Source organism: Musca autumnalis, unplaced genomic scaffold (genome assembly GCF_047663935.1).
Source record: "Musca autumnalis isolate F117 unplaced genomic scaffold, ASM4766393v1 scaffold_2, whole genome shotgun sequence".
NCBI lineage: Eukaryota > Metazoa > Arthropoda > Insecta > Diptera > Muscidae > Musca > Musca autumnalis.
Genome location: NW_027411755.1, coordinates 9,852,031 through 11,005,463, shown reverse-complemented (window position 1 = coordinate 11,005,463; position 1,153,433 = coordinate 9,852,031). Strand labels below are relative to the sequence as shown.

Here is a 1,153,433-nt window from a genome sequence, read left to right as displayed (position 1 = left end):
CAAAATAAACGTGGATTTTTAAATGAATATTTTCCCAAGACCATCAGCAAAATAAACGTGGATTTTTAAATGAATATTTCCCAAGACCATCAGCAAAATAAACGTGGATTTTTAAATGAATATTTTCCCAAGACCATCAGCAAAATAAACGTGGATTTTTAAATGAATATTTTCCCAAGACCATCAGCAAAATAAACGTGGATTTTTAAATGAATATTTTCCCAAGACCATCAGCAAAATAAACGTGGATTTTTAAATGAATATTTTCCCAAGACCATCAGCAAAATAAACGTGGATTTTTAAATGAATATTTTCCCAAGACCATCAGCAAAATAAACGTGGATTTTTAAATGAATATTTTCCCAAGACCATCAGCAAAATAAACGTGGATTTTTAAATGAATATTTTCCCAAGACCATCAGCAAAATAAACGTGGATTTTTAAATGAATATTTTCCCAAGACCATCAGCAAAATAAACGTGGATTTTTAAATGAATATTTTCCCAAGACCATCAGCAAAATAAACGTGGATTTTTAAATGAATATTTTCCCAAGACCATCAGCAAAATAAACGTGGATTTTTAAATGAATATTTTCCCAAGACCATCAGCAAAATAAACGTGGATTTTTAAATGAATATTTTCCCAAGACCATCAGCAAAATAAACGTGGATTTTTAAATGAATATTTTCCCAAGACCATCAGCAAAATAAACGTGGATTTTTAAATGAATATTTTCCCAAGACCATCAGCAAAATAAACGTGGATTTTTAAATGAATATTTTCCCAAGACCATCAGCAAAATAAACGTGGATTTTTAAATGAATATTTTCCCAAGACCATCAGCAAAATAAACGTGGATTTTTAAAACAATATTTTCCCAAGACCATCAGCAAAATAAACGTGGATTTTTAAATGAATATTTTCCCAAGACCATCAGCAAAATAAACGTGGATTTTTAAATGAATATTTTCCCAAGACCATCAGCAAAATAAACGTGGATTTTTAAAACAATATTTTCCCAAGACCATCAGCAAAATAAACGTGGATTTTTAAAACAATATTTCCCAAGACCATCAGCAAAATAAACGTGGATTTTTAAATGAATATTTTCCCAAGACCATCAGCAAAATAAACGTGGATTTTTAAAAGAATATTTTCCCAAGACCAACCGCAAAATAAACGTGGATTTTTAAAAGAATATTTTCCCAAGACCATCAGCAAAATAAACGTGGATTTTTAAAAGAATATTTTCCCAAGACCATCAGCAAAATAAACGTGGATTTTTAAAAGAATATTTTCCCAAGACCATCAGCAAAATAAACGTGGATTTTTAAAAGAATATTTTCCCAAGACCATCAGCAAAATAAACGTGGATTTTTAAAAGAATATTTTTCCAAGACAATCAGCAAAATAAACGTGGATTTTTAAAAGAATATTTTCCCAAGACCATCAGCAGAATAAACGTGGATTTTTAAAAGAATATTTTCCCAAGACCATCAGCAATATAAACGTGGATTTTTAAATGAATATTTTCCCAAGACCATCAGCAAAATAAACGTGGATTTTTAAAAGAATATTTTCCCAAGACCATCAGCAAAATAAACCTGGATTTTTAAAAGAATATTTTTCAAGGAACATCAACTAAATAATCGTGGATTTTTTAAAGAATATTTTTCAAGGAACATCAACTAAATAATCGTGGATTTTTTAACGAATATTTTCCAAAGACGTTTAAACAAATAATCGCACATTTTTCAACGAATATTTTCCAAAGACATTTAAACAAATAATCGCACATTTTTTAACGAATATTTTCCAAAGATAACGTGGATTTTTTAACGAATATTTTCCAAAGACGTTTAAACAAATAATCGCACATTTTTTAACGAATATTTTCCAAAGATAACGTGGATTTTTTAACGAATATTTTCCAAAGACGTTTAAACAAATAATCGCACATTTTTCAACGAATATTTTCCAAAGACATTTAAACAAATAATCGCACATTTTTTAACGAATATTTTCCAAAGACTATCAACCGAATAATCGTGGATTTTTTTATATAATTTTTAATACAATCCAATCAATGGATTGTCCCTTCTAAAACCTTCCTGGAAAATATCTAAAGTCAAAAATATGTATATTCTCTTTCGTTTGCCTAGTTGTATGTTATGTTTATAGTATTTAACATTTAACACAACTATTTGTGGTTATTCTTTATCTTATTATATTTAATACAATGTGTTTTATTTTTCATTCAAATACAATATGCAAATTTGTAGTTTTTATGCAACGATGTATTTTTTGCACAAATCAAAATATTTACAGAGCAGAATATTTTATGCACATTTGTGTTGCATACTTCTTGTGGTCGAACGAACAATATAAAACTATTGTCTATTTTATGGCGTTTCTTGGAATATACAGGCAAAAAATAATTCATTACATTTATGTATATTGAAATCAATCAACCGCAATATTTATCGAGTTCAATATATTTTGTGCAAATATTTGTGAATTGCAAATAATAGGGGGCACGTAGGTAGAGTATTGTTAAACAGGGTTGGCCAGTTCCATTAAATAGAGTTAATTGTTGGATCTATTTATTTTTAATGATATAATACAATAATATTTAAAATTTAAAAAATAAAACATTTACTCTTTACGTAGGCTGATGATTATGGCGAGCATTAACATAGTTGTAGCCTACATTTAGGATGAATCAGTTTATTGCTTGCTCGAAGTTGTTCACCAAGCAAACAATTATGAGAAAATTGATCAAAAATATTAAAATATTACATGTTCAATAATTATTAATTAGCCCTTTGCAGAGACATGTCATTACGGCAACCATTAATATAGTTGTTGCCTACTTTTAGGATGATTAAGCTTGTTGTTTTAACTGTATACCTAAAGAATTGACCACAAATATTAAATAATAATCCTTGAACAATTTTCTCGTTTAGAGTTAAGCTTGATGATCGAATTTTTTTTGATCATCAAGGAAAGCTAATGACTCGAACCCACACAGTCACCAAATTACGTGACCTGGTTTCGCTGTTAGTTGAGCAGCTCTTCAGACGTATCGACTGTGGGATGGCTTCTCTGTCCTAGAACTTTTGGTTTTTCAAATGCAAATGTGTTTTTTTTCCTTTAAAATTTCAATAATTAAAACTTAACCGTTAACGAAGACATGTCATTATGGGACACATTAAATTAGATGTTGCCTACTTTTAGGATGTATCAGTTATTGTTTTTATTGCATACCCAAAACCTTAATTTTAAAAGCATAATTCTTTATATTTAATAAAAAATATCTTTGAAATTAAAGAATATCTTGCTTACATTTTTCAAAATATCCCAATTTTCTTTCATTAAGAAAAATTTCGTTGCCAGAAAGGGTTGGGCAATGCAGGTGAAAATTTGAACTATTACAACATTTCTTGGCTATTTTTAGGATGCATTTATTGATCTTGTCATTTCATTCCCAAAACTTTGATGACCACTACAAAACCCTTCGAATTGCTGATGAAATTAAAGAATTTCGCCCATATTTGTTTTCCTTTAAGAAATATTTCCTTTAATTTTTTTTCCTATAAATTATGTATTCTGTTTTGGTAGCGATTTTTGTTATCTTGTCTGACTTTTTGGTTTTAAACACGTGTCAAATATCACACGTAGCGTGAATGCAAACACGCATAACTTGTTATCTCAAGGGAAGCATAATGGAAAAAATTATAAAATTTTTTCTTTATAAAAAATGTTGAATATATTATAAGGCTTGTGTTAATGTATTATAATCATACACAGAGAGAGAGAGAGTTAAATTACAATAAAATGATGTGGTTGTATTCACAAATCTCTCTTTTTGCTCTTATCATATAAATAGCATCAATGATATGTATGTCTGTCTATATGTAAGTATGTTGTTTTTTTTTTTTCTCATTACAGAATTGTTAAATAATTCCAAAGAATTTTGTAAAGGAACTTGTGGCTTTAATTACATACATTTCATTTTTTCTTTTTTTTCTTTTAATCGACAATGTTATTATATTTCCCATTACAATCGTTCTCCGGATAAAGCGATTTAATTTTTTAATACGAATAAATAAAAAATATTATAATTGGTTATACAATGAACATTAACAAAATGATGAGCAAATGAATTGTTGGGGCGTATTAGTAGTGTCGTATATAATACGCATCATATAACTGCAAAAAGTCCAGTTGTAATATAATATTTTCATTAAAGTCAATAATATCGGTTGCGAAAATAAAAAATATTTATAGGCAGGCAGGGCTGTTTTAGGGCCGCTTCTCTACATCCAGTCTAGAGGCGGTGATATTTTGCGATTGTACATATTTTAGAAGAAGTTTAGAATTTACGGCATTGAACATCGCGCAGAGCATATAAAGGGTTAGAAAATTATTTGAAGTGATTTTACTTAGCTTTTTGGTGACAAATTTATGAGAAGTGGTCTGACCGAAGCAGTGATCAACAAAGGCTTTCCAGTGGTGGCCCTTGGGCGTCTCAGCATCCCGGATCATATAAAGGGTAAGAAAATCATCAGAAGCGATTTTTAACTTAGCTTTTTGGTAAGAAGTTTATGTTGTCGATCCATGTATGAGGAGTGGTCTGACAGAAGAGGTCGTCAACAAAGACTTTCTCGTTAAAAAAAACCGGTTTCAGGCTGTAATTATTAGTGCATTATTTCACCACTGTATCCCGGAATGCCTGATATACGTTCTATTGGTCTGTGGCGGGATAGAGAATGGCCATGGATCTGTTCCATTTTCCAAATCCACATCCCCCACATGTCAATATCGATGAAATGCAAAGTATGTATGGAATGGGTGTATTTCCCAGGCTGCTCCGGTCTTAGCCGCCACCAGGACTATTGCAATAGAAGTAATGTTGCTGCACGGAAACTTAAAGGCAATGCTTTAGCATTACGGATGAATTGTCAGTTGAATATTTACAAGCATGCTCAATCTAACATTGGCCACTTGTGTCAGAAGCCTGGAAAGTTCACAGGGCAATTCCGCTACTGAAGCCAAGCAAGGACTCCAGCAGAGTCCTTAGTAGATACATAGAAGTCTTGCTTCGTCTACAGAAGACCTCAAGATGTCTTCTGTCGTCCATAGAAGACTGTTACAAGTCTGCTGGCGTCCATAGAAGACATCAAGAGGTCTTCTGTAGTCCGTAGAAGACCTCAAGAGGCCTTCTGTCGTCCATAGAAGGCTTCTACAAGTCTTCTGGCGTCCATTGGAGACATCAAGAGGCCTTCTGTAGTCTATATAAGACCTCCAGAAGTTCTATGTCGCACATACATAGAAGACCCCAAGAAGCCTTTGTCGCCCCAGAAGGCTTCTTCAAGTCTTCTGGTGTCTATAGAAGACATCTTGAAGTTCTCTGTCTCACATAGAAGACCTCAAGATGTCTTCTGCCGTCCATAGAAGATTTCTACAAGTCTTCTGGCGTCCATAGAAGACATCAAGAGGTCTTCTGTTGTCCGTAGAAGACCTCAAGAGGCCTTCTGTCGTCCATACAAGGCTTCTACAAGACCTCCAGAAGTTCTCTGTCGCACATAGCACTCGCCAAAAGGTCTTCCATCGTCCGTAGAAGACCTCAAGAGGCCTTCTTTCGTCCATAGAAGGCTTCTACAAGTCTTCTGGCGTCCACAGAAGACATCAAGAGGCCTTCTGTAGCCCATAGAAGAACTCAAGAGGCCTACTGTAGCCCATAGAAGTCCTCAAGAGGCCATAGAAGTCTTCTACAAGTCTTCTGGCGTCCATTGGAGACCTAAAGAGATCTTCTGTAGTAGATGGAAGTTCACAGGGCAATCCCGCTACTGAAGCCAAGCAAGGACTCCAGCAAAGTCCTTAGTAGATACCTAGAAGTCTTGCTTCGTCTACAAAAGACCTCAAGATGTCTTCTGTCGTCCATAGAAGACTTCTACAAGTCTGCTGGCGTCCATAGAAGACATCAAGAGATCTTCTGTAGCCCATAGAAGTCCTCAAGAGGCCTTCTGTCGTCCATAGAAGGCTTCTACAAGTCTTCTGGCGTCCATTGGAGACATCAAGAGGCCTTCTGTAGCCCATAGAAGGCCTCAAGAGGCTTTCTGTCTTCCATAGAAGGCTTCTACAAGTCTTCGGGAGTCCATTGGAGACATCAAGAGGCCCTCTGTAGTCTATATAAGACCTCTAGAAGTTCTATGTCGCACATAGAATACCCCAAGAAGTCTTTTGTCATCCCCAGAAGGCTTCTTCAAGTCTTCTGGCGTCTATAGAAGACATCTTGAGGTCTTCTGTAGCCCATAGAAGACCTCAAGATGTCTTCTGTCGTCCATAGAAGGCTTCTACAAGTCTTCTGGCGTCCACAGAAGACATCAAGAGGCCTTCTGTATTCTATATAAGACCTCCAGAAGTTCTATGTCGCACAAAGAAGACATCAAGAAGTCTTTTGTCGCCCCAGAAGGCTCCTTCAAGTCTTCTGGCGTCTATAGAAGACATCTTGAAGTTGTCTGTCCCACATAGAAGACCTCAAGGGGTCTTTCATCGTTCATAGAAGACTTCTACAAGTTTTCTGGCGTCCACAAAAGACCACAAGAGGTATTCTGTAGTAGATAGAAGGCCTCTAGAAGTTCTCTGTCGCACATAGCAGTCCCCAAAAGGTCTTCCATCGTCCATAGAAGACCTCAAGTGGTCTTCTTTAGCCCACGGAGGTGAAACGTAAAGGCCTATTTCCCTCCTGTCGCCTGTAGTGAGAATACTGAAGGCACCTCTCCTCCGCCAGATAAGTTGTTTCCCACAGATAAGTTGTTTTTCCTCGTTGTCGTTCGTAGAAGCACTCCGGAAGTCATCGTCGTCTATAGAAGATCTCAAGAGGTGTTGTATCGTCCATAAAAGACCTCTGGAAGTGTTTCTTCGTCTATTTCTATAGGTGGTCTGTCATCCGTGTAAGACCTCAAGAAACCTTCTGCCATCTATCGTCCATAGAACATCTCAAGAAATCTTCTTTACACCTAGGAGACCTCGAGAAGTCTTCTCTCGTCCTCTTTCGTCTTCTCTCGTCATCTCGTCTACAGAAGGCCTCAAGATGACTTTCCTCAAGAGGTTTTCCATTGACCATAGATGACCTGAAGAGGTCTTCTGTCGTCCATGGAAAACCTCAAAAGATCTTCGGTCATCCATATAACACTACAAGAGAACTTCTGTCATCCCTAGTCTGTTTTATAGAAGACCTCAAGAGTTTTTAGATAGCACACAGAAGACCTCAGGAGGACTTCCGTCGTCCCTAGAAGACCTCAAGGGGTCTTCTTTCGTCGATGTCTTCCTCGTTTATAGAAGACCTCAAGAGGATTTCCCTCGTCCATAGATGACCTGAAGAGGTCTTCTGTTATCCATAGAAGACTTCAAGAGTTTTTGGTCTCTCACAGAAGACCTCAAGACCCCTTCTGCCCCCCCTTGAAGACCTGAAGATGTTTTCTATCGTCTATAGAAGACTTATAGAGGTCTTCTGTCGTCAATGGAAAACCTCAAGAGATCTTCTCTCATCCATAGAACACCTCCAGAGATGTTCTGTCATCCCTAGGCGAGCTCGACAGGGCTTCCCTCGTCTAAAGAAGTCCCCTAGAGGTATTTTGTCGTCCACAGAAGACCACAAGAGGTTTTCTGTCGTCCATAGCAGACATAAAGAAGTCTTCTGGCATCCATAGAAGTCCTCTAGAAGTCTTCCTTCGCCTATAGAAGATCTCAAGAAGTCTTTCTTCGCCTATAGAAGACCTCAAGAAGTCTTCCGTCTTCTATAGAAGACCTCGATGTGTCTGTTGTATATAGAAGACCCCAAAAGGTATTCTTCTGTCTGTAAAAGGCTTTAAGAGGACTTTTTCTGTCTATTCTGTTCTGTTCTGTTCTGTCTATCTGCTTCGGCCCATAAAAGGTTTTGTTCTATCTATAGAAAGCCTCTAGAAGTTGATTTGATGGTTGAAAAATATTCTTTAAAAAATTGTCGTTAGTGGAGACGCCCTTATAGTCGTCTATAAAGACGCCCATGCAAAATATCCTTTAAAATTCGTAGTTTCCATAATCGTGGTCAATGTCGTTGTTTTAGTCTGCCTTAGACCTTCTCCCATTCCAAGTAATAAATAAGATATTAAATATAATTCTCATATTGTCTCTGATGAAAATTTAATATCACTAACAAAAAATACTACATAAGCCATAAATATTACAATTCCTGCCTTAAAAGTATACACTGTGGGATAATTAAAGAAGTTTCAAAGTGTACATGTTACACACACACATACATACGTCTTCTTGCCAAAAGACATAATCACCTTTGATAAATGATCATTTAACAAACCTTCATCATTGTCACCACATCAATTGTAGACAGCAGACAGCAAAAAAGAAATGGCCTTAGACATGTTGTTTTCTGTTTACCCAACTAAAATTTGTTTTTGTTTTGTGAAAAAAAAGAAAAGAGAAAAAATTCTCTGCTCTCCAGTAGATATGTCATTTAGTATAAACAAAATTAAGTAAACACCTATGATATAGTATATTCATATATGTATGTATTTACATGTGTATATCCTTAGGACGCAAAAAGACCAGCAGAAAAAAACGAGCTACATATGTATGTCTGTACGTGGACCGGAGATATAAAGAGCACGGAAGGTGGATAACAATTCTTGGTAGCTCATAAACAACAAGGGAAGCAGCTGTAACAACAACAACAATAACAAACGAAGAACAACTTTGTTGACAATAACAAGACCAATGACAACGCTTGGTAGACATACGAAAAACTACCGTATAGGCCAGCAGCAGGACACGTTGGCAACAGTGTTGCGACATAAATAAATAATAAACGTGGATTTTAAAGAATATTTTTTCAATCATCCTGAGGCCAATAAATGTGGATTTTTAAAGAATATTTTTTCAACCATCCTGAGGCCAATAAATGTGGATTTTTAAAAAATATTTTTTCAATAAACGTCGATTTTTTAAAAAATATTTTTTCAATTAACGTGGATTTTTTAAAAAATATTTTTTTTAATAAACGTGGATTTTTTAAAAAAATATTTTTTTAATAAACGTGGATTTTTTAAAAAAAATATTTTTTTAATAAACGTGGATGTTTTAAAAATATTTTTTTTAAAAAACGTGGATGGATCTTTTAAAAATATTTTTTTAATAAACGTGGATGTTTTAAAAATATTTTTTTTCATAAACGTGGATGTTTTAAAAATATTTTTTTAATAAACGTGGATGTTTAATAGATGATGCCAATAAATGTGGATTTTTAAAGAATATTTTTAGAACCATCCTGAGGCCAATAAAAGTGAGTTTTTAAAAAATATTTTTTCAATAAACGTCGATTTTTTAAAAAATACTTTTTCAATTAACGTAGATTTTTTAAAAAATATTTTTTCAATAAACGTGGATTTTTAAAAAATATTTTTTCAATAAACGTGGATTGTTTAAATTTTTTTTTCAATAAACATGGATTTTTTACAAATATTTTTTCAATAAACGTGTATTTTTTAAAAAAATATTTTTTCAATAAACGTGGATTTTTTTAAAAAATATTTTTTTAATAAACGTGGATTTAAAAAAATATTTTTTAATAAACCTGGATGTTTTAAAAATATTTTTTTAATAAACGTGGATGTTTAAAAATATTTTTTTAATAAACGTGGATTTTTTAAAAAAAATATTTTTTAATAAACGTGGATGTTTTAAAAATATTTTTTAATAAACTTGGATCTTTTAAAAATATTTTTTTAATAAACGTGGATGTTTTAAAAATATTTTTTTAATAAACGTGGATGTTTTAGAAATATTTTTTTAATAAACGTGGATTTTTTAAAAAATATTTTTTTAATAAACGTGGATTTTTAAAAAATATTTTTTAATAAACGTGGATGTTATAAAAATATTTTTTAATAAACTTGGATTTTTTAAAAAATATTTTTTAATAAACTTGGATTTTTTAAAAAATATTGTTTTAATAAACTTGGATTTTTTAAAAAATATTTTTTTAATAAACTTGGATTTTTTAAAAAATATTTTTTTAATAAACTTGGATTTTTTAAAAAATATTTTTTTAATAAACTTGGATTTTTTAAAAAATATTTTTTTAATAAACGTGGATGTTTAATGGATGAGGCAAATAAATGTGAATTTTTAAAGAATATTTTTTCAACCATCCTGAGGCCAATAAACGTAAGTTTTTAAAAAATATTTTTTCAATAAACGTCGAGTTTTTAAAAAATATTTTTTCAATTAACGTGGATTTTTTAAAAAATATTCTTTTCAATAAACGTGGATTGTTTAAAAATATTCTTTTCAATAAACGTGGATTGTTTAAAAATATTTTTCAATAAACGTGGATTTTTTTAAAAAAAAAAATTTTTTTTCAATAAACGTGGATTTTTGCAAAAAAAAAATATTTTTCAATAAACGTGGATTTAAAAAAAAAATATTACAACAAAAAATATTTTATCAATAAACGTGGATTTTTTAAAAAATATTTTTTTAATAAACGTGGATGTTTTAAAAATATTTTTTTTAATAAACGTGGATGTTTTAAAAATATTTTTTTTAATAAACGTGGATGTTTTAAAAATATTTTTTTTAATAAACGTGGAAGTTTTAAATTTTTTTCCAAAACTACGAAAAACTACCATATAGGCCAGCAAGACACGTTGGCAACAGTGTAGCGAAATAAATAAATAATAAACGTGGATTTTTAAAGAAATCTTTCCAAACATCCTGAGGCCATTAAATGTGGATTTTTAAAGAATATTTTTTCAATCATCCTAAGGCCAATAAATGTGGATTTTTAAAGAATATTTTTTCAACCACCCTGAGGCCAATAAATGTGGATTTTTAAAGAATATTTTTTCAATCATCAACCACTGTGTTGTGTTGTTTACTTTCAGGGGCAAGATATGCAAACTCATAGTTTAAAAACAACTTCGCTAGACAACTATATTAAGCCAGGCCAGTAGGGAAGATTATAAAACGTAAAAACATGGAACCAGCCATTGACTATAAACGTGGTTGGCTTTAGTGACATTTTTTATTATTGTTTATTATTTGACATAAAGAGAGAGACATACAGTAACTCACAACGAGCTAGATGAAACGTGCAAATTTTTTACAACCTTTTATACATAGTTTATAAGCACTGGAATATAAGCCAAGTGCACTCTTTCGTTAACTTTTCTTTGTAATCCATTTGACGTAACCTTCATCTCAAATTCTGACAAAAGAACATTTTTGTATTTTTCGTTTTTGTTTTTTGCAAAAAGGAAAATCAATTTCTAGCTTAAAGTTCAAAGAAACCATCATTATTGTTGTTTACTTTGCCTGAAAGTATGCTTTAATTAAATTCTATTTGATAGTGCTGCTGGAACTTTTAGAGCCATTAGATGTTCTTGGAAGTAATCGATAAACAGAACTTGTTATCTTGAAGGTTGTGTTAACAAAAACAAAAAGAAATTTAAAATTAATTTAGTAAAAATAATTGGAAAAATAATCCTCAAGAATACACGGTTAAATGCACCCCACAACATAGTCATAATTTTATAACCCATAATTAGAGAGTATTGGTCGTTCATAACTATTCCCCTCCTAAACCCCATCAACATTTACACATCAACATTCACAAAATGTTTGTTGTTTTCATTGTTATCGTTTTCGCTTTAATGTAATTAAAACATTTTGTGATATTTGATAGGGTTTATCTCTTAAAACAAATCACGTTAGCGGTTGGATGTCTGCTTTTACATAACACCGACCATTTTATGGTTGCTCTAACCCGGAGGGCCCCGCTGTAGTTGTTGCTTATCACAGCGCAAACCACACTGTTGTTCATCGCAACAACACACTCACGAGAACAACAAAACAATGCCATGGTTGATGTATTTAAAAGTTGATGATACAACCACAACAACATAATGCTTAATTATTATTATAAGAGCTATTGTTATTGTTGTTGTGGATTTGCTAACATTATGATGAGAGATAGGGAGGCAACAGGACATTTAAATACGCACTACACACCATTATCCATTCCAATCAGCCAACCTCAAGATCTCAACTCAAAACATTTTCCCCTACTAATCATCAAGTGAATAACGGTTGATTACAAGAGTATTTATGATAGTGCCTCTGAGAGGGTACTTCTAACAGCTTAAAATGAAATTTAATTAAAGATATCATGTCATTATAATCTGATATCTCAAGTTGGATCTTAAGGCCAACAAGAAGAACAACAAAGAAGTGTTACAAAGTAAAGTCAATAGATTGGCAGGGGGAAGATAAGAATGTTCAATCAATAACGAACAAATTTTGAAGAATAATTAGAGGAAAAAAACGGGATTTTTATAGAGACAAAGGACAAAAAATGCAATTTTTTAAAATAACAAATTAAACCTGGAATTTAAAAAAACATTTTTCTACAAACGTGAATTTGTAAAACAATAATTTCTTCAATAAACGTGAATTTTTGAAAAATATTTTTTTCAATAAACGTGGATTTTTTTTTTAAATATTTTTAAATAAACGTAAATTTTTTATAAAAATATTTTTTCAATATAAGTGGATTTTTTAAAAAACATTTTTTTCAATAAACGTCGATTTTTTATAAATATTTATTCAATAAACGTGGGTTTTTTTCAAAAATATTTTTTTAAAAAACGTGTTTTTTTTTAAATATTTTTTTTTAATAAACGTGGATGTTTAAAAATATTTTTTATTAAACGTGCATTTTTTAAATAAATTTTTAAATAAACGTGCATGTTTTAAATATATGTTTTCAATAAACGTGGATTTCTTAAAAAATATTTTTTCAATAAACGTGGATTTTTTAAAAAATATTTTTTCAATGAACGTGGATTTTTTAAAACATATTTTTTCAATAAACGTGGATTTTTTAAAAAATATTTTTTCAATAAACGGGGATTTTTTAAAAAATATTTTTTCAATAAACGTGGATTTTTTCCAAATTATTTTTTCAATAAACGTGGATTTTTTAAAAAATATTTTTTCAATAAAAGTGGATATTTTAAAAAATAGTTTTTCAATAAAAGTGGATTTTTTAAAAAATATTTTTTTCAATAAAAGTGGATTTTTTCCAAATTATTTTTTCAATATACGTGGATTTTTTAAAAAATATTTTTTCAAAATTCAACAAACGTGGATTTAAAAAAAACGTAGACTTTTGAAAAAATATTTTTTCAAAATTAGAAAAACGTGAATTTTTTTAAAAATTAAGAAAACGTGGATTTTTTAAAAAATATTTTTTCAAAATTAAAAAAAGTGATTTTTTAAAAAATATTTTTTTAAATTAAACAAACGTGGGTTTTTTAAAGAATTATTTTTTTTTTTCGAAATGCTACAAATGTGGATATTTTTAAAAAAATATTTTTTTTTTATAAAAAAATATTTTTTTTTCAAAATTCAAGAAACGTGGATTTAAAAAAATATTTTTTTTCAAAATTGTACAAAAGTGAATTTTTTTAAAAAAATATTTTTTCAAAATTCAACAACGTGGTTTTTGTAAAAAAATATTTTTTCAAAGATCAACAAACATGGATTTAATTTTTTTTTCAAAATTCAAAAAACGTGGATTTAAAAAAAATTTTCAAAATTCAACGAACGTGTTTTTTAAAAAATATTTTTTCAAAATTCTACAAAATTAGATTTTTTTAAAAATATTTTTTTAACAACTACAAACGTGGATTTTTTAAAAAATATTTTTTCAAAATTCTACAAACGTGGTTTTTTAAAAAAATATTATTTCAAAGTACAACAAAGGTGGATTGTTTTTTAAAAAATATTTTTTTAACAACTACGTGGATTTTTTAAAAAATAATTTTTCAAAATTCTACAAACGTGGATTTCTAAAAAAATGTTATTTCAAAGTACAACAAAGGTGGACTGTTTTTTAAAAAATATTTTTTTAACAACTACGTGGATTTTTTAAAAAATATTTTTTTAACAACTACGTGGATTTTTTAAAAAATAATTTTTCAAAATTCTACAAACGTGGATTTCTAAAAAAATATTATTTCAAAGTACAACAAAGGTGGATTGTTTTTTAAAAAATATTTTTTCAAAATTCAACAAACGTCGATTTTTTAATTATTTTTCAAAAAACAACAAACGTGGACTTTAAACTTCTTTAAGAGGTCTTCCATCTTTTGAACATTCAGTAGGTCTTATTTGATTGCCCTTCACGATTATCACCCACCCCGTTCTCCCTTTACAAATTTTAATTGTTTAAGTGGCAAACTTTCACAAATCTTGTGACAACTAGAAAAGAAAGAAGATTGTCAAAAAAGGAGACAATGCAAAAAAAAGGATTTTATGTCAAATCTCTATCACATCACATGTCTGTCACTAGGAAGTCGAGAAAATATGACATTTTGTGGGGTTGTCGGAATGCAAAAAGCATTTAGGTTTTGGAAGTTTGGGATTCTATTAAATTCCAACAAGAAAAGAAGAAATAATAAATTATCAAAAGAGGGAACCCATTTCAATCAAAATTCTGTCACAAGAACTTTGAGGATGAATTTCTGTAGTTCTCCTTTGTCATCATTGGCTGGGTGGGCGTTGCTCATTTTTTGGTCATATGTTTGAGGCTTCTGTTAGTTTTTCTGCAGATTTTTGTTATTTAAACAATGATTTTGAGTCGAATGTTTTTCATGCCATCCGTTGTTCTATTGTTGCAAAAAAACCTAGGGACAGCAACAACAACAATTGAGGGAACGACCACCACAGAGGAAAAAAGCACAGCAAACCATTCAACCTTTTGTTTGAATTGTTGTTTGTTTGTCAATGGTAGGTCGGGTCGGTCGGTTGGTTGGTTGGTTAAAACTGAGGTAAAAAGCAGCAACAACACAGAAAATGTATATCAAACACATTTTATTTATTTGTTAAGTTAAAAAAATAAATACTAACAAAAACAACAATCGAGGGAACAATGTCACAGAAAAGGGTAGCATGGCAATGAAGTGATAAAATTTAAAAAACTATTTTCCACAAGAATAGCAAAAGAGAAAAAGGGAGAACTCTCATACCAAGGCATGTAGTTCTATTATATTGTTTGCTGATTAATGTGAGACCTTCTGTTTATCGCCTGGCCCGAACACAGTATCGACAATAATACGACACCAATTGCATAGACATTTTACATGTCTGAAATACTGGGGAAATTTTGCCATGCTGTAATGGAGGGGTTTGTCTATTGCTGAAAGGGCGATGTGCAAACTCAAGAACTTCAAGGCAGCAACTATCCACAATCTTCTGTAGCTGGAGGTAAATTCTCTGGAGTTTTTTGTTCTATTTTATTTTTCATCCCAAAATATTGTCGCCCTTTATCTTTTACTTTTTATTTATTTTTCATTTGATGAGACAACAGGAAAACGGAAAAAAGGTCACTTCCACATTACAAACGTGCTGTAGACCTTTCTCTCTGCTGATGTATGTGACATAGTATGTCATCACAAACATACTCACTTAAATACATATGTATATGAATGAAAATGGTTTTCTACATGACTGACTTAAAATGTTCTACTGGCTGACTGGCATTAATAAAAAAGCTTCAATACTTCAGCATCAGCTTCCCATTATAATGCAAGGAGGCAGGCGAGGCGGGAAGAGTGCGAGGAATCATCATAACGAATAATTTCATTTAAAAATTAATGGAAAAACAGTAACAAATAGAAACGGACAGGCAACAACAACAAACTGACAAGTGCCGTTAATGGGGTGTCATATGGCAATTGATGCGAACCAGAAGATATGGGTACGTGGGACGTGATGGTTTCATTAACAGATGACAGGACTTGATTTAGGAGAAGCTAGCTTAACAAGACTTGGATCAAGTGACAATAATTTCAAAATAGATGAGATTTATAAGAAAATGTAAAGAAGTTTTTGTAAAGAAAATTTTCAGTGTAAGTCAACTCTGATAGATTTTCTATAGAAAAATTTTCAGTGTTAACCAACACCGAGGAATTTTCTATAGAAAATGTTTCAGTGTTAACCAACACTGAGGAATTTTCTATAGAAAAATTTTCAGTGTTAACCAACACTGAGGAATTTTCTATAGTGTTGTTCAATACCCAGCACTGAGGAATTTTCTATAGAATGTTTTTCAGTGTTAACCACCACTGAGGAATTTTCTATAGAAAATGTTTCAGTGTTAACCAACACCGAGGAATTTTCTATAGAAAATTTTTCAGTGTTAACCAACACTGAGGAATTTTCTATAGAAAATTTTTCAGTGTTAACCAACACTGAGGAATTTTCTATAGATTTTTTAAAAAATATTTTTTCAATAAACGTGGATTTTTTAAAAAATATTTTTTCAATAAACGTGGATTTTTTAAAAAATATTTTTTCAATAAACGTGGATTTTTTAAAAAATATTTTTTCAATAAACGTGGATTTTTTAAAAAATATTTTTTCAATAAACGTGGATTTTTTAAAAAATATTTTTTCAGTAAACGTGGATTTTTTAAAAAATATTTTTTCAATAAACGTGGATTTTTTAAAAAATATTTTTTCAATAAACGTGGATTTTTTAAAAAATATTTTTTCAATAAACGTGGATTTTTTAAAAAATATTTTTTCAATAAACGTGGATTTTTTAAAAAATATTTTTTCAATAAACGTGGATTTTTTAAAAAATATTTTTTCAATAAACGTGGATTTTTTAAAAAATATTTTTTCAATAAACGTGGATTTTTTAAAAAATATTTTTTCAATAAACGTGGATTTTTTAAAAAATATTTTTTCAATAAACGTGGATTTTTTAAAAAATATTTTTTCAATAAACGTGGATTTTTTAAAAAATATTTTTTCAATAAACGTGGATTTTTTAAAAAATATTTTTTCAATAAACGTGGATTTTTTAAAAAATATTTTTTCAATAAACGTGGATTTTTTAAAAAATATTTTTTCAATAAACGTGGATTTTTTAAAAAATATTTTTTCAATAAACGTGGATTTTTTAAAAAATATTTTTTCAATAAACGTGGATTTTTTAAAAAATATTTTTTCAATAAACGTGGATTTTTTAAAAAATATTTTTTCAATAAACGTGGATTTTTTAAAAAATATTTTTTCAATAAACGTGGATTTTTTAAAAAATATTTTTTCAATAAACGTGGATTTTTTAAAAAATATTTTTTCAATAAACGTGGATTTTTTAAAAAATATTTTTTCAATAAACGTGGATTTTTTAAAAAATATTTTTTCAATAAACGTGGATTTTTTAAAAAATATTTTTTCAATAAACGTGGATTTTTTAAAAAATATTTTTTCAATAAACGTGGATTTTTTAAAAAATATTTTTTCAATAAACGTGGATTTTTTAAAAAATATTTTTTCAATAAACGTGGATTTTTTAAAAAATATTTTTTCAATAAACGTGGATTTTTTAAAAAATATTTTTTCAATAAACGTGGATTTTTTAAAAAATATTTTTTCAATAAACGTGGATTTTTTAAAAAATATTTTTTCAATAAACGTGGATTTTTTAAAAAATATTTTTTCAATAAACGTGGATTTTTTAAAAAATATTTTTTCAATAAACGTGGATTTTTTAAAAAATATTTTTTCAATAAACGTGGATTTTTTAAAAAATATTTTTTCAATAAACGTGGATTTTTTAAAAAATATTTTTTCAATAAACGTGGATTTTTTAAAAAATATTTTTTCAATAAACGTGGATTTTTTAAAAAATATTTTTTCAATAAACGTGGATTTTTTAAAAAATATTTTTTCAATAAACGTGGATTTTTTAAAAAATATTTTTTCAATAAACGTGGATTTTTTAAAAAATATTTTTTCAATAAACGTGGATTTTTTAAAAAATATTTTTTCAATAAACGTGGATTTTTTAAAAAATATTTTTTCAATAAACGTGGATTTTTTAAAAAATATTTTTTCAATAAACGTGGATTTTTTAAAAAATATTTTTTCAATAAACGTGGATTTTTTAAAAAATATTTTTTCAATAAACGTGGATTTTTTAAAAAATATTTTTTCAATAAACGTGGATTTTTTAAAAAATATTTTTTCAATAAACGTGGATTTTTTAAAAAATATTTTTTCAATAAACGTGGATTTTTTAAAAAATATTTTTTCAATAAACGTGGATTTTTTAAAAAATATTTTTTCAATAAACGTGGATTTTTTAAAAAATATTTTTTCAATAAACGTGGATTTTTTAAAAAATATTTTTTCAATAAACGTGGATTTTTTAAAAAATATTTTTTCAATAAACGTGGATTTTTTAAAAAATATTTTTTCAATAAACGTGGATTTTTTAAAAAATATTTTTTCAATAAACGTGGATTTTTTAAAAAATATTTTTTCAATAAACGTTGATTTTTTAAAAAATATTTTTTCAATAAACGTGGATTTTTTAAAAAATATTTTTTACTTTAATGACAAGTACCTCTGCTTCCATTTGGCGTATTAAAGGCATTTAAAAAGCTAATCAAGAAGACCAGCAAAGTTATCAATCAGTACCGAGTAGATTTCGACAGTAGTCAAATATAAAATTAAATATTAATTATTTTGGTTCAATTCGCCTTAAGTCATTCGGTATAAAAGCCATATAGGTGAAAACTTTAGTATCTCCCTAAAAGAAATGTTTACGACTGAAAAAATTATGCACAGGGGTAGTGAAGTAGGGTATCACATAGTCGTCCCCGTCCCGACTATAGCCTTTGCTCACTTTTTTTCAAAACCAACACTGAAAATTTTCTGTAGAAAATTCCTCTACAGTGTTGGGGCAACACTGTAATTTTTCTATAGAAAATTGCTATGCAGTGTTGGGTCAACACTGAAAATTTTCTATATAAAATTACACTGCAGTGTTGGGTCAACACTGAAAATTTTCTATAGAAAATTCCTCTACAGGGTTTGGGCAACTCTGAAAATTTTCTATAGAAAATTGTACACAGTGTTCGATCAACACTGAAATTTTTCTATAGAAAATTCACTGCCGTGTTGGGTCAACAATTCAAAAAAAAAAAAAAACACATAGTTTCTATAGAAAATTCTGCAGTGTTGCTTAACATTAAATTTTTTTATATTAACTTCCTCACCTAAAGTAGTGGTAGCTACCCTATCGTAGCTATGTCTAAGGTAATCTTCTCCTTAGTAGTTATCCTCCTCATGATACCACGAATTCTGTTGTTTGAATAGTACTCAGTATAAATATTGTATACTTTTCCGCACAATTACAAATGGAAATGGGCAATTATTTTTATAGTCATGTTCCCTTTCCTTATACAAATTATTACGAAAATGTTTCAATTATTCTGTTAAGCAAACCAACAGGCAACACATGCTGAGGTTTGGTCATTAAGTGTGTAAAGATTTTCAATGCAACATTGACTGTCTGCCTGCCCGGCAGCATGCCCATCTTCCAGTTACCTACCCACCAGGCAAGAGTAATCTGACTTACTTTTGGCTTAACTGCCTTGTAATTTGCAACTTAAATTGCGGTGTTTATTGTTCCTTAAGGAACAATACAAAAATGCATTTTTGTCCTGATTCCCGCCTCTCCTTGGGCTTGGGCTGAATGATTTATATTGTATTATTTATTTTCTTCTTAATGTTGGAGGAATATTACTTTTTGTTTTTTTGCTTATTTTACTTATAAATTTACACTTGGGTTACTTTGTTGTGTACAGCTGCTGCTACTCCTTCTTCTTCGTTGTTGTATAATGCAAATATAAATAAAAATATCTGAAACTTTTATTTCCCCAGCAACAATAATAACCTTTCTTTTAATAATGAGAAAAGAGAAAAACACTACAAAAGTCAGTTTTATTGCATACTTTCAGTTGTGGTATTTTACTTATTGAAGTTATATTGCATACCTTTTGGAGCATTTAACAATTTGTTTTTTTTTTTTTAATTTTAGGAATATAGCAATAAAATATACATTACAACACTGCAAATGAATTTTCTATAGAAATTTTTCAGTGTTGACTCTACACTGCAGAGTAATTTTCTATAGAAAATGTTCTGTGTTGACCCAACACTGCACAAGAATTTTCTATAGAAAATTTGCAGTGTTGACCCAACACTGCACAGGAATTTTCTATAGAAAATTTGCAGTGTTGACCCAACACGGCAGAGTAATTATCTATAGAAAATTTTCAGTGTTGACCCAACACGGCAGAGTAATTATCTATAGAAAATTTTCAGTGTTGACCCAACACTGCAGAGGAATTTTCTATAGAAATTTTTTCGGTGTTGACCCACCACTGTGTGGAATTTTCTATAGAAAATTTTTCTGTGTTGGCCCAACTCTGTGTGGAATTTTCTATAGAAAAATTTTCGGTGTTGACCCAACACTGTGTGGAATTTTCTATAGAAAAATTTTCGGTGTTGACCCACCACTGTGTGGAATTTTCTCCAGAAAATTTTTCGGTGATGACCCAACACTGTGTGGAATTTTCTATAGAATATTTGTCGGTGTTGACCCAACACTGCAGAATTTTCTTTAAAATCCACGCCTATTAAAAATAATTTTTCAAATTTGTTAAAAAAAAATCTTCAAAAATCCACGCCTATTAAAATTTTTTTTAAAATTTGTTAAAAAAAATCTTTAAAAATTCACGCCTATTTTTTTTTTAATATTTTAAAAATAATCTTTAAAAATCCACGCCTATTTTTTTTTTTAATATTTTAAAAATAATCTTTAAAAATCCACGCCTATTTTTTTTTAAATTTGTTGAAAAAATCTTTAAAAATCCACACCTATTAATTTTTTTTTTTTAAATTTGTTAAAAAATTCTTTAAAAATCCACGCCTATTAAAATTTTTTTTAAAATTTGTTAAAAAAATCTTTAAAAATCCACGCCTATTTTTTTTTTAAATTTGTTAAAAAATTCTTTAAAAATCCACGCCTATTAAAAATAATTTTTAAAATTTGTTAAAAAATTCTTTAAAAATCCACGCCTATTAAAAATAATTTTTAAAATTTGTTAAAAAATTCTTTAAAAATCCACGCCTATTAAAAATAATTTTTAAAATTTGTTAAAAAATTCTTTAACACGTTCGCGGACGCAAGCAAATTCAGAGAGGTGAAAAAAATGACACCCAATTATTTTCGAAATTAGTTTTTTTGTTTTTATTTATTAATTATTGATTATAATTATTATTTTTTATTTATTATAGAATGTGTCTTGTTGAAATAAATCGTATTATGTATATTAATCAACAAAACTTAAGATTGTATACAAGTAAATTAACAAAAATTGGCTGACAATGTGAATGCTATAGCATTCACGTCATTTTGCATCGGAATGCTATAGCATTCACGTCCGCGAACGTGTTAAAAATCCACGCCTATTAAAAATAATTTTTAAAATTTGTTAAAAAATTCTTTAAAAGTCCACGCCTATTAAAAATAATTTTTAAAATTTGTTAAAAAATTCTTTAAAAATCCACGCCTATTAAAAATAATTTTTAAAATTTGTTAAAAAATTCTTTAAAAATCCACGCCTATTAAAAATAATTTTTAAAATTTGTTAAAAAATTCTTTAAAAATCCACGCCTATTAAAAATAATTTTTAAAATTTGTTAAAAAATTCTTTAAAAATCCACGCCTATTAAAAATAATTTTTAAAATTTGTTAAAAAATTCTTTAAAAATCCACGCCTATTAAAAATAATTTTTAAAATTTGTTAAAAAATTCTTTAAAAATCCACGCCTATTAAAAATAATTTTTAAAATTTGTTAAAAAATTCTTTAAAAATCCACGCCTATTAAAAATAATTTTTAAAATTTGTTAAAAAATTCTTTAAAAATCCACGCCTATTAAAAATAATTTTTAAAATTTGTTAAAAAATTCTTTAAAAATCCACGCCTATTAAAAATAATTTTTAAAATTTGTTAAAAAATTCTTTAAAAATCCACGCCTATTAAAATAATTTTTAAAATTTGTTAAAAAATTCTTTAAAAATCCACGCCTATTAAAATAATTTTTAAAATTTGTTAAAAAATTCTTTAAAAATCCACGCCTATTAAAAATAATTTTTAAAATTTGTTAAAAAATTCTTTAAAAATCCACGCCTATTAAAAATAATTTTTAAAATTTGTTAAAAAATTCTTTAAAAATCCACGCCTATTAAAAATAATTTTTAAAATTTGTTAAAAAATTCTTTAAAAATCCACGCCTATTAAAATAATTTTTAAAATTTGTTAAAAAATTCTTTAAAAATCCACGCCTATTAAAAATAATTTTTAAAATTTGTTAAAAAATTCTTTAAAAATCCACGCCTATTAAAAATAATTTTTAAAATTTGTTAAAAAATTCTTTAAAAATCCACGCCTATTAAAAATAATTTTTAAAATTTGTTAAAAAATTCTTTAAAAATCCACGCCTATTAAAAATAATTTTTAAAATTTGTTAAAAAATTCTTTAAAAATCCACGCCTATTAAAAATAATTTTTAAAATTTGTTAAAAAATTCTTTAAAAATCCACGCCTATTAAAAATAATTTTTAAAATTTGTTAAAAAATTCTTTAAAAATCCACGCCTATTAAAAATAATTTTTAAAATTTGTTAAAAAATTCTTTAAAAATCCACGCCTATTAAAACTAATTTTTAAAATTTGTTAAAAAATTCTTTAAAAATCCACGCCTATTAAAAATAATTTTTAAAATTTGTTAAAAAATTCTTTAAAAATCCACGCCTATTAAAAGGGTATTATAAGTTTGTTTTGGTAAAAATTCATGTAACACCGCGAAATATTCGTCGGAGACCCCCAATATGGTATACCAATCTTCATATCTCGACGAGATAAAGCGATTTTGAGATGTGTGTCCGTCCGTCCGTCTGTCCATTATGAATTGTAAACACGCTCCAGGCCACAATTATGGACCGATCGTCACGAAATTTTGTATGGAGGTCGGGTTCAGATCAGAATAGATCCCTATTCTTTTTGGTGATGATCGTGAAATATTTAGCGGGTGCAATGGACCAAAAACATAATATTTATCTAATTTTGTAGCGGCTCTGTAGGTCTCAATAATAGTCCAATCAACGCGTAATTTTAAATAAGGTAAGAGTATATCACAATGGAGAAGCTTGTAATTTGAGATGGCGATCGGATAATATTTAGAGGGTTAAATGGACCAAAACTTTTGTTACAGCCTAATATATTCCGTTATTTGTTTGTAGTGTAATAATTTTTAAAATTTTTTAAAAAATTCTTTAAAAATCCACGCCTATTAAAAATAATTTTTAAAATTTGTTAAAAAATTCTTTAAAAATCCACGCCTATTAAAAATAATTTTTAAAATTTGTTAAAAAATTCTTTAAAAATCCACGCCTATTAAAAATAATTTTTAAAATTTGTTAAAAAATTCTTTAAAAATCCACGCCTATTAAAAATAATTTTTAAAATTTGTTAAAAAATTCTTTAAAAATCCACGCCTATTAAAAATAATTTTTAAAATTTGTTAAAAAATTCTTTAAAAATCCACGCCTATTAAAAATAATTTTTAAAATTTGTTAAAAAATTCTTTAAAAATCCACGCCTATTAAAAATAATTTTTAAAATTTGTTAAAAAATTCTTTAAAAATCCACGCCTATTAAAAATAATTTTTAAAATTTGTTAAAAAATTCTTTAAAAATCCACGCCTATTAAAAATAATTTTTAAAATTTGTTAAAAAATTCTTTAAAAATCCACGCCTATTAAAAATAATTTTTAAAATTTGTTAAAAAATTCTTTAAAAATCCACGCCTATTAAAAATAATTTTTAAAATTTGTTAAAAAATTCTTTAAAAATCCACGCCTATTAAAAATAATTTTTAAAATTTGTTAAAAAATTCTTTAAAAATCCACGCCTATTAAAAATAATTTTTAAAATTTGTTAAAAAATTCTTTAAAAATCCACGCCTATTAAAAATAATTTTTAAAATTTGTTAAAAAATTCTTTAAAAATCCACGCCTATTAAAAATAATTTTTAAAATTTGTTAAAAAATTCTTTAAAAATCCACGCCTATTAAAAATAATTTTTAAAATTTGTTAAAAAATTCTTTAAAAATCCACGCCTATTAAAAATAATTTTTAAAATTTGTTAAAAAATTCTTTAAAAATCCACGCCTATTAAAAATAATTTTTAAAATTTGTTAAAAAATTCTTTAAAAATCCACGCCTATTAAAAATAATTTTTAAAATTTGTTAAAAAATTCTTTAAAAATCCACGCCTATTAAAAATAATTTTTAAAATTTGTTAAAAAATTCTTTAAAAATCCACGCCTATTAAAAATAATTTTTAAAATTTGTTAAAAAATTCTTTAAAAATCCACGCCTATTAAAAATAATTTTTAAAATTTGTTAAAAAATTCTTTAAAAATCCACGCCTATTAAAAATAATTTTTAAAATTTGTTAAAAAATTCTTTAAAAATCCACGCCTATTAAAAATAATTTTTAAAATTTGTTAAAAAATTCTTTAAAAATCCACGCCTATTAAAAATAATTTTTAAAATTTGTTAAAAAATTCTTTAAAAATCCACGCCTATTAAAAATAATTTTTAAAATTTGTTAAAAAATTCTTTAAAAATCCACGCCTATTAAAAATAATTTTTAAAATTTGTTAAAAAATTCTTTAAAAATCCACGCCTATTAAAAATAATTTTTAAAATTTGTTAAAAAATTCTTTAAAAATCCACGCCTATTAAAAATAATTTTTAAAATTTGTTAAAAAATTCTTTAAAAATCCACGCCTATTAAAAATAATTTTTAAAATTTGTTAAAAAATTCTTTAAAAATCCACGCCTATTAAAAATAATTTTTAAAATTTGTTAAAAAATTCTTTAAAAATCCACGCCTATTAAAAATAATTTTTAAAATTTGTTAAAAAATTCTTTAAAAATCCACGCCTATTAAAAATAATTTTTAAAATTTGTTAAAAAATTCTTTAAAAATCCACGCCTATTAAAAATAATTTTTAAAATTTGTTAAAAAATTCTTTAAAAATCCACGCCTATTAAAAATAATTTTTAAAATTTGTTAAAAAATTCTTTAAAAATCCACGCCTATTAAAAATAATTTTTAAAATTTGTTAAAAAATTCTTTAAAAATCCACGCCTATTAAAAATAATTTTTAAAATTTGTTAAAAAATTCTTTAAAAATCCACGCCTATTAAAAATAATTTTTAAAATTTGTTAAAAAATTCTTTAAAAATCCACGCCTATTAAAAATAATTTTTAAAATTTGTTAAAAAATTCTTTAAAAATCCACGCCTATTAAAAATAATTTTTAAAATTTGTTAAAAAATTCTTTAAAAATCCACGCCTATTAAAAATAATTTTTAAAATTTGTTAAAACAGTTCTTTAAAAATCCACGCCTATTAAAAATAATTTTTAAATTTTTTTAAAAAGTTCTTTAAAAATCCACGCCTATTAAAAATAATTTTTAAATTTTTTTTAAAAAATTCTTTAAAAATCCACGCCTATTAAAAATAATTTTTAAAATTTATTAAAAAATTCTTTAAAAATCCACTACTATTAAAAATAATTTTTAAAATTTGTTAAAAAATTCTTTAAAAATCCACGCCTATTAAAAATAATTTTTAAAATTTTTTAAAAAATTCTTTAAAAATCCACGCCTATTAAAAATAAATTTTAAATTTTTTTAAAAAATTCTTTAAAAATCCACTACTATTAAAAATAATTTTTAAAATTTGTTAAAAAATTCTTTAAAAATCCAAGCCTATTAAAAATAATTTTTAAAATTTGTTAAAAAATTCTTTAAAAATCCACGCCTATTAAAAATAATTTTTAAAATTTGTTAAAAAATTCTTTAAAAATCCACGCCTATTAAAAATAATTTTTAAAATTTGTTAAAAAATTCTTTAAAAATCCACGCCTATTAAAAATAATTTTTAAAATTTGTTAAAAAATTCTTTAAAAATCCACGCCTATTAAAAATAATATTTAAAATTTGTTAAAAAATTCTTTAAAAATCCACGCCTATTAAAAATAATTTTTAAAATTTGTTAAAAAATTCTTTAAAAATCCACGCCTATTAAAAATAATTTTTAAAATTTGTTAAAAAATTCTTTAAAAATCCACGCCTATTAAAAATAATTTTTAAAATTTGTTAAAAAATTCTTTAAAAATCCACGCCTATTAAAAATAATTTTTAAAATTTGTTAAAAAATTCTTTAAAAATCCACGCCTATTAAAAATAATTTTTAAAATTTGTTAAAAAATTCTTTAAAAATCCACGCCTATTAAAAATAATTTTTAAAATTTGTTAAAAAATTCTTTAAAAATCCACGCCTATTAAAAATAATTTTAAAAATTTGTTTAAAAATTCTTTAAAAATCCACGCCTATTAAAAATAATTTTTAAAATTTGTTAAAAAATTCTTTAATAATCCACGCCTATTAAAAATAATTTTTAAAATTTGTTAAAAAATTCTTTAAAAATCCACGCCTATTAAAAATAATTTTTAAAATTTGTTAAAAAAATCTTTAAAAATCCACGCCTATTAAAAAAGATTTTAACCTTTATAAAAACTCTTTAAAAATCCACTCCTTTAAAAAAGTGTTTTAAATTTGTTAAAAAATTGTATAAAAATCCACGCCTATTAAAAAAGTTGTTTTTTTTTAATTCTTAAAAAATCCACGGCTACTAAAAATAATTTTAATAATAATTCCTTAAAAATCAACGCCTATTAAAAATAATTTAAAAAAAAATTAAAAAATACACGGCTGTTAAAAAAGTTAAAAACACTTTTAAGTGTTTTTGTTGCTTTTAACTTTCTTTAAAAATTAACTTTTTTTGAAAAATTCTTTAAAAGTCTACGCCTATTAAAAAAAGTTTTTAACATTTAACATTTTTTTAAAAAATTCTTTAAAAATTCAAGCCTATTAAAAATAATTTTTTACATTTTTTAAAAAATTCTTAAAAAATCCACGTCTATGAAATAAAATTTTTATTTTTTTTTTAATTGTTCCAAAATCCACGCCTTTAAAAAAATCGAAATCGACGACTAATTTTTAAAAAATTTATTTCAAAATTCACGCCTATTTTATTAAAAATTATTTCAAAATCCACGCCTTTTTTTAAAAAAAATTATTCCAAATTAATTTTTTGATTTTTTAAAAAATATTTTTTACTTAATTTTTTTAAATTCTTAAAAACCCACTCTTATTAAAAATATACAAAAAACTAAAAAATGTTCAGTGTTGTTTGAAATTTTCTATAGAAAATCTTCAGTTGTGACCCAACACAGTGCACACAAAATATTCAGTGCTAACCAACACTACGGAAATTTGCAATGTTCACCAACTCTGCTGGAATTTTCTATAGACAATTTTAGTACCCTTTTTTTGTTTCTTTCCCATAGTTATTGTATTTTCCTTAATTACTGCATTCATCCAATTAGTTTTGTGTCCATGTTTCTATTTTACTCCTCCTTAAAATCCCTTGTCCTCTAATCAAATCTAATAACTTAAGTTTGTTCATGACCTACCTTCCTTTGGATCAACAACAATAGGGAACAATAGAATACAAAACAAACAAATTATGAGTGAAGTGGATGTGTGTGTGTGTGTGTGTGTGTGAAAGTTTACATACGTTCCTGTTTGTAGATGATTAATTAATTGTCATCATCAATAGATCAAATCACAAACATTTATATTACGATTTAAAGGACATCAACACTTATAATGTACTCCCTCTATTCCCTCTCTCTGCCGCCGTGTTCCTACAAAGTTTGCTCCTTACAAACAAAGACAAAGCAGCACTTCAATGTTATCAATTACAAAAGCAATACACAGAAATGTGGCATTGTTGCGTATGAGAGATGACCCAAGGGGCAAAAGTTGCACACAATACCCTGTGGGTGGTAAGAGGGGGAGATAGAGTGCTAGTGATGGCTGTTATGGGATGATGTGTGTATATTGAAATAATAATATTTATTAATTGTTATAATGAGTGCAACGGCATGGCTGCCTGACATGCAAGCCAAGTCAATTGAAAGAATAACAAAATTGTATAGCATATGTTAAGGGGCAAATTGCTAGAGTAACCAACCCTTTGTACATAAATGATTACAAAAATTCCTAGAAAAAAACTGCAACACAAAACTCGGGCAAACAAAGACAAAAGAGTCATTGTCTTCGTTAATATCAGTACAGTACATAGCGCAATTTTCATCATTCCACGAGAGGCCAGAGAGAGAGAGTGAGAGTTCAAAAGCCAGAATGATTGATGTGTTAACTGGGCTTGTTAATAAGGTACGTGTGTTACATAAATGCATATGTATGTACGTATGTTTGTAGCTGCTGCTATTGTAACTACTAATGAATGACAATTAGCTTGACAAATGAGTTGAAACAACAATCAAGGATATGTGTGGTGGTTGGGTGATAAGGATGAAGTTTTCATTATTATCGGTTTGCTGGTGATAGGATAGGTAGGTAGTTGAATGGAAAGAGCCTGCCATAGTTTAAACAAGTCGCAAGAAATTTGTAAACAAAATGTTACATATTGTTTGTATCTTCTTGGTTAAACACACACACATGCCATCATTGTTTCTAATTGAATGTTTTGCATCATGATTGATACATACGAAAACGGTGTGCATACTTTGTGGCGCATGCATATGAATTGAAGGTAAACAAATGCATATTTGTGGGGGTACTTTGTGAGGTAAATTTTGAAGTATAACTAAATTATAAGGGGGAACAGTTTCTTTAATATGAGACACCTTTAAGGGATCGGATACGTTTCCTGGCTTTGGCAAAGAATGTTCTAGAACGGGCATATGGAAAAAGTCTCTAGATCGCCAAAAATCCAAGGTAATGAACAAGTTACCAAAATCGTGGCAACAGAATTGTAGCTAATAGATGAGAATGTCTATATGGTTGTTTTTTTCTAATACATAATAAAAAATTAACTTTGATTAATTGTCATTTCAATTCGAGTGAATTAAAAAAGTAAAAAAAAACAAATAATTTACAGTGTTTGATTTATAAATAAACATAAATTTATAAAAAAGTAGAAAAAAATTCTCTCAGCCTCAATAAGTATATTCTTCTTTATGATCGGAACTCTCAAAAAAGCGCTTGCCGTTTATAGCCATTTAATTGTGTCACAATTTTTAATTTAAATACAAGCGTTTTATTTGAGAGATCCCATCATACAGAAGAGGAATATAGTACATTAGAGTGACCCAAAAAGACAAAATTTCTTTTTTTAGATTTCCTACCCCCTACATTCTTTCCATTTGATCCAAACACCTTATACATTAACTTTTATGGCGATCGGTTAACGTTAACCCCTGCCAACCTACGTTGGCCCTTGTTCCCATAGTAATTTGTATGGGGTCAAAGGCGAATTTTCACCAAAATTGTCTAAATGCCACAACTACAAATCCCATCGAAATGGGTCTAAAGAAAATTTTGTAGAGAAATTTCACTGCCATAACATTTTCTTCATTTCGATAGAACTTGCCGCTTCCAAACAAAATTTGTTTGTGAATAATTTGTTAGTGAATAACATTTTTTATTCATGTATTGTCATCCAAATCGGAATAGTGTGTAAAGTTTTAGTTCGATTGGTCAACTGCAACTGTTTTAAAAATACTGTTAAATAAAACACTGTAAAACAGAAAACACTTTCATTTTCCATTTCATTAAAATATCAATCCCCCCAACACATTGTTGAAAATATAGTTTATAAAGTAGATTTTTTGAAATAAAAAAAATCTATGCCCCGAGTGAGGCTCGAACTCACGACCTTAAGATTATGAGACTTACGCGCTGCCTACTGCGCCATCGAGGCTATGTCCGGGTGTTCCCAAAAGACTTTTATCAATGCAGGGCCAATAACCAAACGGTATATGCGAAGTATTGTCATTGAAATGCAAACATTTGGTGCATTTTTTATATAAAAATACTTTGAATTAAAAAAGAACATTATAAGGATCTAAATTTTTTAAAGTAATATTTTTGACAAATAATTTTAATACGACGTTGATAATAAATGTCAAAACCATATAAGTCCAAAGCGACAAAAAACATTAATGAAATTCCAAGGCGTATTTATATAAGGTAGGTGACAATCAGCTGTATTCTTACTTTTTCTGTTAATTTAGTTTTCATAATGTAATAGGGTCTACTCATGAAATTTGAAACTTCGAAATTTGTTACCATAATATACTGCTTTACATCCTAAACGTGTAATAAAAATTACCTACGAGAGTTCTGAATGCATTATATTTACATTTTGATTCAAATCTGTTCTATTTTAGAGGATTTTTCAAATGTATTAATGTTTTCTTGAAAAAAATTTGGAACGACCTTCTTATTCAATATTTTCTTTGACAATTAATTTTCAATAACAGCAATGTTGTTTTTGAAAATTTGTAGTTGTTGTAATTCATGCATATATCTTATATAGATTTGCCTTGCGGAATTCTTATCGCCTTCAAATCCATGAAGTATATCTGCATTGTAAATTTTATCCCAGGTATTTTTATTTTATTCACTTAAGAACAAAAAAATAGAATAAAGAAAAAAGAAATTCGCACAAAAAAAGAATTGCCCCGAGTGAGGCTCGAAATCACGACCTTAAGATTATGAGACTTACGCGCTGCCTACTGCGCCATCGAGGCTATGAGAAGGACATTTTCAACACGTTTATGGAGCTTTGTTCTGAAAACAAAAGGACTTTTTATGAGAAAGTGTATAATAAGACCTTGGAATACATAGTCCGGACCCATAGCTTGAAACCCAAATTCCTATATTTGGATTATCCCGTTTAAAAACATACATATTTGAAGAATTTTTGGAAACACACAAAAAACTTATGTGACGAAAACCATTGTTGAAATTTCAGATCAAAAGTTCAAATTCTTATCGTTTTCACATCCATGCAGAATATCTACATCGGCAAAATTCTTCCCATGGATTTTTATGACAAGCTCTTGCGAATTTTCCACTAAGATTCTATTGTTTTATTGTTCTTTAGAAAAAAAAAGAATTCGCAAAAAAGAACTTGCCCCGAGTGAGGCTCGAACTCACGACCTTAAGATTATGAGACTTACGCGCTGCCTACTGCGCCATCGAGGCCTTGGCGCAACAAAATTAAATTGGCTTTAGAAACATGGTGTTGTTACCAGGGACGTACGCAGGATTTCATTTTTGGGTGGTCTTGGACTTTTTTTGCTCAGTACAATCACTGGAATCAGAAACGCAAAGGGCTCAATAAGGTGTTTTTTTTCTTCCATACAAATCGCCCCGGCCTAATATATAAACTTTATAGGGTGGCAAATAAATATTTCAATGCATTACAAACGGAAAAGAACAGGAAAGGATAATAAGTTTGTCTTAACAGTCGGAAAATGCAGTCTTCACAATGAAGCAGCGGACAACGGATTGAGGCTGATAGCTACAGAATATTCCTCGCAACTGTTCCAATTGCTTAACGAAAATACTAATCGTTCCGATACATATGTATTTGCATAGTGGCACAGTATTGCCCACTCCATGCAAACAGCCGCAAAATCCATACTTTGATACCAGAGACCTCTACCAAGGAACCCATAGTATGACAAGGAGTGTCGTCCTGCTACCGAAGAGAAAAATGCGATGTACTCACGAGATAGTTATCTGGGGAAAAGGAGGGAGGAGAAACGACTTTTCCGCAGAAAAAAGAGAGAAATGGAAAAGCGGGAGTGTGAAAAAATGGAGATGGCTCCTGAACATGAATGAAATTCTACCAAAGAGATATTGTACCCAGGTCATAGAAAGATTCATTTTCCCAGAAGATGGTATTGATTTTATACCACCCAGCCAAGTTTAGTTAAAACGGCAATAAATCGACTGAAGAATTATAAGGCCGTAAGAAGCAATGGCTTATCAGCCAAACCAAAATTTTGATTAAATGTGAAAAAAGTTTTTATAGGAAAGAGAATTTGGTTCTTGTAGCCAGCTCTGTCCATAGATCGAAGTTCTACTAAACGCCGATCATTTACTAATTACATATGTGATTCCAGAAGAATGTCGGACTAGAAAAAAAATCATTATTCCAAACTAATTAATAAAAAAAACCATAATTTTGAGAGTTGCTTCACATTGGATACACAATCGAAAAAAAAAACAAGTAAAAAAGCATCAGTCGGCTTTGCCGACAGAGATATACCATCAGCCTGTGCAAATTGAAACACTTTTTTTCACAATAAACTTATGTATTTAGGGGGTTTCAAAATTTTGGTCTCGTATGAACCGACAAAAATGTTGATTAGGATTAAAGTTCAAAAATTTTGCTGAAAAGGTACTTAAAGGAATGGACCGACATAGACCATGGGGGTGCCATAGGGGGTTTTTACACCCTTCGGGCTGTTTTCTCAAGAAGTATGGACTTGCCCCTGAAACAACTTTTACCATCGTAATTGAGGCAGCGAATGTAAGTTGCTTCAACAGAAATCAAAGTGATTCAATAGCAGGTCTTAAAGTGAACTTATCCAAAATTTTGTGTGGGAGGTACGGGATGGAGTGGACAAATATAGTCCATATTCGAACCTGATCTATATCTGGTAGATATTATGAGAATGTGTAAAGTATGGACCAAATCGGTCACTCCCATCAAGACTAATCGTGCCCACAATTTTTCCGAATATTTTTGAACTTTTGTGGCGTAGGTACCTGAAGGAGTGGGCCGATATGGCTTATCTACGAACTTAAACTAAGTTTGGAAACAATATTACGAAGGCCAAATTTTGGCCGGAACCGGCATTTTCGTTCGAGATTATCTTGCGCTTCCACCCATAAACATGGTGTCATTGGGTTTGTTTTTCAACTTTCAGGCTATTTTTTCAGGAAGTATGGACTTGCCCCTGAGGAAACTTGTACCTTCGTATAGGGGACAGTGAATACAAGATGGTACAACAAAAACCAAGGCGATTCGAGAGCAGGTCCTAAACTGAACTTTTCCGAAATTTTGTGTGGGAGGTACTCGAAGGAGTTTACCGATTGGAACCTCATCTGAGTCTGGTAGAAATTTCATAATGTGCAAAGTTTGGACCAAATCGGTTACTCCCTTCAAGAGTTATCGTACGCACAAATTTTCCGAACATTTTCGAACTTCTGTGGGGGAGGTACCGGAAGGAGTGGACCGATGTAATCCGTCTTTGAACTTGAACTAAGTTTGGACAAAATGTTACGAAAGCCAAATTTTGGACCGAATCGGCATATCCGTTCGAGAGTTATCTTGCGCTGCAACCACTACACACGGTGTCATAGGGTTTTTTGTAACTTTCAGGCTATTTTCTCAGGAAGTATGGACTTGCCCCTAATGAAATTTACAGCGTCGTATAGAGGACAGCGAATACAACTTGCGTAAACAAAAATCAAAGCGATTCGAGACCAGGTCCTAAACTGAACTTTTCCGAAATTTTGTGTGGGAGGTACCCGAAGGAGTGGACCGATTGAGTCCATATTGGAACCTAATCTAAGTTTGGTAGAAAGTACACGATGTGCAAAGTATGGACCAAATCGGTTATTCCCTACAAGAGTTATCGTGCGCAGAAGTTTTGGAACAATTTTTGAACATTTGTGGGGGAGGTACCTGAAGGAGTGGACCTATATGGCCCATCTTCGAACTTAAACCGAATCTGGACAAAATATTTCGATACCCAAAATTTGAACCGAATCGATTAATCCGTTCGAGAGTTATCGTGCGCACCAGCCAGCCAGACAGACCGACAGACAGACAGACGGACGGACATTGCTAGATCTACTCAAAATTGTCTGAAACGGATATCGTACAAACATACTTGGGGTCTAAAACCATTATTTCGATGAGGCACATTTTTGGTCGTATCAAAGTGTAAATACCCTCTTTAGCCTAAAGACTGAGGGTATAAAAATGTTTCTACCCTCAGCCTTTAGGATAAAGAGGATATATACAATTTGATACGACCAAAAATTTACCCCATCGAAATAATGGGCTTAGACCTCAAGAATGTTGGACGAAATCTGTTTCAGACAATTTGGAATCGATTTATCAATGCCGTCCGTCCGCCTGTCTATCAGGCTGGCTGGTGCGCACAATAACTCTCGAATGAAGCAACCGATCCGGTCCAAAATTTGGCATTTGTAATATTTTGTCTGAAATTAGTTTAAGTTAGAAGATGGGCCATATTGGTCCACACCTTCCGGTACCTCCCCCACAAAAGTTTAATAATGTTCGCTAAAATGGTACGCACGATAAATCTCGAAGGGAGTAACCGAATTGGTTATGACTTTGCATATGGTAATATTACTTTCAGGCATATATCGGGTTCGGGTTTTTTCGGGGGCGAATCCATACTTGCTCCAAGAACCTTAGGCGGCACCAATTAAAATGGCAAATTCGCAAGATAGCTCTCGCAGGGAGTATTATTTCAACTAGTCATGTATCAGCTTGGAATATGGACTATATCGGTCCCCCCTTAGGTACCTCCCACAAAATTTTGGAAAAAGTGCAGTTAACAGATAATCTCGGATCGCTTTGAAACTTTTTCCAAAAGGTTCTTCTTGCGGACCCTGTTCTTCTTGCGGACCCGGCAGCAAATCCATACTTCCTGAAAAATTTACTCAAAAACTGAAAAAAACGCTCTAGACGTAAAAAGTATTGTGTTTGCATCTATTTTTTAGGTTCGAGCCTGAGGGTATATCTCTTTCGGCACAGCTGACTGATACTTTCTTACTTGTTATCTTTGCTATTACACATATGTTAAGGATATACATGGCTCTGCCTGACTGACACTGTTTTACTTATTTATTAATTTAAATTTGCTAATACAAAAATATTATTGCCCCGAGTGAGGCTCGAACTCACGACCTTAAGATTATGAGACTTACGCGCTGCCTACTGCGCCATCGAGGCTATGCCGCGGATTTTTTCAAAATGTTAGAACAGCTACAAGGCAAGGATTTTTGTGAACTTTTATAGTGCCAGCTTGAGAGAGATTATAAGATATTCAGATTTTGAGCCGTAGTTAACATTTTTGGATTATACAATTCAATGAGGCTCAAACTTTGTGAAAAGTGTGAATTTAAGTAAAAATTTTGTAATAACAAGTATGAACGGAGATAAGGTCGGCCGGGCCGAACTTTTTATACGTTCCACAACAAACTGTATTGAATTATATTGGAACAATTAGTTTCATTTCGTTTATGAAAGTATGTACCGAAAATCAGGAGGTAATGCTTGTTCTATGGGGGCTATATGAAGGCGTGGACCTATACCGACAAATTTCAGGTGGAAAGTTTGATACCCTCTATGAAGACCAAATACCTAATTTCACCCATTTCGTTTGTATATTGAGGCTAAAAACTTGAAAATACCAAAAATCGGGAGGTATCGTTCTAAGGGGACTATATGAAAACGTTGACCTATACCGAAAGATTTCAGGTGGAAAGTTGTATACCCGCAACGAAGACTAAATACCATATTTCAGCCATTTCAGTGGGATATTGAGGCTAAATCCTTCAAAATATCAAACATCGGGAGATACCATTCTAAGGGGGCTATATGAAGACGTGGACTTATACCGACAATTTTCAGGTGAAAAATTGTATAAAAAGAATAAATAACAACTTTCAGCCATTTCGGTGGTATATTAAGTCTAAAACCTTCAAAATACCGAAAATCGGGAGGTAGCGTTCTGGGGGGCTATATCAAAACGTGGACCGATATAGCCTATTTTCAACACCAACAATCCAACATTTTATGCTGATCAAGAATATATGTATATACTTTATAGTACTTTATGTTACAAACGGATGACAAATTTAATTTATTTAATTTTAATATGGAGGGTATAATATTATGGTGGAGGTTATACAAATAAATAAGTCATAAAAATAGGGGGTGCGATAGGGATCTGGGTATAAACACCACCCAATTAATTGCTCCGTCTGTTGACCTTATGAAACTTATGTGCTGTATACTGCTTCATCGAAGCTATGCTATAAGCTTTCTTTTCGAACAAATTCAGGATTGGTCTGAAGACCAACGAATTTTATATTTTTGGGGATCATTTATGTTTTCTAAATTTTCTCTAGTTGGAAGTAGAACGACGAACCTATGATTACAGAATGTTTTTATTTTATATTTAACGACTATCAAAAATTCTATGCCCCGAGTGAGGCTCGAACTCACGACCTTAAGATTATGAGACTTACGCGCTGCCTACTGCGCCATCGAGGCTATGACCAAAATGTTTTCAGAACGTTTGAGGAGCTGTGTTTTAATAAAGAAAGGACTTTAAAAAAGTTCAAATATTACCCTTAAATACATTGACAGACCCCAGATTTGGAACCACTAATACCTATATTTGGATTATCCCGTTTAGAAACATATCTGAAGAATTTTTGGAAATAAATTCTACATTAATCTACACAAAAAAAATGTTGCCCCGAGTGAGGCTCGAACTCACGACCTTAAGATTATGAGACTTACGCGCTGCCTACTGCGCCATCGAGGCTATAGTTAAGCCACGTCAAAATATTCTAAATAAATATGAGGAGATTGTAGATGTTTAGAATTTTTAACGTTGATTTAGGCCTTGCATACGGGATTCTTAAGACATTTTTCCACAATTGGTTATGGGATACATAGATGGCCAAGGCAAAGGGTGAAAATATTACAATATTTTCACTTTAATTTTATATCGCTAAACCACCACCATTGATGCGTATAATAAATGTTGCTTACAGTTATCAATTATACGCTGCCCAAAATAATAATAAGTATACGCTATGATGTCCCTCAACAAATTCAACCTTTTATTTATTACATATGTAGAGAATTGTCAAAGCTACAACATTTTCTCTAGCACCATTTCTATAATATTTGCTGTTTTAAAGCTGAAGCCTGAAAACATAAAAAAAAACCTAAAAATGTGACCGTTGACCTCGATTTATTTAAAAATCCCTCTGTGATTTGTTTAATTTTGGATTTTTCTCATCTATGAACATTGTTGTTTCAGAACTCGCAAAAGTTTCCCAGGTTTAGGCATTTTTCACTTATAGTTAGTTAAGCCGTAAAGTTAGATACCTAAACGTATCGAAATTCTCAACATTTCTATCTCTAATGGATATGCCTTCCTTCCTTTTCCATAGAAACTTTAAAATTAATTCCCCACTTTTCAGTTTGTATGACAAATGTATGTACATCATCGAGAAGTTGCATACTAATCATTTTCAAAAAAATCCCAACCTGCAGCTTCTAATGACCTCTTAAATTCATCGTCTAACCAAACTTTAAATTGCAAAAGTCATCAGCATTATTGTGATGGGGATGACTTGCCACAAAAACCCCAAATGGTCATTGGAAAAAATCACAAAAACGTAGTCTACCATTGCAGTTTTTAATTGATACCTTGAAAGCCAAGCATTTCTATCTCTCGGTGTATGAATGTACATATGTATGTGTCAGTGTGTGTATGTGCAAATACATAAGTAGTTGTAATGGTACTTTGACCGTCAATTTTAACAAGCATTGCAATTTGTAGACCTCAAAACAGACCACTGAAAAATAATTTACATTTTTCCGAATAAAACAGAGGCATAGAGCAATAACAACAAAAGCATCAACAAATCTGAATAACAACAACAGCATCAGAAAACATCAAGAGAGAGATCGAGAGGCAGCAGCGGCAGAGTGAATCTAAACATTTGTGAAATGACCACCATTTACCATCATCATTTGAAAAACATGATGAAAATTCTAACCAAAACTATTCGATGTAAAATTTGCCACACAAATGTTTGCATGAGGTTAAACACAAATGCATTCGTACACACATACAAACAGAGAAATCTGACATGCCTAAATGTAGGCTACACGTTTTTTTCATACACTTTGTGTTTTTCTTCTGTTTCACACTCACTACTCTCGCTCTTCGGGATGTTGTGGCCTCTACAAGGCTGTTTTAAAGTTTTTTGAGGCAAAAAAAGTCGAGTGGATTTTTATGAACATTTTTTTAATAATTTCGTTTCGTTTTTACCATTCATATCTAGAGCTTGAACTAGAAACAATAGCTCTTGCCTTGTCCATTAGACGTAGTTGTGCGAGTGTATGTGTGTTCTTTTAAGTGCGAACATCTATGAAATTTATGACAATAGGTTAAATTTCTCACGTGCCAGTTTTTGATACGTTGAGGTTTTAGCCTACTTTTCTATTGTAGACGAAACATTCACAATGCAGACTAAAGAGGGAGAGGGTGGGGGGAGAGTGAGAAACATCTGAACTATATTTTAATTAAAATGTTTTAATTGTTGGCAACAAAAGTTCACATGTACTTTTATGTTTTTTTTGTGGCCATGCGTGCGTATGAGTTATCTGATATTTTTGTTTCAAAAGACTTGGTGGCGTATGAATGACTTTAATTATTTTGGTTAACCAGACGAATGAGTCATGAGGTCTTCTAATGGATAGAAGAGCATAGGAGGCCAGCTAGGACATCCATGAACCATGAAAAAAATATTCTTTAAAAAATCCACGTTTATTGCTGTGATGAGCCATGCAAAAATATTCTTTAAAAAATCCACGTTTATTGCTGTGATGAGCCATGCAAAAATATTCTTTAAAAAATCCACGTTTATTGCTGTGATGAGCCATGCAAAAATATTCTTTAAAAAATCCACGTTTATTGCTGTGATGAGCCATGCAAAAATATTCTTTAAAAAATCCACGTTTATTGCTGTGATGAGCCATGCAAAAATATTCTTTAAAAAATCCACGTTTATTGCTGTGATGAGCCATGCAAAAATATTCTTTAAAAAATCCACGTTTATTGCTGTGATGAGCCATGCAAAAATATTCTTTAAAAAATCCACGTTTATTGCTGTGATGAGCCATGCAAAAATATTCTTTAAAAAATCCACGTTTATTGCTGTGATGAGCCATGCAAAAATATTCTTTAAAAAATCCACGTTTATTGCTGTGATGAGCCATGCAAAAATATTCTTTAAAAAATCCACGTTTATTGCTGTGATGAGCCATGCAAAAATATTCTTTAAAAAATCCACGTTTATTGCTGTGATGAGCCATGCAAAAATATTCTTTAAAAAATCCACGTTTATTGCTGTGATGAGCCATGCAAAAATATTCTTTAAAAAATCCACGTTTATTGCTGTGATGAGCCATGCAAAAATATTCTTTAAAAAATCCACGTTTATTGCTGTGATGAGCCATGCAAAAATATTCTTTAAAAAATCCACGTTTATTGCTGTGATGAGCCATGCACAAATATTCTTTAAAAAATCCACGTTTATTGCTGTGATGAGCCATGCAAAAATATTCTTTAAAAAATCCACGTTTATTGCTGTGATTGTCCATGCAAAAATATTCTTTAAAAAATCCACGTTTATTGCTGTGATGAGCCATGCAAAAATATTCTTTAAAAAATCCACGTTTATTGCTGTGATGAGCCATGCAAAAATATTCTTTAAAAAATCCACGTTTATTGCTGTGATGAGCCATGCAAAAATATTCTTTAAAGAATCCGCGTTTATTGCAGTGTTGAGCCATGAAAAAATATTCTTTAAAAAATCCACGTTTATTGCTGTGTTGAGCCATGAAAAAATATTCTTTAAAAAATCCACGTTTATTGCTGTGTTGAGCCATGAAAAAATATTCTTTAAAAAAATCCACGTTTATTGCTGTGTTGAGCCATGAAAAAATATTCTTTAAAAAATCCACGTTTATTACTGTGTTGAGCCATGAAAAAATATTCTTTAAAAAAATCCACGTTTATTGCTGTGTTGAGCCATGAAAAAATATTCTTTAAAAAAATCCACGTTTATTGCTGTGTTGAGCCATGAAAAAATATTCTTTAAAAAAATCCACGTTTATTGCTGTGTTGAGCCATGAAAAAATATTCTTTAAAAAATCCACGTTTATTGCTGTGATGAGCCATGCAAAAATATTCTTTAAAAAATCCGCGTTTATTGCAGTGTTGAGCCATGAAAAAATATTCTTTAAAAAATCCACGTTTATTGCTGTGATGAGCCATGCAAAAATATTCTTTAAAAAATCCACGTTTATTGCTGTGATGAGCCATGCAAAAATATTCTTTAAAAAATCCGCGTTTATTGCAGTGTTGAGCCATGAAAAAATATTCTTTAAAAAATCCACGTTTATTGCTGTGTTGAGCCATGAAAAAATATTCTTTAAAAAATCCACGTTTATTGCTGTGTTGAGCCATGAAAAAATATTCTTTAAAAAATCCACGTTTATTGCTGTGTTGAGCCATGAAAAAATATTCTTTAAAAAAATCCACGTTTATTGCTGTGTTGAGCCATGAAAAAATATTCTTTAAAAAAATCCACGTTTATTGCTGTGTTGAGCCATGAAAAAATATTCTTTAAAAAATCCACGTTTATTGCTGTGATGAGCCATGCAAAAATATTCTTTAAAAAATCCGCGTTTATTGCAGTGTTGAGCCATGAAAAAATATTCTTTAAAAAATCCACGTTTATTGCTGTGATGAGCCATGCAAAAATATTCTTTAAAAAATCCGCGTTTATTGCAGTGTTGAGCCATGAAAAAATATTCTTTAAAAAATCCACGTTTATTGCTGTGATGAGCCATGCAAAAATATTCTTTAAAAAATCCACGTTTATTGCTGTGATGAGCCATGCAAAAATATTCTTTAAAAAATCCACGTTTATTGCTGTGTTGAGCCATGAAAAAATATTCTTTAAAAAATCCACGTTTATTGCTGTGTTGAGCCATGAAAAAATATTCTTTAAAAAAATCCACGTTTATTGCTGTGTTGAGCCATGAAAAAATATTCTTTAAAAAAATCCACGTTTATTGCTGTGTTGAGCCATGAAAAAATATTCTTTAAAAAATCCACGTTTATTGCTGTGATGAGCCATGAAAAAATATTCTTTAAAAAATCCACGTTTATTTCTGTGATGAGCCATGAAAAAATATTCTTTAAAAAATCCACGTTTATTGCAGAGATGAGCCATGAAAAAAATATTCTTTAAAAAATCCACGTTTATATCAGAGATGAGACATGAAAAAATTCTTTGAAAAAAAATTCTTTAAAAAATCCACGTTTATTGCTGTGTTGAGCCATGAAAAAAATTCTTTAAAAATTCACGTTTATTGCAGTGATGAGCCATGAAAAAATATTCTTTAAAAAATCCACGTTTATTGCAGTGATGAGCCATGAAAAAATATTCTTTAAAAAATCCACGTTTATTGCAGTGATGAGCCATGAACAAATATTCTTTAAAAAATCCACGTTTATTGCAGTGATGAGCCATGAAAAAATATTCTTTAAAAAAATCCACGTTTATTGCAGTGTTGAACCATGGAAAAATATTCTTTAAAAAATCCACGTTTATTGCAGTGTTGAGCCATGGAAAAATATTCTTTAAAAAATCCACGTTTATTGCTGTGTTGAGCCATGAAAAAATATTCTTTAAAAAAATCCACGTTTATTGCTGTGTTGAGCCATGAAAAAATATTTATTAAAAAATCCACGTTTATTGCTGTGTTGAGCCATGAAAAAATATTCTTAAAAAATCCACGTTTATTGCTGTGTTGAGCCATGAAAAAATATTCTTTAAAAAAATCCACGTTAATTGCTGTGTTGAGCCATGAAAAAATATTCTTTAAAAAATCCACGTTTATTGCAGAGATGAGCCATGAAAAAGTATTCTTTAAAAAATCCACGTTTATTGCTGTGTTGAGCCATGAAAAAATATTTATTAAAAAATCCACGTTTATTGCTGTGTTGAGCCATGAAAAAATATTCTTTAAAAATCCACGTTTATTGCTGTGTTGAGCCATGAAAAATATTCTTTAAAAAATCCACGTTTATTGCTGTGTTGAGCCATGAAATATATTTATTAAAAAATCCACGTTTATTGCTGTGTTGAGCCATGAAAAATATTCTTTAAAAAATCCACGTTTATTGCTGTGTTGAGCCATGAAAAATATTTATTAAAAAATCCACGTTTATTGCTGTGCTGAGCCATGAAAAAATATTCTTTAAAAAATCCACGTTTATTGCTGTGTTGAGCCATGAAAAAATATTCTTTAAAAAAATCCACGTTTATTGCTGTGTTGAGCCATGAAAAAATATTCTTTAAAAAATCCACGTTTATTGCTGTGTTGAGCCATGAGAAATATTCTTTAAAAAATTCACGTTTATTGTTGTGATGGTGTTGGAAAAAAATATTCTTTAAAAATCCACGTTTATTGTTGTGATGGTGTTGGAAAAAATATCATATTTATATTTGCATAGAAACAGAATTGAGCCCCAGGTGTCATGGCCAACAATTGACAGTATATTAAAATCAGTTCATAAAAATTCCTGTCAGACATCTGCTCTGAAATATATTTTGTCAATTTGCAACTCTTTTTTTTCTTCCCTGAGAACATAATTAAAATATCCAATTGTGACACATGTGTATGCGTGCGGATGTGCATGGCTACGTATGAGTAATTTATTACATATCCTCAACATCATCATAAGCCGCCTGACTGCCTAGGCAGCATACCTTGCTTGAACATAAATTAATATCAATCATACGTCCACACCCGTACATGTATCTATCTTCATGCCATTATCGTAACTAAAACTTTAGTGGAGACTTGGCAGACCCTACCCCTTCATGGCTATATCAAACACCAAAATTACACTAATCATGCTACTAAAATTGCAACTGCATGTCATCAACCACAGAACTGCAAAAGAAACATGTGCTGCCAAGCGACTAACCAAACAACCAGCCGGACAGGCAGACCATCCAACCACTAAAATGTAATACACGTTTTAAAAATGAAAACGAGAAATGGGAAAAACATTTTTACGTTGAAATTTTTATGAATGTAATTTTTGTTGTTGTTTTTTCTACTTCATTTCCTCTCCTCCACCCCTTCATCACGCCATGTAAACGTTGTCGTTTTAGTGGAATTTTGTTTTACTGGTCTATGGAGAATGAAAACTGCAATCTTTTTTCGCCATTAACTACCAGCCGTAATGTGAACAAGGATGTAAGCGAGATTGTATGCATACGTGAGTTGGGAAGTGAGTGAGTGTGTGTGTGTGAGTGAGTGACTACTGGTATGCTCCCAGCAAGCATTTTCTATCGCCCATTACCCGAAGCAGTCACTCCCGGGCGATAGAAACACACATCCGCGATATCGCATTCTAATTGATGTAGGCACACCGTACGGGAAGAAATGAACCACGCATTCGTTTCCTCATATAAATATCGCCATCGTGACTCTCGACTCTGGACTAAAGCGATTTTTTCAAAGACAACGCATGAGACACATTTATGAGGAAACGAGTGCGTGGTTCATTTCTTCCCGAACGGTGTGCCTACATCAATTAGAATGCGATATCGCGGATGTGTGTTTCTATCGCCCGGGAGTGACTGCTTTGGGTAATGGGCGATAGAAAATGCTTGTTGGATATAGTACTAGTAATAAATAAATAAATAAATAAATAAATAAATAAATAAATAAATAAATAAATAAATAAATAAATAAATAAATAAATAAATAAATAAATAAATAAATAAATAAATAAATAAATAAATAAATAAATAAATAAATAAATAAATAAATAAATAAATAAATAAATAAATAAATAAATAAATAAATAAATAAATAAATAAATAAATAAATAAATAAATAAATAAATAAATAAATAAATAAATAAATAAATAAATAAATAAATAAATAAATAAATAAATAAATAAATAAATAAATAAATAAATAAATAAATAAATAAATAAATAAATAAATAAATAAATAAATAAATAAATAAATAAATAAATAAATAAATAAATAAATAAATAAATAAATAAATAAATAAATAAATAAATAAATAAATAAATAAATAAATAAATAAATAAATAAATAAATAAATAAATAAATAAATAAATAAATAAATAAATAAATAAATAAATAAATAAATAAATAAATAAATAAATAAATAAATAAATAAATAAATAAATAAATAAATAAATAAATAAATAAATAAATAAATAAATAAATAAATAAATAAATAAATAAATAAATAAATAAATAAATAAATAAATAAATAAATAAATAAATAAATAAATAAATAAATAAATAAATAAATAAATAAATAAATAAATAAATAAATAAATAAATAAATAAATAAACAAATAAACAAATAAATAAATAAATAAATAAATAAATAAATAAATAAATAAATAAATAAATATATAAATATATAAATATATAAATATATAAATAAATAAATAAATAAATAAATAAATAAATATATAAATATATAAATAAATAAATAAATAAATAAATAAATAAATAAATAAATAAATATATAAATATATAAATAAATAAATAAATAAATAAATAAATAAATAAATAAATAAATAAATAAATAAATAAATAAATAAATAAATAAATAAATAAATAAATAAAAAAAAGTCAAATTAAATTTTAGTAATTTTAGTATACATACACCACTATTATATTATGATTATTTCTGTAAACTTATTTGTTTTAATCTTCTCTGTCGAATGAGTGTAATAAGTACTGTTGGCACTTTTGACTTTTTGGATTTTTTTGGATTTTTTGTTTTTTTCTTATATTCAAATTCACTCTATGATAAAGAAAATGAAATTTATTTTTTCTTATCTAAATATCACTCACATTATACACAATATATATTATTATTTGTCTGCTTATTGTCAGTCACAATCATATAGTCACTGCACTTTTCTACTTTTCAATTTATTAATGATTAAATATTAAATTATTAATTATATTTTTGAAATTTCACTTTCCCGTACCTTTCGCACTTGAAATATTAAACTGAATGATATTTTTCTTGTTGTTGGTCTTTTCAAATACTTGGAATAGCTGTAAAACTCTCACCGTATCTCTCTCACGAGAAGATATAGTAAAACAATGTAAATTGTTCGTGTAAACAATCAAATGCAGAATTTTCATCTTCTTCTGTGACACTAGGTAGTTCTTGCAGATCGATCTAATTTGAACAGTAATACATTTGTTATTGTAAAATGATAAAGTATCGCTCTTTTATAGAAAAGAAGTTCAGAATGCGATAACTTTTGGTAGAGGAAGTGAGTAACTCACTTCCAAATGCTAGCTGGGCTTGACAACATTATGAAAACAAGTAATAAAACACATAGTCTCACACAGCCATGCAACATATTTACTCATCCCCATAAAACCACAACTGAAAAGCATTTCAATGGAATCCATGTTATGTAAGTGTAAGTGTGAGGATTATGTGAGTGTGAGGATGTGTGTGTGTGTGTCTGCTCGCATATGGCCAAAGATTCAATGTATACATATATTGTGCATATTTTCACATAATCACAACAACAACAACTAAATACTAAAATAACCGCTACTACAACATCATCAACATCACCAACACTTCCACCAAAACCCCCCCAACAATTCCTTTTTACCCTTTTTGTTGTAAACAACAAGAACAACAACAGCACAACAACTATTACGACATTCTCTAAATAAACTGCGCTTTGAATTTGGGGGAGGGGGGCGAGGAGGGTGTGAGTGTTTTATTCATAAGCGTTCACTTCACTTCATATTGACATTTATGATGGTGATGACAACGTCGATGGAAAAACATTGACTGTAATGTCAATGCATTTTTGTTGTTGTTGGTTTTTATTGCTCTATACCCCGGTGCTAATATTTGTATAAATTTTGTAGATTTTTCTTGTTGAATTTTGTGCAAACAGGAAACATTTGGTGTCTGCACATTTCACCAATTTAATAAAAATAATCCTTGACAAAATAATATTTACATTTTTTTGGCATTTATGGTATGTCTTATTTCTATTCATATAAGTCCTCATATGATCCTCCATCTTTTCATAGAAAACTTTTTATGGTGTTCTATACGTAGAAGGCCTTACATTTTCAAGCATTAATCCATAGAAGACTTCATAATGTCTTCGATTCACAGAATAAGGGGACCTTCTGGCCTTCTGTGAGATCTTCTGATCTACTGTAAGAAGGCCTACTTGTATTCTTTAAGAAGGCCCTCTGGCTGAAATTTTGACTGTGGGTTGCTGTCGGTGTGTAGGGGTGAGATAAGGCTGGGTTTTTGGAAATTCGACCTAGAAGGGTACGAAAAGTACTAAAAGGTACTAAATATGGTACCCTTTGTATTAGGCAAACGGGAAGAGCTAGAAGAGCTGAAATTTGGAATGAGAGTAACTGATGGAGAGTTAGAAAGATGTACCAAAGGGTTTTTGGAAATTCGACCTATAAGTGTACGAAAAGTTACTAAATTTGGTACCAATTGTATATTTTGAGTGGATATAGCTACAATCTTCATATTTGGTATGGGAATCAAGGTTGGGAAGTGGTGTTGATATAAGGAAATGATTTTGGAAGTTCGTACTTATGTGCACGAGTAGTACTAAATGGTACTAAATTTGGTACAATTTGGATTTAGGCGAACGGATAGAGCTGAAAACCTGAAATTTTGAATTTAGATTACCATTGAAGTGTACGTTTGAGATATGGGGGTAGTTTTGGAAATTCGTACTTATGTGTACGAAAAGTACTAAATGGTACCAAATTTGGTACAATTTGGATTTAGATAGACATGGAAACCTGAAATTTGGAATTAAGATAACTGATGGAGTGAAGGATTGAGGTAGTTTTGGAAATTCTTACTTATGGGTACGAAAAGTAGTAAACGAAAAGTAGTAACAGTACAGATTTGGGTGAACGGATAGAGTTGGAATCCTGAAATTTGGAATTTAATTAAAATTGGAGTGAAGGATTGAGTTAGTCTTGGAAATTCGTACTTATGGGTGCGAAAAGTACTAAATGGTACTAAAGTTGGTACAATTTATATTTGGGTGAACGGATAGAGTTGGAATCCTGAAATTTCGAATTAAGGTTACTGATGGAGTGTAGGATTCAAGAAGTTTTGGAAATTCGTACTTATGGGTACGATAAGTACTAAATTTGGTACAATTTGAATTTTGGGAAACGAATAGAGCTGGAATCCTGAAATTTTGAATTAAGATTACTAATGGAGTGTAGGATTGAGGTAGTTTTGGAAATTCATACTTATGGGTACGGAAAGTACTAAATGTACTAAATTTGGTACAATTTATATTTGGGTGAACGGATACAGCTGGAATCCTGAAATTTCGAGTTAAGGTTATTGTTGGAGTGTAGGATTCAAGAAGTTTTGGAAATTCGTACTTATGGGTACGATAAGTACTAAATTTGGTACAATTTGAATTTTGGGAAACGAATTGAGCTGGAATCCTGAAATTTGGAATTAAGATTACTAATGGAGTGTAGGATTGAGGTAGTTTTGGAAATTCATACTTATGGGTACGGAAAGTACTAAATGTACTAAATTTGGTACAATTTATATTTGGGTGAACGGATACAGCTGGAATCCTGAAATTTCGAGTTAAGGTTATTGTTGGAGTGTAGGATTCAAGAAGTTTTGGAAATTCGTACTTATGGGTACGATAAGTACTAAATTTGGTACAATTTGAATTTTGGGAAACGAATAGAGCTGGAATCCTGAAATTTGGAATTAAGATTACTGTTGGACTGTAGGATTGACTTAGTCTTGGAAATTCGTACCTATGGGTACGGAAAGTACTAAATATGGTACAATTTAAATTTAGGTGGACGAATAGAGCTGGAATTCTGAAATTTGGAATTAAGATTACTTATGGAGTGGAGGAGGTAGTTTCGGAAATTCGTACTTATGGGTACGGAAAGTATTAAATGGTACTAAATTTGGTACAATTTATATTTGAATGAACGAATAGGGCTGGAACCCTGACATTACGAGTTAAGGTTACTGTTATAGTGTGGGATTGAGGAAGTTTTGAAAATTCGTACTTATGGGTATGAAAAGTAATAAATGGTACTAAATTTTGAATTTAGATTACCATTGAAGTGTACGTTTGAGATATGGGGGTAGTTTTGGAAATTCGTACTTATGTGTACGAAAAGTACTAAATGGTACCAAATTTGGTACAATTTGGATTTAGATAGACATGGAAACCTGAAATTTGGAATTAAGATAACTGATGGAGTGAAGGATTGAGGTAGTTTTGGAAATTCTTACTTATGGGTACGAAAAGTAGTTAACGAAAAGTATTAACAGTACAGATTTGGGTGGACGGATAGAGGTGGAATCCTGAAATTCGCAATTACTGTTGGAGATAGTTATTGAAATTCGTATTTTCATACGAAAAATATTAATGGTATTATGAATAGAGGCGGAATTCCGATATTTGGTATTATAGCCGCTGTTGGTGTGTAGGGTTGAAATATGGATGTGGATATTCGTACAATAAGTGTACAAAAATTACTAAATGTCACAGAATTTGGTCCAAATTGTTATTGTGTAAAGGGGTAGAGTGGAAATTGTATTAATGGTATTATGAATAGAGTTGGAATTCGGATATTTGGTATTATAGCCGCTGTTGGTGTATAGGGTTGAGATATGGATGTGGTTGTGGATATACGTACAATAAGTGTACGAAAATTACTAAATGGCACAGAGATAGAGAGGAAGTTTTGGAAATTCGTACTAATGTATACGAAAAATACTAAAGCGCGGTTGGTATATAGTTTTGGATAAAAGGAAGTAATTTTTGAAACTTATAAATACTTATGTACTAAATGCTATTCAATTTGACGTTGGGTGTAGCAATGAAGATGGAATTATATCATTTGTGCGTGAAAAATACAAAATTGCAATAAATTTGGTATTGGGCTAAGGAATAGAAGTGAAATTCTGATATATTATTGATTTGTCAGGTTCATTGTTAGAAGTGGTCGTACAATAAGTGTACTAGAAGTATTAAATAATACTAAATATTGAAGCACTGGTATTGGGTGAATCGATAAATGAAATTTGTTATGAGGATAACTGTTGAGATTGGATCAGAATGTTTATTTAAATCCGCTTTTAAATGTAAGAAAGGTTTCTACATGTAATACTATTGATATTGGGTAAACAAGTGGAGCTAAAATTGTAACATAAGGTCCTGGATTTTAAAAATTGTACTGAATAATGTACTATTGTTTTTAGGTAAACACGCATTCGGTTTCTAAATAATGTACTGAAATCAAAAAGTCAAACGTACCTTTTCAACAAAATTGTTTTTATCTTTGTTGTCTATTCTAAACGTTATAGTAAGTTCATTTGAAAAGGAAGATCTATGCGGCTAATGTTTTACAAGAAGGTTTTTACATACTGAGAAAAAAAAGGCCTAAAATAAAATGTCGCAAAAATTAACTGTTATATAGGGTAGCATCTTTTAAATAATGGTTTTCTACATTTTGATATCACAAATTCCAAAATTCGGTTGGAAAATATGGATCAAATTTTGAAAATACCCATACCCTTCTAATAAAACATGGACTAGAATTTAACATGTAGGCCGCTGTTGAAGTGTAGAGGTCTTTTTTTGAAATTCGAACAAAACGTGTACGAGCAGTACTTGAAAGAAATTAAATATCAATTCAAATAGATATTAGTACATAAAAATGTTCAGTATTCACCATATTAAATATTGTTTATTTGTAGTTTATTCCTTTTCCGCATACGAAGTAGCGGGCATTTTGCTAGTTTTCTTCTATAAGAACAAGAAGATTTTCTGCCCTTCAATAAAATACAGTTTGCTCTTTTTTTGGTCTTCTATACAAAGAACTTCTAGTCTTCTATAAGAATACCTTTTGGTCTTCTATAAGAAAACCTTCAGGTCGTGTATAAGAATACCTTCTGGTCTTCTATAAGAAGACCTTGTGGTCTCCTATAAGAATACCTTCTGCTTTCTATAAGAAGACCTTGTGGTCTTCTGTAAGGAGACCTTGTGGTCCTCTATAAGAAGACCTTGTGGTCTTCTGTAAGGAGACCTTGTGGTCGTCTGTAAGAAGACCTTGTGGTCTTCTATAACAAGACCTTGTGGTCTTCTTTAAGAAGGCCTTTTGGTCTTCTATAATAAGACCTTCTAGTCTTCTATAGGAAGACCTTCTGGTCTTCTATAGGAAGGCCTTCTGGTCTTCTATAGGAAGACCTTCTGGTCTTCTATAGGAAGACCTTCTGGTCTTCTATAGGAAGACCTTCTGGTCTTCTATAGGAAGACGTTCTGGTCTTTTATAGGAGGACCTTCTGGTCTTCTATAGGAAGACCTTCTGGTCTTCTATAGGAAGACCTTCTGGTCTTCTATAGGAAGACCTTCTGGTCTTCTATAGGAAGACCTTCTGGTCTTCTATAGGAAGACCTTCTGGTCTTCTGGTCTTCTATAGGAAGACCTTCTGGTCTTCTATAGGAAGACGTTCTGGTCTTATATGGGAAGACCTTCTGGTCTTCTATAGGAAGACCTTCTGATCTTCTATAGGAAGACCTTTCGTGTTCTATAAGAAGACCTTTGGTCTTCTATAAGAAGACCTTTGGTCTTCAATAGGAAGACCCTGTGGTCTTTCATAAGAACGACTTTTTGGTCTTCTATAGGTAGACCTTTTGGTCCTCTATAAGAAGACCTTTTGGTAATTTTTAAGAAGACTTTTTGGTCCTCTATAGGAAGACCTTTTGGTCTTCCATAAGAAAACATTTTGGTCTTCCATAAAAAGACCTTTTGGTCTTCCATAAGAAGACCTTTTGGTCTTCTATAAGAATACGTTCTGATTTTCTATAAGAAGACGTTCTGGTCTTCTATAAGAAGACCTTGTGGTCTTCTATAAGGAGACCTTCTGCACTTCCGTAAAAAGAGCTTGTGGTCTTCTATAAAAAATCTTTGTGGTCTTCCATGAGAAGATATTTTGGTGCTCTAATAGGAAGACCTTTGGTCTTCCATAAAAAGACCTTTTGGTTCTCTATAAAAATACATTTTGGTCTCCCATAGGAAGACCTTTTGGTTTTCCATAAGAAGACATTTTGGTCTTCCATAAGAAGACCTTTTGGTCTTCTATAAGAAGACCTTTTGGCCTTTTATAAGAATACCTTCTAGTCTTCTATAAGAAGACCTTTGTTCTTCTATAAGAAGACCTTTGGTCTTCTATAAGAAGACCTTTGGTCTTCAATAGGAAGACCTTGTGGCCTTCTATAAGACCTTGTGGTCTTTCATAAGAACGACTGTTTGGTCTTCTATAGGTAGACCTTTGGTCCTCTATAAGAAGACCTTTTGGTCATTTTTAAGAAGACTTTTTGGTCCTCTATAGGAAGACCAAAAGGTCTTCCATAAAAAGACCTTTTGGTCTTCCATAAGAAGACCTTTTGGTCTTCTATAAGAATACGTTCTGGTCTTCTATAAGAAGACCTTGTGGTCTTCTATAAGAACTCCTTGTGGTCTTCCATAAGAAGACATTTTGGTCTTCTATAAGAAGACCTTTTGGTCTTCCATAAGAAGACCTTTTGGTCTTCCATAAGAAGACCTTTTGCTCCTCTATAAGAAGACCTTTTGGTCTTCCATAAGAAGACCTTTTGGTCTTCCATAAGAAGACCTTTTGGTCTTCCATAAGAAGACCTTTTGGTCTTCCATAAGAAGACCTTTTGGTCTTCCATAAGAAGACCTTTTGGTCTTCCATAAGAAGACCTTTTGGTCTTCCATAAGAAGACCTTTTGGTCTTCCATAAGAAGACCTTTTGGTCTTCCATAAGAAGACCTTTTGGTCTTCCATAAGAAGACCTTTTGGTCTTCCATAAGAAGACCTTTTGGTCTTCTATAAGAAGACATTTTGGTCTTCTATAACACTGTGTGTAATTTTTTGAGCCATGGTTTATTAACCATATTCTGACACCGCAGCGTGATAAAAAACCAAAAGTAAGAAGATACGTGTCCCGGCGTTTTTCCCTATCACTTCAACTTTCGCGGTTATGGGCCCCCCAAGGCCTGAGGCTTTGATGTCAAAAGGGATCATTTTGTCAGGCACATATCTTCTTAAGCACAAAAATTTGGGTTTACTCGTAGAAGAAGAGTTGTAGCTCTCGTCTTAAAGAACAATAATTACGAAAACATAAAATTCATTCAACCTCACCTTCAAGGTCAAAATCGTCAAGGTCAAATTTCACATTTAATTTTTTCTCGGATTTTAGTCTGCAGATATCAAACCAATAAAAATTGAAGCAAACAACCAACTAGAAAAAGGCAGCTTAAACATACGAACTCTGTAGAAACGGTTCTTAATGGTCAAAATAGAAAATCAAATTCGATTTTGATCTTCTTTTCTCGGTTCCTGCTCCATAGATTCTAAAGCGTTCAAAATTCAAGAAAGCAATGGACCGCAATAATTTAGCAAAGATATCAGCAAACAACTTTCTGGAACATACGAAGTTTCTATGAACGGTTCTTAAATGTGAAAATAGCCAAAAACTTTCGAAAATATTCGATTTTTATACTTTTTTCTCTGATTTCGGTCCACAGATACCGAACCGCCCAAAAATTAAGGATACAGTCAACTACAAAAATGTAGCTAGGATTTCAATAAACAAATTTCTAGAACATAAAAAGATTCTAGGGACGTTCGCGACAAAGCTAAACCCTCAATAATCCGTAATAAAAGTTCTTCTTTTTACATATTTGGTCTTGTTTGATCCGTCTGCACGTTGAAAAGCTGGAATATGAGCGCATTTTCTAATCCCGCGACTGTTATACAAGATCACCCTTGAATCTTTTTCTACATTAATTTAAGAGTCATCTTCGTTTGCTTTCTGATAGTCTTCAAGTTGTGTTTTAATCATTTATTATTTTTATTAGACAAACCGATTGGCTGTGATAAGTCTCCTCCAAAGATGGTCGTGGTCGTTCTTTTGAATTACAAATTATCGGCATTCTCCTGCATTTAAATGTAAGGGGAATGAAAAAATCAATGCCCCGAGTGAGGCTCGAACTCACGACCTTAAGATTATGAGACTTACGCGCTGCCTACTGCGCCATCGAGGCTATGCCGCAGCATGCATTTGTGTTAGTGGAACCATATCGATTAAATTTAAAAAAATTAAAATAAAATTAAGAACCTTAGAAAGTGTCTTCAAAATTACAAATACGCCAATTTACATTTGTTTAGCATACCTTCAAGAATTATGACATTCTGATAAGAGAAAAGGATCGAGAAAGGTATATTAATCAACTTAATTTTGAACTATATTTTTTAATTAAGTTATGCTACATGGGATTATATTGTCAAAAAGCTACTGCCCCGAGTGAGGCTCGAACTCACGACCTTAAGATTATGAGACTTACGCGCTGCCTACTGCGCCATCGAGGCTATGTTTTGGCCATTTTTTCTTACAAAAATGAAAGTTGGCGAAAAAAATTGATGTAAGTTAAGAAGATTCTTATTACCGAATATGCATTCTGCTGCTTAGATCTGATTTCGCTTCTTATAGTCAGTCATGGTATTAGAATGGATTATTATTGACTTCAAACGACCTCTAAATATAATTCAATTTCACTAATGGTTTGTTCCAGTACTGCAAGAATATACTAATTTTTTTTACTATATTTTCAATAACATAAAGGAAAAAATCGTATCGTAGTTAAAAATAGTAGCTTCTTGCAGGTTCTGGAACAGAGCATAAAAAACAAATACCTATTTTTTAATGAAAATTCAAAGTCGACGAATTTGTATTCCTAGACTAGGAAAACATATACATATGTATGTATATTGTAAAATTATAAATATGGAGTATATAATCTGACTACCACTCAAAAAATTATACTATAAGGTTCAGTTTATGGGTATTTTACACGATATGTTTTGTTACATAAGGGTTATCACTTTTTATATATGAAATGTATATTCAAATTGACAACACATATTTAAAATATGTATGTATGTACATATAGTATGTGTGTTCGTTTAATCAAAATTTGTACAACTTGTTACTGGATGTTGTTCGTTTACTTTACAGTACAATGCAAAAGAACTTAGTCGATTACAAGAAGTTACTGGACTTGTACAAATTGTTGAGTAAACGAACACACCTAGTGTAAAGTACCCATTACGGAAATCGTTTTTGCGTATGGTTTGTTTTATCCATAACATCATCGTCCTTAGAACTATTGGTTGTAGTTATTGTTCTCAATTTTTGTTTTTAATTTTGTATGTATGTACACACAAAAAACTACTGCCCCGAGTGAGGCTCGAACTCACGACCTTAAGATTATGAGACTTACGCGCTGCCTACTGCGCCATCGAGGCTATGGTCGTATAGGAACAAGTTATGTTTGAGATCCTCCGAATCTGACATTTCAGAAAATATCTCGAACAATCCATGCAATTCCATCATTTTGAATGCATTTTGAAAATGAATTATATGTTGGAAAGCTCAAAAGGGGGATAATTTTATGTGACCTTTCGATACCATAATTATGCAAAGAATTAATAAATCTTAAAGCTGTCCACCAAAAATAATTATCCACGAGAGTTATGAATGAGAACACGGGGAATTAGGTAGTAGTACGATAGTATTATTTTATAGAACGTTTTAGTATTAGTAGAATATTTTCTTATTGTCAAAATTTAATATTGAACGTTGCACAAGACAGGATCATTCAATATTCTTTCATTACAAAAACTCATTGCCCCGAGTGAGGCTCGAACTCACGACCTTAAGATTATGAGACTTACGCGCTGCCTACTGCGCCATCGAGGCTATGGTGAGCCAGATTTTTAAGATGTCATATTAACTTGTGAGAAACATAAATATTCATCCCACTGGAGAAGACCCTTAAAGGTAGTTTAGACTAGCTATCAATGTCATATGAAACGAAATAAAAACATTCCATATCTACCCACGCAGAGTGGTGGCACTTACATGGGAAGGTGTGACAAAAATACTTGTAAATGCTATATCGAACTGAAATTGTTATCAATGGGTCGTAGTGGCCTAAAAACACTCTACGTAAAATATTGGGGTCCTCGGTCCAAAATTTCGCGTGGTTCCCATGAAACGAATCATCTTGAATTTAAGTATTTTACTGTTACCAATATATTGTTCAACCAAATTTGCTGTAATCCGGTACCAGGAGTTATTATTGCATTGTAAGCATCCCCACGAAAAATTGTCAGTATTGGTAGGGTAAGTGCACCTAATGTCGGCATGTACCAGTAGTCGGCACCTTTTGAATTTGAACTCAAATAACTAAAAATTAAGAAAACAAAATAGGAAAATAATCTTAAAAATTCTTCAACAATATTGTCAGCTAACTTTATATAAAATTTCATTGAGCTAGGACCAATTATTATATCGAAATTTAAGTTTTTGTCAGTGAGTGTTTTTCACCACAACCGAAAATGCATGTTTCTTAAGAAAAAAATTGTGGAGATGTTAACCTTATAAGCTCTGTAATTATTTTAAAATGAAGAAATTTTCCACAACATTTTTGTTATATAGGTAGAGAACAGTTAAAAGAACACTTCAGAAAAAGAAATTTTTAAAAAATATTTATAATTGTGCAATTTTTGCTGATGCCGACTTTAGGGACAAAAAAATATAAAATTTGCCTGAAGTCGGCATGGGGTTATAAACATTGATTTTTATCGATTACTTTTAGCTAAAAATTATAAAAAATACTAAAGAAATACTTTAAAGGCTAATTAATAAAAAAATAGTTTCAATTTGAAAGGAACTTTAGCGATTTTAAGCAATATTAGCCATGATTTGAAGTACGTACGTTGTGGGGTGCCGACAACTGGGTAATAGATGCCGACTACTGGTACGAACTAATTTATTTAAACAATATGTTTAAATTCCCTTATTTTTTTGAAGTAAAATCAATAGAAATGTATACAAATAAACTAGAAATGTATAAATAACTAATGCTTAAGCTATAGTTCTTTCAAATATTTAAGAAAAAATGTAAAGTATGAATTTTTTCTTTATTTAAATATAACATGCCGACTACTGGATCATATCATGCCGACTATTGGGAAATGGTGCCGACTACTGGTGAAAAAACAGTATTTTACTAATATTGCAATTTTCGCATATTGAATAGAAATAATTAAAAAGGTTGTTTATATAATTTTAAACTACACAAAATTACGAATCATAACTTAAATTCAATTTAATTGATTTGACATTTAGACTCGGAAGGACATAATAATGAAGATAACAAAATCCTTAAAGTGCCGACTATTGGTGCACTTGCCCTACATGATTTATATATCGATTTATTTGGGCAGATGTCAACCAAATATTCTAAACGACTATGTTCTCATAATGATCTCAGACTTCAGAACACCATCTTATAAAGAAATGTCATATCGGTCCACTTTTGACCACAGACTGATATATTTAATTGGGATATTGTGTCCCGTAAATTGCCATAAAAATTTGAAAATTCACAGGGAAATTCAGATTGCTTTAGATTGTCTTCTCTCCTGCGAATGTAAATTTTCAGAAAACCAATTCAAGATTTTTTTTTCTTATTTTCTCCCTTCAAAAACATCTTGCCCCGAGTGAGGCTCGAACTCACGACCTTAAGATTATGAGACTTACGCGCTGCCTACTGCGCCATCGAGGCTATAATTTTTTGCGGATTTCAGAATCATGGCGTACCTGTAATGAAAAAAATAGAAATAGAACATTAGATAAATACATATGTATGTACGTACGTATTGGGGTCAGTGATGGAAAAATATTTTAAACTTTGTACAATTTAGTACCAACCATTTTTAGGAAGTACTAAAAATTGAGAAATATTAAATAATGGCTACCCAGCAAACCAAATGTCGGATGTCCGGCACGTCTGAACTATTTCGAAAGCAAAATCATTCAGATTTCGTTCCGATTTCTAAACGATTTTTCGGAGAAGAAATAGTTCAGATTTTTACCGATATCGTAGCGAATGTCGGAATTAAATGTCCCTTCCGAATTTCCCCAATGATTTTCTTCAGATTTCGTTCGGAAATCGGACCGAAATCGATCCGATTTCCCCACACATTTCGTTCCAAAATTATGTCATACAACTTTCGTTAAGATATCGTTACGATTTCGGATCCGACATCGGACGTAGCGTCCGAATTTTGTTCCGATTTCGTTAGGATTGGTTTGCTGGCTAAATATTAGTAAAATATGTATGTGACTTTTTTAAAGTCTGGATGACCCTCCTGATAACACACAAAGCGAGTGTTCAATTTCGTCCAAACTTTTACCTACTATTTCTATAGAATCGTGGATCAAACTTACATTAATACCATGACGGAAATCGAGGTCTTAGTGTATATCGCTCCGTTTCTTCTGGTAACACACAGAGAACATTCAAAAAACTTTAATGTAAATGCATTTTTTCATATAAATTTACCTACTTTATTCAACAATTTGGATTTAGCTGTCAATCTTTTAAGTGCAAATTCAGTTTTTATTTCCAATAATTCAAAAAGTTTAACTTTTTAACATTTCTATACAAATTGCTCTTTTAACAATAATGGGTTTAAATGGAAATTGTATATAAAAGCCAATAATATTTATAAAGAATTACATATTTTCATGAAAACATATTTTTATTTCGATCTCGCTCAGTTTATGCGGCCATAACAACGTTTCTACGAATTTTAATCTCCTAGTTCTCTAGAAATTCTGGTGCATATATTATGTGGGTTTCCGTATTATGGCGCACACAAAATATGGAGGGTATAACTAAATTTGTCATTCCGTTTTTAACATATCGAAATATTCGTCGAGGACCCTATAAAGTATATGTATGTATATGTTTGATCAGCATAAAATTAAGTCGTTATAACCATGTCCGTCTGCCTGGTGAAATAAAGATACACCTCGCAATTTTAAAGACAGAGCTTTGAAATTTGGTATAGGAATTTTTATCTCCAGGATTTTTGGTATTGAAAATGAATGAATGAAATCCCACCGAAATGGCTAAAATTAGATATTTAGTCTTCGTTGGGGGTATAATACTTTCCACCTGACATTTGTCGGTTTAAGTCCACGGCGTCATATAGCCTCCAAAGAGCATTACCTCCCGATTTTCGATATTTTAAAGGTTGTGGACTCAATATTCCACCGAAATGACTGAAATTTGGTATTTGGTCTTCATTGGGGTATACAACTTTCCATGTCTTCATACAGCACCTTTAGAACGGCACCTCTCGATTTTTAGTATTTTAAAGGTTGTGGACTCAATATCCCACCAAAATGACTGAAATTGGGTATTTAGTTTTCCGTGAGGGTATAAAATGTTCCAGAAGAGAATAATAAGTATAGGTCGTCGTCTTCATACCTCCCGATTTTCGGTATTTTGAAGATTTTGGCTGCACTATCCCACCCGAAATGTGGTATTTGGTATTCGTTGCGGGTATATAACTTTCCACAAGAAATTTATCGGTATATGCCCACGTCTATTGCCCAATTTTATGTATTTCGAGGGTATTTTTGTCAAATCTTCGAACCAAGATTATAAACGGGACAGGATCAGTGTTGCCGAATTTGACGATTTATCGTAATTTTTACGATTTTTTTGGCCCAAAATTGAAAAATGACGATTTTATGGTCCAAATTGACGATTTTTCACGTAAACCAGAATTGCGTGAAATAAAAGACGATAATTATATTTGAAGATTTTGGCTCCACTATCCCACCCGAAATTGCTGAAATGTGGTATTTGGTATTCGTTGGAGGTATACAACTTTCCACAATAAATTTATCGGTATATGCACACGTCTATTGCCCCGGTATTGCCCAATTTTATGTATTTCGAGGATTTTTTGTCAAATCTTCGAACCGAGATTATAAACGGGACAGGATCAGTGTTGCCGAATTTGACGATTTATCGTCATTTTTACGATTTTTTTGGCCCAAAATTGAAAAATGACGATTTGACGATTTTATGGTCCAAATTGACGATTTTTCACATAAACCAGAATTGCGTGAAATAAAAGACGATAACTTCCTACTAATGCCCTCTTTAAGGGGTGAGTCAGTTTTGAATGACAGTTTTAATCAATTTCCGACTGCCCAACTACCAAAATGTACGTGTAGCGACAAACATAGACGGTCACAGTGTCAAGCAAGCGATATTTGAGCTATAAGCTGTCGTTTAAACTGGCAAAGAGTACCCAGCTTTACCTTGCTGCATTACTGCAAACTCGATAACCATAAGTAAAACTATCATCTTCTGAATGCTGTTTTTAAGTGAGATTGGGTTAGATTTATAGCTGTGGGTTGTGTATTTTATGTTCTCAGTCTCATTGACAAAACTATTAGCGAAAATATCGCATTATACGGTAACCAAACCTAGTTTTGGGCCATGTTGACGATTTTTGGCGATTTTTCAATTTTTTTTGACGATTTTATGATTTTTTTTACGATTTCCGATCAAAAACTATCGGCAACGCTGGACAGGATACATATTGGTCGTATTCACTACAATACAGTTCGTGATGTAGGGTAGAAAAAGTTTGGCACGCCCGAACTTCATGCGGTTCTTGCTTCTTTAATGGCAAAAGAGTGAAACTGTTTAGTTCTAGAACAAAGCTATTATTGTCTCCATCTTGTTAAAAGTAAGACCCAAATTTGCCTAACGATCAATAATCTTAACTTTACTGAGCATGTTTTTCGAAGAAAATATGTATGTAAAATTGAGCGGTACTCAATACCTACCTACATCAAAATTTTTAAAATTAATTAAAAAATACTCCAAAAGACCTTCAAAATGTCAAAAATTAAGGGCATAATTGTCGTTTTAGACAAAGTGACGAAAATTACACTGTGCCACAAACAATATGCAGGGGTTCTGATGCACCAATTCGGTTTTGTTGGAGTTCATGGAAGACGAAAATACCTATGCACATTGTTATTAACGGCAGAAAATCGACTATAATCGATTTTTCTTTTGAACCTTCATTTTGAAGCTATCAGAAAACTGTAAAACCGCCAAAATCAACAAAAAGTAGTAAACACTATCATTGGAAACTGACTGTCAACGTACTTTTAGCACAATTTTCTGGCAAATGAAAACTTTTGCTTTTGTTTTATTCAGTTAGACTTTGCTATTAACGAAACAGAACGCGATGATTGTCAGTTTTGTTGGTCAGTGTGTACTAGGGCTTAAAATCTATGGGCAAAATCGAACACAAAATAATCGATTATGCAATTTTTTCTCCAGTCAAAAGTCGACTTCGGCTTTTAGACTTTTGACTGCAAATAGTCGATTAATCGAAAGTCGACTTACCTATCCCTATTATTAATATTGAGACCCTACATAAGCTTTGTTCCTTTACTTTTTTAATGGTAAGGGTGGTAAAAGAGAAAAGTGTCAAAATTGCTCTCTCATGAACATTTTTACCAGAAGAGTAAAGGAACGGAAAAATGGTAGATGTGGCAGCAATGTCAAAAAGAAGCATAAAAAAATCAATTTTCGTCTTTTATTTCACAGTTTTTAATTTAGTTTTGTCAGCGTTCGACTTTTTCTTCTGTTTTTCGTCCAGATTCGTCGTTAATCGTCAAACCAAAGTCGAAAAATCAGTTCTGCCATTTTTACCTGCAGAAAATTTGCTGGTAGCCCATGTATAGAAGAGAAAACCATTTTCGCTCTCTCTCCACTCTCACTCTCTTAAAAATTGCTTCCAGTTTTGCCACTTTTCGGGGTTAAGGAACGCTTTGCAGGTTAAAAATGGTAACAAATGGGAAAAACGGTAACCTCAGGTAAGTAAAGGCTATAGCTGTGTATAATTTTTAAGTAGGTTTGTTCCATTTTATTCAAGAAAAGTTCGGAAAGCTAAACATTTCAATTGATGTAATAAAAAACAATGATTTAATTTTGATTTGTATTTGAAACCCTTTCAAAATTTTGTAAAATCCAGATTTGTAAGATTTCTACTTGAGGGTATGAATTACTTTCTTATCCCTGAATTATTAATTTACATTTTGCCCAAAAGAATGCCATCACTGAAAGTGTTGACAAAACGTATTAAAAATTTCTATCACGCCTCTACACATACATAGCATACCTATTTATGTACATACATATGTTCATAATTAAAGATCACATGTTTTTAATAGCCTACAACAAAATGTTATACAAAATGCCTATCCATATCTCGTCTATTCTTGATGTTCATTAGCAGAAATCTAAAAATAACCCTGAACTAAATGCGACGACTACGACGACCACCACCACCTGTAAATGGACGCTAGCAAAAGGGAAGAGAACCAAAATTTAAAAAAGAAACAACGAACGAATGAAATGAGCAAAAGATAACAAAAACACAAAGCAAACAGCAAGTCAAAATGAAGAAAGCCACAAACAACACAAACGTAGCGGCGGCGAATAACCCAAGGAATTAGAATTAGTGCTGCCGCTGATTCTACTCAATGTAAGCAGTCGTTGGCGCCGCAGTAGCTGTGGCGCAGCAGCGATTTAACCAAGCAAATACAAATTGTTCGGCAAAAGTTTGCACACTGTGTTTTGTTTTTGGGGGGAGACCTAACACAAGGAAAATCATCAATTGTGACGACGCCGGCAGAGTGCCTCGATGGCGCAGTAGGCAGCGCGTAAGTCTCATAATCTTAAGGTCGTGAGTTCGAGCCTCACTCGGGGCATGATTGTTTTTTTTTTGTTTTAATAATTTACTTTAATTTTTAAAAGATAATCAAATGGTTATTTGAAGTATAAAAGTAATATTTAAAAAATCCACTTGAGAAACGGTTCATTAAATTCTAAAAACTCAGATTTTTTAAAGAATATTTTTAAAGCCATCAAGCCCGAATATTTTATTGAACAATCTTTCAAGATTTTCTTTAGGTTAAAAAGTAAAAAAAGTTTAAGTTTACATTATACCGTTATTTGTTTATTATTGTGTGATATATTAATATAGATTAATGAATTTTTGAACTCAGTTGTAATAATTAAATAAAAAATATTGTAAAAATATTTTTTTAAAAATTCAAAGCTTTATTGCCTCACGAAAAAATTATTTTTGTTTTAATCCAAGGCTCCCTGAAAAAATATTTTAATAAAATCCAAGCATAAATGGATCTATTGACCTGATGATGGTGGTAAAAATATTCTTTAAAAATCCACGTTTGTTGGTCTGATGATGGTGGTAAAAATATTCTTTAAAAATCCACGTTTGTTGGTCTGATGATGGTGGTAAAAATATTCTTTAACAAGTAAAAAAGTATCAGTCGGCTTTGCCGACAGAGATATACCCTCAGCCTGTGCAAATTGAAACACTTTTTTCACAAAAAAGTTATGTATTTAGGGGTTTCAAAGTTTTGGTCGTATGAACCGACAAAAATGTTGATTAGGATTAAAGTTCAAAAATGTTGCTGAAAAGGTACTTAAAGGAATGGACCGACATAGACCATGGGTGTGCAATAGAGGGTTTTTACACCCTTCGAGCTGTTTTCTCAAGAAGTATGGTCTTGCCCCTTAAACAACTTTTACCATCGTAATTGAGGCAGCAAATGTAAGTTGCTTCAACAAAAATCAAAGTGATTCAATAGCAGGTCTTAAAGTGAACTTATCCAAAATTTTGTGTGGGATGTACGGGATGGAGTGGAAAAATATAGTCCATATTTGAACCTGATCTATATCTGGTAGATATTATGAGAATGTGTAAAGTATGGACCAAATCGGTCACTCCCATCAAGAGTTATGGTGCGCACAATTTTTCCGAATATTTTTGAGCTTTTGTGGGGTATGTACCTGAAGGAGTGGACTTATATGGCTTATATACGAACTTAAACTAAGTTTGGAAACAATATTACGAAGGCCAAATTTTGGCCGGAATCGGCATTTCCGTTCGAGAATTATCTTGCGCTTTTTTCAACTTTCAGGCTATTTTTTCAGGAAGTATGTACTTGCCCCTGAGGAAACTTGTACCTTCGTATAGGGGACAGTGAATACAAGATGTTACAACAAAAACCAAGGCGATTCGAGAGCAGGTCCTAAACTGAACTTTTCCGAAATTTTGTGTAGGAGGTACTCGAAGGAGTTTACCGATTGAGTCCATATTGGAACCTCGTCTAAGTCTGGTAGAAATTTCATAATGTGCAAAGTATGGACCAAATCGGTTACTTCCTTCAAGAGTTATTGTACGCACAAATTTTCCGAACATTTTCGAACTTTTGTGGGGGAGGTACCGGAAGGAGTGGACCGATATAATCCATCTTTGAACTTGAACTAAGTTTGGACAAAATATTTCGATACCCAAAATTTGAACCGAATCGATTGATCCGTTCGAGAGTTATCGTGCGCACCAGCCAGCCAGACAGACCGACAGACAGACAGACGGACGGACATTGCTAGATCTACTCAAAATTGTCTGAAACGGATATCGTACAAACATACTTGGGGTCTAAAACCATTATTTCTATGAGGCACATGTTTGGTCGTATCAAAGTGTAAATACCCTCTTTAGCCTAAAGGCTGAGGGTATAAAAATCCACGTTTGTTGGTCTGATGATGGTGGTAAAAATATTCTTTAAAAATCCACGTTTGTTGGTCTGATGATGGTGGTAAAAATATTCTTTAAAAATCCACGTTTGTTGGTCTGATGATGGTGGTAAAAATATTCTTTAAAAATCCACGTTTGTTGGTCTGATGATGGTGGTAAAAATATTCTTTAAAAATCCACGTTTGTTGGTCTGATGATGGTGGTAAAAATATTCTTTAAAAATCCACGTTTGTTGGTCTGATGATGGTGGTAAAAATATTCTTTAAAAATCCACGTTTGTTGGTCTGATGATGGTGGTAAAAATATTCTTTAAAAATCCACGTTTGTTGGTCTGATGATGGTGGTAAAAATATTCTTTAAAAATCCACGTTTGTTGGTCTGATGATGGTGGTAAAAATATTCTTTAAAAATCCACGTTTGTTGGTCTGATGATGGTGGTAAAAATATTCTTTAAAAATCCACGTTTGTTGGTCTGATGATGGTGGTAAAAATATTCTTTAACAAGTAAATAAGTATCAGTCGGCTTTGCCGACAGAGATATACCCTCAGCCTGTGCAAATTGAAACACGTTTTTCACAAAAAAATTATGTATTTAGGGGGTTTCAAAATTTTGGTCGTATGAACCGACAAAAATGTTAATTAAGATTAAAGTTCAAAAATTTTGCCGAAAAGGTACTTAAAGGAATGGACCGACATAGACCATGGGGGTGACATAGGGGGTTTTTACACCCTTCGGGCTGTTTTCTCAAGAAGTATGGACTTGCCCCTGAAACAACTTTTACCATCGTAATTGAAGCAGCGAATGTAAGTTGCTTCAACAAAAATCAAAGTGATTCAATAGTAGGTCTTAAAGTGAACTTATCCAAAATTTTGTGTGGGATGTACGGGACGGAGTGGACAAATATAGTCCATATTCGAACCTGATCTATATCTGGTAGATATTATGAGAATATGTAAAGTATGGACCAAATCGGTCACTCCCATTAAGAGTTATCGTGCGCACAATTTTTCCGAATATTTTTGAACTTTTGTGGGGTAGGTACCTGAAGGAGAGGACCGATATGGCTTATCTACGAACTTAAACTAAGTTTGGAAACAATATTACGAAGGCCAAATTTTGGCCGGAATCGGAATATCCGTTCGAGAATTATCTTGCGCTTCCACCCATAAACATGGTGTCATAGGGTTTGTTTTTCAACTTTCATACTATTTTTTCAGGAAGTATGGACTTGCCCCTGAGGAAACTTGTACCTTCGTATAGGAGACAGCGAATACAAGATGTTACAACAAAAGCCAAGGCGATTCGAGAGCAGGTCCTAAACTGAACTTTTCCGAAATTTTGTGTGGGAGGTACTCGAAGGAGTTTACCGATTGCGTCCATATTGGAACCTCATCTAAGTCTGGTAGAAATTTCATAATGTGCAAAGTATGGACCAAATCGGTTATTCCCTTCAAGAGTTGTCGTACGCACAAATTTTCCGAACATTTTCGAACTTTTGTGGGGGAGGTACCGGAAGGAGTGGACGGATATAATCCATCTTTGAACTTGAACTAAGTTTGGACAAAATATTACGAAAGCCAAATTTTAGACCGAATCGGCAGATCCGTTCGAGAGTTATCTTGCGCTCCAACCGCTACACACGGTGTCATAGGTTTTTTTGTAACTTTCAGACTATTTTCTCAGGAAGTATGGACTTGCCCCTAATGAAACTTACAGCGTCGTATAGAGGACAGCGAATACAACTTGCGTAAACAAAAATCAAAGCGATTCGAGACCAGGTCCTAAACTGAACTTTTCCGAAATTTTGTGTGGGAGGTACCTGAAGGAGTGGACCGATTGAGTCCATATTGGAACCTCATCTAAGTTTGGTAGAAATTACACGATGTGTAAAGTATGGACCTAATCGGTTATTCCCTACAAGAGTTATCGTGCGCACAAGTTTTGCGACAATTTTTGAACATTTGTGGGGGAGGTACCTGAAGGAGTGGACCTATATGGCCCATCTTCGAACTTAAATCGAATCTGGACAAAATATGTCGATACCCAAAATTTGAACCGAATCGATGGATCCGTTCGAGAGTTATCGTGCGCACCAGCCAGACAGACGGACAGACAGACAGACGGACAGACAGACAGACGGACGGACATTGCTAGATCTACTCAAAATTGTCTGAAACGGATATCGTACGAACATACTTGGGGTCTAAAACCATTATTTCTATGAGGCACATTTTTGGTCGTATCAAAGTGTAAATACCCTCTTTAGCCTAAAGGCTGAGGGTATAAAAATATTCTTTAAAAAATCCACGTTTATTGGGTTGATGGTGTGAGAAAAAATATTCTTTAAAAAATCCACGTTTATTGGGTTGATGGTGTGAGAAAAAATATTCTTTAAAAAATCCACGTTTATTGGGCTGATGGTGTGTGAAAAAACATTCTTTAAAAAATCCACGTTTATTGGGTTGATGGTGTGTGAAAAAATATTCTTTAAAAATCCACGTTTGTTGGTCTGTTGACCCTTGAAAAAATATTCTTTAAAAATCCACGTTTGTTGGTCTGTTGACCCTTGAAAAAATATTCTTTAAAAATCCACGTTTGTTGGTCTGTTGACCCTTGAAAAAATATTCTTTAAAAATCCACGTTTGTTGGTCTGTTGACCCTTGAAAAAATATTATTTAAAAATCCACGTTTCTTGGTCTGTTGGCCCTTGGAAAATATTCTTTATAAAATCCACGTTTGTTGGTTTGTTGGCCCTTAAAAAATAGTCTTTAAAAAATCCACGTTTGTTGGTCTGTTGGCCATTGAAAAAATATTCATTAAAAAATCCACGTTTGTTGGTCTGTTGGCCCTTGAAAAAATATTCTTTAAACAATCCACGTTTGTTGGTCTGTTGGCCATTGAAAAAATATTCTTTAAAAAATCCACGTTTGTTGGTCTATTGGCCTTTTAAAAAATATTCTTTAAAAAATCCATGTTTACTGGTCTGTTTGCCCTTGAAAAAAATATTCTTTAAAAAATCCACGATTGTTGGTCTGTTGGCCATTGAAAAAATATTCTTTAAAAAATCCACGTTTGTTGGTGTGTTGGCCATTGAAAAAATATTTCTTAAAAATCCACGTTTGTTGGTCTGTTGGCCATTGAAAAAATATTCATTAAAAAATCCACGTTTGTTGGTCTGTTGGCCATTGAAAAAATATTCATTAAAAAATCCACGTTTGTTGGTCTGTTGGCCATTGAAAAAATATTCTTTAAAAAATCCACGTTTGTTGGTCTATTGGCCTTTTAAAAAATATTCTTTAAAAAATCCATGTTTACTGGTCTGTTTGCCCTTGAAAAAAATATTCTTTAAAAAATCCACGATTGTTGGTCTGTTGGCCATTGAAAAAATATTCTTTAAAAAATCCACGTTTGTTGGTGTGTTGGCCATTGAAAAAATATTTCTTAAAAATCCACGTTTGTTGGTCTGATGGCCCTTGAAAAAATACTCTTTAAAAAATCCACGTTTGTTGGTCTGTTGGCCCTTGAAAAAATACTCTTTAAAAAATCCACGTTTGTTGGTCTGTTGGCCCTTGAAAAAATACTCTTTAAAAAATCCACGTTTGTTGGCCTGTTGCCATTGAAAAAATATTCTTTAAAAAATCCACGTTTGTTGGTCTGTTGGCCATTGAAAAACATTCTTTAAAAAATCCACGTTTGTTGGTCTGTTGGCCATTTAAATAATATTCTTTAAAAAATCCAGGTTTGTTGTTCTGTTGGCTATTGAAAAAATATTCTTTAAAAAATCCAGGTTTTTTGGTCTGTTGGCCATTGAAAAAACATTCATTAAAAAATCCAAGTTTGTTGGTCTGTTGACCATTGAACAAATATTTTTTAAAAAATCCAAGTTTGTTGGTCTGATGGCCCTTTAAAAAAATATTTTTTTAAAAAAATCATGGTTTGTTAGTTTGCTGGCACTTGAAAAAAATGTTCGTTAAGAAATCCACATTTGTTGGTTTGTTGGTCCCAGTTTGTTTGTCTGTTGGCTCTTGAAAAAAATTTTTTGGCCCTTGAAAAATATTCTTTAAAAAATTGACGTTTGTTGGTCTGCTGGCCCTTGAAAAATATTCTTTAAAAAATCCACGATTTATGGTCTGGCAGTCCTTGTTAAAACATTCTTTAAAAGATCTACTTTTGTTGACCCACTGACACGAAAAATATTTTTTTAATTTTTTGAATTTGATTTTATAAATTTGAATTTCTTAAGCATTTAAAATACACATTTTAGATTTCATTTTGTCCTCCAGACAAAAAGCGCTCCACTTAAATCTTATGTAAATATTATGGCATAAAATATACCTCATTTTACTCTACCTAAAAGTAGACAACAATTTTCATTATATAACATAAACTGTAGCAGTAGCAGCAATAGTGCTATCTAACGTCCCAAAGTATACTTTAAAATATTTTCAAACATCCCTGCGTCCCTCCTTTATTCATTCACTTCACTCAGCATGTCAATGCATTGTTTATGAAAACACACAGTTTAATTTAGTGTTCGTTCTTTTAATGAGAGACACGTTTTCTTAGACACGCGAATCTACTCACAATTCACTAAAGATGTTGCACACAACCAAACACAACAGCTGTAGCAACGCCCTGAAGTATGCTCCAGTGTTAAGTTCACCAAACACACATTACGCTTGCAAATGCGTAGACATTTAAAACTAAAACTTTTCACAGCCATAAATATTAGTAGTGTGCATTTTGGCGGATAACGAAGCGGGGTTGGCGGAGATATAAAGGTGACCCTTTTCGAGTTGTTGTTTATACATTTTTAAATAATGTCTCTTTTGAAACTTGTGTTTACAACACTCGCGGAACATAAATTTTGTGAATAAGCGACGGGCTACGGATGGGGAGAGAAACAGAAAGCACAGAAGAAAACTTGCTCTAATACAAAATACATTGGATCCTTGGTTTGTCAATTCAAGTCAATTTGTCTTTTCCCTTCCACAACAGCTATAAATTATTGACAGTTGTTGTGACGACGTCGAGTATATAATGGTAATTTAGTGAAGCTCGGTTAGATGATTACACCAATGGTTGGGGTATGAAGGCAGAGTTTGGAATTTAAATCAAAAGTTGAATTTAAAACTGAATATTTTTGGTAGAGACAATTTTTGACTTGGATATTTAAAAAAATATATATATTTTTTAACAATCACCAAGGTGCGAACATTCTAAAAAATATTTTTTTATGAATTACCAAGCGTGGATATTTTAGAAAATATTTTGTCATGAATTAGCAAAGCGTGGATATTTTAGAAAATATTTTTTCATGAATTACCAAAGCGTGGATATTTTAGAAAATATTTTTTCATGAATTACCAAAGCGTGGATATTTTAGAAAATATTTTTCCATGAATTACCAAGGGGTGGATATTTTCCATATTGTTGAAAAAATTAAAAAATATTTGTTCAAGAATTTAAAAAAAATGTCAGAAATATTTCTTCAAGGATTTTAAAAAAATGTTCAAGAAATTAAAAAATATAAATATTTTTTTTTTTAAGAATTAATATATTAAGAATTTACAAAAAAGTTAGAAAAATATTTTTTCGAGAATTAAAAAAAAAAATTAAAGAATATTATTTCTAGAATTAAAAAATAACTTTTTTTTAATAAACACCGTGGCGTGGATATTTTAAAGAATATTTTATTAGAAGAAAAAAAATCAAAAAAAATTTTACTAAGAATCTCCCAAAAATATTTTTTTTAAAAACCCAAGCTTTGGTGACTTTTAAAAACAAAATTTAATTCTTGAAATAATATTCTTTAAATTGCCCACGAACTGGTGATTCATAATAAAATATTTTTTAATTTTTTAATTCTTGAAAAGATAAATAACAAAAATATAAGAATCACCAAGTTGGATATTTTAAAGAATATCTTTTAAGAATTGAAAAAATAAAAAAAATTTAAGAGTCACCAAGGGGCGACCTGCCTTAACGCCCAAGGACATAACACCCAAAATTCGCCTCACCAAGTTGTGGATATTTCAAAGAATATTTTTTTCAATAATTAAAAAAAAATAAGAATTTTTTTTTAAATATTTTTTATGAAAATATTAAAAAAAAAATATTTTTTAATAATAAAAAAATATTTTTTTTTAAATATTGAAATAAATATTTTTAACAAAACATTGAATTTTTTTTAAGAAAATATTTAAAAAAGATATTTTTTAAGAAAATATAAGCATATTTTAAAGAATTTTTTTTTTAAATTAAAAAAAATATATATATATTTTTTTAAATTTACATATATAAATATTTTTTGAAAAAGAAATTTTTCAAGGCGTAGATTTTTAAAAGAATATGTTTTCAAGAAGAAATTTTTCAAGCCGTGGATATTTATAAGAATATTTTTCTTGAATTAACAAGGCGAGGATATTTATAAGAATATTTTTTTCATTAATTACCAAGGCGAGGATATTTATAAGAACATTTTTTCATGAATTACAAAGGCGTGGATATTTATAAGAATATTTTTTCATGAATTACCAAGGCGAGGATATTTAAATGAATATTTGTTTATGAATTACCAAGGCGAGGATATTTATAAGAATATTTTTTTCATTAATTACCAAGGCGAGGATATTTATAAGAACATTTTTTCATGAATTACCAAGGCGAGGATATTTAAATAAATATTTTTTTATGAATTACCAAGGCGAGGATATTTATAAGAATATTTTTTTCATTAATTACCAAGGCGAGGATATTTATAAGAACATTTTTTCATGAATGACAAAGGCGTGGATGTTTATATTAAAATTTTTCATGAATTACAAAGGCGTGGATATTTATATGAATATTTTTTCATGAATTACCAAGGCGAGGAAATTAGAATATTTTTTCAAGAAGAAATTTTTTAAGGCGTGGATATTTATATGAATATTTTTTTCATGAATTACCAAGGCGAGGATATTTATAAGAATATTTTTCATGAACTACCAAGGCGAGTATATTTATAAGAATATTTTTTCAAGAAGAAATTTTTCAAGGCGTGGATATTTATAAGAATATTTTTTCAAGAAGAAATTTTTCAAGGCGTGGATATTTATATGAATATTTTTTCATGAATTACCAAGGCGAGGATATTTATAAGAATTTTTTTTCATGAATTACCTAGGCGAGGATATTTATAAGATTTTTTCATTTATTACCAAGGCGAGGATATTTATAAGAAAATTTTTTTCCTAATTACCAAGGCGAGGATATTTATAAGAACATTTTTTCATGAATTACAAAGGCGTGGATATTTATAAGAATATTTTTTCATGAATTACCAAGGCGAGGATATTTAAATTAATATTTTTTCATGAATTACCAAGCCGAGGATATTTATAAGAATATTTTTTTCATTAATTACCAAGGCGAGGATATTTATATGAATATTTTTTTCATGAATTACCAAGGCGAGGATATTTATAAGAATATTTTTTCAAGAAGAAATTTTTTAAGGCGTGAATATTTATATGAATATTTTTTCATGAATTACCAAGGCGAGGATATTTATAAGAATATTTTTCATGAATTACCAAGGCGAGGATATTTATAAGAATATTTTTTCATTAATTACCAAGGCGAGGATATTTATATGAATATTTTTTCATGAATTACCAAGGCGAGGATATTTATATGAATATTTTTTTCATTAATTACCAAGGCGTGGATATTTATATGAATATTTTTTCATGAATTACCAAGGCGAGGATATTTATAAGAATATTTTTCATGAATTACCAAGGCGAGGATATTTATAAGAATATTTTTCATGAATTACCAAGGCGAGGATATTTATAAGAATATTTTTTTCATTAATTACCAAGGCGAGGATATTTATAAGAACATTTGTTCATGAATTACCAAGGCGTGGATATTTATAAGAATATTTTTTCAAGAAGAAATTTTTCAAGGCGTGGATATTTATATGAATATTTTTTCATGAATTACCAAGGCGAGGATATTTATAAGAATATTTTTTTCATTAATTGCCAAGGCGTGGATATTTATATGAATATTTTTTCATGAATTACCAAGGCGAGGATATTTATAAGAATATTTTTTCAAGAAGAAATTTTTCAAGGCGTGGATATTTATATGAATATTTTTTCATGAATTACCAAGGCGAGGATATTTATAAGCATATTTTTTTCATTAATTACCAAGGCGTGGATATTTATAACAATATTTTTTTCATTAATTACCAAGGCGAGGATATTTATAAGAACATTTGTTCATGAATTACCAAGGCGTGGATATTTATAACAATATTTTTTTCATTAATTACCAAGGCGAGGATATTTATAAGAACATTTGTTCATGAATTACCAAGGCGTGGATATTTATAAGAATATTTTTTCAAGGAGAAATTTTTCAAGGCGTGGATATTTATATGAATATTTTTTCATGAATTACCAAGGCGAGGATATTTATAAGAATATTTTTTCAAGGAGAAATTTTTCAAGGCGTGGATATTTATATGAATATTTTTTCATGAATTACCAAGGCGAGGATATTTATAAGAATATTTTTTTCATTAATTACCAAGGCGTGGATATTTATAAGAATATTTTTTCATGAATTACCAAGGCGAGGATATTTATAAGAATATTTTTTCATGAATTACCAAGGCGAGGATATTTATAAGAATATTTTTTCATGAATTACCAAGGCGAGGATATTTATAAGAATATTTTTTCAAGAAGAAATTTTGCAAGGCGTGGATATTTATATGAATATTTTTTCATGAATTACCAAGGCGAGGATATTTATATGAATATTTTTTCATGAATTACCAAGGCGAGGATATTTATAAGAATATTTTTTCATGAATTACCAAGGCGAGGATATTTATAAGAATATTTTTTCATGAATTACCAAGGCGTGGATATTTATATGAATATTTTTTCATGAATTACCAAGGCGAGGATATTTATAAGAATATTTTTTTTCATTAATTACCAAGGCGAGGATATTTATAAGAATATTTTTCATGAATTACCAAGGCGAGGATATTTATATGAATATTTTTTCATGAATTACCAAGGCGAGGATATTTATAAGAATATTTTTCATGAATTACCAAGGCGAGGATATTTATAAGAATATTTTTTCATTAATTACCAAGGCGTGGATATTTATATGAATATTTTTTCATGAATTACCAAGGCGAGGATATTTATAAGAATATTTTTCATGAATTACCAAGGCGTGGATATTTATATGAATATTTTTTCATGAATTACCAAGGCGAGGATATTTATAAGAATATTTTTCATGAATTACCAAGGCGAGGATATTTATAAGAATATTTTTTTCATTAATTACCAAGGCGTGGATATTTATATGAATATTTTTTCATGAATTACCAAGGCGAGGATGTTTATAAGAATATTTTTCATGAATTACCAAGGCAAGGATATTTATAAGAATATTTTTTCAAGAAGAAATTTTTCAAGGCGTGGATATTTATATGAATATTTTTTCATGAATTACCAAGGCGAGGATATTTATAAGAATATTTTTTTCATTAATTACCAAGCCGTGGATATTTATATGAATATTTTTTCATGAAATACCAAGGCTAGGATATTTATAAGAATATTTTTTCATGAATTACCAAGACGGGGATATTCAAAAAAAAAAAAAAAAATAATAAATATTTAAAAACAAAATTAGAAATATTTTTTAAAAAAATATTTAAAAACTATTTTTTTAAGAAAATATTGAAACAAATATTTTTAAGAAAATATTGAAACAAATATTTTTAAGAAAATATTGAAACAAATATTTTTAAGAAAATATTGAAACAAATATTTTTAAGAAAAAATTGATTTTTTTAAGAAAATGTTTAAACAAATATTTGTAAGAAAATATTTAAACAAATATTTGTAAGAAAATATTAAAAAAAATATTTTTAAGAAAATATTTAAACAAGCTGTGAATGCTCGTTTAAGAACCACCAATGTTTAAAGACTAAAATATATATTTTCCTAAAACTATGCAGTAAATATTCCTATGACTTAAATTATGCAAACATTTTATAACACTTTAAAAACTTTTGTTTTCCAAGGTTATCCATAATTTGCCTTGTAAATTTAATTGATGTGCACATACTACGGAAACTGAGTTAATATTAATTGCTATATAGTTTTTATATTGATTCACTATAAATTTCAACGCTCTATAATAACCATTTTGGTAATTTATTTAAATTACAGAAAAAAACCCTTTCCTTTTGCAAAGGCATTTCCAAATACAACAAAATTGCATTCAATCCATCAATAGAGAAATGGATGATGGCGCAGCAGCAGCAGCGTGACCAACAAATGGCTTTGACTTATCAGAAAATTAATGGATTATGGTGTTCAAATAAATGATGATGAAATTGAAACGATTCTGTTAAATATTCGACCAAAGAAACAAAAAATAAAACCAAACCTGGATTTATGTGAATGTCACAAAATAATATGCTGGTCATTATTCGCAGAATCAAATATATAAATAGAGTAGTAGCAAGAAATTCACTAGAAAAAAAGACAAACGTCAAGAACTTTGTTTTTTATTTAACTCGCAACAAATTTTGCAATTAAATTAAAGGCTAAAAAACTTTTCCTTGTTGAGATTACAGTAAATTTTTATTACATTTTCCTCGCAGAACAGCTAAAGAGGTCACAAATGCCCAGCGCCCATCCGCTAGGCTGTCATGAAAAATCCTCCAAAAGATACACATCAACAGCAAATGACCAATCTCCCAACCAACCAACAACCCCCAACCAGCCAACGTCCATGGCCTGGCCAACACTTTTTGCAAATTAACATAGTTGCCTGCAACAGCCAAGTAAAGAAGTACTGCCAAGAAAAAAGCACACATTCACACACAAACTTTGTTCTTGTTCTTCTTCTACTACTTTTGAGTATTTGAATATTATAATTAAACCTCAAGAAAAAAAATATAAAATAAACGGAAGCAATTTGCAAGAGTAAAAATAAACAACAACAACGACAGCAACTACCATAAAAACAGCGGCAATATTAAATTAACTTTAAATTGTTTATGTTGTCGTTGTTATAATCCTAAAAATAGGCAACACGTTTTCAAGTGTTTCTTGTTTTCTTGCTTAGGGGTTAAGCCCCAAAAGTGGACACTTGTGACAGCATTAATTAGAAGGAAAATATTATGTAGTTGGGTTTATTGTTTCTGGTCACAAATGTGAGGCATACTTTGAGGAACAAAGTTAAATCAGGGATGTCCGAAAGGTAGGAATGATCAGTAATATATCAAGCCATAACCATTAATGTGTGTTTTATGAAATAAAAGGGCACTATTAGTCATGTTGTTAGCGCATTGACCTCTACCAAAGCTTGGGAAACCTTCTGTGTGTTGTGTCTTTTTGGTGAGAGTCTTCACTAACTAGTTTTGGCCAGTAGGGGGCATTTCTTGATAATCTAAATGACGTTCAAGGTTTCATGTTTTTGATAAGTTTCAACTTGGAAAAGCTTGGAAAAGTAGCATTCTGTGTGCTGAGTCTTTTTGGTGAGAGTCTCCACTAACTAGTTTTGGCCAGTAGGGGGCGTTTCTTGGTAAACTAAATGACGGTCTAGGTTTCATGTTCATGATTAGTTTTAACATGGCAAAGTCCAGTATTTAACATCGATCCTTCTCCATCTGAAGTGAAAGACAAGGGCGTCTCCAAGAACCTACTATACATGTCATCATGTTTTGTCAACGATTGATACTCTTGACCTCCATCGTAAGAATTCTGTTTATCGAATAAACAATTACTACATGCATGTGTTAAAAATACACTTTGAAAATGATATGAATTTATTAAATTGTCCACTTTAAAGCTCTTCTCAATTTCTTTTCTTCCTTCCGTTCCGTTATCGTTTATTATTTAATCTTTATGATTTCAATTTCGCTATCAATTGACAGAGCTTTCGTGTCAATTTTAATTTACATCAAATAAGAATGGAATTAGTCGACAAAACCTCTAGAATCTACTGCAGCTTAGCAGTTGCATGTGACCTAATGCACCCTCAATTGCAAAAAGGTAATATTAGGCGCAGTTGCATGAAAAATAGAAATTTAAATTTAACAAATGTCATGAGTGTGGATATTGAAAAAAGATCAACAAACACAAATATTTTTCATGAATTACCAAGGCGTGGACATTTTAAAAAATATTTTTTCATGAATTACCAAGGTGTAGATATTTTAAAAGAATATTTTTTCATGAATTACCAAGGCGTGGATATTTTAAAAAATATTTTTTCATGAATTACCAAGGCGTGGATATTTAAAAAAATATTTTTTCATGAATTACCAAGGAGTGGATATTTAAAAAAATTATTTTTTCATGAATTAGCAAGGCGTGGATATTTTAAAAAATATTTTTTCATGAATTACCAAGGCGTGGATATTTTAAAAAATATTTTTTCATGAATTACCAAGGCGTGGATTTTAGAAAATACTTTTTCATGAATTACCAAGGCGTGGATATTTTAAAAAATATTTTTTCATGAATTACCAAGGCGTGGATATTTTAAAAAATATTTTTTCATGAATTACCAAGGCGTGGATATTTTAAAAAAATATTTTTTTTATAAATTACCAAGCCGTGGATATTTTAAAAAATATTTTTTCATGAATTACCAAGGTGTAGATATTTTAAAAGAATATTTTTTCATGAATTAGCAATGCGTGGATATTTTAAAAAATATTTTTTCATGAATTACCAAGGCGTGGATATTTTAAAAAATATTTTTTCATGAATTACCAAGGCGTGGATTTTAGAAAATACTTTTTCATGAATTACCAAGGCGTGGATATTTTAAAAAATATTTTTTCATGAATTACCAAGGCGTGGATATTTTAAAAAAATATTTTTTCATGAATTACCAAGGCGTGGATATTTTAAAAAAATATTTTTTCATGAATTACCAAGGCGTGGATATTTTAAAAAATATTTTTTTTTTATAAATTACCAAGCCGTGGATATTTTAAAAAATATTTTTTCATGAATTACCAAGGCGTGGATATTTAAAAAAAATATTTTTTCATGAATTACCAAGGCGTGGATATTTTAAAAAAATATTTTTTTTATAAATTACCAAGCCGTGGATATTTTAAAAAATATTTTTTTCATAAATCACCAAGGCGTGTATATTTTAAACATATTTTTCATGAATTACTAAGGCATGGATATTTTAAAAATATTTTTTCACGATTACCAAGGCGTGGATATTTTAAAAAATATTTTTTGATGAATTACCAAGGCCTGGATATTTTAAAAATTATTTTTTCATGAATTACCCAGGCCTAAATATTTTAAAAAATATTTTGTCATGAATTACCAAGGCTTGGATATTTTAAAAAATAGTTTTTCAAGAATTACCAAGGCCTAAATATTTAAAAAATATTTTTTCATGAATTACCAAGTCGTGGATATTTAAAAAAATATTTTTTCATGAATTACCAAGGCGTGGATATTTTAAAAAATATTTTTCATGAATTATCAAGGCATGGATATTTTAAAAAATATTTATTTATGAATTACCAAGGCGTGGACATTTTAAAAAATATTTTTTCATGAATTACCAAGGCGTGGATATTTTAAAAAATATTTTTTCATGAATTATCAAGGCGTGGATATTTTAAAAAATATTTTTCCATGAATTACCAAGGCGTGGATATTTTAAAAAATATTTTTTCATGAATTATCAAGGCGTGGATATTTTAACAAATATTTTTTCATGAATTACCAAGGCGTGGATATTTTAACAAATATTTTTTCATGAATTACCAAGGCGTGGATATTTTAAAAAATATTTTTTCATGAATTACCAAGGCGTGGATATTTTAAAAAATATTTTTTCATGAATTACCAAGGCGTGGATATTTTAAAAAATATTTTTTCATGAATTACCAAGGCGTGGATATTTTAAAAAATATTTTTTTTTTATAAATTACCAAGCCGTGGATATTTTAAAAAATATTTTTTCATGAATTACCAAGGCGTGGATATTTAAAAAAAATATTTTTTCATGAATTACCAAGGCGTGGATATTTTAAAAAAATATTTTTTTTATAAATTACCAAGCCGTGGATATTTTAAAAAATATGTTTTCGAGAATTACCAAGGCGTGGATATTTTAAAAAATATTTTTTCGTGAATTACCAAGGCATGGATATTTTAAAAAATATTTTTTCATGAATTAGTAAAGCGTGGATATTTTAACAAATATTTTTTCATGAATTGGCAAGGCGTGGATATTTTAAAAAATATTTTTTCATGAATTACCACGGCGTGGATATTTTAAAAAATATTTTTTCATGAATTACCACGGCGTGGATATTTTAAAAAATATTTTTTCATGAATTACCAAGTCGTGGATATTTAAAAAATTATTTTTTCATGATTTACCAAGGCGTGGATATTTTAAAAAATATTTTTGCATGAATTACCAAGGCGTGGATATTTTAAAAAATATTTTTTCATGAATTACCAAGGCGTGGATATTTAAAAAAAATATTTTTTCATGATTTACCAAGGCGTGGATATTTTAAAAAATATTTTTGCATGAATTACCAAGGCGTGGATATTTAAAAAAAATATTTTTTCACGATTTACCAAGGCGTGGATATTTTAAAAAATATTTTTTACAAGAATTACCAGGGCGTGGATATTTTAATAAATATTTTTTCGAAAATCACCACGAGTGAACATTTTAAAAATTTTTAAAAATACATTGTGACCCAACTCTATACTGGCATCAATTAACAACAGACTCCTAAATGTATACCTTAATTTTTTTTAAATTGTAAAGTAAAGAAGTAAAGAAGTGTAAAATACTTTAAAAAAGCTGAACTGTACTGCTTGCTGAGTAATTTATTCCTCCAGCTCATAATAAAAATTAATGATTCTCCGGTTTTTTTACAATCCCTCTTGCATACTTTTCATGCGTTCGTTTTTCCTGTGGATCTTTCATTTGACCGTACTTTTTCTTTAAATATTAATATTTGCCATTTATGTGCGTTTCTTCTTATTATGTTTCATAAATTATAGCCAAAGTCCAAAGGCAAGTGCTGCTGCCATGGCACAGTCAGCATTCATTGGCTATAGACCAGCAAATTGTCGTCAGGCCTAAAAGTATGCAATGGAGCATTTTTAATATGAGAGAGTATACATGTAGCCATAAATATACTTTTCATAAATACACATAAATTTTGTTAAACAAACAAATGGCAGCGTGGCATACAAAACTCACGCACTCAAATGCACACAAACACACATATAGAAATTCGCACACATACATAGACACAATGTTCTCTATAAGCCTTTAAATAAAGCCAACCAAGAAAAAGGAAGTGAATATGAATATGTTGGAGAAACGCCACGGAAAAAAACCAACAAGAATAAAACGCAAAAATTGCCACATTAAATGCAGACAGTTTTATAAGCCTCCTACAACAACAACTTGTGCAAAGGAGGAGGTCAACTAAAAGAAAAAACCAGAGTCTGCAGAGAATCCAGTAACAAAAAAAAAAAAACATAACCTTTTTCGTTTTTTTTTTTGCTGAAGTGGCACAACCGGCTCAGTGGCCATTGTCGCCTACCTACCTGTCTCCACCATTCTATACTATGTTGGCAAATTTAACGACAGTTTACAGGCTCACGGTTACAAGGAAACGTTTAGATTAACATACAACATCAAGGCAGCAAGCAGCATTGTTAGCAAATTCGAACACATTTTCAACTACAGCCTCCTACATACATAGGCACACAGACAGCCAGTCTCTCGCACCTGACATACAGCATTTCACCTTCGTGAGCAAGGTGAATTGAACAGCATACTTTTGAAAAATGAAATAGGAAAGGATGATAAAAAGTTTGCGGAGGTTTGAATTGAAATCGATCCATAAATCAATAAATGATTTTAAGTATTCTTTAAAAATCCACGTTTATTGTTCTGATGATGGTTGAAAAAATATTCTTTAAAAATCCACGGTTATTGTTCTGATGATGGTTGAAAAAATATTCTTTAAAAATCCACGTTTATTGTTCTGATGATGGTTGAAAAAATATTCTTTAAAAATCCACGGTTATTGTTCTGATGATGGTTGAAAAAATATTCTTTAAAAATCCACGTTTATTGTTCTGATGATGGTTGAAAAAATATTCTTTAAAAATCCACGTTTATTGTTCTGATGATGGTTGAAAAAATATTCTTTAAAAATCCACGTTTATTGTTCTGATGATGGTTGAAAAAATATTCTTCAAAAATCCTCGTTTATTATTCTGATGAGGGTTGAAAAATATTCTTTAAAAATCCACGTTTATTGTTCTGATGATGGTTGAAAAAATATTCTTTAAAAATCCACGTTTATTGTTCTGATGATGGTTGAAAAAAAATATTCTTTAAAAATCCACGTTTATTGTTCTGATGACGGTTGAAAAAATATTCTTTAAAAATCCACGTTTGTTGTTCTGATGATGGTTGAAAAAATATTCTTTAAAAATCCACTTTTACTGTTCTGATGATGGTTGAAAAAATATTCTTTAAAAATCCACGTTTATTGTTCAGATGATGGTTGAAAAAATATTCTTTAAAAATCCACGTTTATTGTACTGATGATGGTTGAAAAAATATTCTTTAAAAATCCACGTTTATTGTTCTGATGATGGTTGAGAAAATATTCCTTAAAAATCCACGTTTATTGTTCTGATGATGGTTGAGAAAATATTCCTTAAAAATCCACGTTTATTGTTCTGATGATGGTTGAAAAAATATTCTTTAAAAATCCACGTTTATTGTTCTGATGATGGTTGAAAAAATATTTTTTAAAAATCCAAGTTTATTGTTCTGATGAGGGTTGAAAAAATATTCTTTAAAAATCCACGTTTATTGTTCTGATGATGGTTGAAAAAATATTCTTTAAAAATCCACGTTTATTGTTCAGATGATGGTTGAAAAAATATTCTTTAAAAATCCACGTTTATTGTTCTGATGATGGTTGAAAAAATATTCTTTAAAAATCCACGTTTATTGTTCTGATGATGGTTGCAAAAAATATTCTTTAAAAATCCACGTTTATTGTTCTGATGATGGTTGAAAAAATATTCTTTAAAAAACCACGTTTATTGTTGTGATGATGGTTGAAAAAATATTCTTTAAAATCCACGTTTATTGTTCTGATGATGGTTGAAAAAATATTCTTTAAAAATCCACGTTTATTGTGCTGATGATGGTTGAAAAGGTATTCTTTAAAAATCCACGTTTATTGTTCTGATGATGGTGGAAAAAATATTTTTTAAAAATCTTCGTTTATTGTTCAGATGATGGTGGAAAAAATATTCTTTAAAAATCCACGTTTATTGTTCTGATGATGGTGGAAAAAATATTCTTTAAAAATCCACGTTTATTGTTCTGATGATGGTGGAAAAAATATTCTTTAAAAATCCACGTTTATTGTTCTGATGATGGTTGAAAAAATATTCTTTAAAAATCCACGTTTATTGTTCTGATGATGGTTGAAAAAATATTCTTTAAAAATCCACGTTTATTGTTCTGATGATGGTTGCAAAAAATATTCTTTAAAAATCCACGTTTATTGTTCTGATGATGGTTGAAAAAATATTCTTTAAAAAACCACGTTTATTGTTGTGATGATGGTTGAAAAAATATTCTTTAAAATCCACGTTTATTGTTCTGATGATGGTTGAAAAAATATTCTTTAAAAATCCACGTTTATTGTTCTGATGATGGTTGAAAAAATATTCTTTAAAAATCCACGTTTATTGTTGTTTTGATGGTTGAAAAAATATTCTTTAAAAATCCACGTTTATTGTTGTTTTGATGGTTGAAAAAATATTCTTTAAAAATCCACGTTTATTGTTGTTTTGATGGTTGAAAAAATATTCTTTAAAAATCCACGTTTATTGTTCTGATGATGGTTGAAAAAATATTCTTTAAAAATCCACGTTTATTGCTCTGATGATGGTTGAAAAAATATTCTTTAAAAATCCACGTTATTGTTGTGATGATGGTTGAAAAAATATTCTTTAAAAATCCACGTTTATTGTTCTGATGATGGTTGAAAAAAATATTCTTTAAAAAATCCACGTTTATTGCTCTGATGATGGTTGAAAAAATATTCTTTAAAAATCCACGTTTATTGCTCTGATGATGGTTGAAAAAATATTCTTTAAAAATCCACGTTTATTGTTGTTTTGATGGTTGAAAAAATATTCTTTAAAAATCCACGTTTATTGTTGTTTTGATGGTTGAAAAAATATTCTTTAAAAATCCACGTTTATTGTTGTTTTGATGGTTGAAAAAATATTCTTTAAAAATCCACGTTTATTGTTCTGATGAGGGTTGAAAAAATATTCTTTAAAAATCCACGTTTATTGCTCTGATGATGGTTGAAAAAATATTCTTTAAAAATCCACGTTTATTGTTGTTTTGATGGTTGAAAAAATATTCTTTAAAAATCCACGTTTATTGTTCTGATGAGGGTTGAAAAAATATTCTTTAAAAATCCACGTTTATTGCTCTGATGATGGTTGAAAAAATATTCTTTAAAAATCCACGTTTATTGTTCTGATAAGGGTTGAAAAAATATTCTTTAAAAATCCACGTTTATTGTTTTGATGATGGTTGAAAAAATATTCTTTAAAAATCCACGTTTATTGTTCTGATGATGGTTGAAAAAATATTCTTTAAAAATCCACGTTTATTGTTCTGATGATGGTTGAAAAAATATTCTTTAAAAATCCACGTTTATTGTTGTGATGAGGGTTGAAAAAATATTCTTTAAAAATCCACGTTTATTGTTCTAATGATGGTTGAAAAACTATTCTTTAAGAATCCACGTTTATTGTTGTGATGATGGTTGAAAAAATATTCTTTAAAAATCCACGTTTATTGTTCTGATGATGGTTGAAGAAATATTCTTTAAAAATCCACGTTTATTGTTCTGATGATGGTAGAAAAAAATATTCTTTAAAAATCCACGTTTATGGTTCTATGATGGTTAAAAAAATATTCTTTAAAAATCCTCGTTTATTGTTCTGATGATGGTTGAAAAAATATTCTTTAAAAATCCAAGTTTATTGTTCTGATGATGGTTGAAAAAATATTCTTTAAAAATCCACGTTTATTGTTCTGATGATGGTTGAAAAAAAATATTCTTTAAAAATCCACGTTTATTGTTCTGATAATGGTTGAAAAAATATTCTTTAAAAATCCACGTTTATTGTTCTGATGATTGTTTGAAAAAAATATTCTTTAAAAATCCACGTTTATTGTTCTGATAATGGTTGAAAAAATATTCTTTAAAAATCCAGGTTTTTTGTTCTGATGATGGTTGAAAAAATATTCTTTAAAAATCCACGTTTATTGTTCTGATGATGGTTGAAAAAATATTCTTTAAAAATCCACGTTTATTGTTCTGATGATGGTTGAAAAAATATTCTTTAAAAATCCACGTTTATTGTTCTGATGATGGTTGAAAAAATATTCTTTAAAAATCCACGTTTATTGTTCTGATGATGGTTGAAAAAATATTCTTTAAAAATCCACGTTTATTGTTCTGATGATGGTTGAAAAAATATTCTTTAAAAATCCACGTTTATTGTTCTGATGATGGTTGAAAAAATATTCTTTAAAAATCCACGTTTATTGTTCTGATGATGGTTGAAAAAATATTCTTTAAAAATCCACGTTTATTGTTCTGATGATGGTTGAAAAAATATTCTTTAAAAATCCACGTTTATTGTTCTGATGATGGTTGAAAAAATATTCTTTAAAAATCCACGTTTATTGTTCTGATGATGGTTGAAAAAATATTCTTTAAAAATCCACGTTTATTGGTCTGATGAAGCACGAAAAATAAAAGTGGATTTTTAAGGAATTTTTTGTTAGACTTCTCGGCCACTAAATGTGAATTTTGAAAGAGTATTTTTAGCAGGACTTTTAGGCCACTCAACGTGGCCTGTTAGGCCACTAAACGTGCATTTTTATAGAATATTTTTTTCAGGACTTCTAGGCCACTAGACGCGGATTTAAAAAAAAGGTTTTTGCAGGACTTCAAGGCCACTAAACGTGGATTTAAAAAAATAGTTTTTGCAGAACTTCTTTGTTAATTACTATTCACAGTTCCCCAGGCTGTTTGAAATCATTACTGAAGTAAGTAATTTCTGTACTCCCACACCTTGTTTCCGCATTCATAGGTAGAACACATAAAGATTAACTATTCTGCAGCCCATAGCCGCCATACATTTGCAATGAATCCCACCGTTCATTTGTAACGCTAAATTCGACAGACTTTCGAATCATTTTTTTTGTCCTATGCCTTCGTTATTGAACATTTTTTGTTGGAAATCAGCTTTTAAAAATGATTTATCGTTTTACGACCAAACAGAAAGGTGGATGCAGGATAACAGGAAAGACATTTGGTTTTTGTTTGGACTTTTGAATAACTATCGCCACATTACATTAGGGATGGTGGAGGGGTGGTTAGGGAGGGATATTTGTTTTTGTTGTCGCATAACGACATTGCACTGCTATCATGAATTGCATTTTCTCCAAATGATTTATTTTTGTTGCTGTACACGTTTTTTGCCTCTTCTCGCTGCCATCTATAGACACATGGTTCGAAATGCCAAAGATTACTTGACTTTTTTAAAATAGGAGAAATGTTATGGATATTTGTAGGATGAAAATTTTTCCATGAGGGGGTTTCGGGGTTTTCTGAGAAAGTGTTATACCCTTAAAAAACCTTATGGCTTTAGAAGAAGCTTTTAGTCTCATGAGATGCCTTCCTTAAAAAATGTATTCATTGGTTAGTGATTTAATAGTTGTTTCTTCCCCTACCTATCATACTACCCTCGAATTCCAATGTACTTTGTTTACGTTTATATCTCGCTGAACTTTTTTATTATTAAATAAGACGAACAAAAAAAAATCAAAAAGCTCAAAAACTAATTAAGTCGTTATATAGAATTACTACAAAAAATTGACTCAACAAGAGTGCTGCAAAAAAGTTTTAATGAATGAAAGAAATTCAATGAAAGAATGAATGAATGGGGAAAAATGGACAGTCAGGTTGACAATGCAGCGCGAGAGAGAGCAACAGCATACTGCGGTATTTATCTTTTATTGCATTTATATTATTGTTGTTGCAATTGAAGCCCATAGACAAAGATGTGAATGGATGATACCGATGACGATGACTTTCATTCATTCTGGGAGGAGATAGGCCTGATAATGTGCTGCCGATTGCTCGGTATTCGAGTGTCTGTGTAGTGGGCACTTCATGTTTATTCATTAAGTCTTTAGCCCGCTACAAACTGAAGCAAATTGACGTCAGGTTCATTGAGATCATCAACGAACAACATCATCATTATCACCACTTCCATTATCGACACCATCAGCGTCATTTTATTGACACCTTAGCTGGTTGTCGGCGTGAGTGCATTAACTTTAAACACTCCCAACTAAAAGAAGCAGCATCGCACCATGCAAAGTGACATTGCAAAATAATGATAAATTAATTGAATGAAAATCAAAAAATATGTTAAAAACTTGAAAAAAATTTAAAAATAAAATTGAAGATTTTCTTGCTGTTTCTTTCTGTCTCAACAAATGATTTAAAAAAAAAATTGGTTTTAGATTTTTGGCTATTTGTGGTGAAAAATTGTGTCAGTCATGGTGACGTCATAAAGGACGGATAGAAGTGAATTTTCTTGCGGACAATTATGGATTTTATTTTGGGATAATTAAAATTGCATACCATGAAACGGCCCCGACCAGTTTTAACATTGAGAAGCACAGGCCTTATCTTGGTCCCTCTTTCATCTCAAATAGACACTGACCTCCCCGAGGAAAGTGCGCTAACATGTGTAAAGCGTTCAACCATAAGAACGATCAAAACTTGGTTTAGGTGTCGGGTTAGTAAGCCATCCCTATACAAAAGAAACATCCTGTTAAAAAAAAGAAAAACACTCTAACGTTGACAATCCCCGAAAACGTTTTAAGGACCATCAATGGCGAATCTGTACCTTTAATGTTCAGACTCTTTATAGAAAAGGTGTAGTTTAGATTAGGCAGATCTATTTGCAAAGTACAAAGCATAAATTACTGTCAAACACGATGGATTGAGAAAGACATCACAACAACAGACAAAGAAGACAGTTTGGTATAGTTAGTTGGTGGACTTGCTGCAATTCAGGTACAAGTTAAATCCTTCAACATCAGTCTTATCTGTGCCCATGATATCACCGAAGACAAGCCCAAAATATATGACCGATGCCCTGGCGCCAAGACATTAAAATTATTCGAGGCGATTCTAATGACAAAAAAATGGGAACTAGAATATCTTTGGTCCAACAGCCGGGAAAAACAGTCTAACCAATGCAAAATCTTCCAACGGAATTAGGGTGATAGAATTCGCAGACCAGATTTAAGAATCTCACATTCTTAATGTGACCTTGCACTGACTCAACTCCCTCGAAAATGGCTATGATATGAAATCTCCTAAAGTGTTGAACACTACAGAGCCGTCAAAGAAGAAAAACAGCTTCCAGCCTCTAATGCATCGAGAAAACCTCTTCGAGAAGCACACAAAAGAGATTTTTCCCAGAATCATTTGGCAGAGAGCGACATAGTGAGCTTGAAGCTTAAAAAGTTGAAGCCACATTCCGCAAATTCCGGAAAGTGCAGAAGAGGAAAATCTGAGGAGACTGACAAAAAACCTTCATCGACCGACTAGCCGAGAACACATTTTGCGCGGAGCTCGAAGACTCCACTACGAGTATAAGATGAGATTGCCACAACTCGCCAGATCCAATAAATGACGTGTCCTGACAACCCGACATTTTCCTTGATTCAGATCATCTTCCTATCAGACCCAAGAGTTAGTAGGTGAGCATAACCGGATTGCTAGATCACTTAAAGCAATGCACCATTCGTACAGGGACGAAGGGTGATAGAACGGCTGTTGCTTTCACAGGCGTCACAATGACAAATTCAAAGAGGTGGGCATGTTTTTTAACCGGCAGCTTATCGAACACAAGAGAGTGATAGGGCGAAGAGGATAGTGAAGAGAAGTCCTCGGTCGCCCATAGAAGACCTCTAGTAGTCTTCTGTCATCCGATTTCCCTCCTCTCTGTTTACTACTCCTACTCCAAGAGAAGCTGTTTGCCAGTTGCCCAACATCAGCATAAATTTTAGAAAATGCAGTCTGCTGTCGTCCTTAGAAGACCTCAAAAGGTCTTTTGTCGTCTATGAAAGACCTCAAGAGGTCTTCTGTCATTCGTGTAAGACCGGAAAGGTCTTCTGTCGTATATGGAAGACTTTAAGAGGCCTCTGTCGTCCAAGAAAGAACTGAAGAGGTTTTCTTATGTCGATAGAAGACCTCAAGAGGTCTTCTGTCATTCATGTAAGACCTGAAATGTCTTCTGTCATCTATAGATGAATTCAAGAGATATTTCGTCATCTATAAAAGGCCTAAGAAGGTCTTTTGTCATCCATAGAAGATCTGAAAAAGACTTCTACGTCCCAAAGAAGACCTTATGATGTGTTCTTTCCTTCATAAAATACCTCAAGAGATCGTATATAGAATACCTCAAGAGGTGTTCTGTCGACTATATAAGGCAAAAAAAAGGGATTCAGTCGTCTATAGAAAAACCTCAAGGGGTCTGTAGTATTATATAGAAGACTTCGAGAGGGTTTTCGTCGTCTTTAGAAGACCTCAAGAGGTCTTTTGCCGTCCATAGAAGACCTCAAGAAGCCTTCTGCGTTACATAGAAGACCTCATAATGTGTTCTTTCCTTAATAAATTACCTCAAGAGATCGTATATAGAATACCTCAAGAGGTGTTCTATCGACTATATAAGGCCAAAAAAAGGTATTCAGTCTTCTATAGAAAAACCACAAGGAGTCTGTAGTATATAGAAGACTTCGAGAGGTTTTTCGTCGTCTCTAAGAGACCTCTAGCGGTCTTTTTTCTTCCATAGAAGATCTCAAAAGGTCTTCTGTTGCCTATATTAGGCTCAAAACATCTTCTGCCGTCTATTGAATAACGTCAATGGGTCTATTGTATATAGAAGACTTTAAGAGGTCTTCCGTCGTCTATAGAAGACCTAAAGATGTCTTCTGTCGTCCATAGAAGACTTCACGAGATCTTCGGTCGTCCATAAAAGACCTCAAGATGTCCTTCAGGGTCTTCTGTTAACTATATAGAGAACAAAAGATCTTCTGCAGTCTATTGAAAAATGGGTCTTTCGTAAGAGAAGAAGTTTCCGTCCTCTATAGAAGATATAAAGAAGGGCTTTCTCGCCCTTGGAAGACCTCAAAAAGGTCTTTTGTCGCCCATAGAAAGCTTCAAGCTCGACTATAGAAAGAAATAAATACCTCAATGGGTCTTCTGTCTATAAAGACTTTAAGGGGTTTTCTTTTGCCTATTGATGACCATAAGAAATCTTCTTTTGTCCATAGAAAGTTTTCTTCTGTTTAGGAAAAACTCAAGAAGTCTTCTGTTGTCTATAGAAGCGCTAAAAAGGTCTGCCTATAAAAGACCTCGCCAATAATTTGTTTATAAAAGATCTCAAAAGGGTATTCGATCTATAGAAGACAAAGTGGGGTCAGTTTAACTTCTACCATTCTGAAATGGCACACCTTTCAGACGACATAGATACTGTAACGTATACATATGATTGATTGTAGATCTCGGGTTTTATCGTCGATGACATTGATAGGTTAAATGTCTACATAGCTAACATAGTATAGGTTTACAGGTCCATCTGAGAAATGTGAAAATGTTCCACCAAACACATGGACGCCTAAAATGAGACTCCCCCTGAAAACATTGGTCGATGGTGTCCTGATTGCGATACTAACTAACCCAAGGGGTGTAACGTTCGACAGCATGTTTAAGTTGTTCGTGCAAGCCATTGATATTTGTGGCGATATCAGAAGTAGGAATAATGTCGTCAAGTCTTTGACCGGCAGCACTTGGATTTCTGACAAAGAAACCTAGTTGATCTCTTACAAAGCAATAGGTCGGTCTGTGATATGTGGCGCTACGCATTGAACAAATTTTCAGACCTGCCAGAATGCCTCTTCATGACACAAATGGACCATTTTCATGAGGAGACAAAGGTTTTATTGGTGAATCAGCATAACAACATGTTGTTGCTGCAGTACCTTATTGAGTGTTACCGCCGTGAGCATCCGTGTCATAATATAGTGGACAGGCTTACCCCACCCAGGAACGTCACGAGAGATATCTTCATGATCTAGAGAGAGAGAGAGTGGTAAAATCGAGAATCTCTCCCCCCTCAGCCTTTAGGCTAGAAAGGGTATATACACTTTGATACAACCAAGAATGTGCCTCGTCGAAATAACGGTTTTAGACCCCAAATATGTTTGGACAAAATTCGTTTCAGACAATTTGGAGTCGATTTATTCATGTCCGTCCGCCTATCTGGCTGTTGCGCACGATAACTCTCGAACGGATCAACCGATTCGAAGCAAATTTTGGGTATGGTAATATTTTGTCCAAAGTTAGTTTAAGTTCGAAGGTACCTCCCCACAAAAGTTCAAAATTTTTCTGTAAAATTGTGTGAACGCTGGCTCATATTATTCCTTCCAGATATACATATATCGGGTTCGAATAAGGACTATTTCGGTCCACTCCTTCGGGCACCTCCCACACAAAATTCGGAGAAAGTAAAGTTTAAGTGCTCATCTCGGATCGTTCTGAAATTTTGTTCAGTAGGTTGTCCTTGCGGCTCTCTTTACGACGGTACAATTGTTTTCGTGTGCAAGTCCATACTTCCTGAGATATTAGCCTAAAAGCTTCAAGAAACCCTGACGGCACTAACCAAAATGAAAAATCCGCAAGATAATTTTCGCAGGGAGTTGGAATATTGCTTAAATCGCTCCACTCCTTCGGGAGCCTCCCTAGGGAAAAGTGAAGTTTAAGATCTCCTCTGGCATCGTTTTGATTCTTTTTTTCTGTAGGTTGTTCTAGCGGCCTCATTTACAACGTACACTTTTTTCTGCACTAAGTCAATACTTCCTGACATAATGGCCCAAAAGCTCCTGCCGGCACATTCTAACATGGCTATTGTTCAAGATAACTCTAAAACTGATTTAATATTTCGAGTCCTTTATGAGGAGGAATTTGGTTACTAAAAATGTTTGGTATATGTCAATAAGTTGGCATAGCCCCACTCAAACTCTTGATTCAAAATCCATATATTTTATATACGGCACAATTATTGTGTTTGGGTTTCTTTTTTTTTTGGTCAGCGGCTGAGGGTAAATTTCCGTCAGCACAGTTGACTGATACTTTCTTACTTGTTGAAGAAACCTTCGTAGATTTTTTAAAAAATATTTTTGATGGATTTTTTAAAGAACAATTCTGAAGAAACTTCTGACCATTATTCGTGTTTTTTTAAAGAATATTTTTGAAGAAACCTCTGATAATTCGTGGATTTTTTAAAGAATATTTTTGAAGAAACCTCTGACCATTATTCGTGGATTTTTTAAAGAAGAAACCTCTGACCATTATTCGTGGTTTTTTTAAAGAATATTTTTGAAGAAACCTCTGATAATTCGTGAATTTTTTTAAGAATATTTTTGAAGAAACCTCTGACCATTATTCGTGGATTTTTTAAAGAATATTTTTGAAGAAACCTCTGGTCATTATTCGTGGATTTTTAAAGAATATTTTTGAAGAAACCTCTGATAATTCGTGGATTTTTTAAAGAATATTTTTGAAGAAACCTCTGATAATTCGTGGATTTTTTTAAGAATATTTTTGAAGAAACCTCTGACCATTATTCGTGGATTTTTTAAAGAAGAAACCTCTGACCATTATTCGTGGTTTTTTTAAAGAATATTTTTGAAGAAACCTCTGATAATTCGTGGATTTTTTAAAGAATATTTTTGAAGAAACCTCTGACCATTATTCGTGGATTTTTTAAAGAAGAAACCTCTGACCATTATTCGTGGTTTTTTTAAAGAATATTTTTGAAGAAACCTCTGATAATTCGTGGATTTTTTTAAGAATATTTTTGAAGAAACCTCTGACCATTATTCGTGGATTTTTTAAAGAATATTTTTGAAGAAACCTCTGGTCATTATTCGTGGATTTTTAAAGAATATTTTTGAAGAAACCTCTGATAATTCGTGGATTTTTTAAAGAATATTTTTGAAGAAACCTCTGATAATTCGTGGATTTTTTAAAGAATATTTTTGAAGAAACCTCTGACCATTATTCGTGGATTTTTTAAAGAATATTTTTGAAGAAACCTCTGATAATTCGTGGATTTTTTTAAAGAATATTTTTGAAGAAACCTCTGATAATTCGTGGATTTTTTAAAGAATATTTTTGAAGAAACCTCTGATAATTCGTGGATTTTTTAAAGAATATTTTTGAAGAAACCTGACCATTATTCGTGGATTTTTTAAAGAATATTTTTGAAGAAACCTGACCATTATTCGTGGATTTTTTTAAGAATATTTTTGAAGAAACCTCTGACCATTATTCGTGGATTTTTTAAAGAATATTTTTGAAGAAACCTCTGACCATTATTCGTGGATTTTTTAAAGAATATTTTTGAAGAAACCTCTGATAATTCGTGGATTTTTTAAAGAATATTTTTGAAGAAACCTCTGATAATTCGTGGATTTTTTAAAGAATATTTTTGAAGAAACCTCTGATAATTCGTGGTTGTTTTTTAAAGAATATTTTTGAAGAAACCTCCGATAATTCGTGGATTTTTTAAAGAATATTTTTGAAGAAACCTCTGATAATTCGTGGATTTTTTTAAAGAATATTTTTGAAGAAACCTCTGATAATTCGTGGATTTTTTAAAGAATATTTTTGAAGAAACCTCTGATAATTCGTGGTTTTTTTTAAAGAATATTTTTGAAGAAACCTCTGATAATTCGTGGATTTTTTTAAAGAATATTTTTGAAGAAACCTCTGATAATTCGTGGATTTTTTAAAGAATATTTTTGAAGAAACCTCTGATAATTCGTGGATTTTTTAAAGAATATTTTTGAAGAAACCTCTGATAATTCGTGGATTTTTTAAAGAATATTTTTGAAGAAACCTCTGATAATTCGTGGATTTTTTAAAGAATATTTTTGAAGAAACCTCTGATAATTCGTGGATTTTTTAAAGAATATTTTTGAAGAAACCTCTGATAATTCGTGGATTTTTTAAAGAATATTTTTGAAGAAACCTCTGATAATTCGTGGATTTTTTAAAGAATATTTTTGAAGAAACCTCTGATAATTCGTGGATTTTTTAAAGAATATTTCTGAAGAAACCTCTGACCATTATTCGTGGATTTTTAAAGAATATTTTTGAAGAAACCTCTGACCATTATTCGTGGATTTTTAAAAGAATATTTTTGAAGAAACCTCTGACTATTATTCGTGGATTTTTTAAAGAATATTTTTGAAGAAACCTCTGACCATTATTCGTGGATTTTTATAGAATATTTTTGAAGAAACCTCTGACCATTATTCGTGGATTTTTAAAAGAATATTTTTCAAGAAACCTCTGACCATTATTCGTGGATTTTTTAAAGAATATTTTTGAAGAATCCTCTGACCATTATTCGTGGATTTTTTAAAGAATATTTTTGAAGAATCCTCTGACCATTATTCGTGGATTTTTTAAAGAATATTTTTGAAGAAACCTCTGACCATTATTCGTGGATTTTTTAAAGAATATTTTTGAAGAAACCTCTGACCATTATTCGTGGTTTTTTTAAAGAATATTTTTGAAGAAACCTCTGACCATTATTCGTGGATTTTTTAAAGAATATTTTTGAAGAATCCTCTGACCATTATTCGTGGATTTTTTAAATATTTTTGAAGAAAACTTAGACCACTGTTCGTGGATTTTTTAAAGAATATTTTTGAAGAATCCTCTGACCATTATTCGTGGATTTTTTAAAGAATATTTTTGAAGAATCCTCTGACCATTATTCGTGGATTTTTTAAAGAATATTTTTGAAGAATCCTCTGACCATTATTCGTGGATTTTTTAAAGAATATTTTTGAAGAATCCTCTGACCATTATTCGTAGATTTTTTAAAGAATATTTTTGAAGAATCCTCTGACCATTATTCGTGGATTTTTTAAAGAATATTTTTGAAGAATCCTCTGACCATTATTCGTGGATTTTTTAAAGAATATTTTTGAAGAATCCTCTGACCATTATTCGTGGATTTTTTAAAGAATATTTTTGAAGAATCCTCTGACCATTATTCGTGGATTTTTTAAAGAATATTTTTGAAGAATCCTCTGACCATTATTCGTGGATTTTTTAAAGAATATTTTTGAAGAATCCTCTGACCATTATTCGTGGATTTTTTAAAGAGTATTTTTGAAGAATCCTCTGACCATTATTCGTGGATTTTTTAAAGAATATTTTTGAAGAATCCTCTGACCATTATTCGTGGATTTTTTAAAGAATATTTTTGAAGAATCCTCTGACCATTATTCGTGGATTTTTTAAAGAATATTTTTGAAGAATCCTCTGACCATTATTCGTGGATTTTTTAAAGAATATTTTTGAAGAAACCTCTGATAATTCGTGGATTTTTTAAAGAATATTTTTGAAGAAACCTCTGATAATTCGTGGATTTTTTAAAGAATATTTTGGAAGAAACCTCTGATAATTCGTGGCTTTTTTAAAGAATATTTTTGAAGAAACCTCTGATAATTCGTGGATTTTTTAAAGAATATTTTTGAAGAAACCTCTGATAATTCGTAGATTTTTTAAAGAATATTTTTGAAGAAACCTCTGATAATTCGTGGATTTTTTAAAGAATATTTTTGAAGAAACCTCTGACCATTATTCGTTGATTTTTTAAAGAATATTTTTGAAGAAACCTCTGACCATTATTCGTGGATTTTTTAAAGAATATTTCTGAAGAAACCTCTGACCATTATTCGTGGATTTTTAAAGAATATTTTTGAAGAAACCTCTGACCATTATCGTGGATTTTTTTAAGAATATTTTTGAAGAAACCTCTGACCATTATTCGTGGATTTTTTAAAGAATATTTTTGAAGAAAACTTAGACCACTATTCGTGGATTTTTTAAAGAATATTTTTGAAGAATCCTCTGACCATTATTCGTGGATTTTTTAAAGAATATTTTTGAAGAATCCTCTGACCATTATTCGTGGATTTTTTAAAGAATATTTTTGAAGAATCCTCTGACCATTATTCGTGGATTTTTTAAAGAATATTTTTGAAGAATCCTCTGACCATTATCGTGGATTTTTTTAAGAATATTTTTGAAGAAACCTCTGACCATTATTCGTGGATTTTTTAAAGAATATTTTTGAAGAAAACTTAGACCACTATTCGTGGATTTTTTAAAGAATATTTTTGAAGAATCCTCTGACCATTATTCGTGGATTTTTTAAAGAATATTTTTGAAGAAACCTCTGACCATTATCGTGGATTTTTTTAAGAATATTTTTGAAGAAACCTCTGACCATTATTCGTGGATTTTTTAAAGAATATTTTTGAAGAAAACTTAGACCACTATTCGTGGATTTTTTAAAGAATATTTTTGAAGAATCCTCTGACCATTATTCGTGGATTTTTTAAAGAATATTTTTGAAGAATCCTCTGACCATTATTCGTGGATTTTTTAAAGAATATTTTTGAAGAATCCTCTGACCATTATTCGTGGATTTTTTAAAGAATATTTTTGAAGAATCCTCTGACCATTATCGTGGATTTTTTTAAGAATATTTTTGAAGAAACCTCTGACCATTATTCGTGGATTTTTTAAAGAATATTTTTGAAGAAAACTTAGACCACTGTTCGTGGATTTTTTAAAGAATATTTTTGAAGAATCCTCTGACCATTATTCGTGGATTTTTTAAAGAATATTTTTGAAGAAACCTGTGACCATTATCGTGGATTTTTTTAAGAATATTTTTGAAGAAACCTCTGACTATTATTCGTGGATTTTTTAAAGAATATTTTTGAAGAATCCTCTGACCATTATCGTGGATTTATTTAAGAATATTTTTGAAGAAACCTCTGACCATTATTCGTGGATTTTTTAAAGAATATTTTTGAAGAAACCTCTGACCATTATCGTGGATTTTTTTAAGAATATTTTTGAAGAAACCTCTGACCATTATTCGTGGATTTTTTAAAGAATATTTTTGAAGAAACCTCTGACCATTATCGTGGATTTTTTTAAGAATATTTTTGAAGAAACCTCTGACCATTATTCGTGGATTTTTTAAAGAATATTTTTGAAGAAACCTCTGACCATTATCGTGGATTTTTTTAAGAATATTTTTGAAGAAACCTCTGACCATTATTCGAGGATTTTTTAAAGAATATTTTTGAAGAAAACTTAGACCACTATTCGTGGATTTTTTAAAGAATATTTTTGAAGAATCCTCTGACCATTATTCGTGGATTTTTTAAAGAATATTTTTGAAGAATCCTCTGACCATTATTCGTGGATTTTTTAAAGAATATTTTTGAAGAATCCTCTGACCATTATTCGTGGATTTTTTAAAGAATATTTTTGAAGAAACCTCTGACCATTATCGTGGATTTTTTTAAGAATATTTTTGAAGAAACCTCTGACCATTATTCGTGGATTTTTTAAAGAATATTTTTGAAGAAAACTTAGACCACTATTCGTGGATTTTTAAAAGAATATTTTTGAAGAAACCTCTGACTATTATTCGTGGATTTTTTAAAGAATATTTTTGAAGAAACCTCTGACCATTATTCGTGGATTTTTTAAAGAATATTTTTGAAGAAACCTCTGATAATTCGTGGATTTTTTAAAGAATATTTTTGAAGAAACCTCTGATAATTCGTGGATTTTTTAAAGAATATTTTTGAAGAAACCTCTGATAATTCGTGGATTTTTTAAAGAATATTTTTGAAGAAACCTCTGATAATTCGTGGATTTTTTAAAGAATATTTTTGAAGAAACCTCTGATAATTCGTGGATTTTTTAAAGAATATTTTTGAAGAAACCTCTGATAATTCGTGGATTTTTTAAAGAATATTTTTGAAGAAACCTCTGATAATTCGTGGATTTTTTAAAGAATATTTTTGAAGAAACCTCTGATAATTCGTGGATTTTTTAAAGAATATTTTTGAAGAAACCTCTGATAATTCGTGGATTTTTTAAAGAATATTTTTGAAGAAACCTCTGATAATTCGTGGATTTTTTAAAGAATATTTTTGAAGAAACCTCTGATAATTCGTGGATTTTTTAAAGAATATTTTTGATGAAACCTCTGATAATTCGTGGATTTTTTGTTAAATATTGGAGTCCTTTACAAAATTTTATTTGGGAAACCGGCTTCACTTTTGTTTTGTTTTTAAAACATTCAGACCTAATAATATTACGCTTTAATATTTTATTTCAACAATTTCTACTTATTAGTGGAGAAAATACCATTGTTTGCCTAGGGTAGAGCTGGAAAGGCTATGACTTCCTCTACAAACCATCAAAATCACATCACTTGGTTAGATTTCCAACGAATTTGAGATTATTAAAGAGTTAAGATCTTTTGGTGCACATAACCAGGCTTAATGAAAAGCAAGTTCATTTAGCATACTTTCAGGGAAAACTTGTAAAAGAAATGAAGTTGTTTTAGTTGTATAAAGAACTTTTTCTTTTATGTTTTCAACATCAAAGCACCCCAAATTTTTTGAAATAGATTTCATTGTAAAATTCAACCCAGCCGCCCCCTAAATGCAACATAATAATAACTCAATACTTTTTTATGAGAACCCATAATATACTTTGCTCTTTTGTTTCTAAAAAAATTATACTGATTTTGTTTTGCTGCTCGTGCTGCTTTGTTGTTGTTGTTGCACAGAAATACTTATTCCGACCCAGTTGTTAATTTTAATTAGAATCCATGTCGTCGTCATGTTAAGCTGTATTTTTTTTCTTAATCTTCTTTCATTGCATTTGGCTCTGAGAACGCACCCTTCCGTTTATTCTGCACTGCAGCTTGGCATGGCTTTATGGATGCATGGGATGGTATGGTTCAGTTGTAGCATTCTTACAAATCAACACTTCCCCTAGAAGACGACTATAAATTCTATTCCATTTTGTTGTCTTCATCTTTGTCATGTTGTAACTTTCCTCAACGAACATTTCCTTAGATCATGATGAGAATGATGAATATTTAATACAGACACACACAGAGGGAACAAGCACGGTCGGATAACTAAGAGAAATCACAAATGAAATGATAATCACGCCATATCTAAAGGAAAAAAAATAAACTAAAATTCATAGCAAAGTGAAAAAAAAAAAACAACAAGGACTATTATAAATTCAGCCAGAGAAGCTAAAGAAGCCGTAGAAGGAATCATGGCTTATAAACAATAATATCTGTATGTGTCTAGGTGGATGGTTGATAGGCATATAACTCAGCATGCTGTTAAAGCTTCATGCCTTTCATTCTCCTTTGGCTTAGAAGTCATGGCAAAGAAATAAAATCATTTAAATAACAACAAACAGAGCGAGAAAATCCGCATCACTACATGTGTGAGTATCATGATACATATATACATACTTATCTATGTTTGTACGTGTGTTGGTATTTCCACATCCATATTTAATTGGTGTGTTATTTCAACACACGTGTCATAGCCATAAAGCTTAGAAATTGTTAGAGTGTATGCGTGAGAACTCAAAACCGTGTGAATGAGTAACAACTTGGCATAACTATATTAGTAATAGTTACTCAAGATGGCGAAGATTTCTTTTTAAATTAACAAAGAATTTGCCTTAAGGGAATGTATATATTTATTTTTAAATTGTTGCCTACATTTAGGGATAAATGTAATTAATTAATGAACAGGGCATACTTCAAAGCTTTTATGTATTATTGATATTGAGAAATGGAATTGAAAAATATTCTTTAAAAAATAAACGACTGTTGGGCAGAAGATGCTTGAAAAATATTCTTTAAAAAATAAACGACTGTTGGGCAGAAGATGCTTGAAAAATATTCTTTGAGAAATCCACGATTATTGGGCTAAAGACCTTTGAAAAATATTCTTTAAAAAATCCACGATTATTGGGCTAAAGACCTTTGAAAAATATTATCTAAAAAATCCACGATAATTGAGCTAAAGACCCTTGAAATGGTCCTTGAAAAATATTCTTTAAAAAATCCACGATTATTGGCCTAATGGTCCTTGAAAAATATTCTTTAAAAAATCCACGATTATTGGCCTAATGGTCCTTGAAAAATATTCTTTAAAAAATCCACGATTATTGGCCTAATGGTCCTCGAAAAATATTCTTTAAAAAATCCACGATTATTGGGCTAAAGACCCTTGAAAAATATTCTTTAAAAAATCCACGATTATTGGCTTAATGGTCCTTGAAAAATATTCTTTAAAAAATCCACGATTATTGGCCTAATGGTCCTTGAACAAGTAGAAAAGAGTCAGTCGGCTTTGCCGACAGATATATACCCTCAGCCAATGTGAAGTGAAACTTTCACCTACGGACAGATCGAATGTATTTAAGGTTTCTTCAGAATTTTGTGGCCCTTTTGCGACATTTGAACTTGCCGACAAAAATGTGGATTGGTAGTTAACTGCACTAAGACACAAATGTTGAACCTTTGTGGAGGAGGTACCTTTAGGGAGGACCGATATGGGCCATTTTAGAAGTTAAATTAAATTTTGACAAAATATTAAGTGATATCGTCCTAGAAGTTGTGGACCGGTATTGCCCCATGAAACTAAGTTTGGATATAATATGACGAAGACCAAATGTTGAACCAAATCGGTTGAACAGTTCGAGAGTTATAGGGATTTTTGTAACCTTTCGGGCTGTTTTCCTAAGAAATATGGACATGCCCCTGAAAAAAACTTTTACCATCGTAATGGAGGAAGCGAATGCAAATCGCTTCAACAAAAATGAAAGTGAACTTATCCGAAATTGTGTATGAGAGGTAGCAGAAGGAGTAGACAAATATAGTCCATATTCGAACCTGATCTGTATCTGGTAGATATATTAGGATGTGCAAAGTATGGATTACATCGGTCACTCCCCTTAAGAGTTATCGTGCGCACAATTTTTCCGAACATTTTTGAAATTTGCGGGGGAGGTACCTGAAGGAGTGGACCGATATGGCTTATCTTCGAACTTAAACTATGTTTGGACACAATATTACGGAGGCCAAAATTTGGACCGAATCGGCACATCCGTTCGAGAGTTATCTTGCGCTCCATCCACTACATACGGTGTTATAAGGGCTTTTTGCATCTTTCAGGCTATTTTCTCAAGAAGAATGGACTTGCCCCTGATGAAACTTGTATCGCCGTATGGTGGGCAACGAATACAAGTTGTTGCAACAAAAATCAAAGCGATTCGAGAGCAGGTCCTAATCTGAACTTATCAGAAATTTTGTGTGGGAGGTACCCGAAGGAGTGGACCGATTGAGTCCATTTTGGAATTTCATCTAAGTTTAGTAGAAATTTCACGATGTGCAAAGTATGGATCAAATCGGTTACTTCCTTCAAGAGTTATCGTGCGCTCAAATTTTCCGAACATTTTCGAACTTTTGTGGGGGAGGTACCGGAAGGAGTGGATCGATATAGCCCATCTTCGAACTTAAACTAAGTTTGGACAAAATATTACGAAAGCCAAATTTTGGACCGAATCGGCAGATCCGTTCGAGAGTTATCTTGCGCTCCAACCACTAACACGGTGTCATAGGGTTTTTTGTAACTTTCAGGCCCATTTTCTCAGGAAGTATGGACTTGCCCCTAATGAAACTTACAGCGTCGTATAAAGGACAGCGAATACAACTTGCGTAAACAAAAATCAAAGCGATTCGAGACCAGGTCCTAAACTGAACTTTTCCGAAATTTTGTGTGGGAGGTACACGAAGGAGTGGACCTATTGAGTCCATATTGGAAACTCATCTAAGTTTGGTAGAAATTACACGATGTGCAAAGTATGGACCAAATCGGTTATTCCCTACAAGAATTATCGTGCGCACAAGTTTTGCGACAATTTTTGAACATTTGTGGGGGAGGTACCTGAAGGAGTGGACCTATATGGCCCATCTTCGAACTTAAATCGAATCTGGACAAAATATTTCGATACCCAAAATTTGAACCGAATCGATTGATCCGTTCGAGAGTTATCGTGCGCACCAGCCAGCCAGACAGACAGACAGACGGACAGACAGACAGACGGACGGACATTGCTAGATCTACTCAAAATTGTCTGAAACGGATATCGTACAAACATACTTGGGGTCTAAAACCATTATTTCGATGAGGCACATTTTTGGTCGTATCAAAGTGTAAATACCCTCTTTAGCCTAAAGGCTGAGGGTATAAAAATATTCTTTAAAAAATCCACGATTATTGGCCTAATGGTCCTTGAAAAATATGTTTTAAAAAATCCACGATTATTGGCCTAATGGTCCTTGAAAAATATGTTTTAAAAAATCCACGATTATTGGCCTAATGGTCCTTGAAAAATATGTTTTAAAAAATCCACGATTATTGGCCTAATGGTCCTTGAAAAATATGTTTTAAAAAATCCACGATTATTGGCCTAATGGTCCTTGAAAAATATATTTTAAAAAAATCCACGATTATTGGCCTAATGGTCCTTGAAAAATATGTTTTAAAAAATCCACGATTATTGGCCTAATGGTCGTTGAAAAATATTCTTTAAAAAATCCACGATTATTGGCCTAATGGTCCTTGAAAAATATGTTTTAAAAAATCCACGATTATTGGCCTAATGGTCCTTGAAAAATATGTTTTAAAAAATCCACGATTATTGGCCTAATGGTCCTTGAAAAATATGTTTTAAAAAATCCACGATTATTGGCCTAATGGTCCTTGAAAAATATATTTTAAAAAAATCCACGATTATTGGCCTAATGGTCCTTGAAAAATATGTTTTAAAAAATCCACGATTATTGGCCTAATGGTCCTTGAAAAATATGTTTTAAAAAATCCACGATTATTGGCCTAATGGTCCTTGAAAAATATATTTTAAAAAAATCCACGATTATTGGCCTAATGGTCCTTGAAAAATATGTTTTAAAAAATCCACGATTATTGGCCTAATGGTCCTTGAAAAATATGTTTTAAAAAATCCACGATTATTGGCCTAATGGTCCTTGAAAAATATGTTTTAAAAAATCCACGATTATTGGCCTAATGGTCCTTGAAAAATATATTTTAAAAAAATCCACGATTATTGGCCTAATGGTCCTTGAAAAATATGTTTTAAAAAATCCACGATTATTGGCCTAATGGTCCTTGAAAAATATGTTTTAAAAAATCCACGATTATTGGCCTAATGGTCCTTGAAAAATATATTTTAAAAAAATCCACGATTATTGGCCTAATGGTCCTTGAAAAATATGTTTTAAAAAATCCACGATTATTGGCCTAATGGTCCTTGAAAAATATATTTTAAAAAAATCCACGATTATTGGCCTAATGGTCCTTGAAAAATATTCTTTAAAAAATCCACGATTATTGGCCTAATGGTCCTTGAAAAATATGTTTTAAAAAATCCACGATTATTGGCCTAATGGTCCTTGAAAAATATGTTTTAAAAAATCCACGATTATTGGCCTAATGGTCCTTGAAAAATATATTTTAAAAAAATCCACGATTATTAGCCTAATGGTTCTTGAAAAATATTCTTTAAAAAATCCACGATTATTGGCCTAATGGTCCTTGAAAAATATGTTTTAAAAAATCCACGATTATTGGCCTAATGGTCCTTGAAAAATATATTTTAAAAAAATCCACGATTATTGGCCTAATGGTCCTTGAAAAATATGTTTTAAAAAATCCACGATTATTGGCCTAATGGTCCTTGAAAAATATGTTTTAAAAAATCCACGATTATTGGCCTAATGGTCCTTGAAAAATATGTTTTAAAAAATCCACGATTATTGGCCTAATGGTCCTTGAAAAATATGTTTTAAAAAATCCACGATTATTGGCCTAATGGTCCTTGAAAAATATGTTTTAAAAAATCCACGATTATTGGCCTAATGGTCCTTGAAAAATATGTTTTAAAAAATCCACGATTATTGGCCTAATGGTCCTTGAAAAATATGTTTTAAAAAATCCACGATTATTGGCCTAATGGTCCTTGAAAAATATGTTTTAAAAAATCCACGATTATTGGCCTAATGGTCCTTGAAAAATATGTTTTAAAAAATCCACGATTATTGGCCTAATGGTCCTTGAAAAATATGTTTTAAAAAATCCACGATTATTGGCCTAATGGTCCTTGAAAAATATGTATTAAAAAATCCACGATTATTGGCCTAATGGTCCTTGAAAAATATGTTTTACAAAATTCACGATTATTGGCCTAATGGTAATTGAAAAATATATTTTAAAAAAATCCACGATTATTGGCCTAATGGTAATTGAAAAATATGTTTTAAAAAATCCACGATTATTGGCCTAATGGTCCTTGAAAAATATGTTTAAAAATCCACGATTATTGGCCTAATGGTCCTTGAAAAATATGTTTTAAAAAATCCACGATTATTGGCCTAATGGTCCTTGAAAAACATGTTTTAAAAAATCCACGATTATTGGCCTAATGGTCCTTGAAAAATATGTTTTAAAAAATCCACGATTATTGGCCTAATGGTCCTTGAAAAATATGTTTTAAAAAATCCACGATTATTGGCCTAATGGTCCTTGAAAAATATGTTTTAAAAAATCCACGATTATTGGCCTAATGGTCCTTGAAAAATATGTATTAAAAAATCCACGATTATTGGCCTAATGGTCCTTGAAAAATATGTTTTACAAAATTCACGATTATTGGCCTAATGGTAATTGAAAAATATGTTTAAAAATCCACGATTATTGGCCTAATGGTAATTGAAAAATATGTTTTAAAAAATCCACGATTATTGGCCTAATGGTCCTTGAAAAATATGTTTAAAAATCCACGATTATTGGCCTAATGGTCCTTGAAAAATATGTTTTAAAAAATCCACGATTATTGGCCTAATGGTCCTTGAAAAACATGTTTTAAAAAATCCACGATTATTGGCCTAATGGTCCTTGAAAAATATGTTTTAAAAAATCCACGATTATTGGCCTAATGGTCCTTGAAAAATATGTTTTAAAAAATCCACGATTATTGGCCTAATGGTCCTTGAAAAATATGTTTTAAAAAATCCACGGTTATTGGCCTAATGGTCCTTGAAAAATATGTTTTAAAAAATCCACGATTATTGGCCTAATACTCCTTGAAAAATATGTTTTAAAAAATCCACGATAATTGGCCTAATACTCCTTGAAAAATATGTTTTAAAAAATTCACGATTATTGGCCTAATACTCCTTGAAAAATATGTTTTAAAAAATCCACGATGATTGGCCTAATACTCCTTGAAAAATATGTTTTAAAAAATCCACGATTATTGGCCTAATACTCCTTGAAAAATATGTTTTAAAAAATCCACGATTATTGGCCTAATACTCCTTGAAAAATATGTTTTAAAAAAATCCACGATTATTGGCCTAATGGTCCTTGAAAAATATGTTTTAAAAAATCCACGATTATTGGCCTAATGGTCCTTGAAAAATATGTTTTAAAAAATCCACGATTATTGGCTTAATGGTCCTTGAAAAATATGTTTTAAAAAGTCCACGATTATTGGCCTAATGGTCCTTGAGAAATATGTTTTAAAAAATCCACGATTATTGGCTTAAAGGTCCTTGAAAAATATTTTTTAAAAAATTCACTGGGCTAAAAGTCCTTGAAAAAATCTTTAAAAATCCACCATTATTGGGATAAAGACCCTTGAAAATATTATTTAAAAAACGCGATTATTGGGTTGAAGGCTCCTGAAAATTATTCTTTAAATAATCCACGATTATTGGGCCGAATTCCCTGAAAAAATATTTTTTAAAAAATTCACGATTATTGGGCTGAAGGTCCCTGAAAAATATTGTTTAAAAAATCCACGATTATTGGGCAGAATTTCCTGAAAAAATATTTTTTAAAAAGTCCACGATTATTGGGTTGAAGGCCCCTGACAATTATTCTACTTGATGTAGACGTAGATTTATATTCTGTCATGTTCACTCCGTTAAATTACAATATATAATCCTTTTAATAAGTATGATGCTCCCTAATTGCATTTAATTAATAAATTTTCATAACTCAATGGTTCTTTAAATAATACAATTGAATCCATATTAAAATAAAATCAAAGCAATTTTCAAACTTTCCGCTCCAATAAAGGAACCTGTCCTAAGAAAAAAGGATTAAAAGAATATTATTGTATCATAAATTTGAGAAAAAAACTCTACAATTGACTAACATCAAAGCATATCTTAAGGGGCAATTAATTAACAGCTCTCAAAGGTAGCAGAAACAAAGCCAAAAAGAACATGTGAATCAAAGGAACAGTAAAAAGGATGTTAGTCTTACAAAAAGTTGATGTCTTTCTAAAAGACAATTTTCAGCGTAAAAACTCTTAAATTTAAATTTGAATGTTGATGTGCCTGTGTGTATGTTAAATATTCAAAGATAGATTTTGAACCAGACCGTGACATACATTGAAAAGATTATTTTCGTTTTTCTTTCGACAACTCAGTAAGAACCCTTCGTAAGAAGGTGGAGAAAAATATGAATAACTTTTTCGTGGTAGCTACAAAATGTTTGAGACAAAGTAAACTGGCTTTGTAAAAGGGTTATACAAAGCCAAAAGCATGCTTCTGGGGATTCTTGGAAACTTGAAAGAAAGGTAGATCGACTTGTTTCTTATTTCGTTTCTACTTAAGTTCTAAAAGCCATACATTAAGAAGATTAAATTTGTGAATTGCCGGGAATGAAGGGAGGCACCACTAAACATAAATTAACATAATTTCCTGGAAAATCAAAGTCATCCATTTCGCCTTCTAATTTTCAAAATCCATGGCATATTGTTGGGGAGGAGGTATTAATATATTTTGTGTTTACTTTACAGTGATGGCTTATCAACACGCTTATATTTAGCATACATTAGGGAGGCCATATGTAAACTTGTGGTATAACATAATTGCCTGTTTCCGTCTCCCAAAGGGCTTATGGAAATTACTTTAATGGAAACCCTCATCAAATTGCGGATTTCCTCTCACATTACAAGCATCGCTTGGCTTCTTTAGTTTCAATGTGTGTAGATTTTCAATTCTTGCCACATCATAAAATATATTGGCAAAATATTGTTTGCAAATCATTCAAAATTGAATCAGTGACCTTGTTTCGTTTTGCTACGTTGTTGCGAAGTATGATGGGGGGGGTGTGGCGAAAAACAATACTGAGAGGTTTCTAATCAAATCATTTCGAAAACACAAACAAGTGTTGCCTATATTGAGGCGTTCTTTCTATTATTGCTGCATATAACGGAAGTCAAACATTTAAATTGAAATACCAATGCTCAAAACCAATTGAAATTCTGGCAACACATTCACACACGCATATTAGAAATAAGCAAAGAGCAGGAAATTCGAGGGGGAGTTTATGAATGAAAGGGAAAATGACTGAAAATGTTTTTTTAGAAACTCTAAACAAGAATTTTAGTTCTGCATACAAATATGATTTCAAAACTATGTCGTTTTCCCAGAATATTATTATTGATATATGTATGGTCGTTTGTATTTGTAGAGCGATATAGTGAATTGATTTATGTAGAACTTTGCAATAGAATATTCAAACGCATGCATATGTATGAATGTAAACACGTGTATTTAATCTCAGTGAAAACAAAACAACAGGATATCGACTGAAATGCAATAAAACTATACAAAAACGTGTATTTAGTATTGACATTACGAGAATCGTAATCGATAAATGAATGACTCACGAATTCAAAGTAGATAAGTGAATACATCAAAGTGGATAGCTTAATTCAATAACATGGAAAATTATTCACAAATGTGGAACATTTTACTAACGGGGATAATTTTTATTCGCCAATGACCAATATGAAAAATTTTATTCAATCTGACGTAGGGGATGAAAGATACCTAGGAACGGTCCTGACCGGCTTTAACATGGCAAAGCCCAGGATTTGTCTTGGTCCCTCTTTCATCTCAAGTGGACACTGACCTCCCCGTGGTGTCACCTGGGGTAGCTGCCTTTAACACCCGTTAATGGTAGTGAGCTAACATGTGCCGCGCGTTAACCCATAAGAACATTAAAAACTTGAGTTTGGGCTTCGGGTTAGTAAACCTTCCCTAGAAAAAAGCAGCCTATGAAAAAACGAAAGAAAAGAAAAACAAACCCCTCTAAAGCTGACGACCCCCGCAAACGTTTTAAGGACCATGATCTGCGAATCTGAACCAATGTTCGCACACTTTATAGAGCAGTTTACGCATTGGCATATGTACTTGAAAAGTGCAAAGCCGACATTACTGCCATGCAGGAAATACGATGGATTGGGAAAAACGTCACAACAACACCTAAAGGTGACGCACTGTATTGTAGCTGCCATGACACAAAGCATGAGTTTGTTGCTGTTTTGTAGTTGGTCGGAGGTTAAAACATCTGGTCTCCAGGTTCACCTCAGTAAATGAAAGACTTGCAACAATACGGATAAAAGCATAGCTCTTCAACATTAGCTTTATCTGCGCTCATGCTCCCACTGAAGAAAAGGACGAACAGACCAAAGATATATTTTACGAGCGCTTAGAAGAAACATATGACCGTTGTCCTGCCCATGACATTAAAATTATTCTAGTCGATTTTACTGCCAAAGTTGGAAAGGAAAATATCTTTGGCCCAACAGTCGGAAAATTCAGTCTCCACAATGAAACATCTGATAATGGCATGAGGCTGATAGACTTTGCAGCTGCAAGAAACATGGTAGTTAGCAGTACAAGATTTAAGCATCTCGATATTCATAAGGGCACTTGGCTGTCGTCAGATCAAAAAACAAAAAATCAAATTGATCACGTTGTGATAGATGGAAAACATTCATCGAGCGTGTTGGATGTACGATCGTTCCGAGGTGCAAACATAGACTCGGACCATTACCTAGTTGCAGCAAAGGTACGCACCCGGTTAAACGTAGCAAACAAAGTACGAACAGGCACAACACGAAAGTTAGATATCGGTAAGCTGCAGTCACAACAGATAGCCACAGCACATTCCACTCATCTAGCCCAATTGCTTAATCAAAGCACTCCTCATCCCGATAACATATCAGCGCAATGGCAAAGTATTGCCCACTCCATGCAAACAGCCGCAAAGTCCATACTTGGACATCAGAGACCTCCACCAAGGAATCCATGGTATGATCAGGAGTGTCCTGCTGCTACAGAAGAGAAAAATGTGGCATATAGGGCTACTTTACAATCAGTAGCAACGCGTAGCGCACGAGAGAGATATCGGGAAAAAAGGAGAGAGGAGAAATGTCTTTTCCGCAGGAAAAAGAGAGAGAGGAACAAGCGGGAGTGTGAAAAAAATCGAGATGTACAGGAACCAGAATGAAGTCCGAAAATTCTACCAAAGAGTGAAACATCAAACTGATGGCTTTGGAACTGGCTCATCCTCCTGTAGAGAACAGCAAGGTAATCTGGTAACTGATACAGATAGTGTGCTAAGGATATGGAAAGAGCATTTTTCCTCTTTTGGTATCCAATAGTAGCAAAGTCGACGAAGATACCACAGATCCAATCCCAGAAGATGGTATTGAATGTATACCACCTGGCCAAGATGAGATATTTACCCTGCGGCAAATCCTGGAGAAGACCCAAGAGATGCAGATCGACACCAACCACCTTTTTGTCGATTATAAAGCAGCCTTCGACAGCCCGCTACGTCTAAAGGTATTCAAGCAATGTCTGAATTTGGTATCCCCGCAAAGCTCATTCGGCTTTGTAAAATGACTCTAACGGACACAAGATCTTCAGTTAAAATAGTAAAGAACATCTCCGAAGAGTTTTGTACCAAAAGTGGTTTCAGGCATGGAGACAGCCTTTCGTGTGATCTTTTTAACATCCTGCTAGAAAAGGTTATACGAGAGGCAAACGGGAAAAGAATTGGCACAATCTACACCAATAGCCACATGTTACTTGCTTATGCTGATGATATAGACATCATGGGACGATCAGTAAAATAAGTAACCGATACCTTTATGAAGGTCGAAGGAGAATCTGCTAAAGTGGGTCTGGCGAGAAGACCAAGCTGATGGTGTAGACGCGCAATGCGTCCATTGAGATCGGACCAACTGTTGAAGTTGGTTCCTATAATTTTGAGGTAGTAAAAGACTTCGTATACCTCGGCACCGCCGTAAACACAACAATCGACATCAGTTGTGAAATAAAAAGAAGAATTGTATTGGTCAACAGATGTTACTTTGGCTTAAGTAAGCACTTTAAAAACAAAGCCACAACTCGTCAAACAAAAATAACGCTTTACGAAACACTGATACTACCCGTGCTGATGTATGGTTCCGAAGCCTGGGTACTTGCGCAAGCAGATAAGGCAGTGCTTGGCGTGTTTGAGAGAAAAATTCTTCGAAAGATCTACGGACCGATCTGCGTTGACGGTGAACATCGACGTCGTATGAACCACGAGCTGTATCTGCTATACAACGACATCACTATAGTTGTTTATATTATTAACCACGCGACTGTTTTTTCACAAATGGAAACAAATTGTCCATCAATTTATCCTTCTATACAAAAATATTATCCATAAACGATGAATATTTTCTCCACAAACATGGAAGAATTCCATTCCTTAACGTGGATACTTTCATTACCCACCAAGGTGGATAACATATCCACTTACATATGTATGCACGTGCATGATTGTATGTACAAAAGTGGATAATTTTAAGCAACAACTTGCAAAACTTTATCCACCAATTTTATTATTTTTTACTAGCAAATGCCCGCTACCTCGTATGCGGAAAGGGAATAAAATATAAATAAACAATATTTCACCACGGAAATTTTATCTCATACCTTTTAAAAAATAACGCAAGGTTCTAGCTTCAGTGGTTTCGCCAGGAACCCGGATAGGTCCGTAACATTTTCGGTATTCAAAATGGCCATAGAAATCGACGTTTTCTATATCCCCAATATCCCAGATTTGTTATAAAAATATAACAAATCAATATTGTCAAATTTTCTTTAAATTTTTATCTTGAATTCTCAGACGATATTAAAGCTTAATTAAAAAAAAAAAAAAAAAAACAATTAAAATCGTTCAGCCGGGCCGAACTTTTTATACCCTCCACCATAAAATATTCTGAACTAAAAGGGAATAATTATTTTCTATCCTGTCCACAACATTAGGCGTAGATATTTTGTGACCACTGATACCGAAATAAGGTAAAAAAGCATAAAAAATTTTATTCAATCGGTCGGGAACTTTATATGGGGCTATATGAAAGTGTGGACTTGTGTTTTTGGTGGAGAAGTTTTGTGATCACTGGGAACCTCAAACATCGAATTGCAAATAATTGGGTCAAAAATTTTAGTTAAAATCCAAAAAATCTAAAATTGGAGGCACCGTTATATTGGGGCTATACCAAAACCAGGACCTATGTTGACAAATTACAAAGGGGAGGGGGGGGGGGGGGGGGGGGGGGCTATACAATAACATGCACCTATGTTGATAGTTTTCGGTGGAGATGCTGTGTGACCACTGGGAACCTCTAATGTCGACTTACAAATAGTTCGGTCGAAAATTGTAGCTATAATCTTCAAGATACCGAAATTCGGGAGGTACAGTTACATGGAGACTATACCAAAACATGGACCTATATTAGCAGTTTTCGGTGGAGATGTTGTGTGACCACTGGGAACCTCAAACGTCAAATTACAGGTAGATCGGTCGCAAAATGTAGCTACAATCCTTAAAATACCGAAAATCGGGAGGTCCCGTTATATGGGGGCAGTTCCAAAACTTGAACCTATGTTTACAGTTTTTGGAGGAGATATTATGTGACTACTGGGAAACTCAAATATTAATTTACAGGTAGTTCGGTCAAAAATTGTAGCTAAAATCCCCAAAATACAGAAAATCGGTATGTACCGTTATATGGGCGGCTATACCAAAACATGGACCTATGTTGACAGTTTTCAGTGGAGATGTTTTGTGATCACTAGGAACATCAACTGTCAAATTACAGGTAGTTCGGTTAAAAATTGTAGCTAAAATCCCCTAAATACCGAAAATCGGGAGGTACCTTTATATGGGGGCTATACCAAAAAGTGTTCCGATATAGCTCATCTTCGAACTGCCTATGGAAAAAATGCACTCGGGTGCAAAAATATAGCGCTCTAGCTCAATTATTGCGAACGCTAGAGTGATTACAACAGACGGACAATGGTAGATCGTATATTAGGCCGGGGCGATTTGTATGGAAAGAAAAAAGTAATAGTGGGCGCCTGGAGTTTCTGATTCTTGGGATTGTACTGAGCAAAAAAGTCAACTCGACCATATGTCTACGGTGAAAATCGAGCCCCCGGATTTTGATTTGAAAATTTTTTAAGGATATTTTGGCCACACCATATCTTAGAAATTTGACCTATCCTGAAAATTTCCTTTTGCGTTCTTAGTACACTCGCCAAGGGCTTCCATCTCCAAAAGGAAAATTCCACCCACTGACTTTGAGTCAAATTTTGTAGCACAGTGTAATTTATCGATATTTTCCGAAAAATGTGCACATTCCAATGCTTTTGCTGTGTACTAGAGAGTTCTTAATTATTGTCTTGGCTACAATTTTTGTCTTTGTGTTGGATGGAAAATCTCCGTGGTTTGGCGGTTACATACATATATGCCAAAATATCCTAAAAACCTTGAAAAAAAAAACTTCAAGTCAAAATCCGGGAGTTCGATTTTCACCGTAGACATATGGTCTAGTGGACTTTTTTGCTTAGTACAATCCCAACAATCAGAAAATCCAGGCGCCCGTGGTGGTGTTCAAATCGCCCCACCCTAATATATATATATAATTTATATGGTCGCAAATGATTAGTTCGATGTGTTACAGACAGAAAAACAAACTCCATAATATGGTGGAGGGTATAAAAATTCCATTTATTATAACGGATATTTAAGATTTGGAGTATTTTGAAGATTTTGTTCACATTCCTGCTCTATCCGTTAACTCAAATTCAATTTGTACTAAATTTAGTAAAATTTTTTACGTTTTGTACACTTATTGTTCGAATTTCCAAAAAAAAACCTTTGGTACATCTTTGTTACTCTTTATCAGGAACATCATTCTGAATTTCAGGATTCCAGCTCTATCCGTTCTCTAAAAATTCAAATTGTACTGAATTTAGTACTTTTCGTAAACCTATGGTTCGAATTTCCAAAAACCCTTTGATAAATCTTTGTTACTCTTTATCTGTGACCCTCATTCGAAATTTCAGGATTCCTTCCTTATCCTTGCACACTCAAATTCAATTAGTACTAAATTTAGTGCTATTTAGTACTTTGTGTACACTTATGGTTCGAATTTCCAAAAACCCTTTGGTAAATCTTTGTTACCCTGCGTCAGTGACCATAGTTCCAAATTTCGGGATTCCAGCTATATCCGTTCTCTCAAATTCAAATTGTACTAAATTTAGTACCATTTAGTACTTTTCGCAATCTTATGGTTCGAATTTGACGAAACCTTTGGTACATCTTTGTTACTCTTCATCAGTGATCCTCATTTCAAATTTCAGGATTCCAACTTTATCGTTTACCAAAATCCTTATTGTACTAAATTTAGTATCATTTTGTACTTTTTGTAAACTTATGGTTCGAATTTTCAAAAACCCTTTGGTACATCTTTGTTACTTTTCATCGATGACCCTCATTCTAAATTTCAGGATTCCAGCTCTATCCATTTACCAAAATCTAAATTGCACTAAATTTAGTATCACTTAGTACACATAAGTACAAATTTCCAAACCTCCATATCTCAATTCTACACTCCAACAATAATCTGAATTTCAAATTTCAGGATTCCACTTCTATTCGTTCACCCAAATCCAAACTGTACCAAATTTAGTTACATTAAATACTTTTCGTACACATACATTGGTACGAATATCCAAAAAATACCTCAATCCTACACTATAACAGTAATCAGAATTCCAAATTTTTGAATTCCAGCTCTATTTGTTCATAATATACAAAATACGTTCAAAATATACAATTGGTACTAAATGTTGTAACTTTTAGTACTCTTCGTAAACCTAAAGGTTGGATTTTCAAAAACCATTTGGTACATCTTTATAACTCCACATCTGTGACCCTCATTACGTTTGCATACACACCAACAACAACCACATTCAAAATTTCAGGTTTCTAGCTTCAGCCGTTTCGCCTGGGCGTTGATGAATCTGTTAGTCACTCAACTCACGGTTTTTTTATATATATAGATTATCCACTTTACTAACTTACTTATACACCGGTTACACTTAACCGGATTAACCCAGTGGGTTTGCATTTCAAATATCAATTCCATAGCGCAAACGTCAAATAAATCCTCTCGAAGTGAGTTAACCCGGCAAAAAACTCTAGTGTAACCGTACTATTAGTTGGTCCTCTACAGACCATTTGTTCTATAAGCCGAACAATATTTTTATTTCAAAGCCGATTGTGGTTTGGAGAAATAGCAAATTCAGTCTTGGCTTGGAATTCCTTTGAACGTATAGGCCTATCGAAGGCTGCTTAAAAATCGATGTCGATCTACAGCTCTTGGGTATTTTCCTTTTTTAACTGAGGACCGGCTATCAGTTAAAGTCATTTTACAAAGCCGAATAAGCTTTGCGGGAATACAGAATTCAGACATTGCTTGAAATACCTTTGGACGTAGGGGACTGACGAAGGCTGCCTTATAACAGACAAAAATATGATAGGAGTCGATCTGAATCTCTTGGGTCTTCTCCAGGATTGCGTAAATATCTGGTTAATGGTGGATTTGCAAGGTCTAAAGTCGCTTGCGTATGGCCCAATTATTTCATCGATCACAGGCATTACACGTTCACACAATATTCCGGACACTATTGTGAATGCAATATGGAACGAATTTATGCACCTATATGTTGGGCACACAGTCTTATCTCCTTTTTGTTTTGTGAACGGGTTGAGTGGATACGTGTTTCTGCTGCTGTATGGTGCTACTAGTTGATGCATACATCGTATCAGCGTGGCGACTCCAGTCTTGAGCAGCTCGGCTCCTGTGGCATAATTATTCTTCAGCCAGTTTTTTGCTGTCCTGGCCGGGCGGAATACACTCAAAACCATATTCTGGAATTGGATCTGTGGTATATTCATTGCCTTCGTTGGTATTGGATACAAACAGTTTCAAAAATGTTTTTTTCATATCCCGAGCACACTACCTGAATCTGTTACCAGATTACTTTGCTCGGCACTACAGGAGAATGTGCCGGTACCAAAGCCATCAGTTTTATGTTTCACCTTTGTTTTTTAATTTTTTTATAATTTTCTGATTTCATTCTGGCTACTGTACATCTTAATTTTTGAACACTCACGCTTTTCCATTTTTTTCTTTTTCCTGTGGAAATGGCTTTTCTCCTTTTCCGAAACTTCTATCTCTCTCTTTTGCTACGCGTAGCTACTGATTATAGTGTTGCCCTATATGCCGCATTTTCTATTCGGTAGAAGCACGACTCTCTGGCTCATACCATGGGTTCATTGGTGGAGGTTTCTGGTATCCTAGTATGAAGTTTGCTGCTGTTTGCATGTAGTCAGCAAAACTTATATGTTATCGGGCCGAAAAAATATTATATATTCGGCCTTAAAAATATTCATATAAAATTCACTATTATTGTCCTGAAAGGAGTTGACAAATATTCTAAAAATATGCGCAATCGATTGTCTAAATTGTCTTAAAATATTTTTAAGATACCACGATTGTTGGTTTGAAAGGTCTTGAAGAAATATTCTTATAATATCCAACAAAGTTGATCTGAAGGCTTGGAATAAATATTCTTAAAATATCCAAGATTGTTGGTCGGAAAGGCCTTGAAAATATATTCTTCAAAAATTTCACGATTGTTGATCTGGAAGGCCTTGAAATATCCACCAAAGTTGGTCTGAAAGGCCTTGAGGAAATATTTTTAATAAATCCACGATTTTTGGTCTAAATGACCATAAAGAAATGTTCTTAAAATATCCACGATTGGTGGTCGGAAAGGCTTAACCCGGCGTTTACAAATGCCAGTATTGGCAAGACAATAGCAAAAATACAAACCTTTTCCACAAATCCATTCCATATAAATCCATATAAATTTTTAAATATGTATAGAGAAAAGTATGAATGTATTGGTGAAAATGGTTTGTAACTGTGCTATTGTCTTGCTCAAATATCTTCAAATGCTGATCTGAAAGGCCTTGATAAAATATTCTTAAAAACTCCACAATTGTTGGTTTGAAAAAAAAAACTTGAAAAAACATTGTTAAAATATCCACGATTGTTAGTCTGAAATGGCTTCTAAAAAATATTCTTAAAAAATGCACTTTTGTTGTTCTAAAAGACCTTGAATAAATATTCTTAAAATGCCTTGAACAAATATTCTTAAAAATATCCACTTTTGTTGGCCTGAAAGGCCTTTAAAATATTCTTAAAAATTCCAATATATTTTGTCTGAAAGGCAATAAAGAAATATTCTTAAAATATCCACGATTGGTGGTCGGAAAGCCTTGAAGAAATATTTTCAAAATATCCTCAATTGTTGATCTGAAAGGCCTTGATAAAATATTCTTAAAAACTCCACAATTGCTGGTTTGAAAAAACTTGAATAAATATTCTTAAAAATATTCACTTTTGTTGGTCTGAAAGGCCTTGTAAAAATATTCTTAAAACATCCACGATTATTGGACTGAAAGGCCTTTAAAAATATTCTTAAAAATTCAACCACATTTGGTCTGAAAGACCATAAAGAAATATTCTTAAAATATCCTCAATTGTTGATCTGAAAGGCCTTGATAAAATATTCGTATTCTTAAAAACCTTCAAAAAACATTCTTAAAATATCCACGATTGTTGGTCTGAAGTGGGTTGTAAAAATATTCTTAAAAAATCCACATTTGTTGGTCTGAAAGGCCTTGTAAAAATATTCGTAAAATACCCACCAAAGTTGATCTGAAGGACTTGAATAATTATTCTTAAAATATCCAATATTGTTGCTTTTAAAAGCCTTGAAAAATATTCTTAAAAATGTAAGCACAAACTATTTTTATATAATTCTAAACCGATCGATATCCACTGTGACGTATCAGTGTTGTCGTAAGTCATACGCATTGACTGAGAAACTCGAGTCAACGTTAACGTATAAGTACTGCCATAATTCATACGCCTTGACAAGATCGACAAGTGTTGGTCGAAGTCCTCGCGCTTTAAGGGTTATTCGTGGGAAATATATTTTTTCTGATTGATCCCTATTGGCTGAAAGAAATTTTTATTTTGCGAAATATATTATCCGTCATACCTTCTCCTAACACACTTTACCACCTACTTTATCTCCCAAGATGGAGAGGAATGGGGGAGGTATGTTATCATTAGATATCGGATTTTGCATATTTTTCAAAAATTAAAATGGTAAAATTTTGATATTCTTACGTGATTTTGAATAAATTTTGCCACATTTAAAACAATTTTATTATATTTTATGCAAATATGACAAGAATATATATAAAATCAACCAAACATTTTAAAATTTTTCTTTTTGAAATTTTGAAAAATATGCAAAATCCGATGTCTAGTTATCATTAAGCAGTTGGGTCAGTTGAGTGGAATATGCTGTAGCTATCTGTTGTGATTGCAGCTTACCAATGTCCAACTTCCGTGCTGTAGCTGTTCGCATTTTATTTGTTACGTTAAATCGGGTATGTACCCTTGTTGCAACAAGGTGGTGGTCCGTTTGTTTGTTTCTCGGTCCGATCGTTCATCCAACACACTCGATAGTTTGTAGGACTTCTGCATCATATGGACAATATGGGGAACCATATCAATACCTATGTTTTGTGCTCTATCCACAAAATTAAAAATTCCTCTCATAAGAAACTTGGACTTTTATAGGACACATACCGTCGAACTGTTGGTCAAAGACCCAAGCAGCAGATCTATTGCATTTCCTAAGCCTTTCCATCGCCTAAGAACATATTTTTAGTTCTTTATTTGAGAACTGAAGAATCGATAGCATTTCTAAAGATTGAGTCTTAATTACTAACAGTTGAGTCTGTCTCTTCAAGTACGTGGCATTTTTGTACACTGGCAGACAAATTTCTGTGAGCCTCTGTCTTATTTTGACGTGAAAGCAAACTAAATTGATTTTTTCAAAGTTAAGAAAGGCATTCGTTTCCCTCTCTCTCTGTAAATCCACCAATATTGAGGACTATTTACAAAGCTCTGTGATATCATTTGAGGTTCAACTCTGCAATGGAGCTACTGCCTCCAGCAAAGGAAAGACCTGAGGTAAGCAGGAACACGTCAATAAACAAATTAGGTGTATCTGCTCTATTTTGTATTTAAACTATTTTCTATAAATGGAGTCAAGTAAGAAAGAGTTCAATGACTGACCTACAGTAACTGTTGAAAGATTAGAATATGTTAAGACCGGAAGTATGTACAGTTTTGTAGAGAAACTACAGTAACTGTTGAAAGATTAGGATATTTCAAGGCCGGAAGTATGTACAGTTTTGTAGACAAACTGTGAATTTTATTATTGGATAAAAAAGTAGATCATTTGTAAAGTAGAAAATCGAACAATTCATTTAAGAAAAAATATAAATAAAATAACTTCCCTTCCAGCCGTGGAAGATGCACCTCATCTTCGCAGCGTGTTCATTTTTTCGTTTCGTTGTTTCTTTGGTTACAATTTGTGATGAGACCCAGAGTCCGTCTCATCAGTATCATAGGACCTTGTGGGACAGTCAGACAAGAATATAAGAAGATTTGGACCATCTATTAATTACGTTGTTGATGCCCTACCTACGCAGCAGCGGTCGCACGCCGGTTGCCCAACTATGTTACAGCTATCACAGATGCACTGGTTTTCCGTCGTCTGATGACACAGTGCTATGACAGAAACTAAGAAACGGAAAAACTAAATCGCCGCGTGATGTTGTTTCTCCACGGCTGGAACGAAAACATATTGATTAATATACACACTGCACACATAATGTGTAAATTAAGACCACCATACATAAAGTTAGACCAAGAGAGGGGCGAATAAAAAAGTGAAACCGCTTTCGCTCGAAATACACAGCTTTAGAAATAATTCTTTCTACCTCACAAATGACCTTCATAAAACAAAAAAGTACAGTTTTTACAAAACGGTACATACTCCCGGCCTTAAAAGATCCTAATATTTTAACAGTTGCTTCACTACAAATATATCGGACTCTATTTACAGAAAATATTTTACATACAAAACTAAACAAATTGAAACGGAGTAAGTTTTCTCAATGGTCTCATTCTCTTGGGAAGAAATTTGACACTCATTGGGACCATGGCCTTCACTTGATGCAAAAAGGAGACATAGTGACAAAACGGTACATACTCCCGGCCTTAGAAGATCCTAATATTTTAACAGTTGATTCACTACAAATATATCGCACTCTATTTACAGAAAATATTTTACATGCAAAACTAAATAACTTAAAACGGGATAAGTTGTCTCAATGGTCTCATTCTCTTTGGAAGGAATTTGATACTCATTGGGACCATGGCCTTCATTTGACGCAAAAAGGAGACATAGTGCAATTAGATTAAAAATGCCCCAAGAGCTAGCACTTAAAAAACGGCATAATCTCTCGTCCTTTATCATTGTTAATGTTTAGGATATTATTTCCTTTATAAGAACTGAAAATGTCAGTTTGCCTCAACACTTTAGGGGCCCATTTTCTTTCCGCTTTGCTAATAATGCAACAACTTCTACATGGAAGGGAAGTTATTGGGGTTATTAGTATAGCGGAAAGGAAATGGACCACTAGAGTCTTACCAAAGAGTTCTAAAACAGACTTTTCCAGAATTAAGAAGCATTTTAGATGTTGGATTTGAAAATTGAAGCAAGATAATGATCCTATCATATACTTGAATGCGCCAAAACGTGTGAAGAAATGTGGAGGCTTTGAATTGACCGAATGGACATAAATTTTATCCAAAATTCATGGTGAACGTATTTAGTTGCATATATATAGATAGCAGTAAAGTGTCGTTATATTTTGACTGGATCTTCAGTCAAGTATTAATAAGTTAAATAAAGATGAATGGATGCCGTGTAGTGTAGTTGTTACGCGATAGCTTTTTATCTTATTTTGTTAAGCCAAAATCAGGCTTCAGTCTCTTCAACATGTAATTATTATGTTATTCCCATTTTGGATTGTTTGAGTGGAGTATTATTATGTATTATGTTATTCCACAATGACAATTTTAGAAATTTCATTAAAAAAACTGCATATTTAAATTTTCTCCTAAATGTATACTTCTCAAATGGCAACTTTGATAGTTGACCCTTAATGTATGCCCTGATTTTTGTTTCTTTTTATATTTTTTTCTTTTAAACACACAATTTTCTTAACGTCAAATATGAAAACGTGCTAACGTTTGTTCTTATTGCTTCTTCATGCATCGTTTTTACTCGTGTGATGTGAGGACAACATACTGCAAGTAACACATAAATAATACATATTCACAGAAAAATACAAAAAAACTATGTAAAGCGTGTTTTAGTTTTGACAACACAATTTAAACTATGCATAAAATACGAAACAAGCAAAAAACGAAAACTTTCGTTTAACACAAGATTAAAAAACTTTCGTTTTTTTACTAAATGACAGTGTAAGTGAACGAGCACAACACACGCGTACAGAGACAATCGTTTTTTACACACTGATTTTTTTTACTGTTCATCAACTTGTAACTCAATTCTGGTGAGAAGAAAATACAACACACAAGTAAACCGAAAAAAATATGAGCATCAAAATATTATTCACATTTGGCGTCACATTTTTTGAAAATTGAACAAACCTTGGTCCAGAAAATTACTGTGACAATAACAAATTCATATTATTTGTCAATAGTTATTGCCTAGTTTTAGGCTATAAATTTGTAGCTCAATATTCGCTTTGGCACCTATCTACTTTTGCTTTGCTGTTTAATGGGAAAAAGTTTCTTATTTTTGGGTCTTTGACAACTATACAATTTAAAGTATCTTGCCTACATCTAGGCTGAAGTTTTCCACGTTACTAATTGTCAATAACTGGTGAGAAAGCAAACAAAACATTTTTCATGTATGGCGACATATTTTTAGAAAAACTAACAAACCTTGGGAAATACTTTAGAAGTAACAAATTGTAATTACATTTAAATAAGCATTGCCTATTTTTAGGCTATAAATTTATTGCTAAATATCATCCTTCTCTCGCCTCTCCTTTTGTCTTCGATAATGAGTCACAGGAAATTATTTTTATGCCATTTTCAATTTCGGAGTTTTAAGCTTCAACCTTTATTGCCCGCATCTAGGCTGAAGTGTTTACTCCATTACTAATTGTTGATAACCCATTACCATTTGCTTACTTATTGGCCTCCAAAGGTATTATAATAAGAACAATTATGACAACCAAATATATGCAATATTGTTGTATTTTGTATTGCATACTTTTAGTTGCCCAACAATAACAGATTTTGTTGGTGCTGTTATTTTGTTTGTTTTGAATCACAGCGAAGGAGAGAGGAAATGAAAGAAGGCTAAACTTTGTCACCATTACAAAAAATAACAACAAGAAAAATACTTTTCTCAACTACTGCAATGACAACAAGAGCAACAATAACATATCATATTTTTACAACAGCACAATTTCTATTTTTTTTTTATTTTTCTTTTGCATTTTTCAACAACAATGACAATAACAATAGTCAGAGAGTGAGTCTTTCTTTCTAAGGTCAAGTATCATTCAAAACTAGTCCCCAAGTATATTTGTATTGCTGCCTGTGTGTGTTGTCTATCTATGGTTTGAAAATGTTAGAAAACTGTAGAAGGGATACAGCAACAACAAAACGACAAAAAATATATACAACAATTATTGCTGAGAAGAAAACTAAGAAAAAATAATAAAACGTGTTTGAATACTAATCTTTTTTTGCTTTATTTCGAAATAAAATATTTAAACTAAATACAAATAAAAACTATCACATACTTTTAGGATGGACAAAATGTTATAAAATAATAATGCAGAGTTTTAGGAGTGGACACAAGAGTTGAAATGCTAATAAAATATAAAGTAGAAAAAGATAAAAAGCATCAAAAGAGCTCAAGAAGGAAAAAAATAACTCAAGAAATAACATCAGTAGTTCTAATGGGTTTTAGTTTGTTAAAGTGGTTTAGGAGGGAGCAGTTACTGCTATAATATTCCGTTGGTCCAATTAAAAAAATGTGTTTGGTTTGTCAAAAATTACTGCATTAGAGAGAAACGAAAACAAGTAAAATGAATCAGTCAGCATTGCCGTCAGCTAAGTAGCCTCAGCATACGACTGTACAAGAAAAACAGTTCTCAATTGTAAAAGTAAATGGCATTTTCGTACTTGAGGTCTTCCTCAAGAGATTTTCTGTCGCCCATAGAATACCACAATAGGTCCTCTGGGCCCGCGGAATAACTCAAGAGTTGTTCTGTCGTCCATTGAAGACATCAAGAAGTCTTTTGTCGTCCATAGAAGACCTTTCGTTCGCAGTAGACTTGAAGATGTCTTTTGTCGTTCGTACTAAACCTCAAGAGGTCTTCTGCCCTTCATAGAAGACCTCAAGAGGTCTTTTGTCATTCATAGAAGACGTCTAAAAGTCTTCTTTCATCCATAGAAGACCACAAAAGGTGTTCTGTCATACGTAGAAGTCTTCTGTTGTCAATAGAAGACCTCTAGAAGTCTTCTGTTGTCAACAGAAGGCCTCAACAGGTCTATAAGTTTCCTGTTGTCCGTAGAAGACCTCAAAAGGTCCTATTTCATCCATAGAAGACCTGGAAATGCCTTCTGACTTTTAGGAGTCATCTATTGTCCATAGAAGACTTCAAAATGTCTTCTGTCGGTCATAGAAAAATCCAAAAGGTCTTCTGACGTCTATAGAAAACCTCAAGAGGTGTTCTGTGGTCCATAGAAGACATCAAGAGGTCTACTGTCATCCATACAAGAGCTCAAGAGCCTTTCTGGGTACCAAACCTCAAGAGGTCTTCTGCCCTTCATAGAAGACCTCAAGAGGTCTTTTGTCATTCATAGAAGACGTCTAAAAGTCTTCTTTCATCCATAGAAGACCACAAAAGGTGTTCTGTCATACGTAGAAGTCTTCTGTTGTCAATAGAAGACCTCTAGAAGTCTTCTGTTGTCAACAGAAGGCCTCAACAGGTCTATAAGTTTCCTGTTGTCCGTAGAAGACCTCAAAAGGTCCTATTTCATCCATAGAAGACCTGGAAATGCCTTCTGACTTTTAGGAGTCATCTATTGTCCATAGAAGACTTCAAAATGTCTTCTGTCGGTCATAGAAAAATCCAAAAGGTCTTCTGACGTCTATAGAAAACCTCAAGAGGTGTTCTGTGGTCCATAGAAGACATCAAGAGGTCTACTGTCATCCATACAAGAGCTCAAGAGCCTTTCTGGGTACTAAACCTCAAGAGGTCTTCTGCCCTTCATAGAAGACCTCAAGAGGTCTTTTGTCATTCATAGAAGACGTCTAAAAGTCTTCTTTCATCCATAGAAGACCACAAAAGGTGTTCTGTCATACGTAGAAGTCTTCTGTTGTCAATAGAAGACCTCTAGAAGTCTTCTGTTGTCAACAGAAGGCCTCAACAGGTCTATAAGTTTCCTGTTGTCCGTAGAAGACCTCAAAAGGTCCTATTTCATCCATAGAAGACCTGGAAATGCCTTCTGACTTTTAGGAGTCATCTATTGTCCATAGAAGACTTCAAAATGTCTTCTGTCGGTCATAGAAAAATCCAAAAGGTCTTCTGACGTCTATAGAAAACCTCAAGAGGTGTTCTGTGGTCCATAGAAGACATCAAGAGGTCTACTGTCATCCATACAAGAGCTCAAGAGCCTTTCTGGGTACTAAACCTCAAGAGGTCTTCTGCCCTTCATAGAAGACCTCAAGAGGTCTTTTGTCATTCATAGAAGACGTCTAAAAGTCTTCTTTCATCCACTGAAGACCACAAAAGGTGTTCTGTCATACGTAGAAGTCTTCTGTTGTCAATAGAAGACCTCTAGAAGTCTTCTGTTGTCAACAGAAGGCCTCAACAGGTCTATAAGTTTCCTGTTGTCCGTAGAAGACCTCAAAAGGTCCTATTTCATCCATAGAAGACCTGGAAATGCCTTTTGACTTTTAGGAGTCATCTATTGTCCATAGAAGACTTCAAAATGTCTTCTGTCGGTCAAAGAAAAATCCAAAAGGTCTTCTGACGTCTATAGAAAACCTCAAGAGGTGTTCTGTGGTCCATAGAAGACATCAAGAGGTCTACTGTCATCCATACAAGAGCTCAAGAGCCTTTCTGGGTACTAAACCTCAAGAGGTCTTCTGCCCTTCATAGAAGACCTCAAGAAGTCTTTTGTCATTCATAGAAGACGTCTAAAAGTCTTCTTTCATCCATAGAAGACCACAAAAGGTGTTCTGTCATACGCAGAAGTCTTCTGTTGTCAATAGAAGACCTCTAGAAGTCTTCTGTTGTCAACAGAAGGCCTCAACAGGTCTATAAGTTTCCTGTTGTCCGTAGAAGACCTCAAAAGGTCCTATTTCATCCATAGAAGACCTGGAAATGCCTTCTGACTTTTAGGAGTCATCTATTGTCCATAGAAGACTTCAAAATGTCTTCTGTCGGTCATAGAAAAATCCAAAAGGTCTTCTGACGTCTATAGAAAACCTCAAGAGGTGTTCTGTGGTCCATAGAAGACATCAAGAGGTCTACTGTCATCCATACAAGAGCTCAAGAGCCTTTCTGGGTCTTTTGTGGTCCATAGAAGACATGTCGTTTGTAGTAGACGTAAAGAGGTCCATTGTCGTTCGTACTAAACCTTAAGAGGTCTTCTGCCTTTCATAGAAGGCCTATTAAGGTCTCATTTCCATAGAAAAATTCAAGAGGTCAAAAGGCCTTTAGTCATTTGTCTGACTTCTATAGAAGTCTTCTTCTATAGAGGTCTCCTGACCTCGATAGAAGTCTTCAAGAGGTCTTCTGACGTCCATAAAAGACTTCAAGAGGTCTACTGTCATCCATACAATAGCTCAAGAGCCTTTCTGGGTCTTTTTTCGTCCATAGAAGACCTGTCGTTCGTAGTAGACCTGAAAAGGTCTATTGTCGTTCGTACTAAACCTCAAGAGGTCTTCAGTCTTTCATAGAAGACCTCTAAAAGCCTTCATTCGTCCATAGAAGACCACAAAAGGTGTTCTGTCATACGTAGAAGACCTCAAGTTGTCTTCTGCCATGCATAGCGGACCTCTAGAAGTCTTCTGTTGTCAACAGGTCTAGAAGTTTTCTTTAGTCCATAGAAGACATTAAAAAGATCCTATGTCATCCATAGAAGACCTGAAAAAGCCTTCTGTCGTCAATATAACACCTTTAGAAGTCTTCTATTGTCCATAGAAGACTTCAAAATATCTTCTGTCGTTCATAGAATACACCAAGGGGCCTTCTGTCGTCTATGGAAGACCTCAAGGGGTCTTCTGAAGTCCATAAAATACCTCAAGGGGTATTCTAACATCCATAAAAGACTTCTGCTGTCCATAGTGGAACTTTAAAAGTCTTCTTTCGTCCCTAAAAGATCTCAAGACATCTTCTGTCGTCTATAGAAGACTTTATGAGGGCTTCTGTCGTCCACAGAAGACCTCAAAAAGTCTTCGATTATCTATAGAAGGCTTAAAGAGGTCTCCGGTCGTCCATAGAAGACCTATTGAGGTCTGCTGTCCACAGAAAAATTCAAAAGGTCTTCTGTCGTCCATAAAAGACCTCAAAAGGCCTTTTGTCGTTCAGAGAAGACCTAATGAGGTCTTCTGACTTTTATAGAAGTCTTCAAGAGGACGCATGACGTCCATAACGTCTGCAAGAGGTCTTCTGACGTTCATAGAAGTCCTCATGAGGTCTTTCGTATTCCTAGAAGACTTCAAGAGGTATTCTGTTGTCCATAAAAGACCTCAAGAAGTTTTCTGTAGGTCTTGAACGACCCCAAAAGGTCTTCTGTTCCATGGAAGAACTCAAGAGGTCGTCTTTCGTCCGTGGAAGACATCAATAAGTCTTTTAACGTCCGCAGAAGATCTCAAGGAGTCTTCTAATGAGCATAGAAGACCTCAAGAGGTCTCCTGTCGTCCATAGAAAACCTCAAGAGGTCTTCTGTCGTCCATAGAAGACCTCAAGAGGTCATCTGTTGTCCTCTCGACCTCCACAAGTCTTCTGTCATCCATAGAAGCAAATCGTGCAGGGAGATTTCCCTCCCCTCGCCAGTAATGAAGATTTTAAAGGCACTACTCCTCCCCAAGAGAAACTGGTTCCAAGTTGCCCTTAAAAGGTCTTCTTTCGACTATAGAAGACCTTAAAAGGTTTTCTGTAGTCCGTAGAAGCTTTCACGAGATCTTCCGTCGCCTGAAGAAGGCCTCAAGAGGTCTTCCGTCGTCTATAGAAGACCTCAAGAGCTTTTCTGTCGTCTATAGAAAATCTCAAGATGACTCCTGTCGTTTTCAAGAGGACTTCTGTCGCCTATAGAATGCATCAAGAGGTTTTCCGTCGCCTATAGAAGGCTCCAAGGGGTCTTCCGTCGTCTATAAGAGACCTGAAGAGGTCTATTGTAGTTCGTACTAAACCTCAAGAGGTCTTCTGCCTTTCATAGAAGACCTCTAGAAGTCTTCTGACCTCAACAGGTCTAGAAGTTTTCCTTAGTCCATAGAAGACCTTAAAAAGGTCCTATGCCATTCATAGAAGACCTGAAAAAGCCTTCTGTCGTCAATATAACACCTTTTGAAGTATTCTATGGAAGGTCTTCTGAGGTTTATAGAAGACACCAAGAGGTCTTCTGACGTCCATAGAATACCTCAAGGGGTATTCTAACATACATAAAAGACCTCTGCCGTCCATAGTGGACCTTTAAAAGTCTTCTTTCGTCCCTGAAAGATCTCAAAGCATATTCTGTCATCTATAGAAGACTTTAAGAGGGCTTCTGTCGTCCATAGAAGACCTCAAAAAGTCTTCTATTATCTGTAGAAGGCTTAAAGAGGTCTTATGTCGTCCATAGAAGACCTATTGAGGTCTTGAGGACATCCATAGAAGTCCTCATGAGGTCTTCCGTATTCCTAGAAGACTTCAAGCGGTATTATGCTCTCCATAAAATACCTCAAGAAGTCTTCTGTAGCTCATGAAAGACCCCCAAAGGTCTTCTGTCGTCCATGATAGAACTCAAGAGGTATTCTTTCGTCTATGGAAGACATCAATAAGTCTTTTAATGTCTGCTAAAGATCTCAAGGAGTGTTCTCGCGACCACAGAAGACCTCAAGGATTCTTCTAAATTCGGTAGTCGTCTATAGAAGACCTCAAGAGGTCATCTGTTGTCCACAGAAGACCTCTCGAAGTCTTCTGTCATCCATAGAAGCAAATCGTACAGGGAGATTTTCCTCCCCTCGGAAGTAATGACGATTTTTAAGGCACTACTCCTCCCCAAGAGAAACTGGTTCCAAGTTGCCCTCAAGAGGTCTTCTTTCGTCCATAGAAGACCTTAAAAGGTTTTCTGTCGTCCGTAGAAGTCCTCAAGAGATCTTCCGTCGCCTATAGAAGGCCTTAAGAGGTCTTCCGTCGTCTATAGAAGACCTCAAGAGCTTTTTTGTCGTCTATAGAAAATCTCAAGATGACTTCTGTCGTTTTCAAGAGGTCTTCTGTCGTCTATAGAACGCATCAAGAGGTTTTCCGTCGCCTGTAGAAGGCTCCAGGAGGTCTTCCGTCGTCTATAAGAGACCTGAAGAGGTATATTGTCGTTCGTACTAAACCTCAAGAGGTCTTCTGCCTTTCATAGAGGACCTCTAAAAGCCTTCTTTAGTCCATAGAAGACCACAAAAGGTGTTCTGTCATACATAGAAGACCTCAAGGTGTCTTCTGCCATGCATAGAGGACCTCTAGAAGTCTTCTGTTGTCAATAGAAGACCTCAACAGGTCTAGAAGTTCTCGTTAGTCCATAGAAGACCTTAAAAAGGTCCTATGCCATCCATAGAAGACCTGGAAAAGCCTTCTGTCGTCAATATAACACCTTTTGAAGTCTTCTATGGACAAGCCAAGACACCAAGAGGTCTTCTGTCGTCTATGGAAGACCTCAAGAGTTCTTCTGACGTCCATAGAATACCTCAAGGGGTATTCTAACATCTATAAAAGACCTCTGTCGTCCATAGTGGAGCTTTGAAAGTCTTCTTTCTTCCCTGAAAGATCTCAAGGCATCTTCTGGCGTCAATAGAAGACCTCAAAAAATCTTCTATTATCTATCCATAACGTTTTCAACAGGTCTTCTGACGTCCATAGAAGTCCTCATGAGGCCTTTCGTATTCCTAGAAGACTTCAAGAGGTATTCTGTTGTCCATAAAAGACCTCATGAAGTCTTCTGTAGCTCATGAAAGACCCCAAAAGGTCTTCTGTCGCCCATGGAAGAACTCAAGAGGTTTACTTTCGTCCATTGAAGACATTAAGAAGTATTTTAACGTCCGCAGAAGATCTCAAGGAGTGTTCTGGCGCCCACAGAAGACCTCAATGAGTCTTCTAAAGTCCATAGAAGACCTCAAGAGGTCTCCTGTCGTCCATAGAAGCCTCAAGAGGTCTTCTGTCGTCCATAGAAGACCTAAAGAGGTTTTCGTCGTCCATAGAAGACCTCAAGAGGTCTTTCGTCATCCAAAGAATACCTCAAGAGGTCATCTGTTGTCCATAGAAGACCTCTCGAAGTCTTCTGTCATCCATAGAATCAAATAGTACAGGGAGATTTCCGTCCCCTCGCCAGTAATTAAGATTTTAAATGCACTACTCCTCCCCAAGATAAACTGGTTCCAAGTGGCCCTCAAAAGGTTTTCTGTCGTCCGTAGAAGCCCATAGAAGAACTTTGGAAGTATTCTATCGTCAATAGAAGACATCGCCAAGTTGTCTTCCGGCTATAGAAGACCTCGGCAAGATCCCTAAATGAAACTTACAAGTCGAGGACTGAACCAGAACAGGCCATGTGAATGAACATTTATTGTGGCTCCTGACATATCAAAGACTTGCGATACAGCCAGCTACGACAGCTGTTCGAGGATATATTGAAACATTGCTGCCATGTTGAAATCTTGAATAACTAGCTATGTGTGTGGACGCCAGTCGTGTGTGAAATTCAGAAAAAAGAAGTCGAAGACCCGTAAAGTGTTCCAGGGAATTATCCCTGGTGGGCTGATGTCTTCGGAACTGTTTAACCTCTACGTTTATGAAATTTCACAGCCTACAGATGGCATAGATATCGTACTGCTTACGGATGATTGAACTATCATGACGTAGGCTTTCATCGTCTATGATATATTATATATCGTCACCATAAATGCCCGAAGACGTATCCCACATGAACATCGAAATTCGTTTTTTGATGGAATCCGATACATAAAGCTAAAATACACGCTTTGGCAAAATTTCAAGCTTCTACGTTCAAAAAAATAACGATCCTATTCAAGAAATGGCATTTCGGAAAATGGGATAACATTGCAGATTTTGTTGTAATGGAGGATCCCAAAATAAAGCGCTTCAGTGGTTTTGGTTTCACTACTTATTCCCATTCGTACATGATTGATAATACTCCAATTATTCGCCCTTATAAGATTGATATCCTATAAAACAGGTTTTCATTTTATAAGGCTTTTTGCTTGTCCTGTAAAGTTTTGGATTTGTGGGTTACGTCTTCGGGCATTTATGGTGACGATATGTAGGTTAAATATCTACAGTTCTTCCATCTGAGGAATAAGAAAATGTCCAAGAAAATATCTGCTACCACACTGTTCACCACCTGGACGGCTGTCATGAGGTTCTTCTTGAACATATTGGTCGATGGTGTCTGATGGATTTAGACCACCAATTACACCAATATATTAGGTGTAACGTTCAACAGCATGTTTATGTCGCCTGTATGGTCCTCAAGTCGCTGCCCAGCAGCAGTTGTTGACTTCTTATTAAGCAATCGGCCGGTCAGTGACTGACTATGTCCCGATAATGTGGTATAAAGATTTTAACGCTGCGCAGTGGACGAATATTGAAACCTGGCAATCGGAGGACTGCAACAGATTGCCTCATCATGACACTAGTTGACCAACCAAGTACAACAAGATATTGTCGGTGCAGTATCTGCTTGGGTGTTATCGCCGTGATCATCGCTCTACAATCTTGTGGACAGGCTTCCCCCACCCAAGTACGTCAGGATAATAACCTAGATGTAGAGCTCGAAAGTTGCTAGTGAAGTTATCGCAATGCGGATGATGCAGCCGCCTCAATTTGCACTAGGGCCGAAAAGACCTGCCTTGCATTTGAATTGGGACCGCACGACACTCGGCATGTCTCCTGTCTCTTCATCGACGCCGCCAGTTCAGGCTGCAGAATTTTCTCAAGAATCGACTAAACATTTAGACACATCGTAGGTCGTATTCGCCTAAAGGCTGAAGGTATAATTTCGGGGTACAACTTATAAGAAGAAGACAATATCAAGACTTTGTGGCACTTAAAATAGTACAGAAGTTCGTCAACAAAAACAATAGAGGCACCTAAGAAAGTTGAGATTCCCCATAAGGGATCTTAATTGCTAGGTAAACTTCAAAGTTCTTCGCATATGTTCCAAACATTCCAGAGGAGAGAAGAGGGACTTCTCTCATATCTATTGTTTTGTTCCAGAACCTGCATCTTTCCAAAACTATTTTTGAAATTTTGAAAATTTCATGCTTTATCAATTTGTCAAATAATTCAAAAATAGTAGTTTCTTGCAGATTCTGACCAGAGTATATGAGTGCACTCCGATTCAAGTTAACTCAATAATAGTGACCTACTTATAATCGACTCAGAACGCAATGTCGTAAGACACCACTTCTAGGGACGTTTTACCAGGGTCTTTAGAAATCATTATTTGTTGCTCTGTTGCGCCTTCAAAAAATACTTGAATCCTTACTACCGGAGTCTTTGTTACCTAATTTTATTTATTTATCTAAATTAACCTTGACAACAGCTGCCAAATTTCGAATAACATGTTGCATACTTTTAGGTTGCATTTACAATATAGCTGTTTGACATTGTGCTGTTCTTCTTCTTCGTATTCTTGTCAAAATGAAAATACACATGCATTAGTTTAATTACTTGGATATGACATTTACAAACAGACATGCATATTCACGTATATATGTATGTATGGGTACGAGTATATCGTCCATAATGTTGTACCCTGACAGTTGCTAAACACGTTGTTCAAAAGACGGCTTGTCTCAATCCATTGTCAAAAATCTCTTAACTAAATAGTGAGAATAAATATTTACACATTGTACTAAATATTCATGGGCATGTAAATTTGCATTTGTATGTGTGTGTACGTGTGTGTGTATGCGTGTTATGTTCTCTTTAAATATTTTTGGCATAACCTTGTCGAATGTTATTACAATTTCCTGCACCTGCTGGTTGCTGCTGCTGGCAGTGTTGCTTGTTTCCATTAAAATAGATCTTTAATCTAAAATTTTCCGACAAACCGACCGACTATCAACAAAACTAGTCGGAGGAAACACATTGAACGCTGCTGCTGCAAACTATGGAACATGGCATTATAGATTTTACCTTGTATTTATTGAGGATACATGCATGCTTTTAATGTGTATGTAGTAATGTGTGTGTGTGAATGTATGCGTGTTTGCCTGTTTGCATATCCGCATATTAGCCAAAAATATTTATTTACAGCAACCAAATGTTGCATACAACTGGTAGGTAGGTACTCTTCTTCTTCTTTCACAATATAATATTGGCTTTTAAAGTATTTAACCTAAATTCAATGCACAGCAATCGCATGGTTGCTTGTGCCGAAGCTTTGTTGGTAAGTGGATTAAAATGGATAGAGAGGTCCAACAAAAGAATGCCAGAATGTTGTATCTTAATTTGGAATACAATAACAATTGAAAATGTAACAACTTGTTCAATTATTAAAGTTATGGACTCCTTAGCATATGCTATGGTAATAATGTAAATATGTTTGTAAAAGTATGCTACAAGTTTCAATTGAATATGTTCATATATTTTGAATCACAGCAATAAACGTGGGTTTTTTAAAGTATATTTTTCAGCGACCATCACAGCAGTAAACGTGGATTTTTTAAAGAATATTTTTAAAGGACCATCACAGCAATAAACGTGGATTTTTTAAAGAATATTTTTCATCCACCATCACAGCAATAAACGTGAATTTTTTAAAGAATATTTTTCATCCACCATCACAGCAATAAACGTGGATTTTTAAAGAATATTTTTCATCCACCATCACAGCAATAAACGTGGATTTTTTAAAGAATATTTTTTCATCCACCATCACAGCAATAAACGTGGATTTTTTAAAGAATATTTTTAATCCACCATCACAGCAATAAACGTGGATTTTTTAAAGAATATTTTTCATCCACCATCACAGCAATAAACGTGGATTTTTTAAAGAATATTTTTCATCCACCATCACAGCAATAAACGTGGATTTTTAAAGAATATTTTTCATCCACCATCACAGCAATAAACGTGGATTTTTTAAAGAATATTTTTTCATCCACCATCACAGCAATAAACGTGGATTTTTTAAAGAATATTTTTCATCCACCATCACAGCAATAAACGTGGATTTTTTAAAGAATATTTTTTCATCCACCATCACAGCAATAAACGTGGATTTTTTAAAGAATATTTTTCATCCACCATCACAGCAATAAACGTGGATTTTTTAAAGAATATTTTTCATCCACCATCACAGCAATAAACGTGGATTTTTAAAGAATATTTTTCATCCACCATCACAGCAATAAACGTGGATTTTTTAAAGAATATTTTTTCATCCACCATCACAGCAATAAACGTGGATTTTTTAAAGAATATTTTTCATCCACCATCACAGCAATAAACGTGGATTTTTTAAAGAATATTTTTCAATTAACATCTAAGCAATAAACGTGGATTTTTTAAAGAATATTTTTCAATTAACATCTAAGCAATAAACGTGGATTTTTTAAAGAATATTTTTCAAGGACCATCACTGCAGTAAACGTGGATTTTTTACAGATTATTTTTCAACGACCATCACAGCAGTAAACGTGGATTTTTTACAGAATATTTTTCAACGACCATCACAGCAGTAAACGTGGATTTTTTACAGAATATTTTTCAACGACCATCACAGCAGTAAACGTGGATTTTTTACAGAATATTTTTCAACGACCATCACAGCAGTAAACGTGGATTTTTTACAGAATATTTTTCAACGACCATCACAGCAGTAAACGTGGATTTTTTACAGAATATTTTTCAACGACCATCACAGCAGTAAACGTGGATTTTTTACAGAATATTTTTCAACGACCATCACAGCAGTAAACGTGGATTTTTTACAGAATATTTTTCAACGACCATCACAGCAGTAAACGTGGATTTTTTACAGAATATTTTTCAACGACCCCCCTTTTCCCCGTTTCAACCTACATGGCTTTCTTTTTAATATAACGCCATATTTCTCACATTTTATTGCATACTTTTGAGGGCAATATTCATTCATATGTATATGAAATTATAATTAAACAATTAAATTTTTCCATTGTGGTATGGATTTCTTGGAATAAATTAATTGAAGTATTGTGTGAAAAACCGAACTATCAGTTTTAATGCAAGAAAAAACGACAGAATAATGAGAATAAATATATGATCACAAAAAATTTTATCTGAATGAAAAAAAAAAATAAATTCTATGAAGAGTTCTTTAAATAGCGAAGAAGCAGACTTTATAAAACCTCAAAAAAAAGAAAAATTCAAAGAATATCGCAGTGCAGTTAATGTAATTTATTTTATTTATTTATTCACATTTATATTTATAAGTAAATTACAAATATAAGGAGATAGCTCTGAGGCCTTAAGCTATAATGTAATTTAATTTTTCATGAATACATTTGAAATTAGTTTCATATTTTTCCAATATAAAAAATCCTTTTTCCCCAAGTAAGTAATTTCAGCGAAATTCCAATTCACCCTGAAAAGGTCACATATTTGCATATGCTTTTAATTAAATGGCAAAAAGTTTCTCGTTGTAATTTATGCATTTATGGGTTTTTATATTGTATTGTATAGCATAGTTATAGGCATTAAAGTTAATGCAATTACATTTCAAAATTTCTCTGAATTACTTTCGTACAAATGTAACAATGTAATCCTAGAAGAGATTTGTATACACATTTTATGGATGGTGGCTTTAGGAAAAATGAAGTCATACACCAAATAAAATGAGTTGCATACTTTTAGGAAACAATTATACATATATGTATGCTAAAGCATATGCTAGGGATTCGTTGCAGGGAAATATTTTTGGAATACTAATAATTATAATCTAAATAGATTTTTTTTAAAAATTCAAAACAATGATACAGAATTCAAGGCGTAGCACGGAGGCATGATTTTCGCAATAGGGTTTCTTTTAAAAGACCAATAGGAATTTTTATTGAAAGCCGTTGGGTGTACGTATAAGAGACCAATGAATATTCTTATAAAAATTAATATGTGGTCTAATAGAAGACAAATAAGTTTTTCAAAAGAACATCAATACATTTTCTCTCAGAAAGCCAACAGATTTTCGCTTAGTCTCTGCATAGAGTACCATTCATTCTTTTCATAGAAGACCAAAGGATTTCTCATCAGGGGCCATCTGTTATTCTAACAGAAACCAAATAGCTCTTCTCATAGAAGCCGAAATATTTTCTCATAAATAATAAGATTTCTCATAGAAAACCCAATAGGTTGTCTGACACAAGCCCAATAGGTGTTCTTATAGGAGAATATTGGACTTCTAATGAAAGATCAATAACTCTTGCAATAGATTTTCCCATATACTTCTTCTCATTGATAACCAATATGTCTTTGCACAAACGAACAATAGGTATTCCCATTGGACCAATAATAGGTCGTATCATTAAGCCCAGTATGTCTTCTCACAAAAGATGAATGGGACTTCTCACAGAACATCAATAGGTCTTTGTATATAGGTCAATAGAAGGCCAATAGGTATTCTTACAGAAGAACAATAGTTATTAACATAGACGACAAAAATGATAGGTAAAAGGTCATAAAAAGTAGACAACCAAAATGTCTTAACATACAAGAAGAATGCATCTTCTTATAGAAAATCAATAGATCTTCCCAATGAAGTGGTACAAGTCTACCTATTGTCGAGACCTATAGTTCTACCCATAGTAAAGTCAATCTTATTAAAGACTAATGCCTATTCTCATAAAAGACAAATTGGTCCAATAGAACATCATTATGAATTTTTCTTCTCACAAGCATTTCTTTTCACACAAGAGACCACTAGCTTCTCATACAGTCTTCCCAGAGAAGCAAAAAACAATATGTCTATTCACAAATAACTTCTGATAGAAGTCCAATTGGTCTTCTTCTCAAGGAAAACCAAGATCTTTTTATAGAATACACACAGTTTTTTCTTAGAAGACCCAAAGATCTTCCCTTAGACATCTAATAAGTCTTCCTTAGAAGGACAATAGCTATACTCATAGACTTTCATAAAGATATTCTCAGAAAGGCTAATATACTACTCGTAAAAGATCATTTCCTATTTTTGAAGATTTTCAATACATATAGATTTCCAGTTGAACTTTTTTTTTGGTTTAATTCATTTTAAAAATATATTTTTAATTTTTGCTATTTATTATTTTATTTGTTACTAGCAAAGTGCCCGCAACTTCGTATGCGGAAAGGATATAAAAAATATAAACAATATATAATATGGAAATTGCAAACACTGAAAATGTTGGTGCACTAATACCAATTTTAATCAATATTAATTTTAGTACTGTAAGTACCCCTTTAGTTCGATTCTCAAAAAGGTCAACCGTATCTCACCCTTACGCATTAACAGCGAGATCAACGTTGTACACAAATACTCACTTTTACTCCAAAAAATACAGATTCCAGCACTGTCCCTACACCCAAAAACAAACTGAGTATCATTAAGTACTTTAAGTATAAAATCATTACAGTAATCGTAATTCTAAATATCAAGATTCCAGCTGTATCCGTTAGTCCAATTCCTAATTGTACCAAATATATTATTATTTGGCACTCTTCATATCCACAAGTAAGATTTTCCAAAACTACCTCAATCCTTCACTTTAACAGTAATCTTAATTCAAAATTTCAGGATTCCAGCTCTATCCGTTAAACCAAATCCAAATTGGAACAATTTAGAACTTTCGTACCCATTAGTACGAATTTTTAAAACATCCTCAATGGAACAGGGATGCAATAATTATAATTTCAAATTGCAGGATTCCACCGCTATCCGTTCACCTAAATCCAAAAAGTACCAAATTTAGTGCTTTTCGTACCCATAAGTACGATTTTTCAAAACTACCTGAATCCTACTTTTCGACTGTAATCGTAATTCCAATTTTCAAGATTCCAGCTCTATTAATTCACCCAAATCCAAGTTGTAGCAAATTTAGTACCATTTAGTACTTTTCATATCCATAAGTACGAATTTCCAAAACTACCTTAATCCTACACTCCAACAGCAATCTCAATTCCACATTTCAGGATTCCAGCTTTATCTTTTCACCCAAATCCCCATTGCACCAAATTGAGTACCATTTAGTACCTTTCGTACACTCATAGTTTCCAAAAACCCTTTAGTACATCTCTCTTACTCTATCCATTCACCCAAATCCAAACTGTACTAAATTTAGTACTATTTATTACTTTTCGTACCCATAAGTACGAATTTCCAAAGCTTCCACAATCCTAAACTCCACCACTAATCTCAATTCCAAATTTCGAGATTCCAGCTCTATCCGTTTACCCAAATCCCCATTGCAACAAATTTAGTACCATTTAGTACTTTTCGTACACTAATAGTTTCCAAAAACCCTTTAGAATATCTCTCTCACTCTATCCATTCACCCAAATCCAAACTGTTATAAATTTAGTACCATTTAGTACTTTTCGTACCCATAAGTATGAATTTCCAAAACTTCCACAATCCTAAACCCCACCAGTAATATCAATTCCAAATTTGGAGATTCCAGCTCTATCCGTTTACCCAAATCTCCATTGCACCAAATTTAGTACCATTTAGTACTTTCATACACATAAGTACGAATTTCCAAACTTCCCCAATCCTTCACTCCAACAGAAATCTCAATTCCACATTTAAGTATTCCCGCTCTATCCGTTCACCCAAATCCCCATTGTGCCAAATTTAGTACCATTTAGTACTTTTCGTACACTCACAGTTTCCAAAAACCCTTTAGTACATGTCTCTTACTCTTCATCAGTGACCCTCAGTCCAAATTTGAGGAATCGAGGTCTATCCGTTCACCCAAATCCAAACTGTACTAAATTTAGTAACATTTAGTACTTTTCGAACCCATAAGTACGAATTTCCAAAACTTCCACAATCCTAAACTCCACCAGTAATCTCAATTCCAAGTTTCGAGATTCCAGCTCTATCCGTTCACCGAAATCCCCATTGTACCAAATTTAGTACCATTTAGTACTTTTCATACACATAAGTACGAATTTTTAAACTTCCCCAATCATACACTCCAACAGTAATCTCAATTCCAAATTTCAGGATTCCAGCTCTATCCGTTCACCCAAATCGCTATTGTACCAAATTTAGTACCATTTAGTACTCTTCTTACACATAAGTACGAATTTACAAAACTACCCTCATCTCTCAATTCTACACTTTAATAGTAATCTTAATTCCAAATTTCAGGTTTCCAGCTCTATCCGTGCACCCAAATCCAAATTGTACCAAATTTAGTACCATTTAGTACTTTTCGTTCCCATAAGTACGAATTTTCAAAACTACCTCAATCCTACACTCCACCAGTAATCTCAATTCCACATTTCGAGATCCCAGCTCTATCCGTTCACCAAATCCCCATTGTACCAAATTTAGTACCATTTAGTACTTTTCGTACACATTAGTATGAATTTTCCAAACCATCTCCTTTTTGAAGCACCACTTCTTAACCTTGATTTCCATACCAAATTCCATGATTCTAGCTATATCCGTTCAAAATATACAATTTGTACTAAATTTTTGTAAATTTTAGTACTTTTCGTACACTTATAGGTCGAATTTCCAAAAACCCTTTGGCACATCTTTCTAACTCTCAATCAGTTACCTTCATTCCAAATTACAGAATTCTAGCTCTTCCCGTTTGCCTAATTCAAAGGGTACCATATTTAGTACCTTTTAGTACTTTTCGTACCCTTCTAGGTCGAATTTCCAAAAACCCAGCCTTATCTCACGCCTACACACCAACAGCAACCCACACCCAAAATTTCAAGATTCTAGCTTCAGCGGTTTCGTCTGGGCGATGATATGTCAGTCACTCAGTCACTCACTCACTCACTCACTCACTGAGCTCTTTTATATATATAGATTTATATTTACTTTAACAAATCCAAGTGAATATTGTTTTTTAATTTAAATTTTTAAAAGCCGCGTTAATTTTTTTAATCCAGCATGACAATTTTTTGAAAAAATATTATTGAGAGACTATTAAGGGCGTGGCTTTTTTAAAATATATTACTGAGTGACTATTAAAAGCGTGGATTTTTTAATAAAAATTTCTTGAGCGACTATCAAGGCCGTGGAAATTTAAAGAAAATTCTTGAGTGACTACTAAGGTCGTGGATTATTTAAAAAAAAATCGTGAGTGACTATCAAGGGCGTGTGTTTTTTCAAAAATATTATTGAGTGACTATTAAGGGTGTGGATATTTTCAAAAAAAAAAAAAAAAAATATTATTAAGTGACTATTAAGGTCGTGGATATTTTAAAAGTATTTGTAAATGACCATTAAGGTCGTGGGTTAGGTTAGGTTAGGTTAGGTTGAAAAGAGGGGCGAATATAAGAATCGCCACATGCCCGTATGGGGCATACACTTAAGCCAGTATAGGCCTGTTGTGCGCTCTAATTTCGGAAGCCTAAGGGGAATAAATTTTTTATTGCTTAATTTATTAAAAGAAAATAAATTTATCAGTTAAGAAATTCTGTGCCATTCACATAATCTCTTAAGTTTTTGAACTCGCTTGCCCTAATTTGGTGGAGTTCTGGTATAGTGTTATTTCCTAGAAATTGGTTTCTTAGCGTCGCGAAGGCTGGGCAATGACAGAGATAGTGTTCCAACGTTTCGTCGTCCTCTCCGCATGCTCTGCATTCGCTGCTTTCTGTACAACCGATTTTGTGCAGGTGTGCTTGTAGCCCTAGGTGTCCTGTAAGGATGCCTGTCAGTCTACTAATGTCTTTTTTACTCATTTGAAGGAGTTCCTTTGTTTTATCCTCGTCTGGGTTTCCCCAGAGGATTTTTGTATTTTTCCCTTTCTCTTCAGTATTCCAGAGGGATGTATGGGCGTTTTCTGCCCATGCTTTTAACTCTAGACGCGCCGCTTTTAAAGGCTTAGCATTATCTAGGCTTATCGTAGCTAGCTCTCTGGCTTGCCTTGCCAAGAAGTTGGCTATCTCGTTACCCCTAATCCCTTTATGTCCTGGTACCCATATAATGTTAACAGAACCATGGTGGGAGTAGTCGTTGATTGATTTTTTACACTGCAGGACAGTTTTTGATTTCACCGTCTTGCTTGTTATTGCTTTAATTGGTGTTTTACTGTCCGTTAGGATGTTTACAGTGATTGGCCTTGTGTTAGCTTTAAACCAGTTCAGACACTCTGTGATCGCTCGGATTTCGGCCTGTAGGATCGTATTATGATCCGGCAGTCGAAGGGAGATTCTAGTTTCCTGGTCTTCGATATATAGACCCAGACCCGTTCTCCCCCCTAGAACGTCCCCATCTGTGAAACCACAGCTTCCTGTTGGCATCCGTTCCAGGGTTCCATCGATCTACATGTCCCTGTCTGGTATTAAAATTTCACACAAGGCGGATTCAATTGTTTCAGGTATACGGTCTGATACAATATGATCTATTGACTCACCCGTTGTAACCTGTAATATGCTTTGGTGGTATGTTTGGTGGTCTCTTACGATCCACTCGCTCATCGACTTAAGTCTTACAGCTGCGATGGCTGCCTCATACCTTACCTGAATTTCTATTGGGTGGACAAATAAAATTGTCTCTAAAGCCCTAGTTGGTGTAGTCCTCATTGCCCCGCTAATACTTAAGCAGCACGTTCTTCGGACTTTTTGCAGTAGTTTTACGTTGCATTTCTTGTCCGTAGCTGTCCACCATACCACAGAAGCGTAAGTTAGAATCGGTCTAATTACGCTTCTGTATAACCAGTGTGTCATCCTAGGATTGAAACACCATTTTGAGCCTATAGCTCTTCTGCAGGTTGACCAACATCTGTGGGCTTTATTAGCCCTTTCCTGAATATGGTCTCTCCATTTAAGTTTCCTGTCTAGAATTACTCCCAGGTACTTAATTGTTGGAGAAATGTTTATCATCTTATCTAGGAAAACGGGTTCTTCGTAAGCTCCTATTTTCGTTTTCCTAGTGAATAGACATAATTCTGTTTTTTTTCCGGGTTGACATTTAGACCTCTCGGTCTAGCCCAGTTGTATGCTTCTCCTTCTAAGGAGTATTATAACGTCGTCTGCATAGCAGATGGGTTCAAATCCTTCGTCGGTTAAGATCCTTAGTAGACTATTTATGGTGGTAACCCATAGGAGAGGTGATAGTATTCCTCCCTGTGGCGTCCCCTGACCAACTTTGTCTCTTTTTGTTACGTCTTGTAGCGCGCAGCTTATCCATCTGTTCCTTAGCATGTGGTCTATCCAGTGCCTCAAGGCCCGGTTTACCTGAAACTCGTCTAAGGAGTGGATTAGCGTTTCGGTGCTGACGTTGTTGAACGCTCCTTCGATGTCGATGTAAACTGCGATACAACTTCATCTCGAAGGTTCTCTCTATGTGGTGTACTACCTCATGTAATGCGGTTTCCACTGATCTACCTTTTACGTATGCATGTTGTTTGTACTTGAGCATATCGTTAGGGATGTTACTCTTTATCATGGTGTCGACCGTCCGTTCCATTGTTTTTAGTAAGAATGAAGTTAAACTTATCGGACGATAAGATTTTGGTATTGCATAACTTGACTTGCCGGGCTTGGGAATGAATACTACCCTTGCCTCTTGCCAGGCCAATGGAGTATACGCAAAGTTTAAGCAAGCATTGAAAATCTCGACCAGATTAGACGAAATATAGTCCACTTCCCTTTGAAGTAAGGCTGGGAAAATCTTGTCTGGTCCCGCTGCTTTGTATGGTGAGAAGATCATTATTGCTTCTTTAATCATCAAGTTGTTGATTTTTGGCGCTTCTTCTGATGCATAAGCTATCTCCATCGGTGACACTGTGTGTGCCGTAGTACTCGACGGGAAGTGCGTTCTCATCAGAAGGCTAAGAGTTTCCTCGGTTGTTTCCATCTTTTTACCCGTCTCATCAACCATAAGCTCGGGTTGTGAGTGAGTTTTAGATAGAAACTTTTTAATTTTAGAGACGTCATTCACGCTATCTACCTGTTCACAAAAAAGCTTCCAGGAGTTCCGTTTGGCGTTTCTTGTCATTTGTTGTATTCTTTTAGTTTTGTTTGGTAGTTGTCCCAGAATACAGCTGCTTTTTTACGTTTTTCCCTATTGTAAAGTCTTCGGACCTCTTTGCCTTTGTTACGAATTTCCCCTGTCATCCAGGGTTTTTCGTAGGCAGATTTCCTTACTAGAGCCTCTGTTAGTTTATTGACATTTCTGTCTATATCTTCTTTGCTTAGGCAAACCTCAACTTCTTGCCCTAGTCTATCTTTAACTTGTTTTCCGAACAAGCCCAATTAGTTTTGGATTTATTTCGGAAAGTTACCGGATTCGGCGGTGGCCTTGATATTTTAAGCCTAATGTACCTATGGTCAGAGAAAGAGTGTTCCACTCATGTACCTCGTTTATTAGATTTTCTGAACATATTGTTACATCTAATACTTCCTCCCTAACTCTGTTAACAAAGGTTGGTGTATTTCCTATGTTAAGGGTTATCAGGTCGTTAGTCGTGGGTTATTAAACAAATTATTGAGTGACTACTAAGGTCATGGATTTTTTAAATAAATATTATTGAGTGACTGTTAAGGGCGTGGGGTTTTGAAACAATTTTAATCAGTGACTACTAAGGGCGTGGATTCTTTAAAAAATACTATTGAGTGACTATTAAAGGGCGCGGATTTTTTAAAAAATATTACTGAGTGATTATTAAGGGTGTGGCTTTTTTAAAAAAATATTATTGTGTGACTATTAAGGCCTTGGGTTTAAAAAAGTTCTTGAGAGAATATCAGGGCCTTGGATTTAAAAAAATCATAAGAGATTATCAGGGCCATGGGTTTAAAAAAAAATCTTAAGAGAATATCAGGGCCTTGGATTTAAAAAAATCTTAAGAGAATATCAGGGCCTTGGATTTAAAAAAATCTTAAGAGTATATCAGGGCCTTGGATTAAAAAAAAAAACATCGCAGGTTCTTAAAAAAATGAGTGACAACAAACGCCGTGATTTTTTTTAAATGGATTTGTAAAATATCAGGGCCTTTAGAGAATCTTAGGGCCTTGTATTTAAAAAAATCTTGAGAGAATATCAGGGCCTGGATTTAAAAAAAATCTTGAGAGAATATCAGGGTCTTGGATTTGGACAAAAATCCTTTAGAGAATATCAGGGCTTTGGATTTAAAAAATCATTACAGAATATCAGGGCCTTGGATTTAAAAAAATCTTGAGATAATATCAGGGCCTTGGATTAAAAAAAATCGATTGACTATATACACCGCAGATTTTTAAAAAATGTTTAAGTGACAACCAACGCCACGCCGTAGGTTTTTAAATATTTTTTTTTTAAATCAGAGCCTTGGATTTAAAAAAAAAATCTTGAGAGAACCTCAGGGAGAATATCAGGGGGCCTATTCTGTAACTTTTTTAAAACCTTACTCATTGTTCATTTTACAACAATTTAATTTGCTTGTATTATTGTGGTTACAAAAACAATAGAAATTTAAACAATATCGAAAAACAAATTTTGAAAGAATTTCAGGGCCTTGGATTTAAAAAAATTACAATTGACTATCAACTTTGAATTAAAAAAATCATGAGGCACTATCAAGAGCCCGATTTTAAAACAAAAAAGTTGTCGTCACGTAGTAGCACAGACAAATCAAAAAAAAAAAATCAAAATTTCAACAATAGCAGTTTCTTGCAGGATCTGCAACAGAGCAATAGCAACTGAAACCTATGACCTTTTTAAATTGCCTATATTTAGGGGTCTGGTTTAGATGAAAAACATAAATCATCAAACTGTGCATTGCCCATATTTAAAGGATTTAAATATTTCCGTCGTAAATGAGGCAGCGGATGCAAGTTGCTTCAACAAAAATCAAAGTGATTCGAGAGCAGGTCTTAAAGTGAATTTATCCGAAATTTTGTGTGGGAGGTACCCGAAGGAGTGGACAAATATAGTCCATATTCGAACCTGATCTATATATGGTAGATATATTAGGATTTGTAAAGTATGGACCAAATCGGTCACTTCCATTAAGAGTTATCGTGCACATAATTTGTCCGAACACTTTTGAACTTTTGTGGGGGAGGTACCTGAAGGAGTGTACCGATATGGCTTATCTTCGAACTTAAAATAAGTTTGCACAAAATATTACGAAGGCCACATTTTGGACCGAATCGGCAGATCCGTTCGAGAGTTATCTTGCGCTCCAATAACTACACAAGGTGTCATAGGTTTTTTTTTTGTAACTTGCAGGCTATTTTCTCAGGAAGTATGGACTTTCCCCTGATGAAACTTGTACCCTCGTATGGGGGGCAGTGAGTACAAGTTGCTACAACAAAAATCAAAGCGATTCGAGAGCAGGTCCCAAACTGAACTTTTCCGAAATTTGGTGTGGGGGTACCCTAAGGAGTAAACCGATTGAGTCCATATTGGAACCTCATGTGCAAAGTATGGACCAAATCGGTTACTTCCTTCAAGAGTTATCGTGAGCACAAATTTTCCGAACTTTTGTAAGGGAGGTACCAGAAGGAGTAGACCGATATAACCCATCTTCGAACTTAAACTAAGTTTGAACAAAATATTAGGAAAGCCAAATTTTGGAATGAATCGGTTGATCCGTTCGAGAGTTATAGTGCGCTCCATCAGCCAGACAGACAGACAGACGGACAGACAGACGGACATTGCTCAATCGACTCCAAATTGTCTGGAACGGATTTCGTCCAAACATACTTGGGGTCTAAACCATTATTTCGATGAGGCACATTTTGCCCGTATGAAAGTGTATATACCCTCGTTAGCATAAATGCTGAGGATATAAAAACACGTTAAAATATTTTAAAAAATACACGTAAAAAACATTTAAAAAAAACATATGACAAATATTTAAAAAATTCACGTTAAAAACGTTTTAAAAAATCCACGTTAAAATATTTTTAAAAAATTCACTTTAAAATATTTTTAAAAAATCCACGTTAAAATATTTTAAAAAATCCACATTAAAAATATTTTAAAAACCACACGTTAAAAACATTTAAAAAATCCACGTTAAAATATTTTAAAAAATCTACGTTAAAAATATTTAGAAAAAAATCAACGTTACAATATAATTTGGTTTAAAAAATCTACGTTAAAATATTTAAAAAAAAAAAACATCTAAAATATATGTATAAAAATATCTTAAATATTCGCAGTTAAAAATATTTTAAAAAAATCTACGTTAAAAATATCTTCTTTTTAATCCATGTTAAGATTGTAAAGAGATCCACGTTGAATACAAATTGAAAAAATACTTTATGTTTTTTTAGTGTTAAAAATCTACGTTGAAAAAATAATTTAAAGGATCCACGTTGAAAATAAATTTTAAAAGATCCACGTTAAAAATATTTCTTTGAACATTTGTGGGGTTTTATTGGTATAGATGTTACAATTTTATTTCGATATTTTTTACAATCCGCTTTTTTTCTATAAAACCCATGTTTGATGTTCAGTAGACAAACATATTTTAAAACATTCACGTTTGATTTTTAGTTAAAAAATATTGCTTATAAAAATTGAAAAAAAAAATAATTATTTTAAAAATTGAAGTTTAATATATTCACTTAAAAATATATTTTTTTATCCTCGTTGATAAAATGTTGACTTAAAAATCCACGTTTAATGTTCACTTGAAAACAATACACGTTAAAAACATTTTATTTAAAACATCCACGTTTGAAGTTCAGTAGGAAAAATGTTTTTTTTTTTTTAATCCTCGTCAAAAAATATTTTATTTAAAAAAATACACGTTTAAAGTTTAATACATATAATATTTAAAAAAACCTGATTAAAAGATTTTATTTAAAAAATCGATGTGTTATGTTCAATTAAAAATATTTTGTTTTAAAACAAAAAAATATATTTGTTTTAATGTTCTGTTGAAAAAATTTATATTTTTTTTAATTTCTCGTTAAAAAAATACCTAATATATATTTTAGAATACACATTTAATGATAAATACTTAGAAGATATTTTTTAAAAGACCTACTTCTCATAACAAATATTTTGCTAAAAAAGTCATGTCTGATGAAAAATATTTTTAATTCCACCTTTGATGAAAAATATTGACAATTAAAAAATATATGTTTAATATCAAAAATATTGTCAATTTAAAAAATTCCACGTTTGTTTTTTTTTTTTTGATTTTTACAAAATATTTTTTTTTTAATTTTTTTTCTTCAAATGAACATTAGACGTGGATTTTTTAAATAATAGAAAAATTGATAAAATCATTGTAAAATAGTTGTTTAAAAAAATTACGTTTGATGAAGCAATATTGAAAAATATTTGAAAAAATTAAAAATTGAAACATTATTGAAAAATATTAAAACCACTTTTGATAAAACAATATTTATTTTTTTTGTCCAGGTTTAATATAAAATGTTTTTTCAATATTTACATCAAAAGTGGGTTTAATATTTTTTTTAATAATGTTTCAATTTTTAATGTTTTAAATATTTTTCAATATTGTTTCATTAAATGTAAACTTTTTAAACAACTATAATGCAATATTTTTATCAATCGGGGATTTTTTTAAATTGACAATATTTTTAAAAAATTCAAGTTTGATGAAAAAATTTTGGAAAAACTATTACTTAAAAACGCCTAATGTTCATTTTAACAAAAAAGAAATTGAAAAAAAAATATTTTGTAAAAAACCATTATTGGAACCTCTAAATTTTTTTTAAGTTCCGCGTTTAGTGTTGTCTTCTTGTAATGGACTTATAAATGGCCAAGATAACCAATAGCTGATCTCCTCATAGAAAAAACTTAATGTGGCCTTCGATTAGAATAATAAAACACTATAGGCCTTATCATTGCCAACATGTTTCCCCCCAATTCAACTCCCTGTACACATTGCATTGTCAGCATAGATTTCCACTTAATTTAGCATTTTAAGCCGTTATGCAAATTATTAACCTTTGTCACAGCATACACGAAGCGAAGTCGATAGGGGAGAGAATTCCCTTTAACCAAAGAATTGTAATAATTTTTGTTTTTTTTTTTTGTCACAGAGTGGAAAAATGCAATCCCACAGATATCCATTTAAACGCCTACACCAAACATGGCAGCAGCATAACGAACCCACACACTAGGTTTGTTCACTGAAAGATACACTTTGAAGAAAAAAGTACACGCGCCAATTTTGCACACACACAGACGTTGAAAACTTACATAAACACACTCTCTGTATGTTTGTGTTTTTATACACATGAAGGATATGCAGGATTAAAAATGTGGTACAAAAACATAGCACAGCAGCAACAATATTTGCAACACCAAATCCTTTTTGGCTGATAATGATAATAAAAATAATACGTTGAGAGTACATTTATGTAATGGATAATACCTGCTAGCCCCCCCTCCCTCCGCGTTCTCTTTCTATTCCACTCATGCCCATAGAAATGCTATTAAAGCTTAATTTGTGTTTATTTAATGCAAAAAGATAAGAACACAAATGGTTTCACTTTTCCCTCCCCATCGGCTATCTCCGTGTCAGGTCCTTGTTTGTCTTTTACATATTTAATAATAGGTGCCAAAAAAAGTAATCCGCATGCATCCAAGATACTCTAACTTTCACTTGATTGCTAAACACTCAGCCTGGACTTGATCCATGCAAGGATATCGGTATGTCTCTGTGTGTGTGTCCGTTCACATATGCATTGGATAACAGCTTTTTAAGTATCATAAATTTTTTAACACATTGCAAATGTAATTGTTATTGGACAGGGTGTGGTTATATATATGAGCAACAATAACGACAACAACTAAAAATACCCTGAGATTTGGAATAGTGACAAAGATAACCATAGGTGGAGGGAGAGAAGGAGAGAGAGTGAGAGCAAGGAGGGAAGGATGACCAGCAGTAGCATACACCACTCTGTTGATGTTGAAATATTATAAGGTGTAGTTGGGTTATTTTAATAATAACGCTTTTGGCAATGCATACCTTTAGGCGCCGACATTATCATTACCATAGTCGTCATCATCATTAAAATTATTGAAATAATACAATAGTGGGGAGGAGTAAAGAGAGTGAGAAACATATTATTATATTTGGTTGGGGAAAACAACATATGGATAAATTATTATTTTTATTTTAGAAAAAGAGGAGTATACTTTTAGGGGTTCCAAAAATATTTAAGTCTATATTACGACACATTTAGTTTCAATGAGGAGAAGGACTATTTGAGCTCTATGAGCTCTATCTATATGAAGACCTACATGTATGCCTTCCCTGATCTTCTCTGTGAAGACTCTTTGGTTTCTATGGGACTGGCTATACAAGTTAAATTATTTAAAGATTTTTAGACAGACATCCGTAAAAAAAATCTTAAAATCCACGCTCTTAACAGAGCTTTGAAAATAAATTCTTCAAAAATCCACGCTCTTAATAGAGGCTCGAAAAAAATTCTTAAAAAATCCACGCTCTTAACAGAGCTTCGAAAAAAATTCTTAAAAAATGCACGCTCTTAATAGAGCCTCGAAAAACATTATTAAAAAATCCACGCTCTTAATAGAGCCTCGAAAAAAATTCTTAAAAAATCCACGCCCATAATAGAGCCTCGAAAAAATTTCTTAAAAAATCCAAGCTCTTAATAGAGCCTCGAAAAAAATTCTTAAAAAATCCAAGCTCTTAATAGAGCCTCGAAAAATTCTTAAATTATCCAAGCTCTTAATAGAGCCTCGAAAAACATTTTTAAAAAATCCGCGCCCTTAATAGAGCCTCGAAAAAAAAAATCCTTAAAAAATCCGCGCTCTTAATAGAGCCTCGAAAAAATTCTTAAAAAATCCACGCTCTTAATAGAGCCTCGAAAAAAATTCTTAAAAAATCAACGCTATTAATTGAGCCTCGAAAAAAATTCTTAAAAAAATCCACGCTCTTAATAGAGCTTCGAAAAAAAATTCTTAAAAAATCCACGCTCTTAATAGAGCTTCGAAAAAAAATTCTTAAAAAATCCACGTTATTAATAGAGCTTCGAAAAAAAATCTTAAAAAATCCACGCCCTTAATAGAGCCTCGAAAAAAATTCTTAAAAAATCCACGCCCTAAATAGAGCCTCAAAAAAATTCTTAAAAAATCCACGCCCTTAACAGAGCCTCGAAAAAAATTCTTGAAAAATCCACGATCTTAATAGAGCCTCGAAAAAAATTCTTAAAAAATCCACGCTCTTAATAGAGCCTCGAAAAAATTCTTAAAAAATCCACGCCCTTAATAGAGCCTCGAAAAAAATTCTTAAAAAATCCTCGCCCTTAATAGAGCCTCGAAAAAAATTCTTAAAAAACCCACGTCCTTAATAGAGCCTCGAAAAAAATTCTTAAAAAATCCTCGCCCTTAATAGAGCCTCGAAAAAAATTCTTAAAAAACCCACGCCCTTAATAGAGCCTCGAAAAAAATTCTTGAAAAATCCACGCCCTTAATAGAGCCTCGAAAAAAAGTCTTGAAAAATCCACGCCCTTAATAGAGCCTCGAAAAAAATTCTTGAAAAATCCACGCCCTTAATAGAGCCTCGAAAAAATTCTTGAAAAATCCACGCCCTTTATAGAGCCTCGAAAAAAATTCTTAAAAAACCCACGCTCTTAATAGTGCCTAGAAAAAAATCTTAAAAAATCCACGCCCTTAATAGAGCCTCGAAAAAAATTCTTAAAAAATCCTCGCCCTTAATAGAGCCTCGAAAAAAAATTCTTAAAAACCCACGCCCTTAATAGAGCCTCGAAAAAAATTCTTGAAAAATCCACGCCCTTAATAGAGCCTCGAAAAAATTCTTGAAAAATCCACGCCCTTTATAGAGCCTCGAAAAAAATTCTTAAAAATCCAAGCTTTTAATAGAGCTTCGAAAAGAAATTCTTAAAAAATCCACGCTCTTAATAGAGCTTCGAAAAAAAAAAAATTCTTAAAAAATCCACGCTCTTAATAGAGCTTCCAAAAAAATTCTTAAAAAATACACGTTATTAATAGAGCTTCGAAAAAAAATTCTTAAAAAATCCACACACTTAATAGAGCTTCAAAAAAAATTCGTAAAAAAGCCACGCTCTTAATAGAGCCTCGAAAAAAATTCTTAAAAAATCCACGCTCATAATAGGCCCTCGAAAAAAATTCTTAAAAAACCCACACTCTCAATAGGCCCTCGAAAAAAATTCTTAAAAAATCCACACTCTTAAGAGACCCTCGAAAAAAGAATTCTTAAAAACTCCACGCTCCTAAAAGGACCTCGGGAAAAAAATCGTTAAAAAATGGAAGCCTTAAATAAAAAACAAAAAATCTTAAAAAGTCCACGCTCTTACGCTTTTTATGGGCCCTCGAAAATTCTAAAAAAATCCACGCTCTTAAATTCTTAAAAAAATCCACACATTTTAAATAGACCTCGAAAAAAATTCTTAAAAATCCACACGTTAAATATACCACGAAAAAAAATCTTTAAAATCCACGCCTTCAAAAGAGCCTCTAAAAATTCTTACAAATCCACGCCTTCAATACAGCCTAGAAAAAATTCTTAAAAATCCACGCCTTAAATAGAGGCTTGATTTTTTTTTAAATCCACGCCTTAAAAAGACCTTCGAAAAAAAACAAATTCTTAAAAAATCCATGTTTTAAATAGGCCCTCGAAAAAATTCTTAAAAAATCCACGCTCTTAATAGAGCCTCGAAAACAAATTCTTAAAAAATCCATGTTTTAAATAGACCCTCGAAAAAATTCTTAAAAAATCCACGCTCTTAATAGAGCTTCGAAAAAAAATTCTTAAAAAATCCACGATCTTAATAGAGCTTCGAAAAAAAATTCTTAAAAAATCCACGATCTTAATAGAGCTTCGAAAAAAAATTCTTAAAAAATCCACGCTCTTAATAGAGTCTCGAAAAAAAATTCTTAAAAAATCCACGCTCTTAATAGAACCTCGAAAAAATTCTTAAAAAATCCACGCTCTTAATAGAGCCTCGAAAAAAGTCTTAAAAAATCCACGCTTTTAATAGTCCCTCGAAAAATATTCTTAAAAAAACCAAGCTGTCAATAGGCCTTCGAAAAAAAATTTCAAAAAATCCACGCTCTTAAAAGGGACCTCGAGAACAAATCTTAACAACTGCAAGCCTTAAATAAGCCTTCAAAAAATCGTAAAAAATCCGCGCTCGAAAAAATTCTTAAGAAATCCACAATTTTAATGAGCCCCCGAAAATTCTTAAACAATTCTCGAAAAACAAAAAAATCTTAAAAAGCCCAATTCTAAAAAAATCCGTGCTTTCCACGTCTTATATTATTGGGCTCTATTAAAAGCCCATCTATCTACAATATGAACACCTATATGAATACCTTCCCTAAAAATACCCATTGATCGTCTCGCCTTGTATCAGACGGCCCGTCCACTTGGCTATCGAAGTTAAATTGTTTAAAGATTAAGCCTTTTATATATGTATTTTATTACTCTCCTAAAACTATCACAAAATCTGTTGCATATTTATGGGAGTACTTCATGGGAATATTTATATAACACATCAACTATAATTTCACAATATGAAATCACTGCAAATCTGTTTAGTTTTCAACTACACAAAAATAAAGCCCTGGTATTTTCCCTCTCACTCTTCGTCCCCAGGATGGGATTTTTTTTGTAACGAAAATATGACCGACTTTAGTATTTTTTATTTCCACAGGGAATTGATTGATTCAAGGCCGGCATGGGAATGGTGATGATGGTGTATTGCAGGAAAATAGAGAAAAATATTTATTAGAAAAATTGTTATTACCATTCATTCTATGGATATGAATGACATTGGGGAGAATATATAAATTGATTACAAATAAGTAACATAATTTTATATGCAGCCAAAGTGAATGAGTGAGCCCCCTCCCCACAACAGTAAATAAATAAGCTGGGATATTGAAACTGATGGGAATATTTGCAGTGTTGATTAACGGATTTTGAATTATTCAATTCAAAGGTTATAAAATCATTTTCAGAATTTTTACGAATTGAACAGAGATAATCATTGTCGTCAAATTTAAATTCCATATGAATTGTTAAATAAATATTGTAGCATATTTCTGGAAAAGGACAATTATTATCTGTTTGTTGTTGGTTTGGCATTTCCAGCGAACAAGTCGTTAAATATATTAACACTAAGCTCATAGTAATTAAAGAAATAACAGTAAAATTATCGTCACATTGAAAATAATCCTTTCATTTAAATTGTAATTAAAAAATTCCAAGAAATATGCTACAAATATTTTGTATTTAATGTTTTAATCGGTGGAATTATAATAAAACATGTTTTAATAGATAGAATATGGGTTTTCATACTTGCCGGACGAAGAGCGAGGTTAACTGTTAAATGTTACACGAGTTAATGTGGGAGGGACCAGACATACCTGAAAGGGAGAGATAGAAGACACATGAATTATGTATATTTATGTAAAGTGTTTCTATTTTTATATAAACATATCTTAAAAAATAAAATAGGACTATAAGCGAATATTTTAAGAGGATTTTTTAAAATATTTTTGGCGCACCAAAAATGTGGATTTTTTAAATATTTTTTTTTTAATATTTTAAGGACAATCAAAACGTGGATTTTTTAAAAATTTTAAGGACCATCAAAATTAACACTGAAAAAAACCCTTAAAAAATCCACGTCCTAAATAGAGCCTCGAAAAAAAATTCTTAAAAAATCCACGTATTAAATAGAGCCTCGAAAAGACTCTTAACAAAATCCACACCTTTATTCTTAAAAAACCACGTTAAATAGAGCCTCGAAAAAAATTCTTTAAAAATCCACGCCTTAAATAGAGCCACGAAAAAAATTCTTAAAAAATCCTAGCCTTAAATACAGCCACGAAAAAAATTCTTTAAAAATCCACGCCTTAAATAGAGCCACGAAAAAAATTTTTAAAAAATCCTAGCCTTAAATAGTGCCTCGAAAATAATTCTTAAAAAATCCACGCCTTAAGTAGAGCCTGAAAAAAATTCTTAAACAAATCCACGCCTTAAGTAGAGCCTGAAAATAATTCTTAAAAAATCCACGCCTTAAATAGTGCCTCGAAAATAATTCTTAAAAAATCCACGCCTTAAGTAGAGCCTGAAAGAATTCTTAAACAAATCCACGCCTTAAGTAGAGCCTGAAAATAATTCTTAAAAAATCCACGCCTTAAATAGTGCCTCGAAAATAATTCTTAAAAAATCCACGCCTTAAATAGTGCCTCGAAAATAATTCTTAAAAAATCCACGGCTTAAATAGTGCCTCGAAAATAATTCTTAAAAAATCCACGCCTTAAATAGTGCCACGAAAAAAATTCTTAAAAAATCCACGCCTTAAATAGAGCCACGAAAAAAAATTCTTAAAAAATCTACGCCTTAAATAGAGCCACGAAAAAAATTCTTGAAAAATCCACGCCTTAAATAGAGCCACGAAAAAAATTCTTAAAAAATCCACGCCTTAAATAGAGCACGAAAAAAAATCTTAAAAAATCCACGCCTTAAATAGAGCCACGAAAAAAATTCTTAAAAAAATCACGCCTTAAATAGAGCCTCAAAAAAATTCTTAAAAAAATCCACGCCTTAAATAGAGCCTCAAAAAATTCTTAAAAAAATCCACGCCTTAAATAAAGCCTCAAAAAAATTCTTAAAAAAATCCACGCCTTAAATAGAGCCACGAAAAAAAATTCTTAAAAAATCCACGCCTTAAACAGCACCTCGAAAAAAATTCTTAAAAAATCCATGCCTTATATAGAGCCTGGAAAAAATTCTTAAAAAACCACGCCTTAAACAGAACATCGAAAAAAAAATTCTTAAAAAATCCATGCCTTAAATACTGCCTGGAAAAAAATTCTTAAAAAAATCCATGCCTCAAATAGATCATAGAAAAAAATCTTAAAAAAATCCACGCCTTAATAGAGCCAGGAAAAATTTTTAAAAAACCACGCCTTTAATAGAGCCAGAAAAAAATTTTAAAAAAATCCACGCCTTGAATACAGCCAGAAACAAATTTTAAAAAATCCACGCCTTTAATAGAGCCAGAAAAAAATTCTTAAAAAAATCTACGCTTTAAATGGAGTCTGGAAAAAAATTCTTAAAAAAGTCCAATAGAACCCTGAAAATTATTTTTAAAAATCGCCGTCTTAAGTAGTGCCTTGAAAATTATTCTTAAAAATCCACGGACTTGAAAAATTTTTTTAAAAAACACGCCTTTATATCACAATAATACTATAATACTATTTTCCAGTTTTATAATAATTTTATTCGTTTCACCTCAAAGAATGTTTCAAATTCCCTTTAAGCTACTACCTAAAAGTATGCACCAAAATTAAAATTTATTCTCTTTCCACATTTCGATTACACCATAGATTTATTGAATTTAATTTAAAATAAAATTCTCGCTTCACATTGAATTTTATTTTCCCAGCACTCCAGACCTTTGCCGAATATTTCTCACTTTTCGTTATTTCTCTCCTTAAAAAAGGAGAAAATGAACCACACGAAAGGAAGCATTGCATCAATCTTAAATAACAAAAACTACGGCGATTGGGTGCTTTATTTTAGTGCCAAGAAATAAACTAAAGCTTTACATCTTTTTTTCGTTCGGTTACTTATGCGAATGAAGGAAGGTGGCATAACTGAACTTGTGTTTTCAAAAGGAACACATTTTCTCGTTACTTTTGCACATACAGAGACAGACGTTGGGTGTAAAGAAAGAATGAACACGAAAATACATTAAGTCTGTTGTACTCCATTCTCAGCGTCCTCCACAAAAGTATCTTACAAATTGCCGTATACACTCGCATGAGTTTTATTGGTTGGCAGTGGCTCACTGCCTTAGTTAAAGTTGGTGAATCCACTTGGCAGAGGACAAGGCAAGGCGGTAGTAATGTCAGTAGTAACTGTAAGTGAAAGTTTATAGAATGTTACACATGTGTATACGAGTACAAATGCATACACACAGTAGTAGAGAAATGGTTACAACCAAAAAAAGTTTTCTTCTTTTTTTTTTTTTTGAAACATACTTTTAGGCATTCTAACAAAACAGCATCCAACACATATGACCTCAAATAGAATCAAATAGTTTCTCATGAAAGGAAAAAGGCCAGTTGTAATTTTTCGTTGCTGTACTTCCCTCTTTTTCTCTTTCGTTTAGCAAAATTTTACTTTTTATGTTAGGATTTTTTTTGTTTTTTTTTTTCTTCTTCTAAGGGAATGAAAAGTTTTTGCTACGGCATGTTATGTCAGCTACCCGCATATTTTGGCTACACATATTTTTTTGTTTTAGTTTGTCTTCTTTTTGTTTCACCCGACTGAAAGATATTCTAGGGGTGAAGAACAAAATATGTGACCCATTCATTCCTGCAAAGAATTGGTAAATTTCATATGCAAATAAGCCCGACCTCTGGAATGGAAGACCGACCTGGTGGATGGAGGGAGGTAGGGAAATTGGCAAAATATGCATGATATGCTGTTAAAAACAGTTTTGATGATGACAACCTTGTGGAAAATGTGTTGGAAAATATCAATAAATGTTTTACTAAATTCGTTAGATATTTAGATTTTCTTGCTTTGTTTTTGTAATGCTGTTGTTGTTTTTACATGCCAGCAGAATTGTGTGTGTATTTTGTTTTTCCTTTTGTATCTGCAATGAATTACCAAATAAATGTTATCGCATCGATGACATGTGTAGTTGGGTGACAATTTAGGAAATCGACAATCAAATAAGTTTTAGGATCTGTATTGAAGCTTCTATTTCTGACAAAATGATCAAAAAGAAATATGCACTGAAAAATATTTTCTGTAAATAATATGCTCAGTAATATATCAGTGAAAAATTTTTCTGTTGAATCTTAAAAAAGCGACGCCTTAAATAGAGCTCCGAAAAAAATAGAGCTACGAAAACGCTCTGAAAAGACCATCGAAAAAATCTTAAAAAATCCACGCCTTAAATAGAGGCTTGAAAACAAATCTTAAAAAATCCACGCCTTAAATAGAGGCTTGAAAACAAATCTTAAAAAATCCACGCCTTAAATAGAGGCTTGAAAACAAATCTTAAAAAATCCACGCCTTAAATAGAGGCTTGAAAACAAATCTTAAAAAATCCACGCCTTAAATAGAGGCTTGAAAACAAATCTTAAAAAATCCACGCCTTAAATAGAGGCTTGAAAACAAATCTTAAAAAATCCACGCCTTTAATAGAGGCTTGAAAACAAATCTTAAAAAATCCACGCCTTAAATAGAGGCTTGAAAACAAATCTTAAAAAATCCACGCCTTAAATAGAGGCTTAAAAACAAATCTTAAAAAATCCACGCCTTAAATAGAGGCTTGAAAACAAATCTTAAAAAATCCACGCCTTAAATAGAGGCTTGAAAACAAATCTTAAAAAATCCACGCCTTAAATAGAGGCTTAAAAACAAATCTTAAAAAATCCACGCCTTAAATAGAGGCTTGAAAACAAATCTTAAAAAATCCACGCCTTTAATAGAGGCTTGAAAACAAATCTTAAAAAATCCACGCCTTAAATAGAGGCTTGAAAACAAATCTTAAAAAATCCACGCCTTAAATAGAGGCTTGAAAACAAATCTTAAAAAATCCACGCCTTAAATAGAGGCTTGAAAACAAATCTTAAAAAATCCACGCCTTAAATAGAGGCTTGAAAACAAATCTTAAAAAATCCACGCCTTAAATAGAGGCTTGAAAACAAATCTTAAAAAATCCACGCCTTAAATAGAGGCTTGAAAACAAATCTTAAAAAATCCACGCCTTAAATAGAGGCTTGAAAACAAATCTTAAAAAATCCACGCCTTAAATAGAGGCTTGAAAACAAATCTTAAAAAATCCACGCCTTAAATAGAGGCTTGAAAACAAATCTTAAAAAATCCACGCCTTAAATAGAGGCTTGAAAACAAATCTTAAAAAATCCACTCCTAGACAAAATTTTAAAAACGCCACACCTTAAAAAGTGCCACGAAAAAAATTTTAGAAAGCCAAGCCTTAAATAGAACCTCGAAAAAAATTCTTAAAAAATTAACGCCTTAAATAGACCGTCGAAAAAAATCTTAAAAAATCAATGCCTGAAATAGACCCTAGAAAAATAATATTAAAAAATCCACGCCTTAATTAGACCCACAAAAAAATTTTTAAAAAATCCACGCTTTAAATAGAGCCTTGAAAAAATCTTAAAAGATCCACGCCTTAATTACCCCTTCGAAAAAAAAAATTAAAAAAATCAAGCCTTAAATAAACCCTTACCCTTGAAAAAAATTCTTAAAAAATCCAAGCCTTAAATATATTCTCGAAAAAAAGTTCTTAAATAGACCATTGAAAAAAATTCTTAAAAAATCCACGCCTTTAATAGACCATTGAAAATAAAATTCTTAAAAAATCCAAGCCTTAAATAAACCCTCAAAAAAAGTTCTTAAATAGACCATTGAAAAAATTCTTAAAAATCCACACCTTTAATAGACCCTTGAAAAAAATTCTTAAAGAATCTACGCCTTAAACGGACCAATAAAAAAAATCTGCAAAAAATCCACGCCTTAAATGGAACAAAAACATTCTTCAAAAAATCCACGCCTTAAATAGAACCTTGAAAAATCTTAAAAAATCCACGCCTTAAATAGACCCTTGAAAAAAATTCTTAAAAAATCCACGACCCCTACGATGGTATTCTATCCTGTAAAAAACCCCTACGGTGGTATTATATGGAATAAAAGACGCCTTAATATATTCTTAAGGAGATCCCCTAAGGCGTCTTCTATTCTGAAGGAGACCCCTTAAGACGTCTTCTATTATGTGTGAGAAGTGTTCTATTCTGTAGGAGATTCCTTCAGAAGTGATCACTTATCCCCAACTTTTTCCATTGCAAAATTGTGTGTTTTGCACACTTTTCCAATGAAGACATAAATCCCCTGAAATGTCCAATTGTCCACAATTGTTAAATTCAAATTGCCGAATATATTTTACAATTTATGTAGATGTTTTTTTTTGTATTTATTTAAACTGTATAAGCTTCAAATACTATCTTTGGCAGAGGGAGTCATAAATATTTATCTGGCTGTCGCGGGGGGATTTTTTAGACATATCTGGGTTTTACAAATTGCTCACTTGTATGCTGGGCGATGATTCAGATAGTACAATTTTATTCATGTTACTGCCTTTTTTTGTGCTGCAAGGAAGTTCTTTTTTGCCATGGTCACCCCCACATTAGTGCGCTGTGTGTCCTTTCAGCAAATTTATATGTTTGCCTAGTAAAGCAATTTCCGTTTTTGTGCAGCAGCAGAAACTCTCTGCACAGAAGAAAAAAATTGCCATTATTAACAGTCATAAAAAGTATAAACCGGCATTTACACAAGTGACCGCCACTATCATCATCAGCGGAGCAGTAGTCGTCGACATTTTGGTCAAAATGTAAAAACAAAAACAATATTATTTTAAGCAGTGAATAACTGTGTCGCCACAAGACGACCACTTCGATACACTGTTTGTTGGTCGGTGGTGGTTGAATTGTTGAAAACCAACCGACCTCAGTTGCAAAAAAACGAAATCTAAAATAAAATATCCGACGCCAAGTAAAAACTGATATAAATTGTGGACATTTTTTGTTGCTATTGTTGTTATTAAAACCTGAAGTGGGCAAAGCATTTGCAAGACAAAATTGTTAACATACTTTTAGGCCACCGCATATGACGAGTGTGTGGTAACGCCCACCCAGCCTCAATGTATGCTAAAACTTTCCAAATGAAATGTAGAAAAAAGCCCCATAGACGAGTAGTTTTATTGCTGTTTGGTATGCGGGCGAGTTGAAAGTTGCCGAGTTAAATAAATTTCAAATTAAATGTTTGTTGTTTTTTGTTCATTCTCAAACAATATAAATTCCAACTAATGATGTGTAACATAACCAACAAAAAGATGAGAACAAAAACTTAAATTGCTCACATAAGACATTTCTCTCTACATCCACAAAAAAAAAACTAAATTCAAATAAAATTGCCACACTCACTGCTGCGAAGTGGAGAAAAACTTAAATGCCACAACTATAATTCTCACATCCTAAAAGTATGCAATGTTGTGCGATTTGCCTTTAACGAGGATACATTTATTTGAATTATTGCTAGTGAGTGAATTACGACGACAATGGCTGAGGCGAGGAGGTGTAGAACGGCAACGACGACAAATGTATTTCAAGAAAATTGCAACGAAAGAGAAAACGTGGCGTGATAAAGTTTTCTTTTTTTGCTTCATTGCTAGAGGAGGAATATGTAAAATTGCTGAATTTTTAATTTTTATTTGAACATTCAAATGCAAGGATATTTATTATCAACTAGAGTTTTTTTTGGATATTTTTCTGTTTGGTAATTGTGGGTGATGAAGTGGCCTTAAAGTATGCTTCATTTATCACAATGTGGTAATAAGATTTGCTAACATTTTTGTAGTGACACATCACTAAGAATATTTTCTATAAATATTTTTTTTAGTGATATATCACTGAGATTTTTTTCTATAATGTTTTTTTCAGTGATCTATCACTTTTTTTCGAAAGAAATTTTTTTTCAGTGAGGATATTATTTTTCACTGAGGATATTATTTTTCACTGAGGATATTGTCTATGCAAAATTTCTTTTCAGCGATATATTACCGAGTACATTTTCTATAGAAAACCATGTCAGTGATATGTCACTGAGAATGTAGTGAAATAAAAAAAAATTAAATGTAAAATTGGATAATAGTACGCACTTTTAAGTATGAATTGCACAGTCGACGATTTGTAACTTGTGCTCAATAGTATATTTAAGGCGTGGATTTTTTAAGAGTTTTTTTCAATGGTCTTTTTAAGGCGTGGATTTTTTAAGAATTTTTTTCAATGCTCTTTTTAAGGCGTGGATTTTTTAAGAATTTTTTTCAATGGTCTTTTTAAGGCGTGGATTTTTTAAGAATTTTTTTCAACGCTCTTTTTAAGGCGTGGATTTTTTAAGAATTTTTTTCAACGCTCTTTTTAAGGCGTGGATTTTTTAAGAATTTTTTTCAATGGTCTTTTTAAGGCGTGGATTTTTTAAGAATTTTTTTCAATGGTCTTTTTAAGGCGTGGATTTTTTAAGAATTTTTTTCAATGGTCTTTTTAAGGCGTGGATTTTTTAAGAATTTTTTTCAATGGTCTTTTTAAGGCGTGGATTTTTTAAGAATTTTTTTCAATGGTCTTTTTAAGGCGTGGATTTTTTAAGAATTTTTTTCCAATGGTCTATTTAAGGCGTGGAGTTTTTAAGAATTTTTTTCAATGGTCTATTTAAGGCGTGAATTTTTTAAGAATTTTTTTTCGAGGGTCTATTTAAGGCGTGGATTTTTTAAGAATTTTTTCAATGGTCTATTTAAGGCGTGGATTTTTTAAGAATTTTTTTCAATGGTCTATTTAAGGCGTGGATTTTTTAAGAATTTTTTCCAGTGGTCTATTTAAGGCGTGGATTTTTTAAGAATTTTTTTCAATGGTCTATTTAAGGCGTGGATTTTTTAAGAATCTTTTTCAATGGTCTATTTAAGGCGTGGATTTTTTAAGAATCTTTTTCAATGGTCTATTTAAGGCGTGGATTTTTTAAGAATCTTTTTCAATGGTCTATTTAAGGCGTGGATTTTTTAAGAATCTTTTTCAATGGTCTATTTAAGGCGTGGATTTTTTAAGAATCTTTTTCAATGGTCTATTTAAGGCGTGGATTTTTTAAGAATTTTTTTCGAGGGTCTATTTAAGGCGTGGATTTTTTAAGAATTTTTTTCGAGGGTCTATTTAAGGCGTGGATTTTTTAAGAATTTTTTTCGAGGGTCTATTTAAGGCGTGGATTTTTTTAAGAATTTTTTTCGAGGGTCTATTTAAGGCGTGGATTTTTTAAGAATTTTTTCCAAGGGTCTATTTAAGGCGTGGATTTTTTAAGAATTTTTTCCAAGGGTCTATTTAAGGCGTGGATTTTTTAAGAATTTTTTCCAAGGGTCTATTTAAGGCGTGGATTTTTTAAGAATTTTTTCCAAGGGTCTATTTAAGGCGTGGATTTTTTAAGAATTTTTTCCAAGGGTCTATTTAAGGCGTGGATTTTTTAAGAATTTTTTCCAAGGGTCTATTTAAGGCGTGGATTTTTTAAGAATTTTTTCCAAGGGTCTATTTAAGGCTTGGATTTTTTAAGAATTTTTTCCAAGGGTCTATTTAAGGCGTGGATTTTTTAAGAATTTTTTCCAAGGGTCTATTTAAGGCGTGGATTTTTTAAGAATTTTTTCCAAGGGTCTATTTAAGGCGTGGATTTTTTAAGAATTTTTTCCAAGGGTCTATTTAAGGCGTGGATTTTTTAAGAATTTTTTCCAAGGGTCTATTTAAGGCGTGGATTTTTTAAGAATTTTTTCCAAGGGTCTATTTAAGGCGTGGATTTTTTAAGAATTTTTTCCAAGGGTCTATTTAAGGCGTGGATTTTTTAAGAATTTTTTCCAAGGGTCTATTTAAGGCGTGGATTTTTTAAGAATTTTTTCCAAGGGTCTATTTAAGGCGTGGATTTTTTAAGAATTTTTTCCAAGGGTCTATTTAAGGCGTGGATTTTTTAAGAATTTTTTCCAAGGGTCTATTTAAGGCGTGGATTTTTTAAGAATTTTTTCCAAGGGTCTATTTAAGGCGTGGATTTTTTAAGAATTTTTTCCAAGGGTCTATTTAAGGCGTGGATTTTGTAAGAATTTTTTTCAAGGGTCTAATTAAGGCATGGATTTTTTAAGAATTTTTTTTTCAAGGGTCTATTTAAGGCGTGGATTTTTTAAGAATTTTTCAAGGGTCAATTTAAGACGTGGATTTTTAAATAATTTTTTTTAAGGGTATATTTAAGGCAGTGATTTTGTTAAGAATTTTTTCAAGGGTCTATTTAAGGCGGAGATTTTTTAAGAAATTTTTTTCAAGGGTCTATTTAAGACGTTGTTCAGTAATATATCACCGACAAGATCCACCGTAGTGTCTGCAATAGTATAGAAGGCCATCACAAACCTAAGAAAAACAAGCCATTAGTAGGTTTAGCATTTTTTAACGTCTTTCTAATGCCATACCTAAAAAAATAATAGCTTTCAATATTTATTGAAACACCATAAAATCGTATTTGGCCGTTGGCCCAAAGATTATCTGTGTTATTGCAGATAATACGTAAATCATTAAAATTACATGAGATAACAGAAGAGCCAAAAAACAGCTTGCATAATATCGAACTAAATGTAACGAAATTACAATTTTGCCTACTTTTAGGCATTCGGCAATATTTTTTATTTTGTTTTGACTTGGGTAAATTGTTATTCAATGGCCGATGATGATTCTTTGTTATTGAAGTTGGGCCAAATTTGCCAAAAAATGTTAATGGAAATTCATTTGTCTTAACAAAATCCTTTGCGCTCAAAAAGAAATCTTTCTCTCCTTTAATCTCATTTATCTTGCTTTGAGTCTTTTTCTGGCTTTGGCCAAAGATTGACATGCCTCAATCAATCGAATATCAAAAGAACAATTTGAACCTGTTTAATCACTTAACTTCTCTCAAACTCTCTGAAGTCTGTGTTAAGACCAAAGAACTATTCCATGCTACCATATATCCTTCCTTCTATCAGCTGAGGAAAGCAGGGGAAGGAAGCTTGATAGCTAATTTTTCCTAAAGGCAAAATTCGATGACTTTTCATTAGCCTTGTTTGTGTTGTTGTTTGTTTGTACTATCCTATGACCCCATAAGTCATCCATGACAGAAGAGAAAGAATCATTGAGAGATTTATTCAAAAGCCTTTTAACCACAAAGATGAAAAAAAGCAAACGAATGATATTCTACTTAACAAAACAATAAACCCCTAAATGTAGGCAATAGATTTGTGTGTGTATGAAAATTTCCCAGAAAAGGGGATATTAAATGTTTGTGCTGCTACACTTTTCGAGTGACTCATGATAATGTTGACAAACACATACAAACTACCACAAATGTTGTATTGGACTTGGCATGAGTTAGATGCCTAAAACTATGCACTGCCTTTTTGTTTGCTTGCAATTATGTTTTGATTTGTTCTCTGCAACCAACAATAATAATTGCCTAAGGGATTAAACATTCAAACAGGATATTGGCTTTTGAAGAGTTTTTCTTTCACATTTTAACACATTTAAAACAATGTGTTTTTATTAGCCTACATTTAGGCTGCTATGTTGCTAATTATGCCAAAACAATACCATTATTACATTGTTATAAATCGTAATCATCCTTGTCACTTAATGAAGGGAAATATTTAATTTGACTGCAGTAAAATCCATTCGTCATGGCATACTTTTAGGATTTATTACTACTGACCCTCATGTTCTTGATAAATATTCATAGAAAAAATCTATTACTGCCGGTGCTGCTGGTGCCACTCTTGTCATCATATTTCATTTCATGTTATTATTTTCATTCCACTTTCTCTCTCTTTCTCACCCAAAGCTGCTCAGCCAGCAGTTTATTTTATTCCGAAATGTTGCAAAGACACACACACACACAAAATTCGTTTCTTTGTTGCATATCTTTGGGTACTCATTTATTTTTGCGCTAATTTGTCTAAAGGTCTAACAAATTACTTAAGAGCAACAACAGTTGGCTGTCTGTCAGTGGTTGTCGTCGTATTGCTTTCCTCTGTTTCCACTGACTACAATTCGCTGATTCGTTGCATTCCGAAATGAAAAAGGGCTTCTTTAATTAAGGTCTTTTAATGCAGCTTTTCTGTTGCATATTTTTGGGGTGTTCAGCTGTTTCTTTTTTTCCACTCTGTTTTATTTTTTGATTTCTTTTTGTTTGAAATTTCTATGAAAACTGTATACGTTTTTCTTTGGGCGGAAAGAAATTAATTTCAAGCACCTGTGCGTTCATTCTTTCCCCTTTTGTCCAAAGAGGCAACAAAGTTCAGTTAAAAAGAAGATTTTATTTAATGACTTTGTTAAGCTCTTCTCCGTCGGTAGTAAATTTATGATTTTCCAACCACTTAATGAGAAATAAAATGTTATTTAAATTTATGTCAATACAATTTCAGGAAATAAACCGCATTATGCCACTCTCTTCATTCCTGGAAAATTCGCTCATAAATACGTGAAATAATTCTTTATTAAATACAATTCCTCCACGCTCATTCTCCATTAGCATAAGAAGATCACAGTGGCAAGAATTCAGGGAATAAAAAATTAAAGAATCAGAATCAACATTTTCAGGGATATGATGGTTTACCAGGTAACCAGGTATGCGAACATTGTCGCTCTCAAATATATTGTCAATCATTCTTGGGAAAGCGGCAAACTGAAGTTTGTGGGGAAAGACCAAGTTCCTCAACTGACAAAGGTGTCAGAGTCTGTCAGAAGTAGGGGGTAGCAACGCATGCTCGTAGTCTTTGGTCGCCACCAGAGGAGGTATTAACTTCCATGGGAAAGGGGATGAGGAGAGAAAAAAAATTCTGAGCTGACTATGGTGTCTGTGTCAGTCAGAGTTTAGGAAAGCTCTTTGGTTACCAAAACAAGACTTTGTAGGTGAAGAGATGATAAGCCTTCCAACAGGAGGATCAAGGAGAAATCCACTGGAGGTCGGAATTCTTAAATTTCAGAGAAGGTACACCTACGGAGGTCGTATATTTTACAGAAGACCATTACAGAGGTCTTCTATTCTATAGAAGACCCCTACGGAGGTCTTCTATTATATAGAAGACCCCTACGGAGGTCTTCTTTTCTATGGATGACCCCACGGAAGTCTTCTATTCTATAGAAGACCCCTACGGAGATCTTCTACTCTATAGAAGACCCCTACGGAGGTCTTCTATTCTATAGAAAACCCCTACGGAGGTCTTCTATTCTATAGAAGACCCCTACGGAGGTCTTCTATTCTATAGAAGACCCCTACGGATGTCTTCTATTCTGTAAAAGACCCCTACGGATGACTTCTAATCTATGTAAGACCCCTACGGATGCCTTCTATTTAAAATAAAGATTCTAAAGAAGACCCCTACGGAGGTCTTCCATTCTATAGAAGACCCCTACGGAGGTCTTCCATTCTATAGAAGACCCCTACGGAGGCCTTCCATGCTATAGAAGACCCCTACGGAGGTCTTTTAATCTATAGAACACCCCTACGGAGGTCTTCTATTCTCTTGAAGACCCCTACGGAGGTTTTCTATTCTATAGAAGACCCCTACGAAGGTCTTCTATTCTATAGAAGATCCCTACGGAGGTATTCTATTCTATAGAAGACCCCTACGGAGGTCTCCTATTCTATAAAAGACCCCTACGGATGTCTCCTATTCTATAGAAGACCCCTACGGAGGTCTTCTATTCTATAGAAGACCCCTACGGAGATCTTCTATTCTATAGATGACCCCTACGGAGGTCTTCTGTCTATAGAAGACCACTACGGAGGTCTCCTCTTCTATAGAAGACCCCTACGGAGGTCTTCTATTCTATAGAAGACCCCTACAGAGGTCTTCTATTCTATAGAAGACCCCTACAGAGGTCTTCTATTCTATAGAAGACCCCTACGGAGGTCTTCCATTTTATAGAAGACCCCTACGGAGGTCTTCTATTCGATAGAAGACCAATACGGATGTCTTCTATTCTATAGAAGACCCCTACGGAGGTCTCCTATTCTATAAAAGACCCCTACGGAGGTCTCCTATTCTATAGAAGACCCCAACGGAAGTCTCCTATTCTATAGAAGACCCCTACGGAGGTCTTCTATTCTATAGAAGACCCCTACGGAGGTCTTCTATTCTATAAAAGACCTCTACGGAGGTCTCCTATTCTATAGAAGACCCCAACGGAAGTCTCCTATTCTATAGAAGACCCCTACGGAGGTCTTCTATTCTCTTGAAGACCCCTACGGAGGTTTTCTATTCTATAGAAGACCCCTACGGAGGTCTTTTAATCTATAGAACACCCCTACGGAGGTCTTCTATTCTCTTGAAGACCCCTACGGAAGTTTTCTATTCTATAGAAGACCCCTACGAAGGTCTTCTATTCTATAGAAGATCCCTACGGAGGTATTCTATTCTATAGAAGACCCCTACGGAGGTCTCCTATTCTATAAAAGACCCCTACGGATGTCTCCTATTCTATAGAAGACCCCTACGGAGGTCTTCTATTCTATAGAAGACCCCTACGGAGATCTTCTATTCTATAGATGACCCCTACGGAGGTCTTCTGTCTATAGAAGACCCCTACGGAGGTCTTCTATTCTATAGAAGACCCCTACAGAGGTCTTCTATTCTATAGAAGACCCCTACAGAGGTCTTCTATTCTATAGAAGACCCCTACGGAGGTCTTCCATTTTATAGAAGACCCCTACGGAGGTCTTCTATTCGATAGAAGACCAATACGGATGTCTTCTATTCTATAGAAGACCCCTACGGAGGTCTCCTATTCTATAAAAGACCCCTACGGAGGTCTCCTATTCTATAGAAGACCCCAACGGAAGTCTCCTATTCTATAGAAGACCCCTACGGAGGTCTTCTATTCTATAGAAGACCCCTACGGAGGTCTTCTATTCTATAAAAGACCTCTACGGAGGTCTCCTATTCTATAGAAGACCCCAACGGAAGTCTCCTATTCTATAGAAGACCCCTACGGAGGTCTTCTATTCTCTTGAAGACCCCTACGGAGGTTTTCTATTCTATAGAAGACCCCTACGGAGGTCTTCTATTCTCTTGAAGACCCATGCGGAGGTTTTCTATTCTATAGAAGACCCCTACGAAGGTCTTCTATTCTATAGAAGATCCCTACGGAGGTATTCTATTCTATAGAAGACCCCTACGGAGGTCTCCTATTCTATAAAAGACCCCTACGGATGTCTCCTATTCTATAGAAGACCCCTACGGAGGTCTTCTATTCTATAGAAGACCCCTACGGAGATCTTCTATTCTATAGATGACCCCTACGGAGGTCTTCTGTCTATAGAAGACCCCTACGGAGGTCTCCTCTTCTATAGAAGACCCCTACGGAGGTCTTCTATTCTATAGAAGACCCCTACAGAGGTCTTCTATTCTATAGAAGACCCCTACGGAGGTCTTCCATTTTATAGAAGACCCCTACGGAGGTCTTCTATTCTATAGAATACCCCTACGGAGGTCTTCTATTCTATAGAATACCCCTACGGAGGTCCTCTATTCTATAGAAGACCCCTACGGAGGTCTCCTATTCTATAGAAGATCCCTACGGAGGTCTGCTATTCTAAGGAAGACCCCTACGGATGTCTTCTATTCTATAGAAGACCCCTACGGATGTCTTCTATTCTATAGAAGACCCCTACGGAGGTCTTCTATTCTATAGAAGACCCCTACGGAGGTCTCCTATTCTATGGAAGACCCCTACGGAGGCCTTCTATTCTATAGAAGACCCCTACGGAAGTCTTCTTTTCTGTAGAAGACCCCCACGGAAGTCTTCTAGAAGACCCTATGTACTAGGGAGGCCCACTATTCTATAGAAGACCTTTACGGAGGTCTTCTTTTCTTTAGAATACCCCCACGGAAGTCTTCTAGAATACCCTATGGACTAGGGAGGCCCACTATTCTATAGAAGACCCCTACGGAGGTCTTCTATTCTATAGGAAACCCCTACGGAGGTCTTCTATTCTATAACAGACCCCTACGGAGGTCTTCTATTCTATAGAAGACCCATACAGAGTTCTTCTATTCTATAGAAGACCCCTACGGAGGTTTTCTATTTTATAGAAGACCCCTACAGAGGTCTTCTATTTTATAAAAGGCCCCTACGAAGGTCTTCTATTTTATAGAAGTCACCTACGGAGGTCTCCTATTCTAAAGAAGACCCCAGCGGAGGTCTTCTATTCTATAGAAGACCCCTACGGAGGTCTTCTTTTCTGTAGAAGACCCCCACGGAAGTCTTCTAGAAGACCCTATGTACTAGGGAGGCCCACTATTCTATAGAAGACCCTTACGTAGGTCCTCTTTTCTTTAGAATACCCCCACGGAAGTCTTCTAGAAGACCCTATGGACTAGGGAGGCCCACTATTCTATAGAAGACCCCTACGGAGGTCTTCTATTCTATAGGAAACCCCTACGGAGGTCTTCTATTCTATAGAAGACCTCTACGGAGGTCTTCTATTCCATAGAAGACCCCTACGGAGGTCTTCTATTCTATAGAAGACCCCTACGGAGGTCTCCTGTTCTATAGAAGACCCCTACGGAGGTCTCCTGTTTTATAGAAGACCACTACGGAGGTCTTCCATTCTATAGAAGACCACTACGGAGGTCTTCCATTCTATAGAAGACCCATACGGAGGTCTTCCATTCTGAAGAAGACCACTACGGAGGTCTTCCATTCTATAGAAGACCCCTACGGAGGTCTTCCATTCTGAAGAAGACCACTACGGAGGTCTTCCATTCTATAGAAGACACCTACGGAGGTCTTCCATTCTATAGAAGACCCCTACGGAGGTCTTCTATTCTATAGAAGACCCCTACGGAGGTTTTCTATTTTATAGAAGACCCCTACAGAGGTCTGCTATTCTATAGAGACCCCTACGGAGGTCTCCTGTTCTATAGAAGACCCCTACGGAGGTCTCCTGTTTTATAGAAGACCACTACGGAGGTCTCCTGTTTTATGGAAGACCCCTACGGAGATCTTCTATTCTATAGAGGACCCCTACGGAGATCTTCTATTCTATAGAGGACTCCTACGGAGGTCTTCTATTCTATAGAAGACCCCTACGGAGGTTTTCTATTCTAAAGAAAACCCCTACGGAGGTCTTCTATTCTACAGAAGACCTCTACGGAGGTCTCCTGTTCTATAGAAGACCCCTACGGAGGTCTTCTATTCTATAGGAGACCCCTACGGAGGTCTCCTATTCTATAGAAGACCCCTACGGAGGTCTCATATTCTATAGAAGACCCCTACGGCGGTCTCCTATTCTATAGAAGACCCCTACGGCGGTCTCCTATTCTATAGAAGACCCCTACGGAGGTCTCCTATTCTATAGAAGGCCCCTACGGAGGTTTCCTATTCTATAGAAGACCCCTAGAAGACCACTATGAATGTTCTATATTCTATTAGAGAACCCTAATGCGGAGGTCTCCTATTCTATAGAACACCCCTATGGACGTCTCCCATTCTATAGAAGACCCCTACGCAGGTCTTCTTTTCTATAGAATACCCCTTCCCCCGTTCGTGACTGTTCTGTATATTCTATGAAGACTCCTACGGAGGTCTTCTATTTTATAGAAGACACGTACGGAGGTCTTCTATAGACCCTAAAAGGTCTTCTGTCTACTATAGACGACCTTAAGGCATATTGTGTCTCCTAGAGAAGGCATTAGAAGTTCTTGTTTACAATGGAACACCTCAGATGGTCTTCTGTCCTTTATAGACGACCTTTTACGGTCTTCTGCCTACTATAGACGATATTAACGGTTTCCTGTCCACTATAGAAGACCTTAAAAGGTCCTCTGTGTAGTAAAGAGGAAATTAAATAGTCTTCTGTCCGCTATAGAACACCTTAGAAGGTCTGCCGTCTCCAATAGAAGTCTTTAAAAGGTCCTCTGTTTACCATAACAGGCCTTAAAAGGTATTTTGTCTACTATAGAAGGTCTTCTGTCTACTAGGGAAGAGCTTAGGAGGTCTTCTGTCTACTAGAGAAGACTTCCAAAGGTCTTATGTGTACTAAAGAAGACCTTAAATAGTATTTTATCCGCTGCAGAACACCTTAGAAGGTCTTCTGTCAGCAATTGAAGATCTTAAAAAGTCTTCTGTGTACTATGGAAGACCTAAAAAGTTCTTTTGGCTACTATAAACAACCTTAAAAAGTCGTCTGTATACCACAGAAGACCTTAAAAAGTTTTCAGTCTTCAAAAGAGGACCTTAGAAGGTCTTTCATCTACTACAGAAGACCTTAGAAGGTATGCTGTTATGCTACTATAGAAGACCTTAATATATCTTCTGTTTAATATAGAAGACTACAAAATGTCTTCTATCTACTATAGACAGCCTTAAAAGGTCTTCTGTCTACTATAGAAGACCTTAAAAGGTCTTTTGTTTACTATATATGACGTTTAAAAGTCCTCTTTACACTATAGGCGACCTTAAAATGTCTTTTAGAAGACCATAAAAGGTCACCTGTCTACTATGGAAGACCTTAAAAATCAGGAAGTTCAGGATAACAAGGACTACTTCTGGTAAAAATTTCAACCCTATTCGAGAGATGCATCTAAACTCAATATAAAATAATTGCCCCATATTTTTACATATCGTTATTTTTTTCATAATGTTGTGAACAGCTGTGTTTAACTCAGATTGGGGTCGGTTATATCATACCTTCAGGCAACCACAGCGTTCATTACCCTTTGGACAAGAAGAAGAAGAAGAAGTTTGTAACTACTAATTTGCCTAAAAGTATACCCCACATTTTGTAACAAGCATTGTTTATGAAATAAATATTTTATGGTTGGCTGACACATTTTATTCGCTTGAAATAATTACAGGCGGTATTTCAAAAGAGCTTATGGAGAGTTTTATTTTAGCCCCCAACCTCCCGCAACCCTCATATACAAAATCCCATAAGAATTGCTTTATTAATAAAGCTTAAAAGGGGAACTCCTTAAGGAAATCTTGCGGAAGCATATGGCATTATAAATGCTACAACTACATGTGTGTGAGTGTGCATGTGACATTTGGAGTGTGTGTTGTGTGTATATGTGAGTGCACAGAAATCTCTGTATTAAACGATTTAATGGCTTAGAAATGTAAGCCAATGTTTACAAGCCAAAAAGGCAGAGGCATTCAAAGAAACCAAAATACCCAAACAAAAACGAAGTTAAAGGCGAAGAAGAAAAAGAATGTAAGTGAAATTGATACAAAAATACACGCCAAATAGAACAACAATGACATACTCAACATCGGAGTCAAACACACACACCCGTGGCCAATGTGGATGGGCCCACACTCTCAACCAAGAGACAAACCATGTTCAAATACAAGCTGTTGTATTTGAGCTGATGTACGTGGTGCTACAACTCTGAAGAAACGGAAACGGAAATTGGCATGTGTGCGGAAATAGTATTATAACTGGGCGGCGTAACTGTTAGGCGAACAAACATTGATGCGTTACGAATCACAGAAACGCCCGAAAAAAACACACCCAACCAGACGTAGAAAACACTACAACATTATCTACAAAGTGTAAACACTGCAGCAATCCGCACTTCTTCTTCTATGTTTCGGAGAGACAGCCATGATGCCACAACGGTTTTGGGGTTCGGTAAAGGTAGATGTTTCTTGAAAATTCATACTTCTTGCCACCCACCCTCCATTTCATGTTACGTTTCGAAGCAGCTATGCCACACTTGAGTATTTTACAAGGCCGATAGGAAACAAAACAAACAACAGAAGCAGAGCAGCACCTCCAACAGCATTAGCATTGCTGGCATCGCTATCATCAACAATACCACCAGCAGCAGAAGCATCACCACCAAAGAATAAAGGATTTGTAATGATTTTTTGTTCTCCTTGCGTTTTTTGTCGATGTTGTCCTCGTCCTATGGCTGAATGTGAACACCAACCACTGTCTTCGTTGTCATGGCTGTTGTGCTATGCCGTGTTCTTTTTTTGGGTGACAAAACGAAGTGTCGGTGTCTGTAAAATGGATGACATTGCTTAGTGTTTGTATTTGGCCTAAATTGATCACAGTTCTTTACTCATTCACTGGTATTATTTTGGAGTGGTGGGTGGAAGGAAGGATGGAGACGTGGGGAAGAAGCCTATATCAAGTGTGGTGTTCGATGGAGGTGGCCATGTAACTGCAACATAGATTTGTTGGCTGTTGTTGATTTGTTTTTTTTTTTCTCCATATTTGTGGCTTACATCTTCTTTATTCCGCCACCTACTATTTTTTCTGCTTGTTTGCATGGCATCAATGAAAATCGTAGAGAGGAGGGAAGTAGTCGTTTTTCTTTCTCCATTTTGGGGTGTGAAAATTGAAAAAGTTTTTGACAGTTTTTGGCGTAAACATAAAATACGGCATTCTTGCTGCTGCATTGAAGTGGAATTCAAGTGTTTTCATTTCGAGATTATACACCCGCCGCTCACGTAGGATATTGCAGAATACCAATGAAAGTGTATACGAGGAAATTTGTATTTTTGGCGCTTTGACTATTTGGTTTTTTCGTAAATATTTCCTTGAAGATTTATGACATTTTAATGTTTTTTTTTTTAATTTTATGGAAATTTTGTTATTTTATAAAAAGGATAATATTAATTTAGGATTGTTTTGCTCCTAAAAGTAGGCAATGGTTTGGAGGGAAACAATATAACTTGAAATAGGAAATATTTTGTTTAAATTAAATTCATAAAATTTTTAAAGTAAACAATGAAATCAGTTGAGATAATAAACCACTAACTTTCATAACTATTGGAGGCGTGGATTTTTTAAGAAGAGGTGGTTGAAAAAAATTCCTAGAAAAAACTTCTTACAAAATACACGCCTCAAATAGGTGGTTGAAAAAATGCATAAAAAGTCCACGCCTTGAATAGGTGGTTGAAAAAATGCATAAAAAGTCCACGCCTTGAATAGGTGGTTGAAAAAAACTCTCAAAACATCCACGCCTTGAATTGGTGCTTGAAAAAATTTCTTAAAAAATCCACGACTTGAATAGTTGGTTAAAAAAATCTTAAAAAATCCACGACTTGAATTGCAGCTTGAAAAAATTCGTAAAAAATCCACGACTTGAATTGGTGCTTGAGAAAAATTCTTAAAAAATCCACGACTTGAATTGTTGCTTGAAAAAAATTCTTAAAAAATCCACGACTTGAATTGGTGCTTGAGAAAAATTCTTAAAAAATCCACGACTTGAATTTGTGCTTGAAAAAAATTCTTAAAAAATCCACGCCTTGAATTGGTGCTTGAAAAAATTCTTGAAAAAAATCTTACAAAACCCACGCCTTGAATTGGTGCTTGAAAAAAAAATCTTAAAAAACCCACGCCTTGAATTGGTGCTTGAAACAAATTCTCAAAAAATCCACGCCTTGAATTGGTGCTTGAAAAAAATTCTTAAAAAATCCACGCCTTGAATTGGTGCTTGAAAAAAATTCTTAAAAAATCCACGCTTTGAATTGGTGCTTGAAAAAAATTATTAAAAAATCAACGCCTTGAATTGGTGCTTGAAAAAAATTCTTAAAAAATCCACGCCTTGAATTGGTGCTTGAAAAAAATTCTTAAAAAATCCAAACCTTGAATTGGTGCTTGAAAAAAATTCTTAAAAAATCCACGCCTTGAATTGGTGCTTGAAAAAAATTCTTAAAAAATCCACGCCTTGAATTGGTGCTTGAAAAAAATTCTTAAAAAATCCAAACCTTGAATTGGTGCTTGAAAAAAATTCTTAAAAAATCCACGCCTTGAATTGGTGCTTGAAAAAAATTCTTAAAAAATCCACGCCTTGAATAGTTGCTTGAAAAAAATTCTTAAAAAATCCACGCCTTGGATAGGTGCTTGAAAAAAATCTTAAAAGATCCACGCCTTGAAATGGTGCTTCAAAAAAATTCTTAAAAAATCCACGCCTTGAAATGGTGCTTGAAAAAAAATCCACGCCTTAAATAGGTGCTTGAAAAAAATTCTTAAAAAATCCACGCCTTGAATAGGTGCTTGAAAAAAAATTCTTAAAAAATCCACGCCTTGAATAGGTGCTTGAAAAAAAATTCTTAAAAAATCCACGCCTTGAATAGGTGCTTGAAAAAAAATTCTTAAAAAATCCACGCCTTGAATAGGTGCTTGAAAAAAAATTCTTAAAAAATCCACGCCTTGAATAGGTGCTTGAAAAAAAATTCTTAAAAAATCCACGCCTTGAATAGGTGCTTGAAAAAAAAATTCTTTAAAAATTTACGCCTTGAATAGGGGCTTGAAAAAAATTCTTAAAAAATCCAAGCCTTGAATTGGTGCTTGAAGAAAATTCTTAAAAAATCCACGCCTTGAATAGTTGCTTGAAAAAAATTCTTAAAAAATCCACGCCTTGAATAGTTGCTTGAAAAAAATTCTTAAAAAATCCACGCCTTGGATAGGTGCTTGAAAAAAATCTTAAAAGATCCACGCCTTGAAATGGTGCTTCAAAAAAATTCTTAAAAAATCCGCGCCTTGAAATGGTGCTTGAAAAAAATCTTAAAAAATCCACGCCTTGAAATGGTGCTTCAAAAAAATTCTTAAAAAATCCACGCCTTGAAATGGTGCTTGAAAAAAATCTTAAAAAATCCACGCCTTGAAATGGTGCTTCAAAAAAATTCTTAAAAAATCCACGCCTTGAAATGGTGCTTGAAAAAAATTCTTAAAAAATCCACGCCTTGAATTGGTGCTTGAAAAAATTCTTAAAAAAATCCACGCCTTGGATAGGTGCTTGAAAAAAATTCTTAAAAAATCCACGCCTTGAATTGGTGCTTGAAAAAAATTCTTAAAAAAACCACGCCTTGATTTTTGATTTGATTTTTCAAGCACCTATTCATGGCGTGGATTTTTTAAGATTTTTTTTAACACCAATTCAAGCACCTATTCAAGGCATGGATTTTTTAAGAATTTTTTTCAAGCCCCTATTCAAGGCATGGATTTTTTAAGAATTTTTTCAAGCACTTCTTCAAAGCGTGGATTTTTTAAGAATTTTTTTCAAGCCCCTATTCAAGGCGTGGATTTTTTAAGAATTTTTTTCAAGCCCCTATTCAAGGCGTAAATTTTTAAAGAATTTTTTTTCAAGCACCTATTCAAGGCGTGGATTTTTTAAGAATTTTTTTTCAAGCACCTATTCAAGGCGTGGATTTTTTAAGAATTTTTTTTTCAAGCACCTATTCAAGGCGTGGATTTTTTAAGAATTTTTTTTCAAGCACCTATTCAAGGCGTGGATTTTTTAAGAATTTTTTTCAAGCACCTATTCAAGGCGTGGATTTTTTAAGACTTTTTTTCAAGCACCTATTCAAGGCGTGGATTTTTTAAGAATTTTTTTCAAGCACCTATTCAAGGCGTGGATTTTTTTAAGAATTTTTTTCAAGCACCTATTCAAGGCGTGGATTTTTTTAAGAATTTTTTCAAGCACCTATTCAAGGCGTGGATTTTTTTAAGAATTTTTTCAAGCACCTATTCAAGGCGTGGATTTTTTTAAGAATTTTTTTCAAGCACCTATTCAAGGCGTGGATTTTTTTAAGAATTTTTTTCAAGCACCTATTAAAGGCGTGGATTTTTTAAGAATTTTTTTCAAGCACCTATTCAAGGCGTGGATTTTTTAAGAATTTTTTTCAAGCACCTATTCAAGGCGTGGATTTTTTAAGATTTTTTTTCAAGCACCTATTCAAGGCGTGGATTTTTTAAGAATTTTTTTCAAGCACCTATTCAAGGCGTGGATTTTTTAAGAATTTTTTTCAAGCACCTATTCAAGGCGTGGATTTTTTAAGAATTTTTTTCAAGCACCTATTCAAGGCGTGGATTTTTTAAGAATTTTTTTCAAGCACCTATTCAAGGCGTGGATTTTTTAAGAATTTTTTTCAACCACCTATTCAAGGCGTGGATTTTTTAAGAATTTTTTTCAAGCACCTATTCAAGGCGTGGATTTTTTAAGAATTTTTTTCAAGCACATATTCAAGACGTGGATTTTTTAAGAATTTTTTTCAAGCACCTATTCAAGACGTGGATTTTTTAAGAATTTTTTTCAAGCACCTATTAAAGGCGTGGATTTTTTAAGAATTTTTTTCAAGCACCTATTAAAGGCGTGGATTTTTTAAGAATTTTTTTCAAGCACCTATTCAAGGCGTGGATTTTTTAAGAATTTTTTTCAACCACCTATTCAAGGCGTGGATTTTTTAAGAATTTTTTTCAAGCACCTATTCAAGGCGTGGATTTTTTAAGAATTTTTTTGAAGCACCTATTCAAGGCGTGGATTTTTTAAGAATTTTTTTCAAGCACCTATTCAAGGCGTGGATTTTTTTAGAATTTTTTTTAAGCACCTATTCAAGGCGTGGATTTTTTAAGAATTTTTTTTCAACCACCTATTCAAGGCGTGGATTTTTTAAGAATTTTTTTTCAATCACCTATTCAAGGCGTGGATTTTTTAAGAATTTTTTTCAAGCACCTATTCAAGGCGTGGATTTTTTTAAGAATTTTTTTCAAGCACCTATTCAAGGCGTGGATTTTTTAAGAATTTTTTTCAAGCACCTATTCAAGGCGTGGATTTTTTAAGAATTTTTTTCAAGCACCTATTCAAGGCGTGGATTTTTTAAGAATTTTTTTTCAAGCAATTATTCAAGGCGTGGATTTTTTTAAGAATTTTTTTCAAGTACCTACTCAAGGCGTAGATTTTTTTAAGAATTTTTTTCAAGCACCTATTCAAGGCGTGGATTTTTTTAAGATTTTTTTTTCAAGCACCTATTCAAGGCGTGGATTTTTTAAGAATTTTTTTCAAGCACCTTTTCAAGTCGTGGATTTTTTTAAGAATTTTTTTCAAGTACCTACTCAAGGCGTAGATTTTTTTAAGAATTTTTTTCAAGCACCTATTCAAGGCGTGGATTTTTTTAAGATTTTTTTTTCAAGCACCTATTCAAGGCGTGGATTTTTTAAGAATTTTTTTCAAGCACCTTTTCAAGTCGTGGATTTTTTTAAGAATTTTTTTCAAGTACCTACTCAAGGCGTAGATTTTTTTTTAAGAATTTTTTTCAAGCACCTATTCAAGGCGTGGATTTTTTTAAGATTTTTTTTTCAAGCACCTATTTAAGGCATGGATTTTTTAAGATTTTTTTTCAAGCACCTATTTAAGGCGTGGATTTTTTAAGAATTTCTTTCAAGCACCTATTCAAGGCGTGGATTTTTTTAAGAATTTCTTTCAAGCACCTATTCAAGGCGTGGATTTTTTAAGAATTTCTTTCAAGCACCTATTCAAGGCGTGGATTTTTTTAAAATTTTTTTTTCAAGCACCTATTTAAGGCGTGGATTTTTTAAGAATTTTTTCACTCAGTATTATTTTGATTTATTAAATTTTCTGCCTCCTAAAATACCACTATAAATACATATTTTCAATATCATCCTAAAATTATGCCACAAAAATTAATTTTTATTTTATTTAATTTTCCATAGACTTCAAAAATTTTTTATTACAAAGGCGTTGAGCTTTTAAAATCGCTTAATTTGCCTTTTCATCCTAAAAGGATGCCACAAAAAATATATTTATGAAAATGCTCTGAAAAATATGCAAAGTCTCACGCTAATTCCATTATTCATTTAATTGTAATCATTTTGCATGTTTTCTTTTTTTTTGCTTTTGTAATTTTAAAATGCTTTAGCCCACATGTTTGGTTTTGTTAATCCAACATTCCGCCATGATAATGATGATGATGCTCTTAAATCATCATCGATACAAAATTGAACATGACTGGTCGATGATGTCTGTTTGGAGGCGGCAGACGTCGACCGACCACCACAGCCATCAAAGCAGATAATAAAATGGAATAATCTGGAAAAACGAATTGCATTGTTAACATTTACATACCATTAGGGAAATTGATTTCTAACAGCATGGCAGTGCAAAGCGAAAATAAAGAAGAAAAAACCAAATGGAATGGAATATAACAAAGCACAGGATACCATTCATGGCAATAGATTTAAATGTAATTGTGAGTGTTTGTTTGATGTTTTACACTTTTCGATGACTGCATTCACAGCAATTTTGCGAAAAAAATAGGATTTCTTGCAACAGTAGCAGTGGTCTTAGAATCCTCGTGATATTCAATAAATAGCGAATAAGGTTTTTTCCCAAATTGCTGAACTATGATTTGTGTTCAATGAAAGAGACGTTTTTTTGCTCTGCCCTCTCTATCTTTCTGTACGGCTGGGTATTTTGTTATAAAAAAGTTAACTGTAAGTAATCTGAAATGTAAGCCGACCATGATTGATTGCCAGACATTTCCGTTGCAATGATGTTGTATTAATTTTCATTTTAGCCCTTTAAACGGAAGGTCGGTAGGAGAAGAAAGTGAACAAAAAAAAAAATCAGCAAACCACCGAGACCATTTTTTTTTTGTTCATGTGTTTTATGCCTCCCACACATACATATATAAGTAAGTATGTGTATGTAGGCGTTGCTAAATGTATTAGAGGATATTGCATTTTTCCGCTTGGTGTTAGTTTTGTCGATATATTTCCTTTCCATTGGTTTTTAATGGAATATGACGAGTTTTTTTGCTTCAAGAAATTTTAATTAAATTTCAATTGAGGAAATCACCATAAATTTGTTGTATACTTTTAGGTATGGTATTTATTATGGCATATTTTTAAGAGGAACATTTCAGAGAAGTTTTGATGGCTGAAATAACACAGGAAATATAGCCTACCTTACTCTAAGGGGGATTTTTGCAACCGTTGAAAATATGACTTTGTCTCGAACCGAGGAAACCAGTGTGCAATCCACCAAGCGTGGATTTAAAAAAATATTTTTAACAATAAACCAAACTTGGATTTTTTTTAATATTTTGTAAAACTGTGTCAAGGGTGGATTTTTTTAACAAATATTTTTCAATAATACACCAAGCGTGGATTTTTTTTTTTTAAAAAGTTGTTTTCAATTGCGTGGATTTAAAAAAGAAAACATTTTTCAATAATCCATTAAGCGTGGATTTTTTAAAAAAATATTTTTCAATAATCCATTAAGCGTGGATTTTTTAAAAAAATACTTTTCAATAATCCATTAAGCGTGGATTTTTTAAAAAAATATTTTTCAATAATCCATTAAGCGTGGATTTTTTAAAAAAATATTTTTCAATAATCCATTAAGCGTGGATTTTTTAAAAAAATATTTTTCAATAATCCATTAAGCGTGGATTTTTTAAAAAAATATTTTTCAATAATCCATTAAGCGTGGATTTTTTAAAAAAATATTTTTCAATAATCCATTAAGCGTGGATTTTTTAAAAAAATATTTTTCAATAATCCATTAAGCGTGGATTTTTTAAAAAAATATTTTTCAATAATCCATTAAGCGTGGATTTTTTAAAAAAATATTTTTCAATAATCCATTAAGCGTGGATTTTTTAAAAAAATATTTTTCAATAATCCATTAAGCGTGGATTTTTTAAAAAAATTTTTTCAATAGTCCATTAAGCGTGGATTTTTTAAAAATATATTTTTCAATAACCCATTAAGCGTGGATTTTTTAAAAAAAATATTTTTCAATAATCCATTAAGCGTGGATTTTTTAAAAATATTTTTTTCAATAATCCATTAAGCGTGGATTTTTTAAAAATATTTTTTTCAATAATCCATTAAGCGTGGATTTTTTAAAAATATTTTTTTCAATAATCCATTAAGCGTGGATTTTTTAAAAATATTTTTTTCAATAATCCATTAAGCGTGGATTTTTTAAAAATATTTTTTTCAATAATCCATTAAGCGTGGATTTTTTAAAAATATTTTTTTCAATAATCCATTAAGCGTGAATTTTTTAAAAATATTTTTTTCAATAATCCATTAAGCGTGAATTTTTTAAAAATATTTTTTTCAATAATCCATTAAGCGTGGATTTTTTAAAAATATTTTTTCAATAATCCATTAAGCGTGGATTTTTTAAAAATATTTTTTTCAATAATCCATTAAGCGTGGATTTTTTAAAAATATTTTTTTCAATAATCCATTAAGCGTGGATTTTTTAAAAATATTTTTTTCAATAATCCATTAAGCGTGGATTTTTTAAAAATATTTTTTTCAATAATCCATTAAGCGTGGATTTTTAAAAAATATTTTTTTTAATAATCCATTAAGCGTGGATTTTTTAAAAATATTTTTTTCAATAATCCATTAAGCGTGGATTTTTTAAAAATATTTTTTTCAATAATCCATTAAGCGTGGATTTTTTAAAAATATTTTTTTCAATAATCCATTAAGCGTGGATTTTTTAAAAATATTTTTTTCAATAATCCATTAAGCGTGGATTTTTTAAAAATATTTTTTTCAATAATCCATTAAGCGTGGATTTTTTAAAAATATTTTTTTCAATAATCCATTAAGCGTGGATTTTTTAAAAATATTTTTTTCAATAATCCATTAAGCGTGGATTTTTTAAAAATATTTTTTTCAATAATCCATTAAGCGTGGATTTTTTAAAAATATTTTTTTCAATAATCCATTAAGCGTGGATTTTTTAAAAATATTTTTTTCAATAATCCATTAAGCGTGGATTTTTTAAAAATATTTTTTTCAATAATCCATTAAGCGTGGATTTTTTAAAAATATTTTTTTCAATAATCCATTAAGCGTGGATTTTTTAAAAATATTTTTTTCAATAATCCATTAAGCGTGGATTTTTTAAAAATATTTTTTTCAATAATCCATTAAGCGTGGATTTTTTAAAAATATTTTTTTCAATAATCCATTAAGCGTGGATTTTTTAAAAATATTTTTTTCAATAATCCATTAAGCGTGGATTTTTTAAAAATATTTTTTTCAATAATCCATTAAGCGTGGATTTTTTAAAAATATTTTTTTCAATAATCCATTAAGCGTGGATTTTTTAAAAATATTTTTTTCAATAATCCATTAAGCGTGGATTTTTTAAAAATATTTTTTTCAATAATCCATTAAGCGTGGATTTTTTAAAAATATTTTTTTCAATAATCCATTAAGCGTGGATTTTTTAAAAATATTTTTTTCAATAATCCATTAAGCGTGGATTTTTTAAAAATATTTTTTTCAATAATCCATTAAGCGTGGATTTTTTAAAAATATTTTTTTCAATAATCCATTAAGCGTGGATTTTTTAAAAATATTTTTTTCAATAATCCATTAAGCGTGGATTTTTTAAAAATATTTTTTTCAATAATCCATTAAGCGTGGATTTTTTAAAAATATTTTTTTCAATAATCCATTAAGCGTGGATTTTTTAAAAATATTTTTTTCAATAATCCATTAAGCGTGGATTTTTTAAAAATATTTTTTTCAATAATCCATTAAGCGTGGATTTTTTAAAAATATTTTTTTCAATAATCCATTAAGCGTGGATTTTTTAAAAATATTTTTTTCAATAATCCATTAAGCGTGGATTTTTTAAAAATATTTTTTTCAATAATCCATTAAGCGTGGATTTTTTAAAAATATTTTTTTCAATAATCCATTAAGCGTGGATTTTTTAAAAATATTTTTTTCAATAATCCATTAAGCGTGGATTTTTTAAAAATATTTTTTTCAATAATCCATTAAGCGTGGATTTTTTAAAAATATTTTTTTCAATAATCCATTAAGCGTGGATTTTTTAAAAATATTTTTTTCAATAATCCATTAAGCGTGGATTTTTTAAAAATATTTTTTTCAATAATCCATTAAGCGTGGATTTTTTAAAAATATTTTTTTCAATAATCCATTAAGCGTGGATTTTTTAAAAATATTTTTTTCAATAATCCATTAAGCGTGGATTTTTTAAAAATATTTTTTTCAATAATCCATTAAGCGTGGATTTTTTAAAAATATTTTTTCAATAATCCATTAAGCGTGGATTTTTTAAAAATATTTTTTCAATAATCCATTAAGCGTGGATTTTTTAAAAATATTTTTTTCAATAATCCATTAAGCGTGGATTTTTTAAAAATATTTTTTTCAATAATCCATTAAGCGTGGATTTTTTAAAAATATTTTTTTCAATAATCCATTAAGCGTGGATTTTTTAAAAATATTTTTTTCAATAATCCATTAAGCGTGGATTTTTTAAAAATATTTTTTTCAATAATCCATTAAGCGTGGATTTTTTAAAAATATTTTTTTCAATAATCCATTAAGCGTGGATTTTTTAAAAATATTTTTTTCAATAATCCATTAAGCGTGGATTTTTTAAAAAAAATATTTTTCAATAATCCATTAAGCGTGGATTTTTTAAAAAAATATTTTTCAATAATCCATTAAGCGTGGATTTTTTAAAAAAATATTTTTCAATAATCCATTAAGCGTGGATTTTTTAAAAAAATATTTTTCAATAATCCATTAAGCGTGGATTTTTTAAAAAAATATTTTTCAATAATCCATTAAGCGTGGATTTTTTAAAAAAATATTTTTCAATAATCCATTAAGCGTGGATTTTTTAAAAAAATATTTTTCAATAATCCATTAAGCGTGGATTTTTTAAAAAAATATTTTTCAATAATCCATTAAGCGTGGATTTTTTAAAAAAATATTTTTCAATAATCCATTAAGCGTGGATTTTTTAAAAAAATATTTTTCAATAATCCATTAAGCGTGGATTTTTTAAAAAAATATTTTTCAATAATCCATTAAGCGTGGATTTTTTAAAAAAATATTTTTCAATAATCCATTAAGCGTGGATTTTTTAAAAAAATATTTTTCAATAATCCATTAAGCGTGGATTTTTTAAAAAAATATTTTTCAATAATCCATTAAGCGTGGATTTTTTAAAAAAATATTTTTCAATAATCCATTAAGCGTGGATTTTTTAAACAAATATTTTTCAATAATCCATTAAGCGTGGATTTTTTAAAAAAATATTTTTCAATAATCCATTAAGCGTGGATTTTTTAAAAAAATATTTTTCAATAATCCATTAAGCGTGGATTTTTTAAAAAAATATTTTTCAATAATCCATTAAGCGTGGATTTTTTAAAAAAATATTTTTCAATAATCCATTAAGCGTGGATTTTTTAAAAAAATATTTTTCAATAATCCATTAAGCGTGGATTTTTTAAAAAAATATTTTTCAATAATCCATTAAGCGTGGATTTTTTAAAAAAATATTTTTCAATAATCCATTAAGCGTGGATTTTTTAAAAAAATATTTTTCAATAATCCATTAAGCGTGGATTTTTTAAAAAAATATTTTTCAATAATCCATTAAGCGTGGATTTTTTAAAAAAATATTTTTCAATAATCCATTAAGCGTGGATTTTTTAAAAAAATATTTTTCAATAATCCATTAAGCGTGGATTTTTTAAAAAAATATTTTTCAATAATCCATTAAGCGTGGATTTTTTAACAAAATATTTTTCAATAATCCATTAAGCGTGGATTTTTAACAAAATATTTTTCAATAATCCATTAAGCGTGGATTTTTTAACAAAATATTTTTCAATAATCCATTAAGCGTGGATTTTTTAACAAAATATTTTTCAATAATCCATTAAGCGTGGATTTTTTAACAAAATATTTTTCAATAATCCATTATGCGTGGATTTTTTAAAAAATTATTTTTCAATAATCCATTAAGCGTGGATTTTTTAAAAAATTATTTTTCAATAATCCATTAAGCGTGGATTTTTTAAAAAAATATTTTTCAATAATCCATTAAGCGTGGATTTTTTAAAAAAATATTTTTCAATAATCCATTAAGCGTGGATTTTTTAAAAAAATATTTTTCAATAATCCATTAAGCGTGGATTTTTTAAAAAAATATTTTTCAATAATCCATTATGCGTGGATTTTTTAAAAAAATATTTTTCAATAATCCATTATGCGTGGATTTTTTAAAAAAATATTTTTCAATAATCCATTATGCGTGGATTTTTTAAAAAAATATTTTTCAATAATCCAACAGTGTTTACCTATCTATTGGATCTATACATAGGACATGTAGGTCCACCACTCCTATTACTGCAAAGTTAATTGTTTTTTACCTTTATAAGATTCAATATTTAGTTTTGGTGGAAAACAAACAAACAAAATAAAAAATAGATTCAATGAGTTGAAAATAAATTTTACAACCATGAATACAGCATTGCATCTATCCAGAAGTTTCATGGCCATACGTCACATTAGGAATTCATTTTAAATGCGTTTCATTTCCAGTATATATGTATATATGTTTGTATTGTAAAATTTGATTTTGATTACCAATAATTGTTGTGGTTTTTTGATACATTTACAATTATATTTTATGGTTGCTGAAGGTTAAACTAATTACAATTTTAGTGGTTGGATGGTAATGATTTTTGGGAGAAAAATCATCAAGCGTTCAATGACCTTCAAATGTCATTTAAGAGACCAAAATACCATAAATTGGAAACGTTATTCCATCAAATTTTTGCTATGGACTCTGAAACTCAGTAGCTAAGCCGTAAACCGTAAGTTTTTATACCCTTATTAAGATAAGTTATAATCTTTTAATCGGTTTACCTAAATCACGCCAAGAAAAGGATATATAGGTTCTCATCAATTCACATTCATCAAAGTACCCGTTAAGGACAGAAGAGCTGTACCGTAAAACGCCACCTACTGGACACTGGTGACACAACTGAAATTAGCAATGTTCTCAACCACTTTATGGCACGATCAATCCATGGGAAAATCTCCGTCATCCCCCAGTCTCCTAAAAGCAAACAACACTGCATCTCACACGTTATGTTGCAGTTCAGCGTCTCGAGTCCTAGAAACATGGATTTTTTAAAGAATATTTTTTCATGGCTCATCACAGCAATTTCCTCCCCAAAGCCTACATATATCCACCGATTCCAATATTTCCTTTAATTCTTCCTTAATAAATGGTTTATTATTTTCTCTTTCCTTCACCTTTCAGCCAATGACAATTAGTGCCAACTCGACTTCATTGAAAATTATTTTCAATATTTCCACATTTGTTCAATTAAATAATTCAATAATCTCTTCTTCTGCATGAATGAATTTAAATTTCTTTAAATAGATTATCACAAGGCCTTAGGGCCAGTATACAATGTTCCTTTAAATTGTTCTCCTCCTCCTACACCCCCAAATAAAAACCAATTAAACCACAAACATGAAATTCCTAACGAAGTTCTTTGGTTTAGTCGGTTTTAATTGCTTTAAAATATTGCCTAAATAACAAATTGTTATTATCTTTAGAAGGCTATGGAACGGAAGTAAACCTCTTCGCCCGCAGGGGATAAATTATTCCAAACATCAACAACAATTTAAGATGTAAAAAACCCCAAAACTAAATTTCTGTTGATGACACTTCCCCCTCTTTTTGCACCCTGGGAAATGTGTCACCAAAACTGAAATCTACAAAACAAAACTTCTCCGAGAATTTCCAGAAACGGAAACAGGAAATGATGCACACAACCACAGAGAACAAGTAGAACTACTTCCACTGCTGCAACTACAAGAGCAGTAATTGTTGGTTGGGTTTTTTTGTTCGGGTTTAAAAATATAAGAAACATATTTTCCACTTTAGTTTTGGAGTACAACATCCTTCGGTTTTAAGATAAAGGACAAACATGCAGGCAGCAGCAGCCTGGCAGTCAACCACCCAGCCAGTCAGGCTATGTGGTATTTTTATTTCCCTGCTCAAGTAGAGAAGGCCACAACACACACACACTCACACATATCCCCGAGTAAGCAAAATAATTCTTCTTCCGCCAAGGCAGAAAGGGAAGGGAGAGCCGGGGAGACAAAGGAAATTGTGAATCAAAATGAATAACTCATCCAATGGATGCTTGATGGGGCAAATAAAAACGGGTTAAACATTGAAATGGAAATTTATTTATTTTGTCCTGAATAAAAACAACAGCAACAACAATGAAGAAAAACAACACAGAAATCGCTGTTCCCTGCATTGGGCTATGAAAATATTCGTAGAGAAAGGTCAGGATTGTTTGGTTGACACATTCACCCACCATATGTGCGGATGGGTGGGTGTGTGTGTGGGAATATTTCAACATAGTTGTTCTTTCTTCCCTCCACCCTGCATTGAACTGTCATTCTCGCTTAATTGACATATGGAGCGACAATTTGAATCTCAAAGAGTGATGGAGGGAGATTTGTTTGCTGTTTTGCTGCCAACGAGGTGTTGTTTGCGAGTGTGGAAATTCTAGCAGTCGTCTGTCAGCCAACCAGCAAAGTGGCAAGTCACAGTGTCCCACTGTCATCATGTGATGGCTTAAATGTACATGAGAAATATCTCATGTGGGACATTAATCGAATCGTGGGTTGTCTGTTTATAGAAAACTGTGCAATAATTATCGCTGATAAAAGGGGGAATAAAACCCACACATATTAAAGCATACTTTTCAGCGTTGTTGGTTAATATTTTATTTGAAAGAATATCTTAAGGACCATTAGGATTTTTTAAAGAATATTTTTCCACACAACATCATTCAAATAAACATGGATTTTTTAAAGAACATTTGTCCATAAACTTCAGCCAAATAAGCGTGGATTTTTTAAGGAATATTTTTCCAGACAATATCAGCCAAACAAACGTGGATTTTTAAAGAATAATTTCGCACACAACATCAGTCAAACAAACGTGGATTTTTAAAGAATTTTTTCGCACACAACATCAGTCAAACAAACGTGGATTTTTAAAGAATTTTTACGCACACAACATCAGTCAAACAAACGTGGATTTTTAAAGAATTTTTTCGCACACAACATCAGTCAAACAAACGTGGATTTTTAAAGAATTTTTACGCACACAACATCAGTCAAACAAACGTGGATTTTTAAAGAATTTTTTCGCACACAACATCAGTCAAACAAACGTGGATTTTTAAAGAATTTTTACGCACACAACATCAGTCAAACAAACGTGGATTTTTAAAGAATTTTTTCGCACACAACATCAGTCAAACAAACGTGGATTTTTAAAGAATTTTTACGCACACAACATCAGTCAAACAAACGTGGATTTTTTAAAGAATATTTTTCAACACAACATCAGTCAAACAAACGTGGATTTTTTAAACAATATTTTTCCACACAACATCAGTCAGACAAACGTGGATTTTTTAAACAATATTTTTCCACACAACATCAGTCAAACAAACTTGGATTTTTTAAAGAATATTTTTCCACACATCAGTCAAACAAACGTGGATTTTTTAAACAATATTTTTCCACACAACATCAGTCAAACAAACGTGGATTTTTTAAACAATATTTTTCCACACAACATCAGTCAAACAAACGTGGATTTTTTAAACAATATTTTTCCACACAACATCAGTCAAACAAACGTGGATTTTTTAAACAATATTTTTCCACACAACATCAGTCAAACAAACGTGGATTTTTTAAAGAATATTTTTCCACGCACATCAGTCAAACAAACGTGGATTTCTTAAGGAAATTTTTTCAACGACCATCAGTCAAATAAACGTGGATTTTTTAAAGAATATTTTTCCACTCACATCAGTCAAACAAAAGTGGATTTCTTAAGGAATTTTTTTCAACGACAATCAGTCAAACAAACGTGGATTTCTTAAGGAATATTTTTTCAACGACCATCAATCAAACAAACGTGGATTTCTTAAGGAATATTTTTTCAACGACCATCAGTCAAACAAACGTGGATTTCTTAAGGAATATTTTTTCAACGACCATCAGTCAAACAAACGTGGATTTCTTAAGGAATATTTTTTCAACGACCATCAGTCAAACAAACGTGGTTTTCTTAAGGAATATTTTTTCAGCGACCATCAGTCAAACAAACGTGGATTTCTTAAACAATATTTTTCCAGACAACATCAGTCAAACAAACGCGGATCTTTTAAACAATATTTTTCCACACAACATCAGTCAAACAAGCGTGGATTTTTTAAACAATATTTTTCCACACAACATCAGTCAAACAAACGTGGTTTTTTTAAAGAATATTTTTCCACACAACATCAGTCAAACAAACGTGGATTTTCTTAAAGAATATTTTTCCACACAACATCAGTCAAACAAACGTGGATTTTTTAAAGAATATTTTTCCACACAACATCAGTCAAACAAACGTGGATTTTTTAAAGAATATTTTTCCACACAACATCACTCAAACAAACGTGGATTTTTTTAACAATATTTTTCCACACAACATCAGTCAAACAAACGTGGATTTTTAAAGAAGATTTTGCCACTCAGCATCAGTTAAACAAACGTGGATTTTTAAAGAAGATTTTGCCACTCAGCATCTGTCAAACAAACGTGGATTTTTAAAGAATATTTTTCCACACAACATCAGTCAAACAAATGTGGATTTTTTAAACAATATTTTTCCACTCAACATCAGTCAAACAAACGTGGATTTTTAAAGAATATTTTTCCACCCAACATCAGTCAAACAAACGTGGATTTCTTAAGGAATATTTTTCCACACAACATCAGTCAAACAAATGTGGATTTTTTAAACAATATTTTTCCACTCAACATCAGTCAAACAAACGTGGATTTTTAAAGAATATTTTTCCACCCAACATCAGTCAAACAAACGTGGATTTCTTAAGGAATATTTTTCCACCCAACATCAGTCAAACAAACGTGGATTTCTTAAGGAATATTTTTCCACCCAACATCAGTCAAACAAACGTGGATTTCTTAAGGAATATTTTTCCACCCAACATCAGTCAAACAAACGTGGATTTCTTAAGGAATATTTTTCCACCCAACATCAGTCAAACAAACGTGGATTTCTTAAGGAATATTTTTCCACCCAACATCAGACAAACAAACGTGGATTTCTTAAGGAATATTTTTCCACCCAACATCAGTCAAACAAACGTGGATTTCTTAAGGAATATTTTTCCACCCAACATCAGTCAAACAAACGTGGATTTCTTAAGGAATATTTTTCCACCCAACATCAGTCAAACAAACGTGGATTTCTTAAGGAATATTTTTCCACCCAACATCAGTCAAACAAACGTGGATTTCTTAAGGAATATTTTTCCACCCAACATCAGTCAAACAAACGTGGATTTCTTAAGGAATATTTTTCCACCCAACATCAGTCAAACAAACGTGGATTTCTTAAGGAATATTTTTCCACCCAACATCAGTCAAACAAACGTGGATTTCTTAAGGAATATTTTTCCACCCAACATCAGTCAAACAAACGTGGATTTCTTAAGGAATATTTTTCCACCCAACATCAGTCAAACAAACGTGGATTTCTTAAGGAATATTTTTCCACCCAACATCAGTCAAACAAACGTGGATTTCTTAAGGAATATTTTTCCACCCAACATCAGTCAAACAAACGTGGATTTCTTAAGGAATATTTTTCCACCCAACATCAGTCAAACAAACGTGGATTTCTTAAGGAATATTTTTCCACCCAACATCAGTCAAACAAACGTGGATTTCTTAAGGAATATTTTTCCACCCAACATCAGTCAAACAAACGTGGATTTCTTAAGGAATATTTTTCCACCCAACATCTGTCAAACAAACGTGGATTTCTTAAGGAATATTTTTCCACCCAACATCTGTCAAACAAACGTGGATTTCTTAAGGAATATTTTTCCACCCAACATCTGTCAAACAAACGTGGATTTCTTAAGGAATATTTTTCCACCCAACATCAGTCAAACAAACGTGGATTTCTTAAGGAATATTTTTCCACCCAACATCAGTCAAACAAACGTGGATTTCTTAAGGAATATTTTTCCACCCAACATCTGTCAAACAAACGTGGATTTCTTAAGGAATATTTTTCCACCCAACATCAGTCAAACAAACGTGGATTTCTTAAGGAATATTTTTCCACCCAACATCAGTCAAACAAACGTGGATTTCTTAAGGAATATTTTTCCACCCAACATCAGTCAAACAAACGTGGATTTCTTAAGGAATATTTTTCCACCCAACATCAGTCAAACAAACGTGGATTTCTTAAGGAATATTTTTCCACCCAACATCAGTCAAACAAACGTGGATTTCTTAAGGAATATTTTTCCACCCAACATCTGTCAAACAAACGTGGATCTCTTAAGGAATATTTTTCCACCCAACATCTGTCAAACAAACGTGGATTTCTTAAGGAATATTTTTCCACCCAACATCAGTCAAACAAACGTGGATTTCTTAAGGAATATTTTTCCACCCAACATCAGTCAAACAAACGTGGATTTCTTAAGGAATATTTTTCCACCCAACATCAGTCAAACAAACGTGGATTTCTTAAGGAATATTTTTCCACCCAACATCTGTCAAACAAACGTGGATTTCTTAAGGAATATTTTTCCACCCAACATCAGTCAAACAAACGTGCATTTCTTAAGGAATATTTTTCCACCCAACATCAGTCAAACAAACGTGGATTTCTTAAGGAATATTTTTCCACCCAACATCAGTCAAACAAACGTGGATTTCTTAAGGAATATTTTTCCACCCAACATCAGTCAAACAAACGTGGATTTCTTAAGGAATATTTTTCCACCCAACATCAGTCAAACAGACGTGGATTTCTTAAGGAATATTTTTCCACCCAACATCTGTCAAACAAACGTGGATTTCTTAAGGAATATTTTTCCACCCAACATCAGTCAAACAAACGTGGATTTCTTAAGGAATATTTTTCCACCCAACATCAGTCAAACAAACGTGGATTTCTTAAGGAATATTTTTCCACCCAACATCAGTCAAACAGACGTGGATTTCTTAAGGAATATTTTTCCACCCAACATCTGTCAAACAAACGTGGATTTCTTAAGGAATATTTTTCCACCCAACATCAGTCAAACAAACGTGGATTTCTTAAGGAATATTTTTCCACCCAACATCAGTCAAACAAACGTGGATTTCTTAAGGAATATTTTTCCACCCAACATCAGTCAAACAGACGTGGATTTCTTAAGGAATATTTTTCCACCCAACATCTGTCAAACAAACGTGGATTTCTTAAGGAATATTTTTCCACCCAACATCAGTCAAACAAACGTGGATTTCTTAAGGAATATTTTTCCACCCAACATCAGTCAAACAAACGTGGATTTTTTAAAGAATATTTTTCCACACAACATCAGTCAAACAAACGTGGATTTTTAAAGAAAATTTTTCCACACAACAGCATTCAAACAAACGTGGATTTTTTTAAAGAACATTTTTCCACTCAACTTCAGTCAAACAAACGTGGATTTTTTAAAGAATATTTTTCCACACAACATCAGTCAAACAAACGTGGATTTTTAAAGAAAATTTTTCCACACAACAGCATTCAAACAAACGTGGATTTTTTTAAAGAACATTTTTCCACTCAACTTCAGTCAAACAAACGTGGATTTTTTAAAGAATATTTTTCCACACAACATCAGTCAAACAAACGTGGATTTTTTAAAGAATATTTTTCCATACAACATCAGTCAAACAAACATCAATTTTTAAAGAATATTTTTTCAGTGATTATCAGTCAAACAAACGCGGATTTTTTAAAGAATATTTTTTCAGTGATTATCAGTCAAACAAACGCGGATTTTTTAAAGAATATTTTTTCAGTGATTATCAGTCAAACAAACGCGGATTTTTTAAAGAATATTTTTACAGGTCTCATCAGTCAAACAAACGTGCAATTTTAAAGAATATTTTTTCAGTGATTATCAGTCAAAAAATCGTGCAATTTTAAAGAATATTTTTTCAGTGATTATCAGTCAAACAAACTTGGTTTTTTGAAGAAAATTTTTGTTAAAAATGTCTCCTTCTAGTTTTATTTAATTGGCACTTTATTTCCCGTCCTTGTATTTATTGAAGCATTCCCTCCCACACATGTACATGTGTATCTATTTTTACCTGACAACGTTTAATCTAAACAGCTAACCTCGTTTGTTGTTGCTATTAATACCTCTTCACTTTAATTACATTTAATTGCCTATAATTAGGCGTTATTGATTAAATAATAATTTTTATAGCATAACCCCAAAGGATGATAATGCCAAAATATATTTTATGGCAAAAATGCAGGCGTTCATGTATTTTAATAGGTATTAGGAATAACGTGTGGTATTTATGCGGTTAATCACATTCATATCCTCAAGGGTGTATTTGTTTAGGCTCAAGTGAGGTTATAGGAAATTAATTAAGGCAAGAATTAGAGGAAATTAGCTAAAGCAATTTATAGATAAATGGATGAATTTAATGTTAAGCAATTTTTGAGGAATTAAGTGTGTCGAACTAATGGGCTGTGAAGTTGTTGATAGTGTAACAGAAGAGAAACACTCTTTAACAAATAGTGCATACATTTAGGCTTCCTTGAAAATTAAAATAAATACATAATTTTCCCCAATTTCTTACAAAAAACACTACATGCTTTTTGTTGTTCGTGTATACAATGTCCCGGACGAACATGTGTTATTTGTTGCAAAAACAACATATTTTACTCTAGCATACCCTTAGGCATTCAATGACAAAGCGCATTTCAGTGTAATGCGATGTAAACAACTCAGTGGTGGAACAACCCCTCCAGGCTGTCAGAAAAAAATTATAGTTTCTCGTAGAGGTGGTAGATAAGTAGCTGCTACTACTACCACCACCACCAGCCGACTTGAAGTGCAAGGTGCTAATAACCTTAATAAAGGTAATGTAAAGCATTACAAATTATTTAGCAAATAAGGCAATTTAGAGGTCACATTTCCAAGCAGAATTAAAGAAGAAGAAAAATAAAATAATAACAGCATCATTTTAATCTCTGCTGTTTCCACAGACCGAATTTTTGCTACACGAAGTGAAAAAATTCAGAAAAAATATGTATGAACGAATGAACCACAAATGCTAACCAACATAAAAATCATAATGGCGACGATGATGTTGATGGCCAATGCTACTGCTAAGAGAATTACAAAACGAAACTAAACAACATAATCGCCAACCATTAGTAACTACAGTACGGATGTTTCTTTTTCGAGCAAAAAAGTGGAGCACACTAAAGTAGAAATAAAAAAACATAAAATGTTGTATAAATTTTAAGCACTGGCATTTCAGGTAGATTCAGCAGAACTGAAACCAACGTTACTTTGTTTTTTTCCAGCTAAATTTGCAATAAGCTTTTCGTCGCAATGTTTTTCACCCCACACAAATGTGGAATTTGTTTTGCAACATTTTTTCAGACAGCAGCAAAGGGACAGGAAAATAACTCAATTTAATCTCTAAAGCACTTCTCTTTGTGTTGTGTGTTTTCACGATTCTTTATGGGGAAAAACATGGATAATCTCTTTAACTTTAAACTACTTTAATAAATAATATTTAAAAAAGAAAATAAAGAAATTCTAGGAAGAAAGGAAATCGGATAAGGGTAAATATTCTTTAAAAATTCACGTTTGTTTGACTGATGATCCATTAAAAAATATTCTTTAGAAATTCGCGTTTGTTTGAAAAAATTTTCTTTAAAAATCCACGTTTGTGATACTGATGATCCGTGAAAAAATATTCTTTAAAAGTCCACGTTTGTGTTACTGATGATCCCTGAAAAGTATTCTTTAAAAATCCACGTTTGTTTGACTGATGACCCCTGAAAATATTGTTTAAAATCCAATTTTTTTTTTTGACTTATGATCCCTGAAAAATATTCTTTAAAAGTCCACGTTTGTGTTACTGATGATCCCTGAAAATATTGTTTAAAATCCACTTTTTTTTGACTTATGATCCCTGAAAAATATTCTTTAAAAGTCCACGTTTGTGTTACTGATGATCCCTGAAAAGTATTCTTTAAAAATCCACGTTTGTTTGACTGATGACCCCTGAAAATATTGTTTAAAATCCACTTTTTTTTTAATTATGATCCCTGAAAAATATTCTTTAAAAATCCACGTTTGTTTGACTGATGATTTCTGAAAAATATTCTTTAAAAATCCAATTTGTTTGACTGATAATCACTGAAAAAATATTCCTTAAAATCCACGTTTGTTTGACTGATGATTCCTGAAAAATATTATTTAAAAATCCACATTTGTTTGACTGATGATTCCTGAAAAATATTCTTTAAAAATCCACGTTTGTTTGACTGATGATTTCTGAAAAATATTCTTTAAAAATCCAATTTGTTTGACTGATAATCACTGAAAAAATATTCCTTAAAATCCACGTTTGTTTGACTGATGATTCCTGAAAAATATTTTTTAAAAATCCACATTTGTTTGACTGATGATTCCTGAAAAATATTCTTTAAAAATCCACGTTTGTTTGACTGATGATTCCTGAAAAATATTCTTTAAAAATCCACGTTTGGTTGACTGATGGTCCCTAAAAAAATATTCTTTAAAAAACCATATTTGTTTGACTGATGATCCCAGAAAAATATTCTTTACAAAAAAAAAACCAAGTTTGTATAACTGATGGTACATACAAAAACATTCTATAAAAATCCACGTTTGTTTGACTGATGATTCATGACTGATGTTGCTTGAAAAATATTTTTTATAATCCACGTTTGTTTGACTGATGTTGCTTGAAAAGATATTCTTTAAAAATCCACGTTTGTTTGACTAATGTTGCTTGAAAAATATTTTTTATAATCCACGTTTGTTTGACTGATGTTGCTTGAAAAATATTCTTTTATAATCCAGATGGTCGATGACTGATGTTGCTTGAAAAATATTCTTTTATAATCCAGATGGTCGATGACTGATGTTTCTTGAAAAAAAAATTCCTTTATAATCCACGTTTGTTTGACTGATGTTTCTTGAAAAAATATTCCTTAATAATCCACGTTTGTTTGACTGATGTTTCTTGAAAAAATATTCCTTAATAATCCACGTTTGTTTGACTGATGTTTCTTGAAAAAAATATTCCTTTATAATCACTTTTGTTTGACTAATGTTGTGTGGAAAAATATTGTTTAAAAAATCCACGTTTGTTTGACTGATCTAGCTTGAAAAGATATTCTTTAAAAAATCCACGTTTGTTCGACTGATGTTGCTTGAAAAGATATTGTTTACAAAATCCACGTTTGTTTGACTGATGTTGCTTGAAAAGATATTGTTTAAAAAATCCACGTTTGTTTGACTGGTGTTGCTTGAAAAGATATTGTTTAAAAAATCCACGTTTGTTTGACTGATGTTGCTTAAAAAGATATTGTTTAGAAAATCCACGTTTGTTTGACTGATGTTGCTTGAAAAGATATTCTTTAAAAAATCCACGTTTGTTTGACTGATGTTGCTTGAAAAGATATTGTTTAAAAAATCCACATTTGTTTGACTGATGTTTCTTGAAAAAATATTGTTTAAAAAATCCACGTTTGTTTGACTGATGTTGCTTGAAAAGATATTGTTTAAAAAATCCACGTTTGTTTGACTGATGTTTCTTGAAAAAATATTGTTTAAAAAATCCACGTTTGTTTGACTGATGTTGCTTGAAAAGATATTGTTTAAAAAATCCTAGTTTGCTTGAATGATGTTGCTTGAAAAAATATTGTTTAAAAATCCACGTTTGTTTGACTGATGTTGCTTGAAAAAATATTGTTTAAAAAATCCACGTTTGTTTGACTGATGTTGCTTGAAAAAATATTGTTTAAAAAATCCACGTTTGTTTGACTGATGTTGCTTGAAAAAATATTGTTTAAAAAATCCACGTTTGTTTGACTGATGTTGCTTGAAAAAATATTGTTTAAAAAATCCACGTTTGTTTGACTGATGTTGCTTGAAAAAATATTGTTTTAAAAATCCACGTTTGTTTGACTGATGTTGTGTGGAAAAATATTGTTTAAAAAATCCACGTTTGTTTGACTGATGTTGCTTGAAAAAATATTGTTTAAAAAATCCACGTTTGTTTGACTGATGTTGTGTGGAAAAATATTGTTTAAAAAATCCACGTTTGTTTGACTGATGCTGCTTGAAAAAATATTGTTTAAAAAATCCACGTTTGTTTGACTGATGTTGTGTGGAAAAATATTGTTTAAAAAATCCACGTTTGTTTGACTGATGTTGCTTGAAAAATATTGTTTAAAAAATTCACGTTTGTTTGACTGATGTGGCTTGAAAAATATTGTTTAAAAAATCCACGTTTGTTTGACTGATGTTGCTTGAAAAATATTGTTTAAAAAATCCACGTTTGTTTGACTGATGTTGCTTGAAAAATATTGTTTAAAAAATTCACGTTTGTTTGACTGATGTGGCTTGAAAAATATTGTTTAAAAAATCCACGTTTGTTTGACTGATGTTGCTTGAAAAATATTGTTTAAAAAATCCACGTTTGTTTGACTGATGTTGCTTGAAAAATATTGTTTAAAAAATCCACGTTTGTTTGACTGATGTTGCTTGAAAAAATATTCTTTAAAAAATCCACGTTTGTTTGACTGATGTTGCTTGAAAAAATATTGTTTAAAAAATCCACGTTTGTTTGACTGATGTGACTTGAAAAAATATTGCTTAAAAGATCCACGTTTGTTTGACTGATGTAGTTTGAAAAAATATTGTTTAAAAAATCCACGTTTGTTTAACTGATGTTGTGAGGAAAAAATATTCTTTAAAAAATCCACGTTTGTTTAACTGATGTTGTGAGAAAAAAATATTATTTAAAAAATCCACGTTTGTTTGACTGATGTTGCTTGAAAAAATTGTTTAAAAAATCCACGTTTGTTTGACTGATGTTGCTTGAAAAAATATTGTTTAAAAAATCCACGTTTGTTTGACTGATGTTGCTTGAAAAAATATCGTTTAAAAAATCCACGTTTGTTTGACTGATGTTGCTTGAAAAAATATTGTTTAAAAAATCCACGTTTGTTTGACTGATGTTGCTTGAAAAATATTGTTTAAAAAATCCAAGTTAGTTTGACTGATGTTGCTTGAAAAATATTGTTTAAAAAATCCACGTTTGTTTGAATGATGTTGCTTGAAAAAATATTGTTTAAAAAATCCACGTTTGTTTGACTGATGTTGCTTGAAAAATATTGTTTAAAAAATTCACGTTTGTTTGACTGATGTGGCTTGAAAAATATTGTTTAAAAAATCCACGTTTGTTTAACTGATGTTGTGAGGAAAAAATATTCTTTAAAAAATCCACGTTTGTTTGACTGATGTTGCTTGAAAAAATTGTTTAAAAAATCCACGTTTGTTTGACTGATGTTGCTTGAAAAAATATTGTTTAAAAAATCCACGTTTGTTTGACTGATGTTGCTTGAAAAAATATCGTTTAAAAAATCCACGTTTGTTTGACTGATGTTGCTTGAAAAAATATTGTTTAAAAAATCCACGTTTGTTTGACTGATGTTGCTTGAAAAATATTGTTTAAAAAATCCAAGTTAGTTTGACTGATGTTGCTTGAAAAATATTGTTTAAAAAATCCACGTTTGTTTGAATGATGTTGCTTGAAAAAATATTGTTTAAAAAATCCACGTTTGTTTGACTGATGTTGCTTGAAAAATATTGTTTAAAAAATCCACGTTTGTTTGACTGATGTTGCTTGAAAAATATTGTTTAAAAAATCCACGTTTGTTTGACTGATGTTGCTTGAAAAATATTGTTTAAAAAATCCACGTTTGTTTGACTGATGTTGCTTGAAAAAATATTGTTTAAAAATCCAGGTGTGTTTGACAGATGTTGCTTGAAAAAATATTGTTTAAAAATCCACATTTGTTGGACTGGTGGTTTTAATTGCGCGTTTGGGGCTTCAAGAATTATTCTTCCCTACAAATTAAATCGTGCAGTATTTTACTTTATTTTTAAACAACTGCTGAGTGAAATTAATGAATCGAATCATTTCCTCTCCATGCCCTCATTGAGATGCTGCAAAATATTAACAATAATTAATCATCAATGATGTTTACTCAATTTTCAAATTGAATTTCAAAAAATAAACCGTATGCATGTCCTCAATTTCCCAAGGCTTATCCATATTTCCAGGCTTTAATTTATTCCTACAACAACAAGAACAAAAAAAAAAACACAGCAAGGCTTTATAACAGATAGCCTACCTCATGGGCAATACATCACGTATTGCCAGGCAAATGAAATTGATTTCGCATAATTTACAACTGGAAATGGTACCAAGAGTCGGGGAGCAGTTAACGGTTGGCTCAGTCACTCACTCACACACACACATACAGTCGCCCACTTTGATTCTGTGACTGAGTGATGGTTGTTTTATCATCACCATCATCATCCTTCGTTTATTTGTGCAGCTTGTCGTCATGATGGCTGATGGGCTGACTATAGTTTTTTTGTTGCTGCTTTTTATCTCCAAATAAGAGCAATCAAGTAAAATAAATATAAGCCAACCTAAAAGTATGCTTTGGAATAATTTAATGCAACAGCAAAGAACACTTGGTGTGATCATAAATTTACAATTAAGTTACGCCGCTGTCGCCTAAAAGTTTACTTTACTTTACATTTTTGTCCTTTATCTTTGCCAGCAAACACCAAGAATTGTAACGTATTATCATCAAGGTGGATGGATGAATTCCTCTATACAATCAAATTACCATCTCCCGGTTTCTTAATACCAAGTCAAGGCAAGGACCACCAATGACAAAAGGCATCATATTTCGTCCTTTGCAAATACAAAAAGAAAGAAAAAAAAAGAAGCAAAAAGACAAACAAATTGCGATCTGATGGCCTCAATTGAGAGATTTATACTGGCTGCAGGATTTCATGGAAATTCTGTTTCAAAGTACGCCGTAAATTATGCTAAATTCGAGACCAAAGAATAAAAGTCCTGCCTGTCTTTAGTGGTTCTTAAAAGTTCTGTTGGGAAATTCGAATAAAGAGGACATTTTATTAGTTTCACAAAGAAAGCAAAAACACAATCGGGGATTCATAAGTGGTTGGTTGGTTGTCGTCAAAATTGGATATTATTATATGGTTTTAGGAATCACAGTTTGAGATTTAGACAACATTTTATTATGCCGTAATCGTCCATGGCTAGAAAAAAGGCAGGTAGAAGGCGCACTTTTCAAAGAATATTTTTTAACTACCAACAGATTAATAATAATACTCCTCAAGCCAATTAACGTGGATTTTTAAAGAATATTTTTACCACCATCATCAGACCAACAAACGTGGATTTTTAAAGAATATTTTTTCCGCCATCATCAGACCAAAAAACGTGGATTTTTAAAGAATATTTTTTCAACCATCCTAAGGCCAATAAACGTGGATTTTTAAAGAATATTTTTTCAACCATCCTAAGGCCAATAAACGTGGATTTTTAAAGATTTTTTTCCACTATCATCAGACCAACAAACGTGGATTTTTAAAGAATATTTTTTCAGCCATCCTGAGGCCAATAAATGTGGATTTTTAAAGAATATTTTTACCAGCATCATCACAACAAGAAACGTGGATTTTTAAAGAATATTTTTCAACCATCCTGAGGCCAATAAACGTGGATTTTTAAAGAATATTTTTTCAACCATCCTGAGGCCAATAAACGTGGATTTTTAAAGAATATTTTTTCAACCATCCTGAGGCCAATAAACGTGGATTTTTAAAGAATATTTTTTCAACCATCCTGAGGCCAATAAACGTGGATTTTTAAAGAATATTTTTTCAACCATCCTGAGGCCAATAAACGTGGATTTTTAAAGAATATTTTTTCAACCATCATCAGACCAACAAACGTGGATTTTTAAAGAATATTTTTTCAACCATCATCAGACCAACAAACGTGGATTTTTAAAGAATATTTTTTCAACCATCATCAGACCAACAAACGTGGATTTTTAAAGAATATTTTTTCAACCATCATCAGACCAACAAACGTGGATTTTTAAAGAATATTTTTTCAACCATCATCAGACCAACAAACGTGGATTTTTAAAGAATATTTTTTCAACCATCCTGAGGCCAATAAACGTGGATTTTTAAAGAATATTTTTTCAACCATCCTAAGGCCAATAAACGTGGATTTTTAAAGAATATTTTTTCAACCATCCTAAGGCCAATAAACGTGGATTTTTAAAGAATATTTTTTCAACCATCCTAAGGCCAATAAACGTGGATTTTTAAAGAATATTTTTTCAACCATCCTAAGGCCAATAAACGTGGATTTTTAAAGAATATTTTTTCAACCATCCTAAGGCCAATAAACGTGGATTTTTAAAGAATATTTTTTCAACCATCCTAAGGCCAATAAACGTGGATTTTTAAGGAATATTTTTTCAACCATCCTATGGCCAATAAACGTGGATTTTTAAAGAATATATTTTCAACCATCCTAAGGCCAATAAACGTGGATTTTTAAAGAATATTTTTTCAACCATCCTAAGGCCAATAAACGTGGATTTTTAAAGAATATTTTTTCAACCATCCTAAGGCCAATAAACGTGGATTTTTAAAGAATATTTTTTCAACCATCCTAAGGCCAATAAACGTGGATTTTTAAAGAATATTTTTTCAACCATCCTAAGGCCAATAAACGTGGATTTTTAAAGAATATTTTTTCAACCATCCTAAGGCCAATAAACGTGGATTTTTAAAGAATATTTTTTCAACCATCCTAAGGCCAATAAACGTGGATTTTTAAAGAATATTTTTTCAACCATCCTAAGGCCAATAAACGTGGATTTTTAAAGAATATTTTTTCAACCATCCTAAGGCCAATAAACGTGGATTTTTAAAGAATATTTTTTCAACCATCCTAAGGCCAATAAACGTGGATTTTTAAAGAATATTTTTTCAACCATCCTAAGGCCAATAAACGTGGATTTTTAAAGAATATTTTTTCAACCATCCTAAGGCCAATAAACGTGGATTTTTAAAGAATATTTTTTCAACCATCCTAAGGCCAATAAACGTGGATTTTTAAAGAATATTTTTTCAACCATCCTAAGGCCAATAAACGTGGATTTTTAAAGAATATTTTTTCAACCATCCTAAGGCCAATAAACGTGGATTTTTAAAGAATATTTTTTCAACCATCCTGAGGACAATAAACGTGGATTTTTAAAGAATATTTTTTCAACCATCCTGAGGACAATAAACGTGGATTTTTAAAGAATATTTTTTCAACCATCCTGAGGCCAATAAACGTGGATTTTTAAAGAATATTTTTTCAACCATCCTAAGGCCAATAAACGTGGATTTTTAAAGAATATTTTTTCAACCATCCTGAGGCCAATAAACGTGGATTTTTAAAGAATATTTTTTCAACCATCCTGAGGCCAATAAACGTGGATTTTTAAAGAATATTTTTTCAACCATCCTGAGGCCAATAAACGTGGATTTTTAAAGAATATTTTTTCAACCATCCTGAGGCCAATAAACGTGGATTTTTAAAGAATATTTTTTCAACCATCCTAAGGCCAATAAACGTGGATTTTTAAAGAATATTTTTTCAACCATCCTAAGGCCAATAAACGTGGGTTTTTAAAGAATATTTTTTCAACCATCCTAAGGCCAATAAATGTGGATTTTTAAAGAATATTTTTTCAGCCATCCTGAGGCCAATAAACGTGGATTTTTAAAGAATATTTTTTCAACCATCATTGGCCTTAGGACGTGGATTTTTAAAGAATATTTTTTCAGCCATCCTGAGTCCAATAAATGTGGATATTTAAAGAATATTTTTTCAACATGGATTTTTAAAGAATATTTTTTCAGCTATCCTGAGGCCAATAAATGTGGATTTTTAAAGAATATTTTTTCAGCCATCCTGAGGCCAATAAACGTGGATTTTTAAAGAATATTTTTTTCAGCCATCCTGAGGCCAATAAACGTGGATTTTTAAAGACTATTTTTTTCAACCATCCTGAGGCCAATAAACGTGGATTTTTAAAGAATATTTTTTCAACTATCCTGAGGCCAATAAACGTGGATTTTTAAAGAATATTTTTTCAAGAAATTTTTTTTTCAAGGCTCATCACGACGTGGATTTTTTAAAGAAAATTTTTTTTCAAGGCTCATCACGACTTGGATTTTTTAAAGAAAAATTTTTTCAAGGCTCATCACGACGTGGTTTTTTTAAAGAAAATTTTTTTTCAAGGCTCATCACGACGTTGTTTTTTTAAAGAAAATTTTTTTCAAGGCTCATCACGACGTTGATTTTTTAAAGAAAATTTTTTTCAAGGCTCATCACGACGTGGATTTTTTAAAGAAATTTTTTCCAAGGCTCACGACGTGGATTTTTTAAAGAAAATATTTTTTAAGGCTCAATACGACGTTGATTTTTCAAAGAAAATATTTTTCAAGGCTCATCACGACGTGGATTTTTTAAATCAATTTTTTTCCAAGGCTCACGACTTGGATTTTTTAAAGCAATTTTTTTCCAAGGCTCACGACGTGGATTTTTTAAAGACATTTTTTTCCAAGGCTCACGACGTGTATTTTTTAAAGAAATTTTTCCAAGGCTCACGACGTGGATTTTTTAAAGAAAATATTTTTCAAGGGTCGTGATGACGTGGATTTTTAAAGAAAATATTTTTCAAGGCTCATCACGACGTGGATTTTTAAAGAAAATATTTTTCAAGGCTCATCACGACGTGGATTTGTTAAAGAAATTTTTTTCCAAGGCACACGACGTGGATTTTTTAAAGAAAATATTTTTCAAGGCTCATCACGACGTGGATTTTTTAAAGAATTTTTTTTCCAAGGCTCACGACGTGGATTTTTTAAAGAATTTTTTCCAAGGCTCACGACGTGGATTTTTTAAAGAATTTTTTTTCCAAGGCTCACGACGTGGATTTTTTAAAGAACTTTTTCTTCCAAGGCTCACGAAGTGGATTTTTTAAAGAATTTTTTTTCCAAGGCTCACGACGTGGATTTTTTAAAGAAAATATTTTCAAGGCTCACCACGACGTGGATTTTTTAAAGAAAATATTTTCAAGGCTCACCACGACGTGGATTTTTTAAAGAAAATATTTTCAAGGCTCACCACGACGTGGATTTTTTAAAGAAAATATTTTCCAAGGCTCACGACGTGGATTTTTTAAAGAAAATATTTTCCAAGGCTCACGACCTGGATTTTTTAAAGAAACTTTTTTCCAAGGCTCAAGACGTGGATTTTTTAAAGAAAATATTTTCAAGGCTCATCACGACGTGGATTTTTTAAAGAATTTTTTTTCCAAGGCTCACGACGTGTATTTTTTAAAGAAATTTTTCCAAGGCTCACGACTTGGATTTTTTAAAGCAATTTTTTTCCAAGGCTCACGACGTGGATTTTTTAAAGCAATTTTTTTCCAAGGCTCACGACGTGGATTTTTTAAAGACATTTTTTTCCAAGGCTCACGACGTGTATTTTTAAAGAAATTTTTCCAAGGCTCACGACGTGGATTTTTTAAAGAAAATATTTTTCTAGGGTCGTGATGACGTGGATTTTTAAAGAAAATATTTTTCAAGGCTCATCACGACGTGGATTTTTAAAGAAAATATTTTTCAAGGCTCATCACGACGTGGATTTGTTAAAGAAATTTTTTTCCAAGGCACACGACGTGGATTTTTTAAAGAAAATATTTTTCAAGGCTCATCACGACGTGGATTTTTTAAAGAATTTTTTTTCCAAGGCTCACGACGTGGATTTTTTAAAGAATTTTTTTCCAAGGCTCACGACGTGGATTTTTTAAAGAATTTTTTTTCCAAGGCTCACGACGTGGATTTTTTAAAGAACTTTTTCTTCCAAGGCTCACGAAGTGGATTTTTTAAAGAATTTTTTTTCCAAGGCTCACGACGTGGATTTTTTAAAGAAAATATTTTCAAGGCTCACCACGACGTGGATTTTTTAAAGAAAATATTTTCAAGGCTCACCACGACGTGGATTTTTTAAAGAAAATATTTTCAAGGCTCACCACGACGTGGATTTTTTAAAGAAAATATTTTCCAAGGCTCACGACGTGGATTTTTTAAAGAAATTTTTTCCAAGGCTCACGACCTGGATTTTTTAAAGAAACTTTTTTCCAAGGCTCACGACGTGGATTTTTTAAAGAAAATATTTTCAAGGCTCATCACGACGTGGATTTTTTAAAGAAATTTTTTTCCAAGGCTCATCACGACGTGGATTTTTAAAGAAATTTTTTTCCAAGGCTCACGACGTGGATTTTTTAAAGAAATTTTTTTCCAAGGCTCACGACGCACAATGGTTCAGGAATCGATTTTCCTGGCCAAAAATCAAAATTTTATTTTGTCAAAGATATTTAATTTCTATATGGGATTCAATAGTAAACATATTGAAACTAAGGATACCAAAAAATTAGGCCCAAATATTGGAAGGTGTGGGCGTGGCGTGCCCCTAAAGACGAGCATTTTCCCCATTTTTGGGAAATACGTCATTTTTGCAAATTTTTGGAGAAATACGAAGCTATTTCTCTTAAACTATAACAGTTATTGTGTTCATTGTTTTTTTATAAGGTAGGTAGGATTGTGGCCTTTAAAAATCGTTTTAGTAAATTACCGTAGCGTTTATACAGCATGATCTATTTTATTTTTCCTCGGGTACTAAATTTTATGAAATTCCAAATTTAGTGGACTAGAACTTTTGTAGAACAACATGGAACAAAGTTCTGTTTTCACAGAAAGATGCCCAAAAGTCTCCTCTTCCAGCCTGTATATACTTTTGTAGCCGTCCCGTTCCGTCCGTTTAACACTTTTTTCAATTTATTGAAATTACATGGGTAAACATGTGTGTTTTTCTATACTGTTTCCATATGAATTACAGTTTTTTGACACAAATTACAACTTTTTTGAGTATATGAGTTTTAATACGAGTTATATAAGTTTTATTAAAACCCAAGGAGAATTATTTTAATTTTTAAAAAAAAATTAAATTTTTTGGTAAAATTTTTTTTTAAACATTTTTGAAAAAAAATTTTTTCGACATTTTTTCGATTTTTTTAGTTTTTTTTGGTAATTATTTTGTTTATTTGTTGGTGTTTGACCATCTTTAATACATAATAAGATATAAAAACCACAAAAACACACATATTTTGATGAAAAATAGTTAAAAAACTCAAAAGTTTAACTTTGACCTTGAATTTCTCTGCAACTACCAGACCGAACGTGACCGCTTATAATCCGTCTGAAAGCTGATTGTGTTATCTGTCTAATAAAAAAAGAACTATGAACATATCTCTATCCGTTCAAAAGTTACAGAATTTCGACCAGGAAAAAACGATTCTGAACCACTGTGCGACGTGGATTTTTTAAAGAATTTTTTTTTCCAAGGCTCACGACGTGGATTTTTTAAAGAAATTTTTTTCCAAGGCTCACGACGTGGATTTTTTAAAGAATTTTTTCCAAGGCTCACGACGTGTATTTTTAAAAGAAATTTTTCCAAGGCTCACGACGTGGATTTTTTAAAGAATTTTTTCCAAGGCTCATCACGACGGATTTTTTTAAAGACACATTTTTCAAGGATCATCACGGCGTGGATTTTTTAAAGAATTTTTTCCAAGGCTCATCACGACGGATTTTTTTAAAGACACATTTTTCAAGGATCATCACGGCGTGGATTTTTTAAAGGCAACTTTTTCAAGGATCTTCACGACGTGGATTTTTTTAAAGACAAATTTTTCAAGGCTCATCACGACGTGGATTTTTTTGAAAATCACGGCATGTATTTTTTACATACAATTTTTTCAAGGCTCACCACGACGTGGCTTTTTTAAAGAAGATTTTTCAAAGGCTCACCAACGAGGATTTTTAAATGTTTTTTCAAAGCTGTTATTTTTACATTCTACATTAAATCGCCTGAACAGCTGTTAAATGCTATCAATTGTATTGCCTATATTTAGGCGAGTAATTTAAAATTTCCAAATGACCTATTAAACACGATTGAATCTAAAACTCCCATCCAAATATTTTTTGTTCCCTCTCATCGCACATCAATACATTCATCAGGACACGAACACCCTTTTCCTTTCATTTTTTGCGCCACGTTAATTTCTTTTAATAGGTGCTAAAATGTTTATAAGCCGCTTATGTTAATATTTCAACACATACATATGTTTGATATACATTATGGAATTTCTTCGGTTGTTGTTGTTGTTGTTCCTATTTTTATTTTCCTCCCTTCATTAAAGCTACCACAAAAAAAAAACCGTGAGAAAAGCCATTAGAAATTTGCCAAAAAATAAAGCTTAAACAAACACTCTCAAAAAGTTTTGCCTACTTTTAGGCAGTGTTTCTATTAAATGCCTCTAAGAGAGGCAGAGAGTTTTTTGTTTGAGTTCTGCCATGGCACTTAATCATTGGTATGGGTTAAGATGTTTTGCCTTGAAATAGGCAACGCAGAAAAACAACAACAACAAACCGCGGTGATGCTGGTGAAAAAGAAGAAATAAAACAGTGCAAAAAATTGTATAAAGTTTTTTGGAAACGGCGTTGTGTGTTAAATTTGTGGTGGTTTGTTAGAAACCAACGAGAAAAATAGCACCAAATATCTTTATTATGGCTGACATTTTGTTTTTCTTTCATTGCTGTTGGCTTTTATTATTGTTTTTGACATATTTATGACATTATGGAAATAAAAGAGAGAAGACATTCCATATGGTTTTTTCTTTATTTATTTTTTGTTTTCCTTTTTTTTAAGACGAATTCAAAATAAATAAATCGAAACCTAGTTACATTCATGTGTTTTTGGTTTTCATTTGATTTAGAAAAGCAAAACTAAACCCAAGAAAATTTCAATATTATGGCACGTGTCCCTTTACTAAAATTTTACAAAAAAAATTGACAGTTAAACTTTTGCTTTTCCATACAATATCCTTTTATTGTTTCTTTAAACTTTAAACATATGTCCGTCTGTTGGCCTGTCTTTCAAAGAAAGATAATTCAATTACAGAAAAACGAAAAAAAAATAAATAACATTTCGTGTTGCACACACACAACCATGCCGAAAAGTTGATGTCAAAACAATTCCACGAACTGTTATCCTGCTAAAGTTTTTTTCGCCACAAAAAAATAAGTTTGCTTTATGGGTGTTTGAATTTAAGATAACTTGACATTTTAAAGAAGAACAAAAAAATTTGACCACAACTTCTTTTAATTACCTTAAAGTTGTATTTGTAATACATTTTTAATATAAAATAATTAAAAGCAGCTTCAAGGACCGGCAAATCAATGAAATGTGATTTTTAAAGAATATTTTTCAAGGACCATCACAACAATAAACCTGGATTTTTTAAAGAATATTTTTCAAGTACCTCCAGCAAAATAAACGTGGATTTTTTAAAGAATATTTTTCAAGTACCTCCAGCAAAATAAACGTGGATTTTTTAAAGAATATTTTTCAAGTACCTCCAGCAAAATAAACGTGGATTTTTTAAAGAATATTTTTCAAGTACCTCCAGCAAAATAAACGTGGATTTTTTAAAGAATATTTTTCAAGTACCTCCAGCGAAATAAACGTGGATTTTTTAAAGAATATTTTTCAAGTACCTCCAGCAAAATAAACGTGGATTTTTTAAACAATATTTTTCAAGTATCTCCAGCAAAATAAACGTGGATTTTTTAAACAATATTTTTCAAGTACCTCCAGCAAAATAAACGTGGATTTTTTAAACAATATTTTTCAAGTACCTCCAGCAAAATAAACGTGGATTTTTTAAAGAATATTTTTCAAGTACCTCCAGCAAAATAAACGTGGATTTTTTAAACAATATTTTTCAAGTACCTCCAGCAAAATAAACGTGGATTTTTTAAAGAATATTTTTCAAGTACCTCCAGCAAAATAAACGTGGATTTTTTAAAGAATATTTTTCAAGTACCTCCAGCGAAATAAACGTGGATTTTTTAAAGAATATTTTTCAAGTACCTCCAGCAAAATAAACGTGGATTTTTTAAAGAATATTTTTCAAGTACCTCCAGCAAAATAAACGTGGATTTTTTAAAGAATATTTTTCAAGTACCTCCAGCGAAATAAACGTGGATTTTTTAAAGAATATTTTTCAAGTACCTCCAGAAAAATAAACGTGGATTTTTTAAAGAATATTTTTTAAGTACCTCCAGCAAAATAAACGTGGATTTTTTAAACAATATTTTTCAAGTACCTCCAGCAAAATAAACGTGGATTTTTTAAACAATATTTTTCAAGTACCTCCAGCAAAATAAACGTGGATTTTTTAAAGAATATTTTTCAAGTACCTCCAGCAAAATAAACGTGGATTTTTTAAACAATATTTTTCAAGTACCTCCAGCAAAATAAACGTGGATTTTTTAAAGAATATTTTTCAAGTACCTCCAGCAAAATAAACGTGGATTTTTTAAAGAATATTTTTCAAGTACCTCCAGCGAAATAAACGTGGATTTTTTAAAGAATATTTTTCAAGTACCTCCAGCAAAATAAACGTGGATTTTTTAAACAATATTTTTCAAGTATCTCCAGCAAAATAAACGTGGATTTTTTAAACAATATTTTTCAAGTACCTCCAGCAAAATAAACGTGGATTTTTTAAACAATATTTTTCAAGTACCTCCAGCAAAATAAACGTGGATTTTTTAAAGAATATTTTTCAAGTACCTCCAGCAAAATAAACGTGGATTTTTTAAACAATATTTTTCAAGTACCTCCAGCAAAATAAACGTGGATTTTTTAAAGAATATTTTTCAAGTACCTCCAGCAAAATAAACGTGGATTTTTTAAAGAATATTTTTCAAGTACCTCCAGCAAAATAAACGTGGATTTTTTAAACAATATTTTTCAAGTACCTCCAGCAAAATAAACGTGGATTTTTTAAACAATATTTTTCAAGTACCTCCAGCAAAATAAACGTGGATTTTTTAAAGAATATTTTTCAAGTACCTCCAGCAAAATAAACGTGGATTTTTTAAACAATATTTTTCAAGTACCTCCAGCAAAATAAACGTGGATTTTTTAAACAATATTTTTCAAGTACCTCCAGCAAAATAAACGTGGATTTTTTAAACAATATTTTTCAAGTACCTCCAGCAAAATAAACGTGGATTTTTTAAACAATATTTTTCAAGTACCTCCAGCAAAATAAACGTGGATTTTTTAAAGAATATTTTTCAAGTACCTCCAGCAAAATAAACGTGGATTTTTTAAAAAATATTTTTCAAGTACCTCCAGCAAAATAAACGTGGATTTTTTAAACAATATTTTTCAAGTACCTCCAGCAAAATAAACGTGGATTTTTTAAACAATATTTTTCAAGTACCTCCAGCAAAATAAACGTGGATTTTTTAAACAATATTTTTCAAGTACCTCCAGCAAAATAAACGTGGATTTTTTAAACAATATTTTTCAAGTACCTCCAGCAAAATAAACGTGGATTTTTTAAAGAATATTTTTCAAGTACCTCCAGCAAAATAAACGTGGATTTTTTAAAAAATATTTTTCAAGTACCTCCAGCAAAATAAACGTAGATTTTTTAAAGAATATTTTTCAAGTACCTTCAGCAAATTAAACGTGGATTTTTTAAAGAATATTTTTCAAGTACCTCCAGCAAATTAAACGTGGATTTTTTAAAGAATATTTTTCAAGTACCTCCAGCAATTTAAACGTGGATTTTTTAAACAATATTTTTCAAGTACCTCCAGCAAAATAAACGTGGATTTTTTAAAGAATATTTTTCAAGTACCTCCAGCAAAATAAACGTGGATTTTTTAAAGAATATTTTTCAAGTACCTCCAGCAAAATAAACGTGGATTTTTTAAAGATTATTTTTCAAGTACCTCCAGCAAAATAAACGTAGATTTTTTAAAGAATATTTTTCAAGTACCTTCAGCAAATTAAACGTGGATTTTTTAAAGAATATTTTTCAAGTACCTCCAGCAAATTAAACGTGGATTTTTTAAAGAATATTTTTCAAGTACCTCCAGCAAAATAAACGTGGATTTTTTAAACAATATTTTTCAAGTACCTCCAGCAAAATAAACGTGGATTTTTTAAACAATATTTTTCAAGTACCTCCAGCAAAATAAACGTGGATTTTTTAAAGAATATTTTTCAAGTACCTCCAGCAAAATAAACGTGGATTTTTTAAAAAATATTTTTCAAGTACCTCCAGCAAAATAAACGTGGATTTTTTAAAAAATATTTTTCAAGTACCTCCAGCAAAATAAACGTAGATTTTTTAAAGAATATTTTTCAAGTACCTTCAGCAAATTAAACGTGGATTTTTTAAAGAATATTTTTCAAGTACCTCCAGCAAATTAAACGTGGATTTTTTAAAGAATATTTTTCAAGTACCTCCAGCAATTTAAACGTGGATTTTTTAAACAATATTTTTCAAGTACCTCCAGCAAAATAAACGTGGATTTTTTAAAGAATATTTTTCAAGTACCTCCAGCAAAATAAACGTGGATTTTTTAAAGAATATTTTTCAAGTACCTCCAGCAAAATAAACGTGGATTTTTTAAAGATTATTTTTCAAGTACCTCCAGCAAAATAAACGTAGATTTTTTAAAGAATATTTTTCAAGTACCTTCAGCAAATTAAACGTGGATTTTTTAAAGAATATTTTTCAAGTACCTCCAGCAAATTAAACGTGGATTTTTTAAAGAATATTTTTCAAGTACCTCCAGCAATTTAAACGTGGATTTTTTAAACAATATTTTTCAAGTACCTCCAGGAAAATAAACGTGGATTTTTTAAAGAATATTTTTCAAGTACCTCCAGCAAAATAAACGTGGATTTTTTAAAGAATATTTTTCAAGTACCTCCAGCAAAATAAACGTGGATTTTTTAAAGATTATTTTTCAAGTACCTCCAGCAAAATAAACGTAGATTTTTTAAAGAATATTTTTCAAGTACCTTCAGCAAATTAAACGTGGATTTTTTAAAGAATATTTTTCAAGTACCTCCAGCAAATTAAACGTGGATTTTTTAAAGAATATTTTTCAAGTACCTCCAGCAAAATAAGCGTGGATTTTTTAAAGAATATTTTTCAAGTACCTCCAGCAAAATAAGCGTGGATTTTTTAAAGAATATTTTTCAAGTACCTCCAGCAAAATAAGCGTGGATTTTTTAAAGATTATTTTTCAAGTACCTCCAGCAAAATAAACGTAGATTTTTTAAAGAATATTTTTCAAGTACCTTCAGCAAATTAAACGTGGATTTTTTAAAGAATATTTTTCAAGTACCTCCAGCAAAATAAACGTAGATTTTTTAAAGAATATTTTTCAAGTACCTTCAGCAAATTAAACGTGGATTTTTTAAAGAATATTTTTCAAGTACCTCCAGCAAATTAAACGTGGATTTTTTAAAGAATATTTTTCAAGGACCAGTGGAGCAATAAACGTGGATTTTTTAAAGAATATTTTTCAAGGACCAGTGGAGCAATAAACGTGGATTTTTTAAAGAATATTTTTCAAGTACCTCCAGCAAAATAAACGTGGATTTTTTAAAGAATATTTTTCAAGTACCTCCAGCAAAATAAACGTGGATTTTTTAAAGAATATTTTTCAAGTACCTCCAGCAAAATAAACGTGGATTTTTTAAAGAATATTTTTCAAGTACCTCCAGCAAAATAAACGTGGATTTTTTAAAGAATATTTTTCAAGTACCTCCAGCAAAATAAACGTGGATTTTTTAAAGAATATTTTTCAAGTACCTCCAGCAAAATAAACGTGGATTTTTTAAAGAATATTTTTCAAGTACCTCCAGCAAAATAAACGTGGATTTTTTAAAGAATATTTTTCAAGGACCAGTGGAGCAATAAACGTGGATTTTTTAAAGAATATTTTTCAAGTACCTCCAGCAAAATAAACGTGGATTTTTTAAAGAATATTTTTCAAGTACCTCCAGCAAAATAAACGTGGATTTTTTAAAGAATATTTTTCAAGTACCTCCAGCAAAATAAACGTGGATTTTTTAAAGAATATTTTTCAAGTACCTCCAGCAAAATAAGCGTGGATTTTTTAAAGAATATTTTTCAAGTACCTCCAGCAAAATAAGCGTGGATTTTTTAAAGAATATTTTTCAAGTACCTCCAGCAAAATAAGCGTGGATTTTTTAAAGAATATTTTTCAAGTACCTCCAGCAAAATAAACGTGGATTTTTTAAAGAATATTTTTCAAGTACCTCCAGCAAAATAAACGTGGATTTTTTAAAGAATATTTTTCAAGTACCTCCAGCAAAATAAACGTGGATTTTTTAAAGAATATTTTTCAAGTACTTTCACCAAAATAAACGTGGATTTTTTAAAGAATATTTTTCAAGTACTTTCACCAAAATAAACGTGGATTTTTTAAAGAATATTTTTCAAGTACCTCCAGCAAAATAAACGTGGATTTTTTAAAGAATATTTTTCAAGTACCTCCAGCAAAATAAACGTGGATTTTTTAAAGAATATTTTTCAAGTACCTCCAGCAAAATAAACGTGGATTTTTTAAAGAATATTTTTCAAGTACCTCCAGCAAAATAAACGTGGATTTTTTAAAGAATATTTTTCAAGTACCTCCAGCAAAATAAACGTGGATTTTTTAAAGAATATTTTTCAAGTACCTCCAGCAAAATAAACGTGGATTTTTTAAAGAATATTTTTCAAGTACCTCCAGCAAAATAAACGTGGATTTTTTAAAGAATATTTTTCAAGTACCTCCAGCAAAATAAACGTGGATTTTTTAAAGAATATTTTTCAAGTACCTCCAGCAAAATAAACGTGGATTTTTTAAAGAATATTTTTCAAGTACCTCCAGCAAAATAAACGTGGATTTTTTAAACAATATTTTTCAAGTATCTCCAGCAAAATAAACGTGGATTTTTTAAACAATATTTTTCAAGTACCTCCAGCAAAATAAACGTGGATTTTTTAAACAATATTTTTCAAGTACCTCCAGCAAAATAAACGTGGATTTTTTAAAGAATATTTTTCAAGTACCTCCAGCAAAATAAACGTGGATTTTTTAAACAATATTTTTCAAGTACCTCCAGCAAAATAAACGTGGATTTTTTAAAGAATATTTTTCAAGTACCTCCAGCAAAATAAACGTGGATTTTTTAAAGAATATTTTTCAAGTACCTCCAGCAAAATAAACGTGGATTTTTTAAACAATATTTTTCAAGTACCGCAAGCAAAATAAACGTGGATTTTTTAAACAATATTTTTCAAGTACCTCCAGCAAAATAAACGTGGATTTTTTAAAGAATATTTTTCAAGTACCTCCAGCAAAATAAACGTGGATTTTTTAAACAATATTTTTCAAGTACCTCCAGCAAAATAAACGTGGATTTTTTAAACAATATTTTTCAAGTACCTCCAGCAAAATAAACGTGGATTTTTTAAACAATATTTTTCAAGTACCTCCAGCAAAATAAACGTGGATTTTTTAAACAATATTTTTCAAGTACCTCCAGCAAAATAAACGTGGATTTTTTAAAGAATATTTTTCAAGTACCTCCAGCAAAATAAACGTGGATTTTTTAAACAATATTTTTCAAGTACCTCCAGCAAAATAAACGTGGATTTTTTAAACAATATTTTTCAAGTACCTCCAGCAAAATAAACGTGGATTTTTTAAACAATATTTTTCAAGTACCTCCAGCAAAATAAACGTGGATTTTTTAAAGAATATTTTTCAAGTACCTCCAGCAAAATAAACGTGGATTTTTTAAAAAATATTTTTCAAGTACCTCCAGCAAAATAAACGTAGATTTTTTAAAGAATATTTTTCAAGTACCTTCAGCAAATTAAACGTGGATTTTTTAAAGAATATTTTTCAAGTACCTCCAGCAAATTAAACGTGGATTTTTTAAAGAATATTTTTCAAGTACCTCCAGCAATTTAAACGTGGATTTTTTAAACAATATTTTTCAAGTACCTCCAGCAAAATAAACGTGGATTTTTTAAAGAATATTTTTCAAGTACCTCCAGCAAAATAAACGTGGATTTTTTAAAGAATATTTTTCAAGTACCTCCAGCAAAATAAACGTGGATTTTTTAAAGATTATTTTTCAAGTACCTCCAGCAAAATAAACGTAGATTTTTTAAAGAATATTTTTCAAGTACCTTCAGCAAATTAAACGTGGATTTTTTAAAGAATATTTTTCAAGTACCTCCAGCAAATTAAACGTGGATTTTTTAAAGAATATTTTTCAAGTACCTCCAGCAAAATAAACGTGGATTTTTTAAACAATATTTTTCAAGTACCTCCAGCAAAATAAACGTGGATTTTTTAAACAATATTTTTCAAGTACCTCCAGCAAAATAAACGTGGATTTTTTAAACAATATTTTTCAAGTACCTCCAGCAAAATAAACGTGGATTTTTTAAAGAATATTTTTCAAGTACCTCCAGCAAAATAAACGTGGATTTTTTAAAAAATATTTTTCAAGTACCTCCAGCAAAATAAACGTAGATTTTTTAAAGAATATTTTTCAAGTACCTTCAGCAAATTAAACGTGGATTTTTTAAAGAATATTTTTCAAGTACCTCCAGCAAATTAAACGTGGATTTTTTAAAGAATATTTTTCAAGTACCTCCAGCAATTTAAACGTGGATTTTTTAAACAATATTTTTCAAGTACCTCCAGCAAAATAAACGTGGATTTTTTAAAGAATATTTTTCAAGTACCTCCAGCAAAATAAACGTGGATTTTTTAAAGAATATTTTTCAAGTACCTCCAGCAAAATAAACGTGGATTTTTTAAAGATTATTTTTCAAGTACCTCCAGCAAAATAAACGTAGATTTTTTAAAGAATATTTTTCAAGTACCTTCAGCAAATTAAACGTGGATTTTTTAAAGAATATTTTTCAAGTACCTCCAGCAAATTAAACGTGGATTTTTTAAAGAATATTTTTCAAGTACCTCCAGCAATTTAAACGTGGATTTTTTAAACAATATTTTTCAAGTACCTCCAGGAAAATAAACGTGGATTTTTTAAAGAATATTTTTCAAGTACCTCCAGCAAAATAAACGTGGATTTTTTAAAGAATATTTTTCAAGTACCTCCAGCAAAATAAACGTGGATTTTTTAAAGATTATTTTTCAAGTACCTCCAGCAAAATAAACGTAGATTTTTTAAAGAATATTTTTCAAGTACCTTCAGCAAATTAAACGTGGATTTTTTAAAGAATATTTTTCAAGTACCTCCAGCAAATTAAACGTGGATTTTTTAAAGAATATTTTTCAAGTACCTCCAGCAAAATAAGCGTGGATTTTTTAAAGAATATTTTTCAAGTACCTCCAGCAAAATAAGCGTGGATTTTTTAAAGAATATTTTTCAAGTACCTCCAGCAAAATAAGCGTGGATTTTTTAAAGATTATTTTTCAAGTACCTCCAGCAAAATAAACGTAGATTTTTTAAAGAATATTTTTCAAGTACCTTCAGCAAATTAAACGTGGATTTTTTAAAGAATATTTTTCAAGTACCTCCAGCAAATTAAACGTGGATTTTTTAAAGAATATTTTTCAAGGACCAGTGGAGCAATAAACGTGGATTTTTTAAAGAATATTTTTCAAGTACCTCCAGCAAAATAAACGTGGATTTTTTAAAGAATATTTTTCAAGTACCTCCAGCAAAATAAACGTGGATTTTTTTAAAGAATATTTTTCAAGTACCTCCAGCAAAATAAACGTGGATTTTTTAAAGAATATTTTTCAAGTACCTCCAGCAAAATAAACGTGGATTTTTTAAAGAATATTTTTCAAGTACCTCCAGCAAAATAAACGTGGATTTTTTAAAGAATATTTTTCAAGTACCTCCAGCAAAATAAACGTGGATTTTTTAAAGAATATTTTTCAAGGACCAGTGGAGCAATAAACGTGGATTTTTTAAAGAATATTTTTCAAGTACCTCCAGCAAAATAAACGTGGATTTTTTAAAGAATATTTTTCAAGTACCTCCAGCAAAATAAACGTGGATTTTTTAAAGAATATTTTTCAAGTACCTCCAGCAAAATAAACGTGGATTTTTTAAAGAATATTTTTCAAGTACCTCCAGCAAAATAAGCGTGGATTTTTTAAAGAATATTTTTCAAGTACCTCCAGCAAAATAAGCGTGGATTTTTTAAAGAATATTTTTCAAGTACCTCCAGCAAAATAAGCGTGGATTTTTTAAAGAATATTTTTCAAGTACCTCCAGCAAAATAAACGTGGATTTTTTAAAGAATATTTTTCAAGTACCTCCAGCAAAATAAACGTGGATTTTTTAAAGAATATTTTTCAAGTACCTCCAGCAAAATAAACGTGGATTTTTTAAAGAATATTTTTCAAGTACTTTCACCAAAATAAACGTGGATTTTTTAAAGAATATTTTTCAAGTACTTTCACCAAAATAAACGTGGATTTTTTAAAGAATATTTTTCAAGTACCTCCAGCAAAATAAACGTGGATTTTTTAAAGAATATTTTTCAAGTACCTCCAGCAAAATAAACGTGGATTTTTTAAAGAATATTTTTCAAATACCTCCAGCAAAATAAACGTGGATTTTTTAAAGAATATTTTTCAAGTACCTCCAGCAAAATAAACGTGGATTTTTTAAAGAATATTTTTCAAGTACCTCCAGCAAAATAAACGTGGATTTTTTAAAGAATATTTTTCAAGTACCTCCAGCAAAATAAACGTGGATTTTTTAAAGAATATTTTTCAAGTACCTCCAGCAAAATAAACGTGGATTTTTTAAAGAATATTTTTCAAGTACCTCCAGCAAAATAAACGTGGATTTTTTAAAGAATATTTTTCAAGTACCTCCAGCAAAATAAACGTGGATTTTTTAAAGAATATTTTTCAAGTACCTCCAGCAAAATAAACGTGGATTTTTTAAAGAATATTTTTCAAGTACCCCCAGCAACATAAACCAGCGAAGTAACCGTATATTTTTAGTGAATATTTGTCAAGGACCATCAGCGAAGTAACCGTATATTTTTAGTGAATATTTGTCAAGTACCTTAAGCAAAATAAACGTGGATTTTTTGAAGAATGTTTTTCAAGGATCAGTGGAGCAATAAATGTAGATTTTTCAATAATATATTTTATGCATTTTTTCTCTTTGTAAAATTAATAAAAAATGTCACAATGCCCTGCATTTGAGGGATATAATTCAAGTTCTAAATAACAAAAAACAAGATTTGCTTATTTTTTTTTTCTTTTCGTCATAGTAAGCAGCTTCAAGGCTTTATGTTCATAACACAAAACTATTTTGTATGGGACGACTCTATGGATATTGTTTGAACATAAAACATTCTACGATAGCCCTGGTACTTTATACACACACTACAATACATCCAAACTTGGTAAAAAACATGTTGAAGAGATGACAACGACAGCAACAACAGGAATAGCATAGACTACAACAACAAAATCATTGCATTTCGCTGTTTCACTAAAATAACTCAATTGTTTGACTTGTCACAAAAAATCAGCTTATATTCATTTTTTAAATATCAGTTTTTGTCCAGCAGAACGGAGCAGAGCAGAGCAGAGCATAGCTCTTAGGCGTAGTGCGGTGAAGATATACTGTGGCACATATTTTGGCACAAGTCCAGTCAGGGACAGTGCACACGGAAGAATACAAAAAAACAAAAAAGCTAACAAACCGCCAAGGAATAAATCTGATTCTTTTTACGGAATAAAACAGACATTATTTAAAATTACAAAGATTTTCAACTGCCTTGGGTTTTTAGTGTTTTTTTCGCAGACTGAAAAATTTGTTATTTTAAAATTTCTTACATGCTGTGTGTAGTTATTTCTTGCAATGGAATTTAGCTTATTTTTGTTATATTAAAATAAGATTTAACCAAGGCAAGTGCCAAGTTATTTTGCATATTTCTATTTTTAATATTAAACTGAGAAAGAAATGTTTAGAACCGCACAAGGGAAATATTTAAAATATGATTATTATATTCTAGAAGAAAGTCATAACGAATGTGTGATGCATACTTTTAGGGAGTACGAAAAAGATTTCAAATCATATGCTTGGAAGCCATTTAGTTTAATATGGGCTAATATTTTGGTTATTAGTAAGCTTAAATTATCTGCACCATCTTCCAGAAGAAACTCATAATAAATGTGTGGTGCATACTTTCAGGTGGTGACAAAAAATCAAATCATTTGTTGGAAGCCCATTACTTTAATTTGCCTTTAATTTCGGTAACTTAAAAATATTACTATTACCATACAAAAGAAATTCGCAGTGAATGTGTGTGTTGCATACTTTTAGGCAGCAAGAACAAATTTTCAAATCATATGTTGTTATGGAGCCATTTCCAACAATTTGCCCTTGAGTTCTCGATGCCAGTTAGCTGGATGTTAGTCTTGAATAAAATCGAAAACAATCAACCCTAACCCCATTTATCTCTCTTTAGACATTTTCACCAATTTCTGGTTTCTCTGAATTCCTTTAACGAATTTAAAAAAATGCACAGCAGCGTGAAATTGCTGTTGTGACCTACCATTTTTTTTTATTTTATTTTTTAATTAAACACATTAAAAACGTATAAATTGTATGCTTCATTGAATAATTACGTATAGCATATTTTCAGTAGCTCGGAGGAAAATGAGATTTTGTTTATTGGCATGTGAAATATTATTGGCCGGCAAAGTGAAAAGCAAAATACACATTAACAACAACAAAAAATCAATAAACATAAAACAATATTTACATTAACATCCATTATGTGTTTTTAAATATTAAATATGTTAAAAAAAATAATGTTGTTCAAAACGCGTGTCCTTTATTAGGTGGCTGGCTGGCAAAATGAAAAGTTAACGCCCATTATAGTTGGCCTAATAAATTCTCTGTGACTTGTAATCGAATATTTTTGTTTTAAGCCATTAATTTAAGCAATATTTTTTCGGTCATTAGCTCTGGCAAAAAGAGGACATAGAAGGAAGAGAGCAAGAAGGAGAAAAAAATAAAAAAACAAACCCATTTAAAAATCAAATTTTATCTTCTGCTGGCAAAGGCGTTGCTAAAATTAATTTAATTATAAATGATAATCAACGACAAAGTGGGGTTTTATCTGTTTGTAGGTTAAGTGTTAGGCACTTGAACAGGTGCTATTGGCCAAAAAGGATGCTCAAGATGCTCTTTCACAGATATAAAAATATAAATTTTATTTTTCTTGCCATTAAAATGTGAAAAAGGGGTAAGAGATTAAATGGCTAATTTTTAATTAATTTAAAACTGAGAAAGAAAAAGATTATAGAATCACAAAAAGTGTTAAATCATCAGTATTTTCATAAAGAAGTAAGTCATAATGCATGTATGGTGCATACTTTTTGGCAGAATTTCAAATCACATGTTTGAATGTAATTTTATTAATTTTCCCTTGGAAGTTTACGTTTTTAAGAATTTTTTTCGAGGCTCTATACAAGGCGTTGATTTTTTAAACATTTTTTTCGAGGCTCTATACAAGGCGTGGATTTTTTAAACATTTTTTTCGAGGCTCTATACAAGGCGTGGATTTTTTAAACATTTTTTTCGAGGCTCTATACAAGGCGTGGATTTTTTAAACATTTTTTTCGAGGCTCTATACAAGGCGTGGATTTTTTAAACATTTTTTTCGAGGCTCTATACAAGGCGTGGATTTTTTAAACATTTTTTTCGAGGCTCTATACAAGGCGTGGATTTTTTAAACATTTTTTTCGAGGCTCTATACAAGGCGTGGATTTTTTAAACATTTTTTTCGAGGCTCTATACAAGGCGTGGATTTTTTTAAACATTTTTTTCGAGGCTCTATACAAGGCCTTGATTTTTTAAACATTTTTTTCGAGGCTCTATACAAGGCCTTGATTTTTTAAACATTTTTTCGAGACTCTATACAAGGCGTGGATTTTTTAAACATTTTTTTCGAGACTCTATACAAGGCGAGGATTTTTTAAACATTTTTTTCGAGACTCTATACAAGGCGTGGATTTTTTAAACATTTTTTTCGAGGCTCTATACAAGGCGTGGATTTTTTAAACATTTTTTTCGAGGCTCTATACAAGGCGTGGATTTTTTAAACATTTTTTTCGAGGCTCTATACAAGGCGTGGATTTTTTAAACATTTTTTTCGAGGCTCTATACAAGGCGTGGATTTTTTAAACATTTTTTTCGAGGCTCTATACAAGGCGTGGATTTTTTAAACATTTTTTTCGAGGCTCTATACAAGGCGTGGATTTTTTAAACATTTTTTTCGAGGCTCTATACAAGGCGTGGATTTTTTAAACATTTTTTTCGAGGCTCTATACAAGGCGTGGATTTTTTAAACATTTTTTTCGAGGCTCTATACAAGGCGTGGATTTTTTAAACATTTTTTTCGAGGCTCTATACAAGGCGTGGATTTTTTAAACATTTTTTTCGAGGCTCTATACAAGGCGTGGATTTTTTAAACATTTTTTTCGAGGCTCTATACAAGGCGTGGATTTTTTAAACATTTTTTTCGAGGCTCTATACAAGGCGTGGATTTTTTAAACATTTTTTTCGAGGCTCTATACAAGGCGTGGATTTTTTAAACATTTTTTTCGAGGCTCTATACAAGGCGTGGATTTTTTAAACATTTTTTTCGAGGCTCTATACAAGGCGTGGATTTTTTAAACATTTTTTTCGAGGCTCTATACAAGGCGTGGATTTTTTAAACATTTTTTTCGAGGCTCTATACAAGGCGTGGATTTTTTAAACATTTTTTTCGAGGCTCTATACAAGGCGTGGATTTTTTAAACATTTTTTTCGAGGCTCTATACAAGGCGTGGATTTTTTAAACATTTTTTTCGAGGCTCTATACAAGGCGTGGATTTTTTAAACATTTTTTTCGAGGCTCTATACAAGGCGTGGATTTTTTAAGAATATTTTTTCGAGGCTCTATACAAGGCGTGGATTTTTTAAACATTTTTTTCGAGGCGCTATACAAGGCGTGGATTTTTTAAACATTTTTTTCGAGGCTCTATACAAGGCGTGGATTTTTTAAACATTTTTTTCGAGGCTCTATACAAGGCGTGGATTTTTTAAACATTTTTTTCGAGGCTCTATACAAGGCGTGGATTTTTTAAACATTTTTTTCGAGGCTCTATACAAGGCGTGGATTTTTTAAACATTTTTTTCGAGGCTCTATACAAGGCGTGGATTTTTTAAACATTTTTTTCGAGGCTCTATACAAGGCGTGGATTTTTTAAACATTTTTTTCGAGGCTCTATACAAGGCGTGGATTTTTTAAACATTTTTTTCGAGGCTCTATACAAGGCGTGGATTTTTTAAGAATTTTTTTCCAGGCTCTATACAAGGCGTGGATTTTTTAAGAATTTTTTAAGAGGCTCTATACAAGGCGTGGATTTTTTAAGAATTTTTTAAGAGGCTCTATACAAGGCGTGTATTTTTGAAAAAATTTTTAAGAGGCTCTATACAAGGCGTGGATTTTTTAAGAATTTTTTTCCAGGCTCTATACAAGGCGTGGATTTTTTAAGAATTTTTTAAGAGGCTCTATACAAGGCGTGGATTTTTTAAGAATTTTTTAAGAGGCTCTATACAAGGCGTGGATTTTTTAAGAATTTTTACGAGGCTCTATACATGGCGTGGATTTTATAAGAATTTTTTAAGAGGCTCTATACAAGGCGTGGATTTTTTAAGAATTTTTTAAGAGGCTCTATACAAGGCGTGGATTTTTTAAGAATTTTTTAAGAGGCTCTATACAAGGCGTGGATTTTTTAAGAATTTTTTAAGAGGCTCTATACAAGGCGTGGATTTTTTAAGAATTTTTTTAGAGGCTCTATACAAGGCGTGGATTTTTTAAGAATTTTTTAAGAGGCTCTATACATGGCGTGGATTTTTTAAGATTTTTTTCCAGACTCTATACAAGGCGTGGATTTTTAAGAATTTTTTACAAGGCTCCATACAAAGCTTGGATTTTTTAAGAATTTTTTTCCAGGCTCTATACAAGGCGTGGATTTTTTAAGAATTTTTTTCCAGGCTCTATACAAGGCGTGGATTTTTTAAGAATTTTTTTCCAGGCTCTATACAAGGAGTGGATTTTTTAAGAATTTTTTTCCAGGCTCTATACAAGGCGTGGATTTTTTAAGAATTTTTTTCCAGGCTCTATACAAGGCGTGGATTTTTTAAGAATTTTTTAAGAGGCTCTATACAAGGCGTGGATTTTTTAAGAGGCTCTATACAAGGCGTGGATTTTTTAAGAATTTTTTAAGAGGCTCTATACAAGGCGTGTATTTTTGAAGAATTTTTTAAGAGGCTCTATACAAGGCGTGGATTTTTTAAGAATTTTTTAAGAGGCTCTATACAAGGCGTGGATTTTTTAAGAATTTTTTAAGAGGCTCTATACAAGGCGTGGATTTTTTAAGAATTTTTTAAGAGGCTCTATACAAGGCGTGGATTTTTTAAGAATTTTTTAAGAGGCTCTATACAAGGCGTGGATTTTTTAAGAATTGTTTAAGAGGCTCTATACAAGGCGTGGATTTTTTAAGAATTTTTTAAGAGGCTCTATACAAGGCGTGGATTTTTTAAGAATTTTTAAGAGGCTCTATACAAGGCGTTGATTTTTTAAGAATTTTTTAAGAGGCTCTATACAAGGCGTGGATTTTTTAAGAATTTTTTAAGAGGCTCTATACATGGCGTGGATTTTTTAAGATTTTTTTCCAGACTCTATACAAGAGGCTCTATACAAGGCGTGGATTTTTTAAGAATTTTTTAAGAGGCTCTATACAAGGCGTGGATTTTTTAAGAATTTTTTAAGAGGCTCTATACAAGGCGTGGATTTTTTAAGAATTTTTAAGAGGCTCTATACAAGGCGTGGATTTTTTAAGAATTTTTTAAGAGGCTCTATACAAGGCGTGGATTTTTTAAGAATTTTTTAAGAGGCTCTATACATGGCGTGGATTTTTTAAGAATTTTTTAAGAGGCTCTATACAAGGCGTGGATTTTTTAAGAATTTTTTAAGAGGCTCTATACATGGCGTGGATTTTTTAAGATTTTTTTCCAGACTCTATACAAGGCGTGGATTTTTAAGAATTTTTTACGAGGCTCCATACAAAGCTTGGATTTTTTAAGAATTTTTTTCCAGGCTCTATACAAGGCGTGGATTTTTTAAGAATTTTTTTCCAGGCTCTATACAAGGCTCTATACAAGGCGTGGATTTTTTAAGAATTTTTTAAGAGGCTCTATACAAGGCGTGGATTTTTTAAGAATTTTTTAAGAGGCTCTATACAAGGCGTGGATTTTTTAAGAATTTTTACGAGGCTCTATACATGGCGTGGATTTTATAAGAATTTTTTAAGAGGCTCTATACAAGGCGTGGATTTTTTAAGAATTTTTTAAGAGGCTCTATACAAGGCGTGGATTTTTTAAGAATTTTTTAAGAGGCTCTATACAAGGCGTGGATTTTTTAAGAATTTTTTAAGAGGCTCTATACAAGGCGTGGATTTTTTAAGAATTTTTTTAGAGGCTCTATACAAGGCGTGGATTTTTTAATAATTTTTTAAGAGGCTCTATACATGGCGTGGATTTTTTAAGATTTTTTTCCAGACTCTATACAAGGCGTGGATTTTTAAGAATTTTTTACAAGGCTCCATACAAAGCTTGGATTTTTTAAGAATTTTTTTCCAGGCTCTATACAAGGCGTGGATTTTTTAAGAATTTTTTTCCAGGCTCTATACAAGGCGTGGATTTTTTAAGAATTTTTTTCCAGGCTCTATACAAGGAGTGGATTTTTTAAGAATTTTTTTCCAGGCTCTATACAAGGCGTGGATTTTTTAAGAATTTTTTTCCAGGCTCTATACAAGGCGTGGATTTTTTAAGAATTTTTTAAGAGGCTCTATACAAGGCGTGGATTTTTTAAGAGGCTCTATACAAGGCGTGGATTTTTTAAGAATTTTTTAAGAGGCTCTATACAAGGCGTGTATTTTTGAAGAATTTTTTAAGAGGCTCTATACAAGGCGTGGATTTTTTAAGAATTTTTTAAGAGGCTCTATACAAGGCGTGGATTTTTTAAGAATTTTTTAAGAGGCTCTATACAAGGCGTGGATTTTTTAAGAATTTTTTAAGAGGCTCTATACAAGGCGTGGATTTTTTAAGAATTTTTTAAGAGGCTCTATACAAGGCGTGGATTTTTTAAGAATTGTTTAAGAGGCTCTATACAAGGCGTGGATTTTTTAAGAATTTTTTAAGAGGCTCTATACAAGGCGTGGATTTTTTAAGAATTTTTAAGAGGCTCTATACAAGGCGTTGATTTTTTAAGAATTTTTTAAGAGGCTCTATACAAGGCGTGGATTTTTTAAGAATTTTTTAAGAGGCTCTATACATGGCGTGGATTTTTTAAGATTTTTTTCCAGACTCTATACAAGAGGCTCTATACAAGGCGTGGATTTTTTAAGAATTTTTTAAGAGGCTCTATACAAGGCGTGGATTTTTTAAGAATTTTTTAAGAGGCTCTATACAAGGCGTGGATTTTTTAAGAATTTTTAAGAGGCTCTATACAAGGCGTGGATTTTTTAAGAATTTTTTAAGAGGCTCTATACAAGGCGTGGATTTTTTAAGAATTTTTTAAGAGGCTCTATACATGGCGTGGATTTTTTAAGAATTTTTTAAGAGGCTCTATACAAGGCGTGGATTTTTTAAGAATTTTTTAAGAGGCTCTATACATGGCGTGGATTTTTTAAGATTTTTTTCCAGACTCTATACAAGGCGTGGATTTTTAAGAATTTTTTACGAGGCTCCATACAAAGCTTGGATTTTTTAAGAATTTTTTTCCAGGCTCTATACAAGGCGTGGATTTTTTAAGAATTTTTTTCCAGGCTCTATACAAGGCGTGGATTTTTTAAGAATTTTTTTCCAGGCTCTATACAAGGCGTGGATTTTTTAAGAATTTTTTTCCAGGCTCTATACAAGGCGTGGATTTTTTAAGAATTTTTTTCCAGGCTCTATACAAGGCGTGGATTTTTTAAGAATTTTTTTCCAGGCTCTATACAAGGCGTGGATTTTTTAAGAATTTTTTTCCAGTCTCTATACAAGGCGTGGATTTTTTAAGAATTTTTTTCCAGGCTCTATACAAGGCGTGGATTTTTTAAGAATTTTTTTCCAGGCTCTATACAAGGCGTGGATTTTTTAAGAATTTTTTTCCAGGCTCTATACAAGGCGTGGATTTTTTAAGAATTTTTTTCCAGGCTCTATACAAGGCGTGGATTTTTTAAGAATTTTTTTCCAGGCTCTATACAAGGCGTGGATTTTTTAAGAATTTTTTAAGAGGCTCTATACAAGGCGTGGATTTTTTAAGAATTTTTTAAGAGGCTCTATACAAGGCGTGTATTTTTGAAAAAATTTTTAAGAGGCTCTATACAAGGCGTGGATTTTTTAAGAATTTTTTTCCAGGCTCTATACAAGGCGTGGATTTTTTAAGAATTTTTTAAGAGGCTCTATACAAGGCGTGGATTTTTTAAGAATTTTTTAAGAGGCTCTATACAAGGCGTGGATTTTTTAAGAATTTTTACGAGGCTCTATACATGGCGTGGATTTTTTAAGAATTTTTTAAGAGGCTCTATACAAGGCGTGGATTTTTTAAGAATTTTTTAAGAGGCTCTATACAAGGCGTGGATTTTTTAAGAATTTTTTAAGAGGCTCTATACAAGGCGTGGATTTTTTAAGAATTTTTTAAGAGGCTCTATACAAGGCGTGGATTTTTTAAGAATTTTTTTAGAGGCTCTATACAAGGCGTGGATTTTTTAAGAATTTTTTAAGAGGCTCTATACATGGCGTGGATTTTTTAAGATTTTTTTCCAGACTCTATACAAGGCGTGGATTTTTAAGAATTTTTTACGAGGCTCCATACAAAGCTTGGATTTTTTAAGAATTTTTTTCCAGGCTCTATACAAGGCGTGGATTTTTTAAGAATTTTTTTCCAGGCTCTATACAAGGCGTGGATTTTTTAAGAATTTTTTTCCAGGCTCTATACAAGGAGTGGATTTTTTAAGAATTTTTTTCCAGGCTCTATACAAGGCGTGGATTTTTTAAGAATTTTTTTCCAGGCTCTATACAAGGCGTGGATTTTTTAAGAATTTTTTAAGAGGCTCTATACAAGGCGTGGATTTTTTAAGAGGCTCTATACAAGGCGTGGATTTTTTAAGAATTTTTTAAGAGGCTCTATACAAGGCGTGTATTTTTGAAGAATTTTTTAAGAGGCTCTATACAAGGCGTGGATTTTTTAAGAATTTTTTAAGAGGCTCTATACAAGGCGTGGATTTTTTAAGAATTTTTTAAGAGGCTCTATACAAGGCGTGGATTTTTTAAGAATTTTTTAAGAGGCTCTATACAAGGCGTGGATTTTTTAAGAATTTTTTAAGAGGCTCTATACAAGGCGTGGATTTTTTAAGAATTTTTTAAGAGGCTCTATACAAGGCGTGGATTTTTTAAGAATTTTTTAAGAGGCTCTATACAAGGCGTGGATTTTTTAAGAATTTTTAAGAGGCTCTATACAAGGCGTGGATTTTTTAAGAGGCTCTATACAAGGCGTGGATTTTTTAAGAATTTTTTAAGAGGCTCTATACATGGCGTGGATTTTTTAAGATTTTTTTCCAGACTCTATACAAGGCGTGGATTTTTAAGAATTTTTTACGAGGCTCCATACAAAGCTTGGATTTTTTAAGAATTTTTTTCCAGGCTCTATACAAGGCGTGGATTTTTTAAGAATTTTTTTCCAGGCTCTATACAAGGCGTGGATTTTTTAAGAATTTTTTTCCAGGCTCTATACAAGGCGTGGATTTTTTAAGAATTTTTTTCCAGGCTCTATACAAGGCGTGGATTTTTTAAGAATTTTTTTCCAGGCTCTATACAAGGCGTGGATTTTTTAAGAATTTTTTTCCAGGCTCTATACAAGGCGTGGATTTTTTAAGAATTTTTTTCCAGGCTCTATACAAGGCGTGGATTTTTTAAGAATTTTTTTCCAGGCTCTATACAAGGCGTGGATTTTTTAAGAATTTTTTTCCAGGCTCTATACAAGGCGTGGATTTTTTAAGAATTTTTTTCCAGGCTCTATACAAGGCGTGGATTTTTTAAGAATTTTTTTCCAGGCTCTATACAAGGCGTGGATTTTTTAAGAATTTTTTTCCAGGCTCTATACAAGGCGTGGATTTTTTAAGAATTTTTTTCAAGGCTCTATACAAGGCGTGGATTTTTTAAGAATTTTTTTCCAGGCTCTATACAAGGCGTGGATTTTTTAAGAATTTTTTTCCAGGCTCTATACAAGGCGTGGATTTTTTAAGAATTTTTTTCCAGGCTCTATACAAGGCGTGGATTTTTTAAGAATTTTTTTCCAGGCTCTATACAAGGCGTGGATTTTTTAAGAATTTTTTTCCAGGCTCTATACAAGGCGTGGATTTTTTAAGAATTTTTTTCCAGGCTCTATACAAGGCGTGGATTTTTTAAGAATTTTTTTCCAGGCTCTATACAAGGCGTGGATTTTTTAAGAATTTTTTCCAGGCTCTATACAAGGCGTGGATTTTTTAAGAATTTTTTTCGAGGCTCTATACAAGGCGTGGATTTTTTAAGAATTTTTTTCGAGGCTCTATACAAGGCGTGGATTTTTTAAGAATTTTTTTCGAGGCTCTATACAAGGCGTGGATTTTTTAAGAATTTTTTTCGAGGCTCTATACAAGGCGTGGATTTTTTAAGAATTTTTTTCGAGGCTCTATACAAGGCGTGGATTTTTTAAGAATTTTTTTCGAGGCTCTATACAAGGCGTGGATTTTTTAAGAATTTTTTTCGAGGCTCTATACAAGGCGTGGATTTTTTAAGAATTTTTTTCGAGGCTCTATACAAGGCGTGGATTTTTTAAGAATTTTTTTCGAGGCTCTATACAAGGCGTGGATTTTTTAAGAATTTTTTTCGAGGCTCTATACAAGGCGTGGATTTTCTAAGAATTTTTTTCGAGGCTCTATACAAGGCGTGGATTTTTTAAGAATTTTTTTCGAGGCTCTATACAAGGCGTGGATTTTTTAAGAATTTTTTTCGAGGCTCTATACAAGGCGTGGATTTTTTAAGAATTTTTTTCGAGGCTCTATACAAGGCGTGGATTTTTTAAGAATTTTTTTCGAGGCTCTATACAAGGCGTGGATTTTTTAAGAATTTTTTTCGAGGCTCTATACAAGGCGTGGATTTTTTAAGAATTTTTTTCGAGGCTCTATACAAGGCGTGGATTTTTTAAGAATTTTTTTCGAGGCTCTATACAAGGCGTGGATTTTTTAAGAATTTTTTTCGAGGCTCTATACAAGGCGTGGATTTTTTAAGAATTTTTTTCGAGGCTCTATACAAGGCGTGGATTTTTTAAGAATTTTTTTCGAGGGTCCATAGAGGGCATGAATTCCCTAAGAAAGCCAAGCACCTATTCAAGACGTGGATTTTTTAAGAATTGTTTTCCAAGCTCCTCTAAAAGACCGTCGATAATATATTTATATTATTTTATACAATTTTTGGAGATATTGTACACATTTTTTACTTAAAAAATATTTCTATATTGCCTACTTCAAAGGTGGCAACATTTTTTTTATTTTGTAACTAAAATCTCATACATTTTTTATGATACATTTAAAAATTTATTACTTTCTGTTATGAATATTTGATCATTGGACAAAGGTCAACACAGAATGCCAACACACAAAAATTGATTTGCAAAAATTCAATTTCTAATCCTTACCTAAAAGTATGCAATAAAGTTATGTAGCCCTTAAGAGAAAACACCTTGATATAGGCAATAAATAAAAGTGAATGGGACATTGAAAAGTAATGTTTGCGAATCAATAGATGCCATTGAAGTAAATAGTTTATAAAAATAATAAAAATAATTTCTTAATTTTGTTATCCCACATTGGGAATCTGACCACATTTTGTGAGGAAATTGAACAAAATTTGTTTATGTAAATTCAAAAGTATTTTGTCAGGTATGTAATGGGCTGTCAATTGTCAAATAGAGACATTTAGACATGTTTATGTTTTGATTTCTTCTGAAGCAAATAAAGCTACATTTATATATTGTTGAACAAGGGAGCGAGGAAGAGAGAGGGAGAGACAGAGACAGCTTGAAGAATCTGTTGTCTTCACAATGTATTCAAAATGAATATTAAAAATCAATCTCATATAAATACTGTCAAGGCTTTGTTGGACATCATTATTGCCATAACTTGCAGATATCTACGTAGTAAATTGACAATACTTTTGAATTTCAATAACATGTGTTTCTGTGTACATTTGCATAACACATAAGAGGCTTACACTCGGTACACGTGAAATAGGACATAAGTACGAGCTTAATGCTGAATATGAAAAGTCATTGAAGTTAATGAAATGATTTTATATAAGCTCTAGAGAAAATACAAACAAATTCTAGATATTAATAGGCTACTAAATACAGATTTATAAATTTTCTTCTGCAGTTTCTTTAGGCTAGAATTATAATTTATTTTCTGAGAAAAGATAAAAAGAAACAATGACAATAATTAATTGATTTGTGTGTTGTCTATTTGTAGGAAATCATTAATTTAAGTATAAACTTAACATGAGCAATGCACTGTAGGTAATTTGGCCTGTTTTTGAGGCAAAAATTAATAGCGGTGGACTTATGGGTTTTTTATACATCGGCTTTTTATACATGGGCTTTTATACATATGCTTTATATGCAAAAGTAAGATAAAACAAAGAATTACGAATTATTACGGCTATAATTAACAAAAATGTTGACAACAGCACGTCTGCACAGCTTTTCAACACATGGTGCATATTTCTTTAAAGAAAATGACTTTTTAGTTCAAATCGGATGTTTTTTGTGGTTCTAAAAACTCGCACCTTGGAAATTATGTAGTTGATTCAGGACCCTTTGCTGAAGATATATCCTCTGGCAGAATTTCAGACAAAGTTGGACAATTTTGTAAAAGTCTATAATATAAAACTATAATTTTGTAAAAAAAATCTTAGGATGTACCCTATGTGACGTTTTGAAATAATTTTCTTATTTCTTAAAACAGAAAGTACACACCGCCGTCATTCCACTGAATATCATATATATGTATTTGATTAATACCAAATTCTTACAAATTGCGATTAAATTCTGCTATGAGTTTTAATTTTTTTTTTTAAATTTTTCTACCCTCAGCATTTATGCTAACGAGGGTATATACACTTTCATACAGGTAAAATGTGCCTCATTGAAATAATGGTTTTAGACCCCAAGTATATTTGGACGAAATGTGTTTCAGACCATTTGGATTTGATTTAGCCATGTCCGTCCGCCTGTCTGTCTGTCTGGGTGGCTGGAGCGCACGATAACTCTCGAATGGATCAATCGACTGGGCCCAAAATTTGGCTTTCGTAATATTTTGTCTAAACTTGGTTTAAGTTCGAAGGTCCACTCCTTCCGGTACCTCCCCCACAAAAGTTCGAAAATGTTCGAAAAATTTGTGCGCACCATAACTCTTGAAGGGAGAAACCGATTTGATCAAAACTTTGCATATCGTGAAATTTCTGCTAGACTTAGATAAGGTTCCAATATGGACTCAATCGGTCCACTCCTTCGGGTACCTTCCACACAAAATTTCCGAAAAGTTCAGTATAGGACCTGCTCACGAATCGCTTTGTTGTAGCAACTTGTATTCGCTGCCCCCCATATAACGGTATAAGTTTCATCAGGGGCAAGTCCATACTTCCTGAGAAAATAACCTGAAAGGTACAAAAAAAGCCCTATGACACTGTGTGTAGTGGTTGGAGCGGTCCACAATTTGGTCTTCGTAATATTTTGTGCAAACTTAGTTTAATAGAACGGACATGATCAAGAGTAACATCCCTAACGATATGCTCAAGTGCAAACAACATGCATACGTAAAAGGTAGATCAGTGGAAACAGCATTACATGAGGTAGTACACCACATAGAGAGAACCTTCGAGATGAAGTTGTATCGCAGTTTACATCGACATCGAAGGAGCGTTCAACAACGTCAACACCGAAACGCTAATCCACTTCTTAGACGAGTTTCAGGTAAACCGGGCCTTGAGACACTGTATAGACCACATGCTAAGGAATAGATGGATAAGCTGCGCGGTACAAGACGTAACAAAAAGAGACAAAGTTGGTCAGGGGACGCCACAGGGAGGAATACTATCACCTCTCCTATTGGTTACCACCATAAATAGTCTACTAAGGATCTTAACCGACGAAGGATTTGAACCCATCTGCTATGCAGACGACGTTATAACACTTCTTAGGGGAAGGAATCCAAATATACTCTGTAGAAGGGCCGAAACGGCTCTAAAAATAGCATACAACTGGGCTAGACCGAGAGGTCTAAATGTCAACCCGGAAAAAAAACAGAATTATGTCTATTCACTAGGAAAACGAATATAGGAGCTTACGAAGAACCCGTTTTCCTAGATAAGATGATAAACATTTCTCCAACAATTAAGTACCTGGGAGTAATTCTAGACAGGAAACTTAAATGGAGAGACCATATTCAGGAAAGGGCTAATAAAGCCCACAGATGTTGGTCAACCTGCAGAAGAGCTATAGTCTCAAAATGGGGTATCAATCCCAGGATGACACACTGGTTATACAGAAGCGTAATTAGACCGATTCTAACTTACGCTTCTGTGGTATGGTGGACAGCTACGGACAAGAAATGCAACGTAAAAGTACTGCAAAAAAGTCCAAAGAACGTGCTGCTTAAGTATTAGCGGGGAAATGAGGACTACACCAACTAGGGCTTTAGAGACAATTTTATTTGTCCACCCAATAGAAATTCAGGTAAGGTATGAGGCAGCCATCGCAGCTATAAGACTTAAGTCGATGAGCGAGTGGATCGTAAGAGACCACCAAACATACCACCAAAGCATACTACAGGTTACAACGGGTGAGTCAATAGGTCATATTGTATCAGACCGTATACCTGAAACAATTGAATCCGCCTTGTGTGAAATTTTAATACCAGACAGGGACATGTGGATCGATGAAACCCTGGAACGGATGCCAACTGGAAGCTGTGGTTTCACAAATGGGGCCGTTCTGGGGGGGGAGAACGGGTCTGGGTCTATATATCGAAGACCAGGAAACTAGAATCTCCCTTCGACTGCCGGATCATAACACGATCCTACAGGCCGAAATCCGAGCGATCACAGAGTGTCTGAACTGGTTTAAAGCTAACACAAGGCCAATCACTGTAAACATCCTAACGGGCAGAAAAGCAGCAATTAAAGCAATAAAAAGAAAGACGGTGAAATCAAAAACTGTCCTGCAGTGTAAAAAATCAATCAACGACTACTCCCACCATGGTTCTGTTAACATTATGTGGGTACCAGGACATAAAGGGATAAGGGGTAACGAGATAGCGAACTCCTTGGCAGGGCAAGCCAGAGAGCAAGCTACGATAAGCCTAGATAATGCTAAGCCTTTAAAAGCGGCGCTTCTAGAGTTAAAAGCATGGGTAGAAAACGCCCATACATCCCTCTGGAATACTGAAGAGAAAGGGAAAAATACAAAAATCCTCTGGGGAAACCCAGACGAGGATAAAACAAAGGAACTCCTTCAATTGAGTAAAAAGGACATTAGTAGACTGACAGGCATCCTTACAGGACACCTAGGGCTACAAGCACACCTGCACAAAATCGGTTGTGCAGAAAGCAGCGAATGCAGAGCATGCGGAGAGGACGACGAAACGTTGGAACACTATCTCTGTCATTGCCCAGCCTTCGCGACGCTAAGAAACCAATTTCTAGGAAATAACACTATACCAGAACTCCACCAAATTAGGGCAAGCGAGTTCAAAAACTTAAGAGATTATGTCAATGGCACAGAATTTCTTAACTGATAAATTTATTTTCTTTTAATAAATTAAGCAATAAAAAATTTATTCCCCTTAGGCTTCCGAAATTAGAGCGCACAACAGCCCTATACAGGCTTAAGTGTATGCCCCATACGGGCATGTGGCGATTCTTATATTCGCCCCTCTTTTCAACCTAACCTAACCTAGTTTAAGTTCGAAGATAAGCCATATCGGTCCACTCCTTCAACAAAAGTTCAAAAATGTTCGGAAAAATTGTGCGCACGATAACTCACTCCCACCTATTTGGTCCATACTTAACACATTCTAATATATCTACCAAATATAGATCAGGGTCGAATATGGACTATATTTGTTCACTCCTTCGGGTACCTCCCACACAAAATTTTGGATAAATTCACTTTAAGGCCTGCTCTCGAATCACTTTGATTTTTGTTAAAGCAACTTGCATTCGCTGTCTCAATTACGGCAGTAAAAGTTTCTTCAGGGGTTTTTATTTACAGGTAGAATTTAGGAGTTATATAAATAATGAAAAAACGCCGAGACACGTGTCTTCTGTTTCTTGGTATTTTATCAAGCTGCGGCGTCAGAATATGGTAAATTTTTCAATTTCGGAAATTCAGGTGTTCAATTGGTGTTCTTGTCATAAAGAACCTAACTGTAGTTACATATTTCCGTAAAGATATTTTGCTGTCCAATCGTAGATCTTATCACAAAGAATTTCTGAAGGCCGATAGTGGTTTTCTTTATAGAGAACTAGTGATGAGCAATAGTGAGGATGTCTATCAGAAAATTCCACCACCCAATCGCGGGTATGTAAACGACAAATTCTGTCTCCCAATCGTGCTACTAATTTTGGAGTCCAATCGTTTGCCTTCTTTTATAGAAATTCTGGTTTCCTATCGTGGTTCTTCTCATAAATGAATCAGGATCAAGGAAAACTCTGGCAATTAGTCTTTAATTCTTTTAAAATGAAATTCTGGCGCCCTAACCAAGGTCTATACACGTATACATTCTTTTATACTCTCAGTCTTTAGTCAAAATGTGTCTCATCGAAATAATGGTTTTAGGGCCAAAGTGTGTTTGGAAGTAATCTGCTTCAGAAAACATAAAGTCGACTTAGCTATGTTCGATCAATCGATTCGGTCTAAAATTTGGCCTTCGTGATATTTTGTACAAATTTTGATCAACATCGAAGATGGACAATATCGATATTTCGGTAACCTTCCACAGAGTATTTCAAAAATTTTCAAAGAAGTGCAGTTTAAGACCTCTAAGGATAATTAGTAAATATACCTGGGTAAGCTTAAGACCTCAGTCATGGCTTTACTTCCTTTATGCTAATAATTTAGTTATAAGTAACAATATGAAATACATAAATTAATAAATAAAAAGGCCTCTATGGAAACGCTTTGCTTTTTTGCAACAAGTGTTCTCGGGGCCCTATTACTACAGTACTACAATTTTTTTCAGGGGCAAGTCCATACTTCCAGAGAATATGTCCCGAAAGTTGAAAAGAACACCTACGGCCATCATGTGTAGTGGCTGGTGCGCACGACAACTTTCGAATGGATACTGCGTTGGTCCAAACTTTGTTTATCGCAATATTTCAGCGAGCCTTATATAAAGTTCGAAGATGGTGATTTTCGGTTTGCTCCTTCTGGTATTTTTCCCGCAAATTTCAAGAATTTCAGCTAAAGTGGTATGTGCGAATTTTCTTGAACGTAGCAACAGATTTGGTCTAAAATTTGGATTTAGTAATATTTTGTCCAAACTTAGTTTTAGCTCGAAAATGGACCATACTGGGTACCTCCCTCACAGACCTTCGAACTGAATTGACTGGTGGGCGCAATATCTTTTAAAAGGAATTGACTCCCAAAAAAAAGATCTTCTTCCAAAATGAACTATGTGGGTCCGGTCCATTCCTCAGATAAAATCTGTCCGTTTTTTGTAAAGTTCATACGTCCGAAAATGGCTACACAATTCTAAAAATCTCCTAATATATAGCTTTGGGTTAAAGGAGTTTGGTTGTGTAGCCACTAGTCGTTCTATCCATAGATGAAAGTTTCAGTTCACACAAGCTCAGGGTATATTCCTGTCCGCAAAGCCGACTGATACTTGTTGAGATTTTTTTATTTCGTTTGTCGTCACACAATCCTTTGCCGAAGAAGGAAAAATGAATATTTCTAGAAAAGTGCATCCATTGAAAGTTCTTTCCAAAATAGAATTCAAAGAGTAATCGACAGAAAAATCCTTTTTTGTACAATAGACTAATTTGTAGCAAGATACCACTTTCAAATAATCTCAACGGATGACACTGCGGTGGAACAGAAATTATATCATAAAAAATGGTTGATATAGTTTTTTTTTTGCAAATTTCAAAAATAATACAAATAAACGTCTTTTTCTGAACCCAGTAACACTTACAGTCAGCCTAAAATTACGATTAAATGCTTAAACAACACCTTAAAACTTAACAACAACTTTGCAGAAAATTGCTCAAAAAACCTAAATTGTTCATTATATGTATTTATACTTTCAAATATGTTGGACAATAATACCAATGTAGTTAAATAGTTCTCTGTAATACTTCTTGTAAATATTTTACATATTTCTTAAAAAAATTTAAAACAGTTTAAAATTTTTACTCAAAAATTAAAAAAAAAATGTGTAACATAAGCAAATAGCCCCCTGGCTACGTCGGTGCCTTCTGGTACCTCTCCCACAATAGTTCGAACACACTTGCTAAAATGGTACACGCGATTTATGATAAACGTTTGCAACCGATTTGGTCCAAACGTTGTATCTGTAAATATTGTCGAAAATTAGTTTATGTTCAAATTTGGGCCCTATCTGTCCAATCCTTGTGGTACCACCCACACAAATGTTCAACATTTTTGTGTGGTTAAGGGTCTGTTCGAGGATCCTTTGGACATTTTTACCGAAGGTTTTCCTAGTGGCCCTGTGTACAGCGATATTATGTTTTTCGTAGGGTAGTGTGATAAAAAAGTCCTATCTGTCGTTATCCCCTGCAATTTTGGAGCTTTAATCCTATCCATACTTTTGTCGGTTCATACGCCCAAAATTTTGAAAACCCCCCTAAATACACTGAGGGTATACTCTGTCGGCAAAGCCTACTGATACTTTTTCACTTGTTTATTTTGTCTTCGAAATTTTGATTTTAGCTTCGAATTATACCGCGAGTTTTGAATATTTTTGAAAACAAATTGCACATCCATAGAATTTGACATGTTTTTTCTTTGAATCAAATTAGAAAAGTCGCGTTATTAAAAGTGCAAAAATCTTCGTTTTTTTCAAGAAAAACCTTGTGAAATGCCTTCTTCCGTAGAAAACGACATTGTGAAAGGTTTTCTTAGATAAAAGACGATCTTTAGAAAACGACATTGTGAAAGGTCTTCTTAGATAAAAGAGATCTTTAAAAAAATCCTCTACAATAAAAGAAAACCTTCTATGGAATAAGACCTCTCACAAGGTCAGTTATGGAAGAAGACATTTAGTAAGGTCTTTTATGTTAATAGGTCTATTACAAAGTCTTCTATAGATCCTTTGCTAGGTCTTCTAGGGAAGAAGACACTTTTTACAGTCTTGAAGAGAAGAAAGACTTTTATAAGGTCTTCTTGGAAAGAAAGCCTTGCTTGCAAGGTCTTCTTATAGAAAACCTTCACGATGCTCTTGAATCAAATTTAAATGGTAGGTGTTTACACCTGGGAAGTTTTTTGGATTCTGAAACTACAAAGTTCATAGATGAGAAAAATCAAAAACCAAAAAAAAAAAATCTGCGGACAGCTTTTTAAATAAATAGCGATTCAAGTTACCATTTTAAAAGGGCTTTTAGGTTTTCACGATTTAGCTTGGAAACTGCAAGTCCTATCGAAATGGGACAAGGTCGTCTTCCCTGGAAGAAGTCCTTTCAGCCGGACGTCTTCCATAGAAGATCGTCTTCTACTTAAGAAAACCTTTAGCAAGGTCGACTTCTATGGAAGAAGAGCATTTGTAAGGTCTTCTATAAAAGAGCGGTCGTCTTCTATGGAAGAAGACCCTTAACAAGGTCGTCATCTATGGAAAGACGACATTTATAAGATCTTCAAGCGAAGAAGACCTTTCAGATGGTCGTCTTCTACGGAAAAAGTCCTTAAACAAAGTATTTTATGGACAATTACATTTTAGAAAGTCTTCTATAGAAGAGAACCTTTTAGAAATTCTTTTATTGAAGAAGACCTTTTATAAGATCTTCTTTGGAAGGGGACCTTTCAAACGGATGTCTCCTATAAAAAAACATCATTTTACAAGAAGAAAATTTGGGGTAGTAGTCCTTTCACAAGGTCGTTTTCAACGGATGAAGACATTTCACAATGTCTTTTATGGAAGAGGAACATTAATAAGGCTTTATAAGGTTCCCTAGGAGAAGACCTTGTAAAAAGGTATTCTTCCCTAGGAGACATTAAAAGGAGTCTTCTTCCCTAAAGGAAGAAGTGCTTTCACAAGGTTGTCTTCAATGGATGAAGACATTTTATAATATCTTTAAATGGAAGAACATTAATAAGGCTTTATAAGGTTCCCTAGAAGAAAACCTTGTAAAATGTATTATTGCCTAGAAGACATTAAAAAGAGTTTTCTTCCCTTGAAGGCGCCTCTAAAGGGTCTTCTTTTATAGAAGACTTTCTAATGGTCTTAGACCTTTCACGAGGTGTTTTCTACAAAACAAGACATTTTACAAAGTCTTTTATGAAAGAAGTCCTTTTATAAGGCTTCTTCATAAGGCACGGTGCTCTTGGATCAAATTTAAATGAAAGGTGCTTACACTTGGGAAGTTTAGCGGATTCTGAAACTACAATGTTCATAGATGGGAAAAATCAAAAAATAAAAAAATCGCCGGATCGCTTTTTAAATAAATCGCGATTCAAGTTGACATTTTTAAGGATTTTTTAGGATTTCACGATTTTGCTTGGAAACCGCAAGTCCTATCGAAATATGACTAAAGAAAATGTTGTGGCTATGAAAATTCTCTACAAGATTGACTTTTACGATGTCTTCGTAGTTTTTTCCATTATTGAGATATAGAAGTTTAAATTATGGAAATGGATTGGCTGTATCGCCTTCTTATATTACAATGTTATACACAGTGCACTTTAACTAACTTTAAATGAAAACCGCTTACAGAGGGGAAGTTTTTGCAGATTCTGAAACAGCAATGTTTATAGATGAGAAAAATCCAGAAACAATTAAAAATCGCTGGATGGATTTTTAATTCTTTAATACGACCGCTCTTTTATAGAAGACCTTACAAATGATTGCTAAAGGTCTTCTGTCGTAGAAGACGACCTTGTAAAAGGCCATCTTCTATAGAAGACGTCCGGCTGAAAGGTCTTTTTCTCTGGAAGGCCTTTCAAAAGGTCTTCTTCCATGGAAGACGACTGTGCAAAAATGGAAGAAGACCTGCCAAAGAGAATTACCTTGTGAAAGGTATTATTTCATTGAAGGCTTGTAAAAGGCCTACTTCCGTAGAAGATGACCTTGTGAAAGACCTTCTTCCATAGAATAATACTTTGTAAAATCTTATTAACGGCTTTCTTCCAAAGAAGACTTTGCAAAGGGGTCTGAAACGTTGAAGTTAAAATTATATTGCTCTCTTTCGAGAACTTTTCCATATTGTTGAACTGCTTCTGCAATGTTATTTTAGATTTTTCTGGTAAAATTAGTAGAATGAAAACTAGTTATACATACAAGCATATGTTCCCATAACATGGCCTGAGATTCGAATAGCAGACCTTCTGAGTGCAAGGAGGACGTGCTAACCATTGCGCCATGGTGACCCCCTAGTTATAGCTTACAAAAATAATAGTTACAAATTGTGATAATCATACTGCAAAATGTATCCTTTACCGCCTTTGCAGCCTTTGTTTTTTCGGCAAATGTAGTAGAAATGTATTTCTGCATTTTTCAATAATTCTGAAAAAATCAAAATAAATTGTTTATGGTTGTATTTAAGGCGGTGATAATATAACTGAATATCAATTAATTTTTCTCTTTCGAAAGCTGATTAATCAGAAAATTGTTGAAATTTCTTGTTGGCGAATATTTAAAAAGTCGGTGCAGCCGTTACTATGAAATTATTTTTTAAGTAGGTTTTTTGTTTTCTTTCGGCTCATTTCTACCTTCCAGAGAACTCCTTGTGATATGTATTCATTCACAGAAAACCATGTAAAAAGAAGTCTTCCCTAAAAGACATTGTGAAAGGTTTTCCTCCCTTTCATAGAAGTCCTTGTGAAAGGATTTTCTCCCTACAAGACCTTGTAAAGAATATTTTTTCATCTTCCATAGAAGACTTTAGCAGAGATCTTTGTTCATGGAAGACTTTGTGAAAGGTTTTGTTTGGTAAAAGACCTTGTAAAAGTTAATTTTTCTGTAAAAGACCTTTTGAAAGGTCTTCTTCCATAGAGAACGTTGTTTGTCGGCTATAGAGGACCATGTGAAAGGTTTTTGTTTTCCATAGAAGAAAATCTTCTTCTTTAATAGAAGATTTTGTGCGATGCCTTCTTTTAAAGAAAAAACCGCTTGAGCAAATGCACATGATTTTGTCATAATTCAATGTGTGGTGCATACTTTTAGGCAGCAAGTAACCAAATATACTTATACCATCTGTCATATTTTAATAATTGTTACCTTTATTTTAATTGCTACCTTAATCTAAATTACTTCTTATCCCCCACCTCATGTATTTCACTAAAATAAACTACTCTGAGGTTAACTCCCACCTCTCTCAAAGAACATATTTACCTAATACCACACTTACCAACCTTAAGCCGATACTTACAAACCTAATTATAACTTTGAATGTTCAATAACTCGACGGCCACAATCCAATGGAAATTAGGTGAGCAAATGCCGGCCTATCAGGTTGCAGAAAACCCTTACTGGCTGCTGCCCGGCTGGCTGGCTGGCAAACTACTAATCTTCTTAGGAAGTAATGATAATGTGTAGATTTTAGCACCCATCAAGGTGGACAAGAAGATCCCATGTTGAGAAACAAATGAAGAAGAAAGACAGAACAGAACACCATATGGTACAAAAGAGTTACCCGATTACAAGCTAATTAAAAACAACAACGTGTAAAATATTGCAGGCAACGTTGACATGCCAGCCATTTTTCCTACCTTCATTCTTATGGTTCATTATGGTCTTAGAGAGAGCCCAAAAAAACGGAGTGCCTTACACCATTTGCTGGCTGGTCAGCAGCAGCAGCTACCATCAAAAACAATGACAACAACAATTTGCACTTAACACTTTATGGCTCACTTGGCACAACGACTGGGCATGCAAATGTGGTGTGTAGTGCATAAAGGTGTCCTGTAATAGGCCGGACTGTTTACCTGTACCGTTGTAGTGCCCAAAAATGTTCAGCACAACAGTTATTGGACTTATGCAGTCCGCAAATTATTTTTTGCATGCCATGGCACAGCAAAAAAGGATATGAGGTTTCTGCTCTTTGTTTCATTCACCACAAGCAAAGGGACAAAACAAGAAGCAAACCTCCAACCTGTGCCTGTTGTTTGATGACGTCTGTCTATTTGTATTGTAGTTGTTGGTCCTCCCTTACCTCCTCAATCACTTGTATCGGAGGAACTCATTTCAAAATTAAAAACCTACACCACCAGGTAGAAAGAACCACCACTGCAGCACGTAAGCCAATATCTTTCAGTTTTTGAGTTGGGTTTCGATAAAAGAGCCACGTTTTTCGTTTTTTTTTTTGTTTTTTTTTTGCACCAAACCATCAGCGTGTGTTATGTTTCGAATCAAATGCTTTAAAATTCTCATGTGTGTGTTTTATTGCCACAAAACGAAAACCAACAATAACAAAAACAATTATATAAAACCAAAATGCATAAAATATTTTTTTCGAATTAAAAATTTCATTCTAACAAAATGAGTCATGCGAGTTTTATTTTGGCTTAAATAAAATAAATAAAGGGTAACATAATTAGGCAAGATGAGGAATGCAAATTTAAAGATATGCAGACAGTTCGACTATGTTCAACTAAGGTATACTTTGCCCCATATGGAAATCGCTCAGATGAGGTCTGTCAACGGAAATGGCGTTGGAAATACTGCTCGACAAGCGCTTCGCTGGGATTCTCAGGGAAGAGGCCGACATGTCGAAACACCAGCTAAAATGTGAGAAGGTCGCTCTCGCTCTATGAAAATATCGAGGTCTCCCAGTTATTTATTTATTTCTTTACAGCTGTTTATCGCTCTTTTCCTAATGCACCCTTTGCCCAGTTCTTGGAAAAGATACTTATCTCGAAAACTTAAAAACTCTTTTGAAAGCATTACTACATGCTAGTTTCCTCTCTCTCTCTCACCGGTTCAAAACTGTTTCGTTGGTTGCATGTTTGTGGTTTTGAGTACCACAGGATATTTTAATAGGATTTCCTCTTTATGAAGGAAAGCACAACAAAATTTCCAAAGAATTTCAAATTTTGCTGCCATGGGGAACATGTCATTAGCATGAAAGCAAAAATTGACCAAGTCAATTTTAATAATTGCTCTGTTAACGAATATTTCTGTAAGAATTTACTCTAAGCTAAATAATTATTCAAAATCTCTAGACGAAGTTTGAACACTACATTATGTATCATGAAAAAAAAAATATTGTTACCTTCAAAGTGGAATGGGAATCGCTCAATTCTTACCTGAAATGAAAAAAAGAGAAAATTTCAATGAAAAACAAGTTATTTAAGATATAAGTCAGGCAATCGACATTTTATACATTTTTTTAAAGAAAAATAAATTTAAATAATTGAATTTATCCACAAAGTGTGGATGAAATATACAATTTATCCACAAGGCGGGGATAAAATATTCAATTTATCCCCAAGGTTTTCATAACACATACAATTTATCTACAAGGCGTGGATAAATAAGTCCACTTTTAGTGGTCTAATTGTGTTTGAAAAATATTCTCTAAAAAAATCCAAGTTTATTGGTCCGATGGTGTTTGAAAAATGTTCTCCAAAAAATCCAAGTTTATTGGTCCGATGGTGTTTGAAAAATGTTCTCCAAAAAATCCAAGTTTATTGGTCCGATGGTGTTTGAAAAATGTTCTCCAAAAAATCCAAGTTTATTGGTCTGATGGCGTTGGAAAAAATATTCTTTAAAAAATCCACGTTTATTCTTCTGATGCCCAATAAAAAATATTCTTTAAAAAATCCACGTTTATTCTTCTGATGCCCAATAAAAAATATTCTTTAAAAAATCCACGTTTATTCTTCTGATGCCCAATAAAAAATATTCTTTAAAAAATCCACGTTTATTCTTCTGATGCCCAATAAAAAATATTCTTTAAAAAATCCACGTTTATTGGTCTGATGGTGTTTGAAAAATATTCTTTAAAAAATCCACGTTTATTGGTCTGATGGTGTTTGAAAAATATTCTTTAAAAGATCCACGTTTATTCTTCTGATGTCCAATAAAAAAATATTCTTTAAAAGATCCACGTTTATTGGTCTGATGAGGCGTGGATAACGTGGATAATATTATATTTTATATAATTTATCCACAAGGCGTGGATAAAGTGTATAATTTATCCACAAGGCGTGGATAAAGTATATAATTTATCCACAAAGCGTGGATAAAGTATATATGTTATCCACAAGGCATGGATAAAGTATATAATTTATCCACAAAGCGTGGATAAAGTATATATGTTATCCACAAGGCATGGATAAAGTATATAATTTATCCACAAAGCGTGGATAAAGTATATATGTTATCCACAAGGCGTGGATAAAGTATATAATTTATCCACAAGGCGTGGATATAGTATATAATTTATCCGCAAGGCGTGGATAAAGTATATAATTTATCCACAAGGCGTGGATAAAGTATATAATTTATCCGCAAGGCGTGGATAAAGTATATAATTTATCCACAAGGCGTGGATAAAGTATATAATTTATCCACAAGGCGTGGATAAAGTTTATAATTTATCCACAAGGGGTGGATAAAGTTTATAATTTATCCACAAGACGTGGATAACGTTTATAATTTATCCCCAAGGCGTGGATAAAGTTTATAATTTATCCACAAGGCGTGGATAAAGTGTATAATTTATCCACAAGGCGTGGATAAAGTATATAATTTATCCACAAGGCGTGGATAAAGTTTATAATTTATCCACAAGGCGTGGATAAAGTATATAATTTATCCACAAGGCGTGGATAAAGTTTATAATTTATCCACAAGGCGTGGATAAAGTGTATAATTTATCCACAAGGCGTGGAAAAAGTTTATAATTTATCCACAAGGCGTGGATAAAGTGTATAATTTATCCACAAGGCGTGGATAAAGTTTATAATTTATCACAAGGCGTGAATAAAGTTTATAATTTATCCACAAGGCGTGGATAAAGTGTATAATTTATCCACAAGGCGTGGATAAAGTTTATAATTTATCACAAGGCGTGATTAAAGTTTATAATTTATCCACAAGGCGTGTATAAAGTGTATAATTTATCCACAAGGCGTGGATAAACTTTATAATTTATCCACAAGGCGTGGATAAACTTTATAATTTATCACAAGGCGTGGATAAAGTGTATAATTTATCTACAAGGCGTGGATAAAGTATATAATTTATCCACAAGGCGTGGATAAAGTATATAATTTATCCACAAGGCGTGGATAAAGTATATAATTTATCCACAAGGCGTGGATAAAGTATATAATTTATCCACAAGGCGTGGATAAAGTATATAATTTATCCACAAGGCGTGGATAAAGTATATAATTTATCCACAAGGCGTGGATAAAGTATATAATTTATGCACAAGGCGTGGATAAAGTTTATAATTTATCACAAGGCGTGAATAAAGTTTATAATTTATCCACAAGGCGTGGATAAAGTGTATAATTTATCCACAAGACGTGGATAAAGTTTATAATTTATCACAAGGCGTGAATAAAGTTTATAATATATCCACAAGGCGTGGATAAAGTGTATAATTTATCCACAAGGCGTGGATAAACTTTATAATTTATCACAAGGCGTGAATAAAGTGTATAATTTATCCACAAGGCGTGGATAAAGTATATAATTTATCCACAAGGCGTGGATAAAGTATATAATTTATCCACAAGGCGTGGATAAAGTATATAATTTATCCACAAGGCGTGGATAAATAGTATATTTTATCCACAAAGCGTGGATAAATAGTATATTTTATCCACAAGGCGTGGATAAATAGTATATTTTATCCACAAGGCGTGGATAAATAGTATATTTTATCCACAAGGCGTGGATAAATAGTATATTTTATCCACAAGGCGTGGATAAATAGTATATTTTATCCACAAGGCGTGGATAAATAGTATATTTTATCCACAAGGCGTGGATAAATAGTATATTTTATCCACAAGGCGTGGATAAATAGTATATTTTATCCACAAGGCGTGGATAAATAGTATATTTTATCCACAAGGCGTGGATAAATAGTATATTTTATCCACAAGGCGTGGATAAATAGTATATTTTATCCACAAGGCGTGGATAAATAGTATATTTTATCCACAAGGCGTGGATAAATAGTATATTTTATCCACAAGGCGTGGATAAATAGTATATTTTATCCACAAGGCGTGGATAAATAGTATATTTTATCCACAAGGCGTGGATAAATAGTATATTTTATCCACAAGGCGTGGATAAATATTATATTTTATCCACAAGGCGTGGATAAATATTATATTTTATCCACAAGGCGTGGATAAATAGTATATTTTATCCACAAGGCGTGGATAAATATTATATTTTATCCACAAGGCGTGGATAAATATTGTATTTTATCCACAAGGCGTGGATAAATATTGTATTTTATCCACAAGGCGTGGATAAATATTGTATTTTATCCACAAGGCGTGGATAAATAGTATATTTTATCCACAAGGCGTGGATAAATAGTATATTTTATCCACAAGGCGTGGATAAATATTATATTATATCCACAAGGCGTGGATAAATATTACATTTTATCCACAAGGCGTGGATAAATATTATATTTTATCCACAAGGCGTGGATAAATAATATATTTTATCCACAAGGCGTGGATAAATATTATATTTTATCCACAAGGCGTGGATAAATATTGTATTTTATCCACAAGGCGTGGATAAATATTGTATTTTATCCACAAGGCGTGGATAAATATTGTATTTTATCCACAAGGCGTGGATAAATATTATATTTTATCCACAAGGCGTGGATAAATATTATATTTTATCCACAAGGCGTGGATAAATATTATATTTTATCCACAAGGCGTGGATAAATATTATATTTTATCCACAAGGCGTGGATAAATATTATATTTTATCCACAAGGCGTGGATAAATATTATATTTTATCCACAAGGCGTGGATAAATATTATATTTTATCCACAAGGCGTGGATAAATATTATATTTTATCCACAAGGCGTGGATAAATATTATATTTTATCCACAAGGCGTGGATAAATATTATATTTTATCCACAAGGCGTGGATAAATATTATATTTTATCCACAAGGCGTGGATAAATATTATATTTTATCCACAAGGCGTGGATAAATATTATATTTTATCCACAAGGCGTGGATAAATATTATATTTTATCCACAAGGCGTGGATAAATATTATATTTTATCCACAAGGCGTGGATAAATATTATATTTTATCCACAAGGCGTGGATAAATATTATATTTTATCCACAAGGCGTGGATAAATATTATATTTTATCCACAAGGCGTGGATAAATATTATATTTTATCCACAAGGCGTGGATAAATATTATATTTTATCCACAAGGCGTGGATAAATATTATATTTTATCCACAAGGCGTGGATAAATATTATATTTTATCCACAAGGCGTGGATAAATATTATATTTTATCCACAAGGCGTGGATAAATATTATATTTTATCCACAAGGCGTGGATAAATATTATATTTTATCCACAAGGCGTGGATAAATATTATATTTTATCCACAAGGCGTGGATAAATATTATATTTTATCCACAAGGCGTGGATAAATATTATATTTTATCCACAAGGCGTGGATAAATATTATATTTTATCCACAAGGCGTGGATAAATATTATATTTTATCCACAAGGCGTGGATAAATATTATATTTTATCCACAAGGCGTGGATAAATATTATATTTTATCCACAAGGCGTGGATAAATATTATATTTTATCCACAAGGCGTGGATAAATATTATATTTTATCCACAAGGCGTGGATAAATATTATATTTTATCCACAAGGCGTGGATAAATATTATATTTTATCCACAAGGCGTGGATAAATATTATATTTTATCCACAAGGCGTGGATAAATATTATATTTTATCCACAAGGCGTGGATAAATATTATATTTTATCCACAAGGCGTGGATAAATATTATATTTTATCCACAAGGCGTGGATAAATATTATATTTTATCCACAAGGCGTGGATAAATATTATATTTTATCCACAAGGCGTGGATAAATATTATATTTTATCCACAAGGCGTGGATAAATATTATATTTTATCCACAAGGCGTGGATAAATATTATATTTTATCCACAAGGCGTGGATAAATATTATATTTTGATAAATATTATACTTTATCCACAAGGCGTGGATAAATATTATATTTTATCCACAAGGCGTGGATAAATATTATATTTTATCCACAAGGCGTGGATAAATATTATATTTTATCCACAAGGCGTGGATAAATATTATATTTTATCCACAAGGCGTGGATAAATATTATATTTTATCCACAAGGCGTGGATAAATATTATATTTTATCCACAAGGCGTGGATAAATATTATATTTTATCCACAAGGCGTGGATAAATATTATATTTTATCCACAAGGCGTGGATAAATATTATATTTTATCCACAAGGCGTGGATAAATATTATATTTTATCCACAAGGCGTGGATAAATATTATATTTTATCCACAAGGCGTGGATAAATATTATATTTTATCCACAAGGCGTGGATAAATATTATATTTTATCCACAAGGCGTGGATAAATATTATATTTTATCCACAAGGCGTGGATAAATATTATATTTTATCCACAAGGCGTGGATAAATATTATATTTTATCCACAAGGCGTGGATAAATATTATATTTTATCCACAAGGCGTGGATAAATATTATATTTTATCCACAAGGCGTGGATAAATATTATATTTTGATAAATATTATATTTTATCCACAAGGCGTGGATAAATATTATATTTTATCCACAAGGCGTGGATAAATATTATATTTTATCCACAAGGCGTGGATAAATATTATATTTTATCCACAAGGCGTGGATAAATATTATATTTTATCCACAAGGCGTGGATAAATATTATATTTTATCCACAAGGCGTGGATAAATATTATATTTTATCCACAAGGCGTGGATAAATATTATATTTTGATAAATATTATATTTTATCCACAAGGCGTGGATAAATATTATATTTTATCCACAAGGCGTGGATAAATATTATATTTTATCCACAAGGCGTGGATAAATATTATATTTTGATAAATATTATATTTTATCCACAAGGCGTGGATAAATATTATATTTTATCCACAAGGCGTGGATAAATATTATATTTTATCCACAAGGCGTGGATAAATATTATATTTTATCCACAAGGCGTGGATAAATATTATATTTTATCCACAAGGCGTGGATAAATATTATATTTTATCCACAAGGCGTGGATAAATATTATATTTTATCCACAAGGCGTGGATAAATATTATATTTTATCCACAAGGCGTGGATAAATATTATATTTTATCCACAAGGCGTGGATAAATATTATATTTTATCCACAAGGCGTGGATAAATATTATATTTTATCCACAAGGCGTGGATAAATATTATATCTTATCCACAAGGCGTGGATAAATATTATATTTTATCCACAAGGCGTGGATAAATATTATATTTTATCCACAAGGCGTGGATAAATATTATATTTTATCCACAAGGCGTGGATAAATATTATATTTTATCCACAAGGCGTGGATAAATATTTTATCCACAAGGCGTGGATAAATATTATATTTTATCCACAAGGCGTGGATAAATATTATATTTTATCCACAAGGCGTGGATAAATATTATATTTTATCCACAAGGCGTGGATAAATATTTTATCCACAAGGCGTGGATAAATATTATATTTTATCCACAAGGCGTGGATAAATATTATATTTTATCCACAAGGCGTGGATAAATATTTTATCCACAAGGCGTGGATAAATATTATATTTTATCCACAAGGCGTGGATAAATATTATATTTTGATAAATATTATATTTTATCCACAAGGCGTGGATAAATATTATATTTTATCCACAAGGCGTGGATAAATATTATATTTTATCCACAAGGCGTGGATAAATATTATATTTTGATAAATATTATATATTATCCACAAGGCGTGGATAAATATTATATTTTGATAAATATTATATTTTATCCACAAGGCGTGGATAAATATTATATTTTATCCACAAGGCGTGGATAAATATTATATTTTGATAAATATTATATTTTATCCACAAGGCGTGGATAAATATTATATTTTATCCACAAGGCGTGGATAAATATTATATTTTATCCACAAGGCGTGGATAAATATTATATTTTATCCACAAGGCGTGGATAAATATTATATTTTATCCACAAGGCGTGGATAAATATTTTATCCACAAGGCGTGGATAAATATTATATTTTATCCACAAGGCGTGGATAAATATTATATGTTGATAAATATTATATTTTATCCACAAGGCGTGGATAAATATTATATTTTATCCACAAGGCGTGGATAAATATTATATTTTATCCACAAGGCGTGGATAAATATTATATTTTATCCACAAGGCGTGGATAAATATTATATTTTATCCACAAGGCGTGGATAAATATTTTATCCACAAGGCGTGGATAAATATTATATTTTATCCACAAGGCGTGGATAAATATTATATTTTGATAAATATTATATTTTATCCACAAGGCGTGGATAAATATTATATTTTATCCACAAGGCGTGGATAAATATTATATTTTATCCACAAGGCGTGGATAAATATTATATTTTATCCACAAGGCGTGGATAAATATTATATTTTATCCACAAGGCGTGGATAAATATTATATTTTATCCACAAGGCGTGGATAAATATTATATTTTATCCACAAGGCGAGGATAAATATTATATTTTATCCACAAGGCGTGGATAAATACTATATTTTATCCACAAGGCGTGGATAAATATTATATTTTATTCACAAGGCGTGGATAAATATTATATTTTATCCACAAGGCGTGGATAAATATTATACTTTATCCACAAGGCGTGGATAAATATTATATTTTATCCACAAGGCGTGGATAAATATTATATTTTATCCACAAGGCGTGGATAAATATTATATTTTATCCACAAGGCGTGGATAAATATTATATTTTATCCACAAAGCGTGGATAAATATTATATTTTATCCACAAGGCATGGATAAATAGTATATTTTATCCACAAGGCGTGGATAAATAGTATATTTTATCCACAAGGCGTGGATAAATATTATATTTTATCCACAAGGCGTGGATAAATATTATATTTTATCCACAAGGCGTGGATAAATATTATATTTTATCCACAAGGCGTGGATAAATATTATATTTTATCCACAAGGCGTGGATAAATATTATATTTTATCCACAAGGCATGGATAAATATTATATTTTATCCACAAGGCGTGGATAAATATTATATTTTATCCACAAGGCGTGGATAAATATTATATTTTATCCACAAGGCATGGATAAATATTATATTTTATCCACAAGGCGTGGATAAATATTATATTTTATCCACAAGGCATGGATAAATATTATATTTTATCCACAAGGCATGGATAAATATTATATTTTATCCACAAGTTGTGGATAAATATTATATTTTATCCACAAGGCGTGGATAAATATTATATTTTATCCACAAGGGGTGGATAAATATTATATTTTATCCACAAGGCGTGGATAAATATTATATTTTATCCACAAGGCGTGGATAAATATTATATTTTATCCACAAGGCGTGGATAAATATTATATTTTATCTACAAAGCGTGGATAAATATTATATTTTATCCACAAGGCGTGGATAAATATTATAATTTATCCACAAGGCGTGGATAAATATTATATTTTATCTACAAAGCGTGGATAAATATTATATTTTATCCACAAGGCGTGGATAAATATTATATTTTATCCACAAGGCGTGGATAAATATTATATTTTATCCACAAGGCGTGGATAAATATTATAATTTATCCACAAGGAGTGGATAAATGTTATATTTTATATCATATTTTATCCACAAGGCGTGGATAAATATTATATTTTATCCACAAGGCGTGGATAAATATTATATTTTATCCACAAGGCGTGGATAAATATTATATTTTATCCACAAGGCGTGGATAAATATTATATTTTATCCACAGGGCGTGGATAAATATTATTTTTTATCCACAAGGCGTGGATAAATATTATATTTTATCCACAAGGCGTGGATAAATATTATATTTTATCCACAAGGCGTGGATAAATATTATATTTTAATCACAAGGCGTGGATAAATATTAAATTTTATCCACAAGGCATGGATAAATATTATATTTCATCCGCAAGACGTGGATAAAGAATATAATTTATCCACAAGGCGTGGATAAGTATTATATGTTATCCACAAGGCGTGGATAAATATTATATTTTATCCACAAGGCGTGGATAAATATTATATTTTATCCACAAGGCGTGGATAAATATTATATTTTATCTACAAAGCGTGGATAAAGTATATAATTTATCCACAAGGCGTGGATAAATATTATATTTTATCCACAAGGTGTAGATAAATATTATATTTTATCCACAAGGCATGGATAAATATTATATTTTATCCACAAGGCATGGATAAATATTATATTTTATCCACAAGGCATGGATAAATATTATATTTTATCCACAAGGCATGGATAAATATTATATTTTATCCACAAGGCATGGATAAATATTATATTTTATCCGCAAGACGTGGATAAAGAATAAAATTTATCCACAAGGCGTGGATAAGTATTATATTTTATCCACGAGGCATGGATAAATATTATATTTTATCCACGAGGCGTAAATAAAGTATATAATTTATCCACACAGCGTGGATAAAGCATGTACTTCACCTAAAAAGCGTGGATAAAGTATATAACTTATCCACAAAGCGTGGATAAAGAATATAATTTATCCACAAAGCGTGAATAAAGTATATAATTTATCCACACAACGTGGATAAAGGATGTAATTCATCCACAAAGCGTGGATAAAGTATATATTTTATCCACAAGGCGTGGATAAATATTATATTTTATCCACGAGGCGTAAATAAAGTATATAATTTATCCACACAACGTGGATAAAGGATGTAATTCATCCACAAAGCGTGGATAAAGTATATAATTTATCCACAAAGCGTGGATAAAGTATATAATTTATCCAGGAAGCGTGGATAAAGTATACAATTTATCCTCAAAATTTGGATAAAGTATACAATTTATCCTCAAAATGTGGATACATAATTATTAATTTTCTATTCAAAACTTTTAGAACAACACCAAAAAAATTTTGATAAATTCAATCGATTTTGTCATTGAAAATCCATTAGTGCAAATCATGGGTGAAGGTAACAAAATTTCACTCGTCTTGTGAGTGTAACTGCAGAGACATGCTTCCCCTCCCACTCTCATCCCACCCAACATTAGACAGCCAGCTTGAAACCACTGTCAAACGTCCAAACCATCCGACTAGAACAGTTTATCACGCTTCCAACGGAAATCTGGCTGAAAGATTTAATTAAAACTTTTTCTTCTATGGACTGAGAAATATTTTTGTATGCAAGAATGCGATAAAATGAGACGGGCAAAAGAGAGGAAATAAAATTAAGAAGAAAATAAAACCAAAAGGAACGACAACAACAACACAACTTAGCTAAAATGAAATAAAATTAAAAGAAACATGGACGATTACCCAAAACAAATTGATGTTTGATGAATATGTAGAAAAAAGTTGCGGAGGAGGTGGGTTTTGGAAAATGGATACCTTCAAATGATGGGTGGGGGGGGGGGGGGGCATAAGGAGCCGAAAGTTATGTAGCACCAAGTAAACGTCAATAAAATGAGTCATTAGCAGTATTTTTGGAGTAATCAAATCCAATGGAATTTTTGCAAAAGTTTATGTGAGGAAGTGAAAAAGAGACAAAGCTTTGCTGTGAACCAATCTACCCACCCACCCATACACCCCATCATCTTCGTCGTCATCATCATCATCTGCGACTAGTCATTGTCAAACACGCTAGACTTGGCAAAAGTCAAATGTTATTTGCAACAATTAAACAAATACATTTTTAAATTAAATTACGTTGATTGTCACAAATATTTCATAACATCAGCTGGTGGTGAGAGAATCGTTAGACAGACAGAAGACATTTGGAAGAGAATTTATGCAACTTTCATTTTTATGGATCGAAAGGGAAGCAAATATTTAATTTAAGTATTTTTAGGCATTTGCACGTGAAAAATTGCAGGAGGAAATTTGATTATGAGAACCTTGAAATTGCGATATAAATTGTGAGGGAATGTGCAGGACGGATCAATCGTCCTCATCTGAAAAATCAACACATGTCGCCTATGAAGCCTTGACCCTATTTCCCTCTCACTCTTCCTTATTCACTTTCATTTTTCAAATCCATTGATTTATTTTTTCTAGATGCACTTAACCTTTGACATTTTGAACAATGACACAATCAAAGTAAATTAATAAACTAGCAAAGCGATTATGCTTCAACATTTTTTAATTAACTAAATAATTTGAATTTATTGCTTAATTAATTAATACTTTTTTTTTGAATACAAAGAAATTAATTTTTCACACATTCATTTGGTCGCGTGAAATATTGACAACATTGCCACGCACAACACACACATATATACATTTGTAACACCACAGGCTTGCGTGAAAGGATATTACAAAAAATATGTTAACAATAAATGGAAAACATATTACAACAAAAACAACAACAATAGCAGCAACATAATTGAATTCGATTAAAATTCCCAATGGAATTGCCCTATGGCATCCTTTATCAACTACAGATCAACGTGTATGTATGTACATACATACATACATATTGACATATATGCATGTGAGGGTATTGTCAACATTTTTGTGTCCCAAAAAAAAGTTCGTTAGCCGACAAAAATGTCATATTATGTAACTGATAGATGTCAGAAAAACATACTTACCGGACATGTTTGCTGTCCGGTCAAAGAGGGCCTAGGAGGCTATTGGTAGATGAAATGAAGCGGAAACATTTTCTCAACAAACATACATAACTACATGGTGACAAACATAAGGAAAAAACCTCAACACAATGGGGATTTTTTTAAAGAATATTTTTTCCAAAGCAAATCAATCAATAAACGTGAATTTGTTAAAGAATATTTTTCCGAGCCCGTGGACTCTTTAAAGAATATTTTTTCCGAGCATCATCGGACCAATAAACGTGGATTTTTTAAAGAACATTTTTCAGACGCAGTGGATTTTTTAAAGAACATTTTTCAGACGCAGTGGATTTTTTAAAGAATATTTTTCCGTGGCGGTAGATTTTTAAAGAATATTTTTCCGAGGCCGTTGATTTTTTAAAGAATATTTTTCCGAGTACGTGGATTTTTTAAAGAATATATTTCAAAGAATATTTTTCGTTAGACGTGATTTTTTAAAGAATACTTTTCCGAGGCCGTGGATTGTTTAAATAATATTTTTCGAAGGTCGTGAATTTTTTAAGAAATAGTTTTCCGAGGCCATCGATTTTTTAAAAAAATATTTTTCAGAGGCCATGAATTTTTTAAAGAATATTTTCCGAGGTTCATCGGACAATTAAACGTGAATTTTTTTAAGAATATTTTTCCGAGGACGCGGATTTTTTAAAGAATATTTTTCCGAAGCCTTGGATTTTTTATAGAATATTTTTCCTAGGCTGTGTATTTTTTAAAAAACATTTTCCCGAGGTAGTGGATTTTTAAAGAATATTTTTCCGAAGCCGTAGATTCCTTAAGGAATATTTTTCCGCGGCCGTTGATTTTTTAAAGAATATTTTTCCGAGGCCGAGGATTTTTTAAAGAATATTTTTCCGAGCATCATCGGAACAATAAACGTGGATTTTTAAAGAATATTTTTCAGAGGCCGTGGATTTTTTTAAAGAATATTTTCCCGAGCATCATCAGAACAATAAACGTGGATTTTTAAAGAATATTTTTCAGAGGCCGTGGATTTTTTAAAGAATATTTTTCCAAGCATCATCGGAACAATAAACGTGGATTTTTAAAGAATATTTTTCAGAGGCCGTGGATTTTTTAAAGAATATTTTTCTGAGGCAATAGGACTTTTTAAGAATATTTTTCCGAGGCCTTAAATTTGTTAAAGAATATTTTTCCGAGCATCATCGGACCAATAAACGCGAAGTTTTTAAAGAATATTTTTCCGAGCATCATCGGACAAATAAATGTGGATTTTTTAAAGAATATTTTTCCGAGCATCATCGGAGCAATAAACGTGGATTTAAAAAAAAAAAAAATTCTGAGCATCATCACAGCAATACGTGTGGATTTTTAAAGAATATTTTCCGAGCATCATCACAGCAATACGTGTGGATTTTTTAAAGAATATTTCTCCGAACATCGTCGGACCAATAAACGTGGATTTTTTAAGAATATTTTTCCGAGCATCATCGGAGCATTAAACGTGGATTTTTAAAGAATATTTTTTTTGAACATCATCGCACCAATAAACCTGAATTTTTAAAGAATATTTTTCCGAGGCTGTGGATTTTTTAAAGAATATTTTTCCGAGACCGTTGATTTTTTAAAGAATATTTTTCCTAGGCCTTAAATTTTTTAAAGATATTTTAAAGAATATTTTTCCGAGGCCTTAAATTTTTTAAAGGCGTTTTAAAGAATATTTCTCCGAGCATCATGGTACCAATAAACGTGGATTCTTTAAAGAATATTTTTCCGAGGCCGTGGATTTTTTAAAGAATATTTTTCCGAGCATCATCGGACCAATAAATGTGGAATCCAAGGCCGTGGATTTTTTAAAGAATATTTTTCCGAGCATCATCGGACTAATAAACGTGGATTCTTTAAAGAATATTTTTCCGAGCATCATCTGACCAATAAAAGTGGATTTTTAAGGAATATTTTGCCGAGGCCGTGGATTCTTTAAAGAATATTTTTCCGAGGCTGTGGATTTTTTTAAAGAATATTTTTCCGAGCATCATCTGACCAATAAAAGTGGATTTTTAAGGAATATTTTGCCGAGGCCGTGGATTCTTTAAAGAATATTTTTCCGAGGCTGTGGATTTTTTTAAAGAATATTTTTCCGAAGCCGTAGATCCCTTAAATAATATTTTTCTGAGGCCGTGGATTTTTAAGGAATATTTTTCCGAGGCTGTAGACTTTTTGAAAAATATTTTTCCGAGGCAGAGAATATTATTCCGAGGCTGTCGATTTTTTAAAGAATATTTTTCCAAAGCCGTGGATTTTTTATAGAATATTTTTCCTAGGCTGTGGATCTTTTAAAGAATATTTTTCCGAGGCCGTGGATTTTTTAAAGAATATTTTTCCGAGCATCACCGGACCAATAAACGTGGATTCTATAAAGAATATTTTTCCGAGCATCATCTGACCAATAAAAGTGGATTTTTTAAGGAATATTTATCCGAGGCCGTGGATTTTTTAAAGAATATTTGTCCGAGCATCATTGGACCAATAAACGTGGATTCTTTAAAGAATATTTTTCCGAGCATCATTGGACCAATAAACGTGGATTCTTTAAAGAAAATTTTTCCGAGCCCGTGGATTTTTAAAGAATATTTTTTCGAGCATCACCGGACCAATAAACGTGGATTCTTTAAAGAATATTTTTCCGAGCATCATCTGACCAATAAAAGTGGATTTTTTAAGGAATATTTATCCGAGGCCGTGGATTTTTTGAAAAATATTTTTCCGAGGCAGTGGATCTTTAGAGAATATATTTCCGAAGCCGTAGATTCCTTAAATAATATTTTTCCGAAGCCGTGGATTTTTTATAGAATATTTTTCCTAGGCTGTGTTTTTTTAAATATTTTTCCGCGGTCGTTGATTTTTAAATAATATTTGTCCGAGGCCGTGGATTTTTTAAAGAATATTTTTCCGCGGTCGTTGATTATTTGAAGAATATTTGCCGAGCATAATCGGACCAATAAACGTGGATTCTTTAAAGAAAATTTTTTCGAACATTATCGGACCAATAAACGTGGATTTTTTAAAGAATATTTTTCTGAGCATCATCACAGCAATAAACGTGGATTTTTTAAAGAATATTTTTCTGAGCATCATCACAGCAATAAACGTGGATTTTTTAAAGAATATTTTTCCGAGCATCATCGGGCCAATAAACGTGGATTTTTAAAAGAATATTTTTCCGAGCATCATCGGACCCATAAACGTGGATTTTTTAAAGAATATTTTTCCGAGCATCATCGGACCAATAAACGTGGATTTTTTAAAGAATATTTTTCCGAGCATCATCGGACCAATAAACGTGGATTTTTTAAAGAATATTTTTCCGAACATCATCGGATTAATAAACGTGAATTTTTAAAGAATATTTTTCAGAGGCCGTGGATTTTTTAAAGATATTTTTTCCGAGGCCTTGGATTTTTTAAAGATATTTTTTCCGAGGCCTTGGATTTTTTAAAGAATATTTTTCACAGGTCATTGATTTTTTTAAAGAATATTTTTCCGAGCATCATCGGACCATTAAACGTGGATTTTTTAAAGAATATTTTTCCGAGGCCGTGGATTTTTTAAAGAATATTTTCCCGAGACCGTGGATTTTTTAAAGAATATTTTTCCGAGGCCGTGGATTTTTTAAAGAATTTTTTCCCGAGGCCGTGGATTTTTTAAAGAATATTTTTCCGAGGCCGTGGATTTTTTAAAGAATATTTTTCCTAGGCTGTGGATTTTTTAAAGAATATTTTCCCGAGACCGTGGATTTTTTAAAGAATATTTTTCCGAGACCGTGGATTTTTTAAAGAATATTTTTCCGAGGATGTGAATTTTTAAAGAATATTTTTCCGAAGCCGTGGATTTTTTATAGAATATTTTTCCTAGGCTGTGGATTTTTTAAAGAATATTTTTCCGCGGCCGTTGATTTTTTAAAGAAAATTTTTCCGAGGCCGTGGATTTTTTAAAGAATATTTTTCCTAGGCTGTGGATTTTTTAAAGAATATTTTCCCGAGGTCGGTGATTTTTTATAGAATATTTTTCCTAGGCTGGATTTTTTAAAGGATATATTTTTCGAGCATCATCGGACCACGTGGATTTTTAAAGAATATTTTTCTAGCGTCATCGGGCCAATAAAAACGGATTCTTTAAAGAAAATTTTTCCGAGGCCGTGGATTCTTTAAAGAAAAATTTTCCGAGGCCGTGGATTTTTTAAAGAATATTTTTCCGAGACCGTGAATTTTTTAAAGAATATTTTTCCGAGGCCCTGGATTTTTTAAAGAATAATTTTCCGAGCATCATCGGACCAAAAAACGTGGATCTTTTAAATAACATTTTTCCGAGGCCGTGGATTTTTTTTCCGATACTGTGGATTTTTTAAAGAATATTTTTCCGAGCATCATCACAGCAATAAACGTGGATTTTTTTAAAGAATATTTTTCCGAGCATCATCGAACCAATAAACGTGGATTCTTTAAAGAATATTTTTCCGAGCATCATCGCACCAATAAACGTGGATTCTTTAAAGAATATTTTTCCGAGCATCATCGGACCAATAAACGTGGACTTTTTAAAGAATATTTTTCGAGCGTCATCACAGCAATAAACGTGGATTTTTTAAAGAATATTTTTCCGAGCATCATCGGACCAATAAACGTGGATTTTTTAAAGAATATTTTTCCGAGCATCATCGGACCAATAAACGTGGATTTTTTAAAGAATATTTTTCCGAGCATCATCGGACCAATAAACGTGGATTTTTTAAAGAATATTTTTCCGAGCATCATCGGACCAATAAACGTGGATTTTTTAAAGAATATTTTTCCGAGCATCATCGGACCAATAAACGTGGATTTTTTAAAGAATATTTTTCCGAGCATCATCGGACCAATAAACGTGGATTTTTAAAGAATAATTTTCCGAGCATCATCGGACCAATAAAAGTGGATTTTTAAAGAATATTTTTCTGAGCATCATCTGACCAATAAAAGTGGATTTTTAAAGAATATTTTTCTGAGCATCATCTGACCAATAAAAGTGGATTTTTAAAGAATATTTTTCTGAGCATCATCTGACCAATAAAAGGGGATTTTTTAAAGAATATTTTTCCGAGCATCATCGGACCAATAAACGTGGATTTTAAAGAATATTTTCCCAGCATCATCGGACCAATAAACGTGGATTTTAAAGAATATTTTCCCAGCATCATCGGACCAATAAACTTGGATTTTTTAAAGAATATTTTTCCGAGCATCATCGGACCAATAAACGTGGATTTTTTAAAGAATATTTTTCCGAGCATCATCGGACCAATAAACGTGGATTTTTTAAAGAATATTTTTCCGAGCATCATCGGACCAATAAACGTGGATTTTTTAAAGAATATTTTTCCGAGCATCATCGGACCAATAAACGTGGATTTTTTAAAGAATATTTTTCCGAGCATCATCGGACCAATAAACGTGGATTTTAAAGAATATTTTCCCAGCATCATCGGACCAATAAACGTGGATTTTTTAAAGAATATTTTTCCGAGCATCATCGGACCAATAAACGTGGATTTTAAAGAATATTTTCCCAGCATCATCGGACCAATAAACGTGGATTTTAAAGAATATTTTCCCAGCATCATCGGACCAATAAACGTGGATTTTTTAAAGAATATTTTTCCGAGCATCATCGGACCAATAAACGTGGATTTTTTAAAGAATATTTTTCCGAGCATCATCGGACCAATAAACGTGGATTTTTTAAAGAATATTTTTCCGAGCATCATCGGACCAATAAACGTGGATTTTTTAAAGAATATTTTTCCGAGCATCATCGGACCAATAAACGTGGATTTTTTAAAGAATATTTTTCCGAGCATCATCGGACCAATAAACGTGGATTTTTTAAAGAATATTTTTCCGAGCATCATCGGACCAATAAACGTGGATTTTAAAGAATATTTTCCCAGCATCATCGGACCAATAAACGTGGATTTTTTAAAGAATATTTTTCCGAGCATCATCGGACCAATAAACGTGGATTTTAAAGAATATTTTCCCAGCATCATCGGACCAATAAACGTGGATTTTAAAGAATATTTTCCCAGCATCATCGGACCAATAAACGTGGATTTTTTAAAGAATATTTTTCCGAGCATCATCGGACCAATAAACATGGATTTTTTAAAGAATATTTTTCCGAGCATCATCGGACCAATAAACGTGGATTTTTTAAAGAATATTTTTCCGAGCATCATCGGACCAATAAACGTGGATTTTTTAAAGAATATTTTTCCGAGCATCATCGGACCAATAAACGTGGATTTTTTAAAGAATATTTTTCCGAGCATCATCGGACCAATAAACGTGGATTTTTTAAAGAATATTTTTCCGAGCATCATCGGACCAATAAACGTGGATTTTAAAGAATATTTTCCTAGCATCATCGGACCAATAAACGTGGATTTTTTAAAGAATATTTTTCCGAGCATCATCGGACCAATAAACGTGGATTTTAAAGAATATTTTCCCAGCATCATCGGACCAATAAACGTGGATTTTAAAGAATATTTTCCCAGCATCATCGGACCAATAAACGTGGATTTTTTAAAGAATATTTTTCCGAGCATCATCGGACCAATAAACGTGGATTTTTTAAAGAATATTTTTCCGAGCATCATCGGACCAATAAACGTGGATTTTTTAAAGAATATTTTTCCGAGCATCATCGGACCAATAAACGTGGATTTTTTAAAGAATATTTTTCCGAGCATCATCGGACCAATAAACGTGGATTTTTTAAAGAATATTTTTCCGAGCATCATCGGACCAATAAACGTGGATTTTTTAAAGAATATTTTTCCGAGCATCATCGGACCAATAAACGTGGATTTTTTAAAGAATATTTTTCCGAGCATCATCGGACCAATAAACGTGGATTTTTTAAAGAATATTTTTCCGAGCATCATCGGACCAATAAACGTGGATTTTTTAAAGAATATTTTTCCGAGCATCATCGGACCAATAAACGTGGATTTTTTAAAGAATATTTTTCCGAGCATCATCGGACCAATAAACGTGGATTTTTTAAAGAATATTTTTCCGAGCATCATCGGACCAATAAACGTGGATTTTTTAAAGAATATTTTTCCGAGCATCATCGGACCAATAAACGTGGATTTTTTAAAGAATATTTTTCCGAGCATCATCGGACCAATAAACGTGGATTTTTTAAAGAATATTTTTCCGAGCATCATCGGACCAATAAACGTGGATTTTTTAAAGAATATTTTTCCGAGCATCATCGGACCAATAAACGTGGATTTTTTAAAGAATATTTTTCCGAGCATCATCGGACCAATAAACGTGGATTTTAAAGAATATTTTCCCAGCATCATCGGACCAATAAACGTGGATTTTTTAAAGAATATTTTTCCGAGCATCATCGGACCAATAAACGTGGATTTTAAAGAATATTTTCCCAGCATCATCGGACCAATAAACGTGGATTTTAAAGAATATTTTCCCAGCATCATCGGACCAATAAACGTGGATTTTTTAAAGAATATTTTTCCGAGCATCATCGGACCAATAAACGTGGATTTTTTAAAGAATATTTTTCCGAGCATCATCGGACCAATAAACGTGGATTTTTTAAAGAATATTTTTCCGAGCATCATCGGACCAATAAACGTGGATTTTTTAAAGAATATTTTTCCGAGCATCATCGGACCAATAAACGTGGATTTTTTAAAGAATATTTTTCCGAGCATCATCGGACCAATAAACGTGGATTTTTTAAAGAATATTTTTCCGAGCATCATCGGACCAATAAACGTGGATTTTTTAAAGAATATTTTTCCGAGCATCATCGGACCAATAAACGTGGATTTTTAAAGAATATTTTTCCGAGCATCATCGGACCAATAAACGTGGATTTTAAAGAATATTTTCCCAGCATCATCGGACCAATAAACGTGGATTTTTTAAAGAATATTTTTCCGAGCATCATCGGACCAATAAACGTGGATTTTTTAAAGAATATTTTTCCGAGCATCATCGGACCAATAAACGTGGATTTTTTAAAGAATATTTTTCCGAGCATCATCGGACCAATAAACGTGGATTTTTTAAAGAATATTTTTCCGAGCATCATCGGACCAATAAACGTGGATTTTTTAAAGAATATTTTTCCGAGCATCATCGGACCAATAAACGTGGATTTTTTAAAGAATATTTTTCCGAGCATCATCGGACCAATAAACGTGGATTTTAAAGAATATTTTCCCAGCATCATCGGACCAATAAACGTGGATTTTAAAGAATATTTTCCCAGCATCATCGGACCAATAAACTTGGATTTTTTAAAGAATATTTTTCCGAGCATCATCGGACCAATAAACGTGGATTTTTTAAAGAATATTTTTCCGAGCATCATCGGACCAATAAACGTGGATTTTTTAAAGAATATTTTTCCGAGCATCATCGGACCAATAAACGTGGATTTTTTAAAGAATATTTTTCCGAGCATCATCGGACCAATAAACGTGGATTTTTTAAAGAATATTTTTCCGAGCATCATCGGACCAATAAACGTGGATTTTAAAGAATATTTTCCCAGCATCATCGGACCAATAAACGTGGATTTTTTAAAGAATATTTTTCCGAGCATCATCGGACCAATAAACGTGGATTTTAAAGAATATTTTCCCAGCATCATCGGACCAATAAACGTGGATTTTTTAAAGAATATTTTTCCGAGCATCATCGGAAAGAATATTTTTTCGAGGCCGTGGATTTTTTAAAGAATATTTTTCCGAGCATCATCGGAAAGAATATTTTTTCGAGGCCGTGGATTTTTTAAAGAATATTTTCCCGACAATAATCGGACCAATAAACATGGATTTTTTAAAGAATATTTTTCCGAGACCGTAAATTCTTTAAAGAATATTTTTCCGAGGCCGTGGATTATTTTTAAAGAATATTTTCCCGACAATAATCGGACCAATAAACATGGATTTTTTAAAGAATTTTTTTACAAAGCCATGGAATTTTTAAAGAATATTTTTCCGAGGCCATAGAACTTTTAAAGAATATTTTTCCGAGACCGTGGAGTTTTCAAGGAATATTTTTCCGAGGTCGTGGAGTTTCCAAAGAATATTTTTCTTATGCCGTGGATTGTTTAAATAACATTTTTTCGAAACCCTGATTTTTTTTAGGAAATATTTTTCCGAGGCCTTAAATTTTTTAAATTTTAAATTTAAATTTTATCGGACCAATAAACGTGGATTTTTAAAGAATATTTTCCGAGCATCATCGGACCAGTAAACGTGGATTTTTTAAAGAATATTTTTCCGAACATCTTGGGACCAATAAACGTGGATTTTTTAAATAATATTTTTCTGATCATCATCATCGGACCAATAAACGTGAATTTTAAAAAAAAAAATTTTCCTAGCATCATCGGACAAACAAACGCCGCAATAAACGTAGATTTTTTAAAGACCTTCTATACTTATTTTATATTAAAGTAATCATCCTCCATTTAATTGATGGCCTACATGGAGTTTCAGCATGGCATGATTGATTTGACAGGATACATTGTTTTTCCGTTAGTTTTTGATTGAAATATCCTAATAGATATTCTTTATTTATTTGCATTGTCTATCATTCCTCTGATTTCTTACATTCCCATGTGTCAAAGTAATAATGGTCCCTCAAAGAGTATCCCACTCCACATCCCTCCACCCCATAAACACCATTCACCAATACCTTTTTTGGAAATCTATGTCACTTTTATTTCAACCATCAATATTACCGACAATCATCAACAATAGCCAGCCATCCAACAATGGCAAATGTTTTAATTAATCTTATTAACGAAATAACAACAAAAACAACACAAAACCATTTATAATCAAATCTATAAAAATTAATTCCGAATGCTGCAAAAGCGGGAGACTTGCGTGTGTCGAACGTAGAACAGAAGCTGTTGAGTGGCGTCGGTAATAAAAAATTAATAAATTTAGTAGCCGTCCGTAACCCATCAACAAATTTGGGTGACAAATTGTAGAAATCACCGAAGGAGAAGGAGACACACTAAAAACAAAATATATTCCAGCTAAATTTCCGTAACATGGTGGTACATGCATTGATACATACATTTGCATGTAATGTATTTTTTTGAAATAAGTGTAGGAAATAGAAATTACTCATGGAAATTTTGTTTACAACAATACCTAGTTAACGTGAATATGGAGAGATTTGTTTTAATTGTTATGTTAATTGAATACTGGTGATGGTCAGAGCAGTGATTGACCTCTAGTTCAAGTGAGATTATGCGGGCATTAATGGAAATTGTGATTTTTCTCTAAATATTCGAATGATGTGTAAACTTAATTAACTTTACACATTTCAATAAACGAATGTTTGTTCTAGAAGACCAAAGTAGAAAAGACTTCAAAACGTCTAGGTTGTTCCTGCGTTACTCAAATCCCCAACAAATCAAATCTCCCTCACATGTGCTTTCCTTCGAAGTGTATCTTAAAGCTAGTAGTTCATGTAACTCTCAATGATTCATAATCGTTTTATGGCCAACATTTGGCTTAGAATTGAAATTTTGGAATCTTAGTGAGAATAGAGCAACCACCATTTGATCCGAACGCAAAGAAAGAGCGTGCAAGAGACAGGGCAATTGTTTTGATTTGTTTTTGTTTTGTAGCCTGCGTGCATACAATCTTACTAACTAACACACTGTAATAAATTGTCAATGTTTTGAATACATTCACATTTGTGGCTTCGCTATTCTTGGTCGGCACTGGTCTAGATTAGGCCTGTGCACACCAATACATAATTTTTTTTTGTGGTTGTGTTTGTCTGAAAAATTGTACATCCCCCCACAAAAGTTCGAAAATGTTCAGAAAATTTGTGCGCACGATAACTCTTGAAGGGAGCAAACGATTTGGTCCATACTTTGCAAATCGTGAAATATCTACCAGACTTAGATGAGGTTCCAATATGGGCTCAGTCGGTCCCCTCCCTCGGGTACCTCCCACACAAAATTTCGGATATATTCAATTGCCCAATTGCTTAATCAAAGCACTCCTCATCCCTATAACATATCAGCGCAATGGCAAAGTATTGCCCACTCCATGCAAACAGCCGCAAAATCCATACTTGGATACCAGAGACCTCCACCAAGGAATCCATGGCATGATCAGGAGTGTCGTGCTGCTACAGAAGAGAAAAATGCGGCATATAGGGCTACTTTACAATCCGTAGCAACGCGTAGCACACGAGAGAGATATCGGGAAAAAGGAGGGAGAAGAAACGTCTTCTCCACAGGAAAAAGAGAGAGATGGAAAAGCGGGAGTGTGAAAAAATCGAGATGTACAGGAGCCAGAATGAAGTCCGAAAATTCTACCAAAGAGTGAAGCATCAAACTGATTGCTTTGGTACGGGCACCTCCTCCTGTAGAGACCAGCAAGGTAATTTTATAACTGATACAGATAGTGTGCTCAGGATATGGAAGAGAGCACCTATTGGTATCCAGCGAAGACGACGAAGATACCACAGACCCAATCCCAGAAGATGGTATTGAATGTATACCTCCCAGCCATGATGAGGTAAAGACAGCAATAAATCGGCTGAAGAATAATAAGGCAGCAGGAGCCGATGGCTTACCAGCCCAGCTGTTCATAACCGGAGGCGACACGCTGATAAGGCGTATTCATCAGCAAGTTAGCACCATCTGGCAGGAAGAACGAGTACCCGACGATTGGAACCTGAGTATCCTGTGCCCAGTCCTCAAGAATGGAGATAAGACTGTATGCTCTAACTATAGGGACATAAGTACACTCCCTATTGCCTACAAGATCGTGTCACGGATATTGTGCGAACGACTAACGTCTACGGCTTTAGACCTGGCAAGTTCACCATTGAGCAGATATTTACCCTGCGGCAAATCCTGAAGAAGACCCAAGAGATGCAGATCGACACCTACCACCTTTTTGTCGATTATAAAGCAGCCTTCGACAGCCCGCTGCGATCAAAGGTATTCCATGTCTGAAGTTTGTATACCCGCAAAGCTCATCCAGCTTTATAAAATGACTAACTCACACGAGGTCCTCAGTTAAAATAGGAAAGAGCCTCTCCGAAGAGTTTAGTACCAAAAGAGGTTTCAGACAAGGAGACAGCCTTTCGTGTGACCTCTTCAACATCCTGCTGGAAAAGGTTATTCGAGAGGCAAATGTCAAAAGAAGTGACACAATCTACATCAATAGCCACATGTTACTTGCTTATGCTGATGATATAGACATCATGGGACGATCAGTAAAAGAAGTAACCGATACCTTTATGAAGGTCGAAGGAGAATCTGCTAAAGTGGGTCTGACGGTAAACGGTGAGAAGACAAAGTTAATGGTGTAGACGCGCAATGCGTCCGTTGAGCTCGGACTGCTGAAGTTGGTTCCTATAATTTTGAGGTAGTAAAAAACTTCGTCTACCTCGGCACCTTCGTAAACACAACAAACGACATCAGTTGTGAAATAAAAGAAGAATTATATTGGCCAACAGATGGTACTTTGCTTTAAGTAAGCAGTTTAAAAGGAAAACCACATCTAGTCAAACAAAAATAACGCTCTACAAAACACTGATACTACCCGTGCTGATGTATGGCTCCGCCTGGGTACTTATACCCTCAAATAACATTTTCCACCTGAAATTTGTCGGTATAGGTCCACGTCTTCATATAGCCCCCATAGAACGGTACCTCCGGATTTCTGGTATTTTGAAGGTTGTGATCTCAATATCCCTCTGAAATGGCTGAAATTTCGTATTAACTCTTCCTTGGGGGTAAACAACTTTCCACCTAAAATTTGTCGGTTTAGGTTCTGACCACCATATGGCCCCCATAGAGCGATACCTCTCGATTTTCGGTATTTTGAAAGTTGTAGCCTCAATATCCCACCGAAATAACTGAAATTTGGTATTAGGTCTTCCTTGGGGGTATACAACTTTCCACCTAAAATTTCTCGATATAGGTCCACGTCTTTATATAGCCCAAATAGAACGGTAACTCCGGATTTCTGGTATTTTGAAGGTTGTGGCCTCAATATCCCTCCGAATGGGTGAAATTTGGTATTAAGTTTTCCTTGGGGTTTTACAATTTTCCACCTGAAATTTGTCGGTATAGGTCCAAGTCTTCATATAGGCCCATAGTGCGGCACCACCCGATTTCCGGTATTTTGAAGGTGGTGGACTAAACAACTTTCCACTTAAAATTTGTCGGTTTAGGTTCATTTCTCTATTTTATTGACTTGTCTGAAAAGAATTTTAAACCGAAAAATTTTACATACAAACATTTTTGTACCTATTATTGAAATATTTGTTGCATTTTGCATAATTTTGCATATGTGATATGTTTTGATTGGAATTTAATCAGAAGCCAAAAATGTGCCCAGTCCCAAAATCTGACATGAATCGGACCAAAAATAGGGGTTGCATAAAATTCCACTGTCTAATCATTAAAGCAGGAAACACATCCAACGTTTGGGTAAAGTTTTTTGTCGTTTTGGCCGTTTTTACACTGTTCTGCATGTTGCCGAAAAATTCAAATTCATTGGAAATATGTGCCGGCAAACATATCAACGCTGGACTTTGGTGTCTCCGTCGCCCTGATGTTGTTGTTTTTTCTCAACGCCCAACACAAAACTTTACTCAAACGTTGGATGTGTTTTCAGCTTAACAAAAAGGTCCAAGGTGACTTCCTTGGGGAACACGGGATGGAACGTTGAATGATTTTGAGTGACAGCCTTCAAATAAGACTGACTGAGATCTCTTATGTAAATATTATGAAATCCACAACAACAAATTCTGATTGAAACCTATGCGTTCAAGTTTATAAAGAAAGTAGTATTCTATGGGCCATTATTATATGAGTTCTTTTACTATCTGATGGATTTGAAAACGCAAAATAAACAAATTTAGAAGCATTAAAAATATAATTTTTACATTGAAAGTTATTGTCAAGAAGCTTCTCGTTGAAATTCAATCATCACTTTTAACTTTATGTTAACCGGAAATCTATAAATCTGTTCGATAAATCTAAACTATAACAAAAGAAGACAGAAAGGCAAAAACCCCCCTTTTAATACTTCTGACCAGAATTGAATCAGGTTGGTAACAGTTGAAAGAACACTCAGAAACCCGTGCTGGTATGAACTAAGTATTGGTTGAACTTTGTGAGCAATGATATCGATAACTAGTTTCTCGAATAACTTTGCTATTTCTCTATCATTTGAAACATCTGCTAAGCTACCCGATTTATATAAAGAGATTTTTTCCAAATAGAAGGAAAGCGGCAGAATTTGAGAGAATAATTAAAGATTAATGTTAAAGGGATAGATAATATTTCCGAACAATATTTTAATATTATGCTAGGAACACCATATGGACCAGGACTTCTTATTGCTTTTAAGTGGATTTTAAAATATGGCACAACTACATTATCAAACTGAGGAATATCATATGGATAGGAGCTATTGATTGCGTAATTGTCATTTGAATAAACTGATACAAAGAAATTAGCATAACATTGAGCGATTTCACTATCAGAAGTATATTCTTCATTATTTACTTTTAATATATGGGGTTTAGAAGAAGATTTCCTTTTAAGATTTACAAATTCATAAAATGATTTAGGATTTGATTTAAAATTATCTTTGACTTTATTGATATAATCTTTATACAATTACGAGACTCAATAGTATACTTAGACCTAGCTGGTATAATCAACTGCGGAACCAGATTTCTTTCGAAGGAGCCTAGTTTTATATTTTTTAATGGATAACAGCGCAGATGTAATCCAAGGAGGGTTATTACAGTTTTTAATTTTTGTTGTACACATTTTAATATACATTTGTTTAAGATGTGATAACATTTTTTCAATGCAGATTCAAAATCTGCTCGATTCATACAATGGCAGACGGAAGACCAATTTACGGAAGATAAGAGCATCCCAGCAAAATGATCGATGACAAATTATGAGTTGAATCATGGGTGCAAGTGATCTGGCATGTCATCTTTTTGTCATTTTCACTCATGATTTTTTTATGAGCATGACCCCCAAAAGATGACGTTCTTTCTTGAATCCTAAGCATGTAATTTTAACCAATGAGTTGACATGTACTTTTTCATCAATGCTTTGGCATTAAATTTTCATGTCTTGTTTGGAAAATGAAAAATGCTGTATTTAAATATCATTTTCATGACAAGAAAATTCTTTATTAATTCAAACGAATACATGAAATAATTACAACTAATTTATCAGCAAAAACTTTTATAAATATTGCAATTTTTCACCGTCACTTTACCGCAACAGAGTTTACTTCCTCCGCTCTCCGGATTTTGATTTTATTTCATCTTGCAAAATGTTTTTCTATTATCTTCCCACCACCAGTTCAGATTTCGACATGGACTCCAGCTGCACTCCTTCACGAATTTCTTGTTCGTGAATTACTTTGAATTTTATAACAAAATTTTGGAAATTTATGCTCTTTCATTTCGGGAAGAAATGATACCGCTACGTAGGGATCTACAAATCAATTTGCTTTTTAGGGATCTCTAGAGAATCATATGTAACGCAAGGAGAAGGGGGGCTTTTTAAGGAAAATATCATTTATGCGTAAAGGTCTTAGTACAGGAGCTGCCGCGCCTTGCTTGCTTCTGATAAAATAATAAAATTTTTGTTATGTCAGAAATGAAGCTGGGAACAAGACAAGCATGCGAGGTTGCTTATGTACCCAGGCCTTTATTAATTTATATTTAAGTTAAAACATTTTCTTTCCAGAAGTCGTTACTTCTTTCTTTTAGAACAGATAAGGGAATTTTTATAATACCAAAGAGTGCAGACCGATTCTATTGTTAGCTCGATAATTGGGACTTCCTTTTTATTGCAGTGAAGAAGGTTTGGCATTGTTCGCCAAGAGGTAAGGCAGAGAAGACTAGTTTCAATCCTCGCCACAGGATCTCATCAGTTCTCTTGTTTCTTGTTTGTGGATATTCTCCACCGAAGTTATTTTTCAACCCCCCAAATGTGCACCTCTATATGGGGGCTATACCAAAACATTGACCTATATTGACAATTTGTCGCCTGATGAATTCTTAGGCACTCAGAACTATAAATCCTAATATTCTGACCCTCACATGGGAGCTACATTGAAACATTGACCTAACTTTATTATTTTTGCCAAATAATAACCAATAATTGAACATATTGGAAGATTTCAGCTTAATCAAATATGAAATGTAGACAAAACCGTTTAAACACGTCATATTCTTTATAGTACCCATTTATGAGGGCTTCGAAAATACCTCTTCAATCCCATAATATGCACCGAAACTGTGTTCCGTTATATTGATTGAGGCGCAAACATTCGAAAAATATTCCCTGAATTAATCTCGGTTTTTTTGCGATGTCACCCCGCTGTGCAGCGCCTTTTTGTCGGGCCAAAACGTGGAATCGATGTATCAACCGTACGGCGCACACTGATCAAAACCATTGATCTAGCGGCGCGAAATTGAAAGAATCAAACTATAAAACTGCGAAATGTTTTCCATTGTATCGACTGTGCCGACTAAAATTATGTTTTTTATTTTTTGTTGGTGTGAATGTTCACTCAGTTATTCTCCATCAAATGCGAGAAATTTAGCTGCATCAGATTTTAAGAAAAGTTAAGAAGTATCAATCGGCTTTGCCGACAGAGATATGCCCTCATTAAAACTTTTGTATTCGGACAGATCGAATGTATTTAGGGTCTTTTCAGAATTTTGTAGGCCTTTTTGAACATTTAAACTTACAGACAAAAATGTGGATTAGGATTAAAGTTTAAAAGTGTTGCGGAGGAGGTACTTGAAGGATGAACCGACATAGTCCATTATGAAAGTGGATCTCATTTTGGAAGTCATATCTTTTCGATAGATATCGCACCCACTAGTCATTTCAGCGGGTCATCGTATAACATTTCGACCAATATGCCAGGAAGCATGAACTTGTCCACGGAAAACATAATATCGCTGTACACAGGACCACAACGAATAGCATCGGTTCAAAATGATCTTCGAACATACCCTAAACTGCACTTAAACAAAAATGTTGAAATGTTTTGCAGGGGAGGTACCTTAAGGAGAGGACCAATACGGGTTAGTTAGAAGTTAAACTAAATTTGGACAAAATATAAGAAGATCCACAGTTTGGACCAAATTGGTTACCCCGTTCAAGAGAGTGTATCGTGCATACATTTTATTGATTTTTTTTTTAATTTTGGGGGGAAGTTCTGAACGTTGTGTACCGGTATTGCCCATCTTAGAACTGAAACTAAGTTTGGACAAAATATAAGGAAGGTCAAATTTCGGACCAAATCGGTTGACCAGTTCGAGTGCTATAGTGCTCTGCAGCCACTACACATGTTGCCATAGGGATTTTTACAACTTTTGGGTTATTTTCTCAAGAAGTATGGACGTGCCCCTGAAAACCGGGTGCCATCCTAAAGGGGGTTAGTGAATGCAAGTTGATTCAACAAAAATCAAAAGGATTCGAGAGCAGGTCTTAAAGTGAATTTATCCGAAATTTTGTGTGGGAGGTACCCGAAGAAGTGGATAAATATAGTCCATATTCGAACCTGATCTAGATCTGGTTGATATATCAGGATGTGTAAATTATGGACCAAATCGATCACTCCCATGTGCGCACAATTTTTCCGAAAATTTTTGAACTTTTGTGGTGGGGGGTACCTGAAGGAGTGGACCGATATGGCTTATCTTCGAAATTAAACTAAATTTGAAGAAAATATTACGAAGGCCACATTTTGGACCGAATCGGCTGATCCGTTCGAGAGTTATCTTGCGATCCAACCACTACACACCGTGTCATAGGGGTTTTTGTACCTTTCAGACTATTTTCTCAGGAAGTATGGGCAAGATGAAACTTATAGCGTGTCTGGGGGCAGTGAATGCAAGTTGCTGCAACAAAAATCAAAGCTATACAAATGCAGGTCCTAAACTGAACTCTTCCGAAATTTTGTGTGGGAGGTACCCGAAAAAGTGGACAGATTGACTCCATATTGGAACCTCATCTAAGTCTGATGGAAATTTCACGATGTACAAAGTATGGACCAAATCGGTTACTACCTCAAAAGTTATTTTCCGAACATTTTCGAACTTTTGTGGTGGAGGTACCGGAAGGAGTGGACCGATATAAACCATTTTCGAACTTAAACGAAGTTTGGATAAAATATTGCGAGATCCAAATTTTGATCCAAATCGGTTGATCTGTTTGGAGTTATCATGCGCTCGAGCCAGACAGACGGACGAACTGGGATAAATCGACTTCAAATTTGTCAAAACATATGAGGTATTGTCAAAACATTATTTCGATGAGGTAAATTTTTATCGGGTACAATATACAATACAAATTACAGTAGATTTCAATACCATATAACCAATTTTTTGAGTGGTCGGGCCCCCTGGGCACACCCCCTGCATACGTCCCTGGAGCATATCATGACTCCCAAAATTAGATCCATTTCCAAGATGGACTGTGTCGGTTTATTCGTTCGTGTACCTTCTCCGCAAAAGTTTAACACTTTTGGCTTTAATAAATACTAAGTCCACGTTGAGGTTCGTGTTGAAAAGGTCCAACACTTCTGATAATGTTTTTTGTGCAGTTAGAGGCTAAGGGAATTTTTCTGTCGTCAAAGAAAATCAATGTTGGCGTATGTATATTCCCCAGAGGCGAATGATCCCCCTTCTACCCTACAGACTAACACTTGGAATCAAAATCACATGGACTACTTTACAGTTGGTAGTACAAAGTTTGAAATAAATATTATGATATTCGAAATTGGCACCATATCGGTTACCCTATTCGAGATTTATCTTCCGCACCAGCCATAATATTATCGCCGAAAGTAAAAACTTCCTTAAAAAAGTAATAGTCATAAAGCAGTTACAGAGAGCACATGGACCACCAAAACAATCCCAGAACAGCCCTTATGTGAACGAATATTTTTTTCGGTCTTTTATGGTAGACGAAGTTGGCCAATTTAGTCCATCTTGGGTTTGGGCCGAATACTCAGGAAATGCAAAAATTAATGTTGTTAAAATCAAGATTTTAATTGCAAGATAGTCACGCTAACTGATGCACAACCTCTTACATGCCAACTTTTCTTAGACAATTGGCAGATGTTGGTAAATAACAACTATAAAATTTTATTACTCAAAGTAGAATTTGTCTTCCCCAACCACTGACCAAACTGATGAATGTCAATCAAATCTTTTAAAAGTTCTCAAAAAACAGTCCACCTTCCAACCACTACATGCTCTGCCAGGCTCCTGTAAAACGTCGCCTGATATAGCCCATTATCAATCAAGAAAATGTCTGTCAATTAAGCACTTTTTCAAAAATGTTCCTCCTCCCTCTGTCATTCTCCTAAATTATAATGTGATTACTAACAGAAGGTAAAGATGACAACGAAATACGCAAAAATGTGTATAACTTTGTGTCTGTGTGTGTGCGTGGGAAAAGCAGACACACTATTTTTGAAAATGTAAATAAAAAGAAGAAATAAAAATGCGTTCAATAAGTAGTGCCATTGTGTGTGTTGGTAAAATTATCACACTATGAGCTTCCTCCCAACCAACATTTGGCTTGTGAGATTTCCTGGTGTTGCTTCCTTCCATTCCCTACCACTGCTCCTCTTGGTCTCTCTTCTAACATTTTTAGTTTTTAATGCAAACCATAGATAGCTTCCATCGTCGTTGTGCTTGCCGTTAGTATTCTTAGGGACAACATATTGGCCCTGACATTTAAACTCAACGGCAATCAATGTCAAATTTTTAGTTCAGTTTTAGTTACAGATGCCACCTTTTTGTGCCTCCTACTTCTTCTGCAGGGGATTTGAGGTTACAGGAAAACTTGACAAAACAGATGACTTTTTTTTGTTTAATTTAATTAAAAAAATTGTTGAGAAAAAATATCCTGTTTCGCTACCAAGGCTGAGAAAAGGAAAAGTTTTTAAACAAATTCTTAGCTACTGACCTTTTAATGAGCAAAATGTTGTTCCTTTTTCTTTTTTGCTTCTGGGTTGCTTTGTCAGGTTCCTTTGTAGGATATTTACTTGTGGCTGCTACTCCTTGTTTTTGGTTTTTAGTTTAAATTTTCATTTTTTTCTTGAGCACTTTTTTGTGGTTATACTTTTTCTCTTTTGAGCTTTTTTGTTGTTAATGGCCAGCTTCTATTGCTTGCTTGCTACGGATAACTTATTTTAGCCAATAAAAAATCACTAACATTATTTCACTTAATCGATTCGTTTTGGAAACAAGTTGCAGAGGGGTAGCGGCAACCCAATACAGTTACCAAAATACGGGCTAGCTGGAAGGCTAAAACTTGATTTCAAACACTTGGTTTCTGGTCACAAACAACGAAAACGACGAAACGGCAAAACGAACAAATGTTTCCCTTTTTGGTATTTGCTTTGGCAAACGGCAACGGTTCGGCTCGGTTCTACTGCTACTAACCCAAACTAACAACTGCTGGCTGGCTGGCTTGGCTTTCAAAAAGAAACAAACGATTATCAAACAACAACTGCAACAACACCACCAATCAAGACCAGGAACGACAGGACAACAAGGCAAGACAAAGTTGAAGAACAAAGCTTTCAACAACTAAAACTCCTCTAGGATTTGTTAATAATTTTTTGTTATTTTTTCAATTTTCAATTTTAATTTCTTTAAAGGCTTGGCTAGCATCTGGGCATCCCGACTTCATAACATCCCGACTTCAAACGAACGAACGAGCCAAACAAAAGTCTGCAGCACAAAACATAAAATTTCACTTTCAATTAGCAGGACTTGTGCTGCTTCTTCTTCTTCTGGTTAGTGGGGACTTTAGATTTTTTTCGATTTTCTTGGTTGTTTTCAATTTCTTTTACTTTTTGCTTGTTTTCGTTTCTTTTGTTTAAACAACAACAACAAAAAACATTCAAAATAAAGATTTATAAAATTTTGATAGATTTTCTTGCGTTTCTTTTTCATAAAACAATTCTCAAAATCACATATCCTGCCAAGACAAATATCCTTTCCACGGGATCCACATCAATTCAGCTGGGATCTTCTTTTTCTTTTGCTTCTTTGGCTTGCCTAGCTCGGACCTTTCTTGCACTTGACTTTGCTTATTTTTCTCTGCTTTGGGATGAGGATTTTTTTTTATATTTTTTCCAGAATTATTTTGAATTTTTTTACAACGTTTTAACGTTCTAACGCGTTCCGCGTATTGCACCCAACTGAGCTAAAGACAGCTCATAAAATTTGCTTCAACGACTCCGAGTCAAGCCAAGCACAGGCACAGGCATTCAACCATAAAAACCATAGAAGAACGAAAAACACAGAGCAAGAACACAAACTCTCATCGTCCAAATGAATGCAAGAACACTCTCGCAGATACAAACACACACACTCACAGCTTGCGGCACATGAGACCAACATAAATGGGGCCCGTACAGAAGAACAAAAAGTTCGGCTTACGTTTTTTTTCTTTCTATCACAACAAAAGGTTTGTTCGTTCGTTCGTTTCACGTTACTTGCAGTTACCGTTGTGTAGTTCATCTCGTCAGAGTTGCAGAGTGCCACACGTGATAGCCGCGGAGTCAAGTGAGTGAGCATAACAGTTTCCACTTTGTGAGAGAGGGAAAGAAAGCTTTCCTTTCATCATATGCTCGTGCTTGTGGTGTTGGTAAAATGCCGGTGTTTTTTTTTTTACTCAGAGTCATCCACACAGAGCAAAAGAGCCCGAGAAAGTTGTGTTGCAAATTACTCCCCCAACACTCGGAGAGTGTTGCAAATTTACGTAAAAACTTATTTAGGCCGGTCAGGTACAATGTTTAATAGAGCGGGTCGTATGTATGAAGTTATAAAGGGGTTTATTATATTTTTTATAAGAAAATGTTTCGGAAAAAATATTTTCTGAGAGAAGAATAGTTTTTTCTTGCGGAATATGAAAAAATGTTGAGGAAACAAACAGTTTTTGGAAGAACATGTTCTGTGAGAGATTGTTGCGGAAACAATTTTTCTATAAGAGCATGAAGCAAAATATTCTATGAAAAACTTTTGGGGGAAAAATATTTTCTATTATGAAATATTGCAGAAGAAATTGTGGAGAAAAAAATTTTCTATGAAACATTGCTACGAAAAAGAAATGTTGCGAAAAAACTATTCTCTATTGGAAAACATGTTGCAGAAACATTTTCTATGAAAAAATCATGGGAACATGTTGCGCATCAAAAGTTTTGTTGCGCTTGAAATATGAGGCAAATATTTTTTATAAGAAAATGTGGCGAAAAAAATATTTTCTGAGAGAAAAATAGTTTTTTTCGGTAAACTCTGGCGGAATATGAAACAATGTTGAGGAAACAAACAGATTTTGGAAGAACATGTTCTGTGAGAGATTGTTGCGGAAACAATTTTTCTATAAGAACATGAAGCAAAATATTCTTTGAAAAACTTTTGGGGAAAAAATATTTTCTATCTATGAAATATTGCAGAATAAATGTTTTCCATGAAAAAATGTTGAGGAATTTTTTTAATAATGTTGCAGAAATTGTGGCGTAAAATATTTTCTATGAAAAAATGAGGCTGAAAAAATTGCTATGAAAAAAATATTTTCTATTGGAAAACATGTTGCAGAAACATTTTCTATGAAAAAATCTTGGGAAAATGTTGTGCATCAAAAGTTTTGTAGAAAACAATTGTGGATACAACAGAAAATGTTGCTGTTGAAATATGTTTTCCAGCAGCAAATGTTGAGAAAAATATTTCAATAAAAAAATGTGGCGGAAAAAATATTTTCTGGGAGAAAAATAGTTTTTTTTTTTTCGAGAAACTCCTGCGGAATATGAAAAAATGTTGAGGAAACAAACAGTCTTGTGGAAGAACATGTTCTGTGAGAGATTGTTGCGGAAACAATTTTTGTATAAGAACATGAAGCAAAATATTCTATGAAAAACTTTTGGGGGAAAAATATTTTCTATCTATGAAATATTGCAGAATAAATGTTTTCCATGAAAAAATGTTGAGGAATTTTTTTTAATAATGTTGCAGAAATTGTGGCGTAAGATATTTTCTATAAAAAAATGAGGCTGAAAAAAATGCTATAAAAAAATGTTGCGAAAAAAACTATGCTTTATTGGAAAACATGTTGCAGAAACATTTTCTATGAAAAAATCTTGGGAAAATGTTGCGCTACAAAAGTTTTGTAGAAAACTATTGCGGATACAACAGAAAATATTGCGGTTGACATATATTTTCCAGCAAATGTTGAGGAAGATATTTTTTATAAGAAAATGTGGCGGTAAAAATATTTTCTGAGAGAAAAATAGTTTTTTTTCGGGATACTCTTGCGGAATATGAGAAAATGTTGAGGAAACAAACAGATTTTGGAAGAACATGTTCTGTGACAGATTGTTGCGGCAACAATTTTTCTATAAGAACATAAAGCAAAATATTCTATGAAAAACTTTTGGGGGGGAAAATATTTTCTATTATGAAATATTGCAGAATAAATATTTTCCATGAAGAAATGTTGAGGAATTTTTTTAATAATGTTGCAGAATTGTGGGGTAAAATATTTTCTATGAAAAAATGTTGCCAAAAAAATTCCTATGAAAAAAATGTTGCAAAAATATATTTTCTATTGGAAAACATGTTGCAGCAACATTTTCTATGAAAAAATCTTGGGATAGTGTTGCGCATCAAAAGTTTTGTAGAAAACAATTGTGGATACAACAGATTGTTGCGGAAACAATTTTTCCACAAGAACATGAAGCAAAATATTCTATGAAAAACTTTTGGGGGAATAATATTTTCTATTATGAAATATTGCAGAATAAATATTTACCATGAAGAAATGTTGAGGTATTTTTTTAATAATGTTGCAGAAATTGTGTGGTAAAATATTTCTATGAAAAAATGTTTCTGAAAAAATTGCTATAAAAAAAATGTTGCGAAAAAAAATATTTTCTATTGCAAAATGTTTGCGAAAAAATATTTTCTATTTGACACTCTTAAGGAAAAATGCTTCCAAAGATGTTGCGAGAATTTTTTTAAAAAAAAATTTCCATTTTCCATTTGAAAATATTGACAAAAACTTTTTTTGAGACAATGTTGCGGAAATAATACAATATTATTATTAATATGAAATAATTGGGGAAATATTTACTACTACGAATGATTTTTTTTTCTGTGAAAATGTTGCGCATAAAAATTTTTGTTGGAAAATATAGTTGATGTAAACTTTTCTTCAGAAAATGTTGCAGTTGAAATAAGTATTCCACAAATGTTTGCGGGCAAATATTTGGGAAAATATATTTCCTATGTGACACTGTTATGGAAAAACTTTTATTTATTGGAAATATTGCGAAAAAATTTCTTTGAGAAAGTGTTATAAAAATAATATTCTATGGGAACATTTTCTTCAGAAAAATGTGCGGAAAAACGACCTTCTTTGAAAACAGTTGAGGTTTAAATATTTTCTATTAATAAAAATATTGTCGGAAAAATATTTCCGTTTTTCTATTTTCATTGCGAAATGTTGCGAAAAAACTATTTTCTTTGAATAACATTTCCTTTGAAAAATGTTGCGGGTAAAATATTTCTATGAAGACATGTTGTGGTAAAATAATTTTTATGAGAACATGGGAAAATATTTGGGAAATATATTTCCTATGTGACACTGCTAAGGAAAAATTTTTATCTAATGGAATATTGCGAAAAAATTTTTTTTTTTGAGAAAGTGTTACACAAAATAATCAATGGGAATAGTTTCTTCAAAAAAAATTTGCGGAAAATATTTTCTTTGAAAATTGTTGAGGGTTAAACATTTGCTATGGATGAATGTTGGCTAAAAATAATTTCTATGAGAACATGTTGTTTCCCAAAAATGTTTATAGAAAATATTTTACTAATATTTCCGCAACATTTTTAAAATAATATTTTTTCAGCAACATTTCGCAATGAAAAAAATTTTCTCAGGAAATTTTTACAACATTTTTCAATAAAAAAATATTTTTGCAATATTTTCTCAAAAATGTTCTCACAGAAAATAATACATTCGCAACATGTTCTCATAGAAATTATTTTTTGCCAACATTCATTCATAGCAAATATTTAACCCTCAACACTTTCGCAACATGTTCTCATAGAAATTATTTTTAGCCAACATTTATTCATAGAAAATATTTAACCCTCAACATTTTTCAAAGAAAATAGGTTTTCCGCAAAATTTTCTGAAGAAAATGTTGCCAAATGTTTCACTCGCAACATGTTCTCATAAAAATTTTTTTTCCCAAACATGTTTTCATAGAAAATATTTTACTAATATTTCCGTAACATTTTTAAACGACTATTTTTTCCGCAACATTTCGCAATGAAAATATTTTCTCAGGAAATTTTTACAACATTTTTCAATAAAAAAATATTTATGCAATATTTTCTCAAAAATGTTCTCACAGAAAATTTTAGCCAACATTCATTCATAGCAAATACTTAACCCTCAACACTTTCGCAACATGTTCTCATAGAAATTATTTTTAGCCAACATTCATTCATAGCAAATATTTAACCCTCACCACTTTTCAAAGAAAATATTTTTCCGCAATTTTTTTTGAGGAAAATATTCCCATTGACTATTTTTTATAACACTTTCTCAAAAAAAATTTTTTTTTCGCAATATTTCCAATAGATAAAAATTTTCCTTAACAGTGTCACGTAGGAAATATATTTCCCAAATATTTTCCATTGGATTTTATCTATATATATAAAAATGGTGTAAAAAATGTATAGTAATTCATAAAATGAGAACGACTAGGCCGATTTCTGTAAAATTTTTTGTCAGTTATTCGCATTTTCGAGGAGAAGGTCTTTACGGAAGAAAATTTTGGAAAATCCCTCTGGAAAAGTCGGAAAATTGGAAAAATCGAAAATTGAGTTTTTGTATGAAATTTTATTCCTTAATAGCGAGACGAAGTTCGCCGGGTCCGCTAGTTTTCTTATAAAAAAATTGTCATAGAAAACATTCCACGCGCAAGATTTTTTATTTTCGTTGAAAATATTTCACCAGGATTGAAGGTATTTCTCCCACAACATGTTCTCATACAAATTATTTTACCCCAACATGTCTTCATAGAAATATTTTACCCGCAACATTTTTCAAAGGAAATATTATTCAATGAAAATAGTTCTTCCGCAACATTTTGCAATTAAAAAAAGGAAAAACGGAAATATTTTTCCGAAAATATTGCGAATGAATTATTTTCTGTGAGAATATTTTTGAGAAAATATTGTCGTTTAAAAATTTTGTGGAAATATTAGTAAAATATTTTCTATGAAAACATGTTGGGGAAAATAATTTTTATGAGAACATGTTGCGGGTGAAACATTTGGCAACATTTTCTTCAGAAAATTTTGCGGAAACAATATTTTCTTTGAAAAATGTTGAGGGTTAAATATGTTCTATGAATAAATGCTGGCTAAAAATAATTTCTATGGGAACATGTTGCGAAAGTGATGAGGGTTAAATATTTCTATGAAGACATGTTGGGGTAAAATAATTTCTATGAGAACATGTTGCGAATGAATTATTTTCTGTGAGAACATTATTGAGAAAATATTGCAAAAATAATTTTCTATTGAAAAATGTTGTGAAAAATTTCCTGGGAAAATGTTTTCATTGCGAAATGTTGCGGAAAAAATAGTCTTTTAAAAATGTTGCGGAAATATTAGTAAAATATTTTCTATTAAAAAATGTTGGGGAAAAATTATTTTTATGAGAACATGTTGCGGGTGAAACATTTGAGAACATTATCTTCAGAAAATTTCGCAGAAAAAATATTTTCTTTGAAACATCTTGAGGGTCAAATATTTGTTATGAATAAATGTTGGCTAAAAATAATTTCTATGAGAACATGTTGCGAAAGTGTTGAGGGTTAAATACTTGCTATGAATGAATGTTGGCTAAAAATAATTTCTATGAGAACATGTTGCGAAAGTGTTAAGGGTTAAATATGTGCTATGAATGAATGTTGGCTAAAAATAATTTCTATGAAAACATGTTGCGAATGAATTATTTTCTGTGAGAAAATTTTTGAGAAAATATTGCAAAAATAATTTTTTATTGAAAAATGTTGTGAAGAATTTCCTAAGAAAATGTTTTCAATGCGAAATTTTGCGGAAAAAAATAGTCTTTTAAAAATGTTGCGGAAATATTAGTAAAATATTTTCTATGAAAACATGTTGGGGAAAAATAATTTTTATGAGAACATGTGTCGGGTAAAACATTTGGAAACATTTTCTTCAGAAAATTTTACGGAAAAAATATTTTCTTTGAAAAATCTTGAGGGTAAAATATTAGCTATGAATAAATGTTGGCTAAAAATAATTTTTATGAGAACATGTTGCGTGTGAAACATTTGGGAACATTTTCTTGTAAAAATTTCCTGAGAAAATGTTTTCATTGTGAAATGTTGCGGAAAAAATAGTCTTTTAAAAATTTTGCGGAAATATTAGTAAAATATTATCTATGAAAACATGTTGGGGAAAAATAATTTTTATGAGAACATGTTGCGGGTAAAACATTTGAAAACATTTTCTTCAGAAAATTTTGCGGAAAAAATATTTTCTTTGAAAAATGTTGATGGTTAAATATTTTCTATGAATAAATGTTGGCTAAAAATAATTTCTATGAGAACATGTTGCGAAAGTGCTGAGGGTTAAATATTTGCTATGAATGAATGTTGGCTAAAAATAATTTCTATGAGAACATGTTGCAAATAAATTATTTTCTGTAAGAACATTTTCAGAAAATATTGCAAAAATAATTTTTTATTGAAAAATGTTGTACAAATTTCCTGAGAAAATGTTTTCATTGCGAAATGTTGCGGAAAAAATAGTCTTTTAAATATGTTGCGGAAATATTAGTAAAATATTTTCTATGAAAACATGTTGGGCAAAAATAATTTTTATGAGAACATGTTGCGAATGAAACATTTGGGAACATTTTCTTCAGAAAATTTTGCGGAAAAAATATTTTCTTTGAATACTGTTCTCACAGAAAATAATTCATTCGCAACATGTTCTCATAGAAATTATTTTTAGCCAAAATTACTTTTATGAGAACATGTTGCGGGTGAAACACTTGGGAACATTTTCTTCAGAAAATTTTGCGGAAAAAATATTTTCTTTGAAAAATGTTGAGGGTTAAATATTTTTTTTTTTTTAATAAATGTTGGCTAAAAATATTTTCTATGAGAACATGTTGCGAATGATTTATTTTCTGTGAAAACTGTGTTACAATTTTCTGAGAAAATGTTTTCATTGCGAAATGTTGCGGAAAAAATTGACTTTTAAAAATGTTGCGGAAATATTAGTAAAATATTTTCTATGAATAAATGTTGGCTACAAATAATTTCTATGAGAACATGAGCGAATGAATTATTTTCTGTGAGAAAATGTGGAGGAAACAATAAATAACATGTGCTGGGTGAAATATTAGGGGTGTCTTTTTACTTCAAAATGTTGCTGAAACATTTTTTCAGCAACTTTTCCTTTACACAACTGTCAAAATCTGCAACACTAGTAATAATTATTACTAACTACCACTTAAAAAGACACAGATATTTTCTATTAAACAAATCTTATGGGCAAAAATTTATGTGGAGAAAAATTCAACGTTTTATTCTCATGCGAATTTCTCGCTTGTATTAGGAGCATTCCAAAAGCAATGACAATGAAAGTGAAGAATCTGAAATTTACAATTATGTAAAGTCTACATATAATTTTCACACACTTCTTCTTCAGATAATAACTACATTGGCACGAGAGCCTAAAATAGCACCAAAACGTTGAGCATATTCAAACTCTTTTTTAAATAGACAGAACCAAAAATAACATATCTAAAATAACTCAAGCGTTAACCATATCATAGATTGTCCACTATAATATTTTTGGTGATTACTATGTACTACATACATATTTTGTTTAATTGTTTTGTTTATATTTTTCTGGTGAAATGTTACGCTTAATGGCAATGTGAATTTCGTGGATTTGTACCGTAGATTTTGATAACAGTGATTTCTCAAAAAACCACAACAAAATAATTTTGAAGTAATTCAACAGCATGTGTGGAACATTTTACAGAACGAAATCTGATGAGTTCCAAACACCCGATACATAAAAATACTATTTCCCACGAACATCAGCAAAGGGACAAAGAATCTTTTTTTTCATTTTTTTAAAAATATTTTTTCCAGCAATAAACGTGGATTTTTTAAAGAATATTTTTTCATGGCTCATCACAGCAATAAACGTGGATTTTTTAAAGAATATTTTTTCATGGCTCATCACAGCAATAAACGTGGATTTTTTAAAGAATATTTTTTGCAATGATCATCACAGCAATAAACTTGGATTTTTTAAAGAATAATTTTTCATGGCTCATCAAAGCAATAAACGTGGATTTTTTAAAGAATATTTTTTCATCGCTCCTCATGACAGCAATAAACGTGGATTTTTTAAAGAATATATTTCATGGCTCCTCATCGCAGCAATAAACGTGGATTTTATAAAGAATATTTTCTCATGGCTCTTCACAGCAATAAACGTGGATTTTATAAAGAATATTTTCTCATGGCTCTTCACAGCAATAAACGTGGATTTTTTAAAGCATATTTTTCGTGGACCATTTTTTTATAATTTCTAAAGAAGATGTCTAAAGATTTGCACTACTTTATTTTCCAACTGTGTGGTGTTGCCGATTTCCATCGGCAATGAGTAGGCCACCTCATTAAATATGCATTGTTGACCTTTGTGAGAACATGTCGTTCGCTAGCTGGATTCTCATGGTTCTCCCAATAATTTTTTATATCTGTTCTCTGAGAAATTCTTGCTAGCAAAAACAAGAACAACAATTACATTTGAGGTAGTCGTAGCCGAAATGGTGCCTGTGACGTAAAAATTTACCAATACACAAGCACTAAATTCACATGCACACACACATACAGGCTGGGGGTATAGCAGGAAACACTACTTGGCCTGCCAGAGTTGTTCTATGCAATTTTTCTTTTAAAAATTCAATGAAAAGCTTTGTCCAGCATACGGCAAAAGCAAGAGCCAAAGCTTTATTTGCTTTTGTGTGCTAAAGAAAATATGCATAAATTCGGGGAGCTTTTTAAAAAATGGGTGTAGTGCTGTCGCCGCTTTAGAAAGAAGAAAATCAATGATGGAGGAAAATGGGCTTTTGAAAGTTCATGCTGGATGGATGGCTCGTCGTCAGACAGTCAAGTGTTTTAACTGTGCGATAACCTTGTAGCAAAGATGGAACAACAACAAATGGCAAGGCAGCGGCCACTACCTCTTCGCAATGTAGCAACAAAAACAACAACAACAACAAAGATATCCTGTATTTACAAAATGTTTGACGAAGTGTAAAGAGAACAAGAGCATTGAGGACAACAACAACAGCAGCAACAATAACAACAACACCAACAATACCAATAGCAAGCTTTATGTTATTCTGACAAGATAACCATTGTTTGTGTGTGTGTGTGCATGTGTGTTGAATTGTTTACATGGGAGCATCAACATCAAAATACCAACAGCACCACCAACTTTAGAGGAGAGTGGCGAGAGCAGCATGTCCTGGGTTGGGGGAGGTGCAGCAGGAGATGCTGACTAAAAAAGGATGCTGGTAGCTTTTCATTGTTGTGTTTGTTTTGTTATTGTTTTCCATAGTCTTGTCCTAATGAAGGTCAGATTGAACAACAACAAAAACAATAAAAGCCCAACAAAAACAACAATGGCCAGGAAGACAACATAAAAAGTGGCATGGCATGAATTTCAAGCGACAGCCACGATTTTTATTAGGTAAGGTTATGTTTCTTTGGCACCGAGGCGGAGTGTGTTTGGGTGTGGGTATGTGTCTGTGTGTGGTGGCATGGTTCCCCCCTCACAAACTAATGCTAAATGGGAAAGTAAACGATTCGCAAAACTACGTGAGTGCGTAAAACAGGGAAAGTGCAATACAAACACACACAAACATACAAAGGCTTCGGTGTATGGGTGTGCGGTTGATGGAAAGGATGCTCTGTATTATTGTATTTATACTTATGTACTAGTCTGTTGTTTAAATCCGCACAAACAAACGCAAAAAACGATGAAGGCTCTCAGAGGTGTGCAGCATTATGTCTTGTTTACTTGAAAGGTAACTAACTGAACAACAGCAACACACACGCACGCACATAAAAAACGCTCACGACCACAATTATTATTTGTTAACGAATGAATGCCAAAATACAACCTTGACAACAATCAAACGCCGCCATACAGGGTCTCTGTTACATCGTCACGTAAAGGATAACCAGGTGATAGGGGTGATACAGACTAGAAAAAGACAAGACTCACCACCCCACACCACGCAATGATTAACAATGGCTTTGGATTTAAAGTAATTGGACAAATAAAACAACAATTGAGGTTTAAGATATGTACATTTGAATGGAAAAAAATTCTTAAAAAATCCACGCATTTTATAGGCACTCGAAAAAAATTCTTAAAAAATCCACGCCTTCTATAGGCACTCGAAAAAAAATTCTTAAAAAATCCACGCCTTTTATAGGCACTCGAAAAAAATTCTTAAAAATTCACGCCTTTTATAGGCACTCGAAAAAAATTCTTAAAAAATCCACGCCATTTATAGGCACTCGAAAAAAATTCTTAAAAAATCCACGCCATTTATAGGCACTCGAAAAAAATTCTTAAAAAAATCCACGCCTTTTATAGACACTCGAAAAAAATTCTTAAAAAATCCACGCCATTTATAGGCACTCGAAAAAAATTCTTAAAAAATCCACGCCTTTTATAGGCACTCGAAAAAAATTCTTAAAAAATCCACGCCATTTATAGGCACTCGAAAAAAATTCTTAAAAAATCCACGCCTTTTATAGGCACTCGAAAAAAATTCTTAAAAAATCCACGCCATTTATAGGCTCTCGAAAAAAAATTCTTAAAAAATCCACGCCATTTATAGGCACTCGAAAAAAATTCTTAAAAAATCCACGCCATTTATAGGCACTCGAAAAAAATTCTTAAAAAATCCACGCTTTTAAAAGGCACTCGCAAAAAAATTCTTAAAAAATCCACGCCTTTTATAGGCACTCGAAACAAATTCTTAAAAATCCACGAAATTTATAGGCACTCGAAATAAAATTCTTAAAAAATCCACGCCTTTTATAGGCACTCGAAATAAAATTCTTAAAAAATCCACGCCTTTTATAGGCACTCGAAATAAGATTCTTAAAAAATCCACGCCTTTAATAGGCACTCGAAATAAAATTCTTAAAAAATCCACGCCAAAATTCTTAACAAATCCACGCCTTTTATATGCACTCGAAAAAAATTCTTACAAAATCCACGCCTTTTATAGGCACTCGAAAAAAAATTCTTAAAAAATCCACGCTTTTAAAGGCACACGCAAAAAAATTCTTAAAAAATCCACGCCTTTTATAGGCACTCGAAACAAATTCTTAAAAATCCACGAAATTTATAGGCACTCGAAATAAAATTCTTAAAAATCCACGAAATTTATAGGCACTCGAAATAAAATTCTTAAAAAATCCACGCCTTTTATAGGCACTCGAAACAAATTCTTAAAAATCCACGAAATTTATAGGCACTCGAAATAAAATTCTTAAAAAATCCACGGCTTTCATAGGCACTCGAAAAAAATTCTTAAAAATCCACGAAATTTATAGGCACTCGAAATAAAATTCTTAAAAAATCCACGCTTTTTATAGGCACTCGAAAAAAATTCTTTAAAAATCCACACCTTTTATAGGCACTCGAAATAAAATTCTTAAAAAATCCACGCCTTTTATAGGCACTCGAAAAAAAAATTCTTAAAAAATCCACGCTTTTTATAGGCAATCGAAAAAAAATCTTAAAAAATCCACGCCTTTTATAGGCAATCGAAAAAAATTCTTAAAAATCCACGAAATTTATAGGCACTCGAAATAAAATTCTTAAAAAATCCACGCTTTTTATAGGCACTCGAAAAAAATTCTTTAAAAATCCACGCCTTTTATAGGCACTCGAAAAAATTCTTAAAAAATCCACGCCTTTCATAGGCACTCGAAAAAAATTCTTAAAAATCCACGAAATTTATAGGCACTCGAAATAAAATTCTTAAAAAATCCACGCTTTTTATAGGCACTCGAAAAAAAATTCTTTAAAAATCCACGCCATTTATAGGCACTCGAAAAAAATTCTTAAAAAATCCACGCCTTTTATAGGCACTCGAAAAAAATTCTTAAAAAATCCACGCCATTTATAGGCTCTCGAAAAAAATTCTTAAAAAATCCACGCCATTTATAGGCACTCGAAAAAAATTCTTAAAAAATCCACGCCATTTATAGGCACTCGAAAAAAATTCTTAAAAAATCCAAGCTTTTAAAAGGCACTCGCAAAAAAATTCTTAAAAAATCCACGCCTTTTATAGGCACTCGAAACAAATTCTTAAAAATCCACGAAATTTATAGGCACTCGAAATAAAATTCTTAAAAAATCCACGCCTTTCATAGGCACTCGAAAAAAATTCTTAAAAAATCCACGCCATTTATAGGCACTCGAAAAAAATTCTTAAAAAATCCACGCCATTTATAGGCACTCGAAAAAAATTCTTAAAAAATCCAAGCTTTTAAAAGGCACTCGCAAAAAAATTCTTAAAAAATCCACGCCTTTTATAGGCACTCGAAAAAAATTCTTAAAAAATCCAAGCCTTTTATAGACACTCGAAAGAAATTCTTAAAAAATCCACGCCTTTTATAGGCACTCGAAAAAAATTCTTAAAAAATCCACGCCTTTTATAGACACTCGAAAGAAATTCTTAAAAAATCCACGCCTTTTATAGACACTTGAAAAAATTCTTAAAAAATCCACGCCATTTATAGGCACTCGAAAAAAATTCTTAAAAAATCCACGCCTTCTATAGGCACTCGAAAAAAATTCTTTAAAAATCCACGCCTTTTATAGGCACTCGAAAAAATTCTTAAAAAATCCACGCCTTTCATAGGCACTCGAAAAAAATTCTTAAAAATCCACGAAATTTATAGGCACTCGAAATAAAATTCTTAAAAAATCCACGCTTTTTATAGGCACTCGAAAAAAAATTCTTTAAAAATCCACGCCATTTATAGGCACTCGAAAAAAATTCTTAAAAAATCCACGCCTTTTATAGGCACTCGAAAAAAAATTCTTAAAAAATCCACGCCATTTATAGGCTCTCGAAAAAAATTCTTAAAAAATCCACGCCATTTATAGGCACTCGAAAAAAATTCTTAAAAAATCCACGCCATTTATAGGCACTCGAAAAAAATTCTTAAAAAATCCAAGCTTTTAAAAGGCACTCGCAAAAAAATTCTTAAAAAATCCACGCCTTTTATAGGCACTCGAAACAAATTCTTAAAAATCCACGAAATTTATAGGCACTCGAAATAAAATTCTTAAAAAATCCACGCCTTTCATAGGCACTCGAAAAAAATTCTTAAAAAATCCACGCCATTTATAGGCACTCGAAAAAAATTCTTAAAAAATCCACGCCATTTATAGGCACTCGAAAAAAATTCTTAAAAAATCCAAGCTTTTAAAAGGCACTCGCAAAAAAATTCTTAAAAAATCCACGCCTTTTATAGGCACTCGAAAAAAATTCTTAAAAAATCCAAGCCTTTTATAGACACTCGAAAGAAATTCTTAAAAAATCCACGCCTTTTATAGGCACTCGAAAAAAATTCTTAAAAAATCCACGCCTTTTATAGACACTCGAAAGAAATTCTTAAAAAATCCACGCCTTTTATAGACACTTGAAAAAATTCTTAAAAAATCCACGCCATTTATAGGCACTCGAAAAAAATTCTTAAAAAATCCACGCCTTCTATAGGCACTCGAAAAAAATTCTTAAAAAATCCACGCCTTTTATAGGCACTCGAAAAAAATTCTTAAAAAATCCACGCATTTATAGGCACTCGAAAAAAATTCTTAAAAACTCCACGCCTTCTATAGGCACTCGAAAAAAATTCTTAAAAAATCCACGCCATTTATAGGCACTCGAACAAAATTCTTAAAAAATCCACGCTTTTAAAAGGCACTCGAAAAAAAATTCTTAAAAAATCCACGCCTTTTATAGGCACTCGAAACAAATTCTTAAAAATCCACGAAATTTATAGGCACTCGAAATAAAATTCTTAAAAAATCCACGCCTTTTATAGGCACTCGAAACAAATTCTTAAAAATCCACGAAATTTATAGGCACTCGAAATAAAATTCTTAAAAAATCCACGCCTTTTATAGGCACTCGAAACAAATTCTTAAAAATCCACGAAATTTATAGGCACTCGAAATAAAATTCTTAAAAAATCCACGCCTTTTATAGGCACTCGAAACAAATTCTTAAAAATCCACGAAATTTATAGGCACTCGAAATAAAATTCTTAAAAAATCCACGCCTTTTATAGGCACTCGAAACAAATTCTTAAAAATCCACGAAATTTATAGGCACTCGAAATAAAATTCTTAAAAAATCCACGCCTTTTATAGGCACTCGAAACAAATTCTTAAAAATCCACGCCTTTTATAGGCACTCGAAATAAAATTCTTAAAAAATCCACGCCTTTTATAGGCACTCGAAATAAGATTCTTAAAAAATCCACGCCTTTTATAGGCACTCGAAATAAAATTCTTAAAAAATCCACGCCAAAATTCTTAACAAATCCACGCCTTTTATAGGCACTCGAAAAAAAATTCTTAAAAAATCCACGCCTTTTATAGGCACTCGAAAAAAATTCTTAAAAATCCACGAAATTTATAGGCACTCGAAATAAAATTCTTAAAAAATCCACGGCTTTCATAGGCACTCGAAAAAAATTCTTAAAAATCCACGAAATTTATAGGCACTCGAAATAAAATTCTTAAAAAATCCACGCTTTTTATAGGAACTCGAAAAAAATTCTTTAAAAATCCACGCCTTTTATAGGCACTCGAAAAAAATTCTTAAAAAATCCACGCCTTTTATAGGCACTCGAAAAAAATTCTTTAAAAATCCACACCTTTTATAGGCACTCGAAATAAAATTCTTAAAAAATCCACGCCTTTTATAGGCACTCGAAAAAAATTCTTAAAAATCCACGCTTTTTATAGGCACTCGAAAAAAATTCTTAAAAAATCCACGCCTTTCATAGGCACTCGAAAAAAATTCTTAAAAATCCACGAAATTTATAGGCACTCGAAATAAAATTCTTAAAAAATCCACGCTTTTTATAGGCACTCGCAAAAAAAATTCTTAAAAAATCCACGCCATTTATAGGCACTCGAAAAAAATTCTTAAAAAATCCACGCCTTTTATAGGCACTCGAAAAAAATTCTTAAAAAATCCACGCCATTTATAGGCTCTCGAAAAAAATTCTTAAAAAATCCACGCCATTTATAGGCACTAGAAAAAAATTCTTAAAAAATCCACGCCATTTATAGGCACTCGAAAAAAATTCTTAAAAAATCCAAGCTTTTAAAAGGCACTCGCAAAAAAAATTCTTAAAAAATCCACGCTTTTAAAAGGCACTCGCAAAAAAATTCTTAAAAAATCCACGCCTTTTATAGGCACTCGAAACAAATTCTTAAAAATCCACGAAATTTATAGGCACTCGAAATAAAATTCTTAAAAAATCCACGCCTTTTATAGGCACTCGAAACAAATTCTTAAAAATCCACGAAATTTATAGGCACTCGAAATAAAATTCTTAAAAAATCCACGGCTTTCATAGGCACTCGAAAAAAATTCTTAAAAATCCACGAAATTTATAGGCACTCGAAATAAAATTCTTAAAAAATCCACGGCTTTCATAGGCACTCGAAAAAAATTCTTAAAAATCCACGAAATTTATAGGCACTCGAAATAAAATTCTTAAAAAATCCACGCTTTTTATAGGCACTCGAAAAAAATTCTTTAAAAATCCACGCCTTTTATAGGCACTCGAAAAAAATTCTTAAAAAATCCACGCCTTTTATAGGCACTCGAAAAAAATTCTTTAAAAATCCACACCTTTTATAGGCACTCGAAATAAAATTCTTAAAAAATCCACGCCTTTTATAGGCACTCGAAAAAAAATTCTTAAAAAATCCACGCTTTTTATAGGCACTCGAAAAAAATTCTTAAAAAATCCACGCCTTTTATAGGCAATCGAAAAAAATTCTTAAAAATCCACGAAATTTATAGACACTCGAAATAAAATTCTTAAAAAATCCACGCTTTTTATAGGCACTCGAAAAAAATTCTTTAAAAATCCACGCCTTTTATAGGCACTTGAAACAAATTCTTAAAAATCCACGCCATTTATAGGCTCTCGAAAAAAAATCTTAAAAAATCCACGCCATTTATAGGCACTCGAAAAAAATTCTTAAAAAATCCACGCCATTTATAGGCACTCGAAAAAAATTCTTAAAAAATCCAAGCTTTTAAAAGGCACTCGCAAAAAAATTCTTAAAAAATCCACGCCTTTTATAGGCACTTGAAACAAATTCTTAAAAATCCACGAAATTTATAGGCACTCGAAATAAAATTCTTAAAAAATCCACGCTTTTTATAGGCACTCGAAAAAAATTCTTTAAAAATCCACGCCTTTTATAGGCACTCGAAAAAAAATCTTAAAAAATCCACGCCTTTTATAGGCACTCGAAACAAATTCTTAAAAAACCACGAAATTTTTAGGCACACGAAATAAAATTCTTAAGAAATCCACGCCTTTCATAGGCACTCGAAAAAAATTCTTAAAAATCCACGAAATTTATAGGCACTCGAAATAAAATTCTTAAAAAATCCACGCCTTTTATAGGCACTCGAAACAAATTCTTAAAAATCCACGAAATTTATAGGCACTCGAAATAAAATTCTTAAAAAATCCACGCCTTTTATAGGCACTCGAAAAAAAATTCTTAAAAAATCCACGCTTTTTATAGGCACTCGAAAAAAATTCTTAAAAAATCCACGCCTTTTATAGGCAATCGAAAAAAATTCTTAAAAATCCACGAAATTTATAGGCACTCGAAATAAAATTCTTAAAAAATCCACGCTTTTTATAGGCACTCGAAAAAAATTCTTTAAAAATCCACGCCTTTTATAGGCACTCGAAAAAAATTCTTAAAAAATCCACGCCTTTCATAGGCACTCGAAAAAAATTCTTAAAAATCCACGAAATTTATAGGCACTCGAAATAAAATTCTTAAAAAATCCACGCTTTTTATAGGCACTCGAAAAAAAATTCTTTAAAAATCCACGCCATTTATAGGCACTCGAAAAAAATTCTTAAAAAATCCACGCCTTTTATAGGCACTCGAAAAAAAATTCTTAAAAAATCCACGCCATTTATAGGCTCTCGAAAAAAAATCTTAAAAAATCCACGCCATTTATAGGCACTCGAAAAAAATTCTTAAAAAATCCACGCCTTTTATAGGCACTCGAAAAAAATTCTTAAAAAATCCACGCCATTTATAGGCTCTCGAAAAAAATTCTTAAAAAATCCACGCCATTTATAGGCACTAGAAAAAAATTCTTAAAAAATCCACGCCATTTATAGGCACTCGAAAAAAATTCTTAAAAAATCCAAGCTTTTAAAAGGCACTCGCAAAAAAAATTCTTAAAAAATCCACGCTTTTAAAAGGCACTCGCAAAAAAATTCTTAAAAAATCCACGCCTTTTATAGGCACTCGAAACAAATTCTTAAAAATCCACGAAATTTATAGGCACTCGAAATAAAATTCTTAAAAAATCCACGCCTTTTATAGGCACTCGAAACAAATTCTTAAAAATCCACGAAATTTATAGGCACTCGAAATAAAATTCTTAAAAAATCCACGGCTTTCATAGGCACTCGAAAAAAATTCTTAAAAATCCACGAAATTTATAGGCACTCGAAATAAAATTCTTAAAAAATCCACGGCTTTCATAGGCACTCGAAAAAAATTCTTAAAAATCCACGAAATTTATAGGCACTCGAAATAAAATTCTTAAAAAATCCACGCTTTTTATAGGCACTCGAAAAAAATTCTTTAAAAATCCACGCCTTTTATAGGCACTCGAAAAAAATTCTTAAAAAATCCACGCCTTTTATAGGCACTCGAAAAAAATTCTTTAAAAATCCACACCTTTTATAGGCACTCGAAATAAAATTCTTAAAAAATCCACGCCTTTTATAGGCAATCGAAAAAAATTCTTAAAAATCCACGAAATTTATAGACACTCGAAATAAAATTCTTAAAAAATCCACGCTTTTTATAGGCACTCGAAAAAAATTCTTTAAAAATCCACGCCTTTTATAGGCACTTGAAACAAATTCTTAAAAATCCACGCCATTTATAGGCTCTCGAAAAAAAATCTTAAAAAATCCACGCCATTTATAGGCACTCGAAAAAAATTCTTAAAAAATCCACGCCATTTATAGGCACTCGAAAAAAATTCTTAAAAAATCCAAGCTTTTAAAAGGCACTCGCAAAAAAATTCTTAAAAAATCCACGCCTTTTATAGGCACTTGAAACAAATTCTTAAAAATCCACGAAATTTATAGGCACTCGAAATAAAATTCTTAAAAAATCCACGCTTTTTATAGGCACTCGAAAAAAATTCTTTAAAAATCCACGCCTTTTATAGGCACTCGAAAAAAAATCTTAAAAAATCCACGCCTTTTATAGGCACTCGAAACAAATTCTTAAAAAACCACGAAATTTTTAGGCACACGAAATAAAATTCTTAAGAAATCCACGCCTTTCATAGGCACTCGAAAAAAATTCTTAAAAATCCACGAAATTTATAGGCACTCGAAATAAAATTCTTAAAAAATCCACGCCTTTTATAGGCACTCGAAACAAATTCTTAAAAATCCACGAAATTTATAGGCACTCGAAATAAAATTCTTAAAAAATCCACGCCTTTTATAGGCACTCGAAAAAAAATTCTTAAAAAATCCACGCTTTTTATAGGCACTCGAAAAAAATTCTTAAAAAATCCACGCCTTTTATAGGCAATCGAAAAAAATTCTTAAAAATCCACGAAATTTATAGGCACTCGAAATAAAATTCTTAAAAAATCCACGCTTTTTATAGGCACTCGAAAAAAATTCTTTAAAAATCCACGCCTTTTATAGGCACTCGAAAAAAATTCTTAAAAAATCCACGCCTTTCATAGGCACTCGAAAAAAATTCTTAAAAATCCACGAAATTTATAGGCACTCGAAATAAAATTCTTAAAAAATCCACGCTTTTTATAGGCACTCGAAAAAAAATTCTTTAAAAATCCACGCCATTTATAGGCACTCGAAAAAAATTCTTAAAAAATCCACGCCTTTTATAGGCACTCGAAAAAAAATTCTTAAAAAATCCACGCCATTTATAGGCTCTCGAAAAAAAATCTTAAAAAATCCACGCCATTTATAGGCACTCGAAAAAAATTCTTAAAAAATCCACGCCATTTATAGGCACTCGAAAAAAATTCTTAAAAAATCCAAGCTTTTAAAAGGCACTCGCAAAAAAATTCTTAAAAAATCCACGCCTTTTATAGGCACTTGAAACAAATTCTTAAAAATCCACGAAATTTATAGGCACTCGAAATAAAATTCTTAAAAAATCCACGCTTTTTATAGGCACTCGAAAAAAATTCTTTAAAAATCCACGCCTTTTATAGGCACTCGAAAAAAATTCTTAAAAAATCCACGCCTTTTATAGGCACTCGAAACAAATTCTTAAAAATCCACGAAATTTTTAGGCACTCGAAATAAAATTCTTAAGAAATCCACGCCTTTCATAGGCACTCGAAAAAAATTCTTAAAAATCCACGAAATTTATAGGCACTCGAAATAAAATTCTTAAAAAATCCACGCCTTTTATAGGCACTCGAAACAAATTCTTAAAAATCCACGAAATTTATAGGCACTCGAAATAAAATTCTTAAAAAATCCACGCCTTTTATAGGCACTCGAAAAAAATTCTTAAAAATCCACGAAATTTATAGGCACTCGAAATAAAATTCTTAAAAAATCCACGGCTTTCATAGGCACTCGAAAAAAATTCTTTAAAAATCCACGCCTTTTATAGGCACTCGAAAAAAATTCTTAAAAAATCCACGCCTTTTATAGGCACTCGAAACAAATTCTTAAAAATACACGAAATTTATAGGCACTCGAAATGAAATTCTTAAAAAATCCACGAAATTTATAGGCACTCGAAATAAAATTCTTAAAAAATCCACGCCTTTTATAGGCACTCGAAATAAAATTCTTAAAAAATCCACGCCTTTTATAGGCACTCGAAATAAGATTCTTAAAAAATCCACGCCTTTTATAGGCACTCGAAATAAAATTCTTAAAAAATCCACGCCAAAATTCTTAACAAATCCACGCCTTTTATATGCACTCGAAAAAAATTCTTACAAAATCCACGCCTTTTATAGGCACTCGAAAAAAAATTCTTAAAAAATCCACGCTTTTAAAAGGCACTCGCAAAAATATTCTTAAAAAATCCACGCCTTTTATAGGCACTCGAAACAAATTCTTAAAAATCCACGAAATTTATAGGCACTCGAAATAAAATTCTTAAAAAATCCACGCTTTTTATAGGCACTCGAAAAAAATTCTTTAAAAATCCACGCCTTTTATAGGCACTCGAAAAAAATTCTTTAAAAATCCACGCCTTTTATAGGCACTCGAAAAAAATTCTTAAAAAATCCACGGCTTTCATAGGCACTCGAAAAAAATTCTTAAAAATCCACGAAATTTATAGGCACTCGAAATAAAATTCTTAAAAAATCCACGCTTTTTATAGGCACTCGAAAAAAATTCTTTAAAAATCCACGCCTTTTATAGGCACTCGAAAAAAATTCTTAAAAAATCCACGCCTTTTATAGGCACTCGAAAAAAATTCTTTAAAAATCCACACCTTTTATAGGCACTCGAAATAAAATTCTTAAAAAATCCACGCCTTTTATAGGCACTCGAAAAAAAATTCTTAAAAAATCCACGCTTTTTATAGGCACTCGAAAAAAATTCTTAAAAAATCCACGCCTTTTATAGGCAATCGAAAAAAATTCTTTAAAAATCCACGCCTTTTATAGGCACTCGAAAAAAATTCTTAAAAAATCCACGCCTTTCATAGGCACTCGAAAAAAATTCTTAAAAATCCACGAAATTTATAGGCACTCGAAATAAAATTCTTAAAAAATCCACGCTTTTTATAGGCACTCGAAAAAAATTCTTAAAAAATCCACGCCTTTTATAGGCACTCGAAAAAAATTCTTAAAAAATTCACGCCTTTTATAGGCACTCGAAAAAAATTCTTAAAAAATTCACTCCTTTTATAGGCACTCGAAAAAAATTCTTAAAAAATCCACGTCTTTTATAGGCACTCGAAAAAAATTCTTAAAAAATCCACGCCTTTTATAGGCACTCGAAAAAAATTCTTAAAAAATCCACGCCTTTTATAGGCACTCGAAAAAAATTCTTAAAAAATCCACGCCTTTTATAGGCACTCGAAAAAAATTCTTAAAAAATCCACGCCTTTTATAGGCACTCGAAAAAAATTCTTAAAAAATCCACGCCTTTAATAGGCACTCGAAAAAAAATTCTTAAAAAATCCACGCCTTTAATAGGCACTCGAAAAAAAATTCTTAAAAAATCCACGCCTTTAATAGGCACTCGAAAAAAAATTCTTAAAAAATCCACGCCTTTAATAGGCACTCGAAAAAAAATTCTTAAAAAATCCACACCTTTCTTAGGCACTCGAAAAAAAATTCTTAAAAAATCCACGCCTTTCTTAGGCACTCGAAAAAAAATTCTTAAAAAATCCACGCCTTTTATAGGCACTCGAAAAAAATTCTTAAAAAATCCACGCCTTTTATAGGCACTCGAAAAAAATTCTTAAAAAATCCACGCCTTTTATAGGCACTCGAAAAAAAATTCTTAAAAAATGCACGCCTTTTATAGGCACTCGAAAAAAATTCTTAAAAAATCCACGCCTTTTATAGGCACTCGAAAAAATTCTTAAAAAATCCACGCCTTTTATAGGCACTCGAAAAAAAATTCTTAAAAAATCCTCGCCTTTAATAGGCACTCGAAAAAAAATTCTTAAAAAATCCACGCCTTTCATAGGCACTCGAAAAAAATTCTTAAAAATCCACGAAATTTATAGGCACTCGAAATAAAATTCTTAAAAAATCCACGCCTTTTATAGGCACTCGAAACAAATTCTTAAAAATCCACGAAATTTATAGGCACTCGAAATAAAATTCTTAAAAAATCCACGCCTTTTATAGGCACTCGAAAAAAATTCTTAAAAATCCACGAAATTTATAGGCACTCGAAATAAGATTCTTAAAAAATCCACGCCTTTTATAGGCACTCGAAATAAAATTCTTAAAAAATCCACGCCAAAATTCTTAACAAATCCACGCCTTTTATATGCACTCGAAAAAAATTCTTACAAAATCCACGCCTTTTATAGGCACTCGAAAAAAAATTCTTAAAAAATCCACGCTTTTAAAAGGCACTCGCAAAAATATTCTTAAAAAATCCACGCCTTTTATAGGCACTCGAAACAAATTCTTAAAAATCCACGAAATTTATAGGCACTCGAAATAAAATTCTTAAAAAATCCACGCTTTTTATAGGCACTCGAAAAAAATTCTTTAAAAATCCACGCCTTTTATAGGCACTCGAAAAAAATTCTTTAAAAATCCACGCCTTTTATAGGCACTCGAAAAAAATTCTTAAAAAATCCACGGCTTTCATAGGCACTCGAAAAAAATTCTTAAAAATCCACGAAATTTATAGGCACTCGAAATAAAATTCTTAAAAAATCCACGCTTTTTATAGGCACTCGAAAAAAATTCTTTAAAAATCCACGCCTTTTATAGGCACTCGAAAAAAATTCTTAAAAAATCCACGCCTTTTATAGGCACTCGAAAAAAATTCTTTAAAAATCCACACCTTTTATAGGCACTCGAAATAAAATTCTTAAAAAATCCACGCCTTTTATAGGCACTCGAAAAAAAATTCTTAAAAAATCCACGCTTTTTATAGGCACTCGAAAAAAATTCTTAAAAAATCCACGCCTTTTATAGGCAATCGAAAAAAATTCTTTAAAAATCCACGCCTTTTATAGGCACTCGAAAAAAATTCTTAAAAAATCCACGCCTTTCATAGGCACTCGAAAAAAATTCTTAAAAATCCACGAAATTTATAGGCACTCGAAATAAAATTCTTAAAAAATCCACGCTTTTTATAGGCACTCGAAAAAAATTCTTAAAAAATCCACGCCTTTTATAGGCACTCGAAAAAAATTCTTAAAAAATTCACGCCTTTTATAGGCACTCGAAAAAAATTCTTAAAAAATTCACTCCTTTTATAGGCACTCGAAAAAAATTCTTAAAAAATCCACGTCTTTTATAGGCACTCGAAAAAAATTCTTAAAAAATCCACGCCTTTTATAGGCACTCGAAAAAAATTCTTAAAAAATCCACGCCTTTTATAGGCACTCGAAAAAAATTCTTAAAAAATCCACGCCTTTTATAGGCACTCGAAAAAAATTCTTAAAAAATCCACGCCTTTTATAGGCACTCGAAAAAAATTCTTAAAAAATCCACGCCTTTAATAGGCACTCGAAAAAAAATTCTTAAAAAATCCACGCCTTTAATAGGCACTCGAAAAAAAATTCTTAAAAAATCCACGCCTTTAATAGGCACTCGAAAAAAAATTCTTAAAAAATCCACGCCTTTAATAGGCACTCGAAAAAAAATTCTTAAAAAATCCACACCTTTCTTAGGCACTCGAAAAAAAATTCTTAAAAAATCCACGCCTTTCTTAGGCACTCGAAAAAAAATTCTTAAAAAATCCACGCCTTTTATAGGCACTCGAAAAAAATTCTTAAAAAATCCACGCCTTTTATAGGCACTCGAAAAAAATTCTTAAAAAATCCACGCCTTTTATAGGCACTCGAAAAAAAATTCTTAAAAAATGCACGCCTTTTATAGGCACTCGAAAAAAATTCTTAAAAAATCCACGCCTTTTATAGGCACTCGAAAAAATTCTTAAAAAATCCACGCCTTTTATAGGCACTCGAAAAAAAATTCTTAAAAAATCCTCGCCTTTAATAGGCACTCGAAAAAAAATTCTTAAAAAATCCACGCCTTTCATAGGCACTCGAAAAAAATTCTTAAAAATCCACGAAATTTATAGGCACTCGAAATAAAATTCTTAAAAAATCCACGCCTTTTATAGGCACTCGAAACAAATTCTTAAAAATCCACGAAATTTATAGGCACTCGAAATAAAATTCTTAAAAAATCCACGCCTTTTATAGGCACTCGAAAAAAATTCTTAAAAATCCACGAAATTTATAGGCACTCGAAATAAAATTCTTAAAAAATCCACGGCTTTCATAGGCACTCGAAAAAAATTCTTTAAAAATCCACGCCTTTTATAGGCACTCGAAAAAAATTCTTAAAAAATCCACGCCTTTTATAGGCACTCGAAACAAATTCTTAAAAATCCACGAAATTTATAGGCACTCGAAATAAAATTCTTAAAAAATCCACGAAATTTATAGGCACTCGAAATAAAATTCTTAAAAAATCCACGCCTTTTATAGGCACTCGAAATAAAATTCTTAAAAAATCCACGCCTTTTATAGGCACTCGAAATAAGATTCTTAAAAAATCCACGCCTTTTATAGGCACTCGAAATAAAATTCTTAAAAAATCCACGCCAAAATTCTTAACAAATCCACGCCTTTTATATGCACTCGAAAAAAATTCTTACAAAATCCACGCCTTTTATAGGCACTCGAAAAAAAATTCTTAAAAAATCCACGCTTTTAAAAGGCACTCGCAAAAATATTCTTAAAAAATCCACGCCTTTTATAGGCACTCGAAACAAATTCTTAAAAATCCACGAAATTTATAGGCACTCGAAATAAAATTCTTAAAAAATCCACGCTTTTTATAGGCACTCGAAAAAAATTCTTTAAAAATCCACGCCTTTTATAGGCACTCGAAAAAAATTCTTAAAAAATCCACGGCTTTCATAGGCACTCGAAAAAAATTCTTAAAAATCCACGAAATTTATAAGGCACTCGAAATAAAATTCTTAAAAAATCCACGCTTTTTATAGGCACTCGAAAAAAATTCTTTAAAAATCCACGCCTTTTATAGGCACTCGAAAAAAATTCTTAAAAAATCCACGCCTTTTATAGGCACTCGAAAAAAATTCTTTAAAAATCCACACCTTTTATAGGCAATCGAAAAAAATTCTTTAAAAATCCACGCCTTTTATAGGCACTCGAAAAAAATTCTTAAAAAATCCACGCCTTTCATAGGCACTCGAAAAAAATTCTTAAAAATCCACGAAATTTATAGGCACTCGAAATAAAATTCTTAAAAAATCCACGCTTTTTATAGGCACTCGAAAAAAATTCTTAAAAAATCCACGCCTTTTATAGGCACTCGAAAAAAATTCTTAAAAAATTCACGCCTTTTATAGGCACTCGAAAAAAATTCTTAAAAATCCACGAAATTTATAAGGCACTCGAAATAAAATTCTTAAAAAATCCACGCTTTTTATAGGCACTCGAAAAAAATTCTTTAAAAATCCACGCCTTTTATAGGCACTCGAAAAAAATTCTTAAAAAATCCACGCCTTTTATAGGCACTCGAAAAAAATTCTTTAAAAATCCACACCTTTTATAGGCAATCGAAAAAAATTCTTTAAAAATCCACGCCTTTTATAGGCACTCGAAAAAAATTCTTAAAAAATCCACGCCTTTCATAGGCACTCGAAAAAAATTCTTAAAAATCCACGAAATTTATAGGCACTCGAAATAAAATTCTTAAAAAATCCACGCTTTTTATAGGCACTCGAAAAAAATTCTTAAAAAATCCACGCCTTTTATAGGCACTCGAAAAAAATTCTTAAAAAATTCACGCCTTTTATAGGCACTCGAAAAAAATTCTTAAAAAATTCACTCCTTTTATAGGCACTCGAAAAAAATTCTTAAAAAATCCACGTCTTTTATAGGCACTCGAAAAAAATTCTTAAAAAATCCACGCCTTTTATAGGCACTCGAAAAAAATTCTTAAAAAATCCACGCCTTTTATAGGCACTCGAAAAAAATTCTTAAAAAATCCACGTCTTTTATAGGCACTCGAAAAAAATTCTTAAAAAATCCACGCCTTTTATAGGCACTCGAAAAAAATTCTTAAAAAATCCACGCCTTTTATAGGCACTCGAAAAAAATTCTTAAAAAATCCACGCCTTTTATAGGCACTCGAAAAAAATTCTTAAAAAATCCACGCCTTTTATAGGCACTCGAAAAAAATTCTTAAAAAATCCACGCCTTTAATAGGCACTCGAAAAAAAATTCTTAAAAAATCCACGCCTTTAATAGGCACTCGAAAAAAAATTCTTAAAAAATCCACGCCTTTAATAGGCACTCGAAAAAAAATTCTTAAAAAATCCACGCCTTTAATAGGCACTCGAAAAAAAATTCTTAAAAAATCCACACCTTTCTTAGGCACTCGAAAAAAAATTCTTAAAAAATCCACGCCTTTCTTAGGCACTCGAAAAAAAATTCTTAAAAAATCCACGCCTTTTATAGGCACTCGAAAAAAATTCTTAAAAAATCCACGCCTTTTATAGGCACTCGAAAAAAATTCTTAAAAAAATCCACGCCTTTTATAGGCACTCGAAAAAAAATTCTTAAAAAATGCACGCCTTTTATAGGCACTCGAAAAAAATTCTTAAAAAATCCACGCCTTTTATAGGCACTCGAAAAAATTCTTAAAAAATCCACGCCTTTTATAGGCACTCGAAAAAAAATTCTTAAAAAATCCTCGCCTTTAATAGGCACTCGAAAAAAAAATTCTTAAAAAATCCATGTCTTTAATAGGTACTCGAAAAAAATTCTTAAAAAATCCACGCCTTGTATAGAGCCTCGAAAAAAATTCTTAAAAAATCCACGCCTTGTATAGAGCCTCGAAAAAAATTCTTAAAAAATCCACGCCTTGTATAGAGCCTCGAAAAAAAATCTTAAAAAATCCACGCCTTGTATAGAGCCTCGAAAAAAATTCTTAAAAAATCCACGCCTTGTATAGAGCCTCGAAAAAAAATTCTTAAAAAATCCACGCCTTGTATAGAGCCTCGAAAAAAATTCTTAAAAAATCCACGCCTTGTATAGAGCCTCGAAAAAAATTCTTAAAAAATCCACGCCTCGTATAGAGCCTCGAAAAAATTCTTAAAAAATCCACGCCTTGTATAGAGCCTCGAAAAAAATTCTTAAAAAATCCACGTCTTGTATAGAGCCTCGAAAAAATTCTTAAAAAATCCACGCCTTGTATAGAGCCTCGAAAAAAATTCTTAAAAAATCCACGCCTTGTATAGAGCCTCGAAAAAAATTCTTAAAAAATCCAAGCCTTGTATAGAGCCTCGAAAAAAATTCTTAAAAAATCCACGCCTTGTATAGGCACTCGAAACAAATTCTTAAAAAATCCACGCCTTTTATAGGCACTCGAAACAAATTCTTAAAAAAACCACGCCTTTTATAGGCACTCGAAAAAAATTCTTAAAAAATCCACGCCTTTAATAGGCACTCGAAAAAAAAATCTTAAAAAATCCACGCCTTTTATAGGCACTCGAAAAAAATTCTTAAAAAATCCACGCCTTGTATAGAGCCTCGAAAAAAAAATCTTAAAAAATCCACGCCTTGTATAGAGCCTCGAAAAAAATTCTTAAAAAATCCACGCCTTGTATAGAGCCTCGAAAAAAACTTTAAAAATCCACTCTTTATATAGAGCCTCGAAAAAAATTCCTAAAAAATCCACGCCTTGTATAGAGCCTCGAAAAAAATTCTTAAAAAATCCACGCCTTGTATAGAGCCTCGAAAAAAATTCTTAAAAAATCCACGCCTTGTATAGAGCCTCGAAAAAAATTCTTAAAAAATCCACGCCTTGTATAGAGTCTCGAAAAAAATTCTTAAAAAATCCACGCCTTGTATAGAGCCTCGAAAAAAATTCTTAAAAAATCCACGCCTTGTATAGAGCCTCGAAAAAAATTCTTAAAAAATCCACGCCTTGTATAGAGCCTCGAAAAAAATTCTTAAAAAATCCACGCCTTGTATAGAGCCTCGAAAAAAATTCTTAAAAAATCCACGCCTTGTATAGAGCCTCGAAAAAAATTCTTAAAAAATCCACGCCTTGTATAGAGCCTCGAAAAAAATTCTTAAAAAATCCACGCCTTGTATAGAGCCTCGAAAAAAATTCTTAAAAAATCCACGCCTTGTATAGAGCCTCGAAAAAAATTCTTAAAAAATCCACGCCTTGTATAGAGCCTCGAAAAAAAATTCTTAAAAAATCCACGCCTTGTATAGAGCCTCGAAAAAAATTCTTAAAAAATCCACGCCTTGTATAGAGCCTCGAAAAAAATTCTTAAAAAATCCACGCCTTGTATAGAGCCCCGAAAAAAATTCTTAAAAAATCCACGCCTTATATAGAGCCTCGAAAAAAATTCTTAAAAAATCTACGCCTTGTAAAGAGCCTCGAAAAAAATTCTTAAAAAATCCACGCCTTGTATAGACCCAGCAAACCATTCGTACCGACATCGTAACGAAATCGGAACAAAATTCGGACGATACGTCCGATGACTGATCCGAAATCGTAACGATATCTTAACGAAAGTTGTATGAAGTGGTTGACATAATTTCGGAACGAAATGTCGGAGCGACATCGTATCGATTTCGATCCGATTTCGTAACGAAATCTGAAGAAAATCCTTGGGAAATTCGGAAAGGAAATTTCTTTCCGACATTCGTTCCGAAATCGGAACGAAATCGGTACAAAATCTGAACTATTTCCGCTCCGAAAAATCGTTTAGAAATCGGAACGAAAACTGAACGACGTTGCTTCCGAAATTGTTCAGACGTGTCGGACATCCGACATTTGGTTTGCTGGGGAGCCTCGAAAAAAATTCTTAAAAAATCCACGCCTTGTATAGAGCCTCGAAAAAAATTTTAAAAAAATCCACGCCTTGTATAGAGTCTCGAAAAAAATTCGTAAGAAATCCACGCCTTGTATAGAGCCTCGAAAAAAATTCTTAAAAAATCCAGAGCCTTGTAGAGAGCCTCGAAAAAAAGTTTTAAAAAATCCATATTGATTTTTTAAAAAAAAATGCCTTGGATAAATATAAAATAAAAATTTATCTTTTTTATTGTTTATCTCATATTGAACTTTTTAATAGTCCTCCCAACAACCTTTACCTTTCACCGAGGGCTCATTGTCTCACTCTCGCTATGCACAAAGTCAACTTATACAAATAGTCAATTATTGTTGATGTCCTTTGGGCTCATTGTCGCTCTTTTTGTTGTTGCATGGCATCGTTCTCCTTTTTTTAAACGTGCTGCTAACAAGAGAAGTGTAACTGTTAATGGTTGAGAATTTTTCAAGTGCAGCCGTTGCTATTTTTGTTCCATCATCAGTATGGTGGTTGGAAAGTTCGGAGGTTGCAGTCGTCTGTTCATTTAATTTTAGGTTGAAACTACTGCTGTTTCGTTCGTTCAGCGTTATTACTTTTACAAATTGTCTGTCACATGTTACGCCATGACGACTACTACTATCAGTAGAGAAGTGGCCTTCAGGAGGAAACCAAAAAAAAAAAAAAAATAGGCGACATTCTTCCCACGCTGGTGGAAAACGGTAGTCTGTCTTGGCAAAAAATTTAACTATATTTTGTTGACTTTTCTCACCAAAAAACAAATACAATTAAAAAAATAATAGTCAGTTGTTTTTTTGTATTTGCTCAGGATGCAGACGTCGACAGACGTTTTAAGGTGACAAAAAAAACTGGAAGTGCAAAAACTTTGACAATTACTCGCAGCATTTAAAATGCAAAACATCAGACCTTACAATTATTCTTGTTTGCAATAAAACACAAGTTGGCTTTAACTAAATAACTGTCAAAGTTAAACATCAGTTCCAAGGATGTTTTGGTTAGAACAGAAAATTTAAACGGCCTTAGCTTAGCTTTTTAAACTTTAACAGGATGAAGGTTAATTAGTATGAAGGATGGTAATGTGAGCAACAAGTTATTTTACAAATACTTTTTAAAGAGCAGAGGCCAATAATGACAATTCTTTTCAGAAAAGACGTTTCCAGGATTTTTCTAGGGATATTTTTCAAGGACCAACACACCTACAATATCCATGTACAATTTTCTTATATTTTCAATTGAAATCATTTTAACCCCAAGCATTACCACAAACATAAATACTCATGCATAGCTTGTTATGTACATGTATATGTGTATGTGCGGAAACCACATTATCATCCGAGTCTGTGTATATTCATCTAAATTCCCAAGAGGACAATTCATAGTAACACAAACCCCATTAATTTTAATGATCGATTATAGAATTAACTCAAGCGCATGATGAAACATGCACTGTACACAAAACATATGTATGCATATTGTAATTCACTGTTTATTGACACTTTGATGATGACAAATATATTGCCAATCCCACGGGGTGAAAGTATCTGCATGCAAATAGCACTTCTACCACCTTCCAAATAACTCTTCTACAAAATACTGTTAATTGAATTTGTATAGACTATAAGAAGCTGGAGGCGATACAAATAAAATGTGTGCGTAAGGAAAAGCATTTGAATGGTGAAAATGATTAAGTCATTTTCTTCACAATGTTCTTACACAAATTTTTGAACAAAGTGATTGAGAATTATTTCGTTATTATATGGACAGATGTACACTTTTTTAAATTAAACTCAGAAGCTTGGATTTTAACAATGCAAAGACCTATACAAAGCGTGGATTTGTAAGATTTTTTTGTTGTTTTTTTCAGCCATCTGTATAAGGATTTTTGGATTTTTAAAAAAAAATTCTATGAATTTTTTCGAGGCTCTTTGCAAGGCGTGGAGTTCTACGAATTTTTTCGAGACTCTCTGCAAGGTGTGGATTTTTTAAGAATTTTTTTCGGGGCTCTCAGCAAGGCTTGGAGCTTTTTAAGAATTTTTTTCGAGGCTATTTGCATGGCTTGGAGTTTTTTAAGAATTTTTTTCGAGCCTCTCTGCATGGCGTGGAATTTTAAAGATTTTTTTGAGGCACTCTGCAAGGCGTGTAGTTTTTTAGAATTTTTTTCGAGGCTCTATACAAGGCGTGGATTTTTTAAGAACTGTTTTCGAGGCTCTATACAAGGCGTGGATTTTTTAAGAATATTTTTTCGAGGCTCTATACAAGGCGTGGATTTTTTAAGAATATTTTTTCGAGGCTCTATACAAGGCGTGGAGTTTTTAAGAATTTTTTTCGAGGCTCTATACAAGGCGTGGATTTTTTAAGAACTGTTTTCGAGGCTCTATACAAGGCGTGGATTTTTTAAGAATATTTTTTCGAGGCTCTATACAAGGCGTGGATTTTTTAAGAATATTTTTTCAAGGCTCTATACAAGGCGTGGATTTTTTAAGAATATTTTTTCGAGGCTCTATACAAGGCGTGGATTTTTTAAGAATATTTTTTCGAGGCTCTATACAAGGCGTGGATTTTTTAAGAATATTTTTTCGAGGCTCTATACAAGGCGTGGATTTTTTAAGAATATTTTTTCGAGACTCTATACAAGGCGTGGATTTTTTAAGAATTGTTTTCGAGGCTCTATACAAGGCGTGGATTTTTTAAGAATTGTTTTCGAGGCTCTATACAAGGCGTGGTTTTTTTAACAATTGATTTCGAGGCTCTATACAAGGCGTGGATTTTTTAAGAATTGTTTTCGAGGCTCTATACAAGGCGTGGTTTTTTTAACAATTGATTTCGAGCCTCTATACAAGGCGTGGATGTTTTAAGAATTTTTTTCGAGCCTCTATACAAGGCGTGGATTTTTTAAGAATTTTTTTCGAGCCTCTATACAAGGCGTGGATTTTTTAAGAATTTTTTTCGAGCCTCTATACAAGGCGTGGATTTTTTAAGAATTTTTTTCGAGCCCCTATACAAGGCGTGGATGTTTTAAGAATTTTTTTCGAGCCTCTATACAAGGCGTGGATTTTTTAAGAATTTTTTTCGAGCCTCTATACAAGGCGTGGATTTTTTAAGAATTTTTTTCGAGCCCCTATACAAGGCGTGGATGTTTTAAGAATTTTTTTCGAGCCTCTATACAAGGCGTGGATTTTTTAAGAATTTTTTTCGAGCCTCTATACAAGGCGTGGATTTTTTAAGAATTTTTTTTCGAGGCTCTATACAAGGCGTGAATTTTTTAAAAATGTTTTCGAGGCTCTATACAAGGCGTGAATTTTTTAAAAATGTTTTCGAGGCTCTACACAAAGCGTGGATTTTTTAAGATTTTTTCGAAGCCTTATACAAGGCGTGGATTTTTTAAGAAATTTTTTCCAGGCTCTCTGCAAGGCGTGGATTTTTTAAGAAATTTTTTCCAGGCTCTCTGCAAGGCGTGGAGTTTTTAAGAATTGTTTTCGAGGCTCTATACAAGGCGTGGATTTTTTAAGAAATTTTTTCCAGGCTCTCTGCAAGGCGTGGATTTTTTAAGAATTGTTTTCGAGGCTCTATACAAGGCGTGGAGTTTTTAAGAATTTTTTTCGACGATCTATACAAGGCGTGGATTTTTTAAGAATTTTTTTCGACGATCTATACAAGGCGTGGATTTTTTAAGAATTTTTTTCGACGATCTATACAAGGCGTGGATTTTTTAAGAATTTTTTTCGACGATCTATACAAGGCGTGGATTTTTTAAGATTTTTTTTCGAGGCTCTATACAAAGCGTGGATTTTTTAGGATTTTTTTTCGAGGCTCTATACAAAGCGTGGATTTTTTAAGATTTTTTTTCGAGGCTCTCTGCAAGTCGTTGAGTTTTTAAGAATTTATTTCGTGGCTCTCTGCAAGGCGTGGATTTTTTAAGAACTTATTTCGTAGCTCTATACAAGGCGTGGATTTTTTAAGATTTTTTTTTCGAGGCTCTATACATGGCGTGGATTTTTTAAGAACTTATTTCGTAGCTCTATACAAGGCGTGGATTTTTTAAGATTTTTTTTTTCGAGGCTCTATACAAGGCGTGGATTTTTTAAGATTTTTTTTCGAGGCTCTATACAAGGCGTGGATTTTTTAAGAATTTTTTTCAAAGCTCTATACAAGGCGTGGATTTTTTAAGAATTTTTTTCGAGGCTCTATACAAGGCGTGGATTTTTTAAGAATTTTTTTCGAGGCTCTATACAAGGCGTGGATTTTTTAAGAATTTTTTTCGAGGCTCTATACAAGGCGTGGATTTTTTAAGAATTTTTTTCGAGGCTCTATACAAGGCGTGGATTTTTTAAGATTTTTTTTCGAGGCTCTATACAAGGCGTGGATTTTTTAAGATTTTTTTTCGAGGCTCTATATAAGGCGTGGATTTTTTAAGAATTTTTTTCGAGCCTCTATACAAGGCGTGGATTTTTTAAGAATTTTTTTCGAGCCTCTATACAAGGCGTGGATTTTTTAAGAATTTTTTTCGAGCCTCTATACAAGGCGTGGATTTTTTAAGAATTTTTTTCGAGCCTCTATACAAGGCGTGGATTTTTTAAGAATTTTTTTCGAGCCTCTATACAAGGCGTGGATTTTTTAAGAATTTTTTCGAGCCTCTATACAAGGCGTGGATTTTTTAAGAATTTTTTTCGAGCCTCTATACAAGGCGTGGATTTTTTAAGAATTTTTTTCGAGCCTCTATACAAGGCGTGGATTTTTTAAGAATTTTTTTCGAGCCTCTATACAAGGCGTGGATTTTTTAAGAATTTTTTTCGAGGCTCTATACAAGGCGTGGATTTTTTAAGAATTTTTTTCGAGCCTCTATACAAGGCGTGGATTTTTTAAGAATTTTTTTCGAGCCTCTATACAAGGCGTGGATTTTTTAAGAATTTTTTTCGAGCCTCTATACAAGGCGTGGATTTTTTAAGAATTTTTTTCGAGCCTCTATACAAGGCGTGGATTTTTTAAGAATTTTTTTCGAGCCTCTATACAAGGCGTGGATTTTTTAAGAATTTTTTTCGAGCCTCTATACAAGGCGTGGATTTTTTAAGAATTTTTTTCGAGCCTCTATACAAGGCGTGGATTTTTTAAGATTTTTTTTCGAGCCTCTATACAAGGCGTGGATTTTTTAAGAATTTTTTTCGAGCCTCTATACAAGGCGTGGATTTTTTAAGAATTTTTTTCGAGCCTCTATACAAGGCGTGGATTTTTTAAGAATTTTTTTCGAGCCTCTATACAAGGCGTGGATTTTTTAAGAATTTTTTTCGAGCCTCTATACAAGGCGTGGATTTTTTAAGAATTTTTTTCGAGCCTCTATACAAGGCGTGGATTTTTTAAGAATTTTTTTCGAGCCTCTATACAAGGCGTGGATTTTTTAAGAATTTTTTTCGAGCCTCTATACAAGGCGTGGATTTTTTAAGAATTTTTTTCGAGCCTCTATACAAGGCGTGGATTTTTTAAGAATTTTTTTCGAGCCTCTATACAAGGCGTGGATTTTTTAAGAATTTTTTTCGAGAGTCCATACAAGGCGTGGATTTTTTAAGAATTTTTTTCGAGCCTCTATACAAGGCGTGGATTTTTTAAGAATTTTTTTCGAGCCTCTATACAAGGCGTGGATTTTTTAAGATTTTTTTTCGAGCCTCTATACAAGGCGTGGATTTTTTAAGAATTTTTTTCGAGCCTCTATACAAGGCGTGGATTTTTTAAGAATTTTTTTCGAGCCTCTATACAAGGCGTGGATTTTTTAAGAATTTTTTTCGGGGGCCTATACAAGGCGTGGATTTTTTAAGAATTTTTTTCGAGCCTCTATACAAGGCGTGGATTTTTTAAGAATTTTTTTCGAGCCTCTATACAAGGCGTGGATTTTTTAAGAATTTTTTTCGAGCCTCTATACAAGGCGTGGATTTTTTAAGAATTGTTTTCGAGGCTCTATACAAGGCGTGGATTTTTTAAGAATTTTTTTTGAGGCTCTCTGCAAGGCGTGGGGTTTTTAAGAACTTTTTCGAGGCTCTCTGCAAGGCGTGGAGTTTTTAAGAATTTTTTTCGAGGCTCTCTGCAAGGCGTGGAGTTTTTAAGAATTTTTTTCGAGGCTCTCTGCAAGGCATGGAGTTTTTAAGAATTTTTTTCGATGCTCTCTGCAAGGCGTGGAGTTTTTAAGAATTTTTTTTTCGAGGCTGTCTGCAAGTCGTGGAGTTTTTAAGAATTTTTTTCGAGGCTCTCTGCAAGGCGTGGATTTTTTAAGAATTGTTTTCGAGGCTCTATACAAGGCGTGGATTTTTTAAGAATTTTTTTCGAGACTCTCTGCAAGGCGTGGATTTTTTAAGAATTTTTTTCGAGCCTCTATACAAGGCGTGGATTTTTTAAGAATTTTTTTCGAGCCTCTATACAAGGCGTGGATTTTTTAAGAATTTTTTTCGAGCCTCTATACAAGGCGTGGATTTTTTAAGAATTTTTCGAGCCTCTATACAAGGCGTGGATTTTTTAAGAATTTTTTTCGAGCCTCTATACAAGGCGTGGATTTTTTAAGAATTTTTTTCGAGCCTCTATACAAGGCGTGGATTTTTTAAGAATTTTTTTCGAGCCTCTATACAAGGCGTGGATTTTTTAAGAATTTTTTTCGAGCCTCTATACAAGGCGTGGATTTTTTAAGAATTTTTTTCGAGCCTCTATACAAGGCGTGGATTTTTTAAGAATTTTTTTCGAGCCTCTATACAAGGCGTGGATTTTTTAAGAATTTTTTTCGAGCCTCTATACAAGGCGTGGATTTTTTAAGAATTTTTTTCGAGCCTCTATACAAGGCGTGGATTTTTTAAGAATTTTTTTCGAGCCTCTATACAAGGCGTGGATTTTTTAAGAATTTTTTTCGAGCCTCTATACAAGGCGTGGATTTTTTAAGAATTTTTTTCGAGCCTCTATACAAGGCGTGGATTTTTTAAGAATTTTTTTCGAGCCTCTATACAAGGCGTGGATTTTTTAAGAATTTTTTTCGAGCCTCTATACAAGGCGTGGATTTTTTAAGAATTTTTTTCGAGCCTCTATACAAGGCGTGGATTTTTTAAGAATTTTTTTCGAGCCTCTATACAAGGCGTGGATTTTTTAAGAATTTTTTTCGAGCCTCTATACAAGGCGTGGATTTTTTAAGAATTTTTTTCGACCCTCTATACATGGCGTGGATTTTTTAAGAATTTTTTTCGAGCCTCTATACAAGGCGTGGATTTTTTAAGAATTTTTTTCGAGCCTCTATACAAGGCGTGGATTTTTTAAGAATTTTTTTCGACCCTCTATACAAGGCGTGGATTTTTTAAGAATTTTTTTCGAGCCTCTATACAAGGCGTGGATTTTTTAAGAATTTTTTTCGAGCCTCTCTGCAAGGCGTGGAATTTTTAAGAAATTTTTCGAGGCTTTCTGCGAGGCGTGGCATTTTTTCGAGGCTTTCTGCAAGGTGTGGAATTTTTTCGAGGCTCTCTGCAAGGTGTAGAGGTTTTAGAATTTGTTTCGGCCATCTATTCAATGCGTGTATTTCTTAACAAACTTTGTGGAGTCCTTTGTTATTTATTGAACATAGTCTCTTTTCTAATTCAACGGACTTTGCGTACTAGCAAATGTTTGTCATGGTATTCTGCACTTTCACTATTCTTGTGCACTCTTACAGAGAAATTTATCAAGCGTAAAACCTCTCAAAAGACCACACTACTAGGCACACACACCGACAAATACTCTTATGTGCATGAAGTACTTGGAAATGTGTGTTAAACGAACACTTTAATAGATTGTGAATGCATATCAACACATTAAGTAATTTATTTAAACTGAATGGGAAAAACAATGCATTGAAATGTAACAGCCAAGTACAATGACAAAAACGATAAGTTCAGGAGATTCATTATTTTTTAAATATTATATTATTAAAAAAAAATAAATAAATATGAATGTCAGGTCATGTATGTATCTACAAATGACATTAATTAACATTACAAATGAGTTAATATGACATTTGACAGCTAGCAGGTTAATGTCATTATGAAAGGAAGAAGGGTGAAGCATATGTGGTTAGCCTAGCTTAAAACCATATTTTATGCGACAAATGAAATTTAGTTTTTAATTTTTTTTCCTCTGTCTCATCACTAAAACTGGGCGAAAATACCCCAGAGCGGACGTAAATAGCATCGCACCAGCTGCACAAGTTAGATTGTCTTAATAACAATAGTATGTATGTAGTTATTTCAAATTGACCCCGAAAACATTGAACTCTACCGATGTATATTTCTATGTGAAAATAATAATCAGGTGATGTGTGGTGATTGGTTGGTGGGAATAAAGATTTCTGCCTTAAAAGTGGAATGCATAAATTGCTAAATTAATGCTAAGATCTAAGAATCTCATGAAATTGAATATTTATGATGCTGATCATAAGATAAACGATGGCATTTAATTAATATCAATCATACGCCAATATAGATTGTAGAGATTTAAAACCATTGATATGGGGTAGCGTATGATTGATTTTAATTAAATTTTAAATGATGAGAAGGCTAGGCAAGACAATGCTGTACGCGTGGAATATTGTATTTATTGATGTGGTAATAACATTTTTCTGTTTGTAGCTGAACATACGATAAACGTCCAATGGCTTTGATCTTCTCCTGAGATTCAAATGTGTGGTTTTTGAGCGGCTTTTTCAAGGTTATATTTAAAGGGTGAACTGTTTAATATTTCTTTCGAGTGACTTTTCAAGGCTTAGCCTTTTTCAGAAACTGTTTAGATGTTCTATTTTCGAAGAAATGTATTCCAAGGCGTGGATTTTTTAAGAATTTTTCAAGGCGTGAATTTTTTAAGAAAATTTTTAAGGCGTTGATTTTTTAAGAATTTTTTCAAGGCGTGGATTTTTTAAGAATTTTTTCAAGGCCTGGATTTTTAAAGAATTTTTTCAAGGCCTGGATTTTTGAAGAATTTTTTCAAGGCCTGGATTTTTAAAGAATTTTTTTCAATTTTTTCAAGGCGTGGATTTTTTTAAGAATTTTTTTCAAGGCGTGGATTTTTTAAGAATTTTATCAAGGCGTGGATTTTTTAAGAATTTTTCCAAGGCATGGATTTTTTAAGAATTTTTTCAAGGCGTGGATTTTTTAAGAATTTTTTCAAGGCGTGGATTTTTTAAGAATTTTTTCAAGGCGTGCATTTTTTAAGAATTTTTCAAGGCGTGGATTTTTTAAGAATTTTTTCAAGGCGTGGGTTTTTTAAGAATTTTTTCAAGGCCTGGATTTTTAAAGAATTTTTTCAAGGCCTGGATTTTTGAAGAATTTTTTCAAGGCCTGGATTTTTAAAGAATTTTTTTCAATTTTTTCAAGGCGTGGATTTTTTTAAGAATTTTTTTCAAGGCGTGGATTTTTTAAGAATTTTTTCAAGGCGTGGATTTTTTAAGAATTTTTCCAAGGCGTGGATTTTTTAAGAATTTTTTCAAGGCGTGGATTTTTTAAGAATTTTTTCAAGGCGTGGATTTTTTAAGAATTTTTTCAAGGCGTGGATTTTTTAAGAATTTTTCAAGGCGTGGATTTTTTAAGAATTTTTTCAAGGCGTGGATTTTTTAAGAATTTTTTCAAGGCGTGGATTTTTTAAGAATTTTTTCAAGGCGTGGATTTTTTAAGAATTTTTTCAGGGCGTGGATTTTTTAAGAATTTTTTTCAAGGCGTGGATTTTTTAAGAATTTTTTCAAGGCGTGGATTTTTTAAGAATTTTTTCAGGGCGTGGATTTTTTAAGAATTTTTTCAAGGCGTGGATTTTTTAAGAATTTTTTCAGGGCGTGGATTTTTTAAGAATTTTTTCAAGGCGTGGATTTTTTAAGAATTTTTTCAAGGCGTGGATTTTTTAAGAATTTTTTCAAGGCGTGGATTTTTTAAGAATTTTTTCAAGGCGTGGATTTTTTAAGAATTTTTTCAAGGCGTGGATTTTTTAAGAATTTTTTCAGGGCGTGGATTTTTTAAGAATTTTTTCAAGGCGTGGATTTTTTAAGAATTTTTTCAGGGCGTGGATTTTTTAAGAATTTTTTCAAGGCGTGGATTTTTTAAGAATTTTTTCAAGGCGTGGATTTTTTAAGAATTTTTTCAAGGCGTGGATTTTTTAAGAATTTTTTCAAGGCGTGGATTTTTTAAGAATTTTTTCAAGGCGTGGATTTTTTAAGAATTTTTTCAAGGCGTGGATTTTTTAAGAATTTTTTCAAGGCGTGGATTTTTTAAGAATTTTTTCAAGGCGTGGATTTTTTAAGAATTTTTTCAAGGCGTGGATTTTTTAAGAATTTTTCAAGGCGTGGATTTTTTAAGAATTTTTTCAAGGCGTGGATTTTTTAAGAAGTTTTTCAAGGCGTGGATTTTTTAAGAAGTTTTTCAAGGCGTGGATTTTTTAAGAAGTTTTTCAAGGCGTGGATTTTTTAAGAAGTTTTTCAAGGCGTGGATTTTTTAAGAAGTTTTTCAAGGCGTGGATTTTTTAAGAAGTTTTTCAAGGCGTGGATTTTTTAAGAAGTTTTTCAAGGCGTGGATTTTTTAAGAAGTTTTTCAAGGCGTGGATTTTTTAAGAAGTTTTTCAAGGCGTGGATTTTTTAAGAAGTTTTTCAAGGCGTGGATTTTTTAAGAAGTTTTTCAAGGCGTGGATTTTTTAAGAAGTTTTTCAAGGCGTGGATTTTTTAAGAAGTTTTTCAAGGCGTGGATTTTTTAAGAAGTTTTTCAAGGCGTGGATTTTTTAAGAAGTTTTTCAAGGCGTGGATTTTTTAAGAAGTTTTTCAAGACGTGGATTTTTAAGAAGTTTTTCAAGGCGTGGATTTTTTAAGAAGTTTTTCAAGGCGTGGATTTTTTAAGAAGTTTTTCAAGGCGTGGATTTTTTAAGAAGTTTTTCAAGGCGTGGATTTTTTAACAAGTTTTTCAAAGCGTGGATTTTTTAAGGAGTTTTTCAAGGCGTGGATTTTTTAAGATGTTTTTCAAGGCGTGGATTTTTTAAGAAGTTTTTCAAAGCGTGGATTTTTTAAGATGTTTTTCAAGGCGTGGATTTTTTAAGAAGTTTTTCAAGGCGTGGATTTTTTAAGATGTTTTTCAAGGCGTGGATTTTTTAAGAAGTTTTTCAAGGCGTGGATTTTTTAAGATGTTTTTCAAGGCGTGGATTTTTTAAGAAGTTTTTCAAGGCGTGGATTTTTTAAGATGTTTTTCAAGGCGTGGATTTTTTAAGAAGTTTTTCAAGGCGTGGATTTTTTAAGATGTTTTTCAAGGCGTGGATTTTTTAAGAAGTTTTTAAAGGCGTGGATTTTTTAAGAAGTTTTTCAAGGCGTGGATTTTTTAAGAAGTTTTTCAAGGCGTGGATTTTTTAAGAAGTTTTTCAAGGCGTGGATTTTTTAAGAAGTTTTTCAAGGCGTGGATTTTTTAAGAATTTTTTCAAGGCGTGGATTTTTTAAGAATTTTTTCAAGGCGTGGATTTTTTAAGAATTTTTTCAAGGCGTGGATTTTTTAAGAATTTTTTCAAGGCGTGGATTTTTTAAGAGTTTTTTCAAGGCGTGGATTTTTTAAGAATTTTTCAAGGCGTGGATTTTTTAAGAATTTTTTCAAGGCGTGGATTTTTTAAGAATTTTTTCAAGGCGTGGATTTTTTAATCATTTTTTCAAGGCGTGGATTTTTTAAGAATTTTTTCAAGGCGTGGATTTTTTAAGAATTTTTTCAAGGCGTGGATTTTTTAAGAATTTTTTCAAGGCGTGGATTTTTTAATCATTTTTTCAAGGCGTGGATTTTTTAATCGTTTTTTCAAGGCGTGGATTTTTTAATCATTTTTTCAAGGCGTGGATTTTTTAAGAATTTTTTCAAGGCGTGGATTTTTTAAGAATTTTTTCAAGGCGTGGATTTTTTAAGAATTTTTTCAAGGCGTGGATTTTTTAAGAATTTTTTCAAGGCGTGGATTTTTTAATCATTTTTTCAAGGCGTGGATTTTTTAAGATCTTTTTCAAGGCGTGGATATTTTTAGAATTTTTCAAGGCGTGGATATTTTTAGAATTTTTCAAGGCGTGGATATTTTTAGAATTTTTCAAGGCGTGGATATTTTTAGAATTTTTCAAGGCGTGGATATTTTTAGAATTTTTCAAGGCGTGGATATTTTTAGAATTTTTCCGTGTTTGTAAAAATATCCTTAACCATTGTTTTGTATTGAAATTGCCACCACCGATATACATATTTTGCTTGTTGTTGTTGATACCGATTGCATGTGTGAAGTTGTGTTGTAATCTCTAAATCTCGTGCCATCCATCCATAAGGGAAAAAAGTTTGATTGACGCACGCACTTTTTACATGAACAAACGTGTGTTTTTTTTTAATTGAAAACAAATTTGGTTTTATTGGCTCACTTTATTTAATTGCCTTTCAACATCAAAAAAAGAAACTATGAAACGAAAATAAAATAAATTACAAATTAGCCATCTGTATGTCTCAATTAAATAGGTTGACCACATAGAACACCTACCACAGGGGCAGCAAACAAACAAACAGAAACAACAACAAAAAAACAAACACACACACACACTCTCACATAACCTATGAACATAACGAGTAGTAGCAGCAGCATCATTGGCAATGACTTCGTTGTCACCATGTCATCATTTTTATAACCAGCAACAACAACAACAGCATTCATTGATGGACATAGACATTTGTCCCTCTTCCCTCCCCTCTCCCTTAGATTTGGAAAAGTGTTGGCTTACAATGCGCTACACAATAAATAATAAATGTTATGACAAATTGACCTTTAATGCGTGTAGTTGAGTAGTTGAGTGGTAGCACAAGCAGCAGCTACTTTACACTTGACAAGTCTACTTGATTGCCGTCGTCCACTTTGTTGTTGTCCACTTTTATTTATCGGTTCGCAGAAAATGTCACATTTGCTATTGAAGTGCAAGAAACCAATGTAGCAGCCGCAGCAGCATCAACGTGAAAGTTGTGGTGGTGTCGGTGTCATTGAGAACTTTCCCCCGTAAATAGAGGAAAAAAACACACACATACACGCCATGCTCCAATAAGACAAAAATTTGTCTACATGATGGTCATCGTCTCTATGACACCCATAAATCTTAATTATGATCACAATACACCATGATTGGTAAAATGAAACTCTATTTGAGAGAAAAAAAAGGAGGTGGACAGAGGCGTAGTTCGGAAAAATAAAAAATCCACGTTTATTGCTGTGATGAGCCATGAAAAAAATATTCTTTAGAAAATCCACGCTTATTGCTGTGATGAGCCATGAAAAAATATTCTTTAAAAAATCCACGTTTATTGCTGTGATGAGCCCTGAAAAAATATTCTTTAAAAAATCCACATTTATTGCTGTGATGAGCCATGAAAAAATATTCTTTAAAAAATCCACGTTTATTGCTGTGATGGTCGATGAAAAAATATTCTTTAAAAAATCCACGTTTATTGCTGTGATGAGCCATGAAAAAATATTATTTAAAAAATCCACGTTTATTGCTGTGAGGCATGAAAAAATATTCTTTAAAAAATCCACGTTTATTGCTGTGATGAGGCATGAAAAAATATTCTTTAAAAAATCCACGTTTATTGCTGTGATGGTCGATGAAAAAATATTCTTTAAAAAATCCACGTTTATTGCTGTGATGAGCCATGAAAAAATATTCTTTAAAAAATCCACGTTTATTGGGCTGATGGTAAATGAAAAAGAAAAGATATGCTTTACAACGTCTCTGACCAAACCCTTTTAATGAAAAATTTTCCATCAATAATTCCAACAAACCTCATCAAAATAACCTCTTCAAACTAAATCAATTAAGGGGAAATTTATTTAAAATACCTCTATAAATATTTTTTGTAATTTTTGGCAACTTAAAATTACATTTTAATTGAGTCACAAACATTTGTTCAGTACTACAAAAATATACACCAAAAAAAGCTATGAAAAAAAAACCAACAGATAAATAAATCATGCAAAGAATCGATTTCTAGCAACAATGGATGGGGTTCAATAAAAAATGTACAAATAACAAGCTAATAGCTGACTCTGTTTTTTTAAGCTTTGTATATTAACTCATGTGTTTTATGGGCAATTAGTTGATGATGGACCCTCTAGAACCCTTAATTTTACAAACAATTAACTTTTGTTTAATTTTTTGGTTTTTTTAACATAATGCAATGGCTTATAATTGTGTTTGGGTTGAGTGGTGACAATTTAATGGAATAATAGAAATAATATGATATACATACAGCTCAATAACAAAAATATTAAAATTTATTTAATGATTATTAGTTGAAATTATGAATGCATTCACCCATGTTTTAGCCAAATTTTTGAAATGAATTAGCTGCAATTGAGCAAAACCACCACATAGCCACCACAAATATTAATACTTAAAATATTACTTTTCTCCTACCATTAAAAAGTTCCCGCACCAACGGAATACGATTTTCCCATTGTAATTATTTCCATTAAATTTGTCATCACGACAGAAAAACGTTTTTTATTGAAATTGAATATAATCATGGACTATTCTACATAATTTTCCCCAAATCACGACATTTTATGCATTTATCTCAATTTAAATCAGTCCCGATCAGACAGTATACTCAGCGATCCCACTGAGTTGTCGTTGCATTTGTTTTTCTCCCTCATGTACACTATGCGTGAACAAAAACAAGCAAAAAACAACAACGTTTTGTTTGTGTTCCTATGATCGGCGGTGATTTAAATGAATCAGTTGAGACATTAATAAATATGTGTTTATTAAGGACATTAATTATTAGGATTTCACCGGAAATTTATTTCGCAAACTAAAACCGCAATTTATTGTCATCACCTATTCCTAAAATATTTATAGGTTTCCGGTTTAATCTATTAAATTTTTCTTCGTTTACTATGATATTATCTGCTTTTTGTACCTTGCTTATTCAGTAGAGCGTATACGTCATGACAACACTTATACGCTTTGAAGTACCATTATTATTTATGCTAACGAGGGTATATACACTTTCATACGGGCAAAATGTGCGTCATCGAAATAATGGTTTTAGGCCCCAAGTATGTTTGGACGAAATACTTTTCAGACAATGTCCGTCTGTCTGTCTGGCTGGCTGATGCACACGATAACTTTCGAACGGATGAACCGATTCGGTCCAAAATTTGGCTTTCGTAATAGTTTGTCCAAACTTAGTTTAAGTTCGAAGATGGGTTATAATATCGGTCTACTCCTTCCGGTGCCTCCCCCACAAAAGTTCGAAAATGTTCGGAAAATTTGTGCGCACCATAACTCGTGAAGGGACTAACCGCTTTGGTCCATACTTTGCACATCGTGAAATTTCTACCAGACTTAGATGAGGTTCCAATATGGACTCAATCTGTCCACTTCTTCGGGTACCTCCCACACAAAATTTCGGAAAAATTTAGTTTAGGACCTGCTCTTGAATTGCTTTGATTTTTGTGGTAACAACTTACATTTACCGGCCCCCTTACGACAGTACAAGTTTCATCAGGGACAAGTCCATACTTCCAGAGAAAGTAGCCTGAAAGGTGCAAAAAACCCCTATGACACTGTGTGTATTAGTTGGAGCGCAAGATAACTCTCGAACGGACCTGTCGATTCGGTCCAAAATTTGGAATTTGTAATATTTTGTCCAAACTCAGTTTAAATTCGAAGATATGCCATATCGGTTCACTTCTTTAGTTTCCTTCCCCACAAAAGTTCCAAACTTTTCACAAAAATGATAAACACGATAACCCTAGAAGAGAGTATCCGAGTTGGTCCGTACTTTGAACATCATAATATTACTATGAGACATATATCAGGTTCGAATATGGACTATATATGCCACCTCCTTCGGGTACCTACACATAAAATTTCGAAAAAAAAACAGTATAAGGTCTTCTCTTGAATCACTTTGATCCTTGTTGTAACAACTTGTATTCGCTGCTTCTTCAGGGGCAGGTCCATACCCCATAGCCCCAAAGCTTTAATAACCCGTATAGCACCATGTATAGTGGCTGAATGAAACGCACAATAACTCTCGAACGGATCAGCCGATTCGGTTCAAAATTTGTCTTTCGTAATATTTTTCCAAACTTAAGTTCGAAGATGGACACTATCGTTGCGCAACTTCCGGTCTATTGAAAGAATTAACTTTGGATCTCCTAATATTTTTTCCAAATGTAGTTTTACTTCAGAAATAGTCCATATCGGTCTTCACCCGCAAAAGTTCAATATTTTTGTTTAAGTGCAGTTTAGGATCTGTTCGAAGATCCTTTGGAAATGTATACCGGCATAGTGGTCCAAAAGCTCTAACTTATACGGTGACCAACTGATTTGACTGGGCACAATATCTATCGAAAGGGCATGTCTCCCAAAATAAGTTGCACATCCAAAATGGACTATGTCGGTCCATTACATTAAGTACATCCACCGCAACACTTAGATCTTCAAACCAATTATATTTTTTGTAAGGCCATGTTTATATTATAGCCTTTTGCAGGGTTAACCTTCTTAATGAGGATTTATTTGACGTGTACGCAAAGGAATTGGCATTTGAAACCCAGTGGGTTTGTTAAATCCTGTTATATATAAACGTACTATAAGTTCATCTGCGTAGGGTATTAGATTTGATATTGTCAGTAAATGAAAGTTTCAATTCACACAGGCTGAGGGTATATCCCTTCGACTGATACTTTTTTACTTGAATCGAATTTCTACTCCACGATTGTAATTTTATATATAATTTCAAGACCTTGGCTTATATTTTATTATAGCCTTCATAAGTTATTTTTTATATAAATATTAGAGGATTTATCAAGACGTTTCCTGAACTTTTGTGTTCATGTTTGTCTTAGCCTTGGACTATATTTGCAGATTTTTTTGATACGTTTTTTGTACTTCTACTACTAGTTTTTCTATATAAATATATTTTTAAGACAACAGGACTTCATTCACACCTCGTCGTATACGTCGTGACAATACTTATACGGACTGAAGTCCGTGTTTTTAAACACATTACCAGACCATAGCAAATTAATGATTTATCTTCTTCTTCTTTATTTGCTAATTCGATTTTCGAATGTAAGCGACCATACAATACAATACATATCGAGGTACATTTCATTTACTTATTTATATACATATTAAATTTGATATTATTTAGTACTATATATTTATAAATTATTAACAATTATCTCAAAAGTGTTTCTATTTCTTGCCGCATTTAGAAGGTTTGCCGAATTATTATATTTTGTCCATTCTTCTATGTTCTTTAGCCAGGTCATCTCTTTTCGGCCTCTGGTACGCCGACCTTCAACTGTTGCTTTCAGGATTTTTTGTAATAATCTATATTTTACATTTCTCATGATGTGTCCCAGATATGAGGTTTTTCGTTTTTTGATTGTAGCTATGAGTTCTCTTCTTTGATTCATTCTTGTCAATACTTCGGCATTTGTCACGTGCGCAGTCCATGGTATTTTTAAAACTCTGCGGTAGACCCACATTTCGAAGGCTTCCAATCGTCGTATATCAGCAGCTTTAATAGTCCACGTCTCCACGGCATACAGTAGAACTGACCAGATGTAGCATTTTATAAACCTTGCTTTTGTTTCGATGTTTATATCATGATTGACAAGGATTTTCTTATATTTAAAAAATGCATCTCTTGCCATCTCTATCCGACATCGTATTTCCTTCGAGCAATCCCATTGGTCATTAATAAGTACACCCAGGTATTTGAAGGTATGTACTCTCTCGACATATGCATTATTTATTTTTAATTTAGCTTCATTATGTTGATTTTTCTTACTAACAATCATTAGCTTTGTTTTGTTAGTATTAATTTTTAGTCCATATGATTCGCTACATAAGGTGAGTTGGGTTACTAATTTTTGGAGTCCTAATATACTATCAGCGATTATAGTAGTATCATCTGCATATCTAATGTTGTTTATAAAGGTGCCGTTTATTTGTATTCCTTCCCGGATATTTGTAGTGGATTCTTGGAAAATTCTCTCTGAGTATATATTAAATAGGAGTGGAGATAAAATACATCCTTGTCTGACTCCTCTCGATATTGATATCTCATCTGTCAGACTTCCACTGACATTTATCTGTGCAGTTTGCTGCCAGTATAAGTTTCTAATGCACCGGATTTCTTTATCATCAATTCCGATAGACACAAGTATTTCCATTAACTTATCGTGTTGCACTGTGTCAAACGCTTTCTCATAATCTATGAAGCACAAGAAAATGTCCTTGTGAACATCTCGGCATTTTTGTATTAGGACCTGGACACAAAGTAGAGCTTCTCTCGTCCCCATCCCTTCCTTAAAGCCAAATTGATTTGATCCCATAGCTTGTTCGCATTTTTGATATATTCTTTTGTGAATAATTCGTAGAAATATTTTTAGGGAGTGGCTCATTAAACTGATTAGGCGGTAGTCGCTACACTGTTTGGCGTGACTTTTTTTAGGAATCGCTATAAACGTTGATTTTAGCCAGTCTTGTGGGTAAAAGCCTGTATTGTATATGTGGTTCATCAAACTTGTCAAGAGATCAATGTTATTTTCGTCAATCATTTTTAGCAATTCAGCGGGAATTTCGTCTGGTCCCGTTGCTTTCCTATTTTTCAGTGATGTTATAGCACTTTCAACCTCCATCTTCGTAATACTTGATCCAGTCAACGGTTCTGGTGTTTGGTCATTAAAACATGTTCTGTTATTATCAGTAAATAGATGTTGGATATACTCCTTCCAAATTACTTTCTTCTCTGATTCTTCAAACACTGCTTCATTTTTGTTGTTGTAAAGAATTGGCGAAATTGTTCTGCGATATATTCCTGCTGTCTCTTTCAGTTTTTTGTGCAAATTAAAATCGTCGTGCAAGCTTTGCAATTTTTCTATTTCCTGGCATTGGTTATTTAAATGTTTATTTTTTGCAGCTCGAATCTGTATTTGAATTTCTCGGTTCAATTCCCAATACATTTCATAGTTCGAGTTTTTATATTGCCGTCTTTCGTTTAATAGTTCCTGAATTTCAGTTGTCATCCAGTCTTTTGTTTTTGGTCTTACGAAATTTCCCAGCGTATTTTTTCCGATGTTATGTATAGTATTTTTGATTTTATCCCATATATTTTCCACATTTTCCCTATGGATGTCACTTAGTTCCGAATTAATAAGACTTTTTACATGTACTTTAGTGGCTGGATCGTCAAGTTTGCCAAGGTCAAGTTTTCGATGTTGTTTTTTCTTCAGCGGAGCCCTAATTTTGATGTATATATTGGCCATAAGGAGATTGTGGTCAGATGGTACGTCTGCTCCTGGATATGTAGATACTTTCGATACTGAAGTGGAGTAACGTTTGTTAACCAGAATGAAATCGATTTGGTTTCTTATTATGTTTCCAATGCTATCCTGGGGGGATTTCCAGGTGTAGAGTCTTCTAGCTGGTAGACAGAACATCGTGTTTGTTATCTTCATCTGGTATTCTTGGCAGAACTGTATGAGTCTGTCACCTTTCTCATTTCTTTCTCCCAATCCATATTGTCCAGTAACTCCTGTTACTGCCTCTTTTCCTACTTTAGCGTTAAAGTCGCCTTGGATGATGGTTATTTCATGTTGTTTTGTCAGGTGTAGTAATTCTTCGATTTCACTGTAGAACGCCTCTATTTCTTCATTGCTTTTGTCCGACGTTGGAGCATAAACTTGAATAACATTGATGTTGAGAGGTTTCGCTTCAATTTTTATCATCATTGTTCTATCGGATTTTGATACAAATCCTAAAACATTTTTAGCTATGCGGTCTGTTACAATTATTCCAACCCCATTCCTATGCGTTTTGTTGAGATTGCCTGAGTAAAACATTTTCGAGTTTTGCGATATAAATTCTCCGCAATCTGGCCACCACGTTTCGCTTATACCAAGTATATCAATGTGAAGTCTATTCATTTCGTTTAGAGTATTAGCTAGTTTTCCAGCTTCGTAAAGACTGCGTACATTCCATGTACCGATGTTAAGTTTTGATTTTGTTTTACCTCCGGGGATTCTTAGCACCCTTGTGATGCCGGAGACTAAGGGCCGTTTGTTTTTGTTTGTATTCATGATTGTATGGTTTTCTAGGGATAGTACTTCAGTGGTTTCCCGTTGCCTTCTGAAGGGTTTAGAATTTTCCTTTTCTGTATTCAGCCGCTCCTCCTGGAGTTCAGACGCTGTTTGTTGCCGCTCAATATGAGACAGACGCCGCTTTGATGTGATCAGTTCATTCGCCGCAGTTGTAGATAACACGCACCGTTGACTTCCCACGTTGTGGATTGTTCTTAGCTTCAGCGTTCACCATCGACCTTACCGACATGGGTGGCCCTACCAGTAGCTACGCTACCGCCGGTATCGCTCTTAGGATCTTCACGCTTACTAGACCTCCCCATCGCGCTTGAGATGACAATCCATCGAGGAGGTAATGATTTATACATAAATAAAAACAAAATCTAATCCATTAAATATTTGAAGATGTGGGAGCAGCGTTTTCCTGTAGATAAACACTTCTTTTTTATTTTAGAAAGCAAAGCTTTTAGGTAAATTTTTGAAGTCACAGTTCAGAAATTATTGTAGACTAGCAAAGTGCCCGCTACTTCGTATGCGGAAAGGATATAAAAACAAATAAACAATATATAATATGAAAATGGCGAACACTGAAAATTTTATTGTACTTATACCAATTTTAATCAATATTTATTGTTATTTTAGTACTGTTCGTACCGCTTTGTTCGATTTTCAAAAAGATCAGCCGTATCTCACCCTTACATGTTAACAGCTAGACCAACATTGTACACCAGTACTCACACAAAATCCAAAAAATGCAGATTCCAGCACTGTTCCTACTTTTTTTCCAAAACTACCTCAATCCTTCACTTCACCAGTAACCTAAATTCCAAAAAACAGGATTCCAGCGCCATCGCTGTACTCAAATTGTACCATTTGGTATATTTCGTGGCCATAAGTACGAATTTCAAAAACTACCTCCATGTCTCAATCCTACACTCCAATCTTAGTCTTACCAAATTCCAGGATTCCAGCTCTATCCGTTTCCCCAAATACCCACTGTACCAAATTTAGTATAATTTAATAATTATAATTAATATAATTAAATTTCTACTCTCCACCTGCAGCCTTAATTCAAAATTTCAGGATTCCAGCTCTATCCGCTCAACCTAAATCCAAATTGTACAAAATTTAGTACCATTTTGTACCTGTCGTACCCATAAGTACGAATTTTCAAAACTACTTCCGTTCTACTCTCCAACAGTAGCCTTAGTTCACAATTTCAGGATTCCAGGTCTATCGGTTCAACTTAAATCCAAATTGTACAAAATTTTGTACCATTTAGTACTTTTCGTACCCATAAGTACGAAATTTCAAAACTACTTCCATTCTACCCTCCAACTGTAGCATTAATTAAAAATTCCAGGATTCCAGCTCTATCCGTTCCCCCAAATACCCACTGTACCAAATTTAGTATCATTTAGTAAAACTACTACCGTTCTGCTCTCCACCTGCAGCCTTAATTCAAAATTTCAGGATTCCAGCTCTATCCGCTCAACCTAAATCCAAATTGTATAAAATTTAGTACCATTTTGTACCTGTCGTACCCATGAGTACGAATTTTCAAAACTACTTCCATTCTAATCTCTAACAGCAACCTTAATTCAAATTTCAGGATTCCAGCTCTATCCGTTCGCCCAACATCGTAATTGTACCAAATTTAGTATCATTTAGTACTTTTCGTACCCATAAGTATGAAATTTCAAAACTACTTCCATTCTACCCTCCAACTGTAGCATTAATTCAAAATTTCAGTATTCCAGCTCTATCCATTCAACCTAAATCCAAATTGTACCAAATTTAGAACTTTTCGTACCCATAAGTACGAATTTTAAAAACTACATCCATTTTACACTCCAACAGTAGCCTTAGTTCCAAATTTCAGAATTCCAGCTCTATCCGTTCGCCCAAATCATAATTGTACCAAATTTAGTACCATTTAGTACTTTTCGTACCCATAAGTACGAAATTTCAAAACTACTTCCATTCTACCCTCCAACTGCAGCAATTATTCAAAATTTCAGTATTCCAGCTCTATCCGTTCAACCTAAATCCAAATTGTACCAAATTTAGTATCATTTGGTACTTTTCGTACCCATAAGTACGAATTTTCAAAACAACTTCCGTTCTACTTTCCAACAGTAGCCTTAGTTCAGGATTCCAGCTCCATCCGTTCGCCCAAATCGTAATTATTCCAAATTTAGTACCATTTAGTACTTTTCGTACCCATAAGTACGAATTTTCAAAACTACTTCCATTCTACCCTCCAACTGTAGCACTAATTCAAAATGTCAGTATTCCAGCTCTATCCGTTCAACCTAAATCCAAATTGTACCAAATTTAGTACCATTTAGTACTTTTTGTACCCATAAGTACGAATTTTAAAAACTACATCCATTTTACTCTCCAACAGTAGCCTTAGTTCCAAATTTCAGGATTCCAGCTCTATCCGTTCGCCCAAATCCTAATTGTACCAAATTTAGTACTTTTCGTACCCATAAGTACGAATTTTCAAAACTACTTCCATTTTACTCTCCAACAGTAGCCTTAGTTCAAAATTTCAGAATTCCAACTCTATCCGTTCGTCCAAATCATAAGTGTACCAAATTTAGTACAATTTAGTACATTTCGTACCCATAAGTACTAATTTTCAAAAATATGTGCATTCTACTATCCAATAGTAGCCTTAATTTAAAATTTCAGGATTCCAGCTCTATCCGTTCGCAAAAATCATAATTGTACCAAATTTAGTACCATTTAGTACTTTTCGTACACATGTGTACAATTTTCCTAAGCCACCTCCTTATGTCAACCGTACCTTTTAACCTTGATTCTCACACCAAATTTCAACCTTTAACCTTTATCCGTTCACAAAATACAAATTGGCACCAAATTTAGTACACTTTAGTACTTTTCGTAAACTTATAGTTCGAATTTCTAAAAACCTTTTAGCACATCTTTCCTACACTCCATTAGTGACCTTCATTCCAAATTTCAAAGTTCTAGCTCTATCCGGTTCGCCAAATACAAACGGTACCATATTTAGTACCTTTTAGTACTTTTCGTACCCTTCCAGTTCGAATTTCCAAAAACCCAGCCTTATCTGACCCCTTCGGACCAAGAGTGATCCACACCCAAAATTTCAGGATTCTAGCTTCAGTCGTTTCGTCTGGGCGTTGATGAATCATTAAGTCAGTCAGTCAGTCAATCACTTTACTCTTTTATTAATATAGATATCGGTTACAGTTTTTGTTGCATAGTTGTCTTTAAGAAACTGCATAACTTTCTGCTGTATTATTTACATATGGCGTGTTATTTGAATGTTTCCCTAGGTACTATTTTTAAAACACTGGAAGAGATACTTTACTTTAGATAGCTACAGATAGATAGCTAAGAGTACCCTCAGACCTTATATACTTTTTTCACATGTCCCGACTCATTCCGTGCCGAGTTGTTTTTTTTTTTCACGTTTTTTTCTCCCATCGGACGCCTCCCCAGGTGGTGGATAGGGGAACACTCATCAGTATGGTGGGTACCGCAAAAATATAATATGCAGGCGAACCAAAAAAAGTGAAATGGCAGTGTCTGTTCACATATTGGGCGATTGCAAACAGCGCCTGTACTCCAGTGGAGCGGCTGAATATGGAGACGAAAAACTCTAAACCCTTTAGAAGGAACGTGAAACCACTGAAGTGATATCCCATGAAAATCATACAATGCTTCAATACATTTATAAGTTGTTGCATTAAGAAGAAGAAGACTCGTATGTTCTACTAAAAATATATTGAAAAGTTTCGGAAAATACGGGTTTCAACTCTACAACTGGTGTAACCCCATATAAAATATCAACTCGATCTTTGAAGGGACCTTCAACTGCAGTTAGGCGAAAAGTGTTGTAATGAAGGTACCGGAATGAAAAAATACAAAGTACAAAATTTTAACGAAATCGCTTACTTTAATCGAGTGTTACCCCTGGTTTTTGTAAAAATTGTTATTCTTCTCACACGAATTGTCAAATTTTATAGATCAATTTTCTCGCCTTGGCGAAAATGAAGAGTGCTGTTTTGTAAATGAGGAATTCTTAACTCTATATTTAACTCATCTACGAAAAATTAAGTCTGTATGTCATCTGTGGCCTCAGCTATGGATGCATAAATTATTACGAATATAGACGAACGAACAAAAATAAGTTACAAAAACAAAGGGTTAATGTAATAACCAGTAAGACAGATAGACGGAAGTCAGGCCATTGCTAGATCAATTGTATGAAACGGATATGATCATAACATGTATATGTGGTTTCAGAACAATTTTTTCGATGAAGCTCTCAAGTCTGTTCGTCATAATGTCGAGAATATGATACACAATTTTCTCATATCAATGAGTGTATCCCGATCCATATTTGTTCTGTGATATGGACCGAGTCCGAATGGCTTGTATTAAGACAACATTCATACAGAATTTCAACATGGCTGAAGTACTCAGGAAATATCGATTACATTACGTTGAGGCGTATTTTGCCATATTTGGCGTATTTTATTGCCTGGTGTACATGCCTACCAATACACCACGGTGATACTCAATAAAAACCAAAAACTCTTATAGAATATATGGTAACTAACAGAATAGGACCTCTTTGCTTTACCACCCTCTAAGTATGCCATAATCTGTAAGTCACATAATTTAGGAATTACTCTTACCTTATAAATACCTTGCATCCATTCTGAAAAAAAAAGAAAAAATGAAACAAATAATTAGATAGTAGCAAATAAAAACACACATACAATCAACTCTTATAAAATACCACTAAGCATTCATTTACATCAGATTTTTTAATTGAAGGTCATGTTTTGACGTTTGAAATTGACAAAAACCCACAACTATTAAAGGTGGACACATCCAATCACTGGATGACAGCTTTAACGTTACCAAAAAGAGAAAATTCCAACAGAGACCATCACAACGAGTGACCAGAGACTCCACAAAATTTCGTGGAGGACAAGAAGTCAAGCGTTAAATAAATAAAAATAAAAAGAACTTCATATGCAACCTCCCCCATTTTTATTTGTCCAAACCCAACTGTTTTGGTTATTCATAAAATGGGCCAACGATTTTTTCCACAGCAACGAAGAAGCATTATATGCATATGGTATGAGGACGTGAAGTGAAACATACATATGTAAATATAGATATACTTGCATACATATGTATGTATCATGAATTATTTTATGGGAATATGCATAGCACTGGCTTAGATCAGTGCCGAACAGCCATTTGTCGCTGGTTACGAAGTTTTTTGGCAATTCACACACATACGATCCGAACGCATAAAAAGAGCGTGCAAGAGAGAGCAAATGTTTCGATTTCTCTTTGTTTTGTAGCTTGCGTGCATACAATCTTACTAACACGCTGTCATAAATTGCTAATGTTTTGAATACATTCACATTTGTGGCTTCGCTCTTCTTGGTCGGCACTGGCGAAGATTCTTCCTCTGCTGAGATGCATAAGGCAGGTTTGATCCTTAACTTCAAGCGATCTGACCGTTAAATGAGTCTTAATGAAAATAAATGGTCGATTATAGATAGCAATTATCGTTGAGTGGCATTGACAGTTGCCAAAATTACTTTATGTATGGCAATTTTCAACTGAAGTTGCGAATTTGAGTTGACGAAACGGCTATTTTTTAGCAACCAACTATTTTCAGTTGCAGTGAACATTTTCGAAGAAACAAGAAGTAAGAACGGAAAATAAATAATTGCTGATCCTTTGCATCCTTAATTATGCATCAAAAATATGGTGAAAATAACGACAAAACAACCGTTTGAAATATTAATTGATAAATTGAGTGAAAATCCAATGAGCACATGTGTTCCATCTATACAGGGAATTTCGTTTTTGAATAAAAATTATTTTAAAACAATTTTCGTGGATTGTTTGCTTGATTCACTCTCTTTATTGCGGATGATGCTCTGCTATCAATTTCTACTAATTCAGAAAGCACTGAGGTTGATGTCAGAGTCCAAGTTGCTCAAGAGGAATGAACGAAATTTATTAAATTTTTGTTCTGTTTAGCTTCTAGTCTTGAGAAGCCATATTGTCATCTAGTATTGCTTGATAATTTAGTAGTGCATAGTCGCTTATATTAGTAGCATTAAATATATTTTACAGAGGTGTATGTTTAGCTGTTAACTTTAAATTTAAAGATCAATCACAATAGGAAATATAAAAAGTTATAAAATCACAATGACAGATGTACAAAATCTTAAAAGTGTTACTATTGAAATATAGATGGCGTTGAAACTGTAATTATTAACATGTTGATCGCTTTAGTCCCCCCCCCCCCCTCAGATGCTGAAAGCGTCCCGATGAAGCATCAGAAATAAAATATTGTGGACACTGCTACGGCAAATTGTATCAGGAATAATGGATTGTTGAATCTACTAGGGTAAGCTGCATCTTTGTAATTGAGTTGTTGGATCTGCTGGGTAAACTGTATGAGGATGATGAGTTGTTTAATTTTGCTCAGGTATAAGGTTGTTGAATCTGCTAAAACTGCAATGATGGTGTGAAGATGGCGTTATAGTAGTTTTGTTGCATGTCAAAACCATGTTGAAGATTTTCTTCGGAACCTCCCCCTGGAGTAAAACTGCATTGCTGTGGAAGTGAACGGCATGATTTGGTGGATCCAGAAATTATGTTTATTCACACTCTGTAGATACTGATGATGCAGTATTATAGGTTTGATGTACTTTAGAAGCATTGATGTTGATATGTAGTGTTCAAATTGTTCTACAAGAATGAACCGTCCACAGGAATGGCCATCTGTATAGGTTGTCTGCGAAGCAAGACGATTACGAAGATTGTGTGCTTTCCCAAATTACGTGCCTCTTGGTTTTGTTTTTGTAGTCCTCGGCAGTTGATGGTAGAAAGTGGTCGTGTTACATGGCCACTGAGTTGGGCGTCAATAAAACAAAACAATTTTCGTGGATTGTTTGCTTGATTCACGCTCTGTATTGCGGATGATGCTCTGCTATCAGTTTCAACTACTTCAGGAAGCACTGAGGTTGATGTACAGAGTTCAAGTTGCTCAAGAGGAATGAACTGTCATCTATTTTGGCCCCACGTTGCGTCGCCAGTTATAAAAGACGATGCCGAGATTGATTGGTTGAATCACTCTGTGTATTGCGGATGATGCTCTGCTATCAATTTCAACTACTTATGGAAGCACTGAGGTTGATGTACAGAGTTCAAGTTGCTCAAAAGGCATGAACTACATATCTCCTCACGTTGCGTCGCCCGTAATAAAAGACGATACCGAGATTGTTTGGTTGAATCACTCTGTGTATTGCGGATGATGATCTGCTGTCAATTTCAACTAATTCAGGAAGCACAGAGGTTGATGTACAGAGCTCAGGTTGATCAAAAGAAATAATGAATTTATTGAATTTTCGTTCTGTTTAGCTTCTTTTCTTGAGAAGCAATATTGTCATCTAGTATTGCTTGATAAATTTAGTAGTACATAGTTGCTTATATTAGTAGTATTAAATATATTTTACAGAGGTGTATTTTTAGCTGTTAACTTTAAATTTAATGATCAATCACAATACGAAATATGAAAAGTTATAAAATCACAATGATAAATGTACAAAAGTGTTACTATTAAAATATAGATGACGTTGAAACTGTAATTATTAAAATGTTGAGTGCTTCAGTCTCCCCCTCTGATGCTGAAAGCGTCCCGATGAAGCATCAGAAATAAAATGTTGTGGAAACTCTACGGCTAATTGTATCAGGAATAATGGATTGTTGAATCTACTAGGGTTAGCTGCATCTGTGTAATTGGGTTGTTGGATCTGCTGCGTAAACTGTATGAGGATGATAAGTTGTTGAATTTTGCTCAGATATCAGGCTGTTGAATCTGCAAAAACTGCAATGAAGGTGTGAAGATGGCGTTATAGTAGTTTTGTTGCATGTCAAAACCATGTTGTAGATTTTCTTCGGAACCTTCCCCTGGAGTAAGACTGTACTAGTATTGTTGTTGAAGTGAACGGCATGATTTGGTGGATCCAGAAATTATGTTTATTTACACTCTGGAGATACTTATTCTATATGGCCATCTGTATAGGTCGTCTGTGAAACAAGACGATTACGAAGAGTGTGTGCTTCCACAAATTATTAAAGTTATAAAATCACAATGACAAATGTACAAAAGTGTTACTATTAAAATATAGATGGCGTTGAAACTGTAATTATTAAAAAGTTGATTGCTTCTGACTCTCCCTCTGATGCTGAAAGCGTCCTGATGAAGCATCAGAAATAAAATGTTGTGGAAACTGACCTCCTCGTGGTGTCACCTGGGGAACTGCCTTTAACACCCGTTAAAGGTAGTGAGCTAACATGTGCCGCGCCATGCCATGACGAAAGCATGAGTTTGGTTGCGGATTCGTAGTTAGTCGAAGACTAAAACATCTGGTATTCAGCTTCACCCCAGTGAATGAAAGACTTGTTGCAATTCGAATAAAAGCTAAATTCTTCAACATCAGCTTTATTTGCGCTCATGCTCCCACTGAAGAAAAAGACGAACAGACCAAAGATATATTTTACGAGCGCTTAGAAGAAACATATGACCGTTGCCCTGTCCATGACATTAAAATCATTCTAGGCGATTTTAAGGCCAAAATTGGAAAGGAGAATATCTTTGGCCCAGCAGTCGGGAAATTCAGTCTCCACAGTGAAACATCTGACAATGGTATGAGGCTGATAGACTTTGCAGCTGAAAAAAACATGGTAGTTAGCACTACCAGATTTAATCATCTCGATATTCATAAGGGCACCTGGCTGTCCCCAGATCAAAGAACAAGTAATCAAATTGATCATGTTGTGATAGATGGAAGACATTCATCCAGCGTGTTGGATGTACGATCGTTCCGAGGCCCAAACATTGATTCGGACCACTACCTTGTTGCAGCAAAGGTACGTACCCGTATAAACGTTGCAAATAAAGCACGAACAGACACAACGCGGAAGTTGGACATCAATAGGCTGCAAACACAACATATAGCCACAGCATATTCCACCAACTAGCCCAATTGCTTAATCAAAGCACTCCTTGTCCCGATAACATAACAATACAATGGCAAAATATTGCCCACTCCATGCAAACAGCCGCAAAATCCATACTTGGATTCCAGAGACCTCCACAAAGGAATTCATGGTATGACCAGGAGTGTCGTGCTGCTACCGAAGATAAAAATGCGGCATATAGAGCTACTTTACAATCAGTAGCAACGCGTAGCGCACGAGAGAGATACAGGGAGAAAAGGTGAGAGGAGAAACGTCTTTTCCGCCGAAAAAAAAGAGAGATGGAAAAGCGGGAGTGTGAAAAAATCGAGATGTACAGGAGCCAGAATGAAGTCCGATAATTCTACCAAAGAGTCAAGCATCAAATTGATGGCTTTGGTACAGGCACATCCTCCTGTAGAGACCAGCAAAGTAATTTGGTAACTGATACAGATAGTGTACTCAGGATATGGAAAGAACATTTTTCAAAACTGTTGGTATCCAATAGCAGCGAAGACGACGAAGATACCACAGTCCCAATCGCAGAAGATGGTATTGAATGTATACCGCCCAGCCAAGATGAGGTACAGACAGCAATAAATCGGCTGAAGAATAATAAGGCAGCAGGAGCCGATGGCTTACCAGCCGAGCTGTTTAAAACCGGATGCGACTTGCTGATAAGGTGTATGCATTAGCTAGTTAGCACCATCTGGCAGGAAGAACGAGTACCCAACGATTGGAACCTGAGTATCCTGTGTCCCGTCCACAAGAAGGGAGATAAGACTGTATGCTCCAACTATAGGGGCATAAGTCTTCTCCCTATTGCCTATAAGATAGTGTCAGGGATATTGTGCGAACGACTAAAGCCAAATGTCAACGAAATAATTGGACCATACCAATGTGGCTTTAGACCTGGCAAGTCCACCATTGACCAGATATTTACCCTGCGGCAAATCCTTGAAAAGACCCAAGAGATGCAGATCGACATATTTCACCTTTTTGTCGATTATAAAGCAGCATTCGACAGTCCCCTCCGATCAAAGGTATTTCACGCAATGTCTGAATTTGGTATCCCCGCAAAGCTCATCCGGCTTTGTAAGATGACTTTAACTGATACTAGGTCCTCAGTTAAAATTGGAAAGAACCTCTCCGAAGAATTTTGTACCAAAAGAGGTTTCAGACAAGGAGACAGCCTTTCGTGTGACCTGTTCAACATTTTGCTGGAAAAGGTAATACGAGATGCAAATGTCAAAAGAAATGGCACAATTTACACCAATAGCCACATGTTACTTGCCTATGCTGATGACATAGACATCATGGGACGATCAGTAAAGGAAGTAACTGATACCTTTAGGAAGGTCGAAGCAGAATCTGCGAAAGTGGGTCTGGCGGTAAACGGCGAAAAGACCAAATTGATGGTGTCGACGCGCAAAGCGTCCATAGAGCTCGGACCAACCGTAGAAGTTGGTACCTACAATTTTGAGGTAGTTAAAGACTTCGTCTACCTCGGCACTGCCATAAACACAACAAACAACATCAGTTGTGAAATAAGAAGAAGAATTGTATTGGCCAACAGATGCTACTATGGATTAAGTAAGCAATTTAAAAACAAAGCCACATCTCGTCAAACAAAAATAACACTATACAAAACGCTGATACTACCCGTGCTAATGTATGGCTCCGAAGCATGGGTACTTGCGCAAGCAGATAAGGCAGTGCTTGGTGTGTTTGAGAGGAAAATTCTTCGAAAGATCTACGGGCCGATTTGCGTTGACGGTGAATATCGACGTCGTATGAACCACGAGCTATATAAGCTATACAAAGACATGCATATAGTTAAACGTATCGAGATGCAACGATTGCGTTGGCTAGGCCATATCATGAGAATGAGCGATGATGAACCCGCTAAAAAGGCGTATGAATACATGCCACATGGCGGTGCACGCAGAATCGGCAGGCCTAAGCTTCGATGGAGCAAACAAGTGGATGAAGAAATGGAAAGGCGCGGTATTCCAAAAAGTCAAGCGAAAAACAGAGAGGAATGGAGATCTTTTCTTAGTTCGGTCTATAGAACAAATGTTCTGTAATGGGCCAACTAAGTAAGTAAGTAAGTAAAATTGCTACTATTGAAATATAGATGGCGTTGAAACTGTAATTATTAAAATGTTGATTGCTTCAGTCTCCCCTCTGACGCTGAAAGCGTCCCCATGAAGCATCAAAAATAAAATGTTGTGGAAATTGCTACGGCAAATTGTATCAGGAACAATGGATTGTTGAATCTTCTAGGGTAAGCTGTATCTGTAATTAAATTATTAGATCTGCTGGGTAAACTGTATGAGGATGATGAGTTGTTGAATTTTGCTTAGGTGTCAGGTTGTTGAATCTGCTAAAACTGCAAGGATGGTGTGATGGTGTGTTATAGTAGTTTTATTGCATGTCAAAACCATGTTGTAGATTTTCTTCGGAACCTCCCCCTGGAATAAGACTGTACGAGTATTGTTGTTGAAGTGAACGGCATGATTTGGTGGATCCAGAAATTATGTTTATTCACACTCTGTAGATACTTATATATGGCCATCTGTATAGGTCGTCTGTGAAACAAGACGATTACGAAGATTGTGTGCTTCCACAAATTATTAAAGTTATAAAATCACAATGACAAATGTACAAAAGTGTTACTATTAAAATATAGATGGCGTTGAAACTGTAATTATTAAAAAGTTGATTGCTTCTGACTCTCCCTCTGATGCTGAAAGCGTCCTGATGAAGCATCAGAAATAAAAAGTTGTGGAAACTGACCTCCCCGCGGTGTCACCTGGAGAACTGCCTTTAACACCCGTTAAAGGTAGTGAGCTAACATGTGCCGCGTCACAACAACACCTAAAGGTGACGCACCATGCCATGACGTAAAGCATGAGTTTGGTTGCGAATTCTTAGTTAGTCGGATACTAAAACATATGGTATCCAGCTTCACCCCAGTGAATGAAAGACTTCCTGCAATTCTCAACATTAGCTTTATTTGAGCTCATGCTCCCACTGAAGAAAAGGACGAACAGACCAAATATATATTATACGAGCGCTTAGAAGAAACATATGACCGTTGCCCTGCCCATGACATTAAAATCATTCTAGGCGATTTTAATGCCAAAATTGGAAAGGAGAATATGTTTGGCCCAACATTCGGTAAATTCAGTTTCCACAGTGAAACATCTGACAATGGTATGAGGCTGATAGACTTTGCAGCTGCAAAAAACATGGTAGTTAGCAGTACCAGATTTAATCATCTCGATATTCATAAGGGCACCTGGCTGTCTCCAGATCAAAGAACAAGTAATTAAATTGATCATATTGTGATAGATGGAAGACATTCATCGAGCGTGTTGGATGTACGATCGTTCCGAGGCGCAAACATTGATTCGGACCACTACCTTGTTGCAGCAAAGGTACGTACCCGTCTAAACGTTGCAAATAAAGCACGAACAGACACAACGCGGAAGTTGGACATCGATAGGCTGCAAACACAACAGATAGCCACAGCATATTCCACTCAACTAGCGTAGCGCACGAGAGAGACATCGGGAGAAAAGGAGAGAAGAGAAACGTATTTTCCGCAAGAAAAAGAGCGAAATGGAAAAGCGGGAGTGTGAAAAAATTGAGATGTACAGGAGCCAGAATGAAGTCCGAAAATCCTACCAAAGAGTGAAACATCAAACAGATGGCTTTGGTACAGGCACATCCTCCTGTAGAGACCAGCAAGGTAATCTGTTAACAGATACAGATAGCGTGCTCAGGATATGGAAGGAACATTTCTCCGATCTGCTGGTATCCAATAGTAACGAAGACGATGATACCACAGATCCAATCCCAGAAGATAGTATAGAATGTATACCACCCGTCCAAGATGAGGTAAAAACAGCAATCAAGCAGCAGGAGCATATGGCTTACCAGCCGAGCTGTTTAAAACCGACTCGCTAATAAGGTGTATGCATCAGCTAGTACCATCTGGCAGGAAGAACCCGTACCCGACGACTGGAACCTGAGCATCCTGTGTCCTGTCCACAAGAAAGGAGATAAGACTGTATGCTCCAACTATAGGGGCATAAGTCTTCTCCCTATTGCCTATAAGATCGTGTCAGGGATATTGTGCGAACGACTAAAGCCAATGGCCAACGAAATAATTGGACCATACCAATGTGGCTTTAGACCTGGCAAGTCCACCATTGACCAGATATTTACCCTGCGGCAAATTCTGGAGAAGACCCAAGAGATGCAGATCGATTATAAAGCAGCATTCACACAGTCCCCTCCGATCAAAGGTATTCCATGCAATGTCTGAATTTGGTATCCCCGCAAAGCTCATCCGGCTTTGTATGATGACTTTAACTGATACTAGGTCCACAGTTAAAATTGGAAAGAACCTCTCCGAACAGTTCAGTAACAAAAGAGGTTTCAGACAAGGAGACAGCATTTCGTGTGGCCTATTCAACATTTTGCTGGAAAAGGTAATACGAGATGCAAATGTCAAAAGAAATGGCACAATTTACACCAATAGCCACATGTTACTTGCCTATGCTGATGACATAGACATCATGGGACGATCAGAAAAGGAAGTAACTGATATCTTTAGGAAGGTCGAAGCAGAATCTGCGAAAGTGGGTCTGGCGGTAAACGGCGAAAAGACCAAATGGATGGTGTCGACGCGCAAATCGTCCATAGAGCTCGGACCAACTGTGGAAGTTGGTACCTACAATTTTGAGGTAGTTAAAGACTTCGTCTACCTCGGCACTGCCATAAACACAACAAACAACATCAGTTGTGAAATAAAAAGAAGAACTGTATTAGCCAACAGATGCTACTATGGTTTAAGTAAGCAATTTAAAAACAAAGCCACATCTCGTCAAACAAAAATAACACTTTACAAAACACTGATACTACCCGTGCTAATGTATGTTTCCGAATCATGGGTACTTGCTCAAGCAGATAAGGCAGAGCTTAGTGTGTTCGAGAGAAAAATTCTTCGAAAGATCTACGGGCCAATCTCTGTTGACGGCGAATATCGGCGTCGTATGAACAACGAGCTGTATCAACTATACAATGACATCAGTGTAGTTGAACGAATCGAGGTACAACGATTGCGATGGATAGGCCATGTTATAAGAATGAGCGATAATGAACCCGCTAAAAAGGCGTATAAATACGGGCCGCATGGAGGTTCTCGCAGATCTGGAAGGCCAAAGCTTCGTTGGAGCGAACAAGGGAAACGAGATATCAGAAAGCTACATATCCCAGATTGGGAAAATGCAGCAGCGAACAAAGAGGATTGGAGATTTCTTCTTAGTTCGGCTTATGGAACAAATGCTCTGTAAAAGGCCAGCTAAGTAACTAAGTATGTAAGTAGACCTATACTTATATATACCAAAATGAATGTCTCGACGAGCTCAGTCGATCTGGCTATGTGTGTCCTTCCGTCCTAGGGGTTGATGCGGGTCCTGGACTGGAAGAAGTCTATTGATTTTGGTGATGGTCGGATCATATTCAGGGGTCGGAATAGTCAAAAAACTTCTATAGAGAAAAAGACAAGGTTTTTTATGCTAATATCGCCGCTTCAATAATGGGTATATTAAAAGCAAAACCTGACAATGAAAGTAGAAAATATTAACCGTTCTAACGATGTAAAGTTGGTTGTGGTAGGTGGTCAAACAACGAAGATACCAAAAGCAAAGCCTGACTATGAAAGTAGAAAATCACATCTTTATAAGTATGCATAGCATGTTGGCGTAGGTGGCCAAACAACGGAGATATCGCAATAGTCAGTAATACATCCCATTTTTCAATTTCCTTGAAATCATGCTACAGGTCGCAATTTTGATCGGATCGTCAGCAAATTTTGGGTCTCGGAGGGGAAGAAGACTACTGATTTTTGTGATGGCCGGATAATATTCAGGGATAGGAATGGGCAAAAAATTATGTGGGGAATATTCAACGTTTTATTCATTTGCGAATATCTCCGTTTCTAGTAGGCGTATTCCAAAAAAAAGCCCGTCAATGGAAAAATATAAGATTTCCTTTACATTGTTGCAAAGTAGGTGGCCAAATAACGGAGATATCGCAAAAGTCGGTTTTGCATCCCATTTTTAAATTTATTGTAATCACTCTACAGGTCGCAATTATGGTAGTCACGAAATTTTGGTGGTTAATAGGGCTCCCAGAGAGGAAGAAGCATATTTCAGTTGGTATAAAAACCAGATAAGTGAACAAATTTAAAATAAATGTTTACTAGTGAAAAGCTTATGCACAGTAGTAGTGTAGCCTTCGCTCACTTGTTTTATATTAATATATTTTTAAGGCAGCTTGGTTTAATATTCGTAGACTTCGATCCTAAAATGTTGTGTATATTTCTGTATCTGTTATCTTTTTTATTCAAACCTATACTCTACAAGGATTTGATATTCGTGATTCTAAAATCAATTGTTATTTCTAGACTTTTACTTTGTCAAGTCTTTTTATTTCAAACAAAAAATTAAGGTTGAATTTTTTAGAATTATTTAGGAACATTTCAAGACCAAGATTCTTTTGCAGAATTTCAAGCACAATTTGTAATCCTAAGGGATATGGTACATAATCCAGATTTTTTTGTAGACAAATTTCATATCAACAATGTCTATAACTCAGAAACAGCTTATGTACACCTCAGCGTATAAGTGTTGACAATACTTATAAGCACTGAAGTTCATGTTCTTTAAAAATAACACCAGACCATGACAAATTAGTGTTCTATTCATAATTAAAAACAAAATCAAAGCAAGTGTGTGCATGGCGACATCCTGTAGACATGTTTTTAGAAAGCAACATTTTTTTAAGAACAGTTTTAAAGTCAGAGCTCGGAAATCCCACTCACTCAATAAAAACCAAAAAAACTTAAGAAATATATGGTTACTAGCAGAATAGGACCTCTTTGCTTAGACCTCTAAGTACGCCATAATCTGTAAGTCACATAATTTAGGAATTACACTTACCTTATAAATACCTTGTATCCATTCTGAAAAAAACAAGAAGAAAGGAAACAAATAATTAGATAGTACCAAATATAATCTGCCAAATTTATAAACACACATACAAACAACTCTTATAAGATACCACTAAGCATTCAATTACATCAGTTTTTTAATTGAAGGTCATGTTTTGGCGTTTGAAATTGACAAAAACCCACAACTATTAAAGGTGGACACATCCAATCACTGGATGACAGCTTTAACGTTACCAAAATTTAACATCACCATCACAACGAGAGACAATTCCAACAGAGACTCTACAAAATTTCGTGGAGGACAAGAAATCAAGCGGTAAATGAAAAAACAACTCCATATGCAATCTCCATCATTTTTTTTTTCAATCCCAACTGTTTTGGTTATTCATCAAATGGGCCAACGATTTTTCCACAACAAAGAAAAAGCATTATATGCATATGGTATAAGGACGTGAAGTGAAACACACATACATATGGAAATATAGATATACCTGCATACATATCGTCGGTGTCATGCTTAAGTGTTCCATACGCCATTTGCCCGTTTTGAGATAATCGCATTTTAATGTTTTGCGTCACAGCTGTGTGGAGCTGACTAAAGCGAATATTTATATTTTTGACTTGAAATATTAATAATAGTATATAGAACAGAAATTCAGAAAGAGCATACCGGAAAACACTAGAAACCACCTTTATCTCAAAAAGTCAAAAATGGCGTATGGAACACTTAAGCATGACATCGACGATATGTATGTATCTTGAATTCTTTTATGGGAATATGCATAGCATTGGCGTAGATCAGTGCCGAACAGCCACTTGTCGCTGGTTACGAAGTGTTTTTTGGCAATTCACACACATACGACCCAAACGCATAGAGAGAGCGTGCAAGAGAGTACAAATGTTATGATTTGCTTTTATTTTGTAGCTTGCGTGCATACAATCTTACTAACACGCTGTCATAAATTGCTAATGTTTTGAATACATTCACATTTGTGGCTTCGCTCTTCTTGGTCGGCACTGGCGTAGATTCTTCCTCTGCTGAGATGTATAAGGCAGATTTGGTCCTTAACTTCGAGCGATCTGGCCTTTATGAAAATAAGGGGCAGATTATCGATAGCAATTATCGTTGAGTGGCATTGGCAGTTGCCAAACTTACTTTATGTATGGCAACTTTCAACTAAAGTTGCGAATCTCATCTATTTTTCAACAACCACCTATTTTCAGTTGCAGTGGACATTTTCAAAAAAAAAGAAGTAAAATCGAAAGGAAAATAAAAATTTTCTTAACAATCGTTGATTGATTGCATTCTTAATTAATTTTGTGTATGAAAAATATAGTGAACATAACTCCAAAACAACAGTATGAAATATTATTTGACAAAATTGAGTGTAAATCCAATGAGCACATGTGTTCCATCTATACAGGGAATTTCGTTTTAGAACAAAAAAGATTTTAAAACAAACAATTTTCGTGGATTGTTTGGTTGATTCATCCTTTGTATTGCACTGAGGTCGATGTACAGAGTTCAAGTTGCTCAAGAGGAATGAACCAAATTTATTGAATTTCCGTTCTGTTTAGCTTCTATTCTTGAGAAGCGATATTGACATCTAGTATTGCTTGATAAATTCAGTAGTACATAGTTGCTTATATTAGTAGTATTAAATATATTTTACAGCGGTGTATGTTTAGCTGTTAACTTTAAATTTAAATATCAATCACAATAGGAAATATGAAAAGTTATAAAATCACAATGATAAATGTACAAAAGCTTAAGTGTTACTATTCAAAAATATAGATGACGTTGAAACTGTAATTATTAAAATGTTGATTGCTTCAGTCCCCCCCTCTGATGCTAAAAGCATCCCGATGAAACATCAGAAATAAAATCTTGTGGAAACTGCTACGGCAAATTGTATCAGGAATAATGGATTGTTGAATCTACTAGGGTTAGCTGCATCTGTGTAATTGAGTTGTTGGATCTGCTGGGTAAACTGTATGAGGATGATGAGTTGTTGAATTTTGCTCACGTATAAGGCTGTTGAATCTGCTAAAACTGCAATGATGGTGTTAAGATGGCGTTATAGTAGTTTTGTTGCATGTCAAAACCATGTTGTAGATTTTCTTCGGAACCTCCCCCTGGAATAAAACTGCATTGTTGTTGAAGTGAACGGCATGATTTGATGGATCCAGAATTTATATTTATTCACACTCTGTAGATACTGATGATGCACTATTATCGGTTTCATGTACTTCAGAAGCATGGAAGTTGATATGTAGTGTTCAAATTGTTCTACAAGAATGAACCGTCGTATTATATGGCCATCTGTATGGGTTGTCTGTGAAGCATGACGATTACGAAGATTGTGTGCTTCCACAAATTACGAGCCTTTTGGTTTTGTTGATGTAGTCCTCGGCAGTTGATGGTAGAAAGTGGTCGTGTTACATGGCCACTGAGTTGGGCGCCAATAAAACAAAACAACACTCTCTGTATTGCGAATGATGATCTGCTATCAGTCTCAACTACTTAAGGAAGCACTGAGGTTGATGTACAGAGTTCAAATTGCTCAAGAGGAATGAACAATCTCCTTATATCGTGCAACGTTGCGTCGCCAGTAATGAAAGACGATGCCGAGATTGTTTGGTTAATTCACTCTCTTTATTGCGGATGATGCTCTGCTATCAGTTACAACTACTTCAGGAAGCACTGAGGTTTATGTACAGAGTTCAAGTTAATCAAGAGGAATGAACTAAATTTATTGAATTTTCGATCTGTTTAGCTTATATTCTTTAGAAGCGATATTGTCATCTAGTATTGCTTGATAAATTTAGTAGTACGTAGTTGCTTATATTAGCAGTATTAAATATATTTTACTGAGGTGTAGTTTTAGCTGTTAACTTTAAACTTAAAGATCAATCACAATAGGAAATATGAAAAGTTATAAAATCAAATAAACAATGATAAATGTAAAAAAATGTTACTGTTAAAATATAGATGGCGTTGAAACTATAATTATTAAAATGTTGATTGCTTCAGTCTCCCCCTCTGATGCTGAAAGAGTCTCGATGAAGTATCAGAAATAAAATGTTGTGGAAACTGCTACGGCAAATTGTATCAGGAATAATGGATTGTTGAATCTACTAGGGTAAGCTGCATCTGTGTAATTGAATTGTTGGATCTGCTGGGTAAACTGTATGAGGATAATGAGTTGTTGAATTATGCTCAGGTATCAGGTTGTTGAATCTGCTAAAATTGCAATGATGGTGTGAAGATGGCGATATAGTAGTTTTGTGTCATGTTAAAACTCTCTGTATTGCGGATGATGCTCTGCTATCAGTTTAGACTACTTCAGGAAGCACTGAGGTTGATGTACAAAGTTTAAGTTGATCAAGAGGAATGAACGAAATTTATTGAATTTTCGTTCTGTTTAGCTTCTATTCTTGAGAAGCGATATTGTCATCTAGTATTGCTTGATAAATTTAGAAGTACATAGTTGCTTATATTAGTAGTATTAAATATATTTTACAGTGGTGTATGTTTAGCTGTTAACTTTAAATTTAAAGATCAATCACGATAGGAAATATGAAAAGTTATAAAATCACAATGAAAAATGTAAAAAAGCTTAAAAGTGTTACTATTGAAATATAGATGGCTTTGAAACTGTAATTATTAAAATGTTCATTGCTCCAGTCTCCTCCTCTGATGCTGAAAGCGTCCCGACAAAGCATCAGAAATAAAATGTTGTGGTAACTGCTACGGAAAAGTGTATCAGGAATAGTGGATTGCTGAATTTACTAGGGCAAGCTGCAAGCCATTATGCAAACAACTATAGAGGGAAGAAGACCGAGAGGCAGAAAAGGAACATCGTGGATAAGAAACATCCAAGAATGGACGAGTCTACAAGACGAAAGAAGCCTCCTAAATGCCGCAAAGAATATATAATCTATAATATAATAAATCATATATATATGCATATTGAATTGTTAACAATGTAAAACATAATTGTATGATCGCTAACACCCGAATACGGGTTGGCAAATAAAGAAGAAGAGGAAGCTGCATCTGTGTAATTGAGTTGTTGGATCTACTGGGTAAACTGTATGAAGATGATGAGTTGTTGAATTTTGCTCAGGTATCAGGTTGTTGAATCTGCTAAAACTGCAATGATGGTGTGAAGATGGCGTTATAGTAGTTTTGTTGCATGTCAAAACCATATTGTAGATTTTCTTCGTAACCTCCCCATGGAGTAAAACTGCATTGCCATCTGTATAGGTTGTCTGTGAAGCAAGATAATTACGAAGATTGTGTGCTTTCACAAATTATGAGCCTTTTGGTTTTGTGGTCCTCGGCAGTTGATGTTAGAAAGTGGTCGTGTTACATGGCCACTGAGTTGGGCGCCAATAAAACAAAACAATTTTCGTGGATTGTTTGCTTGATTCACTCTCTGTATTGGGGATGATGCTCTGCTATCAGTTTCAACTACTTAAAAAAGCACTGAGTTTCATGTACAGAGTTCAAATTGCTCATGAGGAATGAACTGTCATCTAATTTGGCCCCACGTTCTATCGCCAGAAATGAAAGACGATGGCGATATTGTTGATTCACTCGCTGTATTGCGAATGATGCTCTGCTATCAGTTTCAACTACTTCAGGAAGCACTGAGGTTGATGTACAGAGTTCATTACGAGCATTTGGTTTTGTAGTTGATGGTAGAAAGTGGTCGTGTTACATGGCCACTGAGTTGGTCGCCAATAAAAGCAAACAATTTTCGTGGATTGTTTGCTTGATTCACTCTCTGTATTGCGGATGATGCTCTGCTATCCGTTTCAACTACTTAAGGAAGCACTGAGGTTTATGTACAGAGTTCAAATTGCTCAAGAGGAATGAACTGTCATCTAATTTGGCCCCACGTTGCGTCGCCAGTAATGAAAGACGATGCCGAGATTGTTTGCTTGAATCACTCTCTGTATTGCGGATGATGCTCTGCTATCAGTTTCAACTACTTCAGGAAGCACTGAGGATTATGTACCGAGTTCAAGTTGATCAAGAGGAATGAACGAAATTTATTGAATTTTCGTTCTGTTTAGCTTCTATTCTTGAGAAGCGATATTGTCATCTAGTATTGCTTGATAAATTTAATAGTACATAGTTGCTTATATTAGTAGTATTAAATATATTTTACAGAGGTGTGGTTTTAGCTGTTAACTTTAAATTTAAAGATCAATCACAATAGGAAATATGAAAAGTTATAAAATCACAATGACAAATGTACAAAAGCTTAGAAGTGTTACTATTGAAATATAGATGGCGTTGAAACTGTAATTATTAAAATGTTGATTGCTTCAATTTTTATTTTGTCTTTTTCCTCCTACGTCAACTTCGAAACGATCCAATTTTGGCACAATTTGTTGTCTATCAATTGGACAACTTCCTTCAATACCTTCGACTATGTAGATTAGGCCATGCAATTGTAATCTTTGCCATGGGACTATTGGAAACTTCTCTCCGCGAAAAATATCAACGCAGCGCACTGTTTTAAAAGTCATCGTCTAGTTCCACAATGTAAACTACGGCATCCTCTGGGAATCGAAAATACGCTTTTAACATAAAATTATTTACAGATTCTACAGATATTTCCAACATGAGCATCAACTTACAGTACAGATGGCAAATCCAATGATTCGACTTGTCCCTCAAATTTCTTCCAATAGATGTCATGTTCTGTACATTTTCTTCATCATCAAGAAATAATTCCACTGAACTTATCATTTTAAAATAGTGTTTTTGACGAATTGTGTTTTTTGGATTGAATATAGAATTCACAAGTTTGAAAAAAAGACTGATCGATAACAAAGACGTACAATGGTAAAGATTGGACATCATTCACAATGGAGTTCAATTTAAATATTCAAGCATAGAGTGCGTTTATGTATAACAGACAATTAACAGAAACAAAAGCGTGCACCAATGTGAACTATGTTAAATATAACATAATTCATGTCACAATATTGTAACTTCACATTATGTTAGACCACCAGTACCATCTGCCGATGTATAGTAGCAATGGAAATGTCCTATCTTGTTATGTTATACATCTTTGTCGATAACACGTCACGGTGCGCCTTAACCAAATTTAAATGGAAGGAGCTTACACCTGGGAAGTTTTTGCGGATTCTGAAACTGCAATGTTCATAGATGAGAAAAATCAAAAAGCTAAAAAAACGTCGGAGGGCTTTTTAAATAAATCGCGGTCAAAGTTCACACTTTTAGGGGATTTTTATGTTTTAACGATTTTGATTAAAAACCGCAAATCTTATGGAAATGGGACTAAGGAAAATGTTGTTGCAGTGAAAATTCTGTACAAGATTGACCTTCATGACATTTTCGTAAGTTTTACCGTTTTTGAGATATAGAAGTTCAAATTGGGACAATGCACTGACTGTATCGCCTCCTTACAAAACAATGCCATGACTACAATTTCCAAACTTAAACTTATATATCTCAAAATAGGTACAACCTAGAAAAAAATTACAAAGATTAATCTTGTAGAGAATTTTCACAGTTATAAAATTTTCTCCCATTTCGAGAAGACTTGCCGTTTCCAAGCAAAATCGTGAAAACCTAACAAAAAAACCTAAAAATGTGACCTAAACTTCAATATCTCAAAAATGGTAAAACCTATGTACAAGTTCCAATACGGTCGAAAGGACTTGTAGGGGCTCAAATTCTACAGAGTAGATTTTGAACCGAAATTATTGTTGCACAAAGACGAACAACAATATTACCTTTAGCAAACTACAAAAAGCACAACAAGTATTCTGACGATACTTACGTTTTGTTGTCTGTAAACAATAGAAAACACTGCACTGAATTACAATTCAATCAAATTGACGCTGTCGGTCAATAAATATATGTATTATTTATTTAAATAAATATATTTAAAAAAAAAACAATTCAAATGATCTGACGATCAGCACTTTTCTACGTGAAGAAGAAGAGTTTTATTTATTGGTGATGGGACCTCATCGATTACAAAGACTTATCGAGGTTGATGAGGTCCATATCGATACCGTCATCGAGGGGGTTGGGTGGATTCCCAACAACCTACGAACACATCATAATGGTCAATCCTCTAGAGAATTTTTACAGCTACAATATTTTCTTTAGCCTCATTTCGTAGGACCTACCTTTTCCAAGCAACATTTCGTCTCAGTGGCGCTGGCAATCGACAACGCAACTCAAGTTTAGTGGCAATGCATAATCGACCCCTTAATTTTAAATTATTATAAGTGTTAAATAATATTGTAAAATTTTAAATTCACGATGATGTATAAGTTTTGACGTAACGTATACGTACTGACCACCATTTTAAAGAGTTAATTGTTAATTTAAATATTATAAAATATTTACACCACCAGTAGTAGTTGCTCTTCATAAAAAAACTTTATAAACTCAATGCCGATCTCTCCAGTGAGACAATAAAAAATGCAACAGCTTGACTTAAAAAAAACTACAATAGAATACTTTATGAAGTACGACTGTCTTTTGTTGGTTGGCCTTAAAAACAATATTTTCTCAATACACAGAAGACATCCTCAATACAGAAAAAAGAACTATCCGAACACATGCCTCCTCCTCGTACGCACACAGCAGCATACAAGTGTAATGCTTAACCGCACATAAAGACAAGCAAATGAATGGCCAAAATGAACATAAATATGTTGGAATGCATGCATGTTCGAACATATATGTATGTGTATATAGATGATGATATTCAAGGGTCCAATAGCCAGCCACCATTCGCAAACAAATGGACATTTAAAGACCGGCAAGCATGGAGAGGAGTAAGATGGAAGCTATATAAGACACACACACGTATTCTGGTATACATTAACAAAACCACATTTTAAACTATAATTCTTTTTTGTTGCTTTTCTCGGATAGTTTTATATAATGCATTCACTTTCCCACGTTCATGTGGGGGAAAAGGACGATTAAGTCTATGCTACGAGTTTATTCAGGCGTTATATAGAAAACTATTGTTGTTTACTATCGTCAAAGATAGTCGTCCGTCTGTCGTTTCTGTACTACAGATGTTTGATGATATTGGATCTGTTGTGTTCCCCCACCCTAGTTGGGCCTTGCTTTGTTGTTGCATTACTCCCATTTCGTAAACATGCCACCACTTATGCATTCAATCTTGTGGTTGATAGTTCTGTTGGTTTGGAAATTTTAATTTAAAAGGAATAAATAAAGGAAAAGAGGTTGGTAAAGAAATGATTTAGGAAACTCTAAAATCATAGAATTGTAAAGGCCCTATGCTCTCCAAGGAGTTAATTGGAAATAAAGAAGAATAAGAAATTCATAGAATAAAACAAAATTTAAATATGCATTCACAGGTGCGTATTAGTGTTGTCGGGATGTATACGCTCCCATTGACGATAACTATTCTACAACGCTTTGAAAATTCCGATTTAAAAATCGTGTACATTTCATTTTAAAACAGTCTATACAGCGAATAATAATTTTTATTAGAAATCAACAATTTGTAGAATTAAAGGTATATGTGATATCTTCCCAAACTTATCATACGCCCGCACGCACGTCCTTCTTGTATATTTTTTCTACATTAACCACGGTTGTGGACACATGTTGGACAATTTACAACATTTTACTTACACACACAAACTCCGACACATAGTTTGGATTTAAGAATTCGTATGAGAGCTCTTGAGAGCTAATGCTATTAATTATTTTCTACAAATTAAAGACATTCAACATTTTTTGGAACAGAATACCATTCTAATATTGGTAAAGAGAACAAACTGACACAAATCTTGACCACTCATATGTTTACATTTTGGTCGTTTCAAATATTCCGTATTAACCTAATTTAAATGATAGGAGATTTTAATGAATTGTTTTGTGTATGAAGTGAGTTTCCAATGCTAATGGATAGTGTGACGAATAAATGTTGTCATAAAGTATACGTTGAGGTTTACCAAATTATATTCAAGACTTGGATTCTTTGATAAGCACTGTAAAAATAGGTTGAAGAAAGTCGTAAAGAAGCCTTGAAGTATTATAATTTTGGATTATTAATATTAATTTATTTATTCTAAATAAGCTATGGCAATGAAACATTTCTTAGTGCACTTTAATCTGGTATTTCAAAAAGGATCCTTGCATGAACGAACTAATAGCCAATAAAAAGTGTACGAAAGCCCCTTAGGGACTCAGTGGTGATTTTTAGGCAAATTATAGGTAAACCCATGAACAAAATATTTTTATTGACGAATTATTTTGGGTGAAATGAATTTCAAATGCTTAGGAAAAGCGTGTCGTGTAAGAGTTGTTATAAAGTATACGCTACACGGTGCGCCTTAACTAATTTTAAATGGAAGATGCTTACACCTGGGAAGTTTTTGCAGATTCTGAAACTACAATGCTCATAGATGAGAAATATCAAGAAACAAAAAAAATCGCCGGAGGGATTTTCAAATAAATCGCGATTTAAGTTCACATTTTTAGGGGTTCTTTAGGTTTTCACGATTTTGCTTGGAAATCGCGAGTCCAATGTAAACGGGCCTAAAGAAAATGTTGTAGCTGTGAAAATTCTCCACAAGATTGACCTTAATGATATTTTCGTAGGTTTTACCGTTTTTGAGATATAGAAGTTCAAATTGAGACAATGCACTGACTGTATCGCCTCCTTATAAAACATTATCATGCTCAGTGCGCCTTAACTAATTTTTGATGAAAACCGCAAGTCGTATCGAAGTGAGTCTAAAGAAAATTTTGTAGCTGTGAAAATTCTCTACAAGACTGACCTTTAGGTTTTTTCGTAGGTTTTACCATTTTTGGGATATAGAGGTTCAGTTCAAATTTTTAGGTTTTTATCTTAAGTCTTCAAGATTTTGGTTGGAAACCGCAAGTCATATCAATATGGGACTAAAGAAAATGTTGAAGCTGTGAAAATTCTCTACAAGATTGTATGATTTATTTTTTCCTAGGTTGTACCGTTTTCAAGATATATAAGTTTAATTTGGAAAATTGCAGTAATGACATTGTTTTATAAGGAGGCGATACAGTCAGTGCATTGTCTCAATTTGAACTTCTATATCTCAAAAACGGTAAAACCTACGAAAATATCATAGAGGTCAATCTTGTGGAGAATTTGCACAGCTATAACATTTTCTTTAGGCCCAATTACATAGGACTCGCGGCTTCCACGCAAAATCGTGAAAACCTAAAGAACCCCTGAAAATGTGAACTTAAATCGCGATTTATTTGAAAATCCCTCCGTCGATTTTTTTTGTTTCTTAATATTTCTCATCTATGAGCATTGTAGTTTCAGAATCTGCAAAAACTTACCAGGTGTAAGCACCTTCTATTTAAATTTGGTTAAGGCACATCGTGGCTAAGGTACACCAAATTTATAATTAATACAAGTAAAAAAGTATCAGTTAGCTTTGCTGACAGAGATATACCCTCAGCCTGTGTATATTGAAACAATTTTTTCCCAAAAACGTATGTATTTAGGGGGTTTTAAAAAATGTTGATTAGGATTAAAGATCAAAAGTTTAGCGGAGGAGATACTTAAAGGAATGGATCGACATTGACCCTTAATGAAGTGGATCTCCAGCCACTACATATGGTGCCACAGGGGGTTTTTACACCCTTCGGGCTTTTAGCTCAAGAAGTATGGACTTGCCCCTGAAAAAAAATTTACCATCGTAATTGAGGCAGCGAATGCAAGTTGCTTCAACAAAAATCAATGTGATTCGATTGCTGGTCTTAAAGTTAACTTATCCGAAGTTTTGTGTGGGAGGTACCGGATGGAGTGGACAAATAGAGTCCGTATTTGAACCTGATCTATATCTGGTAGATATATTAGGATGTGTAACGTATGGATCAATTTGGCCAATTCCTGCAAGAGTTACCGTACGAACAAATTTTCTGAACATTTTTGAACTTTTGTGGGGGAGGTACCTGAAGGAGGGGACCGATATGACTACAAGTTGTCACAACAAACATCAAAGCGATTCGAGAGCTGGTCCTAAACTGAACTTCTCCGAAATTTTGTGTGGGAGGTACCCGAAGGAGTGGATCGATTGAGTCCATATTAAAACCTCATCTAAGTCTGGTAGAAATCTCACGATGTGCAAAATATGGACCAAATCGGTTATTCCCTTCAAGAGTTATCGTGCGCACAAATTTTCCGAACATCTCCGAGCTTTTGTGGGGAAGGTACCGGAAGGAGTGGACCGGCGGCATGAAATGTTTTGCAGCAGGTTTTACTCGCGGTCCCATTTACAGGGGATAATTTGCCTTAAGATAATGTCCCAAATGTTCTAAATAATCCTCTCGACACCAACTAAAATAACTGATGAGCAAGAACACAAAGTTGTTAAGGTAACGGACCGTGGTCCTCCTAGTCAATTCGCTGCATATATCCGATGTTTGTGTTCGTATACTTGCTTCACAATGGGAGCGGCAATATATCCCGAAATTAGTACTTCGAGACCTTTGGACCGCGTTGGATGCCAGATGCGCATCCACCATATGTCAACACCGGTGAAATGCAGGAAATGGCATTTCCAAGACTGTTCTGGTCTTAGCCACCTGCAGAACTTCTGCAAAAGGAGTTATATTGCTGCGCCAGATCATCTCCCAATATATATCCAATTTTGTCGTCGGAATACGAGACACCCATGCCATCTCCCCAACAACAACAACAAAAACAGCATCCACCTATACACCATATAAGAAGAGCCCTCTCAGCCGTGAAGGCACGATGAGCGTTGTTGCAGAAATCATCCGAAATGCCAAATCATCCAAAGCGTTGGGTCCACACAAAAACTCAATGGTAATGCCTGAACAACTGGATGAACCCTGAGTTAAGTATTCGGCAAGTGTACTGAATTTATCGTTAGCCACTTATATTGTGCCAGATGACTGAAAATTTTGCACGGTGGTCCCGCTACTGAAGCCAAGTAAGGAACCCAGAAAAAATGCACTACTCCTATCCACGAGAAGCTTTTACCCAGTTGTCCAAGGGCAGCAAGGATTTTCAAAAACGCACGGTAGCACAACACTGCAAAAGTCCTCAAGAGGTCTTCCTTCTGTCGTTCATAAAAGATCTCCAGAAGTCATCCTTGGTCTAGTGAAGACCTCAACATGCCTTCTGCCGTCTATAGAAAACCTCCAGAAGTCTTCAGTCGTACATTGAAGACCTCAAGAGGTCCGCTACCGTCCATAGAATATCTTAGAAGGTTCTCCATTGTCTATTGGCGACTTCGAGAGGTCTTTTGCTGTACACAGTAGGGCTCAAGAAGTGTCCCGTTGTCAAAAAAAACCTCAAGACGTCCGTAGAAATCTTCTAGAAGTCTTCTGCAGTCCGTAAAATGTCTCAAGAAGCCTTCTGTCGTCAGTAGACGAGATCTTCTGTAGTCCAAAGAACACCTCAGGATGTCTTTTATCATCCCTAAGAGACCAAGAGAAGTTTTCCCTCGACTATAAGTGACCGCTATCGGTGGCATCAAGAGGTCTTTCGCCGTCCATAGATAGCCTCAAGAGATCTTTCATCGTCTATAGAAGACCTCAAAAGGTCTTATACAGTCCGTGGAAGACTTATAGAGGTCTTCTGCCGTTCTTAGAAGACTTCAAGAGGTCTTACCTCGTCTATGGAGAAGACCTCAAGCGTTCTTGTGTCCACAGCGGACTTCTGTCGTCCATAGAACACTTCAAGAGGACTTATGTCATATTTAGTCTCTTTTATAGAAGACCTCTATATAGAAGAATACCTCTATATAGAAGAAGACCTCAAGAGGTCTTGTGTCCTTAGAGGACTTCTGACGTCCATAAAATACCCCAACAGGCCTTCTATCGTCCATGGAAGACCTGACAGATCTTTATTCGTCCAAAGTGGCCCGCAAGAGGTTTTCTGTATTCTATGGAAGAACTCAAAATTCATCTGTAATACAAAGAAGATCTCCAGAAGTCTTTTGTCGCCCTCAAGAGGTCTTCTGTCGTCCATGGAAAACCTCAAGAGAACTTCTGTCATCCCTAGAACTCAAAATTCTTCTATCGCACAAAGAAGATATCCGTCTTTTGTCGCCAAAGAAGACTCCAAGAGGTTTTCTATCGTCCTTGGAAAACCTCAAGAGAACTTCTGTCATCCCTAGGAGACCTCGAGATGTCTTCCCTACTCTACAAAAGACCTCAAGAGGTCTTCCCTCGTCTATAGAAGACCCCAAGAGGTCTTCTGTTGTCCACAGAAGATCTAAAGATTTTTTGTGCTGTCCATCGAAGACCTCAAGAGGACTTCTGTAGTCCATAGAAGACCTCAAGAGGTCTTTTATCGTCCATGGAAGACATCAAGAGGTCTTTTATCGTAAAGAGGTCTTCTGTCTTCCATGGAAGAACTCAAAATACGTCTGTCATACAAAGAAGATCTCCAGAAGTCTTTTGTCGCTCAAAGAAGACCTCAAGAGGTCTTCCAGCGTCCATGGAAGACCTCTAGAGGTCTTCTTTTGTCATAAACAACCTCAAGAGGTCTTCTGTTTTCCATGGAAGAACTCAAAAATTTTCTGTCATACAAAGAAGATCTCCAGACGTCTTTTGTCGCCAAAGAAGACCTCAAGAAGACTTCTATTGTCCATGGAAGATCTCAAGAGGTCTTCTATCGTCCATGGGAGACCTCAAGAGGTCTTCTGTCGTCCATGGGAGACCTCAAGAGGTCTTCTGTCGTCCATAAAACACTTCAAGAGTACTTCTGTCATCCGTAGGAGATCTCGAGATGTCTTCCCTACTCTACAAAAGACCCCAAGGGGTCTTCCCTCGTCTATAGAAACACCAAGAGGTCTTCTGTTGTCCATAGAAGGCGTAACGAGTTTTTGTGTCGTCCATCGAAGACCTCAAGAGGACTTCTGTTGTCCATAGAAGACCTCAAGAGGTCTTCTGTTGTCCAAAGAAGAACTCCAAATTCTTCTGTCATACAAAGAAGATCTCCTGAAGTCTTCTGTCGCCCAATGAAGACCTCAAGAGGTCTTCTGTCGTCCATGGAAAACCACAAGAGAACTTCTGTCATCCCTAGGAGACCTCGAGATGTCTTCCCTACTCTACGAAAGACATGAAGAGGTCTTCCCTCGTTTATAGAAGACCCCAAGAGGTCTTCTGTTGTCCACAGAAGACCTAAAGATTTTTTGTGCTGTCCATCGAAGACCTCAAGAGGACTTCTGTAGTCCATAGAAGACCTCAAGAGGTCTTTTATCGTCCATGGAAGACATCAAGAGGTCTTTTATCGTAAAGAGGTCTTCTGTGTTGCATGGAAGAACTCAAAATACCTCTGTAATACAAAGAAGATCTCCAGACGTCTTTTGTCGCTCAAAGAAGACCTCAAGAGGTCTTTTATTGTCCATAAAAACCTCTATAGGTCTTCTTTTGTCATAAAAGACCTCAAGAGGTCTTCTGTTTTCCATGGAAGAACTCAAAATACTTCCGTAATACAAAGAAGATCTCCAGAAGTCTTTTGTCGCTCAAAGAAGACCTCAATAGGTCTTCTATCGTCCATGGAAGACCTGAAGAGGCCTTCTTTCGTCCAAAGAAGACCTCAAGAGGTTTTCTATCGTCCATGGAAAACCTCAAGAGAACTTCTGTCATCCCTAGGAGACCTCGAGATGTCGTCCCTACTCTACGAAAGACCTTAAGAGGTATTTCCTCATCTATAGAAGACCCCAAGAGGTCTTCTGTGGACAACAGTTTTTGTGCCGTCCATCGAAGACCTCAAGAGGACTTCTGTAGTCCATAAAAGACCTCAAGTGTGCTTCTATCGCCCATAGAAGACCTCGAGGGGTCTTTTATCGTCAAGAGGTCTTCTCTCTTCCATGGAAGAACTCAAAATACTTCTGTAATAAAAAGAATATCTCCAGAAGTCTTTTGTCGCTCAACGAAGACTTCAAGAGGTCTTCTGTCGTCCATGTAAGACCTCAAGAAGTCTTCTGTTGTCCATAGAAAACCTCAAGAGGTCTTTTATAGTCCATGGAAGACCTCTAGAGGTCTTCTTTTGTCATAAAAGACCTCAAGAGGTCTTCTGTTTTCCTCGGAAGAACTCAAAATTCGTCTGTCATACAAAGAAGATTTCCAGACGTCTTTTGTCGCCAAAGAAGACCCCAAGGGGACTTCTATCGTCGTGAAGAGGCCTTCTTTCGTCCAAACAAGACCTCAAGAGGTTTTCTGTATTCCATAGAAGAACTCAAAATTCTTCTGTCATACAAAAAACATCTCCAGAAGTCTTTTGTCGCCCTCAAGAAGTCTTCTATCGTCTATGGAAAACCTCAAGAGAACTTCTGTCATCCCTAGGAGACCACGAGATATCTTCCCTACTCTACAAAAGACCTCAAGAGGTATTCCCTCGTCTATAGAAGACCCCAAGAGGTCTTCTGTGGACAACGGTTTGTGTGCCGTCCATCGAAGACCTCAAGAGGACTTCTCTAGTCCATAAAAGACCTCAAGTGGGCTTCTATCGTCCATAGAAGACCTCAAGAAGTATTTTATCGTCCATGGAAGACGTCAAGAGGTCTTCTGTCTTCCATGGAAGAACTCAAAATTCTTCTGTCATACAAAGAAAGACTTCTGGAGATGTCGTTTGTCGCCCAAAGAATACCTCAAGAGGTCTTCTATCGTCCACGGAAGACCTCAAGAAGTCTTCTGTTGTCCAAAGAAGACATCAAAGGTCAATAGAAGTGCTTAAAAGGTCTTCTGTCATCCAAATAAGACCTCAAGAAGTCGTTTGTAGCCCAAAGAAAATCTCAAGAAGTATTCTGTCGTCCATATAAGACCTCAAAAGGTATGCCGTCGTCCATAGACTTCTAGAAATTTTCCTGCGTATAGGTCTTCACATGGAATAATTCAAGAGATCTTCTATCATCAATCGTCCACAGAAGACCTCCAGAGGTCTCCTGTCATTAAGATACATATATTCTGTCGTCCATAGATGACATTAAAAGGTCTTCCGTCGTACATATAACGCCTCGAGAAGTCTGCTTTCGCCTATATAAAAGAAGAGAAAGAAGTCTTCCGTGGTCCATAGAAAATTTCAATGTGTCATTTGTATGTAGAAGAGCCCAAGAGGTATTCTTCCTATAAAAGATTTTAAGAGGCCTTCTTCTGTCTATTCAAGACAACAAGGGGTTTGCAGTGAAGGTTTTTTCTGTGTGTAGAAGGCCTCAAGAAACCTCCTGTCGCCTATAAAAGACCTCTAGAAGTCTCACGTTCCCCATAGAAGATCTCTAGAAGTCTTCCCTCGTCTAAAGAGGTCTTCTGTCGATCTTCTTCGTCTTATATGATCTATAGAAGACATCATCAAGTGGCATCCTCACGAGGTCTTTGGTCAAGATATCTAAACGAAACTTATCAGTCGAGAAAGATCCACTACCAAATTATTGCATGCCGCCTGTAGTGGTGCCCCAGTACAGCCCACATGTTAGAACGAACAAAACATTAAAGCAGAACCTACAAAAATAGCTGCCCCGGAAAAATCAATATTTTCAAATAAAAAAAAAAACAGAAAAACTGAGTGTAAACAGAAAATTGAAATAAAAACACATAAAGGCGAATAAAAATTAACACAAACAACAAAAAGGAATGTTAAGAAAAGAAAAGCGACGATATAAACAAAACAGCTGATTATTTGACAATTCATTACAAAAGAATCCTGCTAAAAATAGAAAAATATTCTCTCTCGGTTGGTTGGCTGTTCGGTTGTTTGGTTCATTTCGGTCAACTCTGGGCAGCCAAACAACGAATTTTTCACATTCCGTTTTAGTTTTTCGCAGCTTTTCAACGTGAACGGGTGGACCAAAGTGGCATACAAAAAATACGGAACGCGGCACAACACGAGCACGGAACGACCACGGGAAAAACGGGCAAGCAGCACAATATAAATACATTTTTTTGAAATACACATACACACACACTCAACGTTTATATGTATTGCCAACTAGCCATTCAGTCAACCAAGCAGCCAGCCAGCCATCCAACCAACAAGCCCCAAAGTACCGACCATCCATTGAGAAAATAACAACAAAAGCACCTACGACAACGGGTGTGTGTGTTTGTGCGTGGTGCCTAAAGCTATGTGTGTATCGGTGTGTATGTGTGAGTGCGCTGTGAGTGTAACAAATCATAGAGGTTGAACGTGGTTTATATATAGAAAATTAACGCACAGCTGAACATCTTTTTTATGGTTTTTTCTTACAAAAAGTGGAAACAATTTTTAAGGCAAAAAAGAGGAAATTACCCGGAAAATTGTTGAAGGAAAACGGGAAATTTAAAAAAGTTCATATTCGAAAAATCTTCCATTGATAAATAGCCTAAATAATGAAATGTAAAGCGCCTTAAAATAGTAGTGCCCACATTTTTATAACCAAAACAGCTCCCAAAAAATTGAGAAAAAAGAAAAATAAAATTGGGAACCTCCCAAGTAAAGGCAAGAAAAATATTTGGAGCAAATTGTTGCGGTTTCGGTTTACAAAAAACGTGCCCATTTGTAGAATCAACAGCAAAAAGTGTTTTTGTGCAGTAAAAAAAGTTTGAATAAAAATTTCAAATTTTCATCAAAATAAGTAGTTGTTATTGGCTGTGTCTGTGTTTAAATTGTGAAAAATACAAAGAGGGAGAATCAACCAAAAAAACAAAGAAAGAAAAAAAGAAACAACATTACGTTAAGAAAATGCTAGAAAAATGTATTGTTCGTGTGATAAGTTGATGACACATATTTCACTTGTTTTGACCGCATTCCTGCTGTTTTATTTCATCTGCCTGCCGCCCAACCTCAATCAAGTGGAAGCCTCAGCCGAGGATGAAGCGTAAGTTGAACTCAATGTCATGCACCCAGATCTCATACCCCGCTCTCGTAACTACACACAAGTGTCTTCAGAGGATCCTGCGATGCCCGCTATTTTGTGTGACACAGTCTCAGCCACAACCATGCCTGAGTGCGAGTGTGTGCGTTTGTGTTTTTGTTTTTTCACTTGCCTCTCGGGTGTCGCAAGTTCGCCTTTCCATTATTAACCCACAGGGAGATAATAATGTTCATCATTGTTTTCATTGTTGTTGCCGCTCTTCATTGATGTCATTCAACAACAACAAGGCAACTAAACGGAAACTAGTAAAAAGTCCTTTGAGGACACTACTGTCATATTGTTGTAGCTGTTGTCATCGTTGTTTCTTAGTATTTACATTACCTCCTAACACCGGTATGAGGGCGGTTTTGTTTTTAATTAAATTTTAGCATTGTTAACAAGATAATAAACTGAACTACAATTCTTAAGGAGGGGTGGTATAAATAGGTTGGGGAAATTTCCATTGGGAAGAAAGTAGAAAGGGAAAGATGCATTTCACTTTAAAATATTAAGAGGGATGATTAATTCTAATACACGACAAGCTAAACACAATATACAGACGATTATACATATATAGGAAGCTGATTATATATAAACTAAACACTTATATGAAATGAAGTTAACTTACTCATGATTAAAATGAAGAACGGGTAGCTCAAGTCTTCAAAAAAGCTTCAGATAAGGGAATGAATCAAAAACGTTACAGCGTTCGTATTAGTGTTGTCGTTATGTATACGCCTCTGATGAAAAGCTTACACCTTGGAAGTTTTTGCGGATTCTGAAACTGCAATGTTCATAGATAAGAAAAATCAAAAAACGAAAAAAAATCGCCGGAGCGCATTTTAAATAAATTGCGATCAAAGTTTTTAGAGTTTATGTTTTCACGATTTTGCTTGGATATATATAGAAATATGATTTGAGAAAATGTTATAGCAGTGAAAATTCTCTACAAGATTGGCCTTTATGATATTTTCGTAGGTTTTACCGTTTTTGAGATATAGAAATTCAAATTGACACAATGCACTGACTGTATCGCCTCCTTCTAAAAAATGTCATGTACGGTGCGCCTTAACTAACTTTAAATAAAAACCGATTACACCTAGGAAGTTTTTGCGGATTCTGAAACAGCAATGTTTATAGATAAGAAAAATCTAAAAACAAGAACAAATCGCTGGAGGGATTTTTAAATAAATCGCGGTCAAAGTTCACATTTTTAAATTTATTTTAGGTTTTCGTGATTTTGCTTGGAAACCGCAAGTCCTATTGAAATGGGGCTAAAGAAAAAGTTGTGGCTGTGAAAATCTCTATAGGATTGACTGCTATGATTTGTTCCTAGTTTTACCCATTTTTGCGATTAAGAAATTCAGGACACAGTTTCAGGTTTTATGTTTGGTTTTTACTATTTGTTTGAAAACAGTAAGTCTTATCGAAATAGGACTATAGACAACTTTATAGCTATGAAAATTCTCTACAAGATTGGCTATCGTAATTTGTTCTTAGGTTATGAGATAAATATGCTTAAGTTGGGAAATTGCAGTCATGACATTGTTTTATAAGGAGACGATACAGTCAGTGAATTGTCCCAATTTGAACAAAAATGGTAAAACCTACGAAAATATCATAAGGAACAATCTTATAGAAAATTTTCACTGTTACAATATTTTCTTCAGTTCCATTTTGATAAGGCTTGTGGTTTCCCAGCAAAATCGAAAAAAAACCTAAAATAACCCTTAAAATGTGAACCTGAATTAATCTCCGTTTTTTTTTTTTTTTTTTGGATGTCATCCCACTGTGCAGCGCCTTTTTTCGGCCAAAATGCGGAATTAATGGATCATGCGTACGGCGCACACTGGTCAAAACCATTGTTCTAGCGGCGCGAAAGTGTAAGAATCAAACTATAAAACTGCAAAATGTTTTCCATTGTATCGGCTGTGCTGACTAAAATTTTGTTTATAATTTTTTGTTGTTGTGAATGTTCACTCAGTTATTCTCCATCAAATGCGAGAAATTTTGCTGCATCAGATTTTAAGAAAATTGTTAATAAAAAAACAAGCTTCATATTTGTTTAATTGTTAAATAAATTCTTGACAAAACTAAAATCAACGTGATTCGATAGCAGGCCTTGAAGTGGACTTATCCGAAATTTTGTGTGGGAGGTACCGGATGGAGTGGATAAATATAGTCCATATTCGAACCTGATCTATTCTGGTAGATGTATTAGGATGTGTAAAATATGGACCAAATCGGTCACTCCCTTCAAGAGTTATCGTGCGCACATTTTTGAACTTTTGTGGGGGAGGTACCTGAAGGAGCGGATATGGCTTATCTTGGAACTTAAACTATGTTTGGACAAAATATTATTAAGACCAAATTTTGGACCAAATCGGCAGATCCGTTCGAGAGTTATATTGCGCTCCAACCACCTCACACAGTGTCATAGGGATTATGTGCAACTTTCAGGCTATTTTCTCAGGAAGTATGGACTTGCGCCTGATGAAAGTTGTACCGTCGTATGGGGGGCAGTGAATACAAGTTGCTAAAATAAAAATCAAAGCGATTCGAGAGCAGGTCCTAAACTGAACTTATTTTGTGTGGAAGGTACCCGAAGGAATGGACCGATTGAGTCCATATTGAAACCTCATCTAAGTGTGGTAGACATTTCACGATTTGCAAAGTATGGACCAAATCGGTTGCTTCCTTCAAGAGTTATCGTACGTACAAATTTTCCGAACATTTTCGAACTTTTGTGGGCAAGGCACCGGAAGGAGTGGACCGATATAACCCATCTTCGAACTTAAACTAAGTTTGGGCAAAATATTACGTAAACCCACTTTTAGACCGAATCGGTTGATCCGTTCGAGAGTTATCGTACGCTCCAGCTAGACAGACAGACGGATGGACATTGCTCAATCGACTCCAAATTGTCTGAAACACATTTCGTCCAAACATACTTGGGGTCTAAACCCATTATTTCGATGAGGCACATTTTGCCCGTATGTATAGTGTATATTAGGGCTATAACCAAAAAAATACCACCACATAGCCGTGTAGAGCATGAAAAACTATTATGAAATATGGTGTCAATTTTTCTCTACCGCGAAAACAGTTTCCGCACCAAATGCATTGAAGTTCTGTAATGCATTTTTTAATTTTATCTTTCATAACAACATATTTGCTTTTCATTAAAATTTTTATTTTTTTGTAATCTAATTTAAAATCATTATCAAAGCGTTCTGGACCAATTTGTTCTCAAATCGCGCCATTTCGGACCATATTAGGATTTCTTGACACTATTGCAATTTTTGGTTTTTCTTTATAAACTCGTGAATTTTATGTTTATATTTTTTTAACCTATCGGACAAGAGAATATGTGGTCATTTGCAACGAATTCGCGAAAGTTACAGGCTGTTTTCGTTTACTTTGCTTGTGGTGGTATTTTTGATATTTGCAAAAAAGTGCAAAAAGTTATATCCCTAGTGTATATACCCTCGTTAGCATACATGCTGAGGGTATACAAAATCAAAGTGAATCGATATCAGGTCTTAAAGTGAACTTATCCGAAATTTTGTGTGGGAGGTACCGGATGGAGGGGATAAATATAGTCCGTATTCGAACCTGATCTATATCTGGTAGATATATTAGGATGTGTAAAGTATGGACCAAATCGGCCACACACTTCAAGAGTTATCGTGCGCACATTTTTTCCGAACATTTTTGAACTTTTGTGGGGGAGGTACCTGAAGGAGTGGACCGATTTGGCTTATCTTCGAACTTAAACTAAGTTTGGAAACAATATAACTAAGGCCAAATTTTAGATGGAATCGGCAGATCCGTTTTAGTGTTATCTTGCGCTCCAACCACCTCACACGGTGTCATAGGGTTTTTTTGCAACTTTCATGCTATTTTTTCACGAAGTATGGACTTGCCGCTAATGAAATTTGTACCGTCGTATAGGGGGCAGTAACTTCAAGTTGCTAAAACAAAAATTAAAGCCCTAAACTGAACTTTTGCGAAAATTTTGTGTGGGAGGTACCCGAAGGAGTGGACTGGTTGAGTCCATATTGAAACCTCATCTAAGTCTGGTAGAAACTTCACGATGTGCAAGGTATGGACCAAATCGGTTACTTTCTTTAAGAGTTATCGTGGGCACACATTTTCCGAACTTTTGTGGGGGAGGTACCGGAAGGAGTGGACCGATATAACACATCTTCGAACATAAACTAAGTTTGGACAAAATATTACAAAGCCAATTTTTGGACCGAATCGGTTGATCCGTTCGAGAGTTATCGTGCGCACCAGCCAGACAGACGAACGGACATGGCTAAATCAACTCAAAATTGTCTGAAACACATTTCTCCCAAACATACTTGGGGTCTAAAACCATATTTCGATGGGGCACATTTTGCCCGTGTGAAAGTGTATATACCCTCGTTAGCATAAATGCTGAGGGTATAATTATGAAAAATTATATTTTTAGGGATAACCCCTTAAAGTGATGTCACATCCTCGAAAACTACTAACAAACGAAACGAAGCAAAGGCTATAGTCGGGACAGGGCCGACCATGTGGTACCCTACACCACTACCCCTGTGCATAAGCTTTTCACTGGTAAACATTTCTTTTAGGGAATATAATCCGACTACCACCAAACATAATATGCCTCTTTCTCTCTGGGACCCCCATAAGCAACCAAAATTTCGTGACCATCCGATCAAAATTATGACCTGTAGCGTGATTGCAAAAAATGGAAGTAGTGGATGCATTACCGACTATTGTGGTACTTCCCTTGTTTGATCACCTTCGCCAACCTACTTTACACCAATGACAGGCTTTGCCGTTGGAATACCCCTACTAGAAGCCGATATATTCACAAAGAATAAAACTTTGAATTTGTCTCCACATGAGTTTTTCCCCATTCCGACCCCTAAATGTTATTCGACTATCACCGAAATCAATAGACTTCTCCCTCTGTGGGGCCCCAAAATTTCGTGACTATCCGATCAAAATTTCAAACTGTAGCGTGATTACAAAAAAATGGAAAAATTGGATATATTACTAACTTTTGAGATATCTCGGTTGTTTGCCCACTTACGCCATCATACTTTGCATCAATATAAAGGAGAACTTTCTTTCTTCCATTGACGGGGTTTCCTTTTGGAATACTCCTACCAGAAGCGGAGATATTCGCATTAACTCCCAAAAAATTCGTGACGATCCGATCAAAATTGCGACCTGTAGCGTGATTACAAAAAAATCGGAAAATTGGATGCATTACCGACTATTGCGATATCTCTGTTGTTTGACCACCTACTACAACCTTCTTTACATCGTTGTAAAGGTGATATTTCCTACTTTCCTTGCCAGGTTTTGCTTTTGATATACCTCTTAAAGAAACAGAGATATTGGCTTTGAAATAAAACGTAGACCTTTTCTCCAAATAAGTTGTTGCCCATTCCGACCCCTGAATATTATCCGACCATCATTAAAATCAGTAGGCTTCTTCCTCTGTGGGACCCCCATTAACCCCTAAAATTTCGTGACGATCCGATCAAAATTGCGACCTGTGGCGTGATTACAAAAAAATCGGAAAATGGGATGTATTACCGACTATTGCGATATCTCCGTTACCTACGCCGACCTAATTTGCATTATTGTAAAGACGGGATCTTCTACTTTCATAGTCAGGATTTGCTTTTGGAAAATTTTCAACCAAAGCTGTGATATCCGTCAATATAATTAAAATCGCAAAAATGAAAATTGGGGTTTTATTTGCTACTATTGCGATATCTTCGTTGTTTGATCACCTACAAGCACCTACTTTACATCATTAGAAAGGTGATATTTTCTGCTTTCATTGTCAAGTTTTGCTTTTGGTATACCCCATACAGAAACTGAGATATTGGCTTTGGAAAAAAACGTTGTCTTTTTATCCACCTAAGTTTTTTGCCCTTTCCGACCCCTAAATATTATCCGACCATCACCAAAATCAATAGGCTTCTTCCCCTCCCCCATCAACATCCAAAATTTCGTGACGATCCGATCAAAATTGCGGCCTGTAGCATGATTACAAGGTTTAGATGGACAGACGGACGGACGGACGGACTGACGGACGGACACACATAGCCAGATCGACTCAGCTCGTCGAGACATTCATTTTGATATATATAAGTATGGGTCCACGACCATTATTTCGATGCGTTACAAACTTTTTGGCCAAAACCAACTTATAATACCCTCCCCACATAGTGGTGTAGGGTATAACAATCGCCAACATACAAAATGAATCACCTTCTGCTGAAAATCTCCTGCGAAATAAAAATGCTAGTTTGTCTTTGATACAGAAATTCTTCATGATATTTAAGCCGAACATTTATTTTTCTGTTGTCTTATTAAGCCGAAAAGACAGACTGATAAAAAATATTTCATACGAGGGCGGTTCGGAAACTTCTTAGCCTATCAATGAAAGAGAATAGTTAGTTTTTCAAAAATATTTTTATTTTTCAATATAATCTCCTGAAACTTCAATACACTTAGTCCAACGCTTTTCTAGCTATTCTATCCCTTGATTAAAATAGTTTTCCTAAAGGTCTTCAAAATAGTGGTTTACAACTGTAATTGTATCTTCATTTGAGGTAAAACGTTTGCCAGCAAGGAATTTTTTTAGATTTGGGAACAAGGGAAAGTCACTGGGAGCTAAATCAGGAGAATAAGGTGGGTGGTCAAGCAACTCGTACTTTAATTCGTTGATTTTAGCCATTGTTAAAACACTCTTGTGCGCTGGTGCGTTGTCTTGATGAAAAATTATTTTTTTTTTTTGTGTTGTAAGCCAGGACGTTTTTCTCGAATTTGTACATTTAATTGATCTAAAAGGTTGCAATAGTACTCTGAATTTATTGTTTTACCCTTTTGCAGATAGTCAATCAATAAAATACCTTTGAAGTCCCAAAAAACCGTTGCATTACCTTAACAGCCGATTGAATTGTTTTTGCCTTCTTTGGGGCACTTCCTCCAGCTTCAGTCCATTGTTTGGATTGTTCTTTTGTCTCTGGAGTATAGTGGTGGATCCATGTCTCATCAACAGTTATGAAACGACGCTTAAAATCCATTTTATTTCGCTTAAAACGATCCAAACAAGCTTGAGAAATGTTCATTCTTATGCGTTTTTGATCGACTGTTAACAAATGCGGCACCCATCTTGCAGAAAGCTTTTTCATCTGTAGTTCTTCATGCAAAATTAAATGGACTCGATCATTTGAGATGTCCATGGATATTAACAATTTCACGCACTTTTATTCGTCGATCATTTAATACCATATCATGCACTTTGGCTACAATTTCTGTTGTTGTTGCTGTTTTTGGACGTCCACTACGTGGTTCATCTTCAATGCCTGTACGACCACGTTTAAATTCAGCAACCCAATTTTTTACTGTTGCATATGAAGGAGCACTTTCACCTAACACATTCACCATATCATTATGAATTTCTTGTCCCGATAAACCTTTTTTATGTTAATATTTAATGACAGCACGCATTTCTAATTTTTCCATTGTAAAAAAATTGCGGATGCGTCTTTTTTGAACACCTGTTTCTATATGAAGGAGTTGCCAGATCGAAACAAAATTTAACATGTGTTCATAACAGAGATGGAAGTTTCCAAAACACTTAACTTTTTCTGTTTATACCGCGCTTTTTGTACTAGGCTAAGAAGTTTCCGAACTGCCCTCGTATCTACAAATTTGCCATAATGGGCCTATAAGAAGGGGCTATCAAAAATCGAATTTTGTCTAGCCAATCACATTTGATATGCTCTATGAGTAGAATAACCACCAGCGAAAAGATCGTATCACATTTCTTGAATGTGTGGGGCATCGATTTTCCAATACCAATTCCTTAGGTCATGATAGCTTAATTAATTTAATTAATTACATACTCATTTTTTGTTCGTACTTTATAAAAACTATATCGTTAACGTAGCACAAGGGAAAATAGAAAAAAATCCCGCAGACCAATCTGTCAGAATTCGGACAAAAGTCGGCAAGATGGACATTAGATGCTTTATCCGGAGAAAAATATTCCGTAGACGAACCCCTCCCCAGAGTAATAACCCTTTAGCAGTTTTGGTCGTTGGTACTTTTGTTAGAAATTGACACGTATATAATTATTAAAACGTTTAAACAAACCTCATTAAAATAATAAAATTGTATGCTAAATAAATGTTTACAGTTTCCTTTAATTCTGTTAAATATTGTTCAAATATTATAAAGAAATTAATAGTTTCATTCTTAAATTAAATTTTGTCATTAAATTACAATTTAAATTTAGCCCTAGAAGTGCTCTGTACAGTACGCTGTTGTTGGTTCATGTCTTTGCTAAAATTAAATTTTCTAATTTGAAATCCAGTTTATCTTCACACACATTTCTAAATTTGAAATCTAAAAGTGAAAGTTTGACTATGAAAGTACGAGTATTATGAAGCGAACAAGAACCTAAACGATTAGATAAAATTATACTAGAGCGGTCAATGGCCTCGAAATTGGGTTAGTTCGCCCAACGTTGGGCGCCATTTATTTATGTAATGTATAATTAGTTTTGAATATTATTATGTTGCACATCCGGATTATTAAACAAAGTCAATTCAACATCTGTTTTAGGTGAATGCAGTGGATATATCGAAAACCATACACTAGTATGATGTTGCGAATTGAGTATTCTTTGATTTTTTCTTTGAGCATAAGTCTATGAAAACCAGAACTAGGTAGAGAACATAAAAAAAAAATTTTCGCTTCAATCCATTTCTACCCATTTTTCTACATTGATTCCAATACAACTTCCATGTAAATTATTTTTAAGTGTCGATATTTTGAGACTCCTCCTAAAACCAGAGCTCCGAATACTCGCTCAAATTCCACTCACGAGTGAAACTCTTTTCGAATTCGAGTAAGTTGAGGGGGATAACTTGCCCCGTCCCCACCGCCAAACAAAAACTTACCACACCCCAAATAAACTAGCTCCACTCCCACCAAAAAATCGGATCCACAAAAACTACCACCTCCCCCCCAAATCTTCACTAGCGAGTAAATCGGAGCTCTGCCTAAAACAATCAGTTTAAAGAATTTCAGTCATTTTATATAGAATGTGTTAACAGTTCGCGAATTCTGAAAGGGTGAAGCTCGGATTCATTGATTGTAAAACTTTTATGGTCTTTACCATATGCATTCCTTTCCAATAAAAAATCGACTTTTCGATTTTTGATTTTTTTTTTTCAACATAAGCGCCTCCATTGTAATATCATGGTAAGTCATTTGTTCTAAATGTGTAGTACAAATCCGACGCCTCAACCCAAGTCATTATTCTTCGTATGAGTGAAAATTTTTCGTATCCCGAGGTGAGATCAGTATCCTCTTGAGTAGAGTTGTACAATCTAGTTCATTTAAAAGGTTTAGTTCAATAGTTCAGCTCTTTTAACTGAACTAGTTCAGTAATCTAGTTCATAGTTCAATATCCAGTTCAATCATTCGGATCCAGTACCTTGATCCAAAACATAAACAAACACATCACATTACGAAGGCATCACATAACACAGACGACGGCGTCACTTTATGCATTTGTGACGACATGTTGAACTAGATTGTGAATCGTTCGTTCGTCGATCGTTCTTTGTGGATCTTTCGGTTGGCGCTCAGTGAACTATTGAACTATATTGACTGCTCTAGTTCATACGCTCTTTTCAATGAATGGTTCAATTGAAATAGTTCGTTCATGAAATATACAACTCTACTCTTGACTTAACTCTTTACCAAGAAAAATCCTGGATCTAAGTGTGTTTAGAATCAATCCGGATTTAGTAATTATAGATGATAAATTAACAATTGAATTATTTGAACAAAGACATGAAAATGAAACATATGGGCAATTCCATTAATTTTTGTTTATTTTCATAAATTTTCTTTCTCCCCTAATTAAGAAATAAGCAAAAAACGTTTTGTACTTGCGGCAAGGCAAACCCCTGTACATATTTTCGAAATGAATGTACATACAAACACATGTACATACCGTGTCTACGTACGTTAAAGTATTTATATTTATATATTTATTGCATTCATTCAATATTCGTGACAACAACAAAAACCATATTACTTTATGTGGTGGTGCGAAATGGGATGATGGGAGGAGGATGTGTTTGTTGTCTGTGGGATTACGTTATGGCAGGTGGATACGCTACGTTTTTTAATTTTTTTTTTTCAAAATTGTGCCGAATTGAATAATTTTGAATATAAATTTAAAGGAAGATTGAAATTTATAGATCTCAAAAATAACTCATTTTAGTACTTCACTACTATTAACCAAAAATTATTTATTTGCAACCATAAAATAGGTGACAAGAATTCGATACTTGCCCTTTGAGATATGTAGCCATGTGAACATAACGATGTCACTGTGAACGTTGTATGGATTTGTGGTTGGAGTAGTGCAGTTATTTTAAGCTATCAATGGATTTTTGTCATTTGTAGAAAGGTTTCTGCAGGCCAATTCTGGCTCATATTTTGTCGACCTATAACTATTAACTATAATATTATATTATTAGATAGGGATTTTGTGTGCGAGGTTCCACTGTCTAAAAGGGGAAACTATGAAAATCATCATAAAAATAATATATTACCCATAGTTTTATGGATGAAAATTCATTGGTAATATTTTTATGTTGTGCCATAAACATGAAAACAATATTTAATTTTTTGCAATAAAATTTGTTTACTATCCGACAGAGAGGGAAGAAGGTAAAAAGTTACTTAAAGATCGCCTACAAGTGCGTCTATGACTGATGGGGTTTTCTATTAAATGTTCACGGTGTCTACAGATTTTGTTTTTCTCTTGTTTTCCGATCATTTTTTTCATTTGGGGTCTGGTCATCTGCGTTGATGCTGCTTCTCGCGCTGCTGCTGCTTCAACTAAAAGTCTATGAGTTAGGTATGTTTGTCAGTCTGTCTGGCTATTTGTTATAGATGAACTGAAATATTTTGTGGTTGTTCTATAGCAACATAGACATATCTATATGTATATTTGATTGTAAGCATTTTTAGACACACATTCTCTAGACGAACATGTTAACAAATTGTTTGTGTAAAACGCTTTGATGCGTCTTTTTTGTTTTTTTTTTTATTCATCGCAAAGAAATTAAACAAACACTGGGAAATTGATTTGCCAGAATCAAGGGATTTACTTTTTGGCTGAAAACAAAACAAAAATAAAACCAAAAACTCAATTTGGCCTAAGTAATTTATAATAAATTAAATACTCAGCATTGTTGTTTTAGTTCTCGCAGATGACTATACAAATGGGCAATAAAAAATTCTACTTAACCGAAGTTTATTTTAAAATTAGTTCATAAGAAAATATACAAAAAAAAAAAAACAAAACAACGATAAAAATGATTGAATTGCCTGACTGTGGTGGATATTGAAAATTTTTCAAAATAGAAAAAATGGCGTAAAAAAGAACGCAACAATCAGAACAATAGAAAACCAAGTAAGAACGGCGTAGGGTTTCGGCCAAGCCGAAATTGTTATACCCTCCATATGAACTATTAGTTTCCTTTCGTTTATAAAGAAGACTGAATACCAAATTCCACTTGGCTAACTTTCAAAATACCGAAATACGGGAGGTACCTTTCTATGGGCGCTATATGAAGGCGTGGACCTGTACGGACAAATTTTTATACCACCAACGAAGACTAAATACCAAATTTCACCCACTTCGGTGAAATATTTTAGCCACAACCTTTAATATACCGAAAATCTGGAGGGGGTAATATGAAGGCGTAAACCTATACCTACAAATTGCAGGTGGAAAGTTTTGGACCCCCAAAGAAGACTTTCATTCACTGGCCCCCTTTACGATGGTACAATTTTTCAGGGGCAAGTGAATACTTTCCGAAAAAATAGCCCGAAAGTTGTTAAAATCCCTATGACACCATGTGTAGTGGCTGGAGTGCACTATAGCACTCAAAGTGGTCAACGGATTTGGCCCAAAATTTGGCTCACAGTTTCAATTCACATAGGCTGATGGTAGATCTCTGTCGGCAAAGCCGACTGATACATTTTTACTTGTTTCGAAAGATTATCATATCAAGAAAAAATCTGAAAAAGCTAATTTAAAATACCCTTCCCCGGAATGAACCCTCATCTGCCTTTATTTTCATGGCTTGAATGTTTTCTTTACACATCGAGATGTTTTACATGTTTAACCTATAGTATGGATATGAGTGTTCTTTTCAATTACAAATACAAAACTAAATTTTATTTTATAAAAATATTTTTGTTTACATTTTTCACATAGGAATAATTCTTAGCCTACTTAATATTTTTATTTTTGATAGCACAGTTACTGCTTGCAGTAAGTGCCACCACAATACTCCTCCCCCAGTGACAACGTTAGGTAGTTTTCTCCCCTTTGGATATAACAGGGAATGGTCCGGTGTAGGGAGGTTGCAATGCAGTTCGTACAGCATCATTTCTGATGAAAACAAATTTTGCTTGTTTTAATGCTTCCGGTTCATAAACTTTAGAATTGTAATGACGGTGGACCTTCATTGCTTTTATTTTATTCATATCAGCTTTCAATTGCGTAACCCAATCTGAAGTTATTTTCGTGGTTTTTGATTCCATAATAAATTCACCAGGCAACGTAATTTCCATGCCATAAACTGAAACTGCAGGCGAAAGGTTCAAATCGTGGTTAATAGATGCACGTAATCCCAACATTACTATCGGTAAGACCTCTGACCAACGTTCAATTTGACCATTGGTGGTAAGGCGTAGTATGAGTGACACGAACTCCAATCAATTTTGAAAATTCTCGGAACAGTGCAGATTTGAACTGTCGTCCTTGATCTGTCACTACTTGAGAAGGCACTCCAAACCTAGATATCCATTCACTAAAAAATGCTTTTGCGACAGATTCAGCTGTTATGTCTTGTAATGGAATAGCCTCGGCACATCTCGTAAATCTATCAATACATGTTAGACAGTATCTATACCCTTCCGACGGTGAAAGAGGTCCAATTATATCAATGCTTACTACCTTAAATCGCTCGTCTGGAATAGAAAATTGACCAACAGCGCATTTTATATGGCGTCCAACCTTTACTTGCTGGCAATTTAAACATGACCTAGCCCAATTTGAAATTTCTTTCCGCATATTTGGCCATACAAACCTATCCGATATCATCTTAATTAAGGATTTTAAGCCGGGATGTGATATGTTGTGTATCATGTCGTCTTGCTTTAGATATCAACATCACAAACGATTTCTTTCTTCGATGTAGGAATTTCAAATGTTTTCAGCTCTAAATTTGATGGTACTGCTCGTGTAACCAAACATTTGAGTTCTTCGTCTTTCGCTTGATCTTCCGCTAGATCTGAATAATTCAAGGAAGTTGGAAACGATATTGCTTTGAGCCGGGATAGAGCATCTGCCGTGATATTATCTTTTCCAAGTACATGACGAATATCTACAGTATGCTGTCCGATAAAATCTAAGTGACGTAGTTGACGAGGAGATGAATAACTTGACGTTGATTAAAAGCAAATTTAAGCGGTTTATGATCAGTGTATATGAAAAATTTACGTCCTTCAAGAACATGTTGGAAATACTTAACTCCTGAGTATGCCGCCAAAAGTTCGCGATCATAAGCACTATAGCGTGTTTGTGTCTCAGATAATTTCATACCAGTATCAGACGCGTCTACCCATAAAGATGTTTCGGCGGGTTCAACAGAATATGCCAAAAGCGCAGCGTGTTCAAGCTGGTTCTTGCATTCTTCAAATGATTTATCGTTTTTCTTTTGGCCACTTCTTTTGGCATACGCGTAAATTCAAACAATCCAAAGGGCGTAATTATCGCAGTCTTTTGGACGTCTTTCTCAGCTACAGGAATCTGAAAGTACGCTTTCTTACTTACTTACTTAGTTGGCCCATTACAGAACATTTGTTCTATAGGCCGAACTAAGAAGAGATCTCCATTCCTCTCTATTTGTTGCTTTGCACTCTGTAATACCGCGCCTTTTCATCTCATCATCCACTTGTTTGCGCCATCTATTCCTTGGCCTGCCAATTCTGCGTGCACCGCCATGTGGCATGTATTCATACGCCTTTTTAGCGGGTTCATCATCGCTCATTCTTATGATATGGCCTAGCCAACGCAATCGCTGCATCTCGATACGTTTAACTATATTGATGTCGTTGTATAGCAGATACAGCTCGTGGTTCATGCGACGTCGATATTCACCGTCAACGCAGATTGGTCCGTAGATCTTTCGAAGAATTTTTCTCTCAAACACACCAAGCACTGCCATGTCTGCTTGCGCAAGTACCCAGGCTTCGGAGCCATACATCAGCACGGGTAGTATCAGTGTTTTGTAGAGCGTTATTTTTGTTTGACGAGATGTGGCTTTGTTTTTAAACTGCTTACTTAAACTAAAGTAGCATCTGTTGGCCAATACAATTCTTCTTTTTATTTCACAACTGATGTCGTTTGTTGTGTTTACGGAGGTGCCGAGGTAGACGAAGTCTTTTACTACCTCAATATTATAGGAACCAACTTCCACAGTCGGTCCGAGCTCAATGGACGCATTGCGCGTCGACACCATCAACTTGGTCTTCTCACCGTTTACCGCCAGACCCACTTTAGCAGATTCTCCTTCGACATTTATAAAGGTATCAGTTACTTCTTTTACTGATCGGCCCATGATGTCTATATCATCAGCATAAGCAAGTAACATGTGACTATTGGTGTAGATTGTGCCACTTCTTTTGACGTTTGCCTCTCGTATAACCTTTTCTAGCAGGATGTTGAAGAGGTCACACGAAAGGCTGTCTCCTTGTCTGAAACCTCTTTTGGTACCAAACTCTTCGGAGAGGTTCTTTCCTATTTTAACTGAGGACCTCGTGTCAGTTAAAGTCATTTTACAAAGCCGGATGAGCTTTGCGGGAATACCAAATTCAGACATGGCTTGGAATACCTTTGAACGCAGCGGGCTGTCGAAGGCTGCTTTATAATCGACAAAAAGGTGGTAGGTGTCGATCTGCATCTCTTGGGTCTTCTCCAGGATTTGCCGCAGGGTAAATATCTGGTCAATGGTGGACTTGCCAGGTCTAAAGCCTCATTGGTATGATCCAATTATCTCCAATTTAGTCGTTCGCACAATATCCCTGACACGATCTTGTAGGCAATAGGGAGGGGACTTATGCCCCTATAGTTAGAGCATACAGTCTTATCTCCCTTCTTGTGGACGTGGCACAGGATACTCAGATTCCAATCGTAGGGTACGCGTTCTTCCTGCCAGATGGAGCTAACTAGCTGATGCATACACATCAGCGTGTCGCCTCCGGTTTTAAACAGCTCGGCTGATAGGCCATCAGCTCCTGCTGCCTTATTATTCTTCAGCCGGTTTATTGCTGTCTTTACCTCATCTTGGCCGGGTGGTATACATTCAATACCATCTTCTGGGATTGGATAACAACAGTTTGGAAAAATGCTCTTTCCATATCCTTAGCACACTATCTGTATGAGTTACCAGATTACCTTGGTGGTCTCTGCAGGAGGATGTGCCAGTTCCAAAGCCATCAGTTTGATGTTTCACTCTTTAGTAGAATTTTCGGACTTCATTCTGTTTCCTGTACATCTCGATTTGTTCACACTCCCGCTTTTCCATCTCTCTCTTTTTCCTGCGCAAAAGACGTTTCTCCTCTCTCCTTTTCTCCCGATACCTCTTTCGTGCGCTACGCGTTGCTACTGATTGTAAAGTAGCCCGATATGCCCCATTTTTCTCTTCGATAGCAGAACGACACTCCTGGTCATCGGGACGAGGAGTGCTTTGATAAAGCAGTTGGGCCAGGGTGCGTACCTTTGCTGCAACAAGGTAGTGGCCCGAGTCTATGTTTGCACCTCGGAACGATCGTACATCCAACACGCTTGATGCATGTCTTCCATCTATCACAACGTGATCAATTTGATTTCTTGTTCTTTGACCTGCGACAGCCAGGTGCCCTTATGAATATCGAGATGATTAAATCTGGTACTGCTAACTACCATGTTTTTTGCAGCTGCAAAGTCTATCAGCCTCATACCATTGTCAGATGTTTTACTGTGGAGACTGAATTTCCCGACTGTTGGGCCAAAGATATTCTCCTTTCCAATTTTGGCATTAAAATCGCCTAGTATAATTTTAATGTCATGGGCAGGGCAACGGTCATAAGTTTCTTCTAAGCGCTCGTAAAATATATCTTTGGTCTGTTCGTCCTTGTCTTCAGTGGGAGCATGAGAGCAAATAAAGCTGAATTTGAAGAATTTTGCTTTTAATCGAATTGCAGCAAGTCTTTCATTCAAAGCTGAAGATCAGATGTTTTAACCTCCGACCAACTACAAATCCGCAACCAAACTCATGCTTTGTGTCATGGCAGCTATAATACAGTGCGTCACCTTTAGGTGTTGTTGTGACGCCTTTCCCGTTCCATCGTATATCCTGTATGGCAGTAATGTCGGCCTTGTACTTTTCAAGTACATCTGCCAATGCGTAAACTGCACCTTCTCTATAAAGAGTGCGAACATTCCAGGTGCAGATTCGCAAATCATGGTGCTTAAAACGTTTGCGGGGGACGTCAACATTTGAGGGATTTGCTTTTTTTTCGTTTTTTCATAGTAGCCTGTTTTTCTAGGGGAGGGTTACTAACCCGACGCCAAACCCAAGTTTTTAACGTTCTTGTGGGTGAACGGTTAATAAACCATGACTCAAAAAATGACACACAGTGTACTTGTGGCGATTTCCTGAAAATTCGCCTTTGGCACACGTACAAAGTACTATGGAAATAAAATCGGCCAGGGGGCACGGGTTATCGTTAACCGATCATCATAAAGTTTTGTAGAAATCGTTCTTTAGCCACAACAATGAACTGGTAAAGTTTTTTTCATCGATTGGACCATGAAGGCGGCTTTAGAGCATTACTATGGAAACAAAGATCGCCCGGGTGGCACGGGTAACGTTAACCGATCGCCATAAAATTTTTTATATAATGTTTTTGGAACGAATGGAAAAAAATTAGGGGGTAGGCGTTAAAAAAAAACTATTTTGTAATTTTTTGGGCCGCCATACAGTTGCGAAAACAATAATAGCACCACCATGAACAACTGTGGAACAATGTTTGATGTAGTTGTGGGACTAAACATCTATTTTTGGAGGAAAATATTTTCATTTCTCATTTAGATGTCCTCGAAAACTCGGAATAGAACCAAAAATATATAGGAAAACCCATTAACAGAGGATTGTTTAACCGTAGTAGTATGGAGCTGGATTTGTCGTTAGAAATAAAGTCCCATACTTATAAAAAAAAACTGTGAAGAATTAACTTGTTTTCGCTGAAATTGTGGAAAATATGTCTTTATTTCATTTAGAAGATAAGTTGCTACGAGTTTGGTCCTTCCAAAAGCATATGAGCAGTAATAATCTGGAAGAAAGTCAAAGAAATTGTGGAACAGAAGTTCTGTGGTCATTCTTTAGGGTTGTATTTGTGTCAATAGGCAAATGTCAATATGGCAAATCAAAAAATTGGGAAAGGGAAGGCCAATAAGACAACAACAAAACCAATGGCCAACAAATCATATCTGGAGGATCTCGATGAAGAATCCTGCATCCAATACAACAATTCACCTAATTCGATGAAATGCCTATCCCCAGACGTTACTACCGCCCTAAACTAAAGAATAAATCAGTAGACATTTGTTTCTGTTGATGTACTTCTATTAGATAGAAATAGTAGTTCAACTTCTTCCATTTTAAAAGAATTTTTAATGATGGTGCTATTATTTTTTTCGTCCAAATTTTGGAGTTTTGTTTTTTGTTACTTTTAAAATCTATAAAGTCGTTTCTAAAAACGCAAAATGTGCTCATGTAAATAAGAATGGCTGCAAAATATTTTTGTAGGAGGTGGTGATATTATTATTTTCGCAGCTGTACATAGCATGATAAAATCGGGCGAAAATATTATGGGAGCTATATTTAAATCTTACCAAAATAAATAGCGTTCCTCCTATGTACGACACTAAAAGGAACTATGGGTCTATCTCACTTCCTTTTGTATTTTATGTACAAAGCACACTGTCTCTTACCACAGTTTGGTATAGTCTATATAGCATAAAAATGTGGTAAACATTTCATATGTATGTATGTACTTATGTCCGCACAACATCCCCGAAGGGACAAGGGAATGCTCAATAATATGGAACCTACTTCTTACTGCCGAGTCCGAACGGCGCACAATGCACAATGGTGCCGCTTCCTTGTAAACGTGGACAAAAATAGCAGGAGTTGACTTAGGATGACGAACTTTTGTACAAGTACTTATGAGGGCATAGCACAGTGGATCCACTTGTATGGAGAAAGTGGCCAAAAATATTTATATTATACAAATCATGCCAATGCGCCGGTTACAGCTTTGTGCTGCTGCGAAGAGTGTTTTAAGAAACCACGAGCGTAACATTCTCCTCCATTCCCCTATGGAGGGGGTATACGGTAATAATTGTTTTATGCTGTTAGTACAAAATGACATGAGCAAAGGTCCCGATTATCTTATGATGAAAAATTGGCTTGGGGAAATAAAACAATCTCCAAAACAACATAAAATTCAACCAATTTAGCGGATTGACAAAATCAACATTTTTGTCTGAAAATTGGTAAAATTTTTAATATAGATCTTTTAGCGTTCTTCCTAGAAGGCACGTACCGCCAACGTAAGACAAATTTGGAAGAAGATTTCTTCATCTTGCCTCTGATGCCAATTATGTTAATGTACGTGGTCAGATAACAGAGTTATACGCTAATATATCCATAAACACCCTATTCTAGGGCAGCTTTAGTCAGCGACCCACCATTTATAGTCTGGCACTAGATGACAGCTGATTTTAGTACTGAATAATCTTAAACCCATGACCTACTTTGGAAAATTATTCCCGAGGTGGGCACTGGTGGGCATCATGACTATAACCTTAGGTCAAATTTAAGTATATGATCGAATTGACATTGCAAAATACACTAAGAAAATATGCAGCTAATTAGAATTCCACAACACCCTAAAACACTATTTTTTAATGAAAATTAAGCTGTTACCTCCTTCTTCAATATCCACTATAATATTTTGCTATATGTATTAGTTTCGCGATAGTTTGAATATATTTACTTGCACTTAAAATATAGGTTGTACTCACAACAAAAAATATTAGTCAACTGTTCCGTCTTTTGAAGCTATTCTTAAGAAGATCGTGTTCGAATGAAACAAAAACTAATATATTTTTAAAAAGGTCCATGTCATAGCTGTCAGAGTTGCCAGATGTTGTACCAAAATTTTGAATTCATTTTTTTATTTTTGGCCAATGGGTGGATCCACTGTGCATAGGAATGAAAAATACCAACTTTTGTCCATATATCTTTTTCCGATTTTGCATTAACTCGGTCAATTTTTACAAAAATCGGTGCAGATTGGGATATATCCCCCATATATATCTTGCCCCGATTTTGCAATAAATCGGTCAGTTTTAATTGGATAGCGTTCAAATTTAATATGCGATGTTTTCTTAGGTCGTTGATCAGTTTTATCAATTTTGAAAAAAAAATCGTTTCAGATTTTGTTATAGTCCCTATATATACTCCGATTTTGCTATAATTCAGCCAATTTTAATTGAATAGCCTTCAATTTAAGTGTGCGATATTTTCTAAGTTCCCTGTTCAGTGTTACCGATTTAAACAAAAATCCCTATAGATTTGGATTTGTTTTTAATATTATCTCTTTAATAACCTGCCGGGAGTTGCCACAAGTTGGTTTGAATTTGAAATAAATTTAATTGGAACTTCTTCTTCTTCTTTATTTGCCTATTCGTCATACGAATGTTGGCGAACATTACAATTACAAAGAAACAATGGATTTTAAATAAAAAAATCAAATAAATTCATAGATTTTTCACAATATCGGCAAATATGTCTCTGCTTCTGGCAGCACTAAGTAGGTGTCCCACGTCTCGTATTCCAGTCCATTCTTGAATTTTCGCAATCCAGCTCAATTACTTTCGGCCTTTAGGAGTTTTTCCTTCTATTCTTAATTTTATGATATCCTGCAAGAGCTTGTATTTTGAATTCCTCATGATATGTCCAAGGTAGGCAGTTTTTCGTCTTTTGATGTTTATCATTATCTCTCTATTTCGATTCATTTTTCGAAGCACTTCATTGTTTGAACTACAGTCATGTTAATAGTAACGGTTTTTTATATCGATTTATTTGACGTGAAATGTTTGAAAATACATGCCAATTAAATCAAGATAGAGCTATTATCATGACAGTGTAAACTTTTTGTAATTGCATTACACTCTATGTCTAAAATTAGGACGTTTGTGGGTTTCGATATATCGTACATATAATAACAATATCCCAGTGATTGCTTCTCAAAGAATCGGGTTTTTTCGGATGTAATTTTTGCATAATCCTATTAGTAAGCGATGTCTGTTTTATATACCAAAATGCCGAAGCTGCAATTTTTAGATACACTCCATGAAAGGCTAAATTGGTGAAGCTATTGCTTCAATCAACATAACGGTACTTTATATACATACATTTAATGTAAACCGTTTTTTCACAAAAACGAAGTCTGTTGAGCACTCTTTAATTCCCAATTCAATAGTAGTAATATATCCAGGTGCTTTAACTTTATAGTAACACCGTATATCGACAAAATTATTTTTACGATTGTCCATTTGATTTACGGTTGGTCGTCTATGAAATTATAAAAAAAAATCGACAACACATTTTTTTTTTTTTTTTGAAAATACTTTTTTTCCAAGTCCTAAAAATTTAAGTTGAGTTTTACTAACTTTGCCATCCTTCGACACTCTCCAAAATTTTTGCAGAATATTCGAAAAAGGGTCATGTTTACAAAAAATTCGGTTCCAGCTGCATATATGTGAATTTCCGTGTGTGACATTAAAAATACTGACAATGCCTCTGGTCGTTTCAGTGAATATGCCGTATTACTGTATTCTCAGTTTCTGGAGTTTCTTCTTTGTTTTATGCTTTAATTATTTGTTTTGGGATCTACATAGGACCCACGGGATCTACATAGGACCCACATAGTAAAGAATTGACCCGGAACTACACAACAGCATTGTTCTGGCCAGCGGCTGCCACCTCAGTGTACATATGTACGCAGAGAAGAGATATTGTAGGAGCAATCAAATTCTAAGAACAAAATCGTGTTTTTTTAAAATTTTAAAATATATATTGTTGGTCAAACAATATATATTGTCATTATGGTTCCTGAAACAAAATATATGATTGAAACAACAATATATATTTTCAGATGTTTAAAATACACTATTTTGTTCTTAAAATATGGTTTGCTCCAACAATATCTCTTCTCTATGCGTGTTTGTATTTGTTTCGTTTTTCGGTGTTGGGAGCAGCATATCCCAGAATGCCTGCTCCGAATACTTTTGGTCCGTGCCGGGACGGAGGAAAACCCAGGACCAATATATTTGTGATCGGTTTGTCACATTCGCATCTTCACCCACATCCAGCCTTCGGTGAGATACAATAGATGCCAGGAGTGGGTGCATCTAAGGGGTTTCTCTGGACTTGTCCACGTGAGGGACTATGTTGCTGCATGATGTGTGAATACAGTCGTCATCGGATTACGAAACTCCCTAGTCGTCTGACTACAAAACTCCCCCGCAGTCCCCTCGACAACAACCGCACACGCAGCCTTTAACACCAGCCGCTGTTGTCCCAATCCCGGAAAATGCATCCTTTTTGCAATTTAAATGCAATGGACTCCGAGGTAAGATCGAGGAAATAGTAGATTTCATGAGTCACAGGAATATCAAGGTCCTGCGGTGCAAGAAACCAAGCTCAACAACAACTGTAGCTTACAACGTTGCGATGGTTACAACGTGCTAAGGAAGGATCGCACCAGAAGTGGAGGTGGGGGATTAGCTTTCCTATTGCACCATTCTGTCCAATACAGACCTATCTCGCTTAAGCCTGTCTCTAATGACCCGTACATGGAATGTATGGGGGTAGCAGTCAGTTGTGCAACTGCCGAGATAGAGTTGCTGAACGTATACATCCCGCCGAGAAATAGCTGTATCTCAGATTACGTGCCTAACATTAGCCCGCTTTTGGAAGGTCATAATCGTCTGGTCCTGGGGGACTTTAATGCGCATCATGAGATGTGACATTCGGCCCTCGGAAACGATCAGAGAGATACGGCGCTGGCTGAGCAGATTGACAGCTGTACGTTTTGCACGGTCAATGAGGACGCTCCTACCAGAATTAGAGGAGAGTGTCACAGCTCGCCAGACATAACCATAGTATCAACTGGTCTGAGAAATGACGTTACCTGGCAACCCGTCATTTCCATTGGATCAGGCCATCTCCCCATAATTGTCTCCATTAGCAGACCACCCGATTTCATTACCTCTGAACGGCGCACATTCGTCAATCATAAGAAGGCTGATTGGCCGGGTTTCAGAGAGTTCACCAATCACCGCTTCAGAGAACTCCCCCATACTTCTGATGTTCGGGTAACGGAAAGGACGTTCCGAAACATCATCACTGCTGCAGCCGCTCGCCATATCCCTGCTGGTCGAATACCCGAATTAAGACCAAACTTCCTAGCAGAGGCGACGGGATTAGCAAATGAGCGCAGTTGGGAAGAGAATTGAATGTCATGGTTGACGGTAGCAGAATTCCGACCACAAACTGCCCCAAAATCTTAGGGGTCACATTCTACACTACTTTCACGTCGTGCGCGCACGCCACAGCTATCTGCGACAAACTGAAAAGTAGGAACAAGGTCCTCAAGTCCCTAGCCGGCAGCACTTGGGGTGCAGATAAGGAAACCTTGTTGACCACATATAACGCGATAGGTAAGCTATGCGGCGTCAGTCTGGTCCCCGAGATTATGTGATACGAATTGGAAAAATATTCAAACTTGCCAGAATGCCGCCCTGATAACAGCAACAGGGTGCCTTCTCAAATCTTCAGTGGACCATCTACATGAGGAGGTAAAGATTCTTCCAGTAAAGCAACACAATGAGATGCTTTCGTTGCAGTACCTGCTTGGATGTTACGGTGTGAGCCATCCCAATCACCATCTTGTGGGTAGGCCCGGCACATTCAGGCAGATCAGGAAGGATATCCATGCTCTAGAGGGATAGGTCCAACGATACAGGAGAGAACCCCTAGATCAACAAGCATATCAAGCAGGTTTGAATAGCATTCACACGGACGCAGTTGCCAAGGCCTTAAGCAATTATAGTGTGAATAAAGTACTCAGAGTACATCCCCATCTATCGCAGCTGAGATGCGTCAGCTGCTACGACAAACCAGAGTAGTGCAGTCGCCTAAATTCTTATTGGGCGGAAATCGATAGTGCCGTGCAAGACATCTGCCCAGTATGCGGCATGGTCCCGCACGACACAAAACAACTTTTCAACTGCCCAGCCAAACCTACTCATCTAACACCAGTGGATCTGTGGTTACATCCCATCGAAGCAGCCACTTTCCTGGAACTGGAGATAGATCCAGAGCCAGATTGTACAGAAGAACGAACATACAAACATAATAACAAACAATGTTACAACAACAACAACACAACCATGAAATATTCTGAACTCAAATGGAATAATTTGTTTCCTTTACTGTCCACGAGAACTCCAAATAGCAAATTACAACCAATTCGAACCGAAAATGTAGATAAAAACCTCAAAATAACTGAAATAGGGAGGTACCGTAATATGAGGGCTATACCGAAACCTGGACCTAAGACCACAATTTTTGACGCAGAAGGTTTTTAATCATTGAGAACTGCAGATATCTGTTCCCCAAATTTTGGTTATTAGTGGTAAGATTTTGGGTCGCACTTGTAAAATTCTGCATGCAGATTGTCGATTCCTGCTGCTTTACCAGTTTTAATAGGATTATTGCCGATATTTATTTCTTTTGTTGAGGGGTACCATACTTTTTAGTGGTATGTACGTATTCTGTCCTAAGGAAATTGCAGTTGATTCGACTTTAATTGAAACTCACAGAGTCGCTACAAAATCGGATACAAATTTTGTTTTTGGTCCATTTCATTCCAATGTTTAAAATACGAACTGACAAGCATTGCAAAATATGCTGATCGCTTCCAATGACTTCATCTAGGGAAAGGGAACTTTTAATTGGCTTATTCAGCATTTTTATACCCTCAGCATTTATGCTAAAAAAGGGATATACACTTCCATACGGGCAAAATGTGCCTCATCGAAATAATTGTTTTAGACCCCAAGTATGATTGGGCGAAATCCGTTTCAGACAATTTGGAGTCGATTTAGAAATGTCCGTCCGACGGGCACTCTGTCTGGCTGGCTAGAGCGCACGATAACTCTCGAACGGTTCAACCGATTCGAACCAGATTTTCTACTTCGTAATATTTTGCTCAAACTTAATTTAAGTTTGAAGATGGATTATATCGGTCCACTCCTTCGGGTACCTTCCCCACAAAAGTTCGAAAATGTTCGGAAAAATTGTACCGCCGATAACTCTTGAAGGGAGTAGCCATACTTTGTACATCGTGAAACTTATTTTAAATGTAGGCGAGGTTCCAATATGGACTCTATCGGTCCACTCCTTCGGATACCTCCCACACAAAATTTCGGAAAAAATAATTTAGGTCCTGCTCTCCAATCGATTTGACTTTTTGTTGTAACAACATGAATTCGCTGTCCCCTTTACGACGGTACAAATTTCATCAGGGGGCAAGTCCATCAGCCCGATCATGAATGTAAACTCCCCGTGAGTTTTGTCTTTCTGCCGTTGCAAATTAAAGGAGAAAGTGAAACAACTCACGGGGAGTTGATATTCATGATTGGGCTGCATACTTCCTGAGAACATCGCCCAAAAGTTTTAAAAAACCCCTATGGCACCATGTGTAATGGTTGGAGCGCACGATAACTCTACAACGTATGTTCTGGTTCGGTCCAAAATTTGGCAATCGTAATATTTTGTCCAAACTTATTTTAAATTCAAAGAATTTCAAAGTTCAAAACTTTTCACTAAAATGGTGGTACCCTTCCCCGGAATGAATCCTCAACTGCCTTTATTTTCATGGCTTGAATGTTTTCTTTACACAGCGAGATGTTTTACATGCTTTACCAAAGAACGACAATGCATCCCTCGATCATCGGCATCATCGTTTCATTGTCATTAAAAGCTGTTCAACATTTTGTAAAAAATCCAATAAAATTGATTAAAACATCAAAAGATACACTTGTTGTTGGCAACCGTAGTCTCCACCCCTATACCTCTCCTTCCCTCAGCTTACAGACAATAGAAGACACCCACCCAAACCAACACCTTGTGGGTGCCCAGCTAACTGTGCAGCAGCACCTATCATTTCTTACATTCAATTTCAACGATGAACCAACAGCAGTGGAAGGGAGAGAAGAGGTAAAGAAATGAATAAAAAACAATAACAACAAATGTCCGTCAAAGTTATAGAGAACAATGTGATGATGTTCTTGTTCAAATTCTCATTTGCATCAAAAACATGGCAGCAATAGCTAACAGCAGCAGCTATCAAATGCTGTTGATGATAAACACTTAGCTGGGATATACGCACACAGACACTTACGTATACATACAAACAACATAACTATGACTAAAAATTGTTTACAGACACACAATCATTTAGTTCATATGTATATAGGGATGTTTGTCAAAAATTATGCTCGGCATATTCATTCATATAAGCAAAACAAAAAACATCACAAAAATACTAAAAACAATATTTAGATGAAAAGAATAAAAAACCCTAAAAGAAAAAACATTAAGACAAAACCACAAATGTCAACGCATAAAAAACTAGTGATGAAAACTAGTGGGATGTAGGAAATTCAAATGACATTTAAAGAGCAACATCAACAAACTATCCAGGAGAGCGCCAGACAAGACAACAACGAGTAGAATAGGCCTAGCAAAACACAAAATAAACAACTAATTTCTAGTCGGAAAATCCAAAGCAAAAAGAAAACGCAAGAAAATCTAACATAAACAAACGAAGCAGGAATACGTTTTTTACGCGCACAATGATAAAAACACGTGCTTTATTCCCCTCTCCCTTCTCCTCTCTATCCAAAAAAGAGGCTGTTGCAATCCTAATGCTGCTGCTTAGGGTAGTGGCTGGGGTGGCGTATAACAAACAAACAACTTGTTGCTCATTCGCATTTATCATCACGACCACGAACGACTACGACCACTTAGAAAGGCTTGACATTTCGATTGTTGAGTGGTGGTGTTGCAATGATGTTCGTGTCCGTGTGCATGTGTGTGTATTCTGTTTTTATTTAATATTAGTGCTATTGTTTTGGTGGTGTTAATGACACGGTTGCTATACGAAAAACAAAAAACCAAAATGCGATACTCGTAGCGTGCTAATTGTTGTGGATGGATATTTCAAAGTAGGTCAAATAGATGACATGTTTATTTTTACGTTTTGTAAACAACACTCATATTGTGGAATAGCTTCGTGACAAATAAATAACACTCAAATTTAGATTGGAATGCAATATTAAAATAAATTTATGAAATTGATAAGCGTGAAGATGGAACATATAGGTTTTATCGCGTTTAGGTTAGCATAAATCATATAAAATATGTATGTACAAACTAAGAGCCACCCAAGGAGAAACCAATTCGTTAAAAGCAAAGGATTTACATAAGGAAAGGTCGTCAACTGAGAAGGTTTGATTTGAATAAACAATAAGTAAAATACTTAAAATAACAAGGAAAATAATATAAGATATTTACCCTCAGACTAGGACAAAAACACAAATATCGTTTGATTAATATACATATTTTTTTTCAATTTTTTTCGAAGTTCCATTTATGGAGATTTTGTTTAAAAAAATTATCGATGTCCTATGAAAGCCACTCATATATTAAACAAGTAAAAAAGTATCAGTCGGCTTTGCCGACACAGATATACCCTCAGCCTGTGTATATTGAAACAATGTTTCCCAAAAAAGTATGTATTTAGGGGTTTTAAAAATGTTGGGCGTATGAACCGACAAAAATACTTAAAGGAATGGATCGACATAGACGATTATGGAAGTGTATCTCTAGCCACTACATATGGTGCCATAGGGGGTTTTTACACCCTTCGGGGTGTAAATTTCGGACCGAATCGGTTGATCCGTTCGAAAGTTATCTTGCGCCCAACCACTACACACGGTGTCATAGGGGTTTTTTGTACCTTTCAGGCTATTTTCTCAGAAAGTATGGACTTGCCCCTGATGAAACTTATACCGTCGTATGGGTGGCAGTGAATACAAGTTGCTACAACAAAAATCCAAGCGGTTCGAGAGCAGGTCCTAAACTGAACTTATCCGAAAATTTGTGTTGGAGGTACCCGAAGGAATGGACCAATTTACGATGTGCAAAGTATGGGCGAAATCGGACACTTCCTTCAATAGTTATCGTGCGCACAAATTTTCCGACCATTTCCGAACTTTTGTGGGGGAGGTACCGGAAGGAGTGGACCGATATAACCCATCTTCGAACTTCAACTAAGTTTGGACAAAATATTACGAAAGCCAAATTTCGGACCGAATCAGTTGATCCGTTCGAGAGTTATCGTGTGCTTCTGCCAGCCAGACGGACGGACATTGCTAAATCAACTCCAAATTGTCTTTAACACATTTCGTCCAAACATACTTGGGGTCTAAAACTATTATTTCGATGAGGCAAATTTTGCCCGTATGAAAGTGTATATACCCTCGTTAGCATAAATGCTGAGAGTATAAGGAGGAAACAACAAGTGAGAAAGAATGAAGCATGTTAGGGGTAGTTTACACTAAATGTAAATGTCATATGACACGAAATAAAAACATTCCATATCTACCCACGCAGGCAATGTGGAGACGTAATTTTATTACATTTTTGCTGGTGTGGACGCACAAAGTAAATGGCGTAAAGAAAATCCCCAATATTGCACATATTAGCGACTATATAATGATGGAAAATTTCATGTCATATGACATTTACATATAGTGTAAACTACCCCTTACTATGAATGATTTATGTGTGTCGTGGAAACGGGTTAATTCGAGTACGTCGTTCGACAGGCGAACAACGTAATTCAAACGCTCGTGGGAACATGCTATAAGGCGAAATTTTGAACAGACGGATGCACATGGCTAAATCGACTTCAAATTGTCTGACATGGATTTCGTCCATACATATGTGGGGTATAAACCATTATATCGATGAGGCTCATTTTTATCGTAAGTGTGTTTGCCCTCGTTAGCCTAAGAATGAGGGCATACAATATCTTAACGTTTAGGGACGTTCCGAATAAATGCGAATGTTTTGATAATAAATTTAGGGGTCGATTATGCATTGCCACTAAACTTGAGTTGCGTTGTCAATTGTCAGCACAACTGAGTTTAAATGTTGTATTATTGATGTCAACCCATCTAGGTCGTTGATAAACGTGTTATCGATCAGTGTTTTTTCAAACTTTTGAACTCTATATTAAATCCGAAAGGCACATTTCGCAAAAAAAAAAAACAATTTTAAAATGATAAGTTCAGTGGAATTATTTTTTTAATGATGAATATAATATCAGGACATGACATCTATTAGTAGAAATTTGAAAAACAAGTCGAATCCACTGAAATTGCCGTCTGCACTGTATGTTGAAGCTCATGTTGGAAAGATCTGTATAATCAGTGAATTATTTTAGGTTTAAGGTGTATTTTCGATTGCCAAAGGATGTCGCAGTTTACATTGTGGAAACGTTAAAGGATGACTTCAAAGTAAATTACAGATCAACAGCAATACCCCCAGTTTTAAAAGTGTGCGCTGCGTTGAGATTTTTTGCAAAGAGAAGTTTCCAAAAGTTTCATGACAATGATTACAACAATTACATGGCTCAATCTACATTGTCGAACGTATTGAAGGATGTTGGCTATTTGATAGAGGAGAAATTGTGTCAAAATTGGATCGTTTCGAAATTGTCGGAGGAGGAAACAGACGTTTAGAGTTAAGCTTGATGATCGGAAATTATTTGCAAGTGAAAAATGAAAGCCAAGGACTCGAACCCACATAGTCACCAAATTACGTTACCTGGTTTCACTGGTGGTAAAGCTGGGCCCTATTCCTCGAAACAACTTATCGCTTTTCATTTTGCATTTATCAAAAAGTAGTTATTTTGAAAAGTGATAACTTTTTTTTGTTCCACAAAATTACTTTTCAATTTCCCTTGCACTTAGCAAATTTGTCTATCACTGTTCTTTTAGCACAGTTGTTGTGCTCTCTTGCTCAATTTTTCCGCCATATTGGTAAGTCTCTCAGTTCTCTTGCAAAGTGTGAATGATATTTGTTCCACAGAACGTTTTATCATCTTTGCATTATTTTTTACTTGGCAATAATAAATAAGACATGTAAAATTGAGACGAGCGAAAAAATGAAATGAAACTGATATTATTAAAAGCAAATAAAATTAAATAAATTAAATTAAACTAAAATAAAATGAAACAAACTAAAATAAAATAATATAATATAAAATAAAATAAAATAAAATAAAATAAAATAATATAAAATAAAATAATATAAAATAAAATTAAACGAAATAAATGAAATTAAATTAAAATAAAGTAAAGTAAAATAAATAAAAAATAAAATAGAATAAAATAAATTAAAATAAAACAAAATAAAATAAAGTGAAATAAAATAAAATTAAGTGAAATAAAGTAAAATAAAATGAAATAAAGTAAAATAAAATAAAATAAAATGAAATAAAATAAAATTAAATAAAATTAAAAAAAATAAATCAAAATAAATTAATATGAAATAAAAATAAAATAAAATAATTTTAATAAAGATTAAATAATAATTAAACGAAATAAATTAAAATAAGATCAAAATAAATCAAATGAAGTAATATAAAATAAAAAATAAAACGAAATAAAATAAAATAAAAAAATAAAACACTATAAAATGAAGTGAAATAAAATTAAATTAAACTAAAGTTAACAAATAAATAAAATTAAGTGAAATAAAATAATCTAAAATAAAATGAAGGGAAATACAAATAAAATAAAATACAATAAAATTAAGCGAAATCAAACAAGTAAAAAGCGTTATGTTCGGCATAGAGTAATTAGTTTTCTTTCTCCACAAAGTAGAGAAGTTACTTGTCAAATTATAACTAATTCGTTTTAGAAATGTATCTAAAAACCTTAAAATAGCTGAAATCGGACGGTATGGGCCTATGTCGGTAAGTTTTGGAAGCATATTAAAACTAATTCGTTTTGAAAATGCAGCTAAAAGCCTTAAAATAGCTGAGATCGACGGCACTGCTATATGGGGGCTATAACAAAGCTCAACTTCCAACTTGATTTAAGACACGTGTGAACAGCATTTCATCCCCCTATCTCAACTCGTTCGGAAGATAGCGTGATTACAACAGACTGACGGACGGATGTGGTTAAATCAACTTAGAATTTTACGCTGATCAAAAGTATATGTATGTATATACCTTAAAGGGTCGCAAATGATTATTTCGATGAGTTACAAATGAAATATTATGGTGGAGGGTATAGTAATAAATAAAAATAGTCTCTCAAATAGAGTTTAGTTTAAATGTAAAATCGAGAAACATCGATTTGTGAGGTTGTTCGCAGGGTGGAAGTTCGGAATGGGGTTGTTCGTAGGGTGGAATTTCGGATAGTGAGAGTTCGAAGTAGAATGGTTGATTCAGAGGGTAGAAGTTCGGAAAAATCTTTACAATTTCTTGTCATAACCGTGTTTTCAGTATTTCCGAACAAAATCTCGCTTTAACAATGCACATTGGCAAAGAGAACGTTTACCTCGCAAATTTAAGGCAAACTTATCAAAATTTGATCTGCAAAATCAAAATGCAGAGTTTTCTGTGGAACGAAAGAGCAAATTTTTTTGCAAAATCTTAGCAAAATACGCTTTGCCGTTACAACTTTTCACTTAGCAGAAATAACGTTTGTGGAACAGAAATCAAAAAAAGAGCTACATTATTTTGAAAAGTAAGCAAACTCACTTTATAATTAACAACTTATCACTTATCAAAAAATAATGGTTCTGTGGAACACTTAACTTTGAGCATTGTCAAAAATATTGATAAGTGCAAAATGAAAAGTTGATAAGTTGTTTCGTGGAATAGGGCCCAGATCTTCGGACGTATCGACTATGTAATGGCTTCTCTGTCTAAGAACTTTTTGTTTTTCAAATGCAAATAATTTCACTTGCAAATAATTTCCGATCATCAACCTTAACTCTAAACGAGAAAATTAATAAAAAATCATTAAAAATGATCTTCGCCCTAAAAGGCAAAATTTCAAAAAATAAAAAACAGACTGAGCCAGGCTGGGATTTGAACCAACGTCCTTGAAAATATATCAAAAAATGTTGTCATGGCGTGTTAGCGTTCAAAGTCAAAACTTATAACTTCAAAGGCAGCGAAAAAAGCGTTTGTCGTGAAGAAAATACATTTCAGCGGCCAAATATCTGCGTAAATGTATAAAACACATTTGCATTTGAAAAACGAAAAGTTTTAGGACAGAGAAGGCATTACATAGTCGATACGTCCGAAGATCTGCTTTACCACCAGTGAAACCAGGTAACGTAATTTGGTGACTATGTGGGTTCGAGTCCTTGGCTTTCGTTTTTCACTTGCAAATAATTTCCGATCATCAAGCTTAACTCTAAATGAGAAAATTAATAAAAAATCATTAAAAATTATCTTCGACCTAAAAGGCAAAATTTCAAAAATCATTTTTATTCAAAAATGAAATTCCCTGGTGTTGTCGGCTGTATAGATGGAAACCATGTGCACATTGGATTTGCACTCAATTTAACAATTAATATGTCAAACTGTTGTTTTGCTGATACACAAAATTAATTAGTCATGCAAATAATCAACAATTGCTAAGAAAATGTTTTTTTCCTTTCAATTTTACTTCTTGCTTCTTCGAAAATATTCACTGCAACTGAAAATAACTGGTTGCTGAAAAATAGCCGGTTCGTCAACTGAGATTCGCAACTTCAGTTGAAGGTTGCCATACATAAAGTAATTTTGACAACTGGCAACTCCACTCAACGATAATTGCTATCGATAATCGACCCCTTACATTTTTGAGTTTTTGGGCCATTATGTCAGGAAGCATGGGCTTGAGCATGAAAAATATTATATCGGTGTAATCAGAACACAGGGACTAACTTCGATAAAAATTTCAAAAGATCAATGGACAGTCTTTAACCCTCCGTTGGACACCAGAGTCTGGCCAGGCCTTTTTCATTTTATTTTGCATTTTAAACTGGGTTACGATAAAGCTATGAACCTGAGATTCCAGGTAGCTTCATGAAATTTTGTTACCTTTCAAATGAAGGAAACATGAAGTCAATAGGATCACCAGAAAAGGAGCTACAAGGATTTTTTGACATACATATCACATTCGTAACACATGAGTCTGGTCAGACCCCACCCATTTTTTACTGAAAATTTTCCGAAATTTTTCTTAAAATTTGATTTTTCCTACATTATTTGACAAAATGAATACCATTTTATGAAACTTGTCGCATTTCACCCTACCATGTCTTCAAAATTGCACATAAAAAGGTCGCAAAAGCAGGATATGGGTTTGAAATTTGTGAATGTACCACAACCTAACAAAATCCCTTGCAAATAGGGTTACACATGTATTCTAGACAATTATACACATAACTGGACTAATAAAACCCATTACTTAGCTTTTCTGCTCTTTTTATGGGGTGGATTGGTCCAAATATAGAATTCTCCACATGAATTATAAGAAAATCCTTAGGATATTTGCCTTTATTTACCTCTTGATATCATCGTTATTGCACTACAATAAGCTGTAAAGTTATAAAATAGACACTCTTCATTCTGAATAATAGGCCAAAACTAAAATATAGTGCTTCAAAATGAAATATAAATAGAATTTTGGAGCATAGAGACAAGAAAACTACGAATTTTTTACTTCGTAGGCATATGTCCTGTTTTACCTACTTGATAATATCATTTAAATTTATAGTTTTTCGGCATGTTTTTTGACAAATAACGATTATTTATTAAAGATTAGGGTCCTTTAAACATATTCTACAACTTTTTATATGAAAATGTTAATTAAGTTTACTAAAAAATTATAAAAAATTATATGGGTCTGGCCAGACCCATGTGTTACGAATATGACAAACAATATTGGTGTCCAACGAAGGGTTAACTGTTTAGAGCAATTTTCAACTTTTGTGAGGGAGGTACCCGAGAAGGTGTTCATCAATCATTTTTAATCCCACAACAGGGGCTTATTTCGTCCCGGATTGACCCGAAACCATTGTGTTTTGACCAGCGTCTGCCAACTCAGCATCAAACCTATGCTTTTACGTAGATTTCTATGCTGCTACTATTTTAGCTGGTAGGGCTTTTAGAGCTTTTGGGTCCTTATACTGCCTGCGAAAATAATTGTATTCTTAAACTGTTCTAGAAGTCCTTGACCGCCCCTTCCTGTGGGGTATTTGTACATTTATCCCGTCGAAATCTAGTTGTGATTATTTACATATTATCACTGATTACCTCCGATTCGATCGGTAGTCCCTATCGTCGTAGAATTGCATGCGTGACCATATTAGCAGCTGCGCCATGAATTTATCTCCTTGAGCCGGAGTACACTCTTGGTAGCCAGTTCCCTCACTACAAGATTCAGTGGATGAAAGTGCTTGACATGGCACCGGTGATTAGTATGACTGCCGCTCTTTGGACTTTTTTATCTTATGTAAATACGATATATTGATCAAAGCTTTCCACCATAAAAGAGAACCATATGCAAGAATTGTATATACTATGGTTGTGACGATCCAATGGATGTTCTAAGGTTCTGCCTTTAACGGATTCACTCCTAGACCATTGTTGTGCACCCATCACGATAGTTTGATTAGAGCTCCTTGCATGGCGCTCTACAGTGATGCAGATTTATCTGCATTATGCTAGGTGGTTGCTACTTCTGTTCTTCTACTACTTTTGCTCTAGGCGGTGCTTTATCCATCCTAGTCCAAAATTTCCATTGATATTTTTGCCGCTGAGTATCTATTGACACCCTGATGACAAAATCTCCTTTCCTCGGACTGTGGCTAACCAATTTCCATGTGCTAGTCTGAAGATTGGGATACTGCCTACCGAGTATTGCCAGTATACATGGGGAGTTCACAGGGGAAGGTGACAATCCAACAGAGAATCTCCTTCACACTTACAACCGCTAGTTGGCACCCTACCCACAGTTCGCTATGACCATCTATTTTGAGAGTAAACAATTCTAAGGATTAGTTATTTTCACAACAGAAGACCATAACTCTTCTGTAGGGGTAGCGCTACCAAATTGCGTGTGTTTGCCAGGTTCCCCTTCGTCCAAAAACAAAATGTGACGCTGACGATCATCGCTAAGCAGACATCTATTATTACTGATCTTTCCCTGACTATCAGACTGTTACACTAAGCTGCTATGGTACCATTGGTCTACTGCTTTTTCACATATGTTACCCGTGCGAAGAGAACAGGAAGCTTGTGCGGCTAACTTGACGGTCGTATCCTTGCATCTCTCAATCTTTTGGTAACAGACAGAAGTGGTCGTAGGGTTTGGTTTTTGGCTCGGGTTAGGACTCTATGCCTTGCGGTGTGGTTGCTCCGTTGACTTTCTTCACCGTAGTCTTTGATGTAGAAGGCCCAGCTACAGAGGCCGGTTACGGTTCAGACTTCCCAGCTGTCTGTATTCCAGGTTTAATCTCTTTACGATACATACCCTTTTGACTTAGCATCCTTTTGAGGGTTGTCCTGTCTGGGTGGTGATAGGACAGCCCTTTGATGAGCGTGCTGTGGTCAAAAGTGGTTTTCGTTTTTTTTCTTGGTCAAGCCTGTTCACTATCTTGAGATTGATGCGGATAATTTGCAATTTCTCATCGAGATGGATGAGGGTTCCCTACTTACGTAGAAAGTATGCCCTCTTTTCTTTGGCCTATCGACTTGCAGTACTAGTTGAAATGATGCGAACGTTTAGGCCAACATTTTGATCGTGTTTCTTTCCTCAAGAGCGTCCTGTCCCTGCTTCGGTCGATGATCGGCCCTTCCGTTCGTTCAGGGAGATATTTGTTTCCGCTGTCGTCGGCACAAGCAGAACTACAACCCTGGCTGAGGTTCAGGTATACGTGGTCACCAGGCACGAGACGGACGTTATTTCGATAAGACACATTTTTTATCGTTACAAAATCAATATGTAGCCTCGCTAGTCTATAGGCTGAGGGTACAAAAACAGCAATTTTTTCGAAAATCTAAATATTCATTTCACTCTTTTTTAAAATTGAAAGATGGGGGGCACCTTAATGATAAAAAATATATTAAAATAAGTTTAAATCAGTTTAGCATTCCCTGGTTTATGGTGGCTTATGAGTGTTGACAACACTTATAAGCCACCATAAACCAGGGAATGCTAAACTGATTTAAACTTATTTTAATATATTTTTTATCATTAAGGTGCCCCCCATCTTTCAATTTTAAAAAAGAGTGAAATGAATATTTAGATTTTCGAAAAAATTGCATACAGCAATATCTAGCGAGAGGAGAAAGTTGTTTATTTGAGTTATGACGACAGCCAGCAAAAAAACTGACCTACACTTGCAAGATGAATCTCTAAAATATGTGGATGTGATAGCAACGACTCTGGACATGGATCAGCCGCCCACATGGACTCATCGGATAAAAAAATTCCAGAAATTGTCCCTTAAAGGACAAGGGGAGACTTCTCTTATATTAAAATGCAGACCAATTTTATATGTTACTCAATGGTAGGGACCTCCTGTTTAGCTTAGCGAAATGTAAGCCACCATTACGCTGGGGGGTTTTTTGTCATCGTTGAAAATGGCCTGGGAATCGAACCCAGACTCATTCAGCGTACATTTCGGGCATGCTAACCTTTCGCATAATTTTACTTATATTTCGGTCACATGATAATTTATCCCTCTCTCTCTTTCTTTTTAGTGTTGCAAAATGGGCCAGTCAATTTGGTGACGAGCTGTGGGAGCTCGCCCAGATAATGACAAAATCTAAAGAAATCAAAGCAGTAAGTAGACGCATGTTATATTATTATGATAATCTTAAAATAATAAAAAATACTGCAATAATAAAAAAACCCTTCCCCTTTAATCGATCAGAAATACAAAGAATATAATGCTCGAGTGGAGTTCAAAAATGGCAAAGAACTTATCCAGTCGATAACGAAAAATGTGGGCCGTATGTTGGCCCGCAAAATGGAGGCTGTGCGTTGTATAATGGAAATGGCTGAGAGAGAATATGAAAATTTCGAATTCAATGAAACAGAGGCGGAAAATTTCACATATTATTCGAGTAAATTTTCGAAATTTGAAAATCATAGTTCAGAGGAGCTTATCGGGGCATTGGTGGAGACAAATGCTGGCATGTACAAAGATTTCAATTTGAATCCAGATACACATTTCTATAATATTTCAGTGGATACGGAACATAGTGCGGTACATGTGCCGTCAAATGTTTATGATAAACGTGAGTAAGAAGATTTCCTTATTTTCTTCGTTATTATTTTGTTATTGTATCTCTTAGATCCCCCTGTCTTGGAGGCCATAATGTGGACAGAGGCCTTGGATGAGATTTTTCGACAAAACTACAAATCCGACCCGGCCTTGTCATGGCAATATTTTGGCTCTGATACGGGTATTTTAAGACATTTTCCTGCCATCCAATGGGATGAATCGGATGAAAACAGCAATGCCGACATCTATGATTGTCGCAAGCGTTCATGGTATATTGAAACGGCCACCTGTTCCAAGGATATTGTAATTCTACTGGATAATTCAGGGTCCATGGTAGGGTTTCCTCAGCACGTGGCCAAATTTACAATACGCAGCATTTTGGATACCTTTTCGAACAATGACTTTTTTACGATTTTCAACTACTCGGCAACGGTGGATGAAGTTATACCCTGCTTCAAGGATGCATTGGTTCAGGCAACCCCGGAAAATATTCGAGTTTTTAATCATGCCATAAGCAAGTTAAAACCTACGGGATATGCAAATTTGACCATAGCATATACCAAGGCATTTGAATTGCTTAAAGAGGTGAATTGAGGTTATTCCTTTGATAGAAACCAGGACAGGGCGGGAGGGATGTAAGATGATGTACTGGTTTCTATTAGAAGAATAGTGTCAAAGAAAATACGATCCGAGGGAATTGTTATTCCTATTATTACAAACTTTTTTCCAATCTTCTAACTAACTTCTTTTTCCCAACAGTATTATATAAAACGGGACTGTAATACCACCCACAAATGCAACCAGGCCATTATGGTGGTCACTGATGGTGTGGCTGGCAACACAACGGAGGTGTTTCAAACCTATAACTGGGGTGACCCAGAAAATGGTACGATGAGTATGAATGTACGCATTTTTACCTATCTACTGGGCAAGGAAGTTACCAAAGTGGAGGAGATACAATGGATGGCATGCCTGAACCGGGGTTATTATTCTCATGTCCAAACGCTGGATGAGGTCCAAGATGAATCTCTTAAATATGTTGATGTAATAGCAACACCTCTGGTGCTACAAGATGTGGATCATCCGCCCACCTGGACTCATGCATTTACGGATAAAACGGTTGGTAGTAAATTTTGATGTTTATTTTGCCGTAGAAAACTTTGCAAATTTGGTTTTCTTTTTTAGTATAAACCCGAAGGCAATTCAACACAAGCCCGTCTAATGATAGCAGTGGGTGTACCAGCATTCGATCGTTCCTATCTGAAACCGAATTCTACGAAGAAGGCACGTCTATTGGGAGTAGCTGGCACTGATGTACCGGTGGAGGATATTGATAAGCTGACATTGCCATATAAAGTAAGTCGTAATGTATTGTTTGGAATAGAAGACATGAAGCCACTTTCGACGAATGAAATTTTAATTAAATATACGGTACATTTCCTAACGGTCGATGAAAATTCTTTAAAAATCCATGTTTAGGGGTCTAATGGTCCATGAAAAAATATTCTTTAAAAATCCACGTTCATAAAAAATGTACATTTAATGGTCTCATGGTATTGGACAAAATATTCTTTAAAATCCACGTTTAGTGGTCTGATGGTGTTGGACAAAATATTCTTTAAAAATTCACGTTTAGTGGGTCCGATAGTGTTGGACAAAATATTCTTTAAAAGTTCATGTTTAGTGGTCCGATAGTGTTGGACAACATATTCTTTACAAATCCAAGCCTTGTATAGACCCTCGAAAAAAATCTTAAAAAATCCACACGTTTTATAGACCCTCGAAAAAAATCTTACAAACTCCACACGTTGTATAGACCCTCGAAAAAAAACTTAAAAAATCCACACCACACATCCACATCCACGCCATTTATAGACCCTCGAAAAAAAATCTTAAAAAATCCACGCCTTGTATAGACCCTCGAAAAAAATTCTTAAAAAATCCACGCCTTGTATAGACCCTCGAAAAAAATCTTAAAAAATTCACGCGTTGTATAGACCTTCGAAAAAAATTTCTTAAAAAATCCAAGCCTTATTTAGACCATCGAAAAAATCTTAAAAAATCTACGCCTTGTATAGACCCTAGAAAAAAATTCTTATAAAATCCACGCCTTGTATGGACTCTCGAAAAAAATTCTTAAAAAATCCACGCCTTGTATGGACTCTCGAAAAAAATTCTTAAAAAATCCACGCCTTGTATGGACTCTCGAAAATAATTCTTAAAAAATCCACGCCTTGTATGGACTCTCGAAAAAAATTCTTAAAAAATCCACGCCTTGTATGGACTCTCGAAAAAAATTCTTAAAAAATCCACGCCTTGTATGGACTCTCGAAAAAAATTCTTAAAAAATCCACGCCTTGTGTATACCCCCAAAAAATTTTAAAAAATCCACACCTTGTGTATACACCAAAAAATTCTTAAAAAATCCACGCCTTGTATAGACCCTCGAAAAAAAATTCTTAAAAAATCCACGCCTTGCATAGACCCTCGAAAAACATTCTTAAAAAATCCACGCCTTGCATAGACCCTCGAAAAACATTCTTAAAAAATCCACGCCTTGCATAGACCCTCGAAAAAAATTCTTAAAAAATCCACGCCTTGTATAGACCCTCGAAAAAAAATTCTTAAAAAATCCACGCCTTGCATAGACCCTCGAAAAACATTCTTAAAAAATCCACGCCTTGCATAGACCCTCGAAAAAAATTCTTAAAAAATCCACGCCTTGTATGGACTCTCGAAAAAAATTCTTAAAAAATCCACGCCTTGTATGGACTCTCGAAAAAAATTCTTAAAAAATCCACGCCTTGTATGGACTCTCGAAAAAAATTCTTAAAAAATCCACGCCTTGTATGGACTCTCGAAAAAAATTCTTAAAAAATCCACGCCTTGTATGGACTCTCGAAAAAAATTCTTAAAAAATCCACGCCTTGTATGGACTCTCGAAAAAAATTCTTAAAAAATCCACGCCTTGTATGGACTCTCGAAAAAAATTCTTAAAAAATCCACGCCTTGTATGGACTCTCGAAAAAAATTCTTAAAAAATCCACGCCTTGTATGGACTCTCGAAAAAAATTCTTAAAAAATCCACGCCTTGTATGGACTCTCGAAAAAAATTCTTAAAAAATCCACGCCTTGTATGGACTCTCGAAAAAAATTCTTAAAAAATCCACGCCTTGTATGGACTCTCGAAAAAAATTCTTAAAAAATCCACGCCTTGTATGGACTCTCGAAAAAAATTCTTAAAAAATCCACGCCTTGTATGGACTCTCGAAAAAAATTCTTAAAAAATCCACGCCTTGTATGGACTCTCGAAAAAAATTCTTAAAAAATCCACGCCTTGTATGGACTCTCGAAAAAAATTCTTAAAAAATCCACGCCTTGTATGGACTCTCGAAAAAAATTCTTAAAAAATCCACGCCTTGTATGGACTCTCGAAAAAAATTCTTAAAAAATCCACGCCTTGTATGGACTCTCGAAAAAAATTCTTAAAAAATCCACGCCTTGTATGGACTCTCGAAAAAAATTCTTAAAAAATCCACGTCTTGTATGGACTCTCGAAAAAAATTCTTAAAAAATCCACGCCTTGTATGGACTCTCGAAAAAAATTCTTAAAAAATCCACGCCTTGTATGGACTCTCGAAAAAAATTCTTAAAAAATCCACGCCTTGTATGGACTCTCGAAAAAAATTCTTAAAAAATCCACGCCTTGTATGGACTCTCGAAAAAAATTCTTAAAAAATCCACGCCTTGTATGGACTCTCGAAAAAAATTCTTAAAAAATCCACGCCTTGTATGGACTCTCGAAAAAAATTCTTAAAAAATCCACGCCTTGTATGGACTCTCGAAAAAAATTCTTAAAAAATCCACGCCTTGTATGGACTCTCGAAAAAAATTCTTAAAAAATCCACGCCTTGTATGGACTCTCGAAAAAAATTCTTAAAAAATCCACGCCTTGTATGGACTCTCGAAAAAAATTCTTAAAAAATCCACGCCTTGTATGGACTCTCGAAAAAAATTCTTAAAAAATCCACGCCTTGTATGGACTCTCGAAAAAAATTCTTAAAAAATCCACGCCTTGTATGGACTCTCGAAAAAAATTCTTAAAAAATCCACGCCTTGTATGGACTCTCGAAAAAAATTCTTAAAAAATCCACGCCTTGTATGGACTCTCGAAAAAAATTCTTAAAAAATCCACGCCTTGTATGGACTCTCGAAAAAAATTCTTAAAAAATCCACGCCTTGTATGGACTCTCGAAAAAAATTCTTAAAAAATCCACGCCTTGTATGGACTCTCGAAAAAAATTCTTAAAAAATCCACGCCTTGTATGGACTCTCGAAAAAAATTCTTAAAAAATCCACGCCTTGTATGGACTCTCGAAAAAAATTCTTAAAAAATCCACGCCTTGTATGGACTCTCGAAAAAAATTCTTAAAAAATCCACGCCTTGTATGGACTCTCGAAAAAAATTCTTAAAAAATCCACGCCTTGTATGGACTCTCGAAAAAAATTCTTAAAAAATCCACGCCTTGTATGGACTCTCGAAAAAAATTCTTAAAAAATCCACGCCTTGTATGGACTCTCGAAAAAAATTCTTAAAAAATCCACGCCTTGTATGGACTCTCGAAAAAAATTCTTAAAAAATCCACGCCTTGTATGGACTCTCGAAAAAAATTCTTAAAAAATCCACGCCTTGTATGGACTCTCGAAAAAAATTCTTAAAAAATCCACGCCTTGTATGGACTCTCGAAAAAAATTCTTAAAAAATCCACGCCTTGTATGGACTCTCGAAAAAAATTCTTAAAAAATCCACGCCTTGTATGGACTCTCGAAAAAAATTCTTAAAAAATCCACGCCTTGTATGGACTCTCGAAAAAAATTCTTAAAAAATCCACGCCTTGTATGGACTCTCGAAAAAAATTCTTAAAAAATACACGCCTTGTATGGACTCTCGAAAAAAATTCTTAAAAAATCCACGCCTTGTATGGACTCTCGAAAAAAATTCTTAAAAAATCCACGCCTTGTATGGACTCTCGAAAAAAATTCTTAAAAAATCCACGCCTTGTATGGACCCTCGAAAAAAATTCTTAAAACATCCACGCCTTGTTTAGACCCTCGAAAAAAATTCTTAAAACATCCACGCCTTGTTTAGACCCTCGAAAAAATTCTTAAAAAATCCACGCCTTGTATGGACTCTCCAAAAAAATTCTTAAAAAATCCACCACGCCTTGTATAGACCGTCGAAAAAAATTGTTAAAAAATCCACGCCTTGTATGGACTCTCGAAAAAAATTCTTAAAAAATCCACGCCTTGTATGGACTCTCGAAAAAAATTCTTAAAAAATCCACGCCTTGTATGGACTCTCGAAAAAAATTCTTAAAAAATCCACGCCTTGTATGGACTCTCGAAAAAAATTCTTAAAAAATCCACGCCTTGTATGGACTCTCGAAAAAAATTCTTAAAAAATCCACGCCTTGTATGGACTCTCGAAAAAAATTCTTAAAAAATCCACGCCTTGTATGGACTCTCGAAAAAAATTCTTAAAAAATCCACGCCTTGTATGGACTCTCGAAAAAAATTCTTAAAAAATCCACGCCTTGTATGGACTCTCGAAAAAAATTCTTAAAAAATCCACGCCTTGTGTATGGACTCTCGAAAAAAATTCTTAAAAAATCCACTCCTTGTATGGACTCTCGAAAAAAAATTCTTACAACATCCTCACCTTATATAGACCCTCGATAAAATTCTGAAAAAAATCCACGCCTTGTATGGACCCTAGACAAAAAATTCTTAAAAATCCACGCCTTGTTGGACCCTCGACAAAAAATTCTTAAAAATCCACGCCATGTATAAACCCTCGAAAAAAATTCTTACAAAATCCACGCCTTGTATAGACCTATAAAAAAAATCTTAAAAAATCCACACCTTGTATAGACCTTTGAAAAAAAAATCTTAAAAAATCCACACCTTGTATAGACCTTTGAAAAAAAATCTTAAAATACCCACGACTTGTTTAGACCCTCAAAAAATCTTAAAAAATCCACGCCTTGTATAGACCCTCGAAAAAAATTCTTAAAAAATCCACGCCTTGTATAGACTCTCGAAAAAAATTCTTAAAAAATCCACGCCTTGTATGGACTCTCGACAAAAAATTCTTAAAAATCCACGCCTTGTTGGACCCTCGACAAAAAATTCTTAAAAATCCACGCCATGTATAAACCCTCGAAAAAAATTCTTACAAAATCCACGCCTTGTATAGACCTTTAAAAAAAATCTTAAAAAATCCACACCTTGTATAGACCTTTGAAAAAAAAAATCTTAAAAAATCCACACCTTGTATAGACCTTTGAAAAAAAATCTTAAAATACCCACGACTTGTTTAGACCCTCAAAAAATCTTAAAAAATCCACGCCTTGTATAGACCCTCGAAAAAAATTCTTAAAAAATCCACGCCTTGTATAGACTCTCGAAAAAAATTCTTAAAAAATCCACGCCTTGTATGGACTCTCGAAAAAAATTCTTAAAAAATCCACGCCTTGTATGGACTCTCGAAAAAAATTCTTAAAAAATCCACGGCTTGTATGGACTCTCGAAAAAAATTCTTAAAAAATCCACGCCTTGTATGGACTCTCGAAAAAAATTCTTAAAAAATCCACGCCTTGTATAGTGCCTCGAAAAAAATCTTTAAAAATCCACGCCTTGTATAAACCCTCGAAAAAAATTCTTAAAAAATCCACGCCTTGTATAGACCCTCGAAAAAAATTCTTAAAACTTCCAAGCCTTTTATAGGGCCTTGAAAACAATTCTTAAAAAATCCACGCCTTGTATAGACCCTCGAAAAAAATTCTTAAAAAAATCCACGCCTTGTATAGACCCTCGAAATTATTCTTAAGAAATCCACGCTATGAAAAATATTCATTAAAAATCCCATATCTTCATGGGTCCAAATGGATTTTTAATTTTTTGAAAGTGTTTCATGTCCACGCACATTATGAAATTAATCCTAACTGTAAAACACTTCTTATTTTCAGCTTGGTGTAAATGGTTATTCATTTGTGGTCTCCAACAATGGCTATGTACTGCTGCATCCTGATCTAAGACCCATAGGAGTAAGTATGGCATTTACCTTTCCTAAATTCTTCGTTTATGACCTTCCATTTATTTACAGTACAACGGTGTCATGAACCCCAATTACAATAGTATCGATTTTACCGAGGTGGAGCAACTTTCCGAAGACGATATACCACGTGAACCGGGACCGTTAATTCGCAAACTACGTGAACGTCTGGTGAAAAATGAAACAGGCGAATTGATTGGCATCAGTGTTAAAATGCATTATGACAGAATGCGTAGGGTGATTGATCAACAACAAGATTATTTCTTTGCCCCGCTACCGAATACACCCTTTAGTTTGGGTATTGTCCTGCCAAGTACTTATGGCAAAACATGGATTAAAGTTGGTGATGAAGTTCTGAAAAATATTCACATGAAAGTGAACATTTCGGATTTCTTTACTGGTGACAATTGGAAAGTCCATCCCGACTGGGTCTATTGTAAATATCATTATTTGGAGGGACATGAATTTAAGACGCCCGAAGATGAGTTGCGGCATTTCTTGAAGAAAATGGTTCAACCCGATTGGGGTTGGTATGAACAGTATGAAGATGATGTCGACAGTGAGGGAAATGGTAAGTAGAGAATTTCTATTTGGTTTCGATAGGTTAGAGGAGTAAGTTTTTTTTATGGTAGTTGTAATTTTCGTTTTCTCCATGCAACCCCGTTGTGAGCACTACAGCTTTCCATTTTAGAAGTTATTAGTGTCCCTTTACCCTCCTTTATTCCAAATCTATAAAAGAAGACAATCAAATTATTGGAAAAAAATATAGGAATAGTAATTAGCTCAGGCTATACGTACGTCTCAGTTAAAGGTATTTGTCTACCATCTCTTGTTAACACTCCCATATTCCAAACCGTCTTTAGAAAGATAACTCAAGCTTTGGGTTGACTTTTTTAGAATTAGTTTTTAATATTCAATTTCTCATCCATGGTTCTGCTACTGCTGCACTCTCCTGCCCATTACCGATTTCCATAGAAAAACTAATAATAATGAGATTACCTTGTAATTCTTTCTTTGCAAAGCTGCGAGAAGAAATTATTTTCGACAAAGAAGTAAGCCACATATTTTAACTAAGGAATTTATGGACCTGCTCCCTTACTAACCTAAAAATTAGCACCCACCATAAAACTCAAACTAATATCTCTTGAAATTCCCCTCGACTTTTAGGAAACTGTAGCCGTACCAATTTGGATGAGGATGCCTATTATTGCAATAAAGAATTGGTCCAGCTGCTGATCTTCGATGCCAAGGTAACCTATTCCAGTTATGGTGTTTGGAAATTCAAAAATGATGAGGAGCGGGCCTTGATTGAACGTTTTGGGGCAAGTCAGCGATTTGTGGCCACAATGAGCGGTCTGACACGTTGGCAATTCATTTATGCCGAAGAGGAAAATAACAATGATCGTGAATTTGGTGATTATCACACCAAGGCCATAGATGAGACATGGTATCGTAGTGCCATTCTGCAACATCACTCAGAGTTGACAGAAACATTTGTTTATTCGGTGAAACATGCTGCCGATCCTCAGGAGCACAAAACGTTACAGGTAATGGCCTCACATGCCATTTTCCCCCGAGATGGTGGCAAGGAGGCACCGGCCTGTGTGGTGGGTTTTCAATTTTCCTATGCTTTGATGTATGAACGGTTCTACAACATAACCAGTATGGATAATGTAAGTATTCCAAAGAGATTCTGCAATAAAAAAGGAGGAGAATTAATGTGTATTCATTCTCTTACAGTGTAATGGCTGCATCAAGACCTGCAACAGTGATGAAAAGGAATGCTATGTCATCGATAACAATGGCTATATTATCTTGGCCCATAATCCCAATCACACGGGTATCTTTTTCGGTGTATATCATGCTGAAATTATGCAGGCCATGGTGGATGCCAATTATTTCAAGGAAATTATTGTCTATGATTATCAGTCGCTGTGTCCGAATAGCACGGATCGTTTCAATGATGCTACATCAATTTTGGATGTAAGTTGAATATGGTGTTGCGGAAAAAGAACTCTTACATATATTTTTTCTTTATTTCAGCCCTTGAAAATGTTCAACATGGCCTGGAAATGGTTGGTGGCCAAGATCTTTTGGCATTACAGTCGCATACAAATGTGGGCCCAGGGTGCACCATGTAAGTTACCACACAGATATTTATATCTTCAGACTTTAGGTGAACGAGACGACCTATAAACAGGGATTTTTTAAAGAATATTTTTCACCGACCATCTGACCAATAAACATGGATTTTTTAAAGAATATTTTAACCGACCATCTGACCAATAAACGTGTATTTTTTAAAGGTTTATTTTCACCGACCATCTGACCAATAAACGTGGATTTTTTAAAGAATATTTTTCACCGACCATCTGACCAATAAACGTGGATTTTTTAAAGAATATTTTTCACCGACCATCTGACCAATAAACGTGGATTTTTAAAGAATATTTTTCACCGACCATCAGACCAATAAACCTGGATTTTTTAAAGAATGTTTTTCACCGACCATCTGAACAATACACGTGGATTTTTTAAAGAATATTTTTCACCGACCATCTGACCAATAAACGTGGATTTTTTAAAGAATATTTTTCACCGACCATCTGACCAATAAACGTGGATTTTTAAAGAATATTTTTCACCGACCATCTGACCAATAAACGTGGATTTTTTATACAATATTTTTCACCGACCATCTGGCCAATAAAAGTGGATTTTTTAAAGAATATATTTTCACCGACCATATGGCCGATAAACGTGGATTTTTAAAGAATAATTTTTCATGGACCATCAGACCAATAAACGTGGATTTTTTAAAGGTTTATTTTCACCGACCATCTGACCAATAAACGTGGATTTTTTAAAGAATATATTTTCACCGACCATCTGGCCAATAAACGTGGATTTTTTAAAGAATATTTTTCACCGAAAATTTGACCAATAAACGTGGTTTTTAAAAAGAATATTTTTCACCGAGAATCCGACCAATTAACGTGGATTTTTTAAAGAATATTTTTCACCGAGAATCCGACCAATTAACGTGGATTTTTTAAAGAATATTTTTCACCGAGAATCCGACCAATTAAAGTGGATTTTTTAAAGAATATTTTTCACCGAGAATCCGACCAATTAACGTGGATTTTTTAAAGAATATTTTTCACCGACCATCTGACCAATAAACGTGGATTTTTTAAAGAATATTTTTCACCGACCATCTGACCAATAAACGTGGATTTTTTAAAGAATATTTTTCACCGACCATCTGAACAATAAACGTGGATTTTTTAAAGAATATTTTTCACCGACCATCTGACAAATAAACGTGGATTTTTTAAGAATATTTTTCACCGACCATCTGACCAATAAACGTGGATTTTTTAAAGAATATTTTTCACCGACCATCTGACCAATAAACGTGGATTTTTTTAAAGAATATTTTTCACCATCTGACCAATAAACGTGGATTTTTTAAAGAATATTTTTCACCGACCATCTGGCCAATAAACATGGATTTTTTAAAGAATATATTTTCACCGACCATCTGGCCAATAAACATGGATTTTTTAAAGAATATATTTTCACCGACCATCTGGCCAATAAACGTGGATTTGTTAAAGAATATTTTTCACCGACCATATGACCAATAAACGTGGATTTTTTAAAGAATATTTTTCACCGACCATATGACCAATAAACGTGGATTTTTTAAAGAATATTTTTCACCGACCATAGGACCAATAAACGTGGATTTTTTAAAGAATATTTTTCACCGACCATCTGATCAATAAACGTGGATTTTTTAAAGAATATTTTTTCACCGACCATCTGACCAATAAACGTGGATTTTTTAAAGAATATTTTTTCACCGACCATCTGACCAATAAACGTGGATTTTTTAAAGAATATTTTTTCACCGACCATCTGACCAATAAACGTGGATTTTTTAAAGAATATTTTTTCACCGACCATCTGACCAATAAACGTGGATTTTTTAAAGAATATTTTTTCACCGACCATCTGAACAATAAACGTGGATTTTTTAAAGAATATTTTTTCACCGACCATCTGACCAATAAACGTGGATTTTTTAAAGAATATTTTTTCACCGACCATCTGACCAATAAACGTGGATTTTTAAAGAATATTTTTTCACCGACCATCTGACCAATAAACGTGGATTTTTTAAAGAATATTTTTTCACCGACCATCTGACCAATAAACGTGGATTTTTTAAAGAATATTTTTTCACCGACCATCTGACCAATAAACGTGGATTTTTTAAAGAATATTTTTTCACCGACCATCTGACCAATAAACGTGGATTTTTTAAAGAATATTTTTTCACCGACCATCTGACCAATAAACGTGGATTTTTTAAAGAATATTTTTTCACCGACCATCTGACCAATAAACGTGGATTTTTTAAAGAATATTTTTTCACCGACCATCTGACCAATAAACGTGGATTTTTTAAAGAATATTTTTTCACCGACCATCTGACCAATAAACGTGGATTTTTTAAAGAATATTTTTTCACCGACCATCTGACCAATAAACGTGGATTTTTTAAAGAATATTTTTTCACCGACCATCTGACCAATAAACGTGGATTTTTTAAAGAATATTTTTTCACCGACCATCTGACCAATAAACGTGGATTTTTTAAAGAATATTTTTTCACCGACCATCTGACCAATAAACGTGGATTTTTTAAAGAATATTTTTTCACCGACCATCTGACCAATAAACGTGGATTTTTTAAAGAATATTTTTTCACCGACCATCTGACCAATAAACGTGGATTTTTTAAAGAATATTTTTTCACCGACCATCTGACCAATAAACGTGGATTTTTTAAAGAATATTTTTTCACCGACCATCTGACCAATAAACGTGGATTTTTTAAAGAATATTTTTTCACCGACCATCTGGCCAATAAACGTGGATTTTTTAAAGAATATTTTTTCACCGACCATCTGGCCAATAAACGTGGATTTTTTAAAGAATATTTTTTCACCGACCATCTGACCAATAAACGTGGATTTTTTAAAGAATATTTTTTCACCGACCATCTGACCAATAAACGTGGATTTTTTAAAAAATATTTTTTCACCGATCATCTGACCAATAAACGTGGATTTTTTAAAGAATAATTTTCACCGACCATCTGACCAATAAACGTGGATTTTTAAAGAATATTTTTCACCGACCATCTGACCAGTAAACGTGGATTTTTAAAGAATATTTTTTACCGACCATCTGACCAATAAACGTGGATTTTTTAAAGAATATTTTTCACCGACCATCTGACCAATAAACGTGGATTTTTTAAAGAATATTTTTTCACCGACCATCTGACCAATAAACGTGGATTTTTTTAAAGAATATTTCTTCACCGACCATCAGACCAATAAACGTGGATTTTTTAAAGAATATTTTTTCACCGACCATCTGGCCAATAAACGTGGATTTTTTAAAGAATATTTTTTCACCGACCATCTGACCAATAAACGTGGATTTTTTAAAGAATATTTTTTCACCGACCATCTGACCAATAAACGTGGATTTTTTAAAGAATATTTTTTCACCGACCATCTGACCAATAAACGTGGATTTTTTAAAGAATATTTTTTCACCGACCATCTGACCAATAAACGTGGATTTTTTTAAAGAATATTTCTTCACCGACCATCAGACCAATAAACGTGGATTTTTTAAAGAATATTTTTTCACCGACCATCTGGCCAATAAACGTGGATTTTTTAAAGAATATTTTTTCACCGACCATCTGGCCAATAAACGTGGATTTTTTAAAGAATATTTTTTCACCGACCATCTGACCAATAAACGTGGATTTTTTAAAGAATATTTTTTCACCGACCATCTGACCAATAAACGTGGATTTTTTAAAGAATATTTTTTCACCGACCATCTGACCAATAAACGTGGATTTTTTAAAGAATATTTTTTCACCGACCATCTGACCAATAAACGTGGATTTTTTAAAGAATATTTTTTCACCGACCATCTGACCAATAAACGTGGATTTTTTAAAGAATATTTTTTCACCGACCATCTGAACAATAAACGTGGATTTTTTAAAGAATATTTTTTCACCGACCATCTGACCAATAAACGTGGATTTTTTAAAGAATATTTTTTCACCGACCATCTGACCAATAAACGTGGATTTTTTAAAGAATATTTTTTCACCGACCATCTGACCAATAAACGTGGATTTTTTAAAGAATATTTTTTCACCGACCATCTGACCAATAAACGTGGATTTTTTAAAGAATATTTTTTCACCGACCATCTGACCAATAAACGTGGATTTTTTAAAGAATATTTTTTCACCGACCATCTGACCAATAAACGTGGATTTTTTAAAGAATATTTTTTCACCGACCATCTGACCAATAAACGTGGATTTTTTAAAGAATATTTTTTCACCGACCATCTGACCAATAAACGTGGATTTTTTAAAGAATATTTTTTCACCGACCATCTGACCAATAAACGTGGATTTTTTAAAGAATATTTTTTCACCGACCATCTGACCAATAAACGTGGATTTTTTAAAGAATATTTTTTCACCGACCATCTGACCAATAAACGTGGATTTTTTAAAGAATATTTTTTCACCGACCATCTGACCAATAAACGTGGATTTTTTAAAGAATATTTTTTCACCGACCATCTGACCAATAAACGTGGATTTTTTAAAGAATATTTTTTCACCGACCATCTGACCAATAAACGTGGATTTTTTAAAGAATATTTTTTCACCGACCATCTGACCAATAAACGTGGATTTTTTAAAGAATATTTTTTCACCGACCATCTGACCAATAAACGTGGATTTTTTAAAGAATATTTTTTCACCGACCATCTGACCAATAAACGTGGATTTTTTAAAGAATATTTTTTCACCGACCATCTGACCAATAAACGTGGATTTTTTAAAGAATATTTTTTCACCGACCATCTGGCCAATAAACGTGGATTTTTTAAAGAATATTTTTTCACCGACCATCTGGCCAATAAACGTGGATTTTTTAAAGAATATTTTTTCACCGACCATCTGACCAATAAACGTGGATTTTTTAAAGAATATTTTTTCACCGACCATCTGACCAATAAACGTGGATTTTTTAAAAAATATTTTTTCACCGATCATCTGACCAATAAACGTGGATTTTTTAAAGAATAATTTTCACCGACCATCTGACCAATAAACGTGGATTTTTAAAGAATATTTTTCACCGACCATCTGACCAGTAAACGTGGATTTTTAAAGAATATTTTTTACCGACCATCTGACCAATAAACGTGGATTTTTTAAAGAATATTTTTCACCGACCATCTGACCAATAAACGTGGATTTTTTAAAGAATATTTTTTCACCGACCATCTGACCAATAAACGTGGATTTTTTTAAAGAATATTTCTTCACCGACCATCAGACCAATAAACGTGGATTTTTTAAAGAACATTTTTTCACCGACCCTCTGACCAATAAACGTGAATTTTTTAAAGAATATTTTTCACCGACCATCAGACCAATACACGTGGATTTTTTAAAGAATATTTTTCCCGACCATCTGACCAATAAACGTGGATTTTTTAAAGAATATTTTTCACCGACCATCTGACCAATAAACGTGGATTTTTTAAAGAATATTTTTTCACCGACCATCTGACCAATAAACGTGGATTTTTTAAAGAATATTTTTTCACCGACCATCTGACCAGTAAACGTGGATTTTTAAAGAATATTTTTTACCGACCATCTGACCAATAAACGTGGATTTTTTAAAGAATATTTTTCACCGACCATCTGACCAATAAACGTGGATTTTTTAAAGAATATTTTTTCACCGACCATCTGACCAATAAACGTGGATTTTTTTAAAGAATATTTCTTCACCGACCATCAGACCAATAAACGTGGATTTTTTTAAAGAACATTTTTTCACCGACCCTCTGACCAATAAACGTGAATTTTTTAAAGAATATTTTTCACCGACCATCAGACCAATACACGTGGATTTTTTAAAGAATATTTTTCCCGACCATCTGACCAATAAACGTGGATTTTTTAAAGAATATTTTTCACCGACCATTTGACCAATAAACGTGGATTTTTTAAAGAATATTTTTCCCGACCATCTGACCAATAAACGTGGATTTTTTAAAGAATATTTTTCACCGACCATCTGACCAATAAACGTGGATATTTTAAAGAATATTTTTCCCGACCATCTGACCAATAAACGTGGATTTTTTAAAGAATATTTTTTCCAACAGCGTCACAACAATAAACGTGGATTTTTAAAGAATATTTTTTCATGGACCATCGAACCACTAACAACGGATTTTTAAAGAATATTTTTTCCAACAGCGTCACAACAATAAACGTGGATTTTTAAAGAATATTTTTTCATGGACCATCGAACCACTAACAACGGATTTTTAAAGAATATTTTTTCATGGACCATCGAACCACTAAAAGTGTATTTTTAAAGAATATGTTTTCATGGACCATCGGGCCACAAAAAAGAATTTTTAAAGAATATTTTTGTATGGACCATCGGATTTTTTAAAGAATTTTTGTTCATGGACCATCGGGCCAGAAAAAAGAATTTTTAAAGAATATTTTTGTATGGACCATCTGATTTTTTAAAGAATACTTGTTTATGGACGATCGGACCAAATCCCGTGATTTTTTAAAGAATATTCTTTCATTGACCATCGGTCCCAAAAAGTGGGGTTTTTAAGAATATTTTTTCAAGGACCATCAGACTAACAATTTTTTTTCAAGGACCATCAGACTAACACATTTTTTCATGGACCATCGGACCACCGTATCGAAAAATGGGATTTTTAAGAATATTTTTTTTATTATTCATCACAGCAATAAACCTGGGTTTTTTAAAGAATATTTTTCATGAAAAATATTTTTTTTCTTTATTTTTTTCCTTAATTGATTTCAAAAAAACCTTCCTTCTTTGTTTCTGCAGATCTCGATTACAGTGACAATGTGGATGATGAAGATTATAGCGGCATTAGCATTGATGTGAAACCCAAAAGTGAAAGTGATGGCGAAGAAAAGGAACACATCTTTCGTGAACCACCACCGGAACCGGTTTATGTTCCTTGTGACAAGAAAGTCCGTTTGTTTACATTGGATCCGGTGGAAGTGCAAAAAGAACGCGATTTTACACATTTACCAAACAGTCGACCTTTCCACGTCAAGAAAATACCCAATTCCAATTTGTTGCTTGTAGTTATTGATGTTCTAAAGCCTTCCAAGGGCAACATTGATTTATCTGTGGAACCAACAAGGGTCGTTTATGATACGGAATTTCCCTGCTATAAGCTGAATATGAGTTTTTATGAACGGCGTCGCATTGAGGAGTGCTTTACGGAAGATGAAAATGTAAGTGTGGTGGTATTTATGGGTCGATTATGATGGGCAAGTTAACTAACTTCTTGACAGTTAAAAAATTACAAAAAGTTTGATATTTAAATCTATAACAAATTTGGCTGTTGACTATGCAAATGAAATTGGTCCACAATTTATAATTCCTCCCACTTAAATTTTGTTTTCTTGTTTTTTTTTTCAGGAATCACTTTACACCTATTGTGGAAATGCAACATCTGTTACATGGAACATGGTTCTACTAAGCATAGGAATGACAATTGTGTTATTGGTGAGATATTTACAAGCCTAGATGGGAGAGGCAGGGAGATTCCTAAAAATTCCCCAAACACACAAAAAAATTAACATTTGTTAGCCAATTTTTTTTAAATAATTGTTTGTGAACTCATCACAGCAATACTCAATTCCAACAACAAAATTTGCCAAAGAATTATTTTTAAAGAATTTATTAAAAATGCCAAATGGGAGACGACTCTTTTTTAAAGTCGTATAAAAACGTCCAACGTCCATGATTGAAAACCAAAAACTAAAAGAAGAAAAAAACTTAAGAGCCTTAAATATTTAGTTAAATGTGTTTTTATAGTTTTATTTATTATTGTTATAATAACAACAACAAAACATAGAAAAAACTCCACTTAAAACCCGATCTTGTTTTTTCCATTATTTTAATTGTGTATAAACAATTTACAACCACACAAAAATATAGATTTTTTATAAAAATTGTTTGTTAAAAATATATATTTTTTATACCAAATGAATGAAGAAAGATGACACCAACAACAAACAACAAAGCAACTACTAGTCTATTACCACCTAACAAAGAACAACAAAATAGCCAAAGCAAAATGGATCCTAGAATAAAAAAACAAAAAAACAAGAAGCCTTATATTTCTTAGAAATTAAAACAAAAATAAAAATATTTATTAATTTTTTCGTCCAGTTACTTTTTAGTACTTAAAAAAAAAACAACAAAAACAAAGAAACAAATTATAAACCTTAAATGCCTTTATATATTTTGTGTAAAAATTAAGCCAAACGATACGAAAACTCCCTCCCCACTTTCCCACAAGAACAACTTTGAAAAGTTACTTTTTTTTGAGATGGTAATCAGATTTAAAGAGCATTCAAAAACTTAATTAAAGAAGAGAGTTTGTCGAAACCAACCACCTCAAAATATCCATAGATTAGAACCCAAAAAAGATGTTTTGAAAATCAAACAGATATCGACCTTAAAACGCAACACGGGGTACAAAGTTTTGGAACTGAAAAAGAGAAATGTCACGTCTCCGAAACATGGATCAAAATTTAAAAGGACGGCAGATAGACAACAAACAAAATAGCGTTCTTAAACGTGCCCATAGTTTTGTAAACTTGTGTAATTCGAAACAAAAGAGATGTAAAGAGAAACAAAAAGAAATAACACAAATGATGATATATTTATTTTTGAAATGTTTAATATAAACCACAAACACACACATAAACACATGTATATGTAATATGCATAAAACCCAAAATATATATATTTAAAGAGAAAATTGTTTTAATCTTAAGTAAATTTAATAAAGACAAAGACCAATTGTTTAAAGAATAAAAATACTTGGTTTTGATTACAAGGGAAAATAGATTCTTAAAAAACCCACGCCTTGTAGGGACTCTCGAAAAAAATTCTTAAAAAACCCACGCCTTGTAGGGACTCTCGAAAAAAATTCTTAAAAAATCCACGCCTTGTAGGGACTCTCGAAAAAAATTCTTAAAAAATCCACGCCTTGTATGGACTGTCGACAAAAATTCTTAAAAAATCCACGCCTTGTATGGACTGTCGACAAAAATTCTTAAAAAATCCACGCCTTGTATGGACTGTCGACAAAAATTCTTAAAAAATCCACGCCTTGTATGGACTGTCGACAAAAATTCTTAAAAAATCCACGCCTTGTATGGACTGTCGACAAAAATTCTTAAAAAATCCACGCCTTGTATGGACTGTCGACAAAAATTCTTAAAAAATCCACGCCTTGTATGGACTGTCGACAAAAATTCTTAAAAAATCCACGCCTTGTATGGACTGTCGACAAAAATTCTTAAAAAATCCACGCCTTGTATGGACTGTCGACAAAAATTCTTAAAAAATCCACGCCTTGTATGGACTGTCGACAAAAATTCTTAAAAAATCCACGCCTTGTATGGACTGTCGACAAAAATTCTTAAAAAATCCACGCCTTGTATGGACTGTCGACAAAAATTCTTAAAAAATCCACGCCTTGTATGGACTGTCGACAAAAATTCTTAAAAAATCCACGCCTTGTATGGACTGTCGACAAAAATTCTTAAAAAATCCACGCCTTGTATGGACTGTCGACAAAAATTCTTAAAAAATCCACGCCGTGTATGGACTGTCGACAAAAATTCTTAAAAAATCCACGCCTTGTATGGACTGTCGACAAAAATTCTTAAAAAATCCACGCCTTGTATGGACTGTCGACAAAAATTCTTAAAAAATCCACGCCTTGTATGGACTGTCGACAAAAATTCTTAAAAAATCCACGCCTTGTATGGACTGTCGACAAAAATTCTTAAAAAATCCACGCCTTGTATGGACTGTCGACAAAAATTCTTAAAAAATCCACGCCTTGTATGGACTGTCGACAAAAATTCTTAAAAAATCCACGCCTTGTATGGACTCTCGAAAAAAATTCTTAAAAAATCCACGCCTTGTAGGGACTCTCGAAAAAAATTCTTAAAAAATCCACGCCTTGTAGGGACTCTCGAAAAAAATTCTTAAAAAATCCACGCCTTGTATGGACTCTCGAAAAAAATTCTTAAAAAATCCACGCCTTGTATGGACTCTCGAAAAAAATTCTTAAAAAATCCACGCCTTGTATGGACTCTCGAAAAAAATTCTTAAAAAATCCACGCCTTGTATGGACTCTCGAAAAAAATTCTTAAAAAATCCACGCCTTGTATGGACTCTCGAAAAAAATTCTTAAAAAATCCACGCCTTGTAGGGACTCTCGAAAAAAATTCTTAAAAAATCCACGCCTCGAAAAAAATTCTTAAAAAATCCACGCCTCGAAAAAAATTCTTAAAAAATCCACGCCTCGAAAAAAATTCTTAAAAAATCCACGCCTTGTAGGGACTCTCGAAAAAAATTCTTAAAAAATCCACGCCTCGAAAAAAATTCTTAAAAAATCCACGCCTTGTAGGGACTCTCGAAAAAAATTCTTAAAAAATCCACGCCTCGAAAAAAATTCTTAAAAAATCCACGCCTTGTATGGACTCTCGAAAAAAATTCTTAAAAAATCCACGCCTTGTATGGACTCTCGAAAAAAATTCTTAAAAAATCCACGCCTTGTATGGACTCTCGAAAAAAATTCTTAAAAAATCCACGCCTTGTATGGACTCTCGAAAAAAATTCTTAAAAAATCCACGCCTTGTATGTTCTCTCGAAAAAATTCTTAAAAAATCCACGCCTTGTATGGACTCTCGAAAAAAAAAATTCTTAAAAAATCCACGCCTTGTATAGATCCTCTAAAAAAAATTCTTAAAAAATCCACGCCTTGTATGTTCTCTCGAAAAAATTCTTAAAAAATCCACGCCTTGTATGTTCTCTCGAAAAAATTCTTAAAAAATCCACGCCTTGTATGGACTCTCGAAAAAAATTCTTAAAAAATCCACGCCTTGTATGTTCTCTCGAAAAAAATTCTTAAAAAATCCACGCCTTGTATGTTCTCTCGAAAAAAATTCTTAAAAAATCCACGCCATGTATAGATCCTCGAAAAAAATTCTTAAAAAATCCACGCCTTGTATAGATCCTTGAAAAAAATTCTTAAAAAATCCACGCCTTGTATGGACTCTCGAAAAAATTCTTAAAAAATCCACGCCTTGTATGGACTCTCGAAAAAATTCTTAAAAAATCCACGCCTTGTATGGACTCTCGAAAAAAAATTGTTAAAAAATCCACGGCTTGTATGGACTCTCGAAAAAAATTCTTAAAAAATCCACGGCTTGTATGGACTCTCGAAAAAAATTTTAAAAAAAATCCACGCCTTGTATGGACTCTCGAAAAAAATTCTTAAAAAATCCACGCCTTGTATGGACTCTCGAAAAAAATTCTTAAAAAAATCCACGCCTTGTATGGACTTTCGAAAAAAATTCTTAAAAAATCCACGCCTTGTATGGACTCTCGAAAAAAATTCTTAAAAAATCCACGCCTTGTATGGACTCTCGAAAAAAATTCTTAAAAAATCCACGCCTTGTATAGATCCTCGAAAAAAATTCTTAAAAAATCCACGCCTTGTATAAATCCTCGAAAAAAATCTTATAGACCCTCGAAAAAAGAATAAAAAATCCAAGCCTTGTATAGACCCTCGACAAAAATTCTTAAAAAATCCTCTTCTTGTATAGTCCCTCGAATAAATTTATCGACAGACCCCTTAGTCTATTTTGATGATGCGAACACCTCCAAACTATATTACAAGTTTCAGTATAATCGGTTCGGGTGTAATAGATTATAAGGGATATTCTTCGTACAATCCGCTACTACAAATTACTTCCACAAAATACAATAAAATAAAAAGAATCGGTCACTTACCTAATTTACTTTGAAATGAGTTTCTTTAGTTGATTGTAGGAAATGTAAAAAATCTTGAGTGTAAATTTTGAAAATATGTTGATTGAATTATTTTTTAAAATCTTGAGTATTGAAAATTTCAGCATGTTTATTCAATTTGTAAATTGTTATTACTGTAAATTAATAAGAAATTAAATCTTAGCTTATAAAGAAAATCTTAAATAACATGGAAGCAAAGCAATAAAGCAAATTAGATTTGTTTTTAAATGAATCGAAGGACCAATCATAGCAATAAATAAAAATTTTACTGCAATGAGACTACAATCATTACAGTAGAATTTGAATTTATTGTTACTATTGGTTCTAAACTGTTGGTAGCGATGAAAATATTTGCTTATCACAATGCTATAAAATACTGTTTAATAATGTAATGAATGAAACCAAATTACCTTTATAATAATATTCACTTTTAAGTGAAAAATAAACAAAAAATGTTTTTAAAACAAAACAATACAAGTACGATACGCGATATCCCACAAGAAAACTTAAGATTAATCAGATGTTGTTGTGCCAGCTGTGGCCAAAACACACTTAAAATATTCACTATCCAAGTTGCGTATATCTTGAGTAAATTGTTCCACCAATTTGGATAGATCATTTTCATTAATATCTACATTATTTCCCGTTGTGGATAAATTTTCAATGGCTTTGTTAATTTTCTCTAAGAGGACTTTATCTTCACTGCTTTGCTTATCGGCATGTTCATCTTCAAATTCATTGTAAACTTGTTGGGCATTATGTACAACCTTCTCGGGGAAGTTTGCCAGGCGTGCAACTTGTATACCAAAACTTTTTTCCATTACACCGGGTCGTACTTGATACAACAAGGTGAAATTATCATTATCTGCAATGGCGGCCATATGACAATTTTTCACTGTCGAAACTGTTTCCGAGAGGTTAGTGATTTCATGGAAATGTGTGGCAAACAGGGTGAAACATTTTGTTTCTTTTGCCAAGTGTCTGAAATTAAAGGAAAAAAAAACAAAAATTAATTATAAAATGTTATATTTTATATTAATAAAATAGTAAAACTTACTCCGCTATAGACCAGGCAATACCACAACCTTCATAGGTAGATGTACCTCTGCCCAGTTCATCAATAATTACTAAGGATTTATCAGTGGCAGACTGAAAGAGAATTCAAGATTATTACTCTTTGGATACAAGGTTTTCTCTTTGGGTTAAATAAGGTTAAGGCACATCACCCGGAATGCCATGAAATATTTTAAATATTGGAATTACAAGTTTGTCATAATATATTTAGTAACTCTAGGAGAATGTTGGGAATGGTTTATGTTTAAGGACACCTTTTATTATTATTATTATTTATTTGTTATTATTTTTGAAAATCATGATATTGGTAGCGATCAGTTAATTTTGCAAGCTGTCAGTGCGTTTTGTAAACATTTTTCTCTGCAAAGAGGAAAGTGATGAAGTTAAGCCAATGGGGGAAACTCCAGACTTAGACAATCATATGATTGAATCTTCAACTAAAACAAAACAAACAAAAAACAGCGAAGGCTCGCGCAAAACGGAATTTTGTAAATAAAATTCCAACGACATACTCACAGGTAACTGTGTTGATGTTATTTCAACTTAACAGAAATCGATGATTTCTTAGTTGAATCGTGCTGTCAGCTTGCAAATATTTTGTTCTGGTGTTTTTTGGGAAAGCCGAAAAGTGAGCATCATTCTCATTAACATGAGAATACTCGATGCTTAAAGAGTTCAGGTTTTCACTAAAAATTCATCATTTCAAAAACTGAAAAGACAATTGATAATTCCCTTCGCCGGGATGAAATCATGATATTGGTAGCGATCAGTTAATTTTGCAAGCTGTCAGTGCGTTTTGTAAACATTTTTCTCTGCAAAGAGGAAAGTGATGAAGTTAAGCCAATGGGGGAAACTCCAGACTTAGACAATTTTTGAAAATGTTAACACAGTTAAATCTTGTTGGAACTCAAACAAAACTTTGTAAACATATGTAAGTTTTGAACCTTTCCATAGGAGGCACAGCTTTTCAGATGCGAAGCATTTATATTCATGTTATTTATTTCGAGTTAATCAGTTTGTTCCTAAACTTTTTTCTAGAAGGAAAAATATCCCACAATTTCAATTATTTCCTTACCCTTATTATGCCAGAAGTTTCAATCATTTCAACCATAAAAGTACTCAGGCCCTTGATGATATTATCGCTGGCTCCAACACGACCCAGTATGGAATCAACCATGGAAATTGTGGCCTCAGAACAGGGAACAAAACTGCCAACGTGTGCCATTAGTACAGCAGTTCCAACCGAACGTATATAGGTGGATTTTCCACCCATATTTGGGCCAGTTATGATGAACATATTACAGACATCTAACGAAAAAATATGGACCATTAAAACGTATTCACAAAATAAAACACATTTTCAATACTTACCCTTTTTAAATTCCACACTATTGGCAATAAAGGATATGTGCTCCTGCAATTCCAAACAAGGATGTCTAATGTCTTTGAGCACCAATTCTCCTGAGCCTTCTTCCAGCATTTTTGGCCTAACATATTGTGTTGGAGCCGATTGAGCGGCAATGGCAAAGCTTACCAAACAATCTAATTGGGCATATTCATTATTCAAACAGGTTAGCGGAGAGGCATAACCCACAGCCACTTTAATGATTTCCTCAACAATGGTTTTTTGTTGTTCTTCGTATTGTGTCCTAAGCTGGACAAACTCATCATTTATTTCTGATAATGTGTCGGTGGTAAAACGTATGCCACCCCGAAGAACATCGATAATTTTGTAATCCTTATTTTTACGCAATACGCTATCATCTCTGAGGGTTGTGCGCAATGTATAACCCACATTAGGTACATTTACTAATTTCACGGAATTTTTATCCAAATCTAAATCACGATTTGCCTTATCCTGACAACGTTCCATAAGTTCCAACAGTTCATCCATGCGTACCTTCATCTCCAACAAATCCTTATCAAATGAGGCCTTTACCAAATATTCTCCATTCTCTATTTTATCGAAATCCATAACTTGTTCTACCATTTGTTTTAGGCCCGACAAATCTTCCCAATAATTTTGCATTGGCTCACATATGACACTTTTCACAGTGGAGTTTTCCAAAGATTTCAAGAGATTTATAACCTTGGGAGTACGTAATATGACTTGATATACTCGAAAAATGTCCTGGAGATTGGCTTTTTTACGTAACAACTTCTTGGTTAACATTAGGATGTCAGGTATACGTTTGAGAAAATCTTCGTGAAGAGAATTCAGTGTATTTGGTGATTCCATGAAACACTGGACAATGTTATGGCGATCGTTTAGAATTTCACGACTGCGTAATGGCTGCTTTACCCACTGCGCCATAAGACGATGACCTTGGGGGGTGTTGCAACGATCCAAAACACCCAAAATACTTTGCCATCTATAAGCGGGTGATGTGGGATGTGTTCCTGGTTTGGGTAAAATATTCAAGGCACTAACAGCTGCAGCATCCATGTGTACAAATCTTTTCAAATTCAATTGTTGCAGTTTGTAGTGACCCAAGTTACTGCTATCACTCATTAGGGCCAGATATTTGATGGCCATTTTTAAGGCATCCATTGCAATGGTACAAGTTAGTTCCGGCAGTCCTGCTGCATCTTCGGCCTGGCCTTTATAAAATCTTAACAACTTGTTCAAGTCCTGCACCAAATCATTCTTTTCAGAGGCCATTTGAGATTTGGAGGCAACTGTCACCATAATGCCATTACGCTCCAAAAGATTTTTAATGGATTCGTACTGGAAAATAAAAACAACAACATTTTATAAAAGATAATAAAATTTAAATATGTGCACCTTACCTCTCCTTCTTGCGAGGGCAGTAAACACTCTTTGGGTCCCAAGAGCACCACAGTAGCCTCCAATTCCGTCAAGAAATCATCATCGACAAATTCCAATATCTGAAATAGGCAATCATTTTGTTCCACAGCCGCAACACCAATATTTCGCATATTGTTGTTCACTCGCATTTGTAGCGACAGAATACTATTGCCGACCAACTCTTCTTTATTGGTGAAAATTATATCTTCAAATTGTAGAAGATTACCAGGAGAACCACGATATTCAACCTTCCAATCTGTGTTACCAATCGACGCGCGACGTACGTACACTTCGACACGATAATTACGTACGAGTAAAAGTTCACGAACCGCAGATTCAAATTTATTTTTATACAACGTAACATAGGGTATTGATGCTGGATCATCGGGTATCATTTCCGTAATATAGGCAGTGGATTTATAAACCATCCGAGCAACAAGATTGGTATCATCTTTACCGTGAACGGTATACGAATCACTGTGATCAAAGAAACGAACCGTGGTCGAGGGTTTCTGAAAGTGAAAGAAAAAGTTATTTCAAATTAAAAAAAAAAACAGAAAATGAGAAAAATTTGAAGTATTGGAAGATTGTTTTTTTTAATCACATTGCGAAGTCTTTTGAGAGTCCTTTTGGTGATCAAAAACTGATTAAGTCGCTTGTATGATCAGAAAGGGACTCCTTGTGACGATTTAAAAAAGTTAAATTTAAGATACAACAAATAAGTGACTATTTTTTCGTTATTTATTGTCACATTTTGATCATCTGAAGATTGAAAAATGCTTAATCAAAAAAGGGCAGGTGTTTGAAAGGTGATTAGAATTATGATTAAAATTTATTGCTTTGGAGTAAATGTCAAAGAGTTTGATTTTTTTATTTATAAAAGTTACGTGAAGATGCGAACATCAATTTATTTAAAAGTGAAACATAAAAATAACTAAAAGATATACCTTATTTCTTGATATATATAGTTTGATATTTATTCTACAATCTTCACGAATAGGGTAAGTAATATGTATATTTATGGAGCAAGTTGAGTTTAAGCATTAAGCTCGGAAAAAATTATAATTTTTTTATATAGCGGCCTTCGGCCGGGGTTTAAGACTTTCTGCTATGGACAGGAGCCAATCTAGGGAACGGGAGCAACATTTTCTTTTAAATTAAAATTTTTCTCTAAGTAGCCGACATTTAACAAGGGAATTTTCGGAACTTCGAGAAGTATGGACTTCCGCAAAAAATGTTATATATATTTGTGATCAGGGTAACGAGACCTACCTGTGAAATAAATTTGGTCCCGATCCGAGCTTAATGAAAACATTCAACTTAAGCCATATTTATTTTTTATATTTACAGTGAGTCAATTAAGTATTTTGCCTCTTTAGAAAATTGAAGAAATTTCAATTGAAACCATCAAATTAGTGGTCAAAAAGTCGAATATTTATGTGTAGTATGTTTGTGGATAGTTTAGTATCCAATATCTGCAAGAAACGCTGCGAAAGGCTTAATGGTCTTCTTGATATTGACAAAAATCTGTAACAACACAAAATATTTTACCTCAAAAAAGTATTTTGCCTTTTACATATTTTTTGAGAAAAAGACATTTTTGTTACACGCTAAAGATTTTTATAGTAACCGTTGGAGATTATCAATATATATAGGGGGATTTAAGACTTTCTGCTATGTAGAGGAGCCAATCTAGGGAACGGGAGCAACATTTTCTTTTAAATTAAAATTTTTCTCTAAGTAGCCGACATTTAACAAGGGAATTTTCGGAACTTCGGAGGCGCATATCTCGAGAAGTATGGACTTATATATATTTGTGATCAGGGTAACGAGACCTACCTGTGGAAAAAATTTGGTATCGATCCGAGCTTAATACTTAAACTCATCTTAAGCCCAAATTTGTTCATGTTCTAGCGTGATTGGCCAGTTAACGATCTCTTAAAAATCATAAAATTTTCAACAACATTTGACAATTAATTTAATAATTTATGTACATATTTATGTACAAATCTGCAGATATTAACTTTGAGCTCTTTAAAAGTTCCTTTTCCCAAAGTATCTAAAGGAATTTGATAAAAGTGAAAGGACTCTACTCACCTCACCCAAAGACTTATAGAATCGTATAAAGTTACGTCGGGCATTTGTATCCATATTAAATTGTGGAGCCTGTTTATCGACAATTATTGAATCCATTTTCACACTTTTATGCTGCCTTTTTAAAACTTTTTAAACAAAGAATATTAACAATTTGCGCGTCTTTTCGCGAAGCAATGCCAAAAAACTAAAATCTTATTGTGAATTATGATGACCTATTGTGATTTTCTGTCAAATGTTGTATGAACAAGTTTGTTTTTGGATAGATATATGTTATTGTGAATTGTACTTTTTTCTCAACCAGCAAACAATTTAGAGGTTAGTCCCGGTCCACACTACAGTAATTTCACTGTAATTTTGCATGAAATTTTGCGTTTTTGGGGGAAAAAACATAATTTCCGAAAACTAGTGTACACGGTTTCATTTGTTCGTCAATTTTGCGTTGTGGCAATATTCGTATGAAACAAAAAGATAGTTTTATTTTACATTTTCTTTTATTTCATGTCAAAATTTCAGTGAAATTAGTCGATGGTCAGACTAGCAAGGTTTCTTGAAACCAATTTCGTTAAAGTTTCTTTTCAAGTTTCGTTAGTGTCCACACACGTTAAAGTGAAATTTAATATTTTTGCGTGTCCTCTTTATTGTACCATTCCGCGTTTGTTGTGTTTCTCGTACCAATAAAAAAAAAGACATAAATAAACCAAAAAACAACACAAAATAATTAATATTAATAATTAAATTAATATTAATAGTTAAATTTTCACTATTTCATTAATTAAATGTTTTTTATTAAATATATTTATGTTTGTTTTGTTGTTAACGTTTGCTTGAGAAAATAAAAATGAAAGAAAATTAAAGAAAAAATCTTGCAACGAAGAACGAGAAGAGGCAACACAGCAAACACAGAAAACCATGTACATGGGTTTCACTACTTCATACCCCTCGCCAATAAACTTGACGTCGCCATGTTGAAACCATGCTAGTCTGACCATCGACTTACTTACCTGAGGTTACCATTTTTACCATTTGTTATCATTTTTAACCTGCAAAGCTTTCCTTAACCCCAAAAAGTGGTAAAACTGGCAGCAATTTTTAAGAGAGTGAGAGAGAGCACATATGCCTTTCTCTTCTACCATAGGCTACCAGATAAATTTCTGCAGGTAAAATTGGCAGAACTGATTTTTCGACTTTTGTTTGACGTTTATTTCACAATGAAAAAAAAAATGGACGAAAAAGTCGAACGCTGACAAAAGTAAATTAACTGTGGAACAAAAGACGAAAATTGATTTTTTATGTTTCTTTTTGACATTGCTACCAGATCTACCATTTTTCCGTTCCTTTACTTTTCTGGTAAAATTGTTCATGAGAAAGCAATTTTGACACTTTTCTCTTTTACCACTCTTACCATTAAAAAAGTAAAGAAACAAAGCTTATGCCAAGTTTACACTTGCGCTCCAAAATCCACTGGATTTCACGAAATCCTGAAATACACCCCGGTGTTTACATTTATTTTTTGTTGATTTCAAACATATAACAATGATAAAGGTAGATGCATATGCGCAGCTGATCGAACATGAATTTTCAAAACAATTTGTTGTAAATTGATTTAATCGTCAAAAATATACGACAATATAGAACTTTACAACTTTACTTGGAAAATTATCGTAATATTATCTATATATCGTATTAATTGAGTATAGTACTAACAAATGAAAAAATAAAAAATATTTTATGGTTGAGACATTATAATAATAAATGTTGATAGATAAAAGTTTTGCTCAGAACCTGCAAAATATTAGTAGTTGCATGGTTTAATAATAAAGGTTAGCTAAAGCTTCCTGTCAATTTAAATTTTTTTCTTTCGACTGTTCCTAAAACTTCAAAACAATATACACAATCTTTGTATGTGTGTGTGATGTTTGAATAATATGCCAACAATTTTAAAAACAATCGAATTCAATGATTTTTAAAATTGGTTTTAGAACATTTGTATGGAAGAAATCCTTCAGCTTATTATTGAAACAAACATTTTATCATATCCACTACTCGATTATGTGGAGAAACCGTTGCTCTTCATTCATTTTCGCGTTTTTTATAAAATGCTCAAAATTGGTATTTTGTAAACAAACCCACTTGTTGCCTTTTTGTTTACTAATTTTGAAGTTTTATGAATTCAGGAAAACTAGGGTTCTATAGATTTTTTTCATTTAAATCTACCTCTTTACTTATACCATGAGTAGTTGCAGGAGTTTTTCCATTTAGTGCTAAAAATGCGTTCCCGTACTCCGAAATCCAGCAAGACTTGCACTTCTCTTTAAACAAAAATAGCGCCGAATAACACCCTCTTCTCCTGTTTTCTGCCATAAAATTTTGGCCTAGTAAAAACTAGCAGCAAGCATGTTCATATGTTCATTGGTATCTAATATTATAGGTGATACGTTGATTTTGACATTTCTGCTGGAGTTTTTGCAATTTCCGTCATTTTTCCGTTCCCGTATTTTTTACGAAATTTGTATGGGGAAGCAATTTTTGACAATTCGGTCTATTTTCTAACATTACCATTAAAAAAGTACGGGAAAACAATGAAAAATAGCATTGTAACAATGTAATTTAATATTTTATCACATTGTTTACAAATTTTGATATTAACATTTTTTGTTCCAGCAATTCGTACATCTACCTTGTTTATTGTGATACGTGAAAAGTGTTGCAACTTTTGGTACTTTTTTAGGCAAAAGCAAGGTTGTATATCATGTGTACTGTGATTTCGATGTTGATTTCGCTGAAATCACAAAATGAGATGATTTCATTTTTGTATGCGAAATCATGATAAATTTTGCTTGATTTCGCGCGAAATCACGAAACGCCTTCGAAATCACGAAACGACGTCGAATGTAAACAAAGCATTATATGTCATACACATATCTATCTATAGCTTTATTCCTTTACTTTTTTAATGGATGTGTTGCAAGGCCATGAAAGGCTTTATCCGTTCGATTTTTTTGTAATGTAAGTGCATATTTTCTATCTTCTGAAAGTCATTTAGGACTCGTGTCCAAATTCAAAAAAATTATGGGCGGTTTAGCCGAACATTTTCAGGAGGTTCCTCTACCTTCCCTTCTAATTCTTGGTTTTGGCTGGCTTATGTGTTTCACGAAATCGATTATTTCTATATTTTCGTGACTTTTGCACATTATTTCAGCTATATTCGACTGAATATTCAAAAATAAGCAAAATTTCCTTTTATTTCTGCTGTTTTTATAATGAAATATGACCAGTTTTCTCTTTTCTGGGATAGCGTTTTTCCTTAGCGCTAAATTTTAATAATTTGGTATAAAATATATTTTTGCACACAGGAACAAAGATACTGTTCGCAATTATTAAAATGTATACTAATATTGCGGAAATAGTTCGATAATGATCTGGGGCTGGATTCTTGTTCTATGAAAATTTGAAATGAGAAATATTTCCTTTATAATTTTTTTCATTTGACAGCTTTGTCCTTTATAAAAGTTTTCATTTCACATTTTCATAGAAACAGAATTGAGCCCCTGTTTTTTGGCAAGATATTTAACAACCCAGCAAAAAGTTTGCATCCGCGGATGCAGTTAAATCACTAGAACAATTGCCGCTGGAGTACATCTTTTCCTATGAATTCACCTATGAATTTTACGGTGGCAAAATACCCCTCAGTAATGTTGGCGACATTTCCTGAGTATTTCAGCCATTTCCTGAGTATTTCAGCCAGACACGCCGTTCGGACTCGGCGATAAACAGTAGGTCCCATATCATTGAGCTAATATGAATCGGGGTGCACTCATTGATATGAGAGAAGTCTCCCTTGTCCCGTATGGGATGTTTGTGGAACAATTATTATATTATTATTACACTAATACAAATTATAAAAACTCTCCATTAAATTTGATCATAACTGAGTTTACTTTGTCCCAGTCCACACTAGCGTGAATTTCATTACAAAATTTCATGAAATTAGGCGTTCTTAAATCGAACTCCCTACTACAACAATTTTATGATTTTACTCTACTATGTAAATCGATCTAGAGTAGCATAAGTTCATGCAATTTTTTTAATGAAATCACTCTAGTGTGGACCGGGACTTCCTCTACTCTGCTTTTTGTGACACCGGAACTGATATTGCTTCATCATCCAAATGGTTTTTTATTTTTTCTCCAACTCCAGTTCAGATTTCCAAAAAAACTCTAACTCCACTTCAAAAAAAATTTGCGTTTCGTGAATTACAGCAATGTTCGTATCTTTAGTGTGTATTTCTTTATTTTTTTTTAAACAAATTCTTATAATTTTAGACACTCTTTCTTGTGTTCAGAAAAAAAGACTGCGACTGTAGGGATCAAAAAATTGGCTTAATTGGCTGGGGATCTATAGGCGAGTGCTTCTAAAATGTATCGAGCGGAGTGCATTTTTCATAACTCTGTGTGGACTGCATCGAAAGATGTATTGAAATCATAACTCTGCATCGCACTACTTCCAAACTTTTTTGCTGGGAAAAGTTACAAAAACCGAATATTTTTGACGCATAGAAAACAGGGTTAACAACGTTTTCTTTGTTATTCTCGCTGATAGGGTTGCCATGGATCCATGTTACATACACTTTTTAATTGCCACAGGACCAACATTTTTTAAGTATTTGGTTTTTTTTGGATATTGGGCATGGGCTTCTAAAATACTGAGGTGTTATTATTGGTGAAATTTAAAACCGAATATTTTTTACACTCACTGTATATTACATTGAAATCGAATGTTATCCGTTTATTTTTATTCAACAGACAAAAATTCGACATTGCTGCGTGCCCAATTGAACGTGGAAAGACCCAATGCAATATGGGAGTATGCAGGCCGTACAAAAAGAGTGGATACCATTGTTAATGGCAAAGTACCACACAATACGGCAGGAAAATCAATTGCGAAGCATTTGCTATAAATATTTTCATGGTTGTGATAGTTCACAAGCAACCAAAAAGATTTTTCGAGGCTCTCAGCCATATTTGCCCAACCTTGATGCTATCAGACCACAAGAAGCACAGAATAATATTGAAATGCTGAGGTTAACGGAATAGAACAAAATAGTGTTGAAATTCGTAATATTGAAAATGATGAAATGAGTGTTGACTCTGAGGATTCGGACTTTCGGGGATTCGATGATGCTGAAATAAATAATGGTATTTTCGACATCCAAGTCATAGATATTGAAAACAATGAGGTAGCCGGACCTGAAGCAGAGGTAGCAGGACCTAATTGGGAAGGCATTTTCGCAGACATTACCAATGGCACTATTAATCCTCCATATAATGAAGTGCAGGGGAAAGCAATAATGAAATCTTTATTATCATCGAAAAGTAAATACAAAATAGCACAGAGTCGGATGCCATTGCGACTTCAATCGGCTGAAACTTTGGAAGCGTTATACCCGCAGTGTCCAATGGGTTTTAACGAAAGAACAACAGCAATTTTAAGAACAATTTTATCACAAAAACCCGTAGAAGAATAACAAATAAGTTCAAATGTTCCTATTAACGAGCCTTAGCGGTAATTGGCAAATTTTTATGGGTGTTAACTATGTGGAACCATTGAATAAAGACAACCTTAAACCAATGTTGACCACAATATACCGTGTGGCAACAGATATAAATGCAAACGTGCTTAAGCACACATTTAAATTTATTGCAACCTATCATTCATGGTAAACCAATTTATGCGGCTGTACCAGGATGCGGTGGGCATTCGATGTAATGCTTTTGTTCCACAATTTTATAAGACATTTGCTTAAATCGGCTATTTATTATGGCAATCCTGCTGTACAGGCCAGTGGAAATGAACTATCGGAACATGTAATCGGAGAATACCTACATACAGTGACACAGAAAAGTATACATACACCCTACAAAAATGCAGTTTTGGCTAAATCGTTGGGTTTTTTACAGCAACAACTGCACTGTGTGGCTCCTTGGTGACAAAATAACCATAATTACACAAATTTATTTTAATCTAATACGTATTTTTAATACAATTAAAGAAATTCAATTTTCGCAACACAGAAAAGTATACATACACCCCAAGGAAATACGAGTATTATCGTAAAATTTATGGAATTAGTAGCAAAATGTATACATTTTTTAGTTTTGGCGAATGTCTATGGGTGTCTGAGATATATTTTAGAGAAAAGAAAATAATTTTTGGGGGTCAAATGCCGTTCTTTAGGGTCAAATTTCTTATATACCTCGTTAAAGCTGACCCTTGCTTAATTTTTTGCGTTTTTAGGTATTGTACTTTATAAAAAAGCACAAAATTCGTATCAGATGGCAAATTTTGGGACCCTGAAAGCTTTGAAGTTGTTTTTGTGCATAATATACCTTCCTTAACGTCGATAAATGCACGTTTTCCCTCAGATTTCTCAGGAAGTGAATAGATTCCGCGGAAATCTTGGTGCAAATTACATATAGATGGCCTTGAATTGCCTTGTGATATTGTCGGATACAATCCTTGGGCATAAATTGACTCAGAAATGTACAATTCTACGAAACGTTTCGGGCCTATTGTAACGGTAATGATCATAATACGAAAACGACGTTGTTCACAGTACAAATTTCATGCTTTTTTGGTAGTGCTTATATTTTGTTGCTTTAAAAGCTTTGGGAACAAGTTTGTAACAAAATATGTCACATTTCTGATTCAATTAATGTCCAAGGATTGTATCAGACCATAGTACAAGGCAATTCAATGCATTTTGTATGTAATTTGCGCCAGGAATTCCGCGGAAAATATTAACTTCCTGAGAAATTTGAGGAAAAATGTGCATTAATCGACGTCCAGGAAGGAATATTTTGCTCAATAAGAACTCCAAAGCTTTCTTGGGTCTCAAGATTTGCAATATGAAACTAATTTTGTGCTTTTTATAAAGTACAATACCTAAAAACGCAGAGAGTTAAGCAAGGGTCAGCTTTAATGTGCTATACAAGAAGTCCGACCTTAAATAACGGCATAAAACCGCCAAAAATGATTTGTTTTCTCTAAAATATATCTGAGACACCCAGATACATTCGCCAAAACTAAAAAATTTATAAATTTTGCTACTAATTCCATAAATTTTACGATAATGCTCGTATTTCCTTGGGGTGTATGTATACTTTTCTGTGTTGTGAAAATTGAATTCCTTTAATTGTATTAAATATACGTATTAGATTAAAATAAATTTGTGTAATTATGGTAATTTTGTCACCAAGGGGCCACACAGTGCAGTTGTTGCTGTAAAAAACCCAACGATTTAGCCAAAACTGCATTTTTGTAGGGTGTATGTATACTTTTCTGTTTCACTGTACATCGTAGATATTATTACACACGTGTTTCTAAAAGACATTACAAACAAATTTTAAATAACAGAGTTATGGATATGTTGCGATCAATAAATAGAAATAATGATCCAGGAATAAATGCTACAATAGAAATTATTACACAAACAATACCCTTTATGAATCTTCTGTTCAACGAGACGACATTTCTGTGGAGCAAAAATACTGATTTTAAATAACTTCCTAACATTTTTGCAAAATTTATCCTTCTCATTAAAAGGGTGCTTTGTAGCAACTATAGAATCATTGCTGCACTTTCTGGAAACTAATGAAAATATTTGTATATCATCATGTTCGACTCATTACACTATCGAGAAGTTTGGACATGACGTATCAACGCGTTTGAGACCCAATATGACGTATAACAAAGTTTTGTACTCAAAGTCAAGATATGACGCAGGAGTAGAAAATACCGGTTCATTGGATCTACAACTTTTCTTTAAAGAGGACAAATTCCCACCATGAATTTATCCTCTGAATGGAACAGCTGCATATCCAAGGAACCTTTTGAGTTATATGTAGACTTTGCATACAAAAAATTTACCAAACGTCATATATTTGGTTGACACGTTGTCCACGATGATAGACAAACTCCTCGATATTCAAAAGATGGGAACAGAAGATGTACATAAAAAATGTTCGTGTTTTTCCTTTTTCAACAATGTTTTTCTTTAATGTTGGAATAAAGCATTTTACTCGTGAAAATAATATTTTGTGCAAAAATGTATAAAGTGCGATGAAATCAATTTTTACTTTTGAAGAAATACATTTCATTGAATAGCAATTTCAGAAAAGTTAGTGCGTTTCAAATGAATTCTATTGTGGAATTTGCTCATGTACAGTGAGTTGAGATTATTGATTATAACTCATCAATAACATTGTTATTTACATTTCTACGTATATTCCGTAAGAAACATTTTGATGTAATTCATATCTATGTATACAGTGAATCACAGTCAAAAGTATCCACTTCAGTTTCTTTCATTAAAACTGCGATTGCTAAGAATTGGTTAATGATAGCGATTTCATTCCTTTTTATATTTTTACATTAGTGTCTTAACTTAAATATAATAAAATTAACGAAATTCAGGTAAATTTAGATAAAAAATAAAAATGGTTAATCAACATCGATTTCTACCTCACAGTGAAAAGTATGCACTCTAAAATTTCATGAAACCAAAAGGATTTCTTAGGAATTTAGCACTTGGTATGACATCATTTGTTATCCTTTACCGCTTTTAGCCCTTTTGGCAAAGATTTAACTAAGTTTTCGAGGCAAGATATCGGAATTTTTCCCCATTCTTCTTGCAAGGCATATTTCAGGGTTCCTATACTTTAGATGTTACGATTTCTTATATTTGTCTCCAAAATACTCCGTAAACTATCTATAGGATTTAAATCCGCGGATCGGGGAGGTGTTTGAATCACTTTTGTACAGTTACATAGCATCCATTTTGGAAAAATATGTAATTTGCGCTCGGGCTCATATATTGATAAAATTGGAATGTTGTCCCAAATCCCATTTTTTCAGCGCCTAAATTTAAAATTATCCTTTCGGAACGTTTAAATAATACATCTTATCCTTAATTCCTTCGATAAAGACACGATTTCCTACACCGGAAGCATTCATACAACACCATACCACAACAGAGTCTCCTGTGTGCTTTACTATTGAAATTGTGTGTTTAGGGTCCAAGGCGGTATTTGCCCTATGACATACCTTAATTGGTCCATATGACCAAAGCAGGTTAAAGTTGTCTTCATTGCTTTCATTGGCAGCCTGTTTTGTCCATATGGACCAATTAAGGTATGACATAGGGCAAATACCGCCTTGGACCCCAAACACACAATTTCAAAAGTAAAGCATAGAGGAGACTCTGTTGTGGTATGGCGTTGTATGAGTGCTTCCGGTGTAGGAAATCGTGTCTTTATAGAAGGAATTAAGGATAAGATGTATTATTTAAACATTCTGAAAGGATAATTTGAAATTTAGGCGCTGAAAAAATGGGATTTGGGACAACATCCAATTTTATCAATATATGTATGAGCCCGAGCACAAATCACATATTTTCCAAAAAGAATGCTATGTAACTGTCCAAAGTGATTCAAACACCTCTCCGATCCCCGGATTTGAATCCTATAGATAATTTATGGATTATTTTGAAGACAAATATAAAAAATCGTAACATCTAATGTATAGGAACCCTGAATTATACCTTGCAAGAAGAATGGGGAAAATTTCCGATATCTTGCCCCGAAAACTTAGTTAAATCTTTGCCAAAAAGGCTAAAAGCTGTAAAGGATAAAAAAGGATGTCATACCAAGGGCTGAAACCCTAAAAAAACCTTTTTGTTTCATGAAACTTTTAGAGTGCATACTTTTCACTGTGAGGTAGAAATCGATGTTGTTTAACCATTTTTATTTTTTTATCTAAATTTACCTGAATTTCGTTTATTTTATTTTATTTTATTATATCTAAGTTAAGACACTAATGTAAAAATATAAAAAGGAATGTAATCGCTATCATTAACCAATTCTTAGCAATCGCAGTTTTAATGAAAGAAACTGAAGTGGACACTTTTGACTGTGATTCACTGTATATTGTGGCCTAATTTGTACATTTTGGATCCTTCAATAACTTTTCACTAAGTCCCGGTCCACACTAGCGTGAATTTCATTAAAAAATTTCATGATATTTGGAGTTCTAAAGTCCCGGTCCACACTAGAGTGATTTTATTGAAAAATTGCATGAAATTATGCGTCTCTAGATCGACTTCCATAGTAAAGTAAAATCATAAAATTGCTGTAGTGGGTAATTCGATTTAAGAACGCCTAATTTCATGAAATTTTTTAATGAAATTCACGCTAGTGTGGACCGGGACTAAGTCGAATCCCACACTACAGCAATTTTATGATTTTACTCTACTATGGAAGTCGATTTAGAGACGCATAATTTCATGCAATTTTTTAATGAAATTACTCTAGTGTGGACCGGTACTAAGTGGTTAGAAGTTCAACACGCTGTAAAATATGATAAATCGAATATGAATTTAATGCAATCTCTAATATTAGGTCTGTACGATAACCCAAAAATTTGTACAAATTCGTACAAATTTTTACTGAATGCTGTTCGATAACAAAATTATCCAGCAAAAGAGAGCGAGGTTGGACAGATTTTTGGAGATTTTTGTGACTGAGAACTTGCAAATTTTTCCTGGGAAAATTTGTCCAGCAAACATTTACAAGTCTGATCAACTGAGAGGATGCTGGAACTGACTGAGTCATTATTGCTGGGAAAGTTATCGTACACACCTATTATCCAGTCAGTCTTATTATGATTTTGACCGGGTGTGCATAGCAGTAACGGAGTCGGATAAATGGTTTTTGTGGGTTCAGGGATATGAGAACAATATCTTCCTTTCATATTGACACGACCCTAGTGTAGAGGAATTGGGCTAATGCCAAAGGTTTACGTAAAATATGAGCAGGGATTTGAAGCGTTCGGCCATATTTATGAATAATATGTTGTTATATTTGACTCCTATGTTTCCAGGATCAATCAATATAGCCTCTAGACTTCAAATCTATTGAGTACTTACGGAAAAAATGAACCGAAAGTTAAATAGAGGCTCATTTTATGCCAAAATTACACGAAAGCGGTTCCACGGGCCGAATGCGGGAAAAATCACCGGATTTCACCAAAACAATGGATGATTTAATGTTTGTGGGTTCGTCAAAAGCCAAAATATCCCTTCATTTTGTTAAAGAAATAAAAAAATTCTTGCATTTGGCAAAAGTGTAATCTTTGTTTTGACGCGTCAAATTTTGGGTTATTTTTGTAATCTTCATTTATTTCCTAATGAAACGTTGGAATGACTTAATATTTTCTGGATATTAGTTCACCACTAAATGCTTAAAAAAGTTACATTTATATGTTATACGTATAATATTTTGACGCTCACTGTAGATATACACATAGCCCAGAAAGTCTGCGTTCACCTTACTACTTTTCAAAAACGATGCTAAAACTTTAATAAATAGGTAAATGAGATCAGTTTTTCTTTCATAAATATGTTATTGGCACTCTTTACTACAAGAATAAAAAGAAAAATTCCTTAAAATATATTATTATTACGAAGATAACGGTAAAAAAGTGTTACAACAGCTAAATTAGAGCCCCAAAAAGTCTGCGTTCACTTTGTATGTTGCAATAATACCGTTAATTTTTTTAAATCTTTTTGCAGTTTTCTCCCATTTTTAATCAATATTGTCACAAGTGGTCATTTTGTGAGGTCGTTTGCACACTTAACTTAAAAAAGTAAAATATTTCAAGAATGGAAAACAAGGACAAAGAAATTGGCATCGATAAAAGGAAAATTCTAGGTAAATTATGGAAAAAGCTATCGATATATTGGCGAAACTGTAGGCAGAACATATTAGTCCATACATAGAGTGATAATTAACTATAAACAAACCAGAATTTTTACGTCATAACCCAGATCTGGGCATTATATAGGAGCCAAAACCTTACAATCTCAGCAGTATGCTTTGAAACGTTATGTTGTTGCAACCAAAATTTCGTAGTTCTTCCGCATTTTGGTTCAAATTGCGCATCATGATGTTTAGGTAACCATACTTGTCCATTGTCGATTCAATAAATACAAGTTGGCCCACTCCAGAAGCTGCTGCACACCCCAAACCAAAACATCACCCTCGCCATTTTTTACAGTGTAAAACAAGATTTTGTTTTTCAAGCGCTGTTCGAGCTTTCTCTAAACAGTTTGAAATCCTTTCATTGCAAACATATAGAACATGCATTGGGCCGAAAATATGACTTGATTCCGGAATACTTGGAGGCTTGTTTATGTATTCATTAGCAAATTCAATAAGCTTCTGCCTGTTCACTAGTGATATGTACTGCTTTCGCCGTGCGACTATACCATGATATCCAGCTTTATGCAGTATTTTTCTGGCGGTTTGTGCACAAATACTTTTTTTGGATGCCATTTTCACATTTTCAACAACTTTTGAAGTAATTATCGGACTGTTTGTTTTAACTATATTAGTTATGTTACGCTCCTCCCGTTCTGATAATATTTTTGACCCTCCAAAACTGAGCTTTGACCGTCCAGATCTGGGCATTGATTTCAAAATTCCGATTTTTTTATAGTTAATTATCACTCTATGTATAGACTAATATGTTCTACCTACAGTTTCGCCAATATTTCGATAGCTTTTTCCATAATTTACTTAGAATTTTCCTTTTATCGATGCCATTTTCTTTGTCCTAGTTTTCCATTCTTGAAATATTTTACTTTTTTAAGTTAAGTGTGCAAATGACCTCACAGAATGATCAGTTGTGACAATATTAATTAAAAATGGGAGAAAACTGCAAAAAAATTCAAAAAAACTAAAACTACTATTGCAACATATAAAGTGAATGCAGACTTTTTGGGGCTCTAATTTAGCAGTTGTAACACTTTTTTACCGTTATCTTCGTAATAATAATATATTTTAAGGAATTTTTCTTTTTATTGTGGTAGTAAAGTGTGCCAATAACATATTTATGAAGGAAAAACTGATCTCATTCATCTATTTATTAAAGTTTTAACATCGTTTTTGAAAAGTAGTAAGGTGAACGCAGACTTTCTGGGCTATGTGTATATGGTAATAATATCACTATAGATGCACTAATGCGAGGCACCAACCGTGCGCAATTTAATGCCACAAAAAATCCTTAAAAATATAAAGCCTCTTGTAGAATTGTTTGCAAACGAAGCAAATTATAATCTACAAGAAAAAAATAACTATTCTTAACAATGCTATTGGATTTCTTCAAACCATTAAATATAGAGAAGTAAACGACCCTTGCCTTTATAAATCTCTGAGAAATACAGTTCATTATTTGCAAGATAATGGTAATTTTTTATATCGAATTTGTCAACACATTTCATAATAGAAACATTTTTTGGCCAATGGAGACGAAGACTCCATAATACTCCAACGTTAGGAAATTTGCTCTACATAAAAGATAGACAGGACCTTATAGTACAAATTAAAAAATATATAGATATCGAATTATGTTGGATAGAAAAGGATTTCGAACAAGAAATATTGTAGTTTATTTTAATATTTATTAATATTATTTATTAAATTTATGTTTTTTAACAATTTTTATTTTTTATCTAAATTTACCCGAATTTCGTTACTTTTATTTTATTATATGTAATTTAAGACCCTAATTTAAAATATAAAGAAGAATGAAATCGCTATCATTAATTAACTCTTAGCAATCGCAGTTTTGATGAAAGAAATTGAAGTGGATAATTTTGACTGTGATTCATTGTATTTCTTCACAATAACACATTACTGTGAATTGCTTGTTTACCTTCTGTATGTGATTTTATTCACAATAATTTGTCGTGTCTATTAAATGTCATCAACGTAAACAAATGCGAGCAAAACGAGTTTGCAAGATAATGGTAATTTTTTATATCGAATTTGTCAACACATTTCATAATAGAAACATTTTTTGGCCAATGGAGACGAAGACTCCATAATACTCCAACGTTAGGAAATTTGCTCTACATAAAAGATAGACAGGACCTTATAGTACAAATTAAAAAATATATAGATATCGAATTATGTTGGATAGAAAAGGATTTCGAACAAGAAATATTGTAGTTTATTTTAATATTTATTAATATTATTTATTAAATTTATGTTTTTTAACAATTTTTATTTTTTATCTAGATTTACCCGAATTTCGTTAGTTTTATTTTATTATATGTAATTTAAGACCCTAATTTAAAATATAAAGAAGAATGAAATCGCTATCATTAATTAACTCTTAGCAATCGCAGTTTTGATGAAAGAAATTGAAGTGGATAATTTTGACTGTGATTCATTGTATTTCTTCACAATAACACATTACTGTGAATTGCTTGTTTACCTTCTGTATGTGATTTTATTCACAATAATTTGTCGTGTCTATTAAATGTCATCAACGTAAACAAATGCGAGCAAAACGAGTTTGCAAGATAATGGTAATTTTTTATATCGAATTTGTCAACACATTTCATAATAGAAACATTTTTTGGCCAATGGAGACGAAGACTCCATAATACTCCAACGTTAGGAAATTTGCTCTACATAAAAGATAGACAGGACCTTATAGTACAAATTAAAAAATATATAGATATCGAATTATGTTGGATAGAAAAGGATTTCGAACAAGAAATATTGTAGTTTATTTTAATATTTATTAATATTATTTATTAAATTTATGTTTTTTAACAATTTTTATTTTTTATCTAGATTTACCCGAATTTCGTTAGTTTTATTTTATTATATGTAATTTAAGACCCTAATTTAAAATATAAAGAAGAATGAAATCGCTATCATTAATTAACTCTTAGCAATCGCAGTTTTGATGAAAGAAATTGAAGTGGATAATTTTGACTGTGATTCACTGTATTTCTTCACAATAACACATTACTGTGAATTGCTTGTTTACCTTCTGTATGTGACTTTATTCACAATAATTTGTCGTGTCTATTAAATGTCATCAACGTAAACAAATGCGAGCAAAACGGGTTTGTTAATTAATTGTTGGATATGATTGCAAAATTAATGAACTTGTTTTCATCTGCAAACTATTGAATCTTCTTCATATGCGTGGAAATACCAAACCTGCTGCTGCTTGCTCTGCTGCTAATTCAGTGTCTTACTGAAGATGGTACCACAACTCAAACGAAGGATTTGTAAAACATTGAGTTTGGAAACATATTTAGTGTTGTTGGGAATTAGTTCACTACTTATCTATTTCTATATACTTCATGGTGACATTGAAAAAGGTGGATGGTTAGTGGATGATGACGGCGGGACTCCAGATCCTTTACTGAAATTTGAAGCCCGGGTACAAGAGAAATGTATGAGTGAAAAAGTAGAGAAATCACCCAACCCCCTGCTTAATCTCACAATAGTGGATGGAGATGAAGATCCATTGAATTCGCTGGGTATAGTACGTGATAAGCAGGACAAGTACGTGCGTGATATTGGCTATAAGCAGCATGCCTTTAATGCGTTGGTTTCCAACAATATCGGCTTGACACGCCCCGTACCCGATACAAGGCACAAGGTATGTCCTCGCTCGCCAACACAGCAATCTGAAACACTGCCCACAGCTTCCATTGTTATGTGCTTCTATAATGAACACAAAATGACATTATTCCGTTCCATTAAAAGTGTAATAGATCGTACGCCATCATGGCTGCTAAAAGAAATCATACTAGTGGATGATTATAGTGATTTACCTGAGTTGGAATTTCATTTGGTTGCCGAATTGCATTCCCAACTCCAATATGATAATTTGCATTATATTAGAAATACTAAACGAGAAGGTCTCATAAGGTCGCGAGTGATAGGTGCCCATGAGGCTAAAGGCGATGTTATTATTTTCCTGGATTCCCACATTGAAGTTAATCAACAATGGGCAGAGCCATTGTTGCGTCTGATACGTGATGAGAACTCAACATTGGCGGTGCCAGTTATAGACTTAATTAATCCCGATACATTCCAATACACCTCAAGTCCTCTGGTGCGTGGTGGTTTCAATTGGGGCCTGCACTATAAATGGGAAAATTTACCTGATGGCACGTTGAAGGATCAGGAAGATTTTAAGGGTAAGTAGAGTTTTCAGTGCAACAAATAAGTTATGAATTAGAGCAATTATTTCTTTTTTAGGTCCCTTTAAATCCCCCACAATGGCTGGTGGCTTATTTGCTGTCAACCGCAAGTACTTCGACTACATTGGCAGCTATGACATGGGCATGGATATTTGGGGTGGTGAGAATTTGGAAATTTCTTTTCGTGTATGGCAATGTGGTGGGGCCATTAAAATTGTACCCTGTAGTAGGGTTGGTCACATCTTCCGCAAACGTAGACCTTATTCCGCACCCGATGGCACCAATACCATGATGAAAAACTCTCTGCGTTTGGCCCATGTCTGGATGGATGATTATAAACGCTTCTATTTGATACACGAAAAGATATCACCAAGTTATGATTACGGCGATATCAGTGATCGCCTGGCTCTAAGAGAAAAACTGCAATGTAAATCATTTGAATGGTATCTCAAGAATGTATATCCCGAGTTAAGGATACCCGGTGAAGAGATAATTAAAAGCGACAAAAAACAATTACCCGTCTTTCAGCCATGGCATTCGCGTAAACGTAACTACATTTCCTCCTATATGTTAAGACTCTCAGGAACAAATTTATGTGCTTCAGTGGTAGCACCCAAAGTTAAAGGCTTTTGGAAAAAAGGCAGCTCCCTAGTTTTACAACAATGCCAACAGGGCAGAAATCAGCTATGGTATGAAACTGATAAATCTGAAATAGTTTTAGATCGTCTACTGTGTCTGGAGGCGGCTGGTGATACACAGGTTGTGATTAATAAATGCCACGAAATGATGGGTGATCAACAGTGGCGTCATACCAAAAATGAACGTAGTCCCATTTATAATATGGCAACTGGTACATGTTTGAGGGCGGTAAAACCTCAAGCTGGCGCCGTTTTACAAATGGATTTGTGTGCAAAACACGAATCAAGTGCATGGGATGTGGTGGAAGTTTTAAATACGTAGCGGACAAAGATGTTGCGGCGCACACATAGAATCTAAGGCTGAACTGAGTTCAAAGCTACCGAACAAAAAAAAAGACATTCTCACTGTATATAAAATTACACATTTGCTCTGTTCCAGAACCTGCAAGAAGCTACTACTTTTTACTACGATAAGATTTTTTCCTTTATGTTATCGAAAGAAATAGTAAAAATTAGTTGATTCTTGCAGTACTGGAACAGACCAATAGATTCCACTCAATTATTATTTTTTTATACTATTTAATTTTTTAAAGACTTTTTGTTTTTCGTCCAATTTTTTATAACTGTAATATTTTTATATTTTTTATACAGCTACACAAAGTCTCGAAAGATTTTATGTTTTATTTTATAAGATAAAAACGTAAATAAAGTATTTTTTCCAAAGAGGTTTTGTTTTATATTACCGACCCGTCGTTGTTCTCGACATTTTTATGACATTAGTGGGTTCTTTTTCGTCTTCTTTCTTCGTTTTTATAGTAGCAGATTTTTTTTTTGGTCTATAGAAGCACCCTTTGTTTTAGAAAGGGTCTATAGAAGCACCCTTTGTTTTAGAAAGGGTCTATAGAAGCACCCTTTGTTTTAGAAAGGGTCTATAGAAGCACCCTTTGTTTTAGAAAGGGTCTATAGAAGCACCCTTTGTTTTAGAAAGGGTCTATAGAAGCACCCTTTGTTTTAGAAAGGGTCTATAGAAGCACCCTTTGTTTTAGAAAGGGTCTATAGAAGCACCCTTTGTTTTAGAAAGGGTCTATAGAAGCACCCTTTGTTTTAGAAAGGGTCTATAGAAGCACCCTTTGTTTTAGAAAGGGTCTATAGAAGCGCCCTTTGTTTTAGAAAGGGTCTATAGAAGCACCCTTTGTTTTAGAAAGGGTCTATAGAAGCACCCTTTGTTTTAGAAAGGGTCTATAGAAGCACCCTTTGTTTTAGAAAGGGTCTATAGAAGCACCCTTTGTTTTAGAAAGGGTCTATAGAAGCACCCTTTGTTTTAGAAAGGGTCTATAGAAGCACCCTTTGTTTTAGAAAGGGTCTATAGAAGCACCCTTTGTTTTAGAAAGGGTCTATAGAAGCATCCTTTGTTTTAGAAAGGGTCTATAGAAGCACCCTTTGTTTTAGAAAGGGTCTATAGAAGCACCCTTTGTTTTAGAAAGGGTCTATAGAAGCACCCTTTGTTTTAGAAAGGGTCTATAGAAGCACCCTTTGTTTTAGAAAGGGTCTATAGAATCACCCTTTGTTTTAGAAAGGGTCTATAGAAGCACCCTTTGTTTTAGAAAGCGTCTATAGAAGCACCCTTTGTTTTAGAAAGGGTCTATAGAAGCATCCTTTGTTTCAGAAAGAGTCAATAGAATCACCCTTTCCTTCAGAAAGGGTCAATAGGAGCACCCTTTCTTTCAAAAATGGTGAATAGGAGCACCCTTTTTTTCAGAAAAAGTCAATAGGAGCACCCTTTCTTTCAGATAGGGTCAATTGGAGCACCCTTTCTTTAAGAAAGGGTCAATAGGGGCAGCTTTTCTTTCAGAAAGGGTCAATAGGAGCACCTTTTCATTCAGAAAGGGTCAATAGGTGCACCCTTTCTTTCAGAAAGGATAAATAGGAGCACCATTTCCTTCAGGAAGGGTCTATAGAAGCATCCTTTCTTTCAGACAGGGTGAATAGGAGCACCCTTTTTTTCAGAAAGGGTGAATAGGAGCACCCTTTCTTTCAGAAAGGGTGAATAGGAGCACCCTTTCTTTCAGAAAGGGTGAATAGGAACACCCTTTCCTTCAGGAAGGGTCTATATGAGCACCCTTTCCTTCAGGAAGGGTCTATAGAAGCATCCTTTCTTTCAGAAAGAGTCAATAGAATCACCCTTTCCTTCAGAAAGGGTCAATAGGAGCACCCTTTCTTTCAGAAATGGTGAATAGGAGCACCCTTTCTTTCAGAAAAGGTCAATAGGAGCACCCTTTCTTTCAGATAGGGTCAATTGGAGCACCCTTTCTTTAAGAAAGGGTTAATTGGAGCACCCTTTCCTTCAGAAAGCGTCAATAGGAACACCTTTTCTTTCAGAAAAGGTCAATAGGAGCACCCTTTCTTTCAGATAGGGTCAATTGGAGCACCCTTTCTTTAAGAAAGGGTTAATTGGAGCACCCTTTCCTTCAGAAAGCGTCAATAGGAACACCTTTTCTTTCAGAAGGGGTCAATAGGAGCACCCTCTCTTTCAGAAAGGGTCTATAGAAGTACAATTTCTTTCAGAAAAGGTCTATAGAAACACCCTTTCTTTTGAGAAAGGGTGCATAGAAGCACACACGTTTTTGAGCAAGGGTGTGTAGAAACACTCATCAAAGAGGGTCTTCAGAAGCACACTTTCTTTCAGAAAGGGTCTATGGAAGCACACTTTCTTCTATCTAATTATGGTCATCGCTGTTGGCTCCCTGGGTATTGTGTTCTCGTAGATGATTATTTTACTGGCAGGTTTGCATCTTTCCGCTTAATGATGCTCGGAAGTTAAGAATAGGGTACCCATCTACTATTCACCAAATACTTCTGAAGCGCATAAAAAAGAAATAATTCTTAAGTTTTTGTTTTGTTATTTTTCTTACTATAACTACCATTTATTTAACTCGTTTTTTTGGTTTTCATAATCTCCCATCTAACCACACAATTTCTTTTATATCAACAACAAAATGCATCACTTCAATTGGCCGGCAAATCGTAGACGTATACACGACCATGGCTACTAATATGGTAGTAGATTTTCTTATTAAAAATCCAACATGAAATGCAGTCGTCTCCGAATAATTGGGGTGAAGAAATATTTGAAGATTCGAATACAATCCTATATTATGTCTGTTGCAGAACTGCAAGAATCTACTAATTTTTACTATTTTTTCCGATTTCATAAGGGAACATTTTTTATCGTAGTAAAAAAAATTGTAGATTCTTGAAGGTTCTGGAACAGAGATATTGAAATTGATTGTTGATCACATTGTTATTCCTTTGTCCTTCAAACACCTTCCACTTATTCCTAGACGACTGCAAATAACATTGGCATCACTACAAAAAATAGAAATAAATGTCTGGTGTTGGAAAGAAGAAAAAAAAATAGAAGTGATGCTGAATGCATTTCAAAATTGTTTTTGTTTATATATTTGTTATATTTGTTAAAAATTATTTTGTTCGTGATGTATGTGTGTGTTGTAAACAAGTGTATCTGTTGTATTGGATCATAGATTAGAAGATTTTTGTCTATATAAATTTGTTGTATGGTTGATATTACGTTTTATTGTTGCTATTGTGGCAAATTGAATTCAATTTTTATGTCTGTATGAAAAGGTTTTTTTTAGCTAAAAAGTTTACTTTTTGTTGTTTTTTTTTTAGTTATGTTCGAGCACTATAAGTTATGGTTGTTGTTGTGTTTTTTTCTTCATTCACATTTTAAATATTATGCGTATATTTTAGACTAATATTCTAGTTTTGTATTTTTTTTTCTCTTTTGTTGTTTTATAATCAATTTTATACTTATTCATAAATAGTTATATAGTTCTAATAATAATAATAAAGTGCTTTTTTGTTTTTTTTTTCACAGACAAACACAAGGTAGGAGGAATATATAAGTATATAAATTGAAGTTGAATTAATATACAAAGTGTAAATAACTTGCTCTTTTCTTTAAAACAAAACAAAAACATCACCTTCAATAGTAATAATAATAATTATATACTTCAATAATAATAAAAAAAATATATATGCATATATGAGGGTGGAGGAGGAGGGGGAAATAATATTAACAAAGAAAATATTGTTATGGTGTTGCTATTTAGCTTAACATGAGCATTGATCTTTATTGTTGGGAGCCTCATTTGTCAGTGAAGTTCGTCCCGGTTGTGATGGACGATGTTGTACACCCGATTCGGAGGCATTGAGATCTAAGCGTCCTTCTTGGATATTTTGATAAATACGGCGTGCTGTTTCTAGAAAGGCTTCCTCCACATTTTGTCCCCTATGCAAATCGAAAAAAAAAAATAAATAAATTTATGAAAATAATTCCTTAACTTGAAATGAAAATCCCACTTACGTCATAGCACTTGCTTCCAAAAACATTAAACCATTTTCTTTGGCAAACTCCTCGGCCTCCTCATATGTCACCTCTCGTGTACTTTCCAAATCTGATTTGTTGCCAATAAGGAAAATCACAGTATTGGGATTTGTTAAATTACGTGTATCTGTTAGCCAGCTGCTAAGATGATTATATGTCGAACGTCTGGTTATATCGTAAACCATTAAAGCACCAGCAGCACCACGATAATAAGAACGTGTTACAGCACGAAAACGTTCCTGCCCAGCTGTGTCCCAAATTTGTAATTTGATTTTCTTATCGTCTACTTCGATGATACGAGTGCCAAATTCCACACCAATTGTATGGGGACAATTTGCCATGACTGGAACAGAGAAAGAGAGAAATCAGTGGACATTAGAACAGAGATTCCTAAAAAACAGGCCCGAACAGAGATTGCTAAAAAAAACAGGCCCGAAAGGCAGAAACACATTGGACAATTTTTGCTAAACTTGTCAAATTATGACGACTGAAATCAGTTGGCGCTGGAAGTCTCTTATAATTTGACATCATGAAATCAAGCCATACAACGACTCTTCTGTGTGTTTCAGCCATAACTTATTTACCAGAGGCACTTTACTTACATTTCTTTTCTGTGAATTGATGAAGAATACATGACTTGCCCACACCCATATCACCAATAATGATGTATTTGAAGATGTAATTGTAATTATAGGGCGCCGATGACATGGTTGGATCTGCAAGTAAGAAGAAAATTTGAATTATTAACTGGAGATCATTCCATATTCTTTTTTCTATTCTTATACATTTTTCATAAATCTCATCGAATCCTTTACAGAAACGATTAAAAATAACATAATATCTGTCTGCAGACATGTTTTCGTTTTGAAAAACTTTATAAAATTGCGTTGGCATTTTCAGGTGAAACTTCTGCTGAGGTTAATTTAAACGAACAACTTAACCGTTATCAGTTCACAATTCAAATAATTTGCATAAATAGGTGTCATGTGGTGTGAAATACTTTCTTGCAAGTTGTGTGTAAAGAGAGTGTTAAGAAGTAAAGAATCAGGTGCGTAGGGAATATGTTAAACTAAACGAACTGTTAAAAAACTTTTCAAACTGTTACCGAAACAAGTATCAGTCGTGTTTGCCATCGGTCGGTGACTCTACAACGAAATAACAAGAGAACCTTAAAGGTACTATGAACAAATCCCTAAATTTGAAAATAAATAGCAACATTGTACGTGATGAAGGAGGAGTAAATTTGTAGGCGTTTGTGGGGTAGATATCAACAGTGGGCCAAATTTTTCCACTGACAGAAGTAAAAAAACGCCCTCGAAAAAATTCTTAAAAAATCCACGTCCAGTATAGGCCATCGAAAAAATTCTTAAAAAATCCACGCCTTGTATAAACCCTCGAAAAAAATTCTTAAAAAATCCGCGCCTTGTATAAACCCTCGAAAAAAATTCTTAAAAAATCCACGCCTTGTATAAACCCTCGAAAAAAATTCTTAAAAAATCCGCGCCTTGTATAAACCCTCTTTTTGGAGTGGTATATTTGCCTCCTCCTGGTGATCTTGTTATGTTTGAAGACCTTCATACTGAACTCTTTTTGAGATACAGCAACGTAGTTGTAATGGGAGATTTCAATTGCAATATGTTTGACATACATAAAGCCTTGTCTGTTCGTACTGTATGCTTTCGACTTAATCTTTGTATTTCTCACAACTCCAAACCCACACACTTTGATGTACAACATGGCTCTACTTCATTAATTGATTTTATACTACTTAGTAACTTATCTATGATTTATTTCTCTGATCAGGTGATATGCCCTTCAATTTCTGATCATTCGCTTATCTTTGCGTCACTAAACATCAGTGTTGATACATCAGTTGAGTTTGTCGAATATCGAGACTACAGAAATATTAATTGGCATCGTTTTTATACTTATATATCAGCTTTTGATTTTAGCCTTCTGTATGCTGTTGACGTTGATGCTAAGTGTTCCATTCTCTCCTCTCTTATTATGCGTTTGTTTGAATCTGTTCCTGTAGTGCGTAGAAGAATTTATCCTAATGATAATTGGATTAATGCTAATTCTATTACTTTAGCTTGTTCACTGCGTGACTTAGCTTTTAGATCTTATCTGTTCAATAAGAGTAGTGAGAATTGGAAAACATTTTGTAGATACCGTAATAAGGCGAAATCTGTCATCCGGCGCGAACGTAGGAGATACTATAGTAGGAAATTTAATGTAATGGGTCCAACTGCTTTATGGCGTTTTTTGAGAGGGTCAGGCTTTGTTGGTGGAGATGATGTTGTTGCTAACATTAGTGTTGATGTTCTCAATGCATCATTTGTCTATAATGACTCGCGTGTTAGTACTTTTAATTTCATGGATCTAGCTGAACGTGATGGCGAATTTTCTTTTCGATGTGTGGGTATTGAGGATGTTGCTGTTGCACTAAGTAAAATCAAGTCCAAATCCATTGGTGTCGATGGAATATCTGTGGATTTTTTAAAAATAATTTTTCCTTATATTTCTGATTGTATCTTGGATTTGGTTAATTCTATTCTCACATCTTCGGTGTTTCCGCAACTTTGGAAGAGTGCTCGTGTTGTCCCAATACCTAAAGGTAATGTTGTGAATTGTGCTGATGATCTTAGACCAATTTCCATTCTCCCTGTATTATCAAAAGTGTGTGAGCATATTATGAGAGACCAGATGTTATCTTATGTTAGTAGATATATATATGATGGCCAATTTGCCTTCCGTAAGAACCATAGTACGACCGGCTTGTTACTATATATGACTGATCTCGTTAGGGGAAATTTGAACGTTAACAGTGATACTGTAGTTGTGTCTTTGGATCTTACCAAGGCATTTGATTCGATTTCACATACTGTATTGGTTGGGAAGCTCAGGAATGAGTTCAATTATTCTATTTCTGCTTGCAATCTTATCGTTTCTTACTTATGTGGCAGAACACAATTTGTTTCTTATAACGGTCAGTCTTCTGGGACACTTTTACTTACGAATGGTGTTCCGCAGGGGTCTGTCTTGGGTCCTCTGCTGTTTATCCTCTATGTTAATAGCCTTGCTGTATGGTGCTCTGATGTAAATTGCAAGCCGCTTTTATTTGCAGATGATGTTTTCTTAGTTTTTGCTAGAAATGGAATGTCTTCAATAGCTTTTGAAACTGCAATAAATCATAGTCTTGATCGTTTTAGACTATGGTCTTTAGAGAACTCGTTAGTGATCAACCCAGTTAAGACGAAAGCAATACGATTTGGTAGTCAGTCGTACGACTTAAACATTGCTCTGGGCGGAAGTTTGATCAACTTTGTGTCTTGCCATAAAATATTGGGCATTTTTGTAGACGAAAAGCTTGCATTTGAATATCATGTTGACTATGTGCATAGAAAAGTTGTTGGCATAATTCGGAAATTTTATTCCACTAATATATACCTTCCTGCATGGGTTAAATATAGGTTAGCTTACGTACTATTAATGCCTCATGTTAACTATGGTCTGGAAGTTTTTTCTGGTATGTCAGAACGTAATGCATTGGTATTAGAGCGTGCAGTAAAACGTATTGTACGCTTTGTCTACGGCTTAAGGACTCGTGACAATATCTCTGACTATGTTAAGAGCTTTCTTGGAGTTACTTTAGATCAGTTTGTGTCCACTAAGATGTTGTGCGCCTATTATAGAATAATAAGGAATGGTGTACCTGTTTCACTGAAAAACATGTTTCGTTTTGGTTTATTGTGGAGGAACATACAAATATCTATTCCTTTAATACATAATTCTACATTTGAGAATTCATTTTTAGTACGTGTGGCCAGATTGTGGAATTATTTACCAATAGAACTTAGAGTGTTCTCGCAGTCTAATAATGCGTTCCGCTTGAAACTGTTGACCTATTTTGGATCTCGACCCTAAATATTGGATTTGAAACAGCTATCACTGCATATGATGATTTTAATTTCATTTTCCTAGTGCACTTGCTACCTTTTTTTATACTTGTGGGCTTGTTTGCTATGCAAATTAAATGTGACTATTTTTTTTTTCCTTTGTTAGTATGTGTTTACATGCCCTATGTACCAGTCAATGCTAATGCGTACTGGGAGTCACTTACTTATATTGCTCTGTATATTCGTCATTCTATACTGCTTGTTGCTTATGGCCATTTATTGCATCGAATATTTTTTTTTTTTTCCTCTTCTTGGTAGTTATGGCTGGGGAGCCAATTATATAAAGTAACATTGTGGATTATTTAGTGATATTGAGTATAAGGATATATTGTTAATACTATTTTTTGGCCTTGGAGGCTTTAGTATTAAAGAATGGAATGAATAAACAAACAAACAAACAAACAAAAAAATTCTTAAAAAATCCACGCCTTGTATAAACCCTCGAAAAAATATTCTTAAAAAATCCGCGCCTTGTATAAACCCTCGAAAAAAATTCTTAAAAAATCCACGCCTTGTATAAATCCTCGAAAAAATATTCTTAAAAAAATCCACGCCTTGTATAAACCCTCGAAAAAAATTCTTAAAAAATCCACGCCTTGTATAAACCCTCGAAAAAAATTCTTAAAAAATCCACGCCTTGTGTAAACCCTCGAAAAAAAATTCTTAAAAAATCCACGCCTTGTATAAACCCTCGAAAAAAATTCTTAAAAATCCACGCCTTGTATAAACCCTCGAAAAAATTCTTAAAAAATCCACGTCTTGTGTAAACCCTAGAAAAAATTCTTAAAAAATCCACGTCTTGTATAAACCCTCGAAAAAAATTCTTAAAAAATCCACGTCTTGTATAAACCCTCGAAAAAAATTCTTAAAAAATCCACGTCTTGTATAAACCCTCGAAAAAAATTCTTAAAAAATCACCGTCTTGTATAAACCCTAAAAAAATTCTTAAAAAATCCACGTCTTGTATAAACCCTCGAAAAAAATTCTTAAAAAATCCACGTCTTGTATAAACCCTCGAAAAAAATTCTTAAAAAATCACCGTCTTGTATAAACCCTAAAAAAATTCTTAAAAAATCACCGTCTTGTATAAACCCTAAAAAAATTCTTAAAAAATCACCGTCTTGTATAAACCCTAAACAAATTCTTAAAAAATCCACGTCTTGTATAAACCCTCGAAAAAAATTCTTAAAAAATCCACGCCTTGTATAAACCCTCGAAAAAAACTCTTAAAAAATCCACGCCTTGTATAAACCCTCGAAAAAAATTCTTAAAAAGTCCAAGTCTTGAATAAAACCTCAAAAAAAAAAATCCACGTCCTGTATAAACCCTCGAAAAAAATTCTTAAAAAATCCACGCCTTGTGTAGACTCTCGAAAAAAAATCTTAAAAAATCCACGCCTTGTGTAGACTCTCGAAAAAAAATCTTAAAAAATCCACGCCTTGTGTAGACTCTCGAAAAAAAATCTTAAAAAATCCACGCCTTGTATAGTACCTCAAAAAATTTTTAAAAAATCCACGCCTTGTGTAGACTCTCGAAAAAAAAATCTTAAAAAATCCACGCCTTGTGTAGACTCTCGAAAAAAAATCTTAAAAAATCCACGCCTTGTATAGTACCTCAAAAATTTTTTAAAAAATCCACGCCTTGTATAGTACCTCAAAAAATTTTTAAAAAATCCACGCCTTGTGTAGACTCTCGAAAAAAAATCTTAAAAAATCCACGCCTTGTATAGTACCTCAAAACAATTTTAAAAAATCCACGCCTTGTATAGTACCTCAAAAAAATCTTTAAAAATCCACGCCTTGTATAGTACCTCAAAAAATCTTAAAAAATCCACGCCTTGTATAGTACCTCAAAAAAAATTTAAAAAATCAACGCCTTGTATAGTACCTCAAAAAAATCTTAAAAAATCCACGCCTTGTGTAGTACCCCAAAAAAAATTTAAAAAATCCACGCCTTGTATAGTACCTCAAAAAAATCTTAAAAAATCCACGCCTTGTGTAGTACCCCAAAAAAAATTTAAAAAATCCACGCCTTGTATAGTACCTCAAAAAAATCTTAAAAAATCCACGCCTTGTATAGTACCTCAAAAAAAATTTAAAAAATCCACGCCTTGTATAGTACCTCAAAAAAATCTTAAAAAATCCACGCCTTGTATAGTACCTCAAAAAAATCTTAAAAAATCCACGCCTTGTATAGTACCTCAAAAAAATCTTAAAAAATCCACGCCTTGTATAGTACCTCAAAAAAATCTTAAAAAATCCACGCCTTGTATAGTACCTCAAAAAAATCTTAAAAAATCCACGCCTTGTATAGTACCTCAAAAAAATCTTAAAAAATCCACGCCTTGTATAGTACCTCAAAAAAATCTTAAAAAATCCACGCCTTGTATAGTACCTCAAAAAAAAAAAAACTTAAAAAATCCACGCCTTGTATAGTACCTCAAAAAAAAAAAAACTTAAAAAATCCACGCCTTGTATAGTACCTCAAAAAAATCTTAAAAAATCCACGCCTTGTATAGTACCTCAAAAAAATCTTAAACAACAAAATCTTAAAAAATCCACGCCTTGTATAGTACCTCAAAAAAAAAACTTAAAAAATCCACGCCGTGTATAGTACCTCAAAAAAATCTTAAAAAATCCACGCCTTGTATAGTACCTCAAAAAAAAAAAACTTAAAAAATCCACGCCTTGTATAGTACCTCAAAAAAATCTTAAAAAATCCACGCCTTGTATAGTACCTCAAAAAATCTTAAAAAATCCACGCCTTGTATAGTACCTCAAAAAATCTTAAAAAATCCACGCCTTGTATAGTACCTCAAAAAAATCTTAAACAACAAAATCTTAAAAAATCCACGCCTTGTATAGTACCTCAAAAAAAAAAAACTTAAAAAATCCACGCCTTGTATAGTACCTCAAAAAAATCTTAAAAAATCCACGCCTTGTATAGTACCTCAAAAAAAAAAACTTAAAAAATCCACGCCTTGTATAGTACCTCAAAAAAATCTTAAAAAATCCACGCCTTGTATAGTACCTCAAAAAATCTTAAAAAATCCACGCCTTGTATAGTACCTCAAAAAATCTTAAAAAATCCACGCCTTGTATAGTACCTAAAAAAAATCTTAAAAAATCCACGCCTTGTATAGTACCTCAAAAAATCTTAAAAAATCCACGCCTTGTATAGTACCTCAAAAAAATCTTAAACAACAAAATCTTAAAAAATCCACGCCTTGTATAGTACCTCAAAAAAAAAACTTAAAAAATCCACGCCTTGTATAGTACCTCAAAAAAATCTTAAAAAATCCACGCCTTGTATAGTACCTCAAAAAAATCTTAAAAAATCCACGCCTTGTATAGTACCTCAAAAAAATCTTAAAAAATCCACGCCTTGTATAGTACCTCAAAAAAATCTTAAAAAATCCACGCCTTGTATAGTACCTCAAAAAAATCTTAAAAAATCCACGCCTTGTATAGTACCTCAAAAAAATCTTAAAAAATCCACGCCTTGTATAGTACCTCAAAAAAAAAAAAACTTAAAAAATCCACGCCTTGTATAGTACCTCAAAAAAAAAAAAACTTAAAAAATCCACGCCTTGTATAGTACCTCAAAAAAATCTTAAAAAATCCACGCCTTGTATAGTACCTCAAAAAAATCTTAAACAACAAAATCTTAAAAAATCCACGCCTTGTATAGTACCTCAAAAAAAAAACTTAAAAAATCCACGCCGTGTATAGTACCTCAAAAAAATCTTAAAAAATCCACGCCTTGTATAGTACCTCAAAAAAAAAAAACTTAAAAAATCCACGCCTTGTATAGTACCTCAAAAAAATCTTAAAAAATCCACGCCTTGTATAGTACCTCAAAAAATCTTAAAAAATCCACGCCTTGTATAGTACCTCAAAAAATCTTAAAAAATCCACGCCTTGTATAGTACCTCAAAAAAATCTTAAACAACAAAATCTTAAAAAATCCACGCCTTGTATAGTACCTCAAAAAAAAAAAACTTAAAAAATCCACGCCTTGTATAGTACCTCAAAAAAATCTTAAAAAATCCACGCCTTGTATAGTACCTCAAAAAAAAAAACTTAAAAAATCCACGCCTTGTATAGTACCTCAAAAAAATCTTAAAAAATCCACGCCTTGTATAGTACCTCAAAAAATCTTAAAAAATCCACGCCTTGTATAGTACCTCAAAAAATCTTAAAAAATCCACGCCTTGTATAGTACCTAAAAAAAATCTTAAAAAATCCACGCCTTGTATAGTACCTCAAAAAATCTTAAAAAATCCACGCCTTGTATAGTACCTCAAAAAAATCTTAAACAACAAAATCTTAAAAAATCCACGCCTTGTATAGTACCTCAAAAAAAAAAACTTAAAAAATCCACGCCTTGTATAGTACCTCAAAAAAATCTTAAAAAATCCACGCCTTGTATAGTACCTCAAAAAAAAAACTTAGAAAATCCACGCCTTGTATAGTACCTCAAAAAAATCTTAAAAAATCCACGCCTTGTATAGTACCTCAAAAAAATCTTAAACAACAAAATCTTAAAAAATCCACGCCTTGTATAGTACCTCAAAAAAAAAAAAACTTAAAAAATCCACGCCTTGTATAGTACCTCAAAAAAAAAAAACTTAAAAAATCCACGCCTTGTATAGTACCTCAAAAAAATCTTAAAAAATCCACGCCTTGTATAGTACCTCAAAAAAAAAAAACTTAAAAAATCCACGCCTTGTATAGTACCTCAAAAAAATCTTAAAAAATCCACGCCTTGTATAGTACCTCAAAAAATCTTAAAAAATCCACGCCTTGTATAGTACCTCAAAAAATCTTAAAAAATCCACGCCTTGTATAGTACCTAAAAAAAATCTTAAAAAATCCACGCCTTGTATAGTACCTAAAAAAAAATCTTAAAAAATCCACGCCTTGTATAGTACCTCAAAAAAATCTTAAAAAATCCACGCCTTGTATAGTACCTCAAAAAAATCTTAAAAAATCCACGCCTTACCTCAAAAAAAAAAAAAAAAACTTAAAAAACTCAAAAAATCTTAAAAAATCCACGCTTTGTATAGACCATCGAACATATTTTTTAAAAAATCCACGTCTTGTATAGACCGTTGAAAAAAATTCTTAAGAAATCCACGCATTGTATAGACCATCGAACATATTTTTTAAAAAATCCACGTCTTGTATAGACCGTTGAAAAAAATTCTTAAGAAATCCACGCATTGTATAGACCCACGAAAATTTTTTCAAAAAATCCATGCCTTGTATAGACTCTAGAAAATAATTTCTTAAGAATCCACGCCTCGTATAGAGCATTCAAAACATCCTAAAAAATCCACATCCCGAAGGGACAAGGGAGACTTTTCTCATATCACTGAGTGGACCTATTAGCTCAATGAGAAGGGACCTACTTTTTATTACCGAGTCCCAACGGTGTGTATTAGACACCATTTGTAAAGAAGCTTAACATGGCTGAAATACTCATGGCCGGAAATCGTGAGGTACCGTTCCATGGGGGGAACTTTACCAAAACGTAAATATTTGTCGACAATTTTGGATGAAAAAGTTTTGTAGCCAGTGGGAACATTAAATGTCAAATAACAGCTTATTCTGTTAGAAAATGCAGCTAAAATCCTCAAAATACCAAAAAATAGGGAGGGCCAGTTCTATCAAAATGTTGAACTATGTTAGCATTTTTTGTTGGACATGTTCTATAGTCACAGGGAACTCTAAATGTCAAATTACAGCAAAAAAAAAAAAAGAAAAAGAGTATCAGTCGGCTTTGCCTACAGAGATATACCCTCAGACTGTACATCTTTTTTGCACTTTTGGGGGAAGGTACCGGAAGGAATGGACCTATATGGCTCTTCATTAAACATAAACTAAGTTTGGACAAATATAAAGACGACTGAATCGGCTGTTCCTTTCGAGAGCTACAGCTTTCGGCAAATTTTCTCAGGAAGTATGGACTTGCTCCTGAAAAAAGTTGTTGCATCGTAATGGGGGCAACGAATACTAGTGTTTGCAAACAGAATCAAAGCGGTTCGAAAGCCTAAACTGAACGCTTTCGAAATTGTACGGGGAAGTACCCGAAGAACTAGACCGATATATTGGAACCTCATCTATGCCTGAAAGAAATTTCACGATGTGCAAAGTATGAACCAAATCGATTACTCCCTTCAAGAGTTATCGTCATCGTCATTTTCGAAATTTTGTGGGGGAGGTACCTGAAGGATTGGGCCGATATAGTCCATCTTCGAACTAAATTTGAACACAATATTACGAAAGCCAAATTTTAAACCAAATCAGTTCACCTGTTCGAGAGTTATCGTGTTATCCAAATTGCCAGGTTGGCAAAACTACAACGAGGATCAATGTCACCAATTTTTGGAGGAGAATTTTGTATCCATTGCGGTAACCCGAGATATCAAATTACAGATAATTCGGTTAGAAAATGCAGGTAAAATCCTCAAAATTCCTTAAAATCGGGAGGTACACTTATATGGGTGCCGTTGGCCGAACCAAAATAAGCTTTGTGCGTCCCATCTCAATTCGTTCGAATTCTAATCGAATTGCAAGGAAAAAGATTTCGTTCGATAAAGACCACCTTCTTGGAACTTGACGTACTTTTTTTAAAGAAATTTAGGATGTGCAAAGTTTGTACCAAATCGGAAACACAATTCGCAAGTTATTGTGATCATCAGTCATTTTAATTGGTGCAGGCAAGGTTTTTTGGAACAAATTGAGCTTACGCACCACGCGGACAAAATTTCCTTTAAAATATATATTTTTCTTAAATAGTTGGCCTTCCGGTCGGGGATTTAATGTCAGAAGTCTTCTTTCCATCATAAATAAATAGGAACAAATCTTTTGGAACGACATTTTTGATCATGGTTCGAACTTTACTAGCGAGTAAATGTTAGTAAATACCCTTAAAAAGTATCAAGTTGGATTCATCCGTTCACAATACGTCCAGTGTGTTCGAAAGAACATCGCAAATTGGGAACTATAATCGTTTTTCGGCCAGCGTCTGTTACCTCAGTGTTATTGCGACAACATAAAATTTTGACCATTCCACATTGCAACCTGATAGACATCGGATTTTTGCATATTTTCGAAAATTATAATTCAAATAATTCTTTTATTAAAAAGTAGATGCTGAATTTCTATCATTGGAACGATATATTTCTATATTGCTCTGTTCCAGAACCTGCAAGAAGATATTTTTTCTACTACGATATTTTTTAAATACGGTAATTGTTTGAAATTTCAAAAATATGCAAAAATCCGATGTCTGCTGATAGCCATAAATCGAATTCATTTACAATTATTTATTTTATTACTTCTGTAAAGGTACACATTCTCTCATTTGTTTTGCAGATTATATTTGTTTATCAAATTCTTTGTGTGCAGTTCATTGATATGTTATTGACTGACTTACGTTGCCTATTTTGATTGTGTTTACTTTATTTCAAGCCGAAATTGATAATGTGAGAAAATATAAAGACAATGGGTTGGAATGGGTTGGCTAAGACACGACAGTTCAAGGGAGGTACGAGAGATGCAATCGAACTGGTTTTTGATTGTTATACAGAATATAATTAAATGCAATTGATTTGCATTAATTTGTAATGCAACCGCAGTATGGATTAAAAAGCTGCAAGATGTTAGCATCTTTAAGTTTTGACTTATTGATATGCTTTACATTTCTATTTCGAATTTTTTCTTCTACATTTTTGGAATATTTCAAATACTTTGCAAAATCTAACTTTTCACAAAGGTGTGAATCATGGCATGCATGTTGCAAGTTCGGCTTCTTTTTATTGTGATCTTGGTTCCATTTGACCTGTATTTTGCAGTGTCTGCTAAAAACGCCACCCTTTCCCTTTGCGCGACAAATATTTGAATACTTAATTGAACAAATGCGGAAGAAAGAAATTAATGTCTTCTGTTCAAATACTCTTTCAATTAAATAAGTTTCTTGTTTATTTTTTGAATTTAAGCAGCACTGCCTGCTCCCGTCTGTTATCGTTTACGCATATCCAACGTTATCGAAATCATTGCAATTTGTTTTGTAGTATACTTTTAACCAATACTATACTGCGTGTTGCAACGAAAAAGGGGGTGTTGTCGGGCTGATATTGATGAGATGATGGTAACCAAACTAGCCCCCATAACGCAATAACGGAACAACTTCCTCTTTGTTCTTTTAACAACTTTGTCTTCTGAAACGGACAGAATGGACAGACAATCAGAAATAAGAAAATATGATTCATTATGACATGAAGTACCTTCGTAGAAAAAAACATTAACATATACACACAACCAAATTATTATTAATCTTACCTGTTTTTGTTACTTTACTTTCTGAGGTGATATATAGATATAAATCAATCAATTACACAAATTATTAAGTTAATTTTTACACCACTAAATTTTTATGGGTATTGGTATTTTTGTAATAATTCTTCTGCTGTATTGACTGCGTTTGTTGTTACAAATTGCGTTTCCTTTTGTGTGTTTAAAGTAGAATGTCACAAACACCAAATAATTGTTATAGATTTGATTTCTTTGTTGTAGATAAACAAACGACACTAGTCTGAGTTAATTAGAAATTTTATTCTGTATTAATTAAGAATGGGTATTTTTTATAAAATTTTTTCCTTGTTCTTCGTGTCGTGTATATGTTTTTTTTTGCAAATCTGCTAGCGATGTGTTTAAAACGATTACTGATAACATCCACATATGATTGCATTACAGTTATCGATAACATTGATTATTTTTATGCAGTTCTTACAGGGTGGCACGTAAAAAGCGATTAGTTCATGGCACAATAATAGCTTTGTTCCTTTAAAGTTTCTTCAAGTTTTAGTCCCAATTTACATTAGGCGAGTTTACTTGCGACAATTGTCAGTTTGATGGAGAGAGAGGTGAGGTATATGGTAACCCTTTGCCTCTCAACACCCTCTCTCACCCACAAACTTACAATTGCCGCAAGTAAACTCGCTTAATGTAAATTGGGACTTACCATTTTACTCGGAAAGAGTTCCTTATGCCATGTTCATACCAGCATTTGAAAAACGTCGTTCGTTCTCATAATTACGTACACGAATTAACCCGTTCATACGACAATTCATAGCAACATGATTCATATTTTCATATTTTTTGTTTACTGATTTTAAAGAAAGTTTCAGCCAAAAGATAAGTAAAGGTAATTGATATGAACTGGGAAAATATTTGTCCTTCTTTCAGATATCTATTTAATATCAAATTATATTAGTTTCATTCATGTTTTCTATTTTTTCTCACAATTTTGGTGTTTTCAGTATATTTTCAAATTGTTCTATTTTAAAAATTAACGAGAGAGTGACCTGCTAAAATAACTTTTTGGTATACAGACTTTCCGGCAGGCACTTGATTTTTATTTCTAAATGTATACGTGAATTTGAAACGATGGACAAGAAATGCAAGTGCAATGAAAGAGAAGACACAATTTGCTATGATTTAAATGTATACTACTCGTTAAACCGTTTACTTTTCATTCATATTTTGCAGTTTTTCTAAAAATGTTTGGGTTTTCAATAAATTTTTAAATTTTGTATTTTTCCTGTCATAATTAATTTATTTCGATAAATTCTCTCATTTGTTAGAGATGGGACATATTTTATCGTCGTTGTGAGAGTAAAGTGGGGTTCAGACGATCAGTTTTGACAGGTTTGCTCAAATAATCGGTTGCTCGCCAGTGTGGTCGTTCATTTTTGTCAGTCATCAGTCAACCACAAAATTTTTTGTGGATGTTGGACAGTCAGCTGTTGGTTGTTTGTTTGTTTGTCCGTGTGAACGAAACAACGTCAGTCAAGGAATAAATTAGCAGAGTAAATATCAGATAAAAGTTAAAAACAGTCGTGTGTTTTTATTAATTAGATTGATTATTATTGCAAATAAGAGATAAAAATAGCAGACAAAAATCTTTTCCTTCATTTTAATATCGGTCAAGCAAAAAATTGCAAACAAAACGACAAACATGGACAACGAAAATGAATTTTTAAAGGAATTTTTATGATGCTACGAAATGCAAAGATGCCTCTGGGACATAACCAGTCCAGAATATATGATGCGCGACATTAAAACAAAAGCATATGGAGAACTACTAAATGTTATGAAGAAATACAAGAAGGATTGTTCTATTGACGACGTCAAGAAAAAAATAAACGCTCATCGAACAGAAGGGAATTGAAAAAATAAAGCAATCTGAATCTTCTGGAGCTGTAGTGGACAGGCTATCCATTTTTTACCCAATTCCTTCTTCTTGTCACTTTATTTTCTTCCTCTAAAAGCGAAATGATCAAAAATGCACATCCAATCTTTTTGTCATCCATATTTATTAATGAAAGTTGTTATTTATATGATTTTATAGCTATGTGAACACAGTAATTTTTCAACTTGACTGTTGGTTTCTCATTCAACTTGAATGACTGTTTGGCCGCTACGAACAGCACAACAAAACTGAAACAATCGATATTTGACCAAAAGCTGTCAGTTAAAATTGATCGTCTGAACCCCACTTAATTTAAATTGAACAATGTACACAAATCGTTGTTCGTTCTCAAAATGTTGTATGGGAAATGAAGTAATTACATCGTAATTTGGAATCGAACAACGAATAGAGAGCGAATTACCGTCAGTCTGAACAAGGCATTAACCGAAAAAAGTAGTAAAACTGGAAGCAATTTTTAAGAGAGTGAGAGAAGAGAGGGAGCCAAAATGGCTTTCTCTTTTACTACTTTCTGCTTGACAAATTTCAGCTTTGTTCCTTTACTTTTTTAATGGTAAGGGTGGTAAAAGAGAAAAGTGTCAAAATTGCCCTTATGAACCTTTTTTCCAGAAAAGTAAAGAAACGGAAAAATGGTAGACCTGGCAGCAATGTCAAAAATAAACATAAAAAATCAATCTTCGTCTTTTATTTCACAGTTTTTAATTTAGTTTTGTCAGCGTTCGAATTTTTCTTCTGTTTTTCGTTCATTTTCTTTTTCATTGTGAAATAATAATCTCTCCTAGGAGAGAGCGGAGGTGAAGGAGCTCCCTTTCTCCCTTCTTACCCATAAACTCAAAACATTTTCATGAAAATTTTGATCGTCTAGCATAAGACAAAGCTGGGTCATGGCTAGAGCTGGCAACAAATCGATGGAACTATCGATAATATCAATTTTTATTTAAAAATTCAATATCGATAGATAGTTTTGCCTGTCGATATTATCGGAATAAAAACCCCTAACCTGAAATCCATTGAAATAAATAGAAATTTCGCTGCTTTTCGGTCATATGTGTGTAAGAAAGTAAGTCCATAGTCACACGTACACATTTTTCGGTAAAATAAAATGTATTTTTTACATTTTTTATAATATAAATGCAGTTGTTTATTCTCCTTTACATTTCTGTGAACTACATTTGCATAATTTCAAAAAAATCATTGACATTTCCGCCATTTTCATTTCCAAATTAATGGCGATGACAACTTAACGAGCAATCGATATTTTAAAACATTATATCGAAAATATCTAATGTTGGGAATATCGATGGTTTGCCAGCTCTACCTTCTTATTCCGCCATGACCTGTATTAGCTTTGTTCCTTTACTTTTTTAATAGTAAAAGTAGCAAAAGAGAGAATTTCTCTCTTCTCTCAGAAAACTGTGAAAATCTTCTAACGTAACAAGTTTTGCTCAAGGGCACAGAAGACCTGGCCGACCAAAAACAACTTGACAATGAAATATCAGGAGAGAATGTCAGCAAATAAACAAATCCTGGAATGAAGTAAAGTTATTAGCCAGAAACCGAAGCTCATGAGCTTTGTTCCAGAACTAAAAAGTTTTTACAATTTTTACGACTTTTACACATTTTACCCGAAACCCCGTTCCCGTACACAAAAAAGTTGTAAAATGTTCACTTCTCTTAAAACAAAAATGGCGCTGAATGACGCTCTCTTTAAAGCTCGGTACACATTGTCAGTTTTGGATGACAGCTTTGTTGTTGTTTGCTAGTGTGGCAGTTAATTTTTGTCAGTCATCATGCAACCACAAAATATTTTTTGGTTGCTGGACGGTTGGACAGTTATCGATAATTGCAAAAAAATCGTCATTCAAAACTGACAATGTGTACTGTACTTAAAAACTTTTTACTCGACAAATTTGAGCGTGTACAAAATATTAACGTGGATGCCGGCGTCTGATTGACTGATACGCCGACTTTGACATTTGTTCCAGCTTTTTTGACGTTTTTCCCATTTTTGCGTTCCCGAACTTTTTGAAAAAACTTTTGTGTGACAACAATTTTTTTCTCTTTCTCTCTTTTACGAATTTTACTATTAAAAAGTACGGGAACAAAGCTATGGAGAGAAATGATTGACAGGACAGTTGAGTTCATGTATTGATTGTCAAAATCCCACAACTTGCCTGTGTGACGTAGGCGTCCCGACAACTGCAAAAACAGTTTTAAAATTTTGAATGAAAATCGTCGATTTCTTTTTATTTTCCGTTCAAATATTTTGTTTATGTCCATGTTCTTTTGTTTTCAACGCATGTCAATTATTATCTCACTTATTTTGACAAAAATGCCAAAAATTTGTCTTCCTTACTGTCTGTGAAAAAATGATGGACAGCTGGGAGACAAACGACAAATGTATGTATGTGTTAGTAAATCAGATTTTTATTTGAAGACAAACTGTCTGGTGTAAACGCCTAGTAACGTGAACCATTTATTTTTTTATACAAGTGAAATTATTGTATTGTATAGAACTGCAAGAATCTACTATTTTTTCCGATAACATAAAGGACAAATTGTTATCGTAGTAAAAAATAGTAGATTCTTGCAGGTTCTGAACACACATATTATTTACTTCTTGCTTAAAAAAATGAATAAAGGACAAAAAAAATAACAAGTTTTGCACAAAAGTAAAGAAACGTAAAAATAGTAGATCTGTAGTGGGATTCTGTGACTCATTTTTGCTGTTACCGACAAAAATCGGTAAAATTAAATCGCAAATTTATGACTGAAAACATAAAGAAAAGTTGGCATCACTGTTTGCGTCGGTAGAGGCTAACGACTACTTTTTATTCATCGCTAACTTACCGAAAAATTTCGTTAATTATCGAAATTATAAGCATTTTAATTTTACCGACAATTATCGATAACAGCAAGAATGAGTTACAGAATTAAGAGCAGTACACATTTGGCCTGTTCCTTTACTTCAGAAAATGGTAAAACCGGCAAAAGTAGTAACAGTTGTAAACAGCTCCTATATGAATTGTATGGTGTCTGAAGTAAAGGAACGCTTTTCGTGTAAAAAGTGGTAAAACTTGAAGATTCTTGCACGTAAAGGAACAGAGCTATTGTCAGTTTTGAATGTCGATATTTTGCAGTTATCGATAACTGTCCAACCGTCCAGCAACCACAAAACATTTTGTGGTTGCATGATGAATGACAAAAATGAACGGCCACACTAGCAAGCACCAACAAAGCTGTCATTCAAAACTGACAATGTGTACTCAGCTTTAGAGCTGGCAAACCATCGATATTCCCAACATTAGATATTTTCGATATAATGTTTTAAAATATCGATTGCTATCGATATTATCGTTATGCTGTCAGCACCATTAATTTGGAAATGAAAATGGCGGAAATGTCAATGATTTTCTTGAAATTTTGCACAAGTAGTTCTCAGAAATGTGAGGCAGAATAAACAATTGCTTTTATTTTATAAAAAATATAACAAATAAATTTTACTTTACCGAAAAAGGCTAAAAATATTGTGAGGAAGAAGAAAAGATTGGCTCACAAAAATCTTTTTTGTAGTAAGTCATCTAAACAAGTATGGTCGGTTCTGAGAATGAACGGCGTGGCGTATGACTCTAATAATATTGTTCAATCTGAGGATGTTGAGCGTCTTATGCTATATTTACATTTACGAAATCCACTCGATTTCATCTGTCAAATCCATAGGTTAAACGTCAAATGAAATCCAATGGATTTCAGATGAGATTTCATTTGACGTTTGAGCTATGGAATTGACAGATGAAATCGAGTGGATTTCGTAAATGTAAACTTAGCATTAATTCTGAATTCGTGTGTAATCAATCCCGTAGTAACATTCGTGTTCCAAGTTTCCCTGAAGGTGTTTGTGAAGGATTTAGTTTTCGTTGTGTAGATTATAGTGAAGTTTTAGAGGCGTTTGGATTAATTAAGTCGAGGGCCATTGGTTGTGATGGGTTTGATTTAAAATTTTTAAAACTTATGTTTCCTCGTATTGGTTCGTATAGTATTGTTCATGTTGTTAACTCTATTGTTACTACCTCTACATTCCCTGCTGACTGGAAAATAGCCAGAATTGTTCCAATTCCTAAAAATAATAGCTCTTCTGATTTGAGGCCTATATCTATAATGCCAGTATTATCGAAGATGGCAGAACATGTCATTAAAAAGCAAATGGTTGCCTACTTAGAAGAATCTTCTATTTTGCATGACAGCCAATTTGGGTTCCGGTGTAACCGAAGTACCACAGCTTTGATGATTGGCCTAACTGACAATATTAGGAAGCAGCTGAGTGAAGGTGGTTGTTGCGTGCTTTTGTCACTTGACCTTGAAAAGGCTTTTGACAAAATTAATCATGCAAGTTTGGTTGAGAAGCTGTTTCATGTGTTTAAATTCTCGTCTACTGCTTGTAGGCTTATGTATTCGTACTTATGTTGTAGAAAGCAATATGTTTGTAGTAAGAATGCTGCGTCTAGTGTTTTGCCTGTTAGTAGTGGGGTACCGCAAGGTTCTGTCTTGGGTCCTTTATTATTCATAATGTATGTGAATGATTTGTTTAGTCGTTTTGTTGGTAGAGGTTGCATGTCTTTTGCTTTTGCTGATGATGTGCAGCTGTTATTCTTGGGTTATTTGGTGTTTTTAGATGTTCTTCAGAGCACAATTAATTTTAATGTTAGTATGTTGGTAGATTGGATGACTGTCAATGGCCTGAGTATAAATACAGAGAAAACTAAGGCAATGTATTTTGGCAATATACCTGAAAATGCAATAGCTATTTCCATCTGTAATAAAGTTATAGATGTTGTAAGTACGCTTAATTGACTGGGTATTGTGCTTGACGACGAACTGACATTTGAGAACCATGTCAGTTCAATAACATCCAAAGTTAACTTTGCTCTTACAAAGTTGTACGCGTTGGATGTCGTGTTACCCCGTGTTATAAAGGCACGTGTGGCTCATGCATTAGTAATGCCGATTTTTTTGTATGGCCTTGAAGTCTATAGTGGTTGTTGTGGGTATGTTTTGCGTAAGGTTCGTCTTTTGTTGCATAGAGTTATACGTTATGTTTATCCGTTAGGGCGGCGTTAGCATGTTTCTTCGTTTGTTGAGAGTTTCCTTGGGTGTAGTTTTAGTAAGTTTGTTAAATTGAGGTGTATGTTATGTTTCTATAAGATTCTTAAGTTGAAAATTCCGCTATGTGTTGTTAGCATGTTTACGTTTGGCAGATCTTATAGGAATGTACAAATCACTATGCCAAGAGTTACTGCAGTTTCAGACAAATCATTTCTAGTTAGGATTGCGCGCATATATAACTATCTTCCACCTTCTCTTAAAGAGTTTGATGACTCGCTGACCACGTATAAACGAAAAATATATAGGTACGCTGAATCTCATGAAATTTAATTGTACTATTCCATTCTGTTTTTTTTTCTGTGTCTTTGATATTTTTGGGTATTTCATTTAATGTTTACTTTATATATTTATTTCTTTAAACTCCTTTAAGGGGTATAGGGCCACTAATAATATTTGTTTTCTTTTTAAATTCGAAGATTTCTTTAATGTATTTAAAAAAGATATTTTATTATTATAGTTTTAAGTTACATTCTAGAGTAGTTTATGTTAAGTTGTTTTGTGTAACTTTAACGGCCTATCTATTGGCTTTGTTACGAAATGAAATAAATAAATAAAAATAAATAAATAAATAAAAATGTGTACGTGTGACTACGGGCTTACTTTCTCACACACACATAACCGAAAAATAGCGAAATTTCTATTTATTTCAATGAATTTCAGATTAGGGGTTGTTATTCCGATAATATCGATAGGTAAAACTATCTATCGATATTGAATTTTTAAATAACAATCGATATTATCGATAGTGCCATCGATTTTTTGCTAGCTCTATACAGAATCCCTCTACTGGCAGCAATAGCTCTGTTCCTTTACGTGCAAGAATCTTCAAGTTTTTCATATTTTTACTCGAAAAGCGTTCCTTAACTTCAGACACCATACAATTCATTTGGAAGCAGATTACAACTTTTACTATTTTTGCGGGTTTTACTACTTTCAAAAGTAAAGGAACAGACCAAATGTCAAAAAACAAACATAGTTGCTTAAAAAACAAATAACAAAGTAAATTTCACTGCTTTTTATTTTTTTATTTCACTGGTTTAATCTTTTATTATTTTATTTCTTTTTATTTTGTTTTAACAAAGCGCGTAGTTTTTTTCCCTTTTGCCTTAATACCCCGGTACCACTTAACTTGATTAACCCATTGGGTTTGGATTTCAAATGTCAATTCCATAGCGCAAACGGTAAATAAATCCTCTCGAAGTGGGTTAACCCGTCAAAAAACTATAGTGTAACCGTACTATAATTGTCAAATAAATGTCAAATCAGCAGTTTGACAGATTTTCGACTTTTTACTCAACGACATTTGTCGAGCAGAAAGTAGTAAAAGAGAAAAGCTGGGTACACATTGTCAGTTTTGAATGACAGCTTTGTTGTTGCTTGCTAGTGTGGCCGTTCATTTTTGTCATTCATCATGCAACCACAAAATGTTTTGTGGTTGCTGGACGGTTTGACAGTTATCGATAATTGCGAAATATCGACATTCAAAACTGACAATGTGTACTGCACTAAAGCAATTTTGGCTATCTCTCCGCTCTCACTATCTTAAAAATTGCTTCCAGTTTTACTACTTTTTGGGTTTAAGAATCGCTTTCCGAGTTAAAAATGGTAAAACTTGAAGAAACGTTAATGTCCAATTTACATTAGCAACTTTTTCGTCATTTAGAGCTGATTCGTCATTTATTTGCTAAAACAGGCAACATTTTGCATCATTTGCCATACAAAAATAAATGACGATAGCTGCGTCATTTATTCTAAACAACGCACGAAAACACCATACTATTATACGCAACCCTGCTTTTTCGTCATAAACTACCAAAAAATGCAACTGTTTTATGATGTCTTTGTTTGTTTGTGTGTGTTGTAGAAAAACAAAAATACTAAAAAAATAACAAAAGTGAAAATAAATGGTTAAAAAACTTGCAAAAATTATGTTTTTTTGTTTTTGGAATTAATTGAAGTTATTTGATACACATTTGTGTTGTGAATTTCCTATTTTTCAGAATAAATATATTGTGTGTTTGTGTTATTGTATAAGTGTGTATGTGCGATTGTGTGTGTAAGCAAATGACGCAAAAAAACAGATGTAAATACACTTCATTTGATTCTAGGATTTCGTAAAACGAAATCATTTAATGTGCATATGTAAATTGGACTTAACGTAAAGGAACAAAAGCTTTGTTCCTTTACTTTTTTAATGGTAAGGGTGCAAGATCTATTTAACAGGTCACGTAAGTAGCACAACAACAACTCTATTTTGGCCGAAAATTCTTCAATATGTCAAAATGTTTGTTTACGTTTTCATACAATTTATTCACAATAACAAGATATTTGACAGATTGAAACCAATCAGCTGGCCGTTTTACGCCTCCTTATAATTTCATCATGTAAGGGTGGTAAAAGAGAAAAGTGTCAAAAATGCTCTCTCGTGAACATTTTTACCAGAAAAGTAAAGGAACGGAAAAAATGGTAGATCTGGCAGCAATGTCTAAAAGAAACATAAAAAATCAATTTTCGTCTTTTATTTCACAGTTTTTAATTTAGTTTTGTCAGCGTTCGACTTTTTCTTCTGTTTTTCGTCCATTTTCTGTTTCATTGTGAAATAATCGTCAAACAAAAGTCGAAAAATCAGTTCTGCCATTTTTTACCTGCAGAAATTTTGCTGGTAGCCTGTGGTAGAAGAGAAAGCCATTTTCGCTCATGATAGTAGCTTCTTGCAGGTTCTGGAACAGATGAGCTGAAAAACACCTCTATTATAAAACATATGAGCTGTGTTCCAGAACTAAAAAGTTTTTACAATTTTTACGACTTTTACACATTTTACTCGAAAAAGCGTTCCCGTACACAAAAAAGTTGTAAAATGTTCACTTCTCTTTAAACAAAAATGGCGCTGAATGACGCTCTCTTTAAAAACTTTTTACACGTCAAATTTGGGCGAGTAAAAAAATAGTAACATGGTTGCCGGCGTCTGATTGGCTGATACGCCGACTTTGACATTTGTTTCAGTTTTTTTGACGTATTTTCCATTTTTCCGTTCCCGAACTTTTTGAAAAAACTTTTTTGTGACAACAATTTTTCTCTCTTTCTCTCTTTTACGAGTTTTACTATTAAAAAGTACGGGAACGAAGCTATGACTTTCGATAGCATTCTCTTTCTCGATAAATCATTTGTTTATATTATCGAAAATCGATACACAACGGTCGTCCACGTTTTTCTGTTTACATTCATTGGGGAGAGCTTTGAAGTAAAATCTAATTTACAAAACTAAAATTAAAATTTGTTATTAGCGTTAAAATAACAATATAAACCAGAAATAAGTCACAACATATGTAAATATGTTTGTGAACGAGGTGAATGATGTTAAAATCTATAATCTTAGTGCGGGTAAATCGGTACCAGAAGTAAGTATCCTCCTCCATCAAATTTTCTGCTTGGTTTTTTAATTTTTTTGTGACCAATAAATTTCTTCCTCTTGCAGTGGCTTACAGATCGCCGAAAAAGATCCCAACTCATGAAAAAGGTTGACTCACGTCGCCAAATTGAGTTGATACAGGATTTTGATATGCCTGGAGTGTGTACGTCTATACGTATGTCTCCAGATATGCAATACATTTTGGCTACGGGAACATATAAACCTAGGGTGAAATGTTTTGAAGTCAGTAATTTATCTATAAAGTTTGAAAGATGTTTTGACTCGGAAGTAACCACCTTTGAGGTGATCAGTGATGACTACAGTAAAATGGTGTTTCTGCAATGTGATCGTTATGTGGAGATACATGCTGCCCATGGACGCCACTACCGTTTACGTATCCCCCGATTTGGTAGAGATATGAAATATCACAAGCCATCATGTGATTTGTTTATTGTGGGAACGACTAAGGTAATTCATTTTATTTGCAATGAAAAATGTCATTGAAGTTAACACATACGTTGTGTCTTCTAGGAAATCTATCGCCTGAATTTGGAACGTGGGCAATTTCTGCAACCCTATGAATCCGAAGCTTCATGTATAAATGCCTGTGATGTTAGTTCCGAGCATGGTTTGTTAATGGTAGGCACCAAAGAGGGCACCGTTGAGGCCTGGGATCCCAGAACCAAGACGAAATGTTCCACATTAGATGTGGCCATAAAGTTACCAGGTGTTAAGGAATTTCCTTCAGTGTCGGCATTGAAATTTAAAGATGGCCTGCATATGGGCGTGGGTACAAATTCTGGTCATGTCTTGCTTTATGATATTCGATCAAAAGAACCTCTGCTAGTTAAGGATCATTTGAATAAGGTGCCGATAAAACGTCTGGCCTTTAATCAAAATCACAATGCCGTTTATTCCTTGGATGAAGCCATGCTGAAACTGTGGGATGAGCAAACGGTAAGAGGAAAGATAATGCGTCTATAAGTAGAAATAATTTAATTGCATTTAATTTCAGGGCAAACAAATTGCTTATATTGAATCAACCTCATCCTTTAATGACTTCTGTACTGTACCCGAGACTGGCATGTTCTTCTTGGCCCAAGAAGATGTGAAAATGTTAACCTTCTATGTACCGGCCATGGGCCCTGCTCCAAGATGGTGTTCCTTCTTGGATAATCTAACTGAAGAAATCGAATCAGAAGTTGTGGAGAATATGTACGACGATTATCAATTTATTACCCAAAAGGAATTGGAAGAATTGGGTCTGGATCATTTGATTGGCAGCAATTTGTTAAAAGCCTACATGCATGGTTACTTTGTTGATGTTCGTTTATATAATCGTGCCAAATCGATTGTGGATCCCTTTGCCTTCGAAAGATTCCGCAAGGAGAAGATACGTCAAGAAATTGAAAGCGAACGTAAACCACGCTTGCAACTTAGTAGTAAACTACCCAAGGTCAATCAAGAATTGGCCCTCAAAATTATTGAAGAACAAACCAATCCCACGGCCAAACAAACAGCCAAACAGGTACCCAATCTCTTGGAAGATAATCGTTTCAAGGTCATGTTTGAAAACACCGACTTCAGCATTGATAAAAATGCTGAGGAGTATAAACTTTTGGCACCAGTTCTCAATCGTTTGGAGAAATCTAAATTGAAGGAAATCAAGAAACGTATTGAAGTGGCCCGTGTCAATGAGTTACATGAAGAGGAGGCTAAACCCCATGAAGACAGTGATAATGATGAGGATTTGTTTGGCTTAGACAAGAGTGATGATGATGAAAACAATTCCTCAGAAGCTGAATCATCAGATGATGAAAATGTCAAAGAGTTTGCCAAGGAAATGAAGAGGGCCTACAAAGATGTTAAGAAACAGCGAAAGGAAGAACTTGAAGAAATGGATGTGGAAGAAGATAGGGAAGCAAAGAGTTCCCAACAAGCCAAGCCTAGAATTAACAAAACACCACAGACCAATGGTGTTAAACCAAAAGAATTCAAAATGTATTCCCTACAATCTTCGGCTGAAATGAGTTCGGTAAAACGTGGCATGATGAAGGTCAGTCTTGCCGATCGTGTTTCCAAGGTAGAAGAAACTAATTCTAAAGTACAAACCATTGGTTCATCGGGTAATCGTCAAATGACCTTTGAAATGAAAAAGAAAGATTTGCGCAAACGTGAATTACAAATGAAACAACATCGGGAAGAACGTAAAAAGCTAATACGACCTATAAAGTCGTTAAAATTAAAGAAAGTTAATTTTAAGTAAATAATTTGTTTTAATTTATACAATAACATTTTTTTTTTGTAGTATAAAGTTTAGATTTGTTTTTGTAACTAAAATAAAGATAGTTTGAAAACATTTAAAAGCTTTTCAATTATATCTATACCCAGGCAGCATTTTTTGAAATTTTTAATCAAGTTCAAATCTTTTTGATCCGACTGCACAATTAAAAAGCTGGAATATGAACTCATTTTCTGATCATAATTGACTCCATTGTCGGGAGAAAAACGTAACCTCAGGCGGCATTACTAAACAAATCGCAAATGAGTCTTCCTCTCATCACTTAGCTGTTCAAAATATGATCAGAATATACATAATTCTTATATCATCATCATCATCACTTTTCAAACACCTGCATGACCCTTTTTTGATTAAGCATTTTTCAATCTCCAGATGATCAAAATGTGACAATAAATAACGAAAAAATAGTCATATTTTAATCGCCTCAACGATTTATTTGTGATTGCTACACATTTGTTGTTGTATTTTAAATTGAACTCTTTTTAATCATTACAGGGAGTCACTTTCTTTTTAGAGTCCTTTTGGTGATCAAAAACTGATTAAGTCATAAAAGGACCATGGTACAATTTACCAGGTAGTGGCATCGTAAAATTTTGAATATGTTATGTCAGAACTTTCTTTATGTTGTTGGGGAAATTACAACAAAACTAATTTTTTAAAAAGGGATTTGACTTTTCATATTCGATCAGCTGGTGTGATACCACTACCTGATAGTTCTGCCATGAAAAGGACTCTAAAAAGACTCCGACATGTGATTTTTGAAAAAACAATCTCCCAAATGCTAGCTGGGTATAGCTGGTAATTAGTATTGACATTTTGTTTAGTATTTATGTGTTGGTTTGTGACATTAATTAGACAAATTGGTTTCATTAGCCGACGTTTTTAATTTTTATTAACAGAAATCGTGGTCATTCACAATCAAATTAATAAAAAAAACTAATTCAAACGGATTAAATATAAAAAAACAGAAACTGCAAAAATCTATGCAATTTGTACTATTTGTTTTTTTATAAATTTAAATATTAATATTTGAAAATATATAAAAAATTAATATTTGATTTTTCGATTTGTAAACTATTTTTTTTTCATTGCCCTGTCTTTTGTAAACTCGGCGTTATCTTCATGATGTTCTCTAGTGTAACTAACGTTCTATCCTACGTCTTGGGTAGAAATATCGATGCTTTGTCTTCTTATTTCATAGTTGTTTTTCTGCTATCTCCATAAATTTTATGTTCTTAAAACATAAAAAGCTTAAGAAACCCCAACATAAATCTTATTCGAGAATCCCTCTCTTCCTCACTCTGTTTATCAAATTTTGTAAACACAACCCGCAATAAAATTTATCTTTAAAACCGGTGTCTGTCAGGGTTTAAGTTTTTGTTTTTAGTTATTCAAGCCTCTCTTTTTTCATTGCCTTGATTGTTAACATGAGAGCACCAAAATACGAGAGATTTGTTTATATGAGAACGTACTGCGTTGGTCACAGTTAAACAAAAAGCTCTTAATGATGACAATGGGTGGAAGTTAACATTTAACTTTACTGTTTGGTTTTGATACATTTCAATTTTGCAAGATTGTTTTTTTATTTCATTTAAGAATTTCTGTATAAATATATGAAGAAACTTTAAGACAAATTTAGTTTGTTTAAAGTTGTGCTTATTGTTTGATCAAATTCACTATTCAAAGGTAAATAATGCCAGTGCTAAGAAAAATAGTGAAATAATGAAATTAAAAAAAAAAAAAATATTTAATTTGAAATAAAGAGACGATATTATTTTTTGATATTAAATATTAAAAATCAAAAAATTCGAATAAATCAAATGAAATTAATTAAAAAATAATTAAATTACAAATATATTTACATTGTGGTAATGTATTTACATATTTAAGCCTTAACATGCTGGTGAAGACCTGATAAGGATTAACAAATGGATACCTCTTGGCAGAGAAATTTTAATAGATTAAAGTGGAAAGAATTACCTACATTGTTAACCTTTTTGCTTGAAAACAAGTTGTACATATTTAATTTAATTGTTCCCTTAATTAATTTTTTTAATAATTGGGTGTCCATTGAATCCTTAAAATTTCACTGTTCCATAACGAATAATTCCCGTCCCCATAACGAGTAATTCTCTATAGACAAAAATATAATTTTTTACATAGCGTTTTAATTCCCATCTCCACCAGCCACGTTAACAATACTACGGCTATTTCTTTGTAACAATGTTCTAGGAATATTATTTGTTTTATTATTATAAAAATCAGTACAAAATACAATACGAAGAGGATTTGGACAACATGTTATACAAAAATATTCCTTGTGTGGTTGTAGAATGTCTTTTAAAAAAACAATACCGTTCCCACAAAAATAAAAATTGTTCGCAAAAATGTTGTAGGAAGGAGTAACCAATTTAGATTAAACTTTTCACTCCGTAAAATTTCTTTCAATTTCGAGTATATGTATACTACTTCAGGTACCTCCCACATGCCTTGGATTATTTTAAAAATTTTCGCAGAAGGCTGTCCTTGCTTGGCAAGTCCACGCTTCTTGACATAATTGGTCTGTTCCAGAACTGCAAGAATCTAATAATATTTACTATTTTTTCCGATAACATAAAGGAAAAAATGTTATCGTAGTAAAAAATAATAGCTTCTTGCAGGTTCTGGAACAGAGCCAATGACTCAAAAAAATCATACGGCGCCCAAATAAAATGGCTGGTTGGCACCACAACTATCGAAGGATGTAATGGATTTGGATCAAACTTTAAACATCCAGAATTATTATTTTTTTGCAAAACTTCAGTTTAAGAAAATGTCTTGGATAATTTTTCAATTTTTGTAGCTGTTTACGATGGTACAATTTTTCCCGAGCAAGTCTAGACTTTCTGGCAAATATCCCAAATGCTTCAAAAACACTTATGGTACCAACAATGGTACAATAAAGTAGAGGTAGGCCAGGGGCTGGATTTTTGTTCTATGAAAATTTGAAATGAAAAATATTTCCTTCATATGGCCTGTTCCCGTACTTTATAAAGTGGTAAAAGTCGTAAAAGTTGTAAAAGTCGTAAACGATTTTCATATAAATGTTGTGTACGGGAACGAAAAATGTGTAAAAGTGGTAAAAATTGTAAAAACTTTTTAGTTCTGGAACAGAGCTATAATTTTTTTCATTTGACAGGTTTCTGCTTTATAAAAGTTTTCATTTCACATTTTCATAGAAATAGAATTGAGCCCCAGGTATGAAAATCGCTGAAAAATACAACCCTGCAGCCATGGCTTAAAACGTCAAATGGCATGGTACAATATTAAATGTATTTGCATAGTTAGTCCGTTTAACAAAAACGTGTGGAATGTAGAACTTCACAGTTCATGTGTTAAAAGTGCCAAATAGAGTTAAAAATAATAATTACTTTAGCAAGGCTCCAGAATATTGTTGCTAGAAAAGTGTTCCAAAAATAACAAAAGTTGTACCCAAACTTATGACAGTAAAAAACTGTCATTCTCTTATTTTCTACTTGACAAGTATTGCTGATCTAACATCGTTATTGATAGCATCCGATTTGCAGATACATTTCAGCTAGAATTTTTACAATATTTGTAATTTTTCCATTCCCGTACTTTTGGAATAAATTTCAATTAATGTCAATATTTGTTCTATAGTTCTATCAATATTTGTTCTATTAAAAATTAACAATAGTTGTGTTCCAGAACCTGCAAAATAGTACTATTTAGTACTATTTTTACAATTTTATGTTTGGTCTGTTCCTTTACTTTAAAAAATGGTAACAGTGGCAAAAAATGGTAAAAGTGGTGAACTGGTCTCATATAAATTGTATGCTTGTTGAAGTAAAGGAACGCTTTGCAGGTTAAAAATGGTAAGAAATGGTAACCTCAGGCAGGTAAAGGAACAGAGCTGTTAAAAGTGCGTTCCTGTACTCCAAAAAGTAGCAAAAGTTGCACTTCTCTTTAAACAAAAATGGCGCTGAATGGGGCTCTCTTCTGCTATTTTCTACTACACAAATTTGGGTGAGCAGAAAGTAGCAAATCTAGAAATTTGTAAATTTGACATTTAATTGCCAGGGTTAAAAAGATTGAAAAAGATTAAGTTTGAAATATATTAAAAGAAAAAAAAACAAAAAAAAACAAAAGATTAAAAAGATTCTTAAGGAAAAAACAGCTTTTTGTGACACAGATACTTATGGAGGAAGTAGATTCAAAAAGTTACAAGTTCTATTTCCTCTGAATCCAATTCCAATTTCAAACATCCTGCAACTTGGACTGACTACGTCCAGGTCATGCGATGGATATCGTGCCCTAAATTCGGACCCAATACAAATTGGGGCGGCTGCATCGGCCGGATCTTAACTTGGGTACAACTACTTGTGTTTGCATTGGCATCTGGGGGATAGTGGTCTTTGAGTGTTCAAAAAGTTATGGCAATCGTACATATGTAAGTAATTGCTCTATTTATTTACAAAAAAGCTATATTTTCTTATTTGCCAGTTCATTTGAAGTCATCGAAATTCCAATCCGGACCTGTAGCATATAACGGGTTAGAATGTGGTGGATGTTATTAACCAACTTGTACACCGCAGCTGCACGCTTAAACACGGCCTTATAGCTCGTCGGATGGGTTGGGTTCATTGTGCTGCTAAGTCAGTTGTACCACAGAACATAATAAATACATTTAGTTCATTGCGTGCACTGCCATTTTCCTTCGAGTGTATGAAGGTTTGAAATACAAAGTAATGTCAGATATGTTTAAGAAGCTAGATAAAGAACAGAGTTTCAGATACTCTGGAAAAGAGGAACAAATAGAAATGATAGATAGAAAAGATGGAGACTTTCTAATGAAGTATAGAGCGCCTGGTGGTATTACGCTCTGGTGCCCACCTCAACCATAGTCACATTCCTAGGACCCTAGTTTAACGTCGAAAGAGAGTTGTGACCCCAAAACATCTTCCGGCAAGCACCTCTACATGGGGTAGATCAAAAAAGTAATCGAAGATCTACTCGGAATTCATATTGAGTTTTATTTTCATAACACTTTCTTCTTACAAATTAACAAAGAAGCTATCTTAAATAAAGGTGAGGTTAGAAACATGAACGTTTCTTCAGCCTAAGCAACAATATATCAACAAAATCAAATGGGAGGAAATCAATGATATGAAATGAGCTTAAATTCATGCTATATAGTGTATATCGTATAAATATGCGTAGAGAAATACTGTTCATGCAAACTTAAAAATTAATAACTATTATATAATGTAAAATAAAACAATAGAATAAATTTGTATAATATCAAAGTGCCGAATGTCATTGAATGCTTGTAACATTTATATGGATTCGCTGATCGGAAACGATTAAAAAAACTGATTCATCCAAAAAGAAAGATGATTAACTATATTAACTGCAATAACGATTCTAGCTTGTCTATATAGATGTTTAAAATTCAAGGGCATTCGGTATAAATGGCATTATGGTACACATTTTAATGACAAAAGCGAATCTTTAATGTCTGATTTAAACTACCATCACTGATCTGATAACCATGCAAAACAATTAAAAATATTAAATATGCCAAATCAAAAATTGATATAGTATTGTTGTTGTGTTCTTTCTTTAAGTTCAGGTGATGGTTCAGATTAGAATACAATTTCTCTTCAAGTAGCAAAATAACCATTGGCAAATGTTACGGTTTCTTCATAGCACAATAGGATCAAAACAAAATAAATAAAAATAACAACACTTACGTTACTTGTGGCTCCCTCGCAGAAAGTACTTTCGGTGAGCGGCAGCGGTGGTTTTGGTGGGTGACAATTCTGTTATAATGTGGATTGTATTACATGATCAAATTTTGCTAATAAGAGAAATCAATCTTCAATTAAGAGCTTAACTTGAGTGTGTGTGTGTAATTGAGAAATGTTGCTGAAGTTCAAATATGAATGATGAGAAATGTTTGCTGAATGGATCTCAAACTGATCCATCAGCGATCTTCTGTTTCATCAGTAGATATCTCTCGCTTCACTTACACTTTTAACAAAGAAGAATTACAAAAAAACCGTAATAGGCATTTGTCCCATGCAAAAAAAAAAAAAATGTTACACGCGGTGAATTTTATAAATGATGATCATTAAAAACTGTACCACTTTCAGATTAGCTAACGTTTTTTTTTTTTGTTTCTTCTTTTAATACGATATTGGCTTAATTAACACTATTCTTGTAGTAATCTCTATATTTCTTTTTATAATGTAAATGAGTGTTGGTATGCAAGAATTCCACAAAAATTTTAATCCTCGCCAGTTAAGCAATTTCAGTATCGTTAAAAATGGATTTGCTTATAATAAATTTTGCAATTAATTGGTTTCTGCAAAATTATCTCAACACACTAAAAACCATACCATACTTATTTTCACTAACGTTAACACTAATTGGGGATTTGCAGACGGGTTTTCCCGGTTTTCAAACCAAGTTTTAGGGATTATTTAGCTATCAATATTATTAGTTTTCGGCACGTCTTTCCGAGATTTTAAGACTCGATCGGTGAATGTTGATTTACATCCCTCTTCTTCTTTTTTTCCACTCTTGATGGGTGTGCGTTTGATTGTGAGTATTTTTTTCAACGTTAATGGATATGATGCTATGAGGATGGCAGGCAAAATGCAAACTAATGCAGATCCGCAGAACAGCCAAACACAAGGCAAGGTATTACAGGAATTGCGACTCTATCGATTTTAATGAGAGCGAAAGCTTTTAATCTAGAATTCTCCTGCAAATATGTGGTTCAAAGCAGGTCTGTAACAAAAGGGAATGATTGAGGAGAGATTATTATTAGTCTCTCGAATTGGTTTGGATTAAAATTTGATTTACCTTTCGTGTTGATGTGTTTCGATTATTGTGTGGCTGAGTTATACATGTAAAAAAACTCACAATAGCCACCAAATATAGTAAACCCTGTAGATTTAATTAAAGAAACAAATCTTGAATTGCCTTTCACATACATTAAAAAAATTAACTTCTTACACTTTTGGAAAACCAATAGAAGTATTTTGGCAAAGTTGGACAAAAAAAAACTTGTCTTTTTTTTAGAAAAATGTAAAGTTGGTTAGATTGCAAATCGTTTGCACTTAGAATGATCTTCTTTGCTTTAATTAAAACGACAAAATGGACGAATAAATGGATCCATGGTTGGACTAAACCCTCGACATTGCATGGCATTAACGTTTCTATTCCAACGTTTGAGTTAAAAACTATGAAGCATTTGACCAAATAACCAGAAAAATGATAGGTAAGATTATCTTGTCTATGGCTCTTTTCAACGCCAGAGGGCGTATGAGGATACGTTAAAAAGGGATATTTTTGAATTTGTGTTCAATTGCGAAAAAAAACCATCAGTAGTCAAACAGGGCAAGCGCCACTACAGACCCTCTCCTTGTTCAGAAGAATTCCGTTAGAAGTGGTGCTTATTTTGTGATTGTGAATCTTTAAAATTGGAAGCTATTGTGAAAAGCATCGTTCTGGTCTTACCACCATAAATTGTGAAGGGAAAAGCCTTGAGTTTTGCACATAAACGTGAAAAAAAATTGTTAAAAAAGCAAAAAGATCGGAAACGCCTTGATGTTGTACAATTCAATAATAAAATTAGCAAACCAAACCGTAAAGAAAGCAATGCGGTAGAGGTTTAAGCGAAACAAGCAACTAACTGCTATATGCTAGTATTTTTGCAGCCACAGTATTATCTGTAGCCTTAGCTTTATAAGAACAAAATTGAAGTTTTTACTATAGCCCTGTTCCTTTACGTTCAAGAATCTTCAAGTTTTACAACTTTTTACTCGAAAAGCGTTCCTTTACTTCAGACACAATACAATTCATATGGGAGCAGTTTTCAACTTTTACTACTTTTGCCGGTTTTACCACTTTCAGAAGTAAAGGAACAGACCATATATAAAGATGTAAAGAAAATAAATTTTTGAGTGTAAACTTTATAGATGTATTTATTACGATGGTCCATTTTAATAAAAGTGCAGATCTTTTAATAATAAAATATTGTTAGCCATACTAATACATATGTTCCCGCAACATAAGCAAAGGGGAAAGGGACACTTTTCCCACCAAGTGCACACCGATTTATATTTGGGGTCATTCTGAACGAAAATTCCCCGTGAAACACAAAAACGGGGGATTTTCGTTCAGAATAATCCCCATTGGCTCAATTATATGGAATCTACTTTTTATCAGTGAGTTCAAACCGCGTTTCTTACATCACTTGCAAAGAAGTTTTTCGCCGAGGGGATTTGCCACAGCCGAAATTGTGACGTCGTGATCAGGGATTGAACAGGAGACTTTCTAAGTGCAAGGCGGGCGTGCAACACAGTGACATACTGTATGTTTTCTTCATCACACAGAAGCAGCAACAATTCAAAATCATCGCCATAGCGTCCCTTTGGATGAGTGTAAAATTAAAAAACGACGACTTCCGTTACTACCCCAATGATATAAATTGGGACCACCACCAAGCATCCTTGGTGAAACCACTTTTACATATAATTCCAATAGTTGTTTATTGGCTACAGCCACAACTCTCATATTGGATGATATCTTCCAGCTTGGCCACATTCATTCCCACACGATCCGATATCCTTGATATTTGATTCCAATATTCAGCAAAAAATGTGCAAATTGAAAGTTTTTTTTCAAGGTTTCTCTAGTCCGATTTGTGATGACTTTTTTTGATTTTGACACATTTTCACTTTCTCACATTTTTTCTGTTCCTGTACTTTTTAGAAAATGTTGCACATTACAGCAATTTTTGAGAGTTCTCTCTTTTGCAACTCTTACTACTAAAAAAGTACTGGAACGAAGCTAATTTAATTTTGCCATTCAAATAAATTACTGGTAAAAACGATGACGTCAGAATTGAGAATCTGTTTGCACATTTTAATATTTATCTCATCTACATAAGTTAAATTACTTTACACTGCATTAATTAATTAAATTATTAAAAATTTTTTAGCGTATATTTATTTGATATTAATTGGTATGTTCCTTTACTTTTGAAAGTGGTAAAACCGGCAAAAGTAGCAAAAGTTGCAATCTGCTTTCATATGAATTGTATGGCGTCTGAAGTAAAGGAACGCTTTTCGAGTAAAAAGTTGTAAAACTTGAAGATTCTTGCACGTAAAGGAACAGAGCTAATTAAAGCTATGAAGTAAGTTGGATACTTTGTAATTAAAGATGAATTGGCCATTGATTTAAAATATGGCTTTAATTGCAAAGTAATAAAAAATAAATAAAGTAGATGCATGAATTACAACAACTAACAACTATACAAAAACAACATTAGCTCTGCTCCTTTACATGCAAGAATCTTCAAGTTTTACTATTTACACGAAAAGCGTTCCTTTACTTCAGACACCATCATGGTACAAAAACACAGGTAGCCGCATCGGCAATTGTTGGTAACATAAGGTGTCAAAATATGACATAAATTCAATGCAGTTGACACATTATGTTACCATCAGCTGGCATGATAATGCTACCTGTATTATTGTACCATGGACACCATACAATTTATTATATGGTAGTAGTCATGGTTGAATAAGAAGGTGTTACATCAAATCATACCAAACGTCAAAATTGTTCACAATAATACATTGCTGTGAATAGCTTGTTTACCTTCTGTATGTAATTTTATTCACAATAATGCATTTTGACAACTAGTGTGATAATCAGCTTTTTTTCCCGTTGTACCTGAATTATTGTGCCATGGTCGTAGTTTACAACTTTTACTACTTTTGCCGGTTTTACCATTTTCAAAAATAAAGGAACAGACCAATTGTTGTTATTGAAATCAAATGCCAGGCCAAAACCTAAAACTTTGCGTGTGCGTTCAAAAATACAAAGACAAAATACATGTACATATTTCAAATTGAAATACATGTACATATTTTTTTTTAACGCACACGCAAAGTTATAGGTTTTGACCTCAAGTAAAATATTCAATAATAGGGCCGTACTAAAAATTTTCTCAGGAAAAACATTAATATAAATTTTGAAAATCCTCTAAAAAAGAACAAAATTGAATCAAAATGTAAATATAAAGCATTCAGAACTGCGTAGGTCTTTTTTATTACACGTTTAGAATGAAAAGAAATATTTTATGGTAGCAATTTTCGAAGTTTCAAATTTCATGAGTAGACCCTATTACATTTTGAAAACCAAATTTACAAAAAACTAAACATACAGCTGATTGTCACTTCTGCCTTCTATAAATTATGTTAACGAACAACATTTTGTAAAAGTTTGATTTATCAAACTGACCTATTGTTGAAATAAGGGCGTATGAGTGTTGACAACACTTATACCCCATCATAAACCCAAGGCAAATTTATAGAAGGTATATGCATGAATTACAACAACTAACAAATTTACAAAAACAACATTGTTGTTATTGAAAATTAATTGTCAAAGATAAATATTGAGTAATAGGGTCGTTCCAAAAATTTTTTCAGGAAAAACATAGATACGTTTTGAAAATCATCAAAAATAGAACAAATTTGAATCAAAATGTAAATATAACACAGTCAGAACTCTCGTTGGTAATTTTTATTAGGCGTTTATGATGAAAATAAACATTTTTTGGTACGGAAGTTCGAAGTTTCAAATTTCATGAGTAGACCCTATTACATTTTGAAAACCAAATTTACAAAAAAGTAAAAATACAGCTGATTGTCACTTCTACCTTCTATAAATGTGCCTTGCATAAACCATAGAATGACAAGCTGATTTTAACTCAGTTTAATACATGGCAGAACTACCAGGTAGTGGTACCACACCAGCTGATCGAATATGAAAAAATATTTTTGTTGTAGTTTCTCCAACAACATAAAGAAAGTTTTGACATAACATAATGTGTGTTCGTTTACTCAAAATTTGTACAAATTGTTACTGGATGTTGTTCGTTTACTCTACAGTACAATGCAAAAGACCTAAGCCGATTACAAGAAGTTACTGAACTTGTACAAATTTGTACAAATTGTTGAGTAAACGAACACACCTATATACAACATTTTAGGATGCCACTACCTGGGTAATTACAGTGTTTTATTTAACTTGCTTTGGTGTGTGTTTAGTTCAAATCTGGTAACTCATTTTTCACACAGTTGCAGTTGACCAATCGAACTAAAACTTTGCACACTTTTCAGATTTGGATGACAATACACGAATATGGGCTGGTATCATGATGAAATTATAAGGTGGCGTAAAATGGCCAGCTGATTGGTTTCAATCTGTCAAATTTTTTTTATTGTGAATTAATTGTATGAAAAGGTAAACAAACATTTTGACAGCTTGAAGAATTTTCGGTCAAATCAGAGTTGTATATGTGCTCTTTACGTGACCTGTTAAATAGATCTTGGGCTGGTATCCACACGCTTTTGAATATTGAGACTAATATTACGTTTACATTTACGAAATCGAGTGGATTTAAACTGTCATGATTCTGGATCACATTTGACGCATTCTGCTGGTATACTATTATTTCCATCCTTGGCTTTCTGTATATACATACATACATATGTATATGTGAGCTTATATCGGAGTTTATCTTCTGGTGCCTTCATCTTCCGCGATTTATCTGTTCATCAAGTTATTCTTCGTTATTTTACACATGACAGGACAGTTGAGTACATGTATTAATTGTCAAAAACCCAAAACTTGCCCGTGTGACGTAGGCGTCCCGACAACTGCAAAAACAGTTGTAAAATTTTGAAAGAAGAGCATCGATTTCTTTTTGTTCTTCGTTCACTTATTTTTACAAAAATGTCAAAATTTTGTTAACCCGACTGTCTTTGAAAATATGTATGATGGACAGCTGGGAGACAGCCGACAAATGTAGCTCTGTTCCTTTGCCTGCCTGAGGTTACCATTTCTTACCATTTTTAACCTGCAAAGCGTTCCTTTTAAGTCAACAAGCATACAATTTATATGAGACCAGTTCACCACTTTTACCATTTTTTGCCACTGTTACCATTTTTTAAAGTAAAGGAACAGACCATGTATGCGTTAGTAAATCAGAGTTGTATTTGCAGACAGACTGTCTTGTGTAAATGTCTACTTAAATCCCTTAACAATTTACCTTATTATTGCTATTATATGTTATTGCTATTGTCTGCTTTCGTTGAATATATTAATATTTAACAACAAATATTATTCCCCACCTGAATAAAGTAAATGCCAACACAAAATAACTGTTTAATTGTATTCTCATTAAAAAACTTTTTGATAATGTCATTCTTTAAAAATGAAAGTAATGTTCTGTTTTAACAATTAAAACATTTCCTATAAACTACATGTACATAATTTCCATATATTGCTACACGATCTCATTTGTTTGTTTATAAACAAGTTGTTTGTTGTTTATAAAATGGAACAAAAGTTAAATCACAAACGTTGCTAATTGTTCAATCCTCCAAATGTCAATTTTTTATTCTCTATTTTAAATACCGGTTTTAAAAGAAATACACCAACATTCATGTTAATCATAGGCAGATAATACGTATGTAGCTAGCTAGTATATGGAAATTAGTTTGTTGATTTTGTTTTCAATATGGCTACGTAGTTTATTCGTATTATATTGAGAACGTAACATTAAACAAAATGGAACCAGTTCTACGAATTTGATAAATTACTTAATAAACTAAGTGTGGCTGACTGACCGTCTGTCTGTCCATTTGATTGCCGGTTTTGCGGCCGCCGCCACATTTTGCTTTATGGGGTTTTTAAGTTCTTTATAAACAATTAAATGTTTCATTCCTTAATTACTTTGTTGAATTTTGAGAATTGTTGATAGTAATAGTTATTTTGATAGTTGTGATGTCTGTTATTTTGTATTTTTTCTTCTCATGCTTTTTGTTTCTTTGTGTCTTATTCAAATCAAGTTTCCATGTCAATAAATAACCTTGATTGCTGTCGCTATTTGTCGTTATAAATTGTTAAGTTTTCAAATGTTGTTTTACAATTAGGGTATGTTATGTACAACAAGTTCGTACAACATACATAGTATGTACATGTCACGTGAGGGGTCAAGTATTTTATACTAATCACATTTAGACAGTCATCAAGATAATTATTGTTGGTTGGTTTGGTGCTAATGATATTACATGGATATGTCAAACAACTCAATAGCTAATACAAGTTGCATTGTTCTGGCCATGTTTGTTTGTTTGTTGCTCAGCTGAACCTTCGTTATAAGTACAGGCCAACTCCTTCTTATGGGTACTTTACACGATATGTTTTTTACATATGAGCTGTCACTTTGCGTATACATTTTGTATATAAAAAGTGACAACCCATATGTAAAATAAATATCGTGTAAAGTACCCATTAGTGTCTTTATCTTCTTGGCAATGACTTTACTTTTTTCTTTCTAATTTTATTAATGGGTATTCTACACGATATGTTTTTTACATATGGGTTGTCACTTTTTATATACGAAATGTATATCCAAAGTGACAATCCATATGTAAAAAACATATCGTGTAGAATACCCATAACAAAAAATGTAAGAAGCCAGTTGCGGTGAGGAATATGGTAACCCTTTGCCTCTCAACACCCTCTCTCACCAACAAATTGTAATTGCCGCAAAGAAAATTGCCTAATGTAAATATGGACTTACATATATGAATGACGAGAGAAAATTCAAATAATTTTTCTGATTAGAATGACAATGCTAGGTTTACATTTACGAAATCCACTCGATTTCAACTGTCAACTCCATTGCTTATACGTCAAATGAAATCCAATGTATTTTAGATGAGTTTTAATTTGACGTATACGCAAAGGAATTAACAATTCAAATCGAGTGGATTTCGTAAATGTAAACCAATCATAATATTCCTAATATTCAATACAAGTTTTTAAATTAAGATTATAAATTAAATAATAATGCCTCCAATGGCTTATTTTGGGTTTTAAAATCCATCAGATAGTGAAAGAACACATATAATAACGTCCCTTATTATTATAAATTAATATTTATTTCTCTCATGAAATTACTTCAAAATTTTTTTTTTTAAAAATTCACATTTAATTAAACACTAATTGTGAATTTTGGACTGTTTGAAATGCCTGAAAATAATTAGTTGTCTTACTACGAGAATCTTCGATTGGTTGGTGCTTTTAAAATAGACAGACAGGCGGATGAAACGTGTTATGTTAATTTAGCGTGGGATCTTGATCTCGTGCGGCTATGGCACAATGGGAAATCGAAATCTATGTTTTTAGATAACAACGATATAGCTTAACGATTGAATGGTTTTTAGTTGTTATTTTGTTTGTTTTCAAATTAATCATCACAGTTCAAGGTTAGATGTTATTGTCTGATGTTTGATAAATTGATTTGAGAAATTGCCATAACATAAAATGTTAACGACATTTAAAGGTAATGACAAATTCTAATAAGATAAGGTTAATATGTTTTTAAATGGGAGGGTAATAAAAGGAAATACATAATATGGTCCGCTATTGACAAGCTGATTTCCACAAATTCGCGGCTGCGTTAGTAAATTTCACGAATTTCTTGTGTACTCTTTCACCAAGTTAACAAAATCTTTTAATGTTTTTCTTAGGCGCCGTGAAGTTCCTTATAGTAAGTTTACATTTACGAAATCCACTCGATTTCAACAGTCAATTCTATTGCTTAAACGTCAAATGAAATCCAATGGATTATTGGACGTATGTATTTGTAAAATTAATCAAAAATAGAGGACATAGAGTAGATCCAATGGAAATAGAGGACAAATAGAGTACGTTAAAAAATAGAGCACAGATATCCAAAACAGAGTACTGTGCTCTATAATAGAGTACGGTTGGTCGCCGTAACTATATCGGAGAACACTTGCCGTACCTGCTTCACAAAATTTGTACATTTTCGCTTATGTTCATTTTCCGGGCTGTTGTAGAATTTTTTTTTGTAATTTTCATTGAATGTCACAAAAGGTTTGTGACACCAAAAATTTTCGGAAAATAGGATTTTAAGACCTGCCTCCGAATCACTATGATTTTATGCAACACGTTGTTTTCTCTATTACGACGTAGAAGTCACAAATTATAATCGATTACCCGAGTTTTAAAAACTAGAATAACTAAAAAATAGGCTAATGCTAAGTTTACATTTACGAAATCCACTCGATTTCAACTGTCAAATCCATAGGTTAAACGTCAAATGAAATCTCATCTGGATTTCATTTGACGTTTAACCTATGGATTTGACAGTTGAAATCGAGTGGATTTCGTAAATGTAAACCAAGCATAAAACTTTGAGTGATTTCACGGAAAAATGATTGAAAAATATGATATTAAGTATTTCCGGTTATTGCGACACCTTAAATTATGAAGTTTAAAGCTAAAAAATAAAGAAAAACTTCCGCATAAAGATGTAACCCTAAAAACTAAAGGTTACATTTCTTTAAAGTCATTCAAGTATAAATCCATATGTAGAAACCCCCTTAAAAATTATTACATAAGAGAGAAACAAAGAAGTGTTCAACGTTACTGTAATAAGCAAAAAACTGCATATTGCAATTTGGTCAAAACATTTAGCTGAAAATGACGGTAAGGTTTTTTGTTTTTATTAAGCCAACCAAGGTTAAACGTTTCTCATGTCATGCCAATACAGCACAATATGTTAATATACGACTACACAAAGTTACAACAAAAACGAAATAAGAAAAGAAAACTTGTACATACATTAATTTAAATTTTAAAATTCAAATAATAAATTATTACGCGACAATAGAGACTTGTTGCCAAGTATTAGCATCTCGTCGGTGTCATGCTTAAGTGTTCCATACGCCATTTGCCTGATTCGAAAAAAACTCAAGTTAATGTTTGAGTCTATACAGTTTAAAAGTGGTGCAAAAATTTAATACTTTAAAAGCCCAAATCTAATTAAATAAACTCAAAGAATATATCAGAAGTTGATTTTAGTCAGATATCTGTTATAGTCTAGAAGTTATGGCCAATTTTTACAATTGCAAAAAGTTGCTGATTTGTTCCATGGGTTCTTTTTTCGTGTTTTTGGCAGTTTGCTTCACATGGAACACGTTATGTCACATTTCACCAAACCAACTTTTTGTCAATTGTGTTCCACCTCCCTTACGTGAAGTGCTACTGAGAACCGGAAATTCAGGGGGTTAAATAAAACGGTGGTATAAGAAAGAAAAACATTAGATACCATTTTTAAATATTTCCTTTACATTTGCTTAAGGGGTTGTCACTTGTCACTTTTAAGATTCGCGATTTTTTGTTTAGTTTATCTTATATGTTTTGTGTTCATAGGAGGCGTTAAAATTAAGGGAAATAAATTTACATTCATATAATAGGACAATATTTAAAAATATTTAGATTTAAAAACTATTATTCTTCAATTTTTAAACCAAGTCCTTTAACAAATTGGTCAATTTTTTTGTTCCAAACTCCATCATTTTTGGTGCGGAACAATTCGTTTTTGTCTCTTTTTGTTCCATACGCCAAACGACATGGATATGGAACTAAAAAGTTCAAAGTTGTTTTGTTCCATACGTCAGGCTTTATGGATATGGAACAAAATGATAAGTTTTTCCGTGTCACGAGGCGGATATGGAACATATTGGCATCTGAATATCTCAGAATATATAAGAGATAGAGAAAAACGACTAAAAAATCTGAAATAGCATGTTTCAAAACCTTGTAAGGTACCTTTATCTCAAAATTTCAAAAAAGGCGTATGGAACACTTAAGCATGACACTGACAATATGTCTCCCATAAAACTAGTTTCCTAACAACTTTACATATGACATTTGTTGTTCTTTTCTCGTTACAGATCTCTTTGATAAGAAAAATGTTTCGTTTTCTTGTTATTGCCTGCTGCTTGGCCACTCCCGCCTTTGGTTATTCTTCTGGGGCCCCTAAAGAAGTTTGCACAAATGGTTTGACCCCAGAACATCATGTAGCACCACAAACCTCGGCTGTGCCCTATTTCTTTTCTACTGATGCTTCGGTAAAAGCTGGCGATAAACTTACCGTTAAATTGGGTGGTGATGAGTTTTTGGGATTTGCCATTCAAGTTCAGGACGCTAACAAGAAACCCATTGGTTCCTTCAAGGTTGTCGAATCAAATAAGTCACAAACTTTGACTTGCTCCAAAGCTGATGTAAGTTTTAAAGGTTCTTTTTTAAACTTTTTGTAAAATTTATTATTGATTCTTTTTAGGACACTTTGACCCATGTTAAAATTGACAAGAAAAACATTCCCAACAGTCTCCAATTCCAATGGATTGCCCCCGCCGACTACAAGGGCAAAGCTAAACTTGTTGGTACTGTAGCCAAGAATGGTGCAACATACTGGATCGGCAAGGTCCTTAAAGAAATTGAAGTCCAATAAACTTTGTTTTTTTATTTTATAATTTTGAATTTAACAGGATTTTTCAAAAACAACAAAGTATTTTGTTATAAAACAATCATGTGATAAATTTAAGTTTTTTTTTTAATTTTGAATAAATTTAGAAATTCTACAAAAAAGTCGAATTCAATTAATTAATGGGTTTGAGAATGGAGAAATCTGAGAATAAGTCATGGATTATAAATCAAAATTTGGAAGTTTTTATTTTGATGTCATGGTAGAACAAATATAAGGTAAAGTTAATACTACAACAAATACAACTCGAACAACAACCACAAAGGAATTTGTTTTTGTTTGTAACGTTACCCAGTTGTTCGGGTAACTAGGGAATAACTAGCAATTTTGCTAGCTACTGGTAAACACCCCTAGTTACCACCCAATCTACTCGCAATGTTATAGACTGGTGAATTTAACATGGGGATGTCATACGAAGGGGTCTATTGTCCCCTCACTGCATTACCAGTAACCACCCAATTCGAAAGTCTTGGAAAGGCAATTGTCTCTTTACTGTATTACCAGTAACCAACCAATTCGATAGTCTTTGAAAGTCAATTGTCCCTTCATTGGGTAGTTTCGGTAGGCAGAAACTATAGCTAAAATTACTAGTAACTTGAAGTCAGATAAATGGGTAAATGCATATATGTATGCATTAGCCACACTTTATTTTATTGCATGGTGTGCAAAAATTTTACAAATGATAATATAATCTTGTATACTTATGGATATGACGGGTCCATCTTGATCCTTGATACTGGAACTAGAGCGTTACTACTTGATACAGCGGCTTATGTTTATTTGGTCCTTGGAATGTTTTTCTCGTGTGTCCTTCAGATCATACAAAAGTTCCTGAAATAAAATATGTATATGCAAGTATAATGAAATGACGCGATAATGTATAACGCCAAGATAGATATCAATACTTACCACAGATATATTATAAATATTCTTCTTAAATTGTTCATCCTTTCTATGCTTTAGCTCGTAACACGTTCTTTTTGGCATCTTCATTTTTTGCACAACAAACGCATCAAAATACGTTTTTTAATTATGAATAAACAATATGATAGAACATTTTTTATATTTTGTTTAAAATAAGAAATAATGTTGAAAAGAGATTACAAGAGAGAAACATTGCCGATTTCACAATCCATCGGTAGTCTATAAAATAGTCAATATATTACACGCCGCATTACCTATAACTAGTGAATTGACATGATAGACAAGGAATCCCATTTCCAGTTAAAAAAGCAGGCTATAGGCTATTTTGTGTGCCAGTTTTGTGTGTAAAGTAACTAGGATCAATAAGTAACTAATTACATAACTATGCCAAAGTAGACAATTTCTATTTATTGAACAACTGGGTTACTGCCAGTTGTATTTGTAAACAAAACAAGGAAATGTCTACAAATTATTGGAATTTAAAAAACTAATAATTTTTCACATTTTGTTGAATATTTTGGAAAACATGAATGAAAATTCGTTACATTTTCAATTTTTATGTTTCCACATTATTCCACTAAATGCATAAATTCTCGCAGAAAAGTTTGGGGTCGCTGGAAATTCATAGAAAAAGGAGAAGCTGTTTCAATGTGTTGTTTTAGAAATCAAAGAAGCACATGTTTATTAGGGCTTTATTTTTTTAAATTTTAACAAAATACCTCACATATTAACAAACGTTGTATCGCCTCTACAAGCGGGGATTTACTGCGCGGCTTATCGTTCGAACTTGGAGGAGGTTACATATCATTGATATGAAGAAGTCTTTCTGGGAAATGTTTTTTCCAAATGATATATTTTTTTTTTTCTCAAAAAATATATGTCCCCAATGTACATCGAAATAGAAATAAATGTATAAAATGTCATATGAAATTTGACACTAACGTTACAACCCAGTTCAGTCAGCTGTGTATTGCTGCTACCTTTTCTTATTTTACCATGTTTTGATGTTCTAAACTCGGATTTTATTTATATTATATTAGGTCTGTACGATAACTCAAAAGTTTGTACAAATTTGTACAAACTTTTACAAAATGCTGTTCGATAACAAACTTGTTCAGTAAAATAGAAATGAGAAGTACTTGCAAGTAGTTGCAAGAACTTGCAAATACTTTTTACTTGCGAAGTTATCGAACAGGCCTATTGTCATGAAGTTTATACTATGTTTACATTTACGAAATCCACTCGATTTCATCTGTCAATTCCTTTGTGTATACGTCAAATGAAAACTCATATGAAATCGATTGGATTTCATTTGACGTTTGAGCAATGGAATTGACAGTTGAAATCGATTTCGTAAATGTAAACATAGTAGGCCTGTACGATAACTCAAAAGTTTGTACAAATTTGTACAAACTTTTACAAAATGCTGTTCGATAACAAACTTGTCCAGTGAAAGATAACTGGGAGGTGTTGCAAGTACTTGCAAGAACTTACAAATACTTTTTACTTGCGAAGTTATCGAACAGGCCTATTATTAAATTAATTTGATGTTTTTAATAAAATAGACTAATCCTCTGAAGATGTCAACAAATATTGACGAAACGTCGGGAAGAATGGAATAAAGAGGAATTTTTATTTACAGTGAATTACAGTCAAAAGTATCCACTTCAGTTTCTTTCATTAAAACTGCGATTGCTCAGAATTGGTTAATGATAGCGGTTTCATTCCTTTTTATATTTTTACATTAGTGTCTTAACTTAAATATGTATAATAAAATAAAATTAACAAAATTTAGGTAAATTTAGATAAAAATTTCTACCTCACAATGAAAAGTATGCACTCTAAAAGTTTCATGAAGCAAAAATGATTTTTAGGGTTTCAGCCCTTGGTATGACATCCTTTGTTATCCTTTACAGCTTTTAGCCTTGCAGGAAGGATGGGGAAAAATTCAGATATCGTGCACCGAAAATTTAGTTCAATTTTTGCCAAAAAGGCTAAAAGCTGTAAAGGATAACAAAGGATGTCATACCAAGGGCTGAAGCCCTAAAAAATCCTTTTTGTTTCATGAGACTTTTAGAGTGGATACTTTTCACCATGGTAGAACAAATATAAGGTAAAGTAAATACTACAACAAATACAACTCAACAACAACCACATAGAAAATTCTTTTTGTTTGTAATGTTAGTGTCACCGGAAAATTTAAACAAAATAAGGAAATGTCTATATTTATTGGAATTTAAAAAACTAATAATTTTTCACATTTGGTTGAATATTTTGAAAAACATGAATGAAAATTCGTTACATTTTCAATTTTTATGTTTCCAAATCATTCCACTAAATGCATAAATTCTCGCAGAAAGTAGAATTCTAACAGAAATGTTTGGGGTCGCTGGAAATTCATAGAAAAAGGAGAAGCTGTTTCAATGTTTTGTTTTAGAAATCAAAGAAGCACATGTTTATTAGGGCTTTATTTTTTTAAATTTTAACAAAATACCTCACATATTAACAAACGTTGTATCGCCTCTACAAGCGGGGATTTACTGCGCGGTTTATCGTTTGAATTTGGAGGAGGTTACATATCATTGATATGAAGAAGTCTTTCTGGGAAATGGTTTTTTCCGAATGGTATATTTTTATTTTCTCAAAAAATATATGTATGTCCCTAATGTACATCGAAATAGAAATAAATGTATAAAATATCATATGAAATTTGACACTAACGTTACAACCCAGTTCAGTCAGCTGTGTATTCCTACCTTTTCTTATTCTACCATGCATTTCACCATAGGAAAATTAATGGCACAAACAATAGGGGGGTTCATTTGGATCAACAGGCATATCCAATACATCACTGGGATGTGTTGCGGAAGTATGGCAAAATTATTGGTCTTTTCCAGAACTGCAAGAATCTACTAATTTTTACTATTTTTTTCGATAACATAAAGGGCAATTTGTTATCGTAGTAAAAAGTAGTAGCTTCTTGCAGGTTCTGGAACACGCATAAAATGTTAAAGCTAATGGGTTTTGACCCGATAGTGCTGCCATGTCCCCCTGCATGTTCTAATCGCGCTAGAATTCAAAATATCCGCTATCGTCGAAATATTAGTGACTCTACTCGAATAATTTATGGTCTGTTCCAAACTGCAAGAATCTACTAATTTTTAATATTTTTTTTCGATAACATAAAGGAAAAATTTTTATCGTAGTAAAAAATTGTAGCTTCTTGCAGGTTCTGGAACAGAGCAAATGGAAAAAGTTTTATCGTAGTAAAAAATAGTAGCTTCTTGCAGGTTCTGGAGCAGAGAACATGTTTGTTTTTGTAACATTTCCAGACTCGATTTTTCACAATTTTCGAAAATATTAAATATTTAAGGGGTCGATCATCGATAACAATTATCGTTGAGTGGCGTTGCCAGTTGTAAAAATTGATCCACGTATGGCAACTCTCAACTGAAGTTGCGAATCTCAGTTGACGAAGCGGCTGTTTTTCAGCAACCACCAATTTTCAGTTGCAGTGAACATTTTTGAAGAAACAAGAAATAAAATAGAAGAAAAATAAACATTTTGTTAAAAATTATTGATTCTTTGCATCATTAATTAATTTTGTGTATCAATATGGTGAAAATAACGACAAAGAAACAGTTCGAAATATTAATTGATAAACTGAGTGAAAATCCAAACGTATCCCGAGGAGTTCGGGTTTTTGGTGAAACCAAAGCCACAGCGGATGAAGCGTGGAGGTCCATTTCGGACAGTTTATACAGCCATGGACCTCCAACACGAACATCTGAAGAGTAGCAGAGAGACTGGATTCACTTTAAAGCAAAGTTGAAAAAGAATATGGCTCAAAATAAAAGAAACTTCAACGCCACTGGTAATGGTCCATCACAAGAGTGAATTTATCGCCATATTAAAATATTCACCCTTATTACGGTTGGCGTTGTCGTAGGCGTTCAAGTGTCGTAGACGTAGTCGTAGGCGTTGTCGTAGTCAATAATTTTTGGTATTATGTAAAACTTTCGACTACGCCGGTTTTGTAATAGATTGCAAAAATACAGGGTGTTGAAGATTATTAACATTTTCGACTATTACACGCCACCCTGTTATAGAAAAGAAAACAAAAAATAGAGTCAGTTAAAATAAAAAAACAATTATTTATTAATAAACCATAAAAATGTTAAGGGTGGGTTATTTTATATCTGACGATGAGGATGAATATACTCCGAACGATTTAAACGTAAGACGAAAACAGTTACGACAAGAATCAAACATATTTTCCATGACTGATACTCAGTTGCTGTTGCTGAAATCCATTTCTGTGAGGGGTATTTGTGACTAGTGTGCAGGGATCCTGGTTCACTTGGACCTGTTGCTCATTTCCATGAGTGATACCTATGCTTACAGGGGTTATTGTGCGGGGATCCTGATTCACTACGATCTGCGGCTCTTCTGCATGAGACCTGCTTACGCTTTGGGGAGTAACTGTGCAGGGATCGTGGTTTTCTAAATCTTTATGGATTATACATGCTTCATACAGTTCTTCCTCAGTGATTGTTTCTCGAAGCGTTGAAGGCTGCTGGATTCCAATTGACTGATTGCCCGCGTTTACAATTGTATCCAATTGTAACAAGCTTAATGCTGCTTCTTCCGTGTCTGTTAGTATGTACTGCTTGAAGGATCCTCCACCTGTAGCACGACATTCCGTCTTATTGTGAACTAACTTCTTCCTTAACTTGAATTTGTAGTCAGCCCAGACTTTCATCCAACCCTCCTAAAATGTTGAGTTTCGTACTAATTTTATTCCACTCTTCTTTCACGCTAATTTTTTTTTATTCCATTGCTGTAACCTCTGGCCAAATTTGGATTGTTCTGCAAAATCTGGACCATTGTGTCAAACTGCTTTTTTGTGGTGACTTTTGTTCTAAAACATGTGCAATATTATAAAATTTATACGAATATATAATCTTTTTGTTATATAGACACATACCTTTTGTTTAAATCCATTTTATTTGTTCGTTTTTATTAACGTTTTAAGAAATTTGTCTGTTGTCGTCAACAAAATCTCTAACGACTAATTTCACAGCGTTTCTCGTAATAAAACGCCTCTCGTGGTAGCAAAATTGTAAAAGAATGGCATACAGAGTTGTAATATCTCGTATACGACATACATAATACCAATTAGTCGTTGCGAAAATGTCGTGTGCGACATACATAATACCAATTAGACGTTACGACACGTCAATTTGCAATTTTGGATACGACTACGCCAACCGTAATAAGGCTGATTGTCCAGAATAGACAAAAGAGTTACCCAAAGCGCAAATTATTTTTAAAATAGTTTTTTTTTGCGAATAGAGGTCACAAGTTTGAAAAAACACTGATCGATAACATGTTTATCGACCACCCAGTTGAGTTGACATTAGCCCTGTTCCAGAACTAAAAAGTTTTTACAATTTTTACCACTTTTACACATTTTGCGTTCCCGTACACAAAATTTATATGAAAATCGTTTACGACTTTTACAACTTTTACGACTTTTACCACTTTATAAAGTACGGGAACAGGCCAATTAATGGTACAACATTTCATCTCAGTCGCGCAGACAACTGACAACGCAACTCAAGTTTAGTGGCAATGCAAGATAGACCCATAAGTGTCAAACAGAACGTCGTGTTTCATTTTTATGGTCGGATTTTTCCCAAATAAATGTTCGTTTTTAACAGTGTTCAAAATTTGGTATTTAAATATATTTTCAACAAAGGGGTGTAATTAATGCAATAATAAATAACAAGTCTTCCAATTCCAATGAAGTCATATTATCAGTTACGTCTAGCTTTCATCCTTTATTTCGTTATGTGGAACACTTTTATTCGGATTATAGTGTTCGATCCATGAATTTAAAAATTTACTATATTCTCTTTTACTTTTGCACAATATAACCAAACTGGAGGGTCGACAGCCATGCGTTTTTAATTCCTCCATTCGTTGCTTTGTTGTTTCTAAGCTATGACATAAAATGCGTGGTACTTGGGCAATTTCGTGGCGTGTAAATTTCGCCTCATTTAGCAGATAATCAAGGACTTCTTTAATTTTTGTCATTCGCACCTTTTTCACCTGTGGATGTTTGTTCATAATACACATAGCTTCTTCTGCCGTAAATCCCAAACGATCACCAATATATTCTGCTGGAGTTCGGTCACCAAGGATCTCCAAATCATCTAAGGAAAGTTGCAGGGATCTATTGTAAAAAATAACATAAGATAACATAATTTTACTCCTTATTAAAAATACCTTACTTTTGTAATATCGATTCCGGACAACGAACCATCCATGGCATTATTTTATCCTTCTTGGCCGACATTGCCCTTTTGAGACGCATTTCCACTGATCGTGGTGCATAACGAAATGCCCACAGATCTTTTAGGATATTATTTGATTCAACATTGTATTTTAACATTAACTCCAAATTGGTTTTAAACATTTCCAAAGGCATTTCCAACACAAATAAGCGTTTGGCCAAAAACTTCGTTACCATCTTTGCCGGCACTTGCAATTTATCAGATATATAATAAACACGATTTCCATAGGTTACATGATCTGCTTCATTATTCATACTGCCGACCAAACGACGCAGGCGAGGTAGGTGTATTTTTAAAAAGGGCACAAAATCATTTATGTCGCGGAAACCACGTAGCGACTTAAGTAAGGAAAGCTTCTCCACCAAAGCTCCTGAAATAAGACGTCTGAAATTATGTTATTTCAAATCAAGTCCTTTACTTACCCTTATCCAGCGTTATAATCCATGGATATTCAAGAAATTGCCGCCTGGTAACTCCCTCTGCCATTAGAATATCAATAGTCAGAAGCAGGGATTTTTTGCGACAATTCTTGGAAACCATAGAATCTTCCATAATCTGTTGCATTTCTGTGTCACTTAAACGAAAGCGTGTACGCAAAGCTTCGACCAAAGCCTGTGATGATTGTGAACGTTCATATTCCGGTTTGTATGGGACAATATACTCTGCATCTCCTTCAGACGAAGATGGTTGTGTCTCTGTTTTATACAGCACCACTGAAGAAGATATGGAACGTTGAGCAGAGGTCAGTTTGTTTATACGAACAGCATTCCAACTACATTGATGAGGTTTTATTGGGAGGGGTGATAAAACCAAGGCTCTTTCAAAAGATATTAGGAAATTCCTCCACATTTTGATGGATTTACGGAATAACTAAGATTCTGGCAGATTCTCTGGTTGCGTGTTGTGTTACGAATGATCCATTCCACAATGACGTTGTTCTTCTTCTTCTTTTTGCCCGAAGTCGTTCACTTTTGTGAACAAGGAGTTCATCGAACGACACGAATAAGAAAGGAAAACAGATTGGCCGATAAAAATGAGTAGCCAAAACAAAATTGATCTAGTTGTTACGAGCGTGTCGTGTTACGAATGAGGGCATGGGAAAAGGCTCAATTCTGTTTCTATGAAAATGTGAAATGAAAACTTTTATAAAGGAGAAAACTGTCAAATGAAAAAAATTATAAAGGAAATATTTTTCATTTCAAATTTTCATAGAACAGGAATCCAGCCCCTGGTCCATGGTACAAAAATACAGGTAATGCGGGGCATACACTGTACTGCCAAACTTCACTGCCAAATGAACCCTTGTGTACGTGTGTGATTGAATAGTGTGTGGCATTACTTCAATCCATATTCCAAAAATGATGAATTTTCCTCCAAAACTCGATTTTGGGTTGAAGTTTTCCAATTTTTTAATTTCCTCACAAATAATATTTGTCGTTTTCAAAAATTATTTGTTGGTTACTTGGAAAATAAACAAAATTCATCGGATTGAAAGGGGTTCATTTACAAAATCAAAACTATTTTGATTTCAATCCTGCCAAAACTACTCCCAAATACATTGACAAAAACCTCAAAATTTACTAATACTATTACAAATGCTGTCCTGCATGCCCATAGTGTATGCCAGGCATAAAAGCAAGTCCCAGCTGATTAGGTTCACCCGTAATACTAGTGTCAAATACAATATAAAGTTTATGACGTTGTTCTTTTCGTTAATTGTCAATTAATATTTATATTTTTACTTTCTGATAAACAAATGTACGTGCGAACTTCGAATAAATAGATCCACAGGATGCAACTTTCGAATAGTTTAACAATCTGTAAGGATGGTGTAAGAGAACAAAAGGCCGTGTAAAATGGTGTGTCAGGCATTGGCGGATACAGGTCAGTGCTATATTTATTTAGGGTCAAGTGGGTATTTATGCACTTAAAAATATCTCATTGCAGAGAAGGATCTGATGGAAAACATTATGAATGAAATCTCAATATATTGGATGCACTATACGGAATAAGACAATTGCAGAGTATGGTTAAACTTATATTATGGAACCACAACGAACGAAGCAGATTTCTTCAAAATATCCCTAGTAGGTCCCTCTTGCTAAGGAAGAGTTATCAGAACAGCAGTTTCGTCTCAAGTATTGCTGTGGTTGGCATCACGAAACCAGTCCTATGTGGTTGTTGTTTTTAGCTACACAAAACGTCAAGCGATGGATTAAACAGAACCTAAACCCACGTTCAGATTTCGTAAATCTGAACATACTATAAGGCACGTTGAAACTCTCCTTTCGTTACACCTGTAGGATGAAAATAATGAACCCATTTTGCATCTATGAACTCAGCCAACAATTTTTGGGGATAATGTCCAAACACACTGATTTTATTTAAAACATATGTACATACATAGAACAAAATATATTTTATATATCGAATTGAGATGTTTCATTTGTTTATGCCGTATAAGGGAGTCAGAAATAGAGATGTTTGCTTTTCCTGGCAACATCGGCTGCATTTCCTATTACAGCAGGTATATAGTTTTCTGCCGTACTGCATCACCATCGGCTTTTTTGCTTTGTTTCTAGCAGTGGTTATTCACTAATATTGATAAATATCATTCTGAATCGTGGATTTCATATTTTCTTCGCATATAATATGTTTGGATTTGGTTAATTGAAAATTGTGATTCAATGTGCCCCATCTGAAATTAACCATAAATTATTAGTAATTCTGGATATTTAGATGCAGTGATACTTACCTCTGTCAACATTTTTAAGAAAAGTAACACGCGGAATTATTATTGATGTTACTTTAAATAGTTTTTAATTCATTTATTAAATTTACATATACAGTTTGTCAAGTAATTGTTTTCGAAACAAGAAAACTAATATTTTTCTGTATTAATTTATGAAAAATGACTGATAATTGGGATAAAAATGTCGGGTTTTTTGCAAAAAATAGTTGGTAGACTTATTAAAGACAAGATAGGATGTATAAATAAAAAATTGACCCGCGTAGTCAAAAAAAAAAAAAAAATAACGAAAACCCATAACTACATATAATTCAAGCTGTCAAATAAATGTTTTCAAAATTTAATGGAGGTTCCAAAATAACCCATATTTTTGGTAAATTCTTGAAAATCATGACATTTTATGAATGTTATTCATAAAAGGGGTTAACAACTAACAAGTCTCAACAATATTAGGCATAAAATATGCCTACTAGGAGGATTACCATATGGACCAAGGAAGTACCAGGTCATATTACATGTAAACAGGGTCCTATAGGTCTTAAACCGGGAATATCTGAAAACTAAGACGTTTTATGAGTTTTTTAGTTCAAGAGGATGGACTGCCATCAATTACAATAAATATTACCTACAGGATAATTAGATCAGAAGGGTTGCCAGATCGACTAAAAAGGTACCAGGTTATATAAACAGTGAACGAGGCCACCTGGGCCCCGGAACAGGGCACCGAAGTTTGTTTTTTACTTAAAATTAATTAAAAGATAATGACATTTCACTAAACAATCAGAAATATCGCAGTAGGAGATCAATATTGCTTAGAAATGTATGGGGTAAAGGTTTCGACAATTTTCAGAAATGCATACTTCGACATATTGGACACATTTCGCGGACTCTGCACTACTACTGTAGTACATTTTTAAGGGAAAAATTATGTTGATGGGTAAATAATGCTTCAGTGTTAGCATGGAAGCAAAAAAACTTTGAGAATTCCTCTGAACTCGCTATAAACAATTGAAATCGGAGGTCTATTAAAAATCAGCATAGACTGACAATATCTTATATATGCATTTCTAAGCGATTTTTGTACTTTTATGTCGTATTTTGGTTTATGTTGGATAATTCCCTTATCCCTTTATTCAATTTGAGTTAAATAAACAAATTTTAGGCCCTGGTTATGGATCCAGGTGGCCTCGTTTACCGTTTATATAACCTGACACCTTTTAGTAGATCTGGCAACCCCACTGATCTAATTATTCTGAAGGTAATATTTATTGTAATTGATGGCAGTCCATCCTGGTGAATTAAAAAAACTCATAAAACGCCTTAGTTTTCAGATATTCCCGGTGTAAGACTTATTGGACCCTGTTTACATGTAATATGACCTGGTACTCCCTTTGTCCATATGGTAACCCTCCTAGTAGGGATATTTTATGCCTAAAATTGTTGAGACTTGTTAGTAGTTAATTCTTTTTAAGAATAGCATTCATAAAATGTCATGATTTTTAAGAATTTACCAAAAATATGGGTTATTTTGGAACCTCCATTAAATTTTGAAAACATTTATTTGACAGCTTGAATTATATGTAGTTATGGGTTTTCGTTATTTTTTGTTGGACTACGCGGGTCAATTTTTTATTTATACATCCTATCTTGTCTTTAATAAGTCTACCAACTATTTTTTGCAAAAAACCCGATATTTGTATCCCAATTATCAGTCATTTTTCATAAATTAATACAGAAAAATATTAGTTTTCTTGTTTCGAAAACAATTACTTGACAAACTGTATTTGTATTTATTTAAAACACTTGCTCTGTTCCAGAACCTGCAAGAAGCTACTATTTTTTACTACGATAACATTTTTTCCTTTATGTTATCGGAAAATATAGTAAAAATTAGTAGATTCTTGCAGTACTGGAACAGACCAAATATTTATGAGACTTCAAAGCACATTGACATTTTATATTTTTGTTTACAATTTTCAAAAATGAAGTTGACACTAGTATTGCGTACAACAACAAATTTCTATGTGGTTGTTGTATCGATTGTTGTACAACAACACTTGCTTTTACCTGTAATAATTGTACCATGCCCCTGGTCTAATTGCCAGTTCTCTATTGTGAATGGTACTGCTCATGGCACAATAATATATGGTCTGTTCCTTTACTTTTAAAAGTGGTAAAACCGGCAAATGTAGCAAAAGTTGTAATCTGCTTCCATATGAATTGCATGGTGTCTGAAGTAAAGGAACGCTTTTCGAGTAAAAAGTTGTAAAACTTGAAGATTCTTGCACGTAAGGGAACAGAGCTATAGGCACACCGGGAAAAACAGCTGATTATCACACTAGTTGTCAAAATACATTATTGTGAATAAAATCACATACAAAATGTAAACAAGCAATTCACAGCAATGCGTTATTGTGAACAATTTTGAAGTTTGGTATGATTTGATCATGGTGGCATAACACTTGGCCTGTTCCCGTACTTTATAAAGTGGTAAAAGTCGTAAAACTTGTAAAAGTCGTAAGCGATTTTCATATAAATTTTGTGTACGGGAACGCAAAATGTGTAAAAGTGGTAAAAATTGTAAAAACTTTTTAGTTCTGGAACAGAGCTAAACAAAGTAGCTTTACGAAATCCACTCGATTTCAACTGCCAATTCCATTGCTCAAACGTCAAATTAAATCCACTCGATTTCAGATGAGTTTTCATTTGACGTATACGCAAAGGAGTTGACAGTTGAAATCAAGCGGATTTCGTAAATGTAAACATAGTCTAAGAAGGTGTTACATCAAATCATGATGAAATTATAAGGTGGCCAGCTGATTGGTTTCAATCTGTCAAATTGTTTGTTATTGTGAATTAATTGTATGAAAAAGTATACAAACATTTTGACAGCTTGAAGAATTTTCGGTCAAATCAGAGTTGTATTTGTGCTCTACGTGACCTGTTAAATAGATCTTGCATCAAATCATGTCAAACGTCAAATTTGCTCACAATAGCTTTGTTCCTTTACTTTTTTAATGGTAAGGGTGGTAAAAGAGAAAAATGTCAAAATTGCTCTCTCATGAACATTTTTACCAGAAAAGTAAAGGAACGGAAAAATGGTAGATGTGGCAGCAATGTCAAAAAGAAACATAAAAAATCAATTTTCGTCTTTTATTTCACTGTTTTTCATTTAGTCTTGTCAGCGTTCGACTCAAAAGTCGAAAAATCAGTTCTGCCATTTTTTACCTGCAGAAATTTTGCTGGTAGCCTGTGGTAGAAGAGAAAGCCATTTTCGCTCTCTCTCCACTCTCAAGGCCTGCGTACATAAGCTGCTTTGCCTGATTGCCTTGCTTTGCTGCTTCAATAAAAAAATAAAAGAACAAAGAAGGCCGACCCAATTTCCAACTGATGGCAACCCAGTTCGAAATTTCGTCTTTATTCTATTATTTTTATTACGTCAGAAATGAAGCAGGTAAGCAAGGCAATCAGGCAAAGCAGCTTATGTACGCAGGCCTTCACTCTTTTAAAAATTGCTTCCAGTTTTGCCACTTTTCGGGGTTAAGGAACGCTTTGCAGGTTAAAAATGGTAACAAATGGCAAAAATGGTAACCTCAGGTAAGTAAAGGAACACTGCTAGTAATGCATTACTGTGGATTGCTTGTTTACCATGGTGGAATAATAGTTCATTTAGACTAGCCATAAATCCTCGACTGGATTTAATAAATCCAGTGCAAATCTCTTTGCATTTAGATATACATTTTGGAGGATTTAAGTGGCAGTCAGCTGATGTTCGTTCATAGCAAAATTACCAAGGTAGATGCATCAGCCCATCTGATCGAATTTGAAACGTCAACAGAATTTTTTGTAAATTGAATTCGTCTCAAAAAACATACGTCAAGTTACAAATTTATTGTTTAGTACTGAAAATGTTAGCACATTATGCTACTAATGCTAACTAACGAGCAAATAAAGAATTATTTTATTATTTATTTTATTTTATTTTATTATTTATTATTTATATAAAATAAATAACGAATTATTTTATCATTTAGGCATCGTAAATATTAGTCTTGGTTGATTAAAATCAACTTTGTACATCAAAACAAATTTACTTTTTTCGCCTTGTTTACAAATTTTTACATTTTAAATTATTTTTAATGTAGCAATTCACCGATGCATCTACCTTGTTTCTTGTGCCAGCTTGCAACTTTTTGTATTTTCCAGCAACATGTTGCAAAAAACAGAGTTGTATACGAGGATTTATGCCAGATTTAAAACAAATCCACTCAATAGGAGGATTTATTTTTGTATGGGAAATCTGGTAGATTTTGGCTGGATTTAGCAAATAAAACCTGATAATGGGCTAAATCCGGCTAATGATGCCATATCTAAATGACCTATAAGGTGTTAGATCAAATCATGTCAAACGTCAAATTTGCTCACAATAATGCATTACTGTGAATTGCTTGTTTACATTTTGTATGTGATTTTATTCACAATAACGTATTTTGACAACTGGTACATGGTGGAATAAGAAGGTGTTACATCGATAACAATAATCGGGCCATTTACCACACCAAACATCAAAATAACTCATTACTGTGAATTGCTTGTTTACCTTTTGAATGTAATTTTATTCACAATAAAACTAATGTGATAATATGCTGTTTTTGCCGTTGTACCTGTATTATTGTGCCATGAACTGGTATGAAGATCAGCTGTTTTTGGCGCTACACCTTATTATTACAATAATGCATTTTGACAACTAGTGTGATAATCAGCTGTTTTTCCCGTTGTACCTGTATCATTGTGCCATGGATTGTTACATCAAATCCACCTTATTCCACCATGGTACTGGTCATGGACTAAACTCAAATCGTATTTAGCACAACTTCTGGCGTAAAACTGACAAATCAGCGTCATAAAATATGCTATACAAAAACAAATCTTGAAATTGGCAGCGAAGAACGGAGAGATCACATAAAAACATTTACGTCAGAAATGTTGTGGCCCTTTTCCACCAATCACAAGCAGTCATTTTGAATTTAATTTAAAGACATATTCCGGAATATCTTTTAACTCAGTTTAAGACGCAATCAAAATGCAGCCATTACAAAATAAAATTAATTTTGTTGTTTAAAAATAATAAAATTAAAAGCATTATTACATTAACACGAATTATAAAAATCAAACTGTATTTTAGGATGCAAACTTTTTGCTGGGTTGTTATTAACGATTCACAATAGTATAATCATATCACCTGGTTGTACTAGGAGAGTGGAGAGTGTGAAGAGAAAAAACAGCAGTTGTCTAGAGTTGGGCAATCTAGTTCACTGAACGGTTCGATCTTTCTCGTTCCTTTTATCAAAAGGAACTAGTTCCTTAATATCGTTCCTTCGTTTCATATAGTTCCTTCGTTCGTTTGACATTTAACTCAAATGTTCTTTTTATTTAAATCGCTCCTTTGGATGAATCGTTCGTTCAAATATCATTTTGCGTAAAACTCCGCCGTTCTTTTAATGTTAAACAAATAAAAACACATTTTTATATTTTTTTATTTTATAGAATTTTGCGCGCTTTATTAAAAACTAGTAACAAATATTTGTAAATTTTTGTAATTGATGGAGAGAAGTTTTCACCTCATTATTAAAGGTATAATATTAATGATATGTGAGGCAATTTATGATCTGCTCCCAGCTCTTTAAGTTTTCTTACTCCTTTGCCATTTTACAATCTTTGCATTTTTTATGGGAGCACACACTTTTTATGTTGAAAATCTATTATATTTTCCTACACATGTCGTAGTTAAACGCAAAAACCTTCACATACACACAAACACACGCATCGTCAATAACAAACAAAATAGAAACAGAATAGAAAAGAAATTCATACGTTCTTTTCTTTTCTATTCTGTTTCTATTTTGTTTGTTATTGACGATGCGTGTGTTTGTGTGTATGTGAAGCGTTGAACAAATAGAACGAGATGAGCGAATAGAACGAGATGGTCAAAAGGAACGAGATGAACGAAAGGAACTATATAAACGAACGGGTCGGATATCGTTCCGATCGTTCCTGTCTCGGAATAGTTCCAATGAACTAGTTCGTTCCGGTACTACACAACTCTACAGTTGTCATTTTCAAGACAGACAACCCGCCTTTTTAGTTGTTGTGATAGAACGTTTTCACACGATAAGGTTTGCCTGCTCAAAAACGTGGTTTCCGTTTTGACTCTCATTCGTAATTTTCACATCTAGTGTTGCGTTTTTGAAGTCATTTTATACAAGCGTACTTTTTGAACAAAAAGAAGTACGGTTTTACATAAATGTACCAAAAAGGTTTATGTGAGTATTGTCACTTCTTACAGCATTTAACACAAAAATGAGTATTTGTTTACATTTTTTTTCTTACACATTTCGCACACACACATTCTTAATTTTATAAAAATATGTGAGGAAACAGTAATTACTATACCATGATCAGATTTACATTAGGCAATTTTTCTTGATGGATTTTTTCGTCCCCTTTTATACAAACAATTCTGTTCTAACATTTTTCTTTCAAAACATTTAAAATAATCTCAATTACGAAAACTATAAAAGAAATTAATTAAAAATCATAACATCTTCTTGAAGTAATGTTTGTATAATACAAATTAAATAAAAAGTATTTCTTGAACGAATTTATCAAAAAAGTACTTTATGTACGTTTTCGTTCACTTACTTCCACATTTTGTTTCAACACTGACACAATTTACGAATGAGAACCAAAACGGACAACGCATTTTTGAGCAGGCAAACCTTATCGTGTGAAAACGTTCATAGACTTCTTGCTTGTTTGAAGTATTCATTGTTTTCTAATTGGCTAAAGGAACAAAATAGTGATAGACTTCTTGCTTGTTTGAAGTATTCATTGTTTTCTAATTGGCTAAAGGAAAAAAATAGTCCAACAAATCCATAAAATAAAAGTGAATAATGGATCATAATTTAAATCTTTGATGTTGTATATTGTGAATAAATAAAATAAAAATAAAATTTCAATAAATATAAAAATCAACGTGAATTTGTTGTTGTTATGAATCTCTGTTGCAAATATAAAATTGTCAAAATAGTATTCTACGTGGTGAAAATGAAATAAAAAATTGAGTGTGATATGTTATGATATCAATGATATCAACATCAACTGCATCAAGCAAGATTGAACATGCCTAGGTAAGTAAAAAATAAAACAAAATAAAAACTGGTATTGATGGTTGATAAACAACTCGCTTTTTAACTCGCTTCCCCTCTCAACATAATTTACAAGTGTTATTTGATATTTATGTAGCATATTTTATGGCGCCAACTGTGATGATAAGAACTATTCACAATAGTATACAGACATTCGATCAGCTGACTATCAACTTTCCTATATCTTCTCATTCGTATCCCGTCATTCGTATCGTATAGTTCGTATTGTGATTGCCGTTTTACCGGTTTTTTTTCATTTGTTTTCTCCAAAGTAAACTAAACTCTTCATTTAATTCTGTTGTATGAGAAAAAAGAGACTCGAATAAATAATACTAATCATTCTATTCTTGCAAGTCGACTTGGAAGAAATGGCACAAGAATTGTGTTCTCCTCTGCACTGCAACGTTTGCTTAATGTTGCAAGCCCATCAAGAAGTAGGTGTACTCGATGATGGCGAGTCTGCAAAATCATGCCAACTGCTAAACTGTTCCGGTTGTCAAATGGTTCGTTATTGCAACAGACAACACCAAAAACTCGATTGGGCAATACATCGTGAATTTTGTCAAGCCATACAGGCTATCAAGAAGACGTTAAATATCTCACATCCATTAAGAGTATCTGGTACAAATCCCAAAAACAAGGAGGATATGGAAAAGACAATAATTCAACTTAAATACTTGCTACGAAATGCATTGGAACGAACAATGCAGTATCATGAAGAGGAGTTAACTTCCTTCCCTATCTACTGTCCCATTTGCTTTAGCTTCAAAAACCTGAATGTTGTCTGTTCCGACTGTCAAAATCAAGTCTATTGTTCAGAGGAACACTTGATGCAGCATCGAGAGGGACATTCTAAGGTGTGTGCTTCTCTGCAGTTATATTACACACCCTATAAAACAATTATGGCCAAAGAGTTACAGTTACAGCTAAAAGATAAAGTGGGAAATATGAAGAACATGGATTTAGTTGCAATGTTTGAGAAAGCTTTTGACTGCAAAGTTCCTCAAGATCCTACCAAATCTCTACAAGACTATCAACTGTTTTCATATGCTGCAGATTTCAGTTGCATTGCCACTATTTGTTATACCTTGAGCCATATGAATGTGGCGGCCTGCCATGATACGTACATGAACATTTTTATTATTGGAGCCACATTTGAAGCTGTACTTTGGTTTAGAGAAATCCATTGCAAGTTCTTTTTCCAGCAATTTGAACAGATAACAAATTTAGAATTGCATTTTATTGGACCCGAAATGGTGGAGCCACATGAAAACAGTTTGGAATTTGAATTTTTGGTAAATATTGCCCACATTATCGCATTATAGTTATTATTAATTTAAATAATTTCTTTAAGGGCAAATTGCGTAAAGTACAATTCCACTGTTTTAAGGGCCTGTTCCAAGACTATTGCCGTTTGTGGAAAATAAATCCCATTTTAATGGTTGCCTTTAATTGTGGTTTTTCGGAATTCTCGCGTCGCTACAATTGTCTTCCACATTTCCAAAGCAACAATAGTGAACCATTAAATTCCCAACAGCAGGATACTTGGTCTGGTGCCATTGGTGAAATGTTACCCTATGATTGTCCCATAATGTTTACATCATTCACCAAACAAGAGTCGCAATTCGATTTTGCCGCATTTGAGACTGCTGCAAAAAGTCTACAAATGAAAATCGAAATTGAACGTGTATTTAAGGTGTCAAAGAATCCTTATCGTGATCTGCGTCCTTTGCGGCAGTGGTACTTTGGAGATGATGAATCGATTTACTATCGTAATGGTTATCTACAAGTTATAAAGACAAATAGATTTTCCTAAATCCATAGAGAGGATTTGACTGTACATTTTAAATGAAGTAACTTTAAGTTTGTTATTTCATCACGACTGAAGTTTGTTAAGTTTCGTTTTTGTACCTTGAAGTATTTTTTATATTAAAGTTTTTTTTTAATAATATATGTATGTATTAAAACATATATACCAATCTGAAGGTGTTATTATTGGTTTCATAAGGCGTGTTTATAAAAATCTATCAATGCCCTAATGGCTTTATACCCTTGAATTTTTAAAGAAATTAGTCATGGCTCCAATGAAGACAAAACGTGGATTTTTAAAGAATATTTTTTCAAGGGCCATCAGACCAATAAACGTGGATTTTGAAAGAATATTTTTAGGTCGACATCCAGACCAATAAACGTGGTTTTTTAAAGAAAATGTTTGGCTGGACATCCTTACCAATAAATTTTTAGCTCGACATCCAGACCAATAAACATGGATTTTTAAAGAATATTTTTGGCTGGACATCGAGACCAATAAACGTGTATTTTTAAAGAATATTTTTTCGACCATCATCAGACCAATAAACGTGGATTTTTAAAGAGTATTTTTTCGACCATCATCAGACCAATGAACGTGGATTTTTAAAGAATATTTTTCGAGGACCATCAGACCAATAAACGTGGATTTTTAAAGAATATTTTTCGAGGACCATCAGACCAATAAACGTGGATTTTTAAAGAATATTTTTCGAGGACCATCAGACCAATAAACGTGGATTTTTAAAGAATATTTTTCGAGGACCATCAGACCAATAAACGTGGATTTTTAAAGAATATTTTTCGAGGACCATCAGACCAATAAACGTGGATTTTTAAAGAATATTTTTCGAGGACCATCAGACCAATAAACGTGGATTTTTAAAGAATATTTTTCGAGGACCATCAGACCAATAAACGTGGATTTTTAAAGAATATCTTTCGAGGACCATCAGACCAATAAACGTGGATTTTTAAAGAATATTTTTCGAGGACCATCAGACCAATAAACGTGGATTTTTAAAGAATATTTTTCGAGGACCATCAGACCAATAAACGTTTATTTTTAAAGAATATTTTTCGAGGACCATCAGACCAATAAACGTGGATTTTTAAAGAATATTTTTCGAGGACCATCAGACCAATAAACGTGGATTTTTAAAGAATATTTTTCGAGGACCATCAGACCAATAAACGTGGATTTTTAAAGAATATTTTTCGAGGACCATCAGACCAATAAACGTGGATTTTTAAAGAATATTTTTCGAGGACCATCAGACCAATAAACGTGGATTTTTAAAGAATATTTTTCGAGGACCATCAGACCAACAAACGTGGATTTTTAAAAAATATTTTTCGAGGACCATCAGACCAATAAACGTGGATTTTTAAAGAATATTTTTCGAGGACCATCAGACCAATAAACGTGGATTTTTAAAAAATATTTTTCGAGGATTTTTAAAGAATATTTTTCGAGGACCATCAGACCAATAAACGTGGATTTTTAAAGAATATTTTTCGAGGACCATCAGACCAATAAACGTGGATTTTTAAAGAATATTTTTCGAGGACCATCAGACCAATAAACGTGGATTTTTAAAGAATATTTTTCGAGGACCATCAGACCAATAAACGTGGATTTTTAAAGAATATTTTTCGAGGACCATCAGACCAATAAACGTGGATTTTTAAAGAATATTTTTCGAGGACCATCAGACCAATAAACGTGGATTTTTAAAGAATATTTTTCGAGGACCATCAGACCAATAAACGTGGATTTTTAAAGAATATTTTTCGAGGACCATCAGACCAATAAACGTGGATTTTTAAAGAATATTTTTCGAGGACCATCAGACCAATAAACGTGGATTTTTAAAGAATATTTTTCGAGGACCATCAGACCAATAAACGTGGATTTTTAAAGAATATTTTTCGAGGACCATCAGACCAATAAACGTGGATTTTTAAAGAATATTTTTCGAGGACCATCAGACCAATAAACGTGGATTTTTAAAGAATATTTTTCGAGGACCATCAGACCAATAAACGTGGATTTTTAAAGAATATTTTTCGAGGACCATCAGACCAATAAACGTGGATTTTTAAAGAATATTTTTCGAGGACCATCAGACCAATAAACGTGGATTTTTAAAGAATATTTTTCGAGGACCATCAGACCAATAAACGTGGATTTTTAAAGAATATTTTTCGAGGACCATCAGACCAATAAACGTGGATTTTTAAAGAATATTTTTCGAGGACCATCAGACCAATAAACGTGGATTTTTAAAGAATATTTTTCGAGGACCATCAGACCAATAAACGTGGATTTTTAAAGAATATTTTTCGAGGACCATCAGACCAATAAACGTGGATTTTTAAAGAATATTTTTCGAGGACCATCAGACCAATAAACGTGGATTTTTAAAGAATATTTTTCGAGGACCATCAGACCAATAAACGTGGATTTTTAAAGAATATTTTTCGAGGACCATCAGACCAATAAACGTGGATTTTTAAAGAATATTTTTCGAGGACCATCAGACCAATAAACGTGGATTTTTAAAGAATATTTTTCGAGGACCATCAGACCAATAAACGTGGATTTTTAAAGAATATTTTTCGAGGACCATCAGACCAATAAACGTGGATTTTTAAAGAATATTTTTCGAGGACCATCAGACCAATAAACGTGGATTTTTAAAGAATATTTTTCGAGGACCATCAGACCAATAAACGTGGATTTTTAAAGAATATTTTTCGAGGACCATCAGACCAATAAACGTGGATTTTTAAAGAATATTTTTCGAGGACCATCAGACCAATAAACGTGGATTTTTAAAGAATATTTTTCGAGGACCATCAGACCAATAAACGTGGATTTTTAAAGAATATTTTTCGAGGACCATCAGACCAATAAACGTGGATTTTTAAAGAATATTTTTCGAGGACCATCAGACCAATAAACGTGGATTTTTAAAGAATATTTTTCGAGGACCATCAGACCAATAAACGTGGATTTTTAAAGAATATTTTTCGAGGACCATCAGACCAATAAACGTGGATTTTTAAAGAATATTTTTCGAGGACCATCAGACCAATAAACGTGGATTTTTAAAGAATATTTTTCGAGGACCATCAGACCAATAAACGTGGATTTTTAAAGAATATTTTTCGAGGACCATCAGACCAATAAACGTGGATTTTTAAAGAATATTTTTCGAGGACCATCAGACCAATAAACGTGGATTTTTAAAGAATATTTTTCGAGGACCATCAGACCAATAAACGTGGATTTTTAAAGAATATTTTTCGAGGACCATCAGACCAATAAACGTGGATTTTTAAAGAATATTTTTCGAGGACCATCAGACCAATAAACGTGGATTTTTAAAGAATATTTTTCGAGGACCATCAGACCAATAAACGTGGATTTTTAAAGAATATTTTTCGAGGACCATCAGACCAATAAACGTGGATTTTTAAAGAATATTTTTCGAGGACCATCAGACCAATAAACGTGGATTTTTAAAGAATATTTTTCGAGGACCATCAGACCAATAAACGTGGATTTTTAAAGAATATTTTTCGAGGACCATCAGACCAATAAACGTGGATTTTTAAAGAATATTTTTCGAGGACCATCAGACCAATAAACGTGTATTTTTAAAGAATATTTTTCGAGGACCATCAGACCAATAAACGTGGATTTTTAAAGAATATTTTTCGAGGACCATAAGACCAATAAACGTGGATTTTTAAAGAATATTTTTCGAGGACCATCAGACCAATAAACGTGGATTTTTAAAGAATATTTTTCGAGGACCATCAGACCAATAAACGTGGATTTTTAAAGAATATTTTTCGAGGACCATCAGACCAATAAACGTGGATTTTTAAAGAATATTTTTCGAGGACCATCAGACCAATAAACGTGGATTTTTAAAGAATATTTTTCGAGGACCATCAGACCAATAAACGTGGATTTTTAAAGAATATTTTTCGAGGACCATCAGACCAATAAACGTGGATTTTTAAAGAATATTTTTCGAGGACCATCAGACCAATAAACGTGGATTTTTAAAGAATATTTTTCGAGGACCATCAGACCAATAAACGTGTATTTTTAAAGAATATTTTTCGAGGACCATCAGACCAATAAACGTGGATTTTTAAAGAATATTTTTCGAGGACCATAAGACCAATAAACGTGGATTTTTAAAGAATATTTTTCGAGGACCATCAGACCAATAAACGTGGATTTTTAAAGAATATTTTTCGAGGACCATCAGACCAATAAACGTGGATTTTTAAAGAATATTTTTCGAGGACCATCAGACCAATAAACGTGGATTTTTAAAGAATATTTTTCGAGGACCATCAGACCAATAAACGTGTATTTTTAAAGAATATTTTTCGAGGACCATCAGACCAATAAACGTGGATTTTTAAAGAATATTTTTCGAGGACCATAAGACCAATAAACGTGGATTTTTAAAGAATATTTTTCGAGGACCATCAGACCAATAAACGTGGATTTTTAAAGAATATTTTTCGAGGACCATCAGACCAATAAACGTGGATTTTTAAAGAATATTTTTCGAGGACCATCAGACCAATAAACGTGGATTTTTAAAGAATATTTTTCGAGGACCATCAGACCAATAAACGTGTATTTTTAAAGAATATTTTTCGAGGACCATCAGACCAATAAACGTGGATTTTTAAAGAATATTTTTCGAGGACCATAAGACCAATAAACGTGGATTTTTAAAGAATATTTTTCGAGGACCATCAGACCAATAAACGTGGATTTTTAAAGAATATTTTTCGAGGACCATCAGACCAATAAACGTGGATTTTTAAAGAATATTTTTCGAGGACCATCAGACCAATAAACGTGGATTTTTAAAGAATATTTTTCGAGGACCATCAGACCAATAAACGTGGATTTTTAAAGAATATTTTTCGAGGACCATCAGACCAATAAACGTGGATTTTTAAAGAATATTTTTCGAGGACCATCAGACCAATAAACGTGGATTTTTAAAGAATATTTTTCGAGGACCATCAGACCAATAAACGTGGATTTTTAAAGAATATTTTTCGAGGACCATCAGACCAATAAACGTGGATTTTTAAAGAATATTTTTCGAGGACCATCAGACCAATAAACGTGGATTTTTAAAGAATATTTTTCGAGGACCATCAGACCAATAAACGTGGATTTTTAAAGAATATTTTTCGAGGACCATCAGACCAATAAACGTGGATTTTTAAAGAATATTTTTCGAGGACCATCAGACCAATAAACGTGGATTTTTAAAGAATATTTTTCGAGGACCATCAGACCAATAAACGTGGATTTTTAAAGAATATTTTTCGAGGACCATCAGACCAATAAACGTGGATTTTTAAAGAATATTTTTGACTGAACACTGACAGGGCTACGACAGGGACATGTTGCTACATACAGCTCCCAGTGAGTGATTCGTAGCCGTACCAGATAATAGCCCGCTTTTGGAAGTCACAATCATCTGGTTTTGGCATTCACCATGTGTTGTGGCATTCGGTTCTCTTAAACTACCAGAGTGGTATAGTGCTGGCTGAGCAGATTGATAGCTCTACCATGAAGCGTGGATTTTTTAAGTAGAATTTTTTCCAATGACTATCAGACCATGAAGCGTGGATTTTTTAAGTATAATTTTTTCCAATGACTATCAGACCATGACATTTAAATTAAAAAAAATACAATAAATAAAACCACTGTTGTTTAGATTATACTTTTTTATCTCATAAATATATTGTTTATATAATGTTTTTATTTTTAATAAATATGGTTTATATATAGTTTGTGTATATATCTCGGTTTGTGTTTTTATTTTTGATTTGAAGAATAACACCAATAAAATAAGTACACACTTTTTTAACATCTATTTGCGCTTAACATTTCTCAAACAATATATGGGCATCTTTTTCGAAGCTCTTAAAAAATAATTTATAAAATTACAACCTAAAATAACAACAACAGAAAATAAATCAATATATTTCTGAATAAATGTTTATGTATGAATGAATTCAGTCTATAGAGGAAAGAGAATTATTTTTTTCGAGGTTAGGTTATAGGTATGTATGACAAGAAGATTGGTGAAAATTTATGAGAGAAGTTTCTTGGTTCATAGAGGACTATATTTTCTGTCAATTTTCTTATTCTGGGTCCATTTTTCGATTAACAAAGCACCATTTGTTCGTCTTGTTTTACACATCCCAACACATAACCTAACTTGTTTGTATATAGTTTTATGATATATGTAAATGCATAATGCTGATTATTAGATGGACCATAATTTGTGTTACTTTTCTATTTAGTACAAATAAATTAACTTAAATCTAAACTCAATACAACAATAAGGACTAATTTTAAAGCACTCTTGTGGAAAATTTGCCGAACCCTGCAAATTACTTACCCTAATTACATTTTCTCTTAAAAGCTAAACTTGTGCCATGTCTTTCACAATTGCCAAAAAATATATAAGCTCTCTTTTTATTACATCTTTGGTTTCAACTTTCCCTTCTCTTTCTTTGGAGAATAGAAAAAATATGATCTGTAATTAAAATCTTAAACAAAATTGTACTCTGCTGTTTTGTGTTAATGGGTGTGTATGTGTGTGCATGCACCTTAAAGTTGCCTATATCAAAAACATTTTCTATCACTCGTCACATCCATTAGCATTCCAACTTAATCCCTCAAAGCCTTGCGTCTTTCCCAGGCCACTTGCATAGACCAAATACTCAAGGGCCGCATATAGCCAATTGAACGATAACGCTTCTCACCATAAAACGCTTCGGGGGTTTCAAAATTCATGCCACATTTTTCGGAGATGGTCTCATAAAGACCACCAGCCGTTTTGAAACCTTCTTCAAACATGCCTTCTTGGATCATTGTGGCTGCCAAGGCAAATGTTACTCCAGGCCACACCTCTTCAGCTTGTATACTACTTGTATCCACGTGGCCAGGTTTTTCAGGATCTGAATTTGCAATGAAACCATTAGCCGCCCCAATATTTCCATTATGGAAACCCATAACATTGTTTTTATAGATTTCCTTTAGCGCTGAACGCACATTTTCTTTGGGATAAATCTGAAAGTAAGAAACTGGTCATCTCTTGTTTACTTCCCAAGTTTTATGTTGTTTGATTTACCTCATAATCAAAACCACATGTCTTCAAATACCAATGACCACATAATTGATCGGCCATGATGGTGTCCTTGTGGGTGTTGCAAGTATCAAACCTATAATAGCTGCCATTCCAAAGCTTCTCCTCCAAAGAACGTTTGCCCTTTTCCAATATATCCTGATAACGTATACAATCATTGGGCTGATCCAAAATGGTGGCCATTACTGACATACTTTGCAAGGCAGCCAACCACAGACCGGAACAATAAGCACTAAAACAAACGCAATATCCTTTCAATAAAATGTGAAAAGCGCGTAAAAATAACCTGCTTACCTTGGTCCCTCCATAACCCACGAATCATAGGTTTGATCGGGCATTTTTGTATTTTCAATTAAACCATCATTATCACGATCATATTCAATTGTCCTTTCCATAATGGCCTTGCAGGAGGGATACATGGCCTTCAAGTAGGTCATGGCATCCATGAGATATACCCTGCCATTAGTTTCATTGATGTACATTGAAGCAGATTTGCGATTTTCTTAAAAATGGGAAAATGTCAATCTTCCAAAGCAAGAATCATGTATAAATGTCAAACTCACCCTTCTTTTCCTCCACCGAATTCTTACGTTTATTATCCTGTGAATACATTTCATACAAGCTATCCTTATCGATAAATTCAATGGAACTAAATTTACTCGCGTTATCTGCCTGGGCCTGTGCCAACTCATTGAGAACATAATAATCTCGATAGACTTGTAGCACGAACTTGGTATTTAAATCTTTCCAATCATTGACATCATGAATATTATAGCAATTGATTAGGGTGAAAGGTTCCTCATCGGGATCACCCAAATCGTGTGGGACACAATTTTTCACCTTCCTTGGCATTATTTTGCCATCGTATAACATTTTGCGGGTATCCGTTAGGTTGGCGGCAATCGCGTCTTTGAAGTCGTATTGCAAACTGACCTAAGGGAGGGAGAAACGTGGAAAAAGAAAGGGGTTTTTTTTGAGGCTAGGGAAAAAAGTTATTTAAACTTACCTGTAGATTAGGCCACAGATGGGCTATGGCTGGAGAAGCATAAAAATGGACATCATATGTGTTGTACATGCGATATTCATGACCTTCCAGATAGCCAAAGCGACCATAGGCGATTCTGAAAGTAGAAATCCATATTATCCACATCTTTTCTATAACGAAAATGTGTTATTGACAAATTTTCTATAACGAAAGTTTGTTATCGACAAATGTTCTATAACGAATATTTGTTATCGACAAATTGTTATCGACAAATTTTATAAACGAAAAAATGGTAACAAAAAATTTTCTATTACGAAAATTTATTATCGAAAAATTTTCTATAACGAAAATTTGTTATCGACAAATTTTCTATAACGAAAATTTGTTATTGACAAATTTTCTATAACGAAAGTTTGTTATCGACAAATGTTCTATAACGAATATTTGTTATTGAAAACTTCTCTATAACGAAAATTCGTTATCGACAAATTTTCTATAACGCACATTTGTTATCGACAAATTTTCTATAACGAAAATTTGTTATCGACAAATTTTCTATGACGAAAATTTGTTATCGACAAATTTTCTATGACGAAAATTTGTTATCGACAAATTTTCTATAACGGAAATTTGTTATCGACAAATTTTCTACAAGGAAATTTGTTATGGACAAATTTTCTATAACGAAAACTTGTTATCGACAAATTTTCTATAACGAAAATTTGTTATCGACAAATTTTCTATAACAAAAGTTTGTTATTGATAAATTTTCTACAAGGAAATTTGTTATCGACAAATTTTCTGTAACAAAAGTTTGTTATCGACAAATTTTTTATAACGAAAATTTGTTATCGACGTATTTTCTTTAACGAAAATTTGTTATCGACAAATTTTCTATAACGAAAATTGGTTATCGACAAATTTTCTATAACTAAAATTGGTTATCGACAAATTTTCTATATCGAATATTTGTTATCGACAAATGTTATATAACGAATATTTGTTATCGACAAATTTTCTATAACGAAAACTTGTTATCGACAAATTTTCTATAAAGACAATTTGTTATCGACAAATTTTCTATAACGAAAATTTGTTATCGACAAATTTTCTATAACGAAAATTTGTTATCGACAAAATTTCTACAACGAAAATTTGTTATCGACAAATTTTCTATAACGAAAATTTTTTATCGACAAATCTTCTATAACGAAAAATTGTTATCGACAAATTTTCTATTACGAAAATTTGTTATCGACAAATTTTCTATAAAGACAAGTTGTTATCGACAAATTTTCTATAACGAAAATTTGTTATCGACAAATTTTCTACAACGAAAATTTGTTATCGAAAAATTTTCTATAACGAAAATTTGTTATCGACAAATTTTCTACAAGGAAATTTGTTATGGACAAATTTTCTATAACGAAAATTTGTTATCGACAAATTTTCTATAACGAAAATTATCCACAACTTTTCTATAACGAAAATTTGTTATCAACAACTTTTCTATAACGATATGCTGTTACCGATTACTTTTCTATAACAAAAATTTGTTATTGACAACTTTTCTATAGCAAAAAGTTGTTATCGACAAATTACAAGATACAATACATACAAAAGTCTTTATCGGAAAATTGTCTATAACGAAAAGTTATCGACAATTTTTAAATGAATAAAGTTGTTATAGGTAATTTTTTTTTCTGTAAGAAAAAGTTATCGAAATTTTTCGAAAACTTAACGTTGCTATAGCCAACTTTCCATAACGAAACGTTCTTAGCGACATCTTTTCTGTAACGATAGGTTATTATGTAACAAAAATGTATTATCGACTTCTTTTCTGTAACGAAAAGTTGATATCAGCAACTTTTCTGTAACGAAAATTTGCTATCTGTAACTTTACTATAACGAAAAGTTGTTATCGACAACTTTTCCAAAACAAAAAGTTACCGATACCTTTTTAATTAAGAAAGGTAATTACCATTTTTTCTATAACAAAAATTTGTTTTCGTTAACTTTTCGATAACGAAAAAAGTTATCGATAATTTTTCAATAACGAAAAGGTGTTATCGACAATTTTTCAATAACGAAAAAGTGTTATCGACAACTTTTCTATTACGAAATGTTCTTATTGACAACTTTTCTATAACCTAAAACAGTTAAATTTTAAATTTCAATAAAAAAATTTTTTATATATGGTCTGTTCCAGTACTGCAAGAATCTACTAATTTTTACTATTTTTTTCGATAACATAAAGGAAAAAATGTTTTTGTAGTAAAAAATAGCAGCTTCTTGCAGGTTCTGGAACGGGGCAATAATGAATAGTTGTTATCGATAACTTTTATGTAATGAAAATTTGTTATCGGTTAATTGTTTATAACGAAAATTTGTTATCGGTTTTTTTATAATAAAAATTTTTTATCGGCAACTTTTCTATAACACAAAGTTGTTATCGACAACCTTTCCATAACGAACAATTGTTATCGATTCTATAATAAATTTTCTATAATAAAAACTTGTTATCGACAAATTTTCCAACAAAAAATTGTTATCGACAACTTTAATATAAAGAAAAATTATTATCGATTATTTTTCTAAAACAAAAAATTGTTGTCGGTAGTTTTTCTATAATATAAAGTTGCTATCGTTAGTTTTTCTATAATGTAACGTTATTATCGACAACTTTTCTATTTCTATTAATAGCAATTTTTCCAAAATTCGACTTACCTTGGATCATTGTACTCCAACTCCTGGCCCAATGATGAATCACACAACAGCCACAGGGTACCACCATCCGATATATAATACAGCTGATTGAATATGGCACTCTTATACCAGTCCGGAAGACCTCTAGAAAATCAATAACACCATTAATTAGGCTGTATAACTTGGGAGTTTTTTTTTGGAAGCTTACTCATCATTTAAGATGGGCTTTTGCCAATTATCGATAAGCTTTTCCCAATTGGCATAATGTTTCAAAGCATATTCACAAATTTTTGGACCACTTTCACCATTGGCGCTAAAATATTTGGTATAATAACGGGTGTGGGCCTTAAGCTTTTTGGGAAAATGTATGGTTGGCATGTCCCAGGCCAAAGCAAATTCCAAATCATGTTGAGATTTGGGTTTCAACGAAACCCTGGCACAAATGGCCACACCCAAATCGTTGGCTATCGAACGATATAAAAGCGGGATTTTGAGAAGTGATATTGAAAGAATCTCAAAAGGAATACTTACATTTTAGTGATTCATCGGCAGCGGAATCATTTAACTGGCCTTGTTCTTTTAGCTGCTGCCACAATTGTTCTCCACTGCCGTTGGGATCGAATTTCAGACATCTTGTTATATTGATTTCTGGTAGAACTCGACAAGCCAAATTGTAGGAGCAGGGCATTTCAGCAATTACCTGATTAATTGTTACCCCCTTGGCATTGCCTTCCGAGAAGAGGGTGGAGGTGGCATTGCCTTCAGCATCTTGTTTCTTGTTGCCGGTACCATTTTTAAAAGTAAAAGCAATGGCCACCGTACGTTCCTCCTCGCCAACATTCTCCACCGACCAAACGAATACGGCACATGGTAAACTGGATTCTTTGTAATCGTGAGGTATGACTGGAGATACTTGACGGCACACCAAACGAACACCATACTCAGAGAGATCATATTCTGTCCAGGAGCGGGGATACAAACCTGTGTATTGGCATTTGGATTCATCTAAATTTGATTGCCAACTGTTGAGGGGCTGTTTGGGGCGATTGTTGCTGCAATTACAGGGAGTTTTGAAATTATTCTTCGAACTGTGGTGGTTATTGGGAAAAAATTGTGGAAAAAAGCATAACATTGAAATGTGGCAATTCAAACAAACCCAAAAATCAGGTGAATTCAAGATGTAGGCCATTGTATCCGAGGTGTTTTTTTTTTTTATTTTGTTTTTGTGATAGTTAAGTTGTGCGGGGCCAATTTTTGTTGCAAAACCATAGAATTGGTGGAAAATTCATGAAATTACAACAAATTGTGTGCATAATAGTGTATTGTTGTTGTAGTTTGGTGGTGAAAAAGAAAGAAAGAAAAATTCAAAGAAAATATTTCAATTAAAAAAAGGATTTGAAATCTTGGGCCGCAAAGCCAATGAAAGAGAGGGTAAGGCTTGATTTCCGTATGAAAAATTGCAATTTTGAAGGCAATGCTTTCAAGCGAAGTGTTAAACAACCCTTCCAATTGGCCTTGTGGCCTTAACGTTAGTCGTGATTTAGTCTAGACAGCAACCATTTAGCAATCAGTTTATTAGTAGGTGGTGAAAGAGGTTATTTGACGGTTGAGTCAGTAGGTAGTTTATGGGGAAACGGGGTTAAGAAATTTATACAAGGAGAGCATAGTGTGCTTGTCTTAGTCTAGACACCAACCATTTAGCCATAAATTTATTAGTATGTGGTGAAAGAGGTTATTTGACGGCTGTATCAACAGGTAGCTTATGGGGAAATGGGGTTAAGACATTTATTTGATTTGAATTAACATCATGGAAGAGATCATAGTTTTCTTGATTTAGCCTAGACATCAACCATCTAGCCATAAATTTATTAGTATGTGGTGAAAGAGGTTATTTGACGGTTATATTAACAGGCATCTTATGGAGAAATGGGGTTGAGACATTTATATGTTTTTTATTAACATCATGGAAGAGATCATAGTTCCTTTGCTTTAGTCTAGACACCAACTATGTAGCCATCAATTTATTTGTTGTTGTTGTTGTTGTAACAGTGTTTTATTATTATGTTTGTATGTTCGTTCTCCTGTTCTCCAATCTGGCGCTGGGTCTATCTCCAGTTCCAGGAAGTTGGCTACTTCGATGGGATGTAACCACAGATCCACTGGAGTCAGATGAGTAGGCTTGGCGGGGCAGTTGAATAGGTGCGATCCCAATAGGAATTTAGGCGACTGCAATATCCCGAGCGTAATTGAGCCAAAACTACTCTGGTTTGTCGTGGCAGCTGACGCTCTTCAGCTGCGATAGATGGGGGATGTGCTCCGATGACTGCATTCACACAATAATTGCTTGTTGTCTTAGCAACTGTGTTCGTGTGAATGCTGTTCAAACCTGCCTGATATGCCTGTTGATCTAGAGGTTCTCTCCCATATTGTTGGACCGTCCTCTCGAGAGCATGAATATCCTTCTTGATATCCCTGGGTGTATCGGTGGCCAGCAGATGGTGATTGGGATGGCTCTCACGGTAACACCCGAGCAAGTACTGCAACGATAGCATCTCATTATGTTGTCGTACTGGAAGAATGTTTGCCTCCTCATGTAGATGATCCACTGTAGATTTGAGGAGGCACCCTGTTGCTGTTCTCAGGGCGGCGTTCTGACAAATTTGAGTCGTATCCCAGTGCGTGTCGCATAAATTCGGGGACCAAACTGGCGCCGCATAGCTTACCACAGACCGACCAATCGCTTTATACGTGGTCAACAAGGTTTCATTATCTGCACCCCAAGTGCTGCCGGCTAGGGCCTTGAGGACCTTGTTCCTACATTTCAATTTATCGCAGATAGCTGTGGCATGCGCGGATGACGTGAATGTGGTATCGAATGTGACCCCTAAAATTTTGGGGCAGTTTGTGGTCGGAATTCTGCTACCATCGACCCTGATATTCAACTCTCTTCTATACTTCGCCGTCCATGTGGTGAACAGAGTGACGGTCGATTTAGTGGCGGATATCTGCATATTCCTCGCGTGGAAAAAGGTGGTAAGATCGGTTAAATAGGAGTTCAGTCTCTCACAGATGTCACCAGGATAGGTACCTGACGCCAGGATCGTACAATCATCCGCATACGTTACGATCTCAATGCTGTTTGGAGGGGGCGTGGAAAAAGGTGGTAAGATCCGTTAAATAGGAGTTCAGTCTCTCACATATGTCATCAGGGTAGGTACCTGACACCAGGATCGTACAATCATTTGCATACGTTACGATCTCAATGCTGTTTGGAGGGGGCGGAATAAGGAAAGGTAGAGGTTAAACAGTTCCGGAGATATCACCCCTCCTTGGGGAACTCCCTGTTTCACTCTACGGGGCTTGGATTTCTTGTTCCTGAATTCCACATACGACTGGCGACCACACATATAGTTGATTATCCAACGTTTCAGACTTGGCCGGAGGGTTGTCTGCTCGATGTCCTCGAACAGCGTGGAGTGCTTGACAGTATCAAATGCTTTTGATAAGTCAAGCGCCACCATCACTGTTCTATCACACCGCCGCTCCTGGTTGAGTCCTCGGCAAATATGTGTGGAGATGGCTTGCAGCGCTGTTGTCGTGCTGTGCTGCTTACGGAATCCATGCTGATGATCGGCAACTTGATAGCTATTTCTAATGTTGGGGAGGACTAAGGCCTCAAGGGTTTTCGCAACAGGTGACAAAAGCGAAATCGGCCTGTACGATTCACCATTGCTGGCATCCTTGCCTGGCTTCAGTAGAGGGACCACCCTGCCCATTTTCCAGACTTCGGGAACAATAAGAGTGGCTAGCGACAGGTTGAGAACTTTAGTGAGATACTCCACTCCCGGCTCAGCCAGCTGTTTCAACATTACCATGGAAATTCCGTCAGTGTCCAACGCTTTGGATGATTTAACGTTCCTGATGGCATTCGCAACATCATCCATTGTAAACTGTGGTGGTTCATCCTCGGCAGGAAGAGATCTAATGCGACGTAATACTCTTCTCTTCGCCCTGTCACTCTCGGGGTGCTCGACAAACAGTCGATTGAAGTAACTTGCACACCTCTTCGGGTCAGTCAACGTAACGTCGCCGTGACTGATGTCCTGTCATCCCTCCTTCCGGGGTTCGAGAGTGACTTAACCGTTGTCCACAATTTACTTATACCGGCTCCAATGTTGCAACTCTTCAGATGATTTAACCACTAGTTCCGCTTATGTTCGCCGACCAGCCTGTTAACTTCCAGTGTCAGCTCCCTGACTCTGGGGTCGTCGGGGTTGGTTCGACGAAGCTCATCACGCTCATTTGCTAATCCCGTCGCCTCTGCTGGGAAATTTGGTCTTTGGTCGGGTATTCGACCAGCAGGTATATGGCGAGCGACTGCAGCATTGATTATGTCTCGAAACATCCTTTCCGCTACCCGAACATCAGAAGGATTGGGCAATTCTCTGAAGCGGTGATTGGTGAACTCTCTGAAACTCGGCCAATCAGCTTTCCCATGATTGACGAATGTGCGGCGTTCAGAGGTGATGAAATCGGGTGGTCTGCTGATGGAAACAATTATGGGGAGATGGTCTGATCCAAGGGAAATGACGGGTTGCCAGGTGACGTCATTTGTCAGACCAGGTGATACGATGGTTATGTCTGGCGAACTGTGACACGCTCCTCTAATTCTGGTAGGGGCGTCCTCATTGACCGAGTAAAACGTAGAGCTATCAATCTGCTCAGCCAGCGCTGTACCTCTCTGGTCGTTTCCGAGGGCCGAATGCCACATCTCATGATGCGCATTAAAGTCCCCCAGGACCAGACGATTATGAACTTGCCAGAGCGGGCTAATGTTAGGCACGTAATCTGAGATACAGCTATTTCTCGGCGGGATGTATACGTTCAGCAACTCTATCTCGCCAGTTCCACACCTGACTGCTACCCCCATACATTCCATGTACGGGTCATTAGAGGCAGGCTCAAGCGAGATAGGTCTGTATTGAACAGACTGGTGCAAGAGGAAAGCTAATCCCCCACTTCCACATCTGATGCGATCCTTCCTTATTACGTTGTAACCATCACAACGTACTAAGCTGTGGTCGTTCAGCATGGTTTCCTGCACCGCCGCGACCTTGATCTTCTTCCGATTCATAAAGTCCACTATTTCATCGATCTTACCTCGGAGCCCATTGCAATTAAATTGCAAAAAGGATGCATTTTCTGGGATTGGAACAACAACGGCTGGTGTTAAATGCTGCGCGTGCGGCTGCTGTTGGCGGGACTGCGGGGGAGTTTCGTAATCCGACGACGAAGGAGTTTCGTAATCTGACGACGACTCACTGGGGGCTGTGCAGCAACATAGTCTCTCGCATGCACCCACTCCTGACATCTATTGAATCTCACCGAAGATTGGATATGGGTGAAGATGCGGATGTGACAAACCGAGCACAAATATATTGGTCGTAGGTTTTCCTCCCTCCCGGCACGGACCAAAAGAATCCGGAGCAGACATTCCGGGATATGCCGCTCCCAGCACAGAAAAACGAAACAAATACAAACACATGTACACTGAGGTGGCAGCCGCTGGCCGGAACGCTGATGTTGTGTGGTCCCGTGTCAATCCGGTAGAGAGAACCCGCTGCCGGGATTGAGTCAGTAGGTAGTTTATGGGGAAACGGGTTTAAGAATATTTTGTTTTTTATTGACACCATGGGGGAGAGCATAGTTAGCATTCTTTAGTCTAAACACCAACCATTTAGCCATCAATTTATTTGTAGGTGGTGAAAGAGGTTATTTGACGACTGAATCAGTAGGTTAGGTAAGTTATGGGGGAAACGGGGTAGAGACATTTATTTGTTTTTATTAACACCATGGAGGAGAGCATAGCTTGCTTGCTTTAGTCTAGACACCAACCATTTAGCCATGAGTTTGTTAGTAGGTGGCGAAAGAGATTATTTGACCTGTGAATCAGTAGGTAGCTTATGGGGAAAGGGGGTTAAGAAATTTATTTGTTTTTAATTAACGCCATGGAGGAGAGTATAGTTTGCTTAGCTATTTAGTAGTCTCTTCTCTTTGTTAGAATGATGATGACTTCGTTAGGGAGGAATCAACGATAAGCGTGATGTATGTTACATATTCATTCCTGTTGACATTTCCGCTTTGGTTTTTTGTAATCATATTAGACATGCAAAGTTGGGATAGCTAATTAGTAGCTTCGCAGTACCTGCATATTATTTATCACACCCAGAAAAGGATGGACATTGAGAAACGTGATGATGTCTGATTGATAATTGTATGTGTATTTAAAAACCTCTTCTACTTTATTCTCTAAATTGACCTTTACAGATGACCTTTTGGCTAGAAATGAACTATTTTGTTCAAAGGTATTAACAAAACTAAAAGCAAACCCCTTATAACTGTACCAAGTTTCAAATTATGTGATGAAATTTGTTAACTCATTCCTCGACCTCATTCTCGTTTAGATTACATCATATTTTGTTGTGATCTGGGTGGGGAGAACATTTACATTCTGATACGCAAAACAAATTCCAAATCATAAATTATGAACTCAACAAAAACTCAAAGGAAATGTGGGAAAAAGAATGAAAACGGAAAAACAGAATATTTACAAAAGAACAACAAAACAAAGGGGAGAAATGAGACTGCCGCCACAACTGGAAACAGCTTTTCAAGTGAAATGAATATCTCTAAGGATATGAATATACGGCTTGTTTCTAACAATGGCAAATTTACATTCAAATCAAATTACAGAAAAGAATGGAAGCATAAATGGCGTGCGGCAAGGTAGTGAGTGAGTGAGTGGTCGGAACATGACCTAAAAATATACAATGAATAACAAAACATAAACAGGACAAAATGAATGGCATTTGCAATGCGACGAAAGGAAGGACATTTGACATTACAAAGCACTCAACGGCATTTATTTTTTTACAAAACAAGCAAGCAATAATTCCGCATAAATACATGCAGCAGCACACACACAAGCTCGCACGTAGCAACAAGTGCATAAAGCAACAACAACATAAAATCCTAACATAAACAAACTTGTACTCAGAGATTTTTGAAACTTACCTGGAATTGCTTTTTGATAGTAGACTCTGATAAATCGTCTCCCCCTTCGAATCCTTTATGGTTACAATAAATTGATTGGCCTGCACGGTGTTGTATTCATACATGCCAGGACGCATTTGAAAGCGACAAAATTCCCCGGCATAACCACGTCCAATGGTACCACCACCTATGCCACCCAGAGGCACCCCATACATTTGTTTGCTATGTTCCGTATAATAGTAGTCCATGTAACAGCGACGACCCTCACGTGACACTTTCCAATAATAGGCGGCATATCTGAAAGTGGAGAAAGAATAGCAAAGAGAGTCATGAAAAAAAGTTGTCGTTTTGGGGGAAATTTAATTAAGCAGATTTATGACAGGGAAATATGAATGATGACATCTAAAAGGAGGGTAATATACCATGGATGTTACAATCGGCAAATTGATGGCAATTATATTTGAGAACTTTTCTATAATGACAAGTTGTTATCGACAACATTTCTTTAGAGAACAGCCGTTATCGAAAATGTTTCTATATGCACAAGTTGTTATCTGCTAGTTTTAATAAAGAAAAATTTTTATCGACTACTTTTTATATTGAAAAGTGGTTATCGCCATATTTCTATACGAAAAACTGTCGACAACTTTTCTACGCAGAAAATTTATTACATACAACACAAACAACAGCAAAGTTATCATCGACAATTGAAAAATATTTTTTTTAAATAAACTATTATTGAAAAATATATTTTTAAATCAACTATTGTCGAAAAATATATTTTTTAATTCAACTATTTTTGTTAAATATTTTTTAAATCAACTATTATTGAGAAATATTTTTTTTAAATCAACTAAAACATTGGTTTTTTATTGGAATAGCTGTTACAATTTTGATTTTTCAAAATAGTCTGGCTTAATCCCATTGTTGTCGTTTTAATATTTAAAACAACTAATTTATTTAAATATTTAAATCAACTATTATTGAAAAATATTTTTTTAAATCAACTATTATTAAAACATATATTTTTTTAAATCAACTATTATTGAAAAATATTTTTTTTTAATCAACTATTATTGAAAATTATTTTTTTAAATCAATTTTTATTGAACAAATATTTTTAGATCATTGGTGGCGTTTTTTATTGGGATAGCTTTTGCAATTTTGTTTTTTCAAAATAGTCCGGCTTAATCCCACTGTTGTTGTTTTAATATTTTAAAACAACGAATTTATTAGTGGAGAAAATTTGAAATTGTTCGCCAAGGGGTAGGGTAGAGACGACTATAGTTTCAATTCTCACCACAGAATCTCATCAGTTCCTTTGTTTCTTGTTTGTGGATATTTTCCACTGAAGTTATTTTTCAATAACTTCTTAAAAAAAAACTTTTTATACCCAAACATCAATCGCCAGCGTGACCAAAGAAAAAACTCCAATGAGAAGTCTTTCCTTGGCAACCTCACACAAACCTAACGAAAGTGTTTGCAAAACAATACAAACCTACTGGTGAACAATGCCAAATTTTCTCCACTAATAAATTAAGTCAACAATTATAGAAAATATTTGTTCAAATCAACTTTTATTTTCAAAAAAAAAAAAAAAAAATTAAAAATCCACAGTTGTAGAAATTTTTTTTTAAAAATCCACAATTATTGCAAAAAATATTTTTTTAAAATATCCACGATTATTGAAAAAATATTTTCAAAAAATCCACGATTATTGAAAAAATATTTTTAAAAAAATCCACGATTATTAAAACAACATTTTTTAAAAAATCAACGATTATTGAGAAAAGAATTGTTTAAAAATATTTTTTTAAAAATTCATCATTATTGAAAAAATGTTTTTCAAGCAAATCACGATTATTGAAAAAATATTTAACAAATCCACGATTATTGAAAAAATATTTAACAAATCCACGATTATTGAAAAAAAATCCACGGTTATTGAAAAAATATCCATCATTATTGAAAAAATAATTTATAAAAAAACCCACAATTATAGAAAAAATATAATTATCAAAATATTGTTAAAAAATCCACAATCATTAAACAAATATGTTTAAAAAAATCCCCGATCATTATCAAAATATTTTTAAAAATCCACGATTATTGAGAAAATATTTTTCAAAAATCCACGATTATTGAGAAAATATTTTTCAAAAAACCACGCTTATTGAGAAAATATTTTTCAAAAAACCACGCTTATTGAAAAAATATTTTTCAAAAATCCACGATTATTGAAAAAATATTTATAAAAATTCCACGATTATTGAAAAAATATTTTTAAAAAATCCACGATTTTTGAAACAAATATTTTTAAAAAAAATTCACGATTTTTGAAAAAAAATATTTTTAAAAAATCCACGATTATTGAAAAAATATTTTTAAAAAATCCACGATTATTGAAAAAATATTTTTAAAAAATCCACGATTATTGAAAAAATATTTTTAAAAAATCCACGATTATTGAAAAAATATTTTTAAAAAATCCACGATTATTGAAAAAATATTTTTTTTAAATCCACGATTATTGAAAAAATATTTTTTTTTTTAAATCCACGATTATTGAAAAAATATATTTTTTTAAATCCACGATTATTAAAAAAATATTTTTTTAAATCCACGATTATTGAAAAAATATATTTTTTTAAATCCACGATTATTAAAAAAATATTTTTTTTTTAAATCCACGATTATTGAAAAAATATTTTTAAAAAAATCTACGATTATTGAAAAAATATTTTTTTTAAATCTACGATTATTGAAAAAATATTTTTAAAAAATCCACGATTTTTGAAACAAATATTTTAAAAAAAAATTCACGATTTTTGAAAAAAAATATTTTTAAAAAATCCACGATTATTGAAAAAATATTTTTAAAAAATCCACGATTATTGAAAAATATTTTTTTTAAATCCACGATTATTGAAAAAATATTTTTAAAAAATCCACGATTATTGAAAAAATATTTTTTTTAAATCCACGATTATTGAAAAAATATTTTTAAAAAATCCACGATTATTGAAAAAATATTTTTTTTAAATCCACGATTATTGAAAAAATATTTTTTTTTTTAAATCCACGATTATTGAAAAAATATATTTTTTTAAATCCACGATTATTAAAAAAATATTTTTTTAAATCCACGATTATTGAAAAAATATATTTTTTTAAATCCACGATTATTAAAAAAATATTTTTTTTTTAAATCCACGATTATTAAAAAAATATTTTTTTTTTTAAATCCACGAACATTGAAAAAATATTTTTGTTAAATCCACGATTATTGATACAAATATTTTTGTTAAATCCACGATTATTGATACAAATATTTTTTTAAATCCACGATTATTGATACAAATATTTTTTTTTTAAATCCACGATTATTGATACAAATATTTTTTTAAATCCACCATTATTGATACAAATTTTTTTTAAATCCACGATTATTGAAAAAATATTTTTTAAAAAAAATTCACGATTATTGAAAATATATATTTTTAAAAAATCCACGATTAATGAAACAAATATTTTTCTAAAAAAAACACGATATTTGTCTCAATAATATTTTTAAAAAAATCAAAGATATTTGTTTCAATAATATTCTTTAAAAACTCCACAATATTTGTTTCAATAATATTTTTTGAAAAAATATTTATAAAAAATCCACGATTATTGAAAAATATTTTTTAAAAATCCAGGATTACTGAAAAATATTTCTTAAAAATCCACGATTATTGAAAAATATTTTTTAAAAATCCAGGATTATTGAAAAATATTTTTTAAAAATCCTGGATTATTGAAAAATATTTTTTTTAAAAATCCAGGATTATTGAAAAATATTTTTTAAAAATCCAGGATTATTGAAAAATATTTTTTAAAAATCCAGGATTATTGCAAAATATTTTTTAAAAATCCAGGATTATTGAAAAATATTTTTTAAAAATCCACGATTATTGAAAAATATTTTTTAAAAATCCAGGATTATTGAAAAATATTTTTTAAAAATCCAGGATTACTGAAAAATATTTTTTAAAAATCCACGATTATTGAAAAATATTTTTTAAATATCAACGATTATTGAAAAATATTTTTTAAAAATCCACGATTATTGAGAAAATATTTTTCAAAAATCCACGATTATTGAGAAAATATTTTTCAAAAAACCACGCTTATTGAGCAAATATTTTTCAAAAATCCACGATTATTGAAAAAATATTTATAAAAATTCCACGATTATTGAAAAAATATTTTTAAAAAATCCACGATTTTTGAAACAAATATTTTTAAAAAAAAAATTCACGATTTTTGAAAAAAAAAATATTTTTAAAAAATCCACGATTATTGAAAAAATATTTTTAAAAAATTGATGATTATTGAAAAAATATTTTTAAAAAATCCACGATTATTGAAAAAATATTTTTAAAAAATCCACGATTATTGAAAAAATATTTTTTAAATCCACGATTATTGAAAAAATATTTTTTTTTTAAATCCACGATTATTGAAAAAATATATTTTTTTAAATCCACGATTATTGAAAAAATATATTTTTTTAAATCCACGTTTATTAAAAAAAATATTTTTTTTTAAATCCACGATTATTAAAAAAATATTTTTTTTTAAATCCACGAACATTGAAAAAATATTTTTTTTAAATCTACGATTATTTAAAAAAATATTTTTAAAAAATCCACTATATTGATACAAATATTTTTGTTAAATCCACGATTATTGATACAAATATTTTTGTTAAATCCACGATTATTGATACAAATATTTTTGTTAAATCCACGATTATTGATACAAATATTTTTTTAAATCCACGATTATTGATACAAATATTTTTTTTTAAAATCCACGATTATTGATACAAATATTTTTTTAAATCCACCATTATTGATACAAATTTTTTTTAAATCCACGATTATTGAAAAAATATTTTTTAAAAAAAATCCACGATTATTGAAAATATATATTTTTAAAAAAATCCACGATTAATGAAACAAATATTTTCTAAAAAAACACGATATTTGTCTCAATAATATTTTTAAAAAAATCAAAGATATTTGTTTCAATAATATTCTTTAAAAACTCCACAATATTTGTTTCAATAATATTTTTTGAAAAAATATTTATAAAAAATCCACGATTATTGAAAAATATTTTTTAAAAATCCAGGATTACTGAAAAATATTTCTTAAAAATCAACGATTATTGAAAAATATTTTTTTAAAAATCCACGATTATTGAAAAATATTTTTTAAAAATCCAGGATTATTGAAAAATATTTTTTAAAAATCCTGGATTATTGCAAAATATTTTTTAAAAATCCAGGATTATTGAAAAATATTTTTTAAAAATCCACGATTATTGAAAAATATTTTTTAAAAATCCAGGATTATTGAAAAATATTTTTTAAAAATCCAGGATTACTGAAAAATATTTTTTAAAAATCCACGATTATTGAAAAATATTTTTTAAAAATCCAGGATTACTGAAAAATATTTTTTAAAAATCCACGATTATTGAAAAATATTTTTTAAATATTATTTTCAACGATTATTGAAAAATATTTTTTAAATATTATTTTCAACGATTATTGAAAAATATTTTTTAAAAATCCACGATTATTGAGAAAATATTTTTCAAAAATCCACGATTATTGAGAAAATATTTTTCAAAAAACCACGCTTATTGTGCAAATATATTTAAAAAATCCATGATTATTGAAAAAATATTTTTAAAAAATCCACGATGTTTGAAACATATATTTAAAAAAAAATTACGATTATTGAAAAAAATATTTTTAAAATATCCATGATTATTGAAAAAATATTTTTTTAAATCCACGATTATTGAAAATATATTTTTTTAAATCCACGATTATTAAAAATATATTTTTTTAAATCCACGATTATTAAAAAAAATATTTTTAAAAAATCCACTATATTGATACAAATATTTTTTTAAATACACGATTATTGATACAAATATTTTTTTTAAATCCACGATTATTGATACAAATATTTGTTTAAATCCACCATTATTGATACAAATATTATTTAAATCCACGATTATTGATACACAATTTTTTTTTTAAATTCATGATTATTAAACAAATATTTTTTTAAATCCACGATTATTGAAAAAATATTTTTTTTAATCCACGATTATTGAAAAAATATTTTTTTAAAAAAAATCCACGATTATCGAAACAAATATTTTTCTAAAAAAACACGATATTTGTCTCAATAATATTTTTAAAAAATCAAAGATATTTGTTTCAATAATATTCTTTAAAAACTCCACAATATTTGTCTCAATAATATTTTTAAAAAATCAAAGATATTTGTTTCAATAATATTCTTTAAAAACTCCACAATATTTGTTTCAATAATATTTTTTGAAAAAATATTTATAAAAAATTCACGATTATTGAAAAAATATTTATAAAAAATCCACGATTATTGAAAAAATATTTATAAAAAATCCGCGATTATTGATACAAATATTTTTAAAAAATCCACGATTATTGAAAAAATATTTATAAAAAATCCACGATTTTTGAAAAAAATATTTATAAAAAATCCACGATTATTGAAAAAATATTTTTAAAAAATAAAAATATTGAAAAATTTTTTTTAAAAAATCCACGATTTTTGAAACACATATTTTTTAAAAAAAATCCACGATTATTAAAAACTATATTTTTAAAAAATCCACGATTATTGAAACAAATATATTTTTTAAAAATCCACGATATTTTTCTCAATAATATTTTTTAAAAATACCACGAAATTTATTTCAATAATATTTTATTAGAAATCCACGATTATAGAAACAAATATATTTTTTAAAATCCACGATATTTGTCTCAATAATATTTTTTTTAAAATTACACGATATTTGTTTTAATAATATTTTTTAAAAAAATCCACGATATTTGTTTCAATAATATTCTTTAAAAACTCGATATTTGAAAAAATATTTTTAAACAATCCACGAATATTGTAAAAAATATTTAAAAAAATCTACGATTATTGAAAAATATTTTTTAAAAAAATCCACGATTATTGAAAAAATATCCACGATATTTGTTTCAAAAATATTTTTTAAAAATTCCACGATATTTGTTTCAATAATATTCTTTAAAAACTTTACGACATTTGTTTCAATAAAATTTTTTTTAAAAAAAACCACGATTATTGAAAATAAAATTTTTTTATTAATCCAAGATACTTGTTTCAATAATATTTTTTTCTAAAAATCCACTGTTATTGAAACAAATATTTTTTTAAATCCAAGATATTTGTTTCAATAATATTTTTTGAAAAAATCCACGATTATTGAGACAAATATTTCTTATTTAAATCCAGGATTATTGAAAAAATATATTTTTTTTAAATCCACGACTATTGAAAAAATAATTTTTAAAAAATCCACGATTATTGAAAAAAAATTTTTTCTGCACAGAAAAGCTGTTTTGGATAACTTTTATTTGCAGAAAGGTTGTTATCGATAACTTTTCCCTACAGAACAGTTGTTATCGGCCACTTTTCTGTAGTGAAAATTTGTAATCGATGAGTTTTCTATACAGAAAAATTGTTATCGACAACTTTTCTATAATGAAAAGTTGTTATCGGTAACTTTTCAATGACGAAAAGTTGCAATCGACAACTGTTTTATACAAAAAAGTTGTAATCGACAACTTTTCTATTAAAAATTGCTTATCGACAGCTCTCCTTTATAGAAAAGCTCTTGTTGGTTAGTTAATATCTATAACGAAAAGTTGTTATCGATAACTTTTCTATGACGAAAATTTGTTATCGACAACTTATCAACGACGAAAAGTTGTTAACGACAATTTGTCTATGACGAAAGGTTGTTATCGACATATATTCCATACCTAAAAGTTGTTTCTGTAAGTCCCGGGCCACACTAGAGTAATTTCAATGAAATTTTGACATGAAACTTTGCGCTTTTTGGGAAAAATAAATAATTTTAAGAAACTAGTGTACACGGTTTCATGTGTTCTGCAAATTTGCTTTGTTGCAATATTCGTATGAAACAAACAGACCGTTTTATTTTACATTTTCTTTTACTTTCATGTCAAAATTTCAGTGAAACTACTCTTAGTGTGGCCCGGGACTAATGAATAGTTGTTATCGAGCTCTTTTATGGAATAAATAGTTGTTATCGAGAGTTTTTATAATGAAAATTATTTATCGACAACTTGTGTGTGACGAAAGTTGTTATCGAATTTTTCTCTCTTATGAAAACTTGTTATCGACAATTTTTCAATGCAGAATACTAGTTATATACAATTTTTCAAGGCAGTAAACTTGTTATCGACAACTTTTTTATAAATAAAGGTTGTTTCAGAAAACTTTTCTATGTAGAAAAGTTGGTATGGGTAGCTATTATATTACCGACAACTACTCTATAATAAAAAGTTGTTATCGAGAACTTTTCAATATGGAAAATATATTATCGCCAACTTATCTATACCGAAAACCTGTTATTGACAACTTTTCTATACGGAAAAGTTGTTGTCGACAAAATTTGTCGATAACAGCATTTTCGCATAGCAAAGTTGTCGGTAACAAATTTTCATCATAAAAAAGTTGTCGATAAAAACTTTCTGCATCGACAGTTGTTATCGACAACTTTCTGTATAGAAATTATGATGATGAAAATTTGTTACCGACAACTTTTCTATACGGAGAAGTTGTTATCGACAACTTTTAATAAAATATTAAAACAAAGGCTATGGGATTAAGCCTGACTATTTTGAAAAGCAAAATAGAAGTCGTCATCCCAAAATAAAAAACGCCAACCCTCCTAAAGTTGTTATTGACAACTTCTTTATGATGAAAATTTGTTATCGAACAACTTTTCTATAGCAAAAAGTTATTATCGACAACTTTTCTATAACAGAAAATAGTTGTCGACAGGTTATCCATAACAAAATAGTTATTGACAGTTTTTCTATAACTAAAAGTTGCTATGTGTAAAGAAAAGTCGTTATCGACAACTTTTCGTTATGGAAAAGTTATTATCGACCACTTTCCTACCCGGACAAATTATTTTTGGCAACATATCGACAATTTTTTTGTTCAAAAAAGTGGATGTCGCCAAATTTTCTATAAATAAACAAAAACAACATTTCTGTAAGTAAACTTGTTATTGACAACATATATAATATTTATTTATGGTTTATATTATAAAGAAAAAATCTTATCGACTTGTCGATAACAACATATTAATATGATTATTGACAACTTTACTATAAAAGATAGTTATCGAAATTTTTTCCATTAATAAAAGTTTCTATCGACTTTTCCATACGGAAGAGTTATAATCAAAATTTTTTTTAAAAAAAAAAAAACATTTCTATAAAGAAAAATTGATGTTTAGAAATATTCTACAATGAACAGTTATTATCGATAACTGTTATATAATCAAAACCTGTAATCGACAAATGTTGTGTGTCGAAATTTGGTATCGACCAACATTTTCTATAGAAATGTTCCTGTCGGTAGCTTTTCTATTTATTTGTGAATAATTTTCTTTACAGAATAGTTGTTCTCGGTAACATTACTTTGATGAAATGTAGTTATTTGATTTTATAATATTTTTTTGTGTCTCATACCATCCATTTCTACATAACCCCCTTCATGAAAAGAGTGCCGACATAGCCCATGATTTTAATGACAGTAGCGATGATGATGATGTCATTCTTACAATGTTAAATTTGTTTTCCAGCGTCGGAAAAAAGTGGAAAATTGTTTTAATACTGTTTATGTGTGTTTTCTTTGCCTCGCAACATTCGTAAATAAGCCGTGAATTTCTTCAACATGACTTTTTTCTAATCTCTTTTATCTTTGTGTTTTTCTTTCTCTTTATAGCAGACATTGATGTTGGTCATGATAATAGACGACTGACTGTATTGGACTGATGAATGGTGGCTCTTTATCATGACTTTCCTCTTGTAAGTCAAAGGTCAATGATGCTTCAAAGTCAAGACCAATAATGGTGCAGAGAAAAATAAAAAAATGTTGAGATGGTTGGAGGAATATGACAACGAGGCAAGAAAACTAACAACAGCCAGAATTACAATTATTATGGACAAATGACTGGGCTTAGGATACAACAAGGAGGTAATTACGTCATTTTGTTATAATTTTCTTTGTCCTTATAAATGTTGGCGGTGATGTTTATAGCTAAGGATTGCTTGTGGTAAAGGTATTGCAGGGGTCTTTAAAAGAAAATTTTGTAGAACTTATCCCTTCGCTCTGAACCTGAACCAAGCTTAAGATTTCCAGGTGGATTTCACTGGCTTGTACTCTAGTATAACTTTTTAATAATAACATTTATTGAGTCGGTATTTCTTTCATTCGTCGCGTGGGCCACAACAAACACTTCCTGGTTCAATTTCCCATCCTTCCTCATTGCTTCTTCCTATTCTTCGCTATGCGTTACACCCAATAATAAGCCTTACTGTTTTATAGCAAAAAATAGTCCATTAGCAGTTAGTTTTTATATGTTCAGAACTTTGATTTGTTTGTTTGTCAACACACTCATACATATTCATATATTTGAAATCATTGCTGAAGGACTTTCCCACTTTGGGAATTGTTCAACTTCACAGGCGTCGTCGGGTGGTGAAAGAATGTTCCGTTTCTATGTCATGCGTTCATTTTCTGCATGGGAATGTTTGTGTTTACGTTTAAAAAAATATTTGTTAAGGTGTGCCCGATGGGGATTTCGTTAGTTAGCTATTGCATGAGGTAATAGTTGAAATTAATACAAAAAGCTTATATAAAATTCAAAAGAATTTAAAACAGAAAAGTATTGAATCACAGAAAGCATATGATGATTTAATCCTCACATTTTTTTGTTATTTTCCGGTCAACAATACGAACACACTTATTAGGTGGTCCGATATCGAATGTTTTACCCATAGTCCAAATTAAGAGTAATACAAAGTAGTTATTGACAATATTTCTATACAGAAAAGTTCTTATCGAACAACTTTTCTATGACGAAAAGTTGTTATCGACAACTATTTCTATAGAAATTGTTGTTATCGACAACTATTTCTATAGAAAAAGTTGTTATCGACAACTATTTCTATAGAAATTGTAGTTATCGACAACTATTTCTATAGAAATTGTTGTTATCGACAACTATTTCTATAGAAATTGTTGTTATCGACAACTATTTCTATAGAAATTGTTGTTATCGACAACTATTTCTATAGAAATTGTTGTTATCGACAACTATTTCTATAGAAATTGTTGTTATCGACAACTATTTCTATAGAAATTGTTGTTATCGACAACTATTTCTATAGAAATTGTTGTTATCGACAACTATTTCTATAGAAATTGTTGTTATCGACAACTATTTCTATAGAAATTGTTGTTATCGACAACTATTTCTATAGAAATTGTTGTTATCGACAACTATTTCTATAGAAATTGTTGTTATCGACAACTATTTCTATAGAAATTGTTGTTATCGACAACTATTTCTATAGAAATTGTTGTTATCGACAACTATTTCTATAGAAATTGTTGTTATCGACAACTATTTCTATAGAAATTGTTGTTATCGACAACTATTTCTATAGAAATTGTTGTTATCGACAACTATTTCTATAGAAAAAGTTGTTATCGACAACTATTTCTATAGAAAAAGTTGTTATCGACAACTATTTCTATAGAAATTGTTGTTATCGACAACTATTTCTATAGAAAAAGTTGTTATCGACAACTATTTCTATAGAAAAAGTTGTTATCGACAACTATTTCTATAGAAAAAGTTGTTATCGACAACTATTTCTATAGAAAAAGTTGTTATCGACAACTATTTCTATAGAGAAATTTGTTATCGGCAGCTATTTCTATAGAAAAAGTTGTTATCGACAACTATTTCTATAGAAAAAGTTGTTATCGACAACTATTTCTATAGAAAAAGTTGTTATCGACAACTATTTCTATAGAAAAAGTTGTTATCGACAACTATTTCTATAGAAAAAGTTGTTATCGACAACTATTTCTATAGAAAAAGTTGTTATCGACAACTATTTCTATAGAAAAAGTTGTTATCGACAACTATTTCTATAGAAAAAGTTGTTATCGACAACTATTTCTATAGAAAAAGTTGTTATCGACAACTATTTCTATAGAAAAAGTTGTTATCGACAACTATTTCTATAGAAAAAGTTGTTATCGACAACTATTTCTATAGAAAAAGTTGTTATCGACAACTATTTCTATAGAAAAAGTTGTTATCGACAACTATTTCTATAGAAAAAGTTGTTATCGACAACTATTTCTATAGAAAAAGTTGTTATCGACAACTATTTCTATAGAAAAAGTTGTTATCGACAACTATTTCTATAGAAAAAGTTGTTATCGACAACTATTTCTATAGAAAAAGTTGTTATCGACAACTATTTCCATAGAAAAAGTTGTTATCGACAACTATTTCTATAGAAAAAGTTGTTATCGACAACTATTCCTAAAGAAATTGTTGTTATCGACAACTATTTCTATAGAAAAAGTTGTTATCGACAACTATTTCTATAGAAAAAGTTGTTATCGACAACTATTTCTATAGAAAAAGTTGTTATCGACAACTATTTCTATAGAAAAAGTTGTTATCGACAACTATTTCTATAGAAAAAGTTGTTATCGACAACTATTTCTATAGAGAAAGTTGTTATCGACAACTATTTCTATAGAAATTGTTGTTATCGACAACGATTTCTATAGAAAAAAGTTATTATCGACAACTATTTCTATAGAAAAAGTTGTTATCGACAACTATTTCTATAGAAATTGTTTTTATCGACAAATATTTCTATAGAAAAAGTTGTTATCGGCAACTATTTCTATAGAAAAAGTTGTTATCGGCAACTATTTCTATAGAAAAAGTTGTTATCGGCAACTATTTCTATAGAAAAAGTTGTTATCGACAATTTTTTCTATAGAAAAAGTTGTTATCGACAATTTTTTCTATAGAAAAAGTTGTTATCGACAATTTTTTCTATAGAAAAAAGTTGTTATCGACAATTTTTTTCTATAGAAAAAAGTTGTTATCGACAATTTTTTCTATAGAAAAAAGTTGTTATCGACAATTTTTTCTATAGAAAAAAGTTGTTATCGACAATTTTTTCTATAGAAAAAAGTTGTTATCGACAATTTTTTCTATAGAAAAAAGTTGTTATCGACAATTTTTTCTATAGAAAAAAGTTGTTATCGACAATTTTTTCTATAGAAAAAAGTTGTTATCGACAATTTTTTCTATAGAAAAAAGTTGTTATCGACAATTTTTCTATAGAAAAAAGTTGTTATCGACAATTTTTTCTATAGAAAAAAGTTATCGACAATTTTTTCTATAGAAAAAAGTTGTTATCGACAATTTTTTCTATAGAAAAAAGTTGTTATCGACAATTTTTTCTATAGAAAAAAAGTTGTTATCGACAACTACTGCTATAGAAAAAGTTGTTATTGACAACTATTTCTATAGAAAAATTTGTTATCGACAACTATTTCTATGGAAAAAGTTGTTATCGACAACTATTTCTATTGAAAAAGTTGTTATCGACAACTATTTCTATTGAAAAAGTTGTTATCGACAACTATTTCTATAGAAAAAGTTGTTATCGACAACTATTTCTACAGAAAAAGTTGTTATCGACAACTATTTCTATAGGAAAAGTTGTTATCGACAACTATTTCTATAGGAAAAGCTGTTATCGACAACTATTTCTATAGAAAAAATTGTTACTGACATCATTTGTTTATTTATTTTGACACCTCATGGTGTAGAGCATTAAAGCGTCCGCTTGAATTGCTTTGTTGTTTGTTTTCCAATTACTTTGTCAAAACACCCCGTTAATCACTGGTTTTATAAATAATAGATTTCTTATCAGAAATTTGCAATTTAGCAATTCATTTTCAGCGAAGCATTTGTCGCCTTCTTCGATTAGAATTTATAGCTTTTAATGTTTGTAAGCTGTTGTTGTCGTTGTTGGTTTTGTTATTGTTTAAAATAATTTTCTATAAAAAACGTCACGATTCTGTTGGTCTTGGCTTAGTTTTACTTTCTATGCTTGAGAAGAACGTGAAGAAAACTGGAACAAAGTTATCTCGATAACAACAACAGTAGAAGCATGCAATAGCAGCAATTGTACTTGTACACTGGGAGAAAAGTTGGTTCGATTCCTAGACAAAGTTTTATTAGCACAAAAAGTAAGGCTATCACACCAACTTCGATATTGTCTCTATATGTATGTATTTCCGAGGTACCACAATTCTAAAAACAAGTTCTTATTTCCCAAATGGACAAGCCATTAACAATCACCAGTTTAAGTTTTTCCTGTGTATCTTTTCTTCACCAAAAGAAGTTGTGGAGTTTATCATATTTTTCTTGAACTTCCTGCTTAAATATTCTCAAAGTTGAATTTATTATTATTTTTATGCAATTTTTTCTGTAAGACTAAATTTAGAAATGTTCATTCTCATTGCTATGCCATGCCATACTCCTCTGGCTGTTGGAGTTCTTTGGAGTAAAATTAGCACAAAAGTTCATTGTAACTTCTTTAGGTAAAGTGGTGTCGTCTCCTCAGTTTTATTAGTAGCTAAAATTGTTGCCGCTTTTGGTCTTCAACGTCAGTGTCTTTGAAGTAGAAGTAAGGAGCAGGGTATGGTAAGAAGTAAGATGATGTGGCAACTTGAAATTCTTTGCCCGCCAACGGCTGACTACGTAGAGAGCATTACCACTTATTCCAACAGTCAGACAGACAAACATCAAACTGAGAATGGCTGGTGCAAAAGGCAAGCTCTAAAGACTTTTGTGTTTGAATTAATTCATACGGCGGATATACCCAACGTGTCACAAGTGCACGTTTTATTTATGTTCTTCCATTCTCCTTCTATGTTATCATTGCCAATTATTTAATTTACAATTAATCTTTGGAGATTGCCAAGATTGAATTAAAACGCATAATTAAGTAATGTTTCTCAGTTACGCTGTGACTAGGGGAAGTGCTTAGTTTAGGGAATGAAATAATTGTTTATTTTAATAAGTTATTTAATAAAATAAAACAGAAAAGTAAAAGAAAGGCAGAAAGTTGTAAATAAATTATTTTTATGGGTATGAGGGCCAAGAGAGGCAGCGATACCAAGAAATGGTATTGAAAGGTTTTCTCATGGCAAAGTTCAAACATTTTTTCCAGGTGAGCAATCAATACCAACTACATTGCTCGCCTTATTAGAGGTTATTCTTGGCATGTCCAAATTTATTATGAATACACTGTGCACATTAACAATTGCATAATATCAAAACTCGTTAATTCCTCTGAAGATCACGATTGTCATCTGTCTTTTTAACAGCTTGCATTTTTAAACAAATCACGAACAGCTACACCCATACCTTTATAACTTAAATAGACTATCAATTAGATTATTGTTATTTTTACATCTGTCAAATTTGTTAGAAACTATATACGGCAAATGTCATCTTAGTTATTGGTAGTTATTATGTCTGATGAGCTGCCTAATCCAACAGTGAAACCAGGGCCCTATTCCACGAAACAACTTGATTTTTAATGACCATTATACTACTCCCAGTTCTCACCTGTGGAGCACTGGTGTGATAGAATGTTTTGATTTTGATCGATATCTTCTAGACCGAAATGAGCTGTTGGATCCCAAAACCATTTGATCTCGGCCCACTGCGATTCTGCTATGCACAGAATTGCCAATGAACTCAAACTTATGAGTATCAACACAAATTAACTTGGAGCTAACAAATGTGCTACCTATCTGAGAGACCTGGGGCTGGATTCTCGTTCTATGAAAATTTGAAATGAAAAATATTTACCTTATAAAATTTTTCATTTGACATTTATTTCCTTTATAAAACTTTTCATTTCAATTTTTCATAGAACAAGAATTGAGCCCCTGACCCATAAAACTTCACCTAAATACCGTATAAGAATTTATAGCCACGGCTTTAGCCAAAGACGCTCATTTGCAGATTTATGAAGCATTAAGATAAATTAAATTCAATGGACCGACGGCTATTTACCTCAATAGTCGGCTTCTGAGGCTATCAAGTCTCATTTAATCAGTTTTGGAGTAACGAAAGCTTTGGGAACCCAAAAACTACATTACGCCGGGTGACTGCAACAACGAAAACGACATTGCCGACTACTTAAGGCTCCAATCCAACGGTAGCGGCTTCTCTCGTACCGGATTGACCCGGAACCACACAACAGCTGGCCAGCTGCTGTTACCTATTCTATTAATATGTTGGGAGCAGCATATTTCAATATTCGTGCTCCAGTTTCCTTTGATCCGTGCCCGGACGGAGGAAAACCCAGGACCAATATATATGTGCTCAGTTTGTCACTTCCGCATCTTCATCCAAACTCAATCTTCGGTGAGATGCAACAAATGTCGAAATTGGGTGCATCTGAGAGGTTGTTCTGGACTTGTCCATGTGAGGGAATACTACAGGGACTATGTTGTTGCATGCTGCGTGAACACAGTCCACAGTGAGTTGTCGTCGTCAGATTACGCGACTCCCCCGTAGTCTCCCCAACAGCAGCCACACACGCAGCATTTAACACCGGCTGTTGTGGTTTCAATCCCTGAAAATGCATCTTTTTGCAATTTAATTGCAATGGACTTCGGGGTAAGATCGAGGAAATAGTGGACTTCAAGAGTCGGAAGAATATCATTGTGGCGGCGGTGCAGGAAACCAGTTTCAATAACAACTGCAGCTTACATCGTTGTGATGGTTACAATGTACTGAGGAAGGATAGCACCAGAAGTGGAGGTGGGGGATTAGCTTTTCTATTGCACCAGTCTGTTTAATACAGACTTATCTCGCATGAGTCTGGCTCTAATGACCCGTACATGGAATGTATGGGGGTACCACTCAGGTGTGGAATTGTCGAGGTAGACCCAACATTAATCCACTTTTGAAAGGTCATAACCGTCTCGTCTTGGGGGACTTTAATGCTCATCATGAAATGTGAAATTCGGGCCTCGGAAACGACCAGAGAGCAGAGAGGTATAGCGCTGGCTGAGCAGATTGATAGCTCTACGTTTTTCTCGGTCAATGAGGACGCCAGACATAACCCTCGTGTCACCTGGTCTGGCAAATGACGTCACCTGGTAAACCGTCATTTCCCTTGGATCAGACCATCTCCCCATAATTGTTTCCATCAGCAGACCACCCGATTTCATCACCTCTGAACGCCGCACATTCGTCAATCATGGGAAAGCTGATTGGCCGAGTTTCAGAGAGTTCACCAATCACCGCTTCAGAGATCTGCCCAATCCTTCTGACGTACGGATAGCGGAAAGGACGTTCCGACACATCATCGCTGCTGCAGCTGCTGGCAATTTACCTGCTGGTCGAATACCCGAAGTGGGACCAAACTTCCTAGCAGAGGCGACGGGACTAGCCAATGAGGGTGATGAGCTTCGTCGTGCCAACCCCAGTGCCCCCAGAGTCAATGAGCTGATACTGGAAGTTATCAGGTTGGTCGGTGAGCATTATCGGATCAGGTGGTTAAATCATCTGAAGAGTTGCAACATTGGCGCCGGAATATGTGAATTGTGGGTAACGGTTAAGTCGCTCTCGAACCCTGAAAAGACGGAAGAAAGGACTTCAGTCACATTTCCCGACGTTACGCTGATCCAAAGGGAAGTGCAAGTTATTTCAATCGAGTGTTTGTCGAGCACACCTGGAGTGACAGGGTGAACAGAAGAGTACTACATTGCATTAGATCTCTCCCTGCCTAGGATGAACCACCACAATTTGCAACATGTCGCTAGCCACCCACATTGTTCCCGAAGTCTGGAAAATGGGCAGGGTAGTCCCGCTACTGTCAGCAAAAGTGAATCGTATAGGCCGATTTCGCTTCTGTCGCCCATAGCAAAGGCCCTTGAGGCTTTAGTCCACCCCAGCGTCAGAAACGGCTATCCAGTTGCCGGTCGTACACAACCAAAATTCAGAATTTTGTGGCCCTTTTTATACCCTCAGCATTTATGCTAACGAGGGTATATACAGTTTCATACGGGCAAAATGTGCTCATCGAAATAATGGTTTTAGACCCCAAGTATGTTTGGACGAAATGTGTTTCAGACAATTTGGAGTTGATTTAGCCATGTCCGTCCGTCAGTCTGTCTGGCTGGCTGAAGCGCACGATAACTCTCGAACGGATCAACCAATTCAGTCCAAAATTTGGCTTTCGTAATATTTTGTCCAAACTTCGTTTAAGTTCGAAGATGGGTTATATCGGTCCACTCCTTCTGGTATCTCCCACACAAAAGTTCGGAAATGTTCGGAAAATTTGTGCGCAGGATAACTCTTGAAGGGAGTAAATGATTTGGTCCATACTTTGCACATCGTGAATATTGTACCAGACTTAGGCAAGGTTTCAATATAGACTCATTCGGTCCACGCCTTGGGGTACCTTCCAGACAAAATTTCGGAAAAGTTCAGTTTAGGGCCTGCTCTCGAATCGCTTTGATTTTTGTTGTAGCATCTTATATTCACTGCCCCCCATACGACGGTACAAGTTTCATCAGGGGCAAATCCATACTTCCTGAGAAAAGCGTGTAGTGGTTGGAGCGTAAGATAACTCTCGAACGGATCTGCCGCTACGGTCCAAAATATTTTGTGCAAACTTAGTTTAAGTCCGAAGTTAAGCCATATCGGTCCACTCCTTCAGGTACCTTCCCCACAAAAGTTCAAAAATGTTCGGAAAAATTGTGCGTACGATAACTCTTGATGGGAGTAACAGATTTGGTCCATAATTTACACATCCATGTATAGGTCAGGTTTAAATATGGACTATATTTGTCCACTCCGTCGGGTAACTCCCACTCACATTTTTGAATAAATTCACTTTAAGACCTGCTCTCGGATCCCTTTGATTTTTGTTGAAACAACTTCGCTGCCTCAATTACGACAGTAAACGTTTTTCAAGGGCAAGTCCATACTTCTTGAGAAAAAAAGCCCAAAAGTTGTAAAAGCCCTCTATGGCACCATATGTAGTGACTGGAGAGCTCGAACCGAATACTGCGTTCGTCCACACTTTGGATATTGTAATATTTCTTCGATGAAATTCGAAGTAGGTGCTTATAGGTCCACTCCTTCCGGTACCTCCCCCACAAAAGTTCGAAAATATTCGCTGAAATGGTACGCGCGATATCTCATAGACGTAGCGACCGATTTGGTCCAAACTTTGGATATCTAAATATTGTCGACACTCAGTGTATGTTCAAATTTGGGCCCTATCCGTCCAATCCTTGTGGTACCACCCACACAAATGTTCAACATTTTTGTGGGGTTAAGGGGTCTGTTCGAGGATCCTTTGGACATTTTTAACAAAGGTATCTATCTATCGATATCCCACCAAACTTATGAGCTTTAATCCCATCCCTACTTTTGTCGGTTCATACGCCCAACATTTTTAAAACCCCCCTAAATAAATACGTTTTTTTTGAGAAAACAAGGATTTCAATCAACACAGGCTGAGTGAGGGTATATCTCTGTCAGCAAAGCCGACTGATACTTTTTTTAATTGTTAATATTTCAATCACATCATCCAACCGAAACGGCTGAAATTTGGATTCAATATAATTTATGGTGGAGGTTATTATCGTTCGACCTGGCCGTTATTCATGTTTTGTTATCAGTTGATCAGCAATACCAAACATTACTGTAAAAAAATTATTAATTACTTTTGCCATTAAAAATTACAATAGTTAAATACTGACAATAGTTTTCATTATGAAATTCAATTCACTCGCTGGTGGCCTCAACAAAAAAATTCTCCGTTTATAAAAAAATTTCAATAATGGCATTAAAAATTCAATTTAGCGTGACAATAAGAAAGAATGTCGCATGAAAAATACCATTATATTGTTATTGTTTATTTTTCTTCTTCTACGGTGATTGTTTGGCAACATTGCAATAACCCACACACACAGACATGCTCAGCGCCACAGTAATCCATATAAATGTTTCTTTCGAAGAAAAAAAAAAACGCCAACTACGGGCTTTTGGCATGAACCACCAACATCTTCCGTTCCATTGCAGCATCAACCTAAAGCACATTTCCACATTTCCGTTTACCGATATACATACATATGTATGTAGGTATAAGTTCTCGTCTCCGCGCTGTTTAATGTACACACAAAGAATGGTTTTATTTGCCCCTAGCCGCTTTTGTGGTTGGATCCGCACACCACACAAAAATCTATTGAAACTAAGTTTACAATGGCGGCGGAAAGATAAACAAGAAATGTTTTATTTTTTAAATAAAAGGGGAAAAGTTTTTTGTTTGACCTGCAATAGTTGTAAAGGGAAAAAAGAAGTAATTTTCCCGAAAGAAATGAAGATTCAACATTGTGTCGGGATTGAGGTAGGTCAGGTAGAGTTAGAGGCTCCTGCTTTACAATGGATGTGATGGAGGAAATTTGTTTTGCAAGAAGTAACAATAATGGGATGAAAGCGGACTAGTTTGACAAAAGAAGTCTTCATCCGCAGTGAAAAAAACGCGAACTTTACTCTAAGAAGTAGATTAATACAAAAATTGCCTTCTACAAACAGATTTACTGGTCTTCTGGGAACACCACTTCATGTTTATTACGAGGCTACTTAAGAATTCTTAAGTAGTTTTATTGCTTTGCCCCTTTTTTCTCAGGTTCATAACCTCAAAACCTTTCCCAATAAACTGCATCATGCTCTCCTAGTATTCAAAGATTTGTAAGCAGAACTCCAATCAGCCCTCCCTCTTCTTTCGCCTTACCATGCCCATTAGAGGTAGGTCAAGATTTAGAGTTCACAGAAAATGTCAAACACACAGTTCAACTCAACTCAACTCAATGGAGAAGACAAACAAAACAGTTAAAAGCTTTCTATTCACCTACCAATTCCAAATGGCTATACAAACACTTGAGGAATAAAACGAAGAAGAAGAACAAAATTACCGCCAACCATTGACCTAAAGTTTAAGTAAAGTCCACAGATTCAAAGGTTCAGTGACACCTTAGCAAACATTGTTTTTAATAATGGAGGTAATAATTGAAATATAAATTTCTAGTCTTTGAAAGTACACACAAGACAAAGTTACATCATGCGCCAAAGAGAGTTACTTATTGTTGTTGCTGTTCTTAGGTAGGTTGCGGGCTTGGTTTGTCAGTTTTATGTTTTTATTTTTATTAAACTAATTTAAGGTTTTGAAGCTAGGCGGCTAGGTATACCCCTATATCACGCAAAGTTTCTGTTACCATTTGATTATTCATCGTAATTCGTGTTTGGTCATAAACATGTCCAGCAATAGAATTCAGTATCTGTTGTGTTTTTGTTTTATACAATTTAATTGTGCTGTATAATAATATACAGTGAAAGAAATTCTCAGTATTTCCTAGAAATCCCCATATAAAAAATTAAAAGAAGTTTTAAGGCGTAGAAGTGTAATTAGTCAGTGTTTCGTGGTTCTGAACTCGTTCCACTTCCTAGTGGGAATGTCCAGGAGGCAGTGTTTATGGCCCACTTAATCGCATCTCTCTTTCTCAGTTCATCTCCCAACATGTGGATATTATTACGGAGTTAGATTTAACTTAATCACGTGTAGATGTTGTTTTATTTCCCGATATGATTTGCACAAAATAAAACAGAGTTCTTTTAAATTACGTTTCTAAAATGCTTCATTTACTTTACTTCAACCGACTTTATTTAATAAGCACACAGTATAGAGTTGTGTAGTTCCGGAAAGAACTAGTTAAAAGGAACTATTCCGGACAAGGACCTATTGGAACTACATCCAGATCTTGCATTTATATAGTTCCTTTAGTTCATATAGTTCAGGTTGTGCATATAATTCCTTTCATTTGTGTAATTCATTTTCTTCACTTAATTCCACACCCACTTCGATCTTTCACGTTCGGTTCCTTAATCATTCATATGTGGCCACATTGTTAAATAAACGTAAATCACATCCTCGTTACATCGCTTCAATTTATTTATTTTTATGTCAATTCATCCACCAAAAGATGAAAACAAAGCAAATATTCGTTAAACTACTTCACTCTCGGAACTATTTGGAACGAAGGAAATAAAAAGAACGACGAAAGAAAAAGATTCATTGAACAATATCGTTGTGGGAACTATTTGGAACGAAGGAAATAGAAAGAACGATAAAAGAGAAACATTCATTGAACTTTATCGCTCTCGGAACTATTTGGAACTATGGAACTATATTAAGGAACTAGTTCCTTTTGGAAAAATGAACTGGAAAGATCGATCCGCTCGGGGAACTAGATTGCCCAATTCTAACACAGTATTCTTTTAGTAGCACACAGCATTCCCTGATTTTCAATTCGCGGGTAGATTTACTACAGACTGACTGCCTCTAAATTCGCCGGCATTTATGTCCAATCGCTTCTCGTAGCCGATGCTTCTAGCAGATCTGGTAACATCTCGAAACTAACTGTGCAACAAACACACATACGCACAACTCGCCTAAGCGAACAACAATGCACAGATATACGGGCGAGAGGGCGACAAATGCAAGAGCATCGAAAGACCAGCATCGACGTGACTGACAGAAATAACAAACGTAAAAGAGAGTAAAACAAACAGTACAAACAGTAGCAAAACAAATATAAACAAATGTACATCAAAATTATTTTTTTTGTTTTGCCTTATTAAGGCGAAGGTCACTCTAAAACAGTGCCGAACAGCAATTTGTCGCCGGTTACGATTTTCGGTAATTCACACACATACGATCCGCTCTTCTTCGTCGGCACTGCTCTAAAACTGACATATTTTCTCAACGCTGTACGACACATCATCGAGAATCCTCCATCCGGCAATAAGTAGGAAGCATTAAAGATGGTAATGCGAGGAAAGTCCAGAAATTGTTGGAGAATGTCGAAATGGGCGATAGAAAACCATATGCAGTATTAAGAGAGCTATCATCAGGGAAAGTATCAGACGACATTGTCAAATCCTTGTGGTTTCAACAGCTACCAACAATGATAAAACAGTTTTATTCATAAATACCGACAGCCTAGACAAACTTGCATTCATGGCTGATAATATAAATGACCAACTCGGTAATTCAACCATATCAAAAGTAAGTAATGAGAGTTCGTGTTCGTGGTTGGATCGTTTTGATGGTCAGTTGAGTGAAATTTTGAAACGAATCGATAAGCTGTCATTTACCGCTGGAAATTGCACAAGAAGCGAGAGAAGAAATCGAAATTTCATTCAATCTCGTGATGCTTCTGGACGTCAATGGTTGTGTCATGGAAGGCAAACAAGTGACAGCTACCATGTGCAGGTTAACCCGGCAAATTGAAAACTCCTTCGTCTATGGTGACGGATGACGGGAGTTTGAAGCTATGTCACATGATTTTAAGAGATGCATAAAATAATCAGACCTGGCGGTCTTCTCTTATGGAAGACCTGGTGGCCTTCTCGTAGATCTGATGGTCTCCTCATAGAAGACTTGTTGGTCTTCTCGTAGACTACCTGGTGTCATCTCATAGAAGACCTAGAGGTCTTCACATAGAAGACCTGGTGGTCATCTCAGAGAAGACTTGGTGATCTTTTCGTAGATGACCTGATGGTCTTCTCATAGAAGACCTGGTGGTCTTCAGATAAAAGAGCTGGTGGTCTTTTTGTAGAAGACCTGGTGGTATTCTCGTGGAAGACCTAATAATCTTCTCATAGAAGACCTAGTGGACTCCTCGTAGAAGACCTGATGATCTACTTTTAGAAAACCGTGTGGTCTTCTCATAGAAGACCGGGAGACATGGTGGTCTTCTTATAGGAGACGTGGTGGTCTTCTCATAGAAGACCTGTTGTCTTCTCATAGAAGACCTGTTGTCTTCTCATAGAATAACTGGTGGGACTCTCATGGATGACGTGACGGTCTTCTCATACAAGACCGGATGGTCTTCTCATAGAAGTCCGGGTGGTCTTCTCATAGAAAACATATTGGTCTTCTTATAAAAAAACTAGTAGATCTTCTCATAAAAAATCCAGTAGGTCTTCTCATAGGAGCCCTGTTGGCTTCTGATAATAGATTAGACCTGTTGGACTTCAAATAGAAAACCTTTAGATCTTCTGATAAAAACTTTTGGTTATTCTCTTAAAAAGGCTGTTGGTCTTCTTACAGAAGAGTGCTTTCTGCCACCTTTGTGCAATGTTGCGTACATCCGCCTTGCACGCTGAAGGTGGTGGGTTCGATTCCTCGGCCAGGTAACATCAAAACTTTTCAACGGTGACAAAATACCACAGTAATGTTAGCGCCATTTCCAGGGCACTTCAGCCATGTGCTGAAAGTGGTGTCTTAAGACACGCCATTCGGGCCCGGCTATTAACAGTAGGTCCCATATCATTGAGCTAATATGAATCGGAGTGCACTCATTGTTATGAGAGAAGTATCCCTTTTCCATTTTGGGATGTTTGTGGAACAATACCTTTAATACACTATTGTAAAAATGTTCACAAAAGGTCAGTTTAATTATATGTCTCGGATCATTTCGATTTTTTTACAGAGAGTTGTCCTCGCGGTACCTATTACTATTAATTTTTTTCGGAGATAACTTCATACTGCCTGAGATAATAAACCATAAGCCATACACGCAGAGAAAAAATATGATTGATCCAACAATATTCGAAGTACACAATATGTATTGTAAAGATATTGTTATATTCCGTACGTAGTATTGTGAATCTAACAATTGTTTTTGTCAATTTCAACAATTGTTTTTGTTAAATCCAAAAACGGCAAGTCCAACCAAAATGGAGCTAAAGAAATGCTGTAGCTGTAAAAATTTTTCTACAAGGTTGACCTAGGTTTTACAATAGAAGTTTTACAATAGAAGTTCAGTAGTGCGGTTTTCTAACTCATATTTTGAGTTACCGACAAAAATCGGTAACATTAAAACGAACAATTATGAGTGAAAAGTTAAAATAATAGTTGACAACACTGTTGCTATCGGTAGAACTTTACGACTACTTTTTATACCCTACACCACTATGTGGGGAGGGTATTAAAAGTTGGTTTTGGCCAAAAAGTTTGTAACGCATCGAAATAATAACGTAGTCCCATACTTATATATATCAAAATGAATGTCTCGACGAGCTGAGTCGATCTGGCTTTGTGTGTCCGTCCGTCCGTCCGTCTGTCCATCTAAACCTTGTTATCATGCTACAGGTCGAAATTTTGATCGGATCGTCACGATGGGGGTCCCGGAGGGGAAGAAGCCTATTGATTTTGGTGATGGTCGGATAATATTTAGGGGTCGGAATGGGCAAAAAACTTATGTGGATAAAGAGACAACGTTTTTTCCAAAGCGAATATCTCAGCTTCTGTATGGGGTATACCAAAAGCAGAACCTGACAATGAAAGTAGAAAATATCACCTTTCTAACGATGTAAAGTAGGTTCTCGTGGGTGATCAAACAACGAAGATATCACAATAGGCGCAAATTAAACCCAAATTCTCATTTTTGCGATTTTAGTTTTAATGACGAATATCACAGCTTTGGTTGAATACTTTCCAAAAGCAAAGCCTTACTATAAAAGTAGAAGATCCCATCTTTACAATGATGCAAACTAGGTCGGCGTAGGTGACCAAATAGCGGAGATATCACAATAGTCGGTAATTCATCCCATTTTTCCATTTTTTTGGAAATCACGCTACAGGCCGCAATTTTGATCGGATCGTCACGAAATTTTGAGAGTTAATGGGGATCTCAAAGAGGAAGAAGCCTATTGATTTTGGTGAGGGTCGAATAATATTTAGGGGTCGGAATGGGCAAAAAGCTTATTTGGAGAAAAAGTCTACATTTTATTCCAAAGCAAATATCTCAGCCTCTATAAGGGGTATATAAAAAGCAAAACTTGGCAATGAAAGTATAAAATATCACCTTTACAACAATGTAACGTAGGTTGTCGTAGGTGGTCTAACAACGAAGATATCGCAATAGTCGCTAATAAAACCCAACTTCTCATTTTTGCGATTTTAATAATAATGACGGATATCACACCTTTGGTTGGGGACCTTCTAAAAGCAAAGCCTGACTAAGAATGTAGAAAATCCCATCTTTGAAATTATGCAAAGTAGGTTGGCGTAGGTAGTCAAATAATAGAGATCGCAATAGTCGTTAATGCATCCCTTTTTTCCACTTTTTCGGCAATCACACTACAGGTCGGAATTTTGATCGGATCGTCACGAAATTTTCTCACAGAGATAGAAGCCTATTGATATTGGTGATGTCGACAGTAGTCAAATATAAAAATTAAATATTAATTATTTGGGTTCAGTTCGCCTTAAGTCATTTGGTATGAAAGCCAGATAGGTGAAAACTTTCGTATCTCCATAAAGAAATGTTTTCGAGTGAAAAGATTATTCACAGAGGTAGCGGTGTAGGGTATCACATAGTCGGCCCCGTACCGACTATAGCCTTTTCTCACTTGTTATTAGTCGTTAACTTATCAAATAATATCGTTAATTCTCAAATAATGAGTTAGAGAATCGCACTACAGGTAAATTTTTTTAGGATTTCACGATTTTGCTAGTCTTATCGAAATGAGACTATAGCTGTGAAAATTCTCTATCATTTTTGAGATATACAAGTTTAAATTGGGACACTGTAGTCATTACATGGGTCTATTAGCAGGCGATGGAGTTAGTGTAATGTCCCAATTTGAACTTGTATATCTCAAAAGCGGTAAAACCTAGGAAAAAATCATACAGATCAATCTTGTAGAGAATTTTCACAGCTACAACATTTTCAAGCAAAATCCTGAAAACCTAAAAAACCTTCAAATATGAACTTTGACCGCGATTTATTTAAACATTTTATTTTTTGACTTTCCTCGTCTATGAGCATTGCAGTTTCAGGATCCGCAAAAACTTCCCAGGTGTATTTAAAGTTAGTTCAGGCTCATCGTGCACATCAAGTTCCATGAAGGTCTTTATACGTCAACCTCTTCGTCTAAATGCAGTTTAAGGACTGTTCGAGGATAGTATCGAAATTGTTGCCGAAGTTATTCCTTGTGGTTCTGTTTACAGGGGTATAGTATTTTTCATGGGAAAGTCCATACTTCATGCCATAGTGACCCAAATACTGTAAAAATCGTACGGTGACCGGTAAAGGAATGAATTCCGAAATTAAATGCAGTTTCAATGTGGACTATGAGCGAAAATCGCGGATTGTTTAAAAATATTTTTTCAAGACGATCCGTCCTCAATAATGAATTTTCTGGAAATATTGTTCAAAGAAAGCGATCCAAAAAATGTCAAAGACCAATTGGGGGTTTATGCATATTTTTAAAGGCACCTCAGACATACATATATTAGTGGAATTTTTAAGAATATTTTTCAAGACCATCCTACCACTGAAACTGTTTTTAACTATAAAATCTGTATTAATATTTTTTTAATAACCATTCGATCCATAAAGCTCGAATTTTCAATATAATTTTTTAAGAAAATATTTGATCCACAAAAGCTTTGATTTGTAAATAATATTTTTCCTAAGAGAATAAGTCGAAAAAAATGTAATTTTCGGAATTAAAATTTTCAAAATTTTTCTCGTGTACGCCTGAGTGGTATTTTGTTGATACTTTTCATTTTGGGTGCCAATATTTTATATTCCCATGAAGTTTTGTTGTTGTTGCTGCTGTTTTGGTTTATTACTCACCACTCAGACTCAGACTCTATTTTTGGTGTGTGTAACAACGACGACGATGTCAACGACAACAATAATAACCGAAAAGCCCAACAACACGCATTCAAATGTCTGAAAAATACATAGAGGAGAGACCCATAAAAATATTTTTTGTTATTACCACACGCCACATCCAGACGGACCTGGTGACGACATATTTTGTTAACCACCGAAGTTAAGAAAAACGTCGGATACATTTAAAAAGTGCTGATTGTGTGGAGGCATTGGGGGATTTGTGGGGCCTTAAAGAAAAAGCGACGAAATAATGCTTGGAAAAAATTGTTGGTATTTACCGATCCTGAGTGAGGGTTCCTCTAGATACTTTGATAACTGTATTACAAAATTAACCTTGGTAACTCTTTCCTTTACTTGGTTTTTAAGATTAAATGTAAGGCCCCTTTCAAAGGCTCCAAATACCTCATGACTGGAAATTCTTGAAATTATCCTGGCGTCAATAATCCTACAAATAACACAGACACGCACACATACAATAACAAAACATAGGTAATCACATAACTATGCGGACCTAGAAATAACGTAATGCGGAGGAATGCTCTGATTCCCCTCTTCGAACTACCAAAGTTCCTTCAACGTATGTATATTCTGATAGTAGTATAGTAAAGAAGGAAGAAACATAAGGAAGCGATGACGTCTATCCTAGGTTGTCTGTCTATTTTTCGTTAAAACTGTGTGTGTGTGATGGCTCCTGTTCCTTTAAGTTATTTTTTGTAAGGATTATTTTTACACTCCCACAGATAGCAGGCGTCCGCAAGCCAACACACTTGATTTTTTTCATAATCCTTGTCTATTTTGATCCTTTAAACGAGGTGGAGGATAAAAAAATATCAGCAAACATGACAATAATTCAATGAAAGTTTTGTTTGCTGAAAATGGGTCAGTAGTGTGCGAAGGACAATAAATTTGAGAATGTTCTTTGGCTTTGTTGTAAATTCTTTCTACATGAAGGATATGTGTAAGCAGCAATTTGTTCATGTTATGGCAGGACTTTTTTGCAATTGTTGGCAAAGGATATGGTGACTCTTTGGTAATCGATTTTATGTGAGTTAGGGGTATGTAAGCGTTTAATTTACAAGGAGTAGACAACAAATGAGACTATTTTATCTTAAAATTATTATCCCATAAGTCTTACAGGTGAAGAAGATATATTAGTCTACTATAAGAAGCAGATATGTTCGACTATATAATTCCTTTTTAAAATAAGAAAATAGGCAGATTTTCATGGAGGTCGTCAGTGAAAACAATCTCAACATATTTTTTTTTATTATGGATATAGGTAGCCACTGAGTGACTCACTGAAAGTGTTGCAGCTACAATCTAATATTTGCCAGGTGATTAAAACGTGCTTAAAAAGCTCTCAAAATTTATCGAAAAAGGTACAAACATTTGAAAAATATTTTTTGTATTGCGTTTAATTATGACGCCATCTTTACTTCAAAGTCACAAGAGAAAGGACAAATTAACGAGCATACTTTTAGGCGAAGCATTTAAATAACATTAAAAGAGGATTCAGCAGGCCAATCACCCACTAATCCGAAATTCACAACGATTACAGAAACTTCTACAGAAATAAACGTAAATGAACCCCCCAACTCGATGACGACTATTGGCACACGGAAAAGGATACGAATAGGACAATGGAACGTAAGAACGCTAAGAGAGACATCAAGATTAGCGCAGCTTGAAAAACAATTGAGTAAATAAAACATAGCTATTCTAGGAATAAGTGAGATGAGATGGCTCAAGAGCGACAAAATCACGACAAAAATGGTAATGCCGTGTTGTATAGCGGTAAAGACTCGAAGCATGATAGCGGAGTGGGATTCTTGATAGCAAAGCAACACGGCCAATCTCTCAAATCTTGGGACCCTGTCTCAGACCGTATCATTTCTGCTCGATTTTATACCAAAGCAATGAAATGCATTACTATAATTCAATGCTACGCTCCGACGGAAGAGGCTGAGGAGGCAATTAAAGATGAATTTTATAACCAACTCACAACCACTCTACACCAGACCCCAAAAAGATATATAATAATGCTCACTGAAGACTTCAACGCAAAAATAGGCAGCAACAACGCGGGATTGAGTGAGATTATGGGAACACATCCAATTGGTGCGATAAACTCTAACGGGGAAAGGTTTGTTGAGCTATGTCAAACGTTTGATCTTGTAATAGGAGGCTCAATATTTCGTCACAAAAATATACACAAATACACATGAACATCGCCCAATGAAAGTACTAAAAATCAAATAGATCACATATGTATCAGCGGCAAATGGAGAAGGAGCTTAGAGGACGTACGTTCCAAAAGAGGAGCAGATATGGACAGCGACCACGAACTAGTGGTAGCAACAATAAAAATAAAACTACAAATGATTATTCGAAGGAACAAAGAAGGGTGCAAAAAACGCCGTAAGGAACAGTCTTGCGTAACACTGTGACAAATGACGAAGTCGGAGAAACGTTAGAAAGATGTGTACCATCAGACAATCGAACATGGGAAACAGAAAACCCAGGATATCAAATGAAACCTGGAACCTAATAGAGAAACGGAACCAATTAAAAATACACAAGAACGACAACATGGACTTTATAAGCAAATATAAAGAGGTAGCAAAGGAAGTTAAAAAATTGGCCAGAAATGATAAACGAACGTATCTAAGGAACCTAGCCAGCCAAGCGGAAACCGCTGCCGGAGCCAACAACATGAGAGAACTATATCAAATAGCATTAAGCACAAAAACCAACTGATAAAAGACACCAACGGCAAACTGCTTACAACAACAGAAGAACAAACAAGAAGGTGGAAACAACACTTTGAAACTATAAGTTATGACGACGATCCTACTCGTTACGAAGCAATAGTACGCCCAGAAATTTACAACAACATCACTGAGGCCACCCCCGACATCAACGAAATAAATAGCGTCATAACAAAGTTAAAGAAAAATAAAGCTCCGGGAGAAGACGGAATCCCACCCGAACTGATCCAAACAAACTCCTTGGCAACAGCGACAATACTCGCACCATATATACAACATGCATGGACGCATAAAAACCTTCCAGATGCTTGGACAAAAGGAGCCATTATCAAACTCCCCAAAAAGAACGATCTCACAGATTGCAACAACTGGAGGGGTATAACACTTTTAAATACCATATATAAAATAATGGCTACCATCATAAACGTTAGATTGAAATGTGTTGAAGAAGCATTGGGAGAAGAACAAGCAGGTTTTAGGCTCCATAGAAGCTGCTTGGATCAAAAGAACACACTCCGAATAATTATGGAACAGTCTGTAGAATGGAGATCTCCGCTTTATCTCGTTTTTTTTTTTGACTTCAAAAAAGCTTTTGACTCGATAAAGCGGACAGCAATATGGAATGCATTGTACTCGAAGGGCGTTCCAGCAAAAATTGTTAATTTAATACCAGCGATGTACCAAAATGCTTATTTGCATGTGAGGCACAATGGGATGTACCAACGCCGTGTAAAACAAGGCTGCCCACTATCACCACTACTTTTTGCCATCGTTCTTGACGCGATAATGATAAAATTGAGCAAGCAGAATTGTCTGGCACTTCAACCAACATCTAGAAGGCTTAGATTATGCGGACGACATACATATGTCTACTGTCTCATAAATTTACAGATATGCAGAGCAGACTTAATGACCTGGTTAACATGGCGAAAAACGTCGGTCTTGAAATCAATACCGAAAGTAACATATGCGGTGCGATTAAACAACATAATAGACAACCACTTCGTGATAGAAAATCACATAATTAGCTATACGAACAATTTCTGCTATCTGGGAAGTATTATGGCAACCAACAGCAGCGCGGAAGAAAATGTAACAGACTCAAAAAAGCGAGATCTGCTTTTGGTCGTCTAAACAAGACAGAGGGCCACTCAGATCTCCCTTAAAACAAAAATAAGACTTTTTAATTCATGCGTTAAGTCCACACTTTTAAACGGAAGCGAAACATGGCTCATGTCTAAGAGCATATCCCAACGGCTGCAAACTTTTGTCAACAAATGCCTACGGATAATATGTGGAATATTTTGGCCAAGAACAATTTCCAATGTCGATCTGCTTACCTTGACTAATGAAGAGAAGATTGGAAAGCAAATCATGAGGCGGAAATGGATTGGGCCCTTGAACCCCCAAGCCTGGAACCCCCAAGGAGCAAGGCGCACTGGCCGACCAAAGAATATTTGGCGGAGAACAGTGCATGTAGACCTGAAGAAGACAAATAAATCATTCGATGAAATTAAAGTATTATGTCATGATAGATTAAGATGGAATAACTTTGTAGAAGTCCTATGTTCCCAAGAGGAATAAAAAAGGGATAAAAAAGACTGCAATGAAACAAAACAAGAAAAATATGCTCGGATTTGGCTAAAGGAAGATGGTTTAAAACTATTGCTCTCAAAATGGAATCGGAAAGGAGCATCCACTTTAACCCCTCTGAGATTTTCCTCCGTCATTCGGCTTCTACAAGATAATTGTATTTTAATTTATCGTTACAAATATGTTTAAATTTTCGAAATTTCTATTTTGCTTCGCTATGTCTTGCAGGACCGTTCATCCATCACCAGTTTTTTTCTTAGTCGTCCAGGACCTCTGCTACCTTTAGGGTTCCATTCAAGAGCCATTCTAGCTATACTATAATGTGGCTTCAGTAGCATATGGTTATTGGTAGCATATTATTGGTTCCTTTCTTGATCTGTGGATAGATCAGAATTTTTTGTTTCGGTTTGGCCAAAATATGCGACATATTATACGAAGGCTTCTGTTCACGAATGCCTGAAGTCTATGGATTATATATGTGTCGTAGCCCAGGTTTCACTACCATAGAGTAGGGTGGATTTTACACATGCGTTAATGATTCTCTTCTGTAAGATTTCTGTGGATCGACATATTTTATACAATCGACATTACGCTACCAAGATAACAAAAAGCCGATACGTACTCCATCTGTTGATTTTCTATATGGATATTAATATTTGTGTTGTTTTTTTATCCGCATTGCTTAGGCTTTTCTATGTTTAGTTCTAAACCCACATTTTTGGCCAGTTCAACGGGCTCCTTGAGTTTTTCTTGCATATCGGAGAATGTGTGTGCTAATAAGCAGATCTTATCTGCATAGTCCATAGTCGCACAAGTTTCCGATGCAAATTTCAAAATATTCCTCTTTTCTTGGTTTCAAGTTGCAACACAATTTCATTTTAAGTGATGACGAATAGGAGCGGGGATAACGGACAACCTGTATTTGCTTCAAAGAAATCACTGGTTGTTCTTTTGTGGCGCACATGTAGCTTGGTGTTTGTATACATAACTTTAATTAGGTTTATTATTTTCAGAGGCACTCCTTTTTTCTTTAATGCGGACCAAATTGCATTTCGCGGTATAGAGTAAAATGTTTTTTTTTTTGAAATCAACCAAGTAGTGAGGGGATCTTCATTTACCGACTGTTCGATTATAATACGCAGGTTGGTATTAGTCTGGTCCAAATAATTGCAATGGGGTCTGAACCCAGCTTATTCGTCGAGTTGCGATTCTTCTACACAGTGTACCCTATTATTTATGATAGTTGCTACTTGTTAATGTCAAAATCCTGGGATATAGAGCTCCTTGTCAACTTCTGGCAACTCAGGCTTTTTGGCATTCTCCGTGTTTGCGTTCTGCTTTTCTTCTTCGAATCATGTCGTTTGTGCTTTCTCGGATTTTTCTATTTTTCTCTCAAGTCGCTTGCTATTCAATCTTTGTTCAATTCGGTAAGCATCGATTTCCGACAAATTCTTTTCTTCTTTCTTTCAATTAAAGGAGTAATATTCTGTTCCAATTCACATATTGATTCCTCCTGTTTTTATTTTCCTTTCTTTTTTCCCGAAATCCAATCTGGGAGAAATATTGTATTTCAAACAATATTTCTTTGCTAAGCTTATCCTCTTCTACAGGAAAGCATCCAACGCTTGGTGTTTTCATTTGGTCCTTCGAGCCGGATTGAATTTATGCTTGCTTGAACAATTCTTAACGGAATGTGTTTTCGAAAAGCAATTGAGACATAAACCTTGTCGCTTAATCTCGGAACTGCTAGCATAAGGATTCATGCGGAGGAAATTTTGACATTTTCAAATAATGTGAACCTCGTTTGGACACAAGGGACACTTTGGATCAGAGACTTTAGTCTGGAACGAATTGAATATTTTTGAAGGTTTAGACTTTCATTCGGACGAACTTTCCTTGTGACTGGAACCAGGATCACCTCTGCGCGTCTCGGAAACAGACTCTAAACTACGAAACCTATTGGTGAGGAATGTGTCCAATTCCGCCCACCGTGGAATACTGGACTCATCAGAAAGATTCTGTTCCCAAAGCGTGAGTGTGGAATCAGGAAGCCTGTTTGAACACAAGAAGACGAATATAGGATCCCAACTCTTCACATCAATATCATAAGTCTCCAGAACGGAAATACAAGAGTTTATATCGCATTGAAGGCACTTCAAACCCTGCGAAGACTCGGAATGAACAATGGGTAGATTGAAAAGAACTTTAAGTTGGCCGTTAACGAGGACTCGCTTGTTTTCATAGCGATCGCTAAAGGTGTGAACAGAATGAAATACTCCCCTTTTTTCAAGCTCAGTTTTATGTAAAAGATTAAAGGCCAAGTACTACCTAATTCAAATGCTGCCTAATTCATTTGAATTAGGTAGTACTTGGCCTTTAGTCTTTTACATGAAACTGAGCGTGAAAAAGCGGCGTATTTCATTGTGTTTCTACCTTAAGATTGGACCAAGCTTGAGAGAAGCCACTGTTGGTAAGAGGGCTCTTTTGAACTATCTCTTTTGCTTCGTCTTGGCTCTTCTGAACTAAATGAAGCAGTTTTTCCACAGGACTGAGACGGGAATTTATGTACATAGCCGTGAACATGTCCCGGAATGTGGGCCATGCCATATAGTCCCCTAAAAAACTTCAGTATCGAAAGGAGGCAAGTTGAAAGAAAGCCCTGAAGGAATCTTGGACGAATCTGATTGAGGAGCTGAACTAGACGGGACCGGAGAATTCTTAGGAAATGAAGCTGCCTGTAGCTCGTCTGAAAATCCAGACAGCCAGGATATACACTTACAGTAAGTTATGTAGGTCGTCTTGAATTTAGCCCTAATTGTGTCTAGCTCAGATGTCTCATCCTCGTTAGCTGATTCGCCGTCGCCATTGGCCTCGGCAACATACTCCTTTACATAAGTCGCATATTCCGACTTAATTCTTATCCATATGGACTTTATTTCTTCAGTATGAATTTTAATTGTATGAATGGAGCTGACCGGAAGAAGATTATTGGTAATATCTGCATCAAACCCCACAAGGGTGTCAGCCAGACGAATGAAGGAATCGAGCGACATCTTGAAAATGACTTTGAATAGGAAAAAAGAATGAACAAAAACCCAAAAATATGTGTGAAGTAGATGGGACTAGAATTTCAGAGGTAATTCTCCTCTGAACATCCCCTCTGGTATGTTTGTCAGAAATTTTTGCTATACATACTTCTATTACCAGTTTCATTTTCTAAAGATTACAAAGTATAATGGGGAAACCCCCCTCTTCAATTTCACAATAAACCACTCCATTCTAACAATTTTGATAGATTACACATGATTACATAGCAGATGATAAAATGGACTGGATATATTTTTTGTACATTGCCACGCAGTTATCAGGCATTAGAATTATTAACACCACAGCGTAAGCTCATACATCTGTTATTATCATTTAATTGTCATAGAAATCTGTTAAAACAAATGTTTTTGTGTGTGTTTGTATTTTTTAGGGGTTCTCGCATATCACAAAAAAAGATAAGAGCTACGTTTTTTTTGCTGATAAAGGCAAACGAAACAAAAACAAAACATTTTCAGTATGAAATCATAGCTAGGCTATGGGTCTGTGAAGCAATGTTCTTGGCAACTTTTGGAAAGGGGTTACTACAGTTTCTTTTTTATGAATGGGTAAATAAATCTTCGTGATTGCGAGGTAAGCAGTTTTTTCTTGTTATCATAAATGAACATCTGTAAAGGTAGGTTAGGAACAAGAAGAAGGAGTTGAAGCTTGAATTATCTGGCATGGAAATTTTAATAATTAGCTTGGATAGACTAAAACGAATTCTTAAAGAAGGGTTGTAATTCTGTTTATGAAAGCCTAGAAGGGCTTCTCATAAATAAATAAATATTAAATATTTTTGGATAACCAATCGCAGATTATTTAGATATATTTGTCGAGGGCCAAGAGCTCTGACATTTTAAATTATCTGCAAAATTTGTTGTTAAGAAATATTTTTTATGACAAAGATGCCACAAATTGTTGATCGTTCAAAATATTTTCAGTAGAATGAGCTGATCGTACATCTTATTTTTCATGCGTATATTTTTTGGGGAACAAACTAGCTAATAATCGCGAATTCGATAAGAATATCTTCAATAAGATTGAAAAGAAACAGAGCTTTTAGGAACGGAAGATAGAGTAAAAGCTATACAGGCGCATGTGATTCCTTTGAATGCATTTTTCGGTCCTATCTGATAAACTCCTGAATACAGAAAGTTACTTGTAACTTGAACTTTTCTTTCTAGATCATGAAGATCTTTCTTTAAACGCCTGGCTGGAAGTATAAGCATTTTATAATATACGTCCGGAAGAATATTTCAATCTTCAGGACTCATTGCAGCAGGTAATATTGCAAGCTGCACACAACCTGACAGTTTTATCATACAACTAGTCATTTATAGCGTAAGGAAGAACTTTCTATTACGCTCTTTATTTATTCTAACTATAAAAATAGCTTTTTACAAAACTGAACATTTTCCCGGCCTTTGTACAAGTATTCTATGAGAAGATCTGTAGTTCTTTTATGAGAGATCTATTAGCCTTCTATGGGAAAATTTATTGGTTCCCTATGAGAAGACATATTGACCTTTCACGAAACAAATTTGTGTCTTTGATACTCCTATGCGAAGACCTGTTTGTCTTCTTGGAGAATGCATATTTACCAAATATGAGAATATATATTGCCATTCTATTGTTTTTCTTTAAAAAGAGTTATTGGTCTTTCCTAAGAATATTTATTAGTCTTCTATTAGTAGACCTTCAGGGTCGGTATTACTAATACTTCTTTCAGAACCATGTTGCGGGCTTTGTTAATGGTATGTCATGCATTATTACAGATTCTCCTTTTTCAACGAGATGTCCGGTGCATTGTGAGGGCTGCAAGCCTTCTGCAGTGGCCGTTGTGTCTGGATTAACAATTCCTTTCTCTTCTCTTAAAGACTGCTTATTTAGGTTACATCTGCTTTCAGTTCGTTGGTGACTGGGGATATGACCTGACAGCCATGTTGACTTGGTTGCGGTATATAGCGCATATGGTCTTCCAAGATTTCTGCCTTCTATGCATTGCAAGGATGCAATCCGTAGGGTTTTGAATGTACGCTCCCCAGAAGACCTTCGGAATCTTTAGCACTATTGCTTCCTTCGAAGTTGTCGCAAAATATTCGACGTTGAGGCAGTTATAGAATAGACACTTTCTGAAAGAAAGGGTGCTTCCATAGACACTTTCTGAAAGAAAGGGTGCTTCCATAGACACTTTCTGAGAGAAAGGGTGCTTCGATAGACACTTTCTGAAAGAAAGGGTGCTTCAATAGACACTTTCTGAAAGAAAGGGTGCTTCGATAGACACTTTCTGAAAGAAAGGGTGCTTCGATACACACTTTCTGACAGAAAGGGTGCTTCGATAGACACTTTCTGAAAGAAAGGGTGCTTCGATAGACACTTTCTGAAAGAAGGGGTGCTTCGATAGACACTTTCTGAAAGAAGGTGTGCTTCGATAGACACTTTCTGAAAGAAAGGGTGCTTCGATAGACACTTTCTGAAAGAAGGTGTGCTTCGATAGACACTTTCTGAAAGAAAGGGTGCTTCGATAGACACTTTCTGAAAGAAGGGGTGCTTCGATAGACACTTTCTGAAAGAAATGGTGCTTCAATAGGCCCTTTCTAAAATAAAGGGTGCTCCAATAGCCCCTTTCTAAAATAAAGGGTGCTTCAATAGACCCTTTCTAAAAGAAAGGGTGCTTCAATAGACCCTTTCTAAAAGAAAGAGTGCTTCAATAGACCCTTTCTAAAAGAAAGGGTGCTTCAATAGACCCTTTCTAAAAGAAAGGGTGCTTCAATAGACCCTTTCTAAAAGAAAGGGTGCTTCAATAGACCCTTTCTAAAAGAAAGGGTGCTTCAATAGACCCTTTCTAAAAGAAAGGGTGCTTCAATAGACCCTTTCTAAAAGAAAGGGTGCTTCAATAGACCCTTTCTAAAAGAAAGGGTGCTTCAATAGACCCTTTCTAAAAGAAAGGGTGCTTCAATAGACCCTTTCTAAAAGAAAGGGTGCTTCAATAGACCCTTTCTGAAAGAAAGGGTGCTTCAATAGACCCTTTCTAAAAGAAAGGGTGCTTTAATAGACCCTTTCTAAAAGAAAGGGTGCTTCAATAGACCCTTTCTAAAAGAAAGGGTGCTTCAATAGACCCTTTCTAAAAGAAAGGGTGCTTCAATAGACCCTTTCTAAAAGAAAGGGTGCTTCAATAGACCCTTTTTAAAAGAAAGGGTGCTTCAATAGACCCTTTCTAAAAGAAAGGGTGCTTCAATAGACCCTTTTTAAAAGAAAGGGTGCTTCAATAGACCCTTTCTAAAAGAAAGGGTGCTCCAATAGACCCTTTCTAAAAGAAAGGGTGCTTCAATAGACCCTTTCTAAAAGAAAGGGTGCTTCAATAGACCCTTTCTAAAAGAAAGGGTGCTTCAATAGACCCTTTCTAAAAGAAAGGGTGCTTCAATAGACCATTTCTAAAAGAAAGGGTGCTTCAATAGACCCTTTCTTAAAGAAAGGGTGCTTCGATTAACCCTATCTGAAAGAAAGGGTGCTCGATAGGCCCTTTCTAAAAGAAAGGGTGCTTCAATAGACCCTTTCTAAAGGAAAGGGTGCTTCAATAGACCCTTTCTAAAAGAAAGGGTGCTTCAATAGACCCTTTCTAAAAGAAAGGGTGCTTCAATAGACCCTTTCTAAAAGAAAGGGTGCTTCAATAGACCCTTTCTAAAAGAAAGGGTGCTTCTATAGACCCTTTCTAAAAGAAAGGGTGCTTCAATAGACCCTTTCTAAAAGAAAGAGTGCTTCAATAGACCCTTTCTAAAAGAAAAGGTTGCTTCAATAGACCCTTTTTAAAAGAAAGGGTGCTTCAATAGACCCTTTCTAAAAGAAAGGGTGCTTCAATAGACCCTTTCTAAAAGAAAGGGTGCTTCAATAGACCCTTTCTAAAAGAAAGGGTGCTTCAATAGACCCTTTCTAAAAGAAAGGGTGCTTCAATAGACCCTTTCTAAAAGAAAGGGTGCTTCAATAGACCCTTTCTAAAAGAAAGGGTGCTTCAATAGACCCTTTCTGAAAGAAAGGGTGCTTCAATAGACCCTTTCTAAAAGAAAGCGTGCTTCAATAGACCCTTTCTAAAAGAAAGGGTGCTTCAATAGACCCTTTCTAAAAGAAAGGGTGCTTCAATAGACCCTTTCTAAAAGAAAGGGTGCTTCAATAGACCCTTTCTAAAATAAAGGGTGCTTCAATAGACCCTTTCTAAAAGAAAGGGTGCTTCAATAGACCCTTTCTAAAAGAAAGGGTGCTTCAATAGACCCTTTCTAAAAGAAAGGGTGCTTCAATAGACCCTTTCTAAAAGAAAGGGTGCTTCAATAGACCCTTTCTAAAAGAAAGGGTGCTTCGATAGACCCTTTCTAAAAGAAAGGGTGCTTCAATAGACCCTTTCTAAAAGAAAGGGTGCTTCAATAGACCCTTTCTAAAAGAAAGGGTTCTTCAATAGACCCTTTCTAAAAGAAAGGGTGCTTCAATAGACCCTTTCTAAAAGAAAGGGTGCTTCAATAGACCCTTTCTAAAAGAAAGGGTGCTTCAATAGACACTTTCTAAAAGAAAGGGTGCTTCAATAGACCCTTTCTAAAAGAAAGGGTGCTTCAATAGACCCTTTCTAAAAGAAAGGGTGCTTCAATAGACCCTTTCTTAAAGAAAGGGTGCTTCGATTAACCCTATCTGAAAGAAAGGGTGCTCGATAGACCCTTTCTAAAAGAAAGGGTGCTTCAATAGACCCTTTCTAAAAGAAAGGGTGCTTCAATAGACCCTTTCTAAAAGAAAGGGTGCTTCAATAGACCCTTTCTAAAAGAAAGGGTGCTTCAATATACCCTTTCTAAAAGAAAGGGTGCTTCAATAGACCCTTTCTAAAAGAAAGGGTGCTTCAATAGACCCTTTCTAAAAGAAAGGGTGCTTCAATAGACCCTTTCTAAAAGAAAGGGTGCTTCAATAGACCCTTTCTTAAAGAAAGGGTGCTTCGATTAACCCTATCTGAAAGAAAGGGTGCTCGATAGACCCTTTCTAAAAGAAAGGGTGCTTCAATAGACCCTTTCTAAAAGAAAGGGTGCTTCAATAGACCCTTTCTAAAAGAAAGGGTGCTTCAATAGACCCTTTCTAAATGAAAGGGTGCTTCAATAGACCCTTTCTAAAAGAAAGGGTGCTTCAATAGACCCTTTCTAAAAGAAAGGGTGCTTCAATAGACCCTTTCTAAAAGAAAGGGTGCTTCAATAGACCCTTTCTAAAAGAAAGGGTGCTTCAATAGACCCTTTCTAAAAGAAAGGGTGCTTCAATAGACCCTTTCTAAAAGAAAGGGTGCTTCAATAGACCCTTTCTAAAAGAAAGGGTGCTTCAATAGACCCTTTCTAAAAGAAAGGGTGCTTCAATAGACCCTTTCTAAAAGAAAGGGTGCTTCAATAGACCCTTTCTAAAAGAAAGGGTGCTTCAATAGACCCTTTCTAAAAGAAAGGGTGCTTCAATAGACCCTTTCTAAAAGAAAGGGTGCTTCAATAGACCCTTTCTAAAAGAAAGGGTGCTTCAATAGACCCTTTCTAAAAGAAAGGGTGCTTCAATAGACCCTTTCTAAAAGAAAGGGTGCTTCAATAGACCCTTTCTAAAAGAAAGGGTGCTTCAATAGACCCTTTCTAAAAGAAAGGGTGCTTCAATAGACCCTTTCTAAAAGAAAGGGTGCTTCAATAGACCCTTTCTAAAAGAAAGGGTGCTTCAATAGACCCTTTCTAAAAGAAAGGGTGCTTCAATAGACCCTTTCTAAAAGAAAGGGTGCTTCAATAGACCCTTTCTAAAAGAAAGGGTGCTTCAATAGGCCCTTTCTAAAAGAAAGGGTGTTTCATTAGACCCTTTCTCAAAGAAAGGGTGCTTCGATAGACCCTTTCTCAAAGAAAGGGTGCTTCGATAGACACTTTCTCAAAGAAAGGGTGCTTCGATAGACACTTTCTCAAAGAAAGGGTGCTTCGATAGACCCTTTCTCAAAGAAAGGGTGCTTCGATAGACCCTTTCTCAAAGAAAGGGTGCTTCGATAGACCCTTTCTCAAAGAAAGGGTGCTTCGATAGACCCTTTCTCAAAGAAAGGGTGCTTCGATAGACCCTTTCTGAAAGAAAGGGTGCTTCGATAGACCCTTTCTGAAAGAAAGGGTGCTTCGATAGACCCTTTCTGAAAGAAAGGGTGCTTCGATAGACCCTTTCTGAAAGAAAGGGTGCTTCGATAGACCCTTTCTCAAAGAAAGGGTGCTTCGATAGACCCTTTCTCAAAGAAAGGGTGCTTCGATAGACCCTTTCTGAAAGAAAGGGTGCTTCGATAGACCCTTTCTGAAAGAAAGGGTGCTTCGATAGACCCTTTCTGAAAGAAAGGGTGCTTCGATAGACCCTTTCTGAAAGAAAGGGTGCTTCGATAGACCCTTTCTGAAACATCGGCGAAATTACCTACTGATCTTTTATGATACATTTTAGTGATCTTCTATGATGATCAGGGCAGGTCTTTTATAAGAAGACCTACTGGTCTTTTATGATAATACCAATCGGCCTTCTATAAGACGGCCATTAGGTCTTCTACGAAAAGACCACCAGGTCTATAGACAGAAGTCTTATTGGTGTCGTGTGAGAAGACCGGTCCTATTGGTCTCCTGTGATTCAGGAGAGCAGTTCAAGGTATTATTTTGAAATCACTTTCTTTGGATTCATAATACATCAGTGTTCCTGTACATTTATAAGGAGGTGGGTATTACCTTCATAATTATAAATGTACGTACCTATGTCCGAAACACCCCACGTTGTTATTTGCTATTTATAATTAACTTAACTTACCTGCATGCCAGTGGCAATAGGGGTAAAGTTTGCTTAATGGAGGGCCTTAGATTTTGATTACGTTTCTCGGGCCAAACATGATCGAACTTTAACTTTAAGCCATACTGGGGTATGGCGGTTATTTCATTCCTTTGTTGTTGTTCATCGTAATTAGCACTGACGGAATCCATATTTGATTGTGGTGGCTTAAATGCGTGTAGTTTATTTTGGTTTTAGTTGTTGTTTTTGTAGGTTATTAATGACTATTTGATGAATTGATTGATTGAATGAACGCACAAACCCGAACACACTCACAAATATTTTGTGGACTTTGTATTGGCTAACAAGTGGCAAGAGAGTGGGTAATGAAGTGGTAATTTTTTCACTTGGAAATCTAGGGGCGTTTGAAGGGAAAGAGGGTGATAGAGGGTACTTGACTTATTTTTATTTTAGGTGTATTATAGATTTTCTCTTGTTTTGTGACTGACACACGTTTTAGCTGTCACAAAATAAATATTTTATTTTTGTAAATATTTATTTAAATGCCGCTTTCCATTAATTTTGTATTTTTTTATTTATTTTAATTTTGTATTTGTCATGGGTAAAACCACTCGCTCGCACAATAATAGCACACGCAATTTCTTTTATTATTAATTTAATATTTTTTTATTGTTAGGCTTTATGTTTTTATGCCACAATTATGTTGTTATGCTATCCACTGCTTTTGCTTGCTGTTGTTGCTTTTTTCTTAGCTTAATGTTGTGATTTGTAATTTCTGGGTTTTGTTGTTGTTTTTATTTTCACTTGGAGGAAATTCAAGCGCACAATACTGATGTTGGCGTTTTGGTCTTACTTTTCTGGTTTTTTGTTTTACAAACTTTTTTGGACAACGTTTTGCTATCCAAAAAGACACGACCGTTTAATTTGAAAGACACGAAAATACTGAAATAATTATTTTTTCCTACATTGCTCAGTTTCGATAAAAATCTTTGGAGCACAAAAACACGTGAGAGACAACCCCAAATGGAAGAGAGAAATGGAATAAAAGAAATTTAAAATCAAAACAGAGAGTTAACAAAACAGTGAACAGCTGTGTTGGGGTACAGTTTGAAATGCTTTGTTGAACTTTGGGGCAGCTGTTGAATTTGTGTGTATAGTTTGTAAGCAGCTGATGTAGGTTTGTCAGTTGGGGAATTATTTTTTAACGACGGCCTTTGTTAGGGAGTATATGCATGGTAGAATAAGAAAAGGTAGCAGCAATACACAGCTGACTGAACTGGGTTGTAACGTTAGTGTCAAATTTCATATGACATTTTATACATTTATTTCTATTTCGATGTACATTAGGGACATATATTTTTTTAGAAAAAAATATATCATTCGGAAAAAAAAACATTTCCCAGAAAGACTTCTTCATATCAATGATATGTAACCTCCTCCAAGTTCGAACGATAAGCCGCGCAGTAAATCCCCGCTTGTAGAGGCGATACAACGTTTGTTAATATGTGAGGTATTTTGTTAAAATTTAAAAAAATAAAGCCCTAAAAAAAACATGTGCTTCTTTGATTTCTAAAACAAAACATTGAAACAGCTTCTCCTTTTTCTATGAATTTCCAGCGACCCCAAACTTTTCTGCAAGAATTCTACTTTCTGCGAGAATTTACCTATGCATTTAGTGGAATGATGTGGAAACATAAAAATTGAAAATGTAACGAATTTTCATTCATGTTTTCCAAAATATTGAACCAAATGTGAAAAATTATTAGTTTTTTAAATTCCAATAATTTATAGACATTTCCTTGTTTTGTTTACAAATACAACTGGCAGTAACGTTACAAACAAAAACAAATTCCTTTGTGGTTGTTGTTCGAGTTGTATTTGTTGTAGTATTAACTTTACCTTGTATTTGTTCTACCATGGAGTATATGGGAAAACATTTTAAAATCGAGGTTTACATATTTAAAAAGTCCAAAAAAAAAAAATTTTATAACAAAATTGCTGCTTTATATAATTAGCTGTTATAGCTTATTACGGTTACTTTTTGCGATTATGCAAAAATACTCCTGAAATGTCTCAATGGATTCGCGAAAAATCAAATTTATTGCAAAACTTTACGTATTTGCAAAAATTTTTTATATAATATAAATATTCTTGAAATAAAAAATTTACTGTTGTAATTTTGATATGGTTTTGTAGGAAAAGTAATTATTTTACACCAAACAATTAAGAAAATCAAGAAAAAACAAGTAAAACAGTGTCAGGCGGCTTTTCCGACGGAGATATACCCTCAGCCAATGTGAATTGAATCTTTTCAGAATTCTGTGGCCCTTTTTGGACATCTGACCTTGCCGACAAAAATGTGGATTACGATTAAAGTTCAAAAGTGTTGCGGAGGAGGTACTCGAAGCAATGGACCGACGTAGCCCATTATGGAAGTGGATCTTATTTTGGGAGTCACATCTATTCTATAGATATCGCGCCCACTAGTCGTTTTGGACCAGTATGCCAGGAAGCATGGACTTGTCCACGGATAACATAATATCACTGTAAACAGGATCACAACGAACAGAATCGGTATACATTTCCAAAGGTTTTTGGAACAGACCCTAAACTGCACTTAGACACAAATGATGAAATCTGTGGGGGAGGTACCCTAAGGAAAGGAGCGATATGGGATATTTTTGAAGTTAAACTAAATTTGGACAAATATTAGATCCAAAGTTTGGACCAAATTGGTTGTCCTGTCCAGGATATATCGTGCATACCATTTTAGTGACTTTTTTAAATATTGCGGGGAAGTAACGAAAATTTTTGCCAGGTACTGAACATCTTCGAACTAAAACTATGTTTGGACAAAATATGACGAAGGCCAAATTTTGGACCAAATCGCTTGAACAGTTCGAGAGTTATCGTGCTTTCCGGTCGCTATACATTGCACCAAAGGTTTTTTTACACCTTTCGGGCTGTTTTCTCAAGAAGTATGTGCATGCCCGTCGTAATGGAGGTAGCGAATGTAAGTTGCATCAACAAAAATCAAAGTGATTTGAGAGCAGGTCCTAAAGTGAACTTATCCGAAATTTTGTGTGGGAGCTACCCGAAGGAGTGGACAAATATAGTCCATATTCGAACCTGATCTATATTTGGTAGATATATTAGAATGTGCAAAGTATGGACCACATCGGTCAATCGCTTCAATTGTTATCGTGCGCACAATTTTTCAGAACATTTTTTAACTTTTGTGGGGGAGGTACCGGAGGGAGTGGAGGAGTGGAAGTTTGGACAAAATATTACGAAATCCAACTACTACACACGGGGTCATAGGGGTTATTTGCAACTTTCAGGCTATTTTCTCAGAAAATATGGACTTGTCCCTGATGAAACTTGTAGTTTCGAATGGGGGGTAGTGAATACAAGTTGTTACAACAAAAATCAAAGCAATTCGAGATCAGGTCCTAAACTGAACTTTTCCGAAATTTTGTGTGGGAGGTACCGGAGGGAGTGGACCGATTGAGTCCATATTTGAACGTCATCTAAGTCTGGACCAAATCGGTTGCTCCCTTCAAGAGTTATCGTGCGCTCAAATTTTACGAACATTTTCGAACTTTTGTGGGGAGGTACCGGAAGGAGTGGAACTTAAACTAAGTTTGGGCAAAATATTACGAAATCCAAAATTTGAACCGAATCGGTTCATCCGTTCGAGAGTTATCGTGCGCTCCAGACAGACAGACAGACGGACGGACGGACATTGCTAAATCAACTCCAAATTGTCTGAAACGGATTTCGGCCCAACATACTTGGGGTCTAAAACCACTATTTCGGTGAGGCACGAGAGTATATGGTAAATAACAAAAATGTTTTGCAATCGATGAATCCGAGTTTCACCCTTTCAGAATTCGCGAACTGTTAACACATTCTATAAAGTATGACTACAATTCTTTAAAATGAAGTGTTTTAGGAGGGATCCCATAATTAATTTTCGTGGAAGCTGTGTTGGCATCAATGTAGAAAAATGGGTAAAAATGGGTTGAAGCCAACATGCGATTTCTGGCTTATCCTTACATTTTACAGACCTATTCCCAAAGAATGAATCACAGAATACTCCATGGGCAATAAGATAGCAGTGTATGGTTTCTCGATATATCCACTGCATCCACCTAAAATTGATGCTGACATTTTGAAGCCGGAATTTCGGGGTTTTTTGAATTTTTTTAATAATCCGGACGCGCAAGAAGATAATATTCCAAACTCATAACACGATTATAGAACTCGTGATTTTACGTCGTTTGGTGCATATCTCATGAGTGTGCTCCTTACAGCATCCTAGTAATTGGAGTCGAAAGCCCAAAATTTCATGCGTGAATTTTCTTACAAAACATATTTTTGCGTGTAAAATTTACAACTTTCATTCAATTTCCTTCGAAACCCGCGTGAATTTAGTTTTTTTACGCGACGGTTCTAATGAAGCCTTCCGCGATCGAATTCATCTACTAAAACCGCGGATATAGATACCTTGAAAATCGGAAAATCAGCAAAAATATATTTTGACAAATCCGCGTACTAAACCGCGATTTCCTTTAACATTTTTTTACAAAAATGGAACCCTTTATACGCGATTATAATATTTGCGAAAACAGATGTCATAAAAAACAGAGATACGCGAGTAATTTCGCAAAAAATTTAATGTAGAGGCACATCCGCGGTTTTTGAAGAATCTATTTGAAGTAGGTGTATATTGACGTATTTTTGATGGGCGCTGATGAAACCGGATGCGCATCAAAATCGTATGCACATTGCGCGACTTTTACCAAATTTAAGGTTTTTTGCAGTGCATGATGCAACTGGCGGCACACAATGGCCGCTGAGTGAAACATCGAAATATGCATAAATATTGAAAGAGATTGATTCGCTTTATCCAAAATCGGATGAGCATCAACCGACTTTATTTAATACTTGAATTACAGGCTTTTTAATTTTCATATCTTTTAAATGATAGTAATTTCAATATTACTCTTAATTTCCTATCCTTATAAGTAATCACAGTAAGCAGTTAAGCTTTCACGATGGTAAACCATATATTTTGATAAAGTTTTAGCAGAATCAATGAACGGAAAGAAACAAAACGATTCCCGTACCAATCACACAAAGCCACAAACTTTTCAGCTTCTCTGAATCGTTTCATTCTCACAATCAAAACAAAAACACAAACTTTTCAACGTAAAAAGATGGAAACCGTACGATTGGTGAAATGTAACTTCGGCTATGCTTTGCCGAGTTGTTTCATTAACCACCGAAACGACAAGTATTTTTGGGAAACGTTTGCCGTGCGTTATGGTTAATGACACACTCAGGCACACACACACACATGTGATTGCTTAACAACCCTATAAGTTAGCATCAGCATACCACAGTGAATTTTATCAACTACCAAACGTTTTTGATTTATTCACATGTGTTAAGTACTATTTAGTTTTCTATCTGTGTTGTGGAGTTGAGTACTTTTCGCTTTTCGTTTTGTTCGTACTCACGAATGTAAACAAAACGAAACTAAACATCGAGCTCGGCCAACGAGGGTTATGTTTCGTTTTGTATTGTTCCTATGAAAAATACGAAACGAAACGATTGGCAATTTTATTTAAAGTATTTTTACGTACTCTGAGCAGAATACTTTAATTTATGTATTAGATTTTAGCGAAATAGTTGGATAACTCTCAAATATTTTTTTCTAATTTTTCGAAACAAACCAAAAAATATATTTGTAACAATATTTTCCAACAATGAGTTGTTTCTCTTTTGTTGTTATAATATGCAATTTATAAAGCCAATGTTTATAATTTTGGTTTCACATTTTTTATGCGTTGTCTAGTTTCTGTACGTATTTTTAATTTTGTTTTTAGAGGTTTATACGGACTCTGAGTTAGTATAATTTAAATTTATTGCCAGATTGTTTAAATTTTTTTGATTTTCCGCGAAAATAAAAACACATTTTGGAAATTTTGGTGCATCTACGGATGGATATCATATGCTATTACTGATATATGCTTACATTTTCTCAATACAAAAAATAAGAAATTTTAAAATATTTTTTTCTTTATAAGAGGATAAAAACCGCTATAACTTTTGCGCGCATCGGCCAATTTCGTGAACGCGAGCAGATTTGAAACCAGATTTTTTCCTTTAACTCTATACCAAAAATCGTAGATGTGCCCGCTAAAAAATTTTTTTTAATGGAATTGCAAAGGAATTTTGTTATTTGCCATATACACTCAGCATAAATGCTGAGGGTATAATAAGAAGATGCTTAGTTGGGCTATCAGCTGTCAATATAAACAATGCTTCTTCTAATTAAGGTAAAAGCATCAATTGTTGATAACATGTTGACAAAGTGTTAACTTTGTCACCATAATAGTAGACAAAGTGGTGACATGTCGTCACATGACCCTATGGGATGATATTGGTAGCGATCAGTAAACTTTGCAGGCTGTCAGGCGTTTTGTAAACCTTGATCTCTATAATAGAGGGTAATGATGAAGTTAAGCCAATGGTAGAATACTCCAGACTTAGCAATCATGTGACCACAGTTTCCGCGCAAATAATTATTTATCCGGAAGGCCTGACACCCCACATTGGCTCAGAACCAAAGATAATATCCTATAATGGCCTCCAATATGTCATAGTTATCAATATATATGGAAAGTCCTGCAAGGTATATCAAAAAATATAAATAATTTAAATAGTTTTAGGCATTTGCCCACTAAAAATTATATTCGTTGTAATAAGAATTGCTAGGACTACCTTTGATGCCGGAAGGCCTTGAAATCCGGGGATTACGAGGCGCATTTGTAGGAAATTGGTTGATCCGTCCGCGAGTTGTCGTGCCCACCAGTCAGCCAGAGATACCGACAGACTGAAATGGCTAAATCGATACCAAATAGTCTGAAACGAATTTCGTCCACAGATTCATAGGGTCCAAGTATTTGGCTTATTTATAACACTGTATAACAAAATCGAACTTTTTTTTAAAAATACAAGAAACCCCGCACAGATTATGAAAGAGGGCCGAAAAAAAGTAGACACGTGTATCGGCGTTTTGAAAGTTTACGTCGGGAAGTAACCCAAATAGGCGTGGAAAGTTCCGCCCATTTCTGCAGGATTTGAAATATTCGGCATCAGATTCCTTGGAATCCTTGCATTTTAGGTATAAAGTGTCTTTGGCAATATTACTGACAACAATGCGGGGTATCTTTTTATGAAAAAAAATAACCCTCATGCGAGTCACTAAACGGGCCTTTTTGGTCCCTTTTTTCAAAAACGTTTAAAAACTCCTTTAGAATGTGATCGTATCAGATCAAAATATTCTACAAAATTGTAATTGTTCCACAAACATCCCATACGGGACAAGGGAGACTTCTCTCATACCCCGATTCATATTAGCTTAATTATAAGGGACCTACTGTTTATTGCCGAATCCGAACGGCGTGTCCTAAGACACCACTTGTAGAGAAGTTTTACATGCTGAAATACTCAGGAAATGTCGCCAACATTACTGAAGGGTATTTTGACACCATTGAAATTTTTGATGTTGCCTGGCCGGAGAATCGAACCCACGACCTTTAGTGTGCAAGGCGGGTGTGCATCCCATTGCACCACGGTGGCACCCAAAAATTATTTGTCATAAAATGTTCCTATAGGTCCCCGAATTCACCAAAACTCTAAATCGTACCTAAACGCCAGGAATCTGCCAAAAGTAAAATCACGTTTTAGGGTTAATGGTGTACTTTATCTGAGTTTATTAAGTTTTGTCCCACAAAACTGCATTCTAGATAGAAGACGTCAAAGACAAAAATATTCTCCATCAAATTTCAATATAAGTCGCCGAATAAATGAAATATGTAGTTACAATATATACCAAAAAAATATATACATCAAGTTTGCCAACAAAACACCCAAATATTTTTTTAATAAATTTGTTTTGTTCTTTTTTCGAGTTGATGCATGAAAGTAACATGAAATTTAGTTTTAGACGAAAGGTGTTAAACGAAGTAATATTCTACACAAAATTTCAATGTAAGTCCCAGAACAAACTAGATATCTAAGTAAAATACTTTGTTAAGAAAATGACGTTACAAAATTAGATACTATAAGTAGAAATTATTATTAATTAAAATTTATTCCATACTGAGTCAAAATCTCCTAAAATACTTCACTTTTTGGGGATTGTATCAAAAGAAGAAATGTTCCAAATCAAATTTCATTATGAGTCTGTGAACAAATGAAATTTGTAGCTATAATATTTAACATCTCTAGAAGTTTCGCTTTTTATATATGATTTAGGACCATATTCTACCGTTTTATTCACATTTCCGTTATCTGCGGTCACAAAATATATTTTATTGATGTTTTTTCATAATAAATTCTTTGAGAAGATTATATGTGCTCGATCCAAACTGTTTTTGAAATGTCTATGGTGAATATATATAGGGAAAATATTGACAACCCAGGTCGGACTTTGTAAAATTACGTATTTTAGTACTATAAACAAAAATAATGTAATCAGGATAAATCATATGTTCCGGATATTGTATGTGAAAATGCGGGTATAATCTACGGCTATTGTCCTGTGAATATATCCGACATACGAGTGCTTACATCCATGATTTTGGCATGGTTCTAAATACTATAATGATGCCAGCTACTCCTCCTCTGACAAAATTTACGTCTTTGGGCATTTATAGTAACGATTTGAAGGTTTTCTTGACGTACCTGTTGTAGCACCTTCTTTTGTGTGGGGCAATGTATTTTCACAAGTTTTTCGTTCACACCTAAACATTTTATCAGCATCACGAAAATTATTCTAATGCTTTCACTTGGTATTAAATGGTTGGCCAATGAAATATTATTATCACAACTGGCATCTCTACCAATTGAAATGAAAAGGAAAGTATTTTTATAGCATACTTTAGGGGGTTGAATAAAATAAATAAGCAGACTGTAACTTTCAAACTGTGAACGTAGATAGGGATGACGATGGAGATGGCAAGGCTTTGCTGATACAAGCTATAGATTTCCGCCAAAAAAATTTTTTAAATCTTTTTGAGCAAGGAAGAGAAAATATAGAAAAATAACTACAAATGTGTTGGAAGAAAAAAATTTGTGAACAAGTAATAACTTAATTTTCTTAGTTGTATCACATGAATATTCTAGAAGGGGAAGGGTAGACTTATATTCTATTAAAGAGTGCAGCTCAAAATTATTTTTATTTCAATGATGAGGGACCAACTTCTTATCGCCGAGTTTCAATTGCGTTCCCAACATAGTACGACACTTCTTCTTTGAGGCTGGAATTTACAACTCTACTGCTCTCCACACAATAGGAATAATCTATATCCATCTCATCTAACCGATTGATTCAATGTTCACATAATATTGTGAAATTACCAAATTCTTCTTAGCCTTTCTTGATTACCCTACAGCCTCTTAAAGATAATAAGCAAAAATCGTGTTTAAAGTCAATGTTATGTAAAGTTACTTATGTTGTAGTACCACTGATTGAGTAGATTAAAACTGACAGCTGAGTACTTTTCTTGCAATGTACAAGAAGAGCGAGCGTAAGGAGGTCATGTGGAAGTCTTGATCATTGAATCAGTTTATACACGCATCCAGCATCAATTGTAGCTTCTTGCTGAACTGAATGTTAGTATGCTGATGCTGTCATTTAATGATGATCTTTGCTTGTTACATCTTCACTGCCATTATCAGATTATGTGCGATCATGTTGAGGAGATTAGATAAGAAAAACTTGATGTGGTTAAACAGATGGAGTCATTGATATTGATGTTAATATTGGATTGTAAAACAGGCGAAGCTTGAATTGATCATATGGAGTGACATTTAAATCAGTGAAATATCTAGATGATGGTTGCAATTAGCTACTTACCATGGCACAATTATCCAGATAATGACATCGTAAAATTTTGAATATGTTATGTCAAAATTTTCTTTATGTTGTTGGGGAAATTACAACAAAACTATTTTTTATAAAGGGATTTGACATTTAATATTCGAACAGCTGGTGTGATACCACTACCTTGGTAATTGTGCCAATCCATCTTCCTTGATATTCCAAGCAGAATTCGTAAAAGTCAATCTAAAACCTTATTGACACCTTATAATACTCCTCTTGGAAAACTGCCTTATTTAATTAATAAATGGAATTTCTGATTTATGTAAATATTTTACAACAATAAAACTCATCTGATTGTTCCCTACCACCCTCGTATTCATTTCTTTTTTTTCTCACTCCCACCACTTTAATTGGTCTTTCTCAATCCATCATCTTGTTGCAGTTTTCGAGCTGTCAATTTTTGATCTTTAAACATCACCAAAGCATCAACATTCGCAAGCCTGCATTAACTTCCGCAACCATGACATTGGCTAAGCAGAGTTTGCAACACCGCAATTCCAGTAACAAACTGCAATTGTTTTGTTGTTTTGTTTCTTTATCAAGGATAAAACTACATACACTTGGAAGTATCGGCAATGAACATTGAAGCCAATTTAGACGAAGATGATGATGGAAAAAAAACTTGTATGCAAATTTTTCAAACGGCACACCACCGTAAAACCACAAGTTTTAATATTCTTCTTGGTCCTTGGTAAACTTCAGCAACAACAACTTCGGATACATACATTTGCATTACCACCAACGAAAACCAGAGGTTTCAAGTCGAAATGTCAATTATACGAAAAAATAACAAACACACTGAATGGTATGCATGAGGTGGGAGATTCAGTTGGATGACACTCGAGGAAAAAATATGTAAAAAATATATGTACATTTTACAGATAACCAGAATAATACCACGACTTCTTAAATTCGATCAAAAGATCTTCTTATGGAAGAACAGAAGGGCTTTTCATAAAAGGTTTTCCTATTGAAGGTCAGAAATCTTCTCATAGAAATACAGAAGGATTTCTCATGGAAGGTCATAAGATCTTCTCATTAAAGAAATGAGTATCTTTAAGAGCTGAATGTCTTTTCATATGCGACCAGAAGGTCCTCTCACAGAATGTTTTTTCATAGACGGCCATAAGGACCATTAAAAACTAAAAGGCGTTCTCATAGAAGGCCAAAAGGTCTTCTCATAGAATCTGGAATTCTCATAGAAGAAGATGTCTTCTCTTAGAAGGCCAAAACGTCTTCTCAAAATGGCCAGAAGGTTTTCTCAAAAGAAGGACAGAAGGCCTTATCATAGAATGTATCATAAGAAGGCCAGAAGGTCCTTTCGTAAAAGGCCGGAAGTTCTTCCCATAGAAGGCCAAAAGATAGAAAGTTAGAAAGGGTTCTCAGAGAAGGCCACAAAGTCTTCTCATAGAAAGCCAGAAGGTATTCTTCTGGAAGAGCTGTAGGTCTTCTAATAGAAGGCCGGAAGCCTTGTTAGAGAATACCAGAAGGCCACCTTCTAGACGACCAACAAGTCTTCTAATAGAATGCCTGCCTATAAGAGCTTAAGAAGTTCTTCTCATAGGAGAGCTGAAGGCCTTCTCATAGAAGAGCTGAAGGTCTTCTCACTGAAGACCAGACGATCTTCTTATAGAAGAGTTGAAAGTCTTCTTATAGAAAACAAAAATGTCTTCTCATAGTTCTCAAATTCTCCTCATAGAAGGCCAGTAAAGCTTCCCATAAAAGGGAGATCTTCTCATAAAGTGCCTGGAGATCTTCTGATGGAAGGACAGGAAGACTTAGAATAGCTACAGGTTTTCTTTAGAAGAGCGGAAGCTCATCTCTTATATGAGCAGAAGGTCTTCTTTTACAAGGCCAGAAGGTCCTTTCGTAGAATGCCTAAAACCTAAAGCCCTTCTATAGGATAGGAGACCTAAAGCTCTGCTATAGGATAGAATACCTAAAGCTCTTCTATAGGATAGAAGACCTAAAACTCTTCTATAGGATAGAAGACCTAAAAGCTCTTCTATAGGATAGAAGACCTAAAGCTCTTCTATAGGATAGAATACCTAAAGCTCTTCTATAGGATAGAAGACCTAAAGCTCTTCTATAGGATAGAAGACCTAAAGCTCTTCTATACGATAGAAGACCTAAAGCTCTTCTATAGGATAGGAGACCTAAAGCTCTTCTATAGGATAGAAGACCTAAAGCTCTTCTATAGGATAGAAGACCTAAAGCTCTTCTATAGGATGGAAGACCTAAAGCTCTTCTTTAGGATAGAAGACCTAAAGCTCTTTTATAGGATAGAAGACCTAAAGGTCTTCTATAGCATAGAAGACCTAATGCTCTTCTATAGGAAGACCTAAAGCTCTTCTATTGGATAGAAGACCTAAAGCTCTTCTATAGGATAGAAGACCTAAAGCTCTTCTATTGGATAGAAGACCTAAAGCTCTTCTATTGGATAGAAGTCCTAAAGGTCTTCTATAGGATAGAAGACATAAAGCTCTTCTATAGGATAGAAGACCTAATGCTCTTCTATAGGATAGAAGACCTAATGCTCTTCTATAGGATAGAAGACCTAAAACTCTTCTATAGGATAGAAGACCTAAAGCTCTGGGATAGAAGAACTAAAGCTCTTCTATGCGATAGAAGACCTAAAGCTCTTCTATGGGATAGAAGACCTAAATCTCTTCTATGGGATAGAAGACCTAAAGCTCTTCTATGGGATAGAAGACCTAAAGCTTTTATATGGGATAGAAGACCTAAAGCTCTTCTATGGGATAGAAGTCTTATAGTTCTTCTATGGGATAGAAGACCTAAAGCCCTCCTAAAGCTCTTCTATAGTATAGAAGACCTAAAGCTCTTCTATAGTATAGAAAACCTAAAGCTCTTCTATAGTATAGAAAACCTAAAGCTCTTCTATAGTATAGAAGACCTAAAGCTCTTCTATAGTATAGAAGACCTAAAGCTCTTCTATAGGATAGAAGACCTAAAGCTCTTCTATAGGATAGAAGACCTAAAGCTCTTATATAGGATAGAAGACCTAAAGCTCTTATATAGGATAGAAGACCTTAAGTTCTTCTATAGGATAGAAGACCTAAAGCTCTTCTATAGGATAGAAGACCTAAAGCTCTTCTATAGGATAGAAGACCTAAAGCTCTTCTATAGGATATAAGACCTAAAGCTCTTCTATAGGATATAAGACCTAAAGCTCTTCTATAGGATAGAAGACCTTAAGTTCTTCTATAGGATAGAAGACCTAAAGCTCTTCTATAGGATAGAAGACCTAAAGCTCTTCTATAGGATAGAAGACTTAAAGCTCTTCTATCGTATAGAAGTCCTAAAGCTCTTCTATAGTATAGAAGACCTAAAGTTCTTCTATCGGATAGAAGACTTAAAGCTCTTCTATAGGATAGAAGACCTAAAGCTCTTCTATGGGATAGAAGAAAAGGTCTTCTAATTCTTGGTCGGAAGTTAATTTTTAAGAAGCCCGGAATGAGGTTTTTCGCTGACTGTAAATGCAAATCTTGTCCAGCTACTGTTACATCTTCAGACTTCATGAATACTTCATCTTGACCACACTTATCACTTGAACGTGGACGTGGTCGGCGGCGATGAACACACCAGACAGCTAAGCAAAATAACTGATCATGTTACAATTACCATAAACAGAAGGTGATATGGGATAGTAAACACAAACAGAAGGAGTTACCGCTAACACATCGTATAATGGCCGCACAAAGCTTCGTACAAAGAAAGTAACAACACTTACAGTACCACAAAATACCGCTAGCCCCAGGAGCCAAATAATGTCCAAACTGCAGTTCTTTGTTGTTGTTTTTTGTGTGTTTAACAAAAACCCCAAAATGCAATTCCGGTTTTGGTTGGGCTCTGCAACATAACCTAATACCACAAGAGAGAGCCTAAGGAGCCTTGCGATGAATATCTTGAGGGAACGGTGAAGGTAGGAGGCAGGCTGTGCTGAGTCTTGCCCACGATTCACAATGCCAAAGTAAATTATGTAAATTGCCTGAGAAATTCACAGCAGCAGAAGCAGAGGTGGTTGGTTTGTTAGGAGTTCGCCAGCCAGCAACCACATCGAACAGACAATTTGTAAGTTCACAACGAGTGATAAGAATCTAAACAATGTCGATTCCAATGTTTCCTTGTTGTAGTTGTAAATTTCGTTGCCAATGCGAGCAAAACAAAGAAAAGCAAACGAAGGCGATAAGTTTTGTTTGGGTGCCTTAACGTCAATCGGCCATCGGATTTGGGGTTGCTCGTTTGAGAAATTTATGAGGTATCCATTGGATTTGGAGATAGTAATTGACAGTTGTTTGATGGAAGCACCAATACAATTGACCCAAATGTTCGGAGGTCGTTTTACTTTAGTTTTATGGTAGTTCGTTAGGCCGTTAGGAGGATGTGAATGCTCCCACATCTTTGACTAATTAGAGGTGAGTTCAGGAATAGAGGTATATCGCTTGACGGGAATCTTAATAGGAATAGTGTGAATGTCGGTGGCCCATGATGGAATGCCACCAACTGGGGAATGTTAAAAAGGTCTTTGAAGGGGAAGACAAGGTATACCATAAAATATTATTTCGATATCTGCCTGATAAGAAGGTTGTCGTGTAAAGAACCAGGCGTTTGGTACCTTATAATACTTTATAAGACAACCTTCTACTTAGATGACCTCAAAGTTAAAATCTATGTGTCCTCTATAAGAAATCTTCGAACCATTATTTCACCCAAAATCAAAGTTCTTAATAAATTTTCCAAAAGTTTCTTCTCACGTCAATTGGGTTATACGGAACATTTTCCCACAGTAGCCACAGCCGAACTACCATTCATCCATCTAACAGGTTTACCATTATTCCAAAAACAAAACAAACAATCTCTGCCAAACAACCAACCAGCTGTTCGAGCTGTTTGTGCCTAACCATGAATTAGCCATTTTTATAATCGGCAAAAGTCATCTACATTAACACCAATCGACAGCTACTTTTAATGATATCCCCACAGCCGCTAATCAAAATATTTACAAAATGTGTTAAGCTCAAAATTAATAACTGTAAAGAAAGTTACAATCAAGCGGATCGTGGTGATGCTGATGACGATGATCCACGATGGTCGTAGCCACCAGCTCCAGCATCATTGCTGATGGTGTTGTGAATAGGAAAATGATCCGTTTTAGTTTGAACGCCTTAATATCAACAGTTTAACAGTCATTTTCGATGGCTAATCGCTGACATGAACAAGCTACAAAATAACATAGTTTTCAAAAGCACTCTTGTCTGTGCGGGATATAAACACAGCTGCCAGGGTTGGAAATCGAAACTTTCAGTGATTTGTACTTCAATTTTTAGGAGAGCGTTAGGTCTTCTAGCCGTAGAAGAGCTTTAGTTCTTCTAGCCATAGAATAGCTATAACTCCTATAGCAATAGAAGAGTTTTATCTACTCTAGGTATTAAACAGCTTCCTCTCATCTAGCTTTAGAACAGCTTTACTTCCTCTAATTATAAAATAGGTATGGCTTCTTTAGCTATAGAAGAGCGATAGCTCCTCTAGCTATAAAAAAGCTATTGCTCCTCCAGCCGTAGAACATTTTTTTCTAGCTATTGAACACCCTGAACTCCTCTAGATTATCTAGCTATAGCTATTGAACAGCTTTAGTTCCTTTACCTATAAAACAGCTACGTCTCCTCAAGCTTTAGAAGGGCTAGGGGAGCTAGCTTTGTAACAGCTCATCTACCTATAAAATAGCTTTTGTTCCACCTGTAGAATAGCTTTAGCTCCTCTAGCCATAGAAGAGCTTTAGGTCTACTAGTCATAGAAGAGCTTTAGGACTTCTATGTATAGAAGAGCTTTAGGTCTTCTATGTGTAGAATATAGAAGAGCTTTAGGTCTTCTATGTGTAGAATATAGAAGAGCTTTAGGTCTTCTATCTATAGAAGAGCTTTAGGTCTTCTATCTATAGAAGGGCTTTAGGTCTTCTATCTATAGAAGAGCTTTAGGTCTTCTATCTATGGAAGAGCTTAAGGTCTTCTGCCTATAGAAGAGCTTTAGGTCTTCTATCTATAGAAGAGCTTTAGGTCTTCTATCTATAGAAGAGCTTTAGGTCTTCTATCTATAGAAGAGCTTTAGGTCTTCTATCTATAGAAGAGCTTTAGGTCTTCTATCTATAGAAGAGCTTTAGGTCTTCTATCTATAGAAGAGCTTTAGGTCTTCTATCTATAGAAGAGCTTTAGGTCTTCTATCTATAGAAGAGCTTTAGGTCTTCTATCTATAGAAGAGCTTTAGGTCTTCTATCTATAGAAGAGCTTTAGGTCTTCTATCTATAGAAGAGCTTTAGGTCTTCTATCTATAGAAGAGCTTTAGGTCTTCTATCTATAGAAGAGCTTTAGGTCTTCTATCTATAGGAGAGCTTTAGGTCTTCTATCTATAGAAGAGCTTTAGGTCTTCTATCTATAGAAGAGCTTTAGGTCTTCTATCTATAGAAGAGCTTTAGGTCTTCTATCTATAGAAGAGCTTTAGGTCTTCTATCTATAGAAGAGCTTTAGGTCTTCTATCTATAGAAGAGCTTTAGGTCTTCTATCTATAGAAGAGCTTTAGGTCTTCTATCTATAGAAGGTCTTATATCTATAAAACACCTTTAGGAGGTCTTCTGTCTATATAAGACTTTTAGGGGTTTTCTGTTTAAAGAAAGTCTTATAAATGTCTTCTGTCTATAGAAGACCTTATAGAGGTCTTCCATTGGAAATCGTTAGACTTCCCATCTCTGCTATCGCCGCCCATCTTCACCATCATCGCAGATAGTTTAATAGCTCGCTTTAAGAAACTAATGCTGGTGAATGCAAATATGGGAACCTGTTGTGCATATTTTGCACTACCATTTCTACCTTCTTGCAGATCTTCTTCTAAGCATTTTCCTTATTAGATTAAATGCTTGGTTTTTATTAATTTTTTACAAGCTTCTATTATGTAATTGATATTGACAGACACTTTCCAATGGTGGATGGATGGTGCCTGCAGAAACTACGAAACGATAGCGAAAAACATTCATTGAAGCAACACCCATATTTTCAAAGAATTATTGATTGCAGAAGCTAAGACATCCTTAAGGCCATAACAAACGTAAATTGTTTTGTGGCATGTGCAGCAGCTGGTGCAGTGTCCGCCGCGCATGCTTACACGTCCCGTGCTTTCACTCACCGAGTTGCTCGCATTCAGATTGAGTGGGTTGTCAATTAAATTCTTGACAGTTTTTCCTCTAACATTGGATTGATGGTGGTGTTTACTTTGCTCCTGCTGCAGATTTAATTGAAGTCTGTCTTTTGCTACGGTGTCGGAATGTTATGTCTGTCCCGAAGAAGAAGAAGTCTAAGCTATTGTGTGGCAATTGACATTTAAATGCATGCACATGCTTGGCATATTTAAGTGGGTTAAATTGAGAAAATTCTTGTCAGCTTTTCATATGGATATTCAGCAGGGGTGGTAGGAGGATGAGGAGTTCCAGAAGATAAATTGTTCGTAGGAAATGTCCAAAGGAAATTAGAATTTGATTAAATTTAAATTGAAATGCATTTGCGAGGAACGCTTCGAAAGAGATGATCAAGTGGTCTTCTTTAGGGAAATCCTATAGAACAGCTCAGGATGGGAAATATTGATTAACTAAGTGACGAACTATTGGGTTTCTACGAGAAGACTTATTGGTGTTCCCGGAGTAGGGCTGTTGGATTACTATATGAAGAACTCTTAAGATTATATGACCTATTGAAATGAATTTACGGCCTTTTCCCATTACTCTTCTAAATTGACTTATCTTTTCGCATTTCTTAATTATTTTTTCTTCTTTTATGAGACCTATCAATTCACTTAGCACCTTCGAATTTTCTTCCTTCTTCCTTTAATCAAACAATTTTTTATTCATCTACTGCCATTCAATTTGTTTATGACCTGCAATCTACCGCCTGCCTCATAAACATTTTCATCTCGGGGTCAACATAATTAAACTTCATTATTTGAAAACTTCTTTGAAAACTCCATCTCGTTGTTGCTGTTATTTGCATAGCGACGACTTGCAAGTCAAGTCATTCAACAATCATTCAAAATGTTAGTTTTTCCTTCCATCGCCATCACCATCATCATGTTGAACATGGAAGGATTGATGACTGGTTGGCTGGTTGTCCAGAAAGACCTATAATTTTAAATCAAAACATGAAAATTAAGATGCTGATGGAAGAAGAAGACGAAGAAGAAAAGCAGCAACGAAATTAACTTGCAATCAAGCAAATGTCCATCGTCCATCAAATATCTGCAAGATTTTTTATGTGTTTGAAATTGTCTGTAGAAAAAGGAGGTTATAAGGGTGGTTCGTTTTAGAGATGGGTGGTCCATAAAGAAACAATATTAAAATTAAAAAGATTGTACTTGTGATGTGGGTGACTAAAATTGGTCCTTTTAACAAAAGTATCAAATGTCAGCTAATTTTAAAAACATATTTTACTTTATGTAAATCCAGAGCGTCTTAAAGGCGGAGTCCATTAGGAAAATTTTAGGGATATACTGGAGTAAAGAAACGCCTATGTGGCCATCCATATTCAATCTACCCAGAAAAACTCATTACAAATCGACCTTCTAACCCATTATTTTAACAAGGGCATTTTATGTTTTCAGGATTTTTCATGGAAACCACAAGTCCTATCGAAATTGAATTAGAGAAAATGTTGTAGCTATGAAAATTCTATACAAGATTGACCTTTATGATTTTTACCTAGGTTTTACCATTTTTGAGATGTAGAAGTTCAAATTGGATTAACGCAAAGTCATTCACGGTGCGCCTTAACTATCTTTAAATGAGCTTACACCTGAATAAGCTTTTGCGGATTCCGAAACTACAATGTTCGTAGATTAGAAATAATTCTGCAGAGATAAGCAATCATATGATTGAATATTCAACAAAAACAAAACAAGCGAAAAATAAAAAAATCACCGGAGGGATTTTTAAATAAATCGCGGTAAAAGGGCACATTTGTAAGGTTTTTCAGGTTTTTAATATTTTGCCTCGTCGAAATGGGCCTAGAGAATTTTCACAGCTACAGCATTTTCTCTAATCCCATTTCGATAGGACTTGCGGTTTCCAAGCAAAATCCTGAAAACCTAAAAAACCAAAAAATATGATCTTTGACCGCGTTTTTTTGATTTTTCTCATCTACGGACATTGTAGTTTCAGAATCTGCAAAAGCTTGTGTATGCTCCTTTCATTTAAAGTTAGTTCAGTCGCACCGTGTACTGCGACACAGATCCGAAATAAATTTATTTTTTTTTTGCACTTTGAACCTGGGGTAGACTCAGTGGGGGCCAGGGTCGTCACAAAAATTTATTTGTTGGGAATATTTGAGAGAGAAACACAAGGTTTTATAATTTTTTCCTATAGACATTATAATATTTTATTGTATTCTTTATAAATCCCTACACACTATATAAAAGATCGGAACTCAACAACAAAACTACATAACAGATTTAAGAGATTGGTACGTCGAAGACTCTCCGTACCCGAGTTAACTCACACAACACCACTACGGAGTTAAAAGATCGGTACGTCGACGGATCTCCGCACCCCAGTTAACTCAACAACAACACTACCCAACAGCGTTAAAAGATTTGTACGAGCTTATCATACCCCAGTTAACTCACCAGCGGTCAACAGACAACTGTCCCGAGTGACGGCAAAGCTTCTGCTTGTATAACCAGTCTATGGTGAATGGACAAACACATGTGACTAACTTCAGCATACACATTATCCTTGTTTTATATTTTTCCGGTAGGGGATGTCGTTCATTTGTAGTCATACCAGATTTGCACTAGAGTATGATGCTGGACTGTTAATTTTAAAATTTAATTCAAAAGTCTTTGGAATTAAATTAATTTTTTATGACATTATAAATTTTATAATTTATGTAACCAAAAACGAGAGACCCGAAATGACGACTCTTGGAGCGTTACAAAATATGTTCGGACAAAAGATTACTATGTAAAAAGTTTCGGTTTAAATCGAGGATCCTACCATATGGTAGGGTAGGGTTTTTATAGCTTTAGGGTAATTATCTCTGTAAGTATGGACTTACATACATACATGTGTATGTCCCTACTACATCCCCGAAGCGACAAGAAGACTTCTCTCATATCAATGACTGCATGTCGATTCATATAGGCTCAATGATATGGGACCTATTCTTTTATCGTCGAGTTCGAACGGTGTGTTTTACGAAACCACTTGTAGAGAAGTTTTTCATGGCTGAAAAACTCAGAAGAACATTACACTAAGGGGATTGGCCACCGTTCTGGTCAGGGATTGAACCGCAGACCTTGTGACTGCTAGGCGGATGTGCTTACCACTGCACCACGGTGGCTCGCAATTATGGACTCACCCGCGTTAAAAACCAAAGCGAAATTGGTCTGTACGATTCACCATTGCTGGCATTCATGCATGGCTTCGGTAGCGGGACCATCCTGCCCATTTTCCAGACAACGGGGACGATGTGGGTTGCTAGCGACAGGTTGAGAACTTTATTCATATAGTCGACTCCGGACTCATCCAACTGTTTCTGCATTGTCATGGAGATTTGGATGATTTAACATGCTTGATGACATTCGGAACATCATCCGTTGTAAATTGTAGTGGTTCATCCTCCGCCAGAGGAGATCTAATGCGACATAGTACCCTTCTCTTTGCCCTGTCACTCCAGGGGAGCTCGACAAACTGTCGATTTAAATAATTTGCTCATCTCGTCGGATGAGTAAAACGTGACTGAGGTCCTATATTCTTTCTTTCCAGGGTTTGGGAGTGACCTAACCGTTGTCCACAATTCACTTATAACGGTTCCAAAGTTGCAACACTTCAGATGATTTAACCACTTGTTCCGCTTATGCTCAACGACCAACCTGTTAATTTCAAGTGTCAGCTTCTTGACTCTGGGGTCACTGGGGTTGACACGACGAAGCTCCTCACGCTCATTTGCTAATCCCGTCGTCTCTGCTGGAAAGTTTGGTCTCACTTGGAATATTCGAACAGCTGATATATGGCGAACTGCAGCAGTTATGGTGTCTCGGAATGTCCTTTCTGATACCCAAACATCGGTGATTAGAGAACGCTCTGATATAAGGCCAATTATCTTTCCCATGATTGATGAAAGTGTGGCGTTCAGAGGTAATGAAATCGGAAGGTCTGCTGATGGAGACAATTATTGGGAGATAGTCTGACCCAAGAGAAACGACAGGTTGCCAGGTGAAGTCATTTGTAAAAAAAGGTTACACGATGGTTATGTCTGGCGAACTGTGACTCTCCCCTAATTCTGGTAGGGGCGTCCTCATTGACCGTGCAAAACGTAGATCTATCAATCTGCTCAGAATGCCCGAATGCCACAACTCATGTGAGCATTAAAGTTCACCAAGACAATACAGCTACGACCCAAAAGCGGGCTACTGTTGGGCCTATAACCTGGAGTGCAGCTACTTATCGGCGGGATCTATACGTTAAGCAACTCTACCTCGGCAGTTCCACAGCTGACTGCTACCCCCATATATTCTTTGTACGGGTCATTCTAGTTAGGCTCAAGCGAGGTAGGTCTGTATTTAATAGACTGGTTCAATAGGAAAGCTAATCCCCCACCTCCACATCTGGTACGATCATTACGCAGTACGTTGTAACCATCTAAACGCTGTAAGCTGCAGTTGTTATTGAGTTCGGTTTTCTGCACCGCCGTGACCTTGGTATTCTTCCGACGCATGAAGTTCACTATTTTCTCGATCTTACCTCGGACTTCATTGCAATTAAATTGCAAAGAGCATGCATTCTCAAGAATTTGAACATCAACAGCTGGTTTTAAGTGCAGCGTCGGCTGTTGTTGGGGTACTGCGGGTGAGGGTCGCATTCTCATGACCACATTGGTCCTGGGTTTTCCTCCGGCCCGGCATGGGCCAAAAGAATCCGTGACAAGCATTCCAGAATACAAACATGTGTACACTGATGTGGCAGGCGCTGTCTCTACGAAACGTAGAGGTAATGTGGTTCAGGGTTAATCCAGGTATCGAATAACCAGAAGTTGTGGCATGTGGTGCGTCTCCGGAACAACCTAATGCATGTACTTACTCATACATGAATCTCTGAATATGATTAACAGCTTACTTCCTATTGCAAATAAATTAAAACCACATACAATAATGTATGCAATAGGGAGTTTATTTACACACATTCATATTGCAATAAATTTTCAGTACACTCGAAAAAAATTTTTAGCAGATGACACATAGAAAATGCCGTTCACCAAGAAAATAGTTTGGCGAAGTCATATATTTTAGGATAGTTCTTTATCTTAGCATTACATTATTTTGTTGTTGTTTTTAAGTCAAAAATTCCCTTATGTGGTGGTGCCACCATGGTGCAATGATATGCACACCCTCCCTGCGTTGGGAAGGTCTGCGATTCGATTCCCAGGCCAAGCAACGTCAAATTTTCAACGGTAGCAAAACACCCCTCAGTAATGTTGTTTAACGTGACAAGGTGATCACGTACATAATACCAACAACAGCAACGCCCCACTACCCAACAACATCACAACTAGCCAAACCAACAACAAGGCCCCCACTAGCCAACAGCAACAGCGTCATAGCCAGTAAACCAATACACACTGTTGGGTGTACATGAGGAGGTGATCGACAGGATTACGACTGCGGTGTATTCTCAATCGCTTTGTGCAACTGCACACACATACATACATATATTTCAGTTTGTTGGGGAAAGGTCAGGCTTGCTACTGCAGGGATCTAGTCACACGGGCTTGAGTACAACTAAGTATTCGTAGTCCGCCAACTTACACGGGAGTGTACAGAGTGTTGGGAAGTATTTTTGAGAGCTATACCCTTTGTGCGGTGGCTAATACATTCACTCCACCATCGGGTGTTGTTCCACTCCATCTTCGGGTGTTGTTCCACTCCACCTTCGGGTGTTGTTCCACTCCGCCTTCGGGTGTTGTTCTACTAGTCAGTACTCGTAGTATACTGTAGAGGTAAATTTTGAACTAACACTAACTAACCCCGATCCGAACAACTGAACTGAGTGCTGAATCACCGAGTGGCCTAACACCTACAACACGAGAGTCGAAGGCCCGAGCAACCATACGAGCACCGAGTGGCCGAGCAGATTCAACACGAATCACCGGCCGAACACATACGAACCCCGAGTGGCCGAACCCCTAACACTGAATCATCGAGTGGCCAAACACATGCGAACTCCGAGTGGTCGCACATCTACTACACGAATCACCGATTGACCGAACTATGAACACCGAATCACCGAGTAGACGGACATCTACAACACGAATCACCGAGTGGCCGAACCCTGAATACCGAATCACCGAGTGACCGAACACATACGAACCCCGAGTGTCCAAACATCTACAACACGAATTACCGAGTTCCCGATTACCATCAAATCGCCTACTACCGAAGAGCGAATCATTGAGTTCCCGTTTATCTTCAAATCACCTACTACAGAACAACGAAACATCGAGTTCCCGATTATCTTCAAATCGCCTACAACCGAGCAGCGAATCACCGAATTCCCGATTATCTTCAGATCGCCTACTACCGAACGGCGAATCATCGAGTTCCCGATCATCATCAAATAATTTACTGAATCCAAGTTGCCGATCCCCCAGCCAATTATCCTTCTTATCGTATTTAAACATCAGTAGACTATAAATTACTTTTACATCAATAAATATCCGATTTAACCCCCAGGAAAGGGAGATTACTCATCTTATTATTCATTAAGGTGGAGACGACTAAGTCTACCCCAGCCTACGACAAAACCACGTTACAGTTGGCGACATTTCCTGAGTATTTCAGCTGTGTAAAACTGTCCTAAGATACGCTGTCCGGACTAGCCGATAAACAGTAGGTCCCTTATCACTGACCTAATATGAATCGAGGTGCACTCATTGATATGAGAGAAGTCACCCTTGCTCCTTCTAGGATGTTTGTGGAACAACTATTATTATATATTCCATCATGTAAGGGAAATCTAATTATTTTTATACGCTCAGCATTTATGCTAACGAGGGTATATACACTTTCATACGGGCAAAATGTGCCTCATCGAAATAATGGACGAAATCCGTTTCAGAAAATTTGGAGTCGATTTAGCAATGTCCGTCCGTCCGTCTGGCTGGCTGGTGCGCACTCTCGAACGGATCAACCGATTCGAACCAAATTTTGGGTATTATAATATTCTGCCTAAACTTAGTTTAAGTTCGAAGATGGGCCATATCGGTCCACACCTTCGGGTACCTCCCCCCCAAAAGTTCGAAAATGTTCGGAAAATTTGTGCGCACGATAACTCTTGAAGGGAGTAACCGATTTAGTCCATGCTTTGCACATCCTGAAATTTCTACCAGACTTAGATGCGGTTCCAATATGGACGCAATCGGTCCACTCCTTCGGGTACCTCCCACACAAAATTTCGGATAAGTTCAGATTAGGACCTGCTCCCGGATCGCTTTGTTTTGGTTTGCATTCGCTACCTCCATTACGACGGCAAAAGTTTCATCAGGGGCAAGTCCATACTTCCTGAGAAAATAGCCTGAAAGTTGCAAAAAACCCCTATGACACCGTGTGTGTGTAGTGGATGGAGCGCACGATAACTCTCGAGTGGATGTGCCGATTCGGTTCAAAATTTGATCTTCGTAATATTTTGTCCAAACACTGATTAAATTCCAAGATAAGCCATATCGGTCCACTCCTTCAGGTACCTCCCCCACAAAAGTTCAAAAATGTTCGGAAAAATTGTGCGCACTATAACTCTTGAAGGGAGTGAGCGACCTCATCCATACTTTGCACATCCTGAAATATCTACCAGATATAGATCAGGTTCGAATATGGACTATATTTGTCTACTCCTTCTGGTACCTCTCACACACAATTTCGGATAAGTTCACTTTAAGACCTGTTCTCGAATCACTTTGATTTTTGTTGAAGCGATTTGCATTCGCTACCTCCATTACGACGGCAAAAGTTTTTTCAGGGGCAAGTCCATATTTCTTAGGAAAACAGCCCGAAAGGTGTAAAAATCCCTATGTCCCCATATGTGGCTTCCGGAGAGAACGATAACTCTCGAACTGTTCAACCGATTTGGTCCAACATTTGGTCTTCGTCATATTACATATATCTTAACCAACCAATTTGGTCCAAACTTTGGATCTTCTAATATTTTGTCAAAATATAGTTTAACTTCTAAAATGGCCCATATCGGTCCTCCCTAAGGGTACCTCCCTCACAAAGGTTCAACATTTGTGTCTTAGTGCAGTTAATTCCTAATCCAAATTTTTGTCGTCAAGTTCAAATGTCCAAAATTCTGAAGAGACCTTAAATACATTCGATCTGTCCGTAGGTGAAAGTTTCGCTTCACATTGGCTGAGGGTATATATCTGTCGGCAAAGCCGACTGACACTTTTTTACTTGTTTTACCTCATCTTGATGGGGTGGTATACATTCTATACCACCTTCTGGGATTGGATCTGTAGTAACATCGTCTTCGCTACTATTGGATACCAGCAGATTGGAAAAATGTTCCTTCCATATCCTGAGCACGCTATCTGTATCTGTTACCAGATTACCTTGCTGGTCTCTACAGGAGGATGCGCCTGTACCAAAGCCCTCTGTTTGATGTTTCACTCTAAGTAGAATTTTCGGACTTCATTCTGGCTCCTGTACATCTGGATTTTTTCACACTCCCGCTTTTCCATTTCTCTCTCGTACTTTGTTTGCTACGTTTAAGCGGGTGCGTACTTTTGCTGCAACAAGGTAGTGGTCCGAATCAATGTTTGCGCCTCGGAACGATCGTACATCCAAAACGCTCGATGAATGTCTTACATCTATCACAACATGATCAATTTGATTACTTGTTCTTTGATCTGGAGACAGCCAGGTGCCCCTATGAATATCGAGATGACCGACAGGGGACCGTTGCCCTGTGTTTCTTCTAAGCGCTCGTAAAATATATCTTTGGTCTGTTCGTCCTTGTTTTTATGTGGGAGCATGAGCGCAAATAGAGCTGATGTTGAAGAATTTAGCTTTTATTCGAATTGCAGCAAGTCTTTCATTCACTGGGGTGAAGCTGGATACCAGATGTTTTACAAATCCGCAACAAAACTCATGCTTTACGTCATGGCAGCTATAATACAGTGCGTCACCTTTAGGTGTTGTTGTGACGCCTTTCCCATTCCATCGTATTTCCTGTAAGGCAGTAATGTCGGTATAAAGTGTGCGAACATTCCAGGTGCAGATTCGCAGATCATGGTCCTTAAAACGTTTGCGGGGTTCGTCAACCTTAGAGCGGTTTGTTTTTGTTTTCTTTCGACGCTCAAGCCCAAGTTTTTAACGTTCTTATGGGTGAACGCGCGGCACATGTTAGCTCACTACCTTTAACGGGTGTTAAATTCAGTTCCCCAGGTGACACCACAGGGAGGTCAGTGTCCACTTGAGATGAAAGAGGGACGAAGATAAATCCTGGGCTTTGCCATGTTAAACCGGTCAGGACCGTTCCTTGGTATCTTCCATTCCTTACGTCACCCATCATGTAAGAGAGAGCCTTATAGCTAATTCTTTGTCCATAATTTAATATAATAATTGTTTAAATTTTTATCTCGCAAATCTAAATCGCTTCTTCCTTTCCTTTGCAGTTGTACACTTCTGAAACTACTATGCCTTGACCGGTAAGTTTTATACCTAATTCTTTGAGTGTATTTTTTATTATCATAAAAAATAAAAATAAACTTCACTTTGATTATGGGAATCTTGAAGTTCATATTTTCTGCTATTAAAAATTAATTGTCCTCTCCTGGGTTGTCTTTGGAAAACCATGATAGAAAGTTCCATTTATGTTTAAATTCCTTGAGAGAAACCTTATCGAGTAGAAAAAAAAAATTAAAAGAAAAAATTCCACACAAATTATGAAAGTATTTTTTGTAACCCTCTGATGTTGGTATTTGCATTGCTTTTTTAATTATGCCAATATTTATGAAGACATTTAATTTGTTTATTACTCTGCTAGGGCTATGGCTAGGGCTATGCCATGTGCTTGTGGCTCCAATTTGTTTTCAGTTTCTGACATTCACTGGAAAGGCAACAAGAAGAAGATCGCACAGCGTTCTTGTGTATCATGGCATCAGTTGTCTTTCACCACCAATGTTCGGCTATCTTTATGCACTTGTTTTTAGCACCACATATGCGGATGATGGTTATTGGTCTAGCCACCAACCAGCATCCATCCATTCTCTTCCGTAATTTGAGCGACATTTTCATCGACCATTTTATGGAGAATTTAAAGGGCAATATTGCAAGTCTCGTCGCCGCCAGAGAAGTCGATGCTTTTAAGAAAAAGAATATTTAATTAAAATGTTACAAGAGTTCGTAAAAGTTTTTTCTTCTGCTTTTTTGTTTGAACTTCCTTGTGCAAAGATTTTGCCTGCTCCTGCAAGTACTTTTATATTATCATAGGAAAATGATAAATGATGATTTTAATTTGACAGATGATGCTTGACATTAAATTGTTGTGGTCATAAATTTGCTATGTGATATATTGATATACCCAAGGGGGACATGCGATAGGCCTTGAAAGAAAGAAATTGCAATTGTGAATAAAGAAATGATTTGAGGATGACATAAACACTTCTCATGAAAGTCTTGTAGATCTTCTCATAGAAGACAAGCAGGTTTTCTCATCTTCTAATAGGAGGAAGAAGGCTTTCTAATAGGAGATCGGTAGCTCTTCTATAAGAAGACCTACTGGTTTCTTATACCTACCTAGAGGTTATTAAGGATTAGAAGGAACGTCCACAAAGTACTATAATAACCTTCTTCACTTCCTTGTAAAACTAATTTCTCATTTCGCTGCTTCTAACAGCGATACGACATCCCATGGAAGTAGACCTCTAAAGTATTTTAAAATAGTTTTTTTTTTTCACTTACCCGAAATATCTGTCATTTTCTTTTATGTTTTATTTAATATTCCACCAATAAGGGAAGTTTAGGTCACATCTATTAACATAATTTTTCATTACGAAAAAATTCTATTGTACTCAACTGACAAAATTATTTCATATGCCCCATTATCCCGTTTGTGGCTTTTATCGTCCAAAGCAATTAAGTCATATTGTCGCCGTTCCGCGTCTTTAAAAAAAGAAAATCGAAAACCATAGAAAATTATTACAAATGATGAACAAAGTAATTATTCAAATTTATCCATTCAACCATCCATGGATCTTCCAATTCTATAGAATTCTCTCTTCAGACAACTGCAGACGACCAAGAAGAAGATGAAGTCTTGCTACAATGATTCTCCATTGGGGGGGTTGACTTGATTTGCTTTAAATTTTCCGCTGGCCACAAACAAAAGATGTGTAAAAAGACCGAACAAGTTCTCCATTTCTATGAGAAGAGTAAACACACACAAAACATGTTGTTATAGAAGAAATTCTTCAACAACCTTGATACAGGTCTTGTTCTTCTTCTCCTGTTTGATGAATGCATGAGTACATTGATCAGCATTGTCTCCCGCCCAGGGTGGTCTAACTTTCTTGGTAAAATGACCAAAGAATGATCAACAGAACAAATGAGCAACAGAATGACCAACATGCCTCTTGGTGTTGAAAGGCAGTTTCAAAACAAGTGTTTTTCACACGCATCCCAGGCTGGCAGGGCTTGTTGAACAAAGGGGTTATGTTCTCTCATAGGTGTGTGTGTGTTAAAATTTCCAAATTATAGCCTTTGTTTGCGTTGAAGGTGAAATAAACCCCCATTTTTGGGATTTTTGGTAGAATCTCACCGTCACATTTTGTAAATGCCGTTCTTTGATGTTGTCGTAGTCCATGGATTTTTAAGGCAGGGAGTGGGTTTTCATAACATTACAAATACACGTAATAAACTCATTTGATAGTTAATGTTTGTTCTGTGGCTCCTTTTTGCTGTTTAAAGAGTAATGGTGTTGAATTTAAAGCATGTATGTAAATATGTATCTGAAGGGCAAAGGGTATGCTTTTGTATATAAGTACCAAGGAAAAGTAGTTTTCAGTATAAGCTTCGAAGCTATTCACCAAACCAATGCACACATTCATTAGTCTTCTATAACAACTCAGACGAAGATATATGGGTCTAATATTAGAAGCACCCTTTCTTTTAGAAAGGGTCAACAGTAGCACCCTTTCTTTCCGAAAGGGTCTATAGTAGCACCTTTTCTTTCAGAAAGAGTCTATAGTAGCACCCTTTCTTTCAGAAAGGGTCTGCAGTAGCACCTTTTCTTTCAGAGAGGGTCTATAGTAGCACCCTTTCTTTCAGAAAAGGGTCTGTATTATCACCCTTTCTTTCACAAAAGGGTCTGTATTATCACCCTTTCTTTAAGAAAGGGTCCATAGTAGCACCCTTTCTTTCAGAAAGGGTCTGCAGTAGCACCTTTTCTTTCAGAGAGGGTCTATAGTAGCACCCTTTCTTTCACAAAAGGGTCTGTATTATCACCCTTTCTTTCACAAAAGGGTCTGTATTATCACCCTTTCTTTAAGAAAGGGTCCATAGTAGCATCCTTTCTTTCAGAAAGGGTCTCTAGTAGCACCCTTTCTTACAGATAGAGTCTATAGTAGCACCCTTTCTTACAGATAGAGTCTATAGTAGCACCCCTTCTTTCAGAAAGGGTCTATAGTAGCATCCTTTCTTTCAGAAAGGGTTTGCAGTATCACCATTTCTTTCAGAAAGGGTCTATAGTAGCACCCTTTCTTACAGATAGAGTATAGTAGCACCCTTTCTTACAGATAGAGTCTATAGTAGCATCCTTTCTTTCAGAAAGGGTCTTTAGTAGCATCCTTTCTTTCAGAAAGGGTCTCTAGTATCACCCTTTCTTTCAGAAAGGGTCTATAGTAGCACCATTTCTTTCAGAAAGGATCTAAAGTAGCACCTTTTCTTTAAGAAAGGCTCTATAGCAGCAGCCTTTCTTTTAGAAAGGGTCTGCAGTATGACCCTTTCTTTCAGAAAGGGTCTATTGTAGCATCCTTTCTTTCAGAAAAGGTCTTTAGTAGCATCCTTTCTTTCAGAAAGGGTCTCTAGTACCACCCTTTCTTTCAGAAAAGGTCTTTAGTAGCACCATTTCTTTCAGAAAAAGTCTAAAGTAGCACATTTTCTTTCAGAAAGGCTCTATAGCAGCAGCCTTTCTGAAAGAAAATGTCTCTAGTATCACCCTTTCTTTCAGAAAGGGTCTATAGTATCACCCTTTCTTACAGATAGAGTATAGTAGCACCCTTTCTTACAGATAGAGTCTATAGTAGCATCCTTTCTTTCAGAAAGGGTCTTTAGTAGCATCCTTTCTTTCAGAAAGGGTCTCTAGTATCACCCTTTCTTTCAGAAAGGGTCTATAGTAGCACCATTTCTTTCAGAAAGGGTCTATAGTAGCATCCTTTCTTTCAGAAAGGGTCTTTAGTAGCATCCTTTCTTTCAGAAAGGGTCTCTAGTATCACCCTTTCTTTCAGAAAGGGTCTATAGTAGCACCATTTCTTTCAGAAAAGGTCTTTAGTAGCATCCTTTCTTTCAGAAAGGGTCTCTAGTACCACCCTTTCTTTCAGAAAGGGTCTATAGTAGCACCATTTCTTTCAGAAAGGGTCTAAAGTAGCACCTTTTCTTTCAGAAAGGCTCTCTAGCAGCAGCCTTTCTTTCAGAAAGGGTCTGCAGTATGACCCTTTCTTTCAGAAAGGGTCTTTAGTAGCATCCTTTCTTTCAGAAAGGGTCTCTAGTATCACCCTTTCTTTCAGAAAGGGTCTATAGTAGCACCATTTCTTTCAGAAAGGGTCTATAGTAGCATCCTTTCTTTCAGAAAGGGTCTTTAGTAGCATCCTTTCTTTCAGAAAGGGTCTCTAGTATCACCCTTTCTTTCAGAAAGGGTATGCAGTATCACCCTTTCTTTCAGAAAGGGTCCATAGTAGCATCCTTTCTTTCAGAAAGGGTCTCTAGTAGCATCCTTTCTTTCAGAAAGGGTCTTTAGTAGCATCCTTTCTTTCAGAAAGGGTCTCTAGTATCACCCTTTCTTTCAGAAAGGGTCTATAGTAGCACCATTTCTTTCAGAAAGGGTCTAAAGTAGCACCTTTTCTTTCAGAAAGGCTCTATAGCAGCAGCCTTTCTTTCAGAAAGGGTCTGCAGTATGACCCTTTCTGAAAGAAAGTAGCATCCTTTCTTTCAGAAAGGGTCTCTAGTATCACCCTTTCTTTCAGAAAGGGTCTATAGTATCACCCTTTCTTACAGATAGAGTATAGTAGCACCCTTTCTTACAGATAGAGTATAGTAGCACCCTTTCTTACAGATAGAGTCTATAGTAGCATCCTTTCTTTCAGAAAGGGTCTTTAGTAGCATCCTTTCTTTCAGAAAGGGTCTCTAGTATCACCCTTTCTTTCAGAAAGGGTCTATAGTAGCACCATTTCTTTCAGAAAGGGTCTAAAGTAGCACCTTTTCTTTCAGAAAGGCTCTATAGCAGCAGCCTTTCTTTCAGAAAGGGTCTGCAGTATGACCCTTTCTTTCAGAAAGGGTCTATAGTAGCACCATTTCTTTCAGAAAGGGTCTATAGTAGCATCCTTTCTTTCAGAAAGGGTCTTTAGTAGCATCCTTTCTTTCAGAAAGGGTCTCTAGTATCACCCTTTCTTTCAGAAAGGGTCTGCAGTATCACCCTTTCTTTCAGAAAGGGTCCATAGTAGCATCCTTTCTTTCAGAAAGGGTCTCTAGTAGCATCCTTTCTTTCAGAAAGGGTCTCTAGTAGCATCCTTTCTTTCAGAAAGGGTCTTTAGTAGCATCCTTTCTTTCAGAAAGGGTCTCTAGTATCACCCTTTCTTTCAGAAAGGGTCTGCAGTATCACCCTTTCTTTCAGAAAGGGTCTATAGTAGCACCCTTTCTTACAGATAGAGTCTATAGTAGCAACCTTTCTTACAGATAGAGTCTATAGTAGCACCCTTTCTTACAGATAGAGTCTATAGTAGCACCCTTTCTTTCAGAAAGGGTCTGAAGTATCACCCTTTCTTTCAGAAAGGTTCAAAAGTAGCACCTTTTCTTTCAGAAAGGCTCTATAGCAGCAGCCTTTCTTTCAGAAAGGGTCTATACTGGTACCCGTTCTTTCAGATAGAGTCTACAGTAGCACCCTTTCTTTCAAAAAGTTATTCATTCTCGTGGATAAGTTTATCCATGTTTGTGGACAAAGTTATCCACGTTTGTGGACAAAGTTATCCACGTTTGTGGATAAAATTATCCATGTTTGTGAATAAAGTTATCCATGCTTGTGGATAAGGTAATCCACGCTTGTGGATAAGGTTATCCACGCTTGTGGATAAGGTTATCCACGCTTGTGGATAAGGTTATCCACGCTTGTGCATAATGTTATCCACGTTTGTAGATAAGGTTATCCACGCTTTTGGATAAGATTATCCACGCTTGTGGATAAGGGTATCCACACTTGTGCATAAGTTTATCCACGTTTGTGGATAAGGTTATCCACGCTTTCGGATAAGATTATCTACGCTTTTGGATAATATTATCCACGCTTTTGGATAATATTATCCACGCTTGTGGATAAGGTTATCCACGCTTGTGGATAAGGTTATCCACGTTTGTGGATAATGTTATCCACGCTTCTGGATAATGTTATCCACGCTTCTGGATAATGTTATCCACGCTTGTGGATAATGTTATCCACGCTTCTGGATAATGTTATCCACGCTTGTGGATAATGTTATCCACGCTTGTGGATAAGTTAATCCACGTTTGTAGATAAGGTTAACCACGCTTGTGGATAAGGTTAACCACGCTTGTGGATAAGGTTATCCACGCTTTGGATAAGGTTATCCACGCTTGTGGATAAGGTTATCCACGCTTGTGGATAAGGTTATCCACGCTTGTGGATAAGGTTATCCACGCTTGTGGATAAGGTTATCCACGCTTGTGGATAAGGTTATCCACGCTTGTGGATAAGGTAAGTTTATCCACTTTTGTGGATAATGGTAATGTTATCCACTCTTGCGGGTAATGTTATCCACGCTTGTGGATAATGTTATCCACGCTTCTGGATAATGTTATCCACGCTTGTGGATAATGTTATCCACGCTTGTGGATAAGTTAATCCACGTTTGTAGATAAGGTTAACCACGCTTGTGGATAAGGTTAACCACGCTTGTGGATAAGGTTATCCACGCTTTGGATAAGGTTATCCACGCTTGTGGATAAGGTTATCCACGCTTGTGGATAAGGTTATCCACGCTTGTGGATAAGGTTATCCACGCTTGTGGATAAGGTTATCCACGCTTGTGGATAAGGTAAGTTTATCCACTTTTGTGGATAATGGTAATGTTATCCACTCTTGCGGGTAATGTTATCCACGCTCGTAGATAAGGTTATCCACACTTGTGTGTAAGGTTATCCACCCTCGTGGATAAGGTTATCCACGCTTGTGGATAAGGTTATCCACGCTTGTGGATAAGGTTATCCACGCTTGTGGATAAGGTTATCCACGCTTGTGGATAAGGTTATCCACGCTTGTGGATAAGGTTATCCACGCTTGTGGATAAGGTTATCCACGCTTGTGGATAAGGTTATCCACGCTTGTGGATAAGGTTATCCACGCTTGTGGATAAGGTTATCCACGCTTGTGGATAAGGTTATCCACGCTTGTGGATAAGGTTATCCACGCTTGTGGATAAGGTTATCCACGCTTGTGGATAAGGTTATCCACGCTTGTGGATAAGGTTATCCACGCTTGTGGATAAGGTTATCCACGCTTGTGGATAAGGTTATCCACGCATGTGGATAAGGCTAATCACGCTTGTGGATAAGGTTATTCACGCTTGTGGATAAGGTTAACCACGCTTTTGGATAAGATTATCCACGCTTTTGGATAAGATTATCCACGCTTGTGGATAAGGGTATCCACACTTGTGCATAAGTTTATCCACGTTTGTGGATAAGGTTATCCACGCTTTCGGATAAGATTATCTACGCTTTTGGATAATATTATCCACGCTTTTGGATAATATTATCCACGCTTGTGGATAAGGTTATCCACGCTTGTAGATAAGGTTATCCACGCTTGTAGATAAGGTTATCCACGCTTGTAGATAAGGTTATCCACGCTTGTTGATAAGGTTATCCACGCTTGTGGATAAGGTTATCCACTCTTGTGGATAAGGTTATCCACGTTTGTGGATAAGGTTATCCACGCTTGTGGATGAGGTTATCCGCGCTTGTGGGTAAGGATATCCACGCTTATGGATAAGGTTATCCACGTTTGTGGATAAGGTTATCCACGCTTGTGGATGAGGTTATCCGCGCTTGTTGATAAGGTTATCCACGCTTGTGGATAAGGTTATCCACTCTTGTGGATAAGGTTATCCACGTTTGTGGATAAGGTTATCCACGCTTTCGGATAAGATTATCTACGCTTTTGGATAATATTATCCACGCTTTTGGATAATATTATCCACGCTTGTGGATAAGGTTATCCACGCTTGTAGATAAGGTTATCCACGCTTTCGGATAAGATTATCTACGCTTTTGGATAATATTATCCACGCTTTTGGATAATATTATCCACGCTTGTGGATAAGGTTATCCACGCTTGTAGATAAGGTTATCCACGCTTGTAGATAAGGTTATCCACGCTTGTGGATGAGGTTATCCGCGCTTGTGGGTAAGGATATCCACGCTTATGGATAAGGTTATCCACTCTTGTGGATACGGTTATCCACGCTTGTAGATAAGGTTATCCACGCTTGTAGATAAGGTTATCCACGCTTGTGGATGAGGTTATCCGCGCTTGTGGGTAAGGATATCCACGCTTATGGATAAGGTTATCCACTCTTGTGGATACGGTTTTCAGCGCTTGTGAATAAAGCCACATTGAAGAATGAATTGCTTCATTTTAACCCCACTGTCACAGCCTTCATTCCACGGTTGACCCTTTCTCTTAACACGCCAATCATTTTGGCCTGGACAAATGAATTTCTTAATTTGCACAAGCAACCACATCAACAAAAACTTAAAGCCTGGCGAAAGTTAACTTCGTGAGTGTGATAACTCACAAAATTTCTCTGGCACGACGACGACAACATTGCAAATCTTCCCATCGTAACCTTTGCTCTGATTTTAACCTTTTGCGTTAAAAGAAAACAGAAAACATTTAACACCTATTAATGGGCGCTTGCCTTGACAGCAAACAGCCTGGTCATGGTCTTCGCCGTTGTCGTCGTCGTATCTGTTTAAGTGTCATTAGTTTCATGTTTAACATGCCATAAAAATGTATGTAGAAATGTACGGTATGCAGATCTTCAGCGGCCTCACTTCGTGCCTCAGACACTCTCTCTCTCTGTTTAATAAAATGAAAATAAATTGCTCGGAAACTGGTTCGAGGGATTTTTGCTACTAATGACCTTAAGCTATTTAAACGATAAACTCGTTGTTGTAGTTTTACACGCCGCTTTGCAATGGAAGACGAACGTAAATGCTGGCAGCTAAAAAACAAAGTGAGGCGGACTACAATGCAGGCAGCTTAAAGAAGCAGCCATGAAAAATGTTGTAATGCACCACGTTCAAAGAGCTCTTAAACTAAACCATTCCCCCAATATCTATTCACATTGACACCCGATTCAGTTCGCAGGCATGCAGCAGCAGCAGCACCAACACATAACATTAGCTGGCTGTCCAGATAGATGGATGAATGTTTGACGGCTCTGGACGGGATTGAATGCGGTTAAGCATTAGTTTGGCGGCATTTTAGAAATGGTATTTTTGTTTTCGTGTGGACGACCAATAATTTGTTATCATCTTCGTCGGTTGGTTGGTGTTGTTCGGGTGTGGGAAATGGTTGGCCATTTGAAACAGGGGATCATTTTACAAATCACCTATTTAAAATGTAATTATGGGGGGATTAAAATTGTGTTCTAGCCAACCATAAAATAGTAAAGATTTTTTAATAGTTTTTTAACTGGAAGGTGGACATGACCTAGGGTAAACTGGTTACGTTCTACCAATTGAATTTTTATCTTCGATAAACTTACATTTTATGGGGGATTATATAATTTCAATATAGTTTGTTTTCGTTATGCATTACAACAAAAACGTACTTCCGAGAATGAAACTATCATTCCCTGATCTACTCTGAATCAGTTCTAGAAAATACTAGATTTTGTTTTTATTATTTTAAAATGTAACAAAACAACGTACAGTAGGAAATACATTTTGCCTATTTTGGAAGCAGAATCAAATATAAAATATAGCGAATGTACTTACAGTCCACAACCGTGGATAACTTTATCCACAAGCGTGAATAACTATTTCCACAAGCGTGGATAACTTTGTCCACAAGCGTGGATATATTTATTCACTAGCGTGCATATTTTTAACCACAAGCGTGGATATATTTATCCACAAGCGTGGATATATTCATCCACAAGCGTGGATATATTTATCCACAAGCGTGGATATATTTATCCACAAGCGTGGATATATTTATCCACAAGCGTGGATATATTTATCCACAAGCGTGGATATATTTATCCACAAGCGTGGATATATTTTTCCACAAGCGTGGATATATTTATCCTCAAGCGTGGATATATTTATCCACAAGCGTGGATATATTTATCCACAAGCGTGGATATATTTATCCACAAGCGTGGATATATTTATCCACAAGCGTGGATATATTTATCCACAAGCGTGGATATATTTATCCACAAGCGTGGATATATTTATCCACAAGCGTGGATATATTTATCCACAAGCGTGGATATATTTATCCACAAGCGTGGATATATTTATCCACAAGCGTGGATATATTTATCCACAAGCGTGGATATATTTATCCACAAGCGTGGATATATTTATCCACAAGCGTGGATATATTTATCCACAAGCGTGGATATATTTATCCACAAGCGTGGATATATTTATCCACAAGCGTGGATATATTTATCCACAAGCGTGGATATATTTATCCACAAGCGTGGATATATTTATCCACAAGCGTGGATATATTTATCCACAAGCGTGGATATATTTATCCACAAGCGTGGATATATTTATCCACAAGCGTGGATATATTTATCCACAAGCGTGGATATATTTATCCACAAGCGTGGATATATTTATCCACAAGCGTGGATATATTTATCCACAAGCGTGGATATATTTATCCACAAGCGTGGATATATTTATCCACAAGCGTGGATATATTTATCCACAAGCGTGGATATATTTATCCACAAGCGTGGATATATTTATCCACAAGCGTGGATATATTTATCCACAAGCGTGGATATATTTATCCACAAGCGTGGATATATTTATCCACAAGCGTGGATATATTTATCCACAAGCGTGGATATATTTATCCACAAGCGTGGATATATTTATCCACAAGCGTGGATATATTTATCCACAAGCGTGGATATATTTATCCACAAGCGTGGATATATTTATCCACAAGCGTGGATATATTTATCCACAAGCGTGGATATATTTATTCTCAAGCGTGGATATATTTATCCACAAGCGTGGATATATTTATCCACAAGTGTGGATATATTTATCCACAAGCGTGGATATATTTATCCACAAGCGTGGATATATTTATCCACAAGCGTGGATATATTTATCCACAAGCGTGGATATATTTATCCACAAGCGTGGATACATTTATCCACAAACGTGGATACATTTATCCACAAACGTGGATACATTTATCCACAAACGTGGATACAGTTATCCACAAACGTGGATATATTTATACACAACCTTGGATAATTTTATCCATAATCGCGGATATTTTTATCCACAAGTGTGGATATTTTTATCCACAAGCGTGGATATATTTATCCACAAACGTGGATAGTTTTATCCACAAGCGTGGATATATTTATCCGCAAGCGTGGAAATATTTATCCACAAGCGTGGATATATTTATCCACAAGCGTGGATATATTTATCCACAATCGTAGATATATTTATCCACAAGCGTGGATATATTTATCCACAAGCGTAGATATATTTATCCACAAGCGTAGATATATTTATCCACAAGCGTGGATATATTTATCCACAAGTGTAGATATATTGATCCACAAGCGTGGATATATTGATCCACAAGCGTGGATATATTTATCCACAAGCGTGGATATATTTATCCACAAGCGTGGATATATTTATCCGCAAGCGTGGATATATTTATCCACAAGCGTGGATATATTTATCCACAAGTGTGGATATATTTATCCACAAGCGTGGATATATTTATCCACAAGCGTGGATATATTTATCCACAAGCGTGGATATCTTTATCCACAAGCGTGGATATCTTTATCCACAAGCGTGGATATCTTTATCCACAAGTGTGGATATATTTATCCACAAGCGTGGATATATTTATCCACAAGCGTGGATAACTTTATCCACAAGCGTGAATAACTTTTTCCACAAGCGTGGATATATTTATCCACAAGCGTGGATATATTTATCCACAAGCGTGGATATATTTATCCACAAGCGTGGATATATTTATCCACAAGCGTGAATATATTTATCCACAAGCGTGGATAACTTTATCCACAAGCGTGAATAACTTTTTCCACAAGCGTGGATATATTTATCCACAAGCGTGGATATATTTATCCACAAGCGTGGATAAATTTATCCACAAGCGTGGATATATTTATCCACAAGCGTGGATATATTTATCCACAAGCGTGGATATATTTATCCACAAGCGTGAATATATTTATCCACAAGCGTGAATATATTTATCCACAAGCGTGGATATATTTATCCACAAGCGTGGATATATTTATCCACAAGCGTGGATATATTTATCCACAAGCGTGGATATATTTATCCACAAGCGTGGATATATTTATCCACAAGCGTGGATATATTTATCCACAAGTGTGGATATATTTATCCACAAGCGTGGATATATTTATCCACAAGCGTGGATATATTTATCCACAAGCGTGGATATATTTATCCACAAGCGTGGATATATTTATCCACAAGCGTGGATATATTTATCCACAAGTGTGGATATATTTATCCACAAGCGTGGATATATTTATCCACAAGTGTGGATATATTTATCCACAAGCGTGGATATATTTATCCACAAGCGTGGATATATTTATCCTCAAGCGTGGATATATTTATCCACAAGCGTGGATATATTTATCCACAATCGTGGATATATTTATCCACAAGCGTAGATATATTTATCCACAAGCGTGGATATATTTATCCACAAGCGTGGATATATTTATCCACAAGCGTGGATATATTTATCCACAAGCGTGGATATATTTATCCACAAGCGTGGATATATTTATCCACAAGCGTGGATATATTTATCCACAAGCGTGGATATATTTATCCACAAGCGTGGATATATTTATCCACAAGCGTGGATATATTTATCCACAAGCGTGGATATATTTATCCACAAGCGTGGATATATTTATCCACAAGCGTGGATATATTTGTCCACAAGCGTGGATATATTTATCCACAAGCGTGGATATATTTATCCACAAGCGTGGATATATTTATCCACAAGCGTGGATATATTTATCCACAAGCGTGGATATATTTATCCACAAGCGTGGATATATTTATCCACAAGCGTGGATATATTTATCCACAAGCGTGGATATATTTATCCAGCAGCGTGGATATATTTATCCACAAGCGTGAATATATTTATCCACAAGCGTGGATATATTTATCCACAAGCGTGGATATATTTATCCAAAAACGTGGATATATTTTTACACAACCTTGGATAATTTTATCCATAATCGCGGATATTTTTATCCACAAGCGTGGATATTTTTATCCACAAGCGTGGATATATTTATCCACAAGCGTGGATATATTTATCCACAAGCGTGGATATATTTATCCAAAAACGTGGATATATTTTTACACAACCTTGGATAATTTTATCCATAATCGCGGATATTTTTATCCACAAGCGTGGATATTTTTATCCACAAGCGTGGATATATTTATCCACAAGCGTGGATATATTTATCCAAAAACGTGGATATATTTTTACACAACCTTGGATAATTTTATCCATAATCGCGGATATTTTTATCCACAAGCGTGGATATTTTTATCCACAAGCGTGGATATATTTTTACACAACCTTGGATAATTTTATCCATAATCGCGGATATTTTTATCCACAAGCGTGAATATTTTTATCCACAAGCGTGGATATCTTTGTCCACAAGCGTGGATATCTTCATCCACAAGCGTGGATATATTTATCCGCAAGTGTGGATATATTTATCCGCAAGCGTGGATATATTTATTAGCAAGCGTGGATATATTTATCTACAAGCGTGGATGTATTTATCCACAAGCGTGGATATATTTATCCACAAGCGTGGATATATTTATCCACAAGCGTGGATATATTTATACACAAGCGTGGATATATTTATCCACAAGCGTGGATATATTTATCCACAAGCGTGGATATATTTATCCACAAGCGTGGATATATTTATCCACAAGCGTGGATATATTTATCCACAAGCGTGGATATATTTATCCACAAGCGTGGATATATTTATCCACAAGCGTGGATATATTTATCCACAAGCGTGGATATATTTATCCACAAGCGTGGATATTTTTATCCACAAGCGTGGATATCTTTATCTACAAGCGAGGATATCTTTATCTACAAGCGTGGATATCTCTATCCACACGCGTGGGTATCTTCATCCACAAGCGTGGATATATTTATCCACAAGCGTGGATATATTTATCCACAAGCGTGGATATATTTATCCACAAGCGTGGATATATTTATCCACAAGCGTGGATATATTTATCCACAAGCGTGGATATATTTATCCACAAGCGTGGATATATTTATCCACAAGCGTGGATATATTTATCCACAAGCGTGGATATATTTATCCACAAGCGTGGATATATTTATCCACAAGCGTGGATATATTTATCCACAAGCGTGGATATATTTATCCACAAGCGTGGATATATTTATCCACAGCCTTGATATATTTATCCACAATCGCGGTTGATTTTATCCACAATCGTGTTTAAGTTTATCCACAAACGCGGATAATTGTATTCGCAAAAGTGGATAATTTTATCCACAATCGTGAATGATTTTATCCATTATCCGTGATTAATTTTTATTAATAATCGGGAATAAATTTATCCACAACCGTAAATAATTTTATCCACAATCGTGGATAATTTTATCCACAAACTTGAATAATTTGATCAATAAACGTGGATAATTTTATCCACAGGCTTGGATATCTTTATCCACAGTTGTGGATAACTTTATCCACAAGCAGGCATAACTTTATCACAGAGGATAAGTTTTTTCCCCTGAAGAAACAAGGACCCTTCCTGATATTCGTTTTTGAACAGGCAATATTTTTAAACTAAATTTCGTTTACTTTTCACAATATGTCCCCTATTTCCCTGCGGTTGTAACTCTCACCAAAACCAGTCGCTTATTAAAAATCGATATTTCATTATTTTCTTCCACAAAATCCTTTCTTGGAGCTGTTACAATTGTGGTGGCTGACACCGAATGAACGAACAACGGTATCATCAATGATTGATCGTTAAGGAAGACAAGACAAAGAAGAATGTGGCCTTTATGTCTTCACTTTCTTTTTCTGGTCAGCGGCATCAGCCATGATGCGGGTGTAGGCGTTTATGAGAAACCTTTTGAGAGGGTATCGATTATTATGGGACGCATTGAAATGTTTGCTGGATGAGTTTTGCAGACACTTGGCGGCCATTGAATTGTTGTAATAATAAACATAAAAGCGACAGCAGACAACAACGACGACAACGTAACTGCCACAGTTATTCATTCTATGGCAATGGTCATTGGAACCGTTTGTCCACCATCGACTTCGACGTCTACGAAAATGGCAAAATTGATGAGATTTTATAACCATTTTTGGTTTGGAAATTTTTGTTTGGTTTGGCCAGCATACAGTCAGTCATACACACACACACACATACGGATGCATTGGGACAACTGGAAGTAGGAAACAAGTCCAGTTGCACGTCCATGTCCAGACCCTTTTTCTTATTTTGGCCAAACTTTACAATTGTGGTAAAAGTTTCTTATGAAATTGTAATGATGGCAAAACTAATGAGCACCTTAAATGGTGATTTTTGTCTGCACGAAAAAGGTGGAATGCAAAGAGAAGGAGGGATTGGTCATTCGACTGGTAAGGTGATGATGGTCATGTTCATTCGTGGGCTGAATTAATGAAGAAATAAAGTAGAATTGTAATAAGTGTTGCAAACAAATTAGTTTTAAATGAGAAGAGGGAGATTTGTTGGAAGGGTCTTCCAGACCAAAGAAACAAAAATTAAAAACTTCCGGAGATCACCAAACCACAATCCGTAGATATTTTAGGAATATTTTTAAGGATAACTTCTTCATTTAAAATAGCTATCCTATTAGCTAAGCTAATGGTGTGTCATGTGAACAAATCTCTTTTTTTCCAATCGCACCTCATTTCCTTTTTAGGTTTATCCCAAAACGCCACCTTATCTACATGTGTATTAGGAGGCATGCGTATTGGCCATTAGTCAAGAATTCGTCGATTTGGCAAACAAACACCAAACCTCTTCCATTTAAACACCAACCAGCCAACCGCAACTTCTTTCCATTAGCCACTTTTGGCGGTACTAAAATGAAATTTAAATATTGTCTCTTCTTCCAAATATGGTGCAGACGGGCCACGACTCTATGGTGTATCTGTTACTAACAATTATCACTTATAATTACGATATGTAGAAGAAGAAGCAGAATACATACCAGAATGTCAATTCCAAACACTAAACACTAAGTGGTGTAGGTCGGACGTTTGGTTGGTCCATTACATTTTGGGTTCATTCACCAAAGACATGCGAATCTTCTTTGAAACTTAAGCTGCCGTAATAGCTGCAGCATGGCGGCGGGGAATCGAAAAGACAACATTTTCATTTGCGCCTCCATAATTGGTCATCATTACACAAATTACATAAAACAACACAAAACCAACAACAACAACGGTCAGCACTTTAGACAGAAATTCAAGCAAAGCCCATGGTATTAATTGTTACGGACACGACACGCTGAGCCTATGTTCCGTCCAGAGAGCATAGATGTACAGCGCAGATAGATGGATGGATGAACGCAAAAAAAAAAAAAACAGACAGAGAGACAAACAAACTTTTAAGTTTTATGAAATAACTAACAAAACTATTCTTACACTCGCCTATTGCCAGCCTACCGGTTTCCAATGACATTTTTGTTACGATTTTTTGTCGCTTAGATACCAAGGTGGTGGTGCTGCTGCGGCTGCCCAAATAGACATTCTAATATTGGGAGGATATTTGTTGCGTTAAGTATTCCATTAAAACATTCCAGAGATTTTTCAATTGACAGTGATATTTGAAATTGTAAGCGATACCACGAAGTTGAGAGGGTAATAAAATTGAGTTTTAGAGTGGAGTTTTCATAACATCAGGCTTCAGACAGAGGGTATTTACACAAATATGTTCCTCATGGAAATAATGTTTTTGTATCAAAAGTATGTTTGGATGAAATCCGATTCAGGCGATTTAGCACTGTCCGTCCGGCTGGTGTGCACGATAACTCCCGAACGGTATAAAACTTTTTGCCAGAATTTTGTCGGTATAGAACTACGTCTTCATATAGCACCCATAGAGCGGTACCTCCCGATTTTCGGTATTTTGAAGGTTGTGGTCTCAATGTTCCACCAAAATGGCTGAAATTTGTTATTTAGTCTTCATTGGGGGTGCAAAAATTTCCACCTCGAATTTGTAGACATAAGTCCACGCCTTCACATTGCCCCCATTGTACCTCCCGATTTTCTGTTTGTTGCGATAGTTGCTCAGCACCAGAAGTGGAGGTGGGGGATAAGCTTTTCCATTGCACCAATCTGTTCAATACGGACCTATCTCACCTGGCTCTCTTGACCCGTACATAGAATCGATGGGAGTAGCAGTCAGTTGTGAAACTACTGAGGTAGACTTGCTGAACGTATACATCCGACAGTCACAGTTCCCCAGACATAACCATCGTGTCACCTGGCCTGACAAATGACGTCACCTGGAAAACCGTCGTTTCTTTTGGCTCAGACCTTACTTACTTACTTAGCTGGCCCATTACAGAACATTTGTTCCATAAGCCGAACTAAGAAAAGATCTCCAATTCTCTCTATTTGTTGCTTCGCACTCTGGAATACCGCGCCTTTTCATCTCTTCATCCACTTGTTTGCGCCTTCTATTCCTTGGTCTGCCAATTCTGCGTGCACCACCAAGCGGTTCGTATTTATACGCCTTTTTAGCGGGTTCGTCTTCGCCCATTCTTATTATATGGCCTAGGCAAAGCAATCGCTGCATCTCGATACGTTTAACTATATACAGCTCGTGGTTCATACGACGTTGATATTCACCGTCAACGCAGATCGGTCCGTAGATCTTTCGAATAATTTTTCTCTCAAACTCGCCAAGCACTGTCTTATCTGCTTGCGCAAGTACCCAGGCTTCGCAACCATACATCAGCACGGATAGTATCAGTGTTTTGTAGAGCGTTATTTTTGTTTGACGAAATGTGGCTTTGTTTTTAAACTGCTTACTTAAGCCAAACTAGCATCTGTTGGCCAATATAATTCTTCTTTTTATTTGACAACTGATGTCGTTAGTTGTGTTTACGGCGGTGTCGAGGTAGACGAAGTCTTTTACTACCTCAAAATTATAGGAACCAACTTCAACAGTTGGTCCGAGCTCAATGGACACATTGCGCGTCGACACCATCAATTTGGTCTTTTCGCCGTTTACCGCCAGACCCACTTTCGCAGATTCTGCTTCGACCTTCCTAAAGGTATCAGTTACTTCCTTTACTGATCGTCCCATGATGTCTATGTCATCAGCATAAGCAAGTAACATGTTACTATTGGTGTAAATTGTGCCATTTCTTTTGACATTTGCATCTCGTATTACCTTTTCCAGCAAACTGTTGAATAGGTCACTCGAAAGGCTGTCTCCTTGTCTGAAACCTCTTTTGGTACAAAATTCTTCGGAGAGGTTCTTTCCAATTTTAACTGAGGACCTAGTATCAGTTAATGTCATCTTACAAAGCCGGATGAGCTTTGCGGGGATACCAAATGCAGACATTGCATGGAATACCTTTGATCGGAGGGGACTCTCGAATGCTGCTTTATAATCGACAAAAAGTGATATATGTCGATCTGCATCTCTTGGGTCTTCTCTAGGATTTGCCGCAGGGTAAATATCTGGTCAATGGTGGACTTGCCAGGTCTAAAGCCACATTGCTATGGTCCAATTATCTCGTTGACCATAGGCTTTAGTCGTTCGCACAATATCCCTGACACGATCTTGCAGGCAATAGGGAGTAGACTTATGCCCCTATAGTTAGAGCATACAGTCTAATCTCCTATCTTGTGGACGGGGCACAGGATACTCAGGATCCAATCGCCGGGTACTCGTTCTTCCTGCCAGATGGTGCTAACTAGCTGACGAATACACCTTATCATCGTGTTGCCTCCGGTTTTGAACAGTTCGGCTGGTAAGCCATCGGCTCCTGCTGCCTTATTGTTCTTCAGCCGATTTATTGCCGTCTTTACCTCATCTCGGTATACATTCAATACCATCTTCTGGGATTGGATCTGTGGTATCTTCGCCGTCTTCGCTACTATCGAATACCAACAGTTTGGAGAAATGTTCTTTCCATATCCTGAGCACACTATCTGTATCAGTTACCAAATTACCTTGCTGGTCTCTACATTAGGATGTGCCTGTACCAATGCCATCAGTTTGATGCTTGAATCTTTGGTAGAATTTTCGAACTTCATTCTGGTTCCTGTACATCTCGATTTTTTCACACTCCCGCTTTTCTATCTCCCTCTTTTTCCTGCGGAAAAGACGTTTCTCCTCTCTCCTTTTCTCCCGATATCTCTCACGTGCGCTGCGCGTTGCTACGGATTGTAAAGTAGCCCTATATGCCGCAGCAGGTGGCAGCACGACACTCCTGATCATACCATGTATTCCTTGATGGTGGTCTCTGGTATCTAAGTATGGATTTTGCGGCTGTATGCATGGAGTGGGCAATACTTTGCCATTGCGCTGATATGTTATCGGGATGAGGAGTGCTTTGATTAAGCAATTGGGCTAGTTGAGTGGAATAAGCTGTGGCTATCTGTTGTGATTGCAGCTTACCGATGTCTAATTTTCGTGTTGTGTCTGTTCGTACTTTGTTTGCTACGTTTAACCGGGTGCGTACCTTTGCTGCAACAAGGTAGTTGTCCGAGTCCATGTTTGCTCCTCGGAAGGAACGCACATCCAATACGCTCGATGAATGTCTTCCATCTATCACAACGTGATCAATTTGATTTCTTATTTCTGATCTGGAGACAACCAGGTGCCCTTATCGATGTCGAGATGTCAGATGTTTCACTGTGGAGACTGAATTTTCCGACTGTTGGGCCAAAGATATTTTCCTTTCCAATTTTGGCATTCAAATCGCCTAAAATAATTTTAATATCATGGGCAGGACAACGGTCATATGTTTCTTCTAAGCGCTCATAAAATATATCTTTGGTCAGTTCGTCCTTGTCTTCAGTGGGAGCATGAACGCAAATAAAGCTGATGTTGAAGAATTTAGCTTTTATTCGAATTGTAGCAAGTCTTTCATTCACTGGTGTGAGGCTGGAGACCAGGTGTTTTAACCTCCGACCAACTACAAATGCGCAACCAAACTCATGCTTTATGTCATGGCAGCTATAATACAGTGCGTCACCTTTAGGTGTTGTTGTGACGCCTTTCCCATTCCATCGTATTTCCTGTATGGGAGTCGAATATCACACCAATGTTCTGCTTTTGTTGCCCGTAGCAGCGTAGCAAAGACTCTTGATGCTTTATTCCTCCTAAGCGTCAGAAATATCAATCAAGCCCGTCGTCAGCATGGGTTCAGTAAGCAGCACAACACGACAACAACGCTGCATGACATCTCCATACATAGTCGAGGACTCAGCCAAAGCAATCCGTGCTATAGAACAGTGATGGTGGCGCTCAGCTTATCAAACACCTTTGATACTGTCCAGAACTCCACGCTGTTCGATAACACTGAACGGAATACCCTCCGGTCAAGTTTAGAACATTGGATAATCAATTATATGTGTGGTCGTACGTGGGACTCAGGAACAAGAATAACAAACACCGTAGAGTGAAGCAGGGAGTTTCCCAGGGTGGGGTGATATATCCGGAACTGTTGAGGCTCTACATCTCCTGTATTCCACATTGAGATTGTAACGATTCCACACGAGAAATATGCAAATATCCGCCACTAAATCTACGGCCAGTATGTTCACCGCATGGATTGCAGAGTTGAATGTCATGGTCGATGGTAGCAGAATTCCGACCACCACCAACAAAAACAAAGTCACGTGCCTCAAAGATGTCGTTATTGCACAGTTTGTTTAGGCGATTACTCTGATGGCGATTCCTTCGAAAGTGACGATATATGTATTAGGTTGAAGTATATCCTTCTTGATGTTTTAGCAATTGGAGAAAACGGGTCACTTCCGCAGGGCACTAATCTGTGGGCTTAGCTCAGGATTGAGCTACTTACCGCTTTTCTTTCTATGTCTTTGTTCCAAGTGGTTCCTGTCAGCCTATGGAGGCCTTCTTTTCAATAGAATAGAAGCCTCCTATGAAGGCATTCTATTCTACAGAAGGTTCCTATCAAGGCCTTCTATTGTAAAGAAGCCTCCTATGGAAGTCTTCTATTCTATGAAAGCCCCATACGGAGGCCTTTTATTCTAAATACATCTCATACGAAGACCTTCTATTCTATAGAGGCCTCATACGGAAGCCTTCTATTCTATAGAAGACCTCCATAGAAGCCTCCTATGGAGGTATTTTATTCTTTAGAGGCGTCCTATGGGCGCCTTCTATTCCATAGAAGTCTTCTATGGAGGCCTTCTATTTTAGAGAAACCTCCTACGGAGGCCTTTTATTCTATGGAAGCCTCTTATGGACGCCTTCTATTCTATAGTAGCCTCTTATGGAGACCTTCTATACTGTAGAAGCCTTCTACGGAGGCCTTCTATTCTATAGAAGCCTCCTATTAAGGCCATCTGTTCTATTCTATAGAAGCTTTCGATGGATATCTTATTGAAGGCTTCTATGGAGGCCTTCTATTCTTCTACAGAAACCTTCTATGAAGCCCTTCTATTCTATAGAAAGTTCCTATGGAGGCTTTCTATTTTATACAAACCTACTATGGAGGTCTTCTATTCTATAGAATTCCTGAAATACTCAGGAAATGTTAACCGACATTACTCTGAGAGGATTTGCCACCGCTGGAAATTTTGATGTTGTGGTCAGAGATTGAACAGCAGAACTTCTGAGTGCTTACCATTTTACCGGGGTGGCTTCATAATCTCTGGTTTTCCGAGAGATTATGTCATGTTATGTTCCGCCAGGAATCTCTGGGCTATTTGATCAAATATGGAAATGTCATATGGACATCGCCATCGAAATTGTGTTTTCGACTTCAGTAGCTGCGGTGGAGCAGGGACTTTGGAATTTCCCTAATTTTCGAAGGGTTGCTCTGTCAGAATTTGTTTGCTCACTTTTTGACATTTGACTGTTGTTTGTTATGGCAAGTTATAGCGTCGTTAACCTGGAAGCTGTGTACCGCGTATAGCACAGTTATTAAAGTGGTTAATCCATTTTTCACGGCGGTGCTGGTTGGCAAGATTATTAGTCTCCGCCGTCAAGAATTCACTCCTGTTAAGACGCAGAGTTGTCTTGCAGCTGTCGGATAACATTACGGGGTTCTTCTAGGGTCGATTGAAGAATGGTATATCTTAAGATATTCTCTCCCTTTCTGGCACATGGGGGGCGGCTGTTAACTGAATACAGCTTCATTATTATTCGTGGAGCCATGCCAATTGGCCTTATTTCAGTTCACGAATATGTGCATTTCATGCTCCATAAAACCGCTAGACTTATCCACCTTTATCAGGATGGGGATGATCTGAGGCTAGGGCCAAAAGAGTTTGCCAGGATTCTATGGCTATGACCGACGAGCTGACGACTGTTATGTCGGGAGAACTTATAGGCTTGGACGTGATTCTGGTAGGAAAGTTCTCATTCATTGCTGTCAATACAAAGTTCCATATTGATCCACATCGGCGATACTGGTCTTGGTCTCGGCCAAATGGCAAGTTCTCATTATGTGCGTTAAAATCAAGGAGGACGATCATGTTATCACCTGTAAGGAGGCGATGGCTATGCCTCAAGGTAGTGGTCATGAGGCTGGGACATCATTATGTGGCGTACTTGATCTTTTAACGGCAGATTTTGAGGAGGAATTTTGTATACTGAAGATGCCAAGTGGATGGAAGAAGCTCTAAAATGCTCCAAAACCGGACAGACATTATATTTCACCAATGTTAACACGAGATGAAAGCAGTTGCTTGATTCTCCACAACCAGGTTTCGAAGTTTGACCAGTAAACAAAACGTACGGTACGATACTATGAGTACTGGGTAGAAACTGACAGCTGATAGCTTGTTGTTGAATTTGGTACAATACGATAACGATAACTGACTTGGACTCTCATTTTCTCAAAATTACTAACCCACCTCCAAATAAAACCGCACAGATTATTTATTTTTGAAAGCCACTGATCATCAAAATAATTCGCCAAAAAACACACCTTTAATTTTTTGATTTAAAAACCAAAAAACAGCAAGCCGTCGAAACGTCAAATTATTTTGGAATCGCAGTTAGTTTTTTTTGTTTTGCATTGTTTTCATTTGTTCAGATCATTAACGATGAATCGGACATGTGTCTGTCTGTCCTCGACGAATGAGGGAATGTGGCAAAAAATAGTTTGTTTTGGGAGATTGTCTGTCGAACGTCGTCGTCACCACTTCGTTGGGATGCAACGTTGCGTGACTTGCCACAACAAATTGTTTGTAATTTAAATTCGTTTAGTAGGTCAACGTAACGTCGTAACGCAAAGCGCGCAAACGTAGTGAAATGAGGCGACGTCAGACGTCTGACTGGCTGGCCAACTCACTAAATTGACACACACGAATGACACAAAGAAAATCGACAGCATATTTTGGCGCTTCTTCGTTTTTGCGCTTCTCCCTCTCCGCAGGTTGAAAATTGCACGGCAAATTGAAATTGGTTTAATGTTGCAGTAACGCTACTGCCACAAAAAGCTTGTTAATGCACAACATTCACTGGGCTGTTGTGGTTTTGTCACGGTTGTTCATATGTACAGGTAGTCTGTACGTCCGTCCGTCCGCTAGTTGTTACTTTGGGGGCCATTTAAAAAAATGATTAAGTGATGCTACTTATAGAGGATCAAAATGGCACTATACCATACTGGTCTCCCCAGCCATGAACGAAGATTCGTACGTCTGGGTCGTACGCCTGGCTCGGCTCATCCACTTAATCATTGTAACGTGTCGTAATTGTACAAAGGACGTTGTTGTTTTGTTTAGGGTGCCAGCGGGGACAAATGGAAATTGCCTTTTGATTTCAGTTGTTTTAACCACCAGGATTCTTCTTCAATAAGTTAATTTATGTTGTCCAGACACGCAGAATATCTCCAGTTTTTTTCTGGAGATTTAAATAGAATTGCAACTGGTTTTTCATTTTGAATCTGAAAATAGCCTTAGCCTAATGATGTCGTATTAATCAAGAGTGTTATGAAAAGTTAATTCACCAAACAAGGGGGGTTATTTTGGGTCATTACATGGAAGGGCTGACACTTTGAGAAGATGTTCTTTGATGCTAGTTTGACAGTGGGTTGAAGGATCAACAGACCAAAAAGCGTGGATTTTTTAAAGAATTTTTTCAAGGACCAATAGACTAAAAAGCGTGGATTTTTTTAAATAATTGTTTTCAAGGACCAATAGACAAAAAGCGTATATTTTTTAAATAATTGTTTTCAAGGACTAACAGACTAAAAAGCGTGGATGTTTTAAAGAATTTCTTTAAGGACCAACAGACCAAAAAGAGTGGATTTTATAAAAAATAGCTTTCAAGAACAACAGACCATCAAGCGTTGATTTTTTAAAAAAAAATTTCAAGGACCAAAAGACCACCAAGCGTGGATTTTTTAAATAATTTTTTTCAAGGACCAACAGACCAAAAAGCGTGGATTTTTTAAAGATTTTTTTCAAGGACCATCAGTCTAAAAAGCATGGATTTTTTAAAGAACTTTTTTAAGGACCATCAGACTAAAAAGCGTGTATTTTTAAAGATTTTTTTCTAGGACCAACTGACCAAAAAGCATGAATATTTTAAGGAATTTTTTTCAAGGACCAACAGACCAAAAAGCATGGATTTTTTACAGAATTTTTTTCAGCGACCAACAGACCCAAAAGTTGGATTTTTTAAAGAATTTTTCAAGGACCAACAGACCAAAAGACATTAATTTTTTTATAGAATTTGTTTCAAGGACCAACAGACCAAAAAGCTTGGATTTTTTAAGATTTTTTCAAGGACCATCAGACTAAAAGGCGCGGATTTTTTAAAGACTTTTTTTCAAGGACCAACAAGACCAAAAAGCGTGGATTTTTAAAGATTTTTTTAAGGACCACCATATCAAAAAGCTTGGATTTTTCAAGATTTTTTAAGGACCACCAGATCAGAAAGCGTGGATTTTTAGAGAATTTTTCAAGGACCAACAGACAAAAATTGTGGATTTTTTAAAGATTTTTTTTTTCAAGGAGCAACAGACCAAAGAGAATGGATTTAAAAAAAATCAAGGACCAACAGACCAAAAAGCGTGGATTTTTTAAAGACTTTTTTCAAGGACCAACAGACCAAAAAGCCTTGATTTTTTAAACATTTTTGTTCAAGGACCAACAGACCAAAGAGCTTGGATTTTTAAAAATTATTTCAAGGACCAACAAACCCGAAAGCGTGGATTTTTTTAAAGAATCTTTTCAAGGACTAATAGACCAAAAAGCGTTGATTTTTTAAAGAATTTTTTTAAGGACCAACAGATAAAAAGCTTGAATTTTTAAAGAAATTTTTTCAAGGACCAACAGACCAAAAAGCGTGAATTTTTTAATTTTTTTTTTCTAGGACCAACAGACCAAAAGCTTGGAGTTTTTATAGAATTTGTTCAAGGACCAACAGACCAAAAGTCGTGGATTTTTTAAAGACTTTTTTTCAAGGACCGACAGACCAAAAAGCTTTGAGTTTTTAAAGATTTTTTTGAAGGACCAACAGACCAAAAAACTTGTATTTTTAAAGAATTTTTTCAAGGACCAACAGACCAAAAAGCGTGGAGTTTTTATAGAATTTGTTGAAGGACCAACAGACCAAAAGTCGTGGATTTTTTTAAAGACATTTTTTCAAGGACCAACAGACAAAAAAGCCTTGATTTTTTAAAGATTTTTTTTGAAGGACCAACAGATCAAAAAGCTTGGATTTTTTAAGATTTTTTTTAAGGACCAACAGACTAAAAACTTGTATTTTTAAAGAATTTTTTCAAGGACCAACAAACAAAAAAGCGTGGATTTTTTAAAGAATTTTTTAAGAACCAACAGACCAAAAAGCGTGGATTTTTTAAAGAATTTTTTTTAAGGACCAACAGACCAAAAAGCGTGGATTTTTTAAAGAATTTTCGAAGGACCAACAGATAAAAAACCGTCGGTTTTTAAAGAATTTTGTCAAGGACCAACAGACGAGAAAGTGTGGATTTTTTAAAGAATTTTTTTCAAAGACCAACAGACCAAAAAGCTTGGATTTTTTAAAGAATTTTTTTTTCAAGGACCAACAGACCACACAGCGTTTTTCTTAAAGAATTTTTATCAACGACCAACAGAACAAAAAACGTAAATTTTTTTAAGAATTTTTTCAAGGACCAACATACCAATAAGCATCGATTTTTTAAAGAATTTTTTTCAAGGACCTAAAGACCAAAAAGCGTGGATTTTTAAAGATTTTTTTTAAGGACCGACATATCAAAAAGCTTGTATTTGTAAAGAATTTTTTCAAGGACCAACAGACCAAAAGGCTTGGAATTTTAAGGATTTTTTTCAAGGATCAAAAGACCAAAATACGTGGATTTTTAAATACTTTTTTTTTTCAAGGAAAAAAAGCCTTGATTTTTTAAAGATTTTTTTTTTCAAGGACCAACAGACCAAAAAGCTTGGATTTTTAACAGACAAAAAGGTTGGATTTTTAAAGACTTTTTTTTAAGGATCAACGTGGATTTTTTTAAATAATTATCTCAAGGACCAACATACCAAGAAGCGTGGATTTTTTAAAGATTTTTTTAAGGACCCACAGATCAAAAAGCTTGGATTTTTTAAGAATTTTTTCAAGGACCAACATATGAAAAATTGTGGATTTTTAAAGAATTTTTTCAAGGACTAACAGATGAAAAATTGTGGATTTTTTAAAGAATTTTTTTTTCAAGGACCAATAGACCAAAATGCATGGATTTTTAAGAAAAAAATTTCAAGGACCAACAGATTAAAAAGCATTGACTTTTAAAGCATTTTTTCAAGGACCAATAGACCAAAAAGCGTGAATTTTTTTAAGGACCAACAGACCAATAGGCCTGGATTTTTTAAGAATTTTTTTCAGGGACCAAAAGACCAAAAAGCGTTGATTAAAAAAAATCAAGGACCAACAGACCAAAGAAAGTGGATTTGTAAAGAATTTTTTTAGGACCAACAGACCAAAAAGCATGGAATTTTAAAGATTTTTTTCAAGGACCAACAGACCAAAAAGCCTTGATTTTTTAAAGACTTTTTTCAAGGACCAACAGACCAAAAAGCCTTGATTTTTTAAAGATTTTTGTTCCAAGGACCAACAGACCAAAAAGCTTGGATTTTTAAAAATTATTTCAAGGGCCAACAAACCCGAAAGCGTTGATTTTTTTAAGAATTTTTTTCAAGGACTAATAAATAAATTTTTAAAGACTTTTTTAAAGGACCAACAGACGGAAAATTTTTTTCAAGGACCCACAGACCAAAAAGCGTGTACTTTTTTAAGAATTTTTCAAGGACCAAAAGCCTAGATTTTTTAAAGAATTTTTTTAAAAAAGCCTAGATTTTTTAAAGAAATTTTTTCAGGACCAACAGACCAAAAAGCATGGATTTTTTAAAGAAATTTTTTCAAGGACCAACAGACCAAAAAGCGTGGAGTTTTTATAGAATTTGTTCAAGCACCAACAGATCAAAAGTCGTGGATTTTTTTTAAAGACTTTTTTTCAAGGACCAACAGACCAAAAGGCTTGATTTGTTAGATTTTTTTTTGAAGGACCAACAGACCAAAAAGCTTGGATTTTTTAAGATTTTTTTTAAGGACCCACAGACCAAAAACTTGTATTTTTAAAGAATTTTTTCAAGGACCAACAAACCAAAAACCGTGTATTTTTTAAAGAATTTTTTCAAGGACCAACAGACCAAAAAGAGTGGATTTTTTTAAGGAACAACAGACCAAAAAGCGTGGTTTTTTTAAAGAATTTTTTAAGGACCAACAGATAAAAAAGCGTGGGTTTTTAAAGAATTTTTTAAGGACCAACAGACGAGAAAGTGTGGATTTTTTAAAGAATTTTTTTCAAGGACCAACAGACCAAAAAGCGTTGAGTTTTTAAAAATTTTTTTCCAAGACCGACAGACAAAAAAGCGTGGATTTCTTAAAGATTTTTTTATGGACCAACAGACCAATAAACGTGAAGTTTTTAAAAAAATATATTTCAAGGGGCAAAAGCGGGAATTTTGTAAAGAAAATATTTCAAGGACCAACAGACCAAAAAGCGTGGATTTTTTTTTAGAATATTTTTCAAGGACCAACAGGCCAAAAATCTTTGATTTTTTAAAGAATTTTTTTCAAGAACCACTTTTTATAAATTTTTTTTTCAAGGGCAGAGTGGATGATATCCAAAATTGTATTTATTTCCCTTCTTTAAATCACCAGCTACCAAAACCACTCCATTCCATAGACCACCAAGTAAACTGTCTTCATTAAAAGTGTCTCTTCTTGTTGTCGACTTTTTCGTTGTTGTTGTTGTGTTTCTTCCATTCTTAGTTTTGCCTACAACATGTCTGGCTAGTAGTCAATTCCCACAATACAAGCTTGCCTCCGACAACGTCGTGCTTTGGTTTGGACAACTCCCAGACTTATTTTTCCTACAATGGGACGACGGACGGCCAGCAGTTGCAATTTCGTTATGCATTCAATTGGTGGGTTGCATTGTTCCGCAACACTCCTCCAAAATGTTTGGCATAAAGTCCCTGTCCCGGTCTGAATAATTTATGAGACCCTTAAGGTATTTGGATTTCTTCCTTTACGCAATGCGACTATCAATAAAGCAGGCATAGAGGAGCAAGAGAGATACGTAACGGGAGGAGAAAATATGTATTTCGATTATTAAAACCGGCAAAGTACCATGGCAAACGTTAAAACCAAACTAAGCAAGCTGCACGTAATGGTCAGCCAGTTACTTAAGTTGGATATTCGCCAGCCATCCAGTCAACCATCCAGTAATATTGGCAGTGGACAAATTTTTTTGCACTATGCCTGTGTTGAGTTCTGTTTTTGGAGTAGAGGGATGTGCTTGTAAGTTAGTCGTTATGGTTAGACAATGTTTAGATTTTTTTGTTACTTTTTGTTTTAGGCTGCAATAATCCTTAAGTGATGACTGCACCACCTTTCGGTTGCCGCCAGACATGTTTCCATGTAAAACACCACTCGAAAAGTGCGTGCACTAAATGCTTGATGCATAAAAACAGAACCGAAAGCCAGTCAACAATCCAAGAACTCCTTCGTTGGAAAGAACAATGAGCCAGTTTTAGCTACTGTATTAAGCAGTTATGAATACCATTTTTTCGAGATATTAGGATGGTTGAAGGAAAAGAAGCTGACATGCAACTAGAAGGTATACCAATAAAATAATGTCTTACCATCAAATAGAGAAGAATCCCCTCTCATGGCAAAGAGTAGAGGCTGTTCTCATGGAAGGAAGCAGAAGAAGCCCTTCTGGTTTTCTCATAGAGGAAACCGATAATAGAAAAAATATAGTATTGTCATAATGAGCATAAGGACTTCTGATATCTAGAGAAGCTTTAAGTCTTTTCATATGAGAGCAGAAGGTCTTATCACAGAAGTGTGAAAGGTTTTCTCATGAAGGCCGAACGGTGTTTCCATAGAACAGCTTAAGGTCTTCTCATACATAAGCAGAAGGTGTTCTCATAATAACCAAAATGTCTTCTCAGAGAAGAGAAATACTTCTCACAGAAGATCAGCAGGTCATCTAATCAAAAAAGAAGGCATTCTCTTTACAGGAGCAGAAGGTCTTCTCAGAGAAGAGCAGAAGGTCCTCCCACAGAAGACCAAAATGTCTTTTAAGACAAGAGCAGAGGATTTTCTCATAGAAGAGCGAAAAATCTTGTCAGAGAAGAGAAGAGCAGAATAACTTCTCGTAAAAGAATTTTCTCATAAAATAGCACAAGGTCTTCTCAGAAAAGAGCAGAAAGTATGCTCACAGAAGAGCTACAAGTTTTCTCGGAACAGAAGGTTTTCTCACAGAAGAGCAGAAGGTATTTTCAGAAAAAGAAAAGATTTGCTCAGAGAAGAGCAAAAGTTCTTCTCATATAAGATCATAAGGTATTCTTAGAGAAGAGCAAAAGGTTTTCTCTGACAAGGGCAGAAGGTCTTCTCAGAAAAGACCAAAAAGGCTTCTTATGGAATACGAGAAGGACTTTCACAGCAGACTAATGATCTTCTCATACAAGGTCTTCTCAGAGAAAACCGGAAGATTTTCGAAAAGAAGAGCAGAAGTATTCTCCGACATAAAGAGAAGGTCTTTACATAGAAGTAGGTCTTCTGTTAGAAGATCTTCTCACGTAAGAGCAGATGATCTGATCATAGAAAAGAAGAAGGTTTTGTCAGAGAAGAGCTGAAGGTCTTTTCAAAGGAGAACTAAAGGTCTTCTAACAGGAGAGCTGAAGGTCTTCTAAGAGAAAAACAGAAAATCATCTTAGGGAAGAGCAGAAAGTCTTCTCATGGAAGAGCAGAAGGTCTTTTAAAAAAAGCAGAAATTATTAGCTTTGTTCCTTTACTTTTTTAATGGTAAAAGTGGTAAAAGAGAAAAGTGACAAAATTGCTCAAAATTTCTCTCTCATGAACATTTTTACCAGAAAAGTAAAGGAACGGAAAAATTGTAGATCTGGTAGCAATGTCAAAAGAAAGAGAAAGGCATATGCGCTCTCTCTCCTCTCTCACTCTCTAAAAAATTGCTGCCAGTTTTCCCACTTTTGGGGTTAAGGAACGCTTTGCAGGTTAAATATGGTAAAAATGAAAAGCAGAAGGTCTTCTCAGAGAAGAGCAAAAGTTCTTTTCAAAGAAGACAAATGTCTTCTCATTGAAGGTCTTCGCAGAGAAGTCCAGAAGTTCTTCTCAAAGAAGAGCAGAAGGTCATATCATAGAAGAGCAGAAGGTCTTCTCAGAGAAGTGAATATTTCTTCTCAGAGAAGTGCAAAAGGTCTTCTCAGAGAAGAGCAGAAAGTCTTCTCATAGAAGAGCAGAAGGTCTTTTCAGGGAAGACTAGAAAGACTTTCCATTGAAAACCTTCTCAAAAAAGAGCAGAAGTTCTTAACCGAGAATAGCAGAAGGATTTCTCCGAGAATAGCAGAATGCCTTCTCAGAGAAGAGCAGAATGCCATCTCAGAGAAGAACTGATTGTCTTCTCAGATAAAAGCAGAATGCCTTTTCTAGAACCACAGAAGGTCTTCTCATAGAAGAGCATAAGGTCTTCGTGGAGTAGGGCAGAATATCGTCTTAGAGAAGAGCAGAAGGTCTTCCTTGTGAAGTGCAGAAGGTTTTCGTTGAGAAGAGCAGAAGGTCTTCGCATAGAAAAACAGAAAGTCTTTTCATAGAAGAGCAGAAGGTCTTCTTGAAGAAAACCAAAAAGCCTTCTCATAGAAGACCCAAAGGATTCTCATAGAAGACCAAAGGTCTTCTCAGGAACACAAAAGTCTTCTCATGGAAGGACAAAAGTATTCTCATAGAAGACCAAAGGTTTTTTCATAGAAGACCAATGGTCTTCTCATAGAAGGCCAAAGGATTTCTCATAGAAGACTAACAAGTCTTCTCAAAGAAGATTAAAAAGTATTCTCAAAGAAAACCAAAATGTCTTCTCATAGAAAACCAAAATTCTTCTCATAGCACACCATAGGTCTTCTCATAGAAGACCAAAGGTCTTCTCATAGAATGCCAAAGGTCTTCTCATAGAATGCCAAAAATCTTCCCATAGAAGAAAACTCTTCTCAGTGACGAGAAAGTCTTCTCAAAGAAATCGAAAAGGTCTCGTCTTAAATACCTAAAAGTCCGCTCATAGGGGACCTAAATTCTTATCATAGAAGACCAAAAAGTCTTCTCATATAGACCAAAAATCTTCTCTTTGAAGATCGGAAAGTCTTCTCACAAAATACCGAAACTTCTTGTCATAAAAAACCAAAAAGTCTTCCAACTAAAGACCAACATTTATTTCGAATAGAAGAGAAAACAGTCGTCTAATAGAAGCCCAAAACTTCTCATAGATGTCCGAAATGTCTTCTCATAGAAGACCAAAAGTCTTCTCATAGAAAACCAAAAGTCTTCTCATAGAAGACCAAAAGTCTTCTCATAGAAGACCAAAAGTCTTCTCATAGAAGATTAAGAGTCTTCTAAAAGAGGACTAAAACGTATTCTCAAAGAAAACCAAGAAGTCTTCTCATAGAAGGCCAAAAATCTTCCCATAGAAGACACAAAGTCTTCTCATAGAAGGCCAAAAGTCTTCACATAGAAGACCAAAAGTCTTCTCATAGAATGCCAAAAATCTTCCCATAGAAAACCAAAAGTATTCTCATAGAAGACCAAAAGTCTTCTCGTAGAAGACCAAAAGTCGTCTCATAGAAGACCAAAAGTCTTCTCGTAGAAGACCAAAAGTCTTCTCATAGAAGACCAAAAGACTTCTCATAGAATGCCAAAAATCTTCCCATAGAAGACACAAAGTCTTCTCAGGGAGACCAAAAGTCTTCTCATAGAAGACCAAAAGTCTTCTCATAGAAGACCAAGAGTCTTCTCGTAGAAGACCAGAAGTCGTCTCATAGAAGACCAAAAGTCTTCTCATAGAAGACCAAAAATCTTCTCATAGAAGACCAAAAGGAGGAGTCTACAAAGTGTTCTCAAAGAATACCAAAAATACTAGAATGCCAAAAATCTTCCCATAGAAGACACAAAGTCTTCTCAGGAAGACCAAAAGTCTTCTCATAGAAGACCAAAAATCTTCTCATAGAAGACCTAAAGTATTTTTATAGAAGACCAAAAGTCTTCTCATAGAAGACCAAAAGTCTTCTCATAGAAGACCTAAAGTCTTCTCATAGAAGACCAAAAGTCTTCTCATAGAAGACCTAAAATCTTCTCATAGAAGACCAGAATTCTTCTCATAGAAGACCTAAATTATTCTCATAGAAGACCAAAAGTCTTCTCATAGAAGACCTAAAATCTTCTCATAGAAGACCAGAATTCTTCTCATAGAAGACCTAAATTATTCTCATAGAAGACCAAAAGTCTTCTCATAGAAGACCTAAAATCTTCTCATAGAAGACCTAAAGTATTCTCATAGAAGACCAAAAGTCTTCTCAAAGAATACCAAAAATACTTATCTTAGAAGACATCGTTTGCTAAAAGACCTAAAAGTCTTCTAATACCAGAATACCACAGAAGACTTTAAAATCTTCTTATAAGGAAATAAAAAAGTCTTCTAATAGAAGACCAGGAATTTTCTTATAGATGATCAACAATTCAGCTCTTACAAGACCTAAAAGTCTTCTCATAGAAGACGTAAAAGTCTTCTACTAGAGGACCAAAACGCCTTCTCATAAAAAAAAAGTCTTCTCATAGAAGACAAAAGGTCTTCTCATTAAAGAGCAAAAACAAAGTCTTCTCATTAAAGAGCAAAAACAAAGTCTTCTCATAAAAGGCCAGAATGTCTTCTCAGAGAAGACCAACAAGTCTTTTCATAGAAAATCAAAATGTCTTCTCCTAGAAGTCTTCTCTTAGAAGACCAAAAAATCGTCTTTTAGAAAACATAAAAGTCTTCTTATAGAAGTTTGGTTATTTTCATAGCTAATTTAAGCTTTGGGCATTTGTGATTCTGTTAAAAAACTCTTCATTCCACCCCAATATATGTCACTGCATTGCATTACTTATTTGCTCTTGCCTAGATCCATTCCATTAAGTAGAACAAAACATTAAACTAGGAATTGTTGTTTGGTTTTGCTACTGAATCTCATCTTCAAAAACCAATGAAAACAAAAACAAATGATCAATGGTAGCGCCTGCATCTTTCCATGGATGCGATGGCAAACAAAATGAATGCCCATGCGTATATTGTCGGAACACCAACGCAAATTATGTTTACATTGTTGTCTACAGGCAGCTAGATGCAACGCAAATGGTAAATAAGAATGTTTATGAGACCATTACATCCAGGACTACTGAATTGTCTCTAGCTCTTTGGGTTGTGGTAGATGCTGTACTAGCTGTAGGGCCTAAAGTTAAATTGCAGATCTTTATTTAAAAGAAACAGCTTGTTGTTGAAATGTTTTTGTTTATGTTGGTTGTTCTTGTTGTCGCTGTTACGTACACGAAATGAACCAATTTTAATTGCGACTTTATCACTTCATTTCATGGTTGGACTTAATTGAATTCTTTTAATGAATTGATTTTACAAGGAATGTAACATCCTTTTGTGGGATGATACAAGGAAAAAAACGAGAAAAATAACATGTGTGGTGCTTAGCTGGAGCATAAACATGTAAGTCTTGAGTTGACATTTAAATCCATTAAGAAATTATATGTCTTGAGGGGCTCTTAGAATCGATGTTTTATATTGCTTAAATTTGGGGAAAAAGACTCGTGACTATGGGGTTTTGGTCCTTTGATTAATGTCTCCTCAAAACGTACGCCGTTTTTCATTAATAAGTCCATAATATCTTCTGAGGATCCCTTTACAAAAGTTGTGGCTCGTATTCTAAGAAATATTTTCTTCCTTTAAGATTCCTTTCATTTCAGGATTTTATTCATCTCCATCAGTGATGAATGAAACCTCCTTCTGTAATGATTGACATTTCAAAACACAACAAGTATTCACTCTCAAAGGATTTTTCGATTTCCGTTCTTTGGCCTCAAACACAACCTTCAATGAATGTCTGTTCGCAAGCTATTGAATTTCACGGAAATTTGAGAAGAGATCCTTACATCAAACCTCTAAATGAGGATTCTATAGAAATTGTACAACTCATTTATTTATTCATTCATTTATTATCCTTAAACAAAAGCAGACCATAAAATGATCCTTGTTTTCGTGGAATTTAGTTCAAGTGATCTCTGTCGGCCCTTCGGCGTGTTTAAAAAAGGAGTTTTATTTTTGTTTATCTCTCTTCCTCATGGCGGACATTCCTCATTTGCTAATGATTATTTCATAATTATCTTTTGAAACAAATCTATTGTTGTTTTATTGCCCGTTATTGTTGCTGTTGTTGTTGGCAATTAACATTGTCTGGTATGTAAATACCATGGGCCGATGAATGGCTGTAATGTGACATTGTTTGGTAACAAATAAGGAAATGTTGTGGCGGTCTTGCCAGTGTTTGGCCAAATAATTAGAAATTGAATAGTTGAAAGAAAAGAGAATAGAATTTGCTAAATAGAAGAAGGGAGAATTTGAAATACACTCAAGAAAAAAATGTGCCATTATTTTCTGAGACAAGTAGGTCTTCTCATAGAAGGTATTTCCGTAGAAGAACTGACACGTACAATTATTACCCAAGCAAACCCATCGCGTGGATTTTTTTTAGAATTTTTTCGATGGTCTATACGAGGCGTGGATTGTTTAAGAAACTTTCCGAGGTTGTATACAAGGCGTGGATTTTTTAAGAATTTTTTTCGAGGCTCTATACAAGGCGTGGATTTTTTAAGAGTTTTTTTCGGGGTTCTATAGAAGGCGTGGATTTTTTAAGAATTTTTTTCGGGGGTCTATACAAGGCGTGGATTTTTTAAGAATTTTTTTCGGTGGTCTATACAAGGCGTGGATTTTTTAAGATTTTTTCCATGGTCTATACGAGGCGTGGATTGTTTAAGAATTATTTTCGAGGTTGTATACAAGGCGTAGATTTTTTAAGAATTTTTGTCGAGGGTCTATACAAGGCGTGGATTTTTTAAGAATTTTTTTCGAGGGTCTATACAAGGCGTGGAATTTTTAAAAAATTCTTTTCGAGGGTCTATACTAGGCGTGGATATTTTAAGAATATTTTTTCGAGGGTCTATACAAGGCATAGATTTTTTAAGAATTTTTTTCGAGGCTCTATACAAGGCGTGGATTTTTTAAGAATATTTTTTCGAGGCTCTATACAAGGCGTGGATTTTTTAAGAATATTTTTTCGAGGCTCTATACAAGGCGTGGATTTTTTTAGAATATTTTTTCGAGGCTCTATACAAGGCGTGGATTTTTTAAGAATATTTTTTCGAGGCTCTATACAAGGCGTGGATTTTTTAAGAATATTTTTTCGAGGCTCTATACAAGGCGTGGATTTTTTAAGAATATTTTTTCGAGGCTCTATACAAGGCGTGGATTTTTTAAGAATATTTTTTCGAGGCTCTATACAAGGCGTGGATTTTTTAAGAATATTTTTTCGAGGCTCTATACAAGGCGTGGATTTTTTAAGAATATTTTTTCGAGGCTCTATACAAGGCGTGGATTTTTTAAGAATATTTTTTCGAGGCTCTATACAGGGCGTGGATTTTTTAAGAATATTTTTTCGAGGCTCTATACAAGGCGTGGATTTTTTAAGAATATTTTTTAGAGGCTCTATACAAGGCGTGGATTTTTTAAGAATATTTTTTCGAGGCTCTATACAAGGCGTGGATTTTTTAAGAATATTTTTTCGAGGCTCTATACAAGGCGTGGATTTTTTAAGAATATTTTTTCGAGGCTCTATACAGGGCGTGGATTTTTTAAGAATATTTTTTCGAGGCTCTATACAAGGCGTGGATTTTTTAAGAATATTTTTTCGAGGCTCTATACAAGGCGTGGATTTTTTAAGAATATTTTTTCGAGGCTCTATACAAGGCGTGGATTTTTTAAGAATATTTTTTCGAGGCTCTATACAAGGCGTGGATTTTTTAAGAATATTTTTTCGAGGCTCTATACAAGGCGTGGATTTTTTAAGAATATTTTTTCGAGGCTCTATACAAGGCGTGGATTTTTTAAGAATATTTTTTCGAGGCTCTATACAAGGCGTGGATTTTTTAAGAATATTTTTTCGAGGCTCTATACAAGGCGTGGATTTTTTAAGAATATTTTTTCGAGGCTCTATACAAGGCGTGGATTTTTTAAGAATATTTTTTCGAGGCTCTATACAAGGCGTGGATTTTTTAAGAATATTTTTTCGAGGCTCTATACAAGGCGTGGATTTTTTAAGAATATTTTTTCGAGGCTCTATACAAGGCGTGGATTTTTTAAGAATATTTTTTCGAGGCTCTATACCAGGGCTTCGGAGTCGGAGTTGGAGTCGGAGTCTGGCAAATTTTGCTGGAGTCGGAGTCGGAGCCGGAGTCGTGAAAAAAAGCTCGACTCCGACTCCGGGCAACAATCTGTTCTACATTTATCAAAATTTGTCAAATCAATTTAATATATTTAAATGATCATAGTTTAAAAAAACTCTTAATATTTATTTTGACTACAAAATGCATATCGGAAGCATTTTTGGGTCAATTGATTGGAATAATGTTTGCATGCTCCAAATAAACTTGGGTAAGATCTTTAGAAGATTTACAGGTCATTTTAAGGAAGACCCACTGGTCTTCTCTTGTTTTTTTTTATTAGAAGTCATTTATGTCTGCTGTAAAAGAACCTGTTGGACTTCTATGAAAGACCTTGTAGTACTTTAAGGGAAATCATACGAAAGACGTACCACGGTGCCCCTTAACCAAATTTAAATGGAAGGAGCTTACACCTGAGAAGTTTTCGCGGATTCTGAAACTGCAATAGCCGGAGGGCTTTTTAAATAAATCTCGGTCAAACTTCACACTTATAGGGGTTTTTTTAATTTTCACGATTTTGCTAGAAAACCGCAAGTCCTATGGAAATGATGTAATGAAAATGTTGTAGCAGTAAAAATTTTCTCTGCACTGACTGTAGCCTCTTTATAAAACTATGTCATGACTACAATTTACCAACATAAACTTATATATCTCAAAAATGGTAGAACCTAGGAAATTATTGCAAAAGTCAGTATTGTAGAGAATTTCTACAGCTATATGATTTTCTCCAGTCCCATTTCGATAAGACTTGCCGTTCCCAAGCAAAATGGTGAAAACCTAATAATAAAAACCTAAAAATGCGACCTAAACTTCTATATCTCAAAAATGGTAAAACCTACGAAATTGAAAAGGTCAATCCTGGTGAATTTTTGCAGAAACAATATTTTCTTTAGCCCTATTTCGATAGGACTTACCGTTTTCAAGCAAAATCGTGAAAACATAAAAAAACCCTAAAAATTTAAACTTGAAGTAACCTTAACCACGAAAGTGTATGTTAAGGGGAAATAGGCTATTTTGGTCTTCTATCACGATGCGGTGTTAAAATATCGTTAATTTTCCATAACTCAAAAAATTACAAAGAGTGTTACCGGACAGTAATTATGTTAATTTGATATTTCGTGTCTCATTGGGTACATAAGTCAAATTCGGAAAATTGTAAATATACTCGTATGTTGGTGTTTAGGTAGAGAAACCTTGTAATGATACCGTCCGATTGCAGTTGCTTTGAAGGGTTTGCTACATGTTCTGAAGTGTGATGTATACTGAAGTGCTTGTTACTTTGTATTCTGTATTGTCAACGAAAAAAACGAACAACTATGTTTTGGTATCCTCCCAATGTAATGTATCTTGAAGGTTCAAACTGAAATGACTGTAATTTGTGAATTTTATTTTATCTATTTTCGGAGTCGACTCCGGAGTTGGAGTCGGAGTCGGAGTCGAGAAAAAAATTGGACTGGAGTCGGAGTCGGAGTCTGTCCAAAAATGGCTCGACTCCGAAGCCTTGCTCTATACAAGGCGTGGATTTTTTAAGAATATTTTTTCGAGGCTCTATACAAGGCGTGGATTTTTTAAGAATATTTTTTCGAGGCTCTATACAAGGCGTGGATTTTTTAAGAATATTTTTTCGAGGCTCTATACAAGGCGTGGATTTTTTAAGAATATTTTTTCGAGGCTATATACAAGGCGTGGATTTTTTAAGAATATTTTTTCGAGGCTCTATACAAGGCGTGGATTTTTTAAGAATATTTTTTCGAGGCTCTATACAAGGCGTGGATTTTTTAAGAATATTTTTTCGAGGCTCTATACAAGGCGTGGATTTTTTAAGAATATTTTTTCGAGGCTCTATACAAGGCGTGGATTTTTTAAGAATATTTTTTCGAGGCTATATACAAGGCGTGGATTTTTTAAGAATATTTTTTCGAGGCTCTATACAAGGCGTGGATTTTTTAAGAATATTTTTTCGAGGCTCTATACAAGGCGTGGATTTTTTAAGAATATTTTTTCGAGGCTCTATACAAGGCGTGGATTTTTTAAGAATATTTTTTCGAGGCTATATACAAGGCGTGGATTTTTTAAGAATATTTTTTCGAGGCTCTATACAAGGCGTGGATTTTTTAAGAATATTTTTTCGAGGCTCTATACAAGGCGTGGATTTTTTAAGAATATTTTTTCGAGGCTCTATACAAGGCGTGGATTTTTTAAGAATATTTTTTCGAGGCTCTATACAAGGCGTGGATTTTTTAAGAATATTTTTTCGAGGCTATATACAAGGCGTGGATTTTTTAAGAATATTTTTTCGAGGCTCTATACAAGGCGTGGATTTTTTAAGAATATTTTTTCGAGGCTCTATACAAGGCGTGGATTTTTTAAGAATATTTTTTCGAGGCTCTATACAAGGCGTGGATTTTTTAAGAATATTTTTTCGAGGCTCTATACAAGGCGTGGATTTTTTAAGAATATTTTTTCGAGGCTCTATACAAGGCGTGGATTTTTTAAGAATATTTTTTCGAGGCTCTATACAAGGCGTGGATTTTTTAAGAATATTTTTTCGAGGCTCTATACAAGGCGTGGATTTTTTAAGAATATTTTTTCGAGGCTCTATACAAGGCGTGGATTTTTTAAGAATATTTTTTCGAGGCTCTATACAAGGCGTGGATTTTTTAAGAATATTTTTTCGAGGCTCTATACAAGGCGTGGATTTTTTAAGAATATTTTTTCGAGGCTCTATACAAGGCGTGGATTTTTTAAGAATATTTTTTCGAGGCTCTATACAAGGCGTGGATTTTTTAAGAATATTTTTTCGAGGCTCTATACAAGGCGTGGATTTTTTAAGAATATTTTTTCGAGGCTCTATACAAGGCGTGGATTTTTTAAGAATTTTTTTTGAGGCTCTATACAAGGCGAGGGTCTATACTAGGCGTGAATTTTTTAAGAATATTTTTTCAAGGCTCTATACAAGGCGTGGATTTTTTAAGAATTTTTTTTGAGGCTCTATACAAGGCGAGGGTCTATACTAGGCGTGAATTTTTTTACGAATTTTTTTGAGGGCTATACAAGACGTGCATTTCTTAAGAATATTTTTTCAAGGGTCTATACAAGGCGTTGATTTTTTAAGAATTTTTTTCGGGGGTCTATAGAAGGCGTGGATTTTTTAAGAATTTTTTTCGGGGGTCTATAGAAGGCGTGGATTTTTTAAGAATTTTTTTCGAGGCTCTATAGAACGCGTGGATTTTTTAAGATTTTTTTTCGGGGGTCTATAGAAGGCGTGGATTTTTTAAGAATTTTTTTCGGGGGTCTATAGAACGCGTGGATTTTTTAAGAATTTTTTCCGGGGGTCTATAGAACGCGTGGATTTTTTAAGAATTTTTTTCGGGGGTCTATATAACGCGTGGATTTTTTAAGATTTTTTTTCGGGGGTCTATAGAAGGCGTGGATTTTTTAAGAATTTTTTTCGGGGGTCTATAGAACGCGTGGATTTTTTAAGAATTTTTTTCAGGGGTCTATAGAAGGCGTGGATTTTTTAAGAATTTTTTTCGGGGGTCTATAGAAGGCGTGGATTTTTTAAGAATTTTTTTCGGGGGTCTATAGAAGGCGTGGATTTTTTAAGAATTTTTTTCGGGGGTCTGTAGAAGGCGTGGATTTTTTAAGAATTTTTTTCGGGGGTCTATAGAAGGCGTGGATTTTTTAAGAATTTTTTTCGGGGGTCTATAGAAGACGTGGATTTTTTAAGAATTTTTTTCGGGGGTCTATAGAAGGCGTGGATTTTTTAAGAATTTTTTTCGGGGGTCTATAGAAGGCGTGGATTTTTTAAGAATTTTTTTCGGGGGTCTATAGAAGGCGTGGATTTTTTAAGAATTTTTTTCGGGGGTCTATAGAAGGCGTGGATTTTTAAGAATTTTTTTCGGGGGTCTATAGAAGGCGTGGATTTTTTAAGAATTTTTTTCGGGGGTCTATAGAAGGCGTGGATTTTTTAAGAATTTTTTTTCGGGGGTCTATAGAAGGCGTGGATTTTTTAAGAATTTTTTTTCGGGGGTCTATAGAAGGCGTGGATTTTTTAAGAATTTTTTTTCGGGGGTCTATAGAAGGCGTGGATTTTTTAAGAATTTTTTTTCGGGGGTCTATACAAGGCGGTGATTTTTTAAGAATTTTTTTTCGGGGGTCTATAGAAGGCGGTGATTTTTTAAGAATTTTTTTTTCGAAGGTCTATACAAGGCGGTGATTTTTTAAGAATTTTTTTTCGGGGGTCTATAGAAGGCGGTGATTTTTTAAGAATTTTTTTTCGGGGGTCTATAGAAGGCGTGGATTTTTTAAGAATTTTTTTTTCGAAGGTCTATACAAGGCGGTGATTTTTTAAGAATTTTTTTTTGAGGCTCTATACAAGGCGAGGGTCTATACTAGGCGTGAATTTTTTTACGAATTTTTTTGAGGGCTATACAAGACGTGCATTTCTTAAGAATATTTTTTCAAGGGTCTATACAAGGCGTGGATTTTTTAAGAATTGTTTTCGATGGTCTATACGAGGCGGAGATTTTTAAAAAGGATTTTTTTGATGTTCTATATGAGACGTACATTTTTAAAATTTTTTTCTGATGTTCTATATGAGACGTACATTTTTAAAATTTTTTTCGATGGTCTATACGAGATTTTTTAAGAATGATTTTTCGATGGTCTATACGAATCGTAGATTTTTTAAGAATTTAGATTTTTTTAAGAATGATTTTTTTATTAATTTTTCTCTGAGCTCTTCCTAGTGATTTCCACCTACCTTCTGGTTTAGGAAATATTTAACTAATGCTGGTGACAATTTCAAATAGAATTTTACAGCCGAGAGCGACCTAACAGGAAAACACCACAAAGTCATCGAAAAAAAACCTCACAAAGAATACGCCTTCAATGTTAAGTAATGTTTCTTCCTCTAACTACCATCATTTGGCCAGTTAAGAACCGAACCACTAATGCCAAAGCAATGCCTGTACGTCGGTAAACCATTAACTGGAAATAAGTTAACTGTGGTGGTGTTTGGCTGATGAGAAGAAAGATGAAAGAAGCAACGTAACGCCAATGTTTAGACAACTAAACAAACTCACGAATGGAATTTAAATTATGTCCAATTAAGGTTTGAATTCTAAGTTTCCAGACTCCAACGCCATCTCACAAACACCAACAACGCCACCTCGATCATCATCATCATTAGTAGCCTTTTCTTCTACATTCTCACATTGTTCTTGGCAGAATATGAGGAAATCAATAGGAAATAATAGAAAATCAACTGGTGCAACATTCTTTGACCAGGCCAGACCAGACCACAACAATTTGAGTTCTTCAATTTAAAATTGATTTAGATCTCATTACTTATTTGTCTGTTGTCAGGGTTTTTTGGTTAGCTTTTTCCTGGCTACAAAAACAATATCAACTGGTTACAGATATTTATAAAAAAAAATTGTTGAAATTTACAATGATGACATCTCCAGATGATGGATAATGCGTTGACAATCCTAAGTCAAGCAAACAGATTTATTTTAACAGCGATTTGTTTGAAGGCGCCTTTGGCCACTACCACTCCACAACCATGGAGTTGTGTTCAAAGTGTGGCCAACCAATAAATAAGTTTGCTGCCATCAGCCATCATTGCACAACTGCGATGACGACAATGAGCCATGAGCCGTCGCTAGTTTGGTGGGAAGTTGACTCATAAATGTCACGTGATTGGAGATTTTTTCGTTTGATTAGGAATTCGTTGTTTTTTGTTTTCTTTTTTCCCCTGGGAATAAGTATCGCGGAAAAACTTTAATTACATGGCATTTTGTGTCCATGATTTGTAATTTGATGGGCAAGGAATGTGAATAATGGAGACCATAAAATAATTATGAAGAGCTATTTGTGGAATTATTCTAAAAATGAAGGATTAAAAGACCACAATAATATATTTTTTTAAATTCTTCAAAAAATGAGGCATGGATTTTTTGATGGAAAAAAATCCTAAAAAATGCACGGGTCATATAGAGTTTCGAAATAATTATCAAAAATTCCACGGGTAATATAGAGCCTCAAAAAAACTATTAAAAAATTCCACGGGTAATATAGAGCCTCAAAAAAACTATTAAAAAATTCAAGCCAAATATAGAGTCCCAAAAAAATTCTTAAAAAAAACCACGCCTTGTATAGTCGCTCGAAAAAAATTCTTAAAAAAAACCACGCCTTGTATAGTCGCTCGAAAAAAATTCTTAAAAAAAACCACGCCTTGTATAGTCGCTCGAAAAAAATTCTTAAAAAAATCCACGCCTTGTATAGTCGCTCGAAAAAATTTCTTAAAAAAATCCACGCCTTGTATAGTCGCTCGAAAAAATTCTTAAAAAAATCCACGCCTTGTATAGTCGCTCGAAAAAAATTCTTAAAAAAATCCACGCCTTGTATAGTCGCTCGAAAAAGTTCTTAAAAAAATCCACGCCTTGTATAGTCGCTCGAAAAAAATTGTTAAAAAAATCCAGGCCTTGTATAGTCGCTCGAAAAAAATTGTTAAAAAAATCCAGGCTTTGTATAGTCGCTCGAAAAAAATTGTTAAAAAAATCCAGGCTTTGTATAGTCGTTCGAAAAAAAAATCTTAAAAAAATCCACGCCTTGTATAGTCGCTCGAAAAAAATTCTTAAAAAAATCCACGGCTTGTATAGTCGCTCGAAAAAAATTCTCAAAAAAATCCAGGCTTTGTATAGTCGCTCGAAAAAAATTGTTAAAAAAATCCAGGCTTTGTATAGTCGTTCGAAAAAAAAATCTTAAAAAATCCAGGCCTTGTATAGTCGCTCGAAAAAAATTCTTAAAAAAATCCAGGCTTTGTATAGTCGTTCGAAAAAAAATCTTAAAAAAATCCAGGCCTTGTATAGTCGCTCGAAAAAAATTCTTAAAAAAATCCAGGCCTTGTATAGTCGCTCGAAAAAAATTCTTAAAAAAATCCAGGCTTTGTATAGTCGCTCGAAAAAAATTGTTAAAAAATCCAGGCTTTGTATAGTCGTTCGAAAAAAAAATCTTAAAAAAATCCAGGCTTTGTATAGTCGCTCGAAAAAAATTCTTAAAAAAATCCAGGCCTTGTATAGTCGCTCGAAAAAAATTCTTAAAAAAATCCAGGCTTTGTATAGTCGTTCGAAAAAAAAATCTTAAAAAAATCCAGGCCTTGTATAGTCGCTCGAAAAAAATTCTTAAAAAAATCCACGCCTTGTATAGTCGCTCGAAAAAAATTGTTAAAAAAATCCACGCCTTGTATAGTCGCTCGAAAAAAATTGTTAAAAAAATCCAGGCCTTGTATAGTCGCTCGAAAAAAATTCTTAAAAAAATCCACGCCTTGTATAGTCGCTCGAAAAAATTCTTAAAAAAATCCACGCCTTGTATAGTCGCTCGAAAAAATTCTTAAAAAAATCCACGCCTTGTATAGTCGCTCGAAAAAAATTGTTAAAAAAATCCAGGCCTTGTATAGTCGCTCGAAAAAAATTGTTAAAAAAATCCAGGCTTTGTATAGTCGCTCGAAAAAAATTGTTAAAAAAATCCAGGCTTTGTATAGTCGTTCGAAAAAAAAATCTTAAAAAAATCCACGCCTTGTATAGTCGCTCGAAAAAAATTCTTAAAAAAATCCACGCCTTGTATAGTCGCTCGAAAAAAATTCTCAAAAAAATCCAGGCTTTGTATAGTCGCTCGAAAAAAATTTTTAAAAAAATCCAGGCTTTGTATAGTCGTTCGAAAAAAAAATCTTAAAAAAATCCAGGCCTTGTATAGTCGCTCGAAAAAAATTCTTAAAAAAATCCAGGCTTTGTATAGTCGTTCGAAAAAAAATCTTAAAAAAATCCAGGCCTTGTATAGTCGCTCGAAAAAAATTCTTAAAAAAATCCAGGCCTTGTATAGTCGCTCGAAAAAAATTCTTAAAAAAATCCAGGCTTTGTATAGTCGCTCGAAAAAAATTGTTAAAAAATCCAGGCTTTGTATAGTCGTTCGAAAAAAAAATCTTAAAAAAATCCAGGCTTTGTATAGTCGCTCGAAAAAAATTCTTAAAAAAATCCAGGCCTTGTATAGTCGCTCGAAAAAAATTGTTAAAAAAATCCAGGCTTTGTATAGTCGTTCGAAAAAAAAATCTTAAAAAAATCCAGGCCTTGTATAGTCGCTCGAAAAAAATTCTTAAAAAAATCCAGGCTTTGTATAGTCGTTCGAAAAAAAATCTTAAAAAAATCCAGGCCTTGTATAGTCGCTCGAAAAAAATTCTTAAAAAAATCCAGGCCTTGTATAGTCGCTCGAAAAAAAATTCTTAAAAAAATCCAGGCTTTGTATAGTCGCTCGAAAAAAATTGTTAAAAAATCCAGGCTTTGTATAGTCGTTCGAAAAAAAATCTTAAAAAAATCCACGCCTTGTATAGTCGCTCGAAAAAAATTGTTAAAAAACTCCACGCCTTGTATAGTCGCTCGAAAAAAATTCTTAAAAAAATCCAGGCTTTGTATAGTCGTTCGAAAAAAAAATCTTAAAAAAATCCAGGCCTTGTATAGTCGCTCGAAAAAAATTCTTAAAAAAATCCACGCCTTGTATAGTCCCTCGAAAAAAATTGTTAAAATACTCCACGCCTTGTATAGTCGCTCGAAAAAAATTCTTAAAAAAATCCACGCCTTGTATAGTCGCTCAAAAAATTCTTAAAGAAATCCACGCCTTGTATAGTCGCTCGAAAAAAATTCTTAAAAAAAATCCACGCCTTGTATAGACCCTCGAAAAAAATCTTAAAAAATCCACGCATTGTATAGAGCCTCAAAAAAAAAAAAAAATCTTAAAAAATCCACGCCTTGTATAGAACCTCAAAAAAATTCTTAAAAAATCCACGCCTTGTATAGTCGCTCGAAAAAAATTCTTAAAAAATCCACGCCTTGTATAGTCGCTCGAAAAAAATTCTTAAAAAATCCACGCCTTGTATAGTCGCTCGAAAAAAATTCTTAAAAAATCCACGCCTTGTATAGTCGCTCGAAAAAAAATCTTAAAAAAATCCACGCCTTGTATAGTCGCTCGAAAAAAAATCTTAAAAAAATCCACGCATTGTATAGTCGCTCGAAAAAAATTCTTAAAAAATCCACGCCTTGTATAGTCGCTTGAAAAAAATTCTTAAAAAATCCAAGCCTTGTATAGTCGCTTGAAAAAAAATTCTTAATAAAATCCAGCCTTTGTATACTCGAAAAAAATTCTTAATAAAATCCAGCCTTTGTATACTCGAAAAAAATTCTTAAAAAAATCCACGCCTTGTATAGTCGCTCGAAAAAAATTATTCAAAAAAATCCACGCCTTGTATAGTCGCTCGAAAAAAATTCTTAAAAAAATCCACGCCTTGTATAGTCGCTTGAAAAAAATTCTTAAAAAATCCAAGCCTTGTATAGTCGCTTGAAAAAAATTCTTAAAAAATCCAAGCCTTGTATAGTCGCTCGAAAAAAATTCTTAAAAAAATCCACGCCTTGTATAGTCGCTCGAAAAAAATTCTTAAAAAAATCCACGCATTGTATAGTCGCTCGAAAAAAATTCTTAAAAAAATCCAAGCCTTGTATAGTCGCTCGAAAAAAATTCTTAAAAAAATCCACGCCTTGTATAGTCGCTCGAAAAAAATTCTTTAAAAAATCCACGCCTTGTATAGTCTCTCGAAAAAAATTCTTAAAAAAATCCACGCCTTGTATAGTTGCTCGAAAAAAATTCTTAAAAAAATCCACGCATTGTATAGTCGCTCGAAAAAAATTCTTAAAAAAATCCACGCCTTGTACAGTCGCTCGAAAAAAATTCTTAAAAAAATCCACGCCTTGTAAAGTTGATCGAAAAAAATTCCAAAACAATCCACGCCTTGTATAGTCGAAAAAAATCTTAAAAAACCCACTCATTATATAGTCGCTCGAAAAAATTCTTAAAAAATACACGCCTTGTATAGTTGCTGGAAAAAAGTTCTTAACAAAAACACGCTTTTTAAGTCGCTCAAAAAAATCTTAAAAAATCAAAACTTTGTACAGTCGCTCAAAAAAAAAAAGAAAATTCTTAAAAAATCCTCGCCTTGTTAAGTCGCTTTAAAAAAAATTAAAAAAATCGACTCCTTGTATAGTCGCTCGAATAAAGTTCTTAAAAAATCTAGAGCCTAGAAAAGAATCTTAAAAAATCCACGCCTTGTACAGAGCCTAGAAAAAAAATCTTAAAAAATCCACACCTTGTATAGAGCCTCAAAAAAATTCTTAGAAAATCCACACTTCGTATAGAGCCTTGAAAAAACAATCCTAAAAAATCCACGCCTTTTATAGACCGTCGAAAAGAATTCTTAAAAAATCCATGACTTGTATAAACCCTCGAAAAAATTCTTAAAAAATCCATGGACATTTTTTTATTACAGTCCTAATTTTTTACAAATCAGCCGATAGTCTTTATAAAATTAGAGTGCCAAGCACTTCTTTATCTCCCACTTCCTATTTCTGTAAAACACATTTTAAAAGGTGTCATTAACAACAAAAACAAAATTGCAAGGCATTTCATGCCTATCTTTTACTTAATTTTGTCTACGAATTTTTTGACTTACTCCATTAGCCGTGAGTTGCTTAAGAGTGTCAAAGTAGTTGCCTGGCTGTCAGGCGTTGTGAGGGTAATTTGAAACCATCAGCTGGTAATCGCTAACAAAATCGTCTTAAAAACACGAAAAGTAGCTAAGCTTAGACACTTGAAATTGAGCCTTTATGGGTTTGGAATATGAAAAGTATTTGCGCGAGCGAGTGTTTGTGTGAGTGTCGGTTTGTCATGTTTATGGTGATGTGATGAATGAAGGCGATAAACTATGTGCGGAGAGTGATCACAAGGATGCAGATTAATCACTTGTTGACTGAGGAATTGAAAGAGAAGAGAATGCAAAGCGTGTATTACTATCAAAAAACCAACATCCATCCATTCCAGCATACATTGAGCTCGTCACTGCACCCATTCATCCATCCATCCACTGGACGTAGTCATGGTCGTTCGCTGAGTGTTGTTGTGCCGCCACTTAAATGTAATGCCTGTCCATTTCCATTTTTTCTAAAAATTTGATGAGATGAGGACTTAAAACGAACCGCTTAAAAACATGTGTTTTAAATACGATACTGGAACACAAACAGGCGATTAGAACGACATGCAAAGCATTTAACCCGAATGCTAAGGGATAATGAAGATGATTATATTCCGATTGGTAATGGTCTTTTAAAACTAATTTGATGACAGAGATAGAGTTCAACAATCTCACGCTTTTTCTTGAAATGTAGAATTCCAAGAATATTCCAACGGACTTGAAATCCTTTGAAACCCAATTCTCAATTAGACCACACATGTTCCTCATCCAATCTCTTCACGTATTTGTCACATAAATCGCACTTTTAATTGTTCCAGACACACAGACTGGGTGGCGCTAAATGATAAGATCACTCACCAAACAAAACACAAATAAATATTGAGGCCCTTTACACTCTCACCTAGAAGAATCTTCCTTTTCTTCTTACACGTGACCATTGTAATTCCCACAAAAAATCTAGAACAATTGTCACTTAACTGGGAAAAATAATTGGAATTCCCGACAATAAAAAAGAGGAGGATACGGCAGAACAACATTTAGGATCGACCTTAAAATTACCACACAGAAACACAATCAAACAATCCTTAAGGCCAAAACACGGTACTTTCAGTTGTGGCCAACACGTATAGGCCATGCTATGATTGTGTTTACCAAAAAACAATAAACATTAACTGGAATCGGTTTTTGTGTGTGGCACTTGACAGTTTCAGGTCATAAATGATGATGATCTCCTTTATGATCCTTGGGAAATACCTTGTCCATGTAGTAAATGCGGGAGTGTGTGTGTGTGTGAGTTGCTGTGAACTGTTACCTGTTCTCAATTACATGAATTTCTTTTATTTCGATGAGAGTGGTGAATATTACTTACTCTCTCATGCATTCCACAAACAATGTGGATTGTAAGTAGCCGGTAAGGTAAAAAACGAAGCAAAGAATCTCTTGGACCAGAATTTCTTCTCATTTGAGGCCAAACAGTATTCTTACAGAAATCTTAAAGGTATTTACATAGAAAAAGTTATATCTTAGAAGACGAGATACAGAAAGTCTTCAAATAGAAGACCGGAAGTACTGCTTACAGGAGGCCTGAAAGTGCTCCTAAAGAAGTCCACAAATTCTTCTAATAGGAGACCAAAGAACCTTGTCACAGAGCTAGATGATAAGAACGGAAAGCCCAGGCGGTCGGAAAAAAATCTTAAAACATCCACGCCTCGTATAGACCATAAAAATTCTTAAAGCATCAACGTTTCGTATAGACCATAAACAATTCTTAAAAAATCCACGCCTCGTGGAAGACCAAAAGTACTGCTTACAGGAGACCAGAAAGTACTCTTTAAAAGTCCACAAATGTTTCCAATAGAAGACCAAAGAGCCTTGTCACAGACGCCTGGAAGATACGCTCATATAAGACCGGAAGGTTTTCTCATTTAAGAACGGAAAAAATTCTTATTTATTTTATTTATTACATTTTTATACTTATAACTAAATTATAAGTATAAGAGGGAGGGGAAGCCATGACTGCAGAGGTCTTAGGCTTGAAAAACTTCTTAAAACATCCAAGCCCCCTATAAACCATTTAAAAAAAATCTTAAAACATCCACGCCCCCTATAAACCATTTAAAAAATCTTAAAACATCCACGCCCCTTATAAACCATTTAAAAAAAATCTTAAAAAATCCACGCCTTCTATAAATCATTAAAAAATATTCTTAAAAAATCCACGTCTCATATAAACCATTAAAAAATTTTCTTAAAAAATTCCACGCCTCCTATAAACCATTAAAAAAATTCTTAAAACATCCACGCCCCCTATAAACCATTTAAAAAATTCTTAAAACATCCACGCCTTCATAAATCATTAAAAAATTTTCGTAAAAAAATCTTAAAACATCCACGCTTCCTATAAACCATTAAAAAAAAAAATTCTTAAAACATCCACGCCGCCTATAAACCATTAAAAAAAATTCTTAAAACGTCCACGCCTCCAATAAACCATTAAAAAAATTCTTAAAACATCCAGGCCTCCTATAAACCATTAAAAAAAATTCTTAAAGCATCCACGCCTCCTATAAACCATTAAAAAAATCTTAAAACATCCACGCCTCCTATAAACAATTAAAAAAAATTCTTAAAACATCCACGCCATCTATAAACCATTAAAAAAAAATTCTTAAAATATCCACGCCTCCTATAAACCATTAAAAAATTCTTAAAACATCCACGCCTCCTATAAACCATTAAAAAAAGTTCTTAAAACATCCACGCCATCTATAAACCATTAAAAAATTCTTAAAACATCCACGCCTCCTATAAACCATTAAAAAAAGTTCTTAAAACATCCACGCCATCTATAAACCATTAAAAAAAATTCTTAAAATATCCACGCCTCCTATAAACCATTAAAAAATTCTTAAAACATCCACGCCTCCTATAAACCATTAAAAAAAGTTCTTAAAACATCCACGCATCCTATAAACCATTAAAAAAAGTTCTTAAAACATCCACGCCTCCTATAAACCATTAAAAAAAAATTCTTAAAACATCCACGCCTCCTATAAACCCTTAAAAAAAATTCTTAAAACATCCACGCCTCCTATAAACCATTAAAAAAAAATCTTAAAACATCCACGCCTCCTATAAACCATCAAAAAAATTCTTAAAACATCCACGCCTCCTATAAACCATCAAAAAAATTCTTAAAACATCCACGCCTCCTATAAACCCTTAAAAAAAATTCTTAAAACATCCACGCCTCCTATAAACCATTAAAAAAAATTCTTAAAACATCCACGCCTCCTATAAACCATTAAAAAAATTCTTAAAACATCCACGCCTCCTATAAACCATTAAAAAAATCTTAAAACATCCACGTCTCCTATAAACCATAAAAAAAATTCTTAAAACATCCACGCCCCCTATAAACCATTAAAAAATTCTTAAAACATCCACGCCCCCTATAAACCATTTAAAAAGAATCTTAAAACATCCACAACTCCTATAAACTATTAAAAAATTTCTTAAAACATCCACGCCTCCTAAAAACCATTAAAACACAATTCTTAAAAAATCCACGCCTCGTACATGCCTTCTAATATTAGGCCAACATACATACATAAGTTCCCACAACATCCCTGAATGGACAAGGGAGACTTCTCTCATATCAATGAGTGCACGCCGATTCATATTGGCTCAATGATATGGGACCTACTTTTTATTGCAGAGTCCGAACGGCGTGTCTTACGACACCACTTTGTAGAGAAGTTTTTCATGGCTTAAATACTCAGGAAATGTCGCCAGCATTACTGAGGCGGACGTGCTAACCATTGCAAACGTTGGCCCCGAATATTAAGCCAAAGTCCTTCAAATATGAGGTCAAGGGGTTTTCTCACAAAAGTCGTAGAGTTCTTCACATAGTAAAAGTCTTCTCCCAGAAGCCTGGAAGATACTCTCATATACGAAAGGAAGTTTTTCTTATAGAAGAACGGAAAGCCCAGGCTGTCGACTCATATACAAGTATGTAACTACTTAAAGGTTCTACATAGAAGAAGAGAAAGACTTGACATAAAAAACCTTCTCATCGAAGATCAGGAGGACTTTTTATAGAACACCAGAAAATTCTAATAGAAGATCAGTTCCACTTCACAAAAAAGGATCATAAGGTCTGCTTACAAATTAAAAATCCTATCATATTCATATTAAATCCAAAGATCAGAAGGTCTGCTCATAGAAGATCGGTTGATAATGAAGAATGTTATAATGAAACATCAGAAGATGCTCTCATGGGAGATCGGAAGATGTTTTGGTAGAAGGGCAGCAAATCTTTTCATAAAATATATACTCATAGAAGATCAAAAAGAAGAGGATCAAGAATAACAGAAGAGGAACAGAATAAAATCTCATCATAGAAGATGCCATAGATGGCAGATTTTCTTCTGGTAAAAGATTAAAGGATCATATAAGATTAAAAGATCAGAGAACACCAAAAATTGGAGAGATGAACTTTAAATCTTAAACTAGAAGATCCATTGATATTTTACCAGAAGAAAATCTCAAAAGATCTCCTCAGAGAAGATTAAAAGATCTTCTCATAGATGATCAAAAGATCTTCTCATAGAAGGGTTTCTCATTTAAAATAACAATATTTTGTTATAGAAGACTAGAAGCTCCTCTCAACGAAACCCATAATATCATAGAAGATCTCATAAAAAATCCGAAGATCTTTGCATAGATATGATCTTCCTTCAGAGGATCTCACGGAAGATCTTCTCATAGAATGCCAGTAGATCAGAAGACTTCTCATAAAATATCAGAAGATTTTTTCATTGAAGATAAGAAGATGTTCTAATCGAATATCAATCATGAAGTCAGAAGACTCATCATTGAAAGTTAGAAGACCTGCTCTTAGAAGATGAAAGATCTTCTCACATAAGATCTTCTAACAGAAGATTAGAAAATCACATATAAACGAGAGATATTCTCTTCGATGAGCAGAAGATCTTTTTAGCAAAGGTCAGAAGTCTGCTCGTCAAAAATCAAAAGATCTTTTCATAGATGATCAAAAGATCTTCTCATAGAAGTTCAGAAGATCTTCTAATACAAAACCAGTAGCTCTACTCAAAAATCAGACAATCCTTATAGACGATCATAATACCTTCTAATTGAGGATCAGAATATTTGTCATAAAAGATCAGAAAGTCGTCTCACAGAAGATCTTCATACAGAAGATCTGAAGATCTTCTCATAAAAAATTTCTCAAACAAGATCTTAAGATCTTTTCATAGCAGATCTAAAGATCTTCTCATATAAGATTTTCTCATAGATATAAGATTTTCTCAAAGAAAATCAAAAGATTTTCTCAAAGAAGATCAAAAGATCTTCCCAAAGAAGATCAAAAAATCTTCTTATAGAAGATCAACAGATCTTTTCAAAGAAGATAAAAAAAATTCTCAAAATAGATCAAAAATCAAAAATCTTCTCACGGAAGATCAGAATATCTTTTCAAAAAAGATCAAATATCTTCTCTGGAAGATTAAAAGATCTACACATGAAGATCAGAATATCTTCTCATAGAAGATCATATCAGAAAAGAATGTCATCTCATAAAAGATCTCTTCATTGAAGATCAGATGATCTTCTCGAAGAAGATCTTCTCAATGAAGATCAGAATATCTTTTCATTTTCAGAATATCTGCTGATGAAGATCTACTCACTGAAGATGGGAAGATTTTCTCAAAAAAGATTAGAAGATTTTGTCACAGAAGATCAGGAGATTTTCTCATAGAAAATCAGAATATCTCTTCATACAAGGTCAGATCAGAATATATTCACATAAGATATCAGAAGACATTTTCATTGAAGATCAGATGTTCTTCTCGGAGAAGATCTTCTCAAAGAAGTTCAAAAAATGTTCTCAAAGAAGATCGGAAGATCTTCTCAAAAAATATCAGAAGATCCTCTCAAGAGGTTCAGAAGATCTTCTCAAAGAAAATCAGAAAGTCTTCTCATAGAAGAACAAGTAAAAAAGTATCAGTCGGCTTTGCCGACAGAGATATACCCTCAGCCTGTGTATATTGAAACAATTTTTTTCCCAAAATACGTATGTATTTAGGGGGTTTTAAAATTTTTTGGTGGTTTGAACAGACAAAAATGTTGATTAGGATTAAAGATCAAAAGTTTTGCGGAGGAGATACTAAAAGGAATGGATCGACATTGACCGTTATGGATGTGGATCTCCAGCCACAACATATGGTGCCATAGGGGGTTTTTACACTCATCGGGCAGTTTGCTCAAGAAGTATGGACTTGTCCCTAAAAAACTTTTACCATCGTAAATGAGGCAGCGAATTCAAGTTGCTTCAAAAAAAAAAAAAAATCAAAGTGATTCGATAGCAGGTCTTAAAGTGAACTTATCCGAAACTTTTGTGTGGGAGGTACCGGATGGAGTGGACAAATATAGTCCATATTTGAACCTGATCTATATCTGGTAGATATATTAGGATGTGTAAAGTATAGACCAATTCGGCCACTCCCTTCAAGAGTTACCGTACGAACAATATTTCCGAACATTTTTGAACTTTTGTGGGGAAGGTACCTGAAGGTGTGGACCGATATGGCTTATCTTCAAACTTAAACTATGTTTGGACAAAATATTACTAAGGCCATATTTTGGACCGAATCGGCAGATCCTTTCGAGAGTTATCTTGCGCTCCAACCACCTCACACGGTGTCATAGGGGTTTTTTTGCACCTTTCATGCTATTTTCTCAGGAAGTATGGACTTGCCCCTGATGAAACTTGTACCGTCGTATGAAGGGCAGTGAATACAAGTTGCTAAAACAAAAATCAAAGCGATTCGAGAGATGGCCCTAAACTGAACTTTTCCGAAATTTTGTGTGGGAGGTACCCGAAGGAGTGGACCTATTGAGACCATATTGGAACCTCATATTACTCTGGTAAAAAGTTTACGCTATACAAAGTATGAACCAAATCGGTCACTCCCTTCAAGAGTTATCGTGCGCACAAACTTTCCGAACATTTTCGAACTTTTGTGGGGGAGGTATCGGAAGGAGTGGACCGATGTAGCTCATCTTCCAACATAAACTAAGTTTGGGCAAAATATTACAAAAGCCAAAATTTGAACCGAATCGGTTCATCCGTTCGAGAGTTATCGTGCGCTGCAGCCAGCAGGACAGACAGACGGACAGACAGACGGACGGACATGGCTAGATCGACTCCAAATTGTCTGAAACACATTTCGTCCAAACATACTTGGGGTCTAAAACCATTATTTCGATGAGGCACATTTTCATCGTATCAAAGTGTATATACCCTCCTTAGCCTAAAGGCTGAGGGTATAAAAAAGATCTTCTCATAGAAGATCAAAATATTTTCTCATAGAAAGTCAAGAGTTATTCTTATTGAAGGTCAGAAATCTTCCCATAGCAGATCAAAGTATCTTCTCATAGAAGATCAGAATATCTTCTTCTTGTCATATAAATCGGAAGATCTCATATCGATTAGAAAATATGATCAGAAGATCTTCCAACTGAAGATCAGAAAATCTTCTCAATGAAGATCAGAACATCTTCTCATAGAATACCAGAAGATCTTCTCAAAGATCATAAGATATTCTTATAGAAGATCGGAAGACATTCGCATAGAATATCACAAGCAGGGATGCCAACTGTTTCGAGGTAAAAATCGCTATAGCCACATACCCACTATAGGTCTGGAGCGATTTTTACCTTAAAACAGTTGACATTCCTGCTTAAACAGTGGTTTTTGTACGTCAAAAATCACCACAAGTTGCGGGAAAACCACTATCTTGTCACCCCTGATCACAAGATTTTCTCATAAGAGAAGAAGGTCTTCTCATACAGGATAACAATATTTTCTAATAGAGAATCAGAAAATCCGAAAACGATCCGAAGGTTTGAAGATCTTTTCTTGGAAGATCGGAAGAACTTTTTATAAAAAGATAAGATCTTAGAAAATCAGAAGATTTGCTCATCAGAGAATCTCCTCGTTAAAGATATTTTGTAAGGTTTACAATATCTTCTCTTAGAAGAGCGTTTCGTAAAGGAACGAAGGTTATTTTTCTTCTTGAAGATCCTAACTTGTTCTTATCGGAAAGTGAGAAGATCTCCTTATAGAACATAGGCAGATCATCTATGAAATTACAATGATCTGAAAAATCTTCTTATACAAGTTTGGAAGGTTTTACCGCAGAAGGTTATAAGAAATCCTTTGAAGTTTTCTTTCTTCCTCAATTGGACTTCCCTACTCTGTGTTCTATAAAATACAATCCACGGTTACATTCTCTTTATGATACAAAAAACTGTTCTCTTTGGAATCCACACATTTACTCTTCTCCACTTCATTTTACGATCAGAGTGCATCACGCTTCGTTGGTTGCATTGGAATAAGCAAACACGCACACGTACACAAAGGGGCACCTAAAACTCACCACACATCCCATCCAAGGCGCAACAGGCCGAACATAAAATGTTGTCGCATGAATTTTCAGTTTAACGAGGAGGCGCGTAACGAACGGTTGTGGATACGGAAAATAAACGAAAACGATACGACCGACGAACTTCAACAACGGTTTAGTTTTTCATTGAAGAAGAAGAAAAAAAGAAGCTAACGGAAGTGCTCTCTAAACAAAAAAGCAGAAGATGCTGCTGCTGAGTATTTCAAAGAAAAGCAAAAGTTGTGTTGAATGAAAAAAAAGCGAAAAAATTTAATCTTGAAATTTATAAAAAAAATTGTGGTGAAGTGAAGAAGATAATGCAAATTTAAAGCACAAAAGTAGCGAAAAGATAAAAAAGTGTAAAAGAGTGTAAAGAAAAATCTAATTTTAGAGAAAAATCCAAAAGAATTACAAAAAATCTTTTAGTGTTTCTACGAAGTCGAAGTGTTTCTGTTTTGAAGCGCCGTCAAAGAGGATGTAACGAAAATAGCTCCGCGTTGTCGTTGTGCCAAATTTTTCGCGTAGCACGAAAAAAATAGAAAATCAGTACGCGCCTATTTAAACGCGCCCTTTGTAATAAAAATAAAACGCGAGTGTGTGCGTTTGTGCGAAGCGTGTCGCATAAAGTGTTTCGCGTCGTGCAGAAAAAGTTGTGGCAAAAATTAGAAAAGAAAATTACATTTTCACAGATATTCCCGTCATTGGTGTCGTCTGCTGATTCGGTTTGGTTATTAGTGTTGTTCATCATCGGCAGACTTTCTGCAGCAACAACAAAATTTATGCAACTGCACGTGTTTGTTGTGGCGGGCCGCAAGTTGTCTGAAATAAGAAAAACGAAACTCATCCCGCTCCTTTTCGTCGAAGTAATAAAAAAATCGGTGCGTGTTTCTGTGTAAATCATTAAAGGAAGAAGAACAAGTGCATCAGCACCAAGTCCGCCAGTCAGTCACTCAGTGCCAAATTGTGAGTGTCTGAATGCCAGAAAAAACACAAACGATTTATAAGGAGAATTTATGCAAAACTGAGGATTGTCTACTCCATTGCGAGTGCAACACTGTTGCCATTACCGGAAATTCGTTATAAAAATACTCATCATCTCCCTCTGTGTGTCGGGTTCTTGGAATCTTCAAATGTAAGAAATCATCATCGTTGTCATAAATCAAAGTATTTTTACTTGCAACCGACCAAAAACGGAAGTTTTGATTAAAAATGACAAACATTTGAGAATAATTTTTGTTGGCAAAAAGGGGGAAATTTGAAAAGGAAATCTTCAAAATTCTAGGGAATTTTCAGTAACCTTTTTGAGGAAATTCCCAACATGTGCAAATTTGAGTATGTACGTTGTATATTCGTAGATCATGGTTATCGTAAAATCGTCGTACATCACGTATCTTTAACAGAACTGAAAATCATTCTCACTGGATGCTTCCTCAGTAACTGTAAGAATAGCTGGAAATTCACAACTATAGTCAAACTATTCTTTTATCATCTCCTAGTAAAAGATCCGATGATCTTCTCTCTGAAGATCGGAATACCTTCTCACTGAAGATCAAACATCTTGTAAAAAAGTTCAGATGATATTCACATGGAGATAAGAAGATTTTCTTATAGAAAATCAAAAGATATTCTTAAAGAAGGTCAGAATATCTTTTCATAACGACCGGGAATCTTTTCACAGAAGATCTTCTTATAGAAGATCAGAATATATTTACATTGAAGATCATAATATCTTCTCACTGATGATCAAATACCTTATTAAAGAAGTTTAGAAGATCTTCGTATGAGGATCTTCTCTTAAAAGATCAGATCAGAATAGTCAAATGTCAGACAGTCTTCTCACAGAAGATTTTCTCACAGAAGATGAATAGATTTTCACTGAAGATCAGAAGATATCCTCAAAGAAGATCAGAATATCTTCTCATTCAAGATCAGTTCAAAATGTGTTATCATAAAATATAAAAAGTTATTTTCATTAAGGATCAGATTTTGTTCTCATAAAAGATCATATCGGAAACTCTTCTCATAGAAGATTTGAAGATCTCTCCATTGAGAGTAATTTTCGCAAACAAGATATTCTCATAGAAGATCTCTCATCTCTCTTAAGATCAATATATCTTTTCACTGAAGATCAAATATCTTTTCAAAGAAGTTCAGAAGAACATCTGATGACGATCAGAAGATCTCATAGAAGATCAGCATATCTTCTCATTTAAGAGCAGATCAGAATATCTTCCCATAAGAGTTCAGAAGATATTTTCATTAAAGATCAGACGTTACTTTCGTAAAAGATCTTCTCAAAGAATATCAGATAGACTTTTCAACGAAGATAAAAAGATCGTTAAAAAAAAAAAATTCGGGATATTTTCTCAAAGAAGATCAATAGATCTTCTCATAGAAGATCAGAATGTCTTCTCATAGAAGATGAAGATGTCTCCATTTAAGATCAGATTATCCTCTCGTAAAATCAGAAAATCTTCTAGAAGAATTTCAGAAAAACTTCTCATTAAGAACAAGCAAATTAGAAGATCTTCTATAAGAAAATCGAAAGGTCTTCTAATTAAAGATCAGATCAGAAAATCTTCTCATAAGAGTTCAGAAGATATTTTCATTAAAGATCAGACTTTCTTTTCGTAAAAGATCTTCTCAGAGAATATCAGAAGGTCTTCTCAAAGAAGATAAGAAGTCCTTTCTGAAGAATATCAGGAGATATTCTCAAAGAAGATCAGAAGATTTTTTCATAGAAGATCAAATCAGAATGTCTTCTCATAGAATATCGGAATGTCTTCTCGTAGATGATCAGAATGTTTTCCAATAGAACATCAGAAGATCTTCTCGTAGAAGATTTTCTCAAAGAAGATCAGAATGTCTTTCAAATAAGATGAAGATGTCTCCATTTAAGATCAGATTATCTTCTCATGAAATCAGAATATCTTCTAGAAGAATTTCAGAAAAACTTCTCATAAAGATCAAGAAAATCACCTATCCATATTGTTATAATCCGGCTTATGCGGCACTGTGGTGGGGGATCCAGCTAGTTCAGGGGAGCTACACTCAAGGCGGTCCCAACCCTGGCACCATCAGCCCAAGGGGATAAACAATAATTGAACTTGAACATGAAAAGACAAGAACATAAACAACAAATACAACTCTACATATACCAGTGACAAAGGTGCTTGATGGAAACTTGCACCCACACATAGCCCGCCCAACCTTGACCCTTTAGTCCATTTCATCAATCATTATCGAAAGGGCCCTGTGCTCCACACACACTTACCTAGCAATTTACATCGTATTACCCCCTTTATAACACAAAACTAGCACATAATTTTTCTTGACAATCAAGCATAAAAATATATTGATGGCTTAGTCATTTTTTTTTCTTAACCTACTAACAAAAATTCATAATCACAAAAAACTGAATTATTAATACCGAAAATAGGGACAAAATGGCGAGTCACTGACTCAGATTACCTCTCTTTTCCTATTACAATGCCAATTCGGCCACACACAATAAAATTCTAACAAATTCCCTACAGAAGATATTTTCATTAAAGATCAGACTTTCTTTTCGTAAAAGATCTTCTCAGAGAATATCAGAAGGTCTTCTCAAAGAAGATAAGAAGATTTTTTCATAGAAGATCAAATCAGAATGTCTTCTCATAGAAGATCGGAATGTCTTCTCATAGAAGATGAGAAGATCTTCTCGTAGAAGATTTTCTCAAAGAAGATCAGAATACGTTTTTACTGAAGATTAAATATTTGCTCAAAGAAGTTCAGCAAAACTTCTCATAAAGATCAGAATCTTCAAATCGGAATATCTTCTCATTCAAGCTCAGGTCAGAATATCTTCTCATAACAGTTCAGAAAAGATTTTCATTGAAGATTATATGTAAAAGATCTTCGTGGAACTTTTAAAGAATATTTTTTGTGGATTTTTAAAAAAATATTTTTTTTTTCAAATATCGTGATTTTTTAAAGAATATTTTTTCAAAAATCGTGATTTTTTAAAGTATATTTTTTCAAAAATTGTGGACTTTTTAAGATTTTTTTTTTAAAAATTTTGGATTTTTTAAAGAGTATTGTTTCAAAAATTGTCATTTTTTAATTTTTTTTTTTCAAAAATCGTGGATTTTTTAAATAATTTTTTTTTCAAAAATCGTGAATTTTTTTAAAGAATATTTTTTCAAAAATCGTTATTTTTTTCAAAAATCGTGAATTTTTTTAAAGAATATTTTTTCAAAAATCGAGGAGTTTTTAAGAATATTTTTTTTTTTTCAAAAATTGTGGATTTTTTAATGAATATTTTTTAAAAAATCGTGGATTTTTTAAAGAAATTTTTTCAAACATCGTGGATTTTTTAAAGAATATTTTTTCCAAAATCGTGGATTTTTTAAAGAATATTTTTTCAAAAATCGTGGATTTTTTGAAGAATATTTTTTCAAAAATCGTGGATTTTTTAAAGAATATTTTTTCAAAAATCGTGAATTTTTTAAAGAATATTTTTTCAAAAATCGTGAATTTTTTAAAGAATATTTTTTCAAAAATCGTGGATTTTTTAAACAATATTTTTTCAAAAATCCTGGATTTTTTAAAGAATATTTTTTTCAAAAATCGTGGATTTTTTAAAGAGTATTTTTTCAAAAAACCTTGAATTTTTTAAAGAACATTTTTTCAAAAATCTTGGATTTTTTAAAGAACATTTTTTCAAAAATCGTGGATTTTTTAAAGAACATTTTTTCAAAAATCGTGGATTTTTTAAAGAACATTTTTTCAAAAATCTTGGATTTTTTAAAGAACATTTTTTCAAAAATCGTGGATTTTTTAAAGAAAAATTTTTCAAAAATCGTGGATTTTTTAAAGAACAATTTTTCAAAAATCTTGGATTTTTTAAAGAACATTTTTTTCAAAAATCGTGGATTTTTAAAAAATATTTTTTCAAAAATCTTGGATTTTTTAAAGAACATTTTTTCAAAAATCGTGGATTTTTTAAAGAACATTTTTTTCAAAAATCGTGGATTTTTAAAAAAATATTTTTTCAAAAATCTTGGATTTTTTAAAGAATATTTTTTTTTAAAATCGTGGATTTTTTAAAGAATATTTTTTCAAAAATCGTGGATTTTTTAAAGAATATTTTTTTCAAAAATCGTGAATTTTTTTAAAGAATATTTTTTCAAAAATCGTGAATTTTTTCGAAGACTATTTTTTCAAAAATCGTGAAATTTTTTAAAGAATATTTTTTCAAAAATCGTGGATTTTTTAAAGATTGTTTTTTCAAAAATCGTGATTTTTTAAAGAATATTTTTTCAAAAATCGTGGATTTTTTAAAGAATATTTTTTCAATAATCGTGGATATTTTAAAGAATATTTTTTTTCAATAATCGTGGATATTTTAAAGAATATTTTTCAAAAATCGTGGATTTTTTAAAGAATATTTTTCAAAAATCGTGGATTTTTTAAAGAATATTTTTTCAAAAATCGTGGATTTTTTAAAGAACATTTTTTCAAAAATCTTGGATTTTTTAAAGAATATTTTTTCAAAAATCGTGGATTTTTTAAAGAATATTTTTTCAAAAATCTTGGATTTTTTAAAGAATATTTTTTCTAAAATCGTAAATTTTTTAAAGAATATTTTTTCAAAAATTCTGAAGATGATCACAGAGAAGATCAGATGATCTTACCGTAGAAGGTCTTATCAAAGAAGTTCAGAAGATCTTCTTATAGAAGATAAGAATGGTTACTCAAAAAAGATCGGAATGTCTCCATTGAAGATCAGACGATGTTCTCATGGAAGATTTTCTCAAAGAAGATCAGAAAATGTTCTCTCAGAAGATGAGAAAATTATTTCACTGAAGATCAAAAATCTTCTCAATGAAGATCCGAAGATCTTCCCAAAGAAGATCAGATTATCTTCTCAAAGAAGATGTTCTCATATAAGATCAGAATATTTTCTCATTCAAGATAACATCAGAATATGTTCACATAAAAGATCTTCCCAAAGAAGACCTTTTCATAGAAGATCAAAAGATCTTCGCATACACGATCAGATCAGAATGTTTTCTTATAGAAGATGAGAGGATCTCCCGATGGAAGATCGTAAAGATTTTCTCAAAATTTTTCCCGAACTAAGAAAATATTTTTCTCTCTATTGTTTGCTTTACTTTTCCTATTTTTTTATTTTTTCTTCCATTATTTTACTCCATCGAACTGCGTTCAGAGCCAGAAAAAACCAAGACAATCCTGGATCTTCACATCCACCTGGATGGTTAAAGAACTGAGATCATCCTTCAAGATTTCCAATAAGACGGAGGCCAGTGCAGTAATAACCTGGAACCTATTTCAGTAAGATTTGGCTTCACTCAGGATCTAATATACTACTACTGTCAGGGGATCAATAGAAATAAAGTTATGTGTTCCAGTAGGCCATAATTAAGATCTTACTGGTCTTGATCATAATGTCTATAGTGGCGGAATATTTGTGCTGTTGCCGCCCTTCCGGGAGTTAGACCAGCAAGCCACACCATTCTAAATCAGTCGCTGTTGGATTTGTTTGTAGAAAACCTTTCCAAAAGAAACGATATTTACTACGGCATGGGTATTTCCGAAAGCAGACAGGACATAACGTCAAGAGGTTTTACTTGATTCTCGTCTTGAAGGCTCTAACCAGGGTGCACCTTAGCACGGGAGCAGGGATATCATGCGTCGACCACCTCCCCTTTGGAATTACTTTGAGAGTTTCAAAATAGTGGTTGTTCTCCACGGAACTTCCAGGTCTATCTAGCAGGCACTATGTAGTTGAAGATCCACTATATGTGCTTCACTGGATGAGGTCTGTATTTCGCTATAAAAAAGTTGTCAACACTACTATCAGTTTTAGTTTCATACAAATAGAGACTGGACGCACAGTGCCCGAAAAGTTAGGCACAGTCAGGGAATATGGAGGATGTGAAACAAGTCTTGCAATGATGGAGTCGTAGTGGGCTTCTCATTGCTGGGAGCGAGGTCTATTCACCTCTTCCGCTCTGCAGCTGGGGAACGGCAACATATTTATGTGTAAAGGGCCCCCACATGATCATAAAGATCTTTGGCGTGGAGAGTTGAGATTCGTCAATTCTCTACCTACCGTACCAAAAAAGAGACCTTTGGTTGGATCTCATAACATAGTTACTTCCAGTTTCAGTCCCATGTGACCGATAACTAAGCGCTTTGTTCTCTTTTCGGAATAGCCTTGCGGATTTAGTCTAAGACTACGACTCGTAGTCTTTTATGATCTGTCTTGAATATCTCAAACGTAAGTTGTCAGAATAACTTTGAAACTGCGAGGTGAAAGTGTTTCTGTCGTTTTCCTACTGAAGATTTGCATTTTTGGACTTTTGTAAGGCTTTGGTAGGCACTTATTTTAAACCTCCAAACATGAAATCTTGATGAACTAATTATAATGAGCTCGAAGGACCAAATGATCACTCGACACTTCAAATATTGTATAATTTTATTAATTGTATTGGATTTGAGTAACTTGTAGTATCTAACGTCCCTTCTCTCTTCTCTTTATTCCAGATAATCCTAACCTCAAAAGAGCATAACTCAATTTAAAACATAATGTGTTGATTTAAATTCCAAAATATCCAAGACTTGATGCATCCCGAGAAAACCACATCGATTCAAAATGCCATTTAATTTAATATCATCCACAAACATAATGCACAGGCCACGAGCCTCCGTGCGATTTACACGCTTAAATCTAAGATATTTTCTACCATATCTTGCCTTAACACTACTATGCCAAACAACAGCAATTTATACCAAAGATTTAATGCATCATCGTCTGAAACATCACCCGGACGATTTACTCTCAACACAGCATGCGTCGTCCTCGTCAAGATTGCGTTTTGCAAATAGCACAAATTATCAAGATTTTGAGATGAATGCATCATCGCCGTCCTCATCATCGGCGACGTGGACAGGCGCCAAAATTTCAACTCTCACACGTTTAGAAGAACATTCAAAACAAGAACATCAACTGTTATCAACTGCTTCGCATCTGCAGCAGCAACAACAGAACCATCATCATCACCAGCGACATCAAGAAACAAATCATGCTCCCTCATTTGCAACCACCCGACACAAAACCAAAAGTGGTCTATTGATCGAAAGCAATATCGATTTTGATGCAGAGCAAAGTGGTGGTGGTGGTGAGGCTGATGTGATGGGTGAAATGGATTTATTGCAAACTTCATCTGTAGCACCAAAACATGAACGCAAACGTAATCGTCAGAATCATCAACATCAACGAAAACGTAATGGCCGCGTGCATGGTGGCGGCCATGGTGTTGGAGGAGCAGGCCACTCAGGTGTTGCTTTGAACAACGGTCAACGTCAAAAGTTACAGCGCAACGGTAAGTTTCCGTTTTAAGTCATAAAATAACTTTGGGATAAGGGGTTAGTTTGATAAGTTAGGTTGAAATTTTGGCGAGTTTTGTTTGGTGGTCGAAGGACCAAATTATGCTTGAAAAAAGTCCAAAGCCATTTTGAAGGACTAAAAACAAATTTAATTATTTTGAAAATGTTTGCCTTTTAGGGCGAAGATCATTTTAATATTAATTTTAATTAATTTCTCATTGCAGTCGGGCTTAATGGCCGATGATTTTGAAGTGAAAAGGAAAGCCGAAAATTCGAACCCACCCCACCACCATTATGTGACCGATTTCGCCGTGGCTAACGGTGGCTTCTCTGTTGAAAGAGAAAAAGCTCGATGACCGAGCTTTTAGAATCCACTACAAATCCGATATGTCTGATGAGCCGCTAGCCGCGGCGAAACCTGTCACATAATGGTGGTTATGTGGGTTTGAATATTCGGCTTTCCTTTTTCACTTAGAAAAATCATCAGTCATTAAGCTCTACTCCAACGAGAAATTAATTAAAATTTTTAATTCAATTTCTATAATTTCTACTGGAATTTAACTTCGTTTGATTCTATAGTTCTGATTTAGTACTTTTAATATGGTCGAAGGACCAACCAAATCAAATTTGAACCACTACTTACCACAACTCATAATCATATAATTTGAATCAACTAGTTCTTTAATCTACTTCAAAGTTATCTACCTAGGTCTTTCATTCAGATCAGAATCGTTCATCCTCTATGACGTGAAGTTACGACTTTCAATTTTGTTTACTTGGGCTCTTAAGCGTTTGTTCTCTGATCTGATTTCAATGAACTAGTGTGAATTCTGTTGAGATTTAAAGTAGGGTTCCGTGTAGTTCAGTTCATTTGTTTGTTAATCTAGTTCATAGTTTTCTATCTAGTTCAATCGTTCAGATCAGAATCTTTCATCGACTATTAAATGAAATCACATTGAACGACTTCTGTTTTTAGCTGGGCTGTTAAAAGTTTGCTCAGTGAACAAAAATGAATTGACTGACCTGCTCGAAGGACCAAATTCAAGTTTTGGTCATCCAAAATTATCTCGAAGGACCACATCGCACATAATTATTTTATTTATTGAAATTTATATAAATTCAATTGATTAAAACTTTATTCGGTTAATGTTTATGTGTTCGAAGGACCAAATTAATCATTAAGAATCATTAACGTAGTTCAAAACCAGCTCGAAGGACCAACAAACGAATATTTATTTTTATTATAGGTTTCACTTCATTCCAATGTTTTCCAATTACTTCTTATACCACCTCCTACCACTGGAAATAGTTGAACGCTTAATTCTTTAGAAAGCCAGCATCACCACCGCGACCATTAGTTTTCAGTTGTTTTCTTTTTATGGTCATAACGAGCGTTTTTCCTGCAATACATTTTATTTTCGCTAAAGATTGCGCAAAAATTTTACTTCAATACTGTTTCTTTTTTTATTGCTTTTTGGTCAAATATGGAGCTGGAAAAACTGTTTCCTGCTTAGAAGAAAAATCCTAAAGATTTTCAGCTGAGAGCTTTGCACCGTGCAATACACATAGATTGTTGGTTCAATGCATTTCAAGACATTTTCCATCCCCCATATATGGTTACAATAGATCAGTTTTCAATGTTGAAGGAATACAACATATGGCAACCAACAACAACTACAGCAGCAACAATAAAAGACAAGCAGTAAATCTAAAGCTCACTGTTGCTGTCTATCGTTTTTGGTCTTAATTCTTAAGTTGTTGCGGCATTGTTGATGCTGTGGCTGGCTGGTGATCACAAAAAGATCAATGATGTGTTGTTTGGCTTTTGTTGAAACGTTTTTTTTTTCTTCTCTCGCACCTTAGACAGGGAGAAGCCACATATTGCTTGATTCAGCTGTCCATTCTTTACCCGTCTGTCCATTATTACTTTGTCTCAACAATAGCAGTATTTCTTTCTATGGACCTCTAGCTCCCATATGTGTAAATGTTTGTCATAGCCATGTTGTTTTTTTTTTTGTTTTCCATTAGAGTTGAAAGAACTTTTCATGATGAGAAAGTTTTGCTTTTCTTTTTCATTTTCCTTGTCTGTCTGGTGTTTAGTTTGATTACGGAAAGCAATATCATGGCTATGATATGAAGCGATCTCCGACAAGCTATGAAGATATTTTAATTTTGTATAACCCCTAAAGGGTTATTTGTGATGATTAATTTTAAAAGATTCATTCTTGGAGATCGAATGACCAAATTGTTTAGTGCTCGAAGGACCATTTGTAAACTGTTAAAGTAACTGTCGGGTAAGAAATTTCGAAGGATTATTGTTGACGATTCATAAGTAATTTGATTGCGTTTACATGATGCATTCATGTAGATCGAAGGACCAATTTAATTTTATTTTTTAGAAACATGAAGATTTAAAATTGTAGTTACAGCTGTTAGTTTAGTAATGTTGACCTACTCACATATACAAATCATGATTATTCGAGGGACCAATTTAGTAATACATATATAATTCTATGTGTTTAATTCAAAATTAGCTCAAAGCACAAAAAACAACATTCCTTGACTAAAACATTATGTGTGTTCGTTTACTCAAAATTAGTACAAATTGTTACTGTTTGTTGTTCGTTTACTTTACAGTACAATGCAAAAGACCTTAGTCGTTTACAATAAGTTACTGGACTTGTACAAATTGTTGAATAAACGAACACACCTATTGTCTCACATCTTCATTACACATCTTGTGTCTGCCCGAAGGACCAAAACACGATGGAAAACTTTTGTGGATTGTTGTCAAAAATTCGAGATTCGTTTTCCCGCAACATACATAGGTATGTGTTGCCTGATGGAATACAAATACCTGAGAATAGTAAGGAAATCAGTTATTTGAGTAGCCGATTCGTAAAGTAAAACTGTGTGCCACTTAAAGTAAAACTGAGTGAAGAATTTATATAAACCTGTGTAAGATATGTAAACTGGAAGTAAGTAAGTCATTTTGTGACAATAAATATATAGAAAATCAAAAGAAAACAAAGTTAACTCAGTTAACAAATATTTGATAAAGAAATAAAGCGGAACTTTTGCGTCAACATTCTGGTCATTCAGCTCATTTTGAAAGAGAAAAAACATAAAAAAACATACAACTGAATATTGATTGAAACTGAAGGATACAAAAAAAAAACATTGACAGAACCATGAACCTGAAAGAAGATATCGACAATACGAGTATAAGAGCGAGTTACAGTTAGTCAACTATATTATTGCAAACGATGAATTTTTAAAAATTTAGATGTTTAATTAGGTGATACTACAAGAAATTCTTTCAATAATGTTAGGTTTTTTGTAAATATCTCTTGATTTACCTGTTAATGACTACATCAAGCCAATAAATCAAAAAATCGGTTGGAAATAACAAAAACAACGGGCAAAAAGCATAGGTACCTGGTTTTTATGGTGTCAACTAAATAATTGCATTATGAATTAATGTGGAATAAAATCATGGGATTTCCCCCGCGATTTTTTGAATTTAAGCATTTTTAAGACTTTTTTTGGTATGTGGACATGCAGATCCATAACTGTTGATCATAAATCAATTTTTGTGTGTATAACATAGACGGTATATTCAGCAAAAGAGAAAGTCAGGTAAACGGTTTCGGAAAACATGCTACATTTGGTCTATTCCAATTATTATAATGGTAAATCCGAAAGAGAAATCGCTAAAATCACCTCTCGTAAGCTGAGAAGTGTATAGAACATCATATACCGCACCGAGAACGAAGCCAGGCTCAAACTGAGGGCGTTACATGGCAAGTCCAAAATAGTAACTACACGAATTGACTGTAGAATGATTAAAGAAAATAACGAAATAGCCCAAAGCAGCACCAGAAAATAGATTTTTTCTAATTAAATATAATTTTGGAGTAACTGTGTCACATGGAAAAGTCAGAAAAGTGCTGCATAATAACAAGCACTCATCACGAGTGACTAGGTAAAAACCATCGCCCTCCAATCGCAATATATAGAAACTATTCAGACAACTTTTCACGCCATCTTTAGTATTGGGATGGCGTTTTATTTTCTGATGAGACTAAGATTATGCTGTACTATCACAATGGACTTCAAAAACTATTGGGAAACCCTTGAAAGCAATGGAAAACAAAAATTTAATACATACCGTAAAGTTCGGAAAACTGTCAGTTATGGTATGGGTTGTATACAAAGCAGTGGCGTTGGTTAAATCCTGATTTTAGAAGAAACAACGACATAGGGGGTTTATTTAGATGTTTTAAGAAAAGATTTAACCAAAAGCGTCAAGAAATTTGGGCCTGTTGGCCCTGAAAATTCAAACAAATTACAATATGAGTACTACCTAGACAACGACCCTAAGCATAAATCTAATTTATGTAGGACTTGGTTGTTATACAACTGTACCAAAGCCATTTACACCCCGTTCCAGTGTCTAGATATTAACCTCATCGAAAATTCATAGGTACACCTGAAGGAAGAAGTCGGGAATAGGTCGCCCACTAACCTGGGGGACTAAATAAAGAAAAATGGATAAAAATACCATTGGAAAATGAAATTCTGAAACTTATTTATTAAATTTAGATACGTTTACAAGCTGTTTTTGATGCCAAATGTGGGCATACGAAAATTAGAACCAACTTTTCAAAAAATAGCGCGAAAGACTGAAAAGTTGTGAATTTTGCAATTCTTTAGTTGACAGTGCAAATAATGAGTTGTACTCATTTTTGTTAATTTTAAGAAAATGTTTAGTGAAATTTAGCTACTTTTATTGTATTATATTAAAAAACATGCGTAAGAATTGCATTGTTAAAAAAAATATTAATAATGATTTATAATAATTTATACCAATAAAATGATGTTTATTTAAAATTTTGTAATAATTTTGGTTTTGCAAAAATTAAGTTGACTAACTGTATATATTTGGAATAATGTAATTCAGTTGTGACACTAGTTTTTCATGTCCTTTAAAAATCCATATTGGTCCTAGAGGCCTCATAAAATTCACATTGGCCCAAGAGGCCTCCTATAATTTTTAAAAAATTGTATTTGGTAATGGAGACCTAAACTAGACTAAAATCATTTAAAGAATCGACTTTGGTCTTAGGGGCCTCCTAAAATTTATATAGTTCTAAAATTATTTGAACAATCCACGTCAGTCGTAGATGACTCATATAATTTTTTAAACAATCCATGTTGGTCCTAGAGGCTTCTTAAAATTCGTTAAAGTATGTACTTTGGTCCTATACACCTTCTAAAATTATTTAAACAATCCGCTTTGGTCCTGGAGGCGTCTTAAAATGGTTTAAAGAATCCATGTTGGTCCTAAAAGCCTCCCTAATTTCTTTAAAAATCCACGATGGCCCTGAGGCCTTCCTAGATTCTTTACAAAATCCACGATGGTCCTAGAGGCCTCTTTCGATTCTTTACAAAATCCACGATGGTCCTAGAGGTCTCCCTAAATTCTTTAAAAAATCCACTATGATCGTAGAGGCCTCCTAAGATTCTTAAAAAATCCACGTTGGTCCTAGAAGTCTCCCTAAATTCTTTAAAAAATCCACGTTGGCTCAAAAGGCCTCCTAAAATTCTTTAAAAAGTCTACGTTGTTCCTAGAGGCCTCCAAAAATTATTTAAGCAGCACTTTGGTTCTAGAGGCTTCCTAAGATTCTTCAAAATATCACCCTTGGTTCTAGAGGCCTCCCAAATTTGTAAAAAATCGACGTTGGTCTTAGAGGCCTCCTAAAATTCTGCAAAAATCCACTTTGGTTATGGAGGCCTTCTAAAATTATATGAAAAATCCACGTTTGCCCTAAAGGTCTCCCAAAATTATTTAAACAATCCGCTTTCGTCCTAGAGGCCTACAAAATTTATTTTAAAAATCCACATTGGTTTAGACGCTCCCTAAAATTCTTTAAAAATTCTGCCTTGGCCCTAGAGGTCTCCCTTAATTCTTTAAAGGTCTCCCAAAATTATTTAAACAATCCGCTTTCGTCCTAGAGGCCTACAAAATTTATTTTAAAAATCCACATTGGTTTAGAGGCTCCCTAAAATTCTTTAAAAATTCTGCGTTGGCCCTAGAGGTCTCCCTTAATTCTTTAAAAAATCCACGTTGGTCCTAGATGTCTCCCTAAATTCTTTAAAAAATCCACGTTGGCTCAAGAGGACTCCTAAAATTCTGTAAAAAGTCTACGTTGTTCCTAGAGGCCTCCAAAAATTATTTAAGCAACCACTTTGGTTCTAGAGGCTTCCTAAAATTATTTAAACAATCTACGTTGGTCCTAGAGGCCTCCTAAAATTCTTCAAAAAATCGCCCTTGGTTCTAGAGGCCTCCTAAAATTCTTCAAAAAATCGCCCTTGGTTCTAGAGGCCTCCTAAAATTATTTAAACAATCCACTAATTTTTTTTTAAAAAATCCACATTAGTTTAGAGGCTCCCTAAAATTCTTTAAAAAATCTGCGTTGGCCCTAGAGACTTCCTAAAATAATTTAAGCAATCCAATTTGGTTCTAGAGGCTTCATAAAATTATTTAAACAATCTACGTTGGTCCTAGAGACTAAAAATTCCTAAAATTCCTAAAAAATCACCTTTGGTTCTAGAGGCCTCCAAAAAATTCTTAAAAAAGTCCACGTTGGTCTTAGAGGCCTTTAAAAAATATTTGAAAAATCGACCTTGGTTCTAGTGTTCTACTAAAATTCTTTAGAAAATCCACGTTTGTCTTAGAGGCCTCCTAAAATTCTTTAAAAATATATTTTAGTCCTAGAGGCCTCCTAAAATTATTTAAACAATCTATGTTGGTCCCAGAGACTTTCTAAAATTATTTAAACAATCCACATTGGTGCTAGAGGTCTAGGCGCCTCATACTTGTTTTTATCCACTTTGCACTGTAGTCCTAGAGGCTTCCTACAATTCTTTAAAAAGATCCACATTAGTTCTAGAAGCATCACAGAATTCACTAAAAAATTCACATTGATCCTAAATTCCTTCATAAAATTCCTTAAAAATCCACATTGTTCCTAGAGTGCCTACTAAAATTCTTTAAATAATCCACGTCGTAGATGGTACCTAAAGTTCTTTAATAATCCCATGTTGGTTGTAGAGGCCTCCAAAATGTCTTAAAGAAATCCACATTGGTCGTAGAAATCTTCTAAAGTTCTTTAAAATATCTACATTGGTCATAAAATTCTTTAGAAAATCCACTTTGATTCTAGGGACCTATTAAAACTATTTAAACAATCCATGGTGGTCCTAGAGTCCTCCTAAAATTATTCAAAAATTCTACATTGATCTTAGACGCATCATACACTTTCTTTTTTTAAAATCCACGTTGGTCCTGGAGGCTTCCTAAATGTTTAAAAAATCCGCTTTGGTCCTAGAGGCCTCCTAAAATTCTTTAAAAAGTCCACATTGGTCATAGAGGCCTCCTAAAATTCTTTAAAAAGTCCACGTTGGTCATGGAGGCCTTCTAAAATTATGTAAAGAAACCACGTTGGTCTTAGAGGCCTCCTAAAATTATTTAAACCATCCACGTTGGTCCTACAGTCCTTCGAAAATTATTTAAAGAATCCATGTTGGTCCTAGAGGCCAACCAAAATTCTTTAAAAAAATAATTTTGGTCCTATAGCCCTCCTGAAACAAACAACCCATATTACAAGACCCTGTCTTCTTTCATCGGAAGGAATCATAATTCCTGTTTAGAAACTACCATTCGAATCTGCCCAGCAAACACAATGTCGGACGTCCAACGCGTCTGCACAAAGTCTGAATTTTTTTTCGACGCGTCTGACCGACTTCGTTCCGAACTCTATCGGGTTAGCCTGACGAACCTTTTTCCTCTCTCTCTCTCTCTCTCTGAAGTGATTTTTGTATATTTTCTCTTGTCCTGCTTTGGCAATATTCATTATAAATAAGCAGAGATAAAAGAATTGTAAATTTTTTGCCACATTGAGGACTTTACAATTTATAATTGTGGACCGATATCTGTCCGAAAGTCGGTTAATAAATCAGAAATTCATACGATAGTTCATCAGAATTCGGTCCTGCAACAACTTCCGACTTTCATCCTAATTTCGGTCAGAGAACACGTCAACCACGCCATATGACTTTCGGTCAGAGTTCGGACCGAATTCGAATCCGAACTCGGATGTTTTTTCCGACTTTCGTATCGAACTCGGTCCGAATTCGGATATTCCTTCCGATTTTGGTTTGCTGGGTGCTTACCCTTACTACCGCATTTTCGACCTTTCAATGCCTGCCGAAACACATGTTGGCAATTAGCTCGTGTCCATCGTGACAACCTTTCTTTTTTTTTGTTGGGACTTCTCAAATTTCCTTTTGGGATACTTAAATTGAAATTTAAGAAGTAACGTTATTTCCTTTCACTAACTACATAAGTTTTAATGTTTTTACAGTTCTCAGTGATTCAAAGTAACCGCCCATTGTTTTTTTTGGTCATCGAACACGATGCCTTTTAGCTATTTTAAAACACATGTTCACTTTCATGTGCGCTACTCCTTTTCTCGATGCATTTCACAAAAATTACTTCTTGGGGAGTTAACCCAAAAATCTTCCTTTTCGTTCGTTGTCGTGCTTCACTTGTAGTTGTTGTTTCTTTCTCTGGAAAATGCATTCGGAGCAGAAACAATGGCCTGCATTACAACTTGGGACAATTATAAATGAGTTGTTTTACGAGTTTTATGGAAAAGTATGTGATAAACGTTGTTGTTGCAGAGGAATAACGAAAACAAAGGATCCTTAAAGTTATTAAGTGCCATATAAATTAGCCGATTGTCATCTCCCTTTTTACAAAACGTTCCAGAAAATCTCAACTTCATTGTGAAGGAAGTGGAGAAGTGTTATTTTTATCGCTAGAGATTTGTAAGGGAATTAAAAATTGATGTCTTATTTAGGAATGGAAAAAAGAAATATGAAAGAGGGAAAAGGAAGTAGGAGACACGGATGTAACACAAATTAAAAGTCAGAAAACAATAACAGAAAAAATGGAACCAAACCCATTTCTTTAAAAATTACTTCTTTTTTTTTAAGAAAATCAAGAACTGTATAATAATAACACTGTGTGTAATTTTTTGAGTAATGTTTTATTAACCATATTCTGACTCCACAGTGTGATAGAACACCAAAAATGAGAAGACCCGTGTCTCGCCGTTTTTCCCTATCTCATCAACTTTCGCGGTAATAGTACTCCAAAGGTTTGATGCTTTGAGGTAAAAAGGGTCATTTAGTCAGGACTATATCTTCCAAACCGTTAAGAAATTTGAATTTACCTCAGAGGCAAAGTTGTAGCTCTTGTCTTAAAGAACAAAAATTGTGAACACATATAACCCATCAAACTTCATCTGCAAGGTCAAAATCGCCATGGTCAAATTTCTTTTAAAATTTTTCTCAAGTTTTGTTATACAGCTATCAAACCGATCAAATTTGAAGCAGAAAACCAACTACAAAAATGTACCTCAGATCTCAATAAACATCTTTTTAGAATATACGAACCCTGTAGGTACAGGTCTTAATGGTCAAAATAGCAAAACAATTGCGATTTTTATCCTCTTTTCTAGGATTTTGCTCCATAGATATTAAACCGCTCAAAATTCAAGAAAACAATCCACCACAATAGCGTAGCAAAGGCATCAATAAACAACTTTCTTGAACATGCGATATGTCTATGAAGGGTTCTTAATGGTAAAAATAGCAAAAATCTTTTGAAAAAATCCAATTTTTATACTTTTTCCCCGACTCTGGTCCAAAGATACGCACCCGCCCAAAAATTAAGGATACAGTCAACTACAAAAATATACCTTAGATTTCAACAAACAAGTTTCTAGAACAAATGAAGATTCTAGGAACGATTCTTCAAGCTCAAACTTCGATTGTTTTAGATCATTCTTTCCTGTTCAGGTCCATAAATAACCAACCATTCAAATTTGCTTGAGTTTTTAACAGTTTGTTATTTCCAAACCTGAGCCTGGGGAATGTTAAAAATAATTTAATTGTTCGTGAATTTCAGCCCTAAGAATCATTCCTAGCATCTTCATATGTTCTAAAAAGTTTTTTTATTGAAATCTTAGGTACATTTTTGTGGTTGACTATATCCTTAATTTTTGGGCGGTTGCGTATCTTTGGAACGGAGTCGGAGAAAAATGTATAACAATTGGATATTTGCAAAAGATTTTTGCTATTTTTACCATTAAGAACCGTTCATAGACATTTCGTATGTTCCAAAAAGTTATTTATTTATGCCTATGCTAAAATATTGTGGTTGATTGCTTTCTTGAATTTTGAATGGTTTAGTATTTATGGAGCAGAAGCCGAGAAAAGAGGATGAAAATCGAAATTGTTTTGCTATTTTGACCATTAAGATTCGTTTCTACAGAGTTCGTATATTCTAGAAAGATGTTTATTGAGATCTTAGGTACATTTTTGTAGTTGGTTGTTTGGTTCAAATTTAATCGGTTTGATAGCTGTATAACAAAACTTGAGGAAAACTTTTAAAAGAAATTTGACCATGGCGATTTTGACCTTGCAGATGAAGTTTGATGGATTGTATGTGTTCACAATTTTTGTTCTTTAAGGCAAGAGCTACAACTTTGCCTCCGAGATAAATTCAAATTTCCTAACGGTTTGGAAGATATAGTCCTGACTAAATGACCCTTTCTACATCAAAGCCTCAAACCTTTGGAGTCCTATAACCGCGAAAGTTGATGAGATAGGGAAAAACGGCGAGACACGTATCTTCTCATTTTTGGTGTTCTATCACACTGCGGTGTCAGAATATGGTTAATAATTTTCGTGTTGCATAGTGTAATTGTTCCACAAACATCCCAGATGGGACAAGGGAGACTTCTCTCATATCAATGAGTGCACCCCTATTTACATTAGCTCAATGATATGGAACCTACTGGTTATCGCCGAGTCCGAGCGGCGTGTCTTAAGACATCACTTGTATAGAAGTTGTACAGTGCTGAAATACACAGGATATGTCACCAACATTACTGAGGTGTATTTTGCCACCGTTGAAAATTTTTGATGTTGCCTGGCCGGGGAATCGAACCCACGACGTTCAGCGTACAAGGCGGGTGTGCATACCATTGCACCACGGTGGCAGCCACCAAGTACTGTATATTTACTTAAAACCCCCAGAAGTTATTTTGAAGGATAAAATTCTTACCTTTACAAAGTCTTAAAACACCCTACTATGTGAAGATTCTGTGCTCTTCTATGAAGAAAACTTTCTGGACTTCTTAAAGAAGAAACTCTTAACACTAACTTTCGGTATTCTACAACGCTCACCTGGTATTCCATGGAAAACATTATTCTTGAATTATAACTTCTTGACTTCTTTTGAAGAAAAAACTTTTGTAATTTCTTTCTATAGTAAAAATATATTCTCACTGACTTTGATTTTGTTCCCAGTCTTCTTGAACGACTACACTTTTTTCCGTTGCGAATGCGTTAAGAAAATTCATTGAAGCATTTCACATAAAATGAATTTTCTCAAGAAACAAAACATGGCTGGTTAATGCTTCGGAAATTCCTTGAATACCGAAAAAAATGCAGGCGAGACAAAACAAAACAAAGCCTTACAAATGATGATCATAAATGAATCTGAAGAGAGAATTTTTACTTTTATTTGTACAGCTGACAATAATAAGACAGCATTAAGCGGAACAAAACAAAGTAAGTTGATCTCCTTCAATTTGTGGCGCAGTGAAATCCCAGCAAAATTTGACGGAAGGGGTTCTTTGCGATGACGTGATTTCATGTCATCTTTTGCATTGGTTCAAAGGAAGTCGTGAAAGATCCGATATTTTCATTAGGATTTGAACCAATGCAAAGGAAGTCGTGAAAGATCCGATCTTTTCATCAGCATTTGTACCCATTCCATCGATCCAATAGAGATGATGTTTGTGTTTTTATTTACACACCTGTTTATTTTCATTTTGGTATGTTCCAGTACTGCAAAAATCTACTAATTTTTACTATTTTTTCCGATAACATAAAGGATAAATTGTTATCGTAGTAAAAATAAGTAGATTCTTGGAGTTTCTGGAACAGACCAAAGTTGTTAGAACTGTCGTCGTGAAGTTGTCTTACATTTCCTGCATATCAAACAACTAAAACTTCTAAACAATTGGTATTATATGAAGTCCCAACCATCGAGCTAAAAATAGAATCGGACTGCACACATTGCTATTTTAAAAGTTCCCTTGTCTGTTCTAAATCTGACATATGTAGAATGAAATCAATCAAATCTCGCTTCTTGGAATTTGAAAAAAAAAGTCCGAAACGAAGAGGAACAAGAATCTGAAAATAAAGAAGAAACTACTTTTGGAAAGAAACAATTAAAAATAAATTAATTAAGCATAAATGGTATTTTCCATAAAAAGTCTCTCCTCCCCGTTCGTTACATTTTGTTCTTAGAGATCCCTAAAGCAAGCCGGGTTGTAGATCCCTACATATTTCCGTCACTGAACAAAAGAGTATAAATTACCAAAATGTGTTATAAAATAACAAAATTATAAAATAAAAGTTATTTACGAAATTAAAATACTTAAAGGAGTGCATTTGGAGTCCATGTTGAAATCTGAACTGGTGATGGGAAAATAATTGAAAAAACCTTTTGTAAGATGAAAGAATATCAGTTGCGGAGAACGGAGGAAGTAATCTTTTGCGTTGCAGCGGTGGTGATTACATTGCAATTTTGGATGTAAACTTTTGAAAAACTAAACTGATAAATTAATTGTACCTATTTCATGAATTCGTTTGAATTAATAAAGAGTTTTGTTTTTCATGAAAACCATATTTCAATACAGCATTTCCATTTTCCAAACAAGACATGAACATTTCATGCCAAGGGGTTGGTGAAAATGACATGCCAAAGCATTGGTTAAAATGACATGTCAAAGCATGGGTGAAAATGACGTGTCAAAGCATTGGTGAAAATGACATGTCAAATCATTGGTGGAAATGACATGCCAAAGCATTGGTGGAAATGACATGTCAACGCATTGGTTAAAATAACATGCTTAGGATCCAGAAAAGAACGTCATCTTTTGGGGTCCACGCTCATACAAAATTCATCGATGAAGATGCTAAAAAGATGACATGCTAGATCACTTGCACCCATGATTGAATGTCATCTTTGGCATCGAACATTTTGCTGGGATGTAATGCAATGTTGCAACATTCAGCCATCCGACTGCAGCAAACAATGCATTCTGTTTGGAGCTCTAACCCTGATAAATTACAAAAGAAGACTTCTTTTGTTAATAAACGCCACTCACTGAGCTGCGCTGCACCACAGATAGCTTAAGCCAAGCTTTAATTTTTAGTTTAACATAAATGATGCTGCTGCTGCTGCTGACGGGCGAATGGGAACATTTAGATAAAGTTAATGCCAGCAACTTGTGTTTGTTTTCGACAGACGTCTGGAAGTCAAGATTTTAATTGAATTTTCTTTTCTTCTTTGGGGTGTTAACTATCATAAAAATTATTTCGTAATCAGATAAAGTCACGAAAATCCATGCTTTCGATATTTCGATTTTAAAGGGAGGTTTTGTATTGAAAGTTTTCTGTAACAAGATTTCTAGTTTCTAATCACAAAAACGACATCCATTTCTCATCCAATTAAGTTTTATATCTTTTTTAGTGTTCAGCTTCTTTGTGAAGCTGAGAACTTTAGAGATAAGAATTTGGGTTTTACATATTAAACTCATTAAGAAAATTCGATGATTTGAAAAAATTGTTAGTCTTATCGAAATTAAAAATGTCAAAATGTTTTCTAGGAGAAATTTTATATCGCCTTAAGCTGGGGAAACCAACTAATAACACTTATGGAATAATAGATAGCAATTAGGGATTTACAAAATGTAGGGATGATTAGGATTAAATTTAGATGTATAAATATAACAATTGTTTACATAGAAAGTAGAACTAAGCCTCTATAAGGAAACTGACTGGGCGTCTTGACCCCCGCCAAGATAAAGATGGCCTATTTAAAATCCATAAATTATGTGGGTTATCATTTGTCCCCACTACCTGTAATTGCAATTTTTTTGATTACCTAAAATTTCAAAATTATTGCAATATTTTCCATCCATCATAAAACCCGAGATGAAGAAAGAACAGTTAACAACAACAAACAAACAAAAAAAACACACAGATTCATGACAAGTTTACAGATGTAATAAACCACTTAACAATCTTCGTTGTTAATTGGCGTTTGACACCGAGATGAAAAGATAGAATATCTTAAATATCTTGGGAACTATTAAAACAGTCAACAACAACCTGTCCTCCTGGGTAAATTCTTCATATCACATTCTTCCTCTCATTTTCACCTTGTCAAGAAGTAATAAATGTGGCAAAGAAAATCTCCAACATTCCGTTCAAATCAATGGAGGAAAAGAAGGAGGAGAGAGCAGAAACATGAAATCTCTAAAGATTTGTCATCACTGATAAGAATTACGATAGAATTCTGGCTCTCTACTGTAAAGCTTGGAAAAAATAGTCATATTTTATGTCTGTCTTTGAATCAGATTTTATGTTGTCGTTACTGATGCTGAGCTGCTGATAGATATTAATGATGATTATAAAATGAAAAATTAATTTCATTTAATGGCTGTAAATATAAGCTGGTGTGGAGGAAGCTTTTTACTAAGCTTGTTTTGAGGTATGGATATTTCTTAAACCACAGATTAGAATATCAAAGGAATTCCAATTAATGTTTCGTAGTTTATGACAAAATTATAGGATTGACACATATTTTCATAGATGATTGAACTGGATGTAAATGTATCATTATTTGGTCCTTCGAGCACTTCAATTTCCCCTCAAATGCTTTAAACACCATTGCAAAAAACTTAAAACTGTCCAAATGTTGATGTTTTCAAAACAAACCACAAAAATGGGATTCAAAATACCCTCATATGTATTTCTTATACATATACTTATATTTATTGAACCATTGAAGAATTTCAATGAATTGTTGTATTTTTATTAGAATTGACACATATTTGCATAGATGATGGAATTGAAAATAAACGAGTTATGATTTGGTCCTTCGAGCACCCCAAAATTACATTGAAGTGCTTTAATAGAAATTTTGAAACCCTTCAAAAAGTTATTCGTTTCGTTTCGAAGCTTTCAACACAACCTCCTAAAAAAATTGTAATTCAGCAATTAACAAATTTGTCCTTCGACTTTAATGGGATTCAATATACAGTGATATTTCTTTTACACTGATATTCTTTAAACCATTGACGAATTCCAATGGATTTTTATGTTTTGTTAAAAGACAATTGACACAATTTTTATAGATGCTTGAACTTAATGTTAACGTGTCATAATTTGGTCCTTCGAGCACCTCAAACGTACACTTTAACGGCATTTGTTATTACGCTCAAAAAATAATGCATTTGCTAAAATTATTTATTTTCCCAATACAAACCATACAAAAAATTATTTCAGCAATTATGAAATTGGTCCTTCGACCTCAGTGCTATTCAATATACACTGATATTTCTTAAATCCTTGACGAATTCCATTGAATTCTTAGGACTTTATTACAAATTGATTGACACATATTTTTATTAATGATTGAATTGAAACCAAAACGTGTCATAGTTTGGTCCTTCGAGTATTTCGCTTTCCACAAATATTGTATATTGCTCAAAGAGTTCTTTATTTGTATACGCTACCATCAAAAAGGTGCCTAATCGAAATAATGGTTTTAATACTCAATTATGGTGAGAACCTATGCTTTTCAAACAATTTTGAGGCGATTGGAGCCATGCGTCTGTCTATATGGCTGGCTGGTACGGGCCATGACTTTGGTCCTAAAGGCCTCCTAAAATTATTAAAATAATCCATGTTAGTCCTAGAAGTCTTCTACAATTATGTAAACAATTTAAGTTTGTCCCAGAGGGCTCCGAATACTTTTTTAAATCCGCCTCCTAAAATTATTTAAACAATCCTAGAGGAATTCTAAAATTATTTGAAAAATTCACATTATTTGTAGAGGCCTCCTAAAATTCTTTAAATGATCCACAAAAAATTCTTTAAAAATTTTCCTGTGGTCCTACAGACTTCCGAAAATGTTAAAAAACATCCGCATTGGCCCTAGAGGCCTCCTCAAATTATTTGAACAATCCACGTTGATCGTAGATGCCTCTTATAATTGTTTAAATAATCCACGTTGATCCTAGAAGCCTCCTAAAATTATTTAAATAATACACATATGTCCTTGAGGCCTCCTAAAATTCTTTAAAAAATTTCCTTTGGTCCTAGAGGCAACCTAAAATTATTTAAAAGATTCACATTAGTTTTAGACGCCTCAAAAATTCTTTAAAAAATTCCCTGTGGTCCTACGGACCTCCGAAAATGTTAAAAACATCCGCACTGGCCCTAGAGGCCTCCTAAAATTATTTGAAAAATCCACATTGATCGTAGATGCCTCTTAAAATTGTTTAAATAATCCACGTTGGTCCCAGATGCCTCCTAAAATTATTTGAACAATCTACATTGGTCCTAGAGACCTCCTAATATTCTCTAAGAATTCTAATTTGGTCATAGAGACATCCTACAACTATTTATACATTTCACGTTGGTGCTAGAGGACTCCTAAAATTCTTTAAAAATCCACGTAGGTCTTTTTAAAAAAATCTACTTTGCTCCTAAAGACCTCCTCAAATTATTTAAACAATCCACGTTGGTTCTAGAAGCATTCTACAGTTATTTAAACAATTAAAGTTGTCCTAGAGGTCTCCGAAAATTCTTTAAAATTCCGCTTTGGTCCTAGAGGCCTTCTAAAATTATTTAAACAATGCTAGAGGTATTTTAAAATTATTTAAAAAAATGCACATTGTTTGTAAAATTCGTTAAAAGATCCACATTAATCCTAGACGCCTCAAAAAAATCTTAAAAATCCGCTGTGGTCCTAGAGACCTCCGAAAATTTTTAAAAACATTTGCATTGGCCTTCTAAAATTATTGAAACAATCCCTCCTAAAATTATTTAAATAATCCCCTTTGGCCTAAGAGACGCAAGGCGCAACGTATCAACCGATTTGGTTAAAAATTAGCACATTGTAATATTTTGACCAAAATTTAAAGCAAGTTGGAAAATGGGCCATATCGGATGGCTCCTTCAAGTACCTCCCACACAACATTTCAAATTGTTTCGTAAAAGTGTAGTTTAAGACCAGCTTTGTGCTCGTGTTGAATCTTTTACAGAAGGTTGTCCTCGCGGACCCGGTTTGTAGTTTTGTTTCGGGGGAAAACCCATACTTACTAAAATAATATTCCTAAAGCTGTAGAAAACCTAGGATAAGCAACTAAAATGGCTTGTGCTCACGATAACTCTGGAAGTCGGTACCTGATTTGGCTCCACAGATCTTATATGAGAAACTCTACTTCGTTGAGAAGAACTTTTGGTCTTCTACTAGATGATATGCTGGTCCTACGAAAAAGTCCACTGATCTTCAATAAGGCGAGAGGACCTGAGCATACCCATTCTATACTCCATGAGTGGACCTAATGATCTGCAATGAAAACATCTACTGGTTCTCTATGAGAAAACCTAATGTCATCTATGAGAAGAACTGGTCTTCTATGAGACGACCTACCAGTATTCCATGATAAGACCTTATTGTCTTCCATGAGAAGACCTACTGGTTTTAAATAACAAAACCTACATGTCCCCTAGGAGACGACCTACTGGTATTCTATAGGAAAACCTACCGATCCTCTATGAGAAGACCTAGTGGTCTTCATGAAAAGAAATGAGAATGCCAGCAGGTTTTCTAGAAGAAGATCTACTGGTACTACTTATATATGAAGAACTTCCATGAGATACCTACTTGCCTTCTATGATCCAGTGGGCTTCTATGAGAAAACCTAATAGAACTCAACTAATCCACCGTGGGAAGACCTACTGGTCTTCTATGAGAAAACCTATATGTTGTCTTGGAGAACTGATGCTTTATGAGAAAACCTACTGGTTCTATAATGAGAATATCTATAGATCGTCCATGAGGAAACTACTGGTATACAGTAAAACACACAGAAGGTCTCCTGGTCCTCCACGAAAATACCTTCTAGTCCCCTTTGGGGAAATCTACTGATAAGATCTACTAGCATATTACGAGAAGACTCCAAGGTTTCAGTCCAACTTCCCTTCGCTGAGAAGTCATACTTTCTTTTATGAGAATACCTACCGATCTTCTTAGAGCAGACCTACTAATCTTCTAGAGAACACTGTAAGAAAATCTACGGGTCATCTACTAGAAGACCCATAGGACTTCTATGAGAAGACCTACTGGTTCCCTCAGAGGAGTCCTACTGATCTTCTATATGAAATCGTTTTGAACCTCTATAAAAAGAGACCCTCTGCTCATCTAGAGAAGAAGTTTTGGTCTTCTATGAGAACAACTTCTGGTCTTCTATGAGAGCACCTGCTGGTCTTCTGCGAGAATACCAACTGGCCTCCTATGACAATACCAGTAAGTATGGGAATAACTACAACAGTTCTTTTGATGATCTGCGGTGGGTCTTCTATTAGAAGAACTACTTGTCTTCTGTGAGAACACCTACAGGTTATCCGACAACAGACCACCATTCTTCTGTAAGAACACAACTGGATATTTACGAGAAGAGGTCACCCATGAAAATACCGACTGGTCATCTATTAGAAGACCTGGTTTCCCATTAGAATATTTTCTGTTCTTTATAATAGCTCCTGCTGGCCTTCTATGATAAGACCTCATGGTCTTCTGTAAGAGGACCACTTGGTATTTTATGAGAATGCGACTGGCTGACTTGCGGCAATTCTTCTCGTTCTCAAGTTTTGTTTTCAAAACATTGGAATTAGTGTTAAAAACGACAAACATAAAAGGAATTGCCTGAAAATTGCCGGTACGATCAATTTTTCCCACTTCCATTCCCCTTACTGAGACTTGCCACAAGTAAACTTGCCTATGTAAAATTGGACTTTATATTTTTTCATTTGACAGTTTTCTCCTTTATAAAAGTTTTCACGTAACCACCTTTAAAACATTTTACGGGAGAGTCAATGGATAACATTGTTTCGGACCGTATACCTGAAACAATTGTAGCTGCCTCATGCGAGGCATTAATTCCAGACAGAGACTCGTGGATCGGCGGAACTCTAGCACAAATGCCGACTGGAAAATGTTGTTATACAGACCGCTCCATGCTAGGTGGGAGAACGGGACTGGGTCTTTTCATTGAAGAACCAGAGACCGAAATATCTCTTTGTTTGCCAGATCACAATAGGGTCCATCAAGCGGAGATCCGAGCGATTACAGAGTGTCTGAACTGGCTTAATGTCAACACGAGACCAACTACTGTAAACGTCCTTACGGACAGTAAAACTGCAATCAAAGCAATAACATCCAAGACAGTGAAATCACAAACAGTCTTGGATTGTATAAAATCGATTAACAGCTATTCTCAACATGGCTCGGTGCGTATAATATGGGTACCGGGACATGCGGGATATAGAGATAATGAGATAGCAAATTCTCTAGCAAAAAATGGAAGGGAATTAGCAACAGTAAAGTTAGAGAACGCAAAACCACTAAACACGTCTCGTCTTGAGTTAAAAACTTGGACTACATCTTCTAAAGAAAGCCCTAAAGAGACGTTTTTCTATAAGAGGACGTACAGGCCTTCAATGAGATAACATGTTGGTCTTCTATAATTGAACTTCTTGATTTTCTCTAAGATAACCTACTGGTCTTTTCACGAATTCCTACAGATCTATTTGACTTCTTAAAGCTCTTCCGGTTACCTTTAATACCCTAGAGTCATCTTGTAACGACAAGTTCCCTCCGGTTGCTGGGATAGCTCGCGGGGGTCCAGAGTCCGTCACAGAAATGTGTAAGTGGAAAGACCGAGAGAGTGATAACACGGGTTTCTTGTTGGGTTTTAATCAACACTATTTTATTATTTCGTTTTCTTTTAAGGAGTGCACAAAGGTAAATTTTTAAGTGTATACAAAGCTTTGGAATTCCGACCGCTCGTTCGAGGTGACCTGGCTAAGTTCACCTATCCGCCCGCCGATGGTAATCCAGCCTCGATGGGAGACCTGAGTAGGTTCCGGATATTGGTTGTGTGGGAGACCGGGATAAGTTCTCCGTCTGTACCGGCCTGTTGGGTGACCTGGATAAGTTCGCCCACCTCCAGACACGTTGCCGTGGAAGTTTGGGCTAAACGATGGATATGGGCAAGGTTTCTGTAGGCTTCGCAGGAGACCTGGATAAGTTCTCCGAACTACTTGACTAACTGGACGAGTGGGGAAGAGGACTCATGCGAAAGGGGGTTCCAAAAGTTAAGGACACTTCATGGAACCTGTAAAGGTTACGCGTGGTCCTAAGAGATGCGGAAACTCCAAGGAGTCTGGGCAAGAGTACACGAGTTCCAAGAGTTGCGAACACTTCAAGGAATCTGGGCAAGAGTGCGCGAGGGAGTTCCAAGAGTTGCGAACACTTCAAGGAATCTGGGCAGGAGTACGCGAGTTCCAAGAGTTGCGAACACTTCAAGGAATCGGGCAGGAGTACACGAGTTCCAAGAGTTGCGAACACTTCAAGGAATCTGGGCAAGAGTGCGCGAGGGAGTTCCAAGAGTTGCGAACACTTCAAGGAATCTGGGCAGGAGTACGCGCGTTCCAAGAGTTGCGAACACTTCAAGGAATCGGGCAGGAGTACACGAGTTCCAAGAGTTGCGAACACTTCAAGGAATCTGGGCAAGAACACGCGAGGGAGTTCCAAGAGTTGCGAACACTTCAAGGAATCTGGGCAAGAGTACACGAGTTCCAAGAGTTGCGAACACTTCAAGGAATCTGGGCAAGAATACGCGAGGGAGTCCCAAGAGTTGCGAACACTTCAAGGAATCTGGGCAAGAGTACGCGAGGGAGTTCCAAGAGTTGCGAACACTTCAAGGAATCTGGGCAGGGATACGCGAAGGAATTCCAAGAGTTACGAACACTTCAAGGAATCTGGGCAAGAGTACGCGAGGGAATTCCAAGAGTTACGAACACTTCAAGGAATCTGGGCAAGAGTACGCGAGGGAATTCCAAGAGTTACGAACACTTCAAGGAATCTGCGCAAGAAATCTAATATCACCACTCTGACTCACCTGGTTATCTGTGATTTTCCACTTCCACTCGATTAAATTCGCGCACTAGTTGACTTCACTTCCTTTGAACACTGACTGATCCCCATTCAATTTCCTCCCGTCCTTTTATAGGAAAAACCAGTTGGTACCTATTACCCAAAAAATAATTTCAAATAATTAATCCAAAACCACGTGCTCTTGTGGTACCCATCACATTATAGAAAAAACCACGTGTTCTTAGCAGATTTTATCGAGGAATTCATTATGTAATTCAATATAATTCAACATACAGTGTTGGTCACAGAATTAGCACACCCCTTTGTGGCAAAATGATTTCAGTCAGCTAAGATTTTTGATAGGGCAAATTGAAATATTTTCGTAAACAAAATCCTTTTCTATAATGTATTTAACAGTTTTAATGATATAAGTGAATAGTATTATCAGTGGTTTTTTGAAAATAAAAGTTTTGTGAAGACGCCCAAATTATCAAGGGGACATATAATTAGCACACCCTAAGATTTTTTAATTTAATTCAATTAATATACAAAAATTAATTTATTTTGAAGATAATTCATATTCAAAACGTATTGAACAAATCATTTTTTGAAAGAAAAAATAATTTATCACCCCGGAATCTCATAATATATCCCAATAGCGAACCATTTTTCGTAATGTACACTTAAACGTCAGAAAGTCGCCAAAACTTTAAAAACAAATGTACAATTGGATCTGAAATTATTGAAATTGTTAACCGATTACTGAAATTTAAATATAAAGTGCAAAAACTTTTCAAAAAGTGCTTAAGGTTGATGATTCAGTCAAGAAAATTTTCGATTTGGAAGGGGTTTGTAGAAAGAAGATCAATAAAATGCACCCTTATGTAAAGAAGGATCAACTTATAACACCATTTGTTATTCAAAATTGCACGTCTGAATAACACCAAAGACCTATCACTACAAAACTGTCAACAAAGCACTAGGTGAACATGTAGCACATGAGTATGTTTAATGGTATAACCCCTTTCTAACAATAAAGGATTTTGAGGTTTGCTGAAATTGGTTAAAATCCATGAAAGTAGGCATATACTATTCAAGATAAATGTTTTCTGGATTATTGATTTTAAATTTAATCGTTTTAAGCTCCGGGAAACATATTATCTTGCGGTCTCACTAGACTATCTCCCGTTTGCCTTATGTTTAGAAAATTATTGAAATTTGCGTAGGTCCCATAGAGATGAACATAGGGTTATCGTGGCATACATCACGAAATATCGGTAAAATTCAGTCCAGATGTATAAGTATTTATAAAATCAATAGCTCACAGCATCATATTACAGTTTTTTAATGAACATTTTTGTGTCAAACGGACTTTACAGATGCACACTGCTGGTGGGTACATCCCACTATTCGCAAATTTACAAAGATGAAGAAGAATAGGACGTTTTATTTGATGTTTCTATGAACTACTTGCCTCAATAAATTTTTTTGCATGTGAAAAAATCGATAAAAAAACTAAAAAACTGAAATTTCTATCCGTCCTTGGGACCCAAGGTGTACCCCATATAAATGCCTTCTGACACTGAAATTTCGGAGACTGGTGGAGAGTATAACCAGCAGACTGGAACTTATGCCCAAACGAAAGGGACTCAAAACTGAATATGGACGAAAATATTGAAACTATTCACAATATTAGTGATTCTTTTAAGGCGTGCTAATTACGTGTCCAGTGAATTTAGGACATTTTTTCATTTTTGGAGGTTATTCAAATTAACAGTTATGTTTCAGTTTCTGTATTGCGTTGTATTCTTTAAGCATACTACTGAGAATATATTAGTACAATTACTTTATTAAATACAACTACTTTTGAAGGTCTTTTTAGGCAAAATAAATGTTGGTAGTGGGGTGTGCTAATTGTGTGACCAACACTGTATATAATTCAACATTTATAATTCAAACAACAATAACAACAAGAACAAGTGGGGACAAAAACAAGCGTCACAATCTTAACGACACTTGTAAAGATATACTCATCTTCTATAATAAAATCATGAAGTCTCCTATGAATAGATCTTTGGTAATAGTACCATCTGCCCTTCTGAACAAAAAGCTTCAGATATTCCTATAAAGAACTAGCGATTTTTTTAACATGTAGATGTCATTTTTGAGTTGGAGTAGTGGTTGTCTAGACGAAGTTCTCGTGGTCTTCAATCAGAAGACATCTTAGTTGTCTTTAGAAAGTCCTATTGATATTCTATGAAAATACCTGGACGCTCCTATCGTGTTTCTTTTAAAATGTCTTCTGTTGTTCAATAAAAATACACTATTTGATTCTATAAGAAAGCATTGAGAGGCCTCAATGTTTCTATATGATGGTCTATATGATGGCACCTATAGAATTACCCACCGACTTTCTATTCAACAACTCATTGGGTTTCGATAAGAAGACCTACTTCTCTTTTATTAGAGCACCTACTAGTGACCAATCGATAACATGATTGGAAGACCTATTGTCTTCTAAAAAATACCTACTATCTTCTACAAAAACACCTTTTTTGCTCCTTCTTTAAAAAGGTCTTCTGGGCTTGGATGTGAAGATCTCTGTCTTCTATCTGAACAGCTTCTGTTCTTCTATGAGAATATCTATGCCCATTAAAGAGGTTCAGTCATCGAGTCTTGTAATTCTCTATGATATACTCTTATACATTTTATTAAGAACACCTTCTATAAATTTGATCGAATTTCAACAATAAATTTTCAACACCTTCTGCATCTTATCTCAGATTTAATCACAATGCGGAAGTTTATCGTCTTTTCCTTAATTTTTAGTTTCCACAAAACAAAAACGTACTTAACACACTTTTTCTTCGATTCATTATCAATTCGGATGATTATTGTGTTTTTTGTTGTTTTTCTTGTCAATAACCAAAAGAATTTATATTCGATAAAATTATGAAAATTTCAATAAATATTTAAAGAAGACCATAAACGGGTAAGAATACACAAATAAACAACAACACAACAAATAAAAATAACAAACAAATAAAACAACGCACAACAAGAGTCAATAAAACCCTTTTTTCAAGAGTCTCTGACAAAAAGAAGTCCCAGAACAATTATGATTATCACTGTTAAGGGCAAAGTCATCGTCACCAATGAAGTATAGATGGAGTGGTGTGGTCGGTCGGTGGTAACGCCAGTCATGATCCCCCTGCGCTGGTATTAATGATGCACTTGGAATTTGTTGGTTGTTGTTCTTGTTGGTTTTTACAACAATTGATAAGCATTAACAAGATATAAATAGAGAAGACCAACACCAATTCCAGCAATTACTCACTCACTCAACCATCCATCCACTCATGTCAATGGTGGACAAACAAAGGATCGATCTACCTACCTGTTGTTATAAGAATCATAGACGAGAATGATGGCTGGCTTCTGAGTGGCATCAGCCACTGTTGAGTAGTAAAGTGTGTAACGAAATGATGAGTTTCGCTAACATAATTCCATGTTTTTCCCTTTTCTATTCTTAAGGAGTTCAAAAAAATCAATTGGAAAATCTAGTAAATCATTTCGTGCAGGGTGGTAAACGATGTCAAGCTGGGTTTAACGAGCTCTTTATGATAGAACAACAATACAAACGCTAAGCGGAAGGGGTCATAAATTATTATAACAAAAGATTATGGGAAATATGATTTTTCAGAAAATTTCCTAGAATTGAGTTATGAAATTGTGGGAAATTCTTGGAACCAAAAACCGACAAAGAATTTTTAGTTACTTAACGCTAAACAATTTTTTGAAAAATGATAACAAGCAAAAAATTGTATTTAAAAAATACTTAAAAAAGTATTTGCAGTTTAGAGTTTTATTATAGCGACCAGACAGAAATCCATGATATCAGTCACGTTTCCTAAAGACAGTAAAGAGGCGGAAATGCTTATTGATGTTAGCTAGAAGTTCCTTAATAACCTTACGGAACAGAACCTAAATATTATTAGGCTCTATTTTTATGAAGAACCGTGGGCTTACTACTCCTCAGACTCAGAGGAGTTATACAATGTAAGCCTCTAATAAGGAAGAATCCTAAGCAGTTCCTGTTCTCATTTATTCCGGTTGGAATATTAAGAGCCTCTTTGTATAAGTCCGCAAATTAATACCCATATTTTAATCTTTTCTACGAATAAAAAACTCTAATTAAAAATAAACAAATGCCATACGTGACCTATCTGCACAATCTTTAAATTGAAAATTAGACCAGCTCTTTAGATATCGAAACTGTAACACCCAAATACAATTTTTTTTAATTTGTACAACAGAAAATTTTTATAATTTTTTATCATTACTTTGCTTTCTTTAAACAATTGTTTTGAAAAATATGTGTCACAAGAAAAAAAGTAAAGAGGTTAAACATGATATGAAACTTTCATTTACATGTCACATAACACACTGACCTATTGGGGGACGATATCAGCATTTTCCGAACATAATACAAATAAACAATGACGATATTATTTAAACAAATTAATATACTTATATAACGGCTTGCGGGACAACAGATACCATGTAACTCCTTAATTAGATTTAACAAATGACAATGTGAAGGATGTATCGTGGTCCCCTTCAACGCTCGTTAAAGGTTACGAACAACACGTTTATTGTATTATGCTTTTAAATCCTTAACCTTATGGCTAGCCTTTCATACGAAAAAAATAATAATCAACTGATTTTAGACCCCACATACATATGTTAAGGTCAAATCCGTATTAGAGTTCAGGAAAAAATTTAGAAAATAGTTTAAAACATTTTTGAAAAAATCAACTATTCAACATCTTTTAAAAATCCACGGTTAGTCAGTCATCTTTAAAAATCCACTATTAAAAATATCTTTCAAAAATTCACGTTTAAAAAATCCTTAAAATAAACGAAATAAATTCTTAAAAAACGACGGTTAAAAATCTGTGAAAAAAATCCACGAAAAAAACTCTTAAAAAAATCGACGATTAAAAAATCTTAAAAAAAAATCTACCATTCATTTAAAAATCCAAGATTAAAACTTTAAAAAAATCTACTATTAAAAAATCTGTAAAATTGTTTAGAAATCTACTACTAAAAAAATCTTTAAAAATCCAATATGAAAAATCTTTAAAAATTGGCGATTAAAAAATTCTTTGAAAAATCCACGATATCAAAAAATCTTTACAAATAAATTCTTAAATTTTTAAAAAATCCAAGACTAAAAAATGTATTAAAATTCACGGTTTATATTTTTTAATCCATGACTAAAAATTTAAAAAAATCCACGTTTAAAAAAAATTCTGTAGCAAAATTCTCTATTACGGGAATTAAAAAAAAGAGAATTAAAGATCTGAAAAAATCATTAAAAATCCACGATTAAATGTTTTTTTATCAACGATTAAATTTTTAAATTTATTTTTTTTTAAATTCTTTAAAAATCCCCATTACCAATCTTCTATTTAAAACATAATTCTTCAAATTAAAAAAAAATCTTTGAAAAATCCACGAATTTTTTTTCAAATCTTTAAAAAATCCAATTTTAAAAATTTTATAAAAATATACGAATAAAAAATAATTCATTAAAGATTCCTCGATTAAAAATAATTCTTTAAAAAATCCACGATTAAAAAATCTTTTAAAAGTACACGAATAATAAATCTTTAAAAATACGCGAATAAAAATATCTTTAAAAAATCCACGAGCAAAAAATTCTTTAAAAAATCCACGATTAAAAAATGTTGTAAAATCGACGATTAAAAAATTTTTAAAAAGTCTACTATTAAAAAATCGTAAATAAATGTCGATTTAAAAAATCATAAAAATCGTCATAAAATAAAATCATTAAAAAATCCAAAAAAAACATTTTTTAAAGTCACTATTAAATACACTCTTACAAAATCGATGATTAAATAAATTCTTTGAACCACTAAGAAATCTTTAACAAATCCAAGGTATTTTTTATTCACGATTAAATTTTTTTTAATTTAAATTTTTTCTTGAAATTATTTAAAAATCTCCATTAAAAATCTTTTATTTAAAACATAATTCTTCAAATTAAAACAAAAATCTATGAAAAATCCACGAACAATTTTTTTAAATTTTTAAAAAAATCGACTATCAATTTTTTTAAATTATACGAATAAAAAATAATTCGATTAAAAATAATTTTTTAAAAAATCCACGAGTAAAAAATTCTTAAAAAAATGCTGTAAAATCTACGATTAAACAATTCTTTAAAATGTCTACTATTAAAAAATCGTAAATAAATCTCGATTTAAAAAAAAAATCATAAATATCGTCATAAAATAAATTCTTTAAAAATCCTAAAAATACTGATTTTTTTAATCCACTATCAAATACATTCTTACAAAATCGATGATTAAAAAAATTCTTTGAACCACTAAGAAATCTTTTTAAATCCACAATAAAAAAAAACATTTAAAATTAAGTTTAATTCTGTTTAATCCACAACTAAATAAATTCTTAAGAAATCCATGAATTAATAAATTCTTTAAAAATAAACCATTAACAAAAAATCTTAAAAAATCCAGGTTTATTTTTTTGTTAAATCCATGATAAAAAATCCACGATTAAAAATTCTTTTAAAAAAGTCAACTATTAAAAAATTATAAATAAATCTCTACCTAAAAAACAAGTGAGAAAAGGCTATAGTCGGTACGGGGCCGACTATGTGATACCCTACACCTCTCTGTGAATAATCTTTTCACTTGAAAACATTTCTTTTATGGAGATACGAAAGTTTTCACCTATCTGGCTTTTATACCAAATGACTTAAGGCGAACTGAACCAAAATAATTAATATTTAATTTTATATTAACTACTGTCGACATCACCAACATCAATAGGCTTCTATCTCTGTGAGAAAATTTCGTGATGATCCGATCAAATTTCCGACCTGTAGTGTGATTGCAGAAAAAGTGGAAAAAAAGGGATGCATTAACGACTATTGCGATATCTCTATTATTTGACTACCTACGCCAACCTACTTTGCATAATTTCAAAGATAGGATTTTCTACTTTCAGGCTTTGCTTTTAGAAGGTCCCCAACCAAAGGTGTGATATCCGTTATTATTATTAAAATCGCAAAAATGAGAATTTGGGTTTTATTAGCGACTATTGCGATATCTTCGCTGTTAGATCACCTACGACAACCTATCGTTGTCAGACCACCTACGACAACCTACGTTACATTATTGTAAAGGTGATATTTTATACTTTCATTGCCAGGTTTTGCTTTTTGTAGACCCCTTATAGACGCTGAGATATTTGCTTTGGAATAAAATGTTGACTTTTTCTCCAAATAAGTTTTTGCTCATTCGGACCCCAAAATATTATCCGACCATCAAAATCAATAGGCTTTTTTCCCTGTGAGACCCACATAAAAAATCGAAAAATGGGATGTAGTACCGACTATTGCGAAATCTCCGTTTTTTGGTCACTTACCCCGACCTAGTTGACATCATTGTAAAGATGGGATCTTCTACTTTCATAGCCAGGCTTTGCTTTTGGAAAGTCCCCAACCAAAGCTGTGATAATTGTCATTATAATTAAAATCGCAAAAATGAAAATTGGAGTTTTATTTGCTACTATTGTGATATCTTCGTTGTTTGATCACCTACGAGCACCTACTTTACATCATTAGAAAGGTGATATTTTCTACTTTAATTGTCACTACTTTAATTGCTTTTGGTATACCCCATATAGAAGCTGAGATATTCGCTTTGGAAAAAATCGTTGTCTTTTTATCCACCTAAGTTTTTTGCCCTTTCCGACCCCTAAATATTATCCGACCGTCACCAAAATCAATAGGCTTCTTCCCCTCCGGGACCCCCATCAACATGCAAAATTTCGTGAAGATCCGATCAAAATTGCGACCTGTAGCGTGATTACAAGGTTTAGATGGACAGACGGACAGACGGACGGACGGACGGACTGACGGACGGACGGACACACATAGCCAGATCGACTCAGCTCGTCGAGACATTCATTTTGGTATATATAAGTATGGGTCTACGACCATTATTTCGATGCGTTACAAACTTTTTGGCCAAAACCAACTTATAATACCCTCCCCACATAGTGGTGTAGGGTATAGTATAAAAAGTCCACGATCAAAAAAATTCTTTAAAAAAGCCTTTAAAAATACACATATAAAAAATCTTTAAAAAATGCACTAGTTAAAATTTAATAAATTATTAAAACATGCTTAAAAAGTTTCAGAAATATCATTAAAAATTTTAAGTTTCCTCGCAAAAAAAAAAATTCGCGGCGCTAAGTGGGTTAATAATCCACCACTAAAAATCCTTATAAAACAATGATTTTTTTAATCCACTATTATGTACATTCTTAAAAATCCACCACCAAGAAATCTTTAACAAATCCAAGATTAATTTTTTTAAATTTTGTTTAGTTCATTGCTAAATTTTTTTAATCCACGGAATTCTTTTAATCCATAAAACTAATAAATTCTTTAAAAATACACCACTAATAAAGAATCTTTAAAAAAATCCACGTTTAATTTTTTGTTAAATCCATAATAAAAAATCTGTAAAAAATCCACGATTAAAAATACTTACAAAAAAATCAATTATTATAAAAAAATTATAAATAAATCTCGACTTAAAAAATCATAAAAAGTCGCGATTAAATAAATTCTTTAAAAATCCTCTACTAAAAAAAACCTTTAAAATACACTAATATTTTTTATATCCACTATTAAATAACTTCTTAAAAAAATCGATGATTAAATGAATTCTTTAAAAACACACCACAAGTCCACGTTAATTTTTTTAAATCCGCAATTTAAGTTTTTTTGAGTCCCCTGTTACAATTTCTAAAATCCACGGTTATTTTTTTAAATCCACGATTAAAAAAATCACAATAAAATAAATTCTTTAAAGAATACTCCTCTAATAAAAACATTAAAAAATCCACGCTTATTTTTTTTTAAATCCGTTCCCGATTAAAAAATTCTCGATTAAAACATCTTTAAAAAATCCTCGATTAAAAAATCTTTATAAAAAATCCACGATTAAGAAATCTTTAAAAATATATAAATAAAAAATAATTCATTATAAATTCACAAATAAAAATAATTCTTTAAAAATCCACAAAAAAAATAATTCTTTAAAAAATCCACGATTAAAAAAATCTTTAAAAATATGTTAATAAAAAATAATTCATTAAAAATTCCAGATTAAAAATAATTCTATAAAAAATTCATGATTAAAAAAATCTTTAAAAGCACACGAATAAAAAATCTTAAAAGAAATCCACGACTTAAAAATCATTTAAAAAATCGACGATTGAAAAAATTAATTAAAAAATCTACTCTACACTTTAAAAAAAAATTCACTATTAAAAAATCGTTAAAAGAATCCACGACCAAAAAAATCTTTACAAAATCCACGATTAAAAAATTTTTAAAAAAATGCAGGATTAAAAAATCTTCAAAAGTATATGAATAAAAAATAATTCATTAAAAATCCACAAATTAAAATAATTCTTTAAAAAATCCACGATTAAAAAATCTTTAAAAAAATGCAGGATTAAAAAATCTTCAAAAGTATACGAATAAAAAATAATTCATTAAAATTCCACAAGTAAAAATAATTCTTTAAAAAATCCACCATTAAAAAATCGTCGATTAAAAAATTTTTAAAATTTATAAATAAAAAATAACTCATTAAAATTTCAGATTAAAAATAATTAAAGAAAAATCCATGATTAAAAAAAATCTTTAAAAAAATGCACTATTTAAAAATCGTTAAAAATATATGAATAAAAAATAATTAATAATAATAATAAATCCATGATTAAAAATCTGTAAAAGTACACGAATAAAAAATCTTTAAACAAATCGACGACTAAAAAAATCTTTTAAAAAATCCACGATTAAAAAAATTATTTAAAAAATTTACTATACGAAACACATAAATAAATTTCGATTTAAAAAATCATAAAAAATCGCGATTAAATAAAATCTTTAAAAATCCACCACTACAAAAAATTCTTAAAAATCCACGGATATTTTTATTAAACCCACTTTTAAACACATTCACAACAAGTAAGAAAGTATCAGTCAGCTGAGCCGACAGAGATATACCCTCAGCCACGTACCCGAAAAACGTTAACACAATACTTCTGTAGGTTTTTTAGCTGTTGGAAAGGGCCACAAAAAACTACATGTTGCAACAAAATTCAGAATGATCCAAGACGAGTGCATTTTTTCCAAACTTTAGGTAGGGTGTACCCATAGGAGTGATCCGATGTAGTACATATTCGGACCTAATACAAATCTGTAGGAAATATTTTTTTCTTTATTAGTCTATGGATATTTTCCTTACAAACTATTGTTGTACTTAATTTTCTGAATTTAAATATATTACAATTTTACTTTTCAATTTACAAAGTTTAAGCTAAATCGATTTCTCTCTTAAAGGGTTATTTTACACATTAGCCAGTTTAGGTGGTGCCGGTAGGATTTTCTGGACCTTTTTGGGTCATTATCTTAGAAAGTATGGACTTTCCCACGAAAAAAAAATTACAACGTAGTAACAGGGGCCGCAAGTGCAACCTGCTGCGTCACAAATTAATAAGATCAGAGAGGAGTTGTTAAACTATACTTTTTACAAATTTTGTGTGGGAGGTACTCAAATGAGTGGACCGATATAGTCCATATTAGAACTCGATCTATGCCTGAAAGTAATATTACCAATAGCAAAGTTTGGCTCAATTCGGTTATTCCCTCCTAGAGTTATCATGCCCACAATCTTGGCGAAAAATTTTGAACCTTTGTGGGGGAGGTACCGGAAGGAGTGGACCGATATGGTCTATCTTCAAATTTAAACTAAGTTTGGACAAAATATTGAAAGACCCAAAATTTTAACCAAATATGTTGATCCGTTCGAGAGTTATCGTGCACTCCAACTACGACACATGGTATTATATGGGTTGTTTGCAGTTTTCGTGCTGATTTCTGAGGTAATATGGACTTGCTCCTGAAAAAAATTATATCGTCGTAATGGGGGTAGTGAATACAAGTGGCTGCAACAAAAATCAAAGCGATTCGAGAGCAGGCCTTAGACTGCACTTAAGCAAAATTTTGTGTGGGAGGTACCCGAAAGAGTGAACCAATAGGGTCCATATTGGAACCTCATCTATGTCTGGTAGAAATGTCACGATGTGCAAAGTATGGACTAATTCGGTTACTCCCTTCAAGAGCTATCGTGCGGACAATATTTCCGAAAATTTTTGAACTTTTGTGGGGGAGGTACCTGAAGGAGTGGACCTATATGGCCCATCTTCGAACTTAAATCGAATCTGGACAAAATATTTCGATACCCAAAATTTGAACCGAATCGATTGATCCGTTCGAGAGTTATCGTGCGCACCAGCCTGCCAGACAGACAGACAGACAGACAGACGGACGGACATTGCTAGATCTACTCAAAATTGTCTGAAACGGATATCGTACAAACATACTTGGGGTCTAAAACCATTATTTCTATGAGGCACATTTTTGGTCGTATCAAAGTGTAAATACCCTCTTTAGCCTAAAGGCTGAGGGTATAAAAATCTTAAAAAATCTACGATTACAAAAATCTCTACAAAATCCACTATTAAAGAAAAATATAAAACCAAGATTAACATTTTTGCCACGATTAAAAATTCCTTATAAAAATCCATAATTAAAAGTCTGACGAATTATTTAAAAAATCCACGATTAAAAAATTCTTTAAAAAATCCATAATTTTAAGCTTTGTCCTATAAGCCAAACTAAGAATATACTCCAGTTCTGCATGTACCACAAGTCGACCCGTATTTGTATGTCTTTTTAGTGGGTTCATCATCGCTCATTCACATGACATACGTTGTTTAACTATGCCGGTGTCCCTGTAAAGCTCGTGGCTGATACTATGCCGATATTCACCGATTGATCTTTCGAATAATTTTTCTCTCAAACACACTAAGTACTGCCTTGCCTGCTTGCTGAAGAACCCAGGCTTCTTCTGAACCACATATGTATTAACACGGATAGTAGCAGTGTTTTGTAAAGTGACCAGATGTGGATTAGTTTTTAAACTGCTTAGCAAAGTACCACTAGGTTTTCTCATTGATAATCTGTAGGTATATTCTTCTAAAGTATATGTAGTTTTTTTCTCGTAGAAGACCAGTAGGGTTTTTCATGGATGACCAGCTGACTTCTATTAGGTCTTCTCATAGAATCAAACTGGAAAATAACCGATATGGCTTATCTATAGGGAAATGTTGGTATTCTCGAAGAAGACCTTTGGACAACCACCCATAGAAAACCACTGGATTATAAAAGGCCAGTAGTTTCCTCAAGAAAGGTTAATAGATCTCCATATAAAAGAAATCACATCTCACGAGACCACTAGGTATTCTCATAGAGGATCCGAAGGTCTTCCAATAGAAGACAGTAGTTGTTCTTCTTCTTGAATATCAGTAGAGGAAGAATCTGAATTCTCACAGAGTACAGGTACTCTCGTCTCATTGAAGATTAGTAAGTATTTTATTATAAGTAAGTATTTTAGTAGAGCCCGTAGATCGTCTCACAAAGTAGTTCCTTCCTTAGAAGACAAACGGGTTCTCTCAGAGAAAAAAAGTAAGTCTTCTCATAGAAGACAAATAAGACTTCTCACCGTAGTCCTGGTCTTATGGCATGTCAGTTGTTCTGTTGGAAGAAATGTTTTATTCGAGAACACATGTGTAGTTGTATTTTATTTTTTTCCCATTCCATGTTATTTTGTAAAATATTTTCTCCAACACTTTGTTTATTTGTCCTTGTCTTCTCGAAGATTGCTGATCATTTCACAAAACCGAAATGTGCGTTTTTTGAAAGATGTGTCGATTTGCTGCGGCAACTTCCTTGTTTGTTTAAGGAATGTGTTCGGTTGGTTAGTCCAGTCCATTAAAATGTCTTCTCCTTGTTAAACAATGCCAGCAACTGTCAATCTCTGTCGACAGATATAAATCATGCTTCATTTACTGGAAGAAAAATCCACTGGATTTCCATGTGTTACACAGCTTGACCTGCATTCTGTACTCTTTTCCTCTATGGAAATTACAATGTCAAGATGCCACAATTTTTTTGTTTTATTTTCACAAAGAGAAAAAGAGAGAAGAAAGGAAATCCAATGATTTTTTAATGCAGATGACAGCTTACAACATTTTCTGACATTGACAGTTATGCGTTATATAAACAAGAAGATAAGAAAAACAATCACGAAACAAAAACTATGAGAAGTAAGTAAGAAGAAGTATTGATTTTTTACGGTGATAATATTGGATGTATATGGCTGCGCTTTCCTATTATGATTGGAATGTCATTTGCTACAAATTTGTTACGTATAACATGCAAATATGCATTGGGGACCTAATGATGTGAGACAAAAAGCCCATAAGTATTCAATAGTTTCCGAATGTCATCTAACAAAAAGACCCATGTTTATTTGAATTGTATTAATAGGTTTTTGTTGTCCATTACATTTCGATTAGATTTGGTCGTGAGAAAAAAGAAGTGAATGAAGAAATTTATGTTTTTTGTGTTTTATTGTTAAAATAAAAAATAGAAAAACTTGGCTTGACAAGGGGCTGCCGGTTTGTGGAACAAGTTACACGATCCATTAAATAGTTTCTATTGAAATTTTAAATATTGGAAAGAGTGTTCTTCTGTTTGTATTCCGAAAAGAAACCTTCCTTGAAACACATCATCAAATTTTATTCGCTTTCATAATGAAAATGTTTTTCGAAACATCTTTTTTTCTTTGCCGATTTTGTTGTTGTTTTTTTGTTTTTGTTATTGTTGAGTTGTGAAAACTTGTGTGGTAAGCCATTGAAAAGACACAACCTTTAAATGCGGGGAAATACTCTCACCTATTGAGATATCTTCTGTTTCGATTATGCACCAGAAAAACATTAGATAAATAAACATCAATATAAACAAATCAGTAACGAGGATGGAGGGCAAATTATGGGAAGAACTTATTACTTCTCATAGAAGACCAATAGGTCTTCTCATAAAAGGTGCTACAGAAGCATCCTTTCTTTCAGAAAGGTGCTATAGAAGCACCCTTTCTTTCAGAAAGGTGCTATAGAAGCACCCTTTCTTTCAGAAAGGTGCTATAGAAGCACCCTTTCTTTCAGAAAGGTGCTATAGAAGCACCCTTTCTTTCAGAAAGGTGCTATAGAAGCACCCTTTCTTTCAGAAAGGTGCTATAGAAGCACCCTTTCTTTCAGAAAGGTGCTATAGAAGCACCCTTTCTTTCAGAAAGGTGCTATAGAAGCACCCTTTCTTTCAGAAAGGTGCTATAGAAGCACCCTTTCTTTCAGAAAGCTGCTATAGAAGCACCCTTTCTTTCAGAAAGGTGCTATAGAAGCACCCTTTCTTTCAGAAAGGTGCTATAGAAGCACCCTTTCTTTCAGAAAGGTGCTATAGAAGCACCCTTTCTTTCAGAAAGGTGCTATAGAAGCACCCTTTCTTTCAGAAAGGTGCTATAGAAGCACCCTTTCTTTCAGAAAGGTGCTATAGAAGCACCCTTTCTTTCAGAAAGGTGCTATAGAAGCACCCTTTCTTTCAGAAAGGTGCTATAGAAGCACCCTTTCTTTCACAAAGGTGCTATAGAAGCACCCTTTCTTTCACAAAGGTGCTATAGAAGCACCCTTTCTTTCACAAAGGTGCTATAGAAGCACCCTTTCTTTCAGAAAGGTGCTATAGAAGCACCCTTTCTTTCAGAAAGGTGCTATAGAAGCACCCTTTCTTTCAGAAAGGTGCTATAGAAGCACCCTTTCTTTCAGAAAGGCTCTATAGAACCACCCTTTCATTCAAAGAGGGTCTTTCAGAAAGGTACTATATTGTCATTCATTCAAAAAGGGTCAATAGAATCAACTTTCTTTTAGAAAGGTCAATAAAAGCCCCATTTCTTTCAGAAATTGTCAATAGAAGCACCCTTTCTCTCAGAAAGGTGCTCTAGAAGCACCCTTTCTTTCAAAAAGGGTCAATAGAATCAACTTTCTTTTAGAAAGGGTCAATAAAAGCCCCCTTTCTTTCACAAATTGTCAATAGAAGCCCCCTTTCTTTCAGAAATTGTCAATCGAAACACCCTTTCTTTCAGAAATTCTCAATTTCTTTCAGAAAGGGTCAATAGAAGCACCCTTTCTTTAAAAAAGGGTCAATAGAATCAACTTTCTTTGAGAAATTCTCAATAGAGGCACCCTTTCTTTCAGAAAGGTGCTATAGAAGTACCCTTTCATTCAGACAGGCTCTATAGAACCACCCTTTCATTCATAGAGGGTCTTTCAGAAAGGTACTATAGAAGCACTCTTTCATTCAGAGACGGTCTTTCAGAAATTGTCAATAGAAGCACCCTTTCTTTCAGAAATTGTCAATAGAAGCACCCTTTCTTTCAGAAATTGTCAATAGAAGCACCCTTTCTTTCAGAAATTGTCAATAGAAGCACCCTTTCTTTCAGAAATTGTCAATAGAAGCACCCTTTCTTTCAGAAATTGTAAATAGAAGCACCATTTCTTTCAGAAATTGTAAATAGAAGCACCATTTCTTTCAGAAATTGTCAATAGAAGCACCCTTTCTTTCAGAAATTGTCAATAGAAGCACCCTTTCTTTCAGAAATTGTCAATAGAAGCACCCTTTCTTTCAGAAATTGTCAATAGAAGCACCATTTCTTTCAGAAATTGTCAATAGAAGCACCCTTTCTTTCAGAAATTGTCAATGGAAGCACCCTTTTTTTTAGAAATTGTCAATAGAAGCACCCTTTCTTTCAGAAGTTGTCAATAGAAGCACCCTTTCTTTCAGAAATTGTCAATAGAAGCACCCTTTCTTTCAGAAATTGTCAATAGAAGCACCCTTTCTTTCAGAAATTGTCAATAGAAGCACCCTTTTTTTCAGAAATTGTCGATAGAAGCACCCTTTCTTTCAGAAATTGTCGATAGAAGCACCCTTTCTTTCAGAAATTGTCAATAGAAGCACCCTTTCTTTCAGAAATTGTCAATAGAAGCGCCCTTTCGTTCAGAAATTGTCAATAGAAGCACCCTTTCTTTCAGAAATTGTTAATAGAAGCACCCTTTCGTTCAGAAATTGTCAATAGAAGCACCCTTTCTTTCAGAAATTGTCAATAGAAGCACCCTTTCTTTCAGAAATTGTCAATAGAAGCACCCTTTCTTTCAGAAATTGTCAATAGAAGCACCCTTTCTTTCAGAAATTGTCAATAGAAGCACCCTTTCTTTCAGAAATTGTCAATAGAAGCACCCTTTCTTTCAGAAATTGTCAATAGAAGCACCCTTTCTTTCAGAAATTGTCAATAGAAGCACCCTTTCTTTCAGAAATTGTCAATAGAATCACCCTTTCTTTCAGAAATTGTCAATAGAAGCACCCTTTCTTTCAGAAATTGTCAATAGAAGCACCCTTTCTTTCAGAAATTGTCAATAGAAGCACCCTTTCTTTCAGAAATTGTCAATAGAAGCACCCTTTCTTTCAGAAATTGTCAATAGAAGAACCCTTTCTTTCAGAAATTGTCAATAGAAGCACCCTTTCTTTCAGAAATTGTCAATAGAAGCACCCTTTCTTTCAGAAATTGTCAATAGAAGCACCCTTTCTTTCAGAAATTGTCAATAGAAGCACCCTTTCTTTCAGAAATTGTCAATAGAAGCACCCTTTCTTTCAGAAATTGTCAATAGAAGCACCATTTCTTTCAGAAATTGTCAATAGAAGCACCATTTCTTTCAGAAATTGTCGATAGAAGCACCCTTTCTTTCAGAAATTGTCAATAGAAGCACCTTTCTTTCAGAAATTGTCAATAGAAGCACCCTTTCTTTCAGAAATTGTCAATAGAAGCACCCTTTCTTTCAGAAATTGTCAATAGAAGCACCCTTTCTTTCAGAAATTGTCAATAGAAGCACCCTTCCTTACAGAAATTGTCAATAGCAGCACCCTTTCTTTCAGAAATTGTCAATAGAAGCACCCTTTCTTTCAGAAATTGTCAATAGAAGCACCCTTTCTTTCAAAAATTGTCAATAGAAGCACCATTTCTTTCAGAAATTGTCAATAGAAGACCATTTCTTTCAGAAATTGTCAATAGAAGCACCCTTTCTTTCAGAAATTGTCAATAGAAGCACCATTTCTTTCAGAAATTGTCGATAGAAGCACCATTTCTTTCAGAAATTGTCGATAGAAGCACCATTTCTTTCAGAAATTGTCGATAGAAGCACCCTTTCTTTCAGAAATTGTCAATAGAAGCACCCTTTCTTTCAGAAATTGTCAATAGAAGCACCCTTTCTTTCAGAAATTGTCGATAGAAGCACCCTTTCTTTCAGAAATTGTCAATAGAAGCACCCTTTCTTTCAGAAATTGTCAATAGAAGCACCCTTTCTTTCAGAAATTGTCGATAGAAGCACCCTTTCTTTCAGAAATTGTCAATAGAAGCACCCTTTCTTTCAGAAATTGTCAATAGAAGCACCCTTTCTTTTAGAAATTGTCAATAGAAGCACCCTTTCTTTCAGAAATTGTCAATAGAAGCACCCTTTCTTTCAGAAATTGTCAATAGAAGCACCATTTCTTTCAGAAATTGTCGATAGAAGCACCCTTTCTTTCAGAAATTGTCGATAGAAGCACCCTTTCTTTCAGAAATTGTCGATAGAAGCACCCTTTCTTTCAGAAATTGTCAATAGAAGCACCCTTTCTTTTAGAAATTGTCAATAGAAGCACCCTTTCTTTCAGAAATTGTCAATAGAAGCACCCTTTCTTTCAGAAATTGTCGATAGAAGCACCCTTTCTTTCAGAAATTGTCAATAGAAGCACCCTTTCTTTCAGAAATTGTCAATAGAAGCACCCTTTCTTTCAGAAATTGTCAATAGAAGCACCCTTTCTTTCAGAAATTGTCAATAGAAGCACCCTTTCTTTCAGAAATTGTCAATAGAAGCACCCTTTCTTTCAGAAATTGTCGATAGAAGCACCCTTTCTTTCAGAAATTGTCAATAGAAGCACCCTTTCTTTCAGAAATTGTCAATAGAAGCACCCTTTCTTTCAGAAATTGTCAATAGAAGCACCCTTTCTTTTAGAAATTGTCAATAGAAGCACCCTTTCTTTTAGAAATTGTCAATAGAAGCACCCTTTCTTTCAGAAATTGTCAATAGAAGCACCCTTTCTTTCAGAAATTGTCAATAGAAGCACCATTTCTTTCAGAAATTGTCGATAGAAGCACCCTTTCTTTCAGAAATTGTCAATAGAAGCACCCTTTCTTTCAGAAATTGTCAATAGAAGCACCCTTTCTTTCAGAAATTGTCGATAGAAGCACTCTTTCTTTCAGAAATTGTCAATAGAAGCACCCTTTCTTTCAGAAATTGTCAATAGAAGCACCATTTCTTTCAGAAATTGTCAATAGAAGCACCCTTTCTTTCAGAAATTGTCAATAGAAGCACCCTTTCTTTTAGAAATTGTCAATAGAAGCACCCTTTCTTTCAGAAATTGTCAATAGAAGCACCCTTTCTTTCAGAAATTGTCAATAGAAGCACCATTTCTTTCAGAAATTGTCAATAGAAGCACCCTTTCTTTCAGAAATTGTCAATAGAAGCACCCTTTCTTTCAGAAATTGTCAATAGAAGCACCATTTCTTTCAGAAATTGTCAATAGAAGCACCCTTTCTTTCAGAAATTGTCAATAGAAGCACCCTTTCTTTCAGAAATTGTCAATAGAAGCACCATTTCTTTCAGAAATTGTCGATAGAAGCACCCTTTCTTTCAGAAATTGTCAATAGAAGCACCCTTTCTTTCAGAAATTGTCAATAGAAGCACCCTTTCTTTCAGAAATTGTCGATAGAAGCACTCTTTCTTTCAGAAATTGTCAATAGAAGCAGCCTTTCTTTCAGAAATTGTCAATAGAAACACCATTTCTTTCAGAAATTGTCGATAGAAGCACCCTTTCTTTCAGAAATTGTCAATGGAAGCACCCTTTCCTTCAGAAATTGTCAATAGAAGCACCCTTTCTTTCAGAAATTGTCAATAGAAGCACCCTTTCTTTTAGAAATTGTCAATAGAAGCACCCTTTCTTTCAGAAATTGTCAATAGAAGCACCCTTTCTTTCAGAAATTGTCAATAGAAGCACCCTTTCTTACAGAAATTGTCAATAGCAGCACCCTTTCTTTCAGAAATTGTCAATAGAAGCACCCTTTCTTTCAGAAATTGTCAATAGAAGCACCCTTTCTTTCAGAAATTGTCAATAGAAGCACCCTTTCTTTCAGAAATTGTCAATAGAAGCACCCTTTCTTTCAGAAATTGTCAATAGAAGCACCCTTTCTTTCAGAAGTTGTCAATAGAAGCACCCTTTCTTTCAGAAATTGTCAATAGAAGCACCCTTTCTTTCAGAAATTGTCAATAGAAGCACCCTTTCTTTCAGAAATTGTCAATAGAAGCACCCTTTCTTTCAGAAATTGTCGATAGAAGCACCCTTTCTTTCAGAAATTGTCAATAGAAGCACCCTTTCTTTCAGAAATTGTCGATAGAAGCACCCTTTCTTTCAGAAATTGTCAATAGAAGCACCCTTTCTTTCAGAAATTGTCAATAGAAGCACCCTTTCTTTCAGAAATTGTCAATAGAAGCACCCTTTCTTTCAGAAATTGTCAATAGAAGCACCCTTTCTTTCAGAAATTGTCAATAGAAGCACCCTTTCTTACAGAAATTGTCAATAGAAGCACCCTTTCTTTCAGAAATTGTCAGTAGAAGCACCCTTTCTTTCAGAAATTGTCAATAGAAGCACCCTTTCTTTCAGAAATTGTCAATAGAAGCACCCTTTCTTTCAGAAATTGTCAATAGAAGCACCCTTTCTTTCAGAAATTGTCAATAGAAGCACCCTTTCTTTCAGAAATTGTCAATAGAAGCACCCTTTCTTACAGAAATTGTCAATAGAAGCACCCTTTCTTTCAGAAATTGTCAGTAGAAGCACCCTTTCTTTCAGAAATTGTCAATAGAAGCACCCTTTCTTTCAGAAATTGTCAATAGAAGCACCCTTTCTTTCAGAAATTGTCAATAGAAGCACCCTTTCTCTCAGAAATTGTCAATAGAAGCACCCTTTCTTTCAGAAATTGTCAATAGAAGCACCCTTTCTTTCAGAAATTGTCAATAGAAGCACCCTTTCTTTCAGAAATTGTCAATAGAAGCACCCTTTCTTTCAGAAATTGTCAATATAAGCACCCTTTCTTTCAGAAATTGTCAATAGAAGCACCCTTTCTTTCAGAAATTGTCAATAGAAGCACCCTTTCTTACAGAAATTGTCAATAGAAGCACCCTTTCTTTCAGAAATTGTCAATAGAAGCACCCTTTCTTTCAGAAATTGTCAATAGAAGCACCCTTTCTTTCAGAAATTGTCAATAGAAGCACCCTTTCTTTCAGAAATTGTCAATAGAAGCACCCTTTCTTTCAGAAATTGTCAATAGAAGCACCCTTTCTTTCAGAAATTGTCAATAGAAGCACCCTTTCTTACAGAAATTGTCAATAGAAGCACCCTTTCTTTCAGAAATTGTCAATAGAAGCACCCTTTCTTTCAGAAATTGTCAATAGAAGCACCCTTTCTTTCAGAAATTGTCAATAGAAGCACCCTTTCTTTCAGAAATTGTCAATAGAAGCACCCTTTCTTTCAGAAATTGTCAATAGAAGCACCCTTTCTTTCAGAAATTGTCAATAGAAGCACCCTTTCTTTCAGAAATTGCCAATAGAAGCACCCTTTCTTTCAGAAATTGTCAATAGAAGCACCCTTTCTTTCAGAATGGGTCAATAGAAGCACCCCTTTATTCAGAAAGGGTCAATAGAAGCATACCTTCTTTCAGAATGGGTCAATAGAAGCACCCCTTTATTCAGAAAGGGTCAATAGAAGCATACCTTCTTTCAGAAAGGGTCAATAGAAGCACCCCTTTATTCAGAAAGGGTCAATAGAAGCATCCCTTCTTTCAGAAAGGGTCAATAGAAGCATCCCTTCTTTCAGAAAGGGTCAATAGAAGCATCCCCTCTTTCAGAAATTGTCAATAGAAGCATCCCTTCTTTCAGACAGGGTCAATAGAAACACCCCTTCTTTCAGAAGGGTCAATAGAAACACCCCTTCTTTCAGAAGGGTCAATAGAAGCACCCCTTCGTTCAGAAAGGGTCAATATAAGCACCCCTTCTTTCAGAAAGGGTGAATAGAACACCCCTTCTTTCAGAAGGGTCAATAGAAACACCCCTTCTTTCAGAAGGGTCAATAGAAGCAACCCTTCTTTCAGAAAGGGTGAATAGAACACCCCTTCTTTAAGAAAGCGTCAATAGAACACCCTTTCTTTCAGAATGGGTCAACAGAAGCACCCCTTCTTTCAGAAAGGGTCAATAGAAGCACCCCTTCTTTCAGAAAGGGTCAATAGAAGCACCCCTTCTTTCAGAAAGGGTCAATAGATGCACCCTTCTTATAGAATTCCAACAGGTCTTCTTATAGAAGACTAACAGGTCTTCTAAAGGAAGTCCAACAGGTCTTCTTAGAGAAGACCAACAGGTCGTCCTATAGAAGACCAACAGGTCTTCATATAGAAGATCAATTGGTGTTTTCTTGGGAGATCAATAACACAATTTCATCCTATTATCTCCTCTCCAAATTCTCATTTCGCCCCTCGTTTCCATGCCTTTGTGCATTCTTGTTATGCAGATTTCTCGACAAAACATTTCTCAAAATAACAAAACAAACAACAAAAGGCAACATTCTTTTAATGATTTCTTCGTTGCTTCGGTATCTTTCTCCAACAACACAACAAACAAATCGATTGAATGCATCAAAACAAAAACATTCAACTGTTTGTCTGTCCATCCATTTGACTGAATACTGACTGGCTGAGTGAAACGTCTGGTATGTCTCGGGTCTCGTCTGTAAATATTTGTTTTGAGAAAATTTCAAGAATTCGATGATGATCGTCATTATCATCTTGGTGATGAAGAGTGAGAGTATGTGTGGCTGACTGGCAGACTGGGTTTGTTGGAGCCCTTGATAGAGAAAACTTGAAAGAAGTGCTGATGAAACCCGCAAAGAAGTAACTTTAGAAAATTAAAAATAAAATTAGTTTTTTTTTGGTGAAATATTTTAAATAAACTGTCAAGTTTTAGAAGCTCTTGCTGAAGTAGTATGGATACTACCTAGTGGGTAGTCACAGATAGTGAGTAAAACTTAATTTTAAACGTCATATTTACATTTTATTGGTCACGTTTTTTCATCTTCTTCTTCGCTTTTGGTGGTGCATTTGAACTGCCTAATTTATTAAAAAAAACACACACCAACAACAACCCCAAAAACGCATATAAATAAGATAACAAAATTCCACCAATAAAAGAGCTTCCAAATGGAAATTGATTAAGTTTTTGAAGTTTCTATTGGATATTGTATTTAAATGAAAATGGTGTTATGACAAATTAGTTAAATTTTAAATGCATTTTTTTGCTGTTTAAAAGACAAGACAACAAAAGCTTTTGTAAAACACAATGCACATTATTTATTTAAATTAAAGATTTGTGGCGCTGCCAACACGACGGTGATGATATCTTCTAAAGCTTGGTTGGTTGGTTGCAGTTCAGCAGCAGCACAAAAAATATAAGCTGTCTCTTTAACACAAATCACATTGAGGCCGAAGCAGCTGTCTTCTGTTTTTGGTTTGGAACATAAAGAAATCTGAAATGAAAGACAAAAAAGCTGAAGGTTTGTTCAAAATATTTCTGTTTAGCGGGAGAGTGGTGACAGCCACACTACTCATCACAAAACCGGTACGCAGGTGTTTTGAAGTTTGACAGCTGCTGTCACTGATAGCAAACTGAAGATTTTGAGAATCTGCCAAAATGAATGAAATATGTCAATATTTTTTTGCAAAGGTCATGTAGGTTTGAGAATATAAGATCACAAGGTCTTCTTATAGAAGCCATGTAGGTCTTTTCATAGAGAATCCGTAGGTGTTCTTATGAGGACCAGTAGGTATTTTATATGGAGGACAAGTACGTCTTCTTTTAGAGGACCAGTAGAAGAAAGATAAGAATGATGTTAATGAGTACTTTGGGTACTTTGGGTATTCCCCAATAAAGTAACCCCTCTCCTACAACCAATGACCTCTTATAAAATATTAGTCAATTTTTTAAGACGGATGGACAGTCCAATCTTATACAACAACACGCAATTGTATTACTAGGCATACATACGTAATATAATATCGATTTTCCACGAAAATATAACAAACAAATTTACAACCACAGTAACAGATGTTCAACATGTTACCGGGAAAACCTAGCCTCTCTGCCAGGCAGCCTAAAATACCAACAGAACATAATTCCTTCCTATGTTGCTGCTGTTTTTGCAGATATTTTCCAGTCAATTTGAATGTTGAACATATCCATAGCCTGGCACGCTTTATCGGTACTGCTTCAATGCAATTAAATGGAAAATAAATTTGTTTGTTGATAGAATCCGAATGGAAGAAAGAGAAGTTCGGAGTTGGTTGTAGTATCTTTGGTGTAAAATGCATTAAAGAATTCAACTCCTCCCACTAATATTAAATTTGAGGCTACCGTTTTGTGGACTGGAGTTGGATAGTTTGTTAGATGCCTGATGTTGAAACTGATTTTGCTGTTTTGCTATTGTTTTGGGTGATGTTGTACTTGATTCAATTTTGCAACAAAATTTATGGCAAATATTAAATAATGCAGGAGGGAAGAACAATGAGATAAGATTGAATTAATAATTAATTATTAGATTGTATTATAATTAAATAAAAATTGCAATTTTTTCGCAATTCACAAAGATATGAGTCGAATATAAAGTCTCCAAACCGAAATAATCTTTAGACTGTTCTTCTTGTTACAAGAAAAAGCTACCAAGAGTCAGTCAGATTTTACAAATTGGATTTAAATACTAAAATATCTTAAAACATAAACTAGTATCCCATATCCAAAGCTTGCCATTAACTCGACATGGAGTACTTTATGGGAATTCAAATCTTTTCAAATCCCAATTCATTAAAGTCTTCTCTCTATTCATTCATGTCATCATCGTCTCCATTATTTTGCCACCATGAAAAGTGACATCATTTCATTCACATGTTGGTGATGTTAAAGTTTTTTTTTTCTCTCTGAAGGATTTAATGTTCAACACCAAAAATACAACATTAAAGTGTCATTTATTAACTCCCCAACAAAAATCCGTCTAATTAATGGATGTCTGGCAACTAAAGCATGTCCACCATTTTACGAGATGTGCGAAACAAAATAACAGAAAAAATGAGCACATGAAAAATGTGCAATAAATAATTTGCCATTCAAATAAATTGGCTTTAGATTTGGTTTGGGTTAGGTTTTAACAAGAGGAACTGGTGTTTCAATAGTACAATGAAACAAGCAAAGGATTTTTTTCGAGGGTCTACACAAGGCGTGTATTTTTTACGAATTTTTTTTTCGAGGGTCTACACAAGGCTTGTATTTTTTACGAATTTTTTTCTCCAGGGTCTATACAAGGCGTGGATTTTTTAAGAATTTTTTTCGAGGGTCTATACAAGGCGTGGATTTTTTAAGAATTTTTTTTCGGGCATCTATACAAGGCGTGGATTTTTTAAGAATTTTTTTCGAAGGTCTGTACAAGGCGTGGATTTTTTAAGAATTTTTTTCGAGGGTCTATACAAGGCGTGGATTTTTAAGAATTTTTTTCGAGGGTCTATACAAGGCGTGGATTTTTTAAGAATTTTTTTCGAGGGTCTATACAAGGCGTGGATTTTTTAAGAATTTTATTCGAGGGTCTATACAAGGCGTGGATTTTTTAAGAATTTTTTTCGAGGGTCTATACAAGGCGTGGATTTTTTAAGAATTTTTTTCGAGGGTCTATACAAGGCGTGGATTTTTTAAGAATTTTTTTCGAGGGTCTATACAAGGCGTGGATTTTTTAAGAATTTTTTTCGAGGGTCTATACAAGGCGTGGATTTTTTAAGAATTTTTTTCGAGGGTCTATACAAGGCGTTGATTTTTTAAGAATTTTTTTCGAGGGCCTATACAAGGCGTGGATTTTTTAAGAATTTTTTTCGAGGGTCTATACAAGGCGTGGATTTTTTAAGAATTTTTTTCGAGGGTCTATACAAGGCGTGGATTTTTTAAGAATTTTTTTCGAGGGTCTATGCAAGGCGTGGATTTTTTAAGAATTTTTTTCGAGGGTCTATACAAGGCGTGGATTTTTTAAGAATTTTTTTCGAGGGTCTATACAAGGCGTGGATTTTTTAAGAATTTTTTTCGAGGGTCTATACAAGGCCTGGATTTTTTAAGAATTTTTTTCGAGGGTCTATACAAGGCGTGGATTTTTTAAGAATTTTTTTCGAGGCTCTATACAAGGCGTGGATTTTTTAAGAATTTTTTTCGAGGGTCTATACAAGGCGTGGATTTTTTAAGAATTTTTTTCGAGGCTCTATACAAGGCTTGGATTTTTTAAGAATTTTTTTCGAGGCTCTATACAAGGCGTGGATTTTTTAAGAATTTTTTTCGAGGCTCTATACAAGGCGTGGATTTTTTAAGAATTTTTTTCGAGGGTCTATACAAGGCGTGGATTTTTTAAGAATTTTTTTCGAGGGTCTATACAAGGCGTGGATTTTTAAAGAATTTTTTTCGAGAGTCCATACAAGGCGTGGATTTTTTAAGAATTTTTTTCGAGGGTCTATACAAGGCGTGGATTTTTTAAGAATTTTTTTCGAGGGTCTATGCAAGGCGTGGATTTTTTAAGAATTTTTTTCGAGGGTCTATACAAGGCTTGGATTTTTTAAGAATTTTTTTCGAGGGTCTATACAAGGCGTGGATTTTTTAAGAATTTTTTTCGAGGGTCTATACAAGGCTTGGATTTTTTAAGAATTTTTTTCGAGGGTCTATACAAGGCGTGGATTTTTTAAGAATTTTTTTCGAGGGTCTATACAAGGCGTGGATTTTTTAAAAATTTTTTTTCGAGGGTCTATACAAGGCGTGGATTTTTTAAAAATTTTTTTTCGAGTGTCTATACAAGGCGTGGATTTTTTAAGAATTTTTTTCGAGGGTCTATACAAGGCGTGGATTTTTTAAGAATTTTTTTCGAGGGTCTATACAAGGCGTGGATTTTTTAAGAATTTTTTTCGAGGGTCTATACAAGGCGTGGATTTTTTAAGAATTTTTTTCGAGGGTATATACAAGGCGTGAATTTTTTAAGAATTTTTTTTGAGGTTCTATACAAGGCGTGGATTTTTTAAGAATTTTTTTCGAGGGTCTATACAAGGCGTGGATTTTTTAAGAATTTTTTTTTGAGGTTCTATACAAGGCGTGGATTTTTTAAGAATTTTTTTTGAGGTTCTATACAAGGCGTGGATTTTTTAAGAATTTTTTTTTTGAGGGTCTATACAAGGCGTGGATTTTTTAAGAATTTTGTTTGAGGGTCTATACAAGGCGTGGATTTTTTAAGAATTTTTTTTTGAGGGTCTATACAAGGCGTGGATTTTTCAAGAATTTTTTTTGAGGGTCTATACAAGGCGTGGATTTTTTAAGAATTTTTTTTGAGGGTCTATACAAGGCGTGGATTTTTTAAGAATTTTTTTTGAGGGTCTATACAAGGCGTGGATTTTTAAAGAATTTTTTTGAGGGTCTATACAAGGCGTGGATTTTTTAAGAATTTTTTTTGAGGGTCTATACAAGGCGTGGATTTTTTAAGATTTTTTTTTGATGGTCTATACAAGGCTTGGATTTTTTAAGAATTTTTTTTGAGGGTCTATACAAGGCGTGGATTTTTTAAAAAGTTTTTTCGAGGTTCTATACAAGGCGTGGATTTTTTAAAAAGTTTTTTCGAGGTTCTATACAAGGCGTGGATTTTTTAAATTTTTTTTTCGAGGTTCTATACAAGTCGTGGATTTTTTAAGAATTTTTTTCGAGGTTCTATACAAGGCGTGGATTTTTTAAGAATTTTTTTCGAGGTTCTATACAAGGCGTGGATTTTTTAAGAATTTTTTTCGAGGTTCTATACAAGGCGTGGATTTTTTAAGAATGTTTTTAGGGTATATAATTAAGGAGTGGATTTTTTAAGAATGTTTTTAGGGCATCTATTTAAGGAGTGGATTTTTTAAGAATGTTTTTAGGGCATCTATTTAAGGAGTGGATTTTTTAAGAATGTTTTTAGGGCATCTATTTAAGGCGTGGATTTTTTAAGAATTTTTTTCGAGGGTCTATACAAGGCGTGGATTTTTTAAGAATTTTTTTCGAGGGTCTATACAAGGCGTGGATTTTTTAAGAATTTTTTTCGAGGGTCTATACAAGGCGTGGATTTTTTAAGAATTTTTTTCGAGGGTCTATACAAGGCGTTGATTTTTTAAGAATTTTTTTCGAGGGCCTATACAAGGCGTGGATTTTTTAAGAATTTTTTTCGAGGGTCTATACAAGGCGTGGATTTTTTAAGAATTTTTTTCGAGGGTCTATACAAGGCGTGGATTTTTTAAGAATTTTTTTCGAGGGTCTATGCAAGGCGTGGATTTTTTAAGAATTTTTTTCGAGGGTCTATACAAGGCGTGGATTTTTTAAGAATTTTTTTCGAGTGGGTTCTTCAAGACATTTTTTTAATCACCTATTTTTGACAGCGTTTGTGAACTACTAAATAGTTATCAATTGATTGTTTATTAATAAAAATGTCTACTTTTATATTGATTTATTCCAACACCCATATCCAACTAACTGTTTAGGACAGTATGAATACATATATAATGAATGAATATGAATATATAATCTCGTAAATCTCCTTGTCATGTACTCTTTGCACCACACATTTTTACCTATAGACCTCCCAAAATGTTATCCATTGCCGATTGTGTAACACTAAACTGCCAGTTGCCGACACGCATAATAGAATAAGAAAATCGTGTCTATTGCACCCACAATAATCAAAATGCTAATCAAAGAAAATTGCCAAAAAATCACCAAAAACACTGTTACGTTGTTGCAGAAATCTTCTCGTTTTTAGTATTGTTATTTTCATCTAAACTTTAAACATATTACCATATTTAACGCCACAAAAAAAATAAACACTCGTAGGAGAACCACACAAAACAATTTAGGAAAAACTTCTTTTGTTTGGATTTTATTTGTTGATCCTCCATGCGAATTATTCATTTTAATTCAGAGACCAACTGTTGATGGACAATGTATAAATTTTTTGGTTGTGGCGTTGAATAATTCACACCACAACCACCAGCCAGCCAAGCCAGCATCAGAGTATAGCAGGCGACTTGCCAAATTCTGTATAAATAAAAATATTCGACAATCGCACATTTAATATTTAATGAATTCATCCAATACAAAATACAGACTGAGACTGAGTTTTGAGTCATTGTTTGGTTTGGATTTTATTGAATTTTTATTTCGTTGGATTCAATGATTGTCCGTGAAGCAGGCATCTTTGGGGCATTGTGGTATCAAGAGGAAATTATAAATATGTTCCATTTAACATTAGATTATTAATAGCGAATTTAACATTAGATTATTAATAACGAATCCATCAATAAACTTTGTGCGATCTAAGCTTTCCGGGTCGATAACAGAGGCCAATTTGTTGTGGAATTTGAAAACGTCACCTATCGGAGTAAATGATAGCATTAAATTGTTATCGAAGACAATTACCAAACATTTTTCATTTCATTTCCTTCCCTTACCTTTGTTGGTAGAGCCTCTAATTGCGGAACTAATTTTTACATTTTTATTCTGGGATATTTTAAATGCAACATGAAAATGCAAGCTGTTTTTCATAATATTTATTATTACTTAATATCATTTTTGACCACTGTCTTTTATTGGTGTTGCTGCCTTGTCTTGTGATGACATTTGCGAAAAATATATTTTTGGCCATTTGATTGTATATTTTTGTTTCGATTAAGTTTTTCTTTTGCATTGAGTTGCGTTATATTTCCAATTATGGTAAAAAACATATGCGTGCATCTCGATAAACAAAAACAAACAACAACTGCAATATTTGAATTGTTGGTCTGTCTCTTCTGGTTATGGTCATAATTGTGGGTGCAGAAAAAAAGTGATTTTGTTGAATTTATAATGCAATGCGAATATGTAAATCATGGAAATTGATTCCTACTGACCTCTATCTACAATTATATTCTCATGTAAAAAGAATAGGTTGAATTAATGCGAATACCAATTAGAGAATTTCCTTGTAAGTGGAAAAAGCCTTGCCTTAAAATACGATCCTGGAAAGAAATCTTTTAAAGTAATAAGCTGTAAAAAATAGACTGAAACAACGGAATTCCTACTGTTATACTTGTAAATTAAAGTAAATATAAAGTAGAAGTAGCATAGAATGAGATATGAACTTTGGAAGGGAACAATTTATAGTGTTTTGTATGCAACATAAAAATTAAAAACGCGTTTTTTTCGAAGCGACATTTTGAAATCGGTGTCAAATCTAGTGAATACTAGTAAACTGATTGTCATACTATTTTGGGGGGTTATCAAGGACATCAAAATATAGTCCTTCACCGATCGATTTTATTTTAAAATTTTTTTTGCCCGTTTTGTGATCAGAAAACGTCAGCCAAAACGTTAAGCCAACAATTTAAATTTTGAGTTCTTTGGTCCACCGTTTAAGTAAAATCTAATATTTTTTAAAAAATCGATCGATGAAGGACTAGATCTTTATGTTCTAAATAAGCAAACAAAAATTTATGTCGATCGCATAATTCGCTTTCGAGCTAGAGTTTGCACCGCAAAACGCTTATACAAAAAAAGCGTATCGTGCACATCTTTCTGATGAAAAAATCTAACAACAAAGTTTGGTAGTTTTCTTGGAAAAAATTCGTGAAAATTTCCTTTTTTGGGCTTTACAAGTGGGGGTCACCCCTTAATTGATATACATTAAAAAAAATCCGATCCACATAAAGCATCTTTTATGTTTTACCAACAATAAGACAAGACACGAAAAATGGCGAATGAACGAAATGTTTCGTCGTTCATTTTTCGACTATAGCATCTCTTATTTTTATGTAAGTGGGAGATAGAGCGAAAACTAAAGTAAAATGACCTAACGGAACTATATTCACCACGTTCATCCTAATAAACTTAATGAGAGAGATAATCGATTGAGCTGGTTATGGTTCCGTTCGTTTATTTCACAGAATCGTTTGAACTAGTTGGTTCAAGAACAACACAGTTCTAATAACTGCCAAAAGCCTAGATTTTCCGACATCTTTTACTGCTTCTGAAAAGCTTAAAAAATTACGCCTAATGGCGTAATTGGTCTCTTTGGTTCCCATTAAAATATTTAATCCTCCAATAAATTAAAAAAAACACGTTTTATGACAAATTTGCTCCTTAAAACCTTATAAAGTTCCACGTTTTGATTGCTCTTTGGTTGCTCATAAAAATCTAAAACCCCCGCCCTATTAACTTTTCTTCACTGTTTTACTGGTCCTGAAATCATGAAAAATCCCACTTTTTGTGGATATCTTGGTTTCTAAGTTGTTTTAATAAAATATTAAAGCAACGACTATGGGATTAAGCCTGACTATTTTGAAAAACAAAATAGGAGTCGTCATCCCAAATAAAAAACGCCAACCCTCCTGGTCCAACAAATCTTAAATCCTATCCTATCCTTTTCTAAGTCAACTCGTCCAGTGGTGTTGAGATAGAGATGGCGTCATATCAATATCAAGCTTTTCGCTTAGGTTTGTATTATTTAGTAAATCTCTAAACTAAATCTATTAATATTCTCTCCCTTCTCTTTAGTTACCACTAAAATATTGAACAAATTCTATTTTTGGCCTCTTCAGTTGATTTTAAATATAATAAGAAAATTCTCCTAAAAGTATGCCCATCATCTTATAATTATCTAAGACAACTCGAACAAAGTTGATATATAGATGGCGTTGAACTGAAATAAAGTTGATTAAAGCATAGCTCCGATTTACTCGCGAGTGAAAATTTTGGGGAGGTGGTCTTTTTTTGGGTGCAATTTTTTTGGTTGGTGTGCTGTGAGTTTTTGTTTGTTGGTGGGGAAGGGACAAGTTGTCCCCCTCGACTCGCTCGAATTCGAGAAGAGTTGCACTCGCGAGTGGAATTCGAGCGAGTATTCAGAGCTCCGGATTAAAGAGACCTAAACTACAGAAACCTCTTACCCATCAATTTATTTTTCTCTCAGACAACTCGAGCACTTGTGTTGAGATATAATAATTAATAATTGTTCCACAAACATCTCAGACGGACAGGGAGACTTCACACATATCAATGAGTGCACTCCGATTCATATTAGCTCAATGATATGGGACCTACTGTTTATAGCCGAGTCCGAACTGCGTGTCTTACGACATCACTTTATAGAGAAGTTTTACATGGCTGAAATACTCAGGAAATGTCGCCTACATTACTGAGGGGTACTTTGCCACCGTTGAAAATTTTGATGTTGCCTGGCCGGGGAATCGAACCCACGACCTTCTGCGTGCAAGGCGGGTGTGCATACCATTGCACCACGGTGGCACCCATCCATGTTGAGATATAAATCGCTTTATATTCAATAGTGAGAGGTTTTGTTTGGACGTCTGTTATTTACTAAATCAATAAACTCATGCTACTAATGTTTTCATTTGCTCTTAAAATCTTTCAAAATTCAAGTTTTTGGGATTTTCGGCTGAAAAATTCTCTTTAAAGTATGACCATTTTCCAAGACACTAATAATGTTGAGATATAGATGACGTTATAATAAATGTGAAAGGTTTAGCCTGTGGTGAGATTCTGTATTTTGTTTTCGCTTAAAAAGATCTTATCTACAAAAAATATTTAAATAGTTTTATAATAATAATTGTTTTTTATAATAATACTTTTGACATCTGTGGTTGTTCCTAAAAATAGTTAATAATTAAAATTTTTAGGATAAATCAGTTTGTTCTAAAACCCGTAAAAAAAGTATCCTCATGCTCATTCATTTGTCTTTATCTGTGACAATTCGAATTATGTTTATATATAGGTATGTAGAATCTACATACATTGTAGATGGGTCCCTGCGTGGTGCAATAGTAAGCTCACCCGCATTGCACAGTGAAAGCCCGGATTTTATACCAGTAGTATAAAGATGGGAAGGCAGAATTTTGTGGGGCGCCTTTTGGTGGTCAATAGTTTAACATAGCTTATATTCAATTTTGGGTTGTGTCTTTGCTATCATCAATGGCAACATCAACTTTTGGTTTGTGTACTTACTATTATCGTACATTCTTGTTCATGTTCAAACATTTACAAGCAGGGGCGCACCACAAAATTCTGCCCTCCCATCTTTATACTCCTGATACCCATGATGGGCAAGATTCAATTTTAATGGTAGCATAAATCGTCACCATAAATGCCAGAAGACGTAACCCACAAAATTAAAACTTTGCAGGAGAAGCAAAAAACGTTATAAAATGAAAACGGTTTTATAAAATATCGAAAATTTTTAGAATCGTGTTTTAACACAGGGACGAAATATATTTTTGGAAAAAAATTAATTTTTTTTCCAGAATGTTAGAAGCTGTGTGGGTTACGTCTTTTGGTATTGTATTTTTCTGAAATGCCAAACGACGTAACCCACAATTTATTGAGTATACATTTGAAGAAAGTAGTATAAATGAAAAAATATAATTAAATTAGAATTAGTTTATTGGCCTACGCGGCTAAGCGAACTTTAAACTAGCAATCTGACGGTGTTGGGTTCAATTCCCAGTCTTGACGTTAATATTTCAATGGACCACAATTAGGTGAACTGTCTATTCCAACCATCACTATAATTACTTATAATTTCAATTGTATTAGACGATATTAAATCTGGAATATTATATTTATTGTTGTATTTAAGTCAATTTATGGACAAAATATAGTTCATATAAATTAAGTGATCTGTAACAGTTTAAATGTAACTTCTAATTGTCATAAGGAATGTTGTCATAAAAGTAATGACAATCACTTTGAATTAAGCATTTTAAGTATCCGTCTTTAAAGAATACATCTTTTTACTAGAACGACGTGAATTTTGAGCATTTACACGTTTTCGTATCAATGCCTCAAAATTTCAATATCTCCGTTCGTTCTTTCTCTTGGAAAAATGAACAATATCGAGACGAGCATTGCCTTCCTAATAACCACTTCCTTGTGTCCGGTTAACATACTGTTTCCATATGTGCGTTTTAGATGTTTATTTAAATCAGGGCATAGGTCTTCTGTCATCATCTTCAATTATTTCAATTATGGATTTTTTTCTGTAAGACCAGTAAAAACCGTCTAAAGTCAAAGTTATTGCTTTAAAAATTAACTAAAACAATGGTCTTTGTGATTTTTGAAAAAAGCTACCATTTTTGAGATATCGTCACCTAAGAGTCAAATTACACATATGAAGAAATAAGCCGAGGTATTTCCATGTGGTAGGTATTTCCATAAGCTTTCATACGTTACCCATTTTGTAGTAATCGGTTCAATAGAACCGGGTCTAACCCGGTTTTGAACCTGGACTTTCGGGTCAAATAACCGGTTAACCGAATCCGCCCCCGTGGCATTAAAATTGCTGCAAAAATCAATGAATACATTGCTTGTACTGCTGTTTAGTTTTGAAATAATGTGGGTTACGCCTTTTGTGTTCTATGAAAATTACAGTATGCTGTTACGTCTATTGGCATTTCTTGAGTAGGATCGTTATTTTTACACGTAGAAGCTTGAAATTTTGCCAGAGCATGTATTTTAGCTTAATATATCAGATTCCATCAAAAAACGAATTTCGATTTCCATGTCGGTTACGTCTTCCAGCATTTATGGTGACGAAATACTCCTCAGTGTAAGGTAGACCACATTTCAGCCATGTCAAACCTCTCCATAAGTGGTATCATAGAACACGCATGTCTTCTATGAAGAACTGCTTTAACTATTTAATGGAGAATTGCTACAGCCAGAAATGTCTTGTCACAATATGATACACTTTATAGAAAGAGTTTATAAGATTAAGAATTTAACTTGTAAATTTAATATTTTTGAATAAATTTTAATGTTTCCAAATTCCATATGAACTAAAGTAATCTTCAACATTTTCTTGATCTTCTTCCATGATTCATGTGTTACAGAATGTCCTATAAATACATCATAGCCTAGACAAAATGTCAGGGCTGGAATTGCAATTCGTAGAATGCAGACGTGCCCTCCACCATTCGTCAAAGATATGTATGTATGTATTTTTTCTATCCAAAGAGGATGACAGACATTGAAAGGCATGTTGTAGACACCAATGTCTGGAGCCAGAAGATCCATTGATTGATTTTTTCTTTTGTGGAACGGCAAATATTTTTTGTTTTGCGCTGGGAAAAACAGTCATTTGAGGAAAAGGGGAGATATTTAAATGTGTGAATAAATGCATTATGGTTTGTAATGAAAGTGAGTGGCAGTGAAGTCTAAATAATGGTGAAGTGATGAATATTTAATTCAGTTTTTTATAATAAGAATTCGTTTAGTAGATGTTTTTTTCTGGGAAGCCCATTTTGACGAACATGTTAGATCCTAATAAAAGATGTCACAAATAAAATGGAAATATTTTCAACGTGGTACTAATAAACTAACGTAACCTTTATTGGATTGTTTATAAGGTGCATGCATGTATAAATTTCAAATCAATTTCCGTTCCTAATAATAATGTTAAGGGCAATATCCAAATAGCTACTGCGATTTTTATAACTTTTATTTTTTTTATTGTGGAAGAAACATCCTGAAGTCGAAAACGGGTCTCTAAGTACGCAAAGATTCTCATTGTAATACTGGTCCATAATAGTTGCATAATTTTATCGACACCGAAAGTTATTAAAAAACTAAACGTTTTGTCATAAAATTTTAACCCGAATTGTTTCTTTATTTTTATGATCGTTACCAATAATTTAATGTGAAGTGTCAAACTTTGATCACGTTTCTGTTTTTTCTCCCTCCTTTTTTGGGTATTTTATGAATTCTATAACGGCGGCAAATGTTTTACGCGTTGTCTTGCTCCATTAGGGTTTGCTACACACCACATACATTGGGTGCCAATAACTTGTGAAGGCTGACTGCCAGTGGCTTTTGTACGCTCCCCAAAAACAAAACACAGGAATTAAATGAACAACGTTTTTTAAATGATAATTATCACGATTTATGAGATACCAAAATGAAAACCCAATTTTGGAGTTCACATAAATTATTATATCAAAAAAGTGCAATCTCAGTGACACCAAATGTAAAGCAGTCACCAGCAGCAGCTCCACCGCCAACAGCAATAAAAAGGGAGCAGTTAGTCCGTCAGTTGCATTGCGTTGCATTGCAATAAATGGAGTACAAAATATTTAAATAAGAAATGGGTGGAGTTGGTACCTTGTACAAATTGTTAAAGGTAACTTTTGAAGATCTATATCTTCTTGGGAAAGAGAAATTTTAAGATTTAAGGTAGTCAGGAGAAGCTGTTGTAATATGTGCTCAATGGCTTAAGTTTATTGTTCATATTAGGTAACTAACAGAGTCAGTCCTAACGTCTCGGTGAAAGAGCGTGGTTCTACAACTAGATAACGAGGAATATTTTCAAACTTTTAGTGAACAATATTGCCTTTTAATTTTTATTTCTTCGGTGTAACGCCATCTTTACATATGTTCCCACAAACATTTAAGAATGGACAAGAGAGACTTCTCTCATATCAATGAGTGCAACCCGATTCATATGGGCTCAATTATATGGAACCTTCCTTTTATAGCCGAGCCCGAAAGGCGAGTTTTACGATACCACTTGTAGATAAGTTTGACATGGTTAAAATGTCGGCTACCTTACACTGAGGGTTATTTTAGCCGCCGTTAAAATGTAATCTTATGTGGCACATCTTCTTTATAGTTAAGCTTGAGAACATCTTCATAGCTGAGCTGCAGCAATGCTTCATATAAGAGCTGAAGTACTTCTTCACAGATAAGCTGAAGCCTTTTTCATGGAGGAGCGGAAGCACTTCATCATAAAAAAAATTGAAGCACTACTTCATAGAAGAGCTACAGCACTTCCTCATAGAATTATTCATAAAACAGCTGCTGCAATTCTTCTTCATTGAAGAGATTAAAAAATTTCACAAAGACATGAAGCAGTACTTCATAGAAGAGCTGCAGTACTTCTTCATAGGAGTGCTGAAGATAGAAGACCTGAAGGATATCATCATAGAATGTGTGAATCACTTCCTCATGGAAGAACTGAAACACTTCATCAAAGACTAGCTAAATTTTTATTTCAGAAGGCTAAAGCACTTCCTCATAGAAAAGCTAAAGCACTTCTTCATAGAACGGCCGAAGCACTTCTCGATGGAAGTACTTCTTGATAGAAGAGTTGAAAAACTTTTTCAGGGAAAATCTGAATCATTTTTTATAGGAGCGCTGGTGCACTTCTTGCCGAAAGAGTTAAAACAGTTTTTCAAAGAAGAAATGAAGAACTTTTTCATAAAAGAGCTGCAATTCTTAATGGAAGAACTGCAGCAATTCTTGATAGGTTTTCGCGAAATATCTTCAATTTAATTAATCTTTAATTTAATCTTCAATTTAATGTGTGATGCATACATTTAGGCGGGTGAAATAAATAGCTGATAGGCAGCAAAATCAACTGGTTTACCTTATCTTGTCCTACATGAGTAATCCAAGGAAGATTAACTTGAAGAAGAGCCCCTAAATTTCTCTTGAAACATATTCGATCATATGATCACAGTTTTTCTCTATGAAAAGTTTCTCCACGGAGTATATAATGCATTTAATGTGCGATGCATACTTTTAGGCTGGTCAAATGTATGGTTGATTGTTGTAGGTCTCCACGCGTAATATTTGTTTGTCTCGTATGTGAAGAAAACTTTTAAGACTGAATCATGATGGCGAATGAAGTGTCTAAAAGAGATCTTTACCATAAATGTCTCTAGCTGAACTATGGTATTCTCTAAAAAAAACCCATTAGTATTTGATGAAGGAAATGTAGAGATATTCCATGACTTAATTTGTCATTTGTCCTGGAATATCTTTTTGTTTTGTTTTCTATGATAATCTTCTGACATATGTTCCTATCGGTAGTTGGGATTTCTAATCTTTAATTAGGAATATTTTCTGACAGATATGAGTATAACCTTCAGCCTGCAATGCGTATAATATTTGATTTGTTATAAAGATCTTGTGGTGTGATATGAAAAATATCATAATTTACTCTTCAATGTGATAATGAATATTTATTTTCATAAGAAGTAGACGTTTTATTTTCGTTTCCCTGCATTGGCCTTTTCCCTTTAAACTCTCATCAAAGTTTATTAATTATTTAAACCACTGCAAAAAGAACGTGTCAGTGCAGAAAATTTGTGCCAATTACGGCCACTAAATGTCAGATATGAATTGAAGATTAAAACATAAGTTTGTTAAATGAAACGGCATGAATCTCAAGAGGTCGGCAACATTTTGGCATAATCATGGCAGTAACTCTGTCTGAAGTGCTTCCTGAAAAAGACAACAAAAACAGACAATATTAAATTAACTCTAAGAGTAAATATTGGGAAAAAATGAATGTCTCGTTTCGATTCCCCAAAACTCTTTTCAGAATGCCATACATAACCTATGGGATACATAAAAGCGGTTGGGGGAATCTGAGTGTGTGCGAATGATGTTGATAATATTTGCACTGCCAACGACCACAAGGAGGAGAAACATTTAAAACCGCAACTAATTGAGTTGTAGTTGGTGTCTTTTATGTGCCACAAGAAACATGAACTCTACTATGCCACCACAATCTTCTCATGACACACCACTCCAATCCATTTTTTTGCCGCAGACACAATTTTGATACGCTGATGCTACTCCAATGACTACTTCTTTGCGTGAAAGGAAACAGTCTAACCTCAAAAACGACACAAGAAAAAGAAGAATATGAAACCAAAAACTCCACACAAAATGTGGTATAATTTTTGTTTATTCAAAGTATTAATAACGCTTTCAAGTGCCTCTCTGTCCGTCTGTCCTTCCATTTACTTTGGCCATGGTCTAAGGCATCAGGTCTGTATGACTGGCTGGCTGGCTATCTGCATGTCTGTCGGTGGGTGTTGTCATCATCTTGAAAATGTTTGGTTGCTGCTTCTGTTCTTTTAGTGTTCGCATAATTTGGCAAGCTGTCAAATGAGTCTTGGGGAACCAAAAAACAAACTGTAGAAAGGCGTTTCTCTCCCCGTACTATGAAAAAGGATCATTTCATTATTATGGTGATCAGTTTTGTTCTTTTTTTTTCTGTTTCTGGTGGCCACCAACCATGGAAGTCCAAAAAGTGTTTTTAGCTGCCAACGGTTGTTTGCCATCACTTAGCCATTAATCAACGGCAACAAAAGTTGCAAAATTTTGTGCAAAACTGTCTAGGTTTTTGGAGGTTCATTTTCATCACTCGCTTGGCTGATTAATTTCCACTTCGTTTGTACCAACAACAAAAAACAACTGTTGATAGCTTATGAAGATGATGGCTGGTTGGCCATTGACGTTTTGAGTTGTTCGCCAACTCACAACAATAACCACTTAACCTCATATTAAATTTGCAACACCTCAAGATCACCATGACAGCCGAGGATAAGTAACAACTGAAGAAAAATATAAATGTGCGAAATTAACTGATTTAAGATGACCAATGCCATTAAAAACGGTTTTTGGAAAAGGGGGCCATTGACATGATGAGAAACTAAAATGACCAACATTAAGTGGGGAAACACAATCCATGAGGGACACTCTTGGGGCTGATATTAAGAAGAAATTTGGCATTAATAAAAATGTAACTTTAAGGCCTTTTATCAGGAAAGAAGAAGGTAGTGTATGAAGAAGTGCTGCAGGTCTTCTCTAGGACGTGCTGCAGCTATTCTATTAAGAAGTGCTGCAGGTCTTCTATGAATAGGTGCAGCAGCTATTCTATGAAGAAGTATTGGATTGATTCTATGAAGAAGTATTGCAGATGCAGATGCTATGATAGAAGCGATTCTTTGAATAATTGCTTCAGCCTGATCACTTCTATGAAGAAATGCTTCAGCTACTTCTACTATGAAGATGTGCTGCAGCTATTCTATGAATAAGTATTGCACTGATTCTATGAAGAAGAACTGCAGAAAGTCTATGAAGTAGTGCTGCAGGTCTTCTAATAAGAAATCATTCAGCCCTTCTATGAAGAAGTGCTGCAGATCTTCTATGGTAGAAGCGCTTCTTTGAATAATTGCTTCAGCCTGATCACTTATATGAAGAAATGCTTCAGCTTTCTATGAAGCAGTAATAAGTGCTGCAGCTCCTCCAACTATAAGTGCTGCAGCTCCTCCAACTAAAAGTGCTGCAGTTTTTTTTATCAAAAAGTGCTGCAGCTCATCCAGCATGATATCCTTCAGCTAACTTATCAAGAAATGCCGCAGTCCATCCAGCAAGTAGTGCTGCGGATCTTCTATGAAGAAGTGCTGCAACTCATCTATAATGAAAAGCATTAGCTGTTCTATCAAAAAGCTGTTCTATCAAAAAGAAGTGCTTGAGAAATATTTAAACTTTCAACTCTTCTATTACAGAGGTACTTTAGCTTATCTATGAAGATGTTATTCAGATGTGCTTTAGCTCTTCTATGAAGAAGTGTTCCAGTTTTACTCTAGAGATTTTTTTCAGCTTTTTTCTGAGGAAGTGATTCATCTCATCTAAAGTCGAAGCGGGGTTGTCCTCACATACTTTAGACTTTACATATTCCCACAGGAAAAAGTCTAACGGTGTGATATCACATGATCTTGGTGGCCAATCGAGCGTCCCAAAACCTAAAATTGTCTGCTCATCGAAGTGTTCTCTTAATAAATTGATTGATTGGTACCATATGGGGAAGTAGCGTCGTCTTGTTGAAACCAAAATGTAGCCGAATCTCGAGCTTTATTTTCAGGCATCAAATAGTTGGCTATCATGGTCGCCAACATTTGTTGAAGAAATTTGTGCTGATGACTTTACCAGCGGACAAACCACACCAATTTTTCTGGATGAAGTGACACCTCTTGAATCTCTTTAGGTTGCTCTTAAACCCAAAATGTAGCCGAATCTCGAGCTTAATTTTCAGGCATCAAATAGTTGGCTATCATGGTCGCCAACATTTGTTGAAGAAATTTGTGCTGATGACTTTACCTGCGGACAAACCACACCAATTTTTCTGGATGAAGTGACACCTCTTGAATCTCTTTAGGTTGCTCTTAAACCCAATTCGTCTACTTTCATTGTTTACTGGCCTTGGGCAAAACATCACGCGTGTAATTCGTCAGTTACCAGTCGAAATTTTCGAATGATTCACCGAAAATTGCACTCTATGAACAGAACGTCCAATACGTAGACGCGGCCAACATTTGATTGACATAAACTTATTTTCCCATTCAATTAGAATTTATTGTGTTTTTTTTTTTCTTTAAAAAGGTTGGAAATGCCTAGTTGATCACCCTTTACTTCACAATTCTTCTGCATAGAAGGTCATAAGGCATTCCACGTAAAAGAAGTATTTAAGGTATGACCAGAAGTAGATCTGAAGATTCTGCAGATGAAATGGATAATGCATTAATCATGGAGGCCTAAAAAGGTAAACCATTATCTATCTACTGGCAATCTATATAAGATTGTTTTCACTAATGTCTCCAACAAGACGGGGGACAACTTCTCTCATGTGAACGAACGCAACCGGATTTCAATAGCTGTGTTCCTTTACTTACCTGAGGTTACCATTTTTAACCTGCAAAGCGTTCCTTAACCCCAAAAAGTGGTAAAACTGGCAGTAATTTTTAAGACAGTGAGAGAACAAAGAGAGCACAAATTTCTTTCTCTTCTACCACAGGCTACCACACAAATTTCTGCAGGTAAAAAATGGTAGAACTGATTTTTCGACATTTGTTTGACGATTATATCACAATGAAGACAAAATGAACGAAAAACAGAAGAAGAAGTAGGCGAACGCTGACAAAACAAAATTAAAAACTTTGAAATAAAAAAGAAAATTGAATTTTTATGTTTCTTTTTGACATTGCTACCAGATCTACCATTTTTTCGTTTCTTTACTTTTCAAGTAAAAATGTTCATGAGAGAGCAATTTTGACACTTTTCTCTTTTACCACTTTTACCATTGAAAAAGTAAAGGAACACAGCTTAAGTTTGTTTTCACTAACGTCTCCAACATGACGGGGGTCAACTTCTCTCATGTGAACGAACGCAGCCGGATTTCATTATTAGATCACTGATAGAGGCTTCACTTTATCACCGCGTCCAATCACCGTGTCAAAATATCTGAAAATGTGGCTAAGATTTTTTCTGAGTGATTTGCCACTGCCGAAAAATGTGATGCTCTGGTCAAATATTTAATTACAGGCCTTCTCTGTGCAGGGCGGGCATGCTTACCACTGCACTCCCACTTCTTTTTATTAGTTGTGCATTTCTCCCGCCTAAAAGTATACATCACATATACTGATTGTTTCTTATATTCACTGCAGTATCAGCTGTTAACACCAGAAATTGTTCGTGGAAAGGTAAGTAAAAGAAGAAAAAAAATGCTTATAGACCTATGGGTCTTCTATAAGAATACCTATGGATGTTCTAAAACGACACCTGATTGTAGTCTTTGATGATTTATGGATATTCTATTAGAAAACTTTGGGTTCTGTATCAAACGAAATATTGGTCTACTGGGAAAAGACTCATTGGTCTTCTTTGAAAATGCTCCTGTCTCCTGTCATAAAACCTAGAATAGATTAAAAATGTATTAACACAAATTTTTAAAGCAGCAAATTACATTGGGGTAAAAATTGACATGACTGTAGTCGATGTAGCCGGAATTCGCAATAAATTGTTTTAAAATTCACAACCTTATAGAAAATTCATTGAAATCACATTTCATCAAATTCATTCAGTAGATTGTTTCTTCATTCCAAAATCACATTCGCCACCTTCAAAGTTTTAGAACCTCATACGACACTTGAAAAGTACCTTACATAGGTAGGCATTATTGTTATGAACTCTTCAAATTTGAGACTTACCTACCTATATTTAATGTTATAGTTATCACCTCAGTCAAATGTCTGCAAACCGATAATAAATTTGAAAATCAAGCAATAAAAGCTGTTCTTCAAAACATTAAGCCTCTTATAGAATTATATGCAACACTGGAATGTAGCCATTTAAGACTTATGTGTATTCTAGTATAAAATCTATGGGTATTTTATGAAACGATATTTCCTGTAAAAAACCTATTGACCTCCAGGTCGTCTCTAGTATTACCTCCATCAAATGTCTGCAAACCGATAATGAATTAGAATTTCAAGCAACAAAAGCTGTTCCTGAAAACATTAAGTCTGTTATAGAACTATATGGAAACGAGTCAAATTATGATCTACACAGAAAAAAAATCCGGCGATAAAAAAAATTATCATATTGACGAAATTCGATAAAATTATTTGATCACAAAGTAAAAATACAAGTGATAAAATATTTCACATAATGACTAAAATATTTATCGATTTTTTATATTGAACTGATAAAAATATTTCACATAATGACTATGTGGAATATTTTGAAAAATATTTTTGTCAATATGTGAAATATTTTATCAATTGTATTTTTACATTTGTGATCAAATAATTTTATCGAATTTTGTCAATATGACAAATTTTTATCGCCGGAAAATTGATAAATTTTTGATTGAATCTTTGAATTTTTTTATCAAATGGCTAAAATTTTTTCTGAGTAGGATAATAAAAAATCTATTTTGAAAAATAGTATTAAATTTTCAAAATAAAATAATATTAGGAGGGTTTGCGTTTTTTGTTTGGGATGACGACTTCTATTTTGTTTTTCAAAATAGTCAGGCTTATCCCATAGTCGTTGTTTTAATATTTTATTAAAACAACTTTAATTTATTAGTGGGAAAAATTGGCGATGTTTACAAAGGGGTAAGGCAGGGAATACTATTGTTTCAGATCTCGCCACAGATCTTCATCAGTTCCCTTGTTTCTTGTTTTTCAACAAGAAACTTTTTTTACCCAAGTGTCAATTGCTAGCTCAAATAGATACGTGCGCAAAGAAATACTCTGATCGAGAATTTCTTTGGCACTACCTAAACTCTAGCAACTTCACTTGCAAACAAAACCAAATCTTTCCCACTGCCAAAGTCTTTGCAGTCAATTCATGATTCTTTAGAAAACCACAAACATTTTTCTTTAAATAATTGTAAACACACATTTCACAACAGAACATTTTTGATCAAAATAGAGACGTAGACTTAATGATACTCGAAATCGAGTAAGACAGAATACTGCAATTAAATCTAAATAATCTATAGTTTCCGCATTTTATTGCATAGAGCAGAATGTTTTACGTTTTATAAGATAGTTTACTATAACCTAATATATCTGTCACTTTTTATATTTTACATTTACTTTTTTACTTCCGTTAATTCCCCTTTTACTTTCTATTATTTGTTTAAATAACACCCATTATTATTCAATTTCAAGTTTAAAATCCCCTCATAAATCCATAATCATATCAATAAATTATCACAACAATGAAATAATAAAAATAGAAACTCCACACATTCGAGGCATATCGGGAATACTTCAAAAGAATGCCACTATTAGACAGGAGTCATCAATATAAACAACAAAAATTGAGAAAATTCCCCAAGTCTCAATGTTGCCACTTAACCTCCAAATTAACCCATCTCTCCCTCATCACCACCACCACCCATTGGTAATAAAGGCATAAATCTTCAACAGAAAAATATACCAAATGAAAATGTTGTAAAAATCTCAGCAAGGAGTACCCTAAAGCTATTGGAGTTCAACCCCAAACTCAAACTACAACAATGTAAATAAAAAAGAAAACAAAACAGAAGACTCCCAAAACAAACAACAATGCCACAACATTTTTATGTGACCCATAAAATTGGTAACAATTTCTTTCTTTTTTGTCTTTGTCTTCTCGTCTTTTGTGAAATTTATATAAAATCTTTATTTAATGACATCAAGGCATTGGCTGTCATGTAAAATCTAATGGCAATCAACAAAATTTTATCACAACTTAATTAGTGTTAACCACAAGGCTTGGTGGCGGGTTTGCCTGGATGAGCGCCTGGTCGGTCGCTTGTCTTGAACCATGTTTATGGACAAGTTTAACAACCACAATTATCAGCCATCTAAAATCTACAATTCAGCTATCAAAGCTTAACAATCTGTTGCTGCTGTTGTCTGTTGAAAAGACCTCAAGAGCAGAAGCAGCAGCAGCCGACATTAATGTTAGATTTTGTTAGGCGATAATCTTTAAATGCCCGAAAAAACGTAAGCTCGACTTTAGATGCTAAGCTGGTTGTTAAGAGGTTTCGCTCACTTAGTTTTGGCAAAAAGAAGTTTGCAAAAATAAAAATTAATTTTATTTTAAGTCGCCAAAACATCACGATTTTCAAATATGTTTTTATTTTCATAGCCAGTTAGGAGAGCAGCAAGTTAGTGGCTATTTTTGTTGCCAACATTTGCAAAAATGTAATAAACAACCACATTTGTGACACAAAACACTGTTTACCGAAAGACATAAACGTATACAATCTCTTGTCAACAAAGTCATTGGAAAAAATATTATCAAATATTAAATTATTTATTTTTTTAATATTTCCTTTCATTGCTGTCATGGATTTAATTGGCCAGAAAGTGAAATGTGAGAAAAGCTTGTTGGCTTTGATGGTGTTTTGGGGAATTGGGAAGAAGCATCAGAAGAGTGTTCTTCCTTCTTAATTAGACCAAACGTAGGATATTTGCTTCATTTATTGCGGTACCAAGCTGGATAAAGTCGCTTATAACTCAAATTCAACATCTTTACTTTTCAAATTCTACATCTGAAACGTGGTTATTTGAGGGTTAACGTTCAACACCATAATGCAAAAGTTACATGTATTCGCAAACAGTTGTCTTAGGATCATATACAGGATACTGCGGTGTAACACTACAAGTTATATTTTGTTGTGTGCCTGGCCTGGTGCCCTTCCCAGCAAAAAACTCATTACAAATCGACCTACTAACTCTTTTTTTTAACAAGGGCATGCCACCAGAAGTCAGTATTTATTTTTTAGTCGACAAATAACTTGTTTATCTCTGGTTACTGCAAGTAGTAACTACTTACATATGTACCTCCTTATTCGTCGAATTTTAGTGGCCAAAAAATAAGGTGACATGCCCTTGTTAAAATAATGTCTAGGTTGTGGATGAAGTCCCAGCCAAACTGTCGGTCTCCCTGACTTACCTTAGAGGAATTAATTATGCCCCTTAAACCGGTTTCGACTAGCAACTAAAGACCGTCGGGGTCAGTTTTGTCAATGATACTTACTCTAAGTTCGTCATACGAGTAGGACATCATTGGGGCCCCGTCTGGCATGAGGTATTTGGCTTCCTTGCCTATGAGTGTTGTATGTGGCTTTTATTGAGAAGTACTGTGTTTTTTTTTCAAGTCGAGACCTGTTTTGTAGTAGGTCGATGGATTGGCTGTCTGAGAAACCATAGTCTTCCAGGACAAAGACTGTGGAAGGCCGGCGGAATAAATACGATTCACACACTTAGGCTGCTAAATTTGTTTCGACTTCTAAGATAAAGATTGTTTCGCAGGCATCCTACCCACCGTGACTTCCATAAAGCCTGTGGACATGTCTACAACAGACTGCTGGTGTTGTTGTAACAGTGATTTATTATGTTTGTATGCTCGTTCTCTTGTTCAATCTGGCTCTGGGTCTATCTCCAGTTCCAGGAAGTTGGCCACTTCGATGGATGTAACTACAGATCCACTGGAGTCACTAGGCTTGGCGGTGCAGTTGAATAGGTGCTTAGTATCGTGCGGGCCCATGCCGCATACTGGGCAGATGACTTGCACGGTGCGATCGATTCCCGCCCAATAGGAATTTAGTCGACTGCAATATCCCTAACGTAATTGAGCCAAATATACTCTGGTTTGTCGTGGCAGCTGACGCTCTTCAGCTGCGATAGATGGGGGATGTGCTCCGATGACTGCATTCACACATTAACTGTTAATGGTCTTAGCAACTGTGTGCGTGTGAATGCTGTTCAAACCTGCCTGATATGCCTGTTGATCTAGAGGTTCTCTCCTATATTGTTGGACCGTCGTCTCTAGAGCATGAGTATCCTTCTTGATATGCCTGGGTGTATCGGTGGCCTGCAGATGGTGATTGAGATGGCTCTCACGGTAACACCCGAGCAAGTACTGCAACGATAGCATCTCATTATGTTGTCGTACTGGAAGAATCTTTGCCTCCTCATGTAGATGGTCCGCTGTAGATTTGAGGAGGCACCTTGTTGCTGTTCTCAGGGCGGCGTTCTGACAAATTTGAATCTTATCCCACTGCGTGTCACATAAATTCGGGGACCAAACTGGCGCCGCGTAGCTTACCACAGACCGACCTATCCCTTTATACGTGGTCAACAAGGTTTCTTTATCTGCACCCCAAGTGCTGCTGGCTAGGGACTTGAGGACCTTGTTCCTACATTTCAGTTTATCGCAGATAGCTGCGGCGCGGACGACGTGAAAGTGGTGTCCAATGTGACCCCTAGAATTTTGGGGCATTTTGTGGTCGGAATTCTGCTACCATCGACCCTGATATTCAACTCTCTTCTATACTGCGCCGTCCATGTGGTGAACAGAGTGGCCGTCGATTTAGTGGCGGATATCTACATATTCCTCGCGTGGAAAAAGGTGGTAAGATCGGTCAAATAGGAGTTGAGTCTCTCACAGATGTCATCAGGGTAGGTACCTGACGACAGGATCGTACAATCATCCGCATACATTATGATATCAATGCCGTCTTGAGGGGGCGGAATACAGGAAAGGTAGAGGTTAAACAGTTCCGGAGATATCACCCCTCCTTGGGGAACTTCCTGTTTCACTCTACGGGGCTTGGATTTCTTGTTCCTGAATTCCACATACGACTGGACCGCACATATAGTTGATTATCCAACGTTTCAGACTTGGCAGGAGGGTTGTCTGCTCGATGTCCTCGAACAGCGTGTAGTGCTTGACAGTATCAAAGGCTTTTGATAAGTCAAGCGCCACCATCATTGTTCTATAACACGGCCGCTCCTGGTTGAGTCCTCGACAAATATGTGTGGAGATGGCGTGCAGCGCTGCTGTCGCGCTGTGCTGCTTACGGAATCCATGCTGATGATCGGCAACTTGATAACTATGTCTAATGCTGGGTGACAAAAGCTTCAGTAGCGGGACCACCCTGGCCATTTTCCAGACATCGGAAACAATAAGGGTGGCTAGCGACAGGTTGAGAACTTTAGTGAGATACTCCACTCCCGGCTCATCCAGCTGTTTCAACATTACCATGGAAATTCCGTCAGGGCCCAACGCTTTGGATGATTTAGCATTCCTGATGGCATTCGCAACATCATCCATTGTAAACTGTGGTGGTTCTTGCTCGGCAGGAAGAGATCTAATGCGACGTAACACTCTTCTCTTCGCCCTGTCACTCTCGGGGTGCTCGACAAACAGTCGATTGATGTAACTTGCACACCTCTTCGGGTCAGTCAACGTAACGTCGCCAAACGTGACTGAGGTCCTGTCATCCCTCCTTCCGGGGTTCGAGAGTGACTTAACCGTTGTCCACAATTTACTTATACCGGCTCCAATGTTGCAACTCTTCAGATGATTTAACCACTTGTTCCGCTTATGTTCGCCGACCAGCCTGTTCACTTCCAGTGTCAGCTCTCTGACTCTGGGGTCGTCGGGGTTGGTTCGACGAAGCTCATCACGCTCATTTGCTACAACAGACTGTTCTTCAGCTTTACCTTTGTCTTTCATGTAAAAGTCGGTTTTATAAACATATGCCCTCCGCCAATTGTTCACCTTAAAATATCTCCCTCACTTTAGAGGTAAGTTGTTTGACCTTCTTCTTAGAGTTAGGGTTTGAAGTCGTCTTCGGAACAGAAACGACACCACCACATTGTATTGGCCAGCAGTCTGTGTCTCCTCTGCTTTCTTGCTCGTCGTCGCAGCCTCCTTTGGGTTTGAGATATGATCGCAGATGACGATTGTTTCTCGGGTAGACCGCTCAAGTTAGCTACCTTACAGCCTGTGGCCGTGACTACAACAGACTGTTCCTTGGTTTTAAAAACAAACGCCCTCCGCCAATTGTTCATCTTTACAGACCTCCCTCACTTTTGTTTGGCGTTCTCCTTACCATTTGGGTTTGAGTTCGGCTTCGGAACAGAAACTGATTCCACCACTTGGCTTTGAGCAGCGGGTTTTGTATTATCTACTTTCTTGCTAGTTGTGGCAGCATCCTTTGAGGATTGAGGCACAGATGCCCTGTGCCAATTGTTCACCTTAACATATCTCCCTCACTTTAAAGGTAAGTTGTTTGACCTTCTTCTTAGAGTTAGGGTTTGAAGTCGTCTTCGAAACAGAAACTTGCACTTTGTATTGGCCAGCAGGTTGTGTCTACTCTGCTTTCTTGCTCGTCGTCGCAGCCTCCTTAGAGGTTTGGGCGGTTCCAGATTGTGGGAGGAAGATCTTATCCACCTACAGCTCGCTTCGAGGCGAGTGAGATATGTTCGCAGATGACGATTGTTTCCCGTGTAGACCACTTAAGTTAGCTTTCTTACAGCCTGTGGCGTGACTACAACAGACTGTTCTATGGTTTTCCCTTTCGTGTAAGAGTCGGTTTTAGAAACAAACGCCCTCCGCCAATTGTTCATTTTTACGGACCGCCCTCGCTTTTGTTTGGCGTTCTTCTACCTTTTGGGTTTGAGTTTGGCTTCGACTCCACCACTTGGCTTTGAGAAGCGGGTTTTGTATTATGTACTTTCTTGCTAGTTGTGGGAGCCTCCTTTGAGGAATTGGCTAGAGCTGTTGCAGGTTCTGGGAGAAAGATCTTGTCCACCTGAAGCTCGCGTAGCGGCGAATGAGAAAAAATTTTTTCACATTTCCTCATGAACCGAGATCACTGTAGTGTCCAGTTTATCGTCCATAAAGATCAGAATAAGTAAGATGCCCTCTGGGGATATGTTTTGGTTCCGCTTTTCGGGAACAAGCCTTTCAAATTGTTCGTAAGTTCCCTACTTTGCTTCTTTAATCTATTCTCAACAGCCATGAGAATGTTGTGTATGTCGTCTCCCATAGTTTTGTTTTTCTATAGCAAGCCTTTCCGATTGGTTGAGGATTTCCCTACTTTGCTGCTCTAAATTATTTTCCACAGTTAACAGAGTCTTGTGTAGGGCTTCACCCATATTATCGGTCTGTTAGTCGAAGACTCGTTTGTACCATTCTTAACTCTATGATTGTCCAAAGAGATTACGAGGTTGTAAACTATCTTATTACTAACTTAATATGTACTTGTAGCATGCACGTCTGTAGGGGTCAAGACATCTACACCTAATTCTGCCGAAGCGCAATAGCTTGTTCTCGACAACATATGGCTTGTGGTCAAATCAAATCTCGTCGCCGGTACTAGCTTATTGTACAGTGACTTTTCCTTTTACAAGACTTTTCCATCACAGTTGTTTACTTTAGGCGAACTCCCGATCTACTTTTCGTCCGTAAACACCTTTTAGAACTTCTTTCCAAACCAAAAATTAATGGAACATGTTGAATCAGCTCTAACGGCGATTGACTGAGACAATTTTGATTTAATCGCCTTGGCATCCTGCAAAAGAGAAAACGCACACAGTTGGATAATGGCATTTCCCTTGGGAACGACATCTGCTGGGGGGAAAACTCTGAGATAAAATTAGCAAAGACATTCACCACTTTACAGCTAAGTGTCGACTATGTTCCTTTGGGACAACAGGTGACATAGTCATTCAATCGTCATATGTATTAATTCTGATCAGCATCAACTGTATCACTGCACGAGTAGATGAAATGGTATTTCCTATACGGTAGTTGCGCAAATCACAAAGCGTCATCTTCTGGGAAATAATAGCAATAAAAGCAGAGACGTTCACCACTGCAAGCTAAATAGCTATTATTTTTCATGTGCACAATAGATGTCACAGCAGTTCTCATTTGTATTATACTATATTTTACTACGATAACATTTTTTCCTTTATGTTATCAGAGAAAATAGTAAAAAATAGTAGGTGTTTGCACTTCTGCAACAGTAGTGGTAGTTCTTGGTATTTTGGACTGCCAGCTGATGGGGAAAATATTGCAAAGACATTAGCCCCATGATCACTGTGTTTGCTGAGGACAATAGATGACATCATAATTTAACAATTTGTGTTCCGACCACCATCAGACGTGTATTAATAGATAACATAATAATTGCTGATGGGTCTAGGATGACCAAAGGTGATCACGAATCAATGGATGTGAAAAAGTGTCGGTATAACATAAGGAAATACCTCCACAATATAACAGGCGTAGAAGAAATGTGTTTCTGAGTACAGTAGACAATAAATTATATTTTTCTTTTGTATTCCGACCAGCATCAATCAAGAAGATTAAGTTGGGCGGTGGTGATAAGATAATTGGCTACGAGTCTTAAGTTAATGTTAGAATATCACAAAGTGTAATCTTTTGAGCAAAATAATGGCAACAAAACTAAAAACCTATTTCCCCTGAACAGTCCTAAGGGGAAAGGGAGAGACTTCTGTCATATCAATAAGTGCTGCCATTAATCACTAGGTCAATGATATGGGGATTTTATATCTTCAAGTTCGAACAACGTATTTTCGATAAGACACCACTGGAAGAAAAGTTGCTACATTAATGTCGTCTACATTACGCCGAGGGCTTTTGTTTTTACCACAGCTGAGAAATTTATGACTGTCCTGTGTAAGACCGTATATTACCCACCATTGTGGCACCCTGTCTTTTCAGTAATAGTATAGCCATATGATGTTTTGACCAGCAGCAATCGCATAACGTTGTCGCATGTAGATGGTGTGGCAGTTTCTGGTAGACAATAGTCTGCCCTTTACCAAAAAACGTCATCTGCTGGGAAAAAAAATGTTTCTTATTAGCAGGGACATTCACCATTTCACACTTTGATAACAATAATCAGGTATGTGATGAAAACCGAATCGACTCGATTTGCAGAATCGTAATGGTATATATTTGGAGTGCCTTTGATGATAAGTAAAATTTTGCTTAGCAAACGTCGTTTATTTGAATAATATTTTTAAAATCCATTTTCAGTTTCAATAAAATATTCACCAAAATTCGAAATATACGATTTCGATTTATGGGAAAACGAGTCGAATCGTTTTCCATCACATACCTGTATATTTCCTGAGCACGATTTTCACAGTTTTTATTCTGATCAATCTCGCCACTGCAAAAGTAAATTGATTGACCTTTGCCTATAGACAACAGGATGAGTTTAAAATTATTTTGTTGGTGCTGAACATTACTCTCAAAATGGTGTTCGGACTTGCATGTATCCCTCAATGAATTCTGACTCCCAAAATTTGTTGGAAGTTATGCACGATATGTATTCACGTACATATTTCCCAACAATTTTAAATTTACATGGTAAATTCGCGTCGAGGCATATCATCAGCGGATATAACTATCAAAATTAATTCGGGAATTATGTTCGTTGGCTGTTATCTCACCATACCGGTTTTGTTGATCAAAAAGCATCCTCTTTAAACCGGTATAAAGTTAGCAAAGATCTACACCACTACAAAGCTTCGTATCCTTGATGTTGCCTGAGGGCAGTAGATGGCATTGTACTATAAGCATATACGTCTTTCATTGATTCAAGTAGATGGCGTGACAGACGAGGCGACGCATCGAAGTTAATTTTGTAATACCACGCACTTCATAGCTACATATAAGTTCCCTATAAGTTGTACTTGCTAGTTCAATTAATCTCTCCTTTTAGTTCAGCTCTTATGAGTGAAGTAGGTCGGAAAGGAATGCTTATTGTTGTTTGCTCTAATGATGATAGACTTTGATAGACAAAATTCCTTTATTGTTTCAGAAATTCGTTCAGCGGAACCAGTTCGTTTGTGAACTATACAACTCTAGTTGACAGTTTTGTTACGCAATTGTTAATTTCGACAATTGAGAATGGATTAAAATTGTCTTTTGTAGATTCTAAAGCGTCATCTGCAGGAAGAAATAATTAGCAAAGACCTTCATCACATTATGTCGTTATAACGACAATGATTACTAGTGACAATAGATGGCGTTACCGTATATCAATTTGTCACAACGTTCTGGCCTTCATAAATACCCAACCACTACCCTTTTCTCTTATATTGTCTTTATTTTGGGTTTGAGGTTACTAAGAAAATATCAGTCACCGTCAATATTTGTTTCCATTGACTATATTCCTGGAACTTTGTTCTTCTTATGTTGTGCATATTTCGACCAGACAGGCCAGTCTCATGAATGGCCATTTATTAGAATTTTTATTTTATGGAATAGCTAATGAAAAACTAATACATTTTCACACATTTCTAATGAGGAATTTTTCATTAGTTTGTTTTTCTTTTCTGTGGTCATTCCAAAGGATATTTGTTTTTCGTAAATGGCTGCTAATGGTTGGGCAAAGAAGAGATGCATGAGTTTCTTTACAATTCACACCCATTGCCGGGGATATTTATTTACTCTTTCATTAAATGCTTGGGACATAAACACATCATTAAATTCAATAAAAGCTATTGTGATAAACTCCATAAATTTTCTCAAATGAGTGTTGTTGAGAAAACTCCACATAAGCATATATGAATAGATATTATGAAGTTTTGGTTTATTTTTGAAGTTTCTTTACCATATCTATTCTAATGCTAATCTGGATGACTCACTAGCCATTTAGGCTTTTTTCTTCTACGTCCCACAATGCAACAAAATGTGGCGGTATTGGACCATACCGCCAGCCGACAATCCAGACAGACAAATAACATAAATGTTGGAGGCATATTATGACAAATTAACAAACACATACTGCGCCATGCATGACAACAACAAAAACATAGAACAGACTCTCGGGAATCTGGAGCCAACTTGGTGTGCCACAAGACTTCTAGCTGGCTGCCCAAAAAACGAGAAAAATGATGAATAACAATTTTATGGAATTTTGAATTTGAAAACAGCAGCTTCATGGTGTAGGCGTTCATTTTGTTTGCCTACCAGCTTCTTTGGGTAGGGTGTAGGGTAAACCAGCTAAGCATTTAACTGTCTAGCTACTCGTTGAACAGATAGCTTGAATGGTTTGCATGACTGCCTGCTATGGTGTGGTCTATGGTCACCCGACAAACTTTGGTGGCGCTTAACAATGTGATTTTTCCAACAAGCACTTTTCTTATACGAGCTCCAATGAAGTGTGGTAGGTTATGTTAACAATGACAGAGAACATAAATGTATATGACCCCTAGGCAGCACTGGCTAGCCAGTGGCCGACCAATCAGCCGCCCGCCAACCAAGCCTCCTTTTGTTCATTCATTATATCAAATTTCAAAGCCATTACATATTTTGGGAAATAATCGAAATATAAAACGTTTTGAAAGGATGATGTATTATTTTTCCATCAAGGGACACATAGGGGGAGAGGAAAACAAAGTACAATCACTTATTGACATACATACATAGTTATTTTTTAAAGACAAACGATGATCGTGGATTTAAAACAAAATTTTTTGAGAAATCTGCTTTGATCGCAGATTTTTTAAAAATATTTTTTTAAAGATGATCGTGGATTTTTTAAAAATATTTTTAAAGACCAACGATGATCGTGGATTTTTTAAAAATATTTTTAAAGACCAACGATGATCGTGGATTTTTTAAAAATATTTTTAAAGACCAACGATAATCGTGGACTTTTTAAAAATATTTTTTAAAGACCAACGATGATGTTGGATTTTTTAAAAATATTTTTAAAGACCAACGATGATCGTGGATTTCTTAAAAATACTTTGATCGTGGGTTTTTTAAAAATATTTTTTAAAGACCCACGATGATCGTGGATTTTTTAAAAATATTTTTTTAAAGACCAACGATGATCGTGGATTTTTTAAACGATGATCGTGGATTTTTAAAAAATATTTTTTAAAGACCAACGATGATCGTGGATTTTTTAACAATATTTTTTAAAGACCAACGATGATCGTGGATTTTTTAAACGATGATCGTGGATTTTTAAGAAATATTTTTTAAAGATCAACGATGATCGTGGATTTTTTAAACGATGATCGTGGATTTTTTAAAAATATTTTTAAAGACCATCGATTATCGTGGACTTTTTAAAAATATTTTTTTAAAGACCAACGATAATCGTGGATTTTTTAAAAATATTTTTTAAAGACCATCGATGATCTTGGACTTTTTAAAAATATTTTTTTAAAGACCAACGATAATCGTGGATTTTTTAAAAATGTTTTTTAAAGACCAGCGATGATCGTGGATTTTTTAAAAATATTTTTTACAGACCAACGATTTGTGTATATTACTTTGACAATATCGAAATTATTTATTATTGGGATTATACAAATTTACCTCACTTGGATATCCATCAAGCTTTCAGGAAACCCTCACTCACTGGAATTTTCTACGACTCTAGGATGGCAGACGTAATACATGCTTTCAAAATTGTTCCTAAATAACATTCTCAGGTCCCCCTCACAAATATTTATCAATTAACACATCATAATGGCTACCATTAATTCGGATAATGGTAGCTAATTTTTCTCACATATGTTCCACCTAATTTCACAACAACATGAAGTTGTTTGGTTGGCTGGCCGACCTCCCTCTAACATTCACAACAGCAGTTTACTACAACATAATGATAAATTAGATTTTACAAAAAAGTCGAAAATTTTTTGACAATCTAATGCAATTTTTTTGGAAAACGCCATGCAACAAATTTAACATTTTTCACAACAACAACCCCCACCAAACAACAACAGCTTCACATTATTCATTCATTTATGAGTTTATCGTGAATGCATGTTTATGTTTTTCCAAAGTCTTATCGCTAATATATCACTTACAAGCACAGATAAAATTCGATGTATGCGATAGGAGAAAAAACCAGGCAGGCAGTTAGTCTGTCAGTCGGCCAGACTAAGTTAGTCATGCAAACTATTGGCCCACAAACCAAAGAAACATTTTCACTTTGTATTTCGTATTGATTTATATTTCGAATTGATCAAAAGCCAGAATGTTGTAGTTCGTCTTTGGCTTACAATTTCTAGTTGATAGCCCAAAACATAGCTCTGGATAAGCTTAATGATAGCCAGATAGGTAGCTGGGAATGTTAATAGGAATACAGACACACATAAGTGGACTTGTTAGATCTGCAGTAATGCATTTACATGTTATTCTTTTTTGTTTTCTTCTCCAGAGACTTTGGTGCGACTGTGGATAATTTGTCCGTCGCTCTGTCTTACTTGACCACTGTAGACATGCAATGCATGTATTCCAGTAAGGCAGGATATAAACGAATACATTAAATGAAATGGTAGTGTTACCTAAGTTTGTCATGCAACTTGTGACAATTCTCCATGAAAGCTTCAATCGGTAGACAGTCTACTATAAAGAGATCGATTGATATTATATGAGAAGATCAAGTGATCTTTTATGGGAAGATCATATAATCTTCTATGAGAAGAACAAGTGATCTTATATGGTCTCATAGAATCTGTCGTGATCGTGGATTTTTTTAGAATGTTTTTAGAGTGGTCTGTCGTGATCGTAGATTTAAAAAAAATATATATTTTTTAAAAATACATCTTTCAGAGATCTGCCGTGATCATAGATTTTTTAAAATATTTTTTGAGAGACCTGCCTTGATCGTGTATTAAAAAAAAACATTTTTAAGAGATCTGCCTTGATCGTGGATTTTTTAAAAATATTTTTTGAGAGACCTGCCTTGATCGTGGATTTTTTAAAGACCAACGATGATCGTGAATTTTATAAAAATATTTTTTAAAAACCAGCGATGATCGTGGATTTTATAAAAATATTTTTTAAAGACCAGCGATGATCGTGGATTTTATAAAAATATTTTTTAAAGACCAGCGATGATCGTGGATTTTATAAAAATATTTTTTAAAGACCAGCGATGATCGTGGATTTTATAAAAATATTTTTTAAAGACCAGCGATGATCGTGGATTTTATAAAAATATTTTTTAAAGACCAGCGATGATCGTGGATTTTATAAAAATATTTTTTAAAGACCAGCGATGATCGTGGATTTTATAAAAATATTTTTTAAAGACCAGCGATGATCGTGGATTTTATAAAAATATTTTTTAAAGACCAGCGATGATCGTGGATTTTATAAAAATATTTTTTAAAGACCAGCGATGATCGTGGATTTTATAAAAATATTTTTTAAAGACCAGCGATGATCGTGGATTTTATAAAAATATTTTTTAAAGACCAGCGATGATCGTGGATTTTATAAAAATATTTTTTAAAGACCAGCGATGATCGTGGATTTTATAAAAATATTTTTTAAAGACCAGCGATGATCGTGGATTTTATAAAAATATTTTTTAAAGACCAGCGATGATCGTGGATTTTATAAAAATATTTTTTAAAGACCAGCGATGATCGTGGATTTTATAAAAATATTTTTTAAAGACCAGCGATGATCGTAGATGACCGAAGATGATCGTGGAATTTTTAAAAATATTTTTTAAAGACCGAAGATGATCGTGGATTTTTTAAAAATATTTTTTTAAATACCAACGATGATCGTGGATTTTTTAAATATTTTTTTTAAATACCAACGATGATCGTGGATTTTTTAAATATTTTTTTTAAATACCAACGATGATCGTGGATTTAAAAAAAAAGAAAAATTAAATACCAACGATGGTCGTGGATTTTTTAAAAATATTTTTTAAAGACCGAAGATGATCGTGGATTTTTTAAAAATATTTTTTTAAAGACCGAAGATGATCGTCGATTTTTTAAAAATATTTTTTAAAGACCGAAGATGATCGTGGACTTTTTAAAAATATTTTTTAAAGACCGAAGATGATCGTGGATTTTTTAAAAATATTTTTTAAAGAGCGAAGATGATCGTGGATTTTTTAAAAATATTTTTTAAAGACCGAAGATGATCGTGGATTTTTTAAAAATATTTTTTAAAGACCGAAGATGATCGTGGATTTTTTAAAAATATTTTTTAAAGACCGAACATGATCGTGGATTTTTAAAAATTATTTTTTAAAGACCGAGGATGATCGTGGATTTTGTAAAAATATTTTTTAAAGACCGAAGATGTTCGTAGATTTTTTAAAAATATTTTTGTAAAGACCGAAGATGATCGTGGATTTTTTAAAAATATTTTTTAAAGACCGAAGATGATCGTGGATTTTTTAAAAATATTTTTTAAAGGCCGAAGATGATCGTGGATTTTTTAAAAATATTTTTTAAAGACCGAGGATGATCGTGGATTTTGTAAAAATATTTTTTAAAGACCGAAGATGATCGTGGATTTTTAAAAATATTTTTTAAAGACCGAAGATGATCGTGGATTTTTTAAAAATATTTTTTAAAGGCCAACGATTATCTTGGATTTTTTAATAATATTTTTTTAGCGACCAACGATTATCGTGGATTTTTTAAAAAATATTTTTTTAACGACCAACGATGATCGTGGATTTTATAAAAATATTTTTTAAAGACCAGCGATGATCGTGGATTTTATAAAAATATTTTTTAAAGACCAGCGATGATCGTGGATGACCGAAGATTATCGTGGAATTTTTAAAAATATTTTTTAAAGACCGAAGATGATCGTGGATTTTTTAAAAATATTTTTTTAAATACCAACGATGATCGTGGATTTTTTAAATATTTTTTTTAAATACCAACGATGATCGTGGATTTTTTAAATATTTTTTTTAAATACCAACGATGATCGTGGATTTTTTAAATATTTTTTTTAAATACCAACGATGATCGTGGATTTAAAAAAAAAAAATTAAATACCAACGATGGTCGTGGATTTTTTAAAAATATTTTTTAAATACCAACGATAATCGTGGATTTTTAAAAATATTTTTTAAATACCAACGATGATCGTGGATTTTTTAAAAATATTTTTTAAAGACCGAAGATGATCTTGGATTTTTTAAAAATATTTTTTAAAGACCGAAGATGATCGTGGATTTTTTAAAAATATTTTTTAAAGACCGAAGATGATCGTCGATTTTTTAAAAATATTTTTTAAAGACCGAAGATGATCGTGGACTTTTTAAAAATATTTTTTAAAGACCGAAGATGATCGTGGATTTTTTAAAAATATTTTTTAAAGACCGATGATGATCGTGGATTTTTTAAAAATATTTTTTAAAGACCGAAGATGATCGTGGATTTTTTAAAAATATTTTTTAAAGACCGAAGATGATCGTGGATTTTTTAAAAATATTTTTTAAAGACCGAAGATGATCATGAATTTTTTAAAAATATTTTTTAAAGACCGAAGATGATCGTGGATTTTTTAAAAATATTTTTTAAAGACCGAGGATGATCGTGGATTTTGTAAAAATATTTTTTAAAGACCGAAGATGATCGTAGATTTTTTAAAAATATTTTTGTAAAGACCGAAGATGATCGTAGATTTTTTTAAAATATTTTTTAAAGACCGAAGATGATCGTCGATTTTTTAAAAATATTTTTTAAAGACCGAAGATGATCGTGGATTTTTTAAAAATATTTTTTAAAGACCGAAGATGATCGTCGATTTTTTAAAAATATTTTTTAAAGACCGAAGATGATCGTGGATTTTTTAAAAATATTTTTGTAAAGACCGAAGATGATCGTGGATTTTTTAAAAATATTTTTTAAAGACCGAAGATGATCGTCGATTTTTTAAAAATATTTTTTAAAGACCAGCGACGATCGTGGATTTAATAAAAATATTTTTTAAAGACCAGCGACGATCGTGGATTTTATAAAAATATTTTTTAAAGACCAGCGATGATCGTGGATTTTATAAAAATATTTTTTAAAGACCAGCGATGATCGTGGATTTTATAAAAATATTTTTTAAAGACCAGCGATGATCGTGGATTTTATAAAAATGTTTTTTAAAGACCAACTATGATCGTGGTTTTTTTAAAAATATTTTTTAAAGACCGACGATGATCGTGGATTTTTTTAAAAATATATTTTAAAGGCCAACGATTATCGTGGATTTTTTAAAAATATTGTTTTAACGAACAACGATGATCGTGGATTTTTTTAAAGTATTTTTAGAGACCAGCGATGATGGAACATTTTTTAAAAATATTTTTTGAGATACCTGCCTTTGTCGTGCATTTTTTTAAAATATTTTTTTGAGAGACGTGACTTGATCGTCCATTTTTTAAAAATATTTTTTGAGAGAACTGCCTTGATCGTTCATTTTTTTAAAATAATTTTTTTGAGAGATTTGCCTTGATCGTGGATTTTTTATGATCTTCTCATAGAAAAGTGATCTTCTACGATAAGATCATGTGATCTTCTGTGAAGATATCAAGTGATCTTCTCTGAAATCGTTTGATCATCTTAAAGATTATCGGATAATTTTTGAGAAGATCGTATGATCTTCTTTGAAAAGATCATATTACCCTTCATGAGAAGATCGTCTGATCTCTTTTGGGGAGATCATCTTAACCTATATGAGAATATCATCTGATTTTTTTTTTTTTTTTTTTGAGGGAATCATCAGATTTTCAATAAGAAGATCAATAGATCTTCTATGAGAATATTATCTGATCTTCTATGAGAAGTCCTCTGATTTGCTTTGATTAGTAAATCTATCATTCCTTGAGAAGAAGACTCAAAGCTTTCTTCTCGGAGTGTAGAGTATCTGAAATTCGACATAGTCTTTCCTGTCTTTCTTCTAAGCTCCGAAAAAACACCTTGCAAATGACAAAAATCAAGATTGACGACTGGCATGCGGAGCAATTAAAATTATTAGCATGCAAGCTGTCACAACTGACAGTTAGTGGCTTAGTTAAACTAATTTATAACATTATTTTTAACTAATAGAAGAGTCCAAACCAAAAAAAAGGAAAGACCCACCAAACTCAATAAGACAGATAGGTTTGGCTATCTCTCATGTGGCTGTGAACCAGAAATTTATGTAAATTTGTGGTGACTGTAATATTCATTAGATTAAGTTGTAAAAATCTTACAGAAAAAAAACAGGGAATCACATTTGTAAATTAATTTTATTTACTTTTTCATTTCAGCTCTTCGGCTCCTGAACAGAGACAGTGATTCCCAAATTGCAGTAAATAATGGTGGTTTATTTCCTCAGCTATTCAATGTGGCAACAAGGGCTTCAATTAGTGTCAATGCGACTTGTGGCCAGAGTGGTCGTGAAGAATATTGTAAGCTGGTTGATGCCTATCCGCACAAGAAATGGGATACTCAATGTGGTATTTGCAATGCCCATTCGTCGGATGTGACGAAACATAGACCCATTGAATCGGTTATCTCCCATGCCAATATGCATGATCAATGGTGGCAGTCGCCCACGCTGCAGTATGGCCGGCATTTTGAATATGTTACAATAACAATGGATTTGAAACAGGTCAGTTCACAATTCACAATAATTTTTGAAAATTGTATTTCACAAGTTATCTAAAGAACAATCAACAATACCCCCATTATTATAAGTCTTCTTTTGTTATAGTTTGGATTTACCGAATAGATTTATAGCGTTCCGGTTAACTTAAAGTTAAAAGTGATGATGGAATTTCAGGGAGGAGCTTTTTGTCATTAACTTTCAATGTGAAAATAATATTTTTAATGCCTCCAAGTTAGTTTATTTTGAATTTTCAAATCCATCTGATAGTAAAAGAACACATGTAATAATGGCCCATAGTCTCTGAAAAAATTATTTAAAAATATAGGAACCATAATATTTTTCAAAGCAAACTTTATTTAACGATAGTTTTTTTAAACAATATCTACGATTATCTCTCAAAAATATTCTTGGAAATCCACGACCCATGGTGTATCTCAAATTGATTCTCAAAACTGTCCTCGATAGTATATTTGAAAATATTTTTTTTAAATATTTAAAAATATTATTTAAGTATTCGAAATTTTTTTTTAATATGTAAAAATATATTTTAAATATTTGAAAATATATTTTTTTTTAATATTTGAAAATATATTTCTTTCCACAATCAACGAAAATATTTTGTTAATATGTGAAAGATTTTTTTAAATATTTGAAAATATTTTTTGAGTTATTTGAAAATAATTTCAAACATGCACAATAACAACATTTTTTTTTAAATATGAAAATGTGTTTTTTTTAATATTTAAAAGTATTTTTTTGAAAATATTTTTTTAGTGTTTAAAAATAATTTTCTTTAAATGTAAAAAAATATTTTCAAAATTTGAAAATATATAATTTTTAATATGTATTTGAAAATAGGTTAAAGTATTTATTTTTTTAAAAGTCCACTATAAATGAAAATATTTTTTAAATATGTGAAAGTTTGTTTTCTAATATTTGAGAAGATTTTTTGAAATATTTGAAAAAAATATATATTTTTTTTAATATATTTAAAAATTTGTTAAGAAAAACTGTTTCTAAATATTTGAAAGTATTACAAAAATATTGTGCTTTTGAAAATTCAAAATATTAAAAAATACTATCAACGAAAAACCTTTTTTAATTTTTGAAATATTAAAAAAACACGATCAACGAAAAGCTTGTTTAAATCCACGGTTAAAGACGCTATTTTTTTATTATTTGAAAATTTTGTGAAATATTTGAAAATATTTTTTAAATAATATGAGAATATCTGCAAACAAAAAACAAGGGAACTGATTATATCCTTTGGAGAGCATCGAAACTATAGTCTTTTCTCCACTAATAAATTTGTTGTTTTAAAATATTAAAAAAAACGCCGACAATATTTATATTTGAGAATATATTTTTAAATATTTGAATATAATTTTAACTATTTTGTTAAATGTTTAAAAATATTTGTTTAAATATTTTAATATATTTTTTATTATATACAAATATATTTTTTTAATATTTAAATATATTTTTTTAATATTTAAATATATTTTTTTAATATTTCCTCTATTTTTTAATACTTAAAAAATCTTTTTCAATATTTTTTAAATTTTTTCAATATTTTTTTAATCTTTTTCAATATTTTTTTTTAATATTATTCATTTTTTTAAATATTTGAAAATAATTTATTTATAATTTTTTGATCTATAGAAAATATTTTTAAAAATCCACGATCCTCGTCGATCTATAAAAAATATTTTTAAAAAATCCACGATCATCGTTTGACTTCAAAAAAATTTTTAAAAAATCCACGATCATGGTTGGTCTTTAAAAAATATTTTAAAAAAATCCACGATCATCGTTGGTCTTTAAAAAATATTTTAAAAAAATCCACGATAATCGTTGGACTTTAAAAAATATTTTTAAAAAATCCACGATAATCGTTGGACTTTTAAAACTATTTTTAAAAAATCCACGATAATCGTTGGACTTTAAAAACTATTTTTAAAAAATCCACGATCATCGTTGGACTTTAAAAACTATTTTCAAAAAATCCACGATCATCATTGGACTTTAAAAACTATTTCAAAAAATCCACGATCATCATTGGACTTTAAAAACTATTTTTAAAAAATCCACGATCATCGTTGGACTTTAAAAACTATTTATAAAAAATCCACGATCATCGTTGGACTTTAAAAACAATTTTTAAAAAATCCACGATCATCGTTGGACTTTAAAAAATATTTTTAAAAAATCCACGATCATCGTTGGACTTTAAAAAATATTTTTAAAAATCCACGATCATCGTTGGACTTTAAAAAATACTTTTTAAAAAATCCACGATCATCGTTGGACATTAAAAAATATTTTTAAAATCCACGATCATCGTTGGACATTAAAAAATATTTTTAAAATCCACGATCATCGTTGGACATTAAAAAATATTTTTAAAATCCACGATCATCGTTGGACATTAAAAATTATTTTAAAAAAATCCACGATCATGGTTGGTCATTAAAAAATATTTTTAAAAATTCCACGATCATGGTTGGTCATTAAAAAATATTTTTAAAAAATCCACGATCATGGTTGGTCATTAAAAAATATTTTTAAAAAATCTACGATCAACGTTTGACTTCAAAAAATATTTTCTAAAAATCCACGATCATCGTTTGACTTCAAAAAATATTTTTCAAAAATCCACGATCATCGTTTGACTTCAAAAAATATTTTTAAAAAAACCACGATCATCCTTTGACCTCAAGAAATATTTTTAAAAAATCCAAGATCATGGTTGGTCATTAAAAAATATTTTTAAAAAATCCACGATCATGGTTGGTCATTAAAAAATATTTTTAAAAAATCCACGATCATCGTTGGACTTTAAAAATATTATTAAAAAATCCACGATCATCGTTGGACTTTAAAAAATATTTTTAAAAAATCCACAATCATCGTTGGACTTTAAAAAAATATTTTTAAAAAATCCACTATCATGTTCGGTTTATAAAAATATTTTTAAAAATCCACAATCATGGTTGATCTGTAAAAAATATTTTTTTAAAAAATCCACGATCAAGGTTGGTCTTTAAAAATATTTTTAAAACATCCACGACCATGGTTGGTCTTTAAAAAATATTTTTAAAAAATCCATGATCTTGGTTTGTCTTTAATTTTTTTTTAAAAAATCCAAAAATCCACAATCCTCCTTGGTCTATTAAAAATATTTTTAGAAAATCCACGATCATCGTTGGTCTATTAAAATATTTTTAAATATTTTATTCGATATCCCTGTCATTTGGACCTTCAATTAAAATAAAATCTCACAGCTTTCAAACTCAATTTAAATTTCAATTCAAAATCAAAATAATTCAATTAGATTTTAAATTTCCACACAAGCTGTGAAGGAACGTGTGTTGCCAATGAAAGAAAAATATTGTCAAAATGTTAATACAACAACCGTGCGGTAGCTTTTTCCGTTGACTGAATAGCTGCCACTCTGTGCCGTCTTGTCAATTTTATGCAAAAAAGCCACAAGCCGCCTAATCCAACAAACAAGCGATTTGATAAATTCAAATTGACAGCAGCATTTCGCCAAATGCAACAACAGCGACAACAGTCAATTCAATTCAATCCAAACCGAATTCACTCCAAAGTGGATTCAAGCTGTGCGACATAACAGAAGTTAGTCTGGATTAAGCCAGTCGGGGCAATTACGATATCACAAAAAAAGAGAGCAATAACGACAGCAACAAAATTCATTTGAAAATAATTTACATGAAATTCAATTTGATGTTGTGACAATTTGTGATAAGATTGCCCCGACCAAGCCACCACCACATCATTAAAATTCACAACAAATCTATGGGGTTTTAACACCACTTGAGGGGTCTTATGTTAACTGAGCGGACACTAAATTCCATTGATCTCTATGCTGCTTGGCTGGCAGTTGACTGGTCATTTGGTGAGTGCACCGGCTTGTAAGCTTAAGACTTGTGGTGACATTAATTGCCACAATTTAAAATTTATTAATTGTTCAAAGTGATTATCTTTTTTATGAACAATTTAATGTGTGAAACATGTCATTCGAATTAGAATTTAGAGCTAAGTGTGAGGTTAGGAATTTGGCGTTGTTGGCTATGCGGAAAACAAGTTGTTGAGAGAATTGTGAGACTTTAAATCAGCTGTACAATGTAAACAACATAAAATGTTAAGATTTTTGAACAAGAAAATTTCCTAATTTTGAATATTTTATAAGAAATTTAAAAATTTTAGGTAATTTTTTAATTATTTTTAATTGAAAAGAATATTTTCAAAATTAAAAATTGAACTTAGATACAAGTAAAAAATTAACTTGTGTCCCGGTGAGACCTTGAAATTATTTGATAGTACTTGAAACTTTCCATACCCAACTAATTGGCATACATTTCTCTAAACTCTTGTATTTTCATTAATACTCAATGTCATGAACAACCAGATTTGTTTTTATTTTCCAAACCACCCACCTTGATCTGTTTGTTCGCTCCTCTACAACAGTGTTTTGCTTGAACTCCAAGAAATCAACAAGAAAATCAAGCAGAAATAAACATAAAGAAACGAACGAAAAAATCCAATCCAACTTGTTCAAATAAGCTTTAATAAACTGTTGAAAATGGAATGTGTTATATGTCATATTGCAATCAGCAATATCAACAACAGCAACAAAAACAACAACTACTTCAACAATTATAATCATAACATCAACAATAACGCCAACGCCAACACCAAAACAAAATTCATAAATTTCCAACATCATCGAGTGGATTAAGAAAAACGCATTGTGGAGATTTTGTGCAGCAATATTTTCTCAGATAGTTTTTCTTTGGTTGTTGTTCTTTTATTTGTGAAAATGCTGTTAATTTGTTATCTGCGCGATGATGGCGGTGTGGTGTTGTTGCATTGAAAATTGCCATAATTTCCAATTGTATTGAAGTTTGTTGTTGTTTTTTTTCAACATTTGTTCCCATTGAAAATCCATATCCCTGATGTTTGGCCTACAACTTGATCATGATCTCTGCCAATTTTCTCTTCTCCTCCTGGGTTCACTTTCCTGCTATGTTGTGGAGTCATACTCTTGTCATGTTCATTTATTCAAGTGTTGCTTTTATTATAAACAATTGTGACGTGCCACAGAACAATAACAAAAGAAACATTTTTGAGGATACAAAAAAATTTCGAGAAGAAAATGAAAATATTTATTATTGCAGGGAAAAGATAACAAATACTCCTCAATTTTTCGTTAAAAAATCTTCCCTTAAAATAACCATTGATGCAAGCTAAGGTTTAATGGGTACCTCAAGAAGAAAATCTGATTAGCAGCACCAGACCAGGTTAGGTTAGGTTTGGGGATGTGCAGTCACTAACTTTTGACTGCGTCACTCGGAGACCTTCCGGTCCATTGTGATCATCCAGTAGAGAGAAGAGGTAAAAGCTGTAAAGAAAAGAGGAGATGGAAAAGGGAGGAGAGAGGGAAGAAATGAAAAGAGGAAGTTATTAAAAAATAAAGAGCAAATAAATTACAGAAAGTTTAAGAGGGAAGGAATAGTTTTAGAGGAGGGAAAAAAAGTTTTATTTTGATGGTAGGCAGAATATTTGAAAACATCATTTACGCGTTCAGGTTGCGCTGTCCCAGCCACTTCAGATTTTTGATGATGTTGTAGATCACAGCAGGTTCTACAGTTGAGTAGAAAGTTAGACACGGTGGAAAGTGAACACCTACTAACCTATGTCGTCTACGAGCCAGGGCTGGACAACGACACAGGAGATGCTGGATCGTCTCCAACTCCTTCTCATCCTCACAGAGTCTGCAGTAGTCAGTAACATCCTGATCCCATTTGATGGCAAAGGCCCTGCTATAGCAGTGTCCAGTGATGACTCCCGTCGTTACTCTAACTTCAGCTTTACTCAGGTTCAACGGAGAGTTCGTTCTTTTGACTGACAGAGACGGCCATATGGATCTTGCCACAATGCACCTAGGTTCATTATGCCACAATTCACTGGCTCTTTCGTCAGAGAACGCTTCAATTTTTTGGAAGAAATTACAGATTGGTGGTTTGATGGAGTCAGCGATAGCTAGATCTGTAGACTGCGATCATCGTCTAGCTAATTCATCTGCTCTTTCATTACCCAGATAGTCGCGGTGTTCTGGTACCCAGCATAGCCGAAAGCCGTTAGTTAGTGTTCCCTAGGCTGATCTACACTTAAGGACGACATCGGATTTCATGTTGCAGGGTTTGATGACTTTAAAAGCCGTTTGACTATCCACAAAGATTGTCACCGGTTCAAAGATTACTGCATCCAAACTTTTTCCAAATCGCGAAGATTTCAGCCTGGTAGACACTAAAGTTGTTGTCTAGCCTGTAGGTGTACTCAAGAGATAGCCTTTCACAGTAGACGCCAGCCCCCGTTACCTTACTCCATCTTGGAACCGTCTGTTTAAAAAGTCAGACGGTCCAGAGGGGGGTTACTGCGGTTCCAGTCGTCTCTACTAGGTATAACGACGTCTATATCGTCAAATCTCAGGACTGGTGATATATAGTCGCTCAGTTTTCCGCGTTGGTTCACATTTATACCTGATTCGTTCAGGATACATCCATGCCCATAGGCACAACCACGCCAGAGATCCTGTTCATGCAGCCGTAGGGCACTGCGAGTTGCCTGACACTTAATGCTGAGACTCAGTGGTTTTAAGTTCAGCATTGCGTTCAGAGCAGCCTGTGGTGCTCCTGGTAGCTCCAGTTATGAGAATCGCGGCAGCTCTTTGCACCTTGTCAAGCCTACTGGATGTCGATTTTTGGCGCAGTGAGTGCTAGCAAAAAAGAGAACCATAGGATAAGATGGGTCTAACCACGGTGTTATACAACCAGTGTATAATCGATGGGTTTAGCTCCAACTTTTCCCAATAGAATTCTTACATGAATAACGTGCAATCAATCCTCTTTTCGCCCGCTCCTCAGCATTCCTGTTCCATCGCAATTGACAGTCCAGGATTGTGCCAAGGTACTTTGCCTCGGGCGAGAGCTGATGCTGCACTCCATCCAGTGTTGGTGGTACAAATACGCCGAGCCGAGTTTACTCCAAGGCCATTGGCCTTAGCCCAGCGCGACAGCGTCGATAATGCTCCCTGCATAAGCTCCGAAATGGTTGACTGAAACTTACCGGAAATCAGTAGTACTACGTCGTCCGCATAGGCAACAACTTTTATACCTTGATTGTCCAGGTCAGTCAAAATATTGTTTATAACAAGTAGCCACAGTAACGGTAAAAGCACCCCATCCTTGGGGGGTGTCTCTAGTTACTGTTTTCCTAATTTTTGTCTCCCCAAAAAGTTAGATGTTCAGGTGTGTTAACTTTCTTATGATAGAGTTTAATGGACTCAAGTTCTACGTTGTTAAAAGCTCCTTCTCCATATTCCTCTTAATGAAGTCAACCACCTCATGCAAGGCAGACTCCACAGATTTGCCTTTGATATAGGCTTGCTGTGAGTTGCCTATAGAGGCGGTGTCCACATGGCTTCTTATCTCCAGATCGATCAGTGTGTAGTCCTTTGGTGCAGAGTGACTAGGTTTTCCCGCTTTGGGGATGTAAGTAACTTTTACCTCTTTCCACAGACCCGCTACATACGAGAGAGTCAAACACGCCCTATTGATCTCCTCCAGGATTTGATATAAACGTGGCGATGAAAAATTGAAGCATCGCCGGCGTTATACCATCCGGTCCAGGTGACTTATATGGCTTGAAAGTGTTGACAGCCCATTTAATCTTATTTCTGTTAACCACCTTGTCAATGATATCCGAATCCATAGGCTCTTGAATATGGAAGTCGTCACATAGGTCTCTGCCAAGAGGTTAAGAGTCTCAGTAGCAGAGTCTGTCCATGCACCATCTTGCTTCTTGATACTTTCGATGGATTTAGGGTATTTATACACCTTTTTAGCGGGTTCATCATCGCTCATTCTTATTATATATTCCAACGCAATCGCTGCCTCTCGATACGTTTTACTATATATATTCATCGTCAACGCAGATTGGTCCGTAGATCTTTCGAATAAATTTTCTCTTAAACACGCCAAGCACTGCATTATCTGCTTGCGCAAGTACCCAGTCTTCGGAACCATACATCAGCACGGGTAGTATCAATGTTTTGTAAAGCGTTATTTTTGTTTGACGAGTTTTTAAAGTGCTTACTTATGCCAAAGTAGCATCTGTTGGCCAATACAATTCTTCTTTTTATTTCACAACTGATGTCGTTTGTTGTGTTTACAACGGTGCCGAGGTATACGAAGTCTTTTACTACCTCAAAATTATAGAAACCAACTTCAACAGTTGGTCACATCTCAATGGACCCATTTGAGCGTCGACACCATTGACTTGGTCTTCTCGCCGTTTACCGCCAGACCCACTTTAGCAGATTCTCCTTCGACCTTCATAAAGGTATCGGCTACTTCTTTTACTGATCGTCCCATGATGTCTATATCATCAGCATAAGCAAGTTACATGTGGCTATGTGTGTAGATTGTGCCACTTCTTTTGACGTTTGCCTCTCGTATAACCTTTTCTAGCATGATGTTGAAAAGATCACACGAAATGCTGTCTCCTTGCCTAAAACCTCTTTTGGTACAAAACTCTTCAGAGAGGCTCTTTCCTATTTTAACTGAAGATCTTGTGTCAGTTAGAGTCATTTTACAAAGCCGAATGAGCTTTGCGGAGATACTAAATTCAGACATTTCTTGGAATACCTTTGAACGTAGCGGGCTGTCGATGGCTGCTTTATAATCGACAAAAAGGTGGTATGTGTCGATCTGCATCTCTTGGGTCTTCTCCAGGATTTGCCGCAGGGTAAATATCTGGTCCATGGTGGACTTTCCAGGTCTAAAGCCGCATTGGTATGGTCCAATTATTTCGTTGACCATGGGCTTTAGTCGTTCGCACAATATCCCTGACACTATCTTGTAGGCGATAGGGTGAAGACTTATGCCCCTACACCGAAGTTGGACATCGGTAAGCTGCAATCACAACATATAGCCACAGCATATTCCACTCAACTGGCCCAACTGCTTAATCAAAGCACTCCTCGTCCCGATAACATATCAGGACAATGGCAACACATTGTCCACTCCATGCAAACAGCCGCAAAACCAGTACTTGAATACCAGAATCCATGGTATGACCAGGAGTGCCGCACTGCTACCGAAGAGAAAAATGCGGCATATAGGGCTACTCTACAATCAGCAATAGCAACGCGTAGCGCACGAGAGAGGTATCGGGAGAAAAGGAGAGAGGAGAAACGTCTTTTCCGCAGGAAAAAGAGAGACATGGAAAAGCGGGAGTGTGAATAAATCGAGATGTACAGGAGGCAGAATGAAGTCCGAAAATTCTACCAAAGAGTGAAACATCAAACTGATGGCTTTGGAACTGATGGCTCCTGTAGAGACCAGGTAATCTGGTAACTGTTACAGATAGTGTGCTAAGGATATGGAAAGAGCATTTTTCCAAACTGTTGGTATCCAGTAGTAGAGAAGTCGACGAAGATACCACAGATCCAATCCCAGAAGATGGTATTGAATGTATACCACACGGCCAAGATGGGGTAAAGACAGCAATAAACCGGCCTACCAGCCGAGCTGTATAAAAGGTGTGCATCAGCTAGTTAGCTCCATCTGGCAGGAAGAACGTGTACCCGATGATCCATAAGAAAGGAGATAAGACTGTATGCTCCAACTATAGGGGCATAGGTTAGGTTAGGTTTAACGGGTGTTAAAGGCAGTTCCCCAGGTGACACCACGGGAAGGTCAGTGTCCACTTGAGATGGACCAAGATAAATCTTGGGCTTTGCCAAGATAAAGCCATTCAGGACCGTTCCTTAGTATCTTCCATCCCCAACGTCACCCACTTTTGCCACTTTTACCATTTTAAAAAGTAAAGGAACAAACCAAATATTAGATATTATACCCCGTTTGCACTTAACCGGATTTAATAAACTCACTGGGTTTCAAATGCCAATTCCATAGCGCAAACGTCAAATAAATCCTCGTAAAGAAATTTAACCCGACTAAAAGCTCTAATGCAAACGCCGTTTTAGCCTCTATTATGTTCATTGATCAATGCAAGTACTGTATCGCATAGGTACTGTACACATTATAAAATTAAAAACTGTTATAAGGATTGCATTTGATTTTAATATGTTTTGACTCAATTTTGATCTCTATTTGGACAACCCTCTCTTGTTTTTCCCAATCGGCTATTGTACCTTACCCATTTCAGCGATCATTATTCTAATTATTCCACATAAAAATCCAACATACTACCATAAATGACTTGTGGCCCACACAAAGCTATGCCATCCTGCCCAAATGCGCCGTCATTTCACTCAGTCAGTGATGCCAACTAGTCAACCAGCCAGCCAACAAACATTTTTCTTACTATTCAACGGAAATTATCTTCATGATTTCCTTGTCGACAATTTCACCCAAAAATAGACTTCGTGTAATGGTGGCTATGACGACGGAGGGGGGCTGCCCACTAACAACAATTGAGCATAACGGCGCGTAAAGCGAGCGATAACTTCGAATGCAAGAAAAACAAAAAAGAAAAAAAAAATAAACAATAAATAACAACAAATAATAGCAAAATGCCGGCCGGTAGAAAAAAAAATCACAGAGAAGAGGAAGAAAAACAAAATAAACAACATCAACAACAAAACGAACGGAATGTAAACGCTGTGCGCTATTTTGTGGTGTTATGGGGCTTGGAAAACATGTGCTTGCAGTTGAACACATGTTTTTCTGTTTTTCTAGTTGCGATTTTGTATCGGTCGGACGGCGGACAGCCTGCTGCAGTTGTGGTGTTGGTGTGAAAATACAGATGATGGCATTGTTAGGCGTTGTTGTTGTTGTGGTTGGCGTAGTGTTGTCATGTTGTTTTGCATTGTTTTTTATTTCTTTCTTTTTTTGACACTTGAGTTAACATGTTGACAGGCGAATGCCTAGACCAACAAAGTCAGTTTAAACTACGCACTTTTTCTCAGCTCTTTCGAAGTGGTTTATCTCAAGTGCGGATTATGCGGAGTATGAATGAGACCAGTGACAATATTTAATTAACTAATTCGTTATGCGGGCTTAAACGGTGGAGATTTTGAAAGGTGTTGCAGATTTGAATTGGTATGTGGACCATTTCCTAAATGTAGTAAAATTCTGTTATCGACAAAAAATCGATAAAATCTAATAAAAGTTTTCAACATTTATGGAACCATTAAACATTTTAGCGCCAAGTTAATTTATTATGACAGGATGATATTCTCCTATATAATAACCGCACGTGTGGCAACACTCACAACACATTTTAAACAATGTCGCACGGGAAATTCCGCGCTATTAAGGAAACAACAAAACTTCCACAAAATTATGTAAAATTGGTGTTAAAACAACTAAACGTAATTGAAAACATACGAAAGTCATTTGGAACAAAATGGACCGGTCCAAAATGACAAACATTTGACAACATTTTCAATAAAGTGTCAGAAGAACACAAGTTGTGCTGGCCAAGCACAACTGCCACAAGAATCACAGCATTTTTTACAATGCAACCCTATTTTGCACAACAAACTTCTGAAATTCTGACATGTGCAACATGTTAAGAGAATGTCAAGTGGTTTCAACGACCAACAAAGCTACAATGGAACAGCAGAATTCTCAACAACAGAATTTCTGGTGGCAAGAACAGCACAGACCGGTGAACGAAGTCATCATATTTACTTGCGATGGTCGTATGGTATTTATTAAGGAAATGAGTCATTCAGAAACAAATTGCATTTCTACGGGAATTGGCTGACCAGGCACTTGGACGTTAAAGTTCTTGAAATGCAAAAGATTTATGAATTAAATGAAATAACATAAATCAACTATGCCACCACACAACGGCAACTCTGTCATATTCTGTTCCTCTTAACAGGGGTTCCGTCTTTTGTGAGAACCATTCCGATTTGTATTTGACATTTCACAGTCTGCAAGAAGTCTAAATATTTATGCAAAATTTCTGCTCAGCAATTTAAAGCGAATAATCGATATTTACCTTTTATTGAAATGTTCAAAATAACGAAACGAAAACATTCATATGTCACCCAAAAGTCATTTTACAAGATAACAAGTATCGATTCTATTCAATACCGTTTGATTTTTGTCTATTATTAGCCAGTCTGGCTACCTACTGCTGCGCTTGACTAAATCCAAATACACAGTTACTTAATTTTGTTTCTTTTATGTCTCGTTTCTTGAGAACCAAATTTGGTTGATTTTAATGATTCAATTATCCCGTAAAGAAACTATTTGAACATAACCTCTCCGAATATGGTAAATACAAAGCGAACGGGAAATATGATTGTGAAGGGGTGATGTGTGAAGGAGCGAAACAGAGAGTGACAGCAATACACAGAGAACAATTTTTAAAGGCCAAGTAATTCCCACTTTGACTAGAATTCAAATGACTTTGACTTAAAGTTAAATGATCTTGATTTGAAGTCAAATGATTTGAATTAAAGTCAAATGACATTGACTGGAAGTCAAATGACTTTGTCTAGAAGTCGAATGCCTTTGATGAGAAGTCAAATGACTTGACTAGAAGTCACATGACCTTGACTTGAAGTCAAAACACTTGGACTAAAAATTAACTGACTTCCGCCAGAAGTCAAATGATCTTGAATAGAAGTGAAATGACTTTGATTAGAAGTTAAATGTTTTGACAAGTGAAATGACTTTGACTGAAAATCAAATTACTTCCGCCAGAAGTCAATTGGCTTTGAATAAATATCAAGCGAATTCACTAGAAGTCAAATTACATATCTGAAGTCATATGACTTCGACTAGAAGTGAAATGAATTTGACCAGAAACCAAACGACTTTATTTGACGTTAAACGATTTTCATGTTATATCCTTATCCAAAAGTCCTTCTAGTCTCCAATGAACAAAGCTTTTTGGTCAATTGTTCATTGACCTGTGGTCTATTGACCTCTTTTAATTGCCAATTTACCTCTTGTAAATTGTCGGTGGACTCCTATTCAATAATGCATTTGCATTCTTGACCTATAAATCAAATAAATCGTGTCACCCCACCTAACTTGCCCCAATTTCCTCTGAGTCTTTCACGAGAAGACAAATGAGTTTGACTAGAAGTCAAATGATTTTGATTAGAAGTCAAATGACTTTGACTATAAGTCAAATGACTTTGACTAGAAGTCAAACTACTTTGATTAGAAGTCAAATGGGTTTTGTTGGAAGTCAAATTTATTTAATTTGAAGTCAAATGACTTCGTTTGAAGTGAAATGACTTATACAAGAAGTCCAATGTCATTGACTAGAAGTCAAATTACTTTGACTGGAAGTGTAATGACTTTGACTGATAGTCAAATGACTTTCACATTAATGTGACAAGAAGTCAAGCTGCTTTTACTAAAAGTTACACAACTTTGACTACAATTCAAATAACTTTGACAAGAAGTCAAATGACATTGACTGGAAGTCAAATGATTTTGAATTGAAGTCAAATGACTTTGACTCGAAGTCAAGTGACTTTGACATGAAGTCGAATGACTTTCACTTGATGTCAAATGACTTTAGCTAGCGATCAAATTACTTTGAGTAAAAATCAAATGACTTTGTCTAGAAGCCAAATGACTTTATCTAAAACTCAAATTACATTAACTTGAAGTAAAATGACTTTGAAGAGAGTTCAGTGATTAGATACCAAATGACTTTAACTACAAGTCAAATGACTTTGGCTTGATTAAAATGACTTTGATTAGAAGTCAAATGACTGTGACTAAAAGTCAAATGATTTTAAGCAAAAGTCAAATGACTTTGTATAGAAGCCAAACAACCTTGATTTGAAGTCAAATTACTTAGACTTGCACTCAAATTACTTTTACCTGAAGTGAAATGACTTTGATTTGATGTCAAATGACTTGAATTGAAGTCAAAATACTTTGGATTAAAGTAGGAAGACTTTGAATTGGAGTTAAAAGACTTTGACTAGAAGTCAAATGACTTTCACTAGAAGTCAAATGGCTGTGACTTGAAGTCAAATAACTTTGACTTGAAGTCAAATGACTTTGACTTGAATTTGACATGCTTTGAAATCAAATTACTTTGGTTTGAAGACAAGTGACTTTGACTTGAAGTCAAATAACTTTGACTTGAAGTCAAATGACTTTGACTTGAAGTAAAATAACTTCGGCTTTAAGTCAAGTGGCTTTGACTTGAAGTAAAATGACTTAGACAAGATGTCAAATGATTTTGACTTGAAGTCAAATGAATTTGACTTAGAGTAAAATGACTTTGACTAGAAGTCAAATGACTATGAAGGAAACTCAACGATTTTGAAGAGAATTCATTGACTATGACATGAAATCAAAAGACTTTGACTTGAAGTCAAATGACTTTGATTTGGAGTAAAATGACTTTGACTTGAAATCAAATGACTTTGAACGGAATTCAATGAATTTGAAAAGAATTCATTGACTTTGACAAATGACTTTGATTCGAAATCAAATTACTTTGGCTATAAGTCAAATGGCTTAGACCTGAGGACTTTGACTTGAGGTCAACCTACTTTGACAAGGAGACAACTGACTGTGACTAGAAGACAAATGACTGAATAGAAGTCAAATTATTTTGACTTGAAGTCAAATAATTTTTACTTGTAGTCAAATGATTTTGACTTGAAGTCAAATGACTGTGTAGAAAATTCAATAGCCTTGACTTGCAGGTAAATGATCTGTATTTGAAGCCAAATGACTTTGATTTGAAGTTAAATGGATGAGAAATGACTCTGATTTGAAGTCAAATGATTTTGAATTGAAGTCTTTGATTGGATACCAATTGACATTGTTTGGAAGTCAACTGACTTTGATTGGAAGTCAAATGACTTTTACTGGAAGTTAAGTAAGACTTGCTGGAAGTCAAATGGCATTGACTGTAAGTCAAATTACTTTGGTTTGAAATCAAATGACTTTAATTTGATTTCAAATGACTTAGACTAGAAGTGAAATTACTTTGACTAAAAGTCTAATGACTTTGACTAGAAATGACCAGAAGTCAAATAACTTTGGCCAGAACTGAAATTACTTTAAATCAGTGTTCGAAAATAAACACTATGGAATCGTACCGTACCGTTCTGTACCGTACCAAGGTGGATAGGTACGCTACGATAATGTACCGTACCGGTACACAAACACTAAAAAATATTTTAGTGATACTGTACCGGAGCACAACGAAAATCTTACTGTACCGACTGCGGTACACAACGATTTTTAGTGTACCGACTGCGGTACGCTACGATTTTTTAGTGAACCGACTGCGGTACAGTACGATTATCGTAGTGTACCACTGGTCGGTTCACTAAAACATAACGTACCGGTAATGTACCGCACGTGTGTTTTTTGTAAATTGTGATGAAAAATTATATGTTTGATGTATTTGAAAATAAGGGCAAGAATAGTAACTAAAATTCAAGATTATATAAATTAAATGCACGAATGTGGTAAATTCGGTCGGTATACGAATGTTGAGAAAATTAGTATAAAATATGAAATTAGCTAAAATTTCCAACCAACACATATTTTAATAAATTTACCCTCTATTATAGTATTAGGTTTAAAACCCATATTATTAATGTATGTATTTCTATTTACTCGCTTTGAGAAAATTTTATTATGGGCTCATTAGCGTCCTTGTAGTCAATGTACATATTAAAACACTGCTTTTTAAATATTATTTGTTCCTTAGTTAAATAATTAGAAAGTTTTTATAAGTAAAAAGGGGTGATAATGCATGTATCATAAAACCATTTCTATGAATGGAAAAGAATAACGTTAATATGTTGGTGTCATAAGGATGTTTATTTGCGGCAAAAGTCAATTCATAGAAAGGTTATGTTTGTTGTCCAATCCACATGAACAAACAAAACAGCCACAGTCGGATCACTAAAGATTGAGTCTCCAGGTAGTGTATTTTAAAATTTTAATATGTTTATTCTGTTGAAGTTTTAATGTTGATATGTTTGAATTAATTAAAATAAAATTGCATAAAACATAAAATCCGTTTGTAATAGGTAACAAAAAAATGGTAAGAATCAAGGCACAATTACACAGGTAGTGGCATCGTAAAAATTTGAATATGTTATGTCAAAACTTTCTTTATGTTGTTGGGGAAATTACAACAAAAATAATTTTTTTATAAAGTGATTTTACTTTTCATATTCGATCAGCTGGTGTGATACCACTACCTGGTAGTTCTGCCATGGTAAGAATATGAGAATAATGCCTCCAAAAACTCAAACTTTCTGCTGGTAGAATACGTTTACGTTTGTCCATAATTTATCCCACCGAAATGGCTTAGATTTGGTATCTAGTGTCCGTTGGGCTTATACATGCATTCCTATAAGAATTTTCGTTACAGGTCCACGTTTTTATATAGCCCCCATAGAACGGTTCCTCCGATATTGATTATTTTGAAGGTTGTAGTCACGTTATCCAACCGAATTAGTTGAAACTTGGCATTTAGTCTACGTTGGGAGTATAAAATATTCCGACGGAGAATTGTCTGCACAGTTTCATGTTTTGATATGACCCCCATAGAAATGTACCGCCCGAATTTTGCTAATATTAGATAGAAAATAATAATAAAAACAATTATAAAATATTTTGTTGCACTTTGTTGCAGCTAAAACTTTACAAATTTGGTAAGGACTATATGTACTAAAAATAAAATAAAAAATCTACGCGCCATCCCGCGACACTCCCTACTAAGAAGCTTTAACAAAGTACAGAATTTGAAAGAAAAGCGGATGTCACGTGATTTACATATGTGTAAAATCCGAGTTACAATAAATAACATATTATATAAAATATTTTTTGCTCACCTGTCTTCACGAAAAGCTTTAGGGCCTGTTCATGTATGTCGATAAGAAAATGAATGCGCAAGAAAAACTACCAAATTTGAGTGTGTTTTTCAAATTTGTTTTTTGTTTTGAAGGAAAAGCAAAGGCAATAATATTTCCAAAACTAAAGTTTGGGTGTGTTTCATGAGCACACATTTTCGTTTCGAAATACATAAACTGGGGGTTAAAATTACTTCGTAGGAAGACTGCATACGACGATCGCAAATTTACTACTAAAATATATTATAAAAACCAGTCCATAAATTGTGAACAAAAAATTAAACGTTATTTTGCTTTGGCTGATGTAAAACAAATTATTTTAACTGTCGTTAGATTCTGTGGACACCTTAGATCAATACTGCACCAATAATTTTTACATAGGCGTATGTGATTTTTTTCAGTTTTGGCGCGCTATATCTGTATTTTTTCCACTGTTCGTTTGGCCCAAAAAACATCAATGTGACACCAACACGTGCCTTATTACTTTATACAAATATTTTGGATATACATATGTATATAACACAATTATGGGGTCAATTTATATAGTCTTCCATAATAAAACAAAAAACCATCAAATATTTTACATTTTCTCATAATTCATAAAAACACATGTATGTTACATTACAAATACGTATATTATTTTCATTGTTCCAACAATACGAACTACGAAGTTTTACTGCTTCGTCCTTTTCAGTAGTACCACAAAGTAACAGGCAAAATTCTCGTTGATCGTCCACATTACCTTGCTATGAATAGATTTTCTGTTATTGGTGCCGCCAATAATAATGATTTTGCACGAGGGGATTTTTAAACATCCTTATGACATCAATTAGTAACCTCATACTGGTGTTATGATAAATACATTCCATATTGAAAAAATCATATTAAAATTTGTAATTTGGCTACAAATACTTTTAAATGTGTAAATAAACATAGCTTGGAAAAAAACCTTAGTGATGAACAGTACTGTTCGCTACAAACAAAATAGATGGGTATTTTTTGTTGGTACTGGTAATATTAATGTGGATTGTATAGCAAATATTAAATTTTTCTGAATAAACTTTTTCCAAAAAATGCTAATAACATCAAAAAAAGTAAAATTATTCTTTACTCATTCATGTAAATAATTTTATAATTCACGATTTTTTTAAACAAAATTATATTTTCTAGTAATTTTCTTAATATTTATAAACGATTAAAATGTAATTAATTTATACAATATTGAATTTTATTTATTATACTTGCCTTCTTTCCCAAGAAAGCATATAACAATTCATATTTCCTCATAATTAAAAAAACACATGTGTGGTACATTACCGGTACGTTATTTTTTTAGTGAACCGACCAGTGGTACACTACGATATTTTAGTGTACCGACTGCGGTACGCTACGATTTTTTAGTGTACCGACTGCGGTTCACTACAATTTTCGTTGTGCTCCGGTACGGTACGCTAAAATATTTTTTAGTGGTTGCGTACCGGTACGGTACACTAAAATATTTTTTAGTGATACCGTACCTGGTACGGTACGTTATTTTAGTGTACTGTTTCTTTTCGAACACTGCTTTAAATAAAAGTCAAATGACTTTGACTAGTAGTCAAATGATTTCGACGGTTCCAAAGGTCTATGAATTGACCTAAAGTCAAATGGTATTGTCTTTAATTTGAACGACATTAAGTTTACTTCCATTTGAAGTCAACCAAATTTTAATTGAAGTCAAACTTCTTTGACTTGAGGTCAATGTTAAAGATCAATATTAAATTGACCAGAGGTCAATGGACAATTGACCAGAGGTCAATGGACAATTGACCAGAGATCAATGGACAATTGACCAGAGGTCAATGGACTTGACCAGAGGTCAGTGGACAATTGAACAGAGGTTAATGGAATACTGACCAGAGGTCGATGGAAAATTAAGTAATGGTGAATAGAAAATTCAATAGAGTTCAACGGATAATTGACCAGAGTTCAATTGTCCACGGACCTCTAATCCATTGTCAATTGAACTCTGGTCAGTTATCCGTTGAACTCTACTGAATTTTCTATTCGATGGAAACATCGACCTCTGGTCAATATTCCATTGACCTCTGGTCAATTGTCCACTGACCTCTGGTCAATTGTCCATTGATCTCTGGTCAATTGTCCATTTGTCCACCAGAGGTCAATAAAGAAAGTCCATTGACCTCTTGGTAAAAATAATTTGATTTTCTCTGGCAAATAATCTGTTGACCTTCTAACAAAATGTCAATGACCTGTTGTTAATATTCCACAAAACCTCTCAATCTATAACCTCACCCAACCTTCAGCTGCCTGAATTTCTTCTGAGTGCATTTCTTACTTTTGAAATGCAAAACATTGTAACAAAACTTTAAATGTATTTGTCAAGCACTCAATGATCGCTCGCCGATTGTAGATTATTATCCCAAAAAACAAATAATCACAACAACAGCAGCAACAACAACAAATTTGTTGTAAACTAATGTAAGTTTACGCAATAAATATTAAATTGACAGTTTTGCGAAGTTGTGCGGAGTTAGTTGTTGGATTGGCGAATTGAAAGTTGCAGTGGTACGGGAAGAGAGAGATGGTGGGACAGAAGTAGAAAAAAACATGATGCTGGTGATCTCAAGCATGTTTCTCTGCAGCACGTTGAGCCTATTGCACGTTAATTGACTTGACAGCCAGCCAGTCAAGCAGCAGATCATTTGATGGTATTTTGAAATATAAAACAATAACAACAATGACATTAACGACTTGTGTGGCGTTTCAAAATATGGACATTTCGTTGACATATTTTGAGATGATGAAAGGTGGAAGTGAAATAATTGCGGTATTAGATTAGAATGTTTAATGGAGTATGTGGCCAGGAAGATGTGGAAGTTACGTCGAGGTTTTTTGACAATCTATGACAATGTTAAATGGTGCCAAAGGTGACATTTATCATTCAATTAAATTGTAATGTAAGAACGATTAACTCTTTGATTGTTTTTTCTTCGTTTGTTCCCACACTTCTGGTCTAGTTCTTTGTTTCTTAATTGCCAAGTAACCCATTTGTCTTTCGCATAACTTCAGAATAAAATTGCTTCATTGCTTCAATTTAAATCTTATCTCGCATTTTTTATTCAGCTTGGAACAGCTAAAACCGCAATTGCACAAAAATTCCCAGAACTCCATGATTTTGTGAGAATCAATGAATTGAACCTTATCACCCGCTTAGAAAAAAAAATAGATTTTTTTCTCCGGCTTTTCACAACAGCATTTGTGAGATAATCTACCATACAACATATGGTCATTGTTTATAGTTTGTAATGAACAAAATATTGGACTATGTTGTTGTTGAATCTGTTTCAAAAATTCTTGGAATAACATTGCCCCAACCATAGCACAAGTTATAAGGTCTACTTAACATGAAATGAAATCACCCATTAAAATTAGTAGCAGTTTATTCTAATTGAGGTTCCTCCTCCACGGCTTTCCTTGTCGTTTTGTTAAAGACATCCCTCCCCAATGTTTCTTTCCTCTAATATCTTGTCGCTAATCGCTGTTTAAAAATAAATAAATTTAAAATAAAAATATTTTCTTTACAACTTCCTCAAGGGCGTCACTTCATAATTCCCCAGACAAAATTATTGGGCGGGGGTGGGGTAATCTACACCCGTCTTAAATCGTGTTGTATATTCGTTTTGATTTTTATATGGCAATATTACCATTGGAACGTGTTGTGGAAATTGTTCTTTGAAGATTTTTTTTTGAAAATCCATTTGAAGTGGTTGTCATTCTTCAACGCTACGCCATCCCATTCCATACCGCTGCTTCTGCCACGTCCCATCTGTTGTGGTTGTTTATCAGCCGTTTTGACACTTTGTTATTATGAGGTTAGGGGATCCCTCTGGAGACTTGTATGAATGAATAATAATCGGTGTGAATGACAAGTCAAATTGAATTCAATACAAACAAAATCGGCTTTGAAGAGAAAATTGGGAGCAGAACTAATTGCTGCGAACAAATGTCAAGAGATTTAAATTATGAGAAAAATACCCAAACAATGAGGAAAAGGAAAGCCATAAACGTGAATGACAGCAGCAATTGCATGACATTCAACCAAATTCGTTATTCATAAACCAAACGGGTTTTGGAATTAGAATATCATTTTGAAGGACCATCAGACCAAGAAACGCGGATTTTTTAAAGAATATTTTTTCCAACACCATCAGACCAATAAACGTTGATTTTTTAAAGAATATTTTTTCCAACACCATCACAGCAATAAACGTGGATTTTTTAAAGAATATTTTTTCCAATACCATCACAGCAATAAACGTGGATTTTTTAAAGAATATTTTTTCCAACACCATCACAGCAATAAACGTGGATTTTTTAAAGAATATTTTTTCCAACACCATCACAGCAATAAACGTGGATTTTTTAAAGAATATTTTTTCCAACACCATCACAGCAATAAACGTGGATTTTTTAAAGAATATTTTTTCCAACACCATCACAGCAATAAACGTGGATTTTTTAAAGAATATTTTTTCCAACACCATCACAGCAATAAACGTGGATTTTTTAAAGAATATTTTTTCCAACACCATCACAGCAATAAACGTGGATTTTTTAAAGAATATTTTTTCCAACACCATCACAACAATAAACGTGGATTTTTTAAAGAATATTTTTTCCAACACCATCACAGCAATAAACGTGGATTTTTTAAAGAATATTTTTTCCAACACCATCACAGCAATAAACGTGGATTTTTTAAAGAATATTTTTTCCAACACCATCACAGCAATAAACGTGGATTTTTTAAAGAATATTTTTTCCAACACCATCACAGCAATAAACGTGGATTTTTAAAGAAAATTTTTTCCAACAAAAATTTAAAATTTATAGGAAAACTCCAGAGTGGTGAATATATATTATTGAAAAGTATTATAAACGGAGTAAGTCACAAACGAAAAGCCAAACCAATTCCATCGCTCATTCCCGTTTCTTACAAAGCTCTCTTCTGTACCCATAACATTACCATGTAAATTTATTACTTCCAAAACTGCCATCAACTGGTGGTGGCAATTTAATATTTTTGCCAAAATATTTTATTGAAAAGAAGCAAATTGTTATAAATTATGTGAGGGATGTCTATTCAATACAGTTTCCCCCAGTAATAAATCACCAAGGCCAATCATGCTTGAAATTCGAAACAGAATAATACGAATTGAAAAAAGAAAAAAAAAATAGCCAAACAAATTTAACATGTTAAAGAATTTTTATGGACTCAGTGCTGCTGCTGCTGCTGGTGGTGCAGTGGACACTGGACACACATATCAACAACTCCATATGCAACAGAAATTCAAAACGTATGCAAACCTGCATGTGATTTGCATATATTCTACCACAAAGCAAATTGATTTACCATTGGAAACATGTGTGCCTTGTAAATCAATTGCCTGAAAAAGAACAGGAATTCCAAAAACAACATTTGTATTAATTAATTGCTATTTTGGACATAAAAATGTACTAAATGACAACAAAATATTCAATATTTGACCAGTTTTTCCATTTAAATTTTTAAAATTGCAAATTCAGTTTCGAAAAAAAATCAAAAGAAAAAACTCCTCCAATGGCGCCACCTGTTGTCAATTTATTATAGATGTGGCCACAAGATACTGTCATGGCGTTTTTCTTGAATATTCCATTACACTTTTAAGGTGTGATAAATGTTCTTGTAAAATTCTGGGAGTTTTCAATTTCATTAATAACTCTTTTTTTCAATATTGATCGGCTCACTCAATTGTAAGTCACACAATAATTCCATTTACTTAGATTGTGGAACCGCTTTGATGTTTTTTGTCGTTCGTTTTTAATTCAATCGGATTTTGGTTTGCTACTGTCATTGACTGGCCGCCGCGCAGTATGTGCTGAGCATTCATGACTTGTCCATTTGCCACACCATATTTGACTTTTGATCTCTGGCTAATGATAATTCGGTGTTATGTTATTTGTATGGCGTCGTCAGATTGTTTGAATTGAGTCAATCGTATGAAAACTACAAAAAAGACATGATAAGATTTTTCCGACCCAGAAAAAACGCTCGGCGGCTAGAGGAAAATTTCAAATAAAATAAGTAGAAGAAAATTCACATGTTTTGCTTTGATAGTCCTCGAAAATTGTTCTTTATAAAATCCATATTTATTGGGATGCTAAACTGTATGAAAATGCGTTAGAAATTTTCTTTTAGCGGTCTGCTAATCCCCTTAAAAATAAATTCTAATAGTCTTTGAAAAATATTATAATGATCCTGGAAAAATATTTAGTCTGATAGTTCTTATCAAAATATTAAAAAATCCACGTTTATTTGCAACAGGTTCATTGAAAAAATATTTTTAAAAAGCTTGGTCAAATAACCCTTGAAAACGTAAAAAACAAACATTTAAACAAATGCGCGTTCATTGCCCTCACGGGACGGCTTCGCTATCATCTAACTTTTCCTCTTTCAAATGCAATTTTTTTTTAACAACGCTGAATATTTGTTCAATAGGTCTGTACGATAACCCAAAAGTTAGTACAAATTTGTAAAAACTTTTACAAAATGCTGTTCGATAACAAACTTGTAAAGTAAAAGAGAGTAAATTTGGAGACAATAGTGAGAGAATTTTGGAGAGCTTTGGAGAGTTTTGTTTACAAGTTTTTGCAAGGAAAATTTTTCTTGTAAGAACTTGCAAGTTTGTTCAGCTGATTTAAATTCCAATGTTTTGTGGCGGACTTCGTGGCAAAAACATAAACAAAAGTTTGGTTATTAAAATAAATAGAACTAAAAAAGGGAAAATTATTAAATAAATTATGGGAAACGATAATGTAAATAAATAACTTATTTTGTAGTTTGGGGTGACTACTTTTTATTTTATTATTTATTTATTTAATCTTTTCCGCCAACATCTTCTTCTTCTTCAAATCACCTGACTTCTTGAAAGTTTTTACAAATTGCTGTTCGATAACAATCTGCAAATTTTTAGCTTCGAGAGAGTAAAATTGGTGGAGAGACTGAGAACTTGCTAAGTACTTGCAAGTACTTTTCACTTGCGAAGTTATCGTACAGACCTTATCATTGTATGGCTTTTATGACAAACGCTTAGCGTAGTTTTATAAGTTTGGCTCTGAACACTAATACACATTGACAACACTTTTTTTCTTGTGTTTTTTAAGGACGTGGGTTCAAACCCCACATCCGATATGTCTGAGGAGCCTTTACCAATGCCGAAACATGTCATGTCATATAGTGGTGGGTGTGTGGGTTCGAATCGTCGGCTTTACTTTTTCACTTGCATTATTGATCATCAAGCTCGATTCCAACGAGAAATTAATTTAAGAAAATACTAAATGATCTTCGCCTAAAAAAGGCAAAATTCTCACGTCCTTGAAATACACAAGGAAAAAAGTGTTGTCACGGCGTGTTAGTGTTCAGAGCCAAACTCATAACTTTCAAAGACTACGCTAAGCGTTTGTCTTGAAAGGAAAAGTTAGATGATAGCGAAGCCGTCCCACATCCCATATGTCTGAGGAGCCTTTACTAAAAGTTAACGTTAGATAAAAAATATTATTCAAAAAATCCCCGTTAGATAAAAATATTATTCAAAAAATCCACGCATATAAAAAATATTATTAAAAAAATCCATGTCAGATAAAGATATTATTATATAAATCCACGTTAGATAAAAGATATTATTAAAAAATTCACATTAGATAAAAAATCGTATTAAAATCCACGTTAGATAAAAAATAGTATTAAAAAATCCGCGTAAGACAAAAAATATTAGTCAAAAATCGATTTCAGATAAAAAATATTATTAAAAAATCCGAGTTAGATAAAAAATATTATCAAAAAAATCCCCTTTGGATAAAAAATATTATTTAAAAATTCCACGTTAGATAAAAAATATAATTAAAAAATCCGCATTAGATAAAAAATATTATTCAAAAATTCACGTTAGATAAAAAATATTATTAAAAAAATCCACGTCAGATAAAAATATTATTAAAAAAATCCATGTCAGATAAAAATATTATTATACAAATCCACGTTAGATAAAGAATTATTAAAAAATCCACGTTAGATAAAAAATTATTAAAAAATCCACGTTAGATAAAGAATTATTAAAAAATCCACGTTAGATAAAAAATTATTAAAAAATCCACGTTAGATAAAAAATTATTAAAAAATCCACGTTAGATAAAGAATTATTAAAAAATCCACGTTAGATAAAACATTATTAAAAAATCTACGTTAGATAAAAAATATTAAAAAAATCCGCCTTAGATAAAAATATTATTTATAAATCCACGTTAGATAAAAAATATTATTCAAAAATCCACGTTAGATAAAAAATATTAAAAAAATCCGCGTTAGATAAAAATATTATTTATAAATCCACGTTAGATAAAAAATATTATTCAAAAAATCCACGTTAGATAAAAAATATTATTCAAGAAATCCACGTTAGATAAAAAATTTTATTAAAAAAATCCACGTTAGATAAAAAATATTATTAAAAAGTAAAATCCGCGTTAGATAAAAAATATTATTCAAAAATCCACGTTAGATAAAAAAATATTATTTAAAAAATCTACGTTAGATAAAAATATTATTAGAAAAATCCACGTTAGATAAAAAATATTATTAAAAATTCCACGTCAGATAAAAAATTATTAAAAAATCCACGTTTGTTAGTGTTGATTTTATTCGACCTTTCTTGAATAATGTAAAGAAGAAGACTTTTTTGAGCTTTAGGCCAATGTGGGTTTTTTATTTGTTTATTTTATCCAATATTTCGCAATTATATAAATTGCATCCTCAGGGAATCTACAAAATATGTTTCTTAATATTAATATCACAGCTCTAATTAAACTAATAAAAATTGAAACCAAACACAAAAGAAATATTGGATAAAATAAACAAATAAAAAACCCACATTGGCCTAAAGCTCAAATCCACGTTAGATAAAAAATATTATTCAAAAATCTACGTTAGATGAAAATAGTATTAGAAAAATCCACGTTAGATAAAAATATTATTCAAAAAATCCACGTTAGATAAAAAAATATTATTTAAAAATCCACGTTAGATAAAAATAGTATTAGAAAAATCCACGTTAGATAAAAAATATTATTCAAAAAAATCCACGTTAGATAAAAATATTATTAGAAAAATTCTAGTTGATAACAAATATTATTAAAAAATCCAAGTTAGCTAAAAAATATTATTAGAAAAATCCACGTTAGATAAAAATATTGTTAAAAAATTCACGTTAGATAAAAAAAATTATTTAAAAAATCCAAGTTAGATAAAAATATTATTAAAAAAATCCGCGTTAGATAAAAAAATGTTATTCAAAAATCCACGTTGAATAAAAAATATTATTTAAAAAATCCACGTTAGATAAAAAATATTATCAAAAAATCCAAATTAGATAAAAAAATATTATTTAAAAAATCCACGTTGCACAGTGTCCGATTTTCCGAAAAACCTGGCCAAAACTCTAAATATGAATAGATTTTGACATAACCTTTGGTTCTTATGTTTTTCCGGCCGCTGATTACATTTTTGATATTCTTTAACCCTCAGGCGGTCATTTAAGGGGTCTTTTTGGTCCCTCCTCCTATAAAATGTGATCTTATCGGATCAAAATATTCTACAAATTAGTTCGCCATCAATTTTTACTATGGGTCCTAGAATACACCAAAACTCTATACCTTACCTAAACTCCAGAAATATGCAAAATTATAAACACATTTTAGGGTTAAGTACGCCCTTTATGCGAGTTTTGGCAAAATTGTCATACAAAGCATCATTTTAGAAGAATGCCGTCAAAGACAAAAATGCTCTCTGCTAAATTTCACTATAAGTTACCAAAGAAAAGAAATCTCTATTTGCATTACATACCAAGAAAATATCGGTATCAATTTTGCCAAAAAACCAAGAAACTAAAATAGGGTTGCAAGCTTCCAACATTTCTACAGTTTTGGAAATATTTGAGTTAAGATCCCTTGGATTCCTTGCACTTAAGGTGTATAATGTCTTTGGTAACTATACTGACAAGAATGCGAGGAATATTTTTCTTAAAAAAATTAACCCTCGTGCGAGTCATAAAAGGGTCCTTTTGGTCCCTTTTCCCACAAATCTTTAAAATCTCCTATAAAATGTGATCGCATCAGACCAAAATATTCTAGAAATTTTTTCGCCATAAAATTTTACTATAGGTCTTAGAATATCACTGTGCAACATTTTTAAGGTGAACTTGTGCAAACAATTCGAACTGAGCATTTTTTGAAAGTAATGACCCAAACGACAAGAAACCCTAGTTGGGTTTCCTTGTGTCAGATCCAGCTCGGATTTTATGGCCTCATCTAAACATGGTCAAATATTGAGTTTTTAAAGAAATTCGGGGCTATATCTCTAAAACCAATGCGAATCTTTATCTGACCTCTGAAGCAAATTTGTAGATAAGGACAAAAATAACATATTTGGAGAAATAATGAACTCGAAAAACTACATTTATTGCCTCAAATTTCAAAATATATGCAAAAATTCCACAATTTTTATACATTTCACACCGTATCTCCAAAACCGTTAATTTTTCCTGAATATTTTCTTTTGGAAAAATATTCCCTGGAATGTAAAACACAACTCTTCAGAACATGTGATTGTTGTAAAATGTCTCTATGCCGTTGTTTTCAGTACATTTTTCAACTGCGATTTAATAAAAATGTCAATAATGTAGTGAAATCCGAAATGCGAGAATAAACTGTTGGTGTGAACTGTGTTTGAAATACGTGTTGTAAAAGATATGATACAAAATACCGCTGAAACAACATGAAGTAAGCATTTTAGAGTTTCAGAATGTTCTAAAGAATTGTTGAAAACATTATTTGGAAGATTTTTGCAATAGGTTACTTGGTTCAGCTCCCAATAGTTTAGCCGATACTGACCAGAATATTAGCAATTATGTACAGTTTTCTATATTTTATAGATGTTGATGCCGTAGATGGAGTTTTTCCTATACGGTCTGTTCAAAGGTTAAGTTCTACTAGTTCAGGGCTACAATATTGCCTAAGGCAGCAAGGCCAAATTCCTAATCGTTTCTGAGATAAAGGCCCGATAAATGCAAAAAAGTGTAATTTTAGCCCGGTTTAGATGCGGCCATAAAATACGAACTGGATCTGACAGGACAAAACCCTACTAGGGTTTTTGTAGTCTAAATGTGTACTATCAAAAAATGCACACTAGAAGTTGTTTGCATTTTCAGTGTTGCATAGTGTATACTAAAACTCCAAATTATACCCAAACGCCAGAAAGTGACCCTATACTATATTCTGACATTCTGAATGAAAAAAAATCTGTACATACATGCAAGACAAAATATCACACAAAAACAAAAAGTGCAAATATGTGCAGGATGTTTCGATGGAAATTGGTAAAAACCCCTTCCTTTTTTATGAAATGATAAATTACACGGCCCAACTCGATCTTACTCACAACTATTTTCATAATTTATTGTGAAAATTGATCTTGAAAAAAATTAACAAGTACGGACATCAATTATTAATGAACGCACAATTCATTGGCGACACTGAACATCATAAATACGTTTCACATACCTTTCATTACAATTACAAAAAGAAAATATTTAATAACCGTTGTTTATTTTGCATATTATCATAGATTTATAAACAACTTAAAAATTGAAAAGAAAAAAAATTCCAAATAGGGTCACTTCGACCTGCTTTTATACCCACTTATTAAACAAGAAATGTATATATTTTTTCATAACTACACGCACTGGGATCCTATAAACAATATCTGACCCTTTTTAGTGTAAATTGATAAATTTTTTTTCGATTTTTGGCCAGGTTTTTTGGATAATCGGACACTGTGCGTTGGATTAAAAATATTCAAAAATCCACGTTAGATAAAAATACATTTTTAAAAAAATTTACGTTAGAAAAATATTTTTCAAAAAATCCACGTTAACAAAACAATTATTTTTCAAAAACAGATTTGCCAGGATACATGTGAGTTTGACCTCGTGGCATGATGTTTTCTGAACTGTGTTGTAAATTATCATGGTCTTTATTTTCTCTAAGTTTATCTCTTCTTCTCTTCTTCCACCTGGTCTAAAAAGACTTTTTCAACTCTCCTTTAAAAGCTGACAATAGTTCGGCTACAAAAACTAACTTCGTTTATAAATACTGCCTTCAGTGTACCTAGAAAGACTCCCTTCCCTAATTGGATCTGGCATTCCCCAAATTCCCTTTCTCATTTCTCCTAGGATCAGAATATATCATGAAAATGTCAGGATGTTGACGATCATTAAGAGACGTCATCTACTGGACAAAAATTGAAACTTTGTAAAGTAGCCAGGATCATCACCACTGGCAAATAATATGGAAACGCTACCAGTAGTTGATAGATGGCAGTATGCTATGCAGTGGCTAAAAACTGACAGAAGGAAGAATCAACTTTTTGGCTATTGTTTTGTATTAAGCCGAAAACAAAATAAACATTTGGTTTAGGCTTTGGTGTTTTGCGTAGTTTCAATATAATAACGAAATGAAAAGCCCAATTCAAAACCGCACCTTTTAAAAACAATAGCCAACAATTTGATCCTTCCTTAGGGAGAACCTAACCGCAACTTTGTGTCTTAGTCTTAAGTCTATAATGCTATATTTAACATGATGTAATTAAATACAGATTCTAATAAAATTTTCCTTTTTCTCCCGTTCTCTTTTCAGGTCTATCAAGTCTTCTATATAATGCTGAAATCTGCCAATTCGCCACGACCTGCTTCGTGGATACTCGAAAAATCCCTGGATGGTGTGAATTTTCAAACTTGGCAATATTTTGGTCGTTCTGATGCAGATTGTCGTCAACGTTATGGCCTGCCAGGACAAAATGGCAAATATATGTTTTATAACGATACCGAAGTAATTTGTACCACTCAATTCTCCAAGGCTCTGCCTCTGGAATATGCAGATGTCCATGTATCGCTACTGAAAAATCGTCCCGGTGCCATGGAACAAACTCAAGATATTATGGACTTCATTACGGCTCGTTACATACGCATGCGTTTTCAGGGTATGCATTCGACAGCGAATTTAGACAACAGTGTCTATTGGCAATTGGATGCTCATTCGCTAGAGAAGCGTAGTTTTTATTCGCTGAAGCAGATACGTGTTAGTGCCCGCCTCAATTGTCATGGTCATGCGGATAAGACACGAGAATTGGCTGAAAAATTTAAGGGACAAAAGGAATTCTCCAATTTAGAATCGACGCTGCAGTGTGAATGCATGCACAATACTTGTGGTGCGGATTGTTCGCAGTGCTGCCCTCTGTATCAGGACAAACCATTTCGTAATGGTACAACCCGCGAGGCCAATGAATGTGAAATATGCCAGTGTAATAACCATGCAGAATCGTGTTTTTATGATCGCTATTTAGGTCGGGGTATATGTCAGGATTGCCAGAACAACACCACGGGAAATGAATGTGAGCAATGTTTGCCAGGATTCTATAGACCTGTGGGGTCCTTGACAACAGATGCCTGCTTGCCGTGTCAATGTTCGGCTAAAGGTTCCCAGGGTCTGTGCCATGCCGAGGGTGGCCAGTGCATTTGCAATGAAGGTTTCCAGGGTTTGCATTGTGATGAATGTGCTCAGGGTTATTATGGCGATGACTGTCGCAAATGTGAGTGCGATTCCCGTGGTACGGTGGCCGATACTGAGTGCTCTGGTGTCTGCATGTGTAAATACAATGTGGAAGGTGAAACATGTGGCAAATGTCGTGAGGGTTTTTATGATCTGAGTGCCGATAATGTTGATGGCTGTTCACCCTGTTGGTGTTCCGGTTTGGAGGCCAGCTGTACCAGTGCCAAGCTTTCGACTTTGGCTTTTGAAACCTTAAACGATTGGAAGGTAACGGATATTACCAGGTCTCAAACGGCCATACCCACCTTAGATACCGATACAAATTCCCTTAGCTATAGCATGTTCGATCTAAGCGATGTTGAGGCCATTTATTGGTTGGCCCCACAGGGATATCTGGGTAATCGTTTGACAAGTTATGGCTCAAGACTTTCAGTGCAAGTCAATTGGGTGACCATACGTGGTGACACCTCGGGAAGACCCACGGCAGGTCCCCATGTTATTTTGCTGGGTAAAAATGGCATGAAAATTGCTTATGGCGATGAAGAATTTACACGCGGCTCATCGGCTGTTATTAACATCACCTTGGAAGAGAATAATTGGTATCATGTTCCATCTGAGGTGCAGGATATTAAGACGAGAATGCGTCGCACAGATTATCATGGCACTGAGGTAACACGTTCCCATTTTATGTCGGTGTTGACAAATTTGGAAGCCATACTTGTCAGGGCAGCCTTTCATACAGATCAAGTGGAGACAAATTTGGAGCGGGTCATTATGTTTTCCGGTGGCACCGAACTGGGTGGTGTGGCAACAACAAGAGTGGAACAGTGCTCTTGTCCTCCAGGTTATATTGGTCTCTCATGTGAGGCGTGTGATTTTGGTTATATACGAATCTATGAGAACTCTACGGATCATCATCAAGTTGGTCGCTGCATACCCTGCCCCTGTAATGGTCATTCGAATTCCTGTGATCTGCAGAGCGGTAATTGTGGCAGTTGCATGCACAACACTTATGGAGAAAGGTAAGTGGAATTCATTTCTTAGTTTTTGTGTGTTCCAGGATTTTATTCCTTGAGAGGTCACCTCTTACTCAAAAAGTTGTCCTAATATTTTAGACTTCTGTCTTATTGGGCGGTTTTCCCCTTTCATGGCTTTAATTTTCTTGTTCTTCTACTTGTACACTTCGATGTAGCTATGAAAGACTTTTCCACCTCATTTTCCAAATTTGTTCCACAACATATCAATGTGGTGACTGTCTTGGCTATTCGTCTCTTTAATACACCACTCTTTACCACGTATCAAAGTTCCTTACCATCCACACATTGGTTTTCTTTCAGATGCGAACGGTGTAAACGCGGCTTTTATGGAAATCCATTGCAAGGCACACCAAACGATTGTCGACCATGTGCTTGCCCTCTACTGGTGGCTAGCAACAACTTCTCACCCAGTTGCCAATTGAAAACATATTCAATTATGGACGTAAACCCATTGTATGGTGTGGTGGAAAATGCTCAGTATATTTGTACCCAATGTCCTCCCGGCTATACTGGTGATCATTGTGAAATGTGCGATGATGGGTATTATGGAAATCCAACGGAGGTAAGTTGATTTTTTTAAAACATTTTTGGTAGAGATCCCAAAATACAAAACGTGGATTTTTAAAGAATTTTTTAGGGGTCAGAATACAACACAAAGCGTGGATTTTTTAGAGAATTTTTGTGGGGATTTTTTTAAGAGTTTTTGTGGGGAAACGTTGGATTTTTCAAAGAATTTTTTGGGGAAACAATGAGAGAAGAAATCGTGGATTTTTTAGCATTTTTTGGGAATACAAAGAGAGAAGAAAACTTGGATTTTTAAATATTTTTTTGGGGAAACAAAGAGAGAAGAGGGCATGGATTTTTTAAAGAATTGTTTAGAGAAACAAAGAGAAAAGGAGACGTGGATATTTTATAGAATTTTTTGGGGAAACGAAGAGAGAATAAAACGTGGATTTTTTAAAGAATTTTTTTGGCGAAGCAAGGAGAGCACAAAACGTGGATTTTTTAAAGAATTTTTTGGCGAAGCAAGGAGAGCACAAAACGTGGATTTTTTAAAGAATTTTTTGACGAAGCAAGGAGAGCACAAAACGTGGATTTTTTAAAGAATTTTTTGGCGAAGCAAGGAGAGCACAAAACATGGATTTTTTAAAGAATTTTTTGGCGAAGCAAGGAGAGCACAAAACGTGGATTTTTTAAAGAATTTTTTGGCGAAGCAAGGAGAGCACAAAACGTGGATTTTTTAAAGAATTTTTTGACGAAGCAAGGAGAGCACAAAACGTGGATTTTTTAAAGAATTTTTTGGCGAAGCAAGGAGAGCACAAAACATGGATTTTTTAAAGAATTTTTTGGCGAAGCAAGGAGAGCACAAAACGTGGATTTTTTAAAGAATTTTTTGGTGAAGCAAGGAGAGCACAAAACGTGGATTTTTTAAAGAATTTTTTGGTGAAGCAAGGAGAGCACAAAACGTGGATTTTTTTAAGAATTTTTTGGTGAAGCAAAGAGAGCACAAAACGTGGATTTTTTAAAGAATTTTTTGGTGAAGCAGGAGGAGAGCACAAAACGTGGATTTTTTAAACAATTTTTTGGTGAAGCAAGGAGAGCACAAAACGTGGATTTTTTAAAGAATTTTTTGGCGAAGCAAGGAGAGCACAAAACGTGGATTTTTTAAACAATTTTTTGGTGAAGCAGGGAGAGCACAAAACGTGGATTTTTTAACGAATTTTTTGGTGAAGCAAGGAGAGAACAAAACGTGGATTTTTTAAAGAATTTTTTGGCGAAGCAAGGAGAGCACAAAACGTGGATTTTTTAAAGAATTTTTTGGCGAAGCAAGGAGAGCACTAAACGTGGATTTTTTAAAGAATTTATTATCGAAGCAAGGAGAGCACTAAACGTGGATTTTTTAAAGAATTTATTATCGAAGCAAAGAGAGCACTAAACGTGGATTTTTTAAAGAATTGATTATCGAAGCAAAGAGAGCACTAAACGTGGATTTTTTAAAGAATTTATTATAGAAGCAAAGAGAGCAATAAACGTGGATTTTTTAAAGAATTTTTTGGCGAAGCAAGGAGAGCACAAAACGTGGATTTTTAAAAGAATTTTTTGGCGAAGCAAGGAGAGCACAAAATGTGGATTTTTTAAAGAATCTTTTAGGGGTCAGAAGACAACACAAAATGTGGATTTTTTAAAAAAATTTTAGGGGTCAGAATACAACACGAAACGTGGATTTTTTAAAGAATTGTCTAGGGGTCAGTAAACAACACGAAACGTGGGTTTTTTAAAGAATTTTTTAGGTGTCAGCAGACAACACAAAATGTGGATTTTTTAAAGAATTTTTTAGGGGTCAGAAGACATTCTTTTAAAGATTTGTTTGAGAAAAAAGAGAACAGAACGTGGACTTTTTAATATTTTTTTTGGGCAAACAAAGAGGAAAGAAAACTTGGATTTTTTACAGAATTATTTGGGGAAACAAATAGAGTACAAAACGTGAATTTTTTGGGGAAACAAAGAAGGAGGAAACGTGGATTTTAAAAAAAAAAATTTGGGGAAACAAAGGGAGAATATTTTTTTTTTTAATAGGGAAACAACAAGAGAAGAAAACGAGGATTTTTAAAAAAAAAAAAAACTTTTTGGGGAAACAGACAACAATTTTCACCAACAACCGTTGGTGATGATTTTCTTATAGAAAATTTTCACCAACAACCGTTGGTGTTGATTTTCTTATAGAAAATTTTCACCAACAACCGTTGGTGATGATTTTCTTATATAAAATTTTCACCAACAATTCTTGGTGATGATTTTCTTATAGAAAATTTTCACCAACAACCGTTGGTGATGATTTTCTTATATAAAATTTTCACCAACGATTGTTGGTGATGATTTTCTTATAGAAAATTTTCACCAACAACCGTTGGTGATGATTTTCTTATAGAAAAATTTTCACCAACAACCGTTGGTGATGATTTTCTTATAGAAAATTTTCACCAACAACCGTTGGTGATGATTTTCTTATAGAAAATTTTCATATAGAAATTATTATAGAAAATTTTCACCAACAATTGTTGGTGATGATTTTCTTATAGAAAATGTTCACCAACAATTGTTGGTGATGATTTTCTTATGGAAAATTTTCACCAAAAATTTTTGATGATGATTTTCTTATAGAAAATTTTCACCAACAATTGTTGGTGATGATTTTCTTATAGAAAATATTCACCAATAATTTTTGGTGATGATTTTCTTACAGAAAATGTTCACCAAAGATGGTTGATGATGATTGATAATAATATCAATCTTGTAGAGAAACCTAACTTACAAAAAATTTCTTTTGCAGATTGGAAATTCATGTCGTCCTTGTGATTGTGATGGAGGCCCTTGCGACGTTCTTACCGGAAAATGTATTATTTGCGAGTAAGTACGAACATTTTTGAATTTTCCACGAAGTCTTGAAATGAGTATTTCATTTAATTTTTCTTTTCTTTTATTCCACTTAGGGGCAACACTGAGGGCTGGCACTGTGAACGTTGCAAAATGGGCTTCTGGGGTGATCCTTCATCTGGCTGTGAACCCTGCGCCTGCTTCGAAGAGGGCTCCGATAGTGCCGTCTGCGACAGCACCGATGGTCAATGTTTGTGTAAGCCACGCTATGCTGGACAAAAATGTGACGAATGTGATGAAGGTTATGCTTTGCTGGACAAGCAATGTGAGCCATGTGGCTGCGATGAATTTGGCAGCATTGATGCGCACACTTGTGATCCGGAAAATGGTCAATGCTATTGTAAACCAGGTGTGCAAGGTTTGAAATGTAATGAATGCAGTGAAGGTTATTTCGGCCTCAAAGAAGAATCGAATGGTTGTACGGGTAAGTCAAGACAATTGTTTTTTGTTTTTGTAGAAAATAAGAAACGATGCGATCTGTTGGTCAAGATGCCACAAGTGGCAAACAATTTAAGTTATATTTCATTTAATTTTTGAAGATAACGTTTCTTGCGTTATTCTTCATCATTCTTTATCGGCTGAAGATTAAAAGCAGATGATCAACTCGATCAGTGATCACTTTTCAGTTTCATAATGGAAAGCACAACGTATCGATATAAATGAAATGATTTTATGCCTTGTAAAGAACAAAGCGCAACGGTTTCAATAGCTCCATCCAGACATGCTGTAATTGACCTGTTGCACTATAATTGACGAACGCAACAGTTAATGATGATTGTGGTTCTACACTCTCTCTCCAAAAACAACAATAAAAACAAAAAAAACGTATTTCAAAATTCCTTTCAAAACACATATTTCTGATGTTTACATTTGAAGTGTTTTGTTCATTCTTTGAACATGCAGCACGAATAATGCTTTGCTTGTGACGTCGTCTTCTTCCCCATCCCCACGAAAAAATGCAATTTATTTTAATCATAATTATTTTCCGCTTAAAATTTTTGATTTCAATGGCAGTCTGTATTGAATTTTGGTTCGATTGATGTGTGGTCGATTTTTCGAATTTTTTATTATTGTTCTGTAATAATAATTTGATGGAATTATTATGATCGTTTATATAGGTCAGTAGTAAGTAAGATTCTGTTTTATTGAGATGTTTTGTTTGTTCGGTAAAAATTCTTTGAAATTTGAGGAAATCTATTTTAGGGAAAACTTCAAAAATCATAAAATTGAAATAAACATTTGAGATTATTGGACATAAACAATAATGATATGTGGAACATTAGTGGCCTAAAAAGTTGTAACATTGCCGATAGAATGCAGTTTGAGTACTTTAGCTGAGCTGAATTGGGAAATTTTGTGAGGAAAGGTAATTGAGGCAAGTTATATTGGAATTTGGTTTAAGAAAATGTCAATTCAGCTGTAGTTTTGTAACATAAAATTCCATTTTAATGCTTTAAAGAGCAAATCTCCCGTGAAAATGAAAACTCAGTTAGATTCAGCTTAGCTGAATTGGAACGTTTAGTTTGAAAAAGTAATTCAGCAGGGTTACATCGGACATCTTTTGTCCAAATGTCAATTCAGCTGGGTTTATTTGGAATTTCTATCACAGAACTCAATTTTAATGATTTAAAGTGTAAATTTCCTCTATAAATACAAATTCAGCTAAGAAGAATTGATTCAGCATGCGTCTTGAGTAATTCTGCTAAGCGGGGTGGGAGGTTTTTTAGAAAAGATATGGAATTAGTGTGCATTTTGAGTAACTCAGCTAAGCTGAATTGGTATATTTTGTGGGAAAAGGTAATTTAGGCAAATTATATTGAAATTTTGGGAGAGATATGGCAATTCAGCTGGCTTTTTATGGAGTTTTGTAACATAAATCACCATTTTAATTCTTTAAAGTTTAAATACCCTTAAAAATGCATATTCAGCTTTTTATTTGAAAACTTATTGGCAATAAATTGATTTTGAATACATTTTAAGGAATTCGGCTAAGCTGAATTTAAACATTTTGTGAATAATGGTAATTCTGGCAAGTCGTATTGCAAATGGTTTAGATAAATTTCAATTCAGCTGGAGGTTTGTAACAGGAAATTTCATTTTATTGCTTTAAAGTGAAGATTTTCATGACAATATAAAGTCAGCTAGGTTATATTGAAAATCGTTTAATAATAAATTGATTCAGCATGTATTTTAAGTGATTCAGCTATGCTCAATTGGTGTATTTTGTGGGAAAAAGTAATCTAAGGAAATAATATTGGAATTTTTTAAGAGATATGGCAATTCAGCTGTCTTAATATAGAGATTTGTTACAGAGAACAACTTTTTAATGCTTTAAAGTGTAAATTTCCCGTGGAAATACAAATTCAGCTAGGTTTTATTGAAAATTTATTAACAATGAATTGATTTAGTATGCATTTTGAGTTATTCAGCTAAATCGAAATTGAAGATTTTGTAAGAAAATGTAATTCAGCCAAGTTATATTGAAATTGGTTTAGAGAAATGTCAATTCAAATGGATTTTTTTTGAGATATGGTAACTCACCTGGCTTAATATAGAGTTTTGTTACAGAGAACAACTTTTAAATACTTTAAAGTGTAAGCGTGGAAATGCAAATTCAGCTAAATTATATTGAAACATTATTAACAATGAATTGATTTACTATGAATTTTGAGCTATTCAGCTGAACTGACTTTGAACATTCTGTAAGAAAATGTAATTCAGTCAAGTTATATTGAAATTGGTTTAGAGAAATCACAATTCAGCTAGGTTTATATGGAGGTTTGTAAAAAAACTCAAATTATATAAAGTGTAAATTTCCTGTGCACATACAAATTCAGCTATATTTTATGGAAATTTGATTAACAATGAAGTAATACAGCATAGATTTTGATTAATTAAGCTGAGCTGAATTGGTAAGTTTTGGTACAAAATGTAATTTAGCCCTGTCATATGGATTCAGCGTGCATTTGGAGTAATTCAGCTATCTGAATTGAAAAATTTTGTTAAAAATAGGTAATTCAGCCAAGTTATATTGAAATTTTTAGAGAAATGTGAATTCAGCTGAGTTAGTATGGAGTTTTGAAATATAAAACTTCATTTCAATACTTTAAAGCATACATTTCCTGTGGATATACAAATTCAGAAAACTTTTATTGGAAAATTATTAACAATCAATTGATTCTGCATGCATTTCAAGAATTGGTAATTTTTGTAACGTAAAATTCCATTTTTATGGAATAAATTTTCTGTGAAAACACAAATTCAGCTAGGTTATAGAACATTTATTAACAATATTTTAATTCAGCCAGCTTAAATTGGTGAATCTTTGTAGAATATTCGATTATAATTAAGAAATACCTTATTCAGCAATGTTGAAGTTTTAACTTTACCGATAGAATAAATTTTAAGTAATTCAGCTAAGCTGAATTGGCAAATTATGTTAGAAAAAATAATTCAGCTAAGTTATATTTGATTTCATTTAGAGAATAACCAATTCAGCTTTGTGGATATGGCGCTTTGTAAATTAAAACTCCATTTTAATGCTCCAAAAGCGTAAATGTCCTGAGAAAACACAAATTCAGCTAGATTTTATTGAAGAATAAATTCATTCAGCTAACTTATAGTGATAATTTGTTTTAGAATATTCGATCAAATCGATAAAAATCTAATTCAGCTAGACATTTTTGAATTTTTTTAGCGAAGACTTAATTCTGTAGGGTTTTTCTTAAAATCCCAAACTTCAGGTAGGCTGAATCACATAAATTATTGAATTCAAATTCTCAAAATTGTATTTTTTTTAATTAATTCAATTGAGCCAAAGTTAAAACCTAATTTACACATAATAGCTTCGTTCCCGTACTTTTTAATGGTAAAACTCGTAAAAGAGAGAACTGCAAAAAATTTGTTCTTACACACAAGTTTTCTGAAATAGTTCGGGAACGGAAAAATGGAAAATACGTAAAAAAAACTGGAACAAATGTCAAAGTCGGCGTATCAGCCAATCAGACGCCGGCAACCATGTTACTATTTTTTACTCGCCCAAATTTGTCGTGTAAAAAGTTTTTAAAGAGAGCGTCATTCAGCGCCATTTTTGTTTAAAGAGAAGTGAACATTTTACAACTTTTTTGTGTACGGGAACGCTTTTTCGAGTAAAATGTGTAAAAGTCGTAAAAATTGTAAAAACTTTTTAGTTCTGGAACACAGCTAATTTGCTTTGATGTGTTAATTAAAAATAACTTAATTTATCCCAGCTGAATTTGGCATTCCGTAACCATTCTGGAACTAATTCATCTTAGCTGAATTGAAGTTTTTCCGAAGTACAACACAATATTTTTATTGGTAAATAAATTTTTCGTCATAATTTTGAATTTTAGCTCAGCTGAATTGCAAAAAATCGTACATAATCTTGTGATAAATTAAATAAATATTATGTTTTTCTAAGAAAATTTCAATTATACTCAGCTGAATTGCTTATAACAACTAAAAAACATAGAGCAATTGCATTGAAGAACCTAATAAAATTGATATTTATAGAAGAACCATCAATTCAGCTCAGCTGAATTAATGTAAACTTATGAGACACCAAATAAAATTTATTTTTATTTAAAAAACCTGCAACTAAATTGCCATAAACTTAAAGAATCTTGTGATAAATCAAATAAAATTAATTGTGTGCTTTCGAATCTTCGGCTTTTCTTTTCACTTTCAAAAATCATCATCATTAAGCACGATTCGAACGAGAAATTAATTAAAATTAATATTAAAAATCATCTTCGCCTAATAGGTAAATTTTTCAAATAATATTGATATTCATTTGAAAACTCCTCAATTCAGCTTAGCTGAATAGCTATAAACTCAAAGTATTCTATGATAAACCGAGTAAAATTGATATTTATTTCAAAAACCTTCAATTCAGCTCAGCTGAATTGCTATAAATTTTAAAAACCCAAATAAAATTTATATTTTTTTTAAAAAGAAACTTTAATTCAGCTCGGCTGAATAGTAAAAAAAACTTAAAGAATCGTATGACAAAGCAAATAAAGTTGATATTTGTTCGAAATCCTTCAATTCAGCTCAGCTGAATTGTAATAAACATAATAAAGAATACTATGATAATTGCCACAAACTTGAGAATTATGAGAAAGCTAATAAAATTGATATTTATTCGCAAAACCGTTAATTCAGCTCTGCTGAATTGCTACAAACTTAAAAATTCGTATGATAAACTAAATAAAATTGATATTTATTTAAAAAGCCTTCAATGCAGCCTAGCTGAATTGGTGTGTTTAACCACAAAAATCATGAACTATTTATTTTAAGTAAAAACAAATATATTTTTAAATTCAGCACAGCTAAATCTTATGATAAATCAAATTAAATTGCTATTTTTTGGAAAACTTCAATTCCGCTCAGCTGAATTGCTCTAAACTTAAATAATTCTGCGTTAGTTAAATCAAATAAAATTGATATTTATTAAAAAAAAAAAACATTGAATTCAGCTTAACTTATGATAACTGCAAAAAAAATCCTGTATAATTTAGAAATTCAGCTTACCTGAATAGCTATAAACATAAAGAATCTTGAGATAAAGCAAATAAAAGTAACATTTCTATAAAGAAACTTCCATTCATCACAGCTGAATTGCTATACACTTAAAGTGCTTATAAAAACTAAATAAAATTGATATTATTTTAAGAACAAAACAATTCACGTCATCTGAATTGCTATTAATTTGATATTTTTTTAAGAAAATCTTAATTCAGCTCAGCTGAATAGCTATAAACTGTGATATGTTAAATAAAATTGATATCTATTTCAAAACTGTGCTTTTTTCCTGCATTATTTTGAAATTCAGCTCTGCTGAATTGCTAGAAACGTAAAGAATCTCATGATAAATCAAATAAAATAAAATATTTTTCTAAGAAAATTCCAATTCAGCTTGGCTGAATTACTATTAAATTAAAATATCTTTCGAAAAACCAAATAAAATTGCTAATTATTTAAAAACCTTAAATTCAGCTTTGCTGAATTGTTGCATTTCTACCCACAAAATCATGAACTACTTATCATAAGTGCAAAAACAATAGATTTTTGCTTTTAACTAAACACAAAACAAAAAAATCCAAGATGAACTCATTTTTATGGTCAAATAAATATCTAGTACAACATTGCAGCTTGAGTTAATGCAGTAAACTGCACAGCTCCAGATGAGGTAGATGAGCTTAAATGACAACAACCAGGTGAAAAACAACAAAAAAAGTTTCTAACACATTTCTGCCAAAGCAACGAACGACACAAAAGCTATGATGTTTGACTTAAACAAAGGTTATGCTTAACACAATAAGCTGATTGAGATACATACATATATCCGATTACCATTATCTTGGTAGTGAGTGAGAAGTAGTAGAAGAAGAAAAAAACGATTGAATTTAAATGAACATGGTTTAGTTATGTTAAAAAATATTTTTACCTTTTTGGGTAGGGTAGTTTGTTAGAATAAAGTCATTAAAATAAGTCTTCCTACCATTTCTGAATTTTGTTTTAACTTCTTCGGCTATGAGATTAATTCCAAGTTTTTAGACAAGCCATATTTAGAAATGTAAGTCTTCAGAACATGATTGAGCCAACAACAGTGTCAAAACATTACAAACCCCAATTCAGTGTCATGTGAAACAGTTAGCTAGGCTTCAAATTCCAATAAATATTAAATATTCAATGAAGATGGCGCTTCGGCGTACTCTAATATATATATATTTTTTTAATTTTTCCCATACCTTATTGCATGTCGCTACGTCTTAGTTTTTTACTGAAAGCTATAGGATAATTATTTGATATATTAGTTATCTGTTAGTTCTGTATCTCCTAGTTACTTTTATAAAAAATGTAAAAGTTTGGGTCATAGGCCTTGGTGCCTCCAATGTTATGTTTGATCAATTTTAACTTGATACCTTCAACATCAAAGTTGGTCCAACTGGCACCTCGTAATGGTTCTCAAAATGCACTTCTTAATACTTCGCTATATATACAAACATATGTTTGTATGTGTTTGGTATGTATCTTTATATGTATCTACAGAAGTATGATGTATGTGCTACATACAAATCGTGTGTAATATATATCTTTTGCCATATCACTGCATGTACTTGAAGGCAAGAAGTTTCTTTTATTGTAGTTGCTACCAAAATGTAGTGGTAGAAGTGATAGTTGTTGTTGTTGTATTTTTGGTGATGCTGCAGATGCTGCTTCATATACAATATCTAAGAATAGGTAATCATATCATATTACTCAGGGTACGAGAAGATGGGGGTTACAATAAACAAAAATGTTACAATGGCTAAGAGCTGTTGCTGCCACAGAGATCTATTGTAGTGTAGAAGATATGAAGAAGATACAGTTGTTGGAGCATTAGATGCTGAAGTGCCACTGGCTCGATGATGCTATTAGAATGCCCAGTTGCCCTGTTGTGTGGGGCTTTTTCTTGTAGCTGTGAACTATTTTCAAAAATGTAATCTTCAAATACCTGAAGAAATTGAAGCTGAAAAAGGGGAGAGGGTAGAATTAAGGGAATAGAAATTTCTTGGGAATTGTTGGAGAATACAGCAGTGTGCTTTTGTTCTCCAAAAAGTTCATGGGAACAAGTGTTAAGCTAGCCGCAGTTTATCAGAGGGAAAAAGTGGCAAATCATGTTTGTATGGAACAAACATGTACATACGAAGTTTGTCATTTCGTTTATAGCACCTCAAAATAGGTTGCACGTGCTTCACGAAGAGCAGGAGCACACACGCGAATGTATCATTTCGGCTCCTTATAATGTTGAAATCGTAAAGAAAAGAACATGAGGTGGTATTCTCATAGAAGACCATGAAGTCGTCTTATAGAAGACCTTGAAGTCTTTTTATAGAAGACCGTGAGGTCGTCTTATTGAAGACAAAAAATCTTATAATAGAAGACCATGAGTTCTTATAGAAGACAAAATGTCTTCTTAAAGAAGACAACAAGTCTTTTTTTTTTTTTGAAGACAACAAGTATTCTTATAGAAAACAAACGTTTTTTTTTTATCAAAGACAAGAGCTCTTCTTATAGAAGACCATGAGATCTTCTCATATAAAGCCAACCTTATGGCTTTCTCATAGAAGACCTTAAAGTCCTCTCATAGATAACCTTTAGGTCTACTCATAAAGGACCTTGAGGTCTTCTCGTAGAAGACCTTGGGGTCTTCTCGTAGAAGACCTTGATGTCTTTTCATAGAAGACCCTTGGTCTTCGTATTCAAATAGAAGACCATTTGGTATTCTTATAGAATACTATTTGGTATTATTTTAGAAGAGCAAAAAGTCTTCATACAGAAAACCATGAGTTCTTCTCAGTAAAGACTATGAGGTCTTCTTCTTTTTAGGTCTTCTCATGTTAGACCACGAGATATTCTCTTAGAACACCGTGAATATGATTTGTTTTCATAGAAGGCTATGTGGTCTCGTCATAGAAGACCATCAAATCTTATAGAACACCATATGGTCTTCACATAGAACACCGTGTGGAGCCTTTTTATGGAAGACCTTGAGGGCTTCTTACAGAAGGTCATTAAACTTTCCAGGAGATCATCGCAGAGAAGACCATTAGATCTTCAGACAGAAGACTATAACGTCTTCCTATAGAATGCCATGAGGTCTTCCCATAGAAGAGCAAGACCATTGAGGACCATTAGGTCCTCTTATTGAATACCATGAGGTCTTCTCTCTGGAGACAACGAGATCTTCTCTCTGGAGACGACGAGGCCTTCTCACAGAAGACCATGGGGTTTTCTTATAGAAGACCATGGGGTCTTCTTATAGAAGACCATTAGGCCTTCTTATATGAAGAATATGAGACCTTCTATTAGAAAGACCGTGAGGTCTTATTATAGAAGACCATAAAGCCTTCTTATAGAAGGTCATGAAGTCTCCTTATAAAAGACCATGAGACCTTTTGATAGGAAAACCATGAGTTTTTATTATAGAAGAACATAAAGCATTCTTATAGAAGACCATGAGGTCTTATCATAGAAGACCATGAGGTCTTCTTATAAAAGACAATAAGGTCCTCTTATTGAAGAACATGAGGTGTTCTCACAGGAGACCACGAGATCTTCTCATAGAAGACCACGAGGTTTACTCATAGAAGAACATGAGATCTTCTGATAGCGATCCATGAGTTCTTATTATAGAAAACCATAAAGCCTTCTTACAGAAGGCCATGAGGTCTTCTCATAGAAGACAACGAAGACTTCTCCTTGAAGACTATGAGGCTTTCTCATTAAAGGCAATGAGGTCTTCTCATAGAAGATCATGAGACCTTCTCGTAGAAGACCGTGAAGTCTTCTTATAGAAGACATTTAGGTCTTCTCATAGAAGACATTTAGGTCGCTTCACAGAAGGTCATAAAGATTTATCATGTATGCCCATGATATCTTCTCATAGAAGACCACGAGGTCTTCTCATAGAAGACCATGATGTCTTCTTATAGAAGACCATGATGTCTTCTTATAGAAGACCATGATACCTTTTGATAGGAAGACCATGACGTCTTCTTATAGGAGACCATGAGACCTTCTGATAGGAAGACCATGAGGTCTTATTATAGAAGATCATAAAGCCTTCTTATAAAAGACTATAAGGTCCTCTTATTGAAGACCATTAGGTCTTCTCACAGGAGACCACGAGATCTTCTCATAGAAGACCTTCACAGAAGGTCATAAGGATTTATCATGTATGCCCATGATATCTTCTCATAGAAGACCACGAGGTCTTCTCATGGAAGACCATGATGTCTTCTTATAGAAGACCATGATTTCTTCTTATAGGAGACCATGAGACCTTCTGATAGGAAGACCATGAGGTCTTATTATAGAAGATCATAAAGCCTTCTTATAAAAGACTATAAGGTCCTCTTATTGAAGACCATGAGGTCTTCTCACAGGAGACCACGAGATCTTCTCATAGAAGTCCACGAGGTTTACTCATAGAAGAACATGATATCTTCTGATAGGGAAACCATGAGTTCTTATTATAGAAGACCATAAAGCCTTCTTACAGAAGGCCATGAGGTCTTCTCATAGAAGACAACGAAGCCTTCTCCTTGAAGACTATGAGGCTTTCTCATTAAAGGCAATGAGGTCTTCTCATAGAAGATCATGAGACCTTCTCCTAGAAGACCGTGAAGTCTTCTTATAGAAGACATTTAGGTCTTCTTATAAAAGACATTTAGGTCGCTTCACAGAAGGTCATAAGGATTTATCATGTATGCCCATGATATCTTCTCATAGAAGACCACGAGGTCTTCTCATAGAAGACCATGATGTCTTCTTATAGAAGACCATGATACCTTCTGATATGAAGACCATGATGTCTTCTTATAGGAGACCATGAGACCTTCTGATAGGAAGACCATGAGGTCTTATTATAGAAGATCATGCGGTATTATCATTGAAGATAATCAAGTCTATTCATAGAATACCATGAGGCTTTCTAATTGAATAGAAGGACCTGATTCTCACAGAAGACCATGAGGTCTTCTCATAGAATACCCTTAGATCTTACAATAGAAGAGCACGATTTATTCTTATAGAAGACCATGCTGCGTTCTCAGACCATGAGGCCTTCTAATGGTAGACCAGGTGCCTCCTTATAGAAGACAATTAGGTCTTTTAATGGAAGACCACTAGGTCTTCTCAAAGAAGGTAATTAGGTCTTCTCATAGAAGACCATGATCCAGATCATGATTAGTTCTTATATAAAGCCATGAAGTCTTTTCACAGAACACTTGAAGCCTCATGTAACACCCTCAAATATTTGTTGTAGACAAATGTGGTATACCAAAATTCATATCTAGACGAGATTAAGCGATTTTGAGATGTGTGGCCGTCGGTCTGTCCATTAAAAATTGTAATCAAGTTATTATGGACCGATCTTCACGAAATTTTGTATGGAGGTCAGCTGCAGACCAGAATATACACCTATTGTTATTGGTGATGATCGTGAAATATTTATATAATAATTTTTATCCGATTTTGTAGCGGCTCTATAGGTCGCAATGATGGTCTGATCGGCGAGAAATTTTAAGTAAGGTTTGGGTATACGACAAAGAAGATGGTTGCAATTTAAGATGATGAACAGATGATATTTAGCGGGTTAAATGGAAATGAAAACTTTTGTGTGAAAATTGGTAAAATGTTAGTACAATGACTATATCCTTATTCCCGGAAGATTTGGTCCAGAGAAGAGGCACTCTTGACCCTTCCATTGATGCCACGTTGTCAGCTAACAAAGTTACAGCCTAGTATGTACAGGGATTCTACAATTTTAATTGTTTGTAGTATAACCATAATCACGCTAGAGTTCGCTGTTATATTTTGATACTGACAAGTTTTGGCACGATGTTAGAGGTTTGGTCAAGGAAAATGCCAATCATTTTGAATAATTATCGGATATTATTTAGCAGGTGAAATTGACCATTGTGGAAAAAATATCCAAATTTATGTTTTGGTTCAAATTTGAAATTCTGGGGAAATATTCCGACAAATTACGAACACGAAACTTGAAAACCATCTCTTGACCTCTCCATTGATGCGAATTACATCACTAAAAAAATCATTCAACAAGTAAAAAAGTATCAGTCGGCTTTGCCGACAGAGATATACCCTCAGCCTGTGTATACTGAAACAATTTTTTCCCAAAAAAAAAATTATTGACGGGGTTTTAACAATTTTGGGCGTTTGAACCGACAAAAATGTTGATTAGGATTAAAGATCAAATGTTTTGCGGAGGAGATACTAAAAGGAATGCATCGACATTGCGGAGGAGATACTAAAAGGAATGGATCGACATTGACCATTATGGAAGTGGATCTCCAGCCACTACATATGGTGCCTATGGGGTTTTTACACCCTTCGGGCTGTTTGCTCAAGAAGTATGAACTTGCCCCTGAAAAAAACTTTTACCATCGTAATTGAGGCAGCAATGCAAGTTGCTTCGACAAAAATCAAAGTGATTCGATATCAGGTCTTAAAATGAACTTATCCCAAATTTTGTGTGAGAGGTACCGAATGGAGTGGACAAATATAGTCCATATTTGAACATGATCTATATCTGGCAGATATATTAGGATGTGTAAAGTATGGACCAATTCGGCTCCCACTCCCTTCAAGAGTTACCGTACGAACAATTTTTCCGAACATTTTTGAACTTTTGTGTGGGAGGTACCTGAAGGAGTGGGCCGATATGGCTTATCTTCGAACTTAAACTATGTTTGGACAAAATATTACTAAGGCCAAATGTTGGTTCGAATCGGCAGATCCGTTCTAGAGTTATCTTGCGCTGCAACCACCTCATGCGGTGTCATAAGGGGTTTTTGCAACTTTCATAATATTTTCTCAGGAAGTATGGACTTGCCCCTAATGAAACTTGTACCGTCGTATGGGGGGCAGTGAATACAAGTTGCTAAAACAAAAATCAACCTGATTCGAGAGATGGCCCTAAACTGAACTCTTCCGAAATTTTGTGTGGGGGGTACCCGAAGGAGTGAACCGATTGAGTCCATATTGAAACCTTATCTAAGTCTGATACACATTTCAGGATGTGCAAGGTATGGACCAAATCAGTTACTCCATTCAAGAGTTATCGTGCGCACAAATTTTCCGAACATTTTCGAACTTTTGTGTGGGAGCTACCGGAAGGAGTGGACCGATATAGCCCATCTTCGTTAGCATAAATGCTGAGGGTATAAAAATATCAATTAATAAATATATCAATAAAATAACGTGTCGCAATCATACAAAAACACCGCGGAAAACTACTGCCAAGTTTAAGTGGTCGGTTTCGTCCGACTATAGCGTTCTCTTGTTTTTATAATTATATTAATAATTCTTGAAGTAAATATTAAAAGAATTTTGGGTCGTATGACTATTATTAATTATTTTAATCTTCTAATGGGCGTATGATTGTTAGATACAACTTACTAATATTACTTATACGCAGTTTATATTTATCTTTGTTGGAATTTCATGCTCGAATTTTGTGTTTTTTAACACAAAATAAATAAATCTCCCAGAAGTATCAAATCATCAAACGCGTTGTTGTTATTATTGTAAATCACCGAACAAAAATCCACATCCAATCAGCTTATCAAGATTTATTACACAATGTTTAGCATGTGTAAGCGTTTTTCTGTTGTTTGCTGCAACATCTTCATCAGACGCATTTGTTTTTGTCTTTAAAAAAAAAAAACAAAAGCAAAACATGAATCAGTTTGATTGGATGGATGATATGTAGGAAATTGTGACCAATGTTATAATGCTTCTCGTGAAAATCGTAATACAAACTCATCTGTAGTTCATTAAAGCCATTATTGTTGTTCGGATCAATGGCAGTGCATTTATAATACGACGATTCAAATAAATCGTCGTAGCACATGTAAACAGAGAGTAGAATCTGATTTGTTTTGGCGCCTACATTTTGTATTCTTTCGAGAGTTTTTGTTTGTTTGCTGGGACTACTAAGCACCCATCAACAAGCGGCAGCATTAACATCATCATTTAAGCAATAAAATGATAATTAAATTTTGTTAACGCTTTGAGACATATTACAAAACCTTTTCCTTCATTCATTCAGTTCATCACTGTGGGAATTGTTTTCATTTTTGTTTTTGTTCCAAGATTTCATTCAGTAAACATGGATTTCTTAATGCTCACACATTGATTCTGAGGGTAGAAAAATAAACTCGATTATCATCTCCTTGTTCATATATGCCCAGTTCTAACTTGTAATGCGGAAAATTATTATGATCATTACAATGGCCTGCGAGCAGAGACTATCTGATCATTTAATGAGCTCAGCTAATGTAGTTTGTAATTGGTCTCATTAAAATTATTAACACCACATTTGTGATGCGAGATTAAATAAGAAATGATTACAATAACAAATGGAGGGGTAGGGGCAGGCTAATCACAACAAATATATTGCAGCTTTCCAATGGGGGTTTGGTAATATTTTTTTAATGAAATACTTTTAAGTGTCAAGAATGTATTATTAATACTGTCTCGTGGCGATTGCATTGGGCAGACAGTCTTGTTAGCATCAACAACATCCAGGGGAACACAAACAAGCTTGAATGAATTAAGAGATAGCTAGCTTAATTAAATGGACCACTAATTTTATAGAGAGATTTTAGGGTCAAGGAGGGTTAATATTATCCTGATATGTTGAGCAGAACTTCAGCCTTAATAATCTTCAGGATTGACTCCCAAGAACGCTGTGGTTATTTATAAGAACTTATTTAACCATAAAAATGCATATGGCGATATGACCATATAGAGCTTTTAGTCCGCAAGCTTTGGCCGAATTTGAAATTATTTTTTTTTTTTTCAAAACACATTCTAATTCATTTAGACTTTGACCACCCATATTTCATATTACGGCTATTTCGCTTAGACTCATAACGAAATTTTTTATGACTTTTGATAAATGAAAATATATATCTCCAAAGCTGTTTGGTGCTGCTGGTCACCAGGTTTATGACTTATCCATTTAAATCCATTACACGAACCAGATAAGTGACTACAACTTTATGATATTTTTTCTTTATTAAAAAATCATAAACTTATTTATGTTTTTACAAAACAAATTAGTTTTACAGTTGGAGAATGAAAAAAAAAAAACAAACACGACCTTATAATGGAAAACTATAAATTTGTGTACTCGAAAAAAAATAAAATAAATTTGGGGTGTTTTTTGTTTGCTGGAAAATTTATGTATTCCTAATTAGCAGTTGTTGCAAAACCAAAATTGGTAGTGGTCCAAACAAACTCAGGCAGCAAAGGACAAACTCTAGAAAGGAGTTAACTATACCAAGACTGGTGGTGGCTGACAGACAGCCTGGTGCCTAAATAATGTTGTATGACATGTTTTGGGCCAAATTATTGTTCATATTCTCTCAGAAAAAAAACAAACCATTTTCCCTCCATCTCCTCCACCTCCACCCACTTTAGCCTATATTTCGCAAAAGGCATTCCAATTTAACCGTTCACTTGTGTATGTCGAGTTTGAGCCTGTTTTATTGCTGCTAACTTTATTTTGAGAATTCTGTGTTGTACGGTTGTGTCTGTCTGTGTAACTTGTTGCATTCTTTGGAGTTGAGTTGTAGCTGCAACGTAGCTGTGTTGGCTGTTGCTGGCTGCTGCTGTAGTTTTCTACAATCTTGTTGACATTTTTATGGACATTGGAATGCTGTCTGTCGCAGAAGCCGTAAGTGCATTTTAAGCAACAAACACAACATCAAAAGAGTCCTCTTGCAATTTGTTGTAACCGCGTTTTTTCGTATAGTCGCAGAAATCGTTACTTTGGTTCTGCCACTGTTCGTCTGTCTGTCTACCCATGTGACGTATAAAAATATTTTGGAATTTTTGTCTGTTTATTGTTGTTGTTGTTAAATGTATTTCGAAAGCCAGCCTTGATTCGAAATCAATGTTCATTTCATTAGACTTTATGGCTGGCTGGCTGACTGCCGCTTAGTCGACGACTTAGTTGTTTGGCAAATTCTAAATTAGTTGAAAAATGTATTTAGTCTGTTGTGTGGTGTATCGAAATCGCTATCAATGACATTTTCAGAAATTTCTGAAATGTGAATTTGAGTTTTTTTTTCGGTAATTAATGGGTGAGGTTCTAAATAGCAAATTAACTTCGCATTGAGTTCGATCTTTTGAAATTCGATTGGTTTTAAAAATAAATATAAAGGCGAAACATGAGCCTAGTGTGTGTCTATGTATGTAAAGAAACCACATATAAGCTTTAAAATCGACATTTTACACTTCAACTCTTCTATGAGAAGACCTCATGGTCTTCTATAAAAAATTCTCATGACCTTCTATAAAAATATCTCACGGTCTTCTATGAGAAGTCCTAATAGTCTTTTGCGTAAAGATCCAATTAGCTTTTCTGTGAAGACCACTTGATTTTATATGATAATACTTCGTGGTCTTCTAAAGGAAGACCTCGTTATCTTCTATGAGAAGATCTCATGGTCTTCATTAAAAATACTTCATGGTCTTCTGTAAGAACGCCTCTTGGTCTTCTGTAAGAACGCATCATGGTCGTCTATGAGAAGACCTCACAGTCTTCTATGGGAAGACATAAAGGTCTTCTATGAGAAGACATCAAGGTCTTCTATAAGAATACCTCAAGGTCTTCTATGAGAAGACATCTAGGTCTTCTATGAGAAGACAAAAAAAGTCTTCTATGAGAAGACCTCAAGGTGTTCTATGAGAAGACCACAAGGTCTTCTATGAGAAGACCACAACGTCTTCTATGAGAAGACATCAAGGTCTTCTATGAGAAGACATAAAGGTCTTCTATGAGAAGATCTCAAGGTCTTCTAGGAGAAGACATCAAGGTCTTCTAGGAGAAGACATCAACGTCTTCTATGAGAAGACATCAAGGTCTTCTATGAGAAGATCTCAAGGTCTTCTATCAGAAGACATCAAAGTCTTCTATGAGAAGACTTCAAAATCTTCTTCGAAAAGACCTCAAAGTCTGCTATGAGAAGACCTCAAGGTCTTCTATGAGAAGACCTCAAGGTCTTCTATGAGAAGACCTCAAGGTCTTCTATGAGAAGACATTAAGGCCTTCTATGAGAAGACATCAAGGTCTTCTGTGAGAAGACCACAATGTCTTCTATGGGGAGGCATTAAAGTCTTCTATGAGAAGACATCAAGGTCTTCTATGGGAAGACCTAAAAGTCTTCTTCAAAAAGACCTCAAAGTCTGTTATAAGAAGATCTCAAAGTATTTCATGTGAAGGATTAAGGTCTTTCATGAGAAGACCCTAAGAACTTCTATGAAAAGACCTCATGGTCTTTTTTGAGAAGACCTTATTGTGTTCTATGAGAGGACCACAAGATCTTCTATGAGAAGACCACAAGGTCTTCTATGAGAAGACATCAAGGTATTCTATGAGAAGACCACAAGGTCTTCTATGGGAAGGCATCAAAGTCTTCTATGAGAAGACCACAAGGTCTTCTATGAGAAGACATCAACGTCTTCTATGAGAAGATCTCAAGGTCTTCTAGGAGAAGACATCAAAGTCTTCTATGATAAGACCGCAATGTCTTCTATGGGAAGACCTAAAAGTCTTTTATGGGAAGACCTTAAAGTCTTCTTCGAAAAGACCTCAAAGTATGCTATCAGAAGACCTCAAAGTCTTTTATGTGAAGGCCTCAAGGTCTTTTATAAGAAGACCCTAAGGTCTTCTATGAAAAGTCCTCATGGTCTTCTATAAAAAAGACCTCATGGTCTTCTATAAAAAAGACCTCATGGTCTTCTATGAGAAGACCTTATTGTGTTCTATGAAAATACCTCATGGTCTTCTATGAGAACACCACAATGTCTTCTATGGGAAGGCATCAAACTCTTCTATGGGAAGGCATCAAAGTCTTCTATGAGAAGACCTCAAGGTCTTTTAGGAGAAGACCTCAAGGTCTTCTATGGGAAGACCTCAAGGTCTTCTATGGGAAGACCTCAAGGTCTTTTAGGAGAAGACCTTAAGGTCTTCTATGAGAAGACATCAAGGTCTTCTATGGGAAGACCTCAAGGTCTTCTATGAAAAGACATCAAGGTCTTCTATGAGAAGTTCTCAAGGTCTTCTATGAGAAGACATCAATGTCTTCTATGAGAAGACCACGAGGTTTTCTATGAGAAGACCACAAGGTTTTCTATGAGAAGACCACAATGTCTTCTATGAGAAGACCACAAGATCTTCTGTGGGAAAGCCTCAAGGTCTTCTATGAAAAGACATCAAGGTCTTCTATGAGAAGATCTCAAGGTCTTATATGAAAAGACATCAAGGTCTTCTATGAGAAGACCTCAAGGTCTTCTATGAGAAAACCTCAAGGTCTTCTATGAGAAGACCACTAGGTATTCTATGGGAAGACATAAAGGTCTTCTATGAGAAGACATCAAAATCTTCTATGAGATGACCTTAAGGTCTTCTATGAGAAGACCTCAAGGTCTTCTATGGGAAAACCTCATGATCTTCTATAAAAAGACGTCAAGGTCTTCTAGGGAAGACCTCAAGGTCTTATATGAGAAGACCTCAAGGTCTTATATGAGAAGACCTCATGGTCTTCTATGAGAAGACATCATGGTCTTCTATGGGAAGACATAAACGTCTTCTATGAGAAGACATAAACGTCTTCTATGAGAAGATCTCAAGGTCTTCTATGAGAAGACCCTAAGGTCTTCTAGGAAAAGACCTCATGGTTTTCTATGAGAAGACCTCAATGTCTTCTATGAGAAGACCACACGGTCTTCTATGAGAAGACCAAACGGTCTTCTTTGAGAAGACAACAATGTCTTCTATGGGAAGGCACCAAAGTCTTCTAGGTGAAGGCATCAAAGTCTTCTATAAGAAGACCTCAACGTCTTCTAGGAGAAGACCTCAAGGTCCTCTACGAGAACACCTCAAGGTCTTCTATGAGAAGACCTCAAGGTTTTCTATGAGAAAACCTCAAGGTTTTCTATGAGAAGACCACAAGGTCATCCATGGGAAGAAATCAAGGTATTCTATGAGAAGACCTCAAAGTCTTCTATGAGATGACCTCAAAGTCTTCTATGAGAAGACATCAAAGTCTTCTATGAGAAGACCTCAAGGTCTTCTATGAGAAGACCTCAAGGTCTTTTATGGGAAGACCTGAAGATCTTTTATAGGAAGACCCCAAGGTCTTCTATGGGAAGACCTAAAAGTCTTCTGTGGGAAGACTTCAAAGCCTTCTTCGAAAAGACCTCAAAGTCTGATATGAGAAGACTTCATAGTCTTTTATATGAAGGCCTCAAGGTCTTCAATTAGAAGACCCTAAGGTCTTCTATGAAAAGACCTCATGGTCCTCTACGGAAAGACCTTGTGGTCTTCTATGAGAAGACCTTATTGTGTTCTATGAAAATACCTCATGGTCTTCTATTAGAAGACCTATTCTATGATGCCTCATATGAGCCCTTATAGTTTTGTGTAATTAAAACTTATAGTCTTCAATATGAAGAGCTCATGGTCTTCTACTTAACGACTTCATATTCTTCTAAGTGAAGACATCATTATTTTCTATGAGGAGACTTTATGTTCTTCTATGAGAAGCCCTCTATATGACGATCTGATGGTCTTCTATAAAAAGACACATCTTGTTCTTCAATGAGGCGATCTTATGGTGTTCTATGAGAAGATTTCGTTAAGACCTCATTGGCTTCCATGATAGGATAATAATTAGTGGACTTAATGGGTCTTCTCATTAAGTCCACTAATAGTTCTGGAGACCAGATATCTTAGCTTTCGGTCGTTTGTGTACAAGTCCATACTATCGGGGAGGTATAACGACCATATAGCTTTGAAAAACCCTACAGCCACCACTTAAACAGCTGGTGCTCTCTTTAACTTCGGAATGGAGTGACCTACATGGTCCAGACCTTGCACATGTTACTATTGCTTTAGCGATTCAAATGTTTAATTGAAATGGAACCATTTTAAATAGTATGATAGGGTTGCGTATTAGTATTAACAACACTAATACGTTGATTAAACAAGGTACAAACATGCTGCAAATTTATGCAAACAACAATGTTGCCATAATTTGCAATACGTATACGACCTACAGTTTCTTTGCGGTTTAAGCAAATGTTATACATACGAATTTACAAACATTTCACTTCTTGTTTATCATTAGCATCTTAAATTAGAAAATAATTTTTCTTAAAAATCATCCATTTAATTCAAGATGTAATTTTTTCTCAAAATTCTTAAAACACCATGGAATTGGAAAGCTCAATTTCAACTCTTTTTTCGAGATTTACATTTCCTTTTCATTTTAAATGCCCTGAGAGGAAACTCATAAAACAACAGACCAACTTTTGTGAAATGACCCATGGACCAAATGCACTTCAGTGCGCATGCACACATACAGAAACCCACTCCACATTGCTCCACAACTAATTAGAAACAATAGCTTTGGGTTTTTATTTGGTGTGTGTTTTGTTTTAATGTGTGTCTTGTGTTTGGAGTCTATTTATGAATGACCCATAGAAGCGAAATAAAAAAAAAAAAATAAAAAAAACAAAAGTGGAAAATCATTGCATGACACTGCCATAAAAGAAAGTGTTAAATTACTTTCCCCTCTTCTTGGTTAGAAACAAAAAATCACAAATAAAACAAAATGAAGGTAAACATCATCAAATGACCTGATTCATTCTCGAAAACCATTGGAGAGCGTAAGGTTCCCAGGGCAAATTATTTATGGGGTTATTAAATTTGGTTTAAGTACAGTTTAAGTAAGCATTTATGTGCTTGTAATGCTATAAAATGGAATTTTTGGTATAAAAGTTTACAAATGAAATTTGAGAATCTTTAAGATTTTAAGGTCGTAAAAGTTTGAACTTTGTATATGTGACCATAGAAGCCACCAATGGTGAAGCTAATGTCACATAATTTTATGAGCTATTAGAAAAATTGTGTCGTGACTCACTTTTACTTCTCCCATTTCAAAAAAAGTCGGGTAGGTCGACTTATATTTTTACAAATTATTTGGAACCTTTACAGAATACTAAGGAAATTTTTAGTTTACATATCACACATTTGCCGCTCCTCTTGCACATTTGCTAGGGGTGAAGCCCTAATAGATTTCCTTTAGCTTGTTTATCATTGAAACACTTTAAGCTGACGAAATATTTTTCTAGTAAAATTTGAGTCATTTGAAAATGAATTTGAAAATGTTTACATCTAAATTAAGAGCGCAGTCGGTGTTACTTTAAAGCAAGTCACCCGAGAATTATTTGCATAACATATCGTCTGAAAATCGTTAACCTCAAATTCGTTTTTCTTTCTCACACCCTAAACTTTTTTCTTCTTTTCTTTTTTTATTATCATCTTAAATTATTGCTATTTCCATACTTTATTATGTAGGCAATATTTTTCCCCATTGACTTGATTATACCAATTTCACGCATAACAACTATTTTTATTGTTTGTTGATTTGTTTGGAATTTTTAATAAAATTTTTTTTGAAAGGTAGTTAATAGGGCGGAATGCACTTTTGATCCAAACTGGTAATGCAGCTGCTGTAAGTTAGTGTGGCGTTAAACGTTACGATTATGATATCTAAAACGGCACTTTATACCAAAAGAAACACAGGTTATGCTAATTTTCCACCCTGAAATCTCGTTACCAAACTCTGACAATCCCAAAGCAAAACATTTCGGCTAATTAGCCAGACAAATAGGCGAACACAAACAACAGAATTGGTGACAATAAAAATAAAATAAATAAAATGTTAGCGTTGACTAGTTGTGTTATTATAATTTAACCTTAGAAGGGGCGGGTTAAGATTTAATATATTTTTTTTTGTGATTTCTAGTCACGTTTATTAAAATGTCGTCTCTTTCTGTATGTGAGTCTGTCTCCTCTGTCTGTCTGTCTGTCTGTTGCATTTCTTAGACTTGATAATGAAGTGTCTATGAGAGACCTACCTCATTATTTCCGCATTATAAGATTGTTGTCATCTGTTGGGCTGCACCTTTTCAGGAGAGTTAGTTTGCGATTAGTAAAAGGATGTGTGGCATGCAACGATTTTGAAGTTAGCTATGGGGATTAGGAAAATAATATTAAAAGATTTCGCTTTAAATTACATCAAACCAATTAATGTTTGATCATATGTTGGGAGGAAAATTGAGTATTTGACTCAAACCGAAATTAGATTGACACAACCAATCCAAGTTTGATCAAACTTCAATGGGGATTATCAAAAGAATTCGCTAAACGACATTTAACCAATGAATGTTTGGGAGGACAATTGAGTGTTTGACTCAAACCGAAATTAGATTTACACAACAAATACAAGCTTGATCAAACTTCAATGGGGAAGGAGGAATGTTTGATTTCAAACCAAAAGTAGTTGTGACAAACTAAAACATTTTATTAGTTTAACATTTTCACTTTTAGTTTAGATGTGATCAACATATAACAGGGCTGTTCATCTGTTCACCTTTTGAGAAAGCGATAAATAAAATAATGTATGATATGCATCGACTTTGAGGCTAGCTATTGGGGTTTCCGGTAGTTTGTCAAGAGAATATGTTTTTATTGGCATCAAACCATTGAATTTTTGATCAGAGGCTGGGAGGAAAATGGGATATTTGACGCAACCAATAGCATATTGATCAAACTTCAATAGGGAAAAGGGAATGTTTGGTGTCAAACCAAAAAAGTTGTGTGAAACTTATGATGGTTTTAAAGTTCAAGGTTTGACATATTTAATTTCATACCGCTCAGCGTGATGTAGGCAACATTCCTTGGGCATTTCAGCCATGCAAAACTGCTCTACAAGAGGTGTCCTAAAACACGCCGTTCAGATAAAAAGTCATATATCCGTAAGCTTATATGAATCGGGATGCACTCATGGCACAAGTCTCCCTCGTCTGCTTCAGGGATGTAAGTGGGAACAGTTTGATCAAACTTAAATGGTGAAAAGGGAATGTGTGATGTCAAACAAAAAAGTTGTGTCAAACTAATAATGGTTTTGTAGTGACATATTTAATTACATACCGCGTAGCGTGATGTAGGTTACATTGGGTATTTCAGGCTCTTCAAGAACCGTTTATATGAAAAGTCCTATGTCCATAAGCTGATATAAATCGGAGTGCACTCATTGCACAAGTCTCCCTCGTCTCCTTCAGGGATGTATGTGGGTACATATGTATGTATGTCTTTTGTATTGATCGCGGATTTCTAAGAATGTTTCCTTATCTGTAAGAATATTTTCTTAAGGTTCTGTGCTGCACTTCATTGATCGTGGATTTTGAAGAATACTTTTCTAAAGTCCTGGACCCAATGATATTGAGCGTGGATTATAACAAAATTTTTTATTGATTTTGAATTTTTAACAATATTAAAACTCCAAAACTCCGTTCAAGGAAAAAGAATCAGACTCTTAATTCTTTTTCCTTGAACGGAGTTTTGGAGTTTTAAGAATGTTTTCTTCGGATTCTGGAATCTATCTCATTGTTTGTAGGCTTCATGGTTATTATGCTAACGTTCTAGGCTCTATTTTTTGGATCATGACTTATTAAGAACACTTTGTCACATTTTTGATCGTGAATTAACAAGAATATTTTCTTCACGTTTATATGATTAGGGGTTTTAAGAATATTTTCCGTAGATTCGGAGTCCTATTTTATCGAACATGGACTTCAAAGAATGTTTTTTTGAGGTTGGGGACGATCTTTAATGGTTGCTGATTAAAAAAATATTTTTCAAGACATTCAAGTTTAGCGATTAAGATTTATACCTACTTCTTGAATTAATATTTATCGCTCATTTACTAAATGAGTGGCATAACCCATAAAATAAGTTTTTTATGAAACTTTAATTCTTCTCAAAATTATGTTTGATCTTGCACAGAAATATGGCAAGAAATATGGCTAGCTCTTTTCAGAAGATGATCCAAATTATTATTTTTTTATACTAATCGTCTTACTTTGGAAGTAAAATTTCTATCTACAACTTCAAACTCGTGTTTCTTGAAACCGATTTTTTTGAGATATGACACTCTTTGAGTGAATGAGCAATATGTTCATAAGTTTAACTTTCATGCGGTGCGTATGAGTATGGACAACACTCATACGTGTGTCATGCATGCAAAACATGTTGCCGGTTACATTAGCAACAATGTTGCTAATAATTTCGAACACTAGTATTCCCACAGAAACTCTGAGCATCTAAAAATTGTCTGTCAATAAACAGCGGAGCGATGCCAGGCCATGTGTGGTAGTTACCACTGGAAGCAGTATAAACGGCAAATGCAGAAATGATGTTTCAGGTGATATATCCGCCTAAAATAAGCCATGGTACGGAGAAGTCCATTTCCCTAAGGAGTACAATACACACAGTTAAAATATAATATTCTGTAAGAAAATGAAAAACATATGACCGCTTTTATTTGGCATTACAAAAGTCCACTTGAGCAAAACCCATGTCCCAATTCTTACTCATTAACATGTCAAACAAGGAAATGAAATTGCATATCAATTATCTAATACAGCCTTATATCCTCCAATATTTATTAAAATTTTCCATGGAGTCAGAAATTTACATTTCCAAGAACCCATTTCTCTGTATAGTTTTTCATAATGCAATTTAAGGAAGCATTTCCCCAAGGTTCCATGAATACAATCGAACACTATGTTTGAAAAAGTTAATTTAGTTGGATGAAAGAAGTTTTGATGCGGCTTGGAACTCTGAGTCTAGGAAATTGACAATCCTAAGAATGTTTTTCTTTGCATACTCTTCTCCTTTTATGTAAAGCCTTTCACAAATTTCCAAGTATTTGCTCAAGGTAATCGAACATGAAAGAGTTCAATAGTTCAGTTGGATGAAAGTAGTTTTATACAGCTCGCAACATCTTGAGAAAACTCTGAGGTTCCCAAGCTAATCGAACATGAAAGAGTTCAATATAGTTGGACGAAAGCAGTTTCATACAGCTCGCAATAGGGATACGAAGTGAAATGCAATAATCGGTTTTTCGGTTACACGGTTTTCGTGAAAAACTTAAAACTCGATTTTGGGTTAGTCGATTATTTGAGAGCGTACTAAAAGTCGAGTTTCGATTATTTGTTAACCGCGGAAAACCGATCATAATCGAATATTATCGACCATTTCGTCTTTAAAAAGTCTCTTTATATACCTCTTATACATCCTTTCCTTTCACAAATTCCCTCAAGGTTCCCAAGGTAATCGAACATGCAGTTTGAAGAGTTCAATATAGTTCGATGATTGTAGCAACTTGACATTTCTATGAAAGTTCTCTGTATACTTTCCTCTTTTTATAAAAGAAGCCTTTCACAAATTTCCTCGATGTTCCCAAAGTAATCGAACATGCAGTTTGAAGAGTTCAATATAGTTCGATGAAAGCGATTTGATATAGCTCGCAACATATGGATGACATTTCTAAGAAAATTCTTCTTTGCATTCTTTTCTCTTTTTTAATAAGGACTTTCACAAATTTCCTAGTATTTCCTCAAGGTTCCCAAGGTAATCGAACAAGAAGTTTGTTAAACCCTTTTTTCAAATTATGTGAATGCAACAATATTGTATTCAAATAAAAAAATTTTGAATCGAACTACTAGCAAGTAATTTAAAGAAGTTTGATATCGAACTCAGATTGATTATAGGTCAGCCCTGCTCAGAACGGTGAAAATTTTCACCATCAATTCCCGATTTTTATACCCTACACCATAATATGGAGGGTATAATTAGTCATTCCGTTTGTAACACATCGATATATTCATCAGAGACCCTATAAAATATATATATTCTTGATCAGGATAAAATTCTGAGTCGATGTAACCATGTTTGTCTGTTGAAATGAAGATACAACTCGCAATTTGTAAGATATAGCTTTGTAATTTGATATAGAAGTTTCTATTACTCCTAGGATGTTTGGTATTGCAAATGGGCTATATCGGTCCACGTTTTGATATAGCCCCCATAGAACGATACCACCCGATTTTCGGTATTATGAAGGTTTTAGTTTCATTATCAAATCGAAAAGGATGAAATTTGATACTTAGTCTTCGTTGGGGGTATAAAACCTTCCCCCAGAAATTTGTCGGTATAGGTTCACGCCTTCATATAGCCCCCATAGTAACTCCCGATTTTCGGCATTTTGAAGGTAGTGGCCACAATATTCAACCGAAATGGCTGAAGTTTGGTATTTGGTCTTCATTTGGGGTATTAAACATTCCATATGAAATTTGTTGGTATAGGTCCACGCCTTAGTATAGCCCCATAGAACGGTACCTCCCTATTTTCGGCATTTTGAAGGTTGTGGCCACAATATTATATTCCACAGAAACGACTGAAATTTGGTATTTGGTCTTCATTTGGGGTATTGTACATTCCATATGAAACTTTTCGGAACAGGTCCACGCCTTAGTATAGCCCCCATAGAACGGTAACTCCCGATTTTCGGCATTTTAAAGGTTGTGGCCACAATATTCAACCGAAATGGCTGAAATTTGGTATTTGGTCTTCATTTGGGATATTAAACATTCCATATTAAATTTGTCGGTATAGGATCACGCCTTCATATAGCCCCTATAGAACGGTACCACCCGATTTTCTTATTTTGAAGGTTTTAGCCTCATTATCACACCGAAATGGCTGAAATTTGGTACTTAGGCTTCGTCGTGGGTATAAAAATTTCTCCCAGAAATTTGTCGGTATAGGTCCACGAAGGTTGTGGGCACAGCAACTTCCCAAAATGCCTGAAATTTCCGTGCTGACTGAAATTCGTCCACGTTTCGTTTCGTTTTTAAGGATACTGAAGTACAAAAATTGATAAAACATCCAAAGAAAATTCCAAAAATCGTTTTTGCCTAATTTCTCTAAGTCTTGGTTTAACACAAATAACTTTGCCATCATACTAAGCGCAGTAGGTATATTATAGCGTTCAACGAAATAGTTGCCAACCATAGGTTCGTGTCTGGACTAACGACTGCGTTACCCTGCAACTGGGTGTCAAACTAAAATGTTGGTTTCGTGGTTGGCAACTAATGTTTGTGTCTGGACTAATGGCTGTGTTACCCTGCAACTAGGTGTCAAAGCCAAAGGTTGTTTTTGTGGTTGGCAACTATTGTTTGTGTCTGGACTAATGACTGTGTTACCCTGCAACTGGGGGTCAAACCAAACGGTCGTTCTTGTGGTTGATTGTTTTAATCGTCACAATCTACTTTTCAATCACTACCTGTAACATATTTTGGACCGATGAGCTTTTCTTAAAGAAGTCTTTTAGAGCTGTAAACGGTCTGTGCAAATAAATCGGATAGATGAAACTATTTTATAATGGAAACTGATGGAAGAATTTGGTTAATACGAAAGACACATTTACACTCAATTATAAAATAAATTGTCATATTGAAGTCTCCCTTGTCCTTTCGGGGATGTTGTGGGAACATATGTATGTATTGATGCAAAAATGTACATTCATCTGTAGTTCATATTAAATAACAAAATATTTTACAAAAAGATGTGAAAAATCTGTAGGAAGCAGTTGAAAGTAATTTTATTAAACTTGTAGTTGTTTTATTGAAGTAAGAAGTTTGAGCAACCTAAGGCCGGTCTTCAGTTTAAAAATATTTTTGGCTTGTTTCAAAAAGATGTTTTATCGAATAGAATGCTGCATTATATAAAGTTCGGCGGTTTTTTTTTTAGACAATTTATAAGTAGAAGATAAGACGAGTATCAGAAATATTTGTTTTTAACAAGAATTTAACGCCTATCCTTCCAATTTGAACAATTTTAAAACATATGAAGTCTGCTTGGGCCAACAGAAATAAATATAATTAATGTTTCACGAAGAGTTCGTAAATTCCATTACGCAATGCTCGTCCTATTTCGTGTGTCAAAGGTCTGTTGTTGTTCATTTTGACAGAAGGTAAATAGTTGTATTCCAGCTAAGTAGGTGATTGGTCTGCTGCAGGACGTCGAAGGTGGTGGGGATGCCATTTATGATTGCTGAGAAACAACGTATCCTTACATTTGTGCAGTGGTTGGGGTCTTTGCTTCTTCAGTGTTGTCATTTCCCTCTAGATGGCGTTATTTCCATTCATGCACATATATGACTTATTCGGGCATGTTCTGGAATTCACCGTGTATCCATTTCACATCACACATGCACTTTACCTGTGAAAGCAATTGATGTTCTGTATTTCACGTGAAAAGAGCTTTCATATATCACAAAAGAACTTTGGAAAGCTTAATTACAGCTTTCAAGCTTTATCATTAATAATGAAAAAATATCAGTCTACGTTGGCGCATCATCATGTAGGAATTTGCAATTAGTTTCTTTAAAAAATAAGGATTCACTCAGCTCTCGCCGTCAAAATTACAGTGTGAGGAATACACCCCAATTAGGTGTAAAGTGTGTTGTAGAACAGCTTTAGGTGTGTTCGATACACGTGAGGTGCAGAAGTGAATTTCAGAACGTTCCCGATTATCTTGTGTTGATGCAGAAGTTGGGCTCCGGATGGGTTCTATCTGTTTGGGTCTACAGAAGAAAAGTAAATCTTCAAAAGTCTCGCTAGCATCTGGGAAAATATTTGCCCGCTGTAGGGTATTCTACAGATTTAAGGTGTGTCATTTTTCTTAAAGCTGTAAGACCTTCCGTCATATTGAAGGAAAGGAAAGAAACATATGACAAATTATGTTAGAATATTTCCTTGAGTTGTTACTCTTTTCTTCTTGTCCCTTATTTTTTTTTTTTTTCTTGGACTTCCACAACTAGCACAATGCCACAAAGTTAACCCTCTCTCCACCCTCCAACTCCGAACAATCATATATTTTCAATGCAAAGTTTGTAATGCAAGCCAATGCAATTGCAATGACTTACTTTCATTGTACTGTACACAGGCATTTGAGCTCGGCATGCTAAGCGTAAAAACAACAAGCAATGCCAGGCAGTGCAATGATGCATTATCAAAAGAACATGGAGAAGAAGAAAATGAGCAATAGACAAACAAACAACAAGCAATGTCTTTGTTGTAAAATAATAAGAAAATCCTCATTTAATGTTTTTTTACTTAAAAGACGAAAAGAGTTTTAAGCATAAAGAAAAAAAGAACTACTGCACCTTTTTTCTTAAGTAACCTGAGTCAAAGCAGCAAAAAAAATATATAAAAATTGTCCCAAAGACGGGGAAACGGTTTACCCACAAATCAACTCTATCCAGAGGCCAGTTAAATCCCAGCCAGTGATTAGTTAGACGCCTTTGCCGATGACTACAACTGAAATTACATCTTTGTGTGTTATTTATGTAGCTGTTGGAAAGGTAGCTACTGCTTACACTTCTTTAACTGCATTTTAGACAATGGAAAACGGCCAATGGACATTCTAAATCTCCAGCTAGGTAGGTTGGTAGGTAGCCATTGCGTAAAAATAATGCGTTTTTTGCCGCCGACAACAGCATTGAACAGAAATGAAATAGTGCAAGGAAACTACTAAAGACAATCATCCAAATACTTCTCGTGTGTTTGCATATGTGCATATATATGACTCCTATGGTCGCCAACTCCACTTCACTCCAAACTGTTAATGTGACAGTGTCACGTGAATCTTCAAAGTGAACATGTAACATGAATGAAATGAAAGAAAGGTATACCTTAGAGAAAGAAAAAAAAAAAGTCGGCTAACTTGTAGAAGACCACGTTGTAAAACAAAACGTCAGCATTATTCTATGGCAAATAGTCTTGAGACCATGGTTTTTTTTTTGCTTTTTGCCATCGTTACAAGTAGAAAGATTTACATTTCTTTCTTTCTCTTTTTGCACTTTTAGACAATTACTTTGCTTGTTCTTTAGCGAATGACTGGCAAAGTGGGAAAATGTCTGGTAAATATGATTTGTTTTTCATTTGAAGTTTGTTTTTTGAATCTTGGAGATCAGTTGAGGTCTTGAAATGCATTCCCACAGGTTTTGGTAGGGACTTTTTAGAAGGCTATTAAAATTAGTTTCTTTCATAGATGACAGTGAATTCTTAAAAGAAACAACAAAACCGCAAATTTGTTAGCACTTCGAGGGTTTGAAAAAAATCTTCAAAAATAATCGACTATGGATCCTTTAGCGTAGAAAGAGTAATTGACATCATATTAACCCCAGTAGGTATATTATAGGGCTTAACGTAATAGTTGCCAACCATAGGGTTTTAACCACCGAAGGTCCATGTCTTGGCTAACGATTGGGTTACCCTGTAACAGGGTGTCAAACTAAAAGGTTGACTACGTGTATACTTTTTTTTTAGAAAAGTTTTTCAAAAAATTCATTATGGATCCATTAGCTTAGAGAGAGCAATCGACATAGATTCAACCCAAGTAGGTAGATTATGGAGCTTAGCGCAATTTTTGGAAACCAGGTGTTTTTATCCACCGAAGATCCGTGTCTTGACTAACGATTGAGTAACCCTGTAACTTGGTGCCAAACTAAAAAGTCGACTCGGCGTATACTTTTGCCTAAACCACCACAATTTACCTTTCAACCACAAATTTTGAAGATTTCTTCAAGCTAAAGATCATTCGAAGCCTAAAATGCATTTCCAAAATTTTTGAGTAGATAGGGTTCATTTAAATATATAAAGGCAGGAGGTACTCGATTGCGGATTTTCAAAAATAATATTGCTAGTACAAATCGAGAAAAGCGTTTGCTTTTCGAGTTGTGCAAGCCAGTATGCTGCAAGAAGAGTTTGTATTTTTTAAAATATTGTTTTCGAAGGGTTTAATAAATATTTTTTCGAGGGCCAGCAGTGATATTGGAATATTAAACGAATTTTTTGAGGATATTTTAAAAGTATTTTTTCAAGGATCAGAAATCATGATTGGAATTTTAAAAAAATTTTCAATTTTTTTATATTTTTTCGAGGGTCAAAATACTTTTCGGGGGTCTCAAGAAACTTGAAATTCAAAAACATTTTTTGGCACCAGTTGCGATCTTGGACTTTTTAAATATTTTTCTTCGAACAGGTGCGAAATTAGAGTCTCTTAAATTTTTTCAAAGATCCGTAGCGATCTTGGAGATTCAGAAAAATTTTTGAGAATCAGTAGCGATCTTTAAAGTCTTTAATATATTTCTTCGTGGGTCAGCATTGATCGTGTTCGCAAATTTTAAAGAGATTTTTTCGAGGGCCCACGTGGTCTTGGCCGAAAATCATGACAGTTCGAATATCAATAGCAATGTTTGGGTCTCTAAAATATTTTGTCGATGATCTTTTTGATGATATTTTTTCGAAGATCAGTAACGATCTCGGAGTTTAAAAATATTTTTTCGATAGTCATTAGCGATCTTGGAGTCCTTTGTCGATACACATCAGTGATCGTTCAACAGTCTGCAGTGTTCCTAAATGTTAAAAATATTTATCGAGGGTCCCAGGTATACTAGCTAAGTTAGTAAGTGGTCTGCTATAGGCTGTCCTATGTGGTGGAGCTGCCATCTATCGTTACCTACAATGCATCTTTCAATTTGCGTAGAGTCCTTGCTTATTTAGTGTTGCCATTTTCCTCAGGGTGGTGCAATTTTCTGTCGTTCATATTTGTGTTATGACATACTAAAAACTGAAGTTGTACAATCCTCGACGCTTTAAAAAGAAATCGTATATATCCAAGGGTTATTGTCATAAGATACTATTGTTGGTCATATTTCCTTCTGTTAGTTTTTATTCCAGTTAAGTAGATAATTGGTCTGCTGTAGATTGCCCAAGATGGAGTAGCTGCCATCTACCATTGCCTAGAAACAACGCCTCTTTATATTTGAGCATTGGTTGGGGTCCTTGCTTATTAAGTGTTGCACTTTTCCTTTGTATGGCTTAATTTCCCGTCCTTTATATATGGGTTGCTCTCTTGTGTTGATGGTTTTTAGAATGTCAGGGGGCTCCGCACGATTTTCATGGTAGGGGATGTAAGACTCTTTTTAATAAATATTCAAAATCCTCTTTGAAAGATTTTTTTCTCCGTTGAGATTCGTATCGATGACCCCTCAGTTTGTGGTCTGGTAAATCAACAACTAAATTTAACATAACTAAGGGACAACTGAAGGTTATTGTCTATACTAGTTACAGAATTACCTTGTATCAGGGTTGATGAATGACTTACCGACTGAAGATTCGTGTCTAAACTAATGACAGAATCACCCTGTATCAAGGTTACAAACCAAAAGGTTGGGCATGCGTTTAGTTGTCAACTATTGCTTGGATCGCTACAATCTTCCTACTAACTAATTCATAAGCTATATGCTAATAGTACATAGGAAAACAAAAAATCCGATAGCAAGAACAACAGTTTTCTTCTACCTTTAGTAGTAAGTAATTAAGCTTAGATGATGTTTGACTACCATGAATATTGAGGTCCTTTTGTAATGTCTCGAAGTAATGCCTTTGATCTCTTTTATTGACTTTTAAAAATTTACCTCTACTCCAAATGGGTTGTCATCGGGATGTCTATTGCAGATGCACTATAGGTAATTTGCCCAGTTTTTGAGGCAAATAGTCGATTTTGCAACTTTTAATAATAATAATTTTTTGGTTGCCATTGAAAAAAGAACATGCCAAAATTTATTAATATGAATGATATTTTTCAAAATAGCGTCATTATCGCGGTTTAAATTGCAGACAAAGTAAGAATTTCGAAGAAGAACTAAAAAAATATATACTGTAAGGCATATTTCAATGTATTTTAAACCGCGAAAAAATAAACCAAATATAAATATATGTAAAATGGAATAGATTGGCAATTGCGAGAGGAATTTATTTAATATAAAATATAGCTTAAACATTTTGGGTAGCGACCAAAAAACACAAAAAGTCAGAAATAAATATTTTATTTTTCTTAAACTCACTTCATATAGACTTATACTAAATTGGCCGTGTTTGGCCGTGATTTTGCCACCTAGAGCATATTACTGAAAGTCTTCTGCATTGGAATTACTAGGTTTCAAAACCCGATTTTGCCCGTTTTTTGATATTTATGAGATTTTATTAGATTACTTCTCAATAAAAAGTCTTAAAATTGTGGATGTTTGGTTTGAGGAAATAGATTATAAATGTAAAAAATATTGTTGTTTACAATTTCATTGCAAGTAAAATAAGTAATGGCGACAAATTGTTCGGTATATCCGTGTTTTTCTATAAACGGTGCGGCAGTAGAAAGCTTTATTTTATCTCTCTTTTAGATATTAATCATTGATACGGTTTAAAGGAGTACTAAACTTGTATTTATTAACGTATATTCAAAAAATATACAAAACTGTAGTAACAATTCGTTGGAAAATCTACTCGCGGGGCAAATTTTTTTTACTAACTATCCTGATCGTTTTCAGCGGTTTATTGTTTATAAAAAAACTTATGAAAATTCGATTTTAAGAAATTGCTTTGTTACTTATATGCGTAGTTGCTTATAACCGTTGTTCGTTATATCCGAATTTCACTGTAGAAATCTTCGTTTTAGCTCAGTTTTACATATAAGTAAGTTAAAAAGTTACAAAATTGTTTAATTCCGCCGTTATTAATTTTTGACTCAAACACAGGGCAAATTACCTATAGTGAGATGTATGTATGTACGAGTATTTCTATTTTCGTTTGTCTTAAGATGATGAGAAAAGCCTTTAATTCCTTTTCGTTATCATTTTGAAAATATCAGCTCAACCGAACAGAAAAAAACATACAGCTGTCTTTTAACTGTCTTTTTCTTTTAACATTTTCAAATTGTTTGTTGTCTTTCCCTCCGTTTCTTTGCACTCTGCAATTCCCGACTCCTTTTTCTTCACACAAAAATTACACCAAGAAATGTTGTAGAGAAAAATCACAAAGCAACAGAACCATAAATAAATATATAAGCCATGGCCATAGAGCCAACCATTGAGATCTTCTACAAGCCAACAAACAAAAAATAAGAAAAACCATACAACTGAGCTGTGCTGAGCTTTAAACGAAAGTTTAACAGCGATTCCGTTATCAGAGATCTATCCAAACGAATGGCATTACAGTCAAAGCCCCGCAGTCTAAGGTGAGACTGTTGCCGCCATATGCTACGGCACAAAGACAGTTGAGAATGGAAAGCACTGCGCTGGCCCATCTTTTGCCAAAAAGAAGCAGCAGGATGGAGGGAAAATAACTTTGCTGCATTGAGGAAAAAAATTTCATTCTTGAAAATCTTACCGGGAGTATTGAATTTTCCATGGAAGTGTTGGCCAAAAAGATTAGAACAGGTTCTTTACTAAGCCATGACAATGATGTTGCCTGCCTGCTGTTGCTGCTGCTGCAACGCACCCAACCAACCAACATGAAATTGAAAGATTTCCTTTTGAGCATGAAGCATGCCAGCTAGCATTGCAGCTCATAAGCCCACTTGAAGAAAAAGCGTGTGTTTGTGTTCGCGCACATATCTGTTTTGTGATGAAAGTATCCGTGAATTGAAGATTGGCATTGGCGCAAAAAATTATGTTGTATATGATTATAGTGCAATAGGTCAACGATGCGTTGAATTTAGGGGATTGCAAAGGAAACGAACACACACACACGCTCACTCGTTGATACTACAGATTCTTGTCAATTTTTGCAGCTTGTACGATGATGTGCCCAAGTTCAATAAAGTGTGTAAAATTAAAGAAATTTATCGCTGAATGGCCAATAACTGCAACAGTCATAACTTTTGAGGTCTCACAGAGCCATGCAGTTGATGTTGTTGCTGCGTTGCCAATATAATTTGACAAGGCCTTTTTCTTTCTTAACTGATTTTGTATTTTTTGGTGGGGGAAAATGTTTGTTGAAAAACGTTTGTTTTTCGTTTTGTTGTCTTCAAAGTTTTTGTTTGTATAATTTTAAAGACTTATAGCTGTTCGCAAGTTTGTCAAAAAGATATTTATGCCGAGATAATCTGTCCATGTTTTTCTTGTGTAAAGAACATCGTTGAAGGCGTTTTCAATTTTTCTGTTTTTTTTTTCTTTTGATTAAATGGAAAGGTTGTGATTTCCTGTTTACAGTGAGATATTCAGAGAGAGAAGTTTGAAGGCGGCTTTACAAAATCTTTAAATTAAATTGGAAGTTTCGGAAAATACTCTTTCAATCACGGTATCAAATGAGATCAATTAAGAAAGTCTAGGGAACGAAAAGAGGAACATGTGGTTAAGTTACCTACTTCCACTATGTAATTTCAAACTAATGTATTCTTGTGACGAAAAAAATGCTTCGATAGTGAAAACTGTGGCCAAAGGGTTTCCAAGCCATGTCTAAATTTGGTTTTATGTAAACTTTATACGGTTGTGCATAATTGTAATTGACAAACGGCCCGCAGCTGAATAGAAGAGATACTCATTATCATAGTCACAAACCTACTATCAATAATTATATTCACCATACCTTATGTCTTTAGTGAATATCCTTACTAAATGAACATTTGTTAGCCGATAGCCTTAGATGCTAGTGCTATTTTTTATATAATTTTATTGTAATTTTTTATTATAATAAATATTTGAAATAAATAAATAAATTAACATTTGTACTGGGTCTTTGAGTCGATAAAAACGTTCTTGCTAAAGGTTCGGTTCTAGGCTAACGGAGAATCACCCTGTTTCTCCGATACCCAATACAATATGTTGGCTATGCGTTTTATTGGCAACTATTGCCTTGATCACTATATCTTACCTACTAATCTTGAGCTGTATGCATGGGCTATGTATATGCCGTCTGCGACTTAGTTATGAATAAAATTAATAGAAAATTGTTTCAAAATAATTAATTGTTTGGTCTTCTCATTGAAATTGATTACTTCTAAGAGTTTCCTATTAGTCCAAATAAACTTGGGATATCTGCCCGTAGTAGTCGAAAATGTTTTCAAATAAATGTTCCCAACGTTTTTCCAATTGAAGTACGGAAAGTTTTCATAAAGAATACCAAAATGTTTTCCCGGGAAATTAGAAAGTTGTATGGGGAAATCCCGAAGACATATGCATAAACATATTATTAATATAATTAATATTAAGTCCACGACTTTTCCAGCTCATTAGTCAAGTAGTTATACACCAAAAAAAAAAAAAAATACAAATTTCCAAATAGCATAGCCTCTTTAAAACAACGTATATATTTAAAATAATAATTAATTTTTCGCCCCAACATCTTCATATAAGTCTGACTGTATCTCGAGCCAGCTATAGCCTCCAATAGTGTACTTGTTTCTGGTTTTCCCAAGTAATTGATATCAGTTCCTTTAATTTGAAAAATTTCAATAACTCTTCATAGGTCCTCAAGGTTCACCTTTAGTCCAGTCGCCTTAAATATTGTATATCTCCTTACTTTGCCTCCCGATCTTAGCAACATTTTGTTTTTCCTTCCGCTGATTTGAGCAACATTTTGATTTATCTCCATCCAATCGCAATTGGATGAATCTCGAACCATGTCATTTACATACATACATATCAACAAACTCTGTACTGCAAGCAACATGTTGCTTGAACGTCAAGGCGCAAAGTTCAAACACAAAGATTTTTTTCTTTACTTGGTCAATGCTTTCAAACTGATAAGACAAAACTATAAACACAACATAGGCGGCGGTATGTAAACCAAAAAACAACAGCAACAGCAACTAAAACGCCACATCCATCCGTAGAAAAAATCGTAAAACTAAAACTAGAGCTCATGGAGTCGCATTACTGAGAATTTTTTTTAGCAAAGAAAAACAACATTGAGGAATTCAATGAGATTTTGATGTAAACAAAACAGAAAATCAAGAGAGAGGGATATGGCGATGGACAAAAAATGAGCAAAAATTACAGCAAACTGTGAGAACAAGTTCTGTGTATAGTTACAATACAGTGGCTCCAATAGTGAATGGAAGTTAATATTTTATTCCATAATAAATTTACAACGACTTACAGAAACAGTGAAGCTGAGGCAAATTTTACACAGAATGGCTCTTTATCTCGGTAACTGAAATAATTTATCGTAGACTGAGTAGGAATTAATAGCAATGTTCAAAATTCAAAATAAACTTTCGTTTGTAAAAAATATAAAAATCCCCCCTTTACTCATAGCATTTGGAATCGTGGAAAAAATAGAACCTCTTGACTTAATTGTCAGAATCACATCAGTGAATCATCAAGTCAAAATGATATTCAGGGCAATCATGAATAAAAATTCCGTGCGGAATTTGTTCCCTTTCCCCAATTTCACAATTTTTTATTTCCGTATTGATGTTCAAAAAGGGAATATTTTTGTTGATTAGACAAGAATATTCCATAATTAGGAAATTCTAGCAGTTTTCCACGTTTTAAAACAATAATTTTTCAAGAATTTCACCTTTTTAAATTATTTTCCGTGCGGAAAAATTCCGAGGGAAATATTCATGAGTGCCCTGATTAATTAACATACAGGACAGATAGTCACTAGCATAGTCACAAATCTACCCTCGATAATTATATTCACCATACCAAAGGTACATACCTCATGTCTTTGGTGAATATACTGACTTAAGAAAAATATAACTCATATCTCTGGGATGATGAATACGTTTTTTTCTAAAGGTTAGTTTCTAGGCTAACGCAGAATCTTCCTACCTACTTCAGGGTACCAATACAATAGGTTTGGTCTGCGTATAGATGGCAACCATTACTCAGCTACAATAGAAAATAATGTATTGTGTTGATGAAAATAACAGCAAAATGTCAGTATGCACTGTGTTAATTTACAACAAGTAGGAAAAGCGTTAAGTTCGGTCGGGACGAACTTTTTATACCCTCCACCACAAATTCCAGCCATTTCTTTTGTTGATTAGACAAGAATATTCCATAATTAGGAAATTCTAGCAGTTTTCCACGTTTTAAAACAATAATTTTTCAAGAATTTCACCTTTTTAAATTATTTTCCGTGCGGAAAAATTCCGAGGGAAATATTCATGAGTGCCCTGATTAATTAACATACAGGACAGATAGTCACTAGCATAGTCACAAATCTACCCTCGATAATTATATTCACCATACCAAAGGTACATACCTCATGTCTTTGGTGAATATACTGACTTAAGAAAAATATAACTCATATCTCTGGGATGATGAATACGTTTTTTTCTAAAGGTTAGTTTCTAGGCTAACGCAGAATCTTCCTACCTACTTCAGGGTACCAATACAATAGGTTTGGTCTGCGTATAGATGGCAACCATTACTCAGCTACAATAGAAAATAATGTATTGTGTTGATGAAAATAACAGCAAAATGTCAGTATGCACTGTGTTAATTTACAACAAGTAGGAAAAGCGTTAAGTTCGGTCGGGCCGAACTTTTTATACCCTCCACCACAAATTCCAGCCATTTCGGTGGACTAATGTGGCCACAACCTTCAAAAGACCGAAAATCGGAAGTTACCGTTCTACGGGGGCTATATGATGGCGCGGACCTATACCTACAAATTTCTGGGGGGGGGGGGGGGGAGTTTTATATCCCCAACGAAGACTAAATAACAAATTTCAGCCATCTCGGTGTGACAATGAGGCCAAAACCTTCAAAATACCGAAAATCGGGAGATATGGTCCTATAGGGGCTATATCAATACGTGGATCTATATAAAAATTTTATGGTCGAAATGTTTCTTAGCCTCTGGAAACACAAAATACAAAGTTGCAACCGATTCTGTTGTCAAATGGGACTAATACATTCAAAATATATTAAAATGACGCGTACTTTATATGGGGCGTTATATGGGGGCTATACCAAAACGTGAACCTATATAAACCAACTTTGGTAGGAATGTTTTTTGGCCTCTGGAGACACAAAATACCAAATTACAACCAATTCGGTGGTAAAATGGGAAAAATATCTTAAAAATTCCTTAAAACGACGACGCGTCATTTTGTATAGGGCTATACGAAAGCGTGGACCTACATAGCCCACTTTCAATACCAAAAGTCCTACGTACAAATAATAGATTTTCCCAAAATTTCATCCACCTACGTCAATCCGTTCGGTCGCTAGAGTGATTTCCACAGACGGACAGACAGACGGACGGACATGGCTATATCGATGTAGAATTGCACGCTGATCAAGAATATATATACTTTGTGGGGTCTACAATTATTATTTCGAGTAGTTACAAACGTAGTGACAAACTTAATATACCCCCATCCTATGGTGGAGGGTATAAAAACGCTCTTTATTAAATATGATCAAACAGAAATTCTTCTCACAGAGGATCAAAAAACTCACTTTTTCATTATTTAGAAATTGCTTGGAAAAATAAAACATATTGACTAAACATCGGAAAATTTTGCCATACGAGTTTTAAACCATATTTAATTTCGACTCCCCTACAAAACTGTGCATATTGATATTATCTAGGACACGAGCCACAGCTAAACCATGAACGAAAGTCGTTAGTCTAGACACACACCAACGGTCAATATTTATTTGCACCAAGCTACCGGCTGAATAATTATCTCATAAGGAGAACTTACGTATTGAAGGTTAGCGTCTAGGATAACGACAGATTTACCCTGTATCAAGAAGTCAATACAGGAGATTAAGCCTAGTGCTAGTTGGCAACTATTGCATTATCCGCAACAATCTACCAACAAACCTCGAGACGTATATACATATGAGCTTTAAGCCGCCTATGACATAATAAAGCGTATAAAATTTTAAGGGTTACTATGGTTAGGCAATGTTGTGAGAAAGGATGGGTATGCCTGCTAAAAAGTAATTTTCAATCGAACCGTTCATTCAGAAGAGAAATAAACGCTCAATAGCAGAAAAACATATAGGACCTCAGTAATGGTCCTTAAAGTATTATGGGTTCGTTTTCAAGAACAAATTCCAATGAATTTGACGTCCATACAAAGCTCTTATGGCTGTTCAAAGTTATATTACCTGACACACGACCCACATGTATACTCGTAACAGGAATGAAGACCTTAGTCTAGACATATACCAACGGCCGATAATATTCACCATACCACTGATAAAAAATTAATTAGTTGTCTCTGGGATGTTGAATAACTAATCGACTCATGCTCGCGTCGTAATAAAACTTATACAATTTCAAAGAAACTGTTCTGAGAAACTTTGAGCGTTCTAAAGAGATATACAGGGTTCGGCTGGCGAAACAAATATTTGCTTATAGTTACCTTAGGATGTAAAGTAAATTTAGTTGATATCTGCCTATGAGCAATTTTGAAGCCCCTTAATGTCTTGGAAAGCAACATGTTCTCTTTTATTGACTGAGTATAAATGTAAAAAGTCGCAAAATTATTTCCACAACTGAACCTGTAGCAAATACAAGAAAAGAACGCATAAAGTGCTTGTTCAAAATTATATATACCTGCCACACACCATACCAACTGCTGCATAGACTAATGAATCGTATAGACAAAGAGATTGTAGTGTGCCTCTTTTTTTGTAGAAGTCGCCCTTACGGAAACTGCTTAATCTTTTCACTCAATTGCACAATGTTTTGGGGTAAATTGCAATATTTTGTTGAATTTGTTTATATGAGGATGTAGATCTGACCAAAGATTATCCACATGTTGCCTTTTATCAGAATAACAAGTTTAAAGTTTAGTAACTATAAATTAAAAGTACTAACCCCATCTACCAATTTTCGAAAATTCGAAGATAAATGTTGAGAGCAAATCTACGTCTATACGATTCATTAGTCTATGATGTCTCTGCTATGGTGAATAACTTACTGACTGAAGGTTCTCGCCTAGGCTAAGTGTAGATTCACCCTGTATTTAGTAGCTATTACAGATGGTTGGGTCATAGTTTAGTTGACAATTATTGCCTTAAACGCTACAATCTACCTACTAATCGTGAGAGGCTAAGAAATATAGTGAGAAAAGCTGAGTGTTCTTTAGACAAAAATAATTGTCTATTGAATCCGCTGTCATTTTAAGATGGAGGAAAATGCCAACATTTTAATGAAATCTCTAATGAAGAAGCATACTTAGAACCACAGTGTTAGCCCATAGAATATAAAGAGTTCGACTTCCAAACAATTTTTTCTTATAGCTATTTTACTAAGTAACGGTGGGTGTTGTCTGCATGCAAGGGAAATCAAAATTTGATGGTTTTTTTGACTGAGCAAAAAGAGGAAAGTCGTCAACCAATTTGCCAAACTGAAGTGAGTAAGTGGACAGATTGAATACCGGCTTTACAATCGGAAATGTTTTACTCAAACATCATTGGCCGATTCGAATTTGTTCGAACTACTACCAAACTTTTTTTTTACAAATTTTTGGTTAATTTTTATTTTGTATCAAACAAAAAATTCTACAATAACAGGATTTTAGTAGTAGCTCGAGCGAATTTGTATTCGAATCGTCTTGAAGAAACCGGCAGAGGATTTTCAGATTTTCTGTTTAGTATAAAAGTACTTATTATTTTTCCGAATTTTAAAAATTGTGGATGTTCCGAATAAATGAGGAGGTTTTAATAATAAATTTTATTTGGATTAAAAATTGAAATGGAAATTTCAAAACAATCCTCGAACAGCCCTAAATTGCACTTTTTGAAGTGATGTGAGGAAGGTACGGGAAGTAGTTGCCCGATATAGTTTGTCTTCGAGCTTGATTTAAGTTTGAGAGAGAAATTACGATGTGCAAAGGTTGGTTGTTTGGATCAGCAACTCGTTACCTCGCTCACAAGCCATTTTTGTTTTTCGCGGATTTTTAAACCTCTTGTACAATTTTGTCAGAGAGCATGAATTTACCCATGAAAAGCTTTATATCGCTGTAAACATGACCCCAGGCACCACAGTAACAACTTTAAAACTATAATCGCACAGACCTTTAGTCAATATTTTAAGCTTTTGTGAGGTAGGTACCTGAAGTTGTTGAGCTTGGAACTTGATATACGTTTGGAAGACATGTTATGATGTGCAAAGTTTCAGCCAAATCAGTCATCAGTTGGTTGGGGTTTTTAGCGTTTTTATGTCATAACTTGCACCCAGTTTTAAAACTATCAAAAATTTAGAAAGTTCCTATTCATTCGATGCCCGGAAGAAATATTACGACGTGTAAGGTTCGAACCAAGTCGGTTACTCCTTTTGAGAGTTTCGTGTGCAATATTTTTGGGCGAAAAATTAAATCTTGGAGTGGAACCATATTACTAATATCAGAACTTATGCATGGACCAAATCGGCTATGACAAATCAGCTATGTATAATAGAAAAAATAAATCGTTAGCCTAGATACAAACCCACGGTAGCTTATTATATTCGCCATGGTACAGACTAAACTGGAATGGCGAATAAAATATTGATAGGAGGTTCATGTCGAGGCTAACAAAAATTCAAAGGGATGACTTTGCGTTTAGTTGGCAATTATCGGAGCGACGACATCTGCTTGTAAAACAAACCAAAATCCATCAGGTTGTCGATATAGCTCACATTCAATCTTAAACTAAATTTGGACAAAATATTAAGAGATCCATGTCGGCTTTAATAAATCAGCTATAATAGTAAAACATTGTTAGCCTTGACACAAACCTACGCTCGCTCATTGTATTCACCATGTTACAGACTGAACGCGGATTGTGAATAACTTATTAGCTTTTTGTTTAGTTGGCAACTATCGCGATGACCTGTCCTTAAAACACAAACCAAAATCCATCGAGTTGGATTGAGTTGGCAGTGTTGTTTTATGATAATCAATGAAGATGCCTCTGCTATAAATCGAGTTTGTTTGGCCAAAATTCCGATGGAATGGACCTGACATTTAAACAAATTAAAATAAATAGAAAATCGAAGCGATTTGGTTCTTAATAAGGCTTATGGAATAAAAGTTCTGTATAGTCCCACATATGTTAATTACAATTTTCATTCTTTAATTAGTTTGGTCCTTAATCCTTGATAAATCCCCATCCGAATCTTTCATACGGTTTTTTTTAATTTGTGTTTACTATAATAATTGAGCCACTGTATAATTTGCATCTAACATCGAGTGTTATTGTGGAAAAGAAGTTGATTGGGAGAATGGTAAGCAGAGCTATTCCTACTCATCTTTATCATCGTGTCGGCATGAGAAGACCGAACGACCGCACAACACCATTAATCCAAAAGAGCTTCAAACCTAAAAATAAACTTCTTTGCAACATCAATGCAGAGTAAACTTTTCATGACTTTTCGCTGTTGTTGTTGTTGTTTTTGCTACATCAAACCAAGAAGCATAGCCAGCCAACAACCAGCCCCAAACAAACAGTTAGCTATTCCCACATTTGGTAGTAAAACATAGACAACAACGAACAGTTGCAACGAGACAACGCGTGCGAACGGTTCGAAACGGTTTCTGGAGCGGTGATAATTTTAAACGATTCGGTAGTCGGTCACTTATTGTTTTTTTGCTAAACGGGAATTTCTTTAAAGGAAAACCACTAAACAAACGGGAATTGTTGAGAAAAGTTGAAGACTTCTATAGAAAAAAATATATTACCGAAAGTTCTTATAAGAAAAAAAAAGAAAAACAAAGAAATTGGTAAATTAAAAAATAATGAGAAAAATAATTAAATTTAAAATAAAATCTAGTTTATTGTTAAACAATTGTAGCAAAAGTTAATAAAAAATATAAAATATTGATTTCAAATAAATAATGAAAAATTAACTAAAAAATCCTAAAAAAATATAATTAATAATATAATTTACGTAAAAAATAAAACTGTAAATAATAAAATAATTAAATTTTAAATTAATGCAATTTTAAGGATATTAAACGAAATATTACATCTTAATAAAAATAAAAAAAAAAACTAAATAAAAATTAAAAAATTTAATTTGTTAAAGATTTCAAATTTTTTTTTCGAAAATCTGTGTTAAAGGCAATCCATTCATGTTCAATATGCCTGTGCAATAAGCTTTGCTTGATTTCACCGGTTGATCATTGTCAATTAATTAAAAAAACTTTACTTGATGTCAAATGATGGATGATTGCAGTGATTCTTAAAGAAGTTACAACAAAATTTTGTGCAACAACTTACAAACGATGGTGACTTGCCAACAACATCCACAGGACGATTGATGATGAGGCTTAAATATCGACCCTCTCTCTTGGCGGTTGGATTAACAAAATCAAAAGCCAAAAAAGTGATTTAAAACACATAAAAATTCAAATTAAGCGCCATGGCTTAAGAAGCTCAATTTGTAGTCCATTCAAAATAACACAATAAACAAAGAAAAAATTCTTGCACAAAAATCCAGCAAATAAAAAAATTAAACGACTCCGCAAGAGTGCTGAACAAATAAACAATCGATCGCCATAAATGATTATGGGTTTTGTGTTCGGCCAAAGAAAACCCCTCCATTCAAAGTTAAATCAAAAAACGTGCCAGAGTGTTTTTTCTTTTCTTCTTCTTCTTCAAGTCAAGAATATGAAAAACCAATAGCTTGATTATATTACCCAAAGACTTGGGGTTTTGTGTACTGCGAATTAAACGCAATTTTATGGGGCGCATGCGCGAACGCATTTTTGTGTGGTGTGGCATGGATTGGTTGGCTGGCTGGCTGCCTGCCTTGCTGACTGACTAAGGCTTGGCGACATCCTCAATCATTGCAAAAATACAATAACAATAAGCGTCGATAGGCGATCAATTTTCATTGTGTTTTTCTTTACTGCCTTCAGAGTCTCAATAATGCCTACAATAAAGACACAATGACGACGTTGAACGTCGTTCGTCAAAGAAATAAACAAAACAAACCAACCAACCTCTTTGATGACAATGATCAGTGTGCTGAATGAAAAGTGCAAATTATCATAGAAGCAAAAACGATAAAAAATCGCGAAACAATCGACGATAGATAAAGAAATGGTGTTGCATTGATTTTTGATTTGCAATTATTTGCCATACATTTAAAGAGAGTGTGCGTGCGTGTGTGTTTTTTAAAGTATGGAATTTATTGTGGAAATGTGAAAAACGTGAAATGTGTAAAAATTACAAAGGATATGAAATGGAAACTTAAAACTCTGAAGGCAATATAATAAAAAAGTTTTTAAATCCCACCAAAGAATATATGGTATAGCAGAAACTAGAGTTGTGCCAAAGGAACTATATGGAACTATCTCGTTCACTTCGCAGTTCCAATGGCCCACATTCTGCCAGAAACTGCACATAATACAAATTAAAGCAAAGAATTAAAGAGTATCGAAATTAAAGAGTATCGAATTAAAGAGTATCGAAAAAATAAAATACCAACCAAACTGTGGTAGTCAGTTCAAAACTACTTCAAACCATTAGTCTGTATATTTCATTTCGAATGTATAGAATTTGAGGAAAATTTCTATAATTTCTTATGTTTCGATAAAAAAAATTCAGCAAGGAATAAATAAATTGGCTCTGACAAGTTGATGTGAAAAACTTAATCCCGAAGAAGAGCATATATTTCCCCTGTAAAAATGCTTTGATAGAGCAGTAAGGGAAATCTCTCTTGGTTTCCTTTTTTAATTTCACCTATGGAAAAAAGAGTAGATGTATGTGAAGGGAATTTTTATACCCTCAGCCTTTAGGCTAAAGAGGTTATATACACTTATATACGACCAAAATTGTGCCTTATTAATTGATTTATGCCCCAATTGTGTTTGGGCGAAATACCTTTCACACCATTTGGATTCTATTTAGCACTGTTCGTCTCTCTGTCTGGTTGCCTGGAGCACACGACAAGTCTCGAACGAATCTACCGATTTGGTCCAAACTTTGCCACTTGTATAGTTTGTCCAAATTTACATCATATTCGATGTTGGACCATAACAGTCCTCTCCTTCCGGTACCTTCCCCACAAAATTTCAACATTCTTAGCTAAAATCGTACCCACGATAACTCTAGAACGGATCAATTGATTTGATCCAACATTTGATCCTTGTAGATTTCTTCCAGATAAAAATCAATTTCGAATATGGACTATATTTGGCCAAAACAAAATTTCAAAAATTTTCATACAAGTGCAGTTTATGAACATGCCTCGGATTGATTTCGATTTTTTGCAGCAGTTTATCCTCGGTTTACGCTATTACAACAATGCAATTTTTTGGGCCCAACTCCGTACTTCCTGGTCCAAATGGTCCAAAAACCATTAAAACCCCTGCCGGCACCAACTAAAATTACTTATGAGCACGATAGCTTACGAATTGAGTATCAGATTTTATCGCAACTTTGCACATCGTAAAGTTTCCTGCAAAGGTACTTTAAGTTCCAAGAAGGTGTATATCGGTTACTTCCATCAACAAATTTCAAAATGTTCGCTTAAGTGTTGATCGAGGATCGTTTTCTAAAATTTTTACCGAATGTATTCCTTGTGATTAAGATTCTCTTTATTTACTAAACCCTTATCCGGATATAGGTGATCGAACAATTCATTATTGTTACATTTATCGCATTGTGGTTGATGTTTCTTCCCTTCCTCTAGAGCTCGCCTTCCTTCAATTTTTCCTTTCGAAATTGCTTGTAAAATGTTGTATTTGTTTTTTCTTAGTCGGTGCCCAAAATACGCTATTTTGTGCCTTTGTATTGTTATTATTAATTGCCGGCTTACATTCATCTGATTCTGATCACAACGCACACTGGTTGAAATCACTGATCTAGCGGCGCGAAATTAATAACTTGGAAACGAATGGAGATATCTTTCTGAAATTTTGCTGGGTTTGTCTGTGTCCGTGGGTAATAATGGACTAAATATGAACAACATCGGCTAATATTTTGGTATAGCTTCCATATAACGGTACCTCCTGATATTCTGTATTTTGAGGATTTAAGCCACCCTTGCCTTCGGTACCTTGTAATTTGGTACTTAGGGTTTATAGTGATCACTAAACCTTTCCACCAAAAATTGTGGACATAGGTCCACGTTTGGGTATAGGTCCCTTTTAAGGTACCTCCCGATTGTCAGTATTTTGGGGGTTTAAAGCTACATTTTCCGGCCAAATTAGGTGTAATTTGGTATGTGGGGTTCCCAATGGACACAAACATTCTCCACCAAAAATTGTGGACATAGATCTACGTTTTGATATTGTCTCCATATAACGGTATCTCCCAATATTCGCTATTGTTAGGATTTTGTCTAAATTTTCAGACCAAATAAGCTGAATTTTGGCATAGGAGGTTCTCGTCCGTTATACATTTTCTCCACCAAAAATTGTGAACATAGGTTTACATTTTGATATAGCCCCCATATAACTGTACCGACAGATTTTGGGTACTTTGAGGATTTAAGCTATTTTTCAAGACCATTTATCAGCAAGATTTGCTGATATTTCCAGCTAAATTGTGGTTATTCGGAATATGGGAAGTCCAAATTAAATAGTAAAAAAATGGACTGGACCTTAAAGAACTTTTGTAGTTACGCTCCATTCAACAAAAGTATATTGCACTAAAAACATAAAAAATAATAATTTTTGAAAATTTCTTGCTATATAACTATGTAACTTCGGGCCCCAAACATTTTTTTTAAATTTAACTTACACCCTCCCCTATCAATAAAAAATAAACTTTGTTCAGTTTTATTACGAATTTATTTAACAATTAAACAAATATGAAATCAAGTTTTTAGCAACAATTTTGTTAAAATCTCATGCATCAAAATTTCTTGCACTTGACAGGGAATAACTGAGTGAATATTTACAACAACAAAAAAGTAAAAACAAAATTTTACTCAGCAAAGTGTCTGTAATCGATACAATGGAAAACATTTCTCAACTTTATAATTTGATTTTTTGACTTTCGCGCCGCTAGATCAATGGTTTTGACCAATGTGCAACGGTATAATCTCGTTTCTTAGCATAATGATCCAAAAGCTTCTACGGTGACTAACTAAAATTGCTGGTTGGTGTGATAACTATGGAAAGGGGTGACTCCAAATTAGATATATTTCCTAGGTAGGAAGGCGCCGACATAGTTTAGATACCTCCTTCGCAAAACTTTTTTGCGTTTTAGTCTAGTTTAACGGCATTTCTCCAATCATGTTAAACTTTTACTAGCGGGTAGTCATTGTAATCATGACGACAGCATAATTTTTTTGCGAGGGAAGACAATGCTTCCTTAGACATGGTCCCCGAAATTACCCAATAATTTGGTCTGTTAGTGGAATAATTAGACCCACGGTTTACGATACCTATCCCAAAACGCATAAACGCTGGAAATATCTAAAACTTATTTTGTCATCTACGAAGCTGCTGTTTACTTTGAAGGTTAGGAATCTGTTCTTAGCACGTTTAGGTTTAAAACTTCTGTTATCCAATTTTTTGCACAATCACAGAATATGGGTGTGTCCTTCTATGAGTCCTGAATCTTTTTTTTCATTGATCTACTCTAGCTTTTGGCGTGGAGTGAAAATCTGGTCTATGGTGGATTTGCTAAGACTAAAACCGCATTGGCATTGTCGGATTATTCCGTTGACTATGGCTTTATGTAGCTCACATAAAATGCTTGACAGCAATTCATATGGAATTGGCAGGAGACATCTATAGTTCCACGAGAGGTCCCAATTTCGTTAAACAGCAGATTCATAGTCCTCAAGAATTCGGCTTGTAGCTCATCAGCGTCGCTTGCCATATTATTGTTGATAATTGCTGTCGTAACCTCACCTTGGCTTGTGTAGAATATATTCAACACTTTTAAAATAGGCTTCTCCAGTCCTTTTCTTCGATATTTTGATATGAACTTCGTATTCCCACTTTGTGGTTGTTCTTTATGCAGCGTTCTTCTCTTCGCTAGCCTTAAGTGACTCCTGATCGTAGCAAGGATTTATTGGTGGTCGCTTTTGCGCCCAAGTATAGATTTTGCGGATCTTTGGCATTGAGCTTCCATATTATGGGGAGAAAGAGTGCCTTCCAGAATGTGGGTAAGAGGAACGAAGCAGACCTTTGCAATCATGGGCCTTGGTACTGCTACTTATAATGTTTTTGCGACCGAGAATTCTCTCAGCCTCATTCCATTATTGGGTGTTACCTCACGAAGATCGAATTTACCACCATCGGGGAACCAAAGATATTTTCTCCAGCAATTTTCGAATTCGATTTTCCTATCTCAATATTAATGTCATAGCAAGGCAGCAGTCATCTGTTCTCTCGAGTCGCCCGCAGAAAATATTTTAGGTCTGTTTATATTTTTCGGTGATAACCTCATTCACAGAAGTGAATCTGTAGACACCTTGTTTCTTGTTGTTGCTTTATAGTCAGTGTTATTTTTTCAACAGGAGAGTTAATAACTCGTCGTCCAAACCCAAGATTTTGTCGATGTGATGGATCAAAATACGGAACATGTTAGCTGTCAACATTTAAGAGGTGGTAACAATACTTCGCCAGTTAACATCACGAGATGAAAGAGGAACCGAGAAAAAAATCTTGAATTTGCCATGTTAAAACCGATCGGGTCCATTGCTTGGTGTCTTTATGACAGTGCCGTTCTTCTTAAAAAAACATTGCTTTAAAAAGTCCTATATTTCGTGGCCCAATATATACTTATTATACCCTCAGCCTTTGGGCTAAGGAGGGTATATACACTTTGATACGATGAAAATGTGCCTCATCGAAATAATGGTTTTAGATCCCAAGTATGTTTGTACGAAATGTGTTTCAGACAATTCGGAGTCGATCTAGCCATGTCCGTCCGTCTGTCTGTCTGTCTGTCCTGCTGGCTGGAGCGCACGATAACTCTCGAACGGATGAACCGATTCGGTTCAAATTTCAAATTTCAAATTCCAAACTTAGTTTAAGTTCGAAGATGGGTTATATCGGTCCACTCCTTCCGGTACCTCCCCCACATAAGTTCGAAAATGTTCGGAAAAATTGTGCTAACGATAACTCTTAAAGTAAGTAACCGATCTGCTCCATACTTTACACATCGTGAACTTTCTACCAGACATAAATGAGGTTCCAATATGATCTCAATAGGTCCACTCCTTCGGGTACCTCCCACACAAAATTTCGGAAAAGTTCAGTTTAGGGCCATCTCTCGAATCGCTTTGATTTTTGTTTCAGCAACTTGTATTCACTGCCCTCCATACGAAGGTACAAGTTTCATCAGGGGCAAGTCCATACTTCCTGAGAAAATAGCATGAAAGTTGCAAAAAAACCCCTATGACACCGTGTGAGGTGGTTGGAGCGCAAGATAACTCTTGAACGGATCTACCGATTCGGTCTAAAATATGGCCTTAGTAATATTTTGTCAAAACATACTTTAAGTTTGAAGATAAGCCATATCGGTCCACTCCTTCAGGTACCTCCCCCACAAAAGTTCAAAAATGTTCGGAAAACTTGTTCGTACGGTAACTCTTGAAGGGAGTGGCCGAATTGGTCTATACTTTACACATCCTAATATATCTACCAGATATAATTCAAGTTCAAATATGGACTATATTTGTCCACCCCTTCCGGTACCTCCCACACAAAATTGCGGATAAGTTCACTTTAAGACCTACTATCGAATCACTTTGTTGAAGCAACTTGCATTCGCTGCCTCAATTACGATGGTAAAATTTTTTTAGGGGCAAGTCCATACTTCTTGTGCAAACAGCCCGAAGAGTGTAAAACCCCCTATGGCACCATATGTTGTGGGTGGAGATTCACTTCCATAACGGTCAATGTCGATCCATTCCTTGTAGTATCTCCTCCGCAAAACTTTTGATCTTAAATCCTAATCAACATTTTTGTCGGTTCAAATGCCCAAAATTTTTAAAACCCCCTAAATACATACGTATTTTGGGAAAAAATTGTTTCAATATACACAGGCTGAGGGTATATCTCTGTCGGCAAAGCCGACTGATACTTTTTTACTTGTTTATTAAGAGAATAGAATAACATTCCGTACACGCTAAAAATTATATATAATGTCAAGGATATATTGACAATTATGCTTTGTCCTTCTTGAAACTAGAAATGCTTAAGTTCGAAATATTCATTTGAGGTACATAATGGTTATCTAGACATAAGGAGCCACCACGCTGCAATGCTTAACATGCATGTTGTCTGGGTTTGATTCCTATACTAGACCATATCAAACATTTCTCACCGGTGGCGATAGAAGTGGCCCCATATCATTGTTGTCTTTTAGGAAAATATTCTCTGGAATACAATACACAGAACATTCAATTGTTGTAAGATACTTTTATAAAGTTGTTTTTATACCCTGCTGAAGAATTGCAGAGAACATTATTTGGAAGATTTTTGCAAAAGGTTACTTGGTAACTGACCGATGATTTTCGATAATTACCGAAAAAAATCGGTAAAATTTGTATACAGAATAGCACTTACCGACAAATATCGCTAACTATCGACATTTGTTGTTAATTCCATCGGTAGAGAGTTACAGAATCGCACTACCGAAATCTATTATGTTAAATTTCTGTTAGGGCTACAATATTGTTAAAGACAGCAAGGCCAAATTCCTACTCGCTTCTTAGATAAAGGCTGTATAATAGATGATGCTCTTAAATCCGAACTGGATTTGACAGGGCAAAACACAACTAGGGTTGTAGTAGTCTCAACATGTACTTTCAAAAAATGCATACTAGAAGTTGTTTGCGTTTTCAGTGTTGCATAGTGTATTATTAAAATCTCGTTAACGTTTGGTTTGTTTGTCCCTGAAAAAGACCTAAAAAATCAATCTTCACTACTCTCTTTGTGGTTGTTTCCAGAATATATTCCTGAAAATGCTGTTAGAAAGTCTGAATTTTTGATACTTGTCCATATTTTTCCGGGCTGTTTGCGGAAAAATAGGATTTTCTTAAAAACATATTTCGTCTTTAGTACCTTGAAAAATATTCTCAAAATATACTATTTCTTGTCATGGTCCTCCAAAATTAATTTCACTGTGCAACACTGGAAATGCAAACAACTTCTAATGGGAATTTTCTGAAGGTATATATTGAGACTATAAAAACCTTAATTGGGTTTTGTGTTCTTAGATCGGGTTTAGATTTTATGGCCTCATCTAAACCGACATAAAATGAGCCTTTTTGCCAGTGAACGGAACTTTATCTCCGAAACTAATAAGAATTTTGCTTTGCAGTCTTCAGCAATATTGTAGCCCTAAAGTAGTAGAACTTAGGTGTCAAACAGATGAACTAGGAAAAGCTGCATCTAGCGCATCAAACTCGTTAAAATATAGAAAAGTTTACCTAATTTCTGAAATTCTGGTCAGTAACAGCTAAACTGTTGGAAGTTGAAACAAGTAACCATTCTAAAAATGTTCCAAATAATGTGACCAATTCTTCAGAACATTCTGAACCTCTAGAATTGTTATTTCACGTTGTTTAAGGGGTATTTCATAACATACCTTTTACAAAACTTATTTCAAACAATGTTCACACAGGCTGTTTATTCTCATGTTGGGGATTTCAATGAATTATTGAAATATTTACCAAATTGTTGTTGAAAATTTTGCTATAAACAAGGCGATAGAGGCATTTTACAACAACATAATGTTCTGTGTATTACATTCCAGAGAATATTTTCCCAAAAGGTAGCATTAAGAAGAATTTAACATTTTGGGAGATACGCTGCGCTATTATAAAATTTGAGGCAATAAATGCAGTTTTTCGAGTTCACTATTCCTCCAAATATTTCCTTCTTGCTCTTATCTACAAGTTTACTGCAGATGTCAAAACAAGATTCGTATTGGTTTCAGAGATACAGCCCCGATTTGTTTTAAAAATTCGATCTTTAACCATTTTTAGATGAGGCCATAAACAGAACAGAAGTTGTTTGCACGCGATTGGCTCAAAAATGTTGCACAGTGTTTTAATATTGAAAAGTTATAATGATAACCTCCTGGGAAATGAAAAAGATTACTGTATTTTCGGTTTTCGCCACACATTTCCACCACTTACATATCTTTGTTGGTTTTTTTTTTTTTTGTATTAAAAGAAAATGGTCTTCCCCAAATCTTTTATCGATCCGCACTCCAGAAAAACTAATGATTGCTGAATTTGTGTGAATGTGAATTCCTCAAATATACTTAAACTCTCGTGACCGATTTATAGACAAATTATTGGGTGCCACCGTGGTGCAACGGTATGCACACCCGCCTTGCACGCTGAAGGTCGTGGGTTCGATTCCCCGGCCAAGCAACATCAAACAATTTTCAAAGGTGGACAAATGCCCCTCAGTAATGTTGGCGACATTTCCTGAGTACTTCAGCCATGTAAAACTTCTCTACAAGTGGTGTCTTAAGACACGCCGTTCGGACTCGGCGATAAACAGTAGGCCCCATATCATTGAGCTAATATGAATCGGGGTGCACTCAATGATATGAGAGAAGTCTCCCTTGTCCCATCTGGGATGTTTGTGGAACAATTATATACTAGAGAAATTATATGTAATGCACACCATATCACCAAACCTGTCTATGTGAATTAAAAATAAAAATGTATATCAAAATATTCAGATTTTCGTCTTCAGTATATTTTAAAAAATAATCCGAATATAACTTTGAGAAATATTATTCAAATAAATTTTACTCACGCTCCATGGTTTCCTAAAAATGTTTTGTACGAAAACCTTCGATCTGAACACCCTCTTTCATATATCAAATTTTTGCAAAAGTTTTTTATACGAATTTATTATGCCTATAACTCCAAAAAAACTATGCTGCTATTCAAATTTATAAAATATCACATTTTTGTTGATTTGTTTATGAGCCGACCACAAAATGTTCCAGTTTTGTTAATGTTCACTTCATCAACAAATCCTCAGGCTGTTTCCGTTCGGATAGCAGCTGTTTGGCGTTTAAAGGTAATAAGTGTGCGAGTTGTTTGTTTTTGTTTATTTGAGTTTTGCCCAAAGGCTTTCTAAGCCAAGAAAAAAAACAAAACTTAAAAAAAATTATGCCAATAGTATGTCTTGCTATTGGACAAAAACTTGAGGTTCTAAAACAACAACAGCAACAAATTTATGTTATTACATCACGTTTTTTAACTATTTTTTGTTTTGCCGAAATGTTAAAAGAAACTTGAAACCAAATTAAAGTTTCATTATTATTGTTATTTTTAACATCATCCCGAAACAGAATTGAAACAGTTCAGGGTCTCTTCGCATGTCTATCATTATGTTCTACATCCGTTTTTTTTTTCTTTCAAAATTATTTGTCCATCTCTGTCTGTTGCTCTTTCCGCTTGTCTGTCAGTCAATACGATCACCGTCGTCGTCGTCTCACCATGTCAAATCAACGTGGGTCGGTCGATCGGTCTCCTCCTGCCTTCTTTTGTCTTTCTATTTGCCATATTTTATTAGTTTCACTTCAATTTTAAATGTTTTCCTGGAATTTGTTGTAGTTGTTGTTGCCGTTTGTTGTTTTAAAAGTTTAACCGCAAATTAATTGCTTATGTATGCGTGTACTTCTTCTATGGACAACAAATTTTATTTGAAGTATAGATTTTCAAAACAAAAGTTTGTGGGTTATGAAAGCAAAGTTTTTGCTTTGAAGAGTGGGAATGGGGAACAAGGCAAATATTGAACAGCTCTAATTTGTTTGGAGAGTCTAATATTGATTAGTTCAAGGTGGCTAATTGTCATATAATTTGGTAAAGATCGAACTCTCTCTTCTCGGGGATATAAAGGCCTGGGTACATAAGCTACCTCGCCTGCTTACCTTGCTTACTTCTGATAAAAGAATAAAAAGAAAAGGGCAACCCAGTTCAAAATCGACCTCCTTTATTATTTTATTTTTATTACGCCAGAAATGAAGCAAAAAAGCAAAGCAATCAGGCAATGCAGCTTATGTACCCAGGCCTTTTTTCATATAACAAATAATAAAACCCTCGATTTTAACACTTTGATGTAGTCTAATAAATAATTCAAATTTGCATTTCGCCAGACAATAATTTTAAGCCATGAAAAATATTTGCTAGGAAATGCAAAAAACGCATTCAATTAGCTCTCGTTGCTTATTATGATTACCATCAAGCGCAGAGAAAACGAAAAATCTTATCACATTTTTATTATGTTGTAATAGTCATATCTCAGAGCATGGCATCTTTTCATTTATTTCGTTTTTGGAATCTGTAATAACAATATTTCGAAATCAAAAAAAAAAAAAAAAAACTGTGTGAAGAGGGTCTCTCTAGGTCACCGTTTTTTGTGATAACAAGATTGTCATTCAAATTAAATGAAATTAATTTCAAAATGTTGGGAATGCTTTATTTTGTATTTAGTCAAGATAAAGACTTAATTAAACAAAAAACACAACAACAGCTTATGCTAGAGGAGGTAACTCAACGTTGAATTGGCCACCTTTGTTTTATGGGCGAGAAAGATTGGTTTCTGGAGCAAGTGCAGCTGCCATTGCCAATTTGGTGGTTTCAGTCTACACCTTTCCCCAAAACAAACTCCGTTTGAATCAGTTTCAGATATAAAAATGCCTTGCTTTTTGATTTAATTAAAAGGCGGTAATCCAATTAAATGTCTGCGCGAACCAGCTCTACAATCTCCTGACCCAATTAGTCTGTCAACGAAAATAAAAACAACAAAAGAGTGTACAATGAAAATAAACGCCATTATGGTGGTGGTCAGTTTAGCCTGCAAATTTGTGGCTCCCCCAAAATCCACAAAAATGAAATGAAACGAAGCCATGAACTTGATTTGAAATTCATGATTATGGCGCCTTAGTTCGTGGCCGCCTTCCATTCCTTTCGTTTTTTCGTGTGTTGCTTTGTATGTTTGTCTTGAGGGGGGACTTCTTTTTATTTAGTTCAACGTTTTGGGCATCTCTGTCGTCGTTCTTTCGCGTTTTTTCATCTTAAGCCGCCTTAAATATTTCTTAATAGTTTGCTAAATAATTTGAAATCAATACAATTTTTGTTATTGCTTATTTTTGTTCTTTTTGTTTCTTTGATGATCGTGCGCTTGGGGGCTTTTCTACAGAAAACTTTTGTCAACCCCTACATAAATCATTATTTTGGTTATTGTTGTTGCTGTTTTTGCAATTTAGTGGCAATTGCTTTGCTATTCTAAGATCTCTAATGGAGATTAACTCATAACTTTCGCATTTTGAAAATTTATTATACCCTATACCACAATGTGGAAAAGGGTATAATAAGTTTGTTTTCCCAAAAATTCATGTAACGCCGCGAAATATTCGTCGTAGACCCCTCATGTGGTATACCAAACTTCATATCTCGACGAGATAAAGCGATTTAGCGATGTGTGTCCGTCCGTCCGTCTGTCCGTCCATTAAAAATTGTAATCAAGCTAGAGGCCGCAATTATGGACCGATTGTCACGAAATTTAGTATGGAGGTCGGGTTTGGACCAGAATAGAACTGATTAGTTTTTGGCGATGATCGTGAAATGTTAAAGGGATGAAATGGACCAAAAACAAAATTTTTGCTCGATTTTGTAGCCGCTCTGTAGGTCGCAATAATAGTCCGATCGGCGCGAAATTTTAAACGTAGTTTTGGTTTGAGATGAAGAAGTAGCGTGCAAGTCAACGGTATGATCGGATAATATTTAGCGGGTTAAATTGATCAAAACTTTTGTGTGAAAATTGGTAAAATTTCTAATGCACATCTTATAACAGCTAGCCCGGAAAGCTAGTGCACAGGGATAGTGGTATAGGGTATCACATGGTCGGCCCCGTCCGACTATAGTCTGTTCTTACTTGTTTTTAATTTATAGTTTTATATTATTGAGTAAAAATTTACGACTTGGGATTCATTTCATTTGAATGTGTTGAAAAATTTATGTTGGGACAAAAATTTGGATTTTCAATTATGTTTTCAACACAATGCGAGCAAATATAATAATTGCAAACAGTTAAAATAATTTATAATTCTTCTTTCTTGCAAAAATATAATATATTTTTTTTAAAGATTTAAAAGTCTGTAGTACCAGAAGGTATGGATTTTCAAAATATTTTTTGAGGCTTGGATTTTTAGAATATGGATATTTTCAAATTTTTCCACGTCTTTAAGTACAACCAGACGTGTTTTTTCCAAAACCTGTATTTCGTGGATTTTTAGAACATTTTTACAATGTCTGCAAGTACTACAGAATATTTTTTCGTGGTACTGATTTAAAGGATATTTTTCGAGGCTCGGATTTTCGGAATATTTTTTTTCGAGGCGCGGATATTCTGCATATTTTTCAAAGGCGTGGATGTTCAGAATATTTTTTAAAGACGTGGATTTTCTAAATATCATTTCAAGGCGTAAATTTTTTGAATATTTTTTTTCGGGGTGTGGATTTTCCAAATCTTATTTTAAGTCGTAGATTTTTAGAATATTTTTTAAGGCGTGTATTTATACCCTACACCACTATGTGGGGAGGGTATTATAAGTTAGTTTTGCCCAAAAAGTTTGTAACGCATCGAAATAATGGTCGTAGACCATGGTATACTTATATATACCAAAATGAATGTCTCGGCGAGCTGAGTCGATCTGGATGTTGATGGATGTCCCGGAGGGTCAGAAGCCTATTGATTTTGGTGATGGTCGGATAATATTTAGGGGTCGGAATGCGCAAAAAGCTTGTGTGGATAAAAAGACAACGTTTTTTTCCAAAGCGAATATCTCAGCTTCTATATGGGGTATGCTAAAAGCAAAACCTGACTATGGAAGTAGAAAATATCACCTTTCTAATGATGTAAAGTAGGTTCTTATAGGTGATCAAACAACGAAGATATCGCAATAGTAGCAAATAAAACCCAAATTTTCATTTTTGCGATTTTAATTATAATGACGAATATCACAGCTTTGGTTGGGGACCTTCTAAAAGCAAAGCCTGACTAAGAAAGTAGAAAATCGAATCTTTAAAATTATGCAAAGTAGGTTGGCGTAGGTGGTCAAATAATAGAGATATCGTAATAGTCGGCAATGCATCCCTTTTTCCACTTTTTCTGATGTCACACTACAGGTCGGAATTTTGATCGGATCATCACGAAATTTTCTCACAGAGATAGAAGCCTATTGATGTTGGTGATGTCGATAGTATTCAAATATAAAATTAAATATTAATTATTTTGGTTCAGTTCGCCTTAAGTCATTTGGTATAAAAGCCATATAGGTAAAAAACTTTCGTATCTCCCTAAAAGAATTGTTTTCGAGTGAAAAGATTATGCACAGAGGTAGTGGTGTAGGGTATCACATAGTCGGCCCCGTACCGACTATAACCTTTTCTCACTTGTTTTTGATTATTTTTTAAGGTGTGGATTTTTAGAATATTTCTTTAACTTAACTTAACTTAGCTGGCCCATTGCAGAACATTTGTTCCATAGGCCGAACTAAGAAAAGATCTCCATTTCTCTCTATTTGTTGGTTCGCACTCTCGAATACCGCGCCTTTTCATGTCTTCATCCACTTGTTTGCGCCATCTATTCCTTGGCCTGCCAATTCTGCATGCACCGCCAAGCGGTCCGTATTTATACGCCTTTTTAGCGGGTTCATCATCGCTCATTCTTATGATATGGCTTAGCCAACGCAATCGCTGCATCTCGATACGTTTAACAATATTTATGTCGTTGTATAGCAGATACAGGTCGTGGTTCATGCGACGTCGATATTCACCGTCAACGCAGATTGGTCCGTAGATCTTTCGAAGAATTTTTCTCTCAAACACACCAAGCACTGCCATGTCTGCTTGCGCAAGTACCCAGGCTTCGGAGCCATACATCAGCACGGGTAGTATCAGTGTTTTGTAGAGCGTTATTTTTGTTTGACGAGATGTGGCTTTGTTTTTAAACTGCCTACTTAAACCAAAGTAGCATCTGTTGGTCAATACAATTCATCTTTTTATTTCACAACTGATGTCGTTTGTTGTGTTTACGGCGGTGCCGAGGTATACGAAGTATTTTACTACCTCAAAATTATAGGAACCAACTTTAACAGTTGGTCCGATCTCAATGGACGCATTGCCCGTAGACACCATCAGCTTGGTCTTCTCGCCGTTTACCGCCGACCCACTTTAGCAGATTCTCCTTCGATCTTCATAAAGGTATCGGTTACTTCTTTTACTGATCGTCCCATGATGTCTATATCATCAGCATAAGGAAGTAACATGTGGCTATTGGTGTAGATTGTGCCACTTCTTTTGACGTTTGCCTCTCGTGTAACCTTTTCTAGCAGGATGTTGAAAAGATCCTTGCCTGAAACCTCTTTTGGTACAAAACTCTTCGGGGAGGTTCTTTCCTATTTTAACTGAAGATCTTGTGTCAGTTAGAGTCATTTTACAAAGCCGAATGAGCTTTGCGGGGAAACCAAATTCAGACATGACTTGAAATACCTTTGAACGTAGCGGGCTGTCGAAGGCTTCTTTATAATCGACAAAAAGGTGGTATGTGTCGATCTGCATCTCTTGGGTCTTCTCCAGGATTTGCTGCAGGGTAAATATCTGGTCAATGGTGGACTTGCCAGGTCTAAAGCCACATTGGTATGGTCCAATTATTTCGTTGACCATTGGCTTTAGTCGTTCGCACAATATCCCTGACACTATCTTATAGGCAATAGGGAGAAGACTTATGCCCCTATAGTTGGAGCATACAGTCTTATCTCCTTTCTTGTGGACGGGACATAGGATGCTCAGGTTCCAATCGTCGGGTACGCGTTCTTCCTGCCAGATAGTGCTAACTAGCTGATGCATACACCTTATCAGCGCGTCGCCTCCGGTTTTAAACAGCTCGGCAGGTAAGCCATCGGCTCCTGCTGCTTTGTTATTCTTCAGCCAGTTGATTGCTGTTTTTACCTCATCTTGGCCGGGTGGTATACATTCAATACCATCTTCTGGGATTGGATCTGTGGTATCTTCGTCGACTTCGCTACTACTGGATACCAACAGTTTGGAAAAATGCTCTTTCCATATCCTTAGCACACTATCTATATCAGTTACCAGATTACCTTACTGGTCTCTACAGGAGGATGTGCCAGTTCCAAAGCCATCAGTTTGATGTTTCACTCTTTGGTAGAATTTTCGGATTTCATTCTGTCTCCTGTACATCTCGATTTGTTCACACTCCCGCTTTTTCATCTCTCTCTTTTTCCTGCGGAAAATACGTTTCTCCTTCTCCTTTCTCCCGATACCTCTCTCGTGCGCTATGCGTTGCTACTGATTGTAAAGTAGCCCTATATGCCGCATACCATGGATTCCTTGGTGGAGGTCTCTGGTATCCAAGTACTGATTTTGCGGCTGTTTGCATGGAGTGGGCAATGTTTTGCCATTGTCCTGATATGTTATCGGAACGAGGAGTGCTTTGATTAAGCAGTTGGGCCAGTTGAGTGGAATATGCTGTGGCTATCTGTTGTGATTGCAGCTTACCGATGTCCAACTTCCGTGTTGTGTCTGTTCGCACTTTGTTTGCTACATTTAATCTGGTACGTACCTTTGCTGCAAGAAGGTAGTGGTCCGAGTCTATGTTTGCACCTCGGAACGATCGTACATCCAACACGCTTGATGCATGTCTTCCATCTATCACAACGTGATCAATTTGATTTCTTGTTTTTTGATCTGGCGACAGCCAGGTGCCCTTATGAATATCGAGATGCTTAAATCTGGTACTGCTAACTACCATGTTTCTTGCAGCTGAAAAGTCTATCAGCCTCCATTGTCAGATGTTTCACTGTGGAGACTGAATTTTCCAACTGTTGGGCCAAAGTAATTCTCCTTTCCAATTTTGGCATTAAAATCGCCTAAAATGATTTTAATGTCATGGGCAGGGCAACGGACATATCGCTCATTTACTCAAGGAGTGGCATAACTCAAAAAATGCGTTTTCTCAGTTAGCAAATTCTATTGTTTCTACGACTTCTACTTTATCTTGTGTCAAATTTCCATACTGATATCTCTAAAACCCGTCGAGTTACAGCTCATTTACTAAAAGTTTCGTATAGTTCAACACAAAAGTTTTTTGAGTTTGTGAAGCTTTAAATCACTTCGAATCATGCTTGATCTTGCACAGAAATTTAGCACTAATATCTGGCTATCTCTTTGCAAAATATGGTCCCAGTAGTTACTTTAGTTTTTGTGTAATAATCTTTTTAAGTTGGGAAGTCAAATTTCAATAGTCAACTTAAAACGCGTTTTTCTCGAAAGTCGATTTTTTGAAATGTGTCACTCTTTGAGTAAATGAGCGATATGTTTCTTCTAAGCGCTCGTAAAATATATCTTTGGTCTGTTCGTCCCTTTCTTCAGTGGGAGCATGAGCGCAAATAAAGCTGATGTTGAAGAATTTTGTTTTTATTCGAACTGTAGCAAGTCTTTCATTCACTGGTGTGAAGGTGGAGACCAGGTTTTTAACCTCCGACCAACTACAAATCCGCAACCAGACTCATGCTTTATGTCATGGCAGCTATAATACAGTGCGTCACCTTTAGGTGTTGTTGTGACGCCTTTCCATTCCACCGTATTTTCTGTATGGCAGTAATGTCGGCCTTATAGTTTTCCAGTACATCTGCCAATGCGTAAACTGCACCTTCTCTATAAAGAGTGCGAACATTCCATGTGCAGATTCGCAGATCATGGTCCTTAAAACGTTTGCGGGGGTCGTCAACTTTTGAGGGATTTGTTTTTCTTTTCTTTCGTTTTTTCATAGTAGGCCGTTTTTTCTAGGGGAGGGTTACTAACCTGACGCCCAAACGCAAGTTTTTAACCTTCTTATGGGTGAACGCGCGGCACATGTTAGCTCACTGCCTTTAACGGGTGTTAAAGGCAGTTCCCCAGGTGACACCACGGGGAGGTCAGTGTCCACTTGAGATGAAAGAGGGACCAAGATAAATCCTGGGCTTGCCATGTTAAAGCCGGACAGGGCCGTTCCTTGGTATCCCCTACGTCACCCAAAATGATGACATTAATTTTTTGATTTTTGGCGTTGGGCGCATCCAAAGTGTAATAATGGTAACAAAGACTTTAGTGTAGCTAAAAATTTTAGTGTATTTCTGACAATTTTTCTATAGAGTTTTTCTCTTACAATCACGAGGTGGCCATATCTTTTTTTGCAATCATTGATAATCTCTACAACATGTATTTTCCTCTTACAATATTCTCTTCTAAACAAAATGACAATAAAAATGATAAAGTAATAAAAATTTCACACCCGCAAAATATTCGTTTTTCTGTTAGAACACCAACAGCAGAAGACAATGATGGAACGTGTTAGAATTCAGTTTAAAGTTTCCGTAAAAGTTCTGTCTACAAATTCTGTCAAATGTAATCTGAGAAGAAGAAGAAGTCGCTTTAATTTCAATATAAAAACCCCAATTCTATTGAAACCATTTGTGGTGATGGATAAACGATTTTCTGCACTGACGAATGTGACAAAAAAGTTTGTGGCTGTAATTTGTTTATCTATGGAAATGTGTGGTTGTTGTATTCGAAGAAGAAGACGAGGTTTTCATGGTCTTTCGAAAAAATAATTTTTTGTAGTTTGCCTTATTTCTGCAAATTCTGAGTCATGTCAAATTGAATGAAGCCACTCTTTTTCCGGCGAACTTAAAAACAAATAAGATGTTCAGTTATTGATTAGAAGACAAAAAAAGCTGCTACCAAACTTCACAAGCCCAAGCTATAATTATGAAATAATAGCAATCTGATATAGGACTTAAGATATGAGTCACAGGGAGAGAGGTATTACACCTTAAGGGTACCTGAAAAATGGTTAAGCCCACACAAAGGCAAATTGTAGACTTTTGAAGATATTGTGACTTCTTCCAAGAGGAATTAGATCCAGCTACGCCTTTGATCTTTATTAAGTGCCATATAAAAATTAAAATGAAAAGAGAAATTACTATTACTTTTTATTTAAGATTTTATATTCTAGCCTCATGTTTATTTTTCCTCCATCATCAGCTAAAACAAAACAAAAAAACGCTCACTTGCAACTCTGTTGAATCTGGTATTTACAAGCAACACATCATGTTAAACATTCTCTTCTTGTTTTTGTTGTTCTTTTTTTTTGTACAAAAGTAATTACATTCTATATCTTGGAGATCAAATATTTTGTTGCTTTTGTTTTTCTGTTTTTTTTTTTTGCAAACTTTGCATAATGAACAGATGGATGGCAGGCAGGCAGACAAGCAACAACTGCAGCAACATCAGCAAACTTCCAAATGCAGATGATGTTGATTCTACTGCTTCTGTTATTCTTCAGCTGCATGCATCCCAGGCAACAACAATAATTTAACAAGTAATTTTATTGATGTTGTTGCTACTGTTGCTTGGTTGCTGCTGCTGCTACACTCACTTTTGCTACATGTGGTGCACTGTTGGTTTGGTTTGGTTGGTGTGTGGAACAAGGAGCGGGAGTAATGGGGAAGGTGAGGCGTTTTTGTGTGCTTTGCTGAAAGAATTTTTTCTCACACAATTTGATTGGTAATATTTGTAGTGGTAATGTGCATTAAAATAGAAAGGTGGTTTAATTTTGGAGTGATGAATTTTTGAAAACTAGGAACAAAAATCAGGCAATAAACCTTAAAAACTATTTTTACATATTAGAGTATAATGTCCTGAGAAAAAATATTGTTCTCATAAAACGGCAAGAAGTTTTTTTCAAAGAAGGCCCGAAAGTCTTCTAGTCGAATAGAATTTTCATTCAAAGAAGATCTGAAGGCTTTATTCATAGAAGACCGATATGTCTTCCACATATATATGAAGAGTTCCTACAATTGTTTTCTCATAGGGGACCAGAAATTAATCACCGAAGACCAAAAATCATCCTCCCTAACCACATATTTCGTTTCTTTCGTTGAACTGCCATCATTCATTCGTTTGTCTGTCTATACCTATCCATTATTGTGTTCAAATGATTTAGTTTGACTACTTGTCAAGTTTGTAATTATTGTGTCAAATGTAGTTAATGGTAACAAGGCCTTGAAAATGATACACAATAATTTTGAAAATTATTCTGACTTGCAGTTAGTACTTGCTCAAACATAACAGTTATTTTCCATGGGCAAAATATGATAATGAAAAAAATTCTATGAATTATATGCATTGAAAATTGAGACATTAATAGCTGGGGTTGGTCCATTTTCAATAGTAAAAATATTACAGCAATTTTGGGGTTAATTTTCTATAGAAAATTTGTAATTTCTTAAAGCAGAAATTGCTGATCAATAGAAAGATTTTCTATAAGAAATTTTAGGATAAATTTCTATAGGAAATTTTCTCACCAATTGGTGATAAATTTCTACAGGAATTTTTCTCACCAATTGGTGACAAATTTCTATAGGAAATTTGTTAGCACCAATTGGTGGATAAATTTCTCTAGGAAATTCCGCGACGGCCGGTTCTATGAACCGGATTGACCCGAGGAATCATCTTATCGGCCAGGGGCCGTCACCTCAGCAACTACTTGTTCGTGTTCGTCTTTATTTTTATTTTGGAAGCGGCATATCCCGGAATGCCTGCTCCGGATTCTTTTGGTTCGTGCCGGGATTGAATGTAACCCCGGGCCATGGTTTTGAACCGTTTGTCAATGTCTCATCCACCATAGGTCGGTGTCAATGAGATGCAACGGGTGCCGAGATTGGGTGCATTTCAGGAACTGTTCGGGCCTGACCTTCCTGAGGGTGCATTACGACAGGGTTTATATTGGTTCGTGCTGCACCAATATGAAACTCCCCCGCAATCTCCCCGACAGCAGTATCAACCGCGTATTTCTGTCCCAGTTCCTGATGATGTGACATTCCTGCAGTTTAACTGCGATGGTCTTCGGACCAAGATCAATGAGATCGTGAACTTTATGAGTCGCTGAAATATTATGGTCGCGGGGATCCAGGAAACGAAGCTGAGCAACAACAGCAGTCTTCGGAGTTGTGATGAATACAACGTTCTTCGCCAGGATCGTACGAGAAGTGGGGGTGGAGGGCTTGTATTCCTACTGCACCAGTCTGTCCAGTACAGACCTATCTCGCCTGAGCTAGACTCTAGGGACCCATACTTGGAGTGTATGGGGGTAGCGGTATGGTGTTTGCCTAACATCTGATCTCTGTTGCGAGGTGATAACCGGCTGGTCCTAGGAGACTTCAATCCGCATCATGAGTTATGGCATTCAGCTCTAGGGAATGACCAGAGAGGTACAGATCTGGCTGAGCAAATAGATAGCTCCACATTCTGCACTGCGAACGAGTACGCAGGATTAGGGGGACTGCCACAGTTCGCCTGACATATCCATCGTGTCACCCGGTCTGACGAATGACGTGACATGGCAACCCGTCATTTCCCTTGGGTCGGACCATCTCCCAATCCTCAACACCATAAACAGACCACCAGACTTCATAACCTCTGAACCCCGCACTTTCATTAATCATGGGAAAGCGGATTGGCAAGCTTTCAGAGAATTCACTAATCAACGCTTCAGAGAATTGCCCAATCCCTCTGATGTTCGGGTAGCAGAGAGGAAATTCCGAGACATCATCACTGCTGCAGCCGCTCGCTTTATCCCTGCTGGTCGAATACCTGAAATAAGACCCTATTTCCCAGCAGAGGCGACGGGATTAGCTAATAAGCGTGATGAGCTTCGCCGCACGAACCCTAACGATCCCAGAGTCAGGGAACTGTCAATGGAAGTCAATAGATTTGTCGGTGAACACAAGCGAAAAAAGTAGCTAGAACATCTGAAGTGCTGCAACCTTGGAGCCGGCTGTAATAAATTGTGGACAACGATTAAGGCGCTATCGAACCCTGTAGGAGAGACGAACGGACATCTGTAATGTTTAACGGCGTGCCTGTGACAGATCCGAAGAGGTGCGCTGGCTATTTCTGCCGACAATTTATCGAGCACCCCGATAGCGACCGGGCGAAAAGAAGTGTTTTGCGTCGTTTGCGATCTCTTCCAGCCGAGGAAGAACCGCCACAATTTACAATGGATGATGCTGCAGATGTTATCCGAGGCGCAAAGTCATCTAAAGCGCTTGGGCCTGACGGAATTTCTATGGTGATGCTAAAACAGCTGGATGACCCAGGAGTCGAGTATTTAAGCAAAGTCCTCAACTTATCGCTAGCCACCCTAATAGTTCCCGATGCCTGGAAGATGGGCAGGGTGGTCCCGCTGCTAAAACCTGGCAAAGATGCCAGTAGAGGCGAGTCATACAGATCGATTTCACTTCTATCGCCAGTAGCAAATATACTCGAGACATTACTCCTCCCCAGCATCAGAACGTGTTATCTAGTTGCGGATCATCAACACGGATTCCGGAAGCAGCACACAACAGCACTGCACGCCATTTCCACATATATTGGACGAGGACTCAACCAGGACAAACCATGTCACAGAAAAGTGGTGGTAGCATTGGATCTGACCAAAGCATTTGATACGGTCAGCCATGCTAGGCTGTTCGAGGATATCGAAACGCTGGGTCATCAACTATTTGTGTGGTCGCCAGTCATACGTGGAATTCAGAGACAAGAAGTCCAAGCCCCGTAGAGTGAAGCAGGGAGTTCCCCAAGGAGGGGTGATATCTCCGGAACTGTTTAACCTCTGCCTCTCTGCAATTCCACGCCCTCCCGACGGCATTGAGTTAATTATGTACACTCATGGCGTCAGGTCCCAACATCGGTAATGTTTGTGACAGCCTAAAGCCCATCTCATTGATCTTGTAGAGTTTTTCCACGCGAGGAATATGAAAATATCCACCACTAAGTCAACAGCCACACTGTTCACAACATGGACGGCGCAGATGAAGCTCCCACTGAATGTGCAGGTTGACGGTGCAATTATTCCGACCTCAAACTATCCCCAAGTCCTAGGGGTCACATTCGATAGCATGTATAAGTCGTCCCAGCATACTACAGTTATCTGCGATAAGCTGAGAAACAGGAACAAGGTCCTCAAGTCCCTAGCCGGCAGTACTTGTTAACCACATACAACGCGATAGGTCGGTCTGTGGTAAGCTATGCGGCGCCAGCGTGGTTTGCTAACGTAAGTGATACGCAATGGGATAAACTACAAATCTGCCAGAATGCTGCCCTGAGAACAGCTACAGGGTGTCACCTTATGTCTGCAGTGGAACATTTACATGAGGAGACCAAGATCCTTCCTGTGCGTCGACACAACAGGATGTTGACGATGCAGTACTTGCTTGGATGCTATTGGCAAGACCACCCAAATCACCATCTGGTGGATATGCCTGAACCCCGCAGGCAAGATAGGTAGGATTATCGAGATCTGGAGAGAGAGGTCCAAAGATATAAAAGAGAACAAGCAGGTTAAAGGGACATTCACACTGATGAGGTTGCAGAGGCTCTGGCAGCCTACCGTGCGAATATTGTCCTCGACGATCATCCACCACCCGTGGCAGCAGAAGAACAACAGCTGCCAAGACAAACGAGAGTCCTGTTCGCACAACTTAGATCTGCTGAGTGCAGCAGCCTCAATTCTTACTGGGCCAAGATTGATGGCACGCGGAATATCTGCCCAGCATGTGGCACCGGTCCGCATACTACGCAGCACCTGTTTAACTACCCAGCCAACCCGACTGACTTAACTCCACTCTCTCTCTCTCTCTAGACGAATCCTATTCAGGTGTCGTCCTTTCTGATATTGGAGCTGGAGGCAGAGCGAATATCGTCCTCGACGATCATCCACCACCCGTGGCAGCAGAAGAACAACAGCTGCCAAGACAAACGAGAGTCCTGTTCGCACAACTTAGATCTGGTGAGTGCAGCCGTCTCAATTCTTACTGGGCCAAGATTGATGGCATGCGGAATATCTGCCCAACATGTGGCACCGGTCCGCATACTACGCAGCACCTGTTTAACTACCCAGCCAACCCAACTGACTTAACTCCACTCTCTCTTTGGACGAATCCTATTCAGGTGGCGTCCTTTCTGAACTTGGAGCTGGAGGCAGAGCCGACTCAATTAATTAAAGATTTACATGTACTTGTAGAAGCTGCTACAACAACAACAACCAATTGGTGATAAATTTCTATAGGACATTTTTCACCAATAGGAAATTTTTTCACCAATTGGTAATAAATTTCTATAGGAAATTTTTTCACCAATTTACGAATATCATTGTCGGCAAAGTTGACTGATACTTTTTTACTTGTTCTTTAGTTAAATCTTATGTTTTTATTGTATTCTAAAAGCCAAATAACCACTTTGAATGTTTCAAAATAAATTTTAAAATATTTTGAAATTTTCTAATTGGTCATTTAGCGAAGTGATTCCAATGGATGAATGATCCATGGATGAACTGAGTGGTAGTCGAATTGATTTCAAATTAATTACATTTGTTGTTTATTTTGTTAAGCGCCATCCAGAGATGGATATTGGTCAGTGGTCCTAATTGAAATGGAAATCATTTTAAGAAACATTTTTTATTTTGAATTGGCCATTTTCTTGAAGTGTTTGTTTTTGAGAAGTTCCCTCATAGCCCAATATTACAAAATAAATTTAAATAGAAATTTAAGGCCATTTCTGTTGTTTATATTATTGCCAATTAACTCAGGCGAGATGAGAAACTGACCTATTGAGGATTTCCTTTTCAAAATAATTTTAAACAAATTTTAGAATATTTTAAAATGTATGTGGTCAAGTGGCTTTTGTACATTACAAAATGATATAAGTTTCCAAATTAACTAAAATTTTGTTTGTATTTTTTAACATTTAGTTTAGAAAAGAAACAATGGTTTATTTTACGTAATTGGTATTTTCTTGTAACAAAAGAAAAACAATTTGTAAATAATCTATTTTTAATACTCATCACAGGTGATGAGGTTGGGAGTTGCTAAACAAAAAGTCTCCCGCAGTTTTCTTGTTCCCTTGGGTGGTAAACAAAATAATACAGCAATTATTTTTTAATGAAGGCCTTTGGAAGCTTTGAAGCAATTGTTAAAAATAGTTGACCACTAATATTTAAAACTTACAATGAAAATGTTCAAAAACAACAAATCAAGCTAAATGTTTCAAATTAGTGGTATGTGTTTCCTGATATAGGCCTCAAGGTGTATTTATATACAATTAGAAGTATTATCAGTTGAAAGTATATTTTTGACAACATTGCGAAGATTATTTATTTAATTACTGGATTTGGTATTCAATCAAAAAGTAGTGTTTGAGTTGATGATAGTCACCCATATTACTCGAGGAATTCTCTACTGGTAACTATTGACATAAAGTCAATACTATATTTTAAATGTGGGGTATGATATGCTTCGAAGAGGATCACCTTCAAGGAGGACTTTAACTTTGAAAAAAAAAAAAAAAAAATAAATATATAATTTAATGTAAAACAACTTACAGCCGAAATTCCCTATAACGATAATCTGCATACCGAATAATTCTCTATAACGAATCGTATTATAAAACAAACGAATAATTTCCACTTAAAATAGTTTTTTATTGCAAATTTTCTCCATAACGTAGTAATTCGACATGACCAGCAACTACGCATTCGACTGTATCTTAACAAGGGCCCATCTTCCTCCTCACAAAGTTGGTAGCAACATAGTTTTTGATTTTAATAATAAATTTCTACTAATTTTCTTGTATGTTTTAATTAAAAATGACAATTCCACTTAATTAGTGACAGTGGCCAATTTCTTATCAAATTTCTTCAATCTTTACGGGCATTTCAGCTTCACTTCATTTATTTCGTCCCCAAAACGAAATCATCCAGTAACCAAGCACATATACACATACCCGTATATCATCATGGTGTTGTTAGCAGTAGCTGCTACCAAAAAAAAAAACAAAATTCAACCGCCGCCGACGAGCAAAGCCGTATCAGATTTCTGGCTCAAAAAATCTAAGAAAAGTGGGCTTACAAACCAAAATACGCCTGTGCGCATGCGCGTCTTAACACACATTTCACATTGAGTCAGTAAAACGTTTTTTTTTTTTCTTCATCGCTCCATCCATACATCCATCTCGTGGCTGATGCTGATGCTGCTGATCTTTGTCTTTTTAAGTGCGTTTGTGATATTTTTATTAATAATTCAAAAAGACACATTATTGTGGGTTTACGAAACATTGTCTGTCGTGTGATAACACCAACAACAACGACAACTCACTAAGTAAGACATCTAAGCAGGAAATAATACAAACATTATGGACGGACAAATGTATAGACTTGTTGGTCTAATGTACTTTTTGGGGGACACCCCAGTGTTGTATCATTCCTTGGCCATCAAGTTTTTGTTTTCCATCACCATCCATCAGCAGCAGCAGTGAGTTACATTCCCAGCTGATTGTATGTGGCTTGCCAAAGCTTTTGACCCATAGGCTTTTTGCTTCATTACCAGGTAGTGTGGACCCCCTGTAGTTTGCTTACAATTAAGTTGTTACATGTTTTAATTAGTATTGTGTGTTGTGTTTTGTTTTCTTTGAACCGAAAATGTTTACTCAGCTTTTAATATGAAGTGTTTGGTTGAAAGCAATTTTGGGTTGTTTCTCTCCATTCTTCTTCTTCTGCCTCGTCTATGTGGTTATTTATCTTACTTTTCTTACACCATTTGAACATTAACCAACCAAATTTGGCCATAATTCTCAAAATTAGTTTTTTTTTTTGAAACTGAAATTCATTGGAATTTTTTGCATGGTCAAATTTGTTACGCCCGCCCGCTGCTAGTTTATTAGCAGCTTGGTCGTTTTTCAATCAAAAACATTTGATGTTTTTGTAACATGCACGTATTTTTACGTAAAAAAGCATGATGTTATGGAAATTAATTTGAATTTGGTCGGATGGCTGGATTGACTTGAAAAATATTAGAAAAATTCTGAGAAAATTTTTGAAAACAGAAATTATAAAAAATGCTCATCTACGCTGTTCGATATTCGAAATTCATTTCTCAACAGTTACAAATATTTCCATACGAAATTAATCACTCTATCCTATGGGAAATTTATCATCCAACGGTGGTAGATATTCTAAAAGGAAATTTGGTGCATTTTATCTTATAGAGAATGGTGTAAAATTGGGGAGAATGTTTTGGTGATAATTTTCTATAGGAAAATTTTGCACCAATTGGTGATAATTTTCTGTAGGAAAATTTTGCACCATTTGGTGATAATTTTCTGTAGGAAAATTTTGCACCAATTGGTGAGAATTTTCTATAGGAAAATTTTGCACCAATTGGTGATAATTTTCTATAGGAAAATTTTGCACCAATTGGTGAGAATTTTCTATAGGAAAATTTTGCACCAATTGGTGAGAATTTTCTATAGGAAAATTTTGCACCAATTGGTGATAATTTTCTATAGGAAAATTTTGCACCATTTAGTGATAATTTTCTATGAGAAAATTTTGCACCAATTGGTGATAATTTTCTATAGGAAAATTTTGCACCAATTGGTGATAATTTTCTATAGGTAAATTTTGCACCAATTGGTGATAATTTTCTATAGGAAAATTTTGCACCAATTGGTGATAATTTTCGATGAGAAAATTTTGCACCAATTGGTGATAATTTTCTATAGGAAAATGTACATCAATTGGTGAGGGATTTCTGTCGGAAAATTTGACAATTTTCTATAAGAACACTAGCACGAAATATTGATAATTTTCTATTGGAAAATTGCACAACTGGTGAGAATTTTCAATAGAACGATTTACACCAATTGATGAGAATTTTCTATATTTGGTGAGAACTTTCTATAGGAAAATTTTCTCAAATTTTTCTATAGCATAATTTGTACCAATTGGTGAGAATTTTCTATAGAAAGAAAAATTTGCAATTGGTAAGAATTTCCTGAGGGAAATTCGTACCAGATGCTTATTATGCCATTCTCTAAAATCTTTAAACTCACGAAAAAAGCTTTCCAACAGAAAACTTAATTATTGTTACCTGAATTGCGATCTTATCTGGCTGAATTAAAATGTCTTGTATTAAAATACGAACTTCACTCAGCTGAATTGGGAGTTGTATGTGAAAAATGAATTTAATTCTATGCGAATCAAGATTATCGAGACTATCTTTGGCTACTACTATCTAAATTATGATTATTTCTTGCTGAATTATTTTTGCTTTGCTGAATTACCATTTTTGTAGGATATGTCCATAATTTCGATTAGTAAGCTTAATTGTTGCTAGGTGAATTATGATTGTATCTTGCTTAATAATGATTTATTGACAGACATAACTATTTTGCTTAGCTGAATTACGATTTTAGCAGGATATCTCGCCTGTATGAATTATGATTCTATCTGACTGATGATTTCTAATATTACTTATTACTTTTGGCTTGCTGAATTAATATTTCCATTGGATATGTCATATTATGTTTGGCTGAATTAGGATTCTGTTCAATGGAATAGTGATTATCATATGAAATATTATAATTTACTTAGCTGAATTTTGATTTTCATACACAAATCTTTATTTAACTTTGCTGAATTGAATATTTCTACATCGCTCCATTTTGTAGAAGTATGATTGTCTTGATGAATAGCTATTATCATATGAAAAATTTAATCTACCCAGCTGAATTAGGATTTTCATATGAAAATCTTAATTTAAAATAGCTGAATTGAATATTTTCTTACTCATATGTATCTTCCCATGTTGCAGAAGTAATAAACGAACTGAATACATGCAATTTAATACGAACTTTTAAAACAAAATTATGTAGTTGTGAAACCCTCCAGAAAAATACTAAGCAAAAATTGTGTGAACAAAATGTGCACCTATAGTAAAATGCCAGAAAAAACGTTTCCCAAACATTTACAAAAACGACGAAAACGAAAACTGCCCCCATTGCGGGGTATTTATCACAATAAAATGTTGAAAATATTGGTGATACTAGTCTGCTTAGTGAATATTTTATATCATTTAAATGTTATCAAAATAAGTGTTGAAGCCGCCAATACGATAACAACAAATACAACAACAAGTTTAATCACACATACAAATAGCAGCATCAAAACCAACAACAACAGCTTTTTAAAAGCCCAAAAATCCATACGTAGTATTAATGTAAATAATAATAGTTTAAATCCGCAACAAAATAATTTAATACGCCAAACTTCTGCAACCAACAACAACAGCAGCAATCACAATAATAATAGTTTGGTTGCATCAAAACGTAAGCTAAGACGCAAACCCAATCATCATCAACACCAACACCACCATCATCATCATCAGCATAATTTGATAAATAATAAATCCTCTAATCGAACTGGTCTTGCTGCTACGGCACGACCCTCATTGCCGCGTTACACCAAGGGTAAACGGAGAAAATACCAGAGACCAGTACAAACTGCTAGCCATACAAATACAACCACAAAGATACCAAAGAAGAATTTAGCCACACTAAGACCCCTGTTGTCGTCATCAACATCTCTACTGCCCTCTGCAAAGCCAACACTGCCCACCAGTTTCAGTACCAGTTCCGCAACCCATAGTTATCAATTGAATCCCTATATGCATCAAAAGCAACAACAGTTTTCCTATTCAAATCGTACCTATCATCGTCAGCATCAGTATCAGCAACAAAGTGTTCAAATACCCTCATCGACCATTAGTGTAACCTCGACCATAGATCATCAACAGCATCATCATCAGCCGGCGCAAACACCTTTATATGGTGGTAATAATACCCGGTTTTATCCCACCTCCACCTCTACGACAAATATCAAACACTACATTGGGGTGAATACCACAAATATCCACGAAATTAAATATCCACCCTCGGCACCCCCAAATCAACAACACTCCGTACAAAATCAAAATCATTTGGTCACCGATATAGTGGTCTATCGTAATATTGGACCTATACCCTGTCCTCCAGGGGTGCGATTGGTGCCACATCGGGTAATAACTGCAACACCAGATCCACGTCTCAATAGGCAAAGGGGTAAGCATAGTTTCCTTAAGTTTCTATGAGATTTTTTTTTGCTTTGGTCCGGCAATGAACTTAAAATTTCCATTTGTTGTGTGTGGGCTTTGCAAAAAAACGGATTATTTGTTGTTTGATTTTTTTCTTTTCTTTCCTCAAAAAACAACATAAAAAGGAAAATCAAAACAAACACGACTTAACTGTCTTGCCTCAAAATAAAATGTTATGTCTTTGTTGTTGTGATTCGTTAAAGGGTTTGGGTAGCCAAGGATTTGTTATTTTTTCTCTTATTTTCTTATAAATCGAAATGACAGGGAGAGGAAATAAAATCACGATTTTCCGTTTTATACAAATCGCAATGAAATGCAGTATTGTGAATTAGGAACTGGTTTTCGTTTGACCAACAACAAGGCACCCAAACGTATATGACTTTTATTTAGCCAACTCATGATATGCTGATTTTATATCTAGGTTGTGGTTTTTTATTTTATTTTGTTGCTTGTGTAGTATTGAAGTTTTTGACATGTAAGGTTAATGGGATTTTTCTTTTGGGTTAAATTTTTTTGGTTAACAAAAAGAAGAAAGTAACTTGTTACCAATAAATATGTTTTCATAGAAGAGAATTTGATGTAGCTTTATTAGTTTGGATTTTTTATAGATACATACATATATTCTATAGAAGCCCTCTACGGAGGTTTTCTATTCTATAGAAGCCCTCTACGGTGGTCTTCTATTCTCTAGAAGCCACCTACGGTGGTCTTCTATTCTATAGAAGCCCCCTACGGAGGGAATCTATTCTATATAAGCCACCTACGGTGGTCTTCTATTCTATAGAAGCCCCCTACGGAGGCCTTCTATTCTATAGAAGCCCCCTACGGAGGCCTTCTATTCTATAGAAGCCCCCTACGGAGGCCTTCTATTCTATAGAAGCCCCCTACGGAGGCCTTCTATTCTATAGAAGCCCCCTACGGAGGCCTTCTATTCTATAGAAGCCCCCTACGGAGGCCTTCTATTCTATAGAAGCCCCCTACGGAGGCCTTCTATTCTATAGAAGCCCCCTACGGAGGCCTTCTATTCTATAGAAGCCCCCTACGGAGGCCTTCTATTCTATAGAAGCCCCCTACGGAGGCCTTCTATTCTATAGAAGCCCCCTACGGAGGCCTTCTATTCTATAGAAGCCCCCTACGGAGGCCTTCTATTCTATAGAAGCCCCCTACGGAGGCCTTCTATTCTATAGAAGCCCCCTACGGAGGCCTTCTATTCTATAGAAGCCCCCTACGGAGGCCTTCTATTCTATAGAAGCCCCCTACGGATGCCTTTTATTCTATAGAAGCCCCCTACGGAGGCCTTCTATTCTATAGAAGCCCCCTACGGATGCCTTTTATTCTATAGAAGCCCCCTACGGAGGCCTTCTATTCTATAGAAGCCCCCTACGGAGGCCTTCTATTCTATAGAAGCCCCCTACGGAGGCCTTCTATTCTATAGAAGCCCCCTACGGAGGCCTTCTATTCTATAGAAGCCCCCTACGGAGGCCTTCTATTCTATAGAAGCCCCCTACGGAGGCCTTCTATTCTATAGAAGCCCCCTACGGAGGCCTTCTATTCTATAGAAGCCCCCTACGGAGGCCTTCTATTCTATAGAAGCCCCCTACGGAGGCCTTCTATTCTATAGAAGCCCCCTACGGAGGCCTTCTATTCTATAGAAGCCCCCTACGGAGGCCTTCTATTCTATAGAAGCCCCCTACGGAGGCCTTCTATTCTATAGAAGCCCCCTACGGAGGCCTTCTATTCTATAGAAGCCCCCTACGGAGGCCTTCTATTCTATAGAAGCCCCCTACGGAGGCCTTCTATTCTATAGAAGCCCCCTACGGAGGCCTTCTATTCTATAGAAGCCCCCTACGGAGGCCTTCTATTCTATAGAAGCCCCCTACGGAGGCCTTCTATTCTATAGAAGCCCCCTACGGAGGCCTTCTATTCTATAGAAGCCCCCTACGGAGGCCTTCTATTCTATAGAAGCCCCCTACGGAGGCCTTCTATTCTATAGAAGCCCCCTACGGAGGCCTTCTATTCTATAGAAGCCCCCTACGGAGGCCTTCTATTCTATAGAAGCCCCCTACGGAGGCCTTCTATTCTATAGAAGCCCCCTACGGAGGCCTTCTATTCTATAGAAGCCCCCTACGGAGGCCTTCTATGCTATAGAAGCCAGAAATCAACGTTATCTTGGATTGTTCATAACTTTTGAATGCGTAACGATACAAACAAAATGAAAACGGATATTTTTAGCTTAAATTCTGCTCTTTCCAACAGCATTTAAATAAACATGTCATGCGTCACATTTAAGTCACAAATCAAATAATACATTTCATAACGGGATTTCAAAAATCGAATTTAAAAGTTTTAAGGTAATTTTCTATTCGCCATAACATTTGAACTACTGAAGATATTTAAACGAAATTGATGGCATATAAAATGAGAGAGGACGCAGTTTCTGATAAGATAAGGTAAATTTCTGGAATAAGTGGTTCAATGGTTGTTTTATTATTTTTGCACCACATTAAGGTATTTTAATGGGCCTTTCACTACAAAGAGAGACATCAAAACGTATAAAGATGAGCTTAAAAAAAAATATTTGCTTAAAATCAATCATGTGTGTTAATAGGTGGCGTGCCTCATCGAAATAACGGTTTTAGACCACATGCATGTCTACATGAATTGCTCGAGCGCACGCAAACTCTCGACAGAATTAACCGATTGGACCGACTTTACCACTAATATTTTGCGTTGGGATTCTACCGCATAAACGAGTGGCCTGGTGTAAAAGCTTTATTTGGATGAGGTACTCACGTCAATAGATGACATACATGAATGATTTTAGGCAAATATTTTGCCCATCTTTTAACTTGTTAACTTTCTAACTATTTGATATAAAGACTCAAGCAATGTATAATTTGAAAGGTTAGATGTTCCTCTTTCGAGTCACATGTACAAAATCCCCTTAAAATATCATAATGTACGTGAATATTTATAAAACAATATTTTATATTTATTTACCCACATATTGGTGAAATTTAGTTTATCTTATTAAAAACTGCATCATCTCACCTTTAATATGAAACGGATTTCGTTAAATTTCTTTAGTTCAAAAGTTATAGCGAAAATAAAATTAACTTAAAATGTCAAATTCGATTTTTTAAATTAAAATGTTTTTGTTACATTTATGGATTAAATGTAAAGCATGTCATGCTAACTTAAATCGTGTTGGAAAGAGTAGAATTTAAGCTAAAAATATCCGTTTTCATTTTGTCTGTATCGTTACGCGTTCAAAAGTTATGAACAATCCAAGTTGCCGTTGATTTCTGGTGGCTTGGCAACACTGACAATTACCCTACGCGAACGCCATCTATTGTCGGGGTAGATTCAAAAATTAATTTTCAAAAAATTAAAGTTCATTTCTTTCGGTCATAACTTTTGAACTACTGAAGATAATTAAACGAAATTGGTGGCATATGAAAGGTGAGAAGTTGCAGTTTCTGGTCAGGTGAACAAAATTTCAAAATTATGTGGGTAAATATCTTTTGAACATTGTTTTATACTTTTCCTCCCACATGATATTATTTTATTAGGATTTTGAATATATCACTCGAAAGAGGAACCTTTACCCTTTCAAATGCAACCTTATTTGAGTTTATATGTCTAAAAGTTCCAAAGTTATTAGCTTTTAAAGATGAGCTTGAAAAAAATATTTGCCGAAAATCAATCACGTGTGTAAATAGATGGCGTTCGGGTCGGTGCTTAACCAGTGATGTAAAGGGCTAAAATTTTGCACATTTCATTTATTGCGCCTTAATGTATGCTTTAAATTTTATGTAATTTTGTGGAATTTAACAATTTTAAAGTACTTTTATTTTCGCCATAACTTTTGAAATACTTAAGATATTCAAAAGAAATTGGTGGCATATGAAAGTTGAGAGGGTGCAGTTTTCCGTTAGCTAAAACTAAGTTAAAGAATGTGTGGGTAAATATACGTGAAATAGCGTTTCAAAGAGGAAGAACACTTTCAAGTGATGTATCATTAAGTCCGTACTGACTGAGATAGAATAGAAGACCATCGTAGGGGCTTCTATAGAATAGAAGACCACCATAGGAGGCTTCTATAGAACAGAAGACCACCGTTGGTGGCTTCTATAGAATAGAAGACCACCGCAGGTGGCTTCTATAGGATAGAAGACCACCGCAGGTGGCTTCTATAGTATAGAAGACCACCGTATGTGATTTCTATAGAATAGAAGACCACCGTAGGTGACTTCTTTAGAATATAGGACCACCGTAGGTGACTTCTATAGAATAGAAACCAACATAAGGGGCTTCTATAGAATAGAAAACCAACATAAGGGGCTCCCCTACGGAGGCCTTCTATTCTATAGAAGCCCCCTACGGAGGCCTTCTATTCTATAGAAGCCCCCTACGGAGGCCTTCTATTCTATAGAAGCCCCCTACGGAGGCCTTCTATTCTATAGAAGCCCCCTACGGAGGCCTTCTATTCTATAGAAGCCCCCTACGGAGGCCTTCTATTCTATAGAAGCCCCCTACGGAGGCCTTCTATTCTATAGAAGCCCCCTACGGAGGCCTTCTATTCTATAGAAGCCCCCTACGGAGGCCTTCTATTCTATAGAAGCCCCCTAAGGAGGCCTTCTATTCTATAGAAGCCCCCTACGGAGGCCTTCTATTCTATAGAAGCCCCCTACGGAGGGAATCTATAGAATAGAAGGCACCTAAAAGCCCCTTATGTTGGTTTTCTATTCTATAGAAGCCCCTTATGTTGGTTTCTATTCTATAGAAGTCACCTACGGTGGTCCTATATTCTAAAGAAGTCACCTACGGTGGTCTTCTATTCTATAGAAATCACATACGGTGGTCTTCTATACTATAGAAGCCACCTGCGGTGGTCTTCTATCCTATAGAAGCCACCTGCGGTGGTCTTCTATTCTATAGAAGCCACCAACGGTGGTCTTCTGTTCTATAGAAGCCTCCTATGGTGGTCTTCTATTCTATAGAAGCCCCTACGATGGTCTTCTATTCTATCTCAGTCAGTACGGACTTAATGATACATCACTTGAAAGTGTTCTTCCTCTTTGAAACGCTATTTCACGTATATTTACCCACACATTCTTTAACTTAGTTTTAGCTAACGGAAAACTGCACCCTCTCAACTTTCATATGCCACCAATTTCTTTTGAATATCTTAAGTATTTCAAAAGTTATGGCGAAAATAAAAGTACTTTAAAATTGTTAAATTCCACAAAATTACATAAAATTTAAAGCATACATTAAGGCGCAATAAATGAAATGTGCAAAATTTTAGCCCTTTACATCACTGGTTAAGCACCGACCCGAACGCCATCTATTTACACACGTGATTGATTTTCGGCAAATATTTTTTTCAAGCTCATCTTTAAAAGCTAATAACTTTGGAACTTTTAGACATATAAACTCAAATAAGGTTGCATTTGAAAGGGTAAAGGTTCCTCTTTCGAGTGATATATTCAAAATCCTAATAAAATAATATCATGTGGGAGGAAAAGTATAAAACAATGTTCAAAAGATATTTACCCACATAATTTTGAAATTTTGTTCACCTGACCAGAAACTGCAACTTCTCACCTTTCATATGCCACCAATTTCGTTTAATTATCTTCAGTAGTTCAAAAGTTATGACCGAAAGAAATGAACTTTAATTTTTTGAAAATTAATTTTTGAATCTACCCCGACAATAGATGGCGTTCGCGTAGGGTAATTGTCAGTGTTGCCAAGCCACCAGAAATCAACGGCAACTTGGATTGTTCATAACTTTTGAACGCGTAACGATACAGACAAAATGAAAACGGATATTTTTAGCTTAAATTCTACTCTTTCCAACACGATTTAAGTTAGCATGACATGCTTTACATTTAATCCATAAATGTAACAAAAACATTTTAATTTAAAAAATCGAATTTGACATTTTAAGTTAATTTTATTTTCGCTATAACTTTTGAACTAAAGAAATTTAACGAAATCCGTTTCATATTAAAGGTGAGATGATGCAGTTTTTAATAAGATAAACTAAATTTCACCAATATGTGGGTAAATAAATATAAAATATTGTTTTATAAATATTCACGTACATTATGATATTTTAAGGGGATTTTGTACATGTGACTCGAAAGAGGAACATCTAACCTTTCAAATTATACATTGCTTGAGTCTTTATATCAAATAGTTAGAAAGTTAACAAGTTAAAAGATGGGCAAAATATTTGCCTAAAATCATTCATGTATGTCATCTATTGACGTGAGTACCTCATCCAAATAAAGCTTTTACACCAGGCCACTCGTTTATGCGGTAGAATCCCAACGCAAAATATTAGTGGTAAAGTCGGTCCAATCGGTTAATTCTTTCGAGAGTTTGCGTGCGCTCGAGCAATTCATGTAGACATGCATGTGGTCTAAAACCGTTATTTCGATGAGGCACGCCACCTATTAACACACATGATTGATTTTAAGCAAATATTTTTTTTAAGCTCATCTTTATACGTTTTGATGTCTCTCTTTGTAGTGAAAGGCCCATTAAAATACCTTAATGTGGTGCAAAAATAATAAAACAACCATTGAACCACTTATTCCAGAAATTTACCTTATCTTATCAGAAACTGCGTCCTCTCTCATTTTATATGCCATCAATTTCGTTTAAATATCTTCAGTAGTTCAAATGTTATGGCGAATAGAAAATTACCTTAAAACTTTTAAATTCGATTTTTGAAATCCCGTTATGAAATGTATTATTTGATTTGTGACTTAAATGTGACGCATGACATGTTTATTTAAATGCTGTTGGAAAGAGCAGAATTTAAGCTAAAAATATCCGTTTTCATTTTGTTTGTATCGTTACGCATTCAAAAGTTATGAACAATCCAAGATAACGTTGATTTCTGGTGATTTGGCAACACTGACAATTACCCTACGCGAACGCCATCTATTGGTTGGGTAGATTCAAAAATCAAGTTTCAAAAATTTAAGGTATTTTTCTTTTCCCTATAACTTTTGATCTACTTAAGATATTGAAACGAAATTGATGGCATATGAAAGGTGAGAGGTTGCAGTTTTTGGTCAGGTAAGCAATATGTCAAAATTAAGTGGGTAAATATATTTTAAAACATATTTTATAATTTTTCTCCTTCGTAGCGTTATTTTAATTGGAATTCGAATGTATCAATCGGAAGTGGAACCTCTGCCCTTTAAAATGATATTTTATTTGAGTTTATATGTCTAATAGTTCCAAAGTTATTAGCGTTTAAAGATGAGCTTGAAAAAAATATTTGCCGAAAATCAATCATGTGCGTCAATAGATGGCGTTCGGGTAGGTGCTTAACCAGTGTTATAAAGCGCCAAAATTGTATAAATTTCATTTACTTGCGCCTTAAGGTATGCTTTAAATTTTATGTAATCTTGTGGAATTTAACAATTTTAAAGTACTTTTATTTTCGCCATAACTTTTGAAATACTTAAGATATTCAAACGAAATTGGTGTCATATGAAAGGTGAGAGGGTGCAGTTTCCCATTAGCTAAAACTAATCTAAAGTTTATGTGGGAAAATATACGTGAAATAGCGTTTCAACATTTTTCTCACACATCACGTCATTTTATTTGGTCCTTTAAATTTCAATCGAAAGAGGAAGAACACTTTCAAATGATGCATCATTAAGTCCGCACTGACTGAGATAGAAAAGAAGACCACCGTACGTGGCATCTATACAATGGGATTTATGCTATTTTTCACTTTTTCCAGAACTATTTAATCCATAGTTGGGTGTTTTTCTTATCTACTTACCACCAAAAATTTCAATGATATTCAATGTTTATAAATAAACAAATTAGGATTATTTTTAATGTTATTTTATTTTTCAATTAAAATAATAGCATTTTTAAATAAATTATTTAAAAATAATAATGTTTAAAATAAAGAATTCTTCTACAATACTTCAATGATTTTGATCACATTCATGATCTTCTCTTTTAGCGGTGATGCCCTCTGAATTTTAGATAAATAGTAGCTTCATAATCAATTTTAGGATCCTGTAGGGGACCTTGAAATCTCGAAATGAAGTTTAACAAATGTATTGTACTATGGCTGACAATGGTTTTGAATATATCTCCAATTTCGTTCACACTGAGACTTAATAGAAGTCCATTTTGACTTTAGACGTGTAAAAGTGGTCCATCTTAATGTAGTCCCATTTGCAGCTTACTTTGGCGGAACCCACATTTTAGACGAATCTGATAAGAGCGTAAAAATAAAAAATATATATTTTAATAGGGATGTTTTGATTAAATAAAAAAATGTTACTCTTGTATTAAAATTGAAAGTTGACTGAGAGAATAATACATGTTAACGGGCAAAATAATTTTAGATAACTGGAGACTAGAAAAATAAATTGAGGTAAGTAGCTGAAATTTTGAAATTTTTGATTTCAAAGTATTTAAGACCCCCTCATTTCAGTCTCGTTGACCTCAACTATTACCGTTGTGGATTTTATAGAACATACACATCTTCAACTGTTAATTATTCTCCATTATGTGGAGACTTCAAAGAACTACAAATGGTAAAATAAATTGAGATAAGTAGCTGAAATTTTGAAATTTTCGATTTCAAAGTATTTAAGAGGGGGTCTCTTTGACCTCAACTATTACCGTTGTAGTTTTTTTTACAAAATTCACTTTTTCAACTATTAATTATTCTTCCAAAAAAACGTGATATCATAAATCATTATGCATTACAAGACGCTATTAAAAACCACATTTATTTATTTATTGTTTGAAAACATTTTTCGATGTTATCGGTTTGTCTGGTGGCCTCTTGGTATCCCTGTATGAATGAAAAAAAATGAATGAAAAAAAAATACTACTGGAAACATAATTAGCTACTTAAAAATGTGATGTTGCAATAATGGGTTATAAAAAAAATCTTACAAAAAATCAATTTAAATCTTTTTGGCCCCCAAATGATGCCGTAATAGGTTATAGTGCACACATAAAAGCGAGGGTAATTAATTTAAAATTTATTATAATTTTATTGGATTATGTGGACAAAAAACAAGAAGCGAAGAAATACTTGAAATGAAATCGATTTGTTATTATTTAAATTATTTGTTTCAATGATGGTATTTGATATAAGTGAAACTATAAGGAGAATATTTATTCTACTTAGACCTTGTCTTAGAAGATTGAATATTTTGGTATGCCTTAAAGGAAATTTTTATTTATTTATTTGTGTGTATATGAATGAAATTTACTAAGTGATTTCGGAACATTCAGAGATAACCTGTCAGCTAAAGTGTCGTTTATGGAATTTTCCCAAACATTGCTATCTAGTAAAAATTTGATTTCAAAACATAGTCCTGTAACGACAAATCCCTACCTAAAAATGTTATAACCCCAACTAAGTACGAAATATCAGCAATTTCGGTTGGATAATGGAGCTAAAACTTCCTTAAATCGGGAGGGAGGTGTAACACGTTTATACTCCCAAAAGAAACTAAGTGCCAAATTTTAGCCATTTCGGTTGGATAATGTGGCTGAAATCCCTCCCGAAAATATTGAAAATCGGAAGTTACATTCTATTTGAGTTATATAATAAAAACATGGTTCTCTACTGACAATTATCTGCTGGAATATTCTAACCCCAAGGAAAACAAAATAAAAAATTTAACCATTTCGTTAAAATAAAGCGTCTAAACGTTGCAAATATTGAAATCTGAGCAGTACCGTTTTATGGGGGATATATCAAAACAAGAACCTGTACTGACAATTTTCTGAGGGAACGTTTTGTAGCTCCAAGTCTAAATACCAAATTCCGGCCATTTTGGTGGGTAAATGTAGCCAAGACCTTCAAAATACATAAAAACGGCGTGTTGCAATATCTGGGGGGCTATTCCAAAACGTTAATCATTTTCAAATCAAATGTTTTTTTAACCTCTGAAACACAAAAATCAAAAATATCATCAAATTTACACATCGAAAATTCAACTAATACCTTAAAATTCCTTAAAGTGACTCGTCGCGTTATATGAGGTCCGTTTGGACGCTAGATTGATTTCCACAGACGGACGGACATGGCCATATCGATGTACTTTTTGGGATCTGAAATGATTATTTCGTGATGTTAGTTACAATCGGAATGATGAACTTATTATACGAGTACCCTCCAAAATATGGTGGAGGGCATAAAACGAAATGACTTTTTGTTGGTAGCAAAAGAAGTTGTGGAAGTTTTTTGTGTACATTTTTGACAGATCCAATCAACACAGTTTACACACGAATAAAATTCATAGTCCCGTGACGATCGGGGCAGCTGTGGAGCGAGGCTTTCCTCAGGGATCTCATGATGGATTCCCTGATGCGGAAGTCAACTGCACGTTCAAGATTTGTGCGGATGGCTCGATGGCTTATCATGATTGAATTTAGCCTCTTGTCGAACTAGAACATCATCCTTAGCCGGTCATAGGTATCTTTGGGGCTGGAGTGACTAGGTGGGTGTTGACGTGGCGGGCTACAAGACAGTGCAGTGTTTATGCTTCTAAAATGCAGGTTGGCCCACCACATTAGAATTGGAGAACAAGTTTTGTGGGTACTCTATATTGCGGAATCTTTGTAGTTGGGTCGGAAAAAGCTTTTGTCGTGCCAGCGTGTACTCATGTTAGCATGTTTGACATTCGGACTTCATCTACGGATGCACTGCAAGTGTTACTTGGCACTCTATTCTTTGATTTGGAAGCAAAATTTACGGATATTCTTTATGAGTTTAAGCGTGGGTTGCAGCTGCCCGAGGATGTATGATTTGGGCCTTCTGATCTAATGGATGGGGATGTGAGGCGATGCAGTGGGATGGTAGGCGAAAGCGCACTCCTTATAATGGGAGGACTAGGCCTGTTGCAGTTCTAAGAGCGGCATTCTAGAAGGTTTGAATACTCTTCCAACCCGTTTCACTTATGTTGGTCGCATACCATACCGACCTATCGCGTTATACATGCTCAACAAGATTTCTTTGTCTACCCCTAAATCTTCAAATGACCTTGTTTCTACATTTCAGCTTGTCACATACATATGTATAACTGTGGCATGCACGAACGATGTGAACATCATGTTGAATATTACCCCTAAGATTTTGGGTGTAGTTAGTGTTCGGAATTTTGTTATCATCGACCAGGACATTCAACTCTGGGCTCATCTTCGCAGTTTATGTGGTGAACAAAGTGATCTTAGATCTTAGTGGCGGATATTTTCACATTCCTTGCGAGGAAAAGGAGGAAAATCGGGCAAATAGGAGTTCAGTCTTTCACAAATGTCATTCGGAAAGGATCCCGACGCCAAGATTGTTCAATCTTCCGCATACGTAATGATCTTAATACCGTCTTGAAGGAGTGAAATACTGAAAAGGTAAACAGTTCTGGAGATATCACCCCACGTTGGGGAACCCGCTATTTCACTTTACGAGGCTTCGATTTCTTTCCGAATTGTATGTACGAGTAGCGTCCACACATATAATTGATTATTCAACATTTCAAATATGACCGGAGGGTAGTCTACTCGATGTCCTCAAACAGTGGTTGACCGTATCTAAGGTTTTTGCTAAGTCGAGCACCACCTACACTGTCATATCGCACGTCTTGTACTGATTGAGTTATCGACTAATATGTGTGAAGATGGCACGCAGCGCTCTTGTAGGGCTGTGCTGCTTACGGATCCCATACTGATGATCGACAACTGGATAGCTATTTCTGGGGAGGAGTAACCCCTCAAGAGTCTTTGCATTCGCATTTGCTGGCTTCTGTAGATGAACCACCTTGCCCATTTACCAGACTTCGGGCCCGATGTAGGTGGCTAGCGATAGGTTCAAATATTTCATAATATGATCGACTCCCGACTTATCCAGCTGTTTGAGCATTACCATCTTTGGATGATTTAGCGTTCCCACAGTGGAATTCTGCAACTCATTTTTTGACTTACCGATAAAAATCGGTAAAATTAAAACGCAAAATTGTAAATGCTGATGATCGACAACTGGATAGCTATTTCTGAGGAGGAGTAAAGCCTCAAGTATCTTTGCATTCACATTTGCTGGCTTCTGTAGCTGAACCACGTTGCCCATTTACCAGACTTCGGGGCACGATGTAGGTGGATAGCGATAGGTTCAGATATTTCGTAAGGTGATCGACTCCCGACTTATCCAGCTGTTTCAGCATTACCATCTCTGGATGATTTAGCGTTCCCGCAGTGAAATTCTGTAACTCATTTTTTGACTTACCGATAAAAACCTGTAAAATTAAAACGCAAAATTACAAATTAACGTCGACAGCACTCTAGATATCGGTACGACCTAGCGACTACTATACTTTGGTCGCTATCTTATCGAAAAATGTCATTAATTACCAAAATTGTACTCGCATGTGGTCATTCACCAACCTATAAACTTCCAATCTCAGCTCCCAAACTCTGGGGTCACTAATTTTTGCACGACGAAGCTCATCACGCTCATTTGCTAATCCACGCCTGCCACTGAATTTGGTCTCACAACGGGTTTTCGACCAGGAGGTATGTAGCAAGCGGCTGCATTCTTTCCGCTACCCGAACACCAGAAGAGTTGGTCAATACTCTGAAGTTGTGATTGGTGAACTCTCGGAAACTAGGCCAATTAGCTTTCCCATGATTGATAAAAGCGCAGCGTTCATGAGTGGTAAAGTCGGGCGGTCTGCTGATGGATAGGATTATATGGAGATAGTCTGATCCAAGATAAACGGCGGACTGCAAGGAGATGCCATTCGGCAGACCTGGTTAGGTCTGGCAAACAATGACACTCTCCTCTGGTGGGGGCGTCCTCATTGAACGTGCAAAACGTATCAATGTTTTCAGCCAGCTTAATAACCATAGGGATAGGTCATTACTTAGGACCGAATGCCACAATTCATGATGAGCATTGAAGTCCCCTATGACTAGTCGGTTATAACCTTCCAAATGCGGGCTAATGTTGGGACTACAACCTATAGTACAGCTATTAATGGGGGGTACATACGTTAAGCTGGATGCAGCCGTGGTGTAATGGTGGCCCATTTCCTATGTATTTCAGCCATGTAAAAATTCTGTACAAGTTGTGTCTAAAGACACGCTTTTCGGACTCGGCGATAAACAGTAGGTCCCATATCATTGAGCTAATGAGGGTTATTCTGAATGAAAACTGCACGTGAGGTTTGTCTTTCTGTCGCCTCAACTTAAAGGAGAAAGTGAGAAAACTCACGGGGAACTTACGTTCAGAATAACCCCCAGTATTAATCGGGGTGCACTCATTAATATGAGAGAAGTCTGTCTTGTCCCTTCTGGGATATTTGTGGAACAATTATATATATGTTAAGGAAGGCTACAACGACAGCGCCGCAACTTCCATACATCCCATGTACTGGTCATTAGAGCCAGGTTCAAGCGACATAGGTCTGTATTGAACAGACTAGTGCAGCATATGCGATGTTGTGTTTTTCTCGTGTGGATGTCGTGTCAGCTGCCACTGGCAACCTGCCAGTGAGGGTAGCTTTGTTTATTGTTTATGTTATTGCCGCGGTCCCTGCGGGTCATTTGTACAGTCTGTGAGGACAGCATGTTAAGTGTTGGTGGTCCTGTGTTGTTTGTTTCTTCGCTGAGTGATTGTTGGAGGTCACATGTCACGTTCTGCTTTGAGTCCAACTGGTAGCAGTCTTTGGCTACGAAGCTTTACCGGAAGCTATGGCTGACTTCATAAATGCAATACTGGGTAACATTTATACATTTTGGTGTATTCATAAATGCAGTAGATGAGTAGTTGTTTAGTACCTCATTTCCGATTCTTCTTCTTTAGCTTAGAATTCATTTAGTAATTAAACCGTCAAAAAGTCTATATTCCAATGTTTGAATAATTTATGTGCCTAATATATTACATATTCTTAGAGAGCAACATAACCTCATAAGCAATTTCCAAAATTTATGTGGGCTGTTTTGTGATTATTGTCTGATGCGTTTTGGTAATTTAGTACCAAAATTTTGTGTGTGTGTAATAATGCTTTTTTTAAGATTTTGTTTACTTTTTTGCCATTACATTTTTTTGCTGAAGTCTTTTTTCCGGTTGTGATCATATTATTAAGTGGATCTGTCTGTGTCTAATTCTTGGCAATCGCCTATGTGTCTGTGCCAGTCAGCCAGCCAGATGAAGAGTGCAAAAAAAAATCTTCATATACGAAACGTGTGCGCTAGAAGTCGTTTTGTCTGCCAATCTATCTATGCCTTCAATATTTGGTAATCGTCCCACTTGGCATGCGTTTAACAGGTTTTTCATGTCCGCAGTTGTTGTTTTTTTGCTTGCTCGCACTTTGAAACTTATTTTGATGATATTTATGTCAGGTTTTCGCTTCTAAGTTTTTGCTCTTATTTTTGTTTTCTTCATTTTCATATTCAATATGAATATACAATTTATCGTTAGTTGATGTAGGTAAAATTTGCAAGTGGGAGATATATGATCAGCTAGAAAATGTGGGCTGAGGACAGACGTTAATATTTTTTACTGTCATCCTTAGAAACAAATTAGAAGTTTTTTGTTGGCTTGGTGAGATGAGTTTTTGTTTGGGAATTTTTTGTAATGATGAGATTTTATTTGAAAATAAAATATTATTATAAAATTGATGTAAAAAATAAAATCGTAAAAAATGGAGAAGTTAAAAATTTTAATACACCTGAGACTGGATTCTTGTCCTATGAAACAAAACAAAAAAAAATGATAAGCGTAAAAACTTCGAAAAAATATGTTCCATTATTTATGATTTTATTGTTTTGATTTAAATTTCATAATATTTTTATGATCTCAAGAAGAAGAGGAAGAAAAACGGTTCCCCCTCCAGTAATATTTATAAAATTTTCAAACTGGACTTTTCACACCTCTTTCATGACGAACATGAACAAGTCCACAAAAAAAAAATACAACAGAATACCAGAAATATTTCAAACGTTGAATTCAATCAATCAATTGTTTGGAACAATTTGATGGCGTTGTTGCCGGTGGTTTGGTGATTGCGTTAGTGGTGTTAGCTGCTAGCGACCGCTTCAGCCGCATTGCTGTCTCAATAATTATTATGCAATAACTGAAATGCAGTGCAATAAACTGACATTTGGAATTTACAGTTGGGTAAAACACGATCGTAAGCTGAGGTAATGGACAAATATGGTTTTATCAAGTTTAACACTCCCTCACCAACAACAACAACAAGAACAACCAACAAAAACCAAGAAAACCTCAAACACCACCAACATTAAAAAAAGGTGGCCAAAGCCCAAGCGGTGGTGGTTGGCTCTTTGGACAAATTAAATTACCCAGAAATTGTTAAGCGTTAAATTAACGATTTTCCATTTAACGCCATTGGTCGTCAGGCCGCAATAATGATAATAATGTCTTGAGCTGGAGTTTGGCCACGGCCGCTCGCTCTTGATGGTAACCCAAGACATTAAATCTGTCAGTCAGTCACTCAGTCAGTTAGCTGCAAACGATGTGTGTGATTGACTTTGTGGCGGCGGTGGCGTCATAATGTAACGATTTGTGGTGTCTATTGAACTTTTAACTGCCAGCCCAGGCTAGGAAAATTGAAACGACGACAAATCTACCGACAAACAAATTTGTGGAATTGTAAGTCATGTTTTTGTCGAAGTTTGGTAAATAAAAATTGTGTGGAAAAAAATCAATTTACAATACGCAAATGCATGCATACATTGTTGCCCAGTTGTTTGGTTTGTCTTCCCCCCTTCCCCAAAATGCAAAAGCAAAGGCCTTCTTTGTTAAAGTGAATGGCATTTGGGGCTTTAACAAGTGTAGACACATATCCATTAGCCAGTCCCGAATTGTTACTTTTTATCAATTAGCATAATACTAGACAAACAAACAAAACAGTTTAACATAAGCCGAGCTAAATCAGGCTTAGAAGCAATTTCCTTATTATTTCCTTTCCCAATTATGGGGTGGGCTTAAGTTGGTGGGTCTGCTAGTCGTCAAATTAATGGGTGTGAATTTGAAGTTTAGCTTTTAGGGATTAATAGACAAATTACCTTGTAAATGAAAATCGTGACGTTTTTAAAGGAATTTTGGTGCTGGTTTTTGGCTGCTTTGACAGCAGACTGTGTATTTTCTGTCATGTTCGGTATTAAACATTGTAATAATTATCAATTAATAATGGTTTGTGTGACAAACCAGTATTTTGTTTGCCTGCATCATTATACCCTCAGCCTTTAGGCTATGAAGGGTATATACACTTTCATACGGGCAAAATGTGCCCCATCGAAATAATGGTTTTAGACCCCAAGTATGTTTGGACGAAATGTGTTTCAGACAATTTGGAGTCGATTGAGCAATGTCCGTCCGTCTGTCTGTCTGTCTGGCTGGCTGGAGCGCACGATAACTCTCGAAGGGATGAACCGATTCGGTTCAAATTTTGGCTTTCGTAATATTTTGTCCAAACTTAGTTTAAGTTCGAAGATGAGCTATATCGGTCCACGCCTTCCGGTACCTCCCCCACAAAAGTTCGAAAGTGTTCGGAAAATTTGTACGCACGATAACTCTTGAAGGGTGTAACCGATTTGGTCCATACTTTGCCCATCGTGGAGCGTGTACCAGACTTAGATCAGGTTTTAATATGGACTCAATCGGTCCACTCCGTCGGGTACCTCCCACACAAAATTTTGGAAAAGTTCAGTTTAGGAACATCTCTCGAATCGCTTTGATTTTTGCTTTAGCAACTTGTATTCACTGCCCTCCATACGACGGTATAAGTTTCATCAGGGGCAAGTTCATACTTCCTGAGAAAATAGCCTGAAAGTTGCAAAAAAAACCCCTATGACACCGCGTGAGGAGGTTGGAGGGCAAAATAACTCTCGAACAGGTCTGCCGATTCGGTCCAAAGTTTGGCCTTAGTAATATTTTGTCCAAACATAGTTTAAGTTCGAAGATAAGCCATATCGGTCCACTCCTTCAGGTACCTCCCCCACAAAAGTTCAAAAATGTTCGGAAAAATTGTGCGTACGATAACTCTTGAAGAGAGTGGCCAAATTGGTCCATACTTTACACATCCTAATATATCTACCAGATATAGATCAGGTTCAAATATGGACTATATTTGTCCACTCCATCCGGTACCTCCCACTCAAAATTTCGGATACATGTTCACTTTAAGACCTGCTTTCGAATCACTTTGATTTTTGTTGAAGCAACTTGCATTACTGCCTCAATTGGATGGTAAAAGTTGTTTCAGGGGCAAGTTCATACTTCTTGAGCAAACATCCCTGAAGTTCTAAAAAACCCCTATGGTACCATATGTAGTGGCTGGAGATCCATTCTTTTTAGTATCTCCTCCGCAAAACTTTTGATATTAAATCCTAATCAACATTTTTGTCAGTTCAAACGCCCAAAATTTTTAAAACTCCCTAAATACATGAGTTTTTTGGGAAAAAATTGTTTCAATATACACAGGCTGAGGGTATATCTCTGTCGGCAAAGCCGACTGATACTTTTTTACTTGTTCTTAGCTACATTTTGGCTGTTGAAGATAAAAGAAAATTTTTGATAAATATTCTAAAGGTAAGGTCACATTAGGCAAATAATTGCTCCAGCGACAGGCAGTGTGCGCTTATTGAGAGCAGGTGAGCGTAAATAATGAATTGAAATTTATGCTAACTTGCTAACAGTGTGCACTTACTGTCTGTCGTTGGAGAAAATATTTGTCTAATGTGACCTTACCTTAAGGATTGTTTTTAATAAGTAACAGGCGATCTTAAATCCCATATTAAGTCGTAAAAACTTGAGAACAAGTAAATCAGCCGGGTTTGAAAACAGCTCAATACCCTCAGCCTGTGGTGTAATCGCCGTTTACTGCCAGACTTGCTTAACTTTAAGTTGCCTAAACGTATCAGTTACTCCTTTTATTGGTCGATCCATGATGTCAACGTCGTCTGCATAAATACATATAAGACCTTCTGGAGGATTCTTTTATAGATAAAATATCCCCTAAAGAGTCTTCTATAGATAAAATACGCCCTTAAGGAGTCTTCTATAGATAGAAGACCTCCTAGAGGAGTCTTCTTTAAAATAAATACCTTCTAAAGAAGACCTCTATGCATAGACGACCTCCTAAAAGAGTCTTCTATAGATAGAAGACCTCCTAAAGGAGTTATATTTAAAATGAATACCTTCTAAAGGAGTCCTCTATACATAGAAGACCTCCTAAAGGAGTCTTCTATAGATAGAAGACGTCCTACACGAGTCTTCTATAGATAGAAGACCTCCTAAAGGAGTCTTCTATAGATAGAAGACCTGCTAAAGGAGTCTTCTATAGATAGAAGACGTGCTAAAGGAGTCTTCTATAAATAGAATATCTTCTAAAGGAGTCTTGTATAAATAGAAGACCTTCTAAAGGAGCCTTCTATACATGGAAGACCTCCTAAAGGAGTCTTCTGTAGATAGAAGACCCCCTAAAGGAGTCTTCTATTGATAGAAGACCTCCTAAAGGAGTCTTCTGTAGATAGAAATCCTCCTAAAGAAGTCTTCTATATATAGAATACCTTCTAAAGGAGTCTTCTATAAATAGAATACCTTCTAAAGGAGTCTTCTATAAATAGAATACCTTCTAAAGGAGTCTTCTATAGATAGAAGACCTCCTAAAGGAGGCTTCTATAGATAGAAGACCTCCTAAAGGAGTCTTCTATAGATAGAAGAGCTACTAAAGGAGTCTTCTATAGATAGAATACCTTCTAAAGGAGTCTTCTATAGATAGAAGACCTCCTAAAGGAGTCTTCTATAGATCGAAGACCTCCTAAAGGAGTCTTCTATAGGTAGAAGACCTCCTAAAGGAGTCTTCTATAGATAGAAGTCCTCCTAAAGGAGTCTTCTATATATAAAATACCTTCTAAAAGAGTCTTCTATAAATAGAAGACCTTCTAAAGGAGTCTTCTATAAATAAAATACCTTCTAAAGGAGTCTTCTATAGATAGAAGAAGAAGAAGAACTCCTAAAGGAGTCTTCTGTAGATAGAAGTTCTCCTAAAGGAATCTTCTATAGATAGAAGACCTCCTAAAGGAGTCTTCTATAAATAAAATACCCTCTAAAGGAGTCTTCTATAGATAGAAGACCTCCTAAAGGAGTCTTCTGTAGATAGAAGTCCTCCTAAAAGAGTCTTCTATAAATAGAAGACATCCTAAAGGAGTCTTCTATAAATAGAAGACCTTCTAAAGGAGTCTTCTATAAATAGAAGACATCCTAAAGGAGTCTTCTATAAATGGAAGCCTTCCTAAAGGAGTCTTCTCTAGATAGAAGATCTCCTAAAGGAGTCTTCTATAGATAGAAGACCTCCTAAAGGAGTCTTCTATAGATAGAAGACCTCCTAAAGGAGTCTTCTGTAGATAGAAGACGTCCTAAAGGAGTCTTCTATAGATAGACGACCTCCTAAAGAAGTCTTCAATAGATAGAAGACCTCCTTAAGGAGTCTTTTATAGATAGAAGACCTCCTAAAGGAGTCTTATATAGATAGAAGACCTCCTAAAGGAGTCTTCTATAAATAGAAGACCTTCTAAAGGAGTCTTCTATAAATAGAAGACCTTCTAAAGGAGTCTTCTATAGATAGACGACCTCCTAAAGGAGTCTTCTATAAATAGAAGACCTTCTAAAGGAGTCTTCTATAAATAGAAGACCTTCTAAAGGAGTCTTCTATAGATAGACGACCTCCTAAAGGAGTCTTCTGTAGATAGAAGTCCTCCTAAAGGCGTCTTCTGTAAATAGAATACCTTCTAAAGGAGTCTTCTATAGGTGGAAGACCTCCTAAAGGAGTCTTCTATAGATAGAAGTCCTCCTAAAGGAGTCTTCTATATATAAAATACCTTCTAAAAGAGTCTTCTATAAATAGAAGACCTTCTAAAGGAGTCTTCTATAAATAAAATACCTTCTAAAGGAGTCTTCTATAGATAGAAGAAGAAGAACTCCTAAAGGAGTCTTCTGTAGATAGAAGTTCTCCTAAAGGAATCTTCTATAGATAGAAGACCTCCTAAAGGAGTCTTCTATAAATAAAATACCTTCTAAAGGAGTCTTCTATAGATAGAAGACCTCCTAAAGGAGTCTTCTGTAGATAGAAGTTCTCCTAAAGGAGTCTTCTATAAATAGAAGACATCCTAAAGGAGTCTTCTATAAATAGAAGACCTTCTAAAGGAGTCTTCTATAAATAGAAGACATCCTAAAGGAGTCTTCTATAAATGGAAGCCATCCTAAAGGAGTCTTCTATAGATAGAAGACCTCCTAAAGAGTCTTCTATAGATAGAAGACCTCCTAAAGGAGTCTTCTGTAGATAGAAGACGTCCCAAAGGAGTCTTCTATAGATAGACGACCTCCTAAAGAAGTCTTCAATAGATAGAAGACCTCCTTAAGGAGTCTTTTATAGATAGAAGACCTCCTAAAGGAGTCTTATATAGATAGAAGACCTCCTAAAGGAGTCTTCTATAAATAGAAGACCTTCTAAAGGAGTCTTCTATAAATAGAAGACCTTCTAAAGGAGTCTTCTATAGATAGACGACCTCCTAAAGGAGTCTTCTATAGATAGACGACCTCCTAAAGGAGTCTTCTGTAGATAGAAGTCCTCCTAAAGGCGTCTTCTGTAAATAGAATACCTTCTAAAGGAGTCTTCTATAGATGGAAGACATCCTAAATGAGTCTTCTATAGATAGAAGTCCTCCTAAAGGAGTCTTCTATACACAGAATACCTCCTAAGGAGGTCTTCCATAAATAGAAGACCTTCTAAAGAAGTCTTCTATACATAGAATACCTCCTAAAGGAGTCTTCTATAGATAGCAGACCTCCTAAAGGAGTCTTCTATAAATAGAATACCTTCTCGAGGAGTCTTCTATAGATAGAAGACCTCCTAAAGGAGTCTTATATAGATAGAAGACCTCCTAAAGGAGTCTTCTATAAATAGAAGACCTTCTAAAGGAGTCTTCTATAGATAGACGACCTCCTAAAGGAGTCTTCTGTATATAGAAGTCCTCCTAAAGGAGTCTTCTATAGTTGGAAGACATCCTAAATGAGTCTTCTATAGATAGAAGTCCTCCTAAAGGAGTCTTCTATACACAGAATACCTTCTAAGGAGGTCTTCCATAAATAGAAGACCTTCTAAAGAAGTCTTCTATACATAGAATACCTCCTAAAGGAGTCTTCTATAGATAGCAGACCTCCTAAAGGAATCTTCTTATGCCCTTATAATTTGATCCCACAGCCTTATCAGCTTTCTTTTAGACAGATGTTTACGTTCAATCATTGGTTATGCGTTTTTCCTGCCTAATTGTGCTAACCAGCTGATGCATTCACCTTATCAGCGTGTGCCCCCAGTATTGAACAGCTTGGCTGTTATGATAACGGCCCCTGCAGTCTTATTATTTTTTTAGCTGGTTAATTTCTGTCTTTACCTCATTGTGACCGGTCGTTATACGCTCAATATCATATTCAGGGATGAAGAGAAACCATGTAGAATTTGCGCTAGTATTGGATACCAACGGTTTGGAAATGTTTCTTTCCCTTGCCCGAGCACACTAAAGTATCTGTTACCAGATTACCTTGCTCGTTTCTACAGGAGGATACGTCTGCATCAAAACGATGTTTGATGTTTCACACTTTGGTAGAATTTTCGGAATTCAATTTGGGTCCTAATGTATATCTTGATTTTTTTTCACAAGACCCAATTGCTTAACGAAAGAATTTCTCGTTCCGATTACATATCAGCACAGTAGCAAAGTATTGGCCACTCCATGCAAACAGCCACAAATCCATACTCGGATGCCGGAGGAACCCAATTAACGTAGCAACTAATATACGAACAGACCCTACACGGATGTTGGACATCGGTAAGCTGGCCAATTGCTTAACGGAAGAATCCCTCGTTCCGATAATATATCAGCATAGTGGCAAAATATTGCCCCCTCTGGTATTGTGTCTGTTCGTATTTTAGTTGCTACGTTTTATCGGGAACGTGCCTTTGCTGCAACAAGGTAGTGATCCCAGTCGATGTTTACTACTCGGAACGATTGTACATCCAACACTCCTTTATCTCAGGAAGTATGCACACCCGCCCCAAACAATTGTATCATCATAATAAGGGCCGGGATAACTACCTGTTTTAACAACTTCAAATGGCCTGAGAGCTAGTCTAGACTGCACTTTTTCGAATCATTTTGACATTTTGTGAGAGAGGTACGAGAAGAAGTGGACCGATATTGTGCATATTCGATTCTTTTCTATACCCGGAAGAAATATAACTATGTTCAAAGGTTATACCGAATTAGGGATAGGTAATGGAAAGCAATAATCGATTTTTCGACTATTCGATTATGGTCTAAATCTAAAAATTCGATTTTTCGGTCTTGCGATTATTTCACTTGTCTTAAAACTCGACTTTCGACTTTTTCATAACCGCAGAAAATCGATTATAATCGACTATTCGTCGATTTTCGAGTTTTCTTTTGAAACTGTAAAACCGCCAAGTCAACAATCTGTGGTCAAACTCGAAAATCGATCACAAGATAATCGATTATGCGATTTTCCTTCCAGACAAAAGTCGACTACGATTTTTAGATTTTTGACTGCAAAAAATCGACTAATCGATTAACCGAAAGTCGACTTACCTATCCCTATACCGAATCGGTAATAGCCATACATATTCTTTCAAAAATATCCCGAAGGAACAAGGGGGACTTCTCTCACTCCTTGAGTAGTTTTACAAGGCTGAAATACTCAGGAAATGTAACCAACATTACACTGAGGGCTGTTTTTGCCACCGATGAAAATGTGGTGTTACCTGGCCTGGGAATTGAACCAGGACACGAACAGTGCAAGGCGGGAGTTCTTAACACTGCACCACGGTGCCACCGAATCGTCAACTCTCTTCGAAAGTTATCGTGAGCCCCATACCGAAAAAGTGAACCGATATGGGTCATTTGCTCTAAGTTTGGAAAAATATTACGAGGTGCAAAGTTTGTGGATCAGCCATACATGCAGTCGGTCGACTCCAAATTGAATGAAACGGATTTCGCCCAAACATACTTGGGATCCAAAATCATTATTTCGATGAGGTATCAAAGTGTTTATACCCTCGTCATAACTCCCACAATACTTTTGGACTTATGTCCACCAAAAAATTATTTAAAATGAAAAAATGGGAGATATGTTCGCCACATAAAATCGAACAAAAGTCCCACAACTTTTTGAGCGTTATGTCCTACATCAATTTTTTATATATTAATGTATAAAAATCTGGCTATATTACGCTGAAATGACTGACTTCATGTAACAATTACTAAACATTAAAGTTTCAAGCTTTTTCTGGCCTGCCTTCAGTTCATTTTCTCCAATTTAAATTTCATGTTTAGTGGTAGTTACCCTAAATCTCTTTGAGCTGTGTAATATTTCAAAAATTCGATCAATATCAGGCGACAAAAGCAACATTTTCACAGACAAGGCGTTGAAAACCTACATCCAACATTTGAAATCTTTTCAAACAAAAACCAAAACAACAATTAATTTCCATTAAATGAAGCAGTGAAGGAAAAAATGGAGAAAAAATACGCTTAACCAGACCATAGCCAATCATCCGTCCATAGTAATTGTTGTTTGTGCTGCTAGATGAGGGTGTTATGTTTGTGGAATTTCATCAGTTTTAGATCATGATCAATACCAAGGAAAAACCTTCATCTGCTGCTGCGATTGGTTTCTGTTATGGCTTGAGACATAACTCTGGCAATAATATTATGAGCGTTTATGTTGTATTTGATCAAGACAAACATAAATTATTTATAAACTGAAACAACAATGCCGCCACCACCACCAACGCCGTCAGTCGCATGATCATCAACAAAACAATAGCAGTCAGTAGCAGCAATGACAGGCAATATGCTGTGTGCCTGGCTGGCTGGCTGGCTGACTGGCTATCCATGCAGTCTCCAAGACGAGTAGGCGAAGGCGGCACTCCAATAGGAAACTTGTTAAAGCTGCACTGAAGTGGAAAACTGTAATGCTTGTCGTACAAGCAGCATTAAGGCTACCGTTTTCATTTTCAATTTTGCCGCACGTTTATTTGGTCCTCCTCCCTTTTGAAATAATGTTTTGTTGTTGTCGTAAGATTTAGTTTCTGTTTTTATGGCCACTAACCTTAAAAGCCTTGTCTGTTTTTGCCAAAGAACACGCCTTCATGGCACTTCATTTAATATTGAAAATTTCTATGGAACGCGGAACAGAGAGTGCCACTGCTTTACGAAGAGTTAGAGATAGGAGGCTATGGACAAACAAATGGCAAGGAATACATAAATTTGTCTTGGGCTAAATTGACCGCCAGCCTTTGGTGATTATGGGAGCATGTTTTTTTGTTTCTGTTAGATTTTTTATGAGTTTTTTTTTGGCTTTTTTCCAAGTGGCATAAAATCGGAAAAGTTAAGATAAATTATGCTAAAGGAGTTGGAATGAAAACAAAAAAATGAATGTTTGGAAGTTAAATTTTTATGGATCGTTCATTGAAGTTTTGTACATTCATTGAAGTTCTGTACATAAAATTTTGGAAAAAAGTAGTTCAGAGAAATGAAAACAAGGTGCGATTTTTAGGGGACACTTAATGGCTATATGACCATATTTTTGGAAATGTAAAGTTGAATTTGCAAAAGCTTCTGTAATCGTTTTTTTAAGATGTGTGGCTGATTGGACCACCTGGGCTGCTAATAAACCCTCTAGGTCAAGTCGGTCGCCTTCTCATTCTAGCTCTAGATAGAAGACAAATTTTGAAAATTTTTTTGAAATTGATTACTTCTCGAAAATTGGCTTCTGATAATCACATCTAGCCCACATTCGATGTATGTATGTATGTATGTTCTCATGGTATGATACATCAACATTTTATAGAACATGTTTGTTTTGTTTTTATTATTTGGTGTGTCTTTTCCCATAACTCATAAATCAGCAATTAGATTCTTATTTTGGCAGTTTCCCATAAAAAGAGACCCAAGTATTTCGGCAAATTAAAGCACCGTGACAGATAAAAAGAAGCGGCAGCAGCAGGGTTACGAGTCATTAACCAAACAAAGTTATGGCGCTATTCATCACTTTGATGTGAAAACTGTTTGAGTTACTTGTTCTTGTTGGACTAGGCTATAAAATATTCAAAATACACAAGAAAAATTCAAATAAAATATGCCCAGGAATTGTAGATAGATGTTGGTGATTCACAGCAAATAATGATAAGTGGGTAATTGGAACAGCCCAAAATTAAACTAACAAAAAAAAAAAGAAGAAAAATAAGGAGGAGTCTTCAAGAGTAATAAAAATGTATGCCTTAGATAAATAGTCCGTATAGAGCGCAATTTTTTTCACAAATTGCTTACAATGACTATCGACTGTAAATACCGAATGTTACAATTGATTGATTTTAACCCATTTAAAAGCGCTATTAACACCTCATTTAACAGAATGAGCGTGTCAAGAACCAAAGTGCTGAATTGAACAACATTTATACTTTGTTCACTTGTTTGTTGTCATTCTACCATGCGATGCGAACAAGTATATTTTAACGCTGTGAGTTATGCCAAAACAAAAAAAGCAACAACACCAACCAACTCCAGCCACAAAATTTGGTATGTGTGAACACAAAAATGATGTTTCTGCTCTTAATGATTTCGACACGACAACGTCAAGTGTTAAATAAATATTTACAACGCAAATTGCAATAAATTTTTAACAGCGTTACAATAGCAGCGGAACAGCATTTTATAGCTGGAGAAAAAACAGAGAAACAAATAAGTGCATGACATAAAGAAGAACAAATAATTGCATTATCGACAAATTATTTCAAATAACAATGCAACGATGTAAATTGGCAACTTCGACAATATTAAAAAATATTTCAAACATTTTAAGAAAAAAATTTCAATTTCAAAGTTCCTATAGGTAGTCAAATTCGTCGAAATTTACTATAAATAGTCATTTTCGGCGAAATTTACTATAAATAGTCAATTTCGACGAAATTTCCTATAGAGAGTCAATTTCGACGAAATTTCCTATAGAGAGTCAATTTCGACGAAATTTCCTATAGAGAGTCAATTTCGACGAAATTTCCTATAGAGAGTCAATTTCGACGAAATTTCCTATAGAGAGTCAATTTCGACGAAATTTACTATAGAGAGTCAATTTCGTTGAAATTTCCCACAGAGAGTCAATTTCGTCGAAATTTCCTATAGAGAGCCAATTTCGTCGAAATTTCCTATAGAGAGCCAATTTCGTCGAAATTTCCTATAGAGAGTCAATTTCGTCGAAATTTCCTATAGAGAGTCAATTTCGTCGAAATTTCCTATAAAGAGTCAATTTCGTCGAAATTTCCTATAGAGAGTCAATTTCGTCGAAATTTCCTATAGAGAGTCAATTTCGTCGAAATTTCCTATAGAGAGTCAATTTCGTCGAAATTTCCTATAGAGAGTCAATTTCGTCGAAATTTCCTATAGAGAGTCAATTTCGTCGAAATTTCCTATAGAGAGTCAATTTCGTCGAAATTTCCTATAGAGAGTCAATTTCGTCGAAATTTCCTATAGAGAGTCAATTTCGTCGAAATTTCCTATAGAGAGTCAATTTCGACGAAATTTCCTATAGAGAGTCAATTTCGACGAAATTTCCTATAGAGAGTCAATTTCGACGAAATTTCCTATAGAGAGTCAATTTCGACGAAATTTCCTATAGAGAGTCAATTTCGACGAAATTTCCTATAGAGAGTCAATTTCGACGAAATTTACTATAAATAGTCAATTTCGACGAAATTTACTATAAATAGTCAATTTCGACGAAATTTACTATAAATAGTCAATTTCGACGAAATTTACTATAAATAGTCAATTTAGATGAAATTTCCTATATAGAGTCAATTTCGTCGAAATTTCCTATAGAGAGTCAATTTCGTCGAAATTTCCTATAGAGAGTCAATTTCGTCGAAATTTCCTATAGAGTGTCAATTTCGTCGAAATTTCCTATAGAGAGTCAATTTCGTCGAAATTTCCTATAGAGAGTCAGTTTCGTCGAAATTTCCTATAGAGAGTCAATTTCGTCGAAATTTCCTATAGAGAGTCAGTTTCGTCGAAATTTCCTATAGAGAGCCAATTTCGTCGAAATTTCCTATAGAGAGTCAATTTCGTCGAAATTTCCTATAGAGAGTCAATTTCGTCGAAATTTCCTATAAAGAGTCAATTTCGTCGAAATTTCCTATAGAGTGTCAATTTCGACGAAATTTCCTATAGAGTGTCAATTTCGACGAAATTTCCTATAGAGAGTCAATTTCGACGAAATTTCCTATAGAGAGTCAATTTCGACGAAATTTCCTATAGAGAGTCAATTTCGACGAAATTTCCTATAGAGAGTCAATTTCGACGAAATTTCCTATAGAGAGTCAATTTCGACGAAATTTACTATAAATAGTCAATTTCGACGAAATTTACTATAAATAGTCAATTTCGACGAAATTTACTATAAATAGTCAATTTCGACGAAATTTACTATAAATAGTCAATTTCGACGAAATTTACTATAAATAGTCAATTTCGACGAAATTTACTATAAATAGTCAATTTCGACGAAATTTACTATAAATAGTCAATTTCGACGAAATTTACTATAAATAGTCAATTTCGACGAAATTTACTATAAATAGTCAATTTCGACGAAATTTACTATAAATAGTCAATTTCGACGAAATTTACTATAAATAGTCAATTTAGATGAAATTTCCTATATAGAGTCAATTTCGTCGAAATTTCCTATAGAGAGTCAATTTCGTCGAAATTTCCTATAGAGAGTCAATTTCGTCGAAATTTCCTATAGAGTGTCAATTTCGTCGAAATTTCCTATAGAGAGTCAATTTCGTCGAAATTTCCTATAGAGAGTCAGTTTCGTCGAAATTTCCTATAGAGAGTCAATTTCGTCGAAATTTCCTATAGAGAGTCAGTTTCGTCGAAATTTCCTATAGAGAGTCAATTTCGTCGAAATTTCCTAAGAGAGTCAATTTCGTTGAAATTTCCCATAGAGAGTCAATTTCGTCGAAATTTCCTATAGATAGTCAATTTCATCGAAATTTCCTATAGAGAGTCAATTTCGTCGAAATTTCCTATAGAGAGTCAATTTCGTCGAAATTTCCTATAGAGAGTCAATTTCGTCGAAATTTCCTATAGATAGTCAATTTCGTCGAAATCAAGTCAATCTGAATATTTAAGCTTTTCATTTGGAATTCCATTTAATATTTCCGTTGCAAATTTCTTTAAGGTTGGCTTTCCCCGTTCCTGCTAATCTCATATCTCAAAAACAAACAGAAAAGTAATTTTCTAACAGTTTTATGTCAAATGGCTGCCATTATCATCTTAATTTCCAACAAAATACTTGACAATTCAATAAAAAAGATGCAGAAACAAGAAACGAATAGAGGCGAAAAGGAACGATAAATTTCACACATCCATTTGCTGACAATTTGAATATCTGAACATTTGTCTTCGCAGCCACATTTCAAACGCTATAATTTGCATTAATTTTCTCCAGCAACAACAAGAGCAGCTGAGAGCAGGCAGGAGCCCCGCTTGTAATGACATCTAAAGTCAACGAGCAAAATTAATGGTTTCCGCTTTGCAAAAATAAAAAAAACAAGCAAAAATCGCTAAAATCTCTAAACAAACAGGAAAAATCTTCGACAAGATTAAGATATCAGTTTGAGGAGATGGAAAAGAAGAAGAAGCCAGTTTTGAACCAAGAGGAAAACATAACATCTCCCTCCCCTGCCACAACAAACCGGGTGTACGTACATTGAACAATTAAAAAACATTTTGTTTAAAATCACACTTAAAGGAATTTATGTCGAAACAAATTTCGTAAATATTTATTTGCTGTAATTATGAATGATTTGTGATTACAATCGGACAACTGCATTCATGCCATCCATCTCCTCCCCCTCTGTGGCATTTACACCTTACACGGATCAGGTTTCTGTTTTCAGAGATTAATGTGATTTATTTATATCTTAAATAAAAAATCATGATTTTTTTCTCTCTCTCTTTACGGACTTGTCCTCCTCTAATTTAGCCAAAGATTATAAACGTCATGATAAGCCGGTATATTTCAGTTAAATTTTCATATTTCATGGTATTTATTTTTTTGATTGACCGATATTTTGCCGGTCGTTTTTTGTTGTTGTTGTTTTTGTTGATGATGAAGATTGACAGTTTAATTAAAAGCAAAAATTGTTGAAACACTTTTTTTCATTAAAAAAAAATCATAAAGTAAATATTTTGAAAACTGCACGCATTGATGTGACGACTTTTGTGAACTGTTTGGCGGCGGGCGGGATGCTAGCTCCAATAATTATTATGATGGTGTGGTTGGTGGTGATCATGCTTAGCCCATTAGTCATGGTTTTAGAGATTATAAAAATCAAAATATTTTTCAAATGCGATGTTGCAAAATATTAAAAAAAATAATTTTGGGGTATTGAAATTTAATTAGAGAAGCAGCAAAACACTTCAAGTCGTTGCAAATTTCAAAATTATACTTCCTTTATTAAAGCTTTTACATTCAATTTCATAGCTTTGGCTCTTAATCTTATCGCAGCAATTTCCTTAATCAACAAACAATCATCTTTAAAAGTGACAAGCATTTTCAATTTATGTGGTGATTTTAATTTTTATGATATCCTTTCATTAATCTTAATGTTAGTCCAATCAAATCAAAGCTATACATTTTTATAAGAAATTTTCTTAAATTAAAACAAATAGAGCGATGAGAGCACAATGTGAATAAATACTAAAATATTTAAACAAATGTTGTTGAAATTTACTCCCTATAGGAAATTTCGACGAAATTGACGCTCTACAGAAAATTTCGTAGGAATTGACTCTCTAGATGAAATTTCGTCGAAATTGACTATTTATAGGAAATTTCGTCAAAATTGACTATTTATAGGAAATTTCGTCGAAATTGACTATTTATAGGAAATTTTGTCGAAATTGACTTTCTATAGGAAATTTTGTCGAAATTGACTCTCTATAGGAAATTTCGTAGAAATTGTCTCTCTATATGAAATTTCGTCGAAATTGTCTCTCTATAGTAAATTTCGACGAAATTGACTCTCTATATGAAATTTCGTCGAAATTGACTCTCTATAGGAAATTTCGTCGAAATTGTCTCTCTATAGGAAATTTCGTCGAAATTGTCTCTCTATAGGAAATTTCGTCGAAATTGACTCTCTATAGGATATTTCGTCGAAATTGACTCTCTATAGGAAATTTCGTCGAAATTGACTCTCTATAGGAAATTTCGTCGAAATTGACTCTCTATAGGAAATTTCGTCGAAATTGACTCTCTATAGGAAATTTCGTCGAAATTGACTCTCTATAGGAAATTTCGTCGAAATTGACTCTCTATAGGAAATTTCGTCGAAATTGACTCTCTATAGGAAATTTCGTCGAAATTGACTCTCTATAGGAAATTTCGTCGAAATTGACTGTCTATACGAAATTTCGTCGAAATTGACTCTCTATACGAAATTTCGTCGAAATTGTCTTTCTATAGAAAATTTCGTCGAAATTGATTCTCTATACGAAATTTCGTCGAAATTGACTAGTTATAGAAAATTTCGTCGAAATTGGCTATTGAATATTTATAGTAAATTTCGTCGAAATTGACTATTTATAGTAAATTTCGTCGAAATTGACTATTTATAGTAAATTTCGTCGAAATTGACTATTTATAGTAAATTTCGTCGAAATTGACTATTTATAGTAAATTTCGTCGAAATTGACTATTTATAGTAAATTTCGTCGAAATTGACTATTTATAGTAAATTTCGTCGAAATTGACTATTTATAGTAAATTTCGTCGAAATTGTCTTTCTATAGAAAATTTCGTCGAAATTGATTCTCTATACGAAATTTCGTCGAAATTGACTAGTTATAGAAAATTTCGTCGAAATTGGCTATTGAATATTTATAGTAAATTTCGTCGAAATTGACTATTTATAGTAAATTTCGTCGAAATTGACTATTTATAGTAAATTTCGTCGAAATTGACTATTTATAGTAAATTTCGTCGAAATTGACTATTTATAGTAAATTTCGTCGAAATTGACTATTTATAGTAAATTTCGTCGAAATTGACTATTTATAGTAAATTTCGTCGAAATTGACTATTTATAGTAAATTTCGTCGAAATTGACTATTTATAGTAAATTTCGTCGAAATTGACTTTCTATAGAAAATTTCGTCGAAATTGATTCTCTATACGAAATTTCGTCGAAATTGACTAGTTATAGAAAATTTCGTCGAAATTGCCTATTGAATATTTATAGTAAATTTCGTCGAAATTGACTCTCTATACGAAATTTCGTCGAAATTGTCTTTCTATAGAAAATTTCGTCGAAATTGATTCTCTATACGAAATTTCGTCGAAATTGACTAGTTATAGAAAATTTCGTCGAAATTGGCTATTGAATATTTATAGTAAATTTCGTCGAAATTGACTATTTATAGTAAATTTCGTCGAAATTGTCTATTTATAGTAAATTTCGTCGAAATTGACTATTTATAGTAAATTTTGTCGAAATTGACTATTTATAGTAAATTTCGTCGAAATTGACTATTTATAGTAAATTTCGTCGAAATTGACTATTTATAGTAAATTTCGTCGAAATTGACTATTTATAGTAAATTTCGTCGAAATTGACTATTTATAGTAAATTTCGTCGAAATTGACTATTTATAGTAAATTTCGTCGAAATTGACTATTTATAGTAAATTTCGTCGAAATTGACTATTTATAGTAAATTTCGTCGAAATTGACTATTTATAGTAAATTTCGTCGAAATTGACTATTTATAGTAAATTTCGTCGAAATTGACTATTTATAGTAAATTTCGTCGAAATTGACTATTTATAGTAAATTTCGTCGAAATTGACTATTTATAGTAAATTTCGTCGAAATTGACTATTTATAGTAAATTTCGTCGAAATTGACTATTTATAGTAAATTTCGTCGAAATTGACTATTTATAGTAAATTTCGTCGAAATTGACTATTTATAGTAAATTTCGTCGAAATTGACTATTTATAGTAAATTTCGTCGAAATTGACTATTTATAGTAAATTTCGTCGAAATTGACTATTTATAGTAAATTTCGTCGAAATTGACTATTTATAGTAAATTTCGTCGAAATTGACTATTTATAGTAAATTTCGTCGAAATTGACTATTTATAGTAAATTTCGTCGAAATTGACTATTTATAGTAAATTTCGTCGAAATTGACTATTTATAGTAAATTTCGTCGAAATTGACTATTTATAGTAAATTTCGTCGAAATTGACTATTTATAGTAAATTTCGTCGAAATTGACTATTTATAGTAAATTTCGTCGAAATTGACTATTTATAGTAAATTTCGTCGAAATTGACTATTTATAGTAAATTTCGTCGAAATTGACTATTTATAGTAAATTTCGTCGAAATTGACTATTTATAGTAAATTTCGTCGAAATTGACTATTTATAGTAAATTTCGTCGAAATTGACTTTCTATAGAAAATTTCGTCGAAATTGATTCTCTATACGAAATTTCGTCGAAATTGACTAGTTATAGAAAATTTCGTCGAAATTGCCTATTGAATATTTATAGTAAATTTCGTCGAAATTGACTCTCTATACGAAATTTCGTCGAAATTGTCTTTCTATAGAAAATTTCGTCGAAATTAATTCTCTATACGAAATTTCGTCGAAATTGACTAGTTATAGAAAATTTCGTCGAAATTGGCTATTGAATATTTATAGTAAATTTCGTCGAAATTGTCTATTTATAGTAAATTTCGTCGAAATTGACTATTTATAGTAAATTTCGTCGAAATTGACTATTTATAGTAAATTTCGTCGAAATTGACTATTTATAGTAAATTTCGCCGAAATTGACTATTTATAGTAAATTTCGTCGAAATAGACTATTTATAGTAAATTTCGTTGAAATAGACTATTTATAGTAAATTTCGTCGAAATTGACTATTTATAGTAAATTTCGTCGAAATTGACTATTTATAGTAAATTTCGTCGAAATTGACTATTTATAGTAAATTTCGTCGAAATTGACTATTTATAGTAAATTTCGTCGAAATTGACTATTTATAGTAAATTTCGTCGAAATTGACTATTTATAGTAAATTTCGTCGAAATTGACTATTTATAGTAAATTTCGTCGAAATTGACTCTCTATAGGAAATTTCGTCGAAATTGTCTCCCTATAGGAAATTTCGTCGAAATTGACTATAGTAAATTTCGTCGAAATTGACTATAGTAAATTTCGTCGAAATTGACTCTCTATAATAAATTTCGTCGAAATTGACTATTTATAGTAAATTTCGTCGAAATTGACTATTTATAGTAAATTTCGTCGAAATTGACTATTTATAGTAAATTTCGTCGAAATTGACTATTTATAGTAAATTTCGTCGAAATTGACTATTTATAGTAAATTTCGTCGAAATTGACTATTTATAGTAAATTTCGTCGAAATTGACTATTTATAGTAAATTTCGTCGAAATTGACTATTTATAGTAAATTTCGTCGAAATTGACTATTTATAGTAAATTTCGTCGAAATTGACTATTTATAGTAAATTTCGTCGAAATTGACTATTTATAGTAAATTTCGTCGAAATTGACTATTTATAGTAAATTTCGTCGAAATTGACTATTTATAGTAAATTTCGTCGAAATTGACTATTTATAGTAAATTTCGTCGAAATTGACTATTTATAGTAAATTTCGTCGAAATTGACTATTTATAGTAAATTTCGTCGAAATTGACTATTTATAGTAAATTTCGTCGAAATTGACTATTTATAGTAAATTTCGTCGAAATTGACTATTTATAGTAAATTTCGTCGAAATTGACTATTTATAGTAAATTTCGTCGAAATTGAGTATTTATAGTAAATTTCGTCGAAATTGAGTATTTATAGTAAATTTCGTCGAAATTGACTCTTTATGGCAAATTTGTTTGGTTAAAAAAACCTTATCTATATATTTATATTTGCTCCATAACTTTTTGTATTTAGTCCTCTATTGTTCTCACCTTTGCAAATATTCCATTAAAATAACCTATTAACTTAAGATAATAATAAAAAATAACAGTAAATTGTTACATGGCGCTTAAAAAATAACAGATTTGTGATATGAGCAACAATAACAACGACGACGAGGACAGACATAGGAATATACATTTAAGCTTTTGGTGGAACCATAAAATGCCATGTGAAAAGTTAAGACTAGCAAAGAAAGAGATAAACAATTGGCTAGCAATGCTTGAGAAAGAAAATACTGAAGAAGGTGTTGTAGGAGTGGAGTGGTGGTGCTGGTTACGAGGAATAGGTTAAAGAAGGAGATTAATTTTTGTACAACGATGCCAGTTGAATAAATAACGAGATGGTGGTGTTTGTTGGCCTTCTCCTCCTGATCATCAGCATCGACATGCCTGCTCTGGCTCTTGTGTTCGTTCGTTGTTTGCACGCGAATAAATACAACAAAGTGGGTATAATTAAAATTGTCTTCTTTCACTAAACTTTCTTAAATACTTTTAATCAACAACAAAAATTTGTCGAAGACGTGCAAACCGAAACCGAAATATAGGTTATGCTGGCGGCTGACTCAGTCTAAACAAGATTTTGGCTAGGAGACTAAATGAATTCCACTTAACAATTCTTAAGATGCTGTTGTTGTTGTTCATGGCCGCCAAGACAAGGAAGAAATCCATTAAGCTTCTAATCTAAAGATCAACGGCAGCAGTTGGTTCTGTAATCCGACTAACAAAAGTAACAACAACAGCCCGCATCAGCATTCAACATTCGTAAAACTATAATTGCTTATTTACTTTAAAAGCCATAAATGCTGAAGAGTTTGGTGTTGTAGTTGTTGCCTGTTGCATGCAATGCTGTTGTTGCTGCCGGTTAAGTCTCACAGCTCGTCGTTTTTATGAATGAAAATATTGTTGATGCGGCAGTTAGTTGTCGAGGTTTTTTGCAGTAAATGTAGGCGTAAGTTTACGCCAACTTAAAATTGAAGTTTTTTGCTCGCTCTCTCGACCGACCCACAACCACTCTAAATCGTGTTATGTGTAGTTGTTTTTTTATTAAAATTTGATCTTTTATTTACATTACAGAGTTTTTCCGATTTTTTTGCCTGTTTCCGTTTTTTCGCCCAGTCAATACCATCTATGTATCTATCCATTCATACAGTTATTAGATTGTGGTCTAAGTGTGGCCAACACTTTAACCGCTAGGCAAAAAGTTTATTATTTGAGAGTGATGAACTGATTGGAGTGAAACGTGTGTGGTTGACCGGAGTTTGTTTCCATGTGGTCTACCGTATGGTTGTAAAAGTACTACGTCAGTTTGTTTTAAGTAAATACAACAAATTTGGATTGAGATTATTTGCCTCATGTTGGATGGGATTTTGGAGGTAGTTAAGGCAGATGTTGGTCAAAATATTCAGTTTCCGTGAAATTTACTATAAACAGTTTCGACTATAAATAGTCAATTTCGACGAAATTTCCTATAGAGAGTCAATTTCGACGAATTTTCCTATAGAGAGTCAATTTCGACGAAATTTCCTATAGAGAGTCAATTTCGACGAAATTTCCTATAGAGAGTCAATTTCGACGAAATTTCCTATAGAGAGTCAATTTCGACGAAATTTCCTATAGAGAGTCAATTTCGACGAAATTTCCTATAGAGAGTCAATTTCGACGAAATTTCCTATAGAGAGTCAATTTCGACGAAATTTCCTATAGAGAGTCAATTTCGACGAAATTTCCTATAGAGAGTCAATTTCGTCGAAATTTCCTATAGAGAGTCAATTTCGACGAAATTTCCTATAGAGAGTCAATTTCGACGAAATTTCCTATAGAGAGTCAATTTCGACGAAATTTCCTATAGAGAGTCAATTTCGACGAAATTTCCTATAGAGAGTCAATTTCGACGAAATTTCCTATAGAGAGTCAATTTCGACGAAATTTCCTATAGAGAGTCAATTTCGACGAAATTTCCTATAGAGAGTCAATTTCGACGAAATTTCCTATAGAGAGTCAATTTCGACGAAATTTCCTATAGAGAGTCAATTTCGACGAAATTTCCTATAGAGAGTCAATTTCGACGAAATTTCCTATAGAGAGTCAATTTCGACGAAATTTCCTATAGAGAGTCAATTTCGACGAAATTTCCTATAGAGAGTCAATTTCGACGAAATTTCCTATAGAGAGTCAATTTCGACGAAATTTCCTATAGAGAGTCAATTTCGACGAAATTTCCTATAGAGAGTCAATTTCGACGAAATTTCCTATAAATAGCCAATTTCGACGAAATTTCCTATAAATAGTCAATTTCGACGAAATTTACTATAAATAGTCAATTTCGACTAAATTTACTATAATTAGTCAATTTCGACGAAATTTCCTATAGAGAGTCAATTTCGACGAAATTTCCTATAGAGAGTCAATTTCGACGAAATTTCCTATAGAGAGTCAATTTCGACGAAATTTCCTATAGAGAGTCAATTTCGACGAAATTTCCTATAGAGAGTCAATTTCGACGAAATTTCCTATAGAGAGTCAATTTCGACGAAATTTCCTATAGAGAGTCAATTTCGACGAAATTTCCTATAGAGAGTCAATTTCGGCGAAATTTCCTATAAAGAGTCAAAATTTCGACGAAATTTCCTACAGAGAGTCAATTTCCACGAATTTTACTGTAAATAGTCAATTTCAACGAAATTTCCTATAGACAGTCAAATTCGACGAAATTTCGTACAGAGAGTCAATTTCCACGAAATTTCCTATAGAGAGTCAATTTCGACGAAATTTACTATAAATAGTCAATTTCGACGAAATTTCCTATAGAGAGTCAATTTCGACGAAATTTCCTATAGAGAGTCAATTTCGACGAAATTTCCTATAGAGAGTCAATTTCGACGAAATTTCCTATAGAGAGTCAATTTCGACGAAATTTCCTATAGAGAGTCAATTTCGACGAAATTTCCTATAGAGAGTCAATTTCGACGAAATTTCCTATAGAGAGTCAATTTCGACTAAATTTCCTATAGAGAGTTAATTTCGACTAAATTTCATATAGAGATTCAATTTCGACGAATCTTCCTATAGGGAGTCAATTTCGACGAAATTTCCTATAGGGAGTCAATTTCGAGAGAGTCTCCTAATGAGAGACAATTTCGACGAAATTTACTATAAATAGTCAATTTCGACGAAATTTACTATAAATAGTCAATTTCGACGAAATTTCCTATAAATAGTCAATTTCGACGAAATTTACTATAAATAGTCAATTTCGACGAAATTTACTATAAATAGTCAATTTCGACGAAATTTACTATAAATAGTCAATTTCGACGAAATTTACTATAAATAGTCAATTTCGACGAAATTTACTATAAATAGTCAATTTCGACGAAATTTACTATAAATAGTCAATTTCGACGAAATTTACTATAAATAGTCAATTTCGACGAAATTTACTATAAATAGTCAATTTCGCCGAAAATTCCTATAGAGAGTCAATTTCGACGGAATTCACTATAAATAGTCAATTACAATAAAATTTACAATAATTCACTTCAGTTACCACTGAAACGTACATCCCTGGAACATTTCTTCTGTGGTAGTCTTCCAATTCGTCAAAGGCGTCGCAGTCCTCAATTTGCTTGTCTAGCTTGTCTACCAAACTACCAAAATGTGAATGAATTTCAATTTTATGATTTAATGGCCAGTTTGACCACGAGACTTGAATTACAAACGACAAAAAACAAAATGTTTTGCATGTCTGTTTGGTATGCGCCCACACTTCTATGGACATTTTCTAAAAAAAAATGTCAGCCTCCTCTTCACTGCAAAACTCGAAGTAACAAACTGGCTATGTGATCCTCTTTTAGGCAATGTGTGCCTTATACGAGTCATTATGGCGTCGTTTGCTTGTCTTGCAAGTTTGAATGTCTCTGCTGTAGATGTCTGGCGTTCCAGCATCATTCAATTTTGCCAAGTTGTGGCAAAAAAATATTTTCATTCATAATTTCAAAATGCATACAGCCTACCATCATGCTCCTTATGGTGAGAAGCTGGGAGGATTGCTTGCTTGTTATGGTCCACTATGTTTTTTGCCTACCGCTCGTGATGTGTTGGTACCTGTTGCCTGTTTCAAATTTTTGTTTTCGTTGCCTGGTTAACAAAATGTTGTCATATGCAAATTAATTTAAGTTGATCACCACAAATTTATTTACTCCAGACTCTTGTGCCGAGTTTCCATTTTGTTGTTGTTGTCTTTAACTAAAAAACCGTTTAACCATTTTGTAAATTTTTTTAAGTTTCGCTCGTTTTAATGCCACGAACCGTGTACTGATGGTAACTTAAATCATGCGATACTCTTTATGTATATTTTGCGTTTGCAGTCTGGCCGTTCCGAGGATATATTGCCGGTCGTTGTCTCCTTTGACTTTATAAAGTCAAAAACGTGATTTGTTTTTAACACAAAAACATCTAATCATGTTTGGTTTGCTGCTGCAAGCTGCAGAATGTGTAAAAATTCTCAGAAGAAATATCAAACAAAGCTGCTCACTCTACTTTCGCTTTTCTTTTGGCAGAGGACAAAAAATGCTGAGTCAGACGAATTATTGGAAGGGTTTATGGCATAAATGAACCAATTGGTTCTGTCCGTGGAACGAAGGAACTGAAAGTTTAGACGAATTCTGAATTTATCTGCGGAACTACATGAACTAATTGAAAGGCGTGGATTTTAAAAAAAACATTTTTTTCAAGGTCCTCAAAAGGCGTGGATTTTAAAAGAATATTTTTTTTCAAGGTCCTCGGCGTGGATTTTAAAAGAATATTTTTTCAACGTCCTCGGCGTGGATTTTTGAACAATATTTTTCCAAGGTCCTAAAAAGGCGTGGATTTTTAAAGAATATTTTTTCCAAGCTACCTCAAAAGGCGTGGATTTTTAAAGAATATTTTTTCCAAGCTACCTCAACAGGCGTGGATTTTTAAAGAATATTTTTTCCAAGCTACCTCAAAAGGCGTGGATTTTTAAAGAATATTTTTTGTAGCTCCTCAGAAGGCGTGGATTTTTAAAGAATATTTTTCCAAGGTTCTTTAAAAGGCGTGGATTTTTAAAGAATATTTTTTCCAAGCTACCTCAAAAGGCGTGGATTTTTAAAGAATATTTTTTCCAAGCTACCTCAAAAGGCGTGGATTTTTAAAGAATATTTTTTCCAAGCTACCTCAAAAGGCGTGGATTTTTAAAGAATATTTTTTCCAAGCTACCTCAAAAGGCGTGGATTTTTAAAGAATATTTTTTCCAAGCTACCTCAAAAGGCGTGGATTTTTAAAGAATATTTTTCCAAGCTACCTCAAAAGGCGTGGATTTTTAAAGAATATTTTTTCCAAGCTACCTCAAAAGGCGTGGATTTTTAAAGAATATTTTTTCCAAGCTACCTCAAAAGGCGTGGATTTTTAAAGAATAATTTTTCCAAGCTACCTCAAAAGGCGGGGATTTTTAAAGAATATTTTTTCCAAGCTACCTCAAAAGGCGTGGATTTTGAAAGAATATTTTTCCAAGGTCCTCAAAAGGCGTGGATTTTTAAAGAATATTTTTCCAAAGTCCTCAAAAGGCGTGGTTTTTTAAAGAATATTTTTCCAAGGTCCTCAAAAGGCGTGGTTTTTTTAAAGAATATTTTTCCAAAGTCCTCAAAAGGCGTGGTTTTTTAAAGAATATTTTTCCAAGGTCCTCAAAAGGCGTGGTTTTTTTAAAGAATATGTTTCCAACTGCGAAAAAAATGTACTTCTGAAATGAATCGGCGAACACTTTCATTATTTAGCGATGAACTAACTAGTTCATTCTAAAATGAACTCTCTCTCTCTCTCTCTCTCTCTTTGAAAATGATCTAAAATTCTCAAGAAAAATATTTTAAGGAAATAATTAACTAGTTCTTTGGAATAATCTACATTGAACTAATATTTTAATATTCCAAATCCCGATATTGACCATTATTTTTTCTCGAACAATTTATCTATGGCGTCTATGAACCAACAAATATTTGAATGAAAAAATTTACTAGTTCTTTAAAATGATTTATATTGAACTAATATTTCATAATACCGATACGTCTTTTTTGACCTTGCTTTTTCCTCGAACAATGTATTATCTATCGAGCAGATGAACTAACTAGTTCATCGATAGGGAATGTGCGCTTGCTGAGAACAAGTGAGCATAAATTGCAATGCCTTCTACATTGAAATTTACGCTCTTTTGCTCTCAGTAAGCGCACATTGCCGATCGCTGTTCTAGAATGAGCTAAAATATTTAAGGAAAATATTTGAACGATATATTTAAAAAGTTCTTTGAAAAGATCAATATTGCACTAATATTTCAGACTTCCTAATGCCGATATAGCGTTTCTTACCATTCTTTTTTGCAAAGTATGGAGGTTACAAATTTCAATCTTCGGACTTCTTACCTAGAGTTCTCTTTAGATTTTATGTTTTAATTTATCTATTCAATTTAACTAACATTCGTCCTCCTTCCCTCTATCTTTTCAGAATGTCAATGCAGTCCGGTGGGTTCGATCGGCAACACTTGCGACAAACGTTCGGGACAATGTATGTGCCTGCCAAATGTGGCGGGACGGCGTTGTGACAAATGTAAAGCCGGCCATTGGAATTTAACACAAAATGTTGGCTGCCATGATTGCCGCTGTGACCCCTCCGGTTCGAGGAGTCATGAATGTAACCCATGGACGGGACAATGTGATTGCAAGATTGGTGTGGGTGGTCAACGTTGTAATGAATGTACCGACGGCTTCTTTGGTTTCTCCACGGATGGTTGTCAGCGTTGTGCCCCCTGTCCCGGTGAGGGCCAGGTTTGTGATCCCATAAATGGCCGATGTGTTTGCCCACCATTTAGCCGCGGTTTGGGTTGCAGTCAATGTGTAAGCGGTACCTGGGGTTGGCAACCGCGGCTGGGTTGTCGTGAATGCGAGTGTGATCGTGTTGGTTCAATTGGTCAGTATTGTCACACCATTACGGGTCAGTGTCAATGTCGTGAGGGTTATACGGGACGACGTTGTGACTCCTGTGCCGTGGGTTACTTTGGCTATCCGGAATGCAGACGTTGTAACTGTGATGTGGATGGTTCATTTGTGCGCAGTGATGGTTTAATAGCCTGTGATGCCAATGGCCAGTGTCCATGCAAGAGTTTGGTGGTGGGTCTTAAGTGTGATACCTGTATGCAGTCTACGTTTGGTTTGTCGGCTCTCAATCCTGAAGGTTGTACCAGATGTTATTGCTTTGGTCGAGCAACAGAATGTGAACAAACTGATTGGTCTTGGGGTCATGTACGAATGTCGGAATCGCGCAACTTAACTGTCAACTATATCCGACCTGCCCATGTTACAAACCGAGAATTTGAATACACAGTTGTGGTACAAATGTCGGGATCCGAATTTTATCGTGAAGATGCTGAAATACAAAATATGTATGGCTTGAATTTGATACCCAAATCAACGGGAAATGTGACCATAGGATCGTATACCCATTTGTATTATCCCCTGTATTTTCAATTGCCGCCACAGTTTTATGGGGATAGGATAAACAGCTACAATGGAAATTTATATTTCACCCTGCTAACTGAGGGAGGTGGCACACCTTTGGATAGAAAAACCTTATCAAGATATCCCTTGGTCCAGCTGCATGCCCACACGAAAATGATTTTGGATTTTTATGAATACGAAACATTTGAATATTCAAGAAATGAATCGTATAGGGTACCGCTGCATGAATCCTATTGGAAATTCCACAAAAATGGCCAGGCCGTGGATAGAGCGACCATGATGGCAGCATTACAAAATGTGCGGCATATTTTCATACGTGGTTCGTGTTTTGCTGATTTCACGGAGGTTATGTAAGTACCGTAGAGATATAAGTTTGGAAATTGGTTTTGGGATAATTTTTTAAAAATTTCTAGCTTACAAAATGTCCACATGGATTCGGCGATTTATGTCCATGGCTCGACCAGCATGATTGCCAAGGGTGTTGAGAAATGCAAATGCCCCAAGCGTTATGATGGTCTCTCTTGCCAGGATCCTGGTCAGGGCTATTATAGATGGCGTAATATTACCGAGACGGAGACCATTTATATTGAGGAGTTAATAGGTCGGGCGGCGCCCTGTAATTGTAATGGACGCAGCAATCAATGTGATCGTGAAACCGGGGAGTGTTTGGTAGGTTTTGTACTTGTCTTGGAGTCTACTTTGGAGTCACACATGGGAAGTTTCATTCAAGGGAAAGATATTGTTTTGAAAAAGGGAAAAGGTTTTACATTCATCATTCATAAGTAATAACATACTTATTTTTCACTCACATGGAACATTCCGCATTTGAGTCCAGTGTCACACAAGGAATGTTTCATTTTAGATGAAAGTGACTTTAACTATATAGAGGCAAAGAAATGATTCAATATCTTGTCACACACAGAAAGTTTCATTAAGAAGAAAGTGATGTTTTTGGACGAGAAGAATGAAAGAGTGACATTTTTCACATTCCTCATTTATCTTAGCTATACACATAATTTTCTTAAACATAAAGCTCTCCACGTATGACTCCTTACTTATTTCGGTGTCAAACACAGAAAGTTTCATTGTAAAGAATGTGATTTTTTTTCAGAGAAGTACAAGGAAAGAGTAAAATGTTAGACACATTCATTTATCTTAGCCATACGCCCACTCTTTCCCCATGAAACTCTCCATGTGTGACTCCAAACTAACCCTAGTGTCACACACGGAAAGTTTCATTGACGAAAAGTGAATGTTTCAGGGAGAGATATGAGGAAAAAGTATTTTTTGCATTAAATCTTTTCACCATTCTTTCAGATGAAACTTTTTGTCTGTGACCCCGACTTAAATACTTCAAGAAAAATAGAAAATATCTTTCCCCTAACATGTGCTATTTTAGAATTGTCGCGAAAATTCCGGTGGCCGACATTGTGAACAATGTGCCGAGGGCTTTTATGGTGATCCCAATTCGCAACACGGTTGCCAGCCATGTCCTTGCCCGGAAACTAGTCGTAATTTTGCCAAGGGTTGTTCTGTGTGGCAGGGAGAGGTAAATTGTGTGTGCCGTCCCGGCTATATGGGCAAATTGTGTGATCAATGCCGCCCTGGATACTATGGTAATCCTTTGGCTTCTCCTGGAGGCATTTGTAAGCCATGTAAATGCAATCCTTATGGAATACGACAGGAAGGTTGTGATTCCCTGACAGGACAATGTTATTGTCAGGCCGGTGTTACCGGTTTGAAATGCGATAAATGTTTGGCAGAACGTCATCATTTGGAGGAGAAGGGTTGTCGATGTAAGTTTGTCTTTTTATAATTTCAAACAGGGATCAAAAATAATATAATTTCCCCATTTTGTGGATAGTGTGTGACAATTGTACCCTTTTGCTGCTGGACTATGTGGAACTAATTGGCCATAAACTGAGAAGAGGTGTACACAACATGGATTTGACGGGAATACCTCCACCCTATGTCAAAGTTGAGGAATATGAACGGCAATTTGAATTGCAAAATCGCCACTTCAACGATTTCAATGATGCCCGGAAGCTGCTGCTGAACTATGACAGTAATGCCCTGCTGAAGTTGGATTCTCATGCTGAAAATCAAAAGTTTCAAAATCGCAAAGCCTTGGCCACCGCCGAAAAAAGGACCTTTGCCATGGGTGTTTTGGTTCAAGATGCCTCACAATTATATTTAGATTTGGATTCCATTAAAGCAGGTATTTTGGAAAATATTGCCGCTTTGGATAACTATGGCAGGGGTGCCCATCACATGAGCTTACCCTCAGCTCTGCATCAGGCCAGATATTTTTTGGATTCTATTACCCAACATCGAGATTCTCTGGATGAAATACGTTCCACGGCCACCTGTGCTTGGCATTATTTCTATAAATTTGGTAATGCCTCCGATTTGGCCTATGATCAAAAGGGTAAAATTGAAATGTTTTGGAGGGATTTGAATCATTCCAACTATCGCATCTCAGATATGCGTTTACATGCCGATCGCACTGTGGAAATGCAAAATGAAATTGATGATGTTTTGGAACACATTAAAAATTTGAAAAGTTATACCCTGGAAGACTATCAACAGATAAGGGATCAAAAGCGTTTGGTCGAGGAGACTTTGAAAGAGGTATTGATACCACAAACGGATGTTCTCATTGAATTGAATATTGACAAGCTGGAAGAATTGAGTGGAAAGGTCGACTCTATGACAAAGTTGTCAACAATGTTGAATTTAACTTTGAACAATAATGAAGCCATACATCGCGAGGTGAGAAAACATTGGTTGCCGAAGGCTCAAAAGCATGCAGCGAGGTTATTGGAGCGGTCGAATGAATATGCCAGACAGTTTCAACCGACACGACAGGGAGCGAGGATTGCAATGTTGGCAAGGTACGTTTTCAAAGAAACCCTTTTGGCGATGAAAATATTTATCTTTTTTTTACAAAATTAACGAAAGATTATGTAAAAGTGAATTTTTATAAAACATTTGGATATTTTATTAATCAAAATCAACATTTTTATTTTTTTACAAATAATTCTTGTTGTGTCTTGTGCACTTGACAATTTTTTCTATGAAATTCGATATAATATCCATGTTTGATGAGTTTAAAGCGTTGAAAATAATTTTGATAAAGTCTGGTGTTAATTATTTTGACAACTTTTTTTATCAAAATAATTAAAAAAACATTGAAAAACATTGGTGTGAACTATGCGTATTCGTTGTGTCAAATGTGTTTTCAACAATTTCTTTCCATTAAATGTTGACAGTGTGACCATTTTGTTAAATTTTGATAAAATTTTCGATAAATATTTTCGTCAACAAAACAATTATTTTAGTAAAGTTTAGAGTTTCTTCAGAAGCAAAACCTATTTTCTTTTCAAAATCAGTTCTGCTCACAAAAACATTTCCGATGCGATTGAGGCGGCCCATTTGGCCTCGAGAGAGGCACGTGAACGCGTATATGCTGCTCATCATAAATTGTATCCTCGCATGGGTTTATCGGTCATAGATAGGGCCAGACTGTCTTTGCACAATTCGAATCTCCTTAAGAAGCAGGCCATGAATAAAATACAAGACACAGATGGTAAGTTCCATGTCTTCCAAACCTGAAAACTAATGTTACCAATTGCCTAACCTTCGTTCATCTCTACCCATCTTCCCAAAACAGTTTTAGAGAAACGTTTAAAATTCCACGAAAACAAAGTCGAGTCAATCAAATCTCGTATCCTCGAGGCTGGTATAAAAACCAACAACATATCCTCGATGATACCACCCATGCAACACACCATGGCTCGCAAAAATGCCATAGAAAGTATGGATGTGGCCTCCAAGACAAGTGAAGAAATGAGAATGCTAACCCACAAAACCCAAGCAATGCATGATGACATACGAAATCTGAGGCAAAAATTTGCCATTTTAGAACCAGATTGGGAAATCAAATTGGGTATGGCCGAAGAAAATATTTCACTAACCAAAACAAATGTCCGTTTGGCCAATATTTCCCTTACCTATGTTGAGGAAATAGGCATAAAAGAGCAAGCGGAATTTGATGTTTGGAATAATTCCATGTCCAAGCAATTGCAGGAGTTACGAGATCAAATAACCAAAGCCAAGCATGCTGCAGAAGGTATTAAAATCTCTTTACAATCAGTGGGACCCAAGTGTTTGAGATCTTATCTGCCGGCCTCTTATGGTTTAACTACCTCGAATAGTATCAAGATAAGTTTTGCCCTGGCCAATAGGAATGTAAACTCGCCTCTCATCTACATGCAAGGCAGCGATGACAGATATATTGCCCTGGATTTGTTTAAGCGGCATGTGCGCCTCATTTGGAATTTAGGAGGTACAACGGAAATTATTACCCATCCCCTGGAAATACAAACACGAGATCCTCAATACGATGATGCTTGGTATCATGTGGAGGTGAATCGCACCCTCAATATTGGTAGTTTGTTGGTACGACGCATGAATAACTACGGGTCCTTGGTGCCACAAACACCAGTTACGGGTAGCACAGATGTGGAATTTACCAGATTTTTCCAAACTGCCGAAGATCGTATTTATTTGGGTGGCTATCCCAAGGTTTTAAGGACCAAAGATTTACAATTAAGTCCGGGATTAAATGTTGTTGTGCACAATGTGGAGGTGGACAATAGACCTTTGGGTTTGTGGAATTTTGCCTCAAGTGAGGGCAAGTGCGGTGGAGCAATGATTGGAGCCCAGGAATCTAGTTCATCATCGGTGGCCAGACATTTCAATGGTCTCGGCTATGCGGAGGTAAAGAAATCACGACCCAGACCATATCGCAAGAATTTGTTTGCTCTGCAAATGACTTTCAAGACTTTGGATGAGAATGCTTTACTTTTCCTGGCGGTGGATGATAAGAATGTAAGTTCAAAGGGGTTGACACATTTTCATATATTTCAATATTACTATAAATTTCTCCCTCTTCCTTACCTTTTCTCTTTTTAGAACCGCTCGGTATCAGTTACCCTGAGTCGTGGTCGCATTATGTTCCGCATTGATTATGGTGATGAATCGAAATTGGAAATTAACACCACCAATAAATACAATACCGGTAAATGGGTGAAGATTGAGGCTGCCCGTGAATTTGTACCCAAGAGAGGCACAGAAAATGGCATTTTGCGTGTTAATACAGATCGTCCCATTACGGGATCACCTACGGTACCCATTAAAAGCAACATGTTACCAGATTTGTCAAAGGCTGTTTACTATTTGGGTGGTGTACCACCGGGCTTTACCTCGGCCACATCAAAGGCTCCTGGCGCCGATAATCCCTTCTTGGGTTGCATGATGGATGTCCAAGTTAATGGTGAGACTTATGATCCACTGGAGGGTTCAACGCATTATGGTGTCGAATCATCGTGCAAAGAAATGATAACAAAGTAAGTAAAATATAACTTATTATAAAGTTTTATATCCCTTTTGGTTCGAAATTTTAGAGTAATTCTAATCTCCGTGTAGCCGCACGAATTGAACATTATAGGGTGGTTGGGCGCCTCACCTACTGGGAAAAATACAAAGCAAAGACATCCACCTTTGTGAAATCGTTGGAAAATTTAAATGTCTAGAGTGTTATGGGGCGGACTCTTATGTCAGGAAATATATGAAAGGGTCGACAGGTGGCACCGCGACATTTATGTTACCAAATACTTTAGATACGAAATTGTATTGTAACATCAATTAGGAAATATGTTTGACAGTTCGTTGGATTTTAATAATCACTTCTGTACCCGAACGAATTGAAAATTAACTGATGAGAGCGTCACCTACTGTGCAAAAATACAAAGCAAAGATCGGAAAATGTCATTGTGTATCCAAAAGTTAGCGGTAGTATAGGGAATCTGCATTCGGATTACTGTCAAAATTGCGAAAACCATTTTTAATGACAATCTTCTCTTCAAACCATGTTTGGGATATAATATAGCGGAGTCTTATGTTGGGAAATATATGCAATGGTCTACAGATTGCACTGCTACATTCAGGTTGCCAAATGCTTTATATCCGTTGTGGAACGAACTTATATTTAAATTCCAAATAGCAAATCTGCATGCCCATCTGACTTTAGGAATTACGTCTGTAGCCACAGAATTGCACATCATAGAGTGGTTTGAAGCGTCATCTACTGGGCAAATATACAAAACAAAGACATCCACCATTGTGAAATTGCAGGAGATCTTCGGAAAATATCATTGTTTATCATTAAAGTTGGTGTTAGTCTGGGGAATCTGTATTCGGATTACCGTCAAAATTCCGAAAACAATTTTCACTGACAATCTTCTTTTCAAACCTAATCTATTAGAGTATAATATGCCCGACTCCTATGTGGGAAAAGATGTGAAATGGTCTACAGATGGCCCTGCGACATTTAGGTTGCCTCAGATCCGTTTTGGTACGAACTTGCGTTGTTAGTCAAAATAATAAGTTTGAATGTCCGTCTGACTTTTGTAATCATTTCTTTACCTACCGAATTGAATATCATAGAGTGGTTGGAAGCGTAATCTACTGTGAACAGAGCTCCGATTTACTCGCGATTGAAAATTTGGGGGAGGTAGTAGTTTTTTTGTGGATCCGATTTTTTGCTGGGAGTGGGAGTAGTTTATTTGCGGGTGGGGTAAGTTTTTGTTTGGCGGTGAGGACGGGGCAAGTTATCCCCCTCAACTTGCTCGAATTCGAAAAGAGTTTCACTCGCGAGTGGAGTGCGAGTATTCGGAGCACGAGCGAGTATTCGGAGCACTGACTGGGAAAAAAATCAAAGCGAAGACCTTAACCACTGTGGAATTACATGGGATCGTTGGAAATTTACATTGTATATAAAAAGTAGGTGTTCGCCTAGGGAACATGTATTGGGACTACCGCCAAAAATCCGAACATCATTTTCAATGATAACAATCTTCTCTTCGAACCCTAAGTGGAGTATAATTATTCTGGTCTTCAATAGAAAGAAATTTTAAGAAGGCCTCCTGGTCTTCTGTAGGATGACCTACTGTTAGAAGACCACTTTAGGATGCCTTCTAGTTATAGAAGGTCCCTTTAAAATGCTTCCAATATACAGAACAAGGAGGTCTTTACATACAAGAAGTCCAGAGGTATTGTATCTATAGAAGATCCCTTTAGGGTTTTGAAAGCATTCTCGCCCTTTAGGAGGCCTTGTTTCTAAATAATGTGATACTTTCTAAAGGGATCTTGTATAGAGACAAGACCTCTGGACTTCTTGTATGTAAAGACCTCCTTCTTATGTATATGGGAAGCATTTTAAAGGGGCCTTCTATAAATAGAATACCCTACAGGAGTTCATATATCTATAGAAGATCCCTTTTAGGAGGTCTTTTCTACTTCAGGAAGTCTTTTATCTACAAAAAACCTCGTTTGAATGCCTTTTCTCAATAGAAGACCCTTCAGAGGGTATTATATCCATAGAAGACTCCTTTAGAAAGTCTCCTATTTATAGAAGAACCCTCTAAGAGGCCTTCTATCAATAGAAGACAACCTTCTCTGTAGAAGATTCCTTTGAAAGGGCTTCTCTCAGTAGAAGATCCATTCAGGAGGTCTTCTATCTATCGCCGAACCCTTTATGAGTGAGACCTTCTCTCTATAGATTACCCATTTATGAGGTCTTCTACCTATAGAAAACCCCTTTAGGAGGTCTCCTCTTTATAGAAGATCCATTTAGGAGGCCTTTTATCCATAGAAGATCCCTTAGGAGGTTTTCTCTATATAGTAGACTCCTTTAGGAAAACTTCTATCTATAGAAGACCCCTTCAGGAGGTCTTCTATCTATAGAAGTCAGCTATAGGAGGACTTCTATCCATTGAAGTCCTCTATATGAGGTCTTTTATCTAGAGAAGTCCCCTTTAGGAGGTATTTTATCTATAGAAGGCTTTCCCTGTATAGAGGACCCCTTTATAAGGTCTTCTATTCTGTAGAAGACCCTTAAGATGGTTATCGCTCTATAGAAGACCCAGTCAGGAGGTCTCGTCTTTATATAAAACCCCTTTAGTAGGTCTTCTATACATAGAAGACCCCCTTGTGAGGGTGTTCTCTGCCTATAGAGGACCCTTTTAGAAGGTTTAGTCTCTAGAGAGGAGGACTTCTATCCATAGTTCTTTCCTCTATAGAAGACTCCTTCAGATCTAGCTATAAAAGACCCCTTCATGATGTCTTTTCTCTACCTCCCTTCTTTCTATAGAAGAACCCTTTATGAGGTCTTTATGAGGTCTTCTATATACAGAGGTGAGGTGTCTCTCTATAGAAGTCCCTTTTAGGAGATCTTCTATCCATAGACAACCTCTTTAGGAGGTCTTCTCTCTATAGTAGACCCTTTTTGGAGGTCTTGCCTTTGTAGAAGATCCCTTTAGGTTTTCTGTCCATAGGATACCCCTCTAAAAGTTCTTATATGCATAGAATGTCCCTTCAGAAGGTTTTGTATACATAGAAGACCCTTCAGGAGGTCTGAAAATAGTCGACATATGGCACTGTGACATCCAGGTAGCTATGGTTTTTTTGAGAATGGTACCTACTGGAAAAAAGCACAGACCTCAACAATTAGGTACACAATATTTTTTATATAATCCATGCGCAGGGTCAGTTTTCTCCGTAACTCAAATGAACCAGTTGGATTTTTGTGGGGTAGGATCTTTTTGTAGGTAGGACTATAAGCCAATTCCTTCATTAAAAAACAAACAACCTCCCAAATAGCTAAAAAATGAGGGTAACAAAGGTCGCTGGGACTAACGCCACCTACTGCGAAAATAGAGCACTTTATTTAGCGAAGACCTCCACCATTACTGAAATACATGGGATCGTCGAAAAATGCCTAGGAAATGTGCATTCAGACTGCCTCAAATGCGCAGAAAGCGTTTAAAAGGTTACAAGTTTTACAAGGAAAACATTGGAGTGGTCGAAAGATGACACTGGTTCCATTAGGCTTTCAAAATTCCCCATCCTAGATCCAATTCGTGATCTTTGTCAAGTTAAACAATAAGTAAAATCATTTCCATTAGTTTTTTTTTTTGGGGACTTCCTTCCTTCGTGCTCAGTAAAACCTTTATATTCAACATTTTTAATAATACCTTTATTTTCTTTCCCCTTCCATTTCCAGAGCCGGTTTTAGGGGCCAGGGTTATATTGAACTGCCCTCACAATCGTTGCGTAAACGTGCCAATGCCGGCTTTGTGTTTCGCACCCTGCAAAACGATTGTCTACTTATGCTCTCAGCCTATCCACCCGAAGTCGAAGAAGATTATGATGCCAAAGATATCAAAGGCAACTATTCCATATCTCTTGTGGATGGCCACCTACAAGTATGGGTTAATTCTGGACGCAGCATGGTGAAACTGCAATCAAATGTCTCTCTAAATGATGGAGAATTCCATGTGGTCAATTTGTTGAAGAATGGACGGAAACTGGAGCTGATGGTTGATGATGAGTTGCAGGAAAGTAAAAATCTTATGGGCACTCCCACCTTGGTTAGTATGCCCAGAGATGCTGGTGGCTTGTATATTGGTGGTGCTCCACCTTATGATGAATATACACCACTGGCACCCACCTTTAATAAACTGGAGGGAGCAATCAGAGATGTGGTGTTCAACAATCGCACCGTGAACTTCAATCAAGCTTTGTCATTTGTGAATGTACAAATTGGTCGTAATGGTCCCGCCATGGGTAGTGTAAATGGCCTGAGTGATATTCTAATGAAAACGGAACCCATGATTGGTAAAAGCTTCACGGCAGCTCCCGAAGGATGTAAGAGGGTAAGTGAGGAAATAATTTTGTGTTAAAGTTAAAATTTGGGCAAGGTTTTAAGGGAACAAAAGTAATTCGGGAAAGCTTTTTCTTTAATTTTCGAGATATTTTGCATGTAAATATTTATTTGATCTTTTCAATTCTTTCTTTTATAGGACTTTAGTTGTTAAGTCTTTAAAGATAAAAAATTAGTAAAAAGAAACCCAACCACACTCGCATACAACGAACGCACCAAGAAAGGCGTTCTAGCGCTCGAATAAGAAAAAAGCTCTAAGCTTTAAGCTCAAAGTTATAGGTTACTAATTGCCAAAAAAACGAAACGAATAACCCATTCGCACATATTTTCGCACAAAAAAGGGTCATCACATTCAGGACTAAAACCAAATAATAATCATTTAAATGTAATACTAATTAAGCTCTAATTTAATTAAGTCAACACTTTATTTGGCAATAATTACTCATAAGAAAATTCATAGCACTTAATATGTTCTTGCACCACTCAAGGCTACACTTTTGGTATTGGTTAAACAAAATTGTTATTAAAGAACGTAAAATAATATTGCAAATTGTATATAAAATAATTTTAATTTAGTTTTTAAGCTTTTCTTCACCCCCCACCACTTACATCCAATCATCACTTAAACATCATTGCTTTTTGTGTAATATTGTCGTCTAAAAGCTTTCATATTTATAACCTAAATTTAAAACAAAATTGTAATTGTAAAATCTCACTATCCTTTAAGTTCATCATTCAATCAATCATTCTATCACACACACATTTTGGAATTTGGCTAAATTTTATTTTATAATTATTTGTTAACTTTTTTTTTATAATTTGCTAATCACATCATCACATTTTATTTTGGTTTAGTTTCAAAATAAAGCTTTTATTTTTAACAACAACAAAAATCATCATGGTTTTATTTCAAAATTAACCCCGCCCCAAATTTGGCTTTCAATCATGACTAAACAAAAACAAAGCACAAAAGCTTTTGGAGCACAAACTTAACAAACAAATGAAAAAAAGCTTTGTGGCAGTAAGTACAAATGCGAAAGCTTTTTGGATCATGGGAAAGTTATAACACAAAAATCAGTGTTGGTCTAAAGTGTAACCACCTCCATTCCTACCAAAATCATGGGAATCATTTATTAACAGTCTCCGACAACAATTAACAAGCACATGGTACAAATAACCTATTTTTTGGGAAAAAGGCTTTGAAAACTTTGATACATTTAAAGGGCAAGAATATTACAGCGGTTTTATCGAACTCGCGTTAGTATTCATGGTTTTATGTGGGAGGATGAGAGCAACTGAAACATTCTAATATTGACTAAATTTGTGAGTGTACCTTCTCTGAACAAAAAATTGTGATAAATTTAAGGGTCTTGTAGGGTAAAAACTATTATCTAGAGATAATGTTGTCTTATTTGCATCCAGAAAGCATTTGGAAGCGACATAAGGCCTCGGTAACTAAGAAGCTTCGCCGCATGGCTTTCTTGTTCTACTTCATTTTTGACATAATAAAAATAAATGAGTAAAAAAAAGGACAACCTAGTTCGCAATTATTTATGTAATGTCAAAGATGAAGAAGGACATTCTTGTCAGGCCTCTAAGGTAGTAATTAGACCTTACTACAAGATAATTCCAAGGCTTCTGTATGTAATTTGCCCCTTGGAATGCTGTGAAACCTATAAACTTTATAAGAAAAGTTAGGCATTCGTACATTTTGCGAAGTTCAGGAGCCTATCATGTCCACAAGGACAACTTCAAAGCGCTCTAGAATCTCAAAATTATCAGTCCCACTGTATTTTCTGGGGATTTATAAAGTAACAAACTCAAAGTAATCTGCAAAGGTCTACTTTAACGAGCTACACGCAAAATTTGTCCTGAAATAACAGCAATTAATCCACAAATACGTTGCTATTTGCCTAAAAGATATCATGGACAGAGAACCAGAGGTAAATTCTATAAAAAAACAAGTAAAAAAGTATCAGCCGGCTTAGCTGACAGAGATATACCCTCAGCCTGTTTAATTTGAAAAACTTTATTCCCAACAAAAGTACTTATGTATTTAGGGGGTTTTCAAATTTTTTGGCGGTTCATACCGTTCAAGGATTAGGATTAAAGTTCAAAAGGATAGCGGAGGAGGTACTTAAAGGAATGGACCGACATTATGGAAGTGGATCTTATTTTGTGAGTCATATATTTTCGATAGATATCGCGCCCACTAATCATTTAAGTGGGTCATGGTATAACTTTTGTACCAGTATTCCAGGAAGCTTGGACTTGTCCACGGAAAACATAATATCGCTTTAAACCGACCGATGTGGGATATCGGAGGAACCAGTTACCTTTTTAAAAATTGGGGGAAGTACCGAAAGTTGTGGACCGGTATTGTCCATCTTTAAACTGAAACTAAGTTTGAACAAAATTTGACGAAGGCAGCGAATGCAAGTTGCTTCAACAAAAATCAAACTGATTCGAGAGCAGGTCTTAAATTGAATTTATCCAAAATTTAGTGTGGGAGGTACCCGAAGGAGTGCGCAAATATAATCCATATTCGATCCTGATCTATACCTGGTAGATATATTAGAATGTGTAAAGTATGGACCAAATCGGTCACTACCTTCATGAGTTATCTTTCTTACGAATTTCGGAACATTTTTGATCTTTGAACTTTTGTGGGGTAGGTACCTGAAGGAGAGAGTAATTTTGCGCAAAATATTACGAAGGCCATATTTTGGACCGAATCGGCAGAACTTTTTCAAAATTGTGTGCATATTACAACCTCATCTAAGTCTGGTAGAAATTTCACGATGTGTAAAGTATGGACCAAATTGGTTACTACTTTCAAGAGTTATCGTGCGTACAAATGTTCCGAACATTCCGAACAAATTTTCCGAACATTTGGCTAAATCAACTCCAAATTGTCCGAAACACATTTCGTCCAAACATACGTGGGGTCTAACAGCATTATTTTAATGCGGCACTTTTTTCCCTATGAAAGTGTATATACCCTCGTTAGCATAAATGCTGAGGGTATAATTACTTAAAAATATTCCGAAAAACATATATTCACCGACAAAAACCGATCTCAACTTTTGGCCATAGCTGCCCATACCGCAGATGTCTGCAAAAAGTCTAAACTGTTTTAAAATCAACAGACCCTTATCTTTATATTGTTACTAGTGGCGATTCTTGTAGCTGATTGGAAAGTAATACAAATTTAAGAAAATACATACATCTATATCAAATATTTTAATTGCTCTTGCAAATTAGAGGAATTATTATAAGTAGGAATATGAAGCTTAGGAAATTTACTAAATTATTCAACTTAAGTTAAGGCGTGAATAACAGTCCTCTTTATTAGAAACACAAAATTAGTCATGTTGTAAGCCTTTTTCTCCTTAAGAACCGAAAAATTCGGAATGTTTAGAAGCGATTTGCATCTTTAAATTGATGACATAAATTTTTTGATTTTTTCGTTGGCCAAACATTTTTATTAGCAAAAATATGAAGAGTTATTAATGTGCATCAAAACGGGGTACTGCCCAACAAAAACTCATTACATATCTCCTTATTAACCCATTATTTTACAAAATGCACCTCGCAAGAAAAACGTACTTTTTTTTTGGTCACTAGAAGTCGACGAATAAGAATCCTGTAGGAAGCCTAGGGTCAAGTGTCGACATGTCACCGCTTTGTCTACATGTTGTCAACAATCGTTATTTTACTTTATTATCTTGAATAGGACATATAATTTAACTGCTTGAACTTTTCGTTGTCGTATATAAGTGGATTTCAGATGTCAATCACATTACTTATACGTCGTATATCCAGTGGATTTTAGTGGACGTATAGCTATGGAATCGACAATTGAATAGACCAAAAATATAATAGTAAAACTCTGGTACCAATGTCTCCATTTGGTCCTTCGAGAAGTATTGACTCACTACCTACACATGGTACCTCAGCAACTACTGGCTTACTACTGACATACTAGTTCCAATGTCACTACTGACTTTCGAATGACACGTTCATACAAAATGTCTATAGGAAATTACATGAGTTGTCTACAGTTTATCAGTAGTACTGTTGACAATGTCAGTAGTAAGTCAGTATAGATTCACAATTGACATTTCCTACAGGGTTGAAACTCACCTAAAGCCAATTAGATCTAACTAGGCGTTTACACCAGACAATTTTTCTTCAAATACAACTCTGATTTACTAACACGTACATACATTTGTCGGTTGTCTCACAGCTGTCCATCGTTTTTTCACAGGCAGTAGGGTTAACAAATTTTTAACATTTTTTGTAAACATGTGTGAGATAATAATTGAAATGTGTTGAAAACAAAAGAACATGAACAAAAACAAAATATGTGAACGACAAACAAAAATAAATCGACGATTTTCATTCATAATTTTACAACTGTTTTTGCAGTTGTCTGGACGCCTACGTCACACAGGCAAGTTTTGAATTTTTGACAATCAATACATGTACTCAATTGTCCTTTCGTGTGTAAACGCAGGGTAACACATGAACAGACAAGTTTCATAAGAGGTAATAACATTCACACGATAGCAAGATATATCCGGAGTTTAGGTACTCTACATCATCTGATGATTCTGAATTAGTGCCGATATTTATTTTGAATATAAGGAGGGTTGGCGTTTTTTATTTGGGATGACGACTTTTATTTTGCATTTCAAAATAGTCCGAATTAAACTCATAGTGGGAAGGATTTGGTTTTGTGTGCAAGTGAAGTTGCACGAGTTTAGGTAGTGCCAAGAAAGTTATCGATCAGAATGTTTCTTTGGACACGTATCTATTTCAGCAAGCAATTGACACTTGGGTATAAAAAGTTTCTTGTTAAAAAAGACGAAACAAGGGAACTGTTGAGGATCTGTGGAGAGATCCAAAACTATAGTCTTTCTGCCATAGCCCTTGGTAAGCATCGCCAATTCTTCCCACTAATAAACTAAAGTTGTTTTAATAAAAATATTAAAACTACGACTATGGGATTAAGCCTGAATATTTTGAAAAACAAAATATTTTGAAAATATATAAGTCAAAAAATATCGACTATTTTCCATATCTAGACCATCTGAAGATTCCCACATTCAGTACAACCCAGATGTTATACTGAAAGGAATCCATAGGTGTCTTTACCACAGCCAAGATCATCCATATACGTTAACGTGACTACATGATACGTGTACTCACAATGAGAATAACAATCAGTCGTCGTTGATCAGCCGACAAATAAACATGTGCATGGATGACGCATAATTTTAGTGGGGACACTGAACAAAACCGCGCACCCCCTCTACATCTTTACTGTTGCAGTTCTAACTGAATGCTGATTCAAACTTTCTTTCTCTCACTACTTTACTCTCTTTTTTATTTTGAGCATCAATGCTTTACCACCAAAAAATTGTATCATTATTTTATACTTCAGAGAGAAAAGATAACTCTCTCATATCAATAGAAAAGAGAACTCTCTCATATCGAACATAGTACAAATTTTCTAGATAATTGGCCGAAATACTCAGAAAATAGAGAGAAAAATATACAAGAGAATCAAAAACGTGTTTATGAACGAGTGCGAAATAGTTCCGTTTAGATCACAAACAACCCATTCACTGAGTAAAGCCGATGAACCTTCCCTCCTTCACTAAGCAAACGAATAAAAACAACCAATGCGAGAGCAAGAGGATCAAAAAAACTTTACTGAAAAATATAATGGTTGTACTAAATCGCAAAGGGAACGGCAATGATAAGGGATAGACTTGACTTGATGTGAAATTTTCAACAAAGTGTTTGGATTGAATGGATTGGAGAGAAGAACTACTGGATGTACTGAAAATCCGAAAATTTGAACCATTGCACAGTGGATTCACCTATTGGCCAAAAATAAAAAAATGAATGTCAAAATTTTGGTACAACATCTGGCAACTCTGACAGCTATGACATGGACCTGTTTAAAAATATATTAGTTTTTGTTTCATTCGAACGCGATCTTCTTAAGAATAGCTTCAAAAGTCGGAACATTTGACCAATATTTGTTGTTGTGAGTACAACCTATATTTTAAGTGCAAATAAATATGTATATTCAAAATATCGCGAAACTAATGTGTATAGCAAAATTTTATAGTGGATTTTGAAGGTGGATGTAATACCTTAATTTTCATTAAAAAATAGTGTTTTAGCGTGTTGTAGAATTCTAGTTAGCTGCATATTTTCTTAGTGCATTTTGTAATGCCAATTCGGTCATATACTTGAGTTTGACCTAAGGTTTTAGACATGATACCCACCAGTGCCCACCTCGGGAATAATTTTCCAAAGTAGGTCATGGGTTTAAGATTATTCAGTATTAAAATCAGCTGCCATCTAGTGCCAGACTATAAATGAAGAAATCTTCTTCCAAATTTGTCTTACGTTGGCGGTACGTGCTTTCCAGGAAGAACGCTATAAGATCTATATTAAAAATTTAACCAATTTGCAGACAAATATGTAGATTTTTGAATCCGCTAAATAGGTTGGATTTTATGTTGTTTTGGAGATTGTTTTGTTTCCCCAAGCCCATTTTTGCATCATAAAATAATCGGGACCTTTTCTCATGTCATTTTGTATTAACAGCGTAGAACAATTCTTACCATGTTACGCTCGTGGTTTCTTAAAACACTGTAACCGGCGCATTGGCTTGATTTTTAAACTCTTAATATTTTTGGCCACTTTCCCCATACAAGTGGATCCACTGTGCATTGATTTTCTAAACGAAGTACGAAAATTTGAGTGTATTATTCGATTTAGTGGGCGATTCAAGATAAGAGTAGAGCAAAATTTAACCAAAAAATCGGTGCAATCACGGAGTTATAAAAAGAATCAGAAACAATATGTAATGGACACCGAATGATTGAACTAAATGCGAATTAATGAAATAGCAAATGCAATTGTGACAAAACTTCTATAAATTGAATTAAGAGTGAAAAACATATTTTAGCTATTTTGGTTTGCTGAATGACTTAAACCTCCCCAGAGAATTGTTTCCTTCTTTCCAATAGCAGAGTTTGGTCTCGGTCAAATTGTATTGTTGTAGAGCTCTTGTATGAAGCATAAACTGTATTTGTTAGGTTTTGCACGCATCGCAGCAATACACATTTGCTTTGGTTTAAAAAAAATGTAAGAGTAAAATCTATGTTAACATTGGCGCAATGCAAAATAAATTATGGCTTTGGGTGAAGGCTTTAACGTATCAAAATCGGTAACTTATGAAGACAAACTTTTATTATTGTTATATTGTTTACCTCAAATCCCTTAGGTCGGCAGCTATTCCTACGAACCAAATGCCTTTAAGTTCGGCGATGAACCCTACAGTTATGCCCAGTTACAAGCCCCTATGCGTAATTACTGGCAAAAGAATTTCCAAATTTCGTTCGATTTTCGTTCCTTTTATCCGAATGGTTTGATTTTTATGGCTCCGGGTATGAAAGATAAACAGAAACATTACTTAGCCCTAGTGCTAAAAGATGGTCACCTTTTGCTGATTGTTCGAGGTAGACGTCGTGAAGAGTTGCCACTACATGCAAAACTCAATGATGGTGAATGGCATCATGTAACGTTAATGTGTACTGAACGTAAAGTGACCATGTCTGTGGAAATTGGAAAGACGGATCAAAAGACATCGGCTCAAATGAAAATACCCAAAAAGATATCGGCTTCCAATGTTATGTTTGTTGGTGGTCTACCAGAAAATCCACCGAAAATGCCATCGGAATTGTTGATGCGTATTGAACCATTTAAAGGGTGTTTGAGGAAATTTGCCATTGCCAATAATACACAGGATTTGGCTAAGCCGGGAAAACATCTACATGTGGGGCAATGTTTTCCCCACGTGGAAAGGGGTTCATATTTTCCCGGAGATGCCTATGCAGTGTATAGTGAGTATAGTTGAAGAAGATTTTCTGGGTTTTTTGGGGAAGTAATAATTGTGGTAAATGTTTTTTTTTTGTGATATTTGCAGAACGAAATTTCCATGTAGGAAAATATTTGGAATTGGAAATGGAATTTAGAACCTCCGAGCTATCTGGTATATTGCTGAGTATATCTGAACCCACAGGGTTTCCGGCTTTGTCATTGGAGTTATTTAATGGAAATGTAAGTATTTATATAAAAATTATTAAATATTGAAACAATAGTACTCACCTTAATGGTGGTCCGAAGTGACGCAGAAGCAGTAAATTGCTTTAATATCTGAAAAAAGAAAAATATGAATTGAGGTTATGTTTTATTTGTTTGTTTTTATTTTTTTATGTTTTCAGGTTATATTCTCTTGTGATTTGGGTGATGGCAATCCTTTCCGTGTGGAATCATTGCTGCCTACCAAATATGCCTTGTGTGACAATAAGTGGCACAACATATCAGCCCTGTATGACTACGAACAAATTGCCTTGCGAATTGACCAAATGCCTGCCACAATTGCTGTGGCCCAGCAGAGAACAGCGGGAAAGGTACAGACCAAATCACCGCTGTATATAGGAGGAATTCCAGGTAAGATAAATCACAACATTTTTCTTTAATATTTATGATTTGCAAAGCAAATCTGTTTCAATTTCTTTATACACATCTATTATTCTACTTTTACCTACATATTTCTAAGTATATTACCTTATATTTCTTCCTCCCACCTTTCCCATTGCAGAGGTAGCAACAAGTGGGTCTCTTTTATCGCGTGAAAACTTTAAAGGTTGTATACGAAATGTTTCCATACGCAACGAACGACGAGATTGGGTGGATATGGATGCCCTACACAATGTTCTGCTCAGTGAATGCCTGGTAACCGGGAACTTAGATAGCTGAGTCATTGAACAAATCAATCCTAACCGCCCAAAGAGTATTATAAGGAGAAGAAGAAGAGAAGAATGAAAGGTCGTATGATGAAATGTGATGCCATAACAAAAACAAACAAATGAACTGCCATATACTTAAATTTTATAAAAAAATTGAAGCATTAACAAAATATCAATGTGAAAAAATAACAAAAGAAAAAACACATACGCTTAAAACTTTGAAAGCTTCGCAAAATCACAAAAGCTATGAAACTCATTTTTTGTTTGTTTTACGAAATCCACGAATCGACGAACATTTTTGGTTAACTCACATAAAAGTTGAGGAAACTTTTAAAAATGTTGCATTTTCAATTTTGCAAAAGGAACTTTTGTGATATAGCTTTACTAGTGAGTTTTTTCTCTTTCACACACACACACACTGAGAGAAAAAAGTTTTGCTAGAAAACTTTTATTCTTTCTTTCCATGCATTTTGCTTTCGAAAAATATTTATTACTACTTACTACCAGTGTCTGCATTTGATTGCATTACTTATTATTATTTAAGGTAAATGTATTGTAAATTTAGGTATTTCATTTAAATTAATTACGACTCAAAATCCTTTCCCCCCTTCTTAGCCTTCCCAAAAAATGCAATAGTTTAAGTAGTAGAGGCTTTAATTAAATATATTTTTATTTATTTTTATTTTCGTAAATTATTTCAACATAACTTGCCCCCAAAACCACAACAAGGGGTAGGTCAAGAGCAATCCCAAGGTATGCATAAAGATCTAGAATGTCCTAACACTGGTCTTCAACCATGACCTCCCTCCCAAAAATATATATTAAAAAATAAGAAACGCCAACCAGTGCCTTTTAATTTATACAAAAGCATTGTATAGTTATTTACCACCATAATTTAAGCGTGTAAACAAACAAGCGATTAAGTGTATGTATTAATAAATGTTAAATGTAGTAATATACTTATATATAAGAATCTCTTTGTTGTTAATATGTGTGTACAGTCCTTTTTCTGTTTGTAAACTAAAAACATAATACAAAAATTCTCATCCATCATTTGTATATAAATTCACATTATTTTTAAAAAAAATTGATATTTTTATGTATACAAAAAATAATTAGTAATTAAGTTCAAATTTTTTAATGATAAATCCAAATATCAAAGCCATTTTTTATTTATTTTATTTTCTTGGTATACAAAATATTTTTAAAAAATAAATTATATATACATTTTTTTATAAATAAAACTCGAACCAATTTTTACAAAATGCAAAGTGTATTTTTCGGATTATTTCATTCTCTGAGGTACGTATTGTAAAAGAGATTAGTTTATACAAGTTTCAAATCTTTCGGAAATTAACATCGCTTTCTAATGGAGCTATGCAACGGGGATTACTTGTTGAAAACATATTCAGCCCGTTCATGAATATCAACTTCCCGTTAGTTGACTCACTCTCTCATTTAACGACATAGAGAATAAACTCTGATTATTCCGAAATTAGGTTTAAATTAACCCTATATAGACATTACTTTATTCCCCTATACAATTTGTACCAAATAAAAGTCGGATTTGTTTACATTGGGATTCAACAATGCTTCATTGCCGTTACTTCAATTACTCGTACACAACTTCACTTTACTTAATTCAATATTTACTTCTTTACTAGCTGATGGTTTTATTTCGCGGTCTGATTTATAACTCACTCGCCCACCTGCTAGTCTCCCGTATTTATACTCGCCCGCTGAAGCATAACCTTTTCTCGAATCCTCAATCCAAGATGTTCCACAATGGTCAAGCGAAATGTTAATCGTTTCGCAAATACACATACAAACTGATGGATGAATGTATACAACAAATGGGACAGAGGTAATAAATACGAGAGAGTAGATCGGGTAATAATAAAAGAATGCAGAGGAATAATCAATCGAACACCATAGACAAAGGAAAATAAAGGCAATTGGATCTTCAGTCTGCTGTGTTCGTTCATAATAAAGGAGGCAAAACGGAGTCATATATCCCATACATACACATGTTTTTACAAACATCCCCGAAGGGACAAGGGATAATTCTCTCATTCCAATTAGTGCACTCCGATTCATATTAGTTCAATGATATGGAACCCACTTTTTATAGCCGAATCTTAACTTTTTGACACCACTTGTAGAGAAGTTTTTTGTCATCGTTGCAAAATATTATGTTGTATGACCTGGGAATCCGAGCCGGACATTCAGCGTGCAAGACGGTTTTGCTTTCCATTGCACCACTGTGGCACCCAGTCTAATATATCTCCTATCTATCACATATAAAGTGCTGTCGAAAGTATATAATAATCGGATCATACCAATGTGGTTTAGACCTGGCGAATCTACAATACTGTTACGGAATTAGATCTAACTAATCTCCGTGTGGATGTTGTTTTATTCCCCAGTACGATTTGTACTAAATAAAACAGGGTTCGTTTCAGATTACGTTTCTACAATGCTTTATTTACTTTATTACACTTATTCGGAACCGACTTTTATTACTAAGCACACAGCTTGTCTCTAGTTAGCACGCAGCACTTCTTTAACCGATCTGTTCAGTTCAACGCTTGAAACACAACTAACTCGCCGTTGCTGATTCCACCTGTATTTATCCCAAAATCTCCCTGTTAGGAAATTATCCAGAACATATCTGGCAACACCTCAAATCTGTGCAACACACAGACGCACTAAGCGAACAACCATACTCACATACATGGACGAAGATAAATACAAGTGGATAAGTACACTAATGACGTAATTACAACAACAAACAAATGGAAGAAATACAAGAAGTAGCAACTAAACGATAATTACATGATTATGGTAATTAGCCGATAGCCTTAGATGCTAGTGCTATTTTTTTATGTAATTTTATTGTAATTTTTTATTATAATAAATATTTGAAATAAATAAATAAATGATTATGGTAAAACAAGCAAAATCACATTAATAAAAGGTAAAGTAAGAACTAGAATGATGAAGAGAATTCTACATGGTAGTTGTTGTTGCTTAAATAAAGTAAGTCGAAGGCACACTAGAGCGGTTTCATTGAAACTTTTAGGTATTTATAGATCGAGTTCCCCACTACAGCAAATTTATGATATCACTCTACTGTGAAACTCTTGGAGCTTACGTACACCTGTGAAGTTTTTGCGGATTCTGAAACTGCAATGTTCATAGACGATAAAAATCGCCGGATGGAATGGCGGTCAAAGGTTACATTCTTAGGGTTTTTAGGTTTTCAGGACTTTACTTGGAAAACGCAATCCCTATCGAAATGGGACTAAAAAATGTTGTGGGGAATTTTCAACAGAGCTCCGAAATACTCGCTCGAATTCTACTCGCGAGTGAAATTCGAGCTAGTTCGAGCGGGAGTACTCGCGCGAGTAGAAAAAATAAAACGAGTATACTCTATTTTTACTCGTCACTCGCGAAGCATATTTCAGACTTCCTCGTTTTTACACGCGAGTGAAAAGTGTTTGCGAGTACGAGTACATGAAGAGTACGAGTTTTGCAAGAAAAAACGAGTGGGAGTGAAAATGCTCGAAATAGAATACGAGTTTACTCGAAGAATAAAATCGAGTAAAAGGGAATTGATAAATTTTTGGAAATATATTTGTGTAGTGTTAGTGGTAAGTTAATGGGGGGCAAGTTGAGGGTGCGCAAGTTGGGGTGGGGCAAGTTGAGGGCGGGGAAGTTGAGGGGGGTTAAGTTGAGGGGGGTTAAGTTGAGGGGGGCAAGTTGTCCCCCCCTCAATTTGCCCCCCCCCCCCTCAAGTTCCACTCCCTCAACTTGCCCCCCTCAACTTAACCCCCCTGATGTTCCCCTCCCTCAACTTAACACCCCTCAACTTCCCCCCCCCTCAACTTCCCCGCCCTCAACTTGCCCCCCCCCCCCCCCCCTAAACTTCCCCCCATAATTTTCCCACCAGCATTACACAAAAAATGTTTCCAAAAATATATCTCTTCGAGTACTCCCACTCGCGAGTACTTTTCACTCGCGAGTAAAAACGAGCAAATCGGAGCTCTGATTTTCACTGCTACAATATTTTCTTTATTCCCATTTCCATAGGGCTTTCCAAGCAAAATCACATCCTAAAAAGTCTTAAAATGTGGCCTTTGACCGCGATTTAACATAACATAAAAATGTTTATGACAAAGAAAGAATGAAATAATTTGTTGAAGTAGCTGAAAAAATTTTGTTCGACCAAACCAGTTGGGGGGACCGGACTCCCTGGCCCACCCCTGCGTACGTCCCTGTACTATATCGACAAACTTCGTGAAATCTACGATGAGACGATGGAACCTGGATATCCAAAGCAATCTGACCTGCAATCTCCCAACGTAGAACCTTTTCTCTCACTCAAAGATTTCGTTATATAGCCTTTTGTTTATCTCTATAAACGTTAATGAACTTGTACTTCGTTGAAACAGGATTTGGCTACCAATAATGCAGGCTGACGACAAACTCTACTACCGGCCTATCAAAACTACACAACTTTCTTTATCTGTTCCAATAGTTGTTGTTGTAACAGTGTTTTATTATTATGTTTGTATGTTCGTCCTCCTTTTCAATCTGGCTCTGGGTCTATATCCAGTTCCAGGAAGTTGGCTACTTCGATGGGATGTAACCACAGATCCATTGGAGTCAGATGAGTAGGCTTGGCGGGGTAGTGCTTAGTATCGTGCGGGCCCATGACGCATACTGGGCAGATGTCTTGCACGGTGCGATCGATTCCCGCCCAATAGGAATTTAGGCGACTGCAATATCCCGAGCGTAATTGAGCCAAAACTACTCTGGTTTGTCGTGGCAGCTGACGCTCTTCAGCTGCGATAGATGGGGGATGTGCTCCGATGACTGCATTCACACAATAATTGTTTATGGTCTAGGAACTGTGTCCGTGTGAATGCTGTTCAAACCTGCCTGATACGCCTGTTTATCTAGAGGTTCTCTCCTATATGCCTGGGTGTATCGGTGGCCAGCATATGGTGATTTGGATGATTCTCACAGTAACACCCGAGCAGGTACTGCAACGATAGCATCTCATTATGTTGCCGTACTGGAAGAATCTTTGCCACCTCGTGTAGATGGTCCACTGTAGATTTGAGGAGGCACCCTGTTGCTGTTCTCAGGGCGGCGTTCAGAAAAATTTGAATCTTATCCCACTGCGTGTCACATAAATTCGGGCACCAAACTGGCGCCGCATAGCTTACCACTGACCGACCTATCGCTTTTTACGTGGTCAACAAGGTTTCTTTATCTGCACCCAAGTGCTGCCGGCTAGGGACTTGAGGATCTTGTTTCTATATTTCAGTTTATCGCAGATAGCTGTGGCATGCGCGGACGACGTGAAAGTGGTGTCGAATGTGACCCCTAGAATTTTGGGGCAGTTTGTGGTCGGAATTCTGCTACCATCGACTCTGATATTCAACTCTCTTCTATACTGCGCCGTCCATGTGGTGAACAGAGTGGCCGTCGATTGAGTGGCGGATATCTGCATATTCCTCGCGTGGAAAAAGGTGGTAAGATCGGTTAAATAGGAGTTTAGTCTCTCACAGATGTCATCAGGGTAGGTACCTTACGCCATCCGCGTACGTTACGATCTCAATGCCGCCTTGAGGGGGCGGAATACAGGAAAGGTAGAAGTTAAACAGTTCCGCAGATATCACCCCTCTGTGGGGAACTCCCTGTTTCACTCTTCGGGGCTTGGATTTCTTGTTCCTGAACTCCACATACGACTGGCGACCACACATATAATTGATTATCCAACGTTTCAGACTTGGCCGGAGGGTTGTCTGCTCGATGTCCTCGAACAGCGTGGAGTGCTTGACAGTATCAAAGGCTTTTGATATGTCAAGCACCACCATCACTGTTCTATCACACGGCCGCTCCTGGTTGAGTCCTCCACAAATATGTGTGGAGATGGCGTGCAGCGCTGTTGTCGCGTTGTGCTGCTTACGGAATCCATGCTGATGATCGGAAACTTGATAGCTATTTCTGATGCTGGGGATGACTAAGGCCTCAAGGGTCTTCGCTGCAGGTGACGAAAGCGAAATCGGCCCGTACGATTCACCTTTGCTGGCATCCTTGCCTGGCTTCAGTAGCGGGACCACCCTGCCCATTTTCCAGACTTCGGGAACAATAAGCGTGGCTAGCGACAGGTTGAGAACTTTAGTGAGATACTCCACTTCCGGTTCATCCAGCTGTTTCAACATTACCATGGAAATTCCGTCAGGGCCCAACGCTTTGGATGATTTGGCGTTCCTGATGGCTTTCGCAACATCATCCATTGTAAACTGTGGTGGTTCATCCTCGACAGGAAGAGATCTAATGCGACGTAACACACTTCTCTTCGCCCTGTCACTCTCGGGGTGCTCGACAAACTGTCGATTGAAGTAACTTGCACACCTCTTCGGGTCAGTCAACGTAACGTCGCCAAACGTGACTGAGGTCATGTCATCTCTCCTTCCGGGGTTCGAGAGTGACTTAATTCTTGTCCACAATTTACTTATACCGGCTAAAATGTTCCAACTCTTCAGATGATTTAATCACTTGTTCCGCTTATGTTCGCCGGCCAGGCTATTAACTTCCACTGTCAGCTCCCTGACTCTGGGGTCGTCGGGGTTGGTTCGTCGAAGCTCATCACGCTCATTTGCTAATCCCGTCGCCTCTGCTAGGAAATTTGGTCTTACTTCGGGTATTCGACCAGCAGGGATATGGCGAGCGGCTGCAGCATTGATGATGTCTCGGAACGTCCTTTCCGCTACCCGAACCTCAGAAGGATTGGGCAATTCTCTGAAGCGGTCATTGGTGAACTCTCTGAAACTCGGCCAATCAGCTTTCCCATGATTGGCGAATGTGCGGCGTTCAGAGGTGATGAAATCGCGTGGTCTGCTGATGGAGACAATTATGGGGAGATGGACTGACCCAAGGGACCAGGTGACACGATAGTTATGTCTGCCGAACTGTGACACGCTCCTCTAATTCTGATAGGGGCGTCCTCATTGACCGAGCAAAACGTAGAGCTATCCGAGGGCCGAATACCACATCTCATGATGCGCATTAAAGTCCCCCAGGACCAGACGTTTATGACCTTCCATAAGCGGGCTAATGTCAGGCTTATAATCTGAGATACAGCTATTTCTCTGCGGGGTGTATACGTTCAGCAACTCTATCTCGGCAGTTCCACACCTGACTGCTACCCCCATACATTCCATGTACGGGTCATTAGAGACAGGCTCAAGCGAGATAGGTCTGTATTGAACAGACTGGTGCAAGAGGAAAGCTAATCCCCCCACCTCCACATCTGATGCGATCCTTCCTTATTACGTTGTAACCATCACAACGTACTGAGCTGTGGTCGTTCAGCATGATTTCCTGCACCGCCGCGACCTTGATCTTCTTTCGATTCATAAAGTCCACTATTTCATCGATCTTACATCGGAGCCCATTGCAATCAAAATTGCAAAAAGGATGCATTTTCTGGGATTGGAACAACAACGGCTGGTGTTAAATTCTGCGCGTGCGGCTGCTGTTGGGGGGACTGCGGGGGAGTTTCGTAATCTGACGACGACGACTCACTGGGAGCTGTGGGAGCTAACATCTATTGCATCTCACCGAAGATTGGATATGGGTGAAGATGCGGATGTGACAAACCGAGCACAAATATATTGGACTGGGTTTTCCTCCGTCCCAGCACGGACCAAAAGTATCCGGAGCAGACATTCCGGGATATGCCGCTCCCAGCACAGAAAAACGAAACAAATACAAACACATGTACAGGTGGCAGCCGCTGGCAGGAACGCTGGTGTTGTGTGGTCCCGGGTCAATCCGGTACAGAGAACCCGCTGCCGTGGGATTGCAGCCCAATAGTGTTCAGTGGTTGCTTACTAGGGCGCCCAAAAAGAAAAAAATATGTTTGGAACTCCTACCTCCTACATATTTTCCTTATATATGGAATTTTATGGCTATCGGCTGTTTCCATAGTAATTCGTATGGGGCCAAATGTGAATTTTCACGAAAATTCTCCTAAGGTGTTCAATGGCAATGGATTGAACTATTGTTTATACTATGTAACACCTTTTATAACACCTTTAGTGAGATACTTTCTAATGGAGATAGATAATGTGTTGTACTGTGGTAAGTGGTTATAGATATTTTTAATCAGGTTCAGATTTCCTATCGAATGACCGACTTATATTTTTTGTTTGTAAATAGAATAGGTCATCATTCAAATAATTTACAAATCCCGCTACTTCCTTTTAAAAATATGTACCGCCTTTCCCACGAGGTCATACATATTTCGATTAATGTACATTTCGTTTTAAAGAGGTTGGTGCGGTAAATTTTACAATATTGTTATTGCCTCATATAAATTCAATTTAGCCGCCGCTTGATTACGATGTCATCGGTGTCATAAAGAAATCTCCGCTCTAAAAATGTTTGCGATAATTGTTTGACAAAAAGTTGTTTCGTGTAACGATTTAAGACTTGAAAAGCAGCAGGGGGACCATTCGCTGTTGGATAAAAATAAAATTTACACAATTTTTGTTACAATATTTCACTAAATTTTTTTCAGTAGAAGCAAAAAAAAAAGGCAAACAACGCCATCAGTGACCATTAGCAAATTTATTCCTTCATAAAAACAAACACGTCTATAACGGATTGGTGGTGACTTTTTTTGCTTCTTCTTGGCTAAAAAAAAGACACAACGTGAAACAGAAATTTATGATTTTGTGATACATTTCCATTTCAAGTTAAATGATTTGAGTTGCATTTTGTTGTTTTTTTATCAACAAAGCAATTAAAAGAAAAACTTAAAATTGTTCATTACCGATTTCATTGAAATGTTGGTTTTGGCTGCCTGGCTTCCTTTTGATGCAAAAAAATAAAGAAATTAAAAAACAAACAACAACGGCGAACTGTAATATACAAATTTAGATTGTTGTTAATGTTTATGGCAGTTTGGCTTCAAAACATTACATATTTTTTTCGTCTCGTGGACTGGTTTCTTTCACATGGAGCGCTACGCTACATGTTCGGCGCGTTGTTCCATGTCCACACACTCCCACATTCATGGTAAATTGTCAAAATTGTCGAAACATAACACAACACGTTGCATATATGGATGGACAGACGGACACAGATCTTATATTGAGTCTCTATGCAAAAATGAAACCAGCCAACCCCAAAAAACAATTCGTTGCAATTACGAAGCTGGGCTTCAAATGCCTTGATTTGGATTTGTTTTCCTTTTGGCAAACTCACACCCTGTATGAAGTGGGCGGAAAATTAGTTATGTCCAGAGAAAGTCCATTCATTCATTGACTGGCAAATTTTGTAAATGCATTTTTAATTGGACAAATTTTGAGTTAATTAAAAAATAGGAAAACTTGTTGCAACAATGATAGCATTGAGGTTTGGCAGATCATTAATGAAATTGGATAGGATATGTGGTTTGATTGCTTGGCCAGAGTGAGTGGGTAGTGGAAAATTAGCTGGACCTACGAACACGAAACCAATTCAAGAAAATTACATAAGGACTCCAAGCAAAAATACACAAGAACTAGCTTGATGGAAGCATTGCAAACCCTAGGTTAGTACAAAGCCTATCTCACTTCAAGAAAATCCACTCATAAGAAAAAACCATACGTTATTGAAATGTTACACCAAATAATAGATATGTTACCGAAAAAGCGCATCATATAATTATCAATTACATCCTCTTAGAGAATCTCAAGCATTTTCTCCTGCTGTTGCAACCCCATAGCAGTTTGTTTTTCCCGCCCCATTTGTGATTTTTTTAATTAAAATATTATCGTTGTCTTGTTTTGTGGTTGCTGTAGATTTCGTTTAAAATTCTCATAAATTTTCACTGATGAAAAGTTTGCATTTATGAATTTTAACTACCTGTGTACGGACATGATAATTGCCTCCAAAACACATTTACGGGGCCATGATCGATTGCTTACGCCACGACGAACGCGAACAACGACGCACAGAAGACGAAATCAAACATCAGTGACGTCTAAACATTTTATGTTCCAGCTACTGTTTTACGAATGAAGAAGAATTCCTCCACTCAAAGCATCATCCACGCAATGAGGAGTGAAATGAAAGGCGTATAAAAAGAAGAAGATATCAGATGAAGCATATGAGAGGGTGGTATAAAAAGGATGGCTGGTGACGTGAAATAGACCGTGAAAGACTTCAGTTAATAAGTGATCTTACTAGGATGTTTACCATACATAAGTCAAAGGATTCCCTAACTGTATAGGACATTTTTAGGGACTTTTATTCTTTTCCCAAGGGACCTTCTATGCACCTTTTTCAGATGTAATTCGAATTATTTTTACGTTAAAAGCTTGGGTTTGGGCGCAGGGTTAGTAACCCTCTCCTAGAAAAATCAGCCTACTATGAAAAAACGAAAGAAAAGAAAAACAAATCCCTCAAAAGTTGACGATCCCGCAAACGTTTTAAGGACCATGTTCTGCGAATCTGCAATGTTCGCACTCTTTATAGCAGATGTAGTTCAAAAGTACAAGGCCGACATAACTGCCATACAGGAAATACGATGGAATGGGAAAGGCGTCACAACAACACCTAAAGGTGACGCACTGTATCATAGCTGCCATGACATAAAGCATGACTTTGGTTGCGGTTTTGTGATTGGTCGGAGGTTAAAACACCTGGTCTCCAGCTGCACACCTTGCTACAATTCGAATAAAAGCAAAATTCTTCAATATCAGCTTTATTTGCTCTCCCACTCAAAACAAGGACGAACTGACCAAAGATATATTTTATGAACACTTAGAAGAAACATACGTATGACCATTAAAATTAGACATTAAAATTTTTCTAGACGATTTTAATGCCAAAATTGGAAAGGAAAATATCTTTGGCCCAACAGTCAGAAAATTAAGTCTCCACAGTGAAACATCTGACAATGGCATGAGGCTGATAGACTTCGTAGCGGCAAAAAACATGGTAGTTAGCAGCACCTGATTTCAACATCGCGACATCCATAAGGGCACCTGGCTGTCTCCAGATCAGAAAACAAGAAATCAAATTGATCACGTTGTGATAGATGGAAGACATTCATCGAGCGTGGTGGATGTGCGTTCGTTCCGAGGAGCAAACATAGACTCGGACCCACTACCTTGTTGCAGCAAAGGTACGCACCCGGTTAAACGTAGCAAACAAAGTACGAACAGAAACAACACGAAAGTTAGACATCGGTAAGCTGCAATCACAACAGATAGGACACCAGAGACAGGATACCAGAGACATCCACAAAGGAATTCATGGTATGATCAGGAGTGTCGAGCTGCTACCGAAGAGAAAAATGCGGCATATAGAGCTACCTTACAATCCTTAGCAACGCGTAACGCACGAGAGAGATATGAGGATAAAAGGAGAGAGGAGAAACGTCTTTTCCGCAGGAAAAAGAGGGAGATGGAAAACCGGGAGTGTGAAAAAATCGAGATGTACAGGAACCAGAATGAAGTCCGAAAATTCTACCAAAGAGTCAAGCATCAAACTGATGGCTTTGGAACAGGCACATCCTCCTGTAGAGACCAGCAAGGTAATTTGGTAACTGATACGGATAGTGTGCTCAGGATATGGAAAGAGCTTTTTTCAAAACTGTTGGTATCCAATAGCAGCGAAGACGACGAAGATACCACAGAGCTCCGAAATACTCGCTCGAATTCTACTCGCGAGTGAAATTCGAGCGAGTTCGAGCGGGAGTACTCGCGCGAGTAGAAAAAATAAAACGAGTATACTCTATTTTTACTCGTCACTCGCGAAGCATATTTCAGACTTCCTCGTTTTTACTCGCGAGTGAAAAGTGTTTGCGAGTACGAGTACATGAAGAGTACGAGTTTTGCAAGAAAAAACGAGTGGGAGTGAAAATGCTCGAAATAGAATACGAGTTTACTCGAAGAATAAAATCGAGTAAAAAGGAATTGATAAATTTTTGGAAATATTTTTGTATAGTGTTGGTGGTAAGTTAATGGGGGGGGGGGGGGCAAAGTTGAGGGTGCGCAAGTTATGGGGTGGGCAAGTCGAGGGGGGGGGCAAGTTGAGGGTGCGCAAGTTGTGGGGGGGCAAGTTGCCCCCCCCCCATAAATTTCCCACCAGCATTACACAAAAATTTTTCCAAAAATATATCAATTCATTTTTACTCGATTCTACTCTTCGAGTGAACTCGTACTCTATTCCGTGTATTTTCACTTCCACTCTTATTTTTAAACCCCGAGTACTCGCGAGTGCTCTCAAATAAAACAAAAGAGTGAAGAGTAAACTTCTTTTAAAACTCGCACTCTTCGAGTACTCCCACTCGCTGGTACTTTTCACTCGCGAGTAAAAACGAGCAAATCGGAGCTCTGCCACAGACCCAATCCCAGAAGATGGTATTAAATGTATCCCGCCCAGCAAACATGAGGTAAAGACAGCAGTAAATCGGCTGAAGAATAATAGGGCAGCAGGAGCCGATGGCTTACCATCCGAGCTGTTCAAAACCGGAGGCGACACGCTGATAAAGTGTATTCATCAGCTGGTTAACATCATGTGGCAGGACGAACGAGTACCCGACGATTGGAATCTGAGTATCCTGTGCCCCGTACACAAGAAAGGAGATAAGACTGTATACTCTAACTATAGGGACATAAGTCTACTCCCTATTGTCAGGGATATTGTGCGAACGACTAAAGCTATGGTCAACGAGATAATTGGACCATACCAATGCGGCTTTAGACCTGGCACGTCCACCATTGACCAGATATTTACCCTGCGGCAAATCCTGGAAAATACCTAAGAGATGCAGATCGACACCTACCACCTTTTTGTCGATTATAAAGCAGCCTTCGACAGCCCACTACGTTTAAAGGTATTCCAGGCCATATCTGAATTTGGTATCCCCGCAAAGCTCATTCGGCTTTAAATAGGAAAGAACCTCTCTGAAGAATTTTGTACCAAAAGAGGTTTCAGGCAAGGAGACAGCCTTTCGAGTGATCTTTTTAAAATCCTGCTAGAAAAGGTTATACGAGAGGCAAACGTCAAAAGAAGTGGCACAATCTACACAAATAGCCACATGTTACTTGCCTATGCTGATGATATAGACATCATGGGACGATCAGTAAAAGAAGTAACTGTTACCTTTATGAAGGTCGATGGAGAATCCGCTAAAGTGGGTCTGGCGGTAAACGGTGAGAAGACCAAGTTGATAGTGCGACGCGCAATGCATCCATTGAGCTCGGACTAACTGTGGAAGTTGGTTCCTATAATTTTGAGGTAGTAAAAGACTTCGTCTACATCGGCACCTCCGTAAACACAACAAAGGACATCAGTTGTGAAATAAAAAGAAGAATTGTATTGGCCAACAGATGCTACTTTGGTTTAAGTAAGCATTTTAAACAAATCCACATCTCGTCAAACAAAAATAACGCTGTACAAAACACTGATACTACCCGTGCTCATGTATGGCTACGAAGCCTGGGTACTTGCGCAAGCAGACATGGCAGTGCTTGGACTAATTCGAATTACAAATGGAAAAATTCGAATAACAAATTGAATGAATTCGAATTACAAATGGAATAATTCGAATTACAAATGGAATTATCGTATTACAAATAAAATGTTACGAATTACAACTAATATGTTTCGAATTACATCTGAAAAAGGTGTAGATAGCAGCTCCCCTCATGTAGCCTTCCATAGATAGAAGCTCCTTTCAATTGACCTTCTTTAGTGGGAAGTCCCTTTTAAGCGACATATATACAGAAGATTATTTTAAGGAGACTGCTATAGACAGAAGCCTATTTTCAAGGGGAACTTTCCAGATAAAAATCCATTTCAAGCCTCTCTCAGGGAGCCTTCAATAGATATAATCCCCGTTCAATGGACCTTCTATAGATGAAGCCCATTTTGAGCGACCTTTTGTTAATAGAAGTCCCTTATAGCGGTCTTCTATTAACAGAAGCCCGTTTCAAGGGGCCTTCTACAGATACAAATTTTAAAAGGACCTTATATATGTAGAAGCTCCTGCAAGGGGTATTTTATAGATAGAAGACCCTTTCAATGGGCATTTTATCGATAAAAGTGCATTTCGAACGGCCTTCTATAGATAGAGCCACTATAGAAGCCCGCTTCAAAGGGCCTTCTAAATACAAAACCCCTTCTTAAGTGGCCTTCAATAGAGAGAATCTCCTTTAAAGGGATCTCTTATAGAAAGAAGTCCCGTTCTAGGCGCCTTCTATGGACAGAAGCACCTATCAAGTGACCTTCAATAGAGAGAAACTCCTTTCAAGGGCCACTTTTTAAGGGGTATTATATAAATAGAAGTTCCTTTCAAGAGGCCTTCTATAGACAAAAGTTGCTTTGAAGGGGTCAACAATACCACGGCGGCGGGTTCTTCAATTCCCGATTGACCGGGAACCACACAATACCTGTGTTCCGGTCAGCGGTAGCCACCTCAGTGTACATATGTTTGTATTTGTATCGTTTTTCTGTGTTGGGAGCAGCATATAACGGAATGCCGGTGCCGGAACCTAGAAAATCCCAGGACTCCCCGGAACAATGGTTGTGTTCAATTTGTTACATTCGTATCTACCACACTAATGTGTCGTTGGGATGCAATAGATGCCGGGAGTGGGTACGTTTAAGGGGTTGGTCTGGGCTCGTCCATGTGAGGGACTATGACAGGGACTATGTTGCTACATGCTGTGTGAACACAGTCCCCAGTGAGTTGTCGTCGTCATCAAAATACGCGACTTCACCCCAGTCCTCCAACAGCAGCCGCCTATACAGCACTTAACACCAGCCGTCGATTTTCTAATTGCTGGATTTCGATGTAAGGTCGAGTAAATAGTGGATTTCATGAGTCGGTGCAGGAAACCAAGCTCAACAACAACTACAGCTCAAAGCGTTTTGATGGTTACAATGTACTGATGAAGGATCACACCAGAAGTGGAGGTGGGGGATTAGCTTTCCTATTGCACCAGTCTCTTCAATGTAGACCATTTTCACTTGAGCCTGGATCTAAAGACCCGTACATGGAATGTATTGGGGTAGACGTCAGGTGGGTAACTGCCGTGTTGGAGTTGCTTAATGTATCCACCCCGCCGATAAATACTTCAGGTTATAGGTCCAACATTAACCCGCTTTTAGAAAGTCATAACCGTCTGCTCTTGCCGAACTTTAATGCTCATCATGAGTTGTGGCCGAACGGTCCTCGGATACGACAAGAAGGGTACAGTGCTGGCTGAGCAAATGGATAGCGCTACGTTTTCCGCTGGAGGACGCCCCTACCAGAATTTACGGTGTGTTTCATTGTTCGCCAAGCATAACCATCGTGTAACCTGGTCTTGGTCTTTTCTCCTTGGTCTGACCATCTCCCCATAATTGTTTCCATCAGAAGATCGCGCGATTTTATTACCTCTGAACACACCGCGTTCGTCAATCATGGGAAATCTAGAGTGTTCACTTATCACCGCTTCAGAGATCTGTACAACACTTCTGATATTCGGGTAGCAAAAAGGACTTTCCGAGACATCATCACTGCTGCAGGCGCTCGCCATATTGCTGCTGTGAGACCAAATTTCCAAACAGGGGCGACGGGTTTAGCAAATGAGCGTGATAAGCTTCGTCGTGTGATCCCAGAGTCACTGGGCAGACACTGGAAGTTAACAGGTTGGTCGGTGAGCATAGGCGGGCAAGTGGCAAAATTAACTGAAGGGTGCAACAGTGGAGCCGCAATAAGTGAATTGTAACGGTTAAGTCACTCTCGAACCTTGGAAAGAAGTAAAATTGGACCACAGTCACATTTGGCGACGTTACGTTGATCCGAAGACGTCTGTCTAGGAGCACACCAGGAGTGACAGGGCGAAGAGAAGAGTACTGCGTCGCATTAGATGAGGATGAAGCACCACGGTTTACAATGGATGATGTTGCGAATGCCACCGTGAACGCTAAATCATCCAAAGCGTTGGGCCCAGCTGAAGTCAAACACGGATGTCAGCAAAGATGAATCTTGAAGACCGTCTTCCCTTGATGCTTTAGTTCTCCTGACCATTAGAAATAGCTATCCAGTTGCCGATCATCAGCATATGTTCTGTAAGCAGCACAGCACGACAACAGCACTCCACGCCATCTTCACACATGTTAGTAGAGGACTCAACCAGAGAAAGCCGTATGATAGAACAGTGATGGTCAAGCACTCCATGCTATTTGGGGACATCGAGCAGATTATGCATCGGCCAAGACGCCAGATGTACCTGGAATTAAAGAACAAGAAGTCCAAGCCGCTTAGAGTGAAACAGGAAGTTGCCCAAAGTGAGGTAATGCCTCCGGAACTTTTTAACCTCTACCTCTCCTGTATTCCACCCCCTCCTGATGGCATTGAGATCGTAACGTATGCGGATGATTGTACGATTTTGGTGTCAGGTAGCTTCCATGATGTCACACGTGAAAGACTTAAACTCTATTTGACTGATTTTAACACTTGTTCCACACGAGGATTATGCAAATATCCGCCAGTAAATCTACGGCCACTCTGTTCCCCACATTGACTGTTATGGCCGATGGTAGCAGAATTCCGACTACCAACTACCCCAAGATTTTATTGGTCACATTCGACAGCATGTTCACGTCGTCCATGCATTCCACAGCTATCTGCGACAAGCTGAGATAAAGGAACAAGATCCTCAAGTCCCTGGCCGGCACCACTTGCGGTGCAGGTAAAAAATCGTCTTGACCACATAGAACGCGGTAGGTTGGTCCGTGGTAAGCTATGCGGCGCCAGTGTGGTCCGCGGATATAAGTGCAACGCGATGGAAAAAATATTCAAACCTATCAGAACTGCAACAGGATGCCTTATGTTCCTACGTCTTCAGTGGACCATCTAAATGAGGGAAGCGATTCGAGAGATGGTCCTAAACTTAACGTTTCCGAAATTTTGTGTGAGAGGTACCCAAAAGTGTGGACCGATTGAATCCTTATTGGAACCTCATCTAAGTCTGTCTATATGAGACCTTTGTAAAGTCTTCTGTCTATAGACAACCTTGATAAGGTCTTCTGTCTATACCAGAGTTCGAAAATAAACAGTACACTAACATAGTGTACCGCTCCGAGAACAGTATCACTAAAATATTTTTAGCGTTAGTGTTCCGGAACACAAACACTAAAAAATATTTTAGTGATACTGATCCGGAGCACAACGATAAACGTAGTGTTCCATATTTTGGTACACTAAAAACGTTGGGTACCGCATTCGGAACACTAAAAATCGTAGTGCTCCGCAGTCGGAACACTAAAAATCGTAGTGTTCCGCAGTCGGAGCACTAAAAAATCGTTGTGTACCACATGTCGGAACACTAAAAAATAACGCAATGATAATGTACCACACACGAGTTTATTATGATTTGCGAGAAAAATTTAATATTTATAATTTTTGAGATAAGTACAAATTAAGACATGAAAACTCAGATACACCTCTTAAATCCACGTATGTATACATATTAATTAATTACGTTGGGATCTTAAGTAGAAAATATGAAAAACATTGATGTGGTTGTTGTACATTGGCGCACTACAAATTGTAGTGTTCTGACTGTGGATACATGAGTTTATTATGATTTGTGAGGAAAATTAAATATTTTATAATTTTTTTAATAAATACAAATTAAAAAATAAAATTTAATAGAACACGTGAAAAACGCCTGATTTGATTTTTGGACAATGGATCAATAAAAATCGTAGTGTTCGGTTGCGGAGCACTAAAAACCGTAGTGTTCAGACTGCCGGATCACTAAAAATCGTAGTGTTCCGACTGCCGGATCACTAAAAATTTTAGTGTTCCGACTGCCGGATCTCTAAAAATCGAAACAATGGAACAATAAATCGTAGTGTTCGGCTGCGGAGTACTAAAAATCGTAGTGTTCCGACTGCCGGATCACTAAAAATCGTAGTGTTCCGACTGCCGGATCACTAAAAATTTTAGTGTTCCGACTGCCGGATCTCTAAAAATCGAAACAATGGAACAATAAATCGTAGTGTTCGGCTGCGGAGTACTAAAAATCGTAGTGTTCCGACTGCCGGATCACTAAAAATCGTAGTGTTCCGACTGCCGGATCTCTAAAAAACCAAAGAATGGAACAATAAAAATCGTAGTGTTCGGCTGCGGAGTACTAAAAATCGTCGTGTTCCGACTGCCGGATCACTAAAAGTCGTCGTGTTCCGACTGCCGGATCACTAAAAATCGTAGTGTTCCGACTGCCGGATCACTAAAAATTGTAGTGTTCCGACTGCCGAATCTCTAAAAATCGAAACAATGGAACAATAAAAATCGTAGTGTTCTGCTGCGGAGCACTAAAAATCGTAGTGTTCCAACTGCCGGATCTCTAAAAATCGAAACACTGAAGCTGGAGGAAGTGCCCCAAAGAAGGCAAAAACAATTCAATCGGCTGATAAAGTTATGGCAAGGTTATGGGACTTCAAAGGTATTTTATTGACTGACTATCTGCAAAAGGGTAAAACAATAAATTCAGAGTACTATTGCAACCTTTTGGATCAATAAAATGTACAAATTCGAGAAAAACGTCCTGGCTTACAACACAAAAAAAAAATATTTTTCATCAAGACAACACACCAGCGCACAAGAGTGTTTTTACAATGGCTAAAGTCAACGAATTAAAGTACGAGTTGCTTGACCACCCACCTTATTCTCCTGATTTAGCTCCAAGTGTCGTTTACTTGTTCCCAAATTTAAAAAAATTCCTAGCTGGCAAACGTTTTACCTCAAATGAAGATGCAATTACAGTTGTAAACCAATATTTTGAAGACCTTGAGGAAAACTATTTTAATCAAGGGATAGAATTGCTAGAAAAGCGTTGGACTAAGTGTATTGAAGTTTCAGGAAAAACTAAGAAAACTAAAAATATTTTTGAAAAACTAACTATTCTCTTTCATTAATAGGCTAAAAATTTTCCGAACCGCCCTCGTATTGCACGTGGTACACTACGATTTTTAGTTATCCGGCAGTCGGCACACTACGATTTTTAGTGATGCGGCAGTAGGAACACTACGATTTTTAGTGCTCCACAACCGAACACCACGATTTTTATTGTTCCATTGTTTCGATTTTTAGATATCCAGCAGTCGGAACACTACAATTTTTAGTGATCCAGCAGTCGGAACACTACGATATTTAGTGCTCCACAGTCGAATACTACGATTTAGTGCTCCATTGTCCAAAAATCAAATCAGATATTTTACACATTTACTTCTAATTTTTATTTATTAATATGTGTTTATTTATCCTAAAAACATAAAATATTTAATTTCCCTCATAAATCATAATAAACAGATGATTACCTTAACGTTACTTTTTAGCGTTTCGGCGCGTTTCAGTCGAACACTACGATTTTTAGTGCTCCATTGTTTCGATTTTTCGAGATTCGGCAGTCGGAACACTACAATTTTTAGTGATCCGGCAGTCGGAACACTACGATTTTTAGTGATCCGGCAGTCGGAACACTACGATATTTGGTGCTCCATTGTCTAAAAATCAAATCAGATGTTTTACACATTTTCTTCTAATTTTTATTTATTAAATAATAGTTTAATAAATAATTTATTAAATAATAAATAAATACATATTTATTTATTCTAAAAACATAAAATATTTAATAAACACATAATAAACAGACGATTACCTTAACATTATTATTAGCGTTTCGGCTCGTGGTACGCTACGATTTTTAGTGTTCCGACAGTCGGAACACTACGAGTTTTAGTGCTCCATTGTCCAAAAACCAAATCAGATGTTTTTCACATTTTCTTTTAATTTTTATTTATTAAAAAAAAAATATATATATATATAATATTTAATTTCCTCAGAAATCATAATAAATTAATGTATGGTTCATTACCTTATAGTTTCAAAACGTGGTACAAAACGATTTTTAGTGCTCCGGCACGACGATCTTTCTGCTTCATTCCACAAAAACTAAATATTGTTTTTTCATAATTTTGTCCATATTTCGCAATGTGTTTAACTAATTTAAACATACATGGATGTAACAGTTTATCTTAATTTTTATTAATCAAATTTAACCAAATATTTCATTTTCCTAAGAAAACATAATTCCTTTGTTATTTTTTAGTGTTCCAACACGTGGTGCACTACGATTTTTAGTGATCCGGCAGTCGGAACACTACGATTTTTAGTCCTCCGCAGTCGGAACACTACGATTTTTAGTCCTCCGCAGTCGGAGCACTACGATTTTTAGTGCTCCGGCATGCGGTACACTACGATTATCGTTGTGTTCCGGTACAGTATCACTAAAATATTTTTTAGTGTTTGTGTTCCGGAGCGGTACACTATCGTTGTGTACCTATCCACCTTGGTACGGTACAGAACGGTACGGTACGATACCATAGTGTTTATTTTCGAACACTGGTCTATACAAACCTTTATAAGGTCTTCCGTCTATAGAAGACATCTATAAGGTATTCTGTCTATAGAAAAAGTAAACTTAAGGAATATTTTCTTTCAATTTTGTAATTTCCATACCGCCCTCCTTATTTACTAATCATAAATCGTCTCTTGCTTTGATGTGATTTATTACAAAGCAATAAGGTTTCCTTCAAAAGGACAGACATTCAATACCGGTAGAAGTAGAAGATATTTCATTTACCGTCTCGCTCTCTTTCTATTGCTATATCGTTGTTTGTTTTTGTTCTTCTTATGTGCCGGAGATTATTTTAAAGTGATTGACCAATAGCTAAAGGCCATAACTCTCTATGTAAACAACTTTGATGGACTTCACCTCAACGTCATCTCCCTCATCATCGACGGAATGTCTTTCAATTTCATTTTTCATACAAAAGATTGATGCAGTTTTGCTAGATGTGGTTGTAAGCCGCTGCAGACTTAAGAAAACGGGTTAAATTATATTCAATTATTTATGGCAGAAAAAAATAATCTCGCACAATGAAAAATAAAAACATTAGCCTGGCAACCGGGTTAAACGTGTGGCCGGCAGCCTATAACTCCCATTGCTCCACAACTGGGGTGGTCTTTTTGCCAACCAACATTACCAACAAACGGACAACGTTTAAATATGGTTGGGTGGCTGGTTGGCTGCCGGTCGCTCGCTTGGTTGGTATGTTAATAAACTCTGAAAAAAAGAAAAACCTAAACTTTAAAGGCAGGTTTATTGAAAACCGTTTAGAAATTGGGTCATTAGACAGAAACAAGGTCGCCATTTATTGTTTTACTCGAAAACAACAGTAACAACAACAAAAAATACCCATGCACTTAGTTCCGTTGCTTATGGACCGTTTGGTCCATTAATTTATTAACACAACTTCAACATTCCTGATTGACATTCATCATTCGCTTGGTTATTGCTTGTAAATATATCAGTGACAAAAAAAAAATCATACTCCAGCATACAACAACAACACCAACAACAACAATGTCATCAACATATGAGCCATGCAGCACACACGAAATAAAAAAAATGACATACAAGACGACAATATTTGATACGCGTCATATGTTTTCTGTCATTCATTCATGTTTTTTTTTTCGTTTCATTTTGTTGTTTTTGTAGAAAACTCTGGTGGTGGCTCTGGTTTCATAAAATCTCCTCCATCATCAAACAATCGTCAATAGTTTGACATCGTCATCATGATCAGTGGCAGATCATTTATGGGCCACTTTTTTTGTGTGTGCGTTGCTTTCGCGCCGCTTCACCGCCACTGTTACTTCGTGTTGCATGTTCGATAGTGTGTTTTGTATCTTGGCTTAATTGCCACATGATTACAGTCACTATAACTGTCAGATTTGTACAAGAAATTAATGCAGCATCTGTTTTATTGGCATTCACCCGGACAGATAAAACATAGAGAAACCCCTCCACATCAAAGCTCTCTTTTAACATTGTATTCAATGGAGATCAGTGGGGAACAGTGGAAACTTTCAAAGGTGGAAATCAACATTGATCAACTAACTATTTGAGGAGGAAAGCATTCTAAAACCTCGTATGAAGAATCTATAGGTTCTTGAAATCGAATTAAAAAATTCAAGTTTGTTGCAGCTCCTAACCATTACAACACGATGGCAACGATGACTGGCTGCGTCCATGAAGAATCAGAAGTAGAGGTGAGTCCGGATCTTAATTGAGCTAAAACAACTCGTATTTGCCTCGATATCTGGTGTTTTTCTTCTAGACATAGGGGAGGTTCCTCCACAACTGCATCAGTGTGAATGGGGTTAAACAGTTCCCGAGATATCACCCCACCTTGGGGAACTCCCTGTTTAACTAGGATTTCTTGTTCCTAAATTCCGCGTACACACTCATAATTCATTATCCAACGTTTCAGACTTGACCGGAGGGTTGTCTGCTCAAGGTCCCCAAAACAGCGTGGTGTGCTCGACAGTATGAAGGGCCTTTGGTAAGTCAAGCGCCACCATCACTGTTCAATCCATGGCTTGCTATGGTTGAGTCCTCGATTAATATGTGTGGAGATGACGTGCAGCGTGCAGATTACACTGTGCAACATTTTTAAGGTGATCTTGTGCAAACAATTCGAACTGAGGATTTTTTGAAAGTACAGACCCAAACGACAAGAAACCCTAGTTGGGTTTTGTTGTGTCAGATCCAGCTCGGATTTTATGGCCCTATCTAAACCTGGTTAAATATTGAGTTTTGAAAGAAATTCAGGGCTATATCTATGAAACCAATGCGAATCTTCTTCTGACCTCTGAAGCAAATTTGTAGATAAGGACAAGAATAAAATATTTGGAGAAATAATGAACTCGAAAAACTACATTTATTGTCTCAAATTTCAAAATATATGCAAAAATTCCTCAATTTTTATACATTTCACACTGTATCTCCAAAACCGTTAATTTTTTCTGAATATTTTCATTTGCAAAAATATTCCCTGGAATGTAATACACAACTCTTCAGAACATGTCATTGTTGTAAAATGCCTCTATGCCGTTGTTTTCAGTACATTTTTCAACGACCATTTAATAAAAATGTCAATAATGTAGTGAAATCCGAAATGTGAGAATAAACTGTTGGTGTGAACTGTGTTTGATCTGACAGGACAAAACCCTACTAGGGTTTTTGTAGTCTAAATATGTACTATCAAAAAATGCACACTAGAAGTTGTTTGTATTTTCAGTGTTGCATAGTGTTATCGGCAACTGGATAGCTATTTCTAGGGGCGACAAAAACGAAATCGCCCTGTACGATTCACCTTTGCTGGCATCGGGACCACCATGCCGATTTCCCGGCCTCCGGGAACGATGTGGGTGGCTTGCGACAGGTTGAGAACTTTAGTACGATACTTGACCCTCGGCTCAGACAGCTTTTTCAGCATTACCATGAAGATTCCATCAAGGCCAAACGCTTGGGTGATTTAGCGTTCCTGATGATATTCGCAACATCATCCATTGTAAATTGTGGTGGTTCATCTTCGTAAGGAAAAGATCTAATGCGACGTAGTACTCTTCTCTTCGCCCTATCACTTCCAGGGTGCTCAACAAACTGTCGAGTAAACTAACTTGGGCATCTCTTTAGATCAGTCAGCGGCTCCAATGCTGCAATTCTTCAGATAATTTAGCCACTCGTTCCGATTGTGTGCACCGACCAATCTGTTGTTTCCAGTGTCAGTTTTCTAACTGTCACTGGGGTTGGCACGTGAAACTCTTCACGCTTATTTGCTAATCCCATCGCCTCTGATGGGAAACTCGGTCTCAATTCAGGTATTCGACCAGCAGGCATATGGCGTAGCAGTGATGATGTATCGGAAAGTCCCTTCTGCTACCCGAACATCAAAAGGGTTGGACAGATCTCTGCAGCGGTGAGTTCCACACCTGACGGTTACCCCCATACATTCCATGTATGGCTAATTAGAGCCAGGCTCAAGTGAGATAAGTCTGTATAGAACAGAATGGTGCAATAGGAAAGGTAAATTCCCAACTCTACTTCTGGTGCGACCAACCCATCCTTAGTACTTCGTAACCATTATAACATAATAACCTGCAGTTGTTCAATTTTGTTTCCTGCACCGCACGATGGGGCCAATAGCAGGTTTTCGAGGCAAAAAGTCAATTTTTGAAGTGAACAATTTGAAAAAAAATAATAACGGATTTCGATTGCCAACACTCTGAATCACTAAAAATAAAAAAATAAATCAATCTGGTAACATCACATAGCGACATACTGATCTGGCAATGGTGACATATTTTCTTATGCATCATTTTCCGACATTCATTATAAATAAGTAGTGAAAGCATTTTAGGCGCCAAAAAGAACATTTCAAAATTTTTATATTTTTTAAACATGGAAAACTCTTCAACGGGTATGTAAAATAAGATAGTGTTAACAAATAATAAAAATGTTATGTGTGGTAAATATATTTTTGAGTTAAGATGTTATGTCTTTTTTGGAGTATTTTGCTTTGTTATCCATGTGTTCTCTGGAGTATAACTTTTGAGATCTAGGTAGATCTAGGATATTATATATATGTGGTGAAAGGTATTAATGTGTACTATCATTTTGTAATAAAAATCTGATTTCAGATGTCGTAATACTTAAAAATATGGACATTTTTATGTTTTGGTTGGCGAATAATCGGAAACCCATTAATGTTACCAATTGGATTTCGGAAAAATTTAATAGACGTATATAATAATAATAATATATAATTTCAAAGATATCGCAAACTTTGGCTTTTGTGGCGGAATCTTAGCCGATTTTTACTAAATTTGGAACCTTTTTTTATTAACTTATAACAAACCACAGACAAAACCATGAAATTTGAACATATGTATATAGGGGAGCTATTTCTATATCTGAACCGATTTCAATATAACTTGACAAACTTATTTGTAGTCCGAATTCCGTAACATTTTCCAAATTTTATTGTAATTTGATGGAATTTGCATGCTTGGTCAATCATTTTCCTGAAATCGGGCGAACATATATATTGGAGCTATATCCAATTCTGAACCGATTTCAATATGATTTGCCAAAAATGTTTCTAGACCAAAATCCGTCACACATTTCAAATTTCATCAAGATTGGACATACATAGCGGGATTGGTGCACCAAATACCTAAAATCGGGCGAAAATATATATGGGAGCAATATCAAAATCTGAACCGATTTCAATATAACTTAACAAACTTATTTGTAGTCCTAATTCCGTGGTATTTTCCAAATCGCATAAAAATTGGGCAGAATTTGCGTGTTTGGTCCATCAATTGCTTGAAATCGGGCGAACATATATACGGCAGCTATGTATATGTATATATGAACCGATATGAACCAAATTTGGCATATTAGTTTCTAAGCCCATTATAAACATCTGTACAAAATTTGGAAGATCTAGCTTGCCCCAGTGATTTGTTGCCTTGAAAACCTGTCATTGGCCCCATCGTGCACCGCTTGTACTATGATATTATTCCGACGCATGAAATCCACTATTTCCTCGATCTTACCTCGGAATACACTGCAATTAGATTGAAACAAGGGATACGACGATGACTCATTGGGGGCTATGGTCTCGCAGCATGCAGCCACATAGTCCATGTCGCAGTCCCTCACATGGACGAAGTTTGTGTGTGGTGGATGCATACAAGATAAACTGAGCACATCCACATTGGTCCTAGGTTTTCTTCAGTCCCGGCATGGACCAAAATAATCAGAAGCAGACATTCCAGAACATGCTGCTCCCAAAAAAGAAAAACGATACAAATATAAACATGTGTACATGAGGTGGCAGCAGCTGGCAGGAACATGGGTGTTGTCTGGTTTCGGGTCAATCCGGTATCGAAGAACACGACGCCGTGGGATTGCCGCGCACCTCTTGGGATCTGTGACTGTAACGCCGTGGAAAGTAACAGCCATTTCATCATTCTTCTTTCCCTAATTCGAGAATGATTTAACGGCTGTCCTCAATTTGCTTAATCCTGTGCCAAGGTTTCATTGCTTTAGGTGGTCTAGCCACTTTTCCGCTAGTGGTAAGACCCTAACTCTTGGGTCCTGAGGGTTCGTATGACGAAGCTCATCACGTTCATTTGCTAGTCGCGTCGTCTCTATTGGTGAATTTGTTCAAAATTCGGGTATTCCATCTGAAGATATGTAGCGAGGATCTAAAGGAAGAGGCGATGATTGATAAATTATCAGAACCCTTGCCAATAAGCTTTTAAATGGTTCTGAAAGTGTCCATAGAAGCACCCTTTCTCTCAGAAGGGGTCTATAGAAGCACCCTTTCTCTCAGAAGGGGTCTATAGAAGCACCCTTTCTCTCAGAAAGGGTCTATAGAAGCACCCTTTCTCTCAGAAAGGGTCTATAGAAGCACCTTTTCTCTCAGAAAGGAACTATAGAAGCACCCTTTCTCTCACAAAGGGTCTATTGAAGCACCCTTGCTCTCAGAAAGGGTCTATTGAAACACCCTTTCTCTCAGAAAGGTTCTATTGAAACACCCTTTCTCTCAGAAAGGGTCTATTGAAGCACCCTTTCTCTCAGAAAGGGTCTATAGAAGCACCCTTTCTCTCAGAAAGGGTCTATAGAAGCACCCTTTCTCTCAGAAAGGGTCTATAGAAGCACCCTTTCTCTCAGAAAGGGTCTATAGAAGCACCCTTTCTCTCAGAAAGGGTCTATAGAAGCACCCTTTCTCTCAGAAAGGGTCTATAGAAGCACCCTTTCTCTCAGAAAGGGTCTATAGAAGCACCCTTTCTCTCAGAAAGGGTCTATAGAAGCACCCTTTCTCTCAGAAAGGGTCTATAGAAGCACCCTTTCTCTCAGAAAGGGTCTATAGAAGCACCCTTTCTCTCAGAAAGGGTCTATAGAAGCACCCTTTCTCTCAGAAAGGGTCTATAGAAGCACCCTTTCTCTCAGAAAGGGTCTATAGAAGCACCCTTTCTCTCAGAAAGGGTCTATAGAAGCACCCTTTCTCTCAGAAAGGGTCTATAGAAGCACCCTTTCTCTCAGAAAGGGTCTATAGAAGCACCCTTTCTCTCAGAAAGGGTCTATAGAAGCACCCTTTCTCTCAGAAAGGGTCTATAGAAGCACCCTTTCTCTCAGAAAGGGTCTATAGAAGCACCCTTTCTCTCAGAAAGGGTCTATAGAAGCACCCTTTCTCTCAGAAAGGGTCTATAGAAGCACCCTTTCTCTCAGAAAGGGTCTATAGAAGCACCCTTTCTCTCAGAAAGGGTCTATAGAAGCACCCTTTCTCTCAGAAAGGGTCTATAGAAGCACCCTTTCTCTCAGAAAGGGTCTATAGAAGCACCCTTTCTCTCAGAAAGGGTCTATAGAAGCACCCTTTCTCTCAGAAAGGGTCTATAGAAGCACCCTTTCTCTCAGAAAGGGTCTATAGAAGCACCCTTTCTCTCAGAAAGGGTCTATAGAAGCACCCTTTCTCTCAGAAAGGGTCTATAGAAGCACCCTTTCTCTCAGAAAGGGTCTACAGAAGCACCCTTTCTCTCAGAAAGGTTCTATAGAAGCACCCTTTCTCTCAGAAAGGTTCTATAGAAGCACCCTTTCTCTCAGAAAGGTTCTATAGAAGCACCCTTTCTCTCAGAAAGGGTCTATAGAAGCACCCTTTCTCTCAGAAAGGGTCTATAGAAGCACCCTTTCTCTCAGAAAGGGTCTATAGAAGCACCCTTTCTCTCAGAAAGGGTCTATAGAAGCACCCTTTCTCTCAGAAAGGGTCTATAGAAGCACCCTTTCTCTCAGAAAGGGTCTATAGAAGCACCCTTTCTCTCAGAAAGGGTCTATAAAAGCACCCTTTCTCTCAGAAAGGGTCTATAGAAGCACCCTTTCTCTCAGAAAGGGTTTATAGAAGCACCCTTTCTCTCAGAAAGGGTCTATAGAAGCACCCTTTCTCTCAGAAAGGGTCTATAGAAGCACCCTTTCTCTCAGAAAGGGTCTATAGAAGCACCCTTTCTCTCAGAAAGGGTCTATAGAAGCACCCTTTCTCTCAGAAAGGGTCTATAGAAGCACCCTTTCTCTCAGAAAGGGTCTATAGAAGCACCCTTTCTCTCAGAAAGGGTCTATAGAAGCACCCTTTCTCTCAGAAAGGGTCTATAGAAGCACCCTTTCTCTCAGAAAGGGTATATAGAAGCACCCTTTCTCTCAGAAAGGGTCTATAGAAGCACCCTTTCTCTCAGAAAGGGTCTATAGAAGCACCCTTTCTCTCAGAAAGGGTCTATAGAAGCACCCTTTCTCTCACACAGGGTCTATTGAAGCACCCTTTCTCTCAAAAAGGGTCTATTGAAGCACCCTTTCTCTCACAGAGGATCTATTGAAGCACGCTTTTTCTCACAAAGGGTCTATAGAAGCACCCTTTTTCTCACAAAGGGTCTATTGAAGCACCCTTTCTCTCACAAAGGGTCTATTGAAGCACCCTTTGGGTCTATTGAAGCACCGTTTCTCTCACAAAGGGTCTATTGAAGCTCCCTTTCTCTCACAAAGGGTCTATTGAAGCACCCTTTCTCTCACAAAGGGTCTATTGAAGCACCCTTTCTCTCACAAAGGGTCTATTGAAGCACCCTTTCTCTCACAAAGGGTCTATTGAAGCACCCTTTCTCTCACAAAGGGTATATTGAAGCACCCTTTCTCTCACCAAGGGTCTATTGAAGCACCCTTTCTCTCACAAAGGGTCTATTGAAGCACCCTTTCTCTCACCAAGGGTCTATTGAAGCACCCTTTCTCTCACAAAGGGTCTATTGAAGCACCCTTTGGGTCTATTGAAGCACCCTTTCTCTCACAAAGGGTCTATTGAAGCACCCTTTCTCTCACAAAGGGTCTATTGAAGCACCCTTTCTCTCACAAAGGGTCTATTGAAGCACCCTTTCTCTCACAAAGGGTCTATTGAAGCACCCTTTCTCTCACAAAGGGTCTATTGAAGCACCCTTTCTCTCACAAAGGGTCTATTGAAGCACCCTTTCTCTCACAAAGGGTCTATTGAAGCACCCTTTCTCTCACAAAGGGTCTATTGAAGCACCCTTTCTCTCACAAAGGGTCCATTGAAGCACCCTTTCTCTCACAAAGGGTCTATTGAAGCACCCTTTCTCTCGCAAAGGGTCTATTGAAGCACCCTTTCTCTCACAAAGGGTCTATTGAAGCACCCTTTCTCTCACAAAGGTTCGATTGAAGCACCCTTTCTCTCACAAAGGCTCGATTGAAGCACCCTTTCTCTCACAAAGGCTCTATTGAAGCACCCTTTCTCTCAGAAAGGGTCTATAGAAGCACCCTTTCTCTCAGAAAGGGTCTATAGAAGCACCCTTTCTCTCAGAAAGGGTCTATAGAAGCACCCTTTCTCTCAGAAAGGGTCTATAGAAGCACCCTTTCTCTCAGAAAGGGTCTATAGAAGCACCCTTTCTCTCAGAAAGGGTCTATAGAAGCACCCTTTCTCTCAGAAAGGGTCTATAGAAGCACCCTTTCTCTCAGAAAGGGTCTATAGAAGCACCCTTTCTCTCAGAAAGGGTCTATAGAAGCACCCTTTCTCTCAGAAAGGGTCTATAGAAGCACCCTTTCTCTCAGAAAGGGTCTATAGAAGCACCCTTTCTCTCAGAAAGGGTCTATAGAAGCACCCTTTCTCTCAGAAAGGGTCTATAGAAGCACCCTTTCTCTCAGAAAGGGTCTATAGAAGCACCCTTTCTCTCAGAAAGGGTCTATAGAAGCACCCTTTCTCTCAGAAAGGGTCTATAGAAGCACCCTTTCTCTCAGAAAGGGTCTATAGAAGCACCCTTTCTCTCAGAAAGGGTCTATAGAAGCACCCTTTCTCTCAGAAAGGGTCTATAGAAGCACCCTTTCTCTCAGAAAGGGTCTATAGAAGCACCCTTTCTCTCAGAAAGGGTCTATAGAAGCACCCTTTCTCTCAGAAAGGGTCTATAGAAGCACCCTTTCTCTCAGAAAGGGTCTATAGAAGCACCCTTTCTCTCAGAAAGGGTCTATAGAAGCACCCTTTCTCTCAGAAAGGGTCTATAGAAGCACCCTTTCTCTCAGAAAGGGTCTATAGAAGCACCCTTTCTCTCAGAAAGGGTCTATAGAAGCACCCTTTCTCTCAGAAAGGTTCTATAGAAGCACCCTTTCTCTCAGAAAGGGTCTATAGAAGCACCCTTTCTCTCAGAAAGGTTCTATAGAAGCACCCTTTCTCTCAGAAAGGGTCTATAGAAGCACCCTTTCTCTCAGAAAGGGTCTATAGAAGCACCCTTTCTCTCAGAAAGGGTCTATAGAAGCACCCTTTCTCTCAGAAAGGGTCTATAGAAGCACCCTTTCTCTCAGAAAGGGTCTATAGAAGCACCCTTTCTCTCAGAAAGGGTCTATAGAAGCACCCTTTCTCTCAGAAAGGGTCTATAAAAGCACCCTTTCTCTCAGAAAGGGTCTATAAAAGCACCCTTTCTCTCAGAAAGGGTCTATAGAAGCACCCTTTCTCTCAGAAAGGGTCTATAGAAGCACCCTTTCTCTCAGAAAGGGTTTATAGAAGCACCCTTTCTCTCAGAAAGGGTCTATAGAAGCACCCTTTCTCTCAGAAAGGGTCTATAGAAGCACCCTTTCTCTCAGAAAGGGTCTATAGAAGCACCCTTTCTCTCAGAAAGGGTCTATAGAAGCACCCTTTCTCTCAGAAAGGGTCTATAGAAGCACCCTTTCTCTCAGAAAGGGTCTATAGAAGCACCCTTTCTCTCAGAAAGGGTATATAGAAGCACCCTTTCTCTCAGAAAGGGTCTATAGAAGCACCCTTTCTCTCAGAAAGGGTCTATAGAAGCACCCTTTCTCTCAGAAAGGGTCTATAGAAGCACCCTTTCTCTCAGAAAGGGTCTATAGAAGCACCCTTTCTCTCACACAGGGTCTATTGAAGCACCCTTTCTCTCAAAAAGGGTCTATTGAAGCACCCTTTCTCTCACAGAGGATCTATTGAAGCACGCTTTTTCTCACAAAGGGTCTATAGAAGCACCCTTTTTCTCACAAAGGGTCTATTGAAGCACCCTCTCTCTCACAAAGGGTCTATTGAAGCACCCTTTGGGTCTATTGAAGCACCGTTTCTCTCACAAAGGGTCTATTGAAGCTCCCTTTCTCTCACAAAGGGTCTATTGAAGCACCCTTTCTCTCACAAAGGGTCTATTGAAGCACCCTTTCTCTCACAAAGGGTCTATTGAAGCACCCTTTCTCCCACAAAGGGTCTATTGAAGCACCCTTTCTCTCACAAAGGGTATATTGAAGCACCCTTTCTCTCACCAAGGGTCTATTGAAGCACCCTTTCTCTCACAAAGGGTCTATTGAAGCACCCTTTCTCTCACCAAGGGTCTATTGAAGCACCCTTTCTCTCACAAAGGGTCTATTGAAGCACCCTTTGGGTCTATTGAAGCACCCTTTCTCTCACAAAGGGTCTATTGAAGCACCCTTTCTCTCACAAAGGGTCTATTGAAGCACCCTTTCTCTCACAAAGGGTCTATTGAAGCACCCTTTCTCTCACAAAGGGTCTATTGAAGCACCCTTTCTCTCACAAAGGGTCTATTGAAGCACCCTTTCTCTCACAAAGGGTCTATTGAAGCACCCTTTCTCTCACAAAGGGTCCATTGAAGCACCCTTTCTCTCACAAAGGGTCTATTGAAGCACCCTTTCTCTCGCAAAGGGTCTATTGAAGCACCCTTTCTCTCACAAAGGGTCTATTGAAGCACCCTTTCTCTCACAAAGGTTCGATTGAAGCACCCTTTCTCTCACAAAGGGTCGATTGAAGCACCCTTTCTCCCACAAAGGCTCTATTGAAGCACCCTTTCTCTCACAAAGGGTCTATTGAAGCACCCTTTCTCTCAGAAAGGGTCTGTTTAAGCACTCTTTCTCTCAGAAAGGGTCTATTGAAGCATCCTTTCTCTCACAAAGGGTCTATTGATGCACCCTTTCTCTCAGAAAGGGTCTATTGAAGCACCCTTTCTCTCACAAAGGGTCTATTGAAGCACCCTTTCTCTCACAAAGGGTCTATTGAAGCACCCTTGCTCTCAGAAAGGGTCTATTGAAACACCCTTTCTCTCAGAAAGGTTCTATTGAAACACCCTTTCTCTCAGAAAGGGTCTATTGAAGCACCCTTTCTCTCAGAAAGGATCTATTGAAGCACCCTTTCTCTCAGAAAGGGTCTATTGAAGCACCCTTTCTCTCAGAAAGGGTCTATTGAAGCACCCTTTCTCTCAGAAAGGGTCTATTGAAGCACCCTTTCTCTCAGAAAGGGTCTATTGAAGCACCCTTTCTCTCAGAGAGGGTATATTGAAGCACCCTTTCTCTCAAAAAGGGTATATTGAAGCACTCTATAGAGTTGGAAGCTTTAAGTGATGGTGAGCTTTTTTCCTCAATCGTGGCGCCCATCATGTTTTTCCGACTCATAAATTCGACAATTTCACTGACTCTTTTGTGGAGACTATTGCAATTGAATTGCAGGAACGATGTTTCGTGGAACTCCGAGCCGCTGAAGAACAACATGTCGGGTTAGATGTTGCGTTTGTAGTCGTTGGGGAGACAGTGGGGTTGTTTCATATTCTTACGACGAAGTTGGAGTTTTTTGGAAAATATTGATTATTTCGTCAGCTGCGTGGCAAGTGACACTGTCCACATCCAAATCTTCCACATCGTGCCATAAAGAGCTCTTTATTACCCCACGAATGCGAACACAATTCACAGTAAATGTCTGACTTGGTCTGGGGTGGAAAATTCCAGATAGAGGTGATAGTATTAGGTCAATAGAGCCACCGTGGTGGCTCTGACCAGAACATCAACAATTTCGGCTGTGGCAAATCCCCTCAGTGTAATGTAGGTGGCATTTCCTGAGGCATTTCAGCCATGGAAAACTTCTATACAAGTGATGCCATAAGACACTCCGTTCGGACTCGGCGATAAAAGTAAGTCACGTATCATTGAGCCAATATGAATCGGCGTGCACTCATTGATATCAGAGAAATCTCCTTTGTGCCTTCAGAGATGTTGTGAGAAACTCCCCAATTTTAAGGTTGTTTTAAAAATCCAAACCCCTTTAGAGACTCAATTGGATGTCAACAATTTGTTTGAAAGTGTCCAATTGCGGATCCTTTGTTCCTTCGAAATGTATTCTGCAAAATCTCGTTAAAGAGGGGCTTCACTGTTCATATGCTCGACCAATTCCAATGTTTGATATTAATTTGATATTTATGTTAATTGATTGTTCCGACAAAAAACTGATATCAATACTCAAGTGAGTAGACGTGTCATTCTATGGTTACTGTCATTCATCATATTAATGTCAGATTTTTTTGTCCAAAGATTAGCGCATTAAGCATTAGAACAAAATTGTAAGACTTTCAAAAGCAATGCACAAGAAATAAAGTGACTGATATTATTATAGGCAGTCCTCTGGGGGGAGGGAAAATGGTAGTTAAAAAATGTATGGGAAGAATAGTTGCACCCTTGCATACTCCATTATTTCTTAGGGATAACAACAAAATTGAGTTGTTAAATTTCTTTCTCATCCTTAGGACCCGAACTTCTGTTGTAGCGTTGAACTCCATACAATGTCATATTTCTAAAAATAACATTATGTAATTTATTACTTATTTTTATTATTATGAAATCCAAATATTTTATTAAAACTTATCACAGAACCGACATGCAAATAATATTGACTTCCCCCTTTCGCCGGCTATGCAGCCGTTTCAACTGACATCGATTGACATGTGTCATTAATTATTTGTTTTCTCTATGGCTGGTTATTTGTTTCGATTGTCTGCCTGATGAAGGTCTCGTCATAAATGAAAATATATAGCCAGCCTCAGGTTAGAGATATGCGGTTTGCAAGGAGTTGAGAGGTGGGAGTCTGGGCAGACAAATGCTTTATTACATGGATTGAATTACAATTAATTATAAAGATTTATTAACAAAATGCATCACATCACAAATGGTGTGGTTCAAATCAATACTAATGCGGTTATGGGAAGAAAGTTTAATGGTTTTGGTGCAGAGAGACAGAGAGGAAATTGCAAGAAAAAGCGAAAGTTGTGGGTTAATGATAAATGTTAGGATGTGGTTACAACACCCACATATACGAGAGAGAGAGAAACAGACTATAACCACAAGGTTAGCCCAATTATTTTCAAATGTCATTTACCCAGAGACAAGGTCCCTCTGAACAGCACAACACATTTATCAAACGCCTTTGGAATGTCTTGACTTAGCGGATTCTTACAAATCTGCAGCATCATTCATAATTTTCTAATGAAAATAAAACTAAATAAAAATATTGTTCTACAATTCAATTTTTTATTATGCAATAAATAAAGTGGCAATACAACACGCTCGAGAGCGGTGATATTGCAGATTTTCATAAGGCCGTTAACCAACAGCAGCAGAAAAAACAGCAATAGAAAATCTGTGGGTTTTTGAGTTTGGCGGTAGTTTCTTCATAATATATTGGAAAGCAACAACAACAACAACATGCATTTTTTCTTCAAGTTGGCGTAAAGGAAAAGACAAACGCCTACATGGCCTGAAAATTGATATAACATCTAAACTGCAAACTTTTCATGATATTTATGAACCGCAACCATTGCCAACCAGCCAACTTCCTTCCCGTAACACCCTAACCGTCTTGGAAGTTGTTGGAAACCGCACTACATGATATTTAAACTTCATTCATGAATTTTCAACACATCCGAATATTGAACATGAAATCAGCCAACCAATCAACCAACGCATTTTCCGCTTTGAGTGAGTCTCTTTTTTTTGGTTTATGAAAATGTTGAAAAATTACGCAAAGAGCAGCGAGGAGCGGAAAAAATAAATTCGTTTTTTAATAACAAAAAGAGTCAGCAAGGTTTGGTTGATCAAATTGGTGATTGATTAAGCGCCAGACATATTGGAGTTGGCAGTTGGAATTGTTTTGAATTGTATGCTAGAATTGCAACATTGTTGTGGACATGACAAACAATAGATGAATTGTTGAAATGAAAGAAACAGAATATTGTTGGTGTTGTCATTTTAATTACATGTTTAAATGTTGTTGAAAATTGGAGTAGAGTCGCTGATAAGGGGTATGCATGCAACAGCTAGTGAGTAATATTAGCCAAGAACAACGCGGGTCAAATTATTGAAGCATACTCCTTCCACCAAAAAGTAGACAGGAGAGGGCATACATCTCCTCGCCATGGCATACAGAGTATTATCGAGTATTTATCGAGAGAAAATGGATAAGAAGATCATGGCTAATTGTCTGGTAGGTTTCTGCCTGGGTATATGATAGATAATTCTCGGCTCAAAAGAAGAAAATTGTTACAAACGTACAGATTTTCCAAGATTTGTAACACATTTGGTCAGCCTTTACGCCACAAGGGTGTATACTAGGGCTATGACTTGTTTATCATAGCGTGATGACTTTCTACATAAGATTACAAAAAAATTTTAATTAATTTTAATTTGGTGAAAAAACCTCACGGACAAAATGATTTTAGGCCATGTTTATTATAGCCTATTGCAGGGTTAACCTTCTTTATGAGGATTTATGGAATTGACATTTGAAACCCAGTGTGTTTATTAAATCCGGTTATATATAAACGTGCTATTAAAATTTGAATTTATCAGAATTATGGACAATTTTGTGAAGTTACAGGAAATAATTTTTGAGAATTTTTTTTTCATTTCATAAATTTTTTTCGAAAAACTATTTTTTTAAATGAATTTGTGCGTGAACTTTTTTTAGATGTCAATGGAATCAACTTCAGTTTATTAATTAATTGGCAAAAGTTCATTCATCAGTGCTGCAGGAAATCATTTTTAAGAAAAAGAATGCCAAATAGTCTTAACCCTAGTTTATACATTTTGATGATATGGTTTTAGTCCCAAGTATGTCTGGACGAAATTTGTTTCAGACAATTTGGAGACGATTCAGCACTGTCGGTCTGTCGGTCTATTTGTCTGGCTGGTTAGTGCGCAAACTCCAAACTCTACATATTCTAATATTTTGCTCAAACTTATATCAATTTGGAACGGTCCACTTCTCAGGGTACCTCCAGCGCAAAAGTTCATATATGTTCCCCAAAAAGATGCACACTGTAACGCTCGAAGGGTGTAACCGATTGGGGCATAGTAATATTTCATCCAAGTCAAATAGGACCGATTTTCTGATTGAACATCCGATTTTTTCCCATTTTCCGATTTAAAATTTTGACCGAAAAAAATTTGAATTTCGAATCAAACATCCGAAAAGTTTCCGACTTTCGGACTAAACAAGCGATTATTTTCCGAATATCTGATCAAACAGCCAATAATTTTCCGAATTTCGGATCAAACATCAGAATTTTTTTCGATGTTCTGAAAAAGTTTTCGAAAATCATCCTATTTTCTGCCCATTTTCGAATATTCCTTTAGAGTTTTTTTCCGATATTGTGCAGATAATGAAAAAATTTCCTTAAAATTTCGCTTTTTTCATACGAGTTTTTTACAAATTCGTTTAGAATTCGGAAATAAACTCTAATATTCCTTCCGATTTTTTCCGACAAAACTTTCTGAATTCGTGGGCACATTCACACAATTTTGTTCCGATTTCGGAACAAATTCGGCATCAGAATCGGAAACTTGTGCAGAATTTCGTTCCGAATTCGGAAAAAATGTTAGCTGGGGTATTACTTCTGTGGAAGCCTATACTTCCTTAGATAATATCACGAAAAGCTCTTCAAACCCAACCGGTAGCAAATAAAAGTACCAAATGATTATGATCATTTACGAATTGAGTATCCGATTTGTATGACTGCAACATTATATTTTTTTGCTAGGGTCAAGCTTGTCCTTCCTGAGAAGTTGACCTCTAAATGTTCCAATAATGTTGTTGTAGCAACGGATATATGTTTTCTGCAACCTCGACTTACGGCGTCCATAATGAATCAGGAGACAGGTTAGTGGGGTAAAGCTAAAAAAATGCAGCATATGGTGTGGTCCCAATCCATATTGCCGGGCATGTATTGGGTATCATGGCATCATCGGGATCTTAGCTGGGCTAAAACCACTCGTGTTTGTCTTGACAGTTGGCGTTCTTCTGCTGCGATGTATGGAGGGTGGTCCCCAAGTACGCCAGTCACGCTCTGCAATGCCTGCGCGAATGCATCCAGGCCTGCCTGATAGGCTCGTTGGTATAGCGGTACCCGTTTATACCTTTGGATCTCTCTCTCTCTCTAGATCATAAAGATCTCTCCTGACGTACCTGGGTGGGGAAAGTATATCCATTAAATCGTGAAAAGGATGCTCTTTGCGATAACACTCAAGCAGGTACTGCATAGACAATATCCTGTTGTGTTGATGCACCGGTAAAACCTTTGTTTCTTCATGAATATGGTCCATTGGTGAAGAGGAGGCACCCTGTTGCAGTTTTCAGGGCTGCTTTCTGACAGGTTTGAATATTTTTCCAGGCCGACCTATCGCGTTATACGTGGTTAACAAGGTTCTCTTATCTGGTCCCCAAAGTTTTGCCGACTAGGCAATTGAGGACCCTACTCCTACATCTCAGCTTGTCGCAGATATCTGGGGCATGCATGGACGACATGAACATGCTGTCGAATGTGAACCCTAGAATTTTGGTGTAGTTTGTGGTCGGAATTCTGCTACCACCGACCATGATATTCCACTCTGTTCTCACCTCTGCCGTCCTTGTGGTGAACAGAGTAGTCGTAAATTTAATGGCGGATATTTGCATATTCCTCGCATGGAAAAATGTGGTAAGATCATTCAAATAGGAGTTCAGTCTTGCAAAAATGACATCTGAGAAGGTAGCTGACGTCAAAATCGTACAATCATCCGAATACGTTACGATCCTAATGCCGTCTGCAGGGGGCAGAATACAGGAGTGGTAGAGGTAAAACAGTTCCCTAAATATCACCTTACTTTGGAGAACTTCCTGTTTCACTCTATGGGGCTTGGACTTCTTGTTCCTAAATTCCACGTACGACTTGTGCCCATACATATATATAATTAATTATACAACGTTTCATACATGGCGGGAGCAGACAACTCTCCAAAATCCTCAAACAGTGTGAAGTGTCAGACAGTATCAAAGGCTTTTCGAGAGCCACTATCACTGTTCTATCACACGGCTTGCTCTGATGGAGATGTTGTTGTACTGCTTAGGGAACACATACTGATGATCGGCAACTGGATAGCTATTTCTGACGATGGGGAGGACTAACCCCTTAAAGGTCTTTGCTACGGGCGACAAAAACGAAATCGGTATGTGTGATTCACCTTTGCTGGCATCCTTGCCTGGCTTCAGTAGCGGGACAATCATGCCCATTTTCCATATGTGGGTGGCTAGCGACAGACTGTGAACGTAAGTAAAATACTCTACTCGCAGCATCATCAGCATCATCCATTGTAAATTGTGGTGGTTCATCTTCGGCTGGATGATATATAATGCGAAGTAGTACTCCTCTCTTCTCCCTATCACTTCCGGGAGCTCGACAAATTGTCGATTAAAATAACTTGCGCATCTCTTCGGAACTGACAGCGTGACGTTGCAAACGTGACTGAGGTCTTATTTCCTTCTTTCCATGGTTCGACCGCTGCCCACAATTCACTTATTCCGGCTCTTCAGATGATTTAACCACTAGTTTTGCTTATGCTCACCGGAAAACCTGTTAACTTGCAGTGTCAGCTCCTTGACTCTGGGGTTGGCACGACGAAGCTCATGACCCTCTTTTGCTTATCCCTTGGCCTCTGGTGGGAATTTTGGTCTCACTTCGAGTATTAGACCAGCAGGTATATGGCGTACGGCTGCAGCAGTGATGATGTTGGTTGGGTTGGTCAGATCTCTGAAGTGGTGATTAGTGAAAATATGGCACTTAGTTTTCCTTTAATTGGTGAAGGTGCGGCCCAGAGGTGATGAAATCGGGCGGTTACCTGATGGAGATAATTATGGGGAGATCGCCTAATCCAAGAAAAACGATGGGTTGCCAGGTGACGTCATTTGTCAGAGCAGGTGACACGATGGTTATGTATGGTGAACTGTGACACTCTCGACTAATTCTTGTGGGGGCACCCTCATTGACAGTGCAAAACGTAGAGCTATCAATCTGTTCAGCCAGCACTATACATCTCTGATCGTTTCCCAGGACCGAATGCCACAACTCATGATGAGCATTAAAGTCGTCAAGACTAGTCGGTTATGACCTTTCAAAAGCGGGCTAATATTGGGCCAATAACATGGAGTAGAACTATTTATTGGCGGGATATATAGGTTCAGCATATCTACATCGGCAGTACCACACCTGAGCGCTACCCCCATACCTTCCATGTACAGGTCATTGAAGATAGGTCTACATTGAATAGACTGGTGCAATAGGAAAACTAATCATCCACTTCTGGCGCGATGTTGTAACCATCAGAACGCTGTAAGCTGCAGTTTTTGTTGAGCTTGGTTTCCTGCACCGACGCGACCATGATATTCTCCCGATTCATGAAATCTACTATTTGTTCGATCTTACCTCGGAGTCCGCGAAAAGAATGCAGGATTGGGGCAACACCGGCTAAAGATAAATGCTATGTGTGTGGTTGTTTTGGGGACTGCGTAATTTGACGACGACGACTCATGGGGGCTGTATTTACGCAGCATGCAGCAACACAGTCCCTTTCGTAGACCCTAGCATGGACAAAACCAGAACAAACCTTTAAATGCACCCACCCACTACCGACATCTATTGTGTCTCACCAAAGATTTGATTTCGGTGAAGATGGTGATGTGACAAATCGAGCACAAATATATTGGTCCTGGATTTTCCTCCGTCCGGGCACGAACCAAAGAATCCGGAGCAGGAATTCCGGGATCTGCTGCAAACATGTGTACACTGGCTGGTAGTCGTTGGCCGGAACAGGGGTGTTGTTTGGTTTCAGGTCAATCCGTTATCGAAGAACACGTCGCCGCACTGTGGTTCAAATAAACGATTTTCCTGGCCAAAACCCCAATATGTTGTTGTCATCAATTGTAAATTTCTATATGGGAATATGAGATCAACATGTGGGAAGGTGTGGGCGTGGTGCGCTCCTAAAAACAATTTTTTTATATATTTTTTAATTCTTTATATTTTTTAATTTTTTTATTGGCGCTTGAAATTTTTTAATAGATTGGAACATTTGAATGGCTCAAAACACTAATATTTTGATGCAAAATATGGAAAAAAAACTCAAAATTTTAACTTTGGCCTTGAATTCCACTGCAACTACTAGACCTTTGGTCCTTTTTGATGCATCTCTATTCGTTCAAAAGTTATAGAGTTTTGACCAGGAAACAACGATTCTGATCCGATCAGTGGGATTGTTGGGCACATTTTTGATTTGGTTGATGTACTCCGTCCATCACCGGCATACACCTATGTTTGTACACAATGTTCCTAAACATGTATCCCAATATGTTTACAAATCAACATTCACTTCTAACAACCATTCAATGCAAATAATTGTTTTTGGTAATCAAAATGACTAATTGTTCGGCAAATATTTCTTGAAATCTGAGTAGTTTCATAGTTGTTTAGTTTTTTGGAAAATACAAATTAAAAGCATCATCATGTTTTCTGTGGTTGAATATCTAATTTTGACACTTGCCAAGTTAAACTACCCGGTTAGTTGGTTTGATTACCGTTTACATAGCTCTTCTTCTACTGCTATGGAGCTGCTGATTGATTTCATTTTCAAATGGTGGTGTGATGTTATTGTTGGCTTACATGTCTTCCTACCTTTTAACAAATGATGATCGAGGTTAGAAGTCATTATTTTGACCCCAATTGCCGTTTAATGTTTATGACTGCACTGGCACTGGCCACATTAAGTCATAAACAGCAAAAGTTACTAAGCGCCACCACTCCAGCATTCACTGATTGTTGGCTAGCTTGTAGAGTAATTGCAGCTGCTGTTAAGGCTGCCATTAAGAGTTTTCGCCGGCTTTATGTGTTTCTGCGCAAAACACACACTGTGGAAAATTTCTGCACATAATTAGCATTTGAAAATTAATGTATGCAAATGAAATTTAATGATTATTTATTGTGCCCAAAACGACAATGGACATATCTCATTTGCCCATGTCAGGAGGTATACAAGAATATACACTATGAGAATAATAATTTTAGAAGAAAACTTAATCCTCTGCCTTTAATACAAGAAATTATTGTAATTAGCCGCAAAAAATAACACACAGACAAGCTTTCCATTCCAATTTTCTCCTTCCCTCATAGTTGCAGTGTAAACTTCAGATAGGTAGAAGAGGTTGCCACCGGAGATTAGATTACTGTCTTCATTTCCAATTAATTTTATTTAGATACAATTTTTTCCTTCTCAATGTTGAAATCATTGCTGTTGCTCACTCAACAAAACATTCACAAAAACCAAACTCTTGTGACCCAATTTAAAATTGTTAAATTTTTTGTTGGTCTGTGTGGTTCTGGATTGGCAACATCAACAGCAGCAATGTATGCAACCAAATAACAACAACAGAAACACATTGGGAAAACAAACTGCAATTGCCAATAAATTCTGGAATTTGAACAATAGACATTTATAGCATTTTCATTTTACTTTGAAAGAAAGACAACATTTTCCTTTTTAGCTATAAAAAGTCAAAGATCATTACGATGAGGATGGCGCGATAAGGAAGGGATGTGTTAGGAGCATGAAGATAAACTTAATTTTAAGTGATGACATTAAAGTGGAAAATTTTCAAGGGCCAATTGGTGTCTGATGTTTTTGGCGTAAAGTCAAAGCCAAGAACTTAAAGTGTACGCAATGGAAAACAACAAAATCGATAAGGCAAAATATGGTACTAATGGCTTTCGTGGGGGTTGCAAACAGATCGATACCACCCAAGGTTTTTAAGCAACAATTTTTTGAATCGATGCAGAGATTACTGCCCAATATCTTCAGAGCATTTTTGTGAATAATTCGCATATACATTTTCTAAATTTCTTCCATATAATCACAACATGAAAATAACCATATACAATATAAAACAAGTAAAACAAGGATAAACACGGAAAAAATATTTGAAGCATTGGTCGTTATGTACTTTTTTACATACTGTACAGGTACCTCACAAAAGATACATGTCTTATATCCACTATTTTTTCAAAAATATGTAAGATTTTCATGAGATGCAAAATCACTTTCTTATTTTTCTCTACATTCCCATTATTTGCCCCATATTTTCTCATATTTCTCTTTTTCTTTTGAATGGTCTCATCGTCTCACCATCCCATTGATGTCATGCACGGTGCGCTTTAACTATTTTTAAATGGAAGGTGCTAACACCTGCGAAGTGTTTGCAGATTCTGAATTTACAATAATCACAAATGAGAAAAATAAAAACAAAACCAAAAAAATCGACGAAGGGATTTTAAATAAATCGCGGTCAAAGATTTTTCAGGATTTTCCATGGAAACCGCAAGTCCTATCAAAGTGGGACTTGCGGTTTCCCAGCAAAATCGTGAAAACCTAAAAAAATCCAAAAAACGGTTTTCATTTATAGTAAGTTAGGACGCACCGTACATGACATTGTTTTATAAGGGGTGATAAATTTAGTGCATTGCCCCAATTTGAACTTCTATATCTCAAAAATGGTGAAACCTACCAAAATATCATAATGGTCAATTTTGTAGAAAGGACTTGCGGTTTCCCAGCAAAACCGTGAAAACCTAAAAAAAAAACCAAAAAATGTGAACTTTGATCGCGATTTATTTAAAAAGCGCTCCGGTGGTCCCATATCATTGAGCTAATGTGAACCTTTTTAGCGAGTTCTCATGACATAGGCTAGCCAACTCAATGGATGTAACTCGATACGTTTAACTATATTGATGTCGTTGTATAGCCGATACAGCCCCTGGTTTATTCACCGCTAACGCAGAATGGCCGTAACGCAAAATGCCGTAAATCTTTCGAAAAATTTTTTCCTCAAATACACCAAGCTCTTCCTTATCTGCTTCCACAAATACTCAGACTTCGGAATCATACATTCGCATGGGTATTATCAGCGTTAGCAACTTTCTAATAGATAGTGATGCCTCTCAGCAACTTTCCTAAAGAAATGTTTTCTTTCATCAACTTTCCTATAGAAAATGTTGTGCCAAAAGGAAATGTTGCCTATCAGCAACTTTCCAACAGGAATTGATGCTTCTCCGCAACATTCCAATCGGATATGTTGGCTCCCAGTAACTTTCCAACTGGAAATGATGCCTCTCAGCAGCTTTACTAAAGCAATTTATGCCTCTCAGCAACATTTCAATAGGAAATTTTGCCTCCCAGCAACTTTTGTAAAGAAAATGATACCTCTCAGCAATTTTCCATTAGAAAGTAACAGCTCTCAACAACTTTCCTCTCGAAAATGAAGACTATCATCAACTTTCCTATCTGAAATATTGGCAGCTTTTCATTGGGAAATGTTGCCAATCATTAACTTTCCTATAGGAAATGTCACCGCTCATCAACCTTCCTAGAGGAAATGCTGACTCTCAGCAACTTTCCTATGAGACACATTGCCGCTTACTATATGTTTTTGGGACATTTTGCCTCTCGGCAATATTCCTATGAAAACTTTGCCTCTCACCAACTTTCCCATGGGACATTTTGCCATTTACCAACTCCCTTATGGAGCAGTTTGCCTCTCACCAACTTTTCTTTGGACATTTTGCCGCTCACCAACTTTCCTATGGACATTTTGACGCTCACCAACTTTCCAATGGGACATTTTGCCTCTCACCGACTTTCCTATGAACATTTTGCCACCTAGCAGCTTTTTAGGGGATATTTTACCTCTCAGCAACTTTCCAATGGAAATTTTCCCGCTAACCAACTTTCCTATGGGACATTTTGATTCTCAGCAATTCTCCAATGGACATTTTGAGCAAACCATCTTTTTCATTGGACATTTTGCCTCTCAGAAACATTCCTTTGAACATTTTGGCTCACACCAACTTTCCTATGGGACATTTTGCTCTCACCAACTTTCCCATGGGACATTTTGCCTCGCAGCAAAATTTCAATGGACATTTTGCGCTATCTTTCTCATTGGACATATTGCCTCTCAGAAACATGAACACTTTGGCTCTTGCCAACTTTCCTATGGGACATGTTGCCCATCATCACCTTTACTATGGGTAATGTTTCCTGTCAGCAACTTTTCAATGGGAAGTGTTGCCTTTCAGTAACTTTTCTGGAGGAAATGTTACCTATCATCAATATTCCTATGGGAAATGTTGCCTTTCAGTAACTTTCCTAGAGGTAAAGTTGCCTATCATCAACTTTCCTATGGGTCGTTTTGCCTCTCAGCAACTTTTTGTGGCCTATTTTCCTCTCACCAACTTTCCTATGAAACATTTTCCTCTCAGCAACTTTCCTAAAGATATTTTACCTCTCAGCAACTTTCCTATGGACATTTTACCTCTCAGGAACTGTCCTATGGACATTTTGCCTCTCACCAACTTATGGGATATTTTACCTCTCAACAACTTTCCAAATGAAATTTTGCCACTAACCAACTTTCCTATGGAACATTTTGCCTCTCAGCAACTTTCCAATGGACATTTTGCGCTAACCATCTTTCTCATTGGACATTTTGCCTCTCAGAAACATTCCTTTGAACATTTTGGCTCTCACCAACTTTCCTATGGGACATTTTGCCTTTCACCAACTTCCTTATGGGGCAGTTTGCCTCTCACCAAGTTTCCTGTGGACATTTTGCCGCTCACCAACTTTCCAATGGGACATTTTGCCCTCAGCAACTTCCCTATGGACATTTTGCTTCTTAGTAACTTCCCTATGGACATTTTGCCTCTCACCAACTTTCCTATGGGACATTTTGCCTCTCAGCAACTTTCCAATGGACATTTTCCCGCTAACCATCTTTCTCATTGGACATTTTGGCTCACCTCAACATTTCTTTGAACATTTTAGCTCTCACCAACTTTCCTATGGGACATTTTGCCTCTGACCAACTTTCCTATGGGACTTTTTGCCTCTCAGCAATATTCCTTTGAACACGTTGGCTATTACCAACTTTCTTATGGGACATGTTGCGCATCAGAAACTTTGCTGTGGGTAATGTTTCCTATCTGCAACTTTTCAATGGGAAATGTTGCCTTTCAGTAACTTGTTTCCTATCATCAACATTCCTGTGGGTCATGTTGCTTCTTAGCAACTTCCCTATGGACATTTTGCCGCTCACCAACTTTCCAATGGGACATTTTGCCCTCAGCAACTTCCCTATGGCATTTTGCTTCTTAGCAACTTTCCAATGGACATTTTGCGCTAACCATCTTTCTCATTGGACATTTTGCCTCTCAGAAACATTCCTTTGAACATTTTGGCTCTCACCAACTTTCCTATGGGACATTTTGCCTCTAAGCAACATTTCAATGGACATTTCATTAGACATTTTGCCTCTCAGAAACATTCCTTTGAACACTTTGGCTCACACCAACATTCCTATGGGTCATGTTGCCTCTCAGCAACTTTCCTTTGGGACATGTAGCCTCTCATCAACTTTCGTATGGGAAATGTTGCCTCTTATAAACTTTCCTATGGGTCATGTTCCCTCTCAGCAACTTTCCTATGGGACATATAGCAGCCATGCACGCGTCTTTACGAAAAAGTTAACTACAACTCTCTTTCCCATACAAAAACCCAAAATAGCATTCTCTTCTTGTGCACCATTGCATATAGCCTCTCTCCTATGGGACATTTTGCCTCTCAGCAACTTTCTATGGCCTATTTTCCTCTCACCAATTTTCCTATGAAACATTTTCCTCTCAGCAACTTTCCTATAAAAAATTTTGCCTCTCACCAAATTACCTATGACACATTTTGCCTATCATCAATCACTGTAAAATGTTATTTTAGTTTGCGAGATATGACTTTGTTTTTAAACTGCTTACTTATTCCAAAGAAGCATCTATTGATAGCATCTATTGATCATGACGGTGACGCGTTAGACAAGGCGAATTCTGTGGACGGAGTTCGCGTAGATACACCATCAAATTAGTCTTTTCACATTTTACAGGCACCTTTGCAGATTCTCCTTCGATATTTTTAAAGATATCAGTTAGTTAGTTAGGAAGCTAACTTTTATTTGGCATAGTGAAGGCGGTGAAGATGACCTCATATAAAACAATGACTCCTAAATTCGTCTTGTCCTTCACACGAGCAAGAAAAACACTAGAACTCAAAGATCCTCCAATTGCCTTTTAGTTATTGTTTCTATCCTATAAAAGATATGTCAACCGGGTCATCCTTTCATTAATGACAAAACAACTGCAAGAACAACCTGCTTCTACTAATAACCCTGATTAAGTTGCCAACAATTGTAATCATTGGGGCGCCATATTTAAACAGTAGTTAAATACATGACGATAAGTAGCCTTCATATGTTCGTCTTCTTCTTCCAATTGACAGACAGTTTGATGGGTGTGTTGTGTACACCAAAATGCCAAGAGTTAAGACTTTAAGTAGCTGGTTACAGCTTTACTACTTTACTAACGAGACGGAAACATGCAAATTTTATAATTTCTGACATGAGAAACAAATTAAGATCGTCTTCGTCGTTAGCCAGACAACAAGGGAGAATTGCGGAGATAAACATTCAAACGAAAAAAAACGACAACATCAAACTTAAAGATGATCAGAAATCAATGGAATCGATCAATACGACTAGTGTGTTGTTGTTGCTTTTTTAAAGCAAACTTCTTAGTCTTCATGTAGCCAGGTAATGATGCTTGATGTTTGTCTAAGACAAACATTGATGGATATCTTCTGCTAGAGAGGATGGTTGGTTATTCAGCAGACACACAATATTAAGATGAGCTCTACTGGGGCATCTCACAGACTGATCACAGAGATTCTAAGACCTAGGCGGTATGTTGATTGCCAATCTGTTGCGAATGCGAAATAAAAAACCAAATCATTTCCCCCTTTTTGAGGCAACAAAACATCAATCTATAATTTGTTGATGTTGGTTTTGTTTTTGCCCAGCCAACAACAACACTGAATCTCAGCCGGCCAAAAACCAAATAGCCCAACGTCAAGTAAATAAATAAACATTTACTTTGGCTCTTTTTTCCAGCGATTCACTGGAACATTTTCTGCCTGGGATGTTAAAATAATTTGTTCTTTGCTCTTTGACTGTGTTTATTTGAGTATTGCTTGGTTCTATTTCCTCTTTGGCCGCCCAGTCCAGACATGATTGGAGCACACTCCTCGCTGGCTATTACCTTCAATACACCACAGAGATAGAGGGCATAAGATGCGGCCGCCAAGTATAGCAAAAAAAAAAAACGATTGTTGGTTCTTTTAATGATGATTATTGGCTATTGCAGCTGTTTGCCAATAGGCGTTCTGCTACAAATGGACATTGCCTGGTATTTCAAATGTCTATTCGATGTCAGAACTTAGTGGTGGACCAAAAGTTAAAAAAAAATCGGACCACCAAGAATGCCTTAAGGCCCTTTGAATAACTATGTTCTTTTCCAACAACTACAAATCAGCAGCCCACAAACGGAAAACCTTTATAATGAGACATGATTATTTTTCCTACCCTCTCTATGTTGGCTGTCGGATAGATGGATGATCATGAACCTTTGCCAGACACGTTTTAAGCTTCTAATATTATTTATTAGTTGCAGTTTCATAAAAGTAAATTTCACCATAATTATGTTATTGAAATTGCAAAATGGTAAGATGATAAGTTTGCTTTTACCTCAAAATCAGACGTTAGGGCAGACAAAAGATCCGTTATTCTGCTGTTTTATTTTGAAACATCATGTTCTGCGATTTCACTTTCCACTTGGCTACATGAACAAAAAACAGAATCCTTCTTATCCTGCACGAATACAACTTGCGCAGAATTTTGGAACATTCGGGCCATTCTAGGGAGATATATGGATAATAAAAGTTATACATTTCTAACAAAGACTACTAACAATTTTAGTTCCAGAGTTGTATGAAGCAGTGGTCCTAACTATTGGTACATTTCGGTAGCCAAATCTCAAGAAATCTTCCCTGGCAAAAACAACAATAACAACATGATCCAAGAATTGGCCTTAAACTGTATAAAAGGGTAAAAATTTTGATTTTTGCGGAGGAGATTCCTGAAGCAATGGATGAACATTGAACATAATCTAATTTTGAAAGCCATTCCCTGCGACAGTTATGGTACTCACCAGCCAACATTATTTGCTGACCGTATGATTTTTAGATATATTGGACCATTGTGTCAAGAAGGATAGCCTTGTCTACGAAAAATATTATATGGCTGTAAACAGGATCACGAGGAGTACCTTCGGTAAAAGTTTCAAAGGTTCCTCGAACAGCTCTTAAACTTAACTTAAGCCCAAATATCGAACTTTTGTTAGGAAGGTACCCGAATTTGTTATCCGGTATCCAAATCGGATATTTAATTCATCAGTTGTTGTTGTAGCAGCTACTACACACGTATATTTTCTGCTTCCAAATCCCAGGTCAGAATGACGCCACCTGAATAGGATTAGTCCATAACGAAATAGCCTGAGTTGAACAGGTACAGCGTGTCATGTGGACCCTTAATTGGATGCTGGGCAGATGTTCTGCGTTACGCCATGAAGACTGTTCCAGTAACAAGTGAGGCGGTTACACAAACCAAATCTTCATTGCACCAAAGCGACTCTTGTTTGTCTAGGCAGCTACTGTTCTCCCGCTGCCACTGGATATAATCTAGGCTTTAAGAAATAATACGATGTACAACGTTTGGAACAAATCGGTTTTTTCCTTCGAGGGTTATCGTAAGTGCTACCCGGTTTTATTGGTGCCCTTAGTCTTTTTTTGAGATATTGTCCCATTATCTCAAGAAGTATGGACTTCCTCCGAAAAAAGCGCCGTAGTAACAGGGCCAACAAGCCTTTTGATAAAAATGTCAAACCATCCGATATGAGCTCTTAAACTTCAATTTTTCCGAACTTTGTGTGGAAGGTACCCGAAGCAGTGGACCGATACAGTCCGTATTCCAACCGGACTGGATGAAATAATACAACGTTCAAAGTTTGGACCAATCCGAAACTCTCTGCGAGAATTTATAACGAGTGGTTTTATCTAGGGCTGAGGTAGACTCAGTCGCTGCCAGGGTCGGCCTAAGGTCCCACAAACCTTAAGTAAAACACGAGTGTGTACAAGTTTAATCTTTATTGTGAACTCTTGGTGTTTGATGAACGAATAATATATGTGTGTGGAGGGTGGATGCAAGATTTGTTATTATTATTGGAAGTGGCTCGGTAATCGTTCGGCTCGGCTCTACAAGACTCGGGTTGCTGTCGGCTCGGGGCAATCGGGTGGCTTTCGGCTCGGCAGTTGTCGGATGTGGCTCGGCTCTACAAGACTCGGGTTGCTGTCGGCTCTGGGCAATCGGTAACTTTCGGCTCGGCAGTGGTGGACTCGGCTCTACAAGACTCGGGTTGCTGTCGGCTCGGGGCAATCGGTACCGTTCGGCTCGGCAATGGTGGGCTCGGCTCTACACGACTCGGCTCTGGGCAATCGGGCGGCTGTCAGCTCGGCAGGTGTCGGTTGTGATTCGGTAATGCTTTCGGGTGGTTGTCGGCTCGGCGGTCGTCGGGTGTATGACTCGACTCGATAGCATTCGGGTTGCTGTGGGGGAAAGAGGTCGGTAAATATTTAGGAGCTGGCTATGAGCATTGAGCTGGCTATGAGCGTTGAGCTGGCTATGAGCGTCGAGCTGGCTATGAGCGTTGAGCTTGCTAAGAGCGTTGAGCTTGCTAAGAGCTTGGAGCTTGCTAAGAGCTTGGAGCTTGCTAAGAGCTTGGAGCTTGCTAAGAGCTTGGAGCTTGCTAAGAGTCTGGAGCTTGCTAAGAGACTTGGAGCTTGCTAAGAGCTTGGAGCTTTACTAAGAGCTTGGAGCTTGCTAAGAGTCTGGAGCTTGCTAAGAGACGTGGAGCTTACTAAGAGCATGGAGCTTGCTAAGAGCTTGGAGCTTGCTAAGAGACTGGAGCTTGCTAAGAGACTTGGAGCTTGCTTAGAGACTGGAACTTGCTAAGAGACTTGGAGCTTACTAGGAGCGTGTTCGAATCGTAGCTAACGAGTAACGAGACTGCGGACGAGCCACACGTCTTGTCGTACTTTGTCGGCTGGTGATCGACAACCTCGGTGAATAAACCCAGAATATATATTCGGGTAGTTACACGAAGTGAATGAGAATTATTATAAAACGGTGTTGTCGTTGACAGCATTGAATTCAACATATGATATACGACGATAAGGCAATATTATGTGTAGAGTAACTTTATAAGTTTATACTGTCGTTATAATAAATACCTTAAGGTGTAATGCATATTAATGTGGGTCGGCGGAGATGTAAGGATGGTATGAAACGGTCACGTTACATCTCCCTCCTCACTTAGGGAAAAAGGAAAAATCAAGAAAATCCCTCGTTAATTGTAAAGGGCGATTAGCTACTATCCTGTGAGTCCATATTCTCTGGCCGTCTTTTCGTCGTTGACCGAGTTTTGGCCGAAGGCCCGCACCACCTATTATAATAGGTGTATTTTACTCACCAAGTGGCAAGCTCATGTCAACACGAACTCTTTATTTCTTCATAAATATTGGATTACAAAAAATAGCAATAAAAGTACGTACAACTGGTTGTTGCTGCCCTACAGCTTTATTATGTATAAAAACTAAATAAATTATAAAATCTTAAACCTTAAATCAGTTATGTATGCTGCTCTACAGCTTCATAATGAGTATGTATAATTCAAATTATTCCAGTATTGTTTGCTGTCCTACAGCTTGAAACATCCCGTAACATAAGAAAATAGTCTAAGATGAGTTGTACTGCTGCGATTGGGGTTGGTCGTGTTGAGTCGCCAATGGAACTACGACGGAGACACCGCAACACTGCAATCTTGCACACCCTGAAATAAGAAAGGTCACCTTCACTTTCGGTCGGTAGGGATAATGTAGTACTGTCTGGCGACGATATCCCAAAGGTCTGGTGATCCTTAACGTTCTCATCCATTGAACAAGTTCCTGGCCCGAATATCGCTGTCGTCTAACTGTCCGCTGTACCGATCGTTGATTCGTCACTGACTCTAGCTCCTGGTTCACAATTGTCGTAGGTGGTTCGCCAGCTATCGTGGACATCGTAGGTGGGCTGTTTATGGAGGGCACTTGGCCGACTGCTGTTTGTGAACTAGTCGATATGGGTGCCGGAAACGGGGATTTGTTTGGCGATGCCCCTTTCTCCTCGACATTTGATGTGGCAGGAGGTAATGCCGTTGAAGTGGAACAGGTTGCCGGAGTACCTGTTTGTTGTATACTGTTAGTGTCGGCCGGCGATCGATTCTGTATCGTGATCAATGTTGGATTGCCGGTGTTTGATGGTAGATCGTCTAGCACAGGCATTCCCCTGGAAACGACTGCTGGTGTAGAGGGCGATGTATTGGCCGGAGGCTCTATAACTTCATGCACACGTCGTATGGGGGCCAGTGGTGGAGGTCCCGACGGCTGAAACCGTACTTTTCTCGGAGCCAACAATTCATTGGAGACGATCCTCGGTCTTGCTTCCATCGGTGGTACAAAAGGCGTAGGAGCTTGAGGTGGTGCGATCACGCGACGTGGATTTGTGGCTTTTCTTTCCATATTATTTTCTTGGCTGTTGGATTGAAAATGATTAAGGGTTTTTAAAACCTTCATGCAATACCCCTTTTAGAAGTTGGTGAATGTTTTAAACTATTTGAGTGCTTTATTCATCGTGACAACACAATGAGAGATTCGGGGAAACAAGTGTAAATGTGATGATATATGGGGGAGGGTCAAGGGTACACAGGAGGCCGTGTTGAAATAAGAAAACATGTGTTGTTTTTTTCCCTTGAGAGTACAACATAATTTATTCGTTGTTTTTGTCACACACAAACGAATCGTATGCCTGCAAATTCTACATCACCTGATCTTGCGTGGTGTAATTGTTTTGTCACCACACATATTACTCTCGTATCCATCATAATCTATGGATTCTTACTCTTTAAAAATGTACTCTTCTCTCAACCGACATCTCTCTTTGAGTGATCCGGTTAACTTCTCCCCACACTGATGGTGGACATAGCGAGAGTGGGTTGCGGTTATTCTTTCTCTCCATTTCCAGTGTACGCTTGAGTGACTGAGACGATTATTGGTGCGGTAGAATAAGTATGGTGTGTGTTGTGTTATTGGTTTCATTGGTTTGGTTACTCTGAGAGAAGTGGGGCTATTTTGAGTGGAATGTGGTGATCGTGGATTGATCACTGCGTTGTAACATGTGTTGAGTCATGTGCATTGTGTTGTTTGAGATCTTGTACATTCACTTTCCTTACCCTCCCGCTCTCGTCTACTACTTCTACGATATTGGGATGTATGACGGATGAGACAGTAAGCGGGCCTGAGTACCTGGGCGCTAATTTAGCATTGAACTTTTCTGCCGCTGATGATAATTGCCTTTCTTTCACCCAAACCTGATCACCGATTGCCGGGGACCACTTCCTTCGCCGAAGGTTGTAGTACTGTTGTTGCTTGCGACTGGCTTTCTTATTATTCTCTTCTACCTTTCCCCACAATTCCTTGTAGGTTGCATTAGTCCACGGCTTTTCGATGGTGGGCAGGGGAAGGGCGTTCGGGGCAGTAAGATTGTGTCCGAATATTATCTCGGCTGGCGAGTATTTACTTGACTCGCTAACGGCGGTATTGATTGCGAAAGCAATCTCGGGTAAGTATTGATCCCAATTGCGATGGTCGGTTCCAGTATTCTGGGCAATAATCGTTTTCACAACCCGGTTAGTTCGTTCGGTAGGGTTCTCGTGGGGCGCGTAATAGGCAGTCGTCCGATGCTCAATGTGGACGTCCTTGAGAAACGATTGTAAAAGGCGGCTGGTGAACTGCACGCCATTATCCGTTAAAAACACCTCGGGACAACCGAACCTATAGATGATTCGTTCTCTGAGTGCCTTCACGACGTCCTGAGCGGTGGCTCTTCTTGTTGCAACCAATTCCACCCATCGGCTGAATCTGTCAATGATGACCAACAACGAAGTGTTGCCATTCTTGGATCTTGGGAGCGGGCCAATGAAATCCGCGCATACGAGTTGCCAAGGTGCCGAACATTGCATTGTATGCATAAGCCCACACGGAGCTTTCTGTTCGACTTTGTACCGTGCACATGTTTCGCAGCTTCGGACGTAGTTCCGTACATCTCTAGACATACCAGGCCAGTAGAAATTCTCTTGAATGCGTTTCAAAGTTTTGAAAACGCCAAAGTGGCCGGCATGCAGAGAGTTGTGATGGTCATGGAGTACATCCGCTTGTATCCTTGCTGGTACACACCGTTTCCATTCGGAACGAGGGTCGAATGCGCTCTGGCGTGGTATGTGTTTGTATAAATGTCCTTCTATGACTTGGAAGTCTGGGTGTTTATGGCCCTCTATAGCTATCCTTTTCATCATTCGTTCATACCAATCCGTAGGCATGGTGGAGAGGGCGAAACAATCCTCGGTGTCCGGTAGGGGGGCTCGGGACAGAGTATCGGCTACCACATTCAAACTCCCCTTCCTATACTCGATCTCGAAGTCGTACTGCTGGAGTTCCAATGCCCATCGAGCTAGACGACCAGAGGGATTTTGTAGCGAGTGGAGCCATTTTAGCGAATGATGATCGGTTATAACGGTGAACCTATAACCCTCCACATACGGTCTCATCTTCCTTATGCCCCAGAGGATGGCCAGGCATTCCTGTTCGGTTGTAGAATATTTTTTTTCGAGTTCGGTGAGGGAGCGACTAGCATACGCAATTACCGACTCGTGTTCCGAGTGGCGTTGAAACAGCACGACTCCCAGTCCATCCAAGCTGGCGTCAGTTTGTAGGAAAAATTGACGAGAAAAGTCGGGACAGCCTAGCACTGGGGCTTCGGTCAGGATACGCTTTAAATTGTCAAAGGCTTCCGCTTGCGTTGGGCCCCATTCCCATTTGGCCGATTTCTTCTGGAGCTGGTTGAGTGGACTCGTGACCTTTGCGAAGTTTGGTACAAACCGTCTATACCACGATGCCATTCCCAAAATGCGTCGTAGCTCCTTCAGATTAGTTGGGGGAGGAAGTTTTTGTACCGCCTCCACTTTGTCGGGATCGGTGCGAATGCCTTCTGGTGTTACTATATGGCCTAGATATTTTATTGATTTCCGGACAAACTCACATTTTTCGACGTTAATTTGCATTCCGGCGTTCTGTAGCCTCTCAAAGACGATCTCCAGTATATTCAAATGCTCAGGGAAGCTCCGTCCGAGAACGATAATATCGTCCAGATATACGAATACCAGGGGGTGAAGATCGGGGCCGATTATCTGGTCAAGTGTCCGCTGAAAAGTTGCCGGAGCCGAATGTAGGCCGAAGGGCATAACTTTCCAGTGAAATAACCCTCGTCCGGGTACAGTGAATGCTGTACAGGGTCTCGAAGCTTCATCCAATGGGATCTGCCAGTATCCATTTTTCAAATCCAATGTCGAAATGAACTTTGCTTCTCTTAGCTGATCCAATATGGCATTAATTTGGGGCAAAGGGTATGCATCAGGCTCGCTAGCTTCATTTAATTGCCGATAGTCAATACACATCCGCCACCCCCCCTGCTTCTTTCGAGCCAGGACAATGGGGGCACTATAGGGGCTGTGGGAAGGTTCAATTTTATCTTGGGACAGTAAATTATCGATTTCCGCATTTATCACCGCCATCATCGCAGGATTTCGGGGCATGTAGCGCTGTTTAATTGGCTTATGGTGTTTGAGATTAATCGTGTGCTTGGCTACCGTGCATAGACCCCCTGTCTGCGAGAATCTCTCCGTATGCCGTAAGATCATAGCATTCAGCTCAGCTTCCTGATCATCTGTGATAAAATCACGAGGGGTTATCACATGTGCATATGAGACTCCTGACTCGGTTCTAGTTCGTGGCACTATCTCTCCATCTAAGCTCAATTGGCAATTCCTTTTGACCAGGAAATCCATTCCCAATATTAGAGATTCGGCTAGTGTTGGGACTACTGTAACGGATAGACTGGTTATCCTTCCCATGTATAGCACATTCAACCGAAGATCTGATTCGCAGTTTGTCACCCTCTGATCGGCCATCTGGATTGTTCTCCTCGTTTTACCGGGTGATATCCCTTTCGAGTGCAGCTTTTCTCGCATCGTTTCATCGATGTAACTGATAGAAGCCCCGGTATCAATCAGAGCATTTACATTGATTCCTTCTATGGACACGGGTATAAAATATCTACTGACTCGGTTGTGGGTTAAGGAGTCCGAACCTCTTGAATCGTGGCGAGTACAACCACAGTCCCTTGAGAGTATGTCGTCTGTACCACACCGAGAGCAAAACAAGATTGGCGGTTCTCTACACTGCCGTCGTATATGCCCAGGACGTTTACAGCGCCAGCAGTGGGTATCTCGGGAATAGGGGATATCTACGACCTTCAGCATGTGTGACGTGTGTACTCTATCCAGACGGGCCTCATCTCGCTTAATCAACTCATAATCATCTGTTAGGCTTATTAGTTCATCCAGCGTTTTGAAATCGTGTCGGCGCACGTAATGTCTGTATTCCGGTCTGAGGCCGTCATAGATCCGATCGAGATGATTCATAACTTTCAACTGCGGATGACGTCGTGCGGTCGTTAGCATGGTTAAGATGTAATCCTTGGCCCTTTCTTTGTTCTGCTGCCGACGATTGTAAAACGAGTGCTCAATTATGCTTAGGTGGCGTTTGGATAGGAAGAACTTCTCGGCTTCGGTACGGAATTCGATCCAGGTTGTGATCTTGTCCCGCTTCACTCGGTACCACTTCAAAGCATTCCCCTCCAAGGTAGTTAGCAGCGATGGGAGTAGACGATCGTAGGGGATGCTGTGGCATTCCGCTAGTTCCTCAAAACGCTCGAGGAAGTCGAGAAGGTCGTGATCGCCGGAAAATTTAAGAGACCAACGATGTATGATATTCATTACCTCGGCATCGGACATTGTTGTCGTAGTGGGGACAGCTATCGATGTTTCGGCTTGATACTCGGGCACTGAAGCTTTAACCTCGTTTTCCAGTTCGCGCAATAAATTTTCAGCTGATGCACGTGTACGTTTTTTCCTAATGTGTTCACTGAGTCGTTTTCGAAGGTACTCAACGGTATATCCCTCGGTTTCAAGTCCAGCCCTCTTATTTTGTTGAATTAACTGCTCTCGCTTCAGCAAGTATATCCAACTGAGTGATTCTGGACTTAAGAAATCGTTCCCATCCAAATTTCCTTCACTATTATTCGCGGAACTCGACGAATCCTCGCTGGCGATTGGTTTGGTTTTTTCGCTTGTCGTATTTTCGTCGGGTCCCTGCTCGGGCGCCATTTATAACGAGTGGTTTTATCTAGGGCTGAGGTAGACTCAGTCGCTGCCAGGGTCGGCCTAAGGTCCCACAAACCTTAAGTAAAACACGAGTGTGTACAAGTTTAATCTTTATTGTGAACTCTTGGTGTTTGATGAACGAATAATATATGTGTGTGGAGGGTGGATGCAAGATTTGTTATTATTATTGGAAGTGGCTCGGTAATCGTTCGGCTCGGCTCTACAAGACTCGGGTTGCTGTCGGCTCGGGGCAATCGGGTGGCTTTCGGCTCGGCAGTTGTCGGATGTGGCTCGGCTCTACAAGACTCGGGTTGCTGTCGGCTCTGGGCAATCGGTAACTTTCGGCTCGGCAGTGGTGGACTCGGCTCTACAAGACTCGGGTTGCTGTCGGCTCGGGGCAATCGGTACCGTTCGGCTCGGCAATGGTGGGCTCGGCTCTACACGACTCGGCTCTGGGCAATCGGGCGGCTGTCAGCTCGGCAGGTGTCGGTTGTGATTCGGTAATGCTTTCGGGTGGTTGTCGGCTCGGCGGTCGTCGGGTGTATGACTCGACTCGATAGCATTCGGGTTGCTGTGGGGGAAAGAGGTCGGTAAATATTTAGGAGCTGGCTATGAGCATTGAGCTGGCTATGAGCGTTGAGCTGGCTATGAGCGTCGAGCTGGCTATGAGCGTTGAGCTTGCTAAGAGCGTTGAGCTTGCTAAGAGCTTGGAGCTTGCTAAGAGCTTGGAGCTTGCTAAGAGCTTGGAGCTTGCTAAGAGCTTGGAGCTTGCTAAGAGTCTGGAGCTTGCTAAGAGACTTGGAGCTTGCTAAGAGCTTGGAGCTTTACTAAGAGCTTGGAGCTTGCTAAGAGTCTGGAGCTTGCTAAGAGACGTGGAGCTTACTAAGAGCATGGAGCTTGCTAAGAGCTTGGAGCTTGCTAAGAGACTGGAGCTTGCTAAGAGACTTGGAGCTTGCTTAGAGACTGGAGCTTGCTAAGAGACTTGGAGCTTACTAGGAGCGTGTTCGAATCGTAGCTAACGAGTAACGAGACTGCGGACGAGCCACACGTCTTGTCGTACTTTGTCGGCTGGTGATCGACAACCTCGGTGAATAAACCCAGAATATATATTCGGGTAGTTACACGAAGTGAATGAGAATTATTATAAAACGGTGTTGTCGTTGACAGCATTGAATTCAACATATGATATACGACGATAAGGCAATATTATGTGTAGAGTAACTTTATAAGTTTATACTGTCGTTATAATAAATACCTTAAGGTGTAATGCATATTAATGTGGGTCGGCGGAGATGTAAGGATGGTATGAAACGGTCACGTTACAAATTATCTTGCGGATTTACCATTTTAGTTGGTGCCGTCAGTGTTTCTTGGAGCTTTTAGGTCATTAGGTTAGGTTATAGGATGCGCAGCTTCTATAGGTTGCAGCCACTCCACTCGGAGACCTTGTGGTCCATTGTGATCATCCTGGGTGTTGAAAAATTGATGTGTGTTTATTGGATGTAGTTGAAGAATTAGTGTAAGATAGTTGCGGATCCAGTTGTGGTGATGATGAGTGCAGGTGATGGAAAGAAGAAATACTGTGGAGATGAAGATTAGTTATGGATAGGAGAAAGTAGATGGAAGGTAAGGAGACAGGTGAGAGTAGAGAGATGTTAAGAGAGTGAAGAAGAGGAAACAGATAATGTTTAGAAGGTAGATTAACTAATATATTTAGGTTACCCGCTCCATAGCCATTTAAGGCCTCTGCAGTATGCAAGCAAGACTGTGGGGTCGGAAGAGGAGAAGTGAGACAGGGATTCCGTCGTGTGAACGCCAAAAAGTCTGTGTCTTTTGGCCCTCAGTCTGGGACTCAGACAGAGAAGATGTTCAATTGTCTCCGTCTCCTCCACGTCCTCACACAGCCTACAATAGTCACTGCTGCTGTTATCCAATTTGCAAGTAATAGATCTAATGGTGCAGTGACCAATAATGATCCCGACAACAACTCTGATCTCCGACTTGTACAACGAGAGAAGGGAAAGAGTTCTACGCGCCGAGATTACCGGCCAGATTGACTTAGCAACCCGACATCCAGGAGCATCTAGCCAAATTCTTTTGGTTTTCTCAACGTAGAATCTGGTGAGTTTATCCATGAAGTAACAAAGCGGAGGTTTCACACCAACCTACACTTGCATGTTGGTTGATTGTGAGCCCCGCCTCGCCAGTTCATCCACAATCTCATTACCCTCAACACCACAGTGACCAGGTACCCAACAAAATCTTACTGACATATCACAGGTTTCCAAGATAGACCTGCAATCTCGAACGGTCCTAGACTTAACAGTGAAAGACCCTAATGCTTTTAGCGCTGCCTGGCTGTCTACGTAAATAGAGACTGCCCTGTTTGCTAAGTCCGTTCTTCCCACTATAGTAGCCTCTAAGGCCTTCAATATTGCATAGACCTCTGCCTGGAAAACACTACAGTTGTCATTAAATTTAAACGAGTACCTAATGTTCAGTTCATCAGAGTACACACCAGCGCCTGAGCCATCTTCCATCCCTAAGCCTCAAGGCACACTTGGAGGCCTGATACTGTATTTAAAACATAATTCAGCGCCACCTAGGGTTTGCTTTTAATAGCTCCAGTAATAAGAATTAACGCGGCACGTTGCACACTACTTAGCTTAGAAAAATTTGATTTATTGCTGAGTGCGTGCCACCAAACAAGACAACCATAAGTTAGGATAGGACAAACCACAGTCCTATACAGCCAGTGCATCACATGGTATTCTTGCAAGAATATAATTCAATTAAGCCTCTCTTTGCTTCCTTGGAGAGGCTTAGTTGCACACCATCTAGGGTTGGTGGAACGAAAGCAGTAATCTTCCTATTCCTGGCGAAAAGTACCAGCTCTGTTTTCGCCGGATTCACCCCAAGTCCATTATGGTGGGCCCAACGTGAGAACTTCACTAAAGCACCCTGCATAAGTTCAGTCAGCTAAACATTTTCCAGATAAAAATTTTCCGCTAATTAGAATGACTACGTCATCCGCATACGCGACCACCTTGGTTTTTAGCTTATCAGACTACATAAGTATCCCGTTCAGTACCAGAAGCCACAACAGGGGTGATAAAACTCCTCCCTGTGGCGTTCCTCTGGTGACCGACTTCTTTATCAAACTCTCTCCTAAGCTTGAATTGATTAGCCTACTGTCAAGCATTCTATGTATCCAATTTATTAGAATTGAGGGGACACCTAGTGTTTCTAGAGCGGAGTGAATTGATTCAAGTATCACGTTATTAAACGCGCCCTCTATGTCTAAGAAGGCAGCTAAGGTGAAACTTGTAGCATCCATATTCTTCTCATCCATATTCTTCTCTATACAGCCCACAACCTTGTGTAGCGCGGTGTCTGTTGATTTTTTACTTTTACGTAAGCATGTTGAGAGTTACTTACAAGGTCATGCTTTATATATGATCTGATTTCCAAATATAGTAGCCTTTCTAAAGTCTTTAGAAGAAAGGAGGAAAGACTTATCGGCCTATAGTCTTTCGGCAGCGTGTGACTTGGTTTTCCAGCTTTGGGAATGTAGGTAACAGTTACCTCTTTCCATAGCGCCGGTATGTACGATAACAGAATGCATGCCCTATAGATCTTCCTTAGCGTTGATATCAAAACATGCGGCGCGTTTTGAAGCATCGCTGGAATAATACCGTCAGGCCGGGGTGATTTGTATGGCTGAAAAGTGCTGATCGCCCATGAAATTCTACGATTACTTGTTAAACCGTAGACAAGTTCACTCTTCGCTGTGGTGTGGCTTCTGCTCGCATCCCTCATAGATTGACACGAGCTAGCGTCCTTGCAGCCTGGAAAGTGTGTGCTTGCCAGCAGGTTTAGAGTCTCCAGAGCTGAGTTAGTCCAGGTGCCCTCATTCCTCTTGATGCTCCCAATGGTTTTCGGATCCTTATCTCACGAAGTATGGACTTGCGCCCGAAACAAATTTTACCGTCGTAAAGAAAGCCGCAAAGACAACAAAACGATCTGAGAGGAGCTTTTAAACATAACTTTATCCGAATTTTGTATGGGAGGTACCCGAAGGAGTAGACCGATAAAGTCCATATTATAACCAAATCTATATCTGCAAGTATTATTCCTTCCAAAGTATGCAAATTTTGGACTATATAGATTGCTTCCTTCGAGAGGTATTGTTCACACCATTTTACAGAAAAATTGTTTAATTTTTGTGGGGGAGGTACCATACGAAGTGGACCATCTTCGAACTAAGTTTGGGCAAAATATTACGATATCGAATCGGTTCATCCGTTCGAGAGTTATTGTGCACACCAGCCAGACAGACGGGCGAGACCAAATTGCTTGAAACTAATTTCGTCCAAATATACTTGGGGTCTAAAACCGTCATTTGGATGAGGCACATTTTTGGTCGTGTATATAACCTCGTTAACCTAAAGGCTGAGAGTATAAAAACTTATGTTACAAATCAAATGTTTAAATTTAAATTAAATTGTAAATTGAACTTAAATCCACCAAATATCAATCAATGTTTCGATTCATGCCTCTGGTCAACATGATTCTATACATGTTTACAATATATGTACCTAGTTAAAGAAACATCTATCAGCTTTTAATAAAATGTTATGTTTTAATAATTTTATAAAACAAAAAAAAAAAATACTACACTTAGTGTAAAGCTTAATTAAAAATTCTTACACACGTATTTTCACAACGAGACAATTGGTTAACTGCAACAGCAAAAACAAATTGTGATCAAAGGCACCAAGCAGTCTCATAAGCGAGAGAGCTGCTACTTGGCGACAGAAATTTAAAGAGGTTGTTGTTCATTCAATTTGATACCATGTTACATTTATTAGTTTTGAGCATGGAAATGTGTTGCTTTGTCCACCAACATTTGTCGCGGTCGGACACTACGAGCATGTCTGTCGTATACCTACCACGGAATAAAAATATAAAAATATCTCATGCATTATTAAGATTATGCAACAAAACCACTTTATGTTTATTAATGACAATTTGTTGGTGGTGGTGGTGGCGATGGCCGATGGTTAGTTGGTGATATTTGTTTCCACGTACATATGGATATCTGTATCTGCATCTGAATTTTGCAGAGCCAAAATGTGAACATTCTCATTCGGCTATCGTTCCTTCTATCTGGTCTAGTAGCCACCAGTGCCACTGCATTACAATGCTGCAAATGTAAAGCCAAGTGTGCCAATAACGAGTGCTTTAATTAAATAAAATTAATATGGGTTGGATAATTTTTATTTTCAGATATTTGCAATACCCTCTTCTCCCCCGCTCACATTGTCCACTAATGAAGAAATATTCACACCAATTGCACACATCAATGCTCCAATGATCAACAAATTGCATTTGAAATGGGGTTACCATTTATTAAATGTGTTTGTCGTCGTAAGAACTTTTTTGGTTTCATTAGTGATTCTAGAATCTATGAGATTGACATTTGACAATTGTCATTTTAATGGTGTTTAGATTTTGATTGTTGTTTATTATTATTACAGAACGGACGACGACAAATATCAATGGCAAATTTTAATGAAATACATTAAATTAAAATTGGAAATAATAAAAACCAATTATAAAAGCTATGATCAGCAAAGGTTAGGTATTTGGTACGCTACTTGATTCTTTGGCCACATAGGTTAGGATAGGTTTTAGGATGCGTAGCTGCTGTGATGGCAGCCACTCCACTCGGAGACCTTGAGGTCCATTTTGATCATCCTCAATGTTGGAACGGATTATATATGTGGTTATGATATAAAGAAAATGTAGATGTGTGATGGTAGTTGTGGATTGATGAAGATTGTGAGTGATGTGTTTGTAGATGCGTTGATTCCGATGGTTCAGTTGTGGTGTTGATGTGTAGGTGATGGCGGGTGTGAAGGTGATGGCGGGTGAGATGTAGTGATGTAAAGGTGAAGTCTGTGGATTAGATATCGCTAAAATTAAATCGCAAAATTATGACTAAAAACATAAAGAAACGTTGGCATCACAGTTTGTGTCGGTAGAGGCTAGCGACTACTTTTTATTCATCGTTAACTTACCGAAAATTTTCGTTAATTATCGAAATTATAAGCATTTTAATTTTACCGACAATTTTCGATAACAGCAAAATTAGTTACGGAATCCCACTACTGAATTCCTCATTGAGAGCCGTGAGTCGCTTCTTGACTTGGACGGGATTGGCCAGATTGCCCTTGATATGCTGCAGTTTGACGTGTTTTGCCAATGTTGGTAGAATTTCTCCCGACATTTCTGCTCTATTGTTTTCCTGAAGTAGCACAGTAGTGGCTTTTCCACATACCGAATATATTTGTCAGTTTGCAACCTCCAATGTGACCTCATATAAGGCCGAGCTTAACGAGTTAATAACCCGGAATACCTGCTCTTGATTCTTTTGGTCCGTACCGAGACGGAGAAAAACCCAGGACCAATTTATATTTGCGTTGTCAAATTCGCATCCAACACACACAAAATTCGTTGAGATGCAATAGATGCCGGGAGTGGGTGCATCTCAGTGGTTGTTCTGTGCTCGCCCATGCGAGGGACTACGACAGGGACTATATAGCTGCATGCTGCGTGAAAGGACTTTTTGACATTTTATCTCAAAAAAAATATTTCCTGTAGTGAGAATGAACGAACATTCATTCCATTTTATTATAATAAAATGTTGCGCACAACCAATTTTTATTTGTATGATATATGAAAATTAGTGAGAAACACACGGTTACGTCATTTTGTTTATTTTGTGTGCCGCTATACCTTGTTTTCAGTTAAATATCTGCTTAAAGTGACTTCAAAAAATTCTCAAAATTTCTGAAAAATAAAAACTTTAAAAGTTTTTTGCGGACCTTTTTTGCAGAATCACTTTAAAATTAAGGTTTTATGTAATCTTAGGTAAAAACTCATCGAAATATCATACAGGGATGCGAGGTTGTAAAAAAGTCATAACCCTAGTGAACACAGCCCCCCAGTGAGACGTCATCGCCGTGAGTATACTGGACTCCCTGGCAGTCCCCTCAACAGCAGCAGCAAACGCAGCACTTAATACAAACCGTTGTAGTTCCAATCCTTAAAAATGCATCCTTTTTTCCTGTTTAATTGCAATATACTCCGAAGTAGGATCGAAGAATTGAGGAATTCATGAGTAGGACGAATATCAAGGTCGATGCGGTGTAGGAAACCAAGCCCAACAGCAACAACGTACTGAGGAAGGACCACAGCAGAACTGGTGATGAGGGTTTAGCTTTCCTATTGCAATGTATGGGGTAGCAGTCAGGCGTGGAACTGCAGAGGTAGAGTTGCTGAACGTATACAAATAGCTGTACTCCATGTTATAGGCCCGACCTTGGGTGACTTTAATGCTCATCATGAGATATGACATTCGGCCCTCGGAAATTACCAGAGCGGTATAGTGCTGACTGAGCAGATTGATAGCTCTAATTCTTGCACGGTAAATGAGGACGCCCCTACTAGAATCGCCAGACATAACCATAAACCGAAGTCTAGAAAATGGCAAGAATGCTCCGCTACTGAAGCCAGGCAAGGTGAATCGTACAGAGCGATTTCACTTTGGTCGGCCATATCAACGACCCTTGAGCCTCTGTCACGTTTGGCGACGTTGCATTGACTAATCCGTAGTGGCTCTCAAGTTATTTTAAACGCTAGATTGTCGAGCACCACAGGTGACAGGGCAAGGAGAAGACTCGAAGTCTGGAAAATGAACAGGGTGATCTCACTTCTGAAGCCAGGCAAAGACGCCAGCAAACGTGGATCGTACCGACGATTTCGCTTTTGTCGCCCGTAGTCTTTAGTCCTCCGCAGCGTCATAAATAGTTGTCCAGTTGCAGATCATCAGTATAGATTCCGTAAGCACAGCACGACAACAGGTAGTCGAGGACTCAACCAAAGCAAGCCTTGCGATAGAACTCCAGTTGTTTAAGAACGCCACGCTGTTTGAGGACATCAAGCAGACTACACTCCGGCCAAGTTTGAAACGTTGGATAATTAATTATATGCCTGAACGCCAGTCGTACGTGGAATTCATGAACAAGAAGTCCAAGTCCCGTAGAATGAAACAGGGAGTATCCCAAGGTGGGGTGATATCTCCGGAACCGTTTAACCTCTACCACTTCTGCATTCCACCCCTCCAGTAGATTGTACGATCTTGGCGTCAGGTAGCTTTTCGGATGTCATTTGTGAAGGCCTGAACTCCTATTTGACTGATGTTACCACCTTTTACCACGCGAGGAATATGCCAATATTCGCCACTAAATCTATGGCCACTCTGTTCACGACAAGAACGGCAGAGGTGAGCACTGACTTAAATGTCATGATCGATGATAGCAGAATTCGGACCACCGAGTACCTCAAGATTTTAGGGGTCAAATTCGATAGCATGTTCATGTCGTCCGCGAATGCCGCAGCAATCTGGAACAAGCTACGATATAGGAATAGGGTTCTCATTTCCCAATCCGGCAGCCCTTAGGGTATAGATAATCGTAAAGAAACCTTCTTGACCATATATAACGCGATAGGTCGGTCAGTAATAAGCTATGTGGCGCCAGTGTGGCCAGCGCATATTAATGCAACGCAATGGAAAATTATTTCAAACCTGTCAGAATGACGCCCAGAGTCGCCCCCATATCGTCAGTGGACCATGTACAAAAGGAGACAAAGATTCTTCTCGTACAGCAACCCAAAGGAATGCCTTTGCAGCAGAACTTGCTCGGATGTTACTGTGAGGGCCATCCTAATCACCATATGGTCATACTAATCACCCCCTCCAGAAATGTCAGGAGGAACCTTCATAATCTTGAAGGAGAAGCCCAACGTTAAATGGGAGAACCCCTAAATCAAACAGGTTTAAATAGCATTCGAACCCCTAACCCAGGTATGTCAGGGGGGATATTCATGAGCTAGAAAGAGAGGTGCAACGTTACAAGAGAGGACACCAAGATCAACAAACCAATCAAGGATATTTAAATAGCACCCACACAGATGCAGACGCAGATGGCATAAACAACTATCATGTGAATGGGGTCCTCGGAAAACATTCCCCATCTATCACAGCTGAAGTTCATCATCTGCTATGACAAACCAGAGTAGTTTTGGCTCAACTACGCTCGGGATGGCGCAACTGTCCAAATTCCTATAGGGCAAAGATAGATGACACCGTGCAAAAAATCTGCCCAGCATCCGGAACAGACCCGCACAATACACTGCACCTGCCAAAACTACTTACTAACTCCATTAAATCTGTGGTTATATTCCATTGAAGCAGCCACATTCCTAGAACTGGAGATAGACCCAGCTGTTCGGCCCTGCAAGAAATAGTCCCTAGAATGCAAATTTTAAAAAATAAAATTCTCAAAAAAAATTTTACTGAATTCACGCTTATATTTTGCTTCACAAACCATTACCACCAGTATTGGAATTCTAACTCAACGATAACGATAGAAATTGAATCTTGAAATGTTTAACGAAATATTTAAATATATGTTGGCAACATTGTTGATATCGCTAGGTCTTAATGTTGGTCGCTAACTAAACAAGAAAAAAAAAACAAAAAATAAAAATGTTCATATACCGACGATTGCCGGTAATTCCGTCGTTCACTAGTTCCACAATCGCACAGCAGATCTCCGATAGTATCACTGCAATCTTCTCTTTTTCTCGCTTTAACCCCACCTCACCTCCCATCTCTAAAACAACAATGTTGCAACGGAAAAAAAGAGTAAACATGTTTTAATTCACTTACCTGACATTTCAGCCAAACACCCGGCATTATTTATGACCTGTAAAATCGAGAAAATCAAAGTTTCAATTTACCGTTAAATTTTATTGGCAAAACGTTGAAGTAGAAAAATCAATTTTCCTGCACACACCAAAAGCACAAAAAACAAATATCTCTTGTGGTCGGGATTGGGCTACAAAAAGCGATTTTATGAAATTAATTTTAATCTATAATGACTTGACACGCAAACCAACAATCAATGGAGCAGCAGCAATAGCGGCAACAGATAGCTTAACAAAATAAAAAAAAACTAAAATGGAAAATGCTGTGGTTTCTCTAAGGAAAATCTGGAAAAACATTTCCAAAACCAAACAACCAACCATTGATCAATGGAAAAGGTCACCATGAAGGCAGACAAATAAAAAACGCCCACCAAAAAAGCAAGAAAACAAACAACTTCACACCAACACCAGAAAATATTGCCCTACTTCAATTTGTTGGTGGCTAATAAAAAGTTCACAACAGCCAGCAAACAGTTCTGGGCTTAGAAGCCTACCAAGAAACTAAAAGAAACACACAGAAATCTGATGGAGCAACCAAACAAAAAAACTTATTTTAACGGTCCCTGGCTAACTTGGAAGCTGCTTAAAATTTGAATGGGGAAGTTCATCGTTTGTCTGCCAGAATTACCTATCTTGGTTTGGAAGTGCTAATAACAGATACTCACGCCGTTTGTGGCAGCACAAAATTCAGTTATGTTTTTGGTACTGCTGCTTGCTGTTGTTGGTAGGTACAAGGAAGATTGTAATTCTTTCCTTTGGATATATTTGGTCGGTCTATACAGTAGTTAAACTTAACTGCTCGTTAGCATAGTTTGTGCAAATGTAGTGACTATTGGCTTTTGTGTGGAAAAGCAGAATCTCGAAATAACAACAACGCCACACAAAAAAATAGTCTCCACTCTGCTAAGTAACAAGATCATTAAGGTGCAGTCAAATACGAATGAATGCCTCGACATCACATTCACATACACGATGTTTCCATTCTATCGAAGATGTGCAAGGGACAGTGAGATGATAACTAAGAAAATGTTTTGAAAATTATCTCCAAGGGTTATCTTCGAAAGGGTGAAGTTAAAATTCAGACAACAAGAAAATATATAGACTTCGAACGCTTCAAACTGGTCGTTTTAATAAGGCCCATCTTATTCTTTGGAATGACTCATGAAATTGTGATTCCGATAAATTAGTGAAAATTTCACGAAATTGTGAAAATGCTACTTCAAAGATTAGAAAATTTTTATTCCAAAGAATTGGTGAAAGTGTGTCTCAAACTCGAGCTAGATGTGTTGCAAGTGCAAAGCCATGAAAATGTCATTCCAAAGAATCAGTGAACATCTCAGTGCAAAGATACGATGAAAATTTCATTCCAAGGAATTGGTTAAAATGTCATTCAAGAGAATTGGGGAAATCTTTTTTCCAAGAATTAATGAAAGCGTTGTTGTTGTAAGTGTTTTTATTGTATGTTTGTTCATTCTGCTTAATCTGTCTCTGGGTCAATCTCCAGTTCCAGGAATGTGGTTGCTTCGATAAGATGGAACCAAAAATCCTCTGGAGTTAGTTGAGTACTTTTGGAGGGGCAGTTGATAAGGTGCCGTGTGTGCACTGTGTCATCGATCCTTTTCCTATAGGAATTTAGATGACTCCAACATCCCGAGCGTAATTAAGCCAAAACTACTCTGGTTTGTCGAGCCAGCTGATGCTCCTCAACTACGATAGTTGGGGATGGTCTCCGAGGAGCGAATTTACACGATAGTTGCTTATGGCATCTGTGACTACATCCGTTTGAATGCTGTTTAAACCTGCTTAATATGCATGTTGATCTAGGGGTTCCTCTTGCATCGTTGGACATCTCTTTTGATCGTGAAGATCCCTTTTGACATTCCTGGGTGGGAGTCCTACCCAGCATATGGTGGTTAGGATGGCCCTCACGTTTACACCCGAGCAAGTACTGGAACGAAAGAATGCTATTTTGTTGCTGTACTGGAAGAATCTTTGTCTACTCATGTACATGGTCCACTGAACACATGAGGAGCAACACAGTTACAGCACTGCTGACCAAGAAGAGGGCACACAAAATTCTCAATATTGACAACTTTTGACAGTGTGTTAGTAAGATTGTAAACACGCATGCTGCAAAACAAAAACAAATCAAAACATTTGCTCTCTTTTGTTTGCTCTTTTGTTGCGTTCGGGTCGTGTGTGTGTGAATTACCGAAACACTTCGTAACTTCAACAATACCAAAGAACGGCATTGAGTTACAATTGTCAGGTCGGCGTTCTGACAGGTTTCAATATTTTTTCATTCGCGTTGCCTCTATCGCCTTGAATATGGTCAAAAAAATTCTTTATCTGCACCCCAAGTGCTACCGGCTAGGAACTTTAGGACCTTGTTCCTACATTTTAGCTTGTCGCAGATAGCTGTGGCATGCGTGGACGACATGAACATGTATGTGACCCCTAGAATTTGGGGTAGTTTTTTGGTGGGAATTCTCCTACCATCGACCATGACATTCAACTCTGTTCTCACCTCTGCCGCCCATGCGGTGAACAGAGTGGCCGTGGATTTAGTGGCGGATATTTGCATATTCCATGCGTGGAAAATGGTTGTAAGATCAGTCAAATAGGAGTTTGGACCTTTACAAATGGCATCAGAGAAGGTACCTGACACCAAGATCGAACAAACATCCGCATACGTTACAATCTCAATACCATCTGGAGAGGAGCGGAACACAGGAGAGGTAGAGGTTAAATAGTTCCGGATATATCACCTCCTTGGTGAACTTCCTGTTTCACTCTACGGGGCTTGGACTGGCGTCCACTCATAAACTTGGCCACATGTTTCAAGCTTGGCCGAGGTTTGTCTGCTCAATGTCCTGCATGGAATACGTGACAGTATCAAAGACATTTGATAAGTTGCTCTGGTTTACCTCTCTACTAATATGTGTAGAGATGGCGTGCATCGCTATTGTCATGCTGTGCTGTTTACGGAATCCACGCTGGGGAGGACAAAGGCCTCAAGGGTCTTTGCTACTGCGACAAAAGCGAATTCGGCCTGTACGATTCACCTTTGCTGGCATCCTTGCATGTCTTCAGTAGCGTGCCTGCCCATTTTCCAGACTTCGGGAACGTTGAGGTTGGCTAGCGACAGTTTGGGAACTTTAATGAGATACTTCACTCCCCGCACATCCAGCTGTTTCAGCATTACCGTAGAGATTCCATTCCATCCAACGCTTTGGACGATTTAGCGTTCCTGATGGCATTCGCAACATCATCCACTGTAAACTGTGGTGGTTCATCCTCGGCAGGAAGATTTCTTATGCGACGTAGTACTCTTCTGTTCGCCCTGTCACTCTCGGTGTGTTCGACAAACTGTCGACTTAATTTTTTTTCTTTATTTATACCTAGAAAATAACTTCCGCACCTCTCCGGAGCAGTCAACGCAACGTCGCCAAACGTGACTGAGGACCTATCTTTCTTCTTTCCAGGGTTCGAGAGTGACTTAACCGTTGCCAACAATTCACTTATTCCAGCTCTAATGTTGCAACTCTTCAGATTATTTAACCACTTGTTGCGTTTATGCTCACCGACCAACCTGTTAACTTCCAGCGTCAGCTCATTGACTCTGGGGTCACTGGTCCCGTAGCATCTGCTGGGAAGTTTTCCACCAGCAGGTATATAACAAGCGTTTGTAGCAGTGATGATATCTCGGAACGTCCTTTCCGCTATCCGAACATCTGAAGTGGTGATTAGTTAACTCTCTGCAACTCGGCCAATCAATTTTCCCATGATTGACGAAAGTACAGCGTCCAGAGGTGATGAAATCGGGCGGTCTACTGATGTAGACAATTATGGGGAGATGGTCTGATTCAAGAGAAATGACGGGTTGCCAGACGACGACATTTGTCAGATCAGGTGACACGATGGTTATGTCTGTCGAACTGTGACACTCTCTGCCAATTCTGGTAGGGCGTCCTCTTTGGCCGTGAAAAATGTAAAGCTATCAATCTGCTCAGCCAGCGCTGTACCCCTTTGGTCGTTTTGCCTGAACTCATGATGTCCATTAAAGTCCCCCAAGACCAGACAGTTATGACCAACCAAAAGCGGGCTAATGTTAGGCTTGTAACCTGAAACACAGCTATTTAACGGCGGGGCGTATACTTTCAGCAATTCTATCTCGACAGTTCCACACCTGACTGCTACTACCCCCATATATTCCATGTACGGGTCATTAATCTCAGGCTCAAGCGAGATAGGTTTGTATTGAACAGACTGGTGCAGAAGGAAAGCTAATCCACCTCCACTTCTGGTGTGATCCTTCCTCAGTACTTTGTAATCATCACAACGCTGTAAGCTGCAGTTGTTGTTAAGATTGGTTTCCTACACCGCCACGACCTTGATATTCTTCCGACTCATGAAGTCCACTATTTCCTCGATCTTACCTCGGAGTCCATTGAAATTATATTTCAAAAATTATGAATTTTCTGGGATTGGAACAACAATGGCTGGTGTTACATGCTGCGTGTGCGGTTGCTGTTGGGGGACTGCGGGGGAGTTTCGTAATCTGACGACGAAGACTCGTTGGTGGTGTATTCACGCAGCATGCAACATAGTCCCTGTGGTAGTCCCTCGCATGGACAAGCCCAGAGCAACCCCTTATATGCACCAACTTCTGACATCTATTGCATCTCACCGAAGTTTGGATATGGTTAAAGATGTGGATGTGACAAAACGAGCACAAATAAATTGGTCCTGGTTTTTCTCCCGTCCCGGCACGGACCAAAAAACCTATTCCCGATGATTGCATTGAATGCATACCGCCTAACCAGAATGAACTTAAGATGTTTAGAGTTAAGCTTGATGATCGTGATCATTTTTTTGCGAGTGAAAAAGGAAAGCCAAAAGTTCTAGGACAGAGAAGCCATTCCATTTGGCCGTTGAAAAGCCATTCCACAGTCTATATGTCTGAAGAGCTGCCCAACTAACAGCGAAACCAGTCACATAATTTGGTGGCTGTGTGGGTTCGAGTCCTTGGCTTTCCTTTTTCACTTGCAAAAAAAAATTCGATAATCAAGCTTAACTCTAAATGAGAAAATTAATAAAAAACAAGTAAAAAAGGATCACTCGGATTTGCCCACAGAGATATACCCTCAGCCTGTGTGAAATGAAACACTTTTTTTTCCCAAAAAACGAATATATTTAAGGGGGTTTCAAAATGTTGGGTATATGATCCAACAAAGACATGGATTTGGATAGAAACTCAAAAGTTTTGCGGCGAAGGTATCTAAAGGAATGGACTGGACCCTCGATAGGTGTCGCGACCACGTGTATGTTGGTCACCATATAATTAAGAGGTTTTGGGCCATTATATCAGGTACTTACCTACGAAAAACATAATGTCGCTCTAAACAGGACCATAAGGTAAACTTTTTCAAGGGACCCTCGAACAGACCCTCAACCGTGTTGCTCTCTTTATGATATATCGCGCGTACCATTTTTGTGATTTTTTTTCGAATTTTTTTGTACAAGACTACCTTTGAATTTAAATTTCATCTAATATTCGAAGAAATATTACGATATGCAAAGTGTGGACCAACTCAGTGTTTGGTTCGAGATTTGTCGTGCTCTCCAGCCACTACATGTGGTGCCATAGAGGGTTTTTACATTTTTCGGGCTGTTTTCTCAAGAAGTATGGACTTGCCCCCGAAAAAACTGTTACCGTGTAATTGAGGCAGCGAATGAAAGTTGCTTCAACAAAAATCAAAGTGATTCCAGAGCAGTTCTTAAAGTGAACTTATCCAAAATTTTGTGTGGGAGGTACGCGAAGGAAAGGGCATATTTGATAGGTATATTAGGATTTGTAAAGTATGGACCAAATCGATCACTACCATCACACACAATTTACACACAAACACTACACACGGTGTCATAGGGGTTGTTTTTCAACGTTCAGGCTATTTTCTCAGGAAGTATGGACTTGCCTCTGATGAAACTTATACTGTCGTATAGAGGACAGTGAATAGATGTTGCTACAAAAAAAATCAATGCGATTCGAGAGCAGGTCCAAAACTGAACTTTTCCGAAATTTTGTGCGGGAGATACCCGAAAGAGTGGACCGATTGGGTCCATATTGGAAGCTCATTTAAGTCTAGTAGAAATTTCACGATGTGCAAAGTAGGGGCCAAATCGGTTACTCCCTTCAACAGTTATCGTGCGGAAGGAGTGGACCGATATAACCCATCTCCGAAATTAAACTAAATTTGGACAAAATATTACGAAAATGTGGACCGAATCAGTTGATTTATTCGATTGTTATCGTGCGCTCCAGCCAGACAGACGGACGGACATGACTAAATCAACTCCAAATTATCTGAAACACATTTCGTCCAAACATACTTGAGGTCTAAAACCATTATTTCGATGAGGCACATTATGCCCTCAGCATAAATGCTGAGGGTATAAAAACCCTCCTAAGAACAGAAATTTGTTATATTAAGGTATATTTCCATTTCACGGGTATTGTATACGTAAGTAATTATCATTATAGGAGTTTAGAGACTTCACTGACTCTGAATAATAGGTTGAGTTGGAACTCTGGCCTGCAAACCGCTCTTTTTGCGTCTTAGTGATTGCCGCATTATCCTCGACTACAAATGCCATGACCTATTCCCGATGATTACATTGAATGCATACCGCCTAACCAGAATGAACTTAAGATGTTTATGTTGATAAGGTTATGATCAGCGAATTAGCAACATCTGACGAGAGGAATACATATATATGGTGCCTTGGACCAGTTTATCATTGGAATTAAAATATCGCCTGACTCCATTACCTTTGAACATCGCACTTTCATCAAGCATGAGAAAGTTAAGAGGCAAAACTTCTGAGAGTTTACCAATCACCGTTTTAGAGAACGGCCCAACCCTTCTGATGTTCGGGTAACACAATTGAATTTGGTAGTTAAAAGTACGCGGAAAAAATGGATAGAACATCCGAAGTGATGCAAAATTTGAAACCTAACAGGAAATCTTGGACAATATGTAGGTCACTGTGGTACCCTGGGAATGTAAGCTATGACATCACATCGCAAGTTTTTTATGGACAATTTGTCGAGCACCACGAGAGTGACAGGTCGAAGAGAAGAGTATGGAGGAGTAAATGCTAAAACAGTTGAATGAGCCAAAAGTTCAATAACTTATAAAATTTCTCTCAGAGCGACAACAGGGCTTGGCTCGCAGCAACCGCCGCGGGTACTGGATAATTTTATTACTTCTACACATGTCAACCTTTCGATCGGGGTGTCTTGAGTAAAGTAAATTTCGTTCATATCCCGTCCCTAACCACTGTGCCAAGTTAGTAACATGTAATTTACGATACATTGTCTAGTTGGTATGATAATGTTTATATGACGCTCATTGACTGCCGTTCGGTTTTGATGTTTTAGGTTTTTTTACTGCCATTCCAAGTCTGTTGATGCTGCAGTAACATCTAAGTAATGTGGCAGCGTAGTGTGTTTTTTTTTTTGCCACAAACAACATTACAACTCTTGTAAATAACGCTTCAAGTTAAAAAATCAACAAAAATATGAATAACGAGCTTGAAGCAGACAGAGGAGACAAACAGTAACAACAGCAACAAGAAGAAAATGCAAAGAAATATTAGCAGGTATTTTTTTGAGCAAACAACACAACAAACCCTCCGAAATAAACTAAAAAACCGTTCCAACCAGTGCCATTTGCAGACAATCTTTCAAATTACAGTTCGTTGGAGTGACTGGTGCTGCTGCCGCCGCTCTTGTCGTTGCAGTTCATTCGTGTTTTTGTTCTGAGTGGCATATTTTGTTTTTTCTTACATTTGAATGGGACTTGAGTTCAGGTCGCAGCTTATTTGTTACATTAGTTACACATTGAATGTGGTACCCACCTTCTTATTGAGCTACAACAACATCCCCGCCAACTGCCTCAGACTTGCAAAAAAAGAAACGTGACAAAAGGTTCAGTTTTTTTGTTGCTTTGTTTTGTTTAGGATGCAAATATTGAGGCTTAACATTAACATAACTCCCGCAATACCACCACTGCACTGTTCAACTGTCAAATGTGGAGAAACAAAAAAAAGCAAAACAATTCCTCCCCAATAGGCAACTTTGAGTGAATTATTTGCTTGTTTTGCATAGACTCGGTTTTTTGCTGCTTTTTGGTTGGGCTGCACCAATGTTGTGGCAACACACGTTTACAATCAATCAACTGTAAAATACTGCAAATATGCTCTTCGTTTATTGCTGCGCCTGCGCCTGTACCTCTACTCCACTTCATTTGGGAGACAATATTCCTTTTGTCGATTTGCCTGCCACACAATACCTGCAACTGCATCCAGCAACTAGACGAATATGCCGCATTTACTTTATGGAATCGTGACATTAACAAGTTACTGTAACTCTTTTTGTGGCGGTAGTTTGTGCTGCAGTTGTTGTTGTTGAACAAATAAAAATATTTGAAATGATTGCCAACTCTTCATTCAGTCCGTCGTCTTTAAGCACCTATTCATGATAAAAATCTTAATTATCAGCTGTTTATTAATATACATTTTTTGAAGATAACTATCACCACCTTCATAATTTTGGTTGAGTGACAGCCTAACGAAGTGATTGTTTAGATAGTTATACAAAAGGGATACACGTTATGAAAGGAGCTATGTGAAGATTTCAGTTGAGATTTAAGATATTTGCTAGGATTTTAATTATGTGAAACACATTAGGGGACCAGCATTATTAAAACCGAGGAAATGGCAATTGAATATTCAGACTTGCGTTTTCCTTTCAGAATCTGAATAATTTCTGCAAATTATGTGACGACTTTGTTCATGTTTGCTAAATAAGAATGTGATGGAGGAAGAGCCATGATGGCTTCAGCGAGCTGCCCATTCCGGCGTTGATCCTCGTTCAGCTAAGAGAATTTTCAGGGACATAATCATAGATGAACCGCTCGCTACATACCTGCTGGGCGAATACCCGAAATTATACCAAATTAAACTCATCCACCGAGCAAATTGATAGCTCCACGGTGAACGAAGACGCTCCTACCAGGATAAGAGGAAATTGCCACAGATCGCCAGATATCACTATTGTGGCACCATCACCATCAGACCATCTTCCTATCACAGTCTCCGTCAAATTTTCTGAACTATACAAGGGTTCGGAGAATTTACAAACAGCTTCAGAGAACTGCTCATTCCGACCTAGATCCTCGTGTAGCTAAGAGAATTTTTAGGGATATAATCATAGATAAACCACTCGCTACATACCTGCTGGACGAATACCCGAAATTATACCAAATTCCCCAGCAGAGGCGACGGTACTAGCAATGGAGCGTGATGAGCTTTGTCGTATGAACCATGAAGGTCCAAGAGTTAGGAAACTTACTCTTGAAGTCGAGAGGCTAGTAGGCGAGGTTAAGCGGAAAAAATGGCAAGACCACCTGAAGCAATGCAACAGTGGTAAGTTTTAAGTAAATTGTGGGCAACGGTTAAATCACTCTCGAATCAGGGAAAGAAGGATGATAGAACGGCTGTTTCTTTCAACTGTGGAAGATCCGAAAGGTGTGCGTGTTATTTTAATCGGCATTTTATAAAACACCCCAAGAGTGATAGGGCGAAGAGGAGGTACATCCACAATTAACGATGAGCGATGTTTCAGATCTCATCCGAAACGAGAAATCATCCAAAGCGTTTGGCCCACAAGGAATATCAAAGCAACTGGGCGAACCCGGAGCTGAGTATTTTAATACTGTCCTCAATCGTTTCTTAAGCACCCATATTGTAGCAGAAGCCTGATAAGTTAGTATGATGGTCACGCTACTTAAGCCTCGAAAAAATCTTAAAAAATCCAAGCCTTAAATTGACCCTTTGGAGCAAAATCTTAAAAAATACACGCCTTAAATCGAGCCTCGAAAAGCCTAGAAAAAAATCCCAAAAAATCCTCGCTTTAAATAGAGAATAAAAAAAATCTTCAAAAATCCGCGCCTTAAATAGAGAATCAACAAAAAATCTTAAAAAATCCGCCCCTTAATTAGAGAATTAATAAAAATCTTAAAAAATCCGCGCCTTAATTAGAGAATCAATAAAAATCTTAAAAAATCCACGCCTTAAATTGAGCATCCAAAAAATACACGCCTTAAATAGAGCTTCGCAAAAAATATCATAAAAATCTACGCCTTAAATAAGCCTCGAAAAAAATCTTAAAAAATCCAAGCCTTAAATAGACCTCGTAAAAAGACTTAAAAAATCCACGCCTTAAATAGAGCCTCGAAAAAAATATCTCACAAATCCACATTAATTAGAGCCTCGACAATAAAGTCGTCGAAAAAATCCAAAAAAATGCAAGACTTAAATAGAGCCTCGAAAAAAATCTTAAAAAATACACGCTTTAAATGGATCCTCTATAAAAATCTTAAAAAATACATACCTTAAATGGATCCTCTATAAAACTTCTTAAAAAATAGAGCCTAAGCAAAAAATCTTAAAAAATCCACGCCTTAAATAGAGCCTCGAAAAAAATCTTAAAAAATCCACGCCTTAAATAGAGCCTCGAAAAAAATCTTAAAAAATCCACGCCTTAAATAGAGCCTCGAAAAAAATCTTAAAAAATCCACGCCTTAAATAGAGCCTCGAAAAAAATCTTAAAAAATCCACGCCTTAAATAGAGCCTCGAAAAAAATCTTAAAAAATCCACGCCTTAAATAGAGCCTCGAAAAAAATCTTAAAAAATCCACGCCTTAAATAGAGCCTCGAAAAAAATCTTAAAAAATCCACGCCTTAAATAGAGCCTCGAAAAAAATCTTAAAAAATCCACGCCTTAAATAGAGCCTCGAAAAAAATCTTAAAAAATCCACGCCTTAAATAGAGCCTCGAAAAAAATCTTAAAAAATCCACGCCTTAAATAGAGCCTCGAAAAAAATCTTAAAAAATCCACGCCTTAAATAGAGCCTCGAAAAAAATCTTAAAAAATCCACGCCTTAAATAGAGCCTCGAAAAAAATCTTAAAAAATCCACGCCTTAAATAGAGCCTCGAAAAAAATCTTAAAAAATCCACGCCTTAAATAGAGCCTCGAAAAAAATCTTACAAAATCCACGCCTTAAATAGAGCCTCGAAAAAAATCTTAAAAAATCCACGCCTTAAATAGAGCCTCGAAAAAAATCTTAAAAAATCCACGCCTTAAATAGAGCCTCGAAAAAAATCTTAAAAAATCCACGCCTTAAATAGAGCCTCGAAAAAAATCTTAAAAAATCCACGCCTTAAATAGAGCCTCGAAAAAAATCTTAAAAAATCCACGCCTTAAATAGAGCCTCGAAAAAAATCTTAAAAAATCCACGCCTTAAATAGAGCCTCGAAAAAAATCTTAAAAAATCCACGCCTTAAATAGAGCCTCGAAAAAAATCTTAAAAAATCCACGCCTTAAATAGAGCCTCGAAAAAAATCTTAAAAAATCCACGCCTTAAATAGAGCCTCGAAAAAATCTTAAAAAATCCACGCCTTAAATAGAGCCTCGAAAAAAATCTTAAAAAATCCACGCCTTAAATAGAGCCTCGAAAAAAATCTTAAAAAATCCACGCCTTAAATAGAGCCTCGAAAAAAATCTTAAAAAATCCACGCCTTAAATAGAGCCTCGAAAAAAATCTTAAAAAATCCACGCCTTAAATAGAGCCTCGAAAAAAATCTTAAAAAATCCACGCCTTAAATAGAGCCTCGAAAAAAATCTTAAAAAATCCACGCCTTAAATAGAGCCTCGAAAAAAATCTTAAAAAATCCACGCCTTAAATAGAGCCTCGAAAAAAATCTTAAAAAATCCACGCCTTAAATAGAGCCTCGAAAAAAATCTTAAAAAATCCACGCCTTAAATAGAGCCTCGAAAAAAATCTTAAAAAATCCACGCCTTAAATAGAGCCTCGAAAAAAATCTTAAAAAATCCACGCCTTAAATAGAGCCTCGAAAAAAATCTTAAAAAATCCACGCCTTAAATAGAGCCTCGAAAAAAATCTTAAAAAATCCACGCCTTAAATAGAGCCTCGAAAAAAATCTTAAAAAATCCACGCCTTAAATAGAGCCTCGAAAAAAATCTTAAAAAATCCACGCCTTAAATAGAGCCTCGAAAAAAATCTTAAAAAATCCACGCCTTAAATAGAGCCTCGAAAAAAATCTTAAAAAATCCACGCCTTAAATAGAGCCTCGAAAAAAATCTTAAAAAATCCACGCCTTAAATAGAGCCTCGAAAAAAATCTTAAAAAATCCACGCCTTAAATAGAGCCTCGAAAAAAATCTTAAAAAATCCACGCCTTAAATAGAGCCTCGAAAAAAATCTTAAAAAATCCACGCCTTAAATAGAGCCTCGAAAAAAATCTTAAAAAATCCACGCCTTAAATAGAGCCTCGAAAAAAATCTTAAAAAATCCACGCCTTAAATAGAGCCTCGAAAAAAATCTTAAAAAATCCACGCCTTAAATAGAGCCTCGAAAAAAATCTTAAAAAATCCACGCCTTAAATAGAGCCTCGAAAAAAATCTTAAAAAATCCACGCCTTAAATAGAGCCTCGAAAAAAATCTTAAAAAATCCACGCCTTAAATAGAGCCTCGAAAAAAATCTTAAAAAATCCACGCCTTAAATAGAGCCTCGAAAAAAATCTTAAAAAATCCACGCCTTAAATAGAGCCTCGAAAAAAATCTTAAAAAATCCACGCCTTAAATAGAGCCTCGAAAAAAATCTTAAAAAATCCACGCCTTAAATAGAGCCTCGAAAAAAATCTTAAAAAATCCACGCCTTAAATAGAGCCTCGAAAAAAATCTTAAAAAATCCACGCCTTAAATAGAGCCTCGAAAAAAATCTTAAAAAATCCACGCCTTAAATAGAGCCTCGAAAAAAATCTTAAAAAATCCACGCCTTAAATAGAGCCTCGAAAAAAATCTTAAAAAATCCACGCCTTAAATAGAGCCTCGAAAAAAATCTTAAAAAATCCACGCCTTAAATAGAGCCTCGAAAAAAATCTTAAAAAATCCACGCCTTAAATAGAGCCTCGAAAAAAATCTTAAAAAATCCACGCCTTAAATAGAGCCTCGAAAAAAATCTTAAAAAATCCACGCCTTAAATAGAGCCTCGAAAAAAATCTTAAAAAATCCACGCCTTAAATAGAGCCTCGAAAAAAATCTTAAAAAATCCACGCCTTAAATAGAGCCTCGAAAAAAATCTTAAAAAATCCACGCCTTAAATAGAGCCTCGAAAAAAATCTTAAAAAATCCACGCCTTAAATAGAGCCTCGAAAAAAATCTTAAAAAATCCACGCCTTAAATAGAGCCTCGAAAAAAATCTTAAAAAATCCACGCCTTAAATAGAGCCTCGAAAAAAATCTTAAAAAATCCACGCCTTAAATAGAGCCTCGAAAAAAATCTTAAAAAATCCACGCCTTAAATAGAGCCTCGAAAAAAATCTTAAAAAATCCACGCCTTAAATAGAGCCTCGAAAAAAATCTTAAAAAATCCACGCCTTAAATAGAGCCTCGAAAAAAATCTTAAAAAATCCACGCCTTAAATAGAGCCTCGAAAAAAATCTTAAAAAATCCACGCCTTAAATAGAGCCTCGAAAAAAATCTTAAAAAATCCACGCCTTAAATAGAGCCTCGAAAAAAATCTTAAAAAATCCACGCCTTAAATAGAGCCTCGAAAAAAATCTTAAAAAATCCACGCCTTAAATAGAGCCTCGAAAAAAATCTTAAAAAATCCACGCCTTAAATAGAGCCTCGAAAAAAATCTTAAAAAATCCACGCCTTAAATAGAGCCTCGAAAAAAATCTTAAAAAATCCACGCCTTAAATAGAGCCTCGAAAAAAATCTTAAAAAATCCACGCCTTAAATAGAGCCTCGAAAAAAATCTTAAAAAATCCACGCCTTAAATAGAGCCTCGAAAAAAATCTTAAAAAATCCACGCCTTAAATAGAGCCTCGAAAAAAATCTTAAAAAATCCACGCCTTAAATAGAGCCTCGAAAAAAATCTTAAAAAATCCACGCCTTAAATAGAGCCTCGAAAAAAATCTTAAAAAATCCACGCCTTAAATAGAGCCTCGAAAAAAATCTTAAAAAATCCACGCCTTAAATAGAGCCTCGAAAAAAATCTTAAAAAATCCACGCCTTAAATAGAGCCTCGAAAAAATCTTAAAAAATCCACGCCTTAAATAGAGCCTCGAAAAAAATCTTAAAAAATCCACGCCCTAAATAGAGCCTCGAAAAAAATCTTAAAAAATCCACGCCTTAAATAGACCCTCGACAAAAAAAATCGTAAACTGTCCACGCCTTAAATAGACCCTCGACAAAAAATTTTAAAAAGTCCACGCCTTAAATAGACCCTCGACAAAAAAAAATCGTAAAATGTCCACGCCTTAAATAGACCCTCGACAAAAAATCTTAAAACATCCACACCTTAAATAGAGTCTAAAAACCCTTAAAAATCCGCGTCTTTAATAGAGCCTCGAAAAAGAATCTTAAACAAATCCACGCCTTAAATAGAGCCTCGAAAAAATCTAAAAAATCCACGCTTTAATAGAGCTTTAAAAAATCCACGCATTAAATAGAGCCTCAAAAAAATCTTAAAAAATTCCCGCATTAAATAGAGCCTCAAAAAAATCTTAAAAAATCCACGCATTAAATAGAGCCTCAAAAAAATCTTAAAAAATCCACGCATTAAATAGAGCCTCAAAAAAAACTTTAAAAATCCACGCATTAAATAGAGCCTCAAAAAAAAACTTTAAAAATCCACGCCTTGGATAGGAACCTCGAAAAAAACTTAAAAAATCCACGCCTTATATAGAGCCTCAAAAAAAACTTAAAAAATCCACGCCTTGGATAGGAACCTCGAAAAAAACTTAAAAAATCCACGCCTTATATAGAGCCTCGAAAAAAGTCTAAAAAAAATCCATGCTTTAATAGAGCCTCAAAAAAATTAAAATTGCGCCTCTGATAGATTGCACGCAATGTATAGACCCTCGAAAAAAATCTTAAAGAATCCACCCTGGAAAAACTTCTTAAAGAATCCACCCTGGAAAAACTTCTTAAAAAATCCACGCGTTGTATAGACCCTCGAAAAAATTCTTAAAGAATCCACCCTGGAAAAACTTCTTAAAAAATCCACGCGTTGTATAGACCCTCGAAAAAATTCTTAAAAAATCCACGCGTTGTATAGACCCTCGAAAAAAATTCTTAAAAAATCCACGCGTTGTATAGACCCTCGAAAAAATTCTTAAAAAATCCACGCGTTGTATAGACCCTCGAAAAAGATTCTTAAAAAATCCACGCGTTGTATAGACCCTCGAAAAAAATTCTTAAAAAATCCACGCGTTGTGTAGACCCTCGAAAAAAATTCTTAAAAAATCCACGCGTTGTATAGACCCTCGAAAAAAATTCTTAAAAAATCCACGCATTGTGTAGACCCTCGAAAAAAATTCTTAAAAAATCCACGCATTGTGTAGACCCTCGAAAAAAATTCTTAAAAAATCCACGCCTAGTATAGACGGTGCAAAAAACTTTTTAAAAAATCCACGGCTTGTATAGACGGTGGAAAAAACTTTTTAAAAAATCCACGGCTTGTATAGACGGTGGAAAAAACTTTTTAAAAAATCCACGGCTTGTATAGACGGTGGAAAAACTTCTTAAAAAATCCACGCATTGTGTAGACCCTCGAAAAAAATTCTTAAAAAATCCACGCCTTGTATAGACGGTGCAAAAAACTTTTTAAAAAATCCACGGCTTGTATAGAAGGTGGAAAAAACTTCTTAAAAAATCCACGCCTTAAATAGAGAATCGAAAAAAATCTTAAAAAATCCACGCCTTAAATAGAGAATCGAAAAAAATTCTTAAAAAATCCACGCCTTAAATAGAGCCTCGCAAACAAATCTTACAAAATAAACCCCTTAAATAGAGCCTCGAACAAAAATCCTAAAAAATCCACGAGCTAAATAGAGCCTCGCAAAAAGCACAGCTTATAATGAAAAGCAGTGTTCCACTTGCCTAACATCAGCATGGATTCCGGAAAATGCACGGCACCACAATAGTATTTTATGCCATATCTACACATATCAGTCGAACAAACCAGGTGCCTCCTCATGACGCCGTTGGACCGTTGGACTCGTGGGTTGGCGAATATTGGAGCTGCGCACGGGTAAAGTGAAACAAGAAGACGGGTATATGTGAATGACTGCCCGGCTTAATTCATAATTAGTCGATCTAATCGCCTCCTTCCACCCGAGGAAAATTCACATGTATACCACAAAATCTACGGTAACAGTGATTAACCTAATTACTGCGGAGATGAGAATATCACTGAATGCGTTGGTCGACAGACATTACAACTATTATCTACCCCAAGATTATCGGGGATTACGTTCTATAGCATGCCAACGCTGTCTGAAGCTATCAAGTATCTTGTCAGCAGCACTTTGAGTACAGACAGAGAACCCTATAGACCATAGCCGACCAAGAAGAGCGAGCGCTTAAATTGTTTATGTGTGGGTAAAATTACACTGACAGAACAGAACAGGGTGATGATTTTCACATTGAGTATGAAATGAAAAACACAGGAAAAAAGTTGTCACGGCGTGTTAGCGTTCAGAGCCAAACATAGTGGTGGGTGTGTGGGTTCGAATCGTCGGTTTTCCTTTTTCATTTGCATTATAGATCATAAAAAAGCTCGATTAATAAATTAAAAGAAAAATAATAAAAAAACGCCAACAAAAAAAAAATAATACTAAAAATGATCTTCGCCTAAAAAGGCAAAATTTTCAAATAGAAAAAATATATTGTTGGCGCGTTCGCTTTGTATGACTAAAATTAAAAATAGTATACAGTGAATCACAGTCAAAAGTATCCACTTCAGTTTCTTTTATTAAAACTGCGATTGCTAAGAGTTAATTAATGATAGCGATTTCAACTTTAAAATTTCTTCAAATGCATTGAACAAATTGTCTACGGTTCTAATATAAATTAGCATTTGACTTGTGTCCCTTATATCAGTGCTTTCATACAAAGCAAACAGATACATATACCGCATTTTGAATCCTCTTCTTTGTTTATATACATTTTTTATTGTTGCATTGCAGACGAGGCATTCTGCGTCATTAAAAATATTAATACAAAACAAAAAATCATTTTCAAATTCTTCCCTCCACATATTTGCTGTACAACTGCAAAATCTTTTCAGTGTACCCAAAAAAAAACAAATAAAGCGGCATCAACCTGCTTGCATGACATTCAGTACAAAACTGAAGTAAAAAAATCAAAACATTTGCTCTCTTACTTTGCGTTCGGGTCGCGTGTGTGTGATTTGCCGAAAAACTTCGTAACCATATCAATACCTACGAACGGGTTTGCTATAGACCCACCTCAATACGGTCGATCTGCAAGCAATTGGGCGCCAGTATAGAAACCAAGGTTTTTCCCACCCACACAGAGTGCCACCCATTATCTGCATGATATAGGGAGATATGGCTAAATTTGCAAAAAAAAACATCCTCTAAATTTTTACACCTGGAGATTGAACCAGAACCGGATTGAATTGTTCCTCAAAGCACGATTATATTATACACCGCTAGATCCCGATCCCGATGATTGGAACATGATATTTCCCAACGTAACTAACGTACTGCAAGAACGACGAAATTATATGATCATTGAAATAATAAATGTGGTTTTATGCCTGATATTAACCATCAATCAGATCTTCTACTTCGCTACCACACATTTCAACAATATTTATGAGTTTGACAGAATTGAAAGTTCCAACGTTGGGCGCCATATTAAAAACCTTCCCCTAGCAGTAGATTTATGAAATGATGCCCAACGGCCATAGCCGTTGATACCTACTTTAGAAATAAATTTGAGTCCGGTTATATCCCATGAAGGAGACTTCTTTCACAAACGAAGTAATCAGCCCTAGAGGTGTTAAGGGCAAGAATTAACTAGTTCAATAAAACCATTCATTGAAAAGAGCGCATGAACTAGGTCAGTCGATGGCGTTCATTTAAGTTTGATGAACTATGATTTTAGATAAGGGTTCGAAAGCTTACAAATTTAGTTCAGCGGCTCATTTAGGCATATGTGAAGCCATCAGGTAAGGGATAATAAAAAAACGATACGCGACAAACAATTGTCGCAATACATTTTATAATCAATTGTACATTGCGGAATTGGGAGGAATCTATGATAAAGTGTTCGGATCCTTTAAGAAATGCGAAGTCAGAGTATTAGTCGAATGAATCTTAAGTTCAGACAACAATAAAGAATAAATTGGTTTTGTCATTGATACCAACAAAACTCGTTCTTCTACAAAATCCTGATGTAATCAACTGGTAGTACTGATTCCAAGATCTATTCTGAGTTGACTAACGATCCACAACGATCTTGAGCTTCTCTGCAGAAACAGACCTTAACGAAACAGTTTCGATGTTGATAATCAGATTTAAAAGTCGCAACCTCTAATAAGAAAATCTCGATCATGTCTCCTACAAACTTATCACTCTAAACTTTCTAAAGCAATTTCATGGCATTTACCTAAACAAATCATTACTTCATACAAAAAAAGTTAAGCTACTCAGGAGATTAACCCAATAACTTTTCGTTTCAATTCCATTTTCCCATTTAGAGTGTCATAAATTACCATGAAAAGTGGTGGAAACGAAAAGCAAAACAAAAAACTAAACTCCAACAAATGAGCGGCTAAGCCTTAACAATGGCCTCCAACCAGACAAACGGCCAACGTTTTTGGCATAAAGACAATTTAACACTTGAAATAGTTTTTGTGGACTCGGCTTAGAAGGAATACGCAAAAACACATGAATCACCAACAAAGCACAACAAATGGAATGGGGGAAATAAAATCCAAAAAATAAAACAAAAACGAAGTAACGAAATCATAAGAAATAACACGGCTGCCACATTCGGTGGTTTTTGTGGTCAAACGAGTTGCCCAAAGCACTGACAATTATTCTTTAAACGCATTTGCTCATATAAAATGATTCTTAAAAGGCCATAAATTACAACAATAGAGCAGCAGCACAACACCACCACCATTAAGAAGAAAGAAAGAAAAATAAAAACAAAAATGAAAGACAGAAATACATGCGAAACGAAATGTAACAAAAACATAAACATCAAACTCCGAAAGCAATTGACCAACTTCAGTTACAACAGCTTCCAAAACACATGGTGGCCAGGCATGGAAGCAATGAAATGGCAAATAAAAGTTGAGCTGGGATACCTGGTGAGCTTTACACGGCACTGGGAAAAGTGATGACGGCATTGGCACCTTTATTCACCTTTTTTCTTGGATAACAAACCAAACTAACTATCAAACGAAAAGTCAAGTTTAGCTAAGATGGCCCGCCATGTCATCTCACATGGTGTAAAAGAAACATGTGAAGAAACTATCAACTAGCGTAGCGTCCTGAGTATAACAAGTGCCAAGTATTGTGATAATTACTTGATTTCTAATCGATGACACTGTCATTTACAATTTACAACAACAGTTTGAAAATCATTGGCCATCTTTAGCAATGACTTGTTGTTGGTCGATAAAATTGTTAAGAAATAGATGAGATGACATGTTACATTTGATATATTCGAGGTAATGTAGGGGAGAATGGCTTCAGAGTTGTCGCTGTTACAGTATTTGCAACTTGGTAGACATTTTAAAATTGAAACTAAAAATGTGATTGACATGTTCAGAAAGTTTTGGAACAATAGTTGTAATTGTGAATTTGTGAGGAATATTTGTTGGGGCTATCGAATAGAAATTTTTGTTGAGAAAACTTAAAATTTTATATGAAAATTATATTTTTAAGACTTTATAAACATTAAAAAAAAATAATAATTTTTTCTCTAAAACGAATAGTTTTTCTGCAATCGGGCCTTCTTTTAAAAGTGCCGAAAACTTTTAAGGGTAATATAGGTGTATTCGTACATGACAATCCCTTGGATTTTGATTGTGAAAATACTATTACTACATTCCTAACAAATCGCTGAAGTTATATGAATCTAAAAAGTTTTATTAAATTTTTATGGCATATTAAAATTTTTCATCAGAAGTCGAAAATTACAAAGTCGATTTTTTGAATTTCTAGCGTTTTTTACCTAATGCGAGTAGATGAGTTGCACAAATAAAACTTTATGGACGTGGAATGATAGATAACAGACAATACTATAACAAAATGCACAAAACCCCACAAAAATATGCGAAAATACCCGAGTTTTACGTCAATTTTTGCAACCATTTTTGGTGGCATTTAAACGACCAGTGGCTTTAAAGGGGTTAATACAAATGCACCTTCATTCATTAAGAGTCTATAAAAGTGCCCATTCTTTCATTAAAGGTCCCTAGAAGCACCCTTTCTTTCAGGAAGGGTCTATAGAAGTACCCTAAATTTCAGAAAGGGTCTATGGAGTCATCGGTTCTTTCAGAAAGGATCTTTTGTTTAGAAAGGGTCTACAGAAACACCCTTTATTTTAGAAAGGGTCTACAGAAGCGCCCCTTCTTTTAGAAAAGGGTCTAAAGAAGCAATATTTCTTTCAGAAAGGGTCTACAGAAACATCCTTTCTTTCAGAAAGGGCCTACAAAAGCATATTTTTGTCGGAAAGGGTGTAAGAAGCACTCTTTTTTTCAGAAAGGGACTGCAGAAGCACCTTATTTTGGAAAGTGTCTACAGAAACACATTTTTTTCGAAAGAGCCTACAGAAGTACCCTTTTTCGTAAAGGGTCTACTGAAGTACCCAGTAATTCAGAAATGGACTATAGAAGTATCCATTCTTTCAGAAATGGTCTATAGAAGCACCCTTTTTTTAGAAGGAGTCTATAGCACCTTTTCTTTCAGAAAGGGTCTGTAGAAGCGCCCTTTCTTTAAGAAAAGGTCTATAGAAACACCATTTCTTTCCGAAAGTGTCTATAGAAATGATCTATAGAAGCTCAATTTGTTTCATAAAGGGTCTAGAGAAGCTCAGTTTGTTTCATAAATGGGCCTAGAGAAGCAACCTTTCATCCGGAAAGGGTCTACAGAAGAACTCTTTCATTGGGTCTACAGAAGCGCCCGTTCTTCCAGAAAGGGTATATAGATGCACCCTTTCTTGCAGAAAGGGTATATGGATGCACCCTTTCTTGCAGAAAGGGTATATGGATGCACCCTTTCTTGCAGAAAGGGTATATAGATGCACCCTTTCTTGCAGAAAGGGTATATAGACGCACCCTTTCTTGCAGAAAGGGTATATAGATGCACCCTTTCTTGCAGAAAGGGTATATAGATGCACCCTTTCTTGCAGAAAGGGTATATAGATGCACCCTTTCTTGCAGAAAGGGTATATAGATGCACCTTTCCTGCATAAAGGGTATATAGATGCACCCTTTCCTGCATAAAGGGTATATAGATGAGCCCTTTCCTGCAGAAAGGGTATATAGATGCACCTTTCCTGCATAAAGGGTATATAGATGCAACCTTTCTTGCAGAAAGGGTATATAGATGCACCCTTTCTTGCAGAAAGGGTAAATAGATGCACCCTTTCTTGCAGAAAGGGTATATAGATGCACCCTTTCTTGCAGAAAGGGTATATAGATGCACCTTTCCTGCATAAAGGGTATATAGATGCACCCTTTCCTGCATAAAGGGTATATAGATGCACCCTTTCCTGCATAAAGGGTATATAGATGCACCCTTTCCTGCATAAAGGGTATATAGATGAGCCCTTTCCTGCAGAAAGGGTATATAGATGAGCCCTTTCCTGCAGAAAGGGTATATAGATGCACCCTTTCCTGCAGAAAGGGTATATAGATGCACCCTTTCCTGCAGAAAGGGTATATGGATGCACCATTTCCTGCAGAAAGAGTATATAGATGCACCCTTTCCTGCAGAAAGGGTATATAGATGCGCCATTTCCTGCAGAAAGGGTATATAGATGCACCCTTTCCTGCAGAAAGGGTATATAGATGCACCCTTTCCTGCAGAAAGGGTATATAGATGCACCCTTTCCTGCAGAAAGGGTATATAGATGCACCCTTTCCTGCAGAAAGGGTATATAGATGCACCCTTTCCTGCAGAAAGGGTATATAGATGCACCCTTTCCTGCAGAAAGGGTATATAGATGCACCCTTTCCTGCAGAAAGGGTATATAGATGCACCCTTTCCTGCAGATAGGGTATATAGATGCACCCTTTCCTGCAGAGAGGGTATATAGATGCACCCTTTCCTGCAGAATGGGTATAGAGATGCACCCTTTCCAGGAGAAAGGGTATATAGATGCACCCTTTCCTGCAGAAAGGGTATATAGATGCACCCTTTCCTGTAGAAAGGGTATATAGATGCACCCTTTCCTGCAGAAAGGGTATATAGATGCACCCTTTCCTGCAGAAAGGGTATATAGATGCACCCTTTCCTGCAGAAAGGGTATAAAGATGCACCCTTTCCTGCAGAAAGGGTATATAGATGCAAAGGGTCTATAGAAGCACCCGTTCTTTCAGAAAAGGTCTACAGAAGCACCCCTTCTTTCGGAAAGGGTCTATAGGAGCACCAGTTCTTTCAGAAAAGCTCTATAGAAGCACCTTCTCTTTCAAAAATGGTCTATAGAAACACTATTTCGTTCAGAAGGCGTCTATAGAGAAACACCCTGTCTTTCAGAAGGGGTCTATAGAGAAACACCCTGTCTTTCAGAAGGGGTGTATGGAGAAACACCCTGTCTTTCAGAAATTGCTTATGGAAGCACTCTTCTTTTCAGAAATTGCTTATGGAAGCACTCTTCTTTTCAGAAATTGCTTATGGAAGCACTCTTCTTTTCAGAAATTGCTTGTGGAAGCACTCTTCCTTTCAGAAATTGCTTATGGAAGCACTCTTCCTTTCAGAAAGGTTTTATAGAAGCACCCTTCCTTTCAGAAAGGTTTTATAGAAGCACCCTTCCTTTCAGAAAGCTTTTATAGAAGCACCCTTTCTTTCAGAAGAGTTTTATAGAAGCACCCTTTCTTTCAGAAAGGTTTTATAGAAGAACCCTTTCTTTCAGAAAGGTTTTATAGAAGCACCCTTTCTTTCAGAAAGGTTTTATAGAAGCACCCTTTCTTTCAGAAAGGTTTTATAGAAGCACCCTTTCTTGTAGAAAGGTTCTTTAGAAGCACCCTTTTAATCAGAAAGGTTCTATATAAGTACTTTTTCACTCAGAAAAGGTCTTTAGAAGCACCCTTTCTCTTAAAAGGGGTATATAAAGAAACACCCTTTCTGTCAGAAAGGGTCTATAGAAACACAGTTTCTTCAGAAAGGGTCTATAGAAGCACCCGTTCTTTCTTTCAGAAAGGGTCCATAAATACTCTCAGAAATTTTTTAAAATTTTGCCTGCTAGGGCGAAGATCATTTTTAATGATTTTTACTAATTTTCTCGTTTAGAGTTAAGCTTGATGATCGGAAATTTTTTGCAAGTGAAAAAGGAAAGCCAAGGACTCGAACCCACACAGTCACCAAATTACGTTACCTAGTTTCGCTGTTGGTTAAGCAGCTTTTCAGTCGTATCGACTGTGGAATGGCTTCTCTGTCCTAGAACTTTTCGTTTTTCAAATGCAAATGTGTTTTTATACATTAACGGATAATTGGCCGTTGAAATGTATTTTCTTCATGACAAACGCTATTTTGCACTGCCTTTGAAGTTATGGGTTTGGCTTTGAACGCTAACACGCCGTGACAACATTTTTTTGATATGTTTTCAAGGACGTGGGTTGAAATCCCAGCCTGGCTTAGCCTGTTTTTTTATTTTTTGAAATTTTGCCTGTTAAAGCGAAGATCATTTTTAATGCTTTTTACTAATTTTCTCGTTTAGAGTTAAGCTTGATGATCGGAAATTTATTGAATCACTCTTCCTTTCAGAAAGGTTTTATAGAAGCACCATTTCTTTGAGCTTCAATAAATATTTAATTCATTATTATATAATAAATGCAAAATGGTAACACTTAATGTTTGCTAGCATATACGCAATGTGTGCTTGTTTCTCTCATGTTTTTCCTTCTCTAGCCCCAAAAGCACACAACAAACAAACAAACCACTCAAAGTGTCATCGAATTTCATCGCTGATCGCTTAATGACAATTTATGTTTTGTTTGTAAACAATATTTTTTTTTCTTCACGAAACCCCACGACCGAGATACTGTTTATAACAAATTGTTGGGAACAACGAGGTAACATTTTTCCTTGGAGAGTCAAAAATCTCTATATGAAAATGGATGTTTGTACATCTGTGTGTTGTGTATCATTTTCCACTTGAAACTAATTGGCGGGAATTGAAAACTTGTTTACTAACTTTACCACACACTAACTAGCCAAAGTAAAAGTGAATTAGTTGCAATTTCATTGAAGTGCCTGCATCTGAGGTGTTACAGTTGTTGTTCAAGTGTCCCTTGTTAATTTCATATAATCTTGACAAGGTAGAAAATTAAGCAAAATAAATGATAATCTCATATTAAAAAAGGCAAGAAGGCTAATACGCTTAACTGGATCGGTGGTTTAAGTACACCCTACTGCATACTCTATTGGAAAATTAATTTTCTTAGTTTACAAATATGACTATGAAGCTGTTACAGCTATGGTGTATTTTTTTTTTTTTTTGATTTTGCGATCTTGAAATATTATATTGCATATTTTTATCTGAGGAAGTCGTCTCCTATTTATTGTAGTTCTTAAGATTTCGAAATGGATCGCATATTTACTAAACTCAATTGGAAAATAATCATTGATAACATTTCTTCGCCTATACTTTCATTAGTCTATGATATCACTAGCTGTAACGTGATTTGTTTCAAATCTTGAATACAACCAAACGTCACATACAACAAAATTCTTCGTTATTGCATATGCTTGCTTGTTCAACTATAACAATATTCAACCATATGATGACTAAGAAACGATAACAGTGTTGTATTTGAAAGTATATTTTTGTAGAAATAATGTTCGAAAGTTTTTCGCACATTGTGGAACGTATGTTATTGTTGCACAAGGTATTGCCAGATGAAAAATTGTTGAAATGAAGGGAGCGGTTACAATTTAAAGCAAAATATCGATTTGGTCAGTGGATACCACTATTTTTACTTGTTATTATTCATTATTTACTTCAAACAAATTGCAAAAATAAGCTTCGTTCCCGTACTTTTTTAATGGTAAAAGTGTCAAAAGAGCAAACAGTCGAAAATGAGTTACACATTCACATTTTTCCAAAATGTACGGGAAGGGAAAAATGAGTTGCACGGCGTTATGTCCACTGCGTTTTGAGGACATAACTCCCAAAATTCGTGGGGAGTTATGTCCGTAAACCAACGCGGACATAACACCCAACAAAATCGCGGGCATAACTCCCAACGTTTTTTTTCTTAATTTCAAAATTATTTCTTTGCTTAATTTTAAAATTTATAGTTAAAATTTTTTATAAATTTTAGAGTAGAAGTTAGAATGTAAGCATAGTTTTATATTTGAGAAGGCCTAAGTGCCAACCAATGCCGAAGTAACCACAAAATCCTCCTGATTTCATTAAATTATTTAAAAACGAAATTATGCCCGAAAATACGTAAGTATCTGTTCGGAGAAGTTTTACCATACTACGGTATTTCAGAAATCGTGAAAATTTTTGTTAATGAAATCGGGTGAATTTTTTCAAAAATACTTAAGCCTGCGGTGCTTTTTGCTTTTCAGAAAGTATTTGAATATTTTTACAAAAACATTATTGCTTAAGTCTGGAGTATTCCTCCAATGGCTTAACTTCACCACTATCCTCTTTTCAGAGAGTAATGTTTACAAAACGCACTGACAGCTTGCAAAATTGACTGATCGCTACCAATATCATGATTTCATGCCGGCGAAGGGAATTATCAATTAGCTTTTCAGTTTTTGAAATGATGAATTTTTAGTGAAAACCTGAACTCTTTAAGCATCGAGTATTCTCATGTTAATAAGAATGATGCTCACTTTTCGGCTTTCCCAAAAAAAACACCAGAACAAAATATTTGCAAGCTAAAATCATGATATTGATAGCGATCAGTCAATTTTGCAAGCTGTCAGTGCGTTTTGTAAACACTACTCTCTACAAAGTGGATAGTGGTGAAGTTAAGCCAATGGAGGAATACTCCAGACTTAAGCAATCATATGATTGAATCCTCAACTTTTACAAAAAATTTTTATCTTCTTAAATTGTTAAAATATTTTTGTAAAAAATCGCGCGAATATTTTTATAAAAACTTTTTGTCTTCTTAAATTGTGAAAATATTTTTGTAAAAAATCGCGCGATTTTTTTAAAAATATTTTCGCCTGCTGCGCATTTCGCTTTTCTGAAACTATTTGAATATTTTTACAAAAACTTTTTATCTTCTTAAATTGTTAACATATTTTTGTAAAAAAATCGCGCGATTTTTTCAAAAATATTTTCGCCAGCAGCGCTTTTCGGTTTTCAGAAAATATTTAAATAATTTTACAAAAACTTTTTATCTTGTTAAATTGTGAAAATATTTTTGTAAAAATCTCAATCGATTTTTCAAAAATATTTTCGGCTGCAGCGCTTTGTTCAGAAAGTGTTTGAAAATTTTAACAAAAACTTTTTAATTTCTTTAATAGTGAAAAAAAAATTTGGTAAAAAATCTTGCGATTTTTTTAAATATTTTATTTTCCTGCGGTTAGAATTTTGCGTTTAAAATATGTTTGATGTCAAATTTTGAATATAATTCGATTTGTATTGGCTACCACTTATTTTGTACTTAATTTTCTTAAAAATTTTAAATTAATTATAACTTACATTATGAGATGTAAATTATATACGAACTTTATTTTTAATTTTTAATTATCTTATCTATTTGAAATAAAAATTGTATTTGAATAAAAATCACTTAAATTTTAAAAAGGACATAACTCCCATTGGGACTTATGTCCGCAAGGGAGGGTCGGACATAGCTCCCCAAAAATTGGGTGTTATGTCCGCAAACCAAGGCGGACATAAGTCCCAAAATAGTTTTGGGAGTTATGTCCGTTGGGAGTTATGTCACGGCACCAACACCCAAGAAACTGGAACAAATGTTAAAGTCGGCGTGTCAGCGAACCAGAAGCCGACAAACATGTTGCACATTTTTGCTCGCCCAAATTTGTCATGTAAAAAGTTTTTAAAGAGAAAGCTATTCAGTGTCATTTTTGTTCAAAGGAAGTGAACATTTTGCAACTTTTTTGGTATACGGGAACGCATTTTGGAGAAAAATGTGCAAAGTGTGTAAAAACTTTTTAGTTCTGGAACGAAGCTATATTTGGGAACAAAAAATTGAGTCAGTATTAAAAAAAATTGAAATAGTTTAAATTATTTTTTATTGTTCATGTTCTAAACTGTGTATTATTTTGTGATATTTTATCCATATCTCATTAATATTATACACCTCAATGGTCAATCCATGGTTCAAATCCTATTACATTTTTGCACAAATCATTTTTTCCCAAAAAAACTTTCAATATTACACATAATCATGAGTAAAAACCAAAAACAAACAAAAAATCGCAGGCGGAATTTTAAAAAACCCAGTCAAAGTTCTAATTTTAAGGTTTATTTTAGGGTTTCATGGTTTTGCTTGGAAATCACAAGTCCTATCGAAATGTTGTAGCTGTGAAAATTCTCTAGAGGATTGACCTTTATGATTGTTCCTAAGTTTTAGTATTTTTGAGATATTGAAATTAAGGTCACATTTTTAGGTTTTTTGCTGTTGTTGTAACAGTGTTTTATTATTATGCTTGTATGTTCGTTCTCCTGTTCAATCTGGCTCTGGGTCTATCTCCAGTTCCAGAAAGTTGGCTACTTTGATGGGATGTAACCACAGATCCACTGGAGTCGCGCGATCGATTCCCGCCCAATAGGAATTTAGGCGACTGCAATATCCCAAACGTAATTGAGCCAAAACTACTCTGGTTTGTAGAGCTGGCAAACGATCGATATTACCAACATTAGATATTTTCGATATAATATTTTAAAATATCGATTGCTATCGATATTATCGTTAAGCTGTCAACACCATTAATTTGGAGATGAAAATGGCGGAAATGTCAGTGCTTTTCTTGACATATTGTACAATTAGTTCACAGAAATGTAAAGGAGAATAAACAATTGCTTTTATTTTATAAAATAATAAAAAATGCATTTTACTTTTCCGAAAAATATGTACGTGTGGCTACGGACTTACTTTCTCACACAGACAAAACCGAAAAGCAGCGAAATTTCTATTTATTTCAATGAATTTTAGGTTGGGGGTTTTTGTTCCGATAATATCGATAGGCAAAACTATCTATCGATATTTAATTTTTATAAAACAATCGATTTTATCGATAGTGCCACCGATTTTTTTGCGAGCTCTACTGGTTTGTCATGGCAGCTGACGCTCTTCAGCTGCGATAGATGGGGGATGTGCTCCGATGACTGCATTCACACAATAATTGCCTATGGTCTTAGCAACTGTGTCCGTGTGAATGCTGTTCAAACCTGCCTGATATGCCTGTTGATCTAGAGGTTCTCTCCTATATTATTGGACCGTCGTCTCTAGAGCATGAATATCTTTCTTGATATGCCTGGGTGTATCGATGGCCAGCAGATGGTGATTGAGATGGCTCTCACGGTAACACCCGAGCAAGTACTGCAACGATAGCATCTCATTATGTTGTCGTACTGGAAGAATCTTTGCCTCCTCATGTAGATAGTCCACTGTAGATTTGAGGAGTCACCCTGTTGCTGTTCTCAGGGCGGCGTTCTGACAAATTTGAATCTTATCCCACTGCGTGTCACATAAATTCGGGGACCAAACTGGCGCCGCATAGCTTACCACAGACAGACCTATCGCTTTATACGTGGTCAACAAGGTTTATTTATCTGCACCCCAAGTGCTGCCGGCTAGGGACTTGAGGACCTTGTTCCTACATTTCAGTTTATCGCATATAGTTGTGGCATGCGCGGACGACGTGAAAGTGGTGTCGAATGTTACCCCTAGAATTTTGGGGCAGTTTGTGGTCAGAATTCTGTTACCATCGACCCTGATATTCAACTCTCTTCTATACTGCGCCGTCCATGTGGTGAACAGAGTGGCCGTCGATTTAGTGGCGGATATCTGCATATTCCTCGAGTGGAAAATGGTGGTAAGATCGGTTAAATAGGAGTTCAGTCTCTCACAGATGTCATCAGGGTAGGTAACTGACGCCAGGATCGTACAATCATCCGTATACGTTACGATCTCAATGCCGTCTGGAGTGCGCGGAATACAGGAAAGGTAGAGGTTAAACAGTTCCGGAGATATCACCCCTCCTGGGGAACTCCCTGTTTCACTCTACGGGGCTTGGGTTTCTTGTTCCTGAATTCCAAATACGACTGGCGACCACACATATAGTTGATTATCCAACGTTTCAGACTTGGCCGGAGGGTTGTCGGCTCGATGTCCTCGAACAGCGTGGAGTGCTTGACAGTATCAAAGGCTTTTGATAAGTCAAGCGCCACCATCACTGTTCTATCACACGGCCGTTCCTGGTTGAGTCCTCGACAAATATGTGTGGAGATGGCGTGCAGCGCTGTTGTCGTGCTGTGCTGCTTACGGAGTCCATGCTGATGATCGGCAACTTGCTAGCTATTTCTAATGCTGGGAAGGACTAAGGCCTCAAGAGTCTTCGCTACAGGGGACAAAATTGAAATCGGCCTGTACGATTCACCTTTGCTGGTATCCTTGCCTGGCTTTAGTAGCGGGACCACCCTGCCCATTTTCCAGACTTCGGGAACAATAAGGGTGGCTAGCGACAGGTTGAGAACTTTAGTGAGACACTCCACTCCCGGCTCATCCAGCTGTTTCAACATTACCATGGAAATTCCGTCAGGGCCCAACGCTTTGGATGATTTAGCGTTCCTTATGGCATCCATCCATTGTAAACTGTGGTGGTTCATCCTCGGCAGGAAGAGATCTACTGCGACGTAACACTCTTCTCTTCGCCCTGTCACTCTCGGGGTGCTCGACAAACAGTCGATTGAAGTAACTTGCACACCTCTTCGGGTCAGTCAACGTAACGTCGCCAAACGTGACTGAGGTCCTGTCATCCCTCCTTCCGGGGTTCGATAGTGACTTAACCGTTGTCCACAATTTGCTTATACCGGCTCCAATGTTGCAACTCTTCAGATGATTTAACCACTTGTTCCGCTTATGTTCGCCGACCAGCCTGTTAACTTCCAGTGTCAGCTCCCTGACTCTGGGGTCGTCGGGGTTGGTTCGACGAAGCTCATCACGCTCATTTGCTAATCCCGTCGCCTCTGCTGGGAAATTTGGTCTTACTTCGGGTATTCGACCAGCAGGTATATGGCGAAGCGTTGTTGTCCGTGTATACAAAAGCTCAATTCGGAAAATTGTAAATATTGGTCCATTTTTTGAAAGGGGTAGAAAATCTTCAAGCAGAATATTATCTATATAAAGTGTTTACCATCAGTTAAGATATTCTGTTCCTCCAAGGATAAAAGCCGCAAAAACATCCCACGTTTCAGCAAACTTGAGCATAATTTCTGATAAAAGAAAAAAGAAAAATTCGATCTATGTTGTTCTTGCTCTTTTATTCTTTTATTAGAAATGACGCCCAACTTTATTGAAACGTTGGATTGTTTTCGGCTGAAGCTTTGACGTAATTGTTCCTATTTACTTCAATACAGTTCGTGGTGGAAGGTATAAAAAGTTCATCCCGTTGTTACTTGTTTTTTACGAACACCACACTCTGGACACAGCCGTATGAAAATATGAAATTCAAAATGTTTAAATCTGGTGTTAATAGCTACCATATTTTATGTCACCGTATGTTTAATAGTCTAAACACACAATACTTTCCAAATTTTGGTGTTAAATCTCGTAGCTCTATCATAAGCTTCGCCGTAAGGCTCAGAATAGAGAATAGCACATTGTTTAGCTAATAACAATTTGACCTATGACTCACATAAATATTTTGAAATTTTCACCCATATTTCATTTATCATAAATAATGTTTTTTAAATATACGGTACATCACATTCTCGTATGTAATTCGTTCATAATAAAATTACTACAGTCCTATGTGCAAAATTAAACAATCTTAGTTGGTTTTCCTTACAAAGTTCACATTCAATTTCAACAAAAAATAATAAAAACAATACTTATTAACTCCATATTAATTATAATAACAAATTATTTTTATTACAATACAATAAATGAATGGCCTTGTTCGCATTTGTGCGTTTATGTGACTTCCTCCTGCAACCCTGCTGTAAAATGTTCCATAATAAAGCGATAATAAACGGCTTAAGAAAACAGCCTGAAAGTATGCTATGATATTGTATTTATTTGTTAATTTATAAAACTCAACAAACATTCTCACACCACTAAACAAACAAGCACAGTACTTCACTGCGATGGCAAATGTGCGTGTCTGGTATAAAACAACAAACAAAGAACTTTGGAAAAGGAAGTCCTTGAAGAAAAATTTTGAAAGGAGGAGGAATAATTTCATAATGAGAATAATTTTCAAATAAAATAAATTAATTTATGTCACAAACAAAACAACAACGTTGACATGTAAGGATACGACATTTAGAAGTTGTTTTGTAAATATAATTGTGCGTAATGTGATGGATAAAGAAATAATTCTAATTGTGATTTGAAATCTTTAAAATGGTTAAATTCCCATTTAAGTGTTAAATTCTTCAGAAATTCACACCTTGATTTGATTTTTGTTATCTAGCTTCAAATATGTGGCATGTAACAAACACGTGTTGAATTTCACTATTGTCTTAGCCAGCGAAAAGGGGGTAAGAATTGCCTGCCTGCTGACTAGCAGCTGAGTTCAGTGTCATTTTGGTGGTGGCGGCGGCATTTCACAATGGCCTAAAAGGTGTGTTCTAGGTCCATTCGATTGTTAACTACTTTGTTTAAAAACAAGTTTTTTCTTGTTTTTTTTTTATTCTGTGCCCAGGTTGTTGCCTTGTCCTGACTTGTGGACTGAGTTTAATCTTAAGCGGATTTAGCAGTTGACGCGAAAACAAAACAAACAACAACAAAGGCATTTAATGATGTTTACTATTAGCCATAAGTAGTGATAGTGAGAAATGGTACGTACCTAAGGCCAATGCATAGCTTAAGCCTTCCATTATTATTAGAATCATGTGAGGAATAAAATCGTCGTCGCTAGTTGATATACACATGAAAAACATCGACGTCACTGCAAATATTGATTGTATTCCCTGTTTTTCTTTGGTCTCATGTGCTTTACAAGAAACGAGGCTTCACATGTGCTCTTTTGCTGTTCAAAAGGTTAAAATAAGCTTTTTACATTCAACCAAAAACGTGCTAAAATTCAAGCATTGTCTGAGCTCGCAACATTAACAGCAACACCTTAAACACAATGGCTTGTGATCTTAAAGAGGAGGGTATTGAAGAGGTACGAAAAGAAATGTTAGTAATGATTTCAACGGATGGGATTAATCGCAGAAGGGGTGTTGGTATTCTCAAAGCGGACACGTAGGCCTTCACAAAAAATAACAATCAAGTTAAACTTCCCACAGAAGGCGTTCCCTGATCCTCTTACCTAAAAGTCTTCTCATAGAAGAGCTGAAGGTCTTGTCATAGAAGACCTGGGCCATATTCCTCGAAACAACTTATCGCTTTTCATTTTGCATTTATCAAAAAGTAGTTATTTTGAAAAGTGATAACCTTTTTTTGTTCCACAAAATTACTTTTCAATTTCCCAAATTTGTCTATCACTGTTCTTTTAGCACAGTTGTTGTGCTCTCTTGCTCAATTTTTCCGCCATATTGGTAAGTCTCTCAGTTCTCTTGCAAAGTGTGAATGATATTTGTTCCACAGAACGTTTTATCATCTTTGCATTATTTTTACTTTGCAATAATAAATAAGACATGCAAAATTGAGACGAGCGAAAAAAAAATGAAAAGAAACTGATATTATTAAAAGTAAATTAAATAAAATAAAATATAATGAAATAAAATAAAATAAAATAAAATATAATAAAATAAAATATAATAAATGAAATAAAATAAAATAAAATAAAATATCATAAAATAAAATAAAATGAAATAAAATAAAATAATATAAAATAAAATAAAACAAAATAAATTAATATGAAATAAAAATAAAATAATTTTAATAAAGATTAAATAATAATTAAATGAAATAAATTAAAATAAGATCAAAATAAATTAAATGAAGTAAAATAAAATAAAAAATAAAATGATATAAAATAAAAAATAAATAAAAATAAAACAATATAAAATGAAGGGAAATAAAATAAAATTAAGTGAAATAAAGTAAAGTAAATTGAAATAAAATAAAGTAAAATTAAACAAAATGAAATAAAGTGAAATTAAACAATCTAAAATAAAATGAAGGGAAGTACAAATAAAATAAAATACAATAAAATTTAGCGAAATAAAACAAGTAAAAAGCGTTATGTTCGGCATAGAGTAATTAGTTTTCTTTCTCCACAAAGTGGAGAAGTTACTTGCCAAATTATAACTAATTCGTCCTAGAAATGTATCTAAAAACCTTAAAATAGCTGAAATCGGACGGTACTGCTATATGGGGGCTATAAAAAAACGTAGACCTACGAGTATATCCATAATTTATTGTGGAGACGTTTCTTGGTGATTGACTGAATTATACCTAATTCGGCCTGGAAATGTAGCTAATAACCCCAAAGTAGCTGAAATTGGGCGGTATATGGGGGCTATAATAAAAGATGGGCCTATGTCGGTAAGTTTTTGAAGCATATTATAACTAATTCGTTCTGAAATGTAGCTAAAAACCTTAAAATATCTGAAATCGACGGCATTGCTATATGGGGGCTATAAAAAAGCTCAACTTCCAACTTGATTTAAGACACGTGTGAACAGCATTTCATCCCCCTATCTCAACTCGTTCGGAAGATAGCGTGATTACAACAGACTGACGGACGGATGTGGTTAAATCAACTTAGAATTATACGCTGATCAAAAATATATGTATATACCTTATAGGGTCGCAAATGATTATTTCGATGAGTTACAAATGAAATGACAAACCTAATATACCCTCCATATTATGGTGGAGGGTATAGTAACAAATAAAAATAGTCTCTCAAATAGAGTTTAGTCTAAATGTAAAATCGAGAAACATCGATTTGTGAGGTTGTTCGCAGGGTGGAAGTTCGGAATGGGGTTGTTCGTAGGGTGGAATTTCGGATAGTGAGAGTTCGAAGTAGGATGGTTGATTCAGAGGGTAGAAGTTCGGAAAAATCTTTACAATTTCTTGTCATAACCGTGTTTTCACTATTTCCGAACAAAATCTCGCTTTAACAATGTACATTGGCAAAGAGAACGTTTACCTCGCAAATTTAAGACAAACTTATCACAATTTGATCTGCAAAATCAAAATGCAGAGTTTTCTGTGGAACGAAAGAGCAATTTTTTCGCAAAATCTTAGCAGAATACGCAGAAATAACGTTTGTGGAACAGAAATCAAAAAAATAGCTACATTTTTTGAAAAGTAAGCAAACTCACTTTCTAATTAGCAACTTATCACTTACCAAAAATAATGGTTCTGTGGAACACTTAAATTTGAGAATTGTCAATATTGATAAGTGCAAAATGAAAAGTTGATAAGTTGTTTCGTGGAATAGGGCCCTGATGGTGTTTTCATAGCAGACCTCGTGGTCTTCTCGTAGAAGACCAGTAGGCCTATTCTGTAATTTGTATCGATTAAAAAGTTGTTAAAATTTCTTTTGCTTTTGTAACAACTACAAAACAAACAACAAATTTTTGTAAAATAAACAATGAGTAAAGTTGTTAAAAAGTTACAGAATAGGCCTACAGGTGGTATTCTCATAGAAGACCTGGTGGCGTTCTCATTGTATACCTGGTGGACTTCTCTTTGAAAACCTCGTAAAAGACCTGTTCGTCTTCTCATAGAAGTTCAGTTCGTCTTCACACAGTGGATGCGCCAAACGACAAAAATCAAAAAATGCATGACATCGTTTTAAAAATTAAAAAATGCAAATCGCTTCAAAACATTCCAAATTTTTCAAAACTCAACTTACTTTTTCCATTTTTCGCGGTTCTTAAGGACAAAAAGCCTCACAAACGTGACTAATTTTGAAGAAAAAATTGTATTTAAAAATGAGAAAAAGGGTTATATTCTAAGCAAATTTATGAAAAAAAAAGAACTATTATTAACGCCATAACTTAAGTTGAATCATTTAGTAAATTGCCTTAGCTTCATGAAAATTCCTATAAATTGCAAGGGTTGTCATATATGTTGGTTATAATATCGGTCAAAATGAAAATATTTAATATAGATGCATGGATTTCCTTAAAGTTTAAGGGCCTGTTTATGTATGTCGATAAGAAAACGAATGCACAAGAAAAACTACCAAATTTGAAATTTGAGTGTGTATTTCAAATTTGTTTTTTGTTTTGAAGAAAAAGCAAATGAAATAATATTTCAAAAACTAAAGTTTGGGTGTGTTTCATGCGCACACATTTTCGTTTCGAAATACATAAACTGGGGGTAAGTTACTTTCCAAAAATTTGCAAGAATGGCCACTAGTACCAAATTGAAGCCTAGCGCCTGTAGATTTCTAAACTGTATAGAATTTTTGCGGAAATTTGCGGTTTTGGCAGTTATGACCTAGCTAGTTAGCACCATCTGGCAGGAAGAACGAGTATCCGACGATTGGAACCTGAGTATCCTGTGCCCCGTCCACAAGAAGGGAGATAAGACTGTATGCTCTAACTATAGGGGCATAAGTCTACTCCATATTGCCTACAAGATTGTGTCAGGGATATTGTGCGAACGACTAAAGCCTATGGTCAACGAGATAATTGGACCATACTAATGCGGCTTTAGACCTGGCAAGTCCACCATTGACCAGATATTTACCCTGCGGAAAATCCTGGAGAAGACCCAAGAGATGCAGATCGACACCTACCACCTTTTTGTCGATTATAAAGCAGCCTTCGACAGCCCGATGCGTTCAATGGTATTCCAAGCCATGTCTGAATTTGGTATCCCCGCAAAGCTCATCCGGCTTTGTAAAATGACTTTAACTGACACGAGGTCCTCAGTTAAAATAGGAAAGAACCTCTCCGAAGAGTTTGGTACCAAAAGAGGTTTCAGACAAGGAGACAGCCTTTCGTGTGATCTCTTCAACATCCTGCTGGAAAAGTTTATACGAGTGGTAAACGTGAAAAGAAGTGTCACAATCTACACCAATAGTCACATGTTACTTGCTTATGCTGATGATATACATAGACATCATCGGCCGATCAGTAAATGAAGTAACTGATACCTTTATGAAGGTCGAAGGAGAATCTGCTAAAGTGGGTCTGGCGGTAAACGGTGAGAAGACCAAGTTGATGGTGTCGACGCGCAATGCGTCAATTGAGCTCGGACCGACTGTGGAAGTTGGTTCCTATAATATTGAGGTAGTAAAAGACTTCGTCTACCTCGGCACCTCCGTAAACACAACAAACGACATCAGTTGTGAAATAAAAAGAAGAATTGTATTGGCCAACAGATGCTACTTTGGTTTACGTAAGCAGTTTAAAAACAAAGCCACATCTTGTCAAACAAAAATAACGCTCTACAAAACACTGATACTACCCGTGCTGATGTATGGCTCCGAAGCCTGGGTACTTGCGCAAGCAGACATGGCAGTGTTTGGTGTGTTTGAGAGAAAAATTCTTCGAAAGATCTACGGACCAATCTGCGTTGACGGTGAATATTGACGTCGCATGAACCACGAGCTGTATCTGCTATACAACGACATCAATATTGTTAAACGTATTGAGATGCAGCGATGAGCGAATGAGCGATGATGAACCCGCTAAAGAGGCGTAAAAATACGGACCGCTTGGCGATGCACGCAGAATTGGAAGCCAAGGAATAGATGGCGCAAACAAGTGGATGATGAGATGAAAATGCGCGGTATTCCAGAGTGCTAAGTAACAAATAGGGAGAATTGGAGATCTTTTCTTAGTTCAGTCTATGGAACAAATGTTCTGTAATGGGTTAGCTAAGTAAGTAAGTAATATTTTTAAGTAATTTTATTATCCTTTCTTACATTTAGTTTCAATATAATGTTTTTGTGCTATTAGCGATACCTATGATCATGGTAACTTAGAGCTGTAATGAAAACTCGCGAAAGAAAAAATGATTTAGGGGTATTCGCTTTAACAAATAACTTATTTTATTTTTGGGACACCCTTATATTGGACCACGCAAAAAAGTGGAGATTTTCCCGCACTGAGAACCAAAAATACATTATTACAAGTAATTATGCAGACAAATGTGGTTAAATCTTATAAAGTACCAAAAAAAAAAGGATGTTAACCCTATATGGAGGCTGTGGTCAAAAGTGGACCGATATGACATTTCTGAAGCCTGAGTTCATTATAAGAACATATTCGCTTAGAATATTTGGTTGACATCTGCCTAAATAAATCCATATAAAAATATATACCAAATAATTGACCGATACTGAAAAATTTTCGCGGGGAGGTTTACTATGCATTAAAAACTCTTAGTACCGGATTACAGCAAATTCGGTTGAAAAATGTGTTGGTAACAGTAAAATACTTAAATTCAGAATGATTCATTATATGGCAACTACGCGAAATTTTGGACCTAGGACCCCAAATTTTACTTAGAGGGTTTTCAGGCCACTATGACCCATTGATAACAATTTCAGTTCGATATATTATTTAGAAGTATTTTTGTCACACCTTCCCATGTAGTGCCACTGTTGTGCAGAGGGGTATCTCATATAAGACTTGTAGTTCCTCTCGTAATATGTAGTCGTACTTTCTTACATACGTGAGTCCAGAAAAAACCCTGAGATACACGCACTCCTGCCATAGGTGTCATCTGACCGAAGTTCGAGAGTCCTGGCTGCGGATGTGACAAACTGAGCACATATAAATTGGTTCTGGGTTTTTCTTTGTCCCCGCACGTACTAAAATAATTCGGAGCAGACATTCTGGGATATGCTGCTCTCAACACAGAAAAGGATACAAATACAAACATATTAACACTGAGGTGGCAGCCGTTGGCTGGAGCACTTGAGTTATTTGGTTCCCTGTCAATCCGGCATCGAAAAATCCACCGCCGTGGGTTTGTAGTAACATGTTGGTTTGATTTGTTGGTGTTCTCATACGAGGACTGCACGATAACTTCCTGGCCAAACAATGAAAATGCGTATATTTTCCATCAAAAATAGTTTTATTGTTTTCTTAAGTAGTCTCCAGCATGCTGTATACACTTTTTCATGCGCTCAAACCAACTGTTGGAGCACTTTTTCCACTCCGAATGAGACACCTTCAAAATATGGTTTTTGAACGCTTTTACAGCATCTTCTGGCAATGAAAATGTATGAACACGCTTTTTTTCTTGATGAGCGGGAATCAAATGAATTCAATGGTTGCCAAGTCAGGGCTGTACGGCGTTTTGTCTGGTCATAAAGGAACTGATTTGAATAGATGTGTGAGAGCTCGCATTGTCATGGTGCACAATGATTCGTATTCTCTTGTTCGTTTTTCGAATCTTTCAGGAGACTTCGGGCAAACAAATTGTAGTGTACCACTCAGAATTCAACCGTCCTACGTTGCTCAAGCCGTGTAGAAGCCACATGGTCAGTTTAGCCGAAGAAATAGGGGCCATTTGCTTCGAATAACTTTCCTTTGGATTTGGCTTGCCTTCGAAGACCCCCTCGGTCGATTGCTGTTGGTCTTCTCATAGACTTTTTGCTCTGCTCTTAGGTGGCTTTATAGATATTCAGTTCACTGTGACGATATTATAAATGTCTTTTGAAGCGTCCTGATCATATTTATTCACAATTTTTTGCACCAATCCACAAGAGCCCTTTTTGACCGATTGTCTAATTTTGCTGGATCTAAGGAGAAAACCCCATTTGTGCGGTCAGGTGTTCATGCAATATGAAATGTTAGTCGGTGGAAGAAATGGCCAAGCATGCATCTATCTCACGGTATATAACATGGCGATCTTGCATTATCCGCCCACGGACAGCCGTTTTTGGCCCTCGCGACTTTCGTTTCTTGGCTAATATCGGCGCGTTTGAATTAATTAAACCAGTTCTTCATAGTGCTATAGGATGGTCCTTTATCGACATACATGGAATTAATTTGATCGATGCACCCTTGCTGTGATTATCAATTATTATCACCTTCTTGTAATAAAACAAAAAATATACACTTTTTTTTATCACTCTTTCAGATGATCACTTTATTCACGAGTTCACTTTTGAATCTATCTTTAGACTGACTTTACAATAATTTTACTTGCTATTTATATATTTTTTCTTAACTTAGAACAATATTAAAATGTTTATGTCAACCACAATTTCACCGAATTAATTTTACAAGTTGACAAATTAATTAGAATTTTGTCTGCTGAAAAGAAATGCTAATAATGCAATCTTTAGGCAGCGCGTTTATTTGAACGGAAGTACTATTGCAAAATCGAATGTTTATGGATGATGAAAGTTAAGGTGGCATGTGTACTTGTTAAAGAGGGTATGTTTGTGTGAATGATTTTAGTTTTTATTTCATTTAATTGTAAAAATTATGAAAATTGGGTTGCGCGTGTAAGGGAATTTTAGGAGACATGATTCTGTTAAATAATATTTGTAGGTGTTATGAGAATATTGGATGGTACTATAACACCCCCACTGCTAGTTTGAGGCTCCGACGAAATTTTTATGGTTGACATTTTTCTTGTTATAAACATTATAGTTAGACATGTGATGGTTTATGTGATGGGTAATATTTTGTATTTGGTCGGATATAAAATTATTGACGTAAGTCAAATTGTCCATTCTGTTGTTCAATGTCTTCTGATTTTTATACAGTGACTGCAGGGAGTTGTTAATTTTTATTTCATCGTCATTGTCCATTGAACCAGTTATAAATTTCAGACCTGTGCCTAGTATGTTTATTAATCCCCGTTTTGATCTGAAATGTGGATTAAGATCTTCTATTTTGTTCTTTAGTAAAACAAAATTTTTGTTTGTTGTGTCCAGTAGGGTTTTTGTTTCAGTAGTTGTCACGTTCAAGGAATGTATATTTTACAGTATTAGATCTAAAGTTTGTGTGTAGTAGGTCGTATTGATGATGTGAATTATTTTATTGTAGTGTTCAATTACTTTTACTTCTTCCGTCTTAATAGGTATATATCCATTGTTGTTTGTTAGGTCCTGGATGTCGATAGTTTGAGGTGCAACGGTCACAGAGAATAATATAATCAATATCCATGTCGTCATCTAAAAAGAGTCGGCAAGTTATTTGTTAGTAGTTATTGTGGGGTTATCTCTGTCCTGATAACGCTTCTTTGGTCTAACATGTGTCTTGTAGTACTTGTGTCCTGTTGTCTTGCTTGCAATGTGTTCTCCGTCTAGTTTTATAGCATCTATTTTCCTATACTTGCGGTGGTTTTTGCCACCTCTTATTTCTCTTATGAAATTGGTCCCTTCTTCTAGGTCTACATCTCTCCTGTCTTCGTTCAACCTTCTAATATATTTTTCCTTCTTTGAGACCGTTTTCTCATAAATGTCCAAGTATCTATCTTCATGAATTTTTCCATTAATGAAATCTATGGGTTTGATGCCAGTAGTACTATGTATTGTGTTGTTGTAGAATCCTATTATTCGAAGTATTTTCTCTTCTATGGTTTCGTCTTTATTTTGATCGTTGTGCCTAAGGAGTCTAATGTGCTCATTAATAGTATTGTGTAATCTTTCTACATCAGCATTAGATGTATGATTACTGTTTGATGTAAAATGTATGTCGATGTTTTCATCGGATAAAAATTGTCGCATTGGGATGGCTTTAAAGCCAAGTTCATTGTCAACGATAATCTTTTCTACTTTCCCATAGGTTTTTATATATTGTAAAAGTTTTGTTTTAAATTCTGTCCACGATCTTCCGAGTAATTTATAAGCCACAGCAAATTTTGAGAATTTATCGATAATAGTCATAAAGAGACATTTTTCTAGTGTATAAAAAACGTCAATATGTATTATTTCACGTGGTTTGCTTGGAGTTTCTGTGATTTTAAACGGAATTTTTGGAGGGTTTCTGTCATATTTTTCTAGAGCGCATATCTCACAATTGTTTATGAATTGAGTTATTCTTATTCAGTTTGGGGTTATATATCTGTATTTTTAGTTCTTCGAATACAGCCTGTATTCCTCTGTGATTTTTGTCTAGGTGTTCCTTTTGTATGAGTTCTGTCAATTTAAGTTCGTCTTCGACATCTTCTAATTTCTTAAAGCATCTGATTATTCTAAAGCTTTTATTCTCTGAGAACATTTCTAAGTATGTGTTACGAAATGTGTCGAAAAATTCAGGATCAATTATAATTGCATTTAGATGATTTGGGTCAAAATGGTTTTTTAATAGGGTGATTGCATATTCTCTGTCAAGAGTTTTGATTCCAATAGTTTTCCTAACATTTTTGAATATATTTTCTGTCTTGATTTTAGCTGAACCTGACAAGATTTTCTTTATTATAATCTGAGTTTTATACGTATTAATGGGTGAGTTACTTTCTTTGATGACTGGGTCTTCAAATAGTGTCAAATTAATGTTTGGAAGTCCTTGTTCGATTCTAGATAATGCGTCGGCATTGCTATTTTTCTTTCCTTTTTTATATTTTATTTCGTAGTCAAATTCTGATAGCCGGAGTCTCCATCTAAAGAGCTTAGAGTTTGGTTCTTTAATCGAGAAAAGCCAAGTCAATGGTCTATGATCGGTTTCGATGATGAACTTACGTCCGAAAAGGTATGGGCGGAAATATTTGGTAGCCCAAACTATTGCTAGTAATTCCTTTTCAATTGTACTGTAATTGATCTCATGCTCATTGAGTGTCCTGCTAGCATAACAAATTGGGTGGCCGTCTTGAGAAAGTATAGCGCAAAGTTGCTAGCGTCTGTCGTCAGAGTGAATTTCTTGGAAAAGTCTGGATATATAAGTATTGGGTCGTTTGTCAGTAGCAATTTAAATGTCTTAAAGCTGTGTTGATATTGTTCATCAGTAGGGTCAATTTTAGCTCCTTTCTTTAAAAATACGGTCATTGGTTTAGCAATCAGTGAGTAGTCCTTAATAAACTTTCTGTAATATCCTGTGAGCCCCAAGAATTGTTTAATTTGTTTTGCAGTTCTGGGTAACGGAAAATTTATAACACATTCTATTTTTTTGGGGTTAGGTTTTATACCATTTTGTGTAACAATATGCCCAAGGAATTCGGTTTCTCGTTTGAAAAATTCGGATGTATCTAGTTGTATTTTTAAATTAGCTTCTTCAAGTCTGTTGAAAATTAGCTTTATAGATTCTGTATGCTCTTGGAGGGATGTGGAGAATATTATAATGTCGTCGAGGTAGACCAGACATATTTTATTAATATATTCTTTAAGAATTGTATTCATTAATCTTTGGAAAGTCGCGGGTGCTGTTTTCAACCCAAATGGCATTCTCAGAAATTCGTAGTGGCCTCCCTCAACTGTAAAGGCTGTTTTGTGTATGTCTTTCTCGTCTACTTCTATCTGATAGAAACCTTTGGCTAAGTCGATTGTTGTAAAATACATGCATTTCCCGAGTTTATCAAGGATTTCGTCGATATTTGGGATTGGGTAGCGGTCGTCGATGGTTACTTCATTCAACTTTCTATAGTCCACTACGAGACGCCATTTCTTTTTGCCACTTGCATCTTCCTTTTTCGGCACTATCCAAATGGGTGCAGAATATGGGGAAGTGCTGTGCCGTATGATACCGTTATCCAACATTTCTTGAATCTGATTTTCTACTTCTTCTTTGTGGATATATGGATATCTGTACGATTTAGAATGGATAGGGATATTGTTTATCGTATTTATTTTATGCTTTATAGCATTGGTGAAGGATAAGTTTGAACCAGGTTGATAAAACAAGTTGTTATATCGTTTAATTATATTCATAATTATGGTTTTCTCTTCCAAATTCATATGAGATGTACGAATTTGGTCCAATGCCGGTTCTCCTTGTTGGAATTCTTCATAGGCTCTGGTCGTGGTTGGTTGTTTGACTGGTACGTGTTTGGTCGAGGTCCGTGGTTTGGTTGTGGGTTTTGATAATTTTGTGACCAAATACGTTGTTGGTTATTCCAACTGTTCCCGTTATTTTGACTAAATCTAACATTATTTCCTGTTGTATTATTTTGTCTCGGAACATAGTTTTGTCTGAAAACTTGATTGCCATTTGTGTTTTGTTGAACTCCTCTATTGTCTTGTTTTGTCCTTGTATTGTTTGTAGTTTGTTTACTATTTGGTCCGAATACTGTATTTGAATTAGTACAGTATGCGTAACCGGACTGAAATAAGATATCCATGGCATCTTCTAAAGATTCAGGATTCCTACATATTAGAATCGTTTTCATAGGCTCTGGCATTTTTTCTTTGAAAATGCTGAGAGCTGTTCGCATATTATTTCTTGCGCACTCATTTGCTGCTTGCCCAGAACCTACTACAGTAACAGTTTTATTATTAAGACTTCTCAGATTCTGTTTTATGTCCTTATAGAACTCTGCACAATTTGTTTTGAAAGTAGTGCTTTTAAGTTTGTCAAAAAGTTCTTCCAAACTGAGTTTTTCTCCGAAATTATTTACCAATACGGCTTTTATTTCTTCCCATGATTGAGCCTGGCATTCTATTTCTCTAATTTCTCTAGCCTTACCTTTCAATTTACTCTTTATTATATCACTAAAGAGATATTGGGATAATTCGTCGTATGCCCTTAAAATAGGGTAAACTCTTTCTATCAAATTTATGAATGTTTGTAAGTCACTTCTGTCTCCACTGAATTCGGGTAATCGATCTAAATATTTCAATGGATCGATACGAACAGAGAGAGGGGCATTTGGTTCTACCATTTTTCCGACTTTATGTTTCAATTTCCTGTCTTAAAGTCTCCTACGTTGTCGTCTTCTATTTATACGCCTATTCCTACTAAGTCTTTGTGGTCGAATAATGTTTTCTTGTACGTCAGTGTCAGTAGAATATCCGTCGTTTGACTCAATACCTGAGTCGAGTGGTTGCGTTGGTTCAATAAAATAAATTTCGATTTCTAATTCCAAATCTGAGGGATAATCAGAAACTGATTCTGAATTACTCATAAGAAAATGTATGTGTATACCAAATGAAGTGTTAAGCTTAAATTTAAAAATCTAAATATAGGTAAAATATATATTATGTAGAGAAAAAAAAAAATCTTACATTGATGTAATAGCTGGTTTCCTGGTGCTGCAATGGTCTTCTTGGTTTTCAAAGTTTAGTTGAGATTTTCACGTCCTTTGTTGATTATTGCCTTACAGGTTCGTTGGTTCTTGTTCTTTAGGTCTTCTTTAAATTTGTTGTTTCAAGGATTTATTTTTGTATCGTCTTTTGCTACGTTTAGGTTTATTGGAGTTTTGGGTTTGTATTAACTTTTGTAATGCTCAAAAAGTCTTTGTATTAAAGGATCTTCTATATCCTTGTCAGAATGTTTGCGAGGATCTTGTCTTTAAGGTCCATTAAATCACGTATATTTTTTTTTTTTGTATTACAGGATCTTTTCCATTCTTTTAAAAGTGTTCAAGAGGAATGTTATTTCATGTCCTTTGCAAAACACGTATATATATATTTTTAGAGGATCTTCTGCATCCTTTTAAAAGTGTTCAAGAGGAGTTCCCTTTTTTTATTAAAGGATCTTCTGCAACCTTTAAAATGTTCAGTAGGATCTTTTATTTAAGGTCCTTTGGAACTAGGGACTTTTTTAATTCCTCTTTTTTATTCACTCGCGAAATCCGCAATTAAACGTTAACACGTATATATGTACGATACATATATTGCGGATCCTACCGACTGCGCCAATTATTATCACCTTCTTGTAATAAAACAAAAAATATACACTTTTTTTTATCACTCTTTCAGATGATCACTTTATTCACGAGTTCACTTTTGAATCTATCTTTAGACTGACTTTACAATAATTTTACTTGCTATTTATATATTTTTTCTTAACTTAGAACAATATTAAAATGTTTATGTCAACCACAATTTCACCGAATTAATTTTACAAGTTGACAAATTAATTAGAATTTTGTCTGCTGAAAAGAAATGCTAATAATGCAATCTTTAGGCAGCGCGTTTATTTGAACGGAAGTACTATTGCAAAATCGAATGTTATTTCTTCTTTTGTTTATGGATGATGAAAGTTAAGGTGGCATGTGTACTTGTTAAAGAGGGTATGTTTGTGTGTTTGTTCTTTCGTTTATTTAAGCGGAAGAACAAAAAGAACTACAAAAATGATTTTAGTTTTTATTTCATTTAATTGTAAAAATTATGAAAATTGGGTTGCGCGTGTAAGGGAATTTTAGGAGACATGATTCTGTTAAATAATATTTGTAGGTGTTATGAGAATATTGGATGGTACTATAACAATTATCCACGTCAAAAATTGTGGAAAATGGTCGGACGAAAATGTTCACATATAAATTCTATTTTTTCCAAGTGATGTTTGCAAGTCACTGGAAGCAACACAACAAATAGTCGTATATCGTCAAACTGTTTTATGTAAGTTTATGCTAAAAACTGTCAAACTTTCCCAAAAAAAAAAATCAAATGGCGCCTGGCAACATGCAGTGTTGCCTAGGCCTGAAAGTTATCGTTTTAGGAGATTTGAAAAGATTTTCATAGAAAATCTATTGGTCTTCTCATAGAACACCTTTTGGATTTCCCTTAGATGACCTGTAGATCTTCTCATGGACGGCCGTTTAGTCTACACTTAGAAGACCTGACAATCTTATCATAAAATAAACCTGATGGTCTTCCAGACCGAAAGACTTTCTCAACGAATACAGTTGGTGTTCTCATTGAAAACATGTTTCACTTCTTATTGAAGTCCTGTTGGTCTTCTTATAGACTTTTTGCTCTACTCTTAGGTGGCTTTATAGAAATTCACTTTAAGTTTTTGTCTAGAACTATTTCAAAGCATACCACCCTCGTGTTACAAAAATACCTTGCCTTCAAACTATTTTTAGATTCTGGAATTGCAGAAAACAAAATATGCATGTGACTATTTAAAAATACCCATTCGGTGACCATATGCGGATACTAGTTTGGTTGGGCTGTGCGGTGGATAGCATGTGGCTGGTTTGGTGGCATTCAATGGCTTGTGGCTAGCAATGTTGCTTGCAGCAACGCATATGGTTGCGCTAGGCTATCTCCCTGACTAGGCTTGTTGTTAGTTTCGATGGCTGCTGACATGTTCCGAAAACTACGGGTCTCTTTGTCTTTGGATAATTTTCATTTGTTTCTGCAGTAAAGAATATTTTTATGTTGTGCGTTTTCATTTTACGTATCTCTCTTCTCTACGTGTCATAAAGTGCAATAATAACAAAACAAGAATGACATTAAAATAACCTACAGTACAAAAACCAAATAATCATGCATTCTTGTAAAGAAGTATTGTTGATTAGAGACTATAGAAAATATGTGTAAAAGCGTAATTATTTGCATTGTAAATTCTTTTGTGTTTATTGCGGAGAGTGGGGAGTGGCAGAGGGTTTTGTTTGTCGTACAAGAATGTGATTAGGTTCTGTTTTTCGTTTTTATTGTAGTTCCATGAAATTTATGCAAGTGCATTGAATTATTCTTGGGGAAATTGTTTTGAATTTTCAATAACTTTCATCGCTACTTGTTAACGCTAGCCATAGCTGGATGTAATAGCCGCACGCGTAACACAAAGGTAATATGTAATGCAAATCACATTTTATGTTTAATATTCAAACTTTCGCCTTAAGTTACTTTTATTAATTTATGAAATCACGTCATAGAATAGAAAAAATAGGTCCTCAAATAGAAAAAAAAATAAATAACTCTTCACGTCTTTTAAAAATGGGTCTATAAATTTTGAATAAGTTTCATTAGCTATAGAAGCACTCACCCTGGTGGCTTAGTAATAGTGTTTGAGGCACAACATATGTGTTAATGTAGGTATATAAATATTCCCTCACATAAGATTGTTGAAAAAGTCGCACTATTAGGATACAAATATTGCTGCAATACAAAAATATTTGGCCGTATTTAGTAAATATAGTTTTTTTTTCTACATTTCCCATTACCTATCATTACTTCTCTAACGAAAACAAAAAAAAAAAAACGTTTAAAATCTCAATCTATTCTATTTTGAAACAAAGATAAACATGTGACATCCACCGGCTGATTTAAGCGATACAACAAAAATCACACTACCTGAAAACGTGCGTATTTACGGAAGACGTTGATGATGTTTGCAACAAAAGCACGCGTCAACGATACGTCAAATGAATTGTCACAACAACAGTCAGCGGGAACAAAAACAACAATGCCAACCGGGTTCTAGCAGAATAGAACACAAAAAAAACTCGGTAAAATCACGATTTACAGTGGCGATAAAAAATAAAAGAAGAGGAAAATAGACAAAAACTTGGCGAATTAGAAGAACACTCACATAATGAACAATAATAGCATTGACTGACTGACTAGCTGATGGACGGACGGTCTATCAGATACCACATTGTTAGGCGAATTTTTTTTCAAATGGAAAACAACAAATTTAGCGGAATTAAAAACTAAAAAAAAGAAATACAGACAACGAAATATAAAACTGAACAACAACGGAAAACATAAGTTTTAAATGCACATTTGTGCAACAAATAGCAACAACAACAATACATGAAAACAATAAAGCTAAAAACATGTGCAGGAGAAATGAGCAACAACTATTATCTGGTTATAGATGGACATAACGAAGTGATAAACCAAGTCGAATCAAATATACCCTAAAAACATGGGAATGACCCTCACAGAAAACCAAAACGTTTCCCAAACAAAGATATATTAAATAGCAGGAAGAGTTTAAAAGGAAGATTAAAATCTCATTACAAAGAACAAAAGGATATCATCTCATAAAAAGAGTAGAAGAACTTCTCATAAAAAAACAAAAGCTTTTCCCATCAATTTTTTCTCTTCTAAATTTTAATAGAAGAGAAGAAGCTCTTAACACAAGAGAACACAGTTTCTTCTCAAGGAGCATCAAGTCTTTCTTCGTTCCTCTCATGAGTGAGTATGATGTCCTCTAAAAAGAACAGAAGAGCAGAAGAACCTCAAATTGAAGAGCAAAATTTCATCACATAGATGAACATACGGTTTTGTTATAAAGCCCTTTCCACAGAAAAGCGAATACTCTTCTCATGAAAGAGCACCAGGTTTTTTCATACTAGAACTCGGGATATTCCAAATAGTGAGCAGAAAGTCTTCTTATAGAAAAATGGAAGATAAAGCTGAAGAGCTGGAAGTCTTATCAGAAAAGAGATAAATATATTCTCATAGAAGTGCTAAAGGTCTTCTCAGAGAAGAGAAGACCATCTCAGGAAAGCTGAAAGTCTTCTCATAGAAGATAAGAAAGTCTTCACAAAGAAGAGGTGATTATCTTCTCACAAAAAAGCTGAGAATAGCACAGACTCTTCTCATTGAAGATAAGAAGCCATTCTTTATAGAAGTGCTGAAGGTCTTCTCGTAGAAGAACGCACTTCTTTTCATAGAATAACCCATGTTCTTCCCATAGAAGAACTCACGCTCCACTCATAGAAGAATTCATGTTCATCTCATAGAAGAAGACATGTGCGTCTCATAGAAGAACCATGTTCTCATGGTCTTCATATAGAATAGAAGCGCTCAGGGTCTTCTCATAGAAGAGTTGAAGGTCTTCTCATAGGTCCTCTCATAAAAGAGCGGAAGCTCTTCTTATAGAAGAGCTGAAGGTCTTCATATAGATGAGCTGAAGGTCTTCTTATAGAAGAGCTGAAGGTATTCTCATAGAAGAACAGACGGTAGTTTAACACAAAAGCAGAAGGTCCTCTCATAAAAAAGTGAAGATCGGTATATAGAAGAACTAAAGGTCTTCTCATAGAAGAGCAGAAAACCATCAGTTCATCTGCTAGATGATCTGTTGATCTTTTATGAGTATATCTTCTAATGGAAGAACTGAAACTCTCCTCAGATAAGTGCTGAAGGTTTCTCCCAGAAAAATTAAAGGTCTTCTCACAGAACAGTTGAAAGTCCTCTCATGAGAGGTTGAAGGTCTTCTGTCATAAAAGAGCTGAAGGGTTTCTTACAGAAGAGCGGAAGCTCTTCTCATAGAAGAGAAGAAGTTCTTCAGAAGCTCTTCCCATAGAAGAGCAGAAGCTCTTCCCATAGAAGAGCAGAAGCTCTCCTCATAGAAGAGCAGAAGCTCTCCTCATAGAAGAGCCGAAGCTCTTCTCATAGAAGAGCAAAAGCTCTTCTCATAGAAGAGCAGAAGCTCTTCTCATTGTACTTCAGAAGCTTTTCGCAAAGAAAAGCAGCAGTTCTTCGCGTAGAAGGGCAGAAGCTCTTCTCACAGAAGAGCAGAAGCTCATAGAAGAGCAGAAGCTCTTCTCACAGAAGAGCAGAAGCTCTTCTCATAGAAAAGCAGAAGCTCTTCTCATAGAAGAGCAGAAGCTCTTCTCATAGAGAAGCAGAAGCTCTTCTCATAGAAGAGCAGAAGCTCTTCATAGAGAGTCAGAAGCTCCTCCCGTAAAAAACAGACCGTCTTCTCAAAAAAGAACATCCCCTAATTGATGAACATAAGCTCTTCTTATTGAAAAGTAAAAGCTCTCCTCATACAAGAGGTCAAGAGCCGCAGCTCTTCTCATGGAAAAGCAATAGCTCTTCAATTGAAGGGCAGAAACTGGTCTCTCATTTCTTTTAGAAGTGCAGAAGCTCTTCTCATAGAAAATCAGAAACTCCTCTCATAGAAAAATAGACGGCATTCTCATAAAAGAGCGTAAGCTCTTCTCATAGAAGAGCACAAGCTCTTCTCATAGAAGAGCAGAAGCTCTACTCATAGAAGGGCAGAAGCTCTACTCATAGAAGGGCAGAAGCCCCTCTCATAGAAGAGCCGATGGTCTTTTCAAGAAGGACAGACACTTTTCTCATAGAAGGTATTTTCTTAAAGATCAAAAGGTCTTCTTATAGAATAGTAGAAACTCTTCTCGTAGTAGAAGAGAAATTCTTCTCATATAAGAGTAGAAGTTCTTCTGATAAAAGATCAGAAGGTCTTCTCATAGAAGAGCAGAAGCTCTTCTCATAGAAGAACCGAAGCTCTTTTCAAGAAGAGCAGAAACTCTTCTCATTGAAGGTATTTTTCTAGAAATGTCGCCTCATAGAAAACTTGAAGTTATTCTCATAGAAGAGCCGTAGCTGTTTTCATGAAAAGCCGAAGTTCTCCTCATGGAAAAGCAAAGAAAGGCAGAAACTTTTCTCTCTTTTATTTTAGAAGAGAAGAAGCTCTTCTCATAGAAAGTCAGAAACTCCTCTCATAGAAAACAGACCGTCATTTCAAAAAAGAACATATCGCTCATTTACTCAAAGAGTGGCATAACTCAAAAAACACATTTTCTCAGTTAGCAATTTCTGTTGTTTCTACGACTTTTACTTTATCTTGTGTCCAATTTTCATGCTGATATCTCTAAAACTCGACGAGTTATAGCTATTTTACTACGAGCTTCGCATAATTCAACGCAACAGTTTTTTGAGGTTATTAATCACTAAAACACATCAAATCATGCTTGATCTTGCACAGAAATTTAGCACTGATATCTGGCTAACTGTTTGCAAAATATGGTCCAATTAGTTATTTTAGTTTGTGTGTAACAATCTTTTTAAGTTGAGAAGTCAAATTTCAATCGCCAACTTAAAACGCGTTTTTCTCGAAACTGGGTTTTTTGAGATGTGTCACTCTTTGAGTAAATGAGCGATATGCTCTCCTAATAGATGTACAGAAGCTCTTCTTATTGAAAAGTAAAAGCTCTTCTCATATAAGAGCTCAAGAGCCGAAGCTCTTCTCATGGAAGAGTAAAAGCTCTTCTATTGAAGGGTAGCAACTTTTCTCTCTTTTCTTTTAGAAGAGCAGAATCTCTTCTCATAGAAAATCAGAAACTCCTCCCATAGAAAAACAGAAGGTCTTCTCATAAAATATGTAGGTCTCATGATAGAAGAGCAGAAGCTCCTCTTATTGAAGAGTGAAAACTCTTCTCATTGAAGAGTTCAAGCTTTTCTCAAAGAAGATCATAAAGTATTCTCAAAGAAGCACTGAAGGTTATGTCAAGGAAGAGGTGAATTGAATTGAAGGTTTTCTCATAGAAGAGCTGAATATCGTCCCACAGAAGAGCAGAAGTTTTTTTTTCATAGAAGAGCAAAAGGTATTTTCATAGAAGAGAAAATGTCTTCTCGTAAATGAGCAGATGGGGTTTTCATTGAAAAGCAGAACGTCTTCTCATAGATCAGTGATGCTCAAATATTTTAGGCATTTGTCTCTCTGAAAGTGTCTTGCCTTTGCTAAACAATGGCAGAAGAGAACTAAGAGAAGGCATGTTGTAATTGTACTTCCGTTAACGTATATGGGCGAGCATAGCTGTCATAAAAACACTGAACAATAAAGAGCTGAAGATTATCTTAAAACAGCTGAAGAATACGATCTTCTAATAGAAGATCTGAAGTTCAGAACATCTATGAAAAGAAGGGCTGAATGTCATCTCTTAGAAGAGCTGAAGTTCTTCTCTTAGAAGAGCTGAATTTCAGAACTTCTATGAGAAGAGGGGCTGAAGAAATCAACGAAGGGTTATTGATTAGTGTATACCGATGCTATATGTTGATGGATTTAACTAACTCGTACTCACCAAGTCAGTATAGAACGGTTGGTTTTCTCAAACCAGTAGATCTTCCTAGGAAATGCCAATAGATCTACCTATAGGAGACAAGTCGAACATGGACACAAAAGAAACTAGTCTTCATAATGAGCCTTAATTTTCTCCTTCAGGTAGGTATTTTATTAGAACTCCTCAGGAATATGTGAGGAGACTAGGGATTTTATAAGAGAAACTAGTGGCCTTCCATAACAAGACTTTCTAGCCTTCCTGTACGATAAGTTATGTTAGAGGACAACGTTAGGGCTCATTATGAAAAGAGGTGACCTATTGGTGTACACGCAGAGAAGAGATATTGTGTGGAGCAATCATATTCTAAGAACAAAATAGCGTATTGTAACAATTTAAAAATATATATTGTTGTTTCAACAATATATTTTGTGTCAGGAAACATAATGACACAATATACATTGTTGCACCAATAATATATATTTTCAGATTTTTAAAATACACTATTTTGCACATAGAATATGGTCGTTCCCACAATATCTCTTCTCTGCGTGTATTTGTATATTATGTTGCAAACGAAATGTCCGACATAATAGTTCCACCAATCCATCCTCTGATGGAGGATATACAAAATAAAACTACTCAACACTACGAACGCATTGTAACAGCTCAGTAAAATGACAACATAACAAAGGAAAAAAATATATTACAACGCCAACAGGAAATGCAACAAAACAACAATAAGTGAACAACAAAAACACCAAGCATTTGGTTCCCCAAAGTTGAATAACAGACAAAAATCGACAACTGCCCCCAAAACAATACTGACACTATTGGCATGACATCGAAACGAGAATCGCATCAAATCAAATGGACATTTTAATAGAGATTTTATAGAAATCACATTTTGAAATTACCACATGTGCGGAAAGCGAGGAGTGAGAGGTCTCAAATGTCGATCTTTTTGCCAATTGTAACAGTTCGACGCTGTTGGCGGCAATTGTCTGCTAAGTTGTTTGTTGGCTGGTTAGCTGGCGGTTGGCTTGCTGTTTGGCTGATGGTTTATTTTTCAAACGTTTAAAGATCGTAAAATAAGAAAAAAAAAATAATAAAGCAAATTTGTGCAGCAGGTGTCGCCGTGTCTAAGACGTCTGACTTTATGCTTGGATGGATGGCTGCTTGGTGTTGGAATGGTTGATCAGATCACAATGAATGGGATGGTTGGATGATGTGCGTTGGCAGTATCAGAATTTACTTTTTTGGGTTTTTTGGGGGTTTGTCAATTTCCTTAGATTTGCTACGTTTAGATAAAGAAGACAAGCGGAAATTTTGAAATCGAGTGAAAGAAAATTGAAATGGGAACTTTTTTAGTTTGGGTGATTTTTGTTGCATCAATTATACAATTGTTGGTGTGCAACGTAAATACTTCAACCTAAATGTCATTGTAATGAAAAATGCAGCGTTTTATAAAATTAATTTATATATAATAGATGATTCCTCTTAGAGCTAGCTTATAGTCCTGCGGTTAGCAGATTCTCGCCTGCGCGGACCATAATTAGGAATATTGTCATTAAACAAGCATCTGCTCAATCCCCATTAACAAGCATTTCACAAAATCAATTGAAAAAAGTAAAGTGTCAACGAAATAGCCTACATTACAACCAAAACAAAATTGACTCAAGCTATTTCCCAACCTAAGACAATACTTAGCCAATACCAAGTGTTAAAGTCAACATTATCACTTTCATTAAGTAACCTCATAAGCCTTGGGTAAATATTTTGAAAAAAATATAAAACAAAAATTGTTTATTTTGTTCTTTATCACTTAAAACTTAAAAGAGCGTAGCATTTCTTTTTCTTTCAACAATATCCGTCAAAAAAACAACATAAACTGTTGCCACAAACAGGGTGATGAGTCGGGCTATTTCATTGATCTGTTGTCAAGATAGCGATCAAAGACCTCCTTGACATGATTTCCATTGTTTTTTGTCTTTGCACCGTCAGAGAGGGAGAGCAAAGTGTTAATAACTGTCAAATGAGTCATGAGTTTTCCCCACCGCCGACAACAATAAGTGATTCTTTGTGCGATTATTGCGGCTATTTGTCAAATATTGACAATTTTGACAGCTATTTGTTTAATATACGATGTCTTCTTCTGTGCTCTTTCGCATATGTTTTTTCTCTGGGTTCTAACATTGTCGAAATTATCCAAGGTGCTCAAAAGCATACATAAGTAGTTGTTTACATTTTAAAATTAGATTTTTAATGAACTCGTAATCATTTTGTTTAATTTTTCTTATTACTGGTCAATGAGTCTCGTCGCTATTTTTATTTTTTAATTATTTGCCAATATTTTTGGGTTAAGGCCATTGAAATGCTAAATAAAGTTTAAAGAACCGTAATGAAGGCTAAATGAAGTAGAGGTGTGAACAACATCAATGGTATTGTCGCATGTTTTGTTTTAAGAATAAACACACATGTGGATAGAGATATGAGGAATCATTGAGTACAAAGAACAGAAAACAATGGGAGGTTGTTGATATATGAACAGGGAGAATAAAATTAAAGAAAGCTGAATGAACAGAAGGTTTTGGGCTTGCTAAGATGAGCTTTGCTATGTCTAAAGACTTGCTATAGATAGAAGTCCCTATAAAGGAACCTTTTATACAAAGAAGGCCCCTTTCCAGGGTTCATATAGATAAAGACGACTTCTATTTAAGAAGGACCATTCCAAATATGCTTCTATCTTTAAAGAGGATTCTATTTTAGAAGGTCGCTTAGGAGACTATTCTATATGTAGAAACCCCTTGAGAGGGCTTACATATATATAGAACAGAAGGCCATTTGCATCTATAGGTGATCCCTTGAAAGGTGCTTCTATCTGCAGAATGCCCGACAAAAGGCCCCTCGTATGGGGACTTCATCTATAAAAGGCCTCTTGATAGGGGATTCTTCCTTTTGAAATGAAGTTTAATATATAGAAGGCGCCTTGAAAGCGGCTTCTGTTCATACAAAAGGCTTCTTAAAAGGCGATTCTATCTATAGAAAGCCCCTTAAAAGGAGCTTCAACCTATAGAAGGGCCTTTGAAGGGAGCGTCTGTATAGAGAAGTCCTCTTAAAAGGGGCTTGCGTGTATAGAAGGACCTTTGAAATGGGCTTCCGAAAATAAGTTTTCAGAGTCGGCTACTGTAGAGTAGATGGCCCACAGGGTCGTCCACTGTAGAGTAGATGACCCACAGGGTCGTCTACTGTAGAGTAGATGGCCCACAGGGTCGTCTACTGTAGAGTAGATGGCCCACAGGGTCGTCTACTGTAGAGTAGATGGCCCACAGGGTCGTCTACTGTAGAGTAGATGGCCCACAGGGTCGTCTACTGTAGAGTAGATGGCCCACAGGGTCGTCTACTGTAGAGTAGATGGCCCACAGGGTCGTCTACTGTAGAGTAGATGGCCCACAGGGTCGTCTACTGTAGAGTAGATGGCCCACAGGGTCGTCTACTGTAGAGTAGATGGCCCACAGGGTCGTCTTCGTATAGAAGACCTCATGGTCTTCGTATAGAAGACCTCATGGTCTTCGTATAGAAGACCTCATGGTCTTCGTATAGAAGACCTCATGGTCTTCGTATAGAAGATCTCATGGTCTTCGTATAGAATACCTCATCGTCTTCGTATAGAAGACCTCATCGTCTTCGTATAGAAGACCTCATCGTCTTCGTATAGAAGACCTCATCGGCTTCGTATAGAAGACCTCATCGTCTTCGTACAGAAGACCTCATCGTCTTCGTATATAAGACCACATGCTCTTCGTAAAGAAGACCTCATGGTCTTCGTATAGAAGACCTCATTGTCTTCGTATAGAAGACCTCATGGTCTTCGTATAGAAGACCTCATGGTTTTCGTATAGAAGACCACATGGTCTTCGTATAGAAGACCTCATGGTTTTCGTATAGAGGACCTAATGGTCTTCGTATAAAAGACCTCATGGTCTTCGTACAGAAGACCGTATAGAAGATGGTCTTCGTATAGATGACCTCGTGGTATTCGTATAGAAGACCTCATGGTCTTCGTATAGAAGACCTCATGGTCTTCATATAGAAGACCTCATGGTCTTCGTATAGAAGACCTCATGGTCTTCGTATAGAAAACCTCATGGTTTTCGTATAGAAGACCTCATGGTCTTCGTATAGAAGACCTCATGGTCTTCGTATAGAAGACCTCATGGTCTTCGTATAGAAGACCTCATGATCTTCTAATAGAAGACCTCATGGTCTTTGTATAGAAGACCGTATAGAAGATGGTCTTCGTATAGAAGACCTCATGGTCTTCGTATAGAAGACCTCATGGTCTTCGTATAGAAGACCTCATGGTCTTCGTATAGAAGACCTCATGGTCTTCGTATAGAAGACCTCATGGTCTTCGTATAGAAGACCTCATGGTCTTTGTATAGAAGACCTCATGGTCTTCGTATAGAAGACCTCATGGTCTTCGTATAGAAGACCTCATGGTCTTCGTATAGAAGACTTCATGGTCTTTGAATAGAAGACCGTATAGAAGATGGTCTTCGTATAGAAGACCTCATGGTATTCGTATAGAAGACCTCATGGTCTTCGAATAGAAGACCTTATCGTCTTCGTAAAGAAGACCTCATGGTCTTCGTATAGAAGACGTCATGGTCTTCGTTTAGAAGACCTCATGGTCTTCGTTTAGAAGACCTCATGGTCTTCGTTTAGAAGACCTCATGGTCTTCGTTTAGAAGACCTCATGGTCTTCGTATAGAAGACCTCATGGTCTTCGTATAGAAGACCTCATGGTCTTCGTATAGAAGACCTCATGGTCTTCGTATAGAAGACCTCATGGTCTTCGTATAGAAGACCTCATGGTCTTCGTATAGAAGACCTCATGGTCTTCGTATAGAAGACCTCATGGTCTTCGTATAGAAGACCTCATGGTCTTCGTATAGATGACCTCATGGTCTTCGTATAGATGACCTCATGGTCTTCGTATAGATGACCTCATGGTCTTCGTATAGAAGACCTCATGGTCTTCGTATAGAAGACCTCATGGTCTTCGTATAGAAGACCTCATGGTCTTCGTATAGAAGACCTCATGGTCTTCGTATAGAAGACTTCATGGTCTTTGTATAGAAGACCGTATAGAAGATGGTCTTCGTATAGAAGACCTCATGGTCTTCGAATAGAAGACCTTATCGTCTTCGTATAGAAGACCTCATGGTCTTCGTATAGAAGACGTCATGGTCTTCGTTTAGAAGACCTCATGGTCTTCGTTTAGAAGACCTCATGGTCTTCGTATAGAAGACCTCATGGTCTTCGTATAGAAGACCTCATGGTCTTCGTATAGAAGACCTCATGGTCTTCGTATAGAAGACCTCATGTTCTTCGTATAGAAGACCTCATGGTCTTTGTATAGAAGACCTCATGGTCTTCGTATAGAAGACTTCATGGTCTTTGTATAGAAGACCGTATGGAAGATGGTCTTCGTATAGAAGACCTCATGGTCTTCGTATAGAAGACCTCATGGTCTTCGTATAGAAGACCTCATGGTCTTCGTATAGAAGACCTCATGGTCTTCGTATAGAAGACCTCATGGTCTTCGTATAGAAGACTTCATGGTCTTTGTATAGAAGACCGTATAGAAGATGGTCTTCGTATAGAAGACCTCATGGTCTTCGAATAGAAGACCTCATGGTCTTCGAATAGAAGACCTTATCGTCTTCGTATAGAAGACCTCATGGTCTTCGTATAGAAGACGTCATGGTCTTCGTTTAGAAGACCTCATGGTCTTCGTTTAGAAGACCTCATGGTCTTCGTATAGAAGACCTCATGGTCTTCGTATAGAAGACCTCATGGTCTTCGTATAGAAGACCTCATGGTCTTCGTATAGAAGACCTCATGGTCTTCGTATAGAAGACCTCATGGTCTTCGTATAGAAGACCTCATGGTCTTCGTATAGAAGACCTCATGTTCTTCGTATAGAAGACCTCATGGTCTTTGTATAGAAGACCTCATGGTCTTCGTATAGAAGACTTCATCGTCTTCGTATAGAAGACCTCATCGTCTTCGTATAGAAGACCTCATCGGCTTCGTATAGAAGACCTCATCGTCTTCGTACAGAAGACCTCATCGTCTTCGTATATAAGACCACATGCTCTTCGTAAAGAAGACCTCATGGTCTTCGTATAGAAGACCTCATTGTCTTCGTATAGAAGACCTCATGGTCTTCGTATAGAAGACCTCATGGTTTTCGTATAGAAGACCACATGGTCTTCGTATAGAAGACCTCATGGTTTTCGTATAGAGGACCTAATGGTCTTCGTATAAAAGACCTCATGGTCTTCGTACAGAAGACCGTATAGAAGATGGTCTTCGTATAGATGACCTCGTGGTATTCGTATAGAAGACCTCATGGTCTTCGTATAGAAGACCTCATGGTCTTCATATAGAAGACCTCATGGTCTTCGTATAGAAGACAACATGGTCTTCGTATAGAAAACCTCATGGTTTTCGTATAGAAGACCTCATGGTCTTCGTATAGAAGACCTCATGGTCTTCGTATAGAAGACCTCATGGTCTTCGTATAGAAGACCTCATGATCTTCTAATAGAAGACCTCATGGTCTTTGTATAGAAGACCGTATAGAAGATGGTCTTCGTATAGAAGACCTCATGGTCTTCGTATAGAAGACCTCATGGTCTTCGTATAGAAGACCTCATGGTCTTCGTATAGAAGACCTCATGGTCTTTGTATAGAAGACCTCATGGTCTTCGTATAGAAGACCTCATGGTCTTCGTATAGAAGACCTCATGGTCTTCGTATAGAAGACCTCATGGTCTTCGTATAGAAGACTTCATGGTCTTTGTATAGAAGACCGTATAGAAGATGGTCTTCGTATAGAAGACCTCATGGTATTCGTATAGAAGACCTCATGGTCTTCGAATAGAAGACCTTATCGTCTTCGTAAAGAAGACCTCATGGTCTTCGTATAGAAGACGTCATGGTCTTCGTTTAGAAGACCTCATGGTCTTCGTTTAGAAGACCTCATGGTCTTCGTTTAGAAGACCTCATGGTCTTCGTTTAGAAGACCTCATGGTCTTCGTTTAGAAGACCTCATGGTCTTCGTTTAGAAGACCTCATGGTCTTCGTATAGAAGACCTCATGGTCTTCGTATAGAAGACCTCATGGTCTTCGTATAGAAGACCTCATGGTCTTCGTATAGAAGACCTCATGGTCTTCGTATAGAAGACCTCATGGTCTTCGTATAGAAGACCTCATGGTCTTCGTATAGAAGACCTCATGGTCTTCGTATAGAAGACCTCATGGTCTTCGTATAGATGACCTCATGGTCTTCGTATAGAAGACCTCATGGTCTTCGTATAGAAGACCTCATGGTCTTCGTATAGAAGACCTCATGGTCTTCGTATAGAAGACCTCATGGTCTTCGTATAGAAGACTTCATGGTCTTTGTATAGAAGACCGTATAGAAGATGGTCTTCGTATAGAAGACCTCATGGTCTTCGAATAGAAGACCTTATCGTCTTCGTATAGAAGACCTCATGGTCTTCGTATAGAAGACGTCATGGTCTTCGTTTAGAAGACCTCATGGTCTTCGTTTAGAAGACCTCATGGTCTTCGTTTAGAAGACCTCATGGTCTTCGTTTAGAAGACCTCATGGTCTTCGTTTAGAAGACCTCATGGTCTTCGTTTAGAAGACCTCATGGTCTTCGTTTAGAAGACCTCATGGTCTTCGTATAGAAGACCTCATGGTCTTCGTATAGAAGACCTCATGGTCTTCGTATAGAAGACCTCATGGTCTTCGTATAGAAGACGTCATGGTCTTGGTATAGAAGACCTCATGGTCTTGGTATAGAAGACCTCATGGTCTTCGTATAGAAGACGTCATGGTCTTCGTATAGAAGACGTCATGGTCTTCGTATAGAAGACCTCGTGGTCTTGGTATAGAAGACCTCATGGTCTTCGTATAGAAGACGTCATGGTCTTCGTATAGATGACCTCATGGTCTTCGTATAGAAGACGTCATGGTCTTCGTATAGAAGATATCATGGTATTCGTATAGAAGACCTCATGGTCATCGTATAGAAGACCTCATGGTCTTCGTATAGAAGACCTCATGGTCTTCGTATAGAAGACCTCATGGTCTTCGTATAGAAGACCTCATAGTCTTCGTATAGAAGACCTCATGGTCTTTGTATAGAAGACCTCATGGTCTTCGTATAGAAGACGTCATGGTCTTCGTATAGAAGACGTCATGGTCTTCGTATAGAAGACGTCATGGTCTTCGTATAGAAGACCTCATGGCCTTTGTATAGAAGACCTCATGGTCTTCGTATAGAAGACCTCATGGTCTTCGTATAGAAGACCTCATGGTCTTCGTATAGAAGACCTCATGGTCTTCGTATAGATGACCTCATGGTCTTCGTATAGAAGACCTCATGGTCTTCGTATAGAAGATATCATGGTATTCGTATAGAAGACCTCATGGTCTTCGTATAGAAGACCTCATGGTTTTCGTATAGAAGACCTCATGGTCTTCGTATAGAAGACCTCATGGTCTTCGTATTCCGAAATTTACAATACACATTATGGACTTTCACAAGGCTCTAAGTTTAAAATTTCCTATCTTCTGCTTCACTTTTCTTTACACCCAGTCCACATTTATCAGCATCCATAAAAAAGAGAGTTGCAACAATTTATTTTCAAATGCAAAACAAAATCGGATCTTGAAATATGCACACGCTTGTTGTTTGTTTTCTCCAATTGCAAACGACCAAAATGTCAGTGTCATTAACGGTCAATGCGGAGGCCTATGCTATGGAAAAGTGGTGTTGGCATTTAGCCGCTAGTCTAAACTGATCACAATTGAAATCTGTTCACAAAAACGCCGCTCCTTTTCAATTTTTTTTGCCAACGCCATAATAATTTTCCATTCATTTGCAATTGGCGAGTGTGCATCTGTGCGAGCGAGTGAGTGAATGGGTAAATGTGGGTGGGTGTGTGTGCATTTTCGGTTTGAGCATGAAAACTAGTTGAGGAACTGTTTTTTGCCTTCGTGTCCATTCAAAACTATAAACGACAAAAAAACACCAAGAGACAGAAAAAAAGAAAGACAAGAAAAATGTATCCAAGTAATTAATCAAATCGAGTGTGACATACAAATGGCTTTGTAAATAATGAAACTAAACAAAGAGTTTTTATGCACTTCCTTAGTGTAAGAAGCGTAAAGAGCGTCGTCACTCGCTTGGTGGAGCAAAGAAAAAAAACTGGTCATTCAAGACCAGGCAATAATCATGCGATGAAGAATTGCGTAGAAAGATAGGAATCATTTTGTCTTATATCGTCGCATTGAGTGGGCTTATAGACAGCCACAACAAGCTATGGAATAATTATAATCAATTATAATATAGCTGATTTAGCAGCCAGCTGACTTGGCAGCAGACAAAGAAGGGAAATGGGCTAGAGTATGGGGTCATATTTTATGCATTTCCGCAGGCCCAAATGGCACAGACATAAAGTAATTAAAGAGTTGATTAATGATTGTCCTTCCGATATTGTATGGCAGATTAAAGGGCCAGCTATGATTCTGCAGTTATATTTACAAAGCAAAATATAAACAAATTTGTATAAAAGTGGACAATAAAAAATGAAACACATCCTGAAACCCCACGCTTTAAGTTAAAATCTACACTTTACAATTTTGTAAACACTTTCATTAATTTATTGCAATTTTTTGCATTCCCCAAAATCTGCATAAATTTAGCCGCGAACGTGTTATAAGGTCACACTTGCGATTTCCTTTTGAATAAAATTTGCAAACGCGTTCGAGTTATAAATTGCCATGTGCTATGAAAGTGTCCGATTTAAGCTGCAAAAAAACAAGGAAAACAAATGCCTGAAAATTTGTTGCAAACATGCAAATTGAAAATTCAAAATGCATTTCTGCCGTCTCTGCTGATGATGACATTGCGAGTTAAGTAACAATTGCCGCGTTATAAATTTGAAGCTTGTTAACACAAAGTGTGGAAATAATTTAACAAAAAGTCACTTAATATTCGCCTGCAACGAAATAATAACAAATTGACCAAAACAAACATAAATTTTGGCATAAATCGCTCATTTACTGAATAAACAAAAACAGAAGAGCCTCGGGATATTATGGGATTCATTATATCACATAAGCAAAAATGTAAACATTTTTAAGGCTAATGAGATTTGGAAATTTGTGTAAAACATGATGGGTCGAATACGTATTATACCAGAGCTGATGAACTAACATTGGCAAAAAGTTACTGGATACAAGTAAACGCAATAAATTGATCAGAAATCTGCCGGATAAACAATATAGAGTTTCCAGAATTAATGACTTAAATTAAACTTCCCGCATAAATGTATGTATTCAATCCACTTGTGCAAATTTTACTAAACTTCTGGAAGAGTACGAGAGCTGAAGAAAAAACAACGTTCATTCATTGATGACACTGTTTGACATCTTACTTACTTAGCTGGCCCATTACAGAACATTTGTTCCATAAACCGAACTAAATAAAGATCTACAACTATTTCTGTTGACTGCTTCGATTTCTGGAATACCGCGCCTTTTTATCTCTTCATCCACTTGTTTGCTCCACCTAGGCTTAGGCTTGCCAATTCTGCGTGCACCGCCATGTGGCACGTATTTATACGCGGGTTCATCATCGCTCATTCTTATTATATGGCCTAGCCAACGCAATCGCTGCATCTCGATACGTTTAACCATATTGATGTCGTTGTATAGCAGCTACAGCTCGTGGTTCATACGACGTCCATATTCACCGTTAACGTAACGGTGTTGAGGTAGACGAAGTCCTTTACTACACCAGACCCACTTTAGCAGATTCCCTTTCGACTTTAGAAAAGGTGTCAGTTACTTCCTTTACCGATCGACCCATGATGTCAATTTCGTCGGCATAAGCAAGTAACATATGGCTGTTCGTGTATATTGTTCCACTTCTTTTGACCTCACACGACAGGCCGTCTCCTTTTCTGAAACCTCTTTTGGTAATAAACTCTTCAGAGGGGTTCTTTCCTATTTTAACTGAGGACCGAGAATCAGTTAATGTCATTCTACAAAGCCGAATGAGCTTTGCAGGAATACCAAAATCAGACATGGCTTGGAACACCTTTGAACGTATAGGGCTGTCGAAGGCTGCTTTATAATCGACGAAAAGATGGAAGGTGTCGATCTGCATTTCTTGGGTCTTTTCCAGGATTTGTCTCAAGGTAAATATCTGGCCAATGGTGAATTTGCCCGGTCTAAAGCAGCACTGATAGGGTCCAATGATTTCATTGACCATAGGCTTTAGTCTCTCACACAATATGCCAGATACTATCTTATATGCAATAGGGAGCAGACTTATGCCCCTGTAATTGGAGCACACAGTGTTATCTCCCTTCATGCATACACCTTATCAGCGTGTTGCCTCCGGTTTTGAACAGCTCGGCTGGTAGGCCATCGGCACCTGCTGCCTTATTATTCTTCAGCCGATTTATTGCTGTCTTTACCTCATCTTGGCTGGGCGATATACATTTAATACCATCTTCTGGGATTGGGTCTGTGGTTTGTTTGGAAAAATGATCTTTCCATATCCTTTGCACACTCTCTGTATCAGTTACCAGATTACCTTGCTGGTCTCTACAGGAGGATGTGCCAGTTCCAAAACCATAAGTTTGATGTTTCACTCTTTGGTAAAATTTTCGGACTTCAATCTGTCGCCTGTACATCTCAATTTGTTCACACTCCCGCTTTTCCATCTCTCACTTTTTCCTACGGAAAAGACGTTTCTCTTCTCTCCTTTGCTCCCGATACCTCTCTCGTGCGCTACGCGTTGCTACTGATTGTAAAGTAACCCTATATGCCGCATTTTTCTCTTCGATAGCAGCACGCCACTCCTGGTCATACCATGGATTCCTTGGTGGAGGTTTCTGGTATCAAAGTATGGATTTTGCGGCTGTTTGGATGGAGTTGGCAATATTTTGCCATTGTGCTAATATGTTATCGGGGTCCAACTTTCGCGTTGTATCTGTTCGTGCTTCATTTGCACGTACGTACCTTTGCTGCAACAAGATAGTGGTCCGAATCAATGTTTGCGCCTCGGAACGATCGTACATCCAACACGCTCGATGAATGACTTCCATCTATCACAACATGATCAATTTGATTACTTGTTCTTTGATCTGGAGACAGCCAGGTGCCCTTATGAATATCGAGATGCTGTTTGAAATCACCAATGTAAACACGAATGTGCGTTGTGTTGGGAGCAGCATATAGCGCAATGCCTGATCCGGATTCTTATGGTCCTTAACCAATTTATTTGTTTCCAGTTTGTCACATTCGCATCCACCACTCTCAAACTTCGGTGAGATGCAATAGATGTCGGAGTGGGTGTATCTAAGAGGTTGCCCTGGATTCGTCCATGCGAAAAATAGTCCACAGGGACTATATTTTTGCATGATGAATGAACACAGCTCCCAGTAAGTCGTCGTCATCAGAATACGTGACTCACCCGCATTTACCCCACAGCAGCCGCATACGCCGCACTTAACAACGGACGTTGTTGTTCCAATACCTAAAAATGCATTTTTTTTGCAATTTAATTACAATGGAACTGCGAAGTAAAATCTAGTAGTGGATTTCATAAGTCGGTAGAATATAATGGTCGCGACGGTGCAGGAAACCAAGCTCAACAACAACTGTAGCTTACAGCATTGTGGTGATTACAACCCACTGAGGACCAATCTGTTCAATACAGATCTATTTCGATTGAGCCTGGCTCTAATGACCAGTACATGGTAAATGGGGCGGTTACAGTCAGGGGTGGAACTAGATGCCTAACGTATTCATTCTGCCGATAAATAGTTGTACTCTATGTTATAGGTCCAACATTTCTCGGCTTTTGGAAGGTCATAACCGTCTGGTCTTGAGTTGTAGCATTCGGTCCTCGGAAACGACTAGAGGGGTATGATGATTTCTGAGGAGATTGACGCACGGTCAATGAGGATGCCAATGAGGATGGGGCGGTTACAGTCAGGGGTGGAACTAGATGCCTAACGTATTCATTCTGCCGATAAATAGTTGTACTCTATGTTATAGGTCCAACATTTCTCGGCTTTTGGAAGGTCATAACCGTCTGGTCTTGAGTTGTAGCATTCGGTCCTCGGAAACGACTAGAGGGGTATGATGACGCACAATCTCCTCAGAAATCATCATCAATGAGGATGCCCCTTCCAGAATTAGCGGAGAGTGTCAAGTTCACCAGACACCTGGTCCAAAAAATGACGTCACCTGGCAACCTTTCATTTCTCTTGGATCTGAACATTTCTTCATAATTGTCTCCATGAGGAGACCACCCAATTTCATCACCTCTAACTACTAATTGGCCGAGTTTCAGAGAGTTCACTCACTAATCGCTGCTTCAGAGATCTGCGCTTCAGATGTTCGGGTGGCAGAAAGGACATTCCGAGATACTATCACTACGGCAACCGCCATATACCTGCTGGTCGAATACCTGAAGTGGGACTAATTCCCATCAGAGGCGACGAGATTAAGAAACGAGCGTGATGAGCTTCGTCGTGCCACCCCAGTGAGCGCAGAGTCAGGGAGCTCACACTGGAAGTAAAAAAGTGAGCATAAGCGAAACATCTGAAGATTTGCAACATTGGAGCCGGAATAAATGAATTCTGGGTAATGGTCTAGTGACTTGAGTGCATACTCCCCGACCCTGGAAAGAAGGAAAATACGTTACACTGGCTGATCCGAAGTGCGCAAGCCATTTCAATCGCCAGTTTGTCGAGCACACCGAGAGTGACAAACAGAAGAGTACTACGTCGCAGTAGATCTATTCCTGCCGACGATGAGCCCCCACAATTTACAATGGATAATGTTGCGGAATTAATCAGGAAAACTATAGCATTCAAAGCGTTATGCACTGATTATATCTCCATGATAAAGCTAAAACAGCTGTATGAGCCGAGGGTTTGGTATGTCACCAAAGTTGTCAACTTATCACTAGACACCCCACATCGTATCCGAAATGCAGAAAATAGGCAGGGTGGTTCCGCTACTTACACTAGGCAAGAATGTCAGCAAAGGTTAATCGTACAAACCGGATTCGTTTTTGTCGCCTGTAGCAAAGTTGTTTGACCTTTTACTCTTTCCCAATATAAGAAATAGCTATCCAGTTATCGATCATCAGCATGTGTTCTGTATGCAGTACAGCTCTGCAACAACGACTCACAATGGTTCAAGAAACGATTTTCCTCGCCAAAAATCAAAATTTTGTTTTGTAACAGATATTTAATTAGGTCAAAATTAGGTCAAAATATTTGCCCCTAAAGACGAACATTTTTCCCATGTTTGAGAAATAGGAATTTTTTGAAAACTTCTGGAGAAAGAAATAGCTATTTGTGTTCGTTGTTTTTTTATTAGGTAGGTAAGATTGTGGCCTTTAAAAATAAATTAAACAGATTACCGTGGCGTTTACACAACATGGGCTATTTTATTTTTCCTCAGGTACTAAATTTTATGAAATTCCAAATTGAGTGGACTAGAACTTTTGTGGAACAACATGGAACAATGTTCTGTTTCCACAGAAATATGCCCGAGAGTCTCCTCTTTCAGCCCATATGCACTTTTGTTCCAGTCCCGTTCCGTCCGTTTAACACTTTTTTAAATTTATTGAAATTACATGGGTAAAAATGTGTGTTTTTCCATACCAATTCCCTTATGAATTACAGCTTTTTTACACAAATTAATATTTTTTGGAGTATATGAGTTTTTATACGAGTTATATAAGTTTTATGAAAACGCAAGTAGTATTTTTATACCCTACACCACTATGTGGTAAGGGGTATTATGTGTTAGTGCATTTGTATGTAACATACAAAAGGAAGCGAGATAGACCCATAGTTCCTTCTAGGGATATACATAGAATCACTTTCTGAGTCGATTTATGCATGTCCGTCCGTCCATTTGTTGACCGATTTCGCTGAAAATTGGGGAATACCGTCGGAAGATCAAGTTCGAAGATGGGCTATATCGGTCCAAGTTTTGGTATAGCCCCCATATAACGGTACCTCCCGATTTAAGGTATTTTAAGGATCTTAGCCGCATTTGTTGCCCAAACCAGCTGAAATTTTACATTTGAGGTTCCCAATGGCCGCGAAATTGACCACTAAAAATTGTCAAGATAGGTCCACGGTTCGGTATAGTCCCCATATAACGATACCTCCCGATTTAAGGTATTTTATGGATCATAGCCACATTTTTTGCCCAAACTAGCTGAAATTTTACATTTGAGGTTCTCAATGGCCGAGAAATTGCTCCACTAAAAATTGTCAAGATAGGTCCACGGTTCGGTATAGTCCCCATATAACGATACCTCCCTATTTAATGTATTTTAGGGATCTTAGCCACATTTTTAGCACGAACTAGCTGAAATTTTAAATATGTGGTTCCCAGTGGCCACGGAATTTCACCACTTAAAATTGTTAAGATAGCTCCATGTTTTTATGTAACCCCATATAACGGTACCTCCCGATTGAGGAAAACGTTGAAAATTTTATGTGGCCAGGCCTGGGCATCGAAACCGGCCATTCTGGGTGCAAGGCGGTTGCACATAGCTAATTCCTCGGCCCCGTCAGGCTATAGACTTTGCTTACTTGTTTTTTTTTTTTTAATTTTTGAAAAAAAAATAAATTTTTTTGTAAATTTTTGAAAAAAAAAACCTTAAACAAAATAACCCTTAAACAAAATAAATACAATAATAAAAACATTAGATTTACTTCGTACGAAACAGACAATGACAATATTACCCACTTTGTTCATTAGCTGGTGTAGCTGAGTTGGTTAAGAGCTTGGCGTTGGAGTTTAAGGGTCTTGGGTTCAAATCCCGGTGTAGTTTGCTTTATAGGTCCACCCAAATATATGAAGGTTTTTCATAAAATGTCGATATTTCAAAATTTATACAATCAACCTGTAATCAATTTTGTATTTTCTTATAGTCGACCCAATGGCCTAATTAGCTGCACTCGCAGTCTGTAGGTACGCGGCATAAATTTCGCCTAGGGCGCCCTCAATAGGTCCACCCACATATATGAAGGTTTTTCATAAAATGTCGATATTTCAAAATTTATACAATCAACCTGTAATCAAATTTGTATTCTCTTATAGTCGACCCAATGGCCTAATTAGCTGCACTCGCAGTCTGTAGGTACGCGGCATAAATTTCGCCTAGGGGACCCTTTATAGGTCCACCCACATATATGAAGGTTTTTCATAAAATGTCGATATTTCAAAATTTATACAATCAACCTGTAATCAAATTTGTATTTTCTTATAGTCGACCCAATGGCCTAATTAGCTGCACTCGCAGTCTGTAGGTACGCGGCATAAATTTCGCCTAGGAGGGCCCTCAATAGGTCCACCCACATGTATGAAGGTTTTCAATAAAAAGTCCTACAGAATCTTTTATTTTAACTTTCCGTTTTTTTTTCAATTTTGTCAATTTTCGGTGTGCTCATATCTTTTTAGATCCTGAAAAAGGTCTAAAACACATATTCTTCAAAAACGATTTTGTCAAAATCGATTTTATATTTTGTCAAAATCGTTTTTAGAACTGTTATACAACTGTTCTAAATCTGTTATACGTAAGAGAATGTGTCTTGGCTAAATATGGTGGTGGTAGTTATGGTTTTTGTCTCCGCTAGTTAAAATCGATTTTATCTTCACGCCCATAACCATATATAGGATTGTAGTACTTGCGATTCTGAGTTATTTGATAGGAATATTGTGAATGTAGTCTGCACAGCTTCATAGAAATCTGTATCCAAATGCGAAAATTTTGTGCGAACATTTTTCTAAAAATCATATTTTTCGGGCCTAATTTTAACAATTGTTATTCGATTTCTTCGTACTTGATTGCACATTTTAGTTTTTTTTACGTTCCTGATCCAATAAATCATTCCCCGTGAAAATCCATCTACTAAAACGCGAGTTACAAGAAATTCCAAAGTAGAAAAATCATCTAAAATTGTTTTTGGAAATATCACGTATTTTATCGCGTTTTCTGCGGTTCGTTTTCACTGCAATGAAACAACTAGTACAGCATCTTCGTTTTAGCGGAAACAGTGATTTGAAAACTTCACTGATAAGGAAGCTACATTCATTTTATTCCAAAAAATTGTGTGTGATGCTACATCCACGGTTCTTGATTGATCGCCTTGAAATAGATATATATCGATATAGATTTTCATGGTGAACACTGAAATCGGATGCGGCCAAAAATTGTATGCAGTTTGCGCAAATTAGAGATATTTTATATGTTTTTTAATGCTAGGATGCAGCCGATGCTACATCTTAGCCTCCAATGTAAATTTTGAAAAATATATATAAATTAAAAGATATAGTCTTGCTGTACATGAAAATCACATGCGGACAAAATGATTTTAATAATTACGCGATTTACACGTATTTTAAAATGCATATAAATTAAAATGGGTTATTTGACCTCTGTTTCCATTTCAGAAGCTTTGAGATATATCCTCATCAACCCAATTACCTTCCCTAATGGGAAAGCTTTAATATGAATGTCAATAAATCAAAATCCGTCTATTTTATTGGGAGGTTTAAGCAAAACGAAGGAAATATTCCTATAGATTTTTCCAATATTTTCTACTACATAATGCCTGTGAAAAAATATTTTGTCAAATAAAAAATTCTTCTTTGTCCAAAATATGTGCTTATTTTGGCTGTAACATCAAAACTATAACACCAATCTGTACGATTGTAGTCTCATTTGATTCGCCGTGAAGTTTAGATCCACAACAAATTTTTATGTAATTTTATGACCACTAAATTGGCCTTAATTTTGAAAAAAGTTGACTTATATTCAATAATTTATCAATTTTATGTACATTCCGCGAATTCTGTGTAACATTTTGCAGGTATTATGCAATCTACTCGCTGAAGTCACTTCGAGAGAACTTTTTTGTAACAATTGTGCTCATTAAAATAATTAGCGTTTTTATAATATTTTCTTTCTTAAAAAGCGAATTAAAAGCGCCATAACTTTTGTCCGCAACAACCAAAAATTGGCTCGCGACCAGATTCGTACTGGAAATTTTTTTCTTAACATACATATCAAAAATCATTGATGTAGCGCGAAATTATCCCTTTTTTCTGAAATGGAATATGAAATAATTGACAATATTCCTGATATACGTTTCTTGCTTGGTAAGTTGATATAAAGGTTGGTCAAAGTGACCCTGTTTGGAAATTAATTCGCAACGTCGTAGTCTTATTTCATAACAAGTATAAAAGTATCAGTCGGCTTTGCCGACAGAGATATACCCTCAGCCTGTATATATTGAAACAATTTTTTTCCCCAAAAAACGTATGTATTTAGGGGTTTTTAAAAATTTTGGGATTTTGAACCGACAAAAATGTTCAGTAGGATTAGAGATCAAAAGTTTTGCAGAGGAGGTACTAAAAGGAATGGATCTACATTGACCATTATGGAAGTGGATCGTCAGCCACTACATATGGTGCCGAACGGGGTTTTTACACCCTTCGGGATGTTTGCTCAAGAAGAATGGACTTGCCCCTGAAAAAATGTTTACCGTCGTAACTGAGGCAGCGAATGCAAGTTGCTTCAACAAAAATCAAAGTGATTTGATAGCTGGTCTTCAAGTGAACTTATCCGAAATTTTGTGTGGGAGGTACCGGATGGATTGGACAAATATAGTCCATATTTGAACCTGATCTATACCTAGTAGATATATTCTGATGTTTAAAGTATGGACCAATTCGGCCACTCCCTTCAAGAGTTATATCGCGCACAATTTTTTCCTAAAATTTTTGAACTTTTGTGGGGGAGGTATCTGAAGGTGTGGACCGATACGACTGATGTTCGAACTTATGCTAAGTTTGGACAAAATATTACGAATGCCCAATTTTTAACCGAGTCTGCAGATCCGTTCAAGAGTTATCTTGCGCTCCAACCACTAAACACAGTGTCATTGAGGTTTTTTGCAACTTTTAGGCTATTTTCTCAGGAAGTATGGACTTGCCCCCAATGAAACTTGTACCGTCGTATGGAGGGCATTGAATACAAGCTGCTAAATCAAAAATCACAGTGATTCGAGAGATGGCCCTAAACTGAACTTTTCCGAAATTGTGTATGGGAGGTACGGGATAGAGTGGACAAATATAGCCCATATTTGAATCTGGTCTAGATTAGGATGTGTAAAGTATAGACCAATTCGGCAACTCCCTTCAAGAGGGACCGTACGAACAAATTTTCCGAACATTTTTGAACTTTTGTGGGGGAGGTACCTGAAGGAGTGGACCGATATGGCTTATCTTCAAACTTAGACTATGTTTGGACAAAATATTACTAAGACCAAATTTTGGACCGAATCGGCAGATCCGTTCTAGAGTTATCTTGCGCTCCAACCACCTCACACGGTGTCATTGGGGTTTTTTTGCAACTTTCAGGATATTTTTTCTGGAAGTACGGACTTGCCCCTAATGAAACTTGTACCGTCGCACAATGGTTCAGGAATCGATTTTCCTGGCCAAAAATCAAAATGTTGTTTTGTCAAAGATATTTAATTTCTATATGGGATTCGTTAGTGAACATATTGAAACTAAGGAAACCAAAAATTAGGTAAAAATATTGAATGGTGTGGGCGTGGTGTGCCCCTAAAGACGAACATTTTCCCCATTTTTGGGAAATACGTAATTTTTGCAAATTTCTGGAGAAAGACGTAGCTATTCCTCGGAAACTATAACATATATTGTGTTCATTGTTTTTTGTAAGGTACGTAGGATTGTGGTCTTTAAAAATCGTTTTAGTAAATTACCGTAGCGTTTACACAACATGAACAATTTTATTTTTCCTCAGGTACTAAATTTTATGAAATTTCAAATTTAGTGGACTAGAACTTTTGTGGAACAACATGGAACAAAGTTTCGTTTGCACAGAAAAATGCCCGAGAGTCTTTTCTTTCAGCCCATATATACTTTTGTACCCGACCCGTTCCGTCCGTTTAACATTTTCTTCAATTTATTGAAATTATATGGGTAAAAATGTGTGTTTTTCAATACTGTTTCCATATGAATTACAGCTTTTTGACACAAATTAACATTTTTTTGAGTATATGAGTTTTTATACGAGTTATATAAGTTGTATGAAAACGCAAGTAGTAATTTTTTTTAATTTTTGAAAAAAAAAAATAAATTTGTTTGTAAAATTTTTTTGCAAATTTTTGAAAAAAAAATTTTCGACATTTTTGTTTGATTTTTTTTTTAGTTTTTTGGTAATTTTTTGTTTATTTGTTAGTGTTTGACAATTTTTAATACATAGGAAGATATAAAAACCACAAAAACACTCATATTTTGATGAAAAATAGTTAAAAACCTCAAAAGTTTAACTTTGACCTTAAATTTCTCTGCAACTACCAGTCCAAAGTTGACCACTTGTTATTCGCCTGAAAGCTGATTGTGTTTTTTGTCTCACAAAAGAAGAATTATAAAAATATCTTTATCCGTTCAAAAGTTACAGAATTTTGACCAGGAAAAAACGATTCTGAACCACTGTGCGTTGTATGGAGGGCAGTGAATACAAGTTGCTGAATCAAAAATTACAGTGATCGACAGATGGTCCTAAACTGAACTTTTCCGAAATTTTGTGTGGGAGGTACCCGAAGGAGTGGACCGATTGAGTCTATATTGAAACATTATCTAAGTCTGGTACACATTTTACGATGGGCAAAGTATGGACCCAATCGGTAACTTCCTTCAAGAGTTACCGTACGAACAAATTTTCCGAACATTTTTGAACTTTTGTGGGGGAGGTACCGGAACGAGTGGACCGATATAGCCCATCTTCGAACATGAACTAAGTTTGGGTAAAATATTACGAAAGCCAAAATTTGAACCGAATGGGTTTATCCGTTCGAGAGTTATCGTGCGCTCCAGCCAGACAGACAGACGGACAGACAGACATTGCTCAATCGACTCCAAATTGTCGGAAACACATTTCGTCCAAAACTACTTGGGGTCTAAAACCATTATTTCGATGAGGCACATTTTGCCCGTATGAAAGTGTATATACCCTCGTTAGCATAAATGCTGACGGTATAAAAAGGGAAGAGTTTTTTTTACCAATTTCTATTGAAACGAATTTTCACTTTTTGTTTTTATGTGCTATTTTGTCTTACTGGTTTATACAGATTTTTATACCCTCCACCATAGGATGGGGGTATATTAAGTTTGTCACTACGTTTGCAACTACTCGAAATAATAATTGTAGACCCCACAAACTATATATATTCTTGATCAGCGTGCAATTCTACATCGATATAGCCATGTCCGTCCGCCTGTCCGTCTGTCTGTCTGTCCGTCTGTGGAAATCACTCTAGCGTCCGAACGGATTGACGTAGGTGGATGAAATTTTGGGAAAATCTATTATTTGTACGTAGGACTTTTGGTATTGAAAGTGGGCTATGTAGGTCCACGCTTTCGTATAGCCCCCATACAAAATGACGCGTGACGCGTCGTCGTTTTAAGGAATTTTTAAGATATTTGTCCCATTTTACCACCGAATTGGTTGTAATTTGGTATTTTTGTGTCTCCAGAGGCCAAAAAACATTCCTACCAAAGTTGGTTTATATAGGTCCACGTTTTGGTATAGCCCCCATATAACGCCCCATATAAAGTACGCGTCATTTTAATATATTTTGAATGTATTAGTCCCATTTGACAACAGAATCGGTTGCAACTTTGTATTTTGTGTTTCCAGAGGCTAAGAAACATTTCGACCATAAAATGTTTATATAGGTCCAAGTTTTGATATAGCCCCCATAGGATGATATCTCCCGATTTTCGGTATTTTGAAGGTTTTGGCCTCATTATCACACCGAGAGGGCTGAAATTTGGTATTTAGTCTTCGTTGGGGATATAAAACTTCCCCCCCAGAAATTTGTAGGTATAGGTCCGCGCCATCATATAGCCCCCATAGAACGGTAACTTCCGATTTTCGGTTTTTGAATGTTGTGGCCACATTAATCCACCGAAATGGCTGAAATTTGTGGTGGTTCGACCCGACCGAACTTAACGCTTTTCCCACTTGTTGTTTATTCAGAATGTCAAAATATAGTATAGGATCACCTCCTGGGATGTATGTAAAATTTAAAGTTTTGATGTATTCTAGGACCTATAATAATATTTATTTTTTTTCTAAATTTTTAATAAAAATACTATTCCCATTTTAGTTAAAAAGTTGCCAAAGACACCATATACCTAAAGTGCAAGTATTCCGAGGAACATTAACACAGTATTTCCTTGGTATATGTATAACGCAAGTAAAGAATTTATTTCTTTGGAGACTTACAGTCAAATTTAGGGCAGAATATTTTTGTCTTTGACATCATTCTTCTCAAATAAAGAATTGTGGGACAATTTTGCATAAACTCAGATGCAGTACGACTTTACCCTAAAATATGTATATTTTTATATATTTGTAGGGTTGTTGGAAATAAAATGACGAACGAATTTGTAGAATACTTTGATTTGTTACGATCCTATTTTATGGGAAAAGACAATGCGATAATAAAAAATATGTCTGTTTACCTTATTATGAAAATAAAAGCAATCCATAGCTTACCTGAAATTAGAAGAAGACCAAATATTACAATTTATATAAAAAATATAAAATATTGTAAACAAAAAATAAGAATATAGAATCGAGCGTATGGTACGTCATAATTGCGAAAATATTCAACAATTTATCGTTATATAATTCTGTCTCAATTCGGCGTTTTACAAAATTCATCATCCCAGCTCTGAGTTCAAAGAAAAAATGCCTACTGCTTCTGATTACTAAATGTAACCCATCAAACTATTCAATTTCGTTATAAGTTTTTGTATGAAATTAATATTTGTTTATCTTTGTAATTTCTATAAGCCGTTTAAAGCCTTTTTTTGTTTACTTTTTATTCCAGTTTTTTTTTTTTGTTTTTGTGTGAAATCATAATCTTCCGTAAACCATATTTGTTTCTTTGTAAAAAATAAATAAACGGATATTAAGAAAACAAAAGCTGTTCATTGTTTTTGTTTAAATTGCCGCACTCACACTACCCTCATGCAATTATTCATAATAAGGAGGAGTACGTACGGAACTTAAGATGCATTCGTTAGCATTCACGCGTAACACAAATAGCTGGAAATACACCCCAAAAAAGTAGCATACCTCCTCCTCAGTTTTGTACCTCCGGCATTGTATTAAATATCTTTTAATTGTAAACATCTTCAAGCAATGCAATTATTATAAATAAATAACTGAAAAAAAGAAACACAAAAAATGTAATGTTACGCTATATGACTAACGTACGCTTCCCTACTCGTACTCACAGTTAGCTATCTGTATGCACTCGCATACAGAAAATCAAAAAATAAAAAAAAATTCATGGCTAAGTGAAAGTGTTAAAAAGATTGCCGACGACGTTGTCTTTCAAATTAACGGACAGTCTATTTATTAAAGCGTGTAAAGAGTTGATTTTTGTTGTTGTTGTTGTGCGTCTTCTTACAACAAATAGCAATTTCCTTTTAGCCATATTGACGATTAATTTGCTTGAATGTCTCAAGTTTCCCTTTTTGTCGTGAACAAACGAACGTTAATGACCTAGCCGGCCATCTGTTAAGAAAGATTTTTTCCCTTTCAAGTAATCAACGTCGTCTTTACCTAGGCCAGTCAATATCCTTTGGCAATTTTCTCGCTTTTCATCACTTCATTCAAAATCAATGTCATTATCACACAGAAAACAGAAACAACATATAACAGGCAGCTGTGAGATGTACAAATTTTATGAGGAAAAATAAAGTAGTACAGACTGTACTGTACTGTTGTATTGTACATACTTTTCTAACTACCAAACAGTTCAGGTTCGGGTACTCCCATACTAAATTTGAAAAATTTTGGGAAATGTGCAGTTTAAGGAGATATCTCGGATCAGTTTGAAATGTTTTTTGTGGTCTCTATTACGAGCATTAAAAAGTCGAGTCAGAGCTCCGATTTACTCGCGAGTAAAAACTTGGGACGGAGCAAGTTTTGTTGGTGGGTGTGGTGCAAGCTTATTTGGGGGTGGGGTAAGTTTTGGTTTGGTGGTGGGAACGGGGCAAGTTGCCCCCCTCAACTTGCTCGAATTCGAGAGAATTCGAGTTTGCTTAATATCGGTCTCGGAACTATTTGGAACTTTGGAACTATATTAAGGAACTAGTTCCTTTTGGGAAAAGGAAATAGAAAGATCGATTCGCTCCGGGAACTAGATTACCCACTCTAGTTTTCAATGCTCATCATGGGCTTTGGCACTCCGGCCTATGCAATGACCAGAAGGGTACAACGCTGACCAAGTAAATTAATAGCTCCATATTTTGCACAGTGATCGGAGACACTCCTACGAGCTCAAGACCATATTCCTATCATTGTCTCCGTTAAAAGACCACCCGACTTCTATAACCGTTTGGGGCTATGAGACTTCTATGCTTATCGTGGATTTTGGTATTCCGTCCTATGCAATAACCTTTACTACCAAAAGAGGTTTCAGACAAGGAGACGGCCTGTCGTGTGATCTATTTAACATCCTACTGGAAAAGGTCATACGAGACGCGAAGGTCAAAAGAAATGGAACGATATACACGAACAGCCACATGTTACTGGCTTATGCCGACGACATTGACATCATGGGTCGATCGGTAAAGGAAGTAACTGACACCTTTGCAAAAGTCGAAAGAGAATCTGCTAAAGTTGGTCTGGCAGTAAACGGCGTAAAAACCAAGTTGATGGTATCGACGCGTAATATGTCCATAAACACCGCACCATCTGTGAATGTTGGTACCTATAATTTTGAGGTAGTAAAGGACTTCGTCTACCTCGGCACCGCCATAAACACAACAAATAACATCAGTTGTGAAATACGAAGAAGAATAGTGTTGGCTAACAGATGCTACTTTGGGCTGAGTAAGCAGTTTAGGAATAAAGCCACCTCTCGTCAAACAAAAATAACACTGTACAAAACACTGATACTACCCGTGCTAATGTATGGTTCCGAAGCATGGGTACTTGCTCAAGCAGATAAGGCAGTGCTTTGTGTGTTTGAGAGAAAAATTCTTCGAAAGATCTACGGGCCAATCTGTGTTGACGGCGAATATCGGCGTCGTATGAACATCGAGCTGTATCAACTATACAATGACATCAATATAGTTGAACGAATCGAGATACAACGATTGCGATGGCTAGGCCATGTTATAAGAATGAGTGATGATGAACCCGCTAAAAAGGCGTATAAGTACGGGCCGCATGGAGGTTCTCGCAGATCTGGAAGGCCAAAGCTTCGTTGGAGCGAACAAGTGAAACGAGATATCACAAAGCTACATATCCCAGATTGGGAAAATACAGCAGCAAACAGAGAGGATTGGAGATTTTTTCTTAGTTCGGCTTATGGAACAAATGTTCTGTAAAAGGCCAGCTAAGTAAGTAAGTGTGCAATAACCAGAGGGTTACTGCATTGCCCGAGCAAAAGCTACACACTTTGCATGCTCCTACGAGGGTAAGAAGAGATTTACACAGCTCGCCACACATCACCCTTGTGGCACCCAGTCTGATAAATTACGTGTCATGGCAACCCGTCAGTTCCCTTAGATCAGGTAATTTTCCGATCATTGTCTCTATTAACAGATCGACTGACTTCATAACTTCTGACCGCCCTAATTTTCTAAACCATGGAATATCTGAATGGCTATACCTGCTGGTCGAATTCACGAAATAAGACCAAATTTCCCAACAGAGGCGACGGGATTAGCAAATGAGCGCAATGAGCTTCGTCGAACCAACCCCGACGACCACAGAGTCAGGGAGCTGACACTGGAAGTTAACAGGCTGGTCGGCGAACATTGGCGGAACAAGAGGTTAAATCATCTGAAGAATTGCAACATTGGAGCCGGTATAAGTAAATTATGGGCAACGGTTAAGTCACACTCGAACCCCGGAAGGAGGGAGGATAGGACCTCAGTCACGTTTGCGACGTTACGATGACTGACCCGAAGATGTGTGCAAGTTACTTCAATCGACAGTTTGTCGAGCACCCCAAGAGTGACAGGGCGAAGAGAAGAGTGTTGGGTCGCATTAGATCTCTTCCTACCGAGGATGAACAACCACAATTTACAATGGATGATGTTGCGAATGCCATCAGGAACGATAAATCATCCAAAGCGTTGGCCCTGACGGAATTTCCATGGTAATGTTGAAACAGCTAGATCAGACGGGAGTGGAGTATCTCACTAAAGTTCTCAAGCTGTCGCTAGCCACCCTTATTGTTCCCGAAGTCTGGAAAATGGGCGGGGTGGTCCCGCTACTGCAGACAGGCAAGGATGCCAGCAAAGATGAATCGTACAGGCCGATTACGCTTTTGTCACTTGTAGCGAAGACCCTTGAGGCCTTAGTCCTCCCCAGCATCAGAAATAGCTATCTGCATGGATTCCGTAAGCAGCGCAGCATGACAACAGCGCTGAACGCCATCTCCACACATATTTGTCGAGGACTCAAGCAGGAGCGATCGTGTGGTAGAACAGTGATGGTGGCGCTTGACTTATTAAAAGCCTTTGATACCTTCAAGCACTTCACGCTATTCGAGGACATCGAGCAGACAAACCTCCGGCCAAGTCTGATACGTTGGATAATCAACTAAATGTGTGGTTGCCAGTCGTATGTAGAATTCAGGAACAAGAAATCCAAGTCCCGTAGAGTGAAACAGGGTGATATCTCCGGAACTGTTTAACATCTACCTTTCCTGTATTCCGCACCCTCCAGACGGCATTAAGATCGTAACGTATGCAGATGATTTTACGATCCTGGCGTCAGGTACCTACCCTGATGATATCTGTGAGAGACCGATCTTACCACCTTTTTCCACGCGAGGAATATGCAGATATCCGCCACTAAGTCGGCCGCCACTTTGTTTACCACATGGACGGCGCAGTATAGAAGAGAGTTGAATATCAGGGTCGATGGTAGCAGAATTCCGACCACAAACTGCCTCAAAGTTCTAGGGGTCACATTCGACACCACTTTCAAGTCGTCCTCGCATGCCACAGCTATCTGCGATAAACTGAAATGTAGGAACAAGGTCCTCAAGTCCCTAGCCGGTAGCACTTGGGGTGCAGATAAAGAAACCTTGTTGACCACGTATAAAGCGATATGTCGGTCTGTGGTAAGCTATGCGGCGCCAGTTTGGTCCTCGAATTTATGTGACACGCAGCGGAATAACATACAAATTTGTCAGAACGCCGCCTTAGAACAGCAAAAGGGTGCCTTCTCAAATCTGTAGTGGACCATCTTCATGAGGCGGCAAAGATTCTTCCAGTACGGCAACATAATGAGATGCTATCATTGCAGGTTTGCTCGGGTGTTACCGTGAGAGCCATCCCAATCACCATCTGCTGGCCACCGATACACGCAGACATATCAGGAAGGATATTCATGCTCTAGAGTCGGAGGTCCAGCAATATAGGAGAGAACCTCTAGATAAACAGGCATATCAGGCAGGTTTGAACAGCATTCACACGGACACAGTTGCCAAGGCCATAAGCAATTATTGTGTGAATACAGTCATCGGAGTACATCCCCCATCTATCGCAGCTGAAGAGCGTCAGCTGTCACGAAAAACCAGAGTAGTTTTGGCTCAATTACGCTCAGGATATTGCAGTCGGCTAAATTCCTATTGGGCGGGAATCGATCGCACCGTGCAAGACATCTGCCCATTATGCGGAATGGGCCCGTACGATACTAAGCACCTATTCAACTGACCCGCCAAACCTACTCATCTAACTCCAGTGGATCTGTGGTTAAATCCCATCGAAGTAGCCACTTTCCTGGAACTGGAGTTGACCCAAAGCCAGATTGAACAGGAGAACGAACATACAAACATAATAATAAAACACTGTTACAACAACAACATTTCATTCTCCAACGTAACTAAAGTTAGAAGATGGACTATATCGGATACTTCTGGCGCCTCTCTCACTAAAAAAAGTCCCTTAAGTGTTCGAAGTTTGTTTTAAAGTTAGTTAATGGTTGGTTGGCACGACGACTATAGAAAAGAATGGCTCCAATAATTAGAACCAAGTTTTAGCAAAACCTTTAAATAAATGATTCCTCCATATTCAACTATTTTGATTTATTTGTTTTGACTATCTTAGTTTTAATAATATACCCAATATCTGTATATCATTGACGGAAGTTGATGTATGTATATGCTGATCATTTATTTACATGCAATTGAAACACTGAAATTCCCATGTTATAATGACCATTGTGCATTTATCTAACACACTACATTCCCACCTGCATAGCGTGGATAATACAACCCATCTGGACAATGTTGCAATAATTTCAATTGAACTTGATTTTGAAATGCAGTGATCATGGATTGTCATTGTTTAAACCTCCTCGAAGAAATGTGAACAAAACAAAACATGGTCATAAATATTTATCGATTTTTTGGTTTGAAATAAAACAAACAAAACAGATGAGATGATCGTTCGCACATGACCGCTGGCCGGCCAGAAACATACGGATTTTTGATTTTAGTTTTTAGTCAACGTTTGTTTAAAACAACTGCAACAACAACAATTGCATTTGTCAATGGCAAGAGTTTTGTTTGTTTATGACTTTGGCGTTTTTATGACGTAAATATTTACAACGATGATTGTTGCACCAGGAATAACAATGCGGCCATAATGCATCTCCCACTCCCATACACTGCAATGGATGAAGCATTCATTTGTTATGGCCAAATGCTTACTTACCGTCGTTTACCATTATGGTGTGGTCATAAATTTTATGCCCAAAAAAAGCTCACATCAATTTTTATGCGTATCAGTTTCGGTTTGTGGTGGCAGACACATTGTCGTCTCATCGTCTTCGTCACCATCAACGTCCGCGATATTTAAACAACAGCAAGTAAGTGCTGGAATGAATCTTCTCTTGTAAATTGTAGCAATTAAACAAAGATTTTTGTTGGTTTTGTGATTTTTAAGTTTCTTTTGTTGTTATTATAAATTTAGCCAATGCTCTCTCTGTGCTCTGTGAGATGGGCCTTCACTTAAATTGAAAACACATGTTGCGGATTTTTTTTTATTTTAGTGGGTGGCTGTTGCCACAAATGGTTTGCCAGTGGAGATTTATGATAAAGACAGCAGTCATAAATTTCCATAGTGGTCACATCAATCAGCGGGAGACCGTGTACATCTTTTTGGAAATCAAAATTTAAAATAAATGTACTTGTCATAGTTGCAATTTAATGGAGGCAGAACCAGGAATTATTCTGATGGAAATTTGCATTTCAAAGACGTTCCGGGTCGGTGTTGCACTTCCTTCTTCTGTCCAGATGATGTATACTTTAAGGATACTTTTATTAGTATTCCGTGTATGAAAATAAAATATCCAGTTGAGGCTCAGTTGTAATAAATTGAAGATTTGGACAATTTGTATGCATACAATTAATTTATCTTTGCCGACAGCTAAATACCAGCAGCGTATGACTGTACATAAAAACAATTACAGGAATGGTGGACCTCAATGTACTACGGGCGGATCCCTAATTTAAAATTAAGTATCGTAGATGACAAAAGACATTATGAAAGTTTCCAACTTAAGACGTTTATAAGGTGGGTATCATAAACAGTGGGTCTAATTATTCCACTGGCAGACCCAACAAACACTGTCTACACAAAAAAATCATAGTCCTTCTTATATTGCAATAATACAACTTGAGCGGGGCTTTTAGACCATTATCAAGAGAAGTATGAAGGATAAAATTATAGTAAAGAAATATTAATGAAAACTTGTGCGAGTTGTGTATGAAGTAGTGCGACGTATTTCAGGAAGTTTTGGCTTCTCCTTAAACAATATTTATTTGTTTGTTATCTCTTGCTCGTACTTAGCCCAAGAGAGCATCTGCTGGCCAATACGACTCTTCATCTTACTTCAAAACCAACGTTGTTTGGTGTATTTGAAGTATTTAACTACCTCAAAATTTTAGGTGCCAACTTCCATAGGAGGTCCGAGTTTTGTGGACGCATTGCTTGTCAATACCATCAACTTGGTCTTATTACCGTTTACTAACAGACCTACTTTAGCTTTTCTAATGGTATCAGTTACTTGGTTTACAAATCGACCCATGATGTCAATGTCGTCGGCATAAAACGTAAACGTGTGGATATGTGTGTATACTGTGCCATTTCTTTTAACATTTGCATCTCGTATAACCTTCTCCAGCAGGATGTTGAAGATATCACATAAACGGCTGTCCTCTTGTCCGAAAATGTGGTAAGCGTCGGTCTGCATCTCCTGGGTCTTTTCCAAGATTTACCGACCATAAAGTAAAAATATGGTCAATGGTGAATCTGCCAGGTCTAAACCTCAATAAACTATTTATTTTATTGTCGACCAATAGAAGACCTCAAGGTCTATCTATAAAAGATCTCAAGGTCTTACGGTCTTTCTATAGCTGACCACAATTCCTAAAGAAGATCTAAAAGTTTTCTTAGACAATACCACAAGATCATCCTATAGAATACCAGAAGCTCGTTTTATAGAAGACAATAAATCAAATAGATAGAAGACCACAAACTATTCTTACAGACAGGAGACCAAAGGGTCTCCTTAAAGAAGACCTCAAGGTTTTCTTATAGAAGACCACAAGGTCGTCTTCTTATAGAAGACCACAAGATCGTATTCCTATAGAAGACCACAAGGTTGTCTTCTTATAGAAGACCACAAGGTTGTCTTCTAATAGAAGACCACAAGTTCGTCTTCTTAAAGAAGACCACAAGGTCGTCTTCTTATAGAAGACCACAAGGTCCTCTTCTTATAGAAGACCACAAGGTCATCTTTTTTAAAAGACCACAAGGTCGTCTTCTTATAGAAGACCACAAGGTTGTCTTCTTATAGAAGACCACAAGGTCGTCTTCTTATAGAAGACCACAAGGTTGTTTTCTTATAGAAGACCACAAGGTTGTCTTATTATAGAAGACCATAAGATCGTCTTCTTATAGAAGAAGACCACAAGGTCGTCTTCTTATAGAAGAAGACCACAAGGTGTTCTTCTTATAGAAGACCACAAGATCGTCTTCTTATAGAAGACCACAATGTCGTCTTCTTATAGAAGACCACAAGGTCGTCTTCTCATAGAAGACCACGGGGTCGTCTTCCCATAGAAGACCGCAAGGTCATCTTCCCATAGAAGACCGCAAGGTCGTCTTCTCATAGAAGACCACAAGGTCATCTTCTTATAGAAGACCACAAGGTCATCTTTTTATAGAAGACCACAAGGTGGACTTCTTATAGAAGACCTCAAGGTGGTCTTCTTATAGAAGACCACAAGGTCATCTTCTTATAGAAGACCGCAAGGTTGTCTGCTTATAGAAGACCACAACGTTGTCTTCTTATAAAAGACCACAAGGTCGCCTTCTAATAGAAGACCACAAGGTCGTCTTCTAATAGAAGACCACAAGGTCGTCTTCTAATAGAAGACCACAAGGTCGTCTTCTAATAGAAGACCACAAGGTTGTCTTCTTATAGAAGACAACAAGGTTATCTTCTTATTGAAGACCACAAGATCGTCTTCTTATAGAAGACCACAAGGTCGTCTTGTTATAGAAGACCACAAGGTTGTCTTCTTATAGAAGACCACAAGGTCTTCTTATAGAAGACCACAAGGCCTTCTTATAGAAGACCACAAGGTCTTCTTATAGAAGACCACAAGGTCTTCTTATAGAAGACCACAAGGTCTTCTTATAGAAGACCACAAGTTCTTTTTATAGAAGACCACAAGGTCTTTTTATAGAAGACCGCAAGGTCTCTTCATAGAAGACCACAAGGTCTTCTTATAGAATACCACACGATCTTCTTATAGAAGACCACAAGGTCTTCTTATAGAAGACCACAGGGTCTTTTTATAGAAGACCACAAGGTCTTCTTATAGAAGACCACAAGGTCGTCTTCTTATTGAAGACCACAAGGTCGTCTTCTTATTGAAGACCACAAGATCGTCTTATTATAGAAGACCACAAAGTTGTCTTCTTATAGAAGACCTCAAGGTCGTCTTCTTATTGAAGACCACAAGATCGTCTTCTTATAGAAGACCACAAGGTCGTCTTGTTATAGAAGACCACATGGTTGTCTTCTTATAGAAGACCTCAAGGTCGTCTTCTTATTGAAGACCACAAGGTCGTCTTGTTAAAGAAGACCACAAGGTTGTCTTCTTATAGAAGACCACAAGGTCTTCTTATAGGATACCACATGGTCTTCCTATAGAAGACCACAAGGTCTTCTTATAGAATACCACATGGTCTTCCTATAGAAGACCACAAGGTCTTCTTATAGAAGACCACAATGTCTTCTTATAGAAGACCACAATGTCTTCTTATAGAAGACCACAGGGTCTTTTTATAGAAGACCACAAGGTCTCCTTATAAAAGACCACAAGGTCTTCTTATAGAAGACCACAAGGTCGTCTTCTTATAGAAGACCACAAGGTCGTCTTCTTATAGAAGACCACAAGGCCTTCTTACAGAAGACTACAAGGCCTTCTTATAGAAGACCACAAGATCTTCGTATAGAAAGCAACAATGTCTTTTAATAGAATACCACAAGGTCTTTTTATAGAAGATCACAAGGTCGTCCTCCTATAGACGACCCCAAGTCTTCCTATAGAAGGCCCAAGTATTCCTATAGAAGACGTCAAGTCTTCTTTTAGAATACCCCAGGTCTTCCTATAGATGACCACGAAGTCTTCTTATAGATGACCATAAGGTTTTTCTATAGAAGACTACAAAATCTTCTTACAGAATACCAGAAGTCATTCTTATATAGGACACCATGACCTTCTTATAGAAGACCACAAGGTCCTCTTATATTTATATTCAATAGAGAGTAGATTTATACCCCTATAATTTGGGCACACACTCTTATAATCTTTTTTGTGGATGGGCTCAGACTTTGCTACTTAGACGATGCGTGTCGCCTTATGTCTTGTACAGCTCAGCTTGTAAGTCATCGGATATTGCGGTCTTATTATTCTTTAGCCGGTTTAGTGTTCTCTAACATCTTCTGGGATTGAATCTGTGGCATTTTCGTTGTTGTCGTCAGCGGTGTAGAGAGAGATTTTTAATTTTTAAGCAAATTTAAAATTTTTTTTTAATTATTTTATTATTTTTTTTAAATTAAAAAATTTCAGTGTTTTGTAATTTTATAATTTATTCATAGTGTTTTGATCTTTCTTAATAAATTGTAACATATAGAAAACACAAAAACGTTCAAAATATAAAAAATACACAAAATTTTAATTGTGACATTGATTTCCTCTGCAACTACTAGACCGAACTTGATCGTTTTTAATTCACCGGAAAGCTAAATGTATTATCTGTCGAACAAAAAATAAATAAAATATCACTATCACTACGACATTGGTGGTTGGTGTAAACTACCTCTAACCTTGCTTATCTCTACAAGAAGATGCGTCCGCACGAAAGTCATAAGCTCGATGGTTCCTTCTTTGGTTGAATTTACGGACTTCATGCTTGACTCATGTACATCTTCATTTTATACCCTCAGTATTTATGATAACGAGGGTATATACACTTTCATACGAGCAAAATGTGCCTGATCGAAATAATGGTTTTAGACCCCAAGTATGTTTGGACGAAATGTGTTTTAGACATGTAAAAAAGTGTCAGTCGGGTTTGCTGACAGATATATACCCTCAGCCAATGTGAAGCGAAACTTTCACCTAGGGACAGATCGAATGTATTTAAGGTCTCTTCAGAATGTTGTGGCCCTTTCTGGACATTTGAACTTTCCGACAAAAATTTGTTTTAGGAATTAACTGCACTAAGACACAAATGTTGAACTTTTGTAGGGCAGGTACTCTTAGGGAGGACCGATATGGGCCATTTTAGAAGTTAAACTAAATTTTGATAAAATATTAGGAGATTCAAAGTTTGGACCGAATTGGTTGCCCCATTCAAGTGATATCGTCCTAACATTTTAGTGACATTTTTTTAAATTTTGGGGAGAAGTACCGAAAGTTTTGGACCGGTATTGCCTCACGAAACTAAGTTATGACGAAAACCAAATGTTGGACCAAATCGGTTGAACAGTTCGAGAGTTATCGTGCTCTCCGACCGCCACATATGGTGACATAGTGGTTTATAACATCTTTCGGGCTGTTTTCCCAAGAAATATGGACTTGCCCCTGAAAAAACTTTTACCGTCGTAATGGAGGTAACGAATGCAAATCGCTTCAACAAAAAATCAAAGTGATTCGAGAGCAGGTCTTAAAGTGAACTTATCCGAAAATTTGTGCGAGAGGTACCAGAAGGAGTAGACAAATATAGTCCATATTCGAACGTGATCTATATGTGGTAGATATATTAGGATGTGCAAAGTATAGATTACATCGGTCACTCCCTTCAAGAGTTATCGTGCGCAAAATATTTCCCAACATTTTGAAATTTTGTGGGGGAGGTACCTGAAGGAGTGGACCGATATAGTCCATCTTCGAATTTAAACTATGTTTTAATAAAATATTACGAAAGCCAAATTTTGGACCGAATCGACAGATCCGTTCGAGAGTTATCTTGCGCTCCAACCACTAACACGGTGTCATAGGGTTTTTTGTAACTTTCAGGCCCATTTTCTCAGGAAGTATGGACTTGACCCTAATGAAACTTACATCGTTGTATAGAGGACAGCGAATACAACTTGCGTAAACAAAAATCAAAGCGATTCGAGACCAGGTCCTAAACTGAACTTTTCCGAAATTGTGTGTGGGAGGTACCCGAAGGAGTGGACTGATTGAGTTCATATTGAAACCACCTCTAAGTTTGGTAGAAATTACACGATGTGCAAAGTATGGACCAAATCGGTTATTCCCTACAAGAGTTATCGTGCGCACAAGTTTTGCGACAATTTTGGAACATTTGTGGGGGAGGTACCTGAAGGAGTGGACCTATATGGCCCATCTTCGAACTTAAATCGAATCTGGACAAAATATTTCGATACCCAAAATTTGAATCGAATCGATTGATCCGTTCGAGAGTTATCGTGCGCACCAGCCTGCCAGACAGACAGACGGACGGACATTGCTAGATCTACTCAAAATTGTCTGAAACGGATATCGTACAAACATACTTGGGGTCTAAAACCATTATTTCGATGAGGCACATTTTTGGTCGTATCAAAGTGTAAATACCCTCTTTAGCCTAAAGGCTGAGGGTATAACAATTTGGAGTTGATTTACCCATGTTCGTCCGTCTGTCTGTCTGGCTGGTGCGCACGATAACTCTCGAATGGATCAACCGATTCGGTCCAAAATTTGACTTTCGTAATATTTTGCCCAAACTTAGTTTAAGTTCGAAGATGGATTATATCGGTCCCCTCCTTCCGGTACCTCCACCACAAAAGTTGGAAAATGTTCGGAAAATTTGTGCGCTCGATAACTCCTGAAGGGAGTAACCAATTTGGCCCATACTTTGTACAACGTGAAACTTCGACCAGACTTAAATGAGTTTCCAATATGGACCCAATCGGTCCACTCCTTCGGGTACCTCCCACACAAAATTTCGGAAAAGTTCAGTTTAGGACCTGCTCTCGAATCGCTTTGATTTTTGTTGTAACAACTTGTATTCACTGTCCGCCATATGACGGTAGATGTTTCATCAGGGGCAAGTCCATACTTCCTGAGCAAATAGCCAGAAAGCTGCAAAAGAACCCCTATGACACCGTGTGTAGTGGTTGGAGCGCAAGATTAATCTCGAACGGATCTGCCAATTCGGTCCAAAATTTGGCCATCGTAATATTTTGTACAAACATAGTTTAAGTTCGAAGATAAACCATATCGGTCCACTGCTTCAGGTACCTACCTCACAAAATGTTAAAAATGGTCGGAAAAATTGTGCGCACGATAACTCTTGAAGGGAGTGACCGATGTAATCCATCCTCTGCACATCCTATTATATCTACCAGACATAGATCAGGTTCAAATATGGACTATATTTGTCTACTCCTTCTGGTACCTCCCACACAAAATTTCGGATAAGGTCACTTTAAGACCTGCTCTCGAATCACTTTGATTTTTGTTGAAGCGATTTGCATTTGCTACCTCCATTACGACGGTAAAAGGTATTTCAGGGGCAAGCCCATATTTATTGGGAAAACAGTCCGAAAGGTGTAAAAACCCTATGCCACGATAACTTTCGAATTGTTCAACCGATTTGGTCCAAAATTTGGTCTTCGTCATATTTTATCCAAACTAAGTTCATGGGGCAATACCGGACCACAACTTCCAGTTCGTCTCCCCAAATAAAATGTCACTAAAATGCTAGGACGATATCACTTGAATTGGTCAACCAATTTTGTTCAAACTTTGGTTCTCCTAATATTTTGTCAAAATTTAGTTTAACTTCTTACTTTAACTTCCTCCTTTTTATACCCTCAGCCTTTAGGCTAAAGAGGGTATATACACTTTGATACGATGAAAATGTGCCTCATCGAAATAATGGTTTTAGACCCCAAGTATGTTTGGATCAAATGTGTTTCAGACAATTTGGAGTGGATCTAGCCATGTCCGTCCGTCCGTCTGTCTATCTGTCTGTCTGTCCTGCTGGCTGGAGCGCACGATAACTCTCGAACGGATGAACCGATTCGGTTCAAATTTTGGCTTTCGTAATATTTTGTCCAAACTTAGTTTAAGTCCGAAGATGAGCTACATCGGTCCACTCCTTCCGGTACCTCCCCCACAAAAGTTCCAAAATGTTCGGAAAGTTTGTGCGCACGATAACTCTTGAAGGGAGTGACCGATTTGGGCAATACTTTGTATAGCGTAAACTTTCTACCATAGTAATATGAAGCTTCAATATGGTCTCAATAGGTCCACTCCTTCGGGTACCTCCCACACAAAATTTCGGAAAAGTTCAGTTTAGGGCCATCTCTCGAATCGCTTTGATTTTTGTTTTAGCAGCTTATATTCACTGCCCTCCATACGACAGTACAAGTTTCATCAGGGGCAAGTCCATACTTCCTGAGAAAATAGCATGAAAGTTGCAAAAACCCCTATGACACCGTGTGAGGTGGTTGGAGCGCAAAATAACTCTCGTACGGATCTGCCGATTCGGTCCAAAATATGTTCTTAGTAATATATTGTCCAAACATAGTTTAAGTTTGAAGATAAGCCATATCGGTCCACTCCTTCGGGTACATCCCCCACAAAAGTTCAAAAATGTTCGGAAAAATTGTTCGTACGGTAACTCTTGAAGGGAGTGGCCGAATTGGTCTATACTTTACACATCCTAATATATCTACCAGATATTGATCAGGTTAAGATATGGACTATATTTGTCCACTCCATCCGGTACCTCCCACACAAAATTTCGGATAAGTTCACTTTAAGACCTGATATCGAATCACTTTGATTTTTGTTGAAGCAACTTGCATTCGCTGCTTCAATTACGATGGTAAAAGTTTTTTTAGGGGCAAGTCCATACTTCTTGAGCAAACAGCCCGAAGACTGTAAAAACCCCCTATGGCACCATATGTTGTGGCTGGAGACCCACTTCCATAACGGTCAATGTCGATCCATTCCTATTAGTATATCCTCCGCAAAACTTTTGATATTTAATCCTAATCAACATTTTTGTCGGTTCAAACGCCCAAAATTGTTAAAACCCCCTAAATACATGCGTATTTTGGGAAAAAATTGTTCAATATACACAGGCTGAGGGTATATCTCTGTCGGCAAAGGCGACTGATACTTTTTTACTTGTTTTAAGTTATTTTTTCGGCTTAAGGTCAGTGAAAAGACTTGTTGATTTTTGTTTATAAGCTTTTTATTCCAATATTTCGGTTGACATCGTCAACCATCTTCAGGGATAAACTACAATTAAAAACGCAAATTAACATTGGAAAACAAATATTTGTAACACAAAATTACATTAAATGAGAAAAGCCACTGTCTTCTTCTGCCGTTTGAACTGAACTAAATAAAAAACTAAGTATTTTCTTTTTGTCTGGAGTGCTTTTGTACTAAATGTCTATATATGTGTGCACAGTGGTCAATATCGGATTTATAATTCATTCTGACGTTATTGGGTGTATTTATTATGTGCAACATTTCTAAGGTAAATCGCCTTTTATAATTATTTTCCTGTGTCAATATATTTACATCTTTTAAATTTGGCGTATGTCCAGTTGAAATACTATGTGCTGCTAGGGCCGTTTTTTGATCCGACTTATGTCCGGATAGTCTAGTTTTTAATTTTGTTTTCGTTGTACCAACATATACCTTCTGGCATATGTTAGTTCCGTCTCCATTGCATTTAATTTGGTAAACAATGTTGTACTTGTCTTCTTTTTTCACCTTAGATTTTGTTTTACTGAATAAGTTGTTGACGTTGTTGTTCGTTTTTAGTGCTAACTGGTAGTCGTCCTTCTTGTAAATATTGGAGGTTTTTAACCTATCTGAAAAACCCGGTATATACGTTATCGATTTGTATGTTTTTTCCTTCTTGTTTTCTTTTTCAGTCTTTAGTTTTTCTTTCGTATATTTTATCAATTCTTCAATGGTTTTGTGTAGAAAATCGTTTTTAGATAAAATGTTGTATATCTTTTGCTCATTTGCTAGGTGGAAACTTTCGTCACTTATGCTTAATATCCTATTAATAAAGTTTGTAGCGGTTTTTATTTTGACTTGTCGTGGGTGCTTAGAATAGAAATTTATTAGACGTCCTGTTGCTGTCGGCTTTTGGTACCAATCAAGTAATAATTTGTTTCCTCGTCGAATTATAATTGCGTCCAAGTACGGTAGTTTCTGGTTTTCTTCCAGTTCATGGGTGAATTGAATGTTTTTGTCAAACGAATTAAGATTTTTGAGGGTGTTGTCAGTTTCTGCTTTTTTCACTATGCAGAAAATGTCATCTACGTACTTCGTTATTAACTTTGGCTTAATCGCCATTTTATCTATTACAGCGTCCAATAATTCCTCCATTACGATGTCCGCAATGATCGGTGACGCCGGCGATCCCATTGGTAGTCCTTTTTTCTGCTCGTATATTTTGTCATCATATATAAAATATCTTGAATCTTTTATACAAAGAGTCACTATTTCTAAGAAAATGTCCTTCGGTATTTTTGTGTGTTCGTTGATTACATTCCATTTTTCAGCTATTGTCCTCATTGCCAGATTTATCGGCACGCTGGGAAACAGTGACACAACGTCAAATGAGATTAATATTTCGTCATCATTGATAGTAGTATCCTTTATTCTCTCTTTTAAATCCAGAGCGTATTTGATGTTATATTTAGAAGGTTTCGTCAGATTTTTACAGTGTTTTATTTAACTTGCTTTGGTGTGTGTTTAGTTCAAATCTGGTAACTCATTTTTAACACAGTTGCAGTTTACCAATCGAACTAAAACTTTGCACACTTTTCAGATGTGAATGACAATACATGAATATGAAATCAAAACCAATATTGGTCCATTTTTACACTGTTTTACATTGTTTTATCTAATTTGCTTTTCAAATCTGGTAACTCATTTTTCACATAGTTGCGGTAGACCAAACGAACTTAAAATTTTCACACTTTTTAGATTTGGATGACAATACATGAATATGAAATCAAAACTAATATTGGTCCATTCTTACAGTGTTTTTACGGTGTCTAACTTGACCCCCTTTTCAAATCTGGTAACTGATTTTTAGCACGGTTGCAGTTGACCAATCAAACTAAAACTTTGCACACTTTTCAGATTTAGATGACAACACATGAATATGAAACCAAAACCAATATGGGTCCATTTTTTCCTATAGCCTCCATATAACGGTACCACCGACTTCTGGTATTTTGAGGATTTTGTCTTCATTTTTAGCCCGAATTTGTTGTAACTTGGCATTTGGAGTTCTCAATAGTCCAGGAACTTCCCCACTAAAAATTGTGGACGTAGGTCAAGGTTTAATATAGCATCCATATAACTGTACCAACCAATTTCAAGCATTTAAATCTACATTTTCTGCTCAAATGGACCGTAATTCGGCATTTGGGGATTTCAGTGGTCATTCTTACAGTGTTTTTACGGTGTCTAACTTGACCACCTTATCAAATTTCGTAACTGATTTTTAACACGGTTGCAGTTGACCAGTCGAACTAAAACTTTGCACACTTTTCAGATTTAGGTGACAATACATGAATATGAAACCAAAACAAATATGGGTCCATTGTTTCCTATAGCCCCCATATAACGGTAGCACCCGATTTCCGGTATTTTGCTTTTCAAATCTGGTAACTCGTATTTCACGCAGTTGCAGGTGATCAATCATACTTAAACTTTGCACACTTTTCAGATTTGGATGACAATACATGAATATGAAATCAAAACTAATATTGGTCCATTCTTACAGTGTTTTTACGGTGTCTAACTTGACCCCCTTTTAAAATCTGGTAACTGATTTTTAGCACGGTTGCAGTTGACTAATCGAACTAACACTTTGCACATTTTTCAGATTTAGATGACAATACATGAATATGAAACCAAAACCAATATGGGTCCATTTTTTCCTATAGCCTCCATATAACGGTGCCACCGACTTCTGGTATTTTGAGGATTTTGTCTTCATTTTTAGCCCGAATTTGTTGTAACTTGGCATTTGGAGTTCTCAATAGTCCAGGAACTTCCCCACTAAAAATTGTGGACGTAGGTCAAGGTTTAATATAGCATCCATATAACTGTACCAACCAATTTCAAGCATTTTAATCTACATTTTCTGCTCAAATGGACTGTAATTCGGCATTTGGGGATTTCAGTGGTCAAAAAATTTAAAAAAAAAGTTAAAAATAAAAACTAATTTAAAAAAATTAAGTTTCAGTGTTTTATTTAGAAATACACTTAAAACTAAAAAATAATTTGTCGCTTAGCCTCAATATATATATTATTTCTCATGATAGAATCTCTCAAATAAAACGCTTGCCGTTTAATTTTGCCACCATTCATAATTTAAATGCAAGCGTTTTATTTGAGAGATTCTATCATGAGAAATAATATATATATTGAGGCTAAGCGACAAATTATTTTTTAGTTTTAAGTGTATTTCTAAATAAAACACTGAAACTTAATTTTTTTAAATTAGTTTTTATTTATTATTTTTTTTTTTTTGGATCACCCGAATGCAACAACAGTTGGGAAAAAGGCTCTTTCCGTAACCTGAGCACCCTATCAATATCTGTTACCAGAAAAGAGGTAGTTTACACTAGCCATTAATGTCATGTGTGTTGAAATTTTCCATCCTTATACAGTCGCTAATGTGTGCAATATTGGAGATTTTCCTTAAGCCGCACAGTGGTTCAGAAATCGATTTTCCTGGCCAAAGCACCGGTTGTTAATTTTTTTGTGGGATTCGATAGTAAACATATTGAAACTACGGAAACCAAGAAATTAGGTCAACATATTGGAAGATGCGGGCGTGGCGTGCTCCCAAAAACAAACAAAAAAGTTTCCCTTTTTGGAAAATATGGAGTAGAACTTTTAGAGAACAACATGAAACGATATTTCGTTTTCGTAAACATATTCACCCCTTTTAAACTTTTGTACCCGTTCCGTCTGTTTAACAGTAAAATTACATGGGCAAAAATATATGTTTCTTCGTACCGTTTTCCCAATGAATTATGGCTTTTTTACGCAAATTAGTTTTGTGAAACCCTTTTTTATGAAAACATTAAAAATTAATCCAATTAATTAATTAAAAATCTAATTCTTAAGCAAATTTTAATTTTTTTTAAATTATTTTATTTTTGTTTTTTTTAAATTAAAAATATTTCAGTGTTTTGGAATTTTATAGTATACTCATAGTGTTTTGATCTTTCTTAAATTGGAAGATATAGAAAACACAAAAACAAAAATATTTTGATGCAAAATATGAAAAAATACACAAAATTTTAATTTTGGCATTGATTTCCTCTGCAATTACTAGACCGAACTTGATCGTTTTTAAACCACCGGAAAGCTGAATATATTAACTGCCGAACAGAAAAAAATGAAAATATCACTATTACTATAGTGTTTTGACCAGGAAAAAACGTCTCTGAATCATTGTGTGCCGTTTACTTTTTGCGTCCACAGCAGCAAAAATGCAGTGAAATTACGAATTGGTACATATGACATTGGTGGCTGGTGTAAACTACCTCTAACCATGCTTATTTCTACAAGAAGATGTGTCTGTACGAAAGTCATATGCATGATGTTTCACTCTTTGGTTGAATTTACGGACTTAATCCTGTACATCTCGATTTTTTCTATTCTCAATTTTCATTCTTCTCTTCTCTAATTGCTCCCGATACCTCTCTCATGCGCTATACGTCGTTACTAAGTGTAGAGTAGCCCTGTATACCGTACTCTTCTCTTTGGTAACAGCGCTATAGCCTTGGCCATACCATGGGTTTCTTTATAGGGGCCTCTGGATCCAAATATGGATTTTCAGTTGTTTGCATTAAGTGGACAATACTTCTTCACTGCTCTGATATACTATCCGATTGCTTTCGTTAAGCAATTGGGCCAGGTGATAGGAATATGCTATGGCTATCTTTTGTGATTGCAGCTCAGTTAATTTAATCGGAAATGTGTCTATTCCGTTGTTGCAGAGTCAATGTTTGCTACTCGGAATTATCGCATTTCCCTGACCCGTGGACAAACGCATATTATTAAAACTCTGTAAACTGTGGCGTATGATTTATGACAATATGTATACGCAATCGTAATTATTATTTATATTTTGACTTTATTTTACTTTTATGTTTTTTTGTCTTACATTTAATTTTTTGTACGTGTAGTATATACATCCATGTGAAAATAAGATAATTATCTTAATTATAAAAATATATTTTTTATAATGAAATTAAAAAGAATGAGTAATTTTGCTCTTCCTTCATATAAAATCATTACTCTCTGATTTATAAACCTTTGACGTTAAATTATTGAATTTCCAAAGTGGAAGCGTTTGATTTATTTTTAAACAATGGCCGTTGTTGAATTTCTGTTTACTGCTATTGCATAAAAAATAAGCATTTAATTTAAATATTTACAAAAATCTTGGCAAAATACTTTTTGTTGCCATTCTCTGTTTTCTTCAATTGAAATTTATATTTCATCAAAGTTGGATGGCTTTTGCAATTGACAGTGTCGAACACCCCTGGGATATCACTGGGTGGGTTTCCTTGAGGCATTTGCTTGTTTGTTTCTCTCTTTCATATATATTTTTTTTTCATTCCGACAAAGTGCATTGGGCAAAAATGGCGATACTATATTCGAATGCTTGAAGTTATGATGAAAAAAATGTCCCTTGAATTAAATTGTTATTGTTGGTTGTATGTGTCAGTGTGCGGGTGTGTGTGCGAGAGTTTATATTGAGGTCTTTAAAATGATTTATTTTATCAAGGACACCAGCAGCTACCATGTCTGGTTGAAGGAGGTTCTCGGTGGATATCCATCCATCCACACATCTGCTGGTGCTGCTAAATACATGCGTGGTTGTGTTTTGAACGAATCAAAAAATACGTGATATGAATATAAGTTTGTAATATTAAAAAAGAAAAAAAAAAAACACAACGCAACAAATAAAACATCTTCATTCACTTGCAGTGGTTGATAGTGCAGTTGAGCGTTCTAGTGGTGGTTCTAAGAGCGAATGAAAAGTTTCATTCACCAGGTGGGTCCTTGAATACTGTTGTGGTTATGTGAGAAAACAACAAAAAGATATTGAAAACCAAGATTTGTTAAAATATTAATATTAATGTGAGATATAAGACTTCAATAGAAACAAGTCGCTAAAGGGCCTTTTATTTTTAGAAGACCTCTAATTGGCCTCCTATATTACAAAAGACTTCTAATAGGTCTTATGTGTATACAAAACCTTTAAAAGGTCTTCTATGTACAGAAGACCTTTAAAGAGTCTTCTATTTTTTGTAAAATAAAAAAATTGAAAATGCAAGATTTAAAAAAAAACTATCTTGCAAAAAATACGAGACTCAAAATTTTTTTTTTTAAAAATCCACGATTTGATAAATAATTTTTTTTACAAAAACTTTAAAGTAAAATTTAACAACTCCACAATATAAAAGGAATATTTTTAAAAAAGCATGTGAGACAAGGCTCTAAAGGGTCTTCTATTTATAAAATACCTTTAAATTGTCTTTAACATTACAAAACACTTCTAATGGGTCTTCTCTGTAAAGCAAACCTTTAAAATTAATCTACTCTATGTACAGAAGACCTTAAAGGGTCTTCTATGTCTAACGGATCTTCTAAGCGTAGAAGTCATCTGTAGGATCTTCTACATAAACATGATGTCTTTTATGTGTAGAAGTTCCCTAAAGTTCTTTTGTGTACGGGAGAATGCCAAATGGTTTTCACTGTACAGAAGAACTCCATAGGGTTTTCATTTTACAGAACACCTCCAAAGAGTCTTCTATGCCTCTAAAGGTTATTCTATGTATAAAAGACATCGCAAAAGGTTTACTATGTGTAGATAGGATTTCCACATATAGAAGACCTGAAAAGGTGCTTCTACGGATAGACGACTTCAAAGTGTCTTCTGTCCACAAGGCCTTCTTTGTTTAGAAGATCTTTAAAGGGACTTTCAGGTATAAATACCTTTAAAATACCTCCTATGTACAAAGAGGAAATCTCGTTGTAGGTTTCCTTAAATGGTATATCAGGAAACATCAATTATTTTGATTTTGTTTCACTTTTTAAAACATTTTATGAGGAAATCAGCAACAACAAATTATATAAATAACAACTAAAAATAATTATAAAACAATTTGAGAGAAAAAGAAAAAAACAAATGCAACAACAAAGTAGGAAGTAATTCACAACAAATTTATTTGATAAATGAAAAAAAGTACTACTCATTTGTTTTACGGTTTATGAACTATTTTCTCCATATGACTGCGGCTAGCTGTCATGGTCTAATATCTTGAACTATATCATCACATCATATCTTCATTCCATTAGAAAAGAAACATGCAGACGCACACAAACATGTGTGTGATCGTTCATTTTAATTGATTTGACACTTTGTAATCACTCATCATCATCAGCAGCAGAATAGAATCAGCATCAACAGCATCATCAACTGCTTCATGCAAAAAAAAAACATCGTCATAAAAAGCCCAGCAACCACAAGAAAAATGATGCCCAACCGCAACCAACAGATCACAACAACAACAACAACAATGACAACAATATTGCAGCATCACAGCACGAAAAAATACTAGACCATAAAAATACAATTTAAAGTATAAAATATTCATGGCGAGAGCAAGCGATATCAACAACAACCCATCAGCCAGCCAGTCAGCACAGCCATCATCAGCCACCAACCGCCGCCGCCTTAACGCCTCAGCTTGAGATTGTCATTGTCGCTTGTCGTTTTTTCCCGCTATCATCGCTATTACGATTACTACTGTGGCGAGTGCCAAGTGTCATGAATGTGTCTACAGAGTTTAAGTGTGACAGACTGCCAGCCAAAAGAGCCTAACTGAGACAGCCAGAAGAAGAACCCAAACAAACAATCACTTGTATTCTTCAATTCTTAAGCCATTATTAATAAAAAATGTAACGATGTTTCGTCTTCTTCAGCTGATTCGTAATATGTAACTCTTCTTGGAAACCCTCCATCCCTTTACCCCCTTCCCTCTACCCACAATCGCATATGTGCAACCATCGAAGCTAACACTCATCATCTTGACTATTTTATCTTTATCACTACTATTGTGTCGTATGAAAAATTAGTTCCATTGTCAACGAGTGCAACGTCATTTATTGCTATGAAAAAAGCAAATAACAACAACAATAGATATGAACAACATTTTGTAGCGCAAATATGCACTTCCCACATTCCATATTAAGCCGATATATAATAGTTGTCGACTTATGAATAATCCAATGAAACTAAGCGCTTAACTCTGGGGCACATGCTTACTACAAATATTTCATGTGAGAAGAATTCATTACATTAACAAATTCCATGAGAATTTATCCAAATTTATTTGTAGGCTTATGGCTATGCCTCTAAGCCACGTTACATATGCCATAAATAACCTACAAATGTGGGTGATATAGGGGATGAAAACTACCAAGGTAGAAGGTTCTGGCCAGATTGCACATGGAAAAGCCCAGAACTTATCTTCATCTCTCGTTCTGGGGGGGGGGGGGGGGGGAACCTTTCGAATGCAAGTTGCTTCAACAAAAATCAAAGTGATTCCATATTAGGTTTTAAAGTGAACAAATCCGAAATTTTGTGTGGGAGGTACCGGATGGAGTGGACAAATATAGTTCATATTTGAACCTGATCTTTATCTGGTAGACATATTAGGATATGTAAAGTATAGACCAATTCGGCCACTCCCTTCAAGAGTTACCGTACGAAAAATTTTTCCGAACTTTTTTGAACTTTTGTGGGGGAGGTACCTGAAGGAGTGGACCAATATGGCTTATCTTCAAACTTAAACTATGTTTGGACAAAATATTACTAAGGCCATATTTTGAACCGAATCGACAGATCCGTTCGAGAGTTATCTTGCGCTCCAACCACCTTACACGGTGTCATAGGGTGTTTTTGCAACTTTCATGCTATTTTCTCAGGAAGTATTGACTTGCCCCTGATGAAACTCTTACCGTCGTATGGAGGGCAGTGAATACAAGTTGCTAAAACAAAAATCAAAGCGATTCGAGAGATGGCCCCAAACTGAACTTTTCCGAAATTTTGTGTGGAAGGTACCCAAGGGAGTGGACCAGTTGAGACCATATTGGAACCTCATATTACTCTGGTAGGAAGTTTACGCTGTACAAAGTATGGACCAAATCGGTCACTCCCTTCAAGAGTTATCGTGCGCACAAACTTTCCGAACATTTTCGAAATTTGGGGGGGGGGGGGAGGTACCGGAAGGAGTGGACCGATGTAGCTCATCTTCGAACTTAAACTAAGTTTGGGCAAAATATTACGAAAGCCAAATTTTTAACCGAATCGGTTCATCCGTTCGAGAGTTATCGTGCGCTCCAGCCAGCAGGACAGACGGACGGACATGGCTAGATCGACTCCAAATTGTCTGAAACACATTTCGTCCAAACATACTTGGGGTCTAAAACCATTATTTCGATGAGGCACATTTTCATCGTATCAAAGTGTATATACCCTCCTTAGCCTAAAGGCTGAGGGTATAATGACACAATATACACAAATATCCACATGTTGATTGGATAAGAAGTAACTGGAACATACAAGGGCCGAAAGGTCTCAATAATAGTTTATTTAGTGTCTCCGAGGGTCGAGAAGTCTCACTTTGCTAATCTATTTACGTAGTGCACGTTGACCGAAAGGCTCGTAAATATTCCAGTTCTCAGAGACAGGATAGCGGGTTTTGTGTGTACGAGGGCCGCCAGGTCTCATGCCTAAGAAATTATTTCAGGAATCCGAGGGCCGAATGCCTCAGAAATACTCAAGATAAAAATAGGGCCGACTGATCTCTCTCATTAGATATATAACCGAGGACCGAAAAGTCTCGATATTCTTCGATTTAACAAGAGTGCCAACAGGTCTCTTGCATTTGAGTTGATTTAGCCTTTACGAGGGCCGACAGGGCTCTGCATAGCAAGTGATTGAGGACCGCAAGGTCTCGATATTTTTCGATTTACCGAGAGGTCTCTTGTATTATAGTGGATTTAGCGAATCCGAGGGCCGACAGGTCTCTGCTTACGAAATGATTGAGAGTACTAGAGGGCCGAAAGGTCATGAATTAGTAATAGTTAACGAGAGAGCCGTCCGGTCTCTCGCATTAGAGTTCATTAACGTATTCGCTGGCCGAAACGTCGCTATAATTATCTCTATACAACGAAGGTCGACAGATTTACTGTATTAGGGATTTCCGGGTGTACCTGGGTGCCGAATGGCCCAGTGGACCCAAACTCATAGCTGCTTGTAAGGGTAGCTCTTTCCCTGACCAGAATTCGCCGTCTTCGTAAACTTGGAGCTGCATCTCAACGTAGAACATAGTTAGTTGTCAAGACCTCTTCATGGTACTGGAGGGCTATGCAATGGTTGACCTCCTTTCCCCCATTATCCTATAACGTATGGATTTCACTATTAAAAACAAAGGAAAAATACAACCCAATGATGAAACAATGTAACGACAACGGTAAATACTTTTGACAAAAAGAACAAGTAAGAACGGCTTTAAGTTCGGCCGGGCCGAACATGTTATACCCTCCACCAGGAGTGGTGTTAAAGTAAAATGGAACAATTAGTTTCCTTTCGTTTATGAAAACGACTTAATACCAAATTTCAGCAATTTCGGTAAAACAATATCGCTAACCATCAAAATACGGAATTCGGGAGGTACCGTTCTATGGGGGCTATATCAAAACGTCGATATATACCGAGAAATTTCTTGCGTAAAATTTTTAGGCTCAAAGAAGACTAAATACCAAATTTACGATTTTTCAGTAGGATAATGTGGTTAAACCCTAAAAAATACCAAAAATCGCTAGGTACGCTTCTATGGGGGATATAGGAAGACGTGGACCTATAATGATAATTCTTTTCTGGAACATTTTATAAGCCCATGAAAGACTAAATAACAAATTTCAGTCATTTCAGTGGGATATTAACGTCACATCCTTCACAATTATGAAAATCGGAAGGTACCGTTCTATGGGGGCTATATCGAAATGTGGACCTATACCGACAAAATTCAGTCGGAAAAGGTTTTACTTCCAACGTAGAGTAAATACCAAATCTCAGCCATTTCTGTTTGTTGTTGTGGCCACAACCCTCAAAAGAAGGAAAATCGGGGGTACCGTTCTATGGGGGCTATATGATGGCGTGGACCTATACTGACAAATTTCATATGGAAAATGTTATAACTCAAATGAGGACTAAATACCAAATTTCAGCAATATCGGAGAAATATTGAGGCTACAACCTTCAAAATACCGGAAATCGGGAGGTACGGTTCTTTGGGGCTATATGAAGGCGTGGACCCATACCAACAAAATTCCGGGGGAAAATTTAATATTCCCAACAAAGGCTAAGTATCAAATTTAAGCCATTTCGGTGTGATAACGAAGCTAAAACCTTCAAAATACCGAAAAACGGGTGGTACCGTTTTATGGGGACTGTATTAAGGCGTGGCCTGTACCAACAAATTTCTGTAGGAAAGTTTTATTACCCGAACGAAGACTAAATACCAAATTTCAGCCACATTGGATGAATATTGAGGTCACAACCTTCAAAATACCGCAAATCGGGAGGTGCCGGTCCAAAGGGGCTATATGGTGGCGTGCACCTATACCGATGACATTACAGTGGAAAGTTGAATACCCCTAACGAAGACTAAATACCAAATTTCAGCCATTTCAATGGATTGTTGTAACCATAACCTTCAAAATACAGAAAATCGGGAGGTACCGTTCTATGGGGGCTATATGATGGCGTGGACCTGTACCGACAAATTTCTGGGGGAAATTTTCGTACCCCCAACGAAGAATAAATAGCAAATTTCAGCCGTTTCGGAGTAATATTGAGACCACAACCTTCAAAATACCGAAAATCGGGAGGTACAGTTCTATGGAGGCTATATGAAGGCGTGGACCCAAACCAACAAAAATCTGGGGGAAAGTTTTATACCACCAAAGAACACTTAATACCAAATTTCAGCCATTTCGGTGTAATAATGAAGCTAAAACCTTCAAAATACCGAAAATCGGGTGGTACCGTCCCTGTAGGAAATGTCAATAGTGAATCTATACTGACTTGCTACTGACATTGTCAACAGTACTACTGACAAACTGTAGACAACTAATGTAATTTCCTATAGACATTTTGTATGAACGTGTCATTCGAAAGTCAGTACTGACAATGGAACTAGTATGTCAATAGTAAGTCAGTAGTTCCTGAGGAACCATGTGTTGACATTGGAGGTAGTGAGTCAGTATAGACATTGGAGGTAGTAAGTCAGTATAGACATTGGAGGTAGTGAGTCAGTATAGACATTGGAGGTAGTGAGTCAATAGTACCAGATTTTCAATACAATTTTTTTAGCTTATTTGGAACTTTTCATAAATAAAACAGCTTTATTGTACGTTTAATAAGAAGATGAAGCTACACATTTGTTTAAATACTATATTTCATTAAAGAATAAAACAAATAATATTGAAAATGCTAAAAATGTACAAATTGCGTATTACAGTATTTTTATAATTTTAAATGGCTAAGCCAAAGATTCCACATAAGTAAAAATTAGTAAATAAAGACAATGTTTTCAAGACTGCTTAAACATTTTAACATATAAATAATAAAAAACGTTTTCGTTTTATTTTCTTGGCCAAGTCGCACCAATGACTTGTCTGCTTAAAATAGTTCCTCTTCTGTTGCACATAACGTTTTATCAGTCGATTCGCTGAATGTTGATATAACATCTAGGAATTGAAAATAATAAACATAAATAAAAAATATGTTCTTAAATTTGCTTGCCTATTACAGCTGTATAACATTGGAAAAATCTCACAATCTATTTTTGCCAAATAATTCTTCAACGTTGTAATTCATTATTATGTTTAGTTGCATTCAGCATTTCCAGCGACATCAGGCTCCACAATCTTCTCTAAAGGTTCCACATAATGTCTAATTGTCGAAATTTCACCACAAATGTTGTTAGTCGCCTCAGAATTCGTACTTTGCTATAGAATTGTTTATTTTTCAAATGTCTTTTATATTTTCTTTTGCTCATACTTGTTATTGAAATTATATGCTTTAAGTTTTCACGATATTTTATTGATTTTTACAAAAACACTTTTTTCACCAATCGCAAAAATTATTTTACGCCAAACAATTAAGAAAATTAAAAAAAAGATGCTTCGTTGGGCTATCATCTGTCAATATACACAATGCTTCTTCTTATTAAGGTAAAAGTATCAATAGTTGACAACCTGGTGACAAAGTGTTGACTTTGTCACCATATTAGTAGACAAAGTGGCGACATGTCAACACATGACCCCACACTTCCTACAGGGGTTATATGGGGGCTATATCAAAACGTGGACCGATGTAGCCCATTTGCAATATCAAACATCCTAGGAGTAATAGAAACTTCTATACCAAATCTTAAAAATTGCGAGCTGTACCTTGATTTCAACGGACGGATAGACGGACAAACGGACATGGTTATATCGACTTAGAATTTTACCCTGATTAAGAATATATAGTTTATAGGGTCTCCGATGAATATTTCGATGTGTTACAAACGGAATGACAAATTTAATTATACCCTCCATATTATGGTGGAGGGTATAAAAAAACAAGTGGACGGCGGGACGGTAGTTTCGGCAGGGGACGGACAAGGTGTACCTTGTTTAGAAGTTGTAAGATACTGTCTAGCTGAACAAAGCCGACAACTTCTAGCTCTACTGGCCCTGAGCCTCAGCCATGGTAGTGCTTATGCTGGGCCGAGAATAGTTTGCCGGAAGACGAACTCGACACCACAGTCATTCAGGGACAGTAATGGTGGGCAATCTTTTGCCTCAGCAAAAGCAAAGAACTTCTTGGAGCCAGGACCGTCTAACTCACGAAAAGTTCAATGTCAACATCGACTCGCTTAGTTCCCAAATACCAAACCAAAAGTGTGATTGTCACCTCTTTTGACCACAGCACCTTCCTGAAAGGGAGTACCAGCCATCCACACAGAAAAACCTTCAAATTCGAAGGATGCTAAGTCAAAGGGGACGATTCAAAAAGAGATCAAACCAGGAATGATGAAATCTGGCAAGTCTGAGCAAAACCCTGTACCTGGACATGTGGTTGCTACCAAAACCCAACCTGTTTCATCAAAGACCGCAATGAAGAGAGTTATGTCAACGGAGGAACCACACCCCAATTCTAAGAGACCAAATCCAAGCCAGGAACCCAAAACCTTCGCCTCCTCTGCTGTTATAAAGAGACTGAGAACATGAATGATATATCTCTGCTTTCCATGAACCACTGTACCCGGGCATGTGGTCTCTACCAAAACCAATCCTGTTTCATCAAAGACCGCTATGAAGAGAGTTATGTCAACGGAGGAACCACACCCCAATTCTACGAGACCAAATTCAAGCCAGGAACCCAACATTTTCGCCTCCTCTGCTGTTATAAAAAAAAAACTGATAACATGAATGATATATCTCAAGCTTCCATAAAGAAATGTGAAAAAATACATTGTTCCACAACATCCCATACGGGACAAGGGAGACTTCTCTCATATCAATGAGTGCACCCCGATTCATATTTAGCTCAATGATACCTACTGTTTATCGCCGAGTCCGAACGGCGTGTCTTAAGACACCACTTATGGAGAAGTTTTTCAAGGCTGAAATACTCAGGAAATGTCGCCAACATTACTGAGGGGTATTTTGCCACCGTTGAAAAATGTTTGATGTTGCTTGGCCGGTGAATCGAACCCCCGACCTTCTGCGTGCAAGGCACCCGTGAAATGTGACTTGAAACTAATACTGGGAATAATCATGGGTCATTTGCGAATAAGATCCATGTCCTGCAAATGAGAACGAAATGATATTGCTGACTACTGCAGGTTATGCGGAAATGTAGAAAAAACGGAGACAATCGAGCACATATTATGTCGCTGTCCAATTCTCAGGACCCGCAGACTGCTAATAATGCGTAAACACACGTTCCAATCTCTGACCACCTTCTGTCAAACCAAGCCAACAAATCTGTTTTCTCTTGCTAAATGAATGAAATGAACTACCGCACCATAAAGCATGCAAACAATCTCTGTCTCTTCTTAACAACTAAATTATCTATTCTATTATCTTTCCTAAAAATCCAATTTTGAGGGGCTAGACGCAATTTCTGGGATTAGTTCTCTAAAAATATAAAACAACCATCAAAAACAAACATATTAAAATTTTAATTAACATTGAAACTCCGTATATCTTTTCAATAAAATCGATAAGCTTAATAAATAAAATAAATTTGTGGATCAAGCATAACCTTCTTCTGAAAGATCTTTAGAAGACTACGTGGAACGCTGTCTTATTTTCTGAAACCTCGTATGAGTGTTTGCCAGTAAAGGCCAAAGTGTTTAACACTTGAACAAAGATACATTTTAATGTAATGGTCAGGACATCGGCCGAAAGTCACATGGACTCTTTTAAAATATATCTCAGGTCTGCCTTCGTTCGGAGTATTGGACAGCTATGATTGGTGTTGAATAATTTTTTTCTTCCACATTTTTCATAGAAATGTGTTTTTTCTAAAAGTTTATAAGTCTAAATCAGTCAATCCAGGGTAAATCGTTACGCATTCCCGAAGGGTTATGTTTTATTTCCAGTATTTAATTTAATGTTTAAAATATATTTTATTTTCTTGATGGATACATGGATCGAATGATTGTCGACAACAATTATACGCTGCAATATTACAAACATTTATTTATTATAATAATCATACGTCACATACACATACATACTCATAACTCGGATAAGTTTATGCAAATCCTTCCTATTAATTTTTGAATTTCAAAATAAATTGCATTTCTGTCTTGAGGCATTCATCCTGACAAAAATTCCAAATTACACATTCATTTACATAACCGCTTAATTGTTCTTCAAACACATTTGCACATTCGTGTTGCTATAGTACGAATAAAATCTAGTATTCCTCTTGAGATGAAAATCCATCATTTGCAAATTATAAGAACAAATTTTAAGGTTGACGTCATTATGGTGGAATTTCAAAGGCAAAAGGAGTTTTAATGTTTTCATGTGAGTGCGCGCGCTAAAATCACGTTCTCTAAACGTGCATATACTATTAAATGATATGACGCCATTGTGGAAGGTGGTGAATAGCAAGGATATGCCGCATATAGCTGCGAGATAAAATACGCAATGGTGGTGTAGATAAAATATTGTATAAACACAAAAACCAACAAAATATAATATAATCGATTGCACAATAGTGGAGCAGTGAAGAAAGGATGCTGTAATGTGGTGAGACTGTTTTTCTCTCTTTTGAAATGCAAGAGAGATAAATGTGACACAATATAGACATATGAGAGATGCGCATTATTTCTTTGAGGATATCTGCCATTATATTTTCCAGCTCTCTAAAAATTTTAACAGAAACCTGAAATGAAGTTTTTCTCTACATATAGACTGTAAAATTCTTTCGACCATATATTATCTCCATACTCCATCAAACTCTCTCGCCCTCACGCACATTTCTCCACACAATCACAAAATATTTATTACCTTGAACTCTAACCCTGAGACAAATTTAATACGAAGCAAATGCAGTTCAGATGCAGTTTGCTGCATTTTTATTTATTGCTAGGAAGTAATAAAACCAAATAATCCCCACCACAAAATGGCAATGGCTTTTAGGATAAACATTTCCTTTTCCTGCTTTTTTGCTTGACCTCATCCGGCCATTGGAAACAAACATCAATTGATTTGCAAAGGAATGCTGGTGTAGTGTCCAATTTTTATCAAGAAACTGTAGAGAATCTTATTGTAATACACGATGATGAGTTATATTTTTTGTAAATTGTTGCGACATAAAAATCGTCATAATTTATAGAAAATCGTGTTATATTACATGCTATGTGTGCACAGGTGTATCTACCTATCTAAATATTTTTATAAGCGTAGTCCTATGATAGATGCAGTTGGTACTCTAAGACTTATACGATTTATGAGTTCTTTGAAAATGTCAATATTTAAGCGGCAGAGGGACGAATGTAGGAATATGAGTATGTCGTTTTCTTATCATTAACAAAACGTTTTGCTATTTTCCTTTAAATTATTTTTTAATAGCAAAAGAGTTAAAACTATTGTACAGTTCTAATATCAATTGTGGAGCATTTGGTGTACGGAAATGATTTTCGAGTAAAAATACCAAACCATGAGAATTCTTTCACTTTCCTTTACGTATTTTTGTCCTCGAAAGAACTTTTAAGTACTATGGCGTATGATATATGACAACACTTATACGCACATTGCGGCAATTTTAAAAACTTTTTTACTTTGATATGTTTAACATGCAATAGATAGTCCGGGGTTGATTTCCAATCACTTCGACAGCCTAAAGTGACCAAAGGTGTTCTAAACCATGTCTGATTTTGTTACTCCTGTGAAATTGAAACGCTTATGTAGATGGAGAAAGCTCTTTGAAACCCCCACAAACGTTAATTTTTTACTTAATTTGTGCGAAACGATCGCTCTCCAGGCAAGTAACCGATTTAGCCCAAATTGCACATAGCAATATTTTTTTGGGGGCAAGTTCATTCTTCCTGAGATAATGGCTCAAAAGCTCACTGAAAACCTGCAGGCACTTACTAAATTGACTGCTGAGATGACACAAAGTTCCCAGAAGGTATGTATTTACGGGGCAATACCTCCCACACCAAAGTTCAAAATGTTCACTCAAATAGTGTTTAAGGGATGTTCAAAGATTCCTTTAAAATGTTTATCTTAGGTAGTCCTTGTGATTCTGATCATAAACATATTATTTTTTAAGCTGGGCAAGTCCCAGCTTTATGCCAGTATGTCCTAAAGGTTTTCTCCAAGCGTGGATCTTTTGAAGAATTTTTTGTAAACGTGGATTTTCGCTTTAATAAGGCAAAAATAAAAAATAATTTCAGCATGAGCCTGGCTGGGATTCGAACCTGGGTCTCCGACAACTGAGTGTCAAGGTTCTCGGCGTCTTAGCGTTCTGAGCCACCATCAACTTGTCAAAACTTTAGTAGACAACAATTGATTATCAAAATCATCTGATATAGGAGAACAATTACTAATGACGTAGGAATAAAACTTACCATAGTATTTGTGAACATTGAAAAATGGGATTACCAAGCCGGACTATAGGAAAAGTTTGGAGTTTCAATTAACTGACATAATTTCGCATATGCATTTATCTAATGAAGTTCGATATATATACTAGTTTCCAAGCTTTGCCTTCGTCTGCCACAAAAAACAACATTCAGTACTCCTGAAGATCGGCTTAACCACCCGTTCAACGTAGCGTAATGGTTGAATGTGTGGGACTTCGGTAGACTCCTAATTTTTCAATGTATATAATAGGTCTAATAAGCTCAACTCGAAAGAGAATTAATTTAATATAACTATAAATGCCCTTCGCCTTAATAAGGCAAAAATAAAGAAAAATTTTTATAAGCGTTGATTTTTAAAAAGATTTTTTTATAAGCGTGGATTTTTTTTCAATATTTTTTTATAAGCGTTGATTTTTAAAAAGATTTTTTATAAGCTTGGATTTTTTAAAGAATTGTATTATAAGCGTGGATTCTTTAACGAATTTGTTATAAGTGGGGATTTTTTTAAAAATGTTTATAAGCGTGGATTCTTTAACGTATTTTTTATAAGCGTGGATTCTTTAACGAATTTTTTATAAGCGTGGATTTTTTAGGATTTTTATTTTTTATATTTGAGGTGGATTTTTTTAAGATTTTTTATTTTTTATATTTGAGGTGGATTTTTTTTAAGATTTTTTATTTTTGAGGTGGATTTTTTTAGAATTTTTTATAAGCGAGGTTTTTTAAGAATTTTTATAATCTTTTTTTTAGATTTTTTACAAGCGTTTTTTATATTATTTTATTATTTATTTATTTTTTTATTATTTTTTATAAGTGGGGATTTTTTTAAAAATGTTTATAAGCGTGAAGAAGTTTTTATAAGCGTGGATTTTTTAAAGATGTTTTTTATAAGCGTGCATTTTTTAAAGATGTTTTTTATAAGCATGGCTTTTTTAAAGATTTTTTTATAAGCGTGGATTTTTTAAGATTGTTTAATTTTTGTATTTAAGGTGGATTTTTTAAGATTGTTTATTTTTTGTATTTAAGGTGGATTTTTTTGGAATTTTTTATAAGCGTGGGTTTTTTAAAAAACTTTTATATAAGATAAGATAAGCGTGGAGTTTTTAAAGAACTTTTATATAAGATAAGATAAGCGTGGAGTTTTTTAAGCAATTTTTTTATATGATAAGATAAGCGTGGAGTTTTTTAAGCAATTTTTTTATATGATAAGATAAGCGTGGAGTTTTTAAAGCAATTTTTTATATGATAAGGGTGGATTTTTTAAAGAACTTTTATATAAGATAAGGGTGGATTTTTTAAAGAACTTTTATAAAGCCTGGATTTTTAAGGAATTTTTTTACAAGGTTGGATTTTTGTTTAAGAATTTTTTATAAGCGTGGATTTTTCTTAAGGATTTTTTATAAAAGAAGATTTCTTTATAAGCCTGGATTTTTTTAAGGAATTTTGTATAAGCTTGGATTTTTTAAAGAATTTTTTTATAAGCATGGATTTCTTTAAATAATTTCTTTATAAGCGTGGATTTTTTAAGATTTTTTTTATAATTTTTTACAAGCGTAGATTTCCTTAAAGATTTTATTTATAAGCGTAGAATTCCTTAAAGATTTTATTTATAAGCGTAGAATTCCTTAAATATATTTTTTACAAGCGTGGAATTCCTTAAATAATTTTTTACAAGCGTAGATTTCCTTAAAGATTTTATTTATAAGCGTGAATTTTTTAAAGAGTTTTTATACGCGTGGATTTTTTCAAAGTTTTAATTAAAAAAAAATTTATAAGCGTGGATTTTTTAAAAATTTTGTATAAATTGAGAATTTTTCTTAAGAATTGTTTATAAACGTAGATTTTTTTATAAGCGATTTTTTTATGAGCGTGGATTTTTAAACATTTTTAATAAGTGTGGATTTTTTAAAATTTTTAATAAGCGTGGAATTTTTAAAATTTTTAGTAAGCGTGGATTTTTTAAAATTTTTTTTATAAGTGTGGATTTTTTAACAATTTTTTATAAGCGTGGATTTTTTTTTAAGAATTTGTTTATAAGCGTGGATTTTTTTTAAGAATTTGTTTATAAGGGAAGGTTTCTTTAAAGAATTTCTTTATAAACGTGGATTTTTTAAAGAATTTTATATAAACGTGAATTTTTTAAGAATTTTTTTACAAGAGCAGATTTCCGTAAATAATGTTTTTATAAGCGTAAATTTCCTTAAAAAATTTCTTTATAAGCGTGGATTTTTTCAAAAAAAATTGTATAAGCGTTGATTTTTAAAAAGAATTTTTATAAGCGTGGATTTTTTTTAAATATTTTTTATAAGCGTGGATTTTTTTTAAATATTTTTTATAAGCGTGGATTTTTTTTAAATATTTTTTATAAGCGTGGATTTTTTTTAAATATTTTTTATAAGCGTGGATTTTTTAAGAATTTCTTATAAGCGTGGATTTTTTTTCAAATATTTTTTATAAGCGTGGATTTTTTTTCAAATATTTTTTATAAGCGTGGATTTTTTTTAAATATATTATATAAGCGTGGATTTTTAAGAATTTCTTATAAGCGTGGATTTTTAAGAATTTCTTATAAGCGTGGATTTTTTAAAGAATTGTTTTATTAGCTTGGATTTTTTAAAGAATTGTTTTATTAGCGTGGATTTTTAACGATTTTTTTATAAGTGGGAATTTTTTAAAGATTATTATAAGCGTGGTTTTTTAATGATTTTTTATAAGTGGGGTTTTCTTTAAAGATTTTTATAAGCGTTTTTTAAAAATTTTTTAAAGATTTTTTTATAAGCGTGGATTTTTTAAGAATTTTTTATAAGATTTTTTTAAAAGCTTAGATTTTTTTAATGAATTTTTTATTAGTGTGGATTTTTTTAAGAATATTTTATTAGCGTTGATTTTTTTTAAGAATTTGTTATTAGCGTGGATTTTTAAAGAGTTTTTTATAAGCGTGGATTTTTTATAAGAGTTTTAAAAGAATTGTTTTTCCAATCTTTGACTTTTTTAAAGATTCTTTCTAATGGTTGACCTTTTAAAGATTTTTTCCAATCGTTGACTCTTTTAAAGATATTTACAAGCGTTGAATTGCTTAAGGAAGCTGTGACCTTTTTAGAGATTGTTTCCAAAGCGTGTTTTTTAGGATTTTTTTCAAAGCTTGGATTGTTTTAAATTGTTTTTAAATATTTTTTCCAAGGGTGGAATTTGTCCAAACATCGATTTTTTAAATATTTTTTCCAAGCGTGATATTTTTAAATATTGATTTCCAACGTCATTTTTTTAAATTGTTTCCATAGTTATTTTTTTGTTTAATTACAGCTCAAAAATTCCTACAGTAACAAACTAAAATGACTGGTTGACACGATAACTATCGAAAAATCACAATAATTTTGCACTTTAATCCAGTTTAAGGTCATTTCTTGGACCATGTTACTGAGGTTATATCTCTGACTGATACTTTTTTATTTGTTAAATGTATGTATTGTCATTATCATTCTCCGCCAAAATCTATATGGGTCTCAATCCCTTTGCTACAAATTTAGAATGGAATTATCGATTTCGTCCAAATTTTCTACTGATTAATATTTTGAACAAAGTTGAGTATGAACTATTTCGATCAAATCATGGTGGTATTTTACCACAAAATTTAAAACATTTTTGCATTATTCCCGAAGATTGTCCCTGTACGATTTTCACTGCTTTCAATGGTACATATATACATATAAGTAAATCATCACTTCTCTTTACTATGAGTTAAAGAATCGCGGAAGTGTTGTATCGGTTATGTGAAAATCCTTCAACTCCCAAGCTAGGAAGCAAATAACCCCATAAAGTGATAACATTCACGGAATTTGTATTATTTCACACCTCTAAATAATGTGGCGGGACCCTCCCAGTTGATGACAGATTGCAAAACAACAAACTACACGTTTAACTGTTCGGTTTCAGTTTTACAATTGTTCTTAGTATTCATAAACAAAAGTGACATGATGTCTACGCCAAACACATTTGGCTACATACAACACGAATGTATGTTCCAATGTCAAAATAGTCACAGAATTTAATTAATTAAAATTTCTCAACTAAAAAAATTGCAAAACACAAAAACTTCCTTCATAAACTTAACAATTAAACGGTCAGTATCTGTTGATGGGGGAAATATACTAAGTTTTTTCAAAGTTTATGCCGTTATATCGGAAGTTTGAAATTTCACGTCAACGCTTTTGTTTGCAGCACAAAAAAAGCAACCAAAAAAAATCAAAGCTGAATTAAAAATAAGAAAAAAGCAAAACAGTTGATTTATTGTACAAAAAAGATATGATGGACACATCATTTTTTAAACGAAAATTCGCGTGCGAAATTTCCAACAAAAAGAAAAATACAAAAAAAATCGTTGGACTAAAAAACGTGCCAGATTAAGCTTTGTTAGTAGAAAAAGCAATTAAATGTTCATATCTCATAGACAAAAGAAACAACACATCGACAGATAAATTCAACAATAATGTAAAAAAATAGAAACAATTTCCAATTGCATTACATATGCCCCAATATGCTCCGTATGTGGTTAGCAATGAATTGCATGAAGTGTAACATTCAACACAGACACACTTACATATTTCGTGATCCATGGAATTTTAATCAATTTGTGTGGATTCTGTTGAATTCTCCAACGCTGAATGTTTTATTGTAGCAATTGATTGCATAGAAATGTTTCTGATTACTACCAAAACGTGTTTTAATATCTTTGAACTTTTGAACCCCAAAATATTGCATTTGAAAAAAGCGTAAGGCAGGATATTTTTTTGTGTTAAGAGATTTAGAAAAAAATGGAAAATATAAATGTTGATCTCACTGGAATAAAGATTATCCTTATCATTTCACCTCTGTACAGCATTATCATACCCAAAAATATTAAAACAAAAAATAAAATAGAGAACCCTCAGCCCATGACCAACAAAAACAGTGTACAGAAGACAAAAGCCCCTTTAAATGGGTCATCTATTGAGTGAAGCCATCTTGAAGGGGTATTCAATAGACAAAATTCCCTTTAGAACTTCTTCTGTAGACATAAGCCCGTTGAAAGAGGGCAGGGACGTACGCAGGATTTCATTTCGGGGGGGGCACAACTTGACCAAAAATCATGAAAAATTCAAATGTTGTGTAGCGTTACGTAAAGCTATTTTAAGGGGTTATGGCCACTTTTAAGCATGAGAAAAGCCATTTTCATGCATCTTTTATAAAAAATCTATTAAACCTTAAGTTACCATCTATTTTTTTTTTTTTTTTTGAAAAATCTTACATTAATATTCCCGCTTATAAAGCACTGTTTTTACTAAAGCAGTTTGCGGTACCCACTGTAGTTTGAAAAAGAATAAACCGATCAGCATATATTTTTGTGGGATCATTACGAACCTAATAATCTTGTCCATTATCTAAAAGGAATTAAAAAAATCAATTTTTAAAAGTTTTGAACAGTTAAAATCAAAATTTCGATTTTAACAAAAACAAAACACCGTACAAAATATTTTTTCTGACTCCGTCAGCAGTTTTTTTAAGACTCCTCGGTTAAGCACATGATCTATGTGTACAATAGTCCCACAAAAACATATAAAGTGCCACTTCGAGGAAAAGACGTTTTTAGTTTCTATGCTACATACAAAACACAATAAAGCTCATATCTCGGTAAATTTTTGTCCGATGGACTGGAAATTTTGGCACAATTCTATTCTATATTCTGTTCTATATTTTATATGAAACACACACATTGGGGGTTATCATGAACGGCAGTTCCCCGTGAATTTTTTCACTTTCTCCCTTAAGTTGCAACGGCAGAAAAACAAAACCCACGGGGAAATTTCATTCATGATAACCCCCATTGTCTTTTATATATAAGATAATGGTACAAAGTATATAAATTCAATAGAAAGAATTCATAATATTTAGTCCCAATTTACATTAGGCGAGTTTACTTGCGGCAAGTCTCAGAAAAAATTGCTCGTACCGGCAATTTTCAGGCAATTCCTTTTATATTTTTCGTTTTTGACATTATTTTCATTGTTTTGAAAACAAAACTTGCAGAAACAGAATTGCCTGTATAAAGTCCCAATTTACATTGGGCGAGTTTACTTGCGGCAATTGTCATTTTGTAGGAGAGAGAGGTGAGGCATATGGTAACCCTTTGCCTCTCAGCACCCTCTCTCACCTACAAACTGACACTTGCCGCAAGTAAACTCGCCTAATGTAAATTGGGACAAACGCAAGAGGCAAGTTTAAAAGAGAACGAGAAAAATTGCCGCAAGAAAAATCGTTTTATGTAAATTGTAAATAAGGATACAATTTTAAATATTTACAGAGTAGGATATTTAGAATTGAAATTAGACAATATCGGGCCACGTTCGGTAATGTCGCCATGTAAAATTTATTGAAGTATATTGAAGTTTTTAATCATACAGGTCCACGTTATGGTTTATCGCAGAATTTTACAACAACAAAGAATTGCCGTTGTCTTTGCTATAGCAAGATTTTCACTATTTCGATGATCTTAGCCTAATTTTTAAGAATATTGGCTGTCGATGTCGTTGACATGTTTCTAAATGAAAACATTAAGAAAAATTTAACAGTTTTGGAGATATGGTGCGAAATGTATACAAATTATGGAATTTTTAGATATATTATAAAATTTATTTTTTTTTCATTTCTCCAAATATTTTATTTTGGCCCTTATCTACAAATTTGCTGCAAAGGTCACAAAAAGATTTGTATTGGTTTCAGAGATATAGCCCCGAGTTGTTTAAAAAGTCGATATTTAATAATGTTTAGATGGGGCCATAAAATCCAAGCTGTATCTGACTCGACAAAACGGAACTAGGGCTTTTGTACTTTGGGTCTGTACTTTCAAAAAATCCTCACTTCAAATTATTTGCACAAGATTACCTTAAAAATTTTGCACAGTGTTACCGAAAGAGATAGATTCTGATACCAGGATTATTTTTACTTTTAATATTATGTTACAAAAAAAAGCGTTATAATTTGTTTTCTTAATCGTACGGTTAGAAGTTTTTGGACTCGATGACAAACACTTTGATGGACTTACCGACATGACTTAAATTTAATTTAGACAAAACATTACGAGATCCATAACATGGACCGAGAGTTATCATGAGTTCCAACCTGCCAGACAAACAGAGATACAGACGGGCGGACGGTGGTAAGTACTTCCATTTTGGCAGAAACAAATATCGTCCGAACATATGTGAAGTCTTAAATCATTATTTTGATGAAATCTATACAATCCTAGTGTATATAATCTCGTAATCTAAAGTCTGAGGTTACAGTTATATTTCGGTAATGATAAGTAAAAATCAAGTGACGAACAAAAATTCATTTGTCTTCATTATTTTCTCATACTGTTTAGCAGCAAATTTGTCTAAAACAGAATGTTGGCGATGGCAGAAAAACAAATTTCTAATTGGCTTTCAATATGTAGTCCACGAAGGACCGACCCTTCATACATTTTATTCAATAGATTTTTTTATATACATATTTCCATTCCCATAATACTGAACTCGTTATTTTTGTTATAACCGGATAAGTTTTAAGCCTCGAGAGCTCTATACAGTTCGAATAAATAATAGACATGGGGTATATTCATTAAGGAATTAGCTTTTGATAGTGGTATATGACATGAAGAAGTAATTCAGATTTTATTGGAAGTTTCTCTCAAAAAACAGCTTACAAACAAAAATTTTTAAAATATTTTCTTACAAAACTTGTTAATGATGTACATTTTCTGTTCAGAAACTTAAGAAAATATAAGTTTTAATTTGAAAACTTCATATATACAAACATTTTTATGAGAAAAAAATACAATAACTAGTTACGGTAGCTTCAAAAATTTTGTTCGACCAAACCATTTCGGGGGGGGCCCGGGCCCCCCGTGCCCCCCCCCCCCCTGCGTACGTCCCTGAAAGAGGGATTCTATATACAAACGAACCCTTTAAGGGGTCTTCTAGAGACAAAAGCCCATTAATCTGGGGTCTTAAAGGCGCCACTTTGAATGGTTACTCTTTAGACAAAAGGCCATATGAAAGAGAACCTATGGACAACAGAACTTAAATGCGTCTGCTATAGAGAAAACCCCCTTTAAAGAGGTCTGATATGCATAGAAACCTCTTTTAAGGTGTATTCTATAAACAGAAGAAGAGCTCAGCTATACAGAAAAGCGCCTTTTGAGGGGTCTTCTATAAACAAGATATTAAAGTTTATCTTATGGTCTTCTGCCAGCAGAATTCGCTTAAAAGGAGTCTTCTATAGACAGAAGATATTCTAAAGCAATCTTCTATACACAGAAACCAACTTTAATGGGTTTTTTCTACAGACAGAAGAAACTTTAAAGAGGTTTTCATTGGACAGAAGACCATTTCAGGATATCTTTTATAGACAGAAGCGCTATTAGAAGTTTCTTCGATAGACAGAAACCCCTTCAATGGGGTCTTTTATAGACAGAAGTCCGTCTAAAGGGTTCTTCTACAAACAGAATTCCGTCTAAAGGGGTCTTCTACAGACAGAAGACCGTCTAAAGTGGTATTCTACAGACAGAAGCCATTTTAAAACAATATTTTTTAAAAAATCAACGCTTATTAAAAATATTTTTAAAAAACCCACGCTTTTTACAAAAAAATTTTATAAAATCCACACTTCTTAAAAAAAAAATTTAAAAAATCCACGCCTTTTAAAAAATATTTTTAAAAAATACACGCTTTTTAAAAACTATTATTAAAAAATCCACGATTATTAAAAGTATTTAAAATCCACGCTTTTTAGAAAATACTTAAAAAAAAATCACGCTTATTAAAAACTAATTTTAAAAAATTCACGCTTTTTAAAAAATACTTTTAAGAAATTCACTCTTTTTAACCAACATTTAAAAAAATTCACACTTTTGAAAAAAAATTAAAAAAATCTAGTCTTATTAAAAATATTTAAAAAAATCCAGGCTTTTTAAAAAATATTTTAAAAAAAAACCACGCTTAATAAAAAGACATTTAACGCTTTAAAAAAATTAGCGATTATTAAAAAATATTTTTAAAAAAACCACGCTTCATAAAAAGACATTTAACGCTTTAAAAAAAAAAAATAACGATTATTAAAAAATATTTTTAAAAATCCACGCTAAATTAAAGACATTTATATAACGCTTTTAAAAAAATTAACTATTATTAAAAAATATTTTTAATAATCCACGATTATTAAAAAATAATTTTAAAAATCCACGATTATTAAAAAATATTTTTAAAAATCCACGATTATTAAAACATATTTTTAAAAATCCACGAATATTAAAAAATATTTTAAAAAATCCACGCTTTTTAGCAACAACTTAAAAAAAATTAAGCTTATTAAAAAATGTTTTTAAAAAAATTACCGATTTAAAAAAATACTTTAAAAAATCCACGATTATTAAAAAAATTTTTTTAAAAAAAATCCACGATTATTAAAAAAATATTTTAAAAAAAAATCCACGATTATTTAAAAATATTTAAAAAAGAAATCCACGATTATTAAAAAAATATTTTTAAAAAAATCCACGATTATTAAAAAAATATTTTTAAAAAAATCCACGATTATTAAAAAAATATTTTTAAAAAAATCCACGATTATTAAAAAAATATTTTTAAAAAAATCCAAGATTATTAAAAAAATATTTTTAAAAAAATCCACGATTATTAAAAAAATATTTTTAAAAAAATCCACGATTATTAAAAAAATATTTTTAAAAAAATCCACGATTATTAAAAATATACTTTAAAAAATCCACGCTTATTAAAAAACATTTTAAAAAAATCTACGCTTTTTAGCAAATACGTAAAAAAATGCTTATAAAAAATTTTTAAAAAAATCCACGATTATTAAAAAAATATTTTTAAAAAAATCCACGATTATTAAAAAAATATTTTTAAAAAAATCCACGATTATTAAAAAAATATTTTTAAAAAAATCCACGATTATTAAAAAAATATTTTTAAAAAAATCCACGATTATTAAAAAAATATTTTTAAAAAAATCCACGATTATTAAAAAAATATTTTTAAAAAAATCCACGATTATTAAAAATATACTTTAAAAAATCCACGCTTATTAAAAAACATTTTAAAAAAATCTACGCTTTTTAGCAAATACGTAAAAAAATGCTTATAAAAAATTTTTAAAACAATCCACGATTATTAAAAAAATATTTTTAAAAAAAATCCACGATTATTAAAAAAATATTTTTAAAAAAATCCACGATTACTAAAAAAATATTTTTAAAAAATCCACGATTATTAAAAAAAATATTTTTAAAAAAATCCACGATTATTAAAAAAATATTTTAAAAAAAATTAGCGATTATTAGAAAAATATTTTTAAAAAAATCCACGATTATTAAAAAAATATTTTTAAAAAAATCCACGATTTTTAAAAAAATATTTTTAAAAAAATCCACGATTATTAAAAAAATATTTTTTAAAAAAATCCACGATTATTAAAAAAATATTTTTAAAAAAATCCACGATTATTAAAAAAATATTTCTAAAAAAATCCACGAATATTAAAAAAATATTTTTAAAAAAATTCTGGATTATTAAAAAAATATTTCTAAAAAATCCACGATTATTAAAAAATATTTTTAAAAAAATCCACGATTATTAAAAAAATCCACGATTATTAAAAAAAATATTTTTAAAAAAATCCACGATTATTAAAAAATATTTTTAAAAAAATCCACGATTATTAAAAAAATCCACGATTATTAAAAAAAATATTTTTAAAAAAATCCACGATTATTAAAAAAAATATTTTTAAAAAAATCCACGATTATTAAAAAAATATTTCTAAAAAAATCCACGATTATTAAAAAAATATTTTAAAAATACACGCTTTGTAGCGAATTCGTAAAAAACCGTGCTTATTAAAAATATTTTTAAAAAAATCCACGCTTTTTAGCAAACACATAAAAAACATGCTTATTAAAAAATATTTTTAAAAAATCCACGCTTATTACAAAATAATTTTAAAAAATCCAAGCTTTTTAAATAATCCACGCTTATTACAAAATAATTTTAAGAAAATCCAAGCTTATTACAAAATAATTTTAAAAAATCCACTCTTATTACAAAATAATTTTAAAAAATCTAAGCTTTTTAAAAAATCCACGCTTATTACAAAATAATTTTAAAAAATCTAAGCTTTTTAAAAAATCCCAGCTTATTACAAAATAATTTTAAAAAATCTAAGCTTTTTAAAAAATCCCCGCTTATTACAAAATAATTTTAAAAAATCCACGCTTATTACAAAATATTTTTAAAAAATCCAAGCTTTTTAAAAAATCCATGCTTATTACAAAATAATTTTAAAAAATCCAAGCTTTTTAAAAAATCCACGCTTATTACAAAATAATTTTAAAAAATCCAAGCTTTCTAAAACATCAACGCTTATTACAAAATAATTTTAAAAAATCCAAGCTTTTTAAAAAATCCACGCTTATTACAAAATAATTTAAAAAAAATCCAAGCTTTTTAAAAAATCCACGCTTATTACAAAATAATTTTAAAAAATCCAAGCTTTTTAAAAAATCCACGCTTATTACAAAATAATTTTAAAAAATCCAAGCTTTTTAAAAAATCCACGCTTATTACAAAATAATTTTAAAAAATCCACGCTTATTACAAAATAATTTTAAAAAATCCAAGCTTTTTAAAAAATCCACGCTTATTACAAAATAATTTTAAAAAATCCAAGCTTTTTAAAAAATCCACGCTTATTACAAAATAATTTTAAAAAATCCAAGCTTTTTAAAAAATCCACGCTTATTACAAAATAATTTTAAAAAATCCACGCTTATTACAAAATAATTTTAAAAAATCCACGCTTATTACAAAATAATTTTAAAAAATCCACGCTTATTACAAAATAATTTTAAAAAATCCACGCTTATTACAAAATAATTTTAAAAAATCCAAGCTTTTTAAAAAATCCAAGCTTATTACAAAATAATTTTAAAAAATCCAAGCTTTTTAAAAAATCCACGCTTATTATAAAATAATATTAAAAAAATCCCAGCTTTTTAAAAACTCCACGCTTATTACAAAATAATTTTAAAAAATCCAAGCTTTTTAAAAAATCCACGCTTATTACAAAATAAATTTAAGGAATCCAAGCTTTTTAAAAAATCCACGCTTATTACAAAATAATTTTAAAAAATCCAAGCTTTTTAAAAAATCCACGCTTATTACAAAATAATCTTAAAAAATCCACGCTTATTAAAACATATTTTAAAAAATACACGCTTTTTAGAAAATTCTTCAAAAATTCACGCTTTTAAAAAATATTTTTAAAAAAATCGACGCTTGAATTTTTTAAATATTATTTAATATTTAAAAAATTCAAGCTTTTTAAAATATATTAAAAAAATCCAAGCTTTTTAAAAAATATTAAAAAACACGCTTATTGAAAATTTTTTTTAAAAAATCCACGCTTATTAAAATTTTTTAAAAAAAAAAACTGTTAGAAGCTACTTTAAAAGAAATCCACGCTTATTAAAAAATATTTAAAAATCCTAGCTTTTTAAAAAAAATTAAAAAAAATCCAAGCTTTTTAAAAAATATTAAAAAAACACGCTTATTGAAAAATATTTTTAAAAAAATCCACGCTTATTAAACCATATTTTAAAAAAATCCACGTTTTTTAGGAAATACATAAAAAATCCACCCTTTTTAGAAAATACATAAAAAATCCACGCTTTTTAAAAAATATTTTTAAAAAACTCCAAACTTATTAAAATATATTTTTAAATAAATTCATACTTATTAGATGTATACTCGTATTCGATAGACAAAAGCCCATTTCTATTGACAAAATTCCCTTTATAAGGGGCATTCTACAGATATAAGCCCTTTAAAGAGCTCTCCTATAGATAGAAGCCCCGTCTATAGACAAAAGGCATGATGGACCTGAATGCATTATGAACAGCGCCTAAATTTTAAAAATAATTAGCATTATCATAGTTGGAAGGCTCCAGCGTTAGGCGTTTGTGGTATAGGTATCCTAAACAGTGGGGCTATTTATTCGACTAGGGGAGTTTTTGAAACATTCGAGCCATTATGGAAAGAAGTATGGAGAATAAATGTATTGTGTTGTAATAGCTATAAAAACAAACTAAAAACTTCAGTGAGAGAGTTTTTGAAGGAGTTGCGCTAAATATTGCGACATTTAAGGGTCCATATTTCCAGAGTTGTTGGCTTCCCATACCAAACAATGACTAACCGATATTAACATTTCAGTGCCATCCGTGAACTAGCCTTAAACTGTTGAATTTTTGCGGAGGAAGTTCCTGAAGGAATGGACTGACATCCATCTTGGAACTGGATCTAATTATGGGAGCCATTACTTTCCTTAGTTATCGTGTAAACCTGTCCTTAGTTTATTTGACAGGGCAGTTTAACAGGTGCAGCATATCATGCGGACCGATATTGAATGCTGTGCAGATATTTTGCGTTACGCTATCAATCCCAACCCAGTGTGAATCGAGGCGGTCTGCACTAAATAAACAGATCATCGTTGCTCCAAACCAACTCTTGTTTGTCTACGCAGCTGTTGTTCTGCTGCCACGGATGGTGGGTGAATTCTCTGAGTCCTTGCCAATTGGCGTACCCACGCTTAAGGAAAGTACGGCGATCACAGATTATGAAGTCGGGTGGTGTTGTTATGGAGATAATGATAGGGTAATGACCAGTTGCCAAGTCACATCATACGTCAGACCAGGTTAGTCAATGGATATGTCAGGTGAATTATTGCACACTCCTATCATCCCTTTTTACGGTGGCAATATCTCTTGGTTCAGCGATCGCTACGCCTCTGATACTACTTTCAAACATATTTAAAAATATTGCTACGCCATGTCTATTTTCCTAACTTTCATCTCCTAATGACCACAAATTCTCATTACATTAAATGCCATTAAAAGTCAAGAAACCGGATGTCCTTGTAGGATTATCACCATTTCAATCTTAGATTTACTGATGAAATGCTCACTCTCATTCTGTCATTTAAATTTTGTTGGAAGATTGTCAAATTCATTTTAATGTCCAATGTCAACTTGGCAACCAAAACATGCTGTGGCACATCAGAATAACTAAAATAAAATCCAGTCTCTTCGTCTCACCGTCTGACCATTACGAGACGAGAATACACCCCGCAATATACACTACAATATATATATAGTACATACCATATACAATTTGTGTAAGTAGTTTTTAAATCCCTACCTCAATTTAGCTAAAAATGACATCTGTTCTACGATGAGTAATGTTGTGCTGCTGTGTGCCACCCACCACAAATGCCTTAAAGGGATGTGATGATAATGATGGAACTAAAACTGCTTTTAAATTGCCTAAATGTTACGTTAAGCCTCTTTTGTATATCCTCATTTATAGACAATCCAACCTCTTAAAATAATGAAATGAAAAGCTCCATAAAATCTTTCTGTAAATAATCCAACAAACAAATCGATAAACAATTGTTGCTTGTTGTTTTTGTTATTGTTTTGAGCGCTACCTAGCAGCAGACTCTGTGAGCGTAACAAGGACAAAGTGTATGTACAATCACCTTGGCGAGATTTGTGTGGCGCATCAGATGGATGCCAAAGGCACGCACGTACACAAAATACGACTGCCAATACACCAACTTCATGGATGTTATCCCCACCATGGATGAGTGAATGTTATGGCTCCAACAACAGCCACCATAAACAACATTATTTCACTTGTCTAATTAGACCAACAAATTGTGTCTGACACCCAGAGAAAGAAAAGAAGAGAGAGAGAACATAAATTGTATATCAAAACATAAGCGCTGAAGCAATAAACGGGCAGCAGTGTCAAGGAAATGAACAAAACAGAAACGCATACGGATTTTAACCACAGTCCAAACATGCATAATTGTATCCAAAATCCATAAACGTAGATAACTGTATCGACCAAAGTTGATAAATTTATCCACAACTATGATAACAAACGTGGAAAAATGTATCCTAAAACGTAGATAACATGGTTAATTTTATCCAAACACGTAGATAATCTGGATAATTTTATCCACAAACGTGGATAATTTTATAAACAAGAGTGGATAGTTTTATCCACAAACGTGGATAATTTTATCGACAAGCGTGGATAATTTTATAAACAAACGTGGATAATTTTTTCCACAAACGTGGCTAATTTTATCCACAAAACGTGGATAATGTTATCCACAAAACGTGGATAATGTTATCCACAAGCGTGGATACATTTATAAACAAACGTGGATAATTTTAAAAACAAACGTGAATAATTTTATACACAAAACGTGGGTAATTTTATCCACAAAACGTGGATAATTTTATCCACAGATGTGGATAATTTTATCTACAAACGTGGCTAATTTTTTCCACAAAACGTGGATAATTTTATCCCCAAACATGAATAAGTTTATGGACAAACGTGGATAATTTTATCCAAAAACGTGGATAATTTTATCCAAAAACGTGGACAATTTTATTAATAAACGTGGATAATTTTATCCACAAACGCGGACAATTTTATTAATATACGTGGATAATTTTTCCTCATACGTGGATAACTTTATCCACAATCGTCGATAAGTTTATAAACAAACATGGATAACTTTATCCACAAACGTGAATATCTTTATCCACAAATGTGGATAACATTACGCACAGACGTGAATGTCATTATCCACAAATGTGGATAGCTTTATCCACAAATGTGAATAACATTGTCCACAAATGTGGATAACATTATCCACAAAAGTGGATAACTTTATCCAAAAAGTAACGTGGGTAGCTTCCTCCGCAAACGTTGATAATTTTATCCACAAATCGTGGATAATTTTGTCCACAAAACGTGAATAATTTTAGCCACAAAACGTGGATAATTTTATCCACAAACGTGGATAATTTAATAAACAAAATTGGATACTTTTATTCACAAACGTGGATGAATTTATCCACAAGCGAAGATAAATTTATCCACAAGCGTGGATACATTTCTAAACAAACGTGGATAATTTTATCCACAAACGTGGATAATTTTATCAACAGACGTGGATAATTTTATCCACAGACGTGGATAATTTTATCTACATAATGTGGATAACTTCATCCACAAACGTGGATAACTTTACTCACAAACGTTGATAACTTTATCCATAAACGTTGATAATTTTATCCACATACGTGGATAATTTTATCCACAAGCCTGGATAATTTTATCCACAAACGTGGATAATTTTATTCAAAAACGTGGATAATTTTATCCACATACGAGAGTAATTTTATCCACAATTGTGGATAATTTTTTCCGCTCACGTGGATAATTTCATCCGCACACTTGGATAATTTTATCCACAAACGTGGACAATTTTATTAATAAACGCGGATAATTTTGTCCCCGGACGTGAATATCTTTATCTACAAACATGAATAAATTTATCCACATACGTGGATAATTTTATCCACATACGTGGATAATTTTATCCTCATACGTGGATAATTTTATCCCCATACAATGTGGATAATTTTATCCACAAATGTGGATAACTTTATCCACAATCGTCTATAAGTTTACAAACAAACATGGATAACTTTATCCACAAACGTGGATAACTTAATGCAAAAAGCAACGTGGGTAGCTTCCCCTTTTATCCACAAAACGTGGATATTTTTATCCACAAACGTGGATAATTTTATCTACAAGCGAGGATAAATTTATCCACAAGCGTGGATGAATTTGTAAACAAACGTGGATAATTTTATCAACAGACGTGGATAATTTTATCCACAGACGTGGAAAATTTTATCCACAGACGTGGAAAATTTTATCCACAGACGTGGATAATTTTATCCACAGACGTGAATAATTTTTTCCACAAGCGAGGATAAATTTATCCACAGACGTGGATAATTTTATCCACAATCGTGGATAAATTTGTAAAAAAACGTGGATAATTTTATAAACAAACGAGGATAATTTTATCAACAGACGTGGATAATTTTATCCACAGACGTGGATAATTTTATCTACATAACTTGGATAACTTCATCCACTAACTTTACCCACAAACGTGGATAACTTTATCCACAAACGTGGATAATTTTATCCACAAGCCTGGATAATTTTATCCACAAACGTGGATAATTTAAGCCGCAAACGGGGATTATTTTATACAAGTTTATGAACAAACGTGGATAATTTTATCAAAAAACGAGGACAATTTTATCTACAATTGTGGATAATTTTATTAATAAACTGGATATTTTTATCCACGAACATGAATATCTTGATCTACAAACATGGATAACTTTATCCACATACGTAGATAACTTTATCCACATACGTGGATAATTTTATCCATATACGTGGATAATTTTATCCATATACGTGGATAATTTTATCCACAAATGTGGATAATTTTATCCACAAATGTGGATAATTTTATCCGCTCACGTGGATAATTTCATCCGCACACTTGGATAATTTTATCCAAAAACGTGGACAATTTTATTAATAAACGTGGATAATTTTACTCACGAACGTGAATATATTTATCTACAAACATGGATAACTTTATCCACATACGTGGATAATTTTATCCACATACGTGGATAATTTTATCCACATACGTGGATAATTTTATCCTCATACGTGGATAACTTTATCCACAATCATCGATAAGTTTATAAGCAAACATTGATAACTTTATCCACAAACGTGAATATCTTTACCCACAAATGTGGATAACTTTATCCGCAAACGTGGATAACTTTATCCAAAAAGTTGGATGACTTTATACAAAAAGGAACGTGGGTAGGTTCCTCCGCAAACGTTGATAATTTTCTCCACAAACGTGGATAGCTTCCTTCGCATACGATGGTAATTTTACCCACAAACGTGGATAGTTTTAACCACTGGCATGTGGAATCTTGCAGGATATGGAACAAAGCTAATTTTACCCACAAGAGTCGTAGTTTCCCTAGATATCCCGAAAACCTAATTTCTCGTTTTTTCCGTGGAAGATCTGTCAAAAATCATCTTCGTTTGCACTTCAACTCAAATATTAACCACTGTGCAGCCTTATCATTATCCAGAAGCGTATATAGGGTGGGTAACTCTATCCACAAACATTGATAACTTTATCCACAAACGTGGATAATTTTATCCACGCGGATAACCTTATTCACAAACGTGGATAACTTTATCCATTAAATTGAACAATGTGATAGTTCTCAAAATTCTTCTTGATTTCAATTTCTATTCGAATACTTACCACTGTACAGCTTTAAAGGCTTTCATTTTTTCTACGCTTCGTTTCTATCTAAAACCAAACAGAAAAAATACCTCCTCCAGTTTTCTTGTTTTTTGGAAATACTAGTATAACACTGGTACAAAGGCATAGCCGAAGAGTATACAAACAAACATCCAACCGTCTCACACACACACAAGAAAATATTACCATGAAACTTAGTAAGCATATTTAGAGATACACAAAAACAACAATAACCAAGTGCGACGGGAGCCTTTCGACATTTAACGGAAGCGGAAGAATTCCAAACACGCACACAAACAGAGCAAAAAGGCCATTTGAGAAGTGCAAACAATCCCATGTATAGATGGATGGCCTGTCTGCCTGGCCGACTGTTGTTGGATTCACTCCATGGATGACTTTGAGCAAAGATTCCCCGTGACGTTTATGTCGATATTTGGTATATTGTGTGTGTCAGTGTGAGTGCGACGACTGAGACAATACCAAAAAAAAACAGACAAAAAGAATAATGCCAACATTCACTTTACATTGTGTGTAGCTTCATGGAATTGGAATACAAAACGGCCGTATGACTCATCATCGCCATCAGCAGTATCCAGCAGCATCCAACATCATTGATGCGTTTGTTTATTGTTGCTTCCGTGGTGAGGAAGAGACAAAATCTGTCTATAGCTTTTTATTTGGCAGGGGGTTGTTTTGTGGAGTAGACACATTTTTGAAGTTATTTTGTCTGATTTTGTTGCGCCTTTCTTGCTTTCTACTCTTCAAATATTTACAAAGTGTAAAGTATGAGATACACAACCAAAAAGTCAACTATGAAAATGCAGACATTTTTCCAAAAAAAAATGGAAAGAAAAAGGAGAAAATTCTCCTTGCCAAAAAAAAAAAAAACGATGGTACGTGACACTTACCAAGTTTTTTGTTGTTTCTTAGCAGAGTACAGCTTGGAGACAAAGTGAATTTAATATTAATTTTTATTAACTGATTTGAATGGGAAAACAATTTTTAGCATATGGAAGAGAATTTAGACATTCTTTTGATATGGAAAAATTGTGAAAGCAAACTATTTGAAACGATTGGATTTTGGATGTAGTTGTTAATGCATGTCATTATGATTTTACATTCAGTCGTTTTATGAAAATCGTACAGATAGTCGAATATCTTAATAGTAGTTGAAAAATGCATCAGCTTAGGGATATGATTTAATATTTAAAGTATTTTTGTAATAGCGATGGTTTTATTCAAGGATTCCAATAACCTGTGGACATTAGTTGGAACATGCATGTTGTCAACGTGCCACCTGTGATCATAAACGTCTTTTGATATTGATTACCTGATACTAGGGGTTTCTAACGTCGAGTCCAATGCATTGACCAAACTCCCCATTTTTTGTATTCGTATAGTATAACCTACCAATTAGATGGGGTTTCTGAACTTTCGGCCCTTACCGTGAGATATATAATACCAAAAAGGCTACTAAAACCTGTAGTCCCAGAGGTGTAAGCAGAATAAATATCGCGTAAATATTGGGACACCTGTGGAGCTGCCTTTAACACCCGTTAAATTAGCAAGCTAACATGTGCCGCCCGTTCATACATAAGAACGTTAAAAACTTGGGTTGGGCTAGAAACCCATACAAAAAGCAACATACTAAGAAGTTGAAGATCCCCGCAAAAGTTTTAAGAAGCACGATCTGCGAATCTGCGCTCGGAATATTGGTACTCTTTATAAAAGGGTGCAGTTTACGCACTGGCGGTACTTGAAAATACAAGGCCGATTTCAATGTCATACAGGAAATACAATGGATTGGGAAAGGCGTCACAACAACTCCTAAAGGTGACGCACAGTATTATATGTCATGGCACCTACAATACATTGTGTCAGCATGAGCTTGATTTGGTTGTTAGGAGGTAAAAACATCTGGTCTCCAGCTCTACCCTAGGGAATGAAAGATAAAACAAAAATTCTTCAACATCAGCTTTAGTTGCGCTCATGCTCCCACTGAAGAAAAGGGCGAACAGACCAAGGATATATTTTACGAGCGCTTAGAAGAAAATTATGATCGTTGCCCTGCCCATGACATTAAAATTATTCTAGGAGATTTTAATGCCAAAATTGGAAAGAAGAATATCTTTGGCCCATCAGTCGGGAAATGTAGTCTCCATGGAGAAAAATCTGACAATGGAATGAGGTTGATAGCCTTCGCAGCGGCAAAAAACATGGTAGTTAGCTGTACCAGATTTAAGTATCTCGATATTAGGTCTGTCTGGTTACTTTTCCAGCAAGAATTGTCCAGCAAGAACTTTCTCAGAGAGTAAGTAGTTTTTATTCTCTTTTGCAAGAAAATTTTAAAAAGTAAACAGACACCTTCCCAGCAAAAACCAGCAAGCGATCAGCTGACTTGCCAAAACAGAACAATTTGTCCGCCTATAAAGGAAAAAAGGAAGCAAAAATCTTGTATTTTATTCAAATTAAAAAGAAAACAAGTAAGAACGGCGTTTAGTTCGGCCGGGCCGAACTTGTTATACCCTCCACCACAAGTTGTATTGAAGTAAAATGTAATAATTAGTTTCCTTTTGTGTATGAAGAAGACTTAATACTAAATTTCAGCAATTTCGGAAAAACCATGTAAGGCACCATTCTATGGGGGCTATTTCAAAACGTCGATCTATACCCATAAATTTCTGACGGCAAGTTTTTAGGCTCAAAAAAGACAAAATACCAAATTTCCTATATTTCGGTAAGAGAATGTGGCTAACACTTAAAAAATACCGAAAATCAAGAAGAACGCTTCTATGGGGATATAGGAAGACCTGGACCTATACTGATAATACTCTTCTGGAATATTTTATAACTCTTGGAAGACGAAATAACGAATTTCAGCTATTTCGGTTCAGTATTACGAAAATCGGGAGGTACCGTTCTATGGGGGCTATATCGAAACGTGGACCTATACCGACAAATTTAAAGTGGAAGTTTGAGTACCCCCAAACGAAGTCTAAATACCAAATTTCAGCCATTTCGGTGGAATATTGACGCCACAATGTTAAAAATACCGAAAATCGGGAGGTACCGTTCTATGAGGGCTATATGAAGGTGTGGACCGATACCGACAAAATTCTGGGGGAAAGTTTTATACCCCTAAAGGAGACTACGTACCAAATTTCAGTAATTTTGGTAGGATAATGAAGCTAAAACCTTAAAAATACCGAAAATCGGGAGGTACCGTTCTATGGGGGCTATATCAAAACGTGGACCGATATATCCCATTTTAAATACCAACCATCCTGCAAGTAATGAAAACTTCTGTACCAAAATTTGACTCTCTATCTTTAAAATTGCGAGTTGTATCTTGATTTCAACAGACAGACAGACGGACGGACAGACGGACATTGTCAAATCGACATAGAATTTTATACTGATCAATAATATATATACTTTATAGAGTCTCCGACGAATATTTCGATGTGTTACAAACGGAATGACAAATTTAATTATACCCTCCATATGCTGGAGGGTATAATGACGCAAAGAAGGAATCTTTCCACATTGCAACTTTGTTCTCCGAAGAAACAATACAATTAGGCTTGCTATTTCCACAATAAAATTGATTTTAATTTACACAAACATAAATCACCGAATAATTAAAAACAGCTGATTGATTGTTTTCAAGAAGAAGAAAAGTTACAAGTGCGTGCTAAAAGAAATTTGTCCAGCAAGAATTTGCAAACTCTCAGTAAAGAACTGTCAAAATGTCCCTCTCGATTCGATCTCTTTTGCTGGCTTTTTGTGTTAACAGACGGCTTCCAGCAACAATTGGTACAAATTGTTACAAATTTTAGGGTAACCAGACAGACCTATTCATAAGGGCAACTGGCTGTCTCCAGATCAAAAAACAAGAAATCGAATTGATCACGTTGTGGTAGATGGAAGATATTCATCGAGCGTGTTGGATGTACGTTCGTTCCGAGGAGCAAACATTGACTCCGACCACCAACTTGTTGCAGCAAAGGTACTCACCAGATTAAACGTAGCAAATAAAGTACGAACAGACACAACACGAAAGTTAGATGTCGATAAGTCGCAATCACAACAGATAGCCGCAGCATATTCCATTCCACCCGGAGTGTCGTTCTGCTACCGAAGAGAAAAATGCGGCATACAGGGCTACTCTACAATCAGTAGCATAGCCCTCGAGAGAGGTATCGGGAGAAAAGGAGAGAGGAGAAACGTATTTTCCGCAGGAAAAATAGAGAGATGGAAAAGCGGGAGTGTGAACAAATCGAGATGTACAGTAGACAGAATGACGTCCGAAAATTCTAACAAAGAGTGAAACATCAAACTGATGGCTTTGGAACTGGCAAATCCTCCTGTAAAAATCAGCAAGGTAATCTGGTAGCTGATACAAATAGTGTGCTAAGGATATGGAAAGAGCATTTTTCCAAACTGTTGGTATCCAATAGTAGCGAAGTCGACGAAGATACCACAGACCCAATCGCAGAAGATGGTATTGAATCTATACCGGCCAGCCAAGATGTGGCAAAGACAGCAATAAACCGGCTAAAGAATAATAAGGGAGCAGGAGCTGATGGCCTACCAGCCGAGCTGTTCAAAACCGGAGGCTACACGCTGATAAGGTGTATTCATCAGCTAGTTAGCACCATCTGGCAGGAAGAACGAGTACCTGACGATTGGAACCTGAGTATCCTGTGCCCAGTCCACAAGAAGGGAGATAAGACTGTATGCTCTAACTATAGGGGCATAAGTCTACTCCCTATTGCCTACAAGATCGTGTCAGGGATATTGTGCGAACGACTAAAGCCTATGGTCAACGAGATAATTGGACCATACTAATGCGGCTTTAGACCTGGCAAGTCCACCATTGACCAGATATTTACCCTGCGGCAAATCCTGGAGAAGACCCAAGAGATGCAGATCGACACCTACCACCTTTTTTCGATAATAAAGCAGCCTTCGACAGCCCGCTGCGTTCAAAGGTATGCCATGTCTGAATTTGGTATCCCGGCAAAGCTCATCCGGCTTTGTAAAATTACTTTAACTGCCGCGAGATTCTCAGTTAAAATAGGAAAGAACCTCTCCGAAGAGTTTTGTAAAAAAAGAGGTTTCAGACAAGGATACAGCCTTTCGTGTGATCTCTACAACATCCTGCTGGAGAAGATGCAAACGTCAAAAGAAGTGGCAAAATCTACACCAATAGCCACATGTTACTTGCTTATGCTGATGATATGGACATCATGGGACGATTAGTAAAAGAAGTTACAGATACCTTTATGAATGTCGAGGGAGAATCTTCTAAAGTGGGTCTGGCGGTAAACGGTGAGTAGACCAAGTTGATGGTGTCGACGCGCAATGCGTCCATTGAGATCGAACCAACTTTAGAAGTTGGTTTCTATAATTTTGAGGCAGTAAAAGACTTCGTATACCTCGGCACCGCCGTAAACACAAAAAACGACATCAGTTGTGAAATAAAAAGAAGAATTGTATTGGCTAACAGATGCTACTTTGGCTTAAGTAAGCACTTCAAAAACAAAGCCACATCTCGTCAAACAAACATAACGCTCTACAAAACACTGATACTACCCGTGCTGATGTATGGCTCAGCAGCCTGGGAACTTGCGCAAGCAGACATGACAGTGCTTGGTGTTTTGAAAGAAAAATTCTTCGAAAGATCTACGGACCAATCTGCGTTGACGGTGAATATCGACGTCGTATGAACCACGAGCTGTACCTGCTATACAACGACATCAATATAGTTAAACGTATCGAGATGCAGCGATTGCGTTGGCTAGGCCATATCATAAGAATGAGCGAAGATGAACCCGCTAAATAGGCGTATAAATACGGACCGATTGGCCGTGCACGCAGAATTGGCAGGCCAAGGAATATATGGTGCAAACAAGTGGATTAAGAGATGTAAAGGCGCGGTATTCCAGAGTGGAAAGCAACAAATAGAGAGAAATGGAGATCTTTTCTTAGTTCGGCCTATGGAACAAATGTTCTGTAATGGGCCAGCTTAGTAAGTAAGTAAGTAACCAAAGGTCTATCGCGTTTCCTTTTGCATGATCCATACACATGCACAAACACATAATATCCCTTACAACAATGTGCACGGTGTGCCTTAACAAATTTAAATGGAAGGTGCTTACACCTCGGAAGTTTTTGCTGATTCTGAAACTACAATGCTCATAGATGAGAAATATCAAGAAACAAAAAAAATCGCCGGAGGGATTTTAAAATAAATCGCGATTTAAATTCACATTTTTAGGGGTTCTTTAGGTTTTCAAGATTTAGCTTGAAAACCGCGAGTTTTATGAAAATGGGTCAAAGAAAATGTTGTAGCAGGGAAAATTCTCCACAAGATTGGCCTTTATGATATCTTCGTAGGTTTTACCGTTTTTGAGATATGGAAGTTCAAATTGGGACAATGCACTGACTGTATAGTCCCCTTATAAAACAATGTCATTACTGCAATTTCTCAAATTAAACTTATATATCTTGAAAATGGTACAACCTAGGAAAAAATAAATCAACCTATCTTGTAGAGAATGTAGAGCTTCAACATTTTCTTTAGTCCCATTTTCATATGACTTGCGGTTTTCAAGCAAAATCGTGAAGATTTAAGATAAAAACCTAAAAATTTGAATTGAACCTATATATCTCAAAAACGGTAAAACCTACGAAAATATCATAAAGGTCAATTTTGTGGAGCAAGCAAAATCGTGAAAACCTAAAAAACACTAAAATTGTGAATTTGATCGCGATTTATTTAAAAATCCCTCCGGCGATTTTTTCTGTTTTTTTTATTTTTCTTATCTATGAACATTGCTGTTTCAGAATCCGCAAAAACATCCCATGTGTAAGCGGTTTCCATTAAAAGTTAGTTAAGGGGCACTGTGCATAATATTGTTTTATAAGGGGACTATACAGTCAGTGCATTGTCCCAATTTGAACTTCCATATCTCAAAAACGGTAAAACCTAAGAAAATATCATAAAGGCCAATCTGGTGGAGAATTTTCTCTGCTACAACATTTTCTTTAGACCCATTTTCATAAAACTCGCGGTTTCCAAGCTAAATCGTGAAAACCTAAAGAACCCCTAAAAATGTGAACTTAAATCGCGATTTATTTTAAAATCCCTCCGGCGATTTTTTTTGTTTCTTGATATTTCTTATCTATGAGCATTGTAGTTTCAGAATCAGCAAAAACTTCCGAGGTGTAAGCACCTTCCATTTAAATTTGTTAAGGCACACCATGTGTTGTGTAGGGTATAAAAACGTTCCCTTTTTTTGTTAAAAATAGAAATTAGTTTTCTGTATACCATTAAAATGCATACAGAATTGTAAACCATATGAAGTTAATTAGGTGAGTAAAACTAAGGTAATTGGCAGTGGTAGAACAAAAAACCCATTTTCTTGAACCGTTGTTAAGGAAAAATATCACTACGCGCAAATATGAAGATGAAAAACGATGGGCGAAAAATAATTTTGGCGATGAAAGTCAATGAAGATAACATTACGAACCCGGAAGGACAGTTATACCATAGGTCAAACTTCTGAGCAATGTCGTGCTTTGATATTGTTAAAGTTACGACGTTTTTCGGCAATTCACACACACACGACCTGAACGCAACGAAAGAGCACACAAATGTTTTGATTTGTTTGTGTTTTGCAGCATGCGTGCATACAACGTTACTAACACACTGTCAAAAGTTGCAAATATTGAGAATTTTGTGTGCCCTCTTCTTGGTCGGCTGTGCTTCTGTGTTATAGCGAAATTAACTCTACCTTGAAGTTGACCTATGGCATAACTTTCCTTCCGGGATAAAAATTTCATCGCCAAAATTATTTTATTTTTCCTTTTAGATTCTTAACATACCCACCAAGGGCTTTTATATCCAAAAGGAATTTTCCACCCCCCCAAAAACGCATTTACACAGTGTTGTTTTTAATTTTTTACAGAAATGTTTACTTATTTAATTAAAATAGTAGGTCTTAATAGTTTTTCACTACAGTATTTTTTTTTTTTTGTATCTTCAACAAAACATTCTTACCTACATTTATTTACAATTTATGGCATAAATTTTATGCCATTGATTCCCTTTGCATCCTCAATGGTCTTTGAAATGCATTTTCTCCCCATTTAATTTCCAACAACTCAATGTCTCTCACACTCCACTTCTATGAGACAATCTCACTTGTTTACATTACGCACGAATGTTAAAGATCGACGCGAAACACGAAAACAAAAATCACAACAAATGACAACAATGCAAATGAATTTTTTATGAGGCACCACAAAATTCCACTGCAAATTGATTAATTAAATTGTAAATTTACACGTAGCTATTAACTATTAGTTGTTAATTTCACTCAGCACATAATGTTTAACATTTTGCAAGTATTTTATTTAGAAACATTTCGTTTTTAACTGACGATTTAATTATTTTCTTTGGGAAGGAACTAAAATCACAACCAGCCGAAATGAATGAATGCGCAAACTGATTAAATAACAAAGAGATTGATGGATGACATGGATTAGAACAGAGTGAGAGTAATTAGAGTGATGCCCAATTTAGCGATTTTTAGGGGTTTGGCGTGTTAATGTTAATGTTCAGGAAAAAAAAAAATAAATAATAAATAAAACAATTAAAACTATAAGGGCTTTATTGGAGTAAAGTATTCTTCAGGTATCTTAATATTTATGGGGTATGGGTATTAAAGGGTTAGGCAGATCTCCTTGGCATCCATATTAGTTTAAATATTCCTTTCTTATACATAGAAGTCGAGGGTTCAAAATTATGCAAGGAAATTTTAACCGGTTCGAGCTACACTACAACAAATTCTTCATTCTTTTTCCTCGTATTTTCGAGGAAAATATATGTATTTGCGGGAAAATGTAATCATACAATAATGATCATGACCCTTTTCTGTTTCCTGACATATTAATTTAATTTCTCCATTGTGATTCGACATTTTTAAGCTTGTAGGATGTTCATATCTGCTGCCCTCTTACCGTCTGTCTCTTCAATTGTTGCAGATAATAAAAAAGAAATTTTATCATTTCCGTTTAGTTTTCCCCTTAAGTTGGATTTTCATAGCACATTTCCATAAATGAATTGAATTGCATGTTTAATCATGTTTTCTCTTTTGAACCGTTTTAACAATTAATAAAATTTATGTAAATGGTTTTTAGTATTTTTTTGCCTAGCTCATTTTTATTGTTGTTGATTTTGAAAAATTAAAAAATTTCATTTAAATCAGCAACAATTGAATGAATTGCCGGCCACAACAACAACAACAAAGTTTTTTTAATGATCAAATAAAAAATTTCCTTGTTTTAAAATGCAGAATTCCAGTGTAGCGCGAAAAATAACATGAAAAGTTAGAAACTCACGTGAAATTGCTGAATGAACATAAAGTGAAGTAAAAACAGCAACAACAAAAACCGTAATAAAAATGGAATGGACAAAATAACAATAATAAAACAACGTATAACACGCATATGTTACAGCTAGCTAGAGCAGCTATGAGGCAGGCGGCAACAGTTAGGTTTTGAATTTGTGTTTCAGTTTTGTTGCTGTTTGGTGCGAAATTTTGCCATCAAGCGTAACGGTCAATGACTTGGAAAACAAGCAAAGATAAAATGATTCATTAGTTCGATTTTTTGATGGGACAATCTTCTGGTGTGTGACTTTAAGACGGACACTCCCAGTTAGGCTACCGGAAGGGATGCATTCTCCTCCACTTCATTGCCGGTATTTTTCTTTTGTTTTCTCTGTTGCTTGTAAATTATCTCTAAATTAAGTTCCACGTGAAATATTTTAATTTATTTAAAAGAAAAATGATTTGTTGTCATGACAAAACTGGGCAGTGCTCTTCATAAGCCAGTTCACGTGCAGTAGAGAGTATAATTTCTTTGTGAGGTCAATGCGAAATTAAGTTATAATTTTTGTTGCCACTGATATATAACTTTGTTTTAGAAGTGAATAAACTTGATATTCAAATGAATGAATCAGAATGCGCAACAGGTTAATGTGACCTTTGCATTCAATCAGGCAATGAACTAAATGGTGAGTGACGGTTTGACTTGGGGCAAATTTTCGACCACTGTGCTTATACATTTTCTTCACAATGTGAGCGGCAGTAGTTCCCGACCGAATTTTTAACCTTATGCAAACCCACCATACCATTGCTATCGAAAACGATATAGTTTTCAAATGTTTCTCGATAGTTTTGCGGATATTTTGTTCGATAACGACACACGAAAATGAATTGAAAACGATTCATTTGTCGCTCAGTTTGTGGCAGGAAACCCTTCGATTTCGAATATAGACAATAATATTATTCTTTCAATTTTAATTACAGATGACAACGCCCAATGGTATCATTAATGTATGTAGTTTATACCTGAGGAATTAAAAATTACGTGTTGTATCCATGGTCAAAACTATTACATTATATTAATATTATATTAATTTATTGCATTAATGAAAAAGATTCACTGCATTCATGAAGTGGTTTCATTGCATTAATGAAGAAGTTCCATTGCATCAATGAAGAAGTTCCATTGTATTAATGAAAAAGTTTCCTTGCATAAATGAAGAAGTTTCATTGCATTAATGAAGAAATTCGTTAATTTTACTTCAATGAAACTTTTTTCGTTTATTCATTGAAGCTCTACGTTGGTTGAAAATCAATGACAAATTTCATTGATGGAACGTAAGATTTCGTTTATATTATGAAGCTTTTTCTTTCAGAATATCTAGCTATAGTATACCTCTTTATTGGTCTTCTTACTGTAAAAAACCTCTTGTATGGCCCTGAATATATAGGAGCCCACTTGGCCACTTTATCTACCAAAGTAACCAAACATAGTTCGTTGGAGGAAATGTAGGGGAGAACTGGGATCCACGCAAGGTGAAAATGTAATGAAAATACCAATACAGAATTTCTAAAATAAAAAAATGTGTTGACTTCTACCTATGTACATAAGAATATTCGTATATTTATAAAATACTAGCCGGCCCGGTCCGCGTTGCTGGCCCTTGAAACAGTTTTATGTTACCTTTTCTTAAGAAAATTATATTTTTCTCGCAAATTAGTCGGGATCTGCAAGTGACTATAAATAAAACATCTTCAGAAATGATGGTGTCTATATGAAATTTTGCGGTATGTTAACTTATGACATGCATTTATTTCATCTGCTTCATCATAGTATAACTGACAGTGTTTGTCTGAAATCTAAACATGAATTGCTCTTAAATCCTTCAAAAATCGTTATAAAGCTTCTTGGGAATTTGTATGTGTCATCGTACATTCGTTCCATATGATAATTTCCATTTAATATTGCATGTGTGCAATTCAATCAATAGAATGTCCAGTCCTTGCACCTTCTTATAATGTATACCTGATGAAGCTATAGCTATCGATATGTTGCCTTATAACATCTGCTATTTCCATTGATTTGTAACATATTTCAGAAATCGGAAGTGGTCGGGTCTTACGGCTAAAATATGTACCGAGCGTTGGGGATACGGACAAGTTCGTAAGTTTATATGGCATATTTCCACCAGGGACTATCCCTGTACATGATCTGAAAATGACATGGAAATAGGTTCAGAAGTTTTGGAGATATAACGTATTTAAAAAATGGGCGGCTAAAAGGATTTTAAAATAAGTATGGCATGGGGGAGGTACCCCGTTCCCTCCAAAATTCAAAAAAATATATAGCCTATTTTCACCACGGGTGTTCATGATGGCCATCGCTGTAAATTCTCTGAAATTTTAAAGAAATTCGGCTCAGTAGTTTCAGAGATATAACATATTTAAAAATGTGGGCATGGTCGGGTCTTTAAGCCCTAAATAAGTACCTTATTTTCTAAGCCATACGTTAGTAGGTTTTGAAAAGACAGAGTTTTAATAAAATGGGGAAGACAGGAGGTACCCCGCCCTCTCAGGAATTTAACAATATATATAGCCTATTTTCACCAGGGGTCATCCCTATCCATTCTGTGAAATTTTCAAGAAAATCGGTTTAGTAGTTTTGGATATATAAGATACTTAGAAAGTGGGCGTGTTCTGGTCCCAAATGAGTACATAGGGTCGGAGACACACCCACCATTGTCCCCAAATTATTTTTCTCTCCGATACGTTCTTCAGTTTAGTTAAAATATCGTCTCCAAAAAATAGGGCATGGGGGAGGTTCCCAGCTCCCTCCGAAATTCAACAAAATATATAAACTATTTTCACCACGGGTCCTCCCAGTAGATTCTCTGAAATTTTCAAGTTTTGAGATATAAGCTATTTAAAAAAGTGGGCGTGGTCGGGTCTTTATGCCCCAAATCAGTACCTAGGGTCGGAGACACAACAACCATTGTCTCGCAAATTAAATTTCTCTCCGATACGTTCGTCAACTTTGTTAAAATAGCGCTTTTAAAAAATAGGGCATGGGGGAGGTACCACAACCCCTCCGAAATTCAACAAAATATATACCATATTTTCACCACGGGTCCTCCCAGTAGATTTTCTGACATTTTCAAGAGAATCGTTTAAGCAGTTTTTGATATATAAGCTTTTTAAAAAGTGGGCGTGGTCGGGCCTTTAGGCCCCAAATGAGTACCTAGGATCGGAGACACAACAACCATTGTCTCGCAAATTAATTTTCTCTCCGATATGTTTGTCAGTTTTGCTAAAATAGCGTTTTTAAAAAATAGGGCATAGGGGAGGTACCCCGGCCCCTCCGAAATGCAAAAAAATATATAGCCTATTTTCACCACCGGTGTTCCCTGTACTTTATCTGCAATTTTCAAGAAAATCGGTTTAGCCGTTTTTGAGTCTATTCGGAACATACAAACATACTAACATACACACATTGTCTTTTATATATTAGAAGATACCTTCGAATAAATTGTGACGGAATATTTAATAATATTTTGACATTAATTGAACAACGAAATAACGGAAAATATAATTGTCATTACACATCAAACAATATCAAAGGCCTTTCGATACTTCCCCGAAGCGAAATTAAAAAAATCCACCTAGTGCTTGCTTGCCTTGGACTTTCTTTTGTAATTTCTTAGAATTTTAATTAAGATTTTGTTTTGTGAGCATTTATGTCATCACGTAAAGGGGGTTGTTGTAAGAAACAAAAAAACAAGCTGCAGACATAAAGACAATATGTAGTCCAGCAGCTTGTCATACAAATGGTAGGAAAAACAAAGAAAAATTAATTTTAATATGAAAATAATGTACGAAATATGAATTGTCCGTTGGACATGGCAACGGCTGGCGGTACACAGAAGGTAGAGAGAGGATATGCATATGGATGCATGTTATTAATAATGTCTGCAGTTCGGAAGAAAACATTTTTATAATGATTTTAATTGAAAGCAAAGTGATTAAAAAGAACAGGGCAATGTCATGTGAAATTCAGTTGCAGGAAGACAAAAATCAGAATTTGTTGTTTTTGTTGTTTGCAGTTCTAGCCATTTTTGGTTAAAAATGCCATGAGTCAGTTAGTACTAATTTGTCGTTTCGTGTAGGCGTAACCAGAAGTGGTGTTGGATTTTAACAAAGAAATTTCGCCATCATTTTTGCAATCAGATGATTGTTGATAAGAAAGAAAACATGACCAACCAGTGTCGTTTGATAATTATACAGATTACACGACGACAATGTTATTGTCCGACCATACCTTGTTTGGAAATGAACCGAAATAAACCTGACCCTTTTTGGCTTAGTAGCTGCTGCTTGTTATGTGTGTTTTCTTTGCAGATTAAACTACCGTTACGTGTTTAAAATAAAAAATATATGCTCACAAAATTTGCCAGTCACTTCAACTTTACATGCAACAAGTTTTTACACCTTCGCGACATTTTACCGGTCAGAGCAGACATACATACATATATACATGTACGAGTAAACTTTGTTTCCTTTTATATGTGATTTGGAGGTGTGTTTATTTCATATGGTCTGCAATAAAATGGCAAAAAACTCTTTGAGAGTGGTCTAGTAAGGGTAAACATTGTTATAGCGAACCCGGCAGCAACATTACTATTGCTAGGGCCAATTTTCCCGGTAAGGTTAAAGGTAAATTCCGACGTTATGAAGATCGATCCACAACGTGGTAAACCTCACCACATCAGGGTTAGGACAAGAGTCTACCACCTCTGGGTTTATATATTTGCATTTGTACAGTTTTTCTATGATGAGAGCAGCATATCTCGGAGCAGCAGAAAATGCAATCGCGGAAAATACATTTCATCCATTAATAGCTATATGGGTATAGACCCAACATTACTCGTTTTTTGGAAGGCCATAACTCATTGGTCCTAGGGAACTTTAATGCTCATCATGAGTTGGGCCTTCCGGTCCTAGAACAGATAATTAGATCTACGTTTTGCACGGTCAATGAAGACATCCTTATTAAACTACACTTAAGCCACGTTTGAAATATTTGATAATGAAATATCAGCCATATTCTGTATATGTGAAATGGAATCACCGTAGGGTGAAACTGGGAGTAACCCAAGGTGGGGTGATATCCCTGGAGATGTTTGTCCTCTACCTTTCCTGTATTCGACCCTCTTCAGATGACGGTGAGATCGTTACATTTGATGATGATTGTGAATATATTTTTTTTATACCCTCCACCATAGGATGGGGGTATATTAAGTTTGTCACTACGTTTGTAACTACTCGAAATAATCATTGTAGACCCCACAAAGTATATATATTCCTGATCAGCGTGCAATTCTAGATCGATATAGCCATGTCCGTCCGTCTGTCCGTCTGTGGAAATCACTCTAGCATCCGAACGGATTGACGTAGGTTGATGAAACTTTGGGAAAATATGTTATATTTACGTAGGACTTTTGGTATTGAAAGCGGGCTATGTAGGTCCACGCTTTCGTATAGCCCCCATACAAAATGACGCGTGACGCGTCGTCGTTTTAAGGAATTTTTAAGATATTTGTCCCATTTTACCACCGAATTGGTTGTACTTTGGTACTTTGTGTCTCCAGAGGCCAAAAAACATTCCTACCAAAGTTGGGTTATATAGGTCCACGTTTTGGTATAGCCCCCATATAAGGCCCCATATAAAGTACGCGTCATTTTAGTATATTTTGAATGTATTAGACCCATTTGACCACAGAATTGGTTGTAATTTGGTATTTTGTGTCTCCAGAGGGCAAAAAACATTCCTACCAAAGTTGGATTATATGGGTCCACGTTTTGGTATAGCCCCCATATAAGGCACCATATAAAGTACGCGTCATTTTAGTATATTTTGAACGTATTAGACCCATTTGACCGCGGAATCGGTTGCAACTTTGTATTTTGTGTTTTCAGAGGCTAAGAAACATTTCGACCATAAAATGTTTATTTAGGTCCACGTTTTGATATAGCCCCCATAGGACGATATCTCCCGATTTTCGATATTTTGAAGGTTTTAGCCTCATTATCACACCGAGATGGCTGAAATTTGGTATTTAGTCTTCTTTAGGCTTATAAAACTTTCCCCAGAAATGTTTAGGTATAGGTCCACGCCGTCGTATAGCCCCCATAGAACGGTACCTTCCGGATTTCGGTTTTTTGAAGGTTGTGGTCACATTAATCCACCGAAATGGCTGTTTAATTTCTCAGCTATGAACATTGTAGTTTCAGAATCCGCAAAAACTTCACAGGTGTAAGCACCTTAAATTAAAATATGGTTCAGGCACACCGTGTAAGTCTACCTCGTAGACCATACAACCACTCTGTTCCCCACATGGATTGAAAACATTCCTATAACTAACTACCTCAAGAGTCTAGGGAGCCACATTCAAATTCAAACAGCTATTTGCGACATGTTGAGATGTAGGAACAACGCACAGAGGGGAAATTTGTGTTAAAAGTTGATCAAAAGCCATAGAAAGCTCATTTATAGTCCGATTAATATAAAATTTTGCACAAAGCATATCTTCTGTACAAGGATTAATCTTATAGAAAATAATGAAAATCGGTCCAGATTTGGATGCAGCTTCCATATATATTCGCATCTGATATGAGATAAAAATGTACCAAAATCACTGAAATTTGACACATGCAACCTGAACTAGCCTAAAAAACATTGAGGCAATTTTCAAACAAATCGGTACAGATGTATATATAGTCCCATATACATATACATTTCATTCCAAATTTTATTTTTTGAAACTTACTTAAATTAAACTTTTCTCAATTCAAATGAGAAAAGCCGTGAATGTTCTGAATAATGCAAACATATTTGATAGGTGTTGGTTTAGTCTGATAAATAAGAGCCCCGGTTATAAGGCGGAGCAAAATTTAGTTTGAGTAAACCTTGCAATTCCATATAAAAATATTTCATATTTTAGTTGAGAAAAAAATAGATTTTTTCGGAATGGCGCAAATATGCGCAATTTTTTATGATTGAATCTGATATTTGAGACTCAAGCGCATAAAACATTCGAAGAAACTATGGTCGGGAAATGACGGGGAAATAGACTTTTTCACTATTTAAATTGTAGTAATCTTAAAAATTATGATAAAAAATTTTCATGAAGAGGATATGTATCACCATTATTAAAGAGCAAAGATGTAAAATCAGTCTGAAAATTTTAAATGCTAATCTTGTTCGGAGACTGTACAAAAACAATAAATCTTGAAAAATATAAATTTTCGCGAAAATAATGTCATTTTAATGTTCACCTATTTTCTTAGTATTCGAAAATTTACTTTTTGTTTTCAGTATGGCTGAGTTCAATCGACTGCTGCATTGGATTGGTTAATCTTACAAAGTCGAGAATAGTTATAGCAAATGTAGAAAAGAGTCTGGTTGCCGTTTATCAACATTTTTTTTATAAAAAACGATTTTCATATTTTGAGTTTTGAGCAACTTTAAGCCTATGTTTCCCCTCTGTGCAACGCTTTCAAGTACCTAGCTGGCAGCACTTGGGGTGCAGACAATAAAAACGTATTTACCACATATAAAGAGTTATGTCAGTGCAACGCGATGGAACAGTCCAAGCCCTGATAATTTCAACTCTTCATGTCATCAGTGGAACATCTGCAGGAGAAGATTCTTCTAGTGCGGCAACACAATGACATGTTCTCGTTGCAGTGCTTGATCGGGTGTTACCCTCAGAGTCATTCTAATCATCATTGGACTCCCACACCCATGTATGTCAATAGGGATCTTTATGATCTAGTCGGGGAGGGGTCCAACGTAACATAGGTAAAACTCTATATCTGCAAGCCTATCAAGCAGGTTTGAACAATATTCACACAGAAACGGTTGCAGATATAATACACAACCATCGTGTAAATGCGGTACTCGCAGTACATCCCCCATTTATCCCAGCTGAAGAACGTCAACTTCCACGACAAACCAGAGAAGTTTTTGGCTCAAATATTTTCGGGACGTTGCAGCTGTCCAAATTATTATAGGGCAAGGATTGATGACACCGTGCAAAACATCTACCCAACATGCCCTACAGTCCAGTACGAGTCACTGCACTTTTAAACACACTCAACTAACTCCAGTAGCTTTGGGATTACAACCCATCAAAGCATCCAGGGAGGTGTATAAAGGAGTGGACCTAAATATTGGGAAATGTGGGGCTCATATTTCCGCAACAATTGCCTTTTGTTGTAGTCATGGTCACATGGGCTACCCGCTATTAAACTTTAAACACTATCTGGGATGTACAAATTATTAAAATTTTAACACGATCCTAGAAGTGGCCTTTAATTGGGTTTAAGCCAAAGAGTGTTGAGCTTTTGGGCATGGTCCGACAGTTTCTAATTTCGATAGCTACTGTGCCGAACAGCCATTTTAGCTGGCTATAGTTGGATGTTTAAGGGCTTTCGGACCATTATATCAGGAATCATGGATTTGTTTGCGTTGTTTTTAATAAATTTCTCGTTGGAATCGAGCTTAATAATCAATAATGCAAGTGAAAAAGGAAAGCCGGCGATTCGAACCCACACACCCACCACTATGTGACATGCATGTTTTGCCTTAGGCAAATGCTCTTCTGACATATCGGATGTGGAGCGGCTTCGATGTCCTCGAACTTTTCTTCTTTCAAATGCATTTTGTTTTGTTTTTATACCCTCAGCATTTTTGCTAACGAGGGTATATGGTAATATTCAAAAATGTTTTACAATCGTTGAAGTTGAGGTTCACCACTTAATAAGTCGCGAACTGTCAATATATTTTATAAAATATGAATATATTTATATTAACTGAAGTGTTTTAGCCACGATCTCATAATATGGACCATAACAAATAATTTTCGTGGAAGCTGCGTTGGTGGTAATATAAAAAAATGGGTAAAAATGTGTTGAAGTTAGCAAGCTTTTTTGAGTTTTTTCTTGATTTCTGGTCAAACCAGGGAAAATTCAGACCTGAGCTCAAAGAAAGAATTGAAGAATACCCCTTGGGCAACATGATTCTAATGTGTGACTTCTCGATATATACAGTGCATCCCCCTAAAATCGATGCTGACATTTTGAAGTTTTGAAATCGGGGTTTTTTGAATTTTTCTTATAATTGGAGGGCGCAACCAGATAATGACCTAGTCTGTTTATTGGATTGTAGAACTCGTGATTCCACGTCGTTTGATGTACATCTCATGAGTGTGCTCCCCACAGCTCCCTAGTAATAGGAGTCCAAAGTCGAATTTTTGGTGCGTAATTTTTCATTAAAAACCTATTTTTTGGCTTAAAAATTTACAACTGTGACTCAGGTACCCTTGAACACCGCGTGATTTTAGTTTTTTTCCGCGCCGGATTCAATGAGCCCTACCGCGATCGAATCCATCCACTAAAACCGCTGATATAGATACCCTGAAAATAGGAAAATAAGCAAAATTTTATTTTGACTACACGCAGAGAAAAAATATTTTTCGCTTTTGTTGGAACAAAAATATATGTTTTGGTTCCAAAAATGTATTTGTTTTGTTCAAACATTGTAATCCAAATCCAAAAATACCATCTTTTGTTCCAAACATAGAAAACAAAAACAACTTTCGAATTTCCGCAATATTGTTAAAATCCTTAACAATACCGATTGTAGGAACTATCATAATCTAATTTTGTTTACAAAAAGTATTGTCAATACAGAAAACCAGCCCAGAAATTTTTGATTTGAGTGCATATACTTCTCATATACATTTTCCGCATAACTTGGATATAAATGTCGCGTATAATATTGCAATCATTGATGAACACAATACATGGTTTGCTGCATTGGCTGACAACAAAGACAAACAAAAAGCCACAAGAACCCACCACAACATAAGGAATAATTAAACACCATAACAAACATGAAAAGGAAAGAAGAATGAAACAAAACAGAAACAAATAAAAACAAGAGTCTCACATACACACAAAAACAAAGGTAAAGGCAGCATGTCATACAAACACACCACAACTCACCAAAATTGTTTTTTCAACACGTCATCGAATAGCGAGAGAAGAGAAACAAATGTTCGAAGAAAAGAGAGAAATATTGTTCAGTTGACACAAATTATTTTTGGATTTACAATACTACATGAGGAATCCAACAATATGTTAACAATACATATTTTGCTCTTGGAATATTGTTGGATCAAACATATTTTTTTCTCTGCGTGTAATCCGCATACTTAACCGCGATTGCCCTTAAATTTGTTTACATAAATGGAATCCTTTATACACGATTATAAAATTTGTCAAAAAGGTGTGTCATGAATTTCAGAGATTCGGGAGTAGTATTCGTATTTAACCAAAAATAGAATCAGGTAGCACATCCGCGGTTCTTGACGAATCTGTATAAAATTTGTCTTATTGACGTATTTTTAACAGGGGGTCACTGAAATCGGATGCGCCTTATAATCATATGAACATCGCGTTATTTTTACCCACATGAAGCATTTTGGTGTAGTAAGATGCAACTGATGGCACACTTTGGCGGTTAAATGAAACATGGAAAAATGCAAACATATTGACAGAGATGCACTCGCTCTATGCGAAAAGCACATGCGCCTCAACTGATTTTAACTCTTTCGCGCGTTATACGGTTTTTAACTTTTATGTTTTTTGTTTGATTGTAATATCAATATCACTCTTTATTTCCTAATTCTATTGCTTATCACACTAAGCAAATATACTTTCACGATGATAAACTATTTTCCTTGAAGAGGTTTTAGCAAAATAATTCAGGTTTTGTTAGGAAGTTTAGCGAAATAGTAGAATAACTCCAAAAAATGTTCTCAAATTTTTCGTATTAAACCAAACAATATATTCTTGAAATAATGTTCCAACAATAAACTTTTGTCTTTTGTTGTAGCTGCAATATGCAATTTAAAATCCTAATCAATAAAATTTTGGTCTCACATTTTTCTGCACATTGTCTAGATTCTGTACGTATTTTTAATTTATTTTTTAGAGATTTTTATGGACTCTGAGTAAGAATAAATAAAATTTACTCCAAGATTCCTTCATTATTTTTTGATTTTCCGCGAAAATGAAAATAAATTTAGCTAATATTTAGGCGTCTACGAATAGATATTAAATGTTGTTACCGATTCATATATATATTTTGGTATTACAACACAAAGGGCATTTTTAAATATTTTTTCTTTATAAGGGAATAAAACCCCCCATTACTTTTGGGCGCAGCATCCAATTTTGTGAACGCGAACATATTTGAAACCACGATTTTTTTCTGAACCCATGTAACAAAAATCGTGAATGTGCTTGTCAAAATTTTCTTAAATTTTTTCTCGATGGAATTGTAAAGGAAATTTGAATTTTACCATATACACTTTCATACGGGCAAAATGTGCCTCATCGAAATAACGGTTTTAGACCCCAAGTATGTTTGGACGAAATGTGTTTCAGACAATTTGGAGTCGATTGAGCAATGTCCGTCCGTCTGTCTGTCTGGAGCGCACGATAACTCTTGAATGGATCAACCGATTCGATCCAAAATATGGCCTTCGTAATATTTTGTGCAAACTTAGTTTAAATTCGAAGATAGGTTATATCGGTCCACTCCTTCCGGTACCTCCCCCACAATAGTTCGAAAATGTTTGGAAAATTTATACGTACGATAACTCTTGAAGGGAGTAACCGATTTGGTCCATACTTTGCAAATCGTGAAATGTCTACCCGACTTAGATGAGGTTCCAATATGGACTCAATCGGTCCACTCATTCGGGTACCTCTCACACAAAATTTAGGACAAGTTCAGTATTCAGTTCAATATTTTGTCCAAACGTAGTTTAAGTTCGAAGATAAGCCATATCGGTCCACTCCTTCAGGTACCTCCCCCACAAAACTTCAAAAATGTTCGGAAAAATTGTTCGTACGGTAACTCTTGAAGGTAGTGGCCGAATTGGTCGATACTTTACACATCCTAATATATCTACCAGATATAGATCAGTTTCAAATATGGACTGTATTTGTCCACTCCATCCGGTACCTCCCACACAAAATGTCGGATAAGTTCACTTTAAGAACTGTTATCGAATCACTTTGATTTTTGTTGAAGCAACTTGCATTCGCTGCCTCAATTACGATGGTAAAATTTTTTTCAGGAGCAAGTCCATACTTCTTGAGCAGCAGCCCGAAGGGTGTAAAAACCCCCTATGGCACCATATGTAGTGGCGGAAGATCCACATCCATAACGGTCAATGTCGATCCATTACTTTAAGTATCTCCTCCGCAAAACTTTTGGTCTTTAATCCTAATCAACATTTTTGTCGGTTCATACATCCAACAATTTTAAAGCCCCCTAAATACATACGTTTTTTGGCAAAATTTTTTTCAATATACACAGGCTGAGGGCAAAGCTGACTGATACTGTTTTACTTGTTTTCGTTTACTTTTATTATATTATATGTAGCGTTAATACCAAAGTTGCTCGGAAACTGTATATGCGAATTATATACCACTAATAAAAATCTTAGCAACTGGTTTTCCGGGATGACAATATTTTTTGTAAAAATGTTTTTTTTGTAGCTCAAAACAAATAGGTGATCTAAAAAAAGAGAAAATATTAATTTTCTCTGCGTGCATTAATGGCCTAAACTAAATCCCTTTTAGCCATAACATATCTCCTTATAGGTCAGGCTATCGAAAATTTATTATGCAAAGAAGATAAATTGGTGATGTTGGGCGTGTGTATGTAGTTGTGCAATGGATATTTTGTCTAAAAAAATGTTTATTGTTGTCGTCGTGGATCTATTTGTTTATACTGCGAACTTGCGTGCAAGTTACTCCTTCCTTTCTCAGATAATATTTACAAAATGTTGATGCTTCTTTTGTTGTTGTTGTTCAAGTAAACAAATATAGAAAATGCTTTATATGTATGAGATATATGTATGTGGCATGGATGTTGCATCAGTCACAATATTTAGACTGTTCCAAGGGTCTCAATATAGTTTGTTGGAACAACGATGTTTGTTTGCACATTTTAAAGGAGATAATTCAAAAAACAAATCTTCGACAACATAACATCCCTCCCACATGAACGAATTTTTATTTGGTACACCATTCACAAGCAGCTTCGAATCAAAGGGCACGTATTGTGGAGATAGCCATACATAAACATTGGGTGTTTACAACACTAAATTTTAAAGAAAAAAATGGAAAAATGTGGAGAAAAACATGGTCGTCCATTCTATGAGGAGTAAGTAAAGGAATAGTTTCATTCAACATTCCACACCCACATAGAGTTTTTGTAGTTTGTTTTCTGCATTCGTTTTTGTTCATTTGTTCTTAAATTAATGTTCAAATTCTTTAACAATTACTCTTTCCGCTAGAGAATAACAAAAAAAAAGCTTCAATAGTATAAGGGAAGTTGTTTAAAAACGTAATAAATGTGGGAAAGGCGTATGAGAAAGGAGCTTCAAATGGGGACTCATCGGCAAAAGGATATTTGAAGGATATACTTTTTGATAGATAGCAGCCCCATACCTAGGACAGGTTACAACAGTAGAGCAATCATCTGCTTAGCTGGAAATTAAAAAAAAAAGATTAACGAAACTGTAACGAAGCAAAAGAAACAACAACAGGATCTTATGGCCATGACCTTTGGCACACGAAACAGGACGCGCATTGCGCAATGGAATGTACGAACTCTTCGTGAAGCATCGAGACTTGCACAACTCGAACAGCAAATGGTATCGTAGTCTTGGGTAAGCAAATGAGATGGAGTAAAAGCGATGAAGTAACCACAGAAAACGGCAACCATGTTCTATACAGTGGAAAATAAAATGCTGGTGAACGCAGAGTTGGGATCATGATGTCGAAGAACGCTAAGAGGTCGCTTTAGACATGGATACAAATATATGACCGTATAATAATGGCTCGATTCAAGAGCAATGTAAGACACGTCACCATAGCACAGTGCAGTGCTATGCGCCCACAGAAGATGCTGAAGCCACTGTGAAAGATGAACTCTACGCACAGCTAACATCCACGCTTAATGAAATTCGGAGAGGAGACATCATAATTCTCATGGGTAACTTTAATGCAAAAATAGGGAGCGACAACACCAATGCCCGATCAACAATGGGAAAGCATGGATTTTGATTTAAAAACAATAACGGAGAGCGCTTCATAGAACTGTGTCAAACATTTCAACTTGTCATTGGTGGCTCCATCTTCCCGCACAAGGAGATTCATAAATACACATGGACATAACCGAGCGTCAATACCCGCAACCAGATAGATCACGTATGCGTGAGTAGGATATGGAGGAACTCGCTGTCAGACGTCAGAAATGAAAGAGGCGTAGACATTGACAGTGAACAGACGAAATCAAAATCAAATTGAAATGCCAAATAAGAAACACCAGACACATTAGGTGGAAGCAACCACGCCTACAACAACTCCAAAACAACACAACCAGAAACACCCTAGCCACGGCAATACGCGAAATGTTACCAACAAACCAACACCACACATAGGAACAAATTACATCAACATACCATCAAGTTGCGGAAGGTACACTGGGCATGGTCTAAAAACACAGAAAAATCTGGATATCAGACGACTCTTGGAACCTAATTTTTCAAAGACGTGAACTTAAGATGCAGTCGAATAACAACAGTATCACAAGAGAGCAGTATAAACAACTAGCTAAACAAGTGAAGAAAGCTGCAAGAAGAGACAAAAGAAGATCTGGCAAAAACAGCAGAGCAAGCAGCAAGCCAGAATAACATGAGAAAGCTACACCGGACGATAGATAGTCTCACAAATCGAAGGTGTACCAGGAAAGGAACCAAGAAGTAAAATATCGCAATGGTGGAACGCTAACGAACAATGATGAACAAATTCCAAGATGGAGAGAATATTTCGAAGAAATTAGCAACGTTGGAAACCCCATCGAAAACAACGAAATGTACAATAGCAGTCCAAGGGAAAATACGTTTAGGCAATATAACAACTAAAAATTAACAAATCGGTAGGAGATGACGGCTTACCGGCAGAAGCTTTACAGGCCGACACTAGAACCGCAACTGAATTACTACGACTTCACATCATATCAGCTTGGGAAGAAGAAAGACTGCCTCCAACATGGAAGAAAGGTATCATTGTAAAAATGGCACAAGAAAGATTGTAACAACTGGAGAGGAATAACCCTGCTCAACACTAGTGTTGGTCAATTTCGTTCGTTGAGCGGATCGATCCGACCGTTCACCATACAGATCCGGATCGTTCACTTCGTTCTTTTTGTTAATTCATCAATGCGTAATGATGTTAACAAGAAAAAAGCTCGTTCAACTTAATAAACTAGAAAAACAAGAGCTATAAGAACGATAAAGCCAACTGAACGAGATGAGGTGAATAATATAATCTAAAAGAATGATGTAAATGAATGTGCTCAATATGGCTCCGTGGAGACTGCCCTGCATGAGGTGGTCGGGCATGTTGAGAAGCATATGGAAAATTCAGGCTTCACGCTGGCGGCCTTCCTTGATATAGTTTGAGGGGGCTTTCAATAACGTGAAGCTTGAATCAATCCACAATGCTCCCAGCAACGCAGGTGTTTCCTCCATCCTTGTGGAATGGATTGATAAGATGCTGAAGAGTAGAATCATTAACTCATCCATAGGAGAGAGTTCCGTGAGGAAATCTGTTAACAGAGGCCAACCCTGTCTGAGCTCATGCAAAGAGCATTAGTACAACTCGCAGACTGGGCCCAGAACAATGGTCTGGGAGTAAACCCGGAGAAAACAGAGCTTTACTATTCACCAAGAAACGCAAAGTTCTCAATTTCGAGCCTCCAGTCCTGGACTGGGTGGCCGTGTAACTTTTTACGGAAGCTAAGTACCTCGGCACTATTCTGGACCATCGCTTGTCATGGAAAAGAAATGTAGAGGAGCGAACGAAGAAAGGACTCATGGCACTCTATTCCTGTAAGAACTCCATTGGGAAAGCTGGGGACTGAGACCACAGATCATACACTGGCTGTATGTAACAGTGGTCCAGCCCATACTTACCTATGGTGGACTGGTTTGGTGACAAGCTCTTGGGAACAAAGCGCTACTTTCCAAATTATCAAGTGTACAATGAACCGCGTCACTGCTGATTACAGGATCGATTAAGAGCACTTCTCAAGCCGCTTTAAACGTCATGCTGGATCTCCAACCATTGGATATCCTAATCCAGTTTCAGGCGGCGAGGACTGCTCTTAGACTCCGGGAGTTGGCGTGGGTCACACCTTGGACACTCGAATGTCCTAAAACTAATTGATATGCCTACCTTATTCAAGTTTGAATTCTTAACCGTTATATTCCCAAGCAGAGACGCATGGGCTGAGTGCATATCTCCTCTGGACGGTCTGGCAATTTATACAGACGGGTCCAAGATGAAAGAAGAAACTGGCGCTGGCGTCTACTGCCAGAATCCACTAACTAAAAACTCATATAAGTTGGACGATAATTGTAGTGTTTTTCAGGCGGAGATTCTTGCTTTCAGGAAAGCAGCTGAATAGGTTAAAGGGCTTGAAGGCAGTCTTACAGGACCGGTGAATACATATGTCGATAGTCAAGCGGCCCTCAAGGCTCTCATGTCATGGACCATAAATTCAAGAGCTATTCTTGATTGCAGAAGAGCTCTAAAGGATATACACGATATCGTAAAGCTATGTTGGGTTCCGGGTCACAGCAACATCATGGAAAACGTGGTAGCAGATGAACTGGCTCGAGGTGGCTCTAGGTCTATCGACTTATCAGTTGACGAAACCGAGAAAGCACATCAAAGATGGCTATTTGAACCTGGTTGTAGGGTATCCAAGGCAATCTGGCCTGTGGTTTCTCGTCGAACGGCTTCCATCCTCTCACTTGACAAGTTAGGGATGAAAATCGCGGTTGGACTTATAACAGGTCACTGCAGAGTGAGATCCCTTACTTCAAAATGGGACGACAGTGGCATTGACTACTGCAGACTATGTGAAGATGCGGAGGATATAGAGACTGTCGAACATCTGCTTTGTAGGTGCCCCATGTTGCAAACAAGGAGATACCGTACACTAGGCAGATATGAGATAGACACTCTGACCTTCCTGTCTAACATAGAACCCATCGTCCTACTCAACATGGCTTGGCAAAGATCACTAGCAACCCTTAATAAAAACAAGTTCTTTTTCACTTTTCCAGATACGCCTCCTACACTTACCCTCATCTTTTCACCTCTATCCATCATCCTCAATTCATCAAGCTGCATCAACACTCTATCATCTTCTTTATCTTCAAACATCTAAGCAATACACCATATCTTTAAATCATCATTTCCAGCATCTCAAAATAGCCTATACAGGATAAAAACAATAGACCAACGGTCTCCGAGTGAAGCAGTCACCTGCTATAATAGAGGGCTGCGCATCCTTAAACCTAACCTAACCTATGGCTCCGTTCGTTCTTTTGAAAAAGTTCGTTCATGAACGACACAACTCTGCAATCCAATGTATTTGTGTTGCTTGTTTGTGTGCAAAGTTAATGGTGGTAGTTTTTATTTCTGCTGATGCAGAATGGCCATTCAGTGACCTAAATGAACGATATAAACGAATGAGCTGGATACGGATCCGTTCGTTCTTTTCACGGAGTCGTTTATATGAGCCGGGTCGTTCACGAACGACATAACTCTACTCAACATCATATACAAGATACTAGCAGTTATAATACAAGAAAGAATTCAAAGGCAAGTAGAAAACATTCTGAGAGATGAACAAGCTGGCTTCAGACCAAATAGAAGCTGTTTAGTCCAGGCCAACACCTTACGAGTCATAATAGAACAATCAATAGAATGGCGCACTCCCCTGTATCTACTGTTCATCGATTTCAAGAAAGCCTTCGACACCATCAGACGAACTGCCATATGGGAAGCATTGAGCAAAAAGGGAGTACCCCAGAAAATAATCCGAATAATAAAAGCAAACGCGGGAGTAAATCAAGGATACCCTCTGTCACTCCTAGTGTTAACAATTGTTCTGGATGAAATAATGAATGAAGTCCGCTCTCAGAGAAGAGGCATAACATGGAGTCTCTCACGACATCTCGAAGACTTAGACTATGCGGATGATATATGCCTTCTCTCTCACAAGATATCCAACATGCAGTCAAAATTAGAAGACCTGGAGAAACTTGCTCGTAATGTTGAACTTGAGATTAACATCAAGAAAACAAAGGACATGAGAATAAACAACACCAGTACAGAACACATCATGTTACAAGGCCAAGCAATTGAATATGTCGATAGCTTTTGATATCTAGGAAGCACTGTAACAAAGAATGGCGGACGTAATGAATGGGCTAAATAAAGCGAGAGCAGCATTAGGACGTCTGCAAGTTGTATGGAAAAGCACACATATATCCAGGAAAACCAAGCTTAAAATATTCGAAGCTTGTATTTAACACTATCACGCAAAAGCTACAGGTATTCATAAACAAATACCTCAGGATCATATGCAGGATATTCTGGCCCAACACCATAAGTAACATAGAACTATAAAATTTAACAAACCAGGAACCCATACAAAAGCAGATTAGACGTAGGAAATGGAGGTGGATTGGCCGTACCTTAAGAAAAAATGTTCATAGCATAACCAGGATGGCACTTGAATGGAATCTCCAAGGATCACGAAATCGAGGTCGTCCAAGCAACACCTGGCGACGAACAATAACCCAAGAACTAAAACAAAACAACCTTACATATATATGGCGATGCTTTGTGGAAGCCCTATGCATCCAAGAGGAGTAACAGGAAAAAAACTATATGAAATCGATGTGTTAAAGAGTCTCGTATATTAAGGTATATTTTAAAAAGTTTTTAATCGGATGAAAAATATTTTACTTAACTATGCGATCTGCAACAATTATGTATATTTAGTGTATTGTTGTTACACCCTATTTAAAAGAAAAATTGTCTTAACTTACCACACATTGCACACACGTTTCAATTGTTTATTTCCCATTCGTTGTTTGATTCCAAATAATTTTCATGCAATCTCAGAGATAGATAAATGCTCATCCAAGAACCAAAAGAAAAACAAGTGAGCAAAGGCTATAGTCGGGACGGGGCCGACCATGTGATACCCTACACCACTACCCCTGTGCATAAGCTTTTCACTGGTAAACATTTCTTTTAGGGAATATAAACCGACTACCACCAAAAATAATATGCCTCTTTGTCTCTGGGACCCCCATAAGCAACCAAATGGGATGCATTACCGACTATTGCGATATCTCTGTTGTTTGAGCAGCTACGACAACCTGCTTTACACCGTTGTAAAGGTGATAATTTCTACTTTCCTTTCCAGGTTTTGCTTTTGATATACCTCTTAAAGAAACAGAGATATTGGCCTTGAAATAAAATGTTGACTTTTCTCCAAATAAGTGTTCGCCCATTCCGACCCCTGAATATAATCCGACCATCATCAAAATCAATAGGCTTCTTTCTTTTTGGGACCCCCATTAACCCCCAAAATTTCGTGACCATCCGATCAAAATTGCGATCTGTAGCGTGATTACAAAAAAAATCGGAAAATGGGATGCAGTATCGGCTATTGCCATATCTTTGCTATTTGACCACCTACGACAACCTGCTTTACACCGTTGTAAAGGTGATATTTTCTACTTTCCTTAACTGGTTTTGCTTTTGATATACCTCTTAAAGAAACACAGGTATTGGCCTTGAAATAAAATGTTGACTTTTCTCCAAATAAGTGTTTGCCCATTCCGACCCCTAAATATTATCCGACCATCACCAAAATCAATATGCTTCTTCATCTGTGAAACCCCCATTAACCCTGAAATTTTCGTGACGATCCGATTAATATTGCGACCTGTAGCGTGATTTCCAAAAAAATAGAAAAATGGGATGTATTACCGACTATTGCGATATCTCCGTTATTTGGTTACCTACGCCGACCTAGTTTGCATCATTGTAAAGACGGGATCTTCTAGTTTCATAGTCAGGCTTTGCTTTTGGAAAATTTTCAACCAAAGCTGTGATATTTGTCAATATAATTAATATCGCAAAAATGAAAATTGGGGTTTTATTTGCTACTATTGCGATATCTTCGTTGTTTGATCACCTACGAGCGCCTACTTTACATCATTAGAAAGGTGATATTTTCTGCTTTCATTGTTAGGTTTTGCTTTTGGTATACCTCATATAGAAGCTGAGATATTGGCTTTGGAAAAAACGTTGTCTTTTTATCCACCTAAGTTTTTTGCCCTTTCCGACCCCTAAATATTATCCGACCATCACCAAAATCAATAGGCTTCTTCCCCTCCGGGACCCCCATCAACATCCAAAATTTCGTGACGATCCGATCAAAATTGCGGCCTGTAGCGTGATTACAAGGTTTAGATGGACAGACGGACAGACGGACGGACGGACGGACTGACGGACGGACACACATAGCCAGATCGACTCAGCTCGTCGAGACATTCATTTTGATATATATAAGTATGGCTCTACGACCATTATTTCGATGCGTTACAAACTTTTTGGCCAAAACCAACTTATAATAAACTCCCCACATAGTGGTGTAGGGTATAATTACAAATTATTTCCAGCGGCTAAATTGCAAAGCATTTTGTGGCACTTGTTTGTTGTGATTCTTCCACAATGTTCATTCAGTTGTGTTTGCAATGCGATCTAGGAAAACATAAAGAAATAAAAACAAAAACTCAGCAATGTTTATAAAAAGTGTAAATTCAATTGCTAAACAATATTGGAACAGAAAAAGTACAACAGAAATTGTTTGTATGTCTGTCGGTCCACAAGCATAAATATTTATTCATTTCGACAATATCGATTGCTGCAAAACAACATAGAAGTCCATCCATTCATACCCAAAGTCCAAGTAATTCTTGCCGACATACAAGTACACACCTTGTTCGAATTATTGCCAATACAAATATTCGATTGGGGAACGAATATTCAATGAGTTTATTAAAATTGAAATGCAAATTTATTTATTGACCCATTCGTAGAATTTCTGTTTCGTCAATGACTTGAGAAATCTTCAATTCAATAAAGTTCTGAGAGAAATCAAATGAAATGAACCGCAGGGAAATTTAAGAAGAAATGCTGCTTAAGGAATTTCCATAGAATGAAACGAAATTCATTAGTAATGAAGAAAAATCGAAAAATTAAAAAAGAATGCGATTTCTGGGGATTTACCAAAGTATAAAAGTAGAGATAAATGAAATTTCATTGGCCATGATTCATAAATGGATATTGTAAATACAGGTGTGCGGATAAAGAACACATTTTGTATGTTAACTTAAAATGTTGCCAGGAATTTCTTTAAAGACTTGTTTAATTACTTGCTTGAAGCTGTAGCTATGTTTGTGTTTTATGGCCTTTTTCCATTAATTTAAACCATAAAAAATCACTGCTTTGTGCCTTACAAAAATTCGGCGGACCAAGTATTAACAAAATAATTTTTCTTCCAGACCCTCACTAAGGTGACTTTAAAAGGACTTTGATTAAGTGGTTGTTCGATTATAGAGAGTAAAAGGCGAATGAATGTGTACAGATGAAAATAACATCTAAAAGCCGGAAATTGAGAACAAAGGCCGCATTCCAGCGGTATACCTGCCAATACCCATTCAAGCGAAAGAGGACAATGGCACCTGATACATGATTGGTATCAAACCCGATACCTGATTGTCTCGAAAGTAGCACGGACTCATTCGACAGGAATACAAATAGTCCTTGGGAGGGTGACAATCCAGCATTAATAAGCTAATGGAAACATAACCCAACCGACAATACAAAGCGCTTTGTTATAAGCTTAAAACTGTCGCCCCACAAAACAGCTACAGAGTGCCACCAGCTTTTCGCTGAGGGCATTGGAATTCCAACCCATGCCAGTCAAGAATCTACAAGCTGTAATATTTATGCGAATTTTAGATAATAATCAAAGGTGAACATCGGTCTACTCTTTTGTGTACCAAACTTAGTTAAGGTTCGTGGATGACCCATATCGGTCCACTCCTTCGCGTACTTCTAGCACAAAAGTAAAACAAGAACGTTCGCTAAAATGGTTCGCGAGATAACTCTCAATTCACACAGACTGAGGGTTTATTTCTGTCGGCATAACGGACTTATACTGTTTTATGAAGCGGCCTGTTCTGGTTAGGACCGTTGGCTAATATGTGTGAAAATATCGTGCAGTGATAGGGCAGCTTCCCCTTTACTAAAGACCCTAGAAAGACTTTTTGACCTTGAAGAAGAAGAAGAATATGGAGACATCGAACTTCACCTTGATATTGAAATCCTACAAAAGCTGATCTGGCCTCATACGGAGGTCTTCTATTTTATTGAAACCTCTTACTGTAGAAACCTCCTACGGAGGTCTTCTATTCTATAGAAACCTCCTACGGAGGTCTTCTATTCTATAGAAACCTCCTACGGAGGTCTTCTATTCTATAGAAACCTCCTACGGAGGTCTTCTATTCTATAGAAACCTCCTACGGAGGTCTTCTATTCTATAGAAACCTCCTACGGAGGTCTTCTATTCTATAGAAACCTCCTACGGAGGTCTTCTATTCTATAGAAACCTCCTACGGAGGTCTTCTATTCTATAGAAACCTCCTACGGAGGTCTTCTATTCTATAGAAACCTCCTACGGAGGTCTTCTATTCTATAGAAACCTCCTACGGAGGTCTTCTATTCTATAGAAACCTCCTACGGAGGTCTTCTATTCTATAGAAACCTCCTACGGAGGTCTTCTATTCTATAGAAACCTCCTACGGAGGTCTTCTATTCTATAGAAACCTCCTACGGAGGTCTTCTATTCTATAGAAACCTCCTACGGAGGTCTTCTATTCTATAGAAACCTCCTACGGAGGTCTTCTATTCTATAGAAACCTCCTACGGAGGTCTTCTATTCTATAGAAACCTCCTACGGAGGTCTTCTATTCTATAGAAACCTCCTACGGAGGTCTTCTATTCTATAGAAACCTCCTACGGAGGTCTTCTATTCTATAGAAACCTCCTACGGAGGTCTTCTATTCTATAGAAACCTCCTACGGAGGTCTTCTATTCTATAGAAACCTCCTACGGAGGTCTTCTATTCTATAGAAACCTCCTACGGAGGTCTTCTATTCTATAGAAACCTCCTACGGAGGTCTTCTATTCTATAGAAACCTCCTACGGAGGTCTTCTATTCTATAGAAACCTCCTACGGAGGTCTTCTATTCTATAGAAACCTCCTACGGAGGTCTTCTATTCTAGAGAAGCCTCCTACGGAGGTCTTCTATTCTAGAGAAGCCTCCTACGGAGTTCTTCGATTCTATAGAAACCTCCTATGGAGGTCTTCTATTCTATAGAAACCTCCTATGGAGGTCTTCTATTCTATAGAAACCTCCTATGGAGGTCTTCTATTCTATAGAAATCTCCTACGGAGGTCTTCTATTCTATCGAAGCCTCCTACGGAGGTCTTCTATTCTGTAGAAAGTTCCTACGGAGGTCTTCTATTCTATAGAAACCTCCTACGGAGGTCTTCTATTCTATAGAAACCTTCTACGGAGGTCTTCTATTCTATAGAAATCTCCTACGGAGGTCTTCTATTCTATAGAAACCTCCTACGGAGGTCTTCTATTCTATAGAAACCTCCTACGGAGGTCTTCTATTCTATAGAAACCTCCTACGGAGGTCTTCTATTCTATAGAAACCTCCTACGGAGGTCTTCTATTCTATAGAAACCTCCTACGGAGGTCTTCTATTCTATAGAAACCTCCTACGGAGGTCTTCTATTCTATAGAAACCTCCTACGGAGGTCTTCTATTCTATAGAAACCTCCTACGGAGGTCTTCTATTCTATAGAAACCTCCTACGGAGGTCTTCTATTCTATAGAAACCTCCTACGGAGGTCTTCTATTCTATAGAAACCTCCTACGGAGGTCTTCTATTCTATAGAAACCTCCTACGGAGGTCTTCTATTCTATAGAAACCTCCTACGGAGGTCTTCTATTCTATAGAAACCTCCTACGGAGGTCTTCTATTCTATAGAAACCTCCTACGGAGGTCTTCTATTCTATAGAAACCTCCTACGGAGGTCTTCTATTCTATAGAAACCTCCTACGGAGGTCTTCTATTCTATAGAAACCTCCTACGGAGGTCTTCTATTCTATAGAAACCTCCTACGGAGGTCTTCTATTCTATAGAAACCTCCTACGGAGGTCTACTATTCTATAGAAACATCCTACGGAGGTCTTCTATTGTATAGATGCCTCCTACGGAGGTCTTCTATTCTATAGAAACCTCCTACGGAGGTCTTCTATTCTATAGAAACCTCCTACGGAGGTCTTCTATTCTATAGAAACCTCCTACGGAGGTCTTCTATTCTATAGAAACCTCCTACGGAGGTCTTCTATTCTATAGAAACCTCCTACGGAGGTCTTCTATTCTATAGAAACCTCCTACGGAGGTCTTCTATTCTATAGAAACCTCCTACGGAGGTCTTCTATTCTATAGAAACCTCCTACGGAGGTCTTCTATTCTATAGAAGCCTCCTACGGAAAGCATAAAAAAATTCTGAAATGCGCCTATTCACGGACTCCATAGCATCTCACTGGCCTGTTGTGGCATATTTTCTATCAAAACCATCTCAAGGAACAAACAAACATGGATAAAGAGAATTGAACAAATCAAGATGTACAAGAGCGAGCTGAGCAACAACTCACGACTGCCCACAGTGGGTACAAATGAATAGGAGGAAGGGAGTCCCAAAAGATATGCTGAATGGTGTCTACAAAGAATATCTAAAAGATGCCTTTAGATGCGGTTTTATAGATACAGTGAACAAATTTCTACAGTCGGACTGAAGAGAGTTTTTATAGATGTGCCGAAGAGAACCTACATAAATGAGATCAAGAAAGTCTATGTTGATGAGTGAAAGAGAGTCGCTACAGAACAATTAAAGGTGCCACTATAGACGAGTTAAAGGTAGTCTTTATAGAATAGCTGAAGCGAGTCTCTATAGAGGAAATGGAACCAGTTTTATAGAGGAGAAGAAACTAGTTTTTATTGAGGAAATGAAGCGACAAGCTGAAGTGATCTCTATGGACGTGTTAAAACGAGTTTCTATAGACACTTGTGCTGAAATAAGTCTCTATAGACGAACTGAGGCTGAACTCTATGGACGTGAAGTAAATCTCTATAATCGCCCTGAAGCGGATATCCATTGACACGGTAAAGTGGTTTTCTATGGACGCTCTAAATCGGGACATACAATCGGGTCATGTTGGTACAGAATCAAATCCAAATTATAGATTGTTATGATCCAATCCTGTTAAAAGATTTTAAACTACGTAGACCAGGTGGTACAGATTTCAACAGTTTTGTTCTCCTTTGTTTTTGTTATTTAAACCGGCATATTTACCTGTTGAGTCACATATTCGATATTCCAAATTAATTTCACTTTTAAACCAAAAAGTTTCCGGTACAACGAGGAACAACTTTCATTTTCATCCATTAAAGATCTATCTTTAAAGTTTATCTTTCACTGAACCAGAAATAGGAATAGTAATAGGGAAAATCATAAAACTTCAGTGAAGAAAAAAAAGAAAATTAGAATTTGATAATAAAGTTTAGTTGGTAAAACAACTCAGGCACAGATATTCATACATACATATATGTATATGCTAACATGCTAATGCACAATTAAAAGGTGAGTAGAAGCAAACTTTTAGTTCATACATCAACAACATTTCCTCACCTTTTAGAGGCCTGTTAAATTTGTGTGTACTTTCTTGCCACGGCTATTGCAAAGACCAAGTTAGCGGACCAACATTTATGGCAGTCAAATGTTAGACGGTTGGTTCATAACAACATAATTAAAACATTAATGAGTTTAGACCTCATAATTTCTAGTTAATACATATGGTACATACATACATACATATACCGATGTTGGTGTGTTATATGTATATCCATACATCCATGGCTAAGTATTATAATTTTTGCTGCCTTACTTAAGCGATTACAACACTTAAACCAACTGTAAGTACATTTTAGCGCAACGTGGGCAAGTACCTCCAAAGCCAAGTCAGGTTATTGCAGACGTCTTTCAACGCTTGACTCAGACCAAGTTAGTCTTGAAATGGTATGTTTTGTTTTTCTTGTGTTTTTTTTTTCATGCAATTGTAATAAATGTTAGCTATTCATGGCACATCAGACGGACGAACGGTTGGAGGGAGGGATGGAGAAGCGGAGAACGATATGTATGTCTGTTAACCTTAACTAACGAAGAAAACGGGAAATTTCACTTTTATTAACTTTGTAATATTAGGGCAATTTCGACCACTTTGTGTTGTTGTAATTTGCCGCCACGAAATAAAATGGAAAGAAAATTATTTCAAAGCAAACACCAATAAACCTTGTTTAACAAAATACAACAACGTTGAAGAGTGTTGTGTCGCTGTTGACAGCAGCAACAACAGCAGGTATGATGGAAATTGATGACTTGTGCGACTGTGTATTTTGTTGTACAACTAAATTAACATTAATTAGTTAAATTTATTTTTAAGTAATTATTAATGTAAATAAATGTTACATAAATTTGGTAAAATACAAATAAGTGTGTCAAAATAGGTACTGAAGTTTAAATGAGTCATTAAATATCAAAAAAGGCTAATAATAAAAAGATATCTCCGAGGAAAATATTGGAACAAAGGTGGAGCAGTTAGGTCTGCTGTGTCACCTTTGAGCTGAATCCTACCATTCTTACTAATAAAAATACTGAATCTATATTTTTCAAATTTCATATTTTCAAAGCCTAATAATCTCATGTGTAGTCTCCAAAGAATATTGGAATGTTGCTTTGACATTTTTTATCATAGTTTTATGTTAATGAATTTCAAATGATTTTATGGAATATTTGATTCAAAAGAATTAACTTTTTTACAAACCATTTCTATTGGGAAATGCCTTGTCTTCTTTAGTCCTTTTTGCAATTCCCTCAAGTAATAAAGTGGGCTAAGTTCTGTTTGTTGTGTGGCTTACAAAGAGAAAATATGTTATGAGGATTACGTATGCAAAGCTTTGTTTGTAGGTGCCGCTATGTGAGTGTGTCGAATTGAATAAAAAGCTCCAAGGGAAATAAGCTAAAATATTACACATTTTTCATTTGGACCAAACCAAACAAACAATCATTTGAATATTATTTAGCTCTACATTTCCTCCAACCTACCTTCCTCCATCTCTTAAAAACACACAACTACAACTATACCATGGTCAAATATGCAAACGCAAAACAACTTGTAACCATCATGGGGCAACAGAAGAAGTCAGACAGTCAGTCAATCAGTCATTTAGGTTTTTGTGACATTGTTGCATTAAAACATTTTCAAAACATATGTACACAACAATAGCATCTGTCAACCTCCAACCCCCCTACTCACACCAAACATTTTGCCACCACAAAAGGTGGCATAATAAAACCTTTATAAAAAGAATGCAGGTAAAATCCAAATACGAAAACAAACAATTCCACCATCCAACCACCGGACCGACCTAACTTACCCTAGAAAATATTCCTCCCTCCCCTAGTGGCAAATGTCATGTTAATGCAGCGAAGCCAACCATTACCCTCATACATCACATGTGTATGAGGTTCAAATCCTATATGTGTTATGTGGTGTATTTGCACTATGGCCAGCTAAAAACTGCAACAATAATTTCAACTCACTGATGGTAATTTGAGCAACAGCCCACGGAAGACCACAGTGGGTACAGATGAAGGTGCTTCTATAGACGCTTTCTTTACGAAAGGGTGCTTCCACAAACACCTTTCTTTAGGAAAAGGTGCTTCTATCAACCCTTTATTTAAGAAAGGGTGCTTCTATAGATCCTTTCTCAAAGAAAGGGTGCTTCTATAGATCCTTTCTTTAAGAAAGGGTGCTTCTATAGATCCTTTCTCAAAGAAAGGGTGCTTCTATAGATCCTTTCTCAAAGAAAGGGTGCTTCTATAGATCCTTTCTCAAAGAAAGGGTGCTTCTATAGACCCTTTCTCAAAGAAAGGGTGCTTCTATAGACCCTTTCTCAAAGAAAGGGTGCTTCTATAGACCCTTTCTCAAAGAAAGGGTGCTTCTATAGACCCTTTCTCAAAGAAAGGGTGCTTCTATAGACCCTTTCTCAAAGAAAGGGTGCTTCTATAGACCCTTTCTCAAAGAAAGGGTGCTTCTATAGACCCTTTCTCAAAGAAAGGGTGCTTCTATAGACCCTTTCTCTAAGAAAGGGTGCTTCTATAGACCCTTTCTCAAAGAAAGGGTGCTTCTATAGACCCTTTCTCAAGAAAAGGGTGCTTCTATAGACCCTTTCTCAAAGAAAGGGTGCTCCTATAGACCCTTTCTCAAAGAAAGGGTGCTCCTATAGACCCTTTCTCAAAGAAAGGGTGCTTCTATGGACCCTTTCTCAAAGAAAGGGTGCTTCTATAGACCCTTTCTCAAAGAAAGGGTGCTTCTATAGACCCTTTCTCAAAGAAAGGGTGCTTCTATAGACCCTTTCTCAAAGAAAGGGTGCTTCTATAGACCCTTTCTCAAAGAAAGGGTGCTTCTATAGACCCTTTCTCAAAGAAAGGGTGCTTCTATAGACCCTTTCTCAAAGAAAGGGTGCTTCTATAGACCCTTTCTCAAAGAAAGGGTGCTTCTATAGACCCTTTCTCAAGAAAAGGGTGCTTCTATAGACCCTTTCTCAAAGAAAGGGTGCTCCTATAGACCCTTTCTCAAAGAAAGGGTGCTTCTATAGACCCTTTCTCAAAGAAAGGGTGCTTCTATAGACCCTTTCTCAAAGAAAGGGTGCTTCTATAGACCCTTTCTCAAAGAAAGGGTGCTTCTATAGACCCTTTCTCAAAGAAAGGGTGCTTCTATAGACCCTTTCTCTAAGAAAGGGTGCTTCTATAGACCCTTTCTCTAAGAAAGGGTGCTTCTATAGACCCTTTCTCTAAAACAGGGTGCTTCTATAGACCCCCTCTCTAAGAAAGGGTGCTTCTATAGACCCTTTCTCTAAGAAAGGGTGCTTCTATAGACCATTTCTCTAAGAAAGGGTGCTTCTATAGACCCTTTCTCGAAAAAAGGTTGCTTCTATAGATCCTTTCTCAAAGAAAGGGTGCTTCTATAGACCATTTCTCAAAATAAGGGTGCTTCTATAGACCCTTTCTCAAAGAAAGGGTGCTTTTATAGACCATTTCTCAAAATAAGGGTGCTTCTATAGACCCTTTCTCAAAAAAGGGTGCTTCTATAGACCCTTTCTCAAAAAAAGGGTGCTTCTATAGACCCTTTCTCAAGGAAAGGGTGCTTCTATAGACCCTTTCTCAAACTAAGGGTGCTTCTATAGACCATTACTCAAAATAAGGGTACTTCTATAGACCCTTTCTCAAAGAAAGGGTGCTTCTATAGACCCTTTCTCAAAGAAAGGGTGCTTATATAGACCCTTTCTGAAAATAAGGGTGCCTCTATAGACCCTTCTCAAAATAAGGGTGCCTCTATAGACCCTTCTCAAAATAAGGGTGCCTCTATAATCCCTTTCTCAAAGAAAAGGGTGCCTCTATAGACCATTCTCAAAATAAGGGTGCCTCTATAATCCCTTTCGCAAAGAAAGGGTGGTTCTAGAGACCCTTTCTCAAGGAAAGGGTGCTTCTTTAGGTCCTTTCTCAAAGAAAGGGTGCCTCTATAGACCCTTTCTCAAAGAAAGGGTGCCTCTATAGACCCTTTCTCAAAGAAAGGGTGCCTCTATAGACCCTTTCTCAAAGAAAGGGTGCCTCTATAGACCCTTTCTCAAAGAAAGGGTGCCTCTATAGACCCTTTCTCAAAGAAAGGGTGCTACTATAAATTCTTAATAAAAGCAATGTGCTTATGCCAACCCTATCTGAACCTTTCTGAAGAACCCTTCGGAAGAAAGGGTGCTTTGGAAAGACAGGTTGCTTCTATAGACCTTTTCGGAAAGAAAGGGTGCTTTTATAACCCTTTCGGAAAGACAGGTTGCTTCTAGAGACCTAGGAACCTTTTTGAAAGAAAGGTTTCATATATAGACCCTTTCTGAAAGAAAGGGTACTTCTATGGACCCTCTCTGAAAGAAAGGGTACTTCTATGGACTTTCTCTGGAAGAAAGGGTGCTTCTTTGGACCCTCTCTGAAAGAAAGGGTACTTCTATGGACCCTCTCTGAAAGAAAGGGTACTTCTATGGACCCTCTCTGAAAGAAAGGGTGCTACTTTGGACCCTCTCTGAAAGAAAGGGTGCTTCCATGGACCCTTTCTGAAAGAAAGGGTGCTTCTATGGACCCTCTCTGAAAGAAAGGGTGCTTCTATGGACCCTCTCTGAAAGAAAGGGGCTTCTATTGACCCTCTCTGAAAGAAAGGGTGCTTCTATGGACCCTTTCCGAAAGAAAGAGTGCTTCTATGGACCCTTTCCGAAAGAAAGGGTGCTTCTATGGACCCTTTCCGAAAGAAAGGGTGCTTCTATGGACCCTTTCCGAAAGAAAGGGTGCTTCTATGGACCCTTTCCGAAAGAAAGGGTGCTTCTATGGACCCTTTCCGAAAGAAAGGGTGCTTCTATGGACCCTTTCCGAAAGAAAGGGTGCTTCTATGGACCCTTTCCGAAAGAAAGGGTGCTTCTATGGACCCTCTATGAAAGGAAGGGTGCTTCTATGGACCCTTTCCGAAAGAAAGGGTGCTTCTATGGACCCTCTATGAAAGGAAGGGTGCTTCTATGGACCCTGTATGAAAGAAAGGGTGCTTCTATGGACCCTCTATGAAAGGAAGGGTGCTTCTATGGACTCGTTATGAAAGAAAGGGTACATCTATAGAGCCTACTTCTACAGCCTGTGGGAAGCACTGTAGTGTAGTGGTAAGCCTATTCCCTCCGGAGATATTGTGTTAACATACATATGTATTTATGTATTCTGTAGCCTGTATAGACCTTATAAAAAAAAACTTTAAGATATATCAATTACCCCCTTGAATGGAGTACTCCAATTTGCATTGCGCTCCACGTATGTCACTGTGCTTACCTAAAATTAAGATATCAATGTGCTGGCAGTTGAGTTGCTGCAGCTAAGCTATATCATCAAGAAACAAGAAGAATAAAAAAACAAAACAAGCGACTAAAGAAACCTTGAACTTTAGAGAAAATGGCCTCGTCAGGGGATGCTTTTGGGTTTGCGCTGCAGTCAGTCAGTGTTTGAATGGATGGATGCTGAAGAGAGCAAATACAACCTCTACTACACTAAAGCTATGGTCATAATGAAGGTTTGTTCGGTGGATATTTTAACTGTTGTATTTGTTGCGATGTTTCTTCGTTTTTTGTTTGTTTTTTTTTTCATTTTATTACGTTGTATGGAATATACAAATGAATAGGCCCCAAAAGTCAATATGTACACCTACATATGTATGTATATGGTCACATACAGTAGGTGAATGCTGAGGTAGGTACATGGCTGTATGCCTGTTGTATTGTTTCCTTTTTCTTTTCATTTTTTTTATTTGCTACTCTGAATACATATTTGGCTGTTGAAAGGAGTCCTCCATTAAAAATGTATAAAATAACGATGGTGATCGCCAAACATGTGTCTGTTGACATCTTTTTGTACTGCTTGTTGTACTCCGTTGCCGGTTTCATTGTTACAACGTGGTTGGATTAACTTGGTCTGTATGTGTAACTCTGTGTGTATGAATGTGTTTTGTGTAGAGATGGCAAATAGCAAAAGAGATGAACATTATTACAATGCCATCATCACCCACAAACTTTTTAACTACCGTAGCCGGATTATGCGTATACATGTCACATAAAAGTGGAAAGTGGAAGAAATGTTGGGCTCTTAAGGCAGGAAGGAAGGAGGATATTACTGTTTGGAGAGTATTAAAACAATTTATTAAATGTAGAACGTGTCATTAGTGTTTGCTCATTGTTAGGCGATGTTAAATTAATGCAAATAGGCCACATGATGCCATAAGAAATTTAAGTAAAATATTTTAAGACAGAGATTTCAACTAGGCAAAGAGGTTTCAAATTGGCAAGAAGACAAAGGACTTATATAAAAATATATGATATGCATAAGAACTGACGCAGAGGTATATTTGTTCAGAAAGAAAAAGGCTGTTACTAAAAAAACAGGGTACTTCTATAGACCCTTTTTGAAAGAAAAGGATGCTTCTATAGACCCTTATCAAACACAGGGTGCTTCTACTGAACCTTTCGGACACAAACAACGCTCCTATTGACTTTTTCGGAAACAAAGAATTCTTCTATAAACCCTCTCTGAAAGAAAGTGTGCTTCTATAGTCCCTTTCTGAGACAAAAAGTGCTTCTATAGACCCTTTCTGAACGAAAAAGGTGATTCTTTAGACCCTTTCTGAAAGAAAAGGTTTTTCTTTAGACCCTTTCAGAAACACAGCGTGCTTCAATAGATCCTTTCTGAAACACAGGGTGCTCCTAAAAACCCTTTTGGAAGCAAAGAAGACTTCTACAGACCCTTTCTGAAACAAAGGGGTGCTTCTTTATACCCTTTCTGAAAAAAAGAACGCTTCTATTGATCCTCCTGAAAGAAACGGTACTTCAGTAGTCCCTCTTAAAAGAAAGGGTGTTTCTATATGCCATTTTGGAAGAAAGGGTGCATCTATGGACCCTTTCTGAAAGAGGGGGTGCTTCCATGGACCCTATCTGAAAGAGGGGGTGCTTCCATGGACCCTTTCTGAAAGAGGGGGTGCCTCCATGAACCCTTTCTGGAAGCATGTGTACTTCTATTTACCTTTTTGGAAGAAAGAGTGCTTCTGTGGATTCTTTTTGGAAGAATGGGTGCTTCTATGGACCCTTTCTAAAAGAAAAGGCGCTTCTATGTTCCTTTTCTGAAAGAGAGGGTGCTTCTATGGACCCTTTTTGAAAGAAAGGGTGCTTCTATAGACCCTTTTTGAAAGAAGGGTGCTTCTATGGACTCTTTCTGAAGGAAAGGGTGCTTCTATGGACCCTTTTTGGAAGAAAGGGTGCTTCTATGGACCCTTTTTGGAAGAAAGGGTGCTTCTATAGACCCTTTTTTGGAAGAAAGGGTGCATCTATGGACTCTTTCTGAAAGATAGGGTGCCTCTATGGACTCTTTCTGAATGAAAGGGTGCTTCTATGGACTCTTTCTGAAAGAAAGGGTGCTTCTATGGACTCTTTCTGAATGAAAGGGTGCTTCTATGGACTCTTTCTGAATGCAAGGGTGCTTCTTTTGACCCTTTATGGAAGAAAGGGTGCTTTTATGGACCCTTTTTGGAAGAAAGGGTGCTTTTATGGACCCTTTTTGGAAGAAAGGGTGCATCTATGGACTCTTTTTGAAAGAAAGGGTGCTTCTATGGACTCTTTCTGAAAGAAAGGGTGCTTCTACGGACCTTTTTTGGAAGAAAAGGGTGCTTCTATGGACTCTTTCTGAAAGAAGTGGTGCTTCTATGAACACTTTCTGACTGAAAGGGTGATACTATGATGCTTCTATAGTCCCTTTCTAAAAGAAAGGGTGCCTCTGTGGACCCTTTCTAAAACAAAGGGTGCTTCTATGACCCCTTTCTGAAAGAAAGAGTGCTTCTATGGTCCCTTTCTGAAAGGAAGAGTGCTTCTATGGGCCCTTTTTGAAAGAAAGGGTGCTTCTGTGGACCCTTTTTGGAACATAGGGTGCTTCTATGGTCCCTTCTCAAAGAAAGCGTGCTCCTGTGGACCCTTTCTGAAAGAAAGGGTGCTTCTATGGACCCTTTTTCAAAGAAAGGGTGCTTCGGTGGACCCTTAATGAAAGAAAGAGTGCTTCTATGGACCCTTTTTGAAAGAAAGGGTGCTTCGGTGGACCCTTTTTGGAAGAGAGGGTGCTTCGGTGGACCCTTTTTGGAAGAAAGGGTTCTTCTATGGACGCTTTCTGAAAGAAAGGGCGCTTCTATGGACCCTTTCTAAAAGAACGGGTGCTTCTATGGACCCTTTCTAATAGAACGGGTGCTTATATGGACCTCTCTGAAGGAAAGGTTGCTTATATGGACCCTTTCTGAAAGAAAGGTTGCTTCTATGTACCCTTTTTGAATGAAAGGGTGCTTCTGTGGACTCTTTTTAAAAGAAAGCGTATTTCTATAGTCCTTTTAAAAGAAAGGGTGCTTCTATATGCCATTTTTATAGTCCCCTGCTGAAAAAGGGTGCTTCTATAGTCCCTTTCTGAAAAAGGGTGCTTTTATAGTCCCTTTCTGAAAGAAAGTGTTCTTTTATAGTCCCTTTCTGAAAGAAAGGGTGCTCCTATGGACCTTTTTGAACGAAATGTTAAAATGTCCTCTAAGCAATACTAACTCCTCCTTTCAATTTGTTACTGCTTTTAATTTGAAAAATTTCACAGGTTAACAGCTATGACATCGACGACATAAGGTTACAATCAAGAAAAAACAGACATAAACTTCCATCACAAAACAACAAAAAACCCAAACAAACAGCGCAATCCCCAACAATTGACATTTTTCAAAAACCAAAAAAAAATGTCATCATTCACACTTTTCAAAAACGTTACCTTCAAATAAATATCAAACTGAAAAATATGTACACACCTTTTGAACCCTGAAAATACAGCATTTGAAAAACAAAAAAACTCCAACATATAGACACTAAGTGAACATCAGTCGAAGTGGTGAGATAACACTACCGCTCCCCCAGTCATTGACAATATGAGAACTATGAACTATGATTACAAAACAGAGTGAGCAAGAGGAGTAACGGTCATGGCAGTTAAGATGATGATGATGGTGTTGCGATGATGAAAATAATGCTGCTTGCCAGTCAGCAATAGTTGATGGTTGAAAAACTTTATCTGCCTCTTTTTTCGTAAAACAAAAACCTTCATTATTGTGTCTGTCACAAAAATATTGATGATGCTGTCATCATCATCAACGGCAGCAACAGCATTGCCATCACTATCCTTTGTGTGCTGCGTATGTGATCCGGTACTTGGTTAGACGGGACAATGACATTGTCAATTTGTTACGAAACATACCATCAAAATCTACTCAACTCAACTCTTTTCGCTCAACCTAACTAACCAAACGCAAACAAACTTTGCTAGAGGGTTGTCAACTGGCAGAATCCCACACCCAGTCAATCATGTAATGTGATTTTGTTGGAAAATTGGCAGGGGCGTAACACATCAGAGAAGAATTTAGAAGTCTTCAAGAAATATTAGGGAAACGGATAGTGCTGTGAAATTTGACGTTATGTGACAACCTCGCTACATTAGCCTAACTACGCACATGGGTTTTTAAATATGTTGCAAATATGGTTTTAAAATGGGGAGGTTCAAATGTGGGAGTTAAATTGAGACAATAAACCATTGGAGGGATAATCAGATATCGACCGACCCTTTTCACATTGACATAATTAAGTTGAGTTGAGGCTTCCATTTTGTTGTCTGTCCCTATTATGTGACTATAATAATGTATCATCCCTAACCCTATACAGATGATTGATGAAGGTTAGACAAAAAGAGGCAGAGAGTAAGAATAACAGTAAATTATTACTATTATTATCATCATTTAATAGCAGTAGTAAGGGTTTTTGGTTGATAGACTTTAAAATATAAATTTAATTAGACTAAATTCAAAAATGTGTACACGCAGAAAAATTTATGTTAGAAATATGTTTGGATCCAAACAAATATATGTTTGGGACCGGTTGCAAACAAATATATGTTTGGATCCAAACATAATACGTTTGGGTCCAAACAAATATATGTTTGCAACATTTTTTAACATATCTCAATTTCATATGTTTGGGTAAAACATATTTTGTATGTTAGAACATTTATTGCATGGGTGGAGAGAGGATGTTTGTCAACGAGAGAAATAACAGTGCTCTCGCGGCTGTGGGTATTGTATAATAGAAGACGTAGAAGCGAAGAAGGGGGCTTTGGTGGCATGTATTCGTCAAACTCGTGTGTTTCTTGTTTTGTTGTTGTTAACCAACTTAGCTGCCGAAGAAGAAAAGAAAAAATGATATGAATTATATTTTTTTTCTTTCTTCAGTGTTTTAGTTGCCTTTGTAGAGTCAAGACGGTAAAGTGAGTGAATAAATCAATATTTTGTGTTTTCTTAAAGAAATTGTGCTTTTTAGTAAATTAAATGCCCAATACATTTTATAATTGGAAATTTTATAATTGAATCAATAATGTGAATGGAAATATTTTATTGGACAAGGAAGAAATCGCATTTAATATTGGTAATTACATACATACTTATGTATATTTGAAATATGGCATATCCATATTTATTTATGACATTACATAATCATTTGATTCTAGATGCCGATTCCCCGCTGATGATTTCAACTATGAGGACAATTTGTTTTATTTCACAACTAAGGAGAAGTGTTCAACTACGTTTCTATATGTTTTTCCTTTTTAAAAGTGTGACTATTTACAAATTATTTCAATCAGTTTTTCTTTTTTTAAAGTGTGTTATGTATTTCTTTGGAAATTTGTATGTACCTATGTGTTTGTTGTTCTTTTGCCTTTCAATAAAAAACCACAACATTTGTGTGTATACTATAGAGATAGCCAGTGTGTTCTTACTGAGAGCAAGTGAGCACACATTTTAAAGTGTTTTACATTGAATTTTACGCTTCCTTGCTCTCAGTAAGCGCCCACTGGTGCATGTGTTTGTTTTTTTTTTTTGTGCCTTTTGGGTTTGTTTTTTTTTTGCACCCAAACATATAAAATGTTTGCACCCAAACATAAAATTGTTTCCACCCAAACATATCTTTGTTTGCACCCAAACATATATATCTTTGCACCCAAACATAAATATCTTTGCACCCAAACATATATATGTTTGCACCCAAACATACATATATTTGTTTCCACCCAAACATATATTTGTTTGCAGATTATGTTTGGGACTGTTGCAAACATATATATGTTTGCTGCAAAATATGTTTGGGACATATGTACGTTAGAGAGACCGTTTTTTTTACGTGTAGCTCAGAGACCTACAGCACCATATTCTAGAGCTGGAGTTGCGAGGCTACAACTAGCAGGGGACTAAGACAACAATACAACACTCAAAATGGGATTCAGAAATTGTCACAAAAATCTAAATTGCCAAAAAATAGAGTTGCCTAAGGCAAGTCTGTAGAAGCAGCCTTTCTTTGAAACAAGTCTATAGAAGTACCCTATCTTTAAGAAAGGGCCTATAGAAGCAACCTTTCTTTTAGAAAGCTATAAACCTATAGAAACGACCTTTCTTTTAGAAAGCTATAAACCTATAGAAACAACCTTTCTTTTAGAAAGCTATAAACCTATAGAAGTACCCTGTCTTTCAGAAAGGGTTCATAGAAGCACCCTTTCTTTCAGAAAGGGTTCATAGAAGCACCCTTTCTTTCAGAAAGGGTCTATAGAAGCACCCTTTATTTCAGAAAGGGTCTATAGAAGCACCCTTTATTTCAGAAAGGGTCTATAGAAGCACCCTTTATTTCAGAAAGGGTCTATAGAAGCACCCTTTATTTCAGAAAGGGTCTATAGAAGCACCCTTTATTTCAGAAAGGGTCTATAGAAGCACCCTTTATTTCAGAAAGGGTCTATAGAAGCACCCTTTATTTCAGAAAGGGTCTATAGAAGCACCCTTTATTTCAGAAAGGGTCTATAGAAGCACCCTTTATTTCAGAAAGGGTCTATAGAAGCACCCTTTATTTCAGAAAGGGTCTATAGAAGCACCCTTTATTTCAGAAAGGGTCTATAGAAGCACCCTTTATTTCAGAAAGGGTCTATAGAAGCACCCTTTATTTCAGAAAGGGTCTATAGAAGCACCCTTTATTTCAGAAAGGGTCTATAGAAGCACCCTTTATTTCAGAAAGGGTCTATAGAAGCACCCTTTATTTCAGAAAGGGTCTATAGAAGCACCCTTTATTTCAGAAAGGGTCTACAGAAGCACCCTTTATTTCAGAAAGGGTCTATAGAAGCACCCTTTATTTCAGAAAGGGTCTATAGAAGCACCCTTTATTCCAGAAAGGGTCTATAGAAGCACCCTTTATTTCAGAAAGGGTCTATAGAAGCACCCTTTATTTCAGAAAGGGTCTATAGAAGCACCCTTTATTTCAGAAAGGGTCTATAGAAGCACCCTTTATTTCAGAAAGGGTCTATAGAAGCACCCTTTATTTCAGAAAGGGTCTATAGAAGCACCCTTTATTTTAGAAAGGGTCTATAGAAGCACCCTTTATTTCAGAAAGGGTCTATAGAAGCACCCTTTATTTCAGAAAGGGTTTATAGAAGCACCCTTTATTTCAGAAAGGGTCTATAGAAGCACCCTTTATTTCAGAAAGGGTCTATAGAAGCACCCTTTATTTCAGAAAGGGTCTATAGAAGCACCCTTTATTTCAGGAAGGGTCTATAGAAGCATCCTTTATTTCAGAAAGGGTCTATAGAAGCAGCCTTTATTTCAGAAAGGATCTATAGAAGCAGCCTTTATTTCAGAAAGGGTCTACAGAAGCACCCTTTATTTCAGAAAGGGTCTATAGAAGCACCCTTTATTTCAGAAAGAGTCTATAGAAGCACCCTTTATTTCAGAAAGGGTCTATAGAAGCACCCTTTATTTCAGAAAGGGTCTATAGAAGCACCTTTATTTCAGAAAGGGTCTATAGAAGCACCCTTTATTTCAGAAAGGGTCTATAGAGGCACCCTTTGTTTCAGAAAGGGTCCATAGAAGCACCCTTTCTATCAGAAAGGATCTATAGCAGCACCCCTTCTTTCAGAAAGGATCTATAGCAGCACCTTTTTTTCAGAAAGGCTCCATAGAATCACCCTTTCTTTCATAAGGGGTCTATAGAAGCACCTTTTCTTTCAGAAAGGTCCATAAAAGTATCCTTTCTTTCTGGAGGGATCTATAGGAGCACCCTTTCTTTCAGAAAGGATCTATAGCAGCACCCTTTCTTTCAGAAAAGATCTATAGCAGCACCCTCTCTTTCAGAAAGGATCTATAGCAGCACCCTTTCTTTCAGAAAGGATCTAAAGCAGCACCCTTTTCTATCAGAAAGGATCTATAGCAGCACCCCTTCTTTCAGAATGGATCTATAGCAGCACCTTGTTTTCAGAAAGGCTCCATAGAATTACCCTTTCTTTCATAAGGAGTCTATAGAAGCACCTTTTCTTTCAAAAATGGTCTACAGAAGCAGCTTTTCTTTCAGAAAGGGTCTATAGAAGCACCTTTTCTTTCAAAAATCATTTAGATCATTTAGAAAGGGTCTATAGAAGCACACTTTCTTCCAGAAAGGAACTATAGAAGCACACTTTCTTTCAGAAAGTGTCTCTGGAAGCACCATCTTTCAGAAAGGGTCTATTGAATTCCCTTTTCATTCAAAATGGCTCGATAGAAGCACCCTATCCTTTACTAAATATAGTTCTCACATAGCCTCCTCATCGAACTGTTTTATTTTTAAAAAATCAGACACTTGCTTTAATTAATTCAAATAGAATTTAATGAAATTATTGTCTTATCTTGTAACCCAAATCAAGGAATACGACGACACAGACACTGAATAAAACAGACCCCAAGAAATCTTTACAATTTCTCACTCCAAAATAACAACAAATTTGTTCTTTCAAGAAACCACAAGTTCACACACAATCATTAATTGTTCAATTGTAATTTAAGACAGTTCAGGCTAATGAATGGTGGGGGAACATAGTTAGGGGGAGATAGTTTGAAAAAAAGAAGACTTCATTAACTCTTCACAACAACAGCAAATAACTTTTCCAAATAATTCTCTGCTTATCTGTTTGATTCCCTTTTAAAAGTTTAAGTTGAAATTTTATTACTCCATTTTTTAGAGGGAATTTATCAAAGCTATGACCCCCTTTTGTCTTGTTGGGAAGGAGGGTTGTCGGCGGTTAAAGTTATCATCAATCTACACAGACATTTAAAAGCAGTGCAAAGAACACAATTTCAGTTAATAAAAAACACCGAAAAAAATCTACAAAAAAAACTTTATTTTCATCAATGAAAATAACAGTCGAATCGAAAAAGTAAAGTAAATAAAGAACCCGACCGACCGACCGACCAAACAAACAACAACAATCCCAAGAACATTGGAAATTAAATTGGTCATAGAAGCTGAAATTGTTGTCTTCCCCAGCGAAGGAGTGGGTATTACTTGAGCCACACTTACAAAGAATTCAAATAAAAAAAAATTCTTAAATTCTGTGCTTCTGATATGCTTACTCCTCAGTGGCCAGAGAGTCTCTTCATCGTCATCAGCAATTAAAAGATCAAATCGTGATCCGCTGATATAGCAGAACAACAATCATTCAACAAACTCGAACGCCAACAATGTGAACTTTATGCAGTAGCGCAATGCTTCTGAATGTATGTGTATTGAGCGTTGAACAATCTGTGATGATTCTTAAAACAAAGTAAACCAACAAAACGAAAGGGAACAAATAAATCAAAGTTTTTATGATGAAGTGCAATCAGTGTAAAGAAAGTCCCAGAATGAACATTTTATGGTATAATTAAAAAATATATATTGAACAACAACAGAAACAACAAAAGCTTCGATGGAATAAAAACAAAAGCAAAGAATGATGTGTATGACCATCACCAACCATCATCATCATCATCAGCATACTAAGGCACACAAAACAGATAACCAGACTAAAAGAAGGGGTTAGAAGATAAAGAAAGGGAATGGGCTTGAAGAAGATACGCCTGTAAAGACTAATGGACGTCTGTAATAATTAAGGCTTTTAAATTCAAGTAAATGAAATTAAAAACAAAAATAACAATTATAAGTTTGTAGTTTAGGACATGACTACAAAAATATCGACCATAGACTTGAAGATTTAAAGGAAACTCATTGAATAACCTGTGATATCAAATGTTTTTTTCTAAAGAAGATCTTTTAAATGGTTACCTTCTACAGATAACATTTTCAAGTTCTTTTGTTCATTGAAGAATTGCTATCAACAACGGATCGGTTCAACCGAAGCTATCCCTGGCGAACCCCTAATAGCTTTAAAAGGCAGTAAACTAATAATACTAAGCCTGTAGTTTCCGGTTAGTATCGCACCCCTTGTACAGGATTCTTTATATATTCCCCGCCAGGAATACGAATCTTGAAGCGATGCGGGGACCTAAAGCCACAATTACCCACGCAGCGGTCTTTTACATATTGTAGATCACCAAAACCGGGGTGTCAGACGAACTCGTGCCTATCGATGTTCCAAGGTTTGCTGTTACGGTGCCAACTGTATTAGAATGGAGTTTCGTTGATATCTGTGCATCTCAACGTAGTACAGACTTAGCTGTCAAGTCCTTGTCATAGTACTGGGTAGTTATCCCATGGTGGACCTCCATTCCCCATAAATTCTATGTCGAATGGGTCTCATTACTAAAACAAGTAAAAAAGTATCAGTCGGCTTTGCCGACAGAGATATACCCTCAGCCTGTGCAAATTGAAACACTTTTTTCACAAAAAACTTATGTATTTAGGGGGTTTCAAAATTTTGGTCGTATGAACCGACAAAAATGTTGATTAGGATTAAAGTTCAAAAATTTTGCGGAAAAGTTACTTAAAGGAATGGGCCGACATAGACCATGGGTGTGCCATAGGGGGTTTTTACACCCTTCGGGCTGTTTTCTCAAGAAGTATGGACTTGCCCCTGAAACAAATTTTACCATCGTAATTGAGGCAGCGAATGTAAGTTGCTTCAACAAAACTCAAAGTGATTCAATAGCAGGTCTTAAATTGAACTTATACAAAATTTTGTGTGGGAGGTACGGGATGGAGTGCACAAATATATTCCATATTCGAACCTAATCTATATCTGGTAGATATTATGAGAATGTGTAAAGTATGGACCAAATCGGTCACTCCCATTAAGAGTTATCGTGCGCACAATTTTTCCGAATATTTGTGAACTTTTGTGAGGTAGGTACCTAAAGGAGTGGACCGATATAGCTTATCTACGAACTTAAACTAAGTTTGGAAACAATATTACGAAGGCCAAATTTTGGCCGGAATCGGCATACCCGTTCGAGAATTATCTTGCTCTTCCACCCATAAACATGGTGTCATAGGGTTCGTTTTTCAACTTTCAGGCTATTTTTTCAGGAAGTATGGACTGGCCCCTATGGAAACGTGTACCTTCGTATAGGGGACAGTGAATACAAGATGTTACAACAAAAACCAAGGCGATTCGAGAGCAGGTCCTAAACTGAACTTTTCCGAAATTTTGTGTGGGAGGTACTCGAAGGAGTTTACCGATTTAGTCCATATTGGAACCTCATCTAAGTCTGGTAGAAATTTCATAATGTGCAAAGTATGGACCAAATCGGTTACTCCCTTCAAGAGTTATCGTACGCACAAATTTTCCGAACATTTTCGAACTTTTGTGGGGGAGGTACCGGAAGGAGTGGACCGATATAATCCATCTTTGAACTTGAACTAAGTTTGGACAAAATATTACGAAAGCCAAATTTTGGACCGAATCGGCAGATCCGTTCGAGAGTTATCTTGCGCTCCAACCACTACACACGGTGTCATAGGGTTTTTTGTAACTTTCAGGCTATTTTCTCAGGAAGTATGGACTTGCCCCTAATGAAACTTACAGCGTCGTATAGAGGACAGCGAATACAACTTGCGTAAACAAAAATCAAAGCGATTCGAGACCAGGTCCTAAACTGAACTTTTCCGAAATTTTGTGTGGGAGGTACCCGAAGGAGTGGACCGATTGAGTCCATATTGGAACCTCATCTAAGTTTGGTAGAAGTTACACGTTGTGCAAAGTATGGACCAAATCTGTTATTCCCTATAAGAGTTATCGTGCGCACAAGTTTTGCGACAATTTTTGAACATTTGTGGGGGAGGTACCTGAAGGAGTGGACCTATATGGCCCATCTTCGAACTTAAATCGAATCTCGGCAAAATATTTCGATACTCAAAATTTGAACCGAATCGATTGATCCGTTCGAGAGTTATCGTGCGCACCAGCCAGCCAGACAGACAGACAGACAGACGGACGGACATTGCTAGATCTACTCAAAATTGTCTGAAACGGATATCGTACAAACATACTTGGGGTCTAAAACCATTATTTCGATGAGGCACATTTTTGGTCGTATCAACGTGTAAATACCCTCTTTAGCCTAAAGGCTGAGGGTATAAAAAAGAAACTAACAGCTATCCCGAAAATGATGACAACAACGTAACGCCCACTGTAACTGCTTTTGACAGAACCACAATTGGAGAAATCAAGCCTACGGATGTCGGGATTTTAGTTTCGGGAGGTCTAGAAGTTGTGAAGCACATTCTGGCTGAGTAAAGCCGACAACTTTTAGCCTTACTGCAACGGACGGTGGTCATGATCCTCTGCTGGGGCCGAGGACAGCTTATCCAATGGTGAAAATTACACAACAGTAATTCCAGCAACTGTAGTAGACGTTAATGTGGCATCGGCCTCAGCGGAAGCAAACAACTCCTGCAAGCCAAAAACAACTCCTGACGCATAAATAAATCGACCCCGCAGTCGATAAAACTAGCCTTCCGAGGCAGGACGCTATTGTGAATGGAACCCCGACTAAAACCTTGGTCGAAAAAGGCTGCCATCACCTCATCCCCATAGAACAGCTCTGCGACACAGTTGGCAAAGGAGAAGAGGATCAATGAACTATCTCAGGAAGTACATCGGCAGAAAACCCTCGCCAATCTCGCCAAGAGAAAACAATGTAATAATTTGCAATCTCAGGGTGGTGAGCAGTTTGAAATGAAACATCCTCACTTACCTAGGAGAAATCATGAATTAAATAGGATTTCACTCATCCTGATGAACAAGGGGCCGAGCTGGGATCAATGCCAACATCGACCCCTATAGCCCTTAAAGGAAAAATTAAGAACGATGGTGGCTTGACTCAGCGTCACACGAAGGACTCACCTCTACTGACTTCTACTCCCTCTTCAAACGAATGTCCAGACAGACAGATCAACCCTCAAATTACAGGGACATGAAGTATTTTGCCTTTGAATCAGCTCCAGAAAAAAGCAATGATGTTGAAGGTCGGAATGTCTGACTCGGAGCCTGTCTCTGAACTTGGACTTGTGGCCGCAACCACAACCAACACTCCTTCATTGAAGAATACCGTGAGTATGGTTAGATCAACGGAAGAAGCAAGCCCTAAGACGAATTCACCCACCCCGAGCCAGGACTCTAAACCGGCTATCAAAAAAAGAGAGTAGAAAGGTCAAAGGAAAATCCACGCCCCAAGGCCCAATACACCTAACTCGAGCCAGGGCTCCAAACCTTCTACCGGCTATCAAAAATGAGAGCAGGAAAACATCATTGCTGAAGTCAAAATGTGTCTTCCGGATCTCTTACGGGTAGCGGAGCTGGAGAGACTAATGGTACCAGATTAACACTACTCGATGTTAATCTAGTAGTAGTCATCGATAGATCTGATCCTGATGGCAATATACGCAACAATCAATGGCTGCTAATTAAAGAACATACGCATTTCGGTAGCGCTGCCCCTACGGAAGAATCAAGGTCATCTGTTGCGAAAGCAAAGAATGTCTAGATTTACTTATCAACCTGATAGAATGCTTGGCGAACTCTGGAAATGATGCCAACTAGAGACTGTTAGTATGAAGGAAATCCCTTGTAGAAGGGTATTGTCAGCAAGGGTGCCAATACTCCGTAGACAAACTCCCAATCTCCAGACTAGCTCTTGGAAACTTGTTAGTCACAATCCGGAGAATGGGAGTCTTGTTATCAGGGTGTCAATAGACACACAAGGCCAGGAGTATTTGATGACAGCAATCTTAATTTTTGTATAGCTCAGAAGCAGTAAAAGAACGCCAGCACCAACAGCTTAGCATAATACAGATCAACCTGCATCACTCCAAAGTGGCTCCTGCTGAAGGAAATCCCCTGTAGAAGGGTATTGTCAGCAAGGGTGCCAATACTCAGTAGACAAACACCCAATCTCCAGACTAGCTCTTGGAAACATGTTCGTCACAATCCGGAGAATGGGGGTCTTGCTATCAGGGTGCCAATAGACACACAAGGCCAGGAGTATTTGAGAATTGATGAGAGCAATCTTAATTTTTGTGTATACAATTAGTATGGATCTGTATAGCTCAGAAGCAGAAGCAAGAAAGCAAGCACCAACCGATGGCATAATGCAGATCAACCAAAGTGGCTCCTGCTGAACTTTTCTTGCCCTCACAAAGTCTGAAGTTGATATCGCCTTAGACCAGGAGCCATATTTATACAAAAATAGGGTAAGAACTTGTATACTAGCCAAAAAGAATTGGAAGAATCAATGCTTTCTAGGGGTAATGAGAAAGAACACATTTCAAAGTAGAAGCAGGAGGAGGTTATCGTTATAACCAGCCATAACCGTTTTGGTAGCCATAAGATTTAGCAAATCTTAGGAAGATTAGCAGAAGGCTTTACAACAAAGCCAACAAAATGAATTTACCACTGATTGGGACGTTTTATTCAATAAGTACAAGAATGAAATAAAGAAGGCTAAATAAAGGCAAATCTGGGATCAGCTTTAGCAAGTCGACTGAGGAAGTGAATGACGTAGCGATATTCCGTAGGGTACGTTCGAAGGACCCCCCAAATCCATCGGCAGTATCAAACGAGAAGATGGGACATGGACAAACTCCGGCTTAGAAAGTCTGGATCTCCAAACCAATAACCACTCTCCTAACTGCATGGATGCACAAGAGTGCTCAAGCGCTCAAACCATACGCAGCTAGGCCCCTGGCGAAGTGAGATTTATCGAGGTCTATAATGGTGTTATTCCTACAATTTGCCATAACGCATCGGAGGCATCCGACTATAGCCCTCTTTTACTTGTTTATACTATGTGTTGAGACCGATATTTTGAATCTTTAGAATACCTGCCGAAGATTTAAAAATTGCTGTGAATTCATTCCAAAGACATTTTTCGATTAATACAGAAAATTAACTCTTTATTAGCTTCAATCACATCCACTTCATATTACAGCTTTTCGTATCGTAGTGACTTGCATGCACTTAGTCAAGCATCTGAATGCTCATCAAGACATCAATAAGAAAAAAAAAATTAAACAACAAAGTTAACATACACGTACCATCATCGTCAGCAACAGTTGTACTTCAACAAAGTGCGGGCTCGTCGTACTCTATACGCTTGAGTGTTTTTTTTTCGATATGTAAATGAAGATGATGCACATGTTGCTTCTGCGCTTAACTATTGAACAATTTAGCCTCATCAGAAAAAAATTGTTTTGTTGATAATAATGAAGATGCTGATATTTTCTGCCTTAATCAGCAACTTCTTTGTTTGTGTTGCTGTAACATTATCCTCATTGACGAAAAAAAATGCCACACAGTAAGTTCCAGATTGTCAGCAAGATACAGCAGCAGCAAGTTGTAGTTGAGGATGTCGTTCTTTTCATCATCAGTAGCATATCGATAATTGTATTGTTTGCCTTGGAAAGGAAGTCTGGTGGCAGAACAGTGGGCGCCAAATAAAAAATCATGCTTTAAATTATAATTTTTAAGAATATTTTTTTAAGCACGTGGATTTTTTAAGAATATTTTTTTAAGCACGTGGATTTTTTAAGAATATTTTTTTAAGCACGTGGATTTTTTAAGAATATTTTTTTAAGGACGTAGATTTTTTAAGAATATTTTTTTAAGCACGTGGATTTTTTGAGAATATTTTTTTAAGCACGAAGATTTTTTAAGAATATTTTTTAAGCACGTGGATTTTTTAAGAATATTTTTTTAATCACCTGGATTTTTTAAGAATATTTTTTAAGCACGTGAATTTTTTAGAAATATTTTTTTAAGCACGTGGATTTTTTAAGAATATTTTTTTAAGCACGTGGATTTTTAAGAATATTTTTACGCACGTGGATTTTTTAAGAATATTTTTTTAAGCACGTGGATTTTTTAAGAATATTTTTTAAGCACATGGATTTTTTAAGAATATTTTTTAAGCACATGAATTTGTTAAGAATATTTTTTTAAGCACGTGGATTTTTTAAGAATATTTTTTTAAGCACGTGGATTTTTTAAGATTATTTTTTAAGCACGTGTATTTTTTAAGATTATTTTTTTAAGCACGTGGGTTTTTTAAGATTATTTTTTTGAGTACGTGGATTTTTTAAGAATATTTTTTTAAGCACGTGGATTTTTTAAGAATATTTTTTCAAGCACGTGGATTTTTTAAGAATATTTTTTTAAGCACCTGGATTTTTTTAAGAATATTTTTTAAGCACGTGGATTTTTTAAGAATATTTTTTAAGCACCTGGATTTTTTAAGAATATTTTTTTAAGCACGTGGATTTTTTGAGAATATTTTTTTAAGCACGTGGATTTTTTAAGAACATTTTTTTAAGCACGTGGATTTTTTGAGAATATTTTTTTAAGCACGTGGATTTTTTAAGAATATTTTTTTTGAGTACGTGGATTTGTTAAGAATATTTTTTTTAACACGTGGATTTTTTAAGAATATTTTTTTAAGCACGTGGATTTTTAAGAATATTTTTTTAAGCACGTGGATTTTTTAAGAATATTTTTTTAAGCACGTGGATTTTTTAAGATTATTTTTTAAGCACGTGGATTTTTTAAGATTATTTTTTTATGCACGTGGATTTTTTAAGATTATTTTTTTGAGTACGTGGATTTTTTAAGAATATTTTTTAAGCACCTGGATTTTTTAAGAATATTTTTTTAAGCACGTGGATTTTTTAAGAATATTTTTAAGCACGTGGATTTTTTAAGAATATTTTTTTAGCACATGAATTTGTTAAGAATATTTTTTTAAGCACGTGGATTTTTTAAGAATATTTTTTTAAGCACGTGGATTTTTTAAGAATATTTTTTTTGAGTACGTGGATTTGTTAAGAATATTTTTTTTAACACGTGGATTTTTTAAGAATATTTTTTTAAGCACGTGGATTTTTAAGAATATTTTTTTAGCACATGAATTTGTTAAGAATATTTTTTTAAGCACGTGGATTTTTTGAGAATATTTTTTTAAGCACGTGGATTTTTTAAGAATATTTTTTTTGAGTACGTGGATTTGTTAAGAATATTTTTTTTAACACGTGGATTTTTTAAGAATATTTTTTTAAGCACGTGGATTTTTAAGAATATTTTTTTAAGCACGTGGATTTTTTAAGAATATTTTTTTAAGCACGTGGATTTTTTAAGATTATTTTTTAAGCACGTGGATTTTTTAAGATTATTTTTTTATGCACGTGGATTTTTTAAGATTATTTTTTTGAGTACGTGGATTTTTTAAGCACGTGGATTTTTTAAGAATATTTTTTAAGCACATGGATTTTTTAAGAATATTTTTTTAGCACATGAATTTGTTAAGAATATTTTTTTAAGCACGTGGATTTTTTAAGAATATTTTTTTAAGCACGTGGATTTTTAAGAATATTTTTTTAAGCACGTGGATTTTTTAAGAATATTTTTTTAAGCACGTGGATTTTTTAAGATTATTTTTTAAGCACGTGGATTTTTTAAGATTTATTTTTTAAGCACGTGGATTTTTTAAGATTATTTTTTTGAGTACGTGGATTTTTTAAGAATATTTTTTTAAGCACGTGGATTTTTTAAGAATAATTTTTTAAGCACCTGGATTTTTTTAAGAATATTTTTTAAGCACGTGGATTTTTTAAGAATATTTTTTAAGCACCTGGATTTTTTAAGAATATTTTTTTTAAGCACGTGGATTTTTTGAGAATATTTGTTTAAGCACGTGGATTTTTTAGGAATA

General features: G+C 34.9%; 11 protein-coding genes, 1 long non-coding RNA gene and 12 other non-coding genes across 35 annotated transcripts; 8 read left to right on the top strand and 16 right to left on the bottom strand.

The window, feature by feature from the left end:
* Positions 1-29,795: 29,795 nt before the first annotated feature.
* TRNAM-CAU (transfer RNA methionine (anticodon CAU)) lies at positions 29,796-29,868 on the bottom strand. The gene has a single exon. It is a non-coding gene; the product is annotated as a tRNA-Met (tRNA).
* Positions 29,869-30,627: 759 nt separating this feature from the next.
* On the bottom strand, positions 30,628-30,700 carry TRNAM-CAU (transfer RNA methionine (anticodon CAU)). Its single transcript has one exon. It is a non-coding gene; the product is annotated as a tRNA-Met (tRNA).
* A 384-nt stretch (positions 30,701-31,084) lies between these two features.
* Positions 31,085-31,157, bottom strand: TRNAM-CAU (transfer RNA methionine (anticodon CAU)). The gene has a single exon. It is a non-coding gene; the product is annotated as a tRNA-Met (tRNA).
* A 3,726-nt stretch (positions 31,158-34,883) lies between these two features.
* TRNAM-CAU (transfer RNA methionine (anticodon CAU)) lies at positions 34,884-34,956 on the bottom strand. The gene has a single exon. It is a non-coding gene; the product is annotated as a tRNA-Met (tRNA).
* Positions 34,957-36,209: 1,253 nt separating this feature from the next.
* TRNAM-CAU (transfer RNA methionine (anticodon CAU)) lies at positions 36,210-36,282 on the bottom strand. The gene has a single exon. It is a non-coding gene; the product is annotated as a tRNA-Met (tRNA).
* A 204-nt stretch (positions 36,283-36,486) lies between these two features.
* On the bottom strand, positions 36,487-36,559 carry TRNAM-CAU (transfer RNA methionine (anticodon CAU)). The gene has a single exon. It is a non-coding gene; the product is annotated as a tRNA-Met (tRNA).
* A 16,397-nt stretch (positions 36,560-52,956) lies between these two features.
* TRNAM-CAU (transfer RNA methionine (anticodon CAU)) lies at positions 52,957-53,029 on the bottom strand. The gene has a single exon. It is a non-coding gene; the product is annotated as a tRNA-Met (tRNA).
* Positions 53,030-53,281: 252 nt separating this feature from the next.
* On the bottom strand, positions 53,282-53,354 carry TRNAM-CAU (transfer RNA methionine (anticodon CAU)). The gene has a single exon. It is a non-coding gene; the product is annotated as a tRNA-Met (tRNA).
* Positions 53,355-54,217: 863 nt separating this feature from the next.
* On the bottom strand, positions 54,218-54,290 carry TRNAM-CAU (transfer RNA methionine (anticodon CAU)). Its single transcript has one exon. It is a non-coding gene; the product is annotated as a tRNA-Met (tRNA).
* A 381-nt stretch (positions 54,291-54,671) lies between these two features.
* On the bottom strand, positions 54,672-54,744 carry TRNAM-CAU (transfer RNA methionine (anticodon CAU)). The gene has a single exon. It is a non-coding gene; the product is annotated as a tRNA-Met (tRNA).
* A 1,800-nt stretch (positions 54,745-56,544) lies between these two features.
* Positions 56,545-56,617, bottom strand: TRNAM-CAU (transfer RNA methionine (anticodon CAU)). Its single transcript has one exon. It is a non-coding gene; the product is annotated as a tRNA-Met (tRNA).
* A 4,960-nt stretch (positions 56,618-61,577) lies between these two features.
* TRNAM-CAU (transfer RNA methionine (anticodon CAU)) lies at positions 61,578-61,650 on the top strand. Its single transcript has one exon. It is a non-coding gene; the product is annotated as a tRNA-Met (tRNA).
* A 291,556-nt stretch (positions 61,651-353,206) lies between these two features.
* On the top strand, positions 353,207-408,499 carry Ca-Ma2d (Ca[2+] channel Muscle-specific alpha2/delta subunit). The gene is made up of 13 exons (XM_073966920.1): positions 353,207-354,301; positions 390,494-390,575; positions 390,667-391,033; positions 391,091-391,605; positions 391,780-392,139; positions 392,206-392,376; positions 398,049-398,126; positions 398,186-398,705; positions 399,302-399,807; positions 399,875-400,117; positions 400,178-400,271; positions 407,161-407,579; positions 407,767-408,499. Exons 1-13 carry the CDS (start codon positions 354,177-354,179, stop codon positions 407,872-407,874), a joined length of 3,588 nt encoding a protein of 1,195 aa, XP_073823021.1. The 5' UTR covers positions 353,207-354,176; the 3' UTR covers positions 407,875-408,499.
* A 3,732-nt stretch (positions 408,500-412,231) lies between these two features.
* spel1 (DNA mismatch repair protein spel1) lies at positions 412,232-418,407 on the bottom strand. The gene is made up of 6 exons (XM_073966922.1): positions 418,169-418,407; positions 416,053-416,583; positions 414,634-415,990; positions 414,338-414,570; positions 413,246-413,337; positions 412,232-413,169 (listed from the first exon to the last, which is right to left on the bottom strand). Exons 1-6 carry the CDS (start codon positions 418,262-418,264, stop codon positions 412,701-412,703), a joined length of 2,778 nt encoding a protein of 925 aa, XP_073823023.1. The 5' UTR covers positions 418,265-418,407; the 3' UTR covers positions 412,232-412,700.
* Positions 418,408-433,088: 14,681 nt separating this feature from the next.
* Positions 433,089-435,598, top strand: Pgant35A (polypeptide N-acetylgalactosaminyltransferase 35A). Of its 2 annotated transcripts, XR_012409784.1 has the most exons (3): positions 433,093-434,234; positions 434,296-435,302; positions 435,424-435,598. XR_012409784.1 is itself a non-coding variant. In XM_073965082.1 (2 exons), exons 1-2 carry the CDS (start codon positions 433,286-433,288, stop codon positions 435,195-435,197), a joined length of 1,851 nt encoding a protein of 616 aa, XP_073821183.1. In that variant the 5' UTR covers positions 433,089-433,285; the 3' UTR covers positions 435,198-435,598. The 2 variants fall into 2 exon arrangements, 1 of the variants encoding a protein (XP_073821183.1); XM_073965082.1 differs by having other exon boundaries at positions 433,089-434,234; positions 434,296-435,598.
* Positions 435,599-437,763: 2,165 nt separating this feature from the next.
* Positions 437,764-452,018, bottom strand: Rab14 (RAS oncogene family member Rab14). Its single transcript, XM_073966918.1, has 4 exons — positions 451,591-452,018; positions 439,886-439,999; positions 439,263-439,626; positions 437,764-439,187 (listed from the first exon to the last, which is right to left on the bottom strand). The coding sequence occupies exons 2-4, from the start codon at positions 439,989-439,991 to the stop codon at positions 439,010-439,012; spliced, it is 648 nt and encodes a 215-aa protein (XP_073823019.1). The 5' UTR covers positions 439,992-439,999; positions 451,591-452,018; the 3' UTR covers positions 437,764-439,009.
* Positions 452,019-461,696: 9,678 nt separating this feature from the next.
* l(2)34Fd (nucleolar protein 10 lethal (2) 34Fd) lies at positions 461,697-464,451 on the top strand. Its single transcript, XM_073966916.1, has 4 exons — positions 461,697-462,081; positions 462,159-462,560; positions 462,624-463,049; positions 463,108-464,451. The coding sequence occupies exons 1-4, from the start codon at positions 462,016-462,018 to the stop codon at positions 464,356-464,358; spliced, it is 2,145 nt and encodes a 714-aa protein (XP_073823017.1). The 5' UTR covers positions 461,697-462,015; the 3' UTR covers positions 464,359-464,451.
* A 1,427-nt stretch (positions 464,452-465,878) lies between these two features.
* Positions 465,879-481,953, top strand: l(2)34Fc (reeler domain-containing lethal (2) 34Fc). The gene is made up of 3 exons (XM_073966917.1): positions 465,879-466,080; positions 481,257-481,586; positions 481,646-481,953. The coding sequence occupies exons 2-3, from the start codon at positions 481,275-481,277 to the stop codon at positions 481,814-481,816; spliced, it is 483 nt and encodes a 160-aa protein (XP_073823018.1). The 5' UTR covers positions 465,879-466,080; positions 481,257-481,274; the 3' UTR covers positions 481,817-481,953.
* Positions 481,954-488,486: 6,533 nt separating this feature from the next.
* mTTF (mitochondrial transcription termination factor) lies at positions 488,487-489,991 on the bottom strand. Its single transcript, XM_073966915.1, has 3 exons — positions 489,555-489,991; positions 489,070-489,502; positions 488,487-489,011 (listed from the first exon to the last, which is right to left on the bottom strand). The coding sequence occupies exons 1-3, from the start codon at positions 489,979-489,981 to the stop codon at positions 488,603-488,605; spliced, it is 1,269 nt and encodes a 422-aa protein (XP_073823016.1). The 5' UTR covers positions 489,982-489,991; the 3' UTR covers positions 488,487-488,602.
* Positions 489,992-490,243: 252 nt separating this feature from the next.
* Positions 490,244-491,981, top strand: LOC141393623 (uncharacterized). Its single transcript, XR_012410146.1, has 3 exons — positions 490,244-490,384; positions 490,916-491,016; positions 491,080-491,981. It is a non-coding gene; the product is annotated as an uncharacterized lncRNA (long non-coding RNA).
* Positions 491,982-498,937: 6,956 nt separating this feature from the next.
* wb (wing blister) lies at positions 498,938-903,880 on the top strand. 5 transcript variants are annotated; one of them, XM_073966879.1, is made up of 21 exons: positions 498,938-499,071; positions 528,771-529,022; positions 587,588-587,620; positions 651,240-652,078; positions 733,535-733,878; positions 763,589-765,522; positions 765,838-766,099; positions 768,869-768,945; positions 769,029-769,396; positions 882,979-884,338; positions 884,402-884,657; positions 885,388-885,784; positions 885,853-886,882; positions 887,381-887,577; positions 887,662-888,881; positions 888,966-889,399; positions 893,116-893,767; positions 901,088-901,706; positions 901,790-901,923; positions 902,088-902,316; positions 902,468-903,880. In XM_073966879.1, the coding sequence occupies exons 4-21, from the start codon at positions 651,349-651,351 to the stop codon at positions 902,623-902,625; spliced, it is 10,401 nt and encodes a 3,466-aa protein (XP_073822980.1). In that variant the 5' UTR covers positions 498,938-499,071; positions 528,771-529,022; positions 587,588-587,620; positions 651,240-651,348; the 3' UTR covers positions 902,626-903,880. The 5 variants fall into 5 exon arrangements, with proteins under 5 accessions (XP_073822980.1, XP_073822984.1, XP_073822981.1 ...); XM_073966880.1 differs by having other exon boundaries at positions 498,956-499,071; positions 528,774-529,022; XM_073966881.1 differs by lacking the exons at positions 498,938-499,071; positions 528,771-529,022; positions 587,588-587,620 and adding an exon at positions 643,738-644,817.
* Positions 499,295-501,066, top strand: LOC141392128 (uncharacterized). The gene is made up of 2 exons (XM_073965081.1): positions 499,295-500,384; positions 500,444-501,066. Exons 1-2 carry the CDS (start codon positions 499,458-499,460, stop codon positions 500,903-500,905), a joined length of 1,389 nt encoding a protein of 462 aa, XP_073821182.1. The 5' UTR covers positions 499,295-499,457; the 3' UTR covers positions 500,906-501,066.
* LOC141393617 (non-lysosomal glucosylceramidase) lies at positions 506,671-1,103,657 on the bottom strand. Of its 7 annotated transcripts, none has more exons than XM_073966887.1 (12): positions 1,103,209-1,103,657; positions 968,873-968,909; positions 901,972-902,019; positions 518,881-519,156; positions 512,338-512,894; positions 512,015-512,270; positions 511,828-511,950; positions 509,122-509,236; positions 508,679-509,048; positions 508,410-508,617; positions 508,101-508,347; positions 506,671-508,039 (listed from the first exon to the last, which is right to left on the bottom strand). In XM_073966887.1, the coding sequence occupies exons 4-12, from the start codon at positions 519,105-519,107 to the stop codon at positions 507,638-507,640; spliced, it is 2,505 nt and encodes an 834-aa protein (XP_073822988.1). In that variant the 5' UTR covers positions 519,108-519,156; positions 901,972-902,019; positions 968,873-968,909; positions 1,103,209-1,103,657; the 3' UTR covers positions 506,671-507,637. The 7 variants fall into 7 exon arrangements, with proteins under 7 accessions (XP_073822988.1, XP_073822987.1, XP_073822990.1 ...); XM_073966886.1 differs by lacking the exon at positions 1,103,209-1,103,657 and adding an exon at positions 1,013,257-1,013,997; XM_073966889.1 differs by lacking the exon at positions 1,103,209-1,103,657 and adding an exon at positions 1,013,257-1,013,997 and having other exon boundaries at positions 512,338-512,858.
* LOC141392127 (uncharacterized) lies at positions 951,785-952,909 on the bottom strand. Its single transcript, XM_073965080.1, has 2 exons — positions 952,729-952,909; positions 951,785-952,306 (listed from the first exon to the last, which is right to left on the bottom strand). Exons 1-2 carry the CDS (start codon positions 952,903-952,905, stop codon positions 952,103-952,105), a joined length of 381 nt encoding a protein of 126 aa, XP_073821181.1. The 5' UTR covers positions 952,906-952,909; the 3' UTR covers positions 951,785-952,102.
* Positions 1,103,658-1,153,433: the final 49,776 nt, after the last annotated feature.

What these genes read in the sequence shown, in the direction of transcription:
- LOC141393617 (XM_073966884.1), bottom strand. Translation starts at nt 561,096, where the DNA reads ATGGATTCCGTCAGTGCTAATTACGATGAACAACAACAAAGGAATGAA. An exon ending in CTATCAAAAAGCAATTCCAG is followed by an intron (nt 512,895 to 518,880) that starts GTAAGTTTCAAA and finishes TAACCACCACAG; the next exon opens with TTCGAAGAATAATTTCAAAA. An exon ending in AAGCCCATCTTAAATGATGA is followed by an intron (nt 511,951 to 512,014) that starts GTAAGCTTCCAA and finishes TTGATTTTCTAG; the next exon opens with AGGTCTTCCGGACTGGTATA.
- LOC141392128 (XM_073965081.1), top strand. Translation starts at nt 499,458, where the DNA reads ATGGCACAAGAATTGTGTTCTCCTCTGCACTGCAACGTTTGCTTAATG. An exon ending in GTTTGGAATTTGAATTTTTG is followed by an intron (nt 500,385 to 500,443) that starts GTAAATATTGCC and finishes AATTTCTTTAAG; the next exon opens with GGCAAATTGCGTAAAGTACA.
- spel1 (XM_073966922.1), bottom strand. Translation starts at nt 418,264, where the DNA reads ATGGATTCAATAATTGTCGATAAACAGGCTCCACAATTTAATATGGAT. An exon ending in TAGTGTGGAATTTAAAAAGG is followed by an intron (nt 414,571 to 414,633) that starts GTAAGTATTGAA and finishes TTTTTTCGTTAG; the next exon opens with ATGTCTGTAATATGTTCATC. An exon ending in ATTGCCTGGTCTATAGCGGA is followed by an intron (nt 413,170 to 413,245) that starts GTAAGTTTTACT and finishes CTTTAATTTCAG; the next exon opens with ACACTTGGCAAAAGAAACAA.
- LOC141392127 (XM_073965080.1), bottom strand. Translation starts at nt 952,905, where the DNA reads ATGCTGTCAACGACAACACCGTTTTATAATAATTCTCATTCACTTCGT. An exon ending in ACGATTCGAACACGCTCCTA is followed by an intron (nt 952,307 to 952,728) that starts GTAAGCTCCAAG and finishes TTTCCCCCACAG; the next exon opens with CAACCCGAATGCTATCGAGT.
- Ca-Ma2d (XM_073966920.1), top strand. Translation starts at nt 354,177, where the DNA reads ATGTATTGTTCGTGTGATAAGTTGATGACACATATTTCACTTGTTTTG. An exon ending in AATCTAAAGAAATCAAAGCA is followed by an intron (nt 390,576 to 390,666) that starts GTAAGTAGACGC and finishes TTAATCGATCAG; the next exon opens with AAATACAAAGAATATAATGC. An exon ending in ATGCTACATCAATTTTGGAT is followed by an intron (nt 400,118 to 400,177) that starts GTAAGTTGAATA and finishes TCTTTATTTCAG; the next exon opens with CCCTTGAAAATGTTCAACAT.
- Rab14 (XM_073966918.1), bottom strand. Translation starts at nt 439,991, where the DNA reads ATGTCATCGGCGCCCTATAATTACAATTACATCTTCAAATACATCATT. An exon ending in TCAATTCACAGAAAAGAAAT is followed by an intron (nt 439,627 to 439,885) that starts GTAAGTAAAGTG and finishes TCTCTGTTCCAG; the next exon opens with TCATGGCAAATTGTCCCCAT. An exon ending in TTGGAAGCAAGTGCTATGAC is followed by an intron (nt 439,188 to 439,262) that starts GTAAGTGGGATT and finishes CGATTTGCATAG; the next exon opens with GGGACAAAATGTGGAGGAAG.
- Pgant35A (XM_073965082.1), top strand. Translation starts at nt 433,286, where the DNA reads ATGGTACCACAACTCAAACGAAGGATTTGTAAAACATTGAGTTTGGAA. An exon ending in GGATCAGGAAGATTTTAAGG is followed by an intron (nt 434,235 to 434,295) that starts GTAAGTAGAGTT and finishes TTTCTTTTTTAG; the next exon opens with GTCCCTTTAAATCCCCCACA.
- wb (XM_073966879.1), top strand. Translation starts at nt 651,349, where the DNA reads ATGCCATTTAATTTAATATCATCCACAAACATAATGCACAGGCCACGA. An exon ending in GCTGATTTCACGGAGGTTAT is followed by an intron (nt 884,339 to 884,401) that starts GTAAGTACCGTA and finishes AAAAATTTCTAG; the next exon opens with CTTACAAAATGTCCACATGG. An exon ending in AGATGCCTATGCAGTGTATA is followed by an intron (nt 901,707 to 901,789) that starts GTGAGTATAGTT and finishes TGATATTTGCAG; the next exon opens with AACGAAATTTCCATGTAGGA.
- mTTF (XM_073966915.1), bottom strand. Translation starts at nt 489,981, where the DNA reads ATGTGGAGGAATTTCCTAATATCTTTTGAAAGAGCCTTGGTTTTATCA. An exon ending in GATTATAACGCTGGATAAGG is followed by an intron (nt 489,503 to 489,554) that starts GTAAGTAAAGGA and finishes GTCTTATTTCAG; the next exon opens with GAGCTTTGGTGGAGAAGCTT. An exon ending in CCGGAATCGATATTACAAAA is followed by an intron (nt 489,012 to 489,069) that starts GTAAGGTATTTT and finishes TTTTTACAATAG; the next exon opens with ATCCCTGCAACTTTCCTTAG.